Source organism: Zalophus californianus, chromosome 14 (genome assembly GCF_009762305.2).
Source record: "Zalophus californianus isolate mZalCal1 chromosome 14, mZalCal1.pri.v2, whole genome shotgun sequence".
NCBI lineage: Eukaryota > Metazoa > Chordata > Mammalia > Carnivora > Otariidae > Zalophus > Zalophus californianus.
This window is the reverse complement of record NC_045608.1, coordinates 17,538,275-18,659,783: the sequence shown is the minus strand read 5'-3', so window position 1 is coordinate 18,659,783 and position 1,121,509 is coordinate 17,538,275. Positions and strand designations below refer to the sequence as shown.

General features: G+C 49.4%; 22 protein-coding genes, 4 long non-coding RNA genes, 2 other non-coding genes and 1 pseudogene across 89 annotated transcripts; 14 read left to right on the top strand and 15 right to left on the bottom strand.

Annotated features, from left to right (window-relative positions):
- The first annotated feature begins 13,228 nt into the window (after positions 1-13,228).
- LOC113913202 (glycolipid transfer protein) lies at positions 13,229-34,205 on the top strand. The gene is made up of 5 exons (XM_027577272.2): positions 13,229-13,457; positions 27,053-27,111; positions 28,091-28,224; positions 30,950-31,100; positions 33,006-34,205. Exons 1-5 carry the CDS (start codon positions 13,355-13,357, stop codon positions 33,186-33,188), a joined length of 630 nt encoding a protein of 209 aa, XP_027433073.1. The 5' UTR covers positions 13,229-13,354; the 3' UTR covers positions 33,189-34,205.
- A 9,688-nt stretch (positions 34,206-43,893) lies between these two features.
- On the top strand, positions 43,894-81,265 carry TRPV4 (transient receptor potential cation channel subfamily V member 4). Of its 4 annotated transcripts, XM_027577422.2 has the most exons (17): positions 43,934-43,965; positions 54,693-54,794; positions 58,622-59,038; positions 61,784-61,956; positions 66,031-66,183; positions 66,895-67,035; positions 67,597-67,895; positions 69,382-69,561; positions 70,827-70,985; positions 71,250-71,342; positions 71,771-71,844; positions 72,547-72,712; positions 72,989-73,055; positions 75,321-75,637; positions 76,684-76,811; positions 78,073-78,194; positions 78,654-81,265. In XM_027577422.2, the coding sequence occupies exons 3-17, from the start codon at positions 58,653-58,655 to the stop codon at positions 78,809-78,811; spliced, it is 2,616 nt and encodes an 871-aa protein (XP_027433223.1). In that variant the 5' UTR covers positions 43,934-43,965; positions 54,693-54,794; positions 58,622-58,652; the 3' UTR covers positions 78,812-81,265. The 4 variants fall into 4 exon arrangements, with proteins under 4 accessions (XP_027433227.1, XP_027433223.1, XP_027433222.1 ...); XM_027577426.2 differs by lacking the exon at positions 54,693-54,794 and having other exon boundaries at positions 43,894-43,965; XM_027577421.2 differs by lacking the exons at positions 43,934-43,965; positions 54,693-54,794 and adding an exon at positions 51,682-51,792.
- Positions 81,266-87,604: 6,339 nt separating this feature from the next.
- FAM222A (family with sequence similarity 222 member A) lies at positions 87,605-143,194 on the bottom strand. Of its 3 annotated transcripts, XM_027577666.2 has the most exons (3): positions 142,155-143,192; positions 112,632-112,759; positions 87,605-90,191 (listed from the first exon to the last, which is right to left on the bottom strand). In XM_027577666.2, the coding sequence occupies exons 2-3, from the start codon at positions 112,711-112,713 to the stop codon at positions 88,909-88,911; spliced, it is 1,365 nt and encodes a 454-aa protein (XP_027433467.1). In that variant the 5' UTR covers positions 112,714-112,759; positions 142,155-143,192; the 3' UTR covers positions 87,605-88,908. The 3 variants fall into 3 exon arrangements, with proteins under 3 accessions (XP_027433467.1, XP_027433468.1, XP_027433470.1); XM_027577667.2 differs by lacking the exon at positions 112,632-112,759 and having other exon boundaries at positions 142,155-143,194; XM_027577669.2 differs by lacking the exons at positions 112,632-112,759; positions 142,155-143,192 and adding an exon at positions 90,748-90,825.
- Positions 143,195-176,327: 33,133 nt separating this feature from the next.
- On the bottom strand, positions 176,328-194,962 carry LOC113912272. Its single transcript, XR_003516775.1, has 3 exons — positions 194,903-194,962; positions 177,780-177,829; positions 176,328-176,605 (listed from the first exon to the last, which is right to left on the bottom strand). It is a non-coding gene; the product is annotated as an uncharacterized LOC113912272 (long non-coding RNA).
- A 25,815-nt stretch (positions 194,963-220,777) lies between these two features.
- On the bottom strand, positions 220,778-226,187 carry LOC113912890. The gene is made up of 4 exons (XR_003517027.2): positions 225,472-226,187; positions 224,531-224,585; positions 223,227-223,324; positions 220,778-223,129 (listed from the first exon to the last, which is right to left on the bottom strand). It is a non-coding gene; the product is annotated as an uncharacterized LOC113912890 (long non-coding RNA).
- Positions 226,188-233,470: 7,283 nt separating this feature from the next.
- Positions 233,471-253,592, bottom strand: MVK (mevalonate kinase). Of its 2 annotated transcripts, XM_027576732.2 has the most exons (11): positions 253,479-253,592; positions 252,482-252,573; positions 251,454-251,601; positions 248,496-248,640; positions 246,964-247,119; positions 243,502-243,605; positions 242,899-242,944; positions 238,844-238,934; positions 238,381-238,497; positions 234,958-235,111; positions 233,471-233,820 (listed from the first exon to the last, which is right to left on the bottom strand). In XM_027576732.2, exons 2-11 carry the CDS (start codon positions 252,557-252,559, stop codon positions 233,669-233,671), a joined length of 1,191 nt encoding a protein of 396 aa, XP_027432533.1. In that variant the 5' UTR covers positions 252,560-252,573; positions 253,479-253,592; the 3' UTR covers positions 233,471-233,668. The 2 variants fall into 2 exon arrangements, with proteins under 2 accessions (XP_027432533.1, XP_027432534.1); XM_027576733.2 differs by lacking the exon at positions 246,964-247,119.
- A 173-nt stretch (positions 253,593-253,765) lies between these two features.
- Positions 253,766-266,092, top strand: MMAB (metabolism of cobalamin associated B). 4 transcript variants are annotated; one of them, XM_027577430.2, is made up of 10 exons: positions 253,766-253,955; positions 255,129-255,190; positions 257,573-257,666; positions 259,591-259,648; positions 261,745-261,817; positions 262,040-262,137; positions 262,492-262,556; positions 263,480-263,562; positions 264,252-264,311; positions 265,733-266,092. In XM_027577430.2, the coding sequence occupies exons 1-9, from the start codon at positions 253,840-253,842 to the stop codon at positions 264,305-264,307; spliced, it is 705 nt and encodes a 234-aa protein (XP_027433231.1). In that variant the 5' UTR covers positions 253,766-253,839; the 3' UTR covers positions 264,308-264,311; positions 265,733-266,092. The 4 variants fall into 4 exon arrangements, with proteins under 4 accessions (XP_027433231.1, XP_027433230.1, XP_027433232.1 ...); XM_027577429.2 differs by lacking the exons at positions 264,252-264,311; positions 265,733-266,092 and adding an exon at positions 263,774-264,237; XM_027577428.2 differs by lacking the exon at positions 263,480-263,562 and having other exon boundaries at positions 253,768-253,955.
- A 3,170-nt stretch (positions 266,093-269,262) lies between these two features.
- Positions 269,263-332,014, bottom strand: UBE3B (ubiquitin protein ligase E3B). 13 transcript variants are annotated; one of them, XR_003516905.2, is made up of 30 exons: positions 331,561-332,008; positions 328,552-328,654; positions 328,340-328,427; positions 327,097-327,278; positions 326,819-326,939; positions 325,396-325,455; positions 324,871-324,975; positions 323,314-323,410; positions 321,920-322,005; positions 320,956-321,038; positions 315,171-315,276; positions 314,746-314,866; positions 313,627-313,804; positions 311,867-312,030; positions 310,570-310,737; positions 307,119-307,290; positions 305,399-305,517; positions 304,673-304,787; positions 303,914-304,013; positions 299,386-299,505; positions 294,780-294,956; positions 294,555-294,665; positions 292,155-292,292; positions 291,765-291,830; positions 290,025-290,083; positions 287,095-287,277; positions 286,508-286,619; positions 271,743-271,838; positions 271,220-271,354; positions 269,263-269,532 (listed from the first exon to the last, which is right to left on the bottom strand). XR_003516905.2 is itself a non-coding variant. In XM_027576054.2 (30 exons), the coding sequence occupies exons 5-30, from the start codon at positions 327,255-327,257 to the stop codon at positions 282,202-282,204; spliced, it is 3,207 nt and encodes a 1,068-aa protein (XP_027431855.1). In that variant the 5' UTR covers positions 327,258-327,278; positions 328,340-328,427; positions 328,552-328,654; positions 331,561-331,624; positions 331,879-332,013; the 3' UTR covers positions 280,198-282,201. The 13 variants fall into 13 exon arrangements, 12 of the variants coding, with proteins under 12 accessions (XP_027431855.1, XP_027431851.1, XP_027431858.1 ...); XM_027576054.2 differs by lacking the exons at positions 269,263-269,532; positions 271,220-271,354; positions 271,743-271,838 and adding exons at positions 280,198-282,393; positions 283,407-283,499 and having other exon boundaries at positions 331,561-331,624; positions 331,879-332,013; XM_027576050.2 differs by lacking the exons at positions 269,263-269,532; positions 271,220-271,354; positions 271,743-271,838 and adding exons at positions 280,198-282,393; positions 283,407-283,499 and having other exon boundaries at positions 331,561-331,692; positions 331,879-332,010.
- Positions 332,015-332,300: 286 nt separating this feature from the next.
- KCTD10 (potassium channel tetramerization domain containing 10) lies at positions 332,301-358,186 on the top strand. Of its 2 annotated transcripts, none has more exons than XM_027575614.2 (7): positions 332,301-332,406; positions 338,533-338,746; positions 347,385-347,554; positions 350,480-350,566; positions 350,882-350,934; positions 351,990-352,185; positions 356,398-358,186. In XM_027575614.2, exons 1-7 carry the CDS (start codon positions 332,404-332,406, stop codon positions 356,620-356,622), a joined length of 948 nt encoding a protein of 315 aa, XP_027431415.1. In that variant the 5' UTR covers positions 332,301-332,403; the 3' UTR covers positions 356,623-358,186. The 2 variants fall into 2 exon arrangements, with proteins under 2 accessions (XP_027431415.1, XP_027431414.1); XM_027575613.2 differs by having other exon boundaries at positions 350,477-350,566.
- A 347-nt stretch (positions 358,187-358,533) lies between these two features.
- MYO1H (myosin IH) lies at positions 358,534-492,935 on the bottom strand. The gene is made up of 32 exons (XM_027575612.2): positions 492,865-492,935; positions 403,122-403,283; positions 400,502-400,617; positions 399,132-399,330; positions 398,197-398,277; positions 395,322-395,501; positions 392,936-393,034; positions 392,093-392,206; positions 391,681-391,752; positions 390,897-391,016; positions 389,912-389,979; positions 389,441-389,546; positions 389,070-389,150; positions 387,093-387,184; positions 384,874-384,968; positions 380,714-380,760; positions 377,483-377,563; positions 376,701-376,806; positions 375,831-375,948; positions 371,443-371,556; positions 368,937-369,013; positions 367,620-367,688; positions 366,038-366,122; positions 365,446-365,605; positions 364,532-364,615; positions 363,653-363,746; positions 363,403-363,458; positions 362,480-362,615; positions 362,054-362,124; positions 361,814-361,911; positions 360,952-361,051; positions 358,534-359,980 (listed from the first exon to the last, which is right to left on the bottom strand). Exons 2-32 carry the CDS (start codon positions 403,245-403,247, stop codon positions 359,918-359,920), a joined length of 3,108 nt encoding a protein of 1,035 aa, XP_027431413.1. The 5' UTR covers positions 403,248-403,283; positions 492,865-492,935; the 3' UTR covers positions 358,534-359,917.
- On the top strand, positions 383,844-383,916 carry TRNAG-CCC. Its single transcript has one exon. It is a non-coding gene; the product is annotated as a tRNA-Gly (tRNA).
- FOXN4 (forkhead box N4) lies at positions 466,388-492,335 on the top strand. Its single transcript, XM_027575616.2, has 9 exons — positions 466,388-466,809; positions 480,766-480,911; positions 482,888-483,012; positions 483,115-483,225; positions 483,537-483,664; positions 484,285-484,381; positions 485,400-485,607; positions 487,618-488,001; positions 489,057-492,335. The coding sequence occupies exons 1-9, from the start codon at positions 466,685-466,687 to the stop codon at positions 489,314-489,316; spliced, it is 1,584 nt and encodes a 527-aa protein (XP_027431417.1). The 5' UTR covers positions 466,388-466,684; the 3' UTR covers positions 489,317-492,335.
- Positions 492,936-496,763: 3,828 nt separating the features above from the next.
- On the bottom strand, positions 496,764-631,875 carry ACACB (acetyl-CoA carboxylase beta). Of its 7 annotated transcripts, XM_027575606.2 has the most exons (55): positions 631,424-631,875; positions 631,241-631,336; positions 615,162-615,257; positions 595,774-596,429; positions 576,306-576,438; positions 573,886-574,024; positions 571,411-571,520; positions 571,116-571,197; positions 569,758-569,856; positions 568,194-568,303; positions 567,978-568,088; positions 565,404-565,613; positions 564,986-565,156; positions 563,123-563,284; positions 561,621-561,784; positions 559,306-559,456; positions 559,092-559,195; positions 558,035-558,116; positions 555,635-555,780; positions 554,236-554,386; positions 552,822-552,956; positions 550,098-550,244; positions 548,296-548,484; positions 546,672-546,772; positions 544,842-544,930; positions 544,638-544,762; positions 540,990-541,103; positions 540,767-540,880; positions 540,251-540,340; positions 537,205-537,323; positions 533,748-533,885; positions 532,852-532,951; positions 532,653-532,760; positions 528,879-528,935; positions 528,598-528,639; positions 527,424-527,639; positions 524,780-524,935; positions 523,726-523,929; positions 522,678-522,833; positions 517,214-517,336; positions 516,840-517,109; positions 515,791-515,888; positions 514,612-514,732; positions 510,973-511,083; positions 509,774-509,917; positions 509,043-509,163; positions 507,435-507,531; positions 505,534-505,630; positions 504,840-504,975; positions 503,824-504,001; positions 501,631-501,743; positions 500,385-500,539; positions 499,575-499,745; positions 499,336-499,472; positions 496,764-498,532 (listed from the first exon to the last, which is right to left on the bottom strand). In XM_027575606.2, the coding sequence occupies exons 4-55, from the start codon at positions 596,418-596,420 to the stop codon at positions 498,406-498,408; spliced, it is 7,371 nt and encodes a 2,456-aa protein (XP_027431407.2). In that variant the 5' UTR covers positions 596,421-596,429; positions 615,162-615,257; positions 631,241-631,336; positions 631,424-631,875; the 3' UTR covers positions 496,764-498,405. The 7 variants fall into 7 exon arrangements, with proteins under 7 accessions (XP_027431407.2, XP_027431405.2, XP_027431406.2 ...); XM_027575604.2 differs by having other exon boundaries at positions 631,241-631,875; XM_027575605.2 differs by lacking the exons at positions 631,241-631,336; positions 631,424-631,875 and adding an exon at positions 616,671-616,801.
- UNG (uracil DNA glycosylase) lies at positions 622,121-632,932 on the bottom strand. Its single transcript, XM_027575615.2, has 7 exons — positions 632,728-632,932; positions 631,889-632,095; positions 631,241-631,336; positions 628,682-628,779; positions 627,897-627,985; positions 626,391-626,569; positions 622,121-623,177 (listed from the first exon to the last, which is right to left on the bottom strand). Exons 1-7 carry the CDS (start codon positions 632,857-632,859, stop codon positions 623,037-623,039), a joined length of 942 nt encoding a protein of 313 aa, XP_027431416.2. The 5' UTR covers positions 632,860-632,932; the 3' UTR covers positions 622,121-623,036.
- A 3,072-nt stretch (positions 632,933-636,004) lies between these two features.
- On the top strand, positions 636,005-640,802 carry ALKBH2 (alkB homolog 2, alpha-ketoglutarate dependent dioxygenase). The gene is made up of 3 exons (XM_027575664.2): positions 636,005-636,868; positions 637,911-638,109; positions 639,373-640,802. The coding sequence occupies exons 1-3, from the start codon at positions 636,604-636,606 to the stop codon at positions 639,677-639,679; spliced, it is 771 nt and encodes a 256-aa protein (XP_027431465.2). The 5' UTR covers positions 636,005-636,603; the 3' UTR covers positions 639,680-640,802.
- Positions 640,659-698,310, bottom strand: USP30 (ubiquitin specific peptidase 30). 8 transcript variants are annotated; one of them, XM_027575662.2, is made up of 14 exons: positions 698,173-698,310; positions 691,286-691,466; positions 663,912-664,021; positions 662,653-662,835; positions 657,707-657,810; positions 653,132-653,230; positions 652,284-652,329; positions 650,898-650,992; positions 646,107-646,166; positions 645,520-645,606; positions 644,848-644,928; positions 644,529-644,748; positions 642,610-642,730; positions 640,951-642,205 (listed from the first exon to the last, which is right to left on the bottom strand). In XM_027575662.2, exons 3-14 carry the CDS (start codon positions 664,009-664,011, stop codon positions 641,941-641,943), a joined length of 1,461 nt encoding a protein of 486 aa, XP_027431463.1. In that variant the 5' UTR covers positions 664,012-664,021; positions 691,286-691,466; positions 698,173-698,310; the 3' UTR covers positions 640,951-641,940. The 8 variants fall into 8 exon arrangements, 6 of the variants coding, with proteins under 6 accessions (XP_027431460.1, XP_027431463.1, XP_027431462.1 ...); XM_027575659.1 differs by lacking the exons at positions 691,286-691,466; positions 698,173-698,310 and adding an exon at positions 640,659-640,791 and having other exon boundaries at positions 641,892-642,205; positions 663,912-664,040; XR_003516847.2 differs by lacking the exons at positions 691,286-691,466; positions 698,173-698,310 and adding an exon at positions 640,662-640,791 and having other exon boundaries at positions 641,674-642,205; positions 663,912-664,040.
- Positions 680,726-748,718, top strand: LOC113912495 (SV2 related protein). Its single transcript, XM_027575657.2, has 16 exons — positions 680,726-680,942; positions 698,255-698,415; positions 701,460-701,545; positions 702,609-702,707; positions 706,314-706,385; positions 715,360-715,484; positions 726,438-726,501; positions 728,608-728,733; positions 729,222-729,350; positions 730,943-731,016; positions 733,916-733,992; positions 737,560-737,667; positions 740,440-740,551; positions 741,474-741,555; positions 745,549-745,638; positions 747,035-748,718. The coding sequence occupies exons 1-16, from the start codon at positions 680,908-680,910 to the stop codon at positions 747,239-747,241; spliced, it is 1,647 nt and encodes a 548-aa protein (XP_027431458.2). The 5' UTR covers positions 680,726-680,907; the 3' UTR covers positions 747,242-748,718.
- A 748-nt stretch (positions 748,719-749,466) lies between these two features.
- Positions 749,467-770,726, bottom strand: DAO (D-amino acid oxidase). Of its 2 annotated transcripts, XM_027577684.2 has the most exons (11): positions 770,609-770,726; positions 765,862-766,064; positions 763,543-763,657; positions 762,237-762,313; positions 761,490-761,555; positions 760,001-760,055; positions 758,648-758,752; positions 757,679-757,761; positions 756,279-756,396; positions 755,503-755,601; positions 749,468-754,208 (listed from the first exon to the last, which is right to left on the bottom strand). In XM_027577684.2, exons 2-11 carry the CDS (start codon positions 766,053-766,055, stop codon positions 754,077-754,079), a joined length of 1,044 nt encoding a protein of 347 aa, XP_027433485.1. In that variant the 5' UTR covers positions 766,056-766,064; positions 770,609-770,726; the 3' UTR covers positions 749,468-754,076. The 2 variants fall into 2 exon arrangements, with proteins under 2 accessions (XP_027433486.1, XP_027433485.1); XM_027577685.2 differs by lacking the exons at positions 765,862-766,064; positions 770,609-770,726 and adding an exon at positions 764,061-764,169 and having other exon boundaries at positions 749,467-754,208.
- Positions 770,727-782,652: 11,926 nt separating this feature from the next.
- SSH1 (slingshot protein phosphatase 1) lies at positions 782,653-837,261 on the top strand. 16 transcript variants are annotated; one of them, XM_027575509.2, is made up of 16 exons: positions 782,767-782,835; positions 787,784-787,824; positions 795,956-796,289; positions 808,426-808,529; positions 813,023-813,087; positions 813,534-813,655; positions 818,084-818,152; positions 819,359-819,424; positions 822,016-822,210; positions 823,375-823,468; positions 824,562-824,690; positions 827,286-827,332; positions 828,745-828,891; positions 830,462-830,662; positions 832,481-833,048; positions 835,574-837,261. In XM_027575509.2, the coding sequence occupies exons 4-16, from the start codon at positions 808,445-808,447 to the stop codon at positions 836,825-836,827; spliced, it is 3,042 nt and encodes a 1,013-aa protein (XP_027431310.1). In that variant the 5' UTR covers positions 782,767-782,835; positions 787,784-787,824; positions 795,956-796,289; positions 808,426-808,444; the 3' UTR covers positions 836,828-837,261. The 16 variants fall into 16 exon arrangements, with proteins under 16 accessions (XP_027431303.1, XP_027431305.1, XP_027431310.1 ...); XM_027575508.2 differs by lacking the exon at positions 782,767-782,835 and adding an exon at positions 783,452-783,997; XM_027575502.2 differs by lacking the exon at positions 795,956-796,289 and having other exon boundaries at positions 782,653-782,835.
- LOC113912447 lies at positions 786,312-794,040 on the bottom strand. The gene is made up of 4 exons (XR_003516829.2): positions 793,909-794,040; positions 793,449-793,534; positions 786,809-786,943; positions 786,312-786,691 (listed from the first exon to the last, which is right to left on the bottom strand). It is a non-coding gene; the product is annotated as an uncharacterized LOC113912447 (long non-coding RNA).
- Positions 837,262-849,246: 11,985 nt separating the features above from the next.
- Positions 849,247-852,898, top strand: LOC113913311. Its single transcript, XR_003517150.1, has 3 exons — positions 849,247-849,306; positions 850,862-851,020; positions 852,470-852,898. It is a non-coding gene; the product is annotated as an uncharacterized LOC113913311 (long non-coding RNA).
- A 14,651-nt stretch (positions 852,899-867,549) lies between these two features.
- Positions 867,550-944,137, top strand: CORO1C (coronin 1C). Of its 3 annotated transcripts, none has more exons than XM_027576158.2 (11): positions 867,550-867,682; positions 896,334-896,533; positions 915,324-915,446; positions 929,295-929,424; positions 932,303-932,484; positions 933,722-933,841; positions 934,811-934,915; positions 936,809-936,954; positions 939,383-939,440; positions 939,535-939,780; positions 940,973-941,920. In XM_027576158.2, the coding sequence occupies exons 2-11, from the start codon at positions 896,339-896,341 to the stop codon at positions 941,090-941,092; spliced, it is 1,425 nt and encodes a 474-aa protein (XP_027431959.1). In that variant the 5' UTR covers positions 867,550-867,682; positions 896,334-896,338; the 3' UTR covers positions 941,093-941,920. The 3 variants fall into 3 exon arrangements, with proteins under 3 accessions (XP_027431959.1, XP_027431958.1, XP_027431960.1); XM_027576157.2 differs by lacking the exon at positions 867,550-867,682 and adding an exon at positions 868,465-868,589 and having other exon boundaries at positions 940,973-944,137; XM_027576159.2 differs by lacking the exon at positions 867,550-867,682 and adding an exon at positions 908,180-908,422 and having other exon boundaries at positions 896,397-896,533.
- Positions 944,138-956,903: 12,766 nt separating this feature from the next.
- Positions 956,904-966,782, top strand: SELPLG (selectin P ligand). 3 transcript variants are annotated; one of them, XM_027577647.2, is made up of 2 exons: positions 956,904-957,070; positions 963,753-966,782. In XM_027577647.2, exon 2 carries the CDS (start codon positions 963,758-963,760, stop codon positions 964,991-964,993), a length of 1,236 nt encoding a protein of 411 aa, XP_027433448.1. In that variant the 5' UTR covers positions 956,904-957,070; positions 963,753-963,757; the 3' UTR covers positions 964,994-966,782. The 3 variants fall into 3 exon arrangements, with proteins under 3 accessions (XP_027433448.1, XP_027433447.1, XP_027433449.1); XM_027577646.2 differs by lacking the exon at positions 956,904-957,070 and adding an exon at positions 958,079-958,173; XM_027577648.2 differs by lacking the exon at positions 956,904-957,070 and adding an exon at positions 959,958-960,253.
- A 15,321-nt stretch (positions 966,783-982,103) lies between these two features.
- TMEM119 (transmembrane protein 119) lies at positions 982,104-988,686 on the top strand. The gene is made up of 2 exons (XM_027576485.2): positions 982,104-982,213; positions 986,566-988,686. Exon 2 carries the CDS (start codon positions 986,578-986,580, stop codon positions 987,415-987,417), a length of 840 nt encoding a protein of 279 aa, XP_027432286.2. The 5' UTR covers positions 982,104-982,213; positions 986,566-986,577; the 3' UTR covers positions 987,418-988,686.
- Positions 988,687-1,006,466: 17,780 nt separating this feature from the next.
- Positions 1,006,467-1,013,561, bottom strand: ISCU (iron-sulfur cluster assembly enzyme). Its single transcript, XM_027577276.2, has 5 exons — positions 1,013,366-1,013,561; positions 1,011,489-1,011,602; positions 1,010,502-1,010,612; positions 1,008,511-1,008,589; positions 1,006,467-1,007,023 (listed from the first exon to the last, which is right to left on the bottom strand). The coding sequence occupies exons 1-5, from the start codon at positions 1,013,477-1,013,479 to the stop codon at positions 1,006,938-1,006,940; spliced, it is 504 nt and encodes a 167-aa protein (XP_027433077.1). The 5' UTR covers positions 1,013,480-1,013,561; the 3' UTR covers positions 1,006,467-1,006,937.
- A 762-nt stretch (positions 1,013,562-1,014,323) lies between these two features.
- On the top strand, positions 1,014,324-1,051,456 carry SART3 (spliceosome associated factor 3, U4/U6 recycling protein). 6 transcript variants are annotated; one of them, XR_003516889.2, is made up of 21 exons: positions 1,014,324-1,015,233; positions 1,023,794-1,023,920; positions 1,025,013-1,025,117; positions 1,028,125-1,028,309; positions 1,029,407-1,029,512; positions 1,030,612-1,030,736; positions 1,034,283-1,034,438; positions 1,035,171-1,035,309; positions 1,035,774-1,035,881; positions 1,036,311-1,036,388; positions 1,036,517-1,036,575; positions 1,037,501-1,037,610; positions 1,040,822-1,040,934; positions 1,042,285-1,042,361; positions 1,043,004-1,043,172; positions 1,045,313-1,045,767; positions 1,046,306-1,046,458; positions 1,047,290-1,047,480; positions 1,048,228-1,048,477; positions 1,050,389-1,050,482; positions 1,050,913-1,051,456. XR_003516889.2 is itself a non-coding variant. In XM_027575965.2 (19 exons), the coding sequence occupies exons 1-19, from the start codon at positions 1,014,919-1,014,921 to the stop codon at positions 1,048,400-1,048,402; spliced, it is 2,946 nt and encodes a 981-aa protein (XP_027431766.1). In that variant the 5' UTR covers positions 1,014,324-1,014,918; the 3' UTR covers positions 1,048,403-1,051,456. The 6 variants fall into 6 exon arrangements, 2 of the variants coding, with proteins under 2 accessions (XP_027431766.1, XP_027431767.1); XR_003516888.2 differs by having other exon boundaries at positions 1,050,389-1,051,456; XR_003516887.2 differs by having other exon boundaries at positions 1,048,228-1,050,482.
- Positions 1,048,002-1,048,117, bottom strand: LOC113913433 (annotated as a pseudogene).
- A 152-nt stretch (positions 1,051,457-1,051,608) lies between the features above and the next one.
- Positions 1,051,609-1,056,331, bottom strand: FICD (FIC domain protein adenylyltransferase). Of its 2 annotated transcripts, none has more exons than XM_027575967.2 (3): positions 1,056,233-1,056,331; positions 1,054,412-1,054,764; positions 1,051,609-1,053,471 (listed from the first exon to the last, which is right to left on the bottom strand). In XM_027575967.2, the coding sequence occupies exons 2-3, from the start codon at positions 1,054,710-1,054,712 to the stop codon at positions 1,052,396-1,052,398; spliced, it is 1,377 nt and encodes a 458-aa protein (XP_027431768.1). In that variant the 5' UTR covers positions 1,054,713-1,054,764; positions 1,056,233-1,056,331; the 3' UTR covers positions 1,051,609-1,052,395. The 2 variants fall into 2 exon arrangements, with proteins under 2 accessions (XP_027431768.1, XP_027431769.1); XM_027575968.2 differs by lacking the exon at positions 1,056,233-1,056,331 and adding an exon at positions 1,055,391-1,055,465.
- A 6,450-nt stretch (positions 1,056,332-1,062,781) lies between these two features.
- Positions 1,062,782-1,062,854, bottom strand: TRNAN-GUU. Its single transcript has one exon. It is a non-coding gene; the product is annotated as a tRNA-Asn (tRNA).
- Positions 1,062,855-1,121,509: the final 58,655 nt, after the last annotated feature.

Here is a 1,121,509-nt window from a genome sequence, read left to right as displayed (position 1 = left end):
AGCTACCCAGGCCTCCCTCCCTTAACAAAGATTTAAGTATACAGTAAAGAATTGTTAATGGATAGAGAAGATGCGGTATATACATATAATGGGCTTCCTTTTTAGAAGATCAACTAAAGAGTCTTCTTGCTTTAAGTCATTTTCTCAGTTACCAGGAAGCATTCCCATCGACAGACTTTTCTAGAGCAGCATTGCTCACAGTTCTATATATATATATGACACTTAGGGAGGAGGGCGTTAAAATACACTTATAAAATCAACCATTTTTAAGTGTGCAATGCAGTGGCATGAAGTACACTCACAGTGGGGCGCCTGGGTGGCTCAGTCGTTAAGCATCTGCCTTCGGCTCAGGTCATGGTTCCAGGGTCCTGGGTTCGAGCCTGCTTCTCCCTCTGCCTCTCCCCCCTGGCTTGTGCTCTCTCTCTCTCAAATAAATACATAAAACCTTAAAAAAAAAAAAAAGGTACACTCACAGTGTTGCGCAACCATCTCCGTGTCCTTCGGCTATTATTTAATGTACAAAATCAGGTTGTGGAAACAGATAATAACAATAATAATACTTACACGGCATGTATCACACTGCGGGCGGGTATGGGTGTTTCTGTGACCGAGGTATTACTGGCTTAAAAAGACACCAGAAAACAAAATATTCAAATACCCTTTTCCCTAGACAGGTTGGCAGTTTGCCGAGGCCCACAGAAAGGAGACGTTGGTGGAAGAATGCTTCCCCCGCCTCGCAGGGGTGCAGCAGGGGCCTAGAATAGAGCTTGAATCACTCAGGCTGGTTGCTTTCGCCACAGCCGCATTTCAGAAGACACAGCCCGCTCCATGTGCAAATAGCACGCCTTCTGGAGAAGAAAAAGAATGTGATGTGTGAGACCTTCACTTTTACATTCCGAGTGTAATTCTTTTTTTTTTTTTAAAGATTTTATTTATTTGAGAGAGAGAGCAAGAGAGCACAAGAGGGGGGAGGGTCAGGGGGAGAAGCAGACCTCACCATATCACCATATCACCATGCTCCCGCCCAGCAGGGAGCCTGATGCGGTACTCGATCCCGGGACTCCGGGATCATGACCCGAGCCGAAGGCAGTCGCCTAACCAACCGAGCCACCCAGGCGCCCCTGAGTGTAATTCCTGAACCACTACAGCCCCCGGAGAACTGATGTCAGAGGTCCCCCACTTCCCCTGCACACCCCCATCCCTACCCTCACCCCCAGGCTGGTTCTCCCTGGGGTTGGGGGGCACCCAAGACCACAGTGGGAGAACCACCTGAGCCAGCTTGGTGGAGCTCACCCCTCACTTTTCACAGGGGGAGCTGAGGCCCAGAGATGGGGAGGGTGTGCCCAAACGGGGTAAGTGGCCTAGCCAGTGTGTCTGGTGAGTGCAGCTGGTGGCCTCAGCGAGCACCTGCTCAGCAGTCATTGGACAGGGACTGTCCCGTGCCCCTGTGACTTCCCTTCTCACAGTGTCTCCAGGAAGTATGGGTTATGGCAACCCCGCTTTTCAGATGGAGAAACTGAGGCTTCATGCCGTTGGACAGAGGGCTCTCAGGGCCCGTAGAGGGAGTCAGGGTCCCCATCCCAAAGCCCACACTGGTTCCATTCTGCTGGGCTGTCAGATGTGGTCGCAGTCCACCAAGATGGGGCATCATCAAGATAGCCTTGCATTTTCTGTGACTTTCCTGGACGTGGGTGCACCCACTGGCCACCCCTGGACGGCAGAGAGCTTCTACTTCCTAAGTTCCCAAGTTCAAGGTGACGGGTGGATCATGTCAGAGCAACTCCCTTCTCTGCTTAACTTTGAGCCTTCCTGGACTCCCCATTTCCCTCTGCCTGAAGCTCACACCATGAGCAAGCCACGGGACCCAGTGTGGTGGTCTGGCCCTTGGCCAGCCTCGCCCACCACACTGGCCTTTCCTTTAACTCCCATGGCCAGTTTCTGCCATGCTGTTCCTTCTGCCTGGAAGGCTCTGCACCACTTCTAACTCCTCTTTATCCTTCAGGTCTCATAAATGCCCTTTTCTCTGGGAAGCCCTCCCTGATCCTCTCTGATGAGGTCAGGTTGCCTGCCTTGGGGCCCACTGCATTTTTCCCATAGTGTTCACTGCAGTGGGAAAGAAATGATTTTTTAAAATTAATAACCTGCCCACACTAGACTCTGAATTTCATGAGAGTAGGGACTTCGCTGCCTTGTTCCTACGATGTGTCCCCTGTCTCTGCTGTACTGATTGGTACACAGCAGGTGCTTAATAAATACTGGATGAAGGGCGCCTGGGTGGCTCAGTTGGTTGGGCGACTGCCTTCGGCTCAGGTCATGATCCTGGAGTCCCGGGATCGAATCCTGCACTGGGTTCCCTGCTCAGCGGGGAGTCTGCTTCTCCCTCTGACCCTCTTCCCTCTCGCGCTCTCATTCTCTCTCTCTCAAATAAATGAAGGAGTGAGTGAAACTCTGGCCAGGGGGACACTAACTTAAGCACACTTGTAGTGGGGGACACGGGGGCTGGAGCTGGAGGGCCACACCTTTGCCAGAGATGTTTGCCCCCAACCTGGGCCATGTGCCAGGACTGGTTCTTGAAAGCGAGCGCAGTCTTGGTTGAGCAAGCACCTGGGGTGTTCCCAAACTCCTCTACTGAATTTCAAGAACCTTTGTCCCTGGAAAAATCTTCCCCACTTGTCCTGTCTCCTCAGGTGTGCCTCCGCACCACCCTCACCAGGACAACAAAGTGCTCAAGTGACTGGCCTGGGTCCTGGGGGAAGGGCAGCAGGAGTGAGGGACATGCCCCCTCCCCCCAAAGCCACTATTGGAATTAGAAGGTAGAAGGATGTAGAGAGCAAGATGGAGTCACTCATGTCAAGCAGGGGCCTACGCGGAGCAATGATGCCAGCCGTTAAGGGTACCTCGGCTACGAGATATCGCCGGGACCAGCACCAGCTGACCACACTCCAGAGCTGATAACAAGCAGGAGCTGAGCAGGTGGGCCGCCGCCCAAGACTGGCCCAAGACTGATAGAGCCCTTTAAACGGGAGAGGATTTTGGCAGCAAACTGTCAGACTCTTCAGCCATGACCCCTCTATGCCTGGCCACTTAAAAAAGGCAGCGGCCCCCGAAGGCTCTGCCCGATGGATCCCCCAACAGAACTGAGATCCTTCGCCACTTGAACAGAATAAGAAGAAGCAGTAAGTGCCAAGAGCTGACCCGGAACCAGGCCCAGTTCTCGTCTCAATGGTGCGCCCACAGATTGACTCCGCGTTTTTTCTTTTTTTTTTTCCTTCATTAACTTCCTCCCCACTCGATTATCTTGTTGTTGTGTGACTTGTCGTGTTCTGCTCTGCGTGCCATGTAAGAAGCCGTTAGTCAGGTGGTGAAATGTCATTGAGTTTGGAATCCTGAACCTGCTGTATAATTATGTGAACCTTGCTTTATGACTGAATAAAGCTGACGTTGTGGAAAGACACATTTTGTGTGTGCACCTTCATAGGGTGCTCGTGACAGAGGGAGGGACCTCGGAAATTATCGTGCAAGGCCCCCTCCCTTAACCCTTGGAAAATGAGGCTCAAGGAGGGACATCAAGTCTTGAAACCGATCCACAGAGTTAGAACCAGATCTTAGGTCCCCTGACAGGTGGGCCTGGGGGCCTTCCACTTTCCTGGACTCCCTACTTTTACTCCGAATTTCTGAGAGCTGGGGAGGGCATGTTGATGGTCAGCAACATCACCCTCGGCATCCCCATGGGACCTCTGTCAAGTGCCAAGGTGTGTCCCAGGTGAATCTTTAAATATGCCATCTCCCTGAATATTGTCCTTGGCACTTGGAAGGAAGTGCCATTAGGATCCCCATTTTACAGATGAAGAAGCCGAGGCTCAGAGAGATGATGTCATTTGCTCAAGGTCACACAGCTGGAAGCAGCAGACCTAGGGTTTGATCCTGTGTCTGTCAGACTCCAGAGTCTGTGTTCTTATCTGTTCCCTTGTCTCCTCATGTTCAGATGCTAGATTCAGTGCATGATTTATTCCTATTAAAAAAGGGAGGGGCGCCTGGGTGGCTCAGTTGGTTGGGCGGCTGCCTTCGGCTCAGGTCATGATCCTGGAGTCCCGGGATCGAGTCCCGCATCGGGCTCCCTGCTCGGTGGGAAGTCTGCTTCTCCCTCTGATCCTCTTCCCTCTTGTGCTCTCTGTCTCTCATTCTCTCTCTCAAATAAATAAATAAAATCTTAAAAAAAAAAAAAAGGGAGAAGAGGGGCGCCTGGGTGGCTCAGTCAGTAAGCATCTGCCTTCGGCTCAGGTCATGATCCCGGAGTCCTGGGATCCAGGCCCACATCAGGCTCCTTGCTCCACGGGAAGCCTGCTTCTCCCTCTCCCACTCCCCCTGCTTGTGTTCCCTCTCTCGCTGTGTCTCTCTGTCAAGTAAATAAGTACAATCTTTAAAAAAAAAAAAAAACTAAAAAAAAAAAAGGCGGGAGAAGAAGGGCGCCTGGGTGGCTCAGTTGGTTAAGCAGAAGTCTGCTTTCGGCTCAGATCATGATCCTGGGGTCCCAGGATTGAACCCCACGTCTGGCTCCCTGCTCAGTGGGGAGTCTGCTTCTCCCTCGCCCTCTGCCCCTGCCCCTGCTCCTTCTCTCTCTGTCTCTCTCTCACTCACTCTCTCAAATAAATAATTTTTAAAAATAAAAAAATTAAAAAGTCTGTGGAATTGAGTGGAATAAAGAAGACTAGCTTTCAATTTCTCTATTTCTCCAAATGACTAACAGTGGTCGTTTGCCATGGTTTGTTGGGTCAGGGACACAATGCTTGGGTCTGCTTGCAGCATTTTCCGCCCGGAGCCCCCCCACCCCCACCCCTCCCTGTATGGGCGCAAGGATGAGGTGGTATTTCTCCCTTTCCTCTACTCTGTGCTGTTTCAATGCCCCCAATACTTTTTCCATCCAGTAACTGAAAAAATGTGCAAATATTGAGCTGCAGTGCGCTGTGCCATTTTCCGGGGACGGCAGCAAGCGGGCCTGCCCGCGGTGTCGCCTACACGTTAATTAGGGAAAAGCAGCAGACGGGCCCTGGAAACAGCAAGGCGGGTTGGCATGGCGGCTCTTCACACCCAGAGGAGTTGGCTCAACAAAGCCCATTTGGCACATTTAGTCCTGCTGAAAACCTGGCAGTTGGAGAGGTGACATCACTGGAATCAATTACCCCCAGGACTGCCAATCCTGGGTAGAAATAACTCAAGAAATCAATTCATAATAACCACCCCATTCATGGTGGGCTGCCTGCCTGCCAACTTGCCAACTGCCTGATTTACATTAACCCCTTCAACCTCATGACGGAGGGCGTGATGGTGACCTACTGTCCTCCTTTCACTGATGAGACCGTGGGGGCCAAGGGCCGGCCGCCCCAAGATGGGCCACATTGGCATGAAGATGATGGTGGGTTAAAAAGCCATCAAACCCCATCAGCTTAAGGAAAAGCACTTTACCTTCCCCTAGAACTGTCTCAAAAGGATTTAGGTAGAGGACCTGCTCCGGGAAGAGGGTTAGCACCACATAGAACTGCATCATGGTATGAACAAGGGGTGCTGGCCGGGGAGGGACCCAGCAAGGCCACTCTGATCAAAGTCCTCTCTATGTCCCATTGTTTCTGTGCAGCCCAGCAAACGTGTGTTTACCAAATATTTACTTTTTTGTTTTTTAAAGATTTTATTTATTTATTCAACAGAGACAGCGAGAGAGGGAACACAAGCAGGGGGAGTGGGAGAGGGAGAAGCAGGCTCCCCGCGGAGCAGGGAACCCAACGTGGGGCTCGATCCCAGGACCCTGGGATCATGACCTGATCGAAAGGCAGACGCTTAACCAACGGGGCCACCCAGGCACCCCCCCCAATATTTACTCTTTCTTCCTGTGAATTGCATTCCTTCTCTTTGAAGTCCTGGACCCCCTACCCCCTTCTCCTTAGTTCAGCATGACACGTACACCTCATTGTACCTGTCTTTGGAATTTCCATGTCTACATGGATTCCCCGTACATACAAAATCAAATCTGACTTTCTCTTAATCTGTTTTGCGTCAATTTGATTCTTTTTTTTTAAAGATTTTATTTATTTATTTGACGGAGAGAGAGGGAACACAAGCAGGGGGAGTAGAAGAGGGAGAAGCAGGCTTCCTGCTGAGCAGGGAGCCCGATGTGGGGCTCGATCCCAGGACCTTGGGATCATGACCTGAGATGAAGGCAGACGCTTAATGACTGAGCCACCCAGATGCCCCCATCAATTTGATTCTTGGTCCAACTAGGACCTTGAGGGGACAGGAGGTTCTTGTTCCCCAACAAGACCATGGAGGGTTAGAGAGGGAAAGTGTGGTAGGCTAATGAATGGGTCCCCAAAGAGATGGGCTCCCAATCCCTGGAACCCCACAATGTGACCTTATGTGGAAAAGGGGTCTTGGCAGATGTGATCGAGTTAAGGATCCTGTGATGGAGGGATTATCCTGCATTATCTGGCTGGGCCCTAACTGCCATCACAAGCACCCTTATAAGACAGAGATGGGGGGCGCGCCTGGGTGGCTCAGTTGGTTAAGCGACTGCCTTCGGCTCAGGTCATGATCCTGGAGTCCCGGAATTGAGTCCCACATCAGGCTCCCTGCTCAGCAGGGAGTCTGCTTCTCCCTCTGACCCTCTCCCCTCTCATGCTCTCTCTCTATCTCATTCTCTCTCTCAAATAAATAAATAAATAAAATCTTAAAAAAAAAAAAAAGACAGAGATGGGGGGACTGTACACATACCAGGAAAGCCATGTGAAGACAGAGGCAGATATTGGAGCCATGCAGCCCCAAGCCAAAGGACACCCAGAGTCCCCAGAAGCTGAAGGGGCAAGGAGCAGATTATCCTCTAGAACTTTCTGAGGGCATGCCGTGCTGTTGACACCTTGATTTTGCCCTGGTGGTACGGATTTCAGATTTCTGGTCTCCAAAACAGAGAGAATAAATTTTTGGTTGTTTTAAACCACCAGACTTGTGGGCCTTTGCAATATAGCAACCCCAGGAAACTCACACAGGAAATGACTTGTCCGTGGCCACCCAGCTAGCCAGTGGAGGTGTTGGGCTTCAAACACAGTAAATGCTCAAAAAACAGGACCTGTCGTTATTGTTATCATTACTGTTGCCTGTGGGAAGGCTGAGGATAAAATGTCAAAAAGACCATGGATTTGGCCTACTTTATCCATCCCAACAGATGCCGTTGGGGAGAGACTGTCTGAGTAGCCAGGATTGGATGATTCAGTTTGGGAAGAAGCTATTAACCCTGGGTGGGGCTGGCTCGGGAAGATGATGAAACTGTGTAGGGTGAACACCTCAACGCCCTGAGTCATTTCCAACCACAAGGGTAGACCGCCGCTGGCTAAGCTGGTCGAGCAGATGGGCTTGGGAGGGAGTTTGCAGCTGATAGAGCAAGTGGGTTGGCCCAACAGTCCAAAGAGATGAGGCAGCTCTTCTGTGTCTGGCTGTATTTCCCCCCATGACACTTTACTTATTGATGATTTCATCCTCTGTTCTCTTTCGTTCAGAGTCAACACTCAACACGTGGCCCCTCCCCTCTTCCTTCCATGTCTCCTCCTTTCACTTCCTTTCCCTTCCCTTCTGTTCTTGAGCCATTCAACCCAAGAACCATTTGGAGGGTCCCAGCAAGGTAAGCAGCAGCAGTGGGGGAATGCGGAGAGGGTACATGGTTCCCCACAGAGGGAGGTGTCATCGTGCACATGGGGTAAGAAGAGCGTCCTCATGGGGTGAGGGGAGCCCAGCATGGGCGGCCAGAGCTCATGCGAGTGAGGAGGGCATCCCCGCAGAAAGGCAACCTGAGCTCCAGTGGGCTGTAAAGGGCATCCTTGTTGGGAAGAGGGTGGCATCGACAGTAAGAAATTGTTGCACTTGGGGCCAAAGAAGCAAACACACTGAAAACAATAAGAATGTCAGCTTTCTCACTGTTGGACAAGGGCGTTCCCAATGTGGAAATGGGAAGAACGGGACTTAGCCCCATGGACTTAGATTGTAATTGGATCTATTAGGATGAACTCATGGTTTTTTTCTTTGGGTTTTTTTTTTTTTAAGATTTTATTTATTTATTTGTCAGAGAGAGAGAGAGAGAGAGAGAGAGAGCTCCAGCAGGGAGAGTGGCAGGCAGAGGGAGAGGGAGAAGCAGACTGCCCCGTGAGCAGGGAGCCCGATGCGGGACTCAATCCCAGGACTCCAGGATCACGACTTGAGCTGAAGGCAGATGCTTAACTGACTGAGCCACCCAGGCGTTCCAAACTCATGGTTTTTAATATAGCAGAGGACTATAGAGACAAATAGAGACAAATATTGACATAAATGTGTGTGTGTGTACATGGGTGTGCACATGTGTGTGTAATTCTGTCCACGGAGAGGATCTAGGAGCAGTGACTCCCCAGTAACAGGAAGCACATCTAGATCTTGGTGTCTGAATACTGTTCTCCACTGAAAGGAACTTCGGCATTTTGGAGAAATGGCTGCTTTCAGGCCTAGGGCAGGGAAAGGACAAGATGAGTCTGAAATATGTTTTGCTAGAGAGTAAAGAAATGCTGACAGGATGAGTGACATGTCAAAAGGACACAGAAGCCAGCCTGAAGGGGCCACCATAGGCCAATCTAGGATAACTTGGCACCTAAAGAAAGAATAACAGTAATGTATTGTAACCCATGGAATCATTTACATCGGTCTCTACTGACCTAAATAAATGGAAAGTTTGATGAGACATGGGACATTTACCTGGTCTCCAAGTCCCTCCCTATGGATTATTTATTAGTTTCAACGAGGAAAAGAGCAGATTCACTGCACAGTGGAGAAGCCTAAAAGATACCACCTCTTTCAAGTGATCGAAGTCAACCTTACCAATAGTGGGACAAATTGAAGTCATGTATCATCTGTTACGATGCAACAAGAAAGACACAGCATCACTTCTGTGATAGTTCAGGATGTATAGAATCCACATTCTATCTAATCTAATCTATCTATCTAATCTAAGATGCATGGGATGCCTGGCTGGCTTGGTCAGTAGAGCGTGTGACTCAATCTTGGAGTTGTGTTTGGGCCCCACGTTGGGTGCAGGGATTACTTAAAAAAATAGAATCTAAGATGCATGACCTGAGGGGTGCCTGGGTCAGTTAAGCATCTGACTTCTGCTCAGGTCATGATCTCTGGGTCCTGGGATTGGGCCCCACGTCCGGCTCCCTGCTCAGTCCAGGAGTCTGCTTCTCTCTCTTTCTCTCCCTTTGCCCCTCCTCCATGCTCGTTCTCTCTCTCTCTCAAAATAAAATAAATAAAATCTTAAAAAGAAAAAGATGCATGACCTGAATCTAATTAAGAGAAAACATCAAACATAAACAGAGAGATATTCTCCAAATAACTGCCCTGTCTCTTTAAGAGTATCCAGGTCATAAGAGCCAAAGAAAGAATCAGGAATATTCCAGATTGAAAAAGACTCAAGAGACTTCACAGGACAACTAACTATAGGCAACGTGAGATCCTGAACTGGACCTTTTTGCCTCAGAGGACATCATGTGGACAAATGGTGAAACTTGAATGGGTCTGAACTTTAGATGGTAATGATGTATCAGTGTTAATTTCTTGCACTGATGGATGTATTGTGATTCCACTGGAGAACATCCCTGTTTGAAGGAAATACACATTGAAATATTTAGGGTGGTGGGCATTGTATTAACCAACTTCCAATCGCTTCTCCGCCTTTTGGCTAAGATCAAGTGCAACCAACTTCCAGTGGTTCAGGGGTAAAGAGTTATTTGAATTGTACTCGCAACTTTTCTGTAAGTTTGAGATTGTGTCAAAAGAAAAAGAGGGAAAAAATGTTCTGTGTGGCTTACATAGTGTTTTTTTTTTTAATTTGAATTCATTGCCAACATCTAAAAATCAAGAGATTTTACCTCTAATCTAAGTTTCTGACTTCTTGAGAAATCTGAAATGCTAACAACTGTGGGCAATGAGTGGCCAGGTGAATAGCCACAGTATCCTTTATTTTTTAATATTTTTTTGAAGATTTATTTGCGCATGAGCAGGGTGAGGGGACGGGACCCGGCAATCCGTGTTTTACAATGCCCTCCTGATTCTAGTGTTTATTCAAGTTTGAGAACCACTGATCTAGAGCTTTCCTCCTTTTACTCTTCACCAGAACTTTCTGCCAGGGAGATGAGGCGCTAGTAATGAGGAATTATCTGGTATTTCCCGAGGCGGGAGGGTTTGATCATTCTGGACCCTCTCTTCCCAGGAGATCACTGGGAGTCTTAGCTTTCTCCAGCTTGTCCTGAGACAGAAGCCTTAGAGCCACTGAGCTGCCTTGGTTTCCCCAAAGTGATTAGCTTCTTTTTTTTTAAAAAAAAGATGAATTTAATTTATTTATTTTAGAGAGAGAAAGAAAGCACGAGCAGGGGGGAGGAGCAGAGGGAGAAGGACAAGCAGACTCTTCGCGGAGTGCTGAATCTGACATGGGGCTCGATCTCACGACCCTGAGATCATGACCTGAGCCAAAACCAAGAGTCGGATGCTCAACTGACTGAGCCACCCAGGGACCCCCATAGTGTCCTTTGTTTTTTATTTATTATTTTTTAAGATTTTATTTATTCACTTGAGAGAGAGACAGAGAGCACAAGCAGGGGGAGAGGCAGAGGGAGAGGGAGAAGTTGGTAGCCCGACATGAGGCTGGATCCCAGGACCTGGAGATCATGACATGAGCTGAAGGCAGATGCTTAGGCATCTGAGCCACCCAGGCGCCCCCCCGCAGTGCCCGTTAGATGGGTCATGTGACCCCCTACTCCACAGTCCCCATCACCCCTACTCCTCGGTCCCCATCACTCCTTATTGTGTAAATATATGGGCTATGGTATAGCCCATAGCATCCATTTATGCTACCAGCTGGCCCCTGGGATCAGCCCAATCCCTATAATAAGGTATGGGAATCTCCCCGGAGCAGGCATTTAAAACATTTGTTGGACGGATGGATGGGTGGGTAGACAAGATGGGTAGATGGAAAAACTTTTAAAATACTCTGTTACCTTGGAGGTATGATCTTTCTCAGCACACGAAATATTCCATAGCAAGACAATTCTTATAGACTTGAATTTCTTTGTTAGCCATAGTTTCTGGGTGATTTGGCCAGGATGGAGCAAGTTGAGAAATCAGGGTGTCACCTGACGCTGGAGGTCCTCATTGTAGGTTGTAATCTCTCTGTGGAATTGATGGAGGTGTCTGAAATGTGGGTGGAGTACTGGCACCGGGCCAGGGTGCTGGGCAGGATGGCGAGGCTTCAAGGAGATCGTATCTTAGGATGCCTGAGGTGGTGAGGTTGGGTGGGGTGGGAACAAGCCAAAGTGGAAGGCTTGTGCTCCTATCAGTGGGAGATCTGACTTGATGGGGCATGTCAGGGTCTGTGTCATGAGCAAGAATGATGATAGCTTTGTCTCCCTCAGACCCCCTCATTCGTGACTGTGCTTGGGTTATACCCTTGTCTTGGAACAATCTCTTCTCCCATCTGCCCCCTGAAAGATTAAATTAAAAATATTTATTACAGTTTGGCCATTATTTTTTTCTGGCACAAGTGATTTCTCATTGCCCTTAGGATAAAAATCCGAACTCTGTACCACCCCTACCTAACCCAACATGCCCCTGCTCTCCTCCCTGAGCTAAACTCCTATCTCTCCACTCCCATTCTCTCCCCTGGTCCCCCGGGGTGCTTGCACACACCAGGTTTTTGGTCACCTTAAGGCTTTTGCACAGTCTCCAGACACCCTGGCTGTCTCCTACTTCTCCTTCAGGTCTCAGCTCTTCATAGGGACTTATTGCCTCAACCTCCGACCTCTTATTTCCCTCAGTCCTCCTCTGACACTCTGGTGTTCTATTTTCTTTTCTTTTCTTTTTTTTTAAGATTTATTTATTTATTTGAGAGAGAGAGAATGAGAGAGAGAGAGAGAGTACATGAGAGGGGGGAGGGTCAGAGGGAGAAGCAGCCTCCCCGCCGAGCAGGGAGCCCGATGCGGGACCCGATCCCGGGACTCCGGGATCATGACCTCAGCCGAAGGCAGTCGCTTAACCAACTGAGCCACCCAGGCGCCCTGGTGTTCTATTTTCTTCATTTCTAGTTATGAGTGTCTGAAATTGTCTTGTTTGTGTATTGTATTGTGTTATCTCCCAAACCAGAATGCCAGCACCAGGAGAGCAGGAATTTTGCTGTACTGTTCATAACTTTTATCCACAATTCCTACCTAGCATAGTGCATGGCACATGGCACAATGAACATTTATTCTGGAATGAATGAAAACCTCTCAATAACTGTGTGCTAGAGTTTTTGGACAAGATGGGTATTGGGTTTTAGGACACAAACGTTTAGGTGGGTTGCAACTCATGTGACTTGTGCTCCAAGTGATGACAAGCAGGTATCCTGGACTGTAGATGTGAGGTTAGGTTTGGGGAAACAAGTGTCCAGTCCGGTGGTGGTTGAGTTGGGCCAGGTTACCATTAGGTAACATCGGACTGTTTAGGTCAGACTGGATCCCAGATTTTGGGAAACAGGAGTCTCAGCTAGGCACGGCTGGGTTAAACTTGTGACTTGAGCAGGGTCCAGTAGGTATTGGTATGATCTTAGATCACTGGAGAAGAATCAGACGTCCCCATTGGTTGTAGCTAAAGAGAACTGTGACCCAAGCAGTGTCCAGCAGGCTACCTGGGGCTGTTGGAGGGCAGGCTTTGTTCTTGAGGAAATAGGTGTCCTCAGGGGCGCTGGCTGCGTTGGGCTGTAAACCTGGGCTGGTATGGGGGTTGTGTTGTGACCTGAGCAGTTCTACGCCCCCATTAGGCGAGGATCCAGCCTGAGTCGGCGCGCCCAGGTTGGGGGCGGAGGGGCAATACGGCGGGAGGCTGCAGGAACACCTGGGAAAGCCTCACCTGGGAGCGGCTCACCTGGGCGGACCTGGACCGGAGAGCCGGCGCGCTTCCACGCCGGACAGGCCGGCCCCGCCCCCCGCCCCCCGCCCCCCGCCCCCCGCCCCCCGCCCAATGGCGGCGCGGAGGCCCGCGGCGGCGGGCGCGGATTGGGCAGCTGGCGCGGCGGCGGGCGCGGATTGGCGCGGGCGGGCAGGGGCGGGGCGGCGCGGCGGAACGCTTAGGCGCTCGGCCTGCGGGCGGCGCTGAGTGCTCGGCTACGCGGGGCGCGGCGCGGGCGGAAGTGGTGACGCTGGCGTCCCCGGAGTCTGCGGCGGGCGGCAGTGACGGCCCCAGCGCTGACGGCGGCGGCCCGGGGGGCGGCGTGGACGCCCGCGGCGCCGGCTGGGGCATCACCGCCGGCCTCGACCCCGAAATGGCGCTGCTGGCGGAGCACCTGCTGAAGCCGCTGCCCGCGGACAAGCAGATCGAGACGGGGCCCTTCCTGGAGGCGGTGTCCCACCTGCCGCCCTTCTTCGGTGAGCCGGGGTGAAGGGGGGAGCCGGCCCGCAGCTCTGCCCCGGAGCGCTCCCAGACGCACCCGAACCCCCCATCTCCCGAGCATCCTCCAGCCATCCCTCTCCTAGACACCCCGAATCCTGTTTCCCCAGGCACCCAAGACCCCCTTTCCTTCCAGGCACCCCCAGTTCTCCCTACCCCGGACCACTCCCAGATCCTCTCTCTCTCCAACATGGCACATCCTCCATCTCTTCCCAGACACCCCCAGATGCTCCGTCTCCACTCCATTTCCAGGCACCTCACGTTCCACCGTATCCTTCAGATGCCCCCAGTTCTCCACTTCCTTGGGCTCCCCCAATGGTCCATCTCCCCCAGAAACCCCTCACTCTTCCAAAGCCTCAGTTTCCCAGTCTTCCATCTCCTCGAAAGCATCCCTCCCCCCACCATTGCCTTCTTCCTTTTCAGAATGACTTTCAACCCCCTCCCCTTAAAATAATCCTCCCATTTCGTAAGCCCTCTCTTTTCCTTATTCTCCTAGCCTCTCCCTCACGGCACCTTGTGAACCCTTCTTTCCTCAGAATTCCCCCATTCCAGATGCAAGACACCCCACCCCACTCCAAAAGAGAAACGAGGAAGCCAGGAAGGATGAGGAGGAGGGCTTTGAACTTGGGGTTGCAAAACTCTGGCACAGGGGGAACCACCTAAGGTTTTTCCTCCATTTAGAACAGGGGTCAGGACAGGGGAAGCTGTTTTGTGCGGGTGCCATCAGACACGGGGTGCTTGGTGTGGGCTCTCAAAGAAGACCCGTTCCTTGTATGTCAGGCCCAGGAAGGTTGTGGGAGCATGAGGAAGGCAGTCCCTAACCCAGCTTCAGAGCCTCCTTCCTCCCCTCCCTGAGCCCAGCCCAGGCCCTGGATGGAAAATGGGAAACAGAAGACAATACCATCTGCTCCTGCCCTTTGCCTTTCGGGTCCTGGCTAAGGGGTGCAACCTGAACCTCTGCTTTCTTCTCTTCCATGTGGGCTTTCCCAGCACCCTGCCCTGCTGGTGCACTCAGTGGCTTTGTGGAAAGATACCAGCTTCCAGGACAGAGTTAAGCTAAAACCCACACACTGATAGAACCTTAACACTGACTTGGGACTGAAGAGATCTGGCACCTGGGCTGTCACTCACGTTCCCCCTAGTGGGTGATCCCCATCTGCGAAATGGGGTTGCTGATCTCTAAGGCTAGCTGCAAGGAGTAAATAAATGTGTGTAGAGCCCTGAGGCCTTAAGTGCCAAATAGATCCTGGGGGGGGGGTGGGGGTTGCTTATCATATGAATTCCTGGATCCAGTTTTGGTTCCTTCACATAGTAGGTGGTTAATCAGTGTTGGAGGGAGTGCAGGCGCCGGGTTTGTATGATCCTCAGACCTGGGTAAGAAGCCCGAGAGCAGGGTCTTGGTCCTTTATGTCCGCTGCTGCATCCTCAGTACCCAGAACGGTGCCTGGCACATAGTAGGTGCTTAGTCAGTACTCATGGAATGAATGAAATGTGCTTATTATTGGTATCTCAGTGTTGAGATAACATAGACCCTCCAGGCAGGGGCTTGGGAACCAACTGGCTTCAGTGCCTCCCACCCCACCTCTTGTTCTGTCAACATTCACGGGACGGAGCCAGCTTGCCCTGGACAAAGATTCGGAATCTGTTGAAGCTAGTGGTTCTCCACTGAGGGCAATTTGGCCCCCTCAGGGGACATCCAGCAATGTCTAGGGGCACTTTTGTTTGTCACAGCTTTGGGGGGGGGCATGCAGGGAGGTGCCCCTGGCATGAGTGGCTAGAGGCCAGGAATGCTGCAAAATACCCTCCCATGAACAGAACAGCCATCGCCACAAAGACTCGATCCAGCCCCAGATGTTAGCAGTGTCGAGGCGGAGAAACCCCGGGTTAAGCCCTGTGGGCTTTTAGGGCTTTTCATCCCTTATCATCGGCACTGGTGCATGTACCGCTGGTCTGCAGCCCCGGGGCGGTGGGCGGGTGGGGGGCTTATTGGATGTGATTATCTGTCTGGTTTCAGAGGAAAGGGGATGGTGGCCGCTGGAACCAGCAGTGCTGTGATGTCGGGGCTGAAGAGCAGCCCCTCCTCCCTTCCCCTGATCTCAAAGGACCCTTGTCTTTGCTGTGAGCTGTGTGCGTGGGCCATCACATCTGTTGACAGAAGTGCCGTTGATACAGAAGCTCCAGTGGGTTGGCCCACACAGAATCATTCTTAGCACTCTTAAAAAAAAAAAATGCGATGATCCATTTGGAACCATTATGCTTGCCTGGGGAGAAGAGTTTTCTTGAGGATTTAAGGTTTCCAAGGATGCTCCCACCAGGGACTTTTCTCTGGGACTCAGGGCTCAGTTGAGATCCCCTGCTGGCTGTAACACAGGGGCTCTGTGAAGTCTTGGGAGCATCTGGTCACCTGGATGATCTGGGTGGTGTGTGTGTGTCTCTTGAATGGAGCAGGTCGGGCCCAAGGGATGCAAGAAGTCTGAGGGAGGTCGCAGCGACAGTCCCCTCCAAAGCAGGGTGCCTGGACCGTGGCGCTGCTGCCAGTTGAGGCTGGATCACTCTTTGTGGTGGGGGCTGTCCTGCGCGTTGGAGGATGTTTCAGTGGCATCCCTGGCTAGATGCCAGTAGCACCTCATCTCTCCCAAGTTGTGACAACCAAAAATATCTGCAAGGCAACAAAATCTGGCTGAGAACCACTGTTCTTGATATACACAGGGCAAAGGGCTGGAAGCTGTGTTTTTATTTTTTAATTTATTTTTATTTAAGTAGGCTCCACGCCCAGCACGGAGCCCAACGTGGGGCTTAAACTCATGACCCTGAGATCAAGGCCTGAGCTGAGGTCAAGAGTTGGACCCTTAACCGACTGAGCCACCCCGGCGCCCCAAAAGCTGTGTTTTTAGAAAGTATTTAATGCCACCAGGAAGATCTGTTTATCGAGGGACAATTGAGCAAGAAGAAATGATAAATAAAAATCTCCCTTTTGTTTATTGAGCCCTTATTATGTGCCAGTACTCTCTATGTGGATTCGTTCACTAATCCTCTCAGAACGTTTGGAAGTACGGTTTTTTGGGTTGGTGTGTCTTTATTTTGAGAGCATCTCTCCCGACCTTTCAGAGTATTTTCCTTGTGGACTCATTTTTATCCACCTTTAAGGGAAAATGTATAAGCTGCTTTTACCACCCAGTTCTACAGCCTGACCATCTTTCCAGGCCGATTGTCGTTTTTCGTGGCTGCTTAGAATGCCTTTGTTTGAATGTGGCCATCATTTATGTAACTGGTCCCCCGCGGTGGCACATTCACATCACTTCCCATTGTCTGCTCTGGTAAACAACGCCGCAATGAACATCCCTGTGTATGTTCCTCTGTGTACTTCTTTTGCTAGTTCTAATTTTTAGAAGTGAAATTGCTAGGTCGACAGATGTGAAGGCTTTTAACCTGTTAGAGCAACCACATCTCTTTCACTTTTGTCCCGTGTGGTTTGTGACAGAATAGCCTGGGCTGGGTGGATGCTGATTCTTGGTGCTGCAGGTCAGATGTGGGTTAGCCCTTCTTCCTTCTCTCCAGCTTTTACTATGTCCACTTAGAGTCCAGCCCTTTGTCCATCTTCTCTACCTTGACCCAGTAATTGGATCTCACCTCTGAGTGATCAGCTTGCAACTGACTTTTGTGAGGCCTGCTCTCTCATCTTTTAGGTCAATTATGCAGCAATGTCCTCCAGCATTAACAATTAGAGGGCGGAGGGAGCAGGAGAGGAGGAGGGAGAGACTTAGATGTCATTTCATCGTCACTCCCTGCCTAGAAGCCTCAGTGGCTGCCTATTACCCCACCTTCAAATCTGTGCTGTAGCCTCTATGTATCCTTACAGCCCCACAAGTGGTACCATGCTATCCCTTGCCTCTGCCTGGCACACCACTCCTCTCCAGCCTACCACCTTCCTTTTGCCTGGCTGGGTTCCACTTATCTCCATGGGAAAGTTGCTTCATCCAGAAAGTCTTTCCTAACTCCCTTAGACTACTGTAGAACCTATCACATTCTGTGACTTTGAGCTATTTCAGTGCCTAGCCCTGGGCGAGCTAGTGGTATTTGCTGAGTGAATGCTTTTGGTTCCTTTCTCATTTTTTTTTCCTGGTTTTTTTCCAGAAGCAGTTTTGCTTTTCTCTCGCTTTCTAAATTAAAATACATAACTCATAAACCATACCCACAGCAGACATTATTAATCAATCATACCCTGTTCTCTCCCTTTGAGTCTAGACACAACCTTGGTGTTTTTCTTAACACACTGCTCCAGGTCAGATGTGGCGCGTGACATCACACCTGTTTGCTTTCACTGTTTAGGGAGAAACTAAGATGCAGGAGCAGAAGGGGATGATTTCCATCTCTCAGCTCCTGAAATCCAAATTCTGGGGGTGATTTTTCTTCATTCAGTTCTCTTAATTAAACGGATGTCCAGAGAATCAGGCCTTACACCTATCTGGTGCTTGTCAAGTAGTCATAGGGGAAAACCCCAGAAAGAGTGATTTCCCATCCCTTTGGTTCAGTGCTTGCTCTGTTTTTGGCAGCCCAGAGCACAGAATAATCTTCTTGTTATACAGCCAGAGAAACCGAGGCCCAGGAGGTTAGGTGACTTGGCCAGGGTTACACAGCCGGGGGCAGGGGGTGTTAACCAGTAGAGTCTGCCTAGAACTCAGAACTCCAGCCTCAGAACTCCTTACGCAGTGGTTTTAGCTTGTGTGTGCCCGCCTGCTCTCCCGGCTTCCTGTGTGAGAGAGAACCCCCCATCCACTGCGGAGTCAGCCTGGACCAAAGAAGTCCAGGGCTCTGCTGGCCCCACAGTGATTTGCCCAAGATGCTGGGTACGGCACACCAGATATACCGGTTTCCTCTGAGGTGTGTGCCTCATCATCGGCCTGCCCAGCGGGGCCCATAACCCTTGCTCATTTGAATGCAAGTTTGAATGAGTAGGATATAGAAGTCCTCCAGTGGGGAGGTCCCAAACCGGTCAGATTTTCCTGTAATTGGGACATGGCATTAACCCGCCTGGGAACCAGCCCCACCAGCACCCTTGGTCTATGAGTAAGAATTCCCCTTCCTAAAGAAGGGGATAACTCCTCTAAAGGGAAGTTATTCTCCCCATTGCAATAAGCACCTTCCGGGACTTGGGACCACCTGTCAGATCCCTGCAGTGTTTTGTTTTGCTTGTTAAGTTTAGACAAATAGATGTTTATTTTTGGTTTTGTATAGAATATCCCCCAGAAAGAGAAGAAGCTCTGTTAGCCCTCTCACTATAGCAGGTTAGTTATCATTTTGGTTGAGTGTCTGTTGAGCACAGGATTCTCTAGGGACGGGATGTAGACCCGTATGCCTGGGAGGGACACTTCTAGAAGGAAGAAACGATGTCCTGTGGGAGAAAGAAGCCAAAAATACCCTTTCTGCAATGGGTTTTTGCATTGAAACTGCCTGCAGACTCTTGTTATTAGTTGGCAGTGCATTTGCAAGTGGTGAGGGCCCCCTGGCCCGAGGAGCACCTACTGGGTGCCTGCCATTGTTCTGAGGCATCTGGCTCCTGATCTGGCCCAGCCCCAGCCGCAGGAAGATCTGAGGAACACCTGATGGGAGGGCTTCCGCTGGCCCTGTCATCTTAGTCTCTTGTCTCCGTGACAGCTGCAGGTTGGCTGCTTTTGAGGCCCAGCAGGGAGAAGTCACTTTGGGTAGCCCAAGCCAACTGCCGTGTCCAGGGAAGTCTGGCCCTGAGGTCAAGGGCTAAAGTCCGGCCTCTGCCCCTAGAGGGAATAAATTGGAGAAACAGGAGGGAAAAGACCCAAGCATCCATTCTGTTTCTTGCTAGCTCAAGACGCCCTCCTCAGCTCCAGCATGGGCCTGCTTGGAGGGACCGGGCCCCACTGCAGATCCCTACGGGCACAGGAAAGTTGGGCCCTCCCAGAGCCCAGCAGCACACCTGGCCCAGTGGAGCTGCGCAGCGGGTTTCAAAGCGAAAGAAGAAAGAATGAGTGACATGAGCAACAGAGGGCTTCGTAAAATGTAATGCATCCCCCCTACCCCCATCATAGTTAGCAAAACCCCCATTTTGAGTGGCTCGCATGGGCCGAGCTTTGAACTAGCCGCTCATCATGACCCCAGGAATGAGGACGAGTTGGTGCCATTTTACAGAGGAAGACACTGAGGTTCAGAGTGGTGAAGGGATTTGACCAGGCGGTGCAGCTAGGAAGTGGGTCCCCGGGGCTTAGAAGTGGGCTGGCCCTGCAACAAGGGAGGGCAGTCTTATTCAGGGCAGAGACAAGGCTCTTTTTTTCTGGCCCTTCCTCCCAGTTTGTGAGGGAGTGGGGACGCTAGGAGGGTCCCACATGGCATTTCCCTGAGCCCTGGGTTGGCAATGCAGGGGTTCTGGTTTTAGGTTTCATTGTTTCAAAAACCGGCCTGGGTGGGTGTTAACTCCTGTTGTTACCTTCTTACAGTGTTACTTGTATCCGGGGCCTTTTTTCTCTGCTGCTGCTGCTTCTTTTTTTTTTTTTTTTATTGTTAGGGTGTTAACTGTAGCTGAGTTTTTAAGTCATTACAGCTGATAAGCCCTCTCCAGGGTCCTATAAAAACCAGCCAGCTCACACTTCCCTGTGCTCGGAAATGCTTCATTTTCTGCCTTGCTGTTCCCCCCAGTTCCTTACTCCACTCCCTTCTGAGATCGTGGTTTTTAACCGTCTGGAATACATTTGAAGTCATGATTTTATGACTGGAGGTTTCCTGCTAATTGTACCCATACCCATCTGTGGAGACCCCTTTCCTCCGTCCCTCTCTTCCTCTCTTTGCCCTTTGATTTCTCAGTCATTGGGATCATTCTTTCGTGGATTTCCTGTGCCAGTTGAAAAAGATGGAAATGATGTTATCATTTATAATAGTAATAATAATAATAAGCATAAAGAATACTTCCTTTTTTCTGGAGCACTTACTAGGTGGCAGAGACCATGCAGATCCCTTCATACAACCTGATTTAAGCCTCACAGCGACCTGATGAGGTGGAGTCCATTACCAGCCTTGTTTTACAAATGAGGAGGCTCAGAGAGGCTAACTGCTTTCTCCCAGGCCACACAGCAAGAACAACCCATTTCCCAACCACATTCCCACTTCAAGGCTGTGGACAAAGAGAGTTGGCATGTCATAGGGGTGATTTTTAAAAACAATGTTTTCGGATTGTTTTGTAAACATTCTTTCCTCCTTAGCCAGGATTTTTTAAAAAAATGGCAGTCCACAGAACAACAACAATAAAATGCCTTATCTCAATAATAAGTTTTAATTTTAGGGCTCCTGGGTGGCTCAGATGGTTAAGCATCTGCCTTTGGCTCAGGTCATGATCCCAGAGTCCTGGGATCGAGTCCCACATTGGGCTCCCTGCTCTGCAGGGGGCCTGCTTCTCCCTCTGCCTCTCTCTCTCTCTCTCTCTCTCTCTCTCTCTGACTCTCATGAATAAATAAATAAAAAACATTAAAAAAATAAAAAATAAGTTTTAGTTTTAGGAAGGTGGGCATTCTCAGCGTTCTTATTCTTCAAAATAGGCCTTGTTGCAAACTGAGCCATCACACACACACACACCCCCACACACATACCCCCACACACACACCCCCACACACACCCACACACACACCCACACACACACACACCCACCCACCCACATACCTGTGGATTAATAAATGATTCATCTCCATCAGCTGTAATTTGAGTGCCTCTCATTATGGTCCTTGTAACCGAGGACCTGTAAAGTTAATCTGCCCCACGTCTTTAACAACAAAACCTTATTGTCTGGCTATTGGAAAAAAGAATTGAACTTGAACTAGAACCTTCCCAAACCAGGCTCCTAGCATCAAGGACACAGGCATCCTCTTTCCTTTCTGGAGTAAGTATTTATGGGTTGGGCTAGGTGTTTTCCGTCCTGAATCACGCAGGCTGAAAGTGAAGGCGCGTGTCTAAGAAATGGAAGGCTTTGCATTCCTGAGAGGCAATGAGAGGGTGGGCTAGGGAGGGCAGTCGGGTTACCCTGGTGTCCAGTGTCAGGCAGGTCTTGTGGGGCAGCATGCGTCGAGCATGCTGTGGTCTCGCTCAGAGCACAGCGACTGTTGCTTTCCAACCACGTTGAGGCCGGAGAAAGCAGAAATGCGTCTGACTCTGGGTGGCATATGGTGACTGCTGGCTCATGGGGAATTCTGCTCTCTGGCACTCTCACTCATCTGAACTATGTTGAAGACCCAGGTAGGAGGTGGTCCAGCCAGAATCGTCACAGAGGTCAGGTACAAACTGCTCACTTGGTACCCACATTTTGCGGGTGATGCTGACACAGTTGGCTATTTATTTTCCAAGTATCTAGCAGAATGAAAGCACTGCAGAGAAAGCAGGAGGAAGTGACCATCACCCCTCTAGACGAGTTTCTTTTAAACTGTGCAGAGCCATTTAGTGAAGGGTCGAGGGGGTCTGTGATGTTACTGGGTCACACCTTTATCATAATTCATATTTTCCATGATGACCCTGTTTAGAAAACCGTGCATGGTGTGCTGTTCAAAAGCAGGGGCGTTTGTGTTACATTTTGATGAGTTCCATACAGAATGGTTGAACTACAGGTCAGTGTGTTCATAAAACTTGGTAGAAAATATTTCATTGCTTTAATTTTATTCTCTTATTACTGAGATAAGGCATTTTATTGTTGTTCTGTGATTTGCCATTTTTCTGTTGAGTTGGGTTTTTTATTGATTTGTTAGCGCTCTTTACATATTAGGGATAATAATCTTCAGTCCGTGGTTTGTTTCACTGATCAGCACCCCCAACCATCAGTTTGTTGTTGACCTGTGATCAGTGATGAATATCTCGTCATGCCCCATACAGGAGGTCTCTGGATTTTGTAATCAGATTTTTGGTATTTTCCTTCATGCCTCGTGGGTTGAGTAGCAGGCTTAGAAAAACCTTCCACACCAAACAGAAGGGGCCATTTGCCACATATTCCAGATAACCAAGGCTTATCTGTATTGAGAATCTGCACTCATTAGAGTTGGTCCCATGGAGTAAAATCGTGGAGTTATATCTGATTTCTCTTTTGGTTTTTTGTTTGGCTTTTGTTTTTTTAAGACTACTTCCTTTCTCCCTGGAGGTTGGAGGAGAAACCAGGAAGCCTTCCAAGCCCCCTCCCTCCCTCCTGGCAGAAGGGCTTCTGGATGGCATTTTAAAGAGCCTATTTGCTGACAACAATGAAAAACAACTTTGAGGTATCTGCCAAACTGGTAAAACAAGAAAGGTAATTTGGGGGCAGGGTTGCATACTATAGGAAAGGTAAGCTTGGATAGTGTCACGTTCTGTCTGGAGCAGGGGCAGGCCTGAGTTTAAACTATTCGAAAGGCCACCGTGTGCTTGGTGATTAAAATCATCTTCTGGTTTTCCTGTCAGAGTACTCCCCCTTTGGTTGAGTTCACACGGGATGGAAACATTCTAGAAAGAAAGGCGAGGGAGTGGTGGAACCAGCCTTGGTCCTGTAATTATGTCTGAGTGCCTGGCTTCCTCTGTGTGACCCTAGGCAGCTCTGTTGGCTTCTCTGGGCCTGGTGGCCTTGGGTGGGTCACGGTGAAGCAGGTGTCAAGGTGTCAGTTCAACTACACCCGGAGCACACCACCCCCCCACCCCCGCCCCGCCGTTCACCTGGCTCCTGTGGGCTGTGGCCAGCAAGCAGGGGCCCGAGTCTGGCATGGCTGAGTCACTGATCCACAGTCACTCCAGACCTGAGAGCTGAACCCCAAGCGGCAGACTCCCGAGCTCCACACTGCTCCTTCCGTGACCCCAGGTGGCCTGCTTCCAGGCGCTCCTAAACCCACCTCTGCTGTAGGGTCCACAGACATGCCTGCCCTGCTGGAAGTGGATTCTGGGGTCTGCCCCCCACCCTCCGCCTCCCCCACCCAGCTCCCGCTCGGCTCTCGGCCTGCATTCCTGCCCCCAGTGGAGCAGAAGCTCTGTCCCAGCGCACCGGCCAGGCCACACAAAACCGCTGCTGTCAGGGCCCGGCTCCTGCTGACCACGCGGCCTCGTGACCCGCAGAGCGCACTGGCAGGGGAACGGGGAACAAAAAGCCTTTCTCCGGCCACCAGGGCCGCCGGGCCGCTCCGAACCGCACAAGAGCCTTTTCAGAGCCCAGGAGGCCGGAGGCTGTTTCTCTGCATCTCTGAAATGCACGTCGAGTGCCCCGAGTCACCGGCCGCGCCAGTCTACCGCGCAGGCACGGCTGACAATGGCCTCTGGCGGAGGTGCCCGAGGCTTTCTCCTTCTCCCCTGGCAGGTTTGCCCTGCAGTCAGCCTGCAGCCCGACGAGCCTGGCGGGAGGTGTCCCACCTCATCCAGGCCACAGATGCCGCCCGAGTGCCCGACGGGGTCCGGCCGCTTGCTGGGCGCTGGGGACACGGGGCAACCCAGGCGACCTGGTCCCTGCCCTCTCAAAGTTCAAGTCCAAGGGCTGGAGACAGAGTGTAAACAGAGTTACACGCAGGATCACAAGCACTGTCATGGTGAAACGGTCTTGGAAAAAAAGGAAAAGGAAAATACATGACTTTAGGAGCGACAACCAACCAACCACACACAACAAAAAGAACCCTGACTTTTCCCCAAGCATTTTATATGACCGTTTTCAAACACAGGGCAAAACTGGAAGAATTTTACGGCGAGTATTTGTATGCCCACCACCTCTACTCTGCTGTTAATGTTTGACTGCCCCTGGCTCGCCATCCATCACTTCACCCGGTATGTTTAGACAGTCTGCCTTTTTGGAAGGTGGGGACCTGAAGCCGTCAGCCAGCGCTGGGGAGCAGCCATGCCTCCAGAGGGGCTGTGCCGGTCCCCACGCGGCACATCCATGGCGGCTGGCTGGCCCCAGTGAGGATCGGCACTGGTGGCCCCTGGCTGCACGGGCAAGAGGGGAACAGGCACCGCGGGTGGTGGTGGGGGTCTTGGCTCGCTTGCATTATTCGTTAAGTCTAGAAGGCCTTGTCCTTTGTGGGACCCAGTAGTAACACGCCGCAGGGCACGCAAATGGCACAACCTCTCCAGGTTGGCTTCTGCTGGATGATGTCAGTGGCTTGCCGGGCAAGATTAAAGAGCAGGATGGAGTAGTCGGCTCACTTCTGAGTGCCCTCGGCAGGTGGGTCTGTGAGGCCGGAGTGCTCAGGATTGAGTGCCCAGAGCCCTGGCCCAGTACCTCGGAGCCGCGGCCGGCACGGCCCCCTGGAGGGAGGTTTGCCCGCACAGGCCAAGTGGGTTCCCATTCGGCAGAGATTCTGCAGGGCCTGGTGGCTTATAAGCACAGTTGGGTGACATCTGGGTGGCGTTTGCTGGACCATGGAGCTTGAGGTCACAAAAATGATCAAAGTTCATTTCTTGAGTGTTCATGCACCGAGCACTCTCCTAGATGCATCCAGTGCATGGTTTTTAATTCCTGTGACAACCCTATGAATTGAGTACTATTATTGCCCGTTTTGATGTGAGAGGAAACTGAGGCACACAGGCAAGGAGACTTGTTCAATGGGGGCATGGTTGGGGCAGGATTCGAACCCCACCTGGCTGGGTGCCTACCGCACTTTCTTTCCCTTGGGCTTTGGGGTATTTCATTTCTAGTGTCTTCAAGCTGTTTCCCCAGTGCACCTCCTTTAACAGCTGTGCTCAGACTGTTCCAGATGGTTGGCCAGGTGTGCTGGGTCACCTTGGGTGGAATGCAGCTTGTGGATGTTCCCTCCCGCCCCCCAGTCCTCTGCTCCTGTGCGGTCAATGTGGTGTGCACACCGAGGCCCCGGCCGGGCAAGGAGAGTCTAGCACTGGCGTTGACCCTCTGTGGGTCTGGTACCCACGCCCGGCCTGCTTGGGCGTCTTTGTCCCCTGGGCTCTGGATCAGGCGTGGCAGGTGTCTGGACGCAGCACTGAGGACAGGGAGAACGTGTTGGGGGAGCTCAGCTGTCTTCAGACTCTGAGGGTGCAGTCCACGTTGAGCCTGCTCATCTCTGGTCCTCGTGACAGTCTGCCAGGGGGTCACAAAGGAGGGAAGTGGGGCGGGCAGCCCACAGGCCGCTCACATTTCAGGTCTACCAGTTTCTAGGTCTGCCTTTTCTCAACTCAGAGGTGTCACTGGTAGCCCCAGGAATGGGACCACGAAGGGAAAAAAAAAAACCCTCCAGTTAAGAACATTCCGATTCCAGAGATACACAAAACACGCGTCTTGGAAGTGGACTGTTTCAAGTCCTGCCTGTGGCATGTCTGATTGGGCCTGTTGTCCCACTGGCCAGATGGGAAAGCTGAGGCCGGGGGAGCTGAAGGGACAACACCCCAGCCCACACTGCCCGTGCGTGCAGAGCTGGGGAGGGGGGGGTCGAGCCCGCGTTCCTTATGTCTGTTAAGTGATAGGGATGCCATTGCGGGCATGTTCTCCTGGGCTCTAAAGCAGGGTCTCAGAACCATGGAGCCTCTGAGTGCCCAGCTCGTTTCTTTCTTAGAAGCTGGTGAATGAGAAGGTCATTTTTATTTTTTATTTATTTATTCATTTTTTAAAGATTTTATTTATTTATTTGAGAGAGAGAGAATGAGAGAGAGCACGAGAGGGAAGAGGGTCAGAGGGAGAAGCAGACTCCCTCCTGAGCAGGGAGCCCGATGCGGGACTCGATCCCGGGACTCCAGGATCATGACCTGAGCTGAAGGCAGTCGCTTAACCAACTGAGCCACCCAGGCACCTGAGAAAGTCATTTTTAATAAATCTGGCCCCTCCTCTGCCTCATAAGATTCCTCAGTGTGCATACTGGGCAGCTGCTCAGTGATCTGCCTTATTGACCACGATGGGTTTATCAGAGCATTAGTTCTGCAAGGTACTTTACAGCTGTGCTGTTAAGTACGGGAGCCACGGGCCACATGTGCCGTTCACATTTCAGTGGATGGAAGTCAAATAAAATCACAAATCCAGCTCCTCAGTCACACCACATTTCAAGTGCCCAGTAGCCACTTGGGGTCCATATTAGTGCAGATACAGAACATCTCCATCACTGCAGAAAGTTCTGGACAGTGCTATCCAAGGGAGAAAGGGCACTGTGGACGAAAGGGTTTGCCCCCTAGATATTCTAGTTGCATTTTATTTTATTTTTTTAAAAGATTTTATTTATTTATTTGACACAGAGAAAGACAGCCAAAGAGGGAACACAAGCAGGGGGAGTGGGAGAGGGAGAAGCAGGCTTCCCGCGGAGCAGGGAGCCCGATGCGGGGCTCGAGCCCAGGACCCTGGGATCCTGACCTGAGCCGAAGGCAGACGCTTAGCGACTGAGCCACCTAGGCGCCCCTCCAGTTGCATTTTAAAGGCTCTGACAAGTCTTGCAGCAAGAAACTGGTCTCACCTGGGGCCCAGCACTCAATCTTAACTTGCCCATGAGCCTTTTCAACACCAATGAATAGCTCGGCTTTTCCCGCAACACACCAAGTGACCCTCCTTCCTGTTCCCAAGCCTCCGTGGCCTGTGGCGTTCCTCAATCTTCATCCTGGCTGGGAATCTGAATCTCTCTTTTTTTGTCCCCAGATTGCCTCGGGTCCCCAGTGTTTACTCCCATCAAGGCAGACATAAGCGGCAACATCACGGTATGTACTTGGCCCAGCAGCCACAGCGTGGAGCCTACATCGGGAATCTAAACCAGCTCTGGACACCAGTGCCCCGCTCCCCGCCACAAGCTTGAGAAACAGGAAGGAGATGTGGAAAATGGGCTTGGCCCTCAGCTCATCCAGCTCAGGGCTCAAGGTTCCCGGTCCTCTTTTGCAGTCATGCCCCCCAATCACAACCTGACAGGGACCACAGTCTGAAGGGTTCACCAGAGCAGGTACCTGGTTCTTGTATCCACCCCAACCAAATAAGAAATAAACTCCAAAGTCCACAGGGGCATCGGCTTGGCCCTTCCCTTCCCTGTTCCTGGGAGCTCCCGCTGCCATCCCCCCAGCCACTGACCCTCTCCCTGTGAGCATCCATGTAGGGCCTGGCCTGCAGGCTTGGGTACATCCCAGCAGCCCTTTGGGGCTGGTCTGCCATTATCCCCATTTTACAGATGAGGAAGCTGAGGCTCACCTAAGGTCACACAGCAAGGAAGGGGCAGAGGTGGGATTCTGATCTGAACTGCCTGGCTCCAACTCAGGAGCCTCGTTCCTTCACACCTGTGAATCCCAAAGCGCTTGTCCGCAGACGCTCGGTGTCTGAGGGGCTCTCAGTGGTGAGGGTTGGAGGACATGGCCTCTGGAGCCTGTCTGCGCTAGAACCCATGGCCGCCTGTACCAGCTGTCAGTGTCCCCTCTCTGAGCCGTGGTCTCCTCATCTGCAAACTGAGATGACAGAGCAACATCGGGATCGCTGTGCGGACCAAATAAAGCAGCACCCATAAAGCACTTGGCCCCTCTCGGCCCACAGAAGGTGCTTGATAAATGCAACCAGCCATGGCAGTTAGTGGTCCCAGCCCCACTGCCGGGCCTGGCGCAGGTGGGAAGGAGAGTGGTGCTCCCCGACTGAGCACGTGGGCCGGCCATCTGGGAGGACAGCTTTTCCAAGGGGAAAACTCCATGTGCTCCGTTCCAGAAAATCAAGGCTGTGTACGACACCAACCCGGCCAAGTTCCGGACCCTGCAGAACATCCTGGAGGTGGAGAAGGAAATGTATGGAGCAGAGTGGCCCAAAGTCGGAGCCACGCTGGCGCTGATGTGGCTGAAAAGGTGACAGGCTTGGGTGGCGGGTGTGTGTGGCGGTGCAGCCCAGGGGCCCTGCTCTGCAGAAGATGGACGTCCGGCCCTAGTCTTGCCCTGCGAGGTCACCTCCATTTCTTTCACATAGGCTCCCTTGTGTGATGCTAGTTAGTAGCTGAGGAAAAGCGCCCACAGGGCCAAGGCCCACCCGATGGTGACACTCCCTGTTCCAGCCCCATCAGAGAGACCTAGCAAGTGAGTGCATACTCTGGGCGTTGTGCTAAACAGTTCCTGCGCCTCATCCTATTTCATGTGCTGGGAGTTAGGAGTGGTGGTTATCCCCATCTCACAGAGGGAGGCCGCTGGGGCTCTGGAGGCCAAATCATGGGCCAAAGTCACACGACCAGAGCTGGGACTCAGTGGCCAAGCACAGTTGTGCAGGTTGTGCACTGCACAAAGGTGTTGTATCTAGGGCTGGTTACATCGTGCACGTGGTAGATTCGTATATTATGACAGAAATACAGTGTCTTGAGGAGAAGGAACTCTATCTACCTTGCACAGATCTGTCTCCTGGGCTGGGGGCAGGGTACCCTGATATGGGATTTAAACCCAGACAATCTTACCCTCGACTTGAGAATGCTCCTAATCTCTCTCTATATTGTCCTTCCAGCAAATACGTGAAGCCAGATACGGTTGTATCTGGCTTACATCTTACATACAAGGCCACTGAGGCTCAGAGAGGCCAGGCAGCTTGCTTGCTGCCTTCACACTGCTCTCTACCAGCTACAGAATTCTCTTTTAGCTGGGCAGACACCACTGGCAGCCACTATGAAGCCAGGGATGCACTCTTGGCCCCACAGATGTGCCCAGTGTTGCCCTCTCTCGGGCCTGGAGTCAGGCGTCAAGAAGGGTGCTCCTCTCCTGTCTCGCCTCTCACCCCCTGGAGCTAGTCCCCTCTCCCCACCACACACTTCTTTGGTGAAATGGAACAGGAGGAGCCAGCTCCCTGGAGGGTGCAGCCTAGTGGGCGTCACGGGGGAGGTGGGCTATGATTAACATCCTTACAGCATCGCAGAAACTGCCCCCACCGAGCTGCCCACTTTGGTCTGTCATCAACGGGAGACTCCCAGGCCCGGATGAGAACTGCCCTGGTCTACCCATCAGCACGCTCTGTGCGTTTCTGGGGAGGAGCAAGGCAGATGGTGATGTTCAGCTCGGTTAGGTTGTTCGTGTCCAGGTCAGATGGACCGAGCCAAGTGACTGGGAGGGCAGGTGAAGGCAGATGCCAACAGGCTGAGCACGTAATAAGCACCTGCTGGGTGTGGGGGATGCCACATTGAATGAGGCAGGGCCCCACTGGGGGTATCACAGCCTGGCCGGGGCATCAGGCTGGTGGGTGGATCCTGACAGCAGGATAGCAGAGCCTGGAGCGGAGAGAGATCAGGGAAGGCTTCCTGGAGGAGGGATGCCAAGCAGAGTCTCTAGGACTGAGCAGGAGGGTCCCAGGAGATTGAGGCCTTTGAGAGGCAGGAGGGCAGGAGAGGCCCGGTGCGTCTGCTGCTCTGGGAGGGTCTGGTCCAGCAGGCTCTGGATGCGAGGCGGGAGCACGGAGGGACCAGGTGGCATTGGACAAGTGAGTCCCAGCATGATCCGGGGTCCTGGGGAGCCACCGAGGGCCATGAGGCTGGTCCGCAACGGGATCAGATGGCGCTTCATCCCCTCTGCTGCGGAGAGGGGTGGTCATTAGGGCTGGGGGAAGGCAGGGGCTCAAGAGAGGTGGCTGACCCAGGGCAGGGCTGGGATTGTGCCCTGGGCTCAGTTCCACAGCTCAGGCTGATCCCTGATGGCTACGGGTTCTGATCCAGGTACAGAGGACTTCCCTTCACCTCCCAGGTGATAAAGTTAGACCCTTCAGTCCCAGTGCTCCTGCCCCTGCGAGCCCTCCAACCCGATCCCTACCTCCCTGCAGGGAAGGAGCAGAGCAGCTCATCCAGGGACGCTGGGGGGACAGTGGGGGATTGCAAAGGAAGGAGTCCAGCTCAGGGGTGAGACAGCTGGGTTTGCATCCTGGCCTTTGCCCAAGACTTTCGGGGGCGCCTCAGTGTTCTCCGTGAAATGGGCTGATTGTGGGGCTGAGGGAGTGGGAGATGAAATGCTGTGCATTAAGGGACTAGCATGTACCCATCTCTGACGTAGTCTCCCTGCTGTACCCCGTGGCCATGGCTTTCTCCTGGCTCTTAAAGCATTGTTCTTCCCCTGGAGGAAGGGCCCAAGTGGCCGCTGGAGAGTGCAGACAGTGGCTTGGGGCCGTGGTGGGGGTGGGGAGCCCGGGCACAGGGCCAGGCTCGTCAGCGTGCCCAGTGTGTCCAGAGTCCATGGTCCGTGAGCCCTGGGAGGGCCAGCGCTGTGTCTTCAGTCCTCAAGCGCTGACAGCCGCCTGCCGCGTGCCAACCCAGGGGAGGTCACGTGGACACAGAAATGGGCAAGGTGGGCCCAGACCTGCCTCGCAGACCTTACAGCCCAGCGGGGACGGCAGTCAGCAAGGTGCTGGGGAGAGGCTGCGTTGAGCTGGGTGGTCACATTACACGTAAGCCGGGCTCAGGATAACACCTGAGGAGTGACCGCCGCCGAGTGTGCACGGCACGTGCCCGAGTCCGAGTGTGTCAGGGTCCGCCACACGCAGGGGTGCGCTGGCAGGGCGACGGGCAGGAGCGTGCATGGTCCTGAAGAGCTGTCTCTCTCTCCTGGGCTGCAGAGGCCTCCGCTTCATCCAGGTCTTCCTCCAGAGCATCTGCGACGGGGAGCAGGATGAGAATCACCCCAACCTCATCCGTGTCAACGCCACCAAGGCCTACGAGATGGCCCTCAAGAAGTACCACGGCTGGATTGTGCAGAAGATCTTCCAGGTGAGCCAGCCCCACACCTGCCGCTCCTTAGCTGTGGGCCCCCCGGGGCTCCAGAAGGTCTCCCTATCTGTGTGGCCCCACCCTGTGCGCTTGCCCCGTCCCATCCGTGGCCGCAGTGGGTGCTACTGTAGATGCTCCGTGGGGTTTCTGTGTCCCGTGAGGCCCAACTGGGGGGCCATGGGAGAAAGCCTGGCAGAGACTCTTGCTGGTGGGCGGGCCTGTTTGGCCCCTTCGAATTCTGCCCAGATCCTCACCCTGGGCAGGGAAGAGAAGAAAGGCTCCCATACCCCCTGGGGCATCTGCTGAAGAGACACTGGCCCACGGGGGTCTTGGTGGTTTATGTTGGGATGACACTGGGCGGGGTTTCTGGAAAGGGGGACCCCAGGGTCGCCAGGCTGAGAGGCCCACTCCAGCGATGAAAGAGCCCTTGGGGTGCCCTACGTACTGTTGCTGGCCACCCTGCCTCTCTCGGCCCGCTCATCTTGCCCAGCCGGTCCTGGCCCATCCCCGTCCCCCTGTCACCGGGGTCTGACAGGCTGGCCTCTTTCCCGCAGGGCACAGGCTGGGCCGGCAGTCAGTCTGGGTGTAGGCAGGAAGGGCTGGGCCACCTCTGGGTGGGCGCCATGAAGCCCGGCCCTCCCTGTGTGCTGCTCCCTTGCCGAGTCCTCACACCCAGCACCTGGGTGACAACGGTGTGTCCTGCGCACCTGGCCCGGGGCGGGCTGCCCACGGGTTGTATTCTTCACAAAGGCACCATGGAGTGGGTGCGTCCTCACCCGCGCTTCACAGATGAGGAACTGGTGCTCAGAGAGGTTAAGTGTCTTGCTCCAGGTCACACAGTAAGCAGGGTCTGGGATTCTACCTCCCTGAGCCTTCGCATCCTCATCTTTCAAATGGGTGTAAACTCGGCCCCATCTCCAAGGGTCGTAGTGAAAATGGCACAAGTTAATGTGTACAGAGTGCCTGGCGCACGGTTTACACTCAGGTCCTCGGGGTCTTGCCGTCGGCATTTGCCGTGTGACACTGTTTATAGGTGCCTCACCCTGTCAGACTCAGCCCACGCTTCTCATCCAGCTGCACCCTTTTCTTTCCGGTTCTGCATTTCTGTGCATTTCTGGTTCTCAGTTCTTTTTTTTTTTTTTTTAAGATTTTATTTATTTATTTGAGAGAGAGAATGAGAGACAGAGAGCATGAGAGGGAGGAGGGTGAGAAGGAGAAGCAGACTCCCCGCTGAGCAGGGAGCCCGATGCGGGACTCGATCCCGGGACTCCAGGATCATGACCTGAGCCGAAGGCAGTCGCTTAAACAACTGAGCCACCCAGGCGCCCCAGGTTCTCAGTTCTTTTCACGGATCAGGGAAGCCCTGAAAGTTAGGGAAGCATCGTCCCCTGAAGGACAAGAGAAGCCACGGTCCATATTAGCAGTCACCTCCCGCGGTCTGCCTTCTCCAGAGCAGGGGACCCAGAGGCCAGAGGCTGCTCAGCGCTGGGCAAGCTTCCCTGTGCCTGGTACCATGCCGAGCACCGGGCGCCACCCCCTTGATCCTTTACAAGAGCAACCTGACTCGGTGGGTGCCATCATCATCCCCATTTTACAGATGAGGAAACTGAGGCTCAGAGAGGCTAAGTAACTTGCTCAAGGCTCACAGCTAGTCGGCGGCACAAGCTGGAATTTGAACCCAGGTCTGTCGGCCCCCAAAGCTCGTGTCCGTCCTGCTTTCCCTCACGGGGGTAGACGGGCACGCACATCTCCCTCTTCCTTTCCCTTCCCACGCCACGAGGAGCACGGGCCCCGGCGACGTCCCCTCCCAGAAGCTCGCTGTCCCCGGCCCGGCAGCCCCGCTTGGTGGCCCCGCCGGTCCCCTAACGCCATGCTGCCCCCCCCCCCCCGGTTGCCCGTCTCAAGGCAGCGCTGTTCGCGGCACCCTACAAGTCCGACTTCCTGAAAGCGCTCTCCAAGGGGCAGAACGTGACGGAGGAGGAGTGCCTGGAGAAGGTCCGCCTCTTCCTGGTCAACTACACGGCCACCATCGACGTCATCTACGAGATGTACACCAAGATGAACGCCGAGCTCAACTACAAGGTGTAGGCACGTCCGGCGGGGGCAGGGGGGTGCTCGCAGCACCATTCGAACCGCATCACTGTGAAGCCAGCCAGCCGGCCGCCCCGGGAACTGCCTGGAGGCTGGGGGCGGAGGGGCGGGGGGGGGCTTGCAGGGCACAGCCAGCCCTGGTTCTCTTGTTTAAAAGTCATTTTGGGGGGTTATCCTAACGGAGCAATAAACAACGATCTTACTTCCGAATCCCCTTTGAACTTCACAACAGCACAGACCGCTAGCCCTCCGTTTCAGTGTGGTAAAAATCAATTAATGTTTCTAATCAAGTCCGAGCGGTTTTTTGTTTGTTTGTTTGTTTCTTTTTCCTTTTCTTCCCCCATGCGGAGCATAACTCTAGGGGGAACCGTGTGTCGCACACCTCACTTGAAAAAGAAGCAGCACGTGTCCTCAGGATCTGGCCGAATGATGTTTTGGGTATTTTAAGGACCATGAGGAGTTTGATTGGAAATTATACAGGGCCCCTGTGGTGGGCATTCTTTTTTTTTAAAAAAGCAAACTGGTATGTGTTCTCATGTGGTTTGCACGGCCCGACCTCACAACTCTTTCATTAGCGATCCCGCTCTTTCTTACTGTCTTTTGCCAGACAGTGTTTTTATAGCTGAAACCAACCAGCAAGCCTTTGATGGCCAAGGGGAAGGGGGTTATTTTAAAGCTATCAGGCACAAATAAGTGACCACAGATGACTATGTTTGCATTCTTCTGCATAGTTATCTTCTTCAGGGACAGCTTTTCCAACCTAAGAAACTACCTACCATGTGTATTCTCTCAAGGGGGAGAGGGTGAACCCTCCATCTGAGACCCAAGAAAATGCCTCACTGCCTTAACTGTCCTTCCTGGCGCTGAAAAAGAGCTGTATTTTTTAAAGTGTTGGGGTAAACAAAGCAACCCCAAAAGAATTGATGTGTGTTCAAAACCCAATGAGGAACAACTGGTGATTTTTATGCAAGAAACTAAATGATCCTTAATAAATAAATCTCTATTTTGGAATCACATCGGTGTGCTGTTTTGGTTCATGATTCCTCCCCCTGCCCCCCACCCCCGGCCCTGGAACAGAGGTTACAACTGGGGACCAGCCAGGGACCTATCTTCTGGCCTCCATGGTTTACAAAAATAGAAGTGGTGGCCACGTTGAGAAACGTGGGAAATTTCACACACAAATCTTGATTTCTAGCAGCTTTTGAAAAAAAAAAAAACCAGACTGCGTGGCAAGCGCTGAGAAATGACTTCCCCCCCTTGGCCGGATGGGACAAGTGGACAAATGTATTCTCCACTTCGCCCCAGTCCCCAGCAATCCCGATTGCCTCCCTAACCTGCAGAGTTATTTGCACTTTTTCACAGGCTGATGCTTCCTCCAATACTAGCATTAAGTGGAGGGAGCAGCTTGATCTTACTTCATTCCTGCTCCTCCAAGAGTTGATAGTCGGGGAGGCGGGGGGGGGGGGGCAAGTTGGGCCAGCAAATCAACAGTGATGACAGTCATCAGTGCCCGGGGCCACAGATGAGGGGCCACATCCTGGGATGCCTCTGAGAGAGTCACAGCGCGCCCTGAGCCTCTGTGGAAGGGGCGGGGGGACGGAAGAGCCTGGCAGAGGGGGAGAGGCAGGTACACTCGAAGGTCTAGGCAAAGACCTGGTGGCTTGACACACAGCAGGTTGTGTGCGTGCATGCACGCACATAATCATGCTCTGAGGGGATCCGAACGTGACCCTGAAAATGATGGAACGCCTTCAAGAGTCTCCTGCTCAATGCAGTCTAGTAGCCAGTTTGGAAGGCTGCCTCTGGCATAACCAAGGGTTGGACACCTGAACCAAGTTTCTTAATGTCTCCGATTTCATATTTCCCACCCTTGCTGGTCTAGGAATGCTATCGGCCTTTCTAAGCTGTAACTGCTTTTTAGGCTTTTTTTCACTTCAGGTTTCCTAGAAACACAAAGTTCTGCCAACACGTAAAAAAAATTCTGCATCTTCCTTTTAAAAACAGCCTTTCTTGGGGCACCTGGCTGACTCCATCGATAGAGCATGCAACTCTTGATCTTGGGGTTGTGAGTTCGAGCCCCACTTTGGGGTTAGAGATTACTTAAAAAAAAAAAAAAAAGAGGGCCGCCTGGGTGGCTCAGTCGGTTAAGTGCTCAGGTCATGACCCCAGGGTCCTGGGATCGACTCCCGCATCTGGCTCCCTGCTCAGCGGAGAGCCTGCTTCTCCCTCTGCCCTTCCCCCCCCGCCCCCCCGCTGGTGTGCCTGTCTGTGTGCTCTCTCTCTGACAAATAAATAAATAAAATCTAAATCAATAAATAGCCTTTCTTCATGTCTCCAACATAGCACAATGGGACCGGGAAGGCAATGTCTTTGTGCAAGGTCGGTATTTTCCCAGGCCCAGCCTCCTTCACTCCTGGTACCCGCTGGGCCCCTGGGAACACTTTGGGTCCCCAGAGACAAAGCCAGCACTGCAGCTAGGACCTCCCATTTCATTTTTGTCAACGTGGGACTGGTTTCTGCCCCCGGGGCACAGAGGGAGGAACACACATTGTGCACCGGCTGTATACCTGGCCCTTCGCAAGTGCTTTACAGACACCATCTCACAACCCTCTGAGCTGCAGGCATCAGGAGCCCCATTTGTCAGATGAGGAAACAGAACCCCTGACAACAGGGCAAGAGGACTTGGGTAGGTTGACCTGGCCAGGCCGGGAGGGGCACCGGGGTTTCACATCCGACTCTGTATCTCCCCTGAGCCGTGGCCACTTCTGTGCCAGCAGAGAGTGAGCCCACCTTCCAGCACCTCTTACTGCCAGGACAGTCCCATCATGGGGAGTCGCTCATCGGACTCGGGTTAACCTGACAGTGCACAGAAGCCTGAATGAGCCCAAAAGTTTGACACAGTTTGACCTGTTTATCCACCTGCTGGGTTCATCACACTAAAACCTCACTGAACAACAGTTCAAGCCCATCATAAAATGTTTCAAACCCGGGGCGCCTGGGGGGCTCAGTGTTTGGGCGTCTGCCTTCGGCTCAGGTCATGATCCCGGGGTCCTGGGATCGAGCCCCGCATCGGGCTCCCTGCTCCGCGGGAAGCCTGCTTCTCCCTCTCCCACTCCTCCTACTGTGTTCCTTCTCTCACTGTCTCTCTCTCTCAAATAAATAACATCTTTTTAAAAAAAAAGTTTCAAACCCATCATAATACATCTCTCTTATAGACAAGGAGCAGAAACTCACTTCTCCCTTAAAGAGCCTCAGTTTCCTTTTCTGTACACAGGGGTCTTGCTAGTACCCACCTCACAGATTGTGAGGTTTAAATTAAATGCTCTTATTTGTAAAGCAATTAGAAGTATAGAATCACAGAAAGCTTAGCTAAGTGTTACATTAAACTGCAAGGATATATTTATGCAGCAGGGTGCGTATAAGGATGTGACTGGGCATTGGAGTCCTGGCTCTGCTGTAGCTGAGTTGCCACGGACAAACCTCTCTGAGCCTCAGTCTCCTGATCCGTACAATGGGGATATAACAGTTCCCAGCTCACCGAGAGTCAATGAAACTGGTCGGGCGCTGCGCTGCGTAATCGTCCGGTGTTGGCCCACTTATCATTTACGGAGCGTTATAGGAGAAGAGAGGGCTATTCCCTTCCTTGGGTTTGGTGGGTTCGTTGAAGAGCTCCGCGGGTTGACACGGGTCCCGCTTGGGGCCCCGCGCCTGCGCGCTGGCCGCCTGCGACTCCCTCGGGGCCCGGTAGGTGGCGCTGTGGGCCCTGAGCCGCCGCCGCAGCACTGGGAGGCTGGGCGTCCCGGCCTCGGGACCGCGACCCGCGACCGGTGGTCGGGGTGACTTCCGAGGGCCACGTGAGGAGCCCCATTTGAACAGTGTTGGGGAAGTTTGAAGGCTCTCAAACCGATGTGTATCCTGTTGCTTTGACTTCTGCCGCTACTACCGGTAGCAACATCACCACCGCCACCCAACACATTTGGGGTTCAAGTCCAGGTTCTATAACTGTAGCTGCGGGAGCCAGCTCACCTCTCTGAGCCTCAGTTTCTGCATCTGTAAAATGGGACAGGATCACCTCCACCTAGCAGGAGTCCATAAAATCATGTGTGTAAAGTGCCTGACGTGTTCAATAAAGGGCCTTTAGTAATTTATTAGGAGGCTATAGCATCCCAGGATTTGAACACAATAGCATTATGAATACAAATCACGGTCTCCTGAAGGGGCATCCCGGCCCCTCATGCAGTTAGACCTCAGGGTGTTCACTTACCTCTTGTTCTTAAAGACACAGCAGGGCCCATGTCAACATATCAACAGGAAAACCCCAGAAAACATCGGGCAGTCTGGCTACTTTTCTCACTCCAAGCTGATCTGCTGTGGGACTTTGGGCAAGTTCCTGCTCCCCTCTGGGCTTCAGTTTGCTCATCTATAAAGTCAGGAGACTCCCGGCTCTGTCAATCTACAGCAGACACCTCATGTCACTGTAAGGAGCCCCTGGTTTGTATTCATAATTCCCCAGTGAAATCAAAACTACATCCTCACGTGGGGACATTAGTCCTTCTTTGTGACACCTAGGGGGTGACATATGCAAAGCACTCACACAGGGCCTAGCACTTGGAGGGTGCTTGAGAAAGGACAGCCTATGGTGATGATTCACCCTTAGACAGCCCTTGAGCTAGCCCAGAGAGGACTGTCTGGAAGGCAAGTCATTCAACTGCTGTTTGCTGAGCACCTACTAGGCGCAAGGCCCTGAGCTTGGCTCAGGAGCTCTTTCAGGGACAAGAGAGATAAGGCCCTACCCTCCAAGGGGCTCATGGACCACTGGAGGAGACGTAGATGGGGGAGGTCAGGGAAGGGCTCTCTGAGGAGGTGACATTTGAGCTGAGATCTAAAGGGGGAGAAATAGCAGGCCATGAAAAGAAGCTGGCTACAGCTAGTGCAAAGGCCCTGAGGCAGGAGAGAAAGCAACATGTTCTAAGGACAGACCGAGGTGAAAGTAGCTGGCGCCTGGAGACTGAGGTGGGAGGACAGAGAGGGATGGAACCAATGTGACTTTGGAGCAAGGGAAGTCTCTGTGAGTAGAGGGTGACAAAGCCGATTCACAGTTTACAAAGCTCTTCTCTAGGACTTTCACGGGTCCTTTGCCTGGACTCCCTGTCCCCAACCTGCGCCTCTTCCTGGCTGGGAAGATGGAGCCCTCGTCACACGTGTGGGTGAGCAAGGTAGCATCCCAGGCCTTCGAGAAAGCCTTGGGCCTCTCTCCAGAAAGTGTGAGTTCACTGTGACGGTTTCACTCATCACCCCAGGGACCTCCACGAACCCCGCCAGCAGCCTACCCAGGGACCCCAGTTGGGAAGGCCTGAGTTACTCAGCGCCTACTGGCGTCAAGGCCTACATGCCCCCCTCCCCGCGCCCCCCCCCCCACGCCACAACTTCAGAGGAAGTTCATCTCTGAAATGCCAGTGGGCAGCTGTGACCCAACCACACCCACAGGAGGGTGTCTGTGCCCCTGGCAACGGTCATCTGAAGGGAAGGGCTTCCTTCCCACCTGCTCTCAGGTTTCTGCCCCAGGGAGAATTCCAGAAGAGCCTCACTGAAGGTGTCTGGCAGGGCCAGGCCTTCAGTCTCTGGGCCACAGCCATATGCAGGACTGAGGCGGACAAACCAGCTGATTTGTCTCCAGCCGCTTGTATCCTGTCTCGGTGGCTTCTTGGTAAATGTGATTTCATGGGGGGCCTGCTGTCTACTGGGGAAGGCTCCCAGAAAAGACTATCAGACACAGAGCCCTCCTGGCTGTGTGACCTCGGGCAGGTTGCTTACCCTCTCTGGGCGCACTTCCTATCCCATAGCTGTGGGAATCCAGTATCTGGCACACAGGGAGGGCCATGTAAATGCCTACGTGCTAGCCCTGGCCCTTCCTCAGCAACTTTCCCCAATTGTTTTCTCTGTCTGTCCTTCTTGAGCCCATCCACGCCGCGCACTTGCTGGAGAAAGAGCAGAGAGGCCAGCCAGAATGTCTCACCCCAACAGCCCCACACCCCCCAGTCTCATCCAGGTGGGAATGAGCAGACTTCCTATGTGCGAGGTGAGGGGACTGGGGCACCCGGGGTTAGGGCCAGGTGGCTGCTTTAGGGGCCGCAGGGTGTCATTTGAATTCAGACGGTGCCGGGTTCAAATCCTGACTGCATCGCTGGCATGGACGTCGGGCCAAGGGTTCCACCGTTCGGAGCCTCAGTTTATCCAAGTGCAGAAGGGGCTGGAGAAGACTCACCCCCTCGAGGCTGTGCAGAGGAGAGGGGGAATCCAGCCGCACCTGGTGGTTTCAGCTTTGTCCGTACTTGGAGAACCACACCAGGCCCGCAGGGACCCACCAGCCCTTGGCCTCAGCCAAGCTCTGGAGCTGTGAGGCCACCAGCTGGGCTAAGGCACCACCTGTGAAGAGAAAGAGGAAATATGATTTGATGGGGCCAGAACAGCGAGGGGTGTGCGGGGAGAGGAAAGAAGTTTCTGCCTGGGAATGCTGGGGGGTGGGGGTGGGGGAGCTGTGCCAAGGATACTGGCTCTCTCCTGGCCTCCATAGTTGTCATCCGTAAAATGGGAGCAGCAGTGCCAACCTAACCAAGATTACTGAAGGAATCACAAGGAGGAAGATGTTACCGTAACGTGAGGGTGGACGTTGGGTGAACGTCGGAGTGCTTGGCAGGGGATGTTAAGTTGGTCAGGGGCGGGGGGGAAGCGTGGGGACCTCTGGGGACTAGTTACTGAGCAGCTACCCTGCCCCTACCCAGCCCAGCCCTCCAGAGCACTAGCAGGTCGAATCTTCCCAACTGTGCGAGGTAGGAGTGGTTACTGTCCCCGTTTTATAAAGGAAAAAGTGAGGCTCAGAGAAGCAGGGTCCTCTGCCTGAGGTCACACAGCTAAGACACAGGGGAGAGCCACACCCAGATCCCCCAGGGACCACATCTTTTTATTTTTTAAATTTTATTTATTTATTTTTAAGGTTTTTTAAAAATTTATTTTACTAGAGAGAGAGAGAGCACAGAGGCAGAGGGAGAAGCAGACTCCCGCTGAGCAGGGAGCCAGATGTGGGGCTCCATCCTAGGACCCTGAGATCATGACATATGGACACTTGGCTGCACCATGGATGAGCCTGGAAGAAGGGATGCTAATGAAAACAGTCGGACAGACGTCGAAGGCCCATGTGTTGTGTGATCGCATCTGTTGTGTGTTGTGTGATCACATTTGTACAAGATATCCGGGAGGTGCAAATCCATAGAGACAGAAAGTAGATGAATGGTTGCCAGGGGCTGGGGAGAGGCGGGCCTTGGAGGGTGTTACCTAAAGCATCGGGGGTTTCTTTTTGGGGTGATGACAATGTTCTCATCCACGGTGCAGCCAAGTGTCGATACGTCACTCCTATTGTTGGATAATATTCCATTGTATAGATATACCACATTTTATTCATCCATTTGCCATCTGCGTCGTTTCTATTTTGGGCTCTTACGAATAATGCTGCTATGAACATTTGTGTTCAAGTCTTTGGTGCGGCCGTATGTTTTCATTTCTCTTGGCTTTATCCCTGGGACTGCAATCGCTGGCTTATATGGTAACTCTAGACATAATATTTTGAGGCTCTGCCAGACTGTTGTCCAAGGCGGCTGCACCATTTTACATCCCGCTGTAAAATTACTCCCGTTCCTCCCCATCCTTGCTGACACTTACTACTGTCTGCCTTTTTGAGACCATGTCCACCCTGAGGACAGTCCGTCGGGCTGGGGTTCAAATCCTACCGACTGTGGGATCTCAGGCCAGTGGCCTCTCTGTGTCCTTTTCCAGAAAATGGTATAAGAATCTTTCCCTTCCAGGCTGTGAGGAGATGAACCGGGTTGGCCGCCTCATCAGAGTTATGCCAACTGTCAAGTGAAGTGCACAGCCCTTGTTTTTATAACCGGGCCACCCCCCCGCCCGGGGGCTGGGGGCAGGTGTACCAGGTGTAATAAAGCCCCTCAGGGGCTGACCCCTCTGGCCCACCGATCTCTCTCTCCCCAGCGCCTGGCACTGAGCCTGCCATACAGTAAGTGCTTGCTAAGTGCGGACCTCGGTGCAGCCCAGGACCTCCCTTCACGGTGGTGGCTGAGCCCCAGTGGGGCGCTCCAGAAGCTTCGTGGGCCAAAGGGCTGGGCCGGGCGGTAGCCTCCACAGGATTCTGCCTGTGCTAAAGGCCTTACTATTTCGTTCCTTCCTTAAGAGGAGCGGCTCCTTCTGTCCGTTAGGAGTCTCTTGTCCTGGGACGCTTGGGTGGCTCAGCTCGTTAAGCGTCTGCCTTCGGCTCAGGTCATGATCCCAGGGTCCTGGGATTGAGCCCCAGGCAGGCTCTCTGCTCGGCGGGGAGCCTGCTTCTCCTTCTCCCTACTGCTCCCCCTGCTTGTACTCTCTCTCTGTCAAATAAGTAAATAAAAATCTTAAAAGAAAAAGAGTCTCTCGTTCTTCCAGGACAGAGGCCAAAGAGCTTCACCAGTGACAAGAACGGTAAAATAATGACAGTCCCATTCCTAGCAGCGGCCCTTGTTCACGTTCAGAAAATCCCCCTGAGCACCTCACTTGCTCTTCCTACTCACCCCTTCCCTGCAAGGCAGACCTTCACGCTCTCAATCAACCAGTAGTTCTCCCCACCCCCCCCCCCCCGTGGCTTTTTTACTGTGGTAAAATGCCCATAACAGAATTCACCACGTGAAACCATGAAGTGCACGGCCCGTGGCATGACATCGCCACCGTCCACCCCCAGAACGGTGTTCAGCTCACAAAATGGAAACTCTGTCCCCAGCACACACTCACTCGCCAAACAGAAGCTCTGTCCCCAGCACACACTCACTCGCCAAACAGAAGCTCTGTCCCCAGCACACACTCACTCCCCATCCCCACCCCCCCTCCAGCTCCACCAGTACTTTTAAAGAACCCACTGAGTGCCTGAAGCCGGTCCTGCAGCTGTGAGCAAGGCTGACGTGGTCCCTTGCCTCTGGGAAACCAGTACTACTATCCAGATGAGGGGACAGGCACTGGGGGCGGGGGGGGGGGAGGTTTGCTCACAGCTTCCCATTGAATCAGCCAGTGGCCAAGGTCCAGTCTCCTGGCCCAAGACGAGTCACTTCCTTGCGTGGGGCCTCAGTTGCCCAGTCTGTGAAGTGAGGGTCAGGAGGGAGCTGGGCTAGTGACGCTGGGGCTGGGGCTCACCCTTCTTCCCCCTGACCTCGGAGAAGAGCGGGTACCAATCCTGGCCCCATCTCCTGCAGCCCTCTCCATCAGCCTCCTTGTAGCCGGGATCATCTTTGTCCTTTTCTTTTCATGGCGGGGGTGGGGGGGGGTGGGGGTTGTGGCTCTCAGCAGGAATGGGCCCTAGATGAGTTCTGCCTGCTGCCCTGTCCCCTTCCCGGCTGAGTCCAGCCCCAGCAGAGAGAGGCTTTGTGTCAGGAAGGCATGCGGGGACCCTCCTCTGTTTACATTCCTCACCCCAGCCAGATAGCAGCTTGTTTGCTCTAAGATCCTGGAGACCCAGAGGGAAAAGCTTCTCCTTGCCACCCGGCTGTGGAGGGAGCAGCTTTCGGAGAGGCCGAACTCCTCTGCAAGACTCAGATTCCCATCTGTAAAGTGGGCACAGCAATCCCCGCCTCACAGGGATTCTCCCCCTGTGCTCACCGAGTTAATGATTAAGTTTTTTCGTTTTTTTTTTTAAATGCTCTGCACTGGCAGCTTGAACGCATCGCTTCTGTTCAGATTCTCTTTCTCCAGCAATTTCAAAATTCCACTTCCTAGCTGCTGAACCAACACCTCAGGGGAGCTATTTCTATTTGCAGGCTGAGGGGGGGAAGGACCTACCCCACTGTCTTTGGGGAGTCAGCTCAATTTAATAAAAAAAAAACCCAAGAATGATAAAAGGGCTAAAAACGTTCCTGGCGCCCTGCACAGAGCTGGTGCTCCCAGCATCTCCGCTGGGACTGTGGGCTGGGGACATAGCTACTCCCCACTCTGCAGCAGGGACACTGAGCCTCAGAGGTGGAGAGGCTGGGTGCTCGGGGGATGAGTCCCCAGCCACAGCTTGGGCTCAGGGAGCCTGGCTCTAGAGCTCAGGACCACTAGGCTTCCAACCAGTCCCAGCAGAAGTGAGCTGCCCGTCGTGTGGAGGCATTCAAGTGGCTGGAGTAAAAGGTGAGACTGCAAGTAGGGTCTCACCGTCGCCACCCAATAAAAAAACACACCGGATCACCTAGTAGGTCCTGGGCTGTGTGCTAAGCTTTGGGGAAGAGGTGAAGAAAGGGAGCTCACGTTTATTTAGCCCCAGACAGCAGGCTCTGGATCTACTCCGGTGTCATTCCTGTGCCTCCCCTGGGGGACTCGGAGCCACCTGTGGGCAGCCCCCCCCCCCCCCCCCCCCCCCCCCCCCGGCGGCCGCGTCCCAGTGAACTGTCCGCTGAATGAATGAATGAGCCAGTGCGCCGGGGGACGGCCAGTCGCCCGTTACCAGAGGAGCGGCAGCCCCAGGGTGGCGGGATCAGGAGCTCGGGAGGGATCTCACCCCGGGAAGCGCCTGGCCCTCCGGCCCCGATCGCGACGCCCCGCTGCCCGGGAGGGGGGCCGAGCCCGCCCCTGCAGAGGCGGCGGGCGGCAGGGCGGGGGCCGCCGGGGGCGGCGCGCGGCGCTGGAACCTGAGCCGGGGGAGGAGAGTCGCGCCTGGCGGGCGGGCGCCGGGCGGCCGGGATTCAGGAAGCGCCGCGCCGTCCAGGAGGTGAGTGGGCCCTGGGCCCTCGGGGCAGGGATCCCGGGAGGGCCGGCCCAGCCGGGGTCCCCTCGCGCCCCTGGGGACGTCTCGGACGCTCCGGAAGTCCCGGCCCGGGGCGCGGGAGGGAGACGCGGGGTCCCGCCAGCTCCCGCCACTCCGCTGGGTGCCCTTGGGCTGGCCACCCCCGACTCTGGGCTTCAGTTTTATCACCTGTGAAATGGACGCCGTCGTGGGCCTTGGGGGTCGTGGGTCTGCCGGACGGAGGTCCCGGGGTCCCCGAGATCCAAGCCCAGGAACCAAAAGCTGGGAGCCCCTGCAGCCCACCTTGGGGGTATCCCCATTTTGGGGGGCTGCGATGGGAGGGGGTCCTGAGGTTTACCTTCCACCACGCAGGAAGCAAGCAGGAGGGAATTCTTAAGTCTGGAACTTCCAAAGGCCACTTCTTAGTTAGCTTTCTTTAGGCCCAGAGATGGCTCTTCCTCCAAGAGGCAGGACAATCTTTAACCTCCAGCTCTGTCTCCAGAGAGAGACCTCCCACACTCCCCACTTGCCTGGAGATACCAACCACAGACATGCCCTCGGAGCTACCTACCACCCCCGCCTGGCCCAGCCCCAGCCTGGCCCTCCCTGTGACCTCCCCATTTTGCAGATGAGAAAGCTGCTCAGGCCGGGGATGTAACCAAGTGAAATTTAAACCCAGGGCTACCAGGCTCCAGAATCCTCCCTGCCTGGTGCCCAGGGGGTGCCCAGGAAGTTACAGGGGCGGGGGTGTGCCTATGGGTGCTCTGGCTCAGCCTCCAAACTGGGCCTCTGCTGGGGCTGGGGACGTGCGATGTCCTGTGTGAGCTTGTCCTGGGGACGCTAAGAACCACTGGAGGATTTTAGCTTTGCCACTTTATCTGGGGGGCAAGGACAGGGGGTGACTCCATGACCACCAGTGAGGAAAGTGAAGAGGTGGTCCCTTTAGAGAGGTCAAGTAGAAGGGTCAGGTCCGGGTCATCTGCAGGGTTAGAAGTGGGGCCTGTGTGGCCCCCGTTCTGCCTGTCCCCACTGCTGAGTGACTTTGGGTTAGTCCCTGAAATGGGGGTGGACTGAGGGCCCCCCCAGGGCTGTGGTGAGGACAGATGGCCCAGCTCCGTTAGCACCAGCCTGTGTTGGTGGTTGTGCCCCAAGGGCCTTCTTAATGGAAGAGGTGAAAAAAGGTCATTGGTCATTCCCTCATTTCTCTAGTTCATTCTGTTTGACTAACAGCGGGGACCCTTCTTTCCCACCTTTGTTGGTAAATCGGAGGGGGAGGGGCTCCCAAAATGAATGGCCGATGGCGCTCCCTGGGCCAGTCAGGGTCAGGTGTGTAAGACGGAGGTGGGGTCCTTTGGCATGGAGTGTTCCCAGATGTAGGGAATGGGCGCCTGATGGCAAGGGGGTGATGGTGAGAGCTTCTGAGAAGGTGCCTGGGGTCCCCGGGAGCAATCCAGAGCCTTACTACTGGGGAGGCATCACGGGCGCCCCTGCTGCCTTACCTGGTGGGAGCGGGGCCTCAGCCACTTCCTCCTGCGTCCAGCAAATCCTCCCCGAAAGCCCCCTGTGCCAGCCTCGGACCCCAGCCAGGCTCTAGCCTGAGGGCTCTGCCCCCGACAGCCGCCTCCCCGACCCTGGGATTGCGGGCTGTGGCCTCCAGGCAGGCAGCACCCACACCTGACCTGTGGGCCCCCGGCAAGGTGAGCAGGTATGGTAGATGCTTGGCATATGTATGCTGTCGAATGGATGGGAGCCAGGAGAGAATGCTGTGGGGTGGGACAGTAGTCCAGGAAGGGATCAGGGAGGGCTTGATCAAGGTTGTGGGTGGGGGGGAGCTTGAGCCACACGTTGAAGAGTTAAAGGCGGACGTAGGGGAAAGGGCATTCAGGTAAAGGGAAGGGCATTAGCAAAGACCTGACAACTACCTGTTGCCAGGTAGGTAAAACTAGTCTTTGTGGAGCCAAGACATGCTTCCGTTGGTCTGGAATGTGTGGCGTGGACAGGAAGGGCAAGGGATCAGGCAGGCAGGGGCTAGGTCAGACCCAGAAGCCCTCAAGTCCAGTCTGGGAGGGACATGCCGGATGTGTGGTCTGGAAGGGTCCCTCTGGCTGCAGAGTGGGGGCCTGGCAGGGAGGCCGGTCCCCAGGCTGGGGAAGTCATCCAGGCAGGAGATGTGAGGCCCGGGATGGGGACTGGAGCGGGGCAGCTAACAGGAGAGGTGGGAGGGAGAGGCCCGCTTGAGAATTGGCCTCACGGTGCCTGGCACAGGGCAGGTGCGCCGTAAATCTCTGCTGCACAGTGGAGTGACTGAACACGTCGTTTTGAGAGGGCCCGAGTCCTTTGAGCTCCTTCATCTGTCCCTTGGTGGGAGGGGGAGTTTGCATGAGTGGGCATCTCAACCACTCACAGGCCCCTGACTTGCTGTCTGCCTCAGTTTCCCCCATTTGACTCTGGGAAAGACACTCCAGGCCCCTCCCCAAATCCCTGGCTTCACTTCTTGTCACACACCAGATCTGGGGAGCCAAAGGAACATTGCACACCAGTGGGCCCTCTGGAATGCTCCACATCACCCATTTGGAGCGGAATTCACCTGTTAAAGATTAATTCAAATCTCTCGAGATACTTATGGCCCTGGGCCCCACAACTGCCGCTCTGAGCACTGGGTGCAAGGTTCTGCCTGGCTTTAGCCAAGCCTGGGCTGCATTCGTAGTCCTTATGATGGTAGTGAGCATTTATCGAGTACTTCCCATGCGCCCGGCCCTGAGCCAAACACTCTTAGTACATTTGGATACAAAACTGTTATCGTCCCCATTTTTGAGAGGGAGGAACAGGGGTCTGGGTAGTGAAGTCTCTTACCCCAGGGCCTTTTAGTTGGGGAGAGGCAGAACTGGGCTCTGAATTCCATTTGCCTGATTCCAAAATCCATGCCATTCACTTCCAAGGTGGCCTGTCCCCATTTGTCCTGACCCAGAGTCACAGGGAAGAGACTGACTGCAGTGTAGAGAGAGAAGAACCTGGGTTGCTCAGGCAGGCCCCACCTTAAATCCTAGGTCCGCTGCTTCCTCCCTAGGGAAGCTCCGACAAGGCACCTGGCCTCTCTGAGCCTCAGTTTCCTGGTCTGTCAAGTGGCGCTCCCAGTCCCTGCTTTGCCAAGACAGTCCGAGGCACAGGTCCTCTTGCTCATCCTGTTCCCCTGGCGTGTTCCTGGACGTGCTTTCCTCCAGCTCATCCCTGTGGCGGCCCCTGAGAGCCCCTCTGTGCCAGGCAGGCGGGCGGAAGGTAGCAGGGGCAAGGCTAGACTTGCATTTGGAAAAAGGATGATGCCTTTTCAGCCGTGAGATATTTACGGAAAATTGACCGAATGCCAGGAACCGTCAACGTTTCACACTTTGCTGATTGTTTAGTGGATAGCCAGTGTCTGTCACCTGATGCTCACCTCGATGATGTCATGGCCTCGCCCCCACTGGAGGTGGGCAGAGGCAGGAAGGCTGGATCTCATTTTACAGCTGGGGAAACCGAGTCTCCGAGGGAGAAATAACTTACTCAGGGCTCCTGGCAGAGTTGGATCTGCCAGCCGGATCTGAGTGACTCTGGTCCCCTTGGGTGGGTCCCTGAAGAGCTTCCACCTTGGACTTGCCCCTCTTGGAGTCTGACCCAGCTTGGTCCACAGTCCAGCTCACTGCCTGCTGCCATGTGACCTCAGGAGGTAGCTTAACCTCTCTGTTTCTGGGCCTGCCACGTGGGCTTTGCAGGAGGTCAGAGCTCTGTCTGCTGGAGGGGGGTTTGGGGAATTCTGGCCACTATTCTTGCCCCAGCCTGGACTCCCCCTGCCTAGGTTTCCCTTGGGTCCCATGAACAGGCACCCTGGCTGAACAGGAATGAGGAAGAGAGGCCAGCGCCCTACTTTCACTATGACTCCGACTTCCTTCCTGCGGCTGAGCCCCTTGCTGATCATTGGCTTCCCCTTTCTGTCCCGAGCCCTGGGGCCACCGCTGGCTGTGTGACCCCCAAGTAGGTCACCGCACCTCTCTGACAAGTTTCTTCACTGGCAAGGGAGGGCCATAGGAAGCCCTCCATAAATGCTCCTGGGTCTGCTCCAGATGAGATCAGAGGATGGGAAAGGCCGCAGAAGGGGGAGGGCGCACGGGGGACAGACAGGCAAGCCATTGACCAAATGGGAATACTCTTATTTTTCTTGGGGTGGTGAGTAACGGCTGCCTGCCCTGCCTGCCCTGCCTGCCGCCCGCCCTGCCTCCCCCCTGCACAAAGGGCTCCTCAGTCTCCTGGGCGCCTGTTTTTCCCTGAGGGTGGAGTGGCCTGGGTTCCACCCACTGGCCGGGAGGGCTGACCACCTTCTGGGACAGCTCCTCATGTTTGTGTATGGAGGGGGGGAGGCCGGACTTCCACCACATGCCCCGAGTGGGCCCCACAGGCTCAGGGGAGACCCCAGTGGGCAACGGGCCAGTTGACCTCAGGCTGGGGACCCATCGGACCCTTCTGTCTCCCGTTGCAAAAGGGCTTGGGATTACCGGGAGATAGAGTGAAGGAAGGAAGGAAGGAAGGAAGGAAGGAAGGAAGGAAGGAAGGAAGGAAAGAAGGAAGGAAGGAAGGAAAGAAAGAAGGAAGGAAGGAAGGAAGGAAGGAAGGATTGAACAGACAGACAGATCAACAAGGCAGGGGCATCAGAGGAAAGCACCTACTCAAATCCAGACTCCGGCTCGGAGACCAAGCGGGCCTGGGCAAGTGCCCTGGTCTCCTTGAGCCTCAATTTCCTCTTCTTTTTTTTTTTTTTTAATTTTTTTTTTAAGATTTTATTTATTTATTTGACAGAGAGAGAGAGATAGCGAGAGAGGGAACACAAGCAGGGGGCATGGGAGAGGGAGAAGCAGGCTTCCCGCCGAGCAGGGAGCCCGATGCGGGGCTCGATCCCAGGACCCTGGGGATCATGACCTGAGCCAGAGGCAGACGTTTAACGACTGAGCCACCCAGGCACCCCTCAATTTCCTCTTCTGCAAAATGGGTTCATGCTCGCTGTCGCCCTCATGGGGGCGTGGGTCTCACAGGTCAGAGAGCCCAGCACACAGTAGTTGCATAATAAATGACCTGTTAAAGGTTGGGCGAGAGAAAGGGCTGCCTGGGTGGCTCAGTCGTTAAGCGTCTGCCTTCGGCTCAAGTCGTGATCCCAGGGTCCTGGGATCCAGGCCCACATCGGGCTCCCTGTTCAGCGGGGAGCCTCCTTCTCCCTCCCCCTCCCACTCCCCCGGCTTGTGTTCCCTCTCGGCTTGTGTTCCCTCTCTCGCGGTGTCTCTCTCTGTCAAATAAATAAATAAAATCTTTAAAAAAAAAAAAAAGAGGTTGGGAGAGAGGAAGGAAGTTAGCTAACGAGCTAGTTGGTGGGACAAAAGTTCATTTGCATCCAGGAGTTCATTCATTCATTCAGCGAGTGTATCTTGAGCAGCTACTAAGTGCCAGGCCGTGTTCTAGGCCCTGGGCACTCAGTGGTGACTGGAGCAGAAGAGTTCCCATCATGCCCCACACAGTCCGTGGGGCCGCACTTTAATGAGGCTCTGACACCCACAATGACCAAACAACCCAGCGGTGGGTGCTGCGCTTAGCTCCCTTTTAGAAACGAGGAAACGGAGACTCAGGTGAAGTGACCTGTCGGGGAGCCCACAGCTCCTAGGCAGCAGAGCCAAGATTCAAACTCCACGTCTGTCTGTCCGCAGCGCCCTGGCTCCTCCCCACTGCACCACCTGCCTGCTGAGCTCCCAGGCGTGTGGCGTTTAGAAGGGGGTGGCCCTAGAGAGAGGACTTTGGAGACCCCGAAGGGGTGAACTGACATGGGTTTCAAAGCAGATGGTTGGAACCCTAGCCACATTCCCTTCTTGTGGCATTGTGACCTTGGCTGGGTCTCTTGTCTCTCTGAGCCTCAGTTGGTGCCCGCGTGGCATGAGGACAATGATAATGCCTATCTCAGATGAGGGGCGAATGCAAAGGTGCTCAGTGCAGGGAAGGTGTTGGGCGGATAGCCGCCCGCCTCCGTTCCCCCAGGACTTAGCTTACCCACCTGAGAATGGAGACAATAATATCTGACTTCTGGAGTCATTCCTTGGGTTAGGACAGAGAGAAGGTGATGTGTGGAATGTTCCAGCGAGGGCAGGCCCTGCTAATGGTGGGATTTCAGGCACTAGCCTCAGCCACAATGTGAAGCACTTAACCGGAGACTGTAACGGGCTGCTGTTGGCATAGGCTGGTGGAGAGGTGGGCTGGGGCAGAGAGAGGATCTCAAACTGCCTTTTCTGCTGCTTCAGGCTTCCTTCCTGGGCTCCTGATGGACCCACTCACTCCCTGCGCATCTGCTCGCTCCTCTGACTTGGTTAACCTCGGGCTTGTTGCACGTGAGAATGAGGTGGAGGGATGCCCGCGCGGGTGGATGGGGGTCCTGTTCCCTCTGGGCCTCAGCCTCCCAGCCGGGAAATTCGGCTCTGCCCGTCCTGGTGGCCTCCCGGAGATGGCGAGAGAGGGACATGCGGGGTGAGAAAACTCTTTGGGAGGTAAGGTCTCCGAGCATGGTCACCGGTCCTGGCCTTGGAGCCAGGAGGTCTGGGTCCCAGCGCCCAGTCCGCCGTGCTCTCGCTGGGCTTCATCTCTCCAGCTGTAAACAGAGGGCATGTTAACAATCCCCCCAAAAGCAGCTACCACTTGTTGAGCACTTACTAGGTGCCAGGAACCGTCCCGAACTCTTGAATAATCTCATGCAATCCTCATACCAGCCCCTCTGGGGCCCGAGCTGTCGTTTTATTTTTTAATTTAAAGCTTGAATGTATGGCACAACAAATAATTCTAGAATTACTTGTTATTCTAAAAACAAATATGAGTGGAGGTAAATATTCCCCCCATTTTATAGATGAGGAAACTGAGGCCTAGAGTGAAGTGACTTGCTCAAGGCCACCCAGCCTGAGAGTGGCAGGTGGGGAACAGAACATTGGTCAAGCTGTTCCTGAGGCTAGAAAATCCTCTCTGGGAGTCTCTGGGGCTTGACTGTCCTCCAGGAGAGGGGCTGGGCCAGAGAGAAGCGGGTCCTGAGGTTTCGAGGGCTCCCTCCTCCTGGGCTGGAGCATCGGCCTGCGACTGTGCTCTGATGGGAGGGGGTGAGGACATGGAAGGAGGCAGAGCCTCCTGAGACAGGGAGGGCCTCTGCTCTGGTTCAAGCCCTGTGTTGGACCCTTTACACCTGTTTAATCCTCAGGACATTCCCATGTTGTGCCAGGGAAACTGAGGCTCAGGGCAGGGAAGCCACTTGCCCAAGGTCACCAAGCCAGGAAGGGGTATTGAGATGTAGTTCACATACCACACAACTCACCCTTTCAAAGTGTGCAATTCGGTGGGTTTTTTTTTAGTGTATTCGGAGTTGGACAGACATTCCCACTGTCTGGTTCCAGTGCATTTTCATCACCCCAAAAAGGAACCGCGGACCAGTAGCAGTCGCCAGCCCCGTGCTCCCTCCCAGCCTCTGGCAGCCACTGATCAGTTCTCTGTCTCTGTGCATTTGCCTATTCTGGACATTTCTTGTAAATGGAATCCCACAGTGTGTGGCGTTTTGTGATGCACGGCACATGCTCTTAAAAGCACTGAGCCACACCACCTCCTGGTGGCTCCCGCCCAGGGCTCAGGACCCTTGGAAGTGAATGGCCGCCCGGGAAGGCTCACGGGGTATTTGTGCGCATGGTCATGGTCGGTAGCCTTCCAGCCAAGGACCTGCAGGATGACCCAGCGAGTGACTGCAGTGGCCGCACCAGCCCCCCGTGGGGCCTGGTGAGTCACCCCGGCCTTGCCCCGCCTGGGTGGTGTGAGCTCGAGAGGGGCACTCTCCTGGGGGGGGGGGGTAGGGGGACCAGACAGGACACTGGGGCTCTGTTTGTCCCGGACAGGCGGCCACTGTGCAGCAAACAGGAAGCGGGCTGGGCTGAGACCTGCTAGGTAAACATAGGCTGGCTGGGGAAGGTGCCTGGCATGCGTGATGCTCCCTGCTCCTCCGCCTGCCGGGGGCCAGGGGGCCTCGAGCGGCCTGCCAGGCCGCGGGCTTCCCCTGGCCAAGGGGCTGAGCTCCCAGCCCGCTGCACCCAGCAGGGACTGCTCCGAGGTGACTGTGGATCTCAGGCTCTGGGCCCGGCCACTCACTCCGCATTCCTGGGCAGGCATACCTTCCTTGGTCCTCCGTCTGGTTGTTCATCTACCCTCTGATAATAATTAATAATAATAATAATAATAATACAGTGATACCCATGATGCTAACAACAGCCTATCTTTATGGAGTGTGCATTCTCCCCCCGGGCCTGGGCTCAGTATTTTATACATTTATCTCATTTTTTAAAAAAGATTTTATTTATTTATTTGACAGAGAAAGAGAGAGAGAGAGCACAAGCAGGGGGAGCAGCAAGCAGAGGGAGAGAGGGAAACGCAGGCCCCCCGCTAAGCAAGGAGCCCCATGTGGGGCTCGATCGCAGGACCCCGGGATCACGACCTGAGCCGAAGGCAGATGCCCAACCGAGCCACTCAGGCGCCCTACATTTATCTCATTTAAGCCCACAGCAGTCCCCATGGGGTAGGTGCTCTGACCACCACCATGTACAGGTGAGGAAACCAAGGCACAGGAAGGCCAGGTGACTTGCCCAGGGCCACCCAGCTGGTGAGCTGGCCATCTACCTCGGGGACCCGTGGTCCCCACCAGCCACCCAGCACCCCTTCCTCTGCCCCCTGCCTCCACCCCTCCCTTCTGGAGTCCCCAGTCCTTGTAAAGTGTCCATTGAAGGCACAGGTTCTGGGGACCACACAGGTGTGACTCCTGCCCACCTCCCTCCCCCAGGAGCTGGGCAACGCTGTCAGAGTGACTCGGCCTCTCTGAGCCTCAGTTTCCTTACTGGGAAGGTGGAGGGCGTTGGACAGAGCTGGTGTTGTCTCTGCGGCATCCCTGTTTTTCTAACCCCTTCCCCACCCACACCGCCCCTCCAAGACTGACCTGGAATGACAGGTGCTTGCAGTGTTGTTTATTCCAGGGGACCGCAGGAAGTGGGGGGGGAGGGGCAGCCCGCAGATTGGGCATGGAGCCCCAGGATGGAGGGAGGAAGAAGTGCCCTGGGTCCCTCTGGGAGCCCCACACCTCCCCCCAGGTCTACCTGCTTCCCACCCACCTACGCATGCCCCCTCCCCCACTCACCCATCTTTTCTTCCTCTGCCTTCTCTGTCCCAGCGCCTCAGCCCACGCTGTTCCCCAGCGCCCCCTGCATTTTCTCGCCGGACCCTGCTGCCCCCATTCCAGCTGTCCGGCCCCAGTCCAGACCCCCTCCTTCTGGTAGCTGGTCCCCGTCCCTGTCGGGATTAGCGCTGCTTGCCCATGCCTGCACCCTCCCGGGGACTTCAGAGGGCCCCTGCCTAACAGTTCAAGAAAACGAATATTTACAGACGCCCCATTCTGCCCCAGTGCGGGGCTGGGAGCTGGGGAGATAACAGACACACAGTAGTCCCTCCCTCGTGGAACTAAGACTCCAGAGAAGAGAGAAGGTGACTGACTAAAGGACTACTGTAAGTCAATGTACAAGTTTAATCACGGCCAGTGCTCTAAAGGGAGGTGCGTGTTGCTCTAACAATGACCAAGGGAGCCGGTTGAGACTGGAGGTCAGGGAGGCTTGTCACAGGAGGTGCCTGTGAAGAGGGGACCCGAGCAAGGGAACCCAGCCAGGGGGAGGAAGTGGGGACAAGCCCTGGCAAAGATCTAGAGGGGCATAAAGCCACGTGCCCTCCCCCGACCCCAGACTATTTTGTGAGGTTCCACTCTTTTATGCTTCCCTGGGTGCCCTGCAAACAGGTGGCACTCAACAGATGCCTGTTGGAGTGAATCGATCCCAGGAGGTAGGGAATACGGAGGAACTAGCTCCCTGAAATCTGTCCCCCTGGGGTAGAGCCCAGCTCTGCACGCCCAGACTTGCCACCGGATTTAAGCAGCTTTCCTGGGTCATGGAGTCAGGAGGATGGGATTTGACGGCTATGTGCCAGGGTTTCCATGAGATCAGGCGAAGCCACGGGCGATGGTGAGGATGGGCCCCTTCTTCCACCCTCTGCATGGGGAGGGGGCGGGCAGAAGTTGCAGGAGACCTCCACCCTGTGTTGGACCCGAGATTCTCAGAGAGGGGGGGACCTGCTGTTCACTTAGGCTTGTAGTTTCCTGTTTGTTGACTGCTTACTCTGTGCCAGGGGCTTGACTTGACTTGTACAATTCGCACAACGACCCAGTTAAGATCCCCACGGACGGGGGAAGAAAGCAAGGCGCAGGGAGGCTAAGCCACTTGCTCAAGCTCACGCAGCTCAAGAGCGGTGGGTCGGGGAGCCGACCCCCTGATCTGTCTGACCAAGATGCACACTCTTTCCATGCCCCACCAGTTCCCTCCAGGGGCCCCTCCAGGGGAGAGAGTGCATTTGGCTGTCCCGACTGAGGCCCCAGGTCAGTCAGAGCAGAATGAATGGCTTTTGGCTGCATTCCTGGCAAGCCCAGAGCCTCTGTTGGGGCAGAGAGGGAGGTTTGGGGACCCTGGCTCAGCACAGTGTCTCCTCACCCTGCTCGGGACCTCTGCACCCCTTAACTCAGTCACTCCTGCGCCCCTCTGGTCTATACCGCTCTGAACACCCCTGGACATTACTCTGCTTCTTGCTTTGTCCAGCCGTTTACTCTGTTCCCCACTGGAAGATCAACCCCAGGCGGGCAGGGACTTTTCTCGGAGTCCCTTGTACCTGGCACGCTGAAGGTGCTCAGTAAACATTTGGTGAGTAAATGAATAGATGAGTGGTTTCTAATCTTGCTCCTTGGGCCCTGAGATTCAGATCCCCCTCCATTCATCCTGTCCAGCCACCCTCTGCTGTGGACTACAATCTGGTTTTTATGTTCAGAAGCTGCGCTTAGTGCTTAAAACACCGGGGGAAATCCACGGCTTTCAGGGACACCCAGCGTGTGGGGCTGTCCCCCCTTGGGCCCCGAGTGCCCTGATGCCAGCCAGTGCTGCCCGCTGCGAAGGCCTTCCCGGGAGGATCGAGCCCCTGGGGGTTCCACACGGGGAAAGACACGGATGGGCAGACATGACATTCTCGCGCAGAGGCGGCCCACGAGGACTCTCAGCCCCTCTCCCTGCCCGCACCCTCCTTCCGTCCCAAGCCTGGCATGGGTTTGGAACGTGTAATAGCAGCCTACAGGGCAAATTAGAACGGGGAGGGAACTCTTTCCCCGACCACAGAGGACAGGGTAGCGTTTGGGGGAAGAATTGCCACAGGGCACAGAGCCGGCCGCGTGCGCGCGCACATGTGAGTGCGTGCGTGCGTGCGTGTGTGTGTGTGTGTGTGTGTGTGTGTGCACGCGCGCGCGCGTGCATGTGCTCCCTGGTTGTGTACGTGCTGCGGCGGTGTGGAAGGAGCGCAGGCTGAAGATCCAGAGGCCGTCTTCGTGGCCATTCGCTCCCTGGGTGGCCTCTGGGAGCCTCAGTTCCCTTAGCTGTAAAATGGGAGTGGGTGCCCAGCGTGGCTGGCCAGGCTCTCGTGGCCTGGGGCGGGGGCGGGGGCCGCAGGCTGCGGTTCTGCCCGCGCCTGTGCGTGGGGAGGAGGGTGAGGAGGGCACACGGAGGATGACGATGGAGGCATTCATCAAGTGCGTCCTTAGGTGCCCAAGAGACCCGTGATCTGTCTCATGTCACGGCAGCCGTACGGGCCGGACGCTCTCACCACAACCCTCATTTGACAGGTAGGGAAACTGAGGCTCAGAGAGATTAGCATGGGCTGGTGGTAATAATCCTTAGCTCCAGTGTTTGTGCAGCTTGAACAAGACCCTGTAAGCGGTCGACATGGTGCCTGGCAGCCAGGCTGGGCCCAGTCAACCGAGGGGTTAGGGTAGCCCAAGTTTGGCAGCCAGCTGCTGGGATTTGGATCCTGGCTCTGTTGCTATCCTGCTATGTGGCCTTGGGCAAGTCACTTAGCCTCTCTGACCCTCAGGATCCTCATCTGTAACATGGGAATGAGAGCCTCCAGGGCAGGGTTTCTCGACCTCAACGCAGTTGACGTTTTGGGCTGGACCAGTCCTGGTGGTAGGGACTCTCCTGTGCGTTGTCGTAATTTTTATTTCATCATAATTAAATGCTACTAATGATCCCATATGCCTTGCCTAAGGCTACGAGCAAGGAGTGAGTGGCTGAGAGGAGATTTGAACCTGGGTTTGGCTGACTTTATACCCCTTATCATGGAGCCCTCAGAAACCGTGGATGCCGTCTGGGTTGGGGTTCCTTAGGAGAGGGGGTACACGCGTGGTGGGGGGTTGGGAGCTCTCCGAAGCCGGAGCTTTCCTCACTGGGTGCTCTAGTGGGGAAAGGGGTATGGTAATTGGGAGGGTGTTGACAGCAGAGGCATGTCCCCCAATGCCTCCCCTGCCCTCACCCCTGGGTCCCCAATGAGGTGGACAGGGCTGTGCCCTGGGAAGTGTTATCTTCCCCCTTGACGCCTGCACCCCAGTGGATACCTGTCCCTGCCTCATCATGCTCCCCATTCTTGCGGAACAAAGCCATCTGATATCTCCCAAGATCTCTAGGAGGAGGTGTGGTCACCCTGGTTTTAGAGGGGGGGGGGAACTGAGGCCCAGAGACAGGAAGTGATTTGTCCAAGATCACACAGCTGCTGGTGTCCAGGGCCAAGATAGGAACCAAACATATCTGATTTCAGCACCTGTGCTCCTAACCCTTCCTTCCTCCTTTGATTAGAATCATCGACAGCCCCCAGTTTATTCCCAGGGTTGGCACGGGAAATGCCTGACCTCATTGAATTCTTCCTGCGAAGCTATGAAAAGCTGCTGCCTTTGTACCCATTTTATTTTATCTTATTTTGTTTAAAGATTTTATTTATTCATTTTTAGAGACAGAGAGCAAGGGGAGGGGCAGAGGGAAAAGGGAGAGGGACAAACAGACTGCCTTCTGAGCACAGAGCCTGACACGGGGCTTGATCTCATGACCCTGAGATCATATCCTGAGCCGAAACCAAGAGCGAGATGCTTCACCAACTGAGCCACCCGGGCACCCCTGCACCCATTTTAAAGGGGAGGGACCTGAGGCTCAGGGAGCTAAAGTAACTTTCCCAAGGTCACACTGCATGTCAGTCACTAGCAGCTGAGCCTAGAACCCAGGCCTGAATAACTCCGGAGTCCAGGCTCTCCCTCCCCACTGGGGCCCAGAGAAGGGCCAGTCCCCAGCAGGAGTGCTGATCCTCTGTAAGCCCCGCTGTACCCCCCAGGAGAGGCCTCTGGCGGTGCCCCCGCCTCTCTGGCCTCAGCCTTCTCTCTTGGCAGTCACAAAACCAACAAGGCAGGAACCAGTGTTTATTTGCTCCGTTGCTCATGTGTTGGTTTAGGAGAGGAAGACCTAGAAAAGAGAGCTTTTCAGACATCTCCCTGCAGGCCGCGAGGGGTGGCGAAAGTTCCAGGAAACTGGGCCTCAGTGCCCAGCCCCGCCCGCCCAGCAGTGTGCCGCAGAGGGCCTTGGCCTGCCAGCCAGCCAGCCCGCGGGGCCTTGCTCCTCCCTGTCCTTGCTCCCGGTTAACCGCTGGGCCCAGAGCTAGGGAGACCTGGGTGCAAGTCCAGCTCTTCTCCCTAGAAGCTGTGTGGCTGCCCCTTGTAAAGCTCCAGTCTCTCCATCTGAGAAACGGAAACAAATCATACCTCTGTCTGTGTGGCACCCTTCTAGGTGTTGGGGACGTGGGAGTAAACGGGACAGAGGCATCCCCTGCCTCCTGGTGCTCATGGCCCAGGAACGAACTAGTCCCATGGACAGATGGTCAGGGAGGGCTTCCTGGAGGAAGGGACAATTGAGCTGGGAACACAGGTGGGTAGGAGTTAGCCGGACCAACAGGGGAGGGAAGGGACCAGCAGCGCTTGGCCTTGGGGAGCTGAGGTTTTGCACTGTGGCAAGTCAGCTATAGTTTTGGGAACTCAGTTTCCTCCTCCTCAAAAGGGGAGTCATAAGGATGGCGCTAGGAGAGCTGGAGGAACGCTGGCTCACACAGTGCGTTCGCGCCTGTGTTCTCTGAGCACCTGCTGGGCCCGGAGCTTGCGTTTAACGGTTATGTTTTAGTCAGTGCTTCCCGGGCGCCGGGCTGACCACGGGGATGCATGCTCTCTGTTTGGACGCCCCCATGTTACAGGTGAGAAAACCAAGGCTATGAAATCAGCTTGCCCAATGCCACGCGGTTGCTGAGTGTGGAGCCCGGATTTGAACCCTGCTCTGTGGGGCTCGGAAGCTGGCTGGGTCGGGCAGGAGTAAGCCCCAGGCTCCAGGTTTGGGGGCCCAGGGGTGACTCTGAGGCCCTTCCTCCTCCAGCTAATGCCCAGGGTGGTTGGACCTGAGGCACATTTGCGTTTCCAGGTCCCTAAAAGAGGCGCCTGTCGCAGCCCTCGCCCGGGGCCTGCAACCAACCACATCTGGGAGTGGTCACTGCGCACCCCTGTCATTACGAGGGTGGCTTTGGAGCTCTGGCAGCAGTGCTGTTCGCCCACGTGGGAGGGGGGCTTCTTGGACCCCCCACCGCCGGCCAGCCTCCGCCCGACGCCCCTCCCGTTCCCTTGCAGGCCGAGCAGTGCAGACAGGTCCCGGGCCGGCATGGCGGATCCCAACGAAGGCCCCCACACAGGGCCCGGGGAGGTGGCCGAGAGCCCCGGGGATGAGAGCGGCACCCCTGGCGGCGAGGCCTTCCCCCTCTCTTCGCTGGCCAACCTGTTTGAGGGGGAGGATGGTTCCCCTTCCCCCTTCCCGGCTGACACGGGTCGCCCTGCCGGCCCGGGTGACGGGCGACCAAACCTGCGCATGAAGTTCCAGGGTGCCTTCCGTAAGGGGGTGCCCAACCCCATCGACCTCCTGGAGTCCACCCTGTATGAGTCCTCGGTGGTGCCTGGACCCAAGAAGGCACCCATGGACTCGCTCTTTGACTATGGCACCTATCGTCAGCACCCCAGTGACAACAAGCGGTGGAGGAAGAAGGTCACCGAGTGAGTATTGCTGGCCGTCTGCCAATGGTCTCCTCTGTGTCGAATCCATCCACCCATCTGTCCATCCGTTCGCCTGTCTGTTCACGCACCTGTCCACTTTTCCATATACCGGTCTGTTCACCCATCTGTCCATCTGTCCACCGTCCATCCATCCATCCACCGTCCGTCCATCCATCCATCTACCCATTCATTCATCCAGCTCCCCGTCTTTCTACCTGCTCACCCACTTGTCCAATGCATCCGTCCATCATCCACTCACTCACCACTCTCTCTACCCTTCGGTCCTCCTCGATCGCTCCAGCCATCCGCCCACGAAAACCCCTAAGGACCCCTCTCAGTCCTCTGTGTGTATCTGGAGGAAAGTCTTGAGGTCGGGAGACGGCCCGCTGTTGCCTGATCCTTGCCTGTCCCCCTTGACGATCACAGACTCGTTTACGCCCTTGGATGAAGCCCTTGCTTGGTCAGGAGCTGTCTCCTTTCTTTATTCACTGAGTCACTGATGCACGTAGTGTGTGTTTCTCAAGCACCCACCATGTGCCCAGGCAGTGCTGTTGGCCCCGTGGCTCTAGGGATGAGCCACACCAGATCCCGCTCCGACTGAGTTTAGACCCTGAGTAGCCTTCACTGGCACCTTCATTTTGGTGGGTGAGCCAGGTAATAAGCAAGTAAATAGGCACGTGAACATACAGTTTGGGTTGGGGGAGGTGCTGAGGCAGAGAGAAGAGCTGATACAGGAAAGGTAGTCCAGGAGGGCTTCTTGGAGGAGCCAGCATTTCAGCCCAACACTAAGGGATGAGAAGCAGCGGCCACACAGGCTGAGGAAGGTGTTCCAGTGGAGGGACGTGCATGTACCAGGGCCCGAGGCTGGAAGGGCTGGGCATGCCCAGGGAACGAGGCCTTGCGGTCATCCACACACTGCTGGACAATGTGCTCCCCATCTGCTCAGAGGACAGCAAAGCGCCCCAGTGTCCCCATTCCTTCCAGGTCCTGCTGGAAGCTGGTGGGCTCCATGCTCCCTCTCCCCTCCCTCAGAACCCCTCCTTCATGCCCTCACCGCACCCCTACCCCACACAGGGCTAATAGCCCACAGGAGGGGCTGTGCAGGAACCGGGGCTGTGGCCATGAGTGGCTGAGGTCTTCAGAGACCCCGAACACCACCTAAGGAGGTATGGGGGGTGAGGGTGTTCTTTTCGTTTCGTTTTTTGGCTCCAAGTTCATGATTCAGGAGCAGATAAAATGGGGGCTGCCCAGGTGCTCTCATTGGGGTTGTCGCAGTCTGCGCCTTGTCCTCGGGAGGGCGCCTCTCCCTCTGGCACCCCACCGCTGGAGGCCCTGCCCCAAGTGGGGAGTGTGGGGCCCCAGGGCCGAGGAGGGAAGGAGAGCAGCTGGCCACGTCCCCTGGCCTGCTCCCGGCTCTCTCTGCCCCTGCCCCCCCGCCTGACTCAGTCTCCCCTCCCTCCCACCCAGCGCTGTCACTCTCCCCCCTGGGCCCCCCTCCGCTCTCCTCTGCTCCCTCCCTGTCTTTGTTTCTGTCTTTCTCCGCTCTACCCTCCGGTCATTGAACAGGTTCTTCCTGTGCTCCATATGCACCAGCGCTGGGTGGGTGGGGACGTAACAGAGAGGATTCTAGCTGCTCCTGGCCATTTGTCTCTTAAAACCTAGCACACAGTAGGTGCCCAAGTGGTGTTGGTCCAATGCCCAAGGGAGTATCCATTTTCTTCCTTCCTTTGTCTCTCAGCTTCCCCAGTCCCAGCCTCTGTGGGTCGAGTCCTTTCTCCATCTGCCTCTGTAGGTCAACATTTCTGCCCCCCTATACAGGCTCCAGACGTACAGTGGGCGCTAAATAAGAGCCTCAGTGTCAGCCAACATGTGCTGTGCCCACTGTGTGGGGGGCCCTGAGCCCCCTGTGTGCAGGGCCTCATTTGTCTCAAATGTTTGTTGAATGAATAAATCAGTGAGTGAATGGCTGAATAAATGAATGAGTTGCTTTATCTTTTAGTCCAGCATTCCTCCTTTCTTTTCTCACTCTCTTTGTCTCTTTCAGTCTCTGGCTTAGGACGTACTCAGTAACTGACAAATAGAAGAGTGTATGGGTGGTTGGAGCGGGTGGATGGGCAGGTGGTGGATGTCTGGTCGGGTAAGTGGGTAGATGGGTGGATGGGTGGATGGATGAGTGTGTAGATGCGTGGGTGGATAGATGGATGGATGGACAGATGGATGGACAGATAGATGGGTGGATGGATGGACGGACAGATGGATGGATGGATGGACAGACAGATGGATGGATGGATGGGTGGATGGATGGATAGTAGATGGGTGGGTGGATGATGGATGGGTGGATGGTGGGTAGGTGGGGGCATGGATGGGTGGATGGACAGATGGATGGGTGGGTGGGTAGGTGGGTAGATGATGGATGGGTGGCTGGGTAGGTGGGTGGGTGGGTGGGTAGGTGGGTCGACGGATAGGTGAGTGGGTGGATGGGTGCGTGGGTGGATGGATAGGCAAGCTTGTATGCTTCTCTTTGTCTATGTGTTTCTCTCCAACATACAGTAGGTACTAGGTAGAGTGCGCTGGGATAAAACATTCCTTTGTTTCTCCAGCCATCCCTCCCCTCTCCGTCTGGTCCCTCCTTCGGGCTCCAGCTCCCTCCACCTCCCCGCCACAACCCCGGGGCCTCTCGGGCCAGAGATGGCTGCGGGGGAGGGGGATGAGCCCTCCCGTCACCCTGCCTTCCCCCACTTCCAGGAAGCAGCCGCAGAGTCCCAAAGCTCCCGCACCCCAGCCGCCCCCCATCCTTAAGGTCTTCAACCGGCCTGTCCTCTTTGACATCGTGTCCCGAGGCTCTACTACCGACCTGGATGGGCTGCTTCCCTTCCTGCTGACCCACAAGAAGCGGCTGACTGACGAGGAGTTCCGGGGTGAGCCGCTTAGGTGGGGATGGTGGGCAGGCCGGCCAGCGGGTGAGGGAGGCCTGGCATTGGGGGCCCCCTTTCCTCTCAGCATCTTCCCCCGAGTCGGTGGGCTGTGTTGGCCATGGAGAGCACTGGATAGGGAGTCTGGTCCTGAGTGTCCTTTGCCATATTACTTAACCCCTCTGGGCTTTTGCTACCATCATTCATTCATTCATCCATTCATTCTTTCAGCCTTTATTTATGGAAAGGTCAGTGTTGTAGCTAAGCAGACTCCACTCACCTGGGTTCAAATCCCACCTCTACCACTTAAGGGATGTATGGCCTCCCTGAGACCCAATTTTCCCACCTGTCAACTAAGGAATAATAATAATAAGCATAGTCCTGGCAGGGTATTCCTGCTTCTGCTCCCAGGCTCTGCCCCACCCGCACCCAGCTCTCAGGCTCCCCTCCCTAGGCTGAAGCCCAAGTCACCACCGCCCCGACTTCTCCCAGCCCAGAGAGCTCACCCCCCCAGCCTTGTCTGGCCTCCAACCTGCACCTCGGAGCATCAGCAGCTTCCTCCACCACCCCAAGCCTTCCCTGCAAATTGGCAAAGTTGGCCTCTGAGCCCCTTGACCCGAGTCAGTCGCCTGCTATGTGCCAGGCACCAGGGTTAGGAGCCATAATTAACTGGCCAGACGACCCCACAAATCAACACAAAATGTTAAGAACTGCGGCACGTGTTACAGAGGAGAGCCTGTCTCGAGAAGGCCGGCGGCAGTCTACCGCTCGGGGCTGACGAAGCTTCGGGGAGGTCGGGGGTGGGAGGGGTGTTTTTGAGACTTCAGGTATTTTAGCCAAATTCAGTGCTAAAGCAGGGGGACCTGGCCAGTGGTATATTTTTCACGTGTACCTTTACCAACCAGATCCTTTGAACACCAACACGATACAGTGCAGTATCGTGACTGTCAGAAGAGAATTCCTGGATTTAGCAAAAATATTCCTTCACGGCGGGCAGCCGGATGGTGTGGCTTGTTGGCGGCAGAATTGTGGCACCCCGGGGCTCCTCCCTGCCCTCGGAGGGTCTCAGTGACTACGGGAGCCATTTCATTTGGAGGTGACCCCCATTCAAGCCCTTGGCCAAATGGCCCCTCCTGACCCTCAAGTGCAGTCGGCACAGGTGGGGACAAGCGTGGGGTAGAGCGAAACCCTCCCCTGTGTCTTCAACGGGACAGTACAGCTCCGGGCTGGGCTTCCAAGGCTCCAGCTTCTCCCGGGTTTACGACTGAGTCAGGGGCTTTTCGGCTAGGCCAGTCGAGTGTATCTGTGTGCCTGAGCAGGGGCGGCGGACCGGGGGTGGGGGTCCCTGAAACTGCAGAGAACTGTGCATATTATTGGGGGATTAACCAAGAGGCCCATAAGGCTAAGTAAGCTGTAGGGCTGCTCCCTTGCTCTGGCCCCTTCTAAGGCCCTGCAACTAATTTGGAATTCATAATTGCATATTTGATTTCATAAACTGTACCCCGAAATCGTGTAAATCTGAGGCCCCTGAAAAACCTGGATCCACCCCTGCGTGTTGTTCTAGCCAGAGGTTCAGAGCTCATCTGATTCTCAGGGGAGTCTGTGACCGCCACCCCTCAAAGTTTGACACCCTTCCAATTTGGCATTCATTTAGGGCGCCTCCCCCCTAGCAGTTCCCGTGGGCAGAGCCACTTCGCCACCTGGTGGCCGACTCTTGGAACTGCGTGTCCCTCCCCAGTTCTGGGAAGATGCTGCTCTCGGCATTTCATCCCAGGACCCAGGCTGGCAGCCTCCCACCCCGCTACAGCCTGGGTCTGGGGGTGTGGAAGCCCAAATTCAAGGTCTGGTTCCACACCCCGCACAAACCACTTTGGGTTATCTGTGGTTTGGAATTACCTGTGGTGACCAGCTCATCAGGTGCTGTGCGGGGCATGGGGTGAGCAACAGTGAATGAAGCAGACACAACCCTGTCCTCAAGTTGCTCGCAGTTTCCTGGGTGAGATCAACATTCATCAAGCAATCACAGAAAATAAAAACAGTTATAAACTGTAACGTGTGCCAACAAGCGGCTGTGTTGGAGGATTTGATCTAGTCAGGAAAATCTGGGAGAGCTTCCTGGAAGAGGTGACACTTGCGCTGAATCGGAATGAGTTGCAGTTAACCAGTTAAAAGAAGAGGAGGAAGGACCAGGGAGAGGGTGAAGGGACAGCATGTGCAAAGGCCCTGTGACTCACTGCAATAGCGTACTCTGCGGTCACCCCTCCAGCTGCTATGTGGATTGAAGGAAACCCAGAGAGACTGGTGGAAACCAGGCAGGTGTCTTGGGCCAGGGTGGTGACAGCGGAGATGGGGAGTGGGGGAGGGATTGAATAGGACATGCTGGTGGGGGAGGGATGTGGGGGAGAAGAGAGGCCAAGGACAAGGGTGACACAAAGGTTTCTGGCTGGAGGGGGACACCATCCTCTGAGGAGGGGACATATGCGGGCTGGGAGTGGGCTTTGGGAGGGAGCACGGAGAGTTGCAAGCTGCCTGGATTAGGAAATGGACTGACACCTCCTCGAGGCTAGAGCCGAGCGTGGGTGTGTCTGGAGAGAATCTCCAGGGCCCTTGGCCGGCATTGGGGGCACCCCCACCCTGCACTTACGCAGATGAGGAACTGGAGTCCGCTTTTCCTTCAATTCAAGGTCCAGCTCCTGGGTGACTCTGGGCTGGGCGCCAGGGGTACAGCAGGAACCAGCTCGTCGGGGACCAGGCTTGTCCGAGAGACCTCAGTCCTGGGGGCACCGGGACTGGAATTCAGGTCTCTGTGAGTCTTTCTTGTTCTCCCCACTGACTCCTGGCATCTAAGGAGAAATTCCTAAAGCACCTCTCGTGGAATAATAACCGCAACAGAGTATTTACTGAGGGCTTTTACCTGCCTGGCGCTGGGCTCATCAACAAACATCTATTAGCTCTTCGATTTCCTCTGTGGCCTCAATTTAGCGAGAAAGGAAACTGAGGCAGAGGAAGGGTCACACAGGAATCGGGAGTAAAGCCAGGATTCGAACCCCAAGGTGCCTGGCTCCAGAGCAGGCGTCTCCACTCACACCTGTGTCTCCCACCTGCCTCTCCCGTTCCTGTTCCCATTCCTGCTTCTGCCGTTCCTGAGCCCCCAGCGTGATTTTGCCCTGTGCCTGATACACAGGGACGTTCTCTTTCCATTGACTCATACTTTTTTTTTTTTTTTAAGATGTATTTAATTATTTGAGAGAGGGGGTAGGGGGTAGGGGTAGGGGCAGAGGGAGGGAGAGAGTCTCAAGCAGACTCCCTGCTGAGTGCGGGGCTCAACCTCAGGACCCTGAGATCATGACTTGAGCCCAAACCAGAGTCAGACGCTCAACCGACTGAGCCACCCTGCCGCCCCTCATTGACTTGTTCTTTTAAGATATAAATCAAGTCGTGTCACCATAAAAATTAACATAAGGGAAAAAATTGCACAGGGACCTTAGCGAGCGTCAGTGGGCAGCGTTAAGGACCCGTTTGTGCCACACAGAGGCTGGCGTCATTAGAGAGATTTGACATCGAGATGAAAAGGCTCATGGCGTGCCTTCGGTGTCATTACTGCGGCATCTGTGGGATCCCCAAAGCCCTCTCCCGCCCCTCCTAAGGTAATTTTACTGGCGTAAATGCTTCATGGGAAGGAGATCCTCTGTTCAAGTAGACGGCAAACGCTGCCTGCTGGGTCTGGCTTTTAGAGCTTCCCAGTCACCATTAGCATATTAAAGGCTCTGACAAGTCCTGTAATAAATAAATAAATATGGTTGGCTTTGTTTAACCCAGGCTTCCCCACCATTTATTTGATTCTTAAAAATTCCCTCCAAATTATGCTTTGGTCAATCCCAATCTCTGTAGGCTGTGGCTTCCCCACATTTTGAAGAACTGCCCCCCTGGGTTTGTTGGACCCCCTCAGCACCATGGGGGCAGGTAGGGAATGGGCTCAGAGGAGAGGTGTGACATGGCCCCAGGGCCCTGTCCCCTGCTGCCCAGTGGTTCCATACCATGGATTGAACGCCCCTCATCCTGTATGTTTGTCCCCCTCAGAGCCGTCCACAGGGAAGACCTGCCTGCCCAAGGCCCTGCTGAATCTGAGCAATGGCCGCAATGACACTATCCCTGTGCTCCTGGACATTGCTGAGCGGACGGGCAACATGCGGGAGTTCATCAACTCGCCCTTCCGGGACATCTACTACCGAGGTGGGGCCCCACGCTGGGGCAGGGGTGACGCAGGGTGGCGGTGGGGCGCTGTGCTTGCTCGTCTGACCCCCACGCCACCCCAAGAGCTTCCACCTACGCCCCAGGTACCGGCGCACGCCCAGGGACTGATCGTTGAATGACTCCCCCTTCCAATGGTTCTAATGATCCGTGAACTTGGCATTTGGGACCTGAGATGCCGTGGCGCCGGATACTCCAAGGCTCTATGATAATAGTCGTATGGGCCAACAGTGCTAAGAGGCAAGCGTATCACCAGCCCCACCTCCCCGGGTCTAAATTCTGAGATTCTGTGACTCAGACTTGACCTTTCCGATTCCCAGATAGGAAGATTCAAAGTCTGTGAATTTTATACTTGAGTCCAAAATTCTGTGGGGCCACAATGCCTTTGTCTCCTCCTGGATTAAAGCCCCCTGTGAGTCAGACAGGTTCCCACACTTGGGATCTGACATGTGGGATCTCCTCTTGAGTCTGCATCCTGCCTGCACGAGGCAGCACGTCAGGCCCTCGCGCAGCAGAGATCCCACATCCGGGCGGCTTCTGGAGGTCCGTTGCTGCCCTTGGGAGGAGCCGGCCAAGGCCTGGGGCTGCAGCCCCCACCTGACTTCCACACTCTGCACCCCCCCAGCCCCTGCCCTCAAGCCTGGTCCAGTCTCTGCCCCGCCCCCCTGTGACAGTCCCTCACCCCCTCCCCAGGTCAGACCGCCCTGCACATCGCCATCGAGCGGCGCTGCAAACACTACGTGGAGCTCCTGGTGGCCCAAGGCGCTGATGTCCATGCCCAGGCCCGGGGGCGCTTCTTCCAGCCCAAGGACGAGGGAGGCTACTTCTACTTCGGTGAGCAGAGGATGGTGGGGGCTCGGGGGACGTGGTGGTGTCCACAGCCCCGGCCCCTCCCCAGATACCTAGAGCTCTGCTCGTATGTCGGTGTTGGTCCCCGAGGTCTTGCTTCTGAGGAGTAGAGCATCACCTGGCCTCCTGGAGCCTCAGCTTTCCCATCTGTACCGTGGGGGTTGTGAGAGCCCCTGGGGCTGTGATGGGTGGTCAGCCTCTGCACCTGCACCCGGCACCTTGTCATGCTCGACCTTTAGTCCCACTGAAGCTGGGACCAGGGGTCTGATTGCAGAGCCACCCTCCCATCACCAGCATGTCCCCGCTGAATTTCACCCCTGCTTAAAGGCACACGTTATTTGAAGCTCAGGGACAGAGTCCCTCAAAGAATCCCTCACGGCCTCCACATCGCAAGGCCACACCCCACCTCCGGCATGTCACCCACAGAAATGTGTGGACTGTGTCTGGCGTCCCCGGGTCTGTCCCCTGAGCATCCGTGGGCAGAGCCCCTCCCCATCCCGGGCGCCCCCCTTCGCTGACCTTCCCCTGCCTCCCCCCGGCCTGCAGGCGAGCTGCCCCTGTCGCTGGCAGCCTGCACCAACCAGCCCCACATCGTCAACTACCTGACGGAGAACCCGCACAAGAAGGCCGACATGCGGCGGCAGGACTCCCGCGGCAACACGGTGCTGCACGCGCTGGTGGCCATTGCCGACAACACCCGCGAGAACACCAAGTTCGTCACCAAGATGTACGACCTCCTGCTGCTCAAGTGTGCCCGCCTCTTCCCTGACAGCAACCTGGAGGCCGTGCTCAACAATGACGGGCTCTCGCCCCTCATGATGGCGGCCAAGACGGGCAAGATTGGGGTGCGTGCAGGCTGGGGGGGGCACGGCCAGCCCGCCCCCCCGACTCTTGCCCCTACACACACACACACACACACACACACACACACACACACACACACACACACACTGGAAGGGCGACTGCTAGCATTCATTATTATTAATATGCACACCCACCTCCTATCATGCCAACCACATTGTCCTGCCCCAAGAACCTTCTGTGGCTCCCTATTGTCCGGCCAGGCTACTCAACTTCATTCCAGAGGCTCTGTCTTCATCCCATGCCACTGGATGATCATGCCCTGCTCCCTCCAGCCAGGACAAGCCACTGATAGAAATCCAAGTCCCAGGGCTCCGCTCCTGTATACTCCCCTATAATCCACTCTCAGGGTCCTAGCTTAGCCCCTAACCTGCCGAGCAGCCCTGCGCAGGTTCTCTCTGTCTCTAGCCTCACCGCACACGGCCTAGAGAGGATTTCTCAGCCCGGGCCCTGCCGACATTGGAGGCTAGCTGGTTCTGGGGTGTGCAGTCTGTCCGGTACAGTGTAGGATGCTTGCTGCATCCCTGACCTCGAACCCCGAGAGACCAGTGGCACTCCCTGCCACTGTGACAACCCCAAAAGTCTCCAGACGTTGCCAGATTATCCCCTGGGGGCCACCATGGCCCTGATTGAGAACCAAGCTTGCAGTGCTCCGGAGTCAGGAGTACCTGGGTCCAAAGCCTGGCTCAGCCGCTTCCCAGTGTGTGACTGCAGGCATCTCCCCTCGCCCCTCTGTGCCTCAGTGTCCTCGACTGCAAAATGGGGATGAAAATAGCACCTTGTGGTACCACGTGACAACTAGATAGGGTGATCCACGTAAAGCTCTTCAACGAAGACCCTGGGATGGGTAGTACGTGCTCAGCAAATGGCAGGGGTTATTATTGTTCTATTAAAAACATAGCAAAAGCTACTAAAGTTGCAATTTATGAAAGAGTCTTGAGGTAATGGAAAAAGCCTGGGTTTAGATTTTGGCCTTTTGCCCTATTAACCTGTGTGGCTGTGGGCAATGCCCACCCCCTCTCTGTTCCTCAGTATCCCCTGTGTGTAAGCTGCAGATAAGTGGCATCAGGAAGGGCTGGATCTAACAATTATTCCTAGATTTAACATGTTAATAAGATCGATTCACTGTTGTTTTAATTACATGAAAAAGATACTCATTCCGATTCCGATTTTTAAGGCCGGCCTGGTTCAGTCCGGCTTCAGCTGATTGTGTGGCCTCGGGGAGCACCCTTCTTTTCTCTGAGCCTCTCTTTGCACATCTGAAAACCAAGACAGTAAGAGTAAGAACAAGATCATGTGAACACACAGGGCATGTTCTATAAATATTTCCTCCCCACTACATCCTGCTCTCTTGGGAGGTGCCCCAAGATGGGCTGTGATGGGCCCCTGGGGTGCCTCTGATGTGAGGGCCCGAGCATTGGTGTCCCTCCCCAGGGCCCCCTGACCCTCCCTTTTCCCCCTGCCGTGCAGATCTTTCAGCATATCATCCGCCGGGAGGTGACAGACGAGGATACGAGACACCTGTCCCGCAAGTTCAAGGACTGGGCCTATGGGCCGGTGTATTCCTCGCTGTATGACCTCTCCTCCCTAGACACGTGTGGGGAAGAGGCCTCTGTGCTGGAAATCCTGGTGTATAACAGCAAGATCGAGGTGAGTGCTAGGGCAGGGGACAGAGCCCTGGGAAGGGGGTGGCTGAGAGCAGGGAAAGGACCCTGGCGCTGGGAGGGGCCCTGTAACTTTTACATGCTGTGTGACTCAGGACAAGTGACCCAACCTCTCTGAGTCCCAGTTTCCTCTTTTGCAGAATGGGGGTAAGGATAGTTCATGTCCCATAGGGTTGTTGGGAGGACCAACTGAGTTCCTTTGAGAACGGTCTGGCACCGAATAAACATTCTATGTCAGCTATTATCATTAGTAGTCGTTAGATGCAGTTTTGAAAGCTTCTTTTCTCGCGTAGCAGTATTTCGTGAACATGGCTCTGCACCTTTAAATATTCTTCTGCAAAATCATCGCTGCGAGTAAATGTACCACATTCTCATTAACCATTCCTCTCTTCTTGGTCATTTGGGTTTGTTTCTGCCTTTAACTATCAGGAATAACACTGCAATGGCATCTCTGTGGCTACATTGTTGCACAAATCCATGTTTATGAGGAAACTCAACTCATTAACAGAACAGGATGCTGTACAAATGGGGCAGAAAATGCTGGGGTCGGGGTGTAGGTCTCCCTTCCCTCCCTGGCTCCGTGAGCTTGGTCAGATGCCTTCCCTTGCTGGAGATTACTTCCCTCATCTTTGAAATTGGTGACTAATTTGATTTAAGTCAGGGGTGGTGGGGGGTTTAGCATCTCTGGTGCAAGCTTTGATTGATTGGCAGTGTCTGCCCGGGGACCTGTATAGAGAACTATTGTGCGGGGCTCAATTATTGATGGCTTCCCTCCCCCTCAAACCCCCTCCCCCTCCCGAGGGAGAGTCGGAGAATTATGGTGAATGCAGTGTCTATCATCCTGGGGCTAAATTTCCCCATCCTGCTTCCTGACTCAGAACTTCTGAGGTTGAAGCCTGGGGATTTATATATTTTGACAAGCTACCTAGGTGATTTTGCCACCAGCAGCTGGGTACCTACCATCCGCAGGTTGGAGTGTGGGGGATCATGAAAATAGCTTTCCAGCTCTGGGTTCTCTGAGTCCAGAATAGTCTGGAAAGGTCAGTCGGGGCAGAATTGGGCAGAGCCTCGAATCCTGAGCCCAGGAGTGTGGGGGTGATCCGGAATCCCCGTCCAGGTCCCCGTGGATCCTTGAGTGTCGCTGAAAAGTGGGTTAGGAGGAGAAGGTGCTCTCGGGGCAGAGGGTGGGGGCAGGCGTGTTGCAGTCGGCCTGCCTGGAGCCCATGTGGCCCCTGCTCGGGTCTCCCACAGAACCGCCACGAGATGCTGGCCGTGGAACCCATCAATGAGCTGCTGCGGGACAAGTGGCGCAAGTTTGGCGCTGTGTCCTTCTACATCAATGTGGTCTCCTATCTGTGCGCCATGGTCATCTTTACCCTCACCGCCTACTACCAGCCGCTGGAGGGCACCGTGAGTGGCCGGGAGCTGGCCGGGAGCCGGGCGCAGCTGGGTCCTCCTCTGGGGGGGGCGGTCCCCTGTGGGAGGGACTGGAGAGAGCTTAGGAACGGGATGGGGAGGTACCCCCCCCCCGCCGCCGCCGCACCTAGGGGGGGAAGAGAGTGAAGGAAGAGGATCCACAGGATCCAGATGTTTGGGGAGCATTGGGGATCATCTGGATCCGGGGCCAGACGTTGGAGGGGCCGGGTGAGGACTTGCGTGCCGTCTGCCCCCCAGCCCCCGTACCCTTATCACACCACTGTGGACTACCTGAGGCTGGCTGGCGAGATCATCACGCTCTTCACCGGGGTCCTGTTCTTCTTCACCAACGTGAGTGCCTGGCCCCCAACCGCACGCACCCTGCCCGTCCTCCTTCCTCCTTGTATTGCCCCCTTCCACTCCCTTCCTCTGTCTCCTCCTCCAGGCCTATACCCTCCTTCTCTGCTTTTTCCTCTTTCCGCAGCAGCAAAGAGCCCATCATCTTGGGGCGCCTGGGGGGCTCAGTCGGTTAAGTGTCTGCCTTCGGCTCAGGTCATGATCCCGGGGTCCTGGAGTCTGCCTCTCCCTCTGCCCGTTCCCCCCTCACCCCGTCATTTACTCTCTTTCTCAAGTAAATAAATAAAATCTTAAAAAAAAAAAAAAAGAGCACATCATCTTGTCTCTGGACCACACTCTGCCTCCCTCTCTCCCCTTCCCTCCCTTCCCCTCTGCATTCCTGACAGCTCCACCCCTCTCATCTGCCTCCTCCCCTCTTCCAGATCAAAGACTTGTTCATGAAGAAATGCCCAGGAGTGAATTCTCTCTTCATTGATGGCTCCTTCCAGCTACTCTAGTGAGTAGAGGTCCCCTCAAACGAGTCAAGGTCCCTGGGCTGCTAGCTTCTGGGTGAGGAAGGTGGGATTGGGGTTGGGACGTCATCCAGATTTGGGGGCAGGGGTTGGGGGGAGGTGACTCTATTAGGAGTGGATTCACCCAGCCCGGATGGTCAGGACAAGACCAATGTCAAGCAATAGAGTCTTCTGGTTAAAGCAAGATTCTGGTTGCCACAGAGTTATCGCCATATACACCTTACATAGAAGTAATGTAACCTCTTATGCTGGTGACTGATTGCTAATGTCTGCCAGGAGTGCCATGTGAAGAGTGCTGTGCTTGATTAATGATGTCTGCCTGGGGCACGGGATGAGTTGCTGCATGTGTACTACATCTTTTCCCTTTTTCTTAGAGAATGATGCAAGCCACGTAGTCACAAAATCTCCCCTCAACACCACTTTCTCTAGCAATTCCAAAGGGCATCACTTTGGGATCTTTTAGGGCCTCAGGGCCACTGCCACACACCTTAGTGGCCAGCTAATTGAACGTCCTGGTTAATAGAATGCTGGGGCACCCAGTGAATCCACTTTGTTTCTCTTCTGGGGGGTCCAGAAGGCATTGGGATGTCCTGGTCCCCTGGAGGGCTTGGGGGCATGTTTCCCCCGCCGGTGTCTCATTGTCCCCTCTCCCCTCTGGGTCCTCTTGTGGTCTCTGCTGCCTGTAGCTTCATCTACTCCGTGCTGGTGATTGTCTCGGCGGCCCTCTACCTGGCGGGCATTGAAGCCTACCTGGCTGTCATGGTCTTTGCCTTGGTCCTGGGCTGGATGAACGCCCTCTACTTTACCCGCGGGCTGAAGCTGACGGGAACCTATAGCATCATGATCCAGAAGGTATGGGCTGTGGAACCCTCTGGACCACGTGTCCTTGGAGGGAACCACACACAGGATGTGTGCAGCTTATGCGTGTAGATGGTGCCCTGGGCCCTGAGGACTTGCCGCACCCTGGGGGCCACAGGGAGGGTCTGGACATCGGTGGAGGTGGGAAGGGACAAGGGTGGAGGTGGGAAGGGACAAGGGTGGAGGTGGGAACCCTTGGGATGGAGAAGTCAGGAAAATGAGAAACCACGTGTCTCGTGTTTGTCTCCATATTCCCACCGGGGTCTTTAGATCCTCTTCAAAGACCTTTTCCGCTTCCTGCTGGTCTACTTGCTCTTCATGATTGGCTACGCTTCAGGTGAGCTCTGGGGAGCCAGGTGACCTGGTAGGGGTGGCGCAAGGACCAGAAGGGCAGCCTGCTGTGGGGAGGGCAATAACTAGCGTGTGCTAGGTTCTCCCTGCGTGCCAGGCACTGGGCTGGGTCCTGTTCCATCCCTGCCTCATTAGTCCCCCCGACGGGTCTGCGAGGTCAGTGCCTTTGTTGTCCCCTTTACAGGTAAGAAAACTGAGACTTAGAAAAGTTAAATAATCTGCCCAAGTTCCAAAGCTGGGAAATGGTAAAAATAGCCTAGTAGTGATTATTGCAAAAGAAGGCACCCGAACTTAGGGCCTTAAAACAGCCATTGTTTATTACTGCTCACAAATCTTTGGGTCAGCTGGGCAGTGGTGCTAACCTGGGCCGGGTTTGGCCCATCTCCATGAGCTCCTGTGTCTGTGGCCGGCTGTGGTTTGGCTGCCGGCTGGCCGGTCCAGCGAGGATGGCCTCGGTGGGGGGTGACCTCGCTCTCTTCCCCATGGCCATCCATCCCCCAGCCGGCTTGGGCATGTTCCCATGGTGGTCTGAGGGTTCTGAGAACGTATGTGGAAGTGTTCAAGGTCACTGCCCGGCATCCCTTCTGCTTCACTCTGCTGGCCAATGCAAGTGACAGGCCGGCCTTGATCAAAGGGTGGGGAAATAGATTCTACCTCTTGACGGAAAGACCCGCAAAGTCACATTGAAGGGACATGGGTACAGGAAAGGGTGAATCTGACTACTTAATCTACCAGTTCAGGCCAGTTCTGTCTGTCTCCAGTATGCCTTCTCCATAATGTCATGATGCCCAGGGACCTCAGTGGCACAGGCCATGGGTGAAGGGCCAGGAATGGGGATACTGACAGAGCCATTGGGCAGGTCCCCAAGAGGTGAGTGAGCTGCCACCCAATGCCTGGCATCCAAAAGGGAGCGGCTACCTCAGACTTCACCAGGCCACATTCACGTCTGAGGAGGCTGTTCTGGGGATGAGCACTGAATCAGGATCTGATGCTGGTGATAGTTTAACCCAGATGGTTCCGAGGCTCTGCGTGGATTATTTGGGGGGAAGCAGAACGGTAGCCTCGGCTGGGGAGATAGGGACAGAACACAGCTGCCCCCTCCCAGGGTTAGGACTGGGAAGAACTAGACAGAGTGTCAGGGAATCTGCAATGGTCAAGAGTCCAGCCCTACTGTGGTCCTAATTATAGAAACTGAGGCAGGAGCTTAGAGGTTAAATGAGCAACAGAGTGGTCAGCTTGGTTGCAGGGCTTCTCCTGATAGGGGACACTAGATCCCTTCTCTGAGGCTGACCTAACACAAACGTGACACATGGGCCTTTTGTGCCCAGGGCAGACATTGCTAATGGATCGCAGAGTGATTTTTCTGATAGGTCCAGATAAGGTCTCAGAATCTTTCTTGGACACATGTGTCGGCAGCCGCTACACAACTGAACAGTGATAGCATATGGGTTGAAATGTGCTCACTGTAATCCCAGGATGAAGGCCCTAGGAGGTTGTATGCCCCGCTGACTGAGGGGCTCAGCCTCCGCATGCTTCCTGCCCTGGACAGTGTAGGGGCCGTTGTTGCTGCTGAACTGTGTTGAGAAGAATCTAGAAGCTTCACCTGGGCTCAGCGGGAAGGGATGTGTGCCAGAATCAGTTTGAGATGTCTGGAGTGGGGGCAAGGGCCTTAGCAGGCATGGCTTCTAGAACAATCAGGCCTGGCACCAGGTTTCAGCTTGCACCTTTCCTCTGTGAGCTGGTGTGGGCCGGGAAATGGGAGCATGACTGAGGATCTGCCCTCCGGGAATGCTGACCTTCCAGGCTCCCAAGACCTCTGCCAGCAATAGGCTAGATTAGGGTTTCCCAGCCTTGGCCCCTTTGGCCCTTGGGGCCAGATGATGCTCTGTGGGGGCCATCCTGTGCATGGCAGGATGTCTAGCAGCAGCCCCTGGGCCTCTCCCCACTAGGTACCAGTAGCGCTGCCTCTCTGGTTTTGACAGCCGAACATTGCCAGATGTCCTCGAGGGGAAACGTGGCCCCTGGTTGAGAATTCCTAGACTAGATCCCGGGACCTTCTTCTTCGTTAGCAAGAGTCTGTGGAAAAAGCCAAGGCTTTGGACCCTTGGCTTGGCTCATACACTGGGTGACCCTGGGCCGGTGTGCTCCCCTCACCAAGCCTCAGCTGTCCCCTCTGTTGAATGGGAACGCTGCTCTCCACCTGTCAACATGTGTCTTCACTCAGTGAATGTCACCCCACCCCCTCCCACAGCCCTGGTGTCCCTTCTGAACCCATGTACCAACATGAAGGTGTGCAGTGAGGACCACACCAACTGCACGGTGCCCACATACCCCTCGTGCCGTGACAGCGAGACGTTCAGCACATTCCTCCTGGACCTCTTCAAGCTGACCATCGGCATGGGCGACCTGGAGATGCTGAGCAGCACCAAGTACCCGGTGGTCTTCATCATCCTGCTGGTCACCTACATCATCCTCACCTTCGTGCTGCTCCTCAACATGCTCATCGCCCTCATGGGAGAGACGGTGGGCCAGGTCTCCAAGGAGAGCAAGCACATCTGGAAGCTGCAGGTGATGCCCCGGGCCCCCCGGGCCCCCAACCCTGCCAGCCACCGCCCCCTTCCAGAACGGGGAGACCTGGCCCACGGCATGCCCCGCTTTGGCCTTCCGCTCAGGGCCAGCTCTGTCTTCTCATTCTGCCTCCGCCTCCCTGTCTGTAAGATGGAGCTTGGGGGCTGCCCAGGCTCCGCTGCCCCTGAGAAGCAAACGTGGCCGTGGGCCTCGTGGGCACAGGGGAGCTGCTGCCTTTGTTTCCCACAAGTGTTCTATTCAGTTCTAGAAAGCAATGGCCCAGGGGGTCACAGCCCTCTCAGGCCATGTATAGCTCATAAACTGGGGGGCTCACAATCAACAGCGCGAGCACAAGGCCCAGGAATGCAGCAACCACATTTACGGTGCATTTCAAGGAAATGGGGCAGTGAGAAGAAAAAAAAAAGCCCCAAGGTCATCCTCCCAGTTCTGGATCTCGGGGGTGGTGGGGGGGACGTCCGGCTGCTCTTAATCTTTATGCGGACCGCTTCCTTCCCCAGGCCTGTTTCTCCATGGGGTACAACTCATAAGAGGCAAAGTGGCAACCTGTGGACTGGGTTTGACCCACAAAGATTCATGTTTTCTGCATTGCCATATTTTTTTTAAAAATTCATGCAAAATTTTAAAACGAAGAGATTTCCCATAAAAATCCAGACTTCTGGCCTTTCTGGAAAGCTGGAAGCCTGGCGGGGTGGGCCCACATCCCTTTCTGGCAGTGCCTGGGGGGGTGGGAGGCAGGGGCCTGCTCCCCACAGCGCTTGCGCTCCCGGGTGTGCCCCACTCCCTACCCCTCCCTGGTGCTTCCCAGCACCGAGTGGTGACATCGTGCATGTGTCATGGGGCTTCCTGCCTCTGATCCTGCTTCACCCATTTGTGCTCCTGCCGGGCCCCGTGGATTTCTGAATGTATAACCCTACTTCCGGGACAGTAGGGATGCGCATCATTTCTGCCACGAGGGCAGTAGGCGCTGGGGGGGGGGGGGCAGGAGGAGGCTCACCAATGGCCTGCCCACCCCTCCCCCCCTGCAGTGGGCCACCACCATCCTGGACATTGAGCGCTCCTTCCCCGTGTTCCTGAGGAAGGCCTTCCGCTCTGGTGAGATGGTGACCGTGGGCAAGAGCTCGGACGGCACCCCAGACCGCAGGTGGTGCTTCAGGTGAGGTAGGGGCGGGCGGGGCCGAACCATCCTGCGCCGATCGAGCCTCCTTACCTTTTCTACGCATTGCAACGTCCCGAGCCACTGAGGCCCCGTGGGCCTGACCGGAGTTCAGTTCTTCTGGGTGATCTCGGGCAAGTCAGTTTCCTTCCCAGCCTGGGTCTCTTCCACGGATGACAGCACCACCCCCCGGGGCCAGCCGCACGGAATCAATGGACTTGGGCCATTACCCAGATGCACAGGGAATGCCCCCTTCTTAGGGGAACCCCGGGGTGAATCCTTTCTCTCAGGGTGAATCATTCTTTGTAAAGCAATTGCTGGCATAGAGTATGACCGTCACGTCTGGAGTCAGGCAAAGCCAGTTCCTCGTCGGTGAAGTGGGGACAATACCAGCACCCACCTCGTAGGCCGGCCGGGCAGTCCTGTTCAGTTGGAACCCGAAGTTCAAATCCTGACTCTCTGAGTGCTTAGCTTTGTGATCTTGTATGAACCGTGCAACAAGCCCAAGTTTCCTCATCTGTCAAACAGGAACGGTGAACGTACCTTCCTTGCTGGGTCCTGACCTGTAGAAATGGCTCCGAATAGGGAGGTTGGATGAAAACGACAAAAAATAATTCTCCAAGGAGGAAATTAGATTGAGCCTGTTGGGGCACAAGGGGCCGCCTGCTGCCTTGGCCAGGGCGTCCCATAAAGTGGAGGAGAGAGTGTCAAGAAGCAGGGTGTCCGCTGCAGATGAACAGATAAGCAAAACGTGGTGCAGCCCTAGAAAAGATGATTCAGTTGCAAAATGGAGTGAAGTCCTGAGGCTCCAGCACGATGAACCTCGAAGACATAATGCTGTGTGAAAACAGCCACAGTCAAGGGGCCATGTGGTGTAGGATTCCATTCATATGAAATCTCCTGAATAGGCAAATCTACAGGGAAAGAAAGCAGAACACAGGTTATGGGGACGTGGGGTAGTGAGACCTACAGCTCGATGGGCACAGAATTTCTGTTTGGGGGTGATGGGAAATATTGGGAATAGACAGCAGGGGTGGTGACCTGACATGGGCGGCGAGGGGGATATGTTTAATCCCCTGAATAGTATCCTTAAAAATGGTGAAAGTGGCAAATTGTATGTTACGTGTATTTTACCAGAATTTTTAGGGAATGGAGAGGTTGTGCTGAAGGGCTGGAGCGGGGAGGCTGCCTGGGGGTGGGGAAGGGGTACGGTCGGGGGGGGGGCTCCCCCTGACCCTTTTGCCTGCTGTGGCCCCGCCAGGGTGGACGAGGTGAACTGGTCTCACTGGAACCAGAACTTGGGCATCATTAACGAGGACCCGGGCAAGAGTGAGAACTACCAGTACTATGGCTTCTCGCACACCGTGGGCCGCCTCCGGAGAGGTGAGTGCAAGGCGGCGGGGGGTTAAATGGGAGAGGTCCAGGGGTGCAGAGGGGAAGCCCTGGTCATCCTCGCCCCTGATTTGCTTTGAGCAGCCCTGTCCCGTTTCGGAGACTCACTGTTCACGTCTGTAGAATGGGCCAGCCGCTGAGTTGTTGCCCTTGCTGCTCATGAATGTCTGGGGCACCTCCCTTCCCCTACACTGGGTACATGAGACACAGGGACGTGGGCCCTCAGCCATTCTGACCCAGGTTTGAATTCTGGCTCTTCTACTCACTCCTGTGTGCTCCTGGGTTTGGCGTCTTGACCTCTCTGAGCCCCAGTTTCTGCCTCTGTAAAATGGGGATGATAATCCTCCCCCTTTAGATGGCTATGGAGTACCCGGTGCACAGGAGGTGCTCAGTACCTGTGTGTGCATTCCCCACCCGTCCTGATTCCTCCCTCCGCCGTGCTCTCGACAGATCGCTGGTCCTCGGTGGTGCCGCGCGTGGTGGAACTGAACAAGACCTCGAACCCAGACGAAGTGGTGGTGCCTCTGGACAACATGGGGAACCCCAGCTGCGACGGCCACCATCAGAGTTACCCCCCCAAGTGGAGGACTGATGACGCTCCCCTCTAGGGGCTGTGGGCGGGGCAGGGTCTCTGGCCTGCAGCCCAAGCCCGTCCCTCCACCCGCCTGTTTCTACCCCACCTGCATTTCAGCGGTGCCTCCCGGGGGCGTCCCTCACGTGCTCCTTTGACCTCCAGAGGCGAGGGCTGGACGCAGATGAAGGGGAGGCCCCAGGACCCTCTGGCCCCCAGGCTCCTGCCCCCAGCTCCGCCTCCCCACCCGGGGCATGAGGCTCCTGACTGCCTGTCTCACTCCCATGGAGTCACATAAGCCAAGGCAAGGGCCTCTCTGCCCACGGGGGCTCAGTGCCCTGCCTCTCCATTATTTATTTGCTCTGCTCTCAGGAAAGTGGTATGATCCTTGCCCTCAGAGGGATCTGGCAGAGGCCTCAGGACCCCATTCCGGGTCACCGCCGTCCAACCCCGGCCCCAGCCTGGGCCCTGGGCTGCACACGGCACCCTGTGCAGCAGCATGCTGGCTTTGCGCTGGGGTGGGGCCATGCCTTCAGTGTGTTCTGTAAATGGTCTGGTGTTTGTCGGTGCCCAATAAATGTTCATTCACTGATGGTGAAGATGGTAGGGATGATGATGGGGGGAGTGGTGATGGGCATGGGGATGACAGCAGCGAGACGGGGGAGCTCAGAAATGCTGGTGGGGGGCAGGGATGAGAATGAGGAGCATGGTAGTGACCAAGGTGGTGTTTAGGGTGATGGCTGGAGGCTGGACTCAGGGCGGCGGTGGTGGTGTGAGCCTAAGAGATGTGAGTGAGGTTGGAGTGGAGGAAGAAGATGGAGTCAAAGGAAGAGGGGGAAGAGCAATGTTGGCTGGGTAGGGGAGTAATGCTGGGCAGAGTAATGTTAGTGGCGGGGAGAGAACAGAGGTGTAGGGAGAGTCATGTTGGCAGGAAAGAGTAATGTTGGTAGGAGAGAGTAATGTTTGTGGGAAAGAGTAATATTGGTGGGGGAGAGTAATGGTGGAGAAGAGTAATGCTGATGGGGAAGAGTAATTAATGTTGGTGTGGGAGAGTAATGTTGGTGGGAAAGAGTAATGTTAGTGGGAAAGAATAGTGGGGGGAGAGTAGTGTTGATGGGAGGAGAGTAATGCTGGTGCAGATTAATGTTGGTAGGGGGATAGTAATGCTGGTGGCTAGAGTAATGGTGGGAGGAGAGTAATATTGGTGGAAAGAGCAATGGTCGGGAGAGTAATATTGATGGAAAGAGTAATATTGGTGGGAAGAGTAATACTGGTGTGAGAAGAGTAATGTTGGTGGGAAAGAGTAATGGTGAGAATGAGTAATGTTGGGGAGAGTAATACTGATGGAAAGGGTATCAGAGGGAAAGGGTATTATTGGAGGGAGAGAGTATTATTATTCCCCTGCAGGTGGGAATAATGCAGGTGGAAGAGTAATGTTGGTTGGGAAAAGTAATGTTGGTGGGAGGAAAGTAATGCTGGGGCAGATCAATGTTGGTGGGGTGAGTAGTGAGGGTGGGTGGAGTCATCATGGTGGGAGGAGAGTAATATTGGTAGAAAGGGTAATATTGGTGGGGGAGAGTAATGCAGGTGGGCGGAGTAAGATTGGCGGGAAGGATTACTCTCCTCGGCTTGAGGAGAGTAATGGTGGTGTTGCTTCTCGTGTCCCTTTTTACGAGGGCGGAAACCTTTCCCGAATGACCTCCCCTCTTGTATTATTGGCCAGAATAGCATCACGTGTCTCCTGCTTCAGCCAATCAGCAGGCAGGAAGCTGCAGGGTCCTAAAGCTGACGGACAAATGGAGAAAGGTAGTTTCTCCTGCCAGGAATCCGTAATGACTGGGCCGGCTGGTGGATGTTGCAGGCCTTTTTCCAGATGCCCACCCTTCACCTCAACGACTTTACGACACCTGCTAATCGCTCGGGACCTCCGAGAGGCAGAGCTGGAGCCGGGGAGGGCATTGGCTTCCCCCAGGCCACAGGGACTGGAATGGGGGCATTTCCCGAGGAGACTTGCAACGTCAGTACCTGTGCCAAACCGTGTCAATGGCCCGCTTCCCCACTCTTCGCTCTGCCCGTGAATTTGCAAGAGAGCCTTATGGAGTTCTCCCACTGTGGGCAAAGCACAATTTTGCATCCCTGGCTTGACTGTGAGATTTGTTTTAATCAATGGCATGTTAAGGGGGCTAGCCCCTCCCCCCCCAAAGGAGGCTGAGAGATCCATGCAGCGCAGCAAGCCTGGGTGACATCAGAGGAACCCCAAAGATGCATGAGAAAGAATCGTTCTCCCATGCCAATGAGTTTTTGCAGTGGTTATTTCTTTTTAAGGGCAGGCATCGATTTTTGTGGCAATCACTAATGGATGCAGAATATCCACTACACCCCATGTTTCAGATGAGGAAACCAGGGCTCAGAGAAGTGAAGACTCTTACCCAGGGCACCTGGATGGGAAGTGGTAGAGGTGGGATTTGAATGCTTGTAGGGGCTCGGAGCCCATTCTGGAGAGAAAACACTCTTGACGCCTGAGGGGTGACAGGTGGAAAGGCCAGGTCGCCCCTCTGCCCTGTAAGACCCTGGCTGTCACCTGCCACTTTCGCGGAGCCCCCTGAGACTGTCGGCTCCCATTTAGAACCCTCTCTCTCTTTGAACATACCCCTAACTTTATTCCAACCCGGATTTCTTATTATGTGCGTGTATGTGTATTTAATAATGATAAAGCACTTGTATGTCATATTTGACAGGAGGGCTTTTTTCATCTCAAGTTTAAAGTACTACTGGGAAATAATTAGTGCTACTAGAGTCAAAAACAATGGGACCCCATCAGAAAAGACAATCTCAGAAACTCTCAGATCTTAATTGAACAATTACCTCTTATGCCTATGAATACTTCATTATTACATGCCCTGTTATTATTAGCTGTTATTATTGTTTTAGATGAATGCTGGGGATTTTTTAAAAATCAAAAGCCATTTTCAACCACACTGTTCATCTCCCCGGAACGCACACTCCTGACATTTCCGAACGTAATAACGTCGTAGCCAGCAGCCTCCACACCTCGCCTGGAAGATGTGTGTTCTGATCATTTCGGTTGTTTGGACGGAGCCGTTAAAGACTCTGGGCCTCTATTCATACTGTTATTAATTGTTGACTCCCTGGCGAAAGCATTGGCATGAGAATCAAGCACCCCCTACCTTTTCATTTTCAGGAGCCCAAAGCCATCGTGGGCAATGGGGAGATCTTCGTTCACCCCAGGCTTAGGAGATGAAGCAAAAGGAGGGGTGGTGGTGAGGGCAGAGGACAGGATGGAAAGGGCACTGGCCGCAGAGACCCAAGCCCAGGGAGGGAGGATGGGCTGGGCATCTTCTCTCCTTGGAGGGAATCACGGAGAGGAGGAAGCAGGTGAACATGGAGTGGTAGGCACTGTGCTCAGTGTTTGGTGCTCGCGTCTCAGGAACCACGTGTGGGAACTGAAGGACGGGTGTTTGAGGCCTCTCCAGAAACCATGTCCCCTCTTCCCTCTTCACAGCACCTGTTTTGTTCAGAGTTCTCCACTCTGCTCCACAGTCAGGGGCTTCCCTGAGCCAACCACTGTGACTCTATTTCCCTTACTAGGGATTGGTCAAGGAACTGCCACGTGAACCTATGAATTCTGACCTATGAGACAAAAGGGGAAGTTTGCTGAAGGAGGGGGGATTCTGGGAAAATAAGAGAAATCTAGGAAGACACTGTCTTTGCTGGGCACTGCCAGGTTTGTGATGTGATGCCTGGAACTGCAGCAGCCATTTTGTGACCATGAAGGGGCTTGGTAGAATGGAAAGATGGAAAGGGGTCTTTGATGATACCATTGAGCTGTTGAATTAACTGACCCTGGGGCCGCCCTACCTTAGGGCTCCTTATGATTGTTGGAGATAAAAATTTTTCTTTCTCATTTAAACCAATGAGTCAGGGTTTCCTGATACCTTGCCCAAATCATGGAGATACAAGAATACATTTTGATCCCTATTTACAGATGAAGAAACTGAGCCCCAGTGAAGTAAACACACTTGCCTAAGAACACACAGCCTAGATGCAGTGGAGTCAGGATTTTCCCCCTCTGTCTTAGGAGGAGAACCCTTCTAGGGATTTGGCAGGATTTTTTTTTACCTAGTGTTTTGGCCTTTCCAAAGCGTGCGCACATCCCTTTCTCCACCGTAAGAGGCTGTAATGGGTTCTAACAGGTGAAGACAGGGGAGGTTGGGTGGAGCTGGGACTGGAACCCAGGTACCCAGATTCCAGCAGAGTCTTCTCAGAATCTCCAGGTGCTCAGTGACATCAGAGGGTCCCGCTTGCTATTACCCCCAGACCCCCATCTCGTTTGGGGATGCATCCACCTGATCTCACCAATCAGCCTTTGGCCTATGCAGGGTGGGACTGCCGATCCTGGAGATTGGCCACCAGGGGCCGCTGTAGTCACACCCAGAGGCCTCCTCAGAAGAGGCGAGAGGGAACCTGGAACCAACCAACTTGGCCAGGAAGAGCCCCTAGCTGAGCTCCCCATTAGGTGCGCCCTGAGGCTCTAAGACTCAGGAATTCCCTCACCTCCCGACAAGGACAGAAGGTGGCCCAGGTCTGCCTCTGGAGAGTCTAGAACCTAGTTGCTGTGTGCCCTCAGGCAAGTTGCCTTCCCTCTCTGAACCTCATTTTGTCATTTTCAAAATCAGGGCACTCCCCCACTAGTCAAAGGAGGGCTTCCTTCTCTCTCCTTTAGGGTCTTTTCCCTCCTTCGGGCCTAGCACAACACGGTGAACAAAGACCAATTAGGATGTGGTGGCCCCAGAATTGAGGCCCAATGACTCCAAGTCAGGGTTGGATTCCAGTCCTTGCTCCACCAACTAGGGAAACTGAGGGCCACACGTCACCAGAGAGAGGAAGGAACTTACTCAGTTTCCCTAATTGCAACACAAAAGGTAAGACTCGGTATTTCCTGAAGTATTTGTTCCTTGGGATGTTAATGGATAGAAACAAAAACTTAGGTGATCAAAAATATTAGGGAAATGCTGGGTTAAAGCTAAAAGGGTACCTTGCCTGCAGGATTTTCAGAGCCTTTAATATGATAATATTATTTATGCATCTCTAAGGTGGGGGGAGGGGGATGCATCTGTTTCTCTAACTCGTTTAACCTGGAAACCCATTTTCCAAGGTGAAAGCAGCTGGACCAGGTGATGACAGGAAATAACATGCCTGACTTTTGGGGCATCTTCTCCCAAGGAGGCTCTGTTCCCTAGGGGACTTGACCACCTGTTTCTTATGTTCAACCCCAAGTGGTTGTAAGGTGCTTGTGATATCAGTCTCTCTTGCGGTGGAGAAATAGGCGGCTCAAAGAGGGGTGGTCACTTGCTAAAGGCCACATGCTCATGAGGGGCAGTGTCAGGACTGGAACCAGGTCTGTCTGAGCCTCAACCGCTAGGCGCCACTGCCCTGGGACTGCCACGGGACTTGTTTGCCCTGTCATCCTGATCACACATCACCTGGGGACATCCCGGGCCTTCAGAGGCCACCACCTCCTTTGACAGATTTGAAATTGAGGCTCGGAGAGGCCCCACAAGTCCCCCCAGGGTCATATATGGAGTCAACCAGGGCCAGTTTTCCTGCCTCCTCCCCTCCCACTACTGCTGTCTTAGGGAGCTGGCCCCGCTGGTGATTTAAATAGAAATCCATGGGGCACCTGGGTGGATCATTTGGTTAAGCGTCTGCCTTCTGCTCAGGTCATGATCCCGGTGTCCTGGGATCAGCCCTGTGTTGGTCTCCCTGCTCAGCGGGGAGTCGGCTTCTCCCTCTTCCTCTGCCCCTCCCGTGTCCGCTCTCTCTCAAATAGACAAATAAAATCTTAAAAAAAAAAAAAAACCAACAAAACCCAGAAATCCTTTTGGCCACCGCTGCCCCTGGCTGGGCCCCACCTGCCAGGCCCGCGCAGGCGGCAGGTGGGGCCCACTAGGGCCCTTGAACCAGCCCGGGTTGCGCAGGCGCGGTGTGACGTGGGCCAGCGTGCACGTGGGACCCACGTGGGGGCGGAGTCTTGCCCAGCTGGCAGCCGGAGTGTAGGTTCCAAGTTGAGAAGTTGAAGTCGTTGGCTGTTGCCAAGCAAGTTCAGGGGTTGACCTTGTCTGCCTGCCCTCTCCAGGAGTGGGGAGGTGCTCTAAAGGCCGGCGGGTAGGAGAGCAGAGTCAGGAAAGCACAGAGCTACCCCGGAAAGGTGAGTGTCCCCCTCACCAGCCCCTCCGCTCAGATATTTGCCCAAGCTTTCCCGCCCCTCTGGGGCTGCTCTGATGTCTAAGATGGGGTGATGATCTTCTAGCAGTTGTTAATGACAGGAGGTGTCACCTAGGGGAGGTTATGTGGCAGCCACACGTGGCGACCACGTTGGACAGCTCAGCTCTAAGCGGTGTGAGCCCAAGACGGCTAAAGGGAGAGAAGGAGCCGTGTCCCCACGGGAGACCTAGAGAAAGGCTTGCGGCTCTGCCTGAGGTGGGGGGCAGACAGATGGCAGATTCTCCCCTTCGGCCCCTTCACCCAGCACGAAGTCCTGCCCCCGGAGCGCAGGACCCATGGCTGGAGCTCCGCGCTGGAGCCAAATTGGCCATGTTTGGGGCTTGGGGCTGGCCGGGGGGGGGGGGGGGGGGGGGGGGCGGGCGGGTGGGGAGGGACGGTCTGTGTTTTCTGCAAAGTGCAGCGGCGCCGAGGGCGGGCTCTGAGTCAGGCCCGGCTTCTGTCCCAGCTGCTTCTCCATTCTCCACAGTCAGCTGACTTTGGGCAAAATGATTGCCCTTCTGGGGGCCTCACTGGCCTCACCTGCACCGTGGGGACGTGCACCTGTGCCTGTTGAGTGGTCAGGAGGGGACTAGGTACTGTTTAGCACTGAGCCTGGGGACTGGTCTGCCTGCGGTGACCGTGGACCGTTGTAGCATTGATGGCGATGTCGTTGTCACCCGCGCTGTCCCTCCAGTGTGGCAGGTAGTCCAAGGTGATTATATAAATGGAGGGCAGGAGTGCTGCCTGCTTGAGGGCCCGTTGAGATCAGCCAGCCCTGCTCCCGGGGAGGAGCCCGGCCAAGGCACCGGGGAGCTGGTGCTAGGACAGGGCTAGCGCCCCAGGGGACTGTCTGTACCACGTGCTCCCACCGCCCTGCTTGTGGACCCGCCGACCCAGCCCACAGAGGGTGAGGTTTTCCCAGAGCAGAGGCGGGTCTGTCCTCAGCCCACGTCTCCAAATGAGGGGGACCTGGCCTAAAGGGTGGCTCCAGTCTTGTCTCCTTGCGCTCCCTTGATGCCCCAGTGGGGGTGGGCCTGGCAGTGGGCCCTGGGACAGGGGGACATGGGCTATCCAGAGACCACGTTGGTGGGAATAGCTGAGCCACAGGCCACCACCCAGCCCTAAACCTGGCTCTAGACCCCGCTGCTCTGCCCTTCCCCCAAGTTCCTGCCCCGTGCTGTTGTGTCCTCAAATTCCCTGTCTGGCTCAGGGTCACTCCAGGTAGCAAAGCCAGGATTCCCACATGCTTCTAGTTCACGCTGGAGGCTGGGCCTCCTGGGCTGCCTGCCTCCAGGGGCCTCCTGGGGTGCTGTGGGGCCGCAGGCGGGCTTCAGCTCCATGTGAGGGTGGAGGCTGCGGGAGAGATCTGGGGGCTCTGGAGGTGGCCTGAGCCGGGGCGTGGGTCCTGATGCCAGAACCTGGCTCCCTCTTAGCGTCCTTGTGGCCGTTCTCAGGTTCTGTGTTCTCATCTTTAAAATGGGGATGATTTTGTCACACATCTGATGGTGCAGTTGTGAGGCTGTTTTGGGAGGTCAGAAAAGCGCTTTGTCAGCTGCCGCTTACATACCACTTATGGTCACCCCCGGCGGCCTTCTGCGCAGCGCTGACTTGGTCAGCTCATCACCCGGCACAACCCCTGGGCTGCTCCCCAGGGCGTGAGGGGTGCTATGCTTTGTTCATTGACCCAGTTCAGAAGGGCCTGGCACCCAGGTAGGGCTCTGTGCATGGGAGGGGAGGCCTGCATTAAACTAGGGGCTCTCCAGGCCCCCCCTCCCCAGGCCTGATGGCAGGCTCCCCTGCCAGGGGATAAGGCAAAGACAGGATGCGAAAAAGAGTCCACGCCATGGGGTTCAAACCCCAATTTTCCAGACTTGCTGTGTGACCTTAGGCAGGTCACTTCACATCTCTGAGCCTCAGTTTCTTCCTGGAACACCTACTACCTTGCAAGGATGTGGTGAGGCTCCAGGGAGATATAGTCTAGATGAAAAGGCCCAGCACAAATGAAGTGCCTGCTAAATGCTGAGCATCCTGGGTGGTCTCCTGCAGATCCGCCCCCCGCCGGCACCCAGGCCTGGGGTGGGGTGTGTGCTGGGGCTGCCCAGCCACTTTGGCCTGCCCGCAGCCGCACTGTTCCCCCACGGAAGCTTGGAGTGTGTCAGGCACAGAGGAGAAGCTGGGAAGGAATGTAGTGATGCGGGGGGGGGACACCATCCCCAGACCACCTCCGCACCATTCAGGGAACGAGCCACAGGGCCCAGGCTTGGTTCTGCCTCAGCCACTCTGCAGACCGATCGCTGGCCGTGACCCAGTGGCCTTCAGCCTGTGTGCTGACATAAACAGGGTACATGACAGCGTCCACCCCTAAAGAGCTGGAGAAGTAAATGACCCACAGAATGCCCAGTGCGGTGGGTGCCAGGAGGCTCCTGGCCTGCTTCCTCAGGGCTCCGTGCCCGGTCAGCAGGGGAGGAGACGGCCCGTTTTACTCCTAAGGGAGGGAAGGAAGGAAGAACAAAACAAGAGCTACAGAACAATTCCACAGCTGAGACACCATCTGTGTTTTCCTTTTTTCTTTCTCTTCGTTTTTAAAACAATATAGTGCAGACTGCACTTCTCACAGTAGAATATAATGGTCAATTTTAGTATAAAAAAAAAACATTCTCAGAGATTTGTAAATGCACTTAGTGCTTGAACAGGCCTTGGAGAGATACAGTACCGCTTCCGGAGTGCCAGAGGGGCCAGGGCTCGGGGAATCCGGGCCTTGGGGACGTAACGGGGAAGGGGGGGGAATCCCTGCCTGCCTCCCCCCCTGGACCCTTGATGGTGCGCGGCAGGCCTTGGAGGGCAGCTTGCAAGAAGGGAGTTGGATTGGCTCTCCCAACTAAAACCAGTAGGTCGCCTCCTCGCTGGCTCCTAGGGAAACCCCCGAAGAAGGGAGGGTAGGGTCCTTCTGACTGGTGTCGAAGATGGCAGGCCCACTGCTAGCCCCTGTGGTGCCTTTGTGCGAATAGGGAAAATGGCACCCCTTCCTCAAGATTCGGAAAATTGCCATAATAAATATACAAGTCTAGGATGCAAACGGTGTCTCCTTGGACGAGGTGCCCTTGTGCAGTGCACAGCCTATACAACTGTGTCCAGCAGCCCTGTAAGATGTGGCGAGAAGGGGGAAGGTGGTAGTACAGGGTTTGGAGAGAGTGGGGATGGGGTACAATTCTGTGTTGGGAAGGAATGGGAGGAGGGGAAGGAGAACCTAGAGGAGGAGGGAGGAGCAGGGGGCACTGGTAGTCCTTGGAGCCTCTATTAGAGTGGTCTTCACCTGGATTGGCCAGCAGGGGACACTGTAGGCCCTGTGACTTCCTATGCCCCTTCTTGGCTCCTTTTCCAAGAGACTGGGGAGCTATGGGGGAGCGGGGAGGAGATGTCTGAACCCCGGGGGGCTGCTCTGACCCCACCCTGACTCTAGACTGTCACATTTTCTCCTGTATCCCACCCTGGCCTGAGCTCCTCTCCTGGGAAAGCCAGAAAGAACCATTCCTGTTTTAAGGTGGTTTCTCTCTCCCTGCCTCTGCCAGCTTGGAAGGAGGACAGGCTGGCTGTCCGTGGCTGCCCTGGGCCCCGCCCCCATATCCTAGGGCAGCCGATGGCAGGGAGGGGCCTGGGGGAGCCAGGTCGCCCTGCTACTCCCCATCAGGTGGCCGCACGGCAGCAGCCAGCCTGGCTTCCCTGTGGGCCTCCACGGGCACCCGGGCATGGGGCGAGGCCGGGTGCCCCAGGGCACCGCCCACCCTGCTCCGCGGCCTGCCTCCCCGCTCGGCGCCCTGTCCGTCTGTCCGTGCGGCCGCCGGGCAGGCCTTATCTGTAGACGGGCAGGCGGATGTGGGCGTGCTGGTGGTCGAGCAGCCGGGGCACGGCCACTGTCTCATAGCCCTTGCCCAGCATCTGCTCCTTGATGCAGGGGGGCCGGATGTCATTGATGAGATACTCCAGCGACTGCAGGCTGCTGCTCAGCACCGCCGTGTTGCACATGCTCTTGCTGGGCAGGCCCGAGAGGGCCTCCACGGGGGGCCCCGCCAGCTCCCGGGCCGCCCCCGGCCCCAGCTCGGTGACTGCCGCCGCCGCCGCCGCTGGGTTATAGCAGTCGCTGGTGGGGGTCACCAGCACGCTGTTCCAGGGGGCGGCGAAATACTGGCCCACAGTGAAGCTGGTGGGCAGCCCCATGCCGCAGTTGAGGGGCGACCCGCCGGCCCGCTCATACACCCGCCCCCCACAGGCCTCAGGGGACTTGCTGGCCACCGTGCCGCCACTGTAGGCCCGCAGTGGCTGGGGTGGCGGTGGGGGCGGCTTCTGCGGCCACAGCAGGTAATCCAGGCCCCCGTCCGCGTACCCTGCAGGCTTGGTGGCCCCAGCCAATGTCAAGGCTGCCGTGCTCCCCTGGCCCAGCTCGGCGCCCTTCCGGCAGTCGGGCAGGCCGGCAGCAGCCGCGTAGGCCATGCCGGGGAAGCCAGGCACGGGACCGTGCTTGGCCGGGCTGGGGCGGGGACCAGCTACGGCCTGGCAGGCGGCGGGCGCAGCGCCCGGGGCCTGGCACTGCTGGTTGAGCTGGTAGAGGATGCTGTGGATGGAGGGCAGGTTGGAAGGCGGCAGGGGCAGGCCACGGCCGGGCAGGGGAATGACGGAGGCGGCGGTGGCGGCGGCTGCGGGCAGGCCGGGTGGCGGGGCGGGCGCCTCGGGGGGCTTGGGGTAGGCCAGGGGCCCCAGAGTGCTGGGCGCCGGGTAGGGCGCGATGCCCACCTGCACGGCGGCCGGCGACAGCTTGGTCCGCTTGCCCTCAGCGCTCTTGAGCACGCTTTTGGCGGGCCCGGCGGGTGCGGCGGCGCCCGAGGAGGAGACGGCGGCCTTGACGATGGCCAGCAGGCCCTGGTAGCCGGCGGCGTGCTGCGGGTACGGGCTGTAGCGCTGGCCGCTCGTGTCATAGCCGTTGACGGTGCGGCCGAGGTGCTTGTGCTGCGGCACCCGGATGTTGGTGGGGAAGATCTTGATGGACAGCGGGCTGTTGGCCACCTTCTCGGCGTAGGCGTCCAGCTCGGCCGGGCTCGGGTAACGGGACGAATGCATGGAGCTGGCCGCCGTCTCGCCTACGGGGACAAGTCGGAGAGGAAAGCACAGGTGAGAGCCGCCCCTGTGAGCCGGGAAGGCCACAGCCCCGCCGCCGCCAGCCGGGGTGGGGGGGGCTCACTCTGCCCCGGTTCCCCATCCATCCCCCCCTCCCCGCTCCTCCACTTTGTTCCTTCTACGCTCCGAAGCTCCGGATCTGGTGTCAAGTAGGGGAAGGAAACCACACATTTCGTAAGCTGAACTTTCACGGATGGAGCGTGCTCCTGTAACACCCGTGTGCCCGAGCAATGGGACGCTGCCAGTCCCCCAGAGCCCCCTGTGTCCCCGCCCGAGTGCACAGCTGTCCTGATGTCTGATGGCAGTGTCTGTACAGGGAGAATGGAATCCTGCCACGCGACCCCGCCCGCATCGGCCTCTGCCACTTAGGGTGGCTTATGGGATTCGCCCGGGGGTGGGGGGGGGCGTGGTTCGTGCTTTCTCACTGCTCCGTGGTCCTCTTGTGGGACGCAACATCACAATGTACTCATCCTTGCTACTGTTGGTGGCGTTGGGGCCGATACACTTAGCACCACGCACCTTCATGCCCACGTTATCCAGTGATTTCTGTTGGGACTATGCCTAGCAGGGGGATTCGGGGCAGGTGAAGATGCAACCCTAGGAGAAAATACCCGCAGTTTTTGCCAAAGAGAATGTGCCAGGCTCGCCCCCGCCCCCGTCCCGGCAGAGCACAGGAGTTCTGGGGCCTCCACACGCTCAGTGATGCTTGGTGTCACCTGCCTTAACACCACCGCTGGGAGGGGCCGTTCCTCCTATTTCTTCATCATCCTCTCTGTGCCTCCCTTTCCTCACCTGTAAAATGGGGCGATGAGGACCTGCCGAACTCTGTGGGACGGTTAAGCGTGCTGCTCCACGGACGGAGCCCAAGGCCTAGAGCGGGGGACGTGATGCAGGCGGGAGCTGCTCTATTGGCTTCCACCGGCTGCTCACACGCCCGTGCTCAGTCCGTAGCTGGTGATGAGGGACTTCATACACCCTGGCTGCCCAGCTCCTCCCCGAGTCTGCCTGTCACCCCTGCCTTTTCTGCACACGGTCAGCATGGGGCTGAAGGGTACACTCTGTGCGACAGGTTGACTGTTCTACTCTTGGTGGCACAACCGGCCCCTCCCGTGGGGGAGGTGGGTTGCTGTGGGAGGACCCCCCGTCTCCCATCCCAAGCCCCTCCCTGGGCCTGAGACATTCCTCGGTGCTGCCCAGGACCGTCCCTGGGTGGGGAAGGGAGCAGGGGCCTCCATGCAATAGCTGGGAAGACCCTGGGCTTTAGAACTGGCTGGCTAGGTAGAATCCTGTCTGCTTGTGGGGCTTTCTGGCTGTGGGCAAATGGCTTGCCTGGCTGAGCCTCAGTTTCCCCACCTGTGGAATGGGGATCATGATTGTACCAGTCCTGCAGGGTGGCTTAGAGGAATGACTGTGCCAAGGGGCTGAGCAGAGGGTGTGAGGCATGCAGTTGGTGCTGGGAGGGGGTGACCTCTCTGGGCCCGGGAGGGGGCGAGGGGACCCCTCAAGGTCTCCACGGCACACTGCCTTCCTCCTGCCCCATGGGCACCCCTTGGGCCCACCAGTGACTCTAGGGGGGTACTTGAGAATGAGGCTTCTTCACTCTGGCCTCGGTTTCCTCATCTGTAAAATGGGGGTGATGTTGCCGGGGACACTGCCTCCCAGGGTGGCTGTGAGTTGTAACGAGTTGTGTGTGGTGGGGTGGCATTAGCAGAAGCAGGTGCTCACTACACGGGAGTGGTAATACCCTCCCCATCTGCCTGGAATAAGGGCCTTCCTGGGGAGGAGGGGGCAGGGGCTCGGGCTGCCCTTCCTCCTGACCAGGACAGGTGGGCCAGGCATGGTGGCTGGGGTGGAGTGCTGATGCCACCACTTTTCTCAGGCCTCCTCCCCATCCGTTGGAAGGCCTTACCCCACATCCCATCCTTCCCGAGGCTCACCCCCAATCCCCTTGTTGGGCTCACAGCCAATCTGAGCAAGATATGTGCTGTGATAGGGAGGCACAGGCATTCTGGGATGCAGGGGGGCCTCACTCAGGCGGGCTTTGGAAAGCGAGACTGCTTTTTAGAAGAAAGAGCATCCCAGTTAAGGCAATGTTCTTGAAAGGGGTGAGGAGGGAGCAGAGAAACAGATTTCAGGCAGAAGAAACAGCACAGGCAGAGTTCCAGAGGTGAGGAAGCCTGTCCCGAGTGGGAAATGTAAGTAATTCAGAATGAGAGCAGAAGCCCAGGGCAGACAATCGTGCGAGAGAGGCGGCCTGGGAGGGCATCGGGCTGGTGCAGAGGGGCCTCCTCACACTGTAGGGCAGTGGTTCTCCATCCCGCTGCCGCCCCCTCCCCAACTCCCCCACCAGCCCCCCCGCCCAGGGCACATTGACCAGTCTGGTGATGTATTTGGTCCTCACACTTGGGTTGGGGGAGCCTCCACCCCAGCTACTGGTGTCCAGTGGGTAGTGGCCAGGGATGCCACAGGACATCCTACAGCGCACAGGACTGCCTCCTCCACAAGAGTGTTGGAGAAGCCCTGCCCCAGGTTTTACGCAGGGGAGGGGTAGGGGCAGGTATGCGTGTTAGAAAGGTCATCCCCCTCTGCCCTGAGGTGCAGGAATGTGGTCTGACCTGGGCAGGGCAGCAGGGAAGGAAGAGGTAGGCAGCCCTCAGCATCCCAAGGAGACTGGGCAGGTGCCCCTCCATCCCTTTGTCCTGATCCTGGCTGGGCAGGTGGAGCTGACCCCTGTCAGGCCACAGGCCTCCATCCTGACCCTGCCTGGGGCAGCCCCCTCCTAAGTGGCCTAAAATAAACTCAGTGTGGAGAATGGAAATGTCACTTTGGCCAACGGGGGAATCTTTCTCCGAGATTGGATTTAAACTACATTATACAAGCAATTTCATGGGCACTTAGCGCCGCTCGGAGAGTCCCGCAAAAAAGGGACCAGCTCTTCATTTACCAGCCATAAATCAGCAGTTGCTATAATGAGCACAAAAATGTCACTTTTATGCAATTTTACAGATGAACAAAACTGGTGAAATTAACTGTGGTAACCTACTATAGTCAGCAAAAGAGGCTGCCGGGGAAAAAAATTATATCTGTGTGTATTTTTGTTCCTCTTAAACCCTCTTCCCAAGCAGGTTTCTGCCATTGTGGTGTGAAAACTCATTTGTCCTCACCATTATACTTTCATTTGGAGTTTATCTTGAGTATCCAATGAGCCACCAACTGTGAAAATGATTAAATCTACAAAATCTATCTAATGGATGGAATAAATTAGGTGTTTAAAACCTTTAAGAAGAAGAAGAAGGAGGGGGCGGATAAAAAAGAGTCCTGCCTGTCACTGGTTCCCATTCACTGCGAGGAGGAGCCTGTCTGGGCCCCGGGTGGTCAGCGGGGCTCCACGAGGCTGGGTTGGGGTCTCCATTTGTGGGAGCGGATGGGGGCTGCCCTTCGGCTGCGCTGACTACGGGCTAGGCTCCGCGCCCACAGCTTTTCTTGACGTCTCTTGTTTGGAGCACCTGACCCCTCTGAGAGCTGGGAGGGGTGCCCATTTTACAGGGGAGGAAGGAGACGGGTTGTGGCATTTGGCAGGCAGCCTCCAGCATCTGCCATGCTCCCTGTGCAGTCCTCCTCACCTCCTGATTCTCACCCCTGGGTACAGGCTCCTCCCAGGCCAGGCGACCTGCGGGACCTCTGAGGTCCAGGGGAGGAGACACAGTGTGACTGTCACGGACGCACTGGGCTTCCCCCTCACCCACTCGAATCACTTGCTCTGGGAGCAGCCCACCGAGCAGCCCGCGGCGAGATGAACAGGGGTCTCCTGCCCACAGCTGCGTGAGGTGGCCTTCTGGAGGCAGGTCCTCCAGCCCCAGTCAGGCCTTCGGATGAGTGCAGCCCCAGCCGACACCCTGACTGCAGCCTCAGGGGAGACACAGAGCAGAGCTACCCAGCGAAGCTGCCCGTGAATTCCTGACTCACAGAAACCATAAGAGAGAATACATGTCTAACGATGTCTTAAGCCACTAAGTTCTGAAGCAACCAGTTAACACAGCAGTAGATAACCAGCACAGGCTCCCAGCTGGCAGACGGGGAAGGGAGCTCCCAGCCTCAGAGGCCACACAACTGGGCGAGGCGCAGAGCTGAGCTGCGGACCCGGTCTGCCTTCCTTCCAAGTCCCCTCCACCGCACCTGCATCCCAAGGAGGGGCCTTTAAGTCAGCCTGGAGGCCCAGAGAGGTGGGAGGTGAGTCCCCAGAGGTCACAGGCCAGGCAGCTGTCACTCCTGCCCTCGGCCGGCTCCTGGAGCCTGCCGGCTGGCAGCCCACAACAGACCTCACCTGGGCCTGTGCTCAGGGTTCTTTAGTGTTGCGACTGCGAGTGCCTCGGGCGGGGGGCGTGGACCTGCCCCTGCATGTGACCAGAGTCCCTTGTCCCAAACCTGGCCTGGCTGTAGTGTCTCTGTGGCCCTGGGAGTCTACAGCTCCTACTCTACCCCTTGTTCCTGAGGGGCTTTCTCCTGGGCCAGCCTAGGTACCTCAGACCCAGCCTTTCCCCCCAAGGGATGGCAGCCGTGGCTTGGCGGGGGGGGTGTCTCTGGCCACTCGGGCCAGGCTGGGCCCCTTACCCGGAGCTTGGTGAAGGCTCTAGACTCTCCCCTGGAGGAGGGGGGCAGCCACAAGTTCAGCCCAGCTGCACAGCCCCGTGTGGTCAGGGTAATGACACAGAGAGGGCCTCACAGAAGGAGCCAGCTGAGCCAGCCGTCCCCAGTGGTGAGGATGGGCGGCAGGGCTCACAGGGTTAACGTGTGGCGGGCGAGGTGGGGAGCCTGCTGGGGGACCCCAGGGCCTCTCTCTTCGATGCTACTCCCTCCCTGCCTTCCCTGATACCTCCAGCTGGACTAGGGGAGCCCCTCCCCTGGAGGTCCCATCAGTGCCTGGGCACGGCCACCTCGGGCACCACAGCAGATCCTGGTGGCCCTGGGCCTGTCCTCCTGCCCCAGCAGACTCGGGCTCCCTGAGCTGGCCTGTTCACTGCCATGTCCCCAGGTGTCTACAGGACCCAGAGTAGGTTTCCGGGAATGTCTTACTGGATGACGAGGCTGTGTCCGGACGGACGCCTCCGGCCTGGGGGCCCCTGTTCGTGGCCAGTCATGACACGTGGGAGAATGAGTCCCAGGGGGAGCTAAGCCAAGGAGACAGCCCCGTGGAGAGCTGCCTCTCTGAAGCCTCCCTCCAGCTTCCAGGCCCTTGTCTATGTGTGTACAGGGCCTTGGAGGAGCAGCGGCGGTGAGAGCAGAGTCCGTGCCCTCACGGAGTGACAGTCTTAGCAGGGGCGACAATCCTATAACCACGTCAGGCAGCCACAGGCCCCGGCAACAAGGACAAAGCAGGCGTGCTAGTTTTTAAAACCTGTCCACGAATTCTTTGGCACTCCTCCCACAAGTAGTGGAGGCCGATCTTCCTTCGCTCTAACGGGAGGTAACTCAGCTACTCCGTTCTGTTGAGGGGGGCGTGGCAGGCGTGGTGCCGGGCGGCCATCCTGGCTGGGCAGTTACAGGCAGCGTGGCTTTGCACAGAGACCGAGGTGGCTCTGTGTCGGTCTGTCGGGGTGTCCATCCCTGGCACCCAGCCACTGTGCTCTGCTAAGCCCAGGCCACATGGAGAGACCCCGTGTGGGCGTTTGAGTGGACCGCTGGCATCCACCACCTGATGTGTGAGGTAGCAAGCCTTCAGAAGTTTCCAGCCCCCAGCCCGGGTCTTCCCAGGCCAGCAGAGGCCTTCCCGACCCTGCTCCCGGCAGCGTCATGGAGCTGACACACCCTCCCCACTGTGCCCTTGTCTGTGCTCCGAGCATGGATAGATGGCTGTCGTAGGCTTCTGAATCTGGGGGTAGTTTGTTATGCAAGCACAGTAAGCAAAACAGCAGGGCACAGGGGGCAGGGAGTGACCCGGGGGAGGGGTGCCTAGTGTGGACTTGGTGATCAGTGAAGGAGGCATCTCTGATCACGTGGCCTTTGAGGGAAGGCTGCGAAGCGAGGGAGAGTGCCACGTGGCTCTCTGACGGAAGAGTGGTCTCCGCTAGGGGACAGCAAGTGCCAAGGCCAAGGGGACTGGGGAAGCAGAGTCTACAGGCGAGGGTCGTAGAAGGTGGACGGGGTCGGGCACTATGAGGACCTAGGCTCTTGCTCTGCATTGGAGGGCGGGGACCAGAGCAGCGACATGACCTTCCTTGAGTTTTGATGGGACCCCTCAGGCTCCTGGGTGGGAAATAGGGCAGGTAAAGGAGGCTCACGAAGAAGTCCTGGGAGCACCCTCATTGTTCCCACGAGACAGAGTACCCAGCAGGTCCTCAGCAGAAATGTGCTTTGCTGGGCCTTAAAACTCGGGTTCTAGAAGGCTCTGACGAAGTGGGCAAAGGTGTGCAGTACAGGCCTGTGTAAAGGAGGTTGCAGAGGGGCTGTACCCATGAGCCCTCAGTCTCTCTCCTTCCCTCTCGAAGGGGGGGGGGCGTCAAGCCAAGACTTGAAGAGAAAAGCCCCGGATGCCAGCATGGCCCTGCCTGGTGAGGGGGGCTATTTTATTTCTTCTCTGTGCTTTTCTGCAGTCGCCAGGGGCTGGCCATGACCGTGTGTTGCGTTAGGGTGGGGGACAGGCCCGCAGCTCTCCTTCCTCCCAGGGCCCTGCCCTTGACGCCTGCGTCATGCAGCCTGCTTCAGAGCTGCCGCCTCTTCCCTTGGCCTTGAGCAGCCCGAGGCCCTCCCTGGCTCCCTGCCTGGGCCCCCGCCACCGTCAGGCTGCCTCTACTCCTGAGCAGAGCACGAAGGGCGGTTGGCAGCCTTTTGAGAAGGCAGCACAGCGCGGGGGAGGGGGGAAGCAAACGTGGGCTGAGTCACAGACGTCTGGGTTCAAATCTTGGCTCTGCCGCTCATGGTGTGGCTTCAGGCAGGCTGCTACCCCTCTCTGGGCCTCAGTTTTCCCTTGGGCAAAATGGGGACACTGCTGCTGGTCTTGGGAGAGATTTTATGAGGGCCGTCAAGGGGCCTATCCTCAGGGTGCCATGGTGGCTGGTGGTGATGAATTCACTAAAGCCCTCGGGTGCGTCTCTGTAACACCCTCCATTGAGCCCCTGTTTGTGTGAAGTCTGAAACACTCAGGTTGGCATTCGAGGCCTCGGCCATGTGACCCTGACCTCTCTCTGCAGCCCTCCTTCCCCACAGGCCCCGTGGACACACCCACAGTGTCCCTGGGACCCCTCTCACATGCCGACAAACACCCTCGGTGGAGCGTTGCCCTGGGCCACATCTTCCCAGCCCTGCCCTCTGACGCCCCTGGGTTTCAGAAGAGGAGCGGAGACATTCAGGGAACAGGGTGTCAAGTGTGGATTGCTAATGCGACTCCCTGAATGTTGTTGCTGAGTACTGGAGGACAGGGGGGCTGGGAATGGCCCGGGCAGGGACTGGGGTGGGTGGGGAGGCTGTGCCCGGCCCAGAGGCATGCACCCCCAAAACCGTGCTCAGAACACGGCTCAGGGCAAACCGTACACCTGCCGGGTGGAAGGTGCCCCGAGGAACCACCAGTTCAAGAGCCCTGGTGGCACAGAAAAGATCTGTGAGCCAGATTCTGAGCCCCCGTCATCTGTCCCCCAGGCCCCCACTCTCAGTCGCTGCGCACCACGGACGCCCTGGCTTGGGACGGGTCTCTCACCCTGACATGCTTCCCCTCGGTAACCAAATTCCCACTGGTCCTTTAGAGCCCAGCTGGAATGATGTCCCCTTGTGCTCACAACCCGTGGACACCCTCCTCCTCTGGTCTGTGTCCATCGGTCCCCCACACCTTGGTGGGAAATCCCCCGTCTCTGCCCACTGCACCCCCAGCTCCTGGTGGAGAGTGGTGAGTCTGGGGTCGGGGTGGAACTGTCCATATAGAGCCTGGCGTACAGAAGGTGTCTTGAGTTATGCACTGCGAGAATGGAGTAAGAAGCCGCTGGCTCTGATGCTCCAGGTCTCCGCGGGGACAGGCTCTGCACCCCCTCCCCCGTCCCGGGGCCCCCAGGCTGTAACTGTCCCTTGTCTCCTGGGCGAAATGCTGAGGGCAAGCCCAGCTCTTTCTCACCACCCTGACCCCTGAAAAAAGTGTGGAACCACAGCAGGTGCTTGCAAGGCGCTGCGGAGTCCAGCGACGCCCCTGTTCCGAGGCCCCCGGGAGGCTGCGGGGGCAGCAGACAGATGGAACCGGGGCTCCCGTGCGCGGGAACCACAGCACCCACCCTGCGAGCTGGGCTGCCCTGCCCCATGGCCCCCATTAGAGTCCTGTCGGGAGATTTAAAAGGCTGGCTGCAAGTGCGGATGAGTTGTTCCTGCCATTACGTTAATGTTATGGGCCTTTTACAGGTGCCTTAAAGAGACGTGGTTATTAACGAGTATGTTAAGCCAATTAAAAGCAGCCCTTTGAGTGGGATTTATATTGCTACAGGGAGACAGGAGAGCGGGACTTGGTGGCCCCTGGCAGCCCCCCGTCAGGAGGGGAGAAGCCCGGGTGGACGGGTGGGGGCTCTGCAGGAGAGCCCACACAGGTGCAAAGCTCGGACCCTGGCTGGGGTGGGACCGTGGTGGACTGATGCGCAGTGTTACCGCTTTCAGTGGCTGACCCTGGGCACGCCGCTTAACGGGACCCTCAGTTTCTCATCTCTGAGGGGAGAAGGGGTGGACAAATCACAGGTGGCCGAAGTCCATGCGATACTCTGCACTGTAAGGCCCATGGTAGTCGCTCCCCGAGGGGCAGGTAGAGGAGGGCATGGTGGTGGATTCAGGGGTGGGGTTCGGGGGGGTAGGGAGACGCCAGCCCAGAATTCCTGCTCCAGGCTCCGGGGTTTTCCGTGGGCCCCCAGGCACCTCCCATGGCCACATGCCTGCCCTGCAGGTACTGTCCACAGGTTCCTGCCGGTCCACTGGACACACTCCTACAGAAGTTGTTCCCTTGGGGGACCTGGGATTTTTTTTTTTTTTTTTTTTTTTTTTTTTTTGACTGTAAGATGGAGCTGACTGTGGCTTTCCCCTCGGAGGACTGGGAGGACTAAAGGTGTACCAGGCCCAGAGCAGGTGCTCAGCAAATGTCATTTCTTTCTCATGCGGTTGCACATTTTGCCTGTCCTTGCCTCGGGCTCCAGAAGCCACCAAACTCGCGTTACCTTGCTGAAATGGGGGAGGGGTGTCCCGGGCCATCGAGGGCACAAGGGGTCCCTGAGCATAGGGCCTGGCCCAAGCCCACAGGGAGGAGCAGTCCGCATCTGCATTCCCCTTTGCTGCCGACACTCTGCCCTTGGAGGTGGCAGCCTCCTGAATGCTCAATTAACGTGACGCTAATTAGCTGGTGGCACCAGCAGAATCCCTAATGAGGCCGCCCAGGAAGGTGGGGGAGGTGGGGAAGGCGGCTGGGCCGGGGCAGATGCAGCTGTCCTCTGGCCTGCACTGGGAGGGCTGGGGGGGAAGGGACGAGGGTGGCTGCCAACAACCCTGACCTGCCCCCAGCCCGCTGCCTGGGGTGTGAATCCAGGTGCCCCAGTCACCAGCAGGGTGCCTTCAGGGGGGTGACGCAGCTCCCTGGTCTCCACCTGCCCTAAGAGAACAGAGTGGGTCTTCCGTGAGAGAATGCATGTCAGAAATCTTGGTACAACGTGGGTGCTCAGAGAAGGCTGGCCGCCTGCCTTCTAGCTCTTTCTGGACCAGACTAGGCAGTGCAGGGTGGCGGTGATCACTGGGCACTGCAGGAAGGATCCTCTCATTCTCCAACCATGTGCGTGCACATGCATGCAGGCTCACATGTACACACGCTCAGATGTTTAGGGGCACGCGTGTGGACTCACAGGTGCCCAGATATTGAGGGCTGTCCTGTACACAGACGGGGAGGTGCTCAGAGGCTCACGCGTGCATCCACACATGCCTTCCACGCCCTGGAGTGCCCAAGGGGGCCCTGCAGGCTGGGCTGGGTGGATTTTAATCCCTCACGCAGCCTGGCCTTCCTGCCCCTCACATGTGTCTCAGTTTCCCTTACCTGCTCCCTGCCTGGCCTCTGAGAGCCTACTGCTCACGGTCTCCCTCTGCCCAGCTCGCTGACTGCTGCCTGCCTGGTGCCCTCTGGAACTGCTGCCTCATCTTCCCTCCTTGTGGCCACATACATAGCCCCTCTGTCTCCATCCACAACCACGTAGGTTTGACTCATCTACCCTTCCCTCCCCATGTGCCCAGCCCCCTCCCACCCCCTGCCCCTCCGCATTGCTCTCTTGCTCTCTCTCTGCAGTCACATCCCTGGCTGTCTGTTCTGGATACTGGTCCATCATTGGTGCTGCAGACACCCCCTCTCAATCTTTGGCTAGTCTTGACTTTTTTTTATGGTGCATTTTGCTGAGCGGCAGTTTTTAATTTTAATGTGTTCCAACTTGTTTCCTTTATTTGTGCTTCCCGCCCCCCCTTCCATTTGCAAATCCTTCCTGGTGGATATTCCCCGTCATTTGCTTCAAAGAATGATACGGTTTTGCATCGCATGGTACCAGATTTTTAGTCTGTCTGGAAGTCCTCATTGTGTGTGGTGTGAGGTAGGGCTCCAACGTCATTCATTCCATGTGAATAACCAGGGTCCTAGCACTATATGTCCATCTCCAGGGATCTGCAGCTTCTGCTTTGTCCCAAACTGAGCTTACATGCACACTGGTCCATGTCTAGATGTTCTGCTCCATGCCCTGGCTCCCTCTGTCCCCGTGCTGATCCCACCACCTCAGCCTTAAGCCAGAGCAGTACTAGTCTGGTCCTCTACACTTATACTCTTTGTCAGAAGCGCCTTGCCCATTCTTGGCCTTTTGTTCTTATCAACTTCAAAGTCAGCTTTTCAAGTTACACACACACATACACAAATGGTCAGGATGTAAGGATTGGATTGATTTTCACCCTATTGAAATCTCTGTCCATGTGCAGGGCGTATATCTACATTTATTTAGGTCTTTAAAAAATATCACTGAACATGCTTTTCTCCACAAACGTCATTTACCTCTTTCACCAATTTATTTTAGTTTCTTAACATAATAATACTGTAACGTGGATAAAATGGACAATTCCTAGAAAGACACAAGCTACCTGACTGACTTACGAAGAAAGAGAAAATCCAAACAGACCTAGAACCAATAAAGAGCTGGAATTAGTCATCAGAACACTCCCCCTACAAGTCAACACCACAGTGAGATCCCACTTCCCAGCCAGGGGGATGGCTGGGATCAGAAAGCTGGGTGGTTAAGTTTCGGTAAAGATGTGGAGGAAGTGGTGCCTCACCTGCGGCCGGCGGGTGCGCACAACAGCACAGCTGCTCCGGGGACTGTTCTGGCAGCTCCTCAGAGAGTCAGAGAATGGCCACGTGCCCAAGCAACACAACTCTCAGGTTTACCCGCGAGACCATGAAAACCTGTGTCCCCGCAAAGACTTGTACACGAACATTCACAGCAGCATTACTCAGGATCGCCCCCAAAGGTGGAGCAACCCACACCCCTGTCCATGGGTACATGGTAAAGAAAACATGATGTAGCCATGCAAGGGAAGATTACTCAGTGATGACGAGGAATGACGTATGGGCACAAGCTACCTGGGGGCCGAACCCCGAAAACATAGGAAATGAAAACAGCCAAACACAAAGGGCCTCACCTTGTAGGATTGCATTTATCAGAAATGTCCGAGACAGGTAAATGCAGAGACAGTGGGTGAGCAAGCTGAATATAAGGAGTCTGGAAGAAATGGGGACTGACTGTTCATGGGTGCGGGCTTTCTGTTTTGGCGATGATGACACAACCCTGTGAATTCACTCTACAAAGTATTCACCAGTACACTTTGAATGGATGGAGTGTGTGGTACGTGTTACCGTACACGGAAAGCTGTTTCCAAAAAAAAAAAGTAATAGTGTCTTTTTTAAAAATGTAATTTCCAGCTCTTTGTAGTTGGTATACAGTAGGAGCCAGCAAACCACCACGTATAGGCCAAGCCTGGCCTGCTGCCTGCTTTTGTAAATAAAGTTTTATTGGAATACAGCCACGCCGATTCATTTCCGCGCTACCACATGGCCGAGCTGAGTATGTTGCCATAGAGACTGTATGGCCTGCAGGGATGAAAATATCTGAAAAGTTACAGGAAATGTTTGCCAACTCCTGGTGCAGGGGAACACGGCGGCGTTTGTGTGTTGGCCTTATATCTGCAATCTTGCTGAATTCTTTTGGGGTTTCTATGCAGCTAGTTTCACTTCTTTCTAATCCTTATAGCTTGTTGTTTATTTTCTCTGTCTCACTAAGCTGGCCATGACCTCTGTGCAGGGTGGAAAGGCAGTGATTTGGATCTTTGTCTGGCTCTGATTTTAGCAACCCTCGGGTTGGTTTGTGGTGGATTATTTGTGGATGCTCTGTCGCAGAGGAAGTTTGCCTTCCTTCCTAGTGTAAGAGCTGATTTTTATTTGTTAAATCATAGAAAGGGGCCTGACCCTGTCTGGCCCTCTCCCAGCCCTTCATCTCTGAGCTTCTGTCCCCTCCTAGGCATGGTTCCTGTGGCAGGGGTGGCACTGGACCTTCCTTCTGTCCCCAGGCTGCACTCAGCAACAGCTCCATAATTGAATCTGCTACTAGAGGTTTGTTTTTAATTTTATTGGAATTTTAAATTGCTTTGTTTCTTCCGTATTTTATTAGTGTCAGTGGAAGCAGCTGCACCTGCAGGAATGCTCGTGGGGCTGCCGTTCCAGCCTTTTGGGGTCAAGGTTGGTGGGTGAGGGGTGGGAACGGGGGAGAAGAGCCTCTCCCTGCTCCTCTGGGGTTAGCAAGCCCTTCCTCCCATGAAGATGAGGGAGTGGGCTGGAAACCTTTTGTCCCTTTGTGAGTGCAGGGCGGGGGGGCTCCCACTTTCTGGGGGGAGGTGGGGCAGGTGAAGTGTTTGAGTCTGCTACCAGGCCCTGGGGGTTCTCTGTTCTTACCCTCCCATCACAGTGGAGTTAACAGGGCCGGAGCTGGCCAGTCACTCACTTGTCCAAGACCACACACATGCCCCATTTGGGGCACAGCCAGGATTTGACCCCCTGGACCATCTCCGTCTCCAAGCCTTTGCCCTGGGGGCTCATGGGAGGGAAGGCAGGGTGGGCCCGCTACTCTCACCTGCGGAAGGGCAGTCTGAGGCTCAGAGAGGCTGTGCCGCTTACCTGAGGCCTGGCAGAGCAAGGGTGGCAGCTCCCATCAGTCTCCTGGGGTAGCTGCCTCAGCTCTTCCCTTCCTGGATGGCAGATCCCTGAATGCCACCCCCAAACCCTCATGGTGCCTCTCTGGGGCTCTCTGCACAGCCTATACTTAAAGCAGTGCGGACTCCAAGTTTATGATTCTGATTCAACACCACGATGAGAAAGTCAACTATTTATTAGCAGGGAAGGTCCTGAGCAGCTGAGAAAAACATGCTTTTGTCCCAGGTATCGGCAGGTCCTGTTTGGGACCCAGGGACTGTGGCCAGCTGGGAGTGGCCTAAGAAGTTAGGCCTGAGGTAGGGGAGGGGAAATGGATCCCTACCTGCGTGTGCACGCGCGCATACACACACACCCACACACCTTTTTTTCCTCTCCAGGTCACTTTCTCTGGTCACCTGTTCCAGCTGCCCAGGCTCCTGGACACAGGGCCACCCCCACTCCTTGCTCCTCCACCTGCCTGACTTCAGGTCCCAGAGAGGGAAATTGCAGCCATTTCTGGTTTGCTGGCCATGTTCTGGGCCTATGTGGTTGCCATGCCTTGTGTAGCCTTGTGTGGAGGAGGCAGGCTGCTTTGATCCCATTTTCTAAGGAATGGAGGAAGGGCATCTCAGACTGGGCCACGTCTTCCTTCGACCAGGCTTTTGACATTATTGTCACAGGTGGTCAGAGCTGGATGGCTTCTTAGGTCCACCTGACCCGACCCCTTGCTTTACAGAAGTGAGAACACTGGCCCTAAGAAGCTGACCAACTTGTCCAAGGACAGTACATATGGCCAAGTTGAGACCTTTCTCTTGGGGTAAGAAATGCAGCACAGCCTATGGTCTGGTCACAAAGCTCAAGGAGAGCCCTTTCTGTCTCAGTTCTGCCCGAAGGCCACAGGCACAGGAGGGTCTGCCTAAGGCCTGACTGCCCCAGAGTCATGCCCAGGAGGAAAGGGCAGGAGCCTCCTCTGCCAAGTGTCCAGGCCTTGACCGGCAGCCGGGCACCCAATTCAATTTGCTTATCTCCCTTCCTGCCTCCCGCTTTCCTGTGCTCTTCAATTACAAGCAGAGTCACTGTCTTTTCCAATAAGTGCGAAGATGTCAAAGGGTCTGACTGAGCTGGAGAAGCAGGACGTCCTTGGTGGCCCTCCACACTGTCTTGTTCAAGCCTTGGAGCAGGAAGGAAGGACTCGTCCGGGTCATCGGGCCCAGCCCCTGCCTCCAGCTGGTGGCATAGGTTAAAACACGCAGCTCCTCGGAGCCAGTAAGTCCACCCTGGGAGAATTTTGTTTTGCACAAATACACGTACAAAGATTCATTACAGCCCTGTTCTGAATAGCAAGAGACTAGAAACAACCTACATGTCCAACAGATGGAATACAATGCAGCTGTTAAAAAGAATGAGGGCATTCTTTCTGTCAGATGGTGAATAATTGCCGGGATATATTGGTAATGAAAAAAGGCAAGGAATGAAGAAGGTGGGGGGGATGTGAATGTTTACACAAAAGTATTTATTGTTCCTCCTGCATGTGTATTTTTCAGAAGGGTATTTAAGAAACTGCCAACATTGGTTTCCTCTGAGAAAAAGAGTTATTTTTCATTTTAAATTCTCATGCTTTCTGAATGGGTGCCATGGACAATCTATTCAGTGAAGTACTTAATTTAATAAAAGAGAATATGTTCTCCCTGAAGGTCATATAAAGGAATGAAGGGGACTATGCATGAAAAACATATTCCTTGAAACCAAAGCCCCCCCCATGCCAAATTATCTGTCCTTGTTCTGTTTTTGATAAGGCAAATATTTCTCTCTCTCCCATCTCTGAAAGAACACTAGCAACTAGCAGAACCACCTCAGTTTTGATGAATGTTGATATAATACCTTCTCTTTCTACAAATACCCCAGAAGCAACATGGAACAAAAACACAAGTTCCATTTTTTGGCAAAACTAGGAGATAGCTAAACCCCTAAACAACAACAGGTAGACGGGCTGCCCAAAGCAACAGAGATCAAGTGGGGCTGAGGGAGGAAGCAGAAAGAGTGCCGTAGCTGTGCATTTCGGGAAAAACCAGCAGCATACACTTCCCAACTGTACACCCTGTGCCAATCTAAACAAAATCTAAACCCAGTTCTTTGCTGCAGTGAAACCAGGGATACATCAGCTTTTATAGACCTTCCCTGGGCCCACTTGGTTCTGAAAATCAAATAAGGTAGGGCTAAAAAGAAATCCCTTGAATAAGCCATACTTGTAGGAACTGGTTTGTCTCTGAGGCAACTCGAGGGAAATAGCCGGGCTGAGAAAAAACTCATCTCCTCCAGAGGCAAGTAATAAAACTGAACCAGCATGGTATTTAATCGAAAGGAAAATGAGAAAGAAAGGCAAAGCCTAAGTAACGGCTGGCAAAAAAAAATTAAAAAACCCCACTTCCCATCAGAAAAATGTAGCCACAGATGAGATGAAGATTATAGCCAAATGTTTCACTGTGAGGGGAAAAACTTTGTAAACAATTGTTTCTATAAAACAAAAACACAAAACAGATATACAAGAGTAGAAGAAAAAACTTGTAAAAGCAAAAGGGGAAAATGGAATGTCCAAGGAAAAAATGCAAAAAAAAAAGTGAGCAAAGTGAAAAGGGTACATCAGGAAGATAGGCAAAAGACAATCTTTGCTTAACTAGAGTCTCCAAAGAAGGAAACTGAAATTATGCAAGCCTTGGATCTGCCTGTCAAAAGGGCACGGTACTGTGTTCTGGGCAAAAGAGACTCTGAACAGTCAACACCAAGACACATGCTAGTAAAAGCAGTAACAGGAAAGACATGGAAAGATCAAAGTGAAATATAAAGGAGGAAAAATCAGGCTTCAACTTCTCCATGGCAACATTCAACTTTAGAGAATGGAATATGGTCTGCAAAGATCCTCAAAGAAACAAAGTGACCCACGGATAATTTTTCACTCATTCAAGCAGAAAGTTGACAAGATATACCTTTCTGTACTTGGGGGAACTGCTGGAATGCTGTTCACTTGAGGCCTTAAGTCATATACCCACAGACTAACTGGATGATGGGAAACTAAGGTGCAAGTACTGGTGGTGAGCACTGACCCTATTTCTCTAGGAGAGACTGAAATAACTGGGAATGTGGTGATGTAACCAACATTACAAGTCCTGGGAACAGAGTAATGGTATCACTAAGAAGGTTGGGAAGGGGAAAGAGAAGAATGGAAGTAGAAGTACATAGATAGCCTCATATTTAGTAGTTGGGATCAAAAGATATATTTTTTTAAGATTATTTTTTTTAGTAGTCTCTACACCCAACATGGGGCTCGAACTCACAACCCTGAGACCAAGAGTTGTATGCTCTACTGACTGAGCTAGCCAGATGCTCCAAAAGATATTTAAATCTTTTTTTTTTTTAAGATTTATTTATTTGAGAGAGCGAGAATGAGAGAGAGAGTACATGAGAGGGGGGAGGGTCAGAGGGAGAAGCAGGCTCCCTGCTCAGCAAGGAGCCTGATGTGGGACTCGATCTCAGGACTCCGGGATCATGACCTGAGCCAAAGGCAGTCGCTTAACCAACTGAGCCACCCAGGCGCCCAAGATGCTCCAAAAGATATTTAAAACTGATGTCAGGTAGGGACACCTGAGTGGCACAGGCTTGGTTAAGTGTCCGACTCTTGGTTTCAGCTCAGGTTGTGATCTCAGGCTCGTGAGACAGAGCTCCACATCAAGCTCTGCACTGAGCCCTGCGTTGGGCTCGGTGCTCAGTGTGGAGTTTCCTTGAGATTCTTTCTTCCTCTCCCTCTGCTCCTCCTGCTTGTGCTTACTCTCTAAAATAAATAAATCTTAAAAAGGGAACCGATGTCAGGTAATGAAGGCTTAATTTGAAGAGATGAACTCTAAGAAAATGTAGGGAGAAAAAGGAAATACATTGATTTCATCATTTTGTTCATTTTAGGGACAGTAACAGATACTGTTCCAAAGAAATAGAGATCAGGGTTTTAAAGCTACAGCACTAGAACAAAAACAACCTTCTTTATGATTCGTGGGTACACAGAGCAGCACAGATCACATAGAGATAGCCTTCTTTTTTTAAGATTTTATTTATTTGAGAGAGTGAGCAAGAGAAGCAGACTCCCCAGTGAGCAGGGAGCCTGACACAGGGCTCAATCTCAGGACCCTGGGATCGTGACCTGAGCTGAAGGCAGATGCTTAACCAACTGAGCCACCCAGGCGCCCCAAGATAGACTTTTCAAACCAATTAAAGCGCAAAATAGATCAGACACCTGTCATATCAATAAATGTAAATGGGCTAAAACATTCAAAAATTTTTAAAAAGCCATTCAGATTGTCTCACCAAGCTTAATCCAGCTCTACGGTATATGAGTCACATCTAAACCGAGTAATTTAGAAAGGTTGAAATGAAAAGATTGGTAAAGTTTCAAGGAAAATGTGAATCAAAAAAGCAGAGGTTACCATCACATTAAGTATGGCCAAGAAAGACGCAACTCACTACAAAGATTTGCAGTGTTACTATCTCTGTGTTAAATGACATTGCATCACCATGCCTAAGGCCTGGTGTAAGGCCACAGCTGTAGATGCTGCAAGAAGAGACAGACTGGGAACAGGTGAGTAGTACGTGTCTCATTCATTTCTCCATCCATGACAGGTAAGCAAGGATATAGAAGACATAACTAACATCATTAATGGGGGAGACATAATTTGTATACACCATACTCTGTATCCCCAAAATAACCACACTTCTTTCCAAGTCCCATTTGAAAAGTCACAAAACTCACAAAAACTGATTACACCACAAAGAAAAATTTAAGTCCAAAAAAGTAGAAATCACAGACAACATTCTCTGATCATAATGCATTGTAACTCGAGAGAATGAATTACAAAAGCACCTACTACCTGAACGGATAGGTGGAATTCAAACGAGCCTTAGGTCAAAGAAGAAATCAAAACCAAATCATGAGAGATTTAAAAAATGATAAAAATACCTTCTATTGGAACCTATAGGATACAACTAAAGCAGTGCTTGGAGATTTCATGGCCTTAATATTTTTTTCTTTTCTTGTTTATCAGTATGAAGAAATTAAGCCTCTAACTCAAATTTTTTAAGAAACAAGGAAAGTACAAAGAAGATTTAAATACAAATAAAAACAAAAATTAATAAATTAGAAGCCAGAAAAGGGTAATTACTAATAAATCTCAAAGATGGATCTTTGGGAAGGGGAGGTTGGTAACCTCTTAGCTAACTAACTATCCTACTAATCAAGAAAAATGGGGAATGGGGTTGGGGAGGGAAGCACAAAATATACAAGAAATAAGGATGAAATAGTCATTTAAAAACGGTAAATTAATTTGTTCAACCTCATCCAAGTAAATTTGACAGCTGGATAGAATGAATACTTTTCTAGACAGACATAATTTACCAAACTCATTCAAGGAGCAGAATAATTATAACATCAATTATTACAGAAGAATCAAAGCGCTCCCACCCCAAAGAAAGGCACTGGCCCAGACTATTTCATGGAGGATCAACTAATCTTTAAAGAACAGATAATCCATTTCTACTTAAACTATCACAAAGCATAGAGAAAGGAGGGAAGCCTCCATTTTCTTTATGAGGCAAGCATAACACTGATCGTGAAACCCAACAAAAATTGTTCCAAAAAACTGAAAACTAATCTCACAGATGAAATTGGAGCAAAACCCCTAAGTAGACAAGCCAATCCAACACCATATTGAAATAGTCACCATGACCAACTGGGATTCAACCAGGAATGCAAGGATAGTTTGATGTAAAGGGATCTTCTATCTTTATTCCTATTACACGATTAAAGGAAAAAAACATTGTCTTCATAGACACTGAAAAGGCTTTTGGTAAGCTTCAATTTCCATTCTTAATTTTTTAAAATTCTTAATAAAACAGGAATACTTGGACACTTATTTAACCTGATAAAACATCTGCCCCTGAAACCAGCATTTTGCATGATGGGGACATCCTAAAAGCTTCTCATTAAAGTCAGGAATGAAGCAAGAGTGTCCATTATCACCATTATTTCTCATTGTTCCAAGGATCACAGCCAACGCTATTAAGTAAGACAAAGAAATTAAGGTATAAAACTTCCAAAGTAGGAGGTAAGGTTATCATTTGCACATGATAAAACAGAGTAACTGGAAAATCCAAGAAACCAAATTGAAAAACCATTACAAACAATAAAAGAATTCAGTAAGGGCAGGACTTAATAGCCTTTATATAAATAACCTCCATTTCAGGAAGAAAAGACTAGCCAAAAAAAAAAAAAAGGGATAACTACCCAGAATTAAACTTTTAAAATGTGCAAGATCTAGATGAAGCAAATATTAAAACATTCCCAGAGACACAGAAAAGTCTGAACAAACTGATGGTCCTGGAGGGCATCAACATAAAAAATAGTTTCTCCCTGAATTATAAATTTCATGCAATCCCAGAAAAAACAGGATTTTTGTTCTTACCCAGATGAGTTGATTCTATAGTTCAGGCAGAAAAATAGCCAATTTCCACTTCTAGGAATTTAGGGTGGGGGCCTAACAAGGAACAACAAGCACCACCAAATATTAAAAGGGGTTATGTGCATGATACAATGCAAATGAACCTTGAAAACATGATGCTAAGTGAAAGAAGCAAGTTGCAAAAGACCACATGCTATAGGGTTCCCTTCTTAGGAAAGTCCAGAATAGGGTATAGGGTTTCTTCTTGCGGTGATAAGAATGTTCTAAAAATGACTGGGGTGACGGATGCAAAATTCTGTAAATATACTAAAAAAACCTTAATTGTACACTTCACATGGGTGGGTTTTATGGTATATGAATTCTATTTCAATAAAGTTGTTAAAATTTTTAATGTATTATAACTCCGTAACAATTAAAACAGCATTGCCCTAATGACTTGCATATGCTTGAATCCATACCTTACACTTTATACCATGTATTTAAAAAATTAAACCATAAAAAAACTAGAAGAAAGCCTGGGGAACTTTAAAAAAAATAATCTCAGCATGAGGAAGGACATTCTAAGTATGACACAAAATCCAAAGGCCCTAAAAGTAAATACAGATTTCACTTCACAAAGACATGGCAGAATCAAAGACAAATGATAAATTGGGGAAACCATATGCAATTCAGATGACAGAGGTCTAATTCCGCAATATACAAAGAGTTCCTATAATTCAATAAGGACAAAAAGCCACCCAATTGAAAAAACGGACCAAGGAGATGAATAAGTTCAAAGATAAAACAAATGGCTCCAACATGAAAAGACCGTCATCCTCATTCATGTTAAACTTAAAACTACACTGTGATCCTACTTTCACTGATGAGGTGAACCAGCCTAGAAGACTGATACCATGCTGTGATGGTGACAGTGTGGGCAAACAGGCTGTCTCACCCAGAGTCATCTCAAGATGTTCCTCAGACTACATCTATCAAAATTACAAAGGCATAGACCTTTGACCCAGTATTTCCCTTTCTTGAAGTTTATCTTGTAGATTTAGTCACACCTTGGTGACACACACACATGGTTGCGTATTGTCACACTGCTTGTAAAGACAACAGGTTGGGTCCAGTGTATACAGAGGACTGGTCAAATAAATTACAGCTCCCCCTTGTTATGGAAAACTAAGTGGCCAAAGAAGGAAGAAGCTCTTTAGATGCTGACCTATAGGATGTATGGCTAAGTGAAAAAGGGAGGTGCATGATGATGTCCCAAGGTGTGCTGGGTCATGCAGAGAACCATCTGGAAGGACACACAGGACAACACGGGCTGCCTGTGAGAAGGGGAGGAGGCAGCTATACGACAGGAACGAGATGGAGACTTCAATCTGTATACCCCTTCATTCCTTTTGTATCCTGGACCACATGAATGTACTACCTGTCTAAAGATAAACACCAGGGGCGCCTGGGTGGCTCAGTCGGGTAAGTGTCTGCCTTCGGTTCAGGTCATGAACCCAGGGTCCTGGGATCTACTCCCGCATCGGGCTCTCTGCTCAGCAGTGAGTCTGTTTCTCCCCCTCTCTCTGCCCCTCCACCTGCTTATGCTCGCTCTCTCTCTCTCTCTCAAATAAAATCTAAAAAAAAAAAAAAAAATTATAAACACTTATTAAAAGAAAAAGAGTAACAGTGTAAGCGCAATGATGAAGGGCAACCAATCTTGTGCTATAGGACAGCACGAAGAGGGAGATAGCTGACCCCCTACCCTTTTTCTTACAAAGAGAGCAAGTGCACGCACATGAGCGGGGGGGGGGGGGGGGGGGGGATGAAGCTTAAGCAGACTCCACCATGCCCCGCATGGAGCCGACATGGAGCTTGATCTCACAATCCTGAGGTCATAACCCGGAGATCATGACCTGAGCTGAAATCAAGAGTTGGCCGCTTACCTGGCTGAGCCACCCAGGTGTGCCCCGATAGCTGTCCCCTTTGAAGAGACAATAATAGTTCATTTCTAACTGAGAGCTGCAGTTTAAGAACCCAGGCCTATGTTACCAGATCCTCTGATTTTTTTTTTTCAAGAGACATTATAAATCCAGATTATTATGCAAATCTCCCTGTTTTCAAATGTTTCCAAATACTTCAAATTACAAAAAAGACCCTATGGTGGCTAAAAAAAAAAAATCAGATCAGAGGGTTTGGTATTCCTGTCCTGGATGGTCAAGGAAGACAGACCCCTGGAGATCACCAAGTCCAGCTCCCTAATTTGACACAAGGCCCAGAGTGGGGAAAGACATGCCCAAGGTCACACAGCAAATCGGGCCCCGAGCTGGGATATCACTGAGGACTATGTGCTTCCACATGGTCCTCTTTGCCACCAGTGCCAGAAAATCATGGTGTGTGAGACAGACATGGTGCATCGTGGGGTCCCAGGCAGAGGGTTGGGGTCAGAGGGGACTCCCGGGAAGGAGGTCACACTCCATGGGGGGGTCAGCCAAAGGGGGTGGGTGCCGTTGTGGGGGAGGGGCCTAGACCACGGAGAGCTCTGGGCAGGGCCGTGGTGGGTGGATGTTCTGGGGTTCCGGTGGCATTCCCTGCTGGGATCTGCCCCCACAAAGGCCTGAGGTGGGAAAAGCTGGGTGTGAACTCAGTGGGCAGAGGAAGGGGACAGAGACGGGGGCTGGAGAGGCATGCGCAGGGGGAGGGCGTGCACTCACACTTTCGGAGCTCCAGGCTCTTGCTCGGGCAGGCCAGGTGTTGGCCCGGTGGGTTCTGGGTCCTCTGGAGACAGGCCAGCATGGCGGAGCTGGGGGCCCGCGGTGGGGCACACGGAGCAGCAGGGTCCCTGTGAGGAGGGAGATGAGGTACTTGTCACTTGGGCTGCTCCGTGCCCGCCTCCCACTTCCCCCGGCTACTTCCAGCAGCCTCCCCACTACCCAGCAGAACATTGGAGACTCTCAAAGCAGATATTCCTCCCTTATCTGACAGATGAGGACACCGAGGCCTAGAGGCACCAAAGGAAAGAAAGGAAAAGAATCCAGATCTCGAGTGGTAAATTTCCACCACGCCGGGGCCAGAACTGACCGGTCCCACATGCCCTGGCCCTGCTCACTGTGTGGGTCATCTCCTCCAAGGGGCTGCGCCAATGCCCCCAGGCCTGGTTAGATCCTCACCCCCTACGGGTTTCCTCAGCAGGTTGCCCTTCCAGCCAGGCGTGGCCTGTGGCTCTCCTGTCACCACCTGTGAGTGGGTCTGTCCCTGCTCTTCAGTTTTGAGCTCATGGAGAGCAAAGACGCCATGTGGTCACCTTTGGAAGGTACACGGGGGTGGGGGTGGGGCGCCCAGGAACCGCCAGTAGGCGTATGGGTGTTCCAGTGTACTGAAGTGTTGTTCTGGAGCATTCTCACAGCACCCCTACAAGGAGACGTCCAGGACGGCATCCCTGGGAGAATGCGGTCCCCAACCCTGACCAGTGCTGAGCCTAAGCACTGAGCCCAGGTCCCAAGGGCCACCAGGGTTCCCAGAACGCAGAGCCCCTGTGGGGCAAGGTGAACATGGGGCAAGGTGAACACAGGCCAGCTGGGGCCTGCCCTGGAGGCCATGAAGAGAGGGCGGGGATTTCTCTGCAGGGCTCCTCCCTTCCTCTCTTCCAGGTAAGGAGCCAGAACCAGCAGCCAGACAGCCCTAATGGCCCACCCAACCTGACCCGAACCCAGCCCCACAAGTGTCCTGAGCAGCCAAGCTGGGCCAGCTCAATCCTCCTGCCAGTTCTTAAAAAAAAGGAAGAAAGACGGGGTGGGGGGTGTTTAAGGGGAAGAAAGGGGAGTTATTTAATACTAAACAGGTGTCTGGAGCCCTTAAATTCTGCTGCTTTCTTCTAATAATGAAGTATTCATGAGGAAAAGCCTTTTTTCACTACTTTCTTAAGATACTAATTTCACAACAAGCTCCTTGTTACGGCGCAATTATTCCAATCTTGAATTTCCCCGAGACGGTTGCAGCCTCCTGTCTGTCCTGGCCTCTCGGTAAATGAAAGACAATCACGTAACCACCTTTCATTATGCTCTATTTTACTTTCAGCAAAGGTACCCTGAAAGAAATGATTTACTCTGAAAGGGACTTTTATTCAGTTTCAAAACCAATTTTCTCCTATTACTGTCTCAAAAAAAAAAAGGGGGGGGGGATGGGGAAGGGGAGATGGTTCTCACCCCCTACCCCCACCCCCCAATCGCCAGCCTTAATGCAGCCACGATGCAGTCAGAGCTGCGCTATCCACTTCCCGGCTTTGATTTCTGGTAATTTTAAAATATGCCATTACAATCAGACAGAAATTACACAGTTTAAAAAGGGAATGAAGTGGGGTTTATTGCAGGGATGAAAGCCCTTGACAGTGGGGAAGGAGGCATCACTCCTGGGGGACAGGGGACCCAGGCCCTTTAGGACAGAGCTGCACACACACTGTCCCGCTCGGACACCTGGGGACACGCGGGCAGGACGCCGTCCACGCGCACTACGTACATCTCCCGAGATGGGCACGCCGCCGCCCACCCATACCCACAGCGCCGCGCCCCGCCGCGCCCCGCCGCGCCCCCTGGCGCCCTCGCGTGCACATGCAGGCTGTCCACGGTCACGCGCAATTGCATGCGCGCCTGCAAGGTAAGGGGCCGGCTGCGCAGCCTCTCCCCCCGACACGCCCGCCCGGCCCCGCGTCCACCTCTCACCGCTCTGACACAGGGTGTGGGGGACAGAGGGGAGAGCCCGAGAAAGCCGGCCAGCCGCAGGTGAACGTCCTCTCCACCCGCAGATGGGAAAACCCAAGCCAGGGAGAGCTAGCACCCCGCGCAGGGCCACCCAGCAGGCAGTGGCTAGATGAGCCTGCCCCCTCACCAGCGGGTAGCCCCCAGGGCTGGGCTGGAAACTACATACCCCTGCCCCAGTGCCCACTGTGTGACCCCAAGGGAGCCTCTGATCCCTCCCAGGTCATTATCCAACAGCGTCCTGACCATGCCCAGCACCCCCACCCCCCACCCCTGCAGGTCCTCCTCACTTCTTGTCTCTCACTTGGGTGCCAGGGGCCCAAGAAGCCTAGCCCCTGTCCAGGTCCTCCCCTGCAACTCCCCATGGGCCGCACATGCCAGCATGCTTTGCCGCTGAACGAGGCAGGCTGGGGACTGTAATTGTTGGGGGTGAAGGGCAGGCTGCCTAATCTGGGGCCTCTCTGGACCTCAGCAGCTGCCCTCTCAGTGGGGCTCTGGTTTTCAGAGTGCTCCGATGGTGGATGCCTAAGCAGTTCTGGGAGCCGAGAGGTCACCAGCTCAGGGAGCGACAGAAGATTCCCCCAGAAGAGACAGGATCCATGTTCAGGCCTCAGCTCAGTACAACAGCCTGCATCATTTCATCACTGGCTTCTGGACTCCCCACAGCCCAAGAGACCATCTTCACTTGAAGGGGAGGGGTTTTTCTCTCTGTGCCTCTAATCCCAATTCACTGTTCATTTTCTCAGGAACCCTGTGCCCTGCTGCTGGGGCAGGTGGGGGGGGGTCAGTGTGGGAGGGGACAGGAGCCAGCCTAGCACGGTGATGAGTGGGTGTTACCACCAGTTCCCGCATCATCCCAACCATCTACAACAGGACAGAGTCAGTCCCCCCTCCAACCCCAGAACAGAGCCCAACTTTCTTTGCCTATCCCGGCCAGCCCTCCCAGCCCTCCCTCCAACCAGCTGCCCCACACCCCCAAACCTTTGCCCATGCTGGTCCCTCTGCCCACAGCACCGCCACCCCAGTCCATTTTAACCCAGACTCTGGCTCAGCTGTCCTTCCTCTGGGCACCCCCCACACAGTCTTAATCACACCAAGTGGTAACTGCCAATTTTCATGTCTGTCTCTTCTCCATTGGACTGTGAGTTTCTCAGGAGCAAGGACCATGTCTTATTTGTCTCTTTCTCCTGGTGCCTGGCAAAGAGTAATCATTTAATAAATAGTGCTGAATGACTGGCTGAATCAATGAATCACTTATTGTCAGACGAAGTGACCAAGGCCCAGAGAAGCCAAGCATCCTAGGAAACGTCACACAGCAAGCTGGGGACAGGAATGGGGCAGGCGCCTAAAACGCTCATGTTCTTCCCGTAACCCCACCCTGCCCCCTCTCTGCTTGGCATCATCCCATCTGCAGAAAGCCAGCTCCTCTGAGGCCCCACCCTGACTCATGACTCCCCCAGCCGGGGACCATCCGGAACGCTGCTCACTTTGAAACCCTATCTGCAAATCAGGCTGTTTATAAGCCCAAGGTCTTTTGTGACTTTAATAAAAAAAAAAGGGGGTGGGGGGAGGGAGGCAGAAAATGTCGCAAGCCTCAATGATTAGAATGCTTTGGCATCATTCCTGACGTGGGGGCTGATAAGACGTCTTATCTCAGAGGCACCCCTAGGAAAAGGTCCCCTCCACCAGATAACACCCCCAGCTGTCGATATGCCCTTTCATGGCTGAGGATTTAGATAAAGGAAATGTGACAGGGGAGGGGAAAGAAAGGAAGGAACTTTCCAAGTCCGAGGAAGAATTGAGTCTGTGCTGCTTGCCTCGGCAGAACAATGCATAGGAGAAGGATGTCTAAAGGCTGTCTTTATTTTTATTAAAAGAACAGGGAATTGGGGCCTTTGGCCCTGCCTGCCTTTTGTCATCTCTCCCTGCCTGTCTGGCTGCAGGGGGCCTTGGGAAGCCCCCAGCCAGTGGGAGGGGTTGCTTACAATAACCATGCACACATTAGTACTAATAATAGTGCTGCCCATTTATCGAATGTTCCCTCTGTGCTGCGTCCCACGTGCATCCTGTCCGTTATACCTCACTGCTGCTTCCTAGCAGCCTCTGCGGTGGATTCTGTTTTTATCCCCATTTCACAGATTAGGAAATGGCCCCAGAGAGGGGAAGTAATCTGCACAAGGTCACACAGCTTTTAGGTGTCCCCCCAACCAGAGACTGCACCCTCAGCCTCACACATGTGCGGCTGCCACCCAGGCTCCACTGTGGTGGTGGTGGGGTGCCCTCAGCCCCCAGCTCCTGGGCAGCTGGGCAGGAAGGAGCCGAGGCAAAGGCCTGCTTCTCCCCAGTGCCCAAATCCACTCTGATTCTACTCCAGCAGGGGCTGGGATCACAGGGAAGGAGGTGAGGAGGGGAAGGAGGAGGAGTGGCTCCCAGGAGGCCACTTCCTCATCCCATAAACATTCGCGGAGGACAGCGTGTGAGGCCTGCGTTGGGCAGAACAATACTGAGAGGAATAAATCGCAGACCCTGCCTCTGGGAGAACCGTTCTGAGGTGGCTGTCATTTACCCACCCATTCACTCACTCATTCATTCATTCAGGCAGCAAATACTCCCTGAGCAACCTTTGAGGGCTAGCCCCGTGCCATGTGCACTGTACAAAAATCAGTAAGAATGTCCTGTCCATCCTTGGGGCCTGCTTCTCCCTCTCCCTGCCACTCCTCCTGCTTGTGCTCTCTGTCAAATACAAATAAAATCTTAAAAAAAAAAAAAAAAGTCCTGCCAATGTTCTCTTGAACATCCAGTAAGCACTGACTTCCCACTCCCAAATCCAACCCAATGAAAATGAACTTTCCTGGGGCGCCTGGGTGGCTCAGTCAGTTAAGCATCTGCCCTGGGCTCAGGTCATGATCCCGGGGTCCTGGGATTGAGTCCCATGGTGGCTTCCTGCTCAGTGGGGAGTCTGCTTCTCCCTCTGCCCCTCCCCCCACTCATGGGCTCTTTCTCTCTCTCTCTCAAAAAATAAATAAAATCTTAAAAAAAAAAATGCACTTTCCTGGCTTCTCCCCCCCCCCCCAGATGCTATTTCCCGAAAGTGGCAGGGGGGCAGAACTTTCCCTCATGCATCCTGCAGGTCTGCAGTCTGCCCCTTGCCAGGCCGGGCTGGCCCGAGAGCAGGGCAGAGTATGAGGACATGCTTGGGCTCCACACAAGGGCGAGGCTGTGACCTCATGAAGGCCACGGCTATGCCACTTCCAGCCCTTGCCCTTCTCCGCTCCTGGAGCTGCCTACTCTGGCCTCGCTGGCTCTACCCAAGGCCAAAGACTAGCTGGGGCTTGGAGGGGAAGGTCATGCCAGGCCCTTCCCAGTGTCCAATGGGAGTTGGACTTCACAGAGGAGAGCCAGCCCTGGATGCCTCCGGGGGGGGGGGTCACCAGCCCACACCAGGGCTCTGACTGGCTCAGTGACCTGGAGGAAGTCACAGTCCCTCCCTCTTTTCCTCACTGAATCTTGATGGGAAACAGCCCAGTGGATTTCATAGGAGGGACTTCCAGCTTGGACAGGAGGGAATGTTTTACGATTTGGTTTTCAAACAATCCAGTGCACTAACTGTGTGCAAGGCAACAGGCTAGGTCCTCTGTTGGCACACAGAGGGGGTTCTAGATGCGGTCTGTGCTTGAGGGATTTAGAAGGTTGAGTTGGGATGAGATGGGGAGCTGGGAACATCCAGCAATTCACATAAAGCGCTGGAGTGGACTGTTGGGACCCTGCTCTTCCTCAGGGCCCCACAACCTTCATGGGGGAGGGGGCAGGGGCTGCCAACTGTTCTCACCCTGATCCCTACGGCTGGACAGGAAGCCTTGTTCTCCTCTCCTCTGTCCTGGCCACGGAGCCTGAGCACAAGTGCCAGGAACAATGTGAAGTGGTGATGGGAGGCCCAGGGCCTGGGAGAGCTGGAGTCAGATCCTGGGTCTGTGGCCCTGAGTCACTTTTCTGTGACAGTCCCCAGCACCACAAGCCAGGCCAGCACGAAGCCTCAGAAAGCTCAGTCCTCCCTAAACAGCGAGGGACAGGAAATCGCCTGCCCCGGGCCAGAGGGACCCTTGCCCAGCAGTACCTTAGCAAGTCTGGGTGCACAGGCCCTCCCCCACAATAGGAGGCTCCGCCGCCGTCTCTTTCTTCCTCTTCCCTGTCTCTCTCCTTCTCCCTTACTCCATCTGCCCCCCTGGCCTGCTGTCTCCCTTCTTTCTCCCCGCTGTCCCTCATTCTTGTTCCCCTCCTGACCCCACTCTCCCCTACTCCTTCCCTCTCTCTGCCTCTTGCCACCCCCCTCCCACCCACCCTGTCTCTCTGCAAGGCAGCCAGAGTAGAAGCCCACCCCAATCCCCTCCTGCCGCTCCCTCCCCCATCCCTGTTCTGAGCCTGAGGCCTTCCAGGGGACCCTGTTAATAATTAAATGTTAATCTAAAAAGCAATTTGAGCTGCGGCTAGGCAGATCTGGTTAGAGATTACATTAGCATGGAGGAGGCGAGGGTAATTTTCTTTAACCCCTCTCCTGATCTCTCAAGCCCGGGAATCTTCAAGTCACACCGCCACTGCTGATTAAACTGGCGCGGGGCTGGGCTGTGGATAAGGGGTCTGTGAAAAGTGATTATTTCCCCACTGCCATTTGGGCCGCAGCACCAGAAGGGGATTTTCACTCTATTTTTTTTAAAGGCTGGGGTGGAGGGGCATTGCCCCCTTCAACAGGAGGCCTCATCCACTGCCAGGATCATTATGCCATCCATCCCCATCCCCACAGGGCCAGAGGTCTCTCTAAAATGCAAATCTGGCCACAAAGCATACCTGGCTCCCTCTGTTCCCAAGAGGCGGAGGCCAACCCCGGGCCTGGGAGACAGCAACTCTCCATTCAGTCTGGGCCCAGCCCTGGGCCGGGCACTGGAGCCAGATGTGCGGGTCGTTCTGGGCCACCAGGAGAGACCAAAAAGTGAACCAATAATCACGAAGGCCAGAGGGCAGGCAGCCGCAGCTGGAGCCCTGAGGTGGGTGTGAGCTTCTCACTGCCACACGTGCAGGTCTTGGCCTGGGGAATCCCTTCTGCTTGCACCCTTCCTGAGTCTCTACCTGTCCCCATGAAATTCTACTTGACTTTCACCTGAAGCCCAGGTTCCTCAAGGGCTTCTCAGAGACGCGTTTGATAAATGGTTGGTCAGTAATCAAATTAACGGGGCTCCTCATGTGGCTCTCTCTGATCCCTCCTCCTTGGGTCCACGGTGCTGTGACCAGTGACCATGCACAGTGGGCCCCCAGGAAACCATCTCCTGAAGGAAGGATGGGCCAGAAGCACCAGGCTGGGATCAGTGACTGACAGGGACAGAGGGCGGAGGTTTGGGGCGGGCAGCTCGCATGAGCCTTCAGCACCACGGCCAGCTCCCAGTGCACTCACCCCGGAGACAGGGGCCAGGCAGAGCTTGGGAGCCTGGTGACGTCAGTCGCCATGGGAACTAATCTTGATGTTATCTGCCCTGGGCAGCACTCCAACCTCTGGAGACATGACAAATTAAGCACCTACTGTGTGTGAGAGGCTGAAGCAGTGACAGACCCTGACGGAGGGGATGGGGCGCCAGAGGAGCAATTACAAGGAAGGAGACAAGTGGTAGCCATGGTGGGGACAGCCTACCTAGCTTGGTGGTGTCACGATGAAAGGACAGCCCCGCTGCCTTCATAAGGAGGATTAACAATATCGTTCCAGTCTTTGGATCCTGATGTCTGAGCTTTGTCCCTTAACTCTGATGCGTGGGGCACATTCCTCTGAGACTCAGTTTCCTCCTCTTAAAAAAAGGGGTTAATTCCACAGATTGTACAAGGGGTTATACGACGGATTCTACAAATAAGGTGCCAGGGTTGTCATCACAGTACCTGCCCAAGTGGTAGCTATTATTAGTATCGTCAATGATTACCATCAGCAGGGAGGCAGGGATCGTGCCATCCCATCTAGGGCTTCCTGAAGATGGAGGGAGAAGGGGTCCGAAGCACAGGACTGCACGCACAAGCCTAGAAAGACTTGGAAAAAATTGGGGAGTATGAAGAACTTGAAGCAGCTCCAGGAGGAAGAAGAAACCCTCTGGATGAGTAAGAGCACCCCATCTGTGTTAAGGCCAGGCAGGGTCACCAGGGCAGAGGGAATCGGGGCAGGGAGCCCAAGCTCAAGGCGGCAAGATCCACTTGCTGAGGACAAGTGCTGGTTCAGGGCAGGGAGGGGCTGAGAGAAGGTGCTGGGTGGATGGAGGGCTCACAGGAGGGCTTGAAAACCACCCTCTCTCGTGATAGCACCCTATCAGAAGCCCAGGTGGGATGGGCTGAGGGGAGGGCTGGTTTGGGCCCTCTCCCAGAACCAAGGGTCACCCAGGAGCACCTAGGGAGTGAATGGGAGCAGGGCTCATTCTCACAAAAATGAGCCTTCGGGAAGCCCTAGATGGGGGAGCAAAGCCACCCAATCTCAGACCCCCCCTATCCAGCTCCCACTCCCTGAGAGTCAGATCCCAAGGTAGGAAGTGAGTGGGGGGGGGGTGGCATGACTGTATAAGTCACTCATTCTTCCCCTAGTTCTGGCCTGGCCTTAAGTGACAGCCAACTCTCCATTGTCACCTTCCAGCCAAGGGGTGAAGCCGCGGGCATCAACAGAACTGATATCATCAGCAGGAAGGCCCCAACCCAGTATTTTTGTTGGAGGTCATGGAACCTTCGTGAAGGCGCAACATACAAGTGGAGACCAAAATGATACTGGGTATTACCAGATGACTCTGGGGATAATGGGTGCAGAAGGGGGAACACCATGCAAAGGCTGAAGGTAAGACCCATCGTGGAGGTGGGCGCTCCCACCCATTCTCTCACCTATCCCCCTGCACACCCCCCGGCCCTTGCACCCTACAATTCAGGGTTAACTCAGTGACGGGGAAGGAGAAAATCTAATAATCAGAGCAATAATAGGAGCTGGTTTTTATTTTTAGTGTTCCCACGGGCTCAGCACTTTACAGACATCACCTCATTTAACCCACCCCACAACCCAGAGAAAGAGGATGACATGGTCTGTGTACCCGTGACGAAACAGAAGAGGCCGGGGGCGGGGGCTGTCCAGGGCCACAGGGCCGGCAGTTAGTTGGTGCAGGGGGGGCAGGGAAGCCCAGCAGAAGAGGTGGGCCTGTGCCAGACTGAGACCCCAAGGGGAGAGAGAAAGGGAAGAAAACTGGGCCCAGGGCAGGAAGGCCAGGCTTAGGGGACCAGGAGACAGAAGGCCAGGTGGGGGGATGGGCTAAGGGGAGGGCTGGTCTTGGCTCTGAGCCAGGAGCCAAGGATCAACAGATGCTTCAGAGGATCAGGCTAGAACAGAAATGAGTAGGGCCTTCGGGATAGGGGGCAGGGGAAACGACAGAGCACTCTGGCCCAACAACACCATCAACATATTTATATAGATGCTAACCCCCAGAGCCAAGCCCCACTTGTGTGTGGGCCAGGTGTCCTTTGCTGTGAGCTGGGCTGGAGGCACAGTGTCTCTAAGCCCCCATCGTCTGTCCACAGGGCACTATGATCCTAGCACTTGGGATGCTGGGGCCAGACCACCACGTGGGTTCAAACCCCAGCTCCACCCCAGGCTGGCAGTGGGACTGTGTTTATCTCTAGGGGGTTTGATTCTTCTTTGTGTTTCTATTTCTAATTTTTCTACAGTGATTGTGCATCCCTTCTTTCTGTGTGTGTGTGTTTTAAGTTACTTTTTGGAAAGGGATTTCAACCACTGACCACCTGGAGGTGAGGAGCTGGACATATTGTAAATTCTTGGCTGAGACAGGGAGCGGCTGCTCAGGGAGGAGACAGTGAGTGGCCAGGGAAGATGGGGGTGGGTGGAGGAAAAGAGGCAGGAGCACCAGAAGGCCCAGAGGCTTTGAAATTCAGGAGCAAAGGGAAGCAAGTCTGGTCCAGCCAGCCCTCTAGCAGGTCCTTCCTGCAACTCTGCCACGACAGACCCCTGTTCTGACCATGTGCCTCATCACGTCCCAACGTCCCAGGGCCCCTGCATGCTATTCTCCACCCCACAGGGCCAGGCTGGGCTTCCATGTGGAACTCACTTCCTTCTCCACTCAAAACTTCCCTGCTGGCTTCCCTGGCATTTCTAACAACATCCTCTAAGGCTGTGTGTGAACCCCGTCTCCACTCCCTGCCCACACTGTCCCTCTCCCCTTGCTTACCCTCGTCTTCCAACAGGTCAACCTTGGTCTCATCCCAGGACCTTGGCACTTACAGTTTGGCTCCATCTAAACACTCTGCCCCAGGGCTCTCCAATAGAAATATAATGTAATTACAAATTTTCTAGTATCCACAAGGGAAATTATGTCTTTTTGTTTGTTTTTAAAAATTTTAAGTAATCTCCGCACCCAGCGTGGGCCTCGAACTCACAAGCCTGAGATCAAGAGATGCACACTCTCCCAACTGAGCCAGTCAGGCGCCCTGGAAGATGTTTACTAACGTATTTTATTTAATCTAATATATCCAAAATAGTATCGCTTCAACATGTAATCAATATTTAAAAATGACTCACGAGATATTTTCTTTTTTTCCACACTAAGTCTTTGAAAGTGGGGGTTGATTTTACATTTACAGGACTTCTCAGTTCAGACGGGGTGGCGCTCTCCATGTCAGCTCTAACTCCTCATTTGCACCTCAACTCAAACATCACCTCCTCCAAGAGGTCCTCCTTGACTGCTCCAGCCACTAACCCATCAGGGCTGTAGATCCTTCAGTGTCATTACCACTCTGAAATGACCTTGTTGATGAATTGTTTAGCATCTGTCTTTTCTACCAGAGCACAGACTCTGCTGTGTTTGCACACTGGGGCACACAGGTGCCCAGGGTGGGCAGGTGGTAGGGGATGGGGGTGGGGCCCCACGGCCCTTGTCCGTGCACCTCATTCCAAATTCTACTTTCGGTGAGGAGAGGCGGAGGCCTGCGTGTGTGTGGGGTGGGGGTTTGCTGAAAGGGGGAGGATGTACACACACACACACACACACACACACACACACACACACAAAGACCCCCACCCCCTCCCCCTGCTTCTGAAGAGCGGGCCTAGAAGATGGGCCTCCTTTCAAAATCAGCCCGGCGCGGAAAAACAGCTGTGACAGCACAAAGCCGAGATTGAATCAGCGACGGGCCCGATTGCCTGGTGACGGTTACAAATGATCTGATGTGGAAGAGACAGGATCAGATGTGTGCAGAACAACGGCTGCTCCGAGCACCCCCCCCCCCCCCCATGCCAGACAACGGGCTGCCGGGCGGGAGGGCGGGCAGGTGGTGCCCAGAAGCCCAGGCCGGAATGCGTCCATCGGTGCAGGGGCCCAGGACAGGCTTAGCGCAGAATGGGCCCTTCCTCTGGGCCAGGCCTGGCCTTGTCCACACACCTGCTCACACAAGCCCCACCTGACCAGGACGGTCACTTCCGCAAGGCGAAATGAGACACTCCCCAAACGCCCAACACCTAGGAAGAAAGTCCTCAGCATGAGACCAAGTGCTGAGCGCTGGGCAGCTGGGTGACTGCTGAATTTTTCTTCATCGGACTTGGTTCCAAATACTGAAAGATGCATTTCACTTTTGCAATGGGGGAGGCAAAAGGACATTCTCCCTACTTCTTACACTCCAGCAGTACCCAGCTTCTGCCTCAGAAGGGTGGGCAGGTGTCCCCTGCCATACATAGCTCCATGACAGCCACAGGACCAGCTCTTCCCCTGCCCCCAAGAGGCGGGGTGGGGGATGAACCTCCGTGTGCGATTCCCAGGCTCTCAACCACTTAGTACTCAATGTCGACTCTCTCCACTACCCTGTGCGACACGACTGGGTCCGGGGAGACCGGGGCTTGCCCAGAGGTGCACAGCAGGGAGGTGGCAGAGCCTGGGGCCTCACAGACCCAACTCTAGGCTCTTTCTACACCAAGGCCAGGAACACAGGAGATGCTCAGTACATCCCATTGAACAGAGGGACGCCCTGAGCCTTTCCTTGTCGACCACTGTTTGCACGGCCCAGGGTTCACGGCTCTCCTCTCTGGACACCTGCCCTGGCCCCTGGGGTCTTTTCCTCATTTCACCGCACAGCACACCTACCTCTTCAGTCCTATCAACCTCTTCACACATCTGGAACACAGGGGACCCTGGAGAACCAAGTGGGTGCTCGACAACACAGGTGGGTGAGTGGGACGTGGGCTGGGTGGCAATGGGAGCCCCACCCTTAGGGGTGTCATGGAGCCTCCAGGGCTGGGAAGCTTCTGGAAGGGGGGAGGGGGAGGGCTCCTTCCTCAAGCGGTCTGGGCAGGGGGCTGCTTCACCCAGCCTCGGGCCCATCCTGAGAAGAGCGGGCATAGCCACGCCTCCCGTTCTCCAGGGGCAAGCAAAGGCTCAGAGAGGCTCAGGGTTTGTCCAAGGCCACCTGGTGGGGTCTGGACGTGAAGCCAGGTCCACTGCACTCTGAAGCCCATTGCAGAGCCATGCCAAGGGAAGCCTGGGATTCCAAGCGGGCGCCCAGTGTCTCATGGGCCACTCCAGCAATGGGCACTGGGTCACCTCCCCTGGACGCCATCCTGGCCCTGAGTAGTGGGCATGACAGCAGGCCGAGAGGCTGATTCCAAAGGGGCCGGCCTGAGTACCATGAAGTTAGCCTTCTACCACCACCACCTGGATGGCGTCCTACTGGGCCTCACCCTCCAGACCTGCAAGGTGCTGCCTGCTTTAGCCCGACCAGCAGTATCCAGGAAGGCTAAGGCACAAACCTAGAAACCCAGCCCTGCCACTTCTAGCAGGATTCTCTTGAGGAAGTCACCAGGTCCCTTGCGGGGGGCCTCAGTTTCTCCGTGTGAAAAATGGGGCTAGAAATAGCACCTCTGTCACCTGGCCATGGTGAGGACTAAGCTGGATGATGTGTACGTGGGATGCCATCACTTCCTCGGTGGTGCCCTTCTAGCTCCTTGAAATCCCACACTCACGGGGGGCCCACTGTGCTGGCAACGTCCACCCTCAACTTTCACCGTCAAGGGCCAGAGATGACAGCCGGTGGCTTCAAGAGGTGAAGGGATTTGTCCATGGCCATGCAGAGCAGGGCGAGGGGACTGGGGAGGTGCATGCGGCCCTGGCCTGGGGACCCTTGAACTCAACCCCAACTCCTTCCAGCATAGTTTATCCTCAACTCCTGGGGACAAGCCCCACACAGGGCATGGCTCCCTTCACAAAACCTTGCCTGAGCATCACCTGTGGTGCTGGGCTGTGGGGACCCAGAGAATGAGAACAGCAGGGATGATGAGGCACAAGCCCAGTAACCCCAACCCTGGTCAGATGGAGCTTCAAGGGAGTCCAGGGAAGAAGGGTCATTCCCAGGAGGAAGGGGGAGCATCTTAGCCCCTTGACTGTGTGCTTGGGAACCGCATGGAGCACAGAGGCACACAATGGATGTGCTTACTGAGTCTGATGCGCCAGGCCTTCTAGGGCTCACTGAACTATAAGGCGGGTGTGTGTGTGTGTGTGTGTGTGTGTGTGTGTGTGTGTGTGTGTGTGTGTGTTCGTGTGTGTGTGTGTGTGTGTGTGTGTGTGTGTGTTCGTGTGTGTGTGTTCTGATGGAGGAACCCCACCATGCGCCAGGCCTTCTAGGGCTCACTGAACTATAAGGCGGGTGTGTGTGTGTGTGTGTGTGTGTGTGTGTGTGTGTGTGTGTGTTCGTGTGTGTGTGTTCTGATGGAGGAACCCCACCACGGGCAGACGCCAGAGGCAGTACTTTGCAGTCGTTCACCCACTGAATCCTCCTAATCTCCCTGAGGTAGCGACTATTATTATCCCAATCTTCCAGGAGGGGAAACTGAGGCACAGAGAGAGGTGAAGCCACTTGCCCAAAGCCATCCAGTAAGGGACTGGTGAACGGGGATTTGAACCCATATCCATTTGGCTCGGCGATCACGCCCACCACGCCCACAGCCCCTCCGTCTAAGAGAACACGGGGGGGGGGGGGGCAGTGGTCTTGAAGGCCAGGCTGAGGTCTTGGCACATCATCCGCAGACCAGAGGGAGCCACAGAGGAGGTGGGGTGGTTATGGCGAGGCCTCTGGAGCTGGCCTCTCTGGACTTAAACCCCAGCTCTTCCACTCACTGGCTGTGCAGCCTTGGGTAGGTCAACTAACCTCTCTGGGCTTATTTCCCCATCTGAAGGAAGGGACACAGGACAATGAGGTTGAATTTTGGCACAGAGTGAATTTCACGTGTTTATTAAATTGGAAAAAAAGAAAAACGAAAAAGAAAAAGAAAAAAACCCGAAGGCTGGCGGACTCAGACAGTGCCTCGCCAGGTTTGGGGACAATCTGGTCACTGGGCCTGGGGCACATTTTGGCTCAGGGCAGTGGGCAAGACTGGCACGGCCCAGCCCAGCCTTGCCAGGGGGTGTCAGTTCTGGGGAGGGGGTGGCAGCGGCGGCGGCTCAGGGCCTGCTGGGACGCGCACCGGCATGTGCGCACGCAAACGCACGGCTGTGTCTGTTGCTGCAGCAGCTTCTATGCAAACATGTTAATTTGTTTTCATTTTGTGTTTTTTTTTCCCTCGCAGGATAATTGGGTGAGTTTGAAGTCTTGGCGAGGCTGCTGATTATAGCTATTTGGGTGGTGCCCTCGCGGGGCTCTGGGCCCTGCCTCCTGCCTCTGGCAGTGAAGGCGGCATCTGGGGGTGTCTCGAGGGGTGCATGGAGTTGCCGTCGGGTTCTGGGGGCCCTTGCCAGCTGGGGACGGAGAAGGCGCGACATCCTGGGACCCACCTCATGCTCTCTGCCCAGAAAACACCGTATCCCCGAAGGGTGCAAAATCCCACCCACAAACATCTTCCCTTTGCCCTGTTTGCTGCAGTTAAAAAAAAAAAATTGTGATATGGTTGCCAATATGAACAAGGAAAGAAAAACGAAAATTTCACCCCAAATTCTCACTGTCTGGTTGGTCTCGAAAACAAACTAAAACTGGCAGCTAGCTCTGGAGCCTCTGAGCCCGCACTCCCTCGAGGCTGGGCGGCAGCTGCTTTGTTCATCACATCACCTGGTCGGCCCCCGTGGGCACCTGAGTTTTCCACCCTGGAGAAGTGCATGGGTTTTGGGGTTGCATGATCTGAGGCTCAGACCAAGGCTCTGCCCTCAGAAGCTGTGTGGCTTCAGCCAGTATCTGCCTTCCCCAGGCTCTTCTCCCATCCGCAAAACCCCTGCCTTGCCTTGGCCTTGGCAGGATTGAAATAAGATGGCGTGGAGATTTCAGGAGCAGAGTCGGGGCGCAGAAGGGTTGGCTCCCTCCTGGAGAGGAGGGTCTGCTGGGGGTGGGAGCTTCCTGCTCCCCAGGTGTCCTGCACTGGACCCCATCCTGGGACGGGCAGCCTTGTCTCTGATCTGTTTCGTATACCTTTCTTCTGTTGGGCAGGGACCCGGGGTCTGAGGCCAGGGCTGTGTCTCTATCTCGGACTGACAGCCTACTACGCACCATGCTGCAGCAGAAGAGCTGGGAGAGGTGAAAAGGCTTGGGGCTCTGGTGGCAGGAGGCAAGGTGCGGGACCCAGGGAGGGGGTACTCCAAGCCCCACCGGGATGGAAGACAACTAGGGGAGAGTCGAGCTGGACTTACTCTGCAGAGAAGGGAGGCATGTGTGTGCTGGGGGCTGGGGTGTGTGTGGGTTGGAAGGGGGACAATGAAGGCAGTCGCCGTGGAAGCCTTGGGCTGACAAAGGCACAGAGGAGGGAATGGCCTGGTGGGTGTGAGCTGGGGTCCCAGGTTGCTGCGATATGCCATGGGAAGCCAAGCGGCCTTTGGGGCTGCCTGTCGGTGTTCTGGGCCTCCCACAGCACAGAGGGGACTTGGTCAGTGTCTACAGTGGACAGCTGCCCAATGGGCTGGGTGGAGGTCAGGAAGAGACGAAGGGCCGGGCCTTGTGGGAAAGTACCTTCTCTGTGTTCCCAGGACCCTTGACAAGTCGCTTCAGTTATCCGAGCCTCAGTCTGCCTTTCTGTAAAGTGGGGCTGCAGCAGGGACCCCCCATGAGACACTCCCTGCCGTGTGTTTATGCTCCTAAGACTTACCCCTGTCACCTGTACACTGCCTCAGCCTGTCCTCCTACCTCTCCCAGGAGGGGGTAGGGATGCCAGAGGGCCCAGGCCACGTTCTTGCAGCCTGAGCACGTACAGGCTCTAAGCTCAGCCCTTTACCCGTGTCCTGGCGCATCTCCCAGCGCTCCCAGTGGTGGATTCTATTCCATTCCCATTTTTAAGCTTAGGAGACGGAGACTCAGAGAAAGTTTAGCGGGAAGGGCGGCCGTCAACAAGGTTCTGTCCTCGATCCCCACTAAAGTGACAGCTGCTAGCGCGGAGCCTGGCCAGGATGGAGGGACAGAATGGATGCCTGGTGCCTGCCCAGGGAACAAAGGCAGCCGGCAGTCTTCCCGAAGCCACCTAGGCAATGGAGACGGGCACCTCAAGTCGCAGCCCTGGGTCTCGGGACCAGCAGGGCACAAAGGGCAACTCCATGGAAAGAAAAGGTGTTGGAGTGTGCCAAATACTGGCCCCGTGAGCAGCTGCGAGTATGGCGAGTCCCCTGTCCTCTCTGAGCCTCTGTCTTCATCTGTGAAGGGACTACTGCCCTTTCCCTGCAGGGTTGCTGGAGTGTCTGGCCCGGTGCTGGCACACAGTAGGCCTACAGCCAACCAGGGTAATGACCGCCCTTGGCCCCTCCAGCAGCCAGAGGTCCCAGAAGACAAGAGCAGGCAAATAATGGTGGAAGGTGGCGGCAGGGGAGATGACAGGCTCCCCCGGCCAGTCCCCTGGGGGTGGTGGCAGCTCTCTGTGGAGGGCTCGGGCCTCCCCGGTCATACAGGGTGGCAGTGGCAGCATCCCCTCCCCCACTGAGCCCCACACAAAGGGCCTCTATTCCCTGCTCCGACCATTTATTCCCGGCCGGCTGGCCACACCGCCCTCTCCCCACTCTGGGGCGGCCCTGCCTGGCCCGAGCCTACCCGAACCTACACAAAGGCTGGTGTGTCCCCGCCAAGCCAGCCTGGCCTTAGAAGACCCCATCTGCAGAGAGCTAGAGAGCTCAAAAGGGTCCTGGGGCAGGTTCATAGTGTGTTGCAAGGCCTCACGTCCAGGCCACGATGGTGGGGGGAGGGTGGCTAGGAAGGCTGATGAACTTGAACGTGGTCCAGCAGCCCATAGCTCTGTAACCACAGGTCGGTTTGGACCTGTTTTCTCATCTGCACAATGGGGACAATGCCCAACTTTTGGGGTTCCTGAGAGCTCAGTTAGGGGATGCAGGGCCTAACACACAGTCAGCACCTCAGCGCCAGATTAGAGGCAACTGGGAGAGCCCTACCCTGGAAGCCTTGTGGGCCCAACCCTCTGGGGAGGGAGGGGGCACAGCACCCCCTGTAGACCCCTCCATCTAGCAAAATCCACATATGCTGGTGCTGACCCTCTCAGGCCAGGGAGTGCCCCCTCCTGCCTGAGCCCCTCTGCAGGGGGTGAATGACAACAGTTACTATTTATGAAAACACCCACTATGTGCTAGGACTTTCAGATCCATCATCTTCTTTCAGCCGCACTGCCACACTGAGAGGGTGCAGCTGGTTGGCACGATGGCGACAGGCTCCAGAGCCCGGTGAGCCAGGTGCAAATCCCGGCACCACTTTCGGCAGCGAGACTCCTCCCACCCCCTGGGGGCAAGGGCAGCCGACCCTCAGAGGGCCCGAGCAACAACCCAATGGGAACAAGACGCTCAAGGCCGTCAGCCCAGGGCGCAGCCCCAGTAAGCCTGAACTCCTCACCACCGAGCTATTAGTCCTCACAGGTGGGGAAACTGAGGCCCAGCTGGCAAGCCACACGTGCCTGGTGTGCAGGAGGAGGGTGATAAACCCGACGGATCATTCCAAGAGTGGGACTCAGGGTTCGAGGCCAAGTCTAGTGGACTCTGACTCCCCCTTTTCTGCCTGAGGATGCTGCAAACATATTTTGGCAGTTTTTTCTTGTCTGACAGGTGTCCTCGGCTCGGTGGGCCGTGCAGCTGGCGGAGGGTGGGAAGGGAGACCCAAGCCTGGAGCCTGACCCGTCCCCCTGGCTGACCTCCAGGAGCCCTCACCCTGCCCCACACAGTCCCCCTTCTCTCTCCCACCCGCTCTGGGCGGCCAAGTGAGCAGCGGAATACCAAGTAATTAAGTCGGCGCACACCATCCGGGCGCCCAGGAACACTGTGGAGTTTCCCTTTTATGTTTATAGCAATTGTATGAAAATGTGCAACATGGAGCGGCACCAGCTGACAAATGAGACGAAACAGACAGGATTCCGGGCCGGCTTTTTTCCGGGCCTGATTGGCATTAATTGTGAGCGTTTACAAAGCACAACTCGGCGCCTGACATTTGCTTCAAGCGAACATTTCCTTCTAATAGTTTTAATGATTACAACGGGAGCTGGTGATCACTGCTGGGTGGGGAATGGGCTGCCTGGTGCCTGGCCTGGGCTGCTGCCAGGGGTCTGTCCAGGCTGTGCTTGCCTGGGGCCCAAGGGACCCACTTTCCCCTGCTACCTGTTGCAGGAGGGCTGTGCCAAGTACCAGGCCTGGGGAACCAGGCCCCCCGCATGGGGCCTGGCTGCGGGCACACACTGAGCCCCCAGCTCAGAAGCTGATGGGGAAACCCACAGGCTGGGTGATCCTGGGTGCAGACCTGGGGCAGAAGGAGGGCAGGGGAGGGAAGGAAGAGCCGTGGGATTTGGCTGACCTGGCTCTGAAGCTGGAGGGCCTCAGTTGCCTCATCTTACGATGTAGGGTAGGAAGGACCCCACAGATGCTGGCAGCTATTTCTTTGCCATGTGACCTTGGCCAAATCCCACCCCCGCTCAGGGCCCATCCTCCTTCACCTACAACGTGAGCAGCAGGGACTTGGTCGGCCAGTCACACATCACCATTCCAGTCCCAGCTGCACGACCTTGGGAGAGCCCTGTGGTCCGAGTCCGTTTTCCTCATCTGTGGAACAGAGTTCACAACCCCCACAGGCTGCAGACTGGTTCCTGGACTCCAACAGAAAGGGTGTAAAAACCCTGAATCTCTGGCCAGCCAAGAGCCTGTGTCCCATTTCCTCCTGGACAGTCCTCCAAACCCTCACTTACTCACATGTCCACTCAGTAAACATCAAGTGTCCTGATTAGGAACCTGGGAGGAAGGGCGCCTGGGTGGCTGTTGGTTGAGTATCTGACTCTTGATTTCAGCTCAGGTCAGGATCTCAGGGTGGTGAGATCCAGCCCCGCATTGGGCTCCCTGCTCAGTGCAGAGTCTGTTTGAGATTCCCTCTTTCCCTTTCCCTCTGCCCTTCCCCCAACTCACGCACACACGCTCTCTCTTCCTGTCTCTAAACAAATGAATAAAATCTTTAAAAAAAAAAGAAAAAGGGAAGGTCGCCTGGGTGGCTCAGTTGGTTGAGCGTCTGTCTGATTTGGGCTCAGGCCATGATCCCAGGGTTCTGGGATCGAGTCCTGCGTCAGGCTCCTTGCTCAGCAGGGAGCCTGCTTCTCCCTCTGCCTGCTGCCTGCTTCTCCCTCTGCCTGCTGCCCGCTCCCCCCCAACGTGTGCTCTCTCTCTGACAAATACATTAAATCTTAAAAAAAAAAAATAAAAAGGGAACCTGGGAGGACATCACTGAACAAAGCAAAGATCCTCCCTTGAGGAAAAGTTATGACAGATTTAGATGCACTTTGGATATGTTATCCTATTGAATTCTCCCCATTTTACAGAGGGAGCAACTGAGGCACAGTGAGGGAGACATGAAGTCTCCCAGTTGGGATGAGGTGGCCCAGCAATCGAACCCTGGCAAGCTGCCTCAGAGGTGAGTCCTCTCAGACCCACCTGATGACCAGCCCACTCTGGCCCTGGGTGAAAGCCCCTTCTGAGGGCTGACCCCGGGAATGGGGCTCACCTGCCCAGCCGGGCTGGCCACCATGGCAGGAGGCCGGACCACCCAGGGGAAGGGAATCTATAGGGCCTGGACAGCCCCATCCCGCTGGGCTGGAAATGGAAGAGGAAGTCCCTCATCCATGGGCCCCACAACACCACTCTTTCCCACATTTCCGTCAACGCTGGGCAGAGCTGCACAAGTCCTGCTGTAGAGGCCAGCCAAACAGCATCAGCGAGGTGGCAGCAAAACGACAGCGGGTCTTTGGACAGCTACATGGCATGTGCAAAGGCCCGGAGCTGTGCAAGATGCCCGGGGGGCGGGGGGGAGGCTTTGAAATGCTGGCAGTTTGCGGAGGCAAACTAAGTGGTGATCAGCAGTCACCCGTCCCACCCGGCCCCCTGACTTTGCCAGGCCCACTCAGCAGGAAGCCCCCCCCCCCCCCCCCCCCCCGGATGGGTCTCTGCTCGTGCTTGGCTCCAGCCAGCAAAACCTTGGCAACTATTCCTTTTGGAGTCAGTTTAGGGTGTGGGGCAGGGAGAATTTTTTTTTTTTTTAAATGGGGATTTTTTTTTTTTTCCCTTTTGCATATGGTGGCACAGATGGGCCCATGATCCATAAAAACTGTTTGCAATTAAACTCCCACTTTGCATGGCTGGATTTGTCAGTTGTTTGAACCTTGAGTGTGGGGCTCCACGCGGACAGGGAGATGGGACTCGGGGCAGGGTGGGGCTGGATTCTGCAGGATGGGCGGAGGCCCAGGAACCTGCTCTGGGCTTGGGGCCCAAGATGATGGGGTGTCATGACAGCCACGCCAGCCCCCTCTCTGGGTGTCCCCCAGCCCTCGCCAGGACTCGGAGTGTGGCCAGGCAGCTGGGGTGGGGCTTGGCAGGGTTTCCCAGCCCAATAGAGACTTGGCCAGTGCCGGGTGCCCTGGCTGTGGGGGTAATGAGGGAGAGAGAGAGGAGCTAATCACCACTCAGCTCTGCCAGAGCCTGGGTCTGGGACGAGGACAGGCAGGAGGGGGCCGGGCAGTGTGAGCCATCATGGGGGTCCAGCAAGCAGAGTGCGATGGCAGGTTCGAGGCTGAGGAGCCAGAACCACTGGCCCAGTTGGCAGAAAGGTCTAGGAGGGTGCCAGGAAGAACTGCCAAGAGCCAGCAGAACTGGCTCCTTCCTTATCCCCAGGGGAACTGGCCCAGCCTCCTGATGCCTCTGTGAAGCAGGTAGGGAAATCAAGGCAGGCACTGCGAGTATCTCAGGGGCCCGGGCTGCCCGTGCCAAACCAACAGGCTCTACCTTTGGGAGCCTTTTCAGAGGGCTTCTAAATGGGGGGCAAGGGGCCTGCACCCCTTCTACTACTCTTGGCCTCAAAATGCCAGCCTGCCCACCCCCAGCAGCTGCCACCCAGGGATGCTGGCTTGTTTGGGTTCACAAATGCATCATTTGGCTTTGGGAACTCCTGAGATCGCTAATAATTGTTCCCTGATGAAAAGAAATAAGGCCCCGGTACCCCCTTCCCCCCGCCCCGCCGCCCCTTCCAAGCAGGGAAAGAAAAGTCATAAAAATAGCTTGTTATCTCACCTATTGAGGTTCCGACTGGATGTTACTGCTAATTGGGTATAACATCCTTGTCTTGTTCTCTCAGAAGCTAAATCAAGAAAGCACCACTGCTGCGAACTAATTATATCTCCGGCCTGCAGCCTGCAGCTCGTCTCTCCCTTTATTGAGTTAAAAAATGGTCAAGAACCTTCATCTTTTATCCCCCCAAGCACCGGGTCCAGGCTGCCTGCCAGGCTTGGACAGCCCAGCGGGAAGGTCGAGGAGAGGCTGTGGGGAGGCAGCAAGGTGTGGAGTGCCTGGAGGGAAGCCCCGGCCCGGTATCTGCCTGGCTCCATCCCCCCACCACCACCCCAGGCCTCTCTCCTCCGCGCAGCTGGGCCCGCTGGGAAGTCAGGAGCATGTCAGTCCGGTGAGCATTCGTTCGCTTATTCATTCAACACTGCTCTAGGTTAAAGCTTCCGGTAGACCAGAGGTAGCCCCGAGCACCAGCTAACCTCGCCCTGGGTTCGAGGAAATGCTGAATAAATACAGTGAGATGGGCCAGGAGCGTTCCTCTCCTCAAAGAGCTGCCACAGTTCCTGACCATGGAGTCCAAATGCCAAGCCCAGGCCTGGCTCCTTCCACAGTCCCCCAGGTCTCCATATTCCAGCCACATCCAGCCACACACTGGTCCCTCGACCCACACTAGGTCACTCCTGCCTACCTGCCTGTCTCTGAGCTGCTTCTCCTGTTGTTCCTTTCACCCAGAGGGGGCCCCCCTCCCTTTCTTGGAAGGTCCAGCTCTGCCTGTCAGAAGCCCACCAGGGCTTTAACAACACCTCCTCCAGGAAGCCTGCCCTGGCTGCCTGCCACGCTCGGCCCTGCTTCAGGCTGTAGACCTCGAGACATGAGTGTGAATATCAGCTCAGCCACTCAGCAAAGTGCACTACCCTATTCTGCTTAATGGCTCTGAGCCTCAATTTTCTCATCTCTAAAATGGGTTAAGATTTCTTCCTAGAGGTGCTGAGAGGCACTCTGCAGAATGATGAACGAGAGGGTATCCATGAAGGGCCGAGCTCTCAGGAAGAGCTCACTAAAGGCTGTTATTATTTATGCAGGTGGAAAGCTTTTGGAATCCACCCAGTGCACTTGAAATGAGCTTGTACTGGGCCACACAGACACGGGTTTCTCAGGGAGCTGGAGGAAGCTAACGGACTCTTACACTTCAACAGCTCCCGTGACTGCAGAACCACCTATATCCACAGAGAAGCTCCCCTAGTGTCCCTCATTCTGGTACCATATGGAGATGGGCCGGAGCGACCTCTGAGCTCATCGAAGCCAGGCAGGCAAGGGGGTTCAGCTCACAGGCCCCACTGATTGATTGGAGCTGCCTGCCCAGAGCCCTGGAAAGAACCCAAGGTCAGGCAAAGAACTCGGCAGGGGAAGAGGGCAGCAATTGATTGGCGATGTCTGCCAAGGGCACAGCGGTGGAAGGCAAGCCAGGCCTGCCACAGATTTGCCATCCTTGACATTTTACAGAGGACGCAGCTGAAGCTGGGCTGGGGTGGGAGGTAACTTGCTCAAGGTTGTGCATCTCATAAACAAAACAGCTGGCCCAGAACTGGGTCCCCTGGGCCCCTGCCCTAGGAGCCTCCCAGCCCCGACCTGCCTGGCGCCCTCCCGGGAGGAAGACAAGCAGAAGCTTGCATGGATAACCAAGGGGATTCTGCTGACCTGCCAGGGGGCCCTGGGCTGTCATTTTACCTTTGCTGAGCCTCAGTTTCTTTATTACGCAACAGGGATAAAAACACCCTTCCCACAGTCATAGGAGGATTAAATGAGAGAACAAAACGTCAAAGCAGGAAGCTTAGTCTGGAGCACAGTGGAGGCCGGCAGTGTCCTGTGATTCCCGTAATAGGCAAAGGTGTTTGGACAGAAATCTCCAAGGCTGGCAATTGAAAATGCCTCCTCTTCCTCCACGGAGCCCTCCCTGGCTCTCCCAGCGGGTAGTAATGGTTTCTGCATCTGATTTCCTAGCCTGCTTTGAGAGACTGGGGCGCCAGAGGGCAGGGGGCCATATGTGGTTGGTCCACCGCAGTCCCCCTGCTCCTGGCACAGTGCCTGCACACTATGAATTCTTGTACTGTGGTGACGGACCCACTGCACTGTGATGGTGTGCCTGAGGCCTCACCACCTTTTAAGGCAACTGGGCTTGTTCATCTTTGCGTCCCCAGCACCTGGCAGGGAGCCTGGCACAGAGCAGTGAGCTCTGTGAATGAACAGATGAATAAAGAGTAAAAATAGCAGGTCCTGTTTACTGCCCACTTGCGACGGGCTCCTGCCAAGCCTCACAGCTGCCCTCCAAAGTGGACCCCTGGCCCACCTGACAGATGAGGAGATGGGAGGTCGCACAGATGCTGAGGGACAGGGCCAAGCTCCCAATTCAGGCCCCGGGACTGTAGGCTGGAGGGCCTGTCACCTCTGCCTCTCCCGGTGCCAAGCTCAGGCCTGGACCCTGTGGGGAGCGGCTCCTGCCTTGGCAGCGAATCCTGGAGCAGACAGCTGGCGGCTGGACCGCCCCTCCTCCTCCTCCAAGGGAGGCCCCCCTCCCCCACAGTCCGGGTCATTAAGTTCTGCGTCATTAAGTCCCCATCGTCCCCAGGAGCCTGTTCACAGCCAGCCTCGGCCTTACCCCCTGACCTCCCAGGCCTTTGTCCCCTGTGCCCTCTGCACAATGGCAGGGGCTTCCCAGGGCCCCAAACAGCTGCTGTGGCTGGGATGCTGGTTTGCTGTGGGGCTGGGGTGACTGGCTGGGGCCTGTGCCTGAGCCCCCCCCCCCCCCCCCGCCTTCTGAAGGGCTCAGACTCACCGGGACACTCTGCTCACTCACGCTCATCCCACCCACAAGCCTAGGGGAAAACTGCTATTACTTCCTTGAACAGATGAGAAAAGTGAGGCCCAGAGAGGCAAAGTGACTTGTCTGAGGACACACAGGCAGTGAGAGTGCAGGAGCCCAGGATTCCCTCCCAATCTGCAACTCCCAAGGCCGTGCACAGGTGGCCAGACTGACCTCTACAGCACCCAGATCATTTTCCCCCGCCCCCCCCCACAGATGCCCTTGCTGGCTTTAGGTGGTTCTTCCTCTAGATACATCAAGTACTCAGCTCAGCACTCGAGGCCCTGCACACACTCTTAGTTTTTCTCCCTTTCCTCTTCCCTCTTAGAAGCTCTCCCTGCCTCTCGTGGTCATGTCCTCGAATCTCCAAGTCCCTCTGCCAGCAACATCATCATTTACTCTTACACGCTGGGCAGATCCACCCAGTCCTCAGGCCCGAGAGCAAAAGCCCCCTCTGTCAGGAAGCCCTCCATGACCAGCTGCAGTTTTTCCCTCCTCCATGTCTCTCCTCCAGCCCTGCTCTGGCTCTGACCAGAATTCGAGTTAGTTGCAGACCCCTCTTCCTCCCCATGGAGGCTGTGGGCCATCTGATTGCTTAGAGCTCTGCCACATAGACGGTGGCCGGCAGGGTGCCCTTGCCCAGCCCGATGCCCAGCACCCGAGTGGACCCAGGGGATGGAGGAGGGGGTAGCTGGAGCCCAGGCTCACTCCTTCATCCTCTTCTCACTGGCCATGCTGCGTCCTGCACCCCCACTTCTGGCCACCAACAGACTTCATACTTGTGCTCCTTCCAGGCTCTGTGACCTTGGGCAGGGAAGTAACCTCCCCGTGCCCATTTCCTCCCCAGTAAAATGGGTGTAGTAACAGCACCTGCATTTCTTAGGGCGATGACATACTCTCTGGGAGGTACCAGACAGGTGACCTCTACCCAGGAATGCTATTATTTCCGTCTGCACCTCATCCGGGGGCCAGCACATGAATTTGGGGGTCAGAGAGATTTCGGTTCCAACCACTTACTCATATTTGATTCCGAGCTGGTGGTTCATTCCTCCAGGCCTCTATTTCCCCATCTCTGAAATGGTACTAACTCCACCCACACGAACCAAAGCAAGCCCGATCTCGGAACCTCTCTTTTGTTCAAGGCATGCAGTAGGCACTCGGATATTTCTCAACTAACGAATCAATGGTCCAGGTGTAAGGAATCCATCCCCCTTCCAGCCTCCTCCCCGCCCACCCCAGCCTCCAGAATCCCCTTCCCCACCCCCAGCCCGTGCAGACTAAAATAGTCATTAGGCAGATTTCAAAAGATGTCAGTAGCTTATAATTATAGTCGACATCCTTCTGAGATAAAAGTGATTACCTTGGATGCAAATCACTTAGCAACCAATCAGGGCGGTGGGCGGAGCCCGCGGAGGTGACCGGCCGGCGTGCAGCCCTCCGCCCGCAGTCCGCCCGGCACAGGCGGAGAAAGCGCACAATAGCTCTTGACACGCAAATGGGTTAACACAATAAAGGCGGCTCCGGCCGCTGCTGGGGGAGAGCAGCAATTCCCGGCCCGCGGGAGGTAATAAAGCGGCCCTTTTGTGCGCGCCTCCTCGTTCTCACCCCCGCCCCGAGCCCAGAGGAATCGCCGCCTGATTGAATTACGGTTCATGAATATGAGCAGCTCCGCTTGCTTCCTCCGGTGTGCGAGGAACTGTAAGGTGGAGGGGGCCGGGAGAGGTTTGGAGAGGGGGAGTCTGGCCAGGCCCCAGCCTCGTAGGAACTCAGATGGGAGGGAGCCACGTGTGCTCACCACGTGGGGTGCCCTGGGTAGGTGGGTGGGAGACCCAGTCGAGGGCGGCTAGAAGGGTCCCTGCCTACCCTGCAGTCTTTGATCTTTGGCTCCAGGAGGGACAGGGAGAGCCATTCAAGGCTGTTCTGAGGATGAGGCTCAGAGAGGCAAAGCTACTCACACAGCCAACAAGGGTGGACCCATTCCATAGCCTGGCTCTTAACCATGAGCCACTGCCCACCAATGGGGGTTAAGCAACCCAGCCCAGGCCCTGGCCAGAGCAACTGTGAGGCTCAAAAGGGATAGGGGATGGGCAAGCTTACGAGCTTAGGTGGAATTAGACAAGTGATAAGGATTACTGGGGTGGGTGGTGGGAGCTAACCTTGAGAGAGGAGACTGGCCAGGGTTACCATCCCTTTTAAGGGAGCCCTAACTGGATCCTCTCTCGGGCTTCAACCTCACCCAACCACCTAAGTCTCCAGGACACACCCACACCAGGGCCACCACTTCCCCTCATCCAGTACACCCCAGCACTCACAAGCCACACCCAATGCCCAGAACACTCTCTGCACTCCTCTGCCTGGTGGATCCCTATTGGTCCCAAGAGTCACAGGGCACCCCTCCTAGAGGGCCCTTGCCAACATTCAGGCTGGTAAGGAGCCACATCTACCAATGTTGCCATTGACCCATCTACATCCTTGACTTCTCCACCAGCTGAGTGCCGACCTGGAGGGTCCCCTGGGGTAAGTGAGTGCAGCCTCACCCCTCCCTGTGGGGAGCCAGAGGGGCAGATGACAAGGAGCCCGGGGCCAGCTCTCTCAACCCTTCCCTTGGGCAGGTTTCATGCCCCACCTTCCTTCCCCAAGTGATGGAGAAAGGGGTGCCAGGGGTGAGGGGAGCAGGCCATCCACAAGGCCAGCGCAGAAGTTGCTACTCTGCTCAACAGTAATGGGGAAGCAGGATTCAAACCCAGGTTTCAGTGTGCGAAGGCATCTTGGTGAGGCCAGACTCCCTCCATAGCTGAAAGCACCCCCCCCCGACTCTTGCAGAGACCCTGTCCAACAAGTGGTATAAGGGCTCCCCTCCACCCGGGGAAGGGGGTGGGAACACCTGGGGACTCTGGAGCCAAGGCACTTGGGAGCCAAACCCCTGCAGCTGCCTGGCTGAGCACCTGAGCCTGTTTCCTCATCTGTAAAATGGGCCACGACGGGGCATGAGCCACTCCAAGCGGGTCACTGAGATCCTCCTATACAATGCCTGGCACACAGGGAGACGCCGGGTAAGCTGGCATCCCCTCCTGCTCGTCGCCCAGTGCTATTGCCAAGCCCAGCGAAGGGAACAGAAGGAATTGCCCAATTCTGACAGCCTTTCCCTCCGCTTTGGCTGTGGAAGTGTAAATACTCCACGGAGAACCTCCAACTGCCTGTGTTTGTGGATCTCTGGCGCACACTCCGGGTTTGTTTCTAAACTGGGAAGCTTCGAGAGGCAGTGCAAACAGCCCTTCTGCCCACCTCTCCCACTTCCCCCCCATCTGCTGTTGCTCTGTCCTTGGAAGCCTGTGTGTTTAACGACACCATTTCAGCTGGAAATATCATCTCCCTGCCAAGCCCCCAAAAGCAGCTCCACTGATATTTATTGACCTGTTAATCTAGCTAGAGAGCCTGGTAGGAGAAGAGAAAAAATGCTGGCTGCATAGAGACTGGGGCCTGGCTTCTCATAATGACCCCACACACACTTCCCTCTGCTCTCAGCCCACCCCACAACGAAGCGGTGCCACAGTTCTCTAACCTTTACCTCCAAATGTGATCACAGCACTTTCACCCACATCCGACAATAGTACCAATTGCTGGAAGGAACTCAGAAGAGGAATCAAAGAATGCAGCAGCAGGATACTGGCTGGGGGTTCTCTGGACCTTCACAAGGCACAGGGCCAGTACTGGTGGGGGTGTGGGGAAGAGAGGGCTGGTGCCTGACTCCCATCAAAGCTGGCCCCTGGCAAGGACACACTTTTTTCAGACCTTGGCACTGACGGGCCTGACTTGCCCTCCGTTCGCTTAATGAGCACCACACTGTGCCTGTCAAAATCATCTTAAACAGCAAAAGGAAAAGAGTGGGGCAGATAGGAGTCCAGGCTTGGCCAAGGCCCTTCATCCTGGGGTTGTGCAGCAGGGGGAACCCCTGGACTTGAGGGGTAGCAGGCAGCAGCTCCTCTGCACCTTCCCTGGCTGGGGGAGCACACACTTGTTTCCTGAGCAGAAGTGGCCTCTTTTAAGGTGCGGGGGTGGGAAGGGCGTGCGGGGGGGGGTGGGGGGAGTGTGGGGGCACACCTCTCTAGGGACCCTGGGAACTTCAGTCTGCTGGTTGGGTGTATAGTGGGATTCAAGGAAGTGTTCTCCGTAGCATCCCTTTTGAAAGCATAAAGTTGCTCTGTTTGGCAGTCCTGAGCCCCCAGGCAGTGCCAGGCTATTTGGGCAAAGCTGAACACCTGTCCTTGGGGGGAGGAGCATCAGCAGGGACAGCTGGCCCTGCTTCCCTCCCCCACCTCATGGAAGAGCTGGGGATTTAGGTCAGAGGACTGCAGTTGAGGGTGGGGGGGGCGCGGAATCTGCCTTCACCCCTCCATTACCCAAAGACTTCCAGTCTCGCCCCTGGTTACCACGACCCCACCACCTCCGGCCCTGGGTCAAAGAGAGTCGCGTCACCACTGCAACCCCAGTGACGTCAGAGGCCTGGAAGTGACGTCACGCTGTGGCCCCACTGGGGAACCCACCATCCCTGCGAGCTTTTTTGAGGAATGGGGGCTGTACGGGACACCCTGCTCGGATCTAGCCTTGGAGGACCCAATCCTCAAACGCAGCCACCTGCGTGGCTGGGACTCCACAATCCACCTCGGAGCTGATGTCCCCTGAGGATCTCACAGGCTGCTTGGGAGCACCCCAAGGGTTCCATCTTGGGTGCCCTCCTCCTTGGCCCTCCAAGGCGCGGGAGTTCCCAGGGAAATTTCGGATGACGGAGCTGCTACCTTTGTTGGCTTTAGGGATGGGGTGACCTTTCCTCTCAGGCATATGCCTCAGCCTCGCCCGGGGCTCCGTGGAGTTCCCCAACGGGCCCCCAACCTCCACTCCGGCCGCTTGGCCGGTCTAGACAAGTTGTGTGTGAAAGGGAAACGGTTGGGGGGAGACGAGGAGCACGGCTGCTTCAGAATTCCCAACAGCTCAGGGCCCCTTTATTTCCGATCCGGCCGCCCCGACGCCAAGGAGTGCCCCCAGCTCCAGCCCGGAACCCCGCCCCGCGGAACTCACCAGATCAGCCAGGCCGTTGAAGGGCACCAGGTCTCAGCGGCGACGACTCTCCGCTCGCCGGGTCGCAGCCATGCAGAGGTGGCAGAGGCTGCCTGAGGGAGCCCCCCTTGGGGGCCGATGCCTCTCTCCGGGTGGAAAGAGACGCTGTCGGTGAGGGTGATCCAGGCACTGACCCGCGCCGTCCGAAGTCGGGGATGGCAGGTCTGTCCGCTCAGCGTGGGTCGTGCCCGCCCGGGACCTGGGCCGTGCGGGCGCTCAGGCGGCGCATCCTCGCCGGGGCCTGTGCTCACCGCGTCCGGCGGGCGGCGCTGCGCCTCCCCTCGGGGTCCCGCTCAGGGCTGCAGCTCGGCCCGCGCCGCTCCCCGGGGCGCCCTCTCCGCCCGCGCCAGGAGCCCGGCGGCCGCGGCCCCTCTCGCCGGCCCCAGCTGCAGCCTGTCTTTGTTGCTTCCTCTCGCTCGACCTCCCGCCCGCGGCTCGCAGCCCCCGGGTCCGCCTGGGGGTGGGAGGGGGTCGTCTCCTCCGGGGTTGCACGCACCTGCAGCGGCCCCGGCTCCTCGCCGGGCATGCACCGGCCCCCGCAGGTTGCAAAAGAGAGGCGGCGAGAAGGCACCGGCCCCTCCTCCTCCTCCTCCGAGCCCTGGGTGTGGGGGGAGGGGAAGCTGGAGAGCAGCGGCAGCCGCGGCGGCGGCGGCGGGCGGCGGAGGCTCGGATGCAGCCCCAGGGGCCTCGGCGCCGCGAAATAACCGGTCCGGGTGGCGCAGGGCGGACGTGGGAAGGGCCTGGAGCACGGTACACCGGGCGTGCGAGCTCTCGAGCTGCAGCAGGGGCGGCGCGCGCCGGGCTCTCACGCGCCCATGGCCCCTGGCGGCGCGCAGGGGCTCCCGGGGCTCAGCCTCGCGCCGCCTGGCGCGCGCCGGCGCCTCGCCTCGCCTCAGGCCCAGGTGCCGCGTGCCGCGTCCCGCAGGCGGCGGGCCCGGCTCTTCACCTCCCTCGGCTGGAGCACGCAGCCTCTCAGCGGAGCTGCCGGCCCGGCCCTCCTGCCCGCTGCTCCGCTCCGGCCCGACTGACAGGCGCGAGCGCCGGCAGCGGCTGCGGCGTCTCGCCCCCCGCCCGCCCCCTAAGGTTCTGCCCAATCAGCGGCGGCCGAGAGGCGGTTACCAGGGTGACGCGGCGCCGCATCCTGCGGGGGGCGGGGCCGGGGGCCGCCACGCGCGCTTTTCGCGGCAAAATTCAAAGGCCGGCAGGGCGGCTCTCCAACCTCCTCCCCCAAGCTGGGGCGAGGCGGGACCGGCCTCGCGGGGACTGCAACTCCCGGCATGCAGCGCGCCGACGCCGGGCGGAGGGGCCCCGACTTGAGGCGCAGAGCATGCTGGTATTTGTAGTCCCTTTGTCGGGACCCAGAGGTGGAAAAACCAGTATCCTTTATTGAACACATATCTGGGGCAAGGCACTATGCTAAGAGCATTACCTGCATTGTTTCATTTAATCTTGAAAAGAACCCTATGAGGAATTTGTTAAAAATAATAGAAAGCTAACACGTAATGAAGTACTCTGCCTAATGCTCACAACAGCCCTGTAAGGTATGTATTATCACCCCTATTTTACAGATGAGAAAACCGATATGGTAGGTATTATTATTATATTCCCAGCTTATAGAGGAAATTGAGGTTAAGAGATATGAAGTGACACTCTGTCCGGAGTGTTTTGCCCCAAGGCATATTTTTGGAAGTGAATGACTTTTGGGATCACATTTGAGATCTGTGGACCACTAACTATATACCCAGGCACTGTGCTGAGCTTTTTACAAAGTCTACCGCATGGTATCCACACCACATATATGGGAGGCAGGTCCTGGTATTCTCCTCCACTTAACAAACGGGGAAACTGAGGCACAGTATCACCTGGTGCCCAAATTTTGAATCCATCAAACTGTACTGCACCTTGCCTTTTACCTTCTAAGTAGCTTCATAGGTTCTCAATAGGTCTCTCTGATAGCCCATGAGTGGCCTGCTTAGCAGTCCCATTTTACAGCTGGAGAAATTGAGTCCTGGGAGGGATAGTTCCCTCAGTTGCCATGTGTCCATCCCACAGCAAGTTGGGTAGCGAGCTTTGCAGGAAAGACTTCACGATCCCTACAGAAATGCAAAGCCGCAGCCAGAACTCCTCTGACCACTCTCAGGCTATGTCTGTGTGACCCTGTGGAATCCCATGGAACTTGTGTGCGATTCCAACCTTGTCCTCGTTGGCTGTTGGCTTTGGACATTTACCTTCATGGCTCTGTGCCTCAGTTTCCTGTCTGTGTATCATAATTCCTATCCGAGGGGGTTGTTGTGTGGACAAAAAGTTGCTGGAAAGGATTCAGAACACACTAAGTGCTTAATAAATGCCAACTGTAGTCATCCAGACCCGGAAGGCTTTGAAGACCCTGGTGAGTGTACCCAGTGAGATGGGCTGCTTATAGGGGCAGGTGAGAGGGGGGTTGGCTAGCCTACTTTTAGGAGCCAACCCACCCCTACCCAGAGCCTGGGAGAGGCGCCCGCAGGGGAGCTCCAGGGCCAACCAAGTAGGCCACCCATCGTCTTATCTAGGGCAGGAGCAGGTCCTGTTTCAGGCCCTGGAGCAGCTGCCATGAGTGCCATATCCAGGAGCCCCTGGCTTCAGTGCCCTGCTCTAGTTCTCCCGGGCTGTTCCACCCAACCCTCTTGGAGTTGGGATGGGGGTGGGGATTTACCTGGGAACTTGATCCAACTCCCAGCTGCTTCCTCTCGCTCTGCTCCAGGGGCCAAGCAGCCAGAGCTGCTAGTGACATCAGGGCAGGCTGCCCAGGCAATGCACTGGGTGGACCCAGGGTGTGGACAGGTGGGGAAAATATGGTGCAGGGCTCAAGCCAGGTGCAGGGAGAGGGACGGCGACCACCAAAACCCTGGGAAGAAAGAGAGGGCAGGAAGTAGAGAAGAAGGCTGTGTGGCCACACCATCTATTTTCCGATTGGGGATTTTTTTCCATCGTCGGTTACCATGACTTGACACCTACTATGTTCAGGGCACATGCTCAGTGCTGTTTATATCACCTATTTCTATCTCCTTTTACCTTCACAGCACCCCCTGGGAGGTCTATTCGATTACTGTCCACATCTTACAGCTGAGGAAGGCCACGTGACTCGCACAAGGTCACACAATGACAGAACCAGGGCCCAAATGCCAGAGCCCCTGATCTTGATTTATTGCACCCTGTGCCAGCCACTAATTGACTGGGTGTGGCCTTGAGGGCAGATTTCCTCTCCTCTTTGGACCTCAGTTTCCTCTGTTGTAAAATGGAGGGTGGGACTTATGACCCAGCCCAACCAATCAGGCTCTCGTGGACTGGCACCCCTCCCCTGACCCGGTAGCTTCCAAAGGTCCCACTGTGGTTCCAATGTACGGCCAGGGGTTTAGAAGGTCTCAAAAATCCCCTCCATCTCTGAAGGCCTGTGAGCTCATGATGAGCTAATGGTGGGATTTCAGGCAGCAGCGGGCTGGAAGACAGCTATAGAAGCGGAGAGCTCAGTCTTCCTCTCATACCGGTCCAGGAAGGGGAACAGCCTCATAGATGCTCCGCCGCAGGCCTTCACTTACACCCTCCCACACTCACACTCACAGTGCCCACCTCCCTGAGGTCAGGCCCTCCTGTCCATGCCCCCCCCCCGGCCCCCCAGTTCCCAGCCTTGATACAGCCTCCCCTTGCTATGGTCATGTGCAATAACTCTGCATTATGTGAATGGAAACAGTGTCAAGATAGATTTGCCACGGTCCGCAGAACCACCAGGCAGGCCAGCGCTCGAATGCTGGCTCCAGCCAGGGGTTCAAGAGGCCCTGAGGGGGTTGGGGAACAGAGAGAACCTCAGTCCTCACCGTCCGTGTATATCGCCTATATTTCAGCCTTGCTGAAATGCCTGCACACCCTCCCAAGTGTCTCTCTGACTTCCAGTTCTTTACCCATTCTGTCCGTTCCAACGAGAATAGCCTCCCTCCGGGTAGTTAACTCTTGCTCCTCCTTCAGATTTTAGCTAGGGTGCCACCTCCTCCGGGAAGCCCTCCCTGACTACTGCCCTCTAGGCTGGAGTCCTTCCCCCTTCATAGATGTGCCTGGTCTGTTTTATAAGGGCCCACTTATTGGACAGTCTTCCCCACCAACCTGAGGACTCTGAGAGGGCAGGGGCTGCATTTGAACTGTGTTAGCCCTAGCACAAGCCTGGTATACAGTCAGCACTCAATATTCAGTTTTGTTGAATTAATCTCTGAATCAATGAATAAATATGGCCCAGGTTTTCTTTGTAGTGGAAAAGCAGGGAGAGGAGGAGTGGAATCAGACCGACTGGGTTTGAATCCTGACTCTTCAGGTTGTTAGCCATGTGACTCATCTGCTCTGTGCCTTGGTTTTCCCCATCTTCGAAATGGGGTTAATTGTCACAGAGGCACTGCTCAAGGGGTCTGGACCCTGAAACTTTTGCTCCCACCCTCCCATGTGTGTAAGGCGAGTCATGCCCATTCCCTCTTTAAATCTGCTCATTCGTTCATTCATTCATTCAACATTTCCTAAGTACCTGCTTTGTGCCAGCCACTAGGGATTCAGCAGTGATCCAAACACAGTCCTTGACCTTGGGGGGCTCAAGTTTCATGGGGGGACAGATAAGACAACTAGCAGTTATCGGCTAGCTGAAAACATCCCATATCTGGGGAGGGAAAGAGATCACCCAACAAATTCAACCCAAGGAGGTCCACACCAAGACACATAGTAATTAAAATGGTAACGGGGAAGGGAAAAACACAGAGCCAGGCACCTGACCTAGCCGGTGGGCTGGTGATGGTGGAAAGGCTGATCAGTGGCCCTGTGAGAAGTGAGTAGAAGGTAGCCAAGGGGAGGGGTGAGGGGAAGAGTGGTCTTGGCAGAGGGAATCGCCAACGCAAAGGCCTAGTGTCCCAAGTGAGGGGGCTGTGAATGTCCCAAGAGTAGAGGTGGTCAGAGTCTGAGCTGGGCTGGGGAGTGGGGTGGGGAGGCGGAGACTGAGTCTTTGTCCTGGTGGGGGGAGCAGGCCTGCCCCAGCCTCCCTCCCCAGCCCCCACCTGCCTCACCTGCCCTTGTTGCCATAATCTAGGCCAGAGCCTGGAGGGAGCCGAGCCCCCATTGGTGCACACCATGTAGGTTTTTCAGAGATAATTTAATCAGAGCTATTAATAAGCAGAAAAGAAAGAGCTCTTTATGCTCCTCCTGGAGAAAAGGGGAAAGAAGAAGCACGTGTAACCTTGTTATTCACCCAGCCCTGCCCCCCAGTACCTGGAGCCTCTCTCTAGGGCAGGCCCAGGGAGATGGGGCCAGGAGCCCAGGGGAGGGAGGGCCAAGGAGGCCCACATAGCCTCAGGGACTGGCCCCTGCCACACTCACCTCTAGCCACTTTGGCCTCCTCTTAATTGCTGACAGATGCCAAACTGTTTCCCCCTGAGCCCTTTGGCCAAGCTGTTCGCTCTGCCCGGAACACTCTTCCTTCTGCTCTTTGCACAGCTGACTCATTATCATACTTTAGGTCTCAGCTCCAATGTTACCTCCTCTGAGAAGCCCTTCCTGACCACCCCATCTACAGTTATTCTCCCCAGAGGCCCCTCCTTTGCCTGTCCTCTGCAGTGCTTATTATTGTCGGCAACTCCCTGTGCACTTGTGGATTGACTTGCTTATTTTCTGTCTCCCTGTCTCTGCGGTCAGCTCTGCGGGCGGGGGGCGGGGTGTGGGGAGGACTCCTGGTCATCATCTTCGGCGGTGCTGTATTGCTACCACCTCACGTGATCATGTGCACACAGTAGGTTCTAGGTCAATACTTGTTTATGGAATTGGAGAAGGTTCAAGATGTCTGGGGAGTTGGGATAGCAACCAGAAGGTAGTGGGGTCCCTTCCACCTGGGAGAACCCGAGACAATCTAGGAATTGTTAAATCCCTTTATTTCATCCCTGGGGATCAGGAGGCCCAGAGAGGGGAAGGCACTTGCTCAAAGTCATGTGGTAAGTGTGGGCCAGAGGTGGGACTTGAGCCCAGAGCCCTCTTGGGGCACAGAGTTTCATCTGAGTCTCATCTCACATACCAGCTCTGTGTCAAGGGGGATTCTGAGGCCAGACCCAGGCTCCGAAGGGAACAAGTGCTGTGCTGCCATCGATTAGTGATGTCTGCTGAGTCAGTAGCTGCACAGAGGCTATTCCTGTGAACAGGAGTTTGAAAGAGCACTGGACTGGGAGTCTGGGATTTCTTTCCTTCAATCAGCACCACCCTCTTATCCTGGGACCCCTCTAGATAAGCCAGGCAGCTCCCCTGGGCTTCAGTTTCCTCAACCGAAAGTTGGGACTACTTACCCTGGCCCTGCCTATTACAAGGAAGGACTATAACGAGAAAACGGGATAACATTTCCAAAAGCATCGAACAGGCTCTACAAAAGGTAATCAAAGATAACTAGGGTAAAATAAAGTGGCAACAGTAATAGGAATATGCATCTAGCGAGGCCCCACTACGGGCCTGGCACCACCCCAGGTACTTCTGCTCTGTGATCTGTAAACCTCGCAGCAAGCCCACGGAGGGGAACCACTGGCCTGTGTTACAGATGTGGACCCTGAGGTTGACGTCCATGGCCTTGCTTGAGGTGGCACGGAGCTCCTGGGTGGGCGGCACCTGGATGTGAACACTGATGGGTCTCCCTGATAGGTTTCCGATTTAGCTGGAGGCCTTAACACACAGGAAACAGTGACCGGATGTGGGGGTGGTCCCCATGACCCCCCTACAAGGTTGATCTCTGCTTTCTGGCCCCGCTGGGCCTGGTTCTCCCAGGCTCTGAGTGGCAGGGAGATTTCCAGAGGATTAAACCCAGCCCACCCCGCCTCCCCGCCCTGGCCTGGAAAGGCCAACAGGCCCTCCCAGGCCCGCCTGGCGGATCTCCTTTTGTACAAAAAGTTATTGACTTATCAAGGTTAAAATACATTCAGCGCAGGCCAATAAAACAGGGATACCGCCGCATCCCGGCTGTCATGCGCGGCCTGGTTTTCATGGCAACAGGCTCTCTTCTCAGGCTCCCTTCTGCACATGAAACTGTTCAGTTGTGCAAAGTTCAGGCGTTACATAAACAGGGAGTTAACAACAGCGGCAGAAATCAATGTCTGGCCAGGCATGGCCTGGGGAGATAGCATTGATTGGGCCCTATGCTGTCGATAGGCCAAGTCCCCGCTTCCTGCCCGGTTGCCTTGAGCTCCATCCCGCAGCCCCAGCCCCTGGCTCAGACCCAGAGAGAAAAGGTGCCTCCGCCCTGGTCCCGGAGCCCCTTTCTGGCTGGGATCCAGCAGGGAGGGGATCTGCTAAGCTGTCTGCTGCTGTTTTGTAAACCATTCTATGGTTCAGAGATGCCATTCCATTGCCTTAAAATAAGTTCACCCCATTGTTAATAGAAAAAGCATCCCTCTGCCTTTGAGCCATCCTTCTGACAAGGGACGATCCCATTGTCTCTACGTTTAGCCATAAAAAACCACCCATCTGTCAAGATGTGCCCCAATCAGGTCAAATGGATCAGGATATGAAACCACACTGGCTGGGCGACCTGGGATAAGTCACTTCACCTCTCTGAGCCCTGGCTTCCTGTTTTCTAAGAGTAACAGCACCAACTTCATGGGGGTAGGGAGGAAGAAGTGAGGGGACACATGTGAAGCTGCTCACTTAGGGCCCGTGTCAGGAAGCTAACCCTCTGTGTCTCTCTTCTACTACACATTCCAGCAGACACCTAGATGGGGCAGAAAGAAACAGGGAATGAGGAAGGGATATCAAGGCTCAGATCCCAGCTCCTCTGCCAGCTGTGGGACCTTAGGCAAGTCACTTGACCACTCTGAGCCTGGGCATTCACTCCCTTGTATAGTAGAGAAAAAGTGCCTTCACAAGAGTAAAGAAGAACAAAACGAGCTCACTGTTGTGGGCATGCAGAAAGTGACCAGTAAAGAGTCATCAAATCAGATCCTTCCTCCAGTGTGCCAACATCGGATCAACCCACCCTCAGAGAACAGAAGCTTTCATGGGATTTCTCTCAGGAAAGGAAAGCTTCCAGAGGAAAGAGTTATCTGGAAGGTTCTTAAGGACAGGGGCCGACGTTTGTTCCTCTTTGCGTGGTCAATGTTTGGTGCAAAGCCCAGGTCTACAGTAAGATCTCCGTGCGTGTTTGTTGAACAAAGTTAAACTCATCTGGAGAGCTGACTAGGACTTCTCCATCTGGCATGGGATACCATGGAGACAGCGGGATGGTTAGGATGATTTGGGATGGGTTTGGGGGTGCTTCTCGCCACACTGGGTCTGGCACAGACAACCAACTCAACTGCTGAAATTCATACCTCCTTCCATGGGATGAAATGGGTACTGGGAAGCAGAGCTCAGCGGGAGTATGTAGCTCGCCGCCACATTTCTAGGCAGGGCGGAATGAGTAGCTTTTGCCACTGAAATGCGAGCAAGCACAGTGTAAGGAGTGATTATGCCTCTCGTACACAAGTTTTCTCTTCTGCCCCAGGGCAGACGATTGACCTTTCTGGCACAGAGCAGAACCAAAAGATGGATGGAGCCTGGGTCCTTAAATCACTCGTGGAGGAAATATGCCCACCTGTTGACCAACAGCACAGGCTTTGGACTGTTATATGAGAGATGAACGTCTGTTGAGTTGCGCCAGTAAGATGCCAGGGATTGTTTGTTACAGCAATCCTGGTGCTGTTACAAAATCACAGGGCTGCCCAGAAGGGACTCAGAGCACCGCCCCCCTCTCCCTGCCGCCCCCAAACACACACACACCAGCGCAGTCCTCTCCAAGCCACGAAATTTTACAGAGCTGAGAGGAGACCCTTATTTAATAAAGCAAGTACACTAATGGGAGAATCCACGTAGTGGATATATGTGTTCATTGTAAATGTCTTCCAACTTTGCTGTGTGTTTGAAATGTTTCATAATAAAATGATTGAAAAAACTATCTATCCTGATAGTTTCAAAATCTTCCAAGGAACCTTAGGGCTTGAGGAAGATGTGTCAGGGACCACTGGTCATGGTGGGGGTGGGCAGAGGAAGCTGGAAAAGGGAGAGCTCTGGGCTCCCCACTATCACCCTCTGCCCCACCCACTTCAACTAGAGCGTGGTCCATTTCCTTGCTTTTTCATATTGGAGTTCTGCATGTGATTTTAATTTGAGAAAAGGTTTCCACCGCTCTGACAATAAAAGCCTGAAAGCCACTGAGTGCAATCCTCTGGGGGTGATCGATGGGGAATGTGAGGTTCAGAGCGGGAAGAGACTTGCACCGGGTTGCACGGTGAGCCAGTGGCTGGGCAGAAATTCACACGCAGGTCTTCTGGTTCCCAGGACAGTCATTCTCCATGGCTTTCTGGAGGTTCTCTGGGGGGTCTTCACCCTGGGGGCTGCTTGGAGGCCAAGAGGGTGGGTGTGGCACCAGACAGGGCTCCTTCATATCCTGCACCCTCCAGCTAGAGCCCTTTTGGCCTTTGGCTGTCTTCTATGTTGGGATCCAAGGTATTTGACCTAAGCGTTCTGCAGGTGGGGAGTGACCGCCTGGGAGGTGGTGGAGGGGGCCCCTGGAGAAGACTTCAGTGGGACCAGGAGTTTCCTGGAGTGGGACCCTCCCCCTCCATCCCCACACCACCCCCTTCTCTCTAACTATGGGGAGAAGATGGATGGGGGGAGGCAGGGCTGGGACAGACCACTCAGGAATGATGAATTTGGGCCCTGACCAGAAGCCCCCAGGGTCATCCAGGGCCACGGGCAGAGGTGAGAGGTCAGCCAGCCAGGGCAGGTGGATCAGCAAGGGCCAGGGCCAGGGAGTCAGCTTGGGAGTCTGAGGGCTAGTAATGGAAGGGGTGGGGTATACCCTAACTCTGGAACTCTTCTAGTACCAGCTGTCATATTCATTCATTCACTCATTCACTCATTCATTCATTCATTCATTCATTGATTCTATTCCAGCGTGCCAGGCTTCGGCTGGGCACTGGAATTCCAGGAGAAATAGGCACCTTTCCTGCAGGGAGAGGGGCAGCAGGACAATGAACAGTGCCACCTCACCCTGCCCCAGCGAATGATCGGTCACATGTCCTTGGGCAGGTCCCATCATCCCTCAGAGCTTCAGTTTCCTCCGTTTAGAGAATGAAGATAATTGTAGTTCCAAACCGACAGTGTGTGTGACGCATGGGGCACAGAGCTCGGTGCAGAGAAATGGCAACCCTCCTCCCCAGACTGCCGATCAGAAGAGAAGGGTCACGTTACCCCATCTGGACTGTTTCCAGGGAAGATGGGCATGGGTTCAAATCTTGACTCCACATAGTAGCTCTGTGACCTTGGGCCAAATCATTTCCCCTCTCTGGACCTTGGTTTTCTCTTCTGTAAGATAAGCACAGTAATAATAGTAACTTCCTTATCTGATGGTTGTGAGGTTTCAACGAGTTAGCATATGAAAGCATAGGAGCACCGGGCTGGCTCAGTCAGTGGAACGTGCCACTGTTGAACTTGGGGTCGTGAGTTTGAGCCCCACGTTGGGTGTGGAGCCTACTTAAAAAAAAAATTTTTTTTTTAATATATATGCATACTTACACAGAGAGAGAGGGAGACGGAGGAAGAGAAGGAGGCTCTGAGTCGATCACAGCAGTAATAACACTATTGGCGAATATCAACCTAGTGTTAGAGGGGACACCTTTCAGACCATCTAAACCTAACCTGGTGCCTGTAGGCCAGGTCTGACCCATCCGGAGGGAATGCCCAGAGCTCTGGCTTGGATTGGCTTTGCTCTCCCCTCCAGGCTCAATGAGAACAGTACTACAATCGATTAGCAATGCCTGCCGTGGGCGAGGGTGGGGAGAGTGACAAAAGGCATGCCTTCTATTAGCCGTTCCTGTGCTGGCCCAAGCCCTCCCCTTGTACAGGTGGGGAAACTAAGGCTCAGAGAAGAAAATAAGACTTGCTCAAGGCCACACAGAAAGTCACAGACATGGCTCCTGTGCCCGCCTTCCTGATTCCTCACTGGGCCCTGGTCTATGTCATTTAATCCTGTGGAGAAAAGTCATTATTTCTCCATTACATTTCTCAGGCTGTTTTCTGGAAGGGAGTTAATTGATTTAAACTTTTCCAGGATGATCTCCCTCCTCCCCCCCTCCCCTGGGCCCCCGATTCTATTATCGCTCTGCCTCTCGGAAATGAGTAGGTGGCGTCTGTGAGGACAGGCACAGGTCTCTGGGCAGGGCCTCCAAGCAGGTGTGAAGAGTGTGGACCATGCCTGGGGCTGGGTCTTCTGGGGACCTCCACAGTTAATGACAGTGACTGCCAGGATTTGAGCGTGTGGTGTTCCTCCTCCTCACAGCAGCTCCCTCTTAAGCTGTGTGCTAGGTGTGGCTCAGAGCATGTGGCTGGTCACACCCACCTAATTTACAGAAGGGGAAACCGAGGCACAGGGATGGTCCCAGACCTGGGATTCAAACACACGACCGCCTGGCCCCGAATTCTTTGTTCTCTACTATCTATAATCACTGCCTCCTTGGTTCTGTCAAAACCCGATCACCCCAAATGCTCGTTCAGATTCTCCCTGTGGCTTGGCTGAGGGGTGATCATTGACACCCCATCTGATGGATAAGGAAATCGAGGCCAAGCTGGGGGGTGGGGTGGGGTGGGTGGTGACGGATCCTGAGCCGCACGGTGGGGGCGGGGGGGGGCAAGGCTCTGTCTTTGTCTGCTCCTCTGGGGAAGCAGCAGAACAAGAGAGGCTCAGAGTGGGGCTGGTATGGCAGTCCTCCTGACTGATTCATCTTCCAAGCTGAAATATTTATTTATGCACCCCATTTAATCAGGATATGCCGTAATTAGCGGCAGATTTGTGCCTCCTGTCTGTGGTATTATTTATTTCGGGTTTGGGCGGCCCCTTCCCTGGGCCGAGTGTGCACTGGGCCTGGATTTCAATCAGATGGGGCCATGGCAGAGCTGTCCCAGGGGACCTCACGGCGGCAATGCCCCCCTCGGAATGATAAATGAGCCCGCAGACAGCAGCAATGCTGCCCAGCTGCTCTGGGGGGCTGGCGTGTGTCTCCCTATTGCTGGCTTGGTTCACATTTTTACCTCGGCATCTCTTGGCCTTGACGATGAGGAACACACTCTTCTCCTCGCAGCCCCCATGGCTCAGAAGTTCCTTCTGCTGTCCAACTTGAGTCAAGGTAAAAGCATCTGCAACTCTGCCCCCCAGGTGATCCCATGAAGGCCACCCTCTGTCGCTGGCTAGAAGGAGGCAGAAGATACAGGAAGGTTGGGGAATGTGGGCAGGGGTTCTTTGGACGCTAAAGGGAGTGGAACAGAAATAAAAGCTCGCCTTTATTGACTTGGCCTCCTGTGCTAAGTTTGGGTGAGTTTCTTAACCTCTTGGTGCCTCTATTTGCTCAACTGCAAAATGGGGATAACAGCAGGAGCTACCTCCTGTGACTGCTATGAAGGTTAAGAGTAAATACACTCAGAGCCCTTAAAAAGTACCCGACACACAGGTGCTCAGTAATTGTGCACTCTTGTTATTATTTGGGGGGTTAATTATTACGCTAACCTGGCAAGTCAGGTCCACACCATTTTACAGATGAGAAAAAGAAGGCCAGTGACCAGTGCCTTACCCATGAGACGGCCTTCATCGTCCTCATTTTACAGCGGGGGGTGGGGGGACCAGGGTCTGGAACACCAGGGAGCCCCTCACAGGCTGCATCCAGCATGGTGAGGGCTCTGTGGATGGTCACCTCCCTGGCTTTGCCCTGGGACTCTTCTGGAAGGTGGGGACAGAGGTACTAACCTCACCGGGTGCTTTGGGAATCAAGCAAAGGCATCTACGGGAGGCACCCAGCATGGGCCTGGCAGGGAGAGAAGCCTGGTCTGGGGTGTGAAGCTCGTATTCCAGCCACAGAGGAGCTGAGTCCTAGGGTTGGCTCAGAGGTGCTCCAGGCGAGTGTTTGCTGGGTGTGTAAAATGATCACAGCGAAGTTGGCACAGCTCCCGGGGGTCTGATGCCAATTAGGCCAAATGCCCACAGGGGGATCCTGTTGTTGCTGGCCTAGTTGAGACGGGGTTTGCGGCCGAGCTTCCGCCAGGGACCGCTGCTTCCAGGCTAACTGCCCTAATGAGGTCAGTGAGACATGTGGCTGTAACAGGTATGTGTGTGTGTGTGGGGGGGGGGCTGCACCTGGGTCTCATTTTGCAGATGAGGAAATTGAGACTCAGCAAAGACAGGTGACTTGCTGAGGTGGGGGCACAGGTTGTAAACCCAGGAGGCTGTGGGAGGGCTCCTGATACACAGATCCCTGATGCCCATATCCACCAAGTTGCTCCAGATCCAAAGTAGTCTTTCCTGTGTGGCCTTGGGCAAGTTACTCAACCTCTCTGATCCTCTCTGGCCTCAGGTGCCATAATGGGAATACAACCTACCTGGGGATGGGCATGGGGGCATGGTGGGTGTGAGAAGCACCCTGCTGCTCAGAGGATTCTGATTTTGAAACGGAACAAAGGAGTTTTGTGGGGGAGGTCCCTTCTGTGTCTATACCCTGCCCCTTCTCACTTTTCCCAGGCTGTTCCCTCTGCCTGAAATGCCTTTCCCTAACTTCTCCTCATTGTTTGGGTCCCAGCCCAACTGTCACCTCCACCAGGAAGCTCTCTCACTGCCCCTCCTCCACATATGGGTTGAGTTTCACTTCTGTGCTCCCTGGCCTCTCCTTGATCACATTGGACTGTGTCACCTGCTTCCTCGCCATCAGTTTTTGGGGGGTCAGGGGCCCCAATTATGTGGTTTACACTGCAGCCCTGGTGTCCAGCATGGGGCCTGGCACATGGTAGGTGCTCATAAACGTTTGTGTGTGTGTCCCCCTAAAATTCATATGTTGAAAACCTAATGCCCAAGGTCCTGGTAGTAGTGGGAGGTGGGGCCTTTGGGAAGTGACAAGGTCCTGAGGGCCGAGCCCTTGGGAATGAGATCTGTGCCCTTAGAAAAGAGGCCCCAAGAGCTCCCTCACCCCTTTAGCCACATGAGGACACAGTGAGAAGTCTGACCTGAAAGAGGGCCCTCGCCCGACCGCGCTGGTCCCCTGATATCGGACATCAAGCCTCCAAAACTATAAGAAACAAGTTTCTGTTGTTTATAAGCCCCGAAGCGCTGCTAATAGCAGCCTGAGCAGAGTAAGACACGTGCCCACCTCTCCCAGTTCAACCTGGATCCCCTCTTGGCAGAGAACCAGGAAGCTGGCAGCTGGAATGACAACAGCTCAACTCGAATCCCCGTCTCAGATGCCGCATGGATGTAAAGCCAGGTTCTCAGCTCTGGGAGCTGACTGGCTCCTGAAGCTTCCGTGCGTACTTAGGGACGACGGTAGGATGGGGCAGGGGGATACATGCAGGTATGGTCTGTCCCACAGCTGTGCCTCCTCACCCAAGGGAGGGCCCTGGCATCAGCTTCCAGTGTGCAGACTCCAGGGACCCTCATCATCTGCCAAGCCTATCCCTTCTTCACGGTGCTCCACTCTCCCTATGGAAATTTCCACTGGGAGAAGAGCCGAGAGTATCCACGGTCATTTACGGAGCACCTACTATGGACCAGGCTCTGGCTGTTCCTGCCCTCATGCGATCTTTCCCACTGCCCCCCGTTTTGCAGGTAAGCAAACTGAGACTCAGGGAGGGAGAACAGAGGCCCCAAAACATGCAGCTGTGAAGTACTGGACCCAGAACTTGAACTCACATCCTCCCCACCCCACCTCTGGAAACAGCATCACTTTGAGTGATGGCTCTGTGGCCCCTCTGACATCACCGAAAATATAAATCAAAACCCCCCTCCCAACTGGGGCCCTGGGACATGAGAGCAGAAGGGGAGGTTATTTTTGGGGGAGTGAGAGCCAGACAAAGAAAAGCAGCCTCCTGGAGAGACCGATGATTAGGATTATTACAGTCTGATTAACAGTAATAATCACCCAGGAGAGGTTTTGAGCCCACCAAGGCCTCCCAACACCTGTCTTAGGACGGGTTCAAAATGTAGCTCCGTTTTACAGATAAGGAAACTGAGGCTCAGGAAGGTGAGGTGGTTTTTTGGAAGGCACCCTGCTTGGAAGTGGCAGTGCTGTGATTTGAATCCCAGTAATGTCCAAGCTTATGCTTCTTGGCCAGGGGCATTGTCTGGAGATAATCAGGAAACGTTTGTTGACTGACTGACTGACTGATTGACTGAAAGAAGGAATGATTTAATGACTGAATGGCCAGCTTTAGGATGCCTACTGGGGGCTGGCAGAGGCTGGAGAGGAAACTCCAAGTCCAACCCAGGCCCCTCCTGACCTCCCACAGGGCCTTGCCTCCCACAGGGCGGAGGTGGGTGGCCATCCGGTGGCAGAACAGGGGTAGGGGCCTGATGCCCCCCCAGCCTCCGTCCTGCCCCTGAATGCTCACACTGTTTGTGACTTATTGTTTAACTTTACAAGCTCCTTGGCTTTTATGAGGGTTATTTATAAAGCTCTGGGCTTTGATCCGCAGCATAAAAAAGCAAACTCCTGTGTCTGAAAATGTCACCAGGGATTAGGGAGCCTTTGAAGTTTCCTCCCTGCAGGCAGCACCTGCCCAGTTTTCCCTCCAAAGAGCCTCTCAGCCTGGGAGCCCTGGCCAGGGCCTGGGGGCCCTCCTTTGGGGTGGAAGTGGTCCCCTGTCCGGATGACTGACAGGTCGGGGGTCCCCTCCCCATCCCCGGAGCACTCCACCCAACTGGGCACTGTTCCCAGTTCCAGTCAGGACTGTGCCTTCCTGATCTCCAGATGTTGGCAACATCTGTCTCTCACGTTTATGGACAGCCAGAGGCTGCTCTCTCACATCCCTGAGCCCAGGAGTAGGGACTGCGGGGGTTTAAAAAAAATGGATTATTATTACTGGCTTATTAGGAGGGAGGGGGGCAGGGAATATAAATAGGCAGGTAGGGGAGAAAGAACAGCTCTCAGTGAGGCCGTGGTTATCTGCTCCCTCCTAGCCCTGGGGTGGAACCTTCTCCCCTGCCTGCTAGAGAGGGGCCCCTCATTTGTTTCTCCCTTTCTCTTCAGTCAGGTGACAGCTGGGGTAGTTTAGGCTAGTTCATGGCAGGGGGGCAGGGGAGAGAGGGACCCCAGGGGCCAGTCGAGAGAAGCAGCCGTGTTCCCTGCTCCCCGCCTGCTTGCCAGAGGGAGGAACAAGATGACCCGGCCAGGGTTCATTCAAACATTCCCAGTGGCCTGAGTGTGTCTAGGACTTTTTTTTCCCTCTCTCTCTCTCCCTCCCTGGATCTTGCGGGACCTCCAAGCACCTCAGTAGCGAGCCAGCGAGGAGGTGAAATCGCAGCTTGTCCCCGCTCTGAGCTGTGTGAGCTCAGGCAAGCCCTTGCCCTCTCTGAGCTGCCTTTGCCCTATTTCCAAAGTGGGGGGCTTCATACAAGGTCATTCCCAGGAACATGGGGGATGCTTGGTAGCCCTGGAAGGAACCAGTCCTCTCTTCCTTCTTCAGACCCAGAGAGAGCGAAGCTGGGGCCCCAACAAAGAGAATCTTCAGCCAAAGCCCTCTGTCTGGCTCTCTGCCCAGCTTTCTCCCAGACCCAAGGCCTGGCCTCAGCTGGTGGAGGAGGCAGCGGCCATGACTTTCCATGGTGGCCTCACCGCCACCACCTTTACCTAAAAGCTTTTAAAGGTCACGGAGGAGGGAATGTGGCTCCTCTGTCCGTGGGGGGAAGGCAACAACGTGGCAGCGGGTGTGTGCAGGGCAGGGGGCTGAGTGCGTGAGGGTGAGGGAGCCGGGAGAAGCGCTGTGGGAAACCAGGGTGCTGGAGGTGGGGCCACGTGAGCAGGTAAGTGACCAGGTATGTGAGGAGAAGGGACTGGTGAACAAAGAGAGAAACTGTGGTCCACTCATACCTGGAGCACTACTCAGAGATACAAAGGAACAAACTCCTGACATAAGCAGCAGCATGCCTGAATCTCAGAAACCAAACCAAACCAAACCAAACCACAGTATATTTGCACCTGCTAAGCCAGCTGCCTGCAAAGCTGCTTCCCTTAGCCCCCACCCCACCCCTTCCCCTTTACATGGCTAAACTCCCCCTCAACCTTTAGAGTCAGACTCAAAAGCCCATGTACTGTATGATTTCATGTGTATGAAATTCCAGAAAAGGCAAAAAAATAGTGACAGAAAGTAGATTGAGGGTGGCCGGGGTCGGGGAGGGAGGCGTAAAGTGTAGGGATAGGAATGGACCACAAAGGGGCAACAGGGAAATTCTAGGGGTGATGGAGATGTTCTATACCTTGATTATGGCATTGCTTACATGACTGTATTCATTTGTGTACAAATTGTATGCATTTGTGTACATTTGTATACTCATCCAGTTGCTCGCTTACCATCAGCGAATTTTGTTGTGTGTAAATTACACTTCACTGAAGCTAAATAAAGTAGAAAAACCCACAAGCAAATAAGAAAACTACTCGTTGCAGAAGAAAATTAAAAAGTAAACAAGTAAAACTCTCTCCTACCTTCAACTCTTCTCCCCAGAAGCAACAATGCATCCATTCATTAAGTCACCCAACTAATATTGATTGACTATCTACTACGTGCTAAGCACCACTGTAGTTACTCTTAATAATTGTAGGTATGTATGTGTGTATGTGACTTTCTGGAAACACTTTTTGGGTATAACTTTGCTTTCAGGTGAATGTGAACAGACAACAGTCTATTTTGCACATTTTGCTCATCCCACAGCCCAGCCTAGAGAAAGTTCTTCATGAACATATTCACATCTCCCTCGTGCTTTCTAAAGGCTGTCTGGGGGTCCATTGAATGGATGAACCAAATTTATTAAACCTGTCCCATTTTTAAAAAGATTTTATTTTTAAGTAATCTCTACACTCAATGCGGGGCTCAAACTCACAACCCCAATATCAAGAGTTGCATGCTAGACTGAGCTGGCCAGGTGCCTCTAAACCTGTCTTTTCTTGACAATTCAGTAGGTTCTGTGTTTCATTTTCTTATATATACAGCACTGTTTCATATACAGCAGTGTAGTGAACTTCCTTGTACAAGAAGGTGGCCTTATTCACAGGGCAAACTCCTGGGGGGGGGGGTCAAAGAATCTTTACATTTTAAAACTTGAAAAAATTCAAAATTTAAATCTCTCAAGTCAGCCCTCTACTTGACATTTAGGTGTGTTTCCACTCCTCTTAGAAAATGAACCCAAACATCCACTCATGCCAACAAGCTGCACAGTCCTGCCCCTATCAGTTCCTCCAACTTCATCTCACACTGTGCTCCAGCCATGCTGATCTCTCACTCCTACCACAGGGCCTTTGCACCTGCTATGCCATCTGCCTGCAAAGCTTCCTCCCTCCCTCCGTCCCTTTCACCTTCCTACAGGAAGGAAGCACTACTTCCTCCAGGGAGGAGGAAAAGAAATTTCTTTTTTTCTTTAAAATTTTATTTATTTATTTGAGAGAGAGAGAGAGAGAAAGAGATAGCGAGAGAGAGCATGAGCAGAGGGGAGAGGGAGAAGCAGGCCCCCCACAGAGCAGGGAGCCCAACATGGGGATTGATCCCAGGACCCTGGGATCATGACCTGAGCAGAAGTCAGATACTTAACCACCTGAGCCCCAGAAAATTTGTTTTTCTAAGGCACCCCAGAAATTTGTTTTCCTAAGACCCTGTGAATAATACCTGTCTCCCCAGTAGACTATGAGCCTCACAGAGCAGGTCTTGGGTTAGACACTGGTACGCAAGTGATTGGTGTGCAAGTGATTAAGGAAGCGATCCCATGAGGGATGAAGAGGAGGGTGGGGGAAGGAGGACAGGGAATGGGAGAAAGCCGTGTAGGGTACAGTTTTAGGCAAAGCCCCATGGAGGGTAGCTTCAGCCTGATCTCACCCAGAAGCTTGGGAGTGTGAGTGACAGACACCACACAGTTTTGACCGGAGGCAAGGGAGCTGGACTTCACCCATGGCCTGCCATTGACTAAGACCTGCCCCAGCACGGGGGTGAGGGGCCGGTATAGCCCCCCTGGCTCTCTGCACGTGCCAGCAAAGTGGCTCCAGCAGCCAGAGGCTAGTTCTTTAAAGGAGCCACAAATGAAGTAGGCAAATGGAAGAAAAGCACACAGAAGCTGGTGGAGAGGCACACAGAAATGACCAAAGGGACCCTAGGGGACCTGAGCAGGGCACTGATTGTACCCATTGCACGTGACGTCTATTTTCTTCACTATCCCAAGCACCTCGTAGAGTGCTTGGCACAGAGCATGCACTCCAGAAAGACTTGGTCAATAAGCCAATGCATAAAGGAATACATGTGAGTTTATTCAGAAGGAACAGCCTCAGCGAAGGCATAAGCAAAGGCTCAGAAGTGGAAATGGGCAGTGGTGCTCGAATCAGTCCAAGGAGAACTAACTGTTACATTGTTAGGAATTGTGTGAGCCTCGTGTGAAACACAGTATTTCTGACACCAGCTGCCACATTGTAATTCAATCCAGTTCTGATGCTTAACATCCCAGAGAGTCTCAGACTCCACCTGTGAAGGGCCCATGTATCCCAACAAGACTGCAAGTTCAGGGGCCCCTACACTCATGACCAAATGGGTACAAATTCAGGGGAGTCCCAGAACCCCCTTCATGTCTGATACGTTGCTGGAACAGATCAGAGAACTCAGGAAAGCACTATACTCGAGATTATAGTTTTGTTATAAAGGATAAAATCTGGACCAGCCAAATGAAGGGTGGGTCCTGGGAGGGTCCCCAACTCAAAGCTTCCATGCCCTCTCCCCGTGGAATCTGGGCTCTTCAGCCTCCCAACACATCCGTGTGTTTACCATCCAGGGAGCAGTAGTGAGCTTCGGGGTCTGGAGTTTTTATTGGGGTTCCATCACCTAGGCATGGTTGACCGAATCCTTGGCCACATGATTGAACTCAATCTCCGGGCCTCCCCCCGTACTTGAAAGCCCTAACCTTCTGATCACATGGTCAGTCTTTCTGGTGACCGGCCCCATCCCGAGTCACCCCATCTCTTAGCATAAACTCAAGGGTGATCCAAGCGGCTCACGAATAACAGACAGTTCTATCACTTCAGAAAGTCCGAGGATTTAGTCTTCTTCCTGGGAACCAGGGACAAAGGCCAGCCACATTCTTTTTACACAACACACAGTGATTATTGACATTTAAATTACATAAACTTACAGCTAAATCAATAATTTTATAAACAGTAGTAAATACTCAAAACTCATCATCTCAATGTTTTACAACATTTTGCTACTGTCTATGCCCTTGAAGTTATTTTTACCCATTGCATCTCCTTGGAGAAAATACTACACAGTAAGATCTGTGCATCCCTCCCCAAGCCCACACTTCACCAACAAGTTGGTAGGTTTGAAATCTGAGCATCTGACGATTGATAATTGGTCATTGGCAAGTGTTGTGAATCTGGGCTTAACTCTGCGTTGATCATCTACACTTAGCAATGGAGAAAATATTAACATGGAGGAAACCTGAAAGCGTGCTGTGTTTATAGCCATTACCCAGGAATAGCACGAGCAACTGAGGAGATGGGGCGCCTGGGTGGCTCAGATGGTTAAGCATCTGTCTTCAGCTCAGGTCATGATCCCAGGGTCCTGGGATCGAGTCCTGCATCGGGCTCCCTGCTCCTTGGGAGCCTGCTTCTCCCTCTGCCTCTCTCTCTCTGTCTCTCATGAATAAATAAATAAAAAATCCTTAAAAAAAAAAAAAGAAACCGAGGAGATGTTCTTTCAGTATTCAAAAATCATTAGGCAATTCCGCAAAGGAGTTGCTCATATCACTGACACGTGAATGAAGTTTTGACGTTCACCTTCGCCGTCCCACTATCGGCCTGCCCCTTAACACTGAAGTGAAAATATCAACCCAAATTCAAGTCTGAGCTACACTTGTTCATCACTTCCCACCATAGGCTGGCTATTGATACCAGAGTTTGGCAAAAATCAATGAAAGCATTTTACGAGAATCAGCTGGTTCTAGGAATTTATAATAAAGACGATTGTATATTTTGCTATTAAGATTGTGTGCCACACGTCAATATCAATATAATATATATCAGTAGTAGTTATATTTATGCACATACATGCATCATGCAGACACTTTTTTCCCCCCAGAGAGCTAGGAGTAAGCCACCGTGATCCAGTAGGTTGGCTGGGGCAGAAGGGCCGGCATGCCTGAGGAGCTAAGGTTGGAGAGACTAGGTGCAGTTCAGACAGTGGCAGAGGCCTGAATGGCCGGCTCAAGGAGATAACCTAATCTGAGTCCCACAGCCAGGAAGTGGCAGAGCTGAGTTAATCCGAGGGCCAATATTGGGGCCCTCCCTTGGTTCTGGGTTCTCTGCTTCCCCTCCCGCCCAGGGCTCCAGCTCACATTTCAGGGGCAAACCTGTGGAGTGGTTGGGGTGTGCGAAGTTAACCCAGCCCAGCCTGGGAATCTCACAAACAGCCATTTGGCAGATCTCTGAGTGCCAATTAGTGGGCCATGAGCCTGATTAGTCCCTGTGGCATGGCAGATTTGGGGGAATTAATCAGGCCAGAGGTGGTGGTGGGGAAGGGGGGGATCGGAAGGTGAGGGGAAAGGGGGCCATGGGTGCTGAGTGCTGGAGGACCTGAGTGATCATTCCTTAGAAGTGGCCATTGGGCCTGCCTGGGGAGGAGATGCCGGCGGTGGCGGGGGGGGGGGGCTGAAGGCATATTCTGGGGGATCAGGAGGGCCTGCCCGCCCTTCCCTAGAAAGATGGTACTGGGTTTCAGATCCAGGTGGCTCAGGAAATGACCACAGATGAGGTCCTGCCTTCCATGCCTGGAGGGTAGAGGAGGGTGGAAGACAGGCTAAGTGGGGTAGGAGGGGATGATCTAGTGCAGCTGAGTGGAGCAGACGAAGTCCCATCCCCCTCCTCGCCCTGCCCCAGCTTTCCTGGGAGAATGTCAGCAACTGTCTCCCATCTGCTGAGGCTGGGCTGGCTGTTCCTGGTACGGAGACCCCCTGGGACCCCACCTCGAAAGTGTCATCTTAGAAGCTGGGCAGAGGTTCTCAGCACCTGCTGATGTGTTTCCATCAGGAGTTCAGGAAGCTCATGTGAGGGCTTTGTTGGCATTAGGAAAAAGCATCCTGTCTGGGCAGACCGATTAGGAAAAATCACCCTTCTGGGTACAAGAATTACCAAAAGGCTGCATTTTCTCTAGGCTCTTGAAGGCTCTTGGTACAAGAAAGTCCACTCAGCTAGTGGACATCGAGCTGAATTTCAGGTACATTTCACCTCCAATCTCGCTGCCTCAACCAGGTGCCTCTGGGTACAGAACTGAACAAGTGTAGCCTGCAGCCCTGTTCCCACCTTAGGACCCCCAGGCATTGCCTTGGGCCCCCGCAACACCATGGAGAGAGCATGGTTCCAGAATCAGCTAGCACTGGATCTGAATCCCAGCGCTGCCTCTAGCTCTGTTTGCCCTCCCACTCCTCTGCCCCGACCTCGACTTCCTCATCTCTAAAACGGGGATGCTAACAGCTCTTCTGTCCCAGGGCTTGGGGACAATTGAAGGAGATGACACGTGGGGGCCCCCCATACATCTTTGGGCCTGAATTCCCTGGCACCAGCCCAGATCCTGGCCTGCAACCTCCTGAGAACTGGGTCTGCCTGTCTCTCTCTCTGTGGCAGGTGAAGAACTGGGCTGGGGTCTGATGACTAGTAAAGCTGGTAAATGGCCTGAGGACAGAGCCTGGAGTCTGGGGCTGGATAGCACGCAATGATAATCTGGACCAGGCCCTCAAAGTCCTTGGCTTTTTGGGGGTCATGGACCCCTTTGGGCATTTGATAGAAGCTATAGACTCTCGATCCAGAAAAATGCATCTGCACACACACAGTTTTCCTATATTATTTCAAGGGCTTATGAACACAGTAAAACCTATCCATGGACCCCAAAGAACTCCCACCCTACAAGCTGCAGGTTCTGCTGCCCCTCCCTCCAGAGGGGTTATCAGGGCACTGGATTCTTCCCCAGAGCCAGAAGAGAAGAAGGAAGGAAGGAAATTGGCATCTAATGAGCTGACTTTACATGTATTAATTCATCGAAGGCTGTCAGCAACCCTGAGGTATAGTAACTAGTCCCTTATGACAGATGAAGAACCTGTCCCAAAGAGTCCAAGAGACTTGTCCAAGCTCATACAGCCAGTGACAGGGCCAGGACCTGCATCTTGGTTGTCTGGTATCACAGCTGTTCTAGTCAAGGTGGAGGCTTTTTCCTTGTGGGCAAATGCCCTGGTTATGCCTTTGCAGGGAGAAAGAAGGGAGTCAAAGGCCTGGTTTTCCTGCTCCTTCTGTCTGTTCATCTATCCATGTATCCAGCTCACCTGTGCATTCATCCATTTATCCATCCATCCATCCATCCATCCATCCATCCACCTACCAACCTGCTCATCCATCCATCTATCCATCCATCCATCCATCCACCTACCAACCTGCTCATCCATCCATCCATCCACCCATCCATCCTTCCACCCACCTACCAGTCCACCTACGAACCTGCTCATCCATCCATCTACCAACTACAAATCCTTTGTCTGTTCATCTATCCATGTATCTATCTCATCCATCCCTCCATCCATCCACCCATCTATCCATCATCCATCCTTCCATATCCAACTATGTTCCCTTAGCACCTCCTTGGTGTGAATTTCTATAGATAAAGATAAGAAGAAAGCATCATCTTTGCTTTCAAGAATTTCTGGTCTCCAGGGGAAGATGAGATACATAGTTAAGATTATTTTCTCATATGTGTCTTCCCCGCCCTACCCCAGGGTGTCAGGAAAAGAAATGTGGGAAATATTGCCTATTAGATCCCCCTCTGGGTGATTCACTACTCACATTATTAGCACATTAAAAGATCTGACAAGTCCTACAGTCAAGATCTCTTTTCAACCCTTTTCAACCACGATTACCCCAAATGACTTGTCTCTAGAACCTATTTTAAGAGGATTGCCTATTAAAAATCCCATGGAATGAGATTGTCTCAGAATAGATTTTGGGAAATGCTGATAAACCAAGGAAGAATGAACCAAGTGTCACTTAAAAACCACAGAGTAGTATTGGATTATAACCCAAAGTATAAAATAAATATCCATGAGTCCAAACTGGTATAAATAAATGACTGAATCAATAAACAAAAGGGAGAATATACAAATCCCCTGTGCAGAAGAATTCCAAATAATTTATGTAGGTACTCTGCCCTCCAGGAGTGGGAACATAACTCCCCAGTCCTTAAGTCTAAAGAGAACAGTATGCACAGAAGGGGAAAAGTCACTTTCCCGTGAAGAAGCCAGACAAAGGCTACTCCAGCCACATGAGCATGATTAAGATCAATAGTGATGGGCGCCTGGGTGGCTCAGTTGGTTAAGCGGCTGCCTTCGGCTCAGGTCATGATCCTGGAGTCCCGGGATCGAGTCCCATGTCGGGCTCCCTGCTCGGCGGGGAGTCTGCTTCTCCCTCTGACCCGCTTCCCTCTCGTGCTCTCTATCTCTCATTCTCTCTCTCGCAAATAAATAAATAAAATCTTTTTAAAAAAAGATCAATAGTGATATTTCAAATTCATAGTGCATACCCTTGACATGATGAGAGCGGCACTTGACCTCTGTGGTCTTCCTAAAACACATTAACCTCAGTCAAACTATGAGAAAAATATCAGACAAATCTCAGTTGTGGTACATTCCACAAAATACCTGAACGGTACTCCTCAAGATTTGTCAAAGTCACCAAAAACAAGGAAAATCCGAGAAACTGTCGCAGCCAAGAAGACCCTAAGAAGAAGCAACAACTGAATGCACTGTGGTACCGTGGGTGGGATCCTGGAACAGAAAAAGGACATTAGGTAGAAACTAAAGAAATCAGAATAAAGAATGGACTGTAGTTAATAATAATGTATCAATATTAGTTCATTGTAGGGTGTTGATAGTAAGGGAAACTGGGTGTGGGGTATATGGGGAATCTTTGTATTATCTGTGTAATTTTTCTGTAAGTCTCAAATTGTTCCGAGATTAAAAATTATTTTAGGGGCATCTGGGTGGCTCAGTTGGTTGGGCAGCTGACTCTTGGTTTCGGCTCAGGTCGTGATCTCAGGGCTGTGGGACCAAGCCCCACAACAGGCTCTGCGCTGAGTGCGGAGTCTGCTTGTCCCTCTGTCTCTCCCTCTGCCCCCCTCCCTGCGTGCACACTCTCTCTCTAAAATAAATAAATAAAATCTTTAAAAAATTATTTAAAAAAATAGTAAATAGAGAAACGAGTAAATAAAATTTAACAAGCAAAGTACAGAACAGCCTGAGGACACTATGTCCTGGTTGGGAGAGGAGATCTGAAATCAGAGAAACCTGAGTTCTGTAGCTCACCTACTGTGTGACCTTGAGCAAACTACTTAATCGTTCTGAGCTCATTTCTTCCTCTGTAAAATGGGGATTTTAAAATGCCGACTATTAATTGATTTGGATTAAAGGAGGCAATGCATCTAGAGTACCAGCCACCAATAAACGTTGTGAGACTGTTAGATTTACTATCTTGTTATTTTATTCGCAGTTAGGTGGAGGATCTGGGGAGGCTGCAGGGAATAGGGATACTGGCACCCACCCTTGGAGGACGGGTAAAATATGGATGGGGGTGGGAGTGGGAGGTCAGTTTCCCTCCAAGCAGAGAAGTCTTTTCTTCTTCTATCCCTAACTCTTACCCTTGGGTTCCAGAGCAAGGCTAAGGGGCCTGGGAGGAGATAGAGACCTCACAGATAGGCTCCTGACTTCCCACCCCAGCTATGGCCCTGGCTTGCCCTTCTGTCTGCCAGGGTCTCTGGGCTAAGTAATCGCTAATTCCTCCCTGATGAAGCACCTGTATCTGTAAGCAAATGAGCTGGCAGGTGGCGGCCCGGATAAAATATGACCTGCTCAGCAGGGGATTTGCTTACCAGTCGGGAGGCAGCCCATCCTGCTGCCTGCAGCCTGGGGGCCTCCTGGATAAAGCATAAATCACCGGTACCCACAGGGCAGGTGGGAGGGCAGAAGGCACCCGGAAGAGTAAATGCCCCTGCTCAGTCCCCGGCCGCAGGCCTATGAATACTTTCTCAGTGGCTTGGAAAAGAACCAGGACCCGGAATCAGGAGACAAGGGGAGTTCATTCTACCTCCACCACAAACTTGCTGTGGAGCCTTGGGCAAGTCACTTTGCCCCTCTGGGCCTTAGTTCTCAACTCTCTCAAATAAGATGTGTTCTTTCCTTCATGGATTTGCTACAAAGAACATAGAAGAAACTGTATGGAAATACACCATATTTGTTATAATCTTGACTACTACCGTGTGGTTACTATGTTGCTCTCGTGGAAACCCCAGAGCTCAGGGGCTGTTAAGTTTCTGGTGGGCTGGTAGTTTTAGGGAATTACCTTCAAGGCTATAGTATCCGCTGGCAGAAAACTGATCAGAGACTCTTCCAAGGAGACAACAGGATGTAGGGAAAAGCAGAAGTACCAGAGGTATCAGAGCTTGGTTCGGATCCTACAGCTGCTGCTTGTTAGCTGAAGGGACTTGGGCCTGTCACCTTTCCTTCTGATCCTCAGTTAACTGATCTCTAGAGCAGAGTGAAGAATACGATCTTTTCCGTTGTGCTTTATAAAGGTATACATGAGATCACATTCCACAGTGCCTGGCTCATAAGCAGCTTCCTGATAAAGGCTAGTTCTTCAAGGCTGAACAGGGTTTACAAATCAGATTTCCTAAGTTTCTACTTGGCTCTTTGCAGAGACCTCAGAAAGTCTTGGCGGGGGGTGGGGGTGGGGTGGGGGGGCGGATCTCCAGGCCTCTGTGAGCTGAATCACTGCCCGTGCCCACAGTCCCCTGCCAGGAGACTTCTGCAACTTGGACCTGGAAGACCCCTTGGGAAGTGCTCTAGCCCAGAGGCTACGGGGACTGCATGATGAAGACGGAGCAGTTTGCTAATACCATGTGGCTGCTGCAACAGTCTGTTAATGCCATTTACAACGTGCTGTAATTATGTCTCACACATGCTGGCGGCCCAGCCAGCAGGAACATTCCCTGGGAGGGGCCTCAGAAAGATTCCTTTAGCAGGATGGGGGGTTGGGCTTTCTCAGGAGGCTGGGGGCTAGGGGGATTGGAAGCCACTCTGAAGAAGGAGGAGCTCCTCCCCTGGTGCAGACGTACTTGGACGCCCTGAGCACTTGAGAAAGAGTCCACACAGGCTTGGACCAGCAGTTCCCACCTGGAATTGTTATGGAACTTTGGGCAAGTCTTGGTTCCTCTCTGGGCCTCAGTACCCCCTTCTGTAAAATAAGGATGTGGGGAGAGGTAAGAGAAATGTACTAGAGCAGTAGTTCTTAACTTTTTTTTTTCTTTTGTAGCATCTCCCTAGAAAAATGCACATACATCCAATCACAATGTATCCTGCATTTTCAGGGGGCTCACGGGCCACTGAAGTCCATGATAAAGCGCCAGTGACCCCAGGCCAAGAATCTCAGTCTAGATCATTTCATGGACCCATTACCGATATGTTTCAGCCTATTTCTCCATCTGCGTTGTGAGGTCACTATCTGCTGGATGTTGCTGCATGTTGTTTGAGACATAGGTATTCATGACAGTTAGCTGCTCACTCCAGATTGGGCTTCTTATCATAAAGTGCCCAGAGTTGTCTCTTAAGGTTTTCTGCCTTGAGTTTCACGGGCCAGCTAATTTCTACAAAGCTGCCCAAATGGACATTCCAGGATCTTGCAAGTAAGTGATTTTTACTACCCTTGAGGTTTGGTAAAAAGAGCTCAGCTTTGGAGTCAGACAGGTCTGAGTTAGAGTCTCTCTGTATTCCTTGCTGTCAAACCACCAGCTTCTCTGAGCCTCCCTTCCCCCTTCCAGGGAGTGCTTTGTCATGAGGGTTAAATGCATCAATGCCCCTCAGGTGCCTAGCGCAGGATAAGCACCCAACACATGCCATCATCATCACCACCACCACCATGCTCAGCTCAGACCCTCCTCTTCCCTTCTGGAGGGAGCTGAGAAGGAGTCTTGGGGAAAAGCTCTTGGGAATGGAGAAGCCTATTTCCAAGTCATTAGTCCCCCAGTGTCGGGCTGCAGGATGGATTTTGATCAAGAGCGGGGTGACATTTGGCAAAAGTTGCTGGTGAGGGATTGAATGATTAATCGTCATGACAACCGGGCTGGAGTAATGACAGGGATGCGATGGCGCCCGAGTTAAACACAAAGCGGCCCCGCAAGCCGGGGCGGTAAATTACTAGGCATGTCACCGCTGCGCTTTTGGAGAAAGCGGCCGTGCGTTCCTAATGAGAGGTTAACTGTGTCCCCAAAGTAATTACAGCCGATTGAAGAGGTGGCTGGTAATTAGAGGATTAGCGGTGATGAGGCTCACCTGCATGGTTGCCATGGTGACGGAGGGTGGGTGGGGTAGGGGAGGGGAGGACGGTCCAGACTCCTCCCCAAGGCAGGTGCCAGAGACCTCTCTAGTGGTGCCAGTCTTGGTGTCCACGACTGATGGGACAGGCCCAGGAGAACCGGGGGGCAAGCGCCAAGGTTCTGCCTCTGATGGCTGGGCCTCAGTCTTCCCATCTGTAACATGAGGGCTCGAACCCATTCAAGAACATGGAATATCAAAGCTGGAATTCTGGAGAGCGCTGGTCTAGTTCCGTGACATCTCTTTCAGACTCCAAATAAACTTAATCTGCCACCTTCCTCCCAAGCCTGGCACTGCTGGGACCTAGGAAACCGCACACAAATTCCACTTCTTGGCTGAGTGACTCAAAGTCAAGGGTCTGAGCGTGAGCCTCCACTTCCTCACCTCTAAAATGGGGAGAACAATGGTTCCTGCTTCCAAGGGTCATCTGGAGAAAGAAGTGAGATCATAACTGCAGAGCCCCTAGGACAATGCCTGGCCACTGCAAGAACTCTATAAATGTTAGTGGTTACGGTCGCCTTTATAAATACCTCTTCTTTCCCCCGACCTGGCGTAGCTGGGGCCAGGGAGGGGTCGGGGGCCTCAGCCTTTTTTGGGGGAACGGGCTGAGCCTTCCCACACGTGACAGGTGACAGGAACTCCAGGTGAAGACAGTAAGCGCACACGTTTTGCTCACCTGCTGCGCAACCTTGGTCAAGGATGCTTGCCTGTTCTGTTGGGAGAAAGGAATAAAATGCTGGATTTGTGGCACACTTAGTATGTGCCAGACCCTCACTTGGTACTTTATAACCATTATTTAATTCGATTCTCCACATAACCCATAAAATAATGGGTTTTTAAAAAGATCTTATTTTTTTAAAGATTTTATTTATTTATTTGTCAGAGAAAGAGAGAGAATAAGCAGGGGGAGTGGCAGACAGAGGGAGAATCAGGTTCCCTGCTGAGCAAGGAGCCTGATGCCCGACTCGATCCCAGGACCCCGGGATCAAGGACCTGAGCTAAAGGCAGACAGTAAACCGACGGAGCCACCCAGGCGTCCCAAGATTTTTTACTTTTAAGTAATCTCTACATCCAACGTAAAACCTTGAGATCAAAAGCCACATGTTCTACTGACTGAGCCAGGCAGTCACCCCTATTTTACCCATTTTTGAGAGGAGAAACCAAAGGCCCAGGAAGGTGGAGTGACTAGCCCAGACGCACACAGCTGGAGTGAGAGAGTCGGGATTTGAATCTAAATTTCTTACACTCTCTACCATATGAGGAAGACTCTTTACATCCCAAGAAGCCAGGACCACCACCTTCACCTAAGGGGCTGGGACACCCCAAAGGCGAACCTTCCAGAGAAGTCTCCCTGGGATTAGCCAGGGCTGTTATGACATCACGAGGCAGGGACTATCGCTAGGACACACTTGTAGGCAACAGCCCTGGCTACTAGTGGAGTCTGCGTGTCTCAGGGTCTGGATCGAGAGGCCGAGGGGTGGGGATGGTGCCAGAGAAGTCCCCCAGCTGGTCCCTGGGCACGGGTCTCAGGGAACCACTGAGCACAGTGGCTTAATTATTCCATCCATAAATGATAAGCCTCGTTCATTTCCAGGACTTCATGACAAATTTATGTCCTTATTTAACATGCTCACTGCTGACCTTCCCTGGAATGGCAGGGAAACCGGGGTGGGGGAGGAGGGGCCTTTCTGGAGGGCGCGGTGGGGCTCTCTTGCTGCCCTAGCTGCTGGGCTTCGTGTCCTCTCTTGTCACCCGCAGGAGAGATCAAGGCCTCTGGCCTGTTGCAATTTGCAAACCCGGTTTTCTTTGCTTTGCTTCTTCGGGGAGGTGACGGAGTGTGAGCTAAGGGCAGGGCCTCTGGAGTCCGAAAGACCCTGGTTCAAGTCCAGGTCTGCTACTTTTGAGCCATATGACCTTACGCATGCGTGCTTCTCTTTCCCCGCCTCCTAGACGAGGTTAAACAGCTGCAAATGTTCTGTGTGTAATAAATACTCAATATAGGCTAGTGGTTATTGCTGCTCTGGGGTGTTCATATCCGATTTTATTGACTTATTTGTCTTTTGGAGCCACTGCTTGGGGCCTGGTGACCCTGGAATGGGCCACATCTTAAAGTAGAAGGACACCCAGATTTGGCCACCAGGCCCTGCTTCTGCTCTGAGCAGAGAAGGTTACAGAAATTGCTGGCTGCATGAGCCCAGCTCTGAGCAACTGGGAGCCTGGTTCCAGCACTGGTCCCACCTCCAACTCTAAGCTGGCCTTGGTGACCCCCCACCCCGCCCTCAGTTTCCCTATTTGTCACAGGGCCTGCCGGCATAGCACTCATAGTTGTCATGGGCCAGATGTTCCAGCATAATTGAGGAAAGGCGGAATCACCTTTTTGGGGGGGCCAGTTTCTGGAACCTACACAAGACCCCCCAGCCTAGGTGGCTGACAGGCTCTGAGTGGGGTATGGGTGCAACTCACTGAACCACAGGACCTTAGAGCTGACCAGGAGCTCAGAGAGCACCTCCTCCAGCCACACACTTCACAGGTGAGGACGCTCATAACATGGTCACCATATATTAAGTGCTTACTGTATATCAGGCACCGTGGTCATAGCTGGCCCTCTATTTGTCTCATTCAGTCCTCATCACCACCAAATATGGGGCTAGGTATGACCGACTGCATTTACAAAGGAGGAATACAGAGGCCCAGGGAAGTACAAAGACTCTCCGGGGAAGGCCACACAGCACCACCAGCCTCCAGGTCCAGACCCTTCCCCACGTCGATGCACCATGAGTATTTGCATGTTCTTGCACTTGACATGCCTTCTCGGGTCTGTGCATGTTTGTGTGGAGGTGCCGATATAAGGAGATGGGCATGCCACCTGCACATGCATGTCCTGCCTGCGCATATCATTCCTGGAGCACTGGTTCTGACTCCCTGTCCAGTGCTCTTTCGGCCCGACCCGGTGCCATTCCACAAAGAGCCGGTTGGAAATGGAGCCTTTCAGCTTGGAGCGTGCCTGGCTTCCCACAGTCTTAGGGAACGAGTTTAATTTGCATACTGATTTGCATGCCAGTGCAGTCACTCCCTCAGCAGGGCCTGGGCAGGGAAAACAGCGTGCTGGTTCCTATACCACCCTATAATTCCACCCATCAGCTATCCAGAGGTGCAGTCTCCATGAGCTGATCCACTGTGTAGATCACGAAACTGAGGTTTAGAATTTCTGGGCCAAGGTCATGCTGCCAGCAAGTAGCAAAGCCAGGATCTGATGCTTGGTCAGAGAAGCCACATCCAGTGGTCTTTCCCCAATTCCACTCTGCCTGCAAGCCTTGAGGTGGACACAGAGGAGTGAGCCATCGGGAGGGGCTTCAGGGAGAAACCATAGAGCCCCAGAAGGTTCCCTTTGTGCGTGTGTGTTACAAGTGTATGGGCATAGAAGGGTGTGTTTAATCATCTTCCGACACAATGACTCAGCCTCTTATGTGACAGGCACATAAACAACAACAACAAATGGCATAGCAAACACGTATCCAGTGCGCAAGGCACACCAGGCAGGTGAGTTCTATTACTGTATTTAATCCTCATGACAACCCTGGGGGATGGCAACCTTATTGGTCCCCTTTCACAGATAGGGAAACCGAAGCACAGAGAGGTGAAGTAACTTGCTCAAGGTCACACAGCTGGTAAGTGGCAGAGGTGGGATTCAAACCCAGGCCATTGAGGCCCATGGTTCATGGCTCCAACCATACCACTCTCAAGTTGTGCTGCTCCCAGCATGATAGGACACGTGATGGTGTGCAGGTGTGCCTTAGCTCGGGCTGCAACAATAAAATACCATAGACTGGGTGGCTTAAACAACAGAAATTGCTTTTCTCGCAGTTTAGAGTCCAGGAAGTTCAAGATCAAGGTGCTACCTGATTCAGTTACTGATGAGATCTCTTCCTGGCTTGTAGACAGCTGCCTTCATGCCATGGACTCACATGGTCTTTTCATGGTTTGCATGCATGCAGAGAGAGAGCTCAGTCTCTGGTGTCTCTTCTAATAAGGGCACAATCCCTTCATGACGGCCACAGCGTCATGACCACATTTAGCCCTTAATACCTCCCAAAGGCACCATCTCCAAATACAATCACAATTTGAGGTTAGAGCTTCAACATATGGAGTCGGGGGAGGGAGACACAGTCAGTCCATCACAGTATGCATGCTGTACACGTGTGCACACGTACACACATGAGGATGCGTGCACACACAAATGTATTTGCTTTTCCATGTGCATGTTCATATGAAAGTACCTGTGGGTATATAAGGATGTAGATGTATATACATGTGTAAGTGTGTGCATGTAGGTGCATGCAAGCCTGCACATGCGTACATCTGAGCATGTGTACACGGGTCTATAAGAGGTTGGGGAACTTCAGCTCAGGTCAGCCCCTCTGCCCATAGCTGGGGTCACACAAAGGGGGCTCAGGTGGGGCTTTGGGTAGCTAGGGCCTAAGAGCTAGTGCTCCCTGGATCGGCAGGGGAGGAAACTCCCCAGCTGCTCACACCCATCGCCCTGGCCTCCAGGACACATTAATAATAGATCAGCAAATTCCAAATGTAAATAGGGCAATCAGGCCCGAAAACACAGACATTCATCACCCAGATACAAATTATGCTGCCGGCCCTGATGTAATTACCGGAGTTCAGCTCGATGCATCCATCGAGCCACCCCACCCTGTGCCCCAACGTGTTGCTTTGTGCTGGTGTTCTCCTCACTGAGGACGCTCATCCACCTGACCCCAGAGGGTCTTTCAGGCCACAGCCAAACGTCTCCAGCTGTCTTAAGCAGGTATGAAGACAGAAACCGCTGGGATTCTTGGGCTTTGATGACAGAGCTCCAAAGGTCATGGGGCAGACATCAGACAATGAGTCAGATGCCTGCTTCTGGCTCTTGTTTTGAAATAATTTGCTGCGTGACCCTGGACAAGTCACTCACCCTTTCCTAGTCTCAGTTTTCTCTTCTATCCAAAGACACTAACGATACAAGAGCTAACAAAACAAAACAAGACAATACAGCTTAGGGCTTTGCAGTCAGAAGGACCTGATTTCAGTCCCATCCTATCACTCTTGAGCTGGGAGATCTTGGGCAAGCTTCTTCCCTATTCTGAGCCTCAGCTCCTTTATCTGTAAAGTGGGTATAAGAGTGCCTATTGCATAGGCTTATTTTGAGGAAAGAATGAAATAAGATTTTTCTTTTAATTGGTGAATTTAACTCATTCACGTTTATTGTGATTACATTATAATATCATATATAAAATATATATCAATACATTAAAAAATCTATATCTATATATAGTGATTATATAATTATGTGTTTTATGGAGGACCTTTTTCTTGCCACATTTGTTCATGTTTCCTTTTTTTTTTTTTTTTTTTTTTTTTTTAAAGATTTTATTTATTTATTTGAGAGAGACTGAGAGAGAGCACGAGAGGGAAGAGGATCAGAGGGAGAAGCAGACTCCCCGCCGAGCAGGGAGCCCGATGTGGGACTCGATCCTGGGACTCCAGGATCATGACCTGAGCCGAAGGCAGTCGCTTAACCAACTGAGCCACCCAGGCGCCCTTGTTCATGTTTCCTATTTATTAGTCTTCCTAATGTTGCTTTCTTTCCATTGGCTGTTGTGTTAGTCATCTCTTACTCCAAAACTTAGTGACTTACCACAATTACCACTGAGTATCTGATAGTTTCCACGGGTCAGAAACCTGGGAGCGGCTTAAGGTGGTTCTGATTCATGGTCTTTCAAGAAGTTGCAGCTGTGATGTTGGCCAAGGTTGTAGTCTCATCCGAACCCTTGACTGGACTGCAGTTCCACTCCCCAAGGTGGCTGCTCAGTTCCCTGTGTGGATCCCCCCGTGGGGCTGCTTGAGTGTCCTCATGATATGGCAACTGGCTTCCCCTAGAGCAAGTGAGCTAAGAGAGCAGAGCAAGGGTTATAACATCTTTAGTAGCTGAGCACAACAGGGGGATACCGGGATGCAGGGATCACTCGGGGCTAACTTGGAGCCTGGCTCCCACCCCTGTCTTGTGTTGGCTTGAATGATAGTGCATGCAAAGCTCTCACCCCAGGCACTGGGAGAAATTCATTAATCCCTTTGACCCCAGTGACCAGCACAGTGCGTGGCACAGACTAGGCATCAACAGATAATGGGATGGTGAGAAAAAGACTGTAGCAGAATCTGGTACCCTCTCTGCAGAGCGGTTTCCTAGAGGTCAGTGGGCCAGTGGCTACTTGCAACCCACATCCCCCTTCCTTGCCACTGCCCAGGCTTTGGCACAGGGCGAGCTGAAGCCACGGAGGGCTAGGAGCTCCTGCCTTCTCTGAAGCAGAGAAGAGAGTCTAGACCAAAGGTAGTTTCCAGGCCTGTCTCGTCCCAACTTTACATTGATCAGTAATTAAACGCAGCCTCCAATTACTATAACGTTTGGCGAGGCACCAAGCTCGTGTGAAACCTTGCAATAAACATCTGCTTTATAAATTGCCTCTCAGTGCAGTGCACCAGCGGGGTTCTTGGGGGTTGGGGAGAAAAGCAGGGAGCTGGGGAAGGGAGGAGAGGTTAGGGAGGGAGAGGGACAGAAGGAGAGGAGAGAGGGGGGCCTTCTAAGTGGTGGGAAGTGAGGGCCTGATCATTCCTCTGCAGAATGCTCCCTCACCGCCCTCCCAGGTGGGGGCCCTGAATTTAACCTAGAGCTGGGAAATCCTTGTCTCCTGAGATTGTGTCAAGAGCTGCACATATATCTAATGCAAATTACTTTTCTGTTGCTTTTTCTTTTTCCAAAACCCACATAACATCCCACTCACCTGTCATTTACATTTAGAGGGAGAAACATAAAGATTTATTAGCTCTACTAGCAGCCTCTGTCGGGGGTGAGATACTCTTCGGGCTGCAGAGGAAGAGGGTCAATGGTTTCTCACCACTGTCCCGGAGGCCCAAACCACTAGACACACTGTCCCCTGAGCCAGAAGTGCACCTGTGCACCCCACCCCGTCTCCTTTGGGGTCTTGCTCATGGAGACCACAAGGAAAGAGGAAGCCCAGGATTGGATGTCCAATGGGACTGGGCCAAGGAGGGCTGGCTCGGCTCACCTGAGACTTCGGGCAAGTGACTTTGCCTCTTGGGGCCTCTGTTTCTGCACCTGTGAAATGGACATAAAACCCATGGCGGTTTGAGAGGATTAAGGGAAGGGGAGTAGTAGAGTGTGTGGGGCAGGAGCTCTGAAGCCAGGCAGGCCTGCTCTCTGGACACTACCTTTTCCTTTTCAGCCTCCTCTGAAAATGGGAAGGTAAGAGTGCCAGCTCACAGAGGTGCCACAAGGCCTCAGCCGGTGGGCACTTCAATGCCAGGGAGCCAGGACTCTCCAGGGCCTCCTGGGCTCCCCTCCCCTGCCTTTTCTCTACGCCTTCTTCCCACGGTCTCAGAGTCCGTGCTCCACCCCTTGCCTGATGCACAGAACCTGGGCTCTCCGGGGAAGACAATGTGATGGATCTGCTGTTGCCACCACTGTCCGCTCTCCAGCCAGCCTGTTTGCTCCCCCAGCGCTGAAGGAGATCGAGGACTTCGTGGCTGGGGATGGGGGTGAGGGAGAGGACTGTCCCATGCCAAACTGCCCGCCCGGGGAACCCCACAACTGCCCAGCGCAGCTGAGATGAAATGAGATATCACGTGTGTTAATACCATTATGATCCGAAACCCCACCTGGGAGTTGTGGGGCGTGTCCCTCTCCCTTACTCTGCCCACCTTGGCCAGGTAAGGTGTGAGGCCAAATGTGGGGGCCACCTCCTATCTCTACACCCGCGTGAGCTGCCAAAGCACCAGAGTCCACCATTAGGAACCCATTTGTTGGCATTAGCATTGATGCTTGATCTTTTAAACTGAAAACAGCCCCCAAAAGGCTGGCCGAGGGAGTCCCCTTCTACCTTTAGCAAGAAATCATTGACGAAAAGACCTAATCTGAGAGTTAGTGGGGATGTTCATCCTAGTGCCGGGGTTGTGGTAAATATTTGATGAATGAATGCATGAGTGAATGAAGCCTGAACGCCGTCTGGCACCGGCATCGCTCTGGGGATGTTCACCGCACGGGAGGCCAGCCTCGGTGCAAACTCTTTCCCGACACGAGAAACTCATTGCCTAGAGGGCAGCCTGGTCCGTCTCTAGACAACTCCACGCACTGAAACGTATTGCATATGTCGAGCTCCAAATCACTTCCCTGAAACTTCTCTAGGGATCGCCTTGCTCCTGCAGCAGGGCTCGGAGGCCAAAATCCTAAATCACAGAGAAGCCGTTGCCAGTAAGTTTTGCAGAAGCTTGCCTTGCCATGTCAGAGTGTTTATCAATGAAACCGACATAGCAGGCGAAGTTTCATTCCAGTGAAGCTGTCAGCCCAATGCAGCACGCAGGTGCTCCTGTGTGGGAATGCGGCAGGATTGTAACAGGAGCTCAGCCCGAGCCAGGTGCCAGGCACTATTTAAATGTTCTCACCTGTATTGCCTCATTGACTGCTCCCAGCCCTCCAGGGAGGGAGGTGCTAGGGAAGGGAGATTCAGAGAGGTCAAGTGACTTGCCCGAGATCCCACAGCTGCAGAGTGATCAGGGTAGGGATCTGAGCCCAGAGGGTCTTTGCTCCAGAGTCTGGGCACCTAAGTCTTACACTAAACACCAGCCATATTTACTTGTGAATCAGGATTTTCTTGATACTGGGCAACTCAAACCAGATGCAGAAATAAATTGGATGCGGGGTTGAGACAAGACAGTGGCTGTCATCCTTGACTCCCGATTTCAAGTTTATGTCTATCAAAGCAGCTTCATTGTTCTTCCTAACTGGCTTTATGAATAAATATATCATTTAGCACACTTTTGGTTGTGACAGAAAATTCAACTAGCTGGAGCATAACGGCTCCCGCAGCAAAAACCTCCAGGGGTGGGGCTGGCTTCAGGCACGGTGTGATTCAGGGGCTCTTGTGATGTCCGGAAGGCTCAAGTTTTTGCCATCTCTCAGCCTTTCACAGTATTGGCTTCATTCTTAGACTCTGACGGTGAGCTCTGGTGGCTCTAGGCTTACCTCATCCCCAACCTTGGGCTCAAAACCAGAAGAGAAAGACCTTCTCTCCCTCTCCAGTCTGTGCGGAAGTCACAAGACTGACCGGCCCACACTGGTCACAGTCTGGTCCCTGAACCCTTCTTTGTGGCAGGGAGATGCCTTGGGCATTGGGTGCATGCCCACCTCTGGTGTTCAGGGGGCCGAGAGAGGGGTGAAACAATCCCCTCAAAGGAAGATCGGGGTGTTGTCACCAAAAGAAGGAGACAGGATGCTAAAAACATCCACTGGGTATAAATGTCACACTTTGAATGCTACCCACGTGTTTTAGTTCCTGTTTTATACATACTGGGTTTCCACTTAAGATTTTACTTGTCAATGGGACACCTGGGTGGCTCAGTCGGTTAAGCGTCTGCCTTCGGCTCAGGTCATGATCCCGGGGTCCTGGGATCGAGCCCTGCGTCAGGCTCCCTGCTCAGCGGGGAGTCTGCTTCTCCCTCTGCCTGCTGCTCCCCCTGCTTGTGCTCTCTCTCTCTGTCAAATAAATAAATAAAATCTTCAAAAAAAAAAAAGATTTTGTCAGTGAATTACATACCTAAAGCCTAATGAAGGACCACTGGCCTATAACATTTTAAATAGCTTCATAATGTCTGTAATGAAGATGGGCATTAATTCAGCAACTGGGACAGCATATGAGGGTTTGCCGTCGCTCTCTCTAGGATGATAACAATATCATGATAAAGTTATTGGTCACCGCATACTTGCTGTGTACATACCATTAGTATCTGATATTGTTACAAGAAGTTGACACTCAAAGAGGCTAAGTGACTTGCCTAATATCACTCAGATGGTAAAGGGAAGATTGGGAAGAAGAGCCAAGTCAGCCTGACATCAAAGCCAACAGGTTCTTTGTTCGAAAATTTATATTTTTGTATGTATGGATATAATGGTTGGTTGTTGCGGAGGAAAAAAAAAAAACCCAAACCCAACTCAAACAATAGGGAAAGATATAAAGGAAAAAATTAAAACTACCCCCTTACACTGAACATTTTAAAGGATTTTAAAACTTATAAAATTGCAAGAGTCATACTGCACCCAGTACAAAGTAAATTAAACCAGCACATAAATATATGGAATGAAACCCCAAAGCTGTCCCCATTCCCCATTCTTCAGTCTCACTTTCTAGAGAGAATCACTGTGAATAGATGCTTGCATTGCTCTTTGCATATATTTTTCATGCACATCAAGCCCATGTATGCTTCCTTTTACGTAAATGGTAGCACACTAGAAACTCCTGTAGTTGGTGTTTTCCGCTCGGTAATAGCTCGCATACTTCCTCCTCTACTGGTCCGCACGGAACTAGCTCATTCTTTTTCCTAGCTGCGTAATACTCCACTTACATGGCTGCACTATGATTTACATTTAACACAAATCCCCTGTTGATGGACACTTAGGTTGTTTCCAGTTTTATGCTTTGTTTTTTTGTTTGTTTACTTAAGATCGCCATGAATACCCCTGTATTTTCTATTTGCCTGTTTGGATGCACAAAGTCTTTTCTAGGCTGGAACCACCTGCCACATAGCCCTCAGCTACATGGCCACACTCCCCGTGCCAGGTTTGGCATCCTCACCAATCTCTGCTTGGGGGACCCCTTGCGGGGGGCCTCCTCTCCTCATGTTCCAGCCAGTCTCTGCTCTGTCGTCTCCGAAGGCCCAGCTCAGAGCCCTCAATGTCTCTCTATGATGAGCTAAATTTACATTTTCTGTTATTTCTCTTTTTCAGGAAAAAGGGGGCACTTAAAGTGAAATATCTCTGGACACACTGTTAACAAGGATTCATAAAAGTGAACTGTTCACCTTGTCTGTCAGCGGCCGGTTATGAAAAATCAATAGCACGCAGAGGATCCCTGCTCATCGCATCTGAGCTTGTCTGTTTAGTGGTGTGGACAGGGCGGGAGCTGCCTGGCTTTCTCAAACACACCCCCGGGAGGCTGGGGTGTTTGCAGGCGTGGGGCTCTTGGACCTGTGTGCCGGCTCAGGTCAGAAGTTGATGCAGAAAACGCATCATTTGGTGCAGAGAATGATGTTCAGACCTACACCCCTCACTGCTTTCTTCTCCAATACCACTGTGAGAGCGTGGCTCGAATGCCACCTCTTCTAGAAAACCCTTCACTCGTTTATCACCCAACACACATGGAGGCTCCTGCTGTGCGGCAGGCCTGCGCTGGGCACCTAGAGGTGGTTCAACATGGTCCCTGCTTTCTGCATGATGAAGCCAGACAGGTAAACAGGAACTCACCACAGGGACAGGGTGACAGGGCCCAGGGAACATGGGGATAAACCAGACAGAGTATAGGAGAAAGGTCCTGTGGACCTTTCTGGAAGGAACAGCGCATGCCAAGGCTCAGAGGCCAGAGGAGGGAGGGCAGGTGGGCCTGGGGGCATTAGCGGTTTGATTTGACTGGAACGCACATGCACAGAGAGGACATGGGATGGGAAGGGGACCAGTGGCCCTCCACCGAGGACCCAGCAGACCCCACTGAGGAACGGGGACCTGATAGGGGCTGACACCGCTGATGGTGGTATTTGGGGGCGAGTTTTCATTTCTCTTTGAAATTGTCTCAAATTTCTTAATTTTTCTATAATGAATCTGTTACCTTTATGATAAGAATTTTAAAATAATAATAAAAACTCTGCAGAAGGAAAAAAAGGAAGAATGAGAAGTAGTGATGATAGTAGTAGCACTGGTAATAGTAATAGGAGAAATAGTGTTGCTAGTGGTGGTAGCGATAGCAATAGTAGCATTAGTAATGGCGGTAACAGTAACAGTAGCAGTGGTGGTAAGAGTGCTAGTAATAGTAGTGACGGGGCAGTAACAATAGTAGCAATGGTGGTAGTAATAGTAGCGATGGTGGTAGTAATAGTAGTAATGGGGGCAGCAATAGTAGTAATGGGGGCAGTACTAGTAGCAATAGTGGTAGCAATGGTGGCAATGGTAGTAATAATGGTGGTAGTAATTGTAGTAATAGAGGTAGTAATAGTAGTAATAGTTCAGACTCTACCTTGGAGGCAGACCCCACTGAGGAATGGGGACCTGATAGGGACTGCCCACTGAAGAGAAGGGAAGAATGACAGTTTGAGTTCTAGAAGACTCAGGAAGGTGACTAATGTGGAGGCAGGGCTGAGCTAGCCTGTCCTAGCTCTATGAGGTGCTGCTGGGTCCCTGTTCCTGATCATCTCCTCTTATATAATTCACCTGAGTGAAGTGGTCCATTTCCAGAATATACCACCACCCCATCAGCAACTAGACTTTGCAGTCGGTAAGATCCAGTCATGGCTGCTGTGTGGTTGGAGTGAGGGTCTGGAGAAACGGGCCTCTCCAATGCCACTTTTCCAGCATCCAGAAACTTAACTGTCTCTCTCTCTAACTCTTAGAACCCCCAACAGTCAGAATTATTTTCTTCTATCTTTTGTTTTCTCCATCTATTCACCCACTACCCATCACTCACCCATCTATCTATCCATCCATCCATCCATCCAACTATCCATCCATCCATCACTCATGTATCCATCTGTCCATCCATCCATCCATCCATCCACCCGTCTATCCATCCATCCATCCATCCATCCATCCATCCATCCATCCATCCATCCATCCTTCTCTTTATCTTCTGTGGTAGAAAGAACCCTTGATTAACGTTCACCAAAGGCTAATTTCTGGGTAGGGGAATTGTGAGTGATTCTCTTCTTGAATCTTTGCACTTTTCTGTATTGTTTGAATTTGTATACCACATATCCATCACAGGTGTTTGTGTAAAAACAATGCATTCATAAAAACAAACAAGCATACCAAAATAAAAAACACAAGCCAACATTTCAGAATGCTCACCCGGGTGCTAGTCAGCGGCTACCTAAGAAGTCAGACTACTCAGAGAGCACCATGCTGTGAGGAAGCCCAAGCTAACTAAGTGGACAGGCTGCAGAGAGAGGGGGCAGATGCCCTGCCAGCTCCAGGGCCCAGCCACTGAGCCCAGGCAGCAGCTACGTGAGTGGAAGAGCTATCTTAGGCATCTCAGCCCCAGCGTATGCAACCTGGAAACCTGGAGAGGAACAAAGGGACTCATTCGGCAGCCAGAACTGAGACCCCAGACACATTTCTAGTCATTCAAGGACCCCAAATTAGGACCCAGTCATCAGGGAGCGAACATAAGCTGTCCCTGCTGTGCCCTGTCTTGGTTGACATCCGCAAAAAACTGTTCACACGCACATGCGCACGCACACACACGCTCACGCAGTTTGCGTATGACCATGGGCAGATCCCTTTACTTTTCTGGTCTCACTTTCTCTATCAGGAGTCAGATGACAGTAGGTGATCACACTGCTGGTTTCCCCCAGATCTCTTAGCCGCCATATCTGGAAGGCAAAGTCATGGGAAGTATAATTTGGGCTTTGGAGTCAGGGTCCCAAGTTTTAAGCCTTGGCTGTGGCATCTGTGGGCATGTGACCTTGATTCCCCATGCAATGCTTGGCTTTTTTTTTTTGGTCAGTTTTTCTTTTCTACCTTGATGAAAAATATGTGATGTTAGATGTCATTGCAAATGGAATTGTGGCTAACCAGCACAGTTTATATTGCTGGTACTCTTGATGCTTTGACCATGTTTCGGCAACATTAAAAAAATTTTTCCGGGGCGCCTGGGTGGCTCAGTTGGTTAAGCGACTGCCTTCGGCTCAGGTCATGATCCTGGAGTCCCGGGATCGAGTCCCGCATCGGGCTCCCTGCTCCGCGGGGAGTCTGCTTCTCCCTCTGACCCTAAATAAATAAAATCTTTAAAAAATTTTTTTTTTCCTTCTGCGGTGAAGTTGTTGTGGGGAGCAAATGACGCCCTCCTTCCTTGAGCCTGGATTGCCAAACTACTCCCTGAGAAGCACGCAGACAGGGTGGGCTTGTAGAACCAGGGGCAGCCTATGCACGAACCATCCAGCCCCGATCAGGATGGAATGAGGATCTTAGCAAGGGCAGCCCCCTGCAGCCTGTGAGTATATGCACGTACTCTCTCTCTCTCTCTCTCTCTCTCTCTCTCACACACACACACACACACACACACACACACACACCCCACAGCTACTCACACACCCGGCCTGATTAGAGTCAAAAGGGCGAGTAGGGGCCAGATTAAATATGTGTTGATTATGTGAGCCTGCGCTCTTGTTTATTTCTCATAAATAAGACATGAGCCCTGTTTTCCAACCCCCAACACACGCGCGCGCACACACACACACACACGCACACTTCCCGGGAATGATATTTATTGTATGCAAATCAGAAACTGAACTGGGAGGAGAAGTAATCACCTGTTTATCAGATGGCGTGCAGATTGGGCGGAAAATAAGCTGGGGTAATGGTGCTGTGTGTCTATTTGTCGGAAGATGACAGACCTGGGTCTGGATTTGCCATACCCTGGACACGTCGGGGGCTGGCCTTGGGACCCACCGCCCCCCTGCCTGTTCAGGTCTGCCTAGTGGTGTTTGCACCCAGGAAGGAGCAGGGTGAAGACCCACTGTCTGCCTGAGCTTGGACAGGGTTTGCGGACAAGACCTTGAACGGCAGGCTGACCTGGTTTAAGGGCAGGATCTGCCTGCCGCTCATCCATGTGTGACCTTGAGCACACTGCTGCACTTCTCTGGGTCTCCATTTCTTCCACTGTTAAATGATGACAATCATAATTCCAGTCTTGTAGGGCATTGGGAGCATGGGAAGGTTCAGGCGTGTCTGGAGCGAAGCACTTGGGGTCACCCTAGACCTTTCTCTCTTCCTCACTTCCCATTTCTGCTTCCTAACTCCTTCCTGAATGTGAGCACGGCCTGGTCCCTGGAAATGCCTGCTGAATACTGTCCTTGCTCTGCTATGCTTCAGGTCTCACCATCTCTCGCAGATGGACATCTCGTGGGCTTCGCTGTCTTTTCTCTGTCCTCCCCAATTCGTTCCTCACCCTCGGGAGCAGAGAGGGCTCTTTCTAATGGGAAAATCCCACCATCACATCGGTCTCCTGCTCCACGACCAGCTGTGGTTCCTCAGTGCCCTCAAGACAAAGAAATACACACTGTTCCCGGTGCCCCACGAGGAGCCCAGGTCCAGACCTCAGCAGCCTGGCGACTTCCTCCTTCACCAGGCTTCAGCGTCTCAGATCTTTATTCAGGTCCCAAAACATGCCAAGCCAGATCCTGCCCCAGGGCCTTTGTCCTTGCTGTGCTCTTTGCCTGGAAACTTCTGCCCCTGACTCCTTTCCCATGATGCTACTGCAATGTCACCTCCCCGGGGAAACTGCTCCATCTAAATTAGGTCCCCTGCCAGCGATTCGCCCTCTCTCGGAAACTTGTCAGTTTCCTTCATGACACCGATCACGATTTGTCCTTTATTTATTTGGGTTTACTGGATTTTGGCTGCATCTCCAAGAGACCGTGAGCTTCGGAGAGCGGGGCCCGTATCTGTTTTGCTCACCACGGTGGTCCCGGCGATCTGGTGTGTCACCGGAGTAGCCGCTTTGCCGATGCCCTTTGAAGGGGCTGTGGATGAGACCAGAGAGGCAGAGGGGTGCTCTGGGCTGGGGGCTGTGTGCCCCAGAGGGGAGGGGGCTGGATGCCTGGTGCCCTGCCAACCCCAGGGCCCCCCCCAAGGGATGTTTTCTTGCGTCTCCCTAATGGCCTGACATATAGGGTCCCAGGGATAAACCTCCCTCTGATAAAAGATGCAAAACTAACATCTGGCGGTTAATTAATAAAGAGCAGCGGTGTCTGGCTGGGGCACGTGGTGTGCTGATGCTGGCATTTTCTTCGCCGGCCCCAAGAGATGCTGACACCGTGTTCGAAAACACGGGGGGAATAAAGATCGATTTGGAACAGGCCCTGCTGACGAGGCTCCCGAGGGGCAGGACACCCCCTCGTCCCCTCTCGAGGGGGCTGGCGCCCAGTCCTCTACCAAAGGGTTTTGGGTGGTAGGAGGCTGAATTTCATTTATTGAAGACCTATTATGTGCCAGGCTCTCTATTTCATTTGTTCTTCCCAGAAGCCTCAAGAGGTGAATGTCTCTGTTCCCATTTCCATACAAGGAAACCAATTTACACACAAGGAAATCAAGGCTCAGCTGCCTGGCTCAGAACCTAGACTCCTCCTCCCTCACTAGGAATCAGGGGTGCCGGGCAGTGCCAGATGGGGAGTCACTGGGGTGCCTGTCACAAATGCAGATTCCAGGGCCCCAGCACCCTGGAGTGGGGCCCAGGAGTCTGTATTGGTAACAAGAGCCCCATGTGATTCTGGAGTGGGTAGATTGGGTCTCTCACCTTGGAAAACACTGGTCTCGGGAATACTGTCAAACGCTTCCTGAGCACCTGCTGTATGCCAGGCCCCAGGCTAATTCCAGTAACACTTAGGCTGGAAGGATGGACGTCTTCATTTTACAGACACAGCCCAGAGAGGGAAAGAGACTTGATCAAAGCCACACAGTGAGGCAGGCGGGCTCCAACCCAGATCCTCTGACTGCCCCTGGCCTCAGGGCTTCCCAGCTGTCTCCACCTGGCCCCCTGGGAAGGGGAGAGGACCTGGCTTGCCGCTGCAGGAATCACTTGCCAGGACTGGGTCACTGAAATATTAATAGGGCTAATGTTTCAATTACTACTTGGGACATCTTGGCAGGCCTGGTCCCTAACCTCAGCTGAATGTGAGTACCAGGGGGACTTTATACAAGTGTGTGGGGAGCCCACCTAGGAGCCTGTGGCTGGTTCCCCAGGCTTCTCGGACCGGGCAAGTAGCTGTCTAAAGTCCTATTCGACGGGGTGGGGGGGACGCGGCTGCTGGACAGCTCTCCACATTGACCAGGAGGCCATGAGGGTAGGGTGGAGGGTGGCCAGCAAGGTGGGCTGGGACACGGCTCTGAGGCTCCGGGGAGGGGAAGACAGAAGGCTGTGAGAGATTTAGTTTTTTTTAAGATTTTATTTATTTGAGAGAGAGGGGCAGAAGGAGAGAGACAAGCAGATTCCCCGATGAGCACAGAGCCCAATGTGGGGCTCCATCCCTGGACCCTGACATCATGACCTGAGCCGAAATCAAGAGTCAGATGCTCAACCAACAGACCCCACCCTGGCGCCCCAGGCTGCGAGAGATTGAACTTGGAGCAACGGATGTCTGAATCCCAGTTCCCTCGCCAACTCTCTGTGGGGCTGGGCGGGGGTCTCACCCGGAAACCAGGCCCCGAAGGGGCCTCCCATGGCCGTGGTGAGGAGAAAACAAGGCCCTGGCTGTGCACGGAGGCTTAAGTGCAGCCTGGGGTTACTCTGAGAGGCTGGAGTTTCAGGCAGACAGGTTCAAACGGTAGCTGCGTGAACCAGGTGCCCCACGTGGCTGGGCCTGTTTCCCCATTGTCCCAGCTCACGGGGTTCTTGTGGTAATTACATGATATAAAAAGCTTAGCCCAGGGCCTGTCCTTAGCACAGAAACAACGGCACTGACAGGTGTGGGGTTGTCTTAGCATTGCCATTCCCATGATCCTATCGGGAGCCCGTGTTGCTTACCCGTTTCAGGGTTTCCTGTCCCAGCTGAGCGCAGCCAGTGGTCCGTGTGGCGCTCCCAGCTCCAGGATTCCCACCTGCTTGGGTCTGAGGGGTTGGCCCGGTCATCCCGTGGGAGGGGGCGCCAGCCAGCCCAGAACCGCTCGGCATAATTGAATTGTTGCCGACGTGCCCTGGTGACTCTGGCCCACATACATGATAACGCTCCCAGGGGCTGAACTGGCTCCCACCTCAGAGACCTCCTGGCAGCCTGGAAGGTGGCCCAATCAGGCCGGGAAGTTGGGGGCCCGAGGGGATTATAGGACGTGTGTGTACCCCGGGGTCCCTGCCTCTGGCACCGACTTGCTGTGTCACCTTGGTTAAGACCCTTACCCTCTCTGGGGCTGTCTCTGTCCCTCAAGTCAACTCCTGTGTCTGTGTCTGAGGGTGGGAGGTGGGGGAGAAGAAAGGAGCCCAACTTGGGGGCTCATTTGAGGCTCCTCTCCCATCTCCCCCAGCTCTGGCCCACTTCCCCAACCATTCTCAGGCCTGCCTCCTAAGGCTCCCACAGCAGCCAACGTTCGCTGCCTGCAAAGTACGTCTTGGCATGAGCCCCATTTTTCAGCTAGGCAAACCGAGGCTCCGAGAGGTAAGGTAACATGTTCAGGGCCCACAGCCAGGAAGTTATCAGATCCTGCACTTGAACACGGGTCTGTCCAACTTTCCCTGAGCCCAGGTGCCCACCCTCCCTGCTACTCCACCCCCGATCCTGCCCCATCTTCCCCTTGGCCGGGACCACAAGTTGGGGGAGACGCTCCTAGCCCCCTCCCAGGCCCGCCCCCTCCCAGGCCTGCCCTGGGCAATCAGGTTCTTCGGATATGATTTGGGATTCTAATGAACGGAATGATTTGGCATTTAAATAATTATCCACTCTCTGTTGGTGCTGCTGAGTCGGGAGAAATTTCCGCATCTTATTTATGAATATGGTTTCTCCCCATCATTGGGTGGAGATTTCCCAGACACCCCCTCCCAGGGCCTCCTCTCTTAAATGCCTTTCCAGCGCGCGCCTCCAGTGGAGCCTTCCCCCACACGAGCCCCTAAGTGCCTATTAACAACGTCTCGCTTCCGCTATCAGCACCCATTCACGCCCCTTTTTTATCTTTACATTTCAATATCATTACAAATCCTAGTGTTATTCAAATTGCATCAATTATTCAATTTCTCCTCCCGGAGTGGAGGCAGCGGCTTCCCAGTGGCTGAGCAGGAAAAAAGCAAAGGCCTTTCAAGGAGGTCTTGAAATTCACGGGGGGGATTCAGCCGGCTTCCATTAACCTGGGCTTTTTGGCTCCCACAAACCGTGGCATTGATTAAAACACACACACAGTTTCAATTTGGTTCGGGGAGAAAGCCTGCTGCCGAGAAGCACTTCAAGAACGGTCTGGGAGATAAAATGCTTTGGCTGCCCCGGGATCTTCATCCCCTGAACATTTATTGAGCCCCTGCTGTAAGAAGAACGACCACCACTTATTGAGCACCTACTGTGTGCCAGGCACCACTAGGGTCTTTACAGAAGATCCCTCCTCTATCTTCAGGACCAGCTGGTGGTGGGGTGGTTTTAAGAACAGGAAACTGAGGCTCAGAGAGGGGAGGTCTCTAGCCCAAGGCCGCACAGTGGTAGAGACTGGTTTGTTTTCAGGACCTGGCCTCTCAACCATTATGCTATCAGCTAGGGTGGTAGGGTTTGGGTGACCCCAAGGAATAGCCAGAGAAGGGCCTGAGGGAGTGGGAAGGAGAGAGAATGAACACTTCTTCCCACAGGGCCCTTTACTGAAGGTTCACATGAGAAATGGTTCACTTCTCATTACTCATAAAAGCCATTTTTTCCCCCTAAGCAACTGGGAGTTTCTCGGCTCCTGGACACTGAGTCATATCGTGGTCACATTTCTCTCTTTGCTTTGGCTGCCAGGAAACTCTGAGCCCACTGCTCACAATCGTACAGGAAATTACCCCGTCACGTTGCCATCCTGGTCCACTCACCCCGGCCTTTCCTGTTTGGGTGTGGCGTGTGTATTTGCAAACCACTTCTAAGCCTTTCTGCAATGAGGCCAGCTATAAGCACCTTTGAAAAAAGGCTTTTAAGCATCCATTATGAAGTGTTGATTTTATGCAAGTTCTCATTTAACCTTGGCAAGAGGTTTATTCCCACTTCACAGATGATGAAACCAAGGTCCAGAGAGACTATGTGACTTGCCCAAGGACACACAGTAAGTGGCAGAACCAGGACTGGAACAGAGTGTGCAGCCCCCAGGCCCAAGCTCCTCCCACGACCCAGGGGAGACAGAAGGCCAGAGAGTGTGGCCCTGCCCCAGGCTCCAACGTCCCTGTTCTGCATCTTGGTCTGGCAGGAAAGTGTCAAGAAAGAGCATCTAATCACGAGTCAGTGGACATGGTCCCCACCACCTTGCTGCATGACTCTCTCTCTGGGCCTCAGTTTCCCCCACTGAACACCGTTGGGCCATCCTCCAAGGCCCCACGCAGCTCTGACCTCACCTCACTGTTTCTGCCCGTTTTCCCAGTGCATCCGTCAGCATCTGAGCCATAGTCACCACTCCCTGAGGCAGGTGCAGACCCTGGGGAGTTGTGTCACCTGGTTCCCAGGCTTTCCTGATGCCACCGACAGGAGGAGGGAGCCCCCATGGTGGTGACAGGGCTATGACAGGCGTCTCCCACACCAGCCACCTGCGCGCTCCGTGAACCTGGGTCCCCCAGCAGGCAGCACCTTCCTGGCAAGACAGGAACTCCCAGGATGGGGAAGGAGGCAGGGTGAGGATGGGGAGAGGCTGAGATCTGGGTGGGGCTCTGTCCCTTCCTGAACTCAAGGGCTCTGGGTCTAGGGTCCCGGGGCCCCAGCCTGGTCTCGGAAGGTCTGGGCTTCCAGCAGGCAGTTGGCTCCCTAGACTGATAGGCGCTGGAGACTGGGGGCAGGGAGCACCACTGCAGGCGAAAGGGACCACGTTTATGGAGCACCTACTAAGTGCATTATTTTCCACTGGAGGCTGCAAAATGGCAGTCCACGCATCAAATTCAGGCCACAAACATGGTTTCTCTAGCCCATGGTGTGCTTTGAAAAAGCTCAAATTAGTTTTTTTTTTTTCTGACACTTACAAATAGGGAAATCCTACAGAAAATCAGGATTTAGGGTTCTGTTCAGAAGTCAGACCACCAGGCACTGGTGAGCCCCCTTCCCCACAGGATTGCTGGGTGCTTAGGTGGAGCTTGCTTCTCCTTGCCTGCTCCCCACCCAGATCCCTCCCAGCCCTGTTGTCTCCCTTACATTTCCTGCCTGGTCCCCGTGGCCACCCCGAGTGCTCACCCCCTCTTATAACCATAAATGCCTTCTGGGGAGGTGTTATTAGTTCTCATTTTATAGATAAAGAAACTGAGGACCTCCAGGTTACACCCATCACACCAAATCCCACAACAGGTAAGCACTGGGGGCAGGATTTAACCCCAGCCCCTGGCCCCCCGAACCCCTCCTGTTTCCACCCCCCCCGCCCCGACTCTCTCCCACCCAGAACAGACAGCCCCAGTGGCCTCCCTTTGCACCGGGTCCCTAAGTCCTTGGCGTCCTTGTGAAAATAAATGGCCTTGGATGTCCTCTCAAGCTTTAATGAGGAGTGTGGCAATTGGAATTTGGGCTCCCTGGGGTTAGAACCAGGAATCTAACCAGTGGTCAGGCTCTGTGCTGGCAACTTTGAACACCATCTCTTTTCACCCTCATGGCTCTGCAGGAGGTTTAACAGATCAGGAAATGGAGGCCCTTCCACCATCCTCCACAGCCCCATACCTCTGTCTTCCTTTTAACTGTTTGATGGCCTGCCCCCCTTCCTACCTCAGGGCCTTTGCTCATGCTGTCCCCTTTTCCTGGACTGCTCTACACCCTCCCGTAGGTAAGCCTTCATCATCTTCCCTGGCTCCTCCTGGTCTTGTCTCCTAGAGTTCCCTATACCCTTTGTTGTATTAATAGTGATAGCAATGCCTGCTAAGACTTACTGAGCACTTTCCATGAGCCAGGCACTGTTCTAAGCAGTTTGATTATATTATCTCACCCTCGGAAGTGGCTGCAATTATTGCCCTCCTTTTATAGATGGAGGCACAGAGAGGTTAAGTAACTTGCCCAAGGTCACACAGCTAGTGTTGAAATTTTTACCTTGGGCTGTGTGACTATGGGACTATGCCTTGGGGGGGGGGCCTGCTCTTGATAAATAAATACGCTTTAAATGAATGAACACACCAGGATTATGGCTCCAAATTCCATGCCCATGACCACAAGGGTCTATGACTGTCACCTCCCCCTCCTGCCAGGGTGTCTCACCACTGGAGCTGCCCCCAGATCCTGTCTGGCTTCCAAGGAAATGCTAAGTTTGCCAGCCCTCCCCACCCTCACCCCCAGTATCACCAGTGAGAAAGGGGCCAGATAGGATTCAGTCCCGCAGACGGAGTCAGCCCTCCCCCACCCCCACCAGGCTGGAGCCGTGGACCAGCCTCTAGGAAATTCCCAAGGAGCCCCTCACTCTCCCGTGGTACCCTCCTTCCTCACCGCCCTCCCCTGCACCAGTTTACTGCCAATGACATTCAGATAAATGGCTGCTGTCAGCCAGGCCAGTCCTACAGAAAGGCGTGTCGTGTGATGTATGGCACCATCTTCTAGAACCACAGGACTCACTGCTCAGGGCCTCCGAGGGAGTGCTCCCCCACCCCTGTCAGCCTCTGACCCTGGGCCACATCTGGGCTTCGGGGTCCCCCTCCTGTTCAGCCCTGGGGATGAGTCTCCCGTCAGACATGATTACTGGGGTCTTTAATCACATGCTGTTAAGAGCCTGGCCCACTACTTCCCTACTCTTGGGGCCACTATGCAACCCCAAAGCCAACCTCCATTCCTGTCTGCTCTAGGTGTGCCCTCCTGGATTATTCTGGGGCGGAGGGGGCTGCATGGGTAGTGGCCATTGCTCCGACCCTCTGCTTCTGGGCCCAGAGGGAGGAGATCCAGCCCAGCCCAGCCCAGCCCCCACTTGGGCAGCTAATGAAACTCTGGTTTACGATTGTGTATCCCTTCAGCCAGCTCAGCTGGTGCGGGGAGATCGGGGCATGTCACGAAGCTGTTGCCCCTTGGGCCCTGCTAGCAGCCCCTGGGGAGGGCTGGGGTATCCAAAGCCACCGGGTCCTCATATTTCAGGGGGCACCCAAAGGCTCTCTCCTGCCCTTGGACTTCTGCCAGTGCCAGCAGGTTTGTCATCTTCCAAGTGAGATTAATGATAATAATAGCTAGCACTTACAGAGTTCTGTGCAAACGTTTTATATGCAGCAAAACTGCTGCCATAATATTGAAATGTGGGGTCGAAGTATTCAATTGCAGAGTACAAAGTCACATGGGATGCCAACCAAATGACTAGAGCCAGCCAACAGGAAGACTTGGGGAACAAATCCGAGTATAATCAAACTCACACTGTGAGCATGGACACGTGGTCCTTGAAACAACCATCTGAGATTGTTGCCATTACCCCACGTCACAGACGAGGTAGACTGAGGCCCAGAGAGTTTCACAAAACTGCCCAAAGACACACAGCTGGTAAATTGCTGGGCTGGGATTTGAGTCCAGGAGATGGGGCTCCAGAGTCCCTGCTTTAGCCACCAGCCCAGGCTGCCTGCCGGAGCTAGAGGGAAGACCTAATGAGAACGAGCAGGTGCGGAGGTCCTTCCACCCTGGCCCTGGGCACCAATATCACCAACTCTCCCTTAGAAGCATCAGCGCTCATGATCCTCAGTGGCTAATCTAGCCTATTTTTCTTCCCCCAAACCCTCTGATAGAATCTAATGGCCTTTCGTATTTCCTGGTCCTGAGCTGTGGGAATCTGCTTCCTCACCCCTCGGGTACCCACCTGGTCACCCCTTTCTGGCAGAGAGAATGAGAGAACATGTAAATTCTGGTGTCTCTTCTTAGAAGAGCACTAATTCCATCATGAGGGCCCCACCCTAATGACCTCATCTGAACTTAGTCACCTCCCAAAGAAGCCATCTCTGAATACCATCACATCGGGAGGTGGAGCTTCAGCATGGGAATTGGGGGGGGTGGGTGGGCAGAGGCCCAATTCAGTCCATAGCACCATGTGCTGGGAAGACAAAACTTTCACATGGGGAACTGGGTGGGCGGGTTCCACTCCTGGACTCATGTTGACTCACCAAAAATTTGCAGAGCCCCCGATACGAATGTGGCACCACTGTGGTCACTGAGAACAAGACAGATGGGGTTCCGGCCTGCTTTCCGTGGAGAGGACAGCACACAAACTAATAGGGAGGGGCCAGTGCAGTGCAGGGAAGAAAATAAAACAGGGGCATGGGAAAGAGAGTGATCAAGGAGTCAGGAAGGGCCTCTGTGAGGAGCAGGCCAGGGGCTCAGTCAGGAGGATTGGAAGCCAGCCCCGTGAAGAGCTGGGGGATCAGTATTCCGGGTGGGAGGAACAACAAAGGCAATGGTCTGGAGGTGGAAAGAAACAGGATGCCTGGGGAATCAAGAGAGGGCTGAGGGGCAGGATCAAGGGCAGGGGACAGCACCACCCATTGTCCCTCGGACTGACCCTGTGACTCTTGGCCAGAAAAGGGCAAATGGCCAGCAGTGAGGGAGGAGGGGTGGGTGGCGTGGTCCACTCTACCCAGCCTGTAGCAGTCAGCTCAGCCTCTGTAACAAAAGAACCACACACTGAGGGGCTTGCACAATGGAAATTCATTCTCTCGCAGTCCTGGAGGCGGGAAGCCCCAGAGCCAGGTGCTGGCAGGTTTCGTTTTTTGGGTCCTCTCTCCTTGGCCTGTAGACATGGCTCTCTTCCCCTCTCTGTGTCTTCACCCGGATTCCCTGGTGCGTGTCTGTGTCGTAATCACTTCTTATAAGGACACCAGTCATATAGGAGCAGGTCCAACCCACATGACCTCACTTTACCTTGGTTACCTATGTACAGGGTCTATCTCCAAACAGAGTCACATACTGAGGTCCTGGGGGTTCGGGCTTGAACATATGACCTGGGGTGGAGGGGGGAGCAGTTCAGCCCCTAGCAGTGTCCCACCCACATCCTCTCACCCTAATCAACGGGGTGCCCATCGGCCCAGCCTCCAGCTCGCAGCACCTACACTTCTCAGCCCGAAGGCCTTCTCGGAAGCCGGTCTTGTCACTTGTAAACCAAGCTGGAAGTACTGGGAAATTCATGCCCTCCCCTTCCCCCCAGTGGTAATGCGGGTCGATTTGTAAATACCTGTAAATACTCCCGGCTCCCGGCTCCTTGAGGAGTGTGGATGCTCCACGCTGTGTTCCAGAGTCCCCGGGGGGCGTCACGCACCTTTTCCTGGCTGCTTCCTCCCCAGGAAGAAATCCTGGGGTGCGCTTCATCTCCAAAACAGACTTGCGGTCACACCCCTGTCTCAGGCGGAGCGGGTGGCTTGTCCCTCCAGGCCCCTGGGAGTTTGGGGATAGTGAGCACTGTTGAGGACTGTGCCCGGAAAGTGGCAGGCAGAGCGAACAGGGCCCTGGGCCTAAAGTACCAGCCAGAGCCTCCATTTACAGCGCGTCTCCTTCCCTCCCCTCCCAGGCATTGTGCCTAACGCTCTACCAGCCTCCTCCTCATAAACCCACATCAGCTCCACGTGGTGCAAGTTCTATTCTTAGCCCCCTTTTACAGATGGGGAAAATGAGGCTCAGAGAAGTCTCACTTCCCTGAGGATGCAGAGCTGGGTTCGCAACCAACACTCTATCTACCGCCATGTAGGGCTGGGGCCTCAGATGCCCCGTGTCCCAACTTCCCCGGGCTCGCAACTGCTCAGGGCCCCCTCGGTGCTCGCTGGGCCCACGACAACTCCCCGCCCGCCCCCACCCCCCGCCCCCGCCCAGCCGGGACCGTTATCTGTTTTGTGCACGGCCTGCGCCCGTCAGGGTAATGGACTGTGCTTGTCCTAGCGGAGGTGGCCTCTGGCAGGGATGATGTATGAGGCGCTATTGTTTGATATGAATGCATTAGGCGACATTCCCGATAAAGACTTTACCAGCAGAGCCATCCGTGCTGGCAGCAACCCCTGTGGAGGGAGGCGGGCAGAGGCAGAGAAGCCCGGGGCCCCATCAAGCAGGGTTCCCAGGGACGTGGAGGCGGGAACCGGCCGCTTTCAGCGAGGCGGAGACCCGGTCACTCTTGCTTTCAAACTTTTGCATCCCATGTCTCATAGCCTGCCAAGCAGCAGAGTGTAGACAGTGGGTCTCAGACTCGTTCAGTCTGAACGTGTCAGAATCGCCTGGGGAGCTGGCTAAAAAGGCAGGGTCCTGGGTCCACACCCGGATCCGCTGAAACAGAATCTCCAGAGTGATGCCCGGCATTCTGCCTTTTCACACCAGTTCCTTCTGTGAATCTAGTATAGCTGGGCCAGGCCCCCAGCGTGGTCCCAAAAGTGATGTAGGATGAAGAGAATGGGGTTTGAGGTCAGAACCCCCCTGGGTTTGAGTCTGGGCTCCTCTCAGAAGCAGCACGGAAGTCTTAGGCAAGCCACTCAGTTGCTCAGTGTGGTGAACCCGTCCTTGACAAACAAGCCTCAGTCTCCCAATCTGAAATGTGGGCATAGCGGCAAACCCACTGTGGTTGCGTCCCAGAGTTCAAGGGGACAAGAGCCCGCCTGTGCTCTGTCCACACACTCAAACCCCTGGGGCCAGGCACGGTGGGCCCACCACATCTTCCCACGGGGCCTTCTGGGTCACCACACTTACCTGCAGACTGATGCTCTGGGGGATCCCAGGCACCATATGAGGGAAGGAGAGCTCTTTGGAGGCTGGAAGATCTTTCGAAGTATCCACTCCATGAATCTCTTATTTTGGGTGGGGATATAGCAGTTGCCATAGGCTGGGGGTGGGGGGTGGGGGGAGGCAGGATGGGGAGTGGGTGATAATGGGTGCAGAGTTTCTTTTGGGGGTGATGATGACGTTCTGGAATTAGACATTGGTGATGCTTGCAAAACTTGGTGACTATACTAAAATCATGGAATTGTATACTTTAGAAGGGTGAATTTTATGATATGTCAATTATATCTCAATTTTTAAAAAGATTTCATTTCTTTACTTTAGAGACAGAGACAGAGGGCAGGGGGAGGGGCAGAGGGAGAGGGAGAGAGAGAGAGAATGTGGAGCAGACTCCTTGCTGAGTCCAGAGCCCGGCTTGGCGTTCAATCCCACGATACCGAGATCATGACCTGAGCCAAAATCAGGAGTTGGACGCTTAACCGACTGAGCCACCCAGGCACCCCAATCATATCGCAATTGTAGAAAATGTTTAAAGTCACAGATTATGAAGGGACAAGACAATCTAAGGGAGCGTGAGCAAGGGCAGAGGGGGTGGGTGTGGCCAGGGCAGGAGGCTCTGAGGGCCACTGGGTGGGCTCCAGCTTCTCACTGAGGGAGATGGGAGCCAAGGTGGGTTTTGAGCAGAAGAGTGGCATGCTCCCCTACCTCCGGCAGGTTGTGCTGACAATAGAATTGGGGGAGGGGGGCAGGTGGGAGCAGGAAGGCCAGTGACCAGAGCCAGGAGGACAGGACTTACAGGTGGATTGGCTATGCAGTGAGAGACACAGAGGGAAGTCAAGGATGACCCTGAGGTTTGGGCCTGGGAGAATGGCTGCTGCCGGGAGGCGTGGAGATGCCGCTCACTGAGAGGTGTCCAGAGGTCAACTTGTGATGCCCACAGGAGAGGTCGAGAGACCAGCTAGACACATGGTCCTGGCACTTGGGGGTGAGGGGCACCGGGCACATGGATGGAGGTTAAAGCATGAGATGGGATGAGATCCTAGGGACCCATCGAGGCAGAGTGAGGGGGACAGAGGAGGCAAAAGCCCAGCCCAGGATGTCCCGTCCGTGGCAGGTGACTCTATCTCTAGAAAGGGGGAGCCCTGACTCTTAAAGATGAAAATCTGAGGGGGGCCTGGGTGGCTCAGTCTGTTGAGTAGCCGACTCTTGGTTTCAGCTCAGGTCATGATCTCTGGGTTGTGAGATCGAGCCCTGAGCTGGCTCCACGCTGGGCAGGGAGACTGCCCAAGATTCTCTCTCTACCTGGCGCCAGTTGGTTAAGCATCCGCCTTTGGCTCAGGTCATGATCCCAGGGTCTCCACTCACTGAGAAGGGGAGCCTGCTTCTCCAGCTTCCTCTGTCCCTCCCCCACTCATGCTCTTGCACTCTCTCTCTCTCAAAAAAAAAAGGGAAATAAATGAAAACATGAGGTGCCACGTGTATGAGATCCCTGTTGCTGCTGTAACGAATGACCACACATTTAGTGGCTTGAAACAGTGCCCGTTTGTTATCTTACAATTCTGGAGGTCAGAAGTCCAAAGCGGGTTTTATGTGGCAAAAGTCAAGGTGCAGAGCTACATTCTTCTTGGTGGCTCTAGAGGACAATCTATTTCTGTGCCTCTTCCAGCTTCTAGAAGCCCCCTGCTTTCTTTGGCTCGTGGCCCCCAATCACTCTGACCACTGCTTCTGTTGTAATATCTTTCTCTGACACTGTCTCTTTTAAGGACTCTTATGATGACATTGGGTCCATCCGGATCCTCCCAGATAATTTCCCCATCTCGAGGCCCTGAATTTAATCCCACCTGCAAAGTCCCTTTTGCCATGGAAGGTAACACATTCACAGGTGTGGGGTATTAGGACGTGGACATCTTCGGTGGGGCCAGGGTCTACCTCCCACCATCCCTCCCGTGCCATTCTTCTGCTTAGGACCCTCCAAGGGTTCTGTGGCTCTCAGGATGACATCAGAGCCTCTCATGGGGTTTCCCCTGCTGCCCCAGCCCTATTTCCTGGTTCTCCCCGTATCTCCATGGCTGTGTAGGCCCTACCCCACTGATGTTCATTCAGATCCTGGGTCAGCTCTGGCCCGTCCCTCTGCCTGGAGTGTTCTACAGCGTCAATTAGATTTTAGCCCATGGGTCACCTCCTCCCGGACCCTTCCCTCGCTGCACCTAAAGCAGCCGTCTTCCCACACCCCATGGTCACTTTGATCCTGATAACCCTGCATGGGGCTCCCCTCTGGTTATGTTTTGATCCTGGGGAGAGGCTGAAACGGAAAAACATACACAGAAAAACTTCCAAAGCACCCAGTGCGGAAAATCCTGACTCCCCCTTAGGTACTAACCACAGGTCTCCCGAGTAAAATGCAATCTGGCCTCTCTGCTGCTACATTTCGTCAATTCCAGGACACACATTTCTTCACATTTGACCATCTCTGAAGTTGGGATGTGCCTTGTAGCAGCGGTGGTGTCTGGTCCTGCTCTCCCCCCCGCCCAGCGGAGTTGTTCATACTTGTGGGTCCTAACTGGGTGAGAACTATTCCTGTTGTCTTCCCTCATGTACGTGATCATATAATCACCATTTTAAGGATCTTCAGACCAGAATAGCAAAACGTTGGTAAGTTTTGAGATTAACTGATGGGTTCATGGGAGTTCATTTTTCTATTTTTCCCACTTTTTCATGTGTTTAAAGGTTTCCATCAGGACACCTGGCTGGCTCAGTTGGTACAGCATGTGACTCTTGATCTTGGGTTTGTGAGTTCAAGCCCCACGTTGGATGTACAGATTACTTAAAGAAAATAAAATCTTAAAAAAAAAAATCCAAGTTTCCGGGGCACCTGGGTGGCTCAGGTGACTCGATTTCAACGCAGGTCATGATCTTAGGGTGGTGAGATCGAGCCCCATGTCGGGCTCTGCACTTAGCAGGGAGTCTGCTTGTGATTCTCTCTCTCTGTCTCTCTCTCTCTCCCTCTGTCCCTCCCCTGGCACTCTCTCATTCTCTAAAATAAATAAAATTTCCATAATAAAAAGGAAAAGATTTCTCAAAACAAACAAAAATTCCTGCAAATATAGGCTATTTGAGGTTCTCCACTTTGGAGTGGAGAACAACAGAGGATCAGAGATGTTAGGAAATCTGCCTAGACTCACCCAATGAGCACCTAAGCGCTGGGGCCAGGATTCCCCCAGGCCTGTCTGATACTCAGGGACATGTTTTTCTCCTGACTGAGCCTCCCGCAAAAAGCTGTCCCTCCAAACATCTCACGCTTCCTCACCTCTGTGGTCCCCTGGGTCCTCAGCCGGGGTGACCATCCCCAGCCCCAACTACGCATGTTGAGAACCTGCCCATCTTTCAATCAATAGTCATTGAACATGGCTAGTATGAAAAAGACAAGAAATAATGAGTGTTGATGAGGATGTGAAGCAAAGGGAACTCTTCTGTACTATTGGTGGGAATATAAATTTGTGTGGCCACTATGGAAAATGGTATGGAGGCTCCTCAACAAATTAAAAACAGAACTATCTAGCCAATCCACTTCTGGGTATTTATCCAAGGGAAATGGAAACCCTAACTCAAAAAGATATACACACTCCTCTCAGCATCGCAACGTTATTTACAGTAGCCAAGATATGGAAGCAACCTAAGTGTCCATCCTTAGAGGAATGGATAAAGAAGATGTGGTCTGTATCACTGGAATATTAGTCAGCCTTAAAAAGGAAGGAAATCTTGCCATTTGTGACAGCATGGATGGATAGAGAGGGTATGATGCTAAGTGAAATCAGTCAGACAGAGAAACAATTACTGTATGATTTCAGTCATATGTGGAATCTCAAAAACAAACAAAACAGGTCAGAAACAGACTCATAAATACAGAGCACTAACTGGTGGTCACCAGAGGGGTGGGGGTGGGGAATGGGCAAAATAGGTGATGGGGATTAGGAGGTGCCAACTTCAGTTGCCTAGTAAGTCACGGAGATGAAAAGTTCTGTGGAGGGAATGTAGTCAATGATATTGTAATAACTTTGTACAGTGACAGATGGTGACTACACTTATCATGGTGAGCATTTCCTAAGGTATATAAACATTGAATCATTATATTGTACACTTGCAACTAATATGATACTGTGTGTCAACTCTACTTTGATTACAAAATAATCATTCAACAAACGTGTATGGGACAACTGTGGTGTGCCTGGCGCGGTGTTGGGAGCTGGGGCTCAGCATGAACCAGAAAGACATGATCCCTGTGCAGGGAGCAAACCCAAACGCCACCTCCTGGAAACCTACCCACTTAATCTCAGGACGCACCCACCACAGTCAGCTGCCAAGTTCAGCCATCCTACGGCTGTCTCCCCCCCCCCACCAGAGAGTGAGTACCTCAGTGTCAGGGGCTGTGTCTCACTCATCCCGAGTCCCCAGTGCCTGAGGCAGAGCCTGGCTCAAGAAATGCTCAATAAATGGCCTGTGGAATTGAGTGGGTGCGTGGCCATGAGGGTGAGGTGCTGGTCCTATATACAGTAGGTGCTTAATACGGGACACCACCCGTCCATGGTGGCCCTGCTGCTTGGGTCAGGAGGGGAAGAGGCGGTCCTGGTTCCTACACTCTGACCTGGGGTCAGGGAGAGAGGCTGACCCCACACATAGACACACACTCACACACACTGACACTCACACCCATGCATATGCCCTTATACACTTATCTGCACACATATGCTCACATATGCATGCACACACACGTGATGCCCTTTCTTGGTCAGGTGTGAGGTGAGACAACAAGGCAGAGGAAGAGTCGAAGCACCAGTTTGGGTCCTAACTCAGATACCCCTTAATGCAAGGGCCTCGGTTTCTTCATCTGTGAAATGGGGATGGTAAAAACGCCCCTCACAAGGACACGGTCAAGATCAGGTGAAGTGAGATGGGTTAATTTATGTAACAGTCTGGCCCATGGTGGCTCCTTGCTCCCCACTCCCCTGCTGGCTCTGGGCTCCCAACTTGGTGTGGGGGACAGGAGAAGCATGGAGAAGGGTGTGACAGTGAGTCTGTGGCCACGGGGCTGTTGGTTGCACCCCTCCTCCCAGCGTCCTCTTAGACACATCCCCCGGAGGTGTCCCGTCCCTACTCCTCCGCCTTCCGAAGCCTGTCCCGTCTAAGTCCACATCCGTTCGTACCCCGATTCCACAACCCAGGACAAGAATCCTGTGTCCCCTGTGTCCCGAGCATCGGTGCATTTTAGCAGAAGCTTCTAAACACAATGAAGGTAGCAGTGGGGGTTTCAGGCATGTATGGGACCAGCTTCTGCCCTCCCGCCCACCCCAGGCCCACCCAGTTCGGCAGGAAACAGACTGCCACGTGGTGGCTGCAGATGTGGTTGTTAGAGCTAATTTATGCTCCGTTTACACAGGCTCCAGATGTCATGGGCTCTTCTGTGGTGTTATCCAAATGCCAAGGAAGGAGGGACGGGCTGGGGGCCGAGGCTGCAGCCCCTTCCCTGCCGGCCTCCTTTTTCCTAGTCCTGCTCGGAGGACGGCATTCCACCGAGTGGCCGCCTGGCCTGTCACCTGCCCCGCTGAGCCCAGCCCTGCTCCCTGAAGCTTTGGCCACGTGTTTTGGTCATGGACTACAAGCTCCGTGAGACCAGAAGCCGCATGCCTGGGCCACTCAGCGGGCCAAGGAGGTGCTTCTGAAACGCCTCTCGTAATGGGGTGACAGACGGTGTGCTGTAGTGGGTAGAATTGTACCCTCCACAAAAGATATGTTGAAGTCCGAACCCCCGGTACTTGTGATGGGGACCGTTTCTGGAAAGAGGATCTTTGCAGATGTCCTCAAGTCAAGATGAGGTCCTACTGGCTTAGGGGCGGGCCCTAAACCCAATGGCTGCTGTCCTTGTACATTGGGGGAAATTTGGACACAGACAGAAAGGAGAACGCCATGTGATGGCACAGGCAGACTGGAGCGACAGTCCTACAAGCCGAGGGACACCGAGGACCACCAACACCCACCAGAAGCTAGGAGAAAGGTATGGAATGGTTTTAACCTCAGCACCTGGTTCCGGAAGGAACCAACTTTTCCGATACCTTCATTTCAGACTCTGGCCTCCGTATCTGTGAGAGAACACCTTTCTGTTGTCATAAGGCATGTGGTTTGTGAGGCTCTGTGGCGACAGCCCCAGGGAGCTTAACCCAGGGGGAATGAGGGTGATTGTCCAGCTGGCCAGCCCAGCCAAGGCTTCTTCCTCCGATGCTCCTGATCCTCTGCCCTCTGTGGGGCTGCCACCGACCTCCACCCGGAGGATCGCACCAGCACCCCTGAGTCTTCCTGGCCCAGGCTTGTCCCCTCCATTCATTCTACCCCCAGCAAGCGGGGCATCTTTCCAACTCACAACCTGGGGTTTCACTCCGCTCCTATCTCCCACCCACTCCCCGACAATCTGCTCTGGCCCCCACCCCCTGCAAGTGTTCCCCTCAATCCTAGACACGCACCAGGCCCACCTCAGAAGCTCTCTGGGGCATCGGACACTCTTCTAACCCCTTCCTTGCAACTCTCCCCTCTCTTCGAGTCTGGGCTGGCTTCTCCCTTGTTTTCCTCCCGTCTGCTCCGTTTCCTATATGTGCAGCCTCTTCTTCTTCTGCCTCTCTCCTGAATGCAGGTGTTCCCCAGGGCTCTGCCCTTCTCCCCCTTTTCTTTTCCTTCCACACATGGTGGTGGTGATGGTGGTGGTGATGGTGGTGATGATGATGATGGTGATGGTGGTGGTGGTGGTGGTGATAGTGGTCATGATGAGGATGATGGTGGTGGTGGTCATGGTGGTGATGATGGTCCTGGTGATGATGATGATGATGGTGGGGGGTGGTGTTGTTGATGGTAGTGATGGTGATGATGATGATGGTGGTGGTGGTGGTCATGATGGTGGTGGTGGTCATGATGAGGATGGTGGTGGTCATGATGGTGATGATGGTACTGGTGATGATGATGATGCTGGTCATGGTGGTGGTGGTGGTGATAGTGGTCATGATGATGGTGGTGGTGGTGGTGGTGGTGGTGGTCATGATGAGGCTGGTGGTGGTGGTGGTCATGGTGGTGATGATGGTACTTACTGGTGATGATGATGATGGTGGTGGTGGTGGTGGTGGTGGTCATGGTGGTGATAGTGGTCATGACAGTCATGACAGTGATGGTGGTGATGGTGGTAGTGACACTGGGGATGGCAGTGCTGCTGTTAAAAGATTTCTCAGCACAGAAAATGTGCTAGGCCCGGCTATGCCAAAGCTTCAGATTTTCTAGGGCTCTACACCCGCTGTGTTACTGCATGTCTACCTCTCTTCTCTCGTCTTTCCTCTCTTTCTCACACACACTTGTGCACGCACGCTGCATTCACTTGCTAGGGTTGCCATAACAGAGTACTACAAACTGGGTGCCTGAGACAACAGAAATGTATTCTCTCGCAGTTCTGGAGGCCAGAGGTCCAAAGTCAAGAAGTCAGCAGAGCCATGCTCCCACTGAGATGCTAGGTGGAATCCTTCCTTGCCTCTCCCAAGCTTCTCGGGGTGGCCACCAATCCACAACATCCCTCAGCTCGCAGCTACATCCCTCCCGTCTCTGCCCCTGTCACCACATGGCATTTCCCCCGTGTGTCTCTGTGTCTTTTCTCCATTTCTTTTTTTTTTTTTTAAGATTTTATTTATTTATTTGACAGAGAGAGACACAGCAGGAGAGGGAACACAATCAGGGGGAGTGGGAGAGGGAGAAGCAGGCTTCCGGCGGAGCAGAGAGCCCGATGCGGGGCTCGATCCCAGGACCCTGGGATCATGACCTGAGCTGAAGGCAGACGCTTAACGACTGAGCCACCCAGGCGCCCCTCTTTTCCCCTCTTCTTAAAAGGACACCAGACATATTGGATTAGGGTCACCCTAACATCCTCACCTTAACTTGATGTCATTGGCAAAGATCTATTTCCAGATAAGGTCACATTCACAGGTACTGGGGGTTAGGACTCCACATCTCTTTTCGGGGACACACTTCAACCCAACACACACACTCACACGCGCACACGCACACTCGCACACACGCACACTCACTCGCACACACGCACACACCTTTTCACCTTTCTGTCAGGCTTCTATCATCTTCCTACGCCACCCTGTGTGCCATCAAACATTTGCCTCTTTGGTTATCTTACCTCGTCTATTTGTCCCTCTTCCTTTCTCTTCTTCCTTTCGTTCCTTCCTTCCTTCAAGCATTTACTGAGCTTCGCCCTCCCCCAGGCTCTGTGCTGGAGAGATGCAGAGACAGAGGGGACAGGCATGGGCCCTGTCTTCAAGGAGCTCATCATCCACACGGGGGGTGAGGCCACCTCACAAGGGCTTTTGTGGGGGCTCAGGGGTCTGCGGGCACATCTGACGCACTGAGCCAGCCTATCCCCAGCCCCACCCCCAGCCCCGGACCTCTGCTTCTCTACCCAGGCCGTCCCATCTCCTGCCATGACTCCCAAAGGCGCTATGATACCCACCTGCCTATGGGACGGCCTCGCCCTAGGTTCCAGCGAAGGCTTCTGGGGGACGTGCACCCCCTCTCGCCCACGCACACCTCTCTGCCTCCCACCCTCCTGCTCCCTGTGTGCATCTCTCTTTAAAGAGGCTGCAGATTGCCCAGCCTGTCTCTGGGCTTTGCACTGAAAGGGCTAAATGATATGCTGACACCTTAATTACGGCCCATTGTCACGGAACTCTGCGGAAATTGTCGGAGTGATCCCTGGAGAATGGGCGCTAACAGGCCCGTCAGAGCCTTTGATTCCCTGTGGCAGATTGGAAGATGACACAGGTGGCAGCCCCCCGTGTGACACGTGTGACACGTGTGACACGTGCGGACCGCCCCTCTCTGGCACCTACCTGTGTGGTCGCCGCAGGCAAGGGGTCCCGCGAGGGCACAAGAGTGCCAGCCCCGCCAGCCCGCCTTACCTCCGGGGCCAGGGGTCTGCCTGTGCTTTCACTCCTGCTGCCCCTGCTTCTGTCCACTGCAGGGCAACTCCCCAAACACCCCTCCACTGGTCACCTCCTGGGGCTCCCATCTTCGCTGAGATCGACTAGTCCTGCCGCGAGCCAGGCATTGCACCTGTAACCCCAGCAGATCTTCACCACGACCCAGCGGGTGGGGACGACTATGCTCCCATTTTACGGAGGAGGAAATGGAGGCTCTCGTGTCGAAGCTACCTGCGCCAGGTCACCGGCCTGTGAAGGGCTCCCAGCCTGAGCCTTGACCACTGCGGGGTACCGGCCACCATACAGATGGCGACTCAAGGCCCCCGGGGTGGGGTGGGGGCGGGATTTGTCAAGGTCATTCGGGCTGCCCGCAACAGATAGGGGCCAAGACCTCACTCCCAGTCCAGGACTCTGCCTCCCAGGCAGCATTTTGCAAAGTGCATCTGTGGTGGATGTTGACAATAATAATAACACAATAACAGCAACCACCTGTCATTGAGGTTGACAAAGCATGGGCTCTGAGTCTTCGGCCCCAGGGGACTTCGGTTCCACAGTCCACTGTTCTGCCTTTATGAGGATTATGTGAGCTGGTGCAGGGACAGGAAGTCTGGACCAGGGGGAGACCTCGTGCCCCCTCTCCTTCCCACCAGCCCACAGCCCGCAGGGGCGGGGGGCCGACTCCCTGGCAGAACAGCACCTGCAGATGGGCGGAGAGAAGCCACGGTCCCCTCCATGCCAGGCCTCTGGCCACCCTGTGGACACCCTTCCCTCTGCTACCATTTCTGGGTGAGTGAGGGCTGGTGCTGGGCACCCGATAATCCAGACTTTTCGAATCTGGCTGTCGGGGCATCCGGCAGGCTCAGGCAGTAGAACATGTGACTCTTGATCTCAGGGTCATGAGTTCAAGCCCCACGTGGGGCACACAGATTACTTAAAAAACAAATCTGGCTGTCATCCGGGAGTCACAGCTGAGAGGACCCGCTGCCACCACTAACTGGTCCCATCGGCTGGAAAATTGGCAAGGGCATCTCTGCACAGAAGAGACACTCATTCAGCACCCCCGGGACAGGAAGACCTGTGGGGCCCCAGATAGATTGTGCGGGAGCTGATCGACAGCCCCCATGCGGGGAAGGGAGACAGGACAGCGGGAGAAGTGCCAGGTGCCCTCACAAGCTCTGCTAGGGCAGGACCTGCCCTGGATGGTGACCGCCACTGCTGTCTTCTCCCAGGAGACCCCGCCCCACGTGGGGGCTGGTGTCCCACGCACGCCCCACACCCTCCCTGTGGAGGATCAGGAAGAGGCAGGAACTCCATCTGCGAAGCTCAGACCGTGTGCCCTGTGCCTCACAAGCCAGAAGGGCCAGATGTCATTGGCATTTCACAGGGGAGGAAACTAAGTCACTACATCACGCATCCATTCAGCAAAATTACCGAGTACCTGCTTTGTGCCTGGGTGTGGGGCCACATCAGGGGACGAGACATAAAGAGTCCCAGCCCTCTTTTTCTTTTTTAAGATTTTTTATTTTTTATTAAAGAGAGAGAGAGAGAGGTTACAAGCAGGAGAGGCAGGGCAGGTTGAAAACAGGTTGAGGGCAGGGACTTAATCTGGCAGACTGCCGGCTGGCTCTGTGACCTCAGCAAGTGATTTCGCTTCCCAAGGCCTCAGTTTGCCCATCTGCAAAATGGGCACCATAAGACACCTCCCCCACCCAGGGCAATATAGTCAGGGCTCTTGCCCACTCCATCCCCTGCTGGCCGGAGCCGCTGTCTTTCCAGGTGACACAGCATTCCCAGGAGCCTTCCTACACCCGGTGAAGGCAAATGGCTCCCAGGGAGGCTTCTCGCTCCAGCCTTGTCATTTCCTGTGGCCTCTGCCAACTCTGGGCGGTGCTGTGATTGTCCCTGTTTGGCAGATGGGGAGGCCAAGCCTCTGAGATGGAGCAATTTGCCCGGAGGCTATGGCAGGTAGCCCAGAACCTCTCTGCTCTCCATCTGCCCCCATCAGCCCTCCCCACCACCTCTCAGCCCAGGCCCCTCCCTCACCCCCCAGGAGAGCTGCCAAAACACCATCAGCAAACCCAGGCATGTGACCCAGCAATTCCCCTCCTCGGCATCTACCCCCGAGAAGTGAAAGCATATATGTCCCTATGAAGACTTGTACGTGAATATTCATAGCAGCATTCTTCGTAACGGCCCCAAAGGGGTACAACCCAAATGTCCCACCTGAGGAATGGGTAAAACATCTGTTCAGTGGAATATTATGCAGCCTTAAAAAGGGATGTAGCACGAGTCTGTGCCACAGCATGGATGAACTTTGCAAACATTATGCCGAGTGAGAGAAACCAGACACAAAAGACCACTTAGTGTATGATTTACAGTCATGTGCCCAGAATAGGCAAGTCCGTGAAACAGAAAGATTAGTGGTTGCCAGGGGCTGTGTGTGTGTGTGTGTGTGTGTGTGTGTGTGTGTGTGTGTCTGCTAATGAGAAGGAGTTTCCTTTTAGAGAAATAATGAAATGTTCTAAAATTTCGTGGTGCTGGTTACAAAGCTCGGATACACTTCATATGTGTGAATTTGGTGAAAAGCTGTTGCAAAAAAACAAAACCCAGTATACACTGGTGAGTGGACCCCTGCCCAGGCTCTGCAATTCCCCTGCTGCACTGTGCTCAGGGGAGAGCCCAGGCCTTCAGACTCCCCACAGAAGCTGGGCAGGGGCCCCTAGCAAGCCCAGGAAGTCATGTATAGATCACACTGAGAGGGAGACATAGAGGAAAATGGAACCGTGGCCGGAGATAATCCTGAACCTGATCCACCATTCAAAACTCATTCGATATTCCAGGCCCTATACTGGAGCTGGGGACTCAGTCGGGAGTAAGGGACATGCCCTCTCTCTAGGAAGCCGAGGGACAGACCAACAGATGAGTGGTGATGAGGTGGGGGAGGGTGGGGCCGACCAGGAGGCAGAAGTGACAGCCCAGGGTGTCATTGCTATACTCAGGGCAAGCACAGAGAGGAGGGGTCCCTAACCCAGCCCCTGCCCAGGATGGTCTCCCGAGGAACCAACTTGTAGACAGAGGTCCAAAGGAGTGAAGAAGAAAGAAAGCAACTCAGGAGTGGAAAAGTATACCAGGCAGCGGGAACAGCAGATGTGAAAGCCTAGAGGCTCCAGAGAGTGTGGCACATTCCGAAGAAAGGGCAGGATGGAGGGAGGGACTCGGGGGGACCCCTGGCTGAGATGGAGAAGCCTGACGCTGGGCTCTTATGGATTCCCTTCTCAGGGGTAGAGCCAGCTCCAGGCCACCTCCCCTGCCTGCAACCCCCCGAGGGAGGGTGTCCGAGCCTACGTAGCCAGGGCCCCCTGACCCACCTCCTCTGCCTCCAGGCCCCCCTCCCAGCTGCCCCTCCTGTGCCCTGGGAGCGTTAATCACAGCAGACAGAAGAGCGAGACTAAATTTTAATAAGATATCTCTGGGATGTCTTAAGCTGCATTTAAAAGCCCCTAAGCTTCCCTCAACAGGGGGAGCGAGTTGGGCAGGGTAAATATTTACAACTCTACCCGAAAAGCCAGGCCCGTTTTCCAGGCAGGATTTTAACAGTGTAGATCATGCCAAGAGTGAGACATAGAGGAAAATGGAACCATGGGCGGCCGCAGCACCAGGGCCCTGAATTATGGATATGAACCTGTCCCCAACTTCTTGTTTTTAATTAAAAACCCCTTTTCAGTAATTCCATTAAGAGGCAGCAGTGGTTCAAGAGTCTCCTTCTCATTCTCTTTAAATTATGAAACGTCCCGTCGGCTCCTTCCAGTTCCAGGGGCTGGAGGAGCAGGGTCAGTGGAGTGTCAGGATTCAGGAGGCTGCGGGGTTGGCCCGGCGGGGGCTCTCCCCTGCCCCACACCTCAGTCAAACTCTTCCAGTGCGTCTCACCGTGGTCTGGGAGCTTCCCTCTCCATCGCCTCTCTTGCTACCCGCAGTGTGAGGTCAGAATGCTGAGGAAGCTGAGTCTCAGAGAAGGGAAGGAACGGGCCTAAAGTCACACAGTGAGGACGTGGTGGAGATGGAACTCAGCCCCAGGGCCACCTGACTCCAAGTCTCCCACCTTTGCCACCTCCTCTGAGGGTGGGGAGGGCCTGGTGTGGGATGGAATGCCCCTGGGGCCTGGATCAGCACAGATCCGGTTTCCAGGGAGAAGGGCCCTGCCTTGACCTGCTGGTAGCACAGCACACTTGAATTCTATAAAGGATCTCTGAGTGCCTGTCCTCTGTGGGGACCCAGGCCAGGAGCTGGGGATTCAGAGCTGAGAGATGAACATTGCCTGCCCTTGAGGAGCATGCAGCGCCCTCCCTTCTGCTTATGTGTAGCTTGTCTTCTCCTGGAAGCCTTCCCTGACTACCTCAGGTATCATTCCCCCTTCCACCTGCTACTCAGATCCTAACCTCATATTCACCCACCCACCCACCCATCCTTCCCCTCAGCCATTCTTTCCTCCGTCTGTCCATCCATCCTGCCATCCACCCCCCACCCTTTCACTCATCTAATCACCCATCCATCTTTCCACTCATCTATTATCCTTCCCTCCCTCCCTTCCTTCCATCCATTCATCCATCCTTCTGTCCATCCATCCATCCATCCATCCTTCCTTCCATCCATCCATCCTTTCATCCATCTATCCACCCATCCTTCCTTCCTTTCATCCATCCATCTGTCCATCCGTCCATCCATCCATCCATCCATCCATCCATCCTTCCATCCATCCATCCATCCATCCATCCATCCATCCATCCATCCATCCTTCCATCCATCCATCCAACCTTTCATCCATCCTTCCATCCATCCATCCATCCATCCATCCATCCATCCATCCATCCATCCATCCATCCATCCTTCCATCCATCCATCTGTCCATCCATCCTTCCATCCATCTATCCATCCATTCATTCACCCATCCAGCCACCCACCCAGTCATTTAGCATCTACCCACCCACCCACCCACACCTCCATCCTTCCACCCACCATGTATCCACCATGAAAAGGAACGAACACATCTCAAGCCCTCACTATGTGTCACCCTATGTGTCTCCCTCACCTGATTCTCACAGTGCCTCTGCCAAGTCTATCATCTTCATTTTAGAGATGAAATGGAGAAGCTGAGGCTCTGAGATGTTTATGTTGCTTGTCTGAAGGCAAGGGAATGGAGAGCAAGTTATCTACTTTCAGGCATGGTGACAAGCCACTTCTGGTGGCGTGTTTGGGCCAGGAAAGAGAGGCTTTCCAAGTCCCATCATGTGGGGGGGCTGCCCGTTTCCTCTCTCCCAACACCACCGTGTGTGAGCTGCCCTGCCCCTCTCCCCTTGCTCCTGGGTGGGGCGCTGGCTGCTAGGGCCATCCCTTGTCCTCAGAGTGGTGCACAGAGAGACAGGGTCCCAAACACAGCGTGCCTACTGTGCCCCTCCCAGGAGCACAGTCTCCCCATTGTCTGGAGGAAGCCGCAGGTGGGCTCCAAGCTGCTCCTGAAGCCCAGTGTCCAACCTCTTGCTTTGCTTGTCACCATTGTGCGGCCACAGTGGCCCTTTGTCTCTGACAGAATCTCTCTCTTTGCCGGCCCGACCCTCCCCCACACCAGCCACGGTGATGTGTGCTCAGGATGGGAGAGGGAGACTGGGGAGGGGTGGGAGAGAACACTGGCTTGGGAGTCCAGACACCCCAGAACATCACATCCCATCTCTGAGACTCAGTTTCCCCTACCTGTAAAAGGGATGTTAATTCCTGCCATCCCTCATCCATATTGTAGCCAATGGTAGGGGATGGAGGGGTTGTTCGGAGTATGGATTTGGTCTAACTCTGTTAATCTCTTGCTGTGTGGACTTGGGCAAGTCATTTGCCCTCTCTGATGGCAGAGCTCTGTGCCATGCAGGGCATTCCGCTCTTTCCGCCGCACTTCCCGACTGTCAAGCCCTTTCTTAGGCCATCTCATGGCTCGGCACAGAGAAGTTAAGCAATATATCTAAAGTCACCCAGCGAGAGGTCACCATCAGTCAGGCTCGCAGATCCTGTCCCGAGTTCCCCCTCCCCCAGTGCAGGAGGCTTCAGCCATGCTGCGGGGTGGTGGCTAGGCAGGGGCTCTGCAGCCAAGGGCGGTCTAATGGATGTATTCCTGGCCTGATCTGATTGAATCCCCTGGGGTCTGGAACAGCCTCCGCTTCCTGGAGGAGATCCATAAGTGGATGGATGGAGGGTCCTGGGAGCCCCACAGAGGCACCGGACTTAGAAATAGCTGGGTTGGGGTCCAGCCTGGGATGAAGGGTCCTGCTGCTGGTGCCCCTGAGGATAAAGAGGTGTTGGTGAGACACGTCCCCCTGTGTGGAGGGATGACAAGGTGACCAGTAGTCGGCCCTGCCCAGGGGTAGGCACCCTGGTCTGTGTGGGCGAGGACCGTGGCCTCCGTGGCAGCTAGCCCCACTCCAGGGCTCAAGCCTCGGGCGTGGCTGGGTGGCTGGGCAGGGTGGCCCGGGCTGCAGAGATGGGTCCAGCGGTCACCGAGCTCGGCCAGCACCCAGGGCCCAGCAGGCATTCTCGAGCCTGAGAATGCACAGTCCTAGCCCCTCCCAGGCAGCAGCGCCACCTGGACATGACAAGGTCACCCAATGGTGTCACGAGACACAGATAGAGGGTGTCACACGGCCATGTCCTAGAGTCACGGATAAACAGTGTAACTGGAACCATGGCCTCCCAGCCGACGCGGGGCCTATGACCTCCACCAGCATGATTTGCCAGACACGGCATCACACACAGCACGGGACATACCCTATTCATCACACGGGGACACGAGCGGCCACGACCACACACATATTCATGCCACACGTCCAGAGCCGAGAGGCCAGGACCTCCCAGAGGAATGCGGAGGAATGCAGGGGTGGAATCCTGGCCCCATCCCTCCTTCTGTGTGTCCTCTACCCCAGTCCGGGTTTCTATCTCCTCCTCTGGGAAAGGGAGAGAGAACACCAGCCGCCAAGTTACCTTGAAGCTTGAGGCGGGGGGAAAAGTGCGCAGAGGGCTGGCATACAGCAGGTGCTCAATCGAGGTCTGTTGCTTCCAGTGTGATTGTGGCTGTGGAAGGCCTAGCCTGCAGTGAGGTGTACGAGCCTCTGGCTCTCTGTGGCAGGCCATGGACGTGCCGCGGCTCCATCGGCTCTCGGCTCTCGGGGGTAGGAGCCCCTCAGGATTTCAAGGGCTGGCCTCAGATGGGGAGTGGCATGGACCGAGGGAGCCCAGTTCACCCCCTCGGCCACTGTGAGCAAGGCTGGCTGGTGGCAGCACCACCTTGGACTAGGCCATGTGCTCTTAGAAGGCCGACAACGCCCCCCCCCCCCCGCCCCCGCAGCATGAGGCATCTAGAGGCCAAGGGGATGTGCCCACCGGGAGCCTGGGCCCCTGCCGACCACACTCTTCTCCCGGTTCATCAGAGTTCCACCCTCCCAAGACAAACCTGCCACCCAAGTGGGCACCCTCAGGCCTGAGGGGTGGTCAAGGCGTGGCCATCTGAGGGGGTCAGTGTGGACCTGGCCTACCTGACATGCTGGTGTCTCTATGTGTGCGAGTGAGGCCCTTCCAGTTCTGGCCTGAGCCCGCAGTGGGAAGAGAAGCCCGGTGGGCTGGCACTGGGGCCCCGTTTGCACCCTCATCCAGACCCCAGTGAGTGTCACAGGCAGGCCTGGTGGGGAGCCGGGCCCAGGACTAGCCATGGCAGCCCCCAAGCACTCAGTGTCCCAAAGACAGCAAGACGCTTGCTTGTCAGGGTCAACGTCCTGTACCCGACAAGCGACCTTCCGGGCCTGGGCCTCTGTCCAACCTCAAATCCCATTAGGCTCCTGGCATCCCAGTTCTGTCATGGGATCCCCCACCCACAGGACCAAAGATTTCAGGCCTGACCCCTGGAGCGGGCTGGTCGACCCAAACATGGGAGCACAGAGGATGTGAGCCCAGAGCTGGTCCAGGAGCCCTGTGCCATTGCTGCACTGAGCGTGTGACTCCATCCGAATCAGGCTCACCAGGACCAATACGAGACTCAGATTCTGACAGGTCTGGGTTCAAATCCTGACTCCATCTGGTACTGGGTGTGTGGCCTCCAGAAACCTAAACGGAACCTCTCTGAGTCTGAGTTTCCACTCTGTGGGAAAGTAGAGATAAAACCTGCCTCCCAGGGATGTTGTTGGGATCAAACGTAATCATGCCTTTGATTTCTCTCTGTCCCCAAAGCCTGCACCACGTCCTTGGCCCGTCCCGGGCAAGCATTTGTTGAATGAGCGGTTTGGAGAGACCATCTGAAAAGTGGGACAGAAGGAAGCCATAGATCCCCGCCCAGCCCCCAGCCCCAGAATCCCTCCTTCCACACAGCTGCAGCCCCTTCCTGGGGCGGGGGACCCCCCCCAGCCTCCACTCAGAGCCCCTCCCAAGCCGCAGGAGGCCCGGACACATGTTCAGAGGGGGCATTATCTGTGCTCAGTTGACTGTAAACGTTTAAGCGGAATTGACTGTGTACTCAGCCACTTTCAAACACAACTAATCTTCATCGGGGCGACGGGAAGTGAAATATGTTATTGTCGGCAGCAGTAAATTACCCGTGCCAGAGCTGGCTCGTGAGGCATTACGGGCCGTGGCCGGCGTGCTCCTTCACCCTGCCACCACCCGCCCGCAATCCATTACCACAAACGGCCCTGGTCACCCCTCCCCTGCCCCGTGGGGCCAGCTACCAGCTGCCCAGGCCTGGTTCCCACCCGCCCTGGGCCGCAGGATGAGCAGCGGGGAGGGGGAGGGGGGGCAGAAGCTCTGGCGAGACCCCCGCCCAACAGATTCTTGCAAGTTAGCGACCAGAATGGGGGATCCGGGCCCAGGCAGGGTAAGGGATTTGGTCCAAGGCCTTCTGAGCCTCAGTTTCTGCATCTGTAAAATGGGGATCCATTCATTGTGTTTTGTTTTTGTTTTTACATATTTGCAAATCTCTTTGAAGTCTGGCTTCACAGAAGACAGCTGGATTCTCACATCTGCTTCTGCATTCAGTCTGTTGCAACATGTTGTTCTGGTTGACGGATCCACAGAACACGAGGCCTCGCACAGATAGGGAGGTTGAAAATGGGAATATTCCAACATCGACCTCAGATCATGACGGATCTTCTTCTTTGGTACGAAAAAGCAACTCCACATGAGGTAGCTGGCTGAGGGTTAACCTTCATACTCTGTAAAATAAAAACCCCTCCGTCACTTTTGCCCTTCGAATGGATCTTCTGCTCCTTTCGTAAGGTTACATATTGGCCACTGGGAAAATCATGGTTTACCGGATTATGCAGCCCCTCTTTCATTATACAATATCCAAAAAAAAAAAAAAAAAAAAGTCACATTCTCTTCAGGAAAGACTTTAAGTAGGAAACTGTCAAACCCACAGTGGCAGACGCAAGTTCTCCAAAATTCTAATTTTTGCTGGAAAGTCAAATTTTATCCTTGGCAACAAATCAGTTGACAGGCAACCTTGTTCATGTTTGAGAGAATACCTGCTCGATAGCCCAAGCCTGAAAGGCTCTCGCTTGTCAGTCCATCATTATTTCATGTGACAATGATGTCCTGTGACGAAAGTGGCAGGTGCAGCTCGAGACTCACCACACAGCGTTTTTCTGGAGCGACTAATGGTACATCGGAGGGCCTTGATGGGCATGCTTCCCTTTCTGTCGCACTGGATATGCAAAAGATGTATAACTACAAGGTTGAGATTTTGTAAAAAAAAAAAAAAATTACTAACTTTTACTTTTCATCAGTAGCATGCTCAAGTGAAACAGGCTTTTCAGTTTTTAACTGAGAGAGTGTTTGGGGTAAGGAATGCAATGATCTCTATTATAATTTTATAGTTTGGTGCCTCAGCCATGATTCATGCTTTGAGGCCAGCAGTTTATCCACCCGTTGTTTTTACAGCATTAGTGCAAATGCGAATACAGCGAGAAAGGCTAATAATGTCTCAGTAGGATTGCGAACATGGTTTTGATCTCCTGGGTACCCTAAAAGGCTCTTGGAGACCCCCAGAGGTTTGTGGAGCACACTTTGAGAACCACTGATCCAGGGTGACCAGCCTCGGGGCTGCCAAAGGTGCTGGAGGATGTGGCTGGAAAGACCTTAATGAAATGCCCTACCTCGCCAGGTACCACCATCCCTCCCCCATCCTCAGGGGCTGCCTCCCCATTCTGGGGGCAGGTGTCCCCCAGCCCCATGCCTAGCTCCTCCCTCAATCCCAATTCTAAGGCTGCTAATGAAAACCCATTGGCTCTTTCAAAACCCTCCTCAAAGTCAAGATCTTCCTGACGCCTTCCTGAATACAAGCCCTTGGCGGGGATCATGTGTCCTCCTCTTGAACCTCCCACCCATTTAGTATCTCCCTCCCAGCTTCACCTCATGCCCCGAATTCTGCCACAGACCTAGTTGACCCTTGACAGACCCAGGTCGATCCAAAGGAATGAGCTAGAAAGTGGGGCTCTGTCAATGGCTGGGGCAGATTAGTGACTCTGGCTAACAGTGGTTAGCAGGCCAGAGGACTCTGAGAGATACTGCTATGAATCCCTGAACAGACACATACCTCCAAGAGCTGAGCACCAGGGACCAGTACCCTGAGGGGACTGGTATGGGTGGGGCCTCGACAAGAGGAAGGGGTTATCTGTTTTCCCAGGACCGACCTAGACAAAACTGTGAGCTTAATGAAAATTACATTAGGTAGGGTCCTTCTTGCTGTGTGACCATTGGAAAACCACTTAACCTCTCTGAGCCTCAGTTTGCTCATCTATCAAATGAAGAGTGGTAGGCCAGTTCCCAAGACTCCTTACAGCTCCCAGATTTTACAGGTCAATGATATTCATGGGCTAACAGTCCATGATGTTGATACTTCATCTTTGAAGGAGAGGAACATTCAAGATTTCTGGGCCACTGACATTCCAATGTAGCATGATGCTCACATTCCAATGTTCTATGCTACTGACATCAAACAGCTTCTAATGCTAACGTGCGAAAAGGCACATTACCCTGACATCCAACACTCTAAGAAAGCACGGTTGAGGGCCAGCTACGTACCGGTCACGCCAACAGCCCTGAACTCCATAAACTGTCCCTTCTCGGAACTTTTCTCTCCAGCAACCTAGATCCCCATGGCGGCACCAGAGAGTGGTTTAGGGACACTTTACCTGTCCCTGTCCCCCAGAGTCTGACCCTTCTCTTCTCCTGAAGGACTGAGGTGGTCTTGGCATAAGACAAATGCAAATTTAACACACGTCCTGGGACCATTCTTCCGACCGGGTTCTGCCCCCCCGCCAAAAATCATCAATGCTGTAACCCCAGTTCTGCAAGATTTCCCTGCTCCCCACTTTCCACCCAGGGTTTTGCCAGCTGGAGGGGGGCGGGTTAGGGCATCAAGGAGAGATCAAGGCTTGGGGCAGGAGGTGGGGGGAATGCCCTGGGACTGTGGCTCAGCCCCCTTCGCCTGCCCCCTTGTCCTTCTGGCTGAGGCCGGGGCTCCCGGGGCCCCCAGGGGCAGGGGAGGCAGTCACCAGCATGACACCATCTCCACCTGCCCGGGGCTACCGCCGAGACAAAACCCCGGATTGGCTTTGCCTCTCCTGCCTCTCTTTAAAAAAAAAAAAAAAGAAGAAGAAGAAGAAAGAAAGAAAGGGAGGAAGGAAGAAAAGGAATTCCTCCAAGTTGAACAATCCTTGTGTTGGATCTGGGAGATGTTATTCCGAGGGACAGACAAGGGCAATTATCTGCAATCCGCCAGCAGTTTTAGCCTAATTTCCTTACTGCTGTGCAATTCTCTCTGAGCTGCTAGTCTATCAATGTCTTACAGAACGGATTAGCGGGCACTTTCTTCATCTTCAAATGAATTTTAGCTGTCATGCCCTTGATGAATAGAGCAGGGACAGGCGGCTGACCTGGCCCGGGGAGTGGCCGGGGGGTGGCGGGCCAGCAGCATCTGGGCCTGGAAGGAGGTGAGGCGGTGGGGGACAGACCGGTGAGGGGAGGACAGGGGAGGGGGAGGCACCTGAGTGAGCCATCCAGCCTTTCCGGGGTCGCTCTGTGCCCGGCCCCACCTCCTGGGGCTTTGCACACTGTGCCTGCCGTCCGGGGATGGCTTCCCATCTCCCGGGCTGAGAGTACGGGGTGGGGTGGGGGGGCGGGGGGGGGGGCTGCTGAAGGTGCCAGGGCCCCCACCCTGCAGCCCTCTGGGCCACCCCCGACACAGCACCGAGACTCTGGGAACTCCAGCTTGGAGTCTGCCGCCCTGCAACACCGTGGACCTCACGAGGGCAGAGTCCAGCGCTGTCTTGTCACCGCTGTGTCCCCAGAGCTGAGCTTGTAGGAGATGCTCTGTCAGTTTTCATTGCAGGACAAATGATTCTCGGTTTCTCTGCCACTTGTGTTGGGGCACAGGCCTGGCACATGGCAGGAGGGAGCCTGGGCGCTATTAGACAAACGTGTGACGCCACGGGGGCTTATTGGAAAGAGGGCAGACAGAGGGAGGAAGCAGCTGGGGTCCGGAGCACCTACCGTGTGTCACGCACTGTGCTCTGTGCTTTGACTTTGCTGATATGGCCTCTTTGACCTCAGAGAGGAGAAGCTGCTAAGCCCAGGACACAAGTCCTTTGGGCACTAGTGAACCCAGGCCTGTCTGGCCACCCTCTCCAACTCCCACGGAGCACTGTTTGGGGAGCACTAGATGTGAAGTGAGATTCTTATGGGCAGGGTGAGGCCCTGTGGAGAGAGTGGGGGAGCCCTGGGGAAAGGGTACGTGGGACCCAGCGTCAGCCATGTGGGGTGAAGACCAGGCCTGCTTAGGACTCCCTTGTTCCCACTCCCCCCCAAAACTTTTCCAAACTCCCAGGATGAGGGCTGTGGTGGGTTTTTCCCTTTCCCACCTGCCCACCTTCCACCTGTCCCCACTTTCTTCTCTGTGCCCCGGGAAGTTGACCTCCACAAGCAGCGAGGCATTAGGCGGCAGAGGCTGTGTCCCTTGGAGCCCACGGCTCCTGCCTCGCGGCACTCCCTCCGTGCCTCCCCAACCACTGGCTCTGGTAGCTCCATTTCTGTCCCTTCAGGTCTACGGGGTCCCTGCTATCAGCAAAGAGAAGTGGAGCCCCAGAGAAGAGGCCACCCCACCCGGCCCCTATACCCCTCTGCCCCTGGGGAGCCTGCTCTCCTCCCAGAACTTATGGAAACAGAAGGAAGATCCTTGGCTCAGGGCAACCCAGCCCCCATTTTACACATGGGGAAACTGAGGCTCAGAGAACCAAAGGGACTTACTTGCTCCAAGCCAACAGGATGTCACGCAGAGCCAGGCCCCAACCCCTGAAGCTGAGTAGCCTTCCCCAGGGCTGGAAAACAAGGCTCAGACCTGTCAAAGCTGGGTTTTCCTCCCCACTTTCAAGTTCTGGTCCTTTCTCCAGGCACCTGGGAGACTCTCCCGAGTTTATTGATCGCCAGGACAGCCTTGAGTCAATATGGTGCACTTTGCTAATTAATCTTTTCCAGATAATTGCAGAAAATTATTGGTTCATGTGAAGCGGGGGTAGAGAGGCCGCCTTTGTACCCCCCATCCCCCCCCTGCAGAGTGGCTCCTGGCAGACCCCAGGATGCTGGCCTCAACCCTCTGCCCTGCCTCCCACCCCATACTGGCCTCTCTCTACCTCGAATCTGGGGCAACGAGCCCTGTTCCCTCCTGCCTCCTGCCCAGCCCCCTTCCAGAATCTTCAGCCCATGACCCCTAGGCTCGCTCTCCCAGCACTGCTCTGGGATGCTGGGGAAAACACTGGGAGCTGGGATGGCCCTAGGTTCAAAACCCAGCTCCAGCAATTACTGGAGGGTTATTTAACTTCTCTGAGCCTCGGCTGAAAAACAAAACCGCATTTATCATTTCTGCTTCCCGGGCTGCTTCTAAAGACAAAACAAAAGAAGGCGTTTTAATACTGATTGACTATGACTTCTACAACTAATAACAACGCTGATAACAACAGCCAACCCTGAAACAGGGGCTTGGCAACATTCCAGGCAGTGCTCACAGCATCTGATAGGTGCTGGTATCATCCCCATTCTATAGAAAGGGAAACTGAGGCCCTAGAGCTGCCCAGACAGCAAGTGGCTGAGACTGAGATTCTGCCTGTCCTGGGACACCAACTGCTGCCTTACACGGTGTCGCCAAGCCTGGCCTTGTCACCAGGAGCAAGCCCTCCGCATGCTCATCTCCAACGCCGGGGGGTTCCAGCCCTGGGTGGGAAGCAGATGGTGTGGGATGCCAGGGGTGGCACAGGCCTCAGAGGCACCCACGGCTTCCCACTCCAAGCCCTCTTGCCCCCAAACCCTGGGCCCACCTCAAAGGGCCCGAGAGAGTCATCCGCAGGCCTGGGGTGGACGCAGCGCCCTCCCAATTACACCCCACTGTAATTGATCCAAAGCGGACACTCCCGGATAAAGTTTCCCATCCCTCTGGGGTTTCTCTCTTTCTCCCAAATATCATTGACTACATCACCTTGCCGGGCTGTATATACCTGTTCCTAATAAACCTCTAAGACTTTAATGAACTAAATAGCAAATTACTTTTTTATTCAAGAATGAAATTTCATCATATTCATAATTCATATTTTATTTCAGACATCTGCTGCTGATTACATTACATTTAACTAAAATTAGATGATGCTCAGAATGCAATTAAGGCTCTGCCAAATTCTCCGGCCCACCAATGCCGGCAGAGCTCAGCGGGGGCCGCTAGGAGCCTAATATGTAATTAGGAGCTATTTTCTAGCTGTTTTTAAAGTCTGAAAATTAGCTGCCTTTATTAATCACACAGACAAATATAAAGTGGAACCAACGCTCGCTGAAATTTCTAAAAGGGATTTTTTGTTTAATTATACACCACAGAGCGCTGTGACTCGGTTTGCATGTTGATTTGTTGTGCACTGACATTTTGACAACTGGTTCTCAATTTGTCTGTCGTAGTTAGGCAACAACAAAGCCGACGGTAATACTTTAACTTTCAAAACCTTCAGTGTGCTGGGGAGAGGGAGAATGGCAGTCCTCGCTGCAGGCCTGCCGCTCGGGCTCTGGAAGCCGCGGGAGCCGGAGACCCAGGGAGGAGGGCAGGCCGGGGCCCCAAGGGGCTCAGCTGAGAAGCCGGGTGGGGAGGTAGACCAGGAGTCCAGAGGTCCAGAAGCAAGCCCCAGCTCTGCAGTGTGTTTGGGGGGGCGGAGCTCAGTGTCCTCCTGTGCACCTGCAGGGGTCTGGAGCCTGAGATCTTGAAGGAGCTTTTATGTGCTGAGATTGTGTCTCCTCTCCACAGTGTGCCAAGCCTTGGGCTGATGCATTCTGGGCGGTAGCATTCAGGCCTTGCCCCTCTGAGGGGCGCTTCTGTTACCCCACTGTACAGAGCATAAAGCCGAGGTTCAGTGATTCATCACCGGCCACAGTGGCCACGCCAGAACTCAAACTCCGCTGCAGTTGACTCCAGAATCCATTGTTGTAACAACTGTATTCTATTCACCTGCCCGGCTTGGCAGCCCGAAGCTGGGGTGGCTCGCCGGGCCCCGTTTCCCGTTGGTGTGGCTCGGATATGGTGACGCGGCGTTGCATGGCCTGGGTCTGACGCCGTGGCCAGCGGCCCGCTTGGTCCCTGACCGTCCCACCTGCAGCCGTGCTGGGGGCCAGGGAAGGGGTGCACAGAGGGGGTCATTGGCATGGAGCGGGGTACAACTCTTAGCCGTGTCCTCAGCCCCCGTGCACCCCCTGAGCTGGCTCCAGGCCCCATTGGGCCACCACCACCCAGTGATGTCTAGAGGGTCCCGGGGACAGGGTGGCTGCCAGGGGGCCAGTGTGACTGCCAAGGGGCCAGTTCCACTCATGCTAACACCAGCAATGACCGAGATGATACAAATGGCAGACAGCTTTTTCCTATGTGCTAGCGCCGTGTTATTCTGCTGCCTGCACTCTCCTACAGATCCGATGAGGTGGAGTCACAGCCCAGCTAGGAGTCTCCAAGCCTGGATTCACACCACGTCTGCCACTTCCTGGCTGTGTGGCCTTGGCCAGGCCGCCTCACCTTTCTGCATCATTCACGTGAGGATCCTGATGGCACCCAGCTCTCAGGGCTCTGGTGAGGACCGAACCAGATGCTGGTACTCGGTGCAGACGAAGCCTCAGCCAATGGAAGCTACCTGTTACTAACCCCCATTTAACAGATGGGGCCGCTGAGGATCTGTAGGGCAAAGTACTTGCCCTAAAGTACATACCGCTGAGCTAAGAACTGCACCTAGGGGGTCTGATCCTGCACGCTCTCACTCCAGCCCCCGGATGACCCAGGGAGGGCAGGCGAGGGGACTAAAGACCCACCACGGGGTCTGGGCCGCCCCATCTGGCCACCGTGGCTATTGAGATGTGGAGATGAGAGACCAGGGGCCCTCTGGTCTCTCATCTCCCTCCTGCCTGCTGGAGGGGCTACCAAGCAGTCTTTGGCTGGAGCCAAGGCATGCTGGAGCCTACCATGAGGGTCTCTGCCCCTACCGACCCCAGGCCAGGGGAACCAGCCCCCACCAGCTGCCAAGACCTGTTTTCAGGAGCCAGCCCCGTGTCCCCCTCCTGCCCCCAGAATCACCTGATGAAAATACCAAAGGAGAAAAGGAGGTTTTTTTGGGTGACAATGAAACTGTCAATAAAATCTCAAACGCAGGGATAGGCAATGACTATTTCACTTACGCTGACAGTTGAGATTTTGCCGGGGAAGGAAAGTGACAGGCATCTGCTGACATCAACACCACTTCTTTCGGAGAACAACCCACGGGAAAGGCGGCCCCGGAGACCTGTCTCGCCCAGATGCCAGCTGGGCTGGGGCTGCCGCCGTTCCCAGAGGAGCAGGGGGTCAGCATGGAGGAGGGGCTGGACACCCTGACTCCATCAGCTCATTGTTCATCCTGCGACCCCCCTCTAAGCGCTGACATGCACCAGGCTCTGTGCTAGGGCTGACAGATGAAGAAGGGAACCAGGAAAATTCCTGCCCTTAAGGCTGTTATGAGTTCCACTGCATCCCCCCCAAAATGAGGCCCTAAACTCTGGTACCTGTGGGTGTGACCTTATTTGGAAGTAGGATCTTAGCAGATGTCATCGAGCTGAGATGAGGTCATCAGGGTGGGCTCTGGATCCCATGTGATGGTGTCCTTATAAGAAGGGGAAATGCCACATGAGACAGAGATACAGGGAGAAGCCACCGTGTGGCCACAGAGACAGAGGAAGAGGGATGTAGCTGTGAGCCGAGGGATGCCAAGGACTGGTGGCCACCACGAGCTGGAAGAGGCAAGGAAGGATTCCCCCCAAAGTCTTAGGGGAGCCTGGCCCTGCTGACAACCTGCTCTCAGACGTCTGGCCTCCAGAACTGTGTGAGAATACATTTGTCTTGTTTCCAGCCTCCCAGTCTGTGGCACTTTGTTGTGACAGCCCGGGGGCACTAAGACAAAAGGCACCCATGCAACCAGGGAATCAGCTGAGGCCCTACCCCTGGCAGGAGACTATCAAAAAAGGAGTATACCTCCTTTGAGAGACAAATTGGACCCCAAACTGAAAATCCTCTGCAGGCACCCTGGTTATCTTCCCATCGGTCACCTCTCCATCCGTCCCTAAGGCCACTGCCCCCTTTCGGACGTTGCTATCTCTCACCCCCCACCCCCCACTGCCCCTCTCCATCCATCATGCCACAGCCAGAGGACTTTCTAAAGCACAGCTGTGACCTGCCCTCCTGTGCTTAATTCCCACCCTGGCTCCCAGCGCCCTCAAGATAAACCTTGCCTCGTGTTGGCTCCAGGTGCCATCCGAACACCAAACCACCTGTGGCTTCTCTGCGCATGCTCCAGCACCGCTCGACTCAGTGTCTTTGCTGCCAGGAACACCCTTCTTCACCTCCCAGCTCAGCCAAAATTCTGCCCAGGCACCTCCTCCTCCAGGAAGCCTTCCTGATGCCCTTCCCACACACCAGTTGGGATGTGTACCACCCCTTCCTGGGCTCCCAGGATGAATTCAGAACTGCTGCTCTCTACTGTCATTGCCATTTTGCTTCTCTGGCTCTGCCCTGTGAGTCCTGGAAGGCAGGGATGGGTCTCATTGACCCCTGGGACCCCAGGGCCCAGCACCTGGTTGGACTTAGGTAGTATGTGCACTGGCTTCCTTGACCAAGAAGCTCACTCTGGAAAGCAATGTTGGCCCAGCCATTTAGACCTGGGCCAGGCAGCCTCCTACCTGTGACATCCTGTGAGATTGCCCAGGGTCGAGGGAGAGAAACTGGCTTTGGGGTCAGAAGGCTGACTGGGGTCAGACCCTGACTCCCCAGGGTTGAGGGAGAGAAACTGGCTCTGGGCTCGAGTCCCACTTACCAGCTGGCTGGCCTTGGGCACATCACTTCATCTCTCTGAGCCTCAGCATCTTTACCTGTGAAATGGGAACAGTAAGACCTACAACTCAGAGCCTAATTATAATGATTATTAATGGGTATTATCATTATAATGATGATTGATTCATTGTAATTCTAAGATATCATGTGGACTTCCATTTCCAAAATCTGTGTGTCCTTCAAGGCTAGCTTCCCTAACCAACTCCTCAGAATCGTGAATCATACATGCACCCTTGTGAGAGTGTTTGTCATTTATTTCTTGTAACTGTTTGTCATTTAATTCTTGTAACTCTTTACATATTAATATGTTACCCTCCCAACTGGTTGACATTTCCCTTACCAGCATGGACCATGTCATAGTTCAGGGGCTCTTGAGGGACTCGACAACTGCTGCTCGATCGATTTGAAACCCTCACTGCTCACTAAGGGCCCAATACAAATCTGAAACAATCTGGGCACTGAGCCGAGGAGGAAAGTGCAGGGCAGAGACTGCAAACTGGATTTGGAGTCGGGTGGACCTGTTCCCACCTGGTTCTGCCTCAAACAGGCTGTGAGGCCGAGGACCAGCTATTTCGCCTGAACCTCAGTTTTCCCTTCTGCAGAACGGGGGATAGAATACCCACTCCTCAGTACGTCAGGTGTCAATGTACATGAAGGGGCCTGGTAGATAGCAGTTAGATAGATGAGCAAGTGTCTAACCTCAATCTTGGGCTCCACCCCAGCTCCCATCTTTCCCGGTTGGGTGACAGTGGGCACACCCCACCACAACTCTGAGCCTCAGTTTTCTGTTCTGGAGAATGGGGACAACGCCCACCGCAGAGAACCGTGTTGAGAATGAAAAGCACAAGCCTGACATGGGGAATGTGTGCAGGAAGTGATGGGTGTTAGTTTATTGCCCCGAATTTGATAAAAGGCCAGACCTACCCTGCCCCAGGGCCAGGAGCTTCCAAAGTCTGGTAAATGGAGTGAGGAAGGGGGCACAGACAGGTGTTGGCAGCATCATCCCTTTCCCCAACAATGAGGACGTTTCCTTTGCCTTCCAGCCCAGAACTTCAAAGGACTTTAGAAATGCTATTTGCCTCACCAGTGCCCTGGCTGCTGGAGAGGGAGGGTCCGTGGAGGCCCTCTGGCCCTTTGAGTAAAGAAAAGAGAAGAAAGGGAGTGCCCCACCCCTTCCCGACAAGATCCCAACCCCCACCCATTCCCAAACCCAGCAAACCCCTTTGGAGGGCCGGGCCAGCCAAGTCCCCTGAGCAGAACAGGGTAGCCATCCATACTGCAGGCAAGAGGGGCCACTTCCTGGCTACTTTCCTTCTTTCATTCATTCATTCATTCCGAAAACCTTGAGCTCTTATGTGCCAGACCCTGTGTTAGATTTGGGAGACCGCAGTGAGCAAGACAGCTGTGACTCCTGCCCTCAGGGGGCTGGCGGTTTCCTGGGTGACAAGTGATGTAGCAACAAATGACTGCACAATTTAATCAAAGGCCGAGATGGGAGGTGGCCGGTGCATTCCAGGCGGAGAGGAAACAGCAGGGGCAAAGGCCCTGCGGTGGCACTTGATTCTGCCATCATCGTCGTCATGGTCACCATCTCTGCTGTCATCTGCCTGGCATTCCCTATGTGGGCTCCTATAGCCCCATGAATCTGTTTATTTCCTGCCTCCTGCACTGAAATGTAAGCTTCCTGAAGGTAGGCACGGGGTGTGCTTGGCCCCTTATGACTTCCTTGGTCACCCAGACCAGCACCTGGCACAGAGGTGTCACTCAATGTGGAAGGAATGCACAGAGCGAATAGGCAGGCCCTGGGCTAAGCGCCCTACACCTGTTACCTGGCTTACTCCCCACAAATCACCTGGTGAGCTGGTTGTCTGGTGAAGATCACTGAGGCTCGGAGAGGTGAAGGTGCTTGTCCAAGGCCACACAGCCAGCAAGAGACAGAGCTGGGATTCCGACCCAGTTCGGTCTGGGCTCTTTCTCTCCACTGCCCCAGGCCTGGAGTGGAGGGGTCTGGGCGGGGTGGGGGCCTGTGCAACAGACACCAGGGCCCCCAGCAACCCCCCCCCCTCACTAAAAGGAAGGAAGCAGTTCTAAGAGGAATGGTACTTTGGGCTCCATAAATAACCCAGGTCCCTGGGCCCGGCCGGAGGTTTAGCGGCCCGAGTGTGTGTCTAATACAAACGGCTCTAATCCCCTGTCAGTTAAACTGGATATCAGAGGAGACAAGCTTCCGAGCGGGGAGACCTAATTGAATCGAATTGAAAAGGCGGAATGGGCAGCCGGGCCACGGAGGCGGGATGCGGGGCGAGCAGGGGGGCGCAGCTGGCTGGGTCTCCCCTGCTCTGTCCAGGCCGCACTCCAGCCCCCCACTGCAGGGAGGGGGACTGGGGGGGTGCCCCAGCCAGGGCACTCCGCCCCCTCCGGCCTCCCCTTTATCTGCTGGCTCTGCCATTTTCTCTCCATTGCTGACCCTTTTTCTGTTCCCTCTGTTATCTCGCATAATGTCACTGCCTCTTTAGAATCTATTCATCAGAGCAGAAAGAAGCCAATGCTGACTCTGATAAAAAAAAAAAAAAATACCATCTGTGCCTCCGGGGAAGAGCTCTCAACCCAACCTCTGGCGCCCCCGCCCCCCCCCCGTCCCCCCCACCCGCCTGCCATTTCATGGGGGCGCCAAGGGGTAATCAGATTCCACCGGAGGCAGGGTGCCCTCCCACAGGTGGTGCCCCCACTCCCCAGCTCACTCTCCAGAGCCATGGGGAGACCGTCTCTGAAAGAGGTCTTAACCCCGGGCAGCTTTCCGTCGGCAGAAGAAGAGCCTGATTTGGCCATTTGAGTTTGTCTTTTAATTGGTTTTTCTTTATTGGTTGATAGTCTTTTTAAAAACAGGGTGTTTTATCCAAATATCTAGATTCGGAGTTCTCTTTAAAAACTGGATAGGAAGGTTGGACGACCGTGGGTCCACCACCCACAGAGCAACAAATGGGTGGAGCTTGGGGTGGGGGGGCGCCACATTCCACCCCACCCAGGCTGATCCCACCAACCTGACCGTGTCACCTGCCTGGGCCCTGGAGGTTTGCAGGCGTGTGGCCTCCCACCGGGTAGAATTCCTCAGAGGGGTGCTGAGGGGCATGTGGAAAACTCCAGGGCACTTTTCATGGGGCTGGAAATATCTTCAGGAATGAGAGGAGACCAAGGCCCAGAGAGGGGAAGCCACTTGTCAACGTCACACAGCATTTCAGAGATCTCCCAACTTGTGGACAGTGTGTTCCTCAACCACATGAGGCAGATGGGGAGAGAGGGGGTCCTGACTCTGGCCCACCATGCCTCCCCTCTCTGCTCCCCATCAAAGCCCATTAAGACTCCCATATCTATGCATGCGCTGTCAGCCCTCCTGGGAGCTGGCTCTGGGGTCCTAGCATCTCCTCGGGCAAGCAAGGACACGTCCGCAGCCCTGGCCACTAGAATGCCCCATCTCAAGCCAGCACCCTCAGTCATGAGGCCTGGGTTCGGGTCCCAGCTCTGCCATAGACACACTGTGTGACCCTGGGTGGGTCACTGTTCTTCTGCACCTCTGTTTGCCCAACTACAGACAGTAGGTCCTTCAGCGCCATCAGGGAATGCTCTCAATGGAAGGACATCCCCTCTCAAACGATGGACCCACCTCGCTGAGGCAGGTGGCAGGACCTGGGCACCTGGAGGTAAGTGCCCTTCCAGTCTACACCCAAGGACACGGCCAGCCACCATGCACCAAGGGGCGCTAACGTGGGCCGACAAGAGGGCCGTTACCTGTGCTCCCCACCTCCAGCCCGGCTGTGGCGAGGAGCTGCCCCCACCCTGTGAAAGTTAAGGGGGGCACAGAGCAGACGGGGCTACTGTCCTGGTGACAGAAGGCAGGTGCTCGGTCCGAGGGGAGCCTCTTCCTCCAGAGTCCACATCCCCAACTCCCAGACCCAGGATGATCACTGATCTTGGGGACCACAGTATGTGAGGCCGCTCAGCCAAACCTGCCTCCTCGCCCCGAGTCCCAATCCTGTCCCTCTGGAAGCAGGGCGAGACTGGAAAACCCGGCCTCGCCTGGCAAGGAAAGTGGAGGAAGCCCGGGCTTTGCAGCCAGAGGCTGCTGGGTTCCAATCCCAGCTTGGCTGCCTCCGGGCAGTCATGTCCTTACTCTGAGCCTCAGTTTCCCCCATCTCGGATGATGACAGCAGCTCCCGCTCACTGAAAGCCCACGGCACGCACCAGGCTCCAGGCTCCAGGCTCCGTGTGACGTGCATTGCTGCCCGGCATTTCCACACTGCCGGCAAGGAACCTGGGGCTCAGAGAGGGGATGTGGCCCGCCCAAGTCCGGCAGCTACAGGTGATCGGCCACAGGACAAGGCCAGACCTGCCTGACCCCAGAGACACAAAATAGTGATCGCTGGCAAGAGGAAACAAGGGCACGATGACAGAGATCCTAGCACAGGAGGGCACTATTATTTCTACGGATGGGATAACCAAGGCCCAGAGAGGGTAAGATACCTGCCTGAGTTCCCACAGCAAGCCGCCTTTTGGTTTTTTCCTCATTGCCAGGGCGTCAGAGGAAGAGGGCTGTATTTGGAATCCAGAGACCCATCAGGGCATAGCTTCTGCCCTTGCTGACTTCATGGCTTGGAGCAGGAAGCCCCCCTCCCCCCAACGGCCCCCAATCGCAGCCTCAGTTTTCTGTAAAACGAGGCTCCCCCCACTTTCCTCACAGGCTTGCTGTGGGCACAGGTGGAGGGCATGGGTGTGAAGGCACCCAGAGCCACAGGCTGGGGTGCCTAGCGGTCATCGAGGCAGCCCTACCTGCCACCTGGCTTCCCCAGAGCTCCGCCCAGTTCCTGGCAGGTAGTAAGTGCACATTTAGTATCCGCTGAATGAGAGCATCCGGGAGCTCAGGGCCAGGGCCCGTGGGGAGGAGCGCAGCCCCTGGTCCCCAGGCAGGGAGGAGACCCGGGGGCCCCCTAGAGGCCAGGTTCAGCCCAGGTGCCCCCATCAGCATTCAGGTGGTACCTCGACCTCATCCAGTACATTATGCAAATGCCTCGAAATGTATGTTTTCATTATCAGATTTAAAACATTGTATGAGAACAGACTCAGTTAATCTCCTGAGCTGGGGAGGGGTTTGGCAGAGCAGCCTGTAGAAAAAAAGTCCGGTTCTTGTCTCTCCCCGTCTGGGTAGTTAGGCTGCTCCCCACCCTGTTCGCCCACGAGGGTGGTGAGAATGGGAGCATTCGGGCCTCCCCGCTTCTCCCCACTGCTGAGAGGACGTTGGGGGTGGCCCAGGAGGACAGGAAGTGTCTTCCTCTCTCCCTTGGACTGTGGCTCCCCAATTCCTGCCCCGTCGCTCCTCAGTTTACAGGAAGAAGCAGACAGCGTTGGAAGGACCATGGGGGGCCAAGGTGTGGGCAGCAAGGATGGCCAAGGGGGCAGGAGGGGCGAGATGAGCTGGCACCTCTGGGGTGGAAGCGGCATCTCAGCTATGACGATTGGGCAGGGATTGGAAAGGGGGCTTTGGGAGGTCTCTGGTCATCTCCTGGAGAACAGCACAGAAGAGACGCCAAGAACAAGGCTCTGAAGTCACAAACACCTGGGTTCAAATCCCACTGTCGCTTGCTTGCCTTGTGACCCAGGGCAAGTTACTTCCCTTCTCCGGGCCTCAGTTTGCTCATCAACAGAACGGGGAGAGCGATACCTATCTCACTGAACCGAGCAAGTTCACAGGGGTAAGGCCTACAGAGCACTAGGCACCACGCTGGGCATGGAGCAGGTGCTCTGAGAGGTCGGCTGTTAGCGATTCAGGAGCTGACAAAGCCACCAGAAGGGGATTGACTGAACGATGAACACAGTCCATGGGACATATCTGCAGGGTAACTGGCAGGGTCTCTTGAGCAAGCTGTGTAATGGAGAAAAAAGGGGTGTGTGTGTGTGTGTGTACATGCACGCCTGGGTGGCTCAGTTGGTTAAGCGTCTGCCTTCGGCTCAGGTCATGGTCCCAGGGTCCTGGGATCGAGCCCCGCATCGGGCTCTCTGCTCGGCGGGAAGCCTGCTTCTCTCTCCTACTCCCCCTGCTTGTGCTCTCCCTCTGACAAGTAAAATCAATCTTTAAAAAAGAGAGAGAATTTAGGGCTGTTAACAGCCACATGCCACATGTATGGTCCTAAGCAGGATTCTGGGCGTTTGGGTGACAATTAGGGGAAGTGTAACTATGGCCTGGGAATTAGGGTGCAAACATCTTGGAGGGCATGCTGCTTAAGCCCTGGGCGAAGGGACTGGCCCAAGCACACTGGGATGGCAGGGCAGGGCCCGACCGTGCGCGCACCTGCAGCCAGCTCCCTACCTCCACAGGCTGCCAGCCATCCGTCCAGCTGTCCGTCCAGCCACGGGGAGCAAATCCTCCCCGACAGAGACAGCACGGGTGCAAACCGCAGTAGCTACTCTTGTCTGCTGGGAGTCTCAATATTTGCCGCCTGTCTCGCCACGTGAGACCTCTGCCAGCCCGCAGAAATTGCCAACTTGAGGCTGTGACGGTGGGCGTTGAATCCACAAGACGCTGCAGAGGCTGGGAGCGGTCCAAATGCTGCCTTGGAAAATTGTTTGCCTCCGGCTGGCAAAACAAGCACAGGTGCTCGGGTGACCGTTCCTCGTGGGAGGCTGGAGCGGTGGTGACACCCCCACCCCGGTCACAATCTAGGCGGTTTGGACAAACTGGGCTGGTGGCTTCTCGCCAGCTCTATGCACCGCCCCGAAATTTCGGAGCTCTGAGAGGCGCTCTAGCTTCCAGCACGGGACAGGTAGCACGCTGAGCACCTACTGTGCCGGGCACTGGGCCACGGGCTCTACGTGCACTTTCTCACGCCCTCGTCTCGAAACCTCTCTCAGGTGGGTACTGCTAGTTTTTCCACCTTCCAGATGAGGAGGTGGGACTGGCTCGCCTGAGGTCACGTGGCCAGTGGGTGGCAGAGGGGAAGGGAAGCCGGGGCGGAGCTTAATTGACCTTTGGGGTCATCTCGTTCAATGTCCTCAGCCTTGGGCCCGCATTACAGGAATCACCTGGGAGCTTTTGAAAACCACCCAGGACTGCGTCCTGCTGAGATTCGTTCAATCAGAATATTGGGGGGGGAGAGGCAGGCATTCTGGGGTGGTTTTGATGTGCAGCTGGGAGAACCCCAGACAAGGGGAAGGGGGGAATGCCCCCTGCAAATGCAAACTGTCTACAAACACAATGGAAGAGATTGGTGAGAGATCGGTGGCCAGGAGTGGGCGCCTTGAGGCCCCTGTGATGGCTGGGGTGAGGCATGAGCAGTGGGTTGGCCTCTGCTCTGGAAGATACACACAGCCCCCAGGGAGTGAGAAAGAGGGTCACAAGGAGCAGCTAGGTTCTGGGGGGGGCCTCAGCCTCTGGACACCTGCCATGGGCATCTCTGGGCGCCCCAAGGAGCTCCCAGGCTGCCCTCCTACAGTGTGGAAACGCTGTCAAGCAGCATCCCCGAGAAAGCACCTTTCAGTCCCGGCTGCTTGTTCAAATGGTATGGGCAACTTTTGAAAATACCCAGGCCCCGGCCCCACTCTGACCAAGTACATCCAAATCCAGAGGAAATAATGAGCCCGAGCGTGGAAAGCAGCGAGAATCGCCCTGACCTGTGTCCAGGCAGAAGCACGCAGGAGCTGAGGGCAGGTGCTGTAGTCACATCGTCGGACTGGGAATCCTGCCTCTGATGTGGATTAGCTGTGTGGCCTTGGCTGACTTACTCAAACTCTCTGAGCTTCAGTTTCCCCGATCTACACAATGGGGCTGAGACGAGCAATTGTTCTCCAAGCCCGGGGCAGATGAAAAAAGATGATGGATCTACAGCGCTTAGAACAGTGCCCAGCACATGGTAAGAGCTCAGTATTCACATTATCGTTTTATGCATTATTTGTGTTTTGAAGAGAAGCAGGCAACCGCCATCAGTGATGCTGGGGCAGGCATCCTCCGTATTGCCCTCATGTCTCTGGCAGGGAGCCCGGGCACAGCCCGGGAGGCCTGGCATGGCGGGCGGGGGTGGGGGGTGCAGAGCTCAGATTCTGCTCTTCAGGCCAGCTCCCACTCACCCGCCCTCTGAAGACCCTGGGAAAGGCACCCGCTGCCCCCTAGTGGCCAAGGGCAGAAGCGCAGGGCCGTTTTAACCGCATCCTGAACTCCCCGCCCAGCCCCCACCTTCCCGTGTGCCCCTCGGCAGGTCCTGGGCTGCGGGAGCTCCCCGTGGCCGTGCGCTAGCTACAGGGGCTTTTTGATGGATTCTGCCATTTCAGAAGGAGCTTTGACTGGTAATATAAAGTTCAAATAGGGCCAGGTAGGTGCCAGGCATTGGGCTACAAGCACTTGAATCTTTTTTCCCCACCCAGGCATGGGGCGGGCTGGAGACTGTACCAGACTATCATCATCCTTTCTGGACTCCAAGGGAAGCCCTGGTTTACTCAAGAGCTTATTTCCCCTCTGCCATCTTTTCTGCAAATCCTGTGGGTACAGACTGGAAGAAACTGGGTACATCGACCATGCCTTTGGCCAACCCTGGGACAGGAGGGCAGAAGGCAAAGACCACCGCCCATACAACCGCTGGGGGGCCCGCAGTCTGGCTGGAGAGAAGAGCACAGCACGCGAAGTGCTGCGCGGTTCAAACAGACGGGGCGTGCAGGGAGGAGGTGGGAGGGGCCGGGCCCGGAGAGACAGGCGGAAGGGCAGCGGCAGAGGGAGGGAGAAGGCACACTGCATCTGAGTGTCCAGCCAAGTGGGCAGAGGGTTTGAGAAGGTGGCAGTGGCCCAAAGCAGATGGGTGTGTGGGGGGGAAGCTTCAGGGAGGACGGGAAGGAAGCCCCTCGCGTCTCAGAGGACCCCACACGGCCCCACTGCCCGGGCAACTCAAGAGAAGGCAGGACACAGACCGGGTCTTCCGGGGTCCCCAGCCCACTGCAGGTTCCATATCGCACCACTGGGACTGGAGGGGTGCGGCCGCTGGGAAGGCCGGCGCACAGGGGCTGGGGGCCCACTGGCCAGCCCCGAAGCCAACTGAATACCCCAGGAAGGCGCTTCTTGGTGGGGCTGCAGCGGCGCGGGCTCATCTCAGAGACCAACCAGGGCTTGGCGCACGGGGGCGTCCAGGGAGGCGGCCGAGTGGACGGAGATGCCGGGGGCCCCGATGCTGGTTTCCCAGCAGTCAAACCCGCAGTCAGTCAGAGCCTGCTTCGTGGCCTCTACCTCCGGCTGCTCCAGATCTGGGGGGGGAAGGAGGGAAAGCAGCGGGTCACCCAACAATCGTCTGCTCCCTCAGAGACTGTCCATCCTGGAAAAGGCCCGGGACCAACCAGGTCTTCCTGTTGGAATGTCAAGCCTTGCACCCTCGGGAGGGGGGGTGGGGGCGTGGTTGTGGAGCAACAGGTAAACTCATGGGCCTGGCCTTGTCACGGATCAGCCGGGGGACCTCAGACAAGTGACTTCCCTTCTCTGAGCCTCAGTCTCCTCATCTGGGCATGGGGCTAATAATACCTACCCCTCGAGGGGCACTGTGAGGCTTCCATGGGAGAATGCAGGTAAGGCGCCTGGCACAGCAGACACACCCCAGAAAGCCTTCTCTCATCATCATCACTGACCCTGAACTAGAAGCCAACAGTCAAAGTCGGCTGTCGGCCAAGCTGACTCCCTGACGCCTGGGAGCGCACTGAGAGTGAGGGGAGCGCCTGGGGCCACTGGGGGCTGACTGCAAAGCAACAGGCACAGGTGAGACAAAAAGAGGAAGGACGAGAAGGTAAAGAAGGGGAGAGAAAGACCAGAAGGAGGAGGCAAAGGGAAGGCAACGGAGGCGGGAGCTCTGAGGGCCTGGTCCTGAGGGCAGGTGTGTTGACTGAGCACCACCAGGAGCCCCTCGCCGGCCCCGGGCACGTTACCCAGCCTTGCTCTTTCCCCAAACACTACGGGGAGAGAAAGCCCTTTGTTCTGTAGCAAGGTCAGTCCCCATCTTGGCCACGTCAAGAGGTGACAGTGGGGGAGAGGGGTGAGGCTGACATGGGTGATGACACTGTCCTGGTTATTTCTCGAGCTTGGGGGAGACTCGGAAGGTAAGGAGGTGGTAAGGACAGCCGCCCACAGTATGAGCCCATACCACAGCCCAGCCCTGGGCCAGGCATTCTAAATGCACTTTCCTCCTTGAATCTAGACAACGATCTTATAAAATAGACGTTAGCATCCTTATTTTACCGATGCGGCAACAAAGACCCAGAGAGGTTAATTAACTCGACCAAAGCCACACAGCAGAGGAGAGGCTGTTCTCTGACGTCTTCCTCCTCCCAAGCGAATTGCCCAGGTAGAACGTTTGCATGAGCCCTGGCCGGCAACCCTGCCCACCCCCCAGGTACCTGGCCTGAGGAGCGTGATGCCACAGCCACCGCCGCCTGCGCCAGTGAGCTTGCTGTGCAGTCCATGGGCCATGGTCACCTGGCAGAGCTGGTCCAGCGAGGCATGGCCCACGCCAAGGGCATTCAGATGGTGCTGGTTCATGTCGATGAGCTCCTGGAGGAGAAGGTTCCATCTGTTCCCACTTGGTGTGCCTGAAGCCAAGGTCCTGTGCTCACCCCATCCATGTGACGGCCACCAGTTTGGGATGGCAAATGGCTTAGACAAGCCAGCACCATGTCCCTCTCCACTGATCAAAGGACCTCTGCTTCCTGCAGGACTTCCCATGGGGCTGGGATGGAGCTGGTGGCGAACACATGTCCCATGCCTGGCCAAAGAAGCCTGTGGCCATGGTGACTGGTCAGAAATGGGCCTGTGACCCAAACTGGGCCAACCACAGCCCTCCCGGGGTTTTCTCTGCCTCTGCCCTGGAGCCGCTAAAACTGGTTGACTTCAGAGAGAAGCCACCAGAGTTATGTGCCCTGCCCATGGTCAGAGATTATATGGAAGATGGAAAGAGATTTCAGACTGAGTTGGTTCGGCCCCTGGATCCAGCTATGCCTGACGTTGTTCTTACTGGTCTTCTCAGTTATGAGCCAATAAATTCCCTTTCTGTTAAAGCCTGGTTGACATGGGTTTCTATCATTTGCAGAAGTCTTAAGTATTATGCCATCCTACAGCTGCCTATGTTTTCAGAATAAGAACCAGTTTATTGTCCTAACAAGGTCACAAGTGAGGGAAAGAGCTAAATGTGTTCCAGTTTCTTTGATCCTGCATGAAATTCCTGCTCTTCTGAGGCTCAAACAGCACGTAGGTTGATGAAATAACAAAACTGACAGCTACCACAGCCCAGGGGCCCCCTACAACATTTCATTTACTCCACCAGTGTTTGCCCAACACCTTCACCATGCCAGGCACCGTGCTAGGCACTGGGGCTCTAGGAATGAGCACCCAGCTACGGTCCCTGCCATGGGCAAGCTAAGAATGTGGGATCTGGAGTCAGGGGGGGCCTGGGTTTGAGTCCCAGCTCTGTGACCTCTTGGTCTGTGAGGGCCTTCACCCCATGCCTCAGTCTCCCCACTTGTAAAACTGGCATCGTAAGAGGTTCTGCCTCGTTGCCGTGGGGATGGGACCAAGTGAGTTTTTTGCATGATGCCTGGCCTGAGATGAGGGCTTCAGGAAAGTCAGCTGCTATTAATACTTTTACGGTCACATCACCACCATCTTCATTTCAGGGGATGCTAAGGCTCAGGGAGGAAAGTGACTTGCCTAAGGCCACTGAGCTGGCAAGGTACCGAGCCAGCCCTGGAAGCTGGGTCTGCCTGGTGCAAAGCTCACGTCTACCCTGTCTCTGAGAGCGCCCTTGGCATTCCTGCGGCCACCTACTTCTTGTGGCGTGTGGCTTGGCAGCGCGCGGCTCTGCTCCCGGGAACGGGGAGCGCCTGTGTGCCGGGAGGGTTGCCAATCACCAAGCTGTCTGCCGAGGCCCACCTGGCTCTCCTGCCCCGGGCTGTCGGGCGGGCTCGGGTCAGCCCTCCCCTGCAGCCCGCCTCACACCCGCCAGCCCTTCGGACAAATAAGCAGACAGGCGTGATGGCCCGGTGGCAGCCCCGGGTGCCTTTCCCCAGCCCCAGGGGCCGGATGTGAGGGAAAACTTCTGGGGCCTGCTCTCTGCGCCTGAGCGCCAGGTGTCACGTTGCCAAGGCAGGTTTCCGACACCTGTCACATTCTGATCCGAAATCTGTCAAGGACCAGATGACGGGTTGTGACACGGGAGAACAGCTCGCCGGTCTGAGCACAAAGCCGTCCAGGAGCCGAGCTGCACATTTCAGCGGCTGCCACAGCCAAAAACGTACACGATGTATAATCAACGTGCTGTTCCGTGGCATTCTCCAGGGGCTCAACGGGGTATATTTTAGGCAGTACTCTATCATTATTAATTTCCTACTCGGGAGGACTGTGTTCCCTCCTTTCCGCGTGAAAGGAATTGAAGCCAGCAAGGCAAACGCTGGGGGACTGGAGGCAGACAGCTTCGGAAATGGGAGCAAAAGCACAGAAAGGAGGAGGGTCGCTGCCCCTGGCCCTGGGTGGGTGCGCATTAGAGATCCGTTGGCTAAAGAGACAAGCAAGTCAGTTTGACGCCTGGCACGGCCACTCACAGGTTAGTGAACCTTGGAGAAAGTTGCTCTTTAGGCCTCAGTTTTCAGATCTGTAAAATGGGCACAACACATCTACTTCCTAGGCAGGTGGTTATAGAGCTCAAGGGAGAAGTCACTTGTGACAAGGCTTGGCCTAGGAGCTGCTTCCGTTCACTACAGAGGCTGCTGACTCAAATGCCTACGGTGGGACAGGCAGCCTGCAGCAGCTGGGGGTGGCAGTTAGGGAGCAGTGGGGACTGCGGAGAAATGGAGACCACAGGGCCTCTCCCGGGGGGCCCCTTCTGCACCTCCTGCCAAGTGCTGCCACACACCTTGCCCGTGGGGCCTGCCTGATCCCGATTCAAGGGGAGCCCTATGGCTCTTTAATGTCGATCCATGTTTGCCAGGCCACCCGGACCATGTCTGAGGATGAGCCTGTGCCTTCCGGCTTACTGAGCTGGTGGCTCATCAGGCATGGTGACTGCACATCACCCACTGGGTGATGCATTCTTAGGACGCTCAGGTGAGACCAGGAGGGGTGAAGCTGGGGTTCAGACCGGGACCGGATCAAACCCAAGGTGTGAGGTCTCAGCCTCTACACGGGAGTTACACAAAGGGTGGCGGCTCGGGGAACAATAAAGAAAGAATGGTGGTAGAGTATGTCCGAACCAAGGCACCCGGGTGGCTTAGTTGGTTAAACGTCCGACTCTTGATTTCGGCTCAGGTCATGATCTCAGGGTCATGGGATAGAGCCCCACGACAGACTCCACACTCAGCAGGGAGTCTGCTTGTCCCCCCCCCTCCTCCCCCCGCTCTCCCTCTCTCTCTCTAAAATAAATAAAAATGTCTGAACCAAAGCATGCCGGAGGTAAAAGGTTACCAAAGGAACAAATGCAGTTAGCAAGAACAGCAGGAACGAGGTGGCCGAGCAAGAAATCGCTCCCGGACCGACAGAAGACAGTGTCAGCAACATCCCACTGCTCCTCACGGGCAGGAACCCAAACCCGGCCCCTGGTACTTAGCACAGCCGGGCACTGCGCTCTGTGCTTTGCACGTACTCTCTGCACGGCTCTGAATGACCTGGGAAAAGGCTTAAGAAGAAGGCGTGCTTGCTGGCCTTTGCACACACGGGGCCTCAGGCCTGGGCCCAGCCTCTCTGCTTTGGCGCGGGGATTCTGAGTGCAGATCGGGAGCCCCTGCCTGACGGCGGTGTGGGTGAGGCCCTGCAGCCTGCAGGCGGGCTCTTACTTCCAGCACGAGGTAGTGCTCCAGGGCTGGGGTCGCTGCCATCTCCCCCAGCATCCGCTCGCACTCCAGCGAAATCGCGTTGATGGAGGCCAGCAGGGGCGTCACGATCTCCGGGAACTGCAGGGAGAGGAAGCAAGGGCCCGTGAGGCCTAGGGCCGGGCAATGGGAGGAGAGAGAGGTGTCCCCACGGCCCACTCCGCTCCTCTCCTTCCCACCGGGTATCTGCCTTGCCCGGCACCCCCTGACATGAGTGGGGGATGCTCATGGCCAGGCCAGCATGTCTGACACTTCCTGTCCTGCCTCTCAGCGGGGGGATGGGGGGGTGCCCAAAACTGCCTCCCCCGGTCCCCATCATCCAACCCAGCCCTCCACTAACCCATGGGGCAGAGGGCGAGCTCGAGCCCCCAGACCTGGCTCCCCGTGGCCCGAGCAGAACCCCACCCAGGAATGGAACCAGAGGCACCTTAAGCAGCCTGCTCCTGACATTGGCCACCAGAGCCTTGGTGCTGTGAGGGACTTTGGTGTTGGTCAGCAGGATCTTCAGAGCCGGTGGCCTGCGGGGTGAAGAGGGGCCGCAGTGAGCTCAGGACAGAGGAGCAGTGTCAGGGCCGGGGGGAATCCCAAACGTCACCCCACCCTGTCACGGAGGAGGAAGCGGAGGCCCAGGGAGGGGACATCAGGGGGCTCCTGCTGCCAGTCACAGCTGTGTCTCCGCTCCAGCCCCCAGGCAGATGGACACTTTCCTTTGGCTCATCACTCACCCACCTGACTTCAGTGGGGGCACCTACTATGGGCTGGGCACACGTGAGGGGGCCCGGCTTAGCCTGGAGCTGGCAGAGCACGCCAAGTCCCCGGGGTCAGAGGAGTTCAAAGGCACTCTAGCCGAAGGGGGAAGAAGGGGTGGAGGGTCTGTCCTGTGGGCCACCCCAGCTTGCTGGAGTGGAAGGGTCTAGAGATTTAGAAAGAAAAGCAATGGGACCTGGCACGGATCACGCAGAAGGGGTGCACGCAGGGAGAGAAGACGCCCCGGTTGGCTGGTACAGCGAGCCCGGGGCTGCAGGGAAGGGCAGGCTTGTGCAGGGGTCGAAGGGGTGCATGCAGGGAGAGAAGACGCCCCGGTTGGCTGGTACAGCGAGCCCGGGGCTGCAGGGAAGGGCAGGCTTGTGCAGGGGTCGAAGGGGTGCACGCAGGGAGAGAAGATGCCCCGGTTGGCTGGTACAGCGAGCCCGGGGCTGCAGGGAAGGGCAGGCTTGTGCAGGGGTCAGGTTCCCAGCACGTGTGGCCCATCCTTGCCCTGCCTTGATGGCGTTCAGACCCACTGCCCTGGCTCAGCCAGAGATGGTTGGAGGGAGTCAGTCGTCCCTACTCGGCTCCCCCAGGTAAGTGAACAAAGGGCCGAGGGCAGCCATGGTAAGCTGCCCTCGCCAACCCCCTGAGCTTTCAAACATCTCCTAAAGTCACAATCCCAATTGTGCTATGGCTGGCGGTCTTGGGGGACTCAGGGCACTGTTTCTTGTCATCCCCAAGCTGCCTTTCAAGCACTGTGGGGCGGGGACTGAGGATGGAGCATCTGGATGAGCTCTGGACCAAGACAGCTGGAGACAGGCAGACCCCTTGATACCTTTACCGTTTTTCTTTTCACAACCCAAGACTGTAAAATCCAATAGGGCTGGAAAAGGCTGCCAGAAACCTGCTTGATCTCACCGCCCGTAAACCCATGAAATTAATATCGATTCTCAGCCTTGGAGGCCGGCTTTTTTTTTTTTTTTTTTTTTTAAAATTTACAAAAGATGAACATTCTATTTGGCTTTTCTTTTCCCCTTAAAGACAAGCTGTTCCTCAAAAGGGCAGCCTTCTGGGAGGCCGTATCTTGATCCACTTTGCAAACAATGCATTTTTTTTTTTTTAATGGAGAGGCACCATGCGTGGTTTGGGGGGAAAGGGTTCCTCTTGAAGCCATCGGCAGGATTAATGCGGAGTCTGGCCTCCCGGCTTCTCAGAGAATCCGCCATCTGCTCTCCGTGGCGCCCCGTGGCCCGCAGTGAAGGTCGGTTTGCTCTGTGCTCCCATTCAGTGGGGTGGGAGGGGTCTGAATATTGTGTCTTCATCTTTCTTAGGCAAGTCCGCTGTGAACAGGCTTGCTGCAGACCCACCGGCCCCACAAAACCCTGGGCTCCTGGGGCAGCCAGACACCACCGCCCAGGCTCTGCTGTGTGAGCGCCTGTCCGTGCTAGGCCTGGCCAATCCCTCAGTCTTATCTTCTCTCCACCCTCCCTGGGTGTTCACTCCACTCAGCCATCTTGGCCTCCTACCTGCCGCTCAGCTTGCCAGGCACACCCCGGCCTCAGGGCCTTTGCACTTGCGTTTCCTCTGCCAGGGAGGGACACACCTATGTCCTCGACAGCTCCAGGATTCACTCTCGTGTTTTCATTCAGGTCCCTGCTCAAATGTCATTTCATCAGAGGCTCCCCTGGTCATCCACCCAACTGCCTGACATGCTCTTATGGAGCCATTTGTCGGCTGTCTCCTCCCATGAAACGTGAGTTCCGTGAAGGCAGGCCTTATTCTTCCCTGCTGAGGCCCCAGCACCCAGCACACGGTAGTTGCTCAGTAATATTTGTGGAATTAAATCTGGTCGGCAAAGGGCAAAACACTCTACAGATACGGTTTCTGATTTCATGCTCAGGATCCTCATTATATAAACACAGGAAAGTCTGCCTCAGGAAAAGCGACTCAGTCAAGAGCACCCTGCTCATGAGGGGCAGAGCTGGGTTCAAATTAAAGGCCTAAGGACCCCAGAGCCTCTGTCCACCACACCACCACCAGCTGGCCACGACTATGCCTCGGGGCCTCTCCCCCTGCCTCCCTGACCTGGAAAGCCCTTTATCACTTATCTCTTGACTTCCCTCCAATAGAATGTGCACGTACCCACGCCACGTTTTAGCTGGTTTTCTATCCCCAGGGCCCAGTTCGGTGCTTAAGATACAACCAGCTCTCAGGAAACCCTGAATGAGATGCCACGGCCCCCATGAAGCACCCCCAGATCTGTAGCCTGAATTATGACACCCCTCACCGTCATCCACAGCAGCTTCAGTACTCTCTGGGTGCCTTCGTTCTGAGGATGACAGTTGCCCCAGTCTGAGGATGACTGGGAGCCCTGCGGGCAGGCCCAGCTCTGGCATCTGGGGCCCCACGCTGACCGCTGCTGTCGCTGCACCGGGCATCAGTCTACCTGGCAGAGCCGGCCCCGCCTGGGCCCCCAGCTCCAGCGCCCCGAATACGCAGCAGCTATAGAGCGGGCTGGTCCCTCTCCTAAATGGCTCTGCTTCCTCCTTGGTGCACAGCGGAGGTTAGCATCTCGAGTTTTGCCCTCCAGGGTCATGAGGCAATGTCTGGAGACACTTCCAGTTGTCACAGCTGGGACATGGGAGAGGTGCTACTGGCATCTTGCGGGTAGAGCTCAGGGATGCTTCTAAACCTCCTCAACACGCTGCAGAGGGCAGCCCCCGCCATAAACAATTATCCAGTCCACGATGTCGATGGTGCCAAAATTAAAGAAACCCTACTGTTGAGCCTCGGAAAGGCAGGCCTGGCTCTTGGAAACCAACAGAGGCGAGGCAGGAAGATCCCAGAGGTGCAGGTGGAAGCAAGAATACAGCACCGTGTTGCACCAGGTCAGGGAGCCACTAAAGGAGTGGCCCAGTGGCCGAGGGCAGCGGGCTAGCACTTGCTGCCCATCCGCAGTGCGGACGACCCTCCTCACCCTCATCCCCGTGCAAAGGCCACCAAGGTAGCAAAGTGCCCTAGGACAAACACCACCACCCGACTTGATGGAGGACTCAAGGAACTGCCAAGCAGCACCTGCTACCACGCGCCCCATCCGTGTCCACTCTGAGTCCGAAGAGAACAGAGGGTGTTCTAGTCTAACATGCACGTTTGTAGTCCCCATCCCTCCAGAGAAAGGGGGTCAAGGGACATGTGAAATGGGCTGAAAAGCTGTCACATGTCACCGCCTGCTCGAGCCCGGGCTCTGCACTGAGGGCCTCAGGGTGGCAACTCCCACGTTTGCCTGCGGCACCCTGGCGCGCGTGTCTGCCGGCCCTTCCCCTAGCCCTTCGCTCTCCCCCCGCCCCCGCCAAAACTGTGTCTGCGACTCAATTGTACAGCCTGAGACCCTAGTACAGCGTCGCCCAGGAACACAGGCAGGTATCAATTCTGGTTTGCGAAATGAACACACGAGCGCATGGATTAAATGACCGAGAGGCCAGGGGCCTGGGGGAGCGGTCGCTCTCTGGAAGGTGACCGGCACAGCCATGCATGACTTCTCCCTCTAAGCTCTCAGTGGTCTAAGACAGGCAGCACAGAAGGTGAGAACAGGCCTCATGGGGGAGGGGAGAGAAAGCCCGGGGACACACGGCCCACCCACGTCCCTCACCACGAGGTTAGAGCCCCCCGCCCTCCCCAGCTGGATGCGTTGCCACAGCTGTGCCCGGAGCTGCTGTTCTGCCCCAGAATTACCTCTTTAGGGAGGCGATCCTTCCTTGTTGGAACCGGAGCACTCCTCCTAAAGAGAAAAAGCAGTGGGTCAGAGCTGTAGGAAAAGCTACGAATCTTTGCCTCTTGGCTGAGAAGCTGGGCTTGAGGTGGGGGTGAGAGTTCTGTCGCAACCACTAGTCATCCCAGCCCCAGTTACACAGAGTCCTGGGGGGCACAAAGGCTTGCCCGCCCTCCAGCCTGCCCGGCCTCACGCCACAGGCCACATGGCGAACGGGGACCCAGCACTGTGGCCAGGCCCCATAAGCCAGGGTCCTCACCCGAGGGGAGCCCAGCTGGTGTGGCTCTGCAGCTTTACCACACAGACCTTCGTGGGGGGCTCCCTGAAACTGTAGCTTCCCAGGCCCCACCCCGGCCCCCCCAGACACCGCCAGAGATTAGATTCAGGAGGTGTGAGGCAGGGCCCTGAAATTTCTCCCGTCCCCCCCACCCCCGAAAAGGAAAATACTATTTTCCTCAGAACGCACTGATTTCATTCATCCAAAAACAGAGCCTGAGCAGCTACAATGGTGCTGAGAATTTATAAAATACTAAAAATAGAGAAAACAAGCCTGAGGCAGCCCTTACCCCAGCTGCTGACAGCGTTGTCCACTCCGGAGGGGTTTCCATGAATCACTCTCTCCCCCTGGAAGGCCCACTTGTTAATTAATTCCAAATCCTCCACGGTCCACCTGGAGAAGACACAGGAGTTTTGTCTGTGCCTCGGAAGAGAGTGGGGGGCCAGGGTTGCCGAGGGCAGCAGGGGGAAGGATCCACAGGTTAAGCCTGGTGGAGACCAAAAAAAGTCAAAGGGGCTTGGGCCCTCGAACCCAGAAACAGAGGAACAGCCTGGAACCTCTCCACTACAGAACGTGCTATACCTTCCTCCCTTCCTCTGCAGCCCTCCCGCCCGGCACCACGGAAGGAGACCAGGCTTCGGATGCACACGGTCCTAGGAGCTGAGGGACTCTGGGCCCGTTACCTATAACCTGTCTGAGCCCTTGTCCTCATCTGACTCTTGCCAAAGCCCAACCACTAGGAACATGGATTGTAGGTGCCCTGGACACCCTCAGGGGGTCAAGCGTGCATTGACCACCTCTGGATCGTCCCTAAGCACGCGGCCACGCGCTGCCTTCCTCGGGAGAGGTGGGGGCTCACGCACAGTTTGAGCGAGCAGACCCCAAGCCCGTGAGTATCGAACAAGGATACAGTCAGCCCTTCCCCTGCCCTTTATCTCAGCTTTTGTTTCCTTTCTGGGGACCCCCTGCCCCCACGAAATGGGGTGCTGTGGCCCCGAGAATGCTGGGGCTCTGGGGCAGAGCTGTGGAGCAGGCAGCCAGCCGCCCTGCCACTGGTTCTCTGGGCATCCCCGAGCAACGGCTTCATCCCCAACCCTGTTTTCTCACCTACACAACACGGGCAATCGTGTCTCCCCCACCGAGGACGTGTGAGATACGAACACAAAAGTGCTTCGTAAAACGCCTGGGAAACAGTATGGGCTCCGGAAAAAGGTCGCCTGGGATCGCGGCTCCTGGATTCACCCCAAGCCTGGTCCAGCGCTCATTTGCTGTGGGGCCTTGGGCAAAGCCATCGCCCCCTCTGAGCCTCTTTCTTCGCTGGCCAAATGAGAATGTGATGCCCTCACCACTCACATGGTGCTTGAGAGGCTCAACGCCATCACCAAGTGCCGGGCACTGTGCTGAAGCCTTTCTCAAATGGCCGTCTCCGGTAATCCCCACAAAAACCCTACAGGGAAGGTAGTTACTATAGTAACTATACTATACTCTTCTCGTATAGAAGAGGACACTGAGGCTCAGGGGGGTAAAGCAGATCCCAGGGCTATTCACTGCTACATCAGCACCACATCAGTTGACTGGGGCCCAAACTCCCAACGACGGAGCTTTATGGTGCCAACGAGACTCCCTCATTTGTCCAATATTTACTGAGCATCTACTATGGGCCTGTGACTAAGCTCACAGTAGGGAATGAACCAGACACGGCCCCTGACTGCTTGAGGCTTCGCATCTCACGGAAAGGGGATGCCCAGCAGCAATCATTATTTAACTACAACCCCCAGGAGATGCGATGTGGGGTGGATGGGGTGCACCCCATCTGGAAAGGGAAGGGCCTGAGGTGGGTCAGCAAGGCAAGACATGAGAGGAGAGCATTCCAGACCGAGGCAGCGTAGCATCTGGAACTGGGCAAGCGTCGGCCCTTTCCAGGAACTGCAAAGTGAGTGAGCGACGGGGAAAAGGGGCAACTGGACCCAGTCCAGGACCTGGACTTCTCCACAAAGTCGAGTCTCCCTCCCATTCTGCACACCGTTCATCCTTGGGGGGCTCAGATTTCTAACCTCCTCTTCACAGGAGACCGGATTCCAGGTCTGTAGGATTTGGAAATGCTGGGGCCAGGGCAGGGGTTGGGCCTGCTCTCATCAAAGGTCCTGGGAAGGAATGACTGGGTCTTTGCGGGGGGCGGCAGAGCTGGTTGTAGGGAAGCTGCGTGAGAAAGAGCGTCCCCCCCCGCCACGCTCTCGAGCACTCACACACATACATACACTCGCCTTCTGAACGGCAAAGCTCGTCTGCTGGCCCATACATACGAGTCTATTCGGGGGACCCAGGACAAGCGGGCCTTCACTGATCTAGGTTACAATCAGTGATCAGCACATGCTAACTAGCACCATCGTATCACAGGATCACCAAACAAGGCTGGAGGGCCCCCCAAAGGCCCATCAAGTGCAGCCCCTCGCTTCCAGATGAGGAAACAGAGCCCAGGGAGAAGAAGGGGTGGCTCAATGGCCTGCAGCGAGTTCAAAGACAAACCTCACCGAAATTCCTGAAAACCGTCACCTTGTGTGACCTACAGGTGCATCTCTCATCACCTTCTGGATTCTTCCCCTGACAAAAGCTGCCTCTGCCCCATGCCTCCCACTTCTTTCCACGCACAGGAACCATCCAAAACGAGTGTGCAGAATGCTGACAGACACTTCCCATGGAGAGCACCCTCCCCACCCCCGGATCTGCCGCGGCCACAAGGGTCCAAGGGACCTTTGGGCTCCAGCTGAATTCAACTGTATTTTAACCTCCGTGTCTCAGAAGAGAAATCACTGGCCCTCACAGGGCACCCAGCGGGGCCCAGGCTATCAGAAAAGCACGGCATTTTCAGGGCCGAGGAAGGAAACCTCAATTCAAAACTAAGTTCTGGAGGAGGAAAGGGGCCCTCAGCCGCAGGCTAGCACAGCGTGGCCTTTGGGTCTGGTTCCAGCCTGGGCCCCTGCAACGGGTGTGGAGGGCATGGGAGCACCGCTCTGGGAGGAACCACACGGCCACGTCCATGCTGGTGCCCAGCATGGCCTGAGCAGCTTTCTCTCCTGCCGGCTACCCCGGGAGACAGACAAGGCCAGTGGCGCCCCCTGACACAGCACATGGTGGGTCCCCAAGGCCGCCAGTGGGAGGGCCCGCGTGAGCCCCGAGGGCCCAGGGACGGGCCTCATCAAGAAGCTGCCAGGCTGGATTTTGGACTGGCACCACTCCCAGGGCGGGGCCCAGGAGAGACCGTGCTTGGGGTGGCTTCTCAAGGTGCATTCCGCAGTGACAGACACGGCTGCCAGTGACACTGTCCCAACGAGCCTCACTGACTCACAGTCACTTCTTGTACAACCACCTGGTACGACCTGTTACGGAGAAGGACGCTGAGGCCCCGAGAGGTGCAGCGGCTTGGCCGAGGTCCCACAGTGAGTCGCCAGCAGAAGTGGACCCAACGGCTCCCTATGTCTGGGCTCGGGTTCTCTCTGCCACACCATGCACTCTTGAACCCAAAAGAGGCAAGGGGGGGGTGAGGGGTCGGGGAACTAAAGTGGTTCCAGGTTCAGACCGCCCGGGTGCAAATCTCATTCTACCATCCCCTGGCTGCATAGCCGGGGCCGCCCTCTGGCCTCCGTGCCTCAGCTCCCTCAGCTCTACGGTGGCCACATGACACCTCCGGCGGGGTGTTCTGAGAGAGAACCCACGCTCGGGTCGTGGCGCCCAGGGCGAGGGCGGCGATTACCTGCTGGCAGACACCCCGTCCTTCTGCGGGTTTGGGATCTCCTCACATGCAGTCAGGAGAGCGGCGGCCATACACACACAGTAGGCGGCGCTGGAACCCAGGCCAGCCCCGGTGGGCAGCTGTGACCACACCATGATGTCCAGGCTGGGCAGGGCCCTGAAACACAGCGGCGTGCAAAGCATGACTCTCTGGAGATCGAGTTAGCGGTCAAGGCCCAGGACTGGACATTGGCAGGGCCTGACTCCAAGCCTTAGGCCTAGGTTTCTGAACTCGGGGACATTTGCCCTCCCCAAAAGCGGCCCTACGGGATGGGCAGGGAGTCATGGTGAACCAGGCAGCTTGGAAACAGGTACCAGGATCCTTTACAGCACGACGTTCCCTCGTGAACCACCAACCACTTCTCTCAATTCCTTCCTGTTCCCTGCACAGCGGGGCTCTCCCGTGGCCCTGCTCTGTGTGTATCCCTGCCCGGGACAGCCTCTTCCTCCCCCACGCAGATTCCTACCCATCCTGCAGAACCCTTCTCAAACATCCTTTCCCCTGGGAAGCTTCCCCTGGCCACCCACCCAGAAGCCATGCCTAGCTCGCCTTGACGGCCCCCTTTCTCCACTGAGATCTTCTCTAGGTGCACTGTGTGTTCACAGGATCCTTCCCCTGTTGCATTTCCCCCAAGCAAGGACTGTTAAACTTCATGTTCTATATTTCCCGTTAAGTAACTCTGCTGTTTTCCACGTATAAGATTATAATGCGAAACTGCCTTACAAACTACACACGCCCGCCCCACTCAGATCAAGATGTTCTGAAATGTGCACCCCTTCCCAGAAAGGGACGTGCCCCTCACTTAAGATGAAAATCCCATGGCGGACAGCAAGAGCTGAGACATTTGTGAATGTGCCCTCCGCACCGTGCCTGGTCCTTTGCTGTCTGAGTAAAGGGCTGGCTGCCCCTTGAGGCTTTCCCTTTGGGCCTGGGACCGAAAAAAAAAAAAAAAAATCACAGTGAAAATCACTGTGGGCTAGTTACAGAGCTAGGCTCATTTCATATATAATATTTCCACCCCTCCAGTAGTTTCCTTAGGAAAATATTAATGGCTCATATTTCTCAAGCTGTGTGCCAGGCTCTGTGTCATGCACTTTAGATAAATAAACTCCCTCACTCTCACACGAAGCCTACGAGGTAGGTACTGTTACTTACCCCCATTTTACAGATGAGGACACTGAGGCCCAGGGAGGGTAAGAACCTCAAGGAAGCTGGTGGGCGGCCGCCATGGGGTCTGACCCAACATGCTCCGACTCTCCATCACCACGTGACATGGCCTCACCAGCACCGCCACCCCGGCAGCCGGCCTCCCCGATGGCAGGCAGCCCAGGTCCTGTCTTAAGGGGTAGGGCGGACATCGGCTTTACTTTGCTCGTCACGGTTTCCCGGAGGCTGCGGGACGTGGAGCAGGGCGGCCTCTGTGGGCATGGCCCGGGAGAAGCCACGTGGCAGATGTGGGGGAATCTGGCTTTGGGCCCAGGCCACGCACGTACCTCTGCTTCCGGCAGATGGACAAGTACAAGTAGAGGAAGGCCAGCACAGCCAGGTGCTCGGGGTTGGTGCTGTCCTCGGGGAAGCCCGCCACCTCCTTCAGCCTCCCCACTTGCTCTGCAGTGGGCGCTGTGGCGTCACCTTGCTCTGTGGCAAACAAGCAAACATGGCCGGGTGAGAGGGACGCAGACGCGTTTATAGACAACGGAGCACAGGAACCCGAGCGGGCGTGAGACTCAGCATCTGAGGGACGTGGGTTTGCGGCCCGAGCACCAGGGCCACGTCTGCCGGGGGCCTTTGGGCTTTGCGGGCATGCACACTAGGGTGTGGGTCCCGACGGTTCGCTTTACTGGCTCTGGGGCCTTGAGCACGTGACTTACCCTCTCTGAACGTCAGTTTCCCTCCTTGGTAGGCAGGGATAGGAACAGTAAATACGCACCAATGAACTGAAATAAGGTGCTTAAGACCCGCCGCACAGCTCCTGGCATGTAGTACGTGCTTAATTAATGGTCGTCTTGAAACGCACACACGCACACGAAGTGCATGCTAGCTCGACCACTCAAAGGTCTGGGTTTGACCCCCACGGTACAAAACCAAAACCAAAGGCAGTATTCAATTATCCCCCAAACGCGTCCCTCTCCTGAACCAACTCTTAAGAATGGGACACTCAAAACCAGAGAACGTGAAGTGCTGACATTTGCTTGGGCAGCCAGAAGAGGCCCGGTAGGAGGCTGGGCCACTTTCCTCGGAGAGCCTGAGGAGGCCCAGCAAGCCCGACCAGCTTTACAAATTGCTCCCTGAGTCACGGGTCCAGCTGTAAAGGGAACAGAACATCGAGCTTGGTACGTGGGTGCTGGGAAATGTTAGGGTGGTGTACACACGAAGCCCTATGTATTCCCCGAAATAATGACACACTAAAGGCAGCCAAGCCAGTTAACAGTGTTACGGAGAGCACAGACATTTCAGAGTGCTGCAAGGGAAATGGAATGACTCATCAAGACACTGGACAGTTTAGGGGTGCCTGGTTGGCTCAGTAGGTTAAGGGTCTGCCTTCAGTTTAGGTCATGATCCCAGGACTGAGCCCCACATTGGGCTCCCTGCTCAGTGGGAAGCCTGCTTCTCCCTCTGCCCCTCCCCCTGCTCATGCTCTCTCTCTCAAATAAATAAAAAAATCTAAAAAAAAAAAAAAGACTTTGGAAGAGTTCGGAAAAATCTGGGTCTGAATCCTTTCTGCATCACTGACAATGCTCTGTGACCTGAGCCACTTGGCCCCTGAAGCTCAATTTTCTCAACCATAAAATGGGGATGGATACCATCACCTGTGTCCAGGGCAAGCTGGAGGATTCTAAGAGTGCCAACATCCACGACACACTAGTCCAGTGCCTGGCGCACATAAGGATGCCCAGTGAAATGTTCCCGGTGTTTGTAACTACTGGGAAGCAACCAGAAAATACTGAAAGAAAAAGACAGAGAGCCTGGCAGTCTACTAGAAAACATGTCTCTGAAAGGCTCATGTTCCATATTCCTTTTTCTCCGTGGAGAAATCACTCACAAGCCCTCACACACGTACTACACTCTGCGTCCCAGGCCTGGCCCACCTCCGATCCTGCTGGATCCTCACAGCAACCCTCCCAGGCCACAGGACTCTGCTCACAGAGGCTCCGAGGGATAAGTGACCTGTCCAGGCTCACACAGGCAGGGGGACATCTCCAGCCTCGGGGAGCGGAGGCCCGGTGATCCTGGAATCACGCAGGGAGCTTCTTTCAAAATACACCTGCCTGGTCCCCTGCCACCGCGACCCCTGTTCTTTAATAGGAGAGGGGCAGGGCCAGGAATCTGTCTGTATTGTTAAGAACAACAACAATAATGAAAACCTCCCCGGGGGATCCCAAGGCATGACTGGTTGAGAAATGGGGCTTTTCGCCTGTTCCTCATCGCCCTGCAAAATTCGGGAGTGGATTGCTGTGGAATGATCGTCCCAGAGGGCAGGGAGCAGTTGGGAAAAGACCCCCAGAGGACCCCCACTTGTCCCACTCTGGCTGAGAAACACTGTTCCAAACAATGAGGCATTAGCCTGGCGAGGAGACAGCAAATGAACGGAGGACAGAAAACCCCCTTCAGCTTTGGTGCAGGTGGCAAGCGACCCCACGGATGAAAAACCCTGCCTGCTTATGAGGGGACACAACATTCACAATATTATCGAAAATCAGCGCAGGGGTCTTTATTTATTGGCATGGAAAGAGAGTCCTGATACACTGAAGAAAACAAACAAACCACACAAGTTTGTATGGCCTGATCGGATTTTGGTTAAGGAACAAGATATCCTCCCCATCTCCCTCAATCTAACTCTCCATCTGCAGAAAATAATCCAGAAGGAGTAACACCAAAATGCTGAGAGTTGTCACGGGAGGTGGTCAGGGGGGCAGTGGTAACAGCCGCCTTTTTTTTTTTTAACTGATGGTGTTTCCCTATTGACTCTGTGTTCCAACTAATAAGCATGTTACTTTTATTTTTAATGATTTTTAATGATACCCAACACCAATCAATACCTCCTCCTTGTCAAACCAATCTTACAGAAAGAAGGCTCCCTTTGTCCACTCTCAGACCTCAGGACCTTCCCAGAGGTCACTAATCACCCCTGCACGTACATACATACTGACACTTAATCTGGGTCTTTCCTTAGATACATGTTATTTGCATCTTGTGGTTTTTCACCCAACAACAGGCCTTGAGGATCAGTCCCCCACAGCCCACATAGATCCAGTGCATCATTTGACGCTCTTAAGTTTAAAAAAATAAATAAGTAAAGCTAATTTTACGGGGTCAAGAGAAAACACCCCCAGAGTAGCTAGTCTCTGACCCTCTCAGAGACAGCCTAGAATAACTACCCAGCTGTCCCCTTTCTCCTCTGGTCAGGGCCCAGGCTCTGCCCACACCTGGTTCCTCCCTGCTGCACTTACCCAGAAAGCTTGTGTCCTGCAGCTGAAGCCTGGCCACATCCCAGGCCTGCTTGACGCCAATGTTTGGTAAGTTGAGGCACACTTTCCCATTGCTGTGGGGCTGAAGCCGGAGGAATGTTCTCAAGTTCAAGGCCGCAGCCAGTGCCACCTGTAGAATAAAGGGCAAATACAATGAGCCTGGGCATGGGGGCGGGGAGGTGCAAAGAGTTTGGCTCCAGTCTTAAAACCGGGGGCAATGTCAATGTACTGAGGAGAGAGAGCACATACTAGCATATAGGGCACATGCCCACGGCAGACACTGCTGATCAACCTTGGCACGCTCTCCCACTAAGTGACACAGCGTCTACCCATCAATTAGGAGCTGATATCTACTTATGTTTGCCCTCCCCGTGCAAAACTTCAGAGGTCCTCCACACAAAGGAAAGGCTTCCCCACAATCATCATGTCAGCAAAGATAAAGTTAGGAACATAAAGAACGACGAGGAGTGGAGGAGCACAGGAGTGGAAAAAAGCATGAGCTGTGGGTTCAGACAGACTTAGGTTCATTCCCGGTTCTGCTAAGGTACACGGGACCCTGCTCAAGCTACCAACCCTCTCCTAAGCCTCAGCTGCCACATCTGCAAAATGGGATAATCAAAGTTTAACCACAGAGGGCCGTCCTAAGAGTTAAATGAGATAATGCATCTCTCAGTTTTCTTTGCTGGATCCTACTCATCTTCCCCACTTCTGAATGTTGGGGTGCCCCAGGGCTCAGCGCTCCCACCTCTCTTCTTCTCCACCGAAGCCCACCTTCCAGGTTGTCTCATTCCACCTGCACAGCTTTATATTTCAGCTTTGTGCTCTCTTACTGGGTGAGGCCAGGGAAGCCCTTCAGTGGGTGTAAGACCTGTCTCTTCCCTGCCTCGCTGCAGAGAAACTGATCTCCTCTCCTACATACTCCCAGGCTATGCCTCCAGGCTTCCTTTTGGCTTAAGAGTAGGGTCAGGGAGAAGAGGTGCCCAATTCTCAAAGGCTCTGGGGGACGTCACCTTGCCGTGGACCACGGCATGCTCTCCGTGAAGGATGACTTTCCCTGGAGCAGACACCAGCAGGACTTCTGACAGCATGGCTCCTGACAATCCTGAAAGAAAAAGCCAGAGAGAGGATGAAGCAATACTAGAGAATGCCTAGTTCAAACTCATCATTCTAACAAAAAAGGCAGCTACCATTCAGCACTTGCTATGCACCGCAAAGACTGTGCAGTGAGGCAGTGCACTAAACGCATGAGAAAGACCTGTGTTCAAATTCCAGTTCTTCCACTCTCCAGTGAGGTCATCTTCACTAACTCACTCAAATGGCTAGGAATCTCAGTTTCCTCATGTTATGTGGGGACAAGAACTGGACTTACTTTAACGGGTTTTGGAAAGGTTACCTTACATAATGCAAGAGGAACACTTGGCAGTGTCCGGCACTCATTCAATTACTGACAGCTATTTGTTAGTGGTTCGCTTCTTCGTTGCAGCTTTTATTACTGCTACTGTCTAAGGCAGAAATTTAAATGAAATCATGGACCAGAAGGAACGCTTCCCTGGACTTTCAGGCTGCTTCCATTGCCTCACGATGATAAATCACAGGCTGTAGAAAACAGCCGTCAAACGCCTTCTTGCAAACGTAAGCCAGGATCTCTACAATGCAGAGTCCCAGAAAGTGACTTGCTGGGTCTACAGGTGTGCGTGGCTTAGATTTTTATAAACTCTGCAGAATTACCACCCATTTAAGGCCTCACGTGCATTACCTTAATATAAGACACAAGCCGTGTACTATTGTGATCCCGCTTCTTAGCGGGGGAAACTGAGGCTCGGAACCGGGAAACCTACTGCTTGTCCAAAGCTCCAAACCACTTCAGATTCGAGTTCGCCGACCGCTCGGGACGGACTCCCAGAGTCGGGGACACTGAGCCAGAGAAGCCGGGAGCCCGGCCCCAGGTCGTCCTGGGTCTCAGCGTCAAACCTTGTGCCACCCAGCCCCGAGACCCCCGGTTCTCACCTGCCTCCGCCAGCCCCGGGAGCAGACGCGGGAGCGGTTCCGGACCTAGTCCCCGGGCGCCCCTCTCCCGGGGGGAGGGGCTCGTCCTACCTCTCCGCCAATCAGAACACGCGAGCTGGGGCGTCCTTTCCCAGTTGGCTTGAACATTGAGCAATAGGTGTTGCAACAAAGCTGTCACGGGGTTCCCCGCCCCTTCAGTGAACCAATGGGAAGCAAGCCCCTGGGAGTGTCCCGCCCTGGGTCGAGGGCCACGGACCAATGGAAAATGGGGTGAGCGGTGGTGCGGCCGGAGGTAGGTGGAGTCACTCTGGGAGCTGGACGGGAGCCTGGCGGGGTCAGCCCCCGACGAACTGCCTGGTGCATGGCTGTGTGGGGCCTGGGAGGCCGCCTTGGCCTGCGCGGGGGTGTCGGCGCAGGTGGGCTATTGTGTCCTCGTTTCCAGAGCCACCGCCCCCAGGGCGTGCAAGACGGGGACGGGTGAGTGCCTGGCTGGGAGGGTAACTCGGATACCTGCCGCAAATTGTGGGGTCGTCGCTATGGTGACGTCACACCGCTGTGAGGTCACCGTAGCAACCGCCGGGTGACGTCCACGCTTGTCCTAAGTGGTCACGTGGCCACGTGGGCACCTTGGAAGCCAGAGACCAAGATTTCTTTGCGCAAGTCCGAAGGAAGCCCAGCTGTCAGGGGTCGGGGCAGGGCAAGTCCCACGGGGGCCGGGAGGGCCATCTTGCCGGGCCTCACGGTCAGGTGGGGGCCTCAGTTCAGATTTTGACGTAGCTCCAAGGCAGTTTATCCCTTAAGACGCAGAGACAGACCAACACGATCTGAAGATGGCTGTCATCATAGACCTTTAAACTTGCACCCCATTTCTGGACCTCAGAACCTGCAGAGTACCATGAATTGATAATGGATCGATAAATTTCATAGATCCAGTAATTGAACGTTTTGAGTAACTTCCTAATGTAGTGTTTTAGTGTGGAAGCCTGTATTAAAAGTGTTATGTTGCTATTTGAAAATGCCAGAACTCGACTCTGTTTTAGCAGTTCGTCATTCCTGAGTATACCTGAAGCTTCATAGAATGGAAGTGGCCCAGAGTGCTTTCTCTCCGAGAAGCCTGGACTTGGTGGAAGAGAGGATAAGAGTTTGGGTGGGTAGAAGTAAGGGTGGAAGTAAGAGTTTGGTGGGGGGAGTAAGGTAGTCTTGGGCATGAATCCCAGCCCTGTATCTTCCTTCCTGGGTGACCTGGGAAGGCAAGTCTCATCCTGTGAGCTCCAGTTTTCTCAACAGTAAAATGAAGCTCATAGATAGTTCCTATCTTTGGGGCTGTGGAAAGATTCCAGGAATGATTCCAGGAGAATGCCAGCAATCAGTTAGCACAGTGCAGAGACTATGGAAAGTGATCAGTAAACTCTTTCCGTGAATATTTATTGAGCATGAGCTACTCTGCAGATATGGATGTGGGCAAGACACAGAACTTGCCCACAAAGGGCTGCACCAGGAAGAAAAGGAGGGGAATGATGTCAGCAGAGATGCCGGCAGATGCTGGTGCTGCCCCTCAGGCTACAAGCAGCAAGCTGTGACCACTGAGGGAGGTGTCACACTGGGGAAGCCATCCCCACTCACCACGTCTTGATGTCTATTTCTCATCAGGTCACAGTCTTCCTTGAAGACACCCAAGATCCCCAAGATATACACCAAAACAGGAGACAAAGGTAGGGGGTGGGTGAAACATGCAAAAAAAGAAAAAGAAAAAGAAAAGATAGTCAGCTCTATCTTAAAGTTCTGCCAAATTGTTCAGTCATTAAAAATTATGTAAATCTCAATAAATATCATCAAATGTGATGTGAAATGAAAGAGGCCTAAGACATATATATATGTGTGTGTGTGTGTGTGTGTGTGTGTGTGTTTTAAAAATATATGTATTTTAAAAGATTTACTTATTAGAGAGAACGCTTGCATGAGTGGGGGGAGGGACAGAGGGAGAAGGAGAGAGAATCCCAAGCAGACTCCGCTCTGAGCACAGAGCCCAGTGCTGGGCTCAGTCGCACGACCCTGGGATCATGACCTGAGCCGGACACTTAACCAACTGAGCCACCGGCGTGCCCCAGATGCATAAGATAATGCTTAAGATATATTAAGTGATAAAAGCCAGTTGCAGAACAATCCAAATAATTGAAATCCACTTGGATAGAAGTGTGTTTATGTGTGTAGGTACAAATGTGTTCAGATAGGCATAGAATACTCTGAAAGCTTACATCTTGGAATATTACCTGGGAGAGGGATTGAGGATTGAGTTTTGAGAGAGGGGAATGAACAGAAGGGTTTTCATTGTTTATGGTACATACTTTTATTCTATCCTATAATTTTTTGTAATGAACATAGATTACTTTGATTATTTAAACAATACCAGAATGGGACGCCTGGGTGGCTCTGTCAGTTAAGTGTCTGCCTTCGGCTCAGGTCATGATCTCGGGGTCCTGGGATTGAGCCCCGTATTGGGCTCCCTGCTGAGCAAGGAGTTTGCTTCTCCCTCTTCCTTTGCTGCTCCCCCTGCTGGTGCGCGCACCCTCTCTCTCTAATAAATAAGTAAATAAAATCTTTAAAAAAAATAAACAGTACCAGAATATAACATACAGAAAAAAGTGAGATGTGGAAGAATATGTCAGTGTGACACATTTTCTAAAGTTTAAAACTGTGCAGATCACCAGTGTATGTGTATTTGGGGGGGGGGGTCTGTACTTACGCAGTAAAAGTGTAAACGACATGCATAGGATGTTTTTAATGCCACCGAACTGTACTCTTAGAAATGGTTAAAACAGTAAGTTTTATGTTATGTATATGTTACCACAATAAAAAAAAAAAAAGGAAAAATGTGCCTAGGGACAACAAACAGAAGGTAGTGTTGATGCCCTCCAGCAGAGACCTCTGAGGACAATGTAGTCAAGTCAGCGTGGGTCAGTTAGCTCCTTATGTGGCATACCGTGCGCTCAGTGAGAAGATGCTGGAAAGGACTCATTATAGGACTGGGCTTATGTTAGGTGATTGGGGGAGAGTTCCAGGAAGTGGGGCTTGTGCTCTGGATTGGAGGCTGTCAGGAAGCAGGCCTAATTCTCTAGTTGGGTTTCTTAAATCACTTTTAGCTGGAAGGTGGGAGACACAAAGAGAGGCTGAAGCTATAATTGATAAAGGAGCAGCAGTCCCTCGCCTTGGCCAGAGGGACACCAAACATGGGGGTGTTTGGTCATTGTTACAGTTTGGACAGTGTTCTGGGCTCAGACATGATTGTGGAGGCTCTTGTTTTGGTCTTGATGTGTCACAGTCCGAGTGGGGCCACCAGATGGTGTTCTGTGAATTCGTTCGAGTTCCAGCAGGAGAACACCACAGCCCACCTGTGAGCGCCAGGCTGGCGCTCCCAGCTGTGGGGAGCAAGTTTGCTCTTTTCCCGTGGTTAGGGTAGAATGGTAGCAAATTGTGACCTAGGCAGAGATACAGAGGACTTCGATTTTACGTGAAATATAATTGTAACATATACATAGTATGTATCTCCATGTCTTATTTCTTTAGCAGGATGGTTAGTCCATGATTTTGAGGCTTAAAATAAAAGCATATCAGGAAAGAAGCGAGGGTCGTGGTTACCCTTAGGAGTAGCAACTGAAAGGGGGTACGTGGGGGCTTCAGGGATGTGGATCAGATTCTAGTTCTTGATCTGGGTGCTGATCACAGGTATATTCAGGTGGTGGCAATTCATCAACATGTACACTTAATTTTTTTCTAAGATTTTATTTATTTGAGAGAGAGAAAGAGCCCAAGCGGGGGGAGGGGCAGAGGGAGAGAGAGAGAATTTCAAGCAGACTCCACGCTGAGCGGGGAGCCTGATGCGGGGCTCGATCCCAGGACCCTGAGATCATGACCTGAGCTGAAGTCAGACGCTTAACCGACTGAGCCCCCCCAGGCGCCCCCAGCTTGTACACTTATGATTTGAGCACTTTTCTGTGTATATGTTCTACTTCAGGTGGAAAGTTTTTTAAAAAGAGCATTTTAGGAAAATTAAAAAAAAAAAATCTTAACTTGAGTGGCTAAACATTTTTTCACAGGGTTTTCTAGCACCTTCACTGGAGAAAGGAGACCTAAAGATGACCAAGTGTTTGAAGCTGTGGGAACTACGGATGAATTAAGTTCAGCCATTGGGTAAGGCAGACGGGATTGGCCTTGAGGTTGAGTTTGAATTGGCATCAGTCAGTGTAGTTTACGTATAGCTCTCGAGAGTGCTGGCTGGTCCCCCAGGCTGCCAACCCTCGAGGAACCCGCCTTGGCCTGGCAGTGCAGGGGCCTGGGGTCAGTTCCACAAGGCTCCCGGGCTGCAGGCTCCTTTCCCTCCCTGCCCTGCCTGCCCTGCCTGCCCTGCCTGCCCCTGCCTGGCATCCGTCCCACACATGTGAAGCTGCCTTGCCCCTCTATCCCTGGCTCCCCCACCCTCCAGGCGAGTACGCTTCTCAGTGACAGGCCTGGCGAGGTGAGATACTCGGGCCAGATAATGGCAGGTGCAGAGGGTCAGAGGGTCTGCCAGCAGAGTAGAGAAGGCAGACGCTTTGGTCTGTGTGTGAAGGCAGGAGGTGAGGCACAGGATGAAATGGACAGAGGGGAAGGAAGATGAGGTGGGCATCGGCTGTTTAGGATGAGCAAATCAGCAAGCCATCGGCCCCCAGTCCGTGTGGGCAGGAGACGGGGGACATCTCAGTTGTGGATTCTTTGTCAGATCGTGAGCGAGCACCTCCATGTGCCAGGCACGGCTCAGCAGGGCACCCCAGCCCACATGCTCCATGGAGCGCGCGGTCCGAGGGGGCCGGGGAGCAGACACTAGAGGGGCATCTACAGGCGGTGGGGGCCTGATGGAGCAAGCACTGAGGAGGGGCCGACACCTGGCCTGCGTCATGGCGACGTCCCCAGTGCCGATATTCCTGAGCACCTACTTTGTGCCAGGCAGGGGGATACTGCTGTGCTCAGGGCAGATGGTGTCCGGCCTGCAGAGTTGTCCCACACTAGATGACAAATGACACGTTTGTGTCTTTAGTTCTGACTGTAAGATGGACTGTGAAGGTGCACTGGTGGTTCTTCATTGGCCCTTTTGAGGCCATTCTCCACCCTTGTCTTCATTGGTCTGCCCAGGAGGTAGCCTACGTCATGTGGTGACGCTTTCACACACACCACCCCCCCCCCCCAGTCCCCTCGTCCTCTGGCTTCCGGGTGGGTCCAGCCAATGGGAGGCACCAGCAGGAGACGGAATGTTGATGGAGACAGGTGTGGGAGCATTTCTGCCCCTGCTCCCCAGTGACTCTCGCCCGGCCGGCTGCATGGCTCCGGGCAGTGCCCCCCCCCCCCCCCCCCTGCTTCAGGCCCCTGCTTTTGCTAATCTTTGCCATCCATTGTCCGTTTCCAGAACTCTTCCCACACTCTGTTCATAGTCCCCTCACCAGCCTTTCCTCTAAGAACCCTGTGAATGTGCCGCTGACTCTTCCCTGCCGGGACCCTGCCTGGTGCAGAGAGAGGTAGCAGAGTTTGCGGGGAGGCAGGAGCCGGGGTCCTGACCTGCACCTGGGGTGCTTGGCTTTCCTTGTCCCACCTGCCTTCCCAGGGACCTCCTACTCAGCCTTCAAAGTCCCACCTCCAGCACCACTTCTTCCAGGAAGCCCTCCCTGAACCCCAGCCAAGGCCAAGGTTCTCGGGACTCTGGCCCTTTCCTCCAGAGCACTGACCTCAGTTTGCAACTTCACATTCGGTCACGTGATACCCGAGTCCCACCTCCCTGTCCTGCTGAACACAGCTTGTGTCCCTTGCACTCACGCTGAACTGCCTGGACCGGGCCAGAGCAGGCCCTGAAGAAAGAAGCATCGGCTGGATCAGTAATGAGTATAAGAAAAGGCATTTTGAGCAACACACACCCGATAACCAAATGAGAGTTTCTGACGTTCTTCCCGTCAGCAAGAAGAACAACACCGCGTGTGTTAAGAGCTGTATTAGCTAAATGACCTGCACTGGGTGAACCTGCTGCCTTCTGTAAGGCAGGGCCCAGGCACATTATGTTAGAGGCAGATTCTTTTCTTTTTCCTCATAGGTTTGCTTTGGAATTCATCGCAGAAAAAGGCCACCCATTCGCTGAAGAGCTTCGGAAAGTGAGTAGCAGTGTTGCCCCCCACACTGGGATATTTGTCCCTGTGGCCAGGCAGCCGTCACTGCATTTGCCATCTGACCATCTCTTCCTCTTTGTGCCACCTGGGGCTAGTCAGTCTTTCTCCGGGAGCCTCAGTTTCTCCACCTGCCAAATGGGGACACACGTCATCCTCCCAGGCGAGGGATGAGATAGCACCGGGGCTGGGGCGGGGGGGGGTTGCGGGGGAGTGTAAAGTGAAGAGGCCTTGACCCAGGGCGATTCTGGGCCCTCCCGGGGACGCTCGGCAATGTCTAGTGTTATTTTTGGTTGTTACACATGGAGGTGGGGCGCTACCGGCATCTGGGTGGCAAAGGCCAGGGATGCAGCTAATGTCCTACCGTGCACAGGACAGCCCCCACACCAGAGGATGCCTCGGGCCCGAACGTCAGCAGCCCCAGGGTGGAGAAAGCTGGGAAAGCCAGCTTCAGTAAGCCCTCAGCCAGGGGACTTTGTGGTCGTTAGTATTCGTGTTCTGCTCCTTGGGAAGCCTGGAGGCTCTGACCCACAGACAGGACTTCAACAGTGGAGACGGCCATGCCCCCTAGAATGCACAGGACAAGGTTGCAGTCTACAGGGTGAGCTGAGACTGGGAGCTGCTCCCTGGAGGGTCAGCCCTGCCCGCTGCAGTCCTCCAGGCCAGGCCGGAGTCCACTTAGGCTCATGGGAGCAGACAGAGGGCAGTGAGGGGGCTGCAGAAGGATGGGAGGCTTCAACTGCTGGAACATTCTGTGAACGAGGCACCTTCTGTGTGCTGGAGGATGGCTTGTAGCCTCACGGTGCAGGACTGTTCATACCCACCGCAGTCATTTCTAGATCTTGTGCTCATCTCTGAGTGGAGTTTGCAAAGGGAAAAGGCTGGGGAGGGGCGCCAGTGATGTGACGAGCCGACCTGTGCTTGAGGCTCCTGTCTGTGGGTCACAGCTGCGGCATCGCCTCCTCCGGGGCCCGGGCTGGCCCCCTGGCTTCCCGCGGGCACCACAGAGAGTGTCAGATGGTCTGATCCGTCTGCCTCTCCCTACTGGCCTGGACCCCCTGAGGGTGCGGACCCTGACTTTCTCACCCGGGAGCCTCACCAGGGCCCTGCTCGCTGGGCATCTGGGAGAGCGCTGGGCTGCCCGGGCCCTGCTGGCCTCCCAGAAGCCCGTGCCTGGAGGTCTGCATCCACGTTGCATGGGGCCAAACCGAGACTCTGAAAGGGCCGCTGGCCCAAGGCTCCCCTGGCCGGGAATCAGCAGAGCTGGGGTCCAATTCCCAAACTGGTGCCAGCTCCCTCCAGTCCTGGGGGCAGACGCTGCAGGGGGCCAACCACGGGGGCGGGGTATTGTTGCTTTGCCTCCCACCGGAAGCCCCAGAGACACCAGGCGCCCGAGTAACTCGCCCAAGCGGCAGCCCAAGGCGGGTTCCGGTCCACCGCTGGGTGGGCTCCCCCGTGTCCTGCTCCTGGCATGCCGTCAAGTGGCCCTCTTCACCGAGGCCGTAGACCCCCACCCGCCCCACGGCCCCCCGTGCAGCTCGAGTGGACTCTGGCTAGGCACAGCGTCCGAGGCCGTGTTTGCGGGTGTCATTGGCAGAGGCTCCGGTGGGGTGTCTGTCACGCAGGGGTGACCCCGTTCCCACAGATACTTGTCCCTTATGGTTTAGAAAGCACTGTCATGTTTGGTGTCTTGGCCGAGCTGTTCTAGGTCGGAAAACCAAAGCTGGCAGTTTAGAGGAAAGGAGAAACCTCACGGGGCCCAGGCCCGAGGGAGATGAGGACCAGGTGAGAAGATCATCACTGGGCGCTTGTCGCTCCTCGTCGGGGTAACCCAGATACCCCCGAGGGACCCAGGGCCCCTCTCCGCAGAGCTGGCGTCCAAGGCAGGTGTGCGGAAGGTTCGGCCGACTTTGTTAATGCATTGGCCTCCAAGTGCCGGCTAGCCAAAGGACCGGACAGTCCCTGTCAGGCCAGACCCTGCACGCCTTGGTGGCATCAGGTAGCCCCTCTGCGCGAGGAGTCCCGTCATCTCTGCTTGGCGGGCCACGAGTGGATCTTCATTCTCACCTTCTGTCGCTTCCCAGATCCAGTGCTCGCTGCAGGATGTCGGCTCTGCCCTGGCGACACCGCGCTCCTCGGCCAGGGAGGCTCACTTAAGTAATCTCTCTGTGCTTGGAGGGCCCAAGGGGGTGGGGCTCCGTCCTGGGTGTCACCTGGGTCCCCCGGCTGCCTGGCCCCTAGGCCCCGAGAAGGAAGGACCTCCCGAGCCCGTGGGAGGGGTTTGTAGAGCCCCTGGGCAGAAGGCACACAGGGGCGGTTTCCTTGGTCTGGCGGGCCGTGGGTCTCATGGCCATGTCTTTCTGCTTCCCCATGCCTCAGGACATGCCGTGTTCGAGGCAGGGCCCATCCTGGAGCTGGAGCAGTGGATCGACAAGTATGCCAGCCAGCTGCCCCCGCTCACGGCCTTTATTCTGCCGGTGGGTACCGAGGGGTCTCACCCGGGGGTTGGCTGCCAGCCAGGCGTATTCACAGAAACAGGCGTTGACTAAGTCCCCTCTTTTAATTTTTGCCAGTGACAGAAGCTGTCCCCCAGCTTCCCAAGTCCCCTCCAGACCCTCGCCAGTCTCTCCCCCACCCCTGCCCACTTTGCCTTTGGAGGGGGGTGTCCAGCAGGTGTGCCCCTGCAGGGCCCCTGGAAGCAGAACACTGCCTATTGGGGTGCGGGGCCCTATGTACCTGTTGGCCCATCTGTCTGCCGTGGGCACGCCTGCCCCGCCCCCCATGCCGCCCCGCTACCCCCGCTCCCGCCAACACCCACTCTCTCCTTCCAGTCCGGAGGCAAGGGCAGCTCCGCGCTACACGTCTGTCGGGCCGTGTGCCGCCGAGCAGAGAGACGGTAAGGGGGCCAAGGGAGAGGGCGGGGGGCTGCTCAGAGCAGCAGGTAGGCCCCAGGGCGGGGGTTGGCTCCGTGCCGGCCAGCCGGCCGGCCGGCCATCAACAGACCTCCACCTGCCACCTTCACCGTCCTGGGCGGCCACCAGCCAGACCAGGTCTCTGTCCTCAGAGCCCTGCGTCGCCGCGGGGAGACAGTGAGCCGGGAGCCCACAAATGACAGATGATGTCACCACATCAAGAGCAGAGCTTCTAGAGAAACAAGAGCTTACGGGTGAACAGGGTAGGAGGCCAGGAGGAGGCCCTGGTGGGTTTAGCTGGTTATTGATAATTCCACCACCCACGAGGCATTAAAGTCAAAAGGCTATCTGGTGACACGCCCCCTCCCCTGTGCCCTGGCTCCGCATCCCTGGGGGTTGATGTAGGCGGGGCGGTCAGAGCTGGGCCGAGGTGAGGGGAGGACCCCACACCGTGGGCGGGGCTGTGGGGGACATGCCGTGGGCACAGGGAGGGTCACGCCGTGTGAGCCAGGAGTTGAAGACATGGGGGGCGGGGTGGGACAGTGTGCAGGGCAAGGGGACAGCAGGGGCAGAGGTGGCCCCGCACAGAACGGACACCAAGGAGGCCAAGTCTCTGGGTCCAGAGCGAGAGGGTGTGGGGCCCAATGAGGCCAGAGGCCGGGCAGAGCCTCGTAGACGCAGAGGGGACAGATGTGCCTCTGTCCTGAGAGCCACAGGAAGCCATGGATGGGGTGACACGAAGGGACCCTGCTGGCAGCTGGGTAGAGAAGGGCCCAGAGGAGCCCCCATGGCTGTGGGAGGCTCAGCGGGGAGGCTCTCCACAGACCAGCCAGCCGCTGTGCCGACACCTCCGACGCGGAGTCAGGGAGGGGAGGGGCCCCCCAAAAGCTCCTGATCGCCTTTTCAGAGAAACTGAAAAAGAGCTCACTGCAAAGCCTCCATCTACACCACTCAGAGACCGGCTGCCACTGGCTTTACAGAGAAGTGGAAGTAAGGCACCGCTTTGATACAGTTGGCAGGGCTGTGCTACGCACTTCCTATTCCTTCTTCCGTTGATGCCTCATGATGACCTGGGCAGAGAGGGGGTGGTAGCCCCCAGCATACGGGAGCCAGGAAATTGGAGCTCAGAGAGGTGACATCCTGGCCAGGGCGGGCAGCCGGCTGGTCCCGAGCAGAGTCCAACCCTGAGCTCTGTCCACAGCCCCACATCATAAAGCTTTCATCGCTCATGAAGTGGTTTGCCAGAGAGATCCTGGGTGACAGAGCTCCGGCCTCAAAAGAACAAATTAGCCGTTTGTACAAAACCATCCACCTCGGCGATGCTCATAATAGCAAAAAATTGGAGAAACCCAAAGGCCCAACGATGGGGCTTAGTCGAGCGGAGGATGGGTCCTCAGTACACTGGACAGGGAGGTGGAGACGTGCCTGTGGGATGAAAAAGCCCCTTGGGCAGGGGCCACAAACCCAGAGCCTCGGTTTTGGGGGGAGCACCTCCCAGCAAGGGTTCTGCGGCAGAGGGGACACACAGAAGGGGCCTAGCAAGGGCAGACAGCAGTCCACTGTCTGGAACGTCTGCAGCCAGACTGGCAAGGAGCTGCTTCGGGCTTCTGGAGGCGCTGGTGTGGGACGCAGCCCTGGGGCCCCCGGAATGTACGAGATGCGGTTTCCTCTCCTTCCAGCGTGCTACCTCTTGTCCAGATGGGTGAGACAGACGCTAATGTGGCCAAGTTCTTAAACAGGTACTCAGATGGAATTCGGGGAGTCCCGGGCCTCTGAAAAACTAGGCCCATTGTAACAATAAGGCCAGGGGCCCCACACACTCCTTCACTCCTTTCACACCCATGGAGGGTCTGCGACGTGCCCGGTGCTGAGCCCGCACAGGGATGCCACTGAGAACAAGGCAGGCACTGTCCCTGTCCCTGGGGAGGTGAAGGTCTCACTGGGAGAGACCATTATAAAAACCGGTGGCACAAAACATAAAAACAAAGGGACAGTGTGTACCAAGGGGCCCGCTTTCAGGTTTGAGGGACCAGGGAGCTCAGGCAGGGATCTCTCAGGCCCTCCCTGCAAGGCCCGGGGGCCATGTGAACTGAGAAGAGATAGCTGGGCCAAGCCAGCTCAGGGCCATCCGAGCCCAGGGCCCCCGAGCAGGACCCAGTGAGCTGGGCTGGCCCCCGGGAGGCTCCACTGGATTCTGTTGCAGCCTTGGCTCACGCAGTCCCAGTGTGGGCAAGGTCAGGGCCCGGGGGCAGGCTGAGAACCCAGGGGTCCCTGGGAGCTGTCCTGGGTGTCCAGAAAGTGACTTCACAGCCAGGGCTTGGCCCCTCGCTGTGGTCACCCTTCCCACTGGGATGTGACCTGACCAGCTCCATTCTTCCTGGGAGGTGGGTGGGCCCGAAGGGAGTGAGGAAGGTTCCATTCATTCTCATAGCAGCGACCTTTGGGGAACATTATAGTCCCGTAGGGTTGTGTGGGTTGAGCCAGTTCATTCCCTTAGCAAGGAAGGCGGCGCTGAGCAGAATAGCTGCAAGTATGTCATCACCCCCCAGGAATGGGGGACGCCCAGAGCAGAATGTCTTCTGCTGCCCCCAACCCCTGTCCCCAGAGAGACAGCCAGGCATTAGGAGGAGGGAGGCTGGATCCCAGTGGGGGCGTGGGTCAGGGAAGGTTCCAGCAGGACCCGGCATGGAGCTGACCTCAGAGAGTAGGATTGGGGCCGGGAGAGGTGGAGGAGGGTGGTGGTCAGTGCTCAGCATGAAAACAAGAAAAGTGGGGGACAGTTGAGAGGTGGGCGGCTTCCTGAACTCACTGCAGGCACCCTAAGGGCAGGCTGGGTGTTTCAGTTTTGGGTGTCTCAATCCCGGCCACTGGAAGGTGCAGAAAGCAGCCCAGGAGGGGCCCAAAGCCATCAGCCCTGTGAGGCCGGGTGGAGTTAGCGGCCTCATGCAGCAGGAACTGCCCCAGCCCTGGCGCCAGAGTTACAGAAAATGGCCTGGAGGGCCATCCATCAAGCCCAAGTTGGCTGAGCACCCGCTGTCCTGCCCAATGCTCCTAGGGCATGTGATTTATATTTCCTCCTTGAAGGCTAATATGGGAAGGACCCTGTTAGCATTGATCTCTCATTTCACATCATCCCGTTGACTTCTCTCTGCCCCTCCAGACTCAGCGACTATCTCTTCACGTTAGCCAGATACACGGCCATGAGAGAGGGGAATCAGGAAAAAATATACAAGAAAAATGACCCGTCAGAGCGAGCCTGAGGCACGTGGAAATAATGCAGAGGGGGAGCAAAGGGGGAGATTGGCAGACCCCTTGGAGGTGAAGAGTTTGTCCTTCCTGTCCTGATTCCTGAAGATCTCAGCCAAGGGGGCTGGGTGAGACTCCTGGCTGCTCCCCTAGGCTCTCCCGGGTCGTGGAGGAAGTGGGAACGAATGAACTCGGTATTGCAGAAAATAGGGTAAAGTGATTGCTGTGCAAGGAAGAGCCACATAGAAAAAAAATAAAAGTGGGAAAAGCTCGAGCCGTGTGCGCGTGCACGTGCGTGTGTTGAGAGAGCCCTTCCACTGCGGGCTCAGGTGGTGTAAGGATTTGAAGCGGTACCAGAGGCCCCTGGAAATGGAACTGTGATTTAGCCATGCCACAGGGGCTGTAAGTGTCACGTTCATAAAGGGGAAGGCACACAGGGTTTGGAAGTTCGAGCCCCTCTGAGCCACCTTCCCCGCCTGTGTCGGGGGAAGGACAGCTGCAGACACACGAGGTGCGTGTGGCAGGAGTGCAGTCCAGAGAACCCCCCTCCCGGCAGGGAGCCTTCCTCCCTCGGTGGGGGGCGGGGGGCTGAGGGACAAGGGGCAGAGACCCTGGTGAGAGCACAGCACTGCTCAGAGGAGGACTTCTTTCTCTGCTGGTCTCGGCCTCTGAGATCCGTGCCACGGCTGTGTTTTATTTCTCTTGTCACCCCTGCTGCCCCCCCCCAAAAGACCCTGCCAGGGCCAGCTGTGTCCTTGGGAAGGGGATATTTATGCAGGGCAGGGAGGCGGCCCGAGAATGTGGAGACTGCACGCCGCTAATTGCAGGAAATGACTCGGGAAGGGCAGGCTCTCGCGACCTGTCAGGGCCCAGACGCCTGGCGGACTCTGTGCGCCTCTCACTCCGTCACCGAGCCCCTGCTCAGCACCAGGCCCCAGCTCGGGCTCGGGGAGCCTGCTCACCCTGGCTGTCCTAGCCAGCGGCTCCGCGACGGCAACGACCACCGGTCACGTGCAGACTTGGGCTCTCACTGTCACCACTGTGCCGGCGAGTTTTGCCGAAGGAACAGGTGCATGGCATCCTGCTGGCTCGCTCCCTCGGTTCCCGGCAGGCCGAGGTGCCGGCGCGCACGGGTGAAGGCGAAGGCCCTCCCAGTGGTTAGCGCCAGGTCTGGGCCTCGGCAGGCGCTCAGTGCTGGGGAGCGGAGCGGAGCGCGGCACGAGCACGACCGAGGGGCTCAGCACTCAGGCCGGGCCAGGGAGGCGCGCACCCCGGGAGCTCGCAGCGACCCAGGCCACTCACTCCGGATCTTCCTGCAAGGAGCAGGACGTAGATGGCGGAACGACATCCCCCCCCCCCCCGCTCCTAGGGGTGGTCAGACACCCTACAAAGGACGAGAGGAGCAGTTTGAGTAAAGACAGCATCAAGTGAGGCTTCGAAACAAAGCAGTTGGCCTCTTGCCAAATCCCGGCCCCACCTGCCCTTGCGGCGGTGCAGGCCTGACGTTCGCTCTTTTCTCTCCGGGTCCCCAGGCCCCGCCTCAGCCACCTCCTCCCGAGGGCATACATCCCCTCACACAGGCCCAGGTGCAGGGACGACTTGGCAGCTCTGCAGGGGCCGCATGCGTGGCCAGCCTGGGGAAAGCAGCAGGCCTGCTTTGCAGGCCCGGACGACGGACTGGGTTGGCGCGCTGGCGCGTCTGCAGGGCCTTACAGAGCCACAGTGGAGCCCGAAGCAAAAGGAAACCTGCGTACCCCTGCGTGCACGCCTGCACTCGCCAAAATAGCCTCCCGTGTCTGGAACCTAGTGGGAAACGTCAACACAAAGCTCCACTGTCAAAACACACGACTAAGGATGAGGCCTGCGGTGCCCGATCTGTTTGCACACCGCTGTCAACGCTCGCAAGGGATGGCCCCCTTGCACGCTAGGGCAGGGCCGGGAAAGAAACAGCGGGCAGCTTTTATTGAAAATTTCCACACCTCAGGGCGCCTGGCTGGCCCAGTCGGAGGAGCGTGCGACTCTTGATCGCGGTCGGAAGTTCGAGCCCCGTTGGGCAGAGGGATTACCTAAAAGTAAAAATTAAAAAACCTGTGATTCCTCATTGATCATAGGTCTTTTGCATGACTTTGATTTTTTAGAATACCACGTGAAAATTGTATTTGCCTTGATTCCTGGGGGTTTGGGCGCTCCCCTACGCGGGCTCGCCTGCCTCTCCCCAGCGCTGCCCGGCCCCCGGGGACACGTTTAGTGCCCTGCAGAGAGTAGCTGGTGGTTGGGTAGTGCAGCGGAGAGAGCCACACATAATCGTCACGCCGGCCAGCGCCGGGGAGGGGTTTAAACCACATGCCAGGCCCCGATCCTGGGGCACCACGGACAGCATTCTCGTTCAAACCTCATAGCAACCCCGAAACAGCCACTCAGCAGGGGAGAAAACCGAGGCTCAGGGCGTCAGCACCAAGGTGTGGGCCCCGGGATGGGGACTTGCGACTCCCCCGCGCCCACCCCCACCGCCCCTTGACAGCCGTTTTAATCACGACCTGGGCCCCCCGAGAACAATATCAGACGCTAATAGATTCTGCTGTCTCATTCCTCAACCTAGTTTCCCTTAACTGCTATCTGCTGGCTATTGTTAATGTGCATTTCTCACCGAGTAATTTTCTCAGCCCAAACTTGTAACACCTCCCAATGACAAACGTCCCGGTTCCGAATCCCCCGTCAGCTGCAATGTCACCCTCACCTCCTCCCCGACACCTTCCCCCGACAGCCCATCCAGTTTTATGATCGCTCTCTCCGTTATCACTACTGAACCTTTAAGAATCCAGACACACTTCAAGTTCAATTGAATAAAATCCCTTGTATAATAAATTCCACGTGAATGCTACATAAATCAGTACCAGGAAGGATTTGTGGCTCATCCCTGCCTGCCTTTGCCCGGGCTCGGGAGTCTCCCTGGCAATCCTGGACCCAGGCTGGCCCAGTCTTGCTTACTGAGACCATTCACCTTTGCAGCCCAAGTGGGCGTGCGGTCTCCTTCTCTGGGAGTCCCTCGTGGAAGGCCATGCTTGAGCCCGAGCAGAGGCAGGGGACAGTCAGGTTGGGGACACCTGAGGCTGTGGGGATGTCCCTCGTGTTCTCTCATACTCCACAGAATCAGACACTTGAGACGCTTCTGATGGAGGCTACGTGCATACTCTCCCGAGAAAGATGCACGCGCACACACATGTTCACAGGATGTGTACAATTAGAGCAAGTCCACGGAAGCCCCAAGTAAGAATCCCCACTTTCTTATTTTTTTTAAGATTTTTATTCATTTGACAGAGAGAGAGAGCACAAGCAGAGGGAGAGGGAGAAGCAGACTCCCCGCTGAGCTGGGAGCCTGATGCGGGGCTCTATACTAGGACCCCGGGATCATGACCCAAGCCGAAGGCAGACACTGAACGACTGAACCACCCAGGCGCCCCAAGAATCCCCACTTTAAAATAACCCGTGCAGCCCCGCAGAGCTCCAGCCTTGCAGCCTGAGAAGCAGCACTCAGGCCTGGCCAGGGAGGCTGCTGGATGGCCTCTGATGCTCCCGACCGTGGAGGGCAGTGAACAGCCCGGCACACAGCTGGGCTTCGGCCCAGGCCGACTCGGGTTCAAGACCAGCTCTGAAACTTCCTAGCTTCAAGATTCTGGGCGGGTCACTCCATCTTTCTCAGACTCGCTTCTTCATCTGTGAAACAGGAAGGACGATGATATCTACCCCATAGATAGAGGCCATTAAGAGAGATCAACGTAAGGCAGTACTTAAAAGGACTCAGGTGCGCCTGGGGGGCTCAGTTGGTTAAGCGTCGGACTCTTGGTGTTGGCTCAGGTCAAGATCTCAGGGTCGTGAGTTGGAGCCCCACATCAGGCTGTGTGCTCAGTGTGGAGACTGCTTGAGATTCTCTCTCTCCCTCTGCTCCTGCCCCTCCATGCTCTCTTTTTCTAAAATAAGTAATCTTTTTTTTTTTTTTAAGGACTTAGCATGGCCCCTGGCAAGTTAACTGTTTTGTTTTTGTTTTTTTAAGATATACTTATTCGATAGAGAGAGAGCACGAGTGGGAGGGGCAGAGGGAGAGGGAGAGAGAATCCTCAGACTCCATGCTGAGTGTGGAGCCCAACATGGGGCTCCATCTCACGACCCTGAGATCTCGACCTGAGCCTAAATCAAGAGTCAGACGCTCAAATGCCTGAGCCACCCATGCCCCTCAAGTTAACTGTTTTTATAGTTGTTGTTGTTACGACTTGAATTCAAGTTCCAGCCCTGCTGCTTCCTGGCTGAGCCACCTTGAGTAAATTGTTTGACCTCACTGAGCCTCAGTCTTATCTTTTATGACTGGGGCTCATGATTCAGCTTCCAAGGGTTCAGGGAGTAAGCCCCACGGGTTTGGCACATGGGAGCTGCTCAAGAAAAAAAATGTAGCTATTGTTGTGTCTTCTTTTCAAAGCACTTTCAAGTAGCACAGGCCTGGGTGAAGCTCAGAAGACCACTAAGCGGCACCCCCAGTTGGTTTGGACTTACTGAGGCTGGGTACACAGGTGGCCTCCAGGGGGGCTGGTCCCAGTCAGACCAGGGGCCCTGGCTCCAGGGACACCATGCTGCCCAAGTACTCAGTGACAGAGCAATGAGAGCCAGAAGGGATCTCAGAAATCACTGCTCCCATTTTACAGACGGGAAAACTAAGGCCAAGAGAGAATATAGAAATAAATATTAATAATGACCACAAATTGAGTAGGGATTGTGTCCAGGCATCTTGCTAAGCACCTTACATGCAATAGTTCATTTAATTCTTCCAAAAGCCCATGAAGGTGGTACTATTAACATCACTGTCATCTCCAAATTACAGGTGAAAAACCAGCCCAGCTTGGAGGTCACGTGGCTCTAGGAGATGGAGCTAGGCTTGAAATCAGGGCTCTACGCCCTTCAACACCACGACTAATCATTTACTCAACACTCAGCTACATGCTTAGGTGTACCTTGATGTGTCTTATTTCTCAGAACCCACTGAGGTCTGTGCACGTATTCTCCCCATTTCAGAGGTAAGGACAATGAGGCCCAGAGAGGTGAGGTCACTTGCTCAGAATCACACAGGATCTGCTGGGGTGATGTGATGGTTGTAATGATATCCTAATAAACAGTTGACATTTACTGAGCTCTTCTTGAGCAATACGAGGAATACTGTGTTGAGCAATATGAGAGCAACTTGCGTGTGCCATTAGCACATACTCCGCTCCCCCCCCCATAGCCCCCTCAGGTAGATATCAGTAGCTTTGTTTCAGATGCAGACACAGAAACTGAGGCACAGGAAGAGAGCACTTTGGCCGGTGGCCAAACTCAGACTTGAACTTGCATCTGTCTGCCTCAAGCATTCTCTTACCTCTCCACAGTGACTCAAGCTGCCTGAGGTCTCCCTGTGAGCAGCAGTGGAGCTGGGACAAGAACCCCAGTTTTCAGATTCCTGTGGAGGGGGCCGTCTTGGGACAGTGGTGCCACCGCCGCCATTGACAGTGAACTGGGCGGGGAGGAGAAGAGGGCATCGTAAACCCCGGGGGAGGGGACCCTACCACCCCTGCTACAAGCTACCTCTCTGGGGAAGGGTGAGAAGCAGGCACCAGTTCGGGGGGGCGGGGGGCATAAGGGCAAAGGCAGGCTGGAGAAACGATGGAATAAATGGCGGAAAGCCGTCCAGCTGACTTAGGACCTGGGGGTGGCGGGGTGACCTGTCCCCCACCAGATGCTCCCAAGGCACAGAGCCTTCGGCCCTCACCACTGGCCATCTGTAGCGCCCACGTTCCTCCCCCAGCAAGCAGGTGCCTTTATTTACGATCACCTTGGAAGGGTCGAACAGACATATGTTGCTAAGGGTCGTTTATACTTGTTTATAAAATTTATGGCTTCACCTCGATTACACACTGTCAAAACGGGAAGGATTGGCCCCAAAGTCTCTTGCCGCATGACTGCCTCAGACGTGCGTACATCTGTTAACTCCGTAGGAGCTGTAGAGGAAAATAAGGTTGATGATAGCTCAAAAGCTCACTGTCCCGTCACAAGGTGTGGGCAGCCCACCTCGAGAAAAGGCATCGGGGCGTGTAGGTAGAAAGGAAGGGGGTCGGGGTCTGTGGGTGGCCACTCCAGGTGGCACCAGGACCCTGCCCCCTCCTGGCTACGGACTCTCCTGGGCCAACTTCGCGTTGCCCAGTGGGAGAGGAAGAACTTGATTCTGAGGACCCTCAGGGGTCCGGCCACAGGACCCGGCAGCTGGATAGAGTTCTGAGCCTGTGGCTCTCCACCTGCAGGCTTAAGCGGGGAGAGAGAAACGTGGACTCTCCACTGCTGGGGGGATCGGAGCTAGGGACAACCTTGCGGGAGGGCAATTTGGCAACATATACGAAAGGCCTGGAAATGTGCGTCCTTATGGACTGGCGGTTCTGTGTCCGAGAATTGCTCCAAAGGAAAGATACATCGGTGAAGCCAGCAGGATTTTTTTTCACGGCAGAGCTGCTCATTACAGTGAAAAACTGGATGCTGTGTCCAACAATAGGGAGCTAATTGTCAAATAAGGAAAATACTGAACGGTAAGGGGCTCTAAGAAGCACAAACTACTGAAATGGACGGTGTCTATTTATTACTATGGAAAGGCATCCATCTTTTAAGTGGAAAAAAACAAAACCAAACCAAACCCCAGTTATCCAATGGTATAGTACAGAATGACCTAATTCCAGAAAAAGAAATAGGTGTGTGGATATACATCACAGGAAAGAAATACGCAAGGATCTGTTCCATGTGTTAATAATGCCTCCAAATCATGGGACTATGGGTGGTTTTAACTTTCATTTTTGTCTGGGTTTTCCAACCTTTTCTTTAACAATGTATTTGGGTTGGATTTGACAGAGGCTCACTTGTGTAATAAACCTAAGTGCAGAAGAGAGAAGAAGCTGACAATTGCTTGCCATGCCTGTCATAAATCATCTACCTCTCTTGGGATGTTTGGAGTGAGAGGCGGCTGCCCTCTGGTAGCCAAAGCCACGGGGCCCGTCCAAAGTCTAGAAGCCTTGGAGAGTATGTGCCTGGTCGTTCTGTCGGAGCCGGCTGGCTGCCTGGAGCGCAGCTCCCGTGCGGTCTGAATGTGGATGCTTGGCTTCCGTTGTAGGGCAACAGAGGAGGGAAGAAAGCTGATCACAGCCCCATTGAGGATTGCCCCCGGAGGGTAATCGCACCCGCTTTTCATCCTTCTTTCTCCTCTGTTGGTTGCTGCATCTGTAACTTGTATGGGGCTTGATTTAGACAAAGGACATTCCCACTGATTACCTTATGTGGATTTTCACCGTGGATTACCACCCTACCTTCACCTGGGCACCCCAGCGGGTAGCGTGATGAGTCAGTCCAATGTGCCACAGTCAGCAAGTGGCAAAACCAGCACTCAACCTGGGGCTTCTGCGTCAAAACTCAGCTTCCTTTCCCGATTATGTTTCTGCGGGGACAGTGGACGGGCTGATCCCAGGGGTGGGAAAGAAGTGCCAATGCACGGTGATTGGTAGGGGCTGCCTGGAAGGCTGTGTTAAGAAGGAGCTCGAGGCTGGGTCCCCATGCAGCAGAAGGTGCTGGTAATCCATTAGTGATGCCTCGCATGGTTTCCGATGTGTATTTGATAGCTCTGAATTCCTAGGCCAAGGCCCTCACAGATTTCAAAGACTGGGGACTTCAGAGGCACGTATGGTCTCCAGGCTTCCTGATAGTGGTCACACTGTCCTTCCCAGCTGGCCCTCAAAATGGCTCTCTCGACCCCACGGTTCCCCAAGACAGCAAACGGGCAGGACAGATTTCTCAGAGCTTCGAGGTGACACATCAGGGTCATAGATCTCCGAGGAGCACATGCGTATAAATCTAATTGATGAGTCAGCCCTGATGAGCTCGCCACCATAATTCAGAATCTGTAATTACATTTCACATTAGAGCATGCAAAGTTAAGATTAAGACCAATGAGAAATAGTGTGACACCTCCCATCTCCCAGCCAACCCCCAGCCTCTGCCACAATCGTCCCTCCCCCGCCCGCTCCTGTCAGCAGGCAGGTGTCCTAGAAGCTACATCCCTTTGGCTGTTTCTTCTCTCGGTTCCCTGTGGGGTTGCTTCCTGCTGTGCTTGGCACCAGATCCAGCTCCCCTTCCTGCGGTGCTGCATTCAGGGGAGGCAAACAGTTTGTTTCGGGCGACATTTTTGAGTTTATGGTTTGCAGCGCCCTCCCACTGAAGACCCCGAAGAGCGCACCTGTAGTTGAACAACGTCAGATGGTCTTGTTGCAACAAGAGAGCACACACACCCTGGGGAAATGTGGGGTGTTTCAGGAGGAGGATTTCTTCAGCGTGTGTTGGGAGTTTTGAGGGGTGGTTCAAGGAAGAAAGGGCAGTTCTGTAGTTAGGTACCTTAGTAAATCTTATCTAGAAGGCAGGCAGGAATGATATTAAAGCTGTAATGGCAAGGCGCCTGGCTGTCTCCGTTGGTAGAGCACGCGACTCTTGATCTTGGGGTTGTGAGTTGACAACCCACATTAGGTGTAGAGAATAGTGGAAAAAAAATCTAAAAAAGAAGAAAAATCTAAACTCAACAATCTAACTGAAAAGAATAAAGCTGTAATGGAATATGCTGGAGGGTCAACAGGCATAGCCCCCAACCTCAAGGACCAGGCTTGGTGACCCACCTTGCACACATGCATCCCCACACCCCACACCCAGGACGTGACCAAGTATTTGGTCTGGGAAGTAAATCGAGTGCTCATTATATGCCAGGTATGGGGCATGTCTGACCTCATGTAACCTGACAGCAACCCTACGTGGGAAGAATTATCAACCTCATTTTGCAGGCTTGCAAAGGTTAGGTGACTTGCCCCAGGTCACGTAAGGAAGTAGCCGGGACCAGATATGAAGTCTAATCTACTTCCAGAACCCAAATCCTTGCCACCACCCTGGGCACCAGAACAGGCTTTCGAAGTCTTAAAAATGGCAGGAACCCTCTTGTGGATATTTATATTTGGGGACCCCCTCATCCAGTTCCTCTTCTCTTCATAGTCATGCCTCAATTCCCTCTGGGGGATTTACTTTTCCCAATGGGATACAATCTCCATGGGGGGGGGGGGGTGTCTCTTGTTTTCAACACATCAGAAATGATCTTATGGGTTTCCTGTTAGTGTCTGGCTCTCCCAAAGTCGACTGTACCCTAGTGCTTAGTTAGTGCTTGGCACACAGCAGGTGCCCAACATTTACTGAATGGATAAATGCAAGACATCAGAGCCTTGCTCAGTCTTTTCTCTTTCCCTGCACTTTCCCTGAAGATTGGCATGATCGGAACGAGGATGGGTTCCTGGCTGGGGCTGAGCCCTTCCTGCCGAGTCCCGAAGAGGCTCTGCCGCCGTCTGCTCTCTAAGACCCTGAACGGCCCTGGCTCCCGCTCTGGCTCAGCTCTGGTTCTCCCATCCTTGAAACCTGCCAATAAATCCCTTCTCGGTCTCCATAAGGCAGAACCCCAGCTGATGGAAACTGTTCTCGATGGCTTCACAGTGTGAACCTGCCAGGACAAGCCACCCAGCTTGTCCACCAGGGGCCACTGCTACAGCCAGCCCAGAAGAAAGACCAAGGAACTCTGGCCATTGCTGTGGAAGCAGTGGCAAGTTCACCGTCATTATTAACATGGTTTGAGGGCTGAGGGGCAAGGCCTTCTTAGAGAAGACACCACCATCCCAAATGGATCATGGTCCCAGATGCACGAAGGAGGCGCTCTGGGCATTGACCTTGTCCTCCTTGGGTCTCTGGCTCACCTGGTGAGAAGGGTTCCGCTTGTTGGGATAGGAATGAGGAGCTAAGGAAGTGGTGGGGGAGGGTCCTGAAACTCCTGCAGCCTGCCTCTGCCTGGGGAGCTTTGATGGGGGAGGTAGAGGCAGGCTAACAGCAGAGCGGGTCCCCTTTTGCTCAGGTACACCCTCAGTCCAATCCAGCTCTGACTTTTACCTCTGTAGCTGGGAATGGTGCTGTTCCGGAGATTGTCACCTCTCCCAGTTTTGCCAGGACTCAGGGAGACGAGAGCTCTGGGATCCTCAGCAAGTCCTTAAAAAATGTTATAGGGCCTTACCTGCAAAGTGGGTGCAATTCTGTTTCCAGCAGTCCCCTCAAGGGGAGATGGCACAGGGGTGAGCACCAGATGCAGAAAGAGACAGAACAGCTGCTGGGACTTTGCTCAATCTTGATCCCATCGTCCAGAAGGCTCTCCCACTCCTCTTTTGACTGCTCCAACTTTGGTCAGGGCTTTGGAGTGCATGGCAAACCAGGGTTCGAATCTTGGCTTTGCCACTGACAGATTCTAGGGCCTTGGACAAGGGTCTTGCTGTCTCCAAATCTCAGTTTGCCTGGCTGTGAAGTGGGCATCCTAACAGGGTGGCTCTAGGGGGCGTGATCACAGTATGTGCTCAGGCACCTCTCTTGGATTAGTTATACTTCTTCCGCCAGCCTCACAGTGAGCGCTGTAGGGCAGGGAGGTGTCCCCATTCTTCCTGGCTGTGCCTCCAGCACCTGGCGCAGCCTGTGTGTCTATTTTCGGATGAACAGAGGCAAGCCCGAACTCCCAGGCAATCTGGCTTCCCCGGGCTGGCTCCTGGCTGGGACACCCGCCAACTGCCGGGTCCAACAGGCATCATCTGTGATGCTGACAAGGCCACCCGGGCTGCAGGGCAGACCCTCACTGCCCCACACAGGTGACACTCCCTTCCCGGCACAGAGTCCCTGGGTGGGACACAAGCAGGCTGCGGAGAGGGTCACAGAGCCTGATGTTTGGTACAGGTGCCCAGAGCACGCAATGTATCAAGAGGACAAAGCGTCACTGTCATGCGCCACCCCTCCCCCCTCTCTCTTTGCCTTCAACTTTAGGCTCCCCTACTCCCCCTTGGGGACCCCTCTCTCACAACCCCCTCGGTCTCTGCTTGCACCCAACGACTTCTAACCCTCCCCAGCTCTCCCACACTAGCACTCCCCACTGCACGGGGTGTCCAGCACAGATTATTCCCTGCGGCAGCAAAGCTAGTGGAGGTTGAAGGGGGCTCTGTCATCGCAGGGACCCAGGGCCGAATCCTACCTCTGGTGCTTTCTAGCTGTGTGGTCTCATGTAAGTGAATCCACCTCTCTGAACCTCCACATCCTCATCCGCCGAAATGGACTGGTTCTACTCTGGTGCCTGGGTCCCAGGGTGGAGAACGTGAAGAACTTGTGCAGAAGGCCAAGCGCAGTGCTTTGCTCGTGGCGAAGGTCCGGGGGACAACCACTGGTTGTGGTAGGACGCCCCCATTCCTGCCCTCAGTGAGATGGGATGTGACTCCCACTGCTCACCACCTCACCTTTGGTCTGGCTGCTTCCTCTGTCCCAAATGCCTCCCTTCCTGTCTCCAAAGGGCAAACCCTCTTTCCAGGTGAAGATGAAGGAACGCATCCTCTATGGCCCCCTTCTCCCTAAACACAGATGACCCCTCTTTTGACTCAGAAGCACTACTTGTCCCATTACCATGAAGACGCATTTTAGGGTATGACTCAGGCCCGTTTTTCGGGTGACAGCAAGGCTGGGAGAGGTGGTCAGAGCTCCTGCAGCCGGTGAGAGGCGGGGCTGGGCTTGGCGCCGGGGTCTGTGTGACCCCACCACCCCGAGCTGTCTGTGAGGTCATCAGGAGGGTTACTAGTATTGTAGGCGATTTTACTGATGAGGAAAGAAGGTTCAGGGAGTTGGAAACTTGTCCAGAGTCACTCAGCTGATGCAAACCAGTTTTTGATGCCAAGTTCAGGGTCTTACCCCACCTGCCTTAATGCCAGGCTGTGGCGGACTCCTGAGTCAGGAATGCAGGACCCTGGGCGCCCCCAGACCTGCTGAATCAGGATCTCCCTGGTGCCTCGTGGGCGTGTGGATGTTTGGGAAGCTCAGGTTTTGATTTCCCCTGCAGGCTTCTTTGCGGTCAGAGCAGCAGGTCACATCTTCAGTGGGGTTTTTCCTGCCATCACTGGGTGCTGTCTGGCTTTCTTGGTGGAGGGTCTGGAAAATGACACAGATCCCATCCTGGTCTACCCAAGTCTCTGAGTCTCCCTATGGCTCAGAAACCACCCAACTGCCACGGGCTGGGAAAACCGTGAAGGGAACGTGGCTACTGGTCCCAGGCTGGGGGAGAGGCTGGGCTGAAGTGCGTGGTGGAAGCTCAGGACCTGGTGAGGGCTTAGGTAAAGGAGCCAAAAACCCGCGGCTGAGGGTGAAGCCCAGCAGAAGCCCCTCAGGATGTCCTGTTAACACCTCTGGAGGCCTCCTTGCAAGAAGTCTGAAAAACAAATTCCAGAGGGGACGTCAGTTAGGTCTCTGGAATAAAATAATGGCAACAGTTACACTGGCCATGAATCACCGACTGTCCTCAGAGGGCCTGGCACAGGCCATTGCATGGTGGGAGGTACGGCCCAGGGATGCCAGAGGCCTTGTCCCCGGCCTCCCAATGAGCAGCAGAGCTGGGACGCGAACCCAGTTCCCGAGGCTCCAAGCCTGCTCTGTCCAGTGCCCTCAGAGCCCCGCGGGCTTAGGCTCCAGAGTCAGTGGCGATGCAAGCACAGGCTTGTAAAAAATGTTAGCTCTCATGATGATCATAATGAGCAAGCGACTTCATCTTGACCCTGAAGACCGTCCGGCGTCCGGGAGTGTGTGTGTGAGTAAGGTGGCTGGAGGCCACGCCAGCTGGGAACGCCTCGTGGCGTGGAGGAGGGAGAGGGCCTTCCCGCTGCTCTGCAGAAGTTCCCTGGGAGACCGCGGATGCTTTCTCACTGGCAGCAGAAGCTACTGGAAGTTGGGCCAGGGCCAGATGGACAGGCCACAGGCAGCTCCGTTTTCTTCTAGTGCAGGGTGAGCAAATGTAGGAAGAGGACTAACGTCGGATGCCGACTTGGTGCCAGGAACTGAGGGGGTGCAGGTCACATGCTCCATGTAATCCCTGTGCACCCCGGGAGTGGGCACCGAGATTCTCAGGAGGCACAGGCCGATCCCGGCCCCAAACCAGGAAGGGAGGGTTCACACGCGTCTCTGTGGTCCTGAGCCCTTGCTCGGCTTCTTGAAAAATGCACCGAACGAACCACAGTACAGTTCTTCAGCGGCTCTTTGACCTACGAAGTTTCCAGGAAGTAGGTCTGAGGCCTAAGGGAGGCCTGGATCTCCAGATGAACCAACCTCAGAGATAACTGGTCTGTCCATAACCCCGCCACACATGTTTAGCAGCGCGACGTCTGCTAAGTCAACAGGACAAAGACCGGCAGATGGCTTTGCTGCAGTCCCAAACATGGTGGAGTGTTTCTCAAACTGTGTCCGACCTCAATATTCTTAGGCACTTGCAAGTTCTGTCTGTGTACTAAAATTGTTTTCGTTTAAATAAATTAAAAAAAAAACCCACTTGTTTTTCCTAGTCATAAGAACTTTCTCTTTGCCATGATAATTTGTAAAGGCCAAAATGTCACAGAACGAGGCTTTGGATTTTTAGGTGGGAGTGTCTCACACGCTGCCGGCGTATCTGGGGAGGTTGATTCTTTTCCTTCGCCGGTATGAATGCTCCGCGTGAGAAAACCCGGCACACACAACTCCTCTTGGGTGCCCAGGCATTCTATTATAAAAGGGCCGTCAGGCTTTCAGGACTTCTTGTCTGAGTGCCTGGATTTCAACGGGCCAGCCTCCTGCTCCGACCCTCTGGGGGCTCCAGGCCGGAGACGGCTGGTGAGAACTCCCAGGAGGCCGCAGCTGCCACGAATGAGGGCAAAAACCAACTAAGGTGGAGCTGGAAAAAGGGGCCGGTTTTGAGATGGGTTTTCTGCTGAGCGTAAATGTGGGCTGAACAGAATGACACAGGGTTGTGTGTCCTGCAAGTACGATCCTCAGGGAGCAAAGCCACACAGACCCCGATGTAGCTGTAAAATTTGCCTTCATGTGTTTGTGAGTTATGTGGATGGTTTTCAATGAACACACATCTATTGTATCCGTTACTGTATAAAACACGTAATCCGGGGTGATGCCTGCCTCTGGAAAAGTGGGTGAGAGGGACAAGGGCCTGGGTGGTGCTGGAGGTGACCTGAGCTTTATCTGAAACGTGCTACCTCTCAAAACAGAACTGGAAGCGAATAGAACATTGTCAACCGCTACTAACTCTGCTTTGCCGCTGAGACTTGAGTGTCTGTTGTATTTTCCTCTGAATCGTCTTTCCACGGTGGGAGCCTATGTGCCCTTTAAGCTCCAGGAGCCCCCTCGTGAGCTACCCAGGCATGTGGTCCTAAGGCACTCCTTCTTCAGATAAACAGCAGAACACAGCCATCATGTGCTGAAGTACAAATTTAATAAAGCCTCTGATCACATTTTAATCCCTAGGTTATCTATGAAACCAACCCCCCCCCACAACTTTTTAGAGCCATCAAGAGCCATCGAGGTGTCAATGAACACCAGCCATAAAAGTACAGATGCAGTGTTTTCGAGAGTGCAGTATCTCCAGCTGTTGGAGAGAACAATTTAAGTGAAATTACAAACCACCCCTCCTCATCAAAAGAACAGATAAAGTTGGTGTCGGTGCTTAGAAGCCACTCTCTCCCCACCCCCAAGCTGGCGGATTCTTGGGTAATCAAAGTCAAGATGGAATCAAACGTCTCTGTGCAGGCTGATCGTCCTTTGGGCCCCTGCATAAACGTACAAACCTGCTCTGCGTACACGCGTGTTCTGAGGAGGTCTTCAAAGGAGTCGAGTATTTAAAGTGGCAAATCCACAGAATCAGAGGTTACTAACAAATCTTAAATAATAATAATAAATTCCTGTCTTTAAATTCCTTGCCATCTTTCCATCAAAGTAAAACACAAACTCTGTTTTCCAGAAGCCCGGGGGCTCTAAGGGAGCCAGGCTTGGGCCCGGGCAGGACACGGCACCCAGCTGTAACCCTCTGAGGGAGGCCATGGAGATAGGTCTTGCCCGCTTTGCTGCCAACATGAAGGTTTTTGCCAGAAGGTGCTCTGCTGCTTGGTAGAAAGCTGCAAGCCCCCAGCCAGCTCCACAGAGCAGAGGAGGGACCAGGCACTCCTGGCTTCAATCTTGGTGGTGGGGATGCATAAGGAGCTTGACGAGGGGGGTGAGGGTTGATGGCTGTCAACACAGACCGTGGACATGGGCTTTGTCTCAATTCCCTGGATCTAGAATAAAGTTCTCATGATAAGGGGGAAGAATGAGGGCAGAGGAGCACAACGGGTTGGAAGAGAAAACGAAGTAAAAAAACCAAAAACCAAAAAACCCAGAGTTCCCTCAGCCCTTTGAGCGTCTGTCAAGTGCAAAGGGCTCCCGGTTCCCCGTGCTGAGGAAAAATGAGCGGCAAGACCCAAGTTTCTTGGGATTTTACCATCAATAGGGGGAGGCCACTGCCCCAACAGGCTGGGAGACTCGGCTAGTGTTTTGTTCCTTACTAGACAAAAGCAGGGCAAACAAGCAGGGGGAAGGCAGCTACCCCCTAATCAGCAGGCTTTGGGGAACAGCCAGCGCCCTCTGGAAATGGAGCTGCTCTTAAGGGCCAACAGGTATTTTTTTCTCCCCAAGCCAGGATGCCAATGTGAACGCACAAGACAGGATCAAGCCAGTGGGGGCCTCCTGGCAGCTTGGCCTGAGGAGTGGGGGAGGGGCACCGCTGCCGCACAGAATGCGTGGTTTCAAGGTGGGGGCAGTGCCCGAACGTCCCGGGCTCCGCAGCCTTCCTGGCAGGCACCTCTGCTTCCCTGAGGAGCAGGTGGGCCTGTCTGCAGAGAGGCCGCTGTGGACGGGACGGAGGCAGAGACTTTGTCGAGTGCATAGAGGCTTGGCAAGGCCTTACCTGAGAAGAGAGTTTTCAGAAACAGAAGGAGAGCGTCTCACCCGTAGTAGGCTTTGGGCACTCAGGACCATATTGCGAAAACCACTCTGGACCCTTGGAGTTCCTGGGGCTTGTTCATGCACAGCTCACTCACAAATTTAAAGAAAAGACTCACCAAAAAACCAAACTATCAAAAGGAGAAGGCCCTCTGTGATCACAGGCCTGGGCTTCAGACCCCGGAAAGTAGGAGAAAAGGATCAGTGTGGGCGGAACCTGGAGGTTTATTCTCAACACCCTTCCCATCAGTGTCACCTGGAGAATGCTATGGAGTCATCATGTGCGTCCCAAGTAGTTGAGGCCACAGGGGAGCCTCATGGCTATAGAGAGTGAGAGGTCACCCGGCCTGTTGGGTCACCCACTCCCAGGGTGACCCCGCCCCCTGGAGCTGAAGGTCCCTGGGACCCCAGGAGCCGGCCAGGGCAGGTGGCAGGAGTGGGGAACTAGGAGAGCTCGAAGCCCGTGTTCATGCTGATGGCATAGCGCAGCTTCTCCCGGAGGACGCTCTTCTTGCTGTAGTTAGGCAGCTTGAGCAGGTTGAAGCAGGTGGAGGAGGTGGGCAGACGGCCGCCCGGCTCCCGCTTGCGGATGGTGAAGAAGCCCCGGAGGACACTGCCCAGGGTGTCCCCCGTGTCCTGCAAGCACACACCACAACCTTGGGTGGGAGGCACCTGGCGAGGGAGCCTGGGTAGGTGCCAGAGCAGGTGACCCAGGAGAGGACCTGGCTAGCCTCGGGGCCGAGCAGAACGGCCAGGCCAGTGAGAGCACACTGCTGCTTGAGGCCGCCCTGGAACGGAGGCCCCTGGCCCTGAGTGCTGAGCACAGCAGCAGCAGCCCCAGCAGCCCAGTCCTGCACGGGGGACCCCTGTTAGGTAAGCGCTCAGAAAGAGGACCTTCGGGTTAACTGCTAGTTATCGCTTAACTGATTCTCAAAGAGCCAGACTACTGTAAACATACTTCAGGTACAAAAACATGTCTAAATGCAGCCTCCCATTTCCTCCCGCCAGCGTGTGGCCCATGGCAGACTGTAATGTGGGGCAATCTTCCTTAAGTAAGGGGACTGAGGGTTGTCTGGTGTCACACGAGTGACGTGGAGGCCAGACCGCAGCATCCAGAGAGGCAGCTACACTCAGAGGCCGCTGGGTTTTTGCAAGCAGGGGAGAGGGGCTGAGACGCTGAACAATGGCTACTATTGGAGCACCCCTTCCACGGAGCATGATAACCCCGGAGGCATCTGTTCCCCCTTACAGACGAGGAAATGAAGCGGCCTGCCAGATGTGAAGGGGCAGCACACAAGCCCTCGCCTGCCCCATTCCTAAGCCAGTGTCCTTAGCCCCCTCCCACACTGCCTCTCAGACCTGGAGCCCCGGCCAGGCCACCAGCTACTAAAACCACCCCCAGGTACCCTTTCCTGAGGGAATAAAGAGAAAGGGACCTCCGAGAGAGCTGAGGCCAAAGAGCAGCCCGAGTCCAAGGGCATCCTCTGGGGGCCTGACTGCTCTCCTGGCTGGAGGGCTGTGGAACCTTCGCAGCTGGCTCCCAGGAGCTGCGCTGCCTGCCCGGCGGACACAGACCAGGTAAAGGTTCTACCCAGTGGGCACAGCAAACCACCACCAAGAGCAGCTGACTCTTCCCCCAGCAGTGGTACCTGATCATCTGACACTTCGACACAGCGGATGGAGAAGGGAGGCTTGAGGTAGGCGAATCCCAGGAGCGGGGGCCTGGAACAGCTGGTCACAAACTGCAACACAAGGCAGATCGAGGGGCCAGACTGGGGCTCTTGCTCCCTCAGCAACGGGCCCCTGGCAGGCGAGCTGCATGTTTTTTGCTTTCTCCAGTCATAGTATGACAGGAGGGTGACCACAGACCGTGCATTCAGCCCAAGAACTGGTATACGTCTCATGTCTCTCTTAAGGGTGTTGTTCTTGAAGGTTAAAACACATGAAAGCCACACCAGCAGATGTGACCAGTCATTTGTGCGTGCCAACCCAGGGGCTGGTGGAGAATGGGCAGCTGAGTTCAGGAACAACACAAACTCCCCCTCCACGGGACTGATCTCGGTGGGACTGGCATGCAGGCCTTTGCTTCGAGAGACGCCATGCATGGGAGCACTGGGTAGAGGGAGACGGCGGTGCCCCCAACGCGTGGCACAGGAGAGAGGGCCCCACTCCCCTGGCACCTGGCTTCCTGCTCGGCTTCCTAGCCAGCCGGGGGGAGGTGTGCAGGTGCATTCCCCCGAGCACCCTGGCCTGCTGCGTCACAGAGCAGTCTCTGTGAGCTTGGCTCCTGGGGGCCCCTCCCTGACAGACGAATCTGCCCTCAGCATGCAGACAACAATCAGGTGTCCTGCGCCAGCAAGACTGAGGGGCACACCAATGCGCCAGACACCCGGAATGGGGCCCATGGGCAGCCAGCCATGCTCCCTAGCTACACTCCTGGGATTCCTTGCCTCTCCCAGATGGCAGCACCTGGGTTATTTCCCCATACGTGCTAGCTTGTATCTGCACAGAGAACTCGGACCGACTTAGAAATCCAAGTGATAAACCTGCAGAGGGAAGTCCGAAGAAACCATTTGCGTTTTAGAACTGAACATGAGCTACAAACACTCTCCCTTCTCCAGGGGATGTACGGGCCTGCTACTAAAGCACCCAGCTGTGCTTCAAAATTCCACAGCAAGCTGAGTGTTTGGGTCTTAATATAATAAATGTTACCACTGAAACAGTGTTCTAAATGGTGTCCAAAGAGTTTTGGTGTGGCAGGTTTCAGAAACCATTTTTACACCCAGTATCGATGTTACTGTCCAGTACAGTTTATTTTCCACCAGCTGAAGCACAGCAGCAGCTCCTATTAAGAAAGCAGGGCTGAGGACTGTGCTGAGCGCTCTGGGACCCGGCTTCACCTCATCACTCCTCGGAAGCTGTGTGATCTGCTCCGTTTTAAGGATGAGAAGACAGACCCAGAAGAGCCCGTGCCTATCCCAATTCAGGCCGCTCAGACCTGTTGTGTGCCGCAAGCCAGGGCTGGTCTATGGAGGGAGTGGTGCTTTCATCCCCCTGGGACGGGAGGCCGAGGGCCAGAGAGCACAGGAAGCTGCCATCTGCTCGCGTTACAGCTAAAGCAAGCACAGTCAGGTGCACTCCCGTACGAGGGCTGTGTCTTCCACCCGACTCTGGGGCCTGTCTGCAGGAACTGCGGGTCTGGACACCGGCTATCCAGAGACACAAACATGCCCGCTGTGTGGGACAGACTGCACAGAGTTAGGAGACATGGACTCTCTCCTCTTTCCAGGAGAGGCAGAGGAGCGGTTTTAGAGGCCGGCAGGGAGTGTTTTGCCTATAAGAGGCGCTGCTGGAAAATCAGAATTGATTCTCTTAAGAATTTCTGGAATTAGGAGCGCCTGAGTGGCTCAGTCGGTTGAGCGACTGCCTTCGGCACAGGTCATGATCCTGGAGTCCCGGGATCGAGTCCCGCGTCGGGCTCCCTGCTCAGCGGGGAGTCTGCTCCCTCTGACCCTCTCCCCTCTCATGCTCTCTCTCTATCTCATTCTCTCTCTCAAATAAATAAATAAAATTAAAAAAAAAAAAAAAGAATTTCTGGAATTATGTCTACCTGCCTACCCCAACTCCTTTGAAACCTGTAGGGATGGCCCGGGCATTTCTGCCTCTAGGAGTGATGGTCTCCTTGATGGGAATGAACTCTCCTCAGAATGACAAACCAAGGAGAAAGAAAACCTGCTGCCATTTCAACTGGTGGTGATACTGTTCATGTTGCCTCAACAACCAAGGTCACTGGAGACCATTCTAGAAACCCAAATGTCCAAAGGAAAATATTTCAAGGTACTTAAATCTACCCCCAGAATATGGCAAAGTGTTCAGGATAAAATATCAAATAGAAGAGCGGGTGGCAAAGTGAGGATTCCGTCTTTATAAAAATACACAGGTATGTAACAAACACACAGACAAGTGTGTATGTCATCCAGGGTCCTATAAAAGGCTTTGCCAACGTCAGTAACAGGAAACAACACGGTGTCGTCGGAGGGAATGTTTTGAACGTTTACAACTTTAAAGACACCGGTATAAGGGAACTGGTTAATGTCAGCCACTCTGTTTGCAAAAATACACATTGCTATCAGCCTAGTCAATCACGTGTGTTTTACGGGGACATTGTATGTGTGGTACTGCATATTTCACACCACTGAGGAAAAGGTACACAGAGGCAGTCCCTGGAGAGTAGGAATGGAGATTGTTCAAAAGTTTCCTTGTCTGGGGACGCCTGGCTGGCTCAGTTGGTGGAGTATGTGACTCTTGATCTTGGGGTTATAAGTTTGAGCCCCATGTTGGGTGCAGAAAGTACTTAAAAATAAAAAAAAATTAAAAAAAATTTGCTTGTCTGTATTTTAAGGTAATAAACACCATTTGCTTCTATAAGGAAGGAAGAAACGAGATGTGAGCAAGGCCAGCACCAGTGAAGGGGAAGACGGAGTGCTGAGCCCAACGAGCTCAAGCCCATGCAGGCCTGTCTCTGCAGAGGGGTACGCAGCAGCTCCTGGGCCCACATGACTCAGTCTCACCCCGAGCCTGTCTGTTTACTGCTTGACCTACCATGGAGGCGGCCTGGGGGAGAGAATATGCTGATGATAGGAGGTCCTCTTGATAATTTTACTTTTTCCCAGTATAAATTATTACATCAAGTGGCCTCTAGGTTTATGAGAATATCTATGAACGCATATCTAGGTAACATATAAAATACCTTCAGAAACATGGCTCTCTCGTCGGGTGTGAAGTCAGACGCCAGAATATCCCAGAGCCAGATGATGACCCTGTGACTTCCATGAAAGCCACCGTAGTACACCGTGTGCTTCCTGAAAACAATGCAGACAATGGGCTCAGCCACACATTCCAATGGGTGCTTACAGACACAGGCAGGGACGGAACTTAGCCAAGTGGCACAGCCAACTCTGGCAGGCCTGGGTGACTCCTGAACTTCTCAGGGAAGAAGTTCACGCCTTCGTAACCCACGTCCCTGGAAGCTAAGATGGTGGGGAGCTCAAGAGCCGGCCCTGAGACTCCCGAATAGGAGCTAACAAGAGCTCCTGCACTGCCATTTCCCAGAACTCTGGAGAGCCCAGCAGTCCTTGACACCGGCTTAAACTCTACTTCCACTTTTTAGTCTCTAGGCAGACAAGTGGGGGATCTTTTATTTCAGAGCGATTCACCCAGTGATCAGGAAGGCGCACACTTGGAGGTGGGCTTCTGAAACAGAAGGAGCCCAGCAAGGGGCAGCTTGCTTTCCAGGAGGCTGAAGATTTCACCCCCCTCCCCACCTTCGCTCCTTACTTTAAATCTTCCAGATCAATCTCAGCATTGTCACCGGAGATGAGACGCTGTAGCTCAGGGGTTGAGAACATCCGAGTCCACTCGGGCTTGATAATGGAGCGGAATCCGCTAATGAGGGCAGCTGTCTGGTTTTTTATTTGGGTGTGCATCCGAAAATGTGCCATCAAATGGATGTAGCTAATCCTGTTGCCAACAGGAGAAAACAGTGGGAATTAGGAGGCCAGGCTAGGCTGTTACCAGTGGGCTGAAAGATGAGTCTAGTCATTTCTGGACCACTTAACAAAAACACCAGTGGTACCAGGGCACTTCACCAGAATGACGGTGAGGACAACGATGATGATGATGATGGTAATGCTAACCTTCCTGAATGGCACGCTAGGTGCCACTGTGTAGGTGTTCACTCCTCCCCCAAACCCAGGTAAGGAGAGGACCCTTTCTCAGTACAAAAAGTACGGCTTTTTGGACTTTTATTTAATTTCATCCGATTAAGAGAGAACTCTGTCCTCTAGTAAGCTTTAAAATGGAGAGGGGCGCCTGGGTGGCTAAGTCATTAAGCGTCTGCCTTCGGCTCAGGTCATGATCCCAGAGTCCTGGGATCGAGCCCTGCATCAGGCTCCCTGCTCCGTGGGAGGCCTGCTTCTCCCTCTCCCACTCCCCCTGCTTGTGTTTCCTCTCTCCCCGTATCTCTGTCAAATAAATAAATAAAATCTTTAAGAAAAAAAAAATGGAAGAAAAACGGCTGCATGATGAAACCTCCATCAAAGCCTTGCTAATCTGGACCAAGACTGGAAGCCATGCAAAGTAAGCCTGCAGAAAGCTGTGACCAAATGCAGCTGGCTTACACTTAGGTTCAAAGGGGAAGTCAGAGCACTAACAACAGTTCCGAGCAGATGGGTCTTCTGGGCCTGCTTTACTGAGTGCAATGACCTCATCTACGACTGTAATACAATGCAAACCTTTCGAACAGGTTAAATCCAGGCTTGCTAGCATGGCTGATTTCTTAGCAAAGTACCTGAGCCCAGCCCAGGTACAACTCCCCAAATCCCAAATTAGCACAGTCCAAATAAAAATTTTACCCCACAGTGCTCAGACCTGAGTTTCTAACCCTGAAAATATGCCTATTTAAAAAAATTATCCAGCAGCAGACTTGCACATCGAGATACTTATATACAACTTTTTCCATTATTGATACCCCTTTCACACACACTTCGAAGCAGGTTGCTGATATTGTCCCATTTTACCAAAAGAGAGAGGGGGACTTTGGAGGACTTTCCCATTTAACAGAAAGTGCAAGATCAAGTATCACTCCTAAGGAGGGCGGAATAGGCGTTTCCAGGCCTTTTAAGACCGTCTGTCGAACCGAATCCCCTTGCCCTTACGCTGAGTTTTTTGTTTTTTGTTTTTTTTAAAGATTTTTATTTATTTATTGAGAGAGAGAGAGAGAGAGGGCACAAGAGGGAGGAGGGTCAGAGGGAGAAGCAGACCCCCTACTGAGCAGGGAGCCCGATGCGGGACTCGATCCCGGGACTCCAGGATCAGGGCCTGAGCCGAAGGCAGCTGCTTAACCAACTGAGCCACCCAGGCGCCCCACGCTGAGGTTTTTGCTGAGAACGTGTAAGTTTGTGAAGTGGCTTTCACACAGGTCCAGGAAGGACAGGAGTCTCACTCCAGCACAGGCTGCACTGGCCCGCTGCCTCTCGCTGTGATCCATGCCGCTTCCACCATCACCCTCGTGCCACGCCCAGCAAAACACAGCCGATCTGGGGGTGGCGGGCTCTATGGGACATGTTACACAGCTGACACTGGGGACGTTCACTGCTCTCCTTTACTGAGGCCCCCCCTTTGAGCCAGACATCCTGAAAGGTATTTTACACGCATGAGCTCACAGAAGCCCTCTGAAGGGATGGTTTCTAGGCACACGGCAGGGAGCAACAGGATGCGGTGGCCCTGCTGACACCCCCCGGCAGCACCTCCCCACCTGAGCTCCCGGCTCTCTTCTCTGTTGTCCAACTAATGACCCGGGGCCAGGAGTCAAAACTGGTGTCTTTCAATCCTGAGGAGAATCAGGCCCATTCTTCTGACCACACTGACAGTCTAAATCAAAGCTCTGCAAGCATGCAGACTGCCCCAACCACCTGCCCCGAGAGGGGCAGGAGGCTCGGGCTGCAATGTGCATCTGATCCAAATGACTCACCAGGTGGGACTGAGCTCTCACTTGTCACTGGGAGAGTCATGCTCAGATTAACAGTTCAGATGCTCAGCTGAGCCTGGCGGCAGGAGAAGATTGATAGATTGACAAAAGGGCCAATATCTACTCCTCATGCCAGGTTCTACTGTTTTAATTAGGTGAGAATAGTGCGGGTGGAGACAGTGCATTAAGGAGTTTTGCTTCTAGGGACCAAAGAGGTTGACATTTATGATAGATTTCTAAAAGCCTGTTATCTGTGACAATAGCTGCTGGGCCTCCGAGTCCTCCCACGTCTAAGGACCTGTCTATGGCATTTGAATTCATCACTGTGTCTTCTCAAGAACAGCATTTTATACAACTGCCACATGCTATCATTCCAAAATGATCTGCCCCTCCAAGGTGTCCTTCTGCCTCTGTGCCCTCTGGGTTCAGGACTACGTGCCCGAGCGGCTCAGAATCCATTTGTCTGCATCTTGAGCCATCATTAAATTCCTAGGAGCACTGTGGCCTGGGTGGCTCTGACCTTAGATGTGCTACTGCAAAAAATAAATTGTCAATTCTTATTTTGCAAATCGAATTTAATACAATTTTGGCCTATGAACTGTAACCAGTAAATTCCATTATGATATTTATGGCCTCTTTGTACTTCAATCTATCTTAATAAATTCTCAAAGTAAGACCGGAGAGCCAGAATGAAGTCTTTTTCAAGTGCTGACCTTAAAAATCTAATTGCTATACTCACTTATTTTCATTCGTAACAGGAATGGTCTTCCCTCCAGGAATCAGTTCATGGCAAACAAGCTGGGGGAGAAGATGGGGCGCAATTACTCGAGAGAATTCTAACGGGAAAATAAGGCTTCCTGAAGATGAAAGGGCCCGACGCCAACGTCCATAATAATGACAGAATGAAGATGGGACGTGTATGGGAATAATCATTTTCACAAGAAGCCAGGGCTTAAATATCAACAAGCAGACCCTGCACAATCAGTATGGAAGGTTTCTTCTCTTCCGACCCTCATGCAGACATTTGTACTAAGGCTTAAAGACATCATAGAGGGGACCATGTTTGCATTATGAGCACAGTTAAACAGATGTTGGTACAGCCGTACCCTGGAATGGTATGGTACCATTTCTGGAAAAAAAAAATGATATAGGTGCCCCGGGAGAAAAGTCTGAAAACACATGACACATTAACAGTGGTGCTCTCCTGGCACTGATCCTATAACTGGTTTTTTCATGTTCTGTGCTCATCTCATAGCAGAATCTGTGGTTACCAGTTTGCGTTACTTTTATCATCAAAAGAGAAAATTCTGAGGAAGGCTCAAAATCTGATTAAAGATTTGAAGACCACAGAAGTATTTTCCTCAACTTCAGGCATTTCTGGGGGTCACCTAAAAATCAAAGAATGCATAATTTTAAAGCTAATTTTAGCGGAAATTCTACTAATAGAATATCCTGGGTCTCTGATGATGAAGAAAGGAGCGATTGTGGCCTCTAGTCCCAGCGCTGCCAACACCTTGGGGCAACCGGAGGACCCTGAAGCTGGAAGGGCCTTTGGCAAGCCCCTGGCCTGGTGTTTCCCGGAAAGGGCTCCAGGGAGTGCCTCGTCCACGCGCTATTACTTGGAAAGCCTCGGAGAATCGCTCTGTGGGAAGGCGGAGGTTCTTCCCTCACAGGCTCCGCAGAGCACTCACACACCAGCGTGCTCAGGGCTCCCTGCAGGAGCTCACGGTGTCACGCTGCTCCCAGCCAGGACTCACACTCACGAGAGGTACTTTTGTGAGAGAAGAGAAGCGGGGCTCGGGGAGACGAGTGACCTCTCGGAGGCGATGCAGGCTCGGCCCCAAGAAGCCAGCTCTGCACGAGGCAGCTCTAGGTCCGGTTTCTCCCGCAGCCCTCAGAACACGGGCGCACGGAGGCTCACGCAGGTGTCCGCTGGGACAGCACTGGAGGGCGCAGAGGGCACTTCAGGGAAAAGCCAAAAGGCAAACTCTGGCAGGAGACTTCTCTGCTGCCACAGTGTCCACTGTCTTTTCCTCCTGCTCTGCTCTCCATGATGAGCAAGAGCAAGGCCTGGATTCTGTTCGAGGCACTTCTCGGGCGGCTTCTTCCCCTCTGCAAGTCACAAGCCTCCGTGTGTGACAGCTAATCCTCACCATGGCAACAAAAAGCAACGTTACAAATGGGGAATTAGAACTTCCATCAGGAAGGACCCTAAGTGCGATCTAAGCAGAGCAGGGTCTCTGTGGGGAGCTCTCCGAGGGCCAAGCAGGCAAAGGCCAGGTCAACTGGGAACGGGAGGGGGAACGCCCCCCCTGGCTGGTGAGGCGGGAGTAGGGGGATGGGCGAGGGAGCCAGACACCAGAGGACAGCCAGCCTCGGTTTGTGGACCTTCTCCTGGGGAAAACACCAAGAGCAGGGCAGGTCCCAGGAAGCCAGTGGAGGGCGGCAAAGAATCGCTGAGCCACAGAGGCCGACCTACCTGACCCATGACGTCCTCGTCGTACGACAGAGTCAGGCCCAGGTCAGCAATGTCCCCGTCGTAGCGCTAATGCAACAGAGAAAGGGTGAGTGTTGGGACCCAGGCGGGCCATATCCTTGAAAGCTTTAACCACCCCCCCCCCAACACACGATGCTGCATGGGCAGGACCACTATGACTGCCACTCAGCCTGAAGCAAAGAGAAAGGCCACTCATCACCGTGAGGAAGGAGGTAGGAATGGCCAGAAGGGGACGTGGGGGCCCATGGTGGCTACAGAGCAGCCCCTGCCCCAGAGCAGGAAATCACCTCCCACCACACGAGAACCCTGAGGCCTTCACTTCACTGAGTTTCCACCAGCCTGCAGCGATGCCTGCCGCCATGCCACACTGACCTTAATGGAAGTGAGGTTTTTATAGAACTCTGAGTCCAGCGAAGGAAGCTCATCCACAGAACTGTAGAAGATACTGTGGTGGTGCCCGAGCAGCTGGCTCAGGAAGAAGGACGCGAAGGGCACGTCCACCACAATTCCCTGCGAGAGGAGAGACGGAAGCTCGCCGTCTGCCATGCGGGATCCCACCTCAGGGACCTGGTCAGGGTGGCTCAGGCTGCAGAGGGGCTTCAAGGGCGTCAAGGACATCTTGAGGCGCTTCATAAACTTTTGAGGTGGAGACCAGTACCTCCCACCACTTGCACACCATCAAGTGCCTCCGAGGGACATCACGGTCCAGCAGTTAAGGGCACAGGCTTTGGAGCTACACAGCTCAGGGCTCCAGTCCCACCTGCACTGCTGCCTGGCTGCAGGATGCCGGCTCTCCCCCTCTGTAAATGGGGACCGGCAGAGCCTCCCAGTGTTCAGGTTTAAATGAGCAGGGTGGAGAGGAACGCAAAGCATCGGCTCTCACTTGGAGACAGGGCAGGGGAAGCCTCCAGGAGAGAGACCTATCTAGGCTAGACCTGAGGAGCACAAGGGCTCTCTACAAGAGGCCCACAGGCATGCCCTGGGGTGGGGGGTGGGGAGCACAGAGCTCTCTGGCCACAGCACAGTGTTTGAAGGAGGAGAGGCGAGGGATCAGGGCCAGATCGGGGCGGGGGGGGGGGCTTCCTGAAGTCTGAACTCTATGCGGAGGGCAGCAGGGAGCCCCAGGGGGGCTCTAGGCAGAGAAGTGTCAGGTTTGTACTTGGCGTGGGGAACGGACCGGAGGAGGACAGGAGGCAGGGAGGGATGCAGCAAGAAAACCATTGCAGAACACTGGGGAGGACGGACAGATTGTTCTAGCTGGAGAGAAGTATGCAGGTCAGAGAGATTTAGAAGGGACAGGGGCTCAGACTCGATGACGGCCCATCTCAGAGGACTGCGAGGGTTACATGAGTTAATACACGCTGCCCCTCACACGGGGCCCAGCATGTCCTAATTTCTCTCTGCGCTGTTACTGCTGGAGAAGGAGACAGACGCTGGGTCCAGGGAACGGGGGAGCACATTCACAGAAGCCATGAAGTCATGCTTCTCGGCTGGCTCAACTCTTCTGGACATAGCACAGCTACACGTTTAAGAGAGAAATGTGGCATGTAGCCAGGTACATCCTCATGGGATTTCTTTTCTAAATGGGAAATCAGCTGAAATATGGTCTCCATTTGCAGATGTGGAAACAAACACAGAAAAGGAGCCCAGGACCCCCACCCAGTCTAGGGCAGGAGGCAGCCTGAGGGAGCCTGGGCAGGGATGCAGAGGGGGCATCTGATCTCACGCTGGCCAGGGACTGAGGCCATGAACACAGAGAGAATGCGTATGCTCGCCCCCAAATGGCCTCTTTCCCTCCCTCCCTCCACTGGCCCCAGCCACCAGCTCTGCCGTTGGAGGGCACCCTACCTTCCCTAGGGTTTGTGATGGGTGAGAGATGAGTGCTGCTCAGGCACTCTTGGAGCCCATTGTGAAGGCCACAAGCTCCCGCTGTAGCTTTCCTTCCTGCCTGGGGAGCAGAACCCTCAGGGTGGGGGCCAAAGCCCCCTGGAGGGAGTTCTGCCGGCCTGGCTCGCAGTGGACAGGGATCGGGAGCTGTGTGGGCCTCACCTGGGGCCTGCCCCAGTCCACGCCGCCCTGACCCCACGAGACCGACGAGCCGGGCACGATGGGGGGGGGGGGGTCTTCCCTATCTTCGCTCATTTACGATCTACAGCAACCCCATCACGTAGCTTTTATCACCCCTACTCCCTCCGACCAGAACGAGGGCCTACAGAAATAAATGCGACATGCTCGCAGTCATACAGCTAGCCGGGGACAGCCAGTCTCGACCAGCAGCTGGGGGCACTGTCCTGCGGTCCTGTTCTGGCTCATAGGCAACACTGAGACGCCTGCGGCTGGCTCTGAAGCACTCACTCCAATTACAAAAGATTTAGGGAAACAGCTGTAACAACTAACACGCCCCACAAAATGCTACCCTCCTACAACGGGACCAGGCCAGCCTGGGTTTGAATTTGGGTTCTACCGCTTAACTAGCACTGAGAGTCTGGACCAGTGACTTCTCGAAGCCTTGGTCCTGTCACCGGCAGGTAAACGGGGCAGCAGCAGCCTGGCCACAGGACTGGGCGGGAGGGTGAAATGACATACCCCGTGGAAAGCACCCAGTATTTCTGTCCAGTAATTGTGGGTGCTGTCCGCTTTCTCGGGCTCCCTCCTAATGACAGCGCCTTTATGTAGGTGGGCCCCGCCACGACACCACGCACCAAGTCCCCGGGGCTTCTAGCATCTTGTTTCCCTCCCCCCCCCAGGTGCGCCGCTCCTGCATGTGCCTACCTCGTACACGGCCTTCCCCAGCATCTTGCCCACAAATTCAAAGAGCTGCAGGTAGTTCTCGTGAATGTAGGACGTGGGCGAGGGGTAGAGCCTCTCGTCCCCGCTGGTTGTCTGCAAGGGAGAAGAACGGAGAGAGGCAGGGAGCCTGCGTGCCCGGCCCTTTGCTTCTCACTCGTCACCGAGAATGTGGCTGCCGTCGGCCCCGCTCCCGCTCCCCTTAAATACCTTGAACAGATTGAGTGCTGGGTCGAACACCCTCTTGATGATTTCCTCCAAGAACTCCTTGAAGACACCGTCCTGGTCAATGCCTGCCTCGTCCACCCCGAGGTCGTTGACGAACTTGACGCGGATGACGCCCTTCATGGCGTGCTGGGAGAGCTGCCGGAGTTGCTCATAGCCGTCCTGCCGAGGCCAGAATGGCAGCCCGTCAGGAGGGGGAGGCCCTCTGCCTAACTCATGGCTGCTGCTCCACAGTTCCGGCTCCCCTGTGTGAAGCCTTCCTGGCGTAACTACTAAACACCCAAGTCAGGGCGTGGGGTGTGGGGATGGGCAGTTCTCACCCGTTTTTAAATGGGCCGGTTAAAAGGAAAACTCATTTTGGGGACAGGACTCCACTGCTCTGTGGCAAGGGGAGGCTGCCCTCGAGATGATGCAGAGCACGGAGATGGGGAAACCAGACAAGATGAGCTGCGACAAGCTCCTGGCCGTCAGACAAAGGATGGAAGTAATGGCGACAAGATCCCACCCTATTTTAATGCAAAGACTAGCTTATTTAGTTCATGGTAAAAATCAGTCAAACTCAGACCCCTATGAGATAAAAATAAAAATACGCCCCACCCCTCAACTCCTGGTCTCTTTCCCCAGATCATGAAAGGCCTGGGTGAGTCAGGCTAAGGAATTTAGGGTCCACCCTGAAGGGCAGCAGGGAGCCACAGAAGAGTCCAGGCAAGGAGAGACATGACTGGCTTTCTCAGAAAGATCTTTGTTGGCGGCAGAGCAGAGAGATGGCAGGGACAAGGGTGCAGGAGTGATGCTGGGCCCACACAAGGCAAGGGCAGCGGGGAGAAGCCCAGCACACTCTGGTTGGCAGCCAGCCGGCAAGGCATGCAGCCATCCAGCACCCCCCATGCAGAACTTGAGGACGCGACTTCAGAGTTCTTGTATTCAATTATATCGTTTAGTCCGCCTCTCAATTCTAATCTGTTGAGGTCTTTAGGCTCCTGGTTCTGTTTCTGGCATCAGCAAGCTGCTCAGGTTTTTGTTCTCGAGGAGTGACTGCCAGAAGCAGTGCTGAACAAGACAGCGACCAGGGAGGAGTCTTCTGGTCCAACACGAGGGGCCCCATCTTGGGGGTACAATCGCGCTCTTTAGATACTGTCGTGTAAGGGGCAAATCAACTGCAATATCCTACTGAGGCCACCCTGCGGGTCTCCCTCCCAGTCACAGCCATGGTACCATCAGACATTCCGCTAACACGAGACAGACCATGTCCACAGCAGCCACCTGCCTGCCAATGACAGCCCTTGTCACAAAGCACAGGGGCCAGACTGGTAAGAACTGCTTTGGGGAACTCTTGCCACCTTCCTGCTGATCATATTTCCCTCGTGATGCAAAGGACTGTCCCCTGGTGGCTCCTGATCTTATTCTGGGGTTAAGCTCCCAAGTTAGAGAGCCAATAATAACCATCTGTGAAAGGCAGAGGCTTTGGGTGTGCAGTCCTGAGAAGCACCTGAGAAGTGGAAGTTTGAGAACCACCAAGTGAGATGAAAAGCAGCGGAACACAGGAAGTCAGCATGCAGCTGCAGCGGAATGGTCATTCTGCCTACATTTATGGTAATTATCTTGGCACGGAGTCCAGGATGGGTGGAGAATTCCAGCATGTTCTTGCTTGCCTGCAGGACTTCCTCCATTCTGCTCTGAAATGATGCCTCCCTAAGCTGACTTCACATTGGCAGGGGTGCCAGGATCATGCAGATTAAATGAGATGGTGTTACGTGCAAGCACTTAGCATGCGGCCGCACACATGGCAGGTGCTTAAGGAATGTTCGTTGGAGGTGAATCTCGCTTTTTCTTTATCAGCCCCACATTGGCCTTTTCTTCGAAGAGCTGGAGAGAAGAATTTGCCAGCTGCCTCCGCTGACAAACTGCCTGCTGCGCCCACTGGGCACAAGCGTCACTACACAAGAACTGGATCGGTGTCCTTCCTTCTGGAAGGTGAGTGGGAGGAGGGTATCCCTCTTCCCCACTGCAGCTCAAACAGCAGAGGCAGAGGACTCTGACCTGGGGATGAGAGCCCAGCTCTCCCACTGAGACCCGAGTGAACGTGACTGTGAATCTTAACTTCTCTGGCCTCAGTTCCGCCTTTGACCGAAGGGACAGGGCTGGGCAGAGGATGTCTTACGGTTCCTTCCAGACCTGAGATGCTAGGGTCCCAGCCCCAGTTTAACCCTCTGTGAGGGGAAGCTTTCTTGCAAGACTTCAGACTAACACCTGCAAGGGGAATACTGAAGCGCCATCTTCAATAAAACCACAGAAAAGGAGACTGAATAAAAGGCCAGAAGAGCATAGGTGTGTCTAATATCAGCTTTTTGATGCCCCCTTGTGTCCAAATCAAGCAAATGCCACTGGGCTCTCCTCACAACCAAGCTAGCAGGTAATGAGAACTAGGGTGACTGAGTATGTGACCCTCTCCTCCTCCTAGTTCAATAGGAACAACAGTAATCTGTGTCATGACAAGACAGACTCTAACGGAAGAGAAAAAGAAAAGTGGGCTTGGCCAAGAACCTGAGACAGACACCCCTCCTGTGCCACCCTGAGAGCCGTGTGTGACACAGCAGGCTCGGGGTAACCAGGACGTGTGGTGAGTGTCCCACAAACAATGACACTTAAGGAGGGAGCCGGGGACTCCGTCACTCTCAGGACACATACCAGTCTCTACCACCACAGCCTTCCTGTTGGTGCCGGCCACGTCTGAGAGGGACTGGGGACCCTAAGTGACAGGGGAGGAGCATCCAGATCCAAGAAGGAAAATGCTGGAGAAGGGTGTTTCCAAATACAACTGGGCTTTTTCCTCTTTGAGTCAGAGCAAAGCCTGCAGACTGGTGGCCCACAGGATGGATTCGCTGGGTCATCTAACCTTCCAGACACTTCACAAAACCCCAGTCATTCACAACATAAAAGCCCCCTGGCCTGCTCTTAAAAACCCAGAGCAGGGCGCCTGGGTGGCTCAGTTGGTTAAGCATCTGCCTTCGGCCCAGGTCATGATCCCGGGGGTCCTGGGATTGAGTCACATGTCAGGCTCCTTGCTCAGTGGGGAGTCTGCTTCTCCCTCCCCCTCTGATGCTCCCTCCCCACTTGGGTTCTCTCTTTCTGCCTCAAATAAATGAATAAAATCTTTAAAAAACAAAAAAACCCCAGAGCATAATGGAGCCTGATTTCACACATAGAAGTTGTCAGGTGGGACGGAGAGGAGGTGCCAACCCCACCCTACTGCTCGCCAACCCTGAGGCTGGATGTCAGGTGTCATCTGCCCACTCATGAGAGGGGCTCTTTTTCTTACAGAGTTATCTATGCTGAGGGCTGTGTTTCAAGAAGAGCAGGAGGGAGCAGCGGAAGTGAAGAATATTCCTATTGTTTCGCGTGCAAACAAGATGCTCCTGTGCGGACATACTCAGCCACCTTGACCCATTCCCATGACCAGGGGGGTCCCTGTAGGCACTTAAGTTTCTTCTACTTTTAAGAATGTCAAAAGCATCATCTGGTTAACACACGCTGCCTCTCCCCAGCAGACCCCAGTGTCAATCGCCAGTGTTCAGGGGAACTAAAAGCAGCTCTGCAGGAAGGAGCAGGAATGCCCCAAGGGGGAGAAATGAAAATGTGGGGGAGGGGGTGGGGAGGAAGGGCTGCTGCCAGTGCCATTTGCTGGTGGCTGGCTATGTGGCCATGTGCCATGCCGGGATCCCACGACTGCCCTATACCGCAGAACATGCTAATTTGCCAGGGGCTGTGGCTGGAGCCAGAAGAGAAGGTCTGAAGAGCAAGCCCGGGCAACTCTATCAAGTCCAGCCTCTCCTGGGAATGTGGACTTGGGGTTCAGTCACCAGTTTGACCTGGGGCAGGCTCAGCACATTTGGGCAGGCTCTGCACTGCACAACCATGGGGGGTACGGCACACGGTGACCTCATAGGCACGTACATTTACTATATCGACGTTCCAGCAGATTGTCGTCAGCGTTATGTCCTGACAAAAACATTAAGTTATTACAATTTTCTGACATACAGAGGTAAAGTGTTCCGAGGAAAGACATCTATCTCTTGTTCACATGAAGCTGCCACAGAGCAGTCACGCTGGCTGAGGTGGGCCACTGTTTCTCCTAACTTCCTGTCTACGAAGAACCCCTAGCTCTGTGGTAAATGCACCCCCCAGTATGGCTCAGTCAACTTACTACCTACACTCCTGTCTGCACATTCACAGTTGCGAGTCTGGGCAAAGTGTCTCCCAGGGCAAAGGGAGTTTGCCCAGACATGGGAATGCCTGCACGTAGCACTCCTTGTCCTCACTGCAAAGAGCACCAAGTGTTCGATGTTCCAGCCCTGGGGCCCTGGTGGGGAAAAGGCAGGGAAATACCACACTATGGGTCCCCAGCACGGAGGTCATGTTTAATCGAGCAGCTCTCCAGAGCACATGATGGGACCAACAGCCCCATTCCAACCCTGAGCCTTGATTTCAGTGCCCTTAGATCAAGGACTGACAAGAATGGTTGGAGGTAACGGATCATCCACTAAAAATCCAGCATTTCACAGAGTACACCTCTTTTCGATGGGCTTCTCACCTCCAGCATCCGGGACCGTCGGATAGTGATATGAGTGACGTGGGGAGAGGCCGAGCTGGTCTCCACGAGCCCCAGTTTCTCCTTCTCCTTGGTGACCATGTTTCGAAACAGGAGAACTCTCTGAAATGAGCAAAGGTGAGACCAGAAACTGGGTCAACAACCGATGATTCCCGAAGACACAGTGTACAAGATTAGTGAAAAAAGTCATCTGAGAGGCAAACAGAATAGGACACTCTGATATGCGCTGCAGGTTAGAAGTGTCTTGGGAGAATTGCAGACATTCCCCAACACAATCTGGGGAATTAGAAATTATAGCTGAATACATGCCAAGGAAGAAAGGTCCCAGAAAAAGCGGTCTGGCTGTAGCCAGAATGCCCTTTACAATGGTCTGGGAGAAAATCATTCTCGTTCAGTTGATAAACCACTATAAAAACCTGGCGTCAGGACAGGTTAGAGGCTGCCTTATGTAGCTGTGCCTGCTTTAAAGGAAATCAATGTCAAGAGTTACAAAACAGAAACATTTCAAAGATAGTATTTTTCATGGTCAGAAATTTTAAAAAATGATCTCACAGAATAAAGGTCCCTGACCTTTTATCTGCGTCCTCTGTGCCCTCAAGCACACCGTAGCCCCACCCCCCCACCCCTGCCAAGTAACATTTCTCAATTACTGTTAGAGAGGAACCCTCTCTCCCCCCTGCATGGTCAAGATTCTGATAAGCCCCTTTTAGGAGAGCACGACCCCCTGCCCCAGCCTGGGTTTGAGAATCACTGCTGTACAAGCACTCAGATGACATCAGCTGAATGAAAAAAATAAATCCAACCACTGCTGTTTTCTTAAAAATGAGAATCCCCACCAAAGTCAAAAGCTTTGTTAAATACAAACAAAGACAGTCAGAACAATAACAATGGTAATAAGGGTTAACTATATACGGGGGAGGTTAGTGCATTCACATTTGATCATTTAATTGGCTATGAAGTAAATACAGCTGTAACAGGAAAAGCAATTGCCAATGGCCTCCTGAGGAGGAACGTATTTGGCAGAGGGGCTACTTCTCAGCGGGGCAGCTTAATGTGGCTGGTCGGCAAGTCTAGAAACAAGGACTGCAGTGCTCTGAGTAGTACCAAAAGCTCTGGGGGTTCTAGGACAACACAGAGGGGAAGAACAGACTGAGCATCAGGGACGGCGGCCGTGATGCGGGTGAAGGGCACCTTCGACTACCCCGTCTGTGCAGGGGGACTGCCGACTTCCAGAACAGGTCTTTCATTTGTGTGGGCTATGGCGCACAACGGCTTCTTCTGACCTCAAATCTTTAGCACGATCACCTGCACACGAGGCAGAAGAAAAGCTTCCCATCTGGGTGGATCCGGTATGGGGCAGAGACCTCATACACAGAAGTGGAAGTACAGAGGGGGCTGAGGGAATGCCCGCCTCCCAGGAATCCCAGGATGAAGCCCTGATTTCCATGGGGTGTGGAAGACGGATTGGGGCAACTGTAAGCAGTGCTCAAGGGGCTGAGAGGCCTCAGCGACCACAGAAGACATCTGGGAAAGGACCCGTGTCTCCACTGTGCAGATGAAGAAAGTGACTCACCCAAGGTCCCACAGCTGGTGGACAGAGGGGCCAGATTCAAACCCAGGACCCACACACAGACCACCACACCACACAGCCCCTGCCTACCTCACAGGGTGCCAGGCCTTCCAGGCCCAAACAAGAGAGAAAGGCCTCGAGTCCCAGTCGCACACAGATTGGTACAAACTACGTAAGACAGCACGGAGAGTGAAGTGCTGTGTGAACCAGGCAGAGTTGAGGCCTTTAGAAACATTAAGGGTGGGAAGGACAGTGTTGTGAGCCGCCCACCTGAGTGAGGTCAAGAACAGGGAGAGTTTTGGCGTTTAGAGCCAATGCCATAGTGACAGATGCAAGAGAGCAGGCAGGACTACAGAGACCCTATCACCCTGTGCATTCCAGCAAGACGCGTCGGAGCGAGGGCAGCACATGACACGTCAGGATGGAACAAAGCCCTTGCCACCCCGACACACTGAGCCGCAGATGCCCTCCCGGACCTGCCGGGGCCATCACAGGATCAGGACAGGGGCCAGGGGCCAGGAAGGGTCCCCAAGAGATAGGAAAGAGAGACTTCATGAACCAAGTAACAAAAGCCTTGATGGCAATCTTCAGCAAAATTCCCCGAAGAAAAACACAGCAAGGATTAGATTAGAGCCCCCACGTCATGCCAACTAATCTCAGAGGTTCCCAGGCTTCTTGTTCTCAGCACCCCTAAAGGCTCAGGAAGGACTTTCGCAGCACTCCTAGGTCAAAAGAAATACAGCGCCATTTACAAGGTGGCTAGGGTCCTAAACCACTTGGTAAGTATTTGTGTGCATGGTCACCTGGGTGGCTTAGTTGGTTAAGCGTCTGCCTTTGGCTCAGGTCATGATCTCAGAGACCTAGGATCAAGCCCCACATCGGGCTCCCTGCTCAGTGGAGAGCCTGCTTCTCCCTCTCCCTCTCTGCTCCTTCTCCCCCTGCTTGTGTTTTCTCTCTCTCAAATGAATTAAATAAAATCTTAAAAAAAAAATATTTGCGTGCTAAGGGCTTAGTAGCTCTATTTTAAAAATACACATACGTTGAAATTAAAAAACTTCTTTAAAACCCAGCTTAGCAAATAGGACATCCTCAAGAGGAATGCTGACATCGTGAGCTTGAGCTGTTACTTCACAGAGTGGCCAACAGATTTCATTGTGCTCCTCTCAAAAGCTTAAAATATCCTGTGACAACCCAGGGCCACCCGGGCATGCCGTCTGTGAACTGCAGAGACGGAGCAGAGATCCCAGGCCGTGCGATATGGGAACGCCACGGTCCAGGGCTGATTTTGCAGGCACGCAGGCCCAGGGCGAGGTGCTGTGTGAGAGTCATCTGCGCATCCCAGAAGATTTAGAGATTCCACTGTCTGTGGCTGTTCAAGGACCAAAGGGTAGAAGGTACAGAGCAATCACTCAGTTTCAGGTGAGGAAGAACGTTCCATCACTGGGCAGAGTAAAGCAACAGCACGTCTGGCTCTATCTGAGGCAAGGTCAGGGATATGGTCAGAGGGGCTCCCTCTGGGGGTGGGGGTTAGGGGCTCGTTTCACTAAGTCATCTCCATGAGATCCCTTCATTTCTGAGAGGCTCTGCTGTCAAGTGCAACAAGAATTTAAACAGACTCATCCGTCTGCGAATCGCTACTTGAGGGAGAAGAATGACAATCGTGAGTATTAACATCAAGGTCAAAACAAAATCAGAGAGCAATGAGGAGTAAGTATCTCTGAAAAATGAGGTTCAATATACAAAAATGTGACTTGTGCTCTTTTCTAAGAACGTCTTTTGTCAAAAAAGAAGGAAAGGAAAGAAAGGCGCACGAAGACCTGAAGGAGCCCCGTATTGCTGCGGCGCCCAGCAGACATTTCTGGAGCATCACTACAAACCAGGGATGCGGCCGGTGCCTACCCTCGCTTCCCAACACTCTCCCCACAGGACCTGACCCCTCCTGAGCCTCTCCCGTCCCTTGAGTCTGGGACACCACGTTGCTGGTTTCCTTCCTCTGATTAGTCCTCTCCTCGTGCTGGCGCTCTAAAGGACAGGTCCCTGGTCGTCTTACTCCGTCTGGCTCCCTGACCACCCTGTCCACAGCCATGGATGCAGCCAGGTTTGGGCACTGTCCACACGCGGAGCCTCTCTCCAGCTCCGTCGTCCAATGGCCTTGAGGAGTCGTAGACACCTCACCTGTTGCCTGCTCAACGCTGACCTCACTTCCAGACCTGCCTTTGCCTGTGCTCCTACCCCAGGAAATGACTCCCAAAAGTGCCCAGGAGCCCGAGCCAGAAACACACCCACCACCTGAAATCCATCTCTTTCTCCTCTGAATGTCTTCGTTCTCATGATTCTATCGTCTTTCCACTCCTCTAACACCGCTGCCCCTAGCCAGGCCTCTATCCCATGGCCAGAAGGAACTCTCTAAAGCGTAGCTCTGACCAGGGGCCCCCGAAGCTGAAAACACTCAATGATTCCAACTGAAATCCACACTCCTGCCCTTGGTTCGCAAGGTCCTTCTGACTCCAACTCCTACAAACCTCCTCAGTTTCCTGGCTCTCCTTTACATTCCCCACAGCCAGACCATACGGCCAGCCCTCCAGGAGCACCATACTCTCAATCACCCGGGGCCTTTAACCACTGTCTGCTTTTGCCTCTAGAAGCTTCTCTTGATTCACTTCCCCCTATTCCCAGCTGGGTCAGGTCCGCTTGTCTGGGCCCCCGCAGCATCCATCCCTGTAACACACACCCCACCTGCCAGAACTGCCAGTTCCCACTGTCTTCAGTCTCTGTACTTGGCTTAACACCTGACGTAGCGGGAGATCCAATCACCGTTCGCATCTGCTGAGTGAATGAGCTCAGTTCTTTCTCTCCAACTGCTACAGCGAAGAGGGCAAATCAGGTACCATGTGGTGGGACAGAAAAATTCACAGGAGCCCAGCCCTGAGAGCAACTCACGTTTTTGTGGGGAATGACGTGAGGGATGTACTGCAGGATCAGCTGGGCCCGTTTCCTGTCCTTATCCAGTTCTTGGAAGAGCACACTAGGCTTGAGATCCCTTCAGAAGAAAGGCATGGGTTTGGGGTTATTACAACACGAAAACCATTCTCTAGTGCAGGGGTGGCCAACGACAGCCTGCCACCGTTTCTGTAAATCAATTTCCATGGAACACAATCACTACATACGGTCTCTGGCTGCTTTCACACTACAACGGCACAGTTGAGCACTTGCAAAACAGACCGTGTGGTCTGCAAAGCCTAAAATATTTACTGTCGCCCTTTCCCGGAAGTGTCTGCCAGACCCCACTCTAGTGCCACAACCTGAGTTGACATGTCATTGATAAAATATTGCAGACATCTTAACGTTTAGTTGTTGCAAGAGGATTTCCCCACCCCACCCCTGAAAAACCTAGCTGTCGTTTTTGTCCTGTTCATTCTGCTGATAAAAACCACCGGTGAACTATCGTAACCTGCTGCACAGTTCAGCTAGAACTTGCTTCCCATTTGCTAAATGGGACCTGGCGCTGTCACCATTAATGTTCTCTCATCACCCTCGGCATCTGCATGTCCTCACAGATGCAACTGCTGGGCGTCTGTCCTCCTAGAAGGAGAGGGGACGCAGGAGGGATGACCACCCTCCGGCCCCAGAGCATGAGTGCAGAGAGTGACAGAGGGGACTCTGGCTTCTGTGAACCCCCTTCCCCGCCCTGCTCCTCACTTGCGCAGCCAGTGGTCCTCAGGGGCGAAGCGGCGCCGACAGTCCCGCTCATACAGCACCATCAGCCACCCGTGCACGGACTGGAACAGCTCCAAAGTCTCCCCCTTGGCGTTCTCTGCGGGGCAAACGAACGGGGGAGCCACACGCGCGGAGCTGGTCAGAGCCGGCGGGGGGCCAGGAGGGCAGCTTCTTGTCTCCGTCCGTCACCCAGCCCCACGTCTCCCTCACTCTGGATTCCATGCGGAACCAAGAGAATAAAAGGCGCCCTGTGTACTTTCTTAAATGTCTGCAGGACCTGGGTGCCCCAGACACAATCACTCACGCTGCCTCCCCCAGCAGGTGATCCAAAAGATCTTTTTAACGTAAGGAGCTTTGTACTGAACAACTTGCGAGCACTTCAGGACGGGAACTCTGATTTGAGGTGTGCCCTGACACGTCATGGAAATCAACTCAAGGGAGCAAAAGGAGAGGCAGGGCAAAATCCTCAGCATCAATAATCCTCCACATGTATACATACATGCTGAAGGGAGATCTAAGACCTCCATAACCACATCGCTACCTTAAGGGGCCATGCAGAGAGCGAAGAAGTAAAACTTATAATTATGTGAATAAATGTGCCTTTCCAATTCACTGTGACGGGCAATAAAGCTAAGAATCAGGTGATGGTACAGACCGTGGCCTCCCCATGTGGCATCACTGAAATGACAGCTGGCATCTTTACCGTACCTACGAGTCCATCCCAGATCATCTTAAACACAAAGGAGTTCAGGAAAGAGGAGATGGTGACCAGCTCTTCCAGTTTGAAGGAAATCTGTTCTTCATAAACTTCAATGTCGTCAAGGATCCTAAATCAGATGGAAAATTAGTCACAACTTCCCACTGGGGAAAGGGGGGAAAATAGGAGATCTCTACCTCTTATGAGAGAAAAATAAGCTCAAGAAATAAGCTTTATCTTTCAGATAAAATGTATAGCTAACACAATAGGATGTGTAGGATCTGCTTCAGGATAACGTGAAGGGGAGAGCCGGTGGGGGTGGAGGGAAAGCAGAGGTGGCCGCGTCCTGACCACTGTGGATGGGTTCATGGGGGTTCCTTTTACTATTCTGCCCACTTTCTATTTATTTGCAATTGTCCGTAGTAAAAATTTTAAAACTACAATTGAGAGAAGAAAAAAATAAGCTCCCCTTTACATTTTTCTTATTCGTAAGTTTCCGACTGTGACACCCTTCTTAATTCCTGCCTGAACTCATGCCTAACGATCGAGGAATCTCGACTGAGAGTCTGTGTCCACCGAGGTGAGCCGTGGAATCTTCCTCTGCATCTATGACAATCACTAGTGTAGGTGCTTGAGAAGAAGTATCTAGGAGGGAATGAATGGATGCCTGAGACAACATGTGAGTAAATGAACCGTTTAAGTTACAGCTCTATGTGAAAATTTCCCAAGACTGCTTCATTTGCTTTAGAGCGCAACTCGCTCTCAGCTCACCCTTGGACCCAGCGATTCAGCGAGTCTTCAGGGGCAGCCACAGAGCCCTGCACTCGCCTCCAACTGCTCACCATGATTCTTAGCCACCTACAATCTCTGATCCCCTCCTACCAATCAGTGTCTTCTACCCTGAACATAACTGTCTGGGATCGCTTCTCTCTTATAATTCTTTACCAACCTTTGGGAAAACATGGATTTAAAAAAATACCAAACACACAAGTAGACACATAAGCTTAAAAAACAAAGGAACTGAATGGGACTCACATTTGCTAATACCCCACTCTGTGTCAGGCACTGTACTGAGAACGTGACATTCCTTTTCTCATTTACTCCCTATCAGATTGCTAATATTATTCCCATTCGATGAATAAGGAAACTGAAGCTCGGAGAGGTTAAGCAACTTGCCTAGGGTCAGTTTGATAATAATAAGCATCACAACCCTTCCTGTGTGCCAGGGACTGTGCCAAGCACTTTGTGTGCATTACCTCTTTTAATCCTTACCACATGGCCAAGAGGCACGTACTACTGTTATTCCCAACTACAGATGAGAAAACGGAGGCTCAGACAGGCGAGGCCCCCTTGCCCAAGGTGTCTCGGGAAGTGGCCGACCCAGGATCTGCCTCCTGGCTCCCTGGCTCTGGAATCTTCCAGGTAACTACCTAACCCAGTGAGTAAATGGTGGAGGTGTGACTTGAACCCAGCACTGGGAGACCCCCAAACCCCACACAAAAGGGTACTGACCCAGCTCCCCTAGAAGGATGGGAACTAAGAATTGCTGAACCCTGACTACGTGCCGCCCACCTTGTATTGTAAATGTTTTCTGGTCTAATTTTCTTAATGACCCTGCCACAGGGGTCTGAACAATGGTGGTAATCACATCAGCAGCAGCTTCCTTACGGCACTGTGATTTGGCTTCTCCACGTTCGAGGAAAGGAATGGAGCCCCCAGTAGTCAACCTACGTGATGAGGTGCCGGGAGCAGTCACAGAACAGCATCAGCATGGCCAAGAGCTGCTTGGACTCTTCAGTGTCATTGTTGAGGCATTCCAAGAAGAGCTTTAACCCTCCGTGGGGCCCCAGCTCACAGATAAATGCCCACAGTTTGGGGAGCAGGTCATCAAGGTAAGTGAGACCTGGAAAAGGATAGAGAAACCCAAGCTTCAGGTGGGGGCTCCATCTGGCCCACGGTTTCTCCTACCCACTGGGGGAACAAAACGCTTACACTTCTAAGGCGCAATCACTAAGAAAATCATTATCACCATGAGAGTAATAATCACAGTAATAGCTAACATTTCATGGGTGCTTTTCCAAGTTTCAGATGTCAATCTAAGTACTCTGCATGCATTATCTCCTTTCTATCCTGTGAAACCCAATGCTACCTCTATTTTATAAGAGAAAAAAACTGAAGCAGGGAGAGGTTAAGTAATTAGCCCCAAACCACTCAGCCAAGAAGTATCAGAGCTAAGAAGAGAACCCACATCTGTTTGACTCAGTGTTTACATTTTAAATCAGGGATCAGCAAATTTTTCCTGGAAACGGCTGGAGACTAAGCATTTTTTTTAGGCTGTGTGGGCCTGGCTTAGCACCCTGTCACACTACTGAAAGCTACCAGTGTAGCACAAAAGCAGCCATAGACAATACGTAAATGAATGGATGGGACTGTATTCCAATAAGACTTTATTTGCAAAACCAAGTGGTGGGCCGCATTTGGCCCACAGGCTGCAGTTTGCAGACCCTGCTTTAAACCATCTTTCAGGCTCACCTATACTTATCAAAGCTTTCCTCTCCTCTACTTCTATTATTCTATCTCTCCTAAAAATGGGAAAGCAATGAATGACTGTAGCGGAGATCCTGTGAAGTGTCTCACAAACATTTAACCCTGGGTGAAGCAGAAGACATTTTAGCTCTGCTCTCTGATGGCCTCAAGGCCTCAGACACACACACTACATCACTGTTACATTTTAAGTCTATTAATACAGCTATTGACTCAGAGAGCCTGGCTCTAAAGTTCCACGTGTCTCTGAATATACAATAAGGCATATGTCTCAAATTTTTCCTGTTTCACTTTCTATTTGAGTCCTTATAATAAAACCGCTCATTTTACAGAGCATTTTGAATTACTTAATTGTGAACAAAGAACTGCTTGGGGAAGATATATTTGCCTGGAGCAGGGGCAGGATGACACAATCAACGCTGCTATAAATGCTTAGTCTAGGGCGGCCTGAAGGTACCATAGAGGAGGCAAAGAAACGGGAGTGCCCACTTGGTTATTATTCCTAAAGGTTTGAGCTCACATTTTCAAGGTAGCAGAATGTGGTTCTAGAATGCAGAGACCAAAAAAGAAAGAAGAATGCAGAACACTCACAATTTAAAAATAGAGTAAGAGATAAACAGTGAGTAGTTAAACTGTGGAGACCACAAATGTACTCCCACAGGACAATTAGGAAGAGCAACTACTCTCACATTATGTGAATGGTCCTCACAGTGTGGACGAGAATACTCACTTCCAGCCTCAGACACAGATTCAACCAGGGCTGCATCTGCAGCAACTCCAGTGGAAACGAAGATGCAGGGCTCTGGAGAGCTCTGTCAGGGGCCAGCACGTGGCTCTGGGCCACCAAGTGCATGTGAGGAGCATGAGCAAAGAAGTGTATTATTTTCTACAATCTGCTTTGCATGTAGCTGAACAGACCGAATATTCTACAAACACTTTAGACTAGTTTATCTCCTTAAAAGGATGTATTGTCAAGTTAGCCAAGAAAACTTCTTTCTGGGTGCTCTCACTGGGACAACAGGGATGCCTGAATTTGTGGTCACCTTAAAAAGCTGAGCATAGGCCATAAAAGTCACATCACTCACTATGCTTCTGAAACCCTCACAGTGGGTGCTGGGGTGCCAGGCTTGGTCTAGACCCCTGTTTGCCTCCTTTTGCATTCTCCTGATGGAGCCTGCCCTGGGCCCACAGTTTTACATGACACCCCTTTGTCTGTACCCCCACAGGATACTCACATGCCTGCTTGGCACCTCACTCATCAGAGCCAAAGAGAACTCGCTGTTCCCCACAAGCCCCACCCCCAGCTGGCTGTCTCCAGCTCAGCAAATGGTACCACCATCCACACACTCTGGCTTCACCTTTGAGGCCTTTAGCCTTCACTCTTCCAAATCCAATGTACCCGTAAGACCTGTAGACGCGACCTCTGAAACATGTACAGAGGCCCCTGCCTCCCACTCCGCCAGCACACCAGTCCTGTGCTGTTCAGCCAGAGACTGTGCTGCCCCAGGCGGCAGCTGGCAGTGTCCAGAGACACGCAGGGCTGGCACAGCCGGGGAGGGGGCAGCCCGACTGGCACGTTGGGGTAGGGGCCAGGGCTGCTAACCATCCTACAGCGGACAAGATGGACTCCACAACAAAGAATTATCGGGCCCGAGAGTTCAGCAGTGCTGAGGCTGGGAAAGCCCGCTCCGGTCCAAGCCCACACCGTCTCCTTACTTCCGCGGTCACAGAGCCCATCATGACAGTAAATACGCTTTTCCCTTGCCTACAGCTCGCCTCCCTACTCTTAGAATCCTCTTGGGAAAGGGACCCTGGCCGCCTTGGTCACCTCTTCACCCCCACGGCCTGGCACAGACAGGTGCTCTGTTAACGTCTGAAGATGAATAAATATGTGTGAAAGAGAGAAGCAGTGGCAATTTATAATTAAAAAAAAAAAAAAAAGTAAAATGAAACAGAAAAGTTCTTAACCCTTTATGCAGTCAACAGCTTCATGGCCTACAGACTTTCTGTCCTCATCACACCAATTCATATGAACAAGTCCTGCACGGCAGTGGGAAGCCCCAAATGCCCAAGCCCCGTGTTCACGGCACACACGACTTTCTTCCTTGCTCGGCTAAAAAGGAAAACGTTGGGCACATCTGTGTGATGAGATACTATGCGGGCAACAGAAATGAAATTTTGGAAGAATGGTTGACGATGATAAGATGCTTCTAAAGTGATGAACAGAAAGGGAAGGGTAAAACTATGTATTTCAATCTAAACATACATATATATAAATGTGGTACACTCAGGCACAGGGGGTTATCCTTGGACTATAGGATTAAATATGGTCTAAGTTTTCTTTTTTCATGTCTTTTCTAGTTTTCTATTCAGAAAAAGTAATAACTTTCGAAGGCAAATTGTACTCCATAATGGAAATAAAAGCCAGGTCACAGGAACGAACTGGCAGCGCTAGGACTGAGGTCAGTGTGAGCCATTTAACTGAGGTGTATCAACCTCTAAGAAGAAGAGCTCAAAAATACCTTCCCCTTCAAAACGTATCTTCTGAGTCAAGAAAGCCAGAAGAAAATCAACTTTTTCTAAGAAAAATCATCCACCAAATGTCAGAGATGGAAGATGCCACCTCAGGACTCCGAACCTGTGAGTATCTGCAGCCGGATCTGGGTCAGAGTCGTCAGCGAGGTCTGGTAGAGGACACAGATGTTGCAGACCTTCTGGACCTCCGCAGAGTCCACACGCTTACCCCCAACAGGCCTGAGAATATTCCGAACGGATGCAGACTTCTGAAACGCACGCTTCAGGAGATCTGGCATGGAGAGGAGAAGGAATGGGTGAGCAGACGTTCAGTCATCTGCCCGGTTTTCCTCTGTAAAGAGCATTTCAATAAAGTGCCTGATTTACAGCCAGGGCTGGACAGTGGGGTGGCTGCTCTGACTCAAGTCATCTCTTTGGGATAAATTAGAAAAGCATTAACAACAGGCTTTTAGGTGCAACCCAGAGACCTCTTCACATCAGAAAATATCTCACACCAAGCCAGGTCTATTTGACTCCTACAGGGGATTCTTTTACCAGGCCACCAGACTTCAGAACCCACAGGGTAAAAATCTGGAGGACTACGTTAGGGGAAGACGGGCGAAGGCGGGGGGCCTGGATGATTCCCGGCTCTCTGTGCTTTCAGAGGGAAGCAGCATCAACCTCAAGTAATGATACGTGGTTTGGGTTGTACTTGACTTTAGTTTTAGACCTTCCTGTTTACATTTCCATCCTGCTGAAGGGACACTGAGCCCCTGCTCATGGACAGCTGCATGATGGGGCTCCACGCCACGCTAGATGGCAGAAGAAAAGTCACCCCGAACCTGGAAATCTGCCACAGGCAGGTGACTCCACTGAATTGTGTTAGCAGCATTTCCTGAACTTTTCTCAGAGAGGGTAACAAGGAACTTTTGACTAAGCAAACCTATGACTAAGCAAAAGGGGCAATGTGGGGGTGGCCTGGTCAGTGACCCAGCGTCCTCTGTGTACACGTGGGAGATTTTTATGATTAGGGGCTCAGAAAGGCTCGACTTCCCCTAAGAAATGGGCCTTCCTTCTTCGTGTTAATGAGTAAGAAAAGATCCACAAACCCCCTTTCATTCTAGCTACTAGAAATTCAGAGCCAAATGAAAGTTCAGAGAGCCCCACTGTAGCCCTTAGGGAATCCATAATCTCTACACACGGTCTTGGTCTGGTTCACCCACTTAGGTTTCCCTTGTTTTCCATCCCTAAGGGTTTTCTGTTGCTCTTTTGCTAAATGTGAACTTGGTTGGAGCAGTCTTATAGCCTGTGTGGGAGAAGCTTGAGTGTCACAGAAGCGGAGGGGAGCAGGCCCGCATGGACCGCAGGAGCTGCAATGGAGCCAAGCAGAGCCCTGGGCTCCGCCTGCCCCAGCAACTCACTCTTCACGGGAAGCACATTCTGGGGGGATGCTGGCTGCACGTGGGCTGGCTCCTGGTTCTCCAGCAGCTTCTTGCTCAGGATGTCACAGAAGAAGATCCGGATCAGAGGCACGCCCCACAGGAACTGCAGCTGCTTGGTGATCAAGGGCATGGACTCATTAAGGCTAGGAGAGAGCAGGAGACCAGGCGGGTCAGTTCTACCTGATGGATGGCCACCGACAGCTCTCAGCTCCCCACTGGGCCTTCCGCTCGGGGGACTGGCTATGGCCTGCCACTCAACATGGCAAATAAGAGGATAAAAAAGAGAAAGTGGGATCCACAAATGCCACCGAGGGCCTAGATGCATAAGGTACTGCCCTCCCTGTCTTCTCTGCTGCCCTCCCCAGGGCTTCTTGTGCCACTGACGGCACTCCTGCTCACCCCAGGGCCCCAGGCGCTCCTCGGCACAGCCCCCCCAGGCACCCTGTCTCAGTTCTTCGTCCTGATCCCACCCCACTTACCACCCAGTCGACAAAAGCTGAATGATTCTCGTTGTACGGTCCTCTTCTTCACACCTAGACTGCAGGCCTGGCCTGCAAATCTCCGTGACCCCCAACCTCCTAAGAGGCTCCTTGCCTTCAAGTGCTCCCTCCCCCAATCCACACGGCACCCCAAGCATCAGACTCACTCCTGAAATCTGCCTTCATCACCTCCCGGCTCTCCATCCCATCGAGGCTCCCTCGGGCTCCCAGCATCACAGGAGAAAGAGCCACCACCCACGGGCACGGGCCAGGCCTAGAGGCAGGCCCTCGACATACCTTATCTCATCTGATCCTCTGAGACAACACTATCCGAAGCCTGGGAAAACCGTCCCCACGTTTCAGGATTGGAGAGTGGGGTAAAGCCGCTTGTCCAAAGCCCCTCAGAGCAGACCAGGCTGCAATGCTGTGCTCTCCTGCCCTTCCTGCCTCCCACAACCTCCGTCCCGAGTCCCAGTCACACATGCTCCACCCTCTTCAGGCTGGGATGTCACACAGGGACCTGCCATCAGCTGGTCATTTGTCTCTTCAACTGGATGGCTCTCAGGCATAGGGAAAAGGGAGACGATCTGGGGATTTCCTTCCCTGGCCCTCATTCTTTGCCTCAAGGGCAGCTGCCAGGGACCCAGGCAGAGATCTGAACAGGAAAACAGTGGGGAGCCACAGCTGCCTTCACTCCTGAGACCTGCCTCATCTCAGTCAAGGGTACAGCTTTCATTTTCAAACTCATGACGCCACCTCACTTAATTGCTCTCTTCTTGCCTAACATTTTTAATGTTTCTGCGTTCTGTAATTAAAAATTTTTAAATTGATATTCCACCTCTTGAAAAGGATGAGGTGACTTCTATCCCCTTTCAATCATGTGTCTTATTTCAGTATCTCCAAAATACGGCAATCTAGGGAGTCAGGAAAAGCGATATTGAAAAAGAAAAAATAGTATTGATAGATGAGGTTCACAGTTTACTAAAGAATTAAATACAAAATAAAATGACCTCAAAACAATTGCTGAAATTAACAGGTAAAAAAAGAAACTGAAGGGATATTCACGCAGGTTGTCTCGGGGTAGTGGCATAATGGGGTGGTTTTTATTCTCTTTTGGTCTTATCCAGATTTTATTCAGTGAATATATATTACTTTTGTAACAAACAACACAACACAAGCTGGAAGAAAGGAAGGAAGAAGGAGAGGTGGTGAGAGGCACGCAGGGGACAGGAAAGATGGCGGTTTGCCTCCAGGACTCACCCGTAGTCCACAGATTGCGAGAACCAGCCGAGGACAGGGTGCCAGTGGGTCAGGTTGGATTTCTTCTGGGACACGTACTTCTGACAGTAGCACAGCATCTGGGTGAGCAAACTCACAAACCCGTCCGTCTCCTCCTCTAACACCCTGGGGCTGAGGGAGCCCAAGTGAAGGAGGTTGCCTACAAAGAGAGAAACAGTGTAGTGGGCCCAGGTGACCCACTGCGTCACCTTCACTGCCCTGTTCTCTGCCCAGGGCTCCTGCAGACACATTCATGTGTAGGAAGAAACGCCACGCAGAGAGGTGCCTAGCTTCAAATCCTGGCTCTGCCACAGAAGAGCTGCGTGCCCCTCAACCCACCTCTCCAACCCTTTTCCTCATTATAAGACTGGAATAAAGCTCCCCACTCTTGATGTGAGGATTATATGAAGTAACGTAAAACGTCACACAGAGATGTGTGATCTTTAGTTAGCATAACATTTTGATACTACACTAAGATTAAAAAATCAAGAGCCAGTGTAAGAAATGACCTTTGGAAGCACATCTGAGCGTTCTGGGAAATCACTGTTGTCCAATGTTCACCGAAGTTATTCAATATGCCTTGTGTGAGGACTCTCACCATAAACTCTCTTAAAATTTCGCCCCGAGAACCTTTTTCTATGTAAAATAAACTTCTTCTAAGTGATGAGAATTACGTACCACTGCTGATTTCAAATGCTTCTATCCATTTTCTTCTGTCCTGTCTTCATTTACAAGGAAAACATAAAATAGATGATGCAGGCCCTATTCTGATCTAAACACCACCTAACTGTGCCCGTTCTTCTCTCTGGAGATGGAGAATTATCCAGGCGATTCACGGCATTTTCATTTTTCCCTTGGCTGCCAGGAAGCTGAGGGCCAAAATTTAACATTCATTTACAGTCACTCAACTAGGTTGCCAGGTGGATATATTTTCCATTGATTTTCAATTTTACGTTGTCTGTTTTATCCATCTGGTTACATGTCTTTTAAGTACTTCCAAGTGTTACTAAAAACAACTCATGATCTCCAGAACAGTAAAAAACAAAAACACTTGGACTTTTCCCGACACCCAGAACACAAATTCCAGCCACAGATACTCACCCATTAGACAGAGCGTATGGCATCCTTCTAAGCTTTCACATACGTCACGGCATCGATCTTCGTTTCTTAAAAATGTGATGAATTTACGAAGCATGTCATGAGATTCTAAAACAGTGAGGCGCTGCAAACAATTGCAGACTGTTAAGAGCGGGAGCTGACAGGAAGAATTTCCCACCACAGTATGAACGTGATGGCTTGCAGATCAACAACTGGAGGCCAAACGTGCCCTCAATGGCCAGGAAGAAAACTAATAAAGATGAGAACCTGATTTTCTGGCCTGCTAACATGAGCGTGCCTATGGTGGCTACTGGTTTAGAAGAAATCTCAGGAGAAGAAGTGGAAATTAACAGAGAAAACATTTACTCTCTAATTTCTAAGAAGAAAGGCAAAAACGGACTCGGGGGGGACATCACGGAATCACTTACCTCAGGGGTCACTGTGCTGAGATGAGTCACAAGAGCGGGTACAGACATGATGTGGATGAGGAATGGTCGAATCAGATTGTCTGAAAACTGCGCGGCAATCACAGGGCTAGACACAGACAGATTACCTTCTTCACACGGGCGTGCACGTCACCCCAGAGCCAAAGAGCCACTGTGCCAACGCCCCCAATTCCCCTGGAATTATGCTTCACAGGACTTTTAGGAAACTACAGGCTGAAAATGAGGATCCCCCCAAGGGGAGTGGCTGAGTCAGTGACAGTACAGCTGTAGGATGCAGCTAGGAGACAGAGAGCCGTTTTGAAGTTTTACTGACATGAGCGAATACTCTTGCTGTAATAAACTTTAAAGAAAACAGGATGAGGAACTATGTCTATGGGAGGCAAGGGAGGAGGTAGTGACCTAGAGGAAGGAAGAGAGCTTCTGGAATGCCAGCACTGTTCTATTTCTCAAGGGGAGTGGTCCTTATGCAGGCGTGTTTACTATGTGATAACTCGCCAATTCACATTCTGATTAAGCAATTTACTGTAAGTATGCATTATGATAATAATACTTAGATATGTGTATACATAGATAAGCCCATAAGTATATACAAGTGAAAAAAACCCAAGAAGGACAGATTTTAAAAAATGTTAACAACGTGTGTCTGGGTTGTAGAATCAGGAGAGACATTTTTTTTTTTCATCTCTGAAAATACTGTTTTTTTTAATAATTTTTATTGTTATGTTAATCACCACACATCATTAGTTTTTGATGTAGTGTTCCATGATTCATTGTTTGTGCATAAGAGACATTTTTTCTTATACTACTCTATTTCCTTTTTTTTTTTCTGGAGTAAAACAAGATTTCATTGTTGACAAGGTTACTTCTGAGTTGCAGAAATTCTTCTGGTTTTTCCCTATACTACTCTATTTCATTCAGGTTTTCTACAATAAGCATGCAATCCTCCATAATCAAAAAAAGATAAATGTTATTAAAATAAGATAATGACCCCTACCTCAAACCATATGTAAAAATTAACTCAAAATGGATTATACACCTAAATGCTAGTTTTATAACTAAAACTGTAAAACTCTTAGAAGGAAACACAGCATCTTTGTGACCTTGGGTTTGACAATGATTTCTTAGGACAAAAAAAAAAAAGTCACAAAATTTGGGGCGCCTGGATGGCTCAGTCGGTTGAGCGTCTGCCTTTGGCTCAGGTCATGACCCCAGGGTCCTGGGATCGAGCCCCACACGGGGCTCCCGGCTCAGTGGGGAGTCTGCTTCTCCCTCTGGCTCTGCCCCTCTTCCTCGCTGCTGTGTGCGTGTGTGCTCTTTCTCACTCTCTCAAAATGGGTGAATAAAATCTTTAAAAAAAAAAAAATCACAAAACATAAAACTTTTGGCTTCAAAAGACACCATCAAGAAAGTGAAAAGACAACCAGAAGAAAGGGAGGAAATATTTGCAAATTATCTCCTGGTAAGGGACTTTTATTTGGAACATATAAAGAACTCAAACACTCAACAACAAAAGACAACCCAATTAAACAATGGGCAAAGAACGTAAATAGACATTTCTCCAAAGAAAGAGATGTGAATGGTTAATAAGCACATGACAAGATGGTTAACATCACTGGCCATCAGGGAACTGCAGATCAAAACAACAGGGAGGGATCACCTCACACCCGTGAAGGGGACTATGATCAAGAAGATAACAAGGGTTGGGGGGAGCTTGGAGAATTTGTAACCCTCATTCGTTACTGGTGGGAATGTAAGATGGTGAGGCCACTTTGTTTGGCAGTTTTTCTTAAAAGTTAAGCACGGAGTTACCACCTGATCCAGCAATTCCACTCTGAGGAATATATACGAAATGAAAAGCAGGTCCACACTAAAAACTTACACATAAATGTTCACAGTAGCACCATTCATGACAGCCAAGAAATAGAAACAACCTGAAGGTGGCACAGCCATACCACGGAATATTACTCAGCCATAAAAAAGAACAAAAAACGGATACGTTCTGCAACACGGATGAAAGTGAAAGAAGCCAGGCATGGAAGACCACATGTTGTAGGATTCCATTTATGTGAAACGTCCAGAAGAGGCAAACCCCAAGGGAGAGAAAGTAGATTAGTTGTTGCTGGGGGCATGGATGGGGGGAGGGGTGGGGGGGGAAGGGATGTGACTGGTGATGGGTATGGGGTTTATTTCTGGAATTAAGACAGTGGTGATGACTGCACAACTCTGTGAATGTACTAAAAACCAGTGAACTGTATATTTCAAATGAATGAAAGGTAGGATATGTGAATTATAATTCAATAAAGTTATTTTAAAAAAACACCAGAGATCATGCAAGAAAAAACAAACAAAAAAGAACTTACAGGAGGAAATTGATCTCTTCCAGCTAAGGTGCTCCAGTGGCAACAAGCAAGTATGTTACCGGTATTTACACTCTCAGAATTTGTATCATAAACTTTCACTTTCAAGGGTACCATTTTTGGGACCAGAAAACTGCATATGGCTGAAATGCTCAAAACACCGGTGTCTATGTGAACCACCTGTCTATAGGAGGCTGACCAGTCAAGCTAAACTCGCTGAGTTGGACAAAAGCGAATTCTCTAAAAAGAGAATTAAGTTACTTTCTGTATGTTAGAAAGAGGCGTGGATCAGGAAGAAGCAATTACCTAGACAGAGGAAAAGCAAACCACAAGAGAATGTCACCAACACTTTAACTCATCACTTCTCACTTCCAAGGGGATGCCAACGGCAGGACCCCGCCCCCAGTCACATCCCGGAGTAAATTCGCCTGACCCACCGTGAGTGAGGTACTGCAGGACTGCTAGGAGGCAGGGTTGCCTTGAGGGAGGCCAGTCTAAAAAGACCACACATACACACCTCAATGCCCTGTTATCTATACCCCTAGTACGAGGTCATCAAAAACTTCCTTTAGCCTTGTGGTTGTTGCACCTAAGCCGCCTAGGGTGAAAAATCCTTCCAATGTCCTGCCAGTGGTACGCTGGACAGGGTGCGCCTTATGTGCGGGTCTCAGTGTTAGGCACGGCAGGGGAGGAGGGGAAAAGAGAGGTTCACTGCACAGTACCCGCCAACAGAGAGCAGGACAGGCACACGGGAAAACAGAAACTGAGCCTGCGCAAACCTGCGGCCTGGGTAAGAAATGGAACAGGGAGAATTTAAGAAAGTTCCCACATGCCACGAATTCTATATATATTGTACCTAGAATACAAAAATGTGTCCAATACGGGACGCAAGTAGGCAAGCGTAAAGAACGAGGAGTAAAGAGCATGGGCTCTGGAGTCAGAGAGCCTGGGTTTAATCCCTGGCCCTGCCATTCCCTGCTGTGTGACGGGCGGCACATGGCTTAACCTCTCTGGGCCTTAGCTTCCTCATCTATAAAACCAAGATTAGAGAATGTGGTGAGGAGTCATATATGTGAGCAGAAGTCTTAAAACAATTGTGTGGCCCGTGAATGTTAGCTATTTGCACCGTAAGATTTGGTGATCATGTCTAAACATATCATTTATAATTTTACAGACTTTCAATAGTTTATTCCAGTATGACAAAACCACTAGGTATCTTGTTTTAAAAGGTCCCGGCCATTTTCAATTACATACAGATATTCCGAGGGGGAAAAGGTGCACCGTTTAAGAAAAAGGCTTTAAAGCAGCCCGGCCTTCACAAGTGAGCCAAAGGACTCTAACATACAGAGTGAAAAAACCTAAAATGATGGATGCTACTGTATTCTTAAGGGAGAAGAAACGTGCTGGACTGGGTGGGTGTGACCCTTTTGGTGAATCACACCATGAATGACAACCCTCTCGGGGCAGGGGAGGGACGCCGTAATGGAAGGAAAGATTTGTGTTCTCGGGAGACCGAGGCGGCAGAGCTGCTGCTGTACCCTGGAGCTCGGGCATCCGTGTGCTAACCCTTCGCTGCCCCTGACAGGGAAGAGGGTGGGTGATGGCGGAATGAGCCGCCCCAGAAGGTGACTCAGGAAAAGAAGTTGCAGGAAACCTCTCACTGGAAAACCTGTTTGTACCTACATCCTACAACTCATTAAATACAACTCCTCTCAAGGTCTGCAAGGAAGGTCTAATTGTTTACTGGATAATCTGTCTAGCTCTGGAACTAATTATAGCATCACTGGCTGACACCTGCTCTTCGGTCTTAAGGATCTTGCCTCTAGAAATGTGCAGTCCGACGCAGTAGCTGCTGACCACTTACAATGTGGTGAGTTCAGCAGCAGATAGACTTTAAGTATAAAATCCACCCCAGATTTTGAAGACTCAGTATGAAAAGAAAAAAAATTATTACTTTTAAATAAAATAAATTATTTAAAAATACTGACTTCATGTAGAAATAATTATACTTTAGATATACTGGTTTAAATAAAATAGATCATTAAACTTAATTTCACCTTTCTTTGTACTTTTTTTATTGCAGTTCTCATTCTATTTCTATTGGCAGGGCTGCTCTGGACCAGCCTTGTCCCATAGAACTTTCCGTGATGATGGGTATGTTCCTCATTTGTGCGGTCCAGTAAGGTCATCACTGCTCAGTCCCATGTGGCCTGGAAGCACTTGAAACGTCGCTAAACGAGGAACTGAATTCTTAGTTGTAATGTATTTCTATTTAAACAGCCCCAGAAGGTTCAGTGGTTAGTGGACAGCACAGTCTAGACCAGGAATGGCAAAATATGGCTCAAAGACCCAATTCTGCCCACTGCCTCTTTTTCTAAATACAGTTTTATTGAAACACAGCCCTTCTTGCTTGTGTATGTATGGTCTACAGCTGCTTTGTGCTGCAACAGCAGGGTGGCTGTGATAGTGTGTGGCCCACAGAACCGAAAATATGTATTAGCTGGCCCCTTACTGAAAAAGTTTGCCAAATGATACTCTAGAACATCATTTTCCAAAATAGTACTCCATAGAAAAGGACTCCATGGGACATTAATAGACATGCTCCACACTGAAAAATTAGGCGAAGGTATTCCATGTTCAGATATGTTCGGGCCAACATCAGATTAAACAAGCCCAAAGGTTCCTGAACCTCAGGACTTGTCAAGAGCTTCCTGAGGTAAAGTGCCCTGTGGATTAGCAAAGGGGACACAGCAGGGAGCTCTACCAAGCTAATTTGACCCCCAACACTCCCTCTGCCCTAAGTTATTATTATCTTAGGGATTAAGATTAGCAGGTTACCTTATTAACATCTTCCCCCAAGTCAGTGCTCCTTTCAACAGTTTAAGGATGTTCCAGACCCAAACAGACACCGCTTTGTGTACATGGCGATTCTCTGAATTGCAGGCATAATTTCCACATGGAACTGTTTAGCTTCGTACGTATTTTGTATCTCCTAACTAAGTGAAGACAAACAGCACATCCTCTCTGGGCCTCCAGATTTGAACATTTTAAACCTGTGTTCACAACACTACTCCCTTAACCCTCTGCTTGGCTCTTCGCTGAGCCTCCTCCAGCTCTCGGGTTCTCTGTATCGATTAAAAGCTCAAAAGGAAAAATACTTGTGTCTTGGGCCCTTGGCACAATGAAAAGCAATTCACTTTGAAAAACTTCCTTCAAATCATGATGCAAAAAATTCAGGGGCACAGACAGAAGAGCTGCCACAGATGCATCACGATCGGAAGAAAGACACTTCCTGTGAATTCAGACAAAGCAGGCAGCCCACACCGAACATAAGGAACAGGAGAAAAGGAAAGCAAGAGGAGGAAGCCTCCTGAAGTACACCAACCCCTCAGCTGGAGTTTACTACTTACCGCAGCGCTAGAGAAAAGGTTGCAGTTAAAGTGCCTTTGGACAGACAAGGCCGGGGTCTCGCCAGGCCGCGGGTTAACAATATCTGAAAAAGAACATTTTAACTGGTCGGGGGAACAACGCCAACTATATATTCACTTGTATGTAAAAAAGCAGCACAGAAATAAAATGAGGGCTTCAGATAAAAAACTCTATTGGAATGTTTTCTGAAAATGAAGGGAGAGCAAAGTAAGGGTTATCGCCTTCATGACGCCTCTCTCGATATCATATTTGAAATTTAGAAAGAATAAAGAGCTAAAAAAGTTAATAGCCAGTGAAAAGAACACCAGACTTAAATCTTGCCTGTGTGTTTTTTCTATATTCTGGTATCTAGAAGCTTCCTCACAGAGATGAATGGCTGACGACACCACCTCTGGCTAGCATGCACCTCACAGGGTTTGTGTGAGGAGAAAAGGCAACCCGATCAGGAAGGAGCCAATCTCAGTACCAGGCAGAAGGCAGGGCTAAATCAGTGCAACTTCTTAAACTCAAGAATCTCCAAAGTGCTTTTAAACAGTGGTTAGAGTTCTGACAATTCCCTGGGGGTGTGAGTGAGATGGCACAGTCAGGGGCAGTGTGGACAGAAGGGGTTTGAGAACACAGCAAGAAAGGTAATTCCAGACACCACCCAAGAAGGAACCCGAGGGAACCAAGCCCTGAGGCCTCCTTCTCGACTGTAAATGTCAAGTGACTGGGTTATTCCTGGAGCCAAAGATGGAGCACAATGAAGGGGTCCCAGGGCCACTGTCCTCCCTTGACACCAACCACAGGGGACTCAAGGTAAGGGAAGAGACGGGATGCCAGGCTTTCAACTCCTGTGAAAAGCTTTCTGCGGGGAGGGCACCAGATAGGCCGAAATCAGCTGTAAAAATCCAAGTTTAGGTAAGGAAGAACGAGGTCCCATGATAGGGGATGAGGGTCACAAACCTGCAGCACAGAATAAAATCCATGCTGGTTGAGATGTCCCATGATGTTTGCACAAATGTGGTTCATGGCTGGTCGAAGACTCTCCCCTAAATGAAGAAAGAAGTCTGAGAAGAAAGGCTCTGGCCTTACTGTGAACCTTTTATAAGTGGTACAGAATATCATGGCCCAGGCCCAAGGCCATAAAGAAAGTAGATTTTTCTCTGGCTTGCTTTCCTACTCTCCCTGCTTTGGTTCGGTACCAGAGTACAGGGAGAGGCCAACCTCCAGAATTCTCTCTCCCAGAAGGTCCAGCTCAAGCATCCCCTCTTAGGTGATGAGTCCTATCATTTCCCTGGTCAGAAGAACGTCCCCAGCCTCTGAGCGCCTGTAGCACCTTTTGTAATTCCCTCCGACGGCTTGGCACGTTCTGCTATCTGTGGCTGCCTCCTATCGCACTGGGATACGAGCTCCCTGGACCTCAAGGCCAGAACTCACCCAGTTTTAAACCACCCCACAATGCCCCTGCCTTAAAATCACCCCTCCTTCCTGGCCAGGAGCCTGTGCACACACAGTTGCCTCTGCTCTCAGTGTTGTCCCTCCTCTTGGCCCTGTGAACGCCAACTCTCCCTCCGGCTCTTGGCTCAGACATCGTTCCCGCAGGAGAGCCCGAGCGCCAGACACAGAGAGGCAGGTCCTCCCCCATCCACTGAATGCTCTCGCCTCTTGTACCCTTCCTTTCGAGCACTTGCCACACTGCTGTCAGGACACGTATGTGTTCACGTGTATGGTCTGCCTATGTTCACATATAATCACAGATCTGCGACTTCCCTTTGGAGTCTGTCTCTCTCACCAGACTCCCCAGTGCTCTGAGGAAGGGCAGGCACACAGCAGTCGTTCGGCACCTAAAGCCCCTCGAGGGCAGTGACCTTCTCTGTCTCTCCAGCGCCTGTGTGGTATCTGGCACAGAGAAGGCTATTTGCCAAACGGATGAAGTGAATGTATGAAACACGTAAGCTCAGTGCACTTTCCAGGGAAAAGGAGGCAGCTTCACAACACAAATTTTATGGGCAAAACGGAATTATTTGCTGCTCAATGATTCTGATACAAACGACAAGGCTTGAGCAAATATTACTGCTTTGAGGCTGAGGTGCTAGGGGAGCTTTAAAAAAATGAGATCAGAAGGACCAAGCCTTTAAACATAAATGCAAAGAAAGGAGAAATTATAACACTGAACATATATTCTGAATACTGCAAATGCTCTCTGATGGAAGCGCCAAGGGCATCTTCATTTGTACAGTTTTAGGTCTCTCCCTGAGGCTTACGGCGGTGAACAAGCTTCTCAAAAAGGTGGAAAGGTCCCGAAGCTCACTATGCAAATGCCACCTGGGAAAGGTTTTGAAGCAAGCCCCACAGACCTTTTCCACGGAGAATTTTCCACGTTGAAGTGTCTGTGAAGGTGACAAGCATTGTGAGGTACAGCGTGATGAGTCTGGAGTCCTGTAAAATTTCAGGCTGGAAACAATAAAGAGACTGAGATTAAGACATATGCCCTCCAGTCTCCAACAGCCGAGCATCCACTTAACAACCTACCTGGAGGCACTCGGCCTCTGATAAGTGAGTCAGGACTGTCCGAGTTTATTCTTTTTCTCTTGGGGAATGACCACTTTGGGAGTTAAATGACAGAAGTGCTCAAGCATGGAATCTGAAATGCTCTTGGGAATTGAGAAGAGAATTCTTGGAAAACAAGCTGACTGGAGCTGGCTTGCTGGGTGTACGTACGTATGCATGCATGCATGTATGTTCAGTGAAGCAGCAGTGTAGAAATCCAATTGGACACTACAGGGACTCTAGGCTCAGACGGCTAGCTTTACCACTGACTAGCTGTGTGATTTAGGCCAAGTTGCTTACCCTCTCTGTACCCGTTTCCTTGGCTGTTGACTAGGAGTAGGATCATTGCTTTCTCCATAGGCTTGTTGTTAGAAATACATGGATTAATGTATATAAAGCACTAAGAACAGTGCCTGGCACGTAGATAACTCTATGGAATACTGCCTATTATTATAATCATAATTCACGCTTGCTGCCAGGTCAAGGCCAAGTGAGTCATTCACAGGTGCCTTGAGGGAGATGGCTAGGAATGGCTCACCGGAGGCTCTGGGGACATCTGGTCCATCACTCCGCTACTACCTGAGTCATTGCCAAGCCTCTGCCCCTGAAACCTCTCCCCGCATCGTGCAAAGTGAAAATGTCCGCCATTTGCAACGACTCACACCTCTGCCCACCTTCTCATAACACAAGTGTGAGTACAGGACCAGGAAGGGCCAGTGGCAGTACCCCATCCCTCTCGTCACTGTGACCAGTTCAAGGTTGAGACCAGGATCCCACTGCACCTTTGAGTCCTCCCAGATTTCTAAACCACTGGGGAGGCCTCCCTTTTCTCTTTGGTCAAGATAGGGTAAGGATGTGAGGCCAGAACTGCTGGCTACCGTGATTCCAAAAGGGAGCAGGGATGAGAGAAAGGGACAAGAAGGAGAATCCTAGAAGCTCCTGGTTCTGGTCATCCCCGGCTGCCATGTTACAGAGAATATTCTTAAAAGATATTCTCTTTCTTGCTTAGCTTGTATGTATTACTAGCTGCACTCACGTTCGGTATCTGCACTTGTAACAAGAGGCCTGACTAGTACAGTAATATAAACAATAAATGACCCGTTGTATCAAAACAATGGAAAGAAAGCCAACAGATTCCCAATGTTCAAAATTGGGAATTTTAAACTGCACAGGAAAGAAGGGCTCATTCTGATAACGGTATCTAACTTGCTCTATCTCAGAACAAGGGCTCTAATAATTTCTTACTAGATTCTGACAAACTTCCAAAGGAATAATCTATGAAGGAATCACGAGGACTCTCAAAATATACGCTAAAGGCCTCCAATGAGAAGGATATATTTACAGGAGTCTTGTTTTGTTTTTACCTTGAGCTGCCCAAGAAACTCACAGCAATACCAAAGAATGTGTTTGATCTGTTTAATCCACAGGAGGGTGAGATCCTTAGAAAGAGCCAGGGACACATACCACACCTACAAGCAGAAGAAAGAGAAACATAATGGGCAGGTACGGAGACCAAATTACATACGTTGTAGCTACTGGAATGGGACCAATTTGTTAGGTCCAGTGCCAGAGAAGGCAGTGGAGATGAATGGGTGAATAAGCAGCAAGTAGGATTTATTTTAACTCTAAACCCAGAGATGAAATAGCCTAGTAAGAAAATTTAGCATCCTGAGTAAGAGGTAAGAGCAGACCATAGCTCTTGGACAATGAAGAGACTAAAAAAATCAGTTGCACTTTGTTAACGTTTCGATCCGTTCCTTACACGCAGGGCTGTGTGTACCTATGCAAAGTCATACCTAACAAAATCCTAACACTCAGCAGGAGCTTTCAAAGCCAAAGAGACCGGCCTGAGAGCTTCTGGGAGACTTCCCAGCCCCCGTCCCACTTACCTTGGGTTCATTCTCAGCATCCATGCTGCTCAGGATGCAGCGACACAACTTCTCAAATCTCTGCAAAGAGGCAGAGTGGGGGTTATAAATTCCCACAACCAATGGTGAAATGGGAAAGAAGCAAGTGTCCCGTGGGCACCTGGCACATGCAGGCACTCGCATGGCGCCAGATGACTCATGTATCTGATCATATTTAATTTCCTATCATAGATACGGAAACTGATGATTGGAAAGGCTAATGAAAGGCTCTCAAACTGGTGGCCCACGGGCTGGATGAGTCCTACACGTGCGTTTTGGACTGGGGCTCCTTTGGAAAAACGAAATCAAACTGGCAAACTGGGCCTACACTCCTGCAGACTAGCAGCTGTCCCCCGAATCGTGCTCTCCCGGGGGCCCTTCTGTAAGCACCATGGACACGGACTTTTGCCTGACAAACTGTCACATCATCATTTCTCTCCTGAAGTGCAAAAGGAAGGAAAGTGGAAACTAAGTTACACTGTCTACACCAACCCTGGACCTGCCCTCAAAAGTGCCATGGCCCTGGGCAGCCACCTCATTACCCGGAGCTATAGTTTCCTTGTCAACAGGGGTCACCTCACTGCACCTGCCTGTCCTCATCTGTGTGTCTGTGTGTCCGTCACCAGCATACTTCTGCCTCTCTCTGGGCTACAGGTTCCACGGGGCTAGAGACCTTGCGCACCTTGTTTCCTTCCGGGGCCCCAGTGCCTAGAGGAGGGTCTGGCACAATGGGACGCTTACTAGTAAGGAATGCCTAATCCCCGGGAGCACAGGGCCACTCCCCAATGGTATCAGAAGTATTATTACAGACAACTCGCTGCTCTAGGCTGATTGTTCCAATCCCAAAGGCGCGACCAGCCCATTTTGTCTGTGGTTTACAGGATTTGAGAGACATTTCAAATTAGCTACCAATTTTTACAAATGAGCACAGGATCCCTAGCACCTCCTTTCCAAATCAGAGTGGCAGTCCCCCACTGGCGGGAACCCAAGAGTGGCTGCCCACTCCTGGGCATGCCACAGATGCCATCACTCCCTCTGAAGTCCTCACCACCCCCATCCCCACCACCTCCTAAGGGGTTACTGCTCATTAGGCTTTCTGTTACGTTTTGTCCTGTAAATGGCTTCCTTCACTCACTCGCCTACGCCTAACCTGCCTGGCTCCCTGGCTCCCCTTTGCATCTGAGTCCAAGTGCTTATCATAGCGAACGTGAACAGCGATGATTCTCAGCAGCACTGGGCACAATGCCTACAAAACACGTCCCAAGAAAACAGAAAGGGCAGGATGTGGCAGTCACAGAGTCTATCTCGCCGACTTGCTGTAAGGCCTAAATGAATTCATATTTATAAAATACTTTAAAAAGACCTGGCAGATGGGGAAGCAGAGTGTTCGCTATTATTATTTTACCTCATTATCCTCTTTAATTCTGAACAGGAACAGCAGTTTCCTGGCAATCTTAAAAATACAAAGTGCGTTTCTTTTACTGGACTCAGCATCATCTACTTTAAAAAACTCATCGATCTCTCTCCTGGGGAGGGAGGGAAGGATAAGAAAAAAGAAAAAACAGACATTTTAAATTAGCTTACAGCAGCTGGAAGGCTTTTCAAGAACTGCAGGAGAAAACACCACCTTTTCTTGCTATTAATTGGGAGCAAGGGAGAATGTGCTGAGTCCCTGGCACCCACCTGATTTCTCTCTGCAGCCGACTCCGACACAGGAAACTCCGAACGTGGGCCTGAATCTCAACGGCTGCCCGTTCCCGCTCTTTCTGCACGAGCCTTTCCTCTCGAGCCTGACGGGCCCTATCGATGAACCATGCTCTCGAGGTCTGAGAAACGGTGAACATGTTTGCAAACTTGCACAAACCCTGCAGGGAAAATGGTGAGCGGCCTCTGTAGGTCATTCCAGGAAAAACACACAGGAAGGGGCTCAGGAGCCAAGGGCGGGCAGGCACTTCGGCAGCAAAGAGCTACTAGGGACCCTTCTGTGCCCTCCAAAAGGGCTAACAGCTCTCCTGGCACAAGTCCCAACTTCCTATCGGCTCCTTTCATGCGACTCATCTAGACCAGCGATGCTCTTCCCTGTATTAAATAATTACATCTTCTTAAGAGAAAAAGCACAGCAGCTGCCATAGGGTATGGGCTCCATAATCGTTTAACAGATGAGCAAAGCATGAATCGATTCCATCCATAAAGCTCTAATGCAAACCAGGCATCCTCCAGGTCAAAGGTTCCTAGATAACCGAATTTTCTGGAACAGTCTAACACTGAGCAGTCAAATTTATTTTCCCAAGTCAAGACTTGGAGGAAAAAAATAATCATTTACTGTCATTATTTCATTCAGCCATTCATGCAACAAATATTTACTGGCACTTATTTTGTGCCTACCCCGAAAGAAACCCTTAATTTTTTTGGAAAAGGGGCCATTTTCATATTAAAAAAGCCAAATGTGATTCCAGAATGCAAGACAATCTGTTAAACTGAATGTGTTTGGCTTTCTGTAGAACTTGTTCTGCTGTCCTGACTGATCCCATCTTGCCAACGGCAGAGGAAGAGTCCGGAGCAGAACTCTGCCATCCACTGACTGGCATGTTTTGGACAGAGCCTCTCAATTATCCATTACATTTTTATCTAAATCACCAGTAACTGTCTTTTCCCAAAGGGGTGGCTTTGGCTATCAGCCTAGCGCACACAACACTGGTCCAGGGAGCTTCCCACACTGAGATGATTTTTTGGATGCTCGAAAACTGTCATTCTGTCCCAAATATATAATCAGCCCAGCTGACAAAATGACTGAAATCGATTACTCAGAAATACAGACTTCAGGAAAACAATCTCTTTACTATGTTACCTCCCTCAAAGCAGTGCCCATGTGAAAACACCATTAAGAATAAAAAGCTCATTCAGGGCTCCCCCCATGTCAACCTACCGAGGGGCCTCTGTGGTCCCTTTATCAACAGCGATTCACATCTGTTAAATAACAAGATTTTCCCAGCACGGGAGTCTCTCATCAGTAACTGTCAAAACAAATGAACAAAGCCCACCTGATCACAGGAGGGAGGGTAAGAAGGCAGGGGAGGAAAAGATAACAGTCTTCTTAATCACCTGCTCTCTCTGCCCAAGCAAGTCTGGAGAGCTCACCTGAGGACCTGCCTGTGACACAGAAATGCCAGGTAATCATTAGCAATGTTGTTGAGGACTCACAGCTGAGGGCAGCTTCTTGCTTCAGAGGAGCTTATCTTTTCTGGCAAAAGCAGAAGGAAGAAAAAAAAAAAAGTCCAGATTCAGGGTTAAGTTTTATAGGTAGGGCATCCTAGATCTTCCTCACTGAATAAAAATAATAAAAAATGCTTCTGGCTTAAAACACTAGTGTCCTTTTTAGTTAATGTCTGATCTAAATGTTACACCGTATCTCCCCAGGCCTTCAGTTTAAAGGGAATAGGCTGAAAACAATCCCAGAGAAGCTGAATTAAAGCTATACTTGCTTTATGATAGTAAGAACAGAGGGGATGGAATGTTAAAAAGCCACTGAAAATTATGTTTGACATTTTTTAACAATATGAAAAATGTTTACGGCAGAGAAATGAAAAAAGAGCTGGCTGTGAACCAATATGATCCCAATTACATAATGAAAAAGAAAAACGCATGTGCACAGAGGCACAAAGCTGGGAAAAATACACCAACATGTTGAGGGCGGTTTTTTTGAGGTAGGAAGTTCTGTTTCCTTAACTAGTCTGTTTTCTAAATTTTCTGCAGAAAGCACATGGTGAGGCAGAATGGCACTGAGAAGCACACATGCTCTGGAGTCACACAGAGCTGGAGCCGGTCCCCAGCTCCGCCAGGTCCTGCAGAGAAATGCCTCAGAGGCTTTCTGCCTTTATCTCTGAATTGGCAGAGGCGAAGAGGGACCAAATGAGATGGTGTATGTCAAATACCTATCAAGGTGGCTGACAGAGTGCACAGCCAATAAGTAATCAATGCATTATTTTTACAGACATGAATTTTTTTTTTTTTTTAAACTTCTTCGGTAGGGGCGCCTGGGTGGTTCAGTTGGTTGAGCGTCTGCCTTTGGCTCAGGTCATGATCCCGGGGGTCTGGAATCTGGCCTTGCATCCGAGTCGGGGCTCCCTGCTCAGTGGGGAGTCTGCTTCTCCCTCTGCCCCTCCCCCTGCTTGTGCTCCCTCTCTCAAATAAAATCTTAAAAAAAAAACTCTTCAGTAGAGGCTCTCATCTGCATAGTCATGCAGGTTCTTTGGGTAGGAAATAGTGCTGGGACCATTACATTCTTCACCCATTAAATTTTGTCTTATCCCTGGGTGCACTAAGATTCACCAGTCCTGTCACTTGGGCTAAGACCCTGTTTAGATTGAGTAACAGCTTCAAGCTCCTGAGAGCCGCCAAAGAAAGGGCCCAAGCCATCAGCACAATGGTCTGATCATTTGCTAACATGTAGACAAGTCCCTCATGGGGGGGGGGGGCGCACAAGGTGTGAGGAGAGTGAGCCTCTTCTCAATGGGAAAACCGGAGGACGCATAGGCAAACTGTGACAAAGCAGCTGTAAGACTACCTCAAAACTTTTACTTCTCCCAGGGGGACTTGCAGGAGAAGAGCTCTTCCTTGAAATTTCCATCCCCTCAGCAATACTATATGTTTCTGTTTACACCATAGTCTGTACTTTGCAGTTTTTCTAATTCCTTCTTATTCACTTCTTCTATGTGCCTAGAATCTACTAGCAAAGACATAAAGCTCATTATGAAGTCTTTATGTACTCAAAGTTACTGTAATGAAGGATTACACAAACTTTGACATAATCAAAAAAAAGGCTGTATGTAGTAGAAAAAACCCTGGATCAAAGTATCCTTGGTTCTTTTTAGTTCTGATTCTACCTCATTTGGCCAAATTGCTTTATCCGCTCTAGGCCTCAGTTTCTTTTATCTGTAAGTTGAGGATAATAGTACCTACCTCCTAGGGGTGCTAAAAGAATTAGTTGAAACATTTACACTTCTATTGTGACCTAGTCAACATGACACTGTGATAGGATTAAGTGGGAAATTTTTAACAGGGAGTATCTGAAAGCAGATAGCAGGTAACTGAGCTTTACTGTTATCATCTAGGCTTAAAAAACAAACAAACAACAACAAACAACAAAAAGCTTACCATACAGTTAGGGAAATGATATATGTGGAAAAATTACAAACACAAGAGGTTGGTGATAACCAAGATTATTCAAAAAGCAAAAAGGAAAATAAGTTGATTAAATATCCATTATGTGTCATGTCCCTTCTACATAGTAAGACCAGCAACCACGTGAGATCATTTAGTTATGTCCGATAGTCCATGTTAGACCATTATTAAGGGGCAGAGCCAAGATTTTAATACTAAGAGACAGGACTCAGATGCTTTTCTACTTCTGTATTCCCATGGTATCTGCTCAAAATCAGTCTTCCCTGGATGAGGTCCGCTTCATGGAGAATTATGAAAGAGTCCAGAGGGTATCATCCAAAGGTGAAGCTTCATAAATATCAACTGCTGTCTGAGCCCAAGAGGATTTCCCCCCTATGGTGGAAGAGCTGGGCAGCCAAGTTTAGCGACCACCACCATTTGCTAAGGGGGATCATGTATCAGACACTGCACAGATATTTAACTAATTTTGTCTTTCAACAGCTCTTGAAGGTCTCAGGGGTCCAATTTTTAAAGAATAGGCAACAGGACTTAGACTATTAAGAACCACAGCTATCATTTATTGAAGGCTACATCCTATCCAGGTGCGTGTAATTATCAATCCCACCTTCACACAGAGAAAATGAAATGTAAAGGGGACATGACTGGTGAGAGGTCACTAGACTCCTGAATTTGAAGCCACCTCTAACGCCAAAGCAATTAATTAAGTGAAAGAGACAAGACTAAGGGACTCCGTCACTCACAGGCCGGCAAAGAAAAGCTGAGTAGGCAAGGCTGCCGCTAGGGCTAAGTTAGAGTCCGATTACACCAAGTTTTTCTTATTGAAATCATTAACACCAGCTGTCTCTACTGAGAGAGCTGAGTGTCAGATGCTAAAACTTGTTATTACAGGACCTCCTCTGTGAAACAAGCTAATTACCACATTTTACAGAGCAAGAAACCGAGGCTCGGAGAGGTGAGGGAACTCACCCAAGGTCACACAGCGAGTGACTAGGATTCGAACTCCGGTTTGGGTGACTCCTGAGCCCAGCATCTTCCCTCGGCATCAACAACCACAATAACAAATCTTTTTCACCCAGCATTAGTCTGTCTATAAAAAGCCTATCGTCCCAGAAATGAAAAAGGATGGAAACGGCCCCGAAGAGATTCCCCCCTGGAACACGACAGCCAGTCCCCAACACCTGCCCTCCGACTTGGGGAGGCAGGGACCCGGCCAAAGGGCCACCTCCCTCAAGGTCCCCCCCACCACCCGGAGAACCCCCAACCGTGTTTCCACTCGCTACCCACAGGCTGTAGACCTTTATCCGCTCGAGGACCCTGCGCTCGGGGTCGGGGCCGCAGCTATCGCCGCCTCAGCCCAATACCCTCGAGCTTTGCCAGACCCGGGGCAGCGGCCTAGGCCCGACCGCCATCTTGCCCCGGGGTGTCCGCTCTTAGAGCTCCGCTGGGAAGCAACCATCCAGTTCCGGTGAACGACAGTTCCGCAGAGCTTCTGTACCCGGGAAGGACGACCTCCCTGCATCTTTCCCTCCTCTTTGGAAGGTGAAAAAAAAGCGGGCCGTTCAAGGGCGGGTTAGTGTCCGATCCAGCCAAGAGGAGATGCAACCCACTCCAGTCGGGGAGCCTGGAGGGAACGCAGCCAATGTGTAGGCTTACGACGGACCCTTTAAGACAGCACCCTCTGCGGGGCGGAAGCGGGCTGCGGCAGCGGAAGTTCCCGCCCCGGCCCCGCCTCTGCCCCCGGCTCGCGCGAGCTGGGTGTTTCCTGCCTCTCAGTCCGGGTTTGGAGACTCCGGCGTCCTCCGACTTTTCATGGTAGGGAGGGCGTTGCCCACCGACTGGGGGTTCTGGGCGGCTGGGAGAGCCCGGCAGAGGCAGAGTAGAGAGAGAAGGGGTTGGGGGGGGGGTGTTGCGATGAGGGACTGTCGCAAAAAGGGGAGAGGCGGTTGGGAGATTGGAGGGGGGCGAGGCCGGGGGTGGGGGAAAGGGCTTCGGTGGATAATGGGGGGGGGGTTGGTCCTTGGCTGTTGGGGATCGGGAAAGAGCATTTGGGCTTGGGGGAGTAGATTTGTGTGGGGGTGAGTTGGGGGGGTGTCTCTGAGTCTTGAGTGCTCATTGAAAATGGGATTGGTGATTGTGAGGAGAACAAAGAGGGGTCGTCGAAGATGGACATTGGGGTGGAAAGTGAAGATGGGAGGGTGTTGCGAAAGAAAACGGTTAGGTTATGAAAGAGCGACGTGGAATTCCTTGGGGCGGAGCGTTGGGGTTTTCTGGAAGTTGTGACTGCAGTCTCTGGGTTTCGGCGAAGTGGAGAAGGGACTTCCAGGTGCTTCTAAGCATAAGGGCGAGTGGAGGGGGCGGGGGGAGAAATAGAGGGAGCTGGAGGGCAGATGTGCATCCGGTGCCTAGAAGGATGCCGGGGGACTGAGGTCAGGGTACCTTCACCCCACGGAGTCCAGCGCCTTTAACTGGCGCTTTGGTACCTATCTAGTCACTTCCGTTGGACCCCGAAGGGCCACACCTAAGGAGCTGGGAATGGGTCACATGCTGTCACACAGCTGTGGGAATGGTTCTGTTTGCTTGTGATCCTTAAAGGGTCTATACCTTAAATGGCTCTTTGGCCCTGGGTGGGAACGACCAAAGTTCAGCCTTGCTCTTTTACTTCTTTGCCTTGTGTCTTTCCTGGAAAATGCAGTCTTTGGAGAAGATGAGTTTCAAGGACCCTGCTGAAGAAAATTTAGCCAACCTGTATCTGACTTTGCTCCATTTTATGCAAAATCAGGACCACCTGAGGGGAAGGAGGCATTAAACCAGTGTGGTTCTCAAACTGGTCCCCAGACCAGCAGTAGCAGCAGCATCACCTGGGAACTTGTTAGAAGTGGCCACATTTTCAAGCCCTACCACTGACTACTGAATTCGTCTGGGGGTCGGGCCCCTCAATCTGTTTTAACACGCCCTGTGGGAGATTGATTTCTTGATTTGGGTTTTGTAATGAAAGGGGCCTGAGTCAGAGGACCCTTCTAGTTCTGATTCTTCAGTTTTCTCCCCTAAAGTGTGGGATTGATGATGACATCTTCTTCACTGGACCCCTGGGGGAAAGAGGCCAATAGTTTGCAGGTTACACAGAGGGAGAGCAAGTAATTTAGCAGAACACTTGGAAATAGCAGTAGCTGCCCTGTGAGCAAGTTTTGGATGCAAAATACTACTACAGTTACGTGGCTGATGTAATGCAGTTTGGTTGAAATGGAGTAGTCGACTTTCCTGAGTTGTAGAAATGCCCTTAGTTTGGGCAAGTTTTATAATTAGCCAAAAGGCAGTGACTCTTAGATCAAGCTGGTTAAAGAAACAGCTTAGCTCTGTGGCTCTTAGCTGGGGCTACACCTTAGATCATCTGAAGAGCTTTTTAAATACTGCTGAGCGTCCCCCACCCCTGCCCCGAATTCTGATTAATTGGCCTGAGGTGAAGCCCAGGCATCTGCTTTTAAGTGCACCCAGGTGATTGTAGTACAGCCTGCGCTAGGACCTCCGGTCTTTAAGTTTGAGGGACTTTAGGGCCAGGTGCCAAGTACTTTAACATTCATTCCCTGAAGCTTATTATGAAGATTACGGCTTTACCTTCACTTTACAAAGTACGAAGCTGAGACTCTGTTAAAACACTTGTCGGAACCTCACACAGGAAGTGGTGGAACTGCGACTAGTCTAGGTTGCTCAGACTAGGTTGCTCAGACTTTTGATCGAACCTTCCACATGCACATCTCCCCCCAACACACAAGAGAGAGACAGTTCCACAGAGAGCTCTGTAGAAAACATCCAACAGTGAGGGAGTTGGTGCCTTTTTCTCCTATTGCACTTGCCCAAGCCTCTTTTCAAGTCAACACTTTTCCTCGTTGGGCTGATTTTTATTTTTTAAGTATGTATACAGTTGCTTCCTGTCTGTGGCTCTGAAGCTGTAAGATGGGGGCTGGCTTTTGTTTATGATGCTTTGGTTTATTTTTATGTGTGATCAGGAATTCACTGGGCCAATAGAACAAGAGGTTGGGGAGCTTCTCCAAGATGATGAAGTTAGTAGGTGTACAGAACTGTTTAGAGCGATGGGTTGCAATCTCGGCTGCACATTGGAATCACCTAGGGGAGTTTTAAAAAACTTCTGTTGCCCAGACCAGTTAACATCAGAATTTACACGGATAGGACCCTGATGTCAGTAATTTTTTTTTAAGTGGAGAGCCACTGTTTAGAATCTGCAACAGAATACTCGGGAGAGATCTAACTGGATTAAACTTTTCTGATTGAATAGAATTGGTAACCAATACCTCAAGTATCAATTCCGTCTTTGTTTCTTGTAACCAGTTTTGCTGTTTCCTGCCTCACCTCCCCAACCTCATTAATGATGAAATCAAATCTTTGAAACAAGTGAAAAAGCAGGATCCCAGTAGCAATGGCTGGGGAGTCTTCTGTGGAGAGAGATGCTGGGAGAGGCTTATTGTCTGCTGCTTTGTGTCCTTAGCTCAGTGTCATGCGGGCTCAGGGACATGAACAGTCAGAACCTTTTATCCAAGAGCCATTCCCAGTATTGAGGTGACTGACCTTTGGAAGGGTGGGCTCCGGAAAGGTTCAGAGCTTTCTTTGTCTATTTCGGAGTCTCAAGCTAGATGCATCCGGATGGTTTCTGCCTTTATCTCTTAGTGATTTGGGTGGATGTTGGTAGAGATGGAAATGGTCTTCAGAGAGAAGATAATTTGAGTCTTTGAGAGCATTCTCAAATAATCATCGTGTGAGTCTTTCGTGTTGGGTGTGTGCTCTGAGCCGGAGGCTGAGCTGAGTGCTCTGTGGCATCCCTCACAGCAGTCCTGGGAGGGAGACACTGCTGTTGTCTCTGTTTCATAGACGGGACAAGACTCAGATGACTCGCCCAGGCTCCCACAACTGGTCAATCAATGGCAGGCCTGGGCGCTTAAATTCAGGTCTGACTTCCAAACCCAAGCACTTAGCCACACATTGCCTTCCCTCTTTTTTCAAAGCTTTTTTAGTACTTGATAAAGAAGGGAGGGTGGGGCACTCCTTTCTCCATGTATATGTTCCAGCTCTATGTATTTCAAGCATGAATGTTGATAAAATCATGGGCTCAAAGCCAGACAGGACTTGCCCCTGTTGCTCTGCCACTGACCCACCTCCAGTATCAGTGCACTTTGGGAAGTGACGACTTCTCTGGGCCACGCTATCTGAATCGACTAGCTGGAAATAACAGTAGCTGTGTTCCAGCATTGTTTGGATTTTAAATGTTGTATGTGGTGGTAGAGATGAAAACTGGTATCTTCTGGGGGGGGGGTGCGGAGCACGGAGGGGCTTTCTGGAACCATGAAAGTGTTCTCTATTTTGATCAGAGTGGTGGCTGCACAGATGCATATGCTGGCCAAAACTCCTCAAACTGCACACTTAAAATATACTTTACTGTAGGCAAATTATTTTTAAAAAGGTATTGGAAAGTAAAAGTACATTGAAGTATAGTTTATGATTTTTTGTTTCGTAGGCGCCTTACAAAACGCTAGACCATTGCCCAAAACACGTATTTTTGTGTAAATTTAGATCTGAAAGGGTGCTTTAAAAATTTCCATTTTGGAGCAATTTTTCCCAACTGAAAAACCCCACAACTCCACACCTGTAGGCCTTCACCCTCCTCCTGTGCCCTAGGTCTTCAAAGTTTTGAGAAACTGTTTCTTCTCCCAAGCTACCTCTATCATCCCATGGACGAGTATTTCTGGGGCGAAGTGTTGGTGATAACCTTTAGTGTAGGGTTTCTGGGGACCGATTTCAAAGGAAAGCTGGAAGGGAGGGGTCACTGCTTTCTCTCTACCTCTTTTATTTGTGGCGTTAGGCCATAGAGACCCCAGGTGAGTTAAGCTTGAGCTTTTGAGTACCTTCTTGGGATATATTCACTTGATGAAGCAAGAACACTTTCTTGAGAAAACAGTTTTCTTTCCAGGAGACCGTTCTTCCTGTGCCATCCTGCAGGCCCCAAAAGGAGCCCCCCAGTGGTTGATTTCCAGGCCGCTCTTTTGGGTGGATGGAGGTCGAGAGGGTTGGCCCTTGCCTCTGCTATTCCAGATCACTGGACAGCAGGTTGCCACTCATCATTAGCTCCTTCTCCCATTGAAAAATAACAGTTATGTTTTTCCCATTATGAATGTAATACACGTTAATTGTGGGAGATCCGGAAAAGATAGAAAGGCATAAAAAATTTTAAAAAAACAATCCTTTTTCAGGATCAGGGTATCGTTTTTTAAAGCTTTGCGCTTTCAAACCTCCCCCCCCCCCCCCCGGAGCATGCCTGTTGTCAAAGCGGGGTTTATTTCCTTGTGGCAATGAGGGAGAACCACGGAGCATCTCAGAGGATTGGGGCTTGTCTTGGGTGGTTTTGGGGAAGGATTCAGGGAAGTGAGGCTTTGCTCTGTATTGAATGCTGTCAGGAAAGAGGGTTAATTCTTGGATGGGGTCTCAGTAATTCCTGTGTTGAAGGTGGGGAAGAATGGAATGGGGCTAAAGCTCTAGTTGGTAAAGAAGCAGCAGTTAGTCACATTGGTCAGGATATGGTGATGTTTGGTCACTTTTTCTGTTTTGGGCAACGGTCTTGTTTTTGTCTGTGTTCAGACATAATTATGGAGTAGTCTTGTTTGTGTCTTGACCCATCAGCCACTGAGTGGCCTTGTCAGATGGTGACGTGCTATATGAATTGTTCATGTTTGGTGGAAACATCAAGGCCCAGAGATGAGTGTTGGGCCAGGTATGGCTGTCAGGGGCCGTTTCCTCTGTGCTGTGCCCCACAGTCATAAAGATTCAGCCCGCTCTTGGACATCTTCTCCAAAGAAGAAATGTGTCAAAGAAACATGTCAAAGAAATGTTCTCGTTGAGTACATGTCTGCCAGGTACCAGTCTCCTTTTGTAGGCCTGCTTAAATCAGACGGTATATCCATTTCTCTGAGACGGACACGAGCTGGCCGTGCCATTAAGGAGACTGTCACCAGATCTTGCTGTTCGGGGCGGCGCTAGTACAGGAAGTCTCTAATTTTGCACTAACTTGCTTCCAGGGGTTTTTAATGTCTGTCGCGTAGTCCTGAGAAACACTCCCCCCCTCGCCCCCCAGGAAGGATTAGGAGTGGTAGTTGGGATCCTACTCAATTCATAAAAGCTATTTCATCTGGGGCGCCTGGGTGGCTCAGTCGTTAAGTGCCTGCCTTCGGCTCAGGTCATGGTCCCAGGGACCTGGGATCGAGCCCCACATTGGGCTCCCTGCTCCGCGGGAAGCCTGCTTCTCCCTCTCCCACTCCCCCTGCTTGTATTTCCTCTCTCGCTGTGTGTCTCCCTGTCAAATAAATAAATAAAATCTTAAAAAAAAAAAATCTTGCTTTTCATTTCAATTTCATCTGCAGTTCAGCTGTTGAGTGGTGCGTGACAATAAAACAGAGAGAGACCCGGGCAGTGCTTTGAGCTGCTTTAGGATGCATCCAGGGTGTTGGCTTATGTGGGGACCAGGCAGAAAGGAAGTCCTCAGGACACAAGAGTCAGTGGTAAACGTGGGCCCATAGGGTCAGCAGATGAGTTGTCAGCCTTGGGAGATTTAAATGCAGTATAGACTTGGGCCAACAGGTGAGGTCAGTATATGAGGCTATCTGGGTGGGGTTTGGGGCAGCCAGTACCCCAGCTCCCACCAGTTGTGGGAGCCCTGGTGGCCCAGTTGGCCTTTGATTTTAAGAGAAGCCAGAAATCCAGGGTTTTTTTGGTGATCTCTCCTGAGCTGTCAGCCTTGGGAGATTTAAATGCAGTATAGACTTGGGCCAAGCAAAACACCTCTGGAGGCCCGATTCAGCCCAGAGGCTGATCGAGGTAAAGCAGGCCCGGTTCTGTGACTCTGGTGACCCTGTGTCTTCTCCACGTGTTCACTGGCAGGAAGAGATGTCAGGAGAAAGTGTGGTGAGCTCAGCGGTGCCAGCGGCTGCTACCCGCACCACTTCCTTCAAGGGCACGAGCCCCAGCTCCAAGTACGTGAAGCTGAATGTGGGCGGGGCCCTCTACTACACCACCATGCAGACGCTGACCAAGCAGGACACCATGCTGAAAGCCATGTTCAGCGGGCGCATGGAAGTGCTCACTGACAGCGAAGGTAAGCCCCCCTCGGGTTCTGGGGCTGTGCTTGTGGCTGGGGGCTTCACTCTAGTTCAGGAGGCCAACAGCACATGAGCAGTTGTCCACACAGGTGCACGTTTCCAGTGTGTGTTACCTCAGTGTGGGGGGAGCCTCGAGAGCACGTCCCCGGGAGACCAGATCTAGTCTGGGGGGTGTTGTAAAGTAAAGGAGTGCTTCCGTGAGGAAGTGACAGATGAGCCGAGATGTGAAAAGGAGATGGAGTCACCTGGGCGGGGGCTCGTAGTCTTGACTCGGTTGTCCACTTGCTGAGTGACTTGGCGAAGGTCCAGGCCTCAGGCCTGTGAAATGGTGGCTGGACTGGCTGCCCTGGTTGGGCCCCTGCCAGGTCTCAGTGATGATTCTGTGACTTCAGAGCGAAACCCGAGCGAGAGAGAGGCATGAATGTTTTCTCTGGACCCTCGTCCTCCCGGGATGGGGGCCTGACAGAGACTCACAGACCTGGACTTGAGTCACAGCTTCCCGTGTAGTAGCTGGTGATCCTAGCCAGGTGAAACGGGTACAGTGGTACCCACCTCGTGGGGCTGTTGGTGCGTAGTATTCAATACACGTATATTCAGGGCATGTTTTTCTTTCCTTTTTCTTCACGGAAAGTCATGTTCATGAAAGGCAAAGAATTCTTTAAAGTGATCTTACTACCCAACTGGAACAATCCCAAGAGCTCTTGGCAAAGGGGACGTTCTTGCCTGGCTGGGTTTACAGGGCAGGTCACATGAGGTTTAAGAATGGCACCATCTTTCCCTCTTTGGCCTGAGATTGCTTAAGACCCGGCCAGACCACAGCTTGGCTGCACCCTGCCTTACCTGTTTTCTGAGATTGGTGGCTGTGCTAATGCCCCTGCCTTCCCTGGGACTTTGGTTCCTGGGAAAGGTGGGCGAGTTTTGATACAAGTAGGGGGGATTGGGGACCCGAAGCTTGAGCTGTGTGCTAGTTAGGATGTTTCCCTCAGTGTCCTGGAGAAGGCCGGGCTGTGGGGCTTGAGGTTCTGCTTCCCTGGGCTTCCTGGGAAACTGGGGTTTCTGGCCAAGCATCAGGTGAATGAGGTTTGAGCCCCAGAGCTTCCTTCTGTGTCTCACCCAGAAAGCACAGAGCTTTTTATGAGTGGGAGGATCCCCTCCTCCGGGCCACACCCAGCATCGCCTGGGGAGTATTTGTAGAGGCTAAGACAATAGCGCCCCAGCTGCAGAAGGAAACAGACCTTATCTGAGAACCCAGGATTGTTGTAGCTTTTCTTCCGCCCTACCCAGTCTCTGGTGGGGCTCAGGAAAAGCGGCGGAGTCGCTTTGGAAGTGAAGTTGGAGCCTCATCTCCTTGAAAGCCCTCGCCTTGCTGGCCTCATGCCATGCCGAGGAAGAGCCGGTCCTCAGGCTGGTCCATCCCCCCAGCGGGAGAGACGCGGGGATGCTACCAGGGCTCCTGCTCGGGCTTGTGAACAGTTGCCGGAGGCTGTTCTGTCCCCAGTGCTTCCTGGACACGCCAGTGCCTCCAGGGACACAGGGCTGTCTTTGGCACTCCGGGCCTGGCCATTTTCACAGGGCTCCACTAAAGCTCGAGCTCCAGCCCTCCGCCTGTCGTGGAAAGCTCACCGGGTGACATATCGGTGTTTTTCCTTCTCTTTTTAACCCTTCTGGGGTGGTACTGTTGCTACCTTGCAATAAGTGAGAAATCCTTTTCAAAAGCTATGGGGCTTTAAAAAAAAAAAAAAAAAGCCACCGAGCTCAGGGCTTGCTGGCTCTTACTCTGCTCGCCTTAGTTCAGTTCACCAAGGGCCCAGCCCCCAGGCCAGGTTGCCTGAAGCTCCGCAGCCTTATGGGTCAGCCGCCAGCTCTGTGTCTGGTCTTCCAGCCCACCCACCCTATGCCAGGCAGTGCGATCGTGGTCCTGTTGGCCCCTGGTGAGTACACTGCACAGCCTGACCAGTGGCCTGAGTGTTGGCCCAGATACACCCTCGGGTCTACAAATTAACCTAAATGTCCCGCATCTCAAATGTCTGCATCTCGCAGCTGCACCCTGGGCTTCAGGCAGGAAGCCTGTCGCCTGCAGTGAGGTTTGCCATAAACAGGCCAAAACCGCAAGTGCAGCTCTGTGAGGCGAGTGGTTGCCGCAGTGTGTCCTGCTGGCCGAGGAACGGGGGCTCCGAGGGCACAGAACAGTGATGTACGGAGCTGCTAGAAACCCCTGAAAGATGCCCGAGAAACTGGTTGCTTCTGGGGAGAGGACCTGGGGCCCAGAGTGGGGTGGTGGACTCTCCCTAGCGCTCCATGCCCTTCTCTGTTGACGATTTGTACTGTGTGTGTGTTCAGTTCCTAAACAGGGAAGTTTGCAGTCAGTGGGCTTGGTCCCCTGGCTCTGGCCCAGGGTAACAGTCACAGCTCATGTTGATGGAGCTGCTGCTGTGTATGTGGCACTGGGCTGATTTAGACTCATTTGTCATTTACTGGTAATGGGACGGGGCGGGTGACTTTCTCTGAGCTTGCTTCCACTTTTCCAAGTTGCGAATGGTAATGCTTTTCAGGGTTGTTACAGGATTAAGTGGGAGACTCAGTCTGTGGGGCCTGCCTCGGTGGGGTATGTCCAGGTGGAGGGAGGAGCGCTGTGAGGGGCTGGAGAAGCAGGTCTTAGCGCCGGAGGCGGGGGGGTGGGGGGGGAGAAATGGCCCGCCTTTGGCCTTGGGGGTGAGCGCTCTGCAGTTCTACCTTACCCCCAAAGGATGGCTTTTCTTAAGAAGGCCTTTCCCAGACTCCTCCCCAGAAAGGTGTGGTTCTTCCAGTACTGGCATTTTTACCCGATTCCTTGTCAGCATGGAGGGATGTGGCATCTTTCCCAACAAGAGTTCTGCCTCCGTACTCACCTATAGTTGCCTGTTTCATAACCCTGTTCCGTGGTACAGTGGCCCACCTCCCCACGCCCCCTTCCCAGTGGTTTCTGGTCTCTTGCTAATGTTTCTGGAACGAGGGAGTATGTGAACCAGATTAAAGAAGGGAATCATTAATCTTATTATCAGCACACATTCCCTTGAACACCAGTGGGGAAATCCATGTAGTCTGTGGGGAAACCGCAGTGCCCGGTGGTCTCCTTGAGGTGTCCATGCCTCCTGCTTAAGTTAGAACGCCTTCTTCTGTAAAACTGTGAATACATCGAGAGCTATTTTAAAATGTGATGAATAAAACAAACTCCCTCGTGCCCCTGATGTGAAATGTTGGGGCCGGGGAGTGAATGGTCAAGAAGGAATTCTTGAGGCATCTTTGGTGCAAAAAAGATGGTTTTTATTAAAGCACGGGGCTGGGGACAGGGCTCGTGGGCAGAAGGAGCTGCACTGAGGTCACGAGGAGGGGCTGGTTATGTACTTTGAAGTTGGGAGAGGGTTAGGGATAGCGTGAGTCTTGAAGGAATTTGGAAGTAAGGTTTCCAGGACCTTGAGGGGCTAGATGTGGTTAGGGTAAGGTCGTTTACAATACTGTCTAGTAAACCCTTAGTCGTGAGACCTTTCAGATGTATTTCAGTGGGCCTTATGTTTGGAGGATGATTGCCAACATATATTTGGGGCAGGTAGAGATAAAGGAATTTCACAAAGGGATTTTTATATGTTAAAGAAGATTTCCAGGATCCGGGAGATCAGGCTACTACCAAACTAAGGTTGCTTTTTGTCCCTAGCAAAGTATTAACATAGCGGCAGTTGAGTTCCTGGAGGGTCTCTCTGCCTGTCCCAAGTGTTAGTCAGTGAGCTGCAAGTTGTAAGGAGATGTAGTTTTTTCTACATTTCTTTTGCCTTTGTTTTCCACATCACCCCCACTCAGACAAGGAATAAAACGTTACCTAGGCTGATGGGACCTCTCTTTACTTTCTTTATTTGCCTCTCTCCCTTCCAGAGATAACCACTTGCCTGACTTGGGGTCACTAGGTGAATTTCAACCTCCATAGCACAGTGACTCAGCTGCTCTCTTGCTAATGCCTCCTGCCTGGGTTCTCCGCCCCCGCCCCCGCAGCTAGATGCACTGGATGTTAGCACTTTGAGGAGCTTTGCAGGGGATTCTAATATGCATCCAGGGGTGAAAAACACTGATGTGAATCAGTAATTATGCTATACTGTTGCTGTTGTTGTGTATACTGTTGGTGTGTTTTCCGATGTTATATAGACGGTGTTACATTGTCTATAGTCTCTTTGCTTTGTTTGCATAATGCTTGTTAGATAGAGCCATGAATAATATATAGCTCTAGTTCAAACATTCATGCTGGTTTTCCATTTTGGGAATATACTGTTGAGTTCTACCTTACCCCCAAAGGATGGCTTTTCTTAAGAAGGCCTTTCCCAGACTCCTCCCCAGAAAGATGTGGTTCGGGAATGAGGCAGCTTCCTGGAATCTGAATTTGTAACAAGTACCTCAGGTGACTTATAAACAGGCAAGTTTGGGAAACACAGAAATAGAGTATAAAAACCTTAGGGTGCTGGGGCGCCTGGGTGGCTCAGTTGGTTAAGCAACTGCCTTCGGCTCAGGTCATGATCCTCTGGGGCAGGGCTTCTCAGCCTCAGCACTACTGATATTTTGGACTGGGTAATTCTTTGTTATGGAGGGACTGTCCTGTGCATTGTGGGGTATTTAGCAGCATCCCTGGCCACTACCCACTAGGTGCCAGGAGCATTCCCACCCCCAAACTGTGACAATCGGTAACATCTCTGGACATTGCCCAATGTCCCCTGGAGGTCAAAATCATCCCTGGTTGAGCATCAGTTAGGTAACTGAAGACCTAAATGTTAAAAAACAAAACAAAACCAAAAAAACCCCAACATAAAAACCTTGAGGTATCAAAAAAACACCATTAAAAAAGCTGTAACAAGTCACATTGGAAGAAAACATTTACAATATAAAATCACAAAGAAATGGATCCAGAATACTTTTATAAAGCAAAAAAAAAAACAAAACAGGAAAATGTGTAAATAAGATGTAATCAGGCAGCTAAACAAACACAAATGACAAAAAGATGCTTGATGTGCTAGAAATTAGGAAATGTTAAATAAAACCAGAGTATCAGATTAGCAATAATTAAGAGGTTTGTGCCCAGTGTTGGCACAAATTCGGACCGTGGGGAGTGTAAGTCGGCACAACAGCTAATACCAACCAAGCCATGGATGCTAGCCCGGATGCCCCTCCCAGGAATCAACTCCAGGTCATGATCCTGGAATCCCGGGATCGAGTCCCGCATCGGGCTTCCTGCTTGGCAGGGGGTCTGCTGCTCCCTCGGACCCTCCCCCTCTCATGTGCTCTCTCTCTCAAATAAATAAAATCTTAAAAAAAAAAAACAAACAAAACCTTAGGATGCTAAGGAGAGGTCAGTGAAGGCCTTCTGCCCCTGTGTCCCCCTCCCCCTGCCACCCCGTCCCTGGAGGTGGGGGCAGTGAAAGGAGAGAGGAGAAGTGCATGGCATGCTGGCGGGGCTGGGAGGGGGTTAAGCCTTGCCGCCCAGTCCCCGGTCCCTGAGAGAAGCCTTCTCCAGGGTACCCTGAAAGCCACTGGGACTCTCCTAAGGACTGGAATGTGCCCCTGCTGGACACTGCTGGTGCTCTGTTCTCCAGCGAGGATGAAGAGATGTGGGAAGGGCTCACTGTCACAGACCTCATTTGAGTGCTGCCAGTAAAATCCGCACTGTGCTGCGTGTTTGCCCATGGCTTCTCTCGTCGTGCCTTTGTACCAGCCCTGAGGGGTACTCGGAGACTGGTGGACAGGGAGGTTTGGTGCAACACCCATGTCATCCAGCAAGTAGGCGGCAGAACTGGATTTCCAACACAGGCCCTTGCTCTTAACCACTGGGCTGTGTTGCATCTCCCAAACCATTCCAGAGCCTCCCGGTCTGTGCCTGCCTGTTCTGCTCCACAGCCTTGCGGGATAGGCCGCCAGCTGCCCTGACCGGTGCAGCCTTCTGAAATAGCCTGCATGCTCCACAGCAGCTGGACAGACTCCCCACAAGCAAGGCGCTGCTTGACTTCCATTTGCTTTTCTACATGCGAGGCATTTGAGCTGTTTCAAAGGGGTAGATTCCGGCTTCAAAAGCAACTAAAATATTTTAAAATCAAAATGCTAATTGAAACCTCATGGCGAGCGCGCCCGGTTCCTTTGCCCTTATTTGTCCAAAGTATGATTCCTTCACCACAAGCATTTCCTGACGACATTCTTGAGCTGGAGCCCAATGTCACGGTCTGCCTATTCGTTTATGGAAACTCTGGACTGTCACTTGGATAATTGATTTCAGGGGCCCCTGCTCGTTCTGAGCAGCTAAGTTGTCCACGCATCAAAAGCAGAACATGGACATTTTCTTCCCAGAGTTGCTGAGCTAAATGGGTTTGCCATTGCTTTGAAGACTGAGGCTCTACTTGTCTTCTCAATTCTGGTGGAAGGAGCTTTCCTGTGAGTTTCTTCCTTGCTTTTTGTGGTCTAGTTCTGCCTCCCTGACTTGGGAATGTCCCTAAACCTCTCTGAGGCTCTGTTGTCATCTGTGGACAGTGCAGGAGACTTAGCTTCCTTCCGAAAGAACTGTTGGGAAGATAATATGGTCCTTCCACACCTTGTCCGCTCATTGGCAGGAAAGCACTTGATCCAGGGTAGCAGAGAGCTCACAAAATGCTAGCCTGCAGGCGGCCTGCAGAGAGGTTTTCTTTGCTCGAGGTTTCACAGAGAAACCTGCATTTCTGGCATCTCTTGGAATATCAGAGGCTCATACAGCCCTAGGCCCACATTCCTGCCTAGCTGTTCTTGGCTAGAGTGAGAAGAGCCTCCCCATCTCCTGTCCCCAGGGGGCAGGGCACGTGCTTTCTGGTCAACCTCCGGGCCCAGGCCCCATACACTCATTTATGCTGCTTGCTGCAGGCCCCTGTAGGCATCTGAGCTGCAGGGCAGACGCTGTGTCGATACTTTATTGTCTCAACGTAGAAAGAAGCGGTGGGATGAGGTCCAGCAGTCACTGTCAGGGTGATGTGATTTACCACGCCTGTGAAGGCCTCTTCCTTCCTTGAAACCGGGATTTGACTCCAGGCCACACGTTTGCGTTGTGTTTGCCACACTGGGAATTACTCTTCCCACTGTATTCAGGAAACCGTAGCAGTGGGGAAGTACCAAGCGAAAGCCTCTGGAGGGACAAGACCAGACCTTTAAGCAAAGGTCCAGGAGCCCTGGGCTGAGGAGTTCGTAGGACGGGAGTATGGAAGTGGCCTTCTTACCAAACTCTCCTAGGGATTGTTGCACATACCAAATAAATATAGTGCCCTCTAACTCTGAGAGCATACTTGGCAGGGCTGGATTTGGGAAGGGGGCGGTGGGTGGACTTGTGACTCTGGATATGGAAGAGGTGTCTTTGCTGCTCTTGGCTTTTGTGTCTAAGGCAGGGCCTGGGGGTCTGCGGAGGACTTGGGGCAGGGTGACATGGTGTTAGGAGTGGAAGCGTGGGCCCCTTCTCCCAAACTGAGCAACCGTTGAGGAAAGTGAGGCATAAAATTATGGATTCCTGTTTGAACTTAACTGCCCTCTGCCTTGGTGTCCTCTCACCTTGTAATGGGGGATAGGAGACCTGGGGAAGCCCCTTGCTGGAGTTGCCCTGCTGGCTTGGGAGAGCGGGGGACTTCTCTATAACCTGACTTCTTTCTAGAGCCTCCTGTCCTCTGTCAAGACATACCAGGTCTTTGCTTCATCTCTGCCTCTCCTTTCGGTCCCTCCACTTCCCAGGCTTCAGCATTGTTTCCTCCTGCAAGTAACAGACCACCCTCCACCCAGATATTTCCATTTCTGAAGAGGAATTGTGAAAACCTGGGGATCCCTAGCGGGGGTATAGCAGGCCAGTCCCCACATTGGAGAGGTCATCAAGCTGAAGGGCTTGCCTTCCTGGCCCCCACCCCCAAGAGTATCTTGCTATGCCTGGTTCTGGTCAGCAGTTGGCACATTTTCCCATAGTTCATGAAAGCAAGTTCCATCTCCCCATGCTAGACTGAACTGTCTGAGGCAAGGTCTGTCTGGCTCACCATCTTCTCTCTCGTCATCGTCACTAGCCAGTAAGTGCTTTGTTGGGGAAGTGAAGGAAGGAACATCCCGAGGTGGTAGTAGTGAGTGTCGGGGATCCCCTTTGGGAGCCAGAGGTTGCAGTCTTCTTCCTTAGAAATGGCTCTGTTATGTGGAAATCTGAAAAAAGCATCGTGGAAAGAGGGAGAGTAGATACTTTTACCTCCAGCTTTTCCCCTGTTGTTGGGGTGTGGTCGTTTGGACCCATTTTATCCAGGTGTAGTGCGCTCTCGGGATGGCTAAGGGATTTTTGAGGACACTTTAGAAACATGCTTTTAGGCTTCAGAGGTCCTGGCGTCCAAAAGAGGCTGAGATCACATGAGTCCGTGGTTGTGGTTGTCCCCAGCCAGCAGGGCCTGGAGATCGTTGCAGTGCTTTCCCAGGCAGGGCTTAGCCCTTTGCTCATAGCTAGGCAGGTGGGGCTGCTGCCCCCTCTGTGGTCCTGCACTTCCCCTGGAGGTAGAGGGAGCCAAGAGATACCCCATTTGTCTTCAGCACTTTCTAGGAGATGAGCGCCCATGTAACTAGGCCCCCCTTCTCCTCCTCCAATTGCAGGCTGGATCCTTATTGACCGGTGTGGGAAACACTTCGGTACAATACTCAACTACCTCCGTGACGGGGCGGTACCCTTGCCCGAGAGCCGCCGGGAGATTGAGGAGCTGCTGGCAGAAGCCAAGTACTACCTGGTCCAGGGCCTGGTGGAAGAATGCCAGGCAGCCTTACAAGTAGGTATCACCGTTTTTCCCCATATGAGTGGGGAGGTACCAGGCAACCTGCTTTCTTCATTTTCCTCTTCTACAAAATGGGGGCAGTTCCTTCCTCACCGAGATGTGCGAGTTCACAGGTAACCCTGGAGCTTCTCTCTCCTTTGGTCAGTGACCCCTTAGAGGCTTCCCTGCAATGCTTACGCCACCTAACTACCCTCTGGCTTTCAGTTGCCATGGTGTTGGGTCATTTCATAAGTACACTGAAACCCTTCAGTGTGGGGAATCAGTTTTCTGGACGCATCTCAGGACTTATTCTCACCCCACCAGTCATTGTTGGGAGCCTCTATAATCTCTGCAGACTCAGACACCCCTCACTCCTCAGCTGGACCTAGGGCAGGACCACTGGGGTCAAGTTTGGTGATGGCAAAATCCCTATAAAACCAAAATGCTTCTGGACATAGCCAGTGGCCATTTATTTCAAGCAAAGTTCCAACATGGCAGAGAATCATAAGAGTCCCTTTAGGTTTTCATAGGAATTGGATCTGTATATATGAGGCTCTTGTTTGTGCCTCCCTCAGGCCACATGTCTGTCTGGCCCTCCACTGGAGCACCCTTACTGCCTAGCTCCTTGAGAAACTGTTGTTTCTACATACCACCTCTACTGCAAGAGTCTGAACCCACTGTAAATCTAACTGAATGCTATAGCCTTTACTTTAGTATTTTTATTTCATTTTTGTTTGTTAATGTATATACATCATACTTTTTTGCTCTGTTTATTCTTTTTTTTAAATATTTTATTTATTTATTTATTTGAGGGGGATGGGTGAAAGAGGGAGAATCTCAAGCAGACTCCATGCCGAATGCAGAGCCCGATATGGGGCTCGATCTCACCACCCTGAGATCATGATCTGAATTGAAATCAAGGGGCGCCTGGGTGGCTCAGTCGTTTAGCGTCTGCCTTTGGCTCAGGTCATGATCCTAGGGTCCTGGGATTGAGCCCTACATTGGGTTTCCTGCTCTGTGGGGAGCCTGCTTCTCCCTCTCCCTCTGCCTGCTGCTCTCCCTGCTTGTGCCACAATTGCTGTCTGTCAAATAAATAAAATCTTTAAAAAAAAAAAAAATCAAGAGTTGGACATTTTACTGAGGTGTCCAGGCGCCCCTCCTCTGTTAATTCTTTCAACAGTTCTATTTGCTTTCATATTTCTTATACTACTATTTACTGATATTTCAGTTTTCAACATTATGTACTAGTGTATAGAAAATTAATATTTAGCTCATGCACTACCATTACACCCCCCCCCCAACCACTACCAAACATGTACACATGTTCCTTCTCCTCTTTTCCCAATAGTGTTTATCACAGCTTTGGTTAAATCAGTATTCAGAGTTTACATTGTGATGTCTAAGTATTGTTAACAGTTGAGTCACAGAGTATACAGTGAAAATTTTCTTTATTGTGCAACTTTTCAGTTTTCCAGAGTTAGTGATTGCCTCATTGTTTTGTCTGCTTGGTTTTGTAAGTGCGTATCCATAATTCATCCCTAAATGGTAAGAAAGTTCAATCTCCTGTTGGTGTGTTCAGACACACCAGTGAATATCTGTTTCTTCTTTGTCTTAGAGACAAGCTCTCTGGGTTCCCTTCCTATGGTTTCTCTTAGTCTTAAGACTGAACCTTCAGGACTGACCTCTTCTCAGTTTCTGTTGCTTTTATCTTCCTGTTCTACTTTCTCAGAGATTTTCTTCAGTTTCATCTTCTCAGCCCTTCTTTTGAACTTTTCATTTCTGCTATCATATTTCCAATTTCCAGGAGCCTTTTCATGTTCTCCGAGTGTTCTTTATATAGAACATTGCTCTTGTTGCCTAGAATTCAGTATCTGCTGTCCTCTGTCTTGAAGTTTTCTTTCTGCTGCCCTTGTCATGACTCCTTCCCTTTTCCTCTATATTTTGGTTTCAGTCTCATGGTTGAGAGGCTTTCCACATATAATCTGATGATCTTTGGTCTGTTAAAATTCATGAGTAAGGTTCTGAAAAGCTGTATGTGCGTGGGTGAGGCTTGTTGTCCAGTGGGCTTTAGTGGTAGATGATGAGGCTCTTTCAGTGGGAACCCCCAGTGTCAGAATCTATAATAAGCCTTTTCCTGGACAGATCAGATTCCTATGGAGGGATCCTCCACTCTCTTGCCTGGTGGGGATAAGCCTGGCTGGCTGCCTTCTGGGATCTGAGTAGGAGAAGGGGCTGGGAGCTGGGGCTCATCATTTAGTATGTGGACCATTCACTTAATCCCCGTTTTCAGAAGAGCAGCCCAGCCCTGTCCTCATCTGTACAAACCACTCTAGGAAAGTAGACCTTCTGCCTGGGGAAGGGGATCCATTTGGGGGAGCAGGGTGTCTCACTGGTGCTTCTGCTGACTGGCTAGCAATCCTCTGCTCTTGCCCTCTGCCCGCCAGCCTTCAGAACTGGTTTTGAAAACCTCCAGGATTATTTCCCATCTGCTTACTCATTTCGGCCTTCTCTTTCCCCTCCGTTAGCCCTCATCTGCTTCCCCGAAAGCTTCAGATTTTTGACATCTTTTGTCTGTAGACGTCACTTCTCCCATTCTTTTTCTCCTTTTAGGCTTATACTTTTTAAGTTCTTTCTACAGTTGTTGCAGTGGGGTGCTTCGATGCAATCATACGTCCTGTGCCATGTTTAGACTTTATTTTTAAGTGACTCCCTGGGCTGTGGAAGTGTGTCATTGTTGTTAGGATTCATTGAGACTTACTGGAGAGCTCAACTCTGGGCCGTCCCCCACCCTGATTCACTGGTGGTAAGGATCCTTCTCTCTTCCCAGTGCTGGCAGCCCCATCTTCCCTCGCCAGCGCCCTGTCTGTGCCCTGCAGGCCAGCTGAAATAATCCGATGCTAGGCAGGCCTCCTAGGCTGAAAGTATGTTTTGTTCCAGCAGAACAAAGATACTTACGAGCCTTTCTGCAAAGTTCCTGTCATCACCTCATCCAAGGAAGAGCAGAAACTTATAGCGACTTCAAATAAGGTATGTTGGAGGCACTCTTGTGGCCTTTCTTTAGCTACCCAAATGATGAATAGGGTTTGAAATAGAAACCTATAGAAGGGCCTGAGCAAGGCCTGAGGAGGGATGAAGAAGGGGAACCTGCAGCTCATCTTGTGTGTCCCCCCCGACCCCAGCTGTGGGTCCTGCAGTCTCCCTCTCTGCCCCTGCCCACCCCCTTCCCCCAGTCTGACAGCTGTGTTCAGCTGCCTCCTTGACCTGGTGGCAGGGCCCAGCCCCCAGTCCACAGTACCTCCACCCCAAGTGACTCTTTTCTTTCTTTTTTCTAACCACCCTCAGCCAGCCGTGAAGCTGCTCTACAACAGAAGTAACAACAAATACTCGTATACCAGGTAAGGTGTCCGCGGGAAGAGCCACCCCATATTAGCTAGGAAAGCTTCCGCTCGCACAGGCCAGGCCCAGCTCCTCCTGTTATCTTCCAGTGAGGGTGGCCCTCTGCACCTCGAGGATGCCCAGGGAGACAGACGATAGATAACGAGATTGAATTCACACATACTATAAAGGCTGTCCTTTTAACGTATATAATTCAGTGGGCTTTAGTAGATTTACCGAGCTGTTCAGCCATCATCACATGCCTGCTTTGTGAACACTTTCATCACCTCAAAAAGAAATCCATTAACAGTCACTCTTCATTCCCCTCCAGCATCCCCCCTCCCCCCCGACCCTTGGCTAACACTGCTCTCTGCCGACTGGACACTTCGTATAAATGGAATCATATAATACATTGCTTTTGTGACTGGCTTCTTTGACTTAGCATCATGTTGTCAAGGTTCATTCTTGTGGCATGTGTATGAATACCTCATCCCCTTTTATAGTTGAATAATGTCCCATCATGTGGATCTTTACTGCATTTTGTTGATCCATTCATTGGTGGATGCACATTCAGGGTTGTTTCCACTTTGGGACTTTGTGAATACTGCTGTGAACATCCATATACACATTTTCAATGTGGACCGAGGTTTTTTTTTTTTCTCTTGGGTACCTAGGAGTGGAATTGCTGGGTCCAATGGTAACTCTAGGTTTAGTCATTTGGGGACCTGCCAAACTGTTTTTCCAAAGCAGCTGCACCATTTTACATTCCCACCAGCAATATATACAGGTTTCTAGATGTCTTCTGGCTCTTGGGACCATGTGGCCTCAGCTGTAGGGGGTTTAATGAGGTTCCTCAAGACCCAGAAACGGACCCCAGTTGGAAAGTCTCCACTGAGCAGTCGCATTCTGCCACTGCCGGGGCTCGCGGGGCTCCCTTCACGCTCCAGACCTGGTGCCTGTGCCCATGGGCCCCGAGTCATTCCCGATTCCTCCCCGGCCCCGGCAGAGCCCAGCAGAGCGGCCGCCCTAGCCTGGGAGGGGGGAGACACTCACCTTCTCAAATGCTCTTTTGCAGCAATTCTGACGACAATATGTTGAAAAACATTGAGCTCTTTGATAAGCTGTCTCTGCGCTTTAACGGAAGGGTCCTGTTCATAAAGGACGTCATTGGGGACGAAATCTGCTGCTGGTCCTTTTACGGTCAGGGCCGCAAGATTGCTGAGGTCTGCTGCACCTCCATCGTCTATGCCACTGAGAAGAAACAGACCAAGGTCAGAGCTCCAACGGCGGCTCTGGGTGGCTGGTCTGAAATGCGTTCTTGTGCCGCTTCCCTTTCCCCTGGAGCAAAACAACCCTAAAGAGGGAAAGGCTTTAAAAATGCTTTCCTTGACGCATGATTGCTCATTGTGAAAATACTCATTATCTTCGGGGCCCCAGGGAGAGTCACATCTAGGTCTCGGAGAAGCAGAATGGCATTTCCTTTCTGACCATTTGCAAACAGGGACAGTCCTACCGCACCTCAGTCCCTTTGCCATAAATGCTGATTGAGAGTAGCGCCCGGCTGGGTCTGTCGGTGGAGTGTGCAACTCCTGATCTCTGGGTCCTGAGTTCGAGCCCCACGTTGGATGTAGAGGTTACTTAAAAACAAAACCTTAGGGACACCTGGGTGGCTCAGTTGTTGGGCGTCTGCCTTTGGTTCGGGTTGTGGTCCCAGAGTCCTGGGATCGAGCCCTACGTCGGGCTCCCTGCTCAGCGGGGATTCTGTTTCTCCCTCTGCCTGCCTTGTGTGCTCCCACTGCTTGTGTGCTCGCTCTCTCTATTAAATAAATAAATAAAATCTTAAAAAAAAAAAACCTTACAACGAAAAAAGTCCGTTCAGCTGTATCCTCAGACCGCTGTCATCGTGCCAGCAGCCTTGTTTCCGGTCAGTGATGGGACGTGGCCCTGTGCTGCCCCTCAGCCTCCATGTACCACCATCCCCCGCCAGCATGGCCCCAGCCCATTGCAGTCGACAGAGGGACCGTGCTACCTTTAAGAGCTTGACCTTGGCTTTCTAGTCATGACCTACGACTTCCTGCCATCTGTCTGTCCTCCTCTGGCCCACTGACCTGGAGTGGCCCTCCTCCCTCACGGGCCTGCTGGGCATTCCTTAGCTCCCAGGCTTGTTGGCTTCCTTCTGAGCACACAACTTCCTGACAGATCTGGACTCTATGAATGCGCTTCTGTCATCTTCTCCAAACCAATAGGCTTGACCTCTGTCACTTTGCCATTCTGTGAAGCTAGATCATGCCACAGGCTGCTTTTGGAGATCTGGTCCCTTCAGGTCTTCTGCTTGCTTGCCCTTCTTGGGCTATGCAACTCGGTTTTCTTCCTCTTAAAAAAAAAAAAAAATCCTACGATACACTTTGTCATTTCCCTCTGAACCTTGCTAAAGGGACCCTGATTACCAGGGACATGCAGTGGGTCTGCTGAGCAGATTTTCACACACGAATCTGTAGATCATCCAGTCAGGCTACCATCATCACTGTGGCTCCAGGAACACACAGTTCCCTGTGATTCTAGAGCTGGCCTCAGAAGAAAAGGCAAATGAGAGAGAATGAGACCACAATGTAGAAACCAGAGTTCTTAGCATGTTTTTCTTTAAACTTTAAAAACATTTTATCATTGGTATTTAGAGTATATCCCAAAAGATAGGTATTGGTTTAAGAGAGCCAAGAAGGGAAAAACCCTGAGGTTCCTTTTTCTTTCAAAGATTGCAGGGGGACTAGAATCGCTTGCTTCCCTTTACCACATCAGCAAGATGCACACCTCTTTTCTCCTGTGAGCTTCTTTTAGGGCTGTGAATTCCACCTGTAACTAGCTTCCCCGTCTTGTCAGTTTGGTTTTGTTATATACACGGGTTGCCTTTGTCCTTGGATATTAACCGGGTAATCGTCTTATTGATTAAAGCTTTAAAATACTACTTTACATTTTCAGAGTTTAACAGGGAGCAGAGGATTCAGAGACGACACAGTCTGATCCCAGCCATTTGTAGGTTAGCCCGCAGGTTCCAGAGGAAGCCTGTGCTTGTGTTTCTGAAACTGGCTAGAGATGGGGCCCCGGCTGGCAGGCCACGGCCCCTTTTGCTCTGCCATCCTGTCCCCAAGGGCTGCTGCTTTGCTCCAGGGAAGGCATCTGACTGGCTTTCCAGGGGGTTCATGTCAGGGGATGGCTGTCCTTACACAAGCAGGTGCCGCCTTCTGGCCAACACCGTCAGGAGCCGTGCTTTGGAGCCGACACTTGTGTTTTGTTGCTTCGAATAACGGGGTGGATGTTCCTGCTGGGGGTTTTTGTATTGCTGTCTTTCTTGATACAACATTCGAGGTGCTCTGCTAATTCTTTTAATCATTTAACTGTCTTGTGTGGTTAAGCTGGAAAAGGTATGGCTTGCTGCAAGTAAGGCATAAGTAGATATGTAATACATACGTTGTCCATTTGGTTCTTGATTCTGACTCACTGGGGACTCGGTGAGAATGGAGCACAGAACTGCACCCTTTATTGGTCTGTTTTTGGTCTTGTTCAGATTGTATCACTTCTGTTGCTGTGTCTTCCAAGTTCCCGGACTCTCCTCTGTCATCTCCATTCTGTTAATGCTGCCGGTGAATTGGGGTTTTTTGTTTCTTGTTTTTGTTTTTGTGTTGCCCTTGGTTACTATATTTTTCAGTCATACGGTTTTCATTTCTTTCTTCGATGCTCTGTCTCCTTGCTGAGACTTCCTGTGTTTGCATTTGCTTTAAGAAAGTTTGCCCTTCCTTATTGGGACATTTTTATAACAGCTGTTTTCAAGTCTCTGTCAGATAATTCCAACATCTTGTGTCATCTTGGACTTGGTATCTTTTGATTATGTTTTCCCTCAGGAGTTGAGATTTTTCTGGTTCTTCATCCTGCCAGGAACTTTCGAATTGTACCCTGGATATTCTGAATGTTACAGGACTCTAGGTCTTGTTTAAATTCTAATGAGAACATTGATTTCTTTGTTTTAGCAGGCAGTTGACCCAGTTGGGTTTGGGCCACAAGTTCCAACCAGCTGTGGGTCGCAGTGCCAGTGACAGCCCAGGTTTCAAAGCCTTCAGATCTGGGCCGCACTGAGGGCAGGTCTGTGTCCCGGGCAGCGGTCTGTGCCTTTGCTCAGTTCTGTGTGTGCTGTTGAGGGACAGGTTGACAGCTGGGCTCAAGCCCAGGAGTTCGTGCACAACCTCGAGAAGCTGCTTTCCCAGGCACCCGTCCTTTGCCATCTTTCGGTGCTTCCTGCTTCCCTGGGGCTCCCCTTTTCTGTCATCTGGCCAGAAAGCTGGGGCCTCAGGTCCCCGCTCTGCCACAGACTGCCCGTGACTTGACCTGTACCTGGAGCCAAATGGCATGAAGAAGGGAGAGAACAACAGCAGGGATTCGCTCCACCCTGATGGGACCACAGCTCTCCTCATCAGAAAGGAAGGTTCCCCTTCAGAGTTCTGACTCCCCCGGGCTCCGGCCTTTGCTGCCACAAGATTTTTGTGGGGGGTGGGAGTGCGAGAGAATGGAGAAAAGAAAAAAGGAAGACCTGGAACTCGCCAGGTGTTGGGAGACGCTGGTGCCCCCTTGGGGCTCTCTCTGCTGCTGCTTGTTCCGGGGGTGCAGGCTGCACTGACCTACCTCTGGGCAGGAAACTCTCTGCTGGTTAGGTGTCATTCCAGACTCTGGTCTTCCCCCCCCCCCCCCCCCCCGCCCCGTCTGCCACGATTCATGTCGCTCAGTCCTCAGCCGCTGCCCATTCTCTCTCCTGGTTTTGTGGTCTCAGTAGGAAAGACAGTGGAGAGTGTGCTGCCTCCATTTCTCTTGGAACCTCAGAATCCTGCCTTTGAAAGCAAAGTCTCTACTCTGTGAGTCAAGTGCCCAGGGCCCACTTGGACAGCCTCCCTCCAGTTCCCGGTGCCTTAACCCCGAAGGGCAAGCAGTGGACACAGAACTTTACCAAGCAGGAGGGGACATGTCCTTTTCAGCTGGTCCCTGTTCAAAAAAATGGGGCTGCTTTAAAGGCTGCTCGGGGTTATGGAGCAGCTCCAGGGGTATAGATCTCTTATGAGTAGAAACCTTTTGGAAACGACCTCGTTAGTTAATTGCATTGTTACATTGTTGTAATTCCCTGCTATGGAAGGATGTTCCAAGTTAGGGGAGAGGAAAAGGTGCAGATGAGTGTGTGATGGGCCACCTTTTGTGCATTTTAAAGTGTGTGAATACATAGGTGTATGATCCTACATTTATAGGCACTGTATACCTTTTGTTTCTTGTGTAAGCACCATGTGTAAGTATTGCCTGTTGTAAATGAAAGGTACTATAAAACTAATAATGGCAGTCTTCAAAGGAACTCCGCCCTTCCCAGAAGTAGTAGGTGGCAGTAGAGGTGGGGGGTTGGGGGCGGGGGTGATGCTAACTTACCTGCCTTGTGTTTTGTTGTGGGGATGCAGGTGGAGTTCCCAGAGGCCCGGATTTATGAGGAGACTCTCAATATTTTGTTGTACGAGGCCCAGGATGGCCGAGGACCTGACAACGCGCTCCTGGAGGCCACAGGCGGGGCAGCTGGCCGCTCCCATCACCTGGATGAAGATGAGGAGCGAGAGCGGGAGCGGATCGAGCGCGTGCGGCGGATCCACATCAAGCGTCCAGACGACCGGGCCCACCTCCACCAGTGAGCAAGCGGGCGAGCCGCCCTCCTCCCCTCTCCCCTGCTCTTCACTCCGATGCCTGCAGCCTCCTGGGCACCTTCCACTTCCCCTGGAGTCTGGAGATACTTTTTTGTAACAAGCCAGATGATTATTTTGGTATTTCTCAACCAGGTGACTGTCTTTCCCCAGGTGAATACACCCGTGTTCTTGAGCAAGCTGTGTCCCAAGGTCTCCCCGTTCCGTGGGGATCTGAGAATCCTTGGAGCCAGGCTTTCTTGGTTCTCGGAGAAAAGTATGAATGGGTATGAAGTAGACGTGAGAAATTTTGTTTGCAGTATTTATTTTGATGGGTGCTGACTACCTATTCGGCCTTTGCGGGGGGCATTCCTTCGGGGTTCCATCTGACCGCTGCAACAGGGATCCTGCAGTTGGCGGCCACCAGAGGTTTCCCTGAGCTCCTTGTTTCATAATCCTCCAGCCCTGCACGCTGGCTGCGTTCCTGTGCGTCAGACCGGGCCATCTCCGGGGCTTTGCCGGAAGTCCGTTCGGCCCCAGGATCTTGCCCCTCTGGCTTGTTGGTAGATGCATGCAGTTTGTGGCACCGAAAATAGGACCGATGAGCTTTGTGCCTGTGACTGGTCGAGCATAGCTCTGGAGGCCCGGCTCTACTGGAGGGGCAGGCCTGTTGGGACCCCGCATACCTGGCTAAGGGCAGAGCCGGCCCTGGCAGGGAGTGCACCTTTCCCGGCTCCTTCCTCACCTCCTGCCCCTTACACTTGCGCAACCCCCCCCCCCCCCCCAGCCATTGACCAACTCCTGGTTATGAGCGGAGCTCACACACCGCCCAGTGCTCCATTCTTTCTTCCTCAGCCTTCTTCCCTGTTAAGCTGGGCTTCCTGTCTCAAGTAGAAGCCCTGCCCTTTGCTTAGAAAGTGGACGTGGCCCAGCCTCTGTCCCCCAGCCTGGCATCCAGGCAGGAAGCCCATTCACACCAGCAGTCTCGGGGCAGCTCGCTTGCTGTAGACATAGCCATCATCCCGAGACCGCCTTTGTGTCTTTGCCTCTGGTTTTTACACAGTATGGAGTGGCCACAGCGAGCCAAGTTAGAGGATGTGCAGCTCCTTTGGGGTCCAGCTAAGTGTTTGTGTTCGTGTTTAAGGGACGTGTGCGACTGTAGATGGGGATGTGTGCTTGTGGGGCGCAGGGGGGCCCGCGCTGGAGCCCAGCTGTCCGCACGGTGCTCGTGTAGGACGGACGTTCTCGGTTATCTACCTCCCAGTCTCCTCTGCGCCTGGGAAGGGACAGGAGTGAGTGGTGACTGATGTGGCTGGTCGCGACTAGACTAGGTAGAGTAGTTACAAGGAGATGTGAACGTGCGTAAGGTAATGGATGGCATTTGCTCTTCAAGGGAAGTTACTGTTTTATACCAAAGGTATTGAGGTGGGCAGCCTTTGACAGTGTATTCCAAAAAACGAGTTTATATTTTGAAACCGTTTTTACAGCTTAGGCTTTTGTACATACTGCCCTTCTTGGGACAGTTGTATGCCTTTATTTTGTATCCAGCAGGAAAGCCTATAATAAAACTTAAAAAACAATCTTGACTGAACCTAAAAAAATCATGTATGGGGGTCGATGCCTTTTAAACTGTTTTGTGGGGAACTTTCTATATTAGGCCATTTGGGTTTTATTAAGGAAAGGGGGGTTTAAATACTGTTTGGTAAATATTTTATATACCGTTTTAGTTTTAAACGCCAACCCTGACGTTTGGGTTGAATTTTTTTAGAAAGTTAAAGTGAATGTCCGTTGTGATGTTTTCTGTAGGAATGGAAAAGCCATCATATGAATTGTTTTTTAAATCTTTCTGTTGAGAGTAAGTTTGTGGAACAATCGGAGTTGTTTGGGCTTCTACACCGTATGAGCTAATGTTTCTGGCAGTCTTCACACTTGTAGTTTTGAGTCTTTGCTTTCCTGGGATCTGAACAGGTTCCTGAAATATTCCGTGGTGAATGACGCGCCGTTAGTCGCACAGCCAGGAGATGACAGCACGTGTTGGCTGGTCCAAGCTGTGGTAGTAGATGTATTCCACAAGGAACTGATTCTTATGCTAGCCTGAAGGGCAAACAAAGGTCCGTATTTATACTTAAGAACCATCTAAGTAAAACACTGGCTTAAGATTTGGTAAAGAGTGAAGTTTTATTACATTGTAAGAGCTTACAGTTGAAGTAAAACAGCTTTTTGAAAGAAGTCCTTCTTCTGTGCCCAAGACAATCCTGGAGTAACCTCTTCTGTTGCCCCCTCCACCCCCACGGTAGGTAGCAGACGAGCAGCCTGGCCGAGGTGCAGGGACGCCCCGCGCTCCGCGTAGGTGGGCTCACCTGTACCTCCCAGCAGCTGCTCGGGACCCACGTGTCTGCAACGCTCAGCCCTCCTCCACAGTGTGTGCTCCACCCAGCGTGCCTGTGGCACACCTGTGTCACTAACCTTCCTTTTTGTGCTATGAAGAAAATGCTATAAACGTTAGAAGTAGTCACTGTATGTTGTACAAGCATTTGTGGACGTGTAAAATAAAAGTTACATGATGCCTCTGTTTAATTTTCTGGGTCTTTTCAGAAACATCCAGCACAATCCAGCCAGCGCGAGGGGGGTTCACAGCAAAGAGAGGAAGGCCTCTATCCTCCATTCATTCTGCTTTATCACCTTGAAGTCTCCGGGGAGGGGCGGGGGTGTCATCGTTCTAGTAAACACCGTAAGGAAGTCTTAGGTGGAAAGCAGAGTGAATCAGCTGGGGTTGCTGCTACTTTAATACAAGGGAAGGGGGGAGCCCGGGACAAGAAAGAAACACACCCACGGCCTTAACATTTCTGCTACAGCTCCCCCTCTGGAACCCAAAGCGCCTAAATTCCATTTAGTTAGAGCAAAATTCAAAATTTGCAGCTTTATCAAATTGTTCCTCAGGGGCAGCTTGACAAAGGTAGAGGATCTGTTGCCCACCCTATAATGACATGTTCAAGTACCCATCGAGGGAAGGACTGGGTAGGGACATTGAAACCCATCCTCACAGGTAACTTGAGTTTGGGCCCCTGAAGAGGACCTTTTCCTTTAGTGCCCCAGAGCTGCTGAGAACCGGGAGATGGGCAGATGCCACTCGGTTTCTTCAGAGGTGCTCCTTTGCCTAGAGCTGCTGGGACTTCTTTCCTTGAAGGTGTAGCTCCTTGGACAGCCTCCCGCTTCCTCGGTGCTTTCCTCAGCCGGAACAGAGCTGGCCATGGGGCGAGATCAAGAGGACTTCGTGCGGACCGACACCTTGGGAGAGCGCCCACACTTAGGTTAGAGACCCTTGATGTCCCAGCAGCGGTGCGGACGAGCTTCTAGAAGCCAGCCCCACCTGCCACCGAGACAAAGGGCATTTAGAAAAGGACTCAGTGAGGCTGCTTAGCATTTTCAGCCCGAGCCAGTCAGGCAGACAAGCTGTGTGACTCCCAGGACAAAATCATTCTTAAAGGTTATACCCCGAAGACAGCACGTAAACTGAAAAGTCACCTGATAGCTTACATCTGAAATGATACTTCAAGATTTTATCTTCTCCCTGAAGGAGCTCAGGGGCAATTGTGTTATGAAAGCCTTTGGGGTCCTATTTACACCCGCCCACAAAAAGTTTCACGGTTAAGGGCATGCAAATGGAAGTATGTATGAGACACCCCGTATATTGACAGACTGCTCGCTCATTCGTTTGTATCAGATAATAATACTGGGTGCACCTACAAAATACATCTGAGAGATGCCCCCCTCAGGTTTTACTCTGTCATTTGCTAGCAAAATGGTATCAAACTAAGCCCGGTGTACCACGTGGCCAGTGAGAGCTTTGGGACGCCCGGCCTAGCACAGTGGGACCAGCAGGGAGGACAAAGCACCGAGCACTCAGCCCGGACTGCACCAGACAGCGGTGAGCTCGGCTCTTCGGACCTGACACGGCTCCCATTGCAAAGCCCAAGCCACACGCCCGCCAGTCACAGCACAGGGTCCAGGGCCGAGACTCCGGACCAGGTATGTTCAGAAGCTCGCTGGGAGAGCCTTAGGCCTTGGCCCTCCCGTGAAAAATTGGCTTCAGCATTTAAAACTGAGAAGATATTTAATGTCACCGTCCTGTTCACTAACAACTAGAAATGGGAGGTAAACTTGCTTCAAACATTCTCATTCCCATGTGTGAATGTGTGTCTTTGGCATCAATACCTTCCTGTTGTTTTGATGTAGAATCGGGAACAGAGGGAGACATGAAAAGTCTAGAGGAGGGCTGAAAATGGTCACATTTTAATCTATATTCTCAGGTAAAACTCACCTCCCGCCACAGCCACTCACCACTGTTAACTGGCCGTTTTTATCTTTATAGATTTGTTCTTCCGGTCCTGTGTCGAAAACTATTGTGCCTTTTTTTCCAGGACTGATACAAAACTGTAAACTGAAAACACACCAAGTGATCAGTTACTGACGTTCTGTTTTTCACCTTCTGTCTACAAAAGAAACTCACGAGACTCGTAGCTTCGAGATCAAATTCCCATTTGTATTATTACCGAGTTTTAGTGCACATTTGAGTCCTCGAAAGACAACCATTGCCACAACTGGGAAACTTACCCCATGTTTCTGTGGCTGTTCCCAAATCAACTTAGCATGTTCAGTTCTTCAGGGGGCCAATCTGCCGTCTGAAGAACCACCTACGTATGGTCCTGCTGAAATGCTCATGGGGTGACCAGGTCTCCCCTCAGGGGAGCGCTCCCCACTCTCTCTCCCTCTTGCACATAGGAATTTGCTCATCAGCCTGCTTGCAGGCTGCTTGCACGGGGGTCTGGGAGCCTCCGGGATTCAGCCCCAGGAACCCCCACATGGTCCCCGACCAGCCAGCTGACACAGGGCCTGCTGCTCAGCCGCTTTGTGCCCGTGAAACTGAAAACATGGCACCTCCTTCAGAGATGAGACTCGAATAAGAGCACCCTCTGTGCCAAGGCTTTTTCCTCTACATCCTAAAGAAATTTTACTGCTGTCCTCTCATCAGTGTGGTAAGCAGCCTGCCAAGCTGCGGCCCATGGTGCTCAAGCGAAAGGTGTGGCTGTCACCTGCCCTGGCCAACAGCTTCCCCCCAGGGATGGCAGGCCCTCCTTGGAGAACTGGGCCGCAAGCCCCCGGCTGCCTTGGTGAACGGGCGATCGCTGAAGAAAGCCCCTACCTTCCCTGAGCGACATTCACCACGTTCCCCCTCTTGAGCAGCATGACGAGCTTCGTGACTGCTTCGAAGATGTGCTCACACTGTAACACGGTATCCCCCTGACCAGGAGAGGACGGGGCAGTTAAAAGAGGCCACGGCCTCGAGGAAAAATACTCTTCCGGACGGAGGCTTCACGGGGGGGCAGCTCAGTAGCACGGCAGGGTCTCCCTCCTCTGGCCGGCAAGGGGGGCCGTCACTTACCTTTTGTTTGTGGTCCTCCGGCGAGACGTGAATGACCAAGATGCCATCACTGAGGCTGCCAGTAGACACACCTTAGGACAGACCCCAGAGTTAGGGACCAGGAACTGGACAACTTGACGTTCATGCAGAAAAAAGAGGCGGAGGAAGGGCACACCCCAGCAGCCGGCATGCTAGGAGGCTGTGAAGGGCCGCGCTTGGAATAAAACACAGGTCATCGGAGAAGGTGACTGTTGTCCAATCCGGGGGGGGGGGAAGGGGCGGCCGCTTTCATTTACGCCAGAAAAAAGAAGCCCGGGCCGGGCCCAGGCAGCCCCCCAGGCTTTCCGGGCACCCTACACTCTGTCTTCCAGTAGAGGGCGCCTTCCTTACGGGTGTTCCCTGGGAGCTACGCCCGCCCGGTGAACGGCCTGAAGACGGCCTGCTTACCTTTGAGTGTTGAGTATTCTATTTTCTGCTTGATTTTGGCAAGCTCCACCACATAAGCCGCTTTCTGAGTCAGGAGGAGTTGGCGCTGCCGGGCCTTGAAGCCTTTCCTGTCATATTTAATGACCGGGATACCATACTGCGAGGAGAGCAAGGTGACCCCGTGGGGGGACAGGGTGGAGTACGGAGTTCCTTGTTACCCCAGACTGCTAAGACCAGTTACTTCAAGCACTCAAACAGAGAGAGGCTCAGACAAACCGGTATCACCACACAGCGCCTCCCACCATCAACCGCTTCGGCCTCCGGCCTCTCAAGACATCCGCCATCCCCACTCACGGAAGGACAGAGGCAGCAAGAGCTTAAGGAACCTGCCTGGATGGTGCTCAGCTAAATTACGAAGCCCATGTTGACACCCTGCCACACCGCTTCTAATAGGGGATGTTCAGGGATTAAGTTCGTGGCTGCGTTTCACTCAATTTCATAGAAAACCAAACCCATGGGGCGCCTGGGTGGCTGAGTCGGTGAAGCATCTGCCTTTGGCTCAGGTCATGATCCCGGGGTCCTGGGATCGAGTCCTGCATCGGGCTCCCTGCTCAGCGGGGAGTCTGCTTCTTCCTCTCCCTCTACCCCTCCCCCCTGCTTGTGTTCTCTCTCTCAAATAAATAAAATCTTTTTAAAAAGAAAGGAAACTGAACCCAGTTCCTAGGGTGACAGATAAGGACCGTAAGAACAGCAATAGGTACCTAGTGGTCACGTCTTCGTTACCCGGCCCCACAGTCTTCGTTAATACCCAGAGCATTACAGTCGAGAGCCCGGCCCACCCACATGCACCCTTGCATTTCAACAGTGCTTCCAGACACTTTTCGTAGAGAAAACAGACCCTGTTAAGGGAATCCTGTTGGACCCAAAGACCCACGTTTCCTTACCTGGATTTTCTCATTGCTAATGAGTTGAAGCACTTTGGGATTAATGTCTCCTTCATCTGGGGAGGGAACCAGAACACAGCGAATCATCACTAAATACCATGTTGGTGCCAAAGCCACTGGTATCTGCTGGGCTTACGCCCCTCTGTGACCCAAGACCTCAGCTATGGTCAGGACATGCTACGGAGTCAGGCATCCTCTTTCAGCTCTTAAAATAGGAGAAGCGAGTGCACAGATGGAAAAATGTACTTACCGATCCGACTGTTGGCAAAGGGCTGGCTTAAGACTTCGGCATAACCTTCTTTCTTTCCCCTGAAGAGCTCACTTGTAACCACCTTTTGCTGCATCTGGTAAGACAGAATTGGAGGTACAAAGTGGTAGCCACGAGGATCCTTGGGAGAGAGGCACAGCGGGTCCAGGGGCAGCTTGCTTTCCTTGCTAAGCTCTAGTAGCCTTGTCCTCCTTTGGCACAGGAATCATAACAGGTTCCAGGCTTTGGCCAAAACGCCCTAAAAATTATACCAGCAGAGACCAGAGCCGACACTTAAGGCTGGTCTCTTGCACGCTTTTCCCAGAAGTGGAATTTTCAAGAATTTCAGAGAGCAGGCCCTTTCTTCTAGGTCAGAGATCCACAAACTACAACCCAAGGGCCAAATCCAGCCTGCTGCCCATTTTTTTTTGGTAATTTTTTGGCTTCGTTGTTCATTCTTGGCAGGACGGCTCTGCCATCTGTTTATATGTTGTCCCTGGCAGCTTGTCATGCTCTGCTGGCAGTGGAGTGATTCTAACAGCGATCATGTGACCCGCAGACCCCAAGATACTACTCTAGTGCTTTAAAGTCTGCTGACCTGCAGATAAGCATAAACCAAACCCTGCAGCAGAGAAGGGGTCCTGCATTCTGGGCAGCGTAGGGGACCACCTGGATCCTGTTGCCATGGCAACAATACGAGCAGCTTTATTTGTAACAGCTGCCCTGGAGCCGGGGCTCCGTGCCAAGTGGCCTAGGCATGTTTAGTCCTCAACACGTTCGAGGCACGGGCCCAGTGCAAACCTCGCCTCCCAGGTGAGACCAGCCCCAGCCCCTACCCCACCTGGCTACCTGCCCGTGTGCCCCCCCCCCCCCCATCCCTACCAGCGCTTTCCTCTCGGCCGTGATCCCACAACAGTACTTCCGGACCAGGTTCCTTGTGCACATTTTTCTGAGCAGGTCCGACGCCTGTGTGGAGAACACACTCTGTCCCACCTGCCTTGCGCACACCCAGTTCTTGGGCTGTGGCCACCAAGACAGAGGCTTTGACAGCACAGCTGAATCCATTCTCATGTAAAGTACAGCATTAGGGATGCCTGGGTGGCTCAGTCGGTTGAGCATCTGCCTTCAGCACAGGTCATGATCCCAGGGTCCCGGGATCGAGCCCCACATCAGGCTCCTTGCTCAGCGGGGAGCCTGCTTCTCCCTCTCCCTCTCCCTGCCACTCCCCCTGCTTGTGCGCTCTCTCCCCCCCCTCAAATAAGTAAATAAAAATCTTTATAAAAAAAAAAGTACAGCATTAGTATTTTAAACTTCAAGAAGGCAGCTCATCTGCCAATCTTGCACTACTTTTTCACTGTTGCTAAACTACTGGTTCTTAAACTTGAATGTGTTTGAATCATCCGAGGACCTGGCAAAAAAGACAAAGGACTCTTAGAGATGCTCCGTAGACCCAGGCTGGGACCCAGGACCTTACAGTGGCCCCCACTGTGCTCTAGACACAGGGTCCTCAGAACCACCTTTTGAGAAACACTTTTCCACGTGACAGTCATTAAAAGCCATCGGGAAGTCTACATCAGGATAGGAACTATTGACAAGTGCTCTGTGCAAACAGACCTCTGTTGGCTTTAGAATATGAATTTAAAGGAGTGACATTTCTTGTGTAGCCGCCTTGCAAAGAAGCGCTTTACTAAGGGCTACCCTTTCTAGCCAAGGGAGGCTGCACGAAGACACACAAAAAAGCTGAGCCCCGCCAATGCCCGAGTCACTTGCAACAGGAGTCGCCATTCGGTCCTCACATTTTCCAAGATGCCAGGAGGCCTCAGCCAGCTCTTGTCTAAGACATTCTTTGGGACGTGATACCGAAGATTCAAGATGTAATTCTTCCGCATGAACATGATAAACTCCTCATTGTCGGGGCAGAGGGGTTGGTTGCGGTTGATGAATCCCTTTATGAACCTGAAGAGGCAAGCGTTTTGTTAGCTTTCTGGCCCATTTCTGCACCGGGACTCTCTCCACCTGTTTGATTTCAGAGGAGGCTAAAACGGTAGAGATTGCTTTGGTCCCCATGCAGGACAACAGTCACCTAGCCCATGGTCAAGTCTGCCCCAAAGATACATTCTATTTCACCCACACCATTGTTTATTTGTTTGTTTTGAGCAGTTTGAATTAGTTGCTAAGAGCAACTGGCATCGGAAGGCAGCCGACCTTGAGACTTCTGAACTAAGAGAAACGAGCATAGTGAATTGTGATCACCGTCAGATTAGGGAGCTCGGAGGAAAGCAATGGAGCGGACTCCCTAAGGCCTGACATCCTGGAGGGAAGCTTAGCTTTCTGCACAAAGCCGAAGAACTCAACCAAGTCCGCGATCACCTTCTGCAGAGAACTCACTTCCTCACGGTCCGCACAGCCCACTTTCTCCTTCTGGCCGCCTTCCGAGCCAGGGCCCCACGCCAGTGCGCTTCCAGTCTGATGGCTGAAAGAGTTCACTGCTGACATTAGAAGGCGGCACAATCACATTTACATACAAAAGGCTTTCTTCAGAACCGCTCACCGCCTCCCCCAAACATGGGGCACACGTTAGTCGTGGGGCTGCATTTGGCTGGTCTCATCCAGTGTATGCTTCAGTTGTCTACACTTAAAAATTGACACACATCAATTGAGACACACAGATTTCTGGCTTGTTTCCCAATTTTTAAATGCGTTTCATATTTTGTTCGGTATTCTAATTTTTAAAAAAAAATGTTTTCTGGGGTGCCTGGGGGGCTCAGTCGGTTAAGCGTCCGACTCTTGGTTTCAGCTCAGGGCGTGATCTCGTGGGTTGTGGGATTGAGCCCCGCGTCAGGCTCTGCGCTCAGCGTGGAGTCTGCTTGAGATGCTCTCTCTCCCTGTCTCAAATAAATGGATGAATAAAATCTTTTTTTAAAAAGGTGGTTTTAGGGGCACCTGGGCAGCTCAGTCGGTTAAGCATCTGCCTTTGGCTCAGGTCACGATCCCAGGGTCCTGGGATCGAGCCCCACATCAGGCTCCTTGCTTGGCAGGGAGTCTGCTTCTCCCTCTCCCTCTGCTGCTCCCCCTGCTTGTGCTCTGTCAAATAAATAAATAAAATCTTTTTTAAAAAAAAGTTTTTATTCCTCATAGCAGCACTGTTTCTGTTCCAAAAACAAATAGCTGCAAAAACCCACATATCCATCAACAGAACGGCTGGATTGTCGTATACTCATACAGCACAGGGGTCGGCAAACTATGGCCCTCGGGCCCGACATCTGTTTTTGTCAATAAAGTTTTATTGCAACAGGACTCTGCCCGCTTATTTATGTATTGCCTAAAGTTCCTTCCCGTTACAACGTCAGAGTTGAGAAGCCATGAGAGGGGCCAGATGACCCACAAGTCTCAAGGACCATCTGGCCTTGAAGAAAAAGTTTGCCAACGTCTGATCTCGTGCGATCCCGTGCAGGTACGAAAATAAACGACCAAATCTACACATGGCCACCTGGTTGAATTTCGGGAACAAAAATGTCCCTAAAAATACAAACGGTATAATTTTATGAAGTTCAAAACATGCCAGCCACTAAATATGTCATTCAGTGATGCATCCATAGATGGTAAAGCTATCAAGAAGAGCAAGGGAAGGATAAAGGCAAAATTCAGAAGAGCGATGTGGGCGCGGGGTGGAGAAGGGATTGGAGAGCCACGGGACGGGTTCCTGGGTACTTGCAGGGTTAGTGTCCTTTTACAAAAAATTATTCTTTAAACGTGCACATGCTGTGGATGAACTAAGCCACATCCGTGGGACCCAACACGGGCCACTGGGTTACAATCTCGGGTCCACAGAATAAAGACGAGCCACGCCCGGGTTCCAAGGGCAGTGGGGGGAAAGCCACAAAGGAGCCTGTGCCTCTAGGTGCCGCACGGGTGAGAGACACAGAACTCTGGCTCTTTGCAAGCGGGCAGGATTCTGTTTCATTCTTACCTGCTTGTCTTTTTTTCACATATACTCTCCTTTCTAGGCAGCCTTTGTATGTGGCTTGGATCCTCGCAACTGAAAATAAAAGTGTTGGCGAAAGGGCTTTCAGTTGTGCTCTTCAGAGGGGAGGTCAGAAGAGGCCTCGGGGCGCAGCGGGGCAGGGGTGGGAGGGGCTGGGGTACAGGAAGCCTGGCTACCAGAAGCTCCCGGGCTCCCGCCCTCAAGGTAAAGAACAGACTCAGTGGTAAGAGCCCCCACCCAGTCTACTGGGTTCCAGGCTAGGCACTGTTTCATCTGCACACCCACCCCTCAAGGCAGGTGTCAAGTACATGCCACAAATGGGCGTGCAGGCTCAGGCGATGGAGACACCCGCAGGGCACCACAGGGCGACTATTGAGGAGGAGTGTGAACCCGGGGTTGCGGGACCACATGGACACTCACCCTGGAGCTTCTCCCACCACCTCCCTCCACCTGGTGACCGAGTCCCCACCACAAGCCAAGCTCATCCAGGGTCTCCCTGCAGACCAGAGACATCCCATCCCCCTGGAGGCTGATGAGAAACGCTGACTGAGCGTGCCCCTGCCCCACCTGCAGCCAGCACCCACCCAGTCCCAGGTCCCGGGATTAGTGCATGCTGCTGTGAGGGTCCAAAAAAAAAAAAAAAGATCAGCAAGCACAGTGGTTAAAAGCCCAGGTCCGGAAGCCAGAGAGACCCACGTTCAGACCCCAGCTCTGCCGCTTATTAGCTGTGCGGCCTTCAGCAAATTACCAACATCTTGGACCTCAGTTTCCCGGAAAGTGAAGTGGAGATAATACAGCCATGTAGGTTTATTCTAAGAACACACCAAGGTCCTGAGCACAGAGGAATTAATATGCAGCAAGCACTCATCCCTCAACAGAGTAGGTCTCAGCAGAGCAGTTGAGATTTCAAGGGAGAAGCCCCACCCCACTCCAGTAGTTTAAAAGAGATTTTGCACTCCCCTACCCCGACCCCATAACTTTCCCCCTTGACTGTTCACAGCCCCCTACCCCGCACCCCGGGCTGCAGGCTTTGAAGGGACCCCTTCCAACATCAGATACCCATATGAATGAAGTTTGCAAAGCTTAGGCCCTGGTGTGGCGCAAGAGTTGGGTCCTAACGAGAACTGGGATGCAAATCCAGTGTTTAAGTGTCTGTGTGCATCCATGGCTGCCCTCCAAGCAGGTATTAAGGCACACATCCATGTGGGTCTTATAACCCCGTAGCCTGTCTGTGTGAGGCGTCTCCCAAGCTAAACTGGTTCATTTCACATTCTACTAAAGTCAGGACAGAGAAAATCATACCTAATTGATGTTTACTAAATTCAAAGGCATCTTCGGTGGCAAACAGAGTTCTGGGGAAACGAATGAATATTTTGGTTCTAGAAGTGAAAAGAGAGATTGTTGCAATGATTAATTTGGTTGGTTACCACCTGCACTGGCTTTGACAGGATTCCTTCCGCTAGAGCCTCAGGATGTGATCTTATCAGGAAATAGGGTCTTTGCAGACATCATCAAGATAGGGACTGAGGAGATTGTATGGAATTAGGGGTGACCTAAATCCAACGAGTGTGTGCCTATAAGAGACAGAAAAGGACACACACACACGCACAGGGAAGTTCATGTGAAGACAGGGGCAGAGACTGGAGCGACAGGGCCACAAGCCAAGGAACATAGGAGCCAGCAAAAGCTGGAAAAGGCAAGGAAGGATCCTCCCGCAGAGCCCACCGACACCTTGATTTTGGACTTCCAGCCTCGAGAACTAACCGTGAGAGAGTACACTTTCCTGTTGTTTTAAGCCAGCCCGTCTGTGGTCCTTTGTTATCCAGCCTCAAGAAACTAGGACACCGATTTAACCTGACCTTACTTCCCTGGGCTTTGAAAATTAAGGACAAGGAACAGGAGTCTAAGTATAAAGAAGATCCCATCGACCAGCAAAGATCAATTATCAATGTCCTCGGGCGCCTGGGTGGCTCAGTCCTTGAGCGTCTGCCTTCGGCTCGGGTCGTGATCCCAGGGTCCTGGGATGGAGCTCCCCATCAGGCTCCTTGCTCCGCGGGAAGCCTGCTTCTCCCTCTCCCACTCCCCCTGCTTGTGTTCCCTCTTTCACTGTCTCTCTCTCTGTCAAATAGATAAATAAAATCTTAAGAAAAAACAATTATCAATGTCCGTGGCTTCCTGCCCGGCCTTCCCGCCCTGTGAGGGAAATTTCCCAGGGAAGCCACCAGGGGGCAGCAGTGCCTCATGCCCCGTGATCCCACGTCCCCATCCCAGATTACGGAATGGGGACAGATACCACCTAGGACCTCCGCGGTCTGCCTCCCTCAGGATCCCCTCAGGGATCTGGCTTGCAAACGTAATTAATTCTTGAAGCAGGGCCTGGGACAGAAGTGTGAGGATGGAAAAGGACCAGGGTGGCCACAGAGGGCTATATACCAGTGCGAGTTAGGGGTTGGCGGGAAAATTCCATTGATGGATTCGAAGGCAGAAATTCTCCGCAGCCTGGGAATGCCCCCTCTACATCCTTGGGCACTGTTCCTTACCACCACATCAACCCTGACCAAAATGACTAACAGGACAGACTAAGATCTTCCCGGTTCACCCCACAGAGTTTGCCTCAACGCTATCAACGTGTACGACAGTTCCCCTGCTCCTAGACAGCTGTAGCTACAGTAATGTGCTCAGAGTCCTGGAGCACCACCTTCTGGGATGCCACAGGAACTTTCACATCACTTTAAGTCCTAATACCCCCTCTGAGAGGTCCTGCGTGCATTTGAATAAGCAGCAGCCCAGGCAAACTCATTTTGCAGGCAAAGAGGTGCAACCCAGCCCTGGGCCAGGTTCAGAAAACAGGGTTCCTTCCTAACTTCATCTCCTCCAACATCCTTCCAACCACCTGGAGCTTGTGATGCTGTGATTCATAATAAGAAATACGTATTTTGTCTTTGTTCCATTCTAGAGCCATAGCTCCCCAAACCCTTATAATTAGAGCACTAGGGGCACCTTTTGTTATAATATTTGGACTTTGTTCCTGAAATAGTTTCAAAGTGATGAAAGTGAAATGGGTGTCTTGCTAATTATAACAGATCCCTTTCGACCACACCACACCTGAGTTTATGCAAAGGAGGTGAAGTCCGCCAAGTCCCCTGGATAACCTAAGGATGGGGGCTGGCTGTGAGGGGAACCAATCTTGAAATGAGAGGCTCAGAACTTTCAGCCCCAACTCCAGGTAGGGGAGAGGGGCTGGGGGTTGAAGTGATGACCAAACGGCCAACGGTTTTATCAACCATGCCGTGTAATGAAGCTCCCATAAAACCCCAAAAAGAACATGGTTTGATGTGCTGGGTGCACCCGGAGAGAGCATGGAAGCTCTGTGTTTTTCCCTATACCTCACCCTAGGCATCCCTTCCATCTGGCTGTTCCTGAGTTCTATCCTTGTGTAATAAGTCAGTGATCCAGTAAGTAAAATGTTTTCTGAGTTCTGTGAGTCTCTCTAGCAAATCCGTCAAACCCAAAGAGGGGGTCCTGGGACCCTCCAATAGATATCCAGTCAGCCGTCAGAAGCCCAGGTGACAGTGGGGACTTGCAATTGCCATCTGAAGTGGGAGACAGACAGTCCTGTGGGACTGAGTCCTTATCTTACACATCTGACACTTCTAGGGGTGGAAAGTGTCAGAACTGAAGTACAGGACACCCAGCTAATCTCAGAGTATTGCGGAATGTTCTGAGTGTGAGCAAAGTACTGAGAGCGGGCACACACAGGAGTTTTTCCTTTACAGAACTTTTGAACGGGGATTTCCTGGCCGCTTACCTCCCTAACTTGTACTCTTCCGGTGCGTAGCCGATGTACTGGATCAGCCGTTCCACACCCTCTGCTGGGGGCCCGTGCCAGTGTGGCCAGGTGTCTGGGCACAGGGACTTGTACCTGGGGAGAGGAGAGGCCCTCTAGAAAGCCATCGGACCCGACACTCGCCCCCGACCCCCCCGCCAGAGGTCAGCTTTGCTCAGCTGTGGCACGCCAGTCACTCAGCACAATCTAACAGACTTGTCACACCAACTTCCCTAAATGCAACAACATACACTTGGCAAGAAAGATAACAGGGAGAAACTGTTTCAGTAGGGTGGGTCTGGCCTGTCTTCATGGAACGATGACATCATCAGACTCTCCACCCAAGAAACTCCATTCCACTCCTAAGTATATACGCAGAGACATGAAACCAGACGTCCAAACACAAGCTCATACATGAACGCTTGCAGCGTCACAGTGTCATTTTTCATCACAGACAAAAGGTAGAAACAACCCAAATGTCCGTCTGCTGATGAATGAATGGATAAAATAAACATGGGTCAGCACAGGAAGAAGAGGTGCCATGCCTGGTAAGCAATGAGCACTTGGATCCAGTGATGACTTAAGATCCTGATTTCAGCATATATTTCTAGGGTGTAGTCACCATAAAAAACCCATATGGTCTGTAACATAATGAAATAAGAGAATGCAGAATTCAAAGTGCCTATGTACTAAAGGGTAGAAGCTATACACCTGGAGCCATTGGATTGGGCCCACACGGCCTGGAGTCAAGTCCAGCTCAGGAGCTGGACAATTCACTTCGCCTCCTCACCTCTACAACGTGAACAAGTAACAAGACCTTCCTTGTGGGGCCGTCACGAGGTCGAAGTGAGATAATCCATGGAGCATACTGGGCACAGTCCAAGACTTCCAAAAATGTCAGCGATGGTGTTCCTATTGTGCTTCTTACCCTTCATACTGTGATGTGGTTTGTTCCATTTTAACATTTTAAACTGTTAAACACATGTTTCTTTTCCCAGAACTATGCTTTACGAAAAAGTCCACTAAGGGCATTGCCGTGGAATGAATGTCTATGTCGTCCCCTCATCCTAAACTCACAGGCTGAAATCCTAACCCACCACGTGATGGTGTTAGGGGGTGAGGGCCTTTTGGGAGGTGATGAGGTCGTGAGCCTGGAGCTCCCACGAATGGGGTCAGTCCTCTTATATAAGAGAGACCCCAGAGAGCTCCCTTGCCCTCTTTCTACCTACCCAAGAGAAGGGGCAGTCTGCATGCAACCCAGAGGGGATCCCCCCAGGACACGACCGTGCTGGTATCTTGATCTTGGATTTCCAGCCTCCAAAACCGTGAGAAGTATTTTTCCGTTGTTTATAAGCCACCCAGGCTATGGTACTTTGTTACAGCAGCCCGAATGAAGACAGACATTAAGCGTCCCATGTTCTTCCCCGATGACCTCTCTCGGTCCAGGCACACACACCAAGGTGCAGGTGCATGCCTACCCCAGGGGCCACAGTACGGCCTCAGGCCCTGCTCCCACCTGGCCAGTCCACGCTCATCACTAGCACATGCCATCAAAGCTGTCTAGACATGGGGCAGACAGACAAGGGGGGGATGGGGAGAGGTCTTCAACACCCACAGGTAGAGGGACAGGGACATTTCAGCTCTGAGATGCAGTTGCTTCCTGATCAAGGGAAGCGGTGCCAGGCAGGGTGCATAGCCCCGAGCATCTCCAGCCCCTCCATGACCTGCGGCCATGCCGGCCCTCCTAGCTGGTCCTCCAGCCTGCCTGGTTCCCACCTTGCTAGCATTTACCAACAGAGTCAATAAGCTTCAGATGACAACAAAGTAGAAAAAAGATGTATGAAGTGCAAAAACTGCAGAAAAATGGGAACATGCCCTGCGCATGTGCTGGGGGTGTGGGGCGGGCAGCAGCTGCTGATTTTGACCATCTCCACCAGAAGTCAGATTCAGAAAAACTGAATATGTGGAAAAAAAAATGAACTAATAGCTGACGAGCAAAAACAGGGTGCAAGGGAGGTACGTTAAAAAAAAAAAAGGCAAATAGGCTGGTAGTTCCTCAACCAATTAAACACCGAGTTATCATACGACCTAGTAATCTACTCCTGGGTATACGCCTTCCCCCAACACAAAAACATGTCCATATACATACCTGTACATGTATGTTCCTAGCAGCGTTATTCATAATAGCCCCGAGTGGAAACAACCCAAATGCCCATCAACCCAAATGCCCATTATATAAGATATATAAAATGTGGTCTATCCACGCAACGGAGTATGATTCGGCCTTAAAATGGAATGAAATACTGACATATGCTACCACAGGGACGGACCTTGGAAACACTGCAAAGTGACAGAAACCAGTCACAAAAGGCTACGTACTGTATGATTCCACGCATATGAAATTTCCAGAATAGGGAAATCTATTCTAGAGACAGGAAGCATGTGAGTGGTTGCCTAGGGCTGGGGCCGGGGTGGTAAGAGATAAGGGGGTTATAGCTAAAGGGTATCAGCAGTTATATGAATCATTAACATAACAGTCAGGCTGGAGAACAGTATGGAGGTTCCTCAAACAGCTAAAAATAGAACTACTCTATGATCCAGCAATCACACTACTGGGTAGTTACCCAAAAGAGATAAAAATAACAGATTTGAAGGGGCACATGCACCCCGATGTTCATAGCAGCATTATCAATAGCCAAACTATGGGAAGAGCCCAAATGTCCATCAACAGATGAATGGATAAAGAAGATGTGGTGTATACATACAATGGATTACGCAGCCATCAAAAAGAATGAAATCGTGCCATTTGCAAGGACATGGATAGAACTAGAGTGTATTATGCTGAGCAAAAAAAGCCGGTCAGAGAAAGACAAACACCATGTGATCTCACTCACATGTGTAATTTTTTTTAAAGATCTTATTTATTTACTTGACAGAGAGAGACACAGCGAGAGAGGGAACACAAGCAGGGGGAGTATGAGAGGGAGAAGCAGGCTTCCCACCGAGCGGGGAGCCCGATGCGGGGCTCGATCCTGGGACCATGACCTGAGCCGAAGGCAGGCACCTAACGGCTGAGCCACCGAGGCACCCCTCACATGTGTAATTTAAGAAAGAAAACAGATGAACATATGGGAAGGGGGAGAAGAAAAAAAAAAGGAGAGCGGGAAACAAGCCATAAGAGATTCTTGACAACAGAGAACTGAGGGTTGATGGAGGGATGCGGGTGGGGGATGGGCTAGATGGGGGATGGGGATTAAGGAGGGCACTTGTTGTGATGAGCACTGGGTGTTGTACGTACGTACGTAAGTGATGAATCACTGAATTCTACTCCAGAAACCAATATTGCACTGTATGTTAACTAACTAGAAGTTAAGTAAAAATAACAGTGAGGAAATAGATTATTACTTGATAAATGCATATAAGCAGATAGCACTTTCCAAGACATGAGACTCACGGGAGAAAAACCAGCATGATCCTTGGAAAGAAGGATCTGAGATCACTAAATCAGGGGCCAAAAATAAGAGCTGCTAGGAAATGCTCAAGTTTCAAAAGGCAGAATCTTGACATAAATTGCAAAATACAAGAAATTAGATGAAAAATGTAAGCTCGTGTACACGACTTTTATAAAGCTGTAGTTCCAAAGAAGCCTAGTAATCAGGTTGAAATATGAAATTGCCCACACTCAACCATGTCGACCTTCAAAAATAACCATCATGCTTCCCTTGGGGGTGCGAGAATGTGTTGATTATTTTTGCACAATTGACACACAGCCCACCACCAGTGAAGTATTAGTGCACAAGCAATTTGGGTGCCGGTGGACTATATCATTAAATCCTGATGAGCTCCCCAAGAGCAGACAATTTAATCTCTATGTTTACCCGTAAGGAAATAAGTCATTTTTCTAGCATCATAAGCTAGAAGAGACCAGAGGGGGATTCCCACCCAGGTTTGTGTGGCTTCAACGCCCATGTTCCCACCACTACACTTGCTTCTCTGGATAGCCCATGAGGCCGAGAGGATCGCTCCCAGACTGCTGGCACTAATCCAGCACCCACAATCACCATGAAGAGGGTCCTCTGCAACTATGTACAGACTCAAGTGGTGTGCTGCCCATGTCTGCCCCCTTGTGACCGGCCTATGCATCAGCCTTGCGCTGCCGGGACTCCAAGAAGTTACAGGCTTGGGGCCGAAGGGAAGGAAGTAAACTGAGTCAGCTTCCTATTCTCCAAAATGTTAGTGTTCATCACAGTTACAGAAGACCCCAACTGAGTTCCCTGGGGGATGGCCTTTGATTCATGGCCACACCCAGAGACTCCGCACACAGTAGGTTTTTGACTGGACCGGCTTAGGATCAACAAAACAAACATTACCTTTGCAAGAAATGCTCGTATTTCCGCCGGTATGCAAAGCCCGCCCGTCTCACCCGAAGGTGCTCCATCAGTCCCAGGTACTTGATCTGATGCCTTATGAGCAAGTCGTCAAACTTGCCTTTAGAAACACAGAAGGGAGAGTGACAGTAAAGGACCCCATGGCTCTGTTTCAACCAAGACAGACCACGGGCTGTAAGCTGACCATCCGTGGACTGGATCTGGCCACGGACAAATTTTGTCAGGTCCTAACTGTGTGTGTATATGTTTGTGTGTGTTGTAATGGGGGGAATTTTACAGGAACATCTGGATTTCTGGTTTCTCTTTAAAAAACCATGATATCTGGCCAGTCTGGGCTAGAGTTCCACATGGCAACAACTGGTTGGAAGGGAAGAGGGCCGCCTCTTTGGACAGCATGTGCCCTTTGCAGTTTGCCACAGTCCCCTCCACTCCTTATTGCCTTACATCCAGTCTGCTTCACTCATTTGCTCTTCCTGCCTGCCTTCTGTACAACAGTGTCACTGACCACAGCATGAGCTTGGAAGATACCCAAGTCATAGACCATCTTGGAAGACCGTTCCCCGGCTGGAGAGAAACAACACTGCTCCCCTCACCTCTGACATCTGTCTGGCTCAGCTGTGCTGCTCCTGAAATGGGCCAGGCTCTGAGCAATGCTCACTCAGGACTATCAAAAAAAACTCTCCCTCCCTATTTATTTGCCTTCTACTATTTAAAAATGAAAAGAATTCATGTACAAAGGATAAGGAGCAAGGCTGTGGGTTTGTTTTTTAAGGATTTTAATCCACTGCCATCTTGGCTTTCCTTCCAGCCTCATTTCCCTGAGCTCAGTGTTCAGAATGATTCACAACTCACTGGGTTCTTTCCTCTCATTGGGCTTGATGCAACGGATGTACGAAGGTTCCTTAGAGATGAGGATTTCCAGAAGGCTGCTCAGGCTGTTTTTGAACTGAGTCCCCACCTTCAGAGAGAGAGAATGAGCTAGGGAGATATTGCTTCTCCCAGTAAATACAGAGGAAATTGGCTAGGGCACAAGACTCCAGCTCTTTAGATCCCAGCCCCTGACATACTGCCCTACTCGTTACCATCTTGCCCACTAAGTGAAGGTTCGGGGTGTTCTGGCCTGATAAGTCCAAGCTCAGGCTGGTCAGGCAGAGGTTGGAAGAGCACCTGTCCGGGGTGCTTTCCTTACTCAGCCAATACATGGTGAGCACCTCATAGGAGTCAGTATTGCCGTTAACCATCACCCCCACCAGCCTCCCATTTCCTTGTTACCAAGCTTCCTTTATGACACTTGTGCTAAGTTCCTTCTTTCTCTGACGGTATTTTCCTATATTCTCTCCCACTAGATTATATGCCCCATGAGAACAGGGACCTCGTCCATTCTGTTATTGCTAAATCTCGCGTCCCCCCCCCCCCACAGTGCCTGACACACAGTGGGCACTCAGCGAGTGTCTGCAAATAAACACAATGGTTGCTACACTCGGAAAATATATATTTAACAGTATGTGTTGAGAGTGACGCTTTCAGAAAAAGGAAGGACAGTTTAAAATGCACAGGTAACTGAGAATCGTTGCACCCTCTGGCTGATTTTTACTACCTTTCCAATTCCCCATGGGCATTTTTCCCCCACTCACCGTTGGTGGCCTTCTCCGGTTTTCTAACTCGGCCACCAGGAAGCATTCCTTCAGGATGCGGTTTTTGGACCTGCACAACACCTGCAAATAAAGGAAATGAGCTCCGCATTCGCTGCTTCAGAAGTCCCTAAGCGGTCTTCAGGAAACTTGCATTAAGTGTGCACAACAGCCCAGAGCCGTTTGCTTTGGGAGCACTTGAAGAAGATGGGAAAAAAGACACACATGGCAGGAAACGTTTAAATACTGGATCCACTGCTCTGTCTATGAGGTGAGGCCGTTGGATTGTTTTTCCTCTGACACAGTGGAGCTATCTCTGTTCCTAGTCCAGCTGCTAGAGAAAGAACCAGCTCTTGAAGAATGATCTCCAAGATATGGTGTTTAAGAAAAAAAAAGCAAGGCAAGGACCACATGCACAGTGTGCGATTATTGTGTGAAGAGAAAGGGAAAATAGGGAGATACACACATCTCTTGGTCTGTACCGTCCCTGGAAACATACACAATCAAATGGCTAGACCAGTTGCCTTTCAGGAGAGAGAGAATTGGTGACATGGGGTCAAGGACACCAGCTTTAGGGCAGTTTGATTTTTTTGCCTCTGTGCACACATTTTCAAAATAATCTGCATTACCAAAAATCTTTCATTTTATTTATATTTTTAAAAGATTTATTTGAGGGAGAGTGGGGGAGGGGCAAAGGGAGAGGAAGAGAGAGACTCTTAAGCAGGCTCCACGCTCAGCGTGGAGTCAGACACGGGGCTCGATCTCATGACCTGAGCCAAAATCAAGAGGAGGACACTCAACTGACTGAGCCACCCAGGTGCCCCAAAAATCTTTAATTAAAAAACAATTAGTTCGACACTAAAATTCTTTTCTTTATATCCACACAATGAAATATCATTTGACCTTTAAGAAGGAAGGAAACTGTGACACATGTGGGGACATGGATGAAACTAAGGACATTATGCTAAGGAACAGAAATGAGACACAGAAGGACAAATACTGTATGACCCCAATTACATGAGGTTCCTAGAGGAATCAAGTTCAGAGAGACGGGAAGTAAGGTGGTGGCTGCAGGGGCTGAGGGAGGAGGCACGGGGAGTTAGTGTTTTAAATGGGGGCAGAGTTTCAGTTTTCCAAGACGGAAAGGATCCTGGAGATTAGTTGCGCAATGATGGGATGGTGCTTCACGCTACTGAAATGCACATTTAAAAACAGTGGAGATGGTAAATTTTATGGTACATGCCTTTTACCACAATTCAACATTTCTTTAAATTAAAAGAAAATTGTTTAGGGGCACCTGGGTGGCTCAGTTGGTTAAGCGTCTGCCTTCGGCTCAGGCTCAGGTCATGATCTCAGGGTCCTGGGATTGAGCCCTGCGTCAGGCTCCCTGCTCAGTGGGTAGCCTGCTTCTCCCTCTCCCTCTGCTGCTCCTCCTGCTTGTGCTCTTGCTCTTGCTCTCTCTCTCTCTCAAATAATAAAATCTTAAAAAAAAAAAAAAACAACAAAAAACCTTGCCTCTCCAGTTAACCTATTTTTAAAAATGTGTTTATTCCACTCTAATTCTGCATTTAACGATGGCATGAAAGGGCAATTTGTGGACAGGAGTGAACATATTAGAAACGACCCATCTCGAAGTCAAAAGAAAGGGCGAGGAGTGTCAACCCTGGCTGGTGAAGTGACAGACTCTGAGAGTTTTCCACGGGGAGCACGCTCCGTGGGTGGGTTTGTGAAGGGCATGCCCTGGTGCGCAGAGGCAAAGCCTGGAGCCTGGCACTGCATTCCCTGGGTCAGCTGGGCCCTTCCACTCCCGTGTCATTCACAAACTCTGGGAGGGAGGCACCACCAGACCCACCCCACCAATGGGGAAATCTGCTCGAGAACCCCCCATTGGGAAGAGGTGGGGCTGACACTCAGCCCAGAGCAGAGATCCAAAGTTAGGACTAGCTCTCTATCCTGAAGCCCAGAGATTGGGCAGAGAAAGGTGGGGAAAGGCCAGAAGGTACTCCTGAAATGAACAGTCTGTGCGTTCACTCTGAAAAGGTCTCCCTACATTTAAGCTTTTTGTAGACCAAGCTAATTAAATGAAATCCAATTTTTATAAAATAGGTAACTGTTTCAATACAAAGTAAGGCTTCAAAACACCCAAGGTTTTTCTGATCAGTGAGGAATATGGAAGGAGACTGGAACTTGCAGCAGCGGCCTCGGGGGCTAATCTCAACTCCAGCTCCGCTTCATGATGTGACCTTGAGCAAGTCGAGACTTCTCGGTCTCAAGTTTTCTCATCCTCTGTTCATGCTACCCTGGTATATTCCCACTGCACCAGAATAAAAATCTCTCCTCCTCCCTGGGGACCTGACCCTGCTGGGCTCAGTCCCCTCTCCTAACATTATACCCCTCACTGAACACACACTGAACTCATCTGGGCCTCAGGGCCTTTACACACACCGGTCCCTCAACCTGGAGTCAGCCTGATCTTTCCACAGCCAATATCATTCTCACTCAGGTTTCAGCCCAAAGTCACCTCCATAGGGGGTTTTCTCTGTTCTCCTAAACTAAATTAAAAATATCCCTCTCAATCGTGTTTCCTTACTTTCTTTGTAGCACTTCTCACCAATGGGTAACTTATTCGTGTACAGTTGACCCTTGATCAAAATCGGTTTGAATCATGTGGATCCCCTTATACACAGATATTTTTTTTACAGTACAGGACTGTAAATGTATTTTTCTTAGGACTTTCTTAGTAACATTCTCTTTTCTCTAGCTTATTTCATTGTAAGAACACAGCATATAGTATATAATGCAGAACATACAAAATATGTGTTCATCGACTGTTTATGTATCAGCAAGGTTTCCAGTCAACAGTAGGCTACTGGTAGTTAAGTTTTGGGAGAGTTAAAAGTTATACGTGGATTTTTGAATGCACAGGGAATTGGCAGGGTCATGCTGTTCAAGGGTCAACTGTATATATTTATTCTTGGCCACTCCCTTCCCCCATGGTAAGCCCCATGAAAATGAGGACTGCCCAGAACTAGCCCAGCACACAGCAGGGCCAACACACATTCTTGAATCAAGGGCATATCATACAGATGATCTTGAATATCTGTTCTGGGCATGACATGATGGAGTTCTAACGTAACGCATTGAACAGAAAAATCCAGAAGGCCCAAATCTACCCCCAAATCAGTGTCATGGGTGATACCTTCAGAAATACATATAGTTAAATTCCAGACTCACTTCTTTCAGATGTCTGTAGAGGAGATCATTGTTTTTCTCTAAGAATCCTGTAAAACATTGAAAATTATTTGAATCGCTGGTTTTGCCTAAAAATGCAATTTCATCCCAACTGACTGCAAAGGGAAATCCTGAGAATAACCTCCTAGGCTCAGATCAGAGTTTCTCAGCCTTGGCACGACCGACATTTGGGGCTGGAGAATTCTTTGTTGTGGGGACTGTCTTGTGAATTGTAAGATGGTCAGCAGCAGCCCTGACCCCTACCCACTCGATGCCAGTAGCACCTTTCCCAGCTGGGAAAGACAAGTTTGTCTCTAGACATTGCCAGATGTTCCTGGAAGACTAATCCCATCCCTGGTTGAGAACAAGGTCCTCAGAATTGAATTTATGGCACACACACACTATCCTCTAACCTCTCACGAGCTATCACATGAATGTAGAGCCTCTATGCTAAGTATCGTACACCTGTCCTAGTCCAGTAGCAAAGAGCTATGCAAAAAAGGAATGACATCAAGGGGTGCCTGGGTTCCTTAGTCAGTTGAATGTCTAACTCTCCCTTCTGGCTTGCAACCTGATCCCAGGGTCATGGGATCGAGCCCGGTGTCAGGTTCTGTACTCAGCTTGGAGTCTGCTTGCCCTCTCCCTCTTCTCCTCCCCATATTTGCACGCTATCTCTAAAATAAATCAATCAATCAAATCTAAAAAAAAAAAAAAAAAAAAGGGAATGACATCAAAACAATGCAGGGAGGATTGAATTTCAAGAGTGGCCAGGGGAAGCCAGGTGAGAAAAATCATCCCCACCGCTGAGGAAAGCGAAACTGAAGCATCACGACTAGAGGGACCCATATCTTCATACAAAGGAGGATGTGCCATTTCCAATTTTAAAATTTGGTTTTTAAGTGCTCACTTAAAACCTAGTCAGTTAATAATAATTATATTAGTAACTAAATGACGTTACAAAATCAGCACCAGGGGCGCCTGGGTGGCTCAGTGGGTTAAGCGTCCGACTCTTGATCTCAGCTCAGGTCTTGATCTCAGGGTCGTGAGTTCAAGCCCCGCATTGGGCTCTACACCGGGCATGGAGTCTACTTAAAAAATAAAAAAATCAAAACCTGCTAAAAAAGAGACATGTATCAAAAACATCTAAGATACAACCTTTTGAGAAGACTATTTGGAGCTATCAAAACTAACATTTTTATTATGGTAAAATATAAATAACTTAAAATTCAGCATTTTAGCTATTTTTAAGTGTCGGTGGCATTAAGTACAGTCACACTGTCATGTAACCATCACCACCATCCGTCTCCAGAACGCATTTCCTCAAACTGAAAACTGACCCCATTAAACGCTAATTCCCCATTTCCCCTTCCCCTGATAACCACTTTTCTACTTTCTGTCTCAGTGAGTTTGGCCACTCTAGGCACTTTGTCATCAGAATCATACAGTTTTTGTCCTTTTGTGACTGGCTGATTTCAATTAACAGAGGTTTTTTCAAGGTTTCATCCGTGTGGCATGGTGTATCAGAACTCCTTTCCTTTCTAGGACCGAATAACAGTTCCAGCTGTTTATGTAGAGCTCGACCCATGCAGCCATTCATGGGCACTTGGATTGTTTTCATCTCTTGGCTACTGTGAATAATGCTGCTATGAATGTGGGTGTACAAATATCTGTTCAAGTCCCTGCTCTCTTCAGGTACACACCTAGAAGAGGTCCAAACTAACTTTTTTTTTTTAAAGATTTTATTTATTTTATTATTATTATTTTTTAAGATTTTACTTACTTATTTGACAGAGAGAGACACAGCAAGAGAGGGAACAGAAGCAGGGGGAATGGGAGAGGGAGAAGCAGGCTTCCTGCAAAGCAGGGAGCCTGATGCGGGGCTCGATCCCAGAACCCTGGGCTCATGACCTGATCCAAAGGCAGACGCTTAACGACTGAGCCACCCAGGCGCCCCGAGATTTTATTTATTTTTTGACAGAGAGAGAAACAGCAAGAGAGGGAACACAAGCAAGGGGAGTGGGAGAGGGAGAAGCAGGCTTCCTGTGGAGCAGGGAGCCCGATGCAGGGCTCGATCCCAGGACCCTGGGACCATGACCCGAGCCGAAGGCAGACGCTTAACGACTGAGCCACCCAGGCGCCCCCAAACTAACTTCTGATAGAAGCTTTATTTTTTAAAAAATTTTATTCATTTATTTGAGAGAGAGAGAGAGAGAGCACAGAAGTAGGCAGAGTGGCAGGCAGAGGGAGAGGGAGAAGCAGGCTCTCAGCTGAGGGCTCAATTCCAGGACCCTGGGATCACGACCAGAGGCAAAGGCAGCTGATTAACCGACTGAGCCACCCAGGCGCTCCCTGATAGAACATTTAAATGAGCAATGCGCCACTTCTGGTTCCAGGAATTCAGCCTATGTATATAACATGCTGCGATGAGCCAAGTGAAATATGCAAAGACGCAAACACAGCAGTGTTTACAAGAGACAAAGCTGGAAACAAGCAGTGTCCAGCAAATGGGTCAAAGGACACAGCCCTAGAGGGAGTGCCTGCAGCCTCTCAAAAGAAACGTGGTGGGCTCTGTAGGCTGCTGTGGAGAATGGATAATGTATGATAATAATAATAAAAGGGTTCTGTGAGCTTTAAGTGAACAGAGGTAAAGCACTGGGACAGTGCCTGGCCCCCAGTAAGTGCTCACTGAGTGTTAATTGGAATCCACATGATCTCTAATAGTCATTAAATGAAAAGACGCAAAACAAAGAATACAAAATAATAACCTGTGTTAGTTTTGGGTGCACATGTGTGCTGTTTGGATGTGTATGTGTGCACCTGCATGTGTAAGAGATTTCTATTTTCCTGAAAAAGTACAAGAAACTGTCGGTTCTTGTGGTTACCTCAGGGAGAAGCTAGGAGTAAAGGGGGCTTTTGGTTTCCTTTTTGGATTTTTCTGTATGGGCAGCAACTTCCAGCCTTACATGTATATTATTCTTTAAACAAAAATCAATTATCTGCACAGAGAGAGTCATCTTATTTTTAAATGTTTTCTGTTTTTATACCACTGGCAATTTAAGAGAAAAAAAATGTATTGCTTTTTAAAGATTCTTAGCGAAATAAACTTACTCAGAAGTGAAAATAATTTAGGAGCGCCTGGCTGGCTCAGTCGGTAGAGCATGTGACTCCCGATTTCGGGGTCGTGAGTTCAAACCCCACGTTGGGCATGGAGCCTACTTTAAAAAAAATAAGCACCAGGGCGCCTGGGTGGCTCAGTTGGTTAAGCGACTGCCTTCGGCTCAGGTCATGATCCCGGAGTCCCGGGATCGAGTCCCGCATCGGGCTCCCTGCTCGGCGGAGAGCCTGCTTCTCCCTGTCACCCTCCCCCCTCTCATGTACTCTCTCTCTCTCATTCTCACTCTCTCAAATAAATAAATCTTTAAAAAAATAAAAAAAAATAAGCACCGTGTGTTATATGCAACTCGTGAATCATTGAACATTATATCAAAACCAATGATGTACTAAATTTAAAAAAACATAAAAAAAAGAAGTGAAAATAATTTAGAACCTAAAGCAGAAGTGACCAACGAAAATGTTTTTTAAACGTTGTGAAAGAAAATGTTCACAGGAGCATTATTACTAATGGCTCAAAAGTGTGAACACACCCAACTTTCATCAGCGGATGAAAGGATAAACAAAATGAGGTCTATCCGTAGAATGGACTATGATTCAGCAATAAAAATAACAACATGGGAGAACCTCGAAAACACGATGCTAAGTGAAAGAAGCCAGACACAAAAGACCACATATTGTGAGACTCCATCTGTACGAAATACTCAGAAGGGTCAAATCGGCAGAGACAGAAAATAGAGGAGTTGGTAGCCTAGGGCTGTGGGGGAGGGGGCTGGGGCAAACGGAGTGGTTGCTGATGCATGCGGGGTTTCTTTTTTGGGGTGAAGTGTTCTAAAATGCACTGTGGTGATGGTTGTGTAACTACAGGGTGAATACAGTAAAAACTACTTAAACTGTATTCTTTAAACGGGTGAAATGAAGTGGTTATACGGAAGTCATGAATAAAACCCTTCAGATGGCATGCCTGCAAGCAGGGCTAGCGAGCTTTTGGGATGGCCCGACAGCCACGTCTTCCGTGGACACAGGGGCACCTGCGCGGCTGTGACACTCGCCTTGGGTGCAGTAGGTGACCTCCCCTGCGTAGTGGGAGAGCCGGAACTCCATCCAGCCAATCCTCTTCCGGCCCTTCGGCCCCGCCAGCTTCCGGCTGCGGCAAGACAGAAATAGACACGAACGGAACCTTTCTAGGTCGCGGCAACAAAATGCCCCAATATGTGAATCGAAGAGCGCGAGAGAGGCCTTGACAAGTTGTTTAGGAACATGACAATCGACTGAAGGCCAGCACTGGAAGCCAAACGCGCATAGGTCTCTCTAGTATTAGATCCCTCTCTGTGCAGAAAGGGGAAGGCTCTTGCACTGGTGGTGGGCATGCAAGCTGGTGCAGCCGCTCTGGAAAACAGTATGCAGGTTCCTCCAAAGGTTAAAATAGAACTACCTTACGATCCAGCAAATTGCACTACTAGGTATTTACCCCAAGAAAACAAAAACACTAATTCAAAAGGATACATGCCCCCCCACCCCAATGTTTATATAAGCAACATTAACTACAATGGCCAAATTATGGAAGCAGCCCAAGTGTCCATCGATTGATGCATGGATAAAGAAGATACACGGTGTGTAGATATACAACGGAATATTACTCAGCCATAAAAAAAGAATAGAATCTTGCCATTTGCAACAACATGGATGGAGCTAGGGACAATAATGCTAAGTGAAGTCAGAGAAAGACACCATATGATTTCACTCATATGTAGAATTTAAGAAACAAATGAACAAAGGTGGGGGGGGGAAGGGAGAGAAAGACAGATCAAGAAACAGACCCTTAACTATAGAGAACATACCGATGGTGACCAGAGGGGAGGTGGGTGGGGGGATGGGGAAATTGGTGATGCGGATGAAGGAGGGCACATGTGGTGACGAGCACCGGGGGTGATGTATGGAAATGTTGAATCACTATATTGTACACCAGAAACTAATTTTATACTGTATGTTAACTAACTGGAATTGAAATAAAAACTTAAAAATTGGATCCTTTTTCTAAGAACTGAGGAATTAAAAAAACACATGTGAGCCACAGAAATACGTACTTATACAATGAAATAACTTGTATTTTTTTCCAGGTGATAACTAAGAAACAATTGTACTGCCTTACATTTTTGTGAGGTTGAGTGATTAAAATACTCACAAAAGATCATTTTTCAGATTCTGGTGATTCCTAATTTTTTATAGCCTTTTCTTGAAATGTATACACATATATACTGATAGCGCAGATATCCTAAGTATACAGTTCAGTGAATTCTGGCACAATAATCACATCCATGTAACCAGCACTCAGATCAAGAAACAGAATATTACCAGCCCCCTGAGAATTACCCCCACCACCACCTTGAGCCCTTTCCAGTTATGACCTGACATCCAACACAACAGGATGGTTTTTATCTGATTTTAAACTTCGCAGAAACGGAATCATACAGTATATATTGTGTCTGATTTCTCGTTTACATGTTCTGTGATTTACCCACATCACTGCATGTAGTTGCAGATTATACATTCTCATGGCTATCTATTATTCCATTTGTGAACATACCACAGTTAGTTTTTCTATTTCTGATTCATTTACTTATCCTTGCAATATTCTACAAAAGCTCTGATAAAGCCACTACCCTTTACTGAGTCTTTGCCACGGACAGAAATTGTATTAGATAATTTAGGTAGCTACCCGCTTGGTATAGTAATATGTCACATGTCTTGTAAGTGGCTGAGGGATCCAAGACCAGGGCTTTAGGACTCCTGAGCATGACATACTCAACTCTTCTCCTCCTTGTCTCAAAGACTAAGTTAAATTTCTAGTCAATTTTCTGGGATGTTATAAATGCTCTATATCTTGATCTGGTGGTGATGATGAGGGAGGTACATACAATGTAAAGATTCAGATATACGCATATCACTATATGTATTTTATATTTTAAACCTAACTTTCAAAAAAGACCATTAAAAAAGACTATTTGATGCATGTGACCCTATCCAAAATGTAACAATCATAAAGAAAGATACAAAATCTTAGAACATTCTACCTGGAATTCATTTGAATTTGATTTCTACTAACAAAGGGTATGCATATATATGACTTGGTGTATCATTATGGTGCATCACATTTCAATGTATGAAGAAGTGAGCGAAGAATAACTATGGGGTCCGCTGCCCAGATACCCAAGAAAGTGGATATATGATGAGCTTCCCCATGCAACAGCTTGTCAAGTGAGATACATACGTTTGGAAGTGTGCATGCTTGCCTACTTTCTCTTCCAATTTCTCCAGGAAACTCAAGTCTGTAGCAGGACCAGGACGGATACATTCTTCATCCTTCCAGAGAAGAAGAGAGGACTCAATCTGTAGCAGCCATCACATGCCATCAATTCTAAGTTTAAATGTCCTCACCAGCTGTGGCAGAATGTACTGGACTAAAATCTTGTCATCTAACACAAGTTCAAGTGAACATTGGAGGTGGGAGGGCAGCTATCTGTTACATGTGCCTAGCGTCTCAGAGGGATGGGAAATTCTTTGAAAAATCAACTCTCCCACCCATCAGACTGCTATATTCCAGAGTCTTCCCAAGGACACTTCACAGCCTCCATGACCAGCTTACTTAAACATACCACCTCATTTTCTCTTAACCAGTCATTGCTGGCCAAAAACAGACCCCCTTTTACTAGGAGCAAAATCTTCATGGAAAGAAAGCTGCGTCTAATTTCTCACATTTCTCCAGCTGTGTCTATTTCCTATTTCGGGTCCTTAACATTGTTAACATTTAATAGACCATCTTAAGAAATGAATCAACCCTGCAGTTTTTATTAAAACACCAAGGGAAAAAAAAAACCCACCAGGGTTCAGATTGGTGAGACAACTCTCTTTAAGTAGCATCTCTATGCTTCCTGATTCCATCTATGGAAAACCACATAGAAACAAGTATTTATCACTAAAATATTTAAAAATACTTGTCTAGGGGCGCCTGGGTGGCTCAGTTGGTTAAGCGACTGCCTTCGGCTCAGGTCATGATCCTGGAGTCCCGGGATCGAGTCCCACATCGGGCTCCCTGCTCAGCGGGGGGTCTGCTTCTCCCTCTGACCCTCTTCCCTCTCGTGCTCTGTCTCTCATTCTCTCTCTCTCAAATAAATAAAAAAAATCTTTAAAAAAAATAAAAATAAAAATACTAATCTAGCAATCCATATGAGCATGGAGTGCGCACAGAACAGTTTAGGTCAGTCCGCACTTCCGGGAACGTGCTTCTCCGGAGGTCCACACTGCCCTTCCCAGACCGGCTTACCTAAAACTGAATTGTCCTCCCCACCACATGTAATCCTGTCTGCTTTTTTCTTCATTGTACAACCTACTAATTTTGCCCACTAACCTGTTTCTTGTCAGTCTCTGTGCTAGAATTTAAAGCCTCATGAGTGTAGTGGTTTTGATCTGTTTTGTGCACTGCTGTGTCCCAAAGAACAAGCTACAATCATGGCACCAAGTAGGCACTGATGAGTATCTGTTGAGTGAACAGAGTCTGAATGCTTACCACACAGCAGCATAATTCCAAGCCCTGTGCATACACAATCGCAACTGGTCCTTACAACTCCTCTTAAGTGTTTCCCAGGAAATACTCAGAAAGAGTGAAAAATAATTCTGAGTACTAGCACTGCACCCACTTAAAGACAAGGATATTGGAGCTCAGAGAGGTTAAACCACCCACCCAAGTTTACACAGCTAGTGAGCAATGGGGTGGGGGGAGGGCTGGGGTCTGAATCCGGGTGGTGCCCATGTCCCTGGTAACTACAGTCACCACCCATTAATATCCCTATTGGGCTTTAGAATCTTGTTCCCACAACAGTTAGGTGGAGGAGGGGGCAGGAGGGGAAAAGGGACCTGTTACTCCCATTAGAAGGGAGAGGATCACAAATGGCAAGGCAAAGAAATAATTTTTCATTCGCCTTTCGATTTAAAAACAGTGATGTCTAAATTGGAACGATTGTGAGTTGGTGGCCATGGGTGTTCTCAGAAGGTGCAACCGTTCAAGATAAAGTCACAGGTGCATCCCAAGGAGCCTCAGCTCAGGATCAACGGACGTTCTTTATAAAACCTTCCTTTATGTTTTCTGGTTTTCTGCTCGGGCTAAGCAACACTTTGAAGCCCAGGGGGAAATTCTTCTGCGTGTTGGCAACACTGTACGAAGACTCTAAGCCAACATTAATTTTCTCACCAGAATGGAAAAGATTCCTTTGTGTCTCTCTTCCACCAAATCGCAGATGATCTTGTTGTTGAAATACTGAATTGGCTCCCACTAAAATGACAAAGAGAAAAGAATTCTCCAAGGAGGATTTAGATGAACATAAAATCTCTCTTTTAAAGTGATTTTCCAAAGTTATTTTTCCAAAATCTGATTTTTATCTCCAACATTAAAAAAAAACTTTCTGAATGTCAAAGTAATTTCCTAGGAAATACTCAGAGAAAGAGTAAAAAATAATTCCCAGGATAATGAGGATAAAATCTCCAGTGGAATATTATTGCTCAAGCAAATCACTTTTGCTAGAGTAGGAAATCAAATGAGGAGAACATATTTAAATGTTTTACCTCTATACCTTCCATTTCATATTCTGCCTGTTCTGCTTTTAGAGTTCTCTCAATTAACAGTTGCTGGAGTTTTTCATTGCAGTAATTGATGCAGAACTGTTCAAAACTAGAGACACAAAAATTTATTTAAAAGATTTTATTTATTTGACAGAGAGACAGACAGACAAAGCAGAAGCAGGGGGAGCTGGAGAGGGAGAAGGAAGCTCCCCGCTGAGCAGGGAACCCGAAGCAGGGCTCGATCCCAGGACCCTGGGATCATGACCTGAGCCGAAGGCAGACGCTTAACCAGGCGTCCCATTTGCATCTTTTATGGTTATTCCAATTCTGAAACAGTCTATGAATTAGTGGCTACAGAAACCCAGAGAATTTCTGAGGATGGGAAAACCAATTCCAGTAACACTAGCGATGCCTTAAACCAGACTCAGACCCTAAAGAAGAACAGAGGACCAGTAAGTAATGACAAGAACTCACCCATTCTTGTTGAAGACCTCGAACCCGTAGATATCCAGCAATCCAATCTCAGTTTTCTTGGTGAAATCCTAGTCAAAGTAGCACACATTGCTTGTTGTTGGGTCATTTACTTAATGACTCTTAAGACCCAGTAGCTGCCTCCAAAGCTGGGACGTGCTTATACAGCTCACACCTTCTCTCCTTCCAACATTGGCTCACAGAGGAATCATAGGATGGAAATGAACTTCCCAGCACACTCCTCTGGCCTGAAGCCTCACAGCATCCCGCTGCAGCTTCCATGTCTACCCACCCGAGAAATGAGACCTTCCCCTCCTGATTCACTCCCTTGCTTCTTCTCGGTCTCCCGAGGCCACATCAATCCCAAAGAAAGACTGAGACCTCTACAGACAGCAGCAAAGGAGATGTTTATCCAGGAGACAGGACAGGTGGTTTGAATATCATTTTAAACAGAGGACTAAGTGCTGTCAGACAGGATGGATATTTAAAGAGATTAGGACAATTTTTTCTGAAAGGGCCACAATTTAACATCCTGTATGGCGTCCTGAGCCTTCCAAATCTGTCCTTTACATACTACCTCCTTGAGTTTTACCATAATGTTCTCTGTGCCCCAGCACCCTTTCCTTAATTTCTAGCTTTGAATAAACTCCCCCTTATTACTTAAATAATTCCACTTAGGGTAAATTTGAAGGACTCATATTTTTTTCTTATACACGTTAAAACATACTGCTGTTAAAGTCAAAAGTTTCTGTGTACAACAAAAGCCATCTGGCATACTGCAAATACTGTGCATCCCACACTTTGAGACACAATCATTTGACGGGCATTTTTGTGAGCCCGTGTGCTGGAAATGTAGATGCTGAAGGACACCATCCCTGCCCATCAGAAGCCAACGGCTGATGCTTACAAATTCTTTAGAGTGATGATGTCGGTTATAAAACATTACCACATTACTGAGAGTGAGTCAACCAAAAATGTGTGGACTAACCTTGTTCACTAAGGAGGAATTGATTTTGTTGACCAGCCATGTAAATGTTCGTCCATAAACAGCCTTGGCCATTGCATCTCTAGCGTAGACAGAGAGTTCTAGTGTCAATGGGCATATTACCTGAGAACAACAACAGGTGCATCACTATAGTGGTAAAAAAAAAAAAAAAAAAAAAAGCCCACCCCCTCCTGAGTCTTCAAATTAGCCTTTAATGACGGCCAGTGAAGGGTATGTGCTGGGGGAAGACACCAACCCCACCTGCAAGCGTCCAGGCAGGAGCTATTTCTTGAGCGCCTACTACGTGCCAGGCATGGAGGTGCTGAGATATAGCCATGACCGAGACAAATAGTTCCAGCATCTGTGGGCTCACAGTTTGGGGATGGGACACTCACGCATCACACACAATCATGCTGCAAGCTGAGAGCAATGTGAGGAGATACCTATGGTGCTTTAGGATAGGTGTGGGATGATCAGGAAGGCTCTTTGAGGACATGACCCCAGGAACTGACGGATGAGAAGGTGTTAATTAGAGAAGCACAGGGAGCTGTGTTCAGACAGAGGAAACAGGATGTGCAAAGACCTCATGGAGGAAAGGCATGGTGAAAGGGAGGCATGGAGAGCTTGGTGTAATGGTTGGCGATGGGGAAGCGGAGGCAGGAGACCCCTGCAGGAGCTGGAAGGCTGGGGTCTGGCCTCCTCCAGGACCACCATCCTGCTCTTCTATGAGGCAGGCAGCAGCCGTAGCAGGGAAGGCAGGTACGTTTCCACCTAGAGCCATTTTTACCTCCTCAGTTTGGGCTTCAATCTTTTTGTGGGTGAGAGCTTCCAGAAGGATGGACGGGTGGACCCCCAAGAGCTGTCAAAATGGAAACCAAAATGCCATTCAGTGACTGGATTGGATTTTTTGCCAATTTACAAAGAACTGGTGCAATTTCCAGACCCAGGATCATATGCCCTGACTGATAATCTTGCTTAAATCCAAAACAGATCACATTCGATCTTTTGACCGGCTGGCTTTTGCCCACTCCCTCACCTGTCCCCACGCTCTTTAATTCTCCTAGGCAGTATGAGCCGGATGGACCCGGTGTTAGCCACTTGGGACCTGGGCATCCAGCTGCCTCGAGCTCCCCTCTCCTGCCCTTCCACCTCCAAAAAGGGCTGGGCCTTTCCTGTGCTCTTCAAAAGTGGAACATCACCTTGGCGATCCATTTGATCTCATGGGTGTCTGGTATGGTGGCACAGCCTTGGTGGTTCTCTTCAAAACCAATGTTCCCCAGGTGCAGGACGCTGGCGATAATCCCAAAGAGATTCTAGAAACGTGGGAAAGGGCGAGGAGAACAGGGAGAGAAGGGCAGCCACCTAACCGATGAATGTCATCACAGGACAGGTGTTAAGGGAAGAGGGATAAAGAGCCTCAGCACAGGGTGGGCAGGATGCCTCCCCCAATCTCTGGCACAGGACACTTCTATTTTTATATCTTCCCCGCCCCTCCGCACCAATAAACCATTTTACACGCAAATGCCATGATCCCAGATATATACAGATATGTATATCTGTATATAGCTACAGAAATATATAATATTTTAAATTATAATTCTGGTTCTTGAAAGAATTGTTTTAACCATCAAAAAAAAAGGGGGTGTAAAAACACAATGTTTATAAAGCCTACAATTTGCTCCAGTTTGTTCAAAAATAGAAGTGTAAATAAATGATAATCCTGCAGCTCTAGGACATCTAAATATTTGAGATTGGATTTGAGAGAAGGGAGAAACATGACCTCCTCCTTGCATACAGCACTATCTTTTGTCTGCCGGATGAAATGCAGAACCTACAGTTAACATTTGAATTTCAGATAAGCAATGACTAATTTTGGTCCCAAATGGTACCCCCAAATAATGGTGACCATTAAAATGTAGTTAGGTGTGCTGCGTTTTTATTGGCTGAATCTGGCAACCCTACTAGGCGGCCACCAAGATACCAGGATTGTTTCGTCAATCCCAGACCCCACTGACCAGCAGTTCCGCCCTTGGGGCTCATACCTCGAGGTCATCTTCCGTAAAATCGATGACAGAAAAGGCACTGGAAACAGTCTTCCAGTTGTTCTTGTCGTTGATAGATGACTCTTTGGCACAATGACCCTGTTGACACAGAATTGGGTTGCCTAATGTCATTTTTATAAGGGCAGTGAGGCGTGTCCACATCTAGTCTTGAATCGAAATGGTTTTCTCTATAAGCACACAAGAGCTAGTTCTATAATGTTCTGGATTGTAAAAAGGTAGGGTCAACTAATCAGCTAGCATAGGGTGATTTGTTAACTGCTGCTTTTTTCAAATTGAATTTAGAATTTTCTCTCTATCCGGGGAAAACTTTCAAAGGTACACATTTCAAAGGTATGCATTAGTGTATCTCTTTGAATGCATTTTTTAAAAAATAGTTTTCCTTGTCCTATTTGCCAAATAAATTGAAGGTGTTTGACTCAAGAAACATCTGCTAAAATAAGCAGGGAGAGGGCAGCACTGAAATTCAGAAAGCATCTTGATGCACTTACAACCTCCAGCAGAAACTGCAGTGCGGGACGAGGTAAAAGGAGACCCTCACTCAAGAAAATAAAAGTTTGGCATTTCGAGAAAGTCAGGTTATATGGATACTGATCACCAGCGGAGAAGTGATGAGACTTCCCACTACCTTAGAAGTTGTCTTTTAGGTAAGACACACACCACCAAATGTCACAATTTAAAGGGAATATGTTCTAGATGAGGGTTTTTTTTTTATTATTATTATTGTTTTGCTTTTGTAGTACAAGGTGTTTCCTGGATTCCTAGGCATCTGAAGATTTATCATCTTCAAAGATTTTGCATGGGAAAACCAGAGGTGCCAGAGCATGAAAATATTCACCAGTGAACTGGCCACTGTTAAATCTGCATCCTCCCAAATATCCCTTCCCATTCAACCAGCAGCATCTGCTCCCGCCCCTGAGGGTGGGACCAGCTTAGGTCAGTCCTTGGAGGACACCTAGAGGTTTAGAAGCAGTGTGGATATACTGCCAAGTAAAGCCGCAAAGTTTGTCAAAGTTACGGGAGAACACAAAATTGAACAAAATAATACTGGCGAATTGCTTGAACTATTTCCAAAGCCACTGTGGCATGAGGATCTGTCCAAATTAAACAGACTAGAAAAAAAATCTGCCAGGATAAAAACAAGATACATTCCAAAAGGGAATGATTTGAATATCAAAGGGTTAGGAGAAGCCCTTGGGAAAAAGAATGAAGCCCACAAATACTTTTTATATATTGACCCTCTCTGATCATGTTATAAAAAGTCAAATGTGATGCTACCATACAGCTTTGTCAGAAAAATTAGGTCCTTAAGAAAAAAAAATCAAATTTGAATTACTCTTCATTCTAACAATTAGGACAAAGTTTATAAAAAGGAGATTATGGGATTCTTTTATCTTCATTATATAGCTTCATTTTCAAGATCAGTTTCAGTCATGTCTACTCTCCCTCCATGACTCACTATGAAATGTTGGTCCTTCTTTTACAAGATCCACTTCATAAGACCTTGTTCTCTTTCTCAAATGATGTCCCCACTTGCACTCTGCCAAGTGACCTCCATTCGAAGCCAGGCCCAGTAAAGAAGAGAAAAATCCAGAAATCTTGGGGCAGAAAGGTGCTAGTGACATCAAAGATTGGTAGGTGCTATACAACCTAGACCTTCTAGAGCCTTGATGCTGGCTGCAGAAAGAGCAATGGTGGGGGAGGGGGCTACATTCTGAAATTCCATTTCACAGCATTGGATCCCAGGACTGCTTATGGGAATGGCCTGAACTCCTTCTGTAAGGAAGTGTGTTCATTTTGCTGCCAACAAGTCTCAGAATAGGAGGCAAGGAGGTGGAGAGTCTTTTCCTAACTAGTTTTGAAAGCAGAAGGACGCAGCACAAGTTGTGGACGTGGACGGACAGCAAGTTACTCTCGCACCTAGACCAGCAGTTCTCACTTCCGCTGTGCATTAGAATCACCAGGGATTCATTTAATTACACTGAATCACAGGGGAATGTTTAATACAACCCTGATGTCCACGTCCCACACTAGACCAATTAATCTGAATCTCTGGAGGGTAGGGCCCAGGGGTGGGTGGGTGGGTGGGTGTGTGTTGGGGGGAAAAAAAAAAAAAAAACCTCCTCAGGTGATTCTAATATCAGCCAGTGCTGAGAGCCACTCATCTAGAGATCACTTTACCAAGATGATCCACCATCTACCTGCCAGGTATAAACAGAGGGGTTATGATAAGTGCCAACAAACCAGACCGTAGGATCCCTCCAGAAAGGTAATGAGAAAGTTCTTGACCATCCCCTAGAAACCCCCACTAACAGCCTTGATCCCTGTCTCCAAAGGGCCACCCAAGCCAGGTGCTGGTCTTTCCAACCTGTGAGAGGTATTTATACAGCTGGGGGTCCCGCTCAAGTCCCAGGTAAGCAAGGAGCTCCTCTTCACCACCCTCCAGCAGCTGGTAGAAAATGTGGAAGTTCCTCTCGCCCTGGTTTTGATAGACGACTCGAGACTTTTCTATCAGGTAACTGATGATATGCCCACCTACAGGAATGCCCTTGAGAACAGAATAAAAAAATGCACAATGACAACAATAACTAAGCCATTCTCTTGCTGGTGTCTTCTGAGGAACAGAAATTCTGAATTCAAATGATGATTCTTCTAAGCCTAGTGTTTTCTGGGCTCATTTTTAAAAATATTTTTGCCTACCCTGAGGTCATGAGTGATAATTTCCATACTTCTGTCTAGAAGTGTGATTATTTTGCCATTCATGTTTGGGACTGGCATTGAAATTTTGTGTATGGAGTGAGGTAGAGGGTCAAAGGTCGTCTTATTCACATGGATTTCCAACTGATAGCACCATTTATTGGAAAGGCAATCCTGTCCCTATTCAATTACAGTGACTATATCATACGGGGAAGTCTTTGTAGACTCCATTCTGGTCCACTGGCCAGTTTATATATCCTTGTGCCAGTAGCACACTGTTCTATTTCTTTTAAAGATTTTATCTGAGAGAGAGCGAGAGAGAGAGAGAGAGAGAGAGAGCGCGCACAAGGAGGCGGAGTGGTAGAGGGTGAGGGAGAAGCAGGATCCCTGCTGATTAGGGAGCCCAATATGGGACTCGATCCCAGGACCATGACCTGAGCCAAAGGCAGCCGCTTTACCAACTGAGTCACCCAGGTGCCCCCCACACTATTTTTAAGAATATTCCGGTAGAGGATTTGTATTCTAGAACATATACAGAACTCCTGCCAATCAATATGAGAAAAACAACCTAATTAAAAGTGGGGCAAAAGGCTTTAACACAAAATTTTTAATTGGCCAGTTATTAGGACTTCATTTATAATCACAAAAATACAAAAGTTAATCACAGCTGGAAACCACTCTACTCCACCAGAACGTCTCAGACCAAGAGGACTGGCAACACCAAATGTTGACAAGGGTGTAGAGAACCCTGCTCGCAACGGGAACTGTTCTTGTCATAATATTGCTGGTAAGAACTCAGCAACGCCACTTCTGAGCATGTGCCCAATGTAAGTGAGTACTAATATCTACTCACAGACACGGGCAAGGAAGTTCAGAGCACTGTTTGCAATAGCCCCAAATCGGAAAAGCCAAATGTCCGTCAACAGAACAGATAGTGAAGAGGTCACATAAGCCAAAAATGCCCAACCGCTAAATGAAGTGCCATGAATGAATCTGACAGATAGAATGTTGATTGAAAGGAGCCAGACACAAAATAGAACATACTGTGTAATTCTATTTACATGAGGCTCAAGAACCAGCAAAATTAATCTGATTACAGAGGTCAGACCAGTTGGTAACCTTTGGGAAGGCAGGTATTTTCAGAGAAGGGTAGGAGATTCTTCTAGGCACTAGAAATTTTTCTATCTTCTTTCATACACTCTTTTTAAAAGATTTTATTTATTTATTTGTCAGAGAGAGAGAGAGAACACATGAGCAGGGGGAGCAGAGGGAGAGGGAGAAGCAGGCTCCCCACTGAGCAGGGAGCCTGATGTGGGACTTGATCCCAGGACCCCAGGATCATGACCTGAGCTGAAGACAGACGCTTAACCGGCTGAGCCACCCAGGCATCCCTAGGAATTCTTCTATCTTGATCTGAGTGCCGGTTATCACAGGCAGATATACACACATAAAACTCACCAAGCTGTACTTACGACTTGCGTCCTTTTTAGTATGTGTGTTGAATTTTAATAAGTTTTAAGACAGATGTAACCCTATTCAATTTTTTTCCAAAGTCTAGGCACACTTCGCCAGAAGTCCACGTACCAGGCTCCGGAAAACCCTTAGCCAGTCTGTCATCACTACACTCAATGCTCAGCCAACGACTGTTCTCTGGTCCAAGTGACGCGCTTTGTCACATGCGATTCTATGTCCTTGAGAACTCTGTCGACCCTCCCTGACCTGCATTAGCCCCGTTTAAATTCTGTGCAACAACCATACTCTTTTATTAGGGATGATCTCTGGTTGCTTCCATGCCACAAGAGCAGAGCCGAGTAGTTGTGACCAAAACGATATGGTCCGCAAAGTCTAAAAACTGACCACCTGGCCCTAACCGAAAACGTTTGCCGACCTATGCTGCATAATTATGTATGCCTAAACAATACGTTGTTTACACGGCATTGTTCTCAGGCTTTGTCAGAAATGGCATCACCCCGACACACTGGACATTCCTAAGGCTTGACCATGTTATGTGTAGCTAGATGCCGTTCATTTGCTCTCGCTATGTGACGCTTCACTGGGTGGACATCCCGCCATTTAGCCACTGTGTCAATGGACACTCAGTCCTCCAAATGTGTTGCCGTTTCCAGTCCTTTTACCATGATGAGCAGTGCTCTTGTGGGCATGCTTGCAAATCTATAGGAGTATCTCCGGGGTGCAATGGCTCCACCTTAGATTATGTGGATTTCAACTTCCATGAGATAATATACTGTTTTCCAAATGGGCTGCACCAATGTACACCCCACCGGCAATGTGTTAGAGTTCCTAATTATCCACATCTTCACCAATAGCTGGTATCACCAGACTTCTTAAGTTTTGCCCCACCTAGAAAGTATGAAATGGTATCTCATTGCGGTCTTTATTTGCATTTCCCAAAATAGCCCTAACCCTGGATTTTTCAATTATTTGAGCCAATAAAGCCCTTCCTCCCTTAAGGTACCTTGGGTCAGGTTTCTGTCACTGGTCAGTTATGGGGTCCCCATGAACCAGTAATAGGAACTTCAATGTACCTTATAGTCAAACTGTATGTCCATGTATTTTCCAAATCTGCTGGAGTTGTCATTCCGGAGTGTTTTGGCATTTCCAAAAGCCTTGGGATACAAAGTGAGGGAGACAGGGACAGACTGAACCAAACTGTGATGAATGGTCATTTAAGCTCACTGTGCTCGTCAACTTCCTAACCCCAGATGCCATGATTATGAAAATGGAGGAGAAAAGGAGAGCCAGGGATGAAAGCCATACTTTATCTTCTAAGAAGGAACCACTAAGTGTAGAGGATTTGATGCCAAATACTGGGATGGAGCTAGAGTGGAGGGAAAAATATCTTCTCTGTGGCATCCAATCTAGGAATGACTACGGACAGCTACGAGGAAACTACATCCTTGCTCTTCTAGAACATACAGTACCAGACCCCTTTTTATATCAAAGAGGTAAACTGTTCAGACCATAGGTCCATTGGGAAAATTCCTTCAACCACAAACATCTTTAACACGAAGGGCAACAAAAACCCAGAATAAAACACCTTGTTCAAAATCATCCAGCAAGTCAGTGAATTGCAATGGCAGAACAATCAAGATGATTCCAATTAAATAAGAAAAATATTAATGACTTTAGTGCCTACTAATTCTGCCAGGTGCTTTTTATGCATCCATCTTGTTTTAGCCTCAAAATCTCCCTAAGAGGTAGAAACCTTGAATAGACCCATTCCACAGAAAGGCAAACAGGATCTAGGATGTGGAGTGATCTGCCGAAGCTTGCGGGCACATGGCTGCCCTGGGATTAGCAGCCATGCCTGCTGGACGTCAAAGTTACGCCCTTAACCATGATCCTGCCCTTGAGACCCCTCTGCTTAACTCCCGGATGTGACCTGCCCAGGCAGAGGATTCTTCTTGCTGAGTGACCTCCCTAGAACTGCCCCCTCCACAGGTCCTCAAAGATCACTTACCTCCAACACTGGATTGGAGAGCAGCAGTCTGTCACGGGCTATCTGTAGTGACGCGGTCACTGGGCAGGTCACAGCAAAATACTGCAGAATCTTCTTGGAGGCCTCTGTTTTCCCTGCCCCACTCTCTCCAGAGATGAGAATGAAGTGGTTATTTAGCTCGGAGCACATCATGCGGTATACGTTGTCAGCTACGGCATAGCTGGAGAAGGAGTGGGGCAGAAACGGAGGGAGGGCGACGCGGCTGTGATGCTACTTACTCGGTGGTGACATCATCAGAGCTCCCTGCCTCCAGGAAACCACATCCAGACAAGTGGGGCAAGACACTGAGCTCAGGTGTCAGACTCTACCATGACCCACTGACGGACACGCATAAAGTGTTCTAGAAATCAACACTCAAACAGTTGAGTTAAAAGGGAGAATGTGAGCAATAACGGACATTTCCTAATGGAAAGAATTTATTTGGAAAAATCCAACATTTCTTACAAGAATGAGCCAGATATTAAATTATATCCCCAGGAGATGTTCTATTAACTGTACGTGGAAATAACATCTCGTCTAAATATTTTAAACACTCAGTGGATATACTAAGATCTCATGTTTCCTCTTTCCCTCAAAACCTACTGTATTAAGAGTACAGAGACAAGGAACTGAAAATATCTTAAAAGCTCTGTCATATCTAAAGGACAAGACATAAAACTGTTATAAGGGCTTTATCTTCAAGATCAGAAACCAAAGCACGAAAATCTCCCAAGACACTAATCTTCCCATGTGGCGGAGTTTGAAAGCTGGCTATTTTGGAAATTTTTGGTGGTAGTGATGCAGAAAGGTTTATAAATGCCTTAGGAGGCGAATAGATGAATCACCAAGAAATATGTAGGGAGAGCCTAAATACTAGTCCAGAAGTCAAGCAGGGAGAACTGAGAACTTCAGCAAAGCCTGAGTCACATATAGATCAGACAGGAAATTGCTTGTCCTATGCATCTGAAGTCCTGCTACCAACGGGGATGCTCCTTAGCCGCCACGATACCCAGACACCAGCAGATGGCACTAAGCAAACCTCCTTGCAGAAAAGACAGACACCTCTCTAGGCGCCCTCTCGGATCTCTCGGTAATTACAAAAGATTCCACCTCTCGTGATTTTGAAGCTGAGACTCAACAACGATCTGATGTTTTCTACTGCACTGAAAGACATTTCACGAGAAGGCAGCAGTTTAAGTGAGGTACAGAACCTAATGAGCATTCTTCGAGGATTGGGATTGCTGGGTGGGTGGATGGATAGGTGGATGGATGGGTGAGTATTGAGGAAGAGATAAAAGAAAAAGAGGAAAGAAAGAAAAATACTATTGATGACCCTCGTACATGCTACTTACACATGTGGTGGCAGTTCAAAGAAATTGACCCCTTGATAAAGTTCCATCTGGCTCACAGTGTAGATTCCAAGCTCCTGGTATGGATTCACAGACACAAGGAGGGTCCCAATATAGGTCTAGAGGAACAGACCAAAGCACAAGTGAGGAATTCTGGGGTGCAAATGGCTATAGCAAAAGACCATCACATGCTATGATCCCCATGCATTTATTCCACGCTGGGGATATAAAACAATAAATAAGACAGGTGGTATCTCTGCTGTAATGAAGCTTCCATGTGTGTGCATGGGGCAGGGGAGGGGGGCCAGAGCACCAGCAAGGGATCAATACTGCTTCAGTTAGAATGGTAAGAAAGGTGTACTTAGGGTAGTGAGAATACGTATGATTCAGGAAGACCAACTTAGCTCTTGGGCTTAGGGAAGTCTGAGCTGAGACTTAAAAGGATGAGGAGCCAGTCATGAAAAAAGGAAGCAGGAAAGGGCAAGTCGGGCTGAGGGGACACATGTGGCAGGCTGACTGTCCTGGAGCCCAGTGGGGGAGGGGAGAACAGAAGTGGTAAGACATGATGTCCGAGAGGGAGCAAGTTCAGATCACACGGGGCATGAAGAATTGGGGGTTTATTCCAACTGCAGTGCATGGTGGAGACACCACTCTCCCTACTGTATGAAATAGCTGCCTTAAGCTGTTATGTCAGATGGATAGCTTTAAGAAGGGAGCACCTCGATCTGATTTATGTTTGTGTGTCGCAGAGGTCTCTATGGTCACTGGGTGAAAGCAGGGCAGGTAGGCATCCCAGCCACCCCCCGTTGGGTAAAACACTCCTGCTGCTATTTCCCTGGATTTCAATGCGGGATTCTATTACAAGTTGTTTTTCAAGGGCTTCCATTTGTAATAAAATTACTAATGTAAAAGCTTCTTGGCATACAGTTATGAATAAACAAAGCTCTAACCTCTGAAAGAGAAAAAAATAAAAGAAAGAAAGAAAGATTTGGGCTCCTTTGAAAATGCATCCAGAGTTTTCCGGTTCTGAGTTTGTTACGGGTTTTCATTCCAGAGTCTCCATTTTGGAGGCTCCCAAGGTTATGCTAAATTATGCCTGAAATCATGCTCACGAACGTTTCTAATCTTTAGGACCAAGTCACACAGAGAACTAGAACAGATAAGAATACTATATTTTGGGGCACCTGGGTGGCTCAGTCGTTAAGCATCTGCCTTCGGCTCAGGTCATGATCTCGGGGTCCTGGGATCGAGCCCCGCATCGGGCTCCCTGCTCGGCGGGAAGCCTGCTTCTCCCTCTCCCACTCCCCCTGCTTGTGTTCCCTCTCTCGCTGTGTCTCTCTCTGTCAAATAAATAAAATCTTTAAAAAAAAAAAAAAGAACACTATATTTTGACGAAAAATCTGTGTTGCTTCCATCACTGAAATCTTCCAGGGTAGAATATAGTTTCTGAAGTCTATCTGTTCAAACTGGAAACAGTTTATTCATGATGATCCTATCACCCCACGTGTACTTCTCCACACCACACTCTTTCTCCTTTGCTTATGCATAAAATCTATTTCCACAATTAAAAATATATACTGTGAGAAGCCCTTTGCTTATTTCTCCTAGTAACCTTGGTTCCAACATGCAGACTAAGTCACAGTCACCATTAAAATCAAAATAGCTGCAAGACAAATATTTTTACCTTGTTTTTGACTGTCTAATTTACCCTGAGCAAAAGCTAATAAGATCTCAATAAAGTTAATTACATTTAATAACACCCCACCACACAGAGAGAGACACTGTGGAGTTGACCCTAAAGGAATTTACCTGAAAACTGATCAATCAAATCAAGGTGGGGTGATAAATGGGGAAGTTAAGAACTGACCGCCACTAGAAGCAACCAGACCAAGCTCAGAACAGTTCTGGTAAAATGTCGCAGCCTTGAAGATTCATGGGAGGTGGTGGACATCTCTTATGCTTGCCTGTCTGGTATCTAGACCCCCTTCTTCCAGCAGATTCCTTTGAGGAACCTTCTCCAGGCCACATCCTACTATCAGGTGCACATGCGCCTCGCCCCTCACTTCCAGGACTGAGCCTGGGTAAATAGCCTGGCCAATCAGAATAATCCTCATCCTAGCTACGGGGACTGGTTCAGAGGTAGAGACATGACCCCAAATGGGCCAGTCAGAGGCAACCAATGTCTGTGTCTCCGGGACGACTTGCTATGGTCTCTGAACCAACATCAGCCTGGTCCTGCTGACCAGCTTGTCACCTTGCAGAGTCGGCCCCATTGCAAAAGCGAGCAGAGAGGTGGGAAACAGTCCTCCAGATGGAGAAAGAGCTCTCAAGGCTCTTCGAGACTCCTCACCCTAGACCCTAGGTCTATTTCTGACCTCTAAAGTGACATAGGTTGATAGATTCCGTCTTGGGGGTTAGGCCTGTTTAAACTGGGTCTCTGTCACTGGCAGCCCTAAAGGCCTAACACGAAGGATCGGGGTGCATCTGGCAGTGGTCCCTTCACTCGTCCCTTTAAGGACTAACCTAACAGAGGGATTTTGTTCACTATCATCAAGGCTGTGAAGACAGGCGGGGGTGGGGGACCACCAGTCTAGGAAAACAGCTGAAAAACGGGTTACGTTACATAGATGAGGTTCTCGCTGAAACGCTTGCGAAGATTGTCCAGAAAAGCAGATTCGCTGGTGTAGGCGTCCAACAGCACAAAATCCTGCACTCCAACCTTGTCCCTGGCGGTCAGCGCGCCTTCCATGTGCAAACGAATGTGCTTCCTCCTCACCTCTTCTTTCTGCAGCAAACAGAACATTCCTCAGCGGCTCACTTATTCTGGAGTTCCTCTTGCTCATGTAATATGGACATAACAAGATACTCAACCCTGGGGACAGTAGAGCGCTGAGATGAGATTTGCTCTTGGTTAAGAGTCTACCATCTGGTTAGGGGTACAAGGGGTTGGTAATGAAAGCATTAACAGTAACAGCGGCAGCTGACCAGAGCTGAGCAGGTACCCTGTTAGGTACTACGCTAAATACTTGACCTGTATTATCTCCCTTAACCCTCGTTCTGACCCCATGAAGTAAGTGCTGTTACCGTGCCCATTTGACAGATGTGGAAACTGAGGAGAGACATTACAAAACATGCATACGTCCTGCCAAAAGGCAGAGCCAGGATACGAACCCAGACAGTCTGGCCCCAGAGCCCGCTTTTCCGACCATCCCTTACTCAACTGGATGTTAGTTGCCCAAATTTGCTGTGTAATTCTGACATGAGTGATGAGGAGTTTGGTTGGAATGGGAATTTCTTGTTCCAGGGGAGTGAGTACTCAAGGAAGGACAAACCTGGAGGGTCGTCTCCCCAAGGCTGGGCTTCAGACCTCCCTGGAAAAGGAGCAGTTTGCTTGCCCACTGGATGGTGCAGAATCTCACTGCGTTACTAGGGGGCAGAGCTGGTACATTGTCAGGAGGCAGAGGAACAGCCCCGTCCCCTGCCCCCGCCTGGGGAACAGGTGAGCAAAGGGAATCAGATCAGCACCACTGGTGCTTGAGTCAGGAGGGCCGTGGGAAACAGCTCCCCCAAGTGTTGGGCAAGCTGAGGCTGGAGACTGGAAGGTGTACAGAGAGAGTGGGGGGTCATGGCTATAGGAGGTGGCCTGGGGGGTGGGAGTGAGAGGTTTGTGTTGGGAGGATTGCGCAAGGCGGTCACCTGGCCCAAGCTGCAAGGGTACCCAGGGACTGTGCTCTGGGCACACAGTTGATCACAGCTGATGCATGTCCCCCACCCACGGACCACGTCACAGGTAGCTGGGCAGCGGAAAAAAACAAGCAAAACATAGCAAAGGGAGCCAGGAAGACAAACCTTTGGCTCTCGCGGTGTCCCTCCAGTGCCCTCTAGTGACAAAGATTAATATGCTCCCTTCCAGGAGAAATGCCTAAGGAGGCCAGTTTGTTACCACGGAGTAGAGACAGAAGGATGAATGTGGATCTGAGAGACAGGAAATTGACACCTGCTCTCTTTGGGTGTGCAGAGGTTCTAGAGTAGCTGAAGCAGCCTTGGAAAAGGAAAACAAAGCCAGAGGATTCGCACATCTTCACTTGAAGTAATCAAGACCATGCGTCGATTGACTTTTAACAAAGGTACTAAAACAATTCAGTGAAGAAAAGGAAAATATTTTCCAATAGTGAACTAGCTATTGTAATGAAATAAATTTCTTTTCAACTCCTCCCTCATACTATCTTTGCATATTTTTATTTTTTTTAAAGATTTTTTTTTATTTATTTATTTAACTGACACACAGAGAGAGAGAGAGAGAGAGAGAGAGAGAGACAGCTAGAGAAAGAACACAAGCAGGAGGAGTGGGAGAAGGAGAAACAGGCTTCCCGCCAAGCAGGGAGCCCGATGCGGGGCTCGATCCCAAGACCCTGGGATCATGACCTGAGCTGAAGGCAGCTGCTTAACCAACTGAGCCACCCAGGTGCCCCTCTTTGCATATTTTTATTATAAAATATAACACATTTTAATAACACATATTTACAAAATATATGTTATTTAATACATTTATATATTATATAAACTTATATACATAAAACTATATGTAGAACTTTTTAATATATCTATATACCGTATAAACTTACATATGTAAAACTATATAGAACTTTTTAATATAACTATATACTATATAAACTGATATGTGAAAATGTAGAGAAAATTATTGTATATAAACTTTATATATAATTCCTATTTCATAGTATATGAAGATATAAATTTATAAAAACATGTATGTGTTATACATATTATTTTATAACATTTTATTTGTATATATAAAAACTTGAGATGAATCTTAGACCTAAATGTAGATGCATAATCCATAAAGCTTCAGGGAGAAAACAGAGGGGAATATCTCTGCAACCAGAGGAAGGGAAAGTTTTCTTATGACACAGGAAGAAATAACTACAAAAGAAAAAAAATAAGAAACTTGACTTCATCCTGGGTGCCTGGGTGGCTCAGTTGTTAGGTGTCTGCCTTTGGCTCAGGTCATGATCCCAGGGTCCTGGGATCGAGCCCCGCATCAGGCTCCCTCTTTGGTGGGAAGCCTGCTTCTCCCTCACCCAATCCCCTTGCTTGTGTTCCCTCTCTGGCTGTGTCTCTGTCAAATAAATAAATAAACTCTTAAAAAAAAAAGAAAGAAAGAAACTTGACTTCATCAAATATAAAACTTCTCCCAGAAGAGAATAGGCAAGCCGCGGACTGGCAGAAAGTCTTCCCAAAATATATACTTGCGAAGGATTTGTATACAGAATAAAAGACTCCTATGGCTTAATAACAAAAAGTCAAACCCCAGTAAAAATTGGGCAGAAGACTTGAACGGACACTTCAAGATGGAAGATAGACAAATGGTAACTAAGTGGGACAACGTTCAATGTCATTAGTCATCGGGCAAATGCAAGTTAGAATCACAGTGAGATAAGCACCAGAATAGTTCGAATGAAAAAGACTGACAACATCAACCATGAGCCAGGACGTGGAACAGATGGAACGCTCCTACATTGCTGGTAGGAATGCAACATGATAGAATCACTTTGGGGAAAGGTCTGGCAGTTTCTAATAAAGTTAACCATGCCTCCATCCTTTGATCCAGCAGTTCTCTTCCTAAGTACTTACATAAGGGAAATGTAAACATATAGTCACAAAAAGACTCCAACATAAAGGTTTACAGCCACTTGATTCATAATGGCCCCCAAACTGGAAACAATCCAAATTTCCATCAACTGGAGAATGGATGTAGAATCTATACAATAGAATGGGTACAGTGCTAAAAGAGAAATGACTGGTATGCACGACACGGATGACTCTCACAGACATTATGCTGAGTGAAAGAACTCAGACACAAAAGAGTGCATGCCCTACGATTCCATTTATATGAAATTCTAGAAGCAAAACTAATCTGCAGTGAAAAATCAGAGCAATTGTTGCCTGGTTAGCAGGACTGTCTGACAAAGGACAGTTTTAGGGTGATGGAAACAGTCTTTGTCTTGATAGGGCTGTGAGTTACATGGGTGTGTCTCTTGGTCAAGATACCTTGTTAAGATTTTGTATATTTCCACATATGTAAATTTTATTTTAAAAAGGAACACAAAAGATAAGTGGGGAGGGGATGGAGAGTGGGTGGAGATCTAAATGGAAACAGAATGGCAGAATGGTAAAGAATTGTTGAAGCTGGGTGATGGGTGTGAAGGGGATTTATTATATAATTCTGTTTACTTTGTATGTATTTGAAGTTTTGCGTCATAAAAAGTTTAAAAAACCAGAATGGCCACCAGGTGTCTCTCTACACTTGTCAAATGGCGCTAGATCAAGCACCTGCTAAGGATGAAAACAATGCATGTAGATCAAAGAATATTTTAGTGATTCCGAATAGCCCCATCTTAAAGTGTGTGTGTGTGTGTGTGTGTGTGTGTGTGTGTGTGTGTGTGTGAGAGAGAGAGAGAGAGAGAGAGAGAGAGAGAGAGAGAGAGAGAGAGAGAGAGAGAGAGAGGCAGTATAGCATCTTGATTAGGCACAAAGCCTCTGGAACATGAGCCTGCCTGGAGTTTAAATCCTGCCTCTGTTGCTTCCCGGTGGTACAACCTTGGGAAAGTCTACCTCTCTAAGACCCTGTCTCTGTTTCATGTCTATAAAATGGAAACATAATTGTACCTACTGCACAGGGTTGTTGGTTCGAACAGACCATGGAAAGCACTTGGAACAGTGCCAGACACAATGTCAGCTCTGTGAGTCCTTGCTTCTATCCTCATTAGTATTGCTAATACGATTATTAGAAACAAGAAAATAAAGCGAAAAAATGTGCTGGCTAGTAGTTGGCGAGCCCCTATTGAATGGGGAGTGGAGTCTGAAATCATTGTCTGGAGCTGTGCCCACAAATATCACCACAGACTGATCTCTGCAGGTGGTGGGTGGGGAAATTAAAAAGCTTTCTTATCCCAGTCCTAGAGGTAGGTGTGTGCTTGCCAGAGTGAGCTCTGCAGTCAGTACCTAGGGCTTTATGTGACTTGCAGCCCAAAAAGATTTGACAAAACCTCGGAAGATTAAGGGATGGGATAGTGATTTTAACTTGCAAGGGCCAAAGCACACTCTATCCACTTCAGACTGGACTTTTGTTTGCTACAACATTTCCATTCCTGTTTCTGGGTTCCTTTCATCTAGTTCATTTCCAAATATCTTAAAAGAACATGAGGAAACCAGAGGGTCCTAATATGACTGACAGGAAAAGTCAAAGGGATGAATATTGGGGGCAGAAAGGGAAAGGGGAATAAAAAAAATTCTAGTGGTTCAGTTTTGACCAAAAAGAAGAGGACTAAAAGATTTTATCACAAAGAGATTATTCAATCCAGAAATGACCAAGAGAGAAGAAATTCAAGAGAGATATTTTTTTAAAGATTTTATTTATTTATTTGAGAGAGAGAGAGAACGAGAGAGAGAAAGCACGAGAGGGAGGAGGGTCAGAGGGAGAAGCAGACTCCCTGCTGAGCAGGAAGCCCGATGCGGGACTCGATCCCGGGACTCCAGGATCATGACCTGAGCCGAAGGCAGCCGCCTAACCAACTGAGCCACCCAGGCGCCCCGAGAGATATTTCTATGACACCTAAGAATGAACATCTTCAGGGTGATACAACTTTGTAGGGGATGCTGTTGGGCAAGCTTCCAGATCAGGGCTCACAGCCTGCTGCCTGCAGGGGATTGAGTCAAGCTGCTGGGTGGCGGGGACTCCCTTAGACTAGGGAATGAATAGGCATCTAGGCTGTGTAGGCGGGGCTTGGCTCCACTAGGTGCCACCGGGTACGAATGTATGGGCCGTGTTGCCGGGCCTTCCAATTATGCAAGAAAAGTCAGTAATTTAGAATTTATATGTGCAATCCTGTTGCACATATTAGTCCGGTGGGACACTGGCCAAAAGCCAGCCAGCCACCCTTTGTCCCAGATGGGTTAGATATTTCACTTAGCCGCAGGTGGGAGATTCAAAGAGATGCTCCCACCAGGACCGTTATCTTGGAAGCCTCATATACTCAGTGGTGACCTGAAAACTGTCACCTTCTACATGACCTAGCGCTAGACCCAGCGTGTGTATGGGTGGGAGCGGGCACCGTGGATAGCAAGACGGCTAAATGCAGTGACAGAGACCAAAATGCCTGTCACACATTCCATGCATTTCCCAACATTTCCCCCTGCAGTTAGGTGGACTCACATGACTAATTTTGGCCAACAGGTTGTGAACAGAAGTGACATTTGTGCCAGTTCCTTGGGTTATCTGGACTCCTGCGAGGCCACAGTGACTGAGAATTTCTCTTGTTGAATGGACAAGCTACAAAATCAATATAGCCTAGACTCCTGAGTCGTCACAGGGAAGAGAGATCTTCTAAAGAATCATCAAGACCCAGGAGCTCCTGGGCGGCTCAGTCGGTTAAGCATCTGACTCTTGATTTCAGCTCCGGTCACGATCTCAGGGTCCTGAGATCGAGCTCTGCATTGGGTTCCATGCTGAGTATGGAGCCTGCTTGGGATTCTCTCCCTCCCTCCCTTTCCCCGTCCCACCGCCCACCATGCTTGCTCGCTCTTGCTCTCTCTCTCTCTCAAAAAAAAAAAAAATCATTAAGACCCACAGTAGGCTTTGTGTAAGCAAGAAATAAATTCCTGTTGTGGCAAACTTCTGAGAACTGGGGGCTGTTTGTTATTGCAGTGGAAGGCTGCTTATCCTGACTCATATATGTGCAGAAAAGGGTTTTTCCATTGGGAGAACAGCGCTTTGTGAGTCACAGCTCTTGCATGTTCAGCTCTGTCACCTGTTCTGGCTACTACTCTGAAGTTTGGAATATGAGAAGGGGAGCATTTTTTTTAAGGGGTGAAGGTAAGCCCTAGAGTGGTAGCTTTTGACATTTTATGCTTCGGGACCATTTTTTTCAGGTGAAGTCATAAGAAACCTCAATATCTAAAACTAAGGAAAGCAAAGCCTTTCTGGTTAAAGGGGAAAGTCTTACCAGGCTACCCAGGGGCATGTGGGAGAAAGTGTGGGAAGCCCCAGAGCAGAGGAGAGAGTTGGAAAACCCCTCCATATCTCCTGATTCCTGTGCCCTAGGCTTCGTTGAGTATTTCCTTCACATTTATTGTCATATCTGTGCACCACCAGTATTATTTTTTTAATTTTTTAATAAAGATTTTATTTAGTTGACACAGAGAGAGAGAGAGAATAAGCACAAGCTGTGGGGTGGAGCGGCAGAGGCAAAGGGAGAAGCAGGCTTCCCTCTGAGCAGGGAGCCCGATGCAGGGCTTGATCCCAGGACCCCGGGATCATGACCTGAGCCGAAGGCAGACGCTTAACCGACTGAGCCAGCCAGGCGCCCCAGTGTTATTCTTTTACCTCATAATTTCTTTAGTTTTTTCCTGTAAATATATACAGTTATAGCTTTTATTATGAAAGATGTTCACACATAAAAGTAAAGCATCACAATCACAACAAACCCAACGTACCCATTATCCAGCTTCAGTAAATACCAACCTATGGCCTCTGTTATTTCAGCTATGCCCCACCTCTCGTCCCAACAATGGATTCGTGCAAAGTCACAAACTTCATATCACTTTATAAATATTTCAGTAGGTATCTCTAAAAGATAAGAATTCTTTCAAAATATATGTACACAGTACCATGGTCATACATAAAGGACTTCAAATTAAATTTTTTTCAAGATTTATTTAGTTGAGAGAGAGAGAGAGAGCGCACATACAGAAGAGAGGAGCAGAGGGAGAGACAGAATCTCAAGCAGACTCCCCACTGAGCACAGAGCCTGACGCAGGGCTTGATCCCACGACCCTGAAATCATGACCAAGCCAAAATCAAGAGTTGGATGCTCAACTGACTGAGCCATGCAGGTGCCCCAATAATTTATTATCATACCCAATGTTCAAGGTTTTTGTTTGTTTGTTTGTTTTTTACTGTTGGTTTGTTCAAATCAGTATCCTAACAAGGTCCACATATTGTATTTAGTTGATGTGTCTCCCAAGTTCCTTATTCTATAGGGTCCCCTCCCCCTACTTTATTTTCTTGCAACTAGAAGTGGACAATTCATCCACATTCTGGATTTTGTTGATTGCATTCTTCTGAGTTCATTTAAGATGTTTCTCTTTCTCCTGCATTTCCTGAAAACTGGTAGTTTAATTGAGGGGCTTAATCAGATACAGGACTGATTTGTTTTGGCCAAAAGACTTTATAGGAAGTGAATTGTACTTCCAGCAGAAGACACATAAAGTCTGGCTGTCTTTTAAGAAGTCAGTGTTCCCTGGAGGGTATTACGCTGAGTGAAATAAGTCAATCAGAGAAAGACATGTATCATATGACCTCACTGATATGAGGAATTCTTAATCTCAGGAAACAAACTGAGGGTTGCTGGAGTGGTGGGGGGTGGGAGGGATGGGGTGGCTGGGTGATAGACACTGGGGAGGGTATGTGCTATGGTGAGCGCTGTGAATTGTGCAAGACTGTTGAATCACAGATCTATACCTCTGAAACAAATAATACATTATATGTTAAAAAAGAAGAAGATAGCAGGAGGGGAAGAATGAAGGGGGGGAAATCGGAGGGGGAGATGAACCATGAGAGACGATGGACTCTAAAAAACAAACTGAGGGTTCTAGAGGGGAGGGGGGTGGGGGATGGATTAGCCTGGTAATGGGTATTAAAGAGGGCACGTTCTGCATGGAGCACTGGGTGTTATATGCAAACAATGAATCATGGAACACTACATCAAAAACTAATGATGTAATGTATGGTGATTAACATAACATAAGACAGAGAGAGAGAGAGAAAGAGAGAGAGAGAAAGAGAGAGAGAGAAAGAGAGAGAGAGAAAGAGAGAGAAAGAGAGAGAGAGAAAGAGAGAGAGAGAAAGAGAAAGAGAGAGAGAGAGAAAGAGAGAGAGAAAGAGAGAGAGAAAGAGAGAGAGAAAGAGAGAAAGAAAGAAAGAGAGAGAGAAAGAGAGAAAGAGAGAAAGAAAGAAAGAAAGGGAAAAAGAAAGAAAGACAATGTTCCCACACAGGTCATTTTCTTAGGAGTTTGTAAAAAATGGTAATATTCCAGTTCTACTGCTCCTTCTTCATTTATTAGCTGGGGCCTTTCCATAAACTATTTGGATGCCCTGAGGTACAGTTTAAAGAGGCAAGGCAGGATAAATGCTTGATTTATCAGTTTTCAGAATAATGAGTTGGTTCCATAGCATCCTCCAAAGGTGACTATCAGTTTTTGATGTCATTTTGAACTCATGGACTTAAGTGTTTTGATGGGTTTCATCCCATGGTAGTAATTACCCTTAATGATGCTCAGAGTATCTCTTTTTTGGCTAGTGGGAACCTATTAAATGACTCTTTTTTTTTTCTTGTGTTCTTTTGACATGGCCTTAATAGTCTTTGAGAGCTTCCTTATTTATCAGGATACCAAGTTGTCTCAGGCTTATCTTATATATTCTCATGAGCTCTGGTTTCTTTGTGGGAAAGTGGAAGGTACAATAATCTGGCCTTAGGGGCACTCAGTGCTACTGGGTTGGTCATTGCTTCTGTCTTCTCAGTAGAGAGAATGAGAAAGTATTCTTTATGGGATTTTTTTCTTTCCTTTCCAGATAATTCATAGATAGTGTAGAGAAATGCTACTGATTTCTGTATGTCAATTTTGTATCCTGCCAGTTTACTGGGTTTGGTGATTAGATCTAACCATTTTTTGATGGAGTCTTTAGGATTTTCTATATGTAAAATCATGCCACCTGCAAATAGAGCCAGTTTTACTTCCTCTTTTCCAATTCTGACACCTTTTATTTCTTTTGCTTGCCTGATTGCTCTGGCTAGGACTTCCAGTATTATGTCGAATATGAGTGGTGAGAGTGGGCATTTTGTCTTGCTCCCCATCTTAAAGGAAGCAAGAAAGTATCTCTCAAAATGCATGATGAGTTGATTCTATCAATTCAAATACACAGCTAAGGGGTTTGTACTTAACCTTATCTTGCTTATATTACTTGCCCTTTCTCCTATCCAAAATCCCAGCTCAATGACACAATTATGCCTTGGCTTTTTCCCCCATAATACACACATCATAGCTCCAGAGTAATAATATTAACACTATCCCCAATATAATTACTGAAAATAGTTTGCAATTTTTTGAATTATTTGTGTTTGGAGTGTACTTTGTTGGGGTTGTATAGGCAAATCACTGTGTTTTTAAGCTCCCTTGAAATAGTTGATCTCTATGTGGCTACATTAGCAACTAGATACACACTGAGGTTTATTTCCTTTGTTTCCTTACTTGAGGAGATTAATTTTTAAATTTTATTTTATTCTGTAATTATGTAAACATTTTAAAAGGCTTCCAAAAACAAAATAAGGCATATTCAAAGAACTAGCTCCTATCACTGTTCCTTCAACCCTATTCCCTTCTATCTTCTGTAAATAACTATTTAAAAATTATTAAAATGCTAAAACTGTTTCTTAAATATTAGCAAGCACCTGTAGGTTTGTTTCCCTCCTTTCTTATGCATATATTTGCAAATTCTACATTCCATTTTTCCAATTTGTCTTTCACTAGGAAATCTCCTGGTGATCACTTCAAAGTGGTTTATAATGACATTACTCTTTCCTTTTCAGAGTTGCAAAGTACACCATTGCATGTCTGTTCTACACTGTAGTTTATTCAAATAGTCCCATAGAGGAAGAGCTTGACCAACCTTTCTCAGAAACTGAGAGAAAACAATAGCAAAAAAACAAAAAAAACAAAAAAAAAACAAAAAAACTGTAGGACACAGAAAATCTGAACAACACAATTAACTACCACAAGTAGAACACTGCACCCAAACATTACAGAGTATACATTTTCTTTCAAAAGCACGTAGAATATTTACAAAAGTTGACCACAGCCTGGGCCATAAGGCAAATCTCAAAGGCTTTATGTCATACAAAGCGGAGTCCGACCAAGCATCTAGGTCAACACCCCAGTAGAAAGTTCTATAGCTTGGGGCGCCTGGGTGGCTCAGTCGTTAAGCGTCTGCCTTCGGCTCAGGTCATGATCCTGGGATCCTGGGACCGAGTCCTGCACGGAGTCCCGCATCGGGCTCCTTGCTCAGCCGGAAGCCTGCTTCTCCCTCACCCTCGGCCCCTCCCATTGTCCATGCCCTCTCTCTCTCTCAAGTAAATAAACAAAAGTCTTAAAAAAAAAAAAAAGGAAAATGATGAGTAAGACCTAGGAATTGAAATTTAATTTCAATTAATTTAAATAGCCTAGAACTAACTTCCCATTTGAATGACAACAAAGAATGAGAAACACTAAGCAATGCCACAGTATACAATCACCTAAATCCAGGCTGGGAAACTCTACAGGACAAACTATCCAGGTTCAACATTTTTTTTTTTTCCCCAAGAAAAGCACAAGGGAACTTGTGTATTAAGAGAGATGAAAGAAAGGGGCTGAGGGGATGGGCAAAATGAGGGAGGGGAGTGGGAGGTACAGCCGTGCAGATGAAAGGTACAGAAAGGAAATATAGGCAATCGTATTAGAACGGTGTTACATGGGGCAGCTGGGGGCTACACCTGGGGGATCAGAGCACAATGTATAGAGCTGTCCAATCCCTCTATTGTACATCCGGAACTGATGTAACATTGTGTATCAACTACACATCAATAAAAAAAAAATTAAAGAGATGAAAGAGGAAAACCAAAGCCACAATGAGATACCACTTCACACCCGCTGGGATGGTTACAATCAAAACGTCGGGCAAGAGCAAGGGTTGGTGAGGAAGTGGGGAAACTGGAACCCTCACCCGGTGTTGGCGGGAATGTAAAAGGCCACGGGCACTTTGCAAAAACAGTCTGGCAGTTCCTCCAAAACATGCCGAGCAACAGAAACACTCACACTCTGTGGGTAGGAGTGTAAATGGGCACAACTACTTTGGGAAACAATTTAGCATAGCCGGGTAAGGTTGAAGACGTATCTCCCGTGACCAGGCAACTTCATTCCCCTTGTTCGTGTGTAGTGGGGGCGAGTACAAGAGGTGCTCAGCAGCATCTGTAACATCCCCATTTAACAGAATACATTACTGTTGCTGTTGCCTTGTGGTGTCGTCCGACCTCTGACAGTTATACGTAGAGTGACAATGCACCAGCCACTGTCTCAAGTGCTTTTCATATATGAATTCATGTGAAACCTTTCAACAGACTTAGGAGGTAATAGGTACTTTGGCTCTCATTTTATAGGTGGGGAAACTGAGGCACGGGGACATCAAATAACTTGCCACATAACTAGTATATGTCAACCAAGATTCAAACCTAAACAACCAGACTCCAGAATCCATGCTGTTTTTAACACACTCCAGAAGGGCACGAAAGAAGACTTTAAGGAACAGAAATACATGCCAAATCCTGGGTATGGAGAGTCAATAAAGATGTTTAATTCAACCATTATGCTGTGCACAGCTGTGAAAGTGAATGAATCACCATGATGCTCATCAGCATGGATTAATCTCACAACCAGCCTTGTTCAAAGAAAGCAAGTCATATATACGTTTTGATTCTCTTTTAACAAACGTCCCAAACAAGCAAAATCAAGCAATATACTGCTTGAGGATATATGCATAGGTGGTAAAACTACCAAGGAAACCAAGGATTGTGCTTCATCTATTACACTGGGTAGAGACATACAGGTGCTTAGTATTGTATATACTCTTCTCCATGAATATTTTCTAATGGAAATATAAAAGAAACAGACCAATCTCACTTATGTATATCCATACAAACTCCTCCATAAACGATTAGCAAACCAAACCTAATAGAATAATAAAGGAATAGGGGTGACCGGGTGACTCAATCGGTTAAGCATCCAACTCTTGGTTTCAACTCAGGTCATGATCTCAGGGTCATGAGATTGAGCCCCTGAGTCAGGCTCTGCATTCAGCATGGAGTCTGCTTGGAATTCTCTCTCTCCTCCTTCCCCTCTGCCCCTCTCTCTCAAATAAATAAATAAAATCTTAAAAAAAAATGACATTTTTTAAAAAATAATAAGGGAATAGTAAAACATGACCAAGTCAGATTTATTCCAGAAATTCAGTATTAGATAATTAATAAAATCAGTTATCATAAGAATTCAACACTGGAAAATCTATTAATAAAAAATAAGTAATAGATTAATAAATAATAGATTATCGAGAAATTAGATTTAAAAATAGACACATAATAGATTTGCTATGTCAGTAGATCAAGAGTGAAAGATTATACCTATCCACTGATTTTGAAAACGCACTTGATAAAATTCAACTTTCATTCTCAATAATTGCATTTATCAAAAGCAATAGATACTTATTTAATATGATTTTTCTTACACTAGCACCATACTTGATGGTAAATATAGAAGCATACCTAATAGTAAATATAGAAGCATACCTACTAAAATAAGGAACAAGACACAGATGTCCTTTATCATCCTATTTAGCACTGTTCTGGAAGTACTAGCCAGTGCAGTTAGACAAAAGAAAGAAAGAGATAGAAATACTGGAGAAAAAGAAAAGTATTTGCAGATTGTCTGAGTGCTTATATGGAAAATCCAAGAATATCAACCAAAAATTATGCATGATATATAAATCCAGGCCAAATACAAAGTTAATCACCAGAAATAAACAGCTTTAGCATAACCAGATAATTATTCGTTAGAAGATGTAATGGGCAAAAGAACTCCAAATATCACGAGAGATGAAATATGGAAAAAATCTTACCAGCAAATGTGTCAGGTTTATGTAAAAATAGTTTTAACATCCTCCTGAGGACAAAAGATTGAAACAAATGGAAAAACACACCGTATTGTATAGGAAGATTCAATATCACAAAGATCTCAGTTCCGCCAAGTTCATCTATAAAATAAATAAATCTCAGTTAAATTACCACCGGCTGGCTCAGTCGGTTGAGCACGCAACTCTTGATTTCAGGGTCCTCTGTTTGAGCGCCATGTTGGGCATAGAGATTACTTAAAAATTAATGCCATGATTTTTGGGGTACTAAAATTAAGTCTAAAGTTCATCTTGAAAAAGTAAGTAAGAATACCCAGGAAATTCCTGAAATAAACAAAAAGATTTATGGGAAAATACCAGCCTAAACAGATATTAAAACATAAAATTACATTAATCTAATAGTGTGTGACTGCACATGAACAGACAATCAATTCACTGTAACTGAATAGAAAAGCTAGAGCTTGTCCCAAACTTAAAGGTGAGTTTATTAAAAGATTCAGGTAGCATTTCAAATTTGTGGTGAGAAAATCAATTATTCAACAAATGACATTACACAATTCTGAAAACTCAGAGCTGCTCATCTAAGAAGGATGAATTTTACTGTACATAAATTGTACCTTTATTAACCTAACTTCCAAAATTAGTGTTAGGACACTGGATAGTGTTATTTAAAAAAAAAAATGTTGGAGATCTACCTCATACTTGATGCCAAAACAAATTCCAGATGAATCAAGGATTCAAACATTAAAAAGAAAAGAGAGAAAAATACTAGAAAAAATATAGGTCAAGTCAGAAATGTTCTAAGTATGATTTAAAAAAATTCAGGAAGCCACACACACACACACACACACAGAAAAAAAATTGATCAGTTCAACTACACAGAAAAATTTCTGCCTAGAAAAAATGTTGTAAGCACAAAGGACAAAAAGAATTTTGGAAAAAAATATTTGCAACTCTCATTCTAAACAAATGACTAGATTCCTTAATATATAAAGAGCTTCTATTAAGTCAATAAGTCTAACACCCCCTAAAAACACACACTTACACATCAAAAATAGACAAGGGATAAATAATTCACATAAAAGAAAAGATTTATCTTACAGACACAGGAAAAAAAAATACTGAACTTCAAAGGAAAATGCTATTAAAGTGCATCGAGATACCATTTTTCATTTTTGGCAATCTGATAGGTAGAAGTTTGAGAACATACTCTTGGTGAGAGTATAGCAAAGAAGCACTGGCATCAGGTGCCTTGATGGCTCAGTCAGTTAAGTGTCTGTCTTCAGCTCAGGTCATGATCCCGGGGTCCTGGGATGGAGTCCCTCATCGGGCTCCTTGCTCATCGGGGAGCCTGCTCCTCCCTCTTCCTCTGCTGCTCCCCTGGCTTGTGCTCTCTCTCGCTCTCTCTCAAATAAATAAAAAAAAAAAAAAAAAAAAAAAAAGGAGTACCAGCGTCTATTACACATGAGAGGGTCTATACATTGTAGAGCCTCTATGAAATATAATTTGATAATATGTTTTTAAAATTCTTCTTTGAGGCAGCAATTTCATTTCTAGATATTTATCCTATAAATAAGCTCTCTAACCTTTTCATTAGACAAAATCTAGATTTCCACTAATAAGGAACAAGTAAATTATGGCATAGGTGATACAACGGAATACTATAGAGGTAAAGACTCTCCTGAATAGATGACCATAATTTTTAAGAAATACACATGCACATACATGTATGCTTACAAATTCATGACATCTCCCTGAAAGATGCCCAAGAGATTAGCAACAGTGGCTCCTTCTGGAGAAAGAGGCTTAAGTTTCACTGTATACCTGTCTGCGCCTTCTGGATTTTCTATGTTGTATCTGTATTATCTATTCAAAACCAAAAGTTAGAAATAAGTAAATGTCCCTAATAGTCGAGATCTCTGCACCCCATTTTTATAGGACTTTCTACAACTTGCAGTTAATTACATGATTTCTTGGATCTTAGGCTGACCCTTTCTAGAAGCCTTTCAAGAGTAAATCTTATGCGTTGTTGTATCCCCAGCTTCTAGTTCATTCTTGCCACATAAGAGATGCTCAGTAAATCTGAGTGAATTAGAATTTTATGCCAGTCCTGTATCTTGTATAGATTAGAAACAATCCAGAGGGTGCCTGGGTGGCTCAGTCAGTTAAGCATCTGCTTCCGGCTCAGGTCATGATCCCAGGGTCCTGGGATCAAGCCCCACATCAGGCTCCCTGCTCAGTGGGGAGCCTGCTTCTCCCTCTCCCTCTCTTGCTCTCCCTGCTTGTGCTCTCTTGCTCTTTCTCTCAAATAAATAAATAAAATCTGTTAAAAAAAAAAGAAAAGAAAAGAAAAGAAAAAACATCTAGAGAATTCAAAGAGACAGCATTGCAGTTAAAGCCATTGGTCTGGGAGATAACACAGTTTACAGAAAGATAATCAACATGGGTTTACCCAAATGTATTCCTCCTGCCAATAAAACATAATATTGATGTGGGTAATAGCCCTTTCCATTTACTGAGCATGTACTACCCACGGTGCACGGTACCTGGGCTGTTTACAAATATCAATCTCATGAAATATCCACGACAACTCATCCCATAGAAGGTATTTTTCTCCCTTGGTGAAAGTCGAAACAGAAGTTAAGTGACGGGTTGTAGAAAGGACTCAGGTTTTGGATCAGTCTACAGGCTAGACCCACTGCTGTGTAGTTGTGTGACTTTGACCATGTCATTGCCCCTTTTGACCCTCAGCATGGTAGGGCTGACAAGAATTGCCTCCCCACCTACAGTCTTGTCCAGGGGAATCTGCTTCCTTCCCACTCCTGCTGAAGAGGTGAATTGAACTCGTTATAGGTGGGCCAGGGCATGGCTCTTCCCTGGCAAGGCGAATAGACCTAAACGAGGAGACAGAATCCAGCTGGGGGCATCTAAGAGGCTCCATTCTTTTTACCACGGGGGTGTAAGAATTGCAAGGTTACGAACACAGTGATGCTAGCCATGCTAGCCCACACAGATGCAAGGACATGGATTGGCGGTACAGATTGGCAGGTCTGTACAATTTTTTAAAAGATTTTTATTTATTTGAGACAGAGAGAGCACGCTTGCAGGGGCCAGTGGGGGGGAGGGGCAGAGGGAGAGAGAATCTCAAGCAGACTCCCTGCTGAGCGTGGAGCCTGATGTGGGGTTCGATCTCACGACTCTGAGATCATGACTCGAACCGAAATCAGGCATTGAATGCCTAACTGATTGTACAGATATGGGGCACCTGGGTCACTCAATTTTTAAATGTCGAAGAGTCCCCCCAAATAAATAAGACTTTCTCATCTTTTTAAAACCTTAGTTCCTCTCCCCACAGGTTTACTGTTGTCCTTCTTGAACATTTGCACATCTTTAACATTTTTCTATTTACACAGACAGAACCGTATACTACATGGCATTCTGCCTCTTACTTTTTTCTCACTTAATATATCTAGATGGCTTTTAATATCCACAAGAATGACCTTATTTATTTTTTTAATGACTGCATACTCATTGTTTACTACCTTCAATTATCCACCAGCATTCATGGAGCTCATTTTTTTATGTGTCAAGTCCCGTTCTAGATGCTTGAGATGCATCAATGAACAGGCCAGAAAAATAGCCTTGACCTTGAGGGAGCTGACATTCTTACAGATGGACATTAGGTTATTTTTAGTTTTTGGCGTCACAGACCATTTGTCATGGGCATCCTGTCAGTTGCAACTTGGCTTTTTTTTTTCTTTCTTTTTTTTTTTTGTGAGACCACCAGTAGGAAGTTTTTACAGTGGAGGAATTGCTGGATCAAAAGACAATTTGGAGAGCCAGCTTAGCAAACATGCATCAGAAAGATCACTCCAACTTCCCCTTCAACAAAGTGGATATGAAAATGCAGTTTTCCCCCCAACTCTCTCCAATACTGCTCTATGGATCTTTTTCACTGTCACCACATAGCTGGGGATGGGAGCATTTTGTGAATTGCAAGCAGATGGGGCCATCTTTTTGCAAGTTTATGGAGTTTCTAATATTTGCATGTTTATTGGGCTTTGGATTTCTTTTTCTATCATCTGCCCACTCATATCTTCCCTAGATTCTAATAAGGAACTTATTTTTGTCTTTTATTTGAATGACCTCTTTGTGAAATTAGGAAATTAGCCCTTTGCCGCGTGCTGGGAATATTTTTCCCGGTTTGTCATTTGTCTTTTGATTTTGCTTACCCAGTTTTTTCCTGCAGAGAAATACCTGATGAAGTTTACTATATGAAAATGAATTTTTCCTTCGGGTGCCTGGGTGGCTCCATGAGTTAAGCATCCGACTCTCGATTTCGGCTCAGGTCAGGGTCTCGGGTCGAGTCCCACATCTGGCTCTGCTCTCAGTGGGGAATCTGCTTGGGATTCTCTCTCTCTCTCCCTCGGCCCCTCCCCCCTGCTCATGCTCTTTCTCTAAATAAAAATCTTTTAAAAAATGGAAATTTTCCTTTATACGGTCTAGGACTCCAGCACTATTTACTTCTTCCTGCATCCTTTGGAGTTTGTGATCTATAATAAAATAAACTCAAGCTCACTTGTCTGGGCTTTTGTTCCTGGAAACTAAATAATAAAATTGTCTCTCATTTCTAAGTGGGGTCATAATGTTTCTTTCATAGATTTGTCCTAAGGATAGGAGGCAACTACAGATGTGTCACCAAATAAAACTGAGCCCCTCCTCTGGAAGTAGTAGATAATAAAATACGGAAAGACATAATAATAGTGGGAAATGACTAACTTTCTATAGCCAGTAAGGGGCAGAGCCCCAGATTCAACCCACATCTGTCACTTCAAACTCATCCCTCTTTCCCTATTCAAATTGGGCTCTTATGTGGCAAATACAAGTGTTCTCTGTTTCAATGCTCAACGTTGTACTTTTTCCCTTTGAATTTATAATTAGGTTTATCTGCATTTGAGTGAAAAAAAACAAACACATTTGGCCTGCATCCAGAGCTATGGCCAGGAGATTATTCTGGAATTTTGAGGTTTGCTCTTCTACTTCAACCACAAGATAAAACTCCCAGCTGCAATGGGTCTTAAGCCAGTCCTCCTAGAGCAGTTTCAAGGATCCCTACATGGCTACACTTGAGGGCTGTAGAAAAGAGACTCCCCCAACTTCTCTGAACCTTTCTGTATCTTGGATAAACTTTTAGCACTGGCTAAAAATTCATCTCTCAAATTTAAATAAAAATTTGAAATAAAAAAATTTTTAAGTTGAAAAACGAAATTCATCTCTGGATCCTTTTGCTTTGAGCTAAACGGTAGTGCTTAAATGAAGGTGGACGGGATGCAGTTTTAAGAAGTTTTGGCAAAAGCAGCGAATTGAAAAGAAAAAGCATGACAAGTTCTGGGAAGGCACGTCTGGGTGATGGGGAGGCCCACAGAAGCAGCTCATCCCCCTCCTATCATGATTGATGGGTCACAAATGCTCTCCACGTGTTGGCACCAGGCCCACAGCCTCAATCATGTTGATGGGCTCATCCCCTTTAATCCTCGCAAAGCTCCCTCCTGTGAGCTAAGCACTGGTACCTCGATTTTTCAAGGGAAAACTTGTGCTAAACTATCCAAGACACAGAGGGGGTAAATGAGGAAGGCAGGATTCATACCAACCACTTGGCTCTGGACGCCCTGCACCCAGCTCCGCGCTATTTCCAGGGAGGCTCCGGATGCCCCAGGTAAGGAAGAAATGGAAGGAAAGGACGCAGAAGAACATCCCAAAACCATCTTTCTAGATAGAACTTTGGTCTACTTTGGTTTTGCCTAGATACCATCATCTGCCCGAGAAGTATTTTCAGTTTGGCAACAAAATTAGAACAAGGAAACATGCCCCGTGTTGAGCTGTATCGTTGCTTTTGCCAGTTCAGTTCCTGGAACACTGGCCAAAGATTGCCTTTTGGTCCTCAACATCGGTATCAATTAAATTCATACAGAGGAAAACTGTAACAGCACCATGTTATTACTGCAAAATGGCCAGGGAAACAATAATACACAATACCAGCAAGGCCGAGATGAAATTGCAACCAAATGTACCATGAGTAGCATTGTAAGTTTTGATGATCCCTTAGAAAGGCAACATTGTCATATGTTAAAATAATGCTTATGAAGATTATGTAACCAATGTTTTCTCCCTTTTAAGTGAGGGCAACAGAATACAAATGTTCAAGTGCCCTATGATTACAAAATATGTATGCATATGGATGCTTATGGACCCAGACTGGACTGGGACAGGGGCGGGACACAGTTACAGGAGGGGGAGGGGAGGTGGCACGTGCAGATACTGGATTCCCATTTCTATGTGTATCTACTTTCCCCACTGACTGGTCACACGGTGAGCCCGAGAGAATTCTTACTTCTTTTTCCTACTGTGATGCTCGATAACAGTGTTTGCCCTCCCAGCACCTGTACCTCCTCCTCTGACTTGTCCCAGAGGTATTACCTCTTCCCGAATGGAAGGTCTCAGGTAGGACAGTCTGACAAGACGTTCCCATCTCTAGCCAGGAGGAGGTGGCAGACACTGCTCAGGCTTCCCGATTGCGCTCTCCTGGCACTTAGATCTCGGCCACAGACGTGTAAAGAAGGAAAATGGCCATTGCCGACATCTGAGCTGGGAGGCAACTTCAGTGTCTACCACTAGGGACTGGGTAAGCATGGGAGAGGCACCTGGGGAACAGTCTCCCAGCATTGTGGAAAGATATTAAATGCATTATGAAGAGAAAAGAAACAAATGTAACTCAGAAGCAGTTAATTCACATGCAAAACAAAACTGCATGGGGATGCCTGGGGGGCTCAGTCAGTTGAGCAGCCGACTCTTGGGTTTTGGCTCAGGTCACGATCTCAGGGTCAGGGTCCTGGGATGAAGCCCCATGTCGGGCTCCACGCTCAGCAAGGAAGGAGTTTGCTTGTGGATTCTCTCTCTCCCTCTGCCCCTCCCCCCATCGGCGCACGTTCTCGTATAAATAACTAAATCTTTTAAAAACAACAACAGCAGCAAAGTTGCATGCTGCACATGGATATAGCCATATTTAAAGATGCATACCAAATGCACAGGGGCTGGGGAGTCTCTAAATGGAGATGAATAAAGCAAAACAAATCAGCAGAGAGTCTTTACAAAGACCATAGTGACAGTGTGATGTTTACTGGGGACACACCATCTTCACTGCCTGCATCTCAGGTCAAAAGCAAAAAAGTAATTCCTTTTCAGAATAAGTGAGGACTGTTTCTGTTGCATTATAACCAATGAAACCAAACACAAAACAGTGGATAGAAGTTGGCTTTTTTTTTTCTTAAATAATAAAATTTAAATTCAGAAGAAAAAAAGAGGATGTTTTGGCTCAAACTAGAGCTCAGACTGTAAAACCATACATTGAATACAGGGATATGTTGGTTCAGTAAATCTCAGTCAATGGAGCCCCACCTTCCCTCGTTGAAATAACCAAGGACCCACGGCTTTCCCTGATATTCCCCAATGATTATTTGGTGACTTGTAGTATTTGGGTAAAAGCTCTCATTCTCACGGACAGACTTACAAAGCCTTTGGTAGCTGAGCAATAAATGCCATTGGATGTCTGCTTTCTCTTTCCAAACTCAAACAGAAAGCAAGCACTCCCGCCCCTCACTAAAAAAAACCCAATTACTAATGAATCCTGTACATTTCAGTTTGGATTTTTGCGTGTGCCCATACGCCGAGGCAGGATTAACAACAGGGTCTACTTTTATCTTGTTCTAAGTGATAGTATCTAAGCAGTGATGCCTTGGGGTTGCTAGTTTTTTTTCCTAATGCACATTAAGACATAACTGCTCATTTCTGTGCTGGCTAATGCTCATCTAGAGGCTTCCACTTTGTGAAACTAGTCTGATTCTTTTTTTAAAGCTGTAAGTTTTATTTGTAAATACTCAGCAAATGATTCAAAAATAGATCATGAAAATCCCTGTAGTGGTTATCTTTAAGTGGGTTTGAAGGAAATGGAGTGAAAGAGGCACATGAAGGGTTTCTGGAGGGCTAGAATGTTCTAGGTTGGTGTGTACCTTGTAATAATTAAGCTGCACATTTATTTTATGCACTTTTCAGTATGTGGGTTACATCCCACAATAAAAAGCCTTTTAAAAACATCACATGTCCCAATTCTGTTGTGTTCCCTCTCAAGGAAAAGAATATAGCACAGCAGTCCCTGTGAGGAATCCCGTGCTTTCATTATTCACTTATTCTCTATAAAATTGTAGGTGAGGAAGCCAAATTGCTGAGAGGTCTCGTCTCATGTGGAAATTCAGTTAAGCTTGTAGAGACGGCAAATAGGGTAAATAAAAAGAGAACAACCCGGTAGCCGGGAATTACGTTCGTGTGTTGGGAAAGTGACCAGATCAGTTCTCTGTGGTACTTTCCAGAAGTGTTGGTTTTTGTTTCTTTTTCTCCTCCAACACAGAACCCTGTGGTAGGCGCATGTCTAGAGCTTCACAATTAACAGGGATTTGGGGCAGAGTCTTGCAGTCAAGACCTACTTCTGTTGACATCTCTAATTCACAGAAGCAGAATGTTTATTGGTTTCTTTTCTCCAACGATACTTCATTATGATCATTCTCGTGGAGAAAAGCTACATGGCAGATGTTTTTGGCTACACTTCACACATCCTCCATGAGGGCCAAGGGGACTTTTTTCTGGGGAACAAGCACACTTACCCTCTCTCCTATGAAGATAACCAAAAAGTTGGAAAACTAGACCTTTCACGGAAGTTGAGTCTCTCAGCTGTTCTGTCTCTAGCTCCTTATTAGTAAAGTTCCAGAGACAGAGGCAGGGAGAGGGCAGACCCTTGCCATGGTGGCTGGCTAACTGGCAACCAAATAGCATTGAAACTGCAGCAGACATCAAACCAATTCAAGAAGCACAGAAACTCCCATTAGTTTTGTTATAAACCGATCAGTTTTGTTATAAACCGCTAGCCCACAAACCCAAGGGTCCCTGTACTTAAGACATTGAAGAGCTGCTCAAATCCCAATAATTTTCTCAGTGAAACCCACCGGGAACTCCTTAAGATCACAACAAGATGTCATTTGAAATTCGCCGCAATCTCATGTTTATCCACACACATCCAGAAGAAGAAGAAGAAAAATGAAGTTTAGCCAAAGAAAAAGTGCCCACCACCCATTCCTGGGACCTCTTGCTTGTCTCTAAGAAATAGGCTCCAAGGATCTTGTAAAGGCTGACCATTCGGCCGTCAGAACAGGACAGAGGTCGGGGTGGGGGTGGGGGTGGGGGTGGGGGGGCGCTTCACTTTCTCAAATCAAAAGGGGGGAAAGTAAGTGAGAAAATCTCCCGAGTTCAAACATTCCTTTAAAACCCGCAACTTTAAATACTGTGTTTCATGGCTGCCATCTTGAAAAACATTAGTTTGCCAAAGGCAGCCTTTGATTCCCATTTGGGATGGAAACGCTTGCAGATAATCCATTGAAACAGGTCCGTCACAAAGGCCTTTTGGCAACAATCATGGTGCTTGTGAAGGACAACATTTTTGTGCGCAAAATAAAACATTTTAATGCGCTACAATCCATTACACATATAGTCCCCCATTTCCTTTCAGGAATTATTCATTAGAAAACATTTAACGTCACTGTGGATTTCACACTGGGCAGTCTGGACACAAAGAACAAGAGATGGCCCATTTATAAGGGGCTGGGGCCTTCTTTTCTAATCTGAGAAACTCCAAGGAGGTGGGGCCCACAGGACACAACAGGCCGGCTAAATTGTGCGGTTAACGGTCAAAGGCCCCCTGCCTACTTTGACACTCATTTAAAGATGACAGGGAACAAAAGAGATTTGTTCTGTGCAACCCTTTCTTGTTACCCAGTCTACATCAGCTCCACACATGAAACCACCGATATTTTATTCCACCTGCTGTCCCCCTCCTGCCTTCCCTGACTCTCCACTCTGTTCCTTCGCTTGTTCCCACTTTAACACAAAGAGACAGGTAAAGAATATCGTTAAAAGCAGTCCATTCAGCACGTCAGCTTTCATAACACAATTGCCTGTCAGGTTCCCTAGGAGCTATGCGGCGCTCTAACGTCTGGGTTCAGGCCAGAAATCCGGCCCGCAGATCGGTTAGTTAGCAGGGCAGGCCCCACCCACCTCCCACCCTCCCGTAGTGAAGGGCCATCTCCCAGGCGGACACCAAAAACCATCTTTAAGAACGTCAGTTTGAAACGTTTGCTCCATCAGCAAGGGATTCCTGTAATGTCTGCATTTAAAGATTTCACTAACAGAAACCTGCTAGTAGAAAAGGTTGGGAAATACTTATCTTAGAGCCATTCTCTTAGTTGTTCTCAACAGGGTAAAATAGTTGAACACCAGGGGATTCTTCACTAACACAAGGGGGGAGGAAACCTGTCTTGCAAGTCTCATCAGATGAACAGACGTAGCTCATCTTACAGGGATATGTACAGACCTAAACTCTGCTAGTATCATTTCTACTCTGCATATACTGCAGGGTATGTGGCACCCACTGATGTTTCCACAAAGCAGGGTGTACGCCACCTATTAACGTTCTCGTTGTTGGTTTCCATAAGAAACCGGCAGGCACGAATAGGCAATGGCTCACGTCACTGTATTATTGTTCTTTTTCCTATCACAGCAATCCTGACATTTGAACATTACCCTTGCTTCTGATGATCATGACGTGCTATAGAAAACTGCCTCTGGTCACAGTCCAACAGCAAGAATGTGACGGACTATATCAGTGGGGACTTAGGGAGAAAGCAAACTTCATCATGAAGCCAGTTGTAGGAGCTTGGCCAGTGGAGAATGAAATTCTAAAAGCAAACAAACAAACAAAAAAACGGTTTTGAGGCTCTGTGTCATCCTGGGGGCCAAATCCAGACAGCTGCCTGTTTTGGTCACAAGCTATGATGGTTTTTACATTTTTAAATGGTCGGGGGATGGGGTGATGGGGAATCAAGAGCATAATATTTCGTGACATGAGAAAATTCTATGAAATTCCAATTTCAGCATCATTTATTGGAACACAGCCATGCTCACTGTTTATATATTTATATATATATACAGGTCTGTGGCTGCTTTTGCACGAGAGGTTGTGTGACCCATAAAACTTACTATCTGGACCTTTACAGAACAAGCTTGCTGATCCCTGCTCTGTCTCTTGGTTAGCATGCATTTCTCTTTTCCTTAGGAGCCAGACTTCTGAATCAATGGTAAAGAACAAAAACAAACAAACAAACAAACAAAACTGCACACACTGAGAGAATCCAAGCAGAATTTCAAATAGAACACTTCCCAAATAAGTGTTCAAGGGTTTGTTGATACATCGCTCAGATCGGGAGGTGTGATACTTCCTCATTAAGATTTTCTGGATTCCCAGCAGCTCCACTTTTGCAGTGCCTGACAATCTTGACAAATGAGGTCATTTGGAACTTGAGTGAAGACATTACCTTCCCACACAGACACCAGAAATTCACCACAAACAGCAGGTAGCAGTTTCGAGCATAGAACTCAAAGAGTGTCCCCTCCCCGAGCAGGCAGACTTGTCTAGCTCTCAAAAGAAACCCTTCTGCAGGTGCTGTCCCCAATTCTGAATGGACACCCTTGGTGGCAGCTAAAATTTAAATCAAATGCCCGTTAAGAGAGTGTGGTTGGATATTTTGATTCGAGGGGTCTCAGCTGTGGAACTGACAAGGATCGAACTTGAGCGATAAAAGCATTATAATACCACAAGTTTTTAGGTCTCTGATTTGCTCAACAGTGACAGCTCAACAGTTGAAATGAAGGACTATCTTTTCATCTCAGGACAAGGGGACTGTTGGCGTTTTATTATCCAACTGCAGCCTCTTAATCACTACTGAATGAGTGTAATTATGAATATCAGCAAACAGAATAATGCTCCTAAATTACCTTAGGGATTAGACTGTCTCCTAGTAAAAAATGGAGCAGTTCATGGGTTCTTAACTGCCCCATGGGAGTAGCAGGTAGAGAAAACATTTTTGTTACAGTGTATGGCCATATCTCCCAGCCTAAGCAGGGGCTAAAAAAAAAAAATACCAAATGCAAGACATAGATGTTGCTCACTGAACTCCCAACCATAAATTAAATACGTTATAAAAAAAGATCTTGGAAAATTCATAGCAGAGTTTTCCCTTAGTATACATTTTTTAAATTGAGATGTAATGGACGTGTAACATAATCTCAGATGTGCAACATAGTTCAATATTTGTATCCACTATGAAAGGATCGAAAAGTCTAGTTAACATCCATCACCACAGTTACAAAATTCTTTTTTGTGAGAACTTTTAAAGATTTACTCTTAACAGCTTTCAAGTATACAGTACAATATTAACTATAGTCACCATGCTATATATCACAACCACAGGATTTATTTATTTATTTTATCTTACCCCTGGAAGTTTGTTCCTTTTGACCCCCTTTACCCATTTTGCCCAGCCCCCAACACTGGCAACCAACAATCTGTTCGGCTTGGTTTTTGTCATTGTTTTAAGAGTCTACATATGAGTGACATCATTCAATATTTGTCTTTATCTGACTTGTTTCACTTAGCATAATGCCATTAATGTTGTCACAAGTGGTAAAATCTTCTTATGGTTGAATAACAATACACACACAGACACACTTTCTTTATCCATTCATCCATTGATCAACACCTAGATTGCTTCCATGTTTTGGCTATTGTTAATAATTTTGCAACACAGCAGTTGTAAGCAGAGGATATTTGATTTTTGCCTTTCCTGAAGTCCATGGAAGTGCGCAGAAACCCTGTTTCCCTGAGTTTATAGACAAAATTGTACAAGAGGCATTTTCTTGCCTTAAGAATCTTCCTGGGGGCGCCTGGGTGGCTCAGTCGTTAAGCGTCTGCCTTCGGCTCAGGTCATGATCCCGGGGTCCTGGGATCGAGCCCTGCATCAGGCTCCCTGCTCGGCGGGAAGCCTGCTTCTCCCTCTCCCGCTCCCCCTTGCTTGTGTTCCCTCTCTCGCTGTGCCTCTCTCTGTCAAATAAATAAACTCTTAAAAAAAAAAAAAAAGAATCTTCCTGGCATCCTCAGCTAGCTTTCCCTGGAGCAAAAGATATTTCATGATCTGGGAGCCTTAAAAACACTCAGCGGAAATTGGATATTGACCTTGGATTACACTAAAACCTATTTGGATCAAGGAACGCAAAAGTGTCGCTTGGAATTTATCCTGGGAATTTTCCCAGGATATATTCCCCCCCTCCATCTCTGTCCACGTCCCTTTGGGGACAATGAGGAAATTAACAGATGTCCCACAGCAGACAACTTTCTACGTGGCCTTTTAAGTAGTCCCCATTCTGACATCTGTGCCTAAATAACACTGGTGGAAACAGCTAGGACTTCCAGCAGGCTTAGAAATCACCAAAAGTGGAGACTGTGGTTCTCCAACTTGAATCACTTGGCGAAGCCTGGAAAAACACAGAGTGTGGGCCCAGGAACCGGGATGTTTAACAGGTACCCCCAAGCCATCCCAGTGAATAGGTCCAGGTAGCCCAGGACCGTACTTAGAACCCCATTCCTTCAAGCGTGCTAGTGCTTTGTATACCTGCAGTATCAACATCACCTGAGAAGGCTATTGCTGCTTTTGGAAACTGCAAGTTCAATGGTTTTTCTTTTCCAAAGACTGGAATTCATTGGAGATTTTCCAATCCTCTATGGAGATTGGAGATTTCTTCCTCCATGTCCAATGCCAGCCAGGTTACTTCCCTTTTCTGATATTGAACTTGCCAGGCAGGACATACCCTCCCTTCCACCTCTTTTTTTTTCTTCTGGGGAGGTGGGGCCCCAAAGGACTCCTCTCAAATCTATAAAAGCAAAGGGTAGGTAGACACCAAAACCAAAAAGATACTGCCAGTCTTTCAGCTTCCTCTTTCCAAATTTTTCCTGTTCCACGTTTTTAATAAAAAAAACAAAACGTATGTACAACCTCTTTAGCCATAGGCTGGATAAACTTATTGGAAACGTTCACTCCACAAAGGGTAGAATTCTTGTGCACATACCCCAGCAAGTTGTACCCTGGGTGTCTTTGGGCTGGGATTTCTAGGGCTTCTTATAGGAAAGGAGGAGAAAGACAGCATGCAACAGGCACCTCTTGGGGACAAATATGCACGAAATAAAGATACGTATGTACAGCTTTTTAAAATTTACTTTTCTGTGGAGATATAGGCTTCCAGTTATGGAATGAGTAAATCACAGGAAAAAAAGGCACAGCATAAGGAACAGAGTCAATGATATTGTGATAGGAATGCTCGGGGACAGACGGTAGCTGCTACCTCTGGTGATAGCGTAATATGTAATATACACACGTGTCGAACCACTGTCTCCTACACATGAAACTAATGTAACATTGTGTGTCAACTGTACTTAAGAAAAAAAAAGCCTTTATGGATTTTGTTGTTGACATAGGTTTATGATGAGATTAAGTAGGGAAAGGAGAATGAGAAGTATACTTAGTAAGTAAACATCTATTAAATGCCCCCACGGATATAGCTCTTTAAAATTGTATCTTTTTTCTGTCTGATTATAAAAGAAACACACACTCATTTTAGCCATTCTGGAAAAATACAATGAAGAGAATAAAAATCATCGCCATTCAGAAATTCCCACTGTTTTCATTTTGGAATATTCCTTTCTAGTCTTCCTCACCCCAGGCATGTGTGTATGTAAAAATACTGGGACAATGTTTTATACATGGTTTTTTATCTTTTAAAAATAACATGACTGGGGTTCCCGGGTGGCTCAGTCGGTTAAGCATCTGATCTTGATTTTGGCTCAGGTCATGATCTCAGAGTTGTGAGATGGAGCCCCACGTTGGGCTCCATGCTCAGTGTGAAACCTGCTTAAAGATTCTCTCTGCCCCTCCCTGATGCCCTCATTAAAAGTTAAAACAGTAAGTATCATATTTTTATTTATTTAAGATTTTATTTATTTGACAGAGAGAGACACAGCGAGAGAGGGAACACAAGCAGGGGGAGTGGGAGAGGGAGAAGCAGGCTTCCCGCGGAGCCCAATGTGGGGCTCGATCCCAGGACCCTGGGACCACGACCTGAACCGAAGGCAGACGCTTAACGACTGAGCCACCCAGGTGCCCCAAGTATCATCTTTTAAAGACTCATTTAAAAGTGGAATTATGAACAGAACCAGACTTCTGTAACAAGAGACTGACACCTGGAAAGATGAAAAAAAACCCCTTCATTTTCTGTATCATATTGAGAGCACCTTCTTGTTCCATTCAGTAGTAAAATTCTGAAGCAAAGAAAGAGCAAAGCTCATCTGACAGAATCCTGAATATCTAGAAAACTAAATGGAAGGGAAAACGGAGTTTCACCTTCTCTGACAGTGATGAAAAACAGCATAATTAGAACCAGCTTCTCTGACCACCATGGGATCCTTTGTGTTAGATGATGCTTGATTTAAGCAGAGACAAAATGAGGTCATTTTATCCAATCAGCTAAAACTATTAGAAATGTTGACTGTAGAGTCTGTGTTGTTTATTTAAGAAGCCAATGATCAGATTAGAAAGTTGAGGGACATTTTTTTTTTTAAGATTTTATTTTTAAGCAATCTCTACATCCAATGTGGGGCTTGAACTTACAACCCAGACATCAAGAGTCACGTGCTCTACCGACTAAGCCAGGCAGGTGCCCCAAAAGTTGAGCGATTTTAATAGGGACTATAAGCACAATCAAAATCAAAACTCTGTGAACACAGCACCCGATCAAACAATTTCTGAACATTTAATGTGTGCAAGGCATTATGGGAGGCACTTTGTCCCCAGGAACATACAATCTCTTTAGGAATAAAAACACAATGATATGCACAGTGAAGACAACCCTGGACTCCATGCCTAAGCTTTTAAATGGCTTTTAGATTCCAATAAAAAATGGTTAATTAGGAAGTTACTTAAAATAGTGTAAGTTCCTGCTGTCAGACTGTGTGTGAGTTTGGTTTTCTTTAACATTTCAATATAAAATGCTTACTTCATTAGTCAAAAGATAAGGGAATATAGTGGAGATTGAAGACAGGCAAGTGTTCAAAAGAGGTTTTTTTTTTTTTAAGATTTTATTTATTTGAGAGAGAGAGAGAGCGCAAACACAAGCAGAGGGGGGAGGAGAGGGGGGGGAGAAGCAGGCTTCCCACCGAGCAGGGAGCCCGATGCGGGGCTCGATCCCAGGACCCTGAGATCGAAGGCAGACGCTTAACTGACTGAGCCACCCAGGCGCCCCAAAAGTTATTATAGTAATACAAACACACACACACCCCACACCAGCCTTTAGATGCGTTTTGCTTTAAAAATAAGCCGTACCAAAATGAGTTGCAAAATTTTAAACGTAGGCATCAGAAATAAGAGCCAACAGCTTATTGAACCCAATTATTCTCTGAATCCAACATACTACTTTACCTGTCTCCTAGTGACATTGCCTCCTACCCAGACAAGAACATGATTCTATCCTAGGCGTAAGGAGCTTGGTGAATTAGCACTTAAGATAACCAGGGTGAAAATGATTACTCTTAATTGTAGCAGCTGTTGCACAAATCTACAGATGTTCAAAAATGGCATGTCACTACCCACACACATTGTACCAACATAATCTGTCCTGGTTTAAATATTGTATGACAGTTATGTAAGATGTAACCATTGAGGGACACTGGATGAAGTGTACACAGGACCTCTCTGTGCTATTTTTGCAACTTTGTGAGTCTGTAATTATTTTAAAATAAAGTTTTAGGGGCACCTGGGTGGCTCAGTTGGTAAGCGTCTGCCTTTGGCTCAGGTCATGATCCCAGGGTCCTGGGACCGAGCCCCACATCAGGATCCCTGCTTGTCAGGAAGCCTGCTTCTCCCTCTCCCACTCCCCCTGCTTGTGTTCTCTCTCTTGCTGTGTCTCTCTCTGTCAAATACATAAATAAAATCTTAAAAATAAAAGTTTTAAAAAAATTACCCATGCTTTTGTCTCTGGTGTGTTATAGTCATAAAAATATAATGACACCAAAATATATTTGAACTATGGCAAGGGACTTATTATTTGAAATATGGTGTGTCAAAAGAGACAAAGAAAGGCATTATATAGTCATAAAGGGGACAATCCAGTAAGAAGATATCACAGTTGTAAATATTTATGCACCTAACATGGGAGCCCCCAAATATATAAAATAACAAACTAAAGGAACCGACAATAACACAATAATAGTGGGAGACTTTAACATCTCATTTACATCAATGGACAGATCATTTAAACAGAAAATCAACAAGGGAACAATGGCCTTGAATGACACATGGACCAGATGGACTTAGCAGATATATTCTGAACATTCCACCGTAAAACAGCAGAGGAGAGACCAAAGCCAAGAAAGGATCAGAGAAAATCTCCAGAAACAATGACAAAACAAGTAATAAAGTGGCAAGAAATATATAACAATATTTTTGAGAGAGTGAGCGAGCGAGCATGACACGGGGGTTCAATCCCACGACCCTGAGTTCATGACCTGAGTCCAAAATCAACAGTTAGATGCTTGACTGACTGAGCCACCCAGGTGCCCCTCTGTCAATAATTACTTTGAATGTAAGTGGACTAAATGCTCCAATCAAAAGACATAAGGTGTCAGCATGGATAAACAACAACAAGACCCGTCTATGTGCTGTCTACAAGAGACTCATCTTAGACCTAGAGACACCTGCAGATTGAAAGTGAGAGGATGGTGAAACATTTATGGATGGATACTGAAAGAAAGCCAGAGTAGCAATACTTATATTGGAGAAACCAGACTTTAAAACAAAGACTGTAAAAAGAAAGAAGCATGGTAGAATCCATTCTGTACAAACATGGAACATGGCTGGAAATCGTGAGTTGCTTCCCCGTTATCTGGCCGGGGAGCTTCCTGATTTCTGACCAAATGGCAAGTTCCTACAATTCGACTAACCTGGAGGAAAGAGGCAACTGCCCAGATGATTTGCACAAAATGAGCCTTTGAATGAATTACCCATGAACGAAAAATGCCAACATCAGGATGATGTTCACTTGAGCGGCATGAACCAAGTGCTCAGTTAACGTTAGCACCATTATTCATTTTGTTCGGTTCATCAAGCCCAACTCCTTCGGAGATCATTTCTAATGGCTCCGTTGCTAAAATTTCTGAATCAGGCTCTAAAAAAACTTTTTATTTTGAAATAATTATAGACTCACAAGAAGTTGCAAAACTAGTACAGAAAGATCCCACATACCCTTCATCCAGACTCCCCCAAAGGTAGCAGTAACTATAGTACCAGGAAATCAATACTAGGACAATCTTCAGATTTTACTCAGATTTCACTAGCTTTTATATGTAGTCATGTCATGTACTTCTATATAATTTTATCCCATGTGTGTATTCATGTAACCACCATGACAATCGAGACCCAGAATTGCTCCGTCATTTCCTAAAGTCATACCAACCGGTTTCTCCAACTCCTGGCAACCCCATGTTCTGTTCTTCAGCTCTATGTTATTTTTCTTTTTAAGATTTTATTTATTTGACAGAGACACAGTGAGAGAGGGAACACAAGCAGGGGGAGTGGGAGAGGGAGAAGCAGGCTTCCCGCAGAGCAGGGAGCCCGATGCGGGGCTCGATCCCAGGGATCACGACCTGAGCCAAAGGCAGACGCTTAATGACTGAGCCACCCAGGCGCCCCTATAACCATGTTATTTTAAGAAGGATATGTAAATGGAGTCACAGAGTGTATAACCTTTTGAGACTATCATTTTTTTCACTCAGCATAATGCCTTTGAGATCCATCCAAGACGTTGGATGTATCAGTGGTTGGCTTGTCTTTATTATGAAGTAGCATTTCAACTCAAATGTTTACCAAAGGAATCCGGGAGTTAATTCACAAGTTAAGGAAGGATAACTTGCCTTCATTTTTTTTTAAAGCATAACCACATATAGATGAATCTGCATGTATTCTTCTACATGAACTTCATATACCCATGACAATGGGAGATGCCATAGGACACCTTGCTTGAGGAGAGACCTACCTATTACATTTCCTCCGCGAGACCCCCTCCACAGTGAATACTCCTCTCCAATGAACCAAATTATTTCTCCTCATGAATCATGTTTCCTAGAGTTACTATTCTGAGACATAATGCAGGAATGGCAGGTAAAACCAGGACCTCTGGGAGTTCAAGTACATTTCCGGTCAAGGACAGTGGCATTTGGAGTCACCAGTTGCCAAGGCGATGGTATTAGGTGCTATAGAAATGCATCATTGACTGAAGGGATCCGGCTACAGCTAGAGGCTGTAGCTAGAATTTCTTCATTGTGCATGAGAAGTCTGTGCCTGGCTACTAAATTATTCTAGCTACATATATAAATGCTTCTGTGCCTTTTTGGCTGTCTAGAGAAGGAGAAATTATCTTTTCAACAGATAATATTTTCCAAATAGACAATCAGCTAGAGATGGTCAAGCAAAAGAAAAAAAAAAGGTCAGAAAAAAAACTGTCCTTCTACATCTTTAAGCTTTTAATGAACTCCTGGAAAAAGCCAGTAGGCCATACTCACATTCTGTCTTCCATTGCCCCGGGAGAATTACTGTCATTGTCTACATGCCTAGGAAAATAGCTCAGTTTAAACTTCTTAGGGTGCTCTTTCCCTGGGACAATTTGGGGCTAGCACATCTAAAAGTAAACACAAAGTACTTGGGATAGATTTACAGTCTCATACGTGAAGGTCATTACTACCCACGATTTTCTTTAACATTGGGTATCTACCTATTATTTAAGGTTCTACCTGTGCTACCCAACACAGCAGTCACTAGCCGCATGTGGCTATTTGAATTCATTAAAATTAAGTGAAATTGAAAATTCAGGTTCCCAGGCACAGTAGCCACATTCCAAGCACTCAGTAGTCGCACATGCCCGGCAGCTACTGCACTGGACGTCGAGAATATACACCATTTCCATAACCACAGAAAGGTTGATCGACAGCACTGCTCCATCTCTCATCTCAAATGAGTTGATCACACCCCCCCAAACAAAAAAAGGGGGACATCTACCGATCATCTCAAAATGCTCACCAAATAAATTCAGAATCTTAAATGTGGGCCCAGTTCTCGCCCCCTGCCTCCTGGAGGCCCAGCTTACTGTTGTTTCAACAGCTCCCAAGAGAAGAGAAGGTGCTACCTCCCAATCGCGTTACCTTGGATGCCATCCTGCAAGGAGAGAGCGTGGGGCTGTTAACAGTTACTCTGCTCGAGCCATTCAAAACCTCCTCCCCGTTGGCTTATGATCCTGCGATGCATAGCAGCAAGGTATGATGCGATTCTAGTTTACTTGGCGGGGCAGTATTAATAATTCATCGTAGGAGGCGGTGACTGCGCCCTAAGGCCTCCCACCTGCGGCACACGGGGCTGCTTGCAAGCAATAAGAACTGGAAACCGGACCTCCCTAGGGATTACGTTACAGCCACTGCTGATCTTTGATTAGTCACCTACATTTCTGACCAGTCACTGCACCCTTAAGAAAAGTAAAGATGCTCTTGACTTCTCAGCCGAGGTCCAGGTAAGTCTCTCAATGAACCGAAGCCATCACCAGAGTCAACTAGACAGAGACCAGCTCCCATTCCACCCCTTAGTTTCCCAGACTTCTTGTAACAGTCATTTGAATGATGTCTTCTATGTTCTGCAGAGTTATTCCACACTGAAATATGTATGTATATGGAAGTGCATACTTCACTTAACATACACGCCCCCAGGAGCATACAATGTAGGCGCACTGTGCTCCTTGCTTTTGAGGTTTCCCTTACCCACTCTTGGTGGTCATCCCGGGGTGTTAGTACACTTCCAGAGGCAGACTGGTGGGGAACTGGGAATGGCAGTATCGCCCAGGTGACTATAGAGTATTTACAAATCATAATAAAACCAACTAAAAGTCAGTCTGCTTTTAGATCACGAGGCACCAGCACTTCTAGGCAGTGTCAGGGATAAAATAGTCCTTCTGCAAAAGAATCTTCTGTTCATCTAAGTCTTAAATGATTACAGCCCAGCTATTTCTATTGAGTTTTGATAATGTATTTGTAAGCTTCAAATTAGCACATTTTGTGGATTATCCTCTAAAAGGCATTGAATTCTACATAGAATTTGGAGATTTCCTAGTTATGTGGTCATCCTCCGACACACGGAGACTCAGCCACACGTGTTCCTGTTCAGAAAAAGATCACGTTGAATTCGAATTGTTTGTACTCACTTTGGGCTCTGGTCTGTGTGTCCAGGTTCTGTTGTATTTACCCATTTCTGGGCTTAAAACAATGGATTAGAAATAATGAGAGCTTTATGCATTCTTTTTTTCTTTTCAGAGTTCTTTTTCTCATGTGCAGTTTTAAATGAAGTTCGTCAATCATAAAAACATTTGTGAAGAGCCAGAATCAGCCTTTAGAATTGTACCCTGAAGATCCTCACAGAGAAAATTGTGTGAAAGTCACTAACTGTGGCTTAGCAATGGAGAAAGTCAGTAACTATGCAACAACAAAATGTAAGGAACTGGATACATACATAGGAAAAAAAAGAAGAAATTTCAAAAGAATAGCAGGAGAAATGGCAGAAGATGCTGGTTTTACTGGTACAAATAAAAATGACAGGGTTTAAATGTCTCTATCATCTTCACCAACTAGAGGCTTGTTCTAAAGCAAAGGATGCCTTGATGTCAATATCATGAGAGACTGACTACAAAAGGACAATGACCAGCCTGTATATAAAAACAGAACCCTGGCCTACAGCCCTGCAGCGATCCGGCCCAGGAGGCCAGCCTGCTAGGTGAGACTTCCCAGGAGCCAGACTGCTCCCTATCTCTGCTAACAATCCAGGAAAACCATGCAATGGCGCCTGTCACCATCAGCTCAAAATGGCCAGGACTTGATTCCTGTTTCCACTTCCAACTGAGGACCAACCAGGGAAAGTCAGATAAGCTTCGTAACCACTCACACAGAATGCCCTTCTTATAGTTAGTCCATCTCCAACTTCCCGTGCCAACAGCCTCCACTCTGAACTTACCTGAAAGCCTTCCTCTCTCCTCCCCTCCCCCGCCATAACACTTTCCCACTTCTCTGCCTGCCTTAGATTCTCTGCCAAAACACAAGCGATGGTGGCCAACTCCCTTGTTACAGCAAGCTCTGAATAAATAGCCTTTGACTGGAAATAAACAAAGACCAACCAAAAGAAAACAATCAGCCATGAACTGATTTCTGTAGAAGAAAAACTTCAGAAATTTTTACTAAATGTAATGAACTCTCTAGTGAATTGTTCTGGTGGAAATTTTCAGCTACGGAGACATCTGAAAGCTACAAGAACAGATCTGAAGATACAAAGACATGGATAATACTGCCATTTCTGGAATGTACTGTGAAAAGGAGTTTTTGTGATTCTCTCCTGAATTTATCCTTTTGTTTAAGACTTTTCCTGCTTGGGGGCACCTGGCGGGCTTAGTCAGTGGAGTGTGTGACCCTTCTAGGCTAGGATTTTGCTCAGGGTTGTGAGTTCGACCCCCAGGCTGGGTGTAGAGATTACTCAAAAATAAAATATTAAAAAAAAAAAGACTTCCTGCTTGTATATCTCTTGCTTTACATCCATTGAACATGCATATGCAAAAAAAGATCACTATTGAAGTCACTGACAAATATGCAGAAGTTAAGGTTTAAAAACATAATGTAAAGTTTATATTCATTATTGTGACAAATAGGCAGGTAGAACTTTTCCCCCCTTTGGTCCAAAGATACCTTGATGTGATTATAAAGTACCAATCCATTACTTCTTTTCCTATTTTGGACTGTAATATTTTAATTTGGAAATGTTTAATTTCCAAAAATTTAATTTGGAAATTTTGGAATCATTTATATATACAAAGTTCAAATTACACTCCATTTTCTGACAATTCTGTAATTTGTTTCATTTCATGATTACTACGGACAATAATTTTGTTGTGTAGAAAAGAAAGATGTTAGAAGTGACCTCTGCAGGTGCCAGATATTTTTCAGGTATGCAGCTGTAGGGTCTAATGTTCTTTCTCACAGTCCTGTGGGCTCCTGTTGTGCTGAGTTACCATAAAATATTGACCCAGTGGCGCCTGGGTGGCTCAGTCCGTTAAGCGTCCGACTCTTGATTTCAGCTCAGGTCATGATCTCAGGGTCCTGGGATCAAGCCCTGCCCCGGCTCCGTGCTCAGTGGGGAGTCCGCTCGAGATTCTCTCTCTCCCCCTCTCCCTCTCCCCCCAGCTTGCAGGCATGCTCTCTAAAGTAAATAGATCTTTAAAAAATAAAATAAAATATTGACCCAGAACCCAGAGGTGAGTATTTAAGGTGTTCTAAAGTTTTTGCTACTGTAAGTAATACCATACATCTGACTTTGAGGCACAAATATATGGAAAACTGCAGAATACTGATTTCCTAATTGAAATGGTTAAGTCAAGGTTTATGACCATTAATGTTGTGCTCAACGTTGCCACACTGCCCTGCGTCAAGGATGCACAAATTTACGTTCCCAGCAGGGCCCAAAGATGCATGTTCTTTCCATCACAACGTGGCTTGCTATGTATTACCAAAAGTCTTGCTTGTCCCCTCTCTGAGGGATAAAAAGGAGCATTCCTTTAATTGTAAGGAAGGTTAAGCCTCTTTTCACATGCCTGAAATCCATATGAATTTGTCTTTAATCCACCACCTCTCTCCTGCCTTCTCACCCAACTCCTTTTTGGATTATGGACTTTTCTCATTGACTTGCAAGAACTCTTTATAACTTAAGGAATTTGGCTTTTTGACATAATTTGCAAAAAATTATCTCCATTTGTTCCTTGCTCTTTGACATGTAGGATTTTTCAAAATTTGTTTTCTATTTGAACACAGTTAAATTTGATTCAAAGTCTCTTCCTCAATGGTTTCTAGGCTAGGATTTTGCTCATCAAGGCCTTTGCTACACTAAGTGCTCTAGACTTTGAAGTACAACAATGGCTCCAGTAGGAACATTTACTTTTTAATACGAAGCCCTCCTTTCCCCCTAAAAATTTACAGAGGAAGCCATGAGGTACTATGAACAAACCACTCTTTTATGGAAAAATATATAAGAAAAATATATAAGCCTCCTATTAACAGAAGCACTATGGCAAGAACACTGTTGCCCCCAACCTGATACACACACCTACACGTGTGCATATACATGCACACAGTGTTATCCAATTCATTTCAAGAAATCAGGAAGGGGGCACCTGGGTAGCTCAGTTGGTTAATCTCTTATCTCAGGGTCATGGGATCAAGCCCCATGTAGGGCTCTGCACTGAATGTGGAGCCTGCTTGAGATTCTCTCTCTCCTTCTCTCTCTGCCCCTCCCCCCACTCGCACGCACGCGCACACACACACACACACTCTCTCTCTCTCTCAAAATAAATGAATGGAATCTAGGAAGGAAGGGAGGGAGGGAGGGAGGGAGGGAGGGAGGGAGGGAGGGAGGGTGGGAGGCAGGAAAGAAGGAAAGAAGATCAATCAATCAATCAGTCAGGGAAGGCTGTAGGAGAAGACCAAGAGTTTCAGAATCCAATAAGTTGGGAGGGAGGTCTGTCTCCACTGCTTCCTTGACTGAGTGACTTGGGGAAAGTGTCTTAGTCTGGCTAGGCCTCAGTTTTTGCACCCATGAAGTGGGAAAAAAAAGTTTTCCCTACCTCACAGCGTTGTCTTTGGATTGAATGAGGTAATTAGCCCATGGAGCCCAAGATGGCTTATCATATGATGTCAGCCACTCCCATGTATCAGCACCCACTATACAGGAGATACAAAACACAGAAATACCCACCAAGCAGCATAAAATGCAGATGTGGTCAGATGAGACAAGAATACTAGTAACCAACATACCAAACCAAGAGAAAGAGATGAGCAAAGGGCTATCGGTAGACAAGATCCATTTGGAGCCTTTGTACAGGAGGGATATTGGAGATGGTCTTTGAAGGATGGGGTAAGAAATGCTTTCCAGCACTCCAAAAAAGGGGGGGGGGGAGAAAAATCAGCAAATGTCTAGATTTGGGTGGAATACAGGATACCTCAGAACAAATGGCTAGACAGGTCAGCTGTAGTCAGCCTGCTGTGGTCCTTTGTAAGGTCTTTGTTATGTAGAAAGCACATCTCTCTTTTCTTTCCATGTTGCAAACAGCAGGGACTCTATGTGGCATGCCTCCCCCTTTCCTCTTTTCAGGACTAGAGAATCCTTCCCCAACTATTAGGCAGGCACATGTCTGCCCAGCTAGAAACTACATTTCCCAACCTCCCTCGCAGTAAGGAGTAGCCATGTGACTCACCAATGGAATGTGAGCAGAAGCAATGTGTGCACATTCCACATCACTTTCCTAAAAAGGAAATTGTGTGGCTTCCTCCTCCATCTTTCCCCTTCCCAAAGGTTGGATTACAGACCCGGTAGTAAGCTTTGACCACGCAAACAAGGACAGCCCCCAGGAGATGGTAGAACAAGATGGAAGAAGCCTGGGATCCTGGATGGCCCTATAGAGCAGAAACACCCAACCACACTGGGCTATTCACCTACCTCCGGACTGTTGAGAGAAATAGCTATCATCCTTAAGGCTCTGTCCTTTGGAGGTCTCCATTTCAGCACTCAGCCAGTACCCTAATTTATATGCTTGGCAAGTGCTGCCAATTCTAGATTCACAGATCTCAGAATGTTGTCTCCTATTACCAAACCCCAGTAAATGAGGTATTAATGGACTTTGAAAAAGCTGAAGTTCACCACCCAAGTAAAGAATGAGTGAATTGGATTGGGATCGCAGTCCTTAGATCAATCATTCATTCTTTCACTTGGCATTTATTAGCTCACCATGTGTATGTCCCTTTGCTTTTAGAATGTATTTTCCAGAAAGAGAAAAATCACAAATATAGGATGCTTTAAGGAGAGGATTAAAGAAGAAAAAGGTGATATGTGGTCAATTAATAGGACATGTATTGAGAGGGTTCATAGAGTGCCTGGAATTGTGTTTAGGTGGTTAAAAAATAGGATTCCCCAGGCTTTTTCTATTTGGGATGTGTGCCTACAACAGGTACCACCTTACTAAGTGCTTGACATATGCCAAGCAATGTGTATACATTTTTTTGTACTTAACCCTTATATATTTATTAGTCAGCATTCTCAAGAGAAACAGAACCAATAGGATATATAGATATGTACATAAAAGATTACAGAAACTGGCTCATGCTCTCTTGGGGGTCCAAGAAGTCCCACGATCTGCCATCTGTGATTTGGAGAACCAGGAAAGCTGGTGGGGTAATTCAGCCCACAGGCCTAAGAACCAGGGAGCTAATGGTGTACGTCCTAATGTAAGTCCAAAGGCCCAAGAACCAAGAGCACCAATATCTGAGGTAGGACAAGATGGATGCTCCAGCTCAACCAAAAATCACAAATTTACCCTTCCTCTGCCTTTTGGTTCTATTCAGGCCCTCAGTAGATTACATGAGGCCCACTTTATTCAGTCTTTCAACTCAAATACTAAACTCTTCTGGGAACACCACACAGACACACCCAGAAATTAATGTTTTACCAGCTATCTGGGCATTCCTTAGACTAGGCAAGTGGACACAAAAAATTAACCATCACACCTCATTAGAATCTTCTTGAGTCAAATATTAATAACTTCATTTTGCAGAGGGACAAGCTATAGATCTGAGAAACCAAGTAACTTGCCCAAAGGCACACAGCTAGTAAGTGGTGTTAGCGGGCAGACATCCAAGCCAGTATTCTTAACCACCGCACTGGATGTCGGGAAAGTATAGTGGCTCTCATTTAGCAGGTCCCGATATAATCAAAACAAAAAGTTCCTTTTCCCCCCGCCTCTTTTCTGTTCTGTTGTCTTTGGGCTCTTAAAAAGAGTTAAATTAGCATTTTACAACCATCTTAGAAAAGATGGGATCAAGTAGAATCCTCAAAGAATACTGAATCCAGGGGGAAAATATTCGATGAGATACAGGTTATCTTCCCACAGACAGCATATTAACAGAAAGGAGGAAGATGGTAATTATACAACGGAGAAATTAGACAACATCTCCACTGGGTGTCAAAAGTTAGCATCACCAGTGAGGGGCAAATGGACATTATGAGCCTCCAGGTGGGATTCCCTAAGAAGGATGCAATATCACCTGTGCAGTATTGTGGCCAAGAATGCATAACCAGAATTGAATTGTGAGGGAACAAGCAGAACACAAGGAATGTTCTATGAATAAAATGGAGAGGGACTGTGTTCTTCCAAAAATGTCAGTATTTTAAGATTTTATTTATTTATTTGAGACAGAGAAAGGGAGCTCTAGCTGGGGGACAAGCAAAGGGAGAGGGAGAGGGTCTCAAGCAGACTCAGCGCTGAGCACAGAGCCCAAAGCAAGGCTCGATCTTACAACCCTGAGATCATGACTTGAGCCAAAATCAAGAACTGAACTGACTGAGCCACCCAGGTAGCCCCAAAATGTCAATATTTTAAAGAGAAAAAGTTCCAGTTAAAAGAGGCTAAAGGGAGGAAAGAAGGAATGGGGGGGGAGGTAGAAAAAATAAAGAGGCTAAAGACCTGACAACAAATGTAATCCCTGACCCCACACTGAATCCTGTACTGGATGGGAAAAATGCCAGAAAGAAAGTGACTTAGGGGTAAAAGAAGCACACATGATAAAGCAAATGGGATGAGCAGTTTAACAATAGGTGAACCTGGGCAAAGTGCGCAGGGGTCTACTTTCTACTAATTCTTGCACTTTTCTTCTTCTTGCAAGTAGGTTTTAACATTAAAAAAAATATGCAAAACCATTCTTTCTTTTGGCTCCAGGTTTGGTTTTGATGTGTTTCTGATGATTACAAGGCTAATTATATTGTATTCCCAAAGAAGCAAACTCTTACCTGTTTTAACTATTGTAATCTCTTTACCCTTCTCTTTGTTGTCTCAGGGAAAAAAAAAATAGTTCCCTTTTCTCCTTTCCACCCAATCCCAACATGTAAAACTGTACCTGAGACGTACTTTTCCAAATATTCTCGCTTACATCCTGGCCTTCACAGTAACCAGGGCAGCATCAGCACAGAAGTCTCAAGATATTGCATTCTAGACCCAAAGTTCTCTAAGTCTAAGGTCTGGTTACTGTCCAGAAGTAGTATATTACCCATAATAAACTTAATCATACTGTATGGTATGCAGAGATACTATACTTGAATTTTTAGTGTTTTTTTTTTTTTTTACTTATCATGGATTTTTGCATTGATTTTTTAAAAATGCATTAAAATATTACATTGAATTTTTTTGATGACCCCTGAAATTTTGCACCTGAGACAAGTGCCTCACTTGCCTCACCCTAGTCCCAGCCGTGTTGTGATTCAAAGCTTATTAAAAAAAACAAAAAAGTTAGATGTGGACAGAAAAAAAGTATTGCAGAATACTGGTGAGGTTATGTAGCTGTTCGGTTTATTTCTCATTTGTGGGTGATTCCTTTTACACTATGAAGAGAGCAATTCGGTACAGTATTGTCAAAAGAAAAGCAAAGTAATTCATACATATGTTGTAAGAAATGTTTTCATTTGCCACAAACTTTCCTAATCCAGCCAACCTCCAAAAGACCATGTGGGAATCGTTGACTAAGTTATACAGCATGAAAAAAAAAATGTCCATCAAGTGATAAATGGATAAACAAATAGGATATATACGTGCAACGGAATATTACTCAGCTACAAAAAAGAATGAGGCACTAACACATGCTACAACATGGATAAACCTTGGAAACTTTGTGCTAAAGGAGATAAACCAGACACAATAGGTAAAAATTTATATGAAGCGTCTGGAATAGGCAAACCCATAGAGACAAAGTCGATTAGTGGTTGCCAGGGACTGAGGGGAGATACAAAAGGGGATTGATTGCTAACGAGTACAGGGTTTCTTTTTGAAGTAACAAAACTGGTCTGTAACAGCAGTGATGGCTGCGTGACTTTGTATATATACTAAAACCACTGAGTTGTACGCTTCAAAAGTACATACTTCAGATACCTGAATCGCTCAGTTGATTGAGCATGTAACTCTTGATCTTGGGGTCATGATCCCAAGGGATCCCACATTGCGGGTAGAGATTACTTAATAAATAAGTAAAAGTACATATTTTAACGGTATGTGAATTGTATCTCAATAAAGCTGTTACTTAAAGAAACAAAAGAAGAGCAACTAACAGGGAAGAAATATTCACCACAGAACTAACAAGGACGCTACATATAAGAGGAGGAGGAAATGCAGCTGTTTGTTGGTGAGGCAGCTGGAGATGGTGAGAAGTGTAGTAGCTTCAGCCGGTGTTTTCAATGGATCTAGTTCTGGCTTTGCTAACTGCTTAACCTTTCTGAGCCATATTGTCTCATTTGCAAAAAAGTGAATAACACCTGCTTCCCAGGTTCATGCACACAGGCCTTGACACTCCATATGGGGACAAATTCCCCCCTTCAAGAGGGGGTCGGGGGCCCATCAAGCTTATTTTTGGAACATGCCCTGCATCCATCCAGGGACAATAGTGCCCATGTTTGTAGACATTAACAACTACCAATCTACTTTCCTCCTCATTGGTAAATATTCACTAAGTACTCACAGAACAAAGGGTGCCAGAAGACATATTCTTTTTGTTTTTTTAAAAAGTGAGAAATAAGTCTACAGCTGCTCAGGAGTACCTCAGAAAGATCTGTGGCAAGTCTCTGTGCTTTATATGGCAAATTTGTCACTGAAAGACATAGCACCTAATCGGACTATCTACTCAAGACAAAAAGATTTCAGAAGGAATCTCAAACATGAGAGGGTGGCAGAAAATCCCTACCAGGTTACAGAAAAGCATTAATAGCAAATGAAACAAAAGCTACTACCCCCAGCTAACCCAGGAGCTCATCGTAAAACTGAGTGTGGGCGGGAGAAGTCATGGCATGGGGACTGGACGGACTGACCCTTGCCATATTGGTCCTTTCACATTCCATGGAAGGCCTGCCCCGGCCTTTCTTTTCTGAAAGGTCTAAAACGTATCCCTGAGGAAGAAAAGCAAGGAGAAGCTGCTACTAAAATCCCCCTTCCAGGGTGGTCTGCTTTGCTTACATCTCTTGGCTCTAAGGAGGGCCCAGATTTTTGTCTGAATGTTTGCTAAGGCAGCTGGGGACTGGAGAGACCCCCCCGCCCCATCCAGGCATGCTCTCTCAGGGGATAGGACCCTTGCTGGACCCCAGAGCGTCTAAGTCCAGTGGCAGCAAGTCCTCTGAGAGCCTTTGGAAGGCATTCAAGCTTATCGAAAAAAGAAATTACTTGCCATCTTAGATCGTTAAAATATTTCGAAAGCTGAGGCAGCCACAAACTCTTAAAAAAAAAAATCAATACTGGAGCTAGACACTTCTGGATTTTTCTAAAATGGACTTTCTACTTCAGGAAAGTTAGGAAATGACTGATGATTTAGCAGGATAACAAAGAAACACAAAGCATGGGATATGTAAAGGATTATCTATTTTGTAGTAAATTAGAGTGAGCAAAAATGAGTCCCTTGAAGCAAGGCAAATTTATCCATGGCATAACACCATGCCTAAAGCAGCATTTAAACGATACTTAAGTGAGCAATCTGCCAAATTATATCTAGTATTATAATATTCATTAATTTTGAAAGAAGAACTTCCATTACGACTACCCACGTGCTAACAACAACAACAAAAACCCTCTGACATAAACACCGACAGTCCCAATTCAATTGTTGTTTTTGGTTTAACAACCCAAGACTACAACTATAAAGCTAGGTGAAACAAAAGGACAGAAAATAGTGTGATTTCCTGGAAATCCCACAATGAAATTTCACTTTGAACTTGCAAGCACATATCCCTGCATGATCTGCATGCAACTGGGTGGCGTTTTGTTCTAGAATGATGGGCCCCAATTAAAAATAATGAGGCCCGTCTCCAGCTGCCAGACCCAATTAGAGATAATGAGGACTGATAGCTCCTGAAATAGATTCATTTTTCTCTGATAGACGAATTGGGACAGGGGCCTTGGTAGGGGTCATTGGGCCAGGCCTGGCAACAAAGCATGGGTCACTCAGGCTTAAGAAGCCCTAAAGAATCCAGTTATTAAATAAGGAAGTAGGAATAACCCCGCAAGTCATTCATCCATCAGCCACTTATCATCTGCCACATTCAGATATGCACTGCTAGCCAAACATTATGTCTGTTAATATTAAAACTTTCTAATAATGACTAGATCACTGAAATGACTGTTTTTAAAAGCACCAAGAAGTGTGGCTGACTTCATGTCTGTCTGTGCGTGTGCTTATGTGTGCCTGTACACACATTCCCACACACACTATTTGGAATGTTTATAGACTTACAGAAAAGTTTCAAAAACAATACAGGGTTCCTCCAGATCCATCACCCAGTTCCCCCTAACGACAACATCTTACATAACCTGGCACATTTGTCACAACAAAGAAGCGAAATTAACATTACTGTCAACTAGACTCATTAGCCTGGGAATGGAAGAAGTGAGATCAAGATGGCGAGTCGGGATTGGATAGGGGAGGGAGGCAGTAGGAAGTAATGCTGGGGTCTGCAAACTGCGGGGGACCTGGGCAACTGGAACAGTGATGGAACTGCTCACCTGGTGGAAGCGGAGAACACCTGGACAGGTACAGGCAGGCAAGCAAGTTGTGCCCAAGGACTCTGATTAACCTCTTCACAAAGGCCACCGCAAGTTGATAGCATTTCTGTGCTGTCTGAGGTCCTGATAGGCCCGTGATGCAAAAATGAACAGTTATCAAGGATGCAATGGTCTGATGAAAGCCTTAAAGGGGGGGGGGGGGGGCTCCTGGGTGGCTCAGTGGGTTGGGCATCTGTCTTTGGTTGGGGTCATGATCCCAAGGTCCTGGGATGGAGCCCCACGTTGGGCTCTTTGCTTAGTGGGGAGTCTGCTTCTCCCTCTCCCTCTGCCTGCTGCTCCCCCTGCTTGTGTGCTCTTGCTTTCTCTGTCAAGTAAATGAATAAAATCTTTAAAAAAAGAAAGAAGAAAGCCTTAAAGGAGGAGAACCAAGATGCTCCCAGGGTGATACATTTGGAAAGACTTCAGGGTGAATACATCATCACCGCTCCTGGGTCCCTTAGCAAGATTTTAACCACTAATAAAACGATTTTAACATCAAAGAGATGTACTGAAAAGGTGCATCTTGTCAAAAATACCTTAATCTAGAAGAGAAAAAAAAAGTTTCAAAAGTAGGTTTGGCAGATTGGATTTTCTTTCTAAAAATGGCCACCACAATATGTCCCATTCCTCTTGCTCTTCTAGATCTTTCCATTCCTCTATAAAAGATGGAGTTTAATTCCCTCTTTTGAATTTAGATGGGCTTGTGTCTCACCTTTAAACAAAAGAATGTGGCAGAACGGACACTGTGGCTCCTGGCGCTAGGTCAAGGACCGTTGCCATCAGCAGTCTGGTTGCCCCAAGGCCGCCATGCTGTGAGGAAGCCCTGCTATGTGGAAAGGCCACATACAGGCCCTCTGAATGGCAGGGTCTTGTCCTTCAGTCCACCCCAGCAAGGGGCCAGACTTGAGAGTGAATGAATCTTCAGATACTTCGAGCCCAGCTGTCAAGTTACTCCCAACCCCAACCCTCCGTCTTCCCAGCTGAGGTCCCAGACATCGAGGAGCAAAGACAAGACCTGCTGGGATTCATTACCCACAGAATCAGTGAGATCAAGGAAGGGCGGATGTTTTATGCCACTAAGTTTAGGGTGGCTTATTACTCCCCAGGATTAACTAAAACCATGACAAATATACTCTCTTAACTGACCTCCACCAACTGAATCCCAGAATTAACCATTGCTTTCTCAACCCTGATGAACACACAGAGGACACCCACTTCTGCTGAATTCTCAAAAGCAGCAGGGGAGCTTCTAGAACCTTGCTGCCTAAGGTCCGGGAACCAGCAGCGTCAGCACCAACTGGGAACACTCAGAACCGTACAATCTCAGGCCTCATCCTAGACTTACTGAATCAGAACCCGCCTTTTAATAAGATCCCCAGGTGACCTACATGCATTGTAAAGTGAGAGAAACAGGGATCCCTGTTTCTGTCCCCACAGGTTGAACTGAATGCTTAAGAGTCACTTTTATTTGTTTCCAAACCTATTTGTACCTGATTAAACCTGTTTTAATTAAGTAATTCATTTCAACGTCAAGCAAACCGATGAAATTCAAATACACAGACAGTCCTCAATAGGTCTTACAAAGAGAATGTGACCCAGGGGTTAATTTCCATTAAATGAGTAAAGGGGAGAAAATTGTGAAAGATTTAGGATAAAAATCTAGAAGGATTCGATCATAGGCCATATGTTTGTGTCCTCCCCAAATTTCTGTGTTGAAGCCCTAATCCCCAGTGTGATGATATTTAGAGGTAAAATCTTTTTGGGAGGTAATTGGGTTTAGAGGAGGTCACCAGAGTGGAACATCCATGATGGGAATGGTACCCTTATAAGAAGAGCAAGAAAGAAAGGCCATGTGAGCACACAGCAAGAAGATGACCCTCTGAAAAAGCCTTCACCAAGAACCAAATCTCCTAGCACCTTGATTAGACTTCCTTGCCTCCAGAACCATGAAAAATAAAAGTCTGTCATGTAAACCACTCAGTCTGTGGTATTTTGTTATAGCAGCCCGAGCAGGCTAGCACAGATTCTGTACTCAGGGTCTTAAAGAGCAGTCTCCTGCCATATAATCCAGCAATTCCGCTCCTAGGTATATACTCAAAAGAATTGAAAACTGGGATTCAGGGACTCAAACAGGTATTTGTAACCCATGTTCATAGCAATGTCATTTGCAATAGCCAAAAGGTAGAAATAACCCAAGTGTCTATCAATAGAAAAATAAAATGTGGTATGTGTATGTATGTGTACACAGGCAATAGAATAAATGTATATTTATATACATGTGCAATGGGACATTATTCAGCCTTAAAAAGGAAGAGAAGAAAATTCTGACACATGCTATAATACGGATGCATCTTGACATCATGTTAAGCAAAGTAAGTTGCAAACGGACAAATCCTGAATGATCCCACTTATAGGAGATTCCTGGAGTAGTAAAATGCATGCAGAAAGAACAGTGCTTACCAGGGGCTGGGGAGAGAGGGGATGGGAGTTAGTGTTTGATGGGGACAGAGTTTCAGTTTGAGAAAATGATTAAGTTTTGGAGATGAATGGTTGCACAACACTGTGAATATACTGAATGCTACATAATTGTATACTTAGAAATGGTTAAGATGGTAAATTTTATGTATATTTATCACCATTAAAAAATTATCTCATCCTTGGGGCGCCTGGGTGGCTCAGTCATTAAGCGTCTGCCTTCGGCTCAGGTCATGATCCCAGGGTCCTGGGATCGAGCCCCGCATCGGGCTCCCTGCTCCGCGGGGAGCCCGCTTCTCCCTCTCCCCCTCCCCCTGCTTGTGTTCCCTCTCTCGCTGTCTCTCTCTGTCAAATAAATAAATAAAATCGTTTTAAAAAAATTATCTCATCCATGAAAAATCTCTTTACATTTATTCTGGTCTTCCTTCCAGACCTTTAAGGGATTTAAAGCCTTTCTCCATAAAACTCCTTGGCAACAATGAACTAGAAGAAAAATTAAGAAAACAATTTGGCTTATAGTAGCATCAAAAAGAATAAAATACTTATGAATAAGTTTAACCAAGGAGGTAAAAGATCTGTACACTGAAAACTTAAAGATATTGAAAGAAGTTGAACACTAATAAGTGGAAAGATATTCCACATTCATGGATTAGAATGTTAAAATGTCCATACTGTCTAAAGGAATCTATAGATTCAATACAATCCCTATCAAAATTCCAATGCCATTTTTCGCAGATATGAAAAAAAACCAAACCCTAAACTTTGTACGAACCAGGGGCACCTGGGTGGCTCAGTCAGTTAAGTATCTGACTCTTGATTTTGATCCCAGGTCCTGGGATCGAGCCCTGCATCAGACCGTGCACTCAGCACAGAGTCTGCTTGTCCCTCTCCCTTTACTCTCTTCCCTGCTTGTGCTCTCTTGTTCTCTAAAATAAATAAAATCTTTAAAAAAAAATTGTACGAACCAAAAAAAAAAAAAAAGACCCTGAATAGCCATGGCAATATTGAGAAACAACAACAAAGCCAGAGCTATCACACGTCCAGATTTCAAACTATGTTACAGAGCTTGAATAATCAGAACAGTGTGGTACTGGCATAAAAACAGACACAGATCAATGGAACAGAGAGCTCAGAAATAAACTCATGTGTGTATTAGTTTATGAAAAAGGAGCCAATTAATATACAATAGAGCCAAGAATATGTAATAGAGGAGGGATAGTCTCTTCATTAACTGGTATTGGGAGCACTGGACAGCCACATGCAAAACAAACTGGACCACTATCTTACACCATACACAAAAATCAACTAAAAATGGATTAAAGACATGAAACCATAAAACTCCTAGAAGAAAACATAGAGGATCAGCTCCCTGACATTGGTCTTAGCAATGATTTTTTGGATTGGACACCAAAAGCAAGGTGACGAGAGCAAAAATAAACATGTGGGACTATAGCAAACTAAAAAGTTTCTGCACAGCAAAGGAAATCATTAACAAAATGAAAAGTCCACCTACAGAATGGGAGAAAGTACTTGCAAACCATATATCCAATAAAGGGGTTATCTGAAATAGCCAAGGAATCCCTATAACTCAATAGCAAAAAAACCCCCAAATAAACAAACAAACAAAAAAAAAACAAGGAAAAAATAGGCACAGGACTTATATAGTCATTTTTCCAAAGAAGACATACAAATGGTTAACAGGTACATGAAAAGACATTCAACATGAGTGATCATCAGGGAAATGCAAATCAAAACCACAGTGAGATCACCTCATGCTTGTAGGGATGTCTGTTATCAAGAAGACAAGGAATAGCAGAGGTTGATGAGAATGTGGAGAAAATGGAACTCTTGTACCGTGCTGGTGAGAATATAAATTGGCACAGCCACCGTGGAAAATAGTATGAAGTTTCCTCAAGAACGTAATAAAACTACCATATGATCCGGCAAGCCCACTCCTGGGTATATATCCAAAGGAAATGAAATCACAGTTTTGAAGAGGTTCCTACACTCCCACGTTCACTGTCATTATTCACAATAGCCAAGGTATGGAAACAATCTAAGTGTCCGTCAACGGATGAATGGATAAAGAAGATGGGGGGTGTGTGTGTACATACAATGGATTATTATGCAGCCTAAGAAGGAAATCCTGCCATTTGCAACAACATGGATGAGGCTGGAGGACATCATGCTAAGTGCAATAATCCAGAGAAAGACAAATAAGGCATGGTATCACTTCTATGTGCAATCTAGAAGAGTCAAACTCAATAAAACAGTAGAAAAGTGGTTGCCAGGGGCTGGAGGGGGGTGGAATATGGAGAGGTTGGTCAAAACGTATAAACTCTCAGTTATAAAATAAGATCTGAGGATCTAATGTAAGACATGGTGACTAAAGTTGGTCACACCATTGTATAATTAAAATTTGCTGAGACAACTTAAATGTTCTTGCACGTATAAAAAATATGAGGTGATAGGTTAATTAACTTGATGGGAGAAACCTGTTCACAAAGTATAGGTGTGTCAAATCATCACATTATATACTTCAGTATCTTACAACTTTGTCGAGTATACCTTAAACTAGAAAAAAACCCAGTGGTTTGTATTCTTTGGCTAATATTTTTCTGTTAGCCTGTAACATTTACTTTTCTTGGGGTAAGAACCTTTAACATGAAGTCCACCCTCTTAACAGTTAACTATAGGCACCATGTTGTACTGATCCGTAGAACTTACTTACATAATTCAACCTTTACACCTGTTTAGTCAAGTCCCCATGTCCCCCTCCCCCTACCCCCTGGCAACCACCAATCTACTGTTTCTACAAGTTTGACTGTCTTAGGGATCTCATAAGTAAAACCATGCAGCATTTGTTGTTCTGTGACTGGCTTACTTCACGTAGCATAATGTCTTCAAGGGTGGCTAATTTCTATTTACTTCTTGGTTCTTGTCACTGTGATGTTGTATGCTTAAAATGTTTTTTATAATCCTAATTTGTTACTTAAAAAAAAAAAATCAGCCAAAGGTGTACAAACACCTTACACCATTGCCCACTCCTCCATACCCCTCTCCCACCAGGAGCCCAATCCTTTCCAAAATCTGATGGATAAATAAGGTGACAGTGACTTAACATTTGAGTTTTAAAACACCAACAAGGAATGAGATAGAGCATATGAGAATGACTTCACTCTATCTCTGACAACCAAAGGAGAAATTTTTTTTTTTGATAAACAAAAATATTTATCGGACCCCCCTCATACTCAGACCACACAAGGATCTTACTGAGCGTCAGATCTCACAGAACTATCTTCTCTCTGAAAGGCCCTGCCTAATGCTATCATGTCTATTTTTGTGACTTCAAGGTCTTGGGAAAGAGAAGGAGGAGGAAGTCTGCATTTCCCAATTCTGAGAACTAAAGGTGTGTTTGAATATTAACATCTAGTTTTTATTTGCCTAAGAAAGGAGAGTAGATCCACAGAAGATCCCAGAAATTCTTTCAATATGCTCACAGAATGTAACATCCAACTGCATGCACGATACTTCTACCCTTCACCTTCAGGGCTGAACAGACCTTGGCTTCCACCTTCTTGTCGGCTCCTAAGATCCAGCTGCTTGGGGAAGACACCAAGATGGCCACAATTGGGGGATGGCTGACCAGGATCATCTTCAGCTGATGGGCGCTGTTAGATTTTTAAGAGGCAAAACAAAGGAGCCCTAAGAGGTGTTAACTGGGATCACTAACAGGTAGGTGAGCTCAACTCACAGGCTGTTTGCTCTTTGTCCCCCATTCATGTTTTTCTGACTAGGGCAGTTGTGAGCCAGGAACAAGGGGCAGCTTTGTTAACAGTTACTGGCCTGGCTAATGGCAGATCTGCTCTGTCATTCACTATCAACATCACACCCACTGATAGCCTGGAAAGGACTTTAAAAAGGAGTACACACACCAAACGGGTGAGAGGAGAAATACAGTGACTAAACTAAACACCTAGACAGCGCTGCCAATAGAGCTTTCTGTGAGGATGGTGATGGTCTCTATCTGCGGCGTCCAATATGGTAGCCGTGAGCCACGTGACCAACAAGCCCTTGAGATGTGGCTCGTAAAATGAAACTTCCATTTTAATTGTTTAATTTTAAATAGCCCCATAGGACTAGTGATTACCATATTGGGCAGTGAAGGTCTAGACAATTTTTTTTTTTTTTTTTTAAATCTGTTTCCTTTCCTCCCTCGTCTTTCAATAGACCAGTGGTTCTCGGCCAAGGCAACTTTCTCCCTGAGACCCAAGGGACATTAACGTCTGAGGACATTTTTGGTTGTCATGATAGAGGAAGGGGTGCTATGAGCATCTGGTGGGGAGGGCAGGGATGTTGCTAAACATCCTACAATGCACAGGACGGCCCCCCACCCTAAAGAATCATCAAGGGGCGCCTCGGTGGCTCAGTTAGTTAAACGTCTGACTCTTGGTTTCAGCTCAGGTCATGATCTCAGAGTCGTGGGATCTGCACTCAGTGCAGGGTGTGTCTGTCCCTCTCCTCCTCTTCCTGCTCTCTCTCTGTCTGAAATAGAATCTTTAAAAAAAAAAAAAAAGCAAGCACAAATGTCGATAGTACCAGGCTAAGAACCCAGCCATAGGTCTTTATGGTAAGCAAAGGCTTTCCTAATTTGTAGCTGTTCTATGCATTTCCTTGATTTAAAAAAAAAACTTAAACTGAGGTAAAAATAGAACATAAAATTTACCATATTATATACGGTCCAGTTCGGTAGCGCTAAGGACATTTGCATCATTGTGCAACAGATCTTTGGAACTTCACCTTTCAAAATGGAAATTCTATACCCATTAAACAGTAACCCTCCATTCCTCTCCCCCCAACCCCAGGCCCCGCAAACACCATTCTACTTTCTGTCAACTATGAATTTGACTATTCTAGGTACCACAAAGAAGAGGAATCCTACATCATTTACCTTTTTGTGACTGGGCTTATTTCATTTAGCGTAATGTCCTCAAGGTTCCTCCATGTTGTGGCGCATGTCGGAATTTTCTTCCTTTTTAAGCCTGAATGTTCCCTTGTGCAACCACATTGTATTAGCCCATTTCTCCACTTTTGGGCACTTGGGTTGCGTCCACCCTTTGGCTATTGGAAATCCTACAGCTGCAAAGATGGAGGTGTCATTTACTTGATTTTAAATGAATGGTTTTGGAAGGATTTTACATTTACAGAAAAATTGCAAAGATTATACAGAGACCTCCCATATACCCCTCTCCTAGTTCCCCTATTGTCCTTTCACATTACAATGGTATATTTATCACAGCAATGGTGGTACATTTCTAGACTCCAGAATGGAGTCAGATTTTATCATTTCCACCCCCCCCCCCCCACTATGCCCTTTTCCTCTTCTAGGATCCAACCCAGGGTACACACAGTCTTAGTTACCATGTCCTACGCAGTCCCCTTTGGTCTGGGACAGTTTCTTGTACTTTTGCTGTTTTTCAGGACCATGACAGTTTTGAAGGGTACTGATCTGGTATTTTGTAGAATGAGCCTCAATTTGGGATTTTCTAATGTTCTCCTCATGAGTAGACTGAGGTTACAGATTTTTTTTAGGAAGACTACCCCAGGGGTGAAGTGCCTCTGTGCCTTCTCGTCCCATCCCATCCTATAGGGGGTGGGGGCACGGGATCCCCAGGGCATCACTGCTGACACTAACCTTCATCACTTGGTCAAGGTCATATATGTGCCAGGCTGCTCCACTCTCAAGTTACTATGTTCCCCTCTCTAAATGCTGTTAAGTTGGAGGGCAGGTCACTAAGACCAGCTTAACAGTGAAGGGGGAGAGGGGAAGGGGGAAATCATGCTCCCCCTCCAGGAGATGGAGATTATCTATATACAGTAATTGGGATTCTTCTGAAAGGATTGTGTCTCATACATTTACCTATTTCTTCCATCATTTATATCAGAATGTACTCATGGGTATTTAGCTTATACTGTGGGTTAAAATCAAAGTTTTTCAGTTTTGGCCAACCCTTTTTTTTCCCTCTATTTTTATTTATTTTTTATTGTGTTCAGTTAGCCAGCATATAGTACATCAGTTGTTTTTTGATGTGGTGTTCAACGATTCATTAACTTTATATAACACCCAGTGCTCATCACAACACGTGCCCTCCTATAATACCCATCACCTGGTTACCCCATCCCCCCACCCCCACCCCTTTCTTTTAAAGAGAGAGAGAAAGGACTCACTTGGGTGTGCACATGGGAGTTGAGGCGTGGGGGGCGGGCGGGGAGCGAAGGGAGAGGGAGAGAGAGATTCTTAAGCAGCCTGGGCATGGAGCCTGATGCAGGGCTCGATCTCAAGACCCTGGGACCATGACCTGAGCTGAAATCAAGAGTCAGTCAATTAACCTATTGAGCCACCCAGGTACCTCAGCCAATCCTTCCTTTTTAAAGGAGTCTATCACCAACCATATACTTTACATCCGATGCCATGATGGGATCTCAAAGCTGATAAAACAGACATTTTCCAAGGAACGAGCCTTGCCTCCATGTTCCTACTAGGACAATAAATTCTGAAAAAGCTGTTCTCCAACCCAGCTCCTATGAGGCAGAGCTAAAATAAGGGCCAGTGGCAAAACACCTCTAGAATAATCCTGAGAAGCTTACAAGTGGCCCCTCAAGATGGAGCTGTAAAACCCTTCGGGGAGGGTAATTAATAGGTCCAATAGAGAGGACATGGTCATTATCACTCAGTTGGCCCATCAGGGTCACAAATCCCTGGGTTCAGGAAAAGCAATAAAACCAGTCTGGGGTGCATTTGCCTAAAAGCAAAAACAGTTTCTCCAGTCAGACAAAGAAAACACCCACTTAGACTCCACTCCCATTTTGCTCTAAGCACTGTTAACAAAACAATGTCTGGATAAAGAATATTTGGAATAAAATGTTCATTCGGATAAAGGCGTTTTGTTTTTGAGAAACAAGCCTTAAAAAGCCAAGACGATTGTATTAAATTCTTTTAAGCATTCCAGCTTTTTGGTTTTCTTCTGAGGCAACTTGCTCCCCCACCCCCCACACACACCCCCAACTTGTTCTTTTTAATTGAAAAATTTCTAACTTCTGCATCTAAAAAAAAAAAAAAATCAAAGCTGAGATGCAGGAGAGGACTTATATGGGTGTATCTAGAAGTTGCATATGAATCTAAATTGCCATTGAAATGGCTATTCTGATTTTTAAAAATTTAGTGAGTTGTTTTTAAGCATATAATTTAAAAGAAATCAGTGTTACTTGCTGCATCAGTTTAGAGTCCCAAGCATATTACTGGCAGGTCATTTACTGTACTATAGTCTGTACTCAAGACTGTGTGTACAAGTACCCCGTTTTCTTAGCATGCTTGTCATGGGGTTCACAGTCTGGAGCTCTGCCAGAGGAGTTTCAAACTCAGGGGCACTGTACTTAGGGGTCCTTTCCATTTCGGGTACAGATTCATTTCTGAAGTGCAGAGCCCTCCCCAGCCCCCAGTCCACGGGCATGACAACTTTCTTCCTGGTGATTAGCGAGCAGCAGGTACTGGTTTTGATAATGAGCTCTCTTGGCTGGGCACATCTGCCAAATTCCCACTGCACACCCCACTGTGAAATTGCTCTTTCAACAAATTCTAATGGAATTTAGAAGGGCTGAAGTGAAGCACGGGGAGACAACACATGGTAGGTTTCAAAGCACAGGGCGCGCTGCAGAATCTCACATAGGCTAGGTGATCAAACAGGCATTCTTTGGAAAGGAGAGTCCTAAACAAGTCAGGCACTAGGACCTCCACCGTATTCTCCAAGCTGAAGTTGTGGAAGCCTTTTTGTCCGTTACACCCATGCATGTAATCAGCGATTGTTCCTATTGTAAATCCCAGATTCACCATCTGTATGCTCCAAAGGGCTGGGTGATTGTTAATACCCCATCCCTATGGGATTAATCTGCAATTTCACACTAAATGATTTTTAAGTATAATTTGTTACAATGATACAACATTACCATTTCTAAAACAAACAGCCGGGATTGTTACCTTGCAATAAAAAGCAGAGTGTCCACAAAGTGCTATGTTTGAACAAGTTTATGTGCCATTCTGTTTTACAATCACTTCCCTTTAGACACAAGTGGGGAGAGATATGGAAAAAAAGAAAAAGAAAGAAACAGTCCAGAGCCTTGGGAAGGGGCTTTTAGTAAGCGGGCATGCTGCTTTTTGTTACTGGGGAACAAGGTCTAAACATGAAATAGTGGTACTGGGAGTTCCCTGAACCGCCTTTTAAAACCATTCAGGGTTGTTTGGTGTTTGCAGGAGAGAGCTGCTTGCAATGACAAAATTGGAGCTTGGATTCTCTGTTGAACAATGAACTATTAAAGGTCTTTTTGTGCCCACAAGATCCGCCCCCCCAAATCAGTCTGTAATATTAAAAAGAGCTAGCTTGAAGTATACAGAATATTCCTCTTAAAGAGGTATGCTTCCCCCCATGTCTTAATTATACAAAATGTATTACTCCAAACGCTATAACTATCCATTTCAAAATATATTACCCACCCCCCGATAAGTATTTGAAATAAGTTTAACCAAAGTGAGGGTACCGGATGTTTTCATCTACTAAGGATGAAGCCTTTCCATTAGATTAAAACAAATATATCAAATTCATGTTTCCTACACTTTTTAGGGTGGGTTCAAATGTTCCCTTGCGGATCAGATGGTTGAGAGGTTAGATCCGGTTATTTAACACAGTTATAAAGTGGTCTGCACATTGCGCTGTCCAGTGTGCTCAGCTCCATTTATTTTAATCTAGCCCATAAATGGAGCGTGAGGTCTCTATGGGGCCAGTGTGAGGAACAGCAATTCCCTGGCACGTAGCTGTGCCCTTACCGGTGGGACCTGCCTTGTCCCAAGCCATGCATCCTAAGAAGAGTTGCGTAAAAATGCCCTCCCCATGAGAAACCACTTAGTGTGGAAAAATACAAGGGAGGGGTCCTATAAACAACCTCTTCCCCATCCCCTGACACGGTCAGATTGAACAGATCAAGTAAGCCAAATCAGAGTGACTGCCTCTCTCCTATGGGTGCAGTAACACCCACCTCACAGCATTATAAGGACTGAGTTGGATGTGCAAAGCACATTGCTGAGCAAAGGAAGTTGCAGAAAAAGGGTAGATTATTCTTATTAGCCACCGATCATCCTTCTCAGGACTTTAATAGCAACACGGGTACACGCGCACGTGCACACACACACACACGCACACTGTTTTTGTCTTCGTTCTAAGAGAAACAAATAACAAAACACATCCAAAGACAAATAGCAAAGACATAGACATTAGGGTTGAGCAATAAGGAGTAGCCAGGCCTGTGGCAAATTGAAGAGCATAGGGCCATCCCTCTAACTGGGGGCAGCCGTGTTCAGTCCCAGCCAATGGCTACGTCGTGGGATTGTTGGCCTACTGTGGCCAATTTTTCTGATTTTTCAAGAAAAGCTGGAAATCCCAGCGTGAAGGATTTTTAAATGCTGGCTTCTAAAACAAGGGTTTTTTTTTGGTCGGTTTTTAAAGTCCTCGAGCCAAACAAAAACTGTCTGTGGCTGAATGAATCCCCACACCACTGGTTCGGGATCTCTGATAGAAGCCAATAGAAAAAGACAAAATTAAACATGGAGTGAAGGTGTGGGATTGTAGGTTAACTGTGCCCCTAACCTAGATCTAGAGGCCGGAGCAATGGGAAGTGCACAATGAGAAACTACTGCAGGAGCCACAAAGTGGCCAGATTAAATCAATTCTGGAATTTAGGGACAACACAGCTTTCCCCAAATGGTGATTGCCCAGGGGGATTTCCTCGTGGAATGAAGGTAGGGGCTTAGACTGGGTAAGATTATGGATTGGAGCAGAAGGCAAGGACCTTGAATAGATCTTCATACCCAAAACGGCATAGTCTGGAGGGAGCATAACGGAACTGCTCTCCGGAAGCCAGCATCCGGCTGTGTCCAACCTCTCGGATCGCTAGAGGACGGCTATGTTCAGACTCAACTCTTAAAAATCTGAGACAGCTCCCCCAGAGCAACTCAACCGATTCCTTACTTTTTTCCAGAGGAATGCGTGTCCAACCTCTCGGATCGCTAGAGGACGGCTATGTTCAGACTCAACTCTTAAAAATCTGAGACAGCTCCCCCAGAGCAACTCAACCGATTCCTTACTTTTTTCCAGAAGAATGCAGTTCCCGAACCAGAAGTATCTTTAGAAACACAAAGCCACCTGAAACACAGCCCTTGTTCGCCGAACACCTGCTATACACCAAGTGCGCTCTCCCAGGCTCACACAGCCCTGAAAGATGGCTGTCGTTACTCTCCCTTAGAGATGGGAAAAGGGAGGAAGGGGGAAGAATCCATCCAAAGCCCCGCAGCCAGGGAAGGGCAGAGAGAGGGACAGCCCTGAGGCTGGAACCTCCTGAAGCCCTCCCCCCTGGAGTACCTTCCCCACGTGGCAGAGTCTGCAGGGAATGAGTGGTTCTGGATAAATACTCTAATTCATATGGAATTGCTATGTTATGAGGGGATGGGCATTGTTCACTTTCCCCAAGATCAAACGTGCTTAAGATGATGCCAAACAATATGACAGGTCTTTTTTTTTTTTTTTTTTTATTCAGAGGGTATCTCAGTTTTTTTTTTTTCCAGGGCCAAGAGGAGTATCAGTCCGCATTGGAATAGTGTAGATAATCAGTAGTACTGGCCAAGAGATGGCCTGGCTTTTTAAAGCATTTTTACTATAGAGATCCGTCTCTAAATTCTTTGTTGTGTGCTTTTAAACACAAGCCAAAGAGGAAGATAACTGCCCAGTAGTTTCAACGTGGTCATTACCAAGATGTATGCAAAACTAATAAGGGATTACTTTAAGTTCCTTCTCAAAGCCTTTATTTTTGCACTCCTCTGCATTATCACAGCTCAATATAAATATCGTTATTTGTTAAAGCAGCAGAGACTTGATTGTCCACATCCAGAAAGTCAGCTATTTATGTAAAGGGGCTTGGCACTGAAGTTCAAGGAGAAAGTGTAGAATACCGTGGCATTCTAGCAATAGGTGAACCTCAGAGGTCGAATCCAACCTGTCTCTGGTTTGTGAATCCCCCTTCGCCTATGCCCAATCTCTGAATCAACAGCTAGGGTGAGGCACTTTTTAGCACCAGAGGCCTGCGATCACTCTAATTGTTAGAGAGTTTTTCCTTCTACTGATTAAGGTAAACCCTGGACCCTACAACCTGGTGATAGCACTGCTATGTGGAGTCACAGACAAAAACGCCTCTGGTTTTTCTTTTTCTTTCAACAGCGCCCCCCGCGCACACACAAATAAAATGGTCAAAAGAAACAACTTTTGCAGGAAGGAATGCCTAGACATACTGCCACCAACAACGCAATGAGGTTATTATAAAAGGCAGGAGCAGAAACATGGAGAAAAGCTCCAGCTTGCTTGGTGCACATTTGACAGTCACGCTAACAGGCTTAGTATATATTTTTTAAAGTTACTAACAACCTTTCTGAAGAGTAGAATGGGACGATGGTGGAACTGGGTCTGGGCAGAGGCAGGAGATCACAGAGATAGGAAAACATAGTATTCCCTTCCTGGAAACATCGGAGGGTTTGGCGTCCTTTTATTAAATAAGATGTCGGACAATTATAAGCAGCAGTTCCTTACAAACGCGCTCCCAGAGAGAACCATAATACACATATCAATCATCTAACAGGAGCAAAGGAGATCAACGACCAGCGTACTTTCATGGTCTCCCACAGAAAAATAACACAGTCTGTGCTCCCGTCTTCGAAAGCGGTGTTTAGACATTAAACAGTGGCTTCGCAGTGCTAGGGAACTTACCTCTTAGGAAATCATCATCAGAAATGACTTTTAAGAGTAGCCTGGAGCCTTGGGGAATGAAGACTGGGTATATTTTCCGTTGAGAACTTTCTGATAAGAAAATGCCACCCGACTAGTTTTTAGCAATGGACGGGGGGGGGGGGTACTTTTTAAAGCCTGAAACTCTCCAGATCAGGATGCTGTGGCCTCAGAGATCTGTTGTAGTATAATCATTTATGCGAAGAAAACAAAACACCTTGAGATTTCTGCTTCATAGATGGGCCCTGTGGTTCACTGTACCAGCCAGGGGTCAGAGTGGAAGGAGGAGAAATGATGATTGCTACAAGTCATGTAATCCTGGCCGTGCTCCCTTTCCCTCCCTACCATCAGAAACTCAGGACAATAAGCAAAGTGAAAGTAAAAAACTTAGGGATTAAAGAAGTGGTCATGGCCCTGTAATAAAAAATCAGGCTGCTTGAGCAAACAAAAGCTGCTTTAAACTTGCTAAGTGAATTAATAGTTTTTAATCCTTCAATATGAACGTTATACTCACACATTGCATATGAAGAACTGGTCTTCCCAGGTATGAGCGAGTTGGTTTTAAGCAGGTCATCAACCTCATAAACAAACATTTTGCACATAGCCATAGGCACCGTGGCTCCAAACAGATTGGGCAAATGACTCTACTGCTCAGCTATCAAAACTTACCAAACAGAGGCCCAGATGAGAGCATTTTCCACTATATCAACCCAGAGAGTAAGCAGAAAAGCCAGATACCTATTGCTTTTGTTCTCTCCCGCAGATTTTCCATAAAAATCAGAGGTCTGGTGAACAGGGTGTCTGTTGAGCCTTTTAGAAATCTCCCAGTGGGGAAGCATGTACGTTTGCAAAGTCAGGATTGATCTAAGACGCTCCCGACACAGAAGCAAATGATAAGGAGCTAAAACACCGTGGACACAGGTGAGTTCCATGCCCTTTCATTTAAAGAAGGGCATTGGCCTATCACCTACTACAGGTGCCCACACTTTTACTTCATCCTAGTAACACGTGGGAGACGTGTTAAACAAGGATTCCTCAGCTCTTCCCTTTTATGGTTTTAATTTCACCCCAGGTGACTCTTATAATTCAACAGGCTTGAGAAATGCCATATATTTATAAAAGGGGAAAATGCATTAATGTAACAAAAGAAGGGTTTCTGCTAAGTTACGTGGCTTTTCTGCACACCCTCAACAGTAGGTGTTTGAGGGTCAATATTTTCACCAACCATTCCTGAAGCTAAGAACTTAAAATGTCAATTCTTTAGTAAAATAGCCACAGTGGCCAGCCAAAAGTCCAGGCAGAGCAGCCAAATTCTCAAAGGAAAAGGGAGGTTTTCAGGACTGCCCAGAACACCCTGTATCTTTATTTTTTAGTCTTTTAATGCAGGGTCCCTGCTTGTCTCTTCCATAGTGCATTAGTCTACAGAACTAAAAGGATGCCTTTTATTTAAAAAGCTTTACTGAATCCGTCAACTTTCAGAAGAGACTTTCCAAACTGTTCTAAAGATATAAAATTATACCTTAGTGAAAAGGGCTGTTATCTCAAAAGGAGGTTGTGAAGTCACCTCCATTTACACACAACTCCATTAAGGATTAACAGAAAGAAACTCGAATACTTTGAATTCTTACAACTTAACCTTCAAATAATTATTGGTCACGAATTATAGGTCACTAAGGGATACTCAAAGCAATGTAAACGACCTTTATAAGCAGGCAAAATGCAAAATTTCAATCTATATAAGTCGGAGAGAAATGAAAACTTAGTTTCATGACCGTGACCTTAACTAACATCTGTAAACTCCATTTTTCCCCCTAGAGAATGCAAGCTGATCTATTTACTCCTGGCAGAGAAGAAAGGAGTAAGGGCGCCCAGGTACTAAAAGAAAACCATTCAGGAGGACATGGACCAGTGCCAAGGTCACAGCCCACCTGAATGAGAAATGAAATCCAGGTACATCCAGCCTAGGGAGCCCTGGAGGGGCTCCTTCCTGGAGGCAAGCACAGGTTAGGAAAGGCTTCCCAACCACAGGGGTGGAGACGAGGCTCCCCTGTCCGCTACAGGATATATCACGCGAGGGCAGCCGCAAGAAATTCAAGAAGCATTGGATGCCCGGCCTGGCTCGATCAGGGCGGCGCAGACTGGAGCCTACTGTCCACCTGCAGGTGCAGGTGGCGTCTCAGCACTCTGGGTTCAAGTACCGATTCTGCCACGTACTGGCCGTGCCCCCTCGGCCCAATCGTGACCGCTCAGAGATTCGGGTCCGCCATAGGCAAAAAGGGGACCATTCTGTCTCCCAAGGGGCTGGCATGAAGAATAAACGAGGGGGCAGAAATATATAAGGAAATAAATCAAGGGTGACCGTGACGATTATTGTCGTTACTGTGGCAAATTATTCCAACCGAGGCTGGAAGAGCTAGGGCGCCGGAAACGTAGCCTTTCTCAGGGGATCAAGCTAACTTCCTAAAAAGGGGCTCCGGGGGGACCTTTGTCCGCGCCCGCCCCGCCCGCCGCCCGCGGTCCGCGGTCCGCGCCACCTTTCCCGCGGCGGGCGCGGGGCGGGGCGGGGCGGCCGGCGGCGCGGGCCGGGCGGCGGGGAAGGCGGGAGCGCGGGCGCACCGGCGGGCCGCGGCCCCCAACGGCTCGGCCGGCTCGGCTCCCGACTCGGGAGCCCGAACGCCTCCGCCGAGCCCGGCCGCGCGCCCTCCGGGCCGACTCACTCCCCTCGCAGGACGGGATCGGGGGGGCGCGCGGCGCGAAGACCCGGGCCGACCGCCCCCCCGCCCGCCCCCGCGCCCGACCGCCGCGCTCGGCCCGCCCCCGCCTCGTCGCGGCCCCGGCAGGTGGAGGCGCCCCGCGCGAGCGCTCCCGGGCCCGCAGCCCCCGCCCGCCGCGCGCCAGCCCGCCGGCGCAACTTTCTTAAAGGGACAGGTGGCTGGAATCCACGTCTACCTGGGGCCGGGACTCGGCCTCCGGATCGGTCCCCCTTCGGGGGAAAGAGGAGGTCGCGGCAGAGCTCTCCGCCCACCCACCTCCTTACCGCCCCCCACCCCGGGGAAGTGAAGGATTGCAAGTTTTAATGCACCCGACATCCTTTTGCAACTTAATTCTTTTGGCCTAAATCACCCTCCCACTGCTCCTCAACGCATGCTCGCGGGCACGCAGTTGCTGCCACTGCTGGCAAAGTTTGAGGAGGGGTGTCCCCACCCCTGTGCCCCGCCCCACCCCACCCCACCCGGAGCCCCGGGGTGTTCAAGGCTCGCGGCTGCTGGGAAACACCCGCTGCAATCCCCTTGACCCTGCCCTGTAACTGACCCTTGGGGGAAAAGCCCCCTGCACGGCTACTGCGCATGCTCTGAGCTGGACAGCTCCAGAGAGGGAAATTTAAAAACGGTTCGAGCCGCGACGGCGGCCAAATTGCGGAACGCGAGGGGCGAGCGCGAGGGAGCCCCCCACTCCGAAACCCCCGCCCGCCCCAGGAGCGCCTGCAGCGGCGGCCCCGGCGAGGATCCGCTCCAGGTACCACCTTGCAGGGTCGGCTTTGCTCCCCCCTCCGGGACAGTGCCCTGCATTGCGTTTCCAGGGTGGAGACCCGGGCGCAGGGGCCGTGGGTGCTACCTCTCTCTGCTCCCCTTTTCTCCTTCCCGGGAATCCCTGAGTGACTTTTGGGGCGGAACTGAGAGTCTTTTGGTGGGTTTCTGTGTTCGTTTCAGGGTTGAAGTTTGAGAAACTTAGGGAAGTTTTGTTTTGTTTTGCTTTTTAGGCTGTGTTTGTGTGTGGCGGGGGGTGGGGAGTACGGGTGGGGGTTGGACTGGTTTTCCAGCCAGGGCATGTGGCATTTCTGTAGGCATTTCCAGGGCGGGAGCCCTGCGGGGATTATTCCCTTTGCAAGTGGGAATTTGGCTCCCCCAGAGAAACATACATGACACATCAAGCTGTCCTTTTTTTTAAAAAAAAAATTTTATTTTCAAAGTGATCGTAACTGAGCTGCGGTTGAAAATAGGCTGGGAAGGGAATCTGGTTTTTCTGATTCCTATTTTGCAAGTCCACATTTTCCAAGACTTGACATTTGGATTCTAGAGCCTTCCTCTGCCCTTCCCCCATGAATTCGAAAGAACCTGCAATTCCATTCCATTCTCTTCTTTTGCTTCTGAATTCCTGTAGAATTGTCCTGGGAAAGTGACCTGTGATGCCCAAGAAATCTCTAGTACCACTTTTTTTTTTTTTTTTTGGAAGTGTTCTTCTAGTTGTTTGAGTTCCATCCTTCTGAATTGTGGGAAAAACTGAGTTTCTGCCCTGTCCACATCGTCACTGATGGGAGCTTTGTTTTCTGCTTGTCTTTTCCCCAAGGAGATGATAGAAAGTGACATCTCATCCATGATGTCAGGAATTATTCGAAACTCAGGGCAAAATCACCACCCCTCTCCGCAGGAATACAGGTGAGGGTCTCTTCAGCAATAACAAACGATATATTTTTAAATTGTGTAAAGTGTTTCTGTGCTGTTTATGGTTTCTGCCCAAGAACTATCATTACATTAAATTCTGTGATTTTGCGAGAGAGGGAGATCTCAATTTCAAAGTTGGCCTCTCTGAGGGTGTCTGGGCTTGTGGCCTGGGGCAATGGGACCCCTCACAGCCCAGTCTTTTGTCTCCTCCAAGGGACGTTCCCTCCTGGGTGAGAAACGGGGCATCCTGGTGAATGTTAAGATGACAATAGCAGCGATTGCTTTCCCTACAGTGGCCCTAACAGGGCTCCAGGAAATGCCCTCCAAAAGCTTTGCGGGGGGGGGGGGGGTTGTGGTGGTGGGAGGAATTGGCTTCCATCCTCAGTGGATGCTGCAAAAGTTGTGAGTGGTAACTCCGGAATTCTTAGCCTAGCTGTATGATTTTCAGCAAGTCCCTTGCCCTCTCTGGGCTTCATTTAATCATCCGGTAAATGATGCTCTTGAATTAAGGTCTCTCGTGGGCCTCATGTATTTGAGGAATAAATTTGGTGGAGTCTGAGGCCAAAATAAATGAATTCTTGAGACAGGAGGAAGCGAGATGCAAATGAGTGGGGGAAGCTCCGCAGAGTCCTTTGCCTTTTTGTCTTCAAACCTCAGAGCTTGAACGGCCTCTAGGGGGTCAACCAGTTCAGTCCCCTGCTTTTACAACTGGGGAGACTGAGGCCAAGAAGGGAGAAGGGGCTTGTCCAAGGTCACACAGCAAAGAGAAGGAGGAGAAAAAGGAATGGTTTGGAGGTCTCCTCCCAGCGGCTCTCCCTTGAGCCCTGGAGGCCTGACCTGGTTCCCAGTGCCCCACCCATCAAGGCAAGCGTGGTGTCCATGGGTAGAGGGGGCACAGCCCAGACTATGCAGTGGGGACAGGCCAGGGGCTGGCCTGGGAAGAGCAGGCTGTCACCTCAGATCAGCCCTGTTTACCCAGGGGCTGGCTGTCTGGCCTCCTGGGGGCCACTGCAACTCACCAGCAGTGCCTTCTGGGGCCAACTGCAGCCCCCAATTAGAGGGAGGTTGCATCCTCGGGGCTGTGGGCCTGGAGGCTGCCTTCCAAGATCCAAATGAGACGCAAATTCAAACAGATATTTGCTGAGAGCTTGCTGTGTGCAGATCTGGGACCGCAGATGTGTGCCAGGCGTGCGGCAGCCTGTGAGCGCCTACTGTATGCCCAGCTGGGGAGGCTGCTCTGATGAGCCTCCACTGTACAGGTGAAGACCTGAGGCTTGGAGCAGTGAAATGAAATCTTTAACCAAGATCACACAACCACGGACCTCTGGGCTTCCTGCCAGCCCCAAACGGGTTTAAATAATGGCAGGTAGAGCGGGGGGCATCCTAAGTGTGTTAGGAGCTTGGGCTGTGAAATCAGTTATGATGCCAGCTCTTCCGGCTGTGTGGAGCGGTCTGCATTTCCTCATCCATAAAATGGGAATAGAAATAGTACCCACTGCATGGAGTTATTAGAAAGATTAAACAATAATTTCCAACTTGGCCACTTGCCAGGTGCTTGATCCTGGGCAATTTCACTTCTGAACCTTCATTTGTTTGTGCAGCCAGGAGCATAAAAGCTACCTCTCGCCGGTTTTGAATGCAATATCTATGAAAGTGTCTGGCACCCAGAAGGCCCTCCACGAATGGGGGTGGATCTCCCTCTGTCCTCCCAGCTGGAAGCCGGCAGGGGTGGGGGGGGGAGCCAGAGCTTCCCTGCGGGGGCCCGCCTGGAAAAGCTCAGAACCATAGAGCCTTATTGTTGCCTTAAAGCGCCCCGTAAAAGCACCAGAGTCAGGGAATCGGGGTGAGAAGGGCAGCTGCTCTGGAGTCGGATGTGTGTGCAAGTTCAAAATCCAGCTTTGGACAAGTCACGTGTCTTTGCTTGAGTTTCCTTGGCTTTCAAAGGAGCACGATTAGGGCACATCCCTCATGTGGCTGCCAGAAGGACTGAGTCAATTTTATAGCGCAAGAGACACAGAACCAGTAGTTGCTCTTGTTCTTACGACTTAGTTCCTATCAAGATTCCAGCTTTCTGCGAGAGAGGGGGTCTTTGGAGTTCCTTGGACCCTCACCTTCTCCCAGGTACTGCCCAGCAGGGGCTCCCACCCGCTCCAAGCCTTGGGGGTCTCAGTCTCCTGTGTCTTGGCCAGCCCAGCTCAGAAACTGTCTGGGGGCACCAAGCAAGCAGTTCCTGTCCTGAAAGAGGGCAGGGGAGGCAGTTAGCTTACCAGTAGGGGTGAGGGGGGACCATCAGTGCCTACCCAGTTCCCTGACCAGCCGGCAGGGGTGGGGCAATGGAGCAAGGAGAAGCAGTCCAGCATCAGCCCCGGATCCAGGGTTGCCGGGACGTCCTGCCTTTTCTGTTTGCCTGGATCCGGAGCGTTCTTGTGTTCTCTAGCTAGCACACCCAGCAGGCAGAGTAGTCATGAGAAGAATTGCAGCTGGTGGTTTCTTAAGGCTTCACTACCTGTACCACAACCATCCCCAGGAGTGTAGCCCTCCTGTGCCCGGTTCGCAGACGAGGAAACCAAGGCCCGACCTGATTAACTGGCTTTACAGGATGACACAGCTAGTTATGGGTAAAGTGGCACTCGAACCTGAGGCTGTCCCACCCACAGGGTATCGTGACCAACCCCCCCCTGCCCCCCCGCATCATGCCCCACGGGTGAAGAACACAAGGGCTGGAACAGAATAAGTTGCTCTACCACTTTGCAGCTGTGTGACCCTGGACAAGTCGCTGTCCCTCTCTGTGCCTCACTTTCTTCATCTGTGAAATGGAGCAACTAGAGAACCCAGTTCACAGGTCGTTGGGAGGATTCTGCACTTTGATCAAGAAAAGGTGTTGGGCCAGGCCTGGGATAGAATGCTTTCTCATGGAGGGGAGCTTTGATGATCATGCAGTGCCTTCCTGGCCCCTTCCAACCACTCCCATTTTTCTCCCTGAATAATAGCCTAGGAGAAGTTTATGGGCTTCTCATTCCCTCTCTCACATCTCCAGGGAATGGCTCCAAGGACCACTCAGGCTGCTGGTCCGGCCTGGTTCCAGCCCCCATGCAGCCCTCCACACAGCCCTCCATCCCCAAGGGCCGCCTTTGGCCGTTAGCTTTCAATGGCTGTGTGCGGGGAGGGAGGGGGCGGGGGCAGGGGACAGCAGCTGGAGGCTGCCCTGCCCCCCTGGGAGAGTCAGTGGCTGGGCCTAGACAGCAAATTGGCGGCAGCCTCCCCGCCTGTGACGCTGGGGACTGGGGCCAGGGCCAGGGGCAGCCCTGACCCTGAGGACAACAGCAACAGCTCATGTTGGATGCGAGTTAGCCAGTTTTCCTTTGGCTCAGGGCTGGGAGGGAAGTCTGCTCATCGAGGTTCTGCAGAATAATGAGTTACTAAGCACCTACTGTGTGTCAGAAACCCGTGAAACTCCTTAGGAGGCACACCATCCTGTTTGATCTTCATAGTAACAACCGTGACATTAGGTGCTGGCATTATCCCAATTCACAGACAAGGAGACTGAGGCCTGGAGTCATGACATGTCCCAAGGCATACATTCAGGAAAGGGCAGGAGAGCAGGTTCCAACCACCTTCCCCAACTTTGGGAACTTATCCTAGGCATCAGGTCCAGCCACCTCCTTTTACAGGTTGGGCAACTGAAGCCCAGAGAAAGAAGGAAGACTGCTGTCTCCTTGGACCCTCACCTTCTCCCAGAGCCATGTCCCTCCTCTAAGATGTGGGCAAAACCCTTCCTCTCTTTGGACAGTGGTTCTCTCATCTCTGAACCACAATGCCATGCACAGGGTGGATACTTAATAAATATTCATTGGGTAGATGGCTGGCTGGCTCAATATCACGTGAGAAATAACACGTCCACAGAAATGTAGGGAGGTTTATGCTCAAGTGATGACAAAATCCTGCCGTGGGGGACCAGGGTGGGCAGATGCCACCTGCTTTTCCTCTCAAGCCCCCCACTGAGCTGCGTGTGCCGGATGGTTTCACACCCATATGAGTGTGGCTCTGCCCATTGGTTGTGGCCTCCTTGCAGGGGGGAGAGTGGGGGCTCCATCTGTCAGGGGCGGTGAGGGTCCCAACATCCATACACCCCTTCTCCCTCTGGTGGCCAGAAGCTCCTCGGGCTACCTTGTAGACAAGGAAAAGAGAGGTAGCCTTCCTGGGGCGGGGGGGAGGGTCCAGCCTTCCTTTGGGATCTTGGGTTCCACCCCAAGAAACATGTGCACACACATACACAAACCCACCCCCCACCCCCCACCCCCGCCAACTCTCCCACCAAGTCCCAGCCAAATTCTAGAAAGGAAAGATTCTCTTTTCCATGCTCCTAATCAAATCATTTCATACTATGCTCACTCTTGGCCCTATTGGGAATTCCGGAGCTTGCTAAACAGCATTTGGTTTTCTTTTTCCTGTAAGCGGTTACAAAAGACATTACAAAAGCTATGTTAGCTAAATAAACACCGCCATGAAATGCTTAATCCCCTTTGTGTAAAGGTTGGATTAGAAACAGGAACAGTTTGTGGTAATGTAACAATTTCCGACGAACCACATCTCCAGGAGGCAGGTAAGACCTCCTTGTTGTAATCAGAGCGGAAGTGACGTCCCAGGGCTGGATGTGCCTCTGCCCCCTGCTCTGCTGGGATGGTGATCTGACTCCCCAAAGACAGTATTTGCTGTCCTAGTGACCATGCAAGGCCAGAGGAGGGGAAAAAAGGAACGTGGTCTTAGCACCTGCGGTATGCTGGGCCGTCTCTTATACATTATTTGATCTTATCCTCACAGCTGCCCTCCATGGCGGAAACGATTATGAGAATGATTCCATTTTACAGATGGGAAAATTGAGGTGCAGAGAGGTGAAGTGATTTGCCCAAGGTCACATAGTTACAAAGGGGTTGAAATGGGATTTGAGCCAGAAAGGGATGTTTTCTTCCACTGCACAATTACTGCAGCGACTGTAAGGAACTCCAACATAGGCAATAGAGTTAAATGCGGGCTCTGGACTTGAGCTCTGTAAGCAAAAATCTCCGCAGAAACTGTAATCCATCCACAGATACAGGTGGCCCACTGCAGGCACTGCCGAGCTCCTTAGCAAGGGCTTTTACCTTTACCTGGAAATTTTACCTTTATAGCAACAACAGGCTATGGCCATGGGGGTCCAGCTCACCTTGGGTGGACAAATATTTGTCAAAGATTGAAAGCTCTGGGTGTAATCAGGTATAAGACAAAGTCATCCCTGACCTCCGGGAGTTTAGTGTCTAGAAGGCGGGGGTAGGCAACGCCTGAGTAAAATTAATGGGTGATCTCAGGTGTCTATGCTATGTAGACATTAATGGCTCTAATCATTCCAGGGAATGGAAACACTGGGAGATGCTGGACTGGTCTGGGAGGGTTTCCCGGGGTGGGGGTGTGGCTAAGCCTGGCAGGAAATGGATAGAGATTGGGCAATGCAAATTACATTATAGCTGGGCGGGGCTGGGCTGGGCGGGGCTGGGCTTGGGTATCCTTCCACCTTCTCTTACTCCATCCAGCAAAGATACAATAAATGCCCACAGGGTGCCAGGCGCTGTGCTGAACAAAACACGGGGCCTCCCGGTCCTTGCCCTCTTAGCGTGGAAAGACTAGAAACATATGTAAACGCATACCTCCTTGAAAAATGCTAAAGGTTCTGCAGACACAGACAGAAGGGACCACCAGGGGTGTGGGTAGCCAGGGCGGATCTCTCAGAGGAGGGAAGATTTAGCCTGAGACCAGAAGCATGAGGAGGAGCCAGGTGCAAATGAGTGCATGGACGGGCATTCTGGGCCTCGGGAACAGCATGTGCAAAGAGCACTTAGAATGTTTGGCGAACTCAAGGATAGGCAGGCTGGCTAGAGCAGATCAGATGAGGGCATGAGGGGAGGGGTGGGAGGCGGCCAGGGCCAGACCACGGTGAGGAGCTGGACCCTTACTCCCCTAACGGGTTTTAAGGGCAGGGCCATGTCCTCATGTCCCTTTCGAAAGGTCACTCTGACTGCTAGGTGTTAAATTCATCCATTCCACAAATAGTTGTCTAGCACTTGAGCCAAACGCTGTTCCACACCCTTCCTGTGGTTTACCCTGAACCAAGAGGCAGGCCCTGTGTTCCCCTCTATTCTGCACATGAGGAAGCGGAGACTCACGGGCATTGAGCTACCTGCACAAGGATCTCTGTCAGGAGTAGAGCCAGAACCGGAATCCAGGTGTCCCTGGGCTCACCTCTGCTGTGCCCTGCCTTCCTGGCTCAGCTCCCATCCCTCCAGTGACATGGCTGATTAGTTAAGGATGTTGTTAATTAACGTTGTCAGGTTGGTCCCTTGGGTAATATAGGATGGCAACCGTGGACTCCAGCGGTGTCTCACTTTGCCCAGGGTCACCACAGCGTCCCCTGAGCAGTGGCCCCGTCACTACAGAGGCACCTAGCAGATCCTTCTAAAAATGAGGATACTGACTTACCCTTCCTGCCCACAGCTTGATTTATTTCAGCTAAACTGGCAGAGAGACTAAGTAAAGAGGCTCCGGGGCGGGTGGCTTAAGCCCCAGCTCTTTTGCTTACATGCTGTGTGGCTGAGGGGTATCCCTTCCCCTCTCTGAGCCTCAGCTATCCCATCTGGGAAATGGGTTTGCTAAGGAGCCATCCCACAGGCTTTTGAGAGTTGAGGGTGGTACAGACCAAAGAGGGCTGGCAGGAAGGTAGGCACGCTAGGGGGCAGATCTTCCATCCTTTGCATCCGTAGGTCACTTAGAAAGTTATCTCCTTGGACAGAGGCACTTTTGTGTACTTGCCACCCAGCCTGGCAAGTAGGAGTTCAGGAAATATTTATGGAATGGAGCAGATACTGACTGAGTGTCAGACACTCTGCTAGTGGCTCTACCCGTGGAGCCCACTCTGCTGAATGCATGCTCTTCAGAAGATGTTTATAATCATGCAAACCACCACCATGCAATGCATGCAGATACGCTGGGCACCCCACCTGCATCATCTCATCAGTCCTTACAACAAACATCCTGTGTGCAATAGCACCCCATTGTGCAGATGAGCAAACTGAGGCCCAGAGAGGCGACTACTGCAGACCAGTCTCAGAACTACTAAGGAGCTGTGTGGGATTCAAACCCAGGCCTGGCTGACCCCAGAGCCGACACTCGTCCCCACTACTTCGAAATGCCCCAGAGAAAGCAACAGGCAGGGGGTGGGGGGGTGGCGAGGTGCGCAGGCAGGACTCCAGGTCCCTAGCTGGGATTGGGCTCAAGAGTGTGGCATTGCAGAGGGCTTGGGGACTTCCGATGAGCAAACTCACAAGGGCACACAGATGAGACATGTAGAATGACCAGCACATAGTAGGCACTTGGAAAAGGTTGGCAGATAATTATACTGGTGATAGACTGTTCTTCTGACGTTGATTTCCCCGGGGTACCGCCTGGCTCCTAACAGGGTCTAACCACACCCCTCCACATCCCCCCACTTCCTTTGCAGTCCCCCACCCTGAGTGGCCCTGCAGGCTGTGTGTCCGTCCCAGTGGCAGCCCCACTGAGATAGAAGGGGCTCAAACCCGTGGTGTTGCAGATGGGGAAATTGAGGTGCTGGGGCGGGTACCTGAGGCCATTGGCCAGAGGCTGCGGAGGCAAATTCTCCTGGCTCGGCCTCACCTGTCCTATCTATAAACAGGGGTGATGACACCCGCCCCAGGAGTGTGTGTGTGTGTGTGTGTGTGTGTGTGTGTGTTATAAGGAAAAGATGGGTGTGGGGTGGGGAGCTGTTGGGGAACCACTGAATTCAGAAGGGGACTGGGGTGCCAGATAGGTCTTTTTACTTTCATTTTGCGCCAAAAGCTCTGCACTCATTAATGAGGACACCCTATTGCTGCCAAATCCCCCACTTGGTTTGAGAAGGATGCACTGTCAGGGGTCACCTCTGGGACCCCTGAACTAATAGTTAAGCCTGATTTTTTCAGCAGAAACCTCGATGTTTCATCTCATCTGATGCTAATGAACTAGCGTCATGTTCTTGACTGTCACTTTAGGGTAGATGCCTTTATTGTTCCCGTTTTCTACACTGAGGCCCAGAGCAGGTGACCCTCACTCGGCCAGTAATGTTCAGGCCCTGGTCCACCAGCCTTGGTTTCATGCCAGCTCCTAACCACTGTCCACTCTGCCACTGCTGCTTTACATATGGGGAAACTGAGGCCTAGAGAGGAAGAGGCACTTGCCCAAGATGATAGAACTTTAGAAATGTGACCAGAGGGTTTACCTGCAGACTGCTTCCATAAGTTAGAGGGTCTTGGCATCAAAGGGAACTTGGAGGCTGCTTGGGCTCATCTTTCGTCCAACAGGGGCCCGACCGTCATCCCTTGACTCCTTCTTGAATGCCCCCCACGACTTTGTGAGCCGCCTTAGTACAAGGTTCCCATTTTTATAGAGCCCTCCCCTGTAACTTCCTCACTGGTGGGAGGTAAGGTGGGGGGAGTCTTTTATAATGAAATGTACTAAAACAAAAATTCCATGAAATCAGCTCCTGAAATTTCCCAACCTAAATCAAATTTCCAATTTTGAGGCAATGTGGAAACACCACAGATTTTTCCATCGTGATTGAAAAAAATGTTCCAGACCATCACCGCCTAGTAAGAACTTTCTGTGGTGATGGAAACGTTCCAATTCCTTGCTGTCCAACATGGCAGGCACTGGCCACGTGTGGCCATTGAGCACTTGAAATGTGGCTGGTGTGATGAAGAAACTGACTTGATACTCTTGTTTAATTTTAGTGAACTTAAATTGAAAGAGCCACATGTGGCTTCCTATTGGCTAGCACAGTGCTAGAATTTTCTAGAATCTACAGAGCCCATTTCTTCAACTCTTCCCCGAGGGCCAGGGAGAAAGGACAGTGGGGGCTGTAACCAGCCCAGTCTGTGGCTGGGGGACCCTAGACAAGCCTGTTTCCCCCCATCCTCAGTGTCCCCATCTGGTAAATGGGAGGTGGTAACGGTAACCACACCTGCCTGATCAGGCTGCGCACACACAGCAGGGACTCGCCTACCCCAAGCCATGCCCACAGGCTTTTATAAAATTAAATAAAATTAAGCTGGGCCTTTCACTCCTGCCTGGGCTTGGTGTGTGGGGGGGGAGTGGGGGCATCTGGAAGGCTGGGTCTGTTTGTTCATTTGTCTGGTCCGTGAGGACTTATTGAGCACCTGCTGTGTGCCCGGCCCTGTACTGGGCTCTGGGGGTACAGCTCCTCCCTCAGGGGGTACAAGGTTCCCTGCTTCAGCATCAGGTTCTTCCGGGGGAACCTGCCCCAGCCGTGGACTCAGCCCTGGTCCTGGCTTCCTCCCTGCCAGAACTGGGGGGTCACTGAGAGCTGGTGGGTACAGCCCCTGTCCTCCCTGGAGATACCTCCTCACCCAGAGACTGAAAAGACAGATCTCGAGAGAGTGAGCAGGAGGGGTCTTGGGAGACCCCAGGACAGTGGGGCTGGATTTCGCCTTTTCCTTTGAGTTGCAAATGTCCTGTCCTCTCCCGGCCGAGGGGAAACCCACTCAAGAGACTGATACAGGGTCACACATACACACACCCCAGGGAGGAATCCCAGACGCTCGCAGATGGCAAATGTTCCACAAAGCCCCGTCACCTTGACACCACCAAGCCGGCTCTGGGGGCGGCGACAAGGAACTGCTGCTATCGCTGTCCCTTGTACCCATCTGCCAGGTGGGACAACTGAGGCTGGGGATTAAGCGCCCTTCCGAGGGCCTATGGCTGGAAAGCCAGAGCGGTTCCCAAACCAAGAAGTCTTTCTCAGGTCACAACTGCTGAGGACCCTGTGGTTTACGCCATTTACAAGGAAGTGCTAGGAGAGAGCAAGAATGGGGCAAATGGGGGCAGCTTTAATGAGGGAAGTCTAGGCCTTGGGGAGGGGCAGGTGGCGGGGGTGCTTTACACGGCACCGTGGACAGAGGGCCGGGCTGACACGCCTCTGCAGGGAGCAGAGGAGGGGAGAGAAGTAGACAGGGGTGGTTAAGGACCCAGGCCCGGTAATGGGGATGGGACCCATGTGGGGCCTGGCGCACTGCCTCCCAGTTCCTGTGACACACAGGACGGAGGGTGCCTGAATGCCGGGTGATGAGGCCGCAGGATGTGAGCCAGGCTTTAGGGCCAGCCCCCCGGCCCCCACCACAGAGCTTCGGGGTGTCCACATCCGTGGCGGGGCCAGGCCTGTGTTCGAAGTTGAATACACACTGGCCATGGGCTCCTCAAAACAACCCAGGGAGATATGGACAGTCATGCTCGCATTTTCCAGATGAGAAAATGGAGGCCAGACATGACTTGTCTGAGGTCTCCCAGCCAGGGGTCACCAGGACTTGAATCCAGATTCGTCCAGTCCAAGCTTGCCCTGTGCCCGAGACCCTGTCACACCACCTTGGTGTCCTTTCCCTGGCGCTTTGCTGAGAGGTGCTAAGATACAGCTTCCCGGCCCCACAGCTCAAGGGCGGGACCCCACGCTCTGGGCTGGGTCTTGAACTCTGTATTTGAACCCGGTCCTGGGCGATGCTGGTATACACAGCCCCACCTGAAAGCCCCGGGATGATGGAGGCAGTGGGGGCCTTGCCCCCAGGGGCCATCTGATTCTCTGCCTGTCCTGCTCCAGGAACAGCCTGGGTTCGAGTCCTGCCTGGCCTTAGCTTCCCCATCTGTAAAGTCGGGCTGCCTGCACCCTGCCCCTGTCCGGAGGCTGTCGCAAGCCCTCAGGGAGGCAGAGGCTGGTGCTGTGAGTGCTACAAGTTCTGGACATGACAGCCATTGTCACACCATTCTTTGGGTTGGTGCCCTGGGGTCAGCTTATTTCAACCAGCCAAGCAGACATTTAAGTAGCACCACTGTGTGCAGGGACACAGGATGATACGGGGCTCACAGGCCTCAGCGATCCAACAGGCCGGGCAGGGGACGCGAACTCACTGCCCCTGGCACGGTGTAGGGAGCAGCTAGGATGCAGGGAGGTCCCTGAATTGGGTTCAGGGTGACAACGACTTCTCTCGGAGGAGAAGCCGCTCCTGGGCTGCAATGAGCCCACACGGGCAGCCCGGAGCCCTAGCCCTGGTCTTGCTCTGGACTGTGAATTGGAAGCGAAGTGCTTCCCTCCTAACCTCAGTTTGCCCGTGGGTCAATTGAGGGGTGGGGTCAGATGATATCTGAAGGCACTTCGGCAGTAAGAAGCCAGAAGACAATTTGCAATGAGCCTCCAGGGGTGGGCACCGTTTTGGGGCGGTGCGGGGAGGAAGCAAAAGGGGGGCATTCCTAGCAGGGGGAATTGCTAAGGCATGGCGGTGGGACTGTGCTCGGGCGTCCCGGGGAGGGGGGCGTGGAATGGACACCGAGTGGCCGCAGTAGGCTGCTTGTGCTCCTTACGGGTGGGGGGCGGGGGCGGGGGAAGACAGAGGAATGGAGAACCAGGAGGGGGCACACAGAGAGCAGGACAGAAACGCACAGAAGGACAATCAGAGTAACACCATTTACTCTGCCTTCTATGCGCTGAGCGGCATCGTTAACCTTCTGCGACCCTCCCTTCATGGGGAAGCGGGCTCCGGGCATTTAAGTGACTGCTCGGGGGTCTCAGTGTCTCTGTCTGTAAAATGGGGAGAGAGCATACAGGAAGTGCTCAATAAAGGGGAGCCGCTAGCTGCTGCAGCAGTAGAGGCGGGCCCGTGAGACCACAGAGCCGAAAGCTTCCATGGCCTTCCAGGCCTCCGGGGACCTGGCTACTATTAACATTAGTGTCGGGATGAATATTAACGGCAGCTGAGTCAGACACCGTTCCAAGGGCTTACGTGTGACCACCCGCGGGATCCCCATGACCCCCTAGGAGAGAGGAAGCGTTATTAACCCTATTTTACAGATGAAAAATTGAGGCTCAGAGAGGTCAAGTCCGTGGCCCTGGCACACAGGTAAGTGGAGCCTAGGATTAGACAGACGCCAGAACCCAAGCTCTTAACCACCCTGGGGACGGTCTGTCAGAGTCACCGGCCGCCAGAGACTCCGCTTGCACCCAGAAAGCCAGTCTGTTTGCGAGCCCCCCCCAGCACCATTCAGGGGGCTTTGGTGGAGCCCCGGCTTCAGAAACCTAACAGCAGCAGCTCACCTCCGTTCCTCCCTGCTGCTCCAGTGCCAGACAGAGCAGCGGGGGCAATGGGGAGCTACGGCAGCTAGTGGAGCGGGAGCAGGGTTCCCACCACCAGACTCTGGGAGGTCGGCCAGTCGTGCGGTGGGTGGGGACTGGCCAGACACCCCCTCCCCCGTGCAGTGGGCGTCGCACCAGGCCCTGCCCCTCGGCCTCACCCCAGGGTCTCCACGGGCCCAAGGGGACAGATGGCATCGCCCAGGCCTGGGCCGTGGCTGTCACCCGCCAGATGAGTTACGAGCAGGCTGCAGGAGTGGCAGCCGGGGGTGGGGGGAGGGCAACAACAATGGCATGGAGACCCCAGGACAATGGGGGCCACGTGCCATGGGGGGCAACAGTCGTTTGTTGCACAATGGGCCGCCGGGGGACAGCAGCTAGGCCAACTGCTGCTGCTGACACGGCCGGCCGGGTTTTCAAATCGTTTCCAGGCCCTGTTTTCCTACAAGGCAGCCAATGGCTGGGGCAGCCCGACGGTCACCTGATGCCAGCCTGCTGGGCTGAGGGCCCAGGCCCCTGCAACAAGGAGCAGCTGTGGCCATGGCAACGCTAACTGTGGCCCTAAAACAGAAGGAGAGAGAGCACGGGCGAGGTGGGAAGGAGCAGGGAGACAGAGAGGGACAGCAAGACAGCGCGGAGACAGCACTAGCTGGGGCGGGCCCGGGGGTGGCAGAGGCCGATGCCCCACAGTGGGGTCCCCCCTGTCCCGTGCGTGACAAAGCCAGAGGCTGCGCTGATTTCTCTCGCCCCCTTTCTAGGAAGCCCCGAGACACTTACTCTGGAACCGTGGCTCTCAGAATGTGGACTGTGGGCCTCTGGGCCACACACCAGGGAGATCCTGGCCTGCAGGGCTTGGGGCAGGGTGGAGGCAGGCGTGGTGGGTCTGGCCTGGGCTCTGGGCCAGTTTGCAGCCACCTTATCCCGTGGACGAGATGCTGCCGGGGGTGGGGGGGCCCAGTGCCCTTGGAGCCGTGTGGCAAGCATGACTTTAGGGGTGCTGGGGAGGCCTGCGTACCCCACACCGGGGGACCTGCCTGCCATCCTCAGCGGGCAGCCTTTCTCCTTCTGTGGAGAGTGGTGGTTTTGCTCATGAGTCTGTTGAGGAGTGGTGGGCGTGGGTCCAACAGGAGGTCTCTGGGGGCTGCCTGGGGGCGTGGTGAAGAGCTCGGGCTACACTCGGGCCCTGAGCCTGGGTCCCCGCCCCACCGCTTCCTGTTACGTGTGGCTTTGGGCAAGTGCTCCCCCGAATGTAAGAGGGGCACATGGGTGTATCCTACCTCTCGGGGCTGCTGCAGGGATTAAACAGGATTGAAAAGGACTGTGCCTGTTGAGCCCTGAGCCCTGCACCTCAGTTTCCCCATCTGTAAAATGGGAATACTACTAGTACTACTACCGTTTGCCTCGTGGGGTGACCAGGAGTTAAATGGCTTACTACCTGTGAAGGATTTGATGTGGTGTCTGGCACGTAGTGAGTGCTCAACAAACATTAGTGTTTATTATTTTTGGGGTAGTCAGGGGCTAAGGTAAGATGTAGTAAACAAAGGAATGATTTGAGGATGTGTGATCTGGCTGCCAATGGGGGGGATCCTGGGGCCATGCCCAGCCCCGGGGATGGGCAGATGAGGGCAGCTTGGGGAGGTGAGGGGCTAGGGGGTGATTCCAGAGGTGGGGGGGGAGTCCCCCCAGGAGCCGACCTGAGCTCCCCGCCCCGCCCGAGCTCCTGCCCCTCCCTGCAGGCTCCTGGCCACCAGCAGCGATGATGACCTTCCCGGGGACCTGCAGTCGCTATCGTGGCTCACAGCAGTGGATGTGCCACGGCTGCAGCAGATGGCGAGTGGCCGTGTGGACCTGGGTGGCCCCAGTGCACCGCACCCACACCCAGGTAGGCGCAGGAGCTGGGGGGGGGGCATGAGGGTGGTGCAGGGGAGGGGCGACGCCCAGTACTGCCCCCCACCAGCTGCGTGATTGGCCAGCTCGCTCACTCTCTCTCTCTCTCTGGGCCTCTGTTTCTGCATCTGTAAAATGTGATACCTTCCTCGGAGGGATGTGGTTCATTCATTTGCTCACCACCGTGTGTCAGGCTGTGTGTGAGCTAAGGTTTCAGTGAAGAATAAAGGCAGCCCTGCCCCTTCCCTGCTACATCATGAACAGCTAAAGCAGTCGGCAAACTATGGCCCGCGGGCCAAATGCAGCCTGCACCCTGCAGCCTGTTTTTTGTATCGCCCTTGTGTTAAGAATGGTTTTGCGTTTTTCAAGGGTTGTAAAAAACCCGAAGACAGAAACCATATGGCTGGGAAAGCCTCAAATATTTGCTACCTGGCCCTTTACTGAAGAAGTCTACGGAACCCTGACCTTCAGAGGGATGATGCGTGGGAAGTGCCGACGGTCCTGGCACATAGTAGGTGCTCAATCAATGGCAGTCGTTGCAGTCACAGCAAGTGGACTGAATATTTAGAGACACAGAAAGGGTTGAAAACAATCATCACAGGACACTAAAAGTACGAATAGTTGAAAAATTAGGGTCTAGGAGTATTTATTTCATTGAACAAATTGTTCTTGGCCAAAACATCCAAAGCAGGGGTCAGCAAACTCTTTCTGTAAAGGGCCATGTAGTCAATATTTATTAGACTCCGTAGGCCGGATGGTCCCTGTGGTGCAAGCCCAGCCCCAGACGATATAAATGAACGGGTGTAGTTGTGTACCAATAAAACTTTCTTTACAAAACCATGCCACAAGCTAGATTTGGCTTGCTGGCCATAGTTTGCCAAACCCTGATCTAGAACCTCCAGCTCTGTGACCGTGGGCAAGTACTTTCTTCTCTGACCTATTTCCTTATCTGCAACGAAAAGGATAGCAGAGCTGCCCTCCTGGGGTGTTGAAAAGACTCAATGCCTAAAGTACCTTGGACACACAGTGGGTGATGTATGGCACGCAACAGACAGGAAGCGTGAAAGAAGGAAGCCCCTCCCTTCTCCGCTGTGCGGCCGCACCCCCCCCCCCCCCCCCCCCCCCGTGCTCCTGTCTCTATGCCAGGTGTCTGGAGCCCTGAGTCATATAAGACGTGGTCCTAGTTCTCAGGGAGCTGAGGGTCTGGTCTGAGAGAGGGCAAGGCAGACAGACCAAAAGCACCACGGATGAGCCCATGTGGCAGCCAGGACTCAGAAGACAGCTGAGGGGCCCCGAAGGCTTCCTGGAAGAGGTGGCCCCAGGGCAGGATCATCTTGCAGGTCAACTTGGTTTAATCTAGAAGGTAGCCCCAAAGCAGAATGGTTCAGTGAGGATCTGTGATAGATTAGCAATGTCTGCCCCGGGCCTAGGACGGGTGGCTGGCATGCGGGCGTGAGTGCATCTGCTAGTCCTGAGCTCATCCTCAGCAGAGGGGCAGGGCTTGGCAGAGGGAAGAGGAGGCACTGGGGAACCAAGGCATGATTCTGAGGAGGAGAGCTGAATAATGAATTGATGTTTTAGCTTCATGATGGACGAGAACCAAGCTATTAATGACATTATCGTTATTGTTACTCATATTTATCAAGATGTTGTCCTGTAGCCAGCAACGTGATAAGCACTTTATAGACATTACTGCATCTAAACCCCCACAACAACTTCACACGTAGGTGATCTCAGTAGCTCCACTGTATAGATGGGGAAACTGAGGCTGGCCCCCGGTCACACAGCTGGTAGGAAGCGGCGGTTCAGCACTACACTCCAGGGCGGTGATTTGCCAAGCGCCTGCTATGCACCTGGCCCCGAGGGTTGGGGGCAGGCTCCATCCTCTGGTGGTGTCCAGGGACGGAGCTGCTCTGCCTGCAGACCCCGTTCCTCCAGCCCGGCGGGCATCTCTGTGCTTCCCTTTTGCAGGTGCCTTGGCCAGGGCGGCTGACATGCGCGTGGGAGCCACCCCAGGTGCCCTGCTCCACAGCGCGGCTGGCATGGTCCCCCCAGTCATGCTAGGTCTGGGCCCCATCGCCAATCACGGAACCAGTGTAAGCGCCACAGCATGGGTCAGGGAGCTGGAGCAGGGGTCCTCCAGGGCTGGGGTGCCCCACCTTCACCCTGGCCTCTGTCTCCTCTTGCGGCCCCTGCAGATGAATCAGATCCCTGTGGGGGGCCAGCCCTCATCCGGCCTGCAGGACGCCCCACAGCTCTACTCACCTGCCTCCCAAACACAGTTACCACCCCCCACAGGCACCCAGCAGGTACGGGGGGCTTGGAGGGGCCCTGGACTTGGAGACACACATCCCTGCATTGGACTGGCCAGGGATCCCGCTGAGCCTCAGTTTACTCCCCGGCAACATGGGGATAGCATTCCCCATGCCCATGTCATAGAGTCATTCACTGGGTTCCCTAAATCCCCTGCAGGGAGCAGAGACAGGATTGTCTCCTGGGGCCGGCGACTTCACATCTTGCTAAACAGCATCTCCTAAAAAGTGAGCCTGGGGTGGGGTGGGGTTCCTGTGAGTGGCTTATGCTCTCTCTCACCCTCTCTCTCTGCCCTGCCTGTGGGAAGTGCCCTCCCATGGGCCTGTACAGCTCCCCGTTTGGAGCACGGCCTCCCTACCCCCAGCCCCGCATGGCTGTCCATTCATCTCAGGAACTGCACCCCAAACACTACCCCAAGCCCATCTACTCATACAGGTGAGGTCCAGGGTGGGCCGGGGCCGTGGGAGGCTCGGGGAGGAGAGGGGCGAGGGCTGCCTTTAGGACAGCTCAGACTTGCAAGGGGGGAGCTTTTGGCGAGTGGGGAGCCCCCAGGTGGGATGAGCTCTAGGAAGGACCCTCATGTGCTCAGTCAGCCCTTAGGGTGGAGAACCCACTCCAGACCCTGAGCCCGATGCTCCATTCTGTCACTCACGAACTGTGTGGCCTTGGGTAAGTGGCTTGGCCTCTCTGAGCCTCAGTTCCCTCTGATGTAAAAAGCCATCAACATAATAACATTGTATACCCCATAAGATTGGGGGGTGGCGGTAAGCAGCCTAGTTAAAGTCTACAGGCCCATAGACATTAACTATGAGGAAGGGATAAAGAGAGGAAAAGAGTTTTCTCAAATTGGTATCACTGTCTGAGCTCAGGGTCAAGGAGAAGGGCAAGGGGTGGGCAAGATGTAGGGCCATGAAAAGGTACCAGAGCTAACACAGTTTGAGTATGGAAGGGCTGGTATGGTGGGGTCAAGCAGGGCAGACTTCCTGGCAGAGGGGACCTTGGGCTGTCAGCCTGAGACACCTTTACACCTGGCCTGCCCCATCCTTCGCCTCCAGTTGTCTGATCGCCATGGCCCTGAAGAACAGCAAGACAGGCAGCCTGCCTGTGAGTGAGATCTACAGCTTCATGAAGGAGCACTTCCCCTACTTCAAGGTGAGGGGCCCCAGCCCAGGGTAGGGGTGCTAGAGCTGCTCCGGCCTCTCCCTCACACTACCAGCATCTGGGACTGGTCCCAGGCCAAACTGGGTCACTGTCTTAGGTCCCCAACGATGTCCATAGACCCCCGTACCTGTGCATTCACACAGACATGGCCAAAGAAGGCCAGAAGGAGGAAGGGCCATTTGAGCTGGACTCTGCCCAGAGAAGGAATTCACCAGGCATCGGGGCTGGGGCGGGGGGGGCGGGCAGAGGGTGGTGGGGCCAGCCTAGTGACTCCGCACAGACTCCCTAAAACGTACTGATGCAGAACACAGACGTGGCGAGAGCTGTTGCCTCTCTGAACCTCGGTTTGCTCATCTGCAAGATGGGGAGAATGGTACCCAGCTGGCGAGGTGAGTGAGGGCCCTGCGTGTAAAGGGCCTTGGCAGCTCCTGGCGCATGGTTGGCCATCAGTCACGTTTTTTTTCTTGGCATCAAAGCAAAATAAGGAGCAGGTGGTCAGAGGGTACCAAGCTGCAGGGTCCCTGATGTGGTCAGTGTAATTAGCAGAAATATCGCAGACAGTGGTGTGTGCGTGTGCGGGGGGCCAGGGATAGAATGTGAGGTGCACTGTAGTATCTGGCTACCTAACAATAAAGTGTGAGCATTTAAACATGATTGGCTTTGAATACACTTGACCAGTTATCCGCGTGTTAGCATCCCCTCTCTTGCTTCCTGAGGAGGAGAGAAAGAGGGGACAATTCGGCATCCCTGAGCCTGTTCTCACGTAGTAACTGTTGGCTGGAGCTGACGCGTGGTTGCCCCTTTAACAGGGCGTGGGCCCTCCGGTGAGCCACAGTCCCCACCAGTCTCTCTTGTCTTCCTAACTCAAGGCTGGCCATCGGACTGTCACTTCACCCTGCCACCGTCGTGCCCTTGCCCCTTGACGCCTGTGTCTGAGATGCCCCCGGAGAGGGAGGGCTTACGGGGAGGTCTCTGAGGGAGTCTCCTACGTGTCCATTTGTCCCCACAGACGGCCCCCGACGGCTGGAAGAACTCGGTGCGACACAACCTGTCCCTGAACAAGTGTTTCGAGAAGGTGGAGAACAAGATGAGCGGCTCCTCTCGTAAGGGCTGCCTGTGGGCCCTGAACCTGGCCCGCATCGACAAGATGGAGGAGGAGATGTACAAGTGGAAGAGAAAGGACCTTGCCGCCATCCACCGGAGCATGGCCAACCCCGGTGAGGCCTAGACACCCCCGCCGCCGCCCACGCCACACGTCCCCGCCTCCGCGTCCGGTCCAGCCTCGGGTCCCAGCCTCGCTGGTGGGGACACGGGCGCCTGGTGAACTTTCCTCCTTTCCTCCTGGGAAATATGCCTCCCCTGGGGCAGGTCCGCTGAGGGACCTGGTCAGAGGCCTGCGGAAAACTGTTCAGTCTCCCTAAGCAGCCCCTAGTTTCTCACAGAGAAATGCCAAACTAAACAACCACAGGAGGACATCACTTTCTTACCACGCCTGCCGCCCTGGCATCGAGTTTTAAAACAATAAAATAATAAAATAGTAACACCCAGTAGGGGCTAAGATGCAGAGAAACAGGCACCTTCATATATGATTGGTGGGAATCTCAGTTAAACTTTTCCAGGGCAAAATAATATATAAAAACCCTGCAAACCACTCCCCATTTTTTTGGTTGAGTTATTTTACTTCTGGCAACGTATGCTGAAGATATTAAGGATTTCAACAAAAGGTTTATAAACAAAGTTATTTGTCACAAAATTTTTATTATTTTAAGATTTTATTTATTTGAGAGAGAGAGAGAGCATGAGCAGCGTGGAGGGGCAGAGGGAGAAGCAGACTCCGCGGAGCAGGGAGCCCGATGTGGGGCTCAATCCCGGGACCCTGGGATCACGACCTGAGCCGAAGGCAGACGCTTAACCCATTGAGCCACACAGGCGTCCCACAAAATTATTTCTACTAGTAAAAAATTGAAAGCAATCTAGACTTCCTGCAATAGGGGATTAAATAGATATAATGTCATACCATGCAAGGATGAGAGACAAAACTATTTTTGGAATAGAAAATAGTACTCCCAATTCAGTAAGTGAAAAAAGACAATATAACACAGCCTAATCATATTTTAAAATGTATCTTAAATGCACATATATTTATATATGTGTGTGTACCCACTCCTTTATATTGTATGGATTTATGAGTGTGTACACATAGAGACTAGAAGAAATAAGCCAGACTTTTGACTGTGAATGAAGAGACCACTGATGATTTTTATATTATTCACAGGTTTCTGTATTTTCTAAATCTTCAACCCTGTTCATGAATCACTTTTATATTAGAAAAATATATTGCATCTGCTTTTTTTTTTTTAATTAAGAGATGTGAAGGGGAGGGACATAGAGGTGACATCCATTGGAAAATGTCAAATGGAAGCTTAATTCCACTCAGCCTCAGGCCTGACTCTGTAGGGATCATCATGCTTGAGGTTTGGGTATGAAGGCTCAGAGATGAATAATTCAAAAAAGTGAGGAAAAGGGGACCATGGCACAATCCCATAGGTCCTCAGTGGGGCAGGGAGCCCGACGCAGGGGCTCAATCCCAGGACTTGGGGATCATGACCTGAGCCAAAGGCAGACACTTAACCAACTGAGCCACCCAGGCACCCCTAAGTGGGCCAATCTAACTGGGTGCCACCCTAAAAAGGTCCTGGGACCCTAGTGGTTCAGTCTCAAATTGGTTTTACATTCAAGGAGACGCAAGCCAACAGCCAAGAATAATTTCAGAGTAATCACTTGTCTTGTTTGTAACCAAGAGCATTAAGGAGGATCCGACTCTTAACCCACAGTAACACTTCTTAATGTCGCTTCAGTAGCAGGGAGTGGCTAGGACCCCTTGTGTGCTCATAAATTTTGTCCTGATGTTGTGGGACTTGTATTCTCTGCCTTAACCTCCTCTTGCAAGGCTGTTAGCTTCAAGGGATGTCCTAGAGCTATGGCATTGTCCCAAAGAGAGGAGCTACTGTTATCATGGGAGGCTCCCTCATTCCTCAAAGACCCTATGCAATCTGTGATTTCATTGCATTTCCCCAACAACACTGGGCAGAATGTACAGTGCCCTCTCATAGATGAAGAGACCGAGGTTCAGAGAGTCCAAGGGGGTTGCTGGGGTTACAGGCATGCTAACACTGGGGCCTGGGAACTGCAGGGTGGCTTCTGAGGGACCTTTCCCTTGCCTGCAGAGGAGCTGGACAAGCTGATCTCGGACCGACCGGAAAGCTGCAGGAGGCCTGGCAACTCCGAGACCACTGTGCTGACTCACGCCGCCACGGTGGCCATGGCCCATGGCTGCCTGGCTGTCTCCCAGCTCCCACCCCAGCCCCTGATGACCCTGTCCTTGCAGTCAGTCCCCCTGCACCACCAGGTCCAGCCCCAGGCACATCTGGCCCCAGACTCTCCCGCCCCGGCCCAGACCCCACCCCTGCACGCCCTGCCGGAACTGAGCCCTAGCCCCCTGCCCCACCCTGCCCTAGGACGGGCCCCCGTGGACTTCATCAACATCAGCACCGACATGAGCACTGAGGTGGACGCCCTGGACCCCAGCATCATGGACTTTGCCCTGCAGGGTGAGGCTGCAGGAACGGGGGTGGGGCGGGACAGAAGGGGATGGTGGGGGGTGGGGGCTGGAGGGCCAGAAGTATGGGGGAGGGCAAGGGAGAGGAGATCTGTCGGCATTTACCCCTCAGCTCATTCCTTGGACAAGTACTCCCCAACTGCCTCATGCTGGTGAATTCCAGTAAGCGTTTCATGAGTGCTTACCGTATACCAGGCCTCGTGCCAAGCACTTCGTAGCCATCACCCGCATCCCTGCAACAGTCCTGGGAGACCATTGCTATTTCCTGTCCCCATTCTGCCACTAAGGCGATGAGACACAGAAGTGAGGTCATTGACCCGAGGTCAACCGGCTAGTAAGTGGCAGAGCCCCAGGTGTGTCTGACCCCCAGCTTTTACTTAGTAACTGCTTCAACGTGCGTGTGCCAACCTCAGGCCAGGTCACGCTCTGACCCACTGCCTGCCACTCGGTCACGCTTGACACAAAGGAGCTGAACGAACGAATGCAAGGACAAGGGCCTCATGATTCGTCTGCTCACGACACGGGCACACCTCCTGAGAGCCAGCCAAGGGCTGAGCGCTCCTCCCTGCCCTCTGGGAGTTCCGAGTCTAGAGAGGGAATGGACTGGTTAGCAGGTTTGTGAGTTAGCTCGTGAGGGAGTTATTTACAGCTGTGAAGTGGGTATATTCGGCCCTCCCCGCCTGTCCCCCTGGATTATTGTGTAGGGAAATCGCTGTTTTTGTCCCCTGGCTGGGCCGTGATGGGACCCCTGAGGGAGAGTGCCTGCTTTCCACACATCCCCCTGTTGAAGCCTCGGGAGGCGGGTGGGGGGAGGTCTCTGATCATCTCCATTTCATCCCAAGGAGCCGAGGCTCTAGGACAGAAGCCTGGGATGCCCAGTGGGAAAGGGAGGGCTGGGGGCTGGAACTTGGTTTCTCCATGCCCCCTCCCCTGCAGTCCCCGACTTTGAACCCCGCGCACGGTCTTTGCCTCTTCCTTAAGACAGGACTTGAACTCAGGTCTGTTTGTCACGAAGCCAGCTCACCCAAATGCCTTTGTCTTTGAAAGGGAACCTCTGGGAGGAGATGAAGGATGGGGGCTTCAGCCTGGACACCCTGGGGGCCTTCGGAGACTCGCCCCTTGGCTGTGAGCTGGGGGCCTCGGGCCTGACCCCCATCTCCAGCGGCAGCGACCAGTCCTTCCCAGACTTGCAGGTGACAGGTCTCTATGCCACATACTCGACCCCAGACAGCGTGGCCACGTCAGCCACCACCTCCTCCTCCCAGTACCTGGGCGCCCCGGGGAACAAGCCCATAGCCCTGCTTTGAGGCGACGGTCTCACCTGCTCCCAGCCCCTGGGCCCGGCAGAGAGCTCCCGGAGCCTGGTGTACCTGGAAGCAAGGCCTCTTACACCCTGTTGGTGCCCCTGGCCCCCTCACACCTCCACAGGAGGCCTTTTGGGGCCTCCCCAAGTCAGAAGGACAGAGGGGAGTGGACAGGTGCGCCAGCTTCCCCCGGCCCCAACGCTCCTCCCAGAGAGTGACATCTGAGAACAAGATTTCTCCGGCCTGCATCCCCGCCAGGCTCCTGAAATGACCCGCGATCCCCTTTGAGATGGGACGCGTTGGTGCACCACGGAAACTCCTCCAGTGGGGAGGCTCTTGAATTTATTCCTCTGGGACTGAGCATCCACCCCAGCCCCCAGAGCCCAGGCCCCGAGGCCTGGAGCAGAACTGGCCGAGTGGCCAGCTTCCCTTGGCCTGGCCTGGGCTGCACTCCGAGGCGGGTGCCCGCCCCCCACCCTCCAGGCCCGCTCCTCCTGCAGGCCGTTGCACACGAGAGACCCCTGCGCCATGCCGGGCCCTGGGCCCCCGTGTACATTTATTTATATTTATTGGAGCCCCTCTGCACCATCTCTTCGAAGCCGGCCCCGCGGCCTCTGGAATGAGAGTCCCCGGTCCCTGCCTGCATCCGGGTAACCCTAACTCCCAAATTTCTCCAGGACATCATGACTCCCAACCGGCTCTTAAGCCCTTTTGCAGCCTTGGGCTGCTTTTTAGAACAAAAAGCACTTTGGATACTATGGAACATCCTCTTTTTCTAAATTGGAGACCAGAGACGGTTCTAGCCGCTGGGTCATGATTTGGATCTCTTCCCACATGCACCCGGGAGGAGAGGTGCCCCACACCGCTCGCGGCGGCTCGGGGGCTTTCTAAGGGCAGATCGGGATGGGAATGGGAAGAATGGCGGGGGCCATTTGTGCTGGAATTTAAGATACATGTGATGTAAAAAGCAAACGGAACCATGTAAAGCTTGCCCCACGCGGTGAGGGAGGGCTGACAAAGCTGCAATGCAGAGTATTTATTGGCACTTGGTTGCCTATTCATTGCCCTATGGCCATTTTTATGTATTTCTCTTTTTTTTCTCTTGTTACCAATTACTGATTTTGCAAGTGGCGGATTCTGCCGACAGTGGGTTGGAGGAGGGACAGGAGCCTGTGTCGGCGGGGACAAGAGAAGGTAACTCGGGATCTTCCAGCCCAGTCGATGCCGAGAAACTGCAGTGGTGGCTCAGACCACTGTCCTCTCTTGACCAACTGGACATTTGGCTCCTGTGTCTGGGCGTTCCCAAACCCAAGGGCCAGAAATTTCCTCAGCCAGCCGCCTGGAGGGCTCAAGGTTGGGGCTTGTCTCAGAGGACCATCTTTATTTAAGTACTTGCTACCTAGTTCTGGAACTTTCTGCCGAGCAGCCATCATCTTTAGACACAGTCTGGTGTTGCCCATCTGAGCAGGACCGCTCAGCGCCTTTGTGTGATGTGACCCCCCCCCCCCCCGACAAGTTAAGATGTTTGAGTTGTTGTTAATGAAGACCCCGCATTTGGGTGACGCCAAGACTCTGTGAAAGTAGTGAATAACTGTTTTTTATCAATAAAGGCTGAATGGCAGCCCTGTGGCTCAGAGAGAGGTGTGAGGGGGCGTGAAGGACAAAAACGCCATTTGTCACTCACCGCTCACAGGTGAGGTCCCATTTACAGATGGGGAAACTGAGGCCCAGAGAGGTAACACCACAACAACACTGTACCCAGGTGTCTGATGCCAGGTTCCCATTGGAGTTTGTCATTATTGGGAAAATTAGCATAGCCATCATTTACTGGCCCTCAGTGTCAGGCTTTTGGCAGGCATCCCTCAGGCAGGGATGTGAACTCCATTTATTGCTCAGAAAGCAGAGGCTCAGATCAGCCGAAGAGGTAGGACTGAGGCCCTGTGTGTCAGACTCCAGAGCTAGAGCTCAGTGGTGCTGCCTCTGGTGCATTCCTGGGGTCAGAGAAGGTTACAAGGTGGGAGCAGATGCACCCTTTTCAGCACCAGGCCCTCCTTCAATCCTCGTTACGACCCTGCCAGGCATGGCTTCGTCACCGCACCCATTTTGCAGATGAAGAAACTGAGGCTCAGGGAAATAAAGGAATGTCTTGCCACCCAAGATAACAGCAAAAGGGTGCATTAATTAGGAGTCGGTCTAGCTCTTCAGCCCTCCTGGAGAGTGGCTTGCAGCCTCACTGGGGAGACCAGTCTGTGCATGTGTGACAATTAGCAGGAAAGGAAGTGTAGGAGGCTGATGATGGGGAAGGGCAGACGGGTCCCACCTCAGTGGAAACCACGCAGATGACAGGGAGAGACTCCCCCCGTGGCTTGGCTCCACGGTGGCCCTGTGACCCAAGCCTGGCCAATGAGCGCATCACTGCCCCCACCGCCCTCAGTGACTGGTTGGGACTGGAATGACCCAGGCCATGTTGGTCACAGCAAGTGGGCATCACCCGGGGACTTTGTAGCAGCTATAGGACAGGGCCGCCACGTTGGAGGGTGAAGCCTCGTATGCACAGAATCGAGGCAAAAAGGTCACAAGCTCTCAGCCAGAGCCCCAGTCACAACCCGAGCGTTACCTGCGCAGGGGCCGAGCTGACCCTGGAAGAGAAAGCACAAAGGAGAGACCGGAGGAATGAGGCTTCATGGAGGCTCTTTCTGCAATTGGTCAACTCCGGAGAAAAATACTCATCATTGGCCACCCTTTCAACACCAGCTGTGTGCTACATGGAGCTAAACACCAGGAAGCCGCTCCTGACTAGTCCAGCTCAACCACCCACAGAAGCAGGAGATGGTCCCACTTCCCAGATGAGAAAACGGAGACTCAGCTCATGATTGTGCAGCTTCTCTCCTCCTTCCGGGGGAAATCACCCACGTTCTAACCTCAGAAAGAGCAATGCCACCGGCCAACACGTACGGGGGCTTACTCTGTGCTCCGTGCACTGCGACACGGCCTATTTCATTTATCCTGTTCTCTGGGGGAGGGTGGGGGGGTAGTTGCCGTCTACCCTGGGAGGCAGAATAGCGGCTCCCGGACAGTGGCCACACCCTAATCCGGGGACTTGGTTGTGTTACAGCAAGGGCAGCGAAGGGAGCAGGCGGGATTAAGGTTGTGTATCAGCTGCCCTGAATCTAGGGAGAGTCTCCTGGATTATGCAGGTTAGCCCCGTTGTAATCACAGGATCCTGAGACGTGAAGGAGGGAGGCTCAGTGTCAGCTCTGAAGAGGCCACCTTGCTGGCTCTGACAATGGAACGGGGCCTCTAGACACTGGAAAACACGAGAAAACGGGCTTTCCCTCGGAGCCTCCAAAAAGGGCCACAGGCTTCACAACACCCTGATTCTAGCCCAGCGAGACCCGTTTCAGACTTCCGATCTCCAGAACTGTCAGAGAACACGTTTGTGTGGTTTTGAAGCCACGAAGCTTGCGCTCATTGTGACAGCCGCTGCAGGAAACAAACAGCCCATTTTACAGAAGAGAAAACTGAGGCTCAGAGAGGCGGAGCCCGCTTACCTGTGATTAGTCAGGGCGGGAGGTGGGGCTCCAAAGGCGCTCTGCTTCCCGCGCCGGCCGTGTATCCATCTCCTGGGCTCGGCTCTGCTGGCACCACCCGCTTGCTGGCCGGAAGTGGGGCCGAAACTGAGGGTTCGACCCCAGGTCTGCCGATATCCCGGCCCTTTCCGTGGCATCGCCCTGCCTCGTGGAGCATTTGCTCCTGAAGGGCAGCTGCTGGAGGTTCGGAGAGAGGGAGAGAAAGAATGGACACAAGACGTAGGAGAGGAGATGAGGAAGTAGGTGTTGCCTCCTCTGGTCGATGCCGGTTCCTCCTCTGGGTGCGAATGCGGAGCCTCCCAGCCCCGGGGTCTCAGCGCCCCCACCTCCAGTCCAGGGGCAGCAGGCCGAAGACCAAACTGGCGGAAGGCAGGGCAGCCAGGGCAGGAGCCGCTGGGTGGGCGGGGGAAGCAGGAGGCCCAGGGAAGGAAAATTTAAAGGCGCACGCGGGTGAGGCTGCATGTCCCCCCGCCATCCTGTGGGAGGGGTGCAAGCAAAAAGGTTCAACGACTTCTGAGTTAAAACTGCTTCTAGGCTTGACCTGTAAGGATGGCTGCTATAGAAACGAACCAAAAAGCCGGTACATGTTGGGGAGGATATGGAGAAACCAGAATCCTCATGCCCTGTCGGTGGGAAGGTAGGACGGTGTAGCCCCTGCGGAAAACAGTACCCCGTCTTCTCCAAAAGTGAAGCATAGAATTGCCGTTTGGTCCACAATTCCACGTCTGGGCATCTACCCCCAATAGAAGTGAAAGGAGGGACTTGGAGATACCTTTGCACGCCCGTGCTCACAGCAGCATTATTGCCAAAAGCCAAAAGGTGGAAGCAACCCAAGTGACCATCGATGGATGGATGGATAAACGGAATGTGGGTGCCACGGTCTGAACGTCTGGCCACACCCCCCCTTCCTTAGTTGAAATCCTAATGCCCACGTGATGGCATCAAGAGGTGGGGCCTCCGGGAGGTACTTAGGTCATGAGGGTGGAACCGTCAGGAATGCAATTAATGCTCCTACTAGAGGTCCGGGAGAGCTCCCTGCCCTTTCTGTCAGGGGAGGACACAGCAAGAAGTTTGCAACCCAGAAGAGGCCCCTCGCCTGGCCATGGTGTCACCCTGATCTTGGATTTCCAGCCTCCAGAACTGTAAGCAATGAAATTCTGTTATTTATAAACTATAAGCCCCCAAGTCTGTGGTACTTTGTTGCAGCGGCCTGAACAGACTAAGACAGACAGTAGTGTATATGTTCAACGGGATGTTATCCAGCCTTAAAAAGGACGGACATTTGGACACCTGCTGTACCAGGGATGAACCTTGTGGAGATTATGCTGAGTGAAAGAAGCCAGCCACCAAAAGGCAAATAGTGCATGATTCCACTTATGGGAGGTACCCAGAGTCGGCAAATTCATGCCCCAGTGGTTGCCAGGGCTGGGGGAAGGGGCCAGTGGGGGTGTGTAATGGCCAAGGAGTTCCAGTCTGAGATGAGAATGTTGTGGAGACGGATGGCGGTGCCGGTCGCTCAACAGTGTGGATGTACGTAACGTCACTGAACTATACACTTCAAAATGGCCAAAATGGTGAATCTTATGTATATCTTACCCTAATAAAAAAATGAAACATCCTAGATTCTTGGCCTGTGTTTCTTGCACATGGAGCTGCTCAGAGCTACACATGGGTCAGAATATCACAAGATACAGATCATCATTGAAAGGGGCCTTTCCCCTCACCTTCCAGAAGGGGACCACCTCTCTGCCGGTAAGACTGCTCTCCAAAATCCCTCCTCCGCTCAGTAGCCAGAGGGATTCAGGGATCCCTAGGTGTACATTCCATTTTCGAATCCACATGTCATATATATATGAGCATGCAAGAGGAGACACACAGAAGCTGAGGGACCACAGGGAATGGGCTTCCAACCCATTGGGGAGGTGGTCAGGGAGAACTACCTGGAGGAAGCACCATTTGAGTTGGGTTTTGAGGGATGAGTAGGAGTCAGCTAGGCAAAGGCCAAAGGGGAAGGAGTGTTTCTCCCAAGAGAAATAGTCTGTGCTCATCTGAAGGTGAACTGACAAGTTTGGTCTGGTGCATGAGGATGACAGTCTGTAGGAAAGGTGTGCAAGCTGGGTGTGGCTCATGCCAGTCCATATAGGATCAAGCGAGAACTCTTCCCTGGGAGCACTTGGAACAGTGAAGAGGCATTTGGGGGTCGACTATTGGCAGAAAGCCTTGGCGTGGCTTGGGCATCAGCTGCTATACCAACTATAGTTGTGACCAGGAAGGTCTCCTTATGGTTAACCACTTGCAATTTCTACCTTTGGGGACTCTGGAGATCAGCTCCCGAGGGCAGGAGTGGGCTGTCTTGCTCATGGCCGTGCCCCCTCACAGTGCTTGGCACGTAGTACGTGCTCAATAAATAGTTGATGAAAATGACTGGCACAAACAGGCTTGTGCCCTGGGAGGCCGGAGCCCCCCTCCCTAGCCACGCGGTTGGCCGCCTCATCTCAACATACCTCTGTTGTTCTCAATGTGCTCTCACCTGCAGAGGAGCTCAGGATGTGATTTATTTTTTTTTAAAGGTTTTATTTGAGAGAGTGAGCAAGAGAGAGAGAGCGCAAGCTGAGGGGTGAGGTGGGGAGGGGCAGAGGGAGAAGCAGATTCTCCTCTGAGCAGGGAGCCCAATGGGGGGCTCGATCCTAGGACCCTGAGATCATGAGCTGAGCCGAAGGCAGACGCTTAACCGACTGAGCCACCCAGGTGCCCCTCAGGATGTGATTTAAAGAAAAAAACGCATTTTGAGAAATATACTGATGTCTGCAATTCACTCTGAAATGGGTCCAAATAAGAAAATGGATTGACAGATTGAGAGAGGGATGGATAGATGGAGAGACAGGCAGTAAGCAAGGACCAGCACAAGAAAATGTCAAGGACAGCAGTGAGTACTGGATGATTAGGGCTCTGCGGCTGAGAATTCGACTTTTTGGTATTTGGAGATTTTTCGTAACAAAGTGGCAGGGGGAAAAATGACTCTGGGCTAAAAGGCCAACTGACTTTTGGAGCTGGAGAATTAGGTGGGGAAGGCAAACCAAGGGGCAGAAGTTGGGATGCCGTCTGGCAGCACTCCACGTTTGTGATTCGGACAAGCTGTACGTGCAAGGACACAGGGCTCATTCAGGTGATTTGGTGGGGGGGGGGGGGGGGGGGCGGGGTCCAGAATCTGCTGATCCAGGGAGGGAGAGACTTCAGTGAATGGAGAGGGTAGCTGGCCTCCAGCAGAGGCCTGGCCCAAGAGGTGCCAGGTTCTTGATGAGGATCCAAGTGATGACGTTGGCTGGATTAGCCAGGGGGGAGTAGTGGGGCAGATCTAGACGGTGTCCTCACATTTCAGGATATAACCTCTGCAAAGGTTCAGGATTTCTGGGAAAGCCAGGAGCCTAGCAAGATTGAGTCTGGCTCAGCCTGGGGGCCTGGCCCCAACTCTCACCAGCTGTGTGACTTCAGGCAAGTCTGTTCATCTCTGAGCCGATGTTTTCTTGTCTATAGAAGTGAGGATAGAGGGTGGCATGGACTTCAGGGGCTCCCGAGGATCGCATGGGATAAAGTCAGGGCGCCACACACAGCCAGTGGCCATCACCCTGAGCATCCGGTCTGGACCCAAGCTGCCCAGTGAGGCCTCTGTCCACACTCGGTGGTATGACCCCGCCCCCCTTCCTTAGAGGCGGCTTCACAAAGTCCCCCAAGGAGGGAAGTCAGCCTGATCAGGCAAAGGACTTGCAGCTGAGCCGATTGCCAATGCGCTAAACTCAGCATCATCAGCCGGCAGATAGCGACACGCGCTCATTTTTGAAATCCAGCTGAAAAGACCAAGTCCGCCTGTGGTCTTCAGGATACAAACTCCTATCAGAGCTTTGTCTTCCTCGGATGGGGGCTTGCTCAAGATTTCAGCCGATGTAGGAGGCTGGTGAGCTGCGGCGGAATCACCCAGGGAGGCAGCCTGCCTTTTCTGGTCCCGAGAATAAGTCAAGGCCAAAGGGCTTCCTTTAAAAAGTACTTTATTCCACACACCTCCTGGTGGGTTCCCCCACCCACCCTTCCTGGGTAGCAGCTAGTCATCGATTTCTCTTTCCCTCCAAAACCACGGGAGCCTCCTGCACTCGGAAACATTCAGGTCCCAGTGCAGCGCGGATGTCTGCTCCCTCCCACAACGGGCCGCGGGATGGGGCAACAGCTCACTCATCTTCCTCCCAGCCCTCACTGCTGCCAGGACACTTTGCTTTGCCAGGGCCCGTCATTGGTTGATGGCCCAACTGTATGTTTTTCAACTCAGGCATCCTCAAGCATCCTGGCTTGCGGGGGCTTCGCTGGGCATCCTCGCTGGCCTCCGAACGGGTCCGGCATGACAGGGGGTGTCCTCAGACAAACTGCCCATCCCGGCGGGGGGTCGGGGGGGACGGCCGACTGCCCCCATTACTGGCACCGGAGGACTGAGGGACGGGGCCAGGATAGCAGGTCTGACGTGGGGCAGCCTTCAGAGCCCAGTGCTGGAGGGCATGTCACAGAGGTCTCCCTGAGCAAATCGGTGCGGCCCTTGTGGTCCAGTCCTTGAACACCCACAGCTCTGCCCCTTGGGGCTGGATCCCTCCACAGACATCGAGGCACCAGGTGAGTGACAGCAGAGGGGCTCTCCAGGGAGGGTAGTGGCAATCACAGCAGTGATACTCACGGCCTGGTGACAGTTTTCCTTCTGCCTCTGTACTCCCCAGCTGGCCACGAGGGTGCATGCAGGGGGAGGGAAGGGGCCGGAAGAGGGCTAGGAGCCACGGGGCAGCCGGACAATTCTGCCCATTTACAGTCTCTCTCTCAAAAACAAAATCTCTAAGCATGGCCTACCAATGAGACGTTCCTGGCGACTCTCTAGGGGCCACTTGGGGAGCGATATACCATTTTATTCTCCTAAAAAATCATTCAACCCTTGCCCGGGTGACTCGACAGCATCCGAATAAGCCTCCTTACAGAAATAGGGTTTTTGTTTTGTTTTTTTTCTTCTTGTCTCTGTACTTCTTTCCTTGGCCTATTTATTCTGCTGAAATAGAGAAGATGCTTCCATCAAGAGTTGGTCTCAAGAGTAAAAAAGTAGAAGATTCCATGATCGGATACAAAACAAGCCTACAAGAACACCTGGGTCCCGCACGCCAGGCACCAGAAAGCAAAAGGAAACCAGGGTGTTTGGGGTCAGGTTGATTCGGTGATGCAGCAAAATGTGTTGTCTCAAGAGACACTAGAACAAACTTCCCAGCAACGGAGAGGAAGCTATTTCTGTTTGGAAGGGGACACTCCTGAGCCTTTTATTGAGACAGGAGTGAGTGGGAGGCCAGCAGCCCTGTAGAAATGCCCAGGATATTTTTTTTTTTTTTTTTAAAGCAAACCCCCAAGGTCCTGATGAGGCCTGCGGTAGGCGGGTCGGCATGGTTTCTCTTGCCTGTGGTCCTGCAAGTGGCGAGGTGACGGGGGTCAGGTAGAGGCTGGGCTGTCCACAGTGGACAGGAGGTGAAGGACCTGGGCCCGCTCGGCTGGGCTGATGTGCTGACTCATGTACACGATGCAGTCCACGGCCACTTCAGGGTTCTCCTGCACCAGGCTGCGGTGGGAGGGGAGAGAGGGCTGGGGTCATTCCTGCCACTCAGGTCAGTGGGCCCTAGGGCAGGCCCCAAGAATCCCTGCGCGGGGCCCGTGTCATGTTCCAGTGTGCGTGACAACCCAGAGCTCCCAAATCTCTTTGTGCTGTGGTCACCATGGGGGTGATGGTCCCGTGTGGCGGGAGGGACCACCACCTGGGGAGGAGAACACCCTGGAGGACGGTGGACCCCATCAGTCACTAGCTGTGCGACTGGACAGACAGCACGTCCCCGGAACCTCAGCGTCGTTCCCCAAATGGGGTCCCACGGGATCTCCTACCCACCTCACAGGGGACCCTGTTGTAATGGGGTGAGCAAATCCTTGGGGAAGGCTGATACCAAATAGAGGCAGCAGCCTACAGCCTAGCAGGAAGGAATGTGGGTTCTCACACATGCACTCTAGTTGGGGCGCCTGGGGGGCTCAGTCGGTGAAGCGGCTGCCTTCGGCTTGGGTCATGATCCTGGGGTCCTGGGATGGAGTCCCGTATCGGGCTCCCTGCTCGGCGGGGGATCTGTTTCTCCCTCTCCCGCTGCCCCCTGCTTGTGCGTGCTAATAAGTAAATAAAATCTTAAAAAAAAAAAAAAAGTGCTCTAGCTGTGACCTTGGGATGAGTCGCCCTATAGATTCCAGCAAGGAATACAGCCCTAAGCCCGAGGCCCGGGACCACGCAGCCACTCTGGAGTCATGCGGCTGGAGGAAAATCCTGGCTCCCGCACTTGCCAAGAAGTCCAAGAGATGGGCAGGGGGGGCGGGGTGGCCACTTACCCTCTGATGGCCTTGAGGACGGAGTCTCGCTTCAAGCACTTGATGTTCTCGCAGATGGTGGAGCGCAGGCCGTCCCCCGCCTGCCAGTGCTCTTCCAGCCACTGTACCACCACCTGGTTGTTGTCCCACAGGTAGGCCTGGGGGAGGGGAGAGATGGACCCCACGCCCAGCAGTCTAGCTAGCCTCTGGCCCCCCATAGCCCCCGCCCTGTCTCCATCCCGTCTCCACCCCAGGCCCACCTTGACGGCCCCCTCGGTCTCCACGAACCACCGGCGCAGCATGGACTGGATGTGCACGTGGCTCAGTTCGCTGCTGGCCTGCAGGATCTCCTGCTTGACCTGGTCCTCCAGCAGGAGACGGCGCAGGCGCCAGTACAGAAAGGTGCGTGCGGTCCTCCACTCTAGGATGTCCTGCGGACAAGCCCCAGGCCTGAGCCCTCCGGGAGGGCAGGGGGAGATGCAGGGCACTGTCGGGTCTGGGCCCCGCACGAGGTGCAGGCTCTCCGATCGTTCCCATTTTACAGACCAGGCAGCTGAGGCTTTGGGGAGAGGTGGAGGCCCCTGCCCGGGAAGGTGGCAGAGGGGAGATGCCGCCAGAACCCGACACTGGCTTACCAGAGGCATGCAGGGCTTAGGCTGGCTGGGGAGGGGAGCACCACACACAGGGTGGTAGGCTGACTCTACGATAGCCTCTTGGGGGCAGTGCGATGGGGCAGAGCTTGGGACCAGCAGTGCTGGGTGAGTGCAGGGCAGGACCAACCAGTCCCAAATGTGGCCCAGCAGTTACAGACACACACACACAGAGGTCAGACTGGTGGTTCCCAAACCTTGCTGCCTGTTGGAATCTCCTGGGGATTTGAAACCATACCCCCGCCACAGCCGATCTAATTAGTCTGGGGAGCCACCTAGGCCCTGGGTTGTTTTTTTTTTTTTATAGCTCCCCAGGTGATTCTAACGTATGGCGTTCCCGCCCAGATCGCCTCCTGTTTGGAAGCCAGGTGACCTTAGGATGGCCCACTCATGCCCTGCCCCACAGCCGCAGGCTCTTACAGCGATGGCACCCTTCTCCAGCATGCAGATGGGCCTGTCGTGTAGGTCGGCGAACTGCACCGCCACCTGGTGGTAGATGGGCAGCAGCAGATCCTCCCGGGCCTTCAGCTGGCCCTCCAGGTCCTTGCGGTCCTTGTCGGACAGCTCCGACATTCCTGTGGGCAAGGGCACAAACCAGGCTTTGCGGCACAAGCCCATCACACTTGAATTCCAATCGCACCCCCCAATCCAGCTGCTCCTGCCATCTCAGGGAGGCACTCACAATGGAGAGACAGCATTGAGCCTGCGACTCTGCATGTGCCCCCTTTAATCAGAAAGAACCACTGTGCTTTGCATATTGCAAAAGATAAGAAGGGAAGATTATAACCAACTCTGCCAATTTCACACCTTAGATGAAATAGACAAATTCTTTGAGCTCTGCCGAGAGGAAACAGATAGCCTCAATAGTCCTATATATAACAAAGAGGAATTTGTAGCTAGAAACCTCCTACCGATGATTTAAAGAAATAATGCCAATTCAAAATCAGAAAATAGAACACTTCACAACTCATTCTAAGAGATGGGCATTACCCTGATACCAAACCAAAGAAATCACACACACACACACACACACGGATAAATCTTGTGAAGAGTACAGTTATAAAGATATTACCATCCAATATGGCCTCTTTTTTTAAGAGAGTGAGCGAGCGAATGAGTTGGGGAGGAAGGGCGGAGGGAGAGGGAGAGAGAGAATCTCAAGCAGACTCCACAGTCAGCTCCACAGTCAGATGTGGGCCTCGATCTCACAACCCTGAGATCAGGACCTGAGCCCAAATCAAGAGTCAGACGATGAACTGACTGAGCCACCCAGGTGCCCCCAACATGGGCTTTTAAAGAGAATTACATCTAAGGTTACAAGTGAAACAAAGCTATCACTCAGACAAAGCTGGTAAAATATTTTGTCTGATGGAAAATTCTAAAAGGACACCTTGCTGTGAAAATGCTGATCTCCTTTACTGGCCCCAAATACTTCCATTTTTCTTTTTGTGTGTGTTGAGAAATACATACACTGAGGCCCTAAACATTTTTTTTTTTAGCATTAAAGGGGTCGATTTTGCTACACGAGAACACTGAAAACATCTCACCATTTTTGTAGGTGTGTTTTGGTACGTTTCACTTTTTTACCAAACTAGAAACCTCTAGCAGTGGAGCAGGCTGGGCTTCTCTTGCCCTCTGAGAGATGGCGCACTTCCAACCCTCTTACCAAGCTGTTCCACGAGCTTCTTGTAAGCCGGGTCAATCCTTCTCATGGTCTTTACCAGATCTTTCTTTCGGTACTTAATCTCCACTGTTCCCTCCGGCTCCAGAATATTCGCCCTGAAAAAAGAAAAGGCAGGGGTGGAGATGTAGGAGATGTTCCCCAACAAGGCAGTGGAGGCAGGAGAGCCAGGAAATCTGGGTTGTGACTTCTTAGCTCTTTGACGGACTCACTCTGTGACTTGGGCAAGTCAGAGGGGAATCTCTGGTCACCTGCTTCTATATCCATAAAATGAGGGGCTGAGTCCACATTTTAAAATCAAGTTTTCTGAGCTCTGGAAGGCCCTTTCAGCTCTGAGAGCATACGACTTTCTCCAGAACAGCCTAGCCCCCCCTGCTCTTCAGCCACAGTCCTTTATGACTCTCCTAATGTCTGTTCTCCCTGGGCCACGGTGCTGTTTCTGATCTCCTTAAAGCTCATGGAGGCACAATATAGAGCTCCACATGGTCCAGTAGGAGCTGGCCTCCCATTTCAAGCCTCTCACTCACCCCTCAGACTGCCCCCCATCCTTTGATAGCTTGGAAGCCCTGAGGAATACTCCATGGAGCTCTGAGCTTCCTGGTGGCCAGAGTGAAAAGTTCATGATGACTCCATTCGAGGCTGCTTGTGTCCTGAGTCTTCCTGGAGGTCTGACCTCAACAGCCCCCCCATGAGGGTCTAGATGCACTGAAGGCAGGATAGGTTTGGCTCATTTGCACATCACAATGTTTATCATAATGCCTGGCACATAGTAGGTGCTCAATAAATCTTCACTGAATGAATGAATGAATGAATGAATTACATGAGCAGAGGAAGCCTCTATCTTGGATAGAACTACTCCTGAGGTCTTTATATCCTATACACCATAGAGCAGAGTCTTCACTTTAAAGTCATTCAAACACTGTGTGGCAAGTATTGCAATTATTATTCTTTCTGTAAACATTCCTGGGATGAATTCCTCCTCAAAAAAGCATCAAGGTTTTTTTCCCCTGAAGAACTGGTATACTTTCATGCAAGTATCAATTCTGTCATTGGTTCAGCCACTATATTTTTTTTTTTCCAAGATTGTATTTATTTATTTGACAGAGAGAGACACAGCAAGAGAGGGAACACAAGCAGGGGGAGCGGGAGAGGGAGAAGCAGGTTTCCCGCAGAACCGGGAGCCCGATGTGGGGCTCGATCCCAGGACCCTGGGATAATGACCTGAGCCGAAGACAGATGCTCAATGACTGAGCCACCCAGGCACCCCCCGTCACTATTTTCCAACCACCCCCTAGCAATCAAGCATGGTGCCAGGCCCTGGGTTATAAAACCGAATAAAGCACGGCCCCTACAGGAACTCATAGGTTTGGGAGAGAATCAGAGTCCAGGAGGAAGCAGATGACGGGTTTTATTTCCCTTTTCATCCTGGCTGCCAGGAAGCTCAAGTGCTTTCCATCTTTCCTGATTTTTTGACTGCAAACTTCCTTGGGAAGCAGGTGAATATTAAGTCATGAAAGAACAAACAACAGTTCTTCTGCCGTCTCCGGCTCCAGCTACTAACTCTACTGAGAAAAATCGTTTGTTTGTTTGTTTGAAGATTTTATTTATTTATTTGAGAGAGAGAACACAAGTGGGCAAAAAGAGGGAGAAACAGACTCCCCACGGAGCAGGGAGCCCGATGCGGGACTCGATCCCCAGGACCCTGGGATCACGACCTGAGCTGAAGGCAGACGCTTCACCGACTGAGCCACCCCGGCGCCCCTTCTCCTGAGAAAATCTCCTTGTGCACTGGATGCTGGTTTCAGATTGGTAAAACTGGAGGCTCTCCATCCTTCAGAAACTCAGAATGCCAGGCACCTGGGTGGCTCAGTCGGTGAAGCGTCTGTCTTCGGCTCAGGTCATGATCCCGGGGTCCTGGGACCGAGCCCCGTGTCGGGCTTCCTGTTCGGTGGGAAGCCTGCTTCTCTCTCTCTCTCTCTGCCCCTCCCCCCGGCTCGTGCTCACTCTCTCTCTCTCTCTCTCTCTCTCTCAAATGAATAAAAATCTTAAAAAAAAGAAACCAAAAGAACTTCAATGCCCTGGCAATTCCTGGCCATCGGCTTAAAGATGACAACGGGCTCTCAGGTCTGGGGGGTAGAATAAGCCAAGGCTCAGCCAGGCAGAGGGTGACACACCCACCTGCTCTCCTTGTCTGCATACAGTTCTATGCACAGGGGGTTGATGGAGGAATCCATGACCACCCAGGAGCCCCCCCGGAGCTCCGCGTAGGGTGGGATGTAGGTCAGGATGGGCTGTTTGTACTGCCTGAGGCTGTCCACGATGTAGGCTCCAAACTTTAGCATCTGGTCGTACATGTCTGCAAAACAAAGCAGTCACCTGCTGAGGAGGCTGCAGGCCCCAGCACCTGTCCGCATGCCAAGCCCGCGGCCCTCATCGCCCTGGGGGTCCTGAGAAAGTGTTCAGCCGGGGTGCTTGGTGGCACCATGGAAAGAGCTCTGGGCTGGGAGTCAGGAGTGAGCCCAGGTACAGACGGCACCCTGACTGTCCATGTGACCTCGGACATGTCACTCTCCCTGCCTGGGCCTCAGTGTCCCCATCTGTAAAAGGAGGTGTAGGGCCATCCCAAAGATTCCTTCCAGTTCTGACTCTGGATGCCCTCGCCGGTGACTGACCGCCCCCTGCCCTGTCCTGTCGGTTCTACACACAACCTACTCAGCAATAACACAGGTCCTTGCCTCCTGCCCACACACAGTATGGCCCTTATTTTCCACCAAGACGGGGCCCTCCAAGTACCAGGCACCTTACATGGTTACCATGCAACAATAAAATCAGGCACCATCACACCGAGAGCTAACACCACATACCAGTGATCAGCTCATCAAATCCTCACCTTGGGCCTCTGGGGTTGGTCTTATTCTTAGCCCCTTCACAGGAGGGAAGTTCCCAGGGCTGCCCTCCTGGCCCTGCCCCTAACAGTGTGACCTCTGGAAAGTCACACCGGGAACCCTCAGTTCCTCATCTGTAAGATGGGAAGATGTGACTTCAACTGCTCCTGTCCTCAGGGCAATGGGGGTCTCAGCTAAGAGGTTGACAGAGCCATCCAGAATAGAACCACAGCACCACCTTGAGGGGGCTTCCCTGTCCGGGGTGCTGACCCCGCAGCTTTAGGACACCCAGAGGAGAGGCAGCCTTACCTTTCATGCCACCGGAGAACCCCCTCCAGTTGGCAAAGATCATCAGGGGCAACTTCTCTCGGTTGAAATCGTTGATGGCCTGGGCCGTCTTGTAGGCCGAGTCTGGGAGCCACACCTGGCCCGCCTGCTGGATTATCTGAAACACAGAGTGGCCTGGATCAGACTCCTCTGTGCAAGAGCAGCAGGAGGACATGGGGACAGCCATCTGAGCCACACCCTAGAGGGCAGGCAATCCGATCTGTGTTGGCACCTACACCAGGGCCACGGGCTTACAGGGAGGGCCCAAAGCTCGCCTGCTAGGGGCCCTGCTTGCCTCCATGGGCTGCAGGTCCCTTCTGCCTCATTTTCAGGCTCAAAGGGGTACAAAGTGCCAAGCTAGTCCCGGCCGCACTGAGTCCTAGGACCCACCCTCTGCCTTCTGAGCTCCTCCCAGTATGTGCCATGGCCCACCCTAGACACAATGACAAGGCCAGAGGCGGAAGGCAGGAAGGATTCCCAGGGACTTGCCACCCTCTGAAGAAGAAAAACCGTGGGGGACATTTTTGCATTCCACAGAAACCGTGCTGGAAAAATGCGCCCCTCCCACCCCCCGTGGCCAAGGACTGGCACCAGGCCCTGGCGTGCGACCACCCAGGACCCACTCTTGTTGCCTAAGCCAGCTGAAATAGCAGGCCCAAATTCCCAGCCCCCTCACCTTGGCCTCTGAATCCAGGTTGGCAGGGTCCGCAGGCACCACCACCTCCACGGTCCGCGTCTCCACGGCAATCACTCCAACAGGGATCCCCCCTAGCCTGCGAGGTGGGCATGGGTCAGCCAGGCTGGGTCAGTCAGGCGACACCTGCCCCCCCTCGCGCCCCCCGTGGATTCAGGAGTAGATGGGTCCTCCCAGCCCCGGCTGACATTCTATGGGCATCCTGGGTACACGGGCACTCATGGCAGGGAGGGGGGCACACACAAGACAGCACGGTTTTTACTCTGGCAGGTCATTTTCTTGGAGGACATTCATTTGGAAGGCTCCAAAGCAATAAGAGCCTCCTCACAAGCGGGCGGGCTGGAAAGGTGCTATCGGTGCCCCTCTTGGGGCACCAGCTGTCATGGTGACAGGGACGGTTGGGCCAGTGCAGGGACGGGAGCAGCGCTGTCCACTAGAACTTCCCGCGATGCTGTGCGCTCTCTGTCTTGTCCATCCAGAACAGCCGCTGCGATGAGCCACTTCCTGTGGATGCTGAGCACCGGAAATGTGGCAAGTGCAGTGGAGGAACGGGACCTCTTTCAACTCGTTGAGGTTTGAATGATCACATGTGGCCAGCAGCTCCCACATGGGGACAGGGCGGGTTCTAGGCACCGAGGCATGTTTGGAAAGGGTTGAGGGATGCTGAGCCTGAAGGAGACTCTGCTCAGGGGGATTCTACGACAACAGTGATTGTCACCCCTTGTTACCTTGCTACGGGCCAGCCCTGTGCCGGGTGCGACCCTGAGTTACCCTTGTTTACGCTCTCAATGACCCTACGAGGCAGGTGGAGGGAAAGTCTTTAAAGAAAGGAAGGGCTTCCATGTGGAAGGGGGAGCCGAGCTCATTTCAGGTTTTAAAAAAAATGATTTTAAAATAGAACATTTATGGAAACGTGAACCAGCTGTTAATACAAGGCTCAAATAATAACAGCAACAGTACTAGCAGGCGCTACCACTTACGGAGCATTCATGATTTTTTTTTTTTTTTTTTTAAGTAGGTTCCACGCCTGGCATGGAGCCCAATATGGGGCTTGAACTTGCGACCCTGAGATCAAGACCTGAGCGGAGATCGAGAACTGGATGCTTCACCAACCGAGTCACCCAGGCGCCTGCATTTATGATATTGTAAGTGCTTAACATACATCATCACAACAGTCCTCTGGGGGTAGGATTATCATCCCCATCTTGCAGATGAGCATGTGGAGGCCCAGAGAGGGTGAGTGACACAGCTGGGCTTGACCTCAGATCTGACTCCAGAGCCGGAACCCATAGCAACTATATAGTGCCGGAAATCTGGTAAATTATAAGGACACTGCTTTGGGCTCCACATAGGAAGGATCTTGCAGGAAGCAGGACATGTCTGGAAAGTTGAGGACTATAACCACTGAGGAATGAGCTGCTCAGTTCTGGGAGCATTCAAGCATTTAAGCCATCCACCAGCTGCGTAGACAAGGGGGTTTCTGACCATGGCCCTCCTGAAATGGAATTCATAGTTTGGAGCGTCTGTGCAATTTTCCGGTGCGGGCCTCCGGAGCTGTCTTCTGATTCCCAAAGGGGCCCATGGCCCCCTGTGACTAGGGAGCCCTGCCCCAGGGGCAGACGCTAAGGGGCCAGGGTGCTGGCCCTCAGCAACAAGATGGCTGAGATGCCTACTAAGGCCACAGAAAAATCCAGACTTTATGAAGAAGTTCATCATCCAGAAAACGATCCCCCCGATTGGTTTTTCTTTCAGAAAATCCCAAGGCCAGAAGGAAAGTGCTCTTGGTGGGTCACTCGAGAGGAAAGGACCCCTGGCCTAGTGCCCAGGAGTCCCGATAACCAGGGAGGCCAGGTGAGTGCAGCCTGCCCTGTCCTCAACGTTACCTTGCTCGTCCTGTCACCACGGTCTGGGCCCAAGGCGCCATGATTTCCTTGAAACTGCCATGGTCAAAGAATCCACTCTGCCAGGATCCCTTCAGAGCTGTGGACAGGAGCACATAAGCCCAGGCCAAGGGGCTGGGTTGGTGAGGGTCCCTGGGTCTGCCTGGTGGGACAGACAACCTGGCCTTGACCGCCCAAACACCTGTTTCTCCAGAAAACCATACGGATCCCAACCCCATTAAAAAACAAAACAAAACAACAACAAAAAAATCCCCCAAAAACAGGGCAGCAGGAAATAGACCAAGTCAGGAATTCAGCCCACTTGGAACATCGAACTACATCAGCTCCTGTCAATGCCAAACACACAGAGATCCTAATCCGAAGGATGAGCCCAAGAAGCAGACAGTTGACGGGACACCTTCAAAAGGTGGGATTTGGGGAAGGGACCACCTGCCCTGAAAACCTCATCCTCAACATGCCGGCTGCAGCCTCACAATATTTAACTGGGGGGTGGAGGTGGGGGGGGGCACTGTCTCCTTCCAAAAGAGAGAGAGAAAAAGAGACAGAGAGAGAGAGATGGAGAAAGAAAGAGGAAGGGAGGAGGGAGGCCCGGATGATGTCAGCTGCAGCCATCCCTGCACAGGAAGCAGTGACGCGTCCATCACGGGGTTCAGGCAAGGAGAAAGGAGCTAGGTGACAGGCGGGTCCCGAGCTGCCAGGGAGGGAAGCTGGGTGCCTGAACCCCAACAGCCCGACTCCAGTGTCTGCCTGGGGGCTGGCCTGACTTGATGGCGAAAATGGTCAGAAACAAGTTGGATATTTTATAATCAGGTTAAAGCCATCCCCCTCGGTGCTCACAGGCAAGAAAGCCCAAGAGAAACACAAGAGGGGCAAGCAGGCTGAGGGGCCTCCTGCGCCACGCAGCTGGCTGGACGGCCAGGCCGGTTTCTGACTGTGGCAGCGTCTGAAATTACAGACCGGGGATTATGGGAACGGGGGCAGCTCAGCTTTCCTGTTCTGTTCTGGCTGCTCAGAACGTAACCATACGCCTGCCGGAGACAAACCGGCCCCTTTCAGAGAGAGGGAGGGACAGAGAGAATGTGTGTGTGCAAGCAGGAGTGTGCCCATCTCTACGTGTGAGTGTGCAGAAGAAGCCAGGTCGTCCGTCCCGGGTGAACCCCTGGAGGGCTACCTTAGTAAGGAGAGCCAAACAGAGAGCCAGAAAGAAAGAGGGAGAGGCAGAGTAGTCTTCTCTTGGACACTCTGATGTCTGTATTGTCCACCTCTGTAACCATGGGGCGGTTTGAGGGAGGGAGGCCATGCGCTGTGTCGCACTCCCCCTCCATCTACCAGCCCCAGAAACCAGAGGCTCTTTCCACCCCTTCTTGGTTAACAGCTCAGGAGAAGCACAGAGGAAAAGACCCCGCTCCCTCGGCTCCCTCCGCTCCCTCGGCTCCCTCCACTCCCTCGGCTCCCTCCACATGGGATCTCAGGTGCACCCCTCTGGGACACGTGGCCAGGGATCCCTGCTTCTCTCTGAGTGTTCCTTTGTCCCAGGTGCAGGAAAGAAACTCAAGAGCCAGGGCTCAGGCAAAGCACTTTAGAACTTACTGGGGTGAGGCCTTCCTGCAAGCAGCCACCGGGGGTCATAGGGAGCCCTGGTCGGAAAGAATCCAACTTCTCTGTCAATGGGGTCCGTGGGTGTGATGATGGGGACTGGGCTGTGATTATCCTAGAAAAGGAAACCAACTCTGTCTCCTTGTGCTTGTCAGTGATGCCTGCCTGCGATCTGCTTCTCTCCTCCGACCACGATTATGCCTGGTTACGCAGCAGAGCCCAGGCCGAACTAGCCAGTCATTACCAGGATGAGTAGCATTTGGTGCCGGGCTCTCAACATCATTGCCCTGAATCATCAGGGTAACACCCTGGGGTATGTGCTCTTGTGATTCCCATTTCACCGATGAGGAAACTGAGGCTCAGAAAGATTAAGAGACTGGCCCAAGGTCTCACTGCTAGGGAGGAGGGAGCCAGGAAGCAAATCCAGCCTGGCTGCAAAGCTCCAGGAGTCTCTTGTTCAGTGTTACGTCTTCTGATGAGAGGCAATGCCACCCCTTTCCAAAGGCATCCTGACAATGGCATTAAAAAAAAAAAAAAAAAGCGAACAACAGCCAGTACAGGGCTGGGTGTCAGAGAGGGAAGGAGGGAGGAGCAAAGAAAAATTAACCCTCGCCACAGTGACAGAGCTCCCTCTTTGCCAAACTCCCATGTTACCCAGCAAATGAACCTGATCACAACATCTTCCCGACTCGAAGCCGCGGTGGGGGGGGGGGCGGGTACTGCACCTTTGGCATATAGGACAGCCACTCCAGGATGGTGTAAACGCCCTCGAAGTCATCTGGCACGGTGATGTGGGAGATGCCGTTGTAATGCATGATCTGCACACCGCCCAGCTGGTTGTTGGAGGTGTAAACCTCTCTGCCTAGGACCTGCTTTGACACGGCACGCTTAGCAAGGGCCTGCCCGGCTCCGTTTGGAAATCATCTCACACTGTGGTCCTCAATCTGCACACTACAATGACCTGGGAGCTCTCAAAAGTCCTGCCGCCCAGGCTGCACCCAGATCCATTACAGCAGAATCTTTGGGGCTGGGGCACGGCATCAGTATTTTTTCCTTCAACTTCTAGGTAATTCCAACATGCAGCCCGATGTGAGAACCAGTGAGCCCACCAGATAACTTTGGTCTTCTCATAAAAAGAAACCCCACTCCGTGTTCCTGATTCGGCAGGTTGGCACCGAGGCCTAAGAATCTGCATTCCTAACAGGTTCCCCGGTGAGGCTGATGCTGCTGGTCCAGGGAGCAGACTTTGAGAACTTCAGTGGGATTCTATCAGACATTATATCATGGAGGCTTTATGGCCACGTGGGGGTTGCTTTAATACAGTGAAAACAGTAGAATACCAAACTCCACATTTACCCGGAGTCAGGTAGAGAGAAGGAAATACAGCAAAATTTTAGTAAGAGCCAAAGTACCGGGGGGGTAGGGGGGGCATCTCTTTCCAATTTTCTGTAATATGTAATGCCACGTTAATAATTTTTAAACACTTAAATGTCAGTACACAAGAGAGTTCTACCACAAGAGCCTAATATATTTTTTAAAATTTTTTTGGCTCAGGGCGCCTGGGTGGCTCAGTAGGTTGAGCGTCTGCCTTCGGCTCAGGTCATGATCCCTGGGTCCTGGGATCGAGGCCTGCTTCGGGCTCCTTGCTCAGCAGGGTGTCTGCTTCTCCCTCTCCCTCTGTCCCTCCCCCTGCTAGGACTCGCTCTCTTTCTCAAATAAATAAAATCTTTAAAAAAATAATTTTTTTCAGCTCAGAAGAGCCCCAGGTAAGTGCACACTGGAAAAAGAGCTAGAAGACGTCAGTAGGAAGGACACTGGTTTCATCCTGAGAAAACTGCCCCATCAGGGGACATGGGAATGTTAGAGTGAGTCCCAGCCCCCCACCCACGGCAGCCCCCTCCCCGCCAAGCTCCTCCGTGGTCACCTTGTTGAGAGCGCCAGCTCCCGTCAGGATGATGTGAGAGTTTTCCACCTGGATCACTCGCTGGCCCAGCCTCACCAAGTAGGCCCCGATCCCCACGGCTCGGCAGGTCACCTGCAGAGAGAGGGGCCCCTCTGAATTCCCGAGGCAGGCCAGGAACCCACCGGGCGTGGAAGCTACAGTCAGGCCACCGGCAACCTGACTGGTAACCAACCAGCACAGGCACAAGCCAAGTCTTCGGGCTCACCTGACCCTGGCTTCCAGAAAGAATGTGGTGAACAAAGAAGCGTGTGGGAAGGACAGACAACAGACATGGAATGTTCTGGTTCTTGCTTCATCCAAGGCCTAGCTCTTATATGTAGCTCTTCTGAGCCACGGCAGCCTCGCACACAACCAAAGGACATCTAGGAGCCGGGGCGAAACTGGTGAAATCGGAGTAAGGTCGATACCAAGGTAAGGGCACTGCGCCAATGTCAATGTCTTGGTCTTGCTAATGTACTGTGGTTACGTAGGATACTGTCATGGGGGAAGCTGAGTGAGGGGGACAGGGGACCTCTCTACACTGTCTTGTAACCTCTGGTGGGTCTTAAACTATTTCAAAATTATATATATATATATATATATGTATCATTGCATATCATATGTAATTATGATACATATGATACATTTAATTATAATATATATCATATTATATAGGATACATATTATATATTATGATATATATAATTATAATATATAATAAATAATACTAATAAACTATTTCAAAATTATATATATGTACTAGATATATCATTATATATGATACAGATAAAACATCTATTTTGGAATATATAAAAATAAACATATCTTTATAGATATTGAAATAAAATGATTTTTAGAATATATAAAAATATATATCTAAATTGTTTATATATATATATCTAAAGGTATATATTTTTTATTTTGAAATATATATAAATGATATCTAGAAAACAAGCCTGAGGAAGACACCCATGGCCAGCATTTTCCACCTCGGAAACTGAAGATCCAACACTGAATGTAAAGATAAGGTCTCGAATGACAGTCTACCATGAAAAGGCAGTAGTAGTATTAGAAACAGCAAGTATTTCTGAAAAGGCCAAGGGAGGGAGGGGGGAGATATTCCTTCAGTAACAATTAAAATCAGATAAAAATTCTCCTAAATACTCAGTACTTTTTTTTTTTTTAATTTAAATTCTAGTTAGTTAACATACGGTGCAATATTGGTTTCTGGAGTAGAATTCAGTGATTCATCACTTACATACAACACCCAGTGCTCATCATGACAAGTGCCCTCCATAATCCCCAACCCCCCACCTAGCCCATCCCCCACCCACCTCCCTCCATCATCTGTTTGTTCTCTATCATTAAGAGTCTCTATGGTTTGTTTCCCTCTCCCTTCTTTTTCTTTTCCCCCTTCCCATATGTTCATCTGTTTTCTTTCTTAAATTACACGAGTGAGATCATATGGTATTTGTCTTTCTCTGACTGACTGATTTCGCTTAGCATTATACTCTCTAGCTCCATCATGTCATTGCAAATGGCAAGATTCTTTTTGATGGCTGAGTAATATTCCATTGTATAAATACACCACATCTTCTTTATCCACTCATCAGTCAATGGACATTTGGGCTCTTCCCATAGTTTGGCTGTTGTGGACATTGCTGCTATAAACATCAGGGTGCACGTACCCCTTTGGATCATTACATTTGTATCTTTGGGGTAAATACCTTGTAACGAAGTTGCTGGCTCATAGGGTAGCTCTAGTTTTAACTTTTTGAGGAACCTCCAAACTGTTCTGCAGAGTGGCTGCAACAGTTTGCATTCCCACCAATAGTGCAAGAGGGTCCCCCTTTCTCTACATCCTCGCCAACACTTGTTCCTTGTGTTAATTTTAGCCCTTCTGACAGGTGTGAGGTGGTATCTCATCATGGTTTTGATTTGTGTTTCTCTGATGATGAGTGATGTTGAACATCTTTTCATGTGCCTGTTGGCCATTTGGATGTCTTCTTTGGAAAAGTGTCTATTCATGTCTTCTGCCCTTTCTTAACTGGATTATTTGTTTTTTGGGTGTTGAGCTTGGTAAATTCTTTACAGATTTTGGATACCCTTTACCAGATATGTCATTTGCAAATATCTTCTCCCATTCTGTAGGCTGCCTTTTAGTTTTGTTGATTGTTTTCTTCACTGTGCAGAAGCTTTTTATCTTGATGAAGTCCCAATAGTTCATTTTTGCTTTTGTTTCCCTTGCCTCTGGCGACATGTCTAGTAAGAAGTTGCTGCAGCCGAAGTCAAAGAGGTTGCTGCCTGTGTTCTCCTCTACAGGCATTTTTGATTTTGATGGTTTCCTGTCTCACATTTAGGTCTTTCACCCATTTTGAGTTTATTTTTGTGTGTGGTGTGAGAAAGTGGTCCAGTTTCATTCATGTGGCTGTCTAGTCTTCCCAGCACCATTTGTTCAAGAGACTGTCTTTTTTCCATCGGATATTCTTTCCTGCTTTGTCAAAGATTTGTTGACAAATTGCGGGCCCATTTCTGGGTTCTTTATTCTGTTCCATTGATTTATGTGTCTGTTTTTCTGCCAGTACCAGACTGTCCAGATGACTACAGCTTTGTAATAGAGCTTGAAATCTGGAATTGTGATGCCTCCAGTTTTGTTTTTCTTTTTCAGGATTGCTTTCGCTATTCAGGGTCTTTACAGATTTTAGGACTGTTTGTTCTAGCTCTGTAAAAAATGCTGGTAGTATTTTGATAGGGATTGCATTAAATTTGTAGATTGCTTTGCGTAGTATAGACATTTTAACAATGTTCGTACTTCCAATCCATGGCCATGGAATGTTTTTCCATTTTCTTGTGTCCTCTTCAATTTCTTTCCTGAGTGTTGTATAGTTTTCAGAGCGTAGATCTTTTACTTCTTTAGTTAGGTTCATTCCTAGGTATCTTACTGCCTTTGGTGTAACTGCGAATGGGATTGATTCCTTGATTTCTTTTTCTGCTACTTTGATATTAGCGTAAATACTTAGTATCTTTTAAGTAAGAGAAGATTGGACCATGATTCAAATGCATCAACTATAAAAAGATACATTTTCCGATAACTGTTAAATATAACTGTGAAGCAGGTTTCAAGGATGTTAAAGAATTGCCACTGATATTGATAGGCATAATAATAGTATTGTGATTCTGTAAAAAAAGCGGTGTGGGGGGGTTCTTTATCTAGTAAAGCTCCACACTGCGGCATCCGCAGATGCTAAGACAGGACAGGGGACTTGCTTTAAAATAACCACAAAGAGGGGCGCCTGGGTGGAGTAGTCAGTTAAGCTCACGTCGTGATCTCAGGGTCATGAGATTGAACCCCATGTCAGGGTTGGTGCTCAGCGCAGAGTCTACTTGAGTTTCTCTCTCCTTCTCCCTCCACCCCTACCCGCCCCCCACCCGCTCTCTCTCCCTCTAAAATAAATAAATAAATCTTTAAAAAAAATTATCCGAGGGACCGAGGACGCAGGAATGGCTACATGTTGATAATCACTGGAGCTGCATGATGAGCACACGGGGCTCCTTCCTTCTGTGACTGCTTTAAAGATTCCACGAGAGAAAGTTGAAAAGGAAATAAAATAGGAGACTCACCAAGCTGATGGTGACAATCTCTTCGTAAGCCAGGGAGGACTCCCCGGCAATCATGCCAGAGCCCCTGAGATTCTCTACGCCCACACCACTGTCCTTCCCGATGATATCCGTGATGACATACCTTCAGGAACCAAACACAGGTTCAAGACCGAGCTCTAGCCCAGAAAAATTCAAAGCTGTTGCACTTCCCCAGGACCCGGGGCAGGAGGGACGAGCAAGGTAAGGGAATAGAAGGTGGTAAAGCAGCCTGAGGTGAAATGAAAGCAAGGGTCTAAGACCCTCACAATTGACCCTAAAGTTTCTAGAAGGGCAAGTGCAGCATCCATAATCATCACCCTTCCCGCCAAAGATGTCAGCTTATTTGGAGGCTGTCCTAATGAAATGTCACCCCCACCCTACATGCCTCCATAAACAATCTAGAACAGAGTTTGGTCTACAGAGAGATGGGGAAATTCACAATCAATCAGTCAAGATTCTCTGGCCACAGGAGTGTGAGACACTGTACAGCCTAACCCCTGTTAGAGATTCACAAGGCACTGCAGCAGTAAAGGTTCTGACAAGGTCTGCAGTAAAGACTCTTGTTAGATCCTATTTAAACCCAGGGTTTCTCAACTTACTTGACTATGGAAATGGTTCTTCACCACCACCCACAACGTATCACCACTAACGTTCCAGAAAACCTAGCCTGGGAATTTCTGATTTTGTCAACTCCATTTAAAACAAAACAAACAAACAAACAAAACAAAACAAACAAACCCACAACATTCCCTAGAAAAGAGAGCTGGTAGCCTTGGACTTCCTCATGGAGCAGACCCCTGCCCTGCCTACACCTCCCCAGCTTGCCAAATCGCTGCTGCATCAGCTGGGCTAATTTGATCCTAAATCTGAGCTTGCCGCTCCAGGGACACCATGGCAATCCAATCTAATTCTTCCTGTGTGAGGTACTATTTTTGTGAAAGCCACCATTCACTCTGGGATGGCAAGAAGGGGCTCACCCTGAAGAAAGCCCCAGGTGTCTTAGTCATCAATGTCCGGAAGGCTCAGGGGTCCCACTGTACAAATACCACCACCCCATTTGAAAACATCACCCACAAGCCCGGAGGCAAAGAGAGGGACTGCCCATTAGTAGCTGAAATAGACCCCAGGCAAAACGAAGGAGCTATGTGATAAATTACTCACCTGGATTCTCCGTCTTCCTCGATGTGTTTACAATGGACAGAGTTCAGGGAGCTGATTGTGGTGTAGTCTTGGGGGGTTAGGTACAAGTATTTAAATCCCTTAAAAAAAAAAAAAAAAGACACCAGTGAAGCTATGAATCCAGTCCCCTGCACTAGACAGCCTCTGTTTTTGAACAAAAATGTTAACCCTGTAGGGGCGGATGTTAATAACGAGTTAACAATATGTTAACAGCACAGTTAACATGTCTGACGTTAATTCTGTATCAATAACAGCTACAAACTGAAGGTCTGATCAGTGCCAAGTGCCTTCCACTCATCCTTACACACAATCTCCCGTTTTTTCCTGCTCCAAATCAGTTCCTCAATCACCTTTCCACCCCTGCTCCCCTAAGGGGTCTGTTCTGACTTGTTTCCCTTTCGCCAACTCCCTCCATGAAAACTCTATTATAGCTTACGAACTATGTGTATGTATGCATTATGTATACACGTGCGTGTATATGCATGTGTGTACATATGTATACACGCTTTTTACATGAAAAGATTAATTCTTGCCCCCTTTGGCTGGGGCGATACCGCTACCTGGAGAATGCGTGCTCTAGCTGCAGAAAATCTCTGTCCCCTGCCTTTCCACATCACAAAATGTGACCTTTTCTCTCATCTTTCCTGCGTTTTATTGTGGCTAGTGTGTCTACATATTCCGGATGATTTCGGAGAATTCGCTGAGGCCAGAAACTGTGTCTTATTCACCTTTGCCTCCTCAGTGTACGCCTCATTCAGGGGACACTCTGGATATATGAGCTCAGTGTTTACAAACTTTTCTTCATTATTATTCCCCTCAGGCACCTTTCCAGGCACTTTTTTTCCCAACCACCACTCCCTCCCATGAAATTTTAAGACCGATCTACTGTATGCCTTCTATGTGCTGTATGTGTAGATCTGTGCTTTATACACAAAGGGCATGAAGATTCTTTCCACCCTGCCCCCGCCCCCCGTAGGCGCTATCACCCCCACTGGGGGGCATGACACCACCATGCTGGTTTGGGGACGTACTTTGTGGGGGTCTTCTGGGTCCACCCAAGCCACCTGGAAGATGTGCTTGATCTCCTCTGCAAGGCCAATACAGGCCCCACTGTTGGCTGCAAGATAGATTTTGGGGATACCCTCTGCCCGGGCCATCTCCGACGCGCGCAGGTACAGGAGGTCTTCTCCCATGCCAAAGGATCCAATGCGGAACGTGATGTCATTGCTGATGACGATCACGTCCCGCCCTTCTGGATACTCCGGGGTCTTGAACCTCATTTTGAAGGCCACCATGCCCACCTGCCGAGGAGAGAAACGCACAAGGAAAAACGGTTTGTTGCTTCAGGGGGACGTTTTTTGAAAGGGCGATTCTAGACAGGGGCCGGGTTCCATTGCGTTCTTACCTCATTTCCTCCAGGAAGGCGGTTCATCTCCACTAGCTGGCCCTGAGGGTCCAGCACGAGTTCGGTGTATGTCAGGATGTCTTTGGGGAACTTGTCCGGGGTGCCCCACAGTTTAAAGAGAGCCTGGGGATGGGGAAAGAAAGAGAAAACCTGAAGTCCTCATTAGGGAGGCACATTTTCTAGTTCTTTCTCTCTTTAAATTATGAACTACTGACAGGGCTCCTGGGGGTGGCTCAGTCGGTTAAGCGTCTGCCTTCGGCTCAGGTCATGATCCCAGGGTCCTGGTATTGAGAGAAGCAGGTTGCCCGCTGAGCAGGGAGCCCGATGCAGGGCTCAATCCCAGGACCCTGGGATCATGACCTGAGCCGAAGGCAGACGCTTAACAACTGAGCCACTCAGGCGCCCCCAACTTTTTTTTTTAAAGGAATAAGAAAAATGCAGTTGAAGCCCCTGGTGTACCCCCTCTCCCCAACCCCAGATAACCATTGTCTTGAATAGTGTCTACTAGTCCTGTGTATGTTTTTATGCCTTTCATTATACAGGCATACATTTTAAAAACATGGGGGTGCGCCTGTCTGGCTCAGTTGGAAGAACATGCAACTCTTGGTCATGGGGTTGTGCATTCGAGCCCCACGTGGGATGTAGAGACATAACTTAAACTTATTTTTAAGCAATCTCTACACCCCACATGGGTACCCACATACCTCAAGACCAAGAGTGCCATGTTCTTCCAAATGAGCCAGCCAGGCACCCCTGCAGGACTTAAACTTTAAATAAATGGTCTTGTGATGGACGCACCCTTCTGCATCTGACCCCTCTGGCTCCCCCATATGTTTGAGAGATTTATCCATACTGAGAAATTTAACTCTAGTTCACTCATTTTCTCTGCTATTCTGTTTCCATGGTGTGAGTAGATCACAACTTACCTATTCATAACCCTTTTTAAGGAACATTTAGGCTGCTTCCAATCCTACGGTATTAACAACAAGGCTGTAATAAGCATTCTTTTTTTTTTTAAGATTTTATTTATTTATTTGAGAGAGAAAGAGAGAGCACGAGTGGGTAAAGAGGGACAAGCAGATTCCTCGCTTAGTGTAGAGCCTGACGTGGGGCTCAATCCCAGGACCCTGAGTTCATGACCTGAGCTGAAGTCAGACATTTAACCAACTGAGCCACCCAGGCACCCCTGTAATGAGATCCTGGTGGTCTCTTCTTATAAACATGGATGAGAGTCTCATCAGGTGAGTACCTAGGAGTGGAATCGCTGGATCACAGGGTTTGTGAAGCTTCAAGTTTACTCAATATTATCAAATTGCCCTCTCATTTTTCAAAATCCTTTACAGTCCCAGTAAGAAAGTATAAGAACCCCTTTTCTCTATATGTTTGCCAATACTTAGTTTTGTCAAATATTTTCATGTTTATCCATCTGCTGGGTACAAAATTATATCGTGGTTTTAAGCTGTACTTCACTGATTATCAGTAAGGTGAGAGCCTTTGAATATGTTTATTAACCATGTGAGTTTCTTTTTTGTCAATTTCTTCCTGTTTATAACTCCTGCCCACATTTTTTATAGCTTTGTGTTTTTCTAATTGATTTATTAGTGCTCTTTAGATAGTCTAGTTGTAATCCCTTGCTGGTACAGGCATTGAAACTGTTCTCCCCATCTGTGGCTCATCTTTCATTTTTTGCATAAAGAACTTCAAAATGTTAATATAGTCAAGTTTATGGGTCTTTTCCTGTACAGTTGGAGCTTTCAACTGACTCCAAGTGACTTTAATCCTCTTGAAATTTATTTCTGTAAACTAGATAAAGTAGAAATCAAAACTTACTTTTTCCAGTTAGGTAAGTCCTCCCTTACCCATGGGAGAAATGCTCTGAGACAGCCCATGGATGCCTGAAACTCTGACAGTACTGAACCCTATACATACTATGTTTTTTTTGATACATACATAACTATAATAAAGTTTAATTTATAAATTAGGCCTAGTAAAATAATAATAAAAGAACAATTATAACAATATACTATAGTAGAACTATATAAAAAACTATAAAACTATACAAAAACTGTAAAAAACCATGTGAACAGGGTCTCTCTCAAAATGTCTTACTGTACTAAACTCACCCTTCTTATGATGATGTGAGATGATCAAATGCCTACGTGATGAGATAAAGTGAGGGGCATGATGTAGGCATTGTGACATAGCGTTAGGCTAACACTGAACTTCTGAGCATAGATCAGAAGGAGGATCATCTGCTTCCAGATCACAGTTGACCACAGGTAATGAAACTATGGAAAGCAAAGCCATGGATAATAGGGGACTACTGTACCTTTTAGTGAAGTTTAATGCCTTGATTCATAATCCCACCTCTGCATTCTGTCAAGGCTCTGTTTATTCAAGGCTCTGTTTATGAGTGGGTCTGATTTTAGGCTCTGTGCTGTTCTTCGTTTTTCTTTTCTTAAGATTTTATTTATTTATTTCAGAGAGAGAGAGAGCATGAGCAGGGAGAAGGGTAGAGGGGGAGGGAGAAGCTGACTCCCCACTGAGTAGAGAGCCCAATGCAGGATTCGATCCCAGGACCCTGGGGTCATACCCTGAGCTGAAGGCAGACACTGAACCGACTGAGCCACCCAGGCGCCAGGCTCTGTGTTGTTCTACTGGTCTGCTCATCTAGCTCTATTACAACAATACACTGTAGTCAAGTACTGCTACTTTAAAACAAGTAACGACATTGGCTAAGACGAGTCCTCTTGACTTTGTTCTGTTTCGATATTATTTTTGCTGTTCACAAGCTTTTGCTTTTCCATATGAATTTTTAAGTTTCACCAAAAAACTCTGGAATTATACTGAATGTATTGATTTGGGCAGAACTAATAGCTTTACAATATTGAATCTTCCCATCCTTCATGAGCATGATATACCCTTCCACTTATTTAGGCTTACAGTGTTTCAAGAAAATTTAAAAATTTCCTCCATGAAGGTTTTGTATGTTTTTTGATTTATTCACAAGTAACCTTATAGTTGATCTTAATGTTGTAAACACTATTTTTTTCCAACTACATTTTACAATTTCTGCTGATCTATGAGAATGCAGTTTTGTATACTGATCTTGTATCTAGCAATCTTGCTACATTATTTCATTGGTGCTATAGATTCTTGCATTTCTTATATAGACATTTATATCATCTGCAAAAACACCATTTTGTTTTCTTTTGCATTTCAGTCTTCACACTTTATTTTTCTTGTCTTATTGCATTGGCCAGAAACACCAATAAAAAAATGTTGACTACATATGGTAATAATGGATATATCTATCCTGTATCTGTCTTTTTAACATATCACCATTAGGTGCTATTAGTTTTAGATTAATATCTTTTATCAAGATAAATTCCCTTCTCTTCTTAGTTTATTAAAAGTTTTTACTATTAACAGATATTATCTTCTCAATTAGTTTTTTTTGCATCTATTGAAAAATTTAATTTTCTTAATCTATTAGTATGGTAAGTTACATTAATAGACTTCCTAATATCAAATCATATAAGCAGTTACAGAATAAAACCTACTTAGTCCAATTTAAAGAAAATCATTACTGGATTTCATTTACTAATATTTTATTTATGATTTTTGTGTCCATATTCATAAATGAGACAACCAATTTTCCTTCTAATGTTCCAATACGGGATTCATATTAGGGTAATAATAACCTGATAAAACAAGTAAAGAAGCGTTCCCCTTGTTTTTTTTTTTTCTACTCTCTAAACAATTTGTGGGGCGCCTGGGTGGCTCGGTTGTTAAGCGTCTGCCTTTGGCTCAGGTCATGGTCCCAGGGTCCTGGGATCAAGACCCACATCAGGTTCCCTGCTCGGCAGGAGGCCTGCTTCTCCCTCTCCCTCTCCTACTCCCACTGCTTGTGTTCCCTCTCTTGCTGTGGCTCTGTCAAATAAATAAATAAAAAAACAAAAAAACCACAAAAAACAATTTGTACACAAAGGGAATTATCTGCTCTTTGAGGGCTAGATAGAAATTGTAAAGCCATCTGCACCCATTGTAGTGGATAGACTTTTTGAACTAGTATTCAGTTTCATTAATGCTAATAATCTATTTACATTTTCTATTTGTTCCTGAGTCAGTTTTGATAAGATATATTTTTCTGGGAAATTTTCTTTTGTCTAAGTTTTCAAATTTATGCATTGTCCATAATACTCTGTTTCTTTGTGTAAAAGAAAAGGGATGGATTTGCTCCTGATTTGTCTTTTTCTTATTCTATGGCCCTTGAGGTCAAAGGCAAAAGGATAAATGATCTTCTTAATCATACAAGTTTAAGTTTAATTTAATTAAGCACCTACTTAATTATGAATACTTTACATATATTCCTCACAATTAACTTTGCATAGCAGGTACTATTATTATCCTCACTTGACAGAGGAGGAAACTAGCCCAGAGAGGTGAAGGAACTTGCCCAAAGATACACAGAAAGCAAAGGACAGATCCAGAATTTAAGACCAAGCCTGAGTGACTGCAAATAGCAGCTTTTCCTACCATTCTGCCTCTCCTGTGCCTGAAGTGAACTGAGGCTTTCCTGCCTACAGGGGAAGGTCCATGGTCATGGGTTCATGAACATCATTTATAAGGCAATGGAAGGGATGTAAGCAGATATCCCCGTCACCAGTGCCAGCCTATTCAGTGTCCCTGAAAGGCCCTACCATGTAAAAAATAAAGGCACAGTAACAATCCTCGAAGGAAACACTAAAACGTTACTATAGTCATCAATGGTGAATAGATTACATAAGGGTAGAATACTTTAATATTCAGGAAACCCAAGACACTATTTATTAAAAGTAGACTAAAAATTCCTCAAAGGCAGTGAATGACTCTACCCTCTTCCTCACGGGCTACCTAAGCTTAGAATGGAGCCAGGCATGTGGCAGGAACCTAAATGAGCATTAAAATGACCAGAGGAAAGGATGCCTGGGTGGCTTAGTTGGTTAAGTGTCTGACTCTTGATTTTGGCTCAGGTCATGATCTCAGGGTCATGAGATCAAGCCCCACATGTGGCTCTGCCCTCAGCATAAAGTCGGCTTGAGATTGTCTCTCTGCCCCTCCCCCTGCTCACATGCTCTTTCTCTCTCTGAAATAAACACACCTTAAAAAAAAAAAAAAAAACAGAAACACATCAAAATATTAAGCAATCTGTCTTTAGGACATGGAACTCTGAGCCACTTTTTTCCATACTCCTTTAGTTTCCAAAGTTTCTATATTATATTACTTTTTATCATTGGGAGGAAAGTGGGTTCATTTAGGAATGATATTAGGAAGGCATTCCCAATATTGATTTCTTTTTTTCCATGAAGACCTCATTCTTCCAACTGGGGTCTTCAGAAGAGTAACTAAGGATGGGGGGTAAGGGGCTGGTGGACTCCCTAAGGGGACCGGGGTGGTGCCACAGCAAAGCTGCAGGACTTGCCTGCCTGAACATCTCTGGGAAGTCATAGACGTAGGTGGTGCCTAGGGACTGGGCCTGGAATCGCTTGGCCTGAAGCAGATCCTTGGTGACATAGGGAGTGTTGATCAGCATCCCATGCTGGGGTCCCTGCTTGTTGCCAAAGGAGTGAAACATGATCTGGAAAGAAAGACAGAGAAACAGAGTGAAGGAGGGAACTTTCAAAGAAGCATAGTCTTGTCCCATTTAATCCTACTCTTCTCAATGAAAATGTGGTCGAAGGAAGCAAAGCATGTCACATCACATGACAAAGTAAGTGCCCCGGAGAGCTAATCTTCTTTTCTCTGCCACTGTGGGCAACCAGAACAAGAAGGGACAGAGGCAGGTATGGGAGCATAGCTCCAAAAATGTGACTATCAGTTCTTTACACACACATACACACACACACAACCAAAATGAGTGCACAAAAACTGGCTGGATCTGAATTAAGTCCCCATTTGAGTTAATAGTACTGTACCAATGTCAATTTCCTGTTTTGACAAGGTCCCGTGGTTATGTTGTTACCACTGGAGGAAGTTGGGTGAAGGGTACATGGGAACTCTCCGTGGTATCTTTTTTTCCCTCTGTACTATTTTTCTAATTTCCTGAGTCTTTAATCATTTAAAGAGTTATATATTTAAAAAGGAAGTCAATGGGATATTTGATTCAGTTGACAAATATCTGTTCTAAAACATGGTTGGGGAAAATACACCCATTTCCCTAAGTGAACCAACCTGGGAGTTGCATTACAATCAACCACAATATTCCACATCTTTTCCCAAATATGGTCCTAAAATAGATTAAATTTGAGATTGATTCTCCTTCCCAGAGGAATGAACAACTGGGATTCAGAAGCTAACATGTTTACTGTAAACTCAGAGGAGAGCTACCCCAATCCAGTATGGCAAGGCACAATGGCCACCAAATAGCATTTTAGTCTGTGTCTTGCTCTCGGGAGCAGATTTGCTCTGCCTCTGCTTTGACTTGGATCTCTGCGGCATCTCCCCCCACCCCCCCAGCCTCCCAGCCTTACAGTTCCAGATCTGGGGTCAGTGACTTCTTTGTAGAGGCTGATGTCCAGGTAGTAGCCCGACTCATTGGTGATGAACAGGCGGATGGGAACAGCACTGCCAGCAGTGGTCTGGCGGATGTTGATCTTGACCTCAGCCTGCAGCACGCGGAGTTTCCACAGCCGGCTGCCATAGCGCATAACCATGGAACGCACGGACTCCTCGATCTGCCCCAAATCACAGCAATTCCAATCTCAGGGCCCATTCCGTGCACACTTGTAATAAATAGTTCTAGCACCAATAATAAAGGAATGATGACATACACTGAACACAAAATACCTGGGACACAGTATGTCTCCAACAACTATTTAGCCAATAATAACCATAGTTGCCATGCTAAGCATGTCAAGAGCATTATCTCGTTTCATCCTTATAATTACTCAGAGAGGCTGGCACTTTTATACCCCGGTGACAGATGAGGAAACGGAGGCTGGTAAACGACAGAGCTAGTGTGCCTACATTACATCATCTTTATCTCCACCACGTAGCTCAAACGTTTGCATTTTCTCTTCTGGGAAATAAATGGGTTGGTGGAGTTGGGGCATCAGCATGGGCCCTCTGCACCCCACGGATGCCAAGATGATAACCCAGGACTTCTTTCATCCCAGGATCACCAGCATCAACTCTGCCTGCTCATGAAGAACCAGCCATGGGAGAATGGCTCTCTTTCCCCTTCCCTCCCACACCCGGTCCCCTGAAAGAGCCGGGAACCAGGGATGAAATTTTGTTTTGCAAGACACTTTGGGCATGCGTGTTGTCCTAAAAGGGAAGCATGCTGCCCACAGAGAGTGACTATCAGAACAGGGACGATCCTAAGGGTGGTGGCAAAAATATGGCCCTGGAATTAAATGACAGCAGGTTGTCCACCCACAGCAACCGAGGCTCAAACAGGCACATGCATGTCCCTGGAACTTAGAGGTCTCGAGTGCAAGGAGACAAGACCCCAAAGCAGCAAGGCACGTGAAGTGCCATAGGCCCCTGTGAAAGCTGAACCCAGAGTGTCCCCAGAGGAGAGACCTTGTAGGGGTCCATGATGACGGTGGGCACGAAGTTCAGGAAGATGTGGTTGCAGTCAGTGCGCACGCTCGTGTTGTTGAATGCCACCTCCAGCTCATCCATGGCCTCCAGGAGCAGACGCTCACCCTCGTTCTGCAGGTACTCAAAGGAGGCTTCCTGCCGAAGTCAGCGGGGGACAGATGCTAAAGCAAGGGGCCCAGGGCTGGAAACGGAGCCTCAGACAGAAAGGAGAGAGGAAAGCATCTCCCCTCCTCCAGAAAGTGTGCCAGATGAGAAGGGCAGAGCCCTGCCTCCAAGGCTACCCAGCGTATTTGCCAAGTTCTGTATTTTCTGCATTGTGATGCTCTGACAACTGGGGCCTTCCTGAGCCTGGAGGGGCTGCCCCTCCCAGGGTGGCCAATCCCTAGAGATGGTAAACAGCTCCATCCTGAGCGTGCTCTTTCAAAGGCAAACCAGCCAATCCAGAGCACACACCACTTCTTTGGGGTTCTCAGGTCCCAGGTCACTATCCACCTGCCCTACTCACCCCAGGCCCAGGTACCAGACACCTAGAGACAGCCTCTCGGCTCCAGAACCTACTGAAAGTATTCAGACTAGTCAATCCCAAGCCTGCCTACCCTGCCTCACTGGTTGTTCTTTCCTGCAGAAACTACAACAAAGACTCTTACCCACGTTTCCCTCTCCTCCCCTGCCTCCCGACCAACCCCGGTGTTTCCCCTCGTGGCTCCCTGCCATATGCTGTGCCCCCTCCTCTTGGGATCTGAGAGTGACAATCTTTTCCATGGCAACCGTTTCTTGATCTGTTAGGAAGTACAGGCCTGACTGTACCTGAAAATAATAAACCCATTAAAATAGCTCGTTGACTGAGGTGGCAAAAAACTGACATTAGCTTCACGTCCATCAGTAGAGGATTCGGAAAAAAAAAAAAAAATTACACACACGGTACATCCATGCAAGGAGAGAGCATGAAGTTGATCATCTCCATTACCGTGGGAGAGGAGGTCTACAAGAACTGACCAGGAGGGGCGCCTGGGGGGCTCAGTCAGTTAAGCGGCTGCTTTTGCCTCAGGTCATGATCTCAGGGTCCCGGGATCAAGCCCCTGTCAGGCTCCCTGCTCAGCGGGAAGCCTGCTTCTCCCTCTGCCCCTCCCCCTGCTCACAGTTGCACTCACACACACTCTCTCTCTCTGTGAAATAAATAAAATCTTAAAAAAAAAAAAAAAAGGAATTGACCAGTAAAACCGCAACAGTATTCAAATGGTTTGTCCACCCTGAGCTCCCACCGATAACATGACACCTGCAACTCCACATATGGAATCCTGCCTAGAAAGGGTCCCCAACAGGGCTGACCCCTGCTGAGTAGTGGGATTCTGGGTCATTCTCCTTGATTTTTAAAAGTAGTTTTCAAGGGGCGCCTGGGTGGCTCAGTCGGTTAAGCATCTGCCTTCGGCTCAGGTCATGATCCCAGGGTCCTGGGATTGAGCCCCACATCAGTCTCCCTGCTCAGCAGGGAGTCTGCTTCTCCCTCTGCCTCTGTCCCCTGCTCCCTACTTGTGCTCTCTTTCTCAAATCAACAAATAAAATCTTAAAAAAAAAAAAAGAAGAATCCACTATGGGGCACCTGGGTGGCTCAGTTGGTTAAGCATCTGCCTTAAGCTCGGGTCATGATCCTGGAGTCCTGGGATCAGCTCCACATCGGGCTCTCTGCTCAGTGGGGAATCTGCTTCTCCCCCTCCCTCTGCCCTTCCCCTCTGGCTCATGCTCTCTCTTTCTCCCAAATAAATAAAATCTTTATTTTTTTTTTAAGATTTTATTTATTTATTCATGAGAGACAGAGAGAGAGAGAGAGAGAGAGAGAGAAGCAGAGGGAGAAGCAGGCTCCCAAGGAGCAGGGAGCCCAATGCGGGACTCGATCCCAGGACCCTGGGATCATGACCTGAGCCGAAGGCAGACGCTTAACCATCTGAGCCACCCAGGCGCCCTAAATAAAATCTTTAAAGAAAAAGTCGTTTTCAATATTGTTTGAAAAGTTCACAATAAAATCATAGATAACTTGGGGTGCCTGGGTGGCTCAGTCATTAAGCATCTGCCTTCGGCTCAGGTCATGATCCCAGGGTCCTGGGATCTAGCCCCACATGGGCTCCTTGCTCAGCCAGCAGTCTGCTTCTCCCTCTCCCACTCCCACTGCTTGTGTTCCCTCTCTCGTTGTCTCTCTCTCTGTCAAATAAATAAATAAAATCTTTAAAATAAATAAATTAATAAATAAAATCATAGATAACTTGTCTGAATGCAAGAAACAATGAAAAATGATCATGCACTCAATAAGCAAGTACAAGAAACTCCTTTAATAAGCCAGTATCTTCCTATCTTCTCAACTCCCTTCTCATGCAGACAGATCCGTGGGACACAAGAAAGGTGTCCATGTGCCGCCAGCCGGGACATGCACACAAGCCACTTTGATGTCTGCCTCCCCCGTGCTCCCCAGACGGGAGAGTCACAAGGGCACAGATGTATGTGCCCGGCACACCCCACGATCCCCAGCACGCCGCCCAGTGCCCAGCACAGAGCAGGGACTCAGTGAAGGGAAGGCCAGCACGCGAGTGAGCAGCTCAGAGGGAGAAAGCTGCCCTCGGTGATGTCTCACCTTTGTAATGAGGTCCGAGTGCCTGATGATGGCGCGGATGAAGAACCTGTGGTCCGTCACTTCTGCCCCTTCTTTCACTTTGGCCGCGCCTAGGTAAAGGTGCATCTTGTGGTTGGCGCAGGGCACGGCGGTCAGATCGAAGCTGCGCATCCGGCTGAGCTCCAGCTGAAAGGCCAGGGCGGGCTCCAGGTGACGGTAAATGCGATCTTCTGCAAACTGCGGGGCCGGCCAGAGAGTGGAGACAGACAGACACACAGACAGACACCGAATGGGTCCCTGGGGCCGCGCGCCTGCTGGCTCCACGCCCTGACCTGCAGACCCCTGGTGTTGGCGGCTTTCACACTCAGAGGGGTAGCCTTCATCACGTCACCCTGTGAGCAACCCCAGGACTCAGAGATTTGGGTTTTGGGAAGGTCCGGAGGAGAGCCACGAACATGGCAGGTCCTGCATGCTGGCCTGAGCCTCTCGGCTCCCGGGTGAGCCTACCTAGTCCCCAGCACCTGCCGGCACAACCAGCCTCTGTTCTGTCACAACAGAGTACCTCTCAAGAAGTCACTAAGCGCTGGTTTCTCTGTGGAAACTCGTCCCCCAAAGGAAGCGACAGACCATGCCGGAGACTGAAGTAGAGAGAAAATGAAGACCCTCACCAAAGGACGGGTCTGAGCTAGAAATGAAAGGCTTTGGATCAATTCAACTATGAGATACTGAAGAGGACGGAGTGTAGAGTCTGTGCTGGGAATAAGCCCACCTGTTCTAAAATAGGGATCAGCAAAGCTTTTCTTAAAGGGCCAGAGAGGGAACGTGTGAGGCTGCTGGGCCACACGGTCGGTCACAGCCACACCATCTCTGCCACTGGAACGAGAAAGCCGCAGCAGACAATAGGACATCAAGCAGGTGTGGCTGTGTTCCAATCAAACTCTGATTATAAAAATATGCAGCCGGCCTGCAAGAACATAAGAAAAAGAGGTTGGGAGAGCCATCCGAGGACAACAATGATCCGGATGGGAAGCATGGGGTCTGAGCTCCACAGGGAAACACAATCCCAGAGGCTGGAGTCTACACAGAAATTACATGTTCTAGAATACAGGGGTACCTTAAGGACTGGGGACTCTACTCTTCCTGAATATCAAAGATGCCAGGGAGGCGAGAAAAGTATCACTGCTTTATGTCATACCTTATCTCTTGCTCTGAATGTGAAAAACTTGGGAAATTCTTTCTGCAAAAGAAACAATGAAATCAACTAAGATTCATTTAAATACTGATATACTTGTTTTTTTTTTTTTTTTTTTTTTAACCATAACCCGTATGCTTCTAGAATGAATCCTTTGGGAAAACCTTCTCTTTTTTAGCGATTGCTCTCTTCCACCCCCATCTACAGCGTAAACGCCAAATCAATGGTACTGAGTCTTGAGGAATGTTAAAGACTCATACGGATGTACTGAGAATCGCACTGACCTCTTGGGCAATCAGGAATGTGATTCTTCGGAGTCCGCAATCCACAAGGATGTTTTTCTGCATTAAAAACCAAAAAGGCAATGGAATAGTATCTAGCCACAAAAAGAAATGAAGTACTGACACAAGTTTCCACATGGCTGGATCTTGAAAACATGATGCTGACTCGAAGATACCAGTCACAAAAGACCTCATATTGCATCATTCCAGTTACAGGAAATATCCAGAATGGGCAGATCCATAGAGACAGAAAGTAGATTCATGGTTGCCCAGGGCGCGGGGCGGGCGGGGCGGGGAGCGGTGTTGGATTGAGGGAAAATGGGGAATGATTGCTAATAGGTTTTCTTTTTGGAGGTGGTGTTGGTAAAAACATTCTAAAATATTTTTATCATGATGATGATTACACAACTGTATGAATATACCAAAAAGCATTGAATTGTATATTTTCAATGGAGGAATAGTGTGACATGTGAATTATATTTAATAAAGATGTTATGTTGAAATATATATGTATATACATACACACATATATACATTTTTTTAACATTTCATGAAATCTTTAATAAAATTAATTGAGGGGGAGGGTGTCACCGTTCTATTAAAAAAAGACAAACTGGGAAGGCCTGGCTGGCGCATTCAGTGGAGCATGCAATTCTTGATCTTGGAGTTGTGAGTTTGAGCCCCACATTGGGTGTAGAGGTTACTTAAAAATGAAATCTTTAAAAAAAAAAGATGAGTAAAAAAGCACAAAAAAGTGCACACTATATGATTGCATTTATACAAAATTCGAGAACAGATGAGACTAATCTATGTTGTTAAAACTTAGGCTAGTTGTCGGTTATCTCTGGCAAAGAAGAAAGGAGAACATTCATTTTTTTTTATCTAAATGCTGGTTACACTTGGGAATTCCCTATGAAAATTCATCAGGCTGTACCTTTACGATTTGTACACATTTTCTGTATGTTAAACTTTAATAGGAAAGTACCCAAGAAGGGTACAAAATTATTTTTAGGTAATCCCTAAACAAAATAAATATTTTTTAAAAGATTTTATTTACTTATTTGACAGAGAGAGCAAGAGAGGGAACACAACGCAGGGGGAGTGGGAGAGGGAGAAGCAGGCTTCCCACTGAGCAGGGAGCCCGATGCGGGGCTTGATCCCAGGACCCTGGGACCATGACCTGAACCGAAGGCAGACGCTTAACGACTGAGTCACCCAGGTGCCCCCAAAATAAATACTATTATATACAGTATTGTGGGGAAAGAAAAACCCAAAAGACAAGGAAATATGGTTCTTGCTTAACTTGTCCCTACAGTAAGGAAAATTATTAGGGGAAATGAGTAGTCTTAGCCCATTTCAGAAAGACGTAAGTAGACAAACAAAAGAATACTTAATGGTACATGGGTTGCAAAGAGAACAGGATAAACCACAAAACGAAGAGGGTTTGAATGTGGGAAAACCAGCCTGGTTATGGGGAGCCTCCATGATTTGTTCTCAACTAAGGATGTGTATCAATGTGTGAGTGTGTGTGGAAATGTATATAAATGTGTGTATGGGAGAATATATACGTAGGTATCCGCTTAATGCAAAAAATTTTCAATATAAGAGCAACATGTAACATTAAAAGTCCTTCCCCCAGCAGGTGTATATTCTTCTCGCTCTCTTTTGTACAGAAGCACATACGTTTAATCTTTTCTAGCCCATGGATATCTTCCCGGGTTGGTATTTAGAGGACGATTTCTTCGTCCGTGCTTTGGGGGTCCTCATGGCCCATACTTTCCACAGGTGAGTCTGGCATCCCTCCCACTGCTCTCTCCGGGTAAGAAACACCAACTATCTTTTTTTTTTTTTTAAGATTTTATTTATTTATTTGAGAGAGAGAGAATGATAGACAGAGAGCACGAGAGGGAAGAGGGTCAGAGGGAGAAGCAGACTCCCCGCTGAGTAGGGAGCCCGATGTGGGACTCGATCCCGGGACTCCAGGATCATGACCTGAGCCGAAGGCAGTCGCTTAACCAACCGAGCCACCCAGGTGCCCAGAAACACCAACTATCTTGAGCGTCATTTGATTTGGTTAAAGGGTAGGGTGAGCCCCAACAACCCAAATGTTGCCTTATCTATGCCGCGGGATGCCAAGTGTAAACCCAGTAAGGACATCGGCTGTGTCAAGAAGAAACCCGCTGAAGGGAAATATGCCAATATCTTCATCCCGGGGCTGGATGGTAGGGGTGTGGGTTTTGTTTTCAGATTTGTCTGTACCTTAAACATTTTCTACAGTGAACATCATTACCTTTTTATCAAGTCTAAGTAAATCACGGACAATAATGTCCCTAAGCTTTCAAGGCCTTATCTGTGACTCAGCATCATTCACCCCCATCTCCTGCCTAGGAATCACGAGGCCAGGTCTTCTGAGGGATGCCAAGTCAGAGGGGGTAAGAGCTGTCCCTCCCATTGGTCGGAGAATACGACCAATGTACAGGTAAACAGACTAACAACAACTGAAAATTTCCAAGTGTTCTTCAAGTTGAGACCAACTAAGGAGAACTAACAGCCAGATAGCGTGCCTGGTAGATCTGATTAATTTAGGAGTTAGAAATCTTAGCATCCCATTTTACAGTTGGGGAAACTACGGATCAGAGAGGTAAAGTAACCTGCCCAAGGTCACACAGTACCTTCCCACTGTTTCTACTACCTACGCTTGCCAAGCGGCTCCACATCTATTTGCAGTGGAGGTCCTTGAGCGTACTAACAGCTGTCCCTCCTGCCAGCGTGAGACTATTGCTGGCAATGGCCACATGCTTACACAAGAAGTTCTTTGCATTAGATGGTGGTCAGTGTAAGTGACTCTTCAAAGATTTTGAGTTTTCTGGGTTATTTCAACAAAAACAGTCCCCCCCAAACTATTTATTGAATGTGTCCTCGAAGTGTATATATACTTCATTTCATTCTTCATTGCACAGGCTAAGTGGTGTTCCACTGACCCTTGAACAATGTGGGGTTAGGGGCGCCGATCCTCTGCACAGTTAAAAATCCACATATAACTTTTGACTCCCCAAGAACTATGAATATCCTACCGTTGACCAGAAACCTTACTGATAACATAAACAGTCAACACTTTCTGCATGTTATACGTACTATATACTATAGTCTTACGACAAAGTAAGCTGACAAAAAGGAAGGTTACTAAGAAAATTACAAGGAAGAAGAAATACATTTACAGCACCGTATTGTGTTTGTCGGAACACAATCTGGGAATGAGTGCACCTGCCTAGTTCCACCCATACTGTTCAAGGGTCAACTGTATATACTTTGTCTTTTTTTTTTTTTTTTTTTTTAAGAGATAGAGTGGCAGGGGTGGGGAGAGGCAGAAGGAGAGGGAGAGAGAGAATCTTAAGCAGGCTCCACACCCAGCCCGGAGCCCAATGCAGAGCTTGATCCCACAACCCTGAGATCATGGCCTGAGCCGAAATCAAGAGTTGGATGCTTAACCGACTGAGCCGCCTGGGTGCCCCTATACTTTGTCTTTTATCATTACAACACCCAGGGAGAGAGAAACACTGCCCCCATGTTATTGGGGAAAAGGTTTAAGTTCAGCCACTACCGAGTTCAACCACTTCCGCCCAAGGTTACGGGCTCCGAGGAGTCGCGGGGCTGGGCTGGGAAGCCAGGTCTGTGCCTCTGAAGTGCACAGCAGGACTCAGGCACATGGGACGCCTCACCACAACAGCCCCTCCCTCCTCCTTCCGTGACTCAGAACCAGAGGCAAGCTCAGCATACCTTGGATTGTACGAACGTCCGGAAAATCGGCACCAGCTCCTCATCTTCCAGGTGGTCCGCGTACTGGATGGCCACATTCAGGATGTGGATCGGCTCTTCTCTGAGGTTCTGGGAGGGCAAAACAAAGGTAGGTGGTAGAAGGACTCGAGAGCCCCAGCCCGCCCCCTCCTCAGCATATGCCCCCTGCTTGGACACCGACCTTGCTGTCTTCCTCACAGTACAAGGAAGTATAGGCCTTGCTGAAGAGCGGGGCTTCCCGGGGCACGATGGCAAAGCAGGAGACGACTTCGTCGAAATTCCTGGGGGCGCGGGGTGGAGAGGCAGGGCTGAGGGACTGCTGCTCCGTGACATCGAAGGTCAAGATTGCGCTCCAGGCAGATGAGAGACTTGGGTCCTCCCTCTTTGCCACCCACCATTCTCTGAGCTCATTCAACTCTGTGCAGAGCTCACTGGGGTCCTGACCAGGTCCAAGCCTCCACCGATGGGGTGTTGCCCCAAAAGGGAAGAAGGAGCCTGTGTGGTCTGAGATTGTGAATAAAAGGAAGTCCGGTGCTCTGGGGCATCAGGTGGGCTGCCCGTCACAGGCCGGGGGATCCTCACCCCTCACCTCCCCAAATCAACTAAGGCTATTGGGGAGTTACAACAAGATAATCCAAGCACAACGCACAGCATGGAGGAACAGGTCGGGGGAGAGGGCAGTCACTTACACCTTAACTACGCTTTATTATTTTTTTTAAGTAGGCTCCACACCCAATGTGGAGCTTGAACTCACAACCCCGAGGTCAAGAGTCACATGCTCTACTGACTGAGCCAGCCAGGTGCCCCTCCCCTTTTTTTAACTACACTTTAAATACAATATTTAATATACACGATCTCATTTAATTTTCCTGGTGGTCCTATAAAGTAGATCCTTCTCTTATCCCCATTATAAGGATGGGAAAACTAAGGCATAGAGAGGTGAAATAATTTGCTCAGAGTCTCACAGTGTAGAAGTGCACAGTCAGGCAGGCTACACAAATGAACAGGCGTGGGCCAGGGGAAGCTTGCTTGGCCCCTCTGCTCGGGGTGTTTGAGGGACTAGGCCACCCTGGGTACCTTATGAAGTCCTCAAATCTCCTGAAGGCGACCATGGCCCCCATCCGCTGACACAGTGGGGAGAAGCCACTGTCCATGAACAGCTCGGTGCTGTGCCTCAGCAGGTCGGGGTTGGTGACGCTGATGGGCACGGCCATCCTACGGGGGGACCGGAAGAGGAGAATGAAGCAGCCGCTTGAAGATCTGGCCGCAAGAGCTGCTCCTGCCTTGAAAGCTTCAGTGAGCCAGACTAGCATTAGAGCCCGCCCATAGCAGGACCTAAGACTGGGGGTGGAAGGGATGGGGGTCTGGGTCTGCGGAGTCTTGTCTGATTGCTCAGGACCTGGTATAGACTAAGAGCTCCACAAGCAAGTGATGAATGAATGAGTGAATGATGCATACATGCATGCATGCATGCAGACAAGTTCCAGCCTCAACGTGGTCCCAGGGAAATCCAAGATCATGAACTCGGCCACAGAGAATGAACACCCTTAGCACCAATTTCTCCCAAACAGCCCAGCCCCGGGTGGCTGGTGAAGGGACAGGCTTGGTTCTAAAGAGACATGCCAGGCCTCTGTTTCCCCAGTGCCTCTGCCTCCATCAAACCTGCTCCTGGGACAGGGTCAGAAATCAAAACTGGCCCCTCGGCCAGCAGCCCATTAGAGTTTAGCTGGTCCCTGCCCCCAGGACTGGCTGCTCACCAGCAGCAAATAGAAATGGGTCCCCTGGAGCAGTGACAATTGGGCCCTGGAATCAAGTGAAGGAGAGGCTCTTTATCAGATGGGGTACAGAAGAGAGTCAAAAGGGCAGGCCTGGGGCGCCTGGGTGGCTCAGTTGGTTGGGCGACGGCCTTCGGCTCAGGTCATGATCCTGGAGTCCTGGGATCGAGCCCCGCATCGGGGTCCCTGCTCGGCAGGAAGCCTGCTTCTCCCTCTCCCACTCCCCCTGCTTGTGCTCCCTCTCTCGCTGTCTCTCTCTCTGTCAATTAAATAAATGGGTGAGATCTTAAAAAAAAGACCAGATACTGGCAACAAACTAAAAATATTAAAAAAAAAAGGAGCAGGCCTGGGGCTGCTCTCCTGGAAAGGGGATCTGCTTACAAGGTTGGCCCTTGGCTGGTGTCTGGGAGCTTGGGGAAGGTTCCCACCATTCCCTAAATGATAAGAGGCTCACTGTGCCCAAATTGTTTGTGCCGAGCACTTGCTTTCCTTCTGGAGTCTGGGATTTGGGTGCATGCTTGGTGGACAGTGTGTACACGACCAGCTCCCCGCGAAAACCCTGGGTGCTGAGTCTCTAACCGGCTGCTGGACACACTGCACATGGGTCATCACAACTCACTGCTGGGGGATGAAGGGCATCCTCTGTGACTCCCTTGCGGAGGACTCTTGGAAGCTTGCACCAGGTATCCTCTAGACTTTACCCTCCGCACCCCCCACCCCCGCGCCCATGACCTTTTATCTCTCGCTGACTGTCCTTCACTTCGCTTCATGTCCTTTCACTGTGACAAGTCACAGCCGTGAGCATGATACATCCTGAGCCCTGTAAATCTTCTTAGTGAATCCTCAAATGTGGGGTGCTCTTGGAGAGATCCCTGACCCAGGTGGGGGGTGGCCTCTGTGCCTTCCTGTTGGGTACCCCTGAACTCCCCATCCAGGACTGCCCCCTGCTCCCGGACAGCTTAATGCAGATTAGCAAACTGGCAGGCAGCATGGGCTGAATTCAGCCCACAGATGGACTTGGGTCACTGCAGCATTTTTAATATATTCTTATACATTAATTACCTATTCACAGTGAAGTTGAAGAATTTCATGTTATTTTTAAAAGTCTAGATGTCCTGCTTCTCTTGTGGGGTAAAAATAAGGAAAGATTTGGTTTAGCGGACCATTTTCCTGGAGCTAGAATTGCAGCCCCCCACATAGGGCCACACTCTCCAGATCCTACCGCCCCAGGGTCCTCAGTGTCTGTGTGGGTCAAAATAGGACCCTGGGCCCATACGGAGGGTCACAACCAATAACCCAAATATGGGTATAGGTTCCTCCTAAGAAACAAGGTGTGACTGACCCACAGGCTTAGGAAAACCACCTTCCTATCCCAACCAGGTTGAATTGCTAAGACAACAAAATCAAAGAAAGAACAGAATGCCTCCTCGGGGGCAGACAGTTTCAAAAGCCCTTGCACCACGCCACCCACATTCCCCCAAATGATTCCAGGGCCACAAACACTTTGACTCCTTTTCTCTCAATTGGACAAAATATCATGATTTTTTTTTTTAAATAAGAAGAGTAAAAGTAAATAACACTAAAAAAAAATAAATAAACGACAGACACAAAAGGAGGTGCCTCATGGAGAAGTACTTCTTCATCTGTAACAAAGCAACACCCTTCTTCTTAAAAGCCACTGAAAGAAAACCATGCTTTGAAACCCCAAGAGATCCAAATATTCCCCACTTAAAGAAATCATGAATCCTGCTGCCCATATAGATACAAGATCCAATTAATTCAATGCCCAAATAACGAGGAGACCATTCTAGCCACAAGCCAGGCCTGTGTGGCGACCCCCAGGAGAACCAGACCAAGAGGGGTGAGGAAGAGGGAAAGGGAATGCTCCAAATCCCAGGGAGACGTGTTTGCTTTAGCTGAAGGTAACACGCTCTACCTGACCAGGATGGCACTTCAGGGCCTGAAATTAGATGGATTACAAAAAGAAGGTGAGAGAGAAGAGGCACTCCAGTGTGTCCCCGACTGAGGACATCGTGGGGATCCAGATGGGCCAACACACTCGCCCCAGCCGGTGGCTCCGGAGGACCCTCAGGGGCTGTGGAGGGCACTCTGACGGGAGAGGCACGCGGTTCAAATCCCTACCCCACGCGAATGAGCAGCTGGGCCCGTGCCAAGGGAAGGCCCAGGGCTCCTCATGTGTCAGATAGAGTATGGAAGCGCTTAGCATGGTGCCCGACCAACAGCATGCCATCGGGCACTAACAACATAGTGATAATCATCACAGGGGTCCCTGATGTTCACCAACAACATGCCCTAAGTGCCATGTGCGTCGTATCTCATTTACTCTGCATCATGGTTTAGGAAAGCACTGTCCAATAGAACTTTTTATGGTGATGGAATGTTCTAGAACTGCAATATCCAATATGGCAGCCACAAACCGCATATGGCTGCTGAGCCCTTTCAGTGCGGCTGGTGTGACTTGAGGAGCTGAATTTTTAATTGCATTTCACTCATTTTAATTTAAAGAGCCCACGTATGGGTAGTGGCTACTATACCGGGCAGTGCAGGTGGATGAGGTAGACACTGGATTATCTCATCTTACAGATGGGAGAATGGAGATACAGGCAGATCCCACAGTGGAGGAGTGGTATCCCTGACTGTCTCCCCAGACATACTCGCTGGGTCCCTCCAGAGCCAGGACTACGGGGGTCGGAGAGGAAAGAACCACACACCACCCCGGGGTGCACACCACTCCATACCTATTTGGGTGGGAGGAGGGCAGCATGAACTGGAATTCCACCACGCAGGTGCCGTCCGGGAGCTGCCGGTGCTGCAAGCTGTTTAACTCATAGGCGATGTAGCCCCTCCGCACATAAACCTAATGAGGCAGAAGCACAGAAGACACTCTCTCAGGGCGCGCTGCAGAGTGCCCGCAAAACCTGATGAAACTCAGGCCGGAGGGATGCCAGAAATCATCTCTAAATGATCTCCAAGCAGTTGCAAAGAACAAGTTCGCTCACATTTTACAGTGTTACTTTACTTCGCCAAGGGCTAGACGGTAAATGTTTTAGGCTTTGCCGGATACCCGTCTCCATCCCAACTATTCAATTCTGTCACTGCGGCCTGGAAGCAGCCAAGGACAACATGTAACTGAATGGGCATGGCAGGGTTTCAATAAAACTTTATTTATAAAAACAAGCAGTGGGCCAGATGTGGCCCATAGGCTATAGTCGCCAACTCCTGCTTTAGAATAGCGGCGCCACCCGAGAGAAATATAACATGGTCACATATGCAATTCTAATTTTCAAGCTTCTAGTAGCCACTTCAAAAAATAAGGCAACAGGTGAAAATTAGTTTAATAATATAATTTCATCCCCAATACCAAATGTAATGTCATTTTGACATGTAATCAATATAAAAAAGTACCAATACAGTTGAAATTCTTTCTCCATACAAAGTCTTTGGAATCCAGTGTGCATTGTATACTTAGAGCACAGCTCGATTCAGACCAGCTGCATTTCAAGCATTCACTAGCCACATGTGGCCAGTGGCTGCCATACTGGACAGCACAATTCCAGAGGTAAGACAGGGGGAGTTTTTTAATTGAATAAGGAATATAAGAATTGTGTAGCAAGAGTTAACATAGCGGACCTAACTGCTATCCTTTAAAAGACCCTTGGCCGGCCTCTGGGAACTTGGATTTGGGAGGGTTCCCACTCTTCCCTGATAAGAATGTTTCATGGCACCTTAGCTGTATGAAGAGTGATTTTATGTTGAACGTGTGCTTTCTTTCTGGGAATTCAGAATTTTGTTACATACTAGGACCAGCCCCCAATAAAACCCCTGGGGCGCTGAGTCTCTGAGCCTCACTTCAAACATGTTGTCATGGGGCGCCTGGGTGGCTCAGTCGGTTAAGCGTCTGCCTTCGTATGCTCAGGTCATGGTCTCAGGGTCCTGCGATCGAGTCCGGCACTGGGTTCCCCGCTTGGCGGGAAGCCTGCTTCTCCCTCTCCCTCTGCCCCTCCCCTCCTCGTGTTCTCTTGCTCTCAAATAAATAAGATCTTAAAAAAGAAAAAAAAAAACACATGTTGTCATAACTTCTCATTCCTTGAGGAATGAGAAGTGCCTACAGGACCATTGGAAGCTTGCACTTGGTTTCCTTTGGACGTCAGCCCACACACTTTGTCCCTCTGCTGATTGTGCTTTGCATCCTTTCACTGTGACAAATGCCAGCCACAAGCATGACCATCTGCCGAGCCCTGTGAGTCTTCCTAGTGACTCATCGGACCTCGGGCTGGTCTTGGGGACACCCACACATTTAGAGCAGGAACGAAACTCTACACATCTCAAGAGACCAAGTAAAACTGTAATGTTCACAATGCTCAACTTGAGTCGTGGAGAAAAGGTTGGATTGTGTTCAATCAAGCTGCCAAACAAAGGGACAGCATGCTCAAAGAGCTCTGGAAAATTCTCCAACAGAAAAAAAAAAAAATGGGATTTAGCACTCCAAAAAGCAAAGAAGGTGGGCTGCTGCCTTCCATGTGACATAGGTCCCAGCGCTTGGACAGTGAGCAGCAACAGTGCTCACGTCAGATGCTTACTCATTTATCTCCAAATAACCCTGCAAAGCAGGCATTACTGCCCCTGCTGCGGCATGAGGATCTAAACGTCCAGAGAAGGCAGGCAACTGACCAGACGTCACACAGCTCGTAATCTTGCACAGGTTGCTCCCACTGACTGGAACTTCTTTGCTTCTTCCTCTCCACCAAGTCTGACTCGCTCTTTGAATGCCTGCTTTCATATCACTTTCTATCCAAGTCGGAGCTGACCCTCCCGGTAAGGTTATATCCTGCTGACTGCTTCTCAGCGTGACGGCTATGTTCCCCCTGAGACCCTATCGTATGTGTAATGAAGGAAATATTTAGCGTGTGTCTCTCCCCAACCAGGGAGAAGCTCCACGAGGGCAGAGACTGCGGCTGTTGCCTGCTGCATCCCCAGCGCCTGGCACACAGTGGGTCTCGAGATAGTTGAACACTGGAAAGAGTGGGGGAAAGGGCATGGATGGGCACTACTGGCTCGCACCACCGGAAACAGGGAGACCCGAAAAGGATTCTCTGAGTTGAAACCAGGGAGGAGGGAGAGACTGCAGGCCCAGGAGGCTCTGGGGCTGTGACACGCTCACAAGCCCCAAACGGTCTCCATGGAGACCCAGTCAACCTTCCAGCACCAGGATGGGTGACCCACAGGGTCTACAAAGGTGGCAGAAGAGGGAGTGGGGGCCCCAGGGGACCGAGACTCCAAGACCAGAGGGTTCTGCTGCTGGTCGTTCCCCTCTCTGCCCCATCACACAGGGAGGTCACCTGAAACTGTCACCTAGGTTCCTTCCAGCTCTTGAGGTTCCCAGCAGACGAGTCTTCCAAAGGTATGTAATGCAGGGAGTCAGAGAGTTTGCACAAGGTGCCTGGGCTCTTGGTGGCTAGTATCTAGGTGTGCCCTGCCGAGATGAGGCCGGGATGGCGGGGGAGGTAACAGGGAGTACCAGCAAGGCCTCTGGACTGAGACCTAGTGTGAACCCTGGCCCTGCCACTCCCCACCTGTGAGACCCTGAGCGAGTCGCTCCACCTCCCTGAGCTTCGCTTCCCTTCTCTGGAAGACCGTGTAGCAACAGCACCTACCTCGTGGAGAGGATAGGACCCCGCGCTCGAGGTGCGTGGCCCAGGGTCAGGCGCGTGACCGGCGGGCAGCGGATGCAAGAACTGGCATTTTCGGGACAGATACTGTTCCTGGGGCCTCCCTCTTACTTACCTCCAAGGATGCCATGCAGACGACTTTGTTAGCGTGGTAGAAGAAGGTGGGCAGGACATCAAATATGGTCGTTTCAGAGAGTATTAATTTCTAGGGGATGGGAAGGAAGGGAAATGTGAGCAGGTTTCAACCACAGGTCAGATGAACGGAGCGGTGGGGCAGGGTGGGGAAGCCCACGGTGGTCCCATCAAGAAAATGCTGCCGGTGTCCCAGGCCCATCGATCTGAAAGCGGAAACAGTTCTGGGAGGACGGCACCCAAGGTTCCCGTTCCAGAGGCGGAGGGGGTAGCTGGAGGCTTGCAAATGATCCAAAGTTGGGGGGTGGGGGAGCCCAAAAGATGAAGCCATGACTCCCCCTCTGGCAGCCCCGGCCACACCGGGCTAAAGCGCTGGTCTGCAGTTGTGCCCTGAACCCAGGTGCTGGCGCACGGAGGGCATGGGGAGCCCATCTCCCGGAGGCCCCCCCTGGGCCACAGTGTGTGTTCTGTGGAAGGTGGACAGAGGCGGCGGCCTCACCTTGAGGTTTTCTGGGCAGAACTGGTGGCCGTACATGTCGATGGCAGACAGGAAAATGGACTCCACCTGGTTGTGCCTCAGCTCATAGGACGGGAGGTGGGAGGCAATCAGGACCTGCGGTGTGGGGCGAGGGGGGTAAGCCAACCTTCCAGGGGAGACGCCAAGGGCCGGGGTGGCAGCAGACGGGCTGTGCACCGTGAGGGACAGCACCCCACGACCCTACCTGTCTGGCTCTGAGGGCCACTTTGCAATGCTCGCTTTTGCTCAGCTGAGTGAGCTCGTTGAGGATGGAGGTCAGCTCTTCCGACAGGGAAGGGTCTGGGCCACAGAGTTCATCCTTTGGGGGATAAAGACAGAATCCAAATGCCTTTCCTCCGCCAGAAGGAAACAAGCCAGCACTCACCCTCAGCTAGGCGGGTGCAGCTACCTCCTCAGCTCTCTGAGCATCCCTGGCACAGCCTGATAATAGTGCCCATGCCCTAAACACCTGCTCGGACAAAAAATACAATTAAGTCTCTACCTACATCACTATTAATAACCAGCCATTATCAAGCAAGCAACTCCACCCTTTACATTCATTTCCCCAAACCCTCCCACCCCTCTGAGGAGTTATGATATGATTCCCATTTTACAGATGAGGAAACTGAGGCTCGGAAGCTGTGTGCCTTGCCCCCAGGCCACCGAGCATGGGCAAAGCCGAGCCACATCCAAACCCAGGTCTATTCTGTCCTCAAGGCTTCTTAACTCTTTCCTCTCTACATTGCTGCCTGACTTAAGGGGTTCACAGTTTGGGAGAAGTGGGAGGAGGGGAAACAGAGCCAGGTACAAACAAAGAGTAAGGTTCACACGGGATGCTCTAGTGAGGGTGTGGTAAGTCACCCTCCGGGAGTCCCCATGGGGAGCATTCTGGAGAGGTCAAGGGCAGCTTCTTACAGGAAGGAGGATCTGGAGTTGCAGAAGTAAAGGGACAGCGGTTCCCATGAGCACCCCTCCTCCTGCTTCGGAATGAGGAACCTTTTTGCCAGAGGCCAGAGGGCTGCATGCACCTGGTCTGTGCATCAACCCCTTATGCCCTAAATGCAAGAAGGGCTTGGGAATGGCTCAGAGCAGGTGTTCCCTGATACCCCCTGAAGATAGAACAATGAGTGCTGGGAATATGAACGACCCAGGAACACGCCCCCACCCCTGCCCCAGCCCAGACTGTTCTCCAAGAAGTCACCAGATGGTGGGGCCAGGGGTCCTTTCTTCTACACCTGCCTCTGCATTTCCCTAATTAGAACGAGCCTGCTCTGTTTTTATGATCAGAACATTTGTATCGCATTAATATTTCACACTTGTACACAAACACACAAGCCTGTGGGTGCTGAAGAAATCACATAGATTATTCTAAATTTTCTCCCCCTCCCCCACTGTGATTTGCTTTAGAAACCGAGTCCCCTCAAAGACTCAAGACAATTTCATTTCAAAGGAAATATTCAATTAACAAGTCTTTCCAGAAAGTGTCCTCAGCACCAAATATCATCAAGTGCAAAGAACTCGTCATTTTCAACAAATGGAACCAAGAGAGCCAAAAGAATAATGGATCTCGCACAGACATCCCAGAAACCACACCTGGTACAACATCTTCAACCGCCTTCACTGAGAAGCCCCAAGCAAGTGTCCTAGCTCTCTGATCTGGGGGCCACTCCACCAGGCTGTCCTCTGGTGTACCTAATTTTTAGTACCTTCCTGCCCAGAAGAGAGTCATGGGCACAAAGAGTAACGACAGCAGGCTAACCCACAGCTCCCACCCCTGGCCTTTGAACGGCGAGCAGATGGTAATAGATAACAGGCATACCTTGCTTTACAAACACTCAGCTGAAAAAAACTCTATCCAAAGGAGGCATTCTGCAAAGGGTTATATACTATTTTAGCAATGGCATTCCCCGCAAAGAGTGGACATCTCTTTGGGCATAAGTTCCCAATCCTGGCTGCACACTGCAATCACCTGGAAAGCCCTCCCCCCGAATTTAATTTTGAAGAATTTCAAAAACCACACAAGAATTAAGGATCAGTTGGGGCGCTTGGGTGGCTCAGTCGGTTGAGCATCCGACCCTTTGATTTTGGCTCAGCCCATAATCTTACGGTTCTGGGATCAAGCCCTGACTTGGGCTCCACACCCCAGCGGGGAGTCTGCTTGAGGATTCTCTCTCTCTCTCTCTCTCTCCCTCTGCCCCTCCCTCCTACACTCTCTCTAAATTAAATAAATAAATCCTTAAAACAAAATTAAGGATCAGTACATTGAAAACCCCTATACTGATGATCCAGATTCACCAACTGTTAAGCTTTTACTATTGTTATCACATCTGCTTTTCCTCTGGTAAGCACACACACGCACACGTGCACATATACACTTTCTTTCTCTGAAAGTCAGTTAGACACCATGATCCTTCCCACTAAGATTGTACCTCAAGAAAAAAGATCTTCTCCTAGCTAACTAAAGAACCATTAAAACACCCAGGAAATTGAACACCAAGCTGACAATATATAATATACAGCTTACACTCGAGTTTTGCATTGGCGAAGCTTTCAAAAAGTATTAACGCCTGGCCCACATCCCCAGAAAGCCTGATTTAACTGACCAGGGTGGAGCCTGGGCATCTGTGTTTTTAAAAAGCTCCCCTACACCTACCCCAGGAGATTCTCAGGTACAGCTAGGATTAAGAGATCCTCATGTTGCCCTAGATTTCAAAATGATTCTTTACAAAAATATCAGTATTTATGAATCCATCTCGTTAGGGTGTTAAATATCCTACAGGCCCAGGCCCAAATTTGGCCCACTGTCCATTTTTTTTTTTTTGAGATTTTATTTATTTATTTGACAGAGAGAGACACAGCGAGAGAGGGAACATAAGCAGAGGGAGTGGGAGAGGGAGAAGCAGGCTTCCCGCGGAGCAGGGAGCCCGATGCGGGGCTCAATCCCAAGACCTTGAGATCATGACCTGAGCCGAAGGCAGACGCTTAACGACTGAGCCACACAGGCACCTCCGGCCCACTGCCCATTTTTGTAAATAAAGTTTTATTGGCACACGGCCACACACATTCATTTATACATGGTCTGTGGCCACTTTCATACTGACAGCAGAGCTGAGTTGTTGCAACACAGGATGTGTGGTTCTCAATACTAAAATATTTACTATCTTTACCAAAAAAAAAAAAAAAAAGTCTTCCAGCCAATTCTTGCTATAAGCCAAGTCCATATCTCTCTTACTATCTGCTGATTCTATATTTTCCAAATGAGCCATCAGGAACCATATCAAGGAGAAACATCTTTAGCTATAAAGGATGCTAATTATCATCTAGTAGGAAGAGAAATAAGAACAAAGAAAGTCCATGTTTTCCAAGAAGGGAAAATAAAAATCCTACCACAAGACACAGAATCCAGTTATCCCCTAGTAACTCATGACTCTGGGGTCCAGGCTGTGGGTTCAAATCCCGACTCTGCATTTAGAAGTTGGGTGCCCTTGGGAAAGTGACTACTTCACCTACATGCTCTGCCAAAAAGAGTGAGAACAGTGCGCACCTTCTAGGCTTGCTGTGAGAATTAAATTAGTATTTGTAAAGCATGTTAGGAGTGCTCAGTGCATGGTAGGTGCTTTGTGAGTGTTAATCATGATCTCCCACAGTGACTGATAAATCCCACCCCCTGCCTGGTTTTATAAACAAAGTTTCGTTGGGACACAGCCATGTTCATTTGCTTACGTTGTACAAGGTCAGGACTGAGACTGTATGACCAGCAAAAGCTAAAATATTTACACTCTGGCCCTTTCCAGAATGTTTGTGGACCCCATGTTATTCCTGCGGTGAGTACGGGGCGCCCTTTCCTGCTTACAATCAACATGATCACCAGCTGGTTCTTCTTGGCCACCTGCGCGTGGGAAAAGATGCAGTCCAGCACCTGGGACATGTCTGGCTTCAGCTGCTCCCTGAGGTTGATCACACACTTGTCGTAGTGAGCTAGAGGGAGACAAAAGGGGTAAGGCTCAGGGCCCTCCCGCCCTGTGGGCTTCTCACCAGTGCTGGCGGCGACTCTTGCCTTGTTGGAAATGGTGCTCCACCCGTAAATATCTCCGCAGGAGGTCCAACACCACCGCCTTCATGTAGCCACGGGTCCCACTGCGGTACCTAGGGAGGAAAGGCGAGGCTGCTTAAACCATCAGCTCCACTTCCTGGGGTGCCCGAGTCTACAGTAGAGCTTTTAGGACTTCCAAAAGGAGAAAACAGTAATCCAGTATCTGGAGGCTATACCCCCTAATCCTCAAGGCTGGAAGGGATGTGTGAGTCGGTTCATTTGCACTAACTCTGTAGGCCAAAGACAGCAGTGACTTGCCCAAGGTCAATACATCCAGCCAGAGTCCAAGTCTGAGCCTTTGGATGGCACCTGCCCATTCCCAGAGAGAAAAGACAGGATGCTGAAAAGGGTCAGCCTTGCATACACGGTTGATACCAAAAATGATCAATGAACCATCCTAGGTATAGAGTTTGAAAGATAATTAAACGAAACTTGAAAGACTTTTATCAATAGATCCCTATGTAAATTTCACTTCCCTTTTAAAAACCAAATTTTAACATGGATGTTCCCTAAGACATTTCACCTCTTCTAAATCACTTCTGCACGTAGGAAATTGAGTTTCTTAAGTGATACGACACTGAGTTTTCAGGCCATGAAGACCAGTTTAACCCCAGAGTTACTGACAACAAAAGAAAGAACATGTACTTATTCAACTGTGACTTAAAAAAAATACATAGAACGGAGCTTTGAGGGGTGCCTGGGTGGCTCAGTCGGTTAAGCGTCCGACTCTTGGTTTCAGCTCAGGTCATGACCTGAGGGTCATGAGATCGAGCCCTGCATCGATGACTGAGCCCTGCCTCAGGCTCCATGCTCAGCGGGGAATCTGCTTGAGATTCTCCCTCTCCCTCTCCGTCTGCCCCTCCCCCCCACTCGTGTGCACATGCGTGCTCTCTTTAAAATAAATAAATCTTAAAAACAAAACAGAGCTATGATATTTATGTTTAACACAGAAAAGTCTGCTAAGGGATTGTTCATTTTCTTCCAGGTGTTTCTCTGAAGCTAGAGTGTGGGTTTAAGGTTAGCAGCCAAAGTGTTCTGGGGAGGGTCTCCCCTCCTAGCCCTTGGCCGTGAAACTCTCTCTTTGTGGGGACTCCACACTAAGACTCCCTTCCTCAGCTCAATCCTCTATGAGCAGTCTGAGTCCCCATGAGCCAAGGCACTCCCTGAAAAGAAGGGCAGTCTCCTGGGGTCCTACTTCTCTCTGTATCTCTGTTCCCAGCACAGGGTAAACGTGCATACACTTCATCTGCTCCAGTTTAGAACGGTTTCAATTCTGTCTTTGTAAGCAGAGCATCCCTGCGAGGTAGAGTTTTCACACAACATGGCAGTTCTTCCTGTCATCAGAATAGTTCTTCCTGCTCACGAGCTACTCAACGTACAAATTCCTCATCAACTCTCTTCGGCAATGATTTCAAAACCACAAGGATAATCTGTAGAGTCCTTGACGGCCTATAAAGCCACCGCATCCCACTGTCCTATAGGCAAAGCTACTGTAAGGACTCCCCGTGTATCAGCACTTTACAAGCATTGATCCACTCATAACTCAGAATAACTAATTGCACGTGAGGAATTTTTATTCCCATTTTACAGACAGGCAAACTGAGATCACGGGAGAAAAGGGCCTTGTTTCTGGGGTTAGGAATAGCTATGCCGGGACTGTAATCGGCATCTCTGGACCCCAAGCGCTGTCTCTTGGTTGGAGCCTGCCCTTGAGAGAGCCCCAGAATGCTGCACTGGTATAATGCACAGACAATGAGTTGACAACCGCCCCCCCACGGAGGGCCGAGGACTCACCTCTGGACCAGCTGCACGATGCTCTGGGTGTTCATGAAGAAGACCTCCCGTTCAGCCTTCCGCTGCAGGGTGGCCGCGTGGCAGTCCAGGATGGTGGCTATCTGGAAAGGCACACAGGACAGGTCTGGCCACTCATAACCACACAATCTGGTTACCACCATGAAGGAGTCACCAGAAGGACCCACCGTGGGCTCCCATGGAGGACCCACCCAAGGCTCATTCAAAATCTGAAAATTTCAGCTCCAAAGCCTTCTCCGGACACCCAGAAACAGCTGTTCATCCCGCTCAACATATTGCTTGAGGAATTTGAGCTTAGAATGACAACAATCCCATAAAGACACGTGTATTATTCCTCTCTACAAATATGAGTGATCTGGGGGAAGGGAATGGAGTTTCCAACCCCAGGGAAAATAAAGTGGGCTGGGGGGGGGGGGATGTCTTGTTTTTATAACTAGATTTAGTGTTATTAGCATATTGTTTTGGGCAACAAAAAATATTTTTAATGAAAAACCTGTACCAACAACAAATTCATGAAAGGTCCAAACAGGTACTTTTCTCAATTGGGGTTCTTTAGACTTTTGTTTTGGTGATTTCTCAGTCGAGATATAATTTACATACCGTAGTATCCCCCCTATTCATTCATTCATTCATTCATTTTTTTAAGTAGGCTCTACGCCCAATGTGTGGCTCGAACTCATGACCCCAAGATCAAGAGCTACAAGGTCTACTGACTGAGCAAGCCAGGCGTCCTCCCTCTTTACAGTATACAACTAATTGAGTATTTTTCAGTATATTCAGAGTTGTGCAATCATTTGCCACTATCGAATTTGAGAGCATTTTCATCACCCCAGAAAGAAACCCGATAGCCATTCACAGCTACTCTCAAGCCCTCTCTCCCAGCCCCTGGCAACCACTAATCCACTTTCTCTCTCCATGGATTTGCCTCTTCTGGCCATTTCATGTACATGGAATCATGCAACACGTGGTCTTTAATGACTGGCTTCTTTCACTTAGCATGTTTTCAGGGTACGTCTATGTTGCAGTATAAATCCGTATTAGATTCCTTTTTATGATGGAATAATATTCCAGCGTCTAGAGCGGTTGACCTCCAGGAGTGACCTGATCTAGGCTGACGCGTAGCTCCCCAAATCGCAAACATGTGGGTGAGGGCACGATGATGGTATGCAGCCCTTCTAACCAGACAGAGGGCAGAGGTAAACTGAATGAGGAGGTTCTTCCAAATGCAAATTATCTTGAAAATGCTTAACAAAGCAACACCCGCTCCTCCACAAAAAAAGCACAAAATCAAGCCAACATAGAATTATGAGAGATATTTCATACTACCCTGGAACCTACAACTGCCTCTGTTTCAGCCTGGGTACGTTGGGGGAAATGCTCCCTGTATTTGTACCAACTGTTACCTCCTATTCTGAATCCAAGTTTTATGGAGTAAGGCCACGTAACCGTGCTCATCTCAACAACGTTGGAGAAAGTGCTGGGGTTCGGTAGAGAAGGGCTCAAAAGGAAACTCTCAGCCTGTGCCATCTTGGCTGCTCGATCAGAGGTTGAGTTCCTGGGGCAGCACCCACGGGCACCCCAGTGGGGCGGGGGCGGGGGCACACACCTGCTGGCTGGGGAACTGGCACAGCACCGAGGTGATGTTGCTGGCGTACTGGGCCATCACCCTGCGGACCGACTTCTCCACGGGGGCGGGGATGCGACCGGACACACTGGTCATGATTTCCTGCAGCTCCAGCAGCGGCAGTGATGGGTGCCGGAGGGTCATCATGAGCTTCTGCACCCACTCCTTCAGCTGAAGCGGGGACTACAGCATTAGCCAGAGGTCCTGTGGGGGGGCATGGACACCGCCACCCTCCCTAGGGCAGCCGACACACTCAACCCATCCAGACCCTGTACCCAAAGAGCCAAACATCTAGACCTGGCAGCCTCTGGAACAGTCCTAAGGGGGAATGGCCCCCTGACTACAAGGGCAAGGCCCAGTTACCCTGCACCCCCACCCATGCATCCCGAGAGACGGCATGGTGTGGGAAGAGAACACGAGGCCACGTGAAGAGCTAACGTTTAGTGCCAGACTGCTCTAAAACCTTTATTTGTATGTTCTCATCCAATCCTCAGAAACAACCCTGCAAAGGAGGTATAATCGTTATTCCTATTTTACAGTTGAGAAAACTGAAACAGAGAGGTTGATGAAATTACCCAAAGTCACCCAGCTAGTGAGGAGCCAACTCAGGCCACTCAGCTCCAGAGACTCTTAACAGCGGCACTACAATGCCTCTGGGTGTCCCAGCAGCTGAAACGTTGATGGTCTCTGAATGAGAAGGATAATGGTCTGACTCCATAGGAGCTGTGTTGTTTAAAAATGAAAGAACGCGTGCCCCGGTGAGTGCAAAGACTAAATAAATGTTGTAGTTTTAGCGATCACAATCAGGCGGCACAGCACGGGAGCTAAGCGCATGGACTCTGAAGCCAGATGGCCCGGGCTCAAATCCCACCTTTGCCTTTTCACCGGGGAAACAGGGCAAGGTTCTTAGTCTCTCTGTGCCTCAGTTTCCTTAGCTGTAGAGTGGAAATAATATCATAGGTGGTTGGGAGGATTAAATGACTTAATAAATTTCAAGTGCTTAGAGTAGTAGTTGGCACAGTATGTACTAGACAAGGGTGAGCCATTAATACCACCAGCACCAGCACCACCACCACCAGCACCAGCACCACCACCACCAGCAACATCATCACCACCAGCACCAGCATCACCACCAGCATCACCAGCATCACCACCACCATCATCATCACCAGCATCACCACCACCACCACCATCATCACCACCACCACCATCATCACCAGCATCACCACCACCATCATCATCATCACCACCAGCAGCATCACCAGCATCACCATCACCACCAGCATCACCACTAACGTGTTTTGCTATTCTGAGAAAGGATGTGACAGATAATTATATCGCTTCTGATACTGAATTTAGCATCATGGATCTCTCACTGAGGTCTGCAAATGTGAGAACTTATTTCTCTACAGAGTAAGTAGGCAAAGGGCCCTGGGGATGAACAAGGAACACAGAGGGTCTCTGAACAAAGTGACTTCCTCATTCTCTCTTTAAGAGGTGACCCACGAGGACTTCTTTTTGAATTTACCACTTGAACATTCTCCACAAAAACAATATAACTTTTATAATAGTTTATAATCAAAGAGAACGTACACCGATGTTTACAATCAGTTGAGGAAGTTCCTGAGAATAAGTCCTTGGTAAAAACCACAGAGGGCTGGCCATTTTCCCCCATACCTTACTTCAGTAAAGATCTCGGACCTCATGGAATAAACCCTCCTGGCTCTTCACACAGACCTGCACACATGTGTAGAATACACACCTATCCTTTGCACGTGACCTACCTTTGTGCTAAAAATAGGCTCCGGCAGACAGTAGCCACTCATGACGTTGGTCAGGTTTTCCAGCACATTGTGGAAAACCTGGTGCAGTTTCTCTCCCATGATGGGCAGAGTTTGCTGGGAAGGGAGCTCTCCTGTGAATGGCTTGGCCTGAGGAGACACAAGAACCAGAGGTCAAGGACACCTGCCTCCTGAGAGGAGAGAAATGGAGGGGCGAGGCAGATCGACCAGTACAGTCCACAATATAATCAGGATGAAGCCTGAGGGAAGAAGAACAAAAAACCCCACAAGAACACATACTGGAAAGTCAAACTTGCTAAAACCCACCCAGATGTGGGTTTCCCAAATCTCCCCCCCTCCCCCCAGAATGCCATAGTCCATTGTTACACACTCCCAGTGATTTTGGAGGAAGTTAGATTCTTTTGTTTTGCTCTGCTTCCTAATCAAAATTATCTCCCTGTTTTCCCTATTTATTTTCTGTCTTTATTGAATCCCGAAGATAAACAACCAGCAGGATGGAAATTAAGGAAATTCTCATGCAAATGTCCCAGCTTTTTGTAAATCATAAACATTTAGCCTTAGAGAATCAAAAAAATGAAAAGCTCCCCAAGGGGCAACCCTGACCCCAGGAGCCCATTTGTTTATTCATTCATTCATTCTACAAATGTCCGCTGAACACTTCCTACGTGCAGCCCTGGGACCCAGGAGCTTTGGGATGAGCTATTCTGCTGGCCTGGAACCCTCAGCTCCCTGCCCCTTCCCCTGTCCCAACCCTGTGGGCTTGTCTCGTCCTTCGAGATGAACGGGAGGGTCTCCTCCACAATCTGGTGCTGGCTTCTCCAGCTGGGCACAGCGGGGGCCAAGGGCAGCCCCCTCTTAATGCACTTCTGGAGCCGAATGACAAGGGTCATCTCATAGGCAAACATGAAACCCCAGGGACCGGTGGCCGGGCCCTGCCTCGAACCTGGCGCAGGTAATGGTTGCTGAAAGGAATTGCATGCAGACACACACACCTTTCTGGTGATCTGAAAAGGCTCAGTCTATTTCTGGCTTTGGGAACCCTCTACAGAGAATAATGAAAAAATGAGAAGGAAACTGATAGAATATTCTGGAAAAAAGAGGCAATGTGGTTCTTTTTTAAATGATCTTACCAGCCTTCCCCCCTCCTCCCCTGGCACATGTACTAACTATTACAGAGAAAAAAAAAAAAACACGATACAGGCTACTCTATGAATGACTACCTCTCCGTATGCATGCTTTGCTTAGGAGGGTGTAAACGTTCGTTCATTCAGCAGCAAGACCCGCTTTTCTCTGAGTACCCGTACGCCCCCCACACTGTGCTAGGCACCAAGAATACAGTGATGAACAAGAAAGTAGTCCTTCCCTCTGACCCTCTTCCCTCTCGTGCTCTCTATCTCTCATTCTCTCTCTCTCAAATAAATAAATATCTTTAATAAAAAAAAAAAAAAGAAAAAGAAAGTAGTCCTTGACCTCAGAACTCCCAGTTTCATGGGAAGGCTTAACAATTAATTGTAAGAATCTAAATTGGAAGTCCCCCTTGAGCTTGACTTCAGGGCCATACATATCACAGATACTCTGGTACCCCCTCTCCTGGTCCCAGGGAGGGGGTGCTGCCCCCACAGCACCCAGACCTCTGTATATACATCCAAAAAATTTGGGACCAATGGGACAATCAGTGAGAGAAGTCGTCTGTCGGATCACGAATGACAGTACCAGGGAGAGAAGGATAGCAGGGTAGGAGAATGGGGAGTGCAAGTTCAGGTGTGTGTGTGCCATTTTTTAAAGGGTGGTCAAAAAAGGAGCCTAGGGAGACAGGGCGACTCTACATAATACACTACCCTGGATGGGTTCCTGGATTTGGGTAAAAACTAAAGAAATCATACAGTCGTGTTCACTGCAGCATGATTCACAACAGCCAAAAGACCAAAGCAACCCAAGTGTCCAGCGACAGATGACTGGATAAACAAAATGGATGCTATACGTACCATGGAACATTACTTGGCCTTAAAAGGGCATGAAGTATGGACACCTGCTCCCACATGGATGAGCCTTGAGGACGTTACTCTAAATGAAATAAGCCGGCCACAAAAAAGACAAGTATTGTACAATTCCGCTAACAGGAGCTTCCTCGAGTAAGCCAGATTGAGAGAGACAGTGAGAGCAACTGCTAGGGGCTGGGGGAGGGAGGAACGGGAGTTCGTGTTTAATGGGTGTAAGTTTCAGTTTGGGAAGCTGAGAAAGTTCTAGACACGGATGGCGGTGCTGGTCGCACCAGAGTGTGAATGCACTTACTGCCACTGAACTGCACACTTCCAAACGGTTCCGATGCTGAATTTCACATTGTATATCTTGCCGCTTAAACGTGACCACTAAGGAATCTGCATAACTAGGGACGTCAGGGAGTAATAATGTATCAATACCGCTTCATCCATTGTAACAATATTATCTATTCTTTGTAATTATATATTAATAACTCAATATTATTATGATATGCAATCTGAGTTTTACTCTGGGTGGACTGGCGGGCTGCTGGTGTGAGGGGCATAAGCAAAGGTGGCCATGCTTCAGTATCCATCACACAGGCTGCTGGGGGCTCACAGAGGCAGGACAAGAGCCGGGAACATCCAGCCAGCTCCACTCCCAGAACAGAAAGAACTGCGAGCACTCCTGAGCCAGCCGGGGCGGCTGCGCTGGGGTGCGACATACCGGGTGCACTTTGGAAGGGTCATCGAGCTCCAGCCTGGCCACCACACAGCCTGCTTCCAGCATGGCCCCCGGGCGCTTGATGTACTTCACCCGGCCGCTTTCCTGCACGTTCAGGGTCATGATCATCTTCATTACCTGTTTTGCAGGAAGGAGAAATCAGATGAACCCAGCAGAACTGGCTTGTGTGTGTGTGACAGCCAGAGTCACCCAGAACTAGGACTCTGGAGCAGCAGGTGTTTGGTCATTTAAATAGAATGACTCCCTGGACAGAGTTCAAGTGTAAAGGAGGGAGGGAACTCGCATTTGCCAGAAGCCTGCTGTGTGCCAGGCTGAGTGCTATTCATGAATTATTTCCATCTGCAAAGCCAGCAAGGGAGGCAGATTATTTATTGTACCCATTTCACAGATGTGGAAACTGATCTATATTTGTAAAGTCAAGTCTCTCTCTTAGAAATACTGTTAAATCATCCTGTGTGGGGGTGCTTAACACACACATTCCTAAAACATGGTGCATTTTGTGGCTGGCTCCTTTTTTAAAGGCAGTGAGAAAACCCTCTGGGGAACCTTTGGTGAAACGAAGAATGTGCTCCCTGCACCTCTCTGAGAGTCTGCATGCATGGACGTGATGCATTTGGTTACCATGGTGTGGGCTACAGTCAGCACTGCGCTCCTTTTGCTCAGTGGTTCACGGCTTGGGCACCCAAGACAGAGCTGGGCTGGAACCCCAGCACCCCACCCATCCTTCTGTGATCTCCAGCAGGTGCCTTCCCCTCTCTGAGCCTCAGTTTCCCCAACTGTCGAATGGGGAAGAACGACAGTCTCACCTCATAGGGCTCTTATAAGGGCTGCTCAGGAGGAGCCCGGTGCGTGGCGGGAGGCTGGCAACATGAGCTCCTACTGCTGCCGTATTTTCATTGTCGATGATTATCATTATTATTGACCTTGGCAGCATGGAATGGAGGCCAGGTGTGAACCCTAGCTCTGGGGGACACTGAGTTCCTTAGCCCGCCTGGGCCCTGTTTCTTCATGCGTAAAATGGGGATCCTATCTGTGCCCATCTCCTGTGATTGCTGGGAGGATGAAAGAAGGTAATCAAACAGGTAAAATGCCTAGAATAGCACCTGCATGTGGCAAGCGCTTTGTAAGCGTCGGCTTACAGCTTTTTAAATCACCGCCATGGTTATTCTTAACCCGCCCTTCCTCGCTCCTACGGAGGTGTACATTTTTGAGGTTTGCCCTTTGAATACTGCAGAGAATTGGGGCTGAACCCCACACAGCGGCTCTCTGAGGAATCGGCAGATGGTGGCCCAGGGGAGAGGGGAGGCCCGCCGGCTTGGGTGCAGGGGTGCAGGGGCAATGCGGGTGGGATGGCCCTCCCTCGGGGAGGGGAGTGGAGGGCCGGCCCTGTACTCACCTCCATGTCGGCATAGCTGCTCCCAGCCTCAACATGGCCCCCGTCCTCCACCGTGTACTGCATTAGCTTCCCAGCCGAAGGGGCTCTCAGGACCGTCGGATCGTTCTCCTTCTCAAACACACACGTCTTGTTGCCGATGGTAATACGGTAGCTGGGAGACAGAAGGGGCGGGCAGGTAGACGGAGGACCATCAACCCAGCGCACCCAAGTCTGGCTTCCGACAGTGTTTTCCCCTTCCCGAAGGCAGCCCAGAGTGTCCCCGCAACCCTGTGTGTGGTCTGCGGGATTCCATTTGCCCAAATGCCAGTGTCTGACGGTAACTGCAGAGATACTGGGAATGAATGGGGTGAACAAAGGGTATGACCCTTTTCCGGCTGAAAACCAGTTCCTTTTACGGATACAATTCTAAGAGGCATGGAGAAGGCCATCGATATTACCTGATAAATATTTACCAACTTTAAGCCTTCACCTTATAACTAAACTGGGGACAGTATGTCCCGGGCGGGGGTGGGTGGGTGGCGGGGGTAGCCTATCATAATCTTGAATATTCTTGGCAGACAGAACATGGCTGAAAAAGAGGTAATAAAACAGTGCTCTGGCTGGGATCAATCCAGTCTGCCTTCCAAAGTTTTGGAAAGGGAGACAATTCTCTAAGTGGAGCTGTTGCAGGCGTGGGGTCTGTGGTGCACCCCAGCCCACCCCCACCCCAACTCCCGCCTGACTCTGCTTGGCTGGAGGCAGGGAAGAAGTCTGTGCTGCCCGCTCAGCCCGGCTGGTCTACACTTCATTGTACGAGCTCAGTGTGGTCAGATGCACTGGAAAGGGAGGGTCTTTGGAGGGGGGCGGGGGTGGAAATCTCATGATGCCTCCATGCTAAGTGCTTCCAGGGCAGCCTGCATTTCGCTTATCCAGGTGCACAGTGACCGGTCCTGCCCCTCCTGCTTGCCGAATGTGTCATGTTCGCCAACAGGCTCCACAAGTCGTGACTGTGGTCTTATCCCAATACCTAGCCCCGTGCCCAGTACAAGAAGCTGTCGCCCTAACTGGATGGCTACATCTCCTCCAGGCCCGAGCTCAGATGGCCATGGGCACTGCAGCTCAGACAAACAGCAGCTGACATGCTGTCACACGCCTCGCAGGCCCTGGAGCTGGGAGTCATGGCCCATTCGGCTGTGTTCCTCCCACATTACTAGGAGCTGGCCTCTTGGGAACCTCCCCAAAACGTCTGCCAGTTTTGTGGACGTCCAGCCAAGAGATTAACCTCTCCATGGGCCCCAGAATTTACTGGAGAAGGTACTTTATCTAAGACGCCTGGGCCGCACATAGCTGGCTTTATATCTTTGAGCCCCACAGGAAAGCGTGGCTCTATGTGGTGCGCCCTCCCCCCACCTCCATGTACCTGTCAAACTCTTCTTTCATGTAGGTGGTATAGCTGTTACCATTATAGGACAGTAGCAACCCCCCGTCGCTTAGCCGGTGGGCATCGATCTCGATGTGACAGTCGTTCATGATGAGGACGAACATGGTCAGAGATTGCCGGGCCACCTGCGGGGACAGGCTCAGTGTCCCTGCCTGAATTCAGGAGGCCTGCTTGTCCCTGGGCCCCAGAGCACCATCTTCCCCCCCTCCACCATCACCACCACCAGGAGCAAGGGCTACTGGGGGGTGGTGGCTAATGGCTACCAGCTGCGGGTGTAGTTCAGCCTGGCCATCTCCTGCCAATCACATGCCCTTCTCATTCCTGGCTCTAAGCATCAGCCCCAAGCAGGGCCACCCTGAGCAGCAGGGAAGGTGGGGGGGCGGAGGGGGGAGTGTCTCACTGTGGATGAGACAGCCCTGGAAACTCCACCAGTGACCATGATTCTGCCCTCCCCAGACCCAGCTCTGCCCAGGGGCATACGAGACGTTTGGGAGCCTCGAGAGAGGCACAGGTGGCCAGGCCCTGGCCTCAGCTCTGCACTTCAATCTGACACACTAGCCCTGGGTTCACTGTGGGTGCTCTCTCTCAGAAAACAGAACACCCTAAAGAGCCCTCCACCTCTAAGATACATAGGTTGAGACAAGAGGTAGTAAGAAACTGAGGACTGTTTATTGCAACATTATTCATGGTAACAGTAAGACTGAGACACACTAACTATCCTACAACCTTGCAGTGGAATACTCTAGACCCACACTGTCAAATACAGCAGCCCGGACCTAGGCTCTGGCTATTTACATGTAAATTAATTTAACTTAAATCATATATAAAAGTCAGTTCCTCGGTGCTCGGTAGCCACACTGGAGAGCACAGATAGAGAACATTTCTGTTCCTACGGAAAGTTCCATTGGACCACTGGCTCTGGACATCAAACTGATATTAAGAAAATGTTAATAGCACGGGAAAACTTTATGCCATGATAATATCAAAGCAGTAAAACGGAATTCGCACCATGATCTCAGCTTTGCAAAATCAGTGCATAAGGAACAAAGAATTAGAAGACATGTGCTAAAACGTTAATGGGGATTGCCTCCCAGGGTCAACACACGATGGGTTTGTTCTTCTGCTGCTTTATGCTTTTTTGAAATTTTTACATTTTATACAGTAAGCATGTGTCATATTTAAAATCACGCTGGGGGAACCAGGCCCGTAAAATAGCCAGGAAGCATAGAGGAGTGGTTTTATGGCAGGCCCCCATGGAGAACATGCTTGTTTGACTACAGCAACCCTGAAAATCCCCAAAGCTGGAAATGTAACATGTGCTCAGTCATCTTAAAAATAAAGTAACAACATAAAAATTCTGCCTCAAAGGCAGACTCGAGTTCTGTTATCTTTGCCCTTCTGAGAAGGAGGCCTTAGCTTCTTGGGGACACTTGGCCCCCACGGGTCACCCTGACCTGGACCCAGGGCCTGATCCTGTGCCCACACATCTCAGATACTCGATAGTCTCTGCTGAAATGACCTCAGATGCCCCAGGAAGGGTAACTGGATACTTCTGACAGAGGACAGCAATGTCGAGTAAACCTCCAGGGAAGCCCAAGGTGGGCCAGGGAGAGATCAGAAAGCCATACATTGACGTTTGGTGCAGACACAGGACAGAGCTGGCCTCACGGCCCCTGGAAACAGACCCACACACTACGCCAGCTCAGCAAAGGTCCTGCTCATGCTCTGTACTGGACTGGCTATCATGCCCCCAAATTCATGTCCTTCCGGGCACCTCAGCATGTGACTTTATTTGGAAATAGTGTCTTTGCAAATGTAGTTAGTTAGATGGCGTAGGGTGGGAATTTAGGAATGCAATCTGAGTGGTGTTCTTCAGAGCAGAGACACATAGAAGGAAGACAATGTAGACACAGACACACACGCACACGCACGCACACAGAAAAGGCAGCATATGAAGCCAAAGGCATGGTTTGGAGTGATGGTCTACGAGCCACGGAACACCAAGGACGGCCCCACAACCACCAAGAGCTAGGAAAGCATGAAAGAGATTCTTTCCTGGAGACTTCAAAAAGACGAGGGCCCAGCTGACACCTTGATTTTAGACTCTGGCCTCCAGACTCTGAGAGAACACACTTCTGTTGTCTGAAGCCACCGGCTCATGGTACTTTGTTACCTGAGTCCCGGGACACGTAGCTCCGCTGTACGCTGTGCGTATTGCTCAAGACTGCACGTGCCAAAACCCAAAGTGCTTAGGTTTCAAGGGCACGGGACTGCCTGGGGAGTCCCAGGACCCATGCATTGAGCAAGTCTACTCCAGAAAGAAAAACTCCCACCAGCCTCCAGAGTGCTAGAGACATCCAAGAAACCCGGGGCCTTCACCTTGAGGATGTACTTAACACCTCCATAAATTAATTCCACATCCACGATGTTCAGCAGAGAAGCTGCAGGAAGGACCTGGCCCCTGAAAGAAAAGACAGACTCTCCGTCGGCTGTGGGAATGAACGAGAACACTAGGGCCACCCTCTGGATTTAAACAAATCACCCAGCTCTTTGCCTCACCCTCGCCTAAGCACCAACACATCTGGCTGTATTGAAAAAGCTAAATCTGATGAAAAGGCACGGAATGGGACGTTGCTCAGAACTTAAGGGAACAGCACTTGCTGAAGGGTGAGAAATTTCAAAAGGGCTTTCCAGGAAGCAAAATCCCGTAACGCTCCTTCTCGGAGAAAACTCCCCACATGGGAAGGAAAGCGACACACGTACTGCAACCCTATTACTCTGCATAAGCACAATGACCACATGCTAACGGCTCTTGTCTTTTTAAAGTTGTTTCGGTAGCTTCATTTGCCCATCACAGTGTCTCTGGGGGTGATTCCTGCCTCTACCCCAGGACATTTGGCCATGTCTGGAGATATACTTGATTGTGGTGACTCCTGCTAACTTCCCACAGTGCACAGGACAGCCCCCGCAATAAAAAAAAAATCAATCAGCTCAAAATGTCAAGGGGGCCGGGGCTGAGAAACCCTGGCTCACCCTAATAGTGAGCACCTGGCCGCTTCTGAGCTGGTCCACTTCACTAGCCATGCCTGACTCGGGTGAGGGTCCGGAAGGAACATTTGCAGAGCTGACCTAGCACCCGCTTTACTTCTCAAATCCACCTCCTCTCTGAACTCAAGCGCTATGGAGTACCTTACACAAGTCAGCACGAATAAGCCCACGGCGATCTGCCTACTACCGGCTGCATTGAGAATCCCCCCCAACTCCCCCACCCCCCCACCCCCCGGCCAGTGGCCTCCTCCCAGGCAGCCTCAGTTCACAGGAGAGGAATTTCAGAGGTAAGCACACAGGAGGGACTCCCTAATTGTCCCATGGCTGGTTATCTGCCTTACTTGCCACTAACACGCATCCCACGGGGGGGGGGGGGGGGACAACCTACCTTTCCAGCGAATGTAAAAAATCCGTCATGCATGTTCTGAACATCGCGTCGGCCACGTTCAAGGCTCCGCACACCACCCCGAGCATGACATCCGGCTTCTCGGCCTAGGAGAGACTCCGTGCTTCAGTGTCAGTGGTGACCAAGCCCACAGAGAGGAGGGAGGTGGGGAAAGGGGGCTCCGTGACCCCGAGGGGAGAAGCGTGCAGCTCCCCACCTGCACTTTCTCGGCGATGAGGTGATCCAACCAGCCTGTGTCGATGTTGTTGTTCTGGAAGCGCTCGGTCTCCAGCAGGTTGATGAGATACTCCACAGTGGTCCTGAAGTCGCCCCGGATGGACAGTTCCTTCAAAGCCACCACCATGTTCCTTGAGGGGAAAGGTACATGGATTGTTTTCCAAATTAATATACGTGTCGACAGAGCTCCTGCCTGGTTCTCAGAGAGCCCAGAATAGCACAACTGAGAGAGGGGCCTGAGTCCAGCAGCCCATCTGTCAATCTCGGCTCCAGCATTTGCTGGTCAGGCAATCTTGGGCAAGTGACTTAACCGCTCTGTTAATTATTATTAACCACTGCCGGTCTCTCTGCCTCTCTGCAGCTGGACCTACTCAAATCCCCATATCCCAGAGCAGGTGCCACCCCCTGGCTGTCCACATAGCTGCTCTGTGGGGTATGCACGAGGTGCATCTACGGAAGGCCAACACTGTTACCCCACCCAGGGTGTGGCGGTCACCTGTCCGCATGTGCTTGGTTGGTCACCACCTCCTATTTCTCAGAGGGGTGGCCTCTCCCCAAAGAGGGCTTCAGTCCAAAGGGCTGAAGCCCCCACTTCCTAGGAAATAACAGGGAGAGTGTTTTGTACCAGAGAAAGAGGCATTAGAACCATTCCCTACCTGGGAGAGGAGAGCTTTTACACCTGCCATGACGTTCCTGCATGTATTCAGCAGGTGTGGCAAAGGGGCAAGAACAACCCCAGTTCGGGGCCAGGGAAATAAAGATGCAGTGAGGTCAGATGAGCACGTCAGTAGTCTCGGGAAAGTCAGGTGTGGGACCGGAGTCTGCATGTAAGCATCAGGCTATTGGGCTCAAGGGTGACCAACTTGTTCCAATTTGCTCAGGACGTGCCCAGTTTTAGCAGTGAGAAAAATCCCAAATCCTGGGACACCCTCAGTCCCAGGGAAGCTGGCACAGCTGATCCCCCTGTATTAGACCCTATGAGCGGCACCTGGGTGGCTCAGTCGGTTAAGTGGCCGACAAGATTTCTGCTCAGGTCATGATCTCACTCACGGCCATGAGATCCCCTGCATTAGGCTTTGTGCTCAGTGGGGAGCCTGCTTAAGGTTCTCTCTTCCTCTCTCCCTCTGCCCCTCCCCACTTGTGCTCTCTCTCAAAAAAAAAAAAAAAAAGCCAGAATTTTTCCCTCTGAATTCTTTTAAGGTCCATACTCGGCATTCCCAGCATAGGACGAGCCACAGGCCATTTCCATCAGAGATCAGAGCGGGCTGGAATGGCTGGTCTCCCTCTCCTTTCACGTTTTCACTCAGCATGATTAAAACTAATTACATAAAGCTGGGAAAGAAAGCCCACTCATCAAAATCACCCAACTCAATTTAATTCATGACTAAGTGCCCTAGTGGCTGGATTTTGATGCTTTTTATTATGTTTTAAATTTTTAAACTAAAAAAATTTTTTTTTTACAGAGAAAGAGAGAGACTGAGGGGGTCAGAGGAGAGAAAATCCTAAGCAGGCTCCATGCTCGGCAAGGAACCCCATGCAGGGCTTGATCTCATAACCCTGAGATCATGACCTGAACCAAAATCAAGCCAGATGCTTAACCAGCTGAGCCAGCCAGGCACCCCTAAAGATTTTATTTTAAAGCAAGCTCTACACCCAATGTGGGGCTTGAACTTACAATTCCGAGATCAAGAGTTGCATGTTCTACCCACTGAGCCAGCCAGGCGCCCCGATTATAACGCTTTTTAAACAAAATGTCCACAAAGTCTTTGGGATTTTTCACTCTAAACATGAGAATGTTTAAACACAAGAATGTTTAATTATAAAGTGAGCTGGTTTTCACCTTTTTGCTCTCCGGGCAAAGCAGGAAAAATGGAAGATGTGGGTGTGTTGGGATTTGGGGACCCCTTTGTCAACATGGGTTTCTCCAGGACCTACTTATACGGTTTAAATTTAAAGAAGTCCCCTCACACACCTTTTTCTAAAAAAGCTCTAGTACTTGGCACCTTTTAAATTGTGGAATCCCCTCGAACGTTCTTTGGCTCTCCCCCAAGTGCGACCTGTAATAAGCTCAAGACCAAATGACCTTGGTGAGCTCATGAGCTCCCTTGACTTCATGCATCTCAGATACAGGAAAAGGACAGACTTCGCCCTTGGACTTCAGCGAAGGGCATTTAAGACAGGGTCTGCTCTGTGATTCACTCCTCTACCTCCTGAAGTACTGCTGCATCTGAGCCCCAGGCTTTTAGCTTCTGGAAGGAAGGAGGGAAAGAAGGCAGGGAGCAGGGAGATACTAACGAAATGGCCTCTTCCCGGTTCTCCCCCCAGGAGAAGCAGTGCCCGAACTGGGAATCAGCAAACTCGTGTAAGCCACCAGCAGCCGCCACGCTGAAGTAACCCCACACGTTCTTGTTGCTCCGGAAATTCAGTTCCTGAACCGTTCCAGAGCTTGGCTTAAACCCCTAGAGCCAGAACAGCAAAAGCAAAGTTGCGGGGTCAGGGAATCATCACACCAGATATATTTGCATCAGAATTAAATCCCAGACAAACCCAAGAAGAACCCCCACCGTAACCCAAAGCTTAGTGTGATCAACAGAACGTTGATCTCTCTCACTAGGGGTGAGGGTGTACCCGTGTCAAGACGTCCATGCATGCATGTAATTTTTACTTTAAAAAAAATATATAAAAATAAATAAACCACGTTGGGATGGGGGGAGGAGGTACAGAAACAATAGGGGGGAATGCCGTTCACTGATGGAACTGAGTGCAAGCTCATTCCGGTTTCATAAACTTGACATTGTCAGTCATAAAAAGTTTAAGTGAAAGAGAAGAGGGGTTGGATTTCGAATTCTGGGATGACGAAAAAGCCAGCAGATAAAGAAATGTGATGCGAACAGACACCTAATTTGCTTATGGAGGGCGAGGATGGGGCAGAAGGCCCATCCCCCTGAGTATAATTTTGGTAAGGGGCGGGGGGTGGACGCGGACCCTCTCGCTGGGATTAGGGCTCTTGACGTGTGTAGTCGAGGCATCCGTTTTGAGAGATGGAGAATTTCGGGTGCCCGGGCTATTTCTACTCCGAGTCCCTTCGTCCTCCCCAGCACCTGTACACAAGCCAACATCGCCCTAAAAAATTCCCATTTCGCTTGTCCACCACCAGAGTCCATTGTTTGCAGCCAAAGATGCCAAGCTGATAGAGCTACCCTAGCTTCTAATTCTTTAATTAAAAGGGGACGAGGGGGAGACAAACCTGTCTTATCCCAAGTTTATTAAATGTAATCATTGAACAATGAGGTTGTGGTAGGTTATGGAGATGATGTGACAGTCATCCATAAGTAAGCATGTGAAGTGTGACAGATACCAGCTGGCTGGTTTCTCGAGGCACAAAGAAGAACAAGTCACAGAGGAACTCCTTACAAGGGACCAGACTCCAGGAAAGAGTACGGGGAGGGGGGCAGCAGAAAACCAAGAACCCGGGTTCTAAAGCTGGCTGCTTGCCCCAAAGATGGACGTGGCCCATAGGGTCAAACCGTGGGGCTCGGTCACAGCCTCAGCAGGTCGCAGGCATGAAGCAGGACCCTAACCTCTCGAGCTGTCCTGTCCATGAGCAACGAGAGGCACGAAGGATCTGCCCTGGTGCCTGGCACACACTTCCCGTCAATAAACCACTGCCTTCCCACGCCACGGTTTCCCTGTCTGTACTCCCAGAAGCCTGGGCGTCTCATCCAAAGCTAACATTCAGGCTCTGCCCCACACCGGAAGCCTGGGGATGGCAGGTGTGAGGGCCCCCCAAAACTTGCCTCATCGGGGTTCTCACTGGTGATTCTGGCCGCGATGACATGGCCTCGGGCGAGCGGAGGGTTGGCAGGAGTGTCAAACGAAATGGGCGTCACCCCCCACGGTGACTCTCCGTAGAGAAGCCTGATATCCTTGAGCCGGTGCAGCGGCACCCCCATGGCAATCTGAAATGAAGAAATCCACCCCGTGGACTGTCAGTCCCCACGAGCACCCTGACCCCCAGACATTGAGCATACTGCTAGACGCCCTGGAGGAAGGGGTGCAGTGAATGATCTTAGGTATCCTGAGCACCTGCTGAGCACACGACACTGTGCCACACAGTGGCAGGAGAAGCAAAGCAAGAGAAAGACAGAGGGGACGCCCGGGTGGCTGTCGGTGAAACATCTGCCTTCAGCTCAGGTCGTGATCCCAGGGTCCTGGGATCAAGCCCCGCATCAGGCTCCGTGCTCAGTGGGGAGTCGGCTTCTCCCTCTCCCTCTGCCCCTCTTCCCTGCTCGTGCACTCTCTCTCTCTCAAAGAAATGAATAAAATCTTTAAACAAAATAAGAAATGTAAAAAAAATTTTTTTTAATTTTATACTTTTAATTTTAGATAGACATGCAGTGGCACGTGGTTTATTTCCCAAGTGTCATCATTTTATATTGTGGTATTGTGCCAGAATGATCTTGTTTTCTTTCTTTTCTTTCTCTTTCTTTCTTTTCTTCCTTCCTTCCTTCCTTCCTTCCTTCCTTCTTTCTTTTTCTTTCTCTCTCTCTCTCTTTCTTAAAAGAATGTTGTTGTTCTTAGGAGGTCCTTTTACTCAAGTAGAGGCAAAGCACCCTGAAGGTTCAAGTCAAAACATCTCTCAAAAAGTTAAGCCAAAAAAAAATACACTGAAACACGAATAGAAAGAACACAAATGCAGCAGAGGTTAACGACCAGTGGGTCGAAGCACAGGGGATGGGGGGTAACTGTGCGATCCTTGTAACATTCCTGAAATTTTCCTAACTAAAAAAAAAGAGACAAAATAGAAAACAATAAAAATGCTGACGGAGGGAGGAAGGCAGGCAGGAAAGGAAGGAGGGAGACATACATTCATACATTTTTAACATTTGAGTTCCCATTCATGCAGGAGTTGCTAACTCTGGGTCATGAGTTCTCAATGAGGGCGATAGTGCCCCTCAAGGGGGCAAATATTTGCTCTTGGGGATGAAATGATCTTACTCTGTACATATCAGTCACAGATATATCTACAATAAAAACATACAGTACATCTGTGATATTAAAATTTTATAAGGGGCTGGAGCGCCTGGGTGGCTCAGTCGGTTGGGCGTCTGCCTTCGGCTCGGGTCATGATCCCGGGGTCCTGGGATCGAGCCCTGCGTTGGGCTCCCTGCTTGGTGGGGAGCCTGCTTCTCCCTCTCCCTCTGCTGTTCCCCCTGCTTGTGCTTTCTCTCACTCTTTCTCCTGCTCTGTCAAATAAATAAACAAAACTTTAAAATAAATAAAATTTTATAAGGGGAGAAATTAGGGGGGAAGTGTCTAAAAAGGTTCCTTACGGGGACAGTAATGAAAAAAGGTTGAGAAATACTTCTCTGGCTCTGTGAATGGAGAAGAGGGGGTCCACGAACGCCCTGGAACTGTACAAAGCATTTTTTTTCCCCCAGGGAGAAATCCAACAGGTTTTTGCCTGTTTCTCAAACAAAGGGCCACACAGCCAGACAAAGGTGACGAACCACTCCACAGAAGGTTCTCCGCCTGCATGGTTCTCGATGCTACTCACACAACACACTCACTTCCCCAGGGACAGCCCTCCAAGAGGGGAGCAGGACGGGGACCCCGGCCCAGCTAGAAGAAACCCCAGGGCTCTGCGCCCAGGTCCTTGCCTGGAGCTGGGCGGCTGGCAGGTTGACATCGGCGACCATCTCTGTGCAGGGATGCTCCACCTGCAGGCGGGGATTCAGCTCCAAGAAGTGGAAGCTGCCATCCTGGCTGTAGAGATACTCCACCGTCCCCGCGCTCACGTAGCCCACAGTCTTGGCCAGGTGGACGGCACACTGCAAAGACACAGAGCCTGAAGGGTCTCCAGTGGTTTTCTTGAATCATCTTCACACGGGGCTGAGTAGGTCCCCCACCAAACGCTGAGGATCTGCTGGGCATCCTTTGGGACCTCAGAGATCGCACTCCCTATGATGGGCCCAGGGTGTCTTCGTGGACATCCACCCCGCACTGGCAATGGGGACGGACGGTAGGGCGCTCCTGCTGGCTGGGCGGAGCCGGCTCTCCGGCTCTGCAAGAGCCCACCTGCTCCATGAACTCGAACACAGCTGGTATGGCGATGGTGGCCGGTGCCTCCTCGATGATCTTCTGATGCCGCCGCTGGATGGAGCAGTCACGCCCGAACAGGGACACGGCATTCCCATACTGGTCGGCGAGGATCTGGACCTCCAGATGTCGGGCGTGCTCGGCCAGCTTCATGAGGAAGACGGGGGAGCCGGGGATCTCACTCTGCACCTGGGGGGGGACAGCAGAGTGGCTCGATTTACCCTGGGGGACCAGGGCCGGAGCGAGAAGTCCTCTGAAGATATGTCCACGATCCTGCTGATCGCTTAGCTTTGTTTTACCTCTCTCACGCGAACATGCCTTTCTCCTTGACGTTTTAAGTCCAACACTGTCAAAATACATCATGTAGAAGGCGGAATTTCCCCACAATCCCATTTTTCTAAAGATAATGTGCTGTTAGGATTTGGGCACATATTGGGTAAGAGTTCAGTGTGGTTAAGAGTTAACTGGTTAAGTTAATGTGCTGGTAGGAGCTGGGTACACACTGGTTTTCTGCTGCACCTTTAGGAACACACAAAACACATAGAATGTTCTTTGAATAAAAACAGGATGAAAACGTGCCACCCAGCAGCTTTCTTTTCCTCCTCCTTAAATAGTACTCTCTTGGCCAGTTGTCCATGGTGGAACCTACAGACAGACTTACATCGTTCTTTGGATGACTAAAAGTTCAGAAATTCTTAATGATATAAAAAAAAAAGTGTTCACATAGAATGATTTCTAATAATTTTTTTTTAAAAAGCAAGCTGCAGTAATATATGGGATGGCCCCGCTTATATGAAAAATAGTAAAACAGAGCTGTTATGAACATCTATATAAAAGTATATACAGAGGTGCCTGGTTGGCTCAGTCAGTAGAACATGCGACTCTCGATCTCAAGGTTGTAAGTTCAAGTCCCACGTTGGGTATAGAGATTACTTTAAAAAATTTTTTAAATCTTTTTAAAAATTCTTAAAAAAAATTGGTTACGTCTGGGAAGGGGAAGAAGTTCAGAGGTGGTGGTAAAAAGAGAATTTCCCTTTTTTATGCTTAACATATCCCTAAAGCGTTCGAATGTTCCCATAAGAACATTTTCAAATTGCACCCTCACAATCAAAAGAAACATGCTCGTGCGTGGGTAGGGGCAGTGGGTATATGGGACCGCTGTACTTTCCACTCCATTATTGCTGTGAATTGAAAACTGCCCTAAAGAGTAATTTTAAAGAAAGGGGGGGAAAAAAAAAGTTTTTAAACCTACACAACCCCTAAATGTAATGGGGGATCCAGGACTGGATCCTGACACAGAAAGAAGAGATTAGTGGTGAGATCTGAGTCAGGTCTGGAGTTGACTTAACAGAAACGTATCCCTGTTAGTCTGTTAGTCGTGACAAATATGGCAGAGCTAACAGAAGATGTTAACAATGGGAAACCAATGGTAGATAGGGACTCCGTGCTACTTATGCGACTTTCAAGTAAATAGAACTTCTTCCCCCGCCAAGTACCACAAAAACCTATCCACCCCAGTGGAGACACGTGATAGTGAAACCACTACTTTATAGAACACTCATATATTGCCCAGAACGGTTTAATTGGTAAACCTTTTTAGAAAGCAATTTATTGACATGTTTTTGTAAGTGTATGTGCATGCTATTTAACTAAGTCCTTGGCACGTAGTCTTTACCCAAGAAAATAATTCAGAAGAAGAAAAAAAAAGCTAAGTATTATTTATGTTCCATGTTCTATAATATATATTACAGATATTATATATTATTATGAAATATATTGTATTATAGTCATAACAACAGAAATGGAAATAAGCCCCACATTTCACAAAAAAGGAAAGGCTTGATAAGGAAAACTACAGACACACCAGGAGTATTACACAATCGTCAAAATAATTACAAAGATTGGAATGACACAGAAAACATGTCCGTGATCTACAATTCAGAATTTTTTTAAATGTAGCACAAAACACTATGTAGAACGAATACAACTCTTTAAAACATGCACGTGAACAAGGTCTAGAAGAAACCCTAGAAATTATAAAATAGTTGCATTAAGAATGGAAAGATCGTTAGCCTACCCTTTTTCAAACCTTGCCAACGGGCAACTGTAACAGGCATAAAGTTTTAAAAGTGAAAACCCAGCTACAAATAAGTAAATACATGGTTCACTCCTACAACAAAAGCCAATCATCTGGAAAGGTTAAAATACCAAGACTACTAAAATTTACAAAATGTCCCATCTTCCAATAGACGTGGATACAGTCACAAACAGATAGATACTCTGGCCCTGTATCTCTGAAATCATTTAAAACCACGTGGATTCACAGGATTGAACATCTAAGGACATGGTGTATGGATCAACCCAAACCAGGGACTTCTGTGTGTGAAAACGTACACGTGTGCTTCGGAACACAGCACAGCAATATTCCAGCTCCCATGAGTGTCCTGTTGACTTCTGACACAGTAATGCTAATCAAAATAATCCGGTGGCCAACAGCTAAATACACGCAATTCCCACAGATATATGGAAAAATGCTCAGCAAGAAGAGCTCACTTGTCTGAAAAGGATTGGGAAGTCCTCAGCACTCTCTGCCTTCCGGATTCCTTTCCCTCCACCACCTTCTGATGCTTTGATCATCAAGGGAAAACCAATTTTTTCTGCCACCTGGGGGTGAAGGACAAACAGACCTCTTTAGAAGGTAGACAGTTTCCAAGCTAAAAGGACAATGAGAAGGTTCCAGCACCTTGGCCTCCCAAGCCCTGCATTTACCTCTAAGCCCTCATCTATATCTTTCACACAACCCTGGTTGTAAACATCTTCTGGGACAGTGATTCTTTTCCCCTGCTGCAGATCATCTTCTGCCCATTCCACCATCAGACCTAGAGAGTCACAAAAAAAGCTGAATCCTCCTAAGGATGGCAGAGAAACACGACACAGAAACCACAGGGCCTCTCCTCACCAACGCCTCTCTAGACCTGGGCGCTGGACCAATAGTATATAGACATGGTCCTTCAGCTTCCCACAATGGCTTTTAATTTTCTTAAGGGCTGACTCAACCTTGAATGGGAAATCAAGCTTAAGAAATTCAGACTGAGGGGCACCTGGGTGGCTCAATTATTAAGCATCTGCCTTTGGCTCAGGTCATGATCCCAGGATCCTGGGATTGAGCCCTGCAACGGGCTCCCTGCTCGGCGGGAAACCTGCTTCTCCCTCTCCCACTCCCCCTGCTTGTGTTCCTGCTCTTGCTCTCTCTCTCTGTGAAATAAATAAATAAAATCTTTAAACAAAAAAAAAAAAAGGAAAGAAATTCAGACTGAGCCTATCACGAACAACCATATTAACCTGAACTGAAAAAAATTCCAATTCTACCCACTGGAGTCATTTATATGTAAATCACTGTTTTCTAAAACCCTGTGAAGATTAAAAACAAATAAACTTCCCATTCCGAATTTAAAATTCCATCTTTGGATGAAAAAAATCAAATTGGAGAGGAAACTCCTGAGACTTTTTCCTGTTCATTTTTATTTTATCCTAGAAATTCTACTTTTCAGAATCTATCCTAAGGAAATGATTAAAAAGTACATTGAGATTTAGCTAGTAGACTATCAAGACTCCATTACTTTTAGTATTTTTTTTTTAAAGATTTTATTTATTTATGTGAGAGAGAGCCAGAGAGAGAGCAAGAGTGGGGGAGAGGGGCATAGGGAGATGGAGAAGCGGACTCCCCGCTGAGCACAGAGCCCAAGGAGGGGCTCAATCCTAGGACCCTGAGATCATGAACCAAGCCAGAAGTTAGACACTTAATCGACTGAGCCACCCAGGTGCCCCTATTTTTAGTATTTTTTAAAATTAGAGCAAAACCACCTGGAAACAACCTAAACATCTAACATTAGAGGACTAGTTAAGTAAATTATGGTACATGTATATGGTAAAATCCTATGCAGATATTTTAAATGTCATAAGGTGTATTTATTGACATGGAAGGGTTAGTGAGAAAAAATAAGTCACAAACTATAGCAAATATAAGATCTCTGGCTTTTTAAAGGATGTGCATAGAAAAAAAAAAAACGCTGGACAGGTAGGCACCTAGAATATAACAAATGTTATATTCAATACCAGGTCATAGGATTATGGATGATTTCTATTTCTTTTCTTTTCTTCTTTTTTTTTTTTGGTAATTCTATATTTTCTAAGCTGTCTACAATGAAACTGTACCACTGCTTTAATAATTTTAAAAAATTTTAAATGAAAGAATAAAAAGGGCATACTCCTGTCACCCCCTCTGCTCATATTGGTGGAAGAGATCCCCCAAAGTGAAGCTCAGGCCACTTACCACTTCCACTCCAGGGCAGTGTTGGGATCTGCAGCGTCTGGGCCACAATGGTGGAGGCGATCTTATCTCCCAAGGCCCACATGGCCTCACTGGGAGGGCCTGAGGGGTCAGGGACAAAGGGGGAAGGCAGAATCGAGTTAGTCACAAGCCCCTCATGGCCGAGTGCCTGCCAAATGCACAAAGAAAAGTACTCAGAGGAATTTAACATCAAGTCGGGGAAGGAAAAAATCTGTTAGTCGGCTACTTCATCAGATGTGGTTGAAGTCTGCTGTTTTTAGTACATGTGGATTGTAGACCTGGTGTGAGTTATAACCTAAGCGATGTGGCATACACAGAATTCGCTTTTCAGGAAGAAGGCAACAAGCCAGACCAAAGGTGGCAAGCTAGTACCTCAAAAAACTAGACCCTGGGTTAGCAAACTTCTCCTATAATGAGCCAGATGGGAAGTATTTTCCGCTCTGTGGGTCTGCTTGTCTCTGTCACAAATATTCAGCTTTGCCAGTGTTGGGCCAAAGCAGCCATAGGTGATACATAAATGAATGAGCCACGCTGCTGTTTCAGTAAAACTTCATTTACAAAAGCAGGCAGCGGGCTGGACTTGGCCTGTGGGCTGTAGTTTGATGGCTTGTGGGCTGGATCACCAAGCTCCAGAGGAGCTAAGGGATAATGAGCGTCTCGTGCGCAGCCAGTCAAAGACTATGGGGAGAGAAAATATAAGCAAGCACAAGTTACTAGGCAGACCCTTGGGATATCAGGTGTTGATCTGTACTGAGTTGCTTCAAACACGGTGTGTGTTGGAGGCCCAGCATGAAGGAACAGCAACAGGGATTTATTGTGGATGGTAAATGATTCCCCTACATCATGCAAAGATGTCAGACGGCATGAGAGCACACCAAGTTTACAAATGCAAACCCTAAAACAGACCCCATAGACAATAAGTATCATTTTTACCTCCTAAGTCATAGAGCTGAGGGACTCTGGTCCCAAAATGCTAGGGCATTCCAAAGCCCGGAGAATAGCCCAAGAAAGGCGTGGGCTTATCAGAAATGTGACCTCCAAACCCAGACAGAAATCTGAACGTGGCTGGTATCTCAGTGCCAGCACGAGCACGAGCAGAGGGTTCTGCTTGTCCCGCATCCCTCTCCCGTGGGACCCATGGCAACAGTTCCCATGTCCCTGGGCTGGCCAACCGCCCCTCCCACCCCGGACCGGCTTGCTCCTGACCATGAAAGGCTGAGAGGTGGGGCTATCAAACTGACCTCCACCTTGCAGGGCTACACTGGAAAGAGAACGTGACCTGACAGAGTGTCCCGTCAACGCCCCGATTCCCCCGTATCAGACGGCGACACTCACTCTACCTAAGAAAGCAATCTCATGCTTGCACAGGAGCTCCGGCAGTTTGGGGTTTTCAGAAGCATGGCCCCAGCCAGCCCACACCGCCTGTAAACATAGAGAGGTGGGAATGAGGAAGTTCCTTCGAGAATCCCCCTCCCGTCACACACCGAAAGCTCTTCGCGGCGTCGCATCAGCCCTGGATTTCAGAGTCTTGCAGGACCTGGAGCCTCTGGCCCTTCCAAACTGCAGGAGTGAGTTGCTCCACAGCTCAGAGCATCATCCCCCCAGTGGGCAGACTGGGCACCCCCTCCGACTTACCTGCACGGGGATTCTCTTGGCAATGTCCACAACCAGCTCCACGTTGGCATAATTGTTGTTGTTGGGCCCTCCTGGGACAGGGACATACTGATCTGCCATCTTGATATACTCTGGAATTAGATGAGAAAAGGAAAGAAAAACTGGGGGGCTGAAGTTGACGGCATGACTACCTACAGCTACTGAAAGGAAGGCCAGAAATCCCACTTCTAGGAATAAATACGTCCTAAAAAACCCTAGTCATCAATGAAGCCGAAGAGTGACGTTAGGAGGATGTCCAGAAACTGAGAAGTTTCTGTGGCCGCAAGGGAAAGGTGTGGATGATCATGTGAAGACAACTGCCCATGACTTCCACTATGGAAAAATATAGAGGCATCAGGACAAGGGCTGGAAGGGAACAAAGAAAGAAGGAAGCAAGCTATCAGAATGGTTGGGATGAGAGGAGGGGGTTCAATTAATCCGTATTTCCAGTTTATCTTAATATTGTTTTGCCATTAAACAATACAATGTTTTTTGTTTTGGGGGGTTTTTTTAAGACTTTTTTTATTTGACAGAGACACAGCGAGAGAGGGAACACAAAGCGGGGGGAATGGGAGAGGGAGAAGCAGGCTTCCCGCTGAGCAGGGAGCCCGATGCGGGGCTCGATCCCAGGACCCCGGGATCATGACCTGAGCCGAAGGCAGATGCCACCCAGGCGCCCCTACAATGTTTTTAATCATGGTGAAAAACAGGTAACATAAAATTTACCATCTAACTCATTTTTCCAGGGTACAGTTCAATAGCATTTAGCACATTCACATTATTGTGAACCAGATCTCTAGAACTTTTGTCTTCTGGCAAATCTGAAACTCTACCCATGAGACACCTCCCCTTGTCCCCTCCTGCAGCCCCCAGCCACCATCATCCTTCTGTGTCTATAAATGTCGTGACTCTGGGGACCTCATCTATGGGGGATCCTAGAGGATTTGTCTTTTTGTGACTGGTTTCTTGCACTTAGAATAGTGTCTTCCGGGTCCTTCCATGTTGTACCATGTGATAGGATTTCCTTCCTTTTTAAGGCTGAATACAATACAATGTTTTGATCTTAAAATACTCATGCCCTTTAGGCCAGAAATTCCACTTCTAGGAATAAATACGTCCTAAAAGACCCTAATCATCAGTGAAGCCGGAGAGTGACGTTAAGGGGATGTCCACCGGGCAGTGTTTTGAAGTGTGAAATGCTAGACTCGAGCCAAAGGCAAGGCTTAGTCTCTCTGTACTATGGAATTCTCTGGGATCCTGAGAAGAAACGGTGTGGAACTTTATGTGCAGGTCCTGAAAGAGAACCAAGAGTGGCATTTCCTTCCAGGCTGCCTGCCTCCGATGTTTATGGAACACGAGAGTATCGGCCGCAGGGGAGGTCCCAAAGGCGACCGAGTGAGAAGTCAGACAAGCTCCATCTCGTCCCTGACTTTTTCTCTACTGTCAGAAAAGATAAACAAGAAAATAGACACAGTAACACCAAGCTGGGGTCAGCGCCAGGGCCCTCTGGGAAAGCCACATGGGAGGACGCGACCAGTAGGTTGGGGCAGGGAGGGGTGGAGTCCTGCTGTGCCAGGAGCTTCGGGGAAAAGCACTGTCAGCAGAAGATCCAGCATGTTCCAAGGTTCTGGGACAGGAAAGAGCTCAGCTGGCCCAGGAAGCGACAAGGCCAGCGTGGCTGGGACGCAGGGTTGGAGGGCAGGGGCACTGGATGGGGCCAAGAGGCCGGCAGAGCCACGTCATGTGGCACCTTAACTGGCCTGAGTGAGGACCTGGAATTTTGGTCTGAGCGTGATGGGAGCCCCCGCACGATAAGGCTGTGGGTTCCAATCCTGCCTGAGCCACATACTGGCTGTATGACCCTGGGTGAACGATTTCTGTCCCTGTGCCTCAACTGCGTCATCTGTAAAATAGGGTTGACAATCAAATCTGTCCTCTGAGTTAGAAGGAGGCTGCATCTGTGCAGGGCTGAACCCAGGGACAGCACGGCAGCCTCTTAAGCATTTATAGAGCTGTTGACAGGACCTGAGCTGTGTTTTTAAGAAATCTCTTTGGCTACTGTGTGGATAAAGGTCTGTAAGGGGATACGATTGTTCAGGGGAAAAAAGCAAATTGTCCAGTAGTTATTTATAGAATGACCTATGTGAATAGACATAGAAAACAAATGAACAGAAGAATGCATGACTGAAGTACAATACAGACATCTGCAGAGGAAACACCTGGACGAGGAGAGGCCCGTCTGCTGTAAACATGGACATTTCTCAGAGACGGGATTTCCACTTTGTATAGTAACCATTTGCATTTTTAATTAAAGAAGGAAAGGCAAGTAAATGTGGGCTCAGGAGGGGTACCCTGGGACTCTGGGGTCCAGGGTGGACTTGCCTGGGTATAATGGAAGAGGTGAGGGCAGGTAAGGACAGGGGGTGGCAGAAGGGGAAGGAGTCAAGGCCCAGGTACCTGCATTGGCCTTCAGGTCCTCTGGGGTCACCATGACTACAAACCGGATGGCCCGCTCGTTGCGGAACATCTCATAGGCCCACCTGCGGATGGAGCGCATGCACTTCACGGCGGCGATGCCATTGTTGGCGATGAGCACCTGGACGGGGAAAATGAGGAAGGGGCCAGAGCTGCACACATACCTGTGCTGGAAGCTGCATGCTACCCTGGGGTCCATGTCACAGCTGCAGAGCCTCCTCAGGTACCTCTTTGCATTTTTACAGCACACAGCCTGGCAGAGAGGTGCTCAAAATCTGCTGGCTGCATGAATAGATGATGATCAAATGGGTGAGTGGATGGATGGATGGATGGATGAATGGTCAGGTGGAGGATCGAATGGATGGTTGGAGGGGTGGGTGGGTGGGTGGGTGGGTGGGTGGGTGGATGGGTGGGTGGGTGGATGGATGGATGGATGGATGGATGGATGGATGGACAGATGGGTGGATGGATGGGTGGGTAGATGGATGGGTGGTTAGATGGATGAATGGTCAGGCGGAGGATTCAATGGATGGTTGGAGGGGTGGGTGGGTGGGTGGATGGATGGATGGATGGATAGATGGATGGATGGACGGATGGATGGACAGATGGGTGTGTGGGTGGGTGGATGGGTGAATGGGTGGGTGGGTAGATGGATGGGTGGTTAGATGGATGGATGAATGGTCAGGCAGAGGATCGAATGGATGGTTGGAGGGGTGTGTGGGTGGGTGGATGGGTGAATGGGTGGGTGGGTAGATGGATGGGTGGTTAGATGGATGGATGAATGGTCAGGCGGAGGATCAAATGGATGGTTGGAGGGGTGGGTGGGTGGGTGGATGGATGGGTGGACAGATGGGTGGGTGGAGGATCAAGTGGATGGATGGGTAGACGGATGGACAGATGGGTGAGTGGGTGGGTGGGTGGGTGGATGGACGGGTGGACAGATGGGTGGATGGATGGACAGAAGGATGGATGAATGGATGGGTGGATGGATGGATAGATAGAAGGATGGATGGATGGTTGGAGGATGGATGAATGGACAAGAGGATGGCTGGCTGGATGGACAGATGGATGGATAGGATGGAGAAGATGGGATGAATGAATGATTTTGATTCCTTTGTTGGCACTTAACATTTTTGAATGCCTAGTATATACCAAGCTACAGTACAATATATTACTTCACTTCACCCTTACTTCAACCCTTGAAAGTGACTGTATTTTTATCTTTATTAGGGGTTAAAGATATTAAAACTCAAGGAGTTCAGGCACTTGCCCCAGGTCACACAGCTAGTAAGTGGCAGAGATGTGACTCCTGAGCCCTGCACAGTCGGATCTGTGCTCTGAACTGCCCCCAACCCCGTGGCTGCCTCTGTGTTCTGGAGATTAAAGGCCCCGGACTCGGTGGAGAGGAAAGGCAGTAATATTGGCTGTCCTCAGCAACTGAGAGCAACAGAAAAGGTCCGGTTTCAATTCTTAATGTGCCATGAACTTCCTGTGTGGCATTAGGCAGACCCCTTCCCTCTCTGAGCTTCATCTCCACATAAGGATCTCAGACTGGCCAATGTCCTGGCTCGATCTATAAGAAATAAAACCAAGCTCTAGTGTTCCTGTTTTAAAAAAAAAAAAAAAAAAGGCATATGGCTTCAAAGCTCTGACTTACATAGCAAGAACATAACTTTAAGGCCCTTCCATTGCTGACTAATTTTCATGTCAGCCCTGAAGGACAAGTCTCACTAGAGAATGGGAATGTGACTGCCTCTATTTTACAGAAGGGGAAACTGAGCCCAGGTGACATATCCTGTGAGTGGCCATAGCAGATGGAGCCCAGAGCCCTGGGCTCAGATTCAGTGTTCTCTCCTTTCAGAAATGCCCCCTGAACAGCAATGACGGGACAGCAGGGCTTTGGTTTTCTTAATCTTATTACCAAAGCAAGGCTTGGTCAAAAAGGAAGGGCTTTGGGTGACCCCAGGACAGCCAGTTTCCCTGGGCCCCATTTGCTCCAGCACACTCTGGGAGCCCCCAGGGGAGAAAGCCACTGCAGGCTGGCTTGCTGTTCTAACCCCACAGTTGCAGCTTTCCCCTCAGAAGGGCAGAGCTGGGTTTTATGCCTGCCCTCAATAACCTAGAAAGCAATCCCTTGCACGAAGGCACCTTGGGGTCTCTGCAAACCTCAATCTCCTCTTCCGTGAAATGGCGGGGGGGGGGGGGGGTCATGCACCTATTGCTTCTGGCTGTCAGGAGGGTGAAAGGTGATGAATTCCAGCATGTAGCACTTGGCAAGTGCTCACAGAAGGGTGGCCTGGCCCTTTCTCTGCAGCGTGACCATGAACCTGAAGCAGGTTCTCTCACTTCCAGCTGGGAAGAGGGTTCCCACTCCACCCCGACTGCTGGGACTCCATCTGTACCTTCTCGATGACCCGATTCCCCCCAAAGCGCGTGACAAACTCAGCCGGGGAAGCCACGGTAAAGTCTCTGTGCAGGTCCAGCTTCTTCAGTTCTCGGCCCCTCTTTACCAGGTGGAGTCCCGACATGCTGGGTCTGCAGAGGGGAAAGGACAGACCCAGATGAGCCAGGAAGCCTGGTCCACTCGGGGAGAGAGTCAGGAGCCCAGCATCTACAAAATCAACATCAACAGAGAAGCGGGAGCCCATCAGACCCCTTCTGCTTTGCAGTCCTCACTGGGGACCTTGAAGCGTTTCACAAGGAGACTCAAGAGGCTGGTGCAGGAATGAAGCAGAAGCGATCCCCTGACCTGACCCAAGCTGTACGTTGAGCTCTTTAATCTTAAATTAATTTTTACTTGCTATGCTCCCAATTTATTTATTTATTTTATTTATTTATTTTTTAAAGATTTTATTTATTTGACAGAGAGAGACACAGCGAGAGAGGTAACACAAGCAGAGGGACCAGTACAGGGAGAAGCAGGCTTCCCGACAAGCAGGGAGCCCGATGCGGGGCTTGATCCCAGGACTCTGGGATCATGACCTGAGCCGAAGGCAGACGCTTAACGACTGAGCCACCCAGGCGCCCCTTGCTATGCTCCCATTTAAAAACTCAAATAATACAAAAAAGCCTATGGGGGAGGGGGGTTTATGATCAGGGAGAAAGTCCACCCAGTCCAATGCCTGAGACTTATTAAACAGTATTGATCTCTTTCATGCATTTTTCTGTACATGCATCTCAAAACTTTTATAACTGAAAACCAAAAAATGTGTAACAACCAGGGCGCCTGGGTGGCTCAGTCGGTTAAATGTGTCTGACTCTTGATTTCAGCTCAGGTCATGATCTCAGGGTCGTTGAGATCGAGCCCCGGGTCGGGGCGGGAGGTGTCCATGCTCACTGGGGAGTCCGCTTGAGATTTTCTCTCTCCCCCTCTCCCTCTCCTCATGCGCTCTCTCTAACTAAACAAGATCTTTAAAAAATGTAAAACCACCAAATGGTGGTTCCTTGCCCCATCCCCTCCAGAACTGCACAACAGAGAAAATCACTTTTCTGGCATTTACACCTCTCCGTAGTTCTAAACAATGTCACCATTAGGTGTACCCTCTTGTGTGACATCATTTGAGACACCATCTACGGATCTTTGATCTTGAGAGATGAAGAATGAGCGCTCTTACTTGGCCATCCCATCTGCTTCCCGTCCCACAACCTCTCAATGCAGGTTCCTCTCAATACAGATTCCATATTTGGGATTTCATGAGTCTGGGACTACTCACAAATGAGGGCTGGGGTAGACCAGATTTTCCTTTCTTCTTTTTTTTCCTGGAGACAGTGGTTTTTTTCATTTGCGTAGCTCTCCTTGCACCTGCTGCTAATGCCATCCACTCCTTCTCATACCCTCCTAGTACACAACATAGTTGATCAGCTCCATCATTCCTCACTGGCGACATCCCTCCTGGAAGCCTCTACTCTCTACACTCATCCTGAATGGCTCTTCTCCAGACCCCCTACACAACTGTCATTCTGAGAATTCCTTTTGCTGACATCCTTAGGATTCCTTTTGCCTTTCCTCGGGGTTTGATCCCTAATTTGGGGGATCAAATGGCTCCCTCTTTCTTGGAGGACTCCCTTGTTTTGTTGGGACACATCCTCCAGTAGTTCTATTTAGTTGAAAAGATGGTACAATGGGACGGCACATGACAACGGCACCCTCAACATGCCTATCCAGCTTCTGGATGCCCTGGGCTACCTCATCGCTATCACCTTGGAGATTCCCTTTGATTCTACGCTGGATCTGTTTCCTGTCTCCCATGTGTTGCTCTACTTTGGTTTCTTATCTTGCTTCAGTGGAAGACATCTTTCAGTAGCTTTCTAAGAAAAGGTGTTTGGGAATGAGGGGTAGGAATGAACTAATGATTCATAGTCTTGCAAGTTCTGAAACCGTCTTTCTTCTGATCTCACGTTTGACCCTATCATTTGGCTGTGTATGGAATTCTATAACGGAAAACCTTCTCCTTCAGAGTTTTGGAAGACTTGCACCATTGTGTCATAGCTTCCATGGACGCTAGAACCAGAGATGTTCTGATAGCTTGATTCTTCACAGGTGACCTGTTTTTTCACATCCAGAAGCTTATAGGATCTTGTCTCTGTCTTCCATAGTCTACAGTTTCCCAGGGATGTGCTCAGGTATGTGTCTCCTTCCATCCAGTGGGGCTGTGAATCTTCAGGCTCCTTCAGTGTGGAAACTTATATCCTGGGATTTGTTTTCAAATATTTCATTCAAATGATTTCCCTGCCTCCTTTTTACTCTATTCTTTCCAGAAGTCTTATTATTTGGATGTTGAAATTCTTACACTGGCCTGCAAGTTTCTGTCTTTTTCCCCTCTCCTATTTCCTATCCCTTGTCTTTCACTTTCTGGGCGATTCCTTCAGCCTTCTCTCCTAACCTGCCATTGTGTTTCTAATACCCAAGGGCTTGTTATTGGCTCACAAAGTTTCCTTTTTGTGCATCCTGTTCCTCCCTGGCTTGAAGGAGGGTATTAATGGCAGCTTTTTCAAGTTCTCTTCTCCTGGCATGGTTTCTGTTTCTTCCAAGTCTCCTGTGTCCCTCTGTTTGATTGTTTGGGGCCTGCCTTCCATATTAGAAACTGTAACCAAGCCTCAGTCACTTCCCTGTGACCAAGAGCAAAACTGGAGGGCTGACAGAAGGTACTGAGGTGGGGCCGGTGGACGCTGAGCTCGATGCTCAGGATCGGGGGTGGTGGGGGCCGCTGTGTACCAGGGAACCCCGAGTACACTAGAGTCTTCTTCCCTCAATGGTCCACTACTCAAATGGACAGGAGCTGGGGAAGGAGTGGTGAGGGAAGTGGTGGCACGGTCTGGGGGAGAGGGGGCAGGGCAGGTTTCAGAATTCAGCACCCACACAGACCCTGATCCTTGAGTTTGGGATACAGACCTCATATGCCTCCACTGGGCCCATCAGTCCCCAGTCCCAAGACCCTCTGTTTTTCCTTCTCCAGGGAATGAACCACCTGCTTTTTGCTGAGGTGCAAGTGGGCAACCCCCGGCCACACAAAGCAGGCAAGAAGATCTGGGCATCTTTTACCCAATTCTTCTCATTTTGGTACCCTCTCTTGCCCCCCCTCAAGTGCAGAGGTACCTGATGCTGCCAGTCCCCACACCTTTCAGAGTGCAGATCCGGTAGGTTCTCAGCTGTCCTCACTACTGCCTTATGACTCAGCTCTCTTAGTTCTGCTAAGCCAGTTACTGCTGTTCATCTGCTCCTGCCCTCTAAAATGCTGTGGCTAATCTTCCCAACTGTTCTGCCAGGCTTGATGGGTTTCCATTTCTCTTTTTAAAAAAAACATTTCTTTGCTGTCGTTTGGTGGGATGTTGACAGGAAGAGGCTCAGGCATGCACATTCAGTCCACTTTCTCTTTTTTCATTTCTTTTCAAGATTTATTTATTTGAGAGAGAGAAAGTGCGTGGTGGGGCAGCAGGACAGAGAGTCTTAAGCAGACTCTGCGCTGAGCACGGAGCCCAATGCAGGCTTGATCTCATGACCCTGAGATCACAACCCCAGCCAAAACCAAGAGTTGGATGCCCAACTGACTGTGCCACCCAAGCACCCCTCAGTCTACTTTCTTAAGGTGGCGATGAGGCATTAAGCTGAGAGCCATCTGTTTAAGAATGAGGCTAGCAGTTAACCACGCACAGGTATGTCCAGTGGCTGTTGTTGAGGGCAAGGATGAGCGGGTTCAGGGGACCAAAACTTTGGTGAAGAACTAACTGATCATAAGGAACACTGCCGACATGGCACCACCTATCATCTGAGAAAAAGGTGGCAAAATTGGAAGCAAATAAATAGTCAGGAAAGAGAAATTCCATTTTATAGATGGGCAAACTGAGGCCCAGCCAGGCAAAGAGGTCACAGAGCAAGTCAGCAGGCCTGGGGCTGTAGTAGACACTAGGAAATGTTGGATGTGGGCATTTTCTGCTGTACAAAGTCTTCGTGTCTAGTACAGATCCCCATGGGAAAGCCTCCTACAAACCTGCCGTCTGCCCCTACTCCCCAGTGTGAGCTGCCAAAGGCTCTGCCCATCACAAAGGAAAACACGGAGTTCAGGGCCAGGGGAACAAAAAGAAAAATGAACGATGTGTTTCCATGCCACAAGAGGATATGTGTTTCCAATGAAGACTTTCTCCATTCAGCTGGGCTTAGCCAGAGAGCCTGAATGAATGAACAGACAGATGAGCAAATGATTTCTGGCCCGTGAGAGAACCTCACTGCCTGCCACAAAGTGTGAGCAGCTTTTCTCCTAAGACGTCCTAGGACTGAATCTCTGAAACAAGATCAGACTTAGAAAAGTACTTTGGAAGGTCAATATCATCTTGCAAATGGGAACAGTGCTTTTATCATAATTCAGCCCATCAACCAGCAAGTAGCTCCGTTTGTTTTTAAGGTCTTTTATTTCTTTACAAAAATAGGCCGATGCAGCCGGAAGGCCCTAACCTGCAGGCCCCTGATCTGGGGAAATAGCAAAATGTAATCTCAGGGTGGTGGAGTTATGGGTGGTTTCTGTCTTCTTCTCTTCATCTATACTTGTTAAGTTTCCTGCAATGATATGTTATTCTTTTAACGATTTTATTTGAGAGAGAGGGAGAGTGAGAGAGAGAGCATGCACAAGGGGGGATGCAGAGGGAGAGGGAGTCCGACGTGGGGTAGGGCTCAATCCCAGGACCCTGGGATCATGACCTGAGCCAAAAGCAGACGCTTCACCAGCTGAGCCACCCCAGCGCCCCAATGGTATATTACTTTCAATAAAGAAGAAAGGCTATGAACTTTGTAATAGGGATGTAATAGGGAAGCCCTGGCCATTCTGGCATCCACTGGGCAAGGTGCTCAGCGTCCCCAACTGTAAAATGAGGATAGTAACACGTACCTCACTATGTCGTAAAGGTTAAATAAGACACAGAAAGTAAAAGTTGGCTTCTGGCACCAGTAAACCCTATTATCATTTCAGTGCAGTGAGACCAAGGGGATCAGGGGCTGCTGATCTCCCAGTCTCACCAGGAAATGCATCAGCCACTCCTCTGGCCAGGGTCTCTTCCCCATCCATCCACTCTCCCCCACTCTGTCTACAGCTTTCCCAACTGGCTGGCTTGATCTTTTGGCTTCAGATGGTCTCAGACATCCCACTTCCAACACAAACATTAAAACCCTAGCAAAATGACCTAAAGCACGGCAAAGAGAAAGGTCAACCGGGAGAAAAACATAATTTTGTAGCCTGCAAAAACCATTCTCAGCTGCCATTTTGATTTCAAAACTGGTGAGAGCGCCCCTCCTTCAGGTGGGTCACAAGCCCGTCATAACTAACTAGGAGGGCGAACACACAATGCTGCTGGAATGGCCCAGTTTCAGACCCAGTCTCCAGGCTGGTGGCTATTTTTATTCGTTTTTGACAAAGCTGGAAGCCAACCAACATTGGCTCCCCAAGGCTGACCTTTGGCCGGCATTTGTTCCAAGGCGAGCGGAGACTTAACTTGTCCAGGGTTACTTTGGAAATGGCTTCAGATGCAATCAACTACACACCAGAGCTATCAGCCCAACACCAGTCAGCTTCTCAGGCACAAGCCCAGGCAGAAACACCGGGAGGGAAGGGGTAAACATTCTGGAGGGTCACTGTGAATTAGGCACAGGGGGGCTGGCTTCACGCTGAATCCCCACAGCCCCGTGCATGGGAGGCCGCCATTCCCTGTTCAACAACGAGGAAACTGAGGGTCAGAGAGGCCCAAAGATCTCAAATCACACAGCTGACCAGTGGCAACACTGGGCTTCCAATACGACTCTGACCATGCCCCCTCCCCCCAGAGGCTAAGTTTGAGGCAGAAAGATGGTTGAGATAAATGGGAGTATCTCTATTGTCTGCACTTTAAAAAACAAGCACCTACATTTGAGAGGCAATCTGTGGACTGCAGGGCTCTCAGCTGGGGCCAGTTTTGCTCCCCAGGAGACATAAGGCCCATGTTTGCAGACACTTTTTGTGTTCACAACTAAGCGGGGGGGGGGGGTGGGGGGGGGTGGGGGGGTGCCACTGGCATTTAGTAGGTAGAGGCCGAGGATGCTATTCAATATTCTAGGATGCTCAGGACAGCCCCCACCACAAAGAAATACAGGGCCCCAAGTGTCAACAGAAACCCTGGTAGGTTAGAGCCATCCCCCCAGGCTTTGAATGCAGAATTTACCACTCATGACCTGCGCAGTCTTGGGAAAGATGCTTCCGTAGTGTCCCTCGCTTCCCGCACAGGATCACAATATTGACAACATTAAGAGCGTCTGCCTCAGAGAGTGTGCATCCAGGGCTCAGCACTGGGCCTGGCATGCACTAAGTGCCTCTCTGCAGGGGAGCCATGATTAAGAGCCCCAGGGTGGAGCCATTGGGTTGTGGCCCTGACATTAACCAGCCCTTACGTCCCTACCCTATTCCCCACCCCCCCACCCCCGCTTCTCTTTTATAAAACACGGATGCGGCTGCTGAGCCCTGATGGATGGAAAGTCCTCACTATTATCACCGAGCAAGTAAGGCAGAAAGGACGCTGCATCGCTTAGTCAAGGCTGCTAACCTTGAACACATCTTTGGGCTCCCAGACAAAGGGGACCCTTGGAAATTTCTCGGGCCCCCTGCCCCCTTAGCGCTTCCCGGGATGGCCACCTTGGCTAGACCAGGTGTCGTTAAGCTCGGGTCCAAAACCCAAATCCAGGCTGCCACCTGCTTTTGGACCTCCAGCTAATCATGGCTTTTGTATTTTTAAATGGTTGAAAGAATCTTATTTTGTGACCCGTGAAAATTACATGAATTTCAAACTTCCATAAATTACGTGTGATTGGAATACGGTGAGACCCATTCAATTATGTATTCTCTGTGGCTGCTGGGGCAGTAAATGGCCGAGCTGAGTAGAGGTGACAGAGACCATATGGTCTCAAAGCCGGAAATATTCACTATTTGGCCCTGGACGAAAAAGAGTTTGCCAACTCTGAGTTAAGCAGTGCTTTTCAGCTTGACTCTACGCTCCGGCAAGAGAGGAACTTTTAAAAATGCTGATGCCCAGGCCCCACCTGGCCTGATTAATCAGCATCCCTAGGACAAGAGGGATTGTTAGAGGCGGGAGGGATCGTTGCAGGCGGAGGGAGCACACCCAGGCACCTACATTTTTTTAAAAGCCCGCCTTCCTTCCCCCTCCTGGGAATTCGAATGTGCAGTTGGGGGTGAGAACCACCCATAGATCACCAACCAACATTTCAACCTGGCAGCTGGCCTTGGTTCTGAGCAGAATTTCCAGGGCGTGAAATCACCTGTAATGGGACAATTACAATTCCTGCAGGTTTATTCTTTCAGGTTAAAGTGGTTTGTGAAAAGTCTTCTTTGGGACTGAACTGTACAACAAAACCTGATTCAAGATTTATATGTTAAACTTTTGTGTAAATAGCCTCACAGATTGGGGGGGCGAGGATATGTCCTTTATGGACCACATGGTCTGCTTCGGGTACACTGTAGGGCTTGAGGGGTTTTGCCAAAGAGGTTAGATCCGGGCTCGGAAAGTGCAAGAAACGTGACTACCATGGTCCACCAAACACTTAGTGCACAAGAAAAGACGGTGATCCAAACCCAGGACCCCTGCCCAACTGCAGATCCTTTGCTCAGACACACCCTGAGCAATAGAAAGATCCCCCTGAAGGCCCCGTTATTCTCCTTTGCAGAAGGACCAGGGAACTGCAAGGTCAGTCTCCCTCCTGGAGGGCTGGCTGCTTGTCTAGGCATATCTCTTGCCCTCTCTGAACCCCCCATCTTTGGACCTAAACAACCATCCTTCCGGCTCCAAGAGACCTCACTTCCCTGACAGGCTTATGAGCTCGGTAACTATCCAGCAATTGTTAAAAGATCATGGGATGGGCGGGGGTGGGTGGGGAGACGTGGCTACGGGTGAATTTTGTTCCTCTTTTTTGCTTATCTAGAATTTTCTGACTTTTCAACAACAAACATACCGTTACTTTGGTAGTTTTTTTTTTTTAATGCAATAAAATGAAGACAAGAAATCAAGCAGGTGGGGCCAGGAAGCCCTAGGGCACAGAAATGCCTACACATTGTCCAGAAAACAACCTTAAATGCGATGCCTGCTCAGGTGGCCCTTGATTCGCCCAGGCTTCCTCATCACTTCAAAAAGGACTGCCTTCCGCAACCATGAAGGCTTTATCAAGGCTAAGGGGAGAAAGAGGAGGAAAGCGTGGCCCCGCGCCAGCCTATCCACCTGTGTGTTCCTAAGCGCCCCTCCAATCAACATCACGGCCAAATCCGGCCAATCCGGCCTCCCCTTCAACCACCAAGGTCAGTTGCAACGCGGGCTGCATCTCCCCAGTGGCCAAACTGAAGCCTGCATTTCTTTGGTGGGGGTGGGGAAGAGGAGGTGGCGCTAAGGGGCCACAGAGCTCGTCTTTACTGGCGGCGGGGGGACACGGTGCATAACTTGGCAAAAAATAACAGTCATTAAAATTGCAGGCTTACTTACTTCACTTTGCGATCAGGGAAACAGACCTTGCACTTGGCAGGGCTCATATTGACCTGCCCGCCGGGCAATCCCAGCCGGCTCCCGCCGGGATGCAGAGCATGCACCCCTTAACCTCCTGAGCGGACCCCGGTCCCGGGGCCCAGCAGGGCAGCCAGGTGGGTCCGAGAGCGGCTCGCGCCGGGTGGTGCTGCAGCCGGCAGGTGCCCGACCAAGCGGGGCGCTTCCTCCATCCCGAAAAGAGTCCTGCGCGCAAGTGTCCCGGGCGGACGCGCCCGCCCAGGCCCCGCCCCCAAGCGAACCCCACCTCCCAGAAGGGTCCCGCCCCCTGCACAAGGCCCGGCCTCCTCACCGGGCCCCGCCTCCTGTCCCCGACAGAACCAGGTCCCGCCCCCCGGACCGGCCAATCACGGAGCCGCCGCTGACCTTGGGCGCCAGGCGACAGCGGCCAGAGACTTAAAAAAAGCCCTCTTGGCCACTTTCCTCCCCAGCTCCCCTGACTGGAGTAGAAGGGTTCCAGGATGGCAACCCCCGCCCTACATCCTGGCAGCTGGGAAAAACTCACAAGCATTTAACGTGCTTGAATACACACAATAGGGAAGTGGTGGAAAATAGGGTTTATTTAAAATATGAGTCAGATGTCACCAGAGTGCCTGGTAAAAGCCCCTCAAGGCAAGTCAACTTCTGGCTTCCAAGTTCCTGTTTTTGCTTATTCTTTCACCTCTATTCCCGGGGACATGTTTGCTCCAGGCCCTTCCGCCCCCAGAATGAGATCCTAACACACACTTCGGATCACCTCGGTTACCCGGTAAAGGGAGCTCTTTCGAGATAGGAAAGACCCCATCTGCCCTGTGACCCTAAATAGGTTTCTTTCTGGCTTCCAGTTATGGAATGAATAAGTCACAGGAGTGAAAGGGACAGCATAAGGAATAGAGTCCTCGGTGATGTATGGTGGCAGCTAGTAATAAGCTGCTTTCTGCTAAGACTAACACACACCGAGTGCTCTTTTGTGCCCTTGTCTTCTTTCATAGCCATCCTTTTGTTTTTGTTTCCGTAATGCTGATAAGGAAATGTGCCCCCAGAGATGGATGTTTCCCTAGGGTGATGGAGCTGAGCTTTGAACCCAGGTAAACCGATTCCAGTTCGAATGAATGAATGCTTCTGCAAGGAGTTATAATAAATGAAAAGGACCGAAAACACTGCCTAGGAAACACTGCATAATAATAAATGCAGCCTGTGTTCACAGCAAACAAAACCCAAAAAATAATGTAAATGTTTGCGAATGAATCCCCATAGAAAGGCACAGCTAGGGCCATGCCTCCAGGAGGTGCCGTCGGTGTGGCCACAATGTGAATTCCTCCCCTAGGAATTGTATAAGCAGCGCTGCCTGAGGGCACCAGTTAGCTGTGCTCTAACCATTTGGGAACTTTCTCAGCAAAAGGATTAAAAAATAAAACAGGTGAACAAAATTCTCAGTTCTTCAGAATTTCTAGAAGGTTCTTCATGGCCTTGTCCTCACTCCCTCCAAAAAAAACCCACCGACTGTAGCCTGATTTACTTTCTAAAGTTCCAAACTAAACCCCCCAAAAATTCATGCTTGAAATGACCCAAATTTAAATATAATCATCTCAAAATAGGGAAAACAATTAAAATCAGGAAATGAAAATATATGAAAACACCCCTACCCTACCCCCAATCAGTTAGGATCAAATGGGAGAGAACTTCTTCACTAATCCAGCCTTGGAGACATCCTAACACACCTCACTTTTACACGGGAGCTTCTCAAGAAAGGCATTTCACTTCGATGTCTGCGCTTTGCATGTCATCAGAGTGATCGTGACTTGGATTTTTCTCTGCCTGCATTATAAGGTATAGAAGATAGGAAGGAAAGAATAATGTCCATGCCTACGCACAACACTGCCTTTAAATAAACATCTCCTTTAAACAGCCGTCACTGTGATTTCAATGACACGCTCCGAACTTGGCTGCAGATGCGCTCTCGTGCTATAAGCCCTTCTGCTCAGACTCCTCAGAGGCTAAATTTAACTTGTTGGTACTGCAGAAGGAAAACCCAGGTCAGTGGCAAAACACACAACAAGAGAGTGCACTTGCAAGTGGCTAGCCACACAGAGGAAAGGCCTGAGCAGTGAGTGGCCTCGTGCCTGTCCCTATGCTCTAGGTGATCGTGAGCAAACGCCTTCTCTCCACTTTTCTGTGGCATCATCCACATATAATGTGCATTCATTCAAAGAAAAATAAAATAATCCCTTTCAATATGTGATGGGGGCAATGTTACATCAGGCATAGAGCAAAAGTGACAGATTTTTCTAAAGCAGGATACAGATATTTGAGAGAGAGAAAGGGATGTTCAGGCGCTCTATACCCTGTATGAATAGCTAACCTCTTCCAAACCTCAATATCCAGTCCATAAATGAAACAATGCAAAAACAGGGACCCCCCCCCCTTTCCCCGAAGCTCCCAGAAAACACCTTAGGAGCTAAAAAGTTTTGGAAATGGGGTTTCTGCCAGCCCCTTCCTAAATCAATAAAGGAATGAATAAATTAAAACATGATCAAAAGACCCATGGGATTTCATTGAGGGTCAAAAAAAAAAAGTATAGGCAATTTAAAGTTTTCTGACCGGCTGGCTACTCGGGGCAGGGAAGAGGTGCAGAGGGTGATGATGAGCAGGAAGGGACCTGGGGGATGCCCACTGCAAGCCGCCCCGGGATGCTACTTGGGACAGAAGGGTGCAGCGAGGTCCCAGGTGTCAGCTTGCTCGCCCACTGTTCCCTCACTGCACCTCCCCGGGATCTGAGGTCTGCCTTGGGAAACCTCTCTTAAACTCAACACTCTTGGCATGGAAGCGAGCAGCAGAGGGGAGGCGGCAGGGGAAAGCCCCAGGCCCTGCATGCTGCTTTGTATTTCATCCCTTTGTCAGGGACACTTCACCTGCTTCCCTCCTCTTCCTCCTCTGTGGACAGAGGTTGCTATACCTTAAAGTTGTATGCCTGGCGGGGCTTGGGAAGATCCATGACCACAGGGGAGAACTCTGGAAGTTGCCCATTCCAGCGCTGGCACCCAAGGCAGCCCCTGGGCCGTCCACACCTGCCACTTCTTCTCACGTGATCTCAGCATGCTTGTGAGGTGGACGCCAGCATTATCTCGTTTCGACAGAGAAGGAAATTGCAGACGAGAGAGGTCTGTGGGGCTGGTCTGCGGTGGGAAGCCAGATCTGTCTCGACTGCGGGTCCCGGGTATGACACCGTGCTTTGCATCAAATGATGAAGATCGCGCAGTGGCACGGCTTTAAGTGCCGGGCTCCTGGTCACTCAAGTAAGCCTGACACCAGCCCTGTGAGGTAGGGACCACTGTGACCTCGTTCTGGAGGATGCTGAGGCACAGAAAGGGAAGAGCTCGGCCCAGGCCACCTGACAGCCGAATGGAAGAGTCAGGGTGCCAGCCTGCAGCCGGCCACTCTCTCCCCCTCGATGGGAAATGCTCCGGGTGTGTGGCCTCGTAGGCCCCTCCGCTGGCCTCTCCTAGGGCAGGAGGCAGATCCCACTGTCTGTGCATCCATAGTGCTGTCACAGAGCCTGGCACCCAGCAGGGCTGCGATAAATGCTTCCAAACCGATGAAGGGATGGGACAAACCTTGGCTTCTCCACGTGACCGTTTCATCTCTGACTCCGTCCTTAGGCTTACCTGGTACCCAGACCATCCACAGTAACCGGCCAAGGAGAAAATGGTTCTAAATTAACAAACTTTACCACAGCCCTCTCCCCCACCATGTACCTCTCCATACATGAAGAAACAAAAGCAAAGGACCTCAGAGCATCCCAGTCCAGCCCCGACAGGGTAGGTGGCATCCCCAAGGTCACACAGCTTAATGGCTGCCCTGCCTCCTGACTCTTCTCACTAATGCTAAAAACAGGTTAGGAGGAGGGTGGAAACATCTTTCCTGGAGCCCAAGTTAGGCGTCAACAGTGGGAGTTTGCAGACCAGTTTCTGATCCGCACCTGCGGAGGGTCTGGGTTCCAATGGCTCTCAGGGCCTATGATCATCCTGCTGGGAGACCCCTGATAGACCCCCGAACCTCTCTGGGCGTCAGCTTCTTATGCAGGAAGTGAGAGGACTGGTTCACTTTTTTCCCCAATACTTTTTATAATGTTTTATTAGTAAACATTATTAATATTTGTTATTAACAATATTTACAGCAGGGCGCCTGGGTGGCTCAGTTGGTTGAGCGACTGCCTTCAGCTCAGGTCATGATCCTGGAGTCCCGGGATCAAGTCCCGCATCGGGCTCCCTGCTCGGCAGGGAGTCTGCTTCTCCCTCTGACCCTCTTCCCTCTCATGCTCTCTATCTCTCATTCTCTCTCTCTCAAATAAATAAATAAAATCTTTAAAAAAAACAATATTTACAGCAGAAAGTTAGAAAATGCAGAAGAAAATTTAAATGACTTATAATTGCACCATATAAAGACAATGATTGCTAACTATTTTGACACATTCCTTATAGACTTTCCAGACACACACACACACATTTATTAAGCACAAGCATTATCTGTGCTTACTAACTGACAGGGAACATTGTAAGCACATTACATTATCCACAATCCCTTATCTGAAACTCGAAACTCCCAGGACTTAGTATGCTTTGGAATTTGAGAACTTTTGGCGGGGGATGATAAAGCTTTATGTTTTACATTTTCATGTTACTATTTCCGCAGCAGAAGGCATGAATATTCACACAAAACAGGATAAACAAAGACTACAGACAACTTCACATCTATTCAAGGTGGAAATTTCTTCTAACTGAGTTCATGGCCAACTTACGAGCTTCTGGGTCATAACTTTAAATTTCAGGACTGCAGTTGAGCTATCCCGAACCTGTCCCATCCCATTCAGTCCAAACATGCACCCCACAGGGTAGAACTATTAGGGTTGTTACCTAGTTAACTAGTAAGACACGGCTCTGAACCGGTACCTTACCCCAGACCCATTGTGCACCAACCACATTGCCCCTTGTTAACCAAAGTGGGATGACCCCGTAACCTTCACTGCACAATATGTGAGCAACTATTCTGTCACATGTAATGTTCTCACCAGATTTGTTTCTAAGGGTTTGCATGGGAATTCCAAACCTTGGGGACTATTTCCAAGTCCAAGGAAGAGCCAATCCCAACCCCTGGCCTGAGATGAACCCAAAAGGGAAGGGACAAGAAGGCGACTTGAACAGACAGCACAAAGTCATTGGGCCCATAATTGTAGCCCGCCCTCACCAGCTGGGAAGATGGAAGGGAATAGGGAGATTGTACAACCATATAAAATGCAGAAGAAAAATTGGGGTTTAACCAAAGAACTAATCTACAAAGTTACAAGATTTATGCAGAAACAGTTTTATGAAAACAAAAATGCTATTGCTGCCAAAGAGCAACAATAAAATGCCTATTCATCCATCCATCCATCCATTCATCCATTTACCCATTCATTCATTCATCCATCCATTCATTTGTGCATTTATTCATTCATTATCCATCCATTCATCCATTCATCCATCCACCTACTCATCTATCCACCTACCCATCCATCTATCCATCCATCCATCCATTCATTTGTGCATTCATCCATCCATCCATTCATTTATCCATCGGTGCATCCATTCATTCATTCATCCATCCATCCATGCATCCATTCGTTCATTCCCAGATTCATTCATAAAGTGTTTTGCATGCCCCAGGAATGCAGAGTTCTGTCTTTGGCAAGTATGGGTTGATCACTGCTTCATGCATTTATTTATTCAGAGTCTACCATGAACCCACATTAGGTTAGGCAGTGGGGAAAAGCAGAAACCCATATGGCCCCATTTTCATGGAGTTTGCCGGCCAGTGTAGGAGATAGGTAACAACCAAGTCAACACATAAGGAAATTAAAGACACAATCTCCAGGAGTGATTAAGTATTGTGAAAACACACCAGAGCAATCAATCAAGAAACAGAGCCATATGGGGAATACTTTAAAGATGGCAGAGGGGGGCACCTGGGTGGTCCAGTTAGTTAAATGTCTGCCTTTGGCTTACGTCATGATCTCAGGGTCCTGGTATTGAGCCCCGCACCAGGCTCCCTTCTTAGTGGGGAGTCTGCTTCTCCCTCCCTCTCTGCCTCTCCCCCCTACTCATGCTCTCTCTCTTTCAAATAAATAAAATCTTTAAAATATAATAAAAATAAATAAAAAATAAAAATGGCAGAGGGACAGGGAAGGCCCTTCAGAGGAGGTGACTTTGATGCGCAGGCAGGATGGGCTACAGAATGTATGGGGCACGGTACAACATGAAAATGTGGAGGCCCTTGTTCAAAAGTTGAGAATTTCAAGAGGGTGACAGCAGAGCTGACTACACAGGTCACACACCTTGAAACAGGCCCTGAGGGGGGTTTAAGGCCATGAGGGGGAAAGTGACCATTTCAGTTCAGAGGGAACAGCAAGCACAAAGGCCCAGAATGGGGATGCAAGTGTAAGGATTCTGGAAACATGAGGGCACAGGGGGAAGACAAAGGCCCCTTTGAAGATCATTCAAAAAGAGCTCCCCCCAAGCCACAAAAGTAAACAGGCACCTTTTCTATCCAGCTGCCTAGCTGGTGGCCTGGCAGGAAGAGGCCAGCATGGACCACACGGAGAACTTCGAGGTGACACAGAGGCCAAGCGGCTCTCTGGAGAAACTGCCAGCAGCAGGGAGGATCCACGGATATATCTATGCCACTTCTCTGCTGTGGCTTCCACGTTAGTATAAACCCTTGGAATAAACTCCCCAGGTCTTAGTTCTCTGTCTGCGAAATGGGAAGAACTGCAAGAACTAGCTCAAACCCCTACTCCCTGCCTCCATATTGCAGAAACTGAGCCTCAAAAGGTTAGGGGATGTACCTGAGAGTGCAGAGCATTTAGCAGCTGATCAGAAAAAAAAAAAATAATAATAATAATACAGGGAGATTCCTGGATTCTAACAGGGACTCTTTATCACCACCTTGGCCTTCTATGTCAGGCTTCATTTCCTCAACCCTCCAGCTGGTTGCAAGCCACCTGCCCACATCTCAAAGTGGCCTGGGCATTTCCACCCTGTACAAGGGAAAAAGCCCAGCAGTGGCCCTCCACAAAGCAACACTCTGGAGGGTTTGGGGGGGTTTGGGAGGGCCCCCTGAACATTTCTCCAGAGTTGAGCCAAGACGCTACCAACGGATGTGAGCAAATGGGTCAATGGGGGGCTGCCAAACACCAGGCTATTAAGGGTCCCAAAGATGCCAAAATACCAAGTCAAAAACCCCTACAAGAGGATGATGGAACACTCGGCTTCATTCTGATATCATTGTTTCCAACAGGCTGGAACACACGGGTTATGATGTCATTTTTTTCATCCAACCAACCACCAGAGACAGCAGCACCAGGACAAGTGTCTAAGTGTCTAAGTGAAGATACCGCCCCATGGGATTCTCATTCCAGGTCATTAGGAACAATGAACCCACGCTGGTCTCCTCCAGCAGAGGCCCCTCATTTGGGGACCTTACTGGAGCTGGAAATGTTCCTCACAGAAATGCCAGTATCTTGGGAGGCACCAGCAGAACTACCTGAGCTGTCCTGGGTGCCAAAATCCTAAATTCCACACTCTGGAAAGCATACAGATTGGGGGCAAAATAACCATATGCCCAGTGAGATTGGCGACCAGGGGTCACACTTCAGGGGGCTGGTCCAGCCTCCTCATGCTGTAGATGAGGAGGCAGAGGTTCAGAGAGGGTAAGGGACCCACCCAAGGTCACACAGCACACTGGTCCTCCTTGTGCCCTGTGTGGCCCTTTGCATCTCCCACTACCCCACAGTTTATAAAAAACCAACATCCCTCTGCCCCCCTCCCCCCAGTCCTGATAAAAGATTTACCTACAGTGCTAAGTTTCTATGTCATGAAGATACAAAGGCAGAAAACTCTTTTACTATTTAGGCACACTGTCATGCAAAGACCAGGCCCTTAGTTAAATATCTTTTGCCTTCATAAATTGACCAGCTCAAAAAAGCTGTGGTTTAAGCACAAACCAGCAAAAACCCCTAAAAAATGGAGGTGGAAGACAGTGAGTAGTGGGGAAACAGTGGGAGACAGTGGGGAGACTTGCCCCAGCTCCATATTTTAACTTACCATTTATTGAGTGCTTCATTCTCTTGCTTAATACCTTAGACACGTTAGTTCGTTTGATCCTCACAACCTTCTAGGAATCCAAAACTCGGGAGAAAATAATACTAGTAATAATGTTGCTATTTGGGCCTACCGTCTTGATAAGTTTTTAATTAGCATCGGTAGAAATAATTCACATAGGGCGCCTGGGTAGCTCAGTCATTAAGCGTCTGCCTTCGGCTCAGGTCATGATCCCAGGGCCCTGGGATCGAGTCCCACATCAGGCTCCTTGCTCCACGGGAAGCCTGCTTCTCCCTTTCCCTCTCTCCCTGCTTGTGTTCCCTCTCAGGCTGTCTCTCTCTGTCAAATAAATAAATAAATTCTTTAAAAAAAAAAAAAAAAGAAAGAATTCACATGGTTGACTTCTTATCCATTAGGGCTGAAGCTGGGCTGATGTAATAGCCAGCAGCCCCATGACACCATTTAAATTTCAAGGAATTAGGGTGCCTGGGTGGCTCAGATGGTTAAGCGTCTGCCTTTGGCTCAGGTCGTGATCCCAGAGTCCTGGGATCGAGTCCCGCATCGGGCTCCCTGCTCCTTGGGAGCCTGCTTCTCCCTCTGCCTCTCTCTCTCTCTCTCGCTCTATGAATGAATAAATAAAATCTTTAAAAAAAAATAAAATAAATTTCAAGAATTAAAATTAAATTTTTAAGTCCACTTCTTCCATCACACTAGCCACATGTCAATCTCCATAGTCACATGTGACTAACGGCTACCATATTGGACAGCACAGTTCTAGAACATTCCATTCTAGAACATTCCCTCATGGCAGAAAGTTCTGTTGGCCTGCTCAAGTCTAATTTGAAAGTTGCCTCTTCCAAGAGCTCTCCACTGACCTGACCACCTCATTCTAAAATAGATTCCCTCAGGTACTCTCTCTCCTGTACCTTGCCTTCCTCCTGGCATTGGACACACTGAGAGATGATCTTATCGGTTTATCTGTTTATTTGTACTTTGCCCATCTCCCTGCTGGGGCGCTCCTTGAAAGTAGCAACATATCCATCTTGCTTCCTGCTGGGGCTGTTGTGATAAATGTATCTCGTCACCTTTCCTACTTAGATACCCCTTAGCAACTCCGGGATGGACATCCACTTCTAACATAATCTCTGATGTTTGTCAGTTTGGGTGAATTCATTTAATCTGCTTTTCCCTAATCCCTGTCGAAACTGTCACACTGAAGTTAAGAACCAGTTCAGAGGAGTGTGAATGTTGGCCATCACTGGAGGGACCACACCGCAGCATGGTGGACCCACGTCTGCAGTCTGGCGGACCTGACCCCAAAGCTTGGCTCTGCCCCTTCCCAGCTGTGTGATCTTGGGAAATGTACTTCACCTCTGAGCCCCAGTTTTATCATCTGCAAAATGGGGATCCACCGCCACCAGCCTTATACTGTTATCCTAAGGGACCAATGGATAATTGATATAAACTGTAAAGTGATGGGTGAAGCGGGTGCTGGGGGGCGGGGGACAAAGAACAAGCCAAGGAAAGGAGCTGTAGGGGAATCTACTGCTTATTAAGTACCTACTCTGTACCCAACTCCATGCATACTTTACAAACATTATCCCACTGAATCCCTTGAGCATTTTCCAGATGAGGAACTGAGGCCAGGAGAGATGAATGCCATGACCAAGGTCACACAGTGGGGGGTGGCAGAGCCAAGGTTGAACCAATTCTGGTTCTCACACTTTGTACCAGACCCTGAAGCCTTCCCTTCCTTGAACCCTTCCTGAACCTCAAACTAGCATCCCCCTGAAGATCGTCAGGACGGGGAACACTAGCTTTTTCTCTTTTCTCTACCTTCTACTTCCAGTCACCAGGGTTCAAATTAAGCTCCCTGGGAACATGGGTGCCTATGGATGAAGCCACCTCCTCGTCCAGGATTTTCACGTTTGGGAGAGAGAGTACAAGAGGTGCTGAAAAGAACAGCCAGTGAGGTTCTATCCCCAGAGGAGGGAACAGACCAGAAGGAGGAAAGAGACACTGGAAGGGGGGCAGAGAGCTCTCCGACTGGCGAAGTGATGGTTGATGGCTCTTTTCTTTTCCCTGCTTGTCTGTTTCCCGAGTTTTCCACCCGGAACTACTATATTCTGTTTGTAATTGGGGAAGGGAGGTGGCAAAGCTTGAACACAAGGACAAAAACAAAGCCACCAACTGCACACCTAGGACATACTCCCACCCATAGTGGACCGACGGGCATTGGTTTGCAGGGAACGTATCTGAGTTTCTGCTTTGAAGGCACCCCGAGAGGAAGGCATGTATTCCAGTTGTCAGTTACCCATTGAAAGGACCAACGAACAAATAAATGAATGTCTCTTCAGGAGGCAGGGAAACTGTCCCTCCCTCACTGTCCCGGGTGGCTCAGGTCAGCCTTCACGCATTCGGCTTAAATTATGATGAGTCACACACAAGGCTGTCTTCCCCAACAAGGCCAAGCTCTTCTAAAAGCAGTCTCCTGGCACACGGCCCTGTACATGCAGTAGATGCTCAATAAATAATTTTGAAAGGAAGGAAGGAAGAAGGCAAGGCTTATGGTTTCTGCATTTCCCGTAACTACCCTCAAGACACGTGGGCATCAGCGGACGGCTTGACTGAGTGGGGAAGGGGCAGCCCCCCACCCTAACTCTGCACCTCCCACTTATGAGGACTTAGGTCAAGTTACCTTATAGCAGGGACTGGGTTCTCGAACTCGCCTACAGTCTGAGCAGCCTCCAGGGACAGGGTCCCCAGGCTGGGCCGGCTGCCCTTCCGGGAAGACTCTCGGAACAAGCCAGTGCCAGGGTCCTCATCGGAGGAATTGTCATCAAAGGATCCCAGGATGAAGTTGGTCATCAGCTGCCTCTTGATGTACTCCTGCTTTTCGTCTTTTTTGGAGAGGGGTCTGGCTTGCTGGCCCTGGGGCTTGGCTGAAGATGACAGGCCATTGGTATCTGGGGTCTTCAGGCCTTTGGTCCCTGTCCCATTGGCTTGGAGCACTGCGGGGGTGCTATCTGAGGAAGAGGGATTTCCTGGGGGGTTCTGGTGTGGGGGTGGCCTGGAAGTTCTTTGCCAACAGGCATCTTTGGGACCTTTGTGGGAGGCTGGCTCAGCCTGGTCAGGAGTCTCCGGCAGAGGGCTGCGGTCCTCAATTTTCTGGGGTGGCTCCCCTGAGCTGTCTGAGGCTGGAAAGGGCTCCCGGCTTGGGATAGAGCTCCCTTCTGATTTACTCTTGGTGACTTGCTTTGAGTCCGTCATTTTCCCCCAGATTTTTAACCAGGAAAAGGTCAAGCAGGAGAAAATCAAATAAGATAGAAAAAGAAGCAATATCATTCAAAAAACCTGTAAGGAAAAAAAAGGAAAGACATTTTAGAGTCTACGAAATTGAGTTATTTCCTCTTAAAGGGCCTCACGGCAGCTGGGGTTCTGTGTATTCAGCTGGGAGCACCAGAGGCGAAAGGCAGTGGACAAAGCAGCCCTGCCCACCATGTTGTCTGTGGCCCTGGGCACATTCCTGAACGCCTCTGGATGTCAGTTTCTCACCTCTAATTTGGGTACATGAACACATGCTCACCAAAAATCAGAAACATGCATGGAAGAGAAAAACAGATCATGCCTGCTAAAGGACTCTTGTTAATGACTCATAAAACCCAGAAAGTAGAAACAATCCAAATGTCCATTAACTGAAAAATGGATTTAAAAAAAAGGTGATCTATTCATACAATGGAATATCACACAGTTGTAAATAAAAGGAATGGAGGGGCACCTGGGTGGCTCAGATAGTTAAGCATCTGCCTTTGGCTCAGGTCATGATCCTAGGGTCCTGGGATGGAGCCCCATGTCAGGCTTCCTGCTCAGTGGAGGGTCTGCTTCTCCCTCTCCCTCTGCCTCTCCCCCTGCTTGCGTGCTTTCTCTCTCAAATGAATACATTTAAAAAAATCTTTTTTTTAAATTTTTTTTTAAAGATTTTGTTAATTTGACAGACACAGCGAGAGAGGGAACACAAGCAGAGGGAGTGGGAGAGGGAGAAGCAGGCTTTCTGTTGAGCAGGGAGCCTGATGTGGGGCTCGATCCCAGGATCCTGAGATCATGACCTCAGCTGAAGGCAGACGCTTAACAACTGAGCCACCCAGGCGCCCCGATAAAAAAAAAATCTTAAAAAGAAAAAAAAAGGAATGGATCACTGGAATTGCTACAACATGGACGAATCTTGAAAACATTATGTCAAGTGAAAGAAACCAGTCCTAAAAGACAACACTGTACGATTCCATATATCCCAGAATAGGCAAATTCATAGACACAGAAATATTAGTGGTTGCCTAGGGCTGGTGGGATGGAGCTAAAGGGTACAGGGGTTCTGTTTGGAGGGTGAAAATGTCCTAAAACTGTAGTGATAGAAAAAATAAAATAAAATAAAGTAAATATAAAATAAAATAAATAAAATTGTAGTGATGGTTGCACAACTCTGTGAATGTACTGAAGTATGTAGTTTACATGAGTGAACTGGATGGTATATGAATTATATCCCAATAAAGCTGCAGTCGAAAAAGAAACAAAAGACCCTGCACTATATTCCAATTCATAGATATAAACAGACTGTTGCTTTTGTCATCATCATCTTCATCATCACCACCATCATCATCATTGTATTCCTCTATTACTGTCAGAATCATCATCATGGTTCTGGAAGGAGGAAGGGCACGGTGCCTTATCTTCTTCCTAGCACTAGTATACCTGGCATGGGGTATGCTTATAATTAGAATGAAAACCCAGCAAGGCCAAGGGGAGTCTGTTCTGTTCCAGGGTCTAGAACAGTATCCAGTAACAAGTGAGAGCGTGGGGCACCTGGGTGGCTCAGATGGTTAAGCAAATGACTTCAGCTCAAGTTGTGATCTCCAGGTCCTGGGATCAAGCCCCAAGTTGGGCTCTCTGCTCAGCAGGCAGTCTGCTTCTCCCTTACCCTCCACCTCTCCCCCTGCCCCTGCTCATGTTCTCTCTCTCTCCCTTTTCAAATCAATAAATATCATCTTTTTTAAAAAGTGAGAGCTTAACAAAAGACTGAAATTAATTTTGTCAAATACATGAATTCAGATTTCTTACCATGCCTCTTCCTGCCACACTAACTCTGTCCTATTAATGAGTAGATCATTGCTATTTGAAGTAAATATTGTTGGGGCTCCTGGGTGGCTCAGTCATTGAGCGTTTGCCTTTGGCTCAGGTCATGATCCCAGGGTCCTGAGATCGGGCCCTGCATCGGGCTCCCTGCTCGGCAGGAAGCCTCCTTCTCCCTCTCCCACTCCCCCTGCTTGTGTTCCCTCTCTTGTAATGTTTCTGTCAAATAAATAAAATCTTTTTTTTTTAATGAAGTAAATATTGTTTTTAAGAATATGTGAGAGACAGAGAGAGAGCACAAGCAGGGGGAGGGGCAGAGGGAGAAGCAGATGCCTCACTGAGTGGGGAACCTGATGCAAGGCTCGATCCCCAGATTCCGGGATCATGACCTGAGCCGAAGGCATATGCTTAACTGACTGAGCCCTACAGGCGCCCCAGAAGTAAATATTTTTAAAGAAGCAAACAAAAACACAAACTGAACATGTTGAAATTTCAGAACAACAGAAGTATTAAAAAATAAAAAGCAGGATCGCAAAGTTCAAGCATATCAATTTAGTATCTAAAAGGTTTTTTCTTTTTAAATTTCAACATTATGTTCTTAAGGGGAAAAGTTTTCAAGTTTTCCCAGAACTGCATGATCTGAATACTTCCTGCAGACTTTGTATAACAGAATTTGCCGAAATGTTATCAAGGGTATTTTCCAAGTTATACCTAGGATCAAGAGGGTTTGTCTTTTCATGTATCATATGACCTCACTGATATGAGGAATTCTTAATCTCAGGAACAAACTGAGGGTTGCTGGAGTGGTCAGGGGTGGGAGGGATGGGGTGGCTGGGTGATGGACATTGGGGAAGATATGTGCTACGGTGAGCGCTGTGAATTGTGTAAGACTGTTGAATCACAGATCTGTACTTCTGAAACAAATAACGCAACGTATTTTAAGAAAAAAGAAAAAGAAGAAGATAGCAGAAGAGGAAGAATGAAGGGGAGTAAGTCAGAGGGGGAGACGAACCAGGAGAGATGATGGACTCTGGAAAACAAACTGAGGTTTCTGGAGGGGAGGAGGGTGGGGGGATGGGTTAGCCTGGTGATGGGTATTGAGGAGGGCACATTCTGCATGGAGCACTGGGTGTTATGAACAAACAATGAATCATGGAACAGTACACCAAAACAAATTATGTAATATATGGTGATTAACATAACAATAAAAAAATTAAAAAAAAAAAAGAGGGTTTGTCTTTTAAGGCCATCAAGTTTCTTTTTAAAGAAAAGCCAGTCAAGGGTGGTTCAGCGTCAATCAACGTAACAAACCACGTTCATTGAACAAAGAGGGAAACAACATGCTCACCTCGATTAACACCAAAAAAAGCATTTGGCAAAATACAACACCCTTTCGTGATTAAAAAAAAGTCAGAAAAGTAGGAACAGAAAGGAACTTCAATGTAATAAGGCACATTCATGAAAAACCTACAGCTCACATATATTCTGTGGTGAAAAACTGGAAGCTTTTCCCCTAAGATCAGGAACAAACAAGGATGCTCACTTTTACTACTGCTATTAAACTTTGTACTGAAGGTCCGAGCCAAAGCAATTAGACAAGAAAAAGAAATAAAAGCCATTCAAATTGGAAACAAAGAGAGAAAATCATCTTTAATCATTGTCGGCATGATCATATACAGGTTTCCCTGCCACCCAAAAGTAGAGAGGTTCTTATGAAAACTTTCCTAAGTTGAAATGGCATAAAGCAAAGAAGAAATTACCATTAATTTATATGGAAACATTTTTGAGCATTGCTAGACCCATAAAATAACCTCTCTTTTCTGGGTAGCTTAGGACACATCTTGCTAATGGATGCACAAAATAAATCAAGACAAAGCTCAGATGCTCACAGACATAGTTCAAACCTATGGTGGCTTGAGGCTGGAGATGCTGAGTGTAGTTCTTGCCAAAGGAGCTTGGCGGTGCTACGGCCACTGCTCAGGGTATGTGCCTCTTTAACAGCTCTCTGCAAAACAAACGCTGAATGCCATTTTCACCTTTCACCTTTTCTCCTAAAAGCAAAAATCCTCTTCTGATTTCTTCCGGTTAGCAAAAACAGCCACTAATGTAGATCTAATGTAGGTCTTTTACAAAAGCAAAGTGGCATAACGTGAACTTTCAAAAAGCGGGAGATACCTGTGTATAGAAAATCCTAAAGAATCCACACATACAAAAAAATCCAAATAGGAGTAATAAACAAGCTAAGCAAAATTGTAGGATACAAGATCAATTCATTGTGTTTCTATGTACCAACAATGAACAATCTGAAGAGAAAATTAAGAAAACAATTCCAGGGGCACCTGGGTGGCTCAGTCAGTTAAGCATCTGCCTTTGGCTCAGGTCGTGATACCAGGGTCCTGGGATCGAGCCCCCCATTGGGTTCCCTGCTCAGCTGGGAGCCTGCTTCTCCCTCTCCCTCTCCTCCTGTTTGTGCACTCGCATGCTCTCTCTCTCAAATAAATAAAATCTTAAAAAAAAGAAAACAATTCCATTTACAATAGCATCCAAAAAAAAATAAAATATCTAGGAATAAATTTAACCAAGGAGGTGAAAGACCTGCACAATGCTGGTGCACAAAACATTGCTGAAAGAAATTAAAGAAGACCTAAATAAATGCAAGCCATCCCATGCTCATGGATTGGAAGACTTTGTATTGTTAAGGTGGCCCCACTGCCTGAAGCAAGATACAGATACAGAACTGCAAGGGAACCTAAATGGCCAAAACAATCTTAAAAAAGAACAAAGTTGGAGGACTGACACTTCCCAATTTCAAAACTTACTGTGAAACTACAGTCAAAATAGTGCGGTACTGGCATAAGGACACACATCTAGACCAATGGAACAGAAAGAAAAGTCCCAAAATAAACCCATAAAACTATGGCCAATAGATTTTTGATGAAGCTATCAAGACCATTCGATGGCAGGGAGGGGAACTTGGACAGTCAGAAGAGCGTGCAACTCTTAACCTCAGGGTTGTGAGTTCAAACCTCATGTTGGGTATAGACATTACTAAAGAACATAAATAAACTTTAAAAAAATTTTTAAAAAAAGATGATTCAAAGAGGAAAGAATAGTCCCTTCAACATATGGTTCTGGGACAACTGATTTCCACAAGCAAAAGAATGAGGTTGGACTCCTAACTTAGACCATACACAAAAACTAACTCAAAATGAGTCAACAACTAGGGCACCTGGGTGGCTCAGTCGGTTAAGCATCTGACTCTTGATTTTGGCTCAGGTCATGATCTCAGGGTCGTGAGACTGAGGCTCCCCGCGCGCCCCCCCGCCACCTCCCCACGCCTCCCATCGGGCTCTGTGCTCAGCATGGAGTCTGTTTGAGATTCTCTCTCCCTCTGCCCCTCCTGCTCATGCTCTCACTCTCTCTAAAATAAATAAATAAATTAAATAAATAAATAAATAAATAAATAAATAAAATAAATCTTTTTTAAAAAATAAGGTTAAGTCAACAACCTAAATATAAGAACTAAAACCACAAAAAGTTTAAAAGAAAACATAAGAGTAAATTGTCGTGACCTTGCAGTTGGCAATGGATTCTCAGATGTGACACCAGAAGCATAAGCATAAAGAAAAAAATAGATAAAGTGGGCCTCATTCAAATTAAACACTTTTGTGATCAAAGGGCTCTCTCAAGAAAGTGAAAAGACAGCTTACAGAATGGGAGAAAATATCTGTTAAAACACATATTTGATAACGGTTTAGTATCCAGAGTATGTACAGAAGTCTTACAACTTAACAACAAAAAGACAACCTGATTTTACAATGAAGAAAGGACTTGAACAGACATCTCTCCAAAGAAGACATACAAATGGCCACTAGCTCATGGAAAGATGTATCCTTCATCACTACGGAAATGCAGATCAGAACTGCATTGTACCACTTCACAGCCACAAGGGTGACTACAATCAGAGAGAGAGGGGGACAGAGAAAGAGGGGAAGGAAAGAAGGAAGGAAGGGAGGGAGAGGGGGAGGGAGGGAGGGAGGGAGGAAAGGAGAGAGAGAGAGAAGCATTCTCGGTGGTGGGGCCGTGCTGCGCCTTGTAGGGTGCTCAGCAGCATCCCTGGCCTCCCCCCACCAGATGCCAGGAGCACCCCTTCCCTCATGTCTCCAGACCTTGCCAAACATCTCAGGGGACAAAATCGCCCTTGGGCGACAACCACTGGTCTAAACCCCCAGGTCTACTCCCTCCTTCCCTACTGTTTCCAAATGGTGAGATCCTCCTGGGGACAGGTGAGGTCCTTCTGGGGACTCATCTCTGGCACACAGCAAGTTCACAAAAAGTTTAAAAAGTGTCAGCAAGAAAGGTCAACGTCCTGAAACTGTGGGCTCACACATGCCTCCTGAGGACAGATTTGGAAATTAATTACTGGCAGATGGCATCACCAAAAAATGTTGCAAAGGCTTCTGGCTCCCTTGGCAGCCCAACAGGTTAGAGGGCTGGATCCCTCCCAGGCAGGAGGGCGTGGCGGCGGAGAAGAGTCAGTCGCCTTCCACTGTGGCAATGAAGACAACACAGCAGAGAAACAGCATTCGCTGGTCTCCCCCGGCCCATCTGGGGGCCCTTGCAGACATGGACCAATTGTCATTTCATTTCAGCTTGGTACGGGGTACGTGGTAGGTACCCCAAAAGCGTGTACTGAATGAATGATAAATCCAGGTGCACACACACACTGAGTGCCACCTGATGGCCGGAGGCAAGCTGGAATTTTGGTTTTTGAATTTTGAATTTAGGAATTTTCGAAACTGTATCAGGAATGCCAGGGGGTCCGGCCGTGTCTCTACAACAGCTCCAAAGTAGAGGGTCACGCAGGGCACTTTATACCCATGCGGCCAACCTGAGGCACATCTTAAATGGGCACTTTTGAAATTGTGGGATCTAAGAAAGAGTTGAGTGTATAAAATTGAAATGCTGGCATCTCCTTACCCCAAAGAGAAAAGCATGTCAGTCACTGCCTGGAAACATAGGAGCCATCGAGAAAGGCCGGCGGGGTACACGCATGGTAGGTAGGCGACTGAGGGGTGGCACAGGCAGCTGACAAGCTCTACATTGGAACCTCTGATGAATGGAGTGACCTGGGGCGCCTGGGTGGCTCAGTCGGTTGAGCGTCTGCCTTCAGATCAGGTCATGATCCCAGGTCCGGGGATCGAGTCCCACATCGGGCTCCCTGCTCAGTGGGGAGTCTGCTTCTCCCTCTGCCCTTCACCCTGCTTGTGCTCGCTCTTGCTTGCTCTCTCTCTCTCAAATAAATAAATAAAATCTTAAAAAAAAAAAAAAAGAATGGAGTGACCAGCAATTCTCTCCAGCTCGGCTCCCCTTTCCCACCCAGCAAATCCTTGAAGATCTGCTCTTATTCTGAAAGGGGCCATGGAGCTAACACCCTACACCGATCTTGCAGGGGTTACCTGAAGAGAAAAACCTATGTCCCCTTTCTTTTTTTTTCTTTTTTTTTTTTTTGCAGAGTAATGATGTGGGATCCAAAGGCCACCCCACGAGAACTTTACCCCAGTGAGTATACGGAAACAAAAGGGGGAACTGTTTGAGAAAGCTTCCAAACTCTGGGTCTCAGTTTCCCCATCTGTAAAAATGGGGATACTCACTCTTGCCCCATTTACCTGCGTTTATCTGCTCTTGGGATACGTGCTATAGACACAGAACACTTACACGGAGGTACACATCGTGAGTGTAGAAAGCCTGCCAGCCTCCAATCCTTGGAACGACTGTGATGGATATTACTAGAGCTGTTGTCATTATTTTACTTCCATTTCACAGTTCAGTAAACTGTGGCTCAGAGAAGCTCAGCACCTTGACTTTGCTCAAATCCAGCCCCGACACCCATACCTTTAGCACTGCTCCGCCCCCACCGAAAGTGGATATAAATAAATTCCATAAAAGGGGCGGTGTTACAACCGGCACATGGATATGATCATAAAACCAGACACCTGGATGTGTCCCTGGAAGATGGAGCAGCAGAGCAATGTGTAAACTAACAACGCCAGACATGCACAGTGGTCCAGGAGGAGCACTGTGTAGGTGGTGTGATCCTATGAGCAGTAAAGGCCAGAGGAGTCCTCCCAGCGAAGCTCTGTGGACCATGCCATGCCAAGCTGCTGCCCTTCACTGAAATAATCCAGCTGACCTGAAAACCGAGCTCAGCCAAAGCTATTTTTGTTTCTTGCCAACCAAACCCAAGCAATAGCTACCAGGTGTCAGAACAATTGTGGCTCTGGTTATCGTGAATGCAGGAAACCACTTGGTACCAACAAGTGCGGCGCAGTGACCAAATGGAGACCGGAGGGGGCCAGTGGGGGTCATGATTTGCTTTCCAGCAGCTCCCTACCGCGGCAACACACACCCAGACCCGGCCGGGGCTGCGATGGACCGAGGGGGGCAAAATGTCAGTGTTCGACCAGCAATCCCATGTCACACTCGGATTTTTCCTCCCACCAAGATGAACTCTTAGGTGTGTGCTGCCACTTACCATCGCTGTGCCCACGTCCACCAGCTCGTTGTCATGTGGATCTGACAGGCGCCCACAAGGTGACTAGGGGAACCCAGCCTGCAGGGTGTCACCTTTCAGCAGGAGGCTGGTGTCATGCATCGGGCCATGGGGGGAGGAGTCTGGATGAGCTGGTGCTCCAATGGGGGCAAATTTTCACCCAAGTCAGCCATGTTCTTATTCATCACCCGCAAATATAAGCCACTCGTGAAGGTCCGTGTTCAACCCTCCCCTGACCTCAAGCTCGGCTACTTAAGGGCCAGCCCATAAGGCCACCTCCCCCACTAGCTTGCCACATTCCTGTACTTAGGTCTACTTCACCGCTTATACAATCACCCTCTTGCCCAAATCTGTCTCTAGAACATGCTCCCCTAATCACAAGTGTCTCCTGTTCCTATGTGTTTACCCGTCAGACACTTTGCTGGGATTTGGCCAAGTGAGGCGTGATGGAAAGAGAAGCAGAATGTCAGGGCGAAGGGTGGGCAGCCAAGAACCCTTCAGCTGGCAGGTGGATGGCGCAAGGGCCTTTTGCTAATTCAGAGATAATGAAGGTGATAGGAGCTAGCCACGCGAGCATTCCAAGATGGCTAGTGGATACCTTAACCTGCACTCCAGCCAGTAGGAATGGGGGTATCACAGGCCACTGTGTTTCCCAAAAATCCACCTGCTCCAACCTGCAGCCTAGGAGGGGACACTTGGGGATCAGCGAGGCCAGCATCCTTATTTTTAAATGAGCAGAGGCCAGAGGTCCCACATGAAATGAGCAACATAGCCATGACCAGCGCTAAGGTCTCAGTTTCAGGCCAGTGCTCCTTCTATACCAAGGCACCATTCACAGCAAAAATCTACCATCCTTGAGCGCCTCGTGTGGTGCCCTGGAGGTTAAACTGGGTTTACCTATCCGTTCTGCCCCTACAAGCAGGGTTAGCCTTGCGCAATACCCTCCGTGAGCCTCAGGTCGCTATCTGCAATGTAGGGTAAGGACATCCCTAATGAGACAGGGTTGTCAGGAGTCCAAGGTGATCACCCATGCAGGACACAGAGTACAATGCCTGGAGTGATTCATCCCAGGAAGTGCCATGAGTGGCCGCGCTGCGAGCCCAGGGTAGGCTGAGTCACCGCAATGACACCCCCACCACCCCACAGAGTGTCATCTCGGACACATCACATTCCCTCCATGAGCCTGAGTTTCCCCATCTAGAAAATGAAGGGAAAGGACAAAGCCCCACCCACCTCAGAGGATTAGGAGAAGGACCAGCCAAGACCTGTGTAGTCACTGAACACAACCTTCCCCTTCTTGGTGCAGCGAAATGCAAAGAACAAGGCAGATGACCGACAGTGTGGATTCTGCTGAGCGTTCTCCTCCACAAATGCATACCATGGACTCACATTTGGGTAACAGGCACCCGTGTGCCACCGGTCAGGCGTCAGGGCCACTCCCTGAGGAGTTTGCTCTTGGCACCATGCTACATGGTGAATTAATAACTCCACTGGATGAAGATGGGGGCTCTGACAAAGTTACTTAACCAGAAGCAGCAATTAGCAGTGTTCTACTGTGAAGGATACTCATTGTTCTCTTTAATATTCTTTGCATCTGAAGAAGACACGTGATGGTGCAGCTCACAGGGGAGGAAGGGATTAATTCAAGAATCTCGCCTTCCCCTGTGATTGGGTTGAGGGCACTAGGCAGGTGAGATGTCCTGCTTCCTCACCCCAGAAGGAAAAGTACCCAGGGAGAGCAAGAGAATTTCAACCTTCACCCAACTCTTAACTTCAACCCTAACTCCCTAACCACAAATGCTAAAGCACCTCATGCTGATAGGTAACACAGCGACGCCTTCCATCGCAGCGACTGTCCTGTGTTCAGGTTCTTGTTTACTCCTCACAGAAGTCCTGCAGGGGAAGTAGTATTCTTTTTTTTTTTTTAAGATGAATTTATTTATTTTGGAGAGAGGGGAGGGGAGGGGCAGAGGAGGGAGGGAGAGAAGCAGACTCCCCATGGAGCTCATGGGGCTCCACGCAGGGCTCGATCACATGCACCTGACACCATGACCTGAGAGGAAACCAAGAGTCAGACACTTCACTGACTGAGCCACCCAGGTGCCCCAGGGGAAGTAGTATTCTCATCCCGTTTCACAGAATGAGCATGAAAACCCAATGCCCAGAAAAGGGGAGCAACTCGCCCCAAGTCACACAGCTTGGAAGTCCATGGAATTCAACCCTGCTCTGCCTGACTCCAAAGCCTACATTTGTAAGCTGGGGAGGTGGGCAGGCCGTTGATTCGACTGATCTACTGGCTACCTTCTTCGACAGGTGGAATCCGAAGTCCGGAAATGAGAACCAGGGAGAGTCGATAGTTCTCAAACTAATCACTTGTCAGAACATCTGGGTCTCTGGAGATGCCCAAGGACCATTCGAGTAAGCACAGATGTCTATACTTTGGTACCAAATCCCAAACTATCTGATCTGAGGGTCGAGCAGGTGTACAGCATCAGCGGCCACCGATCTGGGGACAACTTCGGGGAGGAAACATATTTATGAAAAGCTGGTGAATTTCAGTTTTCCCGGGCTCACTGCAGGTGCTCCATGAACACCTGGTAAGTCGAGCCCAATTTTTTATGGGGTTCACCTGCTGACCCAGGCAAAACCAGCCCGAACGGTTCCAGCTGGGCACCTGCCTTGGAAAAATGCCTGAGGGGCGGGTCCCCACCTGAGCCATCCTTGTAGAGACTGCCGAAGTCGATGGTTGGACGTGCAGGAAGGTGGAGGAAGAGTGTTGGCGGCCTACGGTGCAGGCAGTACAAAAGCCTAGAAGCGGGAGAAGCCAGCAACTCTGGCGCTTTCCAGGAACCAAACAGCCTGCCTGGCGCTGAGAAAGGGGTGGAGGGCGGGGGGTGGGGAGCAGCAGACAGGGACAAATGACTCTGCAGGGTCACGAGAGGCGTAAGGGATTCACACCTCCTTCTCGGAGTGATGGAGAGCTACAGTGCAAGAGTTAACAGACTCTGTGCTCTGACTGCCTGGAGAATCAGCTCACCACCCACAATGTGACCGCAGGCAGAGCAGTGAACCCGAGCTCAGTTGTCCCATCTGTAAAATGGGGGTAGTAACAGGACCAACCTCAGCACCCCGAAGGGCAAGTCAATGAACTCACGTAGGTAGACTGCTTAGCTTGGCATAAATGGAGCATGCTATCAGGAGCTACTGTGATTACTGTAGTTCTTTTTCTCATTAACGTTCCTACTCAGGGTTGTGCTGAGAAGCCCCTGCCTTGGAGACCAGGGGGCTTTGTCGAGCAAGCCTTCTCCCTGATTTTGAGCTGAGATGTGGTGGGTATCCCTTCCACCAACAGCCCCTGGCTCTGCTGGCTGAGGGCCTCCCCCAAGCCTAGTCCTGGGGCAGGGCCAGTGCACCATCCAGCCTGAAAAGCGGTAATGTAACTCCCAGCCTGAATCAACCTGACCTGGGGACAGTTCCTCTCCTCCGAGGCTGCCCAGCATTTCCCACCAGCTTTGGCAATCTGGTTGCAAATGTTGGGAGGAATTGACAGAGCCCCACGGGTGATTAGCCTCTCTAAAAAGGAGCACCGTCTCCTCTGTCCTGTCCCTTCCAGAACGAAAAGCAAAAACAACTCTAGACACAGAATCAGAGGGCCTGAGGGTTCGAGCCATGGCACCGCCAGCAGCCAGGAAACTGCAGTGTTGGTTCCGTATTTGAATCTCTGGACCTCAGCTCTTCAGTTGTGAATGATGCCAACCTCACAAGGGCTCTGGTAAAAGACTAAGTCATGAGAACATGTGCCTGGGAGAGCTTGTAGGTTGTGTGGACAGAGGGCACCAAGAGCAGTCTCGAGGGCCATTTGCACCTGCTAAAGGGCACAGTTGCAGAAACCCCTTGGGGCAGGGAGAGGGTCTGAAGCATGGCCCGGTCCTGGAGACCCTTGCTGGAATCCCAGTTTAGCACGTTTTCTGTTATTTACTGGTTGGATGGTCACGTTTTCTGCCAGAAACTAATCTAGGTCATTTCTGAGTTTGAAATTAAGACCCAGTGTATTGGTTGGAGTATGGAATCTGGTTTGGCTAGCTCCAAGTTTTATGTCTGCTCTTTACTACCCGTGTGACCTTCAGCAAATTTCCTCACCTCTCTGAGCCTTGGTTTTCTTGTGTATTCAGTGGGGATGAGAAGATTGCCTTCCTCAGAGACTTTTTGGTGAGGTTTACATGAACTAATATAAAGAACGCAAACAAAGAGTGTTCTAATATTTATCATGTTCTCCATGACACACCAGGCATGGTGCTGACTGCTTTACCTAAGATCAAGGTCAAGCCCCTGTTATCACTTACTTGAACCACCATACAAGCCTCTTGACCCAGCTCCCTGACCCCAATCCACGATTCACAGGAGGAACCTGTAAAACATTCCTTGTCCCAGATTATGATTTCTAGGTATGTTTCCCACTAAAAGGAACCAGGATTGCTTGGGGGAAATGGCTCACTCCAGGGCTGGGGCAGAAATATATACAGTGAGCTGAGATTTCTTGTCCTGTCTGAAAGCAAGGACCCTGAAGGGGCTTGCCCTGCCAAAGTAGGGCCCTGGGCCCGTAAGAAGGTGATCACTGCGGTGGATTGAAATACATCCAAGCAATTTCGAAAATCATGTGGTCGCCATGTTCCTCAAAACAAAAACCTCATTGACACCTCGGGAGCTCCCAATGGCACCACTCATGACCCTGAAAACGGACTTTAAAAAAAAAAAAAAAAGGATGCATTCAAGCACTTATCCTGCCTTTCCTGTAGGAAAATGCTCTGTATTTCAGATGGTGGATGAGAGTCGTATGTTACAGAATGACAGCTAGTAAGTGCACGAGGATGGAGGCAAGCAGGAAACCACATTTGCAACCAGTAAATAACATTGACCTAGGTAGGGCTTTGATCGTCCATGGCTTGCAAACTATTCAGTGAAGGGCCGCTGGGGACTCTACAAGGGAGATCAGGCTGATGCTCGTTCCCACGTGCACCGAGGAGTTCACATCCCTGAAAGCGGGCTAACCTGACATTATGTTCCTCTCGACACCATGCAGTGGAGAGCACACAACGACACGGCAGCATGCTGAAGTAGTCTTGCCAAGGGTTTGGACCTGAACTGATTCAAGCCTCAAGACCTGAGCACTAATAAACACATTAAAGGACGCTTGAGAGATGCGTAATCAGCCACATCCAAAATGTGGAAAATTCCGTGGGACAAATGACCGAGTTTCTTCAATAAGTAACTGGCGTTTAATAAAGGCAGCGGGGTGGTTATTACAGATGAAGAGAGACTTAATAGGACCCTTTTTGTGGGTCCTGATTGGAACAGAACGAGTGTTCAACATCTCTGAGACAGAGGGTGTGGAGCATGAACTGGGTACTGGGTTAAGGAAATGCCGGTAATGGTGTTGGAAACAGTCATGGCGATGGTTTTTTAAAAGTCCATCTCTTTTACAGATATGCACTACAGTTATTTATCTGGCTCCGAGATTTGCTTGAAAACAATCCCCACATCCCACCCCCAGAGGACCCCAGCACTCTAGTTAATGACAGTATGCAGTTAGTACTCAGGGAGAAAGGTTCTGATGATGTCGGCAATGGACGTGAAATGTGATGGGTGTATGGGTGCTCCCATACAATTCTTTCAACTTCCTTGTAGGTTTGAAATTTTTCACAGTAAAATGGGGAAAACGTAGGGGAAAAGGCTGTATGTGTGGGTAGATGAAACCAGAAGTGCAGAAAGTTGACGGTTATTGAAGAGGGTGGTGAATAGAGAGGGGCTCACACTGTGCTATTCACTCTACCTCTGAATGTGTTTGTTTTTTTTTTTTTTAAGTTGGGGCACGTGGGCGGAGCAGCTGATTGAGACTCCTGGTTTTGGCTCAGGGTGTGATCCTGTGATCTTAGGGTTGTGGGATCAAGCCCCAAGTCAAGCCCCGGGTCGGGCTCTGCGCTCAGCGTGGAGTCTGCTGCAGGTTCTCTGTCCCTCTCCCGGCCCCTCCCACTTGTGTGTGCACACCCTCTCTCTCAAATAAATCAATCAATCTTAAAAAGAAAAAAGTTAACTTGTTTTCTATACCAAAAAGTTAAGCACCCTGTCTGATAAAAACCTGTATATCGGTACTAACAGTTAAAATTTATTAGTATTTACTATGTGCCAGGCTCTGTACTAAGCATTTTATAATCACCACCTCATCCCACTCTGTGAGATCAGTAGTATGAGAAGCCTCTTTTTGGTGTTGAATTGAAGACTAATCTCAGGGTTCAAGAGTTAAACTTGTCCCAAGTCACTCTGGCAGTGGGCAGCTGAACTGAATTTCACATGCTCGGTCGCTCTTCATTGTACTCCTTTGTGGTCCACGTGGCCCTGGAGATCTGGGCCCTCCCCACTCTCCGGCTACTGGTCCCCCTTCAGGCCCTCTGTGTTTGTGGGCCCATGTTCCAGAATGTTCTTTCCCACCACTGCCCCCTGGCATGGTTATCTCTTGCTCCTTTTTCTGCCTTTGCTTCCGTGTTCCCACCCCAGACCTGCCCTGACACCGTGGGTCTTATTCTCGATGGCATGTTCCTTTCCTTCATGTCACTTACCACAAGCTGACCTGACACTACGTTGTCACCCATACACCCACTCATCTCCCCCCCACCCACCCCGCCACGGAATGTAAGGTTCTCGGGGCGAGGACCGGCTCTGTCCTGCCCCTGGCTCCACAGTGCAGGGCCCAGCACACGGAAGGGTCAGGAAATACCTGTTGGCTGCATCATGCCTCCACCTAGCCCAAGTCCGCCTCTGTGTCCAGCCCATCCTTCCTGCCTCCCTGGAGGGTCTTCCTGCTCCAGTGAGTCTGAGAGTGTGAGCGTCAAGGTCAGGCAGTGGACAACCACCTTGGACAGGCAGCTGAATCCCCCCCCCCGACCCCCGCCGCTCCCTCCCTCTTCCTGTGACACAAGGGGCTGCCAGAGATGCCCGAATGTCAGGCTCCCGCCCTATGCCCTCGGGCTCCCTGTCCTCTCCCTCCTGGCGCTCATCACAGACCGCAGTTATGTGTGAGGGCACCTACGGGCACACCTGTCTTCCCCATTAGAAAGTCAACTCTGTGAGGGTAGGTGGGGCCTAAAACCCAGGTCTGTACAAATTTCCCAACATTCCTGATACAGGCTCCCTGACCCCTTCCCCAGCAACAAGGGTTCCCAAAACATGGCTCTTTGGTAAATGGAGCGTAGACACGGCGGAAGGCATGCAGCGATCCTTCAACAAACCGAGGAAATTGCTAAATGATAATAAAGGCTAATGTTTGTTAAGCACTTACTGTATACCAGGTCTTAAATTATGCACTTCATGCTTACTATCCCTTTGCATGCCCACAAAAACTCTAGGAAGTTCGTGTTCCCTTCTGGCAAATGAAGAGATGAGGCAGGGGAGGAATCTGTTGCCCAAGGTCACATCATGAAGTGGCAGAGCTGGACGTGACTGACCAGCTGCAGGGCCTCTGTGTTTTCTTCGTGCTTCCCCGATGCCCGCCACCACCTCACCCCAAGCCTGAGTTAGTGCAACAGCCTGCTGGCAGATGTCCCTGTTCCAATCCACCCAGAACCTGGGAGGCTGGGCTCTGGCTCCGTACACACACACACACACACACGTTGTCTTAGAGCCCTGTACAAAAGCTCAAGCCTTGTTAAGACATTTATCCATGGCAGGATCCTGCCTCCTGCAATTCTGAAGCAAAATTGAGGAAGGTACAAAATGAGACTATTCCATGCTTCTCAGGAGGTGCCAATGGGGGACACCAGCCCTGAAAGATGGTCCCCATCGCTGCCAAATCCCAAAGTTGCATTTTGGAGAGTCCCACCACAGGTCAGTATATTCAAGGCTCTGAGAAGTCTGCCAGAAAGGGTCTGGGCTCCCTATGGGCAGCCCAATGTTTCCCAAACTGGAACCAGAGCCCCTTCTCCACCTTACATGGGTTATTCCTCCGAACAGGAGGGCCCCTAAGTCCCACTTTGTTGGGAATGTGGAAATAAGAGACCACAGCCTTCCTTGTAACAGTGTGGAAGGAAGATCTGCTTAGAGGGGCGTTTCCAGCAACTAATTATTCTAGTTACCACTGGAGCCTGAGACCCGTTTACTTCCAAATAGAAGGGAGAGCGTGTGCAGGGTTGTCCTTCCTTATCACTCTCACCCATGATTTGATTTGATTTGATTCGATTTGAAAAGGTGCGTTAGTGGGTCCAACAGGGGTGGCACCAATCCCGGGCTAGCTGAAAAGTGAGGCTGTATTCCGGGGTCCCAGCACGGTCCAGACAGCCCCACTTCTGGTGTGGGGCTGACCTGAGTGGAGACTGCCATTTGTTTTGTGACCGACCAGAGCCAGTCACGCGAATTCTCCAAACCTCGGCTTCCTGGTTTGGGGAATGGAGTAAATAACAACTCGTCCTAGGATTGTCCTTGTGCGTAATTCAACACCTGCTGCATGCCAACCACTTAGTAATCAGTACCTCGGGTTCCCTGTTGTGCCCAGCCCGGATTGTCTAACACAATCTAAACAAACCCATCCTATCTTCCTGGAGACTCCTCTTACTTCATGGTAGTAAGTTTACTATTGTTATAACAAAGAGATCTATTAGAATCGAATGTGAAACGTGCATGAAGTTTTAAGGTAAAATGCATGATTTCTGACCATTCTTCCAGGCTTCCCAGGGTACCGATGCACACTCCTCTAAAGATCTTTTGAGTCAAAATTCAGAGGAAACTTTAGAATAAGGTATTGCAAAGTTTCTACAGGGATAAGACTTTGAGGGAGTCTCCACTTGAAAAGCTTAAAATGTCTATTGCCCCCTAAAGATCAAGTACCTCATGTAATACTCTAATTTATGTCTCATATATAAAGGTGATAAAACAGAGCTTACATAGCACCTGAGCAGAAGCAAAAAACAAAAACAAAACCAAGAAAACCAAAAACTCCTTTGCATAAAATAAACTATTGGGACCACATCAAAATAAAAACCTTTTGTACAGCACAGGAAACTCAAAAAAACAAAAAGGCAACTTACTGAATGGGAGAAGATATTTGCAAATGATAAATCTGATAAGGGTTAATAATCCAAAATATATAAAGAACTTATACAACTTAACACCAAAAAAAAAAAAAAAATCTGATTTAAAAAATGGGCAGAGGACCTGAACAGACATTTTTCCAAATAAGACACACAGAGGGCCAACAGACACACGAAAAGATGCTCAACATCGCTCATCATCAGGGAAATACAAATGAAAACCACCATGAAATACCACCTCCCACCTGTCAGAATGGCTAAAACCAAAAAGAAAAGAAATAACAGGTGTCGGCAAGGATGCGGAGAAAGGGGAACCCTCCTGCCCTGTTGGTGGGAATGCAAACTGGGGCAGCCACTCTGGAAAACAGGATGGAGGTTCCTCAAAAAATTAAAAAATGGAATTACCATATGATCCAGTAATCGCACTACTAAGTATTTACCCAAGGAAAATGAAAACACTAATTTGAAAAGATACATGCATCCCGATGTTTACTGCAGCATTATCTACAATAACCCAGATAAAGCAGCAGCCCAAGTGTCCATCAGTAGACAAATGGATAACGAAGATGTGGTGTACATATATATATTTGTAAATAAATATCTATAGATAGATACAGTGGAATATTACTCAGCCATAAAGAAAAGAATGAAATCTTGCCGTTTGCAACAACGTGGATGGAGTCAGGGAGTATCGTGCTAAGTGAAATAAGACTGAGAAAGACAAATACCATATGATCTCACTCATAAGTGAGAATCTAAAAAAAGTGAATGAATAAAAAGCCAAATCGGATCAATAAATACAGAAAACAAGCTGATGGTTTCCAGAAGGGGAGGGGGCGCGGGGATGGGCAAAATGGGAGAAGGGAAAGGCTCTGTAAAGGAATGGAGAAGTCTTGGGAATAAAAGCACAGCATAGAGAATGGAGTTAATGATACTGTGAGAGCGACGTACGGTGACAGACGGCGGCTATGCTTGTGAGCACACAGAGAAGGTGGACCACTAGGTACACACCTGAAACTAATGAACACTGTGTGTCAACTGAGTCAAAACAAAAAAAAAATGTCTTAGGGCGCCTGGATGGCGCAGTCAGTTAAGGGTCTGCCTTCAGCTCAGGTCATGATCCCGGGGTCCTGGGATCGAGCCCCGTGTCGGGCTCCCTGCTCAGCGGGGAGTCTGCTTCTCCCTCTGCCCTTCACCCCTCTGCTGCTCTCTCTCCCCCAAATAAATAAATAAAATCTTTATAAAAAAATGTTTTAAAAACCTCCTTTGCATAAACATAAAATGCCTTCCTCGAGCTGCTCAAATAAATTCATAAACTGAGGATGTTTGTACCTCCAATCACATGACTGAGGATCGGCTGGAGTCTTCCCATTTAAAACTCGGAGAAGTCAGTGAAGAAATCACATCTTCTAGGTATTTCCCAAGACACTGTCCGAAGGAAAACAAAAAACAACAGTTTATAAAACAATGTCTCTACCTTGCAGTTTTTAAATGGAAAGACTGGCTTCCCAGGACATCCCCTCAGTCGTCAGTCCTGGGCCACTGTGGATGGTTGGTCACCCCACTTACATGGAAGCCCACTGATGTTAAAATAATAATAATAAACAATAATAATGATCATTGTGAGAGATAGTTGTGTACCTGGTGAAGGCACAGAATAGGTCTTTGAGAAACCAGGTCTGGGAAGTTTGTTTTGTTTTTAGAAACGAGAGAGAGTGGGGGGCGGGGGGCAGCGGGAGAGGGAGAATTCCAAACAGGCACCACACCGAGCTCAGAGGCTGACTTGGGCCTCCATCTCACGCCCCTGAATTCATGACCTGAGCTGAAACCAAGAGTCAGATGCTTAACTGACTGAGCCATCCAGGCGCCCCCAAGGTCTGGGAAGTCTTACACCAAACTGTACATAGCAGGAGGAGGAGGGACAGGCAGAAGAATAGTACAGGGAGACCTGTTTTACTCCACGCTACTTGACTTTTTTTTCGTAGTGCACTTTAGAAAAATGAAATGTCTTTCTAGTGATACAGGGGCACTATAAACGCTTTATCTTAGAATCTGCTTTTATTTATTGTTTTTAAGATTTATTTATTTATTTGTGACAGAACGAGCGAGCAGGGAGGGGGAGAAAGAGAGAATCTCAAGCCGATTCCCCACTGAGTGCAGAAGAGCCCACTGCAGGGCTCTATCTCACGATCGTGAGACCATGATCTGAGCCGATCGACTGAGCCACCCAGGTGCCCCTAGAGTCTACTTAAAAAAAAAAAAATGAGTAACAGTTTGAGAGATTGGACACCTTTAAGAAACAGAATAGTTTTCCTTTCGACAGAAGCCTTGGGGCGCCTGGGTGGCTCTATCAGTTAAGTGTCTGCCTTCGGCTCAGGTCATGATCTCCAGGTCCTGGGATCGAGCCCCACGTGGTTGGCTCCCTGCTCAGCGGGGAGCCTGCTTCTCCCTCTCCCTCTCCCCCCTGCTTGTGCTCTGTCATAAATAAAATCTTGAAACAAAAAAAATTAACACAACTGCCTTTTCAGTAAACCTAAAACCTAACCCTACCGTTTTGGTTGGTGGAACCGATGACAAGAGCCTGCACAGAGATTCCCAGCAACATAACCATTTATAGAAGCAAGGAGAGGCCCTTCTCCTTCATTTAGGTTCCACTTCCAGCCCTCAGATCGGCTCCCCGCAAACGGAACAGGAATTCTCATTCCCCCCTCCCCGGAAGGCCCGCCTGCCCCCTTCTGTGCAGGGGCTGCTCTCCCCGGGCAGGACAGCCCCCTCCCTCCCCCGTCCACACGGTCACCGGCTCTCCAGGCAGGGATCCCAGGGAGGGGTAAGCTCACTTACCACCTGTCCCTCCACCTTTCCTTTTCCTGGGTCTCCTCAATTGTGCTTTCCAGGTTCCTTGTTTGCGGAGGGCCTGACTCTAAGCTGGCAAGCTGCTCCTCGCGGCCGGGAAGTGTGAGCGTCACTTTTAGATTAACTGGTCTCTGCTGTTTAAAAATATCCCTGGAGCACTTAACCTTCAAGGCACTGGCACAGTCCCAGCCCGGGAGGCCTGGAACAGGATTCCCGCAACCCACCCCTCCCTGGGGTGGCCCTGCAGGGCATAACAGCCCTGCTTGCCACCTTTCAACCCCAGACCTTTGCTGTCTTTCACAATCTTTGGTATCTAAGCCAGGGGGCATCTAAAGTCCACGACGCCGTCAGCGATATGGACCAGGTCACTCCGGCCTTCCTAGGACAGGCAGAAATTGATTGCACGCAGTTGTTGGGTATTTGAGAAATGGCTTCTAGACCAAGCCCGCCGGGAAAAGCTCCCAGGGGTTGATGCAACTGTCATCCAAGGATCACCTGGCTTCTCTCCACACACACACCCACCCCCCACCCCATCCCGGAAAAGATTTCATAAAACCTTCTGAATGAAAACGCCGCTCAATAAAATGTGTCCCATTTCTTGTGGCTTAGGGAGAGGGGGAAAAAACCCCACAAACAACCCCAAATTAGTCCACTTCCATGCTGGTTCGGCTGGTTCTCACTGGCACCCAGCCCACGCTGCCAGCCTTCTGTGCCGCGGGGAGGACGGGACGCATGTGGGACTAAGGTCACCTCCAGGTCCAACCCAGAGCAGGGAGAGCAGAAGCCACACAAAAGGGCACTGTGCTCTGACAAAAGGGGGGACGGCAGCTTGGTGGCCCCGATCTCAGTCGACCCAGGATGTGCCTCCCTGAAGAGCAAGTGGAAAAACCCTGCGAGAGCCTGAACCGACGCAAAGCGGTTTAAATGGCGGCAGGTGCAGCCAGAGCCACTTCCTCTGCGGGCTTGTTTTCCAGATAGGAAAAGTCAGCACACTGGACTCAGAATCCTCTCCGCTGCACTTGTAGCAGGAAGCGCACTTTGGGCCTGCTCTTGAGGCCTTCATTCTGTCGGCTGTAGGCGGGGATAGCAACCACGCACGCTTTATAGGAGGGGAGGATGAAATCATCCGTTTGACGGGAGCGGAGGTCTTGTGCGTGGCCCGCACACCTTCCCTCCTTCCTGATCCGCGGCCCCAAGGCTGGGGCTTCGGTGACTCATCCAAACCTCGGTCCCTCAGGGGTAGCTCGCACAATCCTCTCAATGGGGCACATTTTCAGCTACAGATGTGTCCTGTTTTTCCTGGGAGAGCTATCCGTGACTTAAGGAAATCTGTATAAACTCCATTCAGAAATCCCCCCCTGAGAACATCGATAACAATGATCTGGGCAGAGTGTAAGTAGTGGCAAGACGACTGGGCTTTGAAACCGGGCTTACTCGTGTTCGAGTCCTGACTCCCCTACCTGTGGCTCTGGGCAAACGACTGAGTCTGTTTCCTCATGCAGCTATTTCACCACGTGGTTGGGAAAAAGGAAATAAAATGACATACGCCGAGCTTATGGCATAGTGACTTGCTCATAACAGGTGCTTTGAATGGCTCCCTAATGAAACTTGTACTTTCCAAAAGACTACAAACATTCTCAGCTCCCCTACACACACACACACACACACACACACACACACACACACACTCATTCTGGTAGCTCCGCGATCCCTCGACACTCTCTTTTTACGGTCATAGGTATTTTTTAGAAGCCGAATGATAGGCTTGAGACCAGTGAGTACGTTCGTAAACTTTTCCCACCAAACACAACAGTCATAGAGAAATAGATTTTTTCAAATACATCTTAGATTCAGAAAGTCCTAAGTATCATTATCACCAAAAAGAAAAAAATTAAGCGACCACACGGCATAAGGAAAACAGGGCCTCTAGAAAGAGGTTGCTGGTCCTGCTATAAACTGGACACTTCATAAAAATACTGATGTCTCCGCTTCTCCTTGAGGACCAATTCAATCACTTTCTGGAAGTGAGCCTGGCATTGATATTTTTTATTTTCCCCGTGAGACTGGGAAACCGAAGGGACCCCATGAAAGAAAAAGCTGGCTTTTCTTTCGTCTTTTCCTGCTTTTATTCTTGCTAGGACCTGCACCCCTGCCCTACATGTGCCTTAATATATGTTCTCCTCACAAGGGACAAGGAGTTAATGGTTAGCTTTGGAGTCTTCCAGCACAAAAGAGAGTATCTCAGGAAGGATCGGACGAAGCCATCACGTGCATATTCCAGACCACTGGCGCTAGACAGCCTCACTCCAAGACCCACTGGTTCCAGGGAGTAAGTGCCTTAGAATGGACACTTGGACCCTGTCGTTGTTCTCACCAGTTCCTAGCTGCCTGGGAGGACACGTGCCCGAGACCATAATCAGTCAGTAAAAACCCCAGACCCCAGGCAAAAATGAGACTCATGCTCCGGTTCCTTTCCGAGTCTTCCAGACGCTCTGTATCTGTTGTCTTCCATAAACTCCGCTCACTTCCTGAAGGCTTGCGTTTGATTTCCACCTTGCATGAAAGCCAAGGACTCTCATGGCTGGACAGGACCCTCTGGATCCTTGGACCTGGCCTGCCTGCCTCACCCAGGTGAGCATCTGTGGTGAGGCTTAAGGCATACTAAGGGTTTGTTTAAAGCCTCTGGGTCCCCCACCACTGCAAATGCCACTAGCTGGGAGGGACTGGGCTCAGGGAATCCACAACTGAGTAGCAAAGAATGCAAAGTATTGATCTCTTGGTCTGCCCCATTCACCAACATTTGCATTTCCAAACATACTTCAAAAACTTATTTATTTTTTAAAGATTTTATTTATTTATTTGAGAGAGTGAGAGAGACAGAGAGAGCACATGACCGGGGGAGGGTCAGAGGGAGAAGCAGACTCCCTGCCGAGCAGGGAGCCCGATGCGGGACTCGATCCAGGGACTCCAGGATCATGACCTGAGCCGAAGGCAGTCGCTTAACCAACTGAGCCACCCAGGTGCCCATACTTCAAAAATTTAAAAACAGATTCCAACCGAGTTAATCAACAAGGTGACCTGAGGTTGTGAAACCCAGATTCAAAGTGTGTTAGGACTCTAAGGAGGAAGAGAGGCCACCCAAGTTCCAGACTTTTCTCAGCTTGGCTCACCACCAGTCAACAAGGACTCTCCGAGGTAGCCCAGAATGTCCTACCTGTTTTTCCTTGTAGGTCTCGAAGGATCGACAAGGATGAAAAGCCACTGCCACACACATATGCCTCATAAAGTTTGCTTCTCCAGTCCCAAACTCTAAGGCTTTTTATTCTAGGTGCAAACCAAAGCAGAGAGTACATTTTAAGAGGGACAGAATGTATTATGTAATAATGGGAGCATACTAACAACATGCTGAAGTCTAAAAGAAAAAAAAAACTCCTATTCTCCAACTTTGCCTTGTTGGACTCAGTTCATGGTGATGTCCACACGATTATTTTATAACTTGGGGTTCGCAGGACATTTTGCAGTAACTGACTTCCTTGTTTTCCAAAAGCCCTCAGCAGATGCTCTTCTCCTTGCCTGAGAAGGAAGACTTCCTGGGCGGGCTTCTCACATGCTCCCACAATGGGCCATGCAGCACTGCCCTGTTGCTGGATGCAAAATGTGGGCGCCGTCATGGCAGACACCTGAGTGGGGGCTCCTAAAACAGAGGTCTGCCAACTGGGGTCCGTGCTGTCCGTTTTCCTGTGGCTTTCAAACTAAGAGTGGTTTTTACATTTGTTAAATGCTGAGGTGGGGGGGTGGGGGATGGGAAATCAAAGATTTCCCAACACACACAAATCATATTCAATTTTAATTTCAGCATCTCTAGTTTTATTGGAAGGCAGCTGCACCTGCTCATTTACATTTTGCACGTGGCTACTGTCTCTACAAGGGAATGTAGAGTGGTTCTCGTGGGCAGGATGACTGCAGAGCCTAAAATATTATATAGACCCTTTATGTAGAAAAAATATGCTGACTCCCAACCTAAAAGGCCAAGATTGCCTTTTAATCATTTTTGCAGATCTAGTGCTGTGATCATAGCACATCCAAAAACGTGGAGGAAAACCCACAACTGTGTAGCTAAAAGTTCATCAAAATGAGCCTTGTTTCTTAAAAGCAAGTGATTAAATTTGCTTTTCTTTTTGAGGAGGGGTGGTCATAAACCACTTAACACACAGCTCTGTGTTCTGTTCAAAGCATCACTAGATGTGTCACTGTATTATAAGAGAAAAAGCAGAGGCGCCTGGGTGGCTCAGTTGTTAAGCGTCTGCCTTTGGCTCAGGTCATGATCCCAGGGTCCTGGGATCAAGGCCCGCATCGGGCTCCCTGCTCAGCAGTGGGTCTGCTTCTCCCTCTCCCCTTACTTGTGTTCCCTCTCTCGCTGTGTGTCTCTCTGTCAAATAAATAAAATCTTAAAAAAAAAAAAAGAACACAGGGCTTGGGGCTTCTTCCCTACTCGCAGCACTGCCTTGGGAGAGAAGCCTTTATTAAAACCTGATGTAGCGATAGGATTCCTTCCTTTCTCCCTTGGATCAGGGAGTCCACTGTAATGTCTAAGGGAGGCCCCCACAGTTACCAGAGGGCAAATTGAGAAGGCACCCTTGTCTTGCACCCTCCTTCGGTGAAAGCCTGCTTGCTGATGGCACAATGCAGTTAGCACACCCTCCTTCCCAGATGTCAAGAAAACGAAGGCCTGCATGGGAAGCAATATTCTCCAGCAACAGGTTTTCAAATCTCTACCCCAAACAAGAAATGAGGTCAAGTCTTTCTCATTGGATCCATTTTTTTTTTCTCTCGCCCACTGAAATGCCAGCGCGTTGTTAATCAGGCCCTTCCCTACACTTTTGGCTTCCTTCTCTATCACACACCAGGGGAGTCCAAGCCGCAAGTGCCAGCAGGTCAGTGGGCCATCAGGGCGTCTTCCCAGTGCCCTGGCCTCAAACCTCCAGTCCCGAGTCCCAGGGAAGAGTCTGGAAACACTAGCAGAGTGAGGGCGGGGAAGCTCCCCTTGCACTGTCCGGGGCCTGGCAGAACACACAGCCATGATCCCCGGAGAAATGCTTTTTTCCAGCCCCAAATGGCCCCTTCAGGTCTCATTGGTCCCCGGCCGCGTCCAGCCCCCGCCATGGCGCTCGGGGCGGGTCAGCTTGCAGACCCCAGGCTGCTGTCCCCATTGCGCCCCTCCCAAGAACCCGCCCCGGGCTCACCCGGCCTCTGGAGGGGTGGGCGGCTCCATCCGAGGGGCGGGGCGGGAGGAAAGAGGAGGGGCGGCGCGGGGACGTTCCTTCCGGCCCACAATGGTTGCCACGGCCACCACCAGCTGCCCGTGCCCAAGGTCGGCCCAAGGACGTCTGCAGACGCCCCAGGGCACAGAGGGAGCAGGCGTGAAGGGAATTGGGTCCAACAATCTTTTATTCCCAAACAAACTCGGGGGTAACACTTTCACCGGCTAACCCATCAACAGCATCTCTAACAGGATCAAGGATGAAGGTGCAGACCTAACAAAGATGGTCTCCCCGACAAGATTACAAAGTACATATATACATCTGAGTATTTTTCAAAACAGCAAAATTCACCAGTGTTGCAGGAAAAAAAAAAAAATCCCCACGTGATTTCAGTCCATAAAAAACAGCCTTTGGCAGTCTATGCTGCCTTTAAAACCCCAACTCAGGATGCACCTAGGAGAAAAGCAGTTCCTCGCTTAAAAAATAAAAAAATTAAAAAAATTCCCCCTTTTTTCTTCCAGTTCAACTTGCCCTGTTCATTCATAGGAACACGCAGAGGATTAACTGTGAAAACCACCCCCAGCTCACTTCCCTCTGCCTGTCCGTGAAGGCTCACAGAGTAGTCCTCAGAAATTTTCATCCCTAAACTTCTGGGCACTTGCCAACTGTCCTCCTGCCTCCTTCAAGGAGGGGGCCTGAGGGTTTGGGAAAGGATTGAGGGAACAGTGTACTTGGCCAAGAACTGGAATGCCAGGTGGGGCACGGGGGTGGGGCGATAAACCCACCTGACACCTTACAACCTAAAGTCTAACCTGCCAGGTAAAAACAAGTAGAAGCCCACTGTACCAAGAGGTGCTTCTGTCCCCTGTCCTCTTTTACCATAAAGGTGACAGAAGTCTCTGTATTTGACCTCCCACCCTCTCCCAGATATTGTAATGTCAGGTTTTAGGCCGAAGCCGTGTTGCAAAGACAGCCATATGGTCCCAGCCAGGGTAGAGCCTTTGCTGCTGCTTCTGGGTCAAGCTGCCACTCCTGGCAAATACTTCGATAGCAGCTTCTAGAAAACTGCCCAGGACAGCCCTCCAGTTCAGGGTCACAGATCCTTCCAGTTGATGGGCTCCTTGCCAGACTTCCTCAGCAGCTCATTGGTTTTAGAGAAGTGTCTACATCCAAAGAACCCTCTGTATACCGACAACGGGGAGGGGTGCGCTGTCTGCAGCACGTGGTGGCGTTTCTGAAAGAGAGGGAGAGGAGTCACGGGCGGCACGTTTGGCCGCGTGCCCAGAGCTTAGGACCCCGCAATCTCACTGCTGAGAATGCAGTTGCTGAAGGGCCCACGATGTGTGTACCTATACGGAGACGCAGGTGTAAGGGGCTTTGTGGCAGCACAGCTTGGACCAGGTTAAAGCTTCATCTAAATCCAGGGTTACGCAACTGGCTAAAAATAGTTTTCTGAACTTCTTACAATGGAACACCACAAGGCTACTAGAAGAATAAGGCTGAGCTACATATGCTGGTAAGGGAAAACCTAAATATATCAAGTGGAAGAAAAAAATGTAATTGCCTAAGTTTTTCTGGAAAAAGACCCAAAACACTATTTATGGTAGTTCTGTGAGGAAATAGTGGAAGGCATTTACTTTCGGTTTTGCACTTTTCTGTGTTACCTGAATGGTCTACAAAAACAGAACACTGATTTTTTAAATGTCAGCCGTACTTTCCGGAGCAGGAAAGACTCTGGACCACATTTGTTTTCTTCTTTTCTGTATTTAAATAAAAACCACCTCCCAACTAATTGTTTTCACAGCATCCCTGCCTTCGAAAAGCTCAGTCCAGGGGGGGGCCATAACTACAGCAGGGCAGCCCAGTGTGGTGCAGAACCGGGAGCCTGGATCCACGTGGTCTGGGTCCGTTCTGACTCCGCCCCAGAGAAGTCAATGAATCCAGGCCGCACGTCCTTCTGCGGCTGTCAAGGGGGTCTAACAGCGCCTAGCTTACGGAGATCCTGCGCAGCAAACCAACCAACAATGCCCGTGTGTATTGTGAGAGTCTGAGAGGTGACCTAAGTTGAGTGCTTACTAGCATGCCGCCTGCCATGCAGTTCAGGCCCCTGAAAATGTGAGCCGTGCTGGGCTTTGAAGGATGAGTGAGTCAGCCTCTGTAGAGGGGAGGCAGGATGTTCAAAGGCAGGCAGGGAAAGGGGTGGCAGGAAGAGGTGGAGGTGCTCCAGTCAGCCTGGAGCGGAGAGGGGAAAAGGGGAGCTGTGGCCGAGAGGCAGCTCCAGACCTCAGCCCACCAGCCCAAAGCAGGGCCTTCCAGGCGGACCACACCTGACACTCCAGCAGGATCAGGTGATGACCTGAACCAAGGCCAAGGCGGCCGGGTGAGGAGGAGTCTGAGAGCAGGGGAAGGCTCCGAAGGAATGCCCTGACAGGGTATGGGGCGGGGAGGGGCGCAGGGTGAGGAGCAGAGCTGGAGAAGGGAAAGAGGGGAGAGGAGAGAGGAAGGGGTCACAAATGCTATCCGATTTCTGGCTGGACAAGTGCGTGGTGGTACTCTCTCTCCCGGGGGATCCACAGGAGCCAGTGTGGCAAGGCTGGATGAGCAAAGGAGAACCTACCTTGGAAAGCGTGGAATCTGGTGTGCTGAGGGGTCGCGGGTAAGGAGGCAGCTGAATACACAGACCTAGTGCTCGGGGAAAGCTACCCAGCTGGACATGCACCTGGCTTCTAATCATCACGCTACTCTCACAACTGTTTCCTGTCAAACCAGACCATCTTCAGTAATAAAAACTACACATACGCTGAGGGGGAGCTACGCGGACCACACAGAGATGGGAGAGCCTCCCATGGAGCGCTTACTTACCTCCATGCTCCGACCTTAGCAGTTAGTTCATTCGTGCCAGATTTTACTCCTACTATTCCCTACCTCAAAACACCTGAAAACATCTTGTTCATCCACAAAGAAACTTTATAGACTCAACCTGCCTCCCACACTCCACTGCTGTTCACATCAAGACTCAGGAAGGCGACATCAGAAACTGTAAGCTAGCGCCTGCCCGAGCCGGGGAAGCAACTTAAGAGGGGACTGGGCTGGGAAACTGCTCGCTGTGTACCTTACTAGCCTATTTCATTTTTTTTTAATCATGTAAACCTCTTACCTTAAAAAAATCTTAGTAAGATGAAAACCAATTCCATTTAAGAGAAAATGGAGAAGTGGAGAGACTTGGGAGCGGGTTGCCAGCATGGAACACGACAACACCCCACCGGGCCCCTAGGTGAGCCAGGTGAGCGGGCTCCGATCTCCGCCCCGCCACTCACTGCAACTTTATCACTTTAATACCTTATGAGGCATTAAGCGAGATTCTGCAGGCAAAGTGCTGGGTGTGATGCCAGACGTGGGGTGGGGGATTCAGTCCACTTGGCCATTCCCGAAAGGCCAGCTACCTCCTGCTGTCACACAAGCTACAGTCAGCTGACCTCACCGAACCCCTTTACTTCACTCACTGCAGTGCTGACTCGCTGACTTCTCCCCCACCCTCGCTTCTGCATCCGGTTGTCTCCCAGCAGCCCGGGCCAGGGCTCACCTTGGATGCCTGCCTCCCCCCGCCCCACCTCTCTCCTCCACCATGCTGTCCTCCAGCCACCCCTCAGCCCCGGTCTATCACAGCCCGGACAGCAGTGACAGTGGCTCACTCCAGTGTGAGGAGTGTCAACAGCGAGCAGCAGCACTAGGATGTGCTCGGGAGGTAAGGGGACCAGGATTTGCTGGTGGAGTAGGTTTAAGGGAATGAGGGAAAGGATTCAAGGACGGCTTCTGGTGTTTCATCTCAGCCCCACGCACGTCAGTGCTTCCCCAAGTACCCAGAGAAGGAGCAGAGGAGCACGTGGGGGGTGTGGGGTCCTTGCCCTATTGGTCGCTTACTGCACCGTCTGTGTAGTGAGTGAAGGCCGTCATCATTCTATTTATGTGCCAAGTGTATGCCTATAGCACTAACTATTAAATCAGAAGTTGGCCCTTTGCTTTCTTCACACACAACTCATCATTCCTATAATTTGTCTGAATTTTGCTTAATTATAAGCCTTTAGGGAAAATAAATTTCACCCTGTGCCATGGGTTTTCCAGAACCACACACAGGGATTCCTAGTATTTTCTCAAGTGGTTTAAAATGTTTAAAAAACACAAGACAAAATCAGAGTGGGAGACAAACTATGAGACTCTTAATGTCAGGAAACAAACTGAGGGTTGCTGGAGTGGTTGGGGGTGGGAGGGATGGGGTGGCTGGGTGATAGACATTGGGGAGGGTATGTGCTACGGTGAGCGCTGTGAACTGTGTAAGACCGATGAATCACAGACCTGTACCCCAGATACAAACAATACATTATATGTTAAGAAAAAATATATATAATTAAAAAAAATAAAATAATGTTTAAAAACAAAACCACCATACCCTGTCGATGGCACTGCCTTTCTTCTGAGCATAAGAGCCCCAGAGCAAGAAGACAAGGCCACTGGAGTTCTGATTTAGCCAGGACACGACTGCATCAGTAAACTGCTCCCATCCTCTCTCCTTATGGGAATTAGCCTGATGTGCCCGGACCGTGAGCACAGCATTGAGTAAGAGAACACCTATGGACACATACCAAAGAAACAGGTTGAGAGGCAAATGAGTCAAAAGAGAGAGACAGAGAGGAAGACACACACACAGTGCAGCCCTCTGAAATCAGCTTCCAGAGAGAGCATCCCAACATGACTGGTGGGTGCCTCTGGGCAAGATCAGAGAGCACTGTACTTTCATCTCTGCAATTTCCTCATCTTCTGAGTTTGTATCAATGACTAGGCCTTACATGTGTCATCAGAGTTGTTTTATTTATTTTTAAAGAGTTTATTTATTTGACAGAGAGAGATAGCGAGAGGGAACACAAGCAGGGGGAGCGGGAGAGGGAGAAGCAGGCTTCCCGCGGAGCAGGGAGCCCAGCGCGGGGCCCGATCCCAGGACCCTGGGGTCATGACCTGAGCTGCAGGCAGCCGCTTAACTGACTGAGCCACCCAGGCGCCCCATCAGAGTTGTTTTAAAAATACATCCCAAGGGGCGCCTGGGTGGCCCAGTTGGTTAAGCATCCAACTCTTGATTTCGGCTCAGGTCATGATTTTGGAATTGTGAGAGTGAGCCCCCATGTCGGGCTCCGTGCTCAGCGGGGAGTCTGCTTGAGATCCTCTCTCAAAATAAAATCTTAAAAATATATATGTATATCCCATGTGACATTAAGTAACCCTAGAAGATAACAAAAGGAAACGAAAACATTTCACTAAAACAAAAATCCAACCATAAGAAACCAGACAGTCAACATTCTTCCCTTATCCTGGTTATATAGGTCATTTGTAGAAACGGAGGAGCGAGGGAGGGAGGGAGGGAGCGAGGGAGGGAGGGAGCGAGGGAGGGAGGGAGGGAGGGAGGAAGGGAGGGGGAAGGAAAGGGAGAAAGACACACCTGTAAATAGGTATTAAACACAAAAAAAACACAGCCCTAGTGTTGAAATGAGAAAGGTGAGGCCATCTCCTAAATGGTCAAAGTTAGCAGGTAAATTTAAAATATTAATAACAAAGGGCACCTGGCTGGCTAAGTCAGAGGAGCATGTGACTATTGACCTCAGACTTCAGGGTTGAGTACAAGCCCCGTGTTGGGCGTAAATATTAAAGATAAATAAACTTAAAAATAATAAATAATATTGAGAAACAAATTTTTCTCTTTTGAATCATGATTAAAACATGAAAGAAAACATTGGCTAGAGGATAAAAAGGGGGATACTTTTTTTTTTTTTAATTTCTATAAACGCAGCCATTTTATGTTGAGTGCTCTAGTTCTTCATGTTCTTTGATAAATATAAGCCAGCAGGACAGAAGAGAAGAGTGTTCTGAAGTCCGTCCAAAGCACATCTAGGAATGGTTGGCTCACCTTGCTTGGCCCACCCGGATAAATCTCCGTGACCAGGATGAACGAAACCCTCTATGTCTGTAGACAGCTCTTTATAAATGTTTTCCAAACTGAAAACAAACCGGAAGAAGAAGAACGGGATCTTGAGCACAATTCTGAAAATTCAGTAGCCTCCAACACGACTTGAGGACCACAGCCTGCACCTCCAGCCCTTGGAGGGGACAGCGGCAAGAACCTCACAGATTTAGGGGGACGCACTGTCATTCCTTCTGATAGGAAACCCTGCCAAAGATCTTTATTTTGGTTTAGACTCAGATTTAAGGAATAGCGCGCTTTGGAAGATTTAGGTACATCAGCCCAGGAGTTACCACCTCTCAACTAATATTTATGGTTTGATATGTTTCTGTATTGGTTATATTCACATATGTTGTCTGTAAGATTCCCCGAAGCCGTGGTTTTTAACCAGGGGTGATTTTGCCCCCCAAGGGACTTCAGGCACGGTCTAAAGACATTCTTCATTGCCATTTTACTAGCGCTCTCTGTTTGGGGGGCGGGGGCGGCGGTGGTGTTGCTGCTGGCATCTAGTGGGTGAGGCCAGGCATGCTGCTCAGCATCCTACAGTGAGTGCACAGAACAAAACCTCTCCTGCACAAACACCCAAAGCCCGGATGTCAACAGTAACAAGATGGAGAAATCCTGCTCCAAAGGCTACTGAAAGTCCCCCCAACAAGTGTACCTAGAGCCTGCAAAGTACACATCTGAAAGTAATTACACTTGGACCCGAGCCATCTGTCAAGCAATCGTACCTGGGTGGCGGTGGAACGGGTCTTTGAACACTAAAGCACAGCCCATGGGCTTGGTTGGGTCCATGATATGGATCCTGTCCCAGGATGACAACCTTCACCTGTGAATACCAGGTGGCAAGAAATTAAATACTGTCTCACGAGCAGGTTAAACAAACACCTGGCTGATAACCTGTACAAAGGACCATGATGATGAGAAAGGCAGCCCCCCCTCTCCCCGACCCAAACTAAGAACCCCCAGAAGGGAGTGGGTGACTGGGCCCCATTACTTTCCACTGTCAAGTCATCTTCCACTCCATCACCTGCTACACAGCCCTACTCCTTCTCTGATGCAGGTGTGTGAAAATAAGTCCACCTCCTTCCTTTTTCAGATTACAAAAATATGCCCTTGCCCAAGTACAACCATCCAGAAACACATAAAGTGGCTCGTTGTCTCCACTCATCCCTCTCCCCTTCCTGATTCAACCCTGTAAAATTACCTATATAACTGGGGTGATGGTACTCATCACGCTACATTTTTGTAGTTCTCACATCATGCTTTTTAGGCATCCTTCAATGCCCAGAGTTCTCACTGATAGCTAGTTGGCTTATTTCCTAGTTTTTTCCACCACAAAAAAACAATTCTATAAACACACTCTAGTACATGTTATCTTTACACCCTGTTGTTTTTATTTCTATGGAACAGACTCAAAATAGGAGGTGCTGGTCCAAGGACAAGTGTATTTTAAATTTGCATAGACATGTACCAAATTGCTTTTTCAATGAGTTGAAGCTATTCACATTCCCTACCAGCCACATAGGAAGACGCCGTTTCCCCCCATATCCTCTGAGGGATGAAACCAGAGAGAATGAGGTCAAAGGGCCATGGAGAAGGTGGCAACATGCAATGAAAGTAATGAGATCAAGGTCACTGGCAGTTTTAAGATACAGCTAGTCCTTCTGATCTGCTGCCTGCCCACCTCCTCGTCATTCTCCTGCTTCTGTCCATGGTGTTCCTTCTCAGAACCCTCCCGTAGCCCACACAGACTACATCCTTCCCAAAACCTAACCTTCAGACATCAGGGACCTTTTGTGGACCTCACTGTTGCTACCATTGGTGCTCACTCTGAACGCAGGAGATTCTCCCTCATGAAGCAGCCTATCCCAGCAGGGCAGCTATTGGGTTCTGGTACTGCATAGGGATGACCTTGAAGGAGCCACTCCACCTCCCCGACCTTCCACATGCTTCTCTGTGAAGCGGCCTCGCTGGGCCATCTGATCCTCGGCACTTTCACGGTCTCCTATTCCTCCCTGTTGACACTGGTGATTGGTATTCAAAACAGGACCCACAGCTCAAACAAGGCACAAACTAATACCAAATTTATTTATTTATTTTTAAAGATTTTATTTATTTATTCATGAAAGACAGAGAGGGAGAGAGAGAGGCAGAGGGAGAAGCAGGCTCCCAAGGAGCAGGGAGCCCGACGCGGGACAGGATCCCAGGACCCTGGGACCATGACCTGAGCAGAAGGCAGACGCTCAACCATCTGAGCCACCCAGGCGCCCCTATACCGAATTTAAAAGGACTTAAGTTTCTTTAACTTTATAAAACCAAGAGCTATATTCAAAGCTCTTGCTCGAAAGTGAAAAATGGTCAAGTCTGCAAAGTATTAGGTGTGGCGGCTTTATCCACGTGGGTCATTCACCTATTTCACTTCTATTTGGTGTAACAGACACAGTACAGAATCACAGGATTCCTGCCCTCGGCTTACAACATGAGGGAGGGAAAGGGAGAAGAATAAAATATGCGATCTCCGGCATAAGCAGAAACCAAATGTACCGGACAGGAAAACCAGATCAGAAAGGTAGTGGGCAACACGCCTCAAGGGAGGTGCCATAGACAGATCTAGTTGGCTTTTCAACAGACAGAAGACTGTCACACTATCCAGCTGTGAAGAAGGAAGAGTTGGGGGTGGAGGGAAGGCTGGAAAGTCTACCATGGCTATTTTCATGTTCAGCTTCTATCGTTCATACAGTGAGCGTAAAGCCAGAAACAAGCTTCTGAACAGGAGACTGAAGTGACCAGACCAACCAGCAGCCGGTATATAGAATGAACCGGCGCAAAGGAATGCTAACAGGACAGTAAAACTGTTTGGGCCAGAAGTCAAGAGCTTGAAAGCGTCAACTATAAAAGATAGAATACGGAGCTGCAAGTTAAGGTGAGGGGTGGACTAACCAGTTGCAAAAGACCTCAGTGCTTCATGCCTGTTTCCTCAACCTCACCACAAAAAGACCTAACGTTGGTATGCCGTTGGTTTCAGGATTAAATAAAATGCAAAAAACTTGAGTATATAGACACAGGTCTATGTACAGATATTTCCTTTTTTGCTGCATTGCCAGCACATGCTTCAAGTTAGAAAGCTAACAGGCTAAAACATAGCCCGCCAAACTTCACAATTTCATTATTTTATTTATTACTCCACCACGGACAGGCACTTGCCTGCAGCGTCCGTAACTAACGAGTACATACTGTTTGACTCCCATGCCTCTTTTTACTAAAACTCACCACCAACCTGTACTTACATGTCTTATGTCACACATCTGGGTCCACGTGAAGACTTGGTGTGGGGGTGGATAAACAGTGTAATGTTTTCTTTCTTCCGCGACAAATCCCATTAGCTGACGTAAAGACAAATCAGATTTCAAATCAGATTCTCACCGCCAAGTGTTAAGAATCCAATAAGGAAGCTAACAGTGGAAGCTAACCCGGAGCATTATCTGGCTCTCCGCCACGTTGTACATCCAAATTCTCTTGAGAAATAAAAACCAGACTTGCAGGTCACCAAAGATGTCCCTCCGCTTCGGTGCCCTTCCCCTTTGTTTGGACCGGGTCTACGTTGATTGGTCTCGCTGCTTTCACTTCCTATTGGGTGACAGGCCCTCCCTCTTTTTGTAAAGGCTGCACCAGGTTTCAAGCAGTCCGGTTTGCGGTTTTACTGTGCCGCCCTTTCCTGGAGAGCAGAACCGCCGAATGGTTTACAAAAAGCCATGCCATCTTACAGTCTTTTAAAAAAATTCAATAAAGCGTACGAACGCCAAACACCGTGGCTGTTATTTTACCTAACTCTTACCGGGAAAAGGAATTAAGAGAGGGAATACAGGAGCCTACAAACGTGGACTCTCCGCAAGCTATCCTAGCAAGACCGAAGGGCCCGCAGCCTCCAGGTTTACCTTGATGAAATACGGTTTCCCGAACTCTGCGCTGAGCGGCTTCTTCCAACTCTCACCGAAACCCACCGGCACGTTGCGCGCAGCGAGTCTGAGCAGGGCCGCGGCCTTGTTTTTCTGGATGCGGATCAACTGCTCGGGGCTCAGCGGCGAGGAGGGCGGCGTGCCGGGGTCCTCCTGCCCGGCCCGGGCCTTCTTGGGGGGGCTGACCTGCAAGTGGTCCCAGAACAGGCGGGTCAGGAGCTGCAGCGGGCGGGGCCCAGGTGCCCGCAGCTGCCGCCCCCAACTCCACGGCCCATTGCGGAGCACGCCCATTCGCGGGGCTGCCGCCTCCACGCGGCAAGTCGCAGCAAAAGCGGACTCTGGGGGTCAGGTCCGGGAAGGCACCGCTACCCCCAGTCTTGAAGTTGGTACTAAGTTGCAGCAGGGAGAGCGGCGGTGAGCAAAGCCCGCGACGTCTACCGCGGCGTTGGCGGGAAGGGAGGTCCTGACCCCGTCGCCCCGCCCCCTCCCGCGTTCCCACGTGGTCCTTTCGCGGCAAAAACCTCCCGGGGTGAGTCCCGCCTCCCTCCCCTCTGATTGGACGGCGGGCCGAGCAGGGCGGCCCCCTCGCCTCTGATTGGCGCCGTGGGCCCCGAGGTCCATCTCCATTGGCTGGCCCCTCAGAATGGCCGCCGACGGGGAACGGCACAGGCTGTTTTGAACACTTGCAGTCCGCTTTTGAACGCAGGGACCCAGGTTACCGAGTCGGTGGCGCGTCCCTGCAACCCCTCGGCCGAGCGGGGCCCGTCGCCCTCCTCCCCGTCCCTTGCCCCCGGTGCCCGGTCCCCGCCGCGCCTCACCGCCGCATCCCCGCTCTCCTCAGCTACCAATGCCACGCCGGTCCCCGTGTCGGCCGGCTCGGGACTGCGGGCACGTCGCCTCCCGGCGGGGCTCGGGGAGAAGAAGGAGTAGAGGGTCTTCTGGCCGATCATCCCGGAGCCGAGGAGAGCGGACGCGCGCCGCCCGGAGAACCCGCGGTAATGCGCCAGCTGCGGCTGTCCGAAATTGGCGCCAAACGCCCCGCGCATGCTCCGACCGGGGGTGGGCGGGGGGCTGGGGGTGGTGGGGGGCGGCGGGGGCCCTAGTGCGCATGTGCTGGAGGGGCTGCGCGGGACGCCTCTGGGACCAGGTGGGGCTTGGAAGCCTCAGGTGGTAGGCGGGGTCTTTGGGTGCGTTAGCTCCTGTGCTTACTCTTTCATTCATTGTACTAAGTCATCACACCCCTGCCTTGGGGCCCGTCCCTCCACCTCTACCGCGGGTGAAAAGGAGAAAAAAGTACCTACCCGAGGGGTTGTTGTGGGAGTGAAATCAGCATTAAAACAGTCGTTTGTTTTGCTCTCATCCAGTTTCACAACCTATTTTACTGGCCGTAAACTAGCGCCAAGTGCGGTCCTGCGTTTTGCCTAACCTGTAAGGTCTGGGGGAGACTTTAACTGAGGTCCTGAAGATTAAACTCCAAAGTCTGCACCCTCTTCAAGGCACCCCCGCAAGCCCCGTGCACCTGCCATCCTTCTTGTTCCCGCGTTCGTTCCCTCCCCACATCCAAACCGACAGCGGGTCCTCTTGGTTCTATCTGCAGAATAAATCCCGGATTCAACTGCCGCTCTTCATCACCTGGCTACAATCCCCGGCGGCTCTCCTCTTTCTTAGGAGAGTGATCCTTTTGAAATGTAAATTACATCATGGTAATCCCCAGGTAAAAATCCTCCCTGCAGTTTCCAAGTTTTAGAATAAACCCCAGCTTCTTACCCCGCCGGCCGAGCTGTGTCCCTGTAACCCAAGCCCTTACTCCTGTGAGGTGACAGCCAGCTTATCCCTTGTGTGGCCTGTACTCTCTTGCACACACTGTCCCCTACCTGGTAAGTTTTGGGTCTCAACTCAGGTCCCTTCCTCTGGAAGGCCTTCTCCTGCCCCCGCCCCCATTCTAGCTATTGTGTGACCAACACAATAGCTTCTGTACTATCTTAAATTATCTTACGCATTCTTGCCTTGTTTGTCTCCCATCTCCAAAAATTTAACCCTGCTGAGGGCAGATGAGGTGGGAAACAAAGGCAGAAGGAAACATAGATAAAATTAAATGTCCTTATAACCTGCAGCCCACTGACACATACTTGAGGCTGGCAGAGTATATAATGTTCCTCCCAGAAGCTCCAAACGGTCTTTGTCAATGCCTTCCTTGTTAGAGGGAAAAGCAACCTTAGTTTGACAGTGGCAGGGCCTCCGGTATCCGATGAGTCCTCTTTAGCATATGAGAATCCTTTTGGAACTCCCCTGATCTTTTCTTCCCGCAACCCCAAAGTATATAGTCAGTTGCTCCTCACGGTCCCGGGGCAGTGGGGACCAGAAGGCATTAGCAGCTCATCCTGCCCATGGGTCCTGTCCCCATGCCTTAATAAAACCACCATTTTGCACCCAACACATCTCAAGAATCCTTTCTTGGCCGTCAGCTCTGGACCCCACCGAACCTCACCCATATTCCAGAAACTACATCACAGGGACTTTATCCTCATTACGGTCGTGTTCCAGCGCCTAGGGCAAGGAGCCTGGTGTGTCAGGGCAGAAGCTCATAACTCAAAATCATGTGCCCTTACAGCCACTTCGAAATACATCTCAGTTTGGGTACAAAGTGAAACATAACACCATGTACGCCTGTAATCCCGCTCCCAGGTGTTCACCCAAGTGCAATTAAAATCTGCATTCACAGAAAAGCTTATACCGGAGTGGATATAGTAACTTCATCTGTAATTGCCCCAAGCTGGAAACAACTCAAAGGTCCCTCGACGGAGGGGGGCGGTGGGGGGCTGTTCGGTGAGTGGGTAAACAAACCGTGGGGCATCCGTACAACAGAATGCTGTTGAGCAATAAAACAACCGATACAAACAAGGGTATAGCTTCAAAGCATTAAGCTGAACGAAAGGCCAGACGTCAAAGGCTATCTATTGTATGATTTCATTCATAAGAAATTCTGGAAAAGGGGCGCCTGGGTGGCTCAGTAGGTTAAGTGTCTGCCTTCTGCTGGGGTCGTGATCCCAGGGTCCTGGGATCGAGCTCCACATCGGGCTCCTTGCTCAGCGGGAAGCCTGCTTCTCCCTCTGCTGCTCCCCCTGCTTGTGCTCTCTCTCTCTCTCTCTGAAATAAATAAAATCTTTAAAAAAAATTCTGGAGGGCGCCTGGGTGGCTCAGTTGGTTAGGCGACTGCCTTCGGCTCAGGTCATGATCCTGGAGTCCCTGGATCGAGTCCCGCATGGGGCTCCCTGCTCGGCAGGGAGTCTGCTTCTCCCTCTGACCCTCCCCCCTCTCATGTGCTCTCTCTCTCTCTCTCATTCTCTGTGTCTCAAATAAATAAATAAAATCTTTAAAAAGAAATAAAAAAATTAAAAAAATTCTGGAAAAGACGGAACTATAGAGACAGGAAACTGCTCAGTGATGGCCAGGGGCTCGGGGGTTAGCATCGGGCGAGGGCGAGTTTCTAACTAAAAGGCTTGGGGGAATTTTGTGGGGTGACAGAACCACTCCGGATCATGATCGTGGTGGTGGTCACACAGCTGTGTACTTCTGTCAAAATCTGCAGAACCGCGCACTAAGAAGATTAAAAACAAAGGCCCCGAATCCCACGGAGCTTTCATTGCACTGGGGGAGACAGAGATTCAACAAAAATGAAGAGCAGTAACAGAACCTGACATTTATTTGGAGCACGGACGCATTCCTGGCCCATCTTGTCATCTAATCCTCACAGTGCTCTCACCGCGGAGGTTTTATAGCCCCCACCGTGCAGGGGAAGCTATTCAAGCCCAGGGACGGTAAGCGACCTGCAAGAACCACACAGCCCGAGGGGTGGAGACGAATACAGAAGCCATGGGGTCGAGCTCCCACCGGGTGGCCCACCTCCCCAGGGACTAAGTGGCTAGGCGGAAAACCTGCAGTGCCCGCAGCGCGCCGAGGAGACCAACAGGTGGCACCAGGGAGCCGCTCGCAGCACTGTTTCGCCGAGGTGCCTACATTTCCCAGCGGGCCCCCGAAATCCACCCGGAAGTGACGCTAAGGCGCCGGTGTTGCCTCTTTCCCGCCAGCCCCGCCTCCGGTGTTTGCTGGGCTCTGGGCGGTGCGGCCGCTGTCTGCGGTGTCGAAGAGAGACTCCGCCCCCTGCTCGGTGTCACAGTCCTTATTTTCTGTCGGAGTTCGGCGTGCGTGTGACCACGTGTAACTGTTTTGGGATCAGATTCTGAATCCTAGCCGTTCCAGGATCACTATACTTACCTAAGGGGATACTGGCGTGGGAGGGCCGGTCAGTAGTCGGGGGAAAGGAGACCGGGAATCTGCTTCTCTGGGTGACTTTAGGCAAACCCCTTCCCTTGTCCAGGCGTGCTAGGGTGGGCATTCTTGAAAAGGTCAGGTGCTTGGTGGGTGGAATGCAGGCAGTTGGGGTTTTGCAAGCCAGCCAGCTGACTGTGATGCATAGCCAGGTGTGGGGGACCCACGACATGCTGAGCGACCCTTCCAACTTCAACATCCTCTACTTCCTTTCTAGGACATGGTGTTAAAAGTGGGAACTTGAAAACACCGAGTTCTGTGGGCCCACTTGGCCACCAAGCCAATTTTTTGCATCTGGGACAGAGCCTGGGCAATCTTTCTCTGCCCTGCTGCCGACTCCCAGGCCTTTGCTTTAGGGAGACAGAATGGACAGGTTCCTGGTGAAGGGGGCTTTAGGGGGCCTTTTGGGAAAGAGGGAGCTAGAGGTGAGTGGAGAAGGCCCAGCAGGGCCGAGAGGAGAGGAGGAGAGCAGCAGGAAGAGGCCCAGGGCAGAAACCCCAGGGAATGCAGGCCCCAGCTGGCGGCACATCCGAGCCGAGGGCCTGAGCTGTGATTACACAGTCCTGTTTGGCAAAGCCGAAGCGGACAAGATTTTCCAGGAGCTGGAGCAAGGAGTGGAGTATTTTACAGGTAAGCTGAGGACTTCAGGGTGTGTGCTGAAGACTTGTTTGATAAAACTAGTGCTCTGTGTTTGGGGAAATCTGAACCGGTGACTTCATTAACTGATTCAACACATACTCTCTGGGCACCTATGGGCCGAGCACCATGTTGGGTGCCTGGGATACAAACTGGAGAAAAGTTTGCCTGCCCACCAGGAGCTGACAGACTTGGGAGTGATTTGCCACCCGGCTGCTGATTAGAATCAGCTGGGAAAGGTAAAAAACAAAAGGGATGCTGGGTTCTACCCGAGAATCGGAGTAGCTGCGTGGGGAGGGGGGGGGCGTGCAGCCTGGGCGAGATCAGCTGAATCGGAGTAGCTGGGCGGGTGCAGCCTGGGTGGCAGTGTTTTTAGAAAGCCTCCAGCTGACTCTAAAGTGCAGCTGGTCTAGTAGGAGAGACAGCAAATAACCAGGTAATTCCCCCACAGCGGGGGTTCTCGGCATCACCCGGGGGGGCGGGGGGGTGGGGCCTTGTCACTTCCGAGAACTGGCATCACTGGAGCCCTCCCCCACGGTGTAGCGGCTGTTTCCAGGGCCTGCTGATGCTGTTGGTCCGGGAGCACACACTGAGAATGCCTACAAGGTGGCAGTGCACGTGGAGGCAGAGAGAAGCCCACGGGAGACCCCAGCCCACCGCCTTAAATGCATTGGCTTCATCTCTCTTGGGGGCCCCACACCCTTAGTCCCCACGGTTGGCAAAATCACCCTAGCGTGTAGCCTGACTTCGGCTTGCTTGCATTTCAGCCTCTTATTATGCTTCTCCTGGAGTTTAGGCAATTAAAGCATAGTGTTAAAAAAAAAAAATTGGACGAGAGCGTCTTTCTCTAAGTGTAGGACAAGAACCACTGTTCTTACATGAACATCTTGGGCAAGCCACAGTGATTTCTGTCCCTGGTCAGGAAGTGAAATGTTACTCCTGTTTCAGTTCCCTCTCGATCCTGAATCCTCAGGGAGCAAGCGTGCGGGCTACTCGCCTGCCTGCTCTTCTGAGCTGCCATGTTTTATCTGCGCAGGTGCACTGGCCAGGGTCCAGGTGTTCGGGAAGTGGCACAGTGTGCCCAGGAAGCAAGCGACCTATGGCAACGTGGGGCTGACCTACACGTTCTCGGGCCTCACTCTGTCTCCAAAGCCCTGGATCCCAGTTCTAGAGCACGTCCGGGATCGTGTTTCTATGGTGACAGGAGAGACCTTCAACTTTGTGCTTGTCAACAGGTGACACTCTACCTGGTTTTTTCCTTTTCAGGCTACTGGACTGAATTGTATAAATCTGCTTCTTCCGAAGGTGGGAATTTAGGATTCCATCATTTTTTTTTTTTAATTTAAATTCAATGAGCTAACAGAGTAAGTACATCCTTAGTTGCAGATGTAGGGTTCAGTGATTCATCAGTTGCATATAACACCCAGTGCTCATCACATCACGTGCCCCGCTTAATGCCCATCACCCGGTTGCCCCATCCTCCCCCCTCCAGCAGCCCTCAGTTTGTTCTCTAAAGATAAGATCCACCATATTTTATTCATTTGTACAACAAATCCCTTAGTGCAGCAGGGATGTGGCCTGGGGAGCATCAGCAGTTGGTCCTCGTGGAGGCCACGCTGCAGAGGAAGCGAGAGGTGATTCTCTCATGAACGAACCATTGAACAAGATCATTTCAGATGCTGATAAGTGTCTTCAAGAAAATTAAACAGGCTGATATAGCTGAGAATGGCTAGGAGAAAGGGGTCTGGGTTGAGGGCAGGGTTTCGCACCAGCAACACTCTGACATTTTGGGCCGGATACTTCTGTTGTCAGGGCTGCCCTGTGCTTTGCAGGATGTGAGCAGCCTCCCTGGCTTCCACCCCTTGGATGCCAGGAGCATCCCCTCCCCAGTCACAGCCACCAGAATGTCTCCAGACACTGCCGAGCGTCCCTTGGGGGACAGAACCACCCTGCTTACCAACCCTGAGTTTAGGGGAAGGTGGTTAGCAGAGGGCTCCCTGAGGTGCTGAGACTACAGGGAATGAGGGAGCAAGCCACACAGACGTCCTGAGGAAGAGCAGAGGGGGCTTGGAGTGTGTAAGGAGCGGAAATCCCACTGATAACTGCTGGAGCAGCAAATGAGGGGAGGGAGAGAGGGCTATTATGAGCTCAGAGACGGGCAGGGGCCAAACTGGCAAGGAGTCAGGGTTTTTTATTCTTAAGTGGGGGAGAAACCACTTGAAGGTTTACATACATGGACCGGGAAAACCCCAAGATGAGTTTTTGGCTGCTTTTGGTGAGTTACATTTTAAAGCACATGATCAAACAGGACAAGATCGAGTGGAAGCGCTTCAGGCTTGGCTCATCTGTAGACCCAGATGAGGCCCTCCAGCCCCCACAGACCCACAGCAGGGGCTGCTCGTGGCACCTGTCACGCTGGGGGAAAATGAGGATTCTGCCCTGTTGGCGGGTCCCAGGAGAGGGCTCTTTTGTAAACGGGGCTTGTGTTCTCACTGCAGGTATAAAGACGGCTGTGACCACATCGGTGAGCACCGAGATGATGAACGAGAACTGGCTCCCGGGAGCCCCATAGCTTCTGTCTCCTTTGGGGCCTGCAGAGACTTCTTCTTCCGGCATAAGGACTCTCGGGGGAGAAAGCCCACCCGGAAGGTGGAGGTGGTCAGGCTTCAGCTGGCCCACGGAAGTTTGCTTATGATGAACCACCCGACCAACACTTACTGGTACCACAGTCTCCCCGTACGAAAGAAGATTCTAGCTCCACGGGTCAATCTGACATTTCGCAAAATTCTGCCCGCTAAAAAGTAAAAACTTTGTCGGTGGTTTGTACTTCTCTTTTCTCCTTCCCTCTCTACTCCAAGACAGAGCTGGCTTCTCTTTTCCCAACAGGGAACATAGGAAAGGCTGCATCCAAGCATGGGGCTTATTACCTAACAATGCAGAATTCAGAAAGAGGATGGTTGTATCAAGTTGGTCAATTATGAAAAAATACCAGTTGGGTTTTTTTTTTTCCTAACAAAAAGATTCTTTTATTACTATAATACACAGCAGATACAAAAGGTACCTTTAGCAAATACATAAATCAGAAGTTATTATGGCATAAACTACTAGTTTAACTTAGGTTTTTGCCCAGAGAAGCCGCTCTGTAAATAACTTAAAGCTAGAAAGATGAGGTGGCTGCTACTTAATGCCTAATAATTTACAAAATGAAGAAGTCAGCTTTGAGTCTGGGTCAGAGACCGTGCATGTCCACCCCAGCCTCTGACCCGCCATCCACTTAACAGCTGAACGTTCCGGGCCCGGCATCTCTTTAACAGCAGATTTCAAAGGGGAAACGGCGGCAGAAGAGCAGTTACTGAAAGCTACAGTTTTGCAGTGCGGTGTAAGGGTCACGTCACCGGGTGTTTGTCCCCCGGACTCAGGCAAAACAGCTGTACTCGAGGCAACATCAAAGCCAGGGCCTGCGACGGAACTGGGAGGGACGCTTCACGCTGCTCTTCTCTCCCGGACGTCCGGGGCCTGGAGAACCTTCCAGTGTGTTCAGTCGGTCGAGAGCTGTGAGTCCTCGGGGTGTGTGCTGGGCCCGGCAGGACGGCGATCACCCGGGCCCCTTGCGCTCTTTGCAGACACCCAGGCCTGGTCTAGCAGTGTCTGCCAGCCCACCCCCACCAGGGGAAGCCTGGTTCTCAGCCTCTCAGCCTCACCTCGGGTGACCTTTTAGAAAGTTCGAATTCCAAATCTTAACTCTAAAGAGTCCGTTTGAATTTTTTTTTTTTTTTTTTTATAAAAAACCTAGCTAGAACATAGATTCCACTGTGTCCTCAAACTTCCTGTGGTGCTGGGCTGCATCCATGAGCCTTCTCCCAAGAGGGAAGAGAATGCCCAGTACAGTCTTTGTACAGCTGATGTAGAGTACGGACCTATAACAAAATGACAGGACTAGATGATCAGCTGTAAGAATACGTTTTTTACAAATTGCAAACTTCCTTCTCTTTTGTGGAAAGGGCTGGGGTTTGGATGCTCGCTGAGCCTAAGCCTTCCCTTGCCAAACGAGGAAGCCTGACTGTGGCCCTGCAGTCAGTGCCCTGCCAGCCCCCAGCTCCCGAATCTCATACAGCCCCCAGCTACACCTGTAAACCTCAGGAGCGCTGCAGGGGCAACAGAGTTAGAAATAACCGTCCACGGGGGGCGGGTGGTGGTGGTGTAAAAACGGGCTTTGTCCAGAGCAGAGGAGGTGCAGGGGTCGGCACAGACGCTGCCCCGTGCCCACTGTTCACACAGTTTGATGACAGACCATCGTCACGTCTCCCGTCCAGTGTGCCGACAGTTAAGAGCAAGCGGGAAGCAGCTCACAGCTGACAGAGCAGCAGAAGAATTAACCCCCCCGGGGGAGGGACAGATTTGGCAGGTGCACTTTGATGGCAGAAAGAATCCAAAGACTGGAAAAGACCCACAAAAAGAGAAGGCGGGTGTTCTTCAGGCGTCTTTCAGGCGTCCTGTTGCTCTCCGCAGAGAAACTTGGAAGGAGCAGAGCTTTTCTCAAAAGTTGTTCAGAGGACTCTTAGACAATGTGTGTTTTCCAGAATGGACGTGCTACAAAAGCAATCGAAAGTGAAAGGCACTTTTTCTTCTAAATTGTTGCCTTTAATAATTTCACCAATTTTCTGGGCCTGCTTATTAAAAATAAAAGATCTATGCTGAAACCGACTGGAGGATTAGACAAAGCTACCTCCCCTCTGAGAACACCTAACATAGCCGAATATAAAAAAGGTGGCTTCCGGAACCGGGTTTCTTTTAATTACCTGCATCAGCTGAGTAAAAAGACGTTCTAGACAGACTGACTCCTGTCGGAGCTCAGTGAGGACACCACCCAGCGCACGCTCCCAGAGCTGTTCAGGGGGCCAGATTTGGTTTGAACTGGGGGCCAGCGGCTCCTGCACGGAGCCTGCTCTGAGAACACACCAGAAGGCTGAGGACTCTAGCGGGGCCACCTGCGCACGCACACACAGCCAGATCTTGCCTGGTTCCTGGCCCGCGGGGACAGTGCCATCGGCTCTGGGGCAGGGCCGTCATTCTTCGGACCTGTACTCCCGGCCCTGGGGCTGCATCTTGGAAAGAACACGCTCGTAAAACAGCAGGTAGGCGCTGGAGGACAGGACCTCCTGCAGGCTGGCCTTGCGGACCGTGTCGTCGGAGATCCACAGCCACTGGTTGCTGGTTGAAAGAGGGTTCTTGGCTGACGGCGGGGACCGTCGGTAAGTCACGAAGTGTCCCGAGTGCATGTCTCCATGGTGGACCACAACTGCCATTAGCCGGAAGAGGTACGTGGAGGAGCTGAATGGGAGGAACACATGCAAGCCGTTTACAGATAACAAAAAAGAAGGGCCATGGGCAAAACCGAAAGGTGAAAGAATCCTAGCTGTTCGGTGATGGGGGACTGACACAGGGTACCTCCATACAAGTGAACACTACACGACCCTTAAAACGCAGACTGATGCATTCCCACATGTATACACAGAACACATATATTTAAATTTTATGTTCTTCTAGAATTCTTATTTTTGAAGTGCTTTCCAGGTGGGACAAAAATAAACAGGAATGTGTCATGGTGAAATTACACCTGAAGATGAAAGAAAAATGTCTGCATTGTCATCCGTTTCTGTGCACAGCTAATTCTGGAAACCAAGAGAACCAGCAGCTACGAGAAATGAAGACTGTGCTTCTCCGGGGTGGCTCACCTGTAGTCAGGAACCACCGGGAGCGGGAAGGGCATCGGGCCTGGCAGGGGGGGCAATAAAGATGGGGAGCAGGCGCCATTCATAAAAATGTGTGTTTTCGGGCCCCCGGGCTGACCCAGAACTGAAAGAGAAAAAGGCCCAAGGCAATTACCGCAGCAGTGGTTGTGGGAGAACACACCGCGGCCTCCATTACCTTGAGTTTAACTCCCCAACAATGCTGCAAAGAGAAAAGTTCATTTTGTGTTAGGTTGACTCCTACCTTTTTGTCCTTTTTTCCCAGACTTTATTTATTTATTTGAGAGAGAGAGAGAGAGGGAACAGGGGGAGAGGCAGAAGCAGGCTCCCCGCGGAGCAGGGAGCCCGATGCGGGGCTCTGAGCCGAAGGCAGACGCTTAACGACTGAGCCACCCAGGCACTCCTCCTTTTTGTCCTTGACTTTCTTAATCTCGAGTAGGAAAAGTGGGTCTAACTCCTGGTCTGCTGCTCACTTGGACAGCTTTGTGGATCTTGAAGCCCCCGTCCCTGTTTGCTAAAGATGCGCCGGAGTTAAGCTGTAGCTAATTTCCTGGCATTGCAACCTAAACCAAGGTTTCTCAACCCTGACGCTACTGACACATGGGCTGGGTTAATTCTTGGTTGTGGGGCTGTCCTGGGCATCTTGGGGGTTTCACAGCATCCCTGGCCTCTAACACCCGTCTCCTGGTTGTGACAGCCAAAAATGCCACCAGCCATTGCCCTATGTCTCCTGGGGGACAAAAGTCCCTGATGAGAACCATGGACCTCAACATTCTCTATTCTTTAACTGCCAGCTTCTAAAGAATACCAACATGTAACCGTGTTGCCAAATGTTGATGGGTGTAGATAAAATAACGAAGGAGATCTTGACCTGTCTTGCCCTTTCAAGTGCCCTGTGCGGGGCCCTTTAAGTACCCAGCAGGTCCCTGTGGGCCGTATAGTAGCCACAGCGAGCACCCTGCGACAAGGAGCAGACCCGCAGCCCCGGCCGGGGGAGCAGGGATCCAGGGTGAGGCGGTCCAAAGCCTGGGCCCTCTTCCCACCACGGCTGCTCTGACATTCGTCTACTGATCTGCTGAACAAAGGCAAAATACAGTCTCCCTGTGAATGGTGTCCTGCCAGGCCACACAACCGTGGAGGCGGGAAAGAATAAAAGCAGCAAGGGACGCTAAGCAGGGGCATCCGGGGTGCGGGGAAGCCAGGCCTCTGGCTTGACTGGGAGCAGGTGCGGGCGGGGAGTCTGGGCTCGGAGCCCTCAGAGTCGGTGGGTTTTCCTGGTCTACGTAATTCTAAAGAACTCAAAGAGTTAGAAAAGATAGCTTTTAAAAACTGCCCAACGCTGCCTTCTGGTGCCCGTCCTCCCCGTGGACTGATGTTTGCTCTGTGACTAGTCATTTCACCTCCCGGGGCCTTGATTTTCCCCTCAGCCAAGACTGGGGGCAGTAAGAGCTACCTGCTCCCGGGGGCCCCGACTCGGTAATTAGTCTCAAGTGAGGAGAGCAGTGGAGACAGATCAGGAAGGAGCTCAGTAACGAAGACGCGGTCCTTAGCCAGAACTTCTCCTCCCCGCATCTGTATAAGCGACAGGACCCTACCGGGCGGGGTGGGGGAAAAAATTCATTGGAATGCTAGGGGCCAATTACCATCCTGTCAGCAATCTTAAGGTTTTCTTCCCATATTTCTTCAACTGTGATGCTGTTTTTAAAACCATACACCTTCTTACTATATAAGTTTAACCTCTTTTAAGGAATCTTCCCTCCCGTACCCCCAATCCTGCTATTCTCAAGAGCTTGAGAAACCGCTGGACTAGCTCCCCTCGTGGCCTAAGGGCCCCAGAAGGTGGTGACACCAAATTCCTTTTCCCTGTGCTGTAAGTTCCGTGCGTTAGCCCCTTGGGCACACACCTGATCTGGGGGCGGCCGGCCCGTCCTGCAGGTCCAGGGTGGGCCCCGCGGTCTCGCTGGGCTTGGGGCTGTGCTGACCAGGTCTGTGCCCGAGGAGGTGATACTTATAGATGTCCATCATCAGGAACTCGTTGAACTGCACGTGCTCATGCCGCTTCAGGGGTGTGCCGTGGCTGGACCAGCTCAGCCGCTGCAGGTGGATGCACAGACACTGAGGGAGCTGCAGGGACGGGAGAGAAACCGGACGTGGCTGAGTGTCGGGGGTGGGACACAGGGGTCCCCGAGGGCAAAGCCAACAAGGCGTGTGGAGTGGGCTCACCTTGCCTAGTTTCAGCTGTTTAACAAAGGTGGTCCTCTGGTGTTCCACCTTCTCCCCATTCAACGTCCCTCTGGCTTCGATCTGAAATAAGAGAAAGATCGCTCTGCAGAATTTCTTGAAATGATACATCTGGGGAGGGCCACAGCCAGGTTGGTGCTACACCTGTATTCAGTTGGCACCTGACTTTGACCTGAGAAAGGAGCTCAGCTGCCCAGTTAATCGTGAGTCGTTCGCACTGGTTTAGTCGTTAAGTAACAGTGACAGTGGGGACAAGAGAAATGACAGCGCGATGCAGGAACTCTGCTGTGGCGCGTCATCTATTTTGTTCTGTGTCCTCAGAAATTCTGCCCACGGCTCCTCTTCAGAGGATGACACACGAACGCTCAGGGGAGTCAGGCAGGTGACTGTCGGTCGGGAGGCGGGGGGGGGGGGGGTGGGGGAGGTCCTGTCTCGAAGCACAGCCCTCAGGGTTTTCCTTTAACTATTCTGCAGATGAAGTGAACTCATCTGGGGAAGAGCTACCAGTTTCCTAGCCAAGTTACGTGGCTATGGCCGAAAAGGCCCCTGGGTATAGTCAGAGGAGCTCAGGCCAGTGGTGAGCGGTGGTGGGAGAGGTGCTGCATCAGGACACACAGGCCAGCTAGGGGGTGATACCAGGCGTTAGAGGCTTACCTGCGTACAGTTGTCACATACGACGTCCCGCACAGATTCGGATGAGATGAAGTGGTGAAGGCAGTGGTCCAGGGTCAGTGGATGCCCCTTTAGCACCAGAAAACAAGATGCATGATTACAGTTCAGTTACAATGAAACTATTAACAGAAGGCAATGTGATCCCAGAGCTTTATTTTTGCTTATAAGGGCAATAAAGCTTCACAGATGCAACTGGACGGTCCCTGAGCAAACGTGGAGCTCAAAGCATCCTAGGCTTGCTATTATGGGCGGATTCAAGGCTAGGAGGATGTACGTAACACTGCAGAAACTTATGGACTCCCACACTGTTTTAGAGATCTTTGAATTTGAGATTAATACGTGTGTGTCTGTGTTGAAAAACGCCGAAATTCCTGCAGCCAGAGAAAAACCATCCACTTTCTTCTCCCCCCAGATCAGGCCATGGTACCACACGTGACAACCAAGACGGGTTCAGCCAACCATGTGTCTGAGTAACGCATAGTACCTTGGCTACACAACATGTCTCAAAGCCCGTTCGGATTTGAATGTCTCCACAACGGACCCCAAATAAACCATCGCTCGGTACATACCCACGTGGCAGCTGGAATACTCAGTGAAAGGCTGTCGAAAGTATCAAATCGAACAGGACTCTGAAACAAACATTGCAGAAAATCCAGAAAGGACATGGGTTCAAGTCAGAGCTTTAGAGATGGGGGGACACATGCCTATGAAACAATTTAATATATAGATGCCCAACACTGACATAATGAAAGATGGCGTACTTACCTAGAAGCAAATTCTATTACAAACAACTTTGTCAACGTAAGAGGTACAGTGATACTGAAGGACAGCTTATGAGATAACTTTAAGAGAACATACCTGACCCAGCAATGTAGGAATTTTATCTTCAGGAAATAACCATGGACAAAACTATAAGGATGTTCATCCTGGCATTATTTATAACAGCAAAATATGAATAGTTGAAATTTCTAGGGAATGATTAAATAAATTATGTCATGTCCACAGAACAGTATGCTCTGTTCAAAATAGCACAGTAGAGGAATGTGTGAGTGTATGGAAAGATGTACCTGTTCTGCTATTAACTGCAAAAAAACCCAGATGATAAAATAGGGTAAGAGTTGCTGCTTTTGGTGATGGCACAGTAGCTTGGCTAGACTAGCTCTCCTTGAGATAATGCATATAAATTCTGGACCAAAACAAAACACAACCGTTTGGATGACTGGAGAGCTACTGTCAACTCTTGGGAAACAGGAACTCCGCTGTGAGATTTGCATTGTGTGACTTTTCGCTTGAGGGAACTCCCGGGTCTCTGCAGTTCAGTGTCAGGTGGCAAAAAGCTGCAGTCTCACAGGATGGAGGTATCAGAAGACAGAGTTCGGGGCTGGTACAGAGGCTCGGGAAAATCCCAGAAAGAGGGGAGCCACCAAGAGGATGAGCCCCCAAATCAATGTATAAGCCCTGCCCAACTCCAAGGCATACACATGCGCGTGTGCACACCCACAAAAACACACCCACACAGGGAAACTCCAGGAGCCTGGCAAAAAAGCAGAAGCTAGAAGCTGAGAAAACTGCAGATTTTGCTGCCTGACGTGGGAAAGACAGTTTGGCTTTGAGCTCAGCCAAGTTAACTGCACATCAGAACAGAATTCATTATTTTTCAGAGAAACATAACAGAATCCAAAGTCTCTACTACAATGTTAAATATGCAATAAAAAATTACTAGACATACAGCACAAAGAGGAAAATATGACCCATGGTGAAGGATCCTATGGATGACCTGGATGCTGAAATTAGCACAAGGACCTTAAAAAGGATTATGGCAAATAAGCTCAAGGATACAAAGGAAGACAGTTATTTAGTCCTGGTGGGGGACAAATGGAGAGTCTCAGCAGATAAATGGAAACTATAAAGAACCAAATGGATATTATACAACTAAGAACAATAACTAAAATGAAAAGTTTGCTGGGGGGCACCGGGGTGGCTCAGTTGGTTAAGCCTCTGCCTTCGGCTCAGGTCATGATCCCAGGGTCCTGGGATCAAGTCCCGCATCGGGCTCCCCGCTCGGCAGGGAGCCTGCTTCTCCTTCTCCCTCTGCCTGCTGCTCTCCCTGCTTGTGCCACAATTGCTGTCTGTCAAATAAATAAAATCTTTAAAAAAAAAAAAAAGGAAAGAAAGAAAAGTTCACTGGACAAGCAAAGTGAAGATGGAGAAGAGAGTCCATGAACTTGAAGATAAGTCCACAGATATTATCCAATTTGAAGAACATGGAGGAAAGAGGTTGAAGAAAAATGAACCAAGCCTCAGTGAGCTGTGGAACAATATCAAGCAGACCAACACGTAGAGAATGGGGCATAAAATTTTTTGGAAAAATAATGGCCAAAAAAATGTGCAAATCTGGTGAAAAACATAAATGTACAGATTTATGAAGTTCAGCAAATTCCAAGCAAATACAAAGAAAAGGACACCGAGGCACAGGGTGGACAGACGGCTGAAACTCAAAAGTAGCGAGAAAATCTTGTAAGCTGGCAGAGGAAGAAAAGTGACACTACGTACAGGAGGACGCCGTGAATGATGCTGGCTGTGCATCAGAAAAGGTGGAGGCCAGAAGCCAAGAGAACACCTTTACAGTGACGAACTGAAAGTAACCAAGGCAGGCGTGCGGGTGCCCCCTCCACGGTGGGGGTTGGGGTGCTGCTGGGAGAGAGAATGACCCTGAGAGGTAGGGCCCCGGTTCTGCTGCTCTGTGGCATCGGGCAAGTCGCATTTCCTCAGGGGGGCGCTCTGACTGGTGGGAACAGGGGGTGGAAGCTCAAGGGCAGACAAGGCCCTCGAGGGTTCGGCTCCGCCCCTGAAGGGGAGATGTCACCCTCCCGCACAGGCTTCTAGGCCTATCTTCCTGCTTTGATGCCACGTGTCACGTTTCAGCTATTCTTTGCCTGATGCTCAAGTGCAATGTGTAGACTGCTTCACTCGTAACAGGTGGCTGTGGCGGGGATCAGAAAGAGGTGCACAACCAGCAGCGGGTGCGTGGAGGGTGGGGAGAACAGCGGGGAGCGAGCAGAGAGTAGGGTTGCTGGAAATTCACCGGTCACAGCCTGAGAGCCCGTGGTGCATCTGAGAGGCTCCTTCGGCCCCTGCCAGGCTGCTCAAGAAGCAATGTGGTTTTCAGAGCTAGTGGGCAAGGTGTGGAGAGTAGAGACTTCGGGAAGGTCTGATTTCCTGCACTATCCTCCACCCAGATCTTCCCCTCCATCTTCCTCCATTGTGAAACAGCAAGTCAGCAGTGGGGGGAATCTGGACATAAGGTTTCCGTGTGCTGTAAGATGATGCAAGGCAATCGCTACCACAGACTCTGTCTGGCTCGTCTTCCCCTCCACAAACTGAGACGACCTTCCGTAGTCATCTGCTTCCTAACGAGACTCCATGACTGGAAACAGAGGCACCCAATGACTTCAGTCAAAAAAACAAAATAAGCCAAATCAAACTGAACCCGAACAACAGCAACACTGTCAACCCCCAAATCTGTACCAAACAAAACTATTCCTGGGGGGGGAAAATAGGCAAAACAGAAGAATTTTCATAGAAATGAAAACTAAATGAATTTGTTGCCAAGGGATATAAGAAATGTTACAAAAAAATTATGAAACAAATAGAAAACAAACAGTGAACTAGCAGACCTAAATCCGACCACATAAAAATGTTAAATGTAAATGGACTAAACACGCCAATTAAAAGGCAAATTGTCAAACTGAACCCAAATATATGCTATCTACAAAAACCACACTCTAAATACAAAGACAAAGTTAGGTCAAAAATAAAAGAACAGAAAGAGATATCCTATAGAAACACTAGTTAGGGGTGCCTGGGTGGCTTACTCGGTTAAGCATCTGACTCTTTTTTTTTTTTTAAAGATTTTATTTATTTATTTATTTGACAGAGAGATAGAGAGCACAAGTAGGCAGAGCGGCAGGCAGAGGGAGAGGGAGAAGCAGACTCCCCAGGGAGCAGGGAGCCCGATGCGGGGCTCGATCCCAGGACCCTGAGATCATGACCTGAGCCAGGAGGCAGACGCTTAACCGACTGAGCCACCCAGGCGCCCTTAAGCATCTGACTCTTGATTTTGACTCAGGTCATGACCTCAGGGTTGAGATGGAGCCTAGCATCAGGCTCCATGATCATCGGGGAGTCCGCTTGAGAGACTCTCCCTCTCCATCTGCCCCTCCCCCTGCTCTCTCTCTTTCAAATAAATAAATAAAATTAAAAAAAAAAAAAAAAGGGAAAGAAAGAAACACCACTCAGATAGACTCCAGGGCAAGGAGTCTTACCAGAGATAAAAAGGGACATTTTATCAAGACAGTGTACCTAACAGCAAAGTCTCATAAAAAACTCCGCAAAAATAAAACTCAAGAAAGAAAAAGAAATGGATGATTCTAGGAAATATTTAAGGAAGAAACAATACTGATCTAAACCCAAGTCCTTCAGGAAATGGGGGAAGAAACGCTTCCCAGCTCATGTTATGAGGGTGGTATAATCCTCATAACAAAACCTGACAAGACATTACGAGAAAACTGTTAAGACCAATATTCTGCACAAACAGACACTAACCTCCTTTAGATAATATCAGCAAACCAAATCCAGTAATACATGTAAGAAAGTACATCACAATAAAGTGGAGTTTATTCCAGAAACACAAGCCTAGTTTAACATTAGAAAAATCAATCACTGCAACTCACCACATTAATGGAATAAAAGAAAACCATGCTGCTGAGTGAAAGAAGCTAGTCACAAAGGACCATGTATCGTATGATTCCGTGCCTATAAAATATCCAGAATAGGCAAAACTATAGGGACACAAAGTAGGTTAGTGGTCGCCTAAGGCTAGAAGAGCGGGGGAAATGGAGGGTAGCTGCTAACGGGCACAGGTGGTTTTTTTTTTGGTGGGGGTGGGGAGGATGGCAGTATCCTAAAATTGATCGAGGCAACAGTTACACAATTTTCTATTTTTGTATTTACGTTGGAAATTTTCCAAATAAAAACTACTTTAAAACGTTGAAAGCAAACCCCCCCCAAGCCCCCAAAAACCCAACCAAACAACAGAATCTGTTGTGTCTACTGTCAGTATAGACCCAACCTTGAGACGCAGTTCCTGCCAATCCGCAGTGGGTCTGCTGCTCTCGGTGCAGAAGAGGCCACCCGAGGGTCACTGACTAAAGGGAGGCAGTCTGTCCACGAGGTGCGCAAAGCCCAGGCGGCCACAAACGCCCCCGACCAACGTCAGTCCACACTCACTAGATACTTCCCAAGTCTCGACTTGAAAGAAAACCTCGCCAGAAAATATCAAGCGCTGGTATTGTATTTACCTGGTGTTCACAGTGTTTGCAGATCATGTTGCTCGTCAGCCTTCCATGGAAAGGATGCTGAGATTTCCAGTGATTGGACGTGGGGTGAGGTGAGCCTGGAAACACAGAACATGTCTTGCTATGCCACCTTGAGCCCTCTGGCACCAACCTCCAAACTCACCCTCCTTCTTAGTATTTGGTAGCAACTCCCTCTTTAGGAAGAAAAATGTTCCTGAAAAGTAAACTGAAATAGCTTTCCTTAATGACTTCCATCAAAAAGGCAACCCATCCCCTTCCCAGGAGAATTTATGCAAGTCCTTAAATGTGGTTTCTGTATAATGGGTACAGCCACATTTAAAAAAGGAATTTATATTATATGTTAACTAACTTGAATTTAAATAAAATCTTGAAAGGAAAAAAATGAAATAAAAAAGGAACTGGTGTTGAATAATGTATTTTCACAAACATTTGCCTAAGATGTTTGAGATGTCCAAGGAAGGGTACCACAAGGGAACATTCCAGAAAGTGAGATAAACTTCTGAAAATCATCAGAATAAGCAAGTTCTGAAAAACTGGATTTTTTTTTTTTTTTGGATAGGACAGGAGTTGGAGGAATCAACAGTGTGGCAGGCTAGTCAGAAACACATATCCTAGAGTCAGGCGGCCCTGGGCTGTATCCTGGCTTTGCTTCTTATTAGTTTTATGACCCAGGAAGTCACTTCATCTCTGTGAGCCTCGGTTCACTGGGAATGGGGACAATGATTAACTCATTAGCCCCACAATCAACTGGCTTTGCTTCTCATTAGTTTTATGACCCAGGAAGTCACTTCATCTCTGTGAACCTTGGTTCACTGGGAATGAGGACAATGATTAACCCATTATCCCCACGATGAACTTCGCACCATTGCTGTGAGGCTTAAATGAGATGCTACAGTGCCTGGCACACAGTTTGGGCCTCAAAAGATAACCACTGTTATTACTACTGATGCACAAAGGAATTCACATGTCTTTTCTTTTTTTTCCCTTAAGTTTAGGTCTTAAGAAAACAACAATCTCCTTCTAACGAGGACGGTGATCATTTGCTGAGGATATGACAGTTTCAGCCTAAGAAGCTCCTCACGAGATCAATTCAAGAAGGTAGAAAGGAAACCCTTGTTTGAAGTAGAAATAAGTCCGTCACTTTTTTTCCAGGCAGGAAACTGAGCAAGGTGTGAGGGAACAATTCAAGATGGCCCAAGGGAACAAGGTAGAGCTGTTTCTAAAACCCAAGTTCCTTTGCAAGTACACACAGTTCAAGTTGGACTGGATGTCCCCAGAAAAAAAGTTATTGTTTCTGTAAACACGCACATCACTGTCACACCTCAAAAGTACCCGTCTTGCGTCTTATAGTTTGAAGGGAATGATTACCTCTCGTGCGGCAGGTTATTTGTTTAGGAGTTACTTCTGGCTGCTGCTGTAGGGAAAAAAAAGAAGAAAAAAAAAAAACCAGACTGAAAACCCAGCTGCGATCCCTTTTAACCCCCTCACCTGCTCCTGAAGCTTACAAGTTTCTCTGCTGGTTGTACCACTTAAACCCAATTTTTAACCAGATCCTGAAAGTAGCCCTGATGATTCTCTCTGGTTGGTTCCTGTACCTAATCCTTCATCAAATGAAAAACACATTTCCTCTCTCTGGAATATTTCTCCCCACCCCTTTATTAGTTAACTTTTATCAACTCCCTAATATTTATCATGTTCCAGGGAAATGAGGATTCATTTAGCATTCCTATGGCTCCTTGTTCCCCGTATTAAATAGGGGGAAAAATACCTTTTCTTCTCAAAGCCACCACAAATTGCAGCAATGAATCATTTTAAAGAGCCTTGACACCCCTACCCAAAGTCACCAACTGCAAAGTTTGCAGCATAAGACAATCCCCCAGCCCCACGCCCACTCTTGATTGTTTTTTTTTAAAGATTTTATTTATTTGACAGAGAGAGACGTAGCGAGAGAGGGAACACAAGCAGGGGGAGTGGGAGAGGGAGAAGCAGGCATCCCGCTGAGCAGGGAGCCCGATGTGGGGCTCGATCCCAGGACCCTGGGATCATGACCCGAGCCGAAGGCAGACGCTTAACTGACTGAGCCACCCAGGCGCCCCACTCTTGATTTTTACCGAGACTTTTGAGTTTAGAGTTGTACAAAGATTATCCTCGTGTTCTCTATCTATCCCTATGAAAATGCACAAACCACACAAGTCTTGGAAATACCAAGGGCTTACCTCCAGGGAATGCACATCAAACAAATGGGTGACCCGGGGCTGCCGGTCCCGCTCGTCTTCCAGGGATGAGGTAATGACATGGAATAACTCGTGGGCATCCTGTCAAAGGGCAAAGCAGCTTAAGAGAGGCCCGAGGGGGCCCTGTGTGCACCACCAGGCAGACCCCCTGCAGCGAACGGGGCAGAATTTGCTCTCCACCTTCTTTTTTTTTTTTAAGATTTTATTTATTTATTTGACAGAGAGAGACACAGCGAGAGAGGGAACACAAGCAGGGGGAGTGGGAGAGGGAGAAGCAGGCTTCCTGCCGAGCACGGAGCCCAGTGTGGGGCTCGATCCCAGGACCCGGGGATCATGACCTGAGCTGAAGGCAGACGCTTAATGACTGAGCCACCCAGGCGCCCCTCTTTTTTTTTTTTTAAAGATTTTATTTATTTATTTGACAGAGAGATAGAGAGAGCGCACAAGTAGGCAAAGCAGCAGGCAGAGGGAGAGGGAGAAGCAGACTCCTCGCTGAGGAGAGTCCGACACAGGGCTCGATCCCAGGACTCCAGGATCGTGACCTAAGCCAAAGGCAGCCACTTAACTGACTGAGCCACCCAGGTGCCCCTGCTCTCCATCTTCTCAAGGTTTGGCCCATTAAATGCAAATTTATATCCCAGACATTTTCACGACAAAGGCCCTCAACTAAGGGCCCCAAAGGGAGAGAGAAGGAAAGCAAGCTGTGGGGCTGGGGGGGGGGGGGGAGCACTGCCTTCACACCAGCTGTCTCTGACTGAGCCTGTTTCAGCTTTGTCAACATGGCCCTGGCCTCCACGCCACCGGACTACTCCTTTTTTATTGCAGTAAAGTACACACACGATGTCCAAGCCGCCATTTTAAGCATTTTTAAGCATACACTCCTGCTGGGTTAAGTACATTCACACTGTTGTGTGACCATCAGCACAACCCATCCTCTGAACTTCTCTAGCTTCCCCAACCGAAACTCTGTCCCCATTAAATACTGACTCGCCATCGCCCTCCCTCAGCCCCTGGCGGCCACCTCTGTCTCCAGCAATTGGGCCACTTGTGGAAACTTGGATAAGGAATCATACAGTGTTTGTCCTTCCGTGATTGGGCTTATTGCACTGAGCTCAATGTCTGCAAGGCTCATCCACGGTGTAGCACGTGTCAGAATTTCCTTCCTTTGTAAAGCTGAATAATATTCCATTGTGTGTGTATATGAATACATAGGTACGCACACGTATACATATCCTACTGCATGTGTGTACACACACACACACCGCATGTTGTTTACCCATTCATGCATTGCTGGACACCGGGCCGCTTCTACCTTTTGGCTGTTGTGAATGATCGGCTATGTATATGGGTGGACAAGTATCAGCTGGAGTCCTGGCTTTCAGTTCTTTTGGGCATACGCCCGGACGTGGAATTGCTGCATCATATGGCAGGGGGCTGCTCTCCCCAAAAGCCAAAGCCATCCCTGACTCTTCTGAGATGGGTGGGTCTCTCCTCCCCTGACTTCCGGAGGCGCTGACCCCTGTTATGCTCTCCCTGCAGTCACCAGGGTGATCTTTTAAGAGGCAAGTGCCTTTACTCTTCCGCTTTCAACTTCCCAGTGCCTTCCCTGGTGGGTAAGTCCCCACCCCCAGCCAGCCTACAAAGCCCGAAGCCTACAAAGCCCAAAGACGTGATGTGGCCCCTCGAGCTCCCTGCCTCGCTCACCAGGCCTGCGACCCGGCCTCCTCCCGCCCCGTGAGCCAGCACGCAGATTCCCATCTCAGGGCCTGCTCTTCCCGCACCCTGGCTTGAGGAGCCCGCCCCCATCTTCACACAGTTGCCTCCTTCTCATCCTTCAGATTTCTGCTGAGAAGGCACGTCCTGAAGGAGACCCTCCTGCAAGGACCCTCCCTGACATAAGAAGCCGGCCCCTGCCCCCCCCCCCCCGCCACCTCCTGCCGGTGCAGCCACCTCCAGGACACACCCCAAATCCCGAGGACTCTCCGTGCCCCCTGCCTCAACCCCAGTCTGAGCCAGGCCATCGGCCGCCCTCCCGACCCTCCTCTCTGCTCCCTCTGCCCACTACAGTCCCTCCGGGACAGCAGGCCCTGTTCAAACACAGATCAGGTCACATCAGTCCCTGTACAAGGCTGCCAGTGGGTCCCCACTGCACACAGAGCAGAAGCCCAGCTGCGGCGCAGAGCGCCCGGGGCCCTGCACAATCTGCCACCTGCCACGGCCTGAGCCCCTCCCCTCCGCTGCCCTCCTGCCCCTGGTCACAGCCACGCTGCCCCCTTGCCCTTCCCCAACGCGGCTTCCTTAAGGTCTCACCCTGCGCAGTCCCGTCTGGAACACTCTGCACCCAGCTCCTCACAGGCCTCCCTTCTTTTCAGACTTCAGGTCTCAGCAAAAACCTCGCATCTCCAGAAGCGCCTTCCCTACCCGAAGGAGTCTCCCCACTGCTTTTCTGCCCCTCACCCCAGCTCCAGGCCCCCCACACTCACACCGGCCCATCAGCACGCCTGTCTTCTCGGGACCCCTTTACTGTCCACAGTCCCCCACTAGAATGGGAGCTCCCTGGGAGCAGGAGCCCTGCAAGTCCTGTCTGCCACCACAAGCCCAGGCCCTCCACGGGTCCCGCCTGAGGCAGGCATTCCATAAACATCTGAGGCCCATATACAAGAATCCCCTCCTAGGCCATGAATGGCAGTTAGCAACAGAGTGATGGAAGGTTCAAAGATAAATTAGGCAAGGCCCTCGTGGGACGCACAACCCAGGGGTAGATGGGGCCGCCTGGCTATTTATCTAGCGGACGTGCTACCGCCTGAAAGGGGACCAGCTTTTCCAGGAGGCTCACAGACAAGGCATCTTGTCTGTGAAGCAGGAGCAAGGGTTCCCCAGGGAGAAGAATCCCAACACAGCCTGGAGTCAGACCCAAACCCTATTCCATCACTGTCGGCCATGGAACTACTTGGCCTTGACAAAAGGAATGCCTCGAAGAAGAGGGTGGAGCTTTGCTGTGCACTTGAGCACGAGTGGCCTGAATCCTGCCTCTGCCACTTAAGGAGCTGTGTGACTTTGGGCTTCTCTGAACCTCAGTGTTCTCATCTGCAAGATGGGGACAGTAACAGTGAGACCTTACAGGGCTGCCGTGAGGATGAACTCAAGAGAATTCACACGAGGCAAGCGCCTGGCCCGATACCTGCCCCACAGCTCTAGCTCCAGACACTGCAAAGTGTCTGCCGTTGACTGACAAGATCAGGAATAACGATGTGGACAAGGCCGGGGGCCAGAAGCTCCGGCTGCCTTCAGAGAGGCAGAGGCCAGCAGCCAGCCATGCCTCTTTCCCTTGACCGCTACAGCTGCGGGCCCCAGTGACCGCTGCAGGCTCAGGCTGCTGGAAACACTGCCCGGAGGAACTGGCATGCCAGTGGGTCCTTGACAGAAGAGCGGGACTTAGACAAGGTATCCGATGTCCCTGGGACTAAATCGCAGTCACTCTCTCAGGTTAGAGAGAGGAAAACGCAGCTAAATCGTGGCAGCTACCAGAGGAGGATTTAATAAGTATTTTCTAAACGGAAAAACATTTCAATATACAAGGGATTCATCGAGATGCCTTGTAAGAAAGTTGATACCTTCAACACCATGTTTAAAAAAAGGAACACCTACGTGGCTTCAGACTGAAATGGAAACAGAGGTAGTCTTTATAAAATAAGGGGAATGGAGAGCCTTCCCACCTCCCTTTCCAGCATTTCTAAATGCTTTTCACTCTGGTCCCACCCTTTGGGGAGCCTAAAGGCCGTCTCCCATTTCTTGGGTCCAGTGTCTGGGTGGTGGAGGCAGAAGCAGCCAGCTGGCCTGGGCGTGTGGCCAGGGAGGACGTACCTGCACATCACTGGGAGCTAAATGACCTGTCTCTACAACTTCACTGTCTCAGCTTCGGCCTCAGACCCACCGTCCCTACTAGCGGTCCGAGGAGGAGGAGGGTGGGCAGGACCAAAAGAGGCAGTGAATCTGTAGTTGCGGGAAAGTGGGTACGAGGGGCTGGCGTAAGGCCCTGGGGTTGGTCATGACCGCTGCTCAAGGTCGGGAGCCACTTCAAGTAATCTAGCCTCGAAAAACGATTTTTTTTTTTTTTTAAACGAGGGTATGGTTCAAAAAAGGGTCTCACCTGAACCTCTAAGCTTCTAAGGTAAAGCCACCGGCTGCTCTCTGAAGGACCCAGGTAATCAAGTGCAACGTCACTCGAGGACGAAAAGGAGGCTCGCTCTTTGGCAACTGTCCAAACCCTATCCTGCTAACCTTGCCACTCCCTGGGTAAAAAACAAAAACAAAAACAAAAAAAAACCAGAAACAAAAACAGCTGTCTTCCTCCTCTGGTCGGGAGAAGAGGAACAAAGTTTGTGATCTGGTCCCAGAATCCTAAACTGCCCCAGAAATGTACACTCAGGCCAGGCAAGTACAAGGTCAACACTGGCATTTATTCCTCACGCGGCAGCAACGAGGCTAGTTTCCAGCCGTCATTGCCAGCTCAGGCCCCGGCGCATTAGCGGGCAGGATTTTGAATGGGGTGTTCACCTGTTCTTCAAACGAAGAGATCTGCCATCTGTACATTCTTAAGACATCCAACAAGCAGCTTGCATCTAAGACCTCATCATCGGTGACTTCTTGGCAGGACAGAGCTGGGAACCAAAAAGGTAATGCAATTATTAGATTGCATCACTAGCACAAGAAACCAGGGAACCTGCCCCGCACAACGTAACAAAGTTAATTAAGCATCTCACTGTAAAATTCACCTTGGGACTATATAGCTCTTTCAGTATTCCTCTTTGTAGTCTTACCCAAGGCTTAGAGGGCGGTTAGGCACTGTGTGTTTCCTGAATGAACGTGATTTTTCATGAGCCTGTAGCATTTAAACGAAGTAACTGATTGCAGCTATTTGAATTTCCATCATCGATATAAATTGTTGCAAGATTCCTAGTGAACCAAATGGTTTTTACTCACAGTTCTGAGGGCAGGAGAGCCCTTAAACATTCATCTAGTCCAACCCACACTCCGTGCTTGACTCCCCTCTATAGGACTCTCTCTCAGGCCACAGGGCCTTCACCTGTGTCCGTCTCCCTGGAGTTTCTGATTATCATGGTAAAACAGCAAGTCATACATGGCAGCCTGAAGGGGGCTGCTGAGTGGTTTACTTTCCGTTCCTTTTTTTTTCCCTCTTTTCCTTTTTTTTTATGTAGGCTCCACGCCCAGCACAGAGCCCAACGCTTGGCTCAAACTCATGACTGTGAGATCAAGACCTGAGCCAAGACCAAGAACCAGACACTCAACTGACTGAGCCACTCAGGCACCCCTGAGTTTACTTTTCAGTCATAAGTAGAATCAAGCCGAATGAACAAAAATAGAAGTGTGAGGGGCTTATGAGTTTATATTATAATTACAGCTCGATCAAGGGTTGGCAAACTTTTTCAGTCAGGGGTCAGACAGGGGACATTTTTGGCTTTGCGGGCTCTGCAGCAATTACTCAACTCTGCTGCTGTAACACCAGGGCAGCCATAAAGAGCAAGTAAATGGGCATGGTTGTTTCAATAAAACTTTATTGACAAAAACAGGCAGTGGTGCAGACGCGGCCCACCCGCCATAGTTCGCTGATCCCTGATCTTGCCCGCTCCCTTCCACAGTATATTTCACTGGGCCAGTACTGCTAGAGTGCGGGAGATAAAAATACAGGGGCCTGGGGCGCCTGGGTGGCTCAGTCGGTTAAGCGGCTGCCTTCAGCTCGGGTCATAGTCCCAGGGTCCTGGGATCGAGCCCCGCATCGGGCTCCCTGCTCGGCGGGGAGCCTGCTTCTCCCTCTCTCTCTGCCTGCCTCTCTGCCTACTTGCTCTCTCTCTCTCTGTATCTCTCTGCCAAATAAAATCTTTAAAAAAAAAAAAAAAATACAGGGGCCTGCCACCACAGGGCAGCTTCCCAAGTTCAATTAACTCCGGGAAAACTAAGCTAGCCTGTTTCTTCTGATTTGCACTTAGTGAACTTGAGACATTCCTTTGGCTCTGACTCGGGAGGTTCTGAGCAATGCCACCGCCATCCCTACCTGAACGTGGTGGTGCCTCGGGGTGGTAACCAGGGGAGAAGCAGCAGCCCTGCTAGCCACTGCTAAGTCCTGAGGCTCATCTTAATGGGGCAGACATAGCCTGGTGTCAGACCCTTACCCTCCAGAACGAAGGGAGCCCATTAAGAAGGCAACCATACTTCCCTTCTTCTTCTTCCTCCTATGCTCCTCAGGCAGCCTGTCGGTTAGCTTTTTTCCTCTGAAGGAAAATTTTAAGTCCCTCTTAGCCTAATTTTGCCTAAAATGCTGTGGGGCAATATGGCAATGTCTACTACTTTTCATAACCCAGTTTATATCCTAGCAATCTGACTCTCCCAGGATCTACGCCAGGGCAGCACAGGCTCGTGTGCACTATGGGCACAAACAAGAACAGTCACTGTAGCCTGCTTATGACAACAAGGCCCTGGAGGCAGATAGCTAAATAATAATATCTTGACGTTATGGATACTGTGCAACGGTGAAAGTGAATGAGGTTTGCAAATCACAGATCTGATAAGGGATTGCTATCCAGAACACATTAAGAGCTCCCGAAACACAATAAAAATGCAGACATCCCAATTCACACATGGACAAGGGACTTGAGTAGACATTTATAAAACAGGAACAAACACAAAAAAAACCACAATAAGACCACAATAATACAAATGGCCAGAAACACATGAAAACTCCTACTCAGCATCACTTACCAGTAGGGAAATGCAGATCAAAACCACAATGAGATGATCACTTCACACCCATGATGGCTACTATCAAAAAGACAGACTAAATAACAAGTATTGGCAAGGATGTGGGAGAGCTGGAGCCCTGCGTGCACTGTTGCGGGGAATGCAAAATGGTACCTCTGCCCTGTAAAACTGTATGGCAAGCCCTTAAAAGAATTAAACAGAATTACCATCTGATCCAGTAATTCCGCTTCTAGGTATATACCCAAAAGAACTAAAAGCAGGGACATGAGTAGATATTTGTACACCCATGCCCACAGCAGCATTATTCACAATAGCCAACGGTGGAAACAACCCAAATGTTTCTTGACTTATGAATTGACAAATAAAATGCAGTGTGTACACACAATGGGGTATTATTCATACGAAGCCTTAAAAAGGAATGGAATTCTGACCCATGCTACAACGTGGATGAACCTCAAGGACACTATGCTGAGTGAAATAAGCCAGACCCACGAGGACAAATACTGTATGATCCCACTTCTGTGAGATACAGAGTCAAACTCAGAGACAGAAAGTAGGACAGTGGTTTCCAGGGTCTGGGGATCAAGGAGAATGGGAAGTCACTGCTTAAAGGACACAGAGCTTCACGATGGGATGATGGAAAAGTTCTGGTGAAGAGAATAGTGGGTATGGTTACCCAACAATGTGAATGTACTCAATGCTACCTAATGTGTACTTAAAAATGGTGAAGATGGTACATTTTATGTTATATTTTATCACAATTTTTAAAAATTGGGCAGTGGGAATGAGCAGGCAACCCACAAAAGACATAAGACTGATAAACTCACAAAGAGAAAGAAATGAATGAGGTAGGGCTACATGTACTGGAATGGACATTTCTCCAACATGGATATTATTATGCTATTTGGTTATGAAAAAACATAAACAAAACAATATGTTAATTTCTTTGGGTGCTTAGAAACGTATTAAAATGCACAGAAAACAGTCTGAAAAGATACCCTTGTATTTTCTTTGGGAAAGAAATGAGGGGAACAGGAGTGGGGCAGTGATAAAGGGAACTGTCGCCTTACACGTGATGCTTTAATTTTTACCAGCAGAATGTATTCATGCGTTACTTGTGAAATTAAAAATTATCTCTAAAAACCAAAATAAATGACCCTGCAAAGGAGAGGCAGGGAAGGGAGCCTAGATTCCAGGTGTAGCTGCCCGCATGGCTCTGGTTCCCAGCTCTGGGTCATGCATGTGAAGAGGGGCGAACTGGCGGTCACGCTAGGACACGTCCTGAACCTGCATTATACCGCCCGCCCGCATTTCAGCTTTCCACTCTGGGATGGTACTTGTTCAAAACAGGGGAGCAGAAGAAATTACTTTCAATTCGCCTGTTATACAGAAGAGCAGAACTCGCTTTCTGTGTCAAGCTGAGATCACCTGGGAACATGTCTCCGCGAAGCAACAGCGAGCCAAGCGTTTTCTAAATCCAATTTTTTTCTCACTGTGAGAGTAATACGTGCTTACCTTTGAGAGCTTTAAAAATATGGTTGTTTGTTTTAAGGTTCCCAAACTGTCAAATGGCCATAGTAAACATTTTGGTCTTTTTCTGTCCAGCCTTTATCCGTGGAAATCTTTGCTTTGCTGAAGTCAAATTACAACATATTTCAAACACCGCTCTTTTAAACTTAACGTTATAGCCTATGCCTCTCCCACGTTAGCAACAACAACAACAAACACTTGACAAAGATGGTTCATTATGGCTATGTAATATTCCAGTGACTGCCTAATCATTTTGCTGCTGGGACACGCACACGCTCTCCTCTCCGGCCTTCCTTTGTAACCAGGTGTTGGGAAATCTTTGTGCACATCACAGCATTTCCCAAATCGTGTTCTGTGGAACGACCTCAGGACGTTCAGAGATGTTATGGGAGGAAAAACTAGTTCTACAGGCAAAAAAGCTGGCTTAAAAATGAAGGTGGATGGATGACGGCTTTAAGCGTGCCAAGCCGGTATACCTGTGACTCCCCAAGCTCAGGGCAGCTGGTCAGCCACTCCCGGGCTCATCTGCTCTTACAACTCCATTTCAGGCTAGCGTCAGTCATGGTCAACGGAATTCCTAGGTCAGATGGTACTGAGCACTTTGCAAGCTATCACCGTGTCATTCCAAGCTGCTCTCCATAAAGCCGGACCTGGGTCACACCGCCACGAGCATGTCTGAACGTGTCATCCAACAGATGGGCAGGACTGTGGAGTTTTCAGTCTTTGCTGACAGGCAACATGATAACCTCACCGCTATGTTATTTCTATTTCTTTGATGATGGCCAAGTTGAGTATTTGAGTGCCCGTTAGGTACTCTTACTATCTACCTAAATACAGTCTGTACTATTTCTTCTGCGAACCACCTTATTTCTTAGGCTAAGACGCTTCTTTTTTTCTAAACTTTAATTAACCAGAGGACTTCTTACAATCAAAATGCTTAAGTGGCAGTGGATTTGTTCTCTTCCCTAAAAAGCTGTTAATACACTGACAATTTTTTAAAAATAAATGGTTACATCTTTAAAAAAAAATTTTTTTTTAAATAGCTGTTTGTATCTGCTGGGCCCTTAGTGTGTTTTGTTTTATTCATGATGATCTGCATGATCTTTTTTCACACAAAAGCCATTAACCCTTTGCCTGTCATTTGGGCTGCTGCTTTCAAAATGCACACAATCCCCTTTAACTTCCCAGCTAGATACCTTTGAGGAGGTGCAACAGCGTTAAGGATAAATACTGGTGGGGGGGGGGCTCCTTCTGATCCTGGGTGTACTGGGTGGTGAACTCTTCCAGCCACTTGATGAAAGCGGGGCAGGCAGACAGGCCTTGCAGCAGGGAGTTCATGAAGCAGGTGTTCCCTAGGTTGACAAGGCCAGGCACCAGCCCTGAAAAAAAGTCGGGGGAAGAAGAGAAAAGCATATCACATTGGACCTGCTCTTTCTTTCTCTCCCATTTGGGAGCCAGACTTTCTGCACTGGAACCTGACACTGAAAATCCCAATCTCAGAAAGTCCTTATTCACAGATGTTGGGGCGGTGGGGGGGGACGACAAGACATTCTGTCCTTATGGAGGCCTGGTCCCAGCGCTGCTCCTTCAGAAGACTGGAAGTGACAGAAGGGCAGGTCCCCTGTCATGGGTTACTTCTGACCGCCACCACGGTGTCTGGCACAGTTTGTACAAAACACTTCGTAACATCTCTCTCTCTCTCTTTCTCTCTCTCCTTTGATAAGAAAGCAACGTCAGAACAGAAGAAAACAACTGTTCTTTTGTTGCTCCCCAGGACAATGCTTTTGTTCTTGGAATCAGTGTGAAAGACACCACCACAACAATTTTGATCAGTCTTTCTGCAGAGAGAGCGACAAAATCTGACATACTTCCCTTTTCTGCTGTAACTTTTCCAAGAAACTTTTTATTAGGAAAGTCCTCACGCATGCATAAAAGAAGAGGATATATCATCACCTCCAATCATAACCACCCCCAGATTTAACAACGATCAACATTTTGCTATACTGATCCCTTTTTTTGTTTGCTTGTTGTGGCTGAGTTCTAATCAACATAGGGAGAGTAGCATTTACAAAAGGGGGCTTGTTTTAAAATAAGGAAATAGAATTTTGTCCTAAAGATGCCAACTGGAAACTCTTCCTAGCCGACTAGCAGCTCAGCAGTGAGAACAAAAACGCATCACACAATCAGTCAGCCGCACTGCTGAACACAAGCACCAGATGAAGGAGAACAGTCAGTTAAGCCATGTGAACTTTTTCGTGACACAGCATGTCTCAAACTCAAGATCTGAGTTGGGGGGGGACAGAAATCTTTGTACTATAGGGTCTAAAATAATGAGTCATTAATTTCTGCTTAAAAGAAAGCGCTGTCCGAAAGCTGGAGATACAAGAGAACAAAAAATGCCCACCCCTTATTGTACTGTTGTGGGACAGTACGGGGTTAATGACCTCATTCTTACCTTTCCTACGCTTCTTTCTTTCTGTAATAGGACCCCAAATCACATAGATTCCTGCGGCAAGAGCGGCAGCAATTCCTCCTATAACACCCCAGTTCTTCATGACTTTATACCTAGAAAGAAAAATAGGTTTACTGTCTTCCCTCATCACAAACGCACCATGTGTAAATACAGATAGAGATACGAAGAAATAACATTTCATCAAAGTAACCGACTGGCCCACCCGATACCTAACTTTCAAGCTGAAGTCATCATACGGTACAGGATTATGTCTTGAAAATCAGCTATGTTCAGACAGGATTTAAAACCTAAGTCAGGGCACAGAAGCCCCATCTCACTCAGAGGGGGAGCCCAGGTTTTCCCCCCTTACTCTACCGCCCACACCGGCTACCTTAGGACCTTAGCATGGCTGCTCCCTTTGCCTGGAATACTCTCCCCCTCCCCAGATCACTGCATGGCTCTCTCGCTCACTTCCCGTGCATTTCTAACCAACAGTGAGAACCTGCACTCCTGGTCCCTGCTACCCAGTTCTGCGTTTTCTTTTTACCACCTTCTGCCATAAACATTCACCTATTAACTACGGTTATTGTCTGTGTCCCTCACTGGGGAGCAAAGTCCCTGTGGGCGGGGATCTTTGTCTGTTTTACTCATTGACATATCCCAAGTCTCTAGATCATGCCTGGCACCTAAGAGGTCCCTAACAGTATTTACTGAATGACTGGATACTGGAGAAAACATATAGAAACGAATTTATCTTTTAGAATATTAAACAGGGAGGAGGCAAACAATAGCATAAAGGATCTTCTAAATCTTTACTAAATCAAAAATTTCTTGAGACTTGACTTAAGCACTGAAGTTATTCTTTTACTACAAATGAAGACATTTAAGCAATTTAAAACAGTTTTTATACAAAGTTACGTATTTCCACCAAATAAGACAAACAATATGTGTGTGAATACATATATGTGTAATATATACCTGTATACATGTGTTTGATATGTGTATTTGTGTGTGTAATATGTTCTTATTCCAATATTTGGATCATATGAATATTGTTTTGAGCTCAGCTCAGTCAACATTAAACCAACATCTTCCTAATGTCATAACTAGTATGATACATAACTGACAACTGAATTCCAAATAAATCTTTGTTCTCTGAACACAGAGTCAACAGAATGCACAGAGAACTTGGTTAAGAAAGGGGCGCTGCATTAATCTGGTTCGATTCTGGCTCTGCTATTTCTTAGAGGATCATTTTAGCGTCTCAGGCTCAGCTTTGTCACATGTACAATGGGGACAACCATGAGACCTAGCTCATGGAGTTCTGAGAATCAAACAAGTGCTAGGGCATAGGAGGCAAAGGTAAGGGCTTCATAAACATTAGCCGCTATGATTATTAACTATTATCATCTCAATTTCATTCGGGAAAGTTATCCTTGAATTTCTTAGTGCTTTATTGTGCTGACTTCCACGCAACAGGTGTATTAACAAAAGTGCCTGGAAAGGTTAAAAAGAACCATCACTGAAATTCTAAAGCACTTTTACAACTGCTTTAAATCCTCTAAGCAAACACTAATATTTAAGTGTGCATACTCTATGCCAGGCACTGTGATCATCTTATCTCATCCTGAAAACAATCCCACAGGTAGGTTCTATTATCATCTTCATTTTCTTTTCTTTCTTCCTTCCTTTTTTTTTTTTTTTTTTAAGATTTTTATCTATTTGAGAGGGAGCGAGAGCACGAGCAGGGGAAGGGGCAGAGGGAGAGGGAGAAGCAGACTGATCAGGGAGCCAGAGGTGGGACTCGATCCCAGGACCCTGAGATCATGACTTGAGCTGAAGGCAGACGCTTAACCGAATGAACCACCCAGGTGCCCCTATCATCTTCATTTTCTTTCTTTCTTTTTTTTTTCATCTTCATTTTCATGTTAGAGATGTAGCCAACTTGGTCAAAGTGAGTGAGGCAGCGTGGATCTGAACTCATGCCAAGTCTGTGCTTAAAACCACAAACCTTGTGAGGGAAACAGAAGGACAGAGTGTCGAAGGGATGGGAGAGAGGACTTGCCCAGGTTCCTCAGCAAGGTATGGACAAAAAAACCCAGTGAAATTTGGTGACTCTGGAACCCCCATTCCTCTGCAAAATGACAACACAAGGAGAGCAGTGGGGTCTGGGAATAAAAAGATCTGTCTTCTCCCCCAGCTCTACTCTGAGGTCAGCTGTAGGGCCACGGGCAAAGCCATCTATCTGAAGGCCTGTTTCCCATCTACAGAATGGGGGCACTGGATAGGATAGCCATTAAGAGCTCCCGGCCCTGGACTAATAAGCTCTTTAAACCTGCTCCAGTTCCAGGGGAAAGCAGCTAGGCTGAGCAACAGGTCTCAGTCATTTCGGGTCAGTAACGGGGGTGCAGTGTTCAGCTCTCAAGACTGGAGCCCATGGGAGGATGAAGAAAAGAAGGGAAACAGGGTCCCTGACAGGACTGGGGGCCCATACTATTGGGGTTCCTAGCAGGAATGGGAGACCCTAACAGGACTGGAAGCCTTTACAGGTTAAGGGGTCCTGATCTGTTCCAGAACCCTTGCAAGATAGAGATTCACTAATAAGACTGAGGACCCACACAGAATAAGGGATCCTTGGCTTAACTGGGGGGTGGGCGGATGGCAGGAATAGGGGTACTGACAAAATGGGGTAAGGGCTAGCAGACCCGGGTCGCTTTGCAGGGCTGTGAGAACCACGGCAGGCCTGGGGCGCTTGGCAAGACTGCGGAACGCTGGCGGCCCAGGGAATGACAAGACCGGGGGGCCCAGAAGGACTGGGGGTACCCTGAAAGGATTAAGGGGTCCTGGAAGGCCTGCGCGGCACTGAGAGGTCGGAGGGACACTGGCAGAATTCGGGGCTTTGACAAGCCTGAGGGTGTCTGGAAGTTCGGGGGACCAGGACAGGTCTGGAGGAGGCACTGGCAGGTGGGAGGCAGGGCACTGAGAATTTGGGGCGTTAGCAGAACTGGGAAGGGCCGACAGAATTGGCGTTGCCGAAGAACTGGAGGGCCTGGGGGCCCATCCGCCGTCCCGCTTCGGAGCCTGGGCCTCCAACCGAGCCCGACGCAGAAGCCTCCGGAATGCTCGCTCCGGCCCTGGGGACCCTGCCAGCGCGGTGAAAGGCCGCCGCAGGCGCGAGCTGGGGACCCTGGCCCCGGCCTCTCCGGCCGCCCCGCCCCCCAAGGCTCACCTGACGGCCGCCCCTGTCCGCAGGAAGCGCTGGATGGCCCGGTCGGCCGCGGTCATCGCCGCCTGAGCCCGGGAGCTCAGCATCGCTGCCGCGCGGGACAGCCGCCGCCGGCCCCGCCGCTACCACCGCGCTGGACGGAGGGCTCCCAAGGCTCCCGAGGCGGCGGAACCCGCAGCCGCAGTCCCAGCTCTTCCGGGGAAGGTAGGAGGAAGTACGGGCTGCCCGGAGAAGCGGAAGCAGCTGCCGCCGGAGGACAAGAGCCGACGGACCACATCCTTGTTTCCCCTTCTCCCCTTAGCAACCGGCGCCGGCGTCGGTTACCAAGGGAGGGCCTGCGGCCCGCTGCCCGCTGGGTGTTCAACTTTTACTGTGGCTCGGTGCATTCTAAATACAGATGTCCCACTTCCAGCTCCTGGGGTCATTTTAATTTTTTCGTTATGAAGAGGGCAGTCCCGCCCGAAGGCGGGATCAGGCCTCGGCCACCCTTAGTTATCACCCTCTGTTGTCATCAGAGTGTAAATAGGTCGCAGAGGAAGGGCCTTTACCGAGCAGGCTGGCCCATCTCTGATGGCATCAGTAGAGAGAGCGAGGCCTTCGACAATAGCCACCGAACTTACTGTTTACTTACATGCATTGCTAAGTACGTCACATGCATTACTCACATTCTACCTTCACACCGACCCTAACGTGACCCACACTTCACAGGAAGTAGGAAGTAGCTTGTAAGTGGTGGAAACAAGAGATGGGCGGTGAAGACTCTCCAGAGCAGCGCTGTCCCGTAGAACTATAACGGAGGCCACATTTTAAATTTTCCTTTTTATATATATATACTTATTCATCTGCGGGAGAGACAGAGAACAAGCAGGGGGAGAGGCAGAGGGAGAGGAAGAAGCAGACTCCCTGCTGAGCAAGGAGCCCGATGCGGGACTCGATCCCAGGACCCTGGGATCATGACCTGAGCCGAAGGCAGACGCTCAACCATCTGTGCCACCCAGGCGCCCCACATTTTAAATTTTCTAATAGCCACGTGAAAGTTTTTTTTTAAAGATGAAATTAATATTAACATTAGCTTTTACTTGACCCGCTATGTCCAAAATAATTGTCATTTCTTTATAATAGTTTTTAACAAGATCCTTTACATTCTTTTTTTGTACTAAGTACATCTCGATTTGAACCGGGCGCTTTTCATGCGCTCAATAGCCACATGTGGCCAGTGGCTACCACGTTGGACAACACAGCTTCTAGAACCTTAGAGCCAGAGAGAATTTGCACTCCCTTTTAATCACTCTCCCCAACTCCGGAGCAAGTGATTGCACCTGCTTTAGTAAAGAAATCAATGCTTTAATTTAGTGGCTCTCAAAGTTTTTGGTCTCAGGACCCTTTGGTATACTTAAAAATTTCTGAGATCTTTTGTGTATGTGGGTTATATCTAAGTATATGTACACTATTAGAAATTAAAATCGAGAAATAATTTTGGGTTTTTTTTTAAACCGAAGTATCATTTATACAATAAGATTCACCTATATTTGGTTCTGTGAATTTTGGCAAATGCATAGTGGTGTAACCACTACCACAAACAAGGTATAGCACCTTCACCCCCCCACCCCAAATAAAATTACTGCCTGTCCCTTTGTAGTCCACTCCTCCACCCACCTCCAGTCCTTGGCAACGGCTGAGAAAAGTTTTAAAATCCAAGAATACCAAAGCATACATTCCATTAGACGTTGAAGCTGTGACTTCATCACCTGCTGTGAACCTCTGGAAAAACTCCAGGGTGCACTCATGAGTGAGTGACAGTGGAAAAGGCAAATAAAAAAAAAACGTTTTAGTGTTATTATGAAAATAGTTTTGACCTCAATAAACTCCTGAAAAGATCCTCAAAATGGGGTCCTGCAACTATATTTTGAGAACTGCTACAGTAACCTGCCTAGTGAATATTCTGCCATCCCAACCGACAAGTATGCTAAGAAGTCTACATACCAAGCTATTTTAAATAATTGGCATTTAGAGAGTATAGTCAATCAATTCACAGAATTTTGACCATTTTATATGCCTTGTTTCAATTTAATTCCTGCAACGACCCCACGAGTAATAACAGTGCAAACAGTCCCCCAAATTATGATGATCTGACTTACGATATTCTGACGTTACAATGGTGTGAAAACTACATGCATTCAGTTGAAACCTTACTTTGAATTTTGAATTTTGATTTTTTCCTGGGCTGACAATATGCAGTTCGATGCTCTCTCATGATGGTGGGCAATGGCAGCCAGCCACAGCTCCCAGTCAGCCTGGCGACCAGGAGGGTAAACAACCAATACACTTACAGCCATTCTGCACCCGTACAACCATCCCGTTTCTCACTTTCAGTAAAGTATTTAATAAATTACAAGAGATAGTCAACACTTTATTATAAAATAGGCTTTGAGTTAGATAATTTTGCCCAGCTATCGGCTAACGTAAGTGTTCTGAGTCCATTTAAGATAGGCTAGGCTAAGCTGTAATGTTCAATAGGGTAGGTGTATTAAATGCATTTTCGACTTAGGATATGTTCAATCTATGAGGGGGTTTATGGGAATGTAGCCCCGTACAAGTCAAGGAAGATCTGTACTCCACAGTCCATGAAGTTAAAAATGCCTGCAGCCTGGTCCTTGCTGCTCCTCTAACCAGTAGGGGTGTGGCTGCCATTGACTAATAGAAGTTCTTAAAAATAAGGATATATTACTAATTTATGATGATAGCTGCTGCCAGGAACAAGGCAGTGCCTGCTCTAACATCCATCAGATGGATCAAGGATTTGCAGCATCCTGGGAGATCACAAGGTCGTCTGTCAGAGCCTTTGGCATCTCTCAGCTGCTGGGATTATTTTGCAGGTAAATGGTTTATTTGAGATCCTAAACTCCATGGGATAAAACCCTGAAACGATATTTTTCCAACTGCCCCCACTTATACTAAGTCGGACCTCCTCCTTTCACACCATGGAGTAGGTCCATAAATAATGCAACTATGTAGCTACTTTCAGAGATCCATCTCATTTCAATACTTAAATCACTGTCCCATTTATTTTTGAATTTAAAACTCAAACGTGATTCAAAAGTCTTCTCCCAGACTCCAGAAGAGAGAGTGACCTGAAGAGAGAGAAGTCCAGCTCTGAATACCTTTTCCACCCCCTCTGCTAGCTCCCCTGTGTCTCAGAAGACAGATGTCAGAAACTGTAATCATATTGTCACACAAAGCCACAAGAAAGATCTAGAATCCAGTCAGCCGTCTTTTTAATATTTTTAAAAGTTATCATCGTGCTGTATTTTCCTACCATATAGGTAAACTATGAAAAAGAGCATCGAATTCCTTTCCAGTTTTTAGAACTTGATGCAGGGCTCAACACAGACTTTTCCTTGGGGCATTCTCATTAGTAGAGACCTGGGTGCCCCTTTCCTCAAAAGCTTCACTGAACCAACCCCTCTTAGTAAACCCTGAGGGCAGGACTGGCCCCAAAGCCTGGCTCTGGCTGGCAACTCTCTCAACTTAGATTATATAGCACTTGCTGTCTTTTATCCTCAGCTTTGGGCTTACATGTCTGTTCTGGAAAGACAAGAAGATAAGATCCTTTCCACACGAATGGAACACTTGCTTTTATTTCCAGACAGAGAAAATGAAAACAGAAAGATACAAGCATTAGGAGAATGTTGTTATTGGTTTTTTTCTTATGTGGTTGTTTCGTAGACATCCTCCCCCCCAAAAAACCAAAAACCAAAAGACATAACAACAAAATGGCTCAAAAATGGGTAAAATCTGCCTCAAACAACACTCCAGGACTCTCCTGCATTCTTCTGTTGTTATGTTTTTTCCCAGAAGTCCTCTGACCACACAGTTGGCCCTCATCACGTCAGCAACACATTCTTGAAGCTAGTTCTCCCTCCTCCCTGGATGAATTTATGAGCTGACCCCAGGGCCAGAAGGGGATGGGGTGAAGGATAAGCACTATCTCAGATTTCTAAATGTTTAGCAGAGGTGAAAAGGGTTTCTCTGCTTAAACTGGACCCTCTGGGTAGTCAAATGTAAGTGTTACTAGTATTAAAACTACAAGCCTGAACTGGGCTTAAATAAAGAGATTCTTGGTTCTAGATATAGACCAAAACTTCCATCTGGCTGGCTGTGTGAACTTAAGCAATTCATCTTTCCCCCTGGATGTAATGGTTTATTTTATATATCAACTTGGTTGGGTCATGGTGCACAGAAATTTGGTCAAACATTATTCTGGATGTTTGGGTGAGATTAATATTTAAATCTGTAGACTTTGAGTAATATAGATGGCCCTCCCTAACGTGGGTGGGTCTCATCCAATCAGTTGAAGTTTTTAATAGAACAAAGAGATTGACCTCCCCCAAACAAGCAGGAATTCTGCTAGCAGATGGCCTTTAGACTTGAACTTCAATATTCGCTCTTCTCTGGGTGTCTACCTTGCTGGCCCACCCTGAATATTTTGGACTTGCAAACTTCCAAAATCATGTGAGACAATACCTTAAAAATGAATCTCTCGGTCTCTGTCTCTCTTTCTCTGATTGAATATATATCAGATTGAAAGCATGAAAAACACAATAACATAGAGTGATGGCAATTATATGAGGAAACAGGTACTCTTGGGGATCCCGTGGGAGCATAAATGAGTATCTCCATCCAAGGCAATTTGAACCACTTAGAAAAATTAAAAATCTGTATGTTCTGTGACCTAAGTATTTATCATACAGAGGTAAGAATAAAGATATTTATTGCAGTCTTGTTGCTAATATTAAAAGATTAGAAGATACTCAGCAAAATTATGGTAACCCATGCAGCAGAGTACTGTGTAGTGTGAAAATAATGAACCAGCTCTTTGTGGACTGACAAGGAAGATTCTAAGATTCTAAGAGTCTAAGACATTGAGAGAAAACAGTAAGTTGTAGGACAATGAAATGGAACACTGTTATTTGTGGGAGAGAATAAAAATTAAGAGTTTATAAATATAGAGAGAATCAAGAAACCAGGAACACCGTTTGCCTCTTGTAAGGAAACTATGTTACTGAGAACAGGGAAAGACATCCTTTTGCCCTTTGTGAATTTTGTACCATGTGCATGCATTATTTATTCAAAAAATAATTAAAAATTTAAAACTTGAAAAACATAGGGGAAACAGTATCAAAATTGACATTCCTTTTGGTCAGGAATGTTCATTAGAAGCTTGTGAAAAGTGAAAAAAGCAAGCCTCCATAGGATAAATATGATTTCAAATTTATAAAAAGATATTTATGTATGGGTGTCCCAGCATCAAAAAATGACTAGAAGGATATATTCCCAAAGTGGTAACTCTGGTTATCTCTTTGTTGTATATAGTAATAATTTTTATTTTCTTCTGAATGCTTTTGCATGTTATCTGAATTTCTAAATGGTCATTTATTTCTTTTACAATTACAAAAACAATTTTTAAAAATATTTTATTTATTTACTTGAGAGGGAGCAGAAGGAGAGGGAGAAGCAGACCCCCAGTGAGCATGGAGCCTGATGCAGGGCTTGATCCCAGGACCCTGGGTCATGACCTGAGCTGAAGGCAGATGCTTAACTGACTGAGACACCCAGGCACCCCTAGAAAACCAATTTTTAAGAGAAGATTATATGTGTGATTTCTTCTTTCTGTAAGCAATAGTTCTGGATTATTGTAACCTTTGTAACTCATATCCTGGTTGATGTCCAGTCTCCAGAGGAATCCTAAAACTCAGCTTTTAAGCTCCTCTTACCTCAGATCCTGACAATATTGAGCCCATATTTAACCCTTTCTAGGTAGCTCTTCAATGTAAGTCCTTTATAAAAATAATTTGCAATAAGCAATTACAGTAATCATTACATAATTTATATGACTGATCAGTTCATACATTGTGTATATTCACTTTCTTAAACTAGCAAGCCCCTATAGGCTTTTTAGAACTTGAATATGGTTAATTGTGTACACTTCCTCCTATTTGCTGTTAATTTATGTCTTGTCAAACAGTGACTGGATTCCTTTCTTTGTTTTTCCCCAGTAAGAATGGCATTCGAAGTCACCCACTCCTATTCAAACAGTAGTCCTATAAGATCTTAGCACATTGCTTTAAGAAACTGCCAAATAGTTTTCCAAAGTGTTTGTATCTGCCCCCCAGTTTCTGGCACAAGGCTCCTGAAACCTTTGTGATTTCCTAAGTGTTAAGAGCACTAGGAGCATCTTTCAGTCTATTGAGGTGACTCTGAGTGGGCTTTGGATGGCTCTGAATGGGAGCTTGTCACCAGAAAGAGCAAGCCATGATTAGAAGGTGAGATTTTCAGCTCTACCTTCCATCCTTCAGAAAGGGGAGAGGGACTAGAAATGGGTTAATAATTGATCATGCCTATATGAGGAGGCCTCCATAAAATCCGAATAGTACGGGCTTGGAGAGCTTCCAGGTTGGCAAATGCACCCCAACTCCATGGGGAGAGAAGCTCCAGCATTTTGGGACCCTCCCAGTCCTCAACCCTATGTATTTATTCATCTGGCTGTTCGTCTATATCCTTTGTCATATCCTTTAATAAACTGATGAATGTAAGGAATTGTTTCCCCAAGTTCTGTGAGCCACTCTGGCAAATTAATTGAACCTGAGGAGGGGGTCATGGGAGCCTCCAATCTGTAGCCAAATTGGACAGAAGTTGTGGATAACCTAATTGCAGTTGTTATCTGTAGTGAGGTAGAAGCACTCTTATGGGATTGAGGCCTTAACCTGTAGGATCTGACAGTATCTCCAGGTAAATTGTGTCAGGGTTGAGTTAAATTGTAAGACATCCAGCTGGTGTTACAGACAATTGCTTGGTGTGGGAAATCATGGTATGAGAAACCTGTTGGCAGAAGTGTAGTGAATGTGGTAGTAGTTTGAAAAGTAAAAGAGAAACACAAGAAGGAGAGCTGGGTTTTTCCCTACTCAGGAAAACTGGGCAGGTTTTTCCCATACACAGGTATGAAGAGCTAAAGGAAAGGGTGAGAACAATGTCTCACCAAATAGAGGATGTTAATAAAGAGATAGAAATTATAAAAAGAAATCAAGTAGAAATTCTGGACTTGAATAACTGAAATGAAAAACTCACTAGAGGGACTCCACAACAGATTTGAGCAGGCAGAAGAAAGAATCAATGAACACAAAAATAGATCAATTGAGATTATCCAGTTTAGGAGCAGAGAGAAAAATAAATAAAGAACACTGATCAGAGGTTTAGAAACCTGTGGAACACCATCAAGCATAGAACACATGCACAATGGGAGTCCCAGAAAAGAGGAGAAAGAAAGGGACAGAAAGAATATTTGAAAAAATCGTGGCTAAAAACTTCCAAAATTTGATGGGAAACAATAATCTACACATCCAAGAAGCTCAGTGAACTCCAGGATAAATTCAAAGAGATTCACACCTAGACTCATAAATATGCAGTCAAAAGACAAAGAGAATGTTGAAAGCAGAAAGAGAGGTGATTCTCACGCAAAAGGGATTTCAATATGATTAACAACTGATTTCTCATCAGAAACTATAGGGTACAGAAGGCAGTAGGATGATATATATTCAAAGTTCTAAAAGAAAAAAGAACTGTCAATCAAGAATCCTATAACTGGCAAAATGACTCTTCAAAAATGAAGGAGAAATTGAGACTTCCCAGATAAACACTGAGATTTGTTTCTAGCAGTCTTGCCCTGCAAGAAATACTAAAGGGAATTTTTCAGACTAAAATGTAAAGACACTAGTTAGTAATTCAAATCCACCCGAGGAAATAAAGAGCATCAGTAAAGGTATTATAAAGGTAAATATAAAACATGGAGGGGTGCCTGGGTGGCTCAGTCATTAAGTGTCTGCCTTTGGCTCAGGTCATGATCCCAGGGTCCTGGGATCATGCCCCGCATTGGGCTCCCTGCTCAGAGGGAAGCCTGGCTTCTCCCTCTCCCACTCCCCCTGCTTGTGTTCCCTCTCTCCTGTGTCTCTCTCTGTCAAATAAACAAATAAAATCTTAAAAAATATATAAAACATGGAAATGTGGTTTTTGTTTGTAACTAATTTTGCATAAAGATACAATTTATAACCAAAACAACTTAAAAGGTGGGAGAAATGAAGATACACAGGAACAAAGTTTTCGTAGAATAATGAGATTAAGTTGGTATTAATCCAAACTAGATTGTTATAAATTGAGATGTTAGTGGTAATCCTCAGAGCAACCACTAAGAAAATAACTAAAAATATATATATTAAAAGAAATGACAAGGGAATTAAAATGGTACACTAAAAAATATGTTTATCACAAAACAAGACAGTGATGGAGGAACTGAGGAACAAAACAGATATAAAACATAATTTGTTTTCTACATGATCCATGATTACATTAAATTTAAATGGATTAAATTCTCTAAAATCCAGAGATTGGCAGAATGGATAAGACAACATGGTCCAACTATATGCTGTCTACAAGAGTTTTTTTTCATTTTAGATTCAAAGACACAAATAGGTTGAAAGTGAAAGGATGGAAAAAGTCTTACCATCCAAACAGTAACCAAAAGAGGATGAGGTGACTATGCAAATTGTCTCCATGGGAGACAAAATAGGTTTTAAGACCAAAAAAAAAAAAAGTTACTAGAGACAAAGAAAGACATTTTATGATGATAAAACGTCAATTCATCAAGAAGATATAACAACTGTAAGCATGCATGCACTTAACAACACAACCCCAAAATACATGAAGTAAAAGAAGACAGAATTTAAGGGGAAAATAGACAATTCAAGAATAACAGTTGGAGATTTCAATACCCCACTTTCAATAATGGATAGTATAACCAGACAGAAGATCGGCAAAGAAAGAGAACTTTGATCAACACAATAAACCAACTAGATCTAATAGACATCTACAGAACATTTCCCACAACAGTAGCAGAATACACTTTCTTCTCAAGTGCACATGGAGCATTCTCCAAGATAGACCATACAGTAGGCCATAAAACAAGTCTCAATGAATTTAAAAAGACTGCAACCATACAAAGTATGCTCTCCAACCACAATGCAATGAAATTAGAAATCAGTAATGGAAGGAAATTTGGGAAACCAATAAATACATGGAAATCAGACAACACATTTCTAAATAATAAATAGGTAAACAAAGAATTGACAAGGGAAATTAAGAAACACTTTGAATGAAAGAAATTGAAAATACAAGTCACAAGACTGCAAAGAAAAGACCTATCACTTCTTCAGTGTTGACTCAGATATCTTGAACTGCTTCTGCTTGATAATCTCTTCCCTAGGTCTGGATAGGTGTTCTGGCCTCTGATTCACATTTACCTCTTGCTTATTTTATGTCCCTCTGGAAATACAATGTCTGAGAGATCATGGTTTTATTCGGAGAGCTTTAGGGACGCCTGGGTGGCTCAGTTGGTTAAGCGTCTGCCTTCAGGGGCGGCTGGGTGGCTCAGATGGTTAAGCGTCTGCCTTCGGCTCAGGTCATGATCCCAGGGTCCTGGGATCGAGTCCCGCATTGGGCTCCCTGCTCCTTGGGAGGCTGCTTCTCCCTCTGCTTCTCTCTCTCTCTCTCTCCCTCTGTCTCTCATGAATAAATAAATAAAATCTTAAAAAAAAAAAAGCGTCTGCCTTCAGCTTAGGTCATGATCCCAGGGTCCTGGGATTGAGTCCCGCATCAGTCTTCTTGCTCAGCGAGGAGCCTGCTTCTCCCTCTGCCTGCCACTCCTGCTGCTTGTGCTCTCTCTCTCTCTCTCTCTAATAAATAAATAAAATCTTTTTTTTTAAAAAAGGAGAGCTTTAGAGTTTGTCTTTTGAGCCAGGTACCCCAAAATACAGGAAGAAAAAGAGGGCAGAATTGAAGGGGAAAATAGGTTCTCTTTGCCCCCTTCAGGCCTCTCTCATTGTAGATTAGAGATCTTGTGTTTCATAGAAGAATGAGACATATGACTAAGGGAGTCTTTGAAGTTTTACACCTCTATATTTTTTAATGTAGCCAAGCCTCCCCTTTCTACTGGCTCCTGGGTAAAGTCAGTAGGTAATTAACAGCTCCCAGCATAATGCCAGGGACCTGGGAATGACTCCAGGTGGAAATGCCATCCTACCAGCATGGCTAGCAGAACAGGGATCTATCACCAAAGGCTTATTTGCCCCTTTTGGTTTTTTATCCTATTTCAGTTCCAAAGGGAAAAAAAAAAAAAGACAAATCTCTTTATGAATTTAAATCCACAGGCTTCCTTTTAAAAAAATTAAGTGTCATTTTTATAACTAGTGGACCATTGTCTTAATAATAATAGGATTCAGATCACAGTTGATAGGAGAATTACTTGTTCATAGCACATAATTGTATATTCAGTATTTCAGGCCACGGGGCGGTTTGTCAGTCTTTATTCCAGCCCCTATAGATTTTGTTTTAAGAATCTGAGAGGAGAGACCATGATGCATTACTCTGATGTGAAATAAAACCCATCTGGCTTTTGGCATGCCCCCATTTCCCGGACAGATGGATAATGTGGTTAGCTGGAAGTAACTGCCTTTATGATATTCATATCTGCTCAAGGATGTCTCAAAGATCAGAGGTATAAACAAACATGGGTCGTATTTTTCTTGGCTGATAATCTCATCCAGGTATAACTTTAGAACAGGCGTTCTCAGTGGGGTCCCCAGACCCAACAGAATCAGTATCGTTTGGGAACCTGTTAGAAATGGAAACTCTCAAGCCTCACCCCAGACCTGCTGAATTAGAAACTCTGGGGGTGGTGCACAACCATCTGCATGCTAACAAGCCCTCTGGGGGATGCTCACTCACACTCAAAGGCAGAAACCACTGCTTTAGAAAAATGTAACCCTGTTTCTAAGAAAGAAGAGAAAACGTTAATTCTTTAGGATTTTTCAAATACCTATTGTGTACTGAGTACTGTTCTCCCAGTTTTCAGGGGTACCTCAAAAGTCTCCAGAGGGCAGTGAGGGATGCTTAATGTGTGAAGCTTGCTGGAGCTTTGATAAGGCCGGGCAGGGTGCTTGCAAACACCACTTCCTAGTGGCCAGAGAGAAAGGGAGACCCAGTGGAGGAACACTGCTTCCCTCTTCCCCAAGAAGTTGATAATCCTGTTATGTGAAATCTCTCCATTTAAATGTTGAAAAAATTGGAAGTCAAATTTTATTACTTATTGTTAAAAATTATTAAAAGTCATTATTTAAAAAAAAGAACAGCTCTATTGAAGTACAAGTACATACCACACAATCCACTCTTTTTGCTTGTTTGTTTTGTGTTTTTTTTTAAGATTTTATTTATTTATTTATTTATTTATTTATTTATTTGGGGGGGATGGAGAGAAAGAGAGCATGAGCAGGGGGAGGAGCAGAGGGAAAGGGAGGGAGAGAATCTCAAGCAGACTCAGTGCTGAGCCCAGAGCCTCACGTGGGGCTCCATCTCACAACTATGAGATCATGACCTGAGCCCAAATCAAGAGTCAGACGTTCAACTGACTGAGCCACCCAGGCATCCCCAATTCACTCTTTTAAGTGTATAATTTGATGATCACTTGATGAACTTTTGGGTGTTTCCACTTTTTGATATTATGAATAACAATGCTATGAACATTGTGTACAAGTTTTGTGCGCACTGTGTTTTCATTTCTTTTGGGTATATACCTACAAGTTTTATTGCTGGGTCATGAGGTAACTCGGTTTAAACTTTTGAGAAACTACTCAGCTGTTCTCTATAGCAGCTGCACCATTTTACATTCCCAGGAACTGTCTATGAGGGGAATGTCCAGTCCACATCTCCACCAACACTAGTTATGGCCTGTCTTTTTATTTCTAGCCATTCCAGGGGGTATGAAGTGGTATCTCATTGTTTTGATTTGCGTTTCCCTAATAACTAATGATTTAAGCATTTTTTTCAACTGTTTATTGGCTAGTCACACATTTTTTTAAAAAGATTTATTGATTTTTTTTGAGAGAAAGAGAGTGAGAGTTTATGTGAGAGTGAGGGGAGGGGCAGAGGGTAAGGGAGAGAATCTCACTCCCTGCTGAGTGCAGAGCCCTAGGTGGGGCTGGATCTCACTACCTTGAGACCAGGACCTGAGCCGAAATCAAGAGTCGGACACTTAACTGACAGAGCCACCCAGGCGCCCCAGCTAGTCACACATCTTCTTTGCAGAAATATCTATTCATATTATTTGTCCGTTTTTAAATTACATTGCCTTTTTATTGTTGAGTTGTAAGAGTGCTTTATATTGTTTGAAGTAAGTCTCTTATCAGGTATATGATTTGCAAGTATTTTCTCCCATGCCTTGGGTTGTCTTTTCACTTTCTTTATGGCGTCCTTTGAGGCAGAAAACTTTTAACTTTGGTCTGGTCCAATGTATTTAATGTTTTCTTTTGTCACTTGTGCTTTTGATGTTGTGTCTAAGAAACCACTGCCTAACTCAAGGTCATGAGGATCTACTCCTATGCTTTCTTCTAAAAGTTTCATGGTTTTGAATCTTTACACTTAAAAGTATTCTTATTAACCCTTCAGGCTACTCAAAACACATCTCTCTGTGGATCTGGCTTGTGGTTGTCAAGTAACCAACTGTCGAGACTTGCCTGGGACTCAGGTCTTCCCAGGACTTGGAACTTCTTCCAGTGCTAAAACTCGAGGTCCTGGGCAAACCAGGACAAGTTGGACACATTACCAATGGACCTCCAACTTGCCAGCTCTAATAGAAATCATTACCCTTGCTCTCCATGGCTTAAACTAGATACCAAATCCCTACTCACCTGGAATGAAAGTTCAGTTTGTTTTCCGTTTAACAAGCATGTATTGAGTGTACACAATGCAAAGCCCTGGGGTTGAGTTTAGTGAGGGATATTAAATTCCAATTTCAGTGTCCATAAATAAAGTTTTATTGTTCTGGGCCCTTGGGGTACATCAGCAAACCTTTATGGAGCTTAAATTCTAAAGAGGGCAGACGATGTAGCTGGAGGAGGATGAGGAAACCATAGATCGGGAGGATTTTGAAGGTAGGGATTTGGTTTTATTAATCTTTGATTCCCCAGTGTCAGGGCTGTAGAAATCACTCAAAAATGCTTGTTTCCTAAATGAATGAATGAATGAATGAGTGATCTTTGAGCTTCTCATACTTACATTTTTTTTCTTGATCCATTTCACTAGACAGCTCCATGATGACGATGACATGTCTAACTTGTCTCGCATATGCCTGGCGCCTATTACAGTGCCTGGCATACAGTAGGTGCTCAATAAACAGTATTTTAATGCATGCATCTTTAAATTTTTCATTCCCTTCATTTGCTATACCAGCCTGGGTTTCAAGAATATCACACCGATAACAACACTAATGAATCCCTACAAATAAACATTTAGAGAGGGGTTGTCAACCAAAGAGTGCTCATTGGTACCTCGACAGCCATTTCACAGGCTGTTGTGCCCTATAGGCACCCAGTAAAACATCGCCAACCACAGAGAGCCTGTAAATTCCTCTAACCAGAAGGGCTCTCCCCGCCCCCTCTCCCCGCGCAGCTCGCTCTGCCCTCCGCCTCCTCCTCTCCGCCCACTCTCCTGGCGGCCGCGGCTTTGTCTCGTGGGCTGGTCCCCGGCGGCTCCCTCCCCTGAACAGCTGCCGCCGAGGGAGGAAGCGGCGCGGGAGCTGTCCAGCACCCCGGTGCTGAAACCCCGACCGCTCGTCATCCACCAACACCATGTAAGGGCCATGAAAAGGGCTCGTCCTGGCGCAGCGCGGACATGGAGGAGGACTTATTCCAGCTAAGGCAGCTGCCGTGAGTATCATGGGGGCGAGGGAGAGGCAGACAGGCTTTCCTTTAAAAAATGAAAACCGGCAGGGGGGCATCTCTGCATGGCTTCTTGAATGTAAAAGGAACTGAGAGGAAAGAATTAGGCCCCAAGGAGACAAGCCATTTTCCTATTCCACAGTCCAGCCTCTGTATCTCTGACTCAGTTCAATTTTTCAGATCCGTCAGAATCTTATGGGGAGCTAGGGGTGTTATGTTTTCCCTTTTAATTGCTCGCAATCCTAAAGGGGTTTTTGAGGTCTGTGTTTTAAGAAAGCATTAGCTGCTGTTTTGAAAATGTGGACAGAATTGATGAGTCCATGCAATGACATTGGTTTTTCCCAGCCTTTTCTCCTATGCTGTGAAATTCCTAATTTTTCTGCAAGGTATTTTGGAAGGGAATGGTACTGCTGTTGCAAAGTGGTTTCTAAAAAGCCGGAATACCTTCCTAGAGGGGAGGCTTGGGCAAAGTCTTGTTGTTTATGAAGTGTGTGAATGAGAGGGCTGAAACCTCTTGCCTTCTCCTGAATGAAAGGATTTTGTAACAGCTACCTAGAGTGAGACTCTGTCGAAGGCTATCCTTGAGAACATCAGGAATACAAACCTAGAGGATGGGAATTTTTAAGGGACATCAAATTTACTCTGAGAATCTTGGAGAAATACAACCAAGCAACAGAAAGGACAGGGGCCTTGTGGAGGGGCTTACCGATTTCTTCTACTACAAGCCCCTGGTGATTGTTAAGCAAATCCCAAGACTATGAGATGGGGCATTAATGGGGATTTTTGTTTTAATTTTTAGAAGCACTAGCCATTTGAATGGTAAAGGTAGACGCTGTTTGGATTTGTTGTAAAGGATACATCATTGTTAGTGTATGTGTATTTTCTTGACTTAATTTTTTTTTTCCCTCTGTAAGCCATGGAGAAATTCTCCCAAGTGACTTTTAGTGTGACTGATACAGCTCTCTGAGGCTCTGAATACTGAAGGATATTGTCAATGTTTACTTCTCAATCGGTGTAAAATTAATTTTCATTTAAAATTTTTAATTAAATTCTACTTTTAAGTTTTTATTAATTGATCTGCAAATAGCATATCTTATGTAATCAGCATTATTTCACAACTGCCAAAGGTTGTTCAGTTATAATATCCAGAGGTTGATGTATGAACGTATAAAAATATATATATGTGACTGTAAGTGTCTTGAGGGAAACGCCACTTTTGTTGAAAATAAATATGTTAAAAAAACCTATTATCTCAAAATAAAAAAATAATTCAGAAATTGAAATATGAAATCTGGTACTCAGAATAAGAATACAATACATATTGGAACTGCAGTTTATTGAGATAAATTTTCAAATAATGTCAGAGCATGTGAACTTTGCAGATTACTTAGAGATTCATTTATATTTAATCTATTCAGGTATAGACATGACACTATTGTGACAATTCCTTCCTTAATTAAAAAGAAGGTAAAAATGATGAGGTTTTTATTTATTTAAATTTAAAAATTAACTTAGTTTTTTATACTCATGTTAATATAATGTACTAATATAATCTATACATAGGGTAAATAAAGTTCAAAAAGAAGTACAAGAATAAAAGGTAGTCTCTCTCTTCCCAAACCGCAGGTTAAGTTTCTTGGTTATTCTCTCTGATACTTGAACACATAAATACATGTAATATGTATTAGCGAGGCCAAATTGTGTCTGGCTAAGAGCATTAGCTCTTGAGTAAGACAGGCTTGAGTTCAGATCTTGGCTTTGCCACTTTCCAGCTATTTGACTTTGAGCAAGTGACTTAACCTTTCTGAGATTGAGCTTCCCTCACCATAAAATGGGTAGACAATAGCCCTTGATTCACAGAGTTACTGTAATGATCAGGTGAGATAATGTGTGCTGAATGCCTGGTAAACACAAAGCACTCAACATATATTAATTAATATTATTATTACATCTCAAAAAATCATTTATAAAAATGTATAGAGACTCCCTATGCTGGAATCTTCAAAATCGTAACTGCAATTTGAATGAAGTCAGAATTAGCCCTGAAACATGCTGACTTCTATTTATTAAAAAGGAGTGAAGTAAAAGGAACAGCTACAGGAATCAGAGTGGGTTACAAATCACGACTTAGAGGTTTTTTAAACCACACCCTGTGTATATTGTGTACAGATTGCTGGCAACAGATTTCCTGAGAGCAATATGGTTTTTTTTAAAAAATCCGAATTCCCTGTAGAGGGTTGGCAAGAGTGGACTTTGGAACAGACTTAGTCCTGTGGGAAGCCAAGTGTTAATATATTATAAGCCACTAAGTAGTTTACAAGGTTCAGGGAGGGGAAAGGGGATGAGGGTGCCTAAGGAAACAGTCCCTCCTTACACTTGAGCTCCTTCACACAGCTCTAGGATGGTTCATTTTAGGCCCCAAACAACCTCTGCCTTTCACCTGCTGTCCATTTAGGCACAGTACCATGTACAGGAGATTCTGGAGGCTAAGGTTTTTTGGGTTTTTTTTAAGATTTTATTTATTTATTTATTTGACAGAGAGAGAGACAGCGAGAGAGGGAACACAAGCAGGGGGAGTGCGAGAGGGAGAAGCAGGCTTCCCGTGGAGCAGGGAGCCCGATGCGGGGCTCGATCCCAGGACCCTGGGATCATGACCTGAGCCAAAGGCACACGCTTAATGACTGAGCTGCCCAGGCGCCCCTGGAGGCTAAGATTTTGTATCTAGTTCTGCCTTATTGTATGACCTTGTGCAAGTCAGACTTCTCTGGGTCTCTCCTTTGTAGGATGATTTCTTGAAAGCAACTTTTGCAGACTACATTGGTTGATTGGTTGATTGATTCATTCATTTTATTCATTTAGGCACCATCCTGGATACAAGGGATTCTACAACTGAGTAAGATAGACATGGTCCTTGCCTTCAAGGAAGTCACAGTCTGGAGCTGCAATGTCCAATACGGTCGTCACTAGCCATACATGGTTATTTAAGTTTAAACTTAAATTATGTCATTTGGGTATGAAATCATTTCTATAGTGTAATATACAATATAAAATGTAACTTATAAATAAATATGTGAAATTCGAAAAATCATTTTCTCGATTGCACTAATCACATTTTGAGTGCTCAATAGCTACATGTGGTTAGTGGCTACCATATCGGACAGCACAGGTCTAAAACATTTCCCTAACTGCAGAAAATTCTATTGGACAGCACTGGACTGGTGCTGGGAGAGGCAGACATTGAACACATATCATTGCCCAATAATTATGAGAATTGTTTTAAGGGCTGCAAAGGAAAAGTGCAGGGTACAGTGAGACTAGTTCTAGATGGGGTGAGGGGGAGGATCAGTGAAGGTTTCCTTGAGGAAGTGACATTGCAGTTCAGCCCCCAGAGATGTGTAGGGGTCATCCAAGGAAAGAGATGGGCTGAGGAGTATTATGGACAAAGGGAACTGTGTAGACAAAAGCGCTGAAGTAGGAGAAAAGTGTTGCATCTCAAAATCAGGCCAGTGGAGGGAACATAGGAAACTAGTGGCTCAAGGGAGGCTGCAGAGGATGGCAGGGACCAGGCCATACAGGGCCCTGTAGCCTGTAACAATGAGTTGGAACTTTATCCTGTGTTTGCCCAATCTATTTTCTCTCTCCCTCCTGTCTTACAAACTTTGTCTTCAAGAGTAAACTTAAATCTATTACCTCAAGGAATCTCCCACTGACTTCTCCTGGGCTTAATCAACAGCAGGGGTAAAAGTGTGGGCTCTGAGGCAGGCAGACCTGGGTTCAAACATCTGGGTGGCCTTGGGTTAGTGACTTCACCTCCCAAAGGCTGGGTGTTCCTCCATAAAGTCAAGATAATGGCAGTATCTGCATGGCAGGGCTGTTGTGAAGATCAGGATAGTCATCACTGGGAAGTTCTTAGCACAGTACCTGGCTCCAAGTAAGGGCTCAATGAATAGTGCTGGTGTTATTTGTCTTCCTCCACTTTAGATTTGTTTCCCTTAACCTCCAACATCACCTAGAAGCCATGGCCTCCTTTTCAGAACACTAAGAAAATGTTCATTATCACTCACTTCGCAGGCAAAAAAAAGCAGAGAGTTATTGCAATAGCCTAGGGATCCTCAAGGTCAACCCACCAAAACCTTTTAAAACCTCAAGCTCAAAGCTGCTCACATCCCATCATTTCAAAGACATGCCAGCCAGCCTCATCTCTAGGGGATATGTGCTTTAGTGACTTAAGGGGAACAATCTTAGGTTTTGGGGAGGATCGTCCCAGGGTCTGCTGGTCTAGAGAGTTGCTTTACAGCCCCAATCAAACTCTTCTCTGGCTGTCTAAAAGATTTATGCAGATCTGTATGTGAATCACTGTGTGATCTTAGGCAATATATTTACTGTCCTGAGACTTAAGCGGTGCCTGGGCCACCTTTAAAGGCATTTTCAACTTTATGATTCGAAGCTCTCTACATGGGTGTGCCTGGTACCATCCTGGTTTATGGAAATTATTCTGTTGTAATTATTAATTACATCTCTTTTACTCTGTAGTACGTGGTTTCTCAATTTTGACACTCTTCACATTTTAGACAAGATAATACTTTGTGGTGGGGGCTGTGCTATGCATTATAGGATATTTAGCAGCATCCCTGGCCTCTACCCACTAGATGTCACATCCGTCCCCCCAAATTGTGACAATCAAAAATGTCTCCAGATACTGCCAATGTCCCCTAGGAGACAAAAATCACGCCCCATTGAGAACTACAACTCTAAAGTATTTTAGTGTAGGCAATGAATTATTCAGTCTCTCTATTTCTAGAGCATCTTTGGGTCTCTCTCTTTCAACCTCATTTCTCTGACCTTAGTCATGTCAGGACCCTAGTACATGTTCTTCCAGCAACTTCTGCACGTCCCTCCATCCTCAGTATCCCTTTGGTAAAAGATTGTAAAGTCCATGAGGACAAGAGCTCAGTCTCACACACAGAAGGTCATCACAGCACGCTTATTGAATGAATGAATAAGTTACAAAGACAAACTACCTGGAAAGTTGTCGCACAGACCTCTGTCCCCCGCCCCCCCTCCACCGAAGTCATGGTACAGAATGATCAAGTGCAGGGGCCTCTCTACTCAAGCAGACCCAGATTCAAATCCCACCTTTCCTGCTAAATTGGAAGGTAATCTTTTCTTCTCCAGGCCTCACTTTCAAGTGCTTAGTGGAAGTACCAGCACATGGTAAGGGCTTAATGAAAGTTAACTACTATTTATTTGTGATGGTTACTTTTGTCCAGAATATAAACTAGTGGTCCACTACCCAGGGAACAAGATCAATGCTATCCAGGTCGATGGGGTTGGCAGTAAAATACAAACAAATAAAATCCACAGAAAGCTAAAATTTCCCTTAATTATGGACTTCTAGACATTCAGGAATGGAAGGGACCTTAAAAGCCATTGTATCCAAGACCTCAGACCTTATCTCCCCAATCCAGGGCAGGAGGGCATCAAGTGGTGGCTTTCAAACTTATGTGGCCACCATCAATGGCTTATTAAAATTCAGATCCCTGGGCTCTACTCTGTGGAGATGCACCAGTGTTAGGTCAGGAGAATGACCCGGGAATTGGCATTTTCATCAGTTCTCTAGCGGTGTTCTTGGCCTCAGAGAAGCATCAGCTAATTGGTTGAGACTACAGGCTGTGGAGCTAATTAGGCCAGTGACTGTAGTACCCTATCTACTCTCTAGGGAACCTGGGCCAATTGGTGTAATACCTCTGAGCTTCTATTTACTTGTCTATAAATTGGGGATTTTAATAACACCTCCCTCCCAGCGTTGTTGAAGAGATAATATAAGACAGTAAGTATATATAGCATGTAGGCATACCAAAGTGCTACATGTTAAATATCATCACCCCTGGGTCCACTCAGATGGATACCCAACTCTCCTAGACCATCTGTCATGAAGGTGAACTCACTGCCTTTAAAAGCAGCCTTTTTCATCTCTGGACTTCTCTGCCTAAGAAGGCTCCCCAGACTGTTGAAATCTGCTCCCCTCTTCTCTATACCCAGAAGCTCAAGCTCTGGTTTCGGGGTCCAAGTTGAACAAGCACCATCCTTCACATGCCCAGACCTCAAATATTTGAAGACAGAGGTCCAGCCCCTGAAAAGGCACTTCCCAAATCACAGAGATCAGGGAGTGCCCAGGTCTTGTCTTGAAGGAAACAAAAAGCAAGTCCTATTTTAAGGGACCTTGGCAATTTCCACTGCTCTGGGTTCACAGCATCTAATCCCATTTGCCAATAGATCTCAGATTCCAAAGGAGCCCCTGTGTGACATAGCTGAGCTCTTGGGACAAAACGGAGGGGTGCTGTCATCAGCATTGCCGATTGAGTTCCCCAAACAAGTGGGCACTTGTTATGCCTTGCAGACGGATCTCCCAGGAAAGATGTCTTCCTCTACTGATTGGGGGTGGGGGGTGGGGAGGGAGGACAAATGACAAAAGCTTCAGCTCCCCTCCATCATTCCCCCACTGCAGTCCCCCTACCAAGCCACCATCACCTCTCACACAGCTGACCACACAGCCTCCTCCTTGGTCTCCCCACTTCCTTTCTTGCCATCCTTCTGTGTTAAGGATGCCTTTTATTTTCTACAGTCTAGAGTTTTGACATCTTGGGGCTTTGCTGACCCTGGAGGAATTGTCCCTCCCCGAGTTAACTAGCAATGATTCACCTGTCAGCGTTCGTGCACAAAGTAACCAATCCAGAGTCAATCTCCACCTGTTCTCATCACCCCCAGGGCCAAGTACCAGACAGCCCCTGTGCCCCAGAACCCGCTGACATTATTCAAACTGGCCAGTCCCCAGCCTGCTTACCCTGCCTCACCTGTTCTTTCCTGTGGAAGCCAGGATAAGGGCTCTTGCCCACCTTTCCCCCTCCACTCCCTCTGCCTTTTTACCAACTCAGGTGCTTCCCCCTATGGCGCCTGAGGTGTAGCAGGCTCTTCTTAACAATCTGGGAGTATTACAGGGTATATTTTTTCCCCCAGCAGTCGTCTCTTGATCTGCAGGCCTTGCTATACCTAAATAATAATAAAATCATATTTTAAAACGCTCTCCACAATCTGTTCCTCCTCTTGTGGAAACATGTGCCTAATGAGTTATCTTCTCAAGCTCAACTCTAATCATCTTCCACCCTCTCTAGCCTGCTTGAAAGCTTTCGGTGGCGGCCCCTCGGTCTCAGCAGAACATGGAAAATCCTCACTGTAGTGTCCAGAGTTCTGTGTGATCTGGCCTGTGTCTCCAACCTCCACACCTTGGTCCTGCCTCCGCGCCTTTGCACCAGCCATTCTCCCTGCTCTACCCCCCTCCACCATCTGTGCACCACCTTCCTTGCCCTCTTGATCTCAGCCTCCTTAGGGAGGTCTACTCTGACTCCTCCTTCCTCCAGTTGTTCTTTATCTTGACACCCCTTTTGTTTCCCTCTCAAGATCGATGCATGTGCAAATCCATTACAGTTTCTTTGTTATCATCTTTCCAAATAGAGCACCAGCCCCATAAGGGCAGGGACCACATCTATTATTTTTGTCCCCTTTGGTATCTATCCCAGCACTCAGCACACAGTCAGCACTCACTCGGTAAACACTGAAATACGGAACGATTGTGCCAGACACTCTGTCTATATTGACTCCTTTCGTCTCCATGGCAACCCTGTGAGGTGGGCATTACCGTCTCCATCCAATCAGGGAGGAAACGAAGACTCACAGAATTTAAGTAACCTACCTAGGGTCACACAGCAATGGAGGGGCATGACAGGGGATCCAAACCCAGGTCGGTCTGTTTGCCAGAGTTGGACTCTCTTCCGCCTGGGGCAGACCACCTCTCTTCATGACAGGACACTAAATGCTACCCTGTGAAAATCAGTTAGGAGTAAGCTTCCTTTTTGGTCTGGTAGATTCATCAACTCAGAGGATCAAAGTCCAGAAGCTCAGATGAAAAGAGAAGAAACTTCCTTATCTGAAATACCCTAACTGAGTCTCAGACCCTAATTTAAGGTACTGGAGCGAATTACATGATGGTACAAACAAGACCTTTAAGTTGACAGCCATCTCCTCGAGCTCTTCTCTTCTTTAAATAGCAAAATTATGTGAAATAAATGTTCTCTGCTATTTTGGTAAATTACATGCTGTATATATACAACAAATGCCAAGAAATTGTGAGCCAACCTGTTTCAGAGCCCCCATACACTTTAACGTACGTCACTGCGATTTTTCTCCTGTATCACATTTCCTGCCGCCCCACCCCCACCCCCCGCCCCCTTGGGAAATCTCAGCTCCGATGGTTGATAAATACTTTTAGGAACCAGACCCATTCAAAATGCAGTCTGGCCAATTTCTGAGTGTAATTTAGTGTCAAAGGTCTCTCTGTACGTCTGTCTTAAAACAAGTTTTCCTAAATAAAGGTGCCTTGGCTTCTAGTGGTGTGCCTGTTCACAAGAATGTGAACAGATCCTGGTCTACGAATGCAGAGAGGTAAGCCACTTTCTCGGAGTCACCTTCCACAAAGGTCCGAATACTCCGAGCTCAAGCCGAAAGGTGACTTGAGTGGGGCCAGGTCAAAGGAAGCTCAATGCCCATGATTTTCCCCTTAACCTTCACAAGCAGTCCTGTGATCCCATTGTCATTCCTATTCCACAGATGAACGCATCTGTAACAGGCTTAGCAGATGCCACATGATCAACAAGAGCTCTGTAAATAGTTGCTATTGTTATTTATACGGATTACTAAAGTAATAGATGCGCAGGTTAAAAGTGGCAAACATTGCAGAAAGGTCTAAAATGAAAAGTAAAAAAAAATTTCCTTCCCATGCAAAAAGTCCCCATTTCCAATACAGTCCTTCTCCCCAGAAGCAACCAGTCTGGTTTCTTAGGGATCCTTCCAGAACGCCTAGGACTGTAGAACCATAAATACTCCACAGCTGTGCTTCTCAGACTTGAACACGCACACAAATTTTCTGGGGACCTGGTTAAAATGCAGATGCTGACTCAGTAGGTCTGGGTCAGGGCCTGGGACTCTGAATTTCTAAAAAGCCTGTAGGGGATGCTGGGGACCCTGGTTCAAGACCACATTTAAAGCTCAGTAACAGAGGACCTAGATCACGGGACCATTTTCTAGTGTATTTAATAATAAACCCCAGAGCACCTGAGTGGCTCAGTCGGTTAAGCATCCGACTCTTGATTTCAGCTCAGGTCATGATCTCAGGGTCATGAGATAGAGCCCCAAGTCAGACTCTGTGCTGGGCGTGGAGCGTGCTTAAGATTCTCTCTCTCCTTCTCCCTCGGCCCCTCCCCCCACCCCTGCTCCCACTCTCTCTCTCTAAAAAAATAAAATAATAAGCCTCAACAATCTCTTCCTGTTGGCTCTTACAGATCAACTCTTGTGTATGTGTGTGTGTGTGTGTTTGTTGTGGTAAAATATACATAAGAGAAAATTTACCATTTCGACAATTTTAAGCAAACAGTTAGCAGTGTTAAGTACGTTCACACTGTTGTGCAACCATCACCACCATCCATCTCCAGAACTTTTCATCTTCCCCAACTGAAACTGTCCTCATTAAGCACTAACTCCCCCTTTCTCAAGCCCCTTGGTAATTGCTATTCTACTTTCTGTCCCTGTGAATTTGACTATTTTAGGCCCCCTCACATAAGTGGACTCACACAGTATTTGTCTTTTCAGGTCAGACTTATTTCATTTAGCAGAATATCTTCAAAGTTCATCACAGTGTGGCATGTGTGAGAATCTCCTCTTTTCTCAAGGCTGCTTAATATTCCATTGTATGTACACACCACACTTCAACCATTCATCCATCGATCGATGGACACTTGCACTGTTGTGATATTGTGATACGGATCAACAAACAAAAATTTTTTTTCACATTTTCCTAAGTGGGTGTGCCATAATCTATGCAATCATTCCTCTCCTGATGATTGTTTCTGGTTTTGCTGCAAACAGCACCAGAAGGAACTATAGCAGAGTGGCTGGGAGTGGGGACTCTGCAGTCAAGTGGCTTTGCCACCTTCTGGCTTAGACACTTGCTGTGTGACCTTAGGTGAGCTCCTGGCCTCTCTGGGTGTGACTGTCCTCATCTGTAAAATGGGATTAGTGACAGCGAAGATGACGTGAGGGAAATCAATGGAGAGCACAAACATGGCACTTGACACATGGCAGGCTAACAACGCGTATCAGTCGTTGTTTGCACGGTAAGTCAACGTCTACTCGTGTCTGTGCCTGCAAAGCATTGCCAACAGCACAATTCTGAGTGGGAGCACAGAGCACTTAAAATTTTTAAAGCTATCGCAGAGTACCTTCCCCAAAGTTGCAGCGGTCACTTTTCCTCCATGGAAACGAGGTGTGGAACTCCAGGCAGTCCTTGAGGAGAGGATGTGATGCAAGCAGGATTCAGGGCAGGTTATCAGGCTGCAGAGTCATTTCCTTCTGTGAGATTCCCCTCAGAGTCAAGGGTGTCCATCGACCTTTCCTTCATCCCTGAAAGTGAGGTGATAATGCACATAAATGTCCATGTCCCTCCCTCATCTGATACTTCTCTGTATTTCCATCTCCCAAGAATACCTTGGGGGCTGTTTTATGTTTCTGATTAGGGGGTTTCTTCTTGGGGACAGGGAGTCCCACTTATTTGCAATTCTTTCCCATTTACTCAGCGGACTGCAGAGTGGAAATGTCACCCCCACCCCCAGCTAGCCTTTCATGCAGTTTGTTATTTGTAGCAGTTCTCACAATGTACAAGATAGATATGTAGTGATACACACACACACACACACACACACCCCTTTTTAAATGCCTGCCCCCTTCCCCAGCAGACTATGAACACCACAGGAAGGAGCCTAAGTCTGTTTGGCTCACCTTTGAAATCCCAGCATTACCTTTGGACTTGCTACAAGGCAGGTGCTCAATAAAATATTTGTTGAATAAATGAACCAATGGATTCTAGTCACATTGGTGGCTGTATTATGGGTTGAGGATTTTTTTTTTTTTTTGGATGGTGACATACACCTAACATAAATTTATCATTTTAATCATTTATAAGTGTACAATTCTGTTGCAATAAATGCATTCACTGTTGTGCAACCGGCACTACCATCCATCTCCAGGACTGTTTCATCTTCTCAAACTGAAACTCTGGCCCCATTAAACACTAACTGCCTATTCCTCCTTCCCCAGCCCCTGGCAATCGCTATTCTACTTTGTCTCTATGAAATTGACTACTCTGAGTGTCTCAAATGCAGAATCATACAGTACTTGTCATTCTGTGACTGGCATATTTCACTTAGCATGACGTTTTCAAGGTTCCCCCCTGTTGTAGCACGCATCGGTCCTTCCTTCCTGTCTAAGACTGAATAGTAGTCCATTGTGTGTATGGACCACATTTTGATTATCCATCCATTCAGCTACTGATCCCCTGGATTGCTCCCACCTTTGGGGCTATCATGAATAACGCTGCAGTGCACATGGGTGTACATTCACGATGGTGTGTGACTGTCACCTCTATCTGGTTCCAGAGAATTTTCATCACCCCAAAAGGAAGCCCTGTATCATTAGGGAGTCACTCCCCATCCCCCCTTCCCCAGCCCCTGGCAACCACTAAACTGCTTCCTGTCTCGTCTCTGCATTTGCCTGTTCTGGATACTTCACCTAAATGGAATCCTACAACATGCGACCTTTTGTGTCTGGCTTCTTTCACTCACCATAACATTTCAAGACCCCTGCGTGTTGTAGCAGGTGTCAGTGGCTTCAGGACTCCTATGCAGTGGCGTGCTACGGCCTACTCGTACCAGCTCTAAGAGCAGATTGATTGTTAAACGTTCAGAAATTTTTGGAGCCCGTTATTTAACCATTGACAGGTTGAAATGGGTCACCCTGGATATTGTCATATGCTACACATCCTTATGGTTTGGGGGGTTTTATTTGACATTCCGTTTATAGGCATACCACCGGCTTGAGAATACGCCCATGCTCTCCATCAGCAGGCCCCCTAAAGCTACCTCCAATAAATACATACTCAGAACAACACTGTATTCTTGTTGGCAAAGGCTGCTTAAGTGAAGCCCCAGACGCCAACTTCTAACCAGATTTCTGGGCCTAGGGAAGTCTGTCTCCTGGACTTTGCTCCCAGGTGACACCTGTCTCCCGGCTCTCAGGGACACTCCAGCTCCAGGTGGCGGGGACATTTGTCTGAGTCTGTATCTCGGGGGTTCTGGGCCTGTCGGATGAGGCAGGCACCCACCTCAGCCAACAGAGCAGGGGTTCCGTTCCTCGGCACAACTGTTTCATGATCGGCATGGGGCAGGAAGACAGCAGAATCGTTCGTCTGGCTCAGATGCACTAAATCAGTCCCCAGATCAGCAAGAGCAGCACCACCCGGGAACGTGTCAGAAATGCAAAATCTCAGTTCCTGGCTAAGACCTTCTGAATCAGACCCTCTGGGAGTGGGGCCCATCCACCGGTATTGTGACCAGCCTTGTGGGGGTTCTAAGGCTCCATCCAGATCAAAACCCCTGCACAAATGTGATGAACTGCAGAGTTGTCAGCCAGACTGGAATGAACTGTGCTTTTTGATTCCTGCTCTAGAACATTTCCCCCTGTCTGACAAGTTTCCTACACAGGTCAGTTCCGTTCAGGCCTCATGTTCATTCCCCAGACACATGTGAATTCTGGGGAGAGAAACTGATGCCAGTGATCAAGACCTAGGGCTCTAATAGGAAAGCCAACCAGGTTGATCCTCAACTCCTTCAAGCTGTGTGACCTTGAATGACTGCCTTAACCTCTCTGTCCTCATCCGTAAAATGGGGACAATAACAATACCTAGTTCATAGGTGAATTGTCAGGGTGAAAGGCTTATAGCATAGCTCTGCAGATAAAACAGGTGCTCAGTAAAAATAGCTGTATGGTTTGAGAGCTATTATTTAAGAACTTTGAGGGAGGGGAATTCAATGTTTGTATGGTGCTTTAGATTTGTCGGCATGATCACTCTGGAGGGGCTTATTTGTAGCAGACGCCATTGGTGCCTGTCTTAGATCCCCTTTACTGGGCTGGTGCATCTCCCAGGTGCCTCCGGGGTTGGCTGCTGATAGCTCACAGCTGCAGTCTGTTCTGGAAGATTGTCCGTAGCCGAGAGGAGCCGCCTCATTGGGGGACAACCTGGGAGGTTATGCCCTCCACCCCTGGGGTGATGTGCCAATGTCTGACTCATGTAAGCCCAGCCCTCAGACCTCTGGGTGGGACCCTCTCCGTGGCAAAATTCCCATCCCAGAGCTCCCCATCGGATAGGATTCCAGCAGAAACCCCCTACCCATTTAGCTTGTCCCCCTGCCTGGTCCTGCCACCCTCACTTCCCAACGGGAACCCTTCCTTAACAAATCATTGCACAAGAATCCCCAACTCATTTTTGCCGAAATGGAAGACTTTATCATAAAATTCATTTGACATCTCAAGGGACCCAGAATAGCCAAAGCAATTTTGAAAAATAAGAACAAAATTAGAGGCCTCATACTTCCTGATTTCAAACCTGACTACAAAGCTGCAGCAATGAACACAGCGTGGTAGTGGCCCAAGGAAAGACAGATGGAATGGAATGGAGAGCTCAGAAATAAACCCTCACATATACGGCCAAGTGATTCTTGACAAGCGTGCCAAGACTGTTCGATGTGGGTGAAGGACAGTCTTCAACAACTGGTGCTGGGAAATCTGGATATCCACCTGCAAAGTAAGGAAGTTGGACCCTCACCTTATACCATATGTGAAAGTCAACTCAAAATGGATCAAAGACCTAACCCTATGAAAAGCTCTTAGAAGAAAATATAAGGAAAAAGACTCGTGGTATTGGGAGATGGCTGGACTATATCACAATTAAAAACTTGTGTGCATCAGAGGACACAGTCAACAGGGTTAAAGGCCAACCTGCGGAATGGGAGAAAATATTTGCAAATCACATCTTAGATAGGAGACTGATATCCAGAATATATACCAACAACAACGAAAACCCCCAAACAACCTGATTTAAAAATGGATAGAAGACTTGAACAGACATTTATTTCAAAGAAGATACACAAATGGCCAATAAACACATGAAAAGATGATCAGTTTTGGGGAAACTCCAATCAAAACCACAATGAGATACTTTTCACACCCATTATGATGGCTTTTATCCAAAGAATGAAACACAGTAATATTGGCAAGGATGTAGAAACATTGGAACCTCCCTTCACTGATGATGGGAATATAAACTGGTGCAGCTGCCTTGGAAAAGAATATGCAGACTCCTCAAAAAATTAAACATAGAATTATCATATGATCCAGCAATTCCACCTCTGGGTATAGAACCGAAAGAAGTGAAAGCAGGGACTAAACAGATACTTGCACACCCACGTTCATAGCATTATTCATAACAGCCAAAGGCAGAAGCATCCCAAGTGTCCACCGATGCATAAATGGTTTAAAAATTGTGGTATAGCCATGCAATGGAATATTATTTAGCCTTGAAAGGGGAAGGATATTCTGACACATGCTACAACATGAATGAGCCTTGAGGATGTTATTCTAAGTGAAAGAAGCCAGTCGCAAAAGCACAAATACTGTATGATTCCACTTAGTGAGGCACCTAGAGCAGGCAAATTCATAGACAGAAAGTCGAATGGTGGTTAACAAGGGCTGGAGGGAGTGGGGAATGGGGTGCTAGTGCTGGATGGGTAGAGTTTCAGCTTGGGAAGATAAAGAATTCTAGAGATGGATGGTGGTGATGGTTGCACAACAGTGTGAGCATGCTTAATGTCACAGAATTATACACTTACAACTGGTGAAGATGACACATTTTATTTTGTGTATACTTGACCACAACTGAAAAAAAAAAAAAGAATCCTACCTTAAGCTCTGCTTCTAAGGAATCCAATTTATGCCACAATTATCACACCCAATTTAGAGAGGAGATACACTGAGGCTCAGAGTGACTTTAGATATATCTTAGCCAGGTGGGAATGATAATAGTCACCACCACTTGGTTTCTGTGAGGATTAAGTCAAATAATGATGCCCGTAAAGACCACTGATCAAGGATGAGCATTACCCATGAAGATGTGGGAGAAGGAAACCAGAAAGGAGTCACGGTGACTTCAACTGAATTATGGTCGAATGTTGGCAATTTTTCATGGTTCAACCTAATAGAAGTGTTTGGTCCTTAGGCTGGACGGGCAGAAGCAAAAATATTTCTGTCATTGTTTTCTATATAATTGTATATGCTTTAAACATCTCAAAATAAAATATTTTTATGGAATAAAAATTAGAGTAGGTAGGGAGCAATAGAAGGGTTTGGAGGGGGAGATCCTGTTTTTGGCCGGGAATACAAGGGTTTGATCTGACATGCATCAGGCAGAAACCTGGCTCAGTGTCTCTTGAGCTGCGTGACTGTGGGTGAGTCACATGACGTCTAGGGCCTCCATTTTTCTTGTCTGGAAAGGGGTGGTCATGATCCCAACCTCAGCAGATCAAGTGCATGGAAAATGCCAGCTAGCACCGAGCTAGCACAGAGCTGGAACATGAGCTTGATGCTGCTGGACCGTGGTGGTGGTGCTAGATGGGATGGAGTGTTAGCTCCAGGCTTCAGTGGGACCCGACCGTCTGCAAACCCTGGGCTCTGTGCTCCGCGCTATGGTTCTAGCCCAAGCTTTCCAGGCCCCAACCTTGTCAGCGAGTGGGAGTTCAGGTATTTACAAAATTGCTGTGATTTCATCTATGGTTTTCTCCTCTCCAAGTTTACCCTTTCTATGCCAGAGCCCCATTTATTCTTTGGTGAAATACATGGAAGAATGCAAGTTAATTAATTAAGTAATAAATAATAATAATAATAATAATAATAGCAGTATGTTTTACTTAGATATTTCTCCTGTTTTACCTTGTTAAAACACTGCCCAAATTTGCCCTCTAGCCATTCATGTCCATGACATCCCACACTTCTTTTTTCAAAGCCCTGATAAGAATGGGCATTACTCATTTAATATCACTCTCTTGGGGCGCTTGGGTGGCTCAGTCTGTTAAACGTCTGCCTTCAGCTCAGGTCATGATCTCAGGGTCCTGGGATGGAGCCCCGTGTTGGGATCCCTGCTCAGTGGGGATTCTGCTTCTCGCTCTCCTGTGTGCGCGCGCTCTCTCTCTCTCGCACTTGCTCTCTCTCAAGTAAATAAATAAAAGATATTTTTTAAAAAATATCACTCTCCCCTGTGACGGGAGGGACACTCTATCCTGTCTCTGCTGTGACCCCAAAACCCAGCACAGGACAGATAGCAGCAGGAGTTTTGTGTTTGGGAGTGAGGGGGTTGGAAAGACACAGGTAATTTCACTGCTGAGCCCCTAGATGAAGAGATTGCTGCTCAGAGAAATCAAGCCTTGTCCAAAGTAACAAGAAATAGCATAATTTGAAGGAATGTATGCAAAATGGAGTCAATGGGTTTCAAACTCAAAGGCCTACAAGGCCAGACAAATGGATAAGTGCCAAGTAAGAGGAACACAAAACACATATGAGGATAAATGGCAAGAGACCCTCAGGGCTAGAGGTAATTTGGAGAGGAAGAGATTGTGATCAATGTGGTGCGTCCTGTCTACAGGGAGGACAGATCTAGCCACACGGATCCCTTACAGGAATGTGGGCCCCAGATGACCAGATACTCTACTCTTTTTTTTTTAACTCCACTCAATGTGGAGCTCGAACCCACAACCCTGAGATCAAGAGTTACATGAGCCAGCCAGGTTCCCCAGATACTTTACTTTTGGAAGAGACATGAGGAACCTGGCTTTTTACATTAATTCTCCCAATTTAAAAACATGGGCATCCACTTTAAGCTAAAAAAATACTGTGTGGGCAATTTTTTGTGGGCATAATGTAACCCCTAGGTAACCAAATTGTTACCTCCATTCCATACAGAGAGACAAATCTAAATTCTGAAACACATGTGATTCCAAACAGTATTTACATCTAGAACAAAAAATTCTCTTTGACATCGCCTAACATGTGAGTAGGGCCCCCCCCTGGAGTTGTGCAGTGCCCAACCTATACAAATGTATGTGACAGCCCTGATATGCAACTCTTGAAGCTGTCACACACCCCACCAGTCCAACTCAATAGAAATGCCAATGCCCCTCCCCCCACATCCATTCTATTCTCTGGACCATGAGGAAAAGCCTTTCACCTGTCTTGGACCCAAGAGCTGTGCAGCAAAGCCACTGAAGCGACGTTCTAGCTATCATGACCAGATTTGCTCTGTCCTCTAGGGTGGTGAAATTCCGTCGCACGGGCGAGAGTGCAAGGTCAGAGGATGACGCAGCTTCGGGAGAGCATGAGGTCCAGATTGAAGGGGTCCGCATGGGCCTAGAGGCCGTCGAGCTGGATGATGGGGCAGCTGTGCCCAAGGAGTTTGCTAATCCCACTGACGGTGAGAGGGCTCTGCAGTTGGGACATCAGCCTGGACCACAGTCAGGGGCTCTGAAGTGCCAGTTATCTCCCCAGATCTTGCTTTCAGAGGCATCTAGTGAAGGGGGAGGTAGGAGGGCCCGGAGGGCCCAGAAGTGATGCTGGAAGTGTGGGCTGGGCCTACATGGCTTCCTCCAGCAGATAAGGTTACATCACAATCCCCGCCAGTCAGCTTCATTGCATAACACTCAGCTGAGGGCAGCAGCAACAATGATGGTGATGATGGTGATGATCATGGTGGTGGCAATGGTGATGATGGTGGTGGTGGTGGTGGTGCTGGTGGTGGTGGTGATGATGATGGTGAGGAGGAGGAGGATGATAGTGAGGATGATGATGATGGTTGTGGTGATGCTGATGATGGTGATGATCATGGTGGTGGTGATGGTGATGGTGGTGGTGGTGGTGATGATGATGGTGAGGAGGAGGAGGATGATAATGAAGATGATGATGGTGGTGGTGATGGTGATGACGATGCTCATGGTGGTGGCGATGGTGGTGGTGGTGGTGGTGGTGGTGATGATGATGGTGAGGAGGAGGAGGATGATAGGATGATGATGGTGGTGGTGGTGATGCTGATGATGGTGATGATCATGGTGGTGGTGATGGTGATGGTGGTGGTGGTGATGCTGATGATGGTGATGATCATGGTGGTGGTGATGGTGATGATGGTGGTGGTGATGCTGATGATGGTGAGGAGGAGGAGGATGAGAGTGAGGATGATGATCATGGTGATGGCGATGATAATGTTGGTGGTGATGACGATGCTGGTGGTGGTGATGATAGTGTGTAATGATGATGGTGGTTGGTGGTGATGAGGGTGATGATGACCATGATTACAGGAGCAGCTGACATCGGCTGAGGATTTACTCTGGGCCAGGCACCGTGCGAAGCACTTTACACATATGACCCTTTTAATCTTCACACCGGTTCTAGTTGGAATTATTATGCTCATCTTCCCCCTTTTGCAGAAGAGAAAACTGAAGCACAGAAAGACTCAGTATCTTGCCCGGGGTCACACAGCTAAGAATTAGCAACGCTGGGTCCACAGCCAGGCAATCTGGCCTCAGAGCACATATTCAGACCCATGACCTTGTGCTCCTCTGAGTAGAGCTGGTCAAACAGGAGACCTGAGGTGGGGCCTTCGGACCTGGTCTCCCCTCACACATGATGCTGATGGACCAAAACATTACAGGCATTCCTGAAAGGCCCCAGATTCCCAACATGAGAGAGGGTTAATGTCTTAAACCCTAAACCTGGCTGGGGTGGGCGATCTAAGGATGCAGTGGCTGGGGGTGGGGGCAGGCAGTGGTTGGGGGCACTGGCTTCATTCCCAGGCTGATCTGGGCTCAGCGCCCAGAGCTACAGTGCCGCCACTGTGTGACGCTGAGCAAGTCCATGTTCTCCTCTGCAACAGGGAGCTTGGACTGGGCCTGAACTAATAGCTGAGACAGGGACTAAATGGGACAGTGAACATCAAGGTCTTTGTATGGTGCCTGGCCCACAGTGAGCAATCAGATGCGCTCCTTTATGTATTTCTCTTCTTCTTACTGATGACTCTCCAGGACTCACTCTGCTTTCTCCCCAGTATTTGTTTGCTGGAGGAAACCAGCCCCTGCTGATGTGATAAACACCAGCTCACACTTCTGGAGAAAATTATGATTGATACAAGAGGCTCATGATTGAAATTCTACAAAGATGACAACTCCCAGCAGGGGCTGATGAGAGCCTCAGAGGCAGCTCACAGAAGGGCCACCCAGGGCGCTCCTTTAGTATTTTTATTTTGTAATTAACTTTTTTTGGAAACCCTTGTAGATTTACAGAAAAGTTGAAATATAGTTGAGAGAGCTCCCACATGCCCTTCATGCAGCTTCTCCTGGTGGTAATATCTCACCTGGCCACCGTGCATTTGTCAAAATGAAGGAATGAACGCTGGTGCCATGCTATTGGCTAAACCCCAGACTTTATTCAGATTTCACCGGTTTTTCCAGGTGTGTTGTTGCAGGACACCGTCCAGCCTACTAGATTGTGTTTGGTCTTTCCATATTTTTCAAAAAACACTTCTTAGCATATCAATTACATCCTACTTTTTCTGAGTACACAAATAACACATGTTCCTTTGGAAGGCATTTCGACACTAGAGAAAGGTACAAAGTGGGAAAGTGAGTGCCATCCTCAAAGATGACCTTATTAACAGTTTGTGGACATTCAATTTTACTTCTCCTGCATGGCTTGTGAGGACAAACACACACACACACACACACACACACACACACACACCTAATTTTATCAAAAGACCACTCTTAACGATACATACCTCTCCCCAGTTACCTTTCTGACTTCACAATATAATGTGGACAGCTTTCCTTCCAAATGCAGTGGCATTTTGCTTTTAAAAAGTCTTTCTTTCTTTCCTGACTATGAAGCCATACATTGTCGAAGAGAGCTAAAATCTCATAGGATCTCTCCCTTCCTCTCTCCAAAGACAACAAAAATGCAACCATAATGTAAAGTTTGGTATACATTCCATGCACCGACACAAACATCCATCCATATGCGTACACATACAAATAGGCGTGTACATTTCCCAGAAGAGACTCATACTAAATATGCTGTGCATTTTGCTTTGTTTTCAAAAATTAATTAACAATATGTTGGGTGCATCTTCCTGTATCTGCACATTCTTTTTAACAGGCAGGTCATATTTCATAATGTTGATATATACACATGTATATATGATTATGATATATATAATAATTTATCTAACCAACCCCTGTTGATAGACTTTCTGGGTTTTCCTTTTTTCCCTTTTACAAACAATGTTGCAGTGGACTTTGTAGCAAGGTATCTCTTCACATTTGCAGGAGTGTTTCTCTAGGATAACATTTCTAGAAGTAGTGTGTGCTGTCTTTACTAAGCTTGGTTGTAGACCATCCCCCAAGCCCCCCACATGAGGATAAGTGCAGGATGCACTCATTCCTTCCCCCGCTTTCTCTCTCTCCTTTCCAGATACTTTCATGGTGGAAGATGCAGTGGAAGCCATTGGGTTTGGAAAATTTCAATGGAAGCTGTCTGTTCTCACTGGCTTGGCTTGGGCAAGTATTTCTGGGGGTGGTAACCTCACATTCAGTCTCCAGGAAACCTCATGCTGCCCAACTGGCTTCCAGGGGCCATAAGGAAGGACATAGTTCCCTCCACATGGAGCCTTTGCTTGAATCAACAAAAGTTTATGTTGCATGATCCCGGTGATCATGAAGATCCAGCCTTGGCAAGAGTTTGAGTGTAGTTGGCGATTGCCCTCAAGGTGGATTTGAAGCTTCTGGCTAAATTAAGTGGTGGTTCTCAACCATTTGGGACTCAGGGCTGCCATAAGATTATGATGTCGTCTGTGGAGCTCACCCTAGATAAACATGCACAAATAAAAATGTGCCTCCTGCTTCAAGAGTTTCATGATCCTTTGTTAAAAATCCCCTAATCCACCTCTAGCAAAGAAAACATCTAGACCTTTAATACAATTGAAACTGACTTTTATGAATGCTGCAAGATGGTGACCAAACTACCTATTTTTTTTTCAAATGAATCTCCAGTTTCCCCACACCATTGTCCCCCCTAACTTAAAAAGCCACCTGCATTATCCATCACATTCTCACAGCCATGTGGGTCTGCTTCTGGTCTCTCATTTCTGTCTCGTCTCATAAAGGTACCACAATGTGTAATTACTGCGACTTCCTGGTGTGTGTTAATACATTAAAAGGTCGTCCTTGTTAAATATACTGACAGTTCTGCCTGAGGTTTATAAACCAAAGATAAACTGGTCTTTAATTGAGCTAAAGAGAAAAGGTCATTGCCTCTCTACCTCTACAAAAGGTTTTCTCAGATTTTAGAGATAGAATGTTTCCCTACTTCATTTGGGGAATGCCCCTATTGTTTTAAACACAGAAACACACAGAATGTTAAATGCCTACTTGTCAATTCCCACGTGGTACCACACTGTTTGAACTACCGGACCTTTCAGTGTGTTTCGATGTGCAGAAGGGTGCTCAGCAGCCAGTGGAAGAGGGTGGTTCTGCATGCTCTCCCAGGGATCATGGACTTGGGTGCAGCCGGCCCCAGCCCTGGGCAGATCCTGGCCTCACGATGTTTGCTTCCTCTCTGCAGATGGCCGATGCCATGGAAATGATGATCCTGAGCATCCTTGCACCACAGCTACACTGCGAATGGAGACTCCCCAGCTGGCAGGTTGCATTGCTGACCTCGGTAGGCAGCCCTGCCGCTCTCTCCGGTCATGCGCGTTCAGGACATCCCCTAGGGCATTCTGTGGGGTGTCTCCCTCTCTTGCTGCTGGCAAGGGCTCAGCAGGAAAGAATTAAGCCCTGGTTGGAAACAATGGGGACCCCAGTTTCCTTTTACTCCGCTGTGCACCTTGCATATCCCTGCAGGTTTGCAGCCAACAATGCTCCACCCAGGGGTCCCACGACCTGGGGTCCCAGACTTTCTGCTCAATTGCTGGGAAGTTGGAACCCACCTGCACATGAACCTCCTAACCTCACTTGATGGCAAAAAGGAGATGCCAGTTCCTCTTGCACAAGGGTGATCTGAGGATTGAAAAACACCGTGCCTGACACATAGTAGAGGTTTAATAAATGGTAGGGAGTGCTGCTCCCTGAATTAAGACTTGACGGAGAGTGAGGGAGAACCCTCAATATTTGTTAGGAGAGTCCAGCGGCAACTCTCTAAAAGGGAGGGGAATGGCCAGGCTGGATAAGAGGGTAATAATAATGGTACAAAAGTTAATATTTCTTGAGCTCTTACTGTGCAAAGAGCTTTACATATATTGCATGCAATCTATGCATAATATATATTGTGCTCTTTAATCCTCACAACCCTAGGAGGTAAGTACTATTATTAGCTGAGGAAAATGAGGCACAGAGAGGTTAAGTCACTCGCAAAATGTCACACAGCCTAGCTACTGGCAGAGTACCGTCATTGCTAACCAGGAGCACCCCCCAGAATGCTGTAAGTGTTCTGGAATGGCTTGAGCGCCTTCAGCAACCAGGCCTGAATCAGCACTGATACCCTCCTGAAGCATACCCACAGGGCTGTATTTTTGCAGTGTGGAGCCTTCTTGGCTGTAACAGTCACCATTTACTGGCCAAGCTTCTGTGGGAAAGTTAGAACGCAGCGGGAGTTGCTTTACCTGCATAATGTACATAAGGAGTATAAGAGGGACCCACATTGTTGTCATAGGAAATATGGTGCAATATTACCATAACTACCGTGGTATAAACTGATGTTCTGCTGTGCCTAGATCCCTCCCTCCGGGGAGGGAAAATGGGGGAATTGCGTGTTTGCGGGGAATGCTTAATTCTTCCAGGGGGCAGGGATATCCCTTAGCACATGATTAAGGCAACACTTCACCCCAAGACAGCAATCTTCAAACATTTTTGCTCTAGGTTATCTAGAAAAGAATTTTCTAAAAACTATGCAGGCCCCAGGACTCTCATAGATTTTAAAATGGATATTAAATGTCTTTATTTTACTCTTACTTATTTTTTTAAAGAATTTTTTATTTATTCATTTGAGACAGAGAGATACAGAGATAGAGAGAGACAGCAGGAGCAGTAGGGAGAGGCAGAGGAAGAGGGAGAAGCAGACTCCCCGCCGAGCAGGGAGCCCGATGTGGAGCCTGATCCCAGGACCCTGGGACCATGACCTGAGTTGAAGGCAGACGCTTAACCATCTGAGCCACTCAGGCGCCCCTTATTTTTATTTTAAAAACTTTTTTGACCTTAAATGTTTTTATGTTTTTAAAGTTTTATTTATTTAAGTCATCTCTACACCCAATGTGGGGCTCGAACTCACAATCCCGAAATCAAGAGTTGCATCCAGGCACCCCAATGTTAAATGTTTTTAAATTGCAGGTTACAGATTCGATGATTTCTGGTGTATTGAAACATTTTAAAAATTGAGTAAAATTTCATATCCCTTTTTAAAATGTGCCCAATGGAATTGAAATACTTACCTGATACCTGCTGTCCTCTGTTTTAAAATAATACGAATAAGGTCTTCAGAAGTATTTGGAAATTTTGCCTTGTTTTCTTTTCTTCTTGGACTGGCATTTCCATTCCATATCTCCACATTTTATCATAGCAATGTTTTACTCTACTTGAAACCATGCCATTTATCACCTGTCAGAATTTTCTGGGACAGAATACATAAATTTTATATTGCTTTTAATTTTCTGAGCTCATAGGCTCTTAAGTGTTGACATTTTTCTCCTGCACTGAGTTACCATGATAGTTTTTAGTAATATGTAATAGATCGAAACAAGAAAGCATTACTTAAAAAAAGAGAAAGAATTACTTTTGATAAATAATTGTTAAACACAAGTGAATTTTTATCAGGAATCTACCTTGTAATGAGTGGTGGGAGTGTCTCCCAATTACATCCCGTATTCTTGGATGATGACTTTCTATTAAAGTAAGATAGGGCTTGGCGGCAATTCCTTTCCTATTTTTCATTTTTACTTTGTTTCATATAAAAATTGAGGGGGGACTGAAGGAGTCTTGTAATAACTCAATAAACTAATGCCACTTGGTTTTTTTTTTCAGCAACTTCCAAGTTATATGCTGGAGAGCACACAGCAACTGCTTATGAAAGGTTATTTTTAGTGATCTAATTTGCTGACAGCTTGATTAGGCTCTCTTTCAATTTGGTTAAAAATACTAAAAAGGAATTGGCAGCAAGATGACTCGCAAAAGGATTTGTAACTTGTCATTGGTGTCCCTTTGGAGGCGTCCCAGAGGGTTTAACCTCAAAGCACTGGCCTGTGAGGTGGAGGTAGTGAGAAGCGAGAAGGGGTGGTTGAGAAAGGGAGAGTGGGGCAGGGAACAGGCGAGACGACCCCTAGCCTGTTCTCAGGAAAGAGTCTATATGGAAGTTGAGGACCTGGAAATTAATTCCTTTAAGAATAGCCATGTCTGGTTGGAGCACCTGCCTCTGTGTAACCCCCGTTTGCAGCCCGCTGCCCCAGGTCATGTCTGCAGTTTGGGGGTCAGACAGCACTGGGCAGTGCCTTCACCTCTTTGGGCCTCAGTTGCCTTATCTGCAAAATGGGGATGATAATGGCACCCATCTCGTAAAGCCACCATGAACATTAGGTAAGATGTGAGTACAAAGCATTTAGCGTGCTATCCCACACTTGCAGAGGGTAAGGATAGGACACAAGCCTGAAAGCTCCACTCAGCCTTCCTTGGTTTAAGACCTGGCTCTACCCTCTCCCCCCAGGGTACTGAGCAGGTTTTTTTTTTTTAACCCTCTGAGCCTCGGGCTCCCCATCTATAAAATGGGTATGATCATTCAAACCTCATTGGCTCTGTTCAAAAATTAACAAGGTAACAGTGAATTGCGGGGCACACCGTGAGCACTCCATGAGTGTTTCCTCTTACAAATAGCTTACAGTTCTCATCCCAACCTTCTGTCTTCTGTTTCTCGCACCCTCCAAACTCTACCCTTGATCTTATGGCGAGAAATTGGCAGGATGCCAGCTCTGTGGCTATACTGCCTGATTCCAGCCCAGGCTGTCCTGCTTACACCTGCGTGACCCTGGGCAAGGGACGCCCCCCTGTGAGTCTCGGTTTCCTCTGTCACCTGGGGATAAGCTCTCACCCACCCCACAGGATTGTGGTGAGGCTTAAACAATAACATGAAGCACACGGAACAGTGTTTGTACCTTCACAGGATCTCAGCCATTGTTGGCTCATTAGTGTTCCTAGGATGTGATAGGACAGGTTCACGTCATTGTTCCTTTTCTCTGCGATGCTATGTGTCACTGTCTAACAGACCCTGTCTTTCCATCCACAGGTGGTCTTTGTCGGCATGATGTCCAGCTCCACGCTCTGGGGAAACATCTCAGACCAGTACGGCAGGAAAACAGTAAGGCGACCTCTCCTAAGTGCATGTCCTCTGGGTTATCTCCATGGTGGCGTTGACAAGTAGCAAAACAGTGCTGCTTAGCATTGGGGAGGCCCAATTAGCTCTGTCAAAATGCAATGAGAAGACATTGCTCTGAGGCCGTGGACTCTCGAAATCACACATGCCTAGTGGGGCCCAAGCGTGTACGTTTCAGAATGCCGAAGACGCTATCGGTTCCCACCCCGGTCCCCTTGGCGCTCACCATTCCCTTACACGAGGCTGGGGGCCGTCAAGGGCTGGTAGATAAAGACGTCAACTTTCTGGACCTAAATGAATCATCCCTCAATCCCAGCAGCATTGAACTCCGGGGCCCACCGTGGGAACCTGTCTGCCTTCCCCACTCCTCCTGGGATCACCATCTAAATAAACTGTTTGTACTAGAATTATTGTGTCAGGGTCTGCTTTGGGGGAAGCCCAGCCTCAGATATGACATGAAATGGATTTGTAAACAAGAAGGAAGGAGGGAACTTACAGGTCTGGCATCGCATTGAGCTCTTACTGTTTTATCGGTTTGTTACTTCATGGTCCCCTTTGTATTTCACACTGCTCTTGCTTTGCTAGGGTGCCCCTGGGTGCTTTGAATCCTTCAGCAGGTGAAATTATAGTCCTCCAAACCATAAACTTGGGCCTGATGGGAGAAAAGATCTCTATAAATCTAGGCAAGCTCTACTTGGTTAAGTGCCCTGCTCAGGACTAATTGTGCAATTCTGAGTGATTGCACCCCCTGACTGCTTTATTATTCTCTTTCTGGACTCTCCTCTCAACCTGCAGCTTCCCTGGAGGCAGGATGGTGTAGTTGGTTACATGCTTGGGCTCTGGAATCAGGTGGATCTGGGTTCAGTCGCAATCCTGCCACTCCTGGCTGTGTGACCTTGGGCAAGTGAATTGACCTCTCTGAGCATCAATTTCCTCCTCTGTATAAAGAAAAAAATAACGGAGTCTACATTGGAGGGTTCGTTGAGAACCTAGGTCTGAAAGGCTTTGTACAATGCCAGATACATCATAGGCACAGGACACATGTGAACTGGATTGCAATGATAGCATTTCTGAGGAGTTTCCAGGGGTTGCTGATGCTGCTGGTCCGGGGCCCATACTTTGAGAACTGACTTAGACTAGTGTAGATATCTAAACAAACTTAGAATTCTGTTAGGAAAGAAGAAGGGAGAGATGGATGCTGAGGAGGTAACAGGTGGGGTCTACTGTAACCAGCATGCCACAGACTGAAAATAACACAGTGCCTTGTATGGCAGGCCCTGTACCAAGCATGATACATGCATCAGCTCACCCAAACCCCGGTACTATTATCAATCTGATTTTATGGAAGGGGAAACTGAGGCATGGGGTGTGGGCAACTTGCCCAAGCCACGCAGTTTGTATGTCACATAGCCAGGTCTCACTCCTTCTAAGTCTAGACTGTTGCCTTAACCATGATGCTATGGCTTGAATCTGTAGATGTTCAATCAATGTATGTTGGCTCAGTGGATGGAGGGATGGATGGATAGATGGATGGTTGAACAGTGCAGTCCAGCTGCAGCCCCTCCCACTGTGGCTGGACAGGAAACACATGGGCCAGCAGACACTTGGGAGACATTGACTTATAAAACCGCCAATAAGTGGCTGGGGCAGGACCAGAGGTGACCAGGGTGGGAAACCAACTGCAGCCATTATAGCACAGGGGCTCCTGGTTGGTTTTAGAGGCTGCAGAGGTCAGCTGGGAAGACCTCTCCAGGCCTCCCAAAGAGAATAGAACCTGGGTGACTCTGGTTTTCAGGCTGTAGCTCTCTAAACTCTGTCCATACACCCCCTCCCACCCCCTTCCTTTTTCTGGAGGGTGTAAGTCATTGCTTCAGCAATTTTCTGGTTGGAAGATAGAACAGAGCCAGAGCTGGAAAGAGGGAGGGAGGGAGGGATAGAAGAAAGGGTGGATAGAAGGGAGGGAGGTTAGAAGGAAAGGAAGAAGGCAGGAAGGAAGGATGGGAGGGAGGGAGGAAAGGGAAGCCCTCTTAAAATAAAGCAGAGCCATTCTTGGGTGGCACTTCGGCATTGAAAACTGCAAATATGTGGCTGAGGCTGGACCTAACGTTAGCCTTTGCAGTTTTAAAATAATCAAAGGAGAAAGCTCTTCTAAAGTCTTCACGTGGCTTCTTCCTGTGCAGACTGTGGACGACTTGTCCCCTCTGTCTCTGCCTAAAAACATTTTTTATTTACTTGCTCTTGAGGCAAACATGCATATGCACACACAAAAATGCAGGAACCTGTCACAAGGAACTTTACTGTGCCCCAAATTCTGTTACCCAATTGCTGAATCATGAAGCCATGAGGAATACAGGGGGGAAGGAGTGAAAATAGCCTGCATTTGGAGCCTGGGTCTGCCACTGGGTGACTAAAGCAAGTTACTCCCCTTTCTTGGGGCCTCAGTTTCCTTTTTTATGTCAGGGGAGATTGGATTACTAATAGCTGATAGTAACAGCTACCATTTATTGAATTCCTGAAACTAAAGGGCAAATGGGTTTGTTGTCCCTTGTGTGTCTGTTCTAATCATTCAGTAGTGGATGCCAGACACATGGACTTGAGGAGTGGGAAGGCTCAGTGGGACAGTGCTGTGATCGATTAGTGATGTCTGCCAGGGGCAGGAGGATGGCCAGGTGAGTGCAGTAAACCCCATGAGGAAGGTGGCTGTGCCTGTTTTCTCCCCGAGGTGGCCCTGGGCTCCTGGCAGAGCACCTGCCTTATAGCAGACACTCCATAAATACTTCTCGAGTGGCTGAGCTGGATGGATGAAAATCAGATCTTGTTGCCACTCTCTGCCGCTCTCTCATCCTCTCCAGACCAGCAAGGGGCTTTACTGATGAGTGTTTTCTGTTTACCGAGAAGCCCCAAAAGGTTGTTAGTTTACGATCCTGACATCCTTCCAAAGAGCGTGCTCATTCTGCCACTAACGTCAGTCGTGCCTACGGTGTTCCCAGGAGGTATGGGATGTAGATGTCTTCGTTTTATGATGAGGAGGAGAAAACTAGAGCTCAGATTTTAAAAAGATTCCTAGATGGGTTTTCAGTAATGCCATTTACTGAATCTTGTGAGTTCTGAACACATTTTGGCAAATTCTAGAACAGTAGTTCTCACTGGGGGAGGGAGTAGGCAGATTTTTGTCTCCCCCTGCCTCCCGGGGGACACTCAGCAATGTCTAGAGACGATTTTTTTTTTTTTTTTTGGTTGTCACAATGGAGGGGAGGGTGCTCCTGGCACCTAGTGAGTCAGAGATTCTGCTCGATTTCCCAAAGTCCACAGGACATTCCAAACTGTGAAGGGCACCAGGATTGAGAAACCAGGCTTCAGGGTGAATGCACAGGTGATGCCAAGTTGCACTATTGTGGAGAGTTCATTCTGCATCATCGTATTGCATCACCTGGGACTGCTCCGCCCTAATTTCCTATTTACCTCCAGTGCTCATTTGGATAAAGGAAATGCTAACGTGCCATCCTTGTGAAAGCATGGACTTTGAGGTCAGACTGCCAAGGTTCAAATCCCGGCTCCTCCACAGACAGGCTGCATGACCCTGAACAAGTTACTGAACCTCCCTGTGCCTCAGTTTCCTCATCTGTTAGTCAGATAATAATAGTATCCCTTCCATAGAGGCATTCTAGGAGTCAGTGGGCCTTTGCACAAAAAGCTCTTGGCCCAGAGGAAGCAATTCATAAATGCCCATTGTTTCTATCATTTGCCAAGCTCATGACAATAAATGGTCATGCCAGTGTTAAAATGCAGGTGTGTCTGGCTCCAGAGTCCACATCCGTGGCTGCTGTGAGATATAACTGAATTGTCCCCCTGAGTTCAGTTGAGCAGTTCAACATTCATCCATTCCAAACAGATGAAGCCTAAGAGGGTGCCTATAGAGTGGTCCTCTAGCTCTCCCAACCGGAGGGAAGAGAAAAGCGCCCCCAGACTGCAGGGCCCCCTCTTCCCTGCATGGAATTCTGACCCAACCGCAGGGAGGATGGATCAGGTTCTAATTATAAAGCTTCTGTAGAACTCCTCCAGAAACAGAGGGTGAGCCTGGCAGCCGGCGAGCTTTAGCAAGTGCCAAGAATCTCCTCCTAGCTCCTTGATCTGCCTCCGCCCAGCTGGGAGGCTTCTGGGAGGGCGTCCACTGCATGACTCTGCAAGGGACTCAAGTAAGGGGTTAGAACTCAGTGGGCCACTTTGATTCCTACAGAAGCTTCTATACCCTGGGGGCTTATGGCAGCCTCACAAAGGAAGGGCAGCTGTGGGTGTGTGGCCTTGCCGGGATGAAGATGCTCCATCCCCTCTGTCGAGTGAGGGAACCTTAAGCAAATTGTTTCACCGCTCTGAGCCTCAGTTTCCCCATCTGTAAAGTCAGGTTGACAAGAGCAATAGTTCAGAGGGTTGCTGGGAGTGTTATATGAGAAATGGAGGTAATGCACTTAGAACAGTATTTACTGACCCATGGTTAGCCCGTGATCAATGGTAACTATTATTGGCTGTGACTCAAAGAAGAAACATTTCAGAATATGATCAGGTCACTAGCTAGCTCAAAAGCTATGGGTTCATGTTATCTGTAAGGAGGGAAAAGGAGGTGGCTGGCAGGCAACAGGCCTCTCATCTCAATATTTTGAAGATCCCCAGGCCTCCTTGCCTCATGACTATTTTCCTTGTCCTGGGCATGCCCCGAGGACACCAGGAGCGCGGAGCTGACAGCCTTCCAGGGGTGAGCAATGCTCATGATGATAACATCAGCGTGCTCCTTTTGGAGGCTGCAGACCTGGCACCCAATTGGTGGCAAGACCTTCAGCTTCTTGGAGCAGAAGCTTGAAGCCTTTCCAGGCTACAGGTTGTAAACCAGTGAGCCATGAACCTAACATCGTCTACAGATGTGTTTTATTTAACCCATGAACGCTGTACAGGATTTTGAATCAGCTGCCTCTGTCTCAAAAATAATGTATTATGCATAAAAATAAAGAGTTGCGGATTGTCTTTTTTTTCTTTTTTTTAATTGAGCTATCTGGCAACCCGGGGTCCACATTCTGTGATGGCAACTTTTGGCTAGAGCTGAGTAGAGGCTGACAACACAGGCCAAGTTCTCTTGCATTCACCCGGACCCACCTGTCCTTGCTGCATAACACCATCATGTATGTTCTCTGTCAGAGGCAATGGGAGCCCCAGGAGGAGGGGAGTGGCTCGTTCAAAGTACGGCATTTGGGGTTGGAAGTTCTGACTCCAGGTTTGACTCTGCTGATCCTGGACAAATCACTTAACTACTTTGACCCTCACTGGGCTGATTTGTGAAGTAGGACTGGAAATAGCAGCCTCTTTCCACGGGCTGCTGTGAGGACCCAGCATAATCATGGGACAGTGATTTACAAAACGGAAATGAAAGGTCCATGAAGTCAGAGACTCTGGCTGTCACCTTCCCTGCTATAGCCCAAGACAAGGTCCAGTGTTTAGCAACCAGCAGGCACTCAATGTATGCCAGGCCTGTGACAGGTGCTCAGTACATGCATATTGAACAAATGATTGAATGAATGATGCGTACCGTCCGTTTAGTGCTAGGCACATAGCAGGTGTCTGATACATGTATATGGGATGAATGAATAATATATAGCCTTATTTCTAGTGCCTCACATACAGCAGGCACTTGATATATGTTTACTGTTAAATGAATAATTGAATGAGCAATTTTTAATGAATGCATAATGTCTGTGCTTCTGTCTCTAGAGCCTGGCATACAGGGGATGCTCAGTAAATGAATATGGAAGGAAGAAAAGGAGAGAGAAGAAGAGAGGGGTGGGGGGGAGAAGGGACCAACAATCTGAAAGGCAGGACAGATGTTAAGCAGAATGACAAGTGTGGTTAATAAAAAGCTCAAAAGCCCAGGAGACATTTCTGCAGAGTCCAGAGCAGTGCTTGGATGGGGCTTGTTGGCAGCACCCATGCCTTTGCGTAGCCACGATGATACTCACAAATGGTTGCTGAGTCCACATTTCCTGGCCATCTGGAAAGCCCTGGCATCAGCAGGCCAATGCAGAGCCAGATGCAGTCTGCTGTGACCCTACAGAATAGGTCACATGCAGGTCTTTGTTGCCTGGCATGGGGTCACGCGGGAACCCCAACGGGATGACGCAGCTCCCAGGCAGTCCCTGGAGGGAGGCTTAGCTCTCAGGCACCAGTCTTGGTGCCTCTTCTCTATGCTCTCCTCTCCCCCTGCTCTGTTTTCCCTCTTTTCATTTTCTCTGCTGCTAATGATGTCCTATTTCTTTTTTTTTCTAAGATTGTATTTATTTATTTGAGAGAGAGAGAGAAGGAGCAGGGGGAGGGGCAGAGGGAGAGGGAGAAGCAGACTCCCAGCTAAGCAGGGAGCCTAATGCGGGGCTCCATCGTGGGGTGCCAGGATCATGACCTGAGCCGAAGGCAGACCCTTAACTGACCGAGCCACCCAGGTGTCCCCAGTGATGTCCTATTTCTGATTCAAGACTCCTGGGTTCCAAGGAAGCAAACCCCTCTTAAGTTAGCTTAAGCCAAAAGAAAGGAAGTAGGTATATATGGCAAGTTACTGATTTCATAGTTATGCATTTTAGGGGTGCAGAAATGCCCTAGCCTTTAATAATTCCTATCCTACCTGTCTTGTTATGTACTTAATATTGATCTCTATACCCATTTTGTTAAAAAAACAAAACAGGGCACCTGGGTGGCTGAGTTGGTTAAGCGGCCAACACTTGATTTCAGCTCAGGTCATGATCTCAGGGTGGTGAGGTTGAGCCCTGGGTCAGGTTCCACCCTTGGCGAGGAGTCTGCTTGGGATTCTCTCCCTCTCCCTCTGCCTCTACCCCCACTGTGTGCTCTCTCTGAAATAAATAGATCTTAAGAGTAAAATAAAATCTTAAAAACAACAACAACAAACCAGGGCACCTGGGTGGTTTAGTCGGTTGGGCGTCAGATTCTTGATTTTGGCTCAGTCATGATCTCCATGCTCAGTGGGGAGTCCGCTTGAGATACTCTCTCTCACTCTCCCTCTGCCCCTACCCCCACCCCCGAGTGCTCTTTCTCTCTAAAATAAATAAATAAAATCTTAGAAAAAAAAAAAACACCTCAAATGCATGTTTTTGAAAAAGGAAACTTTACAGAGAGTCTTAAATAGGAAATCAGTAGCAATTGCCCTAAATAGGAAATACCTGCAAAAATAAATACAGTGAAAATAAAACAATGTTACTAAATTCTAGTTGGTTACAGTTGCCCCTCTGCCCTGTTTGTTAAAAAGAGAGCTTAGTGGGTATTTAAAAAGGTCTTAAAGACAGACTGGCTCCACATGGATCCTTTCTCTTGGACATAATCAGAAGAATAATGATTGAAATGAAAAAGAAATCACTTTCTTGCAAGCTAATGCAAGTTATTTAAAATATTCCCTCTCCCACTTAAAATCATTTTCCAAGAGACTGGAAATCATCTGGCAGACTGACAGGTTTCCTCTCTAGTCCTTTTAAATTCATTTTAATTTTTTTAAGTTTATTTAAGTAATCTCTACACCCAGCATGGGGCTCGAACTCACAACCCTGAGATGAAGCGTTGCACGCTCTTCCGACTGAGCCAGCCCGGTGCCCCAGTTCATTTTAATTTTAAATCTAAAATCAGTGTGCTTCACACTTTCCTCCTGAAGTGTCCCCAGGGGGACAGGAGAATGAACTCAAAGCTGGATCTGGGAGAATTACTGCAGAGAGAGACCTGCCCAGACACCATGTTGCAGGTCTAAAATCCATGTAAAATTTGTGTTCTACTCCATAATATGTTGGGTGTTCATTTTGATATAAAAATAACATTTTAAATTGCATTCACCCTTAATTTTTTCTCAATCTCTAAGAGTAATTAACACTGCGGGAATATGCATGTTTGTCTTGTAGCATTGTGTCCTTAGGTGGTTCTCAACCCATCAAAAGCAATGTTCCTTTTACTTAGAAATTGTTATGAGAACTTTTAATAATGCCCCTTAATTATCCAGAAATAATTTCAAAAATAAAATAAAGTAGCCACTTGTATAATCTTTAAAAGAAGCCATGTATAAAAAAATAAAATAATAAAATAAATCAGCTATAATGCCCCAAGTATGATATGATGGAGGATTTTTTTTAAAGGAGGCAATTAATTAAATAAGATTTATTTTCAATACGCAAATATGCATATGCACAATTGCCTGGATAATAAAAGGAAGTAGTTAATATTTGTCCCTGGTTATAAATAAACTTGTATTTAACTGAATTTTGTTGATGCTTTTTTCTTTATATTTGACATTTTGAAATAGATTTAGATCAGTCTATTCATAGATAAACATAGAAACCCAGTGAATGCAGACAGATACTGAAGTGTTCCCTCAGTGACTCAAACCCCATATGCAGTGTTGCTATTAACAACATGGCTTTCTGAAATGATGAGCAATTTTGTAAAGTTCCAGATCAAGCCACACACAAACTTCCTTTGATTTACCTAGAAGTTGCATTCCTGCAAAATTAAGTGTATATTCAAACTATGCTCCTCCCCCAAATCTTATTTCTATATAAAATAGAGTGAAAGCCAAGGTGCAGATAATCATAGAGTTTTCACCTGCATTGAGAGTCAAGTAGAAAGTTCCATTTGCAATGGTGCGGGATGCAGGACAAGTCTTTATTGAGTCTCGTGCACTGTGGGGCATCTAACATCTCAGGGCCCTATATATTAAATGCCAATCATTGGGACAACCAAGAATGTCCCACAGTTTTCCCACACCACCTGCCCTCAGGGATTGGCAGCATCACAGAGAATCCCTGGTATTCCCTTGCCTGTATGGATTACTGTTTAGCATGACCCCATTGATGGCTTTCAGCAGGTTCAGGGGCCATGTGGCCTGGCAGTGCTGAGAAGCCCTGTGACTTGGTGTCTTCCTTCTCTGCAGGGGCTGAAGATCAGCGTGCTCTGGACTCTGTACTATGGCATCCTCAGTGCTTTCGCGCCCGTGTACAGCTGGATCCTGGTGCTCCGGGGCCTGGTGGGCTTCGGGATTGGAGGGGTCCCCCAGTCGTAAGTAAATGCCCAGCTCTGGTCATCCAGCAAGACAGCCAGTCAACTATGTTCATGGCCTTGGGGGAGATACAGAGATGGTACACTTGGGCTTCTGGTATCACGAGGTATAATGCAGCCAGAGAGGACTACCGTTATCAGAATTGTAATGACTGACAGTACAAAAGCAACACAATAGGGGCACCTGGCTGGCTCAGTCAGTGGAGCGTGTGACTCTCGATCTCGGGGTTGTAAGTGCGAACCCCATATTGAGTGTAGAGATTACTTAAACATAAAATCTTAAGGGTCACCTGGGTGACACAGTCGGTTAGGCATCTGACTCTTGGTTTTGGCTAGGGTTGTGATCTCAGGGTCCTGGAATTGAGCCCCGTATCGGGCTCCCTCCATATTCAGTGTAGAGCCTGCTTGGGGTCTCCCTCTGCTCCTATTCCTGCTCTCTCACTCACTTCTCTCTCTCTTTCAAATAAATAAATCTTTTAAAAGATAAAATAAAATCTTAAAAAAAACACCCAACACAATAGCTGGAAGGTCATAAATGTGAAATAATAATAAAAATTAATAGATCTAGCATTGATTGGACATTTCTCTTGGACATTTCACAGCAGCCCCGGGAAGTATGTGTTTATCAAGCGATTGTAATCTCCATTTTACAGTTGAAACCAAAACTCAATGGGTGAGATCATTTGCCCAAGTCATATGGTATGTACTGGAACTAAGAACCCAAGTCTGTCTGCCTACAGCATCCATGCTCTTAACCATCATGAGCGGAACAAGGCCCCCCACCCCCTTCTAACCTAAGCTCAAGGCAGGGGTGGGCTTAACCATATGCAAATCGAGTGTTAGTTTGTTGGTGCTTTTGTCAAAGTACTGAGAGTAGTCACAGTTGTAGGAATAAGTTACTCTGTCCTGGGAGATTGGCAGACAATGGCATGTGGGCTGTATCCAACCTGCTGACTGGTTTTATAAAGTTTTATTGGAACACAGACACACCCATCATTTACATGTTAACTATGCCCGTTTTCCTATACAGCCACAGAGTTGAGTAGTCTCAGTAGAGAAAATATTTACTATCTGGCTCCTAGACTATTTCTTTTTTTTTTTTTTTAAGATTTATTTACTTATTTTGAGAGAGTGAGAATGAGAGAGAGAGAGTACATGAGAGGGGGGAGGGCTAAAGGGAGAAGCAGGCTCCTCGCCGAGCAGGGAGCCCGATGCGGGACTCGATCCCGGGACTCCAGGATCATGACCTGAGCCGAAGGCAGTCGCTTAACCAACTGAGCCACCCAGGCACCCTAGACTATTTCATTTAATCCCCCCAAGATATCCTAGGTGAGTTCTACTATTCATCCCATTTCACAGATACAGAAACTGAAGCACAGAGAGGTAAAGTGACTTGCCCTGGGTGACACAGCCAGGAAGAGGCAGAGCCAGAATCCGAACTCAGGCCTTCTAACTCCAGAGCCGAGGCTCTAACAATTGCATTGTACTGCCTTTCTATTAAGGATGTAAAGGACCGGGAAAGACCCAGAGGCAGACCGGGGATGATGTGGGATATTTCATAGGAAGGGACCTGAATGAAAAGAGGAAGCCATAGCTGAGTCCGAGGAAGGCTAATGATCCCTTCTGGTTAGTTTGTTGCGGTGAGATATGTGAGAACTAAAAGCTGAGGTTGGACAGGTAGACCAGGCAAACTTCCTAGAGTCTTGAATGCCAGGCCAAAGGGATTGCCTACAGGCAGTGGGGAGCCACTGAGAGTTCTTGAGCAGGGGAGGTACTTTAGAAGTATTAATCTGGCAATGCTGGGTAGGGTGAGTTGAAGGTCAGGAATAATAATTCCTGTTGCAATAATTTAGAGAAATTTCCCACAAGGACCAGTTTATCCATTTATTCAACCAGTATTTCTTGAGCACCTACTATGGCACTGGCCTAGTACTGGATGCTGGGGATACAGTAGTGAGCAAGATAGACATGGTCCCTGTTATAGGTGGGGATCTCGGAAAACAGAACGTGAGATGGAGATTAGTGTGCAAGTGGTTATTGAGATCAGCACCGGCAAGGGAGTGAGTAAAACTTGAATGGGCAGAGGGAGGAGTTGAGCACAGTGGACCCTGTAGGGGTTCCAGAGCTGGGATGGCTTCCTAGAGTTGTTCCAAAATGAGGCATGGGAGCTGGACTTTTGTACCTTCACATCAGCCACACTGGACATGGGCTGCCCTCAAGGAGGGAGCATGTTCTTGGGCAAGGCACCTGCTTTGGGTCAAGAAATTCCTGCCAGGGACCCCATTCTGAGCTCTTAGCAGGTAACATTCCTGGTCATTCCAGAGGAACTGTGTGCCTCTGTCCTGAAGGGTGAGTCCAGGTGGTACATCACAGCACCCGCCACAGTCCACCCCTTGCACCTCTTAGATCCCCTTCCTTCATATAAGAAGCCCATCCCATCTGGGAACAGTTTCTCCAGGATTCTGGTTGGTCTTTTCCTTGAAGACTTAAAAGAGGATGGCTAGTGGAATAAACTAAAGTCCCCGCTATTGCTGCTGGTCTCCCAGCTACGACGCCCAGTATGTCCCTCCCTTGCTACTCATTCTAGGTTCCCATCACCTCTGGCCAGCACTTCTGCAATCGAGATGGTTTACCCGGTGGGATGATCCAGACCCCATGCCTGAGTCACTGTGTCCTTCCCAGGATGTAGCTGCTGCTTGTCCATTTAACACCAGAATTGGGCAGGGGGGGTACCAAGAGATGCCCAGTGTGTCACCTGGGTGCCCCATTAGGTAACAGCAGCCCTACCACCTCATGATGCTCAGGGTCAACTCTTCAGACAGAATGCTAACTCTCTCTCTTGATACAAGGAACCCAAAGTTACTAAGTGGGAGACTTTGCTTAAAGTTGAACGGGATTCTTGCAGGGGAAGAATCCCCTGGGGGAAGCATGCGCTCTCTGGGAACCAGAACCTCTAACCCCACACGTGTGGCAAGTACAAATTCCTCCTTCAACTCTTTGATTTCAGAATGACATATTCCTTCTATATTGCACATATGATGGCGATTGATTTAAGGGTATATTGTGTCCTGCAAGACAGTATCCCATCCTTATAGAGCATCATCTCTAAGCCGATGCCTCCATGGCACTTTCAAGAGGCTGTTCCATCCCCCTGTCAGGCCAGCAGCTGCAAGGTACCATAAGATATGATAGGACCAGGGGATTCCACGGTCCTATACACACTGCTGCATCTCCTTTGTTATGTATCATCTCCCTTGGTCCCAAGCACTTTAATGTGGGATTCTGTGTCAATGAGTCAAATACTTGGAAAGCCTTCCGATAGTGGTGTGGGGTGGGGCCCCGTGGGCAGGAAAGGCAAACCGATACCCAGAATATGTGCCAGTTCCATCAAGATGAGTCACTGCTCCTTCCGCAATGGAAGATGTCCAGCATAAATAATTTGCCACCACATGACATGGGATGGCTCCATCCTGGGGGCTCTGCGTTGGTCTCTGTTGCTGGCAGATGTGCTTTGGTGCCTGAGGATCTGGCCCAATTGCCTCTCGAGGGTTAACAGTTCATTGGCTAGCTTCTTGAGCCTGCTGAGTGTCACTGTTGGGGAAGACTGGGAGAGGGCATGTAGAAGAGTAAGGCTAATGCTGAAGTAGCGTGACTTGATCATGACTACCAGATTCGAATCCTGACTCTGTCACATAACAGCTGTGTGCCCTTAGGCGAGTCACTAAACCTTTCTGTGCCTCAGTTTCTTTATCTCTAAAATGGGGATAATAGCATACCTACACCATGGGGTCACTTAGAATATTACATGACAACACATGTGAGGTGCCCGGGACAGTGCCCAGCAGAGCGCTCAGTGAATGTTAGCACGTGTCAGGTCTGTCAAAGGCCGTGAAGCTCAGGTGTCAGTGTGATGGACGTTGGACTCCATGGGTAATTATGGAAAGTGTACATGGGGACGGAAGATATACTCACATAGAGTGAACACAGGAACAAATCCTCAGACTCTTTCTGCCACTTAGAGGCTGGAAAGGCATCGAGTGGCTCTCAGTTCTCTCCAGTCCTTCCTTCCCTATTCATTATTGATCCCTCCATGGCTCTGCAGAGTAGACATCTGACATACACTCCTGGACCTAGGATGGGCTTAAAAACTATCGGAGCTTGAGGCAGAGGCCATTAAGCCAAGCCCATAAATCTGGGCTGGCAGGAGCTTGTGGCCAATGTCTTCCACGTCTGGACCAACTCCAGGAAATCCTGCAGACAAAGCCACTGTCCCATTCATGAGCCATTCATTGACTAGGGGACAGTTTTCTCCTAGGCTGGAAGGAATGTACTCACAGAAATACATATTAAATTCCTTTCCTAGGGAAATGACAGCAGAACCAGCCTACAAATAATTACCCGGATTTTCTACCCACAAGAGGGAAGGGAAAGGAACTACGTATTCAGAATGTCCAGGGATGCTTGTCTGAAATGGTGGAATAAGAAGCATTATGTTCTATTTCTTCTTCTCCACAGTTTCTGGAAATGTCATCAAAGGTATAAGAAATAGAATAGATCTATAACAGGACTGGAAAACAAGAAAAGGGTGCCATCAGCCAACCAGAAATTTTGAGGAACCTCTGGAAGATGGTAGGCAGATGGGATTCCAATGGCGGAGTAACAGGAAGAGAGAAAACCCACCTCCTAAAACTGCAAAGGGGAGAGATCTTCAGGGAGAGAGGACAGGACACCAGGGGAATAAAATTACGGACACAGAGCAGCTGGGAGGGCCTTTGCCCCTTAGCCTTCCGTCATGAGGGTCCTCAGCTTGCCTGCCTCCTCCCTACGTCCACCCCCCAAATGTCATGCCTCCCCACTCAGCTGTTCCTTTACTTAACCCTACTACAGCCCTTCTGTTTGTTTATTGAGCTAGTATCCACATGACCACTTTAAAACTCTCAAAACCTCAAGACACAGGTATTATTATCCCCATTTTACAGATAAGAAAACTGGGGTTTTAAAAATTAAGTAACATGCCCAAGACCACACAGCTAACAAAGGGCAGAGCTCAGATTTAAATATCATTTGACCCTGCAAACATATTCTCTTAAATACCCCTCTACAGCTCTTTTGTCCATGAGGAGAGCAAATAAAAACAGAAACAAAGTTAAAGAAGAAATATTTAGCAACCCAAGAGAGCCACAGGCTTCCCAGAACTTCCACTCCAGCCATTTACGTAAAAATAATCATGGCTTTATTATGCAATGTTCTTAACTCCTTATAATAATGGCTCCCCTAAGTTCATTTTTTGGAAACATTTAGTTGAAGATTTTTTTTTTAGTTGAAGATATTTTTATGTAATTAAATGCAACCAAGAGTTTCCATTCATTTAGGCTTTGCACCACCTCACAAAACCAAATGAGTAGGACTTTGCTGTATAATTTTTTTAAAAGTGCAACAAGAAGTCCTTGTAATAAATTTTTAGTATAAATACAAATTTTATTATTTATTAAAATTGTTTAAAAATTAAATTAAATTAAAAATAGTTTTTCTTTCAGTTTTATCAATGTGTAATTGACATCCAGAATTCAGGGTGCACAGCCTAATGACTTACTTGCAAAATGATCACCTCAATAATTTTAGTTAACGCACATCATCTTATCTATAAACTATATTATCAATAAAGAGCCCATCCCTCAGCCCTGATCTGTGCTTTTTTATATGCTTCCCTTTATCCCTCTTTTTATTTTTATTTTTTAAAAGATTTTATTTTTAAGTAATCTCTACACCCAATGTAGGGCTTGAACTCACAACCCCGAGATCAAGAGTCGCATGCTCTGCCGACTGAGCTAGCCAGGTGCCCCATCCCTCTTTTTCTTCTTTCCTTTATTTCTTCGCCCAAAGCAGGTGTTTATATTGGTCCTTGGTGATAGCGATAGTAACATTAATAGTGATGATGGTCATCATTACAATGTCCATTGAGTGCTTACCAAGTGCCAGGCACTATACTAAGTGCTCATCTTGTTCACTGACAACCCTATCATCCCCAGTTTACAGAAGAGAAAACTGAGGCTCAGAGATCATTAAGTGGCTTGCTTAAGGTCATATAGTTATTAAATGGAGCATGGAATTACCTCTTGCTTTGTAACAAACCACCCTGACATTTATGGCTTAACAACAATTTATTGAACTCATGATTCTGCAGTTGGGCAGTATGGTTCTGAGCTCAGCAAGGCTCACTCATGTGTCTCCAATCACCTGGTGAATTGGATGGGGGCTGCCTGGGCTAGCATGGCCACAGCTGACTCATCTATGCTCCACAAGCCTCTCAAACTTCAGCTGGCTAGCCTGGGCACCTGGTCACATGGCACCGGTCACGTGGCACCTGGGCAGGGGTCCAAGTGAGCAAGCAAACGCTGTAGAGCTTCTTGGGACCCAAGCTTGGAACTGGCACAATATCACGTTTGCAACATTCTATTGAACAAGAGCAAGTCGCAAGTCGCAAGGCCCAGATTCAAGGGATGGGGAAGTAGACTTTGCATGGAGTGACCTGCAAGGAAGCAAGACACAGGGAGGGAAAATAGTGAAGCACCTCGTGCAAACCATCTACCATGTGGAGAAACTGGGTTCAAATCCACACCCATCTAATGCCAAAGTTCTTACATTTGAACAGATGTCCTGAAAGGATTCTAAGCTTATATAGTCAGAAAGTCCTGGTAAATCATTAATGTCCACTGGGTCCCTGGTACTGATTTGGAGATGATTCTGGGACATAGAACTGGAAGTTCTGAGTGGTTTCTGTTCCCTTTAATTAAGACAGGAGAGAGGATCACATTAAGATGCCAAATAATTAGCTTTTCTGTCTATGCAGGAGCATCAAGAGGGAAGAGACTTTAACTCAAGTGAAAAAATTAGAAGCAACTTAAGTTTTATCATTACAAGTAATACATTTTTGTTTTAGAAAATGCAGATAAGCATCAAAAAATGGTCATTGCCTCTAGTTGCAAAACATACACAAAATATATATAAGAAACATGTAGGCACCATGGCTGATTGTTTATTGTTTCCGATAGAGGATGCCAAGTATTTCAGCAGAAATGCCTCCTACCTAAGAAACTGAGAAGGAACCCTGCCTTAACAGGCATCCTGCTTGTGTGTTAGCCACACTTGAAGACTAATACTCCAGGTAGCTGCCCACCTGTTCCACCTTGAGACCTTCTCAGAAGATTCTTCAGATTGGTGTCTAGGTGGAGCTTGCTCACAAACCTGTCCTTGGCACTGCTCTTTCCCCTCCAGACCAAACAGAAATGCCAAATGGAGATCACAGGTCACTTCTTTGCAAGCATGTGATCCAAAGGGCAAATCTCTAATTGCCAAGGGCTGTAAATGTGATTATTTTCAGCGGGAGTTTATTGACACCAGTATCAACTGCTTCTTGGCATTGCTACTTTCATTGCTCATTCTTTTATTCTTCAGTGTGATTGTAATAATCACCACACTTTGGATGAAGATCAAACAGCTCATTTTCATAATGAATTGCTATAAATAATGGCCAGTGTGGGACACAACAATTACAAGAAAAAATGTTTCTTGTGGCAGAGGTGGCAAAAACAAGAAATTGAAAACAATCTATTAATCAACAGGGTTGCAGCTGTTTAAAAATAATGCAGTAAATACATGTATATTAATATGGGAAGATTTCCAAACTGTCTTATTGAAAGCAGATCTTGACACAGAGATGCTAGGGCAAGTAGTTTAGTCTGGGAGATCCTGTGGCACGCATCTCCAGATTGTCCCATTCAAGGGACGAGGGAAATGTCATTTGTTGAGAGATGCTCCTGGGAAGTTTAAATTCCTTGGCACTCCTGGTCTGCCACAGAGGTTGGCAGAGTAAGCTTTAATAACCAGAGAAAGCACTCAGGGGAGAGTTACAGGTACTGACAATTGGAAACTGGACAGGCATGCATGGAAGTGGCAAGAGTTGGGGCATTTTTATCGGTGGAACATGAACAGTGTGCTGCATGTGTGAAGGAAGGAAGGAAGGAGGGAGGGGGAGAGGAAGGGAGGAAAGAGAGAAGGAAGGGAGGGAAGGAGGAAGGAAGGGGCAAGGGAGGAAGGAAGAAAAGAGGGAAAGAAGGGAGGGAGCAGGAAGGAAAGAGAGAAGGAAGGAAAGGAGGGAAGGAGGGAGGAAGGAAAGATGGAAGAGAAGGAGGAAGGAGGGAGAGACAAAGGGAAGAAGAGAGAAGGAAAGAGAGAAGGAAAAGAAAGATGTGTTGCTTAAATTTATTTATTTACATAGAGAAGGAGCTGGAAGGTTGCAAAGCAAACTCCTGGTTATTATGGCTTTGGGGGAATGGAATGGAAGTAGGGGCAATGGGGAAGAGGAAGAATTATCATATGCTCTGTATACTTATGTATTGCTTAACTGTTTTCCAACGCAAATGCATTCAGGTACTACTTCTGTAACTAAAAGAAAAGAAAAAAGAAAAACTACCACATGCTATAGCTTCATTATAAAAAGAAATCCTTGCCATCTAAGGACAGGCATGACTTTGCCCTTAGAATATGCTGCTGCACGTTTTTGCATGGTTAGTAGTTTAATTTGGTGGAGGACAGGTAAACATGCTTCTCATTTTATTATTACTATTGATTTTTTAAATAATATAAGCACACCATTTGGAGAACAGCATACAAATTTCAAAGAAGTCATCCATGGTAATTGCTGTAACCTCTGTAACCACTATAATCTTGATCCTTACTCTCAGGGCTGAGTTAATGAAATTCCTAATGGTTTTTGTTGAGAAAGCTACTTGTAGGCATATAAATCAGAGTAAGCTTTTTTGGGGAACCACTTTGGTATTATCTATCAAAAGCCTTAAAACTATGCATGCCCTTTGACACAAATTCTACTTAACAGGGACCTGACCTAAGGAAACCACACGAAGACAAAGATGTCTTCAGCCTAAAGATAATGTTTGTTGAAGTATTGTGTAATTGCAAAACCATCCAAAGAGGGATGGGCTACAAAATATAGACAGATCTGGGTTAGAATTTAGAATTTTGGCTTTTCTACTTACTAACTTACTAGCTGTGTGATCCTGGTCAATTAACAATTTATCCGACATAGGTAGATCTAGAGATAAAAATGAGAATCAAAGATATATGCACACCCACAGGATTATAAGTATCTACTCCATTGATTTGAAATGTTTGAGTGAGACAATCCATGTAAAACATCTAGAAGAGTGTTTTGACACATAATAGGTCCTCAATAAAAGGTAGCTATTATTAAGAAAAGAATGGTTCATGCATATGATAGAACATATGTGTGTAAGAGGATTTTAAATGGCATGGAAATGCTATTTATAAATCAAATAAAAAGTAGGGTTCAAAATTCTCGAGTATGATCTTAGCTACAGAGAGAGATTAAGAAAGAGAAAGGGAGAGAGATAAAGACAAAAGATCAAGACAGGAAGAGAGAATATACTGAAATACTTATACCATGATTTAAACCAGGTGATAATTGACTTTCTCTTCATGCTTTTCTCTAAATAGAATATATCTGAATGACTAAAGCCCTAGCCTTTTCTCTGAGGCGCCTAAGAATTCTTCCTTCTTTGGACAGAGGTATCTTTTATCATAACCCTAAGAAGGACTTCTACTGGGGGAAGAACTGTTCCTAAATCTTGATGATATTGCTAAGACCAACTTTTCTTTCTCTTCTTTTTTTAAGACCAACTTTTCAAATGTTAGATGTTATGCAGGGAAAGACATCATTCTGGTGAGGCAGCTCCAATTGTTCAAGAGCAATTCTAGAAGTTTGCAGGTATGAGCCATTAGCAGCAGCTGGGAGTTGGGCCAACTGAACTAGTAAAGGGATCCCAGGAGACCTAGATGGTGTTACCAGCAGTATCCGCCTCAAAAGGGTCAATGGAAATTAGCCTCTCTCTACCCCGTCTCCTTTATGAGGAGCCAGGAGAGTAACATGAAGCCATCTGGTTGCTCAGATGCTTGGCTTAGGTGGGAGATGTGGAAGGCAGCATGGGGAAGAAGTTTAGAGATTTCTTTCTCTTTCCAGCATGGCCAATGGCTGAGGAAGTGAAAGGTAGGGGGAGGGGGCAAGAATGCATTAGATGGAGGAGGCAGCCAGTATATTTAGGGCATTGGTTACATTCAGCAAGCAAATAAATGGATCAAGCAAGTATTGAGGATAAAGAGGCCTGGGTGTCTCAATGTTGGAGAAGGGAATTACAAACACGGAAACTGGGAGGGCTAGAAAGAACCCTTAACCTTGGGGTGCCTGGCTGGCTCAGTCAGCAGAGGGTGCGACACTTGATCTCGGGGTTCTGGGTTCAAGCCCTGTGTTAGGTATAGAGATTACTTAAAAAAAAGAAAGAAAGAAAGAACCCTAACCTTCTGGTTGGACTGGAATTGAAAGTATCAGTGTGAATTCATTGCTTTTTTAAATACATATACACACATGGATATAGAAACAGACATAGATGTATAGTGTGCGTGTGGAGAGAGAGAGAAATGGAAAGACCAAGACAGATGATAGATAGATAGAAGATAGATAGATAGATAGAGGTCTGGGGTAGGGCCTGGAGATCTAAGTACTTAGCCATTGTCCCAGGAAATTCTGAAGTTAAGTGGTCCACAGACCACCCTCAGAGGAACGTTGACCTAGAAATTCAGAAAGTGGGGCACCTGGGTAGTTCAGTTGGGTAAGCATCGGACTCTTGATTTCAGCTCAGGTCATGAACTCAAGGTTGTGAGACTGAGCCCTGTGTCTGGGTTCCATGCTCAGTATGGAGTCTGCTTGTCCCTCTCCCCCTGCTCACTCACATGTTCTTGCTCTCAGATAAATAAATAAATGAAGTCTTAAAAAAAAAAAAAAAAGAAATTCGGAAAGCTGTGGCAATCTTCTTACTCAGTCCTGACCTTAACTCCTTTCATATCTTTCCGCTTTCCCAGGGTGACGCTGTACGCCGAGTTCCTTCCCATGAAGGCCAGAGCTAAGTGTATTTTGCTGATTGAGGTAAGGAGGGTGGTCTGGGTTTTCCAATAGTGTTCAGTCTCTGAGCAGGAGATTCTCAGGTGTCCTGAGCCACAGGATAAGGAAATGGGACTTTGTCAGTTATGTAAATTTGAACTTTTTTTTGTTTTTTGGGTTTTTTTTTTTTTTTTTGCTTTACAGATAAATTCTTCAATTGACAAAAAAAAAATTCAATCTCTTAAAAAAAATGGTGGCAGGCTGGTGGTATGTCATTCTTGGGCTAGAAATGGCTTTTATCTGAGGCTCGCTGCCGAACCGTGCAGCTAAGGGAAACAAAACTCCTGTCTCTTGTCCACATCATCACCCTCCACCCCTATTTGTATCTGGACTCACCTGTGTCTTGTGTGAGCGGCCACCTCTGTAACCTAGAGGCTGCCTTAAAAGGTCCTTTGTCCAGCTAGTCCCTCTCAAGCCTTCTTCCTGCCAGGGTCTTGTGACCCATTTTCCCATCATGATCTGGAAGCTCTCAGGGCAAGTATGTAAGTGCCCAATGGTGCCATGCAGTGGGCAGTAGGGTTTATTTGACCTTTCCGGACACTGATGTCCACAGTGATGTCTATGATGCCATTCTCTAGCCACCAGGACCACACTGACAATATTAATTACATTAACCCCACGGCCCAATCTACCACCCTGACTGCATCTACCCCTGACCAATAAGGATGGTAGTCAGCTAGTCCATACTGGTATGGATGAACCAACTATTTAAATATTGAGATGTATCTGTGCCAGCAGATCCTGGTCGCTGATTAGGCCTCATCACCTAACACCCTGTCCTCTCCTAGGACCCCCTAGAACTTCCCATGATCTAGCAACTAAAGAGTTAACTCCTGGCACAGTCGTGTGTGTGTGTGTGTGTGTGTGTGTGTGTGTGTGTGTGTGTGTGTGTGTGTGTTGGGAGCGGGTATGTCTGGTACCCATTCTGGTTGGTCAGTCCTGTATCAGTTTGTTAGACATTTTGACCATCACCCCTGGTTGTCAGCAACAGAAATGTGGTTAATTTAAGCAAAAGGGGATTTCGGAGGGCTCTTATGGGCTCCCAGAACTGATGGGGAAACTTGAAGGACCAGGTTTGTCAATGGGCAATAGTTGTAGGGTCCCAACAGGAACCAGCATACTCAAATTAGGATAATTTGGGGACGCCTGGGTGGCTCAGTTGGTTAAGCGTCTGCCTTTGGCTCAGGTCATGATCCCGGGGTCCTGGGATCGAGTCCCGCATCGGGCTCCCTGCTCGGCGGGGAGCCTGCTTCTCCCTCTGCCTCTGCCTCTCTCTCTCTCTGTCTCTCATGAATAAATAAATAAAATCTTAAAAAAAACAAATTAGGATAATTTGAAGAAAGTTTGATAAAGGGACTATTTCTAAATAGCCCCAGGCCGGAAGTTCCAGTTGCCAGGCAAAGGCAGGAAGTAATTAGCAGTCCAGAGAGGGAGAGTTGTATGTCGAGAGCTATTGGACGCGACCTGGGACCTTCTGCTGAGAGATGCAGCGAGCCCATGCGCACCCTGCAGAGAGGGAGCCAGAGGAGTAAATGCCCCAACCTCTCTTACCTCCCTCCCTCTCTCCCAGTTCCTGTGGGGCTCCCCATTGGCTGCACCCAGTGGGAAGCCAGAAATCAGGAAGTCTATGGATGCAGTGCATTCAAAGAGCAAAGTGGGGAAGGATGGGGAGTGACTCGGAGAGGCACACAGAAGATATTCAGCCCTGCAGAGAAGAGGCAATTGGGACTAAGGATAGTAGGGCCCCAATGGGCAAGAGAGATGGATGTCAGTAAACAAAAACCAATGTGTCCATCACCATCTTGACCTCACACGAGGTGGTACTGATCTCCTTAACCAGAGCTACCACACTGTACACTCCAGTGGGTACCACGCCAATATCATACCATGTGGATGGCACCCTCAGGAGATGGACAACATGGTGGCCGTGGCCCAACTATATGGACCCCAGGAAAAGTGGTGGCCATTCTGACTTTGCAGACCCCAAAGACCCCTTACCCATATCGATAGCGTCATCTACAATGACACTCACATTGCTCATGCGTTGACCATGCATGAGCGTGATCAACTGATCCCATTTTCCCATGCCAGGTCTTCTGGGCCATCGGGACAGTGTTCGAGGTCATCCTGGCTGTGTTTGTGATGCCCAGCCTGGGCTGGCGCTGGCTGCTCATCCTTTCGGCTGTCCCCTTGCTCCTCTTTGCGGTCCTGTGTTTTGTAGGTATCCTTTAAGACATCTCAACCTTTGTCTCCTGGCCTCCTGCTGTTCCCTGTATTTAGGTGGGGGGGGTGGAGAAGGACACCATCCTGTAAAGATTATTTTTAAGATTTTTGGGGGGGGACTCTGACAACAACACCATTTAGTAATAATAATAGCAATGGCAGCAATCATAACTGCATGAACCCATTCCAGGCACTGTGCTAAGTAAGCACTTTGTCTGGATTATCTCACTTAATCCCCTCAACAACCCGAAAAGATGGGATCTATCATTATCCCCATTTTATGGATGAGGAAATGGAGGCACAGAGAGGTCAAGTAATTGCTCAAGGTCACACAACCAATATAATCAATGACAGAGCCAGGATTTGAAGCCAGGCCTCTGGAGCCAGAGGCCCCACCCTTAAAGACTCCACACCCAGATGAGAGTATGTGGCTGGGACCCAGTGTTCTGTTCCACCCTAACCTGCCACACCTGTACCCACAGTGGCTGCCGGAGAGCGCAAGGTACGATGTGTTGTCCGGGAATCAGGAAAAGGCCATTGCCACATTAAAGAGGATAGCAACCGAAAACGGAGCCCCCATGCCGCTGGGGAAACTCATCATCTCCAGACAGGTCCGTGCCTGGCCCACCGTCTGTGGCGTGTGTGTTTGTGCACCTGCGTGGGAGCATGTACGTCGGTGGGGTGTGGTAAATCCTGAGACATGCAAAAAGAGCAGAAGCAGACCAATTCCCCAAAAGCCAGTTTTCCTGAATTAACTTGGTAATGTATCTTTTTACATGTTTCAAGGAGCATTCTTTTTGAATATATATAGTAAGTAGGAGTATATTTTTCCTATGTACATATTAATATATTTATTTCCTCAATATATTCTCTCCATAAATATATTAATGAATCTATTTCTAAATATATTAATGAGCCTATTTCAAAATATATTCAACAAATACATTCTCAAATATATTCATAAACATATTTAAGGAGTATTGTTTTTTCATTCAAGAATATATTAAAAAATATATTTTTATTCACAAAAATAATATTCAGGTAGACTAAACCACCTATAGTCCATAATCCTTTTATTCACAAAAATAATATTCAGGTAGACTAAACCACCTATAGTCCATAATCCTCTTATTCACAAAAATAATATTCAGGTAGACTAAACCATCTATAGTCCATAATCCTTTTTTAAGCATTTAACATGTTTAAATAAGCATTTCTCAAACTAAGGAAAATATATTTGTTAAATATATCTAAGAAGAATATAATCACAGTCATAGAATATACTCTTTTTTAAAAAGGTTTTATTTATTTATTTATTTTATTATTATTTTTAAAAGATTTTATTTATTTATTTGACAGAGAGAGAGACAGCGAGAGCAGGAACACAAGCAGGGGGAGTGGGAGAGGGAGAAGCAGGCTTCCCGCGGAGCAGGGAGCCCGATGCGGGGCTCGATCCCAGGACCCTGGGACCATGACCTGAGCCGAAGGCAGACGCTTAACGACTGAGCCACCCAGGCGCCCCTCATAGAATATACTCTGAAAAAGAACATTGTAGAGTGGTTCAGTCGGTTAAGTGTCTGCCTTCAGCTCAGCTCCGTGGGGAGCCTGCTTCTCCCTCTCCCCGTCTCCCACTGCCCTTCCCCCTGCTCATGCTCTCTCTCTCTCTTAAATAAATAAACAAAATCTTTAAAAAAAAAAAGAACATTGTCGAGCAAAGATTTGATAACAGCAAATTATATGAAATTGGCAAGTAGGTCGTTTAACTAATCAATCTTTCAGCACATTGGCCTCTGGCGAATTAATTTTCAGCACATTAATTTTTGTGATCTTGACCTAGAGCTGGCTTAGTCGGGGCATGAAATGGTTAGACACCCCTTGGACTGACTGACTGCTCCCCGGGTCTATGGGACTACCTGAGAGTCCTCAGGGCATGGAGTCTGCTTCCTGGCTCCAGGACTTCAGGCTGGGGTTGGGGGTTGCAGAACGTCTCCATCCTTGGGGAATCAAGACTGTGGACATTGCTGGGTCCTGGCTGGAGGGCCTCCCTGGGCTGGGGGACTTTGTGCTGTGGGATTGAGTCCTGGGTTCTCGGATCCTGAGCATGTAGCCCACCAGCAACCTCCCTCCCAGCAGTGGGTGTCCACCCAATGCCAGCACTGCTGGAGGAGTGGAGAGCAAACGGCATGTCCTTGTCTTGAAACAGGAAGACCGAGGCAGAATGAGGGACCTTTTCACGCCCCATTTTAGATGGACAACCTTGTTGCTGTGGTTTATATGGTAAGAGCTGTTTCTTGACACTTTGATCCCCTTCACCCGTGCCCTGTTTTGTGTTCTGTTTTTATGTGACGCACAGAGAACTCTTTGATCGTAGGCAACAATTACAAAGTTCAGTGGTTTGAGCATCACTTTCCTGGGATCTCTGCCTTTTCCAGATATTACCTGTACTATTATTTTCTTAGTCTTTTTCTTTAATTGAACTCACTTCTGACTCAGATAAATGTCCTTTTTTAAAGAAACTTTTTAATTTTATTTCCAATATCGTTAACATACAATGTTATATTAGTTTCAGATACACAAGATAGTGAATCAGAGAGTTTATACATTACTCAGTGCTCCTCATGATAAGTGTGCTCTTAATCCGTATCACCTATTTCACCCATCCCCCACCCACCTCCCCTCTGGTAACCACCAGTTTGTTCTCTCTAGTTAAGAGTCTGTTCTTTGGTTTGTCTCTTTTTCTTTTCCTTTGTTTGTTTTGTTTCTTAAATTCCACACATGAGTGAAATCATACGGTATTTGTCTTTCTCTGACTGACTTATTTCACTTAGCATCATATTCTCTAGCTCCATCCACGTTATTACAAATGGCAAGATTTCATTCTTTTTATGGCAGAATAATATTCTGTTGTGTGTATATGTGTGTGTATATAAATATATATGTGTGTGTGTGTGTGTGTATGTATCACATCTTCTTTTCCATTCATCTATCAATGGACATGGACTGCTTCCATAATTTGGCTATTGTAAATGATGCTGCAATAAACATAGGGGTGCAAATCTCCTTTTGAATTAGGGTTTTTGTACTCTTTGGGTAAATACCCAGTAATGCAATAGGGTAGTTCTATTTTTAATTTTTTGAGGAGCCTCCATACTGTTTTCCAGAGTGGCTATGCCAGTTTGCATTCCCACCATTAGTGCACAAGGGTTCAGATAAATGTCTTTTAAGAGGGAATTTTATATGTCTGCTTTAAAGAAAAAAACCTTAAGTGCAGGCCATATATTTTCAAGAGATATACAGTAAAAAGTAGCTAGATTGATGATTTGCCAAGGCACTGAGCTGCTGTATTTAATAGAGACACACAGACAGAGGGTAGGTGTTAAGGACTCATTCATTAGCAAGTAAGTGAAACTAGGAAATCATCAAAATACAGTTGACTTTGAACAATGCAGAAAGGGGGTTAAAGGCACAGACCCCTGAACAGTCGGAAATCTTTTGACTCCCCCAAAACTTAACCAATAGCCGCCTATTGACCAGAAGCCTTACTGGTAACATAAAAAAGTCAATGAACACATATTTTGTATGTTGTATGTATTACGTATTATATATTATATCTTAAAGTAGGCTAGAGAAAAAGAAAATGTCATTAAAATCTTCTGGAAGAGAAAATGCACTTGCAGTAGTGTACTATATTTATTGAAAAAAAGCTCTTTACAAGTGGCCCTGTGCAGTTCAAAACCTGTGCTGTCCAAGGGTCAACTGTAATTTGAAAGGAAATGTAAAATGGATTTTTGTCACAATGAGATTCCATATGCATGCTCCATCAAGTCCCCTTCTTGGCCAATATTGCCTTGGATACCACCAGTGGCATGGGGCCCACCGCATTTAGGGCACCACTAGTTTGGTCAATACAGGCATCCTTAGAACTTTCAGTCCTAATCCTGGTCTATTTTCCTTAAATAACAGCCACTGGTGATGTCTGGATGTGGGCAGGACGGAAGGCAGTGATTTGTACAGAGTAATTACCTAAAAATCCACAACTAGTTAAATCTCAGCTATTCTTTGAACTCTCTTTCTACCAAACCATGTACACAGCATGAACAGTGTGCAGAAGGGGCCTGGCTAACACTTTGCATTCTGGTTTAACCAGTTCTCATGTTTCCCATGCACCTTTGAGTAGAGGTGCTAATTAGCAGGGGATTGTCCTGAAAAGTGGTCAGTTGCAGGGAAGTGGAGGGGAAAGCTTTGATAATATACAGAACTGGGCTCTAGCTCTGTCCCTGCATGCCTAAGAGCTGAACCAGGCATTTATTAAACACCTGCTGTGTGCCCAACACAAGTGTGGAATCTGTAGGATTTTTTTAAAAGGGAGTGGAGGTGGGAGTTTAAGGTATCTATCTTCGCATGCGGGTGATTCAGTTGGGCTGACACTACCCAAATACTGAAGCAATTAATTGGAGACTAATTTTTGTGCACTATAGAAATTGCTAAATTTGCTGGCACATATTGCAACCCAAGGAAATTAATCACTGCAGTCTGATTATGACAGTTCCCATGTAACTGTACTACGGGATGATAATGTTCTGGTCTACAGACTTGAGTGTTCTAGTTCCTGGGACAATTGTGAATTAATTAACTATTTCATTCTGATGTGAAATTTTAGGGAAGTCTGCAGAATCCACACTTGTACGGGGCACACAGCAGGTGTTTAATAAATGCTTGGTGAGTTGATTCAGCTCTCAGGAGTTCAAGGGCAGAGCTGGAGTCCAGTGCTCTTTATTATCAAAGTTTTCCCTCTTCTTCTCTCTTCACGTTGACCAGCTTGGCCCAGAAGCCCTGATCAATGTCACCCATGACTGTGTTCTTCCAAATTTTGGTCCCCCAAACTTGTTTTCCCTATTGCCAGTTGAATAAACAGCCTGGGGTGTTCTCTGTGATATAATACAGTTCTTGGTCTTTCAAAGGACACAAGATCACGTCCCTTTATCACATCACTATGCTTTGTACCTGCCATTTTCCTGCTCAAGGGCCCCAGGAAAGCCCCCAAAGGTCCAGTGCCATCCATGCCCAAAGACTGGTCCTCACTGTTATAGATGCAAGTCCTTCCTGAGGGGATGGGGAAAGGAGACTTGCATTTCTCCCACCATTTCTTTACCTCTTCCTGCTTCCTTTCTGGCAGGTTTTCCAATGCGTTTTCTTACTATGGATTAGTTCTGCTCACCACTGAGCTCTTTCAGGCCGGAGATGTCTGCAGCAGTGAGTATCAAACTACCCTACTCCCACCCTACATAGTCACACACGCATGCCCACCCCAGGTTCCACCTCTCCTGAGCCTGGCCATGCACAAATACCGGTGACGTTGCCCCGCAGACTCCTGGGAGAAAGTCTCTGCCAAATGAGCATAGAAGACCCGGACTGTGGTCTCCAAGATACTCTGTAGGAAGCCGAATAATCTTGTCATGATAAAAGTGATGTTACGGCAGAGTCCTATCTTATGTCACTTAGAGGGCTCGGTGAAGTACAGCCTGAGTTTGATGGCCGTGACCCTATGCAGCACCTCTCGTGTGCATATGAGGTCTGAGAACCAGGTTGGATCTCAACCCTGGCCACACCACAGAATCACCCGGAGGAGCTTTTGTTTTTTTTATTTTTAAAAGATTTTATTTAGTTAGTTAGTGAGTTATTTGAGAGAGCAAGCGCACATGTGAGAGAGAGCGTGAGCAGGCGAGAGGGGCAGAGGGAGAGGGAGAAGCAGACTCCCCGCTGAGCAGGGAGCCCCACGCAGGGCTTGATCCCAGGAATCCAGGATCACAACCTGAGCCGAAGGCAGATTCAATTGTGCAGCTAGAGGTGGGAGCCACTGTACAAAAGGAACAAAATAGAAAGCAAAGTGTATATGCAGATGTCTGGGCTTTCAAACCATTCTATCTTTAAGAATAGGTTCCTAGCATTGAAACCTGGGTGGAGGATAAAGGGATCAAGTTCTTGCTTGTCTGCAGGATTTGCCCAGTTATCTTTTTCATACTAAGCCTCTATAATCTTAGTTAATAGTTTGGTTTATTGGTATAAGGATTTAATGAGTTGGTGGCTTAGCCGCATATTTGGGATTTGGTATTGAGAGAGTATAAATCGCATGCCCCTAACAGTGGACCCACTGAAGCAAAGCAGAGGATCCAGGGGAATGTTACAAAGCAGGGATTGGCAAACTTTCTATAAAGGGCCAGATAGTCAAATTTTAGTCTTTGTGGGACATACACCTCTGCGGTTGGAGGAGGAAAATAGCTGTGGACCATGGGTTAATGATCAAACATTGCTTGTGTTCTAATAAAACCTTATTCGTGAATGCAAATTCGGGTGGCGTATCATGTCTATGTCATGAGGTGTTATTCCTCTTTGATTTTGATTTTGATTTTGATTTTTTTTAAAGATTTTATTTATTTATTCATGAGAGACAGAGAGAGAGAGGCAGAGGGAGAAGCAGGCTCCCAAGGAGCAGGGAGCCCGATGCGGGACTCGATCCCAGGACCCTGGGACCATGACCTGAGCCGAAAGCAGATGCTTAACCATCTGAGCCACCCAGGCGCCCCCTCTTTGATTTTTAAAAATCATTTTTAAAACGTAAAAACCACTCTCAGCATGCAAGCCAGGCAGAAACAGGCAAGAGACCAGATATGACTTGCAGGTGATATTTTGCCAACTCCCGTTTAAAGGTCTCTCTTATACCCGGGTGGGAAAGTGATACTGTGGAACACGCCCATAGCTGGAAATCAGAGAGCCTGGGTTCTAGCACCAAGTAGTTGTGTGACCTTGGGCAAGTCATTCATTCGATATTTTCTATATGCCAGTTACTGATCTAGGTGTTAGGATACATCAGTGAACACAAAAGACAAATATCCCCACCCTGTAAGCTCATATTTTGGTGGGGAGAGAAAAAAAGAGAGAGAATAGCATAAGTAAGTAAATAACATAGCGTGTTGGAAGGTGATAGGTGTGTCAAAGAAAAAAATTTAAAGAAAAGGTAAAATCATGCCTCTCCTACAAATATACAATGAACACCTATCAAAGATTTTATTTTATTTAACTCATCAATTAATGAATGAACCAGTTAAGAACTGTGAAAAGTCTGAGGATTTACCTCTTTGTAAGCTAGCAAGTTAGCCTTCCACAGCTTCCACAGATGCCTGCAACAGACACAACACTCCTGGATCAGAGACAAAGGACTTTGTTACTCACAGTAATAGCAGTAGCTGAAGCATCGGCATTTCCTTACACCATAAGGAGTTCCCATTCCCACAGGATAATATGAAGAAGGGGGGGCCACAGCTGCAAAAGCAGTGGGTTATGTTACAAAAGGGGATCTCCGAGCTTAGGGCACCTAGCTCTCTTATACTGGATGGTAAAGACAGAAAGCTGGTAAAGCCTGCCCTTGTCCTGCAGGGAGACACTATGCCATTGAAGGCCATAAGCAAACCTGCCCCTTGCTCCAAAGTTGGACACTTCCTGTCAGAGTTGTTGGTTAAACAAAGGTCCTTGAAAAGATAGTTTAGAACAAAGATAGTCAGTGTCTTTGCTTATAAAACATGCAGAAATGTGAGCAACCCATGGAGAATTGTTTACTAATGCCAGCAAGAGTTTACATCTGGTTCAAAGGAGAATTCAAAAATACATGTATATAGGCAATCCGAAATGCTGGAAAGGTTTTACAATTAGAGGCACAACTTGTCAATATGCATAAGGCAATAATCAATTGCATCACCAGACACAATTTGCATTTTGATAGACAAGAATCATTTGCATTAATGTCAATATTCTATAATGTGCATAGCTCACAGATAATGAAAGGTGATGCAACTTGTAAGGGTGCACTAGACAAAACATTTTGCCCATTTCAAAGTCTTTCATGCTATTTCTTAACAAATGTATGGGAAAAAAAAGATAGCCAAGCAGGATAAGGGAGGTCAGGAATGGGTAGCGGAGCAAGGGGCACTGGGTCAGTTGCAGTCTTAAATGGGGTAGTCAGAATGGCCTCCATGAGGTGAGATTTAAAGAAAGACATAAAGGAGGTGAGGAAATTAGTCATAGGGATATATAAAGAGCAATTCAGGAAGAGGCAGCAGCCAGTGCAAAGGTCCTGAGGCAGGAGTGTTGAAGGCACAGCAAGAAAACCAGTGTAGCTGGAGTATAGTGAACAGAGCGAGGGAGAGAGACAGAAGGTGGGATCAAGGAAGTAATGGGGGCCAGATAATGTAGGTGGGGATCATAGAGGCCACCCTGGAGTCTGTCTGCCGCCTGGAGTCTGTCTGCCACAAAAACACTTAGTATGTGCCAGTTCTGGGCTAAGCACATTCATATGCACAGCCTGATTTCATTCTCCCAACCACCTTGCCCAGTGGTTTTTTTTTTTTTTTTTAAGATTTTATTTATTTATTTGAGAGAGAGAATGAGATAGAGAGAGAGCACGAGAGGGGAGAGGGTCAGAGGGAGAAGCAGACTCCCTGCTGAGCAGGGAGCCCGATGCGGGACTCGATCCTGGGACTCCAGGATCATGACCTGAGCCGAAGGCAGTCGCTTAACCAACTGAGCCACCCAGGCGCCCGCCCAGTGGTTTTATTAGCTCCAGTTTTATGAAGAAACTGAGGCTCAGAAACATAAAGCTGTAGCCCTGCCGGTTGGGATTTGAACCTCAGTTTGTCTGACTCCACGGCTGGGCCCTTCCTATGGTATCCCAGCTGAAGCATCCCCAGGGAAGGAGGTGTGGGAGCAGGAGGGTGCGATTCAAGGTTCTAGGCATGGCTCTTCTTTCTCCTGTCTTCCACCTCCCAGTTTCTAGCCAGAAGAAGGCAGTAGAAGCAAAATGCAGCCTGGCCTGTGAGTACCTGAATGAGGAGGATTACATGGACCTGCTGTGGACTACCCTCTCTGAGTTCCCAGGTGAGGAGCCTGTTGTGAGGTGGGGCTGGGGCAGGGAAGCCTGTGAATGCAGCAGCTGCTCATCTGGTGGTTCTACCTGGGGCTGCCTGGAAGCAAATCCCCCCCTTTCTAGGGGAGCTGGAGGTTCTTTTTTCAACCCTTAGCTACAAGTCGACAAGAACTGTGAAGGCTACTCTACTTGAAGGCTCACAAATTAGGCTGCCCATTGTCACGCTCACTGGCAGAAGACACGAGACTCCTGGGTCAAAGACAAAGACTATTACCCATGGCCCAGCAAGCAACATGTTCCACACTGATTCCCAGAGCCCCCCAGTGGAATTCGATAGCAACATGAATAGTATATTAGTGTCAGCTCCCCTTGCTCCCAAATCTCACAGCGATGATGACGAAGGGTCCAGGCGGATGTTAATTACACACGCAGTGAGGTAGTGGGTACACCTGTTGTGCTCTAACTCTGGTCCTTTGATAAGAACGCCTCACCCAAATGCATACACATGCTGATAATGGATGATGGTTGCTGCTTGAGGGATTACCTGAGTGTTCCCTTCCATGTACCTGATTGATCTACTACTCCCCATATTCTTGACCCTGTATTCCACGGTTTTCCTTGACTTCCCAGTATCTTCCTCAATCCCTTTTTCACTTTGCTTACCTGAGAATTCCCAGGCTTAGGGAACTCAAATCTTCTATAACGGGTTGCCAGAAACCTGCCCAGTTTTTGCTCCAGAGAGAGAGACATCACCTTTATTGCATTGGACAGTAAACAGACCTGCCCTTGGCTCTGGAAGGGGACAGTATCTCTATCTCCAAGGCTATTGGCTATCCAAATTAAATGATAGCCTGGAACAAAGGGCAGCTAGTGCCTCTGCATGCAAGAAATACAAGAGACCCATGGAGAATTGTCCCCCATCAGCCCTCACACTGGAACGGTCAGTGGGTGTCAAAAAATCCAAACCTGCACACAAAGTGAAGGTGATCTATCTTTTCCTTTTAAAAAACTAATAATTATTACAACAGCAATAGTATCTGGTATTTATTGAGTGCTTACCATATGGATATCCGGCTCTATGCCAAATGTTTTATAGATATGTCTCATTTAGTCTTGAGAAGTAGCATAATTATCCCCCGTTTTACAACCGAAGAAACTAAGGCTTAGAGAGGTGTAGCCAAAACTGTTCCTAAACTTGCAGATGCCAGTATCTGCATCTTTGTGTCTGAGGGCTCTCTCAAGAGGGATGGAAAGCCTCAGGACCTAAAAGCAAGCAAGGTGGCTGGAAGTCCCAGGGAGTGAACACCTGGGAGCTGCTTTCAAATGATAACTGCAGGAGTTGGTGGTATATAAATACCCTAGCTTCCTCGCCCCGTCAGGCAGAATTCCAAGATGCATGTCCCACACTGGCTCCCAGAGCCCCCCAGTGGAATTCGATAGCAACTGCCCACAATGGTAACTTGCCTTCCCTTCCCTATCTTACCTTCCCAGCCTCCCACTGGTGTTTCTTTGGGTTACCTCTCAGGTAAACACTTGTACTTGGACCCTTTCCCCAGCGTCTGCTCCTAGGAAAGCTCAGCTAAAACACTGAGTGTCCCACACTTGGCAGAGCTAAGAACTGAGGTCCCACCCCAGAGCCCGGAGTCTTCACTCCTATCTTTCTTCGAAAACCCTTCCCGCATAGAGCTCAGAGGGTAAGACTAGGGACTTGGAGTTAGACACCACGTTGCCAATAACCATTTCCATGACTTTTCGATGATTTCCATGATTTTACCTTTCTGAAACTCAGATAACTCTTATTTATTACATTTATGATTTGTTGTTTCTGTTCGCTGACACATCCCAAGGCTCCTAGAACAGCTCCTGACACACAGTAGGCACTTAATTTTTCGATTGAATAAGTGTGGGAAATGCAGGTGTTGATAGCATTTATTTTAGGGGGTTGTTTTGATGATTAAGCAAGATAATAGATGTACAAGTGCTGAGCCTAGATTTAATAATTATTATTAATATTATTAATAATAAGCACCATGGTATACTGTCTCTACTGATGGGAGTCTTGTTTTTATTGAGTCCCATTTTACAGATGCAGTAACTGAGGCTCAGAAAAGGCAAGGGACAAACCCAAGACCACATGGCAAGTCAGAGGCAGAAGGAGGCCTTAGAACCCGCGTGGTTCTGACTCCCATCCCTGGTGTCCATTGCCTGGATTCAATGAATGCCATGTCCCTTGGTGCCTATTTAGTTATCCATTGCTGTGTAACAAATTATCCCATATTTTAGTGGCTTCAAACAACGTATTTATTACTCACAGTTTCTGTGGGTCAGGAAGCTGGGGGTGGCTACCTGGGTCCTCTGCTTCAACTTATCTAACAAGACTGCAATGGCGGTGTTGGCCCAGCGTCTGCAGTCACATCAGCTGGGACAGGGGCTGTTTCCATGCTCACTCACGTGGTCGTTGGCAAGATTCAATGCCTCCAGGGTTGTTGGACTGAGGGCCTCAGTTCCTCACTGGTTATTGGCCAGGGGCCACTTTTAGGCCAGCGCCTAAGAAGAGTCAGGGGGAGAGAAAATACCAGCAAAGCAGAAGCCACATTCTTTTACAACTTCATCTCAGAAGTGACATCCCAATGCTTTTCTGTATTCTGGTCATGAGAAACGACTCACCAGGTCCAGCCCACTCTCAGGGGCAGGGAATTATATGGGGTGTGAATACCAGGAGGTGGGGGGCATTGGGAGCCATATTGGAAGCCTCCTGCCATGGTGCCGCTGCTCTCCCCCAGGTGTCCTTGTGACTCTATGGATTATTGATCGCCTGGGCCGCAAGAAGACCATGGCCCTGTGCTTCATCATCTTCTCCCTCTGCAGCCTCCTGCTGTTCATCTGTGTTGGAAGGTGGGTCTGGAAACCAGCTCTCTCTGACCAGCAGGTTCACTTCTCAGGTCATGGTCAGTGTCTCTTTGGGCCTGTAAGCTGTGGACTATACTCCTGGTGGTCATCTGAGAGATTCCCCCCACCTCCCCGGTCCCTCACTAGGACTGAGACTCTTGACCACAAGATCAGACTCAGTTTTGGGCCTCTGATGGGGGTAGGGCCGGGAGGGCACTTTGGTCCAGGTTTTGCTCCAACACTGTCCCATTTAGGCTTTTGACATTGTCTCCCAGAGAGATCGTGCATACGACTGTTTATGTATGGGTTAAAAGCATTCCTTTGTTCAATGGAAATACTTCAAGGGCCTGTTGTATAATCCCTTTTTTGGCATTTCTCCATTTTTCCATCTTTGAAGAGCCTCAAAATATGGAAGAGGCTTATGCCTCTCTTGACCTCGGAGAGGCCCCAGACCAAAGCTGATGAGGAATATGTGGAAGGCCTGGAGAGGTAGCTTAGACCTTGACATGTTGGTGTTCTTAGGCATTTTGGGGAACAATGGAACAGAGGGTCGGGGACCAGGATTACCCTAAAAATACTGCATAGAAGTTTACTTTCACTGGCTCAGCTGGCTCCTGACTCTACCAGGCCCCGTCTGGGTTTTTCAATGATTTATATCACTTCTCTCTGACCTTGCCCTCAACCTGGGCACCACAGATGTTTGCAGCTCTTAGCCTGGAACTTTGGAAAATGATAAATTTATAAAGGCGGGCCTTTCGAGAAGGCACCAGGATTGTGTGCCTGTGTGGATATGTTGGGTGGGGGTGGGCTGAGCCAATTTCTAGGGTATAAATTCTGCCTGGGCAGATAGGACTTTGCTGAAACAAGCTGACAGAAAACAAACAAACAAAAAAACCCTGCTCATCTTCTTTTTTATCTCTCTCCCTAGAAACATGCTCACTCTGTTACTCTTCATTGCAAGAGCATTTATTTCTGGAGGCTTCCAGGCAGCCTATGTTTACACACCTGAGGTAGGAGTGGGGGGGTCTGGGAGCAGCCGGGAAGGGGAGGGAGGGAGCTCCACCTCCAGAAACACCCAGCCTGGGATCCTCAGAATGGGATTTGTCCGTGGGTCTGTCTGAGTAATGACTGTGAGGCTCTTCATTATTGCAGGCTATCTTTCAATCATTTTTTTTTCTGCTTATGAAAGCTGATGTTCAGTGTAAAAGTTGCAAAGGGTATCAAACTGCATAAAACCAAAAATTAACGGGCCCCACGTTCCCCCTTCCTAGGTACCACCTTTTTTAAAATAATTCAGTTTTTTCCTAGGCACATACTAATTTACGTTAGTGCATGTACCAAATTGGGGAAGTGAGCAACTGGGAAGAGTTTTAATAAAGAAACTCATTACAGTGGTGTGGGACAAGGCTTAGGGAAACATGAAAGCAATAAAGTGCCCCAGAGCTTGCAATGGGGTGGAGGTGTCTGGGGACACTGCTGCCACCCGCGGCCAGTGGGGGGAGCGGAGGGGAGTGTTCCAGAGTCCCAGGGGAGAGCTGTAGAGAGAAGTTGTGGCCTGTAGTTGGGGGGACACATGTGGCCCAAGGCAACCTGGAAGGAGCAGGAGAAGACCCAGACCTCTCTCTTCTACCTCCTTCCCATCTTCCCAACCAGAAGCCTGGGGCTGACCTGTGGTCCACATAAGCCCACCCCAGGGCACAGAATGAGGTGGGGAATTCTGGAAACGAAGATTGAAGACAAGGAGCGCAGGACATATGGATCTACTTTGTTCTTTCCAGTACTTGCTCTACTACACTGTACTATATAGTATAAAGTATGTACTATATATAGTATATCCTATATGTAATATACTAATATATACTACCTATTAGATACTATACTGTATATATTATACTATCCCTTTACTATATAGTATACAACTATATATTATATACTCTATTTTATTATACTATATATTATATATACTATGTATCTTATATACTATCCCGTTACTATATAGTATACAACCGTATATTATATACTCTATTTTATTACACTATATACTATATACACTATGTATCTTATATACTATCCCGTTACTATATAGTATACAACCGTATATTATATACTCTATTTTATTACACTATATACTATATACACTATGTATCTTATATACTATCCCGTTACTATATAGTATACAACCGTATATTATATACTCTATTTTATTACACTATATACTATATACACTATGTATCTTATATACTATCCCGTTACTATATAGTATACAACCGTATATTATATACTCTATTTTATTACACTATATACTATATACACTATGTATCTTATATACTATCCCGTTACTATATAGTATACAACCATATATTATATACTCTATTTTATTACACTATGTGCTATATATACTATGTATCTTATATACTATCCCGTTACTATATAGTATACAGCCGTATATTATATACTCTATTTTATTACACTATGTGCTATATACACTATCTTATATACTATCCCGTTACTATATAGTATACAACCGTATATTATATACTCTATTTTATTACACTATATACTATATACACTATGTATCTTATATACTATCCCGTTACTATATAGTATACAACCGTATATTATATACTCTATTTTATTACACTATATACTATATACACTATGTATCTTATATACTATCCCGTTACTATATAGTATACAACCGTATATTATATACTCTATTTTATTATACTATCTACTATATATACTATGTATATTATATACTAGACTTCACTATACCATATATATACTTTATATTGTATACTATATTATACTATATGGTATATATATGCATGTATATTATATATTTTACTATACTATATAGTATAGTGTGGGCAAATCATAATTTTATAACAATTCTCCTACTAACAGAAATTTGGATTGTTTTCCAAGTTTTCACTATTACAAACGATGCCGAGGCAAACAGCTTTATACAGTCACGTACATGTGTGCGTCCCGTAGAATAAATGTCAAGATGTGGAATTGCAGAATCAAAGCCTATAAACATTACAAATATTGAGTGGACTTGATAGCTCACCCCCTAAAATGTTGCACGAATTTACACTCCACACAATAGTGCCCGAGCATGTCCAATTTCCCACACTCAGGATTATGGGTTATTTATTTTAGACCTATTGTATTTTATTTCATTTTATTTTAGATTGGAGCAAAGGGAGGAGGAGAATATTATGTACCAGATGCTGTGCCAGGGGAAGGAGGGTGTCTAGATTACCCCTCCTCCCCACAGCACTCCAGAGTCCTCACTCTGAGTCATCATCTTGAACCCAGCTCCCTCCACCCCACCTCAGGCCTAACACCAATCCTGCCTCCTCCAAGAAGCCCTCCCAGATCTTCCCCTCCCCTGACTTCCTTTTGCTGGTCAGTGTCTGTGCCCCTCTTTTAATAGAATGTCTACCAATCTGTATTAAATTGTAAACTGTGGAATATCCATTGTGGAATACAATTACAGCAGTTAAAAAGAATGAAGTAGATGTCTATATACCCATAGGATTTAAGACACAGTGCTGAATGGATAAAGCAAGTTTCAGACTGGTCAGTATGATATGACACCATTTATATATTTTTTAAATGCTATATATTTTGTATACACATATTTTTAACGCATCTGGGTGGATACCTTCTAAACTTCATAACAGTGGGGAGCTCTGGGGAATATTTCCTGGGAGAGGTTGTGGATCAAAGGGAGTTCAGGTGTTTTAATTTCTGATAAGGAGAATATATTTATATATTGCTTGTGTCACTGGGTGAATTAAAATATCATATGTAAGTGCATATGGTATGCACTTAAAGTATATGTTGAGTGAATAAATAAATGAAGGCAGATATGTATATAGTCATAGAAAAATCTGGAAGGACACACATGGAAATGTGACAATGGTTATCTCTGAGCGTTAGGATCAGGCATGAGCTTTGCTTTTCCCTGTATGTTCTTTATTCTTCTCGAGCTTCTGCACTGAGCATTGTAGTTGTTGGAGGCATGCTAACTGCTATACAAATAACTCCCCAAATGGAATGTATTGACACAACAGAAGTTTCTCACTAATGAAACAGTCCAAATGGGTGTGCTTTCACTTCTACAGTGATTTGGGGACCCAAGCTCCTTGCATCTTGCAAATTCCTCATCCAGTAATTGTTAACCAAGGGTGATTTTGCCAGCACCGTTCCCCCCCCCCCCCCGCCCCCGTCCCGGGGACATTTACAATGCCTGTGGATATTTTGGGTTGTCACAACTCAGCGAGAGCAGTGCAGAAGGTGCTACTGGCATCTAGTGGGTAGAGGTCAGGGATGCTGCTAAACATCCTACAATGCACAGGACAGCCCCCACCGCGAAGAAGGACCCATCCCCAAATGTCCGTAGTGCCAAGGTTGAGAAATCCTGCCCCAGGGCCTTGGAGTCCTCGGAGTCCTCCTTCCAGCCAGTGAACTGGGGAAGGGAGTGGAGAAGACATGCCTACTTCTTAATTGCCTTGGCCTGGAAGATGCGCAGTGACTTCTCACTTTGCCCAAGGGAGAGCTAGGCATAGGAAGCACTCCTGGGTACCAACTGAGGAAACCGTGTAAACATTTCCACCTCTTCTTTATGAAATGCTTGGAAGAGCTGTGACCAGTGCTTCAGGGTGAATGAGTGAAAAGTGGCAGGTGGAACAGGGTCTGGATCCTAAATGTGCACCAGTTCCTGGTGGAGTCTTTGGGGGACAACCCCAGGCAGGGAGGACCCCCCCTTACGGGGTTCCCACCCACAGCTTGGCCTCTTGCCTTCTTTCTCAGTTGAACTTCCTACTCCCTTTGAGATGAGACCCCTCACCTGGTCTCCCACCCCTTAATGTGGTCACCAACACCTGAGTGACTCACGCTAACTTCAGACCGGCCCGTGGGGGTCAGTCCTGAGCTAGAGAAGAGGGAGGATCCTGCATTTTCTCAAGCCCACATTGATGGCTGTGTTTCAGGTCTACCCCACGGCAACTCGAGCGCTGGGCCTGGGCACCTGCAGTGGCATGGCAAGAGTGGGTGCTCTCATTACCCCGTTCATTGCTCAGGTGGGTATTGCCCCCGGATACGGAGGGGGTGGACATGACAAAAGCCAAAGCATGGCAAGCAGCTACTCCACGTTGAGCCTTCTGCAGAGCCCTCGGTGGTGTGCATTATCTTATTTTACCCTAACAACCCATCCTATGAAAGGAGTCATATAGCTTGCAAATGAGAAAACAGGCTCAGAAAGGTAAAGGGACTTGTCCAAGGTCACACAGCTGGGAAGCAGAGATGCTAGGACTCAAATCCGAGTCTTTCCTATGCAGAAGACCCTGGGGGTTCCATACGATTTGGCCAAAAACTAATTGGATGAAAACAAACTGTTGAAGGCAACATGATTTAGTGGGAAACAGATGTCTCAGGCCCTGGTTTCTGAGTTGGATGATTAGGTGTATTTGCAGAATTTTGCAGCCTCTTATGGGTCTTAGAGCATTTCTATCCACTTCCAAGGATCTTGTTTTGAAGTTGTTTTGCTTCTTTGATATCCAATTCATTTTTTTTCTGTCTTTATCCCCCCCTTTTTTTTTACCAAGGTAAAAGTCACATGACATAATATTAACCACGTTAAAGTGAACAATTTGGTGGCATTTAGCACATTCACAGCATTGTACCAACACCAACGCTGTCTGGTTCCCAAAGGTTTTTATCAAATAAAACTCCATGTCCATTAGGCAGCCACTCCCCATTTCTCCTCTCCCCCCTAGCCCACCACCAATGTGCATTTTTTTTTTTTAAAGTAAGCTCTACACCCAACGTGGGGCTCCAGCTCACAACCCTGAGATCAAGAGTCCCATGCTCTACCGACTGAGCCAGGCGGGCGCCCCTGTGCATTCTGTCTGTATGAATTTACCTATTCTGGATATTTCACATAAACAGAATTCCGCCCCATGTTTCAGCCAAGTATCTCTGTTCTGGGCTGTTCTGTCTGGCCATTGTATGTCACCACTACCTCCTGTGGAGGGCTGGCCATGTGCCCGCATGGTGCCAAGTCCTCTTGAGGGATCCTATCCTTAGGAGGTAGATAATGCCCCTACCCATTTGGCAGATGAGAAAATGGGGTTTAGCTCTGCTTGTTAAGCGAGAAAGTCAGCAGAGGCACTGCTCTGAGAGAGAGTGTAGTTTCAAGGAATACAGGCACTTGACCCTAATGGGGTCTGAGCTCACACCCCAGCCCCATCCTTAGTATCTGTGTGAGCTGGAGTATGCTACTTAACCCTCTCCGAGGCTCAGTTTTTCCCTCTTTAAAATGGGGACAGTTCCCTCGCTCTTAGTCGTGGGGACTGAATGGGATAATCCCACAGAGGGCTTCCAAGAGGGCCTGGCTTTAGCAATACTTCTTGAATGGTCGGTGGTGCCCGTGTTTCAGAAGAGACGCGCTCACGGCCCTGTGTCTCCCTCCCCCAGGTCATGCTGGAATCTTCCGTGTACCTGACGCTGGCCGTGTACAGCGGCTGCTGCCTCCTGGCTGCCCTGGCCTCCTGCTTCTTGCCCATTGAGACCAAAGGCCGCGGACTACAGGAGTCCAGCCACCGGGAGTGGGGCCAGGAGATGGTCGGCCGAGGGACGCACGGCACAGGCGTCACCAGGTCGAACTCTGGCTCTCAGGAGTAGGGACCGATGCGGGGCTGAGCTGGCCTTTGAGGCTGTAGAACACGGGGGGCTAGTGGAGCCTGGCTGGGGCACCGACCGTCACTGCCGACGTCAAGAACTCACCCAGAAGGACAACCTGGACCAACAGGGTTTTGTGTCTTGACTCCGTTTGCTCATATTCATCAAGATCCACCTGGGGGTGGGGAGGCATTTGCTCTGGGGGTCCTCTGGATGCGTGGGGGGAGGTTTGTTAATAACCTGTGGACCTGCATGGGAAAACTGCCACATTGGGAGTGGCCGGTGTCACCGGTAGCCAACAAGATGCCACCCAGAGTCAGCCAGTCACACCCTTGGTGAACAACCACCTACACATCTCTGTAGAGACAGTCCAGGCCCATAACCTGGTATAGACCTGCCACCCAGGGACTCAACACCTGCCATCCACCAACAGGACCTGTTTCAGAGATTTCTTCTCCACCCCTGGCCCCAGGTTTTCTTCTTTGAAATTGCAGGTGACCCGGCTGTGGCCTGAACAGCTTCTTCCTGGGTCTGAGAGATGCTCTCTCAGAAGGGGCCCCTTGGTCTGCCTCCCCAGGGCCGGACTAGTAGAGACTCTGGCAGATGGACATGCATTTGAACTTGAGCCATGTGTCCCCTCCTGGCCCGCTCTGGAGTCACTCTCTCTGGCCCCAGCGGATTCACGTGTCCATGGGGACAGTTGGACTTCTACCAGATGACCACCTCAGAAAGCTGTTGTCCTCCCTCTCCCCCAGGAACTGGGGACAGAGGCCAGAGGAGGTGAGGATAAAGCCCAAAGCCAAAGTGGGGGGCTTCCCCTTCGGAAGCAACGAAGGCCACACCAGGGGCTTCTTTTCTGACCCCCTCATCGGTCAGGTTGGTTGGTGACTCTTAAAGAAAGAAAAACAGTTAACTCAGGTTTCAGTGCTTTGGATGTTGAGGGTGGGTAATTGGCTACATGGGCAGAGAAACTGAAAAGATGCTACACCAACCACCCACTCCCATCAGGGTCAGGGAACCAGGAATCCTTCCCCCCTTTGTTTCTTGCTTACCCCTGCTGTCAAGGGCTGGCTTGGTGTTTACAAAGAGGCAGCTCCTGGGGTTCCAGCAACAGCTCTCTGCCACTGTTGGGGAGGAACTGGAGGGCCCAGATGTGTGACATGTGTACATTTGCAAAGGGAGAGAGGGCAGTCTGTTGGGTTTGGGGTTGGCCTTGGTTGGAAGGGCTGATGCCATTGTCTCAGCAGACAACATCCACCTCCAGGATTTGGTTTCCATGAGCCCTTTCCCCATCATGAAGGCAGGGAACCTAGAGGAGGAGAGGGGAGGCTGCTGGATCCCATCAAAGGCCAGAGAAGACTGATCTTCTGCGTGGAGATGCCTGCTTGAAGTAAACATTTTGAGGAAGCCAAATGTGTACGTTCATCTCTTATTAAAACATGTTGGTGATGGACATCGTAAGAATTGAAGTTTTTCCATGTCTCATGATGTCCCAGTCACAGTTCAACTTAAGGATCTTGCCAACTTCGTCCATCCAGGGTAATCTCAATGCTTTAGTATGATACTCTCTCCAGTAAGGTGGACAGGTTGCACCATTGGCTGCCAATGTAGTGACTTTGAGTCTGTCAGAGACAACATTTTCTTCCGATGGCATGGAGGTCACAGCGGGTGACTACTGTAGGCTCAGGTCCTGGGCTAATGTCAAACAATCCCATGTTCCTGAAATATGGACTGTAGCCCCCTCAGCCCAGGCAGCCAGAGAGGAAGCAGCCTGGCAGATCTACCTCTCCCCGACACCCACATTTCCTTGAGCCATGGGTGGCTATGATTCTAATTCTTTCTGGTGTGCTGAGCTCTTCTGGGTAACACAGAACCTTAGCTTATCTTTCTTACTTTCTTTCTTCTTTCTTCTTTTTTTCTCTTTCTTTCTTCTTCCTTCCTTCCTTCTTTTCCCTTCTCTTCCCTTCCCTTTCCTTCCTTTCCTTTCCTTTCTTTTCCTTTAGCTTACAGCCACTCAGACACTGATAGATGAGTATGTCCACTCCCTTTACCCTCAAATAACCTGGAAAAACTGGGGGCTGGGGTGGGGTAGGAATGCTTGGTGGGAAGGAATATTTTCCAGGCCCTGGGGTAAAGAGGCTTACAGTTGAGGGCTTTCTCTTCTTGAGAAAATGAAAGTTTAAAAGTCTTTGCTTTCTAAATTGCCTACCCTTAGAAAAAAAAAATCAGTATCATTGAATGATACAAGGGCTGCCACCAAAGTTGTCCAAGCTCTAGAATATACAAGGCCTTTAGCAGAAGACATTTATATCTAATTTCGAACTTTCCAAAAGCTCCTGTTTCCATTAATGGAAATGTCATCCGTTTCTCTCAGCGTTAGGAAAGATGTCAGAAAATGGTAAAAGATAGTCAATGTAGCTAAGGCTATGTGGTTTCTTTCTTTCCTTTATTCCGAGTGTTCTTAGAACACAGAAGTGAGATGTGTTGGCAATAACGTAAAAGTATCTTAGGGATGGACTTTGAAATGAATATGGATATTCATTATTTTGGGCAAATGTTAAGTAACAGAGAGCCTTGAAGGGTGAGATCAGGAGTCTCCCTTGTTACTACTAGTAAACTAGTCTGGGATAACAGTGAGCTGCAAGCAACAGTAAAACCAGTCAATAATAGCTTACCCACTTGAACATGAATTGCCCATTTAACAACAAGCCCAGGATCAGGCTGTTCTAAGGAAGGCTCAGCAGCTCAACAATGTCATCAAAAACCCAGTTTCTTTTTGTTTTTCTTCTCCGCCTTCCTCTGCATGTTGGCCATTTAACCCTATGCATGAAACCTCATGACCCCAAGATGGCTGCCAAGGTACTGGATATCAGATTTTTTCAAAGGAAGTAGAATGGGGAAGGAACAGTCACAAAAAGTTTCCTTGCTAAAAGATCTGAGCCTAAAAGCATGAGTCTTCCCCCAGAGCTGGAGAAGGAAGGGCCTCCTTCCCACAGGATCAAGGGATACCCACAGCTTCTTGAACACAAAATTGGGATTCTGTTAGCATGAAGAAAGAAGAATGGTGATGGGGGATGGTCAAGAGGAGCCCTGCACAGAGCTCTCATCAAGGCTGTTTTAATTACAAGGAACAGAAATTGGACTCGGGTTAATTCAAATGAAGAAGTGCCGCTTTATTATAAGGCTGGGATCGGTAGTTAATTTCCTCCAGGGGACAGCCAGGGAGCATAAGTGAGTGGAACAGAGGTACAAGGAACAACAGGAAGAGGGAAGAATTGTGGTAGAGTGAGAAGCATAGACCCCTCCAAAGGGGGCAGCTATTGCTCAGCCCTACCTGATTTTGTTGCACGGTGGGAGCTCCCAATTTTCAAGACGGGAATCTGGCTTTTTACATGAACTTTCCAAATTTTAGTATGTTGGATCAAAAACTTTTAAGTGATGTATGAGCCCATACAATTCAACTACAGGCCAGGTTTCACTGTCGGGCTGCCAGCTGGCACCTCTGAGAGATTAGAAAAATCTCAGAAATAAAGTGCAACCTGGCTTCACAAATGGAACCAGATCCAGGGAACTACCGGAGCCCAAGGCAGCCCCCTCTCGGGAGCTGTGGCCTGTTTCCACCCTTCTCTACAGACTGGCTTCTTTCTGCCTCCTTGTGGTTGCTGCATATGCCTAATCATGCATTTTTTTTTAAATTTTTTTATTGTTATTAATCATGCATTTGGTTTCCATTCACCCTGACTCAGCTCTGCAAACATATCTGACTCAGCTGTTCAGTGCACCACTTCCAAATTTGTAAGAGAGGAAGCTGATGGGACCAGATGAATGTTGGTTCCAGTCCTGGTCCAGTTAAGTTGGGTCAGGGAGGTGGCTTTGGCCTGCCCTTTCTGGAACCCACAGCAACCTGTATATCAACTCTTGAGTCTGTTCATTATAACTCTATTATGGAGCACGTCATGGCATGTGGTCAGTGTGCATGGAGTATCTACCATGTATCTATCAGGCATGATACTCAATACTGACGATCCAAAAAAAAAGAGTAAGACATGGTCCTTATCTTCATGCACTCATGATGCAGTGGGGGAAGCAGGCCTAAACAGATCACTGTGATACGGTGTGATGTGAGCGCTATTGGAGGGAGGCAGAGTGTTGTGGGAGGCACACAGAATGCCATTCCAGAAGCCCCTTCTCACTCTTCAGAGATTCAGTGGTTTCAGTCAGACTTTAGTCACTTTGCCATATTCTGCTTCTTTGACAGTTAAACATACAGAAATGTCACAGATAAGCATTCATAATTAATCAAGAATACTCAATGATGAACCACTTCAAATCCTCCTACCCCCACCATGCCAGAGAACAGAACACTTTCTAAATTCATCAGTAAGAAAACAATTCCACTCACAATACTGTCAGAAAGAGTAAAACACTTAGCAATAAATTTAACAAAAGGAGGGCAAGCCTTTTACAAACTGCGAAACATTGCTTAAAGAAATCGAAGACCTGAATAAATGGAGAAATAGTCCATGTTCATGGATCAGAAGACTTAAAATTGTTAAGGTGTCAATCAATACCCCCCCAAATTGATCTATAATTCATATGGAGCTACACGGGACCCAGAAAAGTTAAAAAAAAAAAGTCCACTTGAAAAAGAAGAATAAACGTGGAAGACTCATACTTCCTAATTGTAAAACTTTTTTCAAAGCTACAGTAATCAAGATAGTGTGGTACTAGTGTAAGGACAGACATAGGTCAATGGAATAGAATTGAAATTCCAAAACATACACACATATATTTATGGTCAATTGATTTTTGACAAAAGTGCCGAGACAATTCAATGAGGAAAGATAATACTCTCTAAATTCATCAAGCTGCCAAGAATTCATTGAAAAATTGGTTACAGATCATCTTCAGGGAGGGAGCAGGAATGTTAGGCGAAGGGAAAGTGAAGAAATCAAGCATTGCTAAACCTCATCCAGTGCTGTGTGGGTTGTGGAATTTTCCCCAAGCTCCTTCGACTCTGAATTTTAGGCAGAATCGAGAGGAAACCATGTTGCAAAGAGGTTCTTCCCATTTACAAAAAGAACAGGAAGGGTGTGAATGTGGACTTCCTGGCCCCGTATATTTTTCTGAGTTCATTGTGTTCTAAGTTCTATCGGGTTCCTGCTGACAACCTAACCCTGACAGGTAGGGGTCACTCTCCCCGGGGAATTTTAGATTGGGTAAAGTCATCACTTTGGTCAGAAACTGAATGCTGTGTTCCACTCCAGGCACAGGGAGATGCCCCCACCCAATCTCGTATGAGTCCCTAGTCTTGACCCAATGAGGCTATGAGGAGGAGAGAGCTAGTTCCTTCTAAAGTGTCTGCAGAGATAGCTGAGGAAGATGCTCAACAGCTTCCTCCATAGCTGAATTTCCCCACCCAGCCTGGGATTCGGTGTTGTGCACTGGTTGAAAGTGAGGTGCTGGAATCACCCAATGCCTGGCCCTGGATCTCCTTTCTACCCCCTCCCAGCTGTTGACCAGAACTCCCTCCCCATACCTTGCTCAGCTATGAAACGGGAATAAGAGCTACTTCGTGGGTGCAGGTGTGTGTGATTACACATTACACGAGTAATGAGTGCAAGAGTTGAGCACCAATGCCCAGTTAGAATGCAATAAATTTTACTTATAATAATAATAATAATTAATAATTTATTCTTATGATTAGGATAGGAACTCTAACTTAGATCTTGGCTCCCTCACTCTACTTAGCTCAGTGTCAGCCAAAATCATGGCAGAGGCTTCATGAAGACCCCACCAGGTGCCACAGCATGGGAAGGAGCAGAGAGTGATGGCGTGGATGTAGATGGCATGGCGTGGGCCAATCAAGACCTCGTCACAGCACTTAGGGTGCCACAGGTCCCAGATGCATGAAGGCTTCCTCCAGGCTCTGGTCTTTCTCAAAAACCCAGACAGATGCAAATTCCACCTCAGAGCCTGATGCAGATAATTAGGGATAAAGATGCTAAGGTGCCCTCTAGGTTCATTTAAGGCTTTCAAAAACATCTAGAAGTCCATTTCATCTCAGAGGGTAACAGCCAGAAGAGAAGAGAGACATTAAATTTGCGCCACCCCCCCAACAAGGATTATGCTTGGTGAGTTCAGTTATCTATGAAGGGGTTCCTTGTGGGATGATCCCTCTGGTGACCCCTCCTCAGGGGTCACATGGTGCTCATGGGGCCATTTAGCAGGTTGCTGATGCTGTTGGGAATCCAACAGCAATGTGGAACGGGTATCATGTTGTTAGTTCAATGCCTTACCCGTTCGGCCTCCCCACAGTCCAGCTCTGCATGTGACTTCCTGCAACAAGATCTATCACAGCCTTCCCTCAAGTGTACTCTGTGGCATCAGTGCTCCGGGCAAAAAGGTTTCCATAGCCAAGTAAGTTTAGGACTGGATGAGAGAACATCAAAGAGATGTCTTCGCTGCAGGACTTTTCAGAACCTTTAATATGTTAATGTAATTTGTCCTCAGGTTACCTAACCTCAATTATCCTCAATTTTCTGCTTGCCCCTTTGATTTTCTGAGCTTTCCTTTCTTCTGAGGACTTAAAATAAGTCAGCCCCCAGCTATTCTTCATTCTGTCAGACCCAGAGTGGGTAAAGAGACTCCAGTGATCAAAGGGAGCCCCAGGTAGGGCCAGACTTGCCTCCAGGAACGGACCTTATGGATTTCCTCTCATCTTGTGCTTCTTGCAGAAAAGAGCCAGGGTGGAAGTGGAGAGTAAGTGACAGCTTAGAGGGGTGTACATTGATTTGTTGGCTGAGGGGAGTAGGGAGTCCTTGGGGAGGTGGTGTTTTCAGAGGTGGGGTGGCGGCATCCTGAGCAACTTCCTTTCTTCTAGGATTTTCCCAAAGAGCTTGGCTGCCTCCAAGGCACAGCCCCAGTGGATGGTGAGCCCGTAGCCTCCATGGCCATAGTTGTGGATTACCTGGGAGAGGCAAGAGAGAAGGTAGCCAGGAGTGCCCTGGAAGAATCCGGAGCTCCCTGAAGAGTTCTGGGCAAAGCCAGAGGGAGCCAGAGGGCCTTTCAGCTCCCTGGCAGGATGGTGGGGCCCCAGGAACACCAGTAAGGTGATTGTTTGGGGAGCTGGAGGTCAACACCCTAGATTCTCTTTTGCTTAGGAAATGGACCTGCTTTCTGTACTCAGCACAGAAAAAGTAGAATCATCTAGAACTTGAGGCCAGGGATTCCCCTCCCCCAATCAAATTGTTTGAAGTTCCCTAAATCACCTTTCTTGTTCCCATCCTGCTCCAGAATGCCAAACCTCTTGTGTTAATGGATAGACTCTTCTACCCACCTCGGGAGGAAAGAAAAGCCAGGGCACCGGATGGCGGGACTCTGGTTAGCATGCTAATTTGTCCTAGGGACAGAGGCAAGACCCCTGGGGCCTTTTTTAAAGCTAAAACCATCAGCAGGGAGTTTGACTCCATATGTGACTCTTCCCTCTGTATGTGTATACACGTGCATGCAAGCACACATACACATACATCCCATATACGCATATCGCATGCACAAAATTGTTCTACACGCACACGCACACACACACACGCACACACACACACGCACACACACGCACACACACACACACGCACCCCACATGCCTGGCATAAGGGAGGAAGGATGACCTACATGAAGAGGATGGCTTTCCTGTGGGGACTCCTGCTACCACCTAGTCAGGTCAGTTCCTTCAGCCAGAACAACTTCTGCCATCTCAGGAAGCCCTGCTCCTACCCCAGAAGAGGGAACATGAAAGAGGGAACCCAGAGAACTGATGGAGCAGCCACAGACTAGACATCTGCAAATGGCTCTGGAGTCAAATCCAAACCACATCCCAGCCATACTCCTCACCAGTTGTCTGATTGAGGCAAATGATTTCACATCTTAGATCCCCCAGGATCCTCATCTGAAGCATGGGGGAAGCAGTACCTATCCCAAAGAGCTGGAGGGGAGATTCAGGGAGGTCCTTCATGTCTCAGTAACCCGTTTTCCTTCTGCTCGACCACAGGCTTTGACAAACCGAGGGGCACCGCCCTCTCTGTAACCTTGTGCAGGTCCTTTACAACATCCCTGAGCCTCAGTTTCTTTACAGAGGAAGGGATGTTAGCCAGCGTTGTCCTGGCCTGCCAGTCGGCTGTGTGAAGCCAGATGTCAGGCAAGACTGGAAATGCCAGAGCCTATTAGGGTTAGGGGAGGACTTCACATTCCTTACCAGGAGAGCATACCTCTGTGTTTAAAGATCCAAAGCGAAGCTCTTCTCTTTCTAGCCGAATCTGGGGGCGTACTGGCCGGAGGCCAGTCAATTCAGCAATAATTTTTGCATCCTGGAGAAAAAGAGTGTTAATAATTCATCTCCAGATTTTTTTTTTTTTTTTTTTTTTTTGCTGCTGCCATTTTTAGGTGACAGAGTTAGCTTTGGAGTCTCATTATCACCACCAACACCATCACTTTCATTAACCACCACTACCATCACCACCTTTATCAGGTGCCAACATCATTATTGTCATTCTTACCACATCACTACCAGTTCTATCGATGACCCCATCTCCATCAACCACCACTACCAGCCACCACCATGATGTCAACAGTCACATCTCCTCACCCTCATCATCACCATCCTGAGCATATTCATCACCATCAACACCACCACTGTCATCGCCACCAACAGGCAAATGAAAAAACTGAGATGTCAAAACAAACAAACAAATGAGAAACACTGAGATTTCTACGACAAATGTGTCTGCTCCTTGCGCAGACAGACTAAGGTGTTTTTAGGGTTGTCATCTCAAAAGACAGCAACTCTCAGCCATGGATGGATAGGTGTCACCCGCTCACAGTAGGACTTCCTTGTGCATTATCAAATTCTGGCGTATTTCACAGTCCCTTGCTGGAATTAATTTGCCCAGTTATCCCAGTGGCAGTGTCTTCCCATCCTCAAGGGGCCTCATGATCAAGCTGCCAAGACCCTGGTCTAGGGTACCAATACTCCTCCCCACCTTACCTTCAGGGAGGGCTCCAGTCTGCAGCAGCCTTCCCAGATGGTGTTGTGGTCCTGGATGTTGTTTACCTCACTCCAGTTCCCCAGCTGAAAGATGCCTCCCAGAGTCACTGCCTGGATCCTAGGTAAAAGTGAGGAGAGTCGATGACAAAGGGAAATGAAGCCTTTGAGACAAATGGGGGCCATCGCCATGGTCACCCTTCCAACCATCTCTACCTAAATCCCCACAACCATCTGCATGGTCATCCTTGCTAACACCACCATCAACACCATTGCAGTCGCCACTGTCATTACCACCCACCACCATCTCTACTGTCACCATTAATGTCACTGTTGACATCGTCATCTCTTCCAATGCACAGCATGGTGACTGTAGTTACAATACTGTATTGTATATTTGAAAATTGCTGAGAGAGTAAATCTTAAATGTTCTCACTACACACAGGGAAATCATAATTATGTGACATGATGGATGTGTTAGCTAACCTTATTGAGGTAATCATATCACAATATATGCATATATCAAATCATCACGTACATTGTAAATGTGCACCATTTGTCAATTATATCTTAACGAAACTGGAAAAAATATCATTTACATCAACAACATCATCTTCACAACTTCTTTCTTTGCTACCATGAATATGTCATCACCATCAGCCCCATTCGCCATTTCCACCACCAGCATTCGTGTTGCCATTGATAATGTCATCTCTGTCACACCACTAACATCACCATGAAGATAGCACAGCCCCACTTAACATTAATGTTGCAATCAACGTGAATTAACACTGCCTTTGAGATTGTCATCTCCACCATACTATTAACATCATCATTGATAGCGTCATCTCCATCAGCACCAGACACTGCCTCCACTCCCAATCATTGCCATCATCATCGACCTTCTCATCAACCCCACGCCACCCCCATTAATGTCAGCACTCTACCATCCTTGTCCTACTCACCACCCCTGTGAACTTTTCCCAACAATGACAGTATTATCTCCACTATCACCATTCCACTCTCAAGACATTGTCATCCCACCAAAATGACCACCATTTTCACTAATATCATCACCTCTCCCATTAATATCATTATCACCATCAACCCAGATCCCCATTCCCACCACACTCCTGTTATTTCTGTTCACACCTTCCAGTGTCATTGCCCTCACACCCACTACCCTTGTCTCCAGCATCACCACTACTGTCGTCCAAAAGCTTGTTCAAGATGGAACCCAGTTAAGGTTGAGTCCTGCCTTTCCAGGGATTTAATGGCTCAACCTCACTTAGAAAACACTGGAAGAAAAAAACCTGCAGCGACTAAGCAAAGGGCCTGGCGTGGGCAGCATAGAGAGGGCATGAAGATGCCCCTTCTTCTGCCCTAAGATGTCAGATTCTTACCCTGGGATGATGTATGGGGACTGGTAGATGCCTTTCTCTGGGTCATGGGTGAGAATGAAGTGCTTCATCCAAGGGGCATCCACCTGTTGATTGAGGGCAGACAAATCTCATTGGGGGAGTTGGATCACTGCTCTGCTCCCCTCTCTGCCTAGATGTTCTGACAAGTGTGGCAAAGCCAATTCCTAAGCCCTCTGCTGACCCTTCTGCTCCAAGTCTGCACTGACTGCTTGCCCTTGCAGGAAGAGCCACCCCTACTCCCTGAAATATCACACATTTTCACCTACATGACCACAGAAAAGCCCAGCATACATGTACAAATAACACATACACTTCAGCCCACATCAGGAACACACCAACACTCACATAGGCACACATACACACACATGCCCACCAAGGGGCATCCTTCACACACATGCACACATACACAGTGAGAGGCAATGTGGGATGATGTTTACAAGACATAGGCTCTTAAACCAGATTGTCTGGGTTCTAACCCCAATTCCACAACTCACCACTATGTGAATTTGTGCATGTTACCTAATTCCTCTCTGCCTCAGTTTTCCCATCTGCAAAGTAGCGATGGCAATATGATAGACCTCATCTCAAAGGGTTCTGGTAAGGATTAAATTAATAGCACAATAAAGTGCTCTGGCCTGTACCTGGTACTTAATAAACACTCCATAAATGTTTGCTCTTTTTTATTATAATACAGGAATATGCAATTCCTACATATTTAAAAACATATACATGCATGCTTTGCTATATTACGAAAAAAACCCGAAAGAGAATGTTTGGAGGGGTCATGTTGGTCCTTCTTGTTTCTTTACCATATCAATTGCCTGAAATCTGTGAGGCTCTTCTAACAGATGTCCCCAACACATCCTCTATCTTTGGAGAGGAAATAAGCAGGCAGCTACAATCTCTCTATCAAGAAAAGCAGGAGGTTCCATCCCTCACCTTCACACTCACCTTAATGATTTGTCCCCGGCCTGGCTTCAGTAGAGGGTCTGGTTGCAATGCCCCAGCCCACACCCCAGTGCAGTTGATAATCACATCAGCACCTCCTCTTGCCACCTGGCAGCAACGAACAGAGCAGGTGGCATGGGAAGGGGTGAGGGCCCTGGTATCCCCCGGCCCCTCTTTCCCTCTGCCCTCCACCCAGCAGCTCTCTGCTCCCTATAGAACAGCAGGGAGGAGGCTCAATGAGGAATCCAAGGAACGGACTTCAAGTCTCTGCTCCGCCATTTACCTGCTATGTGACCTCAGAAATGTTCCATCATCTCCTCAAAGCTCAGCTGCCTTCACTATAAAGTAGGGCTGGTAATATCTGTTCTTAGACTGTGTGAGGATCCAATGTGACCCTGGATAAGAAAATGCTCAGGAAGGAGTACTGTGGAAGGGGGAAAAACCTTCTTGGGACCTCCCAGAAGAAGTCAGACACAGAGATAATTCTCTTCCTCCTTTTGAATCCTTTTTACTTCATTCTCTTGCCTCCTGCTCTGCCAAGGCATTTTCAGAAGGCATGGTAGAACCCCTGGCTCTGTGCATGTGTGGGATACTTGACAGCTCAAGGGTATAGCATGATGGGCACCCAAACCCTTAGCCCAGTGCCAGTGACTCCCCTCACAGGTCTGTCATGGGGCACACACATTGCAAGGCATTGTCATTCAAGAGCCAGCATTTGCTATATTGGACTGTGAGCTTCTTGGGAATAAGGGCTGTGTCTGAGTCAACCATGTATCCCAAGTGCCCATTAGGGCTCAACCCGGAGCAGGTACTCATTATATAATGCCAGTAGCTGCATTTACCAAGCACCTGCACATGCCAAGTACAATTCTAGGTGCTAGGATTGAGTGAAGTTATACAGCAAAGCTCCTGGTACTTAGCCAGTGCTTGATGGTGATAGCTGCTACTATCATTGTTATTGATGATGGTGTTACTCTGGAGCCAAGTCAGCTAAGAGCTTTCACTTTGCAGAAACATTAACCCTGATTTATGTAGGAGGCAACCAAGTGTCTGGAACTCAAGAGTGGAGTGCAGCTGATACAGGTAAAAGGCAGCCAACTCTCTGGCCTTAAAACCCACTGAGGCTCAGAGGTAGATTCGTCCCTAATGTCCACCACTATCCTACCATCCCTTTGTTCCAGCCACCAACATCAAGACAGAATCCTTGAGTCCTTCTGGGATTCAAGAAAGGCCTGGGACAGGCCTCAGGGGGACACTGGGAGTCTGACAGGGGACCCCCAACCCAGCAACAGGAAGCAGAGGCCTCTCCTCCTCACCTCTCTCCCACATCCAGCCCCTCCCAGCCCTGCAACTCACCTCCTCAAAAGACTCCACTTTCTGCTGGAAGAATTTCACTCCCCTCTCAGTTAACCTGGGGGGATCAGACACATCAAAAAGCCCAGTATTCAGTTCTTTGTCCCATCTCTCCAAGGAGATGGCATGGGGGATGTTCCCCAAAGAAACTTCTGTGGATGTTAGTCCCACAAGATGCTCCTTGAGAAAATGGCTGTGTAGTCAGATCAGACCAGTTCATAAGCACCTTGATGGACTAGTGGTCCATGAAATGTCCCATGGGAAAACTGAGATGGCTCAAGCCCCTTGTCAGCAGATGGAGATGGGAGAAGAGCCTTGGTGAAGGTCATACAGTGAGTTAATGACGGGATTGGGACTTAGACCCAGGCCTCTTAGTTCAAAACTCTTCCTACTACCACCACATTGCTTTGTAACATCAAAAGGAATGAGATGCAGGGGAGAGGAGGGGAAAAGCTGGACCAATGCTAAACCCGCCTTTGTCAGAAGCAAGGCACGAGGAGGAAGGTGGAATGGGAACATCCACCCCTCCCTCAAAATGTCCCAGAGGAAAAATATCTGTCATTATTAGAGAGGTAGGAGAAACATCAAGAGAACAGGAAGTAAACCCTATAAAAGGGGAAGCATAACCTCAGGACTATTTCCTCAAGATAAAAAAAGTGGGGGTATTCTGTCTAGGAAGAGGCTGGATAGGAGTCATAAGTATTCCAGCATTAGGAGAAATAATTATGTTGTAGTGCAATGATTCTGAAACGGGGCTGATAATTAGAATCACTCAGGGACCTTCTTAAAACACAAATTTCTAAGCCCCACCCCAGAGGATCTGATTCAGTAGATATAAAGTGTGGTCCTGAAATCTGTATTTCTAAAAAGCTCCTCAGGTCATTTGATAAAAGCTGCAATCCATTGTAGATTTTTTTTAATCTTAAGAAAATAGTAAAACATAGGAAATATATGGAATCTTCCTTAATATGAATATAAATATAAATAAATATAAATATGTCTCTCAAGCTAATGTTTGCTAATTTAGAACACTACAAGATTTCTATTAACATCAGAAACAAGACAGAGACAACCACTATACCCTGTATTAGTTAACATTGTTCTGGAGGTAGTTACCACAGCAGTTAGACAAGAAAAAAAATGAGTTATAAAAATAAAAGGCAACGTATGTTTTGCAGATGATGTAAGTATGTCTGGAAAACTTACGAGAATCCATTTAAAACCATTACACAAACATTATGGATTTTGGTGACGTCAGTAATAAATATCACATGTAAAGATCTGCCCAAATGGTTCTGATGCCCAATCAGATATGGAAACCATGGTTTAGTACACAGAAGTGATTAGAACCAAGGATAGCTCCCAGCAAGCCTAAGAGTTTTCCTTTAACATTTGGGGTCGGTCAATACAAAAACAAATCCCATGAACAATTGTCAGTAGACCCCCTGGTCCTTGGGAGGTGCTTTCCTTAAACCAAAGTTGAAATTCTCACCTTTCAGTCAGCCATGGTAGATACCGCCTCCCCTCCACAATCAGGCTTGTGTTGAACCAGCCATAGCTAGAGTCAAAAACAGGCAAGAGTGGTAATAAAGATTCAGAATCAGAGCGATATTCAAAGACTTTCAAATGGAGGTGGGAGCAGTCTCACTTTAGGGGAGCAGTCACACTTTAGCAGTCTACCCCAAGGGTAGAGCCAGGACCACTGAGTGAAGTTCAAATGGGGACTGGTTTTCAGTGCAAGGAAATTTTTTCTGTCAGAAAAGCCATCCCTGACATTGGGGTGCGCACATGGAGACCGGATGTGCATTCTTAGAAGGTGTTCAGGCATGGGGTGGGGTGAAGGGAGGACCAAAGAGACATCAGGCTGCAAGGGAAAGAATAGAGGCGTTTGGAGTCACACAGACTGGGTTAGAATCCCATTTTGGTCACTTGGCTGTGTGACCTTGGGAAGTCATTTAGCCTCTCTGAAGCCCAGTTTCTTCATCTACAAAAGACAGTAGTGACATGGAGCTTCTGGGCTTCAGATCTGTGACTCCATATCCCCCACCATCTTAGCCCAGGTCCCTTATTGGGTGGGTGGCTTCTCCAGAGGAGCTGAACAGAGCAGCAGGAATCCAAGGTATCAGTGGCTCTTGGCTTGGGGTGGAATAGGAAACTTGGTACCTCCATCTTCTGCTGCCTTCTGGACAGACCTGTCTGAATCATGGGACCTCAGCCCTTTTGCCCATAACAACCTCACCTGTAATCAGGGAACATGTCCAACTCTCTGCAGGTCAGCTTCCGAAATCCCAGAACTGTGTCCTTCCAGGACGGATCCTGCCAAGGAAGGAGAGAAGGAGGCACAGGGATGGGTGAAAGTCAATAAAAAGTTGTACAATGTGTACCACATGTAAGGCACTGTTCCAAGTATGTTACTTATACCACTCCATTTAACATCCCCAACAATCCAATGAAATACATACTTTTCTTATCTCCATTTTTACAGCTGGGCCAATTGAGACTCAAAGAGGTTAAGCAACTTGTCTAAAGTCACACAGCTAATAAACGATGGAGCTGAGATTTGAACCAGCACAGTTTGGCTTCAGAGTCCATGGTCTTAACCATAATGCCTTATGAAGGAAGGGTGAGAATAAGGCTGAGGGCCAAGTGATAGGGTAAGAGTCAGAAATAGGAGAGAAACTGTTGACAATGAGGGTTATACCAAGGGGTGAGGGTGGGAGGCAGCCGAGCACTGGGTCAGACAACCCGGTGGAGTTTTAGGCCTCCCCACAGACCACCTTGAATTCTCTGAGACTCCCATTTTCTTGTCTGTATAATGGAATTAACAATTACTCTTGGTCCAATGAAAGAGAACAGATAATATGGGTGATGCCCATAGCCCAGTGCTAAACATTGACTCAGCCTTAGAGAGCTGGCCTGGGTTTCTGGACACCCCGCCCAACCATCCCCTCCAGCAACTTAAGAACATCCCCCAAGGCTGTGCCCTTCTTAATGCATTAGGTACCATGGGATCACAAACAGCCTGGGTTCAAATCCCAGTTCTGCCACATAAGAGATTTGTGACTTGAGCAAGTTACTCCATTTCTCTGAGCCTCTATTTCCTCGTTGTACAAAGAGGCTAATGATAGCACTTACTTGTTGGTTATTACGAGAATTAAATAAGTCACTACTTGTAAAGTAGTTAACACAGGGGCTGGTATATAGTAAGGGCTCATGTGCCATGATGAGTGTTTTAGTCTATCTTGGCAAAAAGCCCTGGCACCTCCAGGGACACAGGCAACCCTGAGACTTCAGCATGAAATCGTCACCACTACAGGACATGTCTGGGTTTGACTCATCCAAAGGCTAGTTCCCCTGTTTCATCAGAGAGTTCTTTGGTCTCTGCCAATTTAAGAACAAAATTGGAAACAAAAATAATTTTAAAGCGTGAATAGAATTGAAAGGAAACCTGATTTGAATGCAAGAGGCTGTCACCCACAATGCTCAAAGTACTCCCCAGACTCGGGCTCCCAGCCCTGGTCTGTGATCAAGGACCCCTCACTCACCGGAAAATCTTCACGGAAGAGGTTGTAGCCTGAGATTAGGGCCAGGCCCATGTTTGCAGCATTGGGAGAATGGATGTGGCTCAGGAGATAGTCAAAGGTCTGCTGGTTCCAATGTCTGGAAGGATCCCACAGATTCTCGGTCACCTAATACCCCGAGCTGGACAAGAAAACTCTGAGGGTTGGCTTGCATGGGATTGTGACCAGGCTGGTGGGGATATGTCAAAATCCAGAAACCCACCACGTTCATTTCTGCAGCGCCCCAAATGCCTATGGGTCTTCCCTATGCCCAGACTTTCTAGTATTTCCCCACTAATAAGAAAGAGAAGGGGGGAAACAAGGGATGATCCATCACAACAATTTGGAGCCCACCTCGGGCTTGGGATCATGTAGCTGCGAGTTTAAATGAAGGTTTAGGCCTGCTTTGAGATCTGCCCCACAGTTCAGGCTCACTCCAAGCACCTCCCCCCGCCATATAAATGCCAGCAGGAGACCTTAGCTAGCCGCTCCCAAATACTTTCCTCCTCTTCTTCCTGGGCACAGAACTGGCTACATCGCCTAGAGTCCCATGCAGCCAGGTGTGGCCATGTGACTGCATTCTGGCCAGTGGACCCTAAGACCGCACATGCCGTCCTCATGCTGTGCTCCTTCCAAAAGCACAGCATAGTGACATCAGAAGGTGCAGTGACACAGGTACTGTGGCATCAGATGCGACATCAGAAGTCACAGAGGAGGACAACAGAGCTGTGAGATGCAAGGACCCCGGGCCCCTGAATTGCCACCCAATGATCAGGAACATCGGTTTTGGAATTTACGGGAGAAGATAACTTCTGTTTGAGTCATTACACATTTGGGGCTTCTTTGCTGAAGCAGCCGGCAGTTTGCGGTTTCTACACAGACAAAATAACCTTTGCAACGTCTTTGCTACACCTGATCATCCATCCACCCATTTACAAGTATTCCTGATCTGGAGGTTCCTCAAAAAGTTAAAACTAGAATTACCCTATAATCCAGCAATCACACTACTGGGTATTTACCCGAAGAATACAAAAACACTAATTCAAACAGATACGTGCATCCGATGTTCATAGCAGCATTATTTACAATAGCCGAGATATGGAAGCAGCCCAAGTGTCCATCAATTGGTGAATGGATAAAGAAGATGTGGTCTGTATATACAGCGGAATATTAATCAGCCATGAAAGAGAATGAAATCTTGCCTTTTGCAACGACATGGACAGAGCTAAAGAGTATCATGCTAAGCGAAATAAGAGAAAGACGAATGCCCTATGATTTCACTCATATGTGGAATTTAAGAAACAAAACAAATGAACAAAGGGGAAAAAAGAGAGAGAGACTCTTAACTGTAGAGAACAAAATGATGGTTCCCAGAGGAGGTGGGTGGGGGGTGTGGGAAATAGGTGATGGGGATTAAGGAAAACACTTGTGGTGAGTGCCAGGCGATGTATGAAGTGTTCAATCAGTATATTGTACACCTGAAACTAATGTAACACCGTATGTTAACTAACTGGAATTAAAATAAAAACATAAAAAAAGAAATTGTTAAATGAAAATGATTGTCACAATGGGCAAATTCAGGGGAGCTAGATTTCTAAGTTGTTAAATATAGCTGTTAAAATGGCAATTAGAATGAGTTCAAATACACTGAAAGATCTTTTTATGAATTTATATATGGAAAAACATACATCTCTGAGGGCAAAATTGCTCCCTACTGTACCCAATATCAAGGACTTTAGTGCATTTTGTCCTTCTTTATAATTATTGCCGGGATTTGAAGGGCTCTGTCTTCTTTTTCTTTTCTTTTTAGATTTTATTTATTTATTTGAGAGAGAAGCAGAGACAGAGACAGAGCACAAGCAAGGGCAGTGACAGAGGGTGAGGGAGAAGCAGACTCCCCGCTGAGCAGAGAGCCCAACTGGGCCTCGATCCCAGGACCCCGAGATCATGACCTGAGCCGAAGGCAGATGCTCAACCAACTGAGCCACCCAGGCGCCCCTGAAGGGTTCTGTTTCTTGCTAGCCACTGGGGAAATCAGATGAAAATGATCTTTAAATAAATAAACTAGGAAAAAAATACCATGTATTCCTGATCCATCCATGCACATGGCATCCCACTTTAGGGGAGGCATGGAGGAAAGCCTCCATTTGTCTGGCCCATAGTAGGCCTTACTATTTATTAGTATTTTCTTCTAAGCCTTGACAAGGGGCTTGTTCTTGGTGATGGGAACCCTGAGAGGGAGCATCCCCTCTTCAAACTCAGCCCCACCAGTTCCCCGGGCCGCCCTCTGGGACCCTCACTCACACTTCCTGTGGGTTGCTGGGGTCCGCGAGGTAGGCCTGACAGAGGCCGGCAGCCACGTTGCTGTTGGTGAATGGGGTGAAGCGGTCTGAATAGACCCTGATGTCCAGTGATGGCAGGACCGAGTGGTAGCGCTCGTGGATGCACAGGGCAGTGGACAGCCCGATGACACCGGCTCCAATCACCACCACGCGCATCGTGCCGGCCTGCAGGGGGGAAAGGTTGCAGTGTACCATCACCACCATCACCACCATCCCCTGAAAGGCTTAGAAAGTGCCAGACACCGCCAAGCCCTTCTATACCTGATCCTCGTAATGACCCTCAGAAATGGAAAAATGGAAACATAGAGAGGCCAAGCTACTTGCCCAAGGTCACGGGTCAGCGGGTGAGTGATGCAGCTTTGGCTGGGGAGCCTCCCCCGAAGACCCTGCCCCGAGCCAGGAACATAAATAGGGTTGAGCCGAGTGTCTGGCCAGCTGTAGACTTGGGGCCTTTCAGGGAGGACCATGGGCTCTAGCTTCAAATCTCATACCTCAACTCTGCCACCTACTGGCCATTGACTTTGGGCAAGATGCTCATGAGCCTTCACCTTCTTGGAAACGGGGGGATAATAACTCCTACCTTGGAGAAAGATGGGAGTTTTAACAAGATGGCCAGTGTAAAAGCCTCAACATAGGGTCAAGTGCAAAAGAAGTAGTTTACTGACATTTGTGGAGCACCTACCGTGTACCAACCCCAGGGCTAAGTGCTTCGCCCCACGTTCTTAGGAGGCTGGGGTTATTGGCCCCATTGTTCGGATAAGGAAAAGGAGGCTCAGAGAGGCGAAGTAAGTTACCTGAGGTCACACAGCCAGTAAGTGATGCTGCTGGGATTTAATTTCGGTTCAAGTAGACTCAACATCCGCTTATGGCGCACCTACTATGAACCAAGCTGGGAGCTAGTGCGTGCAAGGTCTGACTTTAGAACTCGGGTCCTTCCAGCACAACCGCTCAGGGCCGGCCTTGGGGGCTGGGCTGGCTGGGTCCTCAGAAGTTTAAAAGGCTTAGCAGCTTTGGACCTTGAAGCTGCTTGGGCCCCCACACAGCAGGGAAATACCCTGTGGGCTCCTGCTGAGGCAGAACAAGGGGACTTTTTTATGCCCGGAAGGGCCAAGTTCAACTTTCCCTCCTCTTCACTCACACAGCCCTCCTCCCAGACCGAGCCTCCTGGCAACCCCGTGGCCCTGAACGGCAGGACATTCTCAATATGGCCTAGTTTTGTAAAAGGGGAAAGCGGCTCCAGCCCACAAGAACTGGACTCAGTTGGGGTTTCAGCAGCCAAGTTGGAGATAAAACCAGGAAACGGAAAGGCATTGCTCCTCTGGGCCATTCTCCTTCCTGCTGCGAGGCTTGGTTGCAGGGGCAGGACCCTCTCAGGGACCCCTAGCCTCCTCCCATCCCTCCTCCCCCACTACTTTGCCTCAGGAGAGTCAATCTCCTCCTCTGTAAACTAAGAGTAACCCTGACCTCACAGGGTCACCCTGAAAATGAATCCACCAGCTTGGCAGAAGTTTCTGGCGCAGTGCCTGGCACAGAGTAGGCCCTCAGTACGGAGTGACCTCCTTCTGTCCCCCGGGCATCTTGAAGATAACAAGGGAAAGAACACTGGGGGTGGGGGAGGAGAAGAGGAAGAAGGGAGAGTCAGACCTGGCTTCATTTCTGACCCTCTGTTTGGCCTTGACCAAGCAACTTCCCCTCTCTGGGCCTTCTGACTCTCTCTGCATAACTCAGGAAAGTTGACCACTTTTGTGCATTAACAATAAGAAGGTGAGAAGAGAGGGCTTTCCAAATTCCCCAAATGAATCCAGGAGGCAGCAGTAACAGCCCAGGCTGGGGGTCAGACATACCTAGGTTCATAGCTTGGCTCTGGCACACACCCAGCCGTGTGACCCTGGGCAAGTCGCTTAACTTAACTGAGCAAGGGTGACCAATCTCAGTTTCCCAGGACTGAGGGTGTTCCCAGGATGTGGACTCTGAGAGCAAAAACCAGGAGAGTCCTGGGGCAAACAGGGATGAGTTTTCATCCTGATTGAACCTCCATTTCCTCCTCTGTGGACTTTTAAGGGTTAACAAAGCTCCCTGCCCATTGTCTCCCCACCAAAATATCAGCTCCCGGAGGACAGGGACATTTCTTTTTTAAGATTTATTTATTTACTCTAGAGAGAGTGAAAGAGTGCGTGCACAAGTTGGGGGGTGGGGGCAGAGGGAGAGAAGCTCAAGCAGACTCCCTGCCAAGGACGGGGCCCGATGCAGGGCTCGATCTCACAACCCGTGAGAGCTCATGACCTGAGCCAAAACCAAGAGGCAGACACTTAATCGACTGGGCCCTGGGCAGGGACTTTTATCTACTTTTATCTATCCCCAAGGCCTAGAATAGTGCCTTGCCTACAGCAGGGACTCACAAATGAATGAATGAACAAGTGAATGAATCAAGTTCTTACGAGGATCAAAAGAGAAAATACTGGTTAAGTGCTGGGGAGCTCATAAATGACAGCAGTGATTGTCACCGTCCCAGTTCACAGGTAAGGGATCCAACGACAGAGAGAGAGGAAGCTAAGTTATTCGAGGTTATAACAAGGGTTGGAGGAAAGGTGGGGTGTGAACCCAGCTCTGCCTTTTCCAGGGTCCGAGGTTTTTGTTTTGTTTTGTTTTGTTTCCATTCTCATGCCACCTAGAAAACCAGCAAAGGATGGAGAAAAAGAGGAGCTGCTTCTATAGTAGAGGTTGTGAGGGACGAGGAGAGTGTGAAAACCCTCCAGAGGTTTCTGGGCAGGAAGAAAGAGGCCTTGGACTGAAGCAAAGCAGGCACACGGCCTGTCTCCGATAACCAGGCTGGTCAGGTGTGTCGAAGCCTCTGGTTAGAAGCAGGGGCACATGCCCAAGAGAAGAGCATGAGGGATGCCCAGAACAACATCTGGAACCAAATGGCCATGATAAAGAGGGACAAGTAACAGCGTGGGACTCAGTTTCTCCAGACCGTAAAATGCTAAAGATGAGTTAGACATTGTCATACAGATGGGGAAACTGAGGCCCGGAAAAGCGGAGACACTCTGCCAAAATGACGCGTTTGTGATAAAAGGGTTTGTGGGGTCTTGGGGTGAAAAAGTCTCCATAAAAGGCAAGAATAGGTTGAATCGGGAAAAGAACTGTCGATATGGAGACGACAATAGCCCTGCTGTAGCATGTTCCAGTCACTGCGCTAAGGACTTTATGTGCTTTATCTGCTTTCGTCTTCTGACAACCCTCAGGGTTATCATTATGCCCATTTTCCAGATGAAGCAAGTGAGGCTCGGACACCCAGCCGGTGGTGAGAAGCGGAGCCCAGCACAGCCTGACTCACAAGTCCGTGTCCCTAAACAACACCATGAGAGGCTGACAGATCACACTATTTGAAAAAAATCAGAGGGCGAAGCAGGTGAAAACAAACAGCCAATATTTCAGGGTCCAGCATTGAAAGAACCCGTAACCTACAACGTGTGCGTGAATTTTTAGCGTGTTGCTGGTAGGCATAGGATTGAGAAGGAAAAATGTGATTCCTAAGCTAGTCATCTTAAACTGCAGGACTCAGATCTGATGCTGATTATAGCAACTGTGTGTGTGTGTGTGCACTGGAGTACAGTATAAATGCCTGAGGTTCTTCTGAGAAGCAGGAGCCAAGCTGTGGGGTCTGACTGATCGAGCCTCAGGTAAAATCATTCATGCACACGGATAATGAACTTGTGGACTCACATGCACGTGGCTCGATTGCTAGGTCAGCCATTTCTCGTTGTTGCTGGTGTTCCTGTTAGTGTTGCCCTTATTCCGCGTCTTACACCCTTCACTTGGAGTGTGCACCCAGGAAGCTGCCGAGCTTCTCGCGTTTATCTGCGTGCATGTGGAATTATAACGTCTCTATAAGTGTGGGGCGGGAGGGGAATTTGGGGCCTCTGCCACTCGCCACTACACCCGTGTAGATTCATTACAGATGTCCTCTTGCTTCATTCTCTCAACTGCTCTGGGAGGTTCTACAGACATGAGACTGAGGTTCAGGGAGGGGAAATCACTCTCCCAAAGTCACAGAGCCAGTTTGGGGCAGCACTGGGATCCGGACTCTGTTCTATCTGAGCTTTCCGCACCGTGCTATATAACTATTAGGCAATGGGCAGTAAGTTGGCACCTGACGCTTCCTGCTTGCTTTTCGGTCTCGTGTTTGTTTGCTTATAACCTCCCTTGTCCCTCAAAAGGAATTTGGGGCAGCTTGTGCCTTTGATTGCTATTTGCGTGTAGCAAAAAAAATAGGAGACTTGTTAAAAAAAAATCGACAAATCACGGGCAAGGTATTTGAATGAACAAAATCAGGATGTGCCATACGGGTACTTCTTCTGCCGTTGATATTTTCACAGATTACCCTTAAAAGGAACAGACATGCTTGACAACCAGGCTACCAGCCCCCTGTCCCCAAATAATAATGACCATTTATTGAGTACTTGCCATGTGCCGAGTTCTGTGCTAAGCACTTTCTGTTCACCTCTTTTGATACTCAAACTAACCCTAGAAGAGGTGATTATGATCCCTGTCTTCCAGAAGAGGAGAAGGAGGTCTGGAAAGGTGAAGGCACTTGCCCATGTTCCTGCCTAGCTGCAGAGCTGTCACCCGCCTTGGGCTCTAATGTGGAGCCTTCTCCTTAACGCTGGGAGGACCCTGAGTCCTGGTGCACCGACACCCCGACTCACCTGAATTGCCAAACTTCTGAAGAAACAGCTGCTGTAGACGCAGGATCTTATCTGCTGAGGGGAGTCTCCTGATTCTGGGGCGTCCTGTCCTCAGCCCTCTGCCCGCCAACTGGGACTGGAGCTCAGGGTCAAAATCTGGAGTTATGGATAGGGCACAGCGAGGGGTGGGGCTTGGCACTGAGCTGCTCACAGGCTGGGAGACCTCCCCTCCCCTCCTTCTGGTCCCTGAAAAGTTGCCTGACTTTTCTGGCTGATCCCAAGCCCCTGGGGACAGCCCTCGGGGCGGGGGTTGGTGGGGAGGGCTGATGGGGACAAGGAGATCTGTCTCCCCGGGCCAGCTGGAGACCATCGTCTTTCTTCCCTCTTCCTGCTGCCACCCTGGGGGAGGGGAGGGTTGTTCCCTAGCCACTGTGGGCCTGGTCAGCCTGGCAGCCCTGTGGGGAGGCCAGAGATACAGGACAGGGCCTCCAGCGGCCAGCCGGCCAGCCTAATGCCATTCTTGGATGCTGGGTGCATGAGGCCAAGGAGAGACTCAGGGCGACGCCTATTTGGGCCCTAAGGATGCGTGGCTCTTTGCTGCTGTATCCCAGAGACACGGGCGGCAGAACTCCAAGTCCCTCCTCTGCCAGAGCTAGACGTGGAGTTGTGATTATTGGAGCTGAAGGATTACCAGGCGCCTCACTGTGTGGATGGGAAGACTGAGGCCTGGAGAGAGGGACTAACCAGCCCCTAGTAAGGCATTCTTTGGGTCAGCTTTGAAGATCCAGCCTCCACTTCCCTATCTTCAGCATCGTTGAATAAAAAATAAGGATAAAATAAGAAAATGCATACAAAATATTTAGTGCATGGTATTTTTTAATAATAATTTTTAATTTTTTTTTAGATTTTTTGAATTTATTTGACAGAGAGAGAGAGAAAGAGCGAGCACAAGCAGAGGGAGCAAGGGAGGGAGAGGCAGGCTCCCCACTAAGCAGGGAGTCCGATGCGGGGCTGGATCCCAGGACCCCGGGATCATGATCTGAGCCAAAGGCAGACACTCAACCAACTGAGCCAACCAGGTGCCCCTTTTTAAATAATAATTTTTAAAAGCATGGGGTGAACTCCACCTTTTACCCTGTATACTTCTATTTCATTTGAATTTTTAAAATAATAGTCATGTTATCACTTTTATATCACACGACCTTGTGTCCCTAATTCCTTGTGCCCCTAGTTCATCATGGGAATATTTAAAGTTAACAGTTAATTTAAAGTTAACAGAAATTCCCCGGATAGCTTCATGTGCTCGGCCCCCATCCCAGCAATGATGTATGGCTTGTAAATTTCAGTGTTGCAGTTTTATTTATTTATTTATTTTCAGAGTTTCTTTTTAAGTGATCTTTACACACAACAGGAGGCTCGAACTCACAACCCTGAGACCAAGAGTCCTGGGCTCCACCGACTGAGTCAGCCAGGAGCCCCATGGTGTGCCAGTTTTAAGTACTTTGCCTGCATTATCTCATTTTTTAAAAAAGACTATTATTTATTTGAGAGAGGGCGCGTGCATGAGAGAGAGCACGAGCTGAGGGTGGGCGTCAGAGGAAGAGGGAGAGGGAGAAGCAGGCTCCCCGCTGAGTCAGGAGTCCGATGCAGGACTCGATCCCAGGACCCCGGGACCATGACCTGAGCCGAAGGCAGACGCTTAACCGACTGAGCCACCCAGGTGCCTCTAGATTATCTCATTTAATCTCACAACAGCCCTATACACTAGGGGCTATTATGATCATCCCTCCCTTCAGTTCAAAAACTTGTTCCCCATGTCCACTAAGGCTAAACACACACTTATTATCCCCAAACCCAGGAACCCCGAATCTTACACGTATACCCGAGAGAAATGAAAATACACATCAACCAAAAAGCTTGTACAAGAACATTCATAGCCCCGAAAGGGAAACAACTCAAATAATCTATCAGCTGGAGGATGAATGAAACCGATGGTGGAGTTTTTGCACAATTCCCACCGTGGAATATTAAACAGCGATGAAAAAGTCAAAAGCTGCCGCATACAACAGCCTGGAGGAATCTCATAGCTGCTATGTGAGCGGAAGAAGCCATACAGGAGGAAGCCCATTTCCATATTCGTGAAATTCAAGAAAAAGGCAAAACTAATAAATGGTGGTAGAGGATGTGGGAAGATTGATTGCCTCTGGGAGGGGCACTGAGGAGGATGGGGCACAAGGACATCTTCTGAGAGGCTGGAAACGTGCTCCTTCGTAGGGAGGTGGTTACGGGAATGTATGTATATGTAAAAATTCATCCAATTGCGCATTTAAAATTAAGATCAATGTCTCTGACACAATTAGAAGAGGGGGGGGAGAGGGAGAAAGATGGGGGAAGGAAAGAAGTCCCACACCCCTTGGTCTTGGTGATCGTTAAGGCCCTTAAGAAATGACTCTGAATCCCCAAAGTTCACTGATCATAATGATAGAAGGTCCCCAAGAAGACCCCCAAAAGGACCTCTGGAAGCGGTTTCTGTGTATTTGGGTGGAGCTGTAGGGGTCAAAGATCCTTCTGTTCCAGTGGCTGGTTGACAAACAGCATGGCCTCGTAGCAGCTCTGAAATACTCTTAGCTAAGGCGAAAGAATCATTCACTGGGAGAATTCCTTGCAGGAAGGAGAATTCTGGGTGGGGCAGGTGAAGTTATAGAAGAACAAGTTAACGCATGGCTACTCTCCCTCAGATAAACTTAAGTTTTATTTTAACTTTTCTAAGCATGAGGGTCATCAGAACCTCTGTAAATGTGTACAACACAGGAGGTGTTAAGAAGAAAGTATTCATCTCCTGCAGCCAATCCCACCACCGGGAAATAGGGACCGTTAACGTTGGATGACTATCCCGGTGACCTACTGGGTTCATATTATACGTGCTGTGTTTCCTGCTCTGTTCACTTATCCGTGTGGTAGGTCCTAAGTATCTCTCCATGCAACTATAGAACAACAGCAACCCTTTCACACTGGGTACGACTATCTACGGATATAACAATTTTTCAAGTCAATCCCTATGGGAGGGGTGTCCCTATACTTTTTTTTAATGTTACAAAGAAATATCCTGAACGTGTTTCTTGGCACACCCGTCTAATTATTTCCTCAGACTCGATTCCTAAAAATGAAATCAGTGTGCCAAAGAGTTTGCATGTTTAAAATGTTGATCCATTTTGCCAGACCGCCCTCCAGAAGGGCTCTACCAATTGACAAATTTAAGGAGGTGCCCACCCTGTACTTGCCCCATCCCAAGAGTGAAAGCCTCCTAAGTTTTGCCCAGCCCCCACCCACTGCTGGCCTCAACCTGGTTCCAGCCCTGCTGATGACACTGCAAATCTTATATGGGGATGGGCCCTTTTGGATTTCTTTACAAAGTGCCTACGTATGTATGTATGTATGTATCTCATTTTTCTCTCGAATTGAGCTGGCTTTTTTTCTTATTCATTTGTGAGAATTCCCTTAATATATATGGGTTTTCTCCTTCTGTTGCAAATATTTTCCCCAATCTTTTTGTCATACAAAGATTTTAAAACTTTTTGCAGCCAAATCTATTCATCTTTTTGTTTTCCTTCGTGGTTTCTGCCATTAATGTCATATTTAGAAGACTTGCTTTCGCCCTTCGCTCCCCGCCCCTTATTATAAACTACTTGCACAGACTTTTAAGAACTTTTGAGGGCTTTTTTTTTTTTTACATTTAGATAAAATTCATTTGAAATTAATTTTGGAGACTAGAAGCAGGGTGTGGATCTAGCTCTACTGGCTCTAGCTAATGGCACCAAAACCACTGGTTAAGTCACTTAGATTTTCTCCACTGATACCTACCTGATTTTATCATTCACTAAACTTTCCTGTATGTTTGGATCTATTCCTGAACTCTCCATCGATCTGTCTGTGGCTTTCTAGGCCAGTGCCCCTTCTGTTTCAATTTCTGCAACGTCATCATATGTTTTAATATCTGGTAGAACAGACCCCTTCTCTTTACTTTTCCTGCTCAGAGTTTATACCTCCCTCTTCTCCCATAGTTATCTTCCTGGGGGTAGTGATTAAAGGCCATGGACTCTGGGGTCTGACAAGCAGACTCGATTGGCACCCCAGCTTTGCTCTCTCTACCTGTGTGATCTTGCACTGATATTTAAGGAAACCAGAGCACAGTGGAGCAATGTGACTCTTGATCTTGGGGCCATGAGTTTAAGTCCCACGTTTGGCCTAGAGCTTCTTTAAAAAAAATCATCATAATAAATGTCAACTACAAAATGATTCAAAAGAAGGCAAAAAGGAAATCAGAGCACAATTGGCAGGCCACGTGGCAGACGGTCCAAGAGCACACACTTTAGTACCAGACATGTCAACCTTCAGCTCCACCCCTCATGGTCCTCAAGATTTCTGACAAGTTTCCCCTGGAGGCCTCATGTGGAATAGGGGAGGGGCCTGGTAACGGTTCCTTACTACTGGAAAAATTGAAATAACTAGGGACTTTCTCCTACTGTGGAAATGTTTTTGGTAAAGATTATTTATTATTTATTTGAGAGAGAGAGAGAGAGAGCATGAGCAGGGGGAGGAGCAGAGGGAGAGGGAAAAGCAGACTCCCCTCTGAGCAGGGAGCTTGACTTGGGGCTCAATCCCAGGACCCTGGGATCACGACCCGAGCAGAAGGCAGACGCCCAACAGACTGAGCCACCCAGGCGCCCCATCCTATTGTGGAATTAAAATGAAATAGTGATTGTCAGAGGACACAATGCACAGTATGTACCCAACAAATGTTAGCTTGGTCGGTTATCTCTTGTCAGGACCTTTTACACCCAAAAAGATCAGGTTGGGATTTTCATTGGAATTGCATTTAATTTAATATAGAGAGATTGATAATCCTACTATAATAAGTCTTTCCAACAAAAACAAAGCTTTTCCAGGGCGCTTGGCTGGCTCAGTCAGTGGAGCATGTCACTCTTGATCTCAGGATTGTGGGTTCAAGCCCCACATTGGGTATAGAGATTACTTAAAAATAAAATCTTAAAAAAAAAAGAAAGAAAGAAAGAAAGAAAGAAAGCTTTTCCATCTCTCCATGTATGTCTTCTTTTTGGTTCTTTGGTAGCTTTCTAACTGTTCATACTTTTCTTCCAAAACTGGGATCCCATCATATACTATAAGGTGACCTGCCCCCCCCCCCACTTAATATTTTATAAAAATCTTTCTGCACTAGTGCATTGTTTTATGACATATTTTTCTATGGCTGCTGTATTAGTTTTCTATTATTCTATAACAAATTACCTCAAAATTTAGTAGCTTAAAACAATAAACATGTATTATCATACCTTTTCTGTGGGTCTGGAATCTGGGAGCAGCTTAGCCAGATGGTTCTGGCTGCCTCTCTCTCAAGGCCCAGCCAGGATATTGGCCATGGCTCTAGTCCTACCGAGAGCTTGAATGGGGCCGGAGAAGCCACTTTCAAGGTGGTTCAGCCACGTGGCTGGTAGGTTGGTAGCTGGCTGTTGGCCTCAGTTGGCCTCAGTTGGTTGGCCTCAGTTCCTTGCCATGAGGACCTGTCTCCACAGGGCTGCTGGAGTGTGTCCTCATGCACGGCAGCTGGCTTCCCTGAGAGGGAGTGATCCAAGAGACAGCAAGATGGAAGCCACAGTGTCTTGTATGACCTCGCCTCAGAAGTCACACACCATCACATCTGTGATTACACAGGTCAGCCCCATTCATTGTGGAGAGTGCCCCACAGAGGCAGGAGTACCAGGAGATAGGGATACGGAGGGCCTTAAAGGAGGGCCGTCATATGCATATACCCACATTTACCCAATCAGTCCCCTCTCGTGGAACATTTAATCACTCCATCACAGGCTGAGGTTCTAAGGCCCAGGAAGGGGCAGCAAGGACATAGAGTGTATTGCCTGTGGATGACCCACTGGAGAGCTGAGGGGATGCCTGGAGGCAGGCAGAGCCTCCCCACCTAGCAGCAAAAACCCACAGGTTAAAGCAGGGGGTAGGTAGAGGAAGGGAGCCTCTAACCAACATCCGGGAACACGGGGCTCTGAGGCTGCCTGGCCACTGGTGCCCATCAACCCGTCCAGAGAGATGCCTTGTCCAGGAGCGCTGGGTACCGGCAATTGCCAGATCCATCCCTAGACACCACGCCCAGTGACTGAGGCTTTGGGTCTCAGAACACCATTCCCTGCACATGGGGGCACATCCAAACCGTTACCTCTTGCACTAGAAAGGCTGACAACGCGCACATGGCCCTTGGGGGCTGGTTTGCCTGGGCTCAAATACCAGCTCTCCTCTGAGTCTCAGTTTCTGCACCCAAGGAAATGATAATATTAGGCATATTCGATTCCTAGAGCTGCTATCACAAAGAACCACAGGCCACGTGGTTTAAACAACAGAAATCTGTCGCCTCGTGGCTCTGGATGCCAGAAGTCTGCATTTAGGCTGTTGCCAGGGTTGGCTCCTTCTGAGGGCCGTGGGGATCTGTTCCATGCTCCTCTCCTAGTTTCTGGTGGTTTGCTGGTGACCCTGGGTGTTCCTTGGCTTGTGGCAGCGTGACTCCAACATGGCAATTTCCCTGTGTGTCTCCCTCTGTGTCCAAATAGCCCCTTTCCATAAGGACACAGTCACATTGGACGAGGGCCCACTCTAATGACCTCACCTTCATTTGATCATCGGCACAGACCCTACTTCCAAATCAGACCACATACACAGATCCTGGGAGTGAGGGACTTCAACGTCTTCTGGGGAGGACACAGTTCAGCCCACTACACGAGGTAACAGGAATGAGCCGGACAGCCAGCTGTTCCTTTGATGCACCCGGTTACGTTCAATCCTCACACCCAACCCCTGAAATAAGTAAATGTTGTCATTCTTATCCCCATTTTACAGAGGAAGAAGGTGAGCCTTGGAAAAAGGACGTGTCTGATCTGGAGCTCCACAGCTCCCAAGCTGGGATGGCAGGTTGAACCAGGCGGATCCCAGTGGCTCTATACCTCCCTGATGGGGTTGTCCTGTGTTTCTTCTGCCCGAATGTCACCTTGTCCAGAGCTTTCCCTGACCACTTGCCTAAATAGCCCTCCCTATCACCCTTCTCCCCTTGGTCTGCTTTGTTTTTCTCTCAAACCCTTTTCACTACTTGACATCCTATTTCATTTATTTGTACCTGACTTATTCTAAGAACTTTGCCAATATTTATTTATTTAAGCACAAGATATTTCACGTGTATTATAGTGAATATATTTGCTTATATGTTGTTTGGCTATAGTCCCCCCGCACTTGATTGAATGCCCTCCAAACACAGTGACTGTTTTGTTCACTTGTGGACCCCAAATTCCTATGGACAGCAGAGACACTCCATAAATGTCTGTGGAATGAACTGAGTAAATGAGAAAGTGATACAATATCCAAGAAGTGTCTGGAATATATTGGATTATGACATTATAATGATTTTTTTCCTTACAGCATATATGCAGGTTGGGTCTTATATTCATTTTCTATGACTGCTATCACCAATTACCAGAAACATAGTGGCTTAAAACAACAGGAATTTGGGGGGCGCCTGGGTGGCTCAGTCGCTAAGCGTCTGCCTTCGGCTCAGGTCATGATCCCAGGGTCCTGGGATCGAGTCCCACATCGGGCTCCCTGCTCAGTGGAAAGCCTGCTTCTCCCTCTCCCACTCCCCCTGCTTGTGTTCCTGCTCTCACTATGTCTCTCTGTCAAATAAATAAATAAATAAATAAATAAAATCTTAAAAAAAAAAAAAAAACCAACAGGAATTTTTTCTCTTTTAGTTCTAGAGGCCAGAAGTCTAAAATCAAGTAGGGCTAAGTTCTTCCTGAGACAATGAGTGGAGAATCCATTCGCTTGCCTTTTTCTGCTTCTAGAGGCCTTGGCTCAGGGTCTTGCTTGCATCACTGCAACCTCTTCCTTTTGTTGTTACATCTCTTTTTGCTCACTTTGATCCTACTATCGCCTTATAAAGACCCTTGGGATTATATCGGGCCCACCTGGATAATCCAGGCTACTCTCCCCATCTCAACAGCTTTAATTTAATCACGCCTGCAAAATCCGTCTTACCATGTCAGGTAACATATTCACAAGTTCCAGGGATACAGACATTTTTGGAGAGCCATTACTTAGCCTACCAAAGCTTTATTACCTCTGATTTTCAATTACGAATAGTTAAGGAGGAATTGCAAATTAGCTTGCTCTAAAAGGGGAGCTATCTGGACACCTGGGTGGCTCAGTCCGTTAAGCATCCACCTTTGGCTCAGGTCATGATCTCAGGGTCCTCGGCATGGAGCCTGCTCAGCAGGGAGCCTGCTTCCCCAGTCTGCTTCCTCCCTCTCCCTCTGCTCTCCGCTCATGTGCTCTTTTGCTCTCTTGCTCTCTCAAATAAATAAATAAAATCTTTAAAAAAAGAAAAAGGGAACCGTCCATAGAGTTCTGGAAGAACCTCTGTCTTGAATTCTAAAGCAGAAAACATGATCTTAGATACCAGCTTCACCACTCCCTAGCTATGTGACCCTGGGTGTGTGACTTGACAACTCTGTGCATCAATTTCTTCATCCATGAAATAAGGATCACAACAGTGGTGATAAAGAAATAAAGAAACCAGCCCAACCCAGGCAGGAATACTGGGGCCATAGCAGCACAGAGAAGGGGCACCTAATCCAGCCTCCATCAGGGAAAGCTTCTTGGAGGAGGTGAGCCCAGAGCCTGAGTGGGGGCATTCACATGTTAACAAACTGTGTCCCCAGCACACTCATAAAGCATTTTGCATAACACCTAGCAGATAGCAAATCACTCAATAAAGTGTTGTTTTTAATAGTTGAAGATAGCTTTCACTTCTCCTTTCCCCTCCCCACCCCTCTTAGGGCCAAGGCTGAGTCAGGCCCACAGGCCATTTGCACAGGAGGTTAGAGTGATCACAATTTGAAATCAAGATTCAGTATCAAATCAAGGACAGGATCAGTAACTGTCTTCCTGTGCTTTATTGGAGTCTGGAGGCAAAAGGAAAAATCAGTAAATACAGTACTGATCCTGTCTTTATTTAAAATGTTGATATTCTGTTCATCGTGGATTTTGGCATTAAGTTTGATTCCCTATAATATTGCATGAAAATATTTCTCAGGTTACGTACTGAGGTGGGGTTTTTTGGTTTGGCTTTTTTTGTGGGTTTTTTTGTCTTGTTTTGTTTATTTGTGCTCCCTTAAATTTTGTGCCCTCACCCTAGTCCCAGCCCTGCCCCTGAGATTTTTCTTAGGGACCATGTGACAGGACAGAGATACTTATGACAATGCCCAAAGACACTCACTGTGTCTTCGCGTCTTCAGGATCAGAATGGGGATTATGGGATCCTGGAAAGGCCCCTGAACCCAGACCGGGGGCTTTTTGGAGGAAGTATCCCACAAGAGTTAGCTGTGGAAGGGAAGAGGGCCTCTCAGCTTGAGGAGGAAGTGAGAAAGGGTAGAGGTGGTCTCAGGGAAAGTGGGGGGTGGGGTTAGTGCCTTCCAGGCCATAGGACAGAATCTCGGTACAGATTTCTTGATAAACTGGGGTGGAAGGGAATAGAGAGAAGAGCGGAAGGATGACTTGGCATTTGTGTAGGCAGTGGCTAGGCAGTGGTTCTCAAACTAGTCCCCAGACTAGGATCTTCAGCTTCCTCAGGGATTGTTAAAAATGCAAAATTTCCAGCCTTGCGTGAAAACAGTCCCTCAGAAACTCTAGAGGGTGGGGCCCAGAGGTCTGTGTTGTCTCCAGGGGATTTTCAAACACATGAATTTGAGAAATGCTGGCGTAAGTTTCTCAACCCTAAAACCCCACATCGCTTTTACAAATAGTTCGTAATGATTACTAATTGGGAAGAAATTTGCAGATAATAAAGGCCACCTACACATGTGGTCTAAAAACCCCAAATCCATTGGTGCCTTGGTGGATCAGTCGGTTAAGCGTCTGCCTTTGGCTCAGGTCATGATCCCAGGGTCCTGGGATAGAGTCTGGCGTCAGGCTCCCTGCTCAGGAGGGAGTCTGCTTCTCCCTCTCCCTCTGCCCTGCTTGTGCTCTGTCTCTCTCATAAATAAATAAAATCTTTAAAAAAATAAAACAAATAAAATAAAAATTAAAAAATAAAAACCCCAAATCTATAATGCACCGACTATAATGTAGACATAAAAGAAAAATAAATCATAGCAAAACACACATTTCAGTATATAAATACTTGGGCACAACTTCCCAGGAGGACACAGGAAAGTCTCAGAAGCTTGTGTCTGTTTTTAATGAATATGTTTGGATTTGAGAGTAAGATATTCCATCAATCAACCGAATTTTGTCCCCAATTTTGTCTTATATTTGATATTTTAAAATAAGCCCTAAATAAGTATGACCCGTGGGTCAGCCAAAATCACAGCGACAAATGTAAATGTGCTGGGTCAACTACTCTAATATTAGGAGTGGTGCTGGCATCCATAAATTTTTCCCAAATGGTGAACAGCTCTGGACAAAGCTCTCCAAGGATACTCTTCCCTCTACTTAAACACAGTTGCCTTTCTGAAAATTCCGTGAAAGAGACTTTGGGTTGATATCTAAAACGGAGTTAGGTTCTAGTTTCAGAGGATTATGAATGGGTTTCTTACCTACACAAGTGTCAATGGGAATGCAGCAATTCTTTGGGTGGACTCTCCAGTGCATTGCGGGACATTTAGTATTCCTGGCTCCTGCCCTCTAAATGTCAGTGGCCCGCCAGTCCCCATCAGCAAGACAACCAAAAATATTCCTACGATTAAAAAAAAAAAAACAACCTTCATAGGGGCTGAAATGCCCCCACTGAGAACCACCTTTTAATACGAATGGTGCTGAGAGTCAGATCCCAGGAAAAAGCAGGAAGTCCCTGCCCCTGGATCTGTGGGAGGGATCCAGGAGGCTGCCTGGGTTTCTGGTTGGGCAATGAGCTGGCAGGTAGAGCCCTGTGCAAAAATGCAGTATTGGACCATGCCATCTGTGGGTGCTTGTGCAGTGTGCACGCAGAGGCAGAAGAGAGGGAGGGCTTTTTGGAAATCAGAGAAGCTTCCTATCACTGAGTCGAGCCCGTACCACCTGATTTGTTTGGTACTCCACCTCTCCATCCCCATACTGGTCACATCTTCCCAAAAGGGCAGCAGCAGCCCCTACACTGGTCTCTCTTAAACCCTCTGCCACACAGTCCATTCTCTACCCAGCAGCCTTAGAGCTTTCTAGAGCGCACCTCGATGCGCCACTATTTTCTTGCTTCTTCCCACTAGGCCCCAGCCTCTGATGGACAAACAACCTCTTTCCAGTTTCCCGGCCTTTCTGCAGGCCGTGTTCCCACTCAAGCCCCAGGATTGCCTGCCCCTCTTCACCCGTTAATCCTGCTCTTCGGTCAGGCCTCCGAGCAAATGTCCCTTTCTCAGAGAAGCCTTCCCTGACTTCCCAAGGAGTTGGCTGGGTTTAGGGACGCATAGGATTCATATAAAAATAGTAGCAAAATAACTTTTAAAATGTGCCTAGCAATTTGATTCACTCCTGTAAAATCCCTGAGGATAGGCCCGTTCTATCTGGCGCACTATCGACTGTTCCATGCCTGACACTTAGTAGGTGCTCAATATTTCACAAATGAATGAATGAATGAATTTCGGCAGACTGCCGGTCCGGGTTTCTATTTCCTGGCCCCTGCGCCGCCCTGCCTGCGCAGTCGCCGGGCCCGGGTTTCCCCGCCTGCGCCGCGGGCGAGCCTCCCGGGGCCCGACGTGCCCGCGGTAGCGCGCGGCCCCGGTCCCCAGGCCCGAGGGGCCGGGCGCGCGGGCGGAGGCGTGCGCGCTGGGCGCGCGGGGGACGTGCCGGGCCGCCTGGGGCCTCCAGCCGCCGCTCCCGGCTCCCGCGCCGCGCACGCGCACGCGCACGCGCGCCGCCCCGCGCCCCGCCCCCCCAGGGCTCCGGGCCCGGCGCGCGCCGGCGCGGGAGGCGGGGGGCGGGGGCGGCGGACGCCGAGGGGGAGGGGCGGGCTCGGCCCGGCTCGGCCCGGCCGCCCGCGAGCGGCTGCTGGAGCGCCCCGGGCCCGGCCCGGGCGGCGGCGGCGGCGGCGGCGGAGGCTCTAGCCTGAGGCCTCGACGGCGCTGTCGCGCCGCGCCGCAGCCATGGCCCTGGTGACCCTGCAGCGCTCGCCCACGCCCAGCGCCGCCTCCTCCTCGGCCAGCAACAGCGAGGTGAGCCCCGGGCCCGCGGCCCCGGCCCGGCCGAGCAGCCGCCGCTCCAGGCCTGGGCCGCGAGTGCGGGGCGGAGGGCGCCGGGCCTGCAGGGGAGGGACCCCGCCGTGCCACCCTGCCTGGGGTTACCGTGCGGGAGACCGCGAGTGTCACCCCGCAGCTGTGACCTCTGTGTGGGAGTGACTTTCAGCGAGACTATTGCGGCTGTGACCTCTGGCCGGGGGTGGCTGGCCATGAACTGTGTGTGTGGATCCCCGTCCGGGGGTGACAGTGTGGGAGACTGGATGTGCCGCGGGGACTCCTAATTGGTGACTGTGGGAGATGCTGGTTCTGGGATCTCTGGCCCTGGGGCTGGTCCAGGCCCCTTCCGCGTGTGCCTGGCTGTGTATGTGAGTCTGTGCGTGACTGTGGGGCCTGTCTCCTGGGAATTGTGCCCGCCTGATGCTGTGACAGAGACCCCCCCCCCCCCCGCCCCGGGGTGCCCTTGTGAATGTTTGAGATTGTTTCCCCGGAGTGCATGCCCCTGGAGGTCTGCCCCTTGGTGTGAGTGGCTGTCCTGTAGGGTGCCCGTTTCACTGTGTGACAGTGACTGAGTGAGCTCAGGGCGCTCCGTGACAGGGTGTCTTGTCTTTGTGTGAGTCTGGATGTTTCCTTTTTGTAATATCCTTCGGGACTGCATGTTTGTGTTTATCTGGCTGTGTGGCCACGGCCGATTCTGGGGTTTCTGTGGCTGCACCGGTACATTCTGGGGGTTAAAGCACATGGCTGCACCCTGCGGGTTTCTGTGTGTCTGCGTGCCATCAGGCCTGTTGGCCAGCTCCTTCTTGCTCTGGGGTAGGCTGGGAATGGGTCCTCTGAGTCTGCAGTTGGCCTGGGCTGCACTGGGCTGGGGCCTCAGGCAGCTGCAGGGCTGACCCTCTCGTCCCCCACTCTCCCACCTTCTCTTGGAGAACCGTTTATGTCCTCTGGTCTCCACTGCTATCCATGGCCAGGCTGAGAGTTGGCCTGAAGACAGAGCGGCTGGAGGAGGAGATTGGGAACTGTTTAGAGAAGAGAGAGAAGGCTGGAGGAGGGGCCCTGCAGGCCCAGGAAGTGGCCTCCGCAGCATCTAAGCGATTCTAGCCCCTTCTCTGTGGGGGAAGTCGACTGAGAGCGCTGAAAGGTTTGTGTGAGAGAAGAGGAACTGGTTTTGGTGTAGCAGCCCTCTTCGTCCTGGGGGCCTCTGGCCTGTTTACAAGGAGCAGCTGAAACCTTTTCAGAGTGGCTGTCAGGGTGAACCCCCCCCCAGCCCCTTCCTCTCCTGGAGAGGCCATTAATGAGTTACCTTGTCTGAGGACAGGATTCTCCTCGTCCTTCCTCTGCAAGTCAAGGGTCCTTTCCCTCTGCAGGGAAAAGAACCCTGGGGGCCACTTGCCTGCAGCTGAGACTTGAGGCTGCAGTAGCTTCTTTCCTCCCCACCCAGACATCTGTTCTCCTCCATCATTGTGATCACCACCGTCTTGCAGTCTGCAGAGTGCTTCCTTGCGCTGCATCTCATACTCCCTTCTCAGAAACTGTGAAGTGGGGGCGCCTGGCTGGCTCAGTCGTTGAGCCCAGGGTCCTGGGATCTAGCTCTGCATCCGGCTCCCTGCTGAGCAGGAAGCCTGCTTCTCCCTCTCCCACTCCCCCTGCTTGTGTTCCCTCTCTCACTGTCAAATAAATAAAATCTTAAAAAAAACAAAAAAACAAAAAAACTGTGAAGTGAGGGAAGGGTACGACTTCGGTAAGGGCTTATACAGAGGGGCCCTCAGCCTCGGTGTCGGATTCTAAGCCCCACGTTCCCTGCGTAGCTTACATCTGATCAGTTCCTTCTGAGACACGTTTTTAAAATTTTATGTTATCTTTTAGCTGAGATATAATCCACATATCATCCGCTCACCATTTCATAGTGTATGATTCAGCGACCTTTGGTATATTCACACGGTTGTGCAACCGTCCCCACGATCTGGTGCCAGAAATCTTCATCACTCCGAAAAAGAAACTGCATGCCTATTAGCCACCACCTGCACCCCCCCTCTCCGCACCCCCACCCTGCTCTCACCAAACTCTAGGTTCCCACTGATCTACTTGCTGTCCTCATGGATTTACTCGTACTGGACATTTCATATGACTAGAATCCTACAATATGTGACCTTTTGTGTCTGGTTTCTGCCACTTAGCATGATGTCTACAGGGTTCATGTCATAGCACAGATCAGTACTTCATTCCTTTTTTTTTTTTTTTAAAGATTTTATTTATTTATTTGACAGAGAGAGACACAGCGAGAGAGGGAACACAAGCAGGGGGAGTGGGAGAGGGAGAAGCAGGCTTCCCGCTGAGCGGGGAGCCTGATGCGGGGCTCGATACAGGACCCTGGGGTCATGACCTGAGCCGAAGGCAGACGCTTAACGACTGAGCCACCCAGGCACCCCATTACTTCATTCTTTTTAATTGCCAAATAATATTCCATTGTATGGATGTATCACATGTTGGACATTTGGGTTGTCTCTATGAGACACATTTCAAATTATTATATAGAGCATTACTTTTACCAAGTGCCAGTGACCGAGTAAACATGAGAATAAAACTCGAGCCACCTTTTTTTCCCCCAAAGATTTTATTTATTTATTTATTTGAAAGAGAGCACAAGCAGGGGGAGCAGGAGAAGCAGACTCCCCACTGAGCAGAGACCGACATGGGGCTTGATCCCAGGACCCCGGGATCATGACCCCAGCCGAAGGGAAACGCTTCACCAACTGAGCCACGCAGGCGCCCCTGAGGCCCCCCCCCCTTTTTTTTTTGGCCGTTAGTCGATCAGCAGCATTAATTTCTCAGTGAACTAGCCGAGGTCGGGATGTTCCCTGGAAGGCGGGCCTTCCTTCCAGGTGGGGTGAGGCAGGAAGAAGCAAGACAGTGTGGAGAGAGCAGGCAGGTGCATGTGAACTCAGGAGACGTGGGTCCAGGCCGGCTGTGCCTCTGGTCTCACCTTCCTCGGGCCTCAGCTCGTGCGAAAGGGCTGGCTTCCCTCCTACGTGTGTTCTTGGGCATGTATAGCTCTCTTCCCCAGAATAACTGACCACACGTTGCCTCCATTTCATTCCTGGGAATCCCAGAGAATGGCCAGGAATTAAATGTCTTTGAAGTCTGTACCCCTAAATCACTTCCTCATGCCTCGAAATGTACCTCCTCTGAGTCAGAGACTCAGCAGAGCTGTTTCCTGACTCAGCCCGGTCAGCGTGGGAACAGAGGGAGATGAGCCTGACCAGCAAAGCAGCTCTCCTCTCTTAATTTTTTTCCCCTGCCCTCACCCCCATCTTTAATTATCTCATTTATGTCACTTCACTGTTAATCTTATCTCATTCCTTTGTGAGAACAAGCAGAAGGTCCCACAGCAGATAAATCAATAACTTTCAGGAATGGATTGGAACATTGTTATTTTTGACAAACGTTCAAGGTGACTCATTTTTATGGGCAGATCTCCAGTCTCTTTGTTGGGGTGGGGGGGCGCGGTGGGTTGGGGTTGGATCAGGGTTTCTCAGCCTTGGCACTGCCAGTATTGGGGCCAGAAAATTTGCTGTCGTGCGGGGTTGTCTTGTGCATTGTGGCGTATTTAGAGTCACCCGGTGGTCCTCCACCCACTAGATGCCAGTAGCATCCTCTCAAAAAAGGCTCCCCCTATTGAGAAAAATCATCCCCAGTTGAGGACCACTGTGTTAGACCCAGCATTCTCCTGGAAGTGTGTGTGGTTGTGTGAGTTGTTTGTGCTTCGCTCTGGGACTGAAGCTCATGGCCCTGTGGTCAGCGCAGCCTCGCCTGATGTGTTCCGTGCCTCCTTTGCCTGTGGGGTAGAGAGCGTGAGAAAACTAAATGACTGGCCACCAGTGTCCGGCTCTGCATGATACTGTACAGAGAGTATCTTCATACTGTTTAGGGGCCCCGGGGCTCTCCGGCGTACCCCTCCTTCTTAGTTGAAACTGCTCCCTTTTCCCATCACTGCTGGATCCTGCCTGGTCTCTGTCCTGGTTCAGCCTTGCATCTCTCCCAGGGATCGCTGCTTTCCAGGTTTCTCTTTCCTCTTCAATGGGCGCCTCTGTGGAACATAAAAAACATGCCAGGTCCCAGTGGTGCAGAGTTGTTTGGGCCCGGGGGAGGGGGTGTTTTCTTATTTCAGGTTTCTCATTGAAAGCAAAAGAAAAATTGCAATCGGGATTTAAGTCCCAGTTACTTTTAGATTCTAACCCTCTTGGCCTTTAAACTTTTAGAAAATATTAAATGTCCGTTTCTTTCACTTATATAAATAAACCAATAGCCTGGAAAGTTTAATATAAAACATTTAAGCCTTTTTGAGAACCACCAAGAGCTTTTGAGACCCACAGACAGACTGGCTGCTCCTGGCCCCCTTCCATTGTGAAAGATTTGCCTGGAATGGTTTTTCTTTTTTCTTTTCTTTTCTTTCTCTCTCTCTCTCTCTCTCTCTCTTTTTTGTTCAACCCATGTGCTGGGTCTGAAAATGGTGTTGATCTCTCAGCTATTGCCTGGCTTGAAGGAGGAAATCGATTCCTCTTAAAACGTTGCACCCCCCCACCACTCCCCTTAAAAAACAGGGTGAGATCCAAAACAACCCTGGAAAGTTGAGAAGAGCATGTTGAGGAGCAGTGCCAGGTAGGAGTGTCCAGTCAACAGGAATCAATGCATGACACTGTGGAAGGAATGTGAATAAATGCTGGGAAATCTGAAAAGTCCCTCCGTGGAAATTTCTCGGAGGGACAGCGGAGCGGGGTTGCCGAGGAAAGGGTGCGACCATGTGGACGCAGCCAGGTTTCCTGGACATCTGTATCTTTTTCAGACATCAGAGCAGAAAACGTGAGACATGTGTCTGAGGCTCGTTGCTGGTGGCATCTGGTGTGACATTCTCTTTCTTTCTCTGTAGTTGGAGGCTGGCAGCGATGAAGAGCGGAAGGTAAACCTCAGGTAAGCAGACTCCGTTTTCGTTCCTAAGTCTTTCTTCCAAGTGGGTTGCCATACTCTCGTTCCTTTCCAGAAGGGAGAACCCATGGAAGAGAATACACCAGTGTGTTCAGTTAGAGCTGTAAAAATTGTGTCGCAAACACGTACAGAGGTGGGGCTTTCACATTTGTGAATGTGTTTAACCATAAAGAGCTTTCATAACGTTGTATAACATTTTGAAAAGGAGGTAGATCGTTGCCAGAATTCCACCACCCTCCTTGCTTTGCCACTTTGAAGATCGTTAGGTACTTCCTTCCAGATTTTACCTTTTAAAAAAAAATACTTTGTCGTATGCTCTCGCTTTTCCATCCTGCTTTTGGTAAGGTGTTCCTTCTGAGGTGAGCACGCTGCTGACTTGAAACAGACATCCCACCCCCTGAGTTTAATTCAAGGTGGTTTTTTTTGTGCTTGTGAGAAATCTTTTGGGACTCTCTGTTAAAAAAAATTCCTCAGGCTGTAGTCCTCAGCTGTTGTATTCACTAGTAGACCCCAAAGGCGCTTTTATTTTTCTTTGCCAAAAATACAGGTCTTCTTTTGGGTATTTTGTTTGCAGAAGATTTAGCACTCCCTTATATAATGTGTTCTTATTACATAACTTATTGTACCCTAAGGCGCCAGTCTTAAACTCAGACTCTTAGAATCTAAAAAAGTAAATAGAGTTTCAAGGATATTGTTCTTTGGGGGGGGGGAATCTGTTTCATCTTGTGAGGAAGAGGAACACCAATTGGGAAAGGGAATGTGTGTTCAGAAACTGGGGCCCACCATTCATTACCGAGAGCAGGATGTTAAACTGGTTAAACTCACGTGTCTTTGAAGGTTCTGTGTCTTTGAGTGAAAGGAGGGAAGATACTCCCTTTTATTGTGGCATACATTATTTCTAAAGATTATATGTGTAGGGAAATAATAGCCTGCGGAAATCAGAGAGGTCTTATTCCAGTGGCTGGGTCCTCATCTTAACGTTACCTTTGGGGACCGTGATGGATTTACCCTGTCACCTGGGGTGTTGTGTTGCTCGGGGTCTGGGTCAGGACTCGAAGGCTGGTATCAGCCCGACTCCCAAGTGGGGGCAGTCATGGGCCGTGTTGTAGAGCAGACTCTTCCGTGCTTGGTTCTCTGGGTGGAGGCAAGAAGGGACGAAGTGGAAGTCTGCTCTTTGGAGGAAGCGCTGACAGAAGGGTTTGCTGACCACAGTGGAGGCCCCGAGAGGGGCTGTGTCTGCAGGTGCATCTCCTGCCCCAAGCTTCCCTCCAGCACTCCCCTGGAGTGGGAGTTTCTTCCATCCCTGAGCTCTCCCTTCGCAGGGCTCGTGCCCAGGAGATAGTATTTAGCTCTCTCACTTAGATTGTCTTTGGGGTAAAGAACTATTTTTTTTTTCAAATTGCCCTTAATTAACTGACAGCATAGTGTTTGGAATTATTTCAATTAATAACTCACAAATAGCTGTGATGTGAAAATGTGAGTGCCCTGGCGGCCAAAAAATTGAAGGCCCCTTTCTCTGCACAATTGGGAGCTGGAGAGGACCTCACAAAGGGAAAGGAAGTCGGCTCTGTGTATTGCCAGATTTACTCCTCTCAACCGCGCTAGGAGGGGGTCTCTCCCAGTTTACAGGGGAGGAACCTGAGGCCCAGGGTTGCACGTGGCAGGTACTAAATTTGAAGCGAGGCCTCTGTTGCCTCTAGCACCTGAGTTTGTCATGGGACCCCTGCCATTCTGGAGACCGGTGCCAGGAGCAGGACCGAGGAGCCCCGCTGACTTGGGGTGGTGCCCCCTGGATGTGTGCCGACCACAGGAATCCCTCGTCACTGCGCCCAGCCGCCCCCCCCCCCCCCGCCCCCCCCCGCCATGCCCTTGTGAGCACTGGAGGACTCTGGCCTGGAGCCAAGGACCTGGGCTCTGAGCTTATCCTCTTGGGTTCCCTTCTCAGTCCCTCTTCCCCCCACCTTGACATTGATCCCCCCATTTTTAGGCAGATGACACCATCTGCTTTCCAACCCTTGTAGCCACTTGGGAGAAATTCTGGTGTTCTGGTTTAAGCTTTGACTGCAGCTCATTCACGTCCATGTGTTGATTTGCATTTTCAAGCCTCTGCTGTCCCGGCTTCTAGAAGAAGTAGTAATGCAATAGCCTGTTATGTTTGCTTGCCTGGGGGAGAGGGCGTTTCTCTGGGCTAGCAGGATGTTGCTCTCTCGCCTCCTCTCTGTCTTCCCCTTCATTGAAAGCTTTCATCTTTTGGGAGTTCTCTTTGACTCAACCATGGCCAGGAAATGGCTGAATCTCATGGGCGGGTCTTCAGGGTCCCCCCTGCTCCTCTTCCCCACTTTCCCCTGGTGACACCATCGTTCATGTCCTTATCCCTCCCCTGTCCTGGGTCAGGCTGTTGTCATCCCATCCATCCCTCCCTCCCGCTCAAGATTTTCGTCCCCACCCTGAGATGGACAGGGTCTCGAAGTGCCCCTGTGCCTCTTGCTCTGGTCCCGTCTTGCCTGCTCTCCACCCCCCCCCCCCCCCGCACACACTCTCGCACGTGTTGTGTTTCAGTCCCACTCCCTGGCCGGGCTCTTTCTTGAAGCCAGTTCCATTTCCTGCTGGGCCAGCTCAGTGGTCCCCCACAGACATCCGTGACTTCCCTCTCTTTGGCAGGTAGCTCTCAGCTCCTCTCTGTGGGCCAGGTACCACACCTGCCCTACGTGGCAGGTGGCAGGTGCTTTTGTCTCATCCCTCACCGTTGGGGGTGCTTCCCTTAGGGACGGGGACCTTCGTTCTCTGCCTGTGCATGACATTTCAGCGGTTGAAATATGTTAACTTCGTTCTGGTCCTGCAGTATATTGCATACCCGTATGAGAAAGAGCAAGGTGCAGAGGAGACTGTGGGGTTTGGAGCCAGGCAGACCTAGATTCAGAATCGGGCTCCTACCCTATAGCGGCTGAGCTTTGCCTCTGTGCCTTACTGCACTTCTGTGGGACTCTGTCATTCCATCTGTAAAACAGAAACAACTAGGACCTTTCAGGGTCGGGGAGTAGCTGGGGTGGGGCTCCTCACACGGAGCCAGGCTCATAACAGGCTGGAAGAGCCATTGCGACGTTTGGTCCTGATAAGATGTTCGTATTAGTGTCAGTTCACAGCCCAGACTTAAGAGAGTTGGACTTCCTGTGGGTGCAGTGTCCGCTCTGTCATGCTGGGCCCCTGGGAGGGCCACCACCATGGGTGCTCTGTGACCTGGAGCAGCCCCGTCCTTTTCCCGGCTGCATCCCTGTGAGATGCAAATAGGAAGGCACCCACTGCAGAATCAGTATTGTGATTCAGACAGTTTCTCAGAAGCCCTTAGCACGATCACCTCATGCCCAGAACGGAGCTGACTGATGCAGAGCCACGGAGATCTCGTTCTCTGTGTCCTGTCCCCTGCCGTCCGCGTGTACAGACTGCCGCCAGCCTTCAGCAATCCCCTTCTGGAAGCTGTGCTGCTCAGACTGTGGGAATTGGTGAGCAGATGGCTTTGCTGGCAGCGGCTCCTGGCTCCCTTGCCGTCCTGGGAGCTGCCCCAGTCTGGCATGAGACGTAAGTGCTTGTGTGCCAGGCAGGGCCCCGGGGAGAGAATCTGGTTGTGTTGTTTCCAGAGGGTGGATCGGGAGTGAATGTTTTTTGTTGTTGTTGTTTCCATCCAGAGTTTCCAAGTCAAGCGTATGAAAATGTTCATTAGAGTTCTTTTAATTTTTTTTCGTGCCTACCCAAGCAAACATTGGGGCCAAGGCAGCAGGACTTTGTCTTCTGTTTTCTGTGGTGTCCGTGGTAAACGATGACCTCCCTTGCACCTCTGCCTTTCCCTCCATGCTCCCTACCCCTTTGGATCTTGACCTAAAATTCTCCAGAGGCCCCCACTCTCCTGATAACCATCTGGAGTGCGGTTGTGCCTTCCCTCCCTCGCCCACAGCAGCAGGTTGGACTGGGGGGCAGGCATGCCCTTGCTCCCCGTGTCCTCGCTTCCCTGTCTCCAGCACCCTGTCTTTTATGCCTGTCCACCCTTGGGGTTCCTCTCTGCCTTTCTCAACGGTTTCTTAGCCTGGACTTTCTTGTCCTTGTGGATACTCCGTCCGGTGAAGTCCTGCCAAGGGGCGTCAAGCATCCTGTGCATCCCAGGCCTGCAGCAGGTCACTGTATCCGTTAGCAGTCGCTGTGTAACGAGTTAGCCCAGACCTGGCAGTCCAAAACAGTTCCTGGTCATTGCCTCGCAGTGGGGAATCTGGACATGGTCTAGCTGGGTCCTCTGCTTGGGTTCTCACGTGGGTGTAGTCAAGGTGTCAGCCAGGGCTGGCGTCGCATCTGAGCTTCAGGTTCTCATCCAAGCTTACGTGGTTCTTGGCAGAATTCCTTTTCTTGCAGCTGTAGAGGTCATGGTGGCTTGCTTCTTCAAGGCCAACAGGAGGATCTGCTGCTGTGGAATCTTGTAAGGGAATGCCATCACAGGAGTGACCATCCCATCACCTTTACCATACAGTGTCACCTGAAGGGGGCAACTGTCCCATCCCATTACCTGGTCCCATCACATTCAGTGTAGAGGATCACCCAGGGCACCTGTAACAGGGGCTGGGATCTTGGGCCTTCTCCGAATTCTGCCCACTGGTCTCAGCCTGTGGGTACATTATGTAAAGGTGATGCCGACTGAGAGATGTTCTCAGGGTCCTCAAGGGAAGAGGTCAGGAGCACCACTGAGCCCACAGGCTTTGACCACCACGCCAGTGAATGCCACATTCTTTCCGCTCAGCGCCCACACGCTTGTTCCCACTTTCAGGCTCGGCGTCTCTTGGATTCACCCCCACTTTGAATATTTTGTCCTCTGAAATACCACCTGCATTGACCCTTGCATCTCCCTCTGTGAGCTTTGGCTTTAGGGGACAGGCCTGGGTTTGGCTCCCACCTCTGTCATCTGTCACCTCATTAGGCAGTGGGCCAGACCTTATACAGCTTGTGGGGTTGCTGTCAGAATTAAATACCATAACACCACGAACCTTTTCACCGTAGTAAACACTGAACAAATGCCCTTTGCCTGTACCTCCTTCAGGGGCCAGCTTCTGTAGTGATTCATGGTTCTTCCTTTTCCTTCCCACGTGTGCTTTTCTCTCCTTTGTATTTCCTTGGGACTTGCTTTGTTGTATATTCACTTACATACATAAACATTGCATTAGCAGAGCTGGCTGCCTAATTTGTGGAGCCCAGTACAGAATGAAAGTTGTGGAGGCCTTTTTTAAAAAAATGATTAAGAATTTCAAGGTGGTGATAGCAGAGCTAACCAAGCTTGAGGCCCTCCTGAGCCCGGGGCCTGAGCGACAGGACAGGGCCTTCCTGGCTTCAGCCGTCAGAGTGCCTGGCACACAGTGGATGGGCCACTGAGGTGTCATGAAGTGACTTGACTGTGTTCTTTTTCACATGGAGGAACTCGGGGTGCTCTTGGATGACATACAGGATGCTAAGGACAGAGAGTCTTACTGCCATTTCCCCCTGCAGTTTGGCAACATGGGTGCTGTTAGAGCATTCGCGGCACCCCTCGGTCCTAACCTGTCTGCTTATGAGCCATTCATTCAACAGATACTTACTGGGCACCTACTCTGTGCCAACCACTCTTCTGTGAGCTGGGAATCTACAGCGAACAAGACAAATCTCTGGCCTCCTGGCCGACATTCTGTTGGGGGAGACGAGGCAGTAAGGAAGATAAACAAGAACGTTAATAGCGTGTTAGTAAGTGCTAGGGAGAGAAAGTGAAGCAGGGACAGAGGATCGGGAAGGGAGCCTCCAAACATGCTCCACCCTGTGAGCGGCCAAATGTGAGTTATTTCATTTAACCTCCGTAGACCTCCTGCAAGGAAGGCGCCATTTTGTCCTGTGGATTGGAAGAGTGAGCCTTGGAGACGTTAGCCGGCCTGACTTCGTGCAGTATAAAGTGATAGAGGCAAGACCCTCAGGCTCCATGTCTCTCTGCCTTCAAAACCTGTCCTCACCCCCCAAATTCAAGAGCCATCTCTACTAGCCCTCCTGCCGATGGTTCAGAGCTCTCACCAGGAGGCAGAGAGGAAGGAGTCCACCCGGAAGAACCGCCATCTTTGCAGCCATTCTTCCTGCTTGGAGCCTAGCGGTCCCGCCGTGAGCTGTGTGCTTTTAGCAAGTCGCGGGACCCCCCGCACCCCTAAGCCCCACTGAGAGCAAGAATTGTCATGTGTCCCCCTTCCCCGGGTTGTCACCGGGCAGAGCCCCTGGGGAATGACAGTACCAGCTCCTGTTTACTGCAGGTGCAGGCGCTGGGTTTGGAACGTTGCTCACAGGACCTTGTTGTGTCATCACCATGAGCCTCCAGGGTGGCTGCTAGCCCCGACTTAGGAAACTGCAGTTTGAAAAGGCCCGGAGGCCAGGGCCAGGTTTTGAGTGCAGGTCGCGGTGGCTCGGAAACCCGTGTCCCCTCCTTTCTGCTCCGCCCAGTCCCTCACAGGAGACATGCAATTTTGAGTTCAGCGCATCCTTTCCTGTCTCCATCCCCCCAGCTTTAAGGGCAGTAGCTTCCCACTGGCCCCCAGTTTTCAACATTGGGGTACACAGACTTCTCAAATTCTGGGGCCATTGTGCCGTCCTGCTGGTCCGTTCAGTGTAACTCAGGTGTTATTCCTGGTGTGTTGGGACATTTGATTTTCCAAATCAGAATTTGCCTGCAGGGCAGGTTAGGTTCTTTGTTGTTGTTAGAAAAACTCCTAGAGTGGGGACAAATGAGGACAGAGGAAAAGAGTTAATTTGATTCTGTTGGAACTTAATTAAACTTCTTATTAAGGTTAACTTGAAGTGAATTTTGCTCAGAGTCTAGTAGGTTTCATTAAGCTTTCGAAATACCAGTACTTAGACTTCAAAAGAATGCCACGGGGCCCTGGTCTCCTTCTTCCCAGGCGCTGAGTGCACCAGGGGAGCTCATCCGCACACCGGCAGTGCTCAAGCCAGGTCTTCCCTCGTGGTTGACGCTGGTACCAGCAATCGCCCTTATGGTAAGTGGAACAAAGCTGTGAGAGGGAGTCAGAAAAGCTAGGCTCTGTCCTGCAAGGTGTTGTCTGCTGTGCAACCTTAGGCAGGTCACTAGACATATCTGGGCCTCCGCCTACTCTTTTGTAAAGAGACTAGATTAGATTACGGCCCCCATATCCTAGATTGAGAGTCCTCAGACCCACCCGTCTTGTCCTGTGTTGCGCTGAACTTGTCATCGTTCGCTGTAGATTTGTAACAGACAGCCCAGACTTTCTCCTTCATTCCGGCACCGAGATCAAGGTCATACATTTGTGGGGAGTCTAGCCAAGTCAGGGTTATGGTCTGACCCTGACACGGAGAACACTAGCGTGGCCTCTGAGAGGAAGTGGACGCTTTGCTTGGACCCACCCTCTCCTCAGCAGAGCCCTGGGCCAGCCACCCTTCGCTCTCAGGAGCGGGCTGAAAAGAAAGGACTCCCACCTTCAGAACTCGCCTTTGGCGCACCTTGTGCTGTGGTCAGAGCTCTGGATTTGGACCGCTTATTAGAAAATTCCTAAGACTAGGAGAACATCCAAAACAAATCGTTCTGCTTCAAGGAAGGCTGCAGTAAGAAAACAGGATTAATCAAAATAGGATTAACCAGAGTCCGGAGGAGCCGTTTTCAAGGCATGCGAGTGATTGGGCTGGGGTGGGGGCGTGATCCCGAGTCCCACTTTGGGGCGGGGTCAGTACTGGGACACATGGGAGGTGGCGCACCAATGGGGAAGCCAGCTGGCCCGCCCCGCTGCGTCCCCGGATGCTGGGAGATGGCCGGCTGCTGCGTAAATTACAGAGGTCCCGCAGGCAGGCCTGTGCCTGGCTTCCAGCTCAGGGCACGGGCCCTGCCACCCAGCTGCCTGCCCTCCCTGAAACCGAGGAGAGGTTCTTCTCCCTCTCGGAGCCCTTGGGAGGCTTAGGGAGAGTTTCACTGCATGGGCGCAGAGTCCTTGCTGATACCACTAGACACATGGTAGCTGTTTGGGGTTTTTTCAGCTGTTATTTTCAATGAGGGTAGTGAGTGCCAGCCCTCCAGCTGCCTATCCCGACCTTCTTCCCTCCATAGATTCCCAGTTTCGCCACAAAAGACCAGAAGGTCAACCCAGTGGAATCCGAGAGGAGAAACAGCCAACGCGTGACCTACCTCCCTCCCAAGTTCTGCTGAACCTTGTACCAGACCTTTATCCGGGCAGCATCATGTCTTGCGGGCCTTTATTTTTACAGAATTTTTTTTTAATTGCTACTTTTGAAGTTATTTTTAAGAAGACTTTGTTTGAAAGAAAGCGGTTGTTGTTCAGTGTTAGGAAACGTCTGATGCTCTCACTGCTGGGGGCCACCCTGCACCGGCGGAAGTAACCCCCAGTCAGGTCTTGGCACGTGGCTTGGCAAGACTTCTCAAGGTGTGTTTCCCCAAATGTGGGCCTAGTCGAAATTCCCACAAGGGAGGGATGTGGTCTGGAGAGAGCCAGCGGCTGCCACCTCTGGATATCACTTGTCATTTCCCACATGTCCAGGCCGGCCTGCTCTGTGTCTGGTCGGTAGCAGGTGGAGGTTTGGGAGTGGCTCCTTAGGTCTGGGACTGAGGCCACTGAACCACGCAGCAAGAGGGCTCCCCAAGGGGCCTGTTCTCTGGGCCCTGGGCACCCCTGTGCCGACCCCACCATGTGGGGTAGGAGGGAGAAGTGTCTCTTGTGAGGCAGCCTGGTGATGGAGGCAGTTTTTGAATTATTTGCTTTATTTATCAATTCAACCAATATATTTAGTGTGTATCTATTAGGCTCTATGCTGAATGCTGGGGGTTCTTTGTTAAGTAAAAAAAAAAAAAAAGAGTCCTTACCCACCACAGGCAATGTGGGTGTGCTGTGTCTACCATAGCTTTGTCCAGAGGGGATCTGAAACACCGTATAAAATTCAGAGAAAACAATATAGTTTAAAATTAATGAGAAAAGCGGGACATAGGGAAAGTAGGGGAAAATAAGATGAAGCCAGGAGAAGATTTGTATGCGGAATGAACATAGCGTTGGTACAGTTACCAGAGCGTGGCTATAGTTCTAACTTTGAGCTTCCTAGTAGGCAAAGCAAAGAGAGAAACAAGATCAGTTGCTTGATTCATGATACGCCTTAAAATACCACCAGGTTCAGTTCATTCCTCTGAAGAACCCTTCCTGATGGACACCTGTGGGTGTTCCCAAGCTGGCCCAGTGTGGTGGGCGGGTAAACAGGTTGTTTTAGGTTTAGCCCTGAGGCCCACAGAGGGAGCTGATGTTATGGTCCGTCCCACCAATTAACCTGGTATTTATGGTCTGGAGAGGTGAGGTCAGCGGCAGGACTGGGTGCCAAAGCAGCTGACCGCCCCAAACATTGAAAACAGGATGCTGAGTCACATCCTGCGGGCCTGTAGCGTCCTGACTTCATGTGCCCTTCACAATGGGAGGCTCGCACAGGCAGGTTGGCCTCCCGCCGTTTCAGAAGTGTGGTCTCAAGCAGGAAAATGCTAAAATTAGGTTTTACATGGGTCAGAGCTTTGTGTGCATGAGGCCCCCAAATTCTGGATGCACAAAAACCAGGAGGAACTGGGAGAGCACAGTTTCCCATCATTTTCTGCTGCCTCACACACGAAGCAAGACTGCGTCCATGCTGGAAAATGGGAAAAGGGTCCCGAGGCAGGTAGAGATCTGCATCGGTGAGGGATAAAAGTCTCCAAAAGATGGAAGAGCAAGGCCGTGAAGTATGCCAGTGGCAATGACCAATAAAGTAGTCTTTTTTTTTTTTTTTGCCTTTTTTTTGCCCATAAAGTAGTCTTAAAAGCTTTTATCACCTGTCAGTAAAGAAAAATTACAAGTAGTGTTTTCCCCACGTCCAATTAAGCGGAAATTTTCCAAATAGTTGTTTAAATTTGGAAACAGTATAAAACTTACAGGAAGGTTCTACACAAAGACCTTTTTTCTGAACCGTTTGAGAGTAAATTTGCCGGTCTGGTGCCCATCACCCTTTGCATACAGGCAACGGCCTCCTCCTACAAAGCAGACCTTTGATCCTCGACCCTGACACGTTACTGCCATCCCACCCTCAGAGCCCAATCAAGGTCTACCCTTTGACTCGGTAACCTCCTCTGTAACGGCAGGGTCCAGTTCAGGATTGCATGTGGCTTGTGGGTGTCTTGCCTGAGTCTCCTTCATTCTAGCACATGGCCTCCGTCTTTCTTTGACTCTTGTGAATGGGACACTTTTGCAGGGGACAGGCCTGTCCTGTGCAGGGGATAGACTTTCCCTGGGTTTAGGGTCACGTGGTGGTCCCTGGAGATTAGATTTAGGTGGGGGTCTCCCTGGCAGGCGTAGCCCCGGAGCCTTACTGTGCACTTGGCCTCGCATCCCACCAGGGGGCACATGATTTCAGTTTGTCCCATTCCTGGTGCTGTTCACTTTGGGTACTCAGGTGAGTTTTGTGTGGCTCCTTTACTGTATGGTTCTTCTTTTCCCCTTTATCATTAAAGAGTATTTTGTGGGGGCGATACTTGGAAATCATGTTAATCCCATCCCTTGGCAACTTGTCTGTTTATTTATATCTGTACAGACTCATGTTTGTCTGTTTTATTCCATGGTTTATAATCCACTGGTTGTATTATTGACGTCAAAGTCCCCGACTTGGCCACTGGGGTCACGTTCAAGCTGGCTTCTGTGACCCTTGACCTGTCCCCGCCATCATTCAGCACTGCCTTGCTTTCTGATGCCAGGTGTTCCAGGCCTCATCTTGTACTTTCTCTGCCCCATATCTGGAATCAGTCATTTGTCCAAGGGGCCCTGCTTGCGTTTAGTGGAGAATGGAATCTACAAGGTGTGTTTATTACTGTGAGGGTGTTTTCCTCCTGGGGCCCTCTCAGGGGCCAGAATTAGGGAGTATGTGTATTTATGTGCGCATGCACATACGTGCGTGCCCGCGCACACACGCACACACACCCCTGCATCTCTAGTTACCTATTTAAATGGTTTTGGGAACCATGAGTTCAGACTGATACCTTCCTCTCTGATCCAGCATCCCACAGTTCGGTCTCGTTTTCTCTCTCCGTATTTGTGACTCCCTTCCCTGACCATCAGAAACCTGGCTCCAAATTATCCTGAAAACATTTGCTCGTTTGATCTGTCTCCCTGGGCGTCACCAGCCTCCCATCTCTGCAGCCGCCTCTCCTCTGCATAGACGCCTTTGTGGCCCTGCTCACCACACCCCGCCCCAACTCAGATGCCTGCCGGGCTCGATCCACCAAATGGTCTTGGGCCTAAATGTTGGAGAGGTCAGCATTATTGGTGCTGTTTTCCTGAGGTGTCCATTCAGCAGAGATCCAGGGCGTCAGAGTCGTCCTCCTGGTTGTCTGGCCTGGCTCTTCTACTTCTTGACCCTGTGAACACAGGCAAGCAGCTCAGCCTCTCTGAGCCTCAGTTTCTCTCAAAGATAGACACTGAGGATGAGGTTAGTTAATATGTATAAATTGCTTAGCATGACATTCAACAAGGATGTTCATTATTAGCATTACATTCATTGAGTGCACACTGCCTTTTGGGCCCTCGGGGATCCAGAGATGGAGAAGTCATAGGCCTAGCTGTCGAGACACTCAGGGTGACGTGGAAAACTTAGTGGTTGTGTTGTTCGATGCCCTTGGTTGCCAAGAGGGCCTGACCACCAGGTGACTGTATGTCCACTTAGAGCCTTTATGTGGTGAGTCTTAGGTGTCCAGTGTGCCCTGTAGGTGGTGAGCACCCCATGTTCCAGGTGCTTAGAGATTCCCATGGTGAGTTAGTCAGGCAGTGCTTTGAAACTGAAGAGGAGGCCAGCCCGGTGAGTTTGTTGGTGAGTATTAGAGTCTACTGAATGCCAGGTAAGGAAGGGGCTTTCGAAAATTACGTGTGTGCTGGCCCTCGAGTCCCACTGTGAAGTTCAGATACACTGGCGTGAGGGTAACTTCACCATAGGTTTTAGTAAGTATGTCTGGGAACACAGCTTGGGAACCAGGGGCCTTAGGTTCCTATCACTTCCTAAGTATCTGACCTTGGACAAGTGACTTAACCTCTAAGCCTCAGCTTCCTTAACCGGCAAGAAGAGAGAAGGTGCTAAGAGATGTTGAAAGGGCGAGCCATGGCTGACTGCTGGGGCGGCAAGGGAGGGCTTCCCGGAGAAGGCGTGAACACTGGCAGGTGGGCACGCAGTGGGGAGGCAGACAGGAGAGAGAGAAGACAGCGAACTGAGGCCAGGGTAGAAGAGATGATGAGAACGACCGCACAGGGAAAACAGAGACCTTGTGGAGAACGGGGGGAACCGTGTACAAGGTCATACGAGGAAGGTTTTTATTATAAATCACTTTTTCTGTTTGTTTTATGAGCTCCTTGAGGTCAGAGAGTGTCAGATGAATGAAATTGAGGTCGGCAACGTATAACGGCTAATTGTAGCTACCGTAGAAAGCTAGCAGAAGCAGGTTGGATTCTACAGATAATGTGGCATCATTGAAAGTTCTGGAGCCAGGAAGGGTGTAACAAGAGCTGTGGTTAGGATCTGTGCGGTGGATTGGAGGCGAGAGGTCCGTGCCCTGGTTCTCCGTGGACAGAGGGCTCTTGAAGCTGAGCCGCCCTCCACCATAGCTGCTAGCCACATGTGGCTCATTCACCTTGAATTTAATTAGAATTAATAAAATGACAAATTCAGTTGATCGGTCACATTTACCACACTGTCAGTGTTTGGGAGGTGCCTGTGGCTAGTGGCTCCTCGCTTGGACAGTGCAGGTAGAGAGCATGTCCACCGTCTTGCAGGAACATTCTGAGTGCCCAGCATAGAGCCAGGTGCGCAGCGGGGCCCAGGGGATGATGTGGCATGGCTTGTCACAGGGACAAGGGGGCCAGAACTGGATGGTGACTGAGGAACTGGGGAGGAAAGGACCTTGGGAAAGGTTAGGACTCAGCGGCCAGTGAATATGGGATGGGGCTGCATACCAAAAAGAAAGGGCGAAGGACCTGGGACGGTTGAGATCATCTGCCCTTGGAATTTTTGCGTTGTTTTAAAAACATTTCCTCCGTGCGCCTGTTATTTCTGGCTGGCAACGTTGTCTTTGCTGCCACTGCATTTCCAGCACAATGCAGCCGTTGTGTCTTCTGCCCTCCTCAGGGGGCTTAGATCCTGGTATCCCAGATGTACAGAGGAAGATAGCACTAGCTCAAGCTTCCACAGGCGGGGGGCCTGAGGACTCTTGCCAGGGTGGTGCATGAAGGAAGCGTCCGAAGGTTTGGAGAGCCAACTCCAGGTACATCATTTGCAGTCTTTCCTCTACGGGGTGGGGGAAAATCCTGCTGCTGTGAACTTGCTGGCATATTCCTGGTAGGAGCTGCTCGCTCCTACCCGTTGATATGAAGGAGAATGTCTCTTACTGTCTGAAATACTTTTGGACATTCCTTCTCTCTGAGAAAAGCCTACGCCTTCTAGCCAAACAATACATGCCCCAGCAGCAGAGACATTTGTACTGAGCCCTGCCAGCATTTCTTGCCTCTGACCCCGTTCCTGCCGTAGAACGCCTGCAGAGCTGGAATTTCCCTCTCCTCAGCATTCTGTGTGTAGGGGAGCACCGGGGGTGGGGTGGGGGGGGACTCTCGCTGGGAGGTGTATCAGGTGAGTTACTTGTATTCTTATGCTCTGAAGGATGGTGTTTGGGACGAGGCCCTGCCGAGCAGCGTTGTGAAGCACAAAGCAAAAAAGAACAGGGCCTTGGCACAACTCTGGGGTCTTGGTGACTCTTGACCAGGAGTTCAAAGTGAGGGAAGGATGTGAGGGAGAGCCAATAGTAAGTCTCCGATCTTTCCGTCTTCGCAAACTTCACTTTGCCAGGAATGGGGTCTGAATCTATCCAGACCATCGCCAGTAGGGGTTTTGAGATCTGTATCTGTCCAGCTTCACCCGCCGCCCCGAAGCCACGGGGTAGGCCATCATGCCTCTGACCCAGGTGTCCTGTCGCGGGGCACCGAACGTGGGGCTTCTCATTGCAGCTCTGTCACTTCGTAGACACGTGGCCACAAACAAGTCATTCCTCTGCTCTGTCTTGACCCCTTCATCAGAAGCATGAAATTGTAAGAATTAAGTGAAAAAACGGAGGGGCAAGCTCTCCAAAAACTGTAGGGCACCATTGAGGAGGAAGGAATCATCAACATGTATTTATTTAAAACAACACTCATTGAGTGCCATTGGTGTAGTAAGCATTCAGGGGCTGAGAACTGACGTTGACAGGTTGATGGCTCAACTTGAGGCCTAAGGTTTGGTTCTTAACTTTGCACATTCTGAAACGTCAGTTTATTAGCACACCAGGGGATGGTCAAGTTCTGAGAAACCAACTCAACGCCAACCAAACTTATAAGGAACTGACTTGTAAACCAGAATAGACATTTATGAATTCACAGTGGAGCCTTTTACAACAGAGACCAGGTCTTCCTCTGTTTGTCATGGGATATGTATAACAATCTTCCTACTCTCCTGCTCCCTACTCCCCTCCTCTGTGTTCACTGATCCTCTGTGAGGCCCCACTTTGTGTCGTTTCTTCCAGGAAGACCTCCTTGGACCCCCAGGTTGTGCTGGGCGCCCCTCCCGTGTATATGCACATGTCCATATGTGCATGCATCTGCAGCACCCTGTAGATCCCTCTAGTGTGGAACCTGCTGCATCACATTGCAGTTACTATCCTGCATCCGTCTGACCCCCTGGAATGTAATGTCGCTCCGAGGCAGGAGCTGTGTCTGGCTTATTTCTGTATTCCCAGGACTTAGCACTGACCAGGCACAACAAATATTTGTTCATCTAAATGGAATTAATGGAACCTCCTCTTGGGAGCATTCACCGGCACCCACCTTTTCTGTGGTGACAACTTTACATTCGTTCTTTTTTTTTTGGTCCTAGAATTGTCATCGCGCCTGCTAGACAAATCACGGTCCCCTCAGCCATCACTGTGCAGAGCCAAGGGACTCGAGCGTTGATCTCCACGTAGAAGTAGTTCAGTTCGTTTCAGCCAGTCCCCATCAGTTTGGGATTCTTTTCAGAGCCTATGCTTGGGGCTCCAATTCTCTGATTTTGGGTGAGATGTAGCGTCGGAAATACTAAAATCATACCATTTAGTAACTTTCTGTTTTCTCATCTGTAAGATGAGTATAATAATGCCTGGCTTGGCCTGCCGGGAAGTTTCATGAAGATCAAGTGCCTGACATTAGCCAGAATGCTCTGTCCACAGCAGAGCCCATCCCAGGGCCGATGTGTCCGTTTTGTTACTGTCATTTCATATCCTCATACAGGGCTGCCTTTCAAAGGCCAGGACCCTGTGACCGAGAGTGTTTGGTAGAAGATGGGCAGGTGCATTTATAGGCTAACCTCTTTGGCTGCTTCCAAGAGGAGAGTAGAACGTAAATTGGAGCCCAGAAATACGGGTTCCCAGACCACTGCATTTTATTTGCTTAAAGTCCAGTGTGCCCCAGAACCCCCAAGGGAGTTGGTTAAAAGACGGGGTGGTTCCTGGAGGCTGCAAGAGTTTGACCGGCTTTCTTCATGTGTCATTTGGACAAAACGCTGCCTGGCCGGTAGAGCTGTGGGAGCTGATGCCACAGTGTAGCCTCGCACCCGGCCACCATCTCTGCCACGCGGCAGGCGCTCAGCAAATAACACTGCTGTTGAGAAGCCTGCCCTGAAGGCAGCTTCTCCACCAGCCGGGCCTGTGCTGCCCACAGAACTCTGCCTCCAGATTCCTGTTCAGTCCACAGGGACCGGACGGCCATCTCCCGCCCCACAATCGTGGTGGAGCCTGTGGGCAGGGTGATGGCAGTGGTCCCCCTGGGCCTCCTTGCCCCCAGGGCTGGGGGGGGGGGGATCTCTGACAGGGAGCCCTGTTTCCCTGACTCATGCCTGCTCTCCCTTCTCACAATGCCTTCATCTGCTGGGAAGAAGGGCTGGCGAGCGACCGTATTCTGACTTCCCAGTGACATGTGCTTTAGCGAAACCAAAGCGGCCGCCCTGCAGTTAACCGCCAGGGCAGGCAGGGGCAGAGGTGACGTCAGGGTAACCTCGGGCTGGTAGGGACGTGGGTTATGAAGATGGGCATGGGGCAGAGGGATTTGGTCCCGTCCCAACTTGTAAAGATGTTATTATGTTCCTGGGCAAGCTGTAGTTCCCTCCACTGCAGAATTGTGGTAGTATGTGCCCCCACTTAATCCTCTTGTGAGGATTAATTTATCCTTTGGAAGCTGGGGGAAGCTTCCAGGCCTCCCCAGGAGTCTCTGCCCGGTGCTCTCTCCTTCAGCAAGCATTCCAAAAGCCACCAGTTAGATGCGCCCCTCTCCCCTCTTCTGAACACCAACAGGGCCCCTTTCTTTGGGTGCTTATCCCAGTCTACCCTGCAGGGTGGCTAGTCGTGTCCTTGATTGGTTTCACCGGCCCAAGGAAGCGCTGCAGACAGCGCCTGCTGGCTCCTGCCGGGCGGGTTTCAGGGTCTCATGCCAGGCCCTCGGGGACCTGGGCCTGCTTTCCCTTTGCAGCCTGCCCTGCCCTTCATGCCTGTCGTTCTCGAAGCTCCTCCTGTGTGTGCACATGCGGGTCCCTCTACCTGGCTTCTCCCCCTCACACTCCCCCTTGCCTCCTCAGGCAGCGATGAGCATGACCAAAGAATGCTCAGAAAGCAAAATGCTTTGACAACATGGGCTAACTGCGGCAGCTGCCAACTGTCACCAGTGGGTGAATGGGTGGCAATTTGATGGAAATAGGAGTTCTTCAGGCTGTCGATTTCAACCAGAATGGGGTCCTCATTGCTCGGGATCTGTTCCTTGGCGGCCAGCTGTTTTCCCTCACAATGTCATGCTCACCCTCGTGCTTGTTCCCCAGGCCCACAGAAACCCGTAGGAGTGAAGTGATTAGAGGAACTTCAGCTGTTTTGGTCTCTCTGAATGGCCCTCTTTCATCTGGATATGCAGGGACAAGGGCCTTTTTAAACCCAAACATCAGGGGAAGACCAGAGTCCCACAAGAGCCACTCGCGCTCTGGGTGGGACCATTGTCTGGGGACGGGGACTCCGGCCCCTTCCTTCCCTTTCTCCGGAGGGAGTGCAGGGCAGGCGCTCAGAGGCAGTTAAAGATGCGAAGCCGGTTGTCATGAACGTGTTTTATTTCACGGACTTCTGCGTCTCCCTTCAGTCAACTCACAGCTTCCGCTCTTCAGAGGTTTCCAACCCAAATTAGTACGTATCACCACCCGACCTCTCTCTTCCTACCACGGATCGGTTTCTGGAGGACCCTGGCCGTTTATGCTCTGAGCGCTGGGGTTTTTCGTCTGTCCTCAGTGCCTTGTAGAAAACTCTTAATGCTTGTGTCATCTCCTGAAATGGGCGGTGACCAGTGTCTGAGAACATATTTGTACCGCGGAGATAAAAGTGTTGGGGTGGGGGTGACGGGGGGAGGGGGGCGGTGGTGCAGGGAGGGCCGGGGCTGAACTCGTTTTTTACTCTCCCATCAAGGTTTTTCTTAAAGCGATGGAGGAAAACAGTTGTTTTATTGGTCTGGGTCTGACCTTTCTGGAACTTCAGTCACAGACTTTTTAGGACAGCATTTTGGGGGAGAAGGCTGGTTTTTCTGTAGCTGGGATGGGTGGTTTGTAGGTCTGTACTTCCTTGCTCTGAGAACTTAGTACTAAGTGGGTGTGCCATCCCCAAAATGGATTCTTTTTTTTTTAAGATTTTATTTATTTGGGAGAAAGAGAGAATGAGCAGGGCAGGGGAGGAGGGGCAGAGGGAGGAGGAGAAACAGACTTCCCGCGGAGCAGGGAGCCCACTGCAGGACTCTAGCCCAGGACCATGGGATCATGACCTGAGTCGAAGGCAGACACTTAACCCACTGAGCCACCCAGGCCTTCCCCCAAAATGGATTTCTCACAAATTGGGGTACCACGCTTCCCTGTATTAGGAGCCCAGCACAGAGAACCCCATGGAGTCCTGGCAGCGGGAAATGGTGTTCTCATCGGCCACTCAGAGGGTGCGTGAGGCTTAGGGCCTGGAGTGAGCTCAGAGCAGAAGACAGGAAACGGGGTCACAGGAATATCTGCATTTTGTTTCTGTAAATGCTGTGACTGCCCATGCTCTCCAGCCTCTTGGCCCCAAGAGTCATCGTATGCGGTCATGCTCGGGCTGTATCTGCTTACTGTCTCTCCAGATGCAGGGCAGTCTCACAGGCCTGAGACAGAGAATGTGCTTTGTGGGCTTCCCAGCAGCTTTAAATCTCGCTCTTTACAGTAAACGCTGGTGCCTCATTGCCTGGAAGGCAGCTGCAGTGTTCCAGGGCCCCCATCCACACGGCCCCTGACTTCATATGTAGATGGGGGACTCCGATTCTTTAGCAGTCACAGGAACACTGAGAAACAACTGGCCTTGTAAGCCATCACGGGATAAAACCAGCCTATTCTTTTGCATTGTTCCCTTTTTTTTTTTTTCCAAAGGAAATGTAAGGGAAACCAAGGGGAATTTTTGCTCATAATTTCAAAGGCAAAGGTCACCGTTAATGGCTGACTGTTTCCAGAGTGTTCGGGCTTCTGGTCAGTATGGGTTTGTTTTTTTTCTTCTCTTTTCCCTTTTTCTTTTTTTTTTTGTGGTGGCTGTGGGCGGGGGGGGGGGGGGAGAGGGAGAGAGAGAATCTTAAGCAGGCTCCATGCCCATTACGGAGCCAACACGGGGCTCGATCTCATGACCCTGAGGTCATGACCTGAGCTGAAATCAAGAGTCGGAAGTTTAACCGAATGAGCCACCCCAGGCGCCCCTCCGTATTTTTTTTTTTAAGGTGTTATTTTTAAGTAATCTCTACGCCCAGCGTGGGGTTTGAACTCACAACCCTGAAATCAAGAGTCCCAGGCTCTACAGGCTGAGCCAGCCGGGTGCCCCCTCTTACGGTATTTATAATCCTGGGCTCCCCAGTTCTTGCAGCTGGCAGCACAGTTGGGGATACTAATGAGGAAAAGCTAAAAGCTGTATGGATGTTAAAGGATTGGTAAATGAAATCTACAAAACCGTCAATAACTCAAAGGCCCAAGTAAGAGAGGCAGCCCTGAGCCTTATCGTTGGGCATTTGAGCAGAGTCACTATTTTTGGCATGAGAATTCAACCAGCAGAAGGCACAGATTTTATTGTAGACTTCATATGATACAAGATCACTGTTTTTCTGATTCCAGGAGCCGCTGAGTTCAATGTGGTGAGTTTTCTTAGCACCTAGAGTTGTGTATTAGACTTAACTGAGGTTTTTATTCCAGGATTCAGAACATTTAACTACTAACATTAGACGTCTGGGGAGAAGGTGATCTTGCTTTTTTTATATTTACAGAAAATGTCCCTGTATTTCTGTCGGGAATCAATTTGCTTCCTGTTAAAACAAACGCACACAAAAAGTGCTGCTTTTTCTTGGAGATTTTCCCTTCAAATCATGTGTATGTTAATTGGTTGCTCAAGACAGAATTAATGATTTTTACAGTTCCCTTTGTTGTGAACTACGATCTTTCACAAAATTGATAGAAATAAAATGCTTTTCCATTATAACATACAGTACATGTCTTCCCTTATTCTGAAAATCAAATAAAAAATAATCTTTTTAAAAAGTTAATATTTGCTCAGTATAGAAAATTTGGAAGATACCAAGAAGCACAAAGAAGATAATCATAGGTGGTCCAATCCTCCCCCCACCAAAAAAAACCACTGTTAATAATTTTAGTGCATTTTATGGGTAATTTTCCGCATTAACAGTATTTTTGAATAATTAGTAACTAGTAGCTAATACAGTCTGTCAGTTTATAGTCTTAATTTCTGTGTAAGCTAAAGATTTTTTTTTGATAGCCAAATCGTGAAATGTTTAAAATTTAAATCGTGAGTTCTCAAGCTGTATGTCGAATGTCAGTGTTATTGCTGGTTTAAAATAACAAAAACCAAAGGTTCCTTTTGCTGAGAAATTCACTGTGTCAACTGGAGGTTCTCTACCACAGCAGTGACACCGTAACCTTGACTAAGCTAAATCACGGGGTCAGTAACCACCGGCTTTTGTTAAGATGCAAATCAATAGTGAAAGTATAACTTCCTCTTCTTCGTATTCCATCAAGGGAAGGCACCAAGATCAGTGAAGTTGTCATAGCCAGGGAGCCACAGATTCCACAGCAAGAGTGCGAAAAAGTCACAAAATTCAGAGAGTTGCTCTCTATAGGAGACGTGATGCAGGGAGATCCTTTTAGAGTAGTATCCTGCAGGAGGAAGGGGCTGTCGGCTTTGCAAGAGCCCCAAGGACCTCGGGCGTTCTAGCCGAAGCCTGAGTTCATCACACAGACTCCAGCAGCAGGCTTGTAGCGAAGGTGCGGGAAGAGTGCGGCGCGAAATGATCAGAATAGCCCTTTTGTCCCGTGTGCGTCGTATGTGCCATTTGCCCGCACCAAAGCTTTTCCTCTGCTGTGTGTCTTTGCCCATGTTCCCCTCTGAATTCCAGCCTGACCGTGCTCTGGTTTCATCCTTCCCAGCTTAAGTGAGAGCTTTTTCATGGTGAAAGGAGCAGCACTCTTCTTACAGCAAGGAAACAACCCTCAGAGCCAGCGAAGCCTTCAGCATCCCCACAAGCATGCAGGTAAATTGAGGTTCTTACCTGGAAACTTATTTTCTGTGCAATGGGGGAGCCTTCCATTGCTGGTGGTAAGCAAGTTGCTGGTTTTCAAGGCCAGAGAAATAGCGGAACACAGGCTTGTCATGCGCCTGGTGCAAAGCAGAAGCTCCTTTCATGAGCAGGTAAGCCATGCGCGTTTTCCAGGGAGCACCGAGAGCTAGTGTCCCGCGGACTGTGCATGTCTACACAAGAAATAAGGCAGTCAGCAGCGTTCTGTTTGGATGTGAGGATTTCCCACCCACAGTTTATCAGTTAACTGCAGATTTTAAGTTACAGTATGATTTTTTTATTTTTTTATTTTTTATTATTTTTTTAAGATTTTATTTATTTATTTGAGAGAGAGAGAGAATGAGAGATAGAAAGCACGAGAGGGAAGAGGGTCAGAGGGAGAAGCAGACTCCCTGCTGAGCAGGAAGCCCGATGTGGGACTCGATCCCGGGACTCCAGGATCATGACCTGAGCCAAAGGCAGTCGCTTAACCAACTGAGCCACCCAGGCGCCCTGATTTTTTTTTTTTTTTTTTAACTAATGCACCAGAACCTGTGATAGCCAGACGTTGTCCCCTTGAAAATAACCACCTTGGGATGCCCTATACCTTCTCTGAGGACTCTGGTCATTTCTCTGAGCATCTGGAAAGCTCTCATTTGGGGAATTTCTTTATGAGTCTTCAGCAGGCATTGGGGTGGGAAATCTTTATGATTTATCAGTGGATTTGGTTTCTGGAAGTAGACTGAAGTGATAAAGTGGGGATCAAACCCAATATTCATTTAGGTCCAATAGCACATGAGTAAGAAATGCCTATATGGTAACAGAGACTGGTTTTCTTAGGTGACTGGACTCTGACACCGAAGGCAGTTTGAAAAGAGGAACCAGAAAACATTGCGTACAAGGGAATCTTTGTAATAGGCCCGTAGCCTCTGCGGGCACTTCTGGGACGGGCTGCGCATTTCTCAGTGCGACCTGCAAAGGCCTCTGACCCTCAGAACAACAAGCAGGTGAAAGCAGCTGGCAGTCGGGGCCAGTTTTCTTGCCACTGTGATCATTTTATCTCTCACCTCAAGTCCTCTCGCCTCATTTTGGACCTGAGTGCCTAGGTTAGAATTTCGTGTCTTACACTTTACAGCAAACACCAGGGGTCAGTCGGGATTTTCACATGCTGATACTTGGAATCAAGATGTAGCTCTGTTTGAAGCTCAGAAAACAGTTGTCCTGCACAAGGAGGCAGTGTGGGTTGGGGCAAGAGTGTGTGTTTTAGAGCCAGACAGACCTGGCTTCTGATCCCAGTCCTACAACTTACTGAGCAGTCACCTCTGAGCCTCAGTTGCCCAATCTTTACAATGGGCATCAAATACCGGTACCTCAGGCAGGATGGGGTTTAAAATGTATGCATGTAGGGGCGCCTGGGTGGCTCAGTCGGTTCAGCATCCGACTCTTGATCTCGGCCCAGGTCTTGAGATCAGGGTCGTGAATTTAAGCCCCCTCAGCGTGGAGCCTACTTAAAAAAAAAAAAAAAAAAAAAACTGTATGCATGTAACCTATTTACCATCTCATGGGTGCTCTGTGTATGGTAGCTCTGATTATTACTACAACGACTTCGAGTACCGTAATCCTACAAACAGAACCTTCTCTCTTGAATCTGCTAATGGTTCTGCCCTGTCAGGAATTTCACCAATGTTCGTTGGTTAAATACATACAGCAAAGCGAATGCTCCGGCTTTGTTCACCCATAGTATACAGTGTCTCCATCCTCTGATTCTAACAGTGTTTTCATACTCTCTGGAGCTTGGGGAAGCAAGTACAAAGCCATGTAAAAACCATAAGTCGGGCTGGTTCGTGCATCTCTGGAACGTACAGGAAAGTAAGAAAGCTTCAGGCTTGGTGGCTTTTCCGCCCCTGAGGTCTAGAATGGCCGATGAGCTCCCCAAAGCAAGAGGGACCGTGACTGTCCCAGGACTCTCAGGAAATGTCCCTGGGGCAGGCACAGACTGGCCTTTCCATCAATTCCTATTTTTCTAGAATCACTGTCGAGTGCCCTGGATGGCCCCCAGCCCCGTCTGCTATCACACAGAGCTGAGAAGGAGTGAGGCTTAATCCTGCCCATACAAGACTCACTCGGGTCAGTGCAGCTAGTCCCCGGTCCGAGACTCTGGCGAGGGCCTCTACTTCAAGCTTACAGTCTCTGGTCTTTCCGCAAGTGCTGAGTGAACACTTCAACATATAGAGGCAGTGTGTGGATGCCAGGCTGCAGTTGGGAGTTCTGTCGGTCAGCAATTCCACATCTCCACAAGCAGTCCTGCTGAAAGGAGCCTATCTGTGTGGAAAATGTCCCTTTCATTTGGGCACTCACCAGACAAAGGGGCTTGTTTTTGCTTTCCTCTGTGTGCTTCCGTGACTTGGAGCGGACGGTGGTGGCGTGCAGGCAAGCCCAGGACCAGCTGAGGCGGGTGTGTGCCACTGGGACCATGGGGTCACCACAGGCGAGGGTGCTGTTGGGTAGCGGAGGGGGGACAAGGAGCTCCACGTCCTCCTTAAACATGAACCGTTACCTGCCAATCATTCCTTATGGAAAGCAGTGCCAGTGTGGGGTGTCTTATACCGTGCAGTCCTGTCACAGAGAGAACAGACGAGAGGGGCCAGCTTCCAGCAACCCAAGTCCTCTCTGAGGCAAGAAGTACAATTTGGACATCATCTGTCAGCCTGACCTAAAATTCAAAACATGCCTTTGCAAAAGGAACGAATCCAGTGTACCGATCCTTCTGGGATTCTGGTTGTGATCTATAGGATAATATTTTGTTTTGTTTTGTTTTTTTAAAGATTAATTCTGAGGGCGCCTGGGTGGCTCAGTCGTTAAGCATCTGCCTTCGGCTCAGGTCATGATCCCGGGGTCCTGGGATCGAGCCCCACATCGGGCTCCCTGCTCCGCGGGAAGCCTGCTTCTCCCTCTCCCACTCCCCCTGCTTGTGTTCCCTCTCTCGCTGTGTCTCTCTCTGTCAAGTAAATAAATAAAATCTTTAAAAATAATAATAATAATAGGGGCGCCTGGGTGGCTCAGTTGGTTGGGCGTCTGCCTTCACCTCGGGTCGTGATGCCAGGGTCCTAGGATCGAGCCCCACGTCCAGCTACCTGCTGGGCAGGAGCCTGCTTCTCCCTTTCCTCCCCGCTTATGATCCCTCCCGCTATGTCTGTCACTATCTCTCTCAAATAAAATAAATAAATAAAATATTTTTAAAAATAGTAATAGTAATAAAAGTAAAAATAATTCTGTTCCTTCTTGGCATGGCACAAATCAGCATTAACGTAGATCTTCTAGGAGTTACTCCTACTTTCTTGTAGACCAGCGTCTTTGCAGATGAACCTTTCCTTTGGAAAGAAACCATGAAATGTATAAGGTGGGGAAAAAGCCGTGTTAGAGTCCCACTTGCTACTCACTGATTACGAACCTTGGGTAGCCCCCCCCCCCACAAGCCTGGAACACACAGCCTGTTTTCAGCTGTGTTGATCCTCCGTGTCTGTGGAGACTTACTAGCCCTGAGAAGCTCTCCTCCCTACACCCCAGCTCGGAGGCACCTCCCGGGCTCTGGGATTGCTCAGAGAAGCTAGAAGCTCTGCATTACTGCCTTTATAAAGTAATTGTGCTTTATAATGCTTTATTGAATTCAGTTCTAGACTGATGTGTATATAAACTGCCGTGAGAAGGGGTGCGAGCCTCAGGCCATGGGCAGCTGCTAATAGCCTTCATAACATTTTATGACCTCTGAAATTGCTTGGATAATCATCAGTGAGCCAGTGGGTGAAAATAATGATGACCATAGTGATCGAAGGAGACCCAAGACCAGAGCCCAGATGTGCAAGCACTTGGTGGTAGAGGCATAGGCCTGGGCCCCAGTCACCGCACCTGCTACCCTCCAGTCCCTAGACTCCACGTAGTAGGCGAATGCCACAAAGCCCCGGCAGCACAGGGACCAGACGGGGTGGTCAGGCATGGAGGTCTCACTGTGGATGTTGATCATGGTGGTCGTCACGGGGCCCAAGCTCTGGGACACACGAGCAGGGGATGGGGCAGAGGGAGAGGAGAGAATCTCAAGCAGACTGCATGCTGAGCATGGAGCCCCGCGCGGGGCTTGATCCCACGACCCTGAGATCATGACCCGAGCCAAAATCAAGAGTTGGACTCTCAACCAACTGAGCCACCCAGGCGCCCCAGATTTCAGAATATAAAAGCAATTTCTAAATATGTGGCCATCATCAGCTAGATCTCCCCATCCTCATCAGGCAACATTCAGGAGTGGAGTAAGAGAAATTGAGCCTCCTAGTCTTTGTGACGCTTCTCTTGGGGCGGAGGTGGGGGGAATTTTGATTTCACAGTCTTCATCCAGACCCTTAACATCAGCCCCTTGCAGGTTTCTGCCTAGAAGGTGGGTGGGTGACCTTTTAAAACTTTCTTCATTGGTCCAACAGGTGACCTGCCCCAACATCTTCAAGTAATGATCAACCTTCTGCGTTGTGAAGATCGGATCAAGCTGGTAAGAAGAGACAAAGAGCGGCAAGTTTTAATTTTTAATTGTGCGATTTGGTAGGGAATTATTCACGAGCAGTGGGAGGTGGGGAGTTCCTGTGTTCCAGCAGATTCTCCCAAATTGTTCACAAAAGCCACAAAAGTTTGCTCTTCACCACCCATGAGGTCCAGAGAAAGGACATGATAGGTGTCCGTGTCGATCTGAGGGTGGAGATCTTCATTCTCTGGATTGTACCTGTTCACCCATTTGACCAACTTTAGGGGAATCTCCCCAGAGCCAAGCACTGTCCGTCGTGCATGGATATAAGCAGACGCGGCTCCTGCTCTTAAGAATCTCATCTTAATTGCTCATGGGAGGGAAGGTAGAAAACAAAAGCCCTTGGTGTTGATTTGGTCACGGAAGGGGCCACCACCCTGAAAGGCAGGCCAGTGAGAGCGTCTTCGCCCGTCTAGGCCGTGCGCTTGGAGAGCGCCTGGGCGGAGCGGGTCCGGTACATGGTGGTGGTGGACAGCAGCGGGCGCCAGGACACGGAGGAGAGTATCTTGCTGGGAGTCGACTTTTCCAGTAAGGAAAGGTGAGTCTGGTGGCTGGGTTGCCGTGGTCCCGTGTCCGTGGGAGATGATGATGGGATGTGTGGTGGTCAGCGGCACGGGTGGCCAGGCATGCAGAACAGTAGAACGCACCACTGCGGCTCGTGCATGCCTGGCGCTGTGCTAGATTCAGTCTCTGCTCTCAGCTCCTACTGAGAGGGTAGAAAAGTTACACTGAGCTTAGAGGTTTACCACTGGGTTGCTATCGGGGGTGCCATGGAAGAGAGCACCTGAGCCAGGAGGGCTTCCTGAAAGAGGTGACGGCTGTGGTGAACACGCAAGGACACGCAGGAGGGAGCCACATGAAGTGGGGACGGGCCCGTGCAGAAGTATGTGACTGATAGGCATCATACCAAGTGCTTCCCCTATATTACCATCCCAGGTGGACTCCCAAGTATTTGTTGCCAGGTCCTTGGTCAGAGGCTGAAAGGAGGTTTGGAATTTTCCAATAACTGGAGGGCAAGTTAGTTGTATCACAGACCCTATTATGTGTGTGAAATGAGGGCGAATGGCTCCTCTTACATCTAGGATTACGTGCATGTGCGTGAGATCATTGCAGACCCTGGCTTTGTGAAACCTGGATTAAGATAGGCTCCCTCTATTCGTATCTTTAATCTGCTCATCCGCCAAGGCAAGTGTGTGCGTTCTCCTGTGTATGAGGCAATGGGCCAGGTACACAAAGAAGCAGCCAAAGCTGTGGCCCACCTCTGACAGCCTGTAAGCTTAGCGAGGAAGGAGCCATGACCAGATGGCAGGGCAACGGGCTCGGTGATGGAGGGGTGCTCGGGGGGGTGTGGAAGCACGGGACAGGGGTGGGCTCAGAGGGGGCAAGCCAGAGGCCTTCTGCCGCGTGTGGTGGCTCACCAAGTCTTAGAGGGCAAGTGGGCAGTAGGGACGGGGCAGTGGGGGCTGCATTCGAAGGCATCTTGGGCAGAATCGACGGCAGGACAGAAAAAGCCACAGACGCAGTGAATGGTGTGGTGGCTATGTGGTCTCGTCTTGTTCCCACGAGAGAACTGCTGTTAGGAGGGACCAAGACTTTGTTCCCAGCTAACAAGCCCATGAAGAAAGAGGGAGGACGTTTCTTGGATGACCTTCTTCCTGGTACAGGGTAGCATCCTAAGAAAGTTTTGTGCGGCACACGTAGATAGAGACGTGTGAGCCGGCATCTGTGGCCTTGGGCTAGTTGGGAAGTCTGGATCTGGAAGACTGTGGAGCCTGGCAGGCCTTAGGAGGCAGGCTGTGAGGAGCGCCCCGGAAGGCAAGAGGGCCCAGCACCTCGTGTCAGGGCACCCCCAGGCCGGCGCTCTGGGACACAGACGGAGCTCGGTGTTTTGTGCAGCACAGAGGTATTCAGTGCGAAACAGCGATGCAGTTACATTTGCTCTTTGATGATCAGCCAGCCTTTCGGAGTTCCTTCCGGGGCAGGGGCGTTCCTTGCCACATGTGGTCCATTCTTGTAACACTCTCCAGCCCAGAGCGGGAACCTGCCTCCCCGTGGGATGTGCCTACCATGGAGTTCTGCCCCTCCTGCTAGCCACCTCTGTTGCTTCCGTGGGAAGAGCCCAGGGCGGTTGCCACGGCATGTCCTCAGCATCTCATTGAACCCTTAAACCGCCCCGTGGAGCAGGTAGCCCTGATTGGTGTGTAACAGATGAGAAATACAGCTCGAGAGGTCGGGGTGGGTACCTCAAGGCCATCCTACTAGCAGAGCTGGGCATCAGAAGCCGCGCCTTTATGGTGGGCATCAGAAGCCGGGCCCCGCAGCGTAGACCCTGCACATCGATATGCTGCACTCTCCTCTGCACCCCGTTGTTCGTGAATTCATTCCTACGCCACCATCTGTACTCTTTGCACTTTCTGTGTGCCTGGCCTCTGCTCTCCGACCTCAGAGTCTGGAGGTCGTGACCGTAGCATTAGACGCGTATGCATGCCCTCCATGTCGTCCTTCACAGTTGGAGTAGACAGGCTCGCGTGCAGGTGCCAACCCCGAGGCCGGTGCCGTGTCTTGTGGTTGGGGAGGTGGGGCAAGGGGCTGCCGAGGGTGAGCAGGTGGTCAGAGGGGAATGGGACCTAAGCAGCCTTCCTGTTGTCGGGCCTGAGTGGCAGCCCTGCAGGCCCAGGCAGGCGGGCACCTGGGGCCTGGGCCCTGGGCGCTCTTCTGCGGCCCCACACTGGGGAGCCCCAGACACTAAAGCCCTGGTCCTTACAGAAGCTTTTGGCCTGCTGAAAGCATGAGATGTTTGTTTTTCTCAATTCCCGACATGAGATTTTGCTTCCTTATTCCAAAAAAAAAAAGGAGGGAGCGATGAGTGCTGCCCACAGCGGGTACGTACCCTGTGGGAGTTCCGGCAGCAGGATAGGCAGGGGCCGTGTCGGAAGGGACGATGCAGGGGCAGAGACGGGCCCTGCGGGCTCACGGGTTCTCTTTCAGAGCCACCCATCTGCACATGCGTCGCCCCAGAAGACAGGAGCGGCCACCCCAAGTTCCATCTTGCATTTGGGAGGCGAGAGCACTGTGAGTGCCATGAGCACACACAGCTGCCCTGCGCTTGCTGGCACCGTGCAGTCTGCGAAGGGCTTCCACGGCGCCCCACGTGCCAGGCCTGGCTCCCGCTTGGCCCTCGGGTCCCCACGCTGGCCCCACTGGCCCCTCTGCTCCTGCTGTTTCAGTTTCCTCTGAAGCTTTTCTTCTCCCCCAGCTGCCCCACCCACGTCATCCCTTGAGGTCATTCCTCCCAGAAGACCCCATTTCCCTGACCGGGTGCCCCTGCTCCCCCTGTACGCCAGCACGCAGGCCCTCCTTCCCTATAGACATTTTACTGTCCGTCACTACAGGACTACTGGAAACTCACAGAACAACAGATAAGGGGACGTTAGGGAATTTGCAGAGTTTTTTCAGTCGTGCTATGGTCCCCGCCTGTGCTCTTGACTGCAGGTTCAGACCCTGAGTGGGAGTCCTTCGTGGACTTAGCCCCATGCACGCAGTGCTCTCTCCAGGCTCTTCCCCATCTCTGCAGGTAGGGGAAACCAGTTTAGATACTGCCCTTGTTTCATATGGACAGTTTCATCTCGGCCTGCCCTGGAAGGCCCCCTCCTGCCCTAGGCCTGGGCCTGGGCCTTTGACCCCCCACCCCCAGTCCAGTCCAGTGCTCCTTGTAGCTCTGTCTTCTCTCCTCATTACCAGTCCCTGGCGTGGGTCCTCAGTGCTGAAAGGGGGTGAGTCTTCCAGGCCTGGCCACGTGTTCCCAGGTGCCCTCTGCCCTGGGCTCTCAGCATGTCGGTTTGGGCTACGGGGGGGCCCCCTGCTCGGCCTCCCAAGCACTGACACAGCAAGCAGCTCCGGAGCTCTGTGGGTCTCAGCATACGTTTCATTTTGCAGCTCTACAAAGGAAGTAGAATTAGCCCATCGAGAGTGGGTAGGAATGCAGGGGTGGGGGGTCAGGTAATGTGCCTAACACAAAAGGCTTCGTTTGATTTGACCTGAAGGGCTTGCAGCTTCCTTCCCCACAGACAGAAGCAGAGGGTGGAAGAGTCCCACTTGGTCACCAGCACTCCAGGGGAAGAGGGACGTCTGTGAGCTCAGAGCTCCCTGTCATAGGCGTCACGTTACCCCCTGGGCTGTTGCTAAGGAGTAGAGGTGTACGTCCAAGATCCCTGGAGGGGACCTTGGCCATTACCGTGGTCTCTCATGAGCAGACTCTTTCTTTTAAATGCCTGAAGGATTTTCCTAACAATCCGAGTAACCCTCCGATAAAGTCCTTTCTGTCCCTCCGTGTTTCTCAGCGGCACCTATCTCCAAAGTCACTAGGTATCATTTCACTGTTAGGGTGAACAAACCAAAAGCAGATTAAGCTCGTTTTGAAACTGCGGCTGTGCAAAAGGTACAGAAACGGAGGCCCAGAAATGAACTGCAGCCATGGTGTTGGCACTCTCCCCACCCTCGAGGACAAGAGGCCCGGTTGGCTGCCACGGCTCGCCTGTGGCCCCTGGAGTGCGTGTGGCCTCGTGCCAGGAGTGCGCCAGCCATCAGCGGCTTCACCCCTGCTGCAGCGTGGGCATGTGGTCAGCCACTCACTCCCTGCCCCCTGAGAGCCAAGGCCGAGACCTGGCGTTTCCGGAGCTCCATCCGCACTTTGGCGGGGTCACAGTCCCCTGGGACTGTCTCCAAGTAGAGGTCACTGGAGACTCCTCTGATGAGACCCTCCCAGGCTCACGTCTTCTAGAATTCAGTGGCAAGTGGTCCCTACGCAGACAGCCTGAAAGCTTCTCCCTGATACACACCCAGCAGCCAGGCCCAGGTCGGGTGGTGGTGCCTTTCTGAGAGCTGGACAGGCTGGGCAAAGGCAGGGAAGAGGGTGCACGAGCGGGCGGACCCTGACTCTGGGCATCTTCTCTTTTCTCCTGAGCAGTAAAAGCTGCACCATCGGGATGGTTCTCCGGCTGTGGAGCGACACGAAAATCCACCTTGATGGAGACGGGTAAGGAGATCTCTTTAAAAGATTCTTCCAGGGGCACCTGGGTGGCTCAGTCAGTGAAGCGTCTGCCTTCGGCTCAGGTCCGGATCCCCAGAGGCCTGGGACCGAGCCCCGTGTCGGGCTCCCCGATCAGCAGGGAGCCTACTTCTCCCTCTGACCCTCCTCCCTCTCATGCTCTCTCTCAAATAAGTAAATAAAATCTTAAAAAAAAAAAAAAACTACTAAGAGATTCTTCCACTTTGGGCATCCTTGATAATTAGGAGCAGTCACCTGTGTGACGTGCTCACACAAGGACCGGGGATATTTGGGACATTATATAAGGGAGTTTGGGTCTTGAAGTATCAACGGAAGAGTGTTTACAGGGGATGTGCTGCTGTGTGAAGTTCCAGCGCGTCAGGGAGCTGACATTCATTCCTTTCCCTTGATGTGTTAAATGAATACTCGGTACGTGCCCCCCACACGGAGCTGGTCACTGTAGGTTCACGGTTGGAAAGGACACGGCCGGAGCACACAGCCGTGGGGGTACGGGGGGAGGCAAGCAGCCAGTGGGCACAGCAGCGTGTCAGGTGCGTCTCCGGGGGCTGCAGAGGAGGAAGCCTTCCGTGTGTCCTGGGCAAGGTAGACAAGAGACGAGGGGCCATCCGGGTTCCACGTACATTTGCTTCCAGGGGAAATACTCGGGTTCTGCCAGGAGCGGGGGTAGGAGCTGAATACAAGTTGCCCCTCCACCAGGATTCCAACGGTAAAAGTTAAATTGCCTCATAGAATCGGGGAAGAAAAATTAAAATGTGATTTTTTTTTTTTTGAAGAGGCAGGATTATGGTTATATTTTTTTCCTTTGTCAGATTATGCCATCCGTGAATATATTTCCCAAGCAATTACAAAAACAGTGGGTGGGATGTGTGGGGCAGGAAGTAGCAGGGGGCTGGGACAGTGGCAGGAACATGAACAAGATGGTGTGTCGGATGGTGTTGCCTTTGCCAGGGTTTGTGTTTTTGATAGACCTCGCGTAGCCGGGTTAAAAGCAAGTCTTACAGATTTGAGAACACTCCCCCCCCCCCCCCCACTTTTTTCCTGTTCTTGCCCTTGTTCGATGCAGCAGCCTTGTCTTCCCTGCTCAGAAAGCGTGAGCCACCCTTGTCATCTGGTGTGGCCACAGGGTCTAACTTCTCACAGCACTTCCTTTCTTTTTTTGTTTTTCCTCCTCAGGGGATTCAGCGTCAGCACTGCGGGACGGATGCATGTCTTTAAGCCCGTATCCGTCCAGGCCATGTGGTAAGTGCTTTTAGGGACTTTTATCACCTTAGGAATATTTTTTTTGGCTGCCAGCACGAATAGGAAAACCCCCTTCGACTTTAAAGCTCATTTAGGTGCATTTATTTTTGTGTGTGTGGCAAAATGCACATAACGTGAAGTGTACCACGATTACCATTTTTTAAGTTTGCAATTCAGTGTACATCCATGATGTGCAGACATCACTATCCATTTCTCGAACTTTCTCGTCGCCGTCCCATTAAACACTAAGTCCCTCTCCCCCACCCAGGCCCTGGTTAACTTCTGTCCTACATTCTGTCTCTAGGAGTTTGCCTACTCCAGGTCCCTCCAATAGGGGGGAATCCTCCCCGATTTCTCCCTTTGCATCTGGCTTCTGTTGCATATCTCGATGTTTTCGAGGTTTGTCCATCTTGTCGCACCTGTCAGAATCCTTTCTAAGGCTGAATGTTACTCCAGGATGTGGTCATAGACTATTTTTTGTGTAGTCCTATCATCCATCAGTGGACATTTGGGTTATTTCCACCTTCTGGCTGTTGTGCTTGGAGTTGCTGTGAACACGGGTGGGCAAAGTGTCTGTTGGAGTCCCTGCTTTCAGTTCTTTTGAGGATGTACCTAGAAGTGGAATTTCTAGAGCATGCGGTTAACTCTGTGTTTCACTCTCTGGGGAACCAAAACTGTTTTCCGCAAACTGGACTCTTGGTCCCATTTCATACTCCCACCAGCTGTGCACGAGGGTTCTGGTTTCTCCACGTCCTCACCAGCTCCTGCAAGTTAGTTATTGAGTTTTCATCATCGCCCTTTTAATGGGTGTGAAGTGGTATCTCGCTACAGTGTTGATTTGTATTTCCCCACTTGATGAATACCGAGCATATTTCTTTATGTGCTTATTGGCCATTTGTACATCTTTTTTGGAGAAAAGTCTATTCAGGTCCTTCAGCCAGTTTTTCATTGGGTGGTTTTTTTGTTATCGAAGGTACGTTATTCTTACGTTATCTACAGTTCCTGCTGCCCAAATGCCATTCCAGTGCAAATTTGCATATTCTTTATACCTGGCGCACGCTCGGTTTGTGCCCTGAAGGGAATGGCACCCTGCCAGGCACTGGGCATCTGGGAAGGCATACGACAGACATACTTTGTGTCCTCGTGGGGTTTAAAGTCATTGGAGGGGAGGTGGCCATAACCCGCGCAGAGTCACGTGTTGGACCAGGGAGCACAGGGAGCATGTTCTCACAGGGTGTCCCGCTACAGGATGCGGGGTGCAGGGCCCGCATTGGGGGGAGGGCCTCCCACACACTCTACTTTGGGGATGAGGTAGCCGACAGGTCAGGCTGGTGCTGCTTCAAACCCGGCACATGCACCTGCGAGCCTCCCTCATCCTTGGAGGGTCGCACACACCACCCCTGCAGCAAACTCAACACAACCATCTCTCTTTCCAGCAGTCTGGAAAAGGCTCAGGAGAAAGCTGGTGGCATCTGACAAGAAGGGTTCTGCCCAGTGTTTCCCAGTCATTACTTTGTTTCCTGGGACAGCGAGAGTAAGGCCGAATTCTCCTATGGGGCACCAGTCAACATGGTGCTTCATTTTTACCTCGTCCAATACTCTACACTGCCCTCAATTCAGGCTCCTTCTGGGGAAAATCACGAAATCAGAGTTCCCTTGATGTCCCAGATGTTTCTTGCATCCCTGGATCATTTCTTACCTCTTTCTCTACAGGCAAGTAAAAAATAGGCCCACATGTTTTTCCAGAATTTCAGGAGCAAAACTAAATTTAGTAAATGTGCAGTTCAAGCCTATTCCCTGAAGCAGCCTAGAGATAGGACAGACATGCCTGAGTGGGATGCGTGCAGCACATAGCAGGGGTGAGCCCTTCCCCGAGGACTCTCGCTCCCTCCGGGGCTTTCCCACTCCCACCCTTCATCGATGCCTGGTTCACCCCCTTCACTGAGAAAGTTTCAGCCTAGATTTTTGTTTAAAAAAAAAAAAAAAGGATGACTAAGCTGAGCATTAGCATACACATTCTCCACGTTGTTCCTTCTGCCTCACTCTTCCTTCCCGAACCTCTTCTTCATTACGTCTCTGTATTAATGTGAGTTTCTAGCACTCCTTTCCCTAAGAGAGCTAAGCATCGAAGCTGTTATAACAGTGATGGGTAAAGGTTAAAAAGCAAGTTATTCAGAATGCAGTAAAATGCGTCTGCTGCATGTGAAAGGCTTTCCTTCCCCCTGCCAGGCTTTGTGGCGGTGTCCCTCCCGCCCCCCGCCTCCAGAGTAAATCAGTTCTTGGGCATTAACTGGCAGAGTGGGAGATGAGCCGTGAGCCAGCCTGGGTGGGAGAGTTACGAAGTTTGCACTGTTTCCTTGTTGGGCACAGTGAAGGATGGCTCATCTACTCTTGGGTTCCATTACCCGGCAGCTGGAAGGTTTCAGGCTGCCTTGCATCCCGCACGTAACCTTTTGTATATGGGGACGCTCGTAGTGAGTCCTTGAGGGGTCCCCCTGCCCCGCCCCGTTCTCCACCCCCCATGTGGAGGGAAGAGCCCAGCACTCCTTGTGCCTCCCCAGGCCTGACCCTGTCCCCCCTCCTCACCCCAGGTCTGCCCTGCAGGTCCTTCACAAGGCCTGCGAAGTGGCACGAAGACACAACTACTTCCCTGGTGGCGTGGCACTCATCTGGGCCACCTACTACGAGAGCTGCATCAGCTCGGACCAGAGCTGCATCAACGAGTGGAACGCCATGCAGGACCTGGAGTCTGCACGGCCCGACTCGCCAGCCCTGTTTGTGGACAAGTAAGTGCGGCACTGCCTCACCCACGCCGGGCCCCACCCTGAGTCTGCACAGGGTCATGCCACCCTGGTAGTCCTGGGATTGGGAGCCCCCTCTCCCAGGACCAGCATTCCAAGCAGGGACTCCTCACCTGCTGCCCATGGGTAGTCTTTGGCCTAGGGAAGGCTCTGGGACCACCACCCCATTTCTAAAATTAGAGATGGATTTGGGTGTGAATGCGTTTCCGGGGAACAGCTCCATAACTCCCCATCTGCCTACGTGCTTCACCGGCTCTTGGGCCATGTTCTGTGGTCTGGCCTTTCCCTCTGTTCTGAGGAGTATTATATATCCATCGTCCCAGGATCCCAAAACACCACTGTACTGGCACTGGCTGGGGGCAGCCTGCCTTAGAGGCCACAACAGTGAATCCGGGGCCTCTGTCACGTGGCCACCAGCAGAGCTCACGTGGCCTGAGGCTGCACTCAGTGAAAGTCTGGGTCCAGAAGAAGGAAAGGGCTCCCCGCTTCTGTCTTGGTTAGGACCCTCCTCCCCCAGAGTCGTGTGTCCCTCTGGGACTGCATTATGAGGGCCATGGACACAGAGGTCAGCCTGAATGAGGAGAGGACCAGAAGCCACATTCTTTGAGGCCCCAAGTGATGAGCAGGTTGGGGAGAATGACAGTTGCCTTTGAATATAGAGAAGGGCCTTCTGTGGAAGAATTACCCTGGTCTGTGTATAGCAGGGCTGATGGGTAGAAGTTACAGGGAAGCACGTGGGTTCTCCACGTAAGAAGGAGACGAGGCGAGGTGGGCCCGGTGATGTCCTCCCACCCAGACATGGTCAAGTGCAGACAGAAGGGTCTGGTTGGTGGGCGGATGTTCCACGGGTGCTTCCAGCATCTCGTCCTGAGAGCCCGATTCTCTGCAGACCTGAACGAGGACTATGCTTTCCAGCCATTGTTTGTGCTCTCTATCCGCTCACCACTCTGTGGACTCCCACAGGAGTTCTAGACACAGAGCCGGACTTCTCTGTCCCTTTCCCCTCCTCCCAAAAACATGCACACCAAGAAGGAAGCTGTCTGAGTGCAGGCCATGTGCTGTTTAGCTCAAGAGTATCTGGCGTTTCTGTAAACGCTGACCTCAGGCTCCCTGTCGTTCTCCATCTTACTGAATGTCCCTTCTTTCTAGGCCAACCGAAGGGGAAAGAACTGAGCGCCTCATCAAAGCCAAGCTCCGGAGCATCATGATGAGCCAGGATCTAGAAAACGTGACCTCAAAAGAAGTAAGAGAGCTCTTCCCTTAGCAGGCCAGAGGTCACAAGCTGTCCATCTGTCCTGTTGCTCAAAGCACAGCGGAGGCAGGTCTGCCGCTTGGCCTTCTTACGGGTCAGCTCACAGACTCTCGGAGGCTTTTTCCCACAGGACTTAGCAGAGAGAGTGCAGGCCTTAGAGTTCCACTCTAGTTTGGATCCAGCTGTGCTGCGTACCAGCTACGGGGCCTTGAGCAAATTTCCTGATCTCTCTGAACCTGTAAGACCTTTGGTGTTAATTCCACGAGACCCACGCATTGCCCTGAGATACATTTGCCTGTTAGCGCCCTCTTCTCTGCCTTGTGTTTTATTGAGATACAGCAAACTCTTATTTCTTATTTCAGGATTATCACTTACTAGCAGGTTACTAACCCTGGACTGCCTTTTGTGTGCCTTCGAATTTTTTTCTGGATCACTTTTTTCTTGTTTCAGTTGCTTTTTGTTCAAAAGAATGCAATGAATTATAATAATCGCTTAAACTAGGTAGATATAAGGGCTTGAAAGGGCCATTTGAAAAAGCCATATATCACCCTTTGTATTAATCAATACACATAAAAAGTCATATTGTGGGGCAGCCAACTCTCTTGGGTTTCCTCCTCTTTGGGAGCTTTGTACTATCGCTCAATAAACTTTGCTGCCCACCAAAACAACAACAGCAACAACAACAAAAAACTTTCCTGTTGTGATGCCTTCCAATGCAAGATGAAACTGCTTTTATGTGTTCACTGTGATATATTTGATATTTAATTATAAAAATAGAAGTGCCTTAAACTCAGTAGAAGAGATCCCCTGCGAATCAACTTCTTGGTATAAAATAATAAACTTTGCCCAGTCAGACTGCCTGTGAGGCTGTGTAGCCTGCCTTCCCACCACCTACGTATGTGCTTGTGCGTCTCAGTGCGTTGTGCACTTACTTTGGGGTAAAAAAACAAAAAACCACCAAAACAACAAGACACCTTTTTTGAAAACAACCACAGTTTAAGTTGTGACTTGACTTCTTTGGAGGTGGATGGCTCTTGTTTTGTTTTGTAATGAATCACTTTTCCTGCTCTTCTCTGCTCCACAGATCCGTAATGAATTAGAGACGCAGATGAACTGTAACCTGAAAGAATTCAAGGAATTCATAGACAACGAGATGCTCCTTATCTTGGGACAGATGGACAAGCCCTCCCTTATCTTCGACCACCTCTATCTCGTAAGAAGCGCCTCACAGGGCAGGGTCTGGTTTGGGGAACATCCGTCTACAGACCTTGATTGTTTGGAGCTTGCAGCAGAGTCAGAAAGGGAGAGAGAACTGGAGTGGCTGGGACCTCGATCCTGGCTGTTCTGGGAACTCCTATCTTCGACCCCCTTCCTCTGGCCTGCGCTGGTTTGCCCTGGGGCCAGATGTGTGAGATGGGGCTCCCAGCTGAGCTGTGCGGAGTTGTTTGAAGGCTCTCTGGCACAGTCCACTGGCAGCAGTTTTCAGAACCTCTCCATCTTTGGTCTTCAGTTGCTAACACAGAGGCCCCATCCAGTTACCTCCCCACGGTTTGCAGGCTCCGAACCCCCAGGTACGAAAGGGTGCATGCTCGCCAAACCCCAGAATTACGCCCGGGCATCACCGAGACGTGAGAAACAGTAGGCAAAACAAACTGAACCCCCGAAGCCCAGCTTCTTCCCCTCTCTCTGTGCGGGTGGCTACTCTGTGCCCTGCTCCCAGGCCCACCGAAGGGGCACGCCCTGGGAGCACCACCAGGGGGGCCGGGTTGTGCAGGTTCTCCGCACCTCCATCTCTTGCTCAGATGCTCTTAATGCTGTAAATCTCCATAGAAGGCAACTGGCAAGTTTGCAGAGTCCCTCAGAGAGACTATAGGGGAGAGCGTGTTACTAAAATTAGAGAAGTGGTACAGTGTGATGAAAGTCAGACCCGCCAGGGCCAAGTTCCCACTCCCCAGCCGAAGCAGCTGTGTGAGGGGAGCAAGCCTCTTGGTCTTTTCTCCTTCATTCTGTACCATGTGGGATGATTGTGAGGATTAAGTAAGAGACATTCTTCAAGCACCAAGTGTTCTTTCTGTAGGTACTAATAAACGGCAACCATTGTTACAGCAAAAATGACTTCCTAGGAAAGTGGAGGAAGTGTATTTGCTGCTGAAGGCATGAACGATCTTGTTTTCTGCCCACAAGAATTAATTAATGGTTCTCCAAACACATGTGTCGTGGTATATATGTCGTGGTATATACTTAGTATATTAAATATAGATATATATCTCAAATATATATACCTAATATATTTGTGTATATCAATTCATATTTGTGAATATGTGTGCGTGTATATATGTATATACATATATATACATGCATATGTATACGTATGTTTAACGTTTGTATTAAAACGTTTATGAACGTGTGGATTTGAAGCCTATATCTTGAGAAAGCCGTCAGGCAGCACTGGGCTCTAATCTCCCAGGGAAGTTGCTGGTTTTTCCTAGTGGAAACAACAGAAGGCAGGCTGTCTCTCCACTAGGTGGTGATATCACAACAAGAGGATGCTCACAGATGTAGTGAGCTTTCATTATTTTTTTCAATGCGGTTTGGTGCTCTATGTCACTTTTTCCATGAGAGATACTAAAGGAATTTTTATATTTGAGCCTCTCCCTCCAGCATGAAAAACACCCGCACATTACCAGCCCCACTCGGCCCCCTGGGGCCCCTGCGTCCTGAGGGGTCTGCCCTCCTGGGAAAGGAAGTTTCTAGGGAGACTTGGGGTCGGGGGTTGGGGGGGGGGTCTTGTTCTTCGCAACTCTGTGTCATTTGCATTGCCTAAGAGCGAAGTGATAGCTTTTTCTTTGTTTTTTCCCCTTCTGTGTTCCTGGGAAGCTCAGAAATGGAGGGTTCGTTTTATAATATGCTCTAAAAGGCATTAAATTAAAACATGTTATAGAAGGATCAGAAACACCAGTAACTCCAAAGAAGAAAGTAAAAAGCATTCCCAATTTTGCAAATCTAGATGTAGTTACTGTTAACGTTTTAGTATATTTTTTTCCCATCTTCTGGGTTTTTTCTTTTTATGTCTATATAGCTTCTTTAAAAAAAAAAAGAATCATAATGTTTATATAGTTTTGTGTCCTGTTTTTCTCTTTTTAAGTTGTTTTCATTATGCGGCGTTTCCCCATTTCGTTAAATAGCCACCCAAAGTACAGTTTATATTTAATTGCCCCATCATGTGGCTTCATCATCATCATCATTTATTTTACTAGTTTCTTCTTGTCAAGGACCTCTAAGTTGTTCTCATTGTTTGTCCTCGCAAATAACCATAAATATCCTCGTGCATAAATCTAGGTGCGAATTCTGGATGTTTCCTCAGGGCAGCTGTTTGTATGTGGAACCACTGGGTCAGAGGGTGGGAACTTTTAAAAAATACTTGCCTGAAAAGGTAGACAGATTCCTGCTTTAAATTAGTGGTGTGTCAAAGTGCCCTCTCCTGAGCGGGAAGCCGGAGGTCACTGCTTCTGGTGACAGGACCGTGCCGGAGCCTTAGGAAAGGACGTGGTGGGGGGGCGGTGGTACAGGTTTTGCCGTTCCCTGAAGGCCAGGGGACAGCCAGGGCCTTCCACGCAGGCTGACGACGCCGGGAATGCCTCCGGAAGCTGCTTGGCTAGCAGCCTCTTTTAGTTCTGTCCGCCCATCTAAGGCCAAGGGCCCATGAAATAACCCTCCGCCACCCAGGGCTGGCCCACCCGTGCATCCCCTAAGCAGCTCTGAGGCGGACATGTGACACTCACGGGGGTTTGTGTGATCTGTCCCCCAGGGCTCTGAATGGAATGCATCCAATCTGGAGGAACTGCAGGGCTCAGGGTGAGTCTGCTCCCCTCGTCCCCCCCTTGTCCTTCCAGGCAGCTTAGAAGCCCCCAAGGTTGAGCCCTTATAACTGCCCGCACCCTGTCTCCCATCTCCAAGGGCTGGGCTGATTTGCATAGCTAAGCAGATGTGCTTCAAAATGCCACCTCCTGAATAATTCATGCGTTTTAGATCTTAACGGGGTTCTGTGGGATTGTGTGTGTCACCAAGAACGATTCTCAGTCACACTCCAGTGGCAGAGGACAGCCTGGATGCTGGTAGGGCCACAAGCCCCCTCCTGGGCCCCACTGCCCTCCCCCCCAAACCCCAGCACAGGTGCTGGCCGTCCTAGCACGGACACACACACACACCTGTGGGGCCAGTCGGCAACTCTGGTCCCAGGACCACTCCTGGTTGTCCCTGAGGTTAGACTTTGGGGCCTGGTGGGAATCTGGCGGCTAAATACTCAGTGTTGGTCAGAAACATATGCCCATCTCTGTCTGAGAAATGCCCAGCAGCAGGAATTAAAAAAAAAAAAAAAAAAGTTTAAATCTAGACCTTCAAGAACAGATGTCTGGACATTTTTTTTTAAACAACACAGCCACAAAATCACCATTTTGTGGGTCTGACATGATGGCATTCTTGAATTACTGCATTTAAAAATCAAGACTAAACAAATCTTAAAATATATCTTTAGAACTGGTTAAGATGTGTTCTTTCAACAGAAAGTTTTCTTAAAATGTAGAGTGATACCATCTATGCTTTCTCTGGCTGGGAATAAATAAATGATTTTGAAAGGTATTTTGTAAAGCATTTATAAGTATTCTCTTACAAACCCTATTTGAGGTATTTTCTAACTCCTGAATTATTTTGGTCTTCCGGGAATATAAGTATCAAGTTTAGAGAACCTGCGTTCAAAGACCCTCCCCACTGTTTATTTATTTATTTGTAGTCTGCCTTGTTTCAAGGTTTAAGGCAATTCTCAAGGACATGAATAATGGATGGATATATTCTACGCTCTTAGCTATTTAAAAGTAGAGACTTCATTTTTTTTAAGCCTTTATATATTAATAAATAACCATTTCGAAGTTTGAAACTTTGAGTGTGTCTGAAAATGTATTTAATACATATGTCTCGTTTCCAGAACTCACATTGCTCAGCAATGCTTTGAACTTTTTTTTGTAAGTTTTTTTTTTTTACAAAGAAATTTGTTCTTTATTATAAGTATAATACATTCTCATCGTATAGAGGACATTTGGGGGAAAAAAAATTACTCTTTAAGGAAAAACCAAAGTCCCACCGTAAACATATACGCTTTATGAGTATATATTTAATTTTTTTCCTTGCTCAGTTTTCTGTTACTTTGTCTTTTTGTAGTTCCTCATTCTGATTCTCTAAATTTGTTCTTTATTTTTTTTTTCTCCTTACAGTGTGGACTACATTTTAAATGTCACCAGAGAAATAGATAATTTTTTTCCTGGCTTATTTGCGTATCATAACATTCGCGTCTACGATGAAGAGACAACGGACCTTCTTGCCCACTGGAACGAAGCATACCATTTCATAAACAAAGCAAAGTAAGTGGATGGAGAAGCCAAAGAGGCTGGTCTGAGGAAGTAACTGGCAGATGCCAGCTGGGCAGAAATTAATGGCAGTCCCAGACTCAGACATCTCTGGTTTGTGGCGCCTTTGATGTCTGGTGGACCTCTGGTTTTAGACCACAGGACCCCCTAACACCAAAAAGGCACAGTCACTGATCTTCTCAGGGTGGGGGCCCCAGTGAGCCTGTTTCCCCTGTCATCGACTGTGACATTGGATCCCACTTCTGTCATCATCACTGCTTCCAGGCGAGGATCTGTTATCTCGTGGACACTCTTTGGAGCTCTGTCTACGGGGAGTCGCTGAGCCAAAGGAGGGAGGAGGGTGGGCCAGGTCTTGCGTGGACTTTGAACACCTTTGGGGCTGCTTCCCCAGAGAAAGCTGCTCAGGCAGAGGCCGCAAGGGCTGGCCCGCCTTCTGCACCTGAGTTAGTGCAGTTTTCTTGTTCATGGAATGGGACAGACCGTCAGAGGTCCCCATCGCCCTGAGCCTGTTCCTGACATCACCCTGTCTTCTGTCCTCCCCTTATTCTCCTATGGGACAACTCTGCCTCACTGAAATCCAGAAGAGAGAGAGAGAGAGAACCCTTTGCAATGCTATCAAGAGAAACCCTGTCTTCTGCTTCATACCTCTTGAGGTCAAAGCTCCATAACATGTCCTTACCGAATCTTAGTTTGTTTGCATTCCTGGGGGATAGATTCCAGGCCAGCAGTCAAACAAAAAAAACAAAAACAGAACAAAATGCACTGACAAACGGGGATGAATCTGAAGCCTGGGGTCTAGGAAAGGAGCCCAGACCCACCTGACGGGCCAGCTGGTTCCAGTGTAAACAGGCAGGCTGGTGGGTCTGCCTCCTGTACAAATAAAGCTTCCCAGGTGCAGCCCCTTCCAGCATCGTGTACCCTCCCATTCTCGAGCCCCCGAAGTCTCGAGAAACACGGCCTTGCCATTCCTGTGACATCAGCCCCGCCCAGGCCACTACCGCCTCCTTACAAATGACCGATCCGCCTGCTTTCTTCCCCTCGTCCGAGTCCAGGGTGCTGCCGTCCTTGTTCTAGCTCCTCGACCCTCCCTGCCTGGCGAGCATCTTGCCCTCCCGAGGGCCTCACACCCTTCCATTTGCTGACCCCGTTTTCTCTGCAGTCACCCATTGCCCATCTTCATCTCCTGGGGCAGCTGTGTAGCTTTTGCAGCTGCCCCTTTCGCTGCCCCTTTGCTTCCTGCAAGAGTTTGTGGTCTCCTGGCCCATCCCAGCGGTCCCGCTTTGTCCCTGAGGGCAGCCCAATTTGGGAGTCCTCCCTGCACTGCTGGGCAAGGCAAGGACAGATTTATCTCGATTTCCCATTGTGTGCTAATTGATTTTGCAGTGAAGGTATTTCCTTTCGAGGGTGTGTGGCCATCTGCTGCATAAATATCAGGACGTGGCAGGGGTGGTGGGGTCTGGGCACTGAGATAACTTCAGGGTTTAAAGAAAAACAAAATGCATTGGGTAAAACCTGAGAGAATGAAATTCTGGAAGTTTCTGGACTCTGTCCCCCGCCTGTGCAGGAGGAACCATTCCAAGTGCCTGGTACATTGCAAAATGGGTGTCAGCCGATCGGCTTCCACGGTCATAGCCTATGCAATGAAGGAATTTGGCTGGCCTCTGGAAAAAGCGTACAACTACGTGAAGCAGAAGCGCAGCATTACACGGCCCAACGCGGGCTTTATGAGGCAGCTGTCTGAGTATGAAGGCATCTTGGACGCGAGGTGGGTGAGCGTCTGCGGGGAAGGGTTGGCAGAACCAAGCGGGCTCCTGTCCGGCCTGGCAGCAGCCTCTGCAGCTAAAGTCCCGCCTTTGGGGGGGTTGGGGGGTAGCCGGACTGAGAAAAACAGCTATTGTTTGGGGTTTGATTAGTGGTTTCCAGGAGGGATCTGTTTGATTTTGTTGGCACACACAGAAAGCTGTTTTGCTGCTGGAGGGAACGGTGCGCGGCTCCTCGTCCAAGGCATGACATCATGGGCGGCACAGGCACATGGCCGTCCCCGTTTCCTGAGCATCTGCTTTGTGCCGAGCCCCGAGCCAGGCTTCGCCACAGGGCAGTTCCGAGGCCGCAGAGCCGACTGGCTTCCAGCACCGACGAGCCGGGCTACGTAGGGCAAGCTTGCCCATCTCCCCCGGCCCTGGTTTTCTCTTCTGAGTTTGCAGGCCAAGCCCACCTGGCAGGGCTGTTGTGAGATTTACCTGAGGACTGTGCAGGTTTACCTCTGCAGATGCCGGGCTAGACCTGGCTCGCGGTGAATAAAACGGAGCTTTTGAAATCTCTAACCCCCACCCAGAAAAGGTCTGCCCAGGACAGGGTATCCCCGGCGTATGGGGGGAATGAGCTGACGCTGGAGGTTAGGGTGTCCCACATCATACAGCTGGCGGGCAGCACATGGGAGAGAGCACACCCGGGTCTGCCGGCCCCCAAGGCTACGGTGTGGGGAGGCCCTGTGGAGGCGGATCCCCACTGCACTTGGGACTCCCTTTCTCCCTGGATTATTTCTGACTGGTATTATGAGGAGGCCACAGGCTCAGTCCACGGGCTTCTTGGCCGAGTGTGAGCAAGCAGGAGTGCCCTGGCAGGGTGGAACGGGGTCTGAAAACAGTTCTGGAGTCCCTTTACTGTCACCCAGGGAGTGACTGGACAGATCCCCAGGCGGGGCCCCGGGACGATGAGGAGGGGGTGGAGGCATGGGCATCCTGCCTCCTTTCCCGTAGCCCTTCAGACACTTGCTGCCATCAGGGGCTTGCAGCCTCCACAGCCTCATCAGGGGTCTTCAGGCCGAGGTCACAGCCACAAGGCAGTGACCTTGACTTGCAGCCCCGTCTGGGGGCCCTCTTGGCCTTGCCTGGAACGAGCACACGGAGCGGTCTCGAATGGTCGTGGTGCTCCCGTGCGTTGCAAACAACAGGCCCTTAATTCACACTGTCCTGTCCGCATCTCCTCTCATCGGAGCCCGCACCCCTGCAGGGTGTTGGTACAGGTGCGCCAAGGGTCATGCAGGTGCCTTACTTACCTGATTTCACATTAAAATTTTCTCTCCTTTTTTTTTTGACCCTTACATTAAAAATGTATCATAAGACTTATTTTTAAAAGTGACCTGTCATCTTTCTGACCCCCCCCCAAAAAAAATCTCGTGGTTTTCTCCAGTCGTCCCAACTTGACGTGCATTATGTGTTTACCCAAAAATCCCCATGTGCTCTCTGCTTCGGACCCCATTCTCTCCCTACAGGTTAGGGAGGAGAGGATTATTACTCTCCTGACAGATGGAGGGCCTCAGAGGTGGGACGGGCGGTGGCGTGGCTAAGTTCACAGGACGAGGCGGGACAGCGAGACCCTGATGGTACCCAAGGTCTAGACCGCCGTCACGGGTCTGCCACATCGTCACTGCATGGCAGAGTCACTGAGGGCTGCTGCCGGGAGCCACGGGGCTTGAGCGTCCTAGCGCCATCTGTCAGCCGTGGGCTGTGTCTCGCTGTCCCTCCCGGGACCCTCAGGGTACTGGCCCCCATGACCTTCCTCTGCCCTTCCTCCCCCGCAGCAAACAACGGCACAACAAGCTGTGGCGCCAGCAGAGCGAGACCTGCCTCCAGCAGCCTGCGGACGACCCTGCAGGGTCGGGGGGCTTCTTGCCGGAGACCCTGGACGGCACCCTGGAGGCCCGGCTGCCCTGCCCGGACGATGCTGCCCAGCCCGCCTTCCCAGACAGCGGGGCCCCAGGAGGCCCCACTCTCCCCTGCTGCTTCCGGCGGCTCTCAGACCCCCTCCTGCCTTCCCCCAACGATGAACCTGGCAGCTTGGTCCACCTGGAAGATCTGGAGAGGGATGCTCTGTTGGAGGAAGCGGCCGAGCCAACCGAGGCACACACGCCAGCCAGACATCCCCAGGAAGCTTCTGGACTCTGCGAGAAGGAAGTGAGGAAGAAGCTGGAGTCTGGGAGCCCTAAGGCCCAGAGCGGCTCCTTGCAGCAGGTGGAAGAGATGGAAGGGGAGGAGGCCCCAGGGGCAGGGCGGTGGGGGCGGCCCCCACCCCAGCCCGATAAAAGCCTGCTCAACCGGGAGAACCTTAACAACAACAACAGCAAGAGGAGCTGTCCCGATGACTTCGAGGTGGGCAAGGGGGGCCGGCGCGGAGGGCAAGGGCAGCGGGCGTTCCCCGAGCGCGGCTGCAGGGCGCCTGGGAGTGCGGGCGTACCGTGGGTTGGGGGTGTGCAGGGCCTGGCGCTCATCCCTGCAGGCCCCCCCCTTCCCAATGCGCTTGGTCAGAGCTTTCAGCTCGGTCTCTTTCTTACGTAAAATGTACAACAAAACTTACCACCCAGCTTCAGCGTTTATCAACACAAGGCTATTCCTATTTCATCCCCGCCCCACTCAGTTTCCCCACACTCTGAATCATCTTGAACCAAACCCCAGCTGGGTCGCTCGTTCACAGATGCTTCCGTCTATAACATAACCACAATACCACCTTGAAGAAATGGGTAGCAATTGCTCAGTATCATCAAATATCTGGTCTTCCAACTCCTACTCTAATGCTTGACTCCATTAGTCCCACGTGGCTGTCCTGTTTGGTGGGTTTCTGCAACATGGTCTTAGCAAGCTGGCCCTTGCTCAGAAAATTATTAAATCCGCCAGGCTCTCCCCTCCTCCGGGGGGCCCGGGAGCTGAGGCTGGTGTCATGAGCGGTGTGCTGTGCCGCCCGCTCCCGGGTCCCACCCTCGCTCTGCACCGGCTCTTGCCACGGCCCGGGCCAAGGAGCTTCACTTCCCCAGGCCTCCCCGCCCATCTTCCGAGACAGCCGGGATTCACAGGTGAGAGCACTCGGCAATGCATTCCCACATCCAGAGGGTTTGTCTTTCCCATGTTCTAATACAAGCAAAATGGGAAGTACCAGATGTTAATTACTGGTGAATTTCTCCCACCACTCACCCTTCCCTCAAAGAGCAAATACCTATGAAGACAGTTGATACAAAACGTCTGTCCAGGACTGTCCATCAGTCTGAAACGGCACCGGGCGGGTCTTGGGATGAAGAATAGGAGAAGCGTGGGTAAGGAGAGACATGAAGGATGGCCTGCCTTTCCTGGCCAGAATTGGATTGAATGGGTGAGGTTCTCTAGAGAATAGGAGGACCGAGAGACAAGCACTCCTTCACTTGTTCAACTCTTCTTTGCTGACTACAGTGCCAGGTTGCTGAGGGGTTCAGCTGCAAGGTGACTGTGCCTTCTCTCCTCCCCTCTGCCTGGTCAGCACCTGCTTGTCCCAAAGGTGTCAGCTGAGGTTCGGCTCCTCAGGGAAGCCTTCCCTCTGCAGAAGACTTTGAGCTCACCCCTCTCCATCCTGTCACTTGTCACTCAGTTTTCTGGTCCACACTAGACCCTCTGAGGGCAGGGACCATGTCTCGTTTGCAGCCCCTGTGCCTGACGCCGGTCCTGACGCGTGACAGGCGCTCCCTAAATATGAGTTGGATGAGTGAATTTGCTCCCACCCTATTGCTCCTTGGGCTCCGAAAGGTAGTCCTAAATCTCCGACCGTGAGACATTCTAACCACATTTTAGAACATTAGGTTCTAAAGGTTTTAGGAGAAAACTTCAGTCAGAGCTTCAGAAAAATTTCTGGGTCAAGAGTTCGGGGGTGGTCGGGTCTCACTGGTTGACCCAGGAATCCTGACTAGGTTAGGAGATCTGGCCTCCCCCACCACACGCTCTCCGTGTGCTCCCCTGCAGCCTCTAGGAATCATGGCTGGGTTTCCTTATGATTCCTCCAGTATTGGACCACCCATGACTTCTTGTCTTGGGGGACCTACATCTGTGACACAGGATGGGATTAGGCCCTGATGGTCAGGGCCGTGGGCAGGGGGCAGGGAGAAACATGGACCAGCAGCCCTTTGCCGAGGGGCCTTTGTGTTAGGCCAGCTTGGGAATCTCGCAGCTAAACCACTGCCCGCCTCAGCCCATAGGAGCGGCCCTGTTGTCTGTCGATGGGCGTGTGAGGGAGGTGAGCAGTTGCCCTGCCCGTCGGAATGGCCCGACGTGGAGGTGCATGGCACGTTCGCCTAGAGGCAGGTGGCTTTCCTCAGAAAACAATGCAAACATGTTCCCTATTGGTCTATAAAACCCACCTCAGCCTGGCTCCCTTATCCGGGACTGTGAGCACCCGTGTTTGGGTCTGTACTGGAGTCTTTCCAAAGCCATTTTTGCCTTTGACCACCTCCACTGTGAAGACCACAGCCAATGGCTACATGGTGATTCTTTGGAGCTAGCCGTGTTCATGCTAGCAGGGAAGAGCCCCGTTTTCAGGCTACGTACTCCCCAAGCACAGATTCTTTCTGAAAGGGAAAGAAAGGGAGAGGCGCCCACGTGAGATGGTGAAGGCAAGGTTGAGCAGGCTGTGCCCCTGATCATGCTGGCTGTGTGGCAGGAGGTTTGCCCAGGATCGTAGTCACGTAGCTTCTGGAAAGTTGGGTTCAGCGTCTCCAACCACCACTGTTCATGGCTGAGTGGGTTCCAAGAGGCCTGTGTTCCTGCACTGACTGGAGGGGGCGGGGCTGGGGGGCACTGCCTCTCCAGTGCCTACCCAGTCCCACACACCCTTCTCTGGCTCGCTGTTGTATACTCACAATGTTCTTGTCCCCTTTCAGCACGATGCTATATTCGGGATCCTTAACAAGGTGAAGCCTTCCTACAAATCCTGTGCCGACTGTGTGTACCCTGTAGCCAGTGGGGCTCCTGAGGCCTTCAGGGAGCGGGGCGAGAACCCTGGAGCTCCTGCCATCTGTACCCAGCCAACCTTCCTGCCCCACCTCACCTCCTCCCCTGTGGCCCACACGTCCAGCAGATCCCGAGCTTTAGAGAAACTGGCCTCTGGCCCAAGCGAGAGTCCCCCATTGCTACCACCAGCAGGCTCGAGGAGGTCAGACGTCGGTGGCTCCGGGGCCACGGCTGCCCCAGAACTACCAGCTAGCCTTTTGGAATCTTCCAGAGAAACCCAAAAAGTCCTGCCAAAGTCCCTCCTTTTGAAGAATTCTCACTGTGATAAGAACCCTCCAAGCATGGACGTAGCAAAGGCTGAATCGCCGCCCAAGAAAGATCTGAGACCGGCCAAGGACCTGCGGCTTTTGTTCAGTAAAGAGGCCGAGAAGCCGACAAGCAACAGCTACCTGATGCAGCACCAGGAGTCCATCATTCAGCTGCAGAAGGCGGGCTTGGTCCGAAAGCACACCCAAGAACTGGAGAGGCTGAGGGGCACGCCCGCAGACCCGGCGTCTCCCTGCAGGGACGGCCCCGCCAGCAGGCTGGAGGCCAGCGTCCCCGAGGAGAACCCCGATCTGGCTCCTGCCCGTCCGCCGGGGCCCCCAGCCCTGCCCAGCCTCGCTGGGAGCGATGACAAGTCAGAGGCCATCCCCCCTCCGTTCGAAGGCGCCCCACTCAAGAGCCCCACTCCCTTCCTCTGCCGCCTGGATCACACCACTCACTTCTCGAAAGACTTCCTGAAGACCATCTGCTACACCCCCACGTCCTCCTCCATGAGCTCCAACCTGACGCGGAGCTCCAGCAGTGACAGCATCCACAGCGTCCGAGGCAAGCCAGGCCTGGTGAAGCAGCGGACGCAGGAGATTGAGACCCGGCTCCGGCTGGCGGGCCTCACCGTCTCGTCCCCACTGAAACGCTCACACTCTCTGGCCAAGCTTGGAAGTCTCAACTTCTCGACAGAAGACCTGTCCGGTGAGGCAGACGCGTCCGCCCTCACCGACTCCCGGGACGCCAAGTCGAGCGAGTCTTCCTTCTTGCATGAGCCCCAGGCAGCCCCAAGGAACCCAGCCGCGACCTCTCAACCATCAGGGAAATCTGCTTCAGAACACTTGAGAAGCCCCTCGTGGATGAGCAAAAGCTGACCCGCCTCTTGCTGTATTCGGACGTGTATTTTCACGTGGTCCCTCCCTTTGTTTCACTGTGGGTTTTGGCCGTGATGTCTCCTAAACGATTGACATTCTAACCCTCCCCACTCTTGCCGCAGAGAGGAGGAGAAAAAACAAGAATAACCCAGCACAAGAAGAAAGGGGGGGTGACGCCAGTGGTGGGGTGGCCCAGGAGAGCCAGAAGCCGTCGGCCAGTAGATACAAAACTCTGATCCCCAAGTCCTGTGTTTTCAGGAAGAATCCTCTTCTTAAAAAGAGCATATACAGATATGCACACACATCCCGAATACTCCATTTGCACCGTGCAAAAGAGTGGCAGCGGTGATGTTTCCGTCGCCACGGCGCACGTTCCTAGCTCATTCAGGCCCTTGCGGGGAAACCCTTGGATGGCAATATAAGTCCTACCTCTGTTCTTGCTGTGCTTTTTATTTTTAAAATACAGTAGTGACCAAGGCTCCTTCCAGGGAATAATGCTGTGTCAGAAAAGGTTTTTCCAAAAGAGAATTTTTTTTTTTAATTTTTATTCTTTTGTGGGGACCCCCAAAAAGTGTTAAGACTTTTTAAGTCGACCGCACCCACCACTGCTAGGTAAAGTTAGACAAGGCTGTGGAATGCTGTTGTTGAACCAACTCTGTGGTGCGTGGAGATCATCTGTGCAGTTGAATTCCTTGTCCTGGTGTGTTGTCACAGCAGAGCGGCGTGTGTCTGGCCGGCACTGGGGTGAGGAGAGGGGATGTGTATATGGGACGTCCTCAGTCATTGCTAATGCTGACGTGTAAGTTGCTCCCGGTCTGGGGAGAAGGGCCCACAAAGCATCACCACGTCTCGTCTGCTGCTGAACCCGATGTGGTTGCGTTGAGGCTTTGAAAGCGCTCGAGCGTCTGGCAGGGGCGGTGGGTCCGAGACGTGGATCGTCCTGCCAGGAGCCTGGGCCCTTGGGCTCATGAGGTCACCGGAGCATGTTCGGGGAGGAAAAGGGGCTTTAAGTGGTCACGAGCAGCTCTGCCAGTCGCTCTCCAGGAACAGCCCTACAGCTTCTCAGAGAAATGAGACCACTGAAAAGCTTCACAGATGTTTACAGTCGCCCCTTCCTTCCATGAGGCTACTGTTCCCTGTCTCTGTTTGGCCCTTCCTAGCGGTGAGGACAGAGTAGAGGAGGGGTCTGTAGTCCCAGCCTGGGCTGGAGGGGGGCGGGCCGGGGGGGGACTTTCAGAATCAGGTGAGCTGTGCCTGTGACACTCACTGGCCCGGGCCTGGGCGGAGGGAGTCCTCGTGTTGGTCAGCAGGATAGGCTGTTTAAAGTATTTTGAAGAGAGAGAGCAGGGAAAAGGGCTTGGTAGTAAGGCAGAAGGGTTTCATCCAGGGAGTCTGCAGCGCTGGTATACAGACCCATGAGCTAAGGATGGCTTTTATATTTGTAAGGGGTTATTAAAAACAACCTATTCTGCAACAGGGACCGTGTAGCCTGCACAGCCTAAGATCCTCACGATTGAGCCCTTTCTGGAAAAGGTTTGCTGACCCTTGGTTTCATTTGACAACACAGGGCTGCCCAGGGCCCGCCAGGAAGAAACTGGCAGATCCGAAGGCCTCCTCCCCTGCCTCTTGGTCACCTCAGGCCCAACCCTTGCCTTCTCCCGACCCAGACCTTGCCCGCCCACCCCCGCGTGCTCTCCTGCGGGGCGGGGGTAGCTGCGTAGGTATGGGCACTGCCGGCTGAAGCTTTCTTCTGCACTCAGCTGTCAGCCAGATGTATTCAGTGGAACTAGAAGCCTTCCGGCGCCGGCCAAGCTCAGAAAGTGGCCGAAGGAACTGCCATCTTGTACCTTACAGTGGTCGGACCTGGGTCCCTGAGAGCAGCCAGAGATCACCCCGGGCAGGGTCTTCAGGAACAAGGGTGGACAAGGGTGGTCCACATTTCAACTGGTGGGTGGGGTTTGTGCTGAAACACTCTCTCCAGGAACTTTTCCTCCCCAGTGTTTTTTTGGTTTTTGTTTTTTAACATAATGTTATTTTATAGGAATTTGTTTTCCCACCCCTGTCAACTGAAATCACCTTAAAAGGTGATTATCTACTTCTTCCTGGAAAACCTACTGGGGTTTCCCCCACCCCACCCCCGGCCAAAAGAAACATTCTCCAAAAACATAATTGAGTTTAATATGTTTTGCGAAATTAAATTTCGTGAGGTGGCTCCATTTTTGTGTCAGATGATCCTTTAGATTTGATGCTGACAGGCTTATGTTGCTCTTTTAACCACACATGTCTGGTGTGTGAGAACAATATATTTTTGCAAACTTTAATTTTGAAAACGTAGAAAGAGGATTACAAATTGGAGTGAGTCTTCGGCCTTTGGTGACCCTTTCGTTTTCACAATCACGGCTTGTAGGTCAGCGTCTACACAGACCAGGGCCCAGGTCCCCATTATCAAAGCAAAATGGTGGCATTCTTGATTGGGTGGATAACACTCTGGCCTGGAGGTATACGAACTTTTCTCCATGACTCACTGGCCTCTGAAAAGAAAGTCTGTGCCATAAGATAGGCCGCATCTTGACCAATGCTCCGTCTGGAATCTTTGCTGATGGCGAATGTGCCAAACGTGGGGGGCACAAGTGGGAGGCAGGGTTTCTGCTATGAAAGTCATTGATCCTGGTGACCACCATCTTCAGGGAATGTCCTTATTGAAATGGAGAACGGGATTTTTCTAGATCAGCTGGATAATCTCCCTGAGTCTTGAACTGCCTTTCATGTCCCACCTCACCTCTGTCTCTTTTACTGCAGTTCATGCGGCATGCCGCAAGTTAGACTGAACTTCCCTCCATCGTCATCTTGCATCGATCCAGGGTGGGGTGGAGGGTCTTCTTGTCAAGCTTTGTTAAGTATGAGGGGGAAACTGGATCCGGAGAGAGGAGGAACCACGCTGCCCTCTGATCTTGATTCCATAATGCCAATTTCAGTTTCTTTGCCTTCATGCTACTTTAGGGTGTCGGAGCGATGGTCACTGCTAAAGAACCTCAGCACAAGGCTTCTTGCTCTTGGCATTCCCTGTTTCTTTGATCTCTTCACGGGGACCCATGCCCACCTCGGGGTGCCCAACAGCACACTCCTGGGTGGTGATACCGTTTGCATGCGTGAGATCACTCACCAGCTGCTCACAGGTGGCCGCACTGTCCAGCCTTCCCTTCCGTTCCACCCCACCCCTCTAGCCAAAAACCATTCCAGCTCATTCTTAAAGCCTTTTCCCTCCTGGATAAGCCCAGGGGACGCCACAGGGCAGAGCCAAAGTTTCAAGAGCATTAGCATCTTCAGGACAGCTCTGTACTTCGGCACTCTTGTCTCTCCACCCTGGCCTGATCCCAGAGGGTTCATGACTCCCCCTGCCCCCCAGGGGTCTTTTCTCCCCAGTGAGAAGAATTGATGCGTCATTTAGGCACAGTCATATACATGACCTTACCCAAGGTGTCTGAAGAAAGACGTGCTCTCTGTTGACCAGAAAGGCTTTGTTCCAGAGTACATTCCACCCACCCCTCCTCTGGCTGGCCACCTAGCAGAGCTTCCCCCGGACCCACTGAGGACAGCCACGTGACCTCCGGCAGGAGAGCTAGGCAGGCTAAGGAATTGGTGACACTTAGCCCAGCGAGGGTGCCCCCACTCCGCTGCCATCCCGCAGGTTCTTGCCAATGCTGCATGCCAAACAAAGGGAGTTGATTGAGCCCCCCATGCTCAGCTACTTGGTCTTTTTATTGTGTGCTCTGCAACTGCATACTTATGTGTATGAGCTCACTCTGCATACATGCATATATATATATATATATATATATATATGTGCAACTTGAATCATCATCTTGCGGGTCACTTCTCTCCCATCCACATACATGCTGTGTCACCCGAGTACAAAGCGGATCACCTTGACCGAGGTGGAATGGGGCCGTGTGCAGCGCTACTCCTTGGAGACCCAGACATTGACCCCCCTTTTGTCTAGCGGTAGGTGCCACGGCCCCGGCTTCGGTCAGTCTCTGCAACAGGAGTCTTTACAACCAGCCCCCCAGCCCCTCTACTGTCCTTTGTGTTGGCTGTGCCACACAAGAAGGTGGCTGCTTCCTCCCCCCTTTTCCGACACTGTAATTATTGTTTTACAATTGAGTGCCTTAATAATAGTTTACAAATACTGTGTATTTATGGGAAACTGGTAAGCTCTCACCTTCTGTGATTGGACCTTTGCCTTGTCAGTGGTGGTTGGCGTGAGGGCTGGAGCTCCCCCTACCCCGTACTTGTGCTCATCTGCTGTGCAGTCGTATGCGGGGGTGGGGGGGATGCCCCCCCGCAACTGTCCAAGGAGTGTTGGTGGTTCCTGCAGGTGAGGCAGGCACTGGCTCACAGTGTGTCCCATGGTAGCAAGGAAAGCACAGAACTTGGTTTGCCAGCCAGCCGGGGGTGGCACCGCCCCCTCCCCCATCACACAGTTGTACTCTTGTTTAATAGAGCTGTGTTACCACCTAGGCCTCCCTGTTTTCTCCTCCGTTGGTGTCCTGAGCTCGCTGCAACCAAATGTGGGGACAGACACCAGCCCCTGCAAAATCAGGAGCTCTCTAAGATAAGTTCTTTGGTTTTCAGAAGCTGCCAATGGGTTCCAGCGTGTTGCATTAAGATATCAATGATTTTTTTTATTCTATTGTTTTTCTTCGTGTTTTTTTTATATTATATATTTAAAAGGCAGTATCTTTTGTACTGTGAATTTGCAGTAGAAGATGCATAATGCACTTTTTTTTTTACTTCTGTTGGTGTGTACTGTAATAGTCTGTGTGCTTGTGATGAAAATAAACTTTTTCTTTATAAACGTTTGATGACCTGTGAACTCGTGCACAAGGAAGCTGCTTCTTCAGTCCTTGCCGAGACAGTCAACATATCTGCATCATCCTGACAGCCAGTCTTTACTGAGCACCTACTTTGTGCTAAGCCCCATGCTATAGAAACCCAGACACATTAGACGGAAGAAAGAACAAGGGAACAGATGTTAGCTCCTCTAGGAATTGTTTTGTTTCTCCTCCCGATTTTATTAGTAAGGAGGAGCGGACCCACATACGGGTGGTCATTTGTATACCCAAAAAACCTGTCCCTGCCAAGGTGGGACTTGGACTCTGGGAGGTGTCTCTTCTCGCTCGAGTGTGTTCGGCACCACCACCTAAGCTAGCCCAGCCACATGTCATGGAAGAGGAGACTGTGGAGGCTGATTATTGCTGGTGGCCAAGGCAGGAATCCCAGGGAACCTCAGTTGCTGCACACAACAGAGGCTGTTCTCATGCCCAGGTCCCAATCCACTGCAGGTCAGGACCCTTTTGGTGGCTCTCCTCCCTTGGTGTCTCACGAAGCTAAGCTACTTGGTTTTAAACCCTGCTATCTTGGTGTCCTTTGCTCTGGCTGTGCGGTCAGGGGAAAGAGCACGGGTACTCACATTCACTCCAAGAAACACTATGTTTCGTTCACCTCAGCTTGCTGTGTCTGTTGCCTGGACTCACAGGAGACTGATGGATAAACCAGAATGCAAGCAGATTACTTGAGAGCAAGAATTAATAGCTGTCAAGCAGGTCCGAGTACTCTTACTTGCCAATAAGCACACTGAGTCCTCTAGACAAATTACATTTGAAGCCAAATTATGGTTAGGAATTGTTTATGGAGTAGGAAATCAAAGCAAAAGGTTAAGGTGCCGGGGGCGGGGGGGAGTGTGATTCCTGTGGTTAGTGCTAGCCTGCTGCAGGGCGGTCCTTTCTGTAAGATGTTTGTGAAACCAAACCACTGAGGGTCATGGTTCAGGACAGGCTTCGTCATTGGCAAGGCTGGAGACACCTCCTAAATTCTCTTCAGGCTCCAAACATGAATCAGAGCCTGGGGAACAGGCCCAGCACTGTACGCTCCTGATGGATTCCCTGGGAATTCTAATGGCCAAGCACAGAAACCATCAAAATAAGAGTGTGATGCAATGGGGCAGGCTTCCACTTTGCTAGCCACAATCACATTCCACACAGCTTCCTAGAGACAACACCCACATCCCCCTAACAGAACCCGGATGATCCCAAAGCTCATCAGATACTCCATTTATGTAGCCAGGGCCCCAGGAGAACGTTCCTATCATCGGCTGATTTTTACCCTGATTTCATCCTCAGGGTAACGATCCTGAGGTTGAGTGTGATCCCAGGTTATGCCACTAGTGGGGGTAGTTTGTAGAGGAGGACAACCCCCCCCCCCCCAGCGCCCCATCCTCTCCCCTCCCACTTGCTTGTGTTGACGCCTGGAGAAGCCCCTCTTGGCCAGATGCTTGGAGGCGGCTCCAGAAGGCGGGGCTTGGGGAATGACTGGCGTTTCAGAAGGATTCACCTTACGGTGGGGAAGCCCTTTCTAAAGATGTCCACCAACAGCGTCCACAGTGAGACCTGCTCAGAAAACCCAGCCATGCATCCTGTACCCTAGCACGAGGGAGCAGATTCTACCTGCCCTTCTGTGTACCAGGCACTTTACGTAAGGAATCCCAGAGTCCTCGAAACAGCCCTGTTGATGTGATCCACAGCTCACACAGAAGAGACAGGCCTGCAGAGGGCAAGTGGTTTGCCCACGGTTACATCTGGGAAGTGGTGAAGCCAGTAAGTACTGCTTCTTCCCCACCTGAAACCTTACCCAGAGCTGTCCCCACCCCAGAAGTAGAAAAAGCAACTGAAAATGCATCTTGGTCTCCCTATAGGTATCAGCAAGAAAACACAGGAGTGAGGAATGAAGCCTCCAGCCCCTGGAAAATCTGACCCACGTCGTGCTCCAAAGGCTATTTGGATGACACAAAGGTGTGTGTGTCTCTTTCCCAAATCCTGTCCACCATTTTTTGCCTTTAAAGGGAAACTACTCATGCATCCTGAAGTATAGTTGTAAAGGGTCCCATTCCAGCTCAAAAGTCCTCTTGTTGTAAACTGTTCCAGCAAATAAAATGTTGGTGTTGGCAGGAACAGCCTCCCAGCATAGGAAAGGATGCATAGGACCCAGATGCTAAGAAACAGAGTCTCCTGCAGGTGGTATGTTGGAGGTGGTGAGCTCTCTAGTTTGGAAGTCGGATATCAAAATGGGTTAAGGACAATGCTACCTACCTCGTGGAGCCAAGACTTTGAGAATTAGCTGATAATGTACGCAACCCCCTTTGCCCTGGCCCACCACCCATGCTGTATCATGGTGGCTGTTCTTGTTGGTACTGGTGGGAGGGAAGGGGGGGACGGAAGCAGGAAGGAAGTAGCCTACACTGAGCATCTACTACTTGCAAGTTTCACATATATTACTGAGTTGGTCCTCACAACAGATTTGACCCCCTTTTACAAACAAAAAGGTGGAAGCTCAGAGAGGTTAGGGAATGTGGGTCAGAGCCACGCAGCCAGAAAGGGACAAAAGTCCAGGGTGCCTGACTCCAGATTCATATACTTTCTACCCCACCATCCTCTCCCCAAAGAAAATAGTCCATAGTGTACTTAGTGCAATGCTGAGCACATAGTAGGTGCTTAATAAATATTTGATGATTGTGAATGAGCATTCATTTGATGATTGTGAATGAAATGTGCTCTGAAAGCGAGTCCTCATTTCATTCACTAAGGCCTGGAAAGTTTGGGCACACACACGATTGCCTAAACCAAGTTCCTCTGGGGCAGGGGCGGTGCCTGTCACCTTCTGGACCCCAACAAGGGCTTGGCGCATTGGACCGAACCTTAAGTCAGCACCAGGCATTAGCTATGAATCTAAGAATCCTGAGGTTTTCGGAGTCCAGAAGCATCTGAAAGGTCACCCAAGCCAGGTCCCTTTATAACATCCATCCATTCTGGGTTTCTCCCTCCTCCCCCTGCCCCAATTTGCGGCTCCCCTGCCATGTGCCAGGCGCTGGGGACAAAGAGGAGGCCATCTGTTTCATCCCTCGGGGTCCTGACAGAAAGCCCTTCTGTAAACCACAGGAAGAAAATACACCACCTGCTAACAGAAATGGAGTCAGACAGGTAGGAGTCAAGGTTTATGTTTTTTCCTCCTTTTCCCTATTTTCCAGCATCTCTGCAACAGGGTTCTGTTACTTTTATAATGAAAAAGAGAAATGTAAAGATTTAATAAAAGGATGCTTTCGTATTGAGCTAAAATTTGCACTGTAAACTCCCAGGCTCGTGGCTCTGGGGGACTTAGCACAGCATTTTGTGGGAGAAGGTCTTTGCTCCCTTCTGATGAGCTAGCACAGCCCTGGGAACAGACAGAGTGCTCCCAGATTGCAGTGGCTCAGTATCCTGCTCTGTGAACTTCTCCAGGCTGCTCAGGCCCACCCTCTGAGCGTCTGGGAGGTGGTGATGTAGCATTCAGGGTAGGCTTCACGGGCAGCTGCACGGGACTCTGCACTTACCAGGGCACCGCGATTGGTCTAAGGCTCTGCCTGTCACTCTTGAAATCCCTAATAATTCTTTTTTTTTTTTAAGATTTTATTTATTTACTAGAGAGCACGCACACATGGGTGGGGCGGGGGAGGGGGAGAGGAAGAAGCAGGCTTCCTGCTGAGCAGGGAGCTGGACATGGGGCTTGATCCCAGGACCCTGAGATCATGACCTGAGCCAAAGGCAGACGCTTAACCGACTGAGCCACCCAGGCGCCCTGAAATCCCTAATAATTCCTTAACAAAGACCAGGCCTTTTCACTTTGCAACAGGGTCCTGCAAATTATGTATGTATGTATGTATGTATGTATTATGTATTATGTATTGTGCCAGGGCCCTGGCAGTGTCACCTGTCCAATCAAGGGCTTTGGAGCAAGACAGGCCTGGACCCCAATCCCAGCTCCCTGACTTACCTACTCTGTGCCCTGGAGCAAGTGACTTAACCTCCCTGTGACTCAGTTTCCCAAGGTGAAGAACAAAAATAACCTCATAATGCTGTGCTAAAGATCCGCACTGGGTGGTTAGCACCAAGTACACCCCCCTGAATTTTAGTGTTATTTGTTACATAAAGTACTTAGTACAGGTCCTGGCACAAAGTAATCCTTCAGTGAGTCGTTGCTGGAACAGTGGGGAAGACATTAGTTAGATACCCGCAGATCAGACCCTGCTGATGGGCAGCTCTCCTCCCCACCCTGCTTCCTTAGCATGGCTCTGAAGGGCAGAGGGAGGCAAGGGGGAGGGGGACTGCGCTGGGATGTGCACACACATCCTCCCCACCCGTGGCACCGAACCCTCCGAGGACGCTGGCTCTGGGTCTCTCCGGATACAAACACCGCCCGTCCCCGACCTGGCCCCGCGTGGTTCTTTGCAATAAGCCTTTGCGGAAGGGAACGGCGTGGGCGGCCTGAGAGCGTGGGCTTGTCCCTGCTGCGATCCAGCGGCACATCCTGTTCTGGCGTTGCCATGGCACAGCCAAACATCTCCCACAACAGACGGCCGTGGCCGGCGGCTGGCAGCGGGGCCGTGGACAGCCACGGGAGGCCGGGGTGGAGAGGACGCAAGACGCAGAAAGACTGGAGCTGAACCCCGACCTGGGAAACCTCCTTGAAACCGCCCCACCCCCCCCCCCCCCGCCTCCGCCACAGATGCATGCACATGCACGCGCACAGGCACATGCACGCGCACACGTGCACATGGTGTCTGGAAGGCTTCCGGGATCGGCGCATCTCCCATAGGGAACAGTTCCTGCTTCCCGAGGTTCTTCCTGGAGGTCCCGGGAGAAGATCCCAAGTGCCTAGCCCTAGCAGGACGGTCCCCCCCACCCCGAATTCTCATCCCGGCCTAGCTCACAGCCAGGCTCCCAGGGCTGCCCTTAGGCGGCCCCATCCTGCTCCCAAAATGGAATTTGCCTTCCTGGTTGGTGTTGTTTTTCCTGATTCGAAAGTAAAACACCGTCATTGTATCAAGATCACGTGATGTCTAGAGGGACAGTAGCTGCCTGGCCGCTCACTGTGCCCACACTTGCGTGCATAAAGGGCTTAGAATGGCACTGGGCCCAGGTAGGTGCTATACATGCCCTTGTCAGATAAAATAATTGCTAATACCTGATTCCATACATCAAGCTGGCAACGCAGGCATGAACACATTTCTTACAGGAAAAAACAGAGGCTCAGATAAGTGACATCACCTGCCTAAGGTCACTAAGGAGTGTCTGACCCCAATTTGAATCCGGGTGACACCAACACTAGAGCTTTAAGCCCAGAATCTTCCACCACCAACAACCCCTTTTGCAGCTTCTCTTAGTCCTTGAACACCTCCTCTCTTTAGGCCACATGCCCCCAGCCCTGACCTCATTCCTGCTGGAAGCCTCAGGGGTCCAGCTGAGGTCACAGTTCTGGACTCTAGACTCATGGAGGCCACACCCTGTCTGGGGCCTGTGTGCTCTCCTCACCCATTAGCCTGCGTTCCTGCCTTCCAAGGGTTTCAGCACTCTCTGCCTGTTGCCTCCCAGAGCCTAGACCTCAGTGACATCACACCTCTTCCCTCCACCCACTTTCTCTGCCCGGCAGTGGAGGCTTGGTTGGGATCCTAATGTTAGCTGTAACAAGTGACACCTCTTGAACCATACCAGACAAGCTGGCTTTGTTTTCACCATTGTGCAGATGAAGAGACTCAGAAGTTAAATGGCTTACCCAGGTCGCCCAGCCAGAAAGTAGACAGAATTCCAGATCCACCTCTTCCAGAAAGCCATCCCTAATAGCATAAAGTCTGCAAGAGAGGGCTATTTAGTCTGAGCACCCCATGGGCGTGTACAAGACTGTGAGCCCCTTAGGTTGGGGGCTGGGTCAGCTTTATTGTGGTCCACCCTGTGCCTGACATAATAGGCACTCAATAAATATTTGTTCAATAAATGGTTAAATAAATAAATTGATGAATGATGGAGGTGATCTCTTTTTCCCTTTGGGGCCACGACAGGTTTGGGGGAGTCAGGCAGACCTGGTTGAATCTTTCCTCTGCCACTTCCTGGCTGTGTGACCTTGGCCCAGTTACCTAACCTCTCTGAACCTCCACTTCCCTCTCTGTAAAATACGGTTACGGTCTGTGGGGAGGGGTGAAGATGACTTACAATGGCTGTACATAGTAGGTGTTCAGTAAACAGCACAGTAGAGAGATAATTCAGGCCCGGAGTCAGGCTGTGAGGGCTCCCAATCTGAGCTCCAACACCCACTAGCTGTGTGGCCTCAAACAAATCACTTTCCTTCTCTGGACCTCACTTTCCAGATCTGTCACTTGGGGGTCATAACAGCATTGATCACTTGAGGTGGTGAGGATTAAAGGAGAGTCCACCTAGTAAGTCCCCCATAAACATGGGCTTCTGTGATTTGGGGTGAGTTCTCCCACTTCTTCTACCTGACCCCAGGGCCTTGCTCCATGCCAGGCACACGATAGGTGCTCAGATTGCTGAAGGAACTGAATCTCCTTTCTGTGACTGTTTGGCTGTGGGCCCAGAGGACCAAAGCAGCTCCCAGAACACCCTCCCCACCGGGCTGGCTCTGGGGTGTTTTTCCATCAGACCTCCTGACTAGGTGGAGATGGAGCTTCGGCCCTGTCACTGCCTTTGTGCTGAGTTCAGTGGAGCTGGGATGGCAGCTTCTCCTCTAGGAGAGCACCTCCCCACAGAGGCTGGAAGGAGGTGGGGAGGGTTGGAGCGGGAATGGAAGCCCCCCAAAGTTAGCCTCGCACCCCAAGGGGAGGAAGCTACTCGTACAGGAGAGCGGGACTCAAGCTGAGCACCACTACTCCTAGCTGTGTATCTGGGGACACGTCCCCCCACCTCTCTGAGCCTCGCTGGCCGGATAATGGGCTATCGATGACACGTGTGCCCCCTAGAATTGAGAAGCAGGTGAAGGGTGGAGCATACAGTAAGCGCTCCATAAATGTACCGGGCACTGCTGTCTCAGCTTTTACTGTATAACTCCCGACTTCCACAGATGGGGAAACTGAGGCCCAGAGAGGGCCAGTAACTTGCCCAAGGTCACAGAGCCTGTATCTTGCTGGTTCCAGCTGTGGCCTTATCCATTCTCCGTGCTCAGCCCCAAAACAACCAGCAGGGCTGGGCTTCTGGGCAGACCAGGCAGGGGTCTCCTCAGAGCAGAGGGGGTAGGTGGGAGGGGGTGGTGGAGAGCAATTGTAACAGCCCCCTTTACCCAGGGCCTTGTTTTCTCATTAAATCCTAAAAACTCTATGAAAGTGCTATTGTTATCCCCATTTTACAGATGAGGGAACAGAGGCTCAGAGAGGTGACTGTCCCCTGCCCAAGCATACAGTGGAAAAGGGAGGCTCTTGACCCCAGCCCCAGATCTGTTTGTTGAATGAAGGAAGTGACAGTGGCCAGTCCAGGGACACACAGCGAGTCATGTGGTTTCAGGAGCTCAGTCGGCCTCCCATACCCAGGAAAGGGAAGTGAGGGGGACACACAAGGTCTGCAGCCTCTGGGCTTGGCGTGTTATTAGAAGCTCCCAAAGGGCAGGTGAGAAGGGGCCCTATCACCCATACGCCCTCCTCCCCCTGTGGGTCCAGAAGCCTCTCGGGGGTGGCAAAAGGGTGTCAGGATGGCTGCTGCAGCCCCAGGGGGCAGGGAGGGGTCGCTCTGGGCCAGATGGGTGGACTCAGGGCAGCGCTGCCTTCTCCCTGCCAGTCCACAGGATACTCCCCTGTCCCTGGCTCCACTCCTCACAGGACCGCTGGCCTCCTCACAGGGACCCCAGGGACCACATCCTTCCTCCTCCTGCCGGGCCCGTGGTACACAGTCTGAAGGAGAGTGGGCATGGCCCGCACCTCCTGAGCCCTCCGGCCTCCAGTCCAAGGGTCCCAGCCGTAGGCCCTGTGTGCCCACCAGCCTCCAGGGGCACCATCTCTGGCAGGGTGGGGGGGCATGACTGAAGGCTAAGGCCAAGAGCAGGTGCACTTAATACAGTTAGGTCCAATAGGCAGGGTTTGAAACCTGCTTGACAGTCCACACCAGATCCATCAGCTGATCTCAGCGTCCCAGCGGCATGGTTATGTCTTGTGTAGCCCCACTTGAGAGATGAGAAATCTGAGGTCTTAGTGGTTCTCCTAATTTCTCAAAGGCTCTGTCTAGGCCAGCAGGTGTCGGCTCTTGCAGCCAGTCTTGTGAATCTGCAATAGTATGATCGTGACAACCATTTATTATGCTCTTATTGCATGCCGTACACTTTGCTAAGCGTTTAAATGTGATCTTGTTAAACCTCACGGCAACCATGAGAGGTAGGCCCCATTAGTCTCTCCTTTTCTTTTTTCTTTTTTGGTTTTGTTTTTGTTTTAAGACTTATTTACTTATTTGAGAGAGAGAGAGAGCACAAGCGGAGGTGAGGAGCAGAGGGAGAGGGAGAAGCAGACTCCCCAAAGAACAGGGAGCCCGATGTGGGACTCCATCCCAGGACCCCAGGATCATGACCTGAGCCTGAGGCAGACGCTTCACGGACTGAGCCACCCAGGCGCCCCTAGTCTCTCCTTCTAAAGGTGAAGAATCAGAGGCACAGAGAGGCAGAGTGACTTGCCGAAGGCCACACAGCATGTCTTTGGCAGAGATGGAAACCAAAACGGGGTCTGCTCACTTGCCAAAGCCTGTGCTCATCGGCCAAGCAGCTCCAACGGCTAAAATGATAGCACAAAGCCTTGCTCTTTTTCTCTGTCACCTCTGGCTTGCCGACCGAGGTGGAGAAAGAGCTAGCCTCCAGTTCTTTCACACCATCAGCCCCTTCCCCCTGGGGGATGGCACCGCCCCAGGCCCTGGGAAAGGCCTCGGTTCCAGCGGCAGGGAGGCTGCAGCAAGCTGGCTGCAAGGAAACTGTATTTGCATCCTTTAAAAGCTGTTTGAGTCCTGGGAATCTCGGGGAAATAGGGACAGATGGGGCCATAGATTTCTTCCAGAAATGGTCTCCTTTTCTTTGCACTCCCTGGATAATTAATGTGTTGAGGGTCAAGAAAAATGACTGGTCATTTCTCACTGAGCGCGTGGAGGGGGTCAGGGGAGGGGACAAACGTCTGTTTCTAATTAACAGGACAAGGTAATATCTCTGTGGCCCTTGGTTGCCCTGGGTGCTCCAGAAGCCTCCCAGTGTCCTAATCGGTGTAAGGCACAGAGAGGATGGGGGAGGCGAATGAGGAGCAATCCCTGACACCTCGCTGGACCAGCTGCTACTTGGAATCACACCCTAGAGGTATGTAGCTGCCAAACCTCCGGTTTGAAGCCAGCCTGGTTAAAGGGGTGTTTCAGAAACCAAAATGCTCAGCTTCAATTTTCTGGGAGTGTTGAGGACAGAGCAGCCCAGCAGGATGAATTTATAAATGAAGAGCCAGCTTCCTTCCCTCAGTGGTCCCACATTTGGGCACCCTGAGCCTCAGTTAGCTACCTACACTACTCAGTCACATGCCCGCCCACAGGAATAACCAGAGCCAAAGCGTGATGATGTCTTGACGATGTCTTCCCAGTTCTTTCTCTGGGCAATAGGCACGCAGATAATCGTTATTCCATTGTGTGGCTTCTTATATAGGAGGACGCATGCAGGGCGCCTGGGTGGCTCCGTGGGCTAAGCGTCTGCCTTCGGCTCAGGTCATGATCCCGGGGTCCTGGGATCGAGCCCCACCTCGGGCTCCCTGCTCAGCAGAGAGCCTGCTTCTCCCTCTCCCTCTGCCCCTCCCCCTGCTCGTGCTCGCTCTATCTCTTTCTCTCAAATAAATACATAAAATCCTTAAAAAAAAAAAAAAGGACGCATACATAGGTCATTTCCAATTTCTTACTATTGTAAACAATGCTGCAATGAACACCTTTATGCCTAACGCCATCTGTAGCACCTGTCACCCTCCCTTAGACCCGATTCTCAGAAATGGTAGCCTCCCTCCAACGGCGGCCCCACGCTACCTCATATTCACGTCTTTAGGAAGTTGCCTGCCATGTGGAATTAGGGCTGGCTGGCCTGTGTGGACAGAAATGACAGTGTGTGACTTTCAAAGCTAAGTCATAAACAGCATCACAGTCTCTGTCTTGGGCTCTTGAATCTCACCGTCTGGGGAAGTCAGCTGCCATGTCATGAGGACACGCCAACAGCCAGAGGAGGTACCCACCTGACGGGAAACTGAGGCATCCCACCAGCGGCCACACCAGCTTGCTAGCCGTGCAGGGGAAGCACCTTGGAAGGGGAGTGGGGTCTCAGTCAAGGCTTCCACAGACTGCAGTCCCTCTTTCACCGGACTGCAACCTTCTTTTTTTAAGATTTATTTATTTGAGAGAGAGAGTGGGCAGGGGCAGGGGCAGAGGAAGACAATCTCAAGCAAATGCCCCATTGAGCACGGAGCCCAACACAGGGCTCGATCTCACAACCCTGACATCATGACCTGAGCCAAAACCCAGAGTTGGATGCTTAACCGACTGAGCCACCCAGGTGCCCCTGCCTCCAACCTTCTAAGAAGCCCTGACCCGGAACCACACAGCTAGGCGGCTCCCAAATTCTCAACCTGCAAGAGATGATAAATGAGTTTGTTTTAAGCCAGTATGTTTTGGGTGATTTGTTTTGCACCCAGAGGTAACTAATAGACATAGCCAAAGACCAGAGCACTTTTAAGACTCATGATGGAGAATGCCATTTCTTCTTTCCTCTTCATTCTGCCAGATTATCAGTTGACTCTGACATGGAACCAGTCCGATGATCTAGAGTGACCTCCCTATACAAGTTCCTATCAGCTCTGGGGATGCGGAGTATGTTTGGAAAGCCCCATACATGACCAACAGCCGTCTCCACGCTCTTCCCCCATGAAGACTGATTTTTGATTTATGGCTGTGGGCATTTCCAGGGAGAGATGTTCCCAGCTTGTTTCTGTGCCCAGCTGATATATCGAATAGCCCAAGCTGGGCAGCAGAGAAAGTTCGGCCTGTTGTCAGTTAATGGCCCCTTTCTTTCTCTGGATTCTCAGAAACTTTTTAAGGAGTGTCATCAAAATCATCTGGCTCACCAAAGAATATGTCATCAGAGGCCATGCAACCAGAATGAGGGTTATGGTGAGGAAGTCGGCTTCCATTTCTCTGGCTCACATGCTCAAAAGCTCTCCCACATGATGCACAGACCCAGGGAACCTGCATGGGTACTTGGAGAAACATTGAAGCTTCCATTCATTTAATCGCTAGTATGTTTGGTAAATATTTATTTAGCATCCCAGACACTCAACAACACTATGTTGAGAACATTCAAAGGCATGTAAGTCATGGTCTTTGTGCCTGACGTTGTTCACAGAGGCAGCAAATGGAGTAAATAGTCCCTAGATGTTGTTTCTACTAGGTTCAAGTCCCCACCATAACCACCTACAAGCTGTGTGACCCTGGACAGGTTTCCACACCTCTCTGAGCCTCCGTTTCCTCTTCTAAAAGGAGAAGATAATAACTATTTGCAATGTTTTGAGGATTAAAGGAGATATGCATGTGAAACGATTAGTATGGGCCCTAGAGCTTGGCATGGGTTTAACCACTGTGGAGTGTGTAACTGTTAATAGTAAAAGGTCCCACAGCGCCACAGATAAGCGCACATCACAAATAAGACAGACCCTGGGGCACCTGGGTGGCTCAGTCGGTTAAGTGTCCAACTTTTGATTTTGGCTCAGGGTCCTGAGATCTCAAGCCCTGCGTTGGGCTCCATGATCAGCAGGGAGTCTGCTTGAGACTCTCTCTCTCCCTCTCCCTCTGCCCTTCCTTCCATATGCACTTGCACTCTCTCTCTCTAATAAATACATAAATCTTAAAAAAAAACAAAAACAAAACAGACCCATATTTGAATCCCGAGTGTGTGCCATGGATCAAATGCCTTCACCACTCTGAGCCTTGGTTTCTTGATCTATAGAAAAGGTCTACTAATCAATGCACCTTGCTGGGCTGTTGTGCAGATTAAGTAAGGCAATGTGTGTATCTAGATGTTCAGCACACAAGAGACCCACAATATATCGCAGCTATTTCTATTAGCAGGGAAGATGATCAGAAAAACAAATCATTGCAAAACAGTATGATAAACGCTGTAGAAAAGGTCTTTACATGGGTTCTTGAGGCGTGGGTGCGGATTTCTGAGGAACCAGCCAGCAATGCATTTGGGTAATAGGACCTTAAAGAGCAAGGCTTCCTTTGACTTTGGGGCAGGAACTCTGGCTGCAGGGGCAGGACCCTGTATGGTGAGCAGGTGATCCTGGAACCCCCAGGAACAATGGGGTTGTATTAAGAGTCTGTCAGATCGGGGCACCTGGGTGGCTCAGTCAGTTGGACGTCTCCCTTCAGCTCAGATCATGATCTCGGGGTCCCAGGATCGAGCCCCATGTCGGGCTCCCTGCTCAGGGGGGAGTCTGCTTCTCCCTCTTCTTCTGCCCCTCCCCGCTCCTGGCTCATTCTCTCTCTCTCTCTCTCTCACTCAAATAATAATAATAAAAAAAATCTGCCAGACCAAGGGAGCCTGGGTGGTACAGTCGGTTAAGCATCCAACTCTTGGTTTCCACCCAGGTCATGATCTCAGGTGAGATCGAGCCCCACGTCAAGCCCTGCATCAGGCTCAGCACCTGCTGAGAGTCTTTCTCTCCCTCTACCACTCCCCCTGCTCGCACCCTCTCGAATAAATAATCTTAAAAAAAAAAAGTCTGTCAGACCGAGGTCCAAAATTCAGCTCCACCATTGACTTAGCCAAGTGAAATTAATCAATGCAGTTAACCCATTTGTGCTTCAGTGTCTTCATCTGTAAAATGCTGTCGATGATGGCAGCGGTAGGCGCTGAGAGCCCGTGTCAGACCTTGTTTTAAGTACTTTGCGTTCATTAACGCACCGAATCTTCATGACAGCCCCATGAAGTAGGTGCTGTTATCATATCCCCATTTTACAGATGGGCAAGGTGTGGCACAGGGAAGTTAAGTCACTTACTAGAAGTGGCTAAGACTGGTTTTAAAGCAGGTAGTCAGGGTCTTGGGCCAGTGCTCTGAACTTTTTAACTCTGCAGCTTTATATCCACGTGATGTGGTTTGGGAGAGGATAAAATCAGATCACACGCATGTAAAGTGCTAAACCCAGAGTCTACAATATATGTGTGGTGTTCCCTCACCTGGAACGCGGGGATTATTCCCTAGGAAAGGGAGCTCCTGGCATTTTTGGCCATTTTGTGCAAGTCGGTCTTGTCCAAGGAAGGTGTTTTCTCATTCCTACATATTTTAGAAAGGTCATACATACCCCCTTCCCTTACTGGCCATCAGATATACAGAACAGGATGCAGAGAGGATGGGTGAACATTTGGGTCTCCCCCACCCAATGAGTCATGGGTTCTCAAAGAGCCTGCGTTCTCTAGCTTGGTGTGTGGGTCTTCCCGCCATGCTCCAGGCTGGACATATTTCCACAGAGCTTCCGAGCCGTCGATTATATGTCCACCAAGCTAATGAGGCCAAGGGCATAGCCAGGGTCTCCCAGCAAGCCACTGAACGGAGGCAGTGAATACAGTCCTCACCTCATCTGCTGTCTTATTAATAATTGGTCCTGCTTTAGGGGCTAGAGATGTCAGAGGGGGGCCTCATTGCATGGTGTAGGAGAAAGAGACTGAGCCTTGGCAAGCTTCTCCAAGTTTCCATTTCCTTGTCTGTAAAGTGGGTGGATAAGGGCTATGTATCAGTTACCTACTGCTATGTAACAAACCACCTGAAAGTCTTAGCGGCTTAAAGCAACATATATTATTTAGCTTGGTTGTGGGTTTGCTCTTGCATCTATGTTCGGCTGGAAGGTTGATCATGGCTGGATGGTCTACGGTGTCCTCACTCAAATGTCTGATTGGTGGCTGCTGGGTGGGGGTGACAGGATGTGTCTGGGTCATAGGACTGTCATCGTCCAGCAGGCTAGCTTCTTCTTCCTGGGCTTTTTCACATGGTGGCTGGGGTCCAAGTACAGCAAGAGAAGGTAAGCTCCACACACAAACAGTTTGCAAGTCTTTGCATGTGTCATGTTTGCTCATGTCCCATTGGCCAAAGCAGTCCCATGGTAAAGGGCTGAGTCAGAGTGGAGAGCAACTGCACGGGGCGTGTCTAGATGGAAGAGAATAATTTGTAGCCATTTTTGCAATCTTACCTCAGTGTCCCCACCAGGAATATTGGGAAGGACAAATGAAAAAGGACGTGGTTCTCAGTAGTAACTAAGTTAACAGAAATCACTTATTCGGGGCGCCTGGGTGGCTCAGTTGGTTAAGCGTCTGCCTTCGGCTCAGGTCATGATCCCAGGGTCCTGGGATCGAGCCCCACATCGGGCTCCCTGCTCGGCAGGAAGCCTGCTTCTCCCTCTTCCACTCCCCCTGCTTGTGTTCCCTCTCTCGCTGTCTCTCTCTCTGTGTCAAATAAATAAATAAATAAAATCTTAAAAAAAAAAAAAAGAAATCACTTATTGGCATTTAGTAGGGGCTCAAAACATGTTGAATGAATAATCCTCACTTTCCAGGTGAGGGAACTGTTGTTCACAAAAGTTGATCATTTAACCAGGGTCACACAGTTAATCCTTGAAACAACTGGACTCAGAACCCAGGGCCGTATGATTCCAAAGCTCATGGTCAGAGCCATCCCTGTGAATGTTTTCCCCAGCACATGTAATTCAGTTCGAACATTAATGGAGCTAAGAGAAGCCTCTATCTGGGTTACAAACCTGGTTTCTCCTGTCCGACCATGAAGGTCTGGCCTCATTTGAAAGAAGCCAGCTGACTCCTGCTTGCTGTCCGTGGTCCAAAACTAGAGTGCAGTTGAGCCTGGTGCAAAGCAGAAACCAAAGAACGTTTGTTTGAATCAAAGATATTGGCGCCCTGGTGTATGCATGCAGACACAGAGTGGGAGATGCTTTGGCTCCCACTGGGCAAATGATGCCTTCCTGCCACTGACAGTTCTGGTGGCAGGAGTCCCTCTGTTTCAGAGGGCTGTTCCCCCTTTTCAGCTTTCCTTTGGGAGAAATCATTTTCTCACACCTCGCAGCAAAGGAGGTGGCACTTCCTTGGGGGAGAAAACAGATGATCTACCTCGCTCTCCTGCTGGGAAAGCCATTAGCTGACGGGAGCTATGATCAAAACCTATAAAGGAAAAGGGAACATATTCCAAACCACCTGAGAGAGGAGCCCCTGTGCCCCCCACCGTACCCCCACCCCAAGTGCTCCAAGCCTGATGTGATTTACCCTGACGTGTTCAGGGATTCTTGATTCTGCAGGAGAGCATCCTGGAAGTCCCAAGTGTAGCTCTGAGGCTGGAGAGTGGGAACACGTGGGCTCGCTCAACTGGTTTCTTTGCTTTTGTTTCTATCTGGAAGTTTCCATAAGTACAAAAAAAAAAAAAAGCAATAACTCAGCAATTTGGAAGCAGAGGCTGCGGAGGGGAGAAGGCAGGCCCTGAAGTCAGAAACATGCAAGATAGAGCTGTATAGTCTCAAGTTCCTTCCCCTCCTAAAGCCTCAGTTTTCTCTTCTGTAAAACAGGCACGATTACAGTCCCTATCTCCCAGCATTGCTGTGAGGATCACATGAGATTTTTCCTGTAAAACCCTGAGCGCAGTACGACAGTAAATCTCCCCATGTCTGAGACAGGGTTTCTCAACCTCGCTATTGTTGGCATCTGGGGCCTAATACTTCTTCGTTGTGGGGTGGGATGGAGGCTGTCCTGTACATTGCATGATATTTAGCAGCATCCCTGGCCTCTACTCCCTAGATGCCAGTAGCACTCTCATAGTTGTGACCACCAAAAATGTCTCCAGACATTGGCTGATGTACCTTGGGGGCAGAGGTGGGGAGTGTAATTGCCCCCAGTTGAGAACCATTGGTCTAAGCCTTTATCATTGCTGTCAATTAACAGTAACCCCCTTATCATGTGAGGCAGAGGCATCTGATTGGTGAGGGGAGGAACACAGGACAAGTTAGAATTTGGAAGCTGTAGCTCACGCTGCTGTAGATGATACAGGCAGTTGTAAGGTTTATTGCCTCGGCAACAGGATTTACGTGGGTGAACGAGTGTTTTTCTGTACCCAGATTTGTATTTGAATTTTGAAAAATCTTCAAGGAGCTTGGGGGTTGACAGAACACCTTGAATATACAGAATTCCTTCACCCTCTTCGAAAAGGTGACATTTTAAAATTTCAAGCCATCGAATCCCCTTCGCAGAAACATGAGAAAATAGAGAACAGGAAATAGAAAAAGGAAACTCACTCATAACTCGAATCCTGTCATTCAGAGATAATTTCTATTACTCTCTCTCTCTCTCTCTCTGTGTGTGTGTGTGTAGAAATGAGACATAACTGCTTTCGGACCTGCCTTTTTCACTTAACAGCACATCTGGGCCAGCCTTACATATCATTAAGCAACCAATCGTCTTCCACAAAATTCTTTTCTATTTCCTGCTTAACAACCTGTGGCTCCCCATGGACTTAGGAATAGTCAGGCTTCACAAGGGGATAAGGTTGAGGCCATATTCCATGGTTTGTGACAAACCAGTCCTTTACAGATGTTACCTGGGCATGTGGGGGCCAGGGACCACGGACCTCATGCAGGAGGAAGGCAGAGGTTGGATTCTGGGAAGTCCTATTTGCCTCTAGGATGAGGTACGGACATTTTTGGCTGCTGTTCATTCTTTCCAGTGCCTGACCTCAGCCCTTCTTTCTGTTCATATCCCTCATTTATTGTGTTCCGTTCAATTACTGCACTGGAATGTATTTACCTATCTGCTCTTGTTTCCAACCAGGGTTGTTTCCAGAGCAAACAGCAATAAATGTCCTTACACATATATGGTCAATCCTCATTATCTGTGGACTCCATATTTGCAAATTCAGCTGCTTATTAAAATTTATTTGCAGCCCCAAAAGCCACACTTGGAGTGCTTTTCTAGTCATTTGTGGGCACGCGTGTGCACAGAGTGGAGAAAATGTTAATCATCCAGCACACACACTGCCGGCTGAGGTCGAACTAGGCAACGTTCTGCCTTCTCGTTTCAGCTCTTGTAATGTAAGCAAGTGTCCTTTCACAGTATACTTGGTATTTGTGTGCATTTTTAGCATTTGTGTGCATTTAGGGTATGATCTGCTATTTAAAATGGGCCCCAAGTGTAGGGCTCAAGTGCAGTCTGGGATTCCTAAGTGGTGAGGAGGCTGCGATGCGCCTTAGGGAGAAAATGCTTGTGTTAGATAAGCTTTGTTCAGACATGAGTTATAGGGTAAGTTCAATGTTAATGAATCAACTATATAAATATACATTAATGAACAATGTATATATTAAACAAGGTGCCTTCAAACAGAAATACACATAAAACAAGGTTAAATATTGATTGGTTGATGAAAATGCTGTGACCAGCGGCCTGCAGAAACCTAGCCTGTATTTCCTCTAGGGGCAAGGACTCAGTATTCACTAATGAAGTGTTTGTGGTGACTTTATTATAGAGTACAACAATAGTAAATAATGACAATTAACTGTATCTTTGCATGCAACCATGATTATGGCCTTAAGATAAATTTCTGAGAATGGAATTACTGAGCTTAAGTAGAATAGCCCTACTGAGGTCTTTTGAGTTTGTATCAGTTAGCTCTTATTGTGCAACAACAAACCTCAGTTTCCCCTGTAAAATGGAGATTTAAAAAAAACCATATTAGTTTTCATCAGTTTAGGATGACTATTCCTTGAGCTAGTGCCTGGCCAGTTGGTAACACTGGGCCTAGTGAGCAGTAAGTAAGTGCTTAATAAGTACCAGTTCCATTATAGTATTTACTTGTATTAACGATCTGTGGCAGGTGCTCTCACAAACATAATCTCAGGTTAGCATCATTTTTTTCTCCCAGTGAAGAGATAAGGAAACTGAGGCCCCAAGAGGTGATGTGATTCACCCAAGATCACAGGGCGAGGAAGACTGGTAGCAGGGCCAGTCATTACCCCAGGGCTTCTACCATCAGCTCAGTCCATCATAGCAATCGTGCATGGACTCAGCCCCTAGCATGGGCTGGGCCCTGAGCCAAGTGTGCAAACCATTTTCTCATGGATGCTCCCACATAATGAGGTGGTGTCAGAGGAGGCTGAGTAGGGAGTGGGGATGTTCCCCACTGGGTGGTCATGAGGCTGTCACCCCATTGGTGTCAATGGAGACCACAGGAGGAGTCTGGATTTCCACCCCCATCTGGTGAAATGATGTGCTTGTCTCTCTCCTCTAGGGTGACATCAGAGAAGCCATAATAAAGAGGCAGGACTTTTGGCACCATCTGATATAGTCCTAATTGTATGTAGAGAAAATCTTTAAGATGATTCTATTACAAACAAAGGGGACATAAAGGGAAATAAGTTTGCTGTACTTTGCTTGAACTGGTAGAATGACACCAGCAGACTGTGAACATATCTATATCTACATAGACTATATCTAATATAAGTATTATATAATATATATTTATTATATATATTATATTATATATTATTATTAATTATATAATATAAATATAAGCTCATCCTATCTATCACATAATACTCAGAGCAACCACTAAAAATGCTATAACAGAGATACACTCAAAAATACTAGGGATAAACCAAAATGGAATTCTAAAAAAAAAAAGTTCAAGTAACCCACAAGAAAGCAGAAAGAAGAAAATAAGACAAATGAAAAGTAGAATAAGCACAAAGCACAAAACAAAATGTCAGATTAAGCTTTAATGTACCAATAATTGCCTTAAATGTAAATGGTCTAAATACACTAATTAAAAGACGGAGATTGGATTAAAAAAACATGAACCAACAACATGCACTCTATAAGAGACTCACTTCAAATATATCAATATAGGCAGGTTGAAAGTAAAAGGATGGAAAAAACATATACTATGGAAACATTAATCAAAAGAATTCAGGAGTGGCCATGTTAATATTAGATAAAGTACATTTCAGAGCAAAGAAAACTACCAGGCAGAGAGGGACACTCTGTAATGATAAAAGGGCAATCCACCAAGAAGACCTAACAATCCTAAATGCGATCTACCAAACAACAGAACTGCAGAATATGTGAAGCAAGAACTGATAGAAGAAAGGAGAAAGGAGAAACAGACAAATCCATCCTTATAGTTTAAGATTTCAACACTCCTCTCTCAACAATCAAAAAAACAACTTGACAAAAAAAAAAAATCAGCAAGGACACTATCCACTTACAGGATCTGATGGGCATTTGTAGAATACTCTGTTGAACCACAACAGAACACATACCAACATAGACTATATTCTGGACCATAAAAAAGCAACTTCAGGAGATTCCAAGTGAAGTGTGTGCATTTTTGATAACTATGTACATCTGGTGACTGTACAGTTTGAAATACTATTTTTTTTCAAGTTTTATAAAAATGCAAAAACAAAAACAAAACTTTGGGGCACCTGCCTGGCTCAGCTGGTAAAAGCATGTGACTCTCGATGTCAGGGTCATGAATTCAAGTCCCACGTTGGGTGTGACATCTACTTAATTAAGATGAAAATTATAAAAAAAAGAAACTTCATCAAATTTAAAAGAATTAAATAAACCATACTGTGTGTTCTCTGATCATGATGAAATCAAATTAGAAATCAATACCAGAAAGAAAGCAGGATAATCTCCAAACACCTCAAAACTAAATAACAAATTTATAAATAATTCATGAGTCACAGAGGAAGTCTTCAGGGAAATTTAAAAATACATTGAACTGAATGAAAACGACAATACAAATATCAAAATGTGTGACACACAGCTAAAGCACTACTGAGAAGGAATTCTATAGTACTAAATGCATATATTACAAATGAAGTACTAAATACATAAAGTCTCATATCAATAATCTAAGTTCCTACTTCAAAAACCTAGAACAAAAAGAGCAAAATAAACCCAAAGCAAGCAGAAGGAAGGAAATAATAAAGAGCACAAATCAGTGAGATGGAAAATAGAAAAACAATAGAGAAAATCAATGAAATGAGTAGTTCTTTGGAAGGATCAGCAAAATTGACAAATCTCTAAGACTAACCAAGAAGACAAGAAAAAAAGAAGACGCCACTTACAAATATCAGGAATGAAACAGGAACTATTACTACAGACCCTGCAAACATCAAAAGATAATAAGAACAGTCTACAAACAACTCTATGCACATAAATTTGACAGCTTAAGTGCAATGGGCCAATATGGAATAGATAATTTGATAGCAATATAACTATTAAGGACGTTGAATTTGTAATTTAACAGCTACCCCCCCCCAAAAAAAGCCTAGAGCCATATGGTTTCACTGGAAAAACCTACCAAACATTTAAAGAATTAACAGCAATCTACAAAATCTCTTCCAGAAAATAGAAGAGAAGAAAACACGTCCCACCTCATTTTATTAAGGCAGTGTTACTCTGCCTTATCAAAACCAGGCAAAGAGTACAAAAAAGGGAAACTATAGACCAATATCTCTCATTAGTTTAAAAACAAACATGCCAAAACACATTAGCAAATAGAATTCAGCTACATGTAAGAAGAATTATACACCATGACCAAGTGGAATTTATGCCAGGAATACAAGGCCAGGTCAATATTCAAAAATCAGTGTAACCCACCAGAGTAATAGGCTAGAACAGAAAAAAAAACTTAAAAAAATAATTTGCCCATGGACTTCTTAGATTTAATATCAAAAGTGTGATCCAAAAAAGGAAAACTGGCAAATTGAATATCAAAATTAAAAATATTTTCTTCATGAAAGACTACATTAAGGGGATGAAAAAAATACTACATACTGGGAGAAAATTTTGGAAACCACATATTCAAAAGAGGACTAGTATGTAGAACATATAAAGAACTCTAAAACTCAACAGTCAAAATACAGAAGGTTCAATAAAAAAATGGGCAAAAGACATGAAGAGACAAACAGATAGTAAATAAGCATACGAAAAGATTTCAGGGGTGCCTGGGTGGCTCAGTAAGTTAAGCATCCAACTCTTGATTTTGGCTCACTTCATGATCTCAGGGTCGTGAGATTAAACCCCACATCTGGCTCCATGTTCGGCAGGGAGTATGCTTCTCTCCCTCTTCTCCTGGTCCCCCTTCCCTGCACTTGCTCTTTCTCTCTCTCTCAAAATAAATAAATAAAATCTTTTTTTTTTTTTTTAAGAAAAGATTGCAACATCGTTAGCCATCGGAGAAATGCAAATTAAAACCACAATGAGATACCACTACATACCTATCAGAATGGCTAAAATAAGTAATAATGACAACCCCAAATGCTGGTGAAGATGAGAGAAACTGGATCACATATGGATTTCTGTTTCATAGGGGTATAAAAGGGTATAGACACTCTGGAGAATAGTTTGGCAGTTTTTTACAATACTAAACATACAATTACCATATGACCCAGCCATTGTACTATGCAGCAGCTTTTTTTCACAGAGAAATAAAAACTTATGTTTACACAAAAGCCTGAACATGAATGTTTATCATGTTTATAGCAGCTTTTTTGGTAATAATCTGCTCCAAACTGGAAACAACCCAGGTGTCTTTCAAGGGACGAATGGTTGGACTGTGATATAGCCATACCATGGACCATGACTCAGCAGTAATAAAGAACAAACTACTCATACATGCAACAACCTAGGTACATCTCCAGAAATTTATACTGAGTGAAAAAAAAACCAATCCCCAAAGGCTGCATACTATATCATTTCATTTGTCATTCTTGAAATGACAGAGAAATGGAGAACAGATGAGTGGTTGCCAGGAGTTAAGGAGGAGGCGGGCCGGAAGGAAGTGGGTGTGGCTATGAAAGGGGGCCGTGATTTTGTGGTTTTGGTAATGTTCTGTATCTCGACTGTATCAAATGTCAACATCTGGGTTCTATTGTACTATCATTTTATAAGACGTTACCACTGGGGGAAACTGGGTAAAGGGTACACAGGATCTCTTTGTATTATTTCTTACACTTACATGTGAATCTGCAATTATCTTAAAATAAAAAATTTAATTTAAAAAAGGCAATCCAGGGATGCCTGGGTGGCTCAGTCCGCTGAGCGTCTGCCTTCAGCTCTGGTCGTGATCCCAGGGTCCTGGGATTGAGCCCCACGCCGGGCTCCTTGCTCAGCAGGGAGCCTGCTTCTCCCTCTCCCTTCGCTGCTCCCCCTGCTTGTGCGCTCTCTCTCTCTGTCATATAAATAAAATCTTTTTAAAAAATTTAAAAAATAAAATAAAAAAGGCAATCCATCTGTAGCCACTCATTTCCAGCTCCTAGTTTGCAGAAAGAGGTACTCAAAGCAGTGAGAATCGAGATTTATCGAGGTAGCGTGAATTTTAATATTCTTTGAGCTTTGTCCTCTTCTGTCACTCAATTAGGGGTCTTGCCTGCTGAGATTACTCTAGGAGTTTCCAGTCTCTCATGTATTTAATATTATTATTTGTTAATGCTTCCACAGGGCTAATTCACTCAGCTTCCAGGTTGCCCGGGCAACCCAAGACTCATGTCCCCATTTGATACAAAGAGAAACCAGAAACATGATGTGCTGAGGAGCTCCAAATGCAGGCCTCATAATCCTTTCTTCGGCATACATGAGCTGGTGCACCTGTAGCGTGTAGCGTTTGGAATCCCTCTTATTTTTCCTGATCATTCAATTCCTCTTCATCTAGCACACGTCTTAGGTCACTTCAGAAACCACTGGCAAAAGTTTCTAAAATCCAGCATCTCACCTGGACGGAGTCCTTTCATTTAAGAGCCAGCTTGGGCAGAACTAGGGTAACTTCATTACCTTCAGGCTCACAAAGGCATTGCTGTGGATTCAAGAACAGGGAGATGCGGGGTTTTCTCCCAGCAAAGGGTTACACAATCTTCCTGCTATTTCTGGGAGTAGCAGCTCTAAGCTGACCACATTCAGGGCAGGTGTGGGGTGGGGTGGTGAGGTGGCCTTGTTTCTTGTGCAAGAATCACGACTCCCAACCCAGGAATTGAAACAGGCACCTGGAAGGCAAAGGCCTCGGGAACTTTCTTTCTCAGTGTATTCCGTGGTTGCTCTCTGGTGGTGTCATCTAGGGGAAATGGGTGTCATGGAAAATTTTGCTTCTAATTTCATCATTGAAAAAACTGGGGTAAGTGAATCAACAAGTTTTTCTTTTTCTTCTTTCTTTTTTTTTTTTAAGATTTTATTTATTCATTTGACAGCAAGAGACACAGCAAGAGAGGGAACACAAGCAGGGGGAGTGGGAGAGGGAGAAGCAGGCCTCCCGCGGAGCAGGGAGCCTGAGGCGGGGCTCGATCCCAGGACCCTGGGATCATGACCTGAGCCGAAGGCAGACGCTTAACAACTGAGCCACCCAGGCACCCCGTGAATCAACAAGTTTTAAACATCTGCTGTGTGACAGACACTGTGCTGGATGCTTTGCCGTGCCTTAATTCATTGAATCTTAGACCCTTGAATCTTTAAAACCCCACTCTGAAGTAAGCAATTGGATGAACCCCACTGTATAAAGAGAGTAAGCCCAGAGAAGAGAATATGACTTGCCCAAAGTCACACGGTGGGTAAGTAGAAGAGCTTGAAGGCCACCAGGATCCAAAGTCCCTGTTTTTTCTATTCTTTCTTGCTGCCATAGAGGCAGTTTAATGGAATGACTAACTGGCAGAGGGTGCAGATTCTGCCATTAGAGGGATGTGGGTTCTACCTTTAGCTCTGCCTGGCTCAAGTTGTGTGACCTTGAGCAATTAAATTAACTTCTTATTTTCTTCACCTTTATAGATGGGGATTAAGAATCATTTTTGTACGGGCACCTGGCTCGGTCAGTTAAGCATCTGCCTTTGGCTCAGGTCATGATTTCGGGGTTCTGGGATCCAAGCCCCGAGTCATCTGTCCAGCTGCTCAGTGGGGAGTCTGCTTCTCCCTCTGCCCCTCCCCCCTGCTCCTGCTCTCTCTCAAATAAATACAATCTTAAGAAAAAATAATTGTTTTTGTAGCCACAGGATTGTTGGAGGAATTTCAGGAGATTTTGTGTTCAAAGCACTCAGATAGTGCCTGACATATATAAGCGATGTTAAATGTTAACAATAATCTTTCCAAAGAGTAAGCCAGTTTGGTTCCCGGTTCCTTCGCAAAGCACTTGCATCAACCTTCATTTCCCCCAAACCACTCAGAACTCCGCTGCTAACAATGCCCTTGCTTCACTAAAAATAGGAATCATGATAACAGCCAGTGGTTTTTGTGCGTGGCCAAATGCCTGCCACTGCATCAGGTGCTTCACCAACTTCATCTCTCATTTAAACGACGTTAGTAGCCAAGTGTTGCTGTGGAAAGGGAGCTCCTGTTAGTGGCTGCTTGAAGGCAAAACGAAACTCACCCCTCCACTTTGTTGAGGCCCAGCAGTAGCAGCATCGGGTACCATTTGTTGAGGGCTCATCACAAGTTAGTCACCCTGCCAAGTGCATTACTAAGCTCAGGGAATCCTTCCAGGAGTGGCTGCTACAGTCCCTATTTTACTGATAGAGAAACTGAGGCCTAGAGAGGATAGGTAAGTTACTGTTATAGCTCTTTTGGTTCAGGTGGGCCATAATTTACATAACACAGATTTCTGAGGCTAAGGCTTAAAATCAAAACTCACCCCCCCACCCCACCCCGTGAACAGCAAAGATGCCTTGCTTTGGGAAGTAACCAGCCCTAGGCGGGCCTGCTTTGTTCATTCAGTTCCTCAGGTCCAGTTTCCCCACATCTTGGTATTTCAGAACTTGGTATTTTCGAAAGGGGCTCTGGCAAGTAACAGGAGAACTTCACGCTAAAGATCAGGAACGTCGGGCCCGAAGAGGTGAAGGGAACTGACCCAGGACACACAGTCTGACAGTGGCAAAGCTGGGACTCCGCTGCTCTTTGGCCTGCGCGGCCCAGCTATGGAGCAAACGGGTGAGGGACTTTGGCCAGCACAAGGAAGGGAAGAACCCTGTTCCTCACCTGCGAAATGGGGTCAAGACGGGACCTCCGTGTGGAGTGGCGTGTTCCACCCAGGGGCAGCCACCCAGTGCTGGGAATGCGACAATGGAAAGTGGAGGGAGGGCTGGAGCGCTAGCAGTCCCCGGAGGTAGTGGTGGGAGGGTGTGATGGAGAGCAGGGGCGGAACTTCGGATGGCAAAGGCGGGAGTTCGAGAATTCGGTCGGGGCTTGGAGATTTAAGGATTTAGATAGGCAGTGGGCGGGGCTTGTGACGCCGAGAATCGGGTTGGGGTCCGCGGGTAGGGCTTCTAGCAGCGGGGCGGGGTTTCGTGGCGCCGTTGGGCCAGTTCGGAAGCAATGGGCGGGGAGGCGGGCTTAGGGAGCCAGGAGGCCGGCTAAGGGTTTGGATGGGGCAGTGGGCGGGCTCAGAGGAGCTGATGTTCCGGTTTTGAGGGGCTCTGGAAGAATCGTTGAGCAGCCGGGCGATGTGGCCCTGCAGAGCCAAGCGGGTCAGTGGGCGGAGCTCTAAGAACGCCGCTCCCGGTTCTGAGGAGCAGCGGGCGTGGCTCAGGAGCGCCCAGGGGCGTGGCTCTCCGGCTAGTTGACTAGTGGGCGGTGCGTGTGCTTGGGTACCGCCTTCCTCCGCAGCGAACCGGCATCCCTCGGCGAGACCAGAGGGGGCGCTAACGAGAGTGGGGCATGGAACCAGGGGTGGGAAGCGGGCTTCCCCTTCCGGAAGTGGGCGTGGCGGGCCGCAGCCCGCGGACCCTTTGGTTGGGCGCGGTGCGGCGCGGGGGCGGGGCCTGCGTGCGGCGGCAGAGGCTGTGGCGGCTGCCCGCGCCCCTCCTCCGCGCGGCGCTCAGTGCCAGGCGGGAGGCGGCAGCGGTTAGAGGTTTCGCCCGGCTTTGCAGCGGGGACTTCGGCGGCGGCGGCGGCGCCTCAGGCACCTCGGCCCTGGTGAGCAGCGCGCGCCTGGCGGGACCGCTCGTGAGCGAGCCGGCGGGCCGACCGGTCCTCTCAGCATGTGCCGGCGCGCCGGCTGACAGGAGCCTGCGGGATGTGGAGCAGGGCTCGGTGGAGGGGAGTGGGCTGTGGTGGGCGCGCGCGGGGCGGACCCTTGGTCCGGGGCCCCCCTCCCCCGGCTGGTGTGCAGCGGATTGGAGCAGGGGCTGCTCGCGGGAGGTTCGGGACGGAACCGCTTGGCCTGGGGAGGGTGAACCGGGGTCCCTGTGGGGAGGAGGCTGCCCAGGGGAGGCTTTCGGGGGTTCAGACGCCTCTCGGCGGGGTGAGGAACCGCGGGTCGGGTGGGGCGGAGCTGCCGGGGGAAGGGTTTTAGGGGTTGGGGACCCGCCTGGCTGGGTGGGGTCTGGAGTGGGGAGGGGCTATTCGGGGCTAGGGCGCCGAGCCCCGGGGCGCTGGGCCTGGGGGCGGGGTTTGAGCCGCCCCAGGGAGCCAGTGGGTCGGGGGTGGGGGGTGGGCAGGGGCCGGGCTCACGTGGGGCCAGGGCGAGCTGGGGCCCTGCGTGGGAGGGGCGAGGGCGGCGGTCCAGCCTGAGGGTGGCTGGCTGTGGGTGCGAGGCCCCTCCGGGCCCTGAAGATCTAGCTCGGGGGTCGGGAAGGGCGGGGCGCGGCTAGAACTGGAGTAATGTGGGCGGGGGCGGCTTGGGAAGAGGGATGAGCCGGGCGGTGGGAGCGGCGGGCTGGGAGGGCCGGGACTGGAAAGGGGGTTGGGAGGGGAAGAACGGAGCCGGAACGCTGCAGGGTCCGGGGCCTGGAGCATCGGAGTGAACCCGGTGATTCAGAGATGTCCTCCCCTAATAGCGGAGCAGCTGGCGAGGGACGCAGTCAAAAGGAGCGAGGTGCAGGTGGGGCTCCGCTGCGCCTAAATGACTGGGGGTGAGGTCGGATGTAGAGGGTGAAATGCAGCAACCCAGCTCTCCCGCCTGTCCACACAGGCGCGCACACACCAGCCCTCGGTCTCTCAAATGATTTGAATGTGTTGGGGGAAGTGGCAGGCTGCAAGGGAGAGCCGAGAAGAAAGGGGCTTCCTCTTGGAGGGAGGCGCTGGCCCTGACGTCCTTTTTTGGGAGTGTTCAAAGGGTTTTGATCGCTGGAAAAGGAAACGTAGGCTTTACTGCATCGTGGTTTAGAATCACATCCTATATTTGGCCTTAATGTTGGCTGCCCTTGTTTTGTGGTGTCTGAAGTACTTGCTCTACATGTTGCAAACGTGGGATTCAGTGTGAGAAGCAAATTGCAAGTTGTTCATCTCCCCCAGGATAGGAAGATACAAAGGCCCTTCTTTCCTGTAAGACATTTAAATAGAAATGAATGTAGTGCGTGTTTTTAAATTGGTACTGGGTGGCCAATGCCTTTACTTTTGGTAATAGTTATCACAAAATATTAGGCCCTTTTACCGCAGCCGTCCTGCCTGGGATTACATTCTAAAACAGTACTTGTAGGGCTCTTAGTCACTCTATATAATAATGCATTTCATTGTCCTTATCTGGCAGAACTCTCTCCTGACACCAGGGCCTGGTAGAATAGACAAAAACATGATTAAGTATAAGCAGTTGCTTTGTACCGTCTGTTCATTTGTGAAGGCAAATAGATATCTGTTTATATAACTTCACTTTCTGCATTCCTGGTGAAACTGAAGAAATGGGAAAAATCTGTTTTGGATTTGATTTTGTATATAAAACTAACTTGAAGGTAATTTTTATTTTTTTTTTATTTTTTTGAGTGGAGGTACATTTCAGAGACACAGTGTTAGGATGTGAAGTCTAGTAGTAACCTTTGGGTCTGAGAGGTTGCATAACTACTTGGGGGGGAATTGAAAAAAACAAACAAATGGGGGATTCTGTTAAATGTTAGGCGTCCATGACATGCCGTGTTTTGTGGTAGGGATAGTCATGTGTACTGAGGATTGAACAAAGATTGGTATAAAGGTAGGGTACACACCTTTTTGACAAATGCAGAATGTGCCTTATCCATATTTGTTTTTGATTATTCGTGGAAGGTACATTGAAGCCTGATGAATTTTAATGGACACATAGCAGTGAGCTATCACACTGCACACAGCATTGAATTTTTCATGTTCATTTGTTACTTTGCCTGCAGATTGCTAATCAGCATTTATGTCTATTTATGTAGTTCAGGATTAGATTCATGGTGGCACATAGTACTTTTTAAACACTGTTGGATTTTTTGATTTACATTTTATGTTTAATGCACCTGTCACTTTTGGGATCCACTCCAGCCATGAGGATGAGAATCACTCCAATGTCTGTGAAATGGAATGTTCAAAAGGGTGAATTCTCAGTTCTCAGTTATGTAACTGGGAATGGCAAATTATTTCTTAATTCTTTGATTTGTCACAAACTGGTGTTTTAGAAACAGATTTTTTTTTTAGGATTGTATTTACTTATTTGTCAGAGGGAGAGAGAGCCCAAGAAGGGGAGCAGCAGGCCGAGGGAGAAGCAGGTTCCCCACCAAGCAGGAAGCTGGACTTGGGGCTTGATCCCCGGAGCCCAGGATCATGACCTGAGCTGAAGGCAGATGCTCAACTGACTGAGCCACCCAGATGCCCCTAGAAACAGATACTATTAACTGGACTGTTTCACCTTTGACTTTTTCAGAGGTGGAACAGTAATAAATTTGGGTGCCTCTTGCATATGCAGGGTACAAATCCATGTTTGTTTTCCATTTGGTGACTTCCCTGTGTTACCCTGTTTCTGAGTTATAAAAACTCTTTTTTGACACTTCTCTGTGTTTTTCAACTTAACATGTCTTTCCTGTATTAAAACATGGAAATCTTCATGAATATTTCAGTATGACCTAGTACCTAGAATCAAGTAATAGAATCTCTTTGGGTTTTCTTTGCCCTAGTTTGGATTCTTTAGAATGAGTGAACAAGGTCCTATACTCCTGTTTGAGAGCTTATTTGTATTTCAGTAATGCATAATGGAATCTTTTTTTTGTTTTATAACTGCTTTTTAAGATATAATTCACATACCATACAATTCACCCATGTAAAGTGTACAATTCAGTGGTTTTTATTATATTCACAGAATTGTGCAGTCATCACCACAGTTTTAGAGCATGTTCATCAGTCCAAAAAGAAACCCTATACCCATTAGCGGTCCTCCAACCCCCCTACTCTCCTCCCTCCCCTGCCCTAGGCAGCCACTAACCTATTTTCTGTCTCTGTGGATTTGCCTATTTTGGACTTTTTATATAAATGGGATCATTCAATATGTGGTCTTTTGTGTCTCTTATTAAGTATAAGGGTTTTCAAGGTTTATTTATGTTGTAGAGTGTATCAGTACTATATTTTTTAATGGTCGAATAATACTCCATTGTATGGATATACCGGGTTTTGTTTATCCATTCATCAGTTGATGGACATTTGGGTGTTTTCCCCTTTTGGCTGTTATACATAATGCTGCTATGAACATTCCTGTAAAAGTTTCTATGTGGACTTGTTTTCATTTCTCTTGGGACTTGCTGGGTCATATTGGTTACTCTGTGTTTAACTGTTGGAGAACTGTCAGACTGTTTTCCAAAGCAGCTGCATCATTTTACAATTCCACTGGCATTGTATAAAGGTTTCAATTTCTCCACATCCTTGTCAACAGTGTTATTCTCTTTTTGACTCCAGCCCTCCTAGGTGGGTGTGAATCATCTCATTGTGGTTTTGATTTGCATTTCCCTGATGGCAAATGATGTCCAGCATCTTCTGAAGTAATTAGCAGACAGTTGTATATTTTCTCTGGAGAAATCTCTATTCAGATGCTTTTCTTATTTTTAAATTGGATTATCCGTTTATTGTTATGAGTTATTTATACATTCTAGATTATATAGTATCTTATTAGGTGTATGATTTGCAAAATTTTTCTCCAATTCTGTGAGTTGCCTTTTCACTTTCTTGATGGTGTCCTTTTAAGCACAAAAGTTTTTAATTTTGGTGAAGTCCAATTTATGAGTAATGGAGTCAGTTGATAATGGAGTTAGAAGTCACTTAGACCTTGGACACCTGGGTGGCTCAGTTGACTAAGCATCTGCCTTTGGCTCAGGTCATGGTCTCAGGGTCCTAGGATTGAGCCTCTCATCAGGCTCCCTGCTCAGCAGGGAACCTGCTTCTCCCCACCCCTACCCCTTCCTCTGCTTGTGCTCTCTTGCTCTCTCTCTCTGTCTCAAATAAATAAATATCTTAAAAAAACAAAAACAAATGTTACTTAGACCTTAAATCACATCCTCATCAATATTTTGGTTCTATAAATTAAAAGCCAACTGTGAAAGGGTTAGGGAAAGATTTAAATTCGTTCTAGATCATAAAGGGTTCATCAGGAACATGTCATTCCCCTGTTTAAATCCTCTGGTGGCTTTTCGCCTCTTGTGTGTGGTTAAACTTCAGGCTTCTTCATGTGGTTGTGGATCAAGGTGTCTCTGATTTCAGCCTGCCTCATCTCTCACTACTCTCCTTCCTATGTTTTCATCTCTGTTGCCACTTCCTGAAACTTCCAGCCTTCAAATCTTGTGATGAATTTACTAATACCCGCCCCGCCCCCCCATCTGCTGAATCCCACTTGTCCTTTGGGATCCTCCATGAAACCTCATCCCTGCAGGCAGACATTGTCCTTGTCGTCACACATCAGACATTCATCACTACTGTCTGCTACGGGGAAATGGACCTGAACTTGAGCTTACTGTCTGAAAGGCGCCTTCCATAGAAGGCAGAATGTGAGACAGAAGTTCCTATGGAAGGCAGACCAAGATTCCCTTGCTCACAGCTTGGTCTCAAGTGTCTTTTGGGTTATTTGCTGAATGAAGGATTATTGAAGTTAATTGGAAAGATCTTGAGGTCAGTGGGTTTCTCTGATGATTATTTACCTCTTTGTTGCCTGTGTTAAAGTAACATGAAATACAGGGGCGATTCCCCATCTGTCTTTCTGGTACCCAAGTCCAGCTCTTGCCAAAAAATTGCTCAGATGTAAAACCGAGCGTTTGAAACATTTTCCCAAGGGCAGAACCTTCTCATCCAGGTTCTTTCCCCCTAATGAACAGTGATGACTGGTGCACAGCCTTCTCAGTAGGACAGATGGCCAGGGAACAGTTTTAGTTTGGTATGATTTAGCCACACCAAAGGCATCAGGCCAGTCCTGATGGTACTGAGTCGGTCAGTCCTGGAACCACCCCTGTGTACACCTGATGACGGGTGTAAACTGGGTTTTCAGGGCACACACCTTCTTGCCTTTCATTCTTTGGTTCATGTTCTCTTGCTTCTCTCAGAGCGTCTGACTCTAGTAGTCTTTAGTTATGTTTTGTGCTCCTATATTCACTCTTAATAGTTTCATTAAAATACTCCAGTTAAGCATTTTCTTTTTTTTTTTTTAAGATTTATTTATTTAAAGAGAGGGAGAGAGAGAGAGTGCCAGAGTGGGAGGGAGAGAGAGAACCTCAAGCAGACTCCATGCTGAGCATGGATCCTGATGTGGGGCTCGATCTCACGACCCCAAGATCATGACCGAGCTGAAATCAAGAATTGGACGCTCAACTGACTGAGCCACCCAGGCTCCCCCAGTTAGTATCTTGAGAATTAGGAGAGACCAGTTGGCCATTTGGGAACATTTCTTTTTTTGTGTGTTCATTGAAGTGGTTGGATTATGGTAAGGTAGTAAAGAAAAGAAAAATAAATTTCAAATTTCTTCATCCCTTTAGGCTCAATGAGCCATCCCTACTTTTTTGCAGGTTCTTGCTCTAAGAGAGTCTTATATTTAGAGAAACTGAGGCAATAAAAGGTGCAGGCGTTTAGAGCTAGACTGAGCTGGGTTTCACTCTTGGCTCCACTTCTTAATAGCTGTGACTGCCAGTTACCCCACCTCCCTGAGCCCGCCTTCTCTTCTGTAGTGTAGGGGTGCTGATGGTGCCTTGCTGGGCTGTCGAGTAGACCATGAATAAATTTGTGTTCCCTCTGTCATCACTCTTAATGTCTGTTAATGAATGGAACTGGGGAGAATCAAAGAGAGTAAGTTTAATACATTTTATTTCTGAAATTAGGTTATTAATGTATGGATTTCCACTCCCACCTCAGCATTTTAGACTTCAAATCAAAGTTGAATTACTGAAGAGGGGGAAAATGTCTAATTTTAGGTTAGGAGGATAACATTAAAGATGAGGCAGGGTTTTGTTTTGTTTTTGCCTTCTATCTGAATTAGAAATGTCTATTTAGACAAGCTTCTCTTATTCAGACCTCCATTGTATTCAATCTGTCTGTATATTTTAAGGAAAAATGTTTAGTTCCTGGAAGAGATCGATACCTTTTTAGGGTTTGGAAAGAGATTGCACTGCGGTGCTTGAGACCCTCATCTGGTTATAATGTGAATGGCAGTGTTGTGATAAACTAACGTTCTGTGTGGGAAAGAGCCTCAGTAGCTACATGGGATGTTAAATTGGGCCTGTCATTTAAATTTCACATTAATAACAAAAATGGTTCCTCCTCTTTGCCACAGTAAAGAGAAATTAAGTCAAATTAATGCAAAGGTCAGAGTGAGAGAAAGTGGAATACAGATGGATATAGGGGGGCTTATATTTTGTATGACTGAAGGCAGTAATTTCACAATACATATCCTCCCCCTCTGGTCATGAAATTGCCTACATTAATTATGAAAATGGATCATATATAGCACCAGTATCTTACTACCTTTTTTTTTTCTTTTTAAAGATTTTATTTATTTATTAGAGAGAGAGAATGAGAGATAGAGAGCATGAGAGGGAAGAGGGTCAGAGGGAGAAGCAGACTCCCCGCCGAGCAGGGATGCCGATGTGGGACTCGATCCCGGGACTCCAGGATCATGACCTGAGCCGAAGGCAGTCGCTTAACCAACTGAGCCACCCAGGCGCCCCTCTTACTACCTTTTTAAGAATGTATCATTTTAGGGTGTTTGGGAGATTATTTCTCAATTCCAGAGTTCCTCATTCTTTTTTTTTTTTTTTTTAAGATTTTATTTATTTGTCAGAGAGCGAGAGAGCAGAAGCAGGGGAAGCAGCAGGGAGAGGGAGAGGGAGAAGCAGGTTTCCGCTGAGCAGAGAGCCGGATTCACGTGGCTCCATCCCAGGACCCCAGGATCATGACCTGAGCCAAAGGCCAATGCTTAACTGACTGAGCCACCCAGGCGCCCCCAGAGGTCTTCATTCTTGACTATCCATGAGGATCAGCTGTAGACCTTTATAAATAACATCTGCCTGGGCTTGTGCTCCCTGGTGATTCTGAATCACAGCCGGAGCGGAAAGTACCTTGTTGGTTTATTCCTCTTAACAGTTGAAGGGACTATTGTCATAGGAATATGAGAGACTTGCCCAAGATCAGGAACTTAACTGTTCCATCCCTCTTCCCCCAACTGCCTTCCACCTCCTTCCATGTGTCTTGTGAAATTCATTTTTAGAGTTGGTTATGTTGATTTATAGTGTCTTGTGAATTTTTTTTTTTTTTTAAACAGTGTGAACCTGATGGACTTTCTCTTTTTAGTCCTTGACCGAATGCACCAGCTCCCTCTTAACCTTCCACCATGGTCTTTTGCCAGATTACTCACAGTTTGCCTCTTCGGTTTATCACTGCTATCAGTAGTTTGTACCAATGTTTGTGTCTTTTCTCAACATCTTTAGATTGTGCATGTATTTATTTACACTATGAAGATTGGTCCAGAATTTCAGGTTTTTTTAGATGCATTTTTGGGGAACTTAAAAATACACTGAATCTCTTGGATAAGCCTTTGGTAGATTTGATTTCTTAGTTTTAACGTAAAAAATCCCTTTTTATTTCCTCAATCTTATACTCTGACCGTTAGTAAACAGTGGTTGTAGGTGTTTATCTCAAAAGTTTCAAAGACCAATTAACAATGCAAAGGTGCCTTTGCATTTTGTCTTGCCAGAATAATCGGCACTATTAGACCATATGCATATGAAAATGCTAATTTTGACAGGAGCAACATGCTGGGTACTGGAACTACACAGATTGTAACAGGCATAGTGAAAACCCCTTAGGATTAGCAGAAGTTGATCACAGCTTCACAGTATGATCATTCTGGCTCCACGGGACCAAGACAGACTGGGAATCTGGGCACAGGGCAGTTTGGTGCAAGAGCCTTCTTTGCCCCATTATGGAGTCAGATGCGTGTCCCCATATTCTGAGAACTGCTGAGGTCTTCATCCTGAATGAACAGAGATGTAGTTTTTCAGTTTTGTGAAAGGCCGTAAACATGTGGGAAAGGAAGTGTTGGGAGAGTGCAGCCTTTGAGGGGGTATTTTCCACTCTTGATATTGTAGGGCTTCTTGACAGAATTCACAAAGCACCTCCTCCTTAGGACAAATGTTTAATCACCATTGTTTGCTTACTTCATATGAAAGATACTTAAATTCCTTTCCATAACGGTCAAGCATTCTTTTCTAGTTAAAGATTCTAATTCCTTTCATTCTTAGGAACTTAAAGAATTGAGCCTGACTTACAAATATAAAAACTCAGATGCTGCGTGTGTGTGACCAAGAAACACATGTAAACTTGGGCTGTCCTCTCCCTTAAGCGGAAGGATTTATTGGGAGACCCGTCACTTTACAAGCTAGGTGGTGAATTAATTTTGTGGTTAGCAGTGTCTTTAGCTTAACATTGTCTTCCTAGTTTTTCTTGGCAAGCAAGAGAGGGGTCTCAGCCAAGGAGTGCAGGCCGTAGCTCTTTCGGGTGGTATTTAATAGGATGCATGTTGTCTGTTTTAGAAATAGAGTCATCTTAGGCTTTCTCTCTTATCCGAGCCATTGCTGCTTCACAGTGCTACTGTAGGAAAAGATAAGTTAGAAGTTTTTGGTTCTTTTAGTACTCTGAGTTTCATTTTGTTCTTACACTGCATAGAGATACCTGGCATGCAACTGGGCTGAAATTGTCAAGTGGAACAAATAATACGTGTCACCTGCAAGGGATGGTTGTGAAGCATGTGGTTTTCTAAGACTGAATGGTTGAGAGCCCAGATACAGTTTCTGTTTTGCAGGCACTGGGTACATTCAGTCCTCGCCCCAGAGTTGTGTTCCAAAGTTGAACTCAGTTATTTGAAACTCAGATGGCATTTATGGTATAGATTCAGTATTCTAGGTGGTGGGTGGTAAGTTCCCAGCCTAGACTGAAGAAATCTGTTTAATTTTCAGCACAGGTTTTTCACCTTTTAATGGTGATAGTGGAGTTCTGTGAAACAGAGGAAAGGAACCATGTTCTACCCCCACCAGCCTATCCTGGCATCTGGTGGCCTCCTGCCCCGGCAACCCTCCACAGGCTTCATCCTCCTTCATTTGAAGCTTTGACTCCCCTGGTTAAGCTGATCTCCCTCAAGATAGTAAAGCAAATGGTTCAAATTCATTTCTACTAATGTGTTCCTGGATGGCCACAGTCACTACTAGGCCACCACTGTTAATCAGTGCTAGGATGACTGTGGGCTCTAATTATATTATTTTCCTCACATTCCTTTAGCCTTTCAGAGATACAATATTAATATTTTTATTGTTGTTAATTTTTTTTTTTTTAAGAGAGTGCAGAGTGGGGAGAGGGAGAGAGAATCTTAAGCATGTTCCACACTGAGCGTGGAGCCAGACTCGGGGCTTGATCTCATGACCCTGAGATCATGACCTGAGCTGAAATCAAGAGTCAGACGCTTAACCAACTGAACCACCCAGGCACCCCAATATTAATACTTTTAAAAAGGAATATTCCTATTAATAGATCATCTCTCTGAAATTTTGGCATTCAGTTAGCGCAACAAGGTTTCAAGGGGAAAGTTGAACTAAGACGTGGGATCAGGGAGAGCCCATATAGAGAGGCTAGCTCTTGATACCTGGAATCAGGAAGAAGCCTTGCCTGCTTTTGAAAAGTTCTTCCTGTTACCTTTAAAACAGTTAATCTGCTAAGTTTTTTTTCTTTCCTGAAATATTCATGGTCCCTTTTTCTTTCTCTTTCCTTTTGGAAACTGCTCTTGAAAGGGTATTAAGTTTTAGCAATGACTTGGTTTTTCTGACCTTTGAGAAATGGATCAGGGCAGGGTAATGTCTGTAAATTGGGTCGGCTTGTACTGGCCAGAGCTAGGCACTGGTCTCTATATTTCTAGTCCCTTATAAACTCTTACCAAAAGCCCCTTCAAACAATGAGAAATAATTGACCTCTCTTTTTTGTTGTTGCCTCTTTGAAGGGTTTGGATTGTTTGGTTTCCAAGAACTCATTCAAACATTTTTATGTATTAAGTATTTTATTTGCTTTTAAAATGTGTAATAGTTTAAAAAATGTTACAAGCTTCCTCTAGTCCTCAAGTGTATAACTCCTGTTTTTGTTTTTGTTTTTGTTTTTTTAAGTAATATCTACGCCTAATGTGGGGCTCAAACTTATAACCCTGAGATCAAGAGTCGTGTCTCTACTGACAGAGCCATCCAGGTGCCCCTAAAGTGTATAATTCTCGATACTGAATTCCATGTGGGGACTGAGCTCCGTGGGAGTTGAGAGGACAAGGTGTTGGAGAGTCAGTATCTATGGGACATGGGGTTGAGGCCCTAAGGGTGTATAAAATAGCACTTGGCTGATTTGGAACAGGTGTAATAGAGGAGGAGTAGTTTAAGATGGATAGAGGAAATGGCCCAGATTGTGGGAAGTCATGGTAATAGGATATATATTCTATGTATGTAAAATATAAATGTAGTTTAGATATGGAGTTACAAAGGTAAATGAAAATGTAATTGTGAGTGTCACTAGTGTTAATGATTTCTCTGCTAATATGAATTATATTTTGGGTCAAATGAGTAGAAATTTAAAAATAAATATCTGTATGGAATTAATTTTCATTTTGTGAAAATAAACACTAATACCACTATCTCTCACATTCCTTAAAGGCAGAGAATAGCCTACATTTTCTGTGCCTCCATTCCCAGCATGCTGTCTGGCACACAGTAGGTGTCCAATAAATGTTAGTTGAATAATTGAATTTCAGTTTTACGTGATACACTTGTGATAGAGATGGTCAGTCTTCCCATTTTACTAGAAGATGAAAGTAATGAAGGGGACGTTTTCTGTGGTGTGGAAGGATTACTAATTGTAAACATTTGCTTATTAAATTATTTAACGGTAATCCAACTCCATAATTTTCATTATAAATACTGTAAGCAAAGTGTGTGTGTTTATGTACATGATTATTGAAATATGTTTTATTTGCAAAGCACATTTTGGAGCTCTGGTTATTTAGAGCATGAATTCTGATGAAAAATGGTGACATTACATATTGGTACTTCATTGCAAATTTACTTAACTGACTTCTCGAATACATTGAAAATATTGGTAGCTTAGGGTTTTCAGGTCTTTGTTTTGTAATTTGGTGAGCAGCTTTGATTTTAGAAGCAATTGAAGTAACATCCCAGTGGAAGCATGCTTTCATCTTGTGAGTTTTTGATGAGATATGAGGAGAACCATAATTTGTATCAAGATGAGGATTTGAAGTTAAGGTAGACATGGAAAAAATTGAGCTTCCCTTTCCTGTCTTTTTCCTCTCAAGTTTCTTATCCTTTAATGCACTGACTGCCTGTTAAGTGTCCCCAGTGGATCCTGAGGGGCCTTCAGGCCAGCCCCAGGGGAATCACAGAACAGCTATCAGCCCTTTTCAGGGGCTCCTGGGCTCCAAGGTTTTAATGTGTTTGCCTTCATTTGACTTGAGAAATTGACAAGAACTGGGTAAATTAAGATAGGGCAAATTATGTACTATTCCAGCTGTTGAGTCATTTGGGGGTTCATTTGTGCATTTTTTTTGAAAAAGATTTTTATTTATTTATGTGACACAGAGAGAGAGCGTACAGGCAAGGGGGCAGCAAAGGGAGAGGGAGAAGCAGGCTTACCGCTGAGCAGGGAGCCCAATGCAGGACTCGATCCCAGGACCCTGGGATCATGACCCAAGCCAAAGTTAAGTGTCTCTTAACTGAGGCACCCAGGTGCCCTCATTTGTGCATTATTAAAATTTGAAAAACCATAGGCTTTGGTTTATATTGTATTAGTGATGCATGATCACAAAAAATTTGTTTTGTAATTGTGATATGTGATCACAAAGAAAGAATTGTTTTGTAGTTGTGATAAGTGATCATATCATAAGAATTGTTCTGTAGGGGCGCCTGGATGGCTCAGTTGGTAGAGCATATGACTTTCTCTCTCTCTTTTTTTTTTAATAGAGCGAGAACGCGAGAGGGCGTGCCCACACAGGGAGGTGGGGAGGGAGAGGGGAAGAGAGAATCTTAGGCAGCAACACACCCAGCGGGAAGCCTGCTGTGGCTCAGTCTCACAACCCTCAGATCATGACCTGAGCAGAAATGGAGTCAGATACTTAACCGATTGAGCCACCTAGGTGTCCAGAGCCACCTAGGTGTCCAGAGCAATTGACTCTTGTTCTCATAGTCATGAGTTCAAATAGCACATTGAGCATTGAGACTACCTTTAAAAAAAAAAAAGTTTTGTAATTGCATTTGTGTGCGTGCGCGCGCGCGCGCGTTTGTGTGTGTGTGTCTGTATTTCTGGCAGGTTTTAGAGATTACTACTAACTATAAATGTTTTTTTTTGCTTGTCTCTTATAAATGCAGTCTTTTAAAAGAGTATTAAGGATGGGGAGCCCCCTGATCTTTATGCTAGTCTTCTACCCAAAATGCTTTAAAGAGGATTCTTCCTACTTTCTTTTGAGGCATATAGCATTTCTCTTTTAGTTCTATTATTCAGTCCAGTTAATTTAACATAAAGAATTGACTGTGATTTTCTTTTCAAATCTTCATACAGTTTGGAAGGAAAATAGATTTGGGGGTTGTGTTATAGTTTTGCCAGCTAAGGCTACTAAAAGCTTCTTGTAATAGAATATTCACTCCCCAAATACTTAGCCCAACTGTTTCCTCCTCAAAGAGGGCTTTATTTGTTTGTCTCACTTCCCTGGAGGTATTTTCATTTTATTGGTGAAATGGGATGTATGATAATTTTTCCTCAAGAACTGAGGTCTTTGGAAGGTAGTGGGTGGTGGGAAAGTATTTATTTGCTAGTAACTGCATTTTCCTCAGTGAAATTACACCTGCCTGTTTCTTGTAGTTTGTTGTAGATATTGATATTCTGTGGGGTTTTTGTCCCCTACTCCTTTTGAAGAGAGGTGTGCAGATAAGGAAATAGTTTGTATTTTTACCAAAAAGGATCAGACAAAGTGATTTGCCCTAAGGTGGTAAGATTTTTAAGAGTTATACTTTCCTATTTCTATAGGATGTCTGAAAATTGTGGAGACATAGATTTATATTTAAATAGTGTTAATTTCATTTTGAAATTGCATGCTCAGTATGTTTACCTTCAAGCTCTGGGTATGTCTGTGGGCAGAGTACTTAATTTTAAAGCCATGACTCCAGTTAGTAATCTGAAAAGGGACAATAAGTAATTTGAATTTTTTCCCTATTTTTTTCTCTTTTCAAACACCCTACTTGTAGAGAGAAGGCTTTTTTTTTTTTTTAAGATTTTATTTATTTGTCAGAGAGACAGAACAAGCAGGGGGAGAGGTAGGCAGAGGGAGAAGCAGGCTCCCTGCTGAGCAAGGAGCCCAATGCAGGACTCGATCCCAGGACTTGGGGATCATGACTTGAGCTGAAGGCAGATTCTTTTTTTTTTAAATTTTTTATTGTTATATTAATCACCATACATTACATCATTAGTTTTTTATGTAGTGTTCTATGATTCGTTGTTTGTGCATAACACCCAGTGCTCCACGCAAAACATGCCCTCTTTTTTTTTTAAAACATCTTTTTTTTTTAAAGATTTTTATTTATTTATTGAGAGAGAGAGAGAATGGTAGAGAGAGAGCATGAGATGGAGGAAGGTCAGAGGGAGAAGCAGACTCCCTGCTGAGCAGGGAGCCTGATGCGGGACTCGATCCTGGGACCCCAGGATCATGACCTGAGCCGAAGGCAGTCGCTTAACCAACTGAGCCACCCAGGCACCCAAAACATGCCCTCTTTAATACCCATCACTAGGCCAACCCATCCCCTCACCCCCCTCCCCTCTAGAACCCTCAGTTTGTTTTTCAGAGTCCATTGTCTCTCATGGTTCGTTTCCCCCTCCAACTTACTCCCCTTCATTCTTCCCCTCCTGCTAACTTCTTTTTTTTTTTCTTAACATATATTGCATTATTTGTTTCAGAAGTACAGATCTGTGATTCAACAGTCTTGCACAATTCACAGCACTCACGGTAGCACATACCCTCCCCAATGTCTATCACCCAGCCACCCCATCCGTCCCACCCTCCACCACTCCAGCAACCCTCAGTTTGTTTCCTGCGATTAAGAATTCCTCATATCAGTGAGGTCATATGATACATGTCTTTCTCTGATTGACTTAGTTCACTCAGCATAACACCCTCCAGTTCCATCCACGTCGTTGCAAATGGCAAGATCTCATTCCTTTTGATGGCTGCATAATATTCCATTGTGTATATATACCACATCTTCTTTATCCATTCATCGGTCGATGGACATCTTGGCTCTTTCCACAGTTTGGCTATTGTGGACATTGCTGCTATAAACATTGGGGTGCACGTACCCCGAAGGCAGATTCTTTACCAACTGAGCCACCTAGGCGTCCCGAGAGAAGGCTCTTTGAAGCTACTACTAAGAGGTGGTTCTTTGCCCTGGCTGTTGACTCCTCTGTCTGCACTTCTGTATCCCAACATTTGTCACAGCAGCACATTAATGTTAGGGTGAATATTTGATTATGATGTGTGTCTTCCAGCAGATTGTAAGCTGCATGAGAGCTAGGGCTGGGTCTCCTTGCTCAGCATTGTGTCTGCCATGTCTAGCATGATGCCAAGCACATGATCAAAGCTCAATAAATATTTGAATAAATGAATGATGAATGACAAGGATTAAAGATCTACTCAGCATTCACAGCTGAGTGTATGTGTTGTGTGTATAACCCTGTGAGTGCTAGTAACTGAGTTCTCAGTGAATTGTGTGCCATTTATTAGAGGGTTGTGGACTGGATCCCAATGAAATAAGCATTTTGTATCGATTTGTAGGCTTCAGATTACAATAGGATCCCTAGAATAATAACATGGTAGTTGCCCATTTTGTAGATGAAGAAACCAACAGCCATAAGACAAAAATGATTTAGTGGTTAAGTAACTGTGCCAGGATAAACTTGCGTGTTGCATCTAAGCCAGAGTTTTCCCACTCTATATTGCTGTTCCCTTGAAACATTGTTAGGAGTGTATGTTTAGTCACTGCCCAGGGTACAGGGTATTAAAAAGGGAAGACAGATTCTTCAGTGAAAGGTGATTACTTTGGTTTTTGACATTGCTGGTTTTGCCTATGACTACCCTTATGAAGGTCTTCATAAAAATGTCTTTTAAAAACCCCCAAAAGATCCGGAAATCCAGTAATTTCATTTCCTGGTACAAGTTCAGTGGCAAAGAATTACAGGAGTAACTCCATTTGACTTAGTGGGAGAAACAGACTTAGCAAGTTTGAACAATCATACAGTGTGCTTTTTACCAGTTGTTGATAAGAGAAGTAGGTCGTAGGTATAGAGAGTATTTCGAAACACATTCATCATTATAAGTGAGTTTGCTGGGTCAGTCATGTCTGCAAAAGTGCTGCAGTTGTTATGAGAACTCTTGGATTATTTTGGCTCTTTGATGAGAAGAGTTTCAGCTTCTGAGACTAGTCTCCTGTGGTACCCTTGAGGGAGATGGTGCAGCCTCTGAATCCCATCCACAGTGTTCTCTGGGCCGGTAGTGCCTGCCTCTCTGGCTCTGTGAGGGAGGTTTCTTACGCAATTCTTTTTCAAAGCTCCAGGGCTGGGGAGAGGTGACTGTGTTTATGAAGATGCTGGTGATAAGCAGCAAATTGGGAGAATATGAGGCATAGTAAACACATCATCCTTGCACATGATCATAGGAAAAAAATCTCTTATTTTGATAGTGCAGTAAAAAAAATATATTTCTGTCATTGAAGAGCCAGAGAGGACCCCTAAAACCTTATAACTCGTGTTTTAGCACCCGTACAATTTCTGTAATGTCATTATTATTTATTATAAGTAAGTTACAGGCCCTGTTAGGGCATCTTTTAGTTGATAAAGGGTCTCTAATTCAAGTGTGGGAGTTAATTTGAAGATTTTTATTTTTTGCATTTAGGATCTTTATATGTTGCTATTTTGCTGCTCATATGCTGATTTCATTTTTAAAATTTTGGCTTTATTGAGCTATAGTTGACATGAAATTGTGAGATGTTTGAAGTGTACCTTGTGGTGATTTGATTTATGTTCTATAGCTCATTTCATTTCTCATCAGACTTCATTTTTAGCAGTCATTTTCATAGCTTCCCATTCTACTCCAACTCATCAGTGTTTACGTCACCATCAGGAATCCCTAGCTTCTCTCTGTAACAGGTTCGTAAAATGACTACAAAATTGCAAAAGGTAAAAGTAAGAGTTCTTTTCTTAGAAAGCTTTAAAAAGTATAAACCTGTTAGAAATTGTCCTTGATATATGGATTTCTAGCTTTTTATGCATGTCCTTTTGTGCTGTTCTCTTAGACCAGAGAGCGCTTAGCCCTCTGGCATAAAGCCTAAGGATTTTCAATCAAAAGTAAAGATTTGCTTCCTTTGGCATGTTAATGCTGTTTGTCTCTCTGTCTTTGTCTTTGAGTGTTTACAACCAGTTCCTATATTTTATAAAATGTGAGCAAAATGCAATTTCATATTTAAAAATTGCACAAACAGGCCAAGTGGAACTGTGAACTGTGGAGGCAGCACCCCACAAAAGAGCTCTGAGTGGCATATTGGCTGACATGGGAAAGCCAAATTGTATGTATGATGGGGAGTTAACCATTGAAAAAGTATGAAAGTTCAGGGGGTGGAAAGTTGAACTGCCCTGTACTTTGTGGTTCAAGGTCGTTGTGTCTCTCTAGAAGTCTTTTTATCTTCGGGCAAGTCACATAATGTTTCTGTGCCGAAGATGAAGGGCCTGGAATTGCTGAGCTTTGGAACCTTTTCCACTCCAGGCTTCTGTGAGGACTGAGCCTGGATGCTTCTTGGTGGATCTTACTTGTGTTTTCTTTTTTTTCATTCCTGGAAAGATTTAAAAACTAAAATGATAATGGGTAATGGGTCATTGAATCGAAACAAAGTACATTTATAATTGATGCCTCCTTCTTGGTATCTTGCCTATTACTTGGATGAATAATGGTAATGGGACGAAACTACTTGGAAGGCAGGAATGAGGGTGAACTCCCTCCCCCCTTTGTTCTTACCATTCTCGATGTCAAAATAAATTGAATCAACATCAAGGCTGTTCCATACTTGCAGTCAGTTGTCTTAAGTGGTCAGCTATTTTTCTAGGAAAAAAAAACAAAACATTTTTTTTCCAGCACCTACATGTCATTAGTGGAGTCCACATCTCTTTTAGCCATAGCTGCTGTGTATGAGGTCTTTTGTGTATCTGACTTTCTGTTGTGCTTTATAAGAAATGTTGCATGTGGTCTTTTTTCTTCCTTTTTAAAACAACTTCTATTAAAGTAGGTAAATTAGGCATATTTTTTCTTGGAATGTGTCACATATGAATCTGTTAAAGAATTGGCTGCGGTTAAAATGATTTGTTAGATGAATTCGAGTGTCACTGGTAGATTTTATTTAAGAGACTTCAAAACAGCTCAGCCATCTCATATCCAGAAATGATGAATATTGAATTTTTGTATTTAATCATAGCACCTCCCATATTTGCTTTGGGTGTCTGCTCTCTTGTGAATGTGTATTCTACATAGGCTTACATATTCCATTTTCAGGTTCCTAAAAGCAATTTTAGCTGTTCGTATTGCCATTTAAATAGCTGATTTTAGGACATATGTTTCCTCATCCACGATCTTACCTGTCATTTTCTTTTATTTTTTTTAATTTTATTTTTTTTTTGAGATTTTATTTATTTATTTGACAGAGAGAAACAGCAAGAGAGGGAACACAAGCTAGGGGGAGTGGGAGAGGGAGAAGCAGGCTTCCCGCGGAGCAGGGAGCCCGATGCGGGGCTCGATCCCAGGACCCTGGGATCATGACCTGAGCCGAAGGCAGACGCTCAACCGACTGAGCCACCCAGGCGCCCCTGTCATTTTCTTTTAAATAATGCATCCGATCTCTCCCACATTGAAAAGTGCCTGCCATTAAAGCAGCAACTTAGAGGGAACATGTTCTTTCCCTCTTGGGACATTCTGGAGTCTTCCTGCGGTTGCTGCTGGCAAGGGAACACTGTGAGCACTGGAGTAATTGATGCTCTGGAATAGTCTCAGCAAATGTGCTGGGCAGGATTTTGCTCCTAGTAGGGGTTTTCCTGTATGTGTTCCTAGCAGGATGTGTTTCCTTTCATATGAACCATAGAAATACATCTGCTGGAATCTTTAAACAGATAACTTCTCAATAAACAGGAAAATGTCAAAATTGTGGTCATTTTTTATGAGATTGATGGAAGTAGACAGAATAGAGAAAATGTAGTAACATTTACTCAGGTGTTTTGAGTGTATTTTATTTGGTACTATTACAGTATAAACACCCTGTCTTGTCTACATTTTTTCGTCCTAACACGCAACACATTTCTTGTATGGCCTATGAAATAAATTTTCTAGGTATAACTTGGCAGTACCTTAAGACTTTACACTCTCCTAGAGGTTGAGGATTATTAACTGACTGTAATACGCAAGTTTTATTCTGAGTATGATTTTTTGCAAACTTTCCTCTGACACATAAGTTTGGGGCACCTAGCTGGCTCAGTCAGTAGAGTGTGCAACTCCTGATCTCAGGGTTGTGAGTTCAAGCCCCATGTTGGGTATGGAGATTACTTTTAAAAATAAAATCTTTAAAAGAAAATAAGTCCCTAAACCATAGAGATAGACCTTATTTTTTTTTAAGAATTTTTATTTATTTATCTTGACAGAGAGACAGAGAGAGAGGGGACCCAAGCAGGGGGAGTGGGAGAGGGAGAAGCAGGCTTCCCGTTGAGCAGAGAGCCCGATCTGGGGTTCGATCCCAGGACCCTGGGATCATGACCTGAGCCGAAGGCAGATGCTTAACGACTGAGCCACCCAGGCGCCCCAAGATAGACCTTATTTTTAACAGCTTGTTCTTAGTTTGGATGATCACTCAACATGTAAAGAAAATTTTTTTTTTGTTTCCTTAGATGAGCTATTAAGTATTGTGAATGTCAATAGTCAGCTTTTAGGTTTTATTTGAAGCAAAAACAGGAGTATATTATCAACTCAGTAGAAATCTTTGTGGAAATGTAAATTTGTGCAACTATTATGGAGGGTCCTCAAAAGATTAAAATTACCTTATGATCCAGCAATTCCACTTCTGGGTGTTTATCCAAAGGAAATGAAATCACTAACTTGAAAAGGCATATGTACCCTCATGTTCATTATAGCATTATTTACAATAGCAAAAATTGGAAACAACCTGTGCCTTCGACAGATGAATTGATAAAGATGATGTGGTATGTGTATATGTATATGTGTGTGTATGTGTGTGTATATATACACACATACATCATCTTTTCAGTTCATCTGTTGAATATATATATGTATATAATGTATGTATGTATGTATATAAATATGTATGTGTATGCATATATGATAGAATATTGTTCAGTCATAAAAAGAAATTCTGCCATCTGTGACAACATGGGTGGATCTTGAGGGTATTATGCTAAGTGAAATGAGTCAGACAGAGAAATACTGTATGATATCACTTACATTATTTTTTTTTAAAGATTTATTTATTTTAGAGAGTGTGTGCACACGGCTGGGGGAGGGGGAGAGAATCTCAAGCAGACTCCCCACTGAGCACAGAGCCTAACACGGGGCTTGATCTCACGACCCTGAGATCTTGACCTGAGCTGAGATCAAGAACCCGATGCCTAACTGACTGAGCCACCCAGATGCCCCACTTTAACAGCAACAACAAAAACAAACAAACAAAAAAAACCCAGAACAGAACTTAGAAACAGAACAGTGATTGCCAGAAGTTGGGGGAGGGGGTGGATGAAATGGGTGAAGGTGATCCAAAAGTACAGACTTGCAATTACAAGATAAGTAAGTCTTGGGGATTATAAATGCAGCATGGCAACCACAGGAAAGATTTAAAAAATTAAAAAAAAAATGTATTATGGTAGTCACTGGACAGTCAAGACCTAACCCTAACTCTTTCCTGTCCTTCAGTATTACTTGGTGACTTGGGCAGTAGAGATGACTGCCCATGTTTCTAAAGTAGGGGTTTGAGGGGCACCTGGGTGGCTCAGTCGCTTAAGTATCTTCCTTCAGCCCAGGTCATGATCCTGGGTTGCTGGGATCGAGTCCTGTGTTGGGCTCCGTGCTCAGCAGGGAGTCTGCTTCTCCATCTGCCCTTCCCCCTGTTCGTGATCTCTCTCTCAAATAAATAAATAAATCTTTAAAAGTAAAATAAAATAGGGGCGCCTGGGTGGCTCAGTCGTTAAGTGTCTGCCTTCAGCTCAGGTCATGATCCCCGGGTCCTGGGATCGAGCCCCGCATTGGGCTCCCTGCTCAGCGGGAAGCCTGCTTCTTCCTCTCCCACTCCCCCTGCTTGTGTTCTCTCTCTCGCTGTCTCTGTCAAATAAATAAATAAAATCTTTAAAAAATAAAAATTAAAATAAAATAAAGTAGGTGTTTCAACTAAATCCCAGAGAGAGCATTTCATAGTTGAGCCTCTGCTCTCAACGTGTTCTTACATTGTCTTTCAAAGACATCAGTTTTTATTACAATGAAATCCATTTTAGGATAGTCCCAGTCTTGTTAGATTTGTGGGTAGAATAATAACTTTCATATTATAAGGCCTTAAGTAAGGTTTGTAATTCCTACATTTTGTGGAAATTAAAAACCATGTTGCATTTTCTCACATCTAAAGTCAATTTATTTTGAAGTTTCTAAACATTTCTTTCTTTGATTTGCTTAATGAATGACTTATTGCTACATCTTCTCCCTCTACTGCTGCTGCTGATCCTACAATTGCAAAGAAAAGGCCCTATGCATTTTTAAGAGTTTGTACTTGAAAGACCTAATGAGCAGGCAACTTCTCCAAGATTGGACTCTGCAAAGAAATTTAAAATTATAACTAGTATTTCCTTGGACTTTGTGTCTATTGTATTAGTTTAGGATTTTTTCATTTATTCTTTTTAATTTAATTGAAAATTAGATTTCTTTATAAAGTGTTTTAGTTTTGGGGGATACTTTAGTTGTATAATTTAGGATAAGATTATTTAACAAAAATTCCTAAGGTTGGATGAAATGACATCTTAATTTGGAAATTCATAGCTGAGCATTTAAAAAAGTGAAACACTAATGCCATTTGATAATGCAGGGGAGTTGAGAAGTTGAGATAGATCTTATTTTTTCCTTTGCGGGGAAATTGAAATGTAGTAAATACTGTGCTAAGGTAGGAGAACATAAAACTTTGTAAAGGGTGTATGATAACTGATGCTAGTTCTCTTGCGTGAAGTTATACTCTTGGCCCATAATCAGTAGGGAATTAATTAGCTCTTTTCCCCTCAGGTAGAGAAACCTGTTAGGGGACTCTTCAATAATAATGGCTAACACTTACTGGACAGTGCTCACTATGCTTCAGAGTCTATGCTAGGTACTTTGCAGATATTTTTAAAAACAGCTTTGTTGAGATACACAGTTGATCCTTGAACAACATGGAGGTTAGGGGCACTGACCCCTTGTGCAGTCAGAAATCTGTGTATAACTTTGGACTCCCCAAAACTTAACTATTAACAGCCTACTGTTGACTGGAAGCCTTACCGGTAACATAGTCAATTAACACATATTTTATATGTTAAATGTTATAGTCTGTATTCTTACAGTAGAGTAAGCTAGAGAAAAGAAAGTGTTACTGAGAAAATTATAAGGAAGAGGAAATACATTTTACAGTCCTGTACTGTATTTATTGAAAAAAATCTGCAAGTGCACCCGTGCAGTTGAAACCCATGTTGTTCAAGGGTCAGTTATAATTCACATACCATACAGTTCACCCATTTAAAACATACAGTTCAATGGTTTTTAGTATACGTATTCACAGGTATATACAGCTATTACCACAGTTGATTTTAGAACATTTTCATCACTTCAGAAAGAAACCCTGTACTTGTTAGCTGTAACTTTTTATTCCCTTGTTGTCATCTTCCTTCCCCACCCCCTGCCAAACAACCACTAATTTACTTTCTTTATCTGTCAATTTGCCTATTCTGGACTTTATATGAATGGAATCATAATATGTAGACTTTTGTGGTTGGGATTTTGTGATTTACTCAGCATAATATTTTTAAATTTCCTCAAGTTGTAGTGTGTATTACCACTTCATTCGTTTTTATTGCTAAATAATATTTCACTGTATGGGTATACCACATTTTGTTTTCCCATTCATCTAATGAGTCTCCAACCTATGGGTTGTTTCTTCTCTTTGGCTTACTGTGAATATGCTGCCAAGAGCATTCACATATAAATATGTGTTTGAATATCAGTTCTTTGGGGTGTATTTCTAGGAGTGGATTTCTGGGTCATATGGTAACTGTTTAATCATTTCAAATGCTGCGAGACTGCTTTCCAGGACAGCTCTACCATTTTATATTCCGCTAGTAGTGTATGAGAGTTCTGATTTCTCTGCATCCTCATAACACCCGTTAACTCTCTGACTTTTTGATTCTAGCCATCTTAGTGGGCATGAAATGGTATTTCTTTGTGGTTGTGATTTAAATTTCCTTAATGACTAATGATGTGCAGTATCTTTTCATGTGCTTATTGGACATTTGTATATCTGATTTGGAAAAATATCTATTCAAGTTCTTTGCTCCTCTTTAAATTGGATTATTTGTCTATTATTGAATTGTAGGAATTCTTTTTTTTTTTTTAGGATTTTATTTATTTATTTGACAGAGAGAGAGCACAAGCATGGGGAGTGGCAGGCAGAGGGAGAGGAAGAAGCAGGCTCCCCTCAGAGCAGGGGAGCCCAACCAGGGACTTGATCCCAGGACCCCGGGATCATGACCTGAGCTGAAGGCATTCACTCAACCAACTGAGCCACCCAGGCACCCGAATTGTAGGAATTCTTATATATTCTAGATAGAGGTGCCTTATCAGATATATGATTTGCAAAAAATTTCTTCCATTCTGGTGGATTGTCTTTTCACTTTCTTGATGGTATCTTTTGAATCACAAAGGTTTTTAACTTTGATAAAATCCAGTTTATCTTTTTATTTTGTTGCTTGTGCTTTTGGTGGTGTCATATCTAAGAATCCTTTGTCAGATCCAAGGTCATGAAGATTTACTTCTGTGTTTTCTTCCAAGAGTTTCATAGTTTTAATTCTTTTACAATTATGTCTTTGATCCATTTTGAAGTAATTATTTTGTAAGGTGTAGGTCAGGGTCCAACTTCTTTTGTAGTGGCTGTCCAGTGGTCCCAGCATCTTCTGTTGAAGACTTTCCTTTCCTCATTGAATGGTTTTGGCACTCTTGTTGCAAATCACTTGACCAAAGATGTATGAATTTATTTCTGGACTTTGAATTTCATTCCATTGATCTGTATGTCTGTCCTTCTTGTACATCACTGTCTTGATTTTCATTGCTTTGTAGTAAGTTTTGCAATCAGAAAGTATGGATCTTGCCAATTTGTTCTTTTTCAAGGTTGTTTTGGTTATTTTGGGTTCCCTTGCAATTCTGTATGAATTTTAGAATCTGTTAATTTCTATGAAGTCAGCTGAGATTCTGATAGGGATTGCATTAAATCTGTAGATCAATTTGGGGAGTATTGCTTTTTTTTTTTTTTTTTTAAAGTAGGCTCCATGCCTACCGTGGGAGGTTGAACTCACAACCCTGAGATCAGGTGTCCTATGCTCTACCAACTGAGCCAGCCAGGCTTCCTGGAGTATTGTTATGTTAATGTTAAGTCTTCTGATCCATTAGCACCAGATGTCTTTCCATTTAATTGTGGTGCTTAACTTCTTTCAGCAGTGTCTTGTATTTTTCAGTGTACAAGTCTTTCACCTTCTTGGTTAGGTTTATTCCTAAGTATTTTATTTTTTCTGATACTGCTGTGAATGGAATTGTTTTCTTAATTTCATTTTCGGATTGTTAAGAGTGTATAGAAATACAGTTGATTCTTGTGTATTGATCTCTTACCCTGCAACCTTGCTGAACTTATTCTAATAGTTTTTTAGCAGATTCCTTAGGATTTTCTATATGTAAGATCATGTCATCTATGTTCAGAGATAGTTTCACTTCTTCCTTTCCAATCTGAATGCCTTTTATTTCTTTTTCTTGTCTAATTACCCTGGCTAGAACCTTTAGCACATTGCTGAATAGAAATGGCAAGAGTAGACATCCTTGTCTGGTTCTTGATCTTGGGGAGAAAAAGCATCTTTCATCATTGAATATTGTGTTAGCTGTGGGGTTTTTGTTTTAATCAGTTTGAGGAAGTTTCCTGGTATTCCTGCTTTGTTGAGTGTTTTTATCATGAAAGTGTTGGATTTTATCAAATGCTTTTTATCTGTGTGAGATGATCATATGATGTTTGTTTTTATTTGATTGATATGTTACATTATTTGATTTTCAGATGTTGACCCTACCTTGCATTTCTAGGACAAGTCCCACTTGGTCATGGTGTATAATCCTTTTTATAGGTTGCTAGATTTGCTCTGCTAGTATTTTGTTGAGCATTTCTGCATCTTTATTCATAAGACATATTGGTGTAGTTTTCTTGTGATATCTTTCTTTGATTTTGGTATTAGAGCACTGGCCTCATAAAATTAGTTTGGAGGTGTTCTCTTCTGTTCTTTGGAAGAATTTGTAAGAATTTATGTTAATTCTTTAAATATATGATAGGCTTCGGTGGCAGTGTTGAAAGCATCTGGACCTGGGCTTTGTCAGATGATTTTTTGAATTATTATAGGTATCAATCCCTTCATTTTATAGAAGAGGAAACTGAAGCTCAGAAAGGTTAAGTACTTCTCTCATAAGTGGCAAAACTGATCTTAATCTGAATGACTTTATGTCAAGTTCTAGGATGATAACAGTAGCTGACATTTACCATGTAGTTATGTGTCTCTAACCATACAAGGTGCTCTGACATTAATCTCCTGCTACAATCCCCACACCAAGTGCTCATTTAATAATAGCTTCAACTTCATATGTATCATACCCGTTTTCAGATAGAGAATCTGACACTGACTTGGCCAGGAAGTAAATGATACAGCTGTGTTTCTCACTCACAGGGCTGTCTGACTCTGGAGCCTGCCCTCTAAATTGCTTTTCTCTATTGTGTACAGCAAAAGCAGCTGTGCCACATGTGGGCTGCTGAGCCCAGGTCAGGTGTGACCGTGTTGTAAATGCACTCACACTGTCCTTCAAACTGCACCTGGACATACCTGGCTTCAATCAGCATAGTGCTCTGGAACTACTGTCTTTTCTCACTTACTCTGCTATGTAGCTAACACTCTTCTCCATGGTTGTAGCAAAAGAACCCGTATATCATTCTGACTGCATGTGGTTAGGATGAAAGTAAGTTGTCACTATGCGCAATATAGAAATGACTTTTAAAGGTATTTTAGTATGGACGTCAGCCAGCAGATTTGCGTAATGTCTTTCAATGAGAACATTCAAAGCACTTTACATGTTTATATTCATTTTGATGTTGTTGGTGAGATTAGATGGTATCTAGCCTATTTGAGTAAAGAGGGAAAATTCTATTTTTTAAGTTAAAGGCCCTCCTCAAATGTCCATTCACATTTCAAAGGAGGCACAAAAAGCTGACCTGATGCCTTGTGTGGGTGGAGGGGCTGGTTGAGTGGTGGAGCTCACAGAGGGAGGTTAGGTCTCATCTTCTGCACAGTGGGGTGGGTGGTATCTAGGCTAGGCAGCTGGTGTTCTGGGAGCCCCAGGAACAAGGGCTCGAGGCTCCACTGTACAGAACCAGGTTGTCAGTGGTACCTGCTCATATCTGTGCTCATCTGTGCTTGGTGTTGTCTTATCCAGGGCCTGCAGCCTGGCTTCTGCTGAGGCTGGCGTGGGGCAGTCCCCTCATTGTGCAGCACTGGAGGGAGGGTATCTGAGTGTCTAGCTCCTCTTAATTTAGGCTTTCAGTCAGTTTTCTCTGCAGCCTGTTTTCCACATCCCTGTCTTTAGAGATAGCTTTTCTTCTGAGTGCTCTGGGGTTTCACAGTGGGCCTTGGCAGGCATCCTTTTGTGAGCCTCTCCTGAGGCACTCAGCTGAGTGGAGAACATTCACACCTCAGTCAGTTACATGTGCATGATCGCTTTCTGTCTTCCCAGATTTTCTTGTCACGTTTACTCTTTTTTTTAAAGATTTTTTTTTTTTAAGTAATCTGTACACCCAATATGAGGCTTGAACTTTTACAACCCCGAGATTAAGAATCTCACTGTCCACCCACTGAGCCAGACAGGCACCCCCACATTTGCTCTTTTGTAGGCTTCTTTCCAGTGTTCTTTCTTTTGTCCTTTGGTGTTACCTACTTTTATTCCTTTATTGGCATTTTATTAGGATTTCAGGAAGGAGTGGAGATAAATGTCATTTGTATTTCTTTTGTAAATTACCTCTTCATGTCCTTTGTATAACTTTCTATTGGGATTTTTATGTTTTAAATCTGTTAAAACTTCATATATGAACAGTAACTCTTTGACATATGGTGCAATCCTTCCTTTCTTCTCTGTTAACTTTTGAAACACTTGCTGGAAAATACCGGTGGGGATTCCAGCTTTTGCTAACTTGTACAGATGGTTGTATAGGGAAATGGATCCTGAGACCAGCTGGCTGTACATTAACTTTTATATGGATGTGACTTTCTTTTGGTTTTCACCACCTCATGGAAGCTGTCTTATCTATTCATACTTGAGAAATACTCAAGCTGTTTTACAAATGACAGACTCTGGCCAAGTGGAAGCGAATCATTTGCCGTCTCCTCTACCAAATACTCTAAATATATGGTCCTGGTAGTCAGCTGGAAAGGTCTGGCAACAGCTGGGCTGAGGAACACGGGTGCTCAGATGCCTGCCAAACGTTTGTTGCCTCAGCCCGGCCACATGCCCCAGGCTTGGAAAGAGGCCACTTTTGCACATGCCTTGGAAGGGTAGAAGGAGACTTTGGCAAGTATAAATGATCTCCCTCTGCATTTAGCAGTGGGCCCAGAGCCATGAGGAAGAGAATCAGAGGGAAGGAATTAGCAACAGCCCACCCTGTGTCCCATTTGGCATGAGTAGACAGGTGTTAACCTTCCTCCATGCATGGTGATCAGGAGTACTGGTTTTCAGCTGAGTTGTCAGGTTTGACCATGTTCCACTTCCTCTTATGTTTTCTCCAGGCCCCTTCTATCCTAGCCAATATGAACAGGATGTCCTGCATATTAGCAGACAGGAAAATTATATTGGTTGCAGTTTAGGAAACCTGGATCAGGTGAGGCCTGGCGATCCCAAAGCATGAAGCTTTCACTGCACATGTCTCTGGGATACCTAGTGGAATTTGGAGTCTGAAGTGACCCATGAGGAAGCCCAGGAACACCCGGCTTGGTGTCGCTTCCCCTTTCCCAAGTCCCCTGGTTACTTGGGAAGTGGCTGTGGTGAATGATCAGTTCTGACATGAAAACCCACCCTGGTTTCATTTCCCCTCCCTGAGTTTTTCCTTTCCTCTGTCTGACTGCTACTGCTAAAATCATTCTGGAACTTTCTCAGGCTGGTTTACTGGCACAGTTCAGCCATCACCTTGCTTATAGCTTCTTGCCATCTAATATATCCAATATGCTACTGTTAGACCTCTTGTCATCCTAAATAGCACTTTTATCACATTGCTTTCTATTTAAATCTTTGCTATTCTTTTCTAAGACCTGGCTTTTGACCTATCTGTGCCTTAGTCAGACTCCTGCTAACACTTAGCACCAGAAGTCTTGTTCTAAGTTGCTCTGATATTATTCCTATGTTGGAAGGATTTTGAAGACAAGGATGGTTGCTTATGTCTCTTTGAATTTGCCACTACACGTAGCCGGTCTTATGGAAGCACTCTTGTAAGCAGGCACAGTCCTCATCAAGAGAGCCAGTGTCTGGGGAAAATGCTTAAAAAACTGAAATATTACCTCAGCAGACTGAGGAAAAAGCCACAGTATCATAACTTTTGGGGGGATTTGCTTTAGCTTCAGATTTACCAGTTAACTTCTCTTTGGAGTTTCCTTATCTATGAAAGGAGAAGGTTGCAGTGAATTATCTTTCAATTCCCACCCAACCCTGAAAGGCTAATTTTCCTTCATTTTTTGCTTTGATCTTTCTCCTGAAATTAAAACTGATGAGCTGTTTCTGGATCTTGAATTTGGAGCTTTTCATTTGTTTGAAATTCTTTCCCTGACGCATTTTATTTTCTCTGGGTATGTGCTGCTAAAGGAAATTTGGGTTTGCCATTTGGCTACTTTTTAGGAGAGCAGACAAAATGCCATATTCTGATTTTTTTTTTCCTGCTTGGATTTTAATGTACTTTTTGCTCTTCCACAGACACAATGAGGCGAGTGGTACGACAGAGCAAGTTTCGGCATGTATTTGGACAAGCGGTGAAAAATGACCAGTGTTATGATGACATCCGGGTTTCTCGAGTGACCTGGGATAGTTCCTTTTGTGCTGTCAATCCCAGATTTGTTGCCATTATCATAGAAGCGAGTGGGGGAGGAGCGTTCCTTGTGCTCCCTTTGCACAAGGTAAGTAATCGGACTTTTCTATTCTTAGATACCCTCTGGTAATCTTGATTTATTTCATAATAGATTGACTTTGAAGATTGATAGTTCACTAAGAGTTGTGACTATGGAGACCATTAGACTCTGATGTAACTGAGGTTTATTCCACACACTTCACTAACCACATCAGTTTTTCTCTAACAGAATCATTAAACAAAATGGTGAACTCTGTTCTGGGTGTGCCTTACCTGGATGAAGAGATTATTATAATGATGCTGTGAGTATGGGCAGCCACAGGCATTTTATGATTTGGTTAGTAATCATCCACTTTTCACAGAAGTTTTTTCAAAAAGTGCAGTTTTTAAAAGGAACAGAAAAAAAATTTTTTTAAAGATTTTATTTGAGAAAGAGCATGTGTGCAAGCAGGGGGAAGAGCAGAGGGAGGGGGGAGAGAGACTCTCAAGCCGACTCCATGCCCAGCGGAGAGCTCATCATAGGGCTCCATCTCACAACCCTGAGATCATAACCCTAGCCAAAGTCAAGAATGTGACGCTCAACTGACTGAGCCACCCAGGTGCCCCTGGGCAGAAATTTTTAAGTTCATCTTCTTCCTCTTCTTCTCCTCCTCCTTTCTTTTCCTTCTCCTCCTTCACCTGTGAGTCATGAGGACTGAGACTTTTTGGTTTTTTGAATGGTAAGTGAGATGAAACCTTAAGAAAATGTCCCCAAACAACACAGGTTTTAAGTCTGGACAAGACTAAGTTTCAGCATAGAATCTAAGCAGTGCAAATAAGTGGTACAAATAAAGGATCTTTACTGAAAGTTGTTACGTGTGATCTTCAACCCTACTGGGCTTGCCAGTCTCCTGACTTTATCCTTCCATGGAGCCCTTTCCAATATGGGGGAGAAGATAGGAGATTTGTGAATTTCTGACTGTTCTTGAGTATTGTAGATGAAACTCAGTACTTGCTTTAACAGGAAATCCCAGGATTGCAGGTAAGTGGGTGGGGTGAAGAGAGAGAGCAAAGCTGGAAAGAGTCCTTTTCTAGTTGGCTTCTAGGAGGAAAATAAGTTTGATGAGTCCTGAACTCTAATGATAAGGGCTTAGTACTGGTGAGGATGCAGGTGTTGGGTCACATTACAGCTGTTTCCATTCTGCTAACATTGGGTCTCCGTGAGTCTGAGCCACGTATATTAGGGGTACATCTCATCATAACGGACTGTGTGATTCTGAACATGGTTACAGTAAAGGGAATTTCTGTCAAAGTATTGTTTTCCATTATATTTTGATGTTTTTTCCTTGGGAAAATTCTCACTGGGAAAACTTCCAATTCCCCTGTACTTTACTTTCTCTCAGATACTCATGACTGACTTATTTTAACGTCTGATTTTTATTTCAGTGGCCAGATTGATGTGATATTATCCAATAGGACCATCACACTACAGAAATAGTAGATGGATACCCTTAGGGAACAAATTTGATAAGTGTTTCCAAACGTACTTTCTTACTGGCAGAGTTGTTGATCATATTTTAAAGGAGACTCTTTTCATTAAGTTGAAATTTAATTTTCTATTCAGATACTTTTATTTCTGTGGAGAAAATTGCTGTTTAGTGGCAAATAATACATTACAGTATTACAACTGCTTACCTGATTCTAGAGTGGGAGTTTGAATTTAATGTCAGTTGCATGTGGTAGGTTTTACGGTGGCCTTCTGAGAGGAACACCTCAGTTTGTCAACTGACATCAGGCACCGGTGCACCATGATGTGTTTTGGAGTTTGAGTTTTTATTCTCCCTTCTATAGACTGAGATACATTTAAGACTGACTTATTTATTTACTTATTTAGCTCCAAAGAAATGGAACAAGCCAATTAAGCCCCAAAATAAACTTTTGAATGGTTAATCTTCCTCTGAGTTCCCAGATAGTTCTCTTCAAGTTCCATCCACAAAAGGCTCTGTGAATCCATCTTTGCTTTTACAAACCACAGGAAGCTTTGAGTTTCATTTATATCATTCAAGGGATATCTGTATGCAGTTCCTAAGCCAACTGGATCTTATGATTTGGTTTTCACTTGCATTAGTATTTTGTTCTTATACCAGTTTGTATAGGAATTAAGGTAGAATAAGTTGCTTTAAAAATAGCCATGTTTCCTTGGAAGAAGTGTTAGTTTTTGGAGGAGCCTCAAGGGTCATTTTCCCAGACTATGATATGGTCTGTGTGGCTTTGCTCCTTAAATATTAATTTGTTTTGGAGGAGGTGACATTGGCATAAACTAAGCCCAGCTATTGGAAATAAGGCCAGTACTTGGTGTTAAATGACTTTTATAATTGATGGGTTCACATGTACTGTGTGGGATTTTGTGTATTAAAGTGTCTGTATTTTAGCCCTTAGGGTCAGTGTGGCATAGACAAAGAACATGGGTCTGGGAATTGGGGAGCTGGGGGTCGTTCAGTCCTGGCTCAGCCACAGACTTGTAGTAGGACATGGATATGTCTATCCTTCCTACAACTTCAGTCGCTTGACAGCTTTGAAATAGTTTTATAATGAGGTGCTGCTTTTGTTTAAAGCTAAGGAAAACCAAATTCTTAAATATAATAGGAAGTGATGCTTGAAATTAAGATCGCAAGAAATGATGCTCTAGGTGTGTACTGGACTCCAGTGTGTTAGCAGTCTGGGATTCCTCAGACTGTTGTAGGAGATGGGCATGGTTTTTAATAGCCATCTCAGAGACTTCTATTAATGCCCCCTACCCCTTCTTTTTTCTGGTTATAAACAGGCAGGTGAGTTTTGGTGATGCTTTTGGGGCTCTCTCTACATATTAATACTGAATATGCATGTATTGATCTTAAGATGTATTGTGACTCTTCCACAAAGGTTCCTGTTTAAAAACATGGCCTTCCATGAATTTATCTTCAAAGCTAGTTAGTGTTACCAGTAAATAGGGCTTATTATTGCTACTTCATGAGGTTTGTGGTTAGATTCTGGGAAAGTCGTGATCTCTGTGGACTTAAAAAAAAAAATGGAAAGAGTAGTAGGGACAAATACATTAAAATACATACATAGCAAGAGGCAAGCTTAGGAATGAATGTATATTTATTTCAAGTGTGTGGTTTATGAGGTTTTCGTTAAGAAGGTTTTATTAGGGAAAGTGGGATTGCAGGAAGTCACTGCTGGAGGACTACAGAAGGTACTCAGCCCTGACGTGGGGTGATTTAGATTAGCACACGTGGTTCAGGATCTCTTTTGTAGTGCTCCCATCAAGCTGTGGCATGCCATGCTGTCATGACTTTCAAGGTGTGGCTTAATACATTTTCTTATTATTTGGTCTTTCAGAGGATGAATAATAGTCTTGCAGAACAGAAGTTGGCTTTGTGGTTTTGGCTGTAGGGATTCCCCCCACCCCAACAATTACACAAGCTGCCTTGTATCAAGAACATACAGGTTTTAGCTCTCTCTGCACTATACCATGTGGGCAAGAACAAGCCTCTCCTCTGTGGAGTAGCCGCACTGGTGATGGGGGATGAGGCATTCCCATCCCTGTCGTGAAGCATGGTGGCATATACACACCAGTGTTTGTGGGAAGGTGCATGTATGTGCATGCACATACACACTAAAGCTTCAGATCACAGGGAACCTGTAAATCCTAACTTAAAACAAGGGTGGGGGGAGTTGGTTGGAATTCTCTGCTCTTGATCTCTTAACATTCACTTAGGTGGGGGCACCTGGGTAGCAACTGCCTTCGGCTCAGGTCATGATCCTGGAGTACCGGGATCAAGTCCCGCATCGGGGCTTCCTGCTTAGTAGGGAGTCTGCTTCTCCCTCTGACCTCTCCCCTCTCATGTTCTCTCTCTCAAATAAATAAATAAAATCTTCTAAAAAAAATTAGGTGGAGGATGTACATTGCTTTCTCTCTTCCTCCCTTGACTGTTCTTACTTTGGGTTATTGGAGTGATGGCTGATTTCACCCTCCCAGTAACTGCCTCTGAGGCAGCTCTGCTCTGGGCCAGAGCGGCCAGGCCTCTGTTACCCTTTTGGGCAACTATCCCTTCTCCTTCTAGCTTCTCTGGTAGAGCGGTGCAGTACCTTCTTGCACACAGTTATGTTTCTCCCATTTGTTTTAGAAACTTATGTAGGAATATTTGTGACATGGCTTTATTTATGTCTGTGAACTAACTATCTTTTCAACTCCTCTGGTGGTCTTTCTCAACTAGGGTGTTGTGAAAGAATTCAGTCCTACAGAAAATCATTTCAGTAAATATTTTCTTAGTTCTCTCAAGGATGGGACATGCTATGCCTTCTAGATGAATAGGAGAGAAATTAATTAATTACATGTGTTTGCTGCCTTAGAGCGTTAGGACTTACTTTTCTCGTAGAACCCGGGTTGACAAGGGCTGCTGCAGAGTGGTGTTCTGTCCTATTTATTGAGGAGTAAATCTTGATTCATTTCACTCAGAATTCTCAGTGCCTCTTCTCACTGTTCAGTATCCAACTCAAACGTTATCTCTGATTTACTGAGTCAGTGAAAATCATCTTTTGGGTTCCCTTAGCTGCTTGTCCGTGCTGCTGGTACCACATCCTGCATCATCACATTGTACTAGAATTATTTTCGTAGTCATTTAACAAAGATTGGGGAGAATGATTACAATTATATTCTCTTGATCTCTTGACAACAAGCCAGACGGCTGTTTGTATGGTAGATTTCCAGGATGGCCTCCAGTGGTTGTCACCTCCTTGTATTCATGCTGTAGTATGGTTTCCTCCCACATTAAATAGGGTTGAACTCTGTAAACACTGAGATATGGTGGACTTGATGGCGGGTGACTTCTGACACGAGGTTCTGAAAGCATGTTGGCTTCCACTTTGTCTCTCTGGGAAGCACCGTGTTTTGAGGAGACTTGAGCGGTTCTGTGGAGAGGTCCACAGGACCTCCTGCTGATAGTCTGCATCAGCTGACCAACCCTGTGAGTGAGCTGTCTTGAAAGTGGATCCTACTGCCCCAGCTGACACATGACTCGTAAGAACCATGAGCTAGAACCCCCCAGATAAGGTGCTTTTGAACTCCTGACCCTCAAACTCTGAGACAATAAATGTTTACTGTCTTAAGCAGCTAAGTTTTAGGGTAACTTATTAAGCAGCAATTGATAACTGATTCATGTGTTCTCGGAATATAGCACTTGGCTCATCATGTTAGGTCACACAATGCATAAATAAATGAGTTACTTACAGTGACCTAAAAGCCCTTCTGGGAGTTTTAGGCACTCTTTCCACATGTCTCTTAAACTATCTGTACAGATGTATAAATATATACAGATATATAAGATTCTTAAATAAATCTTAAGTAAATAATTGAGGGGTTCTATACAGTAGCAAGAGAAAGTTATATGGCAAGATTTGGTTATCCTGTGTTCCGTGTTGCTATCATATAACCTAAAAAATGTGTTATGAGGTCATAGTCATTGTTGTATGTATAACTTCAAATTATGTAAATGGTTTGTGGGAAAAAGTCTGGAATGTTAACATTGATGGTGGGACTGAAGGTGATTTTTATTTTCTACTTTATAATTACCTGCACTTTTTTCAAAATGTTTTACAATGAATTTATTGCATGTAAAGGTTTTAAAAGTATTATCAGAGCATGTATAAAGAGCTAATTGTTCTTTAAGCTTTAGTGAAGTCTAAAACAGTCCTTTAAAAAAAATCATTTTCATGCATTCACATACTCATTCCTTAGACATTTGAGTATTTGCTCTGTGTCAGGACCTGTGTTGGGTTCTTGCTCTTAAAAAGCTTTGGTAACAGTTGACCTTGATCCCTCTGATGGGGAGCTTTGTGTGTACATAAAGTTCTTTGACGCAGTGATGAGAGATGAGTTCCAACTGTGGCTCACAAGTCAAGGAAGACTTCACAGAAAAGGTTCTAGTGGAATTCAGGTTTCTCCTGTGTGTAGGAGCTCGGGATGAAACAGAAGAGGGGCCCAGCCCCAGTTCACTAAACTAATGAGTTTGAAGAGGTGCTCAGTACCCAGCAGGACAGAGAATGAGGTGGGAACCACATTCCCCCCTCAGATTCCAGGATCTCTGGGTGTGGAGGTGGGTATTCGGGGAAACTGGTGAAATAGGATGTTCGATTGGAGGGATTAAGCAGCGGTGAAGGATAGCTTTTTGGTAGAAAAACCATTTTTTGTCCTTTCTGTCCCATCACTTCCAGTGTAAATAGTGCAAAATTAGTGTTTTCCTTGATCGTTATATGGAGAAGAACCAGAAAATAAGCATCACTGTTCTGCATTTTAGGGTTATAGTCGTAACTGGATCCACATAGCATCTTTCCTATGTGTTCTTCAGGAAAAAGCAGTGCTTCATGCCATCTTCATAAGGATGCAACTCCAAAATGACCTTAGAATGTGCTTGGGGAGTCCTCTCCATAGATGATCTTAGTTGTTGCCCGGGTAGGGTTGCGGTCCTACCTGTGTTCTGCAGGTGCGGGAATTGAAGCTCATACTGAGTGATGGCCCAGAGCTATGGGGTCTTTCATGGATTAGAACCTGGGCCTCTGAGTCTTTATTTGATTTGTACATGTATATTTTTGAATAACATTTTCCCCCCAGTGAGTGTGAAAAGATTTTTTTGGTGGGAGGCGTATAGAAACTGTGGTCTAATTGATACTTAATCCTTTCCATTCTTTCTTTCTCTGGCATTAGAAGGCTCAACAAGCTCATCAGGGCTTTGGTTCTGTCAGCTCAGAGAATTGTCTTAAGGTTTGGAAAGGAGGAGCCAGCCACAGTGTTGAAATCACAGCACTTCACATTATGGAGGGCTTCCTTTAAGTGCCAGGCACCGTGCTGATAAGTGCCTCCTTTCATGGACTAGTTCAAAAGGAATGGCAGTATCCCGATGGCGCTTTTCTCTTCTCTGTGACCCCCCGTCACTGCCGGCACCTGCTGGCTTTGCATTGGCTGCATGTCCCCCTTAACTCTACTCTGCTGACAGGCAGTTTTCATTCCCACAAATAGCATTGCTCCAGTTTGGACAAGGGTAGCAATGCCAGTAGCCCTTTGTACAGATGTGGGCGTTTGGCACATGGTCGCTTTGGTGTGACGAGCAGGGAGTTTTATTCAGTGCCAGTGTCCTGATGTGTCACGGGATGCCCATTCACTGCCTCCTGAAACAGATGCTGTCTGATGCTCTGAGCACCTTAAACTGTCAATTGTATGGGCGGTGAAAGGCTGCGAGGCGGGGGTGGGGGCGGTGCGGGATGCAGGGGGACGGCACCAGGTGCAGCACAATGACTTCCAAATTATGTCACGAGCTGCCAGCCGCACGAGCACTGCACGGCCTCATTACCACATGAAGTGCCACAGAAGGGCCCTTTCATTTTCTCCCAGTGACTGTTTTCCACAGTCCTGCTATGGGGGCTTTTCGGGGGGATACCCTGCTCACCCCGTTAACAATGGAGCTTAGAGTCCTGGCAGAAGGAGTCTCACAATGTACCCTGGGGCTATTTTGGATTACAGTGAGTGGCTGTGACCCAGAGTGTGCCCTGGCAGAGGACGGCTTCCCCCTCCCCTCCCCGTCCTCCACCCCTGGAGATGAGCAGGCAGCCTGTCCTTTGTACATTTCCTTGGCCGGCTTCTCCTGCCGCTGCAGTTCACTGATATGTCCACAGCAGCCGGCCTGTAGGCCTGACAGGGCTCTGACAGTGGTTTTTACCATATATGGCCATCAGAGCTCTGGGGCTGTCAGCTGGCCAGGATAATTTCCTTCCTTTGCTTTGATTGGCTGCTTGGTGGCTCAGAGAATGGTGGGATCTGGGAGTGTGTGGTGCAGGGAAGCCACTGAGTCAAGTGCAAAGAACGTTTAACTCTTTGCTGGTTTTCTGAGCGTGAGTCTGGGCTGAGCACACAGGCAAGTGCTGCTAGCGGAAGCCCTCACTGTGTAAACATTATAACCTAAGTCTGGGAAAGCAGCAAAGAAAAGGTTTCCGAACACACATTACTCTGAAATAGACCCAAGGTTTAATGGACAAATATTTACAGTCCTGATTTGTCCAGAAGCCTCCTTTATAACCATATGTAGCAAATTTTCTGCTGCCAAGTTGAATATCTGTACTTGTTAGGGTGGGACCTGAGTTGAGTCCAGGGGAGGCTGAGCTGGGAGGGTGAGTGATGGAGCACGTGTTGGCTTTCTTAGAGGAACAGTGACTTGGGTTTCTTTTCTGGCTGAGTTGTAAGTCATGAGTAAATGATACAGTCTGCTGAACTGGGTCTATCCTCCCATCCTCCTGCTTGTTCGTAACTGCTGCAAGATGGGAACTGCCTTGGCCACAGAGCCCAAGGCATTCACCTTTAAAAAAAGCTCCAATGTTTTTCTGGTTTTCAGCTCTACTTCAGGGAGGGTGGGTTTTTCCTCTGAAGCTTGTGTGTAACCGACTGCAGAGCTTGGACTGAAAGGGGTAGCCCTTGGACTGAAAGGGGTAGCCCTGGGAAGCCCTGGACAGTCATTCACAGAGGATCCTCGGAGAGAAATCCCGTGTCACTCGCTGAGTACAGGGGGTTAGGCAACTGATTACTCTCCTTTCTGATTTGAAATTGATTTGTTTTAATTTCCTATATTTGCACTTAACGTCAGTAGTTATTTTGCTTTTCAGCTTTTGCTTTCGAGCTGAATTTTATTTTGACTAGGTTCTACCTCATCTTGGATTCCTAGTTTTTGTTTATTCTCAGACCAGAAATTATGGAATTACTTGTCTGTAGTGATGAAGTTTTCACTTTATAAATTGTTAAGTTAGGAAATACAGTGTCTCTGTGCACTGTTGCGTATTTGGGCGTGGTTGAGCAAGGAAACGTTAACTTCCAACTGCTTTGCTTTCTGATCGTGAAATCCATAGTTTTACAGTAACTTCCCTCATATTCTTAATGGACTTTTAAAATGGCCTATGTGGTATTAGACCCAGGTTTTAAAGACAACCCGTGATGCCAAGTAATTTGCTTGGCATTTTTTCTTATGCCCATAAAGCCTGTTGTTCTTTGCTTGCAGGCAGGTGAGCTCTCTACAGAGCCACACTGCCTCTCTCTGGCAGCTCTAGGATCTCGCTTACTTGACGGCACTGGGTAACCCAACCTGTGTGCTTGATTCCAGGGCGCCTCCGCTTCCCCTCAAGGTTGGTGTTTTGGGTTCCCTTAAAGTAAAACCTCCTCAGAATGTATTAGTCCCAGGTCAGGAGCTGTCACTCTCGGTAGCCAGCTTGTCGACAAGACATATATTGTGTGCCTCAGTCTGCTGCAGAAGTCCCTGTCACGTTGCCTGTGCCACTCTACCCTGTCCCACTATCACTGACTCTGTAGCTTCTTCATGTGGAGCAATAGGGCCCGAAGAGATTTCGACAGAACATGTATCCACATAAATAATACTGATAAAAGAAAAAGGAAGTTGAAAAAAAACTTCAATAGACATCCTTTTTGGACTCCTTTGAACTCTGCACAGTGTGAATGGAGCCCTTATGCCTGGGCTGAAAACTTTTCCTTTGCTTCCGAGCACATGTTTGACTTACCATTCTCCTTGCCGAGAGTTCAAGAATTCTCAGTGTACTACTCGGAGGCCAGTAAGGAGTCATTATCAGTGCCTTACAGAAGGTCTTTTAAAGTATGGACAGAATGATAAAGTTATTGAACTTTGGGCACATAAAGTGATTTTGATCAGTATTTTTTCCCTAAAATATATGAATATAAAATACGGATGGACAGTTTGGAAAATCTTTGTCTCTTGTTCCTTGAGTCAGGATAGGGAGGGGCTTTTTAGGCATTTATATCCGAGGGTGGTGAAGTCAGTCTGGATAATAAGCACAGATGATAAAGCGGCTGGATGAGATAACTGCAGGTCAGAAGTTGGAAAGGCGCTGGGAAGCTGCCATGCAGGACTAGATGAAGGGGACGGTGTGGACTGCCGTCAGAAGCCTGCACGCACCCTGGAACAGTCGGGGTCTGCATGACTGAACTCCAGGATGTCAGCTAGAAAGACCCCATACGTGGGATAGGTGGAGCATCGTAAAGGGGAATACTTGATTTGACTGATAAAAATTAACACGTGTCACTTTTTAACACCGTGGAAGTTGATTAACTTTTTTGGAGACCTAGGTTATTGTGAGAAAGAGTGAGTCTGCTGGTTAAAGTGCTGTGTGGCTTTAATTAACAAAATGGTACATTTTGAAGGACCCACTAGATGTTCACGTAGCCCCAGTTTGGTAGTATCTTCAGCCTAATATTGAGCAAGCTAATGTGTGCATTGAAAACAGTTACCATGTTAGGGGTTGTGGTTACATTAAGAAACAAGTCATTCTGAATAATCTTTTATATAATGCAGAGGTCATATGGGCAAGCTTCCCAATGTTGAATTTTGAGAGTTTGGGAGGGTGAAAATGTGTGCAGGTTCCTCTGTGATACACCATCAGCTCCTTTAAAAACACATTGCAGAGTGGAGCTCCTTTATAGAAACAGATCTGTGAGAAGACTTCTGTACACTTTTGTTCATGCATATTTAGAGTTTTTTGATTGCACAGTACCGCCTTTGGCATGTAGGATGAGTGCACATCCTAAGTATGGATTCCTTTTTGACATGAGGTGTGAGAAATAAATAAGATACGCCGTGAGATGTAAGTGGGAAAAGTTACGGTTTCCCATTGAAATTGATGGGAAATATCTTTAACAACTAGAAATACCGTTAGCGTTACGCTGAATTTTATATGCCTCAGGAGGAATGTATTTGCAAGGTTATTTAAAATCACAAGCATTCCTTCTTGGAACAGTGAGATAATGTATTTACTGGTGCTTAAATTTTGATTTTTACTTTCCCCTCCTCAAAAATGCCTATTGGAGGAAAGCGTTGCCTAACTCTGGTTTTAGTTGAAGCATCAGTTTCCAGGAGCTCTGTTGAGTTTTGTGGCTGCTTTGAAATTTTTGAGAACTTTCCCCAAACCCAAAGTAAATGATAGTGCCAGTGTCTAGATGGTTTTCTGCCACCATGAGGGTTGCTGGCTGGAACATGGCAAAGCTGTCAGCCTCCGCTCAGGCCAGCCACATGGAAACTGCTGTCACCCACTCCCCTGTACCAGCTGTGCGCACACTTTGGAGGCTGAATTTTCCCTGGGGCTCATGTTGCTGGCCCCTGGGCAGACCACTGGATCTTTTAGATAATGACAGTCCCTAAGCCGGTGCCGTGACCTATTTCACTGATATGCCACAAGTTTATGAACTAGGCACGGGGCCAGCGCTATTGGTAACCTTGGTCATTTTGCTACTTGAGTTGACTTGCTGGCCATTCCCAGCACTTGGAGTTTTAGCTAGAGAGGTACAATAAGAGCTCTCTTGTGACAAGTGGCAGGGACTAGTAAGTAATTGATAAGTTTTTAAACATTATTTGAAGCAGGGACTCTAAGTGGTGGCAGACTGTTTGCAGCTAAACTTTCAATTCCATGCTAGAAAAGGAGTGATATTCTAGATCGTGAAGCTGAGGTGTGATACATCCTTAATGAGACAGTGACCTGATTAGTTAGTAAATGAAATTACTCTATATGTAAGCCTTGGAAAACTGATAGGTAGTACTTAAAATAAGTCACCATTTAGTTTAAAAAAAAAAAAAAAAGGCAGGCATTAAATTCTTGTAACTCTTTTTTCCAGCCTCAGCATTCACTTATATTTGCTGCTTAGAGGTGCAGGTGAGCTGTGTTGTCACCGTGACTGGCAGTGGATGTCTCTTCTGAGTGGTCCTTCACAAGCCAGCAATTAGACATGGATTCCTCGGCCTATTCACTGCATGATGAATGAGGATGTGTCATGGGTATGAACAAGAAATGCATTTTCATTAGATCCTCGTGCAAAATGTTTCTCAGAAACGATGCGTCCACATCTTTACCATATAAGGCCAGTATTGTATGGTTTCCTCCAGTTTCCATGTACTCGCACGCTCAGCAGTTTATAATTGCCCAGCTCTGCCCTTTTAATAATGTATACTCATTGGGTAAAATAATGCTTCTCTTTTGATTGATTTTGATATGGATAAGAAGATATTCAGGGGTATAAGCCCTTGAAATCGAGATAGCTGACCCTGGATTGTGTGTGGTGAGCATCCTGTATGTAAAACAGTCAGTGTGCATTTAAAATGCCAGTTCTTCTCGCACATCTTCCCTTTTTGTTCCTCTATCACTATCAGACATTTAGTCGATTCCCTTTTTGTTCTGCTGCAACATGATGGTACTTTCCCATTTTATTTGTTGTAAGGATTTGTGATGATGTTACAACCAGAGGAAACAGCTGTTGGCAGGATATCATTTTTTATTAACTCTTGTTTCTGATGACCAGCTGCCAATAATTTTAACATTACTTTCATGCCCTTTTCACAACCCGTGGCCTAGTGGGAATTTTCTTTCCCTATGGAAATCTAGTATGGCTGGATGGTCAGTGATGTTTTAGGTCTCTGCTTCTTCACTCCATTTCTTTATTTAGAAGATGGGGATAATAAAGTTGCTATGTCATAAAGCAGCTTTGTGACAATGAAGATCTGAAGGTCTTCATACAGTTCCTCGCATGAAATAGAAGATTTTTGAAAGTGTTAGCTACTTTTAAAAAAAATTAATTTATTTGCTTATTTATTTTAGAGCGAGAGCATGCACGCAGCAGGGAGTGGGGAGGTTGGAGCAGAGGGAGAGGGACAGGCAGACTCCACGCTGAACACAGAGCCTGACTCAGCTTGATCTCACGACACTGAGATCATGACCTGAGCCTAAACGAAGAGTCGGACGCTTACGCAACTGTGCCACCCAGGCACCCCAAGTGTTAGCTGTTTTTACTATTACTTGTTTTTGATAGGAAGATGGGCAGTTGGCGGCAGTTGCTCTTTAAATGACATTCAAGTTCCTATGAAAACATTAGGCTCTTTAGTGCTTTGATGCTATGGACTTGTCAGCACGAAGCTGAGAACGGCAGCTAGGCTTACTCCTATTCTTAAATGTCTGACTTGACTGAACAATACTGGCCAATATCTTTTTGCCAGAATTGTGTAATTTTTACCTTAAAAAGGAAGTCATTTAGTAAACTTCTCAGTAGAATTAAGAACAACTTGTATTAGTACTTCCAAATTGCCCTCAAGATTTTTGTGTATCTGAGCAAAAGCTCTTCTTAACCCAGATTGGAAAAAATTATTTTGTGTCCTTGGAAATTCAGAGTTTAGTGACTATACTTTGCCATCAGAGATGCCAGACGTGGTTTGCTGGGGAGAGCGTAAGGATGCAAAGACTCTGAGATAAAACAGTTCAGATAGAAAAACATTTTTTCCTAGGAAGCAAAAATCTTTTAATGTAAAATTAATAACAGTACATTGGTGGTGGTGGTGGTGGTGGTGGTGGTGGTGGTGGGGAATAACAATATATTGGTGTGTTTCTCAACTTTATTATATTTTAATTATTTTTTAAAAGATAGGAAAAATAATAGAACACTCATGTTCTCACCCACAAGGTTAAACAGATGTTAATATTTTGCCCTGTTCATTTCATATCTCCTGTTTTTGAAAAACAATAAAGCATAACAGATGTAGCTAAAATTCCATTCCTCTTTCCTCCTCTTCTCCTTCACCGGGTATCCATTTCCTCAGAGGTGGGATGTGTACTTTTATTACATGTGTATCTATATATAGGTTATTTTATATGTGTTAAACTTTTACATAAGTGATATTTATTTCCATACCAAGGACAGTTAAATTGCTTCTGCTTTTTTTCACTATTCCCAATGATGCTGCCCTTAATGTCCTTTCTGTATCAAACATGGGAACCTTTCTCTCCCACAGACCACCCAGTGCCACGTGGTATTGCTCAGTGGTGGGCATCTTCACTTCCACCTGTTTCCAGATTGCTCTCAAAAAGTACTGTAGCAGGAAAATCTCCAGGTGTTTTTGAGTTCCTCTTTCCTGACATCCTTGGCAACACTTGTATTTAGACTTCTAAATTGTTGCCAATTTTAATAGGTGTAAAATGTTACCTTATTTTAATCTGTAGCTCCCTGATTACCAGGGAGAGCAGTATCTTTCCTTACATCTATATGCTGTTCAGGTTTCCTTCCCTGGGAATTCTGTGCTCAATACCATTTGCCATTATTCTGTTAGGTTGTTTGTTGGCTTTGGTATGGATGTTGCATATATATTTTCTCTGTCTGCAACTTGTCTTTCCACTCTTGCTCATGTTTTTTGAGAACAACACACACTGCTGAGTTTGGTTTAGTTGTTGTTGTTTTTGAGGGGAGTTTGCATCAGTATTTGTCATATGGGCTTCAATTTTTCTTTCTTATACCGTCCTTTGTGTCAGGGTGGTACATTTCCTTACGTAATGAGTTCAGTGGTGCTCCTCTTTTCTGTTCTCTGGGAAGTTTTGTCTGAGATGATCTCTTCCTTGAGTGTTTTGTAAAGCTCTCCAGTAAAACCATCTGGGCCTAGTGGCTTTTGGTGTTACATGATTGATGGGGAGGTGGATAATATGTGGACTTTTGTTGCTGGTTCTTTTATGGTTATGGGTCTATTCAGGTTTTTTATTTATTGAAAAAGTTTTGCTACAATATTTTTTTTTCCCTAGGAGATTGCCTATCTCATCTAGTGTTTTCAGATGTTATTCCTAGTATTTTCATGTCATGTAAATTTACACCATATTTGTAAGTTATGTCCCTTTTTAAATTCCTGGTATTTGTGTTCTCTTTTCCTATTCTATTGTGTCAATCTGGCTTATTTATTTTATTTCTTGTTAATTTCTTCTCATAATTTTACATTTTTGGGTGTGCTCTGTGTATGTTCTAACTTCTCATTACATGCTTAGCTCCTTAATTTTCAGACCTTTTGTATATATGCGTTTAAGGCTACTGATTTTCCATTAAGGAGATCTGTTTTAGTTCTGTCCCATGAATTGTGAAATGTCATGTGTTTATTGATCAGTTTTAACCTTTTTCTATTGGCCATTATAATTTTGTGTGTGAAGAATTTAGTAAATTTAATATTTTTTCAGGGGCGCCTGGGTGGCTCAGTTGTTGGGTGTCTGTCTTTGGCTTGGGTCATGATCCTGGGGTCCTGGGATCGAGCCCCGCGTCGGGCTCCCTGCTTGGCGGGAAGCCTGCTTCTCCCTCTCGCATTCCCCCTGTTTGTGTTCCCTCTCTCGCTGTCTCTCTCTCTCTGTCAAAAAATTAATTAATTAATTAAATAAAAAAATTTTTTTCTGATGCCTTGGGGATTTTGGGTTTATACATTTTTCTGTTAATTTTTAATTGAATTGCATTATACTCTGAAAATGGGCCACAGGATATTGATTCTTTGGTATTTTGTGAGATTTGCTTTGTGGTATCCTCTAATTGGTCATTTTAAAGAGGTAATGTTTAATGTGTGCTTGAAAAAAAAATGTTTATTTTAAAATATTGGCTCCAAGGCCGGATACATCCATTAGATCAAGCTTGTTACTTGCTAGAGTCTTCTATATTCATGCTAATTTTTGTCTGTTTGCTTGAGAGTAAGTCGTTGTTAACATCTTCTAAGATTATGGCTTTGTCATTTTCTCTTCCTGGTTCTGTCAGCTTTTGCTATAATTAGTTTGAATCTATGTCGTTAGATGAGTTAAAGTTCATAGTGACTGTAGTATCCCAGTGAATTGTTTAAATGTTAGGTAGTGACATTAATCTTTAATAATGCGTCACACCTTAAAGTCAGTTTGTTCTAGCATAGCTGGCTGGTACATATTTTTATACCCTTCCCCTCCTTTTAGTGACCTTTTTAGTTTTCAGTTTAATTGCTGTATTATTTTTTAAACATGTCTTGTAGCTGGTTTTAATCTAATCTAAGACACGCTCTCTTTTAGCTGGTGGATTTAATGTAATGTTCATGTTATAATTTCGTATTCTATATTTCAAATAAAATGGACACCTGTGAGTTCCATTACCACCTGCTTTAGCAGTAGAATGTCAGGGGGTGGCAGGCAGTAGCTTCAAGGCTGGGTTACTCACATGGTTTCTGTGAGGATGCAGGGAGGGGGCTAGGGAGAACCACCTGGCTAAGGTGTTTAGTAGCAGTTGCTTCTTTAAGGAAAGACGCAATCAGGGATATGATAGAGTGGATTCCAGCAGTTCAATTTGGGGTAACGTTTATTGCACCCTTCAGGTGCTGGGAAAGTAGTACCAAGTCCTTTACTTTGATTGTCTCCAGTTAATCCTCACATCAGCTCTTACAGAAGGAGTTGTAACATTCTCATTCTACGGATGAGGAAATGACGTTGGAAGATGAAGTCATTTGGCCAGGGCCTCAGAGCCTGGAAAAGGATGGAGCCACGCTGCCAACCCAGGCAGTCTGGTTCCCAGCCCCTTGTGCTTTGCTGCCTGTAAATGACCCATAGGGCCTGTCCTCATAACAAACACCTGCATGCTATATGATGTGTTTGTTGGCATTTTCTTCTAGGATTCCTTTTTTGGTTATGCAATTCTGGAGATCCAAAAGGGGTTGAATCCGATTTGCAAGGGGAAATGAGCATGTGAAAAACCCAGGCTTTAGGTCTGTGGACAGGGCCATCTCCACACCTCAGTTTAGAATTCTTGACCTGTGACCCCCACAGGCCTGGTTGAATGTCCCTCTCTGTGTCCCTGCCACCCGTGCCTGTCCTGGTGGAGCGTGTCTCATGCTGCGCTGGAATTGGTGGTTTAATTGGACTCCACGTTCAGCCAGGATGGAGCTGCCCTGTTTACTTTTGTATCTCTGGTACTCAGCACAGTGTCTGGCCCCTGAAAGTTCATAAAGGACACATATTTGTAGTTCTTAATGATGGAGTAAATTAATATATATATATATATATAAAACTAATAATAAGTGACAGTAGTTTTTTATTTAGTATTTACTATATTCTAAGCACTATCCAGGCTTACCTCATTTACTGCACTTCTCATGTACTATGTGTTTTTTTGTTTGTTTTTTTGTTTTTTTACAAACTGAAGGTCTGTGGCAATCCTGTGTGGAGCAAGTCTATCGGTGCCATTTTCCCAATAGTATTTGCTCACTTCATGTCTCTTTGTCACATTTTGGTTATTCTTGGAATACTTCAGACTTTTTTTTTTTTTTTAAGGTTTTATTTATTTATTTGACAGAGAGAGACACAGCGAGAGAGGGAACACAAGCAGGGGAAGTGGGAGAGGGAGAAGCAGGCTTCCCGCTGAGCGGGGAGCCTGATGCGGGGCTCGATCCCAGGACCCTGGGGGTCATGACCTGAGCTGAAGGCAGACGCTTAACGACTGAGCCACCCAGGCGCCCCCAGATTTTTTCATAACTGTTTGTTAGACGGTTTGATGATGGTTAGTGGTTAGTGTTCTTTAGCAATAAAGTACTTTTTAATTAAGGTCTATCTATTGTATTTTTTTTAGACATAATGCTATCCCATGCTTCATAGGTTACAGTATGGTGTAAATATAACTTTTATGTGCCCTGGGAAATCAAAAACGTCATTTGACTTGCTTTACTTGCAGTGATATGGACCAGAATTTCAATATCTCTGAGGTACAACTGAAATTAAATTTTTTACATACCTTACACAGATAATTGTAATACTAAGTTATGGTTTGCCAAAAAACTTTATTTCATCTAATCCTAACAGTAATCTTGGGAGATAAGTATTCTTGTTACTCATTTCACAGGTGATAAGATGAAGCTCAGAGAGATTATATGAGTTGCCTAAGGTCGTCTGCTGTTGAAACAATAGAGCCTGGATTTGAACCCAATCTGACTGACTGGATACTGTGGTCTTTGCGTGTAGCGTACTGCTTCTCTGGAGATTTCCACAGTTGAGTCAAAGTGGAGAAATCATAGAATTTCTTGATCTTGAAAAATTTCCGAGAAGCCTTGCCTCAATGTTGTGATGACTTGCCATAACAGGAGAAAAACAACAACAAAAAATAGGTTCAGTTTTGCTTGGCAGTGATTCTTTTTTGTATGCCTGCTTTTAGAGCATATAGGACTTCAGCATGGACTGGCATTAACCTGTTTAAAAAAGGAAATAGCCTTTATATACTTGTTAACAAAAGCATTTGTCTTGGTTAAACAAAATTGGCTTGATAAGCCAGATTGACTTTGTTAGATTCAAATGTATAACATGAGCATATTATGATGGCTACTTAACCAGTATTGATAATTGTATTCTTAATGAGATGTGGACCAGATAATGGGTGAGATCCAAGCTGGTGTTAATTAGATGATCTGGCTGGCTCTTGTGTTGATTTGAAGATAGTGAAGAGACTAAGACATTAAAATAAAGTATGTCCTTTAGCCTGTGAGCAATAGCTAAAGCATTTCTTTTTATTATCCTAACTTAGTGTGCTCACAATGCCATTCATTTCCAGAACTGGTAATTTGTTATATTCAAGGGTATTAGTTAATTATATTAAAAGTTATATTTAACATTTAAAATAATACCAAGGGTTTTTTTAATAGTAAAAACACACATAATTTACAAATTGTATTTTGGTGAAAAGATTTTGTATTTTCGTTTGCTGTGTCTATTAACCCAGTTGATTAAATAAAACCTTTGTGCTTCTAGAAATTTGGATCCTTTTAATTTGGCGGAGAGTGTCCTTGGCAGTAGCTATTTCTAGAAATGCAAGTTGACAGTTCCTACTAGTTGACACTGACTGATGTGAATGTCATCATATGTAGACACTGGAGAGTTTGGGGTGGAGGTAACAAAAGAAAAATGGGTTTGAGAAAACACACAAACTCTGTGGTGTTGGTGTTACTTATAGGAGATTTGTTTCTCTCTTCTTTCAGACTGGTCGAATCGACAAATCCTACCCTACAGTATGTGGCCACACAGGACCGGTGCTTGACATAGACTGGTGCCCACATAATGATCAGGTCATTGCCAGTGGCTCAGAGGACTGCACGGTTATGGTAAGCTCCCAGGGTGTGGCATGCACCCAGGCCAGTGAGACCCACCTACTGCTCCTAAAAAGAGTGTGTGTGCAGGGGCTTGAAAAGCAGAAAGTCAGAGCAGTTTCGATTGTCCATCAGATTATACACTGATTGAGTGACATGAACGCGTATCTATAGATGAGCCTCTTGTAAGCCTTTATATCAGAGACCTTGTACTGTATTGTCTTTCTTCTTCTTTTGTATGGGTGTGCATGTATGCGTGCTTACTGACAGTTGTCACATCTGCTCTGTGGCATTCTGTGAATGCCATTGATTCACAAGTCCTCTCCCTCCCTCAAAAGGAGAGAAAAAACTTCTAGCATGAATGGCGTATTATAGTGGAAGGTTATACATAGAAAATGCCAAAGGTTATACATAAAAAATGGGATATGTGACAGATATTGGGAAATAGTAAAGTTTTGCGATAAGTAAGGTGCTTATTTCCAAGCTAAGATCAGAAGGTATGTTCTGTCTAGTCGAACCCAAGAAAGTCTTTTTTATGAAGCTACACAAACAACATGAAAGATATTTAAGTTCTTTACGTTCCCTTATTTAGATTCCAAAAGTAGATTATGTGTGAAACCAGGCTTTGGGATCCTTTTTAATGTAAAGCTTCTTATTCTTGATTATGTTCTTCTTAGCCTTAAAATGTAATTACTAGTTTGGATCAATTCTTAATCCTAGCCCAAAATATGTTGAAAGAGGACCGTAAGTACAGATGGGGAATAATGCACTGAGAGCAGAAAGAAGTAAAGGTGCTCCCTTGGTCAGTTGCAGGCAGTCTCGTGCATGTCCGGTGCAGAGCTTGGAGACCCACACTACTGCTATTACCCTCCTTATTTTCTCTGGACTGAGCCAGACTTAGAAACATTGTCTGGAAAGTTTTATTAATTAAAATTATTTTACATAAACACAAATTAATTCCTCACTGTGTCAGTTAAACATTTACCTAACTCCTCCTGTGATCTCATAATTTTGGCAGCCAAGTCAGATTATAATGAAATATGCTGCTGTTAAAAGGAGTTGTTCCACTTAGTGTACCTGGCTAAATTGATCATTTTCATGGCGGCAGACACATTTTACTAAGGGAAAGGAACATTATTTAGACCACTGATGCCAAAATCTTAAACTGAGACTTAACTTTTCCTGAAGAAGTAGGTTTGATTCATCTAAAAACACCCTTTTTAAATTATAAAACATGCTAAACAGGGAAGGAAGTTCAGTGAAGGGAATACCCTCTAACCACCACCCAGGTCAGGAAATAGAATTTAGCCAGCCTTCCCAGACACTTACATGTGCTGCATCCCTGTCATAACCCCTCCCACCCTCCTAAAGTAATCACTACTCCCACTCTTCGAATACTTCCTTCCTTGCTGTTCTTCATGGTTTTAGTCACCCCAGCATGCATTTCTAGACACTATGGCTTAGTCTTGCTAGCTTAAAGAACTTGATATGTCTTGTAAGTCTTTTGTAATCTGTAGGTTCCTCCTCCATTGTTTTCTTGTCCTTAACAATGAATCTGATGTGGAAGCCTGACCTTTGACCCGCATCTAGTTTTTGGTGATTGCACGCTAATAGTGCAGTTCAACATGCTCCTCTGTCCTCTGAACTCCCCACAAACTGGCAGCTGGATCCTGAAGTGTGATCAGATTCAGGTTCAATCCTTTCAGCAAGACTATAGCTAGTGTTACGTTCTTCCATCAAGAGGCCCTTGGTACCGAGATGTCTGGTCTTCGTTCTTTTTTGATTTGTGCAGCTCTCGATGCTCACCGCTCAGATCCCACAAATCCTTAGGGGTCACAAAATGGTAATGTTAAATTCTGTTATTCTGTTGTCAGTTTTTAGCTGGTAAAAATTGTAAGGTGATGCCCCCTCTTACCTACTATTTGGTTGCCCAGTAGTACTGTTCATATAGGAAAGTAGGATAGATGATTGATTCTTAACTTTTATTTACCCAGTTTTCAAGATAATGAATTGGTTCTGTCTTTCTCAGAAGATGACCAGTTAACTGGTTCTCCCCACCCCCACCCCCATTTTCATTTCATTTTGAGCTCATGGATTTGAACGTATTTCATGGGTTTTGATTCATTACAGTTCTTACCTCAAAGCTCAGGTCGTCCAGTCTTTGTTAATGGGAACTTCTTCGAGTTTCCTGAGTTCTTTTTTTTTTAAAGATTTTATTTATTTATTTGACAGAGAGAGAGACAGCGAGAGAGGGAACACAAGCGGGGGGAGTGGGAGAGGGAGAAGCAGGCTTTCCCGCGGAGCAGGGAGCCCGATGCGGGGCTCGATCCCAGGACCCTGGGATCATGACCTGAGCCAAAGGCAGACGCTTAACGACTGGGCCACCCAGGCGCCCCTCCTGAGTTCTTTTGACAAACCCTCGTTTCTGGTAACTTCCCTGCTATTTGGTATGTTAAGGTGTTCAGGCTCATCTTAGACATCTCTTCACCCACACTTCATATCAGCCATTTCTCCCAGAAGCTCTGGCTTCTTTTAATGGAAAATGGAATTTCTAGATCAGTTTGGATGCTAGGAATGCTCATTGTTACCATGGTGATCATTTGTTTTTAAAGATTTTATTTGAGAGAAAGCACGAGTAGGGGGAGGGGCATAGGGAGAGGGAGAAGCAGGCTCTCCGCTGAGCAGGGAGCCCGATGTGGGACTCGATCCCAGGACTCCGGAATCATGACCTGAGCTGAAGGCAGACCCTTAATCGACTGAGCCACCCAGGCACCCCTTTGGTGATCTTTTTTTTTTTTTTTTTTTTAAAGACTTTGCAGTAAATGGGGCTAGAGTTTACATATATATTTAAAAATAAAATACCTTGTGACTTCATCTTAATATTCCTTGTTCAAATTCTGGACTATCTAGTTTTAACCTAAGCTCTTGAATATTGCAGCTTTATCTCTCTTCTTCTGCACTGAGAATCCGGGTTCTCAAGGACTCAGAGGGTGAATTAGAGAGCCCTGATCTCACATGCTTTATCATATTATAGATGTGACAGACTCAGAGCAAAAATACTATTATGAGCACTAGTTGATGATTACTAAAAAATAGTTTTAAAAAGCCACAACTTTTTAATCTGTGCTATCTCTGTTCTCCCTCTTTAAAAATGATATACTCTGTAATTCCAAGATGACATAGCCATTACATTTAACAGCCTCTCCTTCTTAGTTCTGTAAGTCACTATATTTAGTGCTCTCCATAGGTCCTTACATCCACCTCTGTCTAGTCATTTGGATCCTCTAAAGCTCCTTCCCTAGTAGATTGTAGACCCTAGTACGCTAGAACCCAACCAGAGAGTGCTTCCTTCTGGGACAGGCCCCACATTGAGGAGAGATTGCAAAGAATGGAATCAGATAGAAAAGGCTCATGGGAACAGTACTTTTTAGGTTCTTCTATATAGATAGTAGCTCGTCTGTGACCTTTACAGGTTTGAAGGTGAGTTTTTCTGAATATGAAATCCTTGGCTCACAGTTTTTCCTCGGGTATCTAAATATATTATTCCATTTTCTTTTGGCATAAAGTGTTGCTGTCAAAAAAAAAAAATCCAGATAATTTAGTTCTCTCTCCTTTATAAACCATATGTTCTTTTTGCCTAGATGTTCATAAGATTTTTTTTTTTCTTAGAATACAGTAATCTTGCTAGAATATTGTTGGTTATTCTGACTTGGAATTCCTAGGCTGGTGGTATGTTCCTTCAGTATAGGGTTTCGGGACTTTTTTCTCCCTCCCAGGAATGTTTTCTCAGTTACATTTCTTAGTATTTGTTCTTTTTTTTTTTTTTTTTTTTTTGCCTTGGTTTTCTTCTTCAGGGACTCCTCCTGTTAATCCATATGCTTTGTCTTCTTTACCTATCTTCAATATTGGTCAGTTTCTCTCCCAACTTTTTGTTGTTGTTGTTCATTTTATTTTTTAATTAAAAAATTTTTTTAAGATTTTACTTTTTATTTGAGAGAGCAGAGAGGGAGAGTGACAGAAGTAGACACCCTGCTGAGCAGGGAGGCCAATGTGGGGCTCGATCCCAGGACCCTGAGACCATGACCTGAGCTGGAGGCAGACACTCAAAACCACCCAGACGCCCCTAAAAAAAAAAATTAATTGAAATATAGTTGACACATCGTGTTTGTTACATTAGCTTCAGAACTTTAATCTTTTTTCTGCCTTTTACCTTTTATTTCTTTGGGGGCATTATTATGTTTTTGACAATGTGTTCTTTCTTGGTTAGTCTTCACTTCTAAAGTGAATTTTCTTTTGTTTCTAATTTCAAAAAATTTTTGCTACCTTTTGAGTTTTTCAAGTTCTGATTTTATTTTGTTTTGCTTTGAAATAGTGATTGTTTTTCTAGTTGAGCACACCTTCTTAGCATTCTTCTGTTGTCTGTAGGACACTATTCTATGCCTGTTCTCTTTGTTTCTTATAGTAATTTGGGGGGCCTTGGCTTTTTTTTCTTATTTTTATATGCGTTGTCCTGAAGATGGCTCAGTTCATATAGCCAACCTAACTTCACAGAGCTCCCCCTTCTGTCCTTTTCAGGTAGTGTTCAGAAACGTGGTGGCTTGCTTTCTGAGACTTCCTGGCCTGCTTTTATTTGGCCTTTCTCATTCCTTTGTCCCTCTTATTTCTGCCCTTCTCAGATTTGATTCCAGTCCTTGGAATTTCTCTTTATTGTGGGTCCTGTCTCAGAAAGGAGCCCTTTCTGGTTCACTTCTAGAGTATGGGGTCTAGACTGAGGTCTAGACTGCTCCAGCCCCTTCAGACCTTTGTATTTCAGGTCCCTGTCCCCGCCTGCTGTTGGAGGGGGCAAAACCCTTCCCAGTTTCCACTGCTTCTCTCTCACTTCTCTCATGCTTGGCTTCCTTAGCATTTAAAAAATAGGGCCTTTGTGGGGAATAGCCCTTTTTATGGCTGTAACTCTCTTCACTGCTTCCACTGTTACTCTCAGGTTTGTGAAGCACCCCATTGCTGCCCCATGATTTTTCCACACAAGAGACCCATAACACACAGGTCATATGGCTATTGGTGGTTTTCTTCCTCCCACTTGCATTTGGGGGTTATCACCTAGTTCTGGGTTTTTGTTTTGTTATCTGTTTGCTCTGTTTGTACAGAGAGACTTGAGAAGATCCTAAAACTGTGCTTGCCACTGACGCCACCATCCTTCCAGAATCTTCTGTTCCCTTTTATTGGTATTGCTAGAGTGAACATTTTGTAAATTAAATAATGCTTTGAGATAAATCCTCCTCCTAGTTTGTTTTTTTAAGCCCTTAGGTATGGCGCTGATATTTTAATTGTTTAATATCCCCCAAATCATTTGTTATTGTTACTGGAGCAATTACAAGAAGCTTTTATAGCTTAGCAGTTGAAATGAAATTTTAAAAAAATAGTTGATTTTTCCTACCCTACCTTCTCAATACCTCATTTTCTTCTTTGCTCTCCTGAAGGTAAAAGTACACTGTATGATAGACCTATTTGTTTCAAACACAACATCATTTTTTAAAATTTTTATTTTATTGTTATGATGATGATATTTTAAGTAATCTCCATGCCCACTGTGGGGCTCAAATTCATGACCCTGAGATCAGGGGCCACCCACTTTATTGATGGAGCCAGCCAGGTGCCCCAATACCATTTTGTTTTTAAAGCAAAAATGCTTTCAGTAGTTTCCCAAGCCTAGGCTATTGGTAGTAACCCAGGAGCTACAAATAGTAGGTAGTGTAACAAGGCATCATTCTAGTAGGAGAAGAATCCCGAGAAAAGCCCAAGATGGGGATTTGGAGCGTGTGTAGGCCGCTTACATGCCCTCAACCTCAGTTGCCTTACAGGTAAAATAATAATAATAAGAATAACAACAGGAAGGAAGCTATAAATATAAAACGAGTTAGTATTTTTTACACTGTACCTACAGTGATTTCATAGCAGTAAGAATATCTTTAGCAAATACTCAGTAAAAAAAAAAAATACAATAGAACCACTTTGTCAAATGAACTGTAAAAGAATTAAATAAAGAACTTTTTTTTTATTTTTTAGAGCACATGCATGCTGCGGGGTGGGGGGTGTGTAGCGAGGAGGGGCAGAGGAACAGAATCTTAAGTAGGCTCCATGCGTAGCTGAGAGCCTGTTGCAAAGGCTCCATCACACAACCCTGAGCCGAAATCAAGTCGGACACTCAGCAACAACCCAGGCGCCCCTAAATTTATTTTTAAGACTTGTATTTATAGTTCTAATTCCATTAAGTCCTAAGCATTTAAGCATTGATTTGTTAATTTTGCAAGTTTCAGTGACAGGATGTCCTTTTGATTGTAGGTTCAGGCTAATGGTACATTCCTTCGTCTTTTATGGATGACTTTATTTTTTTTTTAATTTGTGGGAAAAAAATTAGCCATATTTCTTGTTATAAGAACAGCAGACAGCGCTATACAGTAGACTAAGATTTTCTAAGTAAATTAATTTTTTTTATTAACATATAATGTGTTATTTGTTTCAGGGATACAGGTCTGTGATTCATCAGTCTTACACAATTCACAGCGCTCACCATAGCACATACCCTCCCCAGTGTCCATCACCCGGCCACCCCATCCCTCCCACCCCCCTCCCCTCCAGCAACCCTGTTTGTTTCCTAAGATTAAGAGTCTCTTATGGTTTGTCTCCCTCTCTGGTTTTGTCTTGTTTCATTTTTTCCTCTTTTCCCCTGTGATCCTCTGCCCTTTTCTCACATTCCACATATCAGCGAGATCATATGATAGTTGTCTTTCTCTGATTGACTTATTTCACTTAGCATAATACCCTCCAGTTCCATCCACGTTGTTGCAAATGGCAAGATTTCATTTTTTGAAGGCTGCATTATATTCCTGCGTGTGTGTGTGTGTGTGTGTGTATCACATCTTCCTTATCATTCATACAGATGACTTCTTTAAGCAGTCTGAAAGTAAATTATATTGGTGTAGCTTACCTTTAATGTATTACTTTTTGAAGCAGTGACTATACTGGCAGAAAGCAATTATATAAATCCTCCTCCGAGAAATTATGCTCTGCTTCTAGGTTTTCCAGACTTTTCGTACCGTGAGTTCTTTTCTCCAACAATATCTTCTTGTAGAGAGTTTTAAAGATTGTGGCTACTAAGTATTTGACTTGGGAAAAGTTATCCCCAAGAAAATATTACTGTTTTAAATAATACAAAGAGCAGCCAAGTTAAGTTTAGTGAATGATGTTGACTCACCATTGTTTGTTCCTTATCTGCAGGGAGTAAACAAACACAAATGTAAGAAATGGCCGATTCAAACAGTGAGTTGCAGTCATTGTTTCTTCCAGGATCTGGGAGAGGGAAAGATCTTGGAAACAGAGTATTTGTCTTACTTGTCTCCGGCTAGATGTTCTGAGCCGTCCCAAATGAAGTTCAAATGGACACTTTTCCCTTCTCCCAGATCAGTCTTACACTAGAAGTCAACAGAAGTAAACTCCCTATTTTGCACATCGTTGCTTCTGTGACAGATTTTCTTAATACAGTTTTTGCCTTGAAATAAAAATGGAAGTGATGTTGTAGTTGGTGATGAGAGTGAATTCCTCAGTCATTCTGCAGGTCTTCATGTTATTTCCATTTTGTGCAGATTACATCCAGGCCGTTTGCCAGTGGTTATTATAACCTGGGCACATCAGAAATGAGCTTTCAGTTCTTGATTTTCCCAAAACTAATGTTCTCAACAGCCTGGTTCATTTAGGCCGTTTCTGTAGGGGATTCTGCTGCTCTGCAGCTGCTACAGAGTCTGTAAGCCTCTGCTTGTCTCTTAAGATCATCTCTTTTCTTCATTTTCCCTTTGGAATTGGTCTCCTTAGCATTTAAGAAATAGGGCCTTTGGGGAGAATAGCCCTTTTTATGGCTGTAACTCTGGTGTCTAGACCAGTAGCAAGTTCAAGAAGGGTGATTAAAGTTGGGAAGCAGTGTCTGGAAACGCTTTGTGTGTGCTTTAAATTTGCACTGTGAGAAACAAAACCATCAATGAATTGCACTTCAAAATTGCTCTTCAAGAGAAACCCAAGTTTCTTAATTTTCATCACTTTTTTCTTTTTTTTATTTTTTAAGTAATCTGTACACCCAGTGTGGTGAGATCAAGAGTGTCATGCTCTACTGAATGAACCAGCCAGGTGCCCCGTTCATCGCTTTTTTCTTACTAGAACTGTTCTCTCGAGCTGTCCTTTTTCCATTTTCAGAATTTCACATGTTGAAAAGGATTCCAATGATACATTAGTTCCTGAACATGTGCTTCAAGTTATTTTTTTTCCAGAACCATGATGGGTTTTTACTGACTGATTCGCTTTTTCATCTGGAAGCCGTTGGGACTGATTACGTGTTTTGTTTTGTTGTTTTAAACAAAACATTGCCATAGCAATGTCTAGTCCAAATAGAAAATTTTAGGAATACACAGTATTATTTAAAAAACATAACGAAGCAAAAAATCAAGTAGAGGAGAGAGAGAGCTTGTTATCCCTGCCGTGCTGAGATGCTCAGTCTGGGCACAACAGAGGATGGTTGATGCCTGTTTTCTCTCTTCTCACTGACTTTTTTTTTTTTTTTTTTTTTTTCAAAAAAAAGCTGTTTGGTTTAGAGTAGTGGCTTTAGCGGCTAAACATGGAACAGAGAAAAGCTAATAGACCTGCATAGAAATCAGAGCTGTTCTCATTTGTGCTGATTGGTCCAGGCATGTACTAGTGCTTTCACACATCCTGTCTTGGATGTGAATTAAATAGTTGGGTACAGTGCCGAATTAATTTGAAGACCACACTCATGAAAGAAATCCTGGTGTTCACACCTAAAAACATATGCGGGGTCATAGTAAACAGCAGGAAAAATAATCGTGAACATAGTAAGCATTTTTTTTTGGCCAAGCTGTGTTTTCTAAGCCCTTTATGTACATGATTACATTTAATCATTATAACAGCACAGTAAGGCCAAGAGTGTGTCCCATTTTACAGCTTAGAACACCAGCCCAGGCAATAACTGGTTTGTCTAAAGGTCACCCTGTTTGCAGTATCTCACATCAGGGGAGTACTTCAGGTATGCAGAAAGTTTTAGCTCTTTTGATGCGTCCTTTAACGCCTGTACGTAGAGCTGATGCTGGCCCCGTATCAAACAAGGAAACTGAAGCTCCCAGAAGTGAAGTCCCTTCTTAATGTTAACACAGCCAGTTAGTGTCCTAGCTCTGTCAGGAGCCCGTGTCTTCTGGCATTCGGGCCAGCATCCTTTCTGCCACACCAGGCTGTGTCCCAGATAATGCACAAGAAGACTAAAGCTCTACCAAGTGGGGGTTCTGCTTTGTTGTCCCTGTGCTTCAGGAGGCAAAACCTCTTGAGTCCAAACAGGAAGGCCATTGCCTGGAAGCCCCAGACAACCCTACAAAGGGCAGAGAGCCACATAACGACGGGCCTGTGAGTAGGGCCAGTGGGCACCAGCCAAGCGGCATGCCTGCTTTATGTGGAAAAGTTGACAGGTCTTGCAGCCCTTTCCCACAGTCCACAGTGCAGAACACCACCACCTTTATTTACCAGCAAAGGCAAGAGTTCCATCATCTTTTCATTTAGTTTCACAGACTTTTCCAGTCACTGGCACCTCCCACTGTAAATCCTCGGGTCTGTGTTACTCCTTCCTTCTTTCCTCTTCTTCCTGTCACCTAACTCCTGTTCATTGTTAGAGGTTATCTGCTCAGAGTCTTCCTGGATGCACCAGACTGGATAGCAAGAAGGTAACTTCATGGGGCGCCTGGGTGGCTCAGTCGTTAAACATCTGCCTTCGGCTCAGGTCATGGTCCCAGGGTCCTGGGATCAAGCCCCACATCGGGCTCCCGGCTTGGCGGGAAGCCTGCTTCTCCCTCTCCCACTCCTCCTGCTTGTGTTCCCTCTCTCACTGTGTCTCTCTCTGTCAAATAAATAAAATCTTAAAAAAAAAAAAACCGGTAACTTCATGACACTTGCATTTTCGTGTAGCTCTTGCCTTATACCAGCGTAGCTTTGGTTACATACGCTGTGTGGTTTCCTGGCACATTATACAGGCACTAACAATGGCTAACACTTAGGAAGAGCCTGCCTTATGACAGGCATTATTCTAAATACTTTAGACTCTTATTACTACATTACTTCTTAAAACAACCCGTAATGAAAGCAGATTCGTTACTATTCCCATTTTATAGATGAGGAAATCTTAAGGCTCAGAAAGTTTAGGTCACTGTCTCCAATGTTATGCAGCTGATATGGGGCAGAATCAGGAATTGGGCAGTCTGTTCTAGTTCTGGAGCCCATGTTCTTAACCACTGTACTGTTCTCTCTCTGCATTTGGGGGGGGAGGCATTGACTGAATGCCAGGCACTATTCGAGGACTTACAAACTCATGTAATTCCCACAGCAGCCCTAGAAAGTATAAGTACTCATGTTTCCTCTGTGCCCAGTGATGTCGAGTTGTTTGCCGAGGACCATCGCTGTAAGTGTCCCAGGCAGGATTTGAACCCTGCGGGGTCTTTTTGGCTCTGGAGCCCATGCCCCACGCTTCTACATCATACCACTTGTCTTCGATTTTTGGTCTCTTAGAAGTCTCTGCTTTCTGTTAGACTATAAACTGCTTGACAGCAGACTGTGTGTAGTCACTCTTTCCCCTCTTTCCTGGTAATGGGCCTACCTTATAGAGGCTACTCGAGAGATGTGTTGTGTGAAGGAGTGACCAAGGTGGTAAAATGGGTTAGGAACAATTGAATCTGCTAAGGTGAGATAAAAAAGGAAGAGAGTTTCCTCATTTTAAAAATTACATAATAAATTTTGCTCTGTCATTAAAATTTCCTTGCAATCCAAGGAAAACATGGATGAGGGAGAAGCTAGAGACAGGAAAAGGTGAAGTCCTGTTATGGGCTCTGCTTCACCCTCAATATTTAAGATTGGAAATGCTGACTATAAACAAAGCCTTCCATCACTCCACGCCTCATCAGGGATTTAGAAAACACAGTATTTAATTGTGGTTAGAGTCCTTGCAAGAGAAGCCAGCAACCCGTGGTCGTGGTGCCATCTGGAGATGGCAGGTGGCATTACTGCTCCTCCACTTTGAAGACCGGGTCAGAATTCAGCTTGGAAAATGCATTTCCTGTTGAGTCACTGAAGTCCCATTTCATAATTGTTTCTCAGTGACTTGAGGTTTCGATCTAATCAGTTTTCTGTTCCTTCTGTTAAAAAAAACCCAAGACCTGCTCTACATTCAGATAGTTAAGTTCAGTTTGCAGCTGTTTGACTAATCATAAACCCTTCACTAAAAATAGTGTGTATCCGGATGAAAGCAAACCTATAATGCTTGGGGTAGTAAGCAGGTAGCCACGCCCCCAGGGAAGAGAGGTGGCTCAGAGTCTGTTTGGTGCAGAGAGGCAAGGTAGGTTTTCTTGTGCCGTCTCTGCTTGTTCACAACTGCATTGTTTAAAATTTGCTCAGTGATGAGGGTTCAGGGGAAATCAGGTGACATCCTAAGCTTGGGCCCTCAGAAGTCACGTTTGTTTGGCCATGATTGGCGTAAGGGGTTATAATTAGCCTGGGCAGAATTTAGTAAGAGGTTATAGGGTTGTATATACTATAACCAGGGTTATAGTTAGCCCGTGCAGAATTTAGTAAGAATGAATGATCACTGAATTCTTGACTTTTTCCCATTCTTCAGGATGGCAAACTTTTTCTTCTAATTTTTTGCAGGACAACAGAACTGAGCTGAACCTTAAACACTCATCTAATCCAGATCTCTGCCTTCCACTAAGCAGTTGAAAACAGACAGTTGTTTGTCTCCTCCTTAAAAATCCCCAACAAAGGAAAATTCTGTTTCTCACTTGTTCCACTGTTGAGCATGATTTTTCACTGGCAAGTTCTAAATTTTTCATGAACTAGTTCCTTAAAATCTTTTTTGGTGGTAAATTTACTTATTTTAATATATTACTTAATACATTTGAATTGTTTAATATATTTTAAATATTTGTATTACAAATATTTAAAATATATTAACTCATTTAATGTGTTTTAATCTCCGCATGTAAGAAGATAATTATTTTAAACTTTAGCGTTTTCACAAACTGAAATATAACTTAATGTCTGGTTTTCTACAGGGTTTTCGTGCTACTCAGCTTAGTGGTGACTTGGTTCTTTCTTCTTAGAGGGTGTCTCTTAACCTGTTAAAACTCAGGTCTTCCACTGTCAAAGTCTCTTGTCCCTTCCGTCTAATGCTTTTCCCATCCCCATCCCCCTCTGCCACCCAGGCATGTCCCCAGTTAAGATATGATGAATCTTCTGTGTGTATTCACCAGTCAAGAGGATTTTTTAAGACCGCTTCACTGAGCTGTAATTCACATACAGTTCACCCATTTAAAGTGTACAATTTAATGGTCTTAATTTATTCACAGATACGTAAAACCACCACCAGAGACAATTTTAGCTCATTTCATCAGCCCCAAAAAGAAACCATGTATTCATTAGCTATCACTGCCCCCAAGTCCCCAGCACTAAGCAACCGCTAATCTACTTTCTGTCTCTATGTATTTTTCTATTCTGGACATTTCATATACACAGAATCCTGCAGTATGTGGTCTTTTGGAACTAGCTTTTTTTACTTAGCATAATATTTCAAGCTTCATCCATGTTTTAGCATGAATCAGTACTTAAATTCTTTTTGTGGACAAATAATATTCCCTTGCACACATATATCACATTTTGTTTATCCGTTTCTCAGTTGCTGGACATTTGGGTTGTTTCCACATTTTGGTGTTTATGAATAATGCTGCTATGAACATTCATGTACAAGTTTTTGTGTGGACATATATTTTCATTGCTCTTGGGTTACCTTAGGAGTGATGTTGCTGGGCCATATAGTAACTCTGTGTTAAATCATTTGAGAACTGCCAGACTTTTCCAAAGTGGCTACACCATTTTACATTCCCACCAGTGATGTAGGGGGCTCTGATTGCCCCCCATCTTCACCAGCACTCACTGTCTTTTGATTATAGCCTCCCAGTGGGTATGAACTGGTGTTTTATTGTGGTTTAGATTTACGTTTCCCTAATGACTAATAATATTGAGCATGTTTTCATGTGCCTTTTAAAACTATATATCTTTCTTGAAGAAGTGTTCTATTTAAATTCCTTGCCCACTTTTAAAATTGGGTTATTTTCCTTTTATTATTGATTTGTTAAGAGTTCTTTATATATTCTTTTTCACCATCTTGATTGTGTTCTTTGAAAGGCAAAGTTTTTAATTTTTGATGAGGCCCGATTTATCTTTTTTTCTTTGTAAGATTTTTCTATGCTAGATGTTACAGAACTCTTATGTATATTTTTATTTTCCAAATGTAAAATGGAAACATGATGTTTTAAATATGGCACCATCCCCCAGGAGCCCTGGTGGGTGGAGTTTGCTCTCCCCTCCAGAACCCGGGATTCAGTTGGGGGCTGTCACCCCAGTGCTGCATCTCATGGGTGTTCCAGGTGTTTCCTATTCTTCTTTGAATTTTTTTTTTTTTTTTTTAATTTTTAGCGTGCTTCTAACTGGAGATTTTGAACTTAACAGGGAATTTTAAAATAAAATCTCAACTATTAAGTAAAAGTGGAAAGGCAACATTTTATAGGCCTGACGGATGTTCTGATCTTTAATAGCCTACTCCATTTTTAAAAAACCTGCTTAGAGTCGTTGTACAATATTCTGCCTTTCATCCAAAAGCCAGTGTGTGTTCTGTTTATACAGAGCAAGTCAGCAAACTGGATGGTCACAGGAAATGTGACAATGAAAGGTCACCCCTCATATGGTCCCTCTTGCTTCCTTTCCCAACAGGTATGGCAGATCCCAGAAAATGGACTTACTCTCTCCCTTACCGAACCAGTGGTGATTTTAGAAGGCCACTCAAAGAGAGTCGGCATCGTGGCCTGGCATCCGACTACCCGCAATGTACTTCTTAGCGCAGGTAGGAGCTCAGCACTGGGGGAGGGCACAGTAGCCAGTGTGTTTCCATGTGTGCAGTGCGCATCTGAAGCGGCTCACCGGGAACTGACGGTGAGGGGCCGGGATACGGTGGCTCCCCAGCCCCTATGCCCACAGGCACAGGGCTATGTGTGAAGTCCACTTTGGCAGTCTGACTCAAGACTTGTTGCCTAGAGAAAGGAACAGATACGTTCTTACCTAGAATCCCAGCAGACTCATGGCTCCTGCTGGGGCCCTTCCTGGAGCACAGTTTCAGTTATTCCTGAGATAGCAGGAGGATCCCTGGTAGGAGCCCTGGGTGCCCACTCTGAATGTTGTTGCCAGCTTTGGGGTGATCCTGTTAGGCAAATCTCCTCCTTCCTTGAAAAAGATACTTGGATTTTTCTCCTTATGTAAGGAGTACATGTATGTTATAGAAAATATATATAAACAAAAGGGGAAAATAAAATCATTTGTAATCTTACCACCCACTCAGAAGGAATATCATTATTGATGTTTCTTTCCAGAAGAACTTTTGTGCACATACGTAAATGATTTTACCCACAAAGATAGGTTCAGAAACATTACATGTGACCTGCTGTCTGTGCACTGTGGTCCTGTCCATGTGCCATTGAATGTTATTCCTGTGATTTTTTTTTTTTTAAGATTTTATTTATTTGAGAGAGAGTGAGAGAGCACGAGAGCAGGGTGAGGGGCAGAGGAAGAAACAGACTCCCCACTGAGCAGGGAGTCTGTTGCGGGGCTCGACCCCAGAACCCCCGGCATCATGACCTGAGCTGAAGGCAGATGCTTAACCTACTGAGCCACCCAGGTGCCCCATTCCTGTGATATTTTTAATACCGCCATTAATAGTCCATTGTCTGGATACCTTCATTTATTTAATCAAGCCTCTATTTCGGGACATTGAGGTTTCCTGGGGTTTTTTTTTACACTGTTGAACAGCACTGCAGTGAACCCTCAAACCAAGATTTAGTGTTCTTCTTGGCTTGCCACTTGAGTGGTTTCTAAGTGTTATCCTACAGAAATCTTGTCCTGTCTACAGTTTGAGATTTTATCTTTTATAGAAGCAATACAAAGGTCACAAGGGAGCCTCATGGGGTGGTGGAAGTGTTCTATATCTTGATTGTGATGATGGCTACATGAATATATACATTTGTCAAAATTTAGCAGATGTATACTTAAAATAGGTGCATTGGATTGTATGTAAATTATATCGTAATAAAATTGATTTATAAAAAAAGGAATACTAAACTTAGTAGTAAGATTTTAAAGATCTTTCCCCTCACCAGTAAAAAGGAAGGGGGCAGTTGAGTTTTTAACTAAGAATAGAGGGTGTTTATGATGTAATAAGGTAAATTAAAAAACTTAACACCAAGTACCTGTTGAAACCAAGGACTACTTTTCAAAAAAGATGCTATATAAAATTCTCTCTTTTAGTTAAAATCACAAGTGACTAAACTTGGGAACCCTTCTGATGTTCTACTCAGTCTGATAAGGAGAGAACAGTTCCAGAGGTGGAATTCCATCATGGAAATTTTCCTGCTGCCCCTTGTCATCGAGGTCCAACATAGGGCATCATCAGCTGACTGATCCCCATTCTGCCTTTTGCAAACAAGGAGAATGGTTGATGGCAGTGTTGTGCATATTTTCAGACTACGTGGTCCATCCATGGTGGCTGAAGTTACATGTTTGCCTGTGGTGCACAAGGCAGAGGGAGGGTCAGGTCTCACCCCAGGGTTCAGGTGCAGCTTTACTGTTGTGCAGGCTTTTTTCCCAATCTCCTGTTTCTAGCCCATAGACAGCTTAGGTGTCTGGATATCAGTGGCTAAGTTTTTTTGAAGTGCTTGCAAAATTGGCTTATTGGCAAGACTTTATCTTCAGGTTATTCATTCCTTATTTTGCTTCATCCTTGAACTAATGTCCTGGAAGCAACAATTGGCACCTGCTTTTTAAAGTAGTCTTGGGTGGGGCGCCTGGGGGGCTCAGTCAGTTGAGCGTCTGCCTTTGGCTCAGGTCATGATCTCAGGGTCCTAGGATCGAGTTCCTCATCAGGCTCCACACTCAGCAGGGAGCCTGCTTGAGATTCTCTCTCCCCCTCTGCCCTTCCCCGCCCCCTCTCTAAAATAAATAAATCTTTAAAAAAATAAAATAAAGGGGCTTTGGGCCTAATGCTTGAAGGAAGGTGGAGTCAATGAGCAGAGGGGTGCGGCTTCATCAGCATTGTGGCCTCTTCTGGGATCAGCTTCTGAATCCACATCCTACTTGATTACAGTTTGGGCTTCTCAAATCAGCCCAGTCTTGACCTATTTTTCTCCCCTTTTAAAGGTAAAGATCTGCTCTGAGCACACATGCATTTCCCTTCCGCTTACTTGATTTACCATGCTTTAATGTAAGACCATGTTTTACAGCATTATTGATTTGAAGAACCTGCTGTCCCACATTTTTGTTGAGTGTTCTAAACAGTTATTTAAACTTCATTTTTAGTTCTGCTGGAGAAGAAGTAAACTGTATTCATTCTGATGTTGGTTTTACTAGAAAAGGGAAGATTAAGATCACGTGGGGTCTACCAGTCCCAGTTAACTCTGAAAAAACATAGGATTTTATTTTCTTAGAGCTCTTTTTGGTCATTGCTTTTCATTTGTTTCATATGAACCCAAACTTAGCAAGCCATATTTTCCCTTTAACACATTTCTTTTATACAGATGTCTTTTTCCTTTGTCACTTGAGTTTTTAACTCCCAGCAAGTAAATAGAGCCACTTATAATCAGCGTCTTTCTTTCTGTGCATATGTCTCCTTGTATTTGTAGCTTTCAGGCGTTGCTGTACAGGTGTTTCTAATGCTTTGCTTTGCTTGCTTTCAGGCTGTGATAATGCCATCATCATCTGGAATGTGGGGACGGGAGAAGCCCTTATAAACTTGGATGATATGCATTCAGACATGATTTACAATGTAAGCTGGAACCGGAATGGCAGTCTGATCTGTACAGCTTCCAAAGACAAGAAAGTGAGAGTAATTGATCCTAGGAAACAAGAGATTGTTGCTGTAAGTATGCTTAGGACAAAACGCCCCATCTTTGTAGCACTTCAGTGAGTGTGAACTTTGCTTGTTAAGGCAGGCTATAGAGCTCGCCCCTGGTCAGTGGAGCCTCGTTGTGTGCAGACGCCAGACGCTGGACCGTGAATCTGCAGAGCCTCGTACAGGCTTCTGCCTCCCAGCCACACTCTTCAGAGTTGTGCATTCCAGCATTTACACGAGTCTTATCTCTCACTTGGGGACCATTTATCACAAAGAAATGAAGTTTTCATCAATTCACTAGAGTCCTTGAGAATTTGCAAGTCTAGATCAGCTAACCTAAACTGTTAACTGCATTCCTGGCTTAGTGCTGAGGATTGATCCCTGCCTCTTCCTGCAGCCATCATCAGAGTACCTCACAGAGATGCCACAGGTTTTCTCTTCAGTTCCATGTCTTAGTTTCTGCCGCTCAAAGGCCTCACCAGGTCACCCATTGTGACAGAAGATGGGCATTTGGGACTTGAGCTGGGGTTGAAACGGCAGGTGCTGGATCCCAGAGTGTCTTGCATCAGCCCCGCTCTCTGGTCCTGCATTTGCCTTTCTCTGGGATGTGCTGGTTTTTCGGCAGGTCTGCTTCTTAAGAGTTGGGTAGCGATCGTGACTAGTGCCTATTGAGCACTGGGGACTTGTCCGGGCCTGTGGCCTGTGCCTGCGCAGAGGGCTTTCTCCACTAGAACCTTCAGGGCTCACAACTAGTGCACTCTCAATGAACAAATGAGATTAAGGAAGGGGTTAACTGAACTAGACTTCCTCCTGTCCAATGAATTTGGTAGAAACCGTAGAGCATATCCAACTTCAGGTTATCCTCTTGAGAAACAGACATCTGGCAGAGTCCTTTCGTGTTTTTTATTTTTGCAGAGCATGGACTTGGATTGGCAGTAGGGCATGGTGAAAGGAGTGAGGCTTTTGAGTCAACTCCTGGCATTCTTGCTTGCTAAATAGCTAAGGGACCTTGGCCAAATTACACAGTCTCTTTGTTTTCTCATTTTGGGAGGAGAGAGAGAGAGAGAGAGACACACACACACACACACACACACACACACACACACACACACACACACACACACACACACACACACACACACGTCTGGTAATCTGAATGGATGGGGGGCATGGGTTGGATTCAGGTATGAGCCCCCACTCTCCCACCCCACCCCACCTTTATTATAGTTTGAATATAATATGCCTATGATTCTTGGTCCCCCAGGAAAAGGAGAAAGCACATGAAGGAGCAAGACCTATGAGAGCCATCTTTCTGGCTGATGGGAATGTCTTTACCACTGGTTTCAGCCGCATGAGTGAGCGGCAGCTGGCTCTCTGGAATCCGGTACGCCCCTTCCCAGCCTTTCCACTGGCTTACACTTGAGCTTTCTCTTTTCTGAGCAGGTCTTTGGGTGGGTAAATGTATTAAAGGATTCTTAGTGTAGTTTTCTGAACTCTTGCTGGTCTTAAATTGGATGTGACGTTCTTACCCTCACTGGAGACTTATTGCTTAAATGTATTACAAAAATGCATTCTTGATACTCTCAAGTAGTCTGTGTTGACTACGTTTTTTAAAAAGAATGCACAAAGAAGCTAGTGTTTAGGACTTGGGAAACAAGTTCTGAACTTTATTTTATAAAGAATATGATCAAATGTTTAAATCAAAATAGTCATGCTTAGGAAGATGTTGAGAATAGCATAAGTGAAAAAAATAACAAAACTGAATATATGGTATGATCTCAACCTGTGTGTGTGTGTTTGTGTGTATGTTGGAAGGAAGGAAGTAGACAAAAGCGGTCATTGTTTTTGCCACCCACTGGACTGTGGGATTATGGGATATGGGATGATTTTTATAGTCTTTCTGTAACTTTAAAGAATGTATATTTACAATAAGAAACACTTCTTTTTAAAAAGGAAATAGGGCGCCTGCCTGGCTCAGTCAGTAGAGTGTGTGACTCTTGATCTCAGGGTCATGAGTTCAAACCCTGCATTGAGCGTGGAGCCTACTTTAAATAAATAAATTTAAAAAAAAAAATAATCACAAAGGGGAAGGGCTGTCTGTCTCATCTTTGTCTGTTATGGAATCACAGTGATGTATACATTGATGAGGTTGTCAAATTGACAGTTTTCATTGGTTCAGAAAATTGGTATTTACGTGTATGAATTGGTATTTACATGTATGAATATTATATGTGCATTGTTCAACCTTTCATTACTCTAGGAAATTGCTCACATAATTAGGGATAAAAGAATGATTCACCTTGTAAAAATGTGTGTGTATACAAATATATATATATTTGTATTTTTTTCCCAGAAAAATATGCAGGAACCAATCGCTCTTCATGAAATGGACACCAGCAATGGGGTGTTGCTGCCCTTCTATGACCCCGACACCAGTATCATTTACTTATGTGGAAAGGTAAACAGTCATTTTAATGTTCCATATTAAATTTAATCTTTTAAGAGGAAAAGTATCCTTCAGAGATTTAGTAGATGGGCAATGCATTACATCATTTTAATATTTTGATTTATCTTATTGTGTGTATGTCTTAAGCTAAAATAAGGACCAATGATTTTGGTGTGTTTTCGGTCTTGAGACTGGACCTTTGAACTTGTCATTTGTATGGTAATAACATTCTGTGTTCAGGACTTCTGACTGCAGCAGGGATGGGGATCTGGTGCTGGGGCAAATGCTGACAGGGACATCTTGGCTCAGGCACTCTAATGAGAAAAAGAGGACACACTGATGTTCCTTTCACCTCTGGTGCCATGTGATCTGGGATTTTAGATTGCTCTGTAATGGTATGATGAATGAGTAACGAGGTAGCCACATCTAATGCTGAAATCCACCGGGTAGCCCTATATTGGCATGTAGGTACTTACCACCACATGCCATGAGCTTTGTGGATAGGAGCTTTTGAAGGGCTTAGAGATTCTCCAGGGTGTTTTTCTTGTTCCTGGAGTTCCAGCATTAGGGCCCTGGGCTTGAAAGTATGTGGTCTGCCTAGTTTCAGGAGGTGACAGTTGTTACAGGAAGACCCCACACTAAAATCAGAAAGCCTACCTTCCTGCCTTATTATCTCCCTAATTACAGGGTTACTAGCTTGAGGAGGAGGAGGAGGATTTCGTTTTAGTGGACAGTAACCTTAATGTTCCATATTCTTTTGTAGGTTCTGTTTTCCTTAGAATTTTTGTAGTTGAAATAAATGAATTAATGCAACTGGAGCTGTTGATATATTTCCCCCAAACCTGTTAGGTAGCCCTTTGCTAGGTAAAGCCAGAGATGTTTCACTTCTCATAGTTGTCATAGATCAATTGCTTAGAAACTGGGATCTTATCTGTTTCCTTGAAAGTCATTTTACTTCAGATGTTCACAACTGCCATAGAGTACATCAAAACAAATAACAGGAGCGGTTACCCAGATACTATTAACCCGAGGTGGAAAGTTATTTTGAATATTCAGGAAACATTCTGTGTTTAGCTTTTTTACCATTGCTTTAGATATTTACACCATTGAAACAAGTGGAAACCATGCAAAATGAGAGACTTGTAAACAGGGCATAATACTGCCTGGTTATTTATATCTTACACACACACATTGCTTCTAGCAGGCAGCCTTGCCTTTGTTGTTCAGATTGGTATGACTGTCTGATAGTTACACTTGGAGAGACTAGCATATGCTTCAGATCTCCAAAAACATCTGACCTTTCTAAGCAAAATTATCATAGAATTTGACACACTGCTACGAGATAAGATAGCACTACCTTCTAAAGTTAAAGGATACTCATGTTTTAGTAAGTATCTTAGTTATGAATTAAGAATTACTATGAGTTAAGAATAACTCATTTCTTAATTATAAAAATCTTTTTATTATTATTTGATTGTCCAATGTTAGTGCCCTCAGGTCTGAACAACACCATTCCGTTGCCAGTGAGAATCAGTCATTGCCTTTTCTGCAGTCCTACTAGACTTTTGTTTGTTTTTTGAAGTTGAATTGCAATTGCAGTTGCTTGGCCAGAGGTGTTAACATTTTTGCCCTGATTCCGACTTGGTGTCTAGGCTCAGTGGAGTAAAATTTGAGCCTTCAGTAGGAGGCAGAGGAGACCGTTTAAAGGACAGGCTATCATCTGGTAAGTGAGGTCTTGCTTTGCCAGGAAGAGAAACCATCATACCCTCTTCCTCTGAAGAGAAAGCAAAGGTTGGCCACTGAGGCGGAGTCCCAGTTAATGCTGGGCTTAGAGGGGAGAGAGACCCCACTTCAGCCAGATGGTTCAGGTAACATCAACGCAAACTTGTCTCTGATTTCTTGTAGGGTGACAGCAGTATCCGCTATTTTGAGATCACAGATGAATCCCCGTACGTCCACTACCTCAACACATTCAGCAGCAAGGAGCCTCAGAGAGGGATGGGCTATATGCCCAAGAGGGGACTTGATGTTAACAAATGTGAGATTGCCAGGTAAAGAATTAGTCTGGTAAAGTCTTCACATTGTTTGTGCCATGCACACTACACAAGAACAGTCATCTACCAGTCATGCCATGGAGCCAGTCTCTGTGCCCTTTGTTGTCATGTAGAATTGGTGTCTCCTTTCCTGCCCACACTTAGGAACATGGAGTTTTATTTATTTTTTTAAAAAAGATTTTATTTATTCATTTGAGAGAGAGAGACGAGAAGGCACAAGCAGTGGGGAGCGGCAGAGGGAAAAGGAGAAGCAGACTCCCAGCTGAGCTGGGAGCCCAGTGTGGGGCTTGATCCCAGGACCCGGAGATCATGAGCTGAGCCAAAGGCAGACTACTCAGGTGCCCCAGAACATGGAGTTTTAGAGCAGTGAAGAACCTTTCCAAGTCATTTAATTGAACTGTGTCCCTCCCTATTCTTCACAGTACGTAACCTGCAGTGCACTGGGTTAGCCGAGGCATATTGCACACTTACTTAAATAGCAAAGCCTTCCTCTCTTGTCTTCAGGCTGAGACTGTGGCCAGTGTTCCCTGGGAGGCAAGCAGGGAGGGCCTGCCCTTGGGATGGAAAGAAGAGATGCTTTTTCTGCCCTGTGGGGGGACAAATAGGTTCCAAATTGGATTGTAGACCTCATGGATCCTAAGTTAGAGAAGCCAAAGACCAATAGCTGGGTGTTGGGTTAGCTTGATTTAGGAGGTTCAGCTATGTTATATAATTCCTGCCTCTCTATACTACTGTGGATTTTTATATTGCATAATGCTAGTGGTCTTCCTAAAGGGTAGGCTTTTTTCTCCTGGTTAACAAACGATAGTTCATGAGACTCAAGAATGACTGACCATTTCTTTTTTTTTTTTTTTTTTAATGGTTTGGTCGTGTATTTTTTTTTGTTTTGTTTTGTTTTAAAGATTTTATTTATTTACTTGACAGAGACAGAGCGAGAGAGGGAACACAAGCAGGGGGAGTGGGAGAGGGAGAAGCAGGCTTCCCACTGAGCAGGGAGCCCGATGCAGGGGCTCAGTCCCAGAACCCTGGGATCATGACCTGAGCCGAAGGCAGATGCTTAACGACTGAGCCACCTAGGCACCCCAGTAACTGACTATTTTAAACAACAGAATGACTAGCACTATCAGACCTAGTCATACCGCACATTTGTATAGCACTACATTTCTTTCTTCTTCTTTTTTTTTAATTTTTAAAAATTTATTTTGTTTATTTTAGAGAGCGCACGTGCAGGGGGAGGGGCAGAGAGAGAAAGGGAAAGACAGAGCTCTCAAGCCGACTCCCCGCTGAGCGCAGAGCCCGATGTGGAGCTTGATCTCAGAATCCTGAGATCATGATCTGAGCCAAAATCGGGAGTCAGGCACTTGACAACTGAGCCACCCAGGCGCCCCACAGCACATTTCTATGGACATCTGCCTAACTATGCTGTTTTGGTCACACAAGTAATGAATACATCTTTAAAAATAAAAATAATTTTTTGGAAGCGCCTTTTTACATTAATTATTGTAAGTTTCTTTTTAAAATACATTCAATTCTCTATAACTGGAGCAGTGAAGGAAAGCTGTCACAGATAATTCAAAATTATGGTGTAAACCAATCTCATCAAAATGTGGTTCAAAATAGACTGAATCCAAACTTAAGATTGCCTCCAGTATTTGGGAAAGCCTTTATTTTACTGTCATCTAAAAGTTTAAGAGACTATAAGCATAATCCTTCAGGATACCTCCTACATATGAAGTGTTTCTTGAGCATTCATTAGACACTGGGCACTGTGCTAAACAGGCTGCCACACACAGTCCTTGAGCTGGCTGTCAGTCCCAGTACAGTCTGTTTTACTGCCAAGCTGACTGCAGAGGTTCCCACTCTTTCCACGTTTTGGATAATTTCAAATTTTTCTTGAGTGTTAGACATGATGTGGTTTGCTTGGATGCCAAAATTTTAATCTTAAGATTGTTTTCTTTCCTTTTTAAAAATACTATTTATGCTGACAAACGTTCAACTACCTCTAGTTGGCAGAAGACCTGGCATCCAAGTCATAGGAGCTATCTAATATTAGGTGTTTGTTCTCTCTTGTCTGCTGACTTGGTCACTTTTCCAGAAGTGAATCATCATCGGTGGTGGTGTTTCCACCATGGCTGGTCAGCCCCCAGATGACTGGAGTTGGACCATCCCCAGAAGCATAAACTCCTGCTCCTGGTTCTTGTTTCCAGTCCACCATTTCCTAGCACAGTTACTCTTGGCTTCTCTTTTCTCACCTGGAAAATGGGAACACAAATTGTACCTGCTCCCCAGGGTAGATCAGCTAAGGTTATAGGCAAAGCATTTTGTGTCCATACAGCAATGTAAACGACTAGTTGTCAGTCATGAAGCCTGTTACCTGGCCTCCTGTTTCACTTAATACAACTTTACCTTTATTTCCCCCTTGAAGATTCTTCAAACTTCATGAGAGAAAGTGTGAGCCTATTATCATGACTGTTCCCAGGAAGGTAAGTGCCCAGTTTCCTAGCCAATCCAGGTTTAAAAAGATTTTTTTAAATTCCAGGTCTGTCTTTAAGGATTTTCTCAAAATGTCTCTTGTAGTCTGACCTTTTCCAGGATGACCTGTATCCTGACACAGCAGGGCCTGAAGCGGCGCTGGAGGCAGAGGAGTGGTTTGAGGGGAGGAATGCAGAGCCAGTCCTCATCTCCTTAAAGCATGGATACATTCCCGGCAAAAACAGGGATCTCAAGGTGGTCAAGAAGAACATTCTGGATAGCAAGCCCACTGCAAATAAGAAGTGCGACCTGATCAGTGTCCCCAAGAAAACCCCAGACATGGCCAGCGTGGTAAGGCCTGCAGGAGGTGGAGGGTGTGCTTGGTTGGCTCAGGGCTTTGATTTATCTTTTTCTTTTAAGATTTTTTTTTTTTTTTTTTTTTTTAATGAGAGAGAGAGAACACGGGCAGGGGCAGAGGAAGAAGCAGACTCCCCACTGAGCTGGGAGCCCGACGTGGGGCCTGGGATCATGACCTGAGCCAAAGGCAGACGCTTAACCGACTGAGCCACTGGGCACCCCTGCTTCGGTGTCTGTTTCTCCCCAGTGTTTACATTCATGTCTGATTGGTGTAGAAATGAAACACAAGAGTGTGGGGCCACAGATGCTGGAAAGACAGGGTCCCAGGAAGGGAAACGAGTGATAAGAGTGTTCAGGTGTTGCTGAGTGTTCCAGAGACAAGCATCTGGTGGTGAGTGAGACTTAGCAGCAAAGATGATCTTGGGCCTCTTGGCAAGAACTGTCTCAGTGGAGTGGTGGGAAGCAAAGCCTGATGTTGGACACCCGCATGGCCCCCGGGGGTGCTGCTGCTGAAAGAGCAGGGTCTAACTAGGGAGGACAGGGCATGGGGAGTTGGCGGGAGTGGAGCAGGATCCCGGGAGCCAGAGGACCGGCAGTGAGCTGTCAGTGAGGAGGTGAGTGGAATGAAGAGCCAAGGTACCTGCAGGAACTGGTGCTTTGGCCGTGATTGAGGAAGCCACGTGAGGCGCCGTGGCCTGCAGGGTTTCCAAAGGAATTGCCTCCACCTAGGAGAGACTAAGCCCTCTTCGGAAGTTAGCAAGCTGGGCAGGAGGGGTTAGCTCCTAAGAAGGACCATCCCTGGGAGATGGTAGGAGCTCTGTAGCTTCTGGAAGTTCACCCCTAACCCAGGTCACATAGAAGCTACTCCTGATGGCATTGCATGGGATGGCTGGGCTGTGAGGCAGGCCTGAAAGAATCCGTCCTGTCCCACAGTTTGACTGTGTCCTGAGTCTTAGTCCAGGTGAGCACACAGGCACGAGGAGTGGGAGTAGTGCCGCGGGACCCTGGTTCTGCTGTGGGTGGCAGGTGGACTGACCAGCAGGCAGTACTTTGCTCAGAAGGCCCAATTTGGTGGCTGTGGCTTGCCACTTCCAAAGTAGAAAATTAGATTGTACTGTGCTAAGCTTCATTTACTGCGTTTTAGTAACCTCTTCCCTCTCCACTCCCCCCTTCCTGGTTTCCTTAGCAAAACGAAGCCAAGTTGGATGAGATTTTAAAAGAGATCAAATCTATAAAAGACACAATCTGCAATCAAGATGAGCGCATTTCCAAGTTAGAACAGCAGATGGCGAAGATCGCAGCCTGAAGGTCCACCCCCCCACCCCCAAAATGGGAGCAGGAACTTGTGCTTGGTAGCTGGTTGTTGGCGTGGTCCCAGGGAGGGCAAAAGGGAGGCACTGCCATTCGGAGACATTCTGTGTCACATTTGTCAACCAGCGATAGGCCACATTCCAGTAAGAACTCAATTCGTCTCTCAAATTTGCAGAAACAAAATGTGATTTAAAATAGCTGAGCTTTTTATCAGAAAGCTTTTTTGATGTTTTAAGTGTTATGTGACTTGTTGAACTTTTAAAAGACAAAAGTGCTACTTTTAAAACCCCAGATATTCTGAATTTTAGAAAACCAATTCTGATTCAGTGTCGTGCCCAAGTACCTTTTTTTTATGAACAGGGACCAATGCCACATTGCTTTTTATATTTCTTTTTTTTAATGTTGCCAAAACCAAAAGTAGCTTTTTTCCCCCCTTGTATTTTGCTACTTTGCAGTATTTGTGTGTGGTTTTTTTTTTTTTCCTTAATTTGAAAGGGACAGCACTGTGTATGTTTATAAACTAAATGAAGATAAGATATTATTTTGTATACACGTTCATCTGAGAACAATCAGAGCAGTAGCCACATGGTGCTGGCTCGTTTGCAGCACAAACCTGGTCACCCTCATGACTGTACAGAAGGAAGACTTGAAAAATCACGTGGGTTCGCTTCACCACCCTCTCCTTTCATGGAGTCTTCTGATCAAAAAAGCTCCTATTGTATTGTTTCCTTTCTTTCCTTTCTCTTTTCTAGAAACTGGGTGGTTGTACCAGAATGGAATTTCACTTCTTGGTTATCCTGTGCTTCAGATGATTATAATCTAACCTAAACTAGCATGTGTTTCTGCAGTTTTGTTATACGCATAGAATCTATTGCATTGATCACTTTAAACATCATGTTTCAGGTTTCGGTCAATACTTGACAAGGGTTCCCGGGACAAGAAGCCACAGAAGCCACTGTGGAGTGCTCCTTCTTGCCCATTTCAGCAGCTTGGCTAGCTCTTTACAGTAGGGGACGAAGACCTAGGGAAGCTGGAGGGGAGTGCGTGCCCGCACGGGATCCTCCGCTCTCGCGCACATCCCATGCCATTCCTGTGCTTTGCTGGAGGCAGGGGTGGCTCTCCCTGCGCCACTGGAGCCCCTGTCTTTCCTGCAGTCTCATGGATGCAGCCTCCTCTCTCAGGGTTCCCCCAGCCAGTCCTTCTGTCCTCCCTGCCTTTCAGCCCTCCCCACATTCAGCTAAGAGGAGGCCAGAGGGTGCTATTGAATATTGAGGGTGAGGAGAATGGTCTAGCATGATGCAAGACCAGGAGCGCAGGCCTCTGCTGTAGCTTTAATGCGTACTAACTCGTCCCTTTGCGCTCGCCACACAGACCAGCCTGCTGTGCCCCTCCAGCTCACACAGAGGCTCCCCAGACGCAGGGGCCAGCAGCTGAGCTCTGAATACCTGTTCCATTGCTAGGTTAGCTTGAACTTCTCTCCCATTTCCATGGTCTCATTTTGCATGCTTGAGGAGCAAGATTTAAGGAATCTGGGAAGGGCAGAGTGTGTTTGAACATGAAACGTATAGTGCCAGTGCGCCCACCCAGGGGCTCGCGAGCCTGTTCCTGCCCGTGTGGGACAGGACTGGCGGGGAGCATCTGCAACAGGGAGCCCGGATGGAGGTGGAGAGTGGCAGCAGTGGGTTGGAATGCGCAGCCGAGCTGGGGCTAATGTCTGTGTAGGAAAGGTACCATGTTTTTACCCAGTATTGGGATTATTGTCTCCACAACTTCCAGGCATCTGAATGTTTGGTGTGGTGTGGTGTGTGGTGTGGTGTGGTGTGTGTGTGTGTGTGTGTGTGTGTGTGTGTGTGTGTGTGTGTGTGTTTAATATTGGCGTGGATAGTGAGATGTAAGGAAAACAAGAATCACAGTGACTTATATTCAAACCTGTACGTGTTTCTTTATCAACGTAATCTGCTGAGGATCTTCATTTTTAAGATTGAGAAATGTTTTAAGGTTCTGAAATCAAATTAAGTAAACAAAACTGTTGATGGTGGTGGAACACCATAGGGAATGTGGTTCAAAGAGAACACAGAGCAAGGAGAAATTACCCTGATCTTAGTGTGTAGCTTATGACTTATTTAATGAATGGATGCCCAGCCAGGCACAAAGTCAGCGCCTGAAGCTTTGTGGATTATTCTTCCTGTTGTGTCGGGTTTTTTTTTTTTCCTCTTCTTTTTCTTTTTAAAGCCTTGCTATCCCAGAGGAAAACCAGTGAATTACTCCTAGATCGGCTCTTATAGAGCGGCCATAGTATTCTGTCAAAACACTTGCTTCCATTTTCAAAGATAAAAAGTCATTGATTACAAAATGGTGTCCCGTGTTTATTTCACACCTCAGCTGTCTTTGAGGCAGCCCACAGCCTCTCTGACTCAGTGGAACCCGCCAGGCGACTGTTCCTCTCTGAGGGTGAGTACAGGGGAAGTGGGGCTGGGCCGCTGCGCTCCAGCACAGGGGGAGGTCAGGTGGGGTATAGCGGAGGGAGGACTACCTGCCGGATTGCAGCAGGCCTCCAGCCTTTACCAGGGGTGGGATCTGGGGCAGATCTCCTCGTCTTGAGGCATCCCTTTCCCTGCTTTGAAGGAGGGATACGAATCCCATGTCGTTTGGAAGAGGGATACCCGCAGCTGGCCACACAGAGAGCCCTTGCCACTGTGCGTGGCTGACAGTGTGACCGGCTGAGTCCCTGACCGTGCCTTTGAAAGCATTGTTTTCTTCAGTACAAGTACAGCCCTCTTGGCTTAGCTGTGATTTTTATTCCCAGAGGGTTTTCAGGGTCATTTGAACTTCATGGCCCTTTTAGCTTCCCTTTTTACACCAAAATAGCATCTCATGACATTTCAGTGATTGTAGCAAACAATCCCCCACCATCTGGTCTTTCCGAAGGTTTGTAAACATGATGAATAACTGGCACAAAGCTCCCCCTCCTCAAGGACATTCTCCTAAAGTTGCTGTAGTCCGTGAGGAGGACGGCAGCCGGGTTTGTGGTCAGCCCGTACGTGGCTGCAGGAAGTAGAGTCGGCAGATGCTGTCTGTGCCCCTCCAGGATGCCCACGGTCAGGGGGCAGGCGCATGTGGGAGGTGCTGACGACCGGCTTTCTCTCACTCTGGCTGCCTGCCTTCTATGCCAGAAAACCTAAAGGTCACCATGTCAGCCCCAGACGGCCAGCCAGGCCCCATTGAGGGAGGACTTCCGTTTTTTTTTAAAGGCTACTTCCCTTGTCGTTCTTGGTGTTCTGTGTCCAGAAAAACTTTTTGTTGGCTCTTAAGAATCTGTTAACTCTAAGTGGCCCTTCTCCTTCTGCTAGCACGTTAGAATGTCCTGAAGCCAGCAGTGGGCTCGAACGTGAGCCATGGCCAAGGACACACCACCTTCTCCTCCTTCAGACAGGCAGTACTGGACAGTGCCCTTTGTTAAAGTCCTTTCCTGCAAGGCTGGAGAGGGGTGTATGCTTATTGGCACAGCTTTTCCAGAGGGCAGTGTGACAAGATAACATCTGAAGTCTTCAGCGTTCCTACCTTTTGGCCCAGGGTTTTCACCTCTGGGAATTTTGCCCCAAAGAAACTAGTGGGGATCTATTCAGGAATCAGCAGAGGAAAAAGTTTAGCAGGCTTAATTAACCAGCCCAGGACAGCTTGCTTATGACAAGCTCTCTTAAGGATATATATATATATACGATACAGATTTACTCGGATGCAAGTTTTGTTGTTATGTGGAGGTACCAGCTGTGGTTAATTTTATCTAATTAGATTTTACTGAATTTTATATTTCCCATAAATGTCCTTATTCCCAGAGAGGTTATTAGAATTAATGTATGAATGATGAATTAATGTTACATTGAAACAAGCATCCTAAATCAGTGGGGGAAGGAAGTGGTGCAGCGACATTAAGTAGCTCTGGGGGGCAGGGACTCCTTAGAGCCGCCCAGCGGGACCCCAGTGTATGTTCCTGATGGAGTTAGTAGTTAAATGGAAAGAAATTTTATTAGAAGAAAAAAAATAAGTCCTTTTCTATCTAGACTTTAATCTGGGGAAAACTTTTTAAATCACAAAGGAAAAGCTAGATTGGCTCCATAAAAATCAAATTACCTAAGACTTTAAAGTGTCAAAAAATGTGAAGGTCATGGAAGCTGGGAAATAGATTTTCAACCAATGTGATATGAAGCAATATACTTCAATATGCTTAATCTCAGTCCCAGCTGCCTGCTGTATTTGAAGTGGAGGTGATCTCACCTCCCTGGTTGGGATGTGTCCAGCTGTGAGGCCGAGAGGGCTGATGTGCCCCTAGCAGCCTTCCTTCCTGGCCCCCAGGAGTTCAGTCTATCAGCAGGTAGTTTATCACCGAGGTGGAAGGAGATTGCTAGGCGACACTAGTCAGAACGAGCTTTTGTTCCCCGATGGCAAGTTTTTGGAAAAGGTGCGAGGGAGAAATTGCTCCGGATTCAGAAGTACTCAAGGGTAAGGTGGCTGCTAAGTTTGTTAGGTTGGCTGAAATGTGGAGAAAGGGGAGTTTGGAGAAGCTGCTAGAATCTGCAGTTCCGTGTAGCTTTACTATATGTACGGAAATGCAGCCAGGTAAGAAAACAGATGTTAAGGGCCCGAGTTAGTGGGCGGTGGGGGGCGTGTTTGGGTGAGGAGCACAGCTCGGGTGACCAGGTGACCGGAAAGCCCTGCCCGTCCCGCTGCCCAGGCAGCCTGGGTTTGGGAGGCAAGTGAATCACTGCAGTATGCTCGACTCAGGAGGGCGGAAAACCAGGTCTTTTCTGTTACCAAAACCATGGGGTGCTTAGTTTTTTGTTTTTTAAGTGGAAAAGCTTTCTCACACTGGTCTCAAAGACATAATGGATGTTTTTGGAAAGGATGACAGCGGTGGGTTTGGGCAGCACTGGAGAGATGATTCAGACAAAGGCCTAGCAGGCAGGTGGCTGGGTGTGGGGAAAGCTTTGGGTTGGATGAGACCAGCAGTCATCAGTGTTGCAAAGGGAAAGAGAAAGAGCTCATCTGGTGCCAGGTGCTGTGTGCGCTAGGACTTCAGATAAAAATAAAGTACCTTTGCTGCCAACTAGTCCAGGTGATGCAAATAGATACAAGGTAAAGAGGTCATGCGGTGCCCGGGGGCCCTGCGGGGCTGTAGGAGCTGAGGGGGTGGGTTGCCAGATGAACTGAGCCTCACCTCCACTGGGTGCCTCTCTGGTCCCGAGCAGCGAGCAGCAGCCCTGCCTTCATTATAGCCATATAGCTGTCTTCTCATTACTTCTCTCCACCCCCACCCGCACCACATACGTTAGTCATGATTCTGTCATCTTGGCATTCGGCGGGTAAATACTTATTTTTCCGGTGAGGGTTTGAAAGTCCTGGAGAAAATTGTAGTTGAGCAAATGACCAAGTGGTCCAGCTGTGTGCCCTGATCGAGAAATCAACCATCAGTATTTTAGCGACAAAATCCAAGCTTGTGGGCTGCACTGAGAGGACTGAGAACGGGGAAGTTGCCCCACAAATAACAGGAAGTTGTTGCAGGTTCATTTCCGTGCCAAGATGATACTTGGGCAGTAGAAGGTAGAAAAGGCACCTCACGGTTAACAAACTGCGGGACTGCATACGACCACCCTTAACTACGGTTCCCCGAGACAGTAAAATGAGCGTCCACCATGGCCAGTTTCTGCTAAGGGTTGTGGATGGAAATGCCACAAAAGATGGCAAGGCAGAGAATCCCATATAGCTGTCTGGGCACCTGCCAGAAACTTCCCCTTGTAGAGAGAACAGACCATTGTCTGAACAGCCTTGTAACCGGTTCCTCTACCACCACCCACCTGTTCCCTTTTTTGCTTCCATAGTAATGGTTTTTAGAACAGGATCTGTCAAGATCTCTGAGGGGGACGCAAGTGGGTCCCCTTGTCTCCAGGATGAAGTCCATGCTTTTCAGCCTCCTTTATGAGAGCCTCCTTGACTTGCTCCCTGCCTTCCACCCCACCTGACTCCCATCTCCTTTCTCATACCCCACCATGAGCTGTCAGCTACTCATGTTGGCTGCAGCTTCAGAATATGCACATATTCCAGATGCTTCTCACACTGCCACTGTTAACCCACTCTTCCACGTCCCTGTCATCTCTGATGTGGACTGAGCTTCTGTGTTAGGGTTCTCCAGAGAGCACGAATAGGATGTGTACGTATATAGAGATTCATTACAAGGAACTGACTCACAGTTACGGAGACTGACAAGTCCCAAGGTCTCCTGTCAGCAAACTGGAGACCCCATGTTCCCATTTGAGTCCAAAAGCAGTGAAAGAAAACAATGATCAGGGATAGTCAGGCAAGGAGTTCCCTTTTAACTCCCTTTTTTTTTGTTCTTTTCTGGCCCTTGCCTGATTGGGTGAGGCCCACCCACACTGTGGAGGGCAATCTGCTTTCCTCAGTCTAGGGATTCAAATGTTAATATCCGGAAACACCCTCACAGACACACCCAGAATATTTGCCCAAATAATCTAGGTACCCCAAGGCTGAATAAAATTGACATAAAATGTACTATCACATCTTCCAGACCAAGCTTCCTGCTCCCTGCTTTAATTTGTTCTCAACACAATGGCCAGAGTGACCACTTAAGGTATTAAGGCAGATGTGGGCAAACTGAGGCCCACAGGCCAAATCCACCCTGCTGGAAGTAAGTCTCTGTAGAGCCCACAAGTTAAGGATGGTTTTTCACATTTTTAAATGGTTGGGCGAAAAACCTTTAAAAAAAATAGTGACAAGTAAAAAGTATGTGAAATACAAGTTTTAGTGAGCATAAAGTATTGGAACAAAGCCATTCCTGTTTGTTTATGCAACATCGATGACTGCTTTTCCTTTACACCTTCAGAGTTGAGTTGCATCAGAGACTATGACCACAGACCCTAAAATATTTACAATTTGGTCCATTAAGAAAAAGCTTGCTGACCCCCATATTTAGAGTCAAAACCCCCTATGGTTTCTCCTCCCACTCAGGATAAAAGCTGGCCTCCCTGTGTTTGGCTGGCCCCACTGCCTCCCTGACCTCCTCTCCTTTTGCCCCCTTGTTTTCGGAGGGCTTTCTACGTTTGGTAATTCTGTGCACAGCTCTCTCCAGACCATCCATCCTTCCTCCTACCCCAGAATCTGTGAGGCTCTCCACTTCGCTCTCCCTCCCCTGCCGTCTTCCCCCTATCACCTTATTTCCACCAGATCTAGCAACTTAAATTGAGATTTTGACTGTCTCCCCCAAATTGAATATAAACTCCACAAGGACAGGAACTCATTTCATGCACTGTTATCCCCAGGATCTGGCAGATTGTTTTTAAAAATATTTGCTGGAGTGAAACTTCTTGCAAGACATGTCTCTAAAGGCAAGGGAAACAAAAGCAAAAATGAACAATTGGGACTTCATCAAGATGAAAAGCTGCACAGCAAAGGACAGACAACAAAACTAAAAGGCAACCCACGGAATGGGAGACGATATTTGCAAATGACACTACAGATAAAGGGCTGGTATCCAAGATCTATAAGGAACTCAGAAACTGAACACCCAAAAAATCAAACAATCCAGTCAAGAAATAGAAGACATGAACAGACATTTCTCCAAAGAAGACGTACAAATGGCCAACAGACACATGAAAAATTGCTTGACATCACTTGGCATCAGGGAAATACAAATCAAAACCACAATAAGATACCACCTTACACCAGTCAGAATGGCTAAAATTAACAAGTCAGGAAACAAATGTTGGTGAGGATGCAGAGAAAGGGGAACACTCCTACACTGTTGGTGGGAATGCAAGTTGGTGCAGCCACTCTGGACAACAGTATGGAGGTTCCTCAAGAAGTTAAAAATAAAGCTACCCTACGACCCAGCAATTGCACTACTGGGTATTTACCACAAAGACACAGATGTAGTGAAAATAAGGGGCATATGCACCTCAATGTTCATAGCAGCAATGTCCGCAATAGCCAAACTGGAAGGAGCCGAGATGCCCTTCAACAGATGAATGGATGAAGATGCGGTCCATATATACAATGGAATATCACTCAGCCATAAGAAAGGATGAATACCCACCATTTGCATCGACATGGATGGAACTGGAGGGGATGATGCTAAGTGAAGTAAGTCGATCAGAGAAAGACAATTATCCTACGGTTTCTTTCATGTGGAATATAAGAAATGGCATAGAGGATCATAGGGGAAGGGAGGGAAAACTTAATGGGAAGAAATCAGAGAGGGAGACAAACCATGAGAGACTCTTGACTCTGGGAAACAAACAGGGCTGCAGAAGGGGAGGTGGGTGGGGGGATGGGGTAACTGGGTGACAGGCATTAAGGGGGACACGTGACGTGATGAGCACTGGGTGTTATACGCAACTGATGAATCATTGAACCCTACATCTGAAACTAGGGATGTACTGCATGTTGGCTAATTGAATTTAAATTAAAAAAATAATAAAAATATTTGCTGGGGGTGGTGCCTGGGTGACTTAGTCGGGGAAGGGTCTGCCTTCGGCTCAGGTCATGATCCCGGGGTCCTGGGATTGAGCCCCACATCGGGCTCCCTGCTCCGCGGGGAGCCCGCTTCTCCCTCTCCCTCTGCCTGCCACTCCCCCTGCCTGTGTTCGCTCTCTCTTTGTCAAATAAAATTAAAAAAAAAAAATCTTAAAAAATAGTAAAAACTAAAAATATTTGCTAAATAAATGAATGAAAACAGACATTTTGGGGATAGGGACACCTATTGGCTTGTCTACATGGCAGTACTTTGCTTCCAGAATGTGACCTTCCCCTGGCTGGGCCAATGCACCGTTTGGAGCCACCTCCTGGGGTGTCAAATGTAAGTTTCCCTTTACAGAGGCCTGGGATTTGGGGACTCTAGGGAGCAAGCAGGCAGAGGAGGTGTGCAGTGATGGAGAAAAGGCTTCTGGGTCCCTTTAGTTCCCTGAATCCATGCATAAGATCCAGCTACATTTCTAACCTCAAATTCCATGAGCTACCTCAGGAATCCTATTGCCACTTAAGCCAGTTTGGATGAGTTTGCAACCAAGACTCCTTCCTTATGCGGGTATTCCTCCTTCATCAGAGCCCCTTGAGGTCTGAGATGCAGAGTTGTCCATCACTGTACCACCAGGCCCAGTGGCCGTTGGAGGCATTGATCCTTCAACTGCCACTGTTGGAAAAACCACTGAGTCTGGAGCACATTTCTCTTATTTGATTACCCTCTGGCCTTCCAGGTCTGGGACCAGCCCCTACGCTGGCCACTCTCCAGCACCCATGCTGACTCAGTGAGCCCCGGGGAGCCCCTGTTCTCCTTTACTCTGGAGGAGCAGCTTCGCTCTGCAGGCCTTCATCCCAGAAGCTGCTCCTGGGGCTGCCCAGAGTGACAACCAGAATCCAGTTCTCCCCGAGGTTCTGTTTCCATCTGAGAAGGGGAATTGTGTCCCAGCTGCGGTGGGCCCCACAGTGGCCATTTCCCCTTTAGATGGTTCAAGTTGGCAAATCACAGCCTGTGAGCCCTCCCTTCAATCAAAGAGGATGTGTGTAGGAGCGCCTGGGTGGCTCAGTCGTTAAGCGTCTGCCTTCGGCTCAGGTCATGATCCCAGGGTCCTGGGATGGAGCCCCGCATGGGGCTCCCCGCTCGGCGGGAAGCCTGCTTCTCCCTCTCCCACTCCCCCTGCTTGTGTTCCCTCTCTCGCTGTGTCTCTCTCTGTCAAATAAATAAATAAAATCTTAAAAAAAAAAAAAAAAACAGAGGATGTGTGTTTTGGGGAAGGGGGGAGGGCAGGCCCTTGGGTATGACCCCTCCCCCACCACCTCCCTTTCATTAAAGCAGCTCTGTCCTCCATGAGATCTTTGCTTTCCTTTGAACAAAGGACACCCACGGTGGGTAATTTTCCAGCTGGATACCTGTTTGGTAGGAAGCTGTAGGTTTTGTGGTCTGGTCTGGCCAACCTGGACTCAAGTCCACCTGGGCCCTTCCCTGAGCCTCAGCTTTCTAGGAGGCAGAGTGGCCACTTTCGAAGGCAGGCATGATTGTAGGAGATGTGACCCAGTTTTTCCTAGAGTTTTCCCCATTTTCAGGGAAATGAGCATCCTGGGGGGGGGGGAGGTGCGGGCAGGGGCCACAGTGAGTTCCCAGCAAATTACAAATAGATGTTCAGATCTCAGCTATGGTGGAATGTCTATCAGGTGGAATGCACGGTTGACCAGCTTACGCCTGGTAAATACCAGGTCAAAGTTAAGCTTTGCTGGCTTTCCTCTGTCTCTACATGGCAGCTGTACTGGTCACTGGTGTGAACAGTTCCCTACTCCACTCCCCACGCAGAAGCAACAGAGGAGTGAAATGCAAGCAGACAGGCCCCCCGCCCAGCTGGGGTGAACACCCTCACGTGGCAGCTGCAAGCATTTTCAGCCATCGGCTAATGTAAGCCAAACTACATTTGGTGTACGGACAACCATTTAGTAGTGTCCAGCTATAAGGAGGTAGCAGATTGCTCGGATATCAGATCTTTGGTTGTCCGAATGGGGGGCCCAGTGAGCTTTAAAATGGGGCTGCTCCAGCAGTAATGGGTTAGTGAACCCCCTTGGAGCCCATGTTTGCCAAAAGGCACTGGGGTCCATATGGAGAGGAAGCTAACTCTCACTGGCTTTGCTGATTGCAGTTCCTGCTCCACACCTCCACAACGGTTCACATCCTGTTGGAGAGTGGTGGGGAGCATTGCATCCCCTTGGACCAATCGGAAGGGGCAGGGTCTGCCAGGAGAAGCAATAACGGTTTGTATATTTATTCAGCAAACATCTACTGTGATTGAATTTAGGCTCCATGATCAGAGAGCTTGGGTTTAAACCCTGGCTCTCCCACTTACTAGCTGTGTGACTTCAGGCAAGTTACTCAACCTCTCTGGTCTTGGTTTTTTTCCATCCAAAAATAGGAATACTATTAATACCTCATGAGGCAACTGTGACAAATTAAATTACCAATTTGTTTAATTGTGACAAACAAATGTGTCAAGAGCCAGGGCCTAGGACAGTGCCTGGCATGAAGAAGCACCTGATAATTGTTAACCATTGTTATTCATATATGCCAGGCACTATGCTTGGCCCAGGAGATGCAGTGGTGGGCAAAACAGACATGGGTTTCTTCTGGAGCTTCCAGGGAGAGAGAGAAGTATCAAGGAATGGCATGCATGTTGGAGAGGGGTGCAGTGTTCTGAGATCCCGGAGTAGGGTCGGGGGTCAGGAAAGGCTTTTCCCAAGGAGATGGCATGTGAACTGGGTCTAAATTGTGAGCAGGAGTTACTCAGGTGATGAGCAGTAAGGAATGCTCCAGGCAGAAGGAATGTACATGCAAAGGTCCTGTGTCAGGAGGAAACATAAGAGGAGCTAAAAGAAGGCACTGGAGCAGAGAACAAGGGGGCATGTGAGTGAGATGAAGCTGGAGGGGAAGAGGGATCAAGGCATTGGCCACCATGTCAGGGATTTGAGTCTTTATTCTAAAAGCCATGGGGAGGGGCGCCTGGGTCGGTTGAGCATCTATCATGGGCTCAGGTCGTGATCTCTGGGTCCTGGGATCGGGGCCCCACGTTGAACTTCCTGCTCAGCGGGGAGTCTGCTTCTCTCTCTCTCTTCTCCCTCTCTCCCTTCTGCCCCTCCCCACTGCTCATTCTCTCTCTCTCTCTCTCAAATAAATAAATAAAATCTTTAAAAAATAAAACAAAAGCAATGGGGAGCCACTGAATCCTACGTAGGGAGAGAGTTCCTGCCCTTGGAGCAAGGATTATACATTGAGGGCAAGGGGCCTGAGACCCATAGTGGGTTCTACTCTCAAGTTTTAGGATAGATGGACTCCGGGAGTCAGAGGTGAGGCGATTGGGCTCTGCCTACATCTGCAGCCCAATCTGCTCTTAGACTTTTATTATTCCTTGCATTGTTTTGCACTAAGCATTCGTGCAAAACGATTTTCCAGATGAGACAGTCTCAGAGAGGTCAAGTGAATTCCCTAAAGCCACACAGCAGGCTTGAGGCAAGGATTCAATTCTCATTCTCAGAACGCTGTTTTTCCACCTGGCTACATTCAGTGGCCCTGCGTGGTGGCTTTTGACCGGGCCACTAATCTGGAGGCCCCCAGAGGGCAAGGACTGTATGTGTCTTGTGTGCGGCTCATCCCAGTGCCTGGCACTCAGGGCTCAATAAATGTGTCCTGCCCTAAGAAAGCCAGCGGCCTAGTCTTAAGGGGACCCGTGTTTCATTCTGCCCATTCGCGGGGACCCATTCACTTCTTCCAGTTTGGTTCTCCCCATAGCCAATGTCTCTCATTTTCCTAGGTCAGGAGCCAGTAAACTGCAGCCTGTAGGACAAATCTGGCCCTCCGCCTATTTTTTGCAGAGAAAATGTTATTAGCTCACAACCATACCCATTTATTACATATGGACTATAGCTGTTTCCATGTTATCACCACGGAGTTGGATATTTGGGACAGATCCACAAAGCTGAAAAGATGCGGTCTCTAGCCCTTAACAGAAAAAGCTCCTTGATCCTGTTCTAGGGAAGGAGTCGCCCTCGGGGGCGGGGGGGGGGGTAGTCTATGATGTCTGAGTAGGTCCCTGAACCCCTCCAGGGAATCGTCCAGAGTCAGACTGAGGAACATTTGAGGAAGTGATGTGACGGGCCCCTTCGCTGTGGCCAAAGGGCCTTGGGAAGCCACAGCTGGAAGCCCCGAGAAACACAGGGCTGGGGCGTGGGAGGGACCGTTCCCCCAAACACCCCAGGAGGGTGGAGACAGACAGAGGGGGTAAATGTCAAGTCATCCTGAAATCTAAGGTGTCTATCAAGGCCTTGCACTGCTTAAAATCTCTGTTTCCTGATAGTAGAGCTGACATTCACGTCATTATTTCCATTTTTCTATCTAAAAATACAGGGCAGGAAGATGTATGGGAAAGAGAAGGGCCGCCCATCCTTGGCCACCCAGAGATGAGCGCTGTGAGCATTTCCTCCGGTACCTCCTCCGAGCACCCACCCGCAGCTGAAAGTACCCTTTTTATACATCTTTACACCTGTTTTTCCACTGATGAGGTGTGAATGCTCTGGACGCATTCAGCGTGCATGCGACTTTCATGCCCGGATCACGTTCTGAGGGGCAGGTTTCCATTAGGATGGGACTTGTATGTTTTTTCCAGGGTTTCTGAAGGCATCCTGGGAGCACTTTTTTGGGCTCCGCCTATAGAAGTGGAAACCCGCTCGCTTTGAATGCTTGACTCTCACAGGTGGTAGGGGTCATGAGATGCGGTTTTTCTGGTCTTCGAACAGACGACACGAGCCGGAATCCTCATAGTGATATTTGCTCCTCTGCAAGGCACCTTCAGCTGCTCAAGTCTTAGCTTGAAATCACTCACCTGCCCCTGAGTTATTCCCTTCCCTTTCACAGAGGGCTTGCTGGCGTGCAGGGAAGACTCACTGCATGCAGGTACTGAGCCAGCACCATCGCAGGCCAGGGGGTGAGATAGGGGGCTTCTTTTCCGGCTGCCTGGACCTGGCTCTGCCCCCTACTCTGTGTGTGACCTTGAGCAAGGCACAGCCTCGCTTTGAGCCTCAGTTTCCCCAAAAGACTGCTCTGAGTGTTATATGAGCTGATACGACGCACAGCGTCTGGCGTGTGGCAGAGGCCAAGGAAACATTAAGCATTTGTATTAAGAAGCTTTTGTAGGGGAGGAAGCAGAGGCTTGAGAGAAGAGAATTTTCCAAGGTCATAGGAGGCCAGTTATCAGCCCCCTGGCCTTGAGTGTTGTCCCCTGTAGGGCCCTGCTCCTGGATGGTTTTCAACGCTCACAGATGTCATAAAGGATCAGGGGAGGGTCTGTGGTATGGTTTCCTTTACCCCACGTTGTGCCCGATGCTCCTGAGAAGCAGCTTGTGGCTGCACCTGGGACAGGGAGGAAGGGATGTATCTGGGGGATGTGGGGCTCTGCATCTGCTTGCTCCGGAACCCCCCCAATTCTCCCACCCCAGTGCTGTAGGTCGGGTAACAGCCTCCGATGCCACCCCATTCAGAATTTAGCAAATGACCAGCTCCCCCTGGCCCCATGGCCTGGAAAGGCCAAGTCATTTTGGTTTGCCAGGGACTTACCCAGTTTTAAGCCTGGAAGTTTCTGCATCCCCAGAGCCCCTTCAGTCCCAGGCAGACTGGGAAGGTAGGTCACCCTCCCTTGTCCTCTGTATCTTTAGGACCTCGACATTGGTTTCAGAACTGTGGATCTGGTGATGGGCTCTGGTTCAGGATGAGCTGGGTTGGGGGGTGAGGGGTGGGGGCCCAAGGCAGTCCCTAGCAGAGGGACTGTCCTGTCTCCAATGTACTTGTGGACTCAGGCTAAAACATCTATCTGGAATGCCTATCACCTGAGAGTGGTCTCCAGCCCCGGCATGGGTCTGTTCAGTTTCTCAATCCCTGCTCCTGAGGGCTGGCTATTTCCAAACCTGCTGGGGGAGCGTGGTAAGTTCTAACATTCTCACCCTTTTGGGGTCTCAGTGTTCCTGTCTCTATACAGACTGGGGGAGTTTTTGGCCGCTTCCAGAAGAGGTTCTTTTTTTTTTTCTCTAGGATTGTGTTCATCTATTTATTTGAGAGAGGGAGAGAGAGAGCACAAGTCGGGTGGAGGGGCAGAGGGAGAGGGAAAGGGAGAGGCAGACTCCCCACTGAGCAGGGATCCCGATGCGGGGCTCGACCCTGGGATCATGACCTGAGCTGCAGGCAGATGCTTAACCGACTGAGCCACCCAGGTGCCCTTGGAATGGAGGTTCTGTCATGGTGAACACCCACTGGGCCTCCTGTTATCATTTTAAAACAACCTGTGTGTAAGGCAGTGTATGAACCCCTGTCTGCCTATGTCCCACACCCCATCTTGTACGGAGCCACAGGCCAGACCCTGAGAGATGACGCTTTCCTTCACTGTCTTGAGAGTTCTGGGCTTTCTTATGTCTCCGGGCCTTTGGCCATGCTGTGCCCTGTGCCTGGGATGCCTTTACTTTTCTCCTGGGCTATTCACCCAGCCTACCTTTGTCATCCTCTGTGCCACTTCTTGGAAGAGTCTCCTGACAAGCCCCTCTCCTGCCCAGGGTGGGGGGGGGGCCCTCCCTAGCTCACCACAGGGTGACATCCCTGTGTGTAATGGTCTGTTCACTTGTTCATCTGCTGGCTTCCCCACTAGATGAAGAGCTACGGAAGGACCAGAGCCTGGAATTGCTTGCATTTTGGACCTCAGAGCCCCCCGCCTGGGGTGCCGGGGGTGGGGGCGAAACGAACGAGTCAGGATGGGGAAGTAAAATAAGCAGGTCTTGCCCCGGTGGGATTTGCCATGCAGCTCCTCAGAGCACTTACTGCTCGTGGCTAAAAGGATCACCTGTGCACCTAGAGATGGGTCCTGAAAGAATGGCTGCATCATATTTGCAAACCTCAGGAAAGTCTGTGTTCCGTGGCTTCTCCCACCCTGATTCCCAACTTGGACAAGGATCTAGAACCATCCTTATATGCATCTGGTCCCTCCCTTCCTTTCAGGGTGGGGTCCCCCTCACCCCTATTTCCCATCACCGTGGGGTCGTGCCTCTCAACCAGCCCTTCCCAGAAAGTTTGCATGTGGTTTTTGGCGCATGGTTACCAGAACCCAGGAGGGCTCAGCAGGTCCCGGTCTCCCACTACCCACCCCGTCTCAATCCACACTGCCACCAAAGCTGTCACAAACAAGGGGGTGTGGGCTGTCACGTGGCCACGTCTGAATAACCACATTCTCGCTTCCTTCTTTCACACAGGCCGTTGAGGGTTGGCGGGGTCCGGGACCACGGCTGGGGTGCCACAGCAGTGCTCTGGCAGTGTGGGCCCCGTTCCGGTCGCTAAGGGAGAGGAGCCACTTCTCCCGGGCCCACGAGGCAGCTATCGCATGCTCTACTGAGCACGGTAAGTGTCCACTCGCCAAACCGTGGGGAGTGGCTGGGAGGCCCCTGGGACCAGCAGGCCCGCCTGACAGCAGAGGGCAGGCCCGGGGCAGGACCTGAGCTCCAAACCAGAGCCCCGGGGGCTGCGGATCGAGGTCGTGGCCTTATTCGGCTCTCTCTTCTGGATCCTGCTCCCTCAGCTTCTTCCATCCTACCCTCCCCATCAGGCTGGCCACCAGGCTGCTGGCTTGAAGAAAGGGGAGGGGCTCTAACTTTGAAAAAAATCAGAGAAACCAGGAACATGTCCCTAAAAATCATGCTGCCTCTCTTTTCGCGCGAGGCACAGGGAGGTGAAGGGACTTGCTCAGAGCAGAGCTGGGGTTAGATCTGGGTGACCCCAGAAAGGGAGAGCAGGTGCAGGATGTGTCTTGAAGCCACTCAGGCTAGGGATCCATAACAATATTGTCTCCAAAGTGATGTTTTTCATGCTTTTCATAAAGTTGAGAAAATAACACTGGTCTGTAGCAAATTATGAAAATACTAGAATTAGAATGCTAACTAATATTGCTCGCCAAAGAGAAAATAATCATCATAATTAGAATACTCTTGGTAATTTGTATTTGGGGTGGTTTAGGGGCATAAAAGAGAATGAGGCTGGTGGGCGGGGGATGGTACCTAAGGCAGTGACCTCTGACACATGCACACGCGCACACACACGCACACACGCACACCCGTAAACAATGATCAGGACTCCGGTCGCCTGGAATTCTCTTCCTCCTTCCCGGATCCTCTTGTTTTCTTCTTTTCCCATCTGTGACTTCGAGCCCCCCGAGACCAGGCCTCTGGGTGGGCAGGAAGCTCAAGGGGTCACTCTCCTGGCCCCAGGCCCCTCAACGGCTTCCTCTGGGGCTGGCCTGGACACACCCAAAATGGTAGAGCCCTCCGTCACCAGGCTTGGCCAGCGGCCAGCGGAGACTGAAGCCCGGATGGCGGAAGGGGCGGGCTACCAGGCTGAGCGCCTCCTGGAAAGCTCAGCCAGGCAGGAGCAGGGCCTTCCAAGGGGCTGGGGAATCACCCAGGAATGCTGTGCCCTCCTTGTGCAGATGAGAAAATCGAGGCTCAGAGGTGAGAAGCAGCTGCCCATCGTGGCCCAGCTGGGAGGTGGCTGGCCCTTGGACTTGCTTCCCCGGCCCTCATCTGGCTGCAGGAACCTCGTGGAGCCCGGGGTGACCCCAGCCGTGGTCTCTCAGTCTCCTTTGCTAAGCTTGAGCAAGGGGATGGTGGGGGGACATGGGGCCCAGGCTAGAAGGTGATAGGATAGCTGTCTGTGCATCTGTGTGCTGATCCATCTGCCTGTCTACACAGACAACTCTTCAGACAGTCCTCAGTTGTTAAACCAGGTGTAGGTCTCTTTAAATTCATTTGTGCAAAATATCTTGCCTCCTCTGTACCAGGCTAGCAAATTCAGGGTCCAGAAGGTGAAAGTTGTTTTGTTTTTGGTTTGTTGTTTTTGTGTGTTTGTTCGTTTGGTGGGGGCAGGGGGCAGAAAAAATCTTAGCCATCACTCGGGCTTGTGTTCCTGCAAAGGGCTATGGGACAGTAAACAGGTGTATCCGCGGTATCACAGTTTATAGGGACGGGTGGTAATTAGGTGAAGGGCTCCTTGATGGGGGCCAGGGGCGATGATGAGAAAAGGTCGGGAAGGGCAGGATGGCAAGCCCAGAGCAAGAACCCGAGTGCTGGTTGCTTCTGTCCCATTCACGAGTCCCCTCCTGCAACGGGCCTTTCATGAGCCCCCAGGAGGCCAGGCCTGTCGGTACTGGGGACCAGTGGAGACTCTGCCCTGCAGAAGCTTGCAGCCTGGTGGAGGCTCTGGTGGGGCAGCCACAGTGCCCAGGCCCCACTGGGCCAATGTCACAAAGCCTGCTAAGTGCCTGCCTGTCTGATAAGCCCTGGGCAAGGGGTGTGAGCAGCAAGATAGCTGTGGTTCCTGTCCTCTTGAAGTGTGTGGGCCAATGGGAAAGGAGTTTTAGACAGTAGAAACATTTTAAACGATTTAAATAATGGGAATGACTAATCATGCCTGAGCAATCCAGGATGGCTTCTTGGAGGAGGTGCCATTTGCTCAGCTCCGGAGAATGGATGATAGGAGGCTGTGACTGTGAGTTGGATCTGGAGTGAGAACACCCAGGGGCAAGTTGCTGAGCCCTCTCTTACTGGGTATGTGACTCTAGGTACCAAGTGGGTCTCAGTTTCCCCATCTTTCACATGTGGTTAGTAGAGGAGGTGCTAGGGCCTGAGTGAGCTAGCGATTCATGTATGGCTCTTAGATCAGTCCTGGAACATGGTCTACACTTGATACCTGTGATTTGCAAGCCGGGGCTGTCCCGGGGCTTGCCATGGAGACGGTTTTCTAGGGCTCTCTCTCCCGGCCCTCTCTGACTCAGAGGTACGTGAAAGCTGTTCCGGGGTTGGGGATTTTTCCAGGATATGGCCCTGAATGCAGAATGACAGAGACAACAGCTGGCCATTATTGAGCACTTACTGTGTGCTAAACACTCAACCTGAACCAGCTCCCTTCAACCCACAACAACCCCACGAGGTGTATGTGCTATCATTGTCCTTTTACTCCAAATGTGGGACCTGTGGCTCAGAGAGGTGAGTTCAGGTGCCCAAGGTCACACAGTTTATGCGTGCCAGAGCTGGGCATCGATCTGGTTTGATGCTGGATCTGATCCCGTGTAGGGCTAGGGCCTGTCCTGGCCGCCAGGACTGAGAACTGCCCTGGGGTCCGGCAGAGGAAACCTGGGCCTCGGTTTGACCTACCGTTGGTTTGGAGCCTCCCCTTCTCTTGGCCGGCTGCTCAACCCACACCCTGAGATGCTCAGTCTTTCCTGTCTTAAGCTTCCAAACTCCTGAGTGCTGAGATTCCCAGGATCCAAGATTCTGACTGTCAAGTCCCAAGCTTCTTGGAGTTGCCACGGTGCCTTTCCCGAGCAGGGTGGCCACACACAGCCATGCCTGGAGCAGGGTGTGGGCCCCCGCCAGTGGCCTGCCCCTCCACAGCCTGGGTGGGGCCCTGGTGGAGCAACCTGGTTTTAGGGTAAAAGACAGGAAACAGGCTGTATCTGACCCACTCCGTTAGGCAAGCAGGAAGACAGGACGTGGCAGCTCTCTGCCCCTCCCTCACGGCCCCTCTCCTGTGGTAAGTGACCGTTTTCCTGCCTCCGGGGGAAGAAAGGTGTAAGGGGCGGGGCGGGGGGCGCTCCACGGCTCTGAGGAATTGCCTTCACTCTTCTGAGCCTTGCTGTCCTCATCTGTATAATGGGGATTGTAGTAGCTGGTGCCGGTGTGGAATGGTCCAGCCGCAGTGGGGGCCTTCTGATACGCCGTGCTCATTGCATTACAATACATTTCTCTTAGCAAATAGTAAAGTCAGCATCCCACCTGCCAGCCACAGCGCTCACACTCCAGCCCTGCCCTTGCCGCCTGCACGGCCCCCTCAGAGCCACAGAACGCCCGGGAGCCGGATTTTCCTCCGGCCAAACAGCCTGGCTCATGGCTGGGGTCTCTGTGGTCCTTCTCCCTTGAAGCCCGTGGGGTGGCAGGCACCAGGCTGGGGTGACCAGCCAGCCCAGCTTGTCTGGGACTGAGGCATAAGGGGATGAGAGATTTTGAGTACTACAAGTGGGAACACCCTGGACGAGGTGGTCACCCTAAATAGACCTGGGCTGGGAGATGGGCTGCCCCGATGTGCCCTGTCTCCACACCCACGGGGGTCTCTGCTCTCACTCAGGACCCCACAGTGTCCCTCACTGCCCCCCGGGGGTGGGTAGGGAGCCTGTCACGTCCATACATACGTTCCCTGACTCAGCTTTCTCTTTCCTCTGCATCTGTGTCCACGGCCCCGAGGAGGCTCCCCCCCCAGTAAAACATCCCTGCTGGATGCCAGATATCAGGGGCCTTCCCTGCAGCACGCTATTTGATTCTCAGCTCCATTCTCTGAAGCAACGTCACCCATTTTACAGATAGGGAAACTGAGGCAACCCGCTCAGGTTACATAGCTGCAGAGTGGTCTCTCCTCCAAGCTGCCTCCACATGCAGGGGGCGGTGGGGAAGGGCACGGGGAGAGGGGAGCCGTCCCTTCCATGCCTTCCTCCCTGCCTCTGGGCTGCAGAAAATCAGGTCCTGACTCATCAAGGTGCCTCCTCCCCCAGGAACCCGCGGGTGGGGCCCTTTCTTGCCCCCACCCTCTCTGCTTCCAGGAAGTGGCTGAGGGCTCTGCCTTCCAGGAACTGAGAACTGCCCAAGTGGGGGTGGGGGCTGGGGGGTGGGTACAAGTCTTCGTAATTTTGAAATACGGATCCTAAAGTCCACCCTGCCCCATCCACCCCGGGAAAGCAAGGCCAAGCTCACCCCCAAGCAGGAACTTTCCCCCTGTACAAAGACGCTCTGCCTCCTAAAGGCAGGTTTTAGGAGGCAAAGGATGTGGCTAGGCACATGTGCGTGTGAGAGAGAGATGTTCATTAAGCACCTACTGCGAGCCTGGAACTTTTGAGTCCATCATCTTGTTGCATTCCCTTAACAGCTCAATGGGATAGATGCAGATTGGTATCACCATTTTACAGATGAGAAAACTGAGGCTCAGAAGTTCAAGGTCATACAGCTTATAAGGGACAGAGTGGGACCTGAACATCTTTTTGTCTGACCCCATGGTCTGTGTTCTCAATCCTGTGTGCTGCATAGCACCTGGTACATATGGGGCTGAACTTTCTGGATGAGATGGCCCGCAAGGTCCTTCTTTTTCTTAAGATTAATTTGTTTATTGAGGCAAGAGGGGGAGAGAGAATCTCAAGCAGACTCCATGCTGAGCACTGAGCTTACGGGGAGTTTGATCCCATGACCCTGAGATCATGACCTGAGCTGAAATCAAGAGTCGGATGCTTAACTGACTGAGCCACCCAGGCGCCCCAAGGTCCTTCTTATTCTTATTTTGCCTTCCTTCTCTCAACTGGGTCCCCAACCCCTGCCACAGAAACAGCAAGCTAAGGTCTCCTCCAAGTCTTTGCTCCTTCTGCCCCCTTAGCTAGGTCAGGTTTCTTCCCAAAGCCTTCCTGAATCTTCACTGGGCTGCAATCTGATCTCTGCCACTTGTCAGGTGTGTGCCTTTGGGCAAGTTGCTTTACCTGTCAGAGCCTTACCCCTCCTTAGTAAAATGAAGACAGTTGTGAAGTCCTGATGTGTCTGATGCAAATATCATGAAGTTTGGTTTAAGAAATTATTTTAAGACAGGATCAGACCGCCATTTTAGAAACCAACATGAACGAACAGGTGAAGGAGGTCAGGTTGAGCCTAGAAGCTAAGGGGCTTATGAGTAAGTTACAGTCACTCAAGGAAGGATGAGCAACTGGTCTCTGCTCAAAATTTTGCGAAGTATGAGGAAAAGTTTTGGAAATGACCCAGGCTCTGCCCCAGACACAGTGCTTGGGATTGCGCCCTGCTGAGGGTATTATGTCCGAGAAAACCAGGAATACCTGAATCCTGGCCCAGAACACAGCTGTCACTCCCCACAGGATCCTCAGAGGGTGCACGATTCTGAATCCCGCAAACAACCCACCAGTGGCAGGGGGGCCGTGAGGGGAAGGAGATCCGTCAAGAAAGCATGGATGTCCACCATGCCAGGAAGAAAGACCAAGGAGAGGAACTGCCCTTTCTGGCTGCTGGTCAGGGGGCTGAAGGGTCACAGGAGAATGGGCCCCCAGGCAAGTGAGATGACTGTCAGCTCCCCGAGGGCAGGACCATTCTGAAGAGTTGGGAGTTTTCAGATAGGACAGAGTACAGTTGATGGCTCTGGGCCCTTGAGGACTTACAGGAGACACTTACTGATGGAGCCCAAGTAGCCGCCCTTTGCTGGAGCTGGTGATGGGGACAAAGTGCTAAGGGCTTCATAGGCATTGCCTGTTTCAACCTCACAATAAGCTATGAGGTAGGTACTGTCATCCCAGTTGTGGAAGTGAGGACAAAACCAAGCCGGGACACCGAGAGAGGATGGGGAAAACTGAGAACCTGAGGGACAGGCCAGCGCTGTGTACGGTGGGAGCCAAGACGAAGGAAAGTAGGGGAGAGGGACATGGAGAGATGGGTCAGGAACAGACTCCAAAAGGCCCCAAAGGCCCAAACAAGCAGCTTTATCTGGAGACCTGTGGTCTCCAGACTCTTTGGCTCATGGACGCCATCAGCAGACAATATATGTACATTGATCTATCTATGAATTGTAAGCAGGTACTCCTGGGCTCATGATAGATTATAAATGTGGGACAAAACTAGAAATCACAAAAGGGTGACATAACAGTCTAACTAGAAGCTCTAATAGTTTTTTTTTTTTTCCTATACCCCAGTGGACTGTCTTGCCCACAATTTTGAAGTTTTAATCACAAAGGGTAGGGAGGCAAATACAATTTCTTTGCACCATATAAGGAGAGTTGCGGGGCCCTCTGGATGGATCTATTGATGTTGATAAATAATAATAGCTGCAATTTGCTGGGCTGCTCCCGTGTACCAGGCAGGCCCTGGGTCATGAGGATGCTTAAACACTAAGTGCCTGGCCCCCTGGCTGTCGCTGTCCACATGATTGCAGTAGAGGGCGCTTGGCAGGCCCAGTGGTGAAGCTGTCCTCACGTCCTTTTGTCTGTGTCTCCCGCCAGGTGCCATGCCTCTGCAAGTCCTCCTGCTTTTGATTTTGCTGGGTCCTGGCAGCGGCCTCCAGCTGTGGGAGCTAGAGAAGGATGGAGCCCAGGAGGCCTCAGACGCCCCTCTTGCCCGGGTCCAGAGACAAGTGGATGAGGACCAAGAAGTGGACTTGTATGACTATGTCATAGAAGGCACAGAGCCTCCAGAAATGCTTACACATGAACCTGGGTCTTTGGCCCTGACCCCTAACATTCTGGCTCAGTTGGCAACACTGGGGCATGGAACTCCTGAGCCAGCTACTCTGGAGGCGGCCACACGGGACTCTGCTGGCCTGAACGCAGGAGGGGTGGCCCTGGGGACTCTGAGCATGGAAGTGACCACACAGGTGATTCCTGTCACACCGGACGTGCTGACCAAAGAACCGGCCACTACATTACCTCCCATCACAGAGTCTCCATCCACAGAGGGAGCTCCATCCACAGAGCTGGCCACCACTGAGGCCCCGTCCACAGACCCAGCAGCCACAGAGGCACCGACCACGCAACCCGTGGCCACAGAGGCCCCGTCCATGGAGTCTACTGTCATGGAGACCCTGTCCACGGGGCCAGAAGCCACGGACGCCCTGTCCACGGAGCCCACTGCCACAGAGGCCCTGTCCATGGAGTCTACTGTCATGGAGACCCTGTCCACGGGGCCAGAAGCCACAGATGCCCTGTCCACGGAGCCCACTGGCACAGAGGCCCCGTCCACAGATCCAGCCACCACGAAGTTCCCGTCCACAGGACCTGCCACCATAGGGCACCTAACCACAGTCCTTCTTGTGACCTCTGATCCTCAAAACAGCACCACTGTGACAGGAGGCAATTTGCTTGATGTCCTCACCAAACGATGGGAAAATAGGCAGCATCTGTCCCCACAGAGCTCTGTGGCCCCCATCCCTGCAGGGGCCCCGGACCACATCCCCGTGAAGCAGTGCTTGCTGGCCATCCTCATCCTGGCCTTGGTAGCCACGACCTTCCTCGTGTGCACAGTGGTGCTGGCCGTCCGCCTCTCCCGCAAGAATCACATGTACCCAGTGCGCAATTATTCCCCCACCGAGATGGTCTGCATCTCATCCCTGCTGCCCGAGGGGGGCGAAGTGCCCACGGCCACGGCCAATGGGGGCCTGACCAATGCCAAGAGCCAGGGTCTAAAGGTGGAGCCCAGGGAGGGCAGAGATGGGGACGACCTCACCTTGCAGAGCTTCCTCCCTTAACTCCTCCGTGCGTCCACGTGAGCAGGACCCTGGTCTCCTCGCTCTCTCCAAGGCCCGCCAGGCCACAACCGAGCACCCAGGCTCTGTTCCAGGTCTGGGTTTCCTTGGGGCCCCCTGGGGATGGGGACCTTCAGAACAGGGCCCCTGGTTGGCCCACAGGGCCGAAAGCGGCTGAATTCTTGCAGCCAAAGCAGGATTGGTGAGCCAGCCGCCTTGTCCTCCCTCCTGCCTCCAGAGGAGGCTGGGCCTCCACCTCCCTGTCTCCCACCTATCTGGGCTCCCTCTAATGCCTCCCACTGCTGAGGTTGCATCCCCATGCGCCCAGGGAAGACCCAGTCTTCTGGTTGCTGTCACTGTATAGGAAGGGGGCATTTGGGGGAGGAGTGCCGGGTTCCTGAGGCCATTCCTGGTCACCCCCCAACTTGGGGGCGGCTTGGGTTTTCTTGGGCGTTTCCCCAGCGAGCCCAGGGTGAGATCCTGGCCTGTGAGGTCTGGGGTATACTTAGAGAGCCCAGGGCTATACCCTTCTTTGGGGCTGTGTGGACCAACGAGCTTCTTCCTGGGGACAGAGTAACCCCTATTCTGCCCTCTCTCGTCTGCCCCTATGCCTACATTTTAGGGAGGGCTCTGTCTTCTTCACTGAAGTATCCCACCCCCCAGCCCAGGGCCTGGTACAGCACAGGCCTTTAATAAATATTTGATAAACAAATGATGGCTGAATGTTTCAGGGTATCAGGAGGGTGCCTCCTTCTGGTGGAGAGTTGGTCCTTTGCTGTTCACCCCCAGCCCCAGCCCCCTCCAGGAAGCACCCTGTACAGGCCTAAAGTTGACTTCAGTGTTGTCTCTTGGACACTGGGAGCATCTTGGTACATCTTTGGGCAGCTGGGGAAGGTTTTAGGCTTTTGTGGGGAGAGGGAGGCTGGTCCCCGAATCCACGTTATTCAACATCCCCCATGACCCAGTTCTAACCTACAGAATTTGGTGCCCCCCGCCCACCAAATCTCAGACAAATATGCCCTCTCAACGTCAGGGCCATCCTCCCCGGGAACCCACCTTGACCTCTGCCTTCTACAGGGGGCCTGTCTCCCATCAAACACGCCCTCCTCACAGGGCTGAGCACAGCTGCAAGCTATAAGGTTTTTGTACAAAGTTTGGGGCCAGCAAACTTTCTCTTAAATGGCCAGACCAAAAATATTTTACGTCTTGCAGACCACGTGGTCTCAGCTACAACTTCTCAACCTCATCCTCGGTCCTCGCAGATGGGATGTGGTGATGGACAACATGTCACAGATGAATGGGGTTGGCTGGGTTCTAATAAAACTTTATCTACAAACAGACGGCAGGCTCTGTGTTTGCTGACCCCTGATTTAAGCACTGGGCGAGCAGATGGCCCGGTTTGTGTGGGACTTTGTGAGTTTAGCACTAGGAGCCCCATTTGGGGGCAACTCCGCAGGCCCAGCAAATCGGGACGGTTGGCTGCCCTATTCAAGCAACGCTCACCATGTCCCTGCATTACCACGTTCGGACCCACGCTGATCCCACGCCAAAGCTTTGACAGTGGCTGAGCCCGGATTCAGACCTGGGATCTGCCTCCTGAAGCTTTTCTGTCCCTTGGGTACCGGGAGAAGGAGCTGCTGCTACAAGCGCTCTGTTCTACCTTTTGGGAGAGGAATACGCCTCATCTTGGTGGGCTTTTTCTCTTCTAGAAAAATACCTCCCGGGGCGCCTGGGTGGCTCAGTTGGTTAAGCGACTGCCTTCGGCTCAGGTCATGATCCTGGAGTCCCGGGATCGAGTCCCGCATCGGGCTCCCTGCTCGGCGGGGAGTCTGCTTCTCCCTCTGACCCTCTTCCCTCTCGTGCTCTCTCTCTCTCATTCTCTCCCTCTCAAATAAATAAATAAAAATCTTTAAAAAAAAAAAAAAGAAAGAAAGAAAGAAAAATACCTCCCGCGGCCTCTTTGGGAGCCACGGATCCCTTCACTTCAGGGTGTGGCCTGCAGACAAAGTTCAAAGACAGGGTTGAGTCCCGGTAGGTATTGGCTGCAGCGGGAGAGGTGGGGGAGACAGGGGACGGGCAGGAGGGAACGTGGCAGGCCATGGGGGCAGCCTCAGCGAGAAGTGGAAGAATGTCGGCCCCCGGCCCCCTGACTCTCTAGAACCAGCGTGACACACAAGGAAGGCGTTCAGGGCGCTTTGGTGGGAGAGGGGTGTCCACCCTGGGCTGGGGCAGCTGACCCTGGAAAAGGCGGGATCGTGCATTAGGAGAAACGTGCGTTTCCTCGCCCTTTGGAAGTGATGAGAAAGATCACACGGGGGACTTGACATCGTGGAGCTGGGGACCCAGAGGCTGAAGGACCTGGGGGACATCTGAGCAGTCTCCGTGGGGCCTTGTCACCCCATCCTTCTGGGCAGGGAGCAGGTCCCCGGGTTCTCCCCCTCCGCTGGAGGACACGGCGACCCCAGAAGGCTCCCCCTTTGGCGGCTTTCTCCAAGGCCTGGACCTAAGTGGGCGTCAGGGATGACAGGTGCTTGACACAGCCACCAGGGGGCGCCCGCCACCAGCCCTTGGAGCCATTGAGAGGCCGGCGCTTCCCAGTGTTTGAGGAGCAGGGATTGCTCAGCCAGGGACCGGCTGCAGACCCAGATCAACGGGCTCCTTGAGTGCATTTGTACCCAAGCGGTGATCTGTGGTGCTTGCCAATGTCCTTGGTGTAAATACTCCCAGGGCTGATTCTGAGCCACCAACTATGTATAAAATAAATGATACAACAAATATAAATCTTCTCAAGAACATAGATAAAAGCAGAATGTAGTAAAATAATTAGGAAGTGATGAGTGTTGCGTATTGGAGGTTCTTTTTATAAGTTAACTTATGAAAGAACTGGCTTACAGAATTCTGAAATTCTAACCGTGGGCCCTCGGGAATGGTTATAGGTTGACTCCACACCCCTGTGCTCTCCTCTTGCCCCGACCTCTCCTCGACCTTGAGCATCACCGCCTGAATCACCCATTCATCCACTGGGCATATACATTCTGAGCACGAACATCTGCCACATCTCCCACGAGTCCCCTCAAACAGCCTGGGAAGGAGGATTCATATTCTCCTCATTTTACAGGAGAAACTGAGGCCAAGTCACCTGTTTCAGGTCACACATAGGATCCGGGACAGGAACGCAGGCCTGACTCAGAAAACCCTGTTCCTACCACCGTGTCGTGCTGTTCTTGAGGTCCTGGCACGGTTCCGGGGGGCAATGCTGTGCCCCAAACTCTCCCCGCTGCTGACCTGTCCTGGCGTCTGGGAGTCCGCAGCGGTCACCCTTGCGGCTCCTGGTGGCCGAGAGGAGGCACTGGTACTTGGGAAGGTGACAGGGTTGAAGCCAGCTCCCTCCTTGCAGCGAGCAGGATGCAGTAAAGCTGCGGTCCGGGACGCAGAGAGATGGCGGGGGGCGGGGGGCAGCATGGGCTGGGCATTTAGCGCACGCCTAGCCCCATGCCGAACACTTCGGCTGCAGGGTCTGCTCAGGCTTCATAGCCACCTGGGACGTGAGTATAATTATTATCCCATTTTACTGCTGGGGCAACTGAGGTTCAGGAGGCTAATTCACTTGCGCCAGCAGGTTGCATTGCTAAGAAAGCAGGTTCTGCTGACTTCAGCTCTGGCGGCAGCGAAGGAAGGAGGGTAGACAGGAAATCAGGAAATGGAGGGGACGCATACTAAGTTTACTCTAGGTCTCTTGTGTCTTCCGGCCTGGGGTTGCCAGCCCTGCAATGGTTCATCCGACAGCTGATCTGGGCAGAGGCTCCTCAAGCTTGCCCTCTATATCCCGCCCCATCTGCCACTCAGGCCATATACCTCAAATGTCATGGTGAGTCCCCCCCTGTGCCAGGCACCACGCTAGGTCCCGGGGATGCCACGTGGGGCTCCTGGCCTGGAGGGAGAGCGAGAGATTCATCAAATGATCACCCAGAAAAATAGAAGCTCGTGGCTGGGCCCGGAGCCCCAAAGGAGGGGTGCTGGGGCTCTGAGCATGTGCGATGTGGCCAGACCTTGGGGGGGAGGCAGGGAAGGAATTAGGACAATGTTTGAGGCTGGACAGGTGCAGAGTTACTGAGGGTGGGTGTAGAGAGGAGAATGTTCCAGGCACTGAGGACAGTGCAGAGAACGGGGTGGGGGCGTTGGGAGAATGGAAGAGGCTAGGGCGGCGGGAAGGAGCCAGAGTGGCTGCAGGGGGGCGGGCGTGGCTGTTTGAGGATAAGGGGGCCTAAGCCAGCGTGGTGGGTGCATGAGGTGAGGAATCGAGAGGTAACTGGGAAGCAGGAAGGGTAGGAGTTGGTAATGCATGGGCAGGGTGATCGGGGCGCCTGGGTGGCTCAGTCGTTGGGCGTCTGCCTTCGGCTCAGGTCACGATCCCGGGGTCCTGGGATCAAGCCCCACATCGGGCTCCCTGCTCGGCGGGAGGCCTGCTTCTCCCTCTCCCACTCCCCCTGCTTGTCTCCCTCCCCCTCTCTCGCTGTCTCTCTCTGTCAAATAAATAAATAAAATCTTAAAAAAAAAAAAAAGAGCCAGGCCAAGGGGGAAAAAAAAATGCATGGGCAGGGTGATGAAGAGAGGGAAGGAAATGGAAACCTCAAGTTTCCTACATGGGTGTCATCAGTGGAAGGAGCAGGTTGGGTGGTGGGATGGGCTTTGGCCCTGGAGAGTCTCCAGGGTCTGGTCAATCTCCAGGCCAAGTGTCAAGAAGGCTGCCGGAAAAGACCCTCCACATCATTAGCCATCAGGGGAATGCAAATGACAGCCACTGTGAGATGTCACCCCACGCCGCCAGAAGGATTACCATTCAAGACCCACAGTGCCACGTGCCGATGAGGATGCGGAGAAGCTAGAACACTCACATGTTGCTGCTGGGAATGCAACAGGGCACCGCCACTTTGGAAAGCAGCGTGGCGCTTTCTTATGAAGTTAGACGTGTATTCAGGATACTGCATATTTGCACCAAGTTGCACATCCGGGCCACTTCGAAATCCCTTTCCTAGGTATTTCTGCGAAAGAACGAAGATGTGTGTCCATACAAAGACCTGTATGCAATGTTTATGGCAGCTTTATTCATAATAGCCAGAAAGTGGGAAACACTCCAAAGATCCATCATCTGGTGAATGGATAAATGAACAACGGGATGCTACTCGGAATAAAAAGGAGCGAACAGTTGGTACCTGCACCAACGTGGACGAATCTCAAACACATGCTGAGTTAAAGAGGCCAGACACAAAGGGCTACGTGTATACTATGTGGCTTCAATGCTAAAAAGTCCAAGAACAGGCAAAGCCAATCCAGAGTGGCAGAAATCAGCTCAGTGGTTACCCTTTTGGGGGACGACGTAGGAGGGGCTGGAAGGAGGCTTCTGGGGTGATGGGGACATCATGCTCCATCTTGGTCTGGGTGGTGGTCACATGGGATCGTCCTTTACTGAAGCTCACTCGGCTCTTCTCGTCCGACTGGTGCATTTTACCGCGTGGGCATTGTGCCGCAGTGCAAGCAAAAGAACAAGCACGCGGGCAGTGGGTTCCCGAGCCTGGGCACGCCCGTGGGTCTGCTCAGGTGAAGGAGCATGTGTGAGCGTGGAGGGCTTGGACATGCCCAGAGACACTGGAAGAGGCCACAGCTCCGGGGGCCACCCCCCTCAGCTCCTCCTTTCCTTCCGTGGCTGCTACTGTGTTTGGACACCTTCAGTGACCCCCTGGCGCCCGAGGACAAAAGAAGTTTCCCCAATCTTGTCATTTGCTGGCCATTGACCTAAATGTTTCACGGTCCAGACAGACTGACCTCGTCAGTCCTCACGCCTCCTCACACATGCTCCCTGCCTCTGATCCATCAGCCCCTTCCACTGCCTCTCTCTGGGGCTCCGCTCCCCCAGGCCCCAAGCACTTTCCGAGCTCAGGGTTGATCTAGCCATGCCTCTGGGCTCCCTGTTTGCTTGGCCTTCGTCTTCCCGGTTCTTTGCCCTGAGCTCTGGGCACAGAGGTCAGCCTGGCTGGCCAAAAGGTAACCCTAGGTTGTTCTCCTCCGCTCCGGGCCTCCATCTCTCCGTCCGTGAAATGGGTGTCCGCGCGTCTGCTCATGCCACTGAGTGGCCACTGTTCGCTCACCTGTTCCTCCCACTCAGGCGGGAGCCGCACGAGGCAGGGTCCTGTGGGTCTTTAAAGCCCTAGAAGGCTCAACAAGGGACAGAACTCAAGACGATGCTCAGTCCGGGCCTGGCCTTGTAGCCTCTCTGAGCCTCTGAGTGCTCATCTAACACAGGCACGGTCAAGTGCCCCTGGACTGCGAACGATCGGGGTACCGGTAACCTGCACAATGGCAGGAGAAGTAACAGCGGCTGCTCCCTCCCAGGTGCCAACCGTGAGTTTACTCTGTGCTGGACTCGTTGTCTGTGTTTCCTCATGTCATCCTCAGCCTGTGAGGTAGGTCCTATCTGTAACCCCGTTTTACAGAGGACCACACTGAGGTTCAGAGAGGTTCGATGACTTGCCTGAGGCCACACAGCTTGAAAAATCACAGATCCGGGATTAAACTCTTAGACTTGCCCCGGGGGGGGGGGGGGCACCTTGAGGAAGGGCTGGGAATTCCCCGAAATCTCCAGAGCTCAAAGCCACACCCTTGACCTGATCGCCCCTCGGCCACAGAGCGGAGTCCACCCCGGAGGCCAGCCCGCAGAGGAGGGCGGGAGGGGCTGGGAAGCGGCCCCTGGGCTCTGCCCATCCTTGGTGCCATGCTCGGCGGCTGCAAAGGAGCGTGGGACCTGAAGCCATGAGCAGGAACGGGATTGCCCAGAAGAGAGTGTGGTCCTTTTTCAACATGGCACCGCTTAGTAATGGCCAGGACGCTCTCGGTCCCCACAGAGCGGGCAGAAAACAGAATGACAAACAGCTCCTGTGGGCACCACCCTTTCCAGTGCATCTCCCTGTGGGCAGCTCACAAAAGCTGAAACCACTGTGTGCAAGGTGGTGTGTGGATTCAGGGTCCCAACGGGGCCGGCCTTGAGGACAGACGTGCCCCTCATGCGGCCCCGCCCCCCGTCCCCCCCAGCTGTCAGCCTCGGCCTCTGCCCCCCCCCCCCCCCGCCCCCCGCGCTCCCTCCTGGGAGGCGGCGCGCTCGCGGGCAGGGACGTGGACTCAGCCTCTAGCACGGCCCCGGCACAAAGCGGGTGATTGGGCAACGTCGGTGGGATAGGCGTGAAAGCGTTTCCGAAGGACAGCAGGGAAAAACGCCCATGATGTAACATCCTGTGCACTCTGAACCTCGGTCTCCTCCTCTGGCAAATGGGATAATAACAGTATCGCCCCGCAGGGGGTGTCGGGAGGCTGAATGAGATGAGGCTGGAAGCGAGGAAGTGCGCAGTAGATCGCAGCTCTTAGGATTATCGAGAATGGAAGGAAGACTGGAAGGCAGTCCGCCAACTTGTTGAGAGGTTAGCCACCCAGTATATGCAATGATAGGTGAGCTTTCTTTGCTTCTTTCAGATTTTTTCTGTGTTTTCTTCGTATTTCTCAACAAATAGAATAAACCATAAGTGCTGGAAACTCTGGGGGTCCCAGCCTCCCCGGCTGGTGAGTGAACCATCGACTTACTGCTGCCCACACAGGAAGGCTTTGAGCCTGCGGTCCTCACCTGGGGGCGACTTTGCCCTCCCCCGGGGACATTGGACCTGTCTGTGGATACTTTGGTCGTGCTCCTGGCATCGAACGCATGGTCAGGGCTGCAGCTCCGCCCCCCCCCCCCCCCCCGCAGCGCCCAGGACAGCCCCCCACAGCAAGAAGTGTCTGGTCCAAAAGGCCAGTAGTACTGAGGGGGACACACCCTGCTACCCCCACTCGGCAGCAAGAGACGCCCAGAACACCCCTTCCCAGAGGTTTCTGGAAACCCAGAGGGGTTTCTGTGTGCCAGCCACCTTGAGCAGCCCCCTGGAGGCTGGAAGGCTGGGGCTGGAGCTGCCCCCATTCCTGCCACCCAGGAGCCCGCAGAGCGGCACCCCCCTGCCCGAGGTCAGCGGGCGGCAGGATGGGCTCAGGGCTGCCTTTCCCAAGAGGGAAATGGGCCTCCAGACAGGAGAGCAGGGTGCCAAAGTGGTACAGACACAGGCCCCTTTGCAAGGCACATGAACCCTGCCAGGGCAGCCACGTGCCCGTGAACCACCCTCCCCTCCAACCTCAGTGCTGGTTCCAGGCTGCCCCCTTGCTCCCTGGGGGTGGTTCTTTCCTGAGACCCTGTTGTCCAGCCGCTGGCCCCTCAGGAGGGAGAGGCTTCACACGATTCCCTGAGGAGTTTCAGCAGGGCCTCAGGAGATCGCCGGGTTCAAATGAACACATAGGACAATATTCTCCCTCTCACTGCGCTCTGGCCCCATGAGCCTTCTTGCTCTTTCTTCTTCGCGTGCTCCTGCCTCAGGACCTTTGCACTTGCTGTTTCCTCTACCTGATGGTCTCTTCCCAGATGTCCGCATGGCTGGCGTTGCCCCATCCTTTTGGTCTCAGCGTGGTGTCCCCTCTTCAGAGAGGCCCTCTCTGCCCCCCTGCCCATAGGTCTTCATTCCGTCAACCCCCTTTTCCCTTCAAGGCACTGATGACTGCCTGTAGTAATGTTGAGATACCGATTTTTGCTGTGCGAGCTCGGGGGCCCCCGTCCCTCACGTTCCCTCTCCCCTCGTCACTGCCCAGTGTCTGGCCCTCAGGAGAGCTTCAGGGGACTGACAAAAATGTAAGCGCCGGGGGCGGAGACCAAGGGAGCCTTCGGTGTAGGGCTTGGAGTCAGGCAGTCCTGGTTCGAATCCCAGTTGCACTGCGTACCGGTTGCAGGACGGTGGGCAACTCTCTAACCTCTGGGGGCCTCAGCTTCCACACCCGTGAAATGGGGAGATGAGCTGGTGCTAACCCTAAGGCCGAGGGAGGTGACCGCACGTTGTCGGTACCCAGTTACGGCCCATCTGGGGAGAGACGGCCCCTGGCCTCGGGGCAGACCCAGACCACCTGAGCTGCACCGTGGAGGCCTCCCTGTCCCCCTCAACCTCGAAGCCCCACCCCTGTGGTTTGGGGAGCAAACCCCCGCCCTGCTGAGCTCTCTGTCTTTTGGCCTAAAATTAGCTCACAAATTCCTTGGCTGCCTGGCCAGGGCTTTCAACCGACAATTCAAACCAGATGTTTCCAGCTGTTGGGGCCCCATCCCCCCCCGGCCAGCGCCCGCGTGTGTCCCTGCTCAGGGAGGTCTGACTTAACGCCGGGGGAGAGCAGCCCGCTGCCCGCACCCAGGAGCCCCGGCTGCGTGGCGGGTGCAGGGGTGCGGAGGAGAGCCACGGGCCTGCAGGCACACCCCTCCAAGGATGGGGGCACCCCTTGCCAAACCGACCTGCTGGCGGGTGGGGGTGGGGGGCGGGGCTAATTGCTCTGCCCCTTTCCATCCAGTAGCCTTATGGAGCGCCTGCTGTATGCCAGGCTTCTGTGTTCGCTGCGGTCCAGATGGTGTGATTGCCATTCTCCGTCCCTTGTGTCACTTGGTCGCTGTTATTATTAGTAGTAGCATATTTGTTTAGTGCCAGGTGCCAAGGCTCATTGATTTCCCATAATAATCCCAGGGATGTGGGCTTTTTTTAATAATTATTTTTCTTTTATGTATTTATTATTATAACTCCCATTTTACAGATGAGGAAACTGAGGCCCAGAGGTGTTGAGTAACCTAGCCCCAGGTCACGCAGCTTCAAAGCAGCAGATCCCAGAGGTCCCTGAAGGGCAGGTGGTCTTGGGTTTTACCTCCTTGCTGTCCCCCCCACATGGCCCTTTCCCCCATGGCGGGCGGATCCGGGTGTTGTGGAAGGGCCCTCTCTGTGGGGATGTCCTCGGGCCCGGCTGCCGAAGATGGACCCAGGGAAGCTGCCGGGAGCAGGTGGCTCAGCAGGGGCCCCCACCAGCCAAGTTTCCCGTCCCAGCTGAGTCAGAAGCAGGTGGTCAGGGCGGAAGGAGCCACGGGGAGGGCTGGGGATCTGTGTGGCTTTCGTGGGGGCCTCATATGGAGCCCCTTCTCCTCCCCAGAGATGAGACCTCAAACCATCTCTTAGAGTCCTTGAGTGTGTGTTGGGGTGGGTAAAGAGGAGAAGAGCTTGATGCAAGGAAAGGAGAGAAGTGGTGGAGGGTTTTGCACACACAGGGACCCATGGTTGGCCGTCTTCATCTACAATATAAGCCCAAACCCCTGCCAGTGCCCTCAGAGGCCCTGCATGATCTGGCCCTGGTGCCCTCTGACCTCACTTCCTCCCACTGTCCCCTCACTCACTCTGTTCTGGCCACACCAGACACTTTTCTTTTCCACTCCTTGAAAATGCCGAGCACCCCCCACCTCAGGACCTTTGCACTTGCTCTTCTCGCTGCCTGGAAAGCTCTTCCTCTGATCATCTCTGGCTCAGTCTCTCTCACCCTCAGGGCTTTGCTGGGACGTCACCCTTTCACTGACTTTTCTCCCGGCCAGACCACACAGACATTACTAAGTTACCGCTTTAATTGTCTTCCTTATCCCACTAGAATGTCTGCTCCACGAGGACAGGGATTTTTATCCGTGTTGTTCTCTGCCATAGCCCTAGGGCTTGGGAAGCGTCTGGCATGTAGTATGTGCTCAGTAAGTAGAGAGAGAGAGAGAGAGAGAGAGAGAAAGGAAGGAAGGAGGGAGGGAAGAAGGGAGCGAAGGAAGATGGGACAGACGGTCCTAGTGTACAGCAAGGGGACAGAAAGGAAGCAGGAGAAATATAGGGTGATGTACTGATGTTTGGGTGACTTAGGACCCCCTGAAGTTCAATCCCAAGCCTCCCCACTTCTCCCTCTCAGCCAGCATCCTTCTGTTCAAAGTCGGGCAGGGCCCCCCCATCTCCAACAGTGCTGCAAAGGAATTCAGAAGCATCTTCTCAATTCCTTCCCGCGATGGTGTAGCAGGTGGGGCGGGACAGCGGGGACTCCTGGGGAGCAACCTGCCCAAGGGCACCCAGTGGGCAGTCTGCAGAGGGGGAGAGCGAGGCCTGGTGCTGGCAGCCCGTGTTTACATTCCTGCCCTCCCGGATGGCTTCCCTGTGGGGCTGACACCGCGTGGGGAAATGTAAATGTTTACAAGGCAGCCTGCAGCTGGCCTGGCCACCGCAGCCCCAGGAAGCCAGAGATCTGACAGGCTCCCCCTGCCCCCCTCAAAAAAAGAGAGGGACACAGAGGACCCTCTCTCTTTTTTTTTTTTAAGAAAACTTTTAATTGAGTCCCAACTTAGGTAAAACACACAAAGCTGAAGCGTGCACCTTGATTTTTTCCATATGCATGCACCCACATAACCACCACCTGGGTCTAGATATTGCACATTTCCTTCCAGCCCCAGGAGGTCCCTTTGTGCCTCTTTCCAGCCGACAGCCCCCCAAGGATAACTGCTCCTCTGACTTCTGTTCCCGTAGCTGAGTTTTGCGTTTGTTCCAGAAGGTCAGGTGAATGGCATCACCCAGAGTTCTTTTGGGTCCAGGTCTTTCGCTCGGCGTGTTTATGGGACTTCTCCAAGCTGTATGTGTCCCGCCTCTTCCCTTCATTGCTGAGAAGCGCTCCCCTGTATGGACGTCCCACAGTCTGCGCATCCGTTTTTCTCCTGGTGGACACTGGGGTTGTTTCCAGATTTTTTGCTCTTACGGATTAAAGCAATTACGGACACTTTTGTCTTTGTGTGGGTGTGTGTTTTTATTTCTCTTGGGTAGACAGACCTACAAAAGAGATTGCTGGACCATCCGAGAAGTGGACGGCTAACTTTGTAAAAACTGCCAGACTGTTTTCCAAAGAGGTTGTGCTGTTCTTCTCTCCCTTCCATGGTGGGTGAGGGTCCGGTTGTATGCTGGGGGTGGGCAAACAAGGGGAAACGAGTGGAACTTTTACTGAGAATCACTGAATGACAGAGCTTGATGACCCTTCCTGACGCAGGAAGGGAAACTGAGGCTCTGGTCACACAGTGTGTGAGGAGCAGAGCCAGGAGCTAATGCAGGTCCCCCCATTTCCAAGCTCCAACTACTGCTGGGTCTTATCAGATCAGCACCCAGTCTTGTTTTCTTGGAAGAGGCCTCATGCCAAGCCCTTTCTCACCACAGGGCCTTTGCACTTGCTGTTCCCTTGGCCCGGGAAACTCTTTCTCCTGTTCCTCCAATGCCTAGTTTCTCTTATCCTGCAGGCCTCAGTTCAGAAACCTCTTCAGAGAGGCTGTCCCTGACCACAGTTGCTAAAATAGCTGCCCAGGCACCTGCCCCCACCTGCTTCTAAGCTACTCCATAGCCTTTCTGTCTCCTCGATAGCATTCCTCAGTGTGGGGTTATCTTCCTGACTTGCCAGTTGACCTGTGCCTCCTCTGTACCCCCCTGCTAGGAGTTCCCTGAGGCAGGGGCCTGGTCTGTCTTGTTCCTACGCAAGAGCTGGTGCAGAGCAAAATAATGTCAGTGTCTCCCCTCCCTGGGCCTCAGTTTCCCCATCTGTGAAGTCATTCAGCCAGTGGAGGGCATTTTTTGAGCACCTGCTGTGTCCAGGCACTGGTATTGGGGATAGCTTAACAGAAAAGACTCTGATTCTGGACCCAAGAAGCTGACTGTCTAGAGTGCTATGTCAATAGTCCACGACGGCCCAGTGTGCTCAGCGCTCCAAAGCGGGGAGCCTTGTGGTGCGGCAGCATGGAGGAGGCTGCTGATCTCCTTCTCCAGAGGATGGGGTCAGGGAGGGCTTCTTGGAGGTGGTGACAACTGAGCTACAAGACACGCAGGGGTGTGGCCAGCAAGGGGGGCATGGAGGACAATGCATTACGGCTCTCTGTGCCTGGTACAGGTCCTGGCACGTGTAGGTGCTCAGGAAATAGCTGCGGAGTGAGCAAACCTCTCTAGTTCACGGATGGGGAAACTGAGGCCCAGGGAGGTTTCACGGCACAGCTAGATCTCTGGCCTGCCCAGACGAGGCGCATTCTGCCTCCCTGGAGACCCCATCAGAGTCCACGCCATGGGTGTTCCTCTGAAGGCCAGGACTCTGCTGTGATGGGGCCACAGCCCAGGCCTCTCCAGCCACATGAAAGGCTTGGGATATTTTTGCCGGGAGGCCAGGCCCCGGTGGCCTGAGGGCTGGGTAATCAGAGGTGGCTCTGAGCCCACCAGAGGCTAGAGCTAGGGGCTGTGGTGGGCCAGCCTGCCCCGGGCTCCACTGGGGAGGACCTTGGCAGAGCCTCGAGATGTGGGGGGTTTCTCTCCCCTTCTCTGCCTCCTCGGCCGTGGCTGTTCAGCAGGGCGGCGGCATAGCTCTTAATTGTACGGCGGGCACAGGGTGGAGTCTCTGAATTGCTTCAAGGGTGGAATTATAGGTTGCAAACGAGTGGCCTGGCCTGTTCCGTGCCACAGACCTGCCCGCGCCCCTTGGAGCCATGGCGGCGTGGGCCATAGGGATCATGTGGGTTGCGCCCCGCAGCAGGTCCTGGGACTGGAGAACGTAGAATGTGAGGCCCTCGGATAGACAAAGAGTGGTGGGAGCATGAGGTTGTCAGAACCTGGGAATGCAAGAGGGGAGGTCAGAGTGGTCATGCCACATCAATAAGCATTTACTGAGCACCTACTGTGTGCCAGGCACTGTCCTAAATGCTGACATATGGCAGTGCACAAAACAGACCCCGCAGACCTGGCTCATCTACTCCCAATTGATAATAACCTTCAGGAACTGTTCTGAGGGTACTGGGTGCCATCTACCTCAGGGCCTTTGCACGTGCTCTCCTCGCTGCTGGAACTCCTCTTGCACCCTTGCCTTCCTGAATACCTCCTCCTCATCTTCATGAGCAGCTCTACCATTACCTCCTCACGGAGGCTCCCATGAGTTCTGGGACCACATTAGCCTCCTACAGCACCAGAACTGCCCCATCCCAGCTCTTAGCTCAGCGTGCAGTTAGATATTCATTTGTTTGTTTACTTGTTTATTGCAGGTCTCCCTTCTACTCTGTAAGCTCTCAGCCTGTGTTTGCTCGTCACTGTCTCCCAGAGCCTGACATTGGCTGGGGATAAAATAAATGTCAAGAGAAATTTGTAGAACGAATGTTAGAGCATCGGAACCTCAGTGTCAGCAGGCTTGGGGCAGATGTCTAGTCCAACCCCACATTTAGTTGTGGCCCAGAGAGGGGCAGGGATTTGCCCAGCCCCCCATAGTTGATGCATGAGCTGAGGCTGGAACTCAGGGATCCTTTTTTCTCCCGGGGCGACTGACATTTTTGCTGTGCTCACACTGTGGGTTGGGATGGCTGGCTTCAGGAGAACGTGCCTGTCTTTGTGTGCATACGCGTGGGCATTGACATGGTCTGATAGGACTTGCACGAGGCAGATGGAGGCCCTAGAGGGGCCCTACTGTGGGGAACGGGCCCCTTGGCAGTGGGAGGTCACTGGTCTGGCAGTTTCATTTCCAGATAAGACACAGTGGCTGGTGAAGAAGAAAGGGCTCTGGATCCCCACATGCTGTGGGATCCCGGTGAGGTCACACTGCTGTGAACCTCAGTTTGCACATCTGTCCAAGGGGCTTTGCTTCCTTCTCCACCTCTCCCCAAGCACCCGCGGAGCCTGCTGGGCCTGAGGCTCTATGGAGGAGGGGAAAACTCTGCACTTTGGAGGGTGGATGACTCCAGCTCTGCAGGAAACAAGTAATAATATTCAATCTCAGTGCGGGAGACAGAGTATGACCCTCTCCCTGGAGATGTCCCCACCCCCATCCCTGGAACCTGCGGATCTGAATGTGTCACCCGGCATGGCAAAAGGGCTTTGTGGATGGGATTAAGTTAAGGATAGTAGATGGGGAGATCATCCTGGGCTACCTGGGTGGGCTCAATATCATCCCAAGGGTCCCTGCAATTGGGAGAGGTTGGAAGAGAGCCAGAGAGCCAGTAGCATGAGGACTCAGGCTGCCGCCCGAGGAAGAGCCTATAAGCCGAGGAATGCAGGTGGCTTCTAGATTCCCTCTGCCCCGAAGACTCGGGGATGCACGGAGCCCTGCCAACACCGTGCTTTCAGCCAAGTGAGACCCATTTCTAACGTCTGACTGCCAGAACCGTAAGATAATAAATGTGTGTTGATTTAAGCCACTGAGTTTGTGGTCATTTGTTACAGCAACTGTAGGAAACTCATACACTTGGCATTCAGGCAATTTCCTGCCCTCCAGCCCCTCTGACTTTTCCCAGCAGCCTTGTGAGCAGTAGAGATTCTCTGTCCTCGGTTTACAGATGACAATACAGAGGCTCTGTGGGAGGCAGGACTCGGTGGAGGCAGGATTTGAACCCATGTCTGTCTGCCTGCCGCCAAAGGAGGAGCACAGAACAGGACCCCAACTCAGGCGGGGGGCATCTGGGCCGTCCCAACTGGGGGCAGACCCTGTTTGGGAGGGCTGCGGCCCCTGCCTCTTGATTTCTCAGGGTCAGAGTCCCTGCAGCCCTCAGTCGCAGAGGGGCTCCTCCCCCGGAGCCCTGGGATGGCCCCTGGCCATCTTGAAAGCGGTGCAGCTGCTGCGACATGTGTGTGGGCAGCATCTGGCTCCTGGGGCTTGTGTGCGTCCACCGGTGGGCGGGCGTCTGTTCCCTTGAGGATGCAGGGTTTGGGGGTGATCCCGAGAGAAAATGGGAACTTCTCTGGTTTTATTTTCCAAACAAACAACTGTCCCCTCCCCCTTTTTGGAGGTGAGTAGGGGTTGCTGGGACCATTGGAAGGAATGACAGTAATCTGGAGTCCTGGTTCCTAAAGGGTGGGCCGGAACTGTGGATTCACGCACTCCCCCCTGCCCTGTACCTTCCGTGTCTCCCTACTGCCTTGTGGAAGAGCGACGTTCTGACACTTCAGCCTGGCTCTTGCTGACTTCCGCCCTCGTTACCTGCTCCTCCCTCTTGTCCACCTCATGCTCCAGCCTCAGATAATTACAGTATGGCATTCCGGCCCCTCTGCCTTTATTCCATCCGGGATGCCTCTCCCGAGTCTCTTGTTCAGACTCTGCTCACTCACAGCCATGTCCTCCAGGATAACTTCCCTGCCTCTTCCTCTAGGAACCTCTGCCTGCTCTGGGCTTTCCTGAGCCCTTGGCCTGACCGCTCTCCTGCTATGGACCCCTTTCTGCGTGAGAGCTCCTCGGGGGCTGGGTTGTGTCTGATTTGCCTCTGTAAAGCTGACTGGCACGGTGCCTGGCACACTACAGATGTTCACTAAGCACGTGCTGAATGAACGAATGAAGGGGCGCGTGAATGAATGAATGCAAAGGGCCGCTGACCCACTGGAGTCTTCAGGTCAGCTGGAGATCCCAGTTCCAGGGGCTACTACTGGCTTGCCCCAGCTTCCTGCTTGAGCCACTTGACTACACCCCGCCTCACTTTGCCCACCTGTGAAATGCCCCCCCCCCCGACTCCTGCTCTGCCTACTCCATTTGGGGTCCCAGGTCAGGCCACGGATGTTAGAGTGTCAGAGCCAGAGGGAGCCCAGAAAGCTTCCTGCGCACCCTGGCAAATGAGCTAACTGAGGCCGGGACAAGGGAAGAGCCCGACCAGGGCGGGACAGCGGGCGCCTGAGCTCCGCTCCCGGCTGCAGGCCCGGACCCTCCGGCCCGCCGCTGCTCACGCTCTCCCTGAAATACACTCCGCTCTCACCCTGCACCCCAGCCTCTGGAAAACCTGAGTCACAGCTGGAACCGGGGCCGGGGGGGATTTTCCTGCTCACTTCCTAGGCCTCCCCCCGCCCCCAAACTCCCCGACCTCGGCCCCTTCGGAAGGGAGGCAGGCCCCCAGCTCGCTGTTCTGGGGGAGCGGGGCGCTGCAGGACAGCCCCGTCTGTCTGTCCGCAGGGGCCAGCGCTGGGGACCCCGGGTCGGGGAGGAAGTGCCCCATCTGGCGTTCCGCAGAGCTGGAGGGGCGCCTGCGGGAGTGGGAGCTGGGAGCAGGGGGGGGATCGTGTGTGTGGCCGAGCGCAGCCCCGCCCCTCCCCTGTCCCCACCCCAAACCCGCTTAATGGAATCAAGCTGGCCCGGCTGCAGCCCGGGGGGCGGGAGGCGGGAGGCGGGGGGCGGGGTCCGGCGGGGGGGGGGCGGGGGGGGGCGGGGGCGCCGGCCCGGAGCAGAGGCAACTGGCACTCCCCGTCGCTTCACCTGGCGGGAGCACCCAGGCCTGCGTGCGGACAGACGGACGGACTGGTGAGTCCCGGCCGCCCCTCTGCCCCGGGGAGCCTGGGGGCGCTTGGGCTTTAGGGACTGGGGGCCTGCCGCAAGCCCTTTGGGGGCCATCTCTAAGTTCCTGTGCCTTCTGAGCGTGTGTCGGATGCTGTGTGTGCGCGCGCTTAGGATCTGCGCTGAGGGTTCGGGCGGCGGAATGCGTGTGCACCTTCTCTGTGTCCGTCGTGCGGGGCCGGCCCGTGCGTGTGCGTGTGCGTGTGTGTGTGTGAGTGCGTGTGCAGCTGTGGCCTGACGGGAGAGGATGTGTTCTCGCAAAGTGAGCACCAGGGTGGTTGTCCCAGGGTCAGTGGGGAGGGTCGCGTGGCCCGGGGTGTTCCCCACCCCCGGCCCCGTCTGTGGTTGGTGGGGGACCGAGTGTGTGTCAGGGGGTTGTGTCTGTGGGCCCGCGTGGCCAGAGAATCAGCCCGCTGTGGGTCTGTTGTGCGCCCTCTGTGTGTCCGTGCTGCTGGGCTGTGCAGACTTTCTGGGGTGTCTGGGCCTTCTGGGTCCCTGTTGCTGTGTGTGTGTGTGTGTGTGTGTGTGTGTGTGTGTGTGTGTGTGTGTTGGGATACAGGTTAGTGTGTCTGTGTTGTGTGTCTGTATATTGTGTGTCCATGCTGCTGCTGCTTTGTGTGGGTGTATATTTTGAGCCTCAGGACTCCCCTGCCCTCTCCCCGCCTCCCTTCCAAGGGGCCCAAGTCCCTGTCCTTGGCTGCCCCGGGGCAGGGGGGGTAGTGCTTCAGCCAGACCCTCCTCCCCCAAAAGCCACTAATTGAAGCCAGGTTTTCGTGGGCTGCCCCTCCCCCTCTGGCCACCAGTCTCCCGGTGGGGGTGGGGCAGTGGCTCTGGCCCCTCAGCCTCAGTCCCGAGACCCTAGGGGTGGATTTGCATCATCTGCATCATCACCTTTAAAACCACAAACCCCGAGTGAGATGGGCTCTAGAGGGAGGCCCAGCTCCAAGCTGTGGGTCCCGCACAATCCTGTGGGGCCCACGAAGTGATACCTCCTCCTCATCTGGCACTGCTGTTTCTTGTCCTAACAAGAGTCCGGGGAGGTGGCCCTTAGCCCTATTGCACAGATGGGGAAGCCGAGGCTCACAGAGGTGATGTGCCCGACCCCAGGACACGGAGCTGGGCGGTGACTTCCCCCGGGGGTTATTCCAACCTGCTGTCTCCTGGTTGTGGGACCCTGGGCTGGCCATTCCCAGTATCGGGCCTGAGTTTCCTCTTGGCTACAACGACAGGGGTTGGCCTGACCCCAGGTCCCAGTGGCCTGTGAGTTTCTGAGCCCTGGAAAACATTAGGGCCCGGGAAGCGAGACTGACCGTCTCCCGGAGGGCGGTGGGGACAGCTGATGGGCAGACTGATCACTTCGGGGCTGTCCAGGCCAGCGTGCCCACTGTACAGAGGGGAGACTGAGGCCCACAGAGGGCGGGGGCTCATCATGCAGATCATGCAGGGCCACACAGCCATTGCCTTTGAGGCCCAGCCGACCCCCGACGCTTCGCCTGCTCCTTTCCTGGGGAGCCAGGCTGAGGGGTGTGTGGGACCTGAGAGTCGGGGTCTTGGCCTCTAAGAGCCAGCGATCCTTTGTGTGGCCTCTTTCCTTACCCTCTGTCCCTGACCCCAAGGCTCCGGGGAGAAGGGGGCTCTTCCCTCTGTCCGGCTCATTGTCGTGTGTGTGTGTGTGTGTGTGTGTGTGTGTCTGTGTGTGTGTGTGTGTCTGCCTGTGTGTGTGTGTCTGCACACACACGTGCCCGCATCCTGGATTCCTGGGGGGCTGGAGCTGAGCTCTCACTCAGCAGGGTGAAGAGCTTGCTCACTGCCCGAGGGGGTGGTGATGAGCTGGTCTACACACTGGGTGAAGGTAACCATCCGCCCACCTGGTGGGAGGACGGGGTTCGTCCCGGGCTCTGCTGGGGTCGGAATGGGGCTGCTCTCGAGCCCCGGCCTTTCCTGGGTGCGCAGCTACCCTGTGCCAGACGCTTTCTGCACGTTGTCTCCTCCCGGGCCGTGTGGCTCTGTGGTCAGTTCCCCGCTGACCCCCCGACTTACAGACGGGGACAGTGAGGCCCAGAGGGAGCTGCCCGCGGAGCGGGACCCAGCTGGAGCCCCCGGGGCCGCTCATAGCCGCCCTCTGTGGGGAGAAGCCTCGGCTGCCACCACCAGAAGTCTCTCTCAGGCTTGACTTGCAGGAGGGCAGGGAGGTGACCGGCGGACTAAGACCCTGAAGATCAAAGCCGTCTGCAGGGACCTTTGCTAACACGTTCGATGTGAGGTTCCGGGAAGGCCCCCCTCTTCCAGCTCATGCGTGGTGTCGTCCAGGGGTGTCAGCTCATTTGGGGGCCGGCCCCGGGGTCACATGAGAGCGCGTGTGCAGGGTGTGTGTGTGTGTCTGTGTGTGCATGTGTGTGGGACGTATATGTGTGAATGTGGGTATGTGCATGTGTAGTAGAGGAGTATGTGTATGTGTCGTGTTTGTGTGTGTATCATGTGTGAGTGTGTGCATATGCATGTATGGTGTGTGTGTGCGTGGTGTGTGTCTGTGTGGTGTGTGAGTGTGTGTACGTATGTATGTACGTGTGTGTGGTGTGAGCATGTGGATTCTCAGACTCACCCAGACAAAGTTCAAATCCCAGCTCCGAGAGGTACCATCTGTGTGTCCTTGGGCAAGTCACTGTCCGTCTGGGGACCTCTAGCCCCTCAACAGCGTTGAACTCTAGGGTGGAGCTCTAGGGCTGCTCTAGGGTTGAGCCCCGGCAAAGGGGGTGGGGGCTTCCCCCGCGATGAAAGCACAGGATCATCAGGCCCCCCACCATTTAAACCGAAACTCTGAGTAGTTCTGCCTCTTTTTATGTCCCGGAATTACCTTTGGGTTTTCTTGCTCATCAGAGCCCATTTGTCCAAATTGATGTCAGTACAATTAATTTCAATTAGTGCTACTTGATTGGGAGGCCTCAGGTCAGTTGGAAGAAGCCACTCAACGTCCTGACATCATAACTACCTCACTCCCCAAATCCTCACGGTGACCCCTGAGGCCGGGACTGCCAGCCCTTTTAGGAAGCAGGCCTTGAGGACTGGGCACCCAAGGGGACACACAGCCCAGGTGTTGGGAACCTGACCTCTGCCTCCAGCCCAGGACCTCGCTCTGTGGCCTTGGGCCTGCCCCTCACCTCCGGGCCCCTGTCCCCCATCTCGGTCCCCCGAGAGAGGGTGTCGGACAGGGGATCCCAAGGCTTTTCTGTCCCGGCGCTTCGAGCCCCGCCCGGGTCAGGAGGGGGTTCTCAGGGACAGACAGCCCACGAGGGTGCAGAGAGAGGGGCTCCTGGGTTTGTCTGAGGGCCCAGCCTCCCTCGGGCTGGCGGGGAGAGCCCGTGTTTTAGGAGCTGGCCTCCTCCGCAAACCTGGACCATGCGGAATGTATTAGTCAGCCTGGCTGTCTGGGCCAGATGGGGTCTGGGGGTTCATGTCGGGAGCAGCCTTCCAGCGGGGGGAGGGAGAGAGGGGCGGGGTTCATCTGGTTCCCATTTAGTGGTGGCCGTAGGACTCGGGCTCCAGCTTCGTCTCAGGCGCGCGGGTTCTCCCCAGCCCCTGCAGGCCCTGCTTTGCGCCTTGAGGTGAGGGTTAGCCACGGCTCCTGCATCCAGGCCCTCTGCGGAGCTCAGGGAGTCTGGAAGCTTCAAAACCTCTGAGTATCCCGGAGAAGGGGACTGGAACCAAGGAAGGGCCAGCTGTTGGGGAGGGTTCCCTGGAAAAGGAGGGGTCAGCTCCCTCCGTTGCTCCATTTCTTACTTTCTCCCGGCCCGACCCAACCATTTCTCCCTCCGTGCCTAGCTCCAAACCCCCGCTCTTGCCTGACGGTGACTTCACTCCTCTGAGCCTCAGTTTCCATACCTGGAACCTGGGGATAATAACAGTATCTCCCCCATTGGGTGGTTCTCAGGATTCAATGACATTCTACGTAAGAAACTCAGAATAGTACCTGGCACGTGGTAAGCGATGAAAGGGTAAGTTATTATTAATTCAGCCAAGTCAGTCAAGATGCATTTATGGAGCACTTACCGTATACCAGACATGGTATGAAACCCCGAGGGTGCCGAGGTAAACAAGAATCAGTCCTTGCCCTCTAGGACTTCGGGGTGAAGTGGGGTTCCTCGTGGGGGGGTCCCTCCAGGGGCTCAGGATGAAGTGGAGGGGCAGACAAGAACCCCATGTGTGAACGAACGGGGCCCATCGTGTGGTGGGCAAGGGAAGAGACCCGCTAGAATACGCTCTGCGTCCCCCGGGGCCCCGGAGTTCCACCCCGACCTCTCTCCTGCCTCACTGCCCCACAGGTCTGGGACGAGATGGTGTTGGTGCTGGTGCCCAGGCTGGTGGTATCTCTGCTGCTACTCCTCAGGGCCCTGCCCGCGGTGGCCTACTCCGTGGCCCTGCAGGCTGCCTTCCTGGAGGATACAGGGGGCAGCGGGGAGGCCGAGGGCTCATCGGCGTCCTCCCCAAGCCTCCCGCCGCCCCGGACCCCGGCCCTCAGCCCCACATCGGTGGGGCCCCAGCCCACGCCCCTGGCAGGCCCCAAGCCCCCCACCAACTTCCTGGACGGGATCGTGGACTTCTTCCGCCAGTACGTGATGCTCATCGCCGTGGTGGGCTCCCTGGTGTTCCTGCTGATGTTCATTGTCTGTGCTGCGCTCATCACCCGCCAGAAGCACAAGGCCTCAGCTTATTACCCCTCGTCTTTCCCCAAGAAGAAGTACGTGGACCAGAGTGACCGGGCCGGGGGGCCCCGGGCCTTCAGTGAGGTCCCCGACCGGGCTCCCAACGGCCGGCCCGAGGAGGCCCTGGATTCTTCCCAGCAGCTCCAGGCTGACATCCTCGCTGCCACCCAGAACCTCAAGTCCCCCGCCAGAGCTGCCCCGGGCAGCGGAGATGGAGGCAGGATGGAGGGCAAGTCGGAGGGAGAGGAGAGCGGCGGCCGGGAGGCGGACCAGGAGGCCCAGGGACGTGGGAGCCCGGCGGAGAAACCAGGGGTGCCGGAGGAGCCGGGCACGGCGGTGGCGGAGGGGGCCCTGGAGGCCGGCCAAGGCCAGGGCGAGCCGGAAGTGGCTCCTTCGTTAGCCCAGGAAGCCAGGGGAGCCGCTGGTCCCCCTGAGAGCCCCTGTGCTTGCAGTGTCGTCCCCAAGGTCTAACAGGCCTCTGGGGCTGCTGGCCCTGACTGTCGGACCCCTCGTGGTCACCTCCATGGGTGTGGAAGGGCCCTTGGCCCTTACCGCTCCCCGACAACCCCTCCTTGGCCACCCCCTGCTGCAGGCAGAGATGCTGGTCTCCAGCGTACCCCAGGAATCTCCCCGGGTTCCAGGACCATTTGCCCCTGTGGCCCCAAACACAACGTCTCTGGGGAGGGGGATGGGAAGGATCCCCACTCTATTCATGATACTATATCCCACGAAATTAGCCCTGTCCTTTGGGCAAACATATGCCACAGGTCCCCCGGGATGGTGCCAGCATTGCCGCTTTTCCATGGAGGTAGGGAAGAAAAGTCAGAGTAACTAGGAGTTTGGGATGAGGGTGACTGGGACCTGCCGAGGCCCCCCCCAACCCTCACCCCCCGCCCCCCGGGCGGGAGCAGTTAGAGCTACTGCAGAAGTGGGTCTGGGGAGTCAGGAAGCTTCCGAGAGGCCAGTGCACACATCATGATGGGTCCCTACGTCAGCATGTCCAAGGCTGGGTTCCCCGAGCTACTCTGTGAAAAAGGATTTTGGGGGCCAATGAGTTGAGGAGACACTGCCTCTCCGCTCCCTGCGATGCCCCCTTAGAGCACCCCAGGGCTCTGCAAATACTCCAGTAGAAGCCCCTGTGGAATCTGGTTTTGCTTGTTTTTTTTTTTTTTTTTTTTTTTTTTTAACAGCTACAGAATAAAATCTTGCAGAGCACACTCTGGAAATTACTGCCCCAAATGTTCCTGAAGGTGCCCCCCCCAGTTTGTGGTTGCTCTGGGGTTAGGGTTGTGGGGTCCGGGGGCTCAGGCCCGCTCAAGTTCTGCCAAGCATCTCTGCCTGGGGACGAATTTCTCCTCCCGTTACTGCTACAGGCATGGGGTGAATGAATTGAACCTTTCTTGTCAGGCCCCCAAAGCCACCCAGAAGCTGGGTGGGGGCTGTGTGTGAAGGGGGTCCCACTCTGGAGGGATTCTGAGGGGGTAGGGAAGGGTTTCTAACACCCAGCCTGGAGCAGGGGGGCCCTAGCCCCCGACCCTTTGCTTACATGCGTGTCTGGTAGCCTGAGCTCACAGAATTCTTTAGCCTTCGACAAGGGAGCCTGAGCTCCGTCCTGATTCGGGGAGGCTCTGGGTGGGGGGTGGTCCACTTCCTCATCCCTCCGTCTGGGCTCCCCCCAACCTCTGCACAATTTTTTAGGTGCTGAGATATAGCAAACCAGCACAATAAACCTTTTTTCTGGCCTGAGCGTCGATGGTTTTCTGAGGGGGAAATGAGACTGCTGGGGAGGGGGGTGGTATTTCTTCTGGGCTGTTCCATGAGGTGGGGCAGCTTTCTGGGGGAGACACATCAGGCAGGCCCGAGAAGCTGAATGAGATGAGGTGGAATGAGATGATTCGTGAAAAGAGGGCAGAACGGGGTCCCCCATGGGAACACCGCGGGACCTCTTGCCCCAAGGCTGAGCCCAGCCCCGGACTTGCGGCCACGGAGACCCGGCTTCCAAGAGCAGTTCTGCAGTGCACTGTGGCTGCAGGAGATCCACCCGTCTCCTTCTGGGCGAAGCACGAGCCCAGTCTCCCGTTTCAGTCTCCCATCTGCTGGCAGCGTGGCCGAGGACTGGAACTGGGCTCACGGACGGTGCCCTGCTCCCGGCACCCTTGGCCTGGGGCTGGAGGCGGCCCTGGCCTTTGTGTCCTCGCCCCCGCCAGGCTCTTCTTTGCCTTTGATGGCAAGTTCCTGGGGCCGCTGCTTCCCCCTCCTCCCTGGAGCTGCCAGCTGGAATCCAGATGTGGCTGCGTTGGGAGCACGTGCTAGATCCCGGGGTGAGGGGGGCAGGGAGGCCATCCCCCCACCCCCAGCCCCTCCCTCCGCTGACCCCACTTCCCTTCGGAAGGGGGCCGGGTTTGGGTTTCATCACACACAATGGCCTCTGTCTCTCGCAGCGGGGAAGGGCCCTCCCTTTCTCAGCCCAGGCCCACTCCCGCCCAAGAATGTAGGGAAAAGCCAATATGGATACCTGGATGCTGTGTGGCTCTGACCAAATCACTCAACCTCTCTGTGTGTGACAGGCTATCTCCTAGATCCTGAGCTCCTGCAGGGTCCTAGATGATTGGGTGTGGCTGGGGTATGCATTAAGCTTCCCCATAACAGGTTAAACTCAGGCAAGACAGAAGCAGATGTTAGAGATTCCTGGGGAGGAGGCAGGGATGACTTTTGCAGTCCGCAGCTCCCTGGTCATTGGCTCCCCATTAATGGGCCCGCCAGAGGACATGAGGCGTGCGGCCTTAGTTATGGCCTGTGTCCCCCAGGACGGATGGGGGTGGGGACTCAGAGGTAGTTGGAGCCCAGAGCAGGTGTCAACCTCCCCCTCACCTCTGAGCTTTAACAGCTACTAGTCCCTCTGCCTAGGACACCCTTCCACACCCCCTCCTTGTCCAGCTAACTCCCCCGCCTCCTTTAGCTTCCAGCCTAGCTGTCACCTGCCCTCCGCAACAGCCCCCACCCAGACTCTCTCCCACACTCCCCTGGGCTCAATACTACTAATAAGTGCTCACAGCTAATGAGCACCTGTGATGCACCAGGCACTGCTCTAAGCCCTGAACGTCATTTACTCATTGAGACTCCCAACCCAAGGAGAGGGATCCTGCTGTTATTCCCATGTCGCAGAGGGGATGTCAGTTGCCTAGGTCACAGAGCCAGCATCCTGGTCCCATCATCTGATTCTAGACTGACTTCTCCCTTGGGCTCGACAGCTGCTTGCATGAATGAATGCATGAATGAAGCCCTTGGGGAGGAGAGAGCAGGGCCCCACTCCTGCTTAGAGCCCCTCTAGGGTGGACAAACATCTGGCCAGGCACCAGCGGAGGGTGAGCTTTGGGGGGAGATGGGCTGGGGGCACGTGTGGGCTGGCGCCAGGCGAGGGGGAGACCTGGGCTGGAGGGTGGGGGTGCATGGGGTCCGTGGGGTGCTGGAGGGACCTCTTCCGCGTGCCCTGACTTTCTCTGATCAGCCCAAGGGGCTGGGTGTTCACTGGCTGGGGGTCACATCCAAGGCAAGGGGACGAGGGGCAGAACTCACGTCCCTGGGGAGCTCTGCACTAGGCACATGGTCTTGCACCCTCCTGGGGTGGTTCGGGTAGTTTGGGCCCTGGGGGGAGACTGCCTGTGTCAATGCCCGCTGTAATTTCGTAGCTGTGTGGCCTTGGGCAAATGTCCTCACCTCTCTGGGCTTTTGTTTCCATGTGCGTAAAGAGATGATCCTACCCTACCTGGCAGGTCTCAACCTGCACACTGGGATTGTCTGAGAGCTTTGTTATGTCGTACCTCCTGGGCTCCACCCAGACCATTTATTTATTTATTTATTTATTTATTTATTTAAATAATCTCCACGGGGCTCGAACTCACGCCCCCAATATCAAGAGTCGCATGCTCTACCGAACAAGTCAGCCAGGCGCCCCCCCGCCCCCAAGGCCGATTAAATCAGAGTGTCCAAGGGTACGGCTGGGCAACTGTCACTGCCTGGGGGGCTGTCCACCACTGTCCCCCTGGCACAGGGCATGGTGCCAGGAACTGAGGACGCACTATTGGCACAACAGATCTGAAGCTGTATTTGAGTGGAGGAGATGAAAACGAATCAAAGAATCATCTAGATGCAACCACAGTGATTACAGCTTTATGGACGTATAATTGACACACAATAACTGCCCATATTTAAAATGGCAATTTGATAATTTTGACATACGCATATACTCATGAAGCCATCGCCAAAGTCAAGATAATGGACATGTCCATCACCTCTGACTGTTTCTTCATACCTCTTTGCGATCTCTGCTGGCTGTTCCCCCCCCACCTCAGTCCCTAGACCACTACTGACCTGTTCTCTATCTCTATGACTCATTTTTATTTTCTGGAATTTTATATAAATGGAACCATATAGTGTACTCTTTTTATCTGGCTTTTCGCATGCAGCACGGATGTTCTGAGATTTATTCATGTTATTGTATGTATTAACATTTCACTGCTTTTTACTGCTGAGTAGTATTCCCTTGTACGGATGTACTGCAATTTGTTTATCCATTCACCTGCTGATGGACGTTTGGGTGGTTTTCCAGCTTGTGGCTATTACAAATAAAGCTGCTGGGAATTACCGATGTTCGTTTATTTTATCCTTCCAACCTTCTTAATGAGATGGTCATTATTTGTCCCCATCTTACAGATGAAAACAACAGACTCAGAGAGGTCAAGTAACTTGTCTAAGGTCACACAGCCAGGAGTGGGAGCATTGAAACTTAAAGTGGGAATGTTTGAGCTCAGTTACTGTAGGGAGCTTCTGAGGCTCAGAGGGTGTCAGAAATCCTGCTCTAGACCAGCCCCCCACATTTCATATGTGGACATCCAAGGAGCAGACTGGGACTGGGGCCCATCCAGAGCTGACCAGGAATCCAGGTCTCTGGTGGGCAGTCTTGTGCTGTGTCTAGCTCTGCTCTGCTTCAGCTCTAGCTCCTCATCTGCTGTTGGGGAAGAAGCAGGCCAGTGTGGAGGGGGACAGGGATTTGTCATTTTTCTCGGGCGGTTTTAATTTCAGCATTCCTCCGGCTGCTCAGAAATAGCAGGAAGGATTTGGCACTGGCTCCAGGGCCCCACGGGTGTTCCCCCGCAGCTGCTCCCCCTCCCCAAATGGGTCCAGGGTTTACAGCGGCAGCTGCAAAGTATAAAATAGTCCTACTCGTAAATCCGCTCTTGCCAGGGTCCCTGATGCCCGAGGCCTCTGCAGTGCCCAGCACGGACATCCCACCACCCACTGGGGCCCCACAGGGCACCTGGGGGTGCCCTGGAAGGCTGGAGGGTCCAGGTCTATGGGTGGCCACCTGCGGCCCCTGCCATAGGGTTTGGGGAACCGGACTCAGCGAGGGGGTGTGCAGGGGGGAAAGGGGACTGAGAAATGTACAGGGGTGGAGGGTTGGAGACAGCAAGGGGAGGGAGAGATAGTGGGGCACAGAACTAAGGAACCGGGAGACCCAGTTAGGCTCCTCCTAGCTGCATGGCTTTGGGCAAGTCACTTTGAACTACGGGCTCTTCATGTATAAAGTCCTGGGACCACAGCCCTTGCCCTGTCCCCCCCCCACCCCCCAGAATTCTGTGAGCGCACTTTATAATGTGTAGGATGGCGGGGCATGGTGGTTAGGGGTACAGGCTTCACATGGCCTGGGTTGAAATCTCAACTTAGCCACTAGCCGGCTGCGTGACCTTGGGCAAGTCACTTCACCTCTCTGGGCCTGAGTTTCCTCATCTGTGAAATGGGAATAATGGCTCCTACGTCAGTGAGGCGGTGGAAGGTGAGTTCATTTACTTCCAGTGCTTAGAACAGGCCCCCCCATGGGTGCTCAGTAGATGGGAGCTGCTGTTAGCTACAAACTGTGAAGTGCTGTGCCCGAAGAAAGGGGGGAAATGTCAGTCTCCAAGTGTCTCGCTGTTCTGAGAGTCACCTCTTCCTTCCAGATCTAAGTATAGTAGCTTCGGAATCATAAGGTAGTGATTCTTAGATGCTTGAAACTTCAGCGTCATCACATCTTGTCTTGGGGGGGGGGGCAGGGCAGAGGGTCCTGGCAACGCTGGTAAAAGCAGAACAAGGCCAGCAGCCAGGGAAGTCCCGTGAACCCCAAGGAGGGGGTGAAGGATGGGGCTAGAGAGAAGAGAGGCTCACCAACCCCCAACCCCGCATGCCCCTCTGTGGGGGTTTGGTGCCTGATGGGGGCCAGGGGTCCCGTGAGAGCTGTTCCCTGTCTCCCTCCGAGGTGCGGTGACCCCAGTTAGAGCTTAGACATTGGGCGAGTGTGCATGGAGGCGTGGCTGACAACGTGGGTCGGGGAGCCCAGGGACTCAGGCCCATCTGGGGCAGGTGCCAGGGCTATTTCTGGGGAGTGGGAAAGGTTGGGGGGGTACCCAGCTAGATTAGTTGCCAGGTGACCTAGAATATCTCCGCTCCCCTCTCCGTTGGGTTCCCATCTATGAAACAAGCCAAATACTTCTCAGCACTGACTCTGGGCAGGAGACTCCTTCAGGCGCAGGGGGGAAGGATGTAAGGTGTCTGCATTCTAAAAGACTTGGAGTCAAATCTGAGTTCAATTCCACTTCCAAGCTGTGTGACCTTGAGTAGCTTCTGCCCCCCTTTTGGAGCTTCAGCGTCTCACCTGTGAAAGCTCAGGTCCTGCCCTGTTGCGAGACTCAGAGGAGAAAATGCTCCTCAAGCTCCGGGCCCCGGGACCCAGTGTGGAGAAAGGGCTCCCTTTCTGTTAGCCTTTCTGATGATCTTTGTCACTCCTATTGCCGGGAAGCAGCGGAGAGGATGCTGCCAGCCATTCCGATCTCTGACATTCTGTGGCTTCCCTGCCCAGCACTTCGGGTCAGAGCCCAGTACAGAGCTGGGTACCCAGTAGGTGCTCAATGAATGCTGAGCACGGAGTGCTGAGTTCCCTTCGAGTTGCTCCTTGATTGGGGAGCAGAGAGGAAGGGTGACATTGGGAGGTAGGACATCTCTGCACCCACCCTGGGGAGGGTCGAGACGAGGCTCTCTGAAAACCCCCCTCGGCCCCCAATCTCCTACTTCTGTCCTTGGTCAGTATTTAAGTCCCACTGTGAGGTCCAGTTTCCCTCACTTCTTGAGTACTTACTGTGTAGCAGGCACAGCACTAAGCACTTTCTATACACTGGGTCCTCACAAAGCTGAGGGAGGCACAGATACCCACCTTCTATGCAGGATGCTCGGAGAGGTAAAGCGATTTGCCCAAGGTCACACAGCCAGAAAGTGAGCGGGCTTTGAACCTCCTGAGGCTTTTGGACCCCATGGCCAATGCTCTAACGACTGCCTGCAATCCTGTTCCCCAATGAATGAATGAATGAATGGGTGAGTGCACGAAGGCAGGAAACGGGGTTGGAGCAGAGGCCCAAGGCCAAGGCGCCCACACTTCCACGTGGCCCTGCAGCTCAGCTGGGGCAGAAGGTGTCAACACAGTGGCCGCGTGCCACGGGGGGGCGCCCGTGGTCTGGCGGCGGAAAGGGGGCAAAAAGGCCTCGGACCACAGCCCCCAGCCCGCCCCCGGCCCTCCGGGCTCACACAGGGCGCGCGTGCGCACCTGCGGGGCGCGCGCTCCCGCTCGCTGGCGCTGGCGGATCTGGTGTCTGAGCTCCTGGCAGCCGCACTGGGCAGGCCCCCGTGGGGGGCCGGCCCGAGGTCACCTGGCAGGTGAAGAAGCAGACACACGGCCCTTGGGACCCCGGCGCCCTTGGTCCTGCCCAGGATGCTGCATGTGTGGGGATTCTGAGAGTCCACTGGGTCTGGTGGTCAAGCCCACAGCCCTGGGGCTCTCCGGAGACATGAACTTGCAGGTGGGAAGCCCTGGGCAGGCGCTGGCTCTGGGTCTGGTGCCCCGGGGTGGGGGTGGGGGTCCAGCTCTACCCCCTCCCTGGCTGTGCTGCCTGGGGCAAGTCGCTTGCCCTCCCTGGGCCACAGCCGAGTCTCCGGCAAAGGGAAGAAGGAGGCTTGCTCTGGATTTCAGCCAGCTGGTGGGCTCCAAACGCGGCGATCCTGTGTGAGGCGTTATTATCAGCACCTGGGGGAAAGCGCTGCAGGATGCCATTTTCCCCAAGTACAAACAGCCACTCAATTCTTGGACAAGAAGGTCTTGGGAGAACCTGGCTTCCATCCCCCCCCCCCCCGGCCCCCTTAATCCTTCCCAGGGAGCTCAAACTGCTCTCTCTCCCCATCTTAAGAGACCCCTAGAGGAATTCTTTGGGCATCTTGGGTTGTCTCTAACATCTGTGAACGCCTCCCTATTGGGAAGTCCTTTCTTCTATCACACCTAAGTTAACAGGCTGGGCCCGAGGGCCAGTTTCCCTGCCGCCTGGCCTGCAGCAGAGCTCTGGGTGGAAGGATGGGGCCAGCTATTGGGGAGCCAGTTAGAAACACTTTTGAATTCTTTCCCATGACCTCTCCTAAGATAAGAACATCTTGTCTTTGTCCAGATTTGATCTTCGCACGGTCTGGGTTTCAGCAGACCGGAGTGAAGATGAACGGCCCTCTTGGAGGGTCAGGTGGCTGCACTGACCAATGTTGTACATGTCCTTGCCCTTCACCCCAGAAGTTCTTTTCCGGAGCCAGCCTATGCGTGGATCTTCGAGGATGTTCATGCCAGCATCGTTTATAAGTGAAAAAAAAAAAAAAAAAAAAGGGAAGCTGTCTACATGCCCAGCAGTGATGCAGCGGTGGATGGTGCTCCTGCCAAGTGAGAGGATATTCAGAGAGAATTTGCTTTGGGTTGGTGGGGGGGGAGGGGGCAAGAGCCTGGAACATGGTGGGGGTGGGTGTCAGTCTTGACATAGTCATATTTCCCAACTGGCTTTTCATGTAGATGATTTAATTTGAAAAATCGCTATGGAGTCGCTTTGATCAGCCTTCTTTAGCCGATGAGAAAACCATCCCTGCTTGGTAAATTGTTGGTGAAAGTGAGCTGATGGGTCCAAGGTCACACTTGTGCTTTGTGGTCCACCTTACGTGAAGGGAGAGAGCTCTGAGTTCTGGGGAGCAGCCCTGGCGTGATGGACTTACATAAGCAAGTCACTTTTTTGAGGTATGAGCCCAGATTTCCGCTCACCTGGCCTTTGGGTGTCTCCAGAATGGAGCGAGTTCAGGGTTCCTCCGGGTAGATGTGGTGGCCACAGCAGGCCCTGGGCGAGCTCATGGAAGCGCGGTCACAGATGGCAGAGCTGGGTGGCCCTGTGTCCTCACACATTTCCCAGGGGGTCCCGCATGTGCCTGTCTCTGCAGACGCACGGAGCACTCGGGCCGGTAGGTCCTTCGTGGGATCGCCGGGTCGGAGGTACATGCATCACCTTTTCACAGGTGCTGCCAAATGACTGGTCCAAGATGCGGCGCCAGTTTCCATTCCCACCTGGGTCTAGGAGTGCCCCAACTTCCCCACGTCCTTGACAACACTGCTGGCGTTAAGTGTTTTTCTGATCCAATAGGTGAGAAATGGTATTCCATTGTCCGGGTAGGTACTGCTGTCTGATTGCTGATGAGAAAGGGGCTTCTCCTTATAGAGTCCTTTGCCCATGAATTACCTGGTTCTGTCCTTAGTCCCCGCTTGTATTGATTGTGTATCTGCTGATATTCAACTCTTTCGAGCCACAGAATCCTTTGTTCTAATAAACTCTCACCAGGAATCTTGACAGAAGTTGAATTAAAGAAGAGCTGCTTTTTGGAAGGGGAATCGGCTACCAGGGGATGTGCCCCCTGCAGGGGCCCCTAGCGCTCAGGGGAGCGTCGTTTGCAAACAGTCGGTACAGTCCTACCACTCAAGCTACAAATGGGGAAACTGAGACCCAAAGTTAGCCAGACAGGTAATGGCTGAGGCAGGTCTCCAGCCCAGGTCCCCTGACTGTCATCAAATTGACTGGTAGAGGGGGAGGGGATGGTGACAGAGGTGGTCATGATGGTAGAGGTAGAGGTGGTGATGGTGGCAGAGGTGGTGGAGTGATGGTAGAGGAAGAGATGGATGTGGAGGTGATGGTAGAGGTGGAGATGATGGTGGTAGAGGAAGTGGGGGTGGTGGTGGAGGTGTTGGTAAAGGAGGTGGTGGTCAAGGAGGTGAAGGCGGTGGTGGTGATGGTGGGGATGATGGTGGTGGTGGTGATGGTGGAGATGATGGTGGTGGTGGTGATGGAGGTGATGGTTGAGGAGGTAGATGTGATGGTGGTGATGGTGGAGGCAGTGGTAGAGGTGGAGGTGATGATGACGGAGGTGATGGTTGGGGAGGTGATGGTGAGGAGGTAGAGGTGATGGTGATGATAGTGGATGTGATGGTGGTAGTGGTGATGGTGGAGGAGGTGATGGTTGAGGAGGTAGAGGTGATGGTGGTGATGGTGGAGGCGGTGGTAGAGGTGGAGGTGATGATGATGGAGGTTATGGTTGGGGAGGTGATGGTGAGGAGGTAGAGGTGATGGTGGTGATGGTGGAGGTGGTGGTAGAGGTTGTGGCGATGATGGTGGAGGTGTTGGTGGAGGAGGTGGTGGTGGTGGACGTCCTTGCCTGGTGACTGATCTTAACGATAGTGTTTCCAAAGTTTTCCAGTGGGCAAATGGTTTGCTGTTAGTTTTCTGGTAAATATCCTTTTTCAAGTTAAGGAAATTCCTTTCTATTCTTAGATTGCCAAGATTTTGTGTCGCAAGCGGGTACTGAAGATTATTAAATGCTTTCCAGTATCGGCTGAGATGGGACAAGTCTTTTTTCTCACTGTGGGGAACTGGAGGCAAACATCTCTGGGGCCATCTGAGTGGGCTGGGTTTGTCTCGGGCAGGGAGCCTCCCTGCGCCCTGTCTGCTTTCCTGGTCTCTCCTTTCTTCCTCCCTAAAACACAGACACTTTTCAAGGCCTGAGGAGGGTGAGGCATCAGAATAGAAATGATCTCCCCGTGCTGGGTCAGCGCTTTCTGCCTGCCTGACTTCGGCTCCTGTTTCCTGTCCTAATCCCCGGGGGGGGGGGGAGCAGTTCCCCCCAGCTTGTTCCAGACATAGCCCGAGACATTCTGAGGTTGCGTTAAAATGTTGGTGGCAGACAGACGGGGGGCATCTTGAAGCCTTGCATTCCTCTCCAGGATACCAGAAGAGGGGTGGGGGGAGGTGGGGCGGGTGTGTGGTGGGGGAGGAATTTTTCTTGGGGGGGGGTTGATTCGGGGTGTGGGGAGAAGGGCTGGTTGCTAGGCAAAATCGGCAGAGATGAATCATGTTCTGGCATGAGTTGGTTATTGGCTAAAATAGAAGTTGTCCAAGTTTGTGGAATCTTTTTGTTTGAGCTGGAAGGGAATATGGAATCATTGGGCTCAATCTCCTCCTTTTGCAGAGAAACTGCAAATACAGAGCAGGGGAAAGATTTGCCCAGGGAGTGAGAATGGTCTCTTTTGCCTCCCACCTTTTTCAGGACCCGTGGCCAAAAGGGGCCTTTGGGAGCACTTCCCGTATTGTACACAGCTACTGTTCTAGGCATCAGAGATTGAATGGTGAGTCCTCAGACATACCTTGCCTGAACAAGGTGAATCCAGAGTGCTGTGTATGGCGGAGAAAATGAACAGGGTGATGAGCTAGTGAGTAGGCACGGGTTTCTACCTGAGCCGGGGTGGACAGGATGAGAAGGGAGGAGGCAGCCTTGGGAAGCTCTGGGGAAGGGGGCTCTGGGCAGAGGGGCCAGCAAGTGCAAAGGCCCTGAGGTGGGAATGAACTTGGTGAGTCTGAGGGATGGCAGGGAGGCCATTGGGGCTGGAATGGGGTGAGTGGGACAAAAGGTAGGCAGGTAGGCCTCCGGGGCCAGAGAGAGGTTCAGTGACAAGCTGTTGCTTGGCATAAATCCTGACATCTTCTCCCCTGTGGTGCTTGCTAAGGGCCTGTCCTGTGGATTTAGTAAGCACCTACTGTGTGCCTGGCTGTCCTGGGCACTTTGATCGTGTGACCCCATTTTGCCCTGTAACTGCCCCTCGAAGATTTTTTAAATGAGAGGGGCCCACGCTTGCCTGTGGCCATGCAGTGTAGGCGGCCCTGACCCAGGCTCTCTCCCTGAGGCCCTCAGCTCCATCAACTTGGCCAGAAAGGGACTCGCCTGCACGAGCAGATCATCCTTTGGTTCAGCTCCCTAGAAAAAAGAGTGGGAAAGGTCAAGAGGAGACAGATCGCGGTGGCCGCCCAAGAAGGCTTGCCAGGAAGCAGGGCCATGGTGTCCCAAGCCTTTGGGGTTAGAATGGATGAGTACCCACTCGAAGGGAGATGGTCCCAGGGGCCCCGCTGTCGTGGGAAAGTGAGCAGGATTCTGGGGCTGCAGGGCAAGTGGGACAGTGTGAGAAGCTTCCACAAAGCTCCTTTGCCCCCAGATAGTAAACCCAACAGATGCCTGGAATTCCACCATTAATGATTTATTCATTGGTGGTAAGCCCTTGGCTCCTCTTCGTGTAATACACACATCTCCTTTGGAAAACGAGTGGGAAGATGAAGGCTTGAAACCAATATTGTGATAAATTCTAGAGATTGTAAGCGACAAGGGCCCAGATGCAACTCTGAGGGGCTATTCGATTTAGAGCTCCCCGTGGGATCGACAGGCACTTTTGGTAGGGGTACACTGCTGTCCATCTCCTCCCTCAGCTCAATCCTGCTTTCTTACCACCCTTCCACAGGTGTAGATACCAGGAACACTCCCGAATAAATACCCTTCATGCTAAGTTCCATCTCAGAGTCGGCTTCCTGGGGAATCTGACCTGTAATAATGATGGTGGTGATGATGGTGATGGTGGTGATGATGAGGATGGTGGTGATGATGGTGATGATGGGGATGGTGGTGATGATGGTGATGGTGGTGATGATGAAGATGGTGGTGATGATGGTGATGGTGGTGATGATGGGGATGATGGGGATGGTGGTGATGATGAAGATGGTGGTGATGATGGTGATGATGGGGATGGTGGTGATGATGAAGATGGTGGCGATGATGGGGATGGTGGTGATGATGGGGATGATGGGGATGGTGGTGATGATGGGGATGGTGGTGATGATGGGGATGATGGGGATGACAAAGATGGTGGTAGTGATGATGGAGATCATGGAGATGATGATGGGGATGGTGGTGATGTTGAAGGGTGATGCTGATGATGACAATGGTGGTGGTGGGGGTGATGGTGAAGGTGATGACAGTTAACATTTATTGAGTGCTTACTACATGCCTGGTTCTGTGTTCTTTTTAACTTGACCTATGATAATCCATTCAATCCTCACAACAATCCTATGACTTAGGAGCCAGTTTTCTGCTGATTTTTCAGAAAGGGAAATCAAGGCTCAGAGCGGTTCGATACCTGCTTAAGGTCACAAGCAGGGATCATGGCAGAGCTGGGATCAGAACCCAAGTCCCCAGGTCCCCATCCAGGGCTGCTCCCTAAGGCCCTTTTGTCCCGCCAGCGACCCAGGACTGCGTATGGTGGGGAGATGTTTGGGCAGAGGGGGGTGCAGCCCAATTTCCCCACTGGGGCTTCCTGCGACCCATTGGCCCGAGGTACTGGGGGCAGGATGCGAGGCCCCTGAACCTTCTTTGGCACCAGCAGCTCTAGGCCAGTAATAGTTGTCCTCATCCTGGGGGCCTTTTGGAGTTATTCTGGGAGCTGGGCTTCTCTGAGGTGAGACCAGGAGCTGGAGTTTTCCCAAGATAGCTGGGCGGGGAGGGTGGTGGTGGTATCTGAGGCTGGACCTGGGGGAGAGCCATGCCCTGTGGTTGGCCAAGCACGGTGGAGGGAGCTTGCCCAGCAAGCCGTGTATGACGGAAGTCACAGCTGTGTGTGTCCTGCACCAGGGCAGCCAGACCAGGGCTCTGCAGCATTTTGAAGGCCTTACTGTGAGGGCCGCTCTGGTGGCGAAGACATCATAGGTTGAAAACTTCGAGGTTCTAGTATTTTAAAATGAGTAATAGTAGCAGCAACGTAGAAGTAAGAGTAACTGCAGTTACTATGCGTAATGGTCATAATAACACCAGTGCCAACAGTAATCAGGGCAGGGGAGAGAATGGAGTAGAGAAGCAGCAAGCAGAGTGCCAGGACTCTGGATCCGACAGCCTTGGGTTCGAATTCCGCCTCTGTCGCTTCCGAGCTGTGTGGTCTTGGACAGGTCACTTTACCTTTTAGTTTCTTCATCCGTAAAATGGGATAATAATAGCCTTTGAGGCTTCCTGGGAGGAGTCCATGATCTCCTCTGTATCAACACCGAGCAACTGTGCCTGGCAGGTGGTCAGGGCTGAGCTGTTGCGCGTGATCATAACCGGCACCATGACAACGAGCTCTATGTATCATGTGCTTTATTGCATTGTCTCATTTAATTGTCAAGTCAACTTGACTGCGTAGGTACTGTTTTCATTCCCATCTTGCAGATGAATAAGCTGAGGCTCAGGGTGCTTGAAGTCCCTTGTTCAGGGTTACCCAGTGGCAGCTGGTGTTTGAACCAACCTTTCTGATTCCAGTGCTCCCAGCTCACTCTGCTTTGCCCTGCTGGTGCCTCCCTGTGTGGGGACTCCCTTTTCTGGGGGTGGGGGGGGGTGGCTTTTTGAGGGTTGGCTGAGAAAGCCAGCAGATAGGCCAGAAAGAGCCATTGATGAGGAATGTACTCTACATCCATCTTCTGGTTGGGGCTGGAGCTCGTCTGCAGGGGTCCCCCTCACTCTACCGAGACTCAGTGGGACCTAGAACTATTCTGTCCTGCCATGAGGATGGACACAGAGCCTGCACTCCTGCCTCAAGTTCAAGGAGCCTCAGTTATCAAGAGGCATCTCTCATTTGTTTGGCATTCATTCATGAGAGAGAGAGAGAGAGCACTGAGCAAGGGAAAGGAGCAGAGGGAGAGGGAGCAGACTCCCCGCTGAGCAGGGAGCCTGATGCGGGACTCGATCCCAGGACCGCGAGACCATGGCCTGACCTGAAGGCAGACGCTTAACCGACTGAGCCACCCAGGGACCCCTCATTTGTTTGGCTTTTAAGGAAGACTCCAGGATAGGGAGAGTTAGTTTTAACAGGACATGCTTAATGTGAGGATCTAACACTGTGCATTCTGATGTGGTCCCAAGTGGCCAAAATCTGGGAACAACATCTAGGAAAGGTTAAATTAGAGACATGGTCGTGGTTGTGGTGTGGTGCTTTGAACAGGGTGGGAGGGGGATAGAGGGCCTCAGCGGAGTGCTAACCTGCTGCTTCCTAGCTGTGTCATCTGGGGCAAGGCATTTCACCATTCTCAGCCTGTTTCTCCATCCATCCATCCATCCGTCCGTCCACCCACTGTCCATCTATGTATCCATTCACCCACTAACCCACCCATCCACCCACATATCCGTGCATCCATTCATCTACCCACCCATCCACTCCCACAGTCTCCATCCATCCACCCATCCACTGACCCGCCCATCCATCTCTCCACTTACCCACGAATCCGTCCATCTACCCACCAATCCATGCATGCATATATCTGTCCGTCTATCCGTCCATCCACTCAATAGGCATTCAGGGAGTCCCCTAATAAGAACTGTACCAGATGCTGGGTCCCCTAATTAAGACATTGCCATGAAAATGAGGTTCACAATCATCAACAGAAAACTAAATTATGGACCTTCACACATGGAATGTTGTGCAGCTGTTAAGAATGTGGCAGGTCTATGGGAACGGATAGGGAATGGCCTTCAGAAATATGGCCAAAAGGAAAATAAACATGGCAGAAGCATGTATAGTGTTACCACCTGTGTAAAAAAGAAGTAACAGAACGGTCTATTTAAACACATGTATACTTGGATTTGCCTAGAGAATTTCTGGAAGGACACCTAAGAAACGAGTATCAGAGACTGCCTCTGCGGAAGGAGACTGGGGCGTTAGGGATGGCAAGGACACTTACATAGCACTCTGCCATTTCAGGGTGTTTGAATTCTTTTCTTGTAGCACGTTACCTATTTAAAACTAAAAAAAAAAAAAATAAAGACTCGAGTGTCTGCATAATGATATGGAAAGACAAGAGAACAGCAAATTACAATGCTGTCCATGACACATACGTGATTAAGAAGTATAGGGGGCTGTGGAAGGAGAAAGCGGCACCGAGCTCAGCCTGGGACAATCTAGAAGGCTTCCCAGAAGAGGTGAGGCCCGAGATGAGGCTCCCAGGCTGAGTGGAGGTTAAGGGAAGACATTTGGCAAGGGCATTCCTGGCAGAAGGAATAGCAAGGGGAAGGCCTAGTGGTAAGGTTCGGCATCCTGGAGCAAATCCATCGATGTGGTAGGAAAAGTTTGGACAACTGGGAGCCATGGACAAGGTCACTTTTGTTTAGGGAGACCCCTCTGGCAGCCACGCGCAAAGTGGATCCCAGCAGTGAGGCTGGAGGCAGGGAGACCAGTGGGGAAGCCGGGGGAGAAGAGGAAGGTCTAGACTGAGGCAGACGCTGAGGGGCAGAGAGGAAGGGACTCAGGAGCTCTTTTGGAGATGGGAAGTGACACCTCATCACAGGACCGTGTGCAGCCACTGAAAGCATTTTAGCAAATTGATTTGCAGAGTGCACCGTGGTCTCACCCATGGGTGCACACTGGAAGCTCCTGGGGAGCTTTAAAAACACCAGTGCCCAGGCCCCACCTCCAGGACATGAGATTTAATGAGGCGCTGGGGTTAAACCGGGCTTCCAGACGACTCTGATGTGCAGCCAGGTCAGGACCATGAAGCTTGGTGGTGAGGTGGTCAAATGAATGGATTGGGGCTCATCCTGTGTTGGTGTACCATCTCCATGTGAAGGCTCAAGGCTCAGGTGAGTCTCCGGTGTGCGGTCGGTCGGAATCTTTGGTGTGTTCTCCCAAAAGCAAACCAAGAAGTGTGGGCTTTGGCTTAAGTCAGTTTAAATAATGTCCACCTCAGAAGGTTGTCACAAGAAGGAACAGAATACCAGTGTAAGGGCCTGGCATGGGGCTTGGGTGCAGGATACACTCTTGAAACTTCCACATCCACATCTCCCTGCCGAAGTTTGACTCAGAGGTGCTCAGATCTACTTTAAGCTCATTGAAGGGTAAACGACGCCCTCGTGTGGTTAAAACTATATTTGTCTGGGCAAAGCGGGGCGAGGGGGAGATCTTGAATGTAAGTCACAAAAATTTGTTTCTTTTAGCTGCACAACCATGTATTTTGAGGTTTGGACTGTTCTGGTAATGTTGCCCGAGCTGTTTGTGAGCGGTCTGTGATGTGCAGAATTCTGGTTCAACCCTCAGGAGGATGCTAACCCCAGGCAGAGAGGTCTCATTTTTTAAATTACAAAGAAAAGCGGTGGGGGAATTGCAGTGTCGCCATATATAATGAAGAAAGGAATGAGACCAGCTTAGCCTAGAGGGATTGTGAATTAAACAGTAGAATGTGCCACACAGGACAATTTGACATGACTCCACCCAGAGGCCCTAATTGGAGATTCCTATGAGGCCCTGTTCTGTGGCCCTTTCCACAGGCTGTTGAGGGAATGGCCCTTTGAAGTTCTGGACTCAGGACTTCTCCGGGACTCAGAGGACTTTTTGCTTTTTCTTTTTCTTTTCTTTCTTTTTTTTTTTTTAAACAAAGGAGGTATATTTAAGAGAAGAGACAGCCAGCCCACGCCTGGACAAAAAACCACCATCGGAAAACACACATCTTACTTTTGAAGAGTTGAAGGAGATTTGAGATGGTTAGCTGGTACTTTAAGATATTTTTGCTAGAAAATTGGGCCTCCTTTAAGTGGGACTTGGTTGATGCAAGACCATGGGTACCTCGCAGAATGATACCCACAACCCTGGGGGACAGATGGGGGTCAGGAGGGACGGTGGGTAGGTTAGGCCTGCAGGGGCCAGGGGTGGATGTTCCTTAAAGCTCACGTCACTGTACCTGGAGAGACAGTTCAGAGTGAACTACTCAAGTCGCACACCTGTGCAGGGCAGGACGGGAGAATGGACAAAAGCAGTTTCTTCCCTGTGGCCTGGCTCCCCCGCTACCCAGAACCATCCAGGCAGCCATCAGAAGTCACAGGCATTAGAATCACCTGTAGGGACCTAAGCCAAAAATCCTGGGCCTAGAAATCTCCATTTTCAACTCATCCCTTAGGTGTTTTTTTTGTTTGTTTTTAGTCATACTGTTACAGCCTTTAATGTATGAAATCTGAATCCCATCAGTGATATATATGTACCTAGATAAACTTCTTGGGTCAAAGTTGTGGCTAAATTCATTTTTAAGTTCAGGGTTCCAAGCAGCTGGGCCAGTTCTCTAAAACCTCAACAGCCTTTCCTCCCAATGAGAGGAACAACGACCTGTGCTAATTCCATCACAACATTCATCACACTGGATTTTAACTACCAGCTTATCACTCTTGCACTAGGTTGGGGACCCCTTGAGAGCTGACGGGCACATTCATTTGCTATGAAGTAGGTACCAAATTGTTTGCTACATGAGTAATATACATGTTTCTATTCAAATTGTATATATTTATCCATAATTACTGAGTATTAATCTCCAAATATTCTATAATCTGATTGAAAATCCTCACAAAGAAACTGACACCAAGGCTTCTGATGTAGCCTGTGCTAAATCATTTTTAAGACTTGTAGCTGAGGCATTTTAGTATAAAAAGCTGGTACCTCTATACGCAAACTAGTAAGAACTTCAAATTCATCATCTGTTCTTTTAGCTTCGCCTTCTAGAAAAATCTTCAGCTTTATCCATTCTGGCTGCTATGTTCGGAGATCCTCCAGTCTGGGTGACTTTAAAAGCATCATTCGTAGGTGAGCAGCTCGGCTTTCTCTTTTAGTGGTGGTAGTAGGCCTTTATGCCTGTGTTCGTGTTGCTTCCCATTTTGTTATTTGGGGTCCAGACCCACCTCTGCGGTGGCCACTACTGAAGGCAGATTTTGGTAGACTTTGAAAAGCTTGTTTTGCCAGAGGCTCCACGTGCTTCGGGGCTTGCAAGACGTAAGGTTCTGCAAATTCCCCCGCGCCAGAGGGCGGTCCAGCTGCTACCATGGCCGTGGCCCTGGCTTGGCCTCGCTACCCTGAGAGCACACTTCATCCCAGCCCGGGGGCCACCAACTCCACCCCTCTACCGGAAGGTGACAAGGCCACCACCACAGACACAGGCGCTCCCCGCTCCCTAGCTGCTCTGTAGCTTTAGGGGATTGGCAGAGCCAGTGTTTCTCAGGTTTTATCATTTCACAATCCAGTGAAATTACAAAAAGATTCTTCTGGACTCCTGTTGATTTGACAATCTATTTTGTAAAGTACAACGAAGAGATGGCTCTCTCCTTTCACCTTTGCCCCCATTCCATAAAACGTGACACACATCTGGCTGGCTCTGTCCATGGTCTTTACTGTCCAGTTTGCTCAGAAAGGTGCGCACATCATCATGGTCCAGCACCTGGGAGCCTCAAGGGGCTATGGGCAGAACCCTGGGGTGAATGAGGGATCCAAGAGGCAAAGCTTATCAGAGAAAAACATGGTTTTACATTCTTTTATTCTATATATATATGCAATATATTTATATATATGCAAATCTGTTTTATGTACAATAATTGGTTCTATCAAATAATCATACCATGGCCTTCTATTGGTAATCTTCACCAAGATAGTTTTAGGTGAAATTAATATTTGCGCACTTCGTGGACTACCACACTTGAGCCTTCGTGACTAACTTCAGTTTTGAGGCCATGCATCCAAGTCAAAATATACACAAATAGGGTTAAGGCGCTAAGAGTGGGCTGAAAGAAAGCACAGGACTTGAAATGAGTAAACTGTATATTTTGCTTGCATGGCAGCCCCCAGGTGACCACCAAGCGCTGTGTGTGTCTCAGAGCTCCTTTACTATAGCGTGGGGGGCTTTTGAACATCTGTAGTGATTGCGCAGTGGGTGGACAGAGAGCAGGTCTGACCTGCTGGAAGCTTTGCTGAGGGCTCATTTCTTCTCCGCCTCTCCTTTCTTGGGTTCTTGTTTCAGTTTGTAATCCGCTAGGGCAGCCTTGATTGCATCTTCGGCCAGCACTGGAAGGAGCACAAGGAAAGACAGTTCGTAGACTGTACAGAGAGGGTCTTGGGAATCGCATCTTTAAGAACTGGAGGGCAGCGGTGCTGGGAAGGGCTTACCAGAGCCCCCTGGCCATGGTGCTGGGGGTCAGGAGCAGGCCTGGAAAGCCAGCCAGCTGTTTTCTGAGCCTGATTACTCCTGCCCGTGGCTTAGGAGGCAGACTAGGGTTTAAATACCTGGGATTCTAGGCTAGTCCCTCAGCCTCCTGGAATCCCCTTTCTGTTCTATAAAACTGGGACATTCTTTCCTTGCCAGGATAGTGTGAGGATAATAAAGTGACATGTCGGAAGGCCACAGGAGTGGTTAGTTAGTTCTCATCTGCTCACACGGAAGTCAGGAATACATGAAGTGAATGCTATTTAAGCTGCCATAACATAGGTCATGCCACTTTGTTGACAGGTGGCATCTGCCACATCCTCCTTAGGGATCCCAAATTTGAAAACTCTTACTTTGGAGTCAATATTAAAATGAGGCTATGTGGGAAAATAAAAGTAAGCAAGTGGCAGAGAGCAGTAGCTAAAGGCTGCAGTGCCCAAGAAGGCCAAATGAAAAGGCTGGGGGTTTCTGAAAATGTTGACAAGCTATGACCTTTACTCCTGGGTTCTTGGAATCCCAGCTCAGGTGGAAAGAACTTGGGTCTTAGCAGACTTCCTGACAACTGTGTTAGCACGTCCCTGCCCCTCAGTACCCCTGTGAGTCTTACTCTGGCAAGAGGCCTGGCTCTCTGCTGATTTTTAACTAATTTGGTCAGTAAGTTAAGGCTACTGTTTCTCATTCCCTCCTTCCCCTAGAAGGTTGAGAGAAGGTGGAAAAAGCTTTAGATTTAAGACAGAGACTGAATTGGAAAGCCAAGTGTAAGTCTTAAGGCATCTGGGCTTTCTCTTAGGACAGTGTACAGGGGACTGTTGCTCAACGGGGCTTAGTCATTCCGTACACATGGAGGCAGACTGTATACACAGTAACAGCACCTGGGAAGGAAGTGGTAACACATGAGACAGATAGGATTATGGCAGAAGCTGAATTTTCTCCTTTACTCGTCCAAACTTGTCTCCCAACAGGGTGGGAACAGCACAGATTCTGGAATCAAAGATTGGGGTGTAGGGCCTGGCTTTCCCACTTAGAAGCCATGTGACTGGCGTGCTTTAAGCCGAGCCCTGCTTTCCCGGTAAGAGGGAGAGATGATGACGCCGTCTGTGGACTAGAGGACAATTCTGAGGCTTAGAAAAGATACCACAAAGTGCTCGACTGACGCCCAGCACACACCACCTCCTGTAAGACCCTCCTGGAGATAGGTTGTGAGACCCGGGGGCTTTAACCATCTGAGGGTTATGGACTCTGCAACCAAAACGGACTCGCCATTACTCCGCACAAATGCCAGTTGATGCCATTACAAAACTAACTCCCAACTGTGCCGGCGCGTTGGCATTATGGAGCAGAGACTTACTGGAGCAGTGCAGTTTCACGGGGGGAAGACACAGCTCCTTGGCGATGTCCGTGTTCTTGATGGTCAAGGCTTCCTCCACCTGAGAGGCATATGTGAGAGAAGAGTGGTTTTAGTCTAGCTTGAGGAACAGGCAATAAAAAAGGAAGGCCATAGAGGCCCTGACGACAGGGTGGTGGGGGATGACTTTCCATTTAACAACCCCAAAGGACGCGCACTCGTGCGTCAAGGCCGCAGCTGGGGGGTCCAGCATGGAGTATACACAGTCCACCAGGTGGCTGGCTAAGCAAGGCCGGCAGACACTTCTACAAGCCAGCCTGAGCCGTCTCTTAGGGGTCTGCTTGAGGCCAGCGACAGGAGTGTCTCTTTAAATTTAAAAGCAGTGGTTTCCTATTCTGGTTTTGTGAGTATCAGCTTCACTGATGTCCTTCTACCAAATGTTTAGAATAAATCCCTTCAACTAGAAGTGCTGACTGGTGTCAGGGCGGTCAGAGAGATGGCAAGTAGGCCAGTGGCACTCCAGCACTTGGCAGTGGCACAGACCGGTCTTGGGATCATCCTCTGCCCAAAAGAGAATCTATCTGATTGAAACAGACCAAAAAGGATGCCTGAGTTTGCTCGAGTGCCCAAGGGCATGGGAGGCAGATGCACGTGGAATGGAGCCCTGCTGCTGCCTTAAGGAGAGCCGGGGTTCCCCATCTGTCCCCTAGTTTCCCAACTCCGCTGACTTCAAGGGTAAGGCTTCATGTTCTGTTCCTAGTAACTCAGATGGGAGGACCTTAAGGTCAAAGAAAGGCCCTCTTCCTCCACTTTCTGATCACAACTCAAAAGGCCAGATTCTGGGAGCACAGGTACCTTGTCTCACTTGCCCTTTTCCCTGAGGACAGGTCTTAACAGATCACTTCAGAGGCACCTCCTCCAAATCAGGTTAGGTCTGTGCTCGCCAAAGAAGCTCACCGGCCAGAAGGCCCAGAGCCACAGGAAGCAGGGGGCACAAGGCATTGCTGTAGAGCTGCCCAGCTCCGCAAGCACACACCTCCGTGACTCAGCTCCTGAACTTGGTCCCTTGGGGCTGCAAAGATAAGCAGCCCTGTATTTTGGCTTTTCCGAGAAGTTTTAATGACTGGATTTTGGAAACTCCAGCTCTTCACTGGGTTTGGGACCTTCTACCTCTGCAGCTGCTGGGAAAGAGGCTTTGGCAGAGAAAAGAACAGAAAAGATGCTCCAGCTCCTCTCATTTCCACCCTCAGAGGGCCTGCCAACGAGCCACCTGGATCATTGTTCTGGTTTATTTGTTCACTTTGCCTCCATCTTTGCTGTTTTTGATTCTTTAATCCCTCTTTTAGCACAGGCTAGTTATTTCATGAATCCTTACAAGCCACCTGCAATCCTTCCTGAAACATGATGGAAGGAAATAAATAAGAACACAAACCACAATACAACCTCTCCCACCCTTAGACTCCTAAGAAATTTTAATCAGCAAACTTGGAGAAAGCCATAGATTTCTTTGTAGAGAGGGAGAGGTGAAGATTATTTTCTATTTAATTAAAATCAAAACTAAACAGAGGTGCCTGGGTGTTTCAGTCGGTTAAGCACCCAACTCTTGATTTTGGCTCAGTCACCATCTCAAGGTTATGAGATTGAGTCCTGCCTTGGGCTCTGTACTGGGTGTGGAGCCTGCTTCTGACTCTCTCCCTCTGCCCCTCCTCCTCCTCCTCCTCTAAAAATAAAAACAAACAAAAAAACCCTAAACAAAACACCACCCAAACCCCCAAATAAAAATGACCGACAAAAACCTCCAAAATAAGAAACACTTAACAAAATTATCCATAATCCCCAATGTAGAGAATTTAATCAAAACCTGAGGAGAAATTTAAAAAATTCTTAGAATATTTTGAAAAAAATCAGCCCCCCATAACTAGACCCTTCCCTTAACTCAGAGGCAGGTTTGTCAGGAATGTGATTCAATTCTGTCAATCTGCAAGCAACCTTACCGTCTTCCCTTTTACCCATTCAGTGGCTAACGAGCTGGAGGCAATAGCAGACCCACAGCCAAATGTCTTAAACCTGGCGTCCACAATCTTCCCCTCTTCATCCACTTGAATCTAGAAAAGAGAGAGGAGGTAAGCAGTGGTTCCTGGGCTGCCCTGTAGAACCTGCATTTATGGGGTTCACTGGGGCTCTCCCCAAGGGCTTTGGTCTTGCTTTCCACATCCTAAGTTTTAACATTACTGAATTTGATTTGTCACAAAGAGCTCGGTGATGAAGTGTTAAATGTAGGAATGATCATCAGAGTGATACAGGCCTACTTGGTAAAGATAAGCTGAAAGATATGTCCCCCCGTTTTATTTTGCAACACTAGTCTGCTTTTTGGCTATGAAGTTCTGCTCCTAGCTGCTCTGTCAATCTGCATCTTTAAATGCTGGGAGAGTCTGCAATAAAGGTCTCTGGTTAGTGCTTTTTAGTTTGGCATGAAATGACATCTAGTGGTTTCTCCTGCCTTGTTTTTGTTTTCCAAGATAGGCACGAAGACCTCTGGCAAGCTGCCTCCTCGCCACGATGAAGTAGATGTGGACAAAGCTACGGTTTACTCAAAGCACCAGTCACTACCTTTGTGTTGTTTCCAATTTGGGGGAGGCTTGACATGTGGCATTTCCTGTCTCACTGGGGATTGCTAACTGAATGGTTGTGGTTTTCCTTTGATCAGTAAAATTCACAAAACTTTCTACTTCGCTGAAGTTGGAATTTAAGCTGATAGTGAGTAGAAAAGCGACACCGGAAGAGGCCAGCACAGTGTACAAGAGAACTACGATTCAGTCTCTGCCCTAATAATTGTTAACTTCGAACCATGTCGTCATCTCACAAGAATCCATACAGAGCCCAAATGGAAAGCTGTGCGAGCAAATGCTTTGTAAACAACGAAGCACTGTATGAGCAACGGGATCACTGTCATTACCATCAAAGATGAAAACCAGTGGTACCTGCAATTTCATTACATCACCACATGCTGGAGCCCCCACCAATCCAGTTCCAACATTTTTTGATGTCTTGTCAAGGGACCCCACGTTTCTAGGATTTTCATAATGATCAACAACCTGAAATGAGAAGGTTAAGAGAAATCTATGATCACCCTTTTTTGTTACTGGTCTCCCCTACCTGACGGTAAGCTCCTTTAAGTCAGCAAGCTGAACCTGGCAGGCAGCCACTAAGCATCATACTTCACCTGGGGAAGAAGGCTTACACTTATGTCAACAGGGCTTTATGACCCAATCTTTTTGTACCTCTTCTCCAACTACCTTCAGAGATTTTGAGTTACTGGAGAAAAATCAGCAAAGTCATGTCTTAAATCCATAGTTTTTTTTTTTTTTTTAAGAATTTATTTGAGAGAGAGTGAGCGAGAGAGAAAGCACAAATGGGGGGGAGGGACAGAGAGAGAAAGAAGCAGACTCCCCACTGAGCTGGGAGCCCAACCTGGGGCTCTATTCTAGAACCCTGGGATCACGACCCCGGCTGAAGGCAGACGCTTAACTGACTGGGCCACCCAAGCGCCCCTCCATAGGCTTTTTGATCACAAATAATTGCCCGATCTTTACCACCTAAGTCACCAGATTTAGGCTCAAACAACATTTCTGGTATTTCCAAATAAATCCATCCTCAAAAGATGATTAGTATTAAGAATTTTAAAAATAAGTATGGTCCAGCAATCGAAGGATTTCCCGGAAGCCTCAAGGAGAATGTTACACGAGGAACAATGCTGTGGAATGTGTCCTTTTGTGTATGATAAAACAGTAACCGTCCTATTACTCGATTTCAAGGGCCGAAAATCACTCTGGGGGAGCAGCGCACCCTGGTGGCTGAAAGGCTGCTAGCCCACGTTCGTCGAGCGTGTATGTCAACAAAACACATCCCTAGGCGGGGGAGGAGCGAAGTCCCAGGCCGACGCAGAAGCCAGAACAGAATAGTTATCTATTCAAACTGGCACACAGAGGGCTTTAATGTAACCTTGAGGCTTGTTTCCTAGTTAGTCTAAGTCTCCGGATCTTCCGGTCTCTTTTTACCCACTTATCCGACCACGGATTTTGACTCCAAGCCCAAGGACCTACAAGATAGTACTTCGTCTGGACTTTTTGCCCCATGTTGATTCTTTAGTTAGTCGTTTCCGAGTGGGAACTTTATGCCTTCGGAAGGCAAGGGCTGCAAACTATGCACCTATCCCTACTCCCCAACGCCTCCCCGCCCTCCGGCAAAAAAAAAAAAAAGGACAAAATTAAAACATTATGACTGATGATTACGTGTCTGATTCCATTAGAGGCTGAGTTCCTACAACAGTAACTGCACCGTAAATGATCTCCATGTGCTGGGCACCATGCCGAGAAATCCAGAAACACTATCTCGTGTAGGTAAATGCTAAGAACCCCATTTTACAAATGGGGAAAACAGGTTCAATGCAGAGCAGGGACTTGCCCAAGGTCATCTGGATAGGGCAATGGCCTCGCTGAAGCCGGAGCCCGCGCCAGTGTGCGTCTGTCCCTGGAGTCAGGCTGGCAGGTCATAACAGGGCCTTCCTTCCTGGGCTGTTGGGTTTTGAGGCACGAAATCGTAGCCAGCGGCAGGGCCCACGCGCAGCGGTTAGTTTTATCTGCGCAGCGAAGGAAACCTAGTCCAGTCAGAGTCGAGTGAGGGGGTGGCCCCTACCCCCGCCGCAGTGGGGGGCTCCCAAGGCCGCTCACAACCCCACGGCCACTCGTCTCGAGATAGGGCCTCCGCTGAGCGCCGGCATACCTGGGTCCTTTACGCGGTGCTCGCCCCCCGCCCCCTTGCCTGTGCGGGTCCCGCGCATCCCCTCATCTGCCGTTACCTTCTTGTGATAGAGCCGGGCCGGAGCCGACAGTTCCCGGACAGGCAGGCGCGGGCTCCGCAGCAGCAGGGCCGACGCCGCCCGCCTCAAACGGCCTCCTCCAGCCGCCGCCATTTTCCGGGCTTGCGCAGGCGCAGGCCGAGTGCGAGCCGGAGGAGAGGAACGCGCCCGCGAGTCGGCTCTCGGCTTGGAGCGCGCAACCCTTTTACGCCACCGCGACTTCGCGCCTGCGCCCTTCCCCTCCGTGCACGCGTCGGCCTTAGGTCCCTGTCTTGACCACGCCCCTCCGGGGTGGGCGGGACGCTGAACTAAAAGACTGAAGTTGGAGGGTTTGTTCGCAGTGCAGGATTTGGATTTGAGGGGGCCTCAGGCAGGAGTGGGGACCCAAGGTTGCGTTCACAGAGCCCACCGCCAGAATGCGGCATAGTGGGTCAACCAGTCTACTTTTCTCAACCCGATTTTGCAGCTTAGGAAGTTGAAGGTCAGAGAGGTTTAGTAACTTGTCCACGTCTGTCCCAGACAGACTGATTTGGGACTTAAGGAAGGACAATCCTGAGTTAGAATCCGGATTCTGCTCCTTCCTGGCTGTGTGGCCCTAGGCGAATGACAGCATCTCTTTAAGCCTTGATCCTCGCTTTTGTACTAATTCAGGGACAATTCATTGAGCAAGTGTCATGTGTCAAGGTGCTATACTAGGCTTTGGGGATCCAACAGAAAGAAAAACACTAATTCCTTACATGACTAACCTTGCTAATGAGGGAAAAAGGCAACAAATAAACAATATTTTCCTACCTCAAAAATGGGAGCGTAACAGGAAACGAACAGGCCATACCCCGATTTTTTTTTAAAGTATGTATGTATATGTCTGCATGTATTTCTTTTTATAAAGCAGCAAACTGACATATTTATATGACAATGCCTGAAAATGAAGAGTTTCCAAACGATTAGTAATGAAATTTATTAATATTGGTTCGCAGAATATGATTTTATAGAAAGCAGAAAACACACCTGTATTTAACACTTACTTAGGCACCAGGTATTACATAAAGGGGAGGAGTCTTTTTGGGAACTAGGTTTTTCTCGGGAATGGTGCAATCGACCCTTCCCCGGGGACTTAAAGAGTTTTCTCTGCGTTTGAGGCTCAGTTGCTGGGGAGACTGAACCACGCGCCAGGTCGTGTTAGGCGCTAAGGAAGGCATTCATTCCGATTCCTTTTGACCTTCTCAAGATGGCGCCAAACCCTTCACTTCAGTCATCACTCCCTGACTTCCTCTACGGCCTTCACTTCCTGTGCAAAGACCCAACATCTGTCCGAAGTTGCGACGGGACACATGCCGTGTTGGGGTGTTCTTATTCTGAGAGAACTTTTACACCTATGTAAAAGCAATACGAAGTTTCATGCATTCCGAGATTTTCCCGCCATTCGAGGCTCGCAGTTTCTCCTTCGGTAGTAGGGAGAGCGGGGGTTTGATCAGGCGCACGCCGCGGGCAGCTTCTATTTCAGCGGGTCTTCGGCGGCCGCGAGAAGACCCGGGAGTCACTGGAAGCGCAAGATGGCGACGGCGGCCGCAACATCGACTTCAGAAACGGAGGCTGAGCCCAAGGCCGGGCCCACCGCAGAGGGCGAGGAGGATGACGTTAAGACGGCTAGGACGAGGAGGAAGGTGTTATCGCGGGCCGTGGCCGCTGCGACGTACAAGGCCGTGGAGCCCGGGTGGGACCAGCCGGAGGAAGGTGTGAGTGAGAGCGATGGGGACGAGGAGTACGCCATGGCTTCCTCCGCGGAGAGCTCCCCCGGGGAGTACGAATGGGAGTATGACGAAGAGGAGGAGAAGAACCAGCTGGAAATCGAGCGGCTGGAGGAGCAGGTGCGTCTGGGGCTGGGCGGCGGGCTCTTTTCATCAGGTTCCCAGGCCCCGGCCCTTCTCCCCGGTCTCCGGCGATAATAAAGCCGCCAAGGCCGCAGAACCGCTATTAATCACCGGGCGCTTTGCAAGCGTTATCCCATTGAACGCGCTTGCGGCGAGCGACCCAGGGAAGGAAGTAGTGTATTCCCCGTTTTACGGGAGGAAATTGAGGCTCCTCGTGGAGGGAATTCTGTAGCTGAGGGTTACGCTTCTGCAAGTGGCGAACCAGGCCTTGAACTCGGAAACGACTCCAGAGCTCCCGCTTTTAACCACACCGTTAAACTATGGTCAGCAGTAGCAATAAAATTGTACTCCTCAGAGAGTGGGTTTTTTTTCCTTTCTTTTCAGTAGCGATGCCCACAATGATGAACTACGGTGTGATAGACAAAGCAGTGACGATGCTGATAGAAACGGGACGGGAGAAATTTCAGCGTCTGGAGGCTAAGGCCCCAGTTGTAGTTAGTCCATGCTTGTGTGAGCTTAGGCACATTTCTTAACTTCTCTGAGCCTCCGCTTTCTCACCTGTAAATTGGGAGCAACAATTTCTGCATGATGTAGTCGTCGTAAGAGTAATTAATAGCCCGGTGCCTGGCAGCTCTTGGTACCGTGATCTCTAATTTGTAACTCCTGTGTAACCCAGCGTCTCAGCATTAGGATAATTTGAGAGGAGGTTAATAAAGGGACTACTGTGTTTATTAAAGCGTGGTCAGAGAGATCAGAAGTGGAGGTGCAGTACCTCAGGGCTAGTGACAGCAGGACATTGTGTCCACGTTTAGGCCCGAAGAGATGAGGGGAGAAAACCAGCCAGTTTCTGAATAGTTGTGTGGAGAAGGCACCTGAGAGCAGGTGAGACCTTTGGTCAGGGGGTGCAGCCCCAGCTTCCCATCAGGGATTGGGGTGGGGGAAGAATGCCCTGACCTGTTTTCCTCTCTCCAGACTTCTGCAGGTGCCCTTTGCGGGGCAAACCCTGCTGGAAGCAAGAGAGCCAGAGACCCCACGGATGTGGCCCACACAAGAGGACACAGAACAGGGAGAAGAGGGGGAAGTAGAATTGGGAGGGCAGGGCACCTGGGTGGCTCAGTCGGTTAAGCGTCTGCCTTTTGCTCAGGTCATGATCCCAGGGTTCTGGGATCGAGTCCTGCCTTGGGCTCCCTGCTCAGCAGGGAGCCTCTTCCCTCTACCCCTGCTCCCGTGCTCTCGTGCATTCGCTGTCTCTTCTCTCTCTCTCGCTGTCTTGCAAAAATAAATAAAATCTTTAAAAAAAAAAAAAGAATTGGAAGGGCAAGCACATCCTCGTTTTAGCGATGAGGAAACAGGCTCAGAACAGATGATGAAATAATTTGCTCAGAGTCACTCACAAGGGGAATTGAATTTATCAGGGTTGTCTGTGGACCAAAAGCCACACTGATAGGAAATCACTTAGTGATGTGAAGCTGTTAACCTGCGTTACTCACTTAACCTTGCTGGGTGTGAGATTCCTTATAATGTCATCTTTAGCAGTGATTTTTTTGTTGTGAAATAGTGATGATATCCATCGGTATTGCTTGTTTCATTTGTCATCACATTTGAATGTCAGAGGAGCCCAGTTGGGGTAGGGAAGTGGTTACCTTTCCTGTTTTTTTAGAAATAGGTACGCCAGTGTTCACTCAGTGTTTTATTCATTCAGAAAATGCAGTGTAATAATAGGGTGCCAGGCTGACGATGTCCCTGTCCTGATGGAAATCTGTGCTTCTGACTTCTAGCCTTGGGCTTTTCCACGAGCCTTTAGCTCACTCTTCTGTGAGTCAGGGGAAATAAAGATTAGCTGTTTGAGCGGAAGGGGAAGCTTGGAAGCAGAAAGATTAAGTCCTTGGTGAGGGTAACCAGCTAGCGAGAGAGCAGGATGGGTCAGAGCAGAGGTCTCCTGGCTACTGGTGTCCTGCCCTACCTCAGGTCACAGAAGGTGGTTTGGACTCAGACGGTGACTACACAGTGATGTGAATTGAAGAGCCTCTGGCTCTATCAAGCTCATTGTCATGGGGTCTAGAGATTGATTTTTCCAATTTTTCCAAACCTCCCTCCTACCTCATCCTGATCCTGCTGTAACTGCTCTTATGGTGGAGTGTAATGTTGGAAAACTTTTAGGCCTGTGAAAAACTCAGCCTTGTCATATTTGCAAATTCCAGGTCTCTGAGTGTATTTTATGGAAACCTCAAGTTAGTTGCGGTGTCTGTCCATGTAACAAAAGCAAAGATTTCCCGTTATCTGTGTTTGTGTCCTGAAACGAAAAGTGGCACCTCATGGGCCTTATAAGTTATTCCAGCTCGCTGAGCCTGCCGTGTCCTAGGTGGTTGAGAGTAGGGTTGTAACAGTGCCTCCCTCACAGACAGGGCTGTTGTGGAGCTTAAGCGACCTGCCGCTTACAAAGCTCCTGGCAAATTTGACACATAGTAGGTGCTGTGCCATGGCCCGCTCTGTACATTCCCAGCCTTTCCGTGATTGCAGGGGTTGTGTCTTTTGGACCAGACCTCTTGTTGTTTCTTCACCACCGCTCCGGGTCTAGGTTGTGCTGTTAGGGGTCAGGAAATCAACACGTCATTTTGTGCATTGATTTAAGCCGCCTCTTTCTTTAAATCTTCCTTTCTTATTGATGTTCTGAGACCAGAATAGACCAGTATATGTGCTCACTTGTCGGTGCTAAGCGAACTCTGTTGAAATGTCTTTTAAGTGCATCTCTGTGCATTTAATACACATACTTTTGGAGCACCTCTTCTTATATAGTGTCTTTATTATTTGGGCCTTCTTAGAAATCAGAAATTTAGACCAAAAGCCATCCTGGGAGGCAGTTTCTCTACTTCATTGACTTTTATACCTTTTTTTTCTGACCTACAGATGGTATTCATGTAAGGGGCACTTGTATAGACATCAGTACACTAAGAGGACTTCCCACCCCCTTTCATGCTCCAAAACCACATTCAGACCCAAGTGAGTTGAGAGCAGTGGGTGACAGGGAGAGCTTCTGCCTCTTCTCTAACTAGAAAAGTACATTTTGGGCAAACTTCACTTCTTTAGTTAGTGTTACTCGGGTGCACACTTGACAGTCGGTTTTGAAACATTAGTGTGTCATGGCAGCCCGCTTGAGAAGCAAAGGTTTACTCCGGCTCCTTCCTGGTATAAAGGAGGAAGCTGAGAACCAGGGGTGAATAGAACGCTTGTGTCCTGACCTAGTCCAGTCCCTTTTCAACCCATCATGTAATCATGGGATGGGCTCAGCTTGTTCAGTTTTATATATCATGAGCAGGAGAACGTTGCTAAAAGTCTTAAGATTAAAAAAAAAATTAGAGGTCAGACTCTTGCCTATTATTGAGTCTTTATTGTCTTTTTGCATGTGATTTGATCACATAAAATTTCACATCTGTAAATTGTGAAGTGTGGTGATGAAATAAACCCTACTTATGCCACCACTTGGTCTAAGAGTTAGAACTTGATCAGTAGTGTTGCACATACTTAATCAGCTTTGCCCTTTCTCCATGGCCCTGCCTCCCCTCCAAAAGCCCAGGTAACAACTTTCTTGAACTGGTGTGCTTCCTTTTCTTTTAAAACATGTATAGTTTTATCACCTACATATGTGTCCCTAAATAATATTTGCCCACTTTTGCTAATTTTTGAGCTTTTGGAAAGAGTATCATGCTACGTGTAATCTTTTGGGACTGCTTTCTACCCAGCAGTGCGTTTCTGGGATTCATCTTGTGTTCCTTGTAGCTGCAGTTCGTTCATTTTGTCTACTGTATATTTAGTACGCCATTGGGTGGGTGTCCCACCATTTATCGGTTCTTCTAGCATTTGGATTGCTCACAGTTTATTTTTATTTTATTTTATTTTTTTTGGTCCTGTTATCAGCAAGCTACAAGGAACATTGTTACTGTTGAAATGTGGTATTATTCAACATGTATAAAGATTTCTCTGAGTGTTTTTCAAGCTGGGGTCGTGGTCATGGGTCATGATTCATTTTATTTTATTTATTTTTATTTTTTTAAGATTTTATTTATTTGACACAGCTAGAGAGGGAACACAAGCAGGGGGAGTGGGAGAGGGAGAAGCAGGCTCCCCACTGAGCAGGGAGCCTGATGCGGGCCTCGATCCCAGGACCCTGGGATCGCAACCCGAGCCGAAGGCAGACGCCCAACTGACAGCCATGCAGGCGCCCCATGAATTCATTTTAATAGACACAACCGGTGCCGCTCTGTTATATGTCTTCTGTCTGCGGGGCTTTTTTTGTTCTGTTAGTTTGTCAATCCCGTGTCAATTCCACGGCCTAATTCGTTGTTACTGAGACTTGCTACCTGGTGAGACAAATCCTCCTCTGTATTTTAATGCAGTAGCTAGTGTCTAGATTATTGAGTACATTGTCAGAGTGTTAGTTGAATGAAGGAGAGGGAAATACTTAGTGCTGAAATGTTGTGGCGGATGTTGGAAGAGTAGACACTAGTGTTTGTGTATAGACTTAAGGGAACCCTATACCCCAACTCATATGAAAGCTTTCTGAAAAAATTAAACTTTCTAATTTGAGAAAGTTGTAGATTTCCTTGCAGTTGTAAGGAATTCTACAGCGATCCTGTGTACGCCTTACTGGTTTCTCCCAACAGTAACCTTTTGTAAAACTATAGTGTAATATCACCACCCAGATGTTGACGTTGATACAGTCAACACAGCAGTTCCGTCACCACAAGGGTCCTTCTTGTTGTCTCTTCATAGTTACAGTTCCTGACCTCTGGCGACCACTAATCTGTTCTCAATTTCTATAATTTTGTCATTTCAAGGATGTTATGTAAGTGGAATCATACAGTATGTAATCTTTTTAGATTAGCTTTTCCTATTCAGCATAATTCCCTTAAGATTCATCTGACTTTCGGGGCCCCTGGGTGGCTCAGTTGGTTAAGCCTCTGCCTTCGACTCAGGTCATGATCCCGGGGTCCTGGGATCCAGCCCCATGTAGGGCTCTCTGCTCAGTGGGGAGTCTGCTGCTCCCTTCGCCCCTGCTTATGCTCCCTTTCTCTCTCTCTCTTTCTCTCTGTCAAATAAATAAAATCTTAAAAAAAAAAAAGTTAATCTAAGTGGGGTACTTGGTTTTCATTTCCTTTTTCTGGCTGAGTAGTATTCCACAGTGTGGGTGCCCCACGGTTACTTTAACCATTCACCATCGAAGGATGTCTGGGTTGTTTCCAGTTTGGGCTACTAAGAATAAAGCTGTTATGAACATTCGCATACAGGTTTTGTGGGAACATAGGTTTTACTTCTCTGGAAAAATACCCAAGGGTGCACTTGCTGGGTGATGTAATTGTGTGTTGAATTTTGTGAGAAACGGCCCAGCTGTTTTCCAGAGCTGCCATACACATTTTACATTCCCATCAGCAACATCAGCAATGTATGAGTGAGCCAGTTGGTTTTTTTTTTTCCTCCATCTTCTCCAGCATTTGGTATTGTCACTATTTTTTATTTTAGTCATTCTGTTAGGTGTGTAATGATACCTTATTGTGGTTTTAACTTGCATTTCCCTGATAGTTAATGATGTTGACTACTATATGCGTTTATTTGCTGTCTGTGTGTCCTCTTTGCATATGCCTGTTGGTTCATGTCTTTTACCCATTTTCGAATTGAATTCCTTGACTGTTGAGTTTGGAGTTGTATCTTTTAGATAGTAGTCTTTTGCTGGATATGTGGTTTGTACGTATTTTTTTGAAGTCTTTAGCTTGTCTTTGCATCCTCAGTAGAGTCTTTCATAGAGCAAAAAGTTTAAATTTTGATAAGGCCCTAACCAGTCTAGAGTTTTTATCATGGTTGAATGGTTGTTAGATTTGTCAAATGCATGTTCTCTATCAATTGATACCATGATTTTTGTTTAGCCTGTTGATCTGTTGGATTACAGTGATTGATTTTTCAAAGACTGAACTATGAACTAGTCTTATGTACCTAGAACAAATTCCATTTAGTTATGGTGTATGATTCTTTTTATACATTGAATTTAGTTCTGTAAGTTTCCTCTCCATACTGCATTAGCTGTATCCCTTATTTTGACTTGCTGTATTTTCATTTTCATTCACTTCTACATATTTTTAAGTTTCCCTCAAGACTTTCTCTTTGACCCATGGATTCTTTAGAAGTGTATCACTTAATTTCCAAATGTTTAAAGATTTCCTACCATTACTGATTTCTAATTCTGTTGTGATCAGAAAACATACTCTGTATGATTTCACTTTTTAAAAATTTGTTACAGTTTGTCTTACAGCCCATGATTTGGTCTCAGTAAATCTTCCATGGGCCCTTGAGGATAAAAAGATGTATTCATTCCTATCAGATGGAATGTTCTGTATATGTTAATTAGATCCTTTTGGTTGATGATACTGAGTTTCTTCTGTATGCTTGCTGATTATTCATCTAGTAGTTCTCTTAGTTGCTGAAGTGGAGGATGTTCAAGTCCCTATTGTAAGCATGTATGTGTCTCTTTTAGCTCGAATAGTCTTGCTTAATCTATTTTGAAGGTCTGTTGTTTGTTGCATACACATTTAGGATTGCTTTGTCTTCCTGGTGGGTTGATCCTTTCATCATTTTGTAATGCCCCTTTTATTCTTGGTAGTTATGTTTTCTCTGAAATCTGCTTTATGTGATATTAATATAGCCACTTCTTTTTTTGGACTAATGTTTACATAGTATATCTTTTTTTTATCCTTTTACTTTCAGCCTTCCTATGTCCTTGAATTTGAAGTGAGTTTCTTGTAATCAGCATATGGTTGGGTTGTGTTTTTATCCACTCTGCCATTCTCTGCCTTTTAATTAGTATATATATTTTTAAACATTTATTTTATAGAGAGAGTGAGCAAGGGGAGAGGGAGAGGGAGAGAAGCAGACTCCCCGCTGAGCACAGAGTCCCATGTGGGGCTCAGTCCCATGGCCCCGAGATCATGACCTGAGCCGAAATTAAGAGTCAGATGCCTAACCGACTGAGCTACCCAGGCGCCCCTTAATTAGTGTGTTGAGACCATAAACATTTAAAAGATTTATTTGTCAGAAAGAGAGAGCGCACAAGCAGGGGGAGTGGCAGGCAGAGGGAGAAGCAGACTCCCCTCTGAGCAAGGAACCTAATGTGGGACTTGATCCCAGGACCCTGGGATCATGACCTGAGCCGAAGGCAGACGCTTAACCGACTGAGCCACCCAAGCGTCCCAAGAGCATAAACATTTAAGATAGTTATTGCTATGTTAGGTCTAAAGCCTGACATTTTATTATTTTCTATTTGTTTCCTCTGTTTCTTGTTCTTCTGTTTCTCTTTTCTTGCCTTCCTATGAGTTACTTGAACATTTTTTAGGATTCTGTCTTGATTTATTTATAGTGACTTTTAAGGTATTGCTTTGTATAGTTTCTTAGTGGTTGCCTTGGGAAGAGTTTATTTGACTTACATGGTATCTGTGTTCTACCATGGAGTGAAGTGTGGATACTGTCCTTCCATTTAGGTCACTTTAGCATCCTCACTTTTAAATACTGTTTTGAGTATCAGGTGGTCTTAAAATTTTTGTGTCAGTTAATCACATACAACGTAGAAAACTCATGAGAAGGACCATCCAGGATACTTGTATTTCATGCTCTTCCAGTTCTTCCTTCCTGATGCTACAAGATCAGTCCCTTTCTCTTCCTTTAGCTGTCTTTAAGAGAAAGTCTGCTAGTGACAGATTCTTTTCGTTTTCTGTTGTCTTAGATGTCTGAAAGCTTGTTAAGCAGTTATTTTAATTTGTTTTAACTTTTAGTTTGAAAAGTTTCAAATATAAAAATAAATCTCTACGTGCCTATCAGCTTCAACGGTGCTGCCATTCTTGTTCCTCCCAGTAGGGGTTTTTGTTTTTATTGTTTTTGTTTAGTAAAAGAAAAGAGCTCTTAACCTACATAGCTGGCAGGTGCTAAAGCATGTTGTTAATCACATTTTAAAATCCTCACAAGATGGTGATGGGTATTAAGGAGGGCACGTTCTGCATGGAGCACTGGGTGTTATACCCAAACAATGAATCATGGAACACTACATCAAAAACTAATGATGTGGTGTATGGTGATTAACATAACGTAATAAAAAAAAACTATTAAAATAAAAAAATAAAAAGTAAAATCCTCACAAGAACCTTAAGGACTAGACCGTAGTGGTATCCCCATTTTACAGATGAGGAAATGGAGGCTTAGCAAAGTTAATGACTTGCCTTAGGTCACACTTGGTGTTTGTTTCATCAGAATATTTCTGTATTTCAGAGAACAGCCCAACTGGGTTCTGATAGGGACTGGAACAGAGTGGAGGTGCTGTGCATTTATTAGAGAAAGCCCCGTTCATTGATTTTTCTTCCTCTTCCTGGGGGTATATTTTGCATTGCTGTTTCAGTGGCTCTCCCAGATAGCCCATCTATTTTGTTTGTAGCGGACACGTGCGTTGTCACCAGTGGTGAAAAATGCTAAGTTATTTTGATGGTGGCATTTTAAATTTCACCTTGTGCTTTCTTCCCCTCAGCTGTCTATCAATGTCTATGACTACAACTGCCATGTGGACCTGATCCGGCTGCTCCGGTTGGAGGGGGAGCTTACCAAAGTGAGGATGGCTCGCCAGAAGATGAGTGAAATCTTTCCTTTGACTGAAGGTAACGCGTCAGCAGTCGGGCTGCTTTTATAAACACAGAGAACTGAAGAGTATACATTCTGTTTTCAATGCTGAAACTGGGACGTGTTCCTACAGAAGTGTGGAACATATAAATACAGTGGAAAGAAGAAAGCCCGTCATCCAGTGTCAGTGATTTCTAGTTTTTCATCTTTCAGTTTTTGCAGAACATAGTTCATGATCGTGTAGTACTGACTCATGTTTTGGATCCTGATTTTTTTTTTTTTTTTTTTTTAATCCTACGTCATGATTAAACTTGTCCCATATTTTTCTGTTTCCCATTCCGGTGTTCGTTTTCTCAGCACCAGATAACTGTATTATTATTAAACTTTTATAAACAAATTTTCATGTAAATGTTTCATACCTTGTTTGTTACACAGTAGTTGGGCATTTAGATTATTTATCCTTACTTACTTGAAACAGAATTCCACTGTGCCTCTTGTAGATCAGTCTTCATGAATGTTTGTAATTGATCTTTTCGGGAGGAATTGGAAAACACTGGTCCCAGATCCAGCTCTGTCCCCCTCTCCCTGCCCAAAAGCATAACTGCCGAGTATAGAAGCTGAAATCAGATTGCCCAGATTCATTCCTGACTGTACATCTTACTAGCTGTGAGACCTTAAGCGAATTATGTAAACATTGTGAGACTCAGTTTTTCCAGCAGTAAAATGGGGCTAGCAGTAGTTTCTACTTTATAGTACATGGATTGGATGAGGTATTCTGTGTACAACATGTAATAAATGCCCTAGCATGTCGTAAATGCTTAGATAGATGCCGTCATTATTCATTATTATGACTGTCAACTACAGGAGTTTTAAAAAGATTGAATAAGAAATCCATAGATGTAAGTACTTAGCAAAAATATAAAATGCCCAACAGGTGTAGGATATTATGATTTTAATTATTTGATCTTATTTGGAAGCATAAACCTTCTACATGCTCAGTACAAGTTTGAAGAATCGCTGTATAAGAGGGGTGAAACGCTTGTGTGCTCATGACTCGCAGTAAAGTCCCTGCTTTCATCCTGCCCTTTGGTGAAGGAGATGGTGATGCAGGAGGTGCTGTTGTCTTGCAGAGCTCTGGCTGGAGTGGCTGCATGACGAGGTCAGCATGGCTCTGGACGGCCTGGACAGAGAGCACGTGTACGACCTCTTTGAGAAAGCTGTGAAGGACTATATTTGTAAGTTCCCTGTGTGCTTTTTCGAGGGGTCTGTGGATGCATCTGTCTCTGATGCCCTGGGTTGCATTGTGAGGTGTTGCTCCTCAGAAAGGAGAGTGTTAGTCTGGTCATTAGAAAGATTTGAGTTTACTTATTATTCTCATTGTGGTTTTCTTTTCTTTTTTTTTTTAAAGATTTTATTTATTTGAGAGAGAGATTGAGTGAGAGAGAGCATGAGAGCGGGGTAAGGGGCAGAGGGAGAAGCAGACTCCCCACTGAGCAGGGAGCCTGATGCGAGACTTGATCCCAGGACCCCGGGATCGTGACCCGAGCCGAAGGGAGATGCTTAACCAACTGAGCCACCCAGGCGCCCCTGTCTGTGGTTTTCATATGAGGATATCTGGTTCTAAAATACAATTAGAAGAAATGTTTGTAGTAAGGGAGTGAATATATTCACACCCAGCATTTTTTTGGCAGGGAGAACTTACATGGTATTTCCAGATGACTAAAGGTTGCCTTTGACAGAGCGCTCTTTTTTTTTTTTTATTAGAATGTTTTTAAAAACTTTTTATTTTAAAATAATTATAGATTGGGGTGCCTGGGTGGCTCATTTGGTTAAGCGACTGCCTTCGGCTCAGGTCATGATCCTGGAGTCCCGGGATCGAGTCCCACATCGGGCTCCCTGCTCAGCAGGGAGTCTGCTTCTCCCTCTGACCCTCTTCCCTCTCATGCTCTCTCTCTCTCATTCTCTCTCTCTCTCAAATAATAAATAAATAAAATAATTATAGATTTATAGGACAGTAGTATAGAGCGGTCCTATGCTTGTTTCATCCTGCTTTCCCCAATATCTTGTAACTACTCTACAAAATCAAAACCAGGGAATTGAGCTTAGTACAATGTGCGTGTCTGCTTCTGTGACATTTTATCCCACGTGTAGATTTTGGTAACCACCGCTGCAGATAAGGAACCCCCATCAGCACAGGAGTCTGTGTTGTGCATTGTCTGCTCGTGTTGTTATTTTGTCAGCACATGTGGAGTGTAGACACCTTCTCTCCCTTTAAATTTCTTTACCCTCCCCTGTTGGTAGTATGATTCTCTAAATATTCTTTTTACCTACATATAGGACACATCAGAATGTTATGGACAAAGAATTTTTTAAAAATATTTAAAAAAATTTCCTCCTTTTAAAAATTTTTTTATTTTTTAAGATTTTATTTATTTGAGAGAGAGTGCACTTGCAAGTGGGGGTTGGAGGGCGGGGAGGAGTGGAGGGAGAGGGACAAGCAGGCTTCGTGCTCAGCCTGACCTTGAGATCATGACCTGAGCTGAAATCAAGAGTCGGACGCCCAACTGGCTGAGCCACCCAAGTGCCCCCCAGAATTTCCTCCTTTTAAGTTAAACATCTTTCTTCCATAGCTGTTTTGTCCCACTCCCCATTGTGGGCATTTCCCCTTGTGAGAAGCACTGGAACTTGAAGATAGACTGCCCTGGGGAAGAGAAATTTTCATGTGCTTTTACCAGCCAATAGAATTGATCAATTTTTAGTTTTTATAATCCGAATACTGCAAATTACAGGTGTTTTGTGAATATGAAATTACACCATATGTGCTTCTAGTATTCTTGTGTGTCTGCTCCGATCCACCATGTGGCTTCTTAGAACCTCTTGACGGTTCCAAGGGTGTGACACTCCCATGTTTTCTGATGATCCTGTCACCCCTTTGTGAAGGTCTCAGAGTCCTCATTAACAGCACCTCCCCAGACTGTAACATTTTTCAGTCCTTGATGGTCTGCAGTCACCCTGCTGTCGGGCCTCCACTGTCAGTGCTAAGGTCAGCGTGCCTTCCTATCCCTGAGCTGCTTCAGGGCTGCTGGGGGTCTGGAAGCCAGATAATCATGCTTCTTAGATTAGGTCTCTTTAAAAGTAGTTTTGAATGGGGACCCATGGAGTTCTTGTGTTAGTTTCAGGAGCTATAGAGCATGGAAATTATGTCCCTTGTTTTGTTAATGTTCGGAAGCCACTTTGGCCTGCTCCAAGAGTCGCATGCTCTAGCAGTTGAGCCAGCCGGGCGCCCCTCTCTTCTTTTTTTGTTTTGCAGCCCATATGGCAGCTCTGTACTGGTGAGCTAAAACAGAGTAGCTAACAAACTTTGGCTAAGTTGTCTGAAATAAATCTGTTTCAAAGAAAAAACAAGCCCCAGGAAAACATACAGTAATTGTCAAATTGACTTCTTATCTTTTAAGTATTTTTATTTTACAAGGTTAATGGATAAGGCCTGTGAAATTATTTCAGATCTTTGAAAAGTGACTTAATAGGCAAAACGTGTACAGTGGGAACCACTGCGTTCCTCAAGAGTCTAATTCATTAGTCTGCTCTTAAAGCCGTACGGGTGAGTAAATAAAGTTTAAGAAGAAAGTGACAAAAAACAGGGCAACCAGATCTTCTCTGTTGTTGCTGTTTAAACATCAGTACAAAGAGAAACTTAAAATACAGACTTCTGGTTATAGGATTTGGTTTTAATTTGTTCTTTGACTTTGACCAGAAGGCTTATTAAAAAGGTTCAAAAGTTAAAAAATTCTAGGCTTTGAAATCTTTCCGAAAATTGACTCAGATTAGTAACTATTTTCATTGAATTCCTTCCATTTTAATAAATAGGCTTTATAATCATGAGCGTATTACATATTACCTGCTGGCATATTCTGTTTGTGCAGTAAAATCTCAATAATTGTAACCTAGTAGGGTCATTGTTTTAAGATACACTTTCTTTTCCAGGTGCAGTATTAGTAATATTGTGTATTGCTATATATGTGTATATATAATATATGGTATATGTATAATGTATAATATAGGTGTTATATGTGTTATAATGGATCTTGTACATACATTAGGATGCTTGTTGATGTGCTCTTGCCTTTTTGCATGAATGAGTACTGTTTTGGTGGGCATATTTCTTTCGTGATGCACTGGAACAAAAGTTTTGATTTTTGGGTATTTCATATCCTGAATTAATAGAGCGCTTCTCCTTCTTAGGTCCTAACATTTGGCTAGAGTATGGCCAGTACTCAGTCGGTGGAATTGGTCAGAAAGGTGGCCTTGAGAAAGTCCGCTCTGTGTTTGAAAGGGCGCTCTCATCAGTTGGCTTACATATGACCAAAGGACTCGCCATCTGGGAGGCTTACCGGGAGTTTGAAAGTGCCATTGTGGAAGCTGCCCGGGTGAGTGCCCCGGTCTCTGTGACCGGTGCTTGCCTTCGAGTAGTCAGGGCTATCTTTGTAAGTGGCCTTGGAAGAACACAGTTAACAAAATGGTCCTCGCCAGTCCCTTAGTGGGTGGGCAGTAAAGTAAAATCAGTAGTCTTTGTGGAACAGCAAGATTGATTTCTTTGACTCAGAGATGACCCTGTAATTTTTCTGATATTTAAAAATACTATTTCAGTGACTGGTTCCAGGTGAATATACAAGAATAACTATGTCACTCAAAAAAAATACACATGTATGTATATCAGTCGTGTCCAGTAATAACTGCAAGAGATAAGAGATTTGACTCCATCATAATTGGATTTTTTTAAAACTTTGACTCAAGGATTTTACAGTCCCCTCCCAGTGTGTCCCCCCCCACCGCCCTGGTGTTTGTGTGTGTGCGCAGTTACCCTTGGTACCTAGTGGATGGAGCCCTGCAGTAGTAGTTAGATGGTTATTAGTAAAGTAGCCCAGGCCCTTGTTGATTACATCCCTGTTGAAAAGTCTGCAGTGGTGCCTTCAGCGTATCCCAACGCATCGGGACGAACTCCTTCGGCTGACATTTGTGGCCCTCTAGCATTGGACGTAACCCTGCCCCCCTCCACAGTCGTGCACTTGCTGGCTACTGTACTTAATACTGTTCCTTCGACTGGGAGTCCTTTTCCTCCGCTCACGATGTCGGGAGAACCTGCAGATGCACCCTAAATGCCAGCTCCTGTGGGCATCTTGCCTCATTTCCTCCCTTCGTAACAAAATGCAGCCTTAAAAACTGGCTGAAAGCATGGTACTTGGCTACTTGTGATCCTTTCTTTCGTGATGATTCTGCTTCATTGTAGTCATCTGTGCATTTATGGTCAATATACACATTTCTATGTTCCTTTTTGCTTTCACCCCATCATAAATAGTAGCAGAGGCAATGTTTATTTTTGTGCCTCGTGCAGCATTTGACACAATACCTTTTGTATCAGAGGTCATATATATATTTTTAGTTTGAACTAAAAAATTGGTTGAAATATTTTTTGAAGTAGGAAGGACCACAAAGTTTGTCATTTACTACAAATTTGCTTCTTTAGCCCATAGCTGGCTTCCTTTCCCCTTTTGACTGGGAACAAACCTTTGATTCACAGCTGGAGAAAGTCCACAGTCTCTTTCGGCGACAGCTGGCGATCCCACTCTATGGTAAGAGAAACTGACCTGTCGACAGCCGGCCCTCCGTGGTTTTTAAAATGCTTTGGGGTATGTCCTGTCAGTAGCTCTTTCCCAGCATCCTGTGAGGCAGATGTTGCTGGTGTTCTTACTCTCACTGGACAGGGTCACTGTGGACAAGGCCCTTGGTAAAAACATACCTTGAATTGTAAATGGTCAAGAGGATTGAGAGTCAGCCAGCAGGACTAGAAGCCAGACTTGCTGACTCTCAGTTTCCTCTTTTAAGACACTGTTGGAGGGTAGAGTTACTATAAGGAGTAGGGAAGCTGACCGCCTGTATTTTCTGGGGAAACTTTATTGAGTAAGAGTTCCATTGTGAGCATTTTCTCTTTAGCAGTAACCTCTTCCGTATCAGAATGGGGATTTTCCACAGGCTTATATCATTCCGTGGGGGTGATTTGGTTCAGGAGCACTGTTGATTGGAAGTGTTCATATCTGAATTTCTTCTTTAGGCGTAGTTATACATTGTACACTCTTGGCTCCTCTGGACAACTGCTTGAGCCCAGACGTAATTTCTCTTTTTACTTCGTGGTTTATTTGGATTTGATTTAACAAATTACAAAGTGGCTTTCCAGTTGAATCCTCGGGTGACATGCAGAAAGGCTGGAACTGAGCGGCCTGTGGGTTTCATCTCATGTACCAATGTGACGTGGCATAGTACAGTGAGTAGAGCATGTACTTGAGCCAGACTGCCTGGTTCAAGGCCTTGCTCTACTGTGAACTGCAGACAATTGATGTAACCCTCTACTTGTGTTTCCTCACCTGCAAAATGGGGATCATGTTAGAACCTACTCCGTAGAGTTGGAAGAATCGAATGAGTTAGTGGATGGAAAGTGTTAGAACATAGGAAGCCCTAGGTAAATTTTGCTCTTATTAACTGGTAGGGCTTCTAGGGGAATTGCTTTGAGACAGAATCTAACGTCAGGCCTGGGCCCAGTAGAAGATTTGAGCATAAGAGTTGCTGTGGTCACTGATGCAGGAGGGGCTAGAATCATCCAAGTCTCGTGGTTTAATCTCTGGGTTGATAAAACTCAGTGGCAAGACCTACGGGGCTGAATCCATCTTTCAATAGATATGGAGGCCACATTTGCAGAGTATGAAGAGTGGTCAGAAGACCCAATACCAGAGTCGGTGATTCAGAACTATAACAAAGCACTACAGCAGTTGGAGAGTTACAAACCCTATGAAGAAGCACTGGTGAGTGTTGGCCTCTTTACAGTAAACTTCTCGCTGCAAATTTTTCCCTAATCAGTAGTTGCATCTTTAAAATTTGTTTTGTTGTGAAATCTATAGAGTGTATAAATATGTGCGTACAGTTTACATACTAATAATAAAGTGAACATCCATGTACCCACCACCCAGGTTAAGAAATAGAACATTGCCAGTACCTTAGAAGTCTCCTATGTGCCCCTCTCCGATTGCCTCCTCTTCCCTCTCCCGAGAGGTAATCACTTTCCTGACTTTTGTGATAATCGTTCCCTTGCTTTTCTTTATAGTTTTACAATCTATGACCATATCCTTGATTAATATATTGTGTAATTTTGCTTGTCTTTGAGCTTTTATATAATGGAATCATGCTGTGTATTTCCCTGAACATGTTCTTGGGTTGTAGTCACGTTGATAAGTATGGTCTGTTTCCGTGGCCGTGAAGTTGTATGTGTGCGCCACAGTTCATATATCTGTGTTCCCGGCTGGCTCGTTTTCCAGTTTGTTGCGAGGAGGAGCAGCATGTTTCTGGCCGTTCTTGTGCGTGTCTCTTGGTGCACATATGAAAAGGGTTTCTCCAGAGTCTATCCCTAGGAGGAATTGCTGGATCATAAGATCGTGCTGAACTGTTTCCTGTGTTACCAATTGACACTCCTGCCCAGGAGTTCTCACTGAACTGAGGGTTCTCCTTGGTCTCGCCAGCCTTTGATACTGACATAAATTTTAGCTGCTCTGATGGATCTGAAATTGTAATTTTAATCTGCATTTCCCTGATGACTAACAAAGTTGAGTGTTTTTTCACATCTGTTGGCCATTCAGATTTCCTTTTTTGTGAGCTGCCTGTTGAAGTCTTTGACTCATTGTTTTTTTCTAATTAATTCATAGGAATCCTGGATCTTAATCCTTATTTTGGTTGTATGTATTGCAGAAGCTTCCCCCACGTTTGTGGTTTGTCTTTTTAGTTTTTTAATGGCATCTTTTGATGAGCAGTTCTCAGTCTTGTTCTATCATTATTTTATCATTCTTTCTCTTACGGTTCCTGCTTTTGTTACACTTAAGAAATCTCTCCAGGTTCCAAACTCATGAATATTGTTAGCTCTGTTTTCTTCTGAAAGTTTATAGCTGTGTATTTCATGTTTAGATCTTCATATGGAATTGATTTTTGTGTATGGCGTGAGGTGGGGTCCGATTTCATTTTTCCATATGAGAAGCAGTTGTCCCAGCACTGATTCTGATAATTCCATCCTCCCCTCATTGGTGTGTCGGCCCACATCTGTCAGAGATTAGCTGTCCATTGGGGTGTGGGTCTATTTCTGGGCTTTCTGTTCTGCTCCACTGGCTGATACCACACTGTCCTGATAGTGATAGTTCCGTAAGTTTTGCTCTTCGGTGACATGAATCCCATCCATGTTGTTCCTCTTCAAGAGTGTCTTCTCTTTCTTTAGCTCTTAATACTTGGATTTCGAGTCAGCTTTTCAGATTGTATTTAAAAACCTGTTGAGTTTTGTATTGGAATTGCATTGATCAATTTGAGGAAGAATGTACATCTTATAAATACTGAGTCTTCCAATCTATGAATGTGGTGTAAGCCTTTGCTATTTGGGCCTTATCTTTCTGTAAAGTTTTATAAATTTATAATTTCATCTGGTCCCTTGAACACATTCTTTAGATCTGTTTCTAAGTTATTTTTGATCCTATTGAAAATGCCACCTTTTTGAAAGATTTGCTTTTCTAATTGTCCTTGGTATATAAATTGAATTTGTTTTTTATACTGGCTTTTTTGTCTATTGAACTTTCTAATTCTTATTAATGACCAATAGATTCTTTTGGATTTTCCGTGTTGACCATAATATTTGTTTTTTTGACCATAATATGGTTTGTAAGTGGCGTTTTTCTACCTCTCTTGGTCTTAGAATCCTTTCAACTTCATTTACCATGCCTCAGACTTAACACTCGTGTTTTCTTGTATTTCTTGCCTTTCTGTTTGACCTGAAAGGCATCGTCGTCAAGTTAATCTTGCATTATACAGCCCCAGCTTGCTTACATTCAGTACATGCATTTCCCACTTTCTTTGCTCTTCTTCACTTGCATCCTGGAGCTTTCATCTGGAATCATTTTTATTTTGCTTCAGTTATACCCTTTAGAGTCTCCTGCATTGGATATTTGCTGGTAACAGACTTTCTCAGTTTTATTTTGAAAAGGTCTTCACTTTGCTCTTCCTGAAAGTTCATTTCTCAGGATGTAGAATTCTAGATTGACAGTTATGTCTCCTGTCTTTCTGGCTTGTGTTGTTGCTGTTGAGACGTCGGCTTCTTTGATGGCAATCCTTGTTTTCTCTCTGGCCCATTTTAAAATCTCACTGGTTTTGTTTGGTGTCCCATAATTTCAGTACAGTAGGTCCAGGGGTGGATATCTTTGTATTTATCTTTTTCGTGGTTGGTTGGGCTTCTTGGCTTTCTTTTTGGTATCTTGTTTTATAGGAAGAATAGTGACTTTGAGAGCCAGGCTGCTTCAAGTTTGGATGTTAGCTCTGCCAGTTACTGGCTCTTTGACTTTGAGCTCGTCCTTAGCCGCTGTGTGTATCAGTCACCTCAGATGTAAGGTGAGGATAAAAATGACACCTCACTGTGAAGATCAAATCCTTAATAGATCTTACACCAGCAAAAGCTTAACCTTCACCTAGATTTTGTCCTTAATATTTCTTATGTCTTTGCCAGCTTTCTGATGATTTTCAAGACGTTTTTCGTACTGAATCCAGCAGTTTTAGTTGTTTTCAGTGGCAGTCTGTCTGGGTAACCAGTTTGTCAGTATAACTAGAAACTGAGACTAAGATGTCATCTTCTGCTCAGAGCATGTGTGCTCTCCTGCTGGCCAGCCGGTGCTCCCTCTCCCTTTTCCACGTGAAAATGGTTGGTATGCAGTTGTATTTCTCAGAGCCTCATTAATGAAATCCTCAGCTAGTTCATTTTGTTAGTCAAGTGTGGCTGAAGAGGAAAGTTGAGTAGGGGTTTTTGTCTGAAAAGAATTTTGATTGTAGGTCTTTGGATCAGTAAACATTCAGCCTAGCCTCTTTCATGTTCTGCATGTACCTGTGCGCTGGCAGGAGCTGATATTTGGAATGAGAAGCCTTAGAATGAAGGCAGCGAATCACTCCAGTGTGGTTGCGTTCACTCCACTCAGTAGGCTGAGAAAGTGACTTCTGTTTTGGAGGGATGGCTGGCCATGGTCACTGGCAAAGATGTTTCTCTTTCATTCAGTTTCTGATGGATGCTCCCATCAGAAACCCCCTGTGGCCTAAGAATGGGTTCAGAAAAGGGTTTTTGGGGCCTTTGTAACTGTTGCCATGAAGAGGCACTGTGGACTCTTACTCTGCCTGTCATGTTGTAGACCCCGGCATGCCAGAGGTTCTGAGAGTGGGGACTGGGGATTCTTACTGATGTAGCCAGTCTTGCCAGAATGTAATATGAAGATATGTTGTGCTTCCTAACAGTGTCAGGTAGCTCATTTCAACCTCATTATGCTTCCCCTCTGCCTTAGTTGCAAGCAGAGGCGCCCAGGCTGGCTGAATATCAAGCGTACATTGATTTTGAGATGAAAATTGGTGACCCTGCTCGTGTGCAGTTGATCTTCGAGCGTGCCCTGGTCGAGAACTGCCTTGTCCCAGACCTGTGGATCCGCTACAGTCAGTACCTAGTAAGACCACTTGACTGTTCTCCCTTCTCTCCTTTTTACCAACTGAGAACCTGTTCAAGGAAAACGAGCAGGAGTGCCTGGGGTTGGTTGTGTGCTCTCTCTGCTTCCTCAGTTTCCTTTCATCCTCCTTTCCCCTCTGCCAGCTCAATTCGGGAGTTCTTCCGGGGTTTCAGGTCATTTCAAACTGATCACTAACTGTAAAAAAATTTGCACAGTCTTCTTATTGAGGACTTCGTGACAGATTAATTTTTTTTCTTGTAACTTTTCATGATGGGAAATAATGTAAGCACTAGGATATAGAGGAGTAAGGTGAAACCTCATGGGCCCATCACCCAGCTCCAACAGTGAACTCACGGCACTAGTCTAATTTCGTCTCTATCCTTAACCTTCTTCCTCTTCCATGTGATTTTGAAGCAGATCCGGAAATCACATTTCATTGGTAAATATTTCAGTACATATATATATAAAAGATTTGAATCAGGATCCAGACTAGGTCCATCCGTTAGGGTTGGCTGATGTCTCGTAGGCTGTTTTCATCTGTAGGTTCCCTCTCTACCTCTCTTCTTCTATCCCAACTCCCCCTTGCACTTTCTTTGTTGAAGAAACCAGTCACGAGAGGCATTTCTAAAGACATTTCTTTTGTCAGCTGGTTGTGCTGGAAATGTCTCTCGTGGATAGTAAAGTCTGTAATGGTAGCATTTTATCTCCTAACTCTGGACTTCTTTATCATAGGATCGGCAGCTGAAAGTAAAGGATTTGGTTTTATCTGTACATAATCGTGCTGTTAGAAACTGCCCGTGGACGGTTGCCCTATGGAGTCGTTACCTCTTGGCCATGGAAAGACATGGAGTTGACCATCGAGTGATTTCTGGTGCGAATGATTTTGGGGGAAGACTCAAGCTTTCTGTCACAGGCCAGAAACCTAGTGCTGTGACAGTCATTAATTCAGCCTCTCCTTGGGTGTTAGCTTTGGGACATTGGGTGTTAGTGACAGAAAGGGCCCTAAGTGGGAGATAAACTGGTTTTAAGCTTTTAACATGCTAACATTCATTATGATTTTCTGAGAAGTTGGGGTCTTTTCCCCAAACTTACTGATCTGCAATTCTTTTAGTGCAGGGCATCTTGTGGAACGTGCCCTTTCTAGAACACAGTTCGTGCAAATCCTGGAGGAGCACTTCTTTTGAACATTTCTCTCTAGCTCATTCACTTTGTTGCCTCCTGTCATTAAGTCATATAGTATTTGATGGTCAGTAGAGGTTTTTATAACCATCTTGATAATTTATATTAACTTCCTTTTCAATTGGTAACAAATCCTGGCTTGTTCTTTAATTCCAGTGACCTTTGAGAAAGCTTTGAGTGCTGGCTTCATTCAAGCCACTGATTATGTGGAGATTTGGCAGGCGTACCTTGATTACCTGAGGAGAAGGGTTGATTTCAAACAAGGTATTTAAATTCACATGTCAAATTCAGTTCTGAATTTTTTCCTAACATGTCTTTCAGTGAGATGTCCCGCTTGCCCAAATAACATCATGATTAGGCAAATGATGTAGACCAGCCATTGGCAACTGTTTTCCCCCAGAAATTTTCGCTACTTAAATCCTTAAGTCCTGCTGTGAATTGTAAGGGAAGAGACTTAGGGTCCTTATGTTCTATACCGGCTCCTGCCAGCACTGTCCATGATGTGCTGTTTGTTCCAGTGTCTGTCTCTGCAACTGCGTGATGGGGCAGGACTGGCAATTTTATTTCTGTGTCCCCAGCATGATGCCAGGTGCATAGCAGGCTCCCAGGAGTTTCACTGTAGGATTTAAAAGAAATAAAAAAGACATGGTATGCGGTTTCATGAAGCCGAATCTCTCTTGCAACTTCTAACAGACTCCAGTAAAGAGCTGGAAGAGCTGAGGTCTGCATTCACTCGCGCCTTGGAGTATCTGAAACAGGAGGTCGAGGAGCGTAAGTGTGGCTTCACTCCCTCCTTGATGCACACTTGTCTTTCCTCTTCTTGGTGGATGTGCCTTCTCAGTCAGAGGCTCTTTGTCTCTAAATTCTTTTCTAATTTTGACTAATTCTGTTCTTAACAGGTTTCAATGAGAGCGGAGATCCAAGCTGTATGATCATGCAGAACTGGGCTAGGATCGAGGTAAGTGTTTTTGACGGACCTGCCAGTGACATCCACCTTTGAAGGACCTGTGTGTAATGATGTGGCTGATGTTGAGTCAGAATCCTGGGTGATGGTCTAGGGTCTAAATGATTTTGCTCTGTATCTACCTTGATGCACATTCATCTGTATCTTAGAGAAAACACTAGCACTCGGTAAGAAGTTAGGCAGCAAATGTCAGAATGCCAGGAGTTCACTCATGGACTTCTGCCCCCTCCCCTTGGTGCCCCGTTTGTGAGAGTAACCCGGGTGTGTACCGTCTGCCAGGCATTTTACTGTGTGCCGGGGAAATGAGGTAGACCTGCTTTCTGCTCCCAAGTCTTTGATCTCGTGTGGAGACAGAAATTTGACGGGATATAATGAGTTGAATGTTATTGTCGGACCAAGGGCCTCAAGTGAGTAAGGTATGGAACTTGCCCTTGGTCAGCTCACAGAATTGTGAAATTCTAATCCTGTTTTATTTTCTGAGGGAAGGCAGGTCAAAGCACCAATATCTGTCAGGTTCAGAGAGGTTCACTTGCCCAAGTCACTTAATAGATGGGAGAGTGGGGACCTACTTCTAGATCAGTCTGTCTTTGGCCTCAGATTAAACGCTTGTAGTTAAGCTTGATAAAAATAAAAAAGTGACTAGCCAGTTCTGTTGTAGGTACCTGTGGGCTCCTGCTCTTTGCTCTCCAACAGTGTAGGCAGACAGCTTGATGCTTGTCACCTCTGAAAGCCTGAAGTGGTTGAGCTGGGCCTGTTGCTGTGGATGGTGGTTGGGAAATGTCCAGGGAGTTAGGGAACACGGATCGTCAGTGGCGGGGGGGGGTGGTTTAAGGCATTTCTGTTCAAAGTATGCTTTGTAATGGGTGCCAGTGTCCTAAGGTTTGAGTCTCTCCTAACGGAGCCTGTTAATGCATTTTAGGCTCGACTGTGCAATAATATGCAGAAAGCTCGGGAACTCTGGGACAGCATCATGACCAAAGGGAATGCCAAGTATGCCAACATGTGGCTCGAGTATTACAACCTGGAAAGGTAACCGGCCTGGGGGCGGGGTTGGCAGTGCCTATTGGGGGTAAGCTGTCTTCAGCCCCAGCTGACCCCTGCCAGCCTGGGCTTGCTCCTTACCACGGGCCGCTGGCCTCCAGCAGCTCGTCCTTCGTTAGTGGCTTTGTGTGTACTGGGCGAGGCTAGGGGACTAAGCCTAGTAATTTGTGCCCGGGCTTGTCGCACAGCCATACGTTTCTTTCCGTTTGTTATTTTGGTTTGTTTTGATTTTTGGATATGAATGTTTTATTTGACTTTTTGGGGGAACTATTTGTTTTTTGTATTTGTTTTGTCTGTAAAAGTGGAAAGTATTAAAAGTGAAGAGAAAAACCCCAAATTATCTGCAGTGACAGACCCGGAGACATAACCCCTATTATTAGCCAATGGTTTGGGTATATTCTTTGAGATATTTCTGTGATAGTGTACATGTTACAAATCTCTAAAACTATTTTAAATAAATATGACCAATAATATTTATAACAGGGGAAGATGTAAAGAATATGACCAGCTTTTCTATTCGTTATATCTTGAACACTGCATCTCAGTAAATACATTTTTATATACTTTTTTCTTTTTTGAACGTTTTCGTTTTTTCCCCAATTGAAAAATTAACACTGTGCTCAAATTAAGGTAGAACATTTGCCAAACTATGTGGTAGAGAGTGAAAGTTTATTACCATCTCACCCATAGAGATGACCACTATGAAAGCTTCTTGAAGGGGCGCCTGGGTGGCTCAGTCAGTTAAGCGTCTGCCTTCAACTCAGATCATGATCCCGGGGTCCTGGGCTCCCTGCTTGTTGGGGAGCCTGCTTCTCCCTCTGCCTGCCGCTCCCCCTGCTTGTGCTCTCTCTTTCTCTGTGTCAAATCGATAAACAAAATCTTTAAAAAAAAACAAAAGCTTCTTGAATATTCCTCTGATGTCAGCAGTTCTCAAACTTTTTGGTCTCAGGACCCCTTATACTCTTAAAGTTTGAGAACCCTGAAAAGCTTTTGTTTGTGTGAGTTGTATGTATTTAATATTACCGTATTAGCAACATTGACAAATACTAATAAATATTAATGTCATCATATTAGAAAACGGAGAAATTAAAAAATTATTTGTCAAGATAATAAATTCATTACGTTTAACATGAAGAATATATTTTTTATGACTTTTCCAAACCCCAAAATAATTTAGTGAGAAAAGTGGCATGGTTTTTTGTTTCTGCAAGTGTCTTTGAAGTCCCGCTTAGAAGACAGCTGGATTCTGTTGTCTGTTTCTGCATTCACTGTGTTGTGAATTCTCATTGAAAAACATGAAGAAAATTTGGCTTCACGCAGATAGGCGGTTAGAAGGAAGGGGTATTTAACCTTTTCAGATAATTGTGGATATTCTTTCATACTAGAGCAAAATTCAACAAGTGGTAGTTTCTTAAATAGGTGCAGTGTGGACTCCGAAACCATTTATCATTGAATTTCTCAGACTCTTACATTAATATCCATTGGTCTGTTTTGTACTTTGAATAGACCTTTTACCCACACGTGAATCTGTGACATGCATTGTTCATTTGGAGAATACTCATTCACTAAGTCATGCAGCTCTTCTCAGTATCAACACATTTCATCATACAGTATTTAAAAAATCACATTTGGGGGTGCCTGGGTTGCTCAGTCGTTAAGTGTCTCCCTTCGGCTTGGGTCGTGATCCCAGGGTCCTGGGATCGAGCCCCACCTCGGGCTCCCTGCTCCGCGGGAGGCTTGCTGCTCCCTCTCCCACTCCCCCTGCTTGTGTTCCCTCTCTCGGTGTGTCTCTCTCTGTCAAATAAATAAATAAAATCTTTAAAAAAAAAAAAATTACACTTGTTCATATCCTCAGTGATGTTAGTAGAAAAGGTTTTTTTGTCTTTTTTTTTTTAAGATTTATTTATTAGAGTGTGTGTGCATGCAGGCGGGAGGTGCAGAAGGAGAGGAAGAGAGAAACTCAGGCAGACTCCCCACTGAGCATGGAGCCTGACCCAGGTGGGGGCGGGGCTCGATCCCACGACTTTAAGATCCTGACCTGGGCTGAAACCAAGAGTCGGACATTCAACCGACTGAGCCACCCAGGCACCCCAGTAGAAAAAGTCTTTTAGGTAGGAAGCTGTCAAACTCAAAGTGGCAGATACAAATTGTCCAAAATTCTGATTTTCACTTAAAAGCTGCCATTTTATCATGGCAACAAATACAGCCAGGGGTTTTCCTTGAGGTGACGGACTTCATTAATTTTCAAAAATGTCTCCAGATACGCAGGTCTCTGTAACCACAGCTTTTGTCACTCAGCTATTTTCTCAAGTAAAAATGGTGTTCCAGGAAAAAACAAACTAGTAGAGCTTGCACCCCAAACAAAAAGATAGGCTTTTCTTTGGGACAATCATTGCTTTATGTGTATATCTACTTATGTCGCACAGAATTTGAAAAGTACGTGTGTAGCCCTGATGAGTGCTAAGGGCCACCGCAGCTTTTACACCATCAGCGCAGATGTCAACACAGTGAAAAAGTCAGTTAATGTTCAGTAATAATGAAAGTGGTTTTGACTTTGCACATCACCTAAAAGGTCTTAAGAGACCTTCAGGGGTACATGGATCATACTCTGAGAACCGCTGCTATAAGTTTTTGTCCAGTGTTCTAACATGTGTTTGTAATATTTATGTATATTTATAAGTTATTTTTAAATAGAAATGGGAACATAGCGTTTCATAACTGTTAGTAAGACAACGTTGTTTATAATTACCGTGATTAGCGGTGTATCTTTCCATGAGTATCAGAACGTCTAACTCTGGGCATGAAATCTGACCATCCTCTGGATTGGGTGATTCTCCCCTTGGATAGGACAGCATCCCAGAATTTCTCTAAGGACTTGATCAAGTTAGTGTAGCTTTCTTAGATTCCCCGCCTGTGTGGCAGATGCCAGGGCTATAAAGGTGGGACACCTGGTCGCAGACTACTGTCCCAGGTACATTTTCTAGTAGCATCCCCTTGCTAATGAAAAGAGTGACTTAGAAGAAAGCCTTAGTGTTGACTGGAGGAAAAAGGAGAAAACGCTGTAAGTAGCAATAATACAAATAGCTGTGGATAGTTCTGGAAGCCAGAGTCGCCGCAGAGCTTCTGATCTTGCGCCCCTCCCTTTGTGTGCCTTCTGCTTTGTGTCCTGGTGGCAGCAACGGTTTGTTTTCTGTCCTAGGGCACACGGTGACACCCAGCATTGTAGGAAGGCCCTGCACCGGGCTGTCCAGTGCACCAGCGACTACCCGGAGCACGTCTGTGAAGTGTTGCTCACCATGGAGAGGACAGAAGGTGGGAACCCTCAGCTCTCTGCTGCTGGCTTGGAGTCTGTCCCCTCCGCCCTTTGGTCTCAGGACCATAGTCTGTGAGGACAGACTGTGTACGGGTACAGCCGCTCGAGTGGCGCTCTGTGATTAGAACTGTCACATGAGCCCACATCCCCTTGCCCCTCTCCTCGGAGTCTCCAAATACAAGGAGGGCTGTCTGTGACGTGGCTCTGGCACAGGGTTCTCTTCATTCTTTGTGGTGGATGCTGTTCTGTCTACTCGCTGGGTACCAGTAGCACTCCTCCCTTGCCTCCAGTCATGACAGAAACATCTTCAGACTTGGTGCCTGGGGATCCAGATCGCTCTAGTTGAGAATCTGTGCTCTAGCACGGCGTCATGCACACCAAAGGCACGCCGAGAGGCAAAGGGTTAAATGTGGGCATTGGTCGTGTGTGCATCCCTTGTAAATTTTAGAGCCTCGGTATTAAGTTATCAATAGGGAAATAGTGAATTTATCCATGGGCATTGATCTGGATTTTGGGTGTAAACTCCTCAGAACTGGAAATAAAACACCCAAGCAACAACAGCAAATAAAATCCCAACGTTTATCATTTGAGCAGCTCTTAAAATCCTCAGTCTTCACATAAATGTCTTGTACCTTTTACATTAGAATGTCTTCATAATCTTCCCTAATGAGAGTGATAGGTGATATTCTGGTTTTCAAGTGTTTTTTTAAAAAGGGATTTTTTAAAAACTTGTTTTAAGACCTATTTATTTACTTACTTTAGAGAGAGTGAGCAAGCACGTGTGGAGCAGGCTTGGGCAGGGGGGAGGGGCAGAGGGAGCAACGCTGGTGCTCGATCCCAGGACCGTGAGATCATGACCTGAGCGGAAATCAGGAGTTGGACGCTCAACTGACTGAGCCACCTAGATGCCCCAGGAGAAGGGATGTTTTAAATACACCTAGAAGGGGGTGCCTGGGTGGCTCAGTCGGTTAGGCGTCTGCGTGCTGCCTTCAGCTCAGGGCATGATCCTGGGTTCCTGGGATCGAGCCCCGTGTTCTCCCTGCTCAGCAGGGAGTCTGCCTCTCCCAGGCCCTCTGCCCCTCCCCCTCCGCTCATGCTTTGTCTCTCACTTTTTCTCTCAAATAAATAAATAAAATCTTAAAAAAAATAAACACACCTGGACGAACTGTTCGAATTCTAAAAAATTCAAGCCTACAGTAAGGAAATCTGAAAATGGAGAGCCAACTCTCCAGTTCTTATTTCTCATGGGAGAGATCTCTTGTGGAGGTGTGGGGGAAATTAAGAAAATTTCATATTGTTCTATCCTTTAAAATTCTAAAAAGTGACAATTTGCTTCTGTTTCTATCAAGGTACCCTAGAAGATTGGGATATAGCTGTTCAGAAAACCGAAACTCGATTAGCTCGTGTTAATGAGCAGAGAATTAAGGTAATGATGCTCTTAAAGTCTTCAGAAGCTCTGCTAGCTATTTGGACTGTTTGGTATGAATATTTCTTGTCAAAACCTCTGAGGTCTTCCTAAGATGTAACTCTTATTCAGAAAATGTTAGTGAAATACTTGAATCAGTATATTTAAGCCTATCTTGTATCATTTTCTTGGATTGGCTTAGAACTTTAGCCCTGACAATAAAAACTTTATGTAGTTGGGGACTTTGGGACCTAAAGTTTCCTGAGATACAGATGGGAAAGCTAAGAACGGAGCCTTACTTAGCCCCGTGAGTGGAAGGTAAACACATCCAAATTAATTAGAGCCCCAGTTTTATACTTCGTTTTCTTTCTTTTGGTGAGTAATTACTGGGGATGTTGCAGAACATTCTGTAGACGTGAGATTCGGAACCCTAAAAAGCCTGAATATGCCCCGGCAGGGAAAGTTGTGAGCGCGCCCTCTTCCTCCCCCTCGTGCCCTGCCCTTCCCTTCCCTTCCCCTCCCTTCCCCTCCCTTCCCCTCCCTTCCCCTGGGGTAGCCAGTTTCCCCTCCCCTGCATCCCCTTTCCTCTCCACTTGTCCTGGGCCCGCGGCGTGCCCGCGGCTGCTGCGTCCTGGTGACGCGTCCATGTTCTCGTCTTCTCAGGCTGCGGAGAAGGAAGCAGCCCTCGCCCAGCAAGAAGAAGAAAAGGCCGAACAGCGGAAGAGAGCGCGGGCTGAGAAAAAAGCGCTGAAAAAGAAGAAAAAGACCCGAGGCGCCGACAAGCGCAGAGCAGAAGAGGATGATGAGAAGGAATGGGGCGATGATGAAGAAGGTAGAGCTTTCTGGAGATGTTATTTGGGAACATCTGTGACTTCCAGGGAAGTTACACGCACCGTACAGAGAACCTGGGTCTTGAACCAGCTGAGAATACGTTGCTCGCATGGTGCCTCGTCACCCTTTCCTGTCCCTGCCCTTCATCCACATGGCCGTCGTCCTCCCCCTGCTCGGGCTCCCCACCATGAGCCTGGCACTGCCCTGCAGCCGCTCCCGCCTGTCCAGCCGGGCTCTGCTCCCTCCACTGTGCCGTTGCCCCCTTTGCCTGTCCCCTGTGTGGTTCCCCTTCCCCCTGCCCGGGCTCCCACAGCCCGGCTGACCCTGTCCCTGCCCTTCATCGCCTCTGGCTCCAGCATCCCACCCTGCAGCCTGCACGGACACCTGCCTCGCTTGGCCGTTGGGTGCTTTTGACTTGGTGGAGTTTCCAACTAGGGCTTCTCTTGCCTCTGCCATTTCAGGGGTGGACAGGTGTGGGTCAGATTTATTTCAGCAGGGTCCGGCAAGGGAAAGAATTGTTGGTAGACGTTCAGAGACTCCATGCATTTTCCTGGCACAAAGGTGTCAAACAACGAGACCTTTCTTGTGCACCTTTTTGAGGCCGTCAGAAATGACCATGGCTGGGTAGCTCACTGGCCTTTAGGGCTCCAGGTTTAGCGGGGAAGGCAGATGTGACGTGACCACAGTGGCATATGATTGGGACTGTGGGAGAGGACAGTCTGGATTAATAGTGGAGGCCAGAGGAGGCCGTGGTGGGTCAGCTCCCTGCAGGAAAGACTTCATGTACCTCAGCATCTGGAGGCAGGAGTGGGTGACTCTCAAGTGCAAAGGAAGGCAAGGGTAAACCGGACAGCGCCGCTGTCAGCAAGGCATGAGGCACAGAACACTGTGGAATTTTCTCTGAGCAGCAAATGACCGTTTGAGCCCTGATGCATGCTGAGGGCTGTGTGCTGGGGTAGGTGAGGCTGGAGTAGCTGGCTAGCCGGCCCACTCAGGGCCACTCTGGAATGCGGTGTGCATTGGTTGGACTGCATTAGGAAAGCAGTGAGGAATTGATGGAAAGGTCTGGAAGTAGGGCCAATGCCAACTGGCTTTCAGTACTGACCCTCTGGAGGCAGTGGGGCAGATGGGTTGGAGTAGAATGTTAAACTGCTGAAGGACACAAGACAGTAGTGAGCATAGAGGAGTTAGAGTGCTTCACAGAGTGTGGCCTGTGGAGCGCATACGTCAGAGTCACCTAGGGCGCTTCTTTAAATGCAAGTCCCCAGAGGCGCCTGGGGGTTCATCTGGTTAAGTGTCCAACTGTTGGTTTCAGCACAGGTCATGATCTCAGGGTCGCAGGATCGAGCCCCATGTCGGGGTCCGTGCTCAGTGCGGAGTCTGCTTGAGATTCTCCCCCAACTTGCATGCCTGCACACACACTCGCTTTCTTTCTCTCTCAAATAAATAAAATCTTCAAAAAAGACCAAAAAAATGCAAGTCCCCAGGCCCCATCCCTCCCTTGCTGCCCCAGGCTTTCTAGGAGAGGGGTACTAGAATTTGCCATCTGAACTTTGAGACTCCCTGACCTTTTATGCAATTGACCCGTGAACCTTGGGGCTTAGGGGTGCTGACCCCCCACACAGCCAAAAATCCATGTTTACCCACGTTTACCTTTTGATTCTCCAAAAACTTAACTACTAACAGCCTACTGCTCACTGGGAGCCTTAACAGGATAATGTAAACAGTTGACTAACACCTATTTTATATGTTATGTGTCATTTGCTTACCATAGAGTAAAGAAAACTTTATTGCAAAAATCACAAGGAAGAGAAAATACAGATTATGTTTATCATCTCAAACCCGGTCAGCTGTATAATTAAGAGTGGATAGCAGGGGCTTATGTTACCTCTTCACTTAATTTAGTCTACTTACCCGAATGAACCTGGGGCCCAGAAAGTGGGGGGACAAGGTGAGTGGGTCAGGCAAGACTTGACAGAGGGCGTGGTGTGTGCCCGGCTCCAGAGGCAGGCACGGGTGTGTCATGTGCAGCCACTGCAGGCCCACTGTCCCGCAGTGCGGGGAGGGCTTACACCGAGCCGCTCACTGAAGAGAAGAAGCAGTTCATTAATTGTTGCTGGTTTTCTTCTTTCACCCTGTAGAGCAGCCTTCCAAACGCAGAAAGGTGGAGAACAGCACTCCTCCAGCCGGGGAAGCACAGGGCCTGGAGGCAGAAACAGGACTCTTTGGGAAGAGTGCACCTGTAGACGTTGACCCCCCCTCCAAGCAGAAGGAGAGGGCGGCCGCCCTCAAGAGGGACGTGCCCAGGGTGCCCCATGACAGCAGCAAGGACAGCATCACCGTCTTCGTCAGCAACCTGCCCTACAGCATGGGCGAGCCGGCTGTGACACTCCGGCCGCTCTTCGAGGCCTGTGGGGAGGTGGCAGAGATCCGCCCCATCTTCAGCAACCGGGGCGATTTCCGAGGCTACTGCTATGTGGAGTTTAAAGAGGAGAAGTCGGCCCTGCAGGCGCTGCAGTTGGACCGGAAGACTGTAGAAGGGAGGCCGATGTTTGTTTCCCCCTGTGTGGATAAGAGCAAAAATCCTGATTTCAAGGTGGGTCTGTGCAGAAAACGCCTTTCATGTCGGGTTCCTGAATGCTTTTTGCCTGCAGCAGCTAACATTTAGAATCTACATGGAATATCTGTAGTCTGTTAAGAACTAGACTCACACGTTAACCAGGGTCTGTTCTGAGCTGGGTAGGTGAGGTCCTGACTCAGGGCTTGGTCACTTTGAGCTCGCCCTAGTTGACAAGTGATGAGAAAATTAGAAATTACAATGATGGCTACTTGCCACTGAACGTTGAGGGAGTGGCAAGGGGTCATGCGGAGTATTTACTCTATTACCTTGTCAGATCCTCACCCTAACTCTGAGAATAGTGGCTTTCATCCCTGCCATGTTCCGGGGCAGAAAGGGGGCACTTTGAGAAGTTAAGTGACTTGCCCAGGGTGACCCTGTTAACAGTTGCAGCACCCAGAGTTGGCTCTGGTCTCTGGCTGGGGTGAGGCCTGTGGCCGAGTCTGGTACCGGCTGTAGTATGGTGCGCTGGGCCGGGCCATGGGAGTTTGACTGTTTCCCTCTCTTCTTCCTGTAGGTGTTTAGGTACAGCACTGCCCTGGAGAAACACAAGCTGTTTGTATCAGGCCTGCCTTTTTCCTGCACTAAAGAGGAACTAGAAGAGATCTGTAAGGCTCATGGCACCGTGAAGGACATCAGGCTGGTTACCAACCGGGCAGGCAAACCGAAGGTCAGCGTCTGCGCAGACAATGTTAGCCTCCTGAGGCTTGGGCAAACCTAGTTCTCCATCTGTTCAGATTATTAGGTTCTGAGTGGCTTCCTTGTTTGCTGAGAAACAACAGACAATAGGGACACTTGGCTCTATGTGCATTTGGAGTCAGATTAACCTGTTTCTAATTATACTAAAAATAATAGGGCATTGGGGGAAAGAAAACTTCCCACGAATTAGCAGGGGCCACAGTGCAGACCGCTAGCTGTGTGCACCCTCCTGCCCAGACTTGCCTCTTCACTAGGCCTCCAGGCACCTCCTCCAGTCTGAGACCCCATCACGTCCTCCCGCTAGCTCCCCTCAGTGTCCTGTGAAATCCTTTTCGTACCACATTCTGAGTAGTTGTTTAGGCATGAGTTTGGGTTACCTGCCTTTCCCCCAGCCCTCTGGGTTGATGGAGAGTTGAAGAGCATGAAGTAAGGAGGGGCCAGGGCCCAGACATGAGGGCTCACCCTGTGTCCAGCTGCCTCATTCGTTTGCTCTTGCTGCATTTATACTGGTCTGTCTGTCCCACTTCCCCTCCCTATCTTTTCTTACCTTTTCCTTTTTTTTTTTTTTTTTTTGGAGCAAGCACAAGGTACGCTGACCTCACAAAGGTTATGTGAAGTTACAGTCAGTTGCAGAAACAGGGAGGGTAGGGCCAGTGCATAAACCTATAGCCAAAGGATGGTGGTGGTGGGGAAGGGAACCTGATGTTGGGCTGCCTGCCAGGTACTGGCTTCTGGACTGAGGCAGGAAGTTGGGTCCTGGCTCGGCCACACCTGATCCGGCTTTGGATCTTGCCTCCTACAGGGCCTGGCCTATGTGGAGTATGAAAATGAGTCCCAGGCATCACAGGCTGTACTGAAGATGGATGGCATGACTATCAAAGACAATGTCATCAAAGTGGCCATCAGCAATCCCCCTCAGAGGAAGGTTCCAGAGAAGCCAGAGGCAAGGAAAGCTCCAGGTGGCGCCATGGTGCCTCGGCAGATTTATGGAGCGTAAGTGTGTGCATGCTACCCTGCCCGAACTCGGCCCTGGCCAGCACCGCGGTGGATTCGTGTCCTGCTAGTGCAGTGAGCTGGGGCGGGAAGCCAGGGCCTGCTGTTCCTGGGGATGCTCACTGTCACTCCCCAGAGCAGCTCCCTGCAGAGTGCAAGCCCGGAAGTGCAACCCTTCCTGGTGTTTGCCAGTTTACACATGTGATTTATCTGAGGTCACTTGGTTTCTAGGCAATGATTATTTTAAAGTCTTCTTTGGCAGTAGAATCCATACGTGTGGATTCAGAACCTGACAACCGCATGCTTGCCGGGGTAGTCTACACTGGCTATAATCAGAAGAGCTAGCTTTTCACCTGGTAGGAAGGAGACTGCAAAATCGTGAGGTGGTTTGGTGAGGTCTGAAAAGAGGATAGCATTTGTGTCCACCCTATGTGTGACTGTTGCACAGGGTTGGTCTTTGCCAAGATTGTGAAAACGGCAGTTTGTTAAACTGGTTTTTGCATATTAGAGTCACAGAGAACAGGGATCATCTCCCTTTTCTGGTTTTTACTCTTCACCTCTTAACTTGGTACTCTGCACATTTCGAGAAACTTCTCTACTAACAAACTACAGAAATGAGCCCGGAAAGTATGGTCTTCACTTTGTAGCTTTGGGTGGTTAAAGACCATCCTGGCTTATTTTCGCAAATAAAGCCAGGGGCCGCGAATGGTTGCTTTGCAAGCGTACATCCAGTGTTTGTTCTTCCAGGCGGGGGAAGGGGAGAACCCAGCTCTCCCTGCTGCCCCGAGCCCTGCAGCGCCCGAGCGAGACAGCCGCCCAGGCCGAGAACGGCCCTGCCCCGCAGCCGGTGGTCACCGCCTCAGCAGCCGAGGCACCCAAGATGTCCAATGCTGATTTTGCCAAGTTGCTTCTGAGAAAGTGAACGTGACTCCTTAGAAGGGAAATGCCTTACTGCACACTGGCCAGGAAGAGCACCCGGCACCCAGCTATACTCTGGGTATGGAAGGGCCCGGGGCAGCACCCCTCCTACGTATTTTCCTCGGGGTTAGAAAGGGATGAGGTGTCCAAGGAAGGAGGCTTGAAGCACTCCCTCATATTGAGGGCAATAGGAGGAAAATGATCACTCCATGGGTTGGGCCCAGTGTGTAGTTTCTTAAGCTATTTTTGTGTCTTATAGAGTGAGAAACAGAAGTGAAACTCAAACACACCGTTTTGAGACCCGCTTGTCCAAATGTTTTCGGCCAGCTCTGACTCTCTTTTATAAGACACTTCTCTTACAGCCTGCACAGCTCATGTGCCCGTCACTCTTTTAATTTTAAAAGACAAAATGGCAGATGCTAGTAATTCACCAGAATGGCCTATTTTAGTAAAGGGGTGGTGGGGATAGGGGAAATCACATAAAAAACATTTGATGGATTTTTGTTCAAGGGGGGGCTGTGCGTTTTTATATTATGTATTTGTAAATGACACATCAATCCTTTGTTTTATGTTTCCTGAAAGCAAAATATTTGTGACCTTTGTTTTATATGGGAGTTCTGTGTGCCACCTGCTGTGGACCATTTTCTTTGCCTAGTGATTAGTGAACCGTGTTCTTTGTCTAAATATTAAGTTTCAGCCCTTTGGTTTTGTTTAAATACCATGTCAAGTGCAAACTGAAATTCTCCCCACTTAGCTTTGTTTATTAAACTGAAGTTCTCTTCAAAACTTCTTGCTGAACGGTACTCAGATGTGCATTCAAACATGGATGTATTTTGAAATGGGTGCACTTGTCTTACCTGACAGATGTGTAAATAGAACTTTTGTAAGTCAAATCCTGTTGTCCCTTTGATTTAAATCATGTCAGTTGTGATGGGTCTTCTTCAGTTTTAAACTTCACTTTGCTGCATTTTGGCCCTTCAGCTTCTAGGCTTTTTTTTTTTTACATTTCATCTCTTATCAAATATTTATTGCTTTAAAAGCCATGTTGCCAGTTCAGTAGGGAAAAGGACTTTTTTATAAAGACACTCTGGGGGAAGAAATCAGGAAATGCTTTCATGTGTGCTAGAAATCAACCCACTTCAATTGGTTTTTAAGTTTTTGTGCACCAGGCTTTTACTACATTTTTAACGGGAAATTGGAAGTGTCATCCAAAAGTGTTGATTGACAAAAGAGCAAAAGGAACTCATGTGCCCGTCCTTGAGCTTCAGCATCCCTGTCTAGCACAGGGGCCTTCTTCTCTGCCGCCCCGTCCTCCCTGTTACGTCGTGGGCTGTGTCAGACATGGTGGCAGCAGCACCCCCCCCATGGGGGGGGGCTGCAGCGAGTGCCTCCAAGAGATAAGGCCCTCCAGGCCACAGTTTAATCATTACTCCTAGAAACATGAGCAATAATGCCTTCAAGTCCTCAACTATCCAAATTCCTAGTTTCCTGTTGTAAGTGCATCCCCCCTCCCCCAGGAAGTTAGGATTGGTTGATAAACCTCTGAAGTCTTTTAATCTGATGGTTCCCGTCTACCTTGTCTGTTTCACAAGATATTTTTTGTTAGGTGTTAGTTGTGAATTAAATTCACGTAGTGGCCAGAAGAAGTGTGCTGTAACCCTGATCCCTCCTGTGTTCTTTGGAATGGGCACTCAGCCCTGCCCCCTGGAAGCCTGTTGGTTGGGCGAGCGGACTGGGGACAAGCAGGAACTGCCACCGAGGAACCCTGAGTATCTCCTCACCTGTCCAGGCTGCCGTGGCTTCCTTCCTGCTGCTGCACGTTTCGCCGTTCCTCTCAGGGTTGGCCAGTCTTCTACCCTCACTTCATGCTTTCTCGTGTCAACACAGGCTCATTACAGAATTGAACCCGCTCGGACTTGAGCTCAGGGTGTGGACGGTCCTAGAGACGGACTGTCAGGAACATGTGAGTGGGTTTATGTGTTTTCCCCAGGAAATCAAGAACTGATGGTAGAGAGAAGCACGAATCACCATTTGCGTTACTGGCGTGTTAGCGGAAGACCAGTGCTTCAGGCCTGCCAGCGCAGGTAGGTCGCTTACCCCCACAGTTCCGTCTCACCTCCCTGTCGAAATGAGCGCCTCATACTATAGTACAAACAGGGCTTAACGTTCCGAAAGGATTCTTCCTTCATCCTTGTGACAGATGGGAACATCGTTTGAATAAGACAGCAAAGTCTCAGGCCTTTATGTAATAAAATACTTTATTAGAGTCAGTAATCTATTAAAATAACATCCTTCACAACAGAGCTAAAGTGCACGTTTCTCTCTCGTACAAATCACGCACTTCTGTCAGGCTTCCTCGGTGTGCTTATAAAACCAAGACGATAGAAGAGTTCAGGGGCAGAGAGCCCTCTGCCCTGAACTCGTATGGCAGCATACGAGTATGCAAATATTTTTCATAAAGGTTTGAATAACTATCCCTTGGGGCCACTTCACAAAGATTTCTTAATCTTTCAGAAAGCTACTCTGTGCCTGTTACACAGTTAAATAACTTTAGAAACATCTGCTACCTCAGAAGAGTGACCTCCTTCCTGTCAGGGTATGACTTCCCAAGTCAGAGACTACACTTTGTATGTGTTCACCACCATTCCGACCCTGACAAAGTGCACGACAGCGTTGGACGTCCCCGGGCCCTGTCACTGGCAAAGGAACCCGTGGCCCTTTGGACTCTGAGCAGCACAGCAGTGGTCATCGCGGCACCTGGACCGACATGCTATTGATAAAGGGTCTTCTCCCATAGAATGAAGACTTGGAAACTTGGCCGTATCACATAGGACATTTTATCATTTTACAAGATGCTAGAAAAATAAGGCCACTCCAAGGCAATCTCTTCTGCTTCCCCGAGGGGACACGGGACAGTACAAGGGCTGGGGGAGGTGGGGGTCAAGTCAGTAAGTGGAGAAGACTGCATGACAAAAGGGGCACATCCTGCCTGGCTGAAAGGTTTTTCCTGGTTTGGTAGAAACTCCCTCTAATTCATTATCAAAAATGCTAATTTGGTGTTGACGTGGCAACTGTTTTCTCGGATGTGTTCTTGAATGTCTGCCTACACGAGATGTTCAACTCAAGAGTCAGGGGTGAGGGCAGACTTGGCTACTTGAACAATACCTGATCTGCAGTAGGATTTAGTTGCGTGACAAACCCAGAGAACTTGTAGACTAAAACATCTGGTCTGAGTTGCTGCAAACGAAGTGCGAGAAACATTTCATACACAGAGAAAACCAAGCTGGCCACTCCCCTATTCTCTTAATTAGAAAAACATTCTTGATAAGGGAACATAACAGCCTCTGGCACTAGAGTGTGCAAGCTAACTATGACTTAAGGACTTCCTTGAAATGAGAAAGGTATCTAACTAGAAATGTTGTCAACATTAATTTTATTTCATCTCTCAAAAGTTTGCTGGTCTACCAGTGAGAATTAGTCACAACGCCAACCTCTTCGTAGAAGCAAGCTTTCAGTCATTTCTCAAAACCGGGACCAGGTTCTCCCCAAGAGTACTGACCTCTCAGGTCAAGTCACAGGACATTTGGAGGAGTTCCTCCTATGGCTTTTGGACCTCCTATCACACTTCTGGCCTCTTCCCACCTGAGTGCAAATTCTGCTCCAGAACCTGTGTTCTGGTCACACACACAGCATTGATGCTCCCAAAGCCTCCCTCCTTAGGGACACCAGCGCAGACAGACGCCACACAACATTTACTGGCCCCAAAGAGAAAAATAAATAATAACTTGGGCTGAACTATAAGTTACCTTAGAGATAAGGCTTAATAATTTAGGTTTTTTTTTTTTTTTTTTTTTTAACTAAAACATTCGGAGGTAAAGAACGTTTTAAGTTCCTTTTCTGTCTCCATTTGCTTTAGGAGACAACTAGGTTTCTAGAAATGCTAAGGGTTTTCCCCCCCCTTGGGACATCCCTTGTCACCAAGGGAGGATTTCCAGGGTTAGGGCTTCACAGGCAGTGTCTCCTTAAACCCGGAGTGGTTGGGTTTGGCCTCGGGCAGTGCCACCGGGTACTCTGTTGTGGCAAAGAGCAGGGTGTCCAGAGTGGTCTCCGTACACTTGGCGATGAAGCGGATGAATGGCCTCACGTCGCCTTCATTGGCGACCTCCAGTACATGGTAGTACTCGGACCTCTGCTCCTTGCGGATGGTGATGGGTGGGTAGCCCGCCTGCATCAGGATGAGGTTCATCAGCAGGCGCGAGGTCCTTCCGTTGCCATCGATGAAAGGGTGGATGTAAACCAATTTATAATGGGCCAAGGCCGCAAACTCCACTGGGTGCAGATTCATGGCGTCCTCGGAGTTGAGCCACTGGATGAACTCCTGCATCTGCTTTTCCACATCTTGAGGATGGGGAGGGATGTGGTGTCCCACGAGGACCTGGGTCGTCCGAAACCTGCCAGCTTCCACTGGATCCACGTAACCGAGCACCCGCCTATGGATCTCCAACACATCGCTGATGGTGACAGACCCGATGCGGGAGACTAGCGTCGTGTTGATGTATGTCATTGCTGCGTGCATGCCGATGACCTCGTTCTGCTCCTCCAGGCTCTTGCCTGGCACGGCATAGCGAGTCTCCAGGATGTGCCTGATTTCCGAGAGGGTGAGGGTGTTGCCCTCAATCGCGACTGTGTGGTAGATGTGATGGTAGTAGGTTTCCTCCATGACTCTGCGCAGCGCGGAGTTGCCCTTGGGGATGGACATGACCTTCTTCACTTTGCTGTCGAGGATGCTAAAATACCTCTGGTCGATCTCCTCGACCAGTGGCAGCGTCCGGTCCCGGTTGACCAGCGCTTTCTCATGGTAGGGCGAGATGGTCAACGCTCTGGTGTATAAGTAATCCGCCTGGATGATGTCCCTGTCCTCTTCTGAAAAGATGCCAAACTCGTTGAGTGCATCCACGAAGTCTGGGTCCATTTTGAGGGCGTGCAGGAAGAGCTTGTGGGCTTTCTCCCGCTTGCCTTGGCGTTTCATCTCCAGGGCTTGGTTCAGAGCTGCTTTGGCTTCCAACTTACCAGCTAGAAAAGAGCCAGAGTAGTGTTGGCGCAGGAGTGGGGAGGGCAAAGGATGTTCAGGAGAGCTGTCCCCTGTGCGGGCCCTTCAGGGGGGCTCATTCCAATCCCTCTGCTCACTCTACACTATGGATGCATTTGTGCCCTGCAGCTGGTTTTTGTCTGTGTGTCCCCAGAGCCATTCTCTGTACCCTGGAAGTACCACCTGGACTCCCTGGCCCCCTGCCTTCTGAGTGCCCGAGTGAGTGGCTGCGGCCGCAGCTCCTGTTAGGTGGCTCTCCCATATTCTTGGTTCTCTGCAGTCCTGGCTCAGTCCTGGCGATGCTGGCCCTGGCCCCTGGCCCTTCAGGCATGGGCTGGTAACAGTTGCCCCCTAGTGCTAGGCTCCAGAGGATTCCCCATCCCTGGGCTGTTCTTTAAATCTTTCAACCCAGTGGTTCTCAACCAGGGGTGATTTTGTCCACCCCCCACCCCCCCACCCAGGCGACAGCTGGCAGTGTCTGAAGACATGTTGGGTTGTCGCGGGGGGGTGGGGTGCTACTGGCATCCAGTGGGTAGAGCCCAAGGATGCTGCTCAGTATCCTACAGTGCAACCCAGAGGAGTGTCGTGTGGAGGGAGAGAAACTGCTCTAGATCTAGCCCTCCGTCATCAGCCCCTCCACCCATACAAGGGGCTGCTTTTCGTCACATGCGCAGGCTTTCTCATCCTCTGGTCTCCACCTGGTGCATTTGCCTCTCATGCCTTTTCCTTTGGGTCATTTTCCTATTTACACTGGGGTCTCAGCTCAGGCATTCCCTCCAGGGAGCCCGCCTGGTGTGTCCGGTTTCCCACCACTGCGCTGGTGATGCTGTTATCTTAGCCAGTTGTCAGCTTGTCTAGGCTGGGAGCTTGGGGCGGACTTACCCACTTAAGGAGTGGTGAGGAGAGCTGGCCGGTCTGCCTTACCTGGAGAGGCCTTGGTCTTGACCGCCAGCGGTGGCGTGTCCCTGGAGGTGACACTGAGCTCTGTGGATGGGCTGCTACACTTGGTGACGGCATGCTGCACCCTGTCCAACTTGCTCCTGAGCAGGTAGAAGCCTTCGAGCATGGTCAGACACTGCTCTTCTAAGGCCCCCAGCGGCAGCAGCAGCGCCAGCAGGGACCCCAACACCATGCTCAGCAGCATCACCCACAGGAAGCGGCCCCAGACGGAGACCCATTTTGGTTCAGTCACTGCCATCACTGAAGCCATCAGCATGAGTGTCATCTGGACTCAGGGGTGGGTCCCCTGCACATATTCAGTTGCCTGAGAGCAGGATCTGCGGGGAACCAAGAGTTGTAGATGAGGCAGGGGAAGGAGACATGTTCAAGATAGGCTTCTGAATTCACCGGGGGGGTTGGAGGCCCCCACACCTCCTATCTCACTATGACCCAGGGGTTGGGGCAAGGCAGGAAGTGGATTTAAATGGGGAGGGGCCAGCCTGGAGGACGGGTGCCACTTCCAGGGCACCGTGACTCTGAAAAGTAATGCCACTGCCTTCAACATTTATTGAGCGCTTACTGTGTGCCAGGCCCTGGTAAGCACCAAGGACCTCACACATACTATCTCTTGCAGTCTTCAACAGGAGCTGATGTTACCGTCATCCCACTTCTCCAGATGAGGAAACAGGCTCAGAGAGATGAAGCCCCTTGCCCAAAGTCACCCAGTGAGTAAGTGATAGCCTTAGGACTTGAATTCAGGAACCCATGGCTCTAAAGTCCCCTCCCTTGACCACAGATCTGTGCCCACACACATATCCAGATTGGCCAAGGCAGTTCTGAGGTCTAGCCTTTGATATGCACAACTGTTTGGTGGTCCCCTCTTCGTGCCCACATCCTGGTATTAGCCACAGTGCTGCTCCCCTCTCTGGCCTTCCTTCCCTGACCTGTCCAGTAAGGATTTTACCTAGAGCTTGGGCAGTCCAAGCATCTCAAAAGGAACTCAAGCTGTGGGCCAGAGTGGGTGAGCACTCACCCTCCACATGACAGTGGGCATGTGCTTTGGGCTGGAGGGATCAGGTATGCAAGCACCATTATGCTAACAGTAAGCAATTATTGGGCAACTATGGTGTACTGAGCACTAAGCTGAGTGCTAGCCACGCATTATCTCAATCATTAACACCTTATGAAGGAGCTACCCCCGACTCCATTTTACAGACAAGAGAAACTAAAGCACAGTCAGTCAGTCTCTAGAAGACCAAGCTAGTAAACAGAAGCATCAAGAATGAATTCTCAGTGCTTCTGGGAAAAGTACCCCGGTCTTAACCTCTACCTTATTCCCAACCAGGGCCCATGCATCCCTGCTCCAGCCTGCTCCTGGTGCTGGGCCTCCAAGACCCAGAAAAGACATTAGGTTTCTGATCGCCCAGGGCTTAGAGTCTAATGGGGGAGCCTGGCTCGTTGATACACCTGAAATGGCTTGGTCTGCGCTCTAACCGGGGTACGCTGGGCGTGCTGTGGGGGTTTAGAAGAGGGTATGGGTCACTGCTTCGTCCAGGTGCCCTGGGAGGCTCCCGGAGGGACGGGATCCGCGGCGGAACTGGAGTTCGCCAGGGACCCGGGTCTGCGCGGGGGGAGGCACGAGATGCGAACGTCTCACTCCTCACTGCCCTAGGAAGGGGAAAACTGAGGCCCAGAGGGGCGATGTGGCTCGACTTAGGTCCCTCTGAATCCCGCCCAGGGCTCACTTCCCCACTGCTCCCTGCCCAGCTCGTTCCTTCCGAGCCCCTAGGGCTCGCCCCCTCCTACCGCGCGCTGCTGCCCGACCCTGCCGCCGCCTTCCAGGGACTTGGAGGCTCTGCTGCCACCCGTTCCCAGGCCCTCCGCCGCCGCCGGCCTTGTGGCCCCGCCCCCGGCGACTCGCCATTGGTCGACCCGCCATCCTCGTCGCGGCGGATTGGTTTCCCCGACTTGTCCTCCCCTCGCACTTCCGGGTTCTAGCTCCTGTGTCTGCTTCCCCGGGAAAGACGCGCCGTGGGTCACCCCCATTGGCTGGCTCCTGTGTTGGTCTCGTGCCCGCAGCAGCCAATAGGCAACCGGAGGGGCGGGGCCCGGCGACAGGCGGGAGTAGCGGGCGGAAAACCCGCGCGGCGGCGATTTGGGGGCTCCAGAGGTTCCGCGACCGGAAACTCGCAGTTCCGCCTGCCGTGAAGTGCTGTCCTGCTCCTCGTCTGGGGGCCACTCTCCTGGCCCTCCGTTTCCTTAGGTGGAAAATGGGGATGCTCCGCACCCTGTTAGTCTGACTTCAGAGCTCCTGTTCTTAGTCCTGACTCTCTGATACCAGGGTTGACCCTTCCCCCTCTTTCGCACCTTTCTTTCCCTTTCCTCCCAAACTTTTTAATTTGCATCCACTCGAGAAGGAACTGGCTGGTTTATTATCTTCCCAGAGAGACTGGGATTTTTCCCTGAAGCAGAGAGCTGAAACCTCCAACCTCTTTCACAAATATTGAAATGCAACATCCAGGAATGCTAAGCGTTAAGATGTTAGCCCTATCGGTTCTGGAGGCAGAGAGACCCCGGCTTCAATGTGGACTTTGTCACCTAAGCTCTGTGTGACCTTGGGTGTTATTCCAAGCCTCAGTTTTTCCATTTGTAAAATAGGGACAAACAGCCGACTTCGCCTTTGGCCTCAAGTTCAGGATCTGCGGAAGGCCCGACTCTTCAAGATCTGACCTCCTCCATGACACACACTCCCCTTGGGAGCCGCTATCAGGCAGTGGTTGTGGGTGTCACCACCGGAGCCACACAGCCCTGGGTTCTAGTACCAGCTCAGCCACTTGAAAACGGAGTTACATTTAGCAAGTGACTTGATGTCACTGGTGCCATCTGCTTTTCTGTAAAACGGGGACAGTGCAGTGACACTACCTCCTCATGGGGTTTTGTGTGAGGGGGAAGTGAGAGCCTACATGTCTGGCACAAAGCAAACATTTGATACGTATCTCCTGTTGCAGTTATTCCTAGACAAGACACAAAGTCATTGCTGTTTTGTTATTCACAGAATAAACTGTCAGAGCTACAGGTGGCTCCAGTCACTGGGGAATGATTCCATGTCCTTTCATGTCTCAGTCTGCTTCCAGTTTAGGGAAGCCACTGACCTACAGCCAGGAGTGTGCTGTCGGAAAAGACACCATGGGGGGACGGGGGCGGGGGCATTGCAAGGTGCAGGACCAAACAGCTCTGGCTGTGCTTCCTGTTTGTATCTAGTAACCGTTCCCCAAGCTGTGTGTCCTGGAGCAGGTCACTTACTCCACTGAACTGGCTATCCTGGGGCTTGTGGACTTCTGCCTCTCCCAGGCATAAGGTGACGTCATCATCTGCTTATAAAGGTACCATCCGGGGGCACCTGGGTGGCTCAGTCGGTTAAGCATCTGCCTTTCAGCTCGGGTCACGATCCCAGAGTGCTGGGATCGAGCCCGGCGTCAGGCTCCCTGCTCTCCCTCTGCCCCTCACCCCTGCTTGTGCTCACTCGCTGTTTCTCTCAAATAAATAAAATCTTAAAAAAAGAAAAGAATTAAAAGAAATAAAGGCAGCATCCACTTTCCACATTCCGAGGTGCCAGTGTCACCTCTTCAATGAGCTTAGAATGATAGGTAGCAAACCCAGAAGCTACACAAGAACAATCTACGAGTTAAACTACCTGGGCACGAGACAACAGGGGGAGGTGGGGAGTGTGGAGAAGGTGACAGTACCTGCCTTATCCAAAGTGGGCAGCAGCTTCTAAGCTCTAGCCCACATTTATTGTGTAAACAAACAAACAAAATGTATTATGTCCAAAAGTTGGCAGATTTTCTAATTTTTCAAAAGAAATGTCAGGCCTAGATTTTTAAGCATACTCTCCACATTTTTAAACAGTTGTTATATCTGCCCACTGGCTACGGAGGGCTGCCAGATCGTAATCCCTGTTTTAGGCTTTTAAAAGGGGCCGGAGATGGTGGCGGGGAACACAGGAAGGAGCATCACAAATGCCTCTCTCGGCAGATGATCGCACCACTGCCTATGGCCACCAGGGGGCAGTAGCTCACCGGGCATCAGTTCCCCATACAATCTCTTTGTCAGGAGATCTCAATTTTCTCGTCTGCGTTCAGCTGCGTTGAATGCACAAAATACTTTGGTCCTTGAAGCGATAGTCAAAAGTTGGCTTGCCCCACCTTAAGCATTCCGTATTGGGTGGAAATGGTCTCCTCGCGGCCCACGGAGGAGTTCTCTAAAAGCTTATCTTGACACTTGACAACCTGGAAAGTGGCTGCTTGGGAAATGTGTCCATTATGCAAAACCAAACAAAACCAAACAAACCCTTGTACATCTTTAAGAAACAGCAGTCAAGCGCTGCTTGCTGGCAGAGTCGGATTCTATTGCTTAAGAAACACAAAACTCCCCAACTGGAGGTTCTATTGCCTTGAAATGGCTCCGGAATGACGCAACTTCATGTAAAAGAAAATGCACCACACTGGTCCCCGCCTCCCTACTCCCAGGTGCATCTAATTTCCCAGCCGGCTTGAATTTTTTTTTTTCTCCTTCTACCTTAGAGCTGCTGTCAAAGAGGCCCCCGCGCCTCCCAGCCCCCCCGCAGTCCTTCTCCCTGACTACTGACATCTTCAGTTTGCATACCCAGTTGGGTCAGGCCCCAGGGCCTGGGGCATCCCCAAGAGGCAGGGTTTGGGGGAACACTGACCTGGAGGTGTCCTTGGGCCCAGGGCTCCTGCTCTGGATTCAGGATGATCTCAGACATGCAAATAAGTGTTGTTTCCAGAGCAAATCACGTGGGGAAGTGATTTTTCTTACTTTCAAGAAAATTAAACATAACTGCTTCTTTTCTTGTTAAATAGTCAAAATAACCAACTACTTTATTTCTTTTTTTTTTAAATTGAAGTATGGTTGGCATACAATATTATATAAGTTTTGGGTGCACGACAGAGTGATTTGACAATTCTGGACATCGCTCAGTGGTCACCACGGAGAGTGCAGTTACTGTCCGTCACCTTACAGTGTAATTACAACTATTTTATTTCCTAAAAGCAAAATGGGATCACAGATATAAGAAGGTACAAGTAAACAATAAGAAAAAAATTCCCATGCACAGTTATACTAGATATTTTTTATGCACGTCTATTTTTAAATTATGAAGTATTTCAGACATCCAGAAGGCATAGATAATAAAATGGGTACCTGTGTGCCTGCCCCCCAGTTTAAGAAATATCATATTGGGTGACTCACTCGGTTAAGCGTCTGCCTTCAGCTCAGGGCATGATCTCCAGGTTCTTGGATCGAGTCCCACATCCCGCTCCCGGCTCAGCGGGGCGTCTGCTTCTCCCTCTGCCTCTCCCCCTGCTTGTGCTCTCTCTCTCTCTTTCTCTCAAATGAACAAATAAAATCTTTAAAAAGGAAAAAAAAAGAAAAGGACTAGAAATGATCCAAATACCTATCAACAGGTAAATGGGAAATAAATTGGAAGTGGAATATGACACAGCAGTGTATGATTACTGAGCCAGAACTAACTGTATCAACATGAATATAACTCTCTAAAAATATAATGCCAAACCAAAAAAAAAAAAAAAGCAGGAGGATACACAATGTATATATAACATGTAAAAGCATGCAGAACATCACTATTATTTAGGAGTATATACGTGTGGTTAAAAACAAGAGGCCATGGTATGGATGTAATAAGCAACAAATTCAAGATGGTGATTATCTCTGGGAGGGAAGGAAGGGAAAGTGACAGGGGAGAGAATGACTAAGGCTTCAGGGCATGGGTAATATAATCTATTTTTTTAAACTTATTTATTTATTTATTTGTTTTAGAGACAGAGAGAGAACACAAGCGGAGGGGCAGAGGGAGAGGGAGAGAATCTCAAGCAGACTCCATGCTAAGTGGGGAGCTCAATCCCACGACCCTGAGATCATGACCTGAGCCAAAATCAAGTCCTTTTCTCTTACAAACACATGGCAGTGAAATTCTTGTATGATTTTTTGGCATGCGTGTGGAAGTTTCTCTAGGGCAGAGTTTCTCAAAGAATCAATCACCTGGGGAGCTTTTTAAAAAAACATCCATACCTGGGCCTGCTCTAGACCAATAAAGTCCTCCAATCTTTCCGATCCTCATGTATCTTGACTATAAGGGGAAATAATTGTACCTGTCCCACTATCTCATTACTGGTAGTGGTGACGACCACTTTTTAAGCACTTACTGTGTACTAAGTAATTTATGTGTATTGTTTTATTGGATTTTGTAACAATGCCATGAAGTAGAGATCATTACACCCACTTTACAGAAGGTGAAACTGAGGCTCAGTGAAGTTAAGTAATTAGCTTGAGTCACACAGCAAGCAGGTGGCAGAGCCAGGGTTCACAACTAGTCTTCCTGAGTTGAAACTTATGGTTTTAACCACTCTCAGACCCTATGATTTCCGGACTGACAGGTTATGCTTTAGCTCTTTAGTTTTACAGGTGGAGAAACGGAAGGTGGATAGAGGGCAAGGGCAGAGCCTGGACACAAATCCAAATGTGTAGACTCTGTTCACCAACACATCACTTTCTTTTGTAGAACTACTTTGGGGAGGGGCATGGGGAGCAAGGAGAGAAAAAAAATTTTTTTGAAAGATTGTATTTATTTGTCAGAGAGAGAGAGAGAGAGAGAATAAGCAGGGGGAGTGGCAGGCAGAGAGAGAAGCAGGCTTCCCGCTGAGCAAGGAGCCTGATGCGGGACTCGATCCCAGGACCCTGGGATCATGACCTGAGCTGAAGGCAGATGCTTAATGACTGAGCCACCCAGGCGCCCCAAGGAGGGAAAATCTTAATAAAACCATCTTTTCTTCTCAAGACAATTTCTGGCTATCCTAGCGGCAGCTGGATCTACTCTGTATCAATTATCCACTGCTGTGTAACAAATAGTGCCCAAATTTAGCAGCTTAACACAACAATACAAATGTATTATTTTACATAGTTTGTGTGTGTCAAGAATCCAGGAGCAGCTTAGTGGGATAGTTCTCACTGAGGCTCTCTCTCAAGATTGCAGTCACCATGTTGGCTGGGGCTACTGTCACCTGAAGGCTTGACTGGGCTGAGGAGCCATTTCCAAGGTGGCTCGCTTAGGCGGCTGGCAGGTTGGTGCTGGCTGGTGGGCAGGGGCTTCAGTTTTTCTCCATGTGGGTCGCTCCTTAGGGATGTCTGGGTGCCCTCCCAACGTGGCGGCTTCCCCCAGTATGAGTGATCCGAGAGCCTGACGTCCTTTACGACATAGCTTTGGAAGTCACATACTGTCTGAACTGTATGGGTCACAACACAGAGCAACCTAGGTACAGTGTGGAAGGGGAATGCCTAAACTTCAGCTGGAGGTGAAAATCATTAGGGGCCATCTTGGAGGCTGTTTATCCAGCACCCACTGCACCTGCCCCTCCTCAAACCCAGTGGTTCCATCCGACAGCCCAGCAGCCTGGACTTCAGGGCCCTTTGGCCAAGTCTTGCGGGGGTAGGAAGCTTCTGCAGGTGTGAGACTCAGCTGCCACAACGCTGGGCTCCCAGTTGCCCACTGCCTTTCCCCCAGATGTTTCATGAAAGCTTTCCCGCTGTGTTACTCTCATTGGCCAGAGAAGCTGCCTCCTCCTACTTAAAAATATGGCCATGCCGACAGTGGAGACCAGCTCAGGAGCTCAAGATGCCATTTTAGATCACAGCCTCTAAAAGATGTGCCTAACACCCTCTCCTCTTCCTGCATGGTGATGGTGACTCAGGGTGGCCACTAGACCAGCCTGGTGTGCGGACCTACAGGATCCCCTGTCTGCCTCCTTCCCCTTCTCTGATTTCCATGCTTCATGGGATCACGGGCTGTCCCACCCACCACTGGGCCAGCCAGCGCCCGGGAGCTACCCGGCAGTGGGGCTGCAACCACCCTGGGTCCAGATTGCGGTCCCTTTGGACACGCCCCAGAAGCTCTCGGTGGAAGCCTTCTGTTGCCATAGTAACGTGGAGACAAGGAAATTAGCAAGGGTGCCCGGCTAGGCAAGAAAGCGGAGTCTTTACTGTGCATTCCCCTCCTCTAACTAGATATGAATTCTGAGGAGGGCTAGGGGTGGACATCAAAGGGTCTTTTCCTGGCATCGAGGAGACGCTCTTTAATGAGTTGTTGTGAAACGAGCACAGCCCTTAGAGGGATGGTGTTGGCTCTGGCGTTCCTAGAGGAACCCGAGGAGGAAGTTTAGAGCCAATGCAGCTTTCTCTTGTTTGCTGTTGTTTTTAAGAAGACTGTCGTGTGTGTGTGTGTGTTTTAAAAAGTTTATTTGTTTATTTTAGAAATCTCTATGCCCAATGTGGGGCTCAAACTCACAACCCCGAGATCAACAGTCTCATGCTCTGCCCACTGAGCCAGCCAGGCGCTCCTGTTGTTAATATCAGCTTTACTGAGCTGCGCTTCTCATACCATACAATTCACTCATAATCACAGTCGATTTTAGAACTGTTCATCTCCCCCCACCCCAAAAAAACCTCCCACCCTTTAGGTTTCTCTGCCACCACCCGCCCTCCGCCCTGGCAACCTACTTTCTTTCCATATAGATTCCTCTCCCTATAAATGGAAGCATAGAATATGTAGTCTTTGGTGACTGGCTTCTTTCAGCATTTTTATTCTTTGCCTCCTTAAGGTTCTCCACAGTCTCTCTGACAAAGGCGTCTCCATTCTCTTTGAGAACAGTTCGGTTGTCTGGGGGTGCGGCTGCCAAATTAGCCCATGGGCTCCAGAGGGATGGAGGGGAGCAGATTCCTCTGGGGCCACCAGTGCTGGCCCTTCCGGAATGTCCCATCTGGAGCCTTCCCCGCTGCTTCGAGACTGTAGTGGGGCAAGCGGCCCCTCCGGAACACAGCTGGCCAGGTGTCCTGCCTGCGCGAGTGGACATGCTTCCCCACGACTCCCTCTTACGGTGGGATAGTTATCATCACTGGCAAGTGCTTACTGGGTGCCAGGCACCGTCGTGCAAGCATCATGCATGTTAGGATTAGTTCATTGTTCCAGACCTTTCTTTCCCCTCCTTTTCTTTTTGTGGGATTCACTCCAAAGCTACCTCTTCGTGCACCTGCTTTACTGAAGTTATAATCTGCTTTCTATCTTCCAGCCATAAACAATGCAGGTAGAAATCATCTCACTTTTTGCCTTGCGCTGGTCTAGATATTTGACTAGCATTATTATTGTGTTAAAATGCACATACCATAAGATTTACCATCTTAACTATTTTGATGTGTAGAGTTCAGTGGCATTAAACACATTTGCATTGTTGTACAACCAACGCCCCCATCCATCGCCAGGACTCTTTTCCTCGGCCCAAACTGAAACTCTAGCTCCCCAGTCCCCTTCCCCCCAGGCTGGGAGACCCCCTTTTACTTTCTGTCTCTCTGATTCTGACTACTCTAGGTGGAGTGTTTGTCTCAGCTTAGCATAGTGTCCTCAGGGGTCATCCTCATGGTAGCCCGGGTCAGAGTTTCCTACCTTTTTGAGGCCAAATAACATTCCTAGTGTCCACTTTGGCCATGTCCTCAAGGTACAGCTGAGATGCTAGTCTGCTATCATTTCTTTTTTAATTTTAAAGATTTTATTTATTTATTTTTTTAGAGCAGCTTTAAGTTCACAGCAAAATTGAGAGGAAGCTACAGAGATTTCCCATATACGCCCTGCCCACCCCTCGGGGAACAGCTTCCCCCTTTATCAGCATCCCCCCAGAGTGGAATGCTTGTTGTAATCGATGGACCTACACGGACACATCATCATCACCCAGAGTCCATAGTTTACATCCGGGTTCACGCTCGGTGTTGTGCGTTCTGTGGGTCTGGACAGATGCATCAGGACAGGTGTCCACCATCACAGTATCATGCTGAGTATTTTCACTGCCCTAAATGTCTTCTATGCTCTGCCTGTTCATCCTTCCCATCCCCTCCCAACCCAGGGCAACCTGATCCTTTTACTGTCTCGGTAGTTTTGTCTTTTCCAGAATGTCATATGTGGGAATCCTACGGTATGTTTGCCTTTTCAGATCAGCTTCTTTCACTTCGTCATATGCGTTGAAGTTTCCTCCATGTCTTTCGTGGCTTGATAGCTCATTTCTTTTTCGCCCTGAATATTCCCTTGTGTGGCTGGACTGCAGTTTATTTATCTCGATTGCTTCCAGATTTGGGCAACAGTGAATAAAGCTGCTTTAAACATCTGTGTGCAGGTGTTTGAGTGGCCAGAAGTGTTCCACTCCTGTGGGTAAATACCAAGGACAGCAATTGCTGGGGATCATACGGTGAGAGGATGTTTCGTGTTCTAAGAAACTGCCGAACTGTCCCGCACTGGGGCTGTCCCATTTTGTGTCCCCACCAGCCCTGAGTGAGAGCTCCTGTTGCTTCACATCCTTGGCAGCATCTGGTGTTGTCTGTCTTCCCGATCTTGGCCAGTCTCCTAGGTGCGTGGTGGCGTCTCGTTTTAATTCGCGTTTCCCTGATGACCTATGATATGGATCATGATATGATTTTCCCATTGACTAGTGTCTGGGGAGACTAATTGGAAAAGTTGGTGAAAGCAGAAAAACAGATTTTATATCCTAGAATATCTTCTCTTTTATATTAACGTACCCGCACCGGTGTTCTGTATGTTAATTTGTGTTCTGTACACTAATTTTCCAATATTAATATTGGGTTAGTTAATATTAGGTCAATTGAGTAACCTACGTAATTAATTAATATTGGGTTAATTAATCGATGAGGGGTTAATTGATTCAGGTCTCCTCTCGTCTTTCCTGTACAGATCAGATGATTATCTCTTTTGGCTTACTTCAGTGTAATGAGAATTTAAAGACACTTGCAGAGCAGAATATAGGACCCTTCCCGATTTTAATGGCCGCCGCTGCCCTGTGTTTTACAGTGTCTACCTCTATAACTAATTCCTTATCAGTTTCTATTTAGAGATTTTATTTATTTGACAGAGAGAGAGAGAATGAGCACAAGCAGGGGGGGCTGCAGAGGCAGCGGGAGAAGCAGGCTCCCTGCTGAGCAGGGAGCCCAACATGGGACTCGATCCCAGGACCCTGAGATCATGACCTGGGCCCAAGGCAGATGCTCAACAGACTGAGCCACCCAAGCGCCCCATCAGTTCCTATTTAGAAAGTTGATTTTCTTAGGGCTTTCCCAAACACTTCACTTTTCACAGGTACAACTTCCTTTTCCCCTCCTATTTTATCCTGTCCACTTTTTATCTAAAATATGTAATTATAATGGCAAGTACAAAGGACACAAACAGGTTTGGGAGCAAACAGCTACTTTTGGTAAGCATAAAGCTCACTTGGGGGCAGCTTATTGGTCTGTGGTGGTGGGTGTGCCATGGACAATCTAACTGAATGACCTAACTGGACAGATCCAAACTGAGCAAAATTCTACAAACTATTCGGCCAGTACTTGTCAAAAGTGTCCTGATCTTAAGAGCCAAAGAAAGACCGAGGAACCATTCAGACTGGAAGACACTGAGGAAATGTGGGCACCTAAATATGTCCCGATTCTGAATTATGTCCTTTTATCATAAAGGATTTTATTGGAATAATTGGTGAAACTTAATTGGGGTCCGAGGATTAATTGATGATAATACATCGATGTTCATTGCTTGATTTTTATAAAAAAGATTTTATTTATTTATTTGAGAGAGAGCGCATGAGCGGGGCAAAGGGCAGAGGGAGAAGCAGACTCTCCCCTGAACAGGGAGCCCTGATGCGGGGCTCAATCCCCTGGGATCATGACCAGAGTCGACAGACGCTTAGCTGACGGAGACACCCAGGCGCCCCCATTGCTTGATTTTGATGGTTGTCTTACGATTCTGTCGGAGAACTACCTGCTGTATGCCCCTGCTCCCCAGCTCAGAGTCTCTCCCTGAATAGCCGATCGGGGAGGAGCAAAAGGAGCATGCCTGGACCATCCATTTCACTTCGAGAGAGGTCTTTTGAGCCCCTGTGATGTACAAGATGATGTCAAGTAGCAACAAAATCCAGGAGGGAGTTCAGGGACTACACATACACACCAAGGGCCATCCAGCCAGAGGACGGCTGCGCTGTCGTTTTGCCTGCAATGTTCTTTCCCACATCTCTGCTTCCCGTAGCAAAGTCCTGCTCACCACAGAGCATCTCAGCTCCTTTCTTGGGGCGCTTACTCAAACCCTAGCTCAGGGCATCCTGTATGTGGTCAGGACTTCCTGCCCTCTCCCTGGGTGTCAGTCCCTCTTGTACCGAATTATTTGTCTACCGTATCTGTGTCAGCCCGTGGACTCTGGAGGGCAGCCCTTGTCTGCAGCGGTGACAACACACAGCACAAACCCCCAGATAGTTCCGGCATGAATGGAAGTTCTTGTAAGCGTCAAGAGCTCATCTTGTTTTAGGGCTGATTAGATTTTACTGAACCTTGCTGCTTCCATTTATAAACATCTTCCCTGTGGCTCCCCCTCACCGGCCTAAGCGTCTCTCTTGGGGTATTGACCTCTGCTCACCCGATCCTGGAGTCCTGAAAATGGGGAGTCAACAGGGGACAGATGAGTGGTTTCAGGGCTCCAGGAGAGAACAAAAGAGTGGTTTATGGACAGGGTTGCTGGTGCTGTTGCCACATCGCCTCTGGGAGCTGCACAGAAGTTAATTGTTCAACATTTCACTTTATGTGGCTGGATCTAATGACTCGGGGAATGGAGTGTTAAATCTCACACGTTGGCCCTTATGTTTTTCAATAGGGAGGGAGTTAAGAGGCTCAATCACAACGGAAATGGAGGACAAATGAGTTTCCGGTGTGATGGGAAGGCATCGAGGGGCCCTCAGAAGTAGTAGAGAGAGCCTCTTGACAATGATGCCCAATATTTTCTGTGCCTCCTGGAGGCCCCAGTTATAGAATAACAATAATTGCATTTGGACAGGGGTGATCTTATAAACCGTTGGCATGCACCTCCTCCCTGGATTGTCCTAATAAGCCTGCAGAGTGTGTGTGTGTGTGTGTGTGTGTGTGTGTGTGCATGTGTGCGTTTTCTGTGTGTGCCATGTGGGTATTCTTTTCATTTTACGATAGAGGAAACAGGACCAGGAGGTTACACGGTCTCCGTAGGGTCCCACAGGATTCGCCTTCTGATTTCGAGACGAACTTATCGTTCGTTTGCTTTTTCTATGGTACAAATCCCCAGTGGGTGGCTCAGGGTATGTGCTTTAGAGATGACAAAAGGCAGTGCTGTGCAGTGGATTAAAGTAGGGGTTGGCAGACTATGGCTTGTGGCCCCAATGTGGCCCACTGCCTGTTTTTGTAAATAAAGTTTTATTGGAACCCAGCTGTGCCCACTCATTTATGTGTCATCCATGGCTGTTTGAGTCTACACTGGCAGACTTGGGTGGTTGCAGCAGAGGCTGTATGGCCCACAAAGTCTAAAATATTTACTCCTGGGCCCTTCATAACACAAGTTTTCTGGGCCCTGGTTTAGAGTGCAGGGTCTGCATCCAGACCATCTGGGGCTGAAAACCCAGCACTGCCACTGAGCAGATGGGTGACCTTGGGCAAGTTTTTTAGTTCTCCCTGGCTCTGTCTTCTCATCTGTGAAATGGGAATCATCACAGTGGTTGTCACACAGGTTGTTGGAGGAGTGACTGAGCTCTTGGCATGCGACACCTGGGAGATGTTCTTGCTCCTCTGCATAGATGGTCTTGCTCCTCTGGCTTGCGGTTGGAGATGAAGATGTTCTGAGTTGCTCTCCTGCTGGGGGTGATGGGAGCTTTGCATGTTGGTCCCAGACATGATCACACTTGAGATCAGCCCTTCAGGGCTGGGGAAGTAGCTTCGGGTCATCAGAGGGTCTTCCCTCCCTGTAGTGGGTCTCTGGTTGTTTCCACAGGCCCCTGAGCTAGGCTGTTGTGTGAATGGGGGGCCGTCCTGGCTCCCAAATTAAGGAAGGATGCGAAATGGGCTGCCCTGAATCCTCCTTAACCCTAAACCATGAGCAAGGGGAAATGGCATAACCCCTCGGTGGGATTTCTGTAGAGGGGGTATAAGCCATGTGCAAAGTGATTTGGGGAGCTGGTGGAAGGGAGCCAAGTGGTGGGATGAAATGGGCCACCTGATGTATCTCCTTGGCTCTGAGTGGTGGTTAAAACACGGGCTCTGAAGATGGACCTGGGTTCAAATCTGGACTCTACAGTGTCCCATGTGACCTCAGGCAAATGACTCCATCTCCCTGAGCCTCAGTTTCCCTAGCTATAAAACGAGACTAACGATAATACCTATATCAGGGTCGTGTAGGAGAAGAAACCCCATCATGCTTTTAAGCCACCTGTGAAACACCTGTTTTATTATTTATTTAGTGCTTTTCTTAGAAAATCTTTTTTGTTTTTTTAAAGATTTTATTTATTTGAGAGAGAGAGAAGAGAGAGAGCACGCAAATTAGCAAGGGGAGGGGCAGGGGGAGAGGGAGAAGCAGACTCCCTGCTGAGAAGGGAGCCCAGTGCCATTTGGGGCGGGGCTCGATCCCAGGACTCTGGGATCATGCCCTGAGCTGAAGGCAGACACTTAACCGACTGAGCCACTCAGGCGCCCCGTTTAATGCTTTTTAAAATCAACTTTTAAACCTAGAACTTCATCCTAAGGCAATAACTAGGGCAAAGTGTCTTTTTCCTAACCCATATCCCAGCTGTATTTTAAAGATGTGTCCCACCAGAAACCAAACCTCACACAGCCAGGGATTTGTATGTATTTTGTTTGCTGATCTATTTCCAGCACAGTGCCTGACACATAATAGGTGCTTAATAAATGTTTGTTGACTGAATGACTGGATGAACTTAAATCATCCTCCACGCTTTGGGAAACACTGAGATAATGCACAGAAGGCAGCTCATTTGGCTCCTGGCCCACGGCACCACCCCTCCTCAGCCACTGGTGGCGGGCATCTTCCCACTTCTTTGGTTCCACGTTGGGGGGGGGACCCAAACCCAGTGAACCTGGGATGTCTTTTGGCTGCTTCTGAGCTCTCAGTCCAGATTGCAGCCAGGCCGTGCTGAACCCTGACAAGTGCAGAGAGGCTGTAGGGTCTAGAGAGAGACGTTCATGGCACATGGGGGCTCAGGGTGTGCAACGCCCGGATCAGGTCTTAGCCATTATTTATTATCGCTGTCAGCATTTTTGTTAAGGAGATGGCAGCCGTTTGGGCACATAACTGCTTCCAGATGTCCGCCATAAATGCTCTGCACTTGCTGAGTTCCCAGGAACATAAAACCCGCTGTCAATGGACTTGCCCAGAGCCTGTATTTGCTGCGTTTTTGTTCTTGTTTAGTTATTACATTAAGTCTCCTGTGATTACAGAGCTGACAGCTGCTAAGGATTTGCATATGGCATGAAATTAAGTTAGTTCATTTTAATGTCTAAACTGAGTGGGGCACGAATTTGTCTGGTGAAAACCCTGCCTTCCTTATCTTTGTTTGCACATCTGCTTTTGGCACTCAGACTGTCTTGAAGTTTGATTTCTCCCCACTCTACCCAGAGAAGACTGGGGGATTGGCTCCCCCTTCCAGAACTCTGGGAGGGATTTTGCACTTGGGGCTTAGAATGTTCTCTTTTAGGTTTGGGGACGAATTAGGATTCAAGGGCAGCTGAGAAGAGACCAGTGTTCCACCCCCCAGCTTTGTGGCTTTTTTTGCTGTTTCACGTTGGGCAAGTCGCTTTCCCTCTCTGGGCCTCAACTTCCCCATCTGTCAAATGAGGGACTAGAGAACTGTTCATCTCTGGGGTTGCTTTTGATGTTTGGAGTGGGACGATTTTTCATTATGTGGGACCGGGCAAGGCATGGTACATTGTTTAGCCTTCCTGGTCCTTTGGTATCATATGCCAACATTCAGAGCCAATAGATCCCTCCCCACACATCCTAACCCCTCTGTAGCGAACACAATCAGTGCCCTGCCTGTAGGGCACTGTGTTTACTGTGTTCACATGCACTCTCTCCCCCACGACCAGCACCTGCATCTCTCTGTGTTGGAGCTTTGCCCTCAGACGGCCAGAATCCACTTTGCTGGGACTCAGCAATGACTGAGAGGTGAGGGGGAGGCATACGCCCTCTGACCCGCTCAACTCTAAGATGGTGCCTTCCCACACTGAAACCGAACAGATTCCCCAAACCATTATTCGGATTAAACAAAACACATCTGCCGGCTGGATCTTGCCGGAAGCTGCGAGTTTGCGACCTCCAATTGTAACGCTGCTGCTGGAGAGAACAGCCAGTGTTCTCCCAGGACTTTGTGTATGTGAGGGACGGTTCTAAGTGCTTTGGGTGCATTAACTCAGTGAATCCTCAAGACCACCTTCTAAGGGTGACACTAGCCTCCCCACTTTGCAGCTGAGGAAGCTGAGGCCCAGAGAGGTGACTTATTTGCCTCAGGCCCCACAGCTAGTGAGCGTGGAGTCAAGATCCACCTCCTGGTAGTCTGGTTCCAGAGCCCACACTCCAGCGAGGCTCTACACCGTACTTATTCTATATATGGGATGGCCCTATTTTTATTTAAGCACATGCACACAGTCTGGCTGGAGATACCCCAATATGCTGACTGCTTATTTTATCTTTGGGTGATCTTTAAAAAAAAAAATCTGCCTCGAAGTGTTTTTTGTACACTGAATATGTAGAAGTTGCGTAACAATAAAATACTAAAGGTCAAGGAAAGCCAGAGGGTCTCATTCTCTTCTCTCTCCTGCTGTCATTCCCACCCCCACCGACAGCTGTCCCCACAGCTGCCCAGCTGCTCCCTTCCGGGTCTCCCTGGAGGTGTGAGTCCTCATTCGGGCTCTGGGCACTGCCTGGCTCCCACCGCATCGGGACCCCGGGGAAAACCGGCCTTGTTGTAGGGCATGCATCTTCCAGGAAACCTGGTATTGGAAGAAGACCTTCTGAGAGAAGGACTTGTATGTCCCAGGGGAGATGAATAAGGGGAAGGGAGAGGGAGGGCAGGGAAAAGGAAGAAACCAAACGAGGTATGATTTTGGCAAAGTCCTGTGGAGCGTATTCTCAACCTGATCCCGCAGAGGGGTGCCCTGGAAGGGTGAGTCACATCCCGGAATTAGCCCATGCCTGGGGAGGGAGCGGGGCTTTTGGACACAGGCAGCTGATGGGCATCAGGTAAGGGCTGCCTGCAAGGAAAGCTCAGGGGCTTGTGGTCCCCTGCAAGTGCCAGCAGAGAGCCCCCAGCAGCCAAGGGCGGTGCTCTAAGAAGGGTCCCCGGGACTGGCTGGTGGAGGTGAATGCACCCAGAGGCTGGGGTGGACAGTGGGGCTCACAGAAAAGGAGCGAAAGGATCTGAGTGGATTTGGTCTGAGCACCGATATTGTCCAGGCCAGACCGGATGCTAGGATATATGGGAAAGAGTGATTGACTTGGTCTTCTCATCTGAAAAATGGAGGCAATCATCTGCAACACCCCCCTCCCCGGGCCACAGGGCTTTTTAAAAAATACCGCACAAAGGTAAGGTGTTCACCTTTCTCTGGGTTGGGGATTATTTATGTCATATCTTTGTTCTGTATTTTAAGTGGAATGGGATTGTGTATTGTATGAGTCAGGTGGGCTGCCATAACAAAATACCAGAGACTGAGTGACTTAAACAACAGAAATGTATTTGTCACAGTTCCAGAGAGTCTGCCAGTCCAAGATCAAGGTGTCAACAGGGTTGGTTTCTGGTAGGGCCTCCTTGGTTTGCACATGGCTCTTTCCTGTGCTTGTGTGTGTGTGTGTGTGTGTGTGTGTGCTGAGGGTGGTGTGGAGAGGGAGAGAGGTAGAGAGAGAGAGGGGGAGAGGGAAGGAAGTAGGGAGGGAGAGGGAGGGAGGGAGGGAGAGAGGGGGAGGGAGAGGAAGAGCAAGAGATCTCTGGTGTTTCTTCTTCCTCTTACAAGGACACCAGCCCTATTGGATCAGGGCCTCCATGCTATGACCTCATTTAACCTTAATTACTTCCTTAAAGGCCCCATTTTGAAATGCAGTCACTTTGCGGGTTAAGGCTTCAATATATGAATTTGCAGGGGGCGTGGGACCACACATTCAGTCCATACCATGCGTGTAGAAATCTCACATGATGGGTAAGCAGATGCTGTAAATGTGCATTTCTCTCCTGCTCCTCAGCCCCCTCCCCTTGCCGGTCCTTCCTTCTAACCAGTGCCGCATTCCAGGTGGTATCCTGGGCTGGGGAACAGAGTACATCTGGGGGGGATGCCCAGAATATGTTTAAAATTAAAAAAAAATAGTGGTTAACTTTGAAAATATAATTTTGCTTAAAAAGGGCTATTTCCAGCTTCTTTGAAATAATCAGTGGCTGGCAGCCCTGGGCCGGGCATTCTGACGAGGACTTTGTCGCCCTTGGGGAAGGGCTTCCAGTTCACTCCATTCCCTGCCTGGTGTGGCTCAGTAAAGATCTTGCCTGTCCCTGTAGGTATTAAGATTTGCAACAGCTGGTTTAAATAAATACGACTAATTGAAGGGCCTGACACTGGGGCCTTACTTTTCCCATATGGAGAATGGGGTCAGTAGAATCGTGGTTTCTCTTCTTTCTTCCATGGGCTCAAGATCATGGAATGTGGGGTGCGGTTTGGGGCGAGGGTGGTTGGGAATTGGGTATCATTACTGGGGTAGTCTGGTTGCCCCTTTCCTCCTTACCCCCCCGCTTCAATTTGAATTTATTGAGCATCTGCTATGTGCTAGGGTACATTGGTGACCAAAACTAGATACGGTCTTTATCCTTGGGGTGTTTATAATCTTGCTCCTATTTCTGTCACCTACCTTGCAAGCCTGAACTTCAATGCGGAGGTGCCTTATTTCGTGGCTAGGACAACACGCACTGCTCTAGGCTGATCTGGGATGGGTGTCTTTCCCGCCGAATGCTTTGTTACGACCTCCATCACTCCCATTTTGGTTGTTCCTTCGGCCACGGCAAAGATCGCCACTAGGAGAATCGGCTCTTGCCAGTAATGGAAACCCTTTCAAAATGATGTGTACAGCTGGGATGTCCTTAAGTAATTTATGTAAAGAGTGAGCAAACCCTTGTATGTTTTTATAAAGTAGGGAGAGTTTTATGTCCTGTAAAGTTTGATGTATTGTGATAAATTATGCTTTGGTCTGAAGTCTATGCAGAAAAGCACAGCATTTCTCTGAGTTCTGGGAAATATACTGTAAATAAAGTTGTGGTTTATTTCTTGGCTGGGCATTTTTTTCTAATAATGTAAAGAGATGTCAACACCCATTTCTTAAGGGCAAAATATGAGATTCTTCTCACTACAGAGAAAGAGTGACTAGAGCTTGCTGTGTTCTTTTTTTTTTTTTTGAGATTTTATTTATTTATTTGACAGAGAGAGGGAGAGAGAGAGAGAGAGAGAGAGAGAGAGCACAGCAGGGGGAGCAGCAGGCAGAGGCAGAGGGAAAAGCAGGCTTCCCTGCTGAGCAGAGAGCCTGATGCGGGGCTCAATCCCAGGACCCTGGGATCATGACCTGAGCTGAAGGCAGATGCTTAACCGACCGAGCCACCCAGGCGCCCACTTGCTGTGTTCTTTAGACTCTTAGAGGGAGGGGGGCTGGATCTAGAGTCTATGTCCCGCTCCGAGGGCGGTCCTCATGTTTCCAGCTGGCCCATGTCAGTTCAGGCGAATTGGGGGGGTCAGCACCATCTGACCCTGGGCTCTAACCACTTCTTCCCCTTGGGTGTCATTCCCAAAGAGGTGTGTGCTCTGCCTTCAGCCTGCTGTAGGCAGATCTTTCTGTGAAGATAGGAAGGCCGTTCATGGTCCTGTTCCTAGCCTCAGTTTCCCCATCTGCAGTAACCCAGTGATAATCCACAACCTCTCGCGCTATATCACTCTGCCAGTCAGCTTGGCTGGAATTCATTTATGCATTTGTTGGATGCATCTTAGAGACAGAAAACAAGGAGGGAATGGGTCCCTAATGGTGGCCCTGGGAGTAGGAAGTCATTTTGATCTGGTGATTTGATTGATTTGATCATTTGTGTTTCGGAGATGCTGTTTTGTGCTCCTTGAGTGATGCCTTCATTGCCTGCTTGTAAAGGAAGAAACTCTGAACCGGATATGAGTCCTGCTTTGGTCCCTGTATTGTGTGGCTTTGGGAAAGTCAAGTCCACTCTCTTGGCCTCCGTTTCTTCCTCTGTACAATGAAGTGACTTTTCCAGCTCTGACATTCTGGAATTTATTGATGCCAGTAACATCCCTTGCCAACATGTCTGAATGTGAGAGGGGGTTTTCCTCCAATTCCCTGCCTTCTTCTTGGGGATAGAATCCCGAGTGTCTGAATCCGTATTCTTTTGATTGAACACCTTAGAAACTCTGTTCACATTGGCTGAAGCAAGGTAATATGCTGGCTCAACGGACTGAAAAATCCAGAGCCCTGGCTTCAGGCTTGGCTTGATCCAGGTGTCCTTCAGAAGGCCTTTGCAGATGGCTACGTGCTGTAGAATGCTCTTGATCAGGAAAGTCCTCAAACCTGACCTCTCTCCTTTCAGCTGCTGTTTAGGTGCATACTGTCCTTTCCGGCATCACCACTGGTGGTCTATGAGGGGACCAGGGGTTCTGAGACCCGGGTTCAGTTCCTGGGGCTTTTATGAGCTACATGACCCGAAAGTTTCCTTTCTAGGCTTCACTTTTCTCTTCCATTAAAGAGAGTTAGCAATTCTTGCTTTGCTCTTCTCATAGACTCAATGCAAGAATCAAGTGAGATCAAGGACGCGGCTGTGTGATGAAAAGCCCAAAGCCCTCTATCAATCCATGGCCATGTTCCTTTACCCTGTAATGTGTGTGAAGTTGCTTCTGAGATTCTCCTTTCTCTTTTCCTCTCTGGATGGGACTCATCAGCAGACTGGCTGGATGACTGTCATTATTATTGATATGGCCACAAAGAGCCCAGGCCATTAAGAAGAGCTCTACCAAACATTAATTACAATGCCCACATGGCATCTAGCGCAGGCTGAATGTGGCTTCTTCCCTGGGCCCAGGGACCATTTCTGGGAAGCAGAAGCTGCATGGTGTTTTATCAAACATTTATGGCTTTTGGTTAGGGGGGTGAATTTACAAGGCTGAGCACTGGGAAAATAAATTTCTTGCATTTTGACTCAGTCCCTAATCATGCCACCAGCCAGGGGATTTATGAGACTGTAAAGGCTTAAGTACATTGTAGGCTGGAGGCCTTGCTTATGGCTTATGTGTCCTTGACAAGAAGCATCCTCCAGAAGCTCGGGGCTCAGCGGTCCGTTTGGTCAACACACACATACCAGGCGCGCCCACTGTCCACCGGGTGCTGGGAGTGAGCATTACAGATGTCGATCTGCCTTCCTGTTGCCTGCAGCTTCCTAAGAAGATAGGCATTGCCAAATGATGTCACAAGTAATTACAGAATTTCCAACTATGGTTAAGGGTCTGAGGGGAGGTTTAAGATGACAGGCAGAGGTCAAGTGGGTTGAATGGTGGTCTCCAAAAAGATATGTCTGTTCCCTAACCTCTGGAACCTGGGAACGTAACCTCATTTGGAGAAAAAGGGTCTTTGCAGATGTAATTAAATGACAGCTCTCGAGATGAGATCCTGGATTATCCAGCTAGGCCTTAAATCCAACGAGAGGTGTCCTTCTAAGAGAGAAGAGGAGAAGGCCATCTGAGGATAGACAGAGAGTGCAGTGATGCAGCCACAAGCCAAGGGACACTTGGAGCCACCAGAAGCTGGAAGATGCAAGGAAGGATTCTTTTCTAGAGCATCTGGAGGGATCAAGTTTCTACTGACGCCTTGATTTGGGACTTCTGGCCTCTAGAACTGTGAGAAAGTGGATTTCTGTTGTTTGGAGCGACCACATTTGTGGAAATTTGATATAGCAGCCCCAGGAGATGAGTACAGGGGTAATAACAGACTTTGACCTCATCTGGGAAATCACAAGGATCTGTGAGGAAGTGACTTTTGAACTGGCAGATAGATGTAGGGTAAGTAACAGTTCATACTGGCAAAAGGGGCTGGGCTGGAGGTGAGGGTGGGGACAGGGAGGGGAGGAGTGTTTCGTGAAGAAAGAGCATATGCAAAGTCCCTGAGGTGGGAGGAACTGACCTTGCTCCATCCATAGCCCCTTTCCATTTTTCAGAAGCATCAAGCTCTGTCCTACCTACCTCAGGACATTTGCACTTGTTCCCTCAGTCTGAGATGCCCACTCCTCCAGCTCTTCCACACGACTGGCTCCTTCTCATCTTTCACGTCTCATCCGAAATGAGAGTTTTGGTACAGCTCTTTATGACGAGCCTAACTAAATATATTCCTGCTCTCTTTCTTTATCCCATCACCCATTTGTTCCCTTCAAAACATTGAGAATAATAATGATAGTAACCAAGACTGAGCCCTCAGTATGTCCCAGGCACTGTGCTGACATATATCCAGCTTATTTAATCCTCACAACAATTCCATGGGACAAATGCTATGTTCTTGTTGTTGTTAAATCCCCATTTTACAGATGGGAAAACTGAGGCACAGAGAGGTTAGGTCACATGGTAGCAAGGGATGGAGCTGGGATTTGAACCCAAGCAGTTTGGCACACATTCAGCAAATACTTGGTGGCTGCCTCCTGCCTTCTGGACCGTGATAGAGCTCTGAGCCCTCCTGAGAGCAGTATCACCCAAACAGCCCACAGTGCTGGGTCCTGGGCCCCTAGGAGGAAAGCATGTGTCCTTCATTCTGGTTTCTGCCTGACCCAGAGCCTTCAAGAGAAGGGGACCTGAGAGGCCCTCTCAGCCCCTGTCCACTCCTTCCCCACAGGTGGCGGGAAGGAGTCCCCACTGCACTGTTGCTGAGATGCACCCGGGGTTACTGCTGCCTGAGAAACCTCCTCCCCCACAGCCAGTGGGCCGAGGCTCTGAGGGGCTGCAGGATTGGAGCCCAGGGACAGCACCTGCCACTCTGTCTCCTGGGAGCTGAGGCCAGTTTGGATGTCCAGACCGAAGGCCCTTGTCTTTCAGGAAGCCAGGGTGTGCCACCCCAGAGGCCTAGAAGCACTAGTCAGCAATACCCACAACAGTGCATGAGCAACCGTTCCGAAGTACAGTGGCTTAGCACCAGAACGTACATCTCACTCATGCAGCTCATCTGTGGTTCAGTTGGAGTGGGGCTCAGCTGGGCTGGGCTCCAGCCTGCAGAGTACGCTCCGGACTCCTCCACCCCTTCACCTGTGACTTCTTGGGACCAGTGGGCTACCCAGGCCATTCTCTTCCCGGGCCCCTGGCTGGAGCACAAGACGCCAGCTGACTGCAAAAGCGTATTTAGGACTTGGCACTTGCTATGTCCACTAGCACAGCGTTGGCGCTAGTCCACATTCCATGACCAAACTCAACCTCAGTGGAGCAGACACACTGCCTCTAGTGGGAGGAACGTGGCTGAGGGTGTGGGCGCAGGAGGAGGAAGTTGGGGGCCAATCTGCCATCTTCCTCTTGTGCTCTCTGTCTACAGTTGAGGACTCTTGGGCTGGGATTTTCTCAGCCAATCCTGGCTTCTGGATGGGGGCTTGGAGCAGGCTGGGAGAGTATCCGGGGAAAGGTGCCAGAGTTTCATTCTGTCCCTTGCTTGAAGCTGTGTGGCCGTGATTGGCTGCTCTGTGAGTGATAATATGGGGGTTAAAACCGAGGATGGTGTAGTTCACAAGGGGGTGAAAGTGTTAACAGTACGTTGCTGTTGGGGAAGTAGGAAGGGGAGATTGCCTTAACCACTCTGGTCCTTTCCTTTCTATTTTATTTTATTTTTTTATTTAAAGGAGTACGCTTCAGGTTTATTTATAAAGAAAATCCTCTGCTATTATTGCAGGGGAAGGAACATGTTCACCAAAGCATAAGGATCTCAACATACCAATCACCATCAACTGCAGACAAAGAGCTGGTGTGACTTAAAAAAAAAAAAATCTATCCATCTATCTATCATCTTTTTTATTGAGCTATAATCCACATGTCATAACACTTGCCTTTTTTAAGGTGTAAAATTGAGTGGTTTTAGTATACTCACTAGGTTGTACAGCCATCGCCACTCTTTAATTCCAGAACATGTTAACCAGCCCAAAGAGAGGCCCACTTCCCATTAGCAACCCCCCTCCCCTCCCCAGGCCATTCCCCCAGCCCCTGGAAACTGCTAATCTGCTCATCTGTTTTCCATTTGACAGATTTGCTTATTCTTGGCAGCTCATATGTATGAAATTGTACACTCTGTGGCCTTTCGTGTCTGGCTTCTTTCACTTAGCAGAGCGTTTCTGAGGCCCATGCACTTTGTAGCATGGGTCTGTGCCTGATTTCTTCTCCATCACCTCCATTTCTGGGGTGAGTGTCCTTAAGGGTGTCTCCTGGTCTGCGCTACCTCTTCCTGCCAGCCACGCTCGATTTGTAATACCCATTCTGTAGATACCACGGAGGCAGGAGAAGCCCACTTACTCACTCACTCATTCCCTTTAGTAATTGAGTGCCTATTGTTGTGCCAGGCGCCATCCTAGGCCCCTGGGGCATGGCAGGGAGGGAGGCAGGCAAGGCCCCTGCCCTCAAGGAGGTGAGGACAGAGAAGAGGAGAATAGGCGGCCGTGGACCAAGGGGCAGAGGGGAGGAAAGCAGAGAGCAGCTTGTAGGATGGAGTCTGGAAAATTCGCAAGGGCAGAGAGCTCAGCCTGGCTGGAGGCGCGGGTCAGAGGGTGGGGAGGGCAGGAGTGGGGTGGCAGAGGTGGGGGGCGTGGCCACAGGTGCTAATGACTTATTCATTATCTCCTGGAATGCAGGGGTCCCTGAAAAATTTTAACCAGGACAGGGGCAGGGCCTAATTTGCACCGAAAAGCTCCCTCAAAGGCTGGTCTGAAGACTGATCAAGGAAGAGAGGGAGCGCTGGGAATGGTACTGAGCTGTACGTCCAACCCCTGCTGGATTCAGCGAGAAACACGAAGAAATCAGGGCTTTGTAGAGGCATGGGGCAGACACATCAAGAGCCAAAGCAACCCCCAACTGTAAAAACTCTTCCTAATATCAAGCGCCTCCTGTATGCAAGGCACCTTGCTTTCACTCTACCATTTAATCCTCAAACAACCTTATTTGTATGCCCATTTTACAGATGGGGAGACCGAGGCCAAATCACACACAGATGTTAATTGGCGGAACTGGGATTACTGCCCACACCCTGGCCCCCTGGCTTGCCCCCACTGCCTTCCTCTTCCCATATTAGAGAGAAGCTCAGGAACTCAGGCCCCTGCTTTGGTTCACGCTGCTTTAAGGGGGGAAAAAAAAAGAGCCACCTTTTTATTCTCTTCCTGGCCAGGAAAATTGCCCGTGAGGGGGCGAAAGAGGCACTGGCAAGGTCAGGGAGTTTCCTCCTCCCTGTTTATCAGATGATTCTGCTCCTGCTGTGAAATCTTCATTTCAACAGTAAAAGATCAGTGAGGCCTATCCACAAACACCTCCTTTCCACAATCCTAGCAACTATAAAGCAAAACCTCAGTCAGGGCTCAGGACTCCCTGTCACGCCGTTCTTGGCCCCAGGGGAGAAGGAATAGACCACTTGCTAAATCAGGGTGGGCATGTCCCTGTGTGTGTGTGCCGCGGTTTTCTTCCGGACATAAACTGTTTAAATGCAATCCACAGAAGTGGTGATCTGTCCCCTTAGAGATTCTGCAGCCTCCTGACCTCTGTCCCAGCCTGGCCTGGCGGGGGCCCGGGGCGGGGGGGCGCTGTGTGTGGCAGTGGTGGCATCCTGCATGTGGGGACGTGGAGCCGATGTCCTAGCTGAATGGAACCTGAGCAAGACCTGAACCCTGATTGTTCTGAGTAACTAACTTTTGGGGATTGGTTGTTACTGCCCCGGGACAGGGCCTGTCCTGCCCACCGGTGGTTACTCTGTGTAGGGCGTGATTGGGAGTTGCGGGGTGGGCGGCACGCAGAAGGTGATTTCAATCCTCCAGCTGCGAGGTGAAGCTGCTGGTTGGGCTGGAGTCTATGGTGTGGAGGCAGCGAGAAAGGGATGGAGTCCGTGACCTATGGGGGCTACAGAGACCAGGGCTGGAGGATGAAGGGAGAAGGAAAAGCATCCCCTCTGCTCGGCTCGCCTGAAGAGCTTTCAGACCACCAATGTGCCTCTCACAATCTCCCATGAGAGAATAAATTCCGCCCAGCTTCTCTCAAGACATGGGTCTCTGTTTTCACTCCTCCTAAAGGGCAACAGAAAGTTCACTCCAGAGAAGCAAGGGCCCCAGGCCTGCCTGTCCCACGGCCGAGGCGCGGCCCGTTGGCAACGTTGTTGATTACAAGCGGCCCCGACAGGTGCCTGTCAGCTGGCCTCGCAGTGGGAGTTAGGGAAATGGTCTTTGGATTATATCACCTGGCTGTCCCCAAAGGTGAGAAAACAGACCTGAGTCCCTCTGACTTCCTGCCTTAGGCTTCCCGCCCTTCCCTTACGTAAGTCGCAGCTCAATCAGAAGATGGCTTTTTAGCACAGCTGCTGCGAAAATGGGCCAGCAGGGGAAAATCTTATTAGAGGGAGAATTGTGTCAGGAGGCGAGAGAGAGAGAGAAAGAGAGAGAGAGAGAGAGAGATGCAGTTTAGCACTGTATGTTCTCATGAAAATTCGCGTGTATCTCTGTAAAGAAACCAGCACTGTGTAGACACAACAAAGGAGGTGATCCTGGGGACCCAAGGATGGGGGTCACGTGTCTTTGGATGTGTGGCTTGCTGCTCCCACCCGCTGCCTTTCTCCAGAGAGCTCGGAAGCTGGGTGCGGATGCCCATTCCAGCGGGATGTGCCCTAGCGTTTTTCCCAGCCTGTAGAGAGCACCGCCCAATATGGAAGCTACTAGCCACGTGTGGCTATTTGCATTCAAATTAATTAAAATGAAGTAAAATGAAAATTTCAGTTCCTCAAAACAAAACAAAACAAAAACTTCAGTCCTTCAACTGTATTAATCAGATTTTAAGTACTCAACAGCCACATGTGACTAGTAGCTACTATACTGGATAGTACAGATAAAGAATGCTCCCCGTATGGCAGAAAATTCTATTGGCCATTGCTGGTTGGTGCTCCCTGTCGGGAAGACCTAAAACCGAAGATGTTCCAGCAACATAAAGGAGGGGGATCGTCACCGGCTCTAGCTTAAGGAGCCTACACACCTCTCACTTCCATCTCCCACTAAGTGGCAGAACTGGGGTTAGAACCCAGACCTCATTTAATTCCAGAGGGACCCCCCCATCTTTAATCTCTATGCAACATGGACTGCCCCAGTTGCTATGAAGTGGCTCATTTTGCTAAATTCTTCCTGAGCCAGGGAGCTGTGGTATTTATCCGCTAACTCTAACAAATCATCACTGGAGGGATGTTCTCCCAAGTGGCGTGGACAGCATTGATTCCAGGCACTGCTGACCTGCCCTGGGCAGCTGGAGAAAGCTGGAGAAAGCCCAAGGCAAGGAGCTGGACCTGGCATGGCAGTTGGAAGTTGGGCCAGAGTGTCCGGATATGTTAAGTGTGGAAGAATATGGAAGGGCACCCAGAGTGCCTGCTCTAAGTGACAAGAGAGTGAGGTCAGAGAGATGTTGGTGGGGCCAGGGGGACATCAGCTTTGCCACTTAGCAGCTCTTTAGCCCCTACATTTCCTCTTCTTGCTCCATCTAATATCTCTCTACGATCAGGGAGTTCGTTTAAAATATGAATCCGATCCTGTCACTCCCCTGCATAAATCATGTCCACGATTTCCCATTGATTTCGAATCCAATCTGAGTTCTATAAAGGCCCACATAACCTGGCTCATCATCCTTTACTCCCCAACATTACCTTCCTTCATACCTCTTGTTGGTACCTTCATGGCCCTCGTCACCTCCTGGAACTGTTTCCTTGTTTGCTTTCCTGGTTATTGCCTATAGCCTTCCTAGACTGGAGGCTTCATGAAGGTAGGGCATGCTTATTTTATTCCTTGCTATATGTACCAGTGCCTGGCACAGCCCTCAGAGATGCAGTGGGTACTTGTAGAATGAAAGAAGTCACAGTCTTGTGCATAATGCTTAACCTCCGTGAGCTTCCGCTTCCTCATCTGTAAAATGGGAAGGAACCTAGAAATATCTTCTAAGAGTATTTGTAAGGTAGAAACAGAGTGATGAAAAGTGCATGGCAGGGGTGCCTGGGTGACTCGGTTGGTTGGGCGTCCAACTCTTGATTTTGGCTCAGGCTGCGATCTCAGGGTCCTGGGATAGAGCCCCACGTCTGGCTCTGCACTCAGCATGGAGTCTTCTTGTCCTTCTCCCGCTGCTCGGCCCCCCACTCTCACTCTCTCTCTGTCTCTCAAATAAATAAATAAATAAATAAATAAAATCTTTAAAAGAAAGGAAAAAAGTGCACAGCATACAGTAGGCACTCAAATTGGTAGTTACTATAATTATAGAAAAACGGCAAGTTCAATACAAGTAACTTATTCCCCCCAGAGCCACTTGAAAGAAGGCTGCCAACCTGATGACCCATCATCCCTGAATATAGTAGAATTTATTTCCCTAAAACAGGAAGCCTCCTGGATAATCACAATAAAACTATGAGGATCAGGATGTTAACCCTGATACATTACTAACCTCTAATCCTCAGACCCCATTCCAGTTTTGCTGGTTGTCTCAATAATGTCCTTTGTAGTAGAAGGGTGCCTGAAGGTGTCCCGTCTCTTGAGTCTCCTTCAGTCCAAGCATTCTTCAATCTTTTGAAGGGGACAGGTCCATCATTTTGTAGAATGTTCCTCAGTTTGGGTTTGTCTGACTTTCCCTCAAGATTAGCTTCGGGTCGTGGGGCCCCTGGGTGGCTCAGTCCGTCGAGCATCTGTCTGACTCTTGGTTTCGGCTCAGGTCATGATCTCATGGGTCGTGAGATCGAACCCCACATTGGGCTCCACGCTCAGTGGGGAGTCGGCTTAAGATCCTCCCCCTCCGCCCCTCTCCTCCTCCCTCCTCTGCGTGTGCATGTACCTGCTCTCTCTGTCTCTCTCTCTCTCAAATAAATAAATCTTTTTAAAAAAAGATTAGCTCAGGTTGTGCATGTTTGGCAGGACTGGCACATGAGCGATGCTGTGTCCTCATTGAATCCTGCCAGGTGGCATGTGATTTCCATTTGTCCCCTTACTGGTGTGTTCACTTTAGTCAGTGACTAAAGTGGCTTCTGCCGAGTTTCTTTGCTGTGAAGTTACTCTCTCCCTCTTAGTGTTTTTGTGGAAAGGTTCTTTGAAACTATGTACATGTCATGACCAAATACTTCATTCGTTCACTCATTTCATATCAGTAAGAACTCATTCCTTGCTATTTTACTCAGTGGATTTAATCCATTACTCTCATCATTTATTTTAGTGCTCCAATTGCCTCATTTTTGGCCAGTGAGAGTCCCTTCCTAAAGCTGCCTTCTGTGTCCCTTGATATGAACTCCATTTTACCCTGCGCACTGTGCTGCGTTCTGGCAAAGCAAGATGCTCTAGGCTCATCCTGTACTCTCCCTGCGCCAGCCCTGGAATCAGCCATTTCTCAAGGGGGCCCTGGGTCAGTTTAGTGCAGAATATCTAGAAGTAAAGATTTTGGTGTTGCTGTGTGTATTGCTGTTGGGGCATCACAGTGCTGAGAGCCCCTCCAGGGACAGAGCTAGGGGACGTGCGAGCGTGTGCACGCATGTGTGTGCACCTGTGTAAACGCACACATATACATGTTTACATCTGTATTTGTTTCTAGATTTTTCCCCGATATATTGAAAACCATAAAGTCACGTTGATACCTCTGATTCTAATCTGTCACGGCAGAGTTCATCCTGATTTTTTCTCCCTTCTGATCTAACTCCCTTCTGATGATGAGAAATCTGGCTGCCATTATCCTCAATAGATTTAATTGTCTGGCCGACAAAACAGTTGTCCTGTCAAGGCTGCCACCCCTGCCTTTGCAGGGACGCCCTTGTCACCCTGCCTGTTCTATCCTAGCCCATGTTGGCTGAGCCCTCAGGCGGTTCCCGTCCTTACCCCACTTGGGCTCTGATGGCGATCGTTACTGTTACTGTCATCTCTGTCGTTGTTACCATCAGCCCTGGCAGGTTAGTAGGGCTGAGGAATGGATAGGATTCTCATTTAGACAATCTGCTTTCATCTAGCCGAAGGAGCCACTTCTGGAGACTCATGGATGTGTGTATTTTTTATATTCATAAGATGCTTCTCTCCAGTCCCCTTCTAAGAGGTCAGAGCAATTAAAAATCCTTAATAATTACCCAACATTCAGAAAGTGACGGCTGATTTCAAGAGCCATGCCTTTTATTCTTTCACCCTCCCCCACAGAAATCTAAGGGAGGAAAAGTAAGTAGCAGCTGAAATGATCCCCCACTCACTTTCTGTAAAGAGGAAAATTAGCTGCTCTAATAATCATGAATATTAATGTATAGCCAATTGCACTCAATTAAAATGATGATCTATAATTTTGCTTCGGAGCTTTATGGAGGCCATTTCAATGACTACTGAGTGGAAGTTGGGTGCTTTTCAAAATTTGTGGGTTTGACTTAACTCTCTCATCCCCATCACTGGCTTCCATGAAGGATGGACCCCAAGTTCTTCCCTGGTCACATTGCTCAGCCCTTGGAGTATGCATTTTCTTTGTTTTTTAGGGTCTGGGATGTATAATTGTCATGGCAAGGCTATGAGATTCTGCAGAGCTCTCACTGATTCTGTTATTCCTGAAAACAGTTCCCCCATTGCTTCTCTGATACACAGGTTCCCCCTAATTGTTCAATGAAGTTCCCCTCTCCCTGTCCAGAGCTGACTGGCCAAAGTGGAAGCCCCTAGCCCCAGATGGGACAAATCCAACCTCTTCCCTTTGAGACTGGGACTGTGAAGGTTTAGTGTCAAAAGGATGATTTTGAGCAAAACAATAAAAGTCGGGAGCTGTAGACAGCTATCCTATCGCTTGTCACATAAACTGGACAGCCCACGTGCCGGGAGAGAAAGAGCCTGAGGGGCAGAGGTGGAGAGGAAGCGGGCATCCTGAGAGCCTCCTGCTGCTCATTCAGGTCTCTCCTCAGTCCTGGCCTGTCCCCACCCTGGGTTCTTTAAAACACTCCGCACCCTTGCATGTCCCCTTTTATTCCTAATGTTAGATTTAAAAAGCTTCTCTTCCCTGTCTCCAGAGAGTCCCAGCTGACAGTTGTCCACGGACAGGCCTCTGTTCTTCTTTCTGAGCCCCGAGCGTGCATTCCAGCCAGCCCTACTGTTCCCAGCAGTGCTGTCTTGGCCAGAAGAAAGGCCCAGGCCAGGCCCTGGGATGGAGCATCGGTCACAGCCTCCAGCTCTCAGGTTCGAGTCCTATCGATGCAGCAGTGATTCTGTTAAAAGAGAAAAAACAAGATGACATAAGCCTGGTTCAGTGGAGAGAAATCCCTGAGAAGATTGGGTGGTTCTGATCCGAACAGTGGGCTGCCTGGCCTGTTATTCTTTAGCTCATTGTTTGGGGTTCTTGCAGACACCGTTGCTGTGCGTCGGCGGCTCTCCTGGCTGTTTTTCTCCGGGCGCTCTCCATCCCCTTTGCCTCGCTCTATTCTCCGGAGCCCTCGTCGCGGCCTGATATCACAGGGTCCGTTAGTTCTTTGTGTGCTGTCTCCCTTAACTAAACAGAGACCTTGTCTATCTTGTTCACCACTCTACCCCAGTCTTTAGAACAGGGCCTGGCACATACGAGGTGGCCAACAAACGTTTGCAGAATGAAGAAATGGATGGATGGATGGATGGATGGATGGATTTAACCTCTCTTTGGTAAGACCCAAGCAGAGGCTCTAGCTAGGGACCAAACACATCACAGGGGCCTGGATGGTCTTTTGTTTCACCTTCTTCCCAGTACATTCATAAGGACAACTGCTTTTTCCTGATGTGTCCAGAAAATGTGGCTTGGAACTCTGCCTTTGGATTCAGTACACTTGGGTTTGAATCCCAGCTCTGCCACAGCTCTGTGCCCTGTGGGTAAATTACTAACCTTCTCTAAGCTGTATGTCTTCATCTTTGGACTGAGGACAATAATAGTGCCTATCTTGTTAGGTTGTTGTGCAAACTCAACGGGCCTATGAATGTTGATTTTCTAGCCCTGTAATAGGCATATAAGGCTTGCTCAATAAATGTATATTTTTATTATAGCAGCACTAAAGAGACATCCCACCCCATTGTTGAGCAGTTCATCCATCCATTAGTACATGGATCGATTAGTTAGTGCAGCCAACATGTACTGAGCAACTGTGTGTGCATTAGGTTCCAGGGATATGAATATGATGGTAAGACAATTTGCGTTTCCCAGGGAGAATTTGTGTCATAGAAGAGAACTCTCAGAGAGATGACCACAGGCCTGATTTGCTCATGTGCTTGCCAGAGCCATCAGCACAGATACTTAGGGTAGGGTTTTGAGGTGGGACCCAGAGCAGTGCTGGATGGTTTAGAGAAATCTTGGTAATTGGGACACATGGATTCTCGTTTCAACCTGCTGTTTGAACTGGGGCAATGTACTTCACTTTGACTAGCCTATTTTCCCATCTGAAAAATATGAGTGTGGCACTAGATCACTTGGCCTCAAGCCTTGAGGTGCATCGGAATTATTTGAGACAATGTGTTAAAATGCACAATCTAGGGCTCCACCCTGCAGAAAATGATTCAGGTGTCAGAAGGAACAGTGCTCCAGGTGATTCTGATGCCGGGGCCCTCGGAGCACACTTTTAGGAACTGGGAACTAAATGATACTTCACATTTCCTCTCTGTGGTTCTGGCACTCTTAAACAGAGCCCAGTCCCCATCTTGAATACTCTGCTTTCTGTAGAAGTCAAGATATGCTGTAGCCTCCTCGCTCACCCTTTAAGTCTTAGGGAGCTTTCCATGGTTCTGAAGTCAGTTCCAGGGCTCCGTGGGTGAGTAGCTCTGGGTGGCACCTTCTTTCTGTTGGCACTTCTGGGTGGCTGTTCCTTCACAAAGGGAGATCAAATCAACTGTAAGTTCTCCTCCTCCTGCGCTGAAGTTGTCTCAGCCTTTCCTCTGCTCAGTGAAAGAAGAAAGCCACGTTCTTGTTTCCGTGCCAAGTTGCCAGTGCCCCGGTTTCCATGACAGCAGAGAGGGAATGGAAGCCAGGCTTTCACCTACAAAGGAATTAAAGCCCACCCTCTTGGAGAACAAACAACGATTCCAGGAGAAGATCGGAAATTGGAGAGTGTTGGTTTTGATTCATCCAGCTACATAGTCTGGGGCTCCAGGAAGCAGAAGGTGTGAGGAGCACTGCGGGAGGGGTGGTCTTAGAAGGACGTTTGTGGGTAGGGTGGATCGTAATGGTTATGGCGATAGCAGTGATAACAAGTCCACCACAGTTTAAAATGTGTGCAGCCACTTTAGACTCTCAATGCATCCTGTGGCTTTTATGCAGGAAGAAACAGGGGCCTCAAGTGGAGATATGATTCATACCCTGCCTTCATGCTGTCTCTTTAGTGCTTGGGGCTTCTTATCACTCAACCAGGGCTTCTCCAGCAATGCCCAAGCACGGGTTGTCCTTCTCATCATCAAAATCCACTCGTCCCCTGTCTCATTGTCTCCCATTCTCAATAGCAGTGACACACCCGAGAAGCCAGGCTTAGCTAGAGAGCAACAATGAGTCAAAGGGCTGTTTTCTCAGGTCAAGTTTATTTCTAGACGCAATATCCTAACACAAACTGGTGACTCTAATGGCAAAAATACTGACACTTTGCCAGATCAGGGAGGAAAAGGATTTTTGAATACAGTGTATTTCCCCATTCTGCTTACACAAAGGGCTACTCTGATTCATTTAAGCTTGGAGAACTAGTTTCATGTTCTTTTTTTTTTTTTTTAAAGATTTTACTTATTTATTTGAGAGAGAGAGAATGAGAGAGAGCACAAGAGGGAAGAGGGTCAGAGGGAGAAGCAGACTCCCCGCTGAGCAGGGAGCCCGATGCGGGACTCGATCCAGGGACTCCAGGATCATGACCTGAGCCAAAGGCAGTCGCTTAACCAACTGAGCCACCCAGGCGCCCTAGTTTCATGTTCTGTAATTCCTCAAGGTAACCCTATGGTAGGTATTCTTATGGTCCACATTTTACAGATGAGGGACTTGAGGCCCAGAGAGGCTAAGAAACTTGTCAGAGTTCACACTGCTAGGACATGCCAGAGTGGGGATTTGAACCTAGGTCACTGACACTCCAGTTAGATATGAGAGACCAGTTTAGCTGGATAAGAGCCAGGATAAACCCCTCCAGGCACCTGGCTTGCGTGAAACCAAGGGGCACTTCTGGGGATTCTTCTCTGGTTAATTTCAAAGTGATTTCCTTAACTGGGAGAGTCTTGATCATAGAAAGGCCTCTGGAGAGAAGGGGTTTGGATTGGGTTGGGAACAGTTGCCCAGCGCAGGGTGACATGCAGTTGGCTGAGTTCTGAGGTGGGTAGTAAATATAGAAGCCTCATGATCACAGTAAAAAACAAAACAAAACAAAAAAACAAAAAACAACCCTCAGTTTCATGCTTTACCATTCTGGGAGGGCCTGACAGTATCTTTAGACTTATCTCCTAGCCCTCTGGAGGGTTGGTTGGCAATGTCAGGATGAGATTTCATCTTTGTAGAGATTCCAGTGGTATGACTGGGGAAAGAATTAGGGCCATGCAATCATAAGAGGCTAGTTTTTTTTTTTTAAGATTTAATTTATTTATTTGAGAGAGAGAGAGAGCAAACAGAGGCAGGGGGAGTGGCAGAGGGAGAGGGAGAAGCAGGCTCCCCGTTGAGCAGGGAGCCCAATGTGGCATCGATCGCAGGACCCAGGGATCATGACCTGAGCTGAAGGCAGATGCCTAACTGACTGAGCCACCCAGGTGCCCGAAGAGGTTAGGATCTTTATGTTTCGGAGGTGAGTAGGATCTTGAAAATATGTCCAGCATATTGCAAAGTATTTTTGTGTTTCTCACCAGGGATATATTAGTCAAGATAAGCCCACTAATGCTGCAGTAACAAGCAAACCCAGAAGTCTCTGTGGCTTCACACAACAAAGCTTTACTTCTCCTACATGAATTCTGGTGGAGGTTAGTCGACCCTCTAGGTGGTGTTCCTTCATGTAATAATTTAAGGACTCAGGCTGCTTTGCATTTTCTGATGCTGCCATCTCATTATGTAGTGTCCAGGTCATGAGGCAGAGGAAGAGAGAACTGAAAGGCTGCACGTTGAAAGAAAAAAAAAAAAAGACTATAGACACAGGGTTTTAAAAGCTTTGCTCTAATCAGAACTGACTTACAGGAAAGAAGGGGGAGGGTATTCTCCAGATAGAGGCTTGAGACCACCCATCTCATTTTCTTGGCATATGGCAAACACAGATTTTCATTTATCCCTGAATACAACCCAAGACCACCTCCAAGATTTGCTCTGTGGTCAGCATGGGAAACGGTGCCTCGACATTCAGGAAAGGAAGATGAGGCTTCATGATGTCCAGTAGAGGAGGGGAACATGGACCTCGTAGCAAATTCCCAAAAGGGTATTTGAAAGGGATACTGATAGCATATATTTGAAAGGCAGAGCCAAAGAGAAACACGAACGCATACATGCACAAAATACACAAACGCACTGAGGCCAACACACAAAGACACATGATTCATACATATATCCAAACACACACAGGCACACCCACACCCACACCTACAGTGATACACCAACACTAACCTCCTCTCTGTATCATTAATCTCCCCAAGGCTAGGAGGAGAGGCCAAAAGGTCCCCGAGGTCCCATGGGGAGAGTGCACTAGGCCTGGAGTGTATAAATCTGGGGTTGACAGAAGAATGGGCTCAACCACCCACATTTCTCTCCTGCTGGTGCCCCGTAAATCTCTCCCGGCCCCTACCTCCCCTCCCTGCGGCAATCCTGGCTGCCACCTCTCCCCGGTTTACTAGATTTAGGTACTGGAGTGGTTTATTTTCTCCCCAGTCTGGCAGAGCCTGCCTGACAGGGGCAAATTTACCATCCCCAGAGGCTACAGAATCAATATTGCTTTCTTCTTGCCAGAAGGAGAAAGTGGGATTTAGGGGGAATCATCCATGGTTGGTTGGACCTGGGCCCCTACTCCTTGCAGAGCAAGGGGAAGGGATTTTCCACACAGGGCAGAACGGATCCTCTCCCCAGCTCAGTGTGGACCCCTGAGCCTGTGATATGGGCACCTCTGTACCCCAGGACCCAAGGTCAGGGCCAGATGCTGGGAGGCAGAATTCTATAGATGTTGGCTATTTTTCGCAGACCTATTATTATACCCTATAATGTTAATAATAAAGGTAAGAGCCCTAAACCTGACTCAGAGAGAAGCATTCTCAGTGATGGTACAAGCTTTGGAGAAAGTGGCTGCCGAGTCCCGGCTCACTTCATCAGTAGAGGCCCCGGCTTTTCTGAATAGCCATGACCGGCCTCATGGGGGCTCATGTCAAGCGACACACAGTACCCGCTGTGGTGGTGTTGATGGAGGGTGGGAATGGCTCTGGGCCTGCTGCCCGGGTTAGCTGACTCTTACTTGAGTGTTTGGAGCTGCAGCATGGATACGGGCATGAGGAACTTAGGCAGGTCTCCCATTCTCTCTTCCCCCCCTTCTGCCCTCCCCCATCCTGCCTTCCTTTCTTCTCAGGTATTTATTGAGCACCTACTGTGTACTGGGTAGTTGAGCAGAGTAGACCTGGGCCCTGCCCCAGTGGTGTCTGTGTGGTAGTCTGGGAAGACAGACAGTCAACAAATAGGTGAACAACGTAATTTCAGATGGTGAGAAATTCTTTGAGAGAATGGCTCCGTTGATGAGGTGTGAATGACTAGGGGCGGGGGATTTTACACAGACTCGGGCGAGGGCCTCCTGGAGGAGGTGATGTCTGAGTCGAGACCTGAAGGGGGAGAAAGAGCCAGCTGTTGCAGACACCTAGGGGCTGGGAGTTTCAGGGATAGGGACCAGCAAGTGCAAAGCCCAGGGGGTGGGGTGGAGGGAGAGCGGGGGCTTTCCAAGAGTAGGAAGGATAGGATTCGAGGGGGGCCATGCTGTGGGACATGAGGTCGGACGAGCAGGCAGATCATGTCCTACCTCGTAGACCAGGAGATGGAGCTGGAGGTTCTATTTTAAGTGCCGCTGGAAGTCATTTGCTGGAGGCTCCAAGCCTGGAAGAGACACATGATCCAACTGATGTTTTCAAGACAGGACTCTCACTGCTGTGTGTGAACGACCTGCAGAAGCCGGGAGAGCAGTGAGGCGCCTCCCCCCAGAGGCTAGCCACCTCCTTCCCACTCGGCCACCCACTCCTGGTGCCTTGCCCTCGGGGGGCCTCCGTGGAAAGGAGGAACTGGATCCCCAATATATTTTGAAGGAAGAGCCAACAAGACTTGCTGACAGGTTGCTAGGACTGGGGTAAGGGTGATAGATTTGAACTTGTCTGTCTTAATTTGGGTGCAGTGCTATTGTCATATTAAGCTTCCCTGGATGATTACAATTACTGGCCCTCAGATTCCGGGGTGGGGGCGGCAGGAGGAACGGGCCTTAAGGAAGGCTGAGTGAAGTGATGTCAGAGATCTGGCCTGTCGCCCTCTCGGCTACCGACTCCTTCCATGATGTTGGCTAAATCACACCCTCAGCCCCCATAACCCTACCCTCTGCCCCTAGGTGGGCGTGATCACGGTGTCCCAGCAGAGGGAGGCTTTGAGGGACACTTGGGTGCAGGTCCCATGAACAACCAGAGTGCGGGAAGCAGTAGAGCAGACGTGTGCCTGGCAGGATTCCATCGGGAAGGATCCATCTCTTTGCTGGCTGGCCCTCTCTCCCCTCTGCTCTCCCGCTGTGGTTCTGAGGACCCCCTTCTCCTCTTGTCGGATGGTACCAAACAGGACATGGATGAAAACATACAGTGAGAAAGAGAGATAGATGGGGGAGTGAGTCCTTTGGGTGCTGCTGTGACATTCAGCTCTGGCAGCTGTGACGGGGACAGTGACGTCACCCCAGCTGGAGCTTCTGAAACTGGGGCCGTTCACTCCTGAGAAAACCTCTCACAAATAGATGTCTTTCTCCTTGCAGCGAACAGGTTGTTCATCAGTCTGCTAATTCGTGCTCACCTCGCTTCCAGAATAACTCTTAGGTGTTGGGGTGGTAGGGGTGGGTGGAGGGGCATGGACAGGAGTCCCCCCTCTCCCCATAGGCTAGCCACTTCCTTCCTACTTGGCCACGCTGGTCTCCACTTCTCCATCGGTTTCCCTCTGTCCCAGCTCACCAAGCCCGGGGAGACCTCCCTGCTCTCCAAAGCAACAGTTCATTTCTCCATCCGCTTGTTCACATTCTCACCTCACAGTGTTAGCTCTCCCGGAGACCAGCGTGCTATTCCTCTTCCTCCATGAACACAGTGTTTAATCATATGAGAGACTCTAATGGAGAACATTCTGGCATTCTGATAGACCGATAGATAGAGTAGCTTAGGGCTGGGCAGCCATTCTGGTGTTCAATAACATTTCCCCCCATTCATAAGAGCTGTGTGTGCTCAGTGCATGACTCTTGATTTCAACATGGGCACAAAGAAAATGAAATAACAGATTCCTTTATAACTCCTCCAGTCACAAATTTCCACTAGCAACACACACACACACACACACACACACACACACACGCACACCATACTACCAAAAATAGTGCTTTGCATATTCTTCTGTAGTCAGTGATTTTTATGCAGCACTAGATTGTGAGCACACACCCACAAAGATATTCTTCTAAACCATGATTTTTTTTTTCAAACAGAGAAGTTTCAAACAACACAAAACATCAAAAAAAAAAAAAAGGGTCTGCTGTCTTCACAAACCTCAGGATAACCATTATCATTTAAAAATATTTTGTAGGCTTTTCTCCCCCTATGTTTGCATGCCCTGGAAGTCAATCCTTGTGGAATGTTGGCTTGTTTTTCCCACTTCTGGGTCCTCAGCACCTTCGCTGATGTTTGGCGTGTAGTGCGCTCAGGAAATATGGTGGAAGGAGTGAAAAATATAAATGCATATTGAATAGGGATCCTGGAATAGAGTCAACTTGCACATTTTGGAGGGACACTTGGAAAACCCTAATTTTAAAACATTACATTATATTTTCTGCATTCTGGGCAGGAGACTGGAGTTTACCTTTGAGAAGGAACATCCTTTGATTCTGCGTGTGAGCACTTGGTGAACAGAAAATAAGAAAAATATCTATCTACAGTTCTTGGGGAGAATCTGAAAGCCAAATGCTAAAGCCAGAGACGGGGCTGTAAAGTATTCTCAGGAGAACCTAATGCAAACTGCATGTGTGTTAGCAGAACGTGCCCCTGCAATGTTGGAGAAAAATCTGTTTCCAAACTTGGAGGTGGGCTGCCCCAGGCCTGAATGTGCCTGTTTGCTCTTGGCAGATGGTGTGCGTATTCTCCTCTAAGCCTTTGCTCACCGGTGTTGGGGACTGAGGGCCAGATGGTGGCAGGAGGGATGTGCGGGTTTGATCTTCCCCTCACCTGAGGCTGAGGTGAAAGGGAGAGTTTGGTGAGGAGGACCCAGGTCTCCAGTGTTGGTCTCCCTCCCAGTGGTGATGTATAACACTCAACAGACACACTTGGAAGTGTCCTGCCAGGCAACGTGGCTGTCTTCTTTGGGCCATGAGGCTCACTGCGCGCCACGGTAGGACTTCTCCATGGGGAATATGTTCCTCTGGTTCATGGGGAAGTGTTGTTGGTCTACTGGCAAGAAGTCTTCTTCCCTATCTTGGCCCAGAAGGAGCTGGGTGGGAACTTGAAGGAGCAGAGACCACCCCCTCCCCCCAGAGCATCTTTAGTGCCAAGTGAGCAAGCTCCTTGCCATGGAGCTTAGATGTCGTGTTCTCTTCACGATTCAGAGAGAGGAAACTTTCTTTCTTTCTTTTTAAAAAGATTTTATTTATTTATTTGAGAGACAGAGAGAGCATGAGCAGTGCGAGAAGCAGACTCCCCACTGAGTGGGGGCCTGACACAGGGCTGGATCCCAGGATCTTGAGATCATGACCTTGAGCCAAAGGCAGACACCCAACCAACTGAGCCACCCAGGCGGCCCCAAGAGAGGAAACTTTCTTAACAATGGTTCAAAATTAATCTCCATGTTACTATGTCTCTCCTCGTATCTTGCCATCTGTAGTTTCACAGTCTGGGGATCTGTCAACATTTGAAATGCAAATCCCCTTTGGCCCCCATATGCCACTTCTAGGAATCTCGTCTCAATACTGGTGTGATGGACGAAGAGACATGTATTGACGTTCTTTGCAGCATGAGCTAAAGGGGTTGTTTGTAATAGCATAAAACTGGGAATAAGCTAGGTGTCCATCTCTTAGGGACCATTAGACTAACCATGGTACGATCCCATTAGAGTGAGGCAGATCCATACATGTGGATGTGGATGTTTCTCTCTCACACAGTGCTGGGGAGCGATCCGTAGAGAGCGGTCCCATCCATTCAGGAAACAGAAAACCAATGCAAAAGCATGTTTCCGTATGTATGTAAGTGCACCGACAACTCTGCAAGTGTGCCCGCTTACACAATAAGCGGGGTGACCTCTAAGGAGGGCAGTAGAATTCTGTGTGTGGAGTCTATGTGGAAACTAATGATGGCAATTAAAATATCAGGTGACACGTGCTGAGTGCTCGCTCTGGGCCACACACTGTTGAAGGGCTTTATTTGAATGAGTTAACCTGTTCCATCCTAATAACGACCCTACGAATTATGATTATGATCCTTTATTTTATATGCAGAGACAAGGGCACACCTCCAGGGGGTGCTATATACATAGAAAACAATAGGAGCTGTGGCCCTGGAATCGTGCAGGGCAGGGGGACAGCAAAGAAATGAGTCAACGGTGCCGATTTAAGAGGTAGAGTCAGGATTTGAACCACTCGGCACTATTACCTTCACTACCTGCCCCATCCCCCCTTCAAACTAAATTTTACAGTGGAATTTTCATGTATTACATGTGTGTAAAAATAAACCAACCCTACAGCCTGGTTTCACTTGGATATTTTTGAGGGCTGTGTGGGGAATTTGGGTGGGGGAACAGCATCTTGCCTCCCAGGTTAGGGGTGGGAGTCATCCCAGCAGAACACAGAGATGGGACAGCAGGAGGCCAAGGTCAAAGGGTGTGTGGACTCATTCCTGAACTCAGTCGTGAAGAGATTCTCAGGGAACCCTTAGACACAGCTGGGACTAATTCTAAGCAATTGGGCTGCTGCGGGCTTGTGCCTTGATAATCTAGGAGTAAAGGGAACTCTAAGGAATTAAAGACTTGATTACATATTTCCAGGTTGGTGACTCCTGGGGCATGAGGGATTACATAATAATACTACCTGTAAAACAAAAATAGGATGGCATAGTATCTGCTAACTGCTTTTTCATTCAATGTGTCACGAAATAATACTGGGCCTCCTTGAAAAAAAGATAAGGTAGCCGTGTACTCTGCATCACTGCCTATAATTTGGGGGTGGACTATAATTTGCTTCCTAATTCCCTGGAGAGTCCCAATGTCACTGTCTATACGATGCTGCAGGAACATCCTGGGGCTGCAGTGGCTTTGACAAATGTGCATCTAACTTACCCAGGAAGCTGATAAAAAATGCAGACTCTGGGCTCACTCTGTACAGTAACTATGTACTGCTACCTAACAAATTACCCTGAAACCCAGGGGCTTAAGACAACAATGAATTCTTGCCTCACATAGCTTTTGAGGGTCAGGAATCAGGTAGCATCTTAGCTGTTGGTTTTGGCATGTGGTCTCTCATGAGGTTGCCAGTCAGGGTGTGGGCCAGATCTTGGCTGGGGCTGGCGGACCCATTTCCAAGGTGGCTCTCTCACATGGCTGTCAGCAGAACGCAGGTCCTCAGCATACAGAAGCCTCCAGAAGGCTGATTGAGTATCTTCATGACACGGCGGCCAACTTCCCCCAGAACAAGTGATTCAAGAGAGAGCAACGTAGATGATGTGATGTAGTTTATGACCTAGCTGCAGAAGTCAGCTTCCACAATATCCTACTGGTTACACAGGTGCTATGGACTGAGTGTTTGTCCATATGTTGAAACCCTAATCCCCAATGGGATGGGTTAGGAAGTGGGGCCTTTGGGGGATGAGTAGGTCATGAAGGCCTTCATGAATGGGACCACAGAGATTTCCCTTGCCCCTTTCTGCCAGGTGAGGACACAGCAAAAAGGTGGTGATCTTTGAACCAGTAAGTGAGCTCTGGCACCTTGATCTTGGACTTCCCAGCTTCTAGAACTTGCGAAATAGTTTATTGTTTACATCAACCTCATCATACGGCATTTTTGTTATAGCCACCCAAGCTAACTAAGACAACAGGACAGGCCTAGTCAAGGATGAGGGGACTATGCATGAGATGCAAGTACCAGGGATTCACTGGGAGGCAGGAATCACCAGAGACCATCCTGGAGGCTGGATGCCACAGTCTGAGAGAGTCTGATTTTACAGTGTGTGGGGTAGAGCTTAGGGATCCACTGTTTTTAATGAGAGCCCAGGTGACTGCTGCATTAACCCAACACAGAGTTACCCGCTCAGCGATCAGTTCCCTTCCAGGTGGCTGCGGGTGGTTTCCTGAAGTTTGCTTTTCCTGGGTTGTGAGAGTGAGGGATGAGGCACACTCTTTGGTTGCTTTGGTTAATGCATACGGTAGAAGAGTTTGGACGATCCTGAAAATGAGCCCTGGGCCTGTAAATGGACCTTGGAAGAAAAGACAGTGGGCAGATCATCTATAAAATAAAAGTAATTATTACAGTGAATGTGTATGACTTTGAGATTAAAAAAGAGTAAAAAACCCAAATGATCATTTTGGGGATCATAGGCCCCCTTGAGAATTACATGGTAACTGTGGCTGCTGCAGGGGCATCCGTTATGCATGCCAGCCTGGCATACCTTTCCCGTCTTCTGGTAACATCACTCTGATATATAGTGAGGAGCCAGCTCTCCTTCGAGTCAGTGGGGTTTGGATTAGTCCCATTCTAACATGAAGCCTGGCCGACCAGAGAGTACACACCGCATTCCCCCAGCACAATGATTGGCTCAGGTGAGGCACATGACTGCAGGGTTGGTCCAATCAGAATGCATTCCAGGACTGAGGCGCGAGATCCTGATACTGCGGTCTTGTTTTTCTGCTGGGCACTCTAGCTGGTGGGATGTAAGCAAGGAGCTGCCGTTAGTCATTTTGTTATTGGGGGGGTGGGGGTGGGGAGAAGAAGCACCAACATGAGAGTGAAGCCAACACAGAGGTACAAAATAGCAAAGAACCAAGTATTGATGCTGTTTTGTGAGTACCTGGATCAAGCCACACTTGAACTTCCAGGTTATACCAGGCAGTAAATTCCCCTTTAGGCTTAATTACTGTGAGTCGGATTTCTGATACTTGTGAAGTCTTGCATAATATAGCAACTGAGGTGAGACCATTTTGAAATGCCAGAAGTCCCAAATAGATGCAAGTTATCTGTATTAAATTTTCATGCATTTGATACCTTTGATGGTGAGGAGGCAAGGTGATATTTTCCTGGATCACTCTCCCGTCCCCTTGGGGAAGAATCACTATTTTGTTTGTTTTGAGAAGCAGACATTTGGCCACTCCCAGAGAAATAACACAATTCTGTTTCTCAAGGTGTGAACGTGTCTCCAGAATGTCACATCTGCTGTGCTGGACTGAACATGTATTGAGTACTTACTGTACACTAGGCGTTCTCCTTTACCGAAATTAACTTGTTTCAGATTCACAGAAAAAAAAGCAAAGCAAAACAAAACAAAACCCCAACCAAACCCCAAATGAATAGAATTTATAGTTTTGGCTTTTTCTTTCCCCACTAGATCATTGGCCCTTGCTACTGGCTTATATTAGAATTTGGCATGAGATGATAATTGATTTAGCACAAAGTTTTATAAGGCAGGATAATTCATTGAGATATTAATTTGTGTTTTGTTTTGCTACAGGAAAAGAATCAGAATGCAGGGGGGAGTTATTTGTCAATTCTCCTCTGTACTGGATACTGCTAGGAAAGGGGGAAAGAGGATGACAGACAGATGTGCAATGTCTGCAACTATTGGTACTCAATAAATGTTTCCTTCTCTTTTTCCTCTTCTGTCTTGTTACACATTGTGACAAACTGGGCAAGTAGTCGTCCTCAGGCACCACTGTCCCAGGGGGAGTCAAAAGCTACTCTAGAGCCAATGACCTACATACAAAGCCTGTGAATTCACATCAGGCAGAGGACTGGGTTAATGAGAGCTTTCAGGGTTGCTGTAGGAGAGTGAAGGGCTCTGATTTCACTGCTTGTCACAGATTGTCTCCATTCATAGCTCAACGATGGTGTGCAGCCCAAATGATGCCGATGTCTCAAAGGGAAAGACAGGGAGACAAGTGCCTTTGAGGAGCAGGGGAACAGCAGATAAGCAGTGAGAGTGGAGGGAGGAGACTCCTCAACGCCAGAAGGGGGTTGGTTGGCACTCTGCTGCTGCCAAGATGCTCAGCAGGATCCTGAGGGGATGGCTGGAACCCCACTGGTGGTTGGGATGGGGTGGTGTGGAATGACTGGATACCCCGAAGGAAGATGGACCCTGGATATTGGGGCTTTCAGTCTGCACAAAGATTTCTGTGGCCAATTCTGTAGAGCTGGGTGATTGCCCATCAGCCACACACAGGGAACTGAAGACCGGAGGTCTGTCCTTTGTTTCCTGAGCCCCACGTTAAGCCTCTCAGACTCCATTGCCACCTTAGAAAGGTGGAAGGACCACCCCAAAATATGGAGATTGAATTTCTCAACAACCCCATAGGATGTATGTGTGTGTGTGTCTGTTGGTGGTTGGGGGGGAGGTTGTCAGCACTGATTAAGAAATTTGAGCATGGCATTCATTGCATATTTGATTTTGCAACCTGGGGCTTGTAAAGAGAGCTGCCACATATTGGATGGGTACTTGCAGCAGGCACTGTGCTGACTCTTGTAACTTGTAGTATTGCCTTTACCCCTCAAAGCAAGACCGTGATATTAGGTATTATTACATTTTACAGATAAGGAAACAGGGCATTTAGATTGCTTGTTGAGGTGTATGCTGTTGGTGCCCCTCTGCACTTACTCCCTGGGGTCTTACCATTTCAGGGTTCATGGGCCGGACTTCCAACCAATGCCCAGAATCTGCAGCTTTTTGCCCAAGGGATCTCACTGATCACCAGGGTCCCCATGCATAGCAGGCCAGAAGTGGCAGGGAGTTAATGCCCCCAGGAGCAGCCCTCAAATAATGATTTATAGGAGGAGTTGTTACATAAATACTGCAGCTCCCTTGCTCCTTGGGTGAGTTACCACTGAGGCAGTGTTCAGCACTGGCTCCCAAGGGTCCCCAGCAGAATTCAATTCCAGTTGCCCACCTGGGTTAGCTTCCTTAATATACACCTGCTTGGCTCTATCTCTTCCCTAGTACCCTGCTGGTGCTTCAAGAGGTCACCTTCTAAATCAACTACTTGCACTTGAACCCTTGTCCCAGAGGAAGTTTCTAAGTGATCCCAAATTGAGACACTTGCCCATGATAAATAGTGAATTGAGGAGCTGGGATTCGAACCCTATTCTGAATCTCTCTGATACCTGTGCACTTAGCCACAGCTCTAGAACTTTCTTTTAAGCTTGATATACCAGCATTTCAAGTGTGTCTGCAAGGACACCATGATGTATAAGTTCTCTGCCACTCAACAGCATGCAAGCGGTGATCTCGCTGGACGTGTGCATGTAGGGTGAGCATATTCTTTACAGATGCCCAGTCTTTTTTCACAATGGAGTGGCAGGAGAGTGGCTTCCAGAGGCCAGTTGCAGGGTGGAGTTCTGTGCTTTGTTGGGAAGGAGGAGGGAGGAGAGTCTGGGGCTCCAAGAAAGGGCCTTTGTGCTGATGTTGATTCTAGTTAGCATGCTGCCTGAGTACCTCTTCTCCAAGCTGGCCATCTCTCAGCTGGGCGATAAAGTAATTTAACTAGGTCTGTATTTCAGACTAGGGCTCCTGGAGATTGCTACTCATTTATCATAGAGGAAAAATTGGGATCTGCAGCCCGTGGGCTGCCAGCATCATCTAGGCTGTGTCATTGATCTTTGAGTGGTGAAGTTCTGCAATGGGTAATGGAGTCAGAGTCTGTATGCTCCAGCAGCCATGAAAGCTCTTCTCAACCCAGTCCTCTGCCTGATGTGAATTCTGTGGCTTCGTGTTTAGTCATTGCCAATGGGGTGGGAGTTGATGGACCCTAGGAAGATTCTTCTGCCTACACATGCCTGCTCTGCTGGTTTGTCACGATGTCTCTCAAAAAAAAAAAAAAAAAAAAGGAGAGGGGAGTGAAATAAAAAAATTTTTTGAGTACTATTGCAATGGAAATTGTATGCTTGCCTACATGCAGGGGTCTGCAAACTTTCTGTGAAGGGCCTGAAAGTAAATATTTTAGGCTTTGTGGGCTACACGGTCTCTGTGGCAATTGCTCAACCCTGCTGTTGTGACACAAAAGCAGCCATAGACCATGTAGAACAGCGTGTGTGACTATGTTCCAATAAAACTTTATTAAAGAAAAAAAAAACAGGCAGTGGGCTTGATTTCGCCAGCCAGCCAACCCTGGCCTACAGCATCCATTCTCTCTTACCCTCTTTTCTAATTGTACCTGATTTTTATTCCTCCTCTCCCCACCTGTCCCTTGTGCTCCTGGAAGACTGACTCTACCCCAGCCATCAGGGTGGATTTTGATTGGCCTAAGCCAATCCGCACAATCTGTTGTCCTGGACACTGATTGGTTCAGAGGTGGACATGTGACCTAAGTCAGTCCAATCAGAGTGAACGTCAGGACCCTTGCTTGTGCTGTTGGGAGGAAGACATTCTTTGTGTGGGTGTGGATTGTGTGGGTTTCAAACATGAGGCCTGGAGCTGCTGCAGCTATTTTGCTTTCATGAGGAAAGCCTGCTTGTGGAAGAAGTCAACCGCAGTGAAGAAGTAAGAACCAAGAGAATTAGAAATGACGAGTGGGCCCTGAGACTTTCCAATTATATATTACTTTTTAAAAATGCGAGTTTGAGGTAAGTTTTATAGACTTGTAGCAGTAAGGATTTAATAGACTTTCATGTGGCTAAACGTTGTGCTTTACAGATATCACCCAATTTAATAGTTGTTGCAACTCTATACAGAAGGCCTTCTCATTCCTATTTAAGAGATGTTGAAGCTAAGACATAAAAAGACTAAGCGACTCACCTAAAGTCACACGGTCTAGACACTATTGTGCATGACCATTCTAGAGCCCTCCTCCATTCCCTTATTGTGGCACCAGACTCTGCCCCCTGACCACTATGTTGGATGACTCTTGAACGGGGCATGTGATGTAAGCTGAATCAATCAGAAACCTTCTCTGGGATTTTTCTCTCTGGAGCTGGAGGAAAAGAGCTCTTTCTTCTCTGGTTGTGCAGCTCCTTTTTCTAGAAATTTCTTTCCCATCCATAGCCACACAATTGTAGAAGGAACAGCCATGTTACAGCATGACCTTGCCTCTGGACACAGTTGATTAGTTCAAGGGGGAAAACTTGACCCAAGAAAGACTAATCAGCTCTCTAGTGGTTTCAGTATATATCCACAAGTTTTCTGATACGCTTTCTTCCAAACAGTGAAGCCTAATTTCCCTCCGCTTCAGTATGGGCTGAACTTAGTGCCTTGCTCTTAATGAATAGAATGATGGTATGTGACTTCTGAGGCTGTTCATAAAAAGGACAGATGTTCTCTGTCCTGGATCACTCACCTTGGGGGAAGCCAGCTGCCACTGATTGAGGACACTCCAGCAGCCTATAGAGAGACCCATGTGGTGAAAAGCTGTAACAACCAGAACTAACTCCCCAGCCATGGGCATGAACTATTTTGGAAATGGATTCTGTTGCCCCAGTCTAGCCTTCAAATGGTTTCTGGTATAGGAGAGACCCTGAGCCATGACCACAGTGCTAAGCTGCCCCTGGATTCCTGACCCACAGACACTACATGAGATAATAAATGTGGTTGCTCTTTTAAGCCATTCAGTTTTGGTATAGTTTGTTATACAGCAGCAGATAACTGCTACAAGATCTTCATGGAGATTTTTTTTAGGCTTGGGATTGAGAGAGTCAGGCCACGTGGATTTAGGATCTGTTGGCAGCCATATCTCCTACCATAAAGATCAGTGTCTGAAGAAGCCAGTTTTCAGAGACAAGAGACAGAGAGAGGAATGTGGACAGAGATGAGCTGTGTTGGATGTGTGTAGTTTCTGCCTACCTAACATCTCTTCTACATTTTTTGGTGACAATACCCTGATTTGCCGCGGCACAAACCACCCTTACCTCACTGTTAGTTCATGTGGGTTGGGTAGGCCTGATTCCATACTGTCTTCCTGGATGAGCATGTAATTGACATAGTTTTAGCACCTGTGTGAAGGAGTTCCTGAAGACACAGTTGTATGAGCCAATAAGTGCCCCCCTCTCAATTTTTTTTTTTTTTTGCTAAAGCTGGTTTGACTTGGATTTCACTTACGAGTCAAAGAGACCAGTCTGAAATGGGACCAGAGATGAGCAGTGGAGGGAGATGAAATTTCTGATGGTGTACCGTTGCTGTATCCAGCTGTTCCTGAAACCCAGCCAAGTCCTGTCTTAAATAATAGCAGCGGCAGCAGCAACAAAAAACATTTACTGAACACTTATAATAAATGCCACCTTATGCTAATTTAGTTTCTCTTATTTGCAACCCAGAAGGTCTTAAAGAGCACAATATCCTTTGCAGAAATATCTGGAAGGGTAGAGAATGTGCTAAGGGAATGTGCTAAGGGAACGAAATTTAAATCAAGGTTTACAAAAAGACACAAGTGGGAAATTATGCAAGACTGTAACTGCGTCATGTGTAAATTTTGCCTAGACCTTCTCTGTGCCTAGGGCCCCTTGTACGGGGAGCATAGCCCCACAGGGAGGCCTTCATGGATTGGATGCCAACCAGATTTAGGCAAGGGAAGCAGGCAGAGAAGACAAAGCAAGGCATATGTCTGAAAGCCTTCTGAATATTTAAAATCAGGACTTACATCTATCTTTTCATTAAGAGTGGCAGGGATGGGAGATGGTGTTAGAAGGCGGAGGTTTTTCAACTGATAAACTATCACCTCCCTTATTTCTGTATTTTTTTTTTTTTGTATAGGATGGAAAACACAAGTCCTCTCTCTCCTCTCTTCCCTCTATCAAGAGATATCCACTTTTTAAAAATGTTTTTGTATTTATTTTATTTTTTAAATAAACTTTATTTTTAGTTTTTTAAAAATTTTTATTTTTTTTTAAATTTTATTTATTTATTTGACAGAGAGAGACACAGTGAGAGAGAGAACACAAGCAGGGAGAGTGGGAGAGGGAGAAGCAGGCTTCCTGCTGAGCAGGGAGCCCAATGTGGGGCTCTATCCCAGGACCCTGGGATCATGACCTGAGCTGAAGGCAGACACTTAACGACTGAGCCACCCAGGCACCCAAACTTTATTTTTTAGAGTAGTTTTAGGTTCATGGTAAAATTGAGAGGAAGGTACAGAGATTTGCCATGTATGCCATGCCCCCCACCCCTCCCACACAGGCTCCCCCAGTACCAACATCCTGCACCAGAGTGGGACATTTGTTACAATTGATGAACCTACATGGACACGTCATTATCATCCAGAGTCCATAGTTTTATATTTGGGCCTGCTGTTGGTAGTGTACATTCTGGGGGTTTGGACAAACTTAAAATGATACGTATCCACCATTCTAGTATCATACAGATACCCTACCCTAAAAATCCCCTGCGCTCCACCTACTCATCCCTCGGTACCCACTTTTTAACAGTGTGGAGGACACTCTGGCAGGATTTCTCCCAAGCATTTGCACACCTTGTTACCCAAAATTGGATTCCCCTTTTGGTGAGTTGTCAAGTCAAAGGACACAACCTAGCCAAAGACCGGGAAAAGGAAGGGTTTTACTTGCAACGAGTAAAGGAGAAGAGCAGGATTATCTCCCAGAGCCGTATCTCCTCGAACAACAAAGCTAGGGAAGTTTTAAGCTAAGAGCGTACATATTCTTGAAGGGGCTTCAGCAGGGAATTGGGGCAAAAGTCAATCTTAAGGTGACAGAGTCCAGGTAGAAGTCAACACCAGCAATTCTCTGGCTTTAGTTGGTCTGGCCTCTGAGTGCTCAGAGGGGTTTAGATCCTGCAGAGATGACTCAAGAATGTGCCTCAGGTCAGTCTTTATATTTGAACCAGCACTTTTAGTACCTCTGGTTTATTGTCTTGATGTGATGAGGAGGTAGCCTGACAGTGGCTGTTTATTCTTAACACTGATCCCCCCACCCCCACCGTCCCTTCTACCCAACCTCCCCACCTCCCTTAAAAGCATTATCTGTGGGGTCTGTTCTGCAATTTCAACATACCCAGGAAATTCTGTAAGAAATGCTCTTTGGGCAAGTAGATCACAAGATGGTGGGGGCCTAATATGACTTTTCTTATGTCAAGAAAGCTCTCTCTCATCTTTCTCCTTTTCTTTTCTTTTCTTCTCATCTTCCTTTTCCAGGGACCCCTAACTTGTTCTGTTTACAACTTGTTTATGTGCATGGTCCTAAATGCAGTTTTGTGTTTCTTTCTTTCTAATGATACTTATCATATAATACTTACAAGTCTGGAACCCGCTTTTTGTAACTTAGGAATAGGTCTTGTGAGCGCAAGATCTACTTCTTTTTTTTTTTTTTTTTTTTTTTTTTTTTTTTTTTTGGATAGAGAGAGAGAGCAGAGGAGGGGCAGATGGAAAGCGAGAGGCAGAGAATCCCGAGCAGTCTGGAGCGCAGAGCCCTATGCGGGGCTCGATCCCATGACCCCAAGATCATGACCTGAGCAGTAACCAAGAGTCGGACACTCAACCGACTGGGCCACCTAGGATCTACTTCATTTTTAAAAGAGATACTTGACACTCCAGTGGAATATTCCAATGGAATATGATCCATGTCCCTGTTGATGGCTCTTTAATTATTTCTAGCTTTTTGTGTGTGTTTCGTGCACACTCTTGTCCATACATATCTGTGCAGGTATTTTTGTACAAAACATTCATCTGAGAGCTGGGAGGGTAAAGGTTATGCAAGTTTGGAATTTTGATGGAAGTGGGCTGTTGCCCTGGGATAGGTGGTGCTCATTTATGTGTTCGTCACGGTAACTTCCAACTCTACCCCATCAATGTCAATGGAGGGCAATTTCTAGCACTTTGTTTTTGCTGATCTGATTAGCGAAAAGGATATCCTTTTGATGTTTTAATTTGGATTTCCTTTATTTTTTCAACTCCCAAACCACTTCCTTTTTCTGGACTCCACCCACCATCTCACTCCCTCCCACTGTCCCAAACCATGGTTCTTTTTGTCTGGGAGAACCTGGTTGACTGCAATTCCTTTCCTGCTCCGAGTCCTCAGGCCGAAGGTGTAGTTAGCATAACCCAAGCTGTGGCTACTGACTGGGTTCCTTTCCGAGCTGTATTTGAGGTGAGTTGGAAGATGGCTCTCAGGAGGGTGGGTGGTGTTCTTTGGCCTTTGACCTTCATGATTTCCCCAGGGGCTTGGCTGCTGGTGGGTTTGGCAGAGCAAATGGGTAAGAGCTTTGGGGGCCCCAGGGACATCCTGAGTTGGTGGTTTTGCCATCAGAAGCAGAAGACAGGTATATAGGTCAGGATTACGGGTGTGAGTTCCGCTGCCTTGGAATGGGTGGAAGTGAAATGGTGGTGGAAACACGGTGAAATGAATAAGAAATAATCATTAGCATACAAAATGCACATGTGTCAGGCACAGCACTGCGGACCTGAGATGCATGACCTCACTTAATCCCCACCATAACCCTGTGAAGTTGGAACTAGCATCACCCCATTTATAAATGTGAAAACCAAAGGCTTGAGGGATGAACTGCTTTGATGATGACCACACAGCTGGCAGGCGGCTGGGCTAGGCCTCCACCTACTGTCATCTTGCTCCTTCTTAACCATTACAAACAATGCCTCCTACCTCAAGGTTAACATCTGGCTAGTGCTGTGTAGCCCAACCATGAACTTGGACCTGTATTACTTCATTTCACACAGACCTCCTGTGAGGGAGGTTCATTGTCCTCATCTTATGCTGGAGGAAACTGAGGCTCAAGAAAGGTAAGGGTAGGAGCCTGCTGATGGGTATTAAGGAGGGCACGTTCTGCGTGGAGCACTGGGTATTATGCACAAACAATGAATCATGGAACACTACATCAAAAACTAATGACGTATGGTGATTCACATAACGATAAAAAATTTAAAGAGGAAAAAAAAAAAAGGTAAGGGTAGGAATTGGGACTTGAACCCAGACTTTTAATTCCCAGCTAAGATATTTTGACCCCCTCATGTCTGAGTAAACCAAAGCCCCTGTAAGGTCAATATTTTTCTCGTTGAACGTTTGCCCTAAGCCTTGTAGATAAACCCTTACCGCTTGCCAGCCAGTGCCGTCACATACTGGTAGATAGATTAGGAAAAAAGATTTTTAAAGAACAAAAATAACTATTATTTTTATTATTAAAGAAATAATACATGTCCATCGCTGGAAAGTCAGAAAATAGGAAGAACCAAAAAATACACTAAAATGGTCCATAATCCTACTATCCCAAGTGAAGATAATTTTTTGGCCTTTGGTATATATTATTCTAGTCTTTTTCTATATGTACCTTCCACTGCTTTTTATTTTTATTTTTTATTTTTTTAAAAGATTTTATTTATTTATTTGACAGAGAGAGACACAGCGAGAGAGGGAACACAAGCAGGGGGAGTGGGAGTGGGAGAGGGAGAAGCAGGCTTCCTGCTGAGCAGGGAGCCCGATGTGGGGCTCGATCCCAGGACCCCGGGATCATGACCTCAGCAGAAGGCAGACGCTTAACGACTGAGCCACCCAGGCGCCCCTTTTCCACTGCTTTTTAATTTGAACAACATACAATGAATATATATATATATATATGTGTGTGTATATGTGTGTGTGTGTGTGTGTATTTTTTTTAATTTTAAGTAGGCTCCATGCCCAGCATGGGGCTTGAACTCACGACCCTGAGATCAGGGTCATGACCCTCAGTTTTACAACTGAGCCAGCCAGGTGCCCTGGCAACATATAATGAGTATATTTTGATAATTAACATTCTTTTCAATTTGTCAGGAGCAAGTTCATTTATGTATTGAAGCCATACATATTGTTGAGTCTTAAACTCTTCAGGTGCTGAACACAAGAGAAGGGGGCCCTGCCCCATGGTCCTTACAGTCTAGCTAGACAAAAACTATCTAAACAAGCAATTACACAAAAATCCCTCACAGTAGTACCAATAACTGTGGGGGATACATTCTGAGACACCCCCCACCCCCGCCAAGCACCATGCCTGAAACTACAGATAACACTGAACCCTATATATACACTATGTTTGTTCATATGCATTATTAAAAACCAAAATTCAACTGAGTAAATTTGGAGATCTCGTTGGCTTTATTAAGTGACTCATGAATCAGGCAACATTCTGTCTAGCAAGGAGAAGGAAGCTCCCAGGAGCTGTACACACTGGAAGATTTTTCTAGAAAGGAGGGTGGGTAAGGAAGTTATTAGCAAAAGAAAAGAAAGGATTGGTCCAGGCAAGATGACCTTCCCTTAGGGAGAAGGGCAGTGGGTCTTATCAGGTGGCTCACCTCATCTTCCTTTAAGGAATGGAGAGGGCCCATGTGACAGATGATCTCGTTAGTGTGGATCAGAAAACTCCTGACTAGAACTTCATTTCTGGGGGAGGTTGGAAGTGCAATTAGATATCAAGTCCCCGTTTGGAGACTTGGCCCGAGTGACTCCACTTTGGGCCTGTGGTTTTCTTTTTAACAACCAACATACATACCTATGACAAAGTTTAATTTCTAAATTAGGCACACTAAGAAATTAACAACAACGACCAATACAAAAAAAAATAGAACAATTATAACAAGATACTGTAATAAAAGTTCTGTGAATGTTGGGGCGCCTGGGTGGCTCAGTCGTTAAGCGTCTGCCTTCGGCTCAGGACATGATCCCGGGGTCCTGGGATAGAGCCCTCCATCGGCTCCCAGCTCGGTGGGAAGCCTGCTTCTCCCTCCCCCACTCCCCCTGCTTGTGTTCCCTCTCTCGCTATGTCTCTCTCTGTCAAATAAATAAATAAAAATCTTTAAAAAAATGAAAAAAAATTTCTGTGAATGTAGTCTCTCAAAATGTCTTATTGTACTGAGCTCACCCTTTTTGTGGTACATGAGATGATAACATGCCTCTGTGAGGGGATGAAGTTAAGTGAGTGACGTAGGCCCCATGACATAGCATTAGTCTACTATGGACCTTCTGAGCATACATCAGAAGGAGGATCGTCCATTTCTGGACTACAGTGGACCGCGGGTGGCTGAAACTGCGAAAAAGGATGGGGGACTACTGTACCTATACTTGTGGTAAGTGTTATAAAATCAGGAAAAGGGGGGAGTCTTCAACAATACATAATAAAGTCAAACCTAGCTCTTTGGGGTCAGGGGAGGGTCCTCCGAGGAGGGGACAATGAAACAGACCCGAGGGATGAGTAGGACTTAGTAAGTAGAAGAGTGGGAGGAAGGGCAAAGGCCCTGAGCGAGGAAGGGGCTGTCTGAGAAACAGAAAGGTAGCCAGTGTGGCTGCAGGGCAAGGAGCAAGGTTGGGGGAGGGGGTAAGGGATGGAACAACATGAGGCAGGAAAGATGGGCAGGGACCAGATCTTTTTGTATAAAGTGTAAAGAATTTGTCTTTAATCCAAAAATCAATAGGAAATCATCAGTTTTAGCACAGGCATGTGACATAGATAGGAGTTTTAGGGAGATCCCTCGGGCAGGAATGGAGAGGGGGGATCCAGGAGGAGGCAGTGACATAAGAAAGAGCGGGTGTGCTGTGGAGTGGTGGTAATGGAGATGGGGAGAGGTGGATGGAATCCAGAGACGTTCGGGAAGGAGCGTAGACATGGGGACTTGGCTGTGGATTGGATGTGGGGAGGGGGAACAGGGGAATGGCTCAACCCCATGGATACATGGAGGCTCCACTTCCTGAGTGAAGGGTAGGGGGAGGTTCAGAGTAGGGATGCAGATGGTCAGTCTAGGTTTGTGCAGGTTGTGTTTTAGGCATCTCTGAAACATCCAAACATCTAGACGCCACCATCAACTGACAGATTATTGACCTGCAGGGTGGGTAATTTACAATGACTAAAGTTGATTTTCTCACACAATCAGGAAGTAAATGGCGGCGGGGGGGGGGACAACCTAGCTGCATTGTGGGCACTCAACATAAATTTCGTTCAACTCTTGTAGCCATGGTAGAGAATTATCAGGCGAGGGGTGTGTGCAAGGGAACAGAGAGAAAGGGGTTCTGCTTTATTCTGGTTCTTTAAAGACTGTAGGATAGTGGTCGCTGGTTCAATGCCATTCAATTGAAATGCGCAACACTTTTTTAAATTTTATTTATTTATCTGAGAGAGAGAGCATGCGCACATGAGCAGTGGGAGAGGAGCAGAGGGAGAGGGAGAAGCAGACTCTCCACTGAGCAGGGAGCCCAATGTGGAGCTTGATCCCAGGACCCTGAGATCGTGATCTGAGCCGAAGGCAGACGTTCTACTGACTGAGCCACCCAGGCGTGCCCGCAACACTTACTGAGTACCTGTTATATGGCAGGTTTACTGGTGAGCATTGGAATTCTGTCTTTCTCTCAGTGCCTCCCTGGAGAAGACTCAGAAGCCATCCCTACGTGGTCGGGAGGGGAGAGACCTTATGTTTGAATAGAGGCAAAGACAGAAAAAAAAAAAAAAGGCTAATCAAGACAAGTAATCAAAGCTAAATTAAATCCACATGCTAAGGAGGAGCTCCACCGCCTCTGCCAGGTGATTAGGATTGAATAGAAATATCTGTTTTCTTTTGCCCCCTCTTCAACCTTTTTCCAGTGTTGTTTTTTGTCCCCCTCTGAAAGTAAAGAGAAGTCTTAACAAGCGCCTCAGTGAATGATGTGGAGTTCTCTTGGAGTTTTCAATTTGGCTGTATTGATTCATAAGGTCTTTTCAATTACTGAATTCTTCTTGGTGGCAGTGCATAGGGCCCAAGTACGTGAGAATCATGCTCTATTGATCCCAGGTACTTAGAAAGAGGGCATTTATGTGTCCGCTTTAGATTGATGAAGTTGCAAATAATGAAGCTTCCCACACAACATTTATTAAATGAAAGTCTAGAATTCATTAACACAAGAACTTGTCTTGTATTAGAAAGGAACTGGGGGGGTGTTAAGAAAAAATAGGGACTACAGTAGTTATCATGAACATAATATATGAAGCAATTTGAATTCAAGGGAAGGCAATTTGGAATCTTATTAAATTTTCTTCTCTCCTTTTATTGTGCAAGCCCGGTTGGGTGGCTTCTGGGGAGTCATCGATCAAAACACAGGTACATGGGGAGGTGGGGACTGAAAAAGAGACCAGTTACCAAATCCTTGCTCTGGTTAAAATGGGGTTGCTATTCAGTACCTAGTATCTGGCCCAAGTTAGGAACTTAAGAAATATGAATGCTAAATGATGAACGAATGAATGGATCAGGATTGGGAGAGAACGTTGAACGTTAGCTGTGGTTGCCAAAGAGGCTGGCACAGGTGTTTAGCTAAGCCCTGTCAGACTCCTTTTCTAATTCATTTCACTCATTCTCTCACACACTCACTCATAAACATTTATCGAGAATCGACCATGGGCAAGGTACCATGTTAGCACTCTATTAGTGTCCTAGGGCTGTGCTAACAAATCACCCCAAACTAGGTGGCTTGGAACAACAGAAATTTATTTCCTTACAGTTCTGGAGGACAGAAGTCAAAAATCGAGGGGTTGATAGGGCCACGCCCCCCTCTGAAGCCTCGAAGGGAGGGTCCTTCCTTGCCTCTTCCAGCTTCTGGTGGCGCTGGTGTTCCTTGGTTTGTGACCACATCCCTCCAGTCTCGGCTTCTGTCTTTCCTGTCCGTCTGTGTTCCTGCATCTCCCTTTCCTTATAAAGACATCAGTTGTTGGATTTGGGGCCCACTGTAACCTAGCGTGACCTCATCTTAACTCGGCAGCATCTGCAAAGACCCCATGTCCAAATAAGGTCACACATTCACGGGTGCTGGGTGCACAGGGCATTTGGGGGACGCTATTCAACCCAATACAAGCACTATCAGGAAACCGCTGTGTGGATTGGTGCCTGCTCCCCGGGGGCTAGCAGCAAGTAGGGTAGATAAGAGAAACAAATATATTCAGCGTATAAACACAAATATATAGGCGCCTCCCACCTTACAGTATATGCGACTGATGAGCTGATATAGCCCCTTGAATCCTCCCTGCCACTTGCTGACGTAGGGAGGATGGTGCTCATTTTTAGAGATGAGGAAGCAGAGGTTCAGAAAGTGGAAGTCATGCATCTCGGTAAATGGTGCAACCAGACCTGGCTGGTTCCTTTTACATGCTTGCTGTGGGGACGTGAGAAACTGCAGCGTAAAGAAGAAAAAGTTATAACCCAACCACACATAGGCAAAACACTGTTAAGTTTTGGTGTGTAAGTCTTCTGGAATTTTCAGTGGGCTTTTTTTTTTTTTTTTTTTTTTGTCTGCCAAGCGGTACCATTCCCATCCTAGCAACTGGCCATCTTCCTATCCATGTTGCTCCACGGCAGGCTCCCAGAAGCTCTGCCTGGGGAGCATGACCCCAGTCCTGGCTGTGATGGATTAAGTTAGGCGTGGGCACCTGACCCACACCGAGTCAGTGCCTCACCTGGGAACATGGAATGGAGGTCAAGCAGTTCCAGCCTCAAACTGGCCAGTCCCTGAGGTGGAGCAGGTGGGTGTCTAGAATGGGCAAAGGTGCACTGTGGTGTAGGCTTGGAAGCTGAGAGTGGTCTGCAGTGAGAGAGTAGAGGAGATGACTCAGATAATCCAGCCTATCGTGCCCTTGTGTTCTCTGACTATCCTGATGACAAACCTACCTTTTTTAGTGCTTGAAAGGGTTTCTGTTACTTGCAGCCAAGAATCCTGCAGCAAGTGGCAGGAAAAAAACAAACAAGCAACCCAGACATCTAACAGTAACTTAAAACATAAAGACATTTATTTATTTACCAAGAGGGCTGGGGGAAAGTAATTCTGGGGTGGTTCATTGTCATTAAAGGCATAGGTATTTACTATATTTTTTTCCTGCCTTCCCTGGAGTATGGGCAGTAAATCCCCTCATGGTTACAAAATGGCTGCGGCAGCTCCAAGAATCACATCTTCAGACGATAGTGTCCTAAACCAGGACGAGGAGACAACTAGAGCAGGAAGGGAGTTTTTCTCACATGTACCTCTCTTATTGGGAGGCAGAGGGAAGATTACTTCCTGAAAGCCTCTCAGCAGACTTCCCTTATGTCTGATTGGTCAGATCTGGGCGACCTGCCCATGTCCAGACCAATTGCTGGAAGAGGGGAAATGGGCACACTGTGATTGGCTTAGACAAATCTTATCTCATCCTCTGGAGCCGTACATACTTGTTCAATAGTGCGAAATCACAGTAAGGAAGGAAGGAGTAGGGAAGAAGGGGATGGATGGAATGGTACTGGGTAGGTCACAAACTACTCCATGAATCCTAACTAATAAACTATCCATGGCGTTTTTTTCAACCTATGATATTCACTTAAAATGTTGTGACCGTCTTTCTCTTTTGGTAAGTATACGAAGTGCAGGATTTTCCCCATCACACTATAGAACAGTGACTCTCAACATAGGTGGCACAGCCAGTGATTTCTGCTGTCTGATGCCCTGTTGCCCTGGCAACAGCCCATCCTCCAACCCCGGTATCAAGGACAGTTGTGTCTCTGTCTTCCTTTTCCACTTCTTTGTTAGAGACTACTTTTCTCGCACATATAAGACTCAAGTTTCCAGAGAGAATCCTCTGCTGCTTCTCTCCTCACAATACCCCCTCCTAATCATTCCTGAGGCCCCTGAGGAGGGACAGCCAACACCAAAGTCTTGGCCAGGGGATTCGGGGACCACGGAGGGGAAGGATGCACGGGGCTTTGAGGGGGGGGGCGGGAGCCTAAACCTGGTGACACTGGGTACCGATTAGGGGATCCTTGGCCTTAAAGTGACTGAAGTAAATGCCTAGCACAAGCTGACCAGAGCATTGCTCCTTTGAACTCCGTGTTCCTGCCCGCCTCGGGAAGGCAGTATGACATCATGGTTGAGCACAGACTTCGGACTTGGGATAATCTAGGTTTGAATCCTGCTCTGCCACGTAGAAGCAGGTTGCTTAAACTCCCAAGATTCTCTGTTTCCTCGCTTGTAGAATGGATGTGCTCATGTCTGTTCCCCAGGGTATGGTGCAGATGGAGACGATGTACGTGAAGTGATTGGTAGAGAGGCTGGCACGTGGAAGGTGGCCATGAAAGGCTACTGCTGCTCGTGTTGTAAGAGTTAAAGCCTAAAGACATTCTCCCAGTGACTGGTTCCTCTCTTCGCCCCCGATTCTTTGTGTGGCGGAAGGATGATAGACTTCGACTTCCTTGTCTGTAAGGAGGAAAGAGAGCATGTGCACACATGCAGGGGGAGGGGCAGAGGGAGAGGGAGAGAATTCTCAAGCAGACTTCCAGCTGAGTGCAGAGCCTGATGTGGGGCTCCATCTCACAACCCTGAGATCATGACCTGAGCTGAAATTAAGAGTCAGCTGCTTAACCAACTGTGCCACCAGGCGCCCCTGCTGTGAAGTTTAAATGAAGTTTACACTGATTTAACTGTGTGTGTGTGTGTGTACATATGTGTGTATATACATACGTATTCATGGGTACATACATGTGTGTTTATGTGCATGGCATATAAGTAAATGCAAAAACGGTGCATGGCAGATCGTTCCTACCTAGTGTGGGCTGCTATCATGACACCAGGCTAAAATCTGCTTCCCTGTTTTTCTCACCCACTGGGCTGCCCTGCACTGTCTGGACAGAATGAGTGTTCATTTAGTCTACAGTCAACATCCAACAATAGAGCTGAGTACCTATTGTGTGCTAGACATTGTGCGGGCTTTCCGTGGTGGCTGCAGAGGCTTGCCGCTCAGACCTCCCTCTGAGGGAGTGCCATTGACCCACAGCCTTCCACTGCTGCGTCTGTGGGTCCACCATGATGTGTGTGCCAGGCTGTGCTTCTCCCCAGTGCTCCTAGCCAAAGACTGAGCACACGGAGTAATAGAGCCCGGCCAGTCCTGCTCAACATGGGATGCTCTGTGTTCATTTCCTGAGGCTGCCAACAAATTGCCACAAACTGGTGGCATCAAACAACCAACATGTATTCCCGCACAATCCTGGAGGTCAGAAGTCCGAAGGCGAGGTGTTGGCTATCCTCCCTCAGGAGGCTCTAGGGGAGAAGCCTTTCTTGCCTCTCTGGTTTCTGATGGCTGTCGGCGTTCCTTGTGCCCACATAACTCCATGCTCTGCCCGCATCTTCACATCTCTGTCTCTTCTTTCTGTGTCTGCTCCTCTTCTGTCTGTCTCAAACCTCCCTCTATCTTTCCCTTATAAGGACACTTGTCATTGGATTTCCGGCCCCCCTGGAGATCCAGGATAACCCCCCACCCAGTCTCAAGATCCTGAATCACATTTCCAAAGACCCCTTTTCCAAATACGATCATGTTCACAGATTCCAGGGATTTGATGTGGACATTTTTGGGGGACTGTTTTTCAGTCTCCCACACCCTGCAGGGGGCAACTTTTGCTCAAGGACTCCCCATTTTTTTCTGGCTGAGACAGTTTTGGCACAGGCATCTGCTGATCCGGTCCTTGCTGTCCTGCCTCCTCCAATAGGCACCGGATCTGGAGTTCGGCCAGAAGTCTCTCCTGTCTGCCTTGCTCTCCCTTCCCTCAGCCTTGACAGGCATTTCCTTCAATAATTACACATTGAATCCTTTCTTAGCATCTGCTTCTTGGAAGACCCAAAGCCGAGGGCTTTCTCTTCCACTTCTCATGGGGTCCTGGGACCCCCTGCCCAGAGAGAGAGAGAGAGATCACTTGTATGGCAGCTTAGCTTGTTGGCTCATTGATTTGGTGACCAGGTGGGATACAGTCAAGATCAGAGGTTTGAGGCCCAACCGGGTACATTAACTTTGTCTGGTTCTTTGGCCATGGTGTCTGCACCCTCTTGTAGCAGACGTTTATTCCTTTGTCTGACTAGCATTCTTTTTGTCCAGACAGAGGTTTCTGGGGGCTTCTGTTCCTCCTCCTCCCTGACTCCACCCACTGAGATGGAGTTGATGAGGGGGAGGTCATCTTCTTCCATCCTCAGCGGATGATCGGTCTGGGAGTGGGCACGTGACCCAGGCCAGTGAACCAGAGCTCTTCCCTTGGAACCATGTGGGGGCAGGAAAGGATGAGAAGAACCTAGCTCTCCATGGTTCACAGCCACAGGGGCTGTGCACCCAGGAGCTGCTGGTGGCTTGCTGTGAATGTGATGGAGAGAGCCAGTCTGAGAAAATTCAACTGTCAGTGCAGAGGCAATCAGAGATGGAAGGGGGAGGGGGGAGAGAGAGAGAGTGAGCATGGAGTCAGCATCGTGAAGGCAGCCCCTCCCCTGCCCTTCCTACCAGGGGCACATATGGGCCAGTTAATTCCCTTAGAGCTTAACACTGGTTTTGTGACTTGCTTCTGGAGGAGGCCCTAACCAGTATAGTCTCTTTAGCGATTCCTGTCTTTGACCCCCCCCAAAGGAGGGGGTGAGAGTGTGGGTATCTCAAGAACAGATTTATTGAGGTACAATCGACCTACAATTAAGTCCTCATATTTAAGGTGTACGATTTCATGAACTTTGACACATTTACACCCACGAATCCATCACTACAACCAAGATAGTGAGCCTATCCATCACCCCCAAAAGTGTCTTTGTGCCCCTTTGTCCTCTCTCTTTGCCCTCCCTAGGAGGGCTCCCCACTTCCTCCCAAGGAGCCACCTGGTTTGCTTTTTGCCACTGTTGACTGATTTGCATTTTCTAGAACGCTGTGTAAATAGGATGATATGGTATGTGCTTCTTTTGTTTGCCTCCTTTCATCCCACGTTAATTATTTGAGATTCACCCATGCCGCTGTGTGTAATAATGCCAACACTCTTTCACAGGGTTTATTTTTGTGAGGTTCAAATGAAGTAAATAGGCATGAAAAATACTTTTTTTAAATAAGAAAGGCACATAGTTGCTACACAGGATAATTCTTAAGCTACCTTCTGCCTGAAATATCTATCCCCCTTCCACTTCTTTGCCTGGTAAACCCCTTTTCATCGCCTCCCTGGGTATACTCATTCCCAACCGCTGTGACTGTTAGCAGCTGATGGCTCACAGCTGCCCCATGTTCCACTGAATTGCCTTTGTTGGATGAGAGCTGCCTCCCCTGGGAGGTCAGCCTCTGACCACGGAGGCAGCTGGCAGCCTGTCATGAACTGATCAAGGTGGGACAAACTCATGCTCTCTATCCCCGTGGGATAGAGAGATGTGGTCTCTCCCCAGCTGAGACCACATCTTTGCTTAACTCCCCCGCACCCTGCCCTATGCTGCCTCCCTCAGTCCCTTTACTTCCTTAACAAATCCCTTGCGCAAATACCTGGCTCAGGCTCCGCTTCTAAAGAGTCCACTCTAGGATAGTTGGGACTAGAAGTGGCCCTAGGAAACCGACTCTAAGCATGGGATTCTGGACTTGGAGCACTTGCTGCCTTAAGGGACAAGAGAAACCCATCACTGGTGGTAGGAGGAGTATTGATGGTTTCTGTCTTGGTGTCTAGCAGGATAGTTGCCAAGATGCACCTGTGGTGACCTGGGATGGGTTATGGTAGGAGGAGATGCAGTAACTTGTGAAGTTCCCTGGCATTTGAAAGACATGGGGTAGGGGTGCCCGGCTGGCTCAATAGGTAGAACATGTGACTCTTGATCTCGGGGTTGTGAGTTAGAGCCCTACGTTGGGTGTAGGGATTACTTAAAAATAAAATCTTAAAAAAAAAAAAAAAAAGACGGGGAAAATAACTATAAGAATTATAAGGGTGAGTGGCTATTGATAAGTTCCACTGAATCGCTGGATTCATGGAACAGAGAAAACAACAGGCTCTGATCTATTCATTGTAATTTAAAGCCAAACGTGAGAGTCAGAGCAGCTCCTTGGGAACATTTAAAAGGACCGAGCTGAAGATCAGGCAAAAGACTCACTCGTGAAAGTTACTGAACCTCAGAGAAAGGTGACCTCTCAGCACTGGCAGGTCTGCTACGTCAAAGTCAGTGCCCTGGTAGGGAGGGTGGGAGACCCTGGGAACTGGGGTGAGGATATTTGGGAAGAGGCACTGGAGAGCCTCAAATTCCCTGATTTTCCTGAGCTCTGAGCCTGCAGAAGCAGCCACCTCCCTTTCCTAGAAGATATCAGCTTTCCTTTGCTTGAAGATTGTGTAGAACTCAAACAAGACAGCTGACTATAGAATAATGCATTCCCTTCCCAGCACGTGCCTCTCCTCCCCATTTGGTCATCAGACCTGTAAGAAAGGTTAAGTACCAGCATGGCTTCACCACAGACGTGCTGGTGGATCTGCTAAGGGATGAGAGATAATAAACTCCAATGGAATTGCAGAACCTGGAATTGGGAGAGAGGTTTGGAGCAGCTCCTGAGGGTGCTGGATCAAGGGGGCAAGATAGAAAGAGAGTTTGTTAGTATGGGGCATTCTTTCTGGCCTGTTAAATAGAATCTAACTTCCTGTTAAGTGCCTCAGGCGCCAGTCCTGGTTCACTGCTGGGAGGCTTAGAAAACTGGCTTACGTTGAATGAATTAAAGATAACAGAGTAGAGGAAGGGATCCAGAGGCTCAGAGAAGTGGAAGTGCTAGAGGGGATCTATTACTTAAGACCAGAAAAATCACCAGCTGACTAGATTCCTTGGAAAGGTCTGGTGGACCCTCCTTTTACCAAGGCCATAAGGGATATGCTGATGAGGGAGCACTGGTGTCACTGGGAAGCTCCGTGGTGGTGGCGTCCTCTGAGAATGGGGCTGGCAGAGATGCTGCCTCAGCTGGTATCCTGGTTAAAACGGGAATGATGGGATTTGGGTGTGGCAGAGGCCACATGGCAGCATTTAACCATCAGAAGCAAGGAGGGCACAATGACTGTCATGGGCAGCAAGCCAGAATGGCAGCCAGGGTGGCTTGATCTTTTGGGGTCTATGGAGACGGCTGATGGAGCATGGTGTTCCTGGGCAGGACAGAGAGTCAGCCAACAAGTGTGTTGCTATATATTCGTAACCAAAGAAGATCAAGAATGGATGAGCAGAAGACTGAAGTCAGTTATCCCCAAGGAAAACCATGATCCTCATTTCCATGCTTGAAACTGGTTCCCAAACTAGTTCCCATAGACTGAGAAGGAGGACAGAGTCTCTCTGAGAAAGGACATGCAACATCATGGCAGTGTGTACAGTAGTGATTTACCTAGTTCTTCCCCAGAAGAATGACCTGTGGCTATTTACTCAGGTATTTGTATACTGGGATGGTAGGCAGAATGATGGCCTCCCCCAACCCCCCAAAGATGTCTATGCCATAATCCCTGGATCCTAGGAATACATTACATTACATTAAAAAAAGGACTTTAAATATGTAATTAAGATTCCAGATTTTAAGATAGGGAGATTATCCTGGATTATCCAAGCGGGTCCAAACTAATCACATAAACCTTTGAAAGCAGAGAACTTTCTCTAGCTGGGGGCAGGAGCGAAGGCAGAGGGAAATGTCAGAGAGATTCAAAGCATGTGGCCCCCTTCTGCCATTGCTAGAAAGGGGCTACATGAAAGCATGACAAAAAATGTAGGTGGCCTCCAGGAGTGACAAATGACATCCAGCAAGTAAATAGGACCTCAGTTGTACAACCACAAGGAACTGAGTTTGGCCAAAAACTTGAATCAGCTTGGAAGCAGATCCATTCCCAGAGTCTCCAGAAAGAAATCCAAAGAAATCCAATCCAATGAATGAATGTACTTAATTGTTGGCATGATTCTCACACTCACATTGGTTTTTTGACCAGTGAAATAAGAGCTATTGTAGTGGGAAAGGCCGGGTGGAAGGCACCTGAAACTGCTCTCTCCCAGCCAAGAGAGTAAGTAAAAAATATTCCAATCTAGGGGGAAGATGACAATAAATACCGCCCCCACGGATTTATAGGAAGCACAAGTGTGGGTCTCATCAATTCTTTTCTAATTAATTAGTCTGGCCCCTGCAAAGACCAGGTAGTCATGGCAGATGATTGGATAATCTCAAATGCAGTCAAGTAGCAGCCCTGATCTTATTGCTGGGCTGGTTGCAGGATCTTTGCTGGAGGAGAGTATCCCAGCCTCTGCTGTGATGTGCAGTTGTTGATCTGGCGAATGCCTTCTTTTCCATACCTGTCAGGAATGAGAATTCGAAGCAGTCTCCACTTACGTGGGACAGATAACAGATAGATTCCTTTCCCTGGAGCTACATTAAGTCTCCAGTTCTCTGCCTCAATATAGTCCAAAGGGACTCAGAACACCTAGAAATTCTGCAGAATGTTACAATGGTCTACTATATTGATGACTTTGGGTGAGTTCATCTGATTTGATGAACAAAAAGTGGTAAATACCCTGGATGCCTTGGTAAGACAGATTTGCTCCAGAAGGTGGGAGAGAAAGCTTATTAAAATTCAGGAGCTTGCCATATCAGTGAAGCTTTCAGGCAGGGGTCCAGTGATCCAAGTGGGCCAGTAGTTTCCCTCATAAGATGAGGACAAGTAACTGCACTTTACACCTTCTACTACTGAAAAAGGAGCACAATGCTTGGTGGGCCTCTTTGGGTATTTGAAGACAGAATATTCTGCCCTGGGAAATAATTCTCCAGCACATTTATTGCATGACATAGAAGGCTGCTAGTTTTTTAAAAGGGGAGCCCAGGGCAAGAAAGGGCTCTGGAGTTGGTCCAGGTTGCTGTATGAGCAGCCCTGCTGTCTGAGCCATATGATCTGGCAGATATCATTGAACTACAGGCATCTTTGGTAGAGAAGGATGCTGGAGTGTGGAGTAAGGCCTTGCCATTGGTAGTGGGTTGAACTGGACCCCTCCAAAAGATATGCTGCAGTCCTAAACCCTGGTACCTGTGAATGTGACCTTATTTGGAAATACGAACTTTGCAGATGTCATCAAGTTAAAATGAGGTCATATTGGACTAGGGTGCACCTTAAATCCAATTACTTGTGTCCCTATGAGGAGAGGCATATTTGGAGGCACACCCACAAACACACAGGGAGAGAATACCATGTGAAGACAGAGGCAGAAATTGGAGGAATGCATCTACAAGCCTAGGAATACCAAGGACTACTAGCAACCACCAGACACTGGCAGACACATAGGAGTGGTTTTTCCCTCAGAGCCTCCAGAAGGAACAAACTGTCCTGACACCTTGATTTTGGGTTCCTAGCTTCCAGAACAGTGAAAGAATACATTTCTGCTATTTGAAGACCCCACTTTGCAGTACTTTGTTATGACAGCCCTTGGAAACAAATACACCATCTAAAATCTAGACCTGTACTCCATCTAAAACATGGAAGTGTACACCATTTGCAAAGCAGCGCCTAGCATGCTGCTGGGCTCTGGTGACAACCGAGTGTCCGGCCACATGATACCAAATGACCATGCCGTTATAAGCTCCTGGGCTCATCAGGAACTGGGTACTGTCAGACCCACAAGGGCCCAAGGTTAGGTGGACCCAGCAGCAGTTCATTGTAAAGTGGAGGTTGTACATACTGGATTGGGCTCACACAGGTCTAGGGAACACAAGCTGCATGGGCATGTGGCCAGGACTCCCATTTATCCACTACTGTTGTACAAGCACCTGTCCCTCAGCTCTTGTCTGTGACCTCATGGAGAGCTTCCAGCTGATGGAAGAGGAATAAGCTTAGCTCACAAATGGG

Coding starts and splice junctions, on each gene's coding strand:
- FAM222A (XM_027577666.2), bottom strand. CDS start 112,713: ATGCTGGCCTGTCTCCAGAGGACCCAGAACCCACCGGGCCAACACCTG. Junction 90,192..112,631: donor GAGCCTGGAGCTCCGAAAGT/GTGAGTGCACGC, acceptor TTGTCCCCGTAG/GCGAGACGGCGGCCAGCTCC.
- TRPV4 (XM_027577421.2), top strand. CDS start 51,743: ATGACCCAGCGAGTGACTGCAGTGGCCGCACCAGCCCCCCGTGGGGCC. Junction 71,343..71,770: donor TCCTGTTCTTCTTCACCAAC/GTGAGTGCCTGG, acceptor CCCCTCTTCCAG/ATCAAAGACTTGTTCATGAA. Junction 76,812..78,072: donor GACCGCAGGTGGTGCTTCAG/GTGAGGTAGGGG, acceptor TGGCCCCGCCAG/GGTGGACGAGGTGAACTGGT.
- LOC113912495 (XM_027575657.2), top strand. CDS start 680,908: ATGGAGGAGGACTTATTCCAGCTAAGGCAGCTGCC. Junction 698,416..701,459: donor GTTTGCTAATCCCACTGACG/GTGAGAGGGCTC, acceptor TCTCCTTTCCAG/ATACTTTCATGGTGGAAGAT. Junction 715,485..726,437: donor ATTGGAGGGGTCCCCCAGTC/GTAAGTAAATGC, acceptor CCGCTTTCCCAG/GGTGACGCTGTACGCCGAGT.
- MVK (XM_027576732.2), bottom strand. CDS start 252,559: ATGCTGTCAGAAGTCCTGCTGGTGTCTGCTCCAGGGAAAGTCATCCTT. Junction 248,641..251,453: donor GCAGGACACAAGCTTTCTGG/GTAAGTGCAGCA, acceptor TGTTTGCCACAG/AGCAAGGTGACGCCACAGCG. Junction 233,821..234,957: donor CATCACGCTCCTCAGGCCAG/GTACCTGGGGGG, acceptor TTCCCCCCCCAG/ATCTGGAGCAGCCGGAGGTA.
- SELPLG (XM_027577646.2), top strand. CDS start 958,152: ATGAGAAAATCGAGGCTCAGAG. Junction 958,174..963,752: donor GAGAAAATCGAGGCTCAGAG/GTGAGAAGCAGC, acceptor GTCTCCCGCCAG/GTGCCATGCCTCTGCAAGTC.
- ISCU (XM_027577276.2), bottom strand. CDS start 1,013,479: ATGGCGGCGGCTGGAGGAGGCCGTTTGAGGCGGGCGGCGTCGGCCCTG. Junction 1,011,603..1,013,365: donor CCCGGCTCTATCACAAGAAG/GTAACGGCAGAT, acceptor TTCTCATTTCAG/GTTGTTGATCATTATGAAAA. Junction 1,010,613..1,011,488: donor GTGATGTAATGAAATTGCAG/GTACCACTGGTT, acceptor TCTCTTTTCTAG/ATTCAAGTGGATGAAGAGGG.
- DAO (XM_027577684.2), bottom strand. CDS start 766,055: ATGCGCGTGGTGGTGATTGGAGCCGGTGTCATCGGGCTGTCCACTGCC. Junction 763,658..765,861: donor CCCAGCAACCCACAGGAAGT/GTGAGTGAGGGT, acceptor GGATCCTTCCAG/ACATTGGAACCAGCAGACCT. Junction 756,397..757,678: donor TCCCCATACATCATCCCAGG/GTAAGAATCTGA, acceptor ACTTTTACCTAG/GATCCAGGCAGTGACTCTGG.
- UNG (XM_027575615.2), bottom strand. CDS start 632,859: ATGATCGGCCAGAAGACCCTCTACTCCTTCTTCTCCCCGAGCCCCGCC. Junction 627,986..628,681: donor CCCGTTCCACCGCCACCCAG/GTACGATTGCTT, acceptor GTTTGTTTTCAG/TTTGGAAAACATTTATAAAG. Junction 626,570..627,896: donor ATCCGGGTGGGCCAAGCAAG/GTGAGCCAACCA, acceptor ATGTGTCCATAG/GTGTTCTCTTACTCAATGCT.
- MMAB (XM_027577428.2), top strand. CDS start 253,840: ATGGCTGTGTGGGGCCTGGGAGGCCGCCTTGGCCTGCGCGGGGGTGTC. Junction 259,649..261,744: donor TCGCTGAAGAGCTTCGGAAA/GTGAGTAGCAGT, acceptor GTCGCTTCCCAG/ATCCAGTGCTCGCTGCAGGA. Junction 262,557..264,251: donor TGCCGCCGAGCAGAGAGACG/GTAAGGGGGCCA, acceptor CTCTCCTTCCAG/CGTGCTACCTCTTGTCCAGA.
- ACACB (XM_027575604.2), bottom strand. CDS start 596,420: ATGATATTGCTTCTTTTTCTATCTTATTTGATTTTCTCCTGCTTGACC. Junction 576,439..595,773: donor AACCCAGTCCCTGCTATAAG/GTAACTTGACCT, acceptor TCCCCTCTGCAG/ACCCAGCATGTCGGGACTCC. Junction 544,763..544,841: donor GGAGCACCATTTCCAACAAG/GCAAGAGTCGCC, acceptor GTCTCCCTCTAG/CTCACTACGACAAGTGTGTG.
- TMEM119 (XM_027576485.2), top strand. CDS start 986,578: ATGGTGTTGGTGCTGGTGCCCAGGCTGGTGGTATCTCTGCTGCTACTC.
- ALKBH2 (XM_027575664.2), top strand. CDS start 636,604: ATGGACAGGTTCCTGGTGAAGGGGGCTTTAGGGGGCCTTTTGGGAAAG. Junction 636,869..637,910: donor AGGAGTGGAGTATTTTACAG/GTAAGCTGAGGA, acceptor TTATCTGCGCAG/GTGCACTGGCCAGGGTCCAG. Junction 638,110..639,372: donor AACTTTGTGCTTGTCAACAG/GTGACACTCTAC, acceptor TTCTCACTGCAG/GTATAAAGACGGCTGTGACC.
- CORO1C (XM_027576157.2), top strand. CDS start 868,529: ATGTCCTCCCCTAATAGCGGAGCAGCTGGCGAGGGACGCAGTCAAAAG. Junction 896,534..915,323: donor TTGTGCTCCCTTTGCACAAG/GTAAGTAATCGG, acceptor CTCTTCTTTCAG/ACTGGTCGAATCGACAAATC. Junction 933,842..934,810: donor AGCTGGCTCTCTGGAATCCG/GTACGCCCCTTC, acceptor TTTTTTTCCCAG/AAAAATATGCAGGAACCAAT.
- FICD (XM_027575967.2), bottom strand. CDS start 1,054,712: ATGACACTCATGCTGATGGCTTCAGTGATGGCAGTGACTGAACCAAAA. Junction 1,053,472..1,054,411: donor CAAGACCAAGGCCTCTCCAG/GTAAGGCAGACC, acceptor GCTCTTTTCTAG/CTGGTAAGTTGGAAGCCAAA.
- MYO1H (XM_027575612.2), bottom strand. CDS start 403,247: ATGGAAGGCGCGCTGACCGCCAGGGACAAGGTTGGAGTGCAGGATTTT. Junction 369,014..371,442: donor GAAGAGTACAAGTTAGGGAG/GTAAGCGGCCAG, acceptor TTTCACTTCTAG/AACCAAAATATTCATTCGTT. Junction 367,689..368,936: donor ATTTAGTAAACATCAATTAG/GTATGATTTTCT, acceptor TTTTATTTTCAG/TTGCGAGGATCCAAGCCACA.
- KCTD10 (XM_027575613.2), top strand. Junction 350,567..350,881: donor TTATAGCGACTTCAAATAAG/GTATGTTGGAGG, acceptor AACCACCCTCAG/CCAGCCGTGAAGCTGCTCTA. Junction 350,935..351,989: donor AACAAATACTCGTATACCAG/GTAAGGTGTCCG, acceptor GCTCTTTTGCAG/CAATTCTGACGACAATATGT.
- SART3 (XM_027575965.2), top strand. CDS start 1,014,919: ATGGCGACGGCGGCCGCAACATCGACTTCAGAAACGGAGGCTGAGCCC. Junction 1,015,234..1,023,793: donor TCGAGCGGCTGGAGGAGCAG/GTGCGTCTGGGG, acceptor TCTTCCCCTCAG/CTGTCTATCAATGTCTATGA. Junction 1,035,310..1,035,773: donor TGACCATCGAGTGATTTCTG/GTGCGAATGATT, acceptor CTTTAATTCCAG/TGACCTTTGAGAAAGCTTTG.
- SSH1 (XM_027575502.2), top strand. CDS start 782,767: ATGGCCCTGGTGACCCTGCAGCGCTCGCCCACGCCCAGCGCCGCCTCC. Junction 787,825..808,425: donor GAGCGGAAGGTAAACCTCAG/GTAAGCAGACTC, acceptor CATCCTTCCCAG/CTTAAGTGAGAGCTTTTTCA. Junction 818,153..819,358: donor ATCCACCTTGATGGAGACGG/GTAAGGAGATCT, acceptor TTTCCTCCTCAG/GGGATTCAGCGTCAGCACTG.
- UBE3B (XM_027576056.2), bottom strand. CDS start 327,257: ATGTTCACCGTTTCTCAGACCTCGAGAGCATGGTTCATCGATAGGGCC. Junction 326,940..327,096: donor CGGCTGCAGAGAGAAATCAG/GTGGGTGCCAGG, acceptor CTCCCTCCCCAG/GAGAGAGATCGATGAGTTTT. Junction 287,278..290,024: donor CCTGTTACGAATGAAAATAA/GTGAGTATAGCA, acceptor TGTTGGCAACAG/GATTAGCTACATCCATTTGA.
- FOXN4 (XM_027575616.2), top strand. CDS start 466,685: ATGGGAGCTTTGTTTTCTGCTTGTCTTTTCCCCAAGGAGATGATAGAA. Junction 466,810..480,765: donor CCCTCTCCGCAGGAATACAG/GTGAGGGTCTCT, acceptor CCCTCCCTGCAG/GCTCCTGGCCACCAGCAGCG. Junction 483,013..483,114: donor TCGCCAATCACGGAACCAGT/GTAAGCGCCACA, acceptor CGGCCCCTGCAG/ATGAATCAGATCCCTGTGGG.
- LOC113913202 (XM_027577272.2), top strand. CDS start 13,355: ATGGCGCTGCTGGCGGAGCACCTGCTGAAGCCGCTGCCCGCGGACAAG. Junction 27,112..28,090: donor ACATAAGCGGCAACATCACG/GTATGTACTTGG, acceptor GCTCCGTTCCAG/AAAATCAAGGCTGTGTACGA. Junction 31,101..33,005: donor TTGTGCAGAAGATCTTCCAG/GTGAGCCAGCCC, acceptor GCCCGTCTCAAG/GCAGCGCTGTTCGCGGCACC.
- USP30 (XM_027575660.2), bottom strand. CDS start 667,220: ATGCTGAGCTCCCGGGCTCAGGCGGCGATGACCGCGGCCGACCGGGCC. Junction 646,167..650,897: donor GCAAACACTGTGAACACCAG/GTAAATACAATA, acceptor TGTTTGTTTCAG/AGTCCTGTTCGATTTGATAC. Junction 642,206..642,609: donor CCGGTGGTTCCTGACTACAG/GTGAGCCACCCC, acceptor CCTCCCATTCAG/CTCCTCCACGTACCTCTTCC.